This window comes from Peromyscus californicus, unplaced genomic scaffold, assembly GCF_007827085.1.
Source record: "Peromyscus californicus insignis strain IS unplaced genomic scaffold, ASM782708v3 Scaffold_12__1_contigs__length_115047231, whole genome shotgun sequence".
Taxonomy (NCBI): Eukaryota; Metazoa; Chordata; class Mammalia; order Rodentia; family Cricetidae; genus Peromyscus; species Peromyscus californicus.
In genome coordinates, this window is record NW_026294413.1 from 30,895,882 (window position 1) to 32,049,314 (window position 1,153,433).

The 1,153,433-nt window shown below is 35.5% G+C and overlaps 1 protein-coding gene and 2 non-coding genes across 6 annotated transcripts; all 3 read left to right on the plus strand.

Annotated features, from left to right (window-relative positions):
- The first annotated feature begins 7,829 nt into the window (after positions 1-7,829).
- Positions 7,830-920,859, plus strand: Pcdh9 (protocadherin 9). 4 transcript variants are annotated; one of them, XM_052732609.1, is made up of 5 exons: positions 7,830-8,414; positions 9,632-12,802; positions 341,591-341,692; positions 591,079-591,280; positions 918,687-920,859. In XM_052732609.1, exons 2-5 carry the CDS (start codon positions 9,767-9,769, stop codon positions 919,058-919,060), a joined length of 3,714 nt encoding a protein of 1,237 aa, XP_052588569.1. In that variant the 5' UTR covers positions 7,830-8,414; positions 9,632-9,766; the 3' UTR covers positions 919,061-920,859. The 4 variants fall into 4 exon arrangements, with proteins under 4 accessions (XP_052588569.1, XP_052588572.1, XP_052588573.1 ...); XM_052732612.1 differs by having other exon boundaries at positions 591,205-591,280; XM_052732613.1 differs by lacking the exon at positions 341,591-341,692 and having other exon boundaries at positions 7,831-8,414; positions 591,205-591,280.
- LOC128108117 (U1 spliceosomal RNA) lies at positions 791,137-791,298 on the plus strand. The gene has a single exon (XR_008217328.1). It is a non-coding gene; the product is annotated as a U1 spliceosomal RNA (small nuclear RNA).
- Positions 920,860-972,537: 51,678 nt separating the features above from the next.
- On the plus strand, positions 972,538-972,610 carry Trnak-cuu (transfer RNA lysine (anticodon CUU)). The gene has a single exon. It is a non-coding gene; the product is annotated as a tRNA-Lys (tRNA).
- The last annotated feature ends 180,823 nt before the right edge of the window (positions 972,611-1,153,433 follow it).

A 1,153,433-nucleotide genomic window follows, 5' to 3' on the forward strand; every position in this document is an offset into this window, starting at 1 on the left:
AATATTTGTACAAATACAGATGGAATCATGGGAAGACTTCCCTGATTCTTGATGTGGTGTGGAGGTTATATAGATCTGTATTATTTGAAAATACCTGCTTTATTCATAACCATGTAGGTAAAATCAGGATCAAGACATTTTCAAATGTATAGATACTTTCACTACCATCAAAAATTGCCTAAAGCTTTCTACTTGTGTCTTATGCTACCTCTAGTTGAATTTACCACATACTCCAAAGAATTTGCCATATAGCTCCCTTGATGTGCATAGCAGGTGTGATGTTCATTGTTCTGTTCTATGGATTCTCCCTTCTTCACAAGGGTACCTGATGCTGGATAAATCTGGTCCTCATTCTTAGTCCAAGGTAAGACTAGAAGTTAACTCCAGAGATCTAATCTCATTAAGGAAGACACAAGATGTGTCAAATTAATATGTAAGCAATGCATGCACCCCTAGACTGGTTGAGCAGTGACATGGAACACAAAGAGAGTAAATGGGAGAAATGGAGAGTCAGAGTAATGCAAATCCCCATTCTCTGCTTCCTGATGCAAGATAGGTACAAGTAGCTTCCCACTGCCATTCTCAGGCCATGGTCCCACCGCTAAGTCTCCCCTACTAGAAGAGAAAGTATCCCCTGACTCTGATCCAAAGTACACCTTTCCTCTCTTAAGTGACTCTTGGTCAGATGTTTGATTACAATGTCAATAAAAATAAAAAGATACTTAAGTTATTCAAAATATTCTTTACCTCATAAAGAAACAAAATTTAATGTAAGAGTGTGTTTGAAATAGTAAATTCAATAAACAATTTTGCTAATATTAAGTTTTAAAACATACTAAGTTGCTAATACAATTATATATGTATATATAATATATTTATGTGTTTATATCTATATTATGTAGATGAACAGTCTTAATAAATAAAAACATGGAGCTTAATGTAGGGATAAAAGCCTTAGAAAAAGATCAGAGCAGAGAAATAGGACAAACCACAAACTAACCTCACCTCACCAACTCCGCAGCTTTCAAAGAGAGCTTCTTCCTGAATACTCAGGTTTTTATGCCTTTTCTGTTCTCTTATCTCATTGGCTCTCTTAGCCCAGCTACATCACTTCCTCTTCCTACACAGTTCTGTCACTTTCTGTCTGTCTGTATAGACTTCCAGACTTCTATGGTTGGTACTGGGATTAAAGGCATGTGTCACCATGATTGGCTCTGTCCCCTAGTGTGGCCTTGAACACACAGAGATCCTACCTACTAATTGATAGGACTAAGGGCATGTGCTACTGCTGCCTGACTTCTTTGTTTACTTAAAATGGCTTGCTATTTCCTCTGATCTCCAGGCAAGCTTTATTTACTAAAGTACAAATAAAATATCACCACATTTCTGTAGTGGGTAGCCATTCCAGCTTTGATCTGGAAGTTCCAACCGCCATTGAGACTTCGGCAACTGTCACGCCTACAAGGCGGGGCCAAGGGAGGAAGTCTCAATGGGGGTTGGAACTTCCAGATCAAAGCTGGAATGACTACCCACTACACATTTCAGCATAAATAAAATAGCACCACAATATCAAGGTTTTATACATATATCAAGGTTATTGGTTTTATATGTGTATGCACGTGTGTGTGTGTGTGTGTGTGTGTGTGTGTGTGTGTGTGTGTGCATGTTTGACATAGTCTCGCTGTATAGTGCTAGTTGTCCTGTAACAACTCACTATATAGACCAGGTTGCCTTGAACTCACAGATATCTGATTATACATGAGGTTTTAACTGTTTGTTATATACTTTTATATCTAGTAGGCTTCCTAAAACAGATTTTAAGTCAAGTAATTACATTGTATGACACAAAATTCATCTCTGGTATACTTTATAATCATATCACATTACTCTCCAATTCATTTTTTCTATTAATTATGGTATTACCCGAAATATTACTTTATTTATAGGAACAACATTACTATTATTTATTATTTTTATTACTAGTTGTTGTTGTTGTGACATTTTAAAATGTCATCTCTTTCAATGATAAAGGACAAATATTATTTGAAATTAAGCCTATCATCCTTTTACCATAGCCATTAAAATCACTTCCCTTTATGCAACTTCAAGCTATGTAAATTAAACAAATAGTTTGATTTGCCCTGAGACTATAGGTATCAAACACAGGTGCTAAAGGACTGCATGACGGTGTTTGAATGGTTCTGAAACATAAACATTTACGTTCTTTCAAAAAATTCCTTGGAGTACATGATTATTTTATATATTTACAAAGAATAATTCCCAAGAAATTTTTCTTAACTGGGTTTCCTTATGAAGTGTATTTCCTATAGTATTTTAAATGAATATATTGTATACTATGTTTTGCTTTGAAAAATTTTCTTTATTTTGGTAACTCTAGTTTTCAAACTTAGGACCTGAGAATGTCATAGGCAGCCCTCCACGCATAGCCAGGTCTTCAATAACTTAGCTGTTTTAAAGACAACCCATATCCATGAAAACCAAGAAATTTCACCAAGCCCTTCCTAATTCTTCACAGTATTTCACCCATCAGTGTCCTGGGCACAAGAAGTTCATACATTGATGAATGACATGATATTGTGCAGTTAAAAACCTTTCAGAGGCTATTAACTGTAGATTCTACAGAATGAAAGTTCCCTTTTGTCCTTCTCCCCTCCCTCCCTCACTCACTCCTTCTCTTCTGCCTTCTTTCCTTCCTTCCTTCCTTCCTTCCTTCCTTCCTTCCTTCCTTGTTTCTGTCTGTCTGTCTGCCTTGACATGATGTCATATCAATTGTATCCCTATCTGACCTGGAACTTATTATACAGTCAAGATGTCCTTGAGTTTGCAGTAATTCTCTGGCCTCAGACTCCAGATGCTGGAATCATAGGCAGGATTGGCAATGTCTGAACAGAATAAGATTTTCATCTTAAAATATTTAAGGACATATAACTACATGAAGAAATATAGTTTTACATAAGCAGAGTGATACTGACTCAAATCTGAGACAAAATGTAAGGGTGTCTGCTGAAGGCAGGGCAAGATTCATCTCCATTATGCTGTCACACTGTCCTGTGGAGATAAGCCAAGACTGCAACAGTCAAAAAAACGCAAGGTTTTCCTGACTCACCTTGATGAAATTAGAAGAGGACCCTGTTTGAATTTGGTTCTGAGAAACTGGAAGAGGAAAACTAGGCTTATCCGCCTTGCTCTACATGAGTAGTCTATTTATGTGCACCTTATGTAACAAACTGGGCCTCCAAAGGGAAGTCATGTGAGTATAGTGTTTAAATAAAGTCTGAAAACATTAAAAGAAGGGAGGGGGATGGACAGTGAAGTCACCCAAGATTTTTGCCCCAGATAACATGAAGTTTTATTTTCAACAATATATGCTTATTAATGAAAACATAAAGTTAAAATCATAGTATCATTTTTTAAAAAAACCTTAATAGATTATTTTCTCCTAGTTAGATCTTGGCAAATGCAGTTGTGCTTAAAATGTTCACTAACAACTGTGTTTTTATATATGAATAAAGTTTTTTCTAAGCAATATGCATATTTATTCACATCACTGTACATTAATTATTTATCAACACATGGATTGAATAGATAATACTCAATATTTTAACCTAACCAATTTTAATCTAACTTTTTCAAAAAGAATAAAGAAAAGCTTTCTATATTTTGCTTCCAGTTAAACAGCTTTAATGAAATTATTTAATTTGAAACATTATATAACTATTTTATTATTTTAAAAATATATACCTACCTACATAACCACTAGCTACTTCAGCCACACTGATGAAAACATGCACTTTGAAATGATTGCCTATATATAACTAAAATCTTCTATAAGCCATGAGAAAATCTGAGAGTTCAATATATTTTTAAATGTATGTAGTGATCGTGACAGAATAGTGGTTCTGGAAAGTGTAGGTTTACATTGTAATAATGTTAAAGGCACTGATGTGATTCCTGTAATCCATGTCACTCATGAAAACAGCAAACTGGTTTAAATTTAGATCACTCATTCAAAGAGAATGAAAGATGTCACCGGGGTTCCGTGATGATTTGATCACCTACATTAGGTTGCCTTTAAAAGGGAGGAAAAGGTGAAAAAAGAAAAGGAGAAGAAAGACACTCCAAATGAAGAGCTGATCATGACTCAGGGAGGCACGTCATCCTCCAGGAGCGCACTGCAAGTCCTCAGTTTGCACAGCCTTTGGAAGGTGCTAATTTCTTCGTGTGGTGTTAAAATTCTGCATTGTCGTTTTCCCGAGAGTGGTAATACACAGAACCCTTAACACATTTAACACATCCCTCCCCAAGAAGTACAGCTCAACAGCCTAGTCCCTTTGTGGAATGGGTACACTGATACTGCTGCCACATCAGAGCCCTGTGATGGATTCACTGTCTGTTAGATACAGTGCCATATTTGGATTAAATTTACAAGTATAGAGCACACAAATTTTTTTTATATTATTTTTAGTATTGAGTGGAACATAGAAACCTTTTTACTAAGGCCTTGAAATCCCTGAGGAGGGCATTTGGTAATTCTTAACATCAGAGCCTATGTCTTTTATATAAAATATAACTTGCAGGAAAATCCTTTATAATCTTTGCGTGAAATGCAATTTTAAAAATGCTGTGTGATAACTAGAAAGTCATACACGAGAATCCAATTAAAGTGAACTGCTTAATAATTCAGATTATTATATGTCATTGCATGGAAATTATTGTTTAATATATAAATAGAATGATTCTAAACTAGTGGGATGTGAAACAATTGCATTCACTCCACATCTGTTTCTATGCAGATCTGAAGGCATTTTAGTCTCCAGTTAACTGGCCAGAGGTGACTTCGATTTATAAGTGTCCCATGACCTAGATAGCCAGGAGAGAACAGTGTGGCTCTTTACTGTTGCCCAGATGGTATAATTCTGGAAGTACTAATCAGGTAGTCAGGGTAAGAAATCATGTTTCCTGGTTGTAAAAATATGCATTGTCAATGATGAGTGATAATTAGATAAAGCGGTCTAGTTAGAAATACACATACACACACACACACACACACACACACACACACACACACACACACACACATTAGACTATTTACACACAGCAAATTAACTAAATGGCTATGTAATATTTTTAAATACACCAGAATAAACAATAAAAAAGCATAAAAGGACAGATTTTTTCACACTAAAATTAACAATATTCTCCTAGTTCTTTATTTATATAGTTATATTTTTAAACAGTATAGTGTATTTGAAATTGTACAACAAATTATGTTGTGCTTTGGGAAGAAACTTCAAGTTAAATAGCAAAGGACTATTTCATGTATAATTTTCTTTTAAGACTATTAACAAAATAATATTTCTCACTGCAGAGTTCATCAGCTGAAACAGGATAAAGTAAGCCTGCATACTCTATCATTAAGAGGTTAAGGATTTGCATGGTTAAGGGATGCCTAAATACAGATATCTCCAAGAGAAGACAGAGTGTCTGAAACAAGAGCTCCATTTCTGCTTTGAAGAACAGGTACCCATGCCTCATTCTAGGGCTTTGACCTGAGGTTTTTATTAATTGAAGTCTTGTGGTCATGCTTTTCAAGCTGTGATTTGTTTCCTCTTTCCCAGCCTTCATCCTGATTCAGATTAAGATTTCATTTTCAAGCATGGGGTACATAATGGCCTTGGCCAGCTAGTAAAGCTATCTCTTCACAGAGAATAATATCCCTGCTTAACAATGAGGTTAAATAATTATTTTTTAAGCTGTGGGCTGCCATTACCTGACTTTGAAATGACTGTGGTATGATTAAAATATAATTGCATTGCTCAGGAAATCAACTGGAAAGTGCCTGTGCTGTTGTTTATTGTGACTGTACCAGAATAGTTCAGCACAGACAATACGTGAGCACGAGAACGATGAGTTAGCTTTAATTTTGTGAATGGCAAAAGACCATTCACTGAGGTACGATTAAAAGACAACCTTTAATTTGCTAGTGTTATTGTATAAAGGTTGTTTTCTGTTGACATCTGGATACTTAGGGGTCCTTCTTTCCTTAAATTTGTTCATTCTGATCATATAAAATAATAATTTAATAATTTTTGACTGTACACAAACACCATCAACCTATTACTTGTAAGGAAAAAAAATGTTTTACTACCCAAGGGTTTGAACTGTTTCATGGTGAACTTCTTGACACTGCACTTTTATTCTGAGTATGCACCTGAGGAAAAGTTTGAGTAAAAAACGGGGACTAAATTTTCATATGAGGAAATCGTGATGTCAAAAAAGGCAGCTAAAAGTCAGATTATTTATACATTATTCCATTTGGGAGGCATGATGAGTGATTTGTTTTACTTTTGACTTAGTCATGTAAAAATAAATGTTATTTTCAGTCACAAGCAAAAGATACTCCCGAATTAAAAAGCCTTTAATACCATTACATTCTACTACAGTGTAAGAAACACAAGGTTTAAAATAAACGCCCGTTATTTTTCCTTTAAGTTAGCAAAAGTTAACCATGCATTAAGACTTCCTCAGATAACCTTTATAGATCGTTCAGAGAAAAAAAAGGTTGTTGGTGAACTAATAGGGTTTTATTTCAAACTTGACGCAGGCACCTGTCTGGAACAGGTGCATCCAATTACACAAACCTTCCTAACTTTCTGGTTTGTAAAGATGAGCGAGGCAAATACAGACAAGGGTTTTAGGGGTGGCAATATTACAAGAATTAGGCTAACCCTTTCTGAAGTATCCCATCCAGCCTTGGCAAGAAAATGAGAAACAAACTTGTGAGGCTGTGCTACAAAGCTGGAGTCAGAGACGTGCCTGGCGGGGAAATGAATCCAGCAGAAAGTGCAGAGGGACAAGGAGCTTTTGCAGCTTCGCTAACTGCTGCTGGGGATTCCTTCCAGCCCGTCTGAAGCAAAGTTCGCAGTTAGGTGAGCTGGGAGCGGGCTCGGCTGTAGCCTCCTTTCTGGCGAGCTAGGTTCTCAGGGTTCCCTGTGAGGCAAAAGCAGAAAGGCAGAGGCGGCCAGGATCGGGCGCCACAGCTCTGTCAGCTCCTAAGAATGGAGACTTCTCGCACCGTGCACTGGCCATAGCCGTGCCCCAGGACCCCAGATGCAACGTTCATTTTCCCCAGACTGTTTCAGTGACCCGGAGCGCAGTAAATGCCCAGATTAATTTTCTTTCGATCCTCCACCGAGACTTAAATATCTACTGCCCTATCTTTAGCTCTCCGCCCTCTTCGCCCTTCCTTCAGATGCCCCTGCCAGCAAATGCCTCAATTTGCAGCATGGGGCACAGAGTCGGTTTAATGGTTTAATATGCTCCAAAATTTGCTGGTCAGAATTCCTCACTGAGGGATGGCTTGAAGTCTCAGCCATCTCCGCATTTCAGCCCCTCCACTTTGCAGACAGAAATGCATCAAGAAAAGAGCGACCTCGACGACCCTCATCACCCCGAGGCGAGAATCTAGGTTCCCGGGTTCCGCGCGGTTGCAACCGCATCCCCCTGGCTCCGCTGCTGCTGCAAGCTCGGTAAGAGCCTGATAGCTCCAGAGTCTCCCCGGGTGCTGGCCCCTGCCGGGCATGCTCAGTGAGCGTCCTGGAAGCCAGCTCTCCCGGGGCCAGGATCGGTTTTCCAGGTTTTCGAGGCTGCCGAGGGACGCTGGGGAGGGGAGGCTGGAGACAGTCAGCGCCTTGTTCGGCGGCCCCTCCCGCAGCCTCTGCAGCCTCCCGCACTGCAAGATGCTGGCCAATCAGGACCCCGGGGCGGGGCTTTGGCCGTCACGCCCTCCCTCTGGGCTTATTGAGAGTTATATCAAGAAATTCAGTTCAGAGAGAGAAGAGAGAGGAGAGGGAGAAGGAGAGGGGGGCAGAAGAGAAGGGAAAGCGGAGAGTACGCGAGGTAGGAAGGAGAGCCTCAGTCTCCGAAGCGAGAAAGAGCTCACGGATTAAGAATTTGTCGGGCAATTGGCACCCCGGGACAACAGCCAGAAAAATCACCATCACCCAACTCTGACGTTTCCTACCAGAAGTTAGAGACTTGAGCAGTATTGCCATCGGATGCAAATGGTAGGCTGGTTGCTGTGGGATATACTCCCGAGCTGAAGAAGTGCAACTGGATGTGGTGTGTGCTAAATACCAGAAGAGCCCAGACCCTGTGGGTAATAGCAGTAGCGAGGAAATGTGGAGAGAATGACTAACGACAAATCTGTGAATTTGTTCTCGGGAGTTGCTAATTTGCCAGCCCGAAGCCACACATTTTACAAGGAGGAAACGTTTTGCTGCTTCTGAATTCTCCCCAAACTGGTGCTACCAGATGCATGGCTTTCTATGTGTTGGAACAAATCCTTCTTAACTGCAGCCTACCGGGAAAGGGGAAAGGTTGAGGCAACTAACGTAAGTGTAAAGTTTCGCATGCACAATTGGAAATGCCTTGTTCTGTTATGTCCTCGGTGTAGGCGAGGGGTGTTTGTAATTGGGTAGCAGGCTGGGGCAGAGCTCACCTACTGGTCTGTATCTGCAACCCCACCTGCACCACTCTGCTGGAACTAATCGCGGGCATCAGCTACTGTGCAGCCTAATGCAGATAAGATTAGAGCCTGGGAACTGACCAGTCCTACTCCAGTGGGGAGCTGCCTGAAGCCTTGCACCCATTTAAACTGCAGTTAGAGGGGCATCTGAGCGGAAGTTCTCTTACGTGTGTTACCGGGTTGCGGTATTTATGTGTAGCAAATGTTACCAATATTATAATGAGACACCGGATTAAGAAACTGCATTTTTTTCCCCTCTTGTATGCGCGGTAGAAAAATATTGTGATGTTACATAGGAATGTTGGCTGTGTTTCATTTCCATCCCAGCACACTGGTTCACCTCTGTGAAAAGCAATTGTCTATGATCATACGTTTTTTTAAAAGTTTTAGTGTGTTTATTTATCTCGATGGGGGCAATGTGGAAGCATGGAGAAAAGAGAGCAGGCTCTGAGTAAGAAATGTGAAGTCTTGGTTGTGTGCTTTGAGGCAATGAGAATATGTAGTGGCCAGTGACTATCGCTTCTGCTGCTGCAGCAGCATGTCCGGATGCTCATTTCCCAGGAAGGATGGATTAGAAGACAGTTGAAGAACTGGGAGGAAGGAAAAGCAGTCTTTTGAGAGGAAGGGATGACTCAGTGTGACAGAGAAGAAAACACATCATATCTAACATGTGACAAAGCAGTTGGCAGCAATCATAGCTAAATACTTGAGGTTTTTCAGTTCCACCTCAAACAACTGGGGGAGGTGGGCTAGAGACCAGGAGGTGGGTAAAGGGGGGAGGGGAAGAGCAGAAGAAGAATTCATGCTTTGAATTAAACAGCCTTCTCAAAAAAAAAACTGTGCGGGGGAAATCCAGGTAAAAATAGCTGCTGTCCTTAATTCAAAAGTAGATGAATTTCATTTTCTCCGGGCAAAGGCAACAAGCAAGGGATAGTCAGTGTTTTTGGCCACAGAGTTAAGTTGTAAACTGTGGCAGAGCAAATTGCCATGTTTACTAATATGCAGTGATAATGTGGTTCAATGTTTTGTGACTGTGTTTTCATTTACTGAAGAATAATATTGTCTGTATAATTGTGTTGACAGTGGCTGTCTCCAAATAAGAGATGAGATGTAATGCCTCCTCCAGTCCATGCACACTTCCTCTTGCAATTCGTGCATCATTCCTCAGTGGGAACCTTTAAACTCTAAAATCCAAGGAAAGAAAATAAATACATTATCATGGACCTGAGGGATTTTTACCTGTTGGCTGCTCTGATTGCCTGTTTAAGGCTGGATTCGGCAATAGCTCAAGAACTTATTTACACTATTAGAGAGGAATTGCCTGAAAATGTGCCCATAGGAAATATACCAAAGGACCTGAACATTTCTCACATCAATGCTGCCACAGGGACCAGTGCCAGCCTTGTCTACAGACTGGTTTCTAAAGCTGGGGACGCCCCTCTGGTAAAAGTGTCCAGCAGCACCGGGGAGATTTTCACCACCTCCAACAGAATAGACAGAGAGAAACTCTGTGCCGGAGCCTCTTATGCTGAGGAGAATGAGTGTTTCTTTGAACTTGAGGTGGTGATCCTCCCCAATGACTTTTTCAGGCTGATCAAAATCAAGATCATTGTCAAGGATACCAATGATAATGCCCCCATGTTTCCGTCTCCTGTCATCAATATTTCCATTCCAGAAAACACTTTGATCAACAGCCGCTTTCCAATCCCATCAGCCACAGACCCTGACACAGGCTTCAATGGGGTGCAGCATTATGAATTGCTAAACGGGCAAAGTGTTTTTGGACTGGATATCGTGGAAACTCCAGAGGGAGAAAAGTGGCCGCAATTGATTGTTCAGCAGAACTTGGATCGAGAACAAAAAGATACCTATGTAATGAAAATCAAAGTGGAGGACGGAGGCACTCCACAGAAATCCAGCACAGCCATACTGCAGGTCACAGTTAGTGATGTGAATGACAACAGACCAGTGTTTAAAGAGGGTCAAGTAGAGGTGCATATTCCAGAGAACGCTCCTGTGGGGACCTCTGTAATTCAGCTCCACGCGACTGATGCAGACATAGGCAGCAATGCTGAAATCCGATACATTTTTGGTGCCCAGGTTGCCCCTGCAACCAAAAGACTCTTTGCTTTAAATAACACAACTGGGCTGATTACAGTTCAGAGGTCTTTGGATAGGGAAGAGACAGCCATTCACAAAGTGACAGTGCTGGCTAGTGATGGCAGTTCCACTCCTGCCAGAGCCACAGTTACCATCAATGTCACAGATGTAAATGATAACCCTCCGAACATAGACCTCAGGTACATTATAAGTCCCATCAACGGCACAGTGTATCTGTCTGAGAAAGATCCAGTCAATACAAAGATTGCCCTAATTACAGTTTCAGATAAGGACACAGACGTGAACGGCAAAGTGATCTGTTTTATTGAAAGAGAGGTCCCATTTCATCTGAAGGCAGTGTATGACAACCAGTATCTGCTAGAGACCTCTTCTCTGCTGGACTATGAGGGCACCAAAGAATTCAGCTTTAAAATCGTTGCCTCTGATTCTGGGAAGCCCAGTTTGAACCAGACTGCCCTGGTAAGGGTTAAGCTTGAGGATGAAAATGACAACCCACCAATTTTCAACCAGCCTGTAATTGAGTTGTCAGTTTCTGAAAACAACCGACGTGGGTTATACTTAACAACTATTAGTGCTACAGACGAAGACAGTGGGAAAAATGCAGACATTGTTTATCAGCTTGGACCGAATGCCTCCTTCTTTGATCTGGACAGAAAGACAGGAGTTTTGACAGCCTCCAGAGTCTTTAACAGGGAGGAACAAGAGCGGTTCATTTTTACAGTAACTGCCAGGGACAATGGGACCCCTCCCCTCCAAAGCCAAGCGGCCGTGATAGTTACTGTTCTGGATGAGAACGACAATAGCCCCAAGTTTACTCATAATCATTTTCAGTTTTTTGTGTCTGAGAATCTGCCAAAGTATAGTACTGTGGGAGTCATCACAGTGACAGATGAAGACGCTGGAGACAATAAAGCTGTGACTCTCTCCATTCTAAATGACAATGAAAATTTTGTCTTGGATCCCTACTCAGGAGTCATAAAGTCAAATGTCTCCTTTGACCGAGAGCAGCAGAGTTCCTACACTTTTGATGTCAAAGCCACCGATGGAGGACAGCCGCCTCGGTCCTCTACTGCAAAAGTAACTATCAATGTGATGGATGTCAATGACAATAGTCCCGTTGTGATTTCGCCACCATCCAACACCTCCTTTAAGTTGGTACCACTCTCAGCCATTCCTGGTTCTGTGGTTGCAGAAGTTTTTGCGGTGGATATTGACACTGGAATGAACGCCGAACTTAAGTATACCATAGTGAGTGGGAACAACAAAGGATTATTTCGGATTGACCCAGTAACGGGCAATATCACTCTAGAAGAAAAGCCAGCACTGACTGATGTGGGCCTGCACCGTCTGGTGGTCAACATAAGTGACCTGGGGTACCCTAAGGCTTTGCACACCCTTGTGCTAGTGTTTCTTTATGTCAACGATACGGCTGGCAATGCCTCGTACATCTATGACTTGATCCGCAGGACTATGGAGACCCCCCTGGACAGGAACATAGGAGATAGTAGCCAACCCTATCAAAACGAGGACTATCTCACCATCATGATTGCCATCGTCGCGGGGGCCATGGTGGTCATAGTTGTGATCTTTGTCACTGTTCTGGTGCGCTGTCGCCACGCGTCAAGGTTCAAAGCAGCTCAGAGGAGCAAGCAAGGTGCTGAGTGGATGTCCCCAAACCAGGAGAATAAGCAAAACAAGAAGAAGAAACGGAAGAAAAGAAAGTCACCCAAGAGTTCTCTTTTGAACTTTGTAACTATTGAAGAGTCCAAACCCGATGATGCAGTCCACGAACCTATCAATGGGACCATAAGCCTGCCTGCTGAGCTTGAGGAACAGAGTATAGGAAGATTTGACTGGGGACCCGCACCCCCAACAACCTTCAAGCCTAACAGTCCTGACCTGGCCAAGCACTACAAATCTGCCTCTCCGCAGCCTGCTTTTCATCTCAAACCAGACACTCCAGTTTCCGTGAAAAAGCACCACGTCATTCAGGAGCTCCCTTTGGACAACACCTTCGTTGGGGGCTGTGACACGCTTTCCAAACGCTCCTCCACTAGTTCAGACCACTTCAGTGCCTCAGAGTGCAGCTCCCAAGGAGGCTTCAAGACAAAGGGCCCCTTACACACCAGACAGGTAAACGAGCACCTTTACTGGTCTATAAGTACTGCATACAAGTGCCCAGTCAACCAGTATTAATGTGCCAGTGTGTCTATTGTTTTGGTCTAACTTTAGCCAAGTTATAAGGAGGAAAAAAAAAACTTGACCCCTTTTCTATTCCTCTGGGGCTTAGTCAAGAATTTTTAGAACAGCTTTGAAATTTTTGAGTTCTGAGAATTATTTAACCTCCCAGTTTCCTTCAAATGGCAAAGATGAAAAGGGGAAATTATTCCAAAACGTCCCAAGATAATGTTTGCTCAAGAAGAAAACCCATCCTGATTTGCCCAATTCTGCTCCTGGGGTTTCCAAATTGCCTGCTTCAAGATTTTCCCATTACCTTTTGATCTAAAAAGTCACCTTCAAATCTCAAGTTTAAGTGACGTTTGAAGGTCTGACACCAATTACACTGGAGCTGTGGTTGCTAAAGGGGTTAATGTTTTTTTAGACTCTTAAAAAAAAGAGTAGGATATTAAATGTACATCAGCTGTGAAGCACATGATTGTTGATTGATTGCATCTAAGCCATATAGGAAGTATAATCCTTGCTTTCAAGTTATTTTATTGTAATATAGAAAATTGGGTCTTTCTCAGAAAGGTTTTCAGTGTCCATAATGGCCAAATATGAAAATGAAAAAAAAGGAATGCTTTGTCTCTAATATTACTAATTCATAGAGAAAAGAAGGAATCCATTGTAAATACTTCTTCATCTTAGTAATGCATAAGTGATCTGTCATAACTCTTTTTAAACTGTGAAATATGCCATATGAAGAGGGATTAAGAGGCTGAGAAACTCATATTTCAACCAAATCCAGAATTAGTTTTTCTTAGGTCTAATAATTCCTTGTTAATAAAGATTTAAATGCAGCGCTGTCTAATTTATTTCTTTGGTGCTTCTCTGTTGCCACTAAGTTTGAATGTCGATAATAGCCTGTAGATGGCACTACGGTATCATGTCCCTTGTGCTGGCCAGGTGCCAGTCCTGCAGGAGCTGGGAGGAGGGGGAGGGAAGGCTCAAGCTGGTAGTACAGCCAAAGATACCTTTTATTTAATGATAGTCCCTCTGTAGCAACCAGCATTTAAGTTCATTTGCTTGCTCTTCAGTGAGTTGCTCCCAGCACATCAACTTTCTAGGATTTTGGAAGCCAAGCTCCTTCTGTTGTTAGGAGTCCACCTCTGCTGGTGGCCCATCCACCCACATGGCTAACTCTTAGGAACACAGGTCTCAGAAAATCAAGAGAAACACAATTCACTTGCAGAGCTGTCTTGACAGTCATTGGCGAGTCTTTGCAAAAGCAAGAGGGTTTTTTTGTTACTGTTGTTGTTTTGTTTTGTTTTTTTCCGAAAGTTGTGGTAGAGTAGTGTATCTTACAGAAACTGTTTCCCCTTTTAGATTCAGTAACTGCTCTGTAATGACTTCGAGGCTTCATGACAATAAGGTATTATAAAAATGATTTTGTTGTGAATCACACAGGTCCTCCATGAATATTAAGTATAATGCCTATGGTTATGAAAGTAAAATCTTCATTTGAAATATTAAATAATAAAGCATTGTAGACAAGATAAAAAGACCCAAAATAACAAAATCAGTTTTGAAGTACCAGAGGAATCTGTTAGGTTATTAGCTGTAAGTGGAAGTCAGAAGTACAACTTAGGTTCAGACCAACCTTATCAGCGTTGGAGAAGAAAGCAGTGTTTAAAATTTAAAATTCATCCAAACATAGCAAAGATTTTTAAAAGTTGTTAAATAGTTCATTATGGTAAGAAAAATAATTGATGAAACTAAATGACCTTAATTAAAAAGTTGCTATGTCAATGAAAAAGGAAGAAAAGTTTTGGTTTTCACTTTTTAGACTCTATACTGTGTATTTGTGGTATGACAGAATTTTCATCATTCCTTGAAAAAAAAAGAACTCGTGTGAACTGAAACTTTTCACGTGAGATCAGAAACTGGTTTCCCATAGAGAGTTACCTGTCTCCTTCCCAACCTTCTCACTTCTTTGATGTCAGTGTCATGGGCGTTGCTAGTGAGGTACAGGCCAACACCTTCTGATTTTTCCCACAGTTATTGAACTTAAATATGATACAAGGACATACATGCTAGTCAGATGTATTTCAACAAAACTTTAAAGAGATTTTCTGATGAAGCTTGAAGTTTGTCTTAAAGACATTTGTTTATATGACATAATCTTGCTCTCAGGATGCTGAGTAACTCCCTAATGGAAACTACAGTATATTTCAGACACACTTTTCACCCATGAGGCATTTTGTAGCTTTCTTGTGTACATTTTGATGTTGAAAAGTAGCTGTAAATTCACTCCCATGATAAAGAGCTATTGAAATAACAATGCTTATATCTTTTAGAAGCTTTCAAAATAAAAATGTAATAATCATACTTGAGAAAATAAATCTTGGAAGTAAGTAGAGAGGCAATAGCAGTACGCCAAGGCATAGATACAATGTTAGGGGGAAAGGCTATTTCCTGTGAATGAAAGACATAAATTATATATAGCTTCTTAAAATTGTGTTCACTGAATGCTGTGACAATTCTCTAAGATTGTTTTTTAAAACTAGAACAAATAGGTGTTTTTATTTCTTGTTTAACACCTCTGTTTCAACTAGTAGCCTTTATACAAACTAGAATTCCGTAGTTTATAACTTTAAAAATGTAAATTTTATTACTACAAATTCTTTCAAGTAAATTTATAGACTAATGCATAATATGTAAAGATTTTTTTGGTAAAGTGGGCATGATTGCCTTTAGGAGGACTCCTTTTTTACTTCATGGTGCTAGTTGAAGTGTGGAAAATGCAAGAATCTTGAATAAAAGGTTACCAAATTTAAGTATCACGAGTTTGTATTGTTCATATGAAAGTGCAATGTCTGGTTTTTACATCTGGAGCTGGTCTGTGGCGCAGTGACCCTATTTTGTCTGACACACTCTCACTTGCTATTTTCCTGTGTGTTTACATGAGGTCATTGTAATTTCCATCCCTCTATTGACTCTATCTTACTAAGCCTTTTTAAATTTCAGTATAACAACCCTATCATTTAAATTTCAGTATAACAACTCTGTCATTTAATAATTTAAAAAGTGTCTTCTGTGTTCCCAGATTGAGAATTCACAGTTTTAAGCAAAGGATTGTGTCTCCATTACTTACCAGTTAAGGATCAAAGCAAAATTCACTGCTGTCCATTGCAAAGGTGTCAACAGACTAAATTCCAACTGGTCGCTTCACAAAAAGGTTCCTCCTGTTTTTGTCTGAGAGTAGAAGGAACGCTTCTATTAACATAACGAAGTTTAAAATATAAATTTTAAAATAGTCCTATGTCTCAGAATCAATACAGACTCTCTTGAAAGAGGGTTTGGGTTTGAGATTCATCTAGACCAATTCTAATGCATTGCATCTGGGTCAGACTTGGAAAGAACCCGGCTATGTGACAATGCATTCTGCTCCTCTGAGTTCCATCCTTTGGGATTCAGACTTAGCAGATTAGAACAAGAAATGATCTCCTTTCCCTTTCATATTGTCATATCCAGCAGTCCTGTTTTTGTGCGTCTCAACTCTGCCCATTTACTGACAGTTGTTTTATTGTAGCTGGAGGCTTTAGAGTAAGCTGTTTAGTGCTGTTTCCCAACTTGGTCGACAGCATTTGGGGAATTAATTTTCTTGGTCCCATGTGCTTTGTTTTCTCCAGCAGGAGGGTGGGAATAAATGAAAATGTTAACATAAAGAACAGTGATCTATTTACATTTGACAAATTCTTCAAGTACTCAAACAATCTGTACGAGCTGCACCAGAGTTTGGTTCTGGGTAAACAGCTATGCTTAATTTTCTAAGTGAAATGCTCATTTTAGAGCTTAAATATCCTGACTTTAACTTTTTATGCTTTACAGTATTTGCTCAGATGCACATTTATGTATAGATTAAAGAATTTATACATTGAAAATGTGTAGACAGGCTATACTCAAGCAAGTGTGTGTGCTTTTACAGTTGCAAAGGGAATTGCTTCAATTCCCAATCATTTATGGATACTATATTACATTTGTGATTACTTTTCATTTTTGAGTAATCCACCACAATCAGTACTGCAATGTTATTATGACGTGTGGAACACACAAGGCAGTCACAGTGCTGATCTTTACAACATTCAGAAAGACACAAATGCAATTGAGAGTGAAAGGAGCAAATGGAATCTAATGTGAGGCCTGCAGAAACTTCAGCACATTTCCAACTACTGAATTTGAGAGTACAGATGTAGTCATGACTATGCAGTAGGCACATCGCAAAAAATGTCCTTACCTCAAAATCTAATAACACTGTGATTTGTATTGCTATACCTTCTCCATTTATAACTTCTTTTGGTTGTAATGTCAGTTTTCATATTTAGGAAGTAAAAGATAACCCCTTGGAGACTGATTCAGACTTCTAAGGTAAAGATGAGTTGATAATTCACAGTGGCTACTCTTCCTCTTGGTTTTTTAACAGGAACATTTGATATTTTGTTTGTGTTTTGGATTTTTTACCCACTTGATAGTCAGTATACTTTGTTTCATTCATCCCTAATAACCTTAAGGAAAATAGAAACAAACAAACAAAAAACTTCATTGTATTAAACAGGATTTTTAGTGTGTGATTACTTACAGAATATTTATTAGCATGCAGGAAATTTCTATAGTTAAAATAGTCTACTGTCCCATTTTCCAGATTTAATACAATCATGACTACCAAAACCGTGCATTTTTTTCCCTCATGGTTCTGACTAGTCATGCCCATATTGTGACAGAACAGTTATTGGCTTATTAAAATTACCTTGCCTCTCTGGGGATATAGTTCAGTGAGAGATCACTGGCCTATAGTGTGCAATGCTCATATTGTAGCATTGCAAAATGAAAACAAAAACCTTGGAAATTTTTTAATTGTGACAATATTCCATTTAATAAACATATTTAATAAATATATGAATACCCTCTCTATTTAATTGCAAACTATAATTTACTTGTTAGCATTGCATAAATTAAAAGTCATAAAATAGAAAGATGAAATTGAATGAAAGAACTCAAATTTAGAATGAGGTTTCTTCACAATGCATTGTGATTTAGAACAAATCTGTAAATTATATTGTAAATACTGCAATTGGCATTTTAACGCATTATTCCTCAGTTACGTTATTTTACAGACTAAAGTATTAGAATGATGTGTTTAGATCATATTTCTGTACAAGTGCAGTTTCTGCAATAACTTTTATTCTCCACATTCTTTATTTTGTAAGTTCCCTGGTTTGAGGACACTGGTATTCTATCAGGTGCCAAAAGCTTAACCTTGTATTGTTCCATCTGTCTGAGGCTAAGTGTTTGTGCAGATTGGTCTGCATATCCCGACTTGATGTTTCTGGTTTGGCTTAGCTAGAGATAAAGGCTTAGTGTTTGTGTATTTATGAACAAAAGAGAATAAAACAAGGCCAAATCTAGTGAACTGTTTACTGTTTCTACCTAAAATCCTTAACGTATAAGCCTGTCTGCATGAAGTCTGGTTTTTCCATGTGGTGTAATAAAATTATAAATTGCCTTCTTAATAATAGTAGTCATGCAGGTAGTATCTTACACATTAGCTTATTTGGGAAAAAAAGAATTACAGGCTGTGGATGTTTTATTTCTTAACATTCATTTTCTATATAATAGTCTTTCTGAATTTGTACATATTGTAGCCCTTGAATTTATCACAGGTTTGTTAGTGAGAATTTGGGACTGCAAGCCAGAAAAGGAGCATCAAATTCATGGAAGCACAGAAGTCAGAGTATCTAAGTAGTAATGCTAGGAAATTGAGCACTTTTAAGAGAGAGCATCCCTAAAGCAGATATAACACTATAGAAGCAAATATAGATAAAGTGTAGAAATATGGTCTCACATGTACATAAAGGGGTCTATACACTCCAGTGTTTAAGATTTCATCAGGTGTTGGTTCAGATAACTGCTAAATCTGTCAAACATTTCATTTGGAAAGGAACACTTGCCTTTTTGCCTTTGTTTTATACAAACCTATTGGGCTGTCAGTCATCAGGAACATAGAACTTGAAAGATACATTACCATGATTGACATTTTGCTTTAGATTTATATTCCTTTTTTCCCAATAAGCCAAGATTCATTAAAGTTTAAAATTCCTATATGAGTTAAACAACTATCTTTTTTTAATAGTATAGTATTATGACTAAAATAAAGTGGATGAAAAAATCCAATTTCTAATTTTTTGCACTTATATTTTGTCTTATATTCAGTGTTTCTCCTATAGATAAGAATATAATGGCAGAATTTGTTGAGTTTTCTCAGCTATAACATATAATGCTAAAGAAGCCAGAACTCCTAAACATTCATTAGAGATCTATTTTTACATGTATATCCAGTAAGACCTGTGGAAATATTTTCTGATCATCTTCACCATTAGTTGCTTCAAGTACATAAGCATGTATTGGATCGAAAATGATGTACCTGGAGCAACTTATGAGAGCAGTGATGATGTGAACCTAGGCAGGATGATAAAGCACATCTGACTGTTTCTTCTTATTCATTCTATACAAATTATTCCAGATGGAATGAAAGAAACATGCCTGTTCATGACTGGACATCATTACATACAATTTGACATGTGTAGGCTTTTAATTATATCAGCTAGGGCTATAGGAAAGAGGGGTAATTTTGTCAACTTTTTCTTGCTTGTATAATACCTTTCATTTAACATTCCTTCACAGTTTTTGCTATCGAACCATCTTCACGTTTTAGTAATACGCAGCTTTGCTAATATCCAGTTCCAAGCCTTTTTCAATCTCTCAACAGTTGATTAAGAAACTATCTAATCCCTTTTAGAATATTGAGGAAGTAATGGGTGGCCGGGGCTTTGGATCTTTAAGCTTCCACTGCATGGTATGAGCTCCTCTTTGCACATATCTCTCCTCCTGCTAGTTACTTTGTCTCATTTTCCTCTTTCCCTAATCTTCAGCTTCCATCCTGAGAATATTTATTTTAGTCGGAAATAAGCACTCCAGTGATAGAAGTTTGGGATTCACCTCTAGATGAATGCCATCACAGACAAGGAAGCTCCGGCACACTCTGCATAGATCTGTATGAACACAGTGAACCCTTCATAAGCTTTTAGATTGCAGGAAATCAGTGCTGAAAATTAAGTGGGGTTTTAAAGATTTGCAAAGTAGAGAGCTTTGTATAATGCTGGAATTGCAGGTGCCTATTAAATATGAAGTAAAGGCTTTGTAATACAACCAGCTAACACGTTTCCCTCCACATTAGAGTGATTTATAGCCTAGGGAATTAGATTTGCCTAATTTTTCCAAATGCAGACACATTGGATACATTTAAAAGAATGAAAATATCAGACACTTGCGTTAGAATGGACATTTTTGCAATTTGATGTTTCTGATTTTGAAGAACAGATGATGCAGGCGTGCTGATGTTTTCTTGGAGGTATCTCTGATGCCCGTGATTTGGGGCTTCACCTCTCCTGAGAAAGCACTCTCAATTTTTTTTTAATAGAATCTCTTTTGAATGTAAAACAAATGAAAGTCCAAGGTATCTTGGATTATTTCTCAAGCAATTGTAGTATTTCTTTCTGCCTCATTTGTAAATAGTGTATATTTGTAGCATGATTTTTTTTTTTTAAGTCCAGGCATGGATAGCTTTCATTTTATTTACCTTCATGATAGTGTTGAGCAAATGGCTGGCAGTTCTTTAATGCTTAATGTTGCAGACTAGCTTGGTTACATGTACATTGGTAGAAATAGCCATGCATATTTAAAAATGATTACAAATATGCTTCTACTTTATTTTTTTTGCTTCCATAAAAAATTTAAATCATGTGTGGCCCACAATAGGAACAGGGCAAAGTTCTGTCTCTATTCATCATAAATGATGGGTTTGGAAAACAAAAGACTAGCAATCCCAATTCAGAGAATGAAATTTTTAGTTTTTTTCCCCATTTCCTCATTAAACAAACATCAATGAGGAGGAAATGGAAACAGAAGGCATTATGAAATGAAGCTGTATCTCTCAAAGGAAGAAAATATCTTCTGCTGACAGTAGTTCTGTAGTAGATCTTTTCTGAGAGAAAAAAAAAGATACTGGTGCTTTTTTGGAATCCGAGGATACGACCAATCTGTGCCTCTGTGTGATAACAGCTGCATGCTGAGGACTTTCAAACACTCAGCTACACAGGATTCTGCAGGAAACTTTGTAGATGGTGCAAGTGACAAATGGAGACAAAATGGAGTGAACTCTGAGATGTGAGTTGATGCCCTCCTGGGTCATATATTCATGTCATTGAACCAATTTTCACATTGGAAGTCCTGAGTCACAATGGCCTTTCCTCTATATCAGCTGTGAATGCACCTGTGCCAGCAACTCCTCTTTGCTCTGTGCCTTGTTATTCACTAGATGGAAGATATTCATATGTGTTATTTAGTGTACATCCAGCTTCTCAGTTTCTCAGTAGATTTTAAATAGGGCATATTTTTTTCCAGAGATCTCTTTACCATAAACATGGTTAGTACGTGTGTGTGTGTGTGTGTGTGTGTGTGTGTGTGTGTGTGTGTGTGTGTGTGAGAGAGAGAGAGAGAGAGGGGGGGGGAGAGGTTAGCAGGAAATACCTTGACAATATCGAGGAAGTATCAATTAAACTTCTTGAATAAAAGGTAATAGAGTTTCTGTAAAAACTGTCCGTATTGTTGCCCCCAAATTAAAACAAGTATGAAATCACTTTACAGTACTATAAAATCAATGACAATCTTCTCTGTATTTTGGAGTTATATGAGGCACTCATTTTACTCTAAGTCTCCACAGGAAAATCTGTGAAACCAGTGGCAGCAAAATGTATTAATTTTGACACCTGAAGTCTCTATTTTAGACATTGAAATTCTGATTTAGGTAAGGGTTATTGACTTCTAGTTAGGGCTAGGAGCAGTGATCCTCAAGACCATCTGTTACTGGCAGGGCTGCGCATCCTCTGCTGCTGATGGAGGTACGACCCAGGTGAATAATCAGTATGGTGCAAAACATAGACCTGGTTTCAGTCTCAGTGCCAATGCAGGCAGTCTACTTACTGAGGCATTATCATTTGCAGTATAATAGTTAAGGAGAATTGTAGTGATTTCCTCAAAGTGAGATGTCTTACTTACATTTCCATTTCGCTACACGAACTTTCAGTAGCGGTGAGAGGAAAGAATTGAGTAGCCATTCCGTAAATGACAATCTAAGAGATTTCTCTAATCTTGTTTGATTAAACTTTATGTTTGTGTTGTACTTCCCCCCTTTTTTTGTCTACAAAAGTCATTTAAAGACTTCAACATTCTTACTCACTGTTTACATCCCCCATTTAAACATATTTATGTTTCCTATTGCTTCCTTACTTATTTACCAATAGATCTGTCCATTCAATCATGGCTCCCCAATCAGGAGGGGAAGGGTGAGAAACATTAAGTGGCATCAGTATTCTTTTCTTCATGTCTTAGCAGCTGTAGTAGTTTCTTTTTTCTCATCTTCTCATGGATGTAACAAAACATAGACAAAAGTCAAATTAAGGCAGAAAGAAAAAGGCTATATCGGTTAAGAGTTTGAGGGCATTGTCCATTATAATAGGGGAGGCAGGACAGCAGGAGCATGTAGCAGCTGGTCAAATTACATCTTCAGTCATGGTGCATAGAGAAATGATTGCTTGTGGTCAGCATGCTTCCTCCTCTTTATTCAATCTGGGATTCCAATCTATGGGATGGTTTCACTCAAATTTAGAATAAGTCACTTTTCCTAATTTAGAAACACACTCAGAGGTATTTCTCCTTGGCAAGTCTGGATTTTAACAGGTTGGCACTCACTATTAACCAGAACAGTATCTAAAATGAATATTTAGTGAGAAGTTTCTCAAAAACATAGTGACCAATGCATGTTTGTTGTTATATGGTTGAAAGACATACTTACTTTGAAAACAAAAAAGGCAAAGGTATCACGCAAGTTTTCTTCATGTACTCTTTAGTAAAGTGGAAAGTAAATTGGAATCTAGCAAAGCCTCTGGAAAAAGAAGCAAAATAATAATTGAATAGTGATTAATGCACTGTCTGGTTACTATATTAATTTTAGAAAGATAAATTTAGTGTCTAATAGAACTCAGAGGATTCTCACATGCTCAAGCTTCAAATGTGCCTTTGAGATGATTTGACCTATTTAATTCATTTTCCAGCTAAGAAATTGGAAACCATAGAAATAATTTGATATTTGAAGTAGCAGAAATGACTGGATTAACTACTACATGAAAACGTTGTAATAATTAATAACACATTGCATCACCTAGGCAGTAGATGTAGGTATCTGATTTCCTTGTCCGTGCGATGTATGTCTCATATTTAATATATAAGTGGTCATGAACTTAAGTATGCAAATATCATCCAGGTCTGGAGTACATTCTTCAGACATGCCAAAACTTTCTTCCTCCTCTTTTGTCTAAGCAGATCAGCTCTGTCATGATAGAAGTACTCATTTCTTTTAATAGATGGATGCTCTTTTAATTTTGCTTATAATTGTTTTGTTTTAATCCACTTTTTAATTTTTTTCTGTAGGTATGAATTTGTATTAATCTACTTTGAGTTTACCATCATTTTTACTATTAGAAGTTGTAAGAAGTTGATCTTATAACAACATCAGAATACAATACATAAAATGCTATGCTTTGATCTTAGTTCTCATTATTTTGTCTGTGAAATTACTTCACCTTTCATTTTTTGGTATTTTACTTCTTTCAGTTGTCTGCCACATTTTAAATTATTCTGTTCTTTTTAGTATTTGTTATTAATGCAGTTCTTTGTCTGTTACCCATAGAAGCGGCCCCCATCTGGGGATTTTCACCTTATACATCACTCCTATTACAAAACAACATAGCAAAGCAAATCTGTTGCACAGTCAGTACTTAACCCAGCTGGAATCATCTGAAACCTGCTGGTTCATGCTTCCAATTATTCCATAGACTAAAAAGCATCACTGTTGAAGTAACAGCATCCACTGTGTAATCAAACTAGTTTAAATGCCTGAGAATATATGGATCATATTTCTAGAATTTGCCAAAATCCAACAGAATCTGACTACTGTTTCTTATGTTAAAATAATATACTCTTACTTAAGGACAAACTATCAGTGTCTGAATAGATAAATTTACAGTCTGTGAGTGTGTGTGTGGATGACATAAACATTAATAAAGACAAAATGTAAAAATGTAACACAATAGGATTTTACCTAAAGATACCATTTCTTAATATCCTAGGACTAAAGTAATTTCCTTTTTCTAGAGTAGCTAAAAGCATCATAATGAAATTGCTGATTTGAAGTTGAAGCCAAGTACAATGGAGTTTTGTAACTAATTAGCTTTATTAACCAAATAAGAAGTTAATATAGCCAAATTTCAAATGCTTTCTCTGTAACTTTGATTTAAAAAAATGTTTTATTGTCTTTCAAGACCTTTAGGAAAATTCATTCAATTTTGGATTTGACTTTGGTTTATTCCTATTTTCATATAAGCCAGTGCTACATATAATACTTTAAAAGAGAGGAGAGAGAGAACTCTGTGGTTAAGAGCACTGATTGATGTTCCTAGAGGAAGTCGGTTCAATTCTTAGGTTGTCTGGTATGCAATCACGTCAACCATTAAAAAAATACTTTAAAAGAAGACAAAGAAAAAGAACAATTATTAACCATTTTTGTAAAGGCTCAATAAAACACATAAGCTATGGAAAAATATCATGAGTTCATTTGGACATCAAGTTTTACCTTAATGCGTGAATTCCAGGTCCTATGGTCTTTATTTCAGGTCCCACACCTGATAGAGTTGTGAAATGTCTGCAGTATGTCATATAATAGTGGTTCAATAAATACTACTCAATCTCTCAATCTTGCCACATAGAAGAACTCAGAAACATTCAGTCAAAGCATAATGCCAGATATACTCTAAATGGTAAGTGGGCTTCAAGTCATTCAAATCTTTGTTTTATTTAAAATATATAGCATGATGGCATCTCAATGTAGGTATATTCAGTACATAGCTACCATGCACTATATACATGCGACATATAGCACTATATATAACTCTGTGCTTGCCAAGCATAGCAAAATGACAATTAAGTCAGACGGATTCAGTTGTCCATGTTAATGACATCCTTTCTTTACTACTCAGAGAAGGTTCTAGAAATCTTATTTAAATTCCATGCCACATAATGATCACAAATTCGGTCTAGGAACAGGCTCACTGGGCTTTCCCCACAAGCAATATTTATGTATCTTTATGTCTCCTAAATGTTTATTAGATGTAAATCTGACAGTAAAAAACATTTAACCTTTTCACAAGATTAGTCAACTGTACTATATTTACACACATACACACACACACATATATATATATACATATATATACAAACTTATTTCAAATTTATGTGTCCTAGTCCTGTAGATATTTTACATTGTTTGATACAGGATTATGAGGCTTTCTGGTGCCAAAGACCTGCTGTATGATCCACTGATTCACACACATGAACAAATACACACACACTCATCATTTTCAGTTTTTATTCATTCTGTAATCAGATACACATTTAGTGAGTCTCAGCTGTGTTTCAGAAGTGATATTAGACAATAAGAATTTTGTTAGTTAATGGCATTGTCTTAGCTTAAAGTATTTCTGTGGATTTTGATCACAAAATTTTCTTACGTAAAAATGAGTACTATCTCAGTTTTAAAATGATGTCATTTTTCTAAAACATATTTTCCAAGTCTTTCTTAAAAAACTGCTCTCGGAGAGCTGATCTTTCAAGGGGACAATAAAATTCTAAGATATATTGCTCTAATTATAGGAATTCAAGGTTTAAATTTATTCTTCAGGTAATTTAGAAAGAAAGGGGCTACTTTTTCCCTAAAGCCCACATTCCTTCTGCAGGCCAGGGTGTTTATAAAATATGGTTGTAAGACCTCAGGGTTTTTTTTGTTTGTTTGTTTGTTTGTTTTGTTTTTTTGAGACAGGGTTTCTCTGTGTAGTTTTGGTGCTTGTCCTGAATCTTGCTCTGTAGCCTAGGCTGGCCTTGAACTCACAGAGATTTGCCTGGTTCTACCTCCCAAGTCCTGGGATTAAAAGCATGTACCACCACCGCCCAGTTAAGACCTCAGTTTTTTAACTGTATAAGATTAACCCATGTGCTGTGTTAAAAATTACATGGAATCTGTCGTATACTTTGGAAATTTTGAGTAGTGAACCAAATCTAAATAGTCAATGGTTCTAAAAATGATGATTCACATTGTAGCAATGTCTCTGAAGGGACTATTCTACTTCACAACATTCTACAGAAGGTTTCAGCCTTCACCCTTGAAGTACGGTAAACATAGACATGGAATACAAACATCAAATTCTGACTCCTCTATATGTTTGGTCTAATTGTTTTTTTCCTCCAGATGGTTGTCATTTGGGCAAGTCCATTTTCTTATGAATATTTATTGTAATATTTCAGGGAATCAATGCAATACCATAAATGTTAGAACGAAGGAGGCAATCATTATATATATTTTATTCTAAAGTTGAAAACATCCTTACCCTTAAAATTTGTTTTTCTGTCATCACAGAAGGAAATGTCACAACTGGGTTCTACATTTGGGCAAGGCTGACTGTTATTTTTAACTCATTCATTTCTAAGACACTAACTTACATAAGGATGCATGTCCTTATGTAAGCAAGCCTTTCCAAAATTATAGTATCATTTGAGTGAGCATCTTTGGTTTATGAAAAGTTATGCATACAGGTCCCCACCTGCACATTCTTGTGCAAATGTATCTGAAAAAACAAAAACCTTCACTGCCAGCAAATGTTCTATTTTGATTGCAATTAGACTTCTCTGATAACCACCAAGCTGGTGCCTAACTCTAAAAGGATCTTTCCAACTGTTCTGTGGCTGCTTAGGCAACTATCACCAAGTAATTACTATAATTAAATGAACTACAAAATTGAAACCTGTTAAAATATGCAGAACTCAGGAATAAAATGTAAAACACACTTGTTAATTAAATACATTAATTGAAATATAAATAAGTTTTTGGACATCATAAATGAATTAGTATGAGCAGTCATATAAAAACATGTACTTCACTTTGTACTAATATGAAAATATTGACAGTAGGGTAAGCTAATTTAGAGTCAAGGAACAGGATAGTGTAAGCTTAATAAAAGGGTACATCTAAACAGAGGTTGGCATGCAAATCACATGTGTGGCCCTTTCTATCATAACCCATTTCTACAAATAATTAGACATGGCCAATTGTACAATTGATCACATTGACAGCTTACTTTATGTTTTTGTATAGTTTCAATTGCTTTCTATGCTTCTTCTCAGTGACTGTATTCCATTACCAAATAAAATGAGCCAATAATGGTTATTAAATTCAATATTTATATTTTTATGCCTTAGAATTTTTTACTTTACATTATTTTTTCATCTGGATTGCAATAATATGTACTAAATGACATGCTTACTAAAATTCCACTAAGAATGATAAAAATTTGTTTTCTTTTCTTTTCATTGAACATTAAACTACAGATTTTATGAATCTGTTATGGAGACATCACTTCTTGCATCCTCATGCCACCCAACACCATCTGGCCTACTTCTTCCTATCATCAGTGGTGGATGTTCAAATAATTCAAATCCATGTTAACATGGACTCAAAAGCTCAATCCCAAATGACTCTGAGGTCTCTATCTCTACTGACAGTGTTATTGACACTGTTGTTATCACCATGTATTCCTCTTAATTATGTGGAGTATAGTCAGTGTTTTTTTACTCTTTGCTCTTTTTTTGCGGGGGTGGCCACCACCCAGCTCCCAAATAAATCACATAGACATTTATTCTTACTTATGAATGCCCAACCTTAGCTTGGCTTATTTCTTGCCAGCTTTTTTAAAATTATCCCATCTACCCATTGCCTCTGGGCTTTTACATTTCTCTAATCATGTATATCTTTTCATTCCTTCTTATTCTGTCTCTGGTTGTGGGGCTGTGGGGCTGGCCCCTTCTCTTCTCAATCTTTGATCCCTTTCTCTCTTTTTTCTCCTTCAATTTATTCTCCCTGCCTGCTAGCCCTGCCTATCCTTTCTCCTGCCTTGCTATTGGCTGATCAAGTCTTTATTAGACCAATAGGTGTTTTAGACAGACAAAGTAACACAGCTTCACAGAGTTAAATAAATGAACGCAACACATCTTTTCATTATTAACCAAATGTTCCATAGCATAAACAAATGTAATAAATCTTAATTAATAGTCTACAACATTAGAGCATATCATTGGATTTATCTTCTTGAAGTTATGCTCTTAAACCTTTTCCTTCTAAACTAGAAAATTATTGTCCCACACAAATTAGAAATCACAAAATGAAAATTCAGGGCTAAGTATGTTGTTTAGTGGTAAGGGACTTATTGAGCATGTACAAGGCCTTGTGTTTTGTCCCTGTGGTACAAAATAAAATTAAAAAAAGAACAATCCAGTAAAGTCTTTAGTAGACAATTGGAAAACACAGTAATAAGTAAAATATTATCAACATAAAATTGAAATGGAACTGTAATAGTTTTTTTTAGTATATTACTGTTATTGTGATCCATCTTTCTGTAGTAAGGCATGAAGATGAATTTAATATTTTAAAATATATATTTCGCATAATGTATTAGTATAATAAAATATATAGATTGGTACTAATTTGACAAATTAGTTACTAGTACAAATCTCAGGGGAACTAAATCAATTACTGTTTATTTTCATTTTAGAGAGAATATTCATGCAAAAATATAGAATGAAATTGCAATATATTCAGAATATTTAGAATTGTCAATTGATTGCTGAAGGAAAATCATGTTTAAAGTTAAAAAAAAAAAGAATGAGAAATCAGTTGGAATGGCTTCCGTGGTACACCACATAGAGCCAAACATGAAAGCTGGTCACATGAACATGGATTTGTGTTTTGCATAAGAAAGCACAACACATTATATGTGAATGCAGCAGCCAAAAGGACTCATGGGTTGATGCTGAAGCCTGGACATCATCCTAGGAATCCTTCACTACTCTTCTGTCACAGTGATTTGGGAATCTTAACTTGATTGCATGTCTTACTTCTGTATTGTGTGCTTAGCCATATGAAAATTTTAGGAAAGATAAACCCTTTAGGTTTTTGAGTTGCTACTCATAGAAATAATGTAAAAGATACATTTCTCTGGTAGTTATGTGGTTTAGGAGTTTCTTTGTGAGATGTTGATTAAGATAAAAGAGTTATAGTTCCAGAAATTCCTCATCTTGGCTAAAGATAATTTAAAAGAACATATTATATTATAAACTACAACTACCCCTTTTATATTTTCAGACAGACACTGAATGAGCCTTCCTAAAATTTCCATTTTGAACTAAGAATGGCATACAAATGTGGCAACCACCTCATACAAAAAACCTGAATTCAAGGACTTTTCAGTGGATTCAGTATATCTTATAATGGTGTAGTTCTCCCAGAATGTCAAGGAAACGTGACCAAAATACAGCACTTTAGATAAAGCTTTGCTGCAAGCTTCAGTACATGGGAATCAATTAGCTCTTTAAATACATTACATTTGTATTAGATTTCAGGACAAAACAGTGGATGTCAGTGTTTCTCAGGAAACCAATATAATCTAAATATTCATTTAAAGTGATATTTAAATAAACCTGGCCTAAAAATCCCATGAGTACTTTCCTGTCTCCAATGATCAATGTCAATGGGAAATACCGCATATGAGTGGATTTGTTCTTATTATATACACCCAGTGGTGACATGTGGGTGTGACAAATCATTGGTTTTGCATCTTGGTGCCTTTGCCTCTCTCTCTGCAGTTCTTCATACCACTAATACCTAAGATCTTTATCGTGAGAAAACCTTCTGTAACTACAGAAATCCCTGGTTTGAGGTTATTCATTTGGGGGGTGCTACATTCAACCTCCCTGGTATTTGCTGTTTTCAGTTTTCATTTGATGGTAGTAAGTTTCTTCATATCAAAGACAGTATGGGGAAGTTCACTGCAGTCTTGCGAGATTTAGTCAGCACCTGTGGCAGCTCAACCGTTTCCTTATCAAACACTTGAGAAAATGTAAGACTTTAAGGGCAACTTACTGATTTATGAGGTGTATTTTGTCCCATCAATAAAACATGGCACTACTACTATTAATACTAAATTAGTACTAAACAACATATACATGTGTTCTGTTAGGCAATGGCAAAAAAATAACCCACCAAGCTGAATGGACATATTATGTTATCTAAAATATTCATCCCATAAATATATGGTCATCTGGCTGCTACTAATAAAACCCCCAATGACTTAAAGTTACTAATGAATACGATGAAAAATTATAAATGATACAAAAGTAACACAAGATTAGATTAAGGGAAAAATAAGGTTGGGGGGAGGTTAATATACATTAGCTTTGGGGGACTATAATTGATTAAATGAAATTTAAATAGACTCCAGCAAGATAAGAAGATGGACAGGTCAAGTTGTAAAATCCTGTGAGTTCATGGAGCCTTTGTCAGAGTGAGCCATTCTGGGAACAATAGAGCAAATCACAGCTCTGCGATTAATCAAATCAGTTCTCCATTGTCGAAGTACAAAGAGATGAAACCATATGATCTCATTTGGAATTGGATGCTTGTAGTCTAGCGAACTTGTGTGGACTATCCCTTCCAATATTTTGGCTGGAAAAGAAATAAATTCATTAGGAATTGAGACAAAAGCAACATTGTAAATCCATAATAGAGTTACAGAAGCTTTCAAGTGGAAAAGGCTAACCTTGAAACAATAAATAAAATGCTATCAATACTTTGTTATTAATACTGATTATTGATTATTTTAACATGATTAGACATTGAAATTGGGACATTCTTTTGGACATGTAAAACTAATTTGCTACAATAATGTGCAATAATTTCAGCTAAGTAAGATCTGATTTTACAGGGAAGTAGAAAGTGTTTCGGTCTCTCACAGAAACATCACAATTTTCACTTTAGCAGCATTAATTTGGGTTTGAGAAAGTCATTGCGCAACGATTTTCTGTATTTCCAGCACCAGAGCATGGCAATAGCTAATATTTAGGGGATGACCATGCCATTATTCTTAGCATTTTTCATGTATTAACTTATAAGCTACAACCAACTGCTTCCATACAGATAGTACTGAATTTTACTCTAATTTACAACTGTGTCAGAACAAATGATGTGCTGCAAGACACAGGGGTAGGAAGTGGAATGCATCTTAGTTTGCTTGTCTAGGTGCTCCAAACCGGAAACTTTGTCACGTGTTAAGCAACAATGTGTAATAGAACTTTCATTTAAAAAAAAATGGTGGAATACTCACAGAAGTCATTACACCCAAAATAATTTCTTGGAGAAGAGTTAAAAAAAATCTAAGTATAGCTGAAGTCTGATTTACCTTTTTCTATCCTTGCTTTGTACAAATGACATAGTGATATAACTCTACCTTAGGCAAGAGGGACTCTTTTCAGTTTACAATGAAAAATCATGAACTGTGCATAGTAAAAGAAGTAATTAGCTTGTGTATCTTTTAAGTAGTAGGATTCTAGTGTGCTTTATTATCCCCCTCCCCATTCAAACAGTGGATTTTAGCAGTGAATTTAAAGCAATTTGCTCACCTCAATACAGAACAGCATTTGGAATTGTTCTTATTTTAAACAACTCCTCATATCAGGGAAGTGTTCTAAAGGAGATGGAAGGTGAAATTCAGTGATAAAAAATAGGTCTCTTCACTCCTAGACTACAATTATCCTTTCCTTTCTTTCTTTATCCTTTCTTTTTTTCTTTTTCTCCTTTCTTGGGTTTGTTATATTTCTGTCTTTAAATTTTTATTCCAGCTTCATTCCTAAGTATTTGAGAAACACCAGCCATCATCCACCCCACCCAAATTGTCATACACTGTGAAGAAACAGCTTCATGTTCACTTAAACACAATACTCTACAAGTTATTTTACTAATTTTATAATATTTTTAGCCTTTGCCTAGACTAGGTTTTCCAGTTTTATCACTGAATACCATAAAACTTATTCTTTTATACATTCCTATAAATACAATTGCTGGTTGTTTAATTCTTTTCTTGCTAAAATTTTTAGAATGTATGTTAAAACTTCTCAGTCCCATATTGAATTTGCACGATACCACTGAGAACTAGAAAATGCTATCTAAATATCTACTAAAATTAGATTTGTTTACTGTTCAGTGTTATAACAGAAGCATTTTGATATAACATCTGAGTGAAAATGCTATAATTTTAATTGATGGTAAATTTGAAGTTTCAAATGACGTACTGGGGAACATTTAAACAATTTTTTAGTTCATTTGGTAGAGGAGGTTGATCCTTAGACTAGCATCCTTACCTTCTTCCTATCATGTGTTGTGAATATGTCTCATGGAATCAACTGATCAACACCATTCCTATGTAAGATCATAATTTTGTCATACTCTTACAAGAGAAAAAGATCTAACCATTCAATAATATGTGCTGCAACACAATTCAAAAAGACTAATTTATAATTCAAAACACCTATAATTTTAAACATTATGTTGATTATGTATTAGTTGTCATGACTCAGTTGTTTTGTGTTTTTTTTATGTTCTAAAAATTGACTTGAAAGGTAATATGAGTTAGAAATGTTTTAACCATAAAACTTCAATCACTCTTACTAGGGGCAATGTTGAGCCTGTTGACTAAAGGTACATTTTTTTTTCTGCTTTGATTGATGGTAAATTTAAGGGTGTTAATTAGACATTAGATTTAAGTGAGAACATATTATTAAATTGACCATTGCCAATAAACTGGAGTTCAGGGTTTTCTTTTGGAAATTCACATTTACAAGATAGGAGCTCAAATACATATAGATATGTTTGCTTTTGAATTCAGTGGTACCACAATAGTAGAATGCAATCTGTGTTGGAGGTATGAGGAAGAGTTTTAGATTTTTTTTTTTTGCTTCAAGAATCATGATTAGAGAAGTATTTATTTAAAATTATTCTTTTTATGAAGCTCAGTTTTAATCAGATGATGGAAAATGTCACCTTTTTAAATAATCTCACTGCAACAGAACCTTGGCAATATAGGTTTGGTTGCATTGTAGGTTATATTGGTCTGATAAAATTCTTAGGTGGGGTGTGAAAATATTTTTGTGCAGACATCAATACAGCAACCTAAAATAATGTGTTGATAAAGGTTTCTCAGTAGATTAAAATATAGCTACATTTCGCCTATATCTGAAAACTAAATTCATGAACAGTTGTGAAAGAAACAAAATTACTTTTATATTGGCATCCTGGACATTGGTGATAATTAGTCCTGACTTTTAGCCTATTTTGTATGATTGTGGCAGGCATGTAGACTTATTCCAAATGGACACCAAACAGGAAGGTAGACATGACTAAAATGAACATAAGAACAAAAGCAAGTAGTCCAGCTTAGGCACTTTTTAACCTGAGTAGAACAGAAGCTCTTCAGTGTGTGCTTTTTTGTGTTTCTACCTTAATAATTACATACAGCCCAGTGCATGCCAATTTTAGGCAGTTGGGGAATGCCATGAAGGGATTCATAGAACTGGAGTGAAATTTCTGTAATGTTTTCAAAGATCTGAGAGACAAAATAAATGCTATGAGCCACTAACTACCCTTTCACTCTCTGAATTTCAAAAAACCAGAACAACTGGGAAACTACTAGGTAACAAAGGTGATGTGAGTCTTCTCAATTACTCAATACTTTTTTATAGCTATCAAAAATGTTTTAAATGATGCAGAACTAGATATAGTATTACTTTTTCTACATAATACATAATTATAAACACTTTGATTTTTTTTTAAAAAAAGTACTTACTTACAGGTAAGAAATTAATTGGCCCAAAGAGAAAATTATTAAATACAAAGATAACACACACAAAACAATTCATATAGAATCATGGATTATTGAAATCACAAGAAGAACATATTTTGCCTTTATATTCTAAAATTATAATTTCAGTATTTTTGAAGCTTCCCTTGATTCTAAGTGTTGAATTTCTTTTTCCCCTTACCATAACGTTTGACTAATCATAATTCATATTATGATGATATTGTCTATGGCCAAAAGTATGCCTTTTTTTGTTTTAAAGTGTTTCTACACCTGTACATTAAGAAAATTCACTATTTGTAAACATTACTTTGGCAGGAGGTGGCACATGCTTTTATATAGGTTTTTGATAATAGTGGTGATCCTTAAAATTTGGACACTGTGATTATTTTGAGATGTATTTTTAGTATATGATGTAAACTCCTTTTTGCTTGACGCATGCCTAAACTATGGCAATGGTAACGTTATTCCACTTTTACAGACACAGATTCTCTAGGAAATCTAGTAAGTCACAGGATCCTTTTAAAACTTACCTTTAAAACCTGATTGAGACAGTGAATTTAAGCTAAACATACTAGGATTGTGCTGAGATGAAGATGATCCCTTGGAAAAGAGAGAAATTCTAAATTGTTATTTATGCTGTATTTGAGGTGATTATAAATAAGCCGTTTGATATACAGACAGTTCCTAAGACAAAATTATACTCTAAGCCAACCACAGTTTTGCACTTATAGTTGCAGACACAGTGAAATAATTATTTTAAGCTTTTTAAGAGAATTGTTCCCAAATTTAAAAGTATTTGTATTGAACCTTGTTTATATTTATTTAATATCAATAAACTGAAGAACAAAATGTGTTTGAAATCATTTTTATCTAATTTTCAACATCACAGGATAAGAGATTGACATGTCTTTCTTTGGTAGGAATATGTACATACTTCATGGTTAATTAAGTCATCGCTTTGCTACTTTTGAGGACTTTCAGGCTACTTTTGAGTGCTGAGAGAACATAATGACTTGTTAACTAACCCTGATTTTATGGGGCATGAACTAACATACTCTAAGAATCATATGTTACTTGAATTCCATTTAGTGTTTTGATTACCACTGATATACACCAAAATGACCTCATCCATAGACACAGAAACACACACAATGCAGTTATGGATAAAAGCAATGTCACCATGAGGAAGTATTGTATTTCTTCTCATAAACTGATGACAGTGGCTATGATGATCTTTCCTCCTGACCAAAATAAAAACTTGGATGGAAAGGTGAAGCTTCTGTGTTACAGACTTTGGCCTTTGCTAAAAGTAGGTGTGCATATCCCTTGTGTAGTCTCCCTGTGTCCCTTGGCTCCATGCGGAACATATCCATGTGTTCTGGCCAGTAAGAGGCAGGTTGCTAGGTTACAGGTATTCTCTGGCTGTCTGCTCTGAGAAGCTGCTCCTTTCACAATGATCAGTTGATACTTGGGGGGTGTAGGAGACTTGAATTTGTCTTGTTTGGTTTTTAGACACAGTAATACCCTAATATCCTAAAAATAAAAAAAAATGCAACAAAATAAGTGTTCATATATTGTTCCTGTGTTGCAGATGTAAACACTGAAACGTAATAATTGAAACAGTAATATGTAATTGGTCACTCTGGAATTGTGCCCCAAACTACATGCCATTTTGTAAACATTATTATCTGAATATATTGCCATTAAATAAATGCAAAGTACATCTGTTTAATCATTATTGCTTAGGCAACTTTGAAAGAGTAATCAAGGAGTGGTCCTCTGCCCGTTTCCCACTTTAAGTGGGTTTACTTCTTTATATGTACCTTTTATCATTTTAAAGAATCATATATAAAATCAAACAATAGTTTGAACTGAATGAAAATTATGGTAAATTTTTCTTCTGAAAAAGTAGTCACCTTTTTGTATACCCCAAGTAAAATGCTATGTGTATATGCTTAAAATAAATTTGGCTCACAAATTTCTCCCACTGAACTATACTATATAAAGAAGAGGCACAAAACACTTGACAATAAATTTTCCAACACTATTAGTGGCCTATAGTCACATTTACAACACAGTATACAGCACATCTTTTTTTAAAAAAATGAATTTTTAAAACTCTAAGTGATGAGCAACACACATTATAATCAAAGAACTTAAGAGAAATTTATTAATTAAATACTGTAAACTAGAGGTGTTGCATCAAAAAGTGGATAGCAGAGAAGAAAAGAAACTTAATTTTACAAATTATTTGCATTTAGTTTCAAATAAGTTTTATTATACAAAAACAATTGGGTTCAATAATTGAATGACATAGCTTAGAAAATTTTAAATGGGCAAACTAAAGTTTGCCTATGAAATGTGGATATGAAATGTTATATGGATTATTTATAATTTAAAAATTATTACTGTTAATAACTGGTAGAATTTTCTTCCCTGTGGTAGTGATTACAGTTGAATAGGAATTTAGTAACTTATATGGATGAATCCTAACATCTATATTTGCTGAACAGTGTTAAATACACAGTTAAAGTTTGTCCTTATCGACATGGACTTCTGTACACCATAACTGAATTAAGTAATGAATATAAATAAATTATTTTAAAAGTTGTATATCAAAATGTAAACGTTCCATTTTGGCTATATTTTGTAAAACTTTTTTTTGATGTAATCAGTATAACGCTCACATATGTCAAATCAAATATTCTACTATTTATTTAAGCAGATATATGCCTAATGTATTTAGAAGCTAATTGCACTCATATAATTGTATATATTGTGGCTTTAAAAGTTTGTACTTATTCTTGCTTTAAAAGTAGTGTGTGCATTGCTTTCCAATTTATTTTTAATTAAATATATTAAGGATAACATCCTTTACTAAGTGTACTTTAAAATTCACAATAAAGTTTCAGAAATTGTTTTGTACAATGTTGAGACTTTGTGTTGAATTTCTTTGTGAACATTTTGTTGTCCTTTGGTCATCTAACAACGAATTCCAGAACTTAATCTTATTGATAAAATGTTAAGCAAAAACACGTGGGTTGGTAATTAACTAGCTCTTGTTTAGCTAAAACGAAGTTTCCCTAAATGATGCATTGCTCACACATGTCAGAACTTGGCTAGGTGACACCAGTGGACTCCTTCCTCCTAAGTGCCTAGTTACTCAGTACATGTGCTTTTCAGCACTGGAATGTCCAGCTACATGGACTTTGAATGTTCTAGACTGCAGAGAAACAATCATGAAGAGAGGAGGTGAAGTGATAAACATATGTGCAGATCTGTTTAACCCTTTTCTGCCCAAAGTACAGAAGCTGAACAGATACTACTGAAAAGGCAAATTTAAAACGTTGACACGCCATTGAGCCTGACAAGACTAAACTCTGAACTACAGTAAATACAAGTTTACACCTTTAAATATGTTTAACTCACTAGTAGAAAGACTTACTTTTATAAGAAAAATTCAGAATTCTAGTCTGAGAATGAGCCCTGTTCCACAAGGAGTCACCACAGCATTTAATGTCAACCCTTGATGCCTGCAGGAATGGTCCTACTATGCTATAACCACAGAGGTATATATGTGCATACAACTATGTAAAGAGCACTTGTGTTTGCTATGTGTTTTATGGTTTTTCTTCCCTACAAATGAAGAAAAATATTGAACTAAGTTTCCCTCAAAAATTAACTACGTCTTCTCTGCCTATTTACTATTTTACTTACATTTTTCTAAAGAAACACACAAAACAGTCATTAAACATCAAAGGCACTTTCTCATGAAAGGACTTTGTTTTCTGTCATGTTTATTGTAAAATATTTATTGTAAAAGAAGATATACATATGCAAACTTACACATCATAAACAGGGACTAAGTGCTCTGAATGACCTGCTAGTTTTAAAGTTATGTTTATTCAGGACAGAAATATTTAGCCTTTCTTGTCCATTTTGTACATTTCTTTTCTGCTGAGTTTTGTTCCAAATAAAAAAGCAAAAATGTTCAAGTATAGTCAATCCGTCTAGTTACACAAATGTTGCTAACCTTCTTGGAGTTGCTGATGTTACACCCAAACAAAATATGTATTCAAGTTCCAGTCCTTAACAAAATCAATTAGCATATCAAAGTCACATGTGAAGAACAAAGAACACCAGGCAAGTAGTTTGTTGATTAATTAATACAATGACCAAAAGCAGGAAAATCAATTTGACTTTCTATTCAGAAGAAGTAGTTCAAAGATAGCTATGTGAATATTGAAATTGTTTTCTATTTTAATAGTTCTTTTACTCATTTTCTTCATGAATTGGAATGGTTTACAAATATTTTATTTGTAAATAGTACATACTTTCTCAAGATGTCCTCCAATGCATGGCCTGAGTCTTTTTTTACCATTTAACTTTGCATCAAGGAAATATTCAAGGATATATTAAGCATATTCTTATATGTTTAACACTCTAAGTATTAAAATGTATACTATTAGTCACATGTTATAAGATGCAGATGATTTTGAAATGAGAAAACGTAGAAGAATTAGTAGTTTCATATCTACAACACATCTTTATAAGTAATACCAATAAATCTACTCCATAATATTAATTGAATACTATAATTATAAATAAAATGCTCTACCTTAAGGAGGTGAATACTGGGTACAAGTTCAAACACCTAAAATCTCTGATATCAATAGTCATGTATCTATGAAGGCATAAAATAGACTTACTTATATAAATTATTAGAGATTGAAGATATTTGAAACTCTAATTTCTGTTTATAAACCTGGAATATTTGTTATTTATTATATGTTAACAATTATATACCCATTATAAAATCATTTTAATAATATATTAATGTAAAAGTAATTTATTTAAATATTAATTTTCCATTTTAATATTTTCAGCCAAATTCTTTTGAAGTTGCCATTATTAGTTAATATTTTATGAACTATTTTTATCATAAGTTGAGGTCTTTTTAAATTTTTATTGCTTATACTTAAATATATTTCATTTGGTTGAACACAAACATAATTTTGAGGGTGTTCAATAAGTTATTTATTCATAGATCTGCTAAATTTCTCATTATTTTAAATGTGTTTTAATTTTTGATCACAAGATGATGTTGTATAGAGTGATTTAACATGTCCCTTATTTGTTAAGTATTTATCGATCACCTGTAATACAGTGGATTTTTTATACACGGCCTTCGTATGCAATTTAAGGCTGTACACCTGCTGAACTTTCAGCACTGAAGCATAGATGTCAGGTAACATTACTGGAAGTAGACAGTAAAGGTGTAAGCTGAGTTTGCCTAATGAGACTGGCTAAGGACATATTGAAAATTTAGGAGAACCCTGAAAACTTTTAGAGCATAATAGACTTTCAGTAAATTATTTTGAGCTACTGACAGGGAAATCTTTAAGATACACTTATTTTTAACTGTATAGCAGGAATTACAATTGACAGTTGTTTGAATAAAATTTTGTATAACATTTTTCATAAAGTTAAGATGCATAAAATGATCAATTTTAATATTTAATTTAATTATGCTTTTTGATTACTAGCAAGATAGTATAAAATGTAAATTATTTTGGTTTTGGTATACAAATTCCACATGTGACAATCAAGGAAATGTACATACTTTATAGAGCCCCACATCACCAGCCAGCTATTATATATTTACCATTTTTAATGTAGATATGTGTTTAAGATGATATTATTCTACAAACTGAAATACTATTTCATTTATTTGCTTTATTTCTAATACGTTTTTAAAAGTACTCATAAACACTTAATTGCTCTAATTTTAATTATGATTTATTTGCATTATTAATTTCTATCTTACCTAAAAGTTTAAGAGCACTAAAATGTATCCATTCATTCATTCATTCATTTATTCACCCATTTATAAGTCATAAATATAAATTGATAATATAAAGCAGTCATTAAGTTGACATATTAAATGTATGTGTGGCAATTACTTATTTTAATCATTTTATAAAAGTTTAACAGCCTTAAGTTTGTAAGTTGTCAATATAATATGAATGTAGTTTTTGTTTTAAATATTTATCCTCAAGTCTCAGAAACTTCAGCTTGCATTACAAATTGTTTTGAGTAATCAAGGACCACACCCCAGAAAAGATCTTTTTTAAAATATATTTTAAAAAATTGGAAATCTATGTTTCCACAGACTACTTACAGGCAATTTTAACAGCCTTAAGTTTGTAAGTTGTCAATATAATATGAATGTAGTTTTTGTTTTAAATATTTATCCTCAAGTCTCAGAAACTTCAGCTTGCATTACAAATTGTTTTGAGTAATCAAGGACCACACCCCAGAAAAGATCTTTTTTAAAATATATTTTAAAAAATTGGAAATCTATGTTTCCACAGACTACTTACAGGCAATTTATTAAAATCTTCTAGGGGCACATGGCCATTCATAATAGCCAAATAATAAGTTACTTGGCTCTCAATAATTAATAAATATATTTTAAAAAGAAATCACAGTATTTCAAGTAAGTATTCAGTATTCTTTTCTCGGAAATGGCTATTTTTTTTTAAATGAAGTTTTTTCAAAGCTATTTTTTGCATATTAGTAACTAATAACTTTTTCATTTTTACCTTCTTACCTTGTAGAATAGAAAAATAGACTTGTGCATTTAAGACATAGTTTTGCGGGAAAACTATATACAAAAATAACATCGAGGCAATAACTTTCTATCACGTGTAATTGGTGATGTTAGAGCCGTTCAAATAAGCAGCCAGGCAGAGCTAGCACAGTCAAATGGGGTGACTGACATCTGAGCTCCTTTTGCTGTATACATATCTCACTACTTGTTAAACTGAGTTTCTCTGTTTTGTTTTTTGTCCTTTCACTAGTCTGAGGGCATGCAGATTATTCCTCCAGGAGTCTGAAATGACAGGACAAAAGTAAAAGATTTGTTCATTCGATTATGCAGCCCAGAAATTGCTTGCCATCTACTTTACAAAGAGAGCAAAAGCAGTATTATTTACTTACTTAAAGCCATATGAGGTAATAAAATAATCCCATGTAAACAGTGCCTGAATACCTCAGAAAGTCAACGCTTGGGTTCTCGCACTGCCCACAGAAGTTAAAGTTCAGTATTCAAACTTTGGCAAGGTCATACATACTGAGTGAAAATTTTTGCTTGATTTTCATGTGTGTGTGTGTGTGTGTGTGTGTGTGTGTGTGTGTGTGTGTGTGTGTGTGTGATTATTTTGCATAACTGAACAAAGAGAGAAATTGCTCTCTTGACTTTGGTGTGAAATATTGTGGATGAGATTTCAAATCAACACAAACTAATTTTCATATACCAGCTAGTATGCCAACTCCTTTATGGGGATGGATTTCTTGCTTTCTTTCCAATGGTTCTTTCTTAGTTTTTGGCCAGTTCATATCAACATGAGAGCTACTAGGTCTACTGGTTATTTAAGACTATTGTGGGTAGCCAGCTCCCACAATGAGGTGGAGTTCCCAACCATGCCTTCTGCCACTTCCAAAGGGCTTTTTATCACAATACAAAGGGTGTGGCAAAAGACCTCCCCCTTGCTAGATCAAAGCACACCACACAGCCAAATGTAGACACTTCCAAATACCTGATAGCTACAACCATGGGCAAATCATCCCCTTACCCAGCCCTACTGGATAAAGCAAGCTCAGATTCTCAGACCCTGAGTAAGTTCTCACTAGGAAACCTCTGTGGATCTCTACAGACTATACATAGTCCACATATTTTTTGTTGTTGTTGTTTTTGGATCATGAACCCTCTAATTGAGCATAGGTAGTCTTCTGAATTTATTGCCATGATGAAGACTTGAGTTTAGAGGTACCAGGAGATGTACCCAGAATTTGCTTCAATTTCATAATAAACTATCACAGGTTGAGTAGACATCTATCCCGGTTACTTTTTCAATATAAAAAACAATAATGAGCCGGGCGGTGGTGGCACACGCCTTTAATCCCAGCACTCGGGAGGCAGAGCCAGGCGGATCTCTGTGAGTTCAAGGCCAGCCTGGTCTCCAAAGAGAGTTCCAGGAAAGGCACAAAGCTACACAGAGAAACCCTGTCTTGAAAAACCAAAAAAAAAAAAACGAAAACAACAACAACAAAAAAAACAATAATGATTCATTTTCTATAACTGAATTCAAACATAATTTTTTTATTATTGAATGAATGCTTCTAGTGTGCATTTCCTTGACAGTTTTGTAAGAGATGGTCAAGTAGTCATCACTATAATCAGTTTTTAACCATTTCCATAGCCCGAGTAGTACCACGTTCCCATTTAGTGTTAATATCTGTTCGCATCTATGACATCAGAAAATCGCTCTTTTATTATTAATGTCTAGAACTGACATTGCAGGATACTTCAGCATATGGGGCTACACCCCATATAATATCTCATTCTTGCTTCTTAGGAATCATTTATAAATGAACTCTTCCTTATCATTTCAGGGTTTTATTATTATCAAAGCATAGCAATGCCACCGTGTCCTGTATATGGGAGCAACTGAGAATGTTTATCATTCCTCTACAACCTTTCTTTTCTTTTCTTTCTTTCTTTTTTTTTTTTTTTTTTTTTGGCTTTTTGAGACAGGGCTTCTCTGTGTAGTTTTGGTGCCTGTCCTGGATCTAGCTCTGTAGACCAGGCTGGCCTCGAACTCAGAGATCTGACTGGCTCTGCCTCCTGAGTGCTGGGATTAAAGGCGTGAGCCACCACTGCCCAGCTACAAACTTCCTCTACAAACTTTCTAATCTGCAGAGATCCTAGTTCTACTCAGCAAGCTCTGCTAAAAATAAATGAATAGTGATAAGTGTCGCAAATGCTCATCCTAGCTCACAAACTATGGTTTCTGTCTTTTGATATTCAGGAAGTAATAGGTTCATCATTTTTACATAACTCAAAATGCTTGAACACAAATCGTAGCAAAATATTGTCACCCCGGTGAGACTGTATTGAGAGTGCTTTTGATGTGCCTGGGATGATGCCCTCCTATGAAGATTTATCAGTTGATAAATTTAAATCAAGTTTCTGCTTCATATCAGACTGACAAGAGTCTCTGGAAAAACACAACATTTTGTTGCAAAACAGCTTCTTGTTATATCTATAATACTTTAACAAACACTCTTTACATTGTGTTAACTACGCCTTAGTTATTTTGAGCTATTTTTCTTTCTACATTTTAGCATACACTTCAGATGCTCCCCTTATATTAGAAGTTACTACATCACACATTTTCCAGCCCTTACACAGACATTTAAATGAAAAGAAACAAGAAGTAGTAAAATCCTCCCAGTGCTTTAAGGAAATCATCACAGTCCTTGACTAAAAACATCACATTTTAAAAATTTCCATAAAACAATGAGTGTGAATATTTCTGTGAATAAGAGGTGAGGATATTTATCATATAAAATAATAACCTGTGAGGAAATGCTAGTTTTTAACTTGTGATGAAATTCCTAACTTCTTAGAAGTAATCACAATTCCTCAGAGGTAAATTTTAAGCAAATATGAAATGATTTTATTTTTGAGGACAATGTAAGCAGACCGTGTGAGACGGCAGGGGAGGGTCAGTTACGGATGTCTTCTTTTCTGAAGATGATCATACACTGACCTACCATGGGAACAGAGAGGAAAGGGGTAGGGCAGAATTTGTGTTATTCCAAGAACAAGACTGAACGTTTGCCTTTTTCATCCGTTTTAGTTCAGAGCTAATGATACCTTGAGAATCTCAACATTCATCAAACAGAGAAATATTCAAAACATTGACATGTGTACAGTGTTTGTATTGCTGTGATAACCAACTGAATCTTCCTGAGTCGGTTAGAATAGTGCATAGTAACAAGCAAGCATCATTGTGTTCAATAAGTGACTTTGGTAATATTCCCTCAAAAATGTTGGCTTCCCAGTGTGAAATCTAAGATACTTCTGCTTTGAAAGTCTCTAGCTAGCTTTATTTTTTTTTATTTTAACTCTTAGTGTAGACAGAAACTACAATAATCTACACATATAAAATTTTGAAGTTAACATTTTTGTGTTCAGTGTGTGTAACTTAAATGTTAGTGACACTTAAGTTAAATGTTAGCTTTGTTTGTATAATAAAATCTGATTTAACAGAAATATTTTAAAATGGCTTCACATCCATAAAAATATGGACAGAATTAGTAAAAGGTCATTTCCATGAGGATTTCAAAAGAGTTTACAATTGAGAAATTAAAAGAATCTTTCTTTTATGTGTCCACAAACTTAGTAATGTATGTTTCTCTTTAGTTGAAACTTGCAATTAAATCCACTTTACTCCCATTAGTCAGAAGGAATCAAAATGCATTTTCACAGTTACATAGACTGGCATGGGGTTATTTACATTCACTATTTATTTCTTTGAGAAAATCTAATAGAAATTGAATAACAGATAACTTGGGTGGGATTCATGTTTATTTTTGAGCTATGTTCAAGATTGGGCAAAATTTTAGACACACTGTTTACTTTTCTATATTTATTTTTCTTGTCTTAAGTATCATGAAAAAATGATAAGAACCGGGTGGTGGTGGCACATGCCTTTAATCCCAGGACTCTGGAGGCAGAGCCAGGCAGATCTCTGTGAGTTCAAGGCCAGCCTGGTCTACAGAGTGAGATCCAGGACAGGCACAAAAACTACACAGAGAAACCCTGTCTCGAAAAAAACCAAAACAAAACAAAAAAAGAAAAAGAAAAAAAAATGATAATCAAAAGTGCATAAAGAATGTACAAATATATTTATCATGGTAACATATGTTATCATGACTAGAAGGGATGGAGTTTTAAGGAACAAGCCTCAAATGTGCCATTCAGTGTGTGTGTGTGTTCATCTCGTGTAGAACATAGCATAATTCTTAATACACATTTGATCAAGAATTCAACCTCCAAATAAAGGGAAGATAATATATATGATCCTAAACTCTTCATGAGGGCATTTCCTTGACTTGTGAGGTATTTTTTTAAATTCTGCTAGGCTGGAAAAACTTATCCACAATACAAGTAAAATTTGACATGCCATTTCTTTTCATTTAGGTATTGACAAACAAAGGTGATGTTTAGCAGAGCTTTGAGGGGGAGAAACAATTTTCTGTGGTAGGAGTTGTGGTGTATGTGCACATTTCAATTTATTTCTCCTGATTTTTTAAAAAGCAGTTAGGCATTAAAGTGTATATAGAGAAGCAAATGAGAGGCATGTACTGTTAAACACTCTCCCTACTACATGTTAAAGATAATAGAATTATAGTACACCCTCCTTACAAACAGGGAACTCACTTGTGTTTCTTAGAATGAGCCAGTGAACAACATATTTCAGTAATTTTTTTAAAGATATAGATGGCTCATAAAATGTAAAAAAAAAAACAACTTGCCTTATAGATTGTCCACATGTTTGTACCAACATCTCTTGAACATTCAGCTCAATACTTTGGATTCTGATTTTTTGAGTTTATCCGATATTGCTTACTATCTCTCCTTCTATCTTTTAACCTAACATCTCACACAATATGTAACACTACTTTAGAATTGAATTTTTGCTAATTTTGGGTAAGTGTGTTCTTATCCTATCAAAGCACGGATAGCCATCTGGTGTGGCTGACACCTATAATCCCAGAATTCACGAGATGATGGTGAACTTGAAGTCAATCTTTGCTCCATAATGAGTTCTAGTTCAGCCTGGGCTATAGAGTGTGACCTTACCTCACAAAACCAAACTAAAAATGAAAACACAACAACAAAAATAACCCACTGACTCTATCTGTTTATAAGAATAAACACACACACAGTGCTATAAAAATTTGAAATGTGCTTCCTCACTGGGATGCTCATGAACTTCTTCATAGAGGATGAAACAGTAAGATGAGCAGCAAATAAACCTTGAGTCAATGATAGAATTTATTGTTCGCATTTATTTTTTCCATTATTGTAGCATGTTTTTTACTCTTATTTATAAAACTTAATGAAATAGTTTTATAGATGGAAATACTATGGATTTGCAAACTCCCATTCCAAAGATGTACACTAATTTCAATTTTTGCATTGACAGACTCAAGGTTGAAGTCTGGAATAGGTTAGAATATATATTTAATTTCAATATACACTAAAAACTACTAATTTCCTTTTTATCTTTCACTGATTCTTTCTGTTATGGATGGACATGATCTAGTTTTTATAATATGTGTTTTAATTTAAAATTTAAAACTTTTAAAGAATTTTTTATGTATAGCATGTTTTGAAACACACACACACACACACACACACACACACACACACACACACACACACACTTACCCCTTCTGGGATGGCTAAATTAATCTAATTAATGTATTGGTTTGCCTCAAATTTTATACCTAACATGTAGATTAGCAAAGGTAATTGTTTAGGAGCATTAAATAGTTGTATTCTGTTAAATATCCCCCAATTTTTGGAACTTTTCTTTGTTCTTGCAGTTGCTTGAAGGATTAATCAGGTTCCATAGAAAAAAGAGTGAAAGAAAGCTTTAAAGAGGTCTGAGGGAGGGCATGAAGAGAAGCTAGTATGTAATGGAAGCCAATGAGAGTATTCATAGCTGGGTTTCATTCTGTGGAGGAGAGTTTTAGAGTCACACATGAAGCAGCAGTTGGTATTAAATTACAGGGAACACAGAGCCACGTTCCTGGTGTTTTGTTGTTTTCAAACCAAAATGTGACAACATGTTCTAATTTTTTGCATGTGAAATTATGTTTTTTTTTTCTTTAAAAATATTGAAGTAGCTCAGTAGGGAAAAAAATTCAAGCTTGTGGACAGAAGGAGGATTAAAAGAATATGATTTATAAAGATAATTTTGTCAAATTCACTCAATACTCTCTAATTCATTGAAATATTATTGCATCCTACTCTTTGAGTTTCAGAAAATGAGGAGTCAAAAGGCTGTTGATACACCAAGAAATTTCTCCAAATTTCAGAGCCCTCATCCATACATCCTAAAAACAAAAAACAAAAAACAAAAAAAAGCAATAATTATTCAATATTACATGAGGATTTAGGGAAAATTATGTCAATGTTGTAAAGTTTATAAAATTTAATGGCAACCAAACTTCAGATTTTATCAATTTTAGTGTCAAAATGGCATCACTATTTGATGTTTCTTTGTGAGAATATCTACAGGTATTTAATAATAACATTTAACAAAGCTGTTTTAAGAATATTTATTTCATTTTGTTTAAAACCTACATCAGCTAGAGAGATGGCTCAGAGGTTAAGAGTAGGCAGAACACTGTATACATAATAAATAACTAAATCATTTAAAAAAAACAAACTAAATTCTCTATTCTTGTTTATCTGATTTAAGTAATCCATCATGGTGTTTTATCACCACACCTACTTTTTTCTTCTGCCCACAGAGAGAAGGAAAGTTTTGGATGATCTGGAGTTGGAGGTAAAGGCATTTGTGAGCTGGTTGACATAGATGCTGGGAACTGAACCCTGGTTCTTCTTAACAGGAGTGCTTATTCTTAATTGAGAATTGAGAGGCCTTAATGACAGAAAATATTATATATATTCAAGCCAGTATATTGTTTACATGGCCAATACAGGAAAGTGACTTAGCAAAACCAGAAAACTCAGAAATACAGAAGTCACTGTTTTAAACCTAAGAAACTAAGAAATTCCACTTAAGATCCAAATTAATTAGTTTATCATATGAAGTAGTAAACTTTAATATGCTTTTAAAGTTACATTTTATAGGTTAAAACCAATCATTTCTTGAGTAACAACTTTAAAATCTGTGTAAATTAATATCAATAAATTTTCTATCTACAACTCAAATAGTTAGGTACAGTTTCAGGATTTCAATACAGTCTAGAGGCATGCACCACAATCTGGTGGTCATGGATATATATATATATATATAAAGATCTCATATGGAGTTTAACAAGATGAGGTTTTGGTCTGTTGTATTTTAGAAAACTGGATTTTATACCAGACCCTTTGAGATGTATTTGAGGGTCCTCTGCTGGAAATAGAAACTGTATCTAAGGCAATCCATTACCTGATCCTCACAACTTACAGCTAGCAAAGCCGTGTAAATCAAATCCTGCCTTGGTCACTCTGGTGTACATTTCTATACTGTGTCTTTCCTCTGTCCCCAGAGATTCAAGCAGACTCAAGAAAAGGCGGTTATGATTGTTTTCAGTAACTGAAGAAAGAGTCTTTTATATGTTCTGGGAGGATCAGAGAAGCATCCTGTTACCCGGAGAGCTCCCTTGGCTGCTGGTTTTAAGTCGTTGGGATGTGTTTGTTCTTTTGTTTGTCTTTCAGGGCTGCCTGGAACAGCATGACCATCGTGTTCAGCTTTGATGCCTATGGGAGATAGGTTAGATAGAAAACATAATACAGAGAAAGACAGATGCTCGCAGCATTGAAAAGTTTAGAAGAAAAATGTTAGAAATGTTTGGGTATACACACATTGAGGCAAAGAGAGGAACAAACAAAAATATTCCTAACTTATTGACCAAAGGCCTTATGCTTCCATCTCTGTCATTACCGCAAGTCTTATTAAAATTATCCTAACATTGATTATTTTTCTCTTTTTCAGTAGTGTCTTTTACAAACTCTGACAAAACAGTCTATGAAACTCTTGAATTTTCAGTTTCTGAAACTTGATGGGAAAATAATATTTATACATACTTTACAAGTATTCCCATTGATCTGTCACCAGCTAAAATAACTTTTCCTTTACCTCTCATTCATTCTAATCTTTTCCTCTTGTGACAAATCATTTGACATTAATTTCTTCCATTTTTTAAGATCTTGACTCTCAAAATGCAGTGTGTCTGTAAAGGTAAGGGACCTGCTAGTTTGTGTACAAACTCTCCAAGCTTACCGAGTCAGTAATTGCATTTCAGAGAGGTTCCCAAATGATCAAAATGCATATTAGAGTTTGAGGTGAAAGCTTGTTAAGGTATACATTCTATTACATTAAATATTTCCTACCTCCACATAAATCTTTCTTCCTATAATAAAATTGTTTTCCTATTATATGAAAACAATAATGAGTTCTCTACTTCATGATTACAAAACATATTCAAAGGTAAATCAACATAAATTATTTTTAGCATGTCCTCATCCATCAATATTCATATTGCTAATTCAATGCTACCCTTTTCACATTCAAGATAGGAAGAGATTCTTTTGAGAAGATTCTTCCAGATGCACAGTTCCATCATTTTATTGCAAGATGCAGTGTGTGAAAAACTCTGCCTTAGTTAAGATGCTTCTAATATTTAAAGAATGCCAGTTTCTCTGTCACTGAGAAAGCCATTTTTTTTTGGTAGAATTTTGCTACATGGTCCCAGTCGATTTCTATCAGAAGGTTGAAAAACAAGTCAAATACACGAACATATTTAATATTTCAAATTATTGATGTGTTTACTAAATCATGATTATGTTAGTTTTGCATGTAAATATTTATTGGCCTTAGGTGGGTGAGACAACTCAGTAGATAAAGTGTATGTCACACAAACATGAGTAATTCAGTTCAAATCCCAGAATTCACATAAAGCTAGGTGTTGTAGCCCTAGTCTGTGATTTGAGTGGTAAGTCCTTCAGGAAAACATGAAGTAGAGAAAAGAAATCTCCCAGAAGCTCATGCACCAGCTATAATGCATCAACAAAACAACAGAGATATTTTTTCATATAAGATAATAGGTAAGAACTGACATTCAAGTTGTCCACTGAAGCATGGACCATGCCTGCCTACATCATGCACATGAATCACACACACACACACACACACACACACACACACACACACACACACACACACTTAAACAGACAAAAATAAAATTTTATCATGTAATAAATACATGCTTTTTTAATCAATTGAATAATATGTTCTATATGCAAGTATGAATATATTTTCACATGGAGAATATGATCCTTGTTTGTGGCATTACATCTACTCCACATACAAAAATACTATCTTTAACTTAAACTCCTCTTCTATCAATTACAATTTTCTTATGTACTATAATTGACTGTGGAAACATTTGCTTGTGTAGTTTCTGCTAATTTCTAGTTGGCTGTCTTCCATACACTCAAATATTTGTAATACTAGAAAATAATTAGCAGAAGAATATCACTTTCACATCAATAGCTATTAATTATAAAGCTTAACACATCTAATAATCATTGACTTTAGCTCAAGAAATTAGCTTCTTCCAGGCCCACAATCTTCAGACACATAGCAGCGGTATTAAATTCAAAACGTAGAATTAGATGTGGGTTTTCAGAATGTCACTGAATTCTTCATTAGAATCCTGTTAATGCATAACTATATCTTAACATATACTCTTGAATCAGAATCTTCATTGTGACAAGTTTTGCAGGTGACTAGGACACATATTGACATCTGAAATGAAATATGTTAATATAATGTTGCTTTATGAGAGATAGCTCAGAAACCTCACATAAAGCCCCATGCTTTCAAAGATTGATTGCAAGGAGCTATGTGATATATTTAAAAAATGGATGTTTAATACAAGTGTATTAACATACAGTCACTGATAAGTTTACATCATTCTCTGCTACACAAATAAGTTAAGGAATACCTCTAGACCAAGTAATCAGAATAAACTCTATATGGCAGAAACATCATTAAAGAATGTATAGCATCAAGATATAAAATTTAAAGTAAACTACCAAAGTGGAGATGTTCTCTTTTCCCTTGTGGTAGAGGAGAATGAGTAGAGTATTCTAGGCAAGCATTCCATCATTTAAATAAATCCTCAGTCCACATCTTTAATTTTTTTCTAATAGACAGACTAGAAACTATTTATTTTAACTGCTTGAATTTATTTTAGGACTGTCAAGAAAGAAGTGTTACAGTCTTTCAAGGACAATGATAGAGAGGAGTTGATAGGGTAGGAGGGCGAGTGCTGCTCTGTGAAAGCAGCAAGACACACATGTCATATGTCTTGGCATGGAGTATGCACATTCAGTGGGAAGAGTCATTGCAGAAAATTGGAAAGCCTAAAGGAATGCATTAAGATATTTTAAGGGCGAATGAACTTCTGACAGATCAGAAAATGTCACACTAACTGAACAGAAGATAGTGAAAACTTTATTAGTACTTTTAAGTTTCACAGTTTTTGTTCCCCAAATCATAAAACTAATTTCTCAATATAATAGATGTCCGTTTATCAAGGTATAATTATTTACAATTTATTACAACCCTTCACCGTGATCACAATTAACCTTTAAAATACAAATACAAATAAAAGTTTACAAATACACAGAGATGTCAGTGGGATCAATACAATGTTCGGACAGAAAAGAACTTATGGAAAGAAAGAATTTAGACCCCTGTGCAGTATGGCCTTATCTCAGCAAGTATCACTATTAAAGAAGCAATATTGCTTTTGTTACAAATGTTGTTCTCTATGGTGTCTGATGGGATGATTCAGACACCAAACACCAAATTTCACAATGCTCACGTGATTGTGAAATAATGCCCGCCTTCTTTTACTGCTGCATGAAAGAGAAAACTGGTTATACATATAAGTTATCCAAAATGAAGCTAATTTATAATTTCTGGTACTTCTTTTCATTAACAAGAAATATTACTAATACAACAAAGAATGATTTTCAATTATATGTGAATAGACATTGCTAATCAATGAAAAAAGCATTTTTTTCTTAAGGGTTAGAAAACCAAAGTTGAAGAAGGTAGGAATTGTAATCATATTTGATATTTGTTTACTTTCTTGTTCTGAGAAAAAATTAGTCTATAATCTTTATCTTTCACAAGTTTTTTTTTTTTTCAGACTCAAATATAACTAAGGGGTTGGGGTGGGTGTGGAACAATGGTGTTTATCAGGATCAATAGTTTATTTGACTGCAGTGGTCACTATAGTAATAGAAATAGTCACTTCAGGAATCATCCAATCTACATATCAATTTGATTTTCCATCTCAACAGCTAGGTTCAAATTTTACATTGAGGAAATGCAGACATTCTTGGTCATTTTGTTTTCCAGGGTACTAGCCCCTAAATTTACCAGGAAGGTTTAAGGAAGACTTTACTGTACTTCTTTTGAGCAATGCCTTCTTAATTAGTAGGTAAATCTCTGCTCTGTGGGTTCTTATGAATGTTATTCTGCTGAAATGTTGGCAAAAATTAGTTCACTGACATTACAACTAGTAAAGTTTGAGAATTCATTCTAAGTGGGAATAAAATGATTCGAAGTTTTCAGTAAAGAGTAACTTGGCTTGCCTATTGATTTGTAAAGATAATTTTAATTTCTGTAGAGAAGTCAGCTTAGTGAGGAAAGGACAGAGCAAAAGGGTAAATGTAATAATAGTTTGGACAAAGATATAATTAAGAGAATAATAGAACATGGTGAGATTTAGCATATGGGCTGATATGTGGGTGCTCCTAGGCCATATTGAGAGATTTGATGAAGAATATGATAGAAAGCAAAGGCTGTTTGAGTTGTGTTTTTTTTGTTGTTGTTGCTGTTTGTTTATTTGTTATTTTGATTTTTACCTGAAATAATAGGGAAATAAAGAACCTAGAGAGGCAGTTGGTTTAGGGGAAAACAAAATGTCTGTTTTAGGGGAGAGAATTTTATAGCACCATCACCTACACATATATGAATGGAATTACTTTATTTTAGCACTCCTGAGAGGTAGGGACATGATTTATTTTAGGGAACTTCGCTGAGCTGTTCAAAGGTCTGAAAGTAGATAATCAGTGTTAGTAGTGGGAGAGAAAAGAGACCGAAGGACAGAGCACAAGACATGCCCATATCCAGGGCAGAAATGAGTGGCCCAGTCACAAAGGAATGCTCTTTAATAGAAAGGACAACCTGAGGCCAGTGGTGTCCTAGCAACTGAGTGTTTCTGAGGAGGACTCTCTGCTGAAGTACTCCTGAGGGTGCATAAGGGTGTGTCAGGGAATCGACCACAGGAAGATAGATACTATATCTTGAGAAGAATGGATCTAAATCCATTTCGTGGTTGATTTTTCATGGCCTGTCTGTATTAGCTGTTAATACTGGGTGCTTTGGTGACTTTAAAGGAGATGACTCAATTACATTGTGCCCCCCTTCTTCAAACTAAGCCACTTTACTCTGATTGTATACCCATGATCAGAGATGGTAACCATTATAAGTCTCATCTTTTTTTATAATACTCATACAGATTTTCACTTTAGATTGCTTCCATTACTCTCTCTTACCTACAATGTTGTAAATAACACAGCATTATAACAAGTTAAAATCCACCTTATCATTCTGTGATTTTTGGTACACTCTGTATTACTTTTGCAAACATTTGCAAATGGACTGTCAGTGTGATGATTCTACCAAGTTTTCTCTTCAGTCTCTCACAATTTCCATGATATGAATTTCATATAAAATTGTTCAGCTTAATGACACTGATGATTTCCTAAACACTGAAAACTGTGAATCCTTATTACTGTTCTCACCAAGAAACTGCCTTAAGTAGCAAATGGGGAAAAATATTGGTACTGTTTGCAAGTTTGATTTACCATGTCTTAAATTTAAATAATAGATCCCTAGGAACTCTTCTTTTGACTTAAGCTTAGAGAGGCAGTGAACTAGAAAGGCGGCATTGTGTTAATGCCTTTTTATAGAGGACAACAGCCAAGGTGAGGGCCAAGCTGATTGTCTCTGGGTTTTGTACACATCTCCCACTGTTAAATTTCACATTAATTTCAGATTGATTTTTAGTAATTAAAATCACAGTTATATTAGCCTCTTGACACAGATTTAAAATGAAGAGCTTTAACTTTATAAATGATCATGCTCATTGTGGTTGATGGTGCTAAAAGGTAACAATACAGCATTTGGAGTTGCTATCCCTGTACATGAGCCAGCATCATAATCTGCTTATCAGTGAGAAATGTTCAGGGAGTGTGAAATTCAACAAGACAAGCCAAAGAAAATTAATTCAGACTTGCCTCAGAAATGCCAATTGACCTAATCTCTCCAATCTATTAATTCTGAAGGTAGAAGGAGCAACAGAGAGAAAACCCCGGGGGTAATCACAATGACACAAGATTTAACAGCAGCTCACAAAGTCAGCTGGCCTCATGAAGACAAGCCAGGGGATTCCAAAGAGTTCTTGTAAATGGGAATAGGTCACGCTGAGTCTCATAGGTCAACAGTAACACCCCGAAATCAATAGCAAAAAGTGAATTAGTGCACTTGAAGACACAAGTAACGTGATGCCTTCACTTAATGCAAGTGACTCTCGGAATTGTAGCCATCCTATAATAGTATTTCTGTAAGTGACCTAGAAATCTAGCAGTCGGCTTCATTAGCAGATTTAGGATTAATAAAAGCTTTGAATCACATTTCTAGAACACACTGTAAATAAAGTTTCTGACAGATAGTGCTATGTACACATCACATTGACTACTTGTGTAGAATCCACATCTGTAGCTAGTCCGTTACTTTTATTTCCCATCAGAAATAATGAAGCAGAAAATATCTATAATTAAGAAGATGAAAGTGAGCCGGGCGGTGGTGGCACACGCCTTTAATCCCAGCACTCGGGAGGCAGAGCCAGGCGGATCTCTGTGAGTTCGAGGCCAGCCTGGGCTACCAAGTGAGTTCCAGGAGAGGCACAAAGCTACACAGAGAAACCCTGTCTCGAAAAACCAAAAAAAAAAAAAAAAAAAAAGAAGATGAAAGTGATATTGTATAGACTGGTTAAAACGCTGCGCTAGTCATATCTTGATATACCATAATTAGATATTATAGGGACCGGTTAAATGGCTGTGCTAGCCATATCTTGATATACCATAATTGAATGCAGTATTCATTCCTTTTCTTTTTCATTCTAACCTTCCTTGGTAATCAACTTTTGTAAAAAAAAAAAAAAAAAAAAGCAATTCTAAAAAATTGTATCTACTAATATTATGGTAATTAAAAAATTTCTACTCTGTGTGACTAACTGAATACAAATAAATGCAATAATACAACCATTTTAGTTTGAAGGATGTTTATTGGAGTGGGTGCCTGAAAAACCTAGCATACATTTCTGAAAAGCCACAGCTTTCATTTTGTATTAAAATTGATATTTATCTCTTCTGTTTTTTTTTATCATTTTCCCTTAACCTTGAATTAGAAATAGGCTTAAAGAAGATAGTAATAGATTCACAAGAGGAAAAATGAGGACACATTCAAGAAACTGGGGGTAAATGAATCATCCTTACTTGATTTTTATCATTTTTCTCCAAGATAACAGCATTTAGTTAGAGTTCAGCTACTAAACTGTCTAGTTCACAGAATCTTCTGGTGTTTTCAGCTTTAAACCTAATAGAGTGTGACAGGCATGGAAACTAGATTTGACATCAGTAATTATTTTAAATTAAATAAGCAGTGATTAACATTAGAAATCTGCTTTTGCTTAACCTGGTTTGTTAGGATATACTCTCTGTAGTCATGCTTTGACCTATAATCCACTTCTGTTAAGACTCACTTCATAGCTATTTAACAGTGATATACATAGTAGGATTTGGCTACAGGCCTGTGAATAGATTGTAAACTAATCCCAGACACCAGACTTTTTTGTAAACTACCTCTACATACCTAACTTTGAATGATGCAATTAGTAATACTAGTCATGTAAATCCACAAATAAAGAAAACAAAATGTTTACCTGGAACTTTGGCTTTAGTGGTTCTGGCCATGATTACTGGCGTATACACACACACACACACACACACACACACACACACACACACACACACACAGAAAAATACTATAGAACTGAGATGAGAGTTAAATAACTTACTGTATTATACTTCAGTTATATATAGTATCTAAGAGGCTTTTTAGTCAAAGGACATATTTATCATTCTTCTGGAACCCAGGGCAGTCTTTCTTTTTTAGGAATTATTTTAAGAAATGTATAACTCAAAAATTTTGTCTAAAACATTTTTCAATGTCTAATATAAACTCAATATACAACAAAAGTTATAAAGTATTAGCTGTCATGTTTAAGATCAGATCTAAAACTCAATCTAGCAAAATGGAATTTGCAAAAATGTGTAAAAGAGTAATTAAGGAAATGCAACAGTGTATATAAAAATCTAGGGTGAATGATAGTGACACCCAAGAACAGTTGAGTGAAACTAGACATGACTATTGAATAAATAAACTAAAATAAGTAGAATATTTATGTCATAAGCTATAAATAAGCCACCTGTAAATTAAGGCAATGAAACCTCATTCTAAGCTGTCCCGGGAACAAATAGTGTTTTAATATGAAAATTGCGAGACATTCAGACCTAATAATAAGGCATAGTTGCTGAATTTTAAAATAAGAAAAGTGTTTTCAAAATGTGTATGAAGTATTTAAAAAAAGGTACTTTCCTTTCTCCTCCCTTTATGCTTTTTATTCTGTAAAGCTAAATAAATTGGGAATTATAGAACTTAGTCATTCCTCCTCCCTCATCCTACAAGCACAGTGCTAACAATTTGACCTTAACATTTCTGGAATCACTTACCCCCATTTTAAGGTTCTTTGCAAGATATCTCCATGTGTAAGGAAATACTATGAGAGATGAGGCACACTGGAAAGTTTCAGGAAGTAATATTACTTGGATTGAGGTAATGGCACATATATACAAATAAAAAGGGAAACCTGATAAAGATACCACTGTTGGTAGCAGATTTTGTAATTCATTAGCAGGAGAAACATAATTTAGAGGTGTCTTCCAAGCATCACTCAAATAATTGAATTAATATTACTTTGTGTTAATGGACTGATGAACTTAGACAGGTGATTGGTTTTAATGTAGGAGATGAGAAATCTTGGGCTTACTTTTGGACATGTTGAGAAAGAAGCACTTGGGATGCACCCAAGCTAACAGGTCCAGTGTAATGAAGTGTGTGTTACTGTCTGAAAGTCACTATCTAATAACCATCAAGAGAACAGGTAGCAAACAGCAATGTCAGATTTGCCTGCAAGGGAAAATAAGGAAGAAATGAAGACAATTAAGGATAGAAGAATAACAAAGGCAATAGAAACTCATATAAAACACATCATCTACAGAAGCAATATTACAGTTCTGTATATTCAGAGATGGACAACAAAATGGGATGACATAGGAGGCAGTGATGGGTGATGTCACTCTGTATGCTGTGAATGTGATTGGTTAATAAATAAAATACTGATTGTCCAGTAGCCAGGCAGGAAGTATAAGCAGACAAGGAGAATTCTGGGAAGAGGAAGACTGGGTCAGGAGACAAAAGCCCACTGTTCAGGGAGCAGCATGTAATGACACACAAGTAAAGTCATAGAAAACGTGGCAACATATAGATTAACAGAAATGGGCTGATTTTAAGTGTAAGAGCTAGTCAGTAGTGAGCCTGAGCTAATGGCTGAGCAGGTTTAATTAATATAAGCCTCTGTGTGTTTACTTGAGTCTGAGCAGCTAAGGACCAGGTAGGACACAGGAAAACTTTCAGCTACAAGGCAGGCTAAAATAGAGAGATGAAGCAAACACAGACATAAAACCACATGAAAGAGGGCTAAAGCACAACATGATAACAGAGCAGATGCAAAAGACAATTTCAGCCCCAAAGTAGAATCAATATGGCCAATGTGATTGGCCAGAAAGTGTATGTGAAGAAATGGACAGTTAATGTAGGCAATTTTTTTTTTTCAGGAATGTAGATTTTGAAAGAAAGGACAAGATATAGAAGCTCAAGGAGTGGCACATAGTAGGGAAAATTTTTATTTAAAGAGAGAAAAAGTTAATTATTTAATGATAAATTACAGGTATTTTCTTTAACTTATTTACTTTTATTATTTTAAATTATGTGTACGCATGTATGCCTATGTGTGTATATGCTCAAAAGAAGTAATTTAGTGATTACAATGAACTTAACACATTTATTTTCTTCATAAAAGACACTTTCATTTTTAGTACAATTTAGGAGGACAATATGATTGTTGCTTCCATTTTTGAGCCAAAGAAATGCTCAATAGATCACGTAGTAACCAAAGTAAGTCAATGACTAAACTCATTTTTATCTACAGAAAAAAATCTGTGAAGTTATTTTTAATAATGATAATAAGACCATAAGAATAATACATTTTCCAGGTGGTGGTGGTGCATGACTTTAATCCCAGCACTTGGGAGGCAGCAGCAGGTGGAGCTCTGTGAATTCAAGGCCAGCCTTCTCTACAGAGTGAGTTCCATGACAGGCTCCAAACTACACCATGAAACTCTGTCTTGAAAAACAAAACAAATAATAATAATAATAATAATAATAATAACAATAATAACAATAATAACAACAATAATAAAACATTTACTGTAGCAAACATATTGAAGTAAATTAGGTAAGTTTTTGTTTTGTAAGGTGATGTTAAAAGTATTCTTACGTGACTTAAGAGAGGGAATTTATGCATCATAGAACCCACAGTAACTCCATGAAAAGTCCTCAGAATATTGAAGCATTCAAATGGGTGGTACAATATTAATGTTTTAATAGTAGAATTTGCATTGTAAACCTTACTAGAAGTGAAAATACCTTTCACTTGATGATGAAAAAATTGAAGGGTCTGGAGCAGGTTACATGGAAAACCCTCTAGGCTGCTGTCTGGTTGAGCACAGCAGACTGAACCTGAAAAGATTTATGGGACCCTGAGCAATTTACTTTACGTTGGTAATAAGGGCACCACCACTTATTTCCTACTCCCCTTATTAACTCTCTCTGCATCACCGCTCTTTCTGAGTTCATCTGTCTTAATGAAATATCCATCTCTGTCTCCCCTTCCTGTTTTACATTTTAGACTTTAGAGTGGATAGAAGCTAGTGATCACAGCTGGGCATGTTCACTAGCCAGAGGCTAACTTGCCTTCCAGTTAAGCTCCATGCAATTTCCTCCATTGGGCATTTGTTTCATTGTCTATTTGAAAGCAGTACAACTTACCAGCTAGCTCAATCAGACACATCAGCTGGAAACACTTCTTGCTGTAAAGATGCAGACTTGTTTCAAAGAAAGAAAGTAAAGAAAAAAGTAAGAAAGAAAAACAACAATAAGATGACAAAGGAGAGAAAGTCTCCTTGGATTGCTGAAATAAAATATCCTGAATTGTCTGGATTCTCTAAGCATTTGATTTGTTTTTGTAGTCAACATATAAGGATTTCTACAGGCTTGGGAGTGTTAGAATGTTTTATAGACATATGATCACAATTCTGCTTAGAATTATTGAAGGCACACAATCAGAATAATGAGTTTTTAAGTGAATTTTGACTTAGAGAAATACATATTTCATTTTCAATTTATACCCAACATGAACAAAGATTAAGTTTCCATTGTTTTTCCTTCCCCAGAGAGAAAATGTATCTCTATGACTTTTCCCCCAGCTAAGATGCCCTTTGAATACTGAATGGAAAAGTCCCTGGAATGAGTGTACTTAAGCTGGTGTGAAGTAATGGCATAGGTGGCAAAAAAAAGCGAATAAATAGGAGCTGGATTTCAACTGAAGTACAAATGGCTGTATATACATTGCATCATTGCATGGGTGAGATGTTTGTTGGGAGTTTTCCCTTTCCCCCTTTGTACTTCTCTATCTGCGTAAAGCTTTTTTTTTTTTTTGGTCAGACCTGTTTGGTTCTACACTAGGCACTAGGTCTCTGTGCCAGCCTGCTTCCTGATGCTGGCCATCCAGGCAGTGGATGCATGGGCTCCTTCTAGCGCCTTGGGCCTGGGTTAAACTAGTCACTGCTTTACCACTCCCACACTCCCACAAGCTCTGAGCCACTGCTGCCCTACAGCATTTTGTATGCAGGACAGGTTGTGGGTCATTGGTTTGGTGGCTGGATGGGTAATGGGTAGCTCAGTCCCACCCTTGGAACCCTAGACTTGCAGAAGCTAAAAACAAACTTAGAGCTCCTTATTTCAGGTATCATGACAATTGCCTTATTACAATACAAAGAATTACTTCTAGATATTAAAATTCCAGTTCATCTGAGAAAATGTACAAATCTCTGAAGCATGAGTATCTTATCGTCAAAACAAAAGACAGATTGAGACAGTTTTAACAAGAGGTATTTGATTATATTCTGTGTATGTGTGTGTGTGTGTGTGTGTTTCAAAGTTTTTTCAAATGCAAATTCCTGTATCATCTCAGTTAGTGGAGGTGTCTCTATATTAATTAGCCTTAAGTTTGTTTACACCAAGCTAATGAATAAGTATTTTTGATGTAAATTATTATTAAATCTTACAGTAACTCATTATCAACTAAACATTAAAGCGGAATAAATATATTAAAAGTCTGTTTAAAGGGTTAAAATTCAGAATGGAAACCTTGGTCTTCCATTTAATTTTTGAGAAATTTCACACCAGTTCACCCATGCTTACCCCAAGAATGTATTTTTGGTTAGCATATCAATTAACATATGAATTTACTATTAACACTATTTAAGTTCTACCCTACAAATAGCACAGAGATTTTTGTGTTAAGTTTTCAAATATAACCATTTTAATAAACAATCCCTTCATTCCCTCTTCCTCTACATATCACTACCATCTGTCTACCTGTCTGTCTGTGTGTCTGTCTTTCTAGCTATCTGCTCCTTGTAATAACTTTCAAGAGCAGAGTTTTGTCTACAAACACAAGGACTTATTATGTGTGCATTGGAGTTGTGAGAAATAACAAACTCCTCCTAAATTATTTTCTTGCAAATTTATTCTGCCCCAAACAAATATTCTTGTCCCTTTAATCAATGTTTTGTTATGCAGACCATATGCTTCATGAAAAAGTAAAGATTTTTTTAAATATTTTTGAGTACCAAAATTTCAAATAATATTCATATATTGCTTTGGAAACTTAATAGTGATATGTATGGCTTGATAAACGTCTTTGCCCTCTTCTATTGAGCAGTTCCATTTCAGAAAGAAAAAAATATCTGCTATCTAAGTTGTTAAAATGAGTGAGCTTTTAAATTTGTACAAAGTTATGTTTTTAATTGCAAATAATTCATGCATGAAACTTTATGGATCAAGCCTCTTGAGGAAGTTTATGGTTTGATAACAGGGTGGTAGAATTCTGTTTTATTTTGGTCCCTTAGCTAGAGGCATAAAACGTCTTTTTTTTCTGCCTGTACAGAGTACTTAGAATTCAAAATTCAAAACATACCCAGGCTCACACTTCCTGCTGCCTTGCTAACCTATTTTCCAGGGTCATTTTCTTTCAAGTGCAGTTAGAATTTTTTTTCTCTGTCTAACTGAAGTATGTACCAGAGGCTCTGGGGATTTAGTTCACCAGTCCTGACTTTTATCTAGAGCAGGTAGCCTAAGTGAATTTTCCATCTTGTGAAACTCCTGCAGTGAGACCGCAGAGTAGAAAATGGAGCTAAGTACTGACAGATGAGCCACAAGTCTGTGAATTGTGAATCAGGGATCGAGTTGGAAAAATATATATAATTTGCTGATCTTAAAGGATATACCTTTCAAGGGCATAAGCTATTCACCCCTACATTTTCTGCCTAGCTCTGGAGGGTAGATTCAAGCCAATATTTCACAGATGATATAATTCATCACCAGCCATCGCTACTTCTAGTTTATTTGTATTCAACAAATCACATGTCCTCTTTATTCAAGATCAGTAAAAGGAAAAACTACAGTCTTAATGCAGATCATTTTCAGTTTTCTTTCTTCCTGCACTTATATGTGTGCCCTGTTTGTACTACGTGGCTTAACTTTTTATTCCTGTGATTTATCCTTGAATGAAGAAGGTTGTTATCATGAATTGACAAAGAGGTAAGAAACCAAGTCACAGACACTCATGTGTTGTTCTCTGCCTTTTAAACTTGATGTGTTTATCTGCAAAGTTCTCAGTGTCTACCTTATTTTACTTATTTCCTGCTCTTTTCATCTTTTGAATTAACTGTGGAGATTTAAAAATTTTCCAGCATCCATGGAAATTTTAGATGAACTGGCAACACCACTGTACTGTTGAGTGGCTAGTCCCTTCCCTGAACTGAGTCCCTACCACTGCCTCATATCACCATCACCTGAAGGCAAGATTCTGTTGCTGCCACTCTTCAATTTACCTCCCATTTATCTTCACTTTGTTTTCTTTTTATTACCTATTCACTAAGGCAACCTTGATTTGCTGAACATTTTGCAGGAAGAGATGGTAGGTTCCAAGTTTCCTTCCATTTCCTATAAATTAGTATGTGATACCAGTAGAGAATGCTTGGTATGATGCTGGAGCTTTGTCTAGTTTTATCAGGTAAACTTTCAGCAATTGTCCATGCCTAGGCAGGCTACAAAAACAAGATTGTTAGGTGGGAGCTAACATACCACTGGGATGTGAAGGGCAATAACCATGCTTGAAATAGACAAGATGTTGCTAGTAGACAGTTTCTTTCTTTGTTTTGTAGTTGTTTTTGGTTTATTTATTTATTTCTTTTGGTTTAAGACATATGCATGGATTTAGGCCACATACGAATTGTGTTAAACCCAATTAACAGAGAAGTTTAACTGCTGAACTTTCAAATCTCATCTGGTATGGCAAAATGAGTAAGGCCAGATCTCATATCTCAGCTATAGATCTCTGTTATATTCTGCTTCCTTAGCCTTTTGGAAATATGCCCATCCTTGAGAACAGTCAATGAAATGTAGGTACATCTAGAAGTTACATAAGGAAATGAATGCAATTGATAATATTTGTTGAGGGCTTAAACTATGGCTGCAATGCTCTTAGGCAATTTACATAGATGACATCATTTGCCTGTGCAATTTACCAGTTTGTAGAAATACATCTTTCCAAGAGTGAGAAAGGAAAAAGTAAGGTTTACTAGCTTCTAAAGTAGTACCAACTATCATGGCACTCATAAGTTACTGAAATAGGATTTACCTTTTGACAGATATTTCACAGACATCCAGACAGTTTCCCTGGACAGCATATTTAGTATTTAAGTATTTCGAATGCCATTGGGACTGACATTCACAACTCTGCACTTCGGTTGGTTGCGGTTTTCCTTAGTTTCTCTTGTCTATTGCATGAAGTCTCCCTGATGAGGGTGAAAGCTACACTTATCTGTAGGTGTAAGGACACATGAGTCCTGTACCTAAGACTCAGGGAACACTGCTGAAGAGGGGACAGTAAGATTATAAGAGCCAGAGTATCCAGAAGTTTGTTGTAAGATTTTTGTCTCCTAGTAATATCAAAAGCTACACCCAGAAAGTCTCACCAACATGAATGTCCAAATCTGAGCTGAATAAGGTCAACAGCAATGACCATGCCAAAATGAAAGGGGCAAAGCCCTGGAGGCTTAAACCCTACACATAGAGCTGTAGGTAACCAAGGAAAGCTGGCCATAGGAGAGGTGGTGTTCCCTAGGAAAGAGCACACCTGGTTTTTCCAGTGCCAATCCATCATCCCTGAAAAAAAATGCCTACAAATAACATTATGTAAGTAGCATTATGTATGAAAAAATACATTCAAGTAACATTATAACATTAACCTGAACAGGTTGACTTTAGGAATATATACATGAATACATGTACATATATGCAGACAACAACAATTAGTGAAAAAGAAGCCATGAATTTGAAGTGAGTGGGGAGCATTATAGGAGTGTTTGTAGAAAGAGAAGGGAAGGGAGAAATGTTATAATTGTGTTATAATCTCAAAAAAGTCTTTTGATACATAACATTTGCAGTAATAGATATAAATTCATATGGCCTGGAGTTATCAAACTATTTAAAATCATCATTCAGTCCTATCATGATTATGTTTCACTCTAAGTCTTTTTTCATGGTATTCCCATGATTTTCACTTCTTATGTTGATTACATATTTCATTACTTTAGTATTCTGTTATAATGGTATATTTCAGAAACAAAAAGATTAATAACTGTCAGGCAGTTTTAAATCTTCTTAATGAATCCTAAGACTATGTGGAACTTAAAAAATTACATATGAATTAAATGAATAATTTACAATGTTATATAGATCTTGTACCTATAAACAAATTAGAAAAACATTGAATGCAAAGAATGTGTGATGCTTGTTTATTGTCAATTACATATAAACCTAGACATAAATACAAAGAGGGAATCCTAAGTTATAAAATGCCTCTATAAGAGTTACCTGTTGAGGGCCAGGCGGTGGTGGTGCATGCCTTTAATCCCAGCGCTTGGGAGACAGAGCCAGGCAGATCTCTGTGAGTTTGAGGCCAGCTTGGTCTACAGAGCGAGATCGAGGACAGACAGGAACCAAAACCACACAGAGAAACTCTGCCTCGAAAAACCAAAAAAAAAAAAAAAAAAGAGTTGCCTGTTGAAATGATAAAATGCCTCTCTAAGAATGTCCCACTGACAAGTCTATAGGACATTTTCTTGATTAATTATTGATGTGGCTGATGTCAGCTTACTGGGAATGGTGCCACCTCTAGCCGGGGCGTTCCTAGATGGTATAGGAAAGAAGGCTGAGGAGTAAGGCATGAGGAGCAAGCCAGTAAGCAGCATTCCTCCATGGCTCCTGTCTCAGTCCCTGCCTGCAGTCCCTGCCTTTAGTTTCAGTCCTGACTTCCTTCAATGACTTCATTTAGTGATGAACTGTGATGTAGAAGTGTAAAATGAAATCACTTTTCCTCTCCAAGTTTCTTCTGGTCATTATGTTTTTATCAAAGCAATAGCAACTCAAACTAAGGCAAGATGTTATAGTCTTCATTTTTCTATTGCTGTGATAAAACACCGTGACCAAAGCAACTTAAAGGAAAGATTACTTTGGTTCAGAGTGAAAATCATTGTTGGGACAGGCATGGCAGAAGGAAGCAATGACACAGCACATGAATAGACCCCATCTCAACTGCAAACACAAAATGGAGAGAAGTAGATAAAGAACAAGCTAGAGACAAAGCTATGAAGTCTCAAAGCTGGTTCCCAGTGATATACTTCCTCCAGCAAGACTGCACCCCTTTCCGAAACAGTGCTGCCAACTTGGGTCCATATGTTCAACTACTTGGGTCTATTGGTGACACTTTTACTCAAGCCACCACAATAACCTAGAATGAGGTACTAACCTAGAAACAGGTAGATATCAATTACATTATGAGTGATACAAAAGAAGAATGGGAATAACAGGATGTTCTAATGAGTGTAGGACTCATTGAAGCCATCCCCACAATTTGGAGAGTTGGATAAAGTGTCAGTGTTATAGTTTCATAAAGTGATATACAGCCAGAAAAGAAAAAAAAAAGAGTTATGTGAGTTTTTCAGCAATGAACTAATTGGACAAAAAATGTAGAAGTGGAGAAATAAGAGCTCAGAACTTTAATTTACTTGCAAAAGATATGGGTTTGAAGGAGCAGCTTTATTAATTTAAAAATAAAAAAGAGTATTTTTCTTAAATTTCTTATTAGACAAATACAGAAACATTTTTTTGGATTTATTTCTTTGGTAGCCCAAGGTTGTAAGGATTATATATAAGTTAACATTAACACGGCAGTTTCAAAAGCTACAGAATAAGTTAAAACATTGTTTAGTTTAGGCAATAAGCTCCTGCATTCATTGTAGAGAATTTCAATGACAATAATTGAGCTTAAGAAAACTTCAGAATCTGTTACATAATTCTAGCTAAAAGAGGTACAATCAGTAATAATTTTCTGAATAAAGCCTATGCCAGAGCTTGCTTTTACAATAGAAATGGGAAGCCCTTTCTATGGCAAATTATTGAAACTTATCACTATATACAGACTGTCCTGGAACTCTGAGACTCCTGCTTTTCTATTCCAGGTGTCAGGATTACAAGTATGTGTCACAACATCTGGCTTAAGTTTTCAGTGAGACACCAAATTCATTTGCAAGTTACGCAAAGAATAGTAATATTGACACACACACACACACACACACACACACGTTTTGAACTTAATTTAGAAAATTACTTCTTTGATTTTCTTAAAAGGTGCCTTTTAAATAACTGCCCAGCTCTTGTCTCATATTTGCATTTTTATTTGAATGTCTGAAGCAGCTAGTCAGGGGTGTTATGGATACGACTTTGCTCTCCATTAATAAACATTGATTTTCTACAGTGGTATTGAGTACTGCCACTGGCACCCATGTGAGGAGGATAATGTCTTTCAAAGCAAAGAATTGAAAAATATTGTGAGTGTATAAATGTTGAGAAGAATATATGAAACATCTATTATAACTACTTGTCCCACAAACCTTTATTCAGCATCTAAAGGTAGAGCTGCCATGCTTAAGCATGCTAAAAAGAGTCTAGATGTACTCATCACAAGGACTTGCAAAGTCATCCAGGGAGCATTTGTGGGAATTCAAATTCTTTTGTGTAGTATTTTTCTCACATATGCTCATGACCACCAAAGTCAATTTTGGCATTATTTTTAAAAAAACTATTCCACTCCAGGCATTTCTTCTTCCTTATTTATTTCCACATGGTTATGAGCATTTATATCAATATTTGGCATCAATTCTCCTGAAATATAGCAATATAAAATGTCAATATGATGCAGAGGCTTAGTAGAGGAATTATGTGTTGAAATCATTTCTATATCAGATATCTGTCATTAGGAGAAAGATGCCAGAATAGAGGTTTGTCACCATTGTCATAAATGTGAATATGAATTTCCATCAATTCTTGGATAACATGCTTTTCTAGAGAATTCTATAACACATTTGCTTGCAATACTGTATATTTTCTTCCACAATTGTGTCATTTTTAATATGTACTATTGATATCTCTGCTGTGAGGTAAATAATTTCTTTCTTCTTGAAATTGTAGGGATTTGACCTCAGGCTCCTGATTACAAGTGTTTTTCTTTCCCTTGTTCCTTGGATGTATGAGGAGAGTTTGGGTTCTGATTGTGTAAGGTGCCTCAAAATCCCTTTTCACGTTAGTTCTAATACTTTTGCTAAGATGAATTGTAGATATAACTCCAGATAGTTAATCTGTCTCAGTTTCATCACAGCACAGTAATAAGTACTATGTCAACTTGTTACTAAGAGGGAAAACTCCAGACTTTTTAGATCCAATGGAGCTTGGACCTTCAGCATTTTTAGAACACTATCGAAAATAGACTCTAAATGAATAGGTGTCAAAGCTTGGCCTTGGTTCATTACTTAAAACAAGTGACTCAAAATGTTGATTTCTTTTCTGCCACAAGGGAATGTCAACACTTGTAAGGGAAAAGATATTGACTTGAAGCAATCCAGCCAGAAAGTTACACCAGAAACCTTTCTAAGTTAAGTGAAAGCTTGCTGAAGAATGGCCTTTCTTATAAAACACTAAAATTGATTTGCACACTCGAACAACAGCTAGTCCTTATCAAAGCAAGTGCTGCTGATTTTTTTTATATTAACAATTTGAATCTTCATAATTTATTTTGAATATTATTTTTTTTCTTTTTTAAGAAGGGGACACCGAACCCCTAGAAACTCAAGTAATTTTCTGACACTCATGATACCAGTTGCTTTTGTTTTCTTCTACAAAATATCGACACAAACACTTAAAGGAAGGAACAATTTATTTTTGGCTTATCACTTCAGAAGTTTCCTTCATGTTCCCATGGCTCTGTTGAGCCAAGGCCTGTGGTGAGTGAGAGCATCATGCTGATGGGATCATCTGTCAGAGGCGGACAGACGGTAGAGTGATAGAGTGACCTAAGCTCACTGTGACCTACTCTTTTCAGCTGGTTTTCAGCTCCTGAAGTTCTAAAATCACTCCACAGATAGCTAAGAAAGAGGGGAAACACCTTTTCGTTTGTGAACTTGTGAGGGTATACATCACATACAATGAGGGACAGTAATGGGAATCAGTTTAAAAGCTGTGTATTGGGGTGAGATTCTTCCAACTATTTCATTAATGACACAAACAGCATGTTTTAGAACCAAATAATGTAGCCTAAGTACTTTATTCTTAGATTTGACTACAGAGCTAATGATGCCTATTGAACTCTTACATGAATATGGGATATGATAATAGATAGCATATTAAGAGAAAAACAATCTAGCACAACAATCCAACTACTGAGGGATCTGGATGCAGAGATCCATGACTAGGCCCTGGGTGGATCTCTGGGAGTCCAATTAACGAGAATGAGGAGGGTTTATATGAGCGAGAATTGTTGAGACCAAGGTTGGATAAAGCACAGGGACAAATAGCCAAATGAATGGAAACACATGAACTATGAACCAATGGCTGAGGGGTCCACACTGGATCAGGCCCTCCGAATGGGTGAGACAGTTGATTGGCTTGATCTGTTTGGGAGGCATCCAGGCAGTGGGACCAGATCTTGTGCTCATTGCATGAGTTGGCTGTTTGAAACCTGGGGCCTATGCAGGATTGTTTGGCTCGGCCTGGGAGGAGGGGACTAGACCTACCTGGACTGAGTCTACCAGGTTGACCTCAGTCTGTAGGGAAGGCTTTGCCCTGGAGGAGATGGGAATGGGGGGGGGGGGGCGTTGGGGGGAAGGTGAGGGGGACGGGAGGGGGGAGAACAAGGGAATCCGAGACCGATATGTAGAACTGAATTGTATTGCAAAATAAATTAAAATAAATTAAAAAAAAAAAAAAGAGAAAAACAATCTACTACATTTTGAAATTATTGACATCATAGTGTTAACAATTTTGATTTTCAATGTTTAGTCATAACTTACATGACAATTAATGTCAGGTAAAATTCTATTCCTGTATTAGATTATCCAAGGAAAGATAATTTCTACATAATTTAGATAATGATATAGTTATTATCTTTCTGGAAGGTAAACACAGAGGCCACATTCATAGACATTATTAATTGTATGCCATATTATTATATAATTATAAATTTAGTAGAGAAAACAACTTTTTTTTCCTTATTACCATTATAATGATACAATAAAGAATAAAAAGGCATTCACACAATTACAACAATCAATTAAAATTCTTAACATTATTATTGATCACAATGCGTATATGAGTCCAGCAAGAAAACTAGTCATCTCTTTTTTATAGAAATATCATTTTTATTGTGTTACCAAACTAAGACATGGTAATAACCAAGTACTATCATGTCACCTCATAAAGTTGTCATATTTAGATATATATTCAGAGAGTCACCTATTGTGCTGTCTGTTTTGTCTTGTTGAGATAGAAACTCTTCCCTATAGCTTGTGTTTTCCTGAAAATCATTATCTAAGCCCAATCCTAGAGTAAAATATTTAGGCTACATCATTTTTTTTAACTTTAAAACAGGATATGCATGTACTTCAGGCTAAGTTCAGAATAGATTCTCCTTCTACCTGATGAATAATGGGGTTATAGAGGTACAAAACCACATGTGGATTCACATGTTTTTATAATTTGAAACTAGGCTTACAGTTGTATTAAATGTCATTTTAAAGGTTATGCCATGTAGTGAAATAATGACTCCATTCAAACTGATTTCATGAATTTAGTCCACTGACAGTTGCCTTTTAGACATCTATCCAAGGTTACTTATTAGAGGTGTTGGATAAAACTCGAGGCTTGAAAAGAACTACTTTCATGCACTCAGCCATAGTTTGTAGAAAAGAAAATCATCAAATAATACAGCATATATAAGATGCTCATGAAGGGAATAAAGAAGCATAAAGATAGATAAGAGCCAAGAAAGTTGTGGTTGATATGTGAGTTGTTTTATATGAAGTTACCAACACATACAACACGGATAAGAATCCACTACAAAGCCCATAGTTGCAGCTGTATGAGCTAACAGATTCCCACAGATTTCCCAACTCTGCTGTGTGGGTTAGTTTTGACTGTTAGATTGAAATAACATAGAATCATTTGAGAAAACAGTCTTTTAAATTCTTTTTATTATAGAAAACAGATCCATCTCTCATACAATACATCCAAACCGCAGTTTCCCCTCTCCGCTCGTCCTAGCTCCCCGCATCTGCCTTCCCTCTCCCCCAGATCCATTCCCCTCCATTTCCTCTTCAGAAAAGAGAAGGCCTCCAAGAGATGACAGCCACACAGGAGAAAGCAAGATACAATATGATAAGGTGAAAGCCTTCATTTAGAGGCTGGATAAGGCAACCCAGTAACAGGAAAAGAGTCTTAAGTGACAATTATCTAAATAGTATTAGCCTGTGGGCATGTCTGTGGAGCCATTGTCTTTACTATTAATTGATGTATAAGACTCAGCCCATAGTGAGTGGTGACACTCCCTAAGCCGAACCTCAAACTGTGTAAGATTGACAGAAGATAGCAAATAAACAAGCAGGCAGTATGAGTTCATTCATTTCTCTTGGTTCTTGACTGAGGATGTGATGTGTCTGGCTAATTAAGCCCTGCCTTGACTTCTCTGCAGTAATGGACTACAGCTTAGAATTGTAAGCTAAAATAAACTTTTCCATTCCAAAATGTTGTTTTGTTAGGATATTTTATCATAGCAACTGAAGTGAAAGGAGACAGGAATAATAGCATGGAATTATAATGTCTAGTTAATCATAAATGATGTTAAGTACTTGTAGTTATTGTATCAAATCTGCAAAATGGACAGAGTAATTTCAGTTCTAATTCAAAGAATATAAGCTATTAAGACATTACCATAAGGGCTGGAGAGGTAGCTCAGCTGTTAAAGGCTAGGCTCACAATCAAAAATATAAGGTGTTACCATAAAGCAACAGAATGTTAAATAGACATTACTACACTAGTGTAAATGTGAAAATACTTCTGTGCACCATAACACTTTTTCTAAAAAATCAGAATGAACTATTATGAACCATTTAACCATTCTTAAAAGACAACCTATCCAAATTTGACTTAGGTTCCAAAAAATACATATCTTCATAAAAAGCTGTTAGAAATAGGTGAGGATAGTGCATTTACTTCTTGAAAGGAATAGGAAAATACATGACAAAAAGTTCATAGAAGAGGTTCTGCTGAGCTCAGTATTATTTCTCTTCTTAATATCATGGAAATCATGACCACTTGTAAGATGAAGCACTATCAATATTTCTATGGTTCCAGATGAAGTAAGGTTAACAGAGAACAGAGTCACTATTACAGTTACATTGTAGATACTTTTTATGATATAACCATCAAATTCTGCTTTATAATTATAGAGAGTTCTTTATTAATATAAGGTAAATTTAAAACTCATGGTCAAAACAACATTTATATGATGACCTTACATTATAAATATTTTATAAAATACATAATCATATTTATGCTATAATTTAAGATTTAATTCATTCACACTATTTCAGTCATATTGAAATTTGTTAAAAATAAAATGGAGTGATAAGATAAAATTCCCCAATTGAATATAATATTCTTTTTAAGTGATGGGTCCTCTGGAAGGTCAGTAAGTGCTCTTAACTGTCAAGCCATCTCGCAACCTCTCTCCTTTTTTTTTCTTGACATGCTATTTCCAACACACATCCTCAAATGCCTTATCTTTGCTAGGGCTATTTTCAAGGATTAGGCATGGACATGAAAGTGCTCAGAGTTATTTCCCCCAATGTGATTTTATGGAGCAAAATAGTTGACAAGCAAATGATTTATTTCTTGGATCATTACCATAGGGTTAGTGTTATAGGGACACACAACAGAATAATGTAAAAAGGAACAGAAATTCATAGGATGTCTGCAGAAAGAACAGAATGTTGAGAATAAGACAGACATATAAAGTACCAATGAATTCATTTATTCTTTCATACATGGCAGAGATCTCTTTGAAATTTTAGTTCAAAATTTCTATAGACTGATAATTTGCTTTTTTCGCATGGTTGCATAGTTTCTGATCACTAGTACAAATGTGAATTATTGGATACTGATGAGACGGTTTATTCAATAAATTGCTTGCCTTGTAAGGACCTGAATTCAATTCCCAACAATCAAGGCAAACAAAAACAAAACAAAACAAACAAAACAGGATAGGGTGATATGCACTTTTAGCCCTAGAAGACAGAGGGCAAGGACATGTGGCATGAGTACCTGCACACATATGAGCAGACACACACATACACAAAAATGGAATGATGTTTACAGATAATTTTCCTGATAAACTACAAGGAAAAGGACTTATCAGTACCTATTGCTTAAAGAATATATTCCTTATCCTTTCCATAAGATTTTTGGTAAGTATATACTTTGATAAAGCATAAAGCATCATCCAAGTTCTAGGATTAAAAATAAACACTTCTCATTGTATGTGTTTTGGCATATGAATAACAAAAATGAGGTTGTACTTAACTGTCTGAAAGTCCTAGAACTACGTAAACAAACTGTTAAAACTACTTGAAGTTAAGGAGTTTACTTTTTATGATATGACATTGGTAGAGAAAAACCTACTCTATAATTGTATTTATTTTAAGGTTTATTTGTTTAATTGAGATAAAAGCATAGCACATTTTTTAGCATTATGTGATGTTTTGACACACATATACATTGTAGAATATTCTACTCAGGGTAAACATCTCTATTTATTTAAATATTTATCATTTCTTTGTGGTAAAAATATTGCTCGTTTCATTTTTGTGAAAAAACAAAAAATTGTTCCACCTAAAGACTTTTCCAGGTTTCTCATGTTCATAATAATAATCTAGTGTGGAGAATGCAGAGGTCTCTAATGATAGCTTTGAAAAGGTATAGGCCACATTATTTACATTATTATTATGGAAACTTTTCTGCCCAGTACAAATTTTCTGATGTTTTCTTAGACCTGAGAAGTGAGTGAAGACTTCGCAATGTTCACTACATTTGAAAGGGTTCTCTCCTGTATGACGTCTCTGATGTTTCTTAAGCAATGTTCCACTCATAGAAAACATCAAAAGATTGTGCTGAGGAAAACTTCTGAAAATGTGACAACGTAGAAAAATTTTCATTAAATGTTTTTCTTTTCCACCTCAAATACTACATGCAATTCCAAAATGGAGAAGCCTGAAAAAATGCAGTAGTACAGTAGTTCCTTGGAGACTGAAACATTTTGTACTGAAGAGAAGCTGACTAAACGGGAAGTAGCACCTCTATATATCTTTAGGAATTCCCTGAAACTGACAGGATTAGCCATATATAACACCCATGAAGAAACTCAGACCAAACATGCTGCTTAAAAGAGGCCCTAATGAAATGAACCACCAAGAAAAGATACTCTAAATGTGTCTGCAGGTATGCTCTGGACGTCCAGGGTTCATAAGCTGTATCCCATGCTGGGTTGGAGTTTCATGGCTTTTGTAAGCAACTCTTTCCCCACATTCCTGGTAGTAATCCAAATACAATTCCTTGGTTCAAGAAGATTGACTTCAGTGGCATCCTACGTATGTCTGCTGTCGGTTCCCATTTTGGATAAGTAGATGCATCTTTCCAGGAAAGTTCTATCATACAACATATGCTGACACCATTAATTGTTCCTCCAAACTTGTTTTACACCAGAAAATTGAAATTAGAGAGGAATCTTATAAATGTTCACTGTTGTTAGATTTGTGCCTCATTACACCTTAAAAATTTCGCTCTAGAGAACCTGAAGAAATGCATGAAGTTGTGAAACACACAGTGCTACCTGTGTAGGCTCATATGAAAACTGAAAGTTGATTGCTGGCAATGGTTGAGAGACAGCCCGAACTGACCTACTCTGGTGATGGGATGGCCAAACACCCTAATTGTCGTGCTCGAAACCCCATCCACTGACTGAGGGATCTGGATACAGAGATCCACGACTAGGCCCCGGTGGAGCTCCGGGAGTCCAATAAGCGAGAAAGAGGAGGGTTTATATGAGCGAGAATTGTTGAGACCAAGGTTGGATAAAGCACAGGGACAAATAGCTAAACGAATGGAAACACATGAACTATGAACCAATGGCTGAGGGGTCCCCAACTGGATCAGGCCCTCTGAATGGGTGAGACAGTTGATTGGCTTGATCTGTTTGGGAGGCATCCAGGCAGTGGGACCAGGTCCTGTGCTCAGTGCATGAGTTGGCTGTTTGAAACCTGGGGCTTATGCAGGGACGCTTGGCTCGGCCTGGGAGGAGGGGACTGGACCTGCCTGGACTGAGTCTACCAGGTTGATCTCAGTCCTCGGGGGAGGCTTTGCCCTGGAGGAGGTGGGAATGGGGGTGGGCTGGGGGGAACGGGAGGGGAGCAGGAGGGGGAAGAACAAGGGAATCCGTAGCTGATCTGTAGAATTGAATTGTATTGTAAAATAAAAAAATAAATAAAATTAATTAATTAATTAAAAAAGAAAGAAAGAAAAGTCAACCTAAAGTGTGTAGTTTGCAACACTTACTGGTGACTGCAGAGGTCAGAGGGATATTGTTAGAACTCCAGTAGCAAGCAGTTAGGATCCATGTGATCATGTGTGTTTGTCATGGTACTGACAAACAAAATCAGTTCCTCTGGATGAATAAAGAGTCTTCTTTACTGATGTGTCATGTCTCTAGCACTGCTGATTTTTAACATCAAACAAGCCTGATGACCTGAGTTTGATCCCCAGAACCCACTTAAACATGGAAAGAAAAAATTGACTCGACAAAGTTGTCTTCTGACTTCCATATGTTTGTTGTGGCATGTGTATGTCCTCATACTTGCAATTACAATAAAAATGATTTTTGAAAAATGAATTCATTAAGGTAAAAAAATCATTCCACTTAGATTTTTCTATATTCCATATTCCACCTGAAATATGCCCTACATTTATTTTCCATGTACTTTCTCTATTAAAGTACTCTCTAACTTCTTTTCTTCTATATACATTCATAGTATCAATGTTTTTATATCCTACATGTGAGCAAAACAATGTGGTGTTTGTCTTTCTCTGCAATGCTTAGTCATTTAGCATGGGAATACAAGTTGCATTCAGGCTGCAAATAATAGCATTCCATTTTCTCCATGGTTTTATAGTGTTCATTAGTGCAATATATCAATATATCATACCTTCTATACTCATTGACCAGTGGGTAGATGCTTAGATTGTTTCTATTTCTTGGCTATTATGAGTAGTGGTACAATAAACATGAGAACGTAAAGGTTTCTTGGACGTGCCCATTTCATTTCCTATGGATAAACATCCAAGAGTGAGGTTATTGGATCAGAATGTAATTCTGAATATAATTTTTTGAGGTAGTGCCATACTGCTTTACACATACTAATTTACATTCTCACCAATAATGTGTAAGGGTTGTATTCTGTCTTTGCCAGAACCAATCTTTTGTGTTTTAGATAATAGCCCTTCTAACTGCAGAGAGGTGATAATTCATTGTGGTTTTTATTTGTATTGCCTTGAAGATTTGTGATGTTGAACATTTTTTAAATATATCTGTGGCCATTCATACATTCTCTTTTGAGAAATGTCTACCTAGTTCTACTTTCTTTTTAAAAGATCAGATTATTTGTGTGTTTTTGCTATTGATTTGAGTTCTTTAAATGTTCTGGGTATGAACTCGTCGTTAGGCGTCCATTTTCCAAGCATCTTTCATTCTGTAGGGTTGTATCAGCATTCTTTTAATTCTTTCCTTTGTTATATAGATGGTTTTTAGTTACATGTTGTTCAAATACTGAGATTTTAAATGCTTAGAACCTTATAACCTCAAAGGAAATTTAAGATACCAACAAGCTTAACTACATTAAATGATTGTTTTAGTTAACTCTTTCACAAAAAGTCTTAAAATACCAGGTGTGTCATCTGAAAGCACGGTTAAAAATCCTGTTTTGTTTTTTTCTGGATGTGGTGGAATCATAGACACTAACATGTATGAAACATAATATGGTTCCTCCTCACTGAGTGCTGATACATTATGAACAGTTGGTACATTTCCATTGGAAGCTACAACCGTTTCTTTTTGCATTTGTATTTATCGGAGCTGAGCAGGATCTGCTGTGCTTTGTGCCCAACTCCTTTTGATTCTAATTCACACACATGGAGTTGCTACAGTAACCAAACATGTGAAAGCCAGAGGTAGGTTACTTCTCAGAGTTTATAAGCCAATGTTAATATCTATATTTGGGAGTTAATTAGTTGTCCTGACTATTCAGTACCATGATCTAAGTTTGGGACAACTGAATAACAAATAAAGGACTGTGAAAATACACACAACATTTTGCCCATATTTTTCTCATTAACTCTCCTGTAACTTGTTAGTAGATTTAGTAGCAGGCTTAGAAAAGATTTTTCTCTTTTAGCAGATTCAAATAAAAGACTCCACCTCCTCCACCTTGAGTAAGACAGTTACGTTTTCAACACACAGTTGTTTCTCTGACAGTTCACCTCCACACATGATAGAAACAGTAAAGTCTGAAGATTCTAGATCAGCTTCTCTTTGCCTCTAATGTGCAGAAATATGTTAAAGACGCAGAAGGACCTAACCTTTTCCACTCGCTCAGCAGGCTCAGTGGAGGGCATTGTAGTGAGGCCAACTTTATTTTCTGATGCAGACTCCTGTGGGCTAGGAATTAGGTCAAAATCTGCTGACCTCCTGTGAAGAATTTCTTTTGGTGATCAGATAGGGAAGACTTTTGATGCTTGCTTTTTCTCTGGGGCCAGCATCCAAAAAGTGAAAGTCAACACTGCTTATGCTTGTAGTTTTCAATATGTGGCATGAAAGACGAACTTACAAAAATTTATTTTGTATTTAAAGTCCCAGAAGAACATATATAGTCCACCTCAATCCATCAAAATGTTGAAACCAAAGTTTTAGATACAAGTATTCAGTCAGTCCAATTTCTTGGGAGCTAAGAGGTGATTTGAAATACTTTTATTTTTGAAGAAATTGCAACTGTAATTCAATACTCAAAATCGTATCAAAAGCTTCTTATCTACAAATGTTGGTTTTATACACATGTACATTATTTAGGATCATTATCTAGGCCAATAAGTCCTAACAAATGGAAGGAATAAAGAAAAGGAAAATTTAGCCTGAGTATAAAAAATTAATAATGCTAAAAATTATTGGCTTTATAATTGCTTCCCAGAAGATGTGGCTAAGGAAAAGAAATGAAGCAGTATTCTTAGTGTCATTTAAGAAGGCTGACTTGAAGGAAATCCTTAGCCTCTGGATTAAACTAGCTAATAAGTGGTGGCCCTCTCCAATTCCCAAGCACTGTTGACTACACATCAAATGTCACAGTTACCAAGTTCATGAGTCCAGAGAAGGGCAAAACTCTTTCAAAACCTCTGAGGGATTGTATTGTTGCTATTATTATAACAACTCTGGTTGTGAAACTAATAAGAAGAGGCACAAATTACAGACATTAAGCAAGGGGAAATAGTCTTCATTTCTATTATTCTCCCTTATTAGCTACTAATTTCCCTCTCTCTACTCACATTAACCCTGCCTGACAGGCCATAAGAATTAAAGTGTCTATTAGGTCTTGCTCTCCCTCGCACTGCCAACGATGCATTCAGCAGTCAGCAGTTCAGCATGTTGGGGTTGTGACCTGCAGAGAAGTGGCTTACTCCACTTGGAGCCTGGATCTCTCTACAGAGCTTACCTTCAGATCTGCTGGGAGAACAATGGGCTCTCTGGATAAGTCACATCCAGAACAAGAGTAAAACGGAATTCGGCTATTTCGAGGTGGCTGCAGTCAGAGGGCACTAAGCCAGGTGTTTTTGTCACTGAAGAGCTGTTAGCATGGAAGGAGCTGTCCAACCTCACAGCAGACTTCCTGAATAATTCATCTCTGGCCTTCACTCTACTGAGGCCATGCTCGTATTTATAAACACACATTATACTGTTATGGATTGCTGTCCTTGCAGAGGCATTTCATTAACTAAAAGGATTGTCTGTTTGCATATGCTTTGTGTCCCAGAGTGTTTCCTTGTATTTGAACAGAAATTTAGAGGCTAAGTAAAATTAAAGAAAATTTACGACAATTCTGACTTGTTCTGTGATTAGGCAGTGAGTTGGAAATAGTCTCTTCTAGATATGCAGACAATTCAAACACTTTATTGCATTAATTGAAGGGTGATCTGGAAGTATGATTTTTCTCAAAGGGGCCCTAGAAAAGCATTCTCTCTGTGAATCTCTCTGTCTAGCCTATTTGTCACATGTGGTTCTAAATAGATTATCTGAAATTTCAAATAAATTCTCCCACATTACTTGCATTTCAGAAATGCTTAAAATATCTAAGTGGCAGGTAAACAGTTTAGCTTTTCTGCAGCTAGCCTATAACCACATTAAGCAAGAGGGTATCGGAAGTGAATTGTTTAGTGCCTCACTAACACGGCGAGAAGAAACCAGAGTTGGATATTCAGTCTGACAACTTCCTATCTCAAGCTCTCTCAGTGGAATTGGTCTCTTCTTAGGTTGATCCCATGTGATATTTGTGAAGCTAACACGTTCAAATGAAATGATGGCTTATCTCTGATAAAACACAGTAGTATCCCAATGGGATAACACATACCTGCTATCCTAGTACTCTAGGGAACAAGGAAGGAGGACAGCTATGAAATCAAGGCTTACCTGGGCTAGAGAATAACTTCCAGGTCATCCTGATTTACTGAGGAATAATGTCTGTAAACCAAACAATAAACAAATAAGGAATAAAAAGGTAAAATCCACAAGGACCTGAAGGGGGCCAAAGCCTGAACAAAAGTTCGAGTCATACTATTTGGATAACAACGTAAGACTGAATTTTTAATCAAAACTTCAGTAGGAAAGCAATTTTCAACTGCAGGAAAGGAAGCTGAACAATGTTTAGAGTATTTATTATTGTTACATTTCATTGTGGATGATGAGTTTCTAGCCTGAGATCCTCAAGGCTAGAGAGAAATGAATCACAGGAACTCAGGAGTCAGATTTTCCCAGAGGGCAGTGGTACATATCTGTGGAGGCTCTGAGCTGGAGAACATTATGGATGAAAGAAACAAGCTCTCATCATTTTTAAAAATTATTTTTACAGTGTCAGGATCCCTGAATATCTAGGTGACTAAGTGAAATATAAAAAAGCAATAAAAATAGAAAAGTAATTTTTTAAGTAAAGCCTATTCATTAAAAAAGTTGCCTAGTTGTTTACGGAATTCTGTATTTTTGGTTTACATTACACTAATTGCTATAATTTGTTCAATGCCAGTTTAATTTCTCCCTCTTATTGACTTTTGCACCTTTAGGTTCTATCTTCTGTACCTTTAGGTTTTCAGGATTGCCTTTTAATAGAGGAATTCTTGTGTTTTAAGATATCATCTAGTAAGATCTTAAGACTGTAGGAATGTCCGCATGACTGACATTCTTCACATTCAGATCATTCTCTTCCTTCTAATAATGTTCCTCCAATTCATAATATAGTCAAAATCGATCACTACCACAGTATTAGTAATATTGACTGTAAACAGAGTATACATCCTTATTTGGGGATTGATAGTAGTAAACTATGTCAACCTAATTTAATGATAATAGCTAATGTGTCCTTTGCCTAAGAGATATAGTGATTATAACATAGATTATTTTATGGAGAGAAAGTAATCACAGAAGATAAGTTATTCATAAAGATATTTCATAAAGAACAAAATTACTATGGAACACTTCATAGCTGTCAGTCATTTGGGAGCACTGGATCATAATATCATAGGCTGGTTTTTAAAAAGAGAAAAAAATGATTACATCACTGAGAGCTAGAAGATGTTTAATGGTGGTGCTCTTTCTGAATGTAAGCACTCACTCCCATTCTGGTCAGCTACTCACTGGTGGACAATGTGGGAAGAAAGTCACAGGAGCTTCAGTAATGGGAAAGCAGGAAGAGAAGGAAAGAGGAAGCAGGGAGATAGACTGGGGAAAGATTGACACTTTCTCATTCTTTTAAGGGCACCAGTTCTACTCATGAACATTTCACTCTCATGACCAAGTTTCTTCCAAGGCTCAACCTCCAAAAGCCATTATGTTGGAGAGTTGAGGCTTAACTGAAGTTTTGGGAAGCAAAACATTCACTTAGCTTTTATTATGTGGATGAAGCAGCATTTATGTGAATGAAGATAGTGAATTCGTTGGTTGATTGGTTGGTTGGTTTTTCCATTTTATACAATCTACAGTCAACTGAGCAGTGAGAACTTCAGTTAAGGAAATGTCTCCATCAGATTGGCCTTTTGTAAAGTATGTGGGAGTTTTTTCCTGATTAATGTTTGATATGGAAAAATCCAGGTCACGTGGACCATACCGTGCCTGGAATGGTGGTCCTGGGTTGTAAAAGAAAGCAAGCTGTGCGAACTATGAAAAGCAATCGTTAAACAATGTTCCTCCATGCATTTTATTTCAGCTACTGTCTATAGAATCGTGTCTTAAGTTCCTGGCTTGTCTTCCCTCCGTGAAGCTCATAGTCAGATGAACTAAACCCCTTTGCTCCTGTTCTGGCTTCTGGCCATGGCATTCATCACAGAAATAGAAAGAAGACTGGGGAAAGAAGCTAAAGTCGAAAGTCAACATTTAAAAACTTTGCCTTGAGTTTGCTACTAACTTGTATTCAATCACAAGATATGTAGAACTATGTAGATATTTTGTTTGTTTTTTTCTCTCTAAACTCATGTGGTATGAAGAACAAAGATTTACTTCTTTTTGAGTCTAAAATAAGCACTACTATTTATAGTCTCATACCTTAGCCTTCAGAAATACAAGATGGTCTATTGGTCCCTATTTTGTAAATGATAACAGCTTGCATAGGATATGCTGCTAAAGGTATTTTAATTATCATTATTTTAGGGAATAATGTTAGGTTCTGACATTCAGTTACCTTTGCAAGAAGTTTACTTTTAAAATCGCTCCATCTCATTTGGCATCCAAACGCACCACAGATGCGTTTTGATTTTCTGGTTTTAATTAATGTCAACCCCCAGGTTGCAGGGAGAGTTGTCTTATTTCCCTGCCAGAGCCCAGACTGGGGGAGTTATGCTAGCAATGAAGAAATGATAATATCCATTAAGATGTCAAAGTTAAGTTTCAAACTTCCCTGAAATCTGTGCCTGCTTATGTGTTAGATTTTAGACTCCCTTCTGCTAAAGCTTCCTTTGAGCATCAAGGAAATGCTTCATAAATACTATGGCTGAGATTTAACCATATTAGTAATATTGATTTTACTTCATTAACTCAAATGTATTAGTGAATCATTTGCACAAATTAGCTTCATGATAAGTTTTATATCTAATTTCCTAGTTACTTAAATGATTTGTTTGGAGCTATATACATTTACCTTTACATAATCTCTTAGGCATTTGAGATTCAAAAACGTTTATCCAAAGAGTAGGCCAGTCCTGGAACATGCATATATTGGGTTGTCTTGTCCAGCCTTGGTATGAGCACTTTAGCCTTGTCTTGCTGTATCTTGGTTTATCCAGGTTGGCTGTTGCTTCTTGGAGGCTTGCTTTTGTCTGAAGAAGAAATAAAGGGGAAGTGGATCTGAGGGAGATGAGGGGGTGTGGGAGAGTAGAAACTGTGTTCAGGATGTATCATGTGAAAGAAGAATCCATTTTCGATAAAAAAAAATAAATAAATTGGAAAAAAGAAAACGGAATGCTTATAAGTTACTTTTAAAAGGCAAGTTGGCATTATCAATTTTGCCATTAATATAATTTATATACCTTCATTTAAATAATTTCCTAGAGCAGTTAATGAATGTATATCTTGAAAGCATGGATGTTTCAAACTGGAAAAAAATCAAGCTATTGAGATGCTTGAAATTTAATAGAGGCAAGGTTCAAATTGCAGAATTCCTGCAAATTATGAGTATTCTACGTAAAATATAGACCAAATATTCGGTGAGGAAGACAAAGACAAGAGGTAGGCTGTTAAATCATATGCTAGAAAGGGAAGCTTTTATTCATTTTCAGTGTATATTTATTCAGTGCACATCACATATTGAGAGATTTTGTATTTTAGAAAGCACAGGCGAAAAACCTGAGAACACTCTTATTTAACAGAAATGGGAAGTTCTCTCAGAGAATTTGTTTAGAAAGTGACAAGCAAAGGGGTGTATGATGCAGGCTACCCCCCCTAATGATATATATTTAAGCTGAGACCAATTGTCTAGCCATGTGTGAGGCAGTGAAGTGAATCTTAAAGTCAGGAAAAAAGTCATGCTAGAAGTTCAAGGAGGCGCAGATTCGTCACTCAACATTAGTATTTTGGCTCTAATATATAAATGGAATTTGGTCACTTTAGCAAAAGACAAATTAAACTAATAGTGTTTTTTTTTTAAGTTCTTTCTTCCACAAACATGTTACTTTTGTTGGTTATTATAGAGTATGTCAAACATCTTCTTCTTTGTACAGTTTTTAGTGTTCTGGATATTTCCTTTAGGACTGGCTTCTGTCAACAGTAAGTAATACCTCAGCAAATGCAAAGGAAGAAAGAGAACTGTGCCTGGGATTTAAAGTAAGGATAGCTTAGGCAATCCCTCCTAAAGGGATACGTGATACTTCTACGTGCCTTCTACTGTTGTACAAGAATACAAGAATATTTGCTTTCCACAAGGTAGTGATCCTATATAAATATGAGCAAATTTTGTTTTCAATACCTTCCATTCTCATTTGGAAACTTTCCCAAGATTATGTAGCTCTCTAACTTCTGATACAATAATACCAAGTAATCACTGAACCAAAGCCTTATAATGCATTTAAACATATTAGAAAACTCAGAACCATCAAGCTATCTCTAAAACTCTGCAAGATTTAGGAATGGCATGGAGCCATTTGAGCCTGCCTGCCTACTTCATTCTATAAGCTTCTGAAAGTAACCAGTAGAGGAACATGGGGAAGAAATTATGAGGCATCTGATCAGGTATGCAATGAGAAAATACAAAATTGGCAGTTGTCTACATAGATGAGAAAAGGTTTTGACAAAAGGCACAGAGCAAAAGACATACAGAAAAAGGAGGTTAGGAAAGTTAGTTAAAAATAAATGACTATACAGATGAATGCAGAATAATTTACCAAGATAGCATAAGACTTCTTTGTGGATTGTTCTGAACAACTAGTTAGTTGTCCTGTATTAGGTCCTGCTGTGTCTAATATCAGAGTTGGACATCCTAAATTTCCATTTATTTATATTCTTTCCACTCTTACATTTATTTCCAGTTCAACATACAAACTCTCTTTAAATTAGTTGCATAAAATAATATATGCCTTAAGCAAGGTGGAGAACTATGTGTGAAAATTCATTGTGTGTCTTCTTAATTCTAAGGTCACAAGGCCAGATAAGACAGTTCTTTCTTTTGTTATTCATACAAAATGACTTCCTTTGGCAATTCTGTTATTTCAGGGTGAATTAAATTTTTCATCAGTTCCTATTAGACTGTAAATATATTACTTCTCCAAATTATAAACCTCCAGTAGCTACAGATAAAAGCACATAAAAAAAAACTCTTGGTGTAGGCAAAGTATTTTTATGTGCATACTTTTTAAAAACAAAACAACAAAACAAAACTTACTTTATTGTGATTTCTATCAATCCATGTGGAAAATTCTTAATGTATAAGATGCTTTACAGGATACAAAATAAAAATCATACCTTTTTTTTGTAGACGAGACTCCTATAATTTAACAAGCAGAAAATATGGTTAAACAAACTGTTAAGTGTATTGTGGGAAATAACAAAACTATTTTTAAAAATATTTAGAAAAGAATTTACAATGGAGAACAGCAGTCTGCCTCATAGGCCATGGATGTATTTTAGGCCAAGGGGAAAGGAGAAAGAAGGATATGCCCATAAACCCTGAGGTGCAGAAGAATGCAGGTCCAGGTAAACTATATGAATTGCTGGGCCTCATCATCAGATGATATTCAGTTGGATTGGAAGAGACATCAATCACACTATGTGTATTCTAAAAACAATCATTCTGTTCAGAACTGTGATTTATGTCTCGAATTATCACCCGATTATTTCTACATAGTAAAAATATAAAGTTCTCTTATCTCTGCACTCCCATTGACTGAGCATAATCTTGAAAGACTATACCCAGCACCACAAAACACTAATTTTTCTTTTTAGTGTGTGGTGTGTGTGCACTGATGTGCTTGCGTGGGCCAGAAATCAATGTCAGGTGTCTTCTCCATTGTTCTCTCATGTACATAGTGAGGCAGGCCCTCATTTGAACGAGGATTTCAACGTTCTGCTCTTCTAGTTAGACAATTGGCCCAGCAATCACCTGTCCCAATATCCAAGCACTAAGATCACAGGAGAGCTGCCACAAAGTTTTGGCAGCTTTTCTGGGTGCTAATGACAGAAACACAGGTCTTCCCATGTTTATGGCAAGCATTTTACCCATCAAGACATCTCTTCAGTTCCTAAAATGGTAAATTTCTAAGTAACATCAATGATAAATCTTTCCTTCAAATCAATCAAGAAAGAATCTTTTTTTGTTTTTTTTTAAATCCTATTTTATTTGAAGATCAATTCATACTTAGCATTGACAAATGTAATCAGAGAACTGATTATAGAACACAAAATATGACATTATTTAAATTATTAAGTAGTTAAAAAAGTGATAGACCATCTAAAAGTCTTACCATTTAAAAAATATTTCTGTTTCTGACCTTAAGAAAAATATAGCCCTAAAATATTTTGCAAATTTTAACTCTAGGATAAAATGAAATCTTATTACATTCAATGACATATATATATATATGCACATATGTATATATATATATATATATATACACACATATATATGTTAAGCTTACTAAAGCAGTAATTTAAGATTAAAACTAATGTAGTTAATTCATATTGCAGAAATTGCTTATCACCTGAAATAGGGACTGTGTGTATCAAGGATATAAACTACAACTTGAGAAAATACTGATGGCTCTGCCCTTTCTGAATATCACCAGACATTTTTGGGTGGCAGACATTTTCTCAGTGAGCTCATTCCTGTCTTAGTTTGCACATTTGATGGGATAAAAGATTTAGAGATAGCCTGTGATTTATCAAAGAGATGATGATTTGAATGGATTGGCTATTGTTGCAAAATTTAAGAAATTCTCTGAAACTCAGTCCAGAAACAAATATGTTGTTCATAGGTATAGGTTCATTAATAAGGTGAAATCTGAAGTGTAGCAATGTCTTGCCTTTTTACTCTGAAAGGTACAGAGAGGCCTTCAGTATGAGTGGGTTTCTGGAAGCAGGAGATTTCATAAATTTGAAGGAAATTGTGTCAGCCGGGGAGTGCTGCCAAGTCGTAATTCATTAGTTCCTTGCTTGGCAGGGTTCCAATTCCTATCAACAGTAAAACACACAGGTTTATTCAAGGGGCATGGGATGTTCTTTCTTCCAAAGGCAGCTCATGCTTTTATTTAATGTAAAATTTACAATTCTTAGAACAAATACAACACAGAAAGGTCTTGTAAATTCTTTCTAAGAAGATAAAATTTGGAGGGATTTGTGAAATACCACTCTAGTTTCACTATTGTAGGTTGTGATGTGTGTCTTCAGAGATGGAAAAGTAGTCTTTAAGAACCCTTACTCCAGCCCTGCAACCAAAGAACTACATCTTGAGATCCAGAAGTCTTGGTGAGTGTGTCTCTGAGAAATGACAGGGGGACTTCACCAATGATACCTCAACAGCATGACTACCTAAACAAGAAATGAACAAGGGCAACACCAATAGAAATGCTGAGATGGAAAGGGAAACCTCACAGGGCCCTGCCCCTAAACAAAGAACTACAGGCAACTAAAGAATGCTTAGTGCAGGAGATATCAATACCCAAGGAAAGATCTCCCACCCAATCTGTTATTAGGCACCAAATGCTCGGCTTCGAAATAATATACATATAAGTAACACTAAATAGAATGAGCAGATTGTATTCACGTACATGTGTATTTACATGTGCATATAAAAATAACAAACAAGAATAGGCCATGAATTTAAGAGGGAGAATGGAGAGAGATATGATGGGTTGGACAAAGGGTAGGGAAGGGTAGAAATCACACAATTATATTTTAATTTCAAAATTAAAACAATTAAAAAATGATATACAAACCTGAGAGCATCTAAGCTATGTGCCTTGAAAATAAGCAAGGGAAAACATGTACCAACAAGTAATATTATACTGACTGAGGAAGTTGTGTTTATGTATTTAGGAACACACACACATAACAACAGTTAAACAAAAAGATGCCATGAATTTTAAAAAGAGTCAGAGAGGTACATGGGATGGCTCAGAGGGGGGAAAAGGAGGGGTGAATGATGCAATTATATTATAATTTCAATGTATCATAAAATACTTGAAAAGTGAATGTGCCAAAAATTCAGTGAGGATGTCCCTGAAGGTCTACTCTGGTTGTCATTTCTGAAGACTACACATGGTCATCAAAGCACAGTCTCTGAGAATAAGGACACCTTTTTCCTTTTGGTTACTCTAAGCCTTCATTTTGATCAATGGAAAAAATATTCCTTTTCTTTCCTCTGCTCCCCTAACTATTGAGCACAGCTTTGCCAGCTCACAGAAATGGTTCTAATGGTTAGTTGCTCTGTAAAATGAGATTCTTTGTTCCGATGGAATCGCCTGTCTCTTACAGTACAGGATTATAGAAGGTAGTAGTTTCTTCTGTGTCCCTTACTATGGTTAAATTTATCGCCATTTAACTCAAGTAAGGAAAAAAAGTTGCCATCATGAGTTAACTAGTAGACTGCAGTTTTTCTTTCAATAAGATCTTCAGACATAGGCACTTTCATCAAAACCTCATGAAGAGCAGTAGTGAAGAAGGTCATGACCTTCTTTAAATTCATTAAATATGAATGTCTCCAAGAGGAATGAGTAATGCCAAGGAGGGCCAGGTAGGACTCTCTCTCCCCGAAGTTTGAAATTTTAGCAGAAAAAAAAAAATGCAGTAAGTGTCTCACTCTGAAAAGAGGAAAAATTATACTAAAGAAAAAAACATTTAAACCAAGTATCTAAGTATCCACAAAACTATTTTAGTTAATTTATTCTTTGACAATTTAACATACGATTATAATACATTCTGTTCTCACTCATTATCTCACCATCTCTTATCTACACCTGGCAAAACTCCTCTAAATAGTTCCCCTCCAACAACCATGTGATTTTGTTTTGTTGTCTTTGCTTTGTGACCACCACATGTAACTAGAGCCATCCTTTGGGCATGTGGACCCATCCACTGAAGCATGGATAGCTCAGCAGCAGCTTGACCACTGAATACAAGGAAAGTTTTTTTTTTGTTTGTTTGTTTTCATTAGAATGAACAAAATTACATATTCAAGAAAAGGCTGATATTTTGACTGTATTTGGGGGAAAAATTTCTGTATTAAAATAGGTACCCGAAGAGGAAACCGGAGCATAAAGAAAAGTCACCTGTGATATATATTGAGATAATCCATAGACAATATTCTATTTATCAGTGGTTAGGGGAGAAACAAAAACATGCAAGAAATAATCTTGGGAAAGGAAGGTATACAATTAAAGTTAATATTAATCTTGTTGCAGCATAAAATTGGATAAAAAGAGCTTGCTTAACTAACTCTATTTTTAAGCAAATGTGTAGTATAGGGTTCAGTTACTTGAGAAAAGACCACTGAATAGCTGTGCTTATAAAGGGTACATACTAATTGCTCTGTTTACAAGTAGTTTGTTAGCAAATTAAGAACATGCATGGAGTCATGTCATTATTATGAACTAGTTGTTAATTGTTCTCTATTGTTAAATCATGGTTCTCATTCTTTGATATTATTAGCAGACTTTTGTATGTATTGTGTTTAAGAATAATATCAGATACAATTCATACATATAAATTGAACAAGCCATTGAAAGGGATCACTGAAATGAGCATAAATGTCAGTGATTGGTTAGTAACTAATGTCCATTCAAGAAGTCCCTTTGTTCTGCATCTTATTTCTTGGTAGCATATCCAAACTATGTCTATTTGTAATCATACTTAGTGACATTGAATTCATTTTACTTGTTATGGAAACCTATGGATTGGGTAACCTTTTCATTTACCTTAAAATTCAAATTGGATTTAAAAATGTGGATCAAAAACATCCCTGCTGCTTTCCTAAACCTTCAGAAAAGCCTTATTTTTGAGGACTTTGGCTCCAAAAGTGATTAGATATTTTCACTATTATTTTGGTTAAACTTAATTCTTATTTTTCTTTTTTTTTTTTTTTTTTTTTTCGTTTTTCGAGACAGGGTTTCTCTGTGTAGCTTTGCGCCTTTCCTGGGACTCGCTTGGTAGCCTAGGCTGGCCTCAAACTCACAGAGATCCACCTGGCTCTGCCTCCCGAGTGCTGGGATTAAAGGCGTGCGCCACCACCGCCCGGCCTTTATTTTTCATCTTCAAGTCAGAGACTGAAAACACCACACATGGTTAAAAATTAAACTATACTAACGTTCTTCACATTGTTCAAGTAAAAATTCAGCTTTCAGAACTCAGACATGATAGAAAACTATGCAGCATTCTGCTGCTATCACCTGATTTCAAAGTTAACAATTAGAAGGGGAAACTTTTTACACCATTATTCTAAATAGGTGTAGAAGCTACTGCTCCTCTGTGTTACACATATTTAGAAGAAGAAGAAGAAAGCAGTGATTAGAATTCATAGCTTGGTTTCTTATTTGACAATACTCTTTTCTGTATGAATGTACATGTTGTATCTGCAGTTTGTTTATTTCCTTTCCTACAGCACAAGATAAAGATAATTAAGTAATGAATATTTGTTAGCAGTCGGCTAGACGTAGTATGCTAAACATAATATAATGTATTAAGCATTCCTCACATATCCAATGTAGGTATTATTATGATAAACATTTCATAAATAAAGATAATGAGACTTACATGTGCTTGAAACAGTATGCCCAGTAAGACATAATAGAGAGGAAGAAGATTCCAGCTGAGGCAGTCAACAATAGGAATCCATGTTGTTTCTACATTTTATTAGCTTTTTCATATTTACTACAAGCTTGTCGAACACCAGAAGTTCCAGGAGGACTTGTCTCTGTCCTTCATCTTTTGTTCCACACAGCTATTGGCTACTGTTACCATAGAGCACATCAGAGCAGCAACTTGGGAGTCAAGGTCTGAGCACAAACTCAAGAGAGAAAACATTCTTATTTTTTTGTCAGTGTCTTAATTCTCTTACTGTAGAGATTGTTCAAAGTTTATTTTACTGCATGTTTTTTAACTACTCCTTATGAGGTCATACAATGCTTATATATCACTGGAATAAATAGCTCTCTCTCTCTCTCTCTCTCTCTCTCTCTCTCTCTCTCTCTCTCTCTCTCTCTCTCTCTCTCTCTGTCTCTCTCTCTGTCTCTCTCTGTCTGTGTGTGTGATTTGAAAGTGTGTGAATATTCTTGCTCTGGCAATGGGCTCAAGCAATCTTCCTGCCTCAGTCTGGAGTGAAATAACCTAAGACATGTTGCCTTTACTGATTAAAGCTACTTCTCTACCCAAACATATTCATCTCAGGACAGTTTTTGCAGATTAACAGGTATACCTGAACCTTCAAGAACGTAAAATGTTCAGGCCTTAATAAGCTTTTTCTGTGGCATTGAGAGGTAAATAAAAATGTCTTTATGACATGTGGAAAGACTACAGAGAAGGACATCAAAGGACGCAGAGGGAAAAAGGAACTGAGTTGAAAAGAAAGCTGTTTGCAATTTAAATGAATATGTTGATTGATTCAGAAAGGGATAATTTTAAAGAGAATGTTGACTTCTTTTGCTTAATCTTTTCATTTAAAATTAAAACCCGCACGCGTGTGCTAACCAAATGCTGGTTATTGCAGACAACAAGGAACAACATAATTACTCTTTTCACTTCTGTTTTTCTTTCCTATGGCTCCCTGCACATGTTCATGCTTCTGTTACCTAGGAGAAGGATCGGGACATGTATATCATCTATGAAAAAAATCCAGCGAATATAAGAATTCCCATAATTGGTCCTTAACAGTCTGGGGAGATCTGCTTCACACAAGAAATGATCTTGAACAAATCTCAGTAGTGTGGTTTCCCCAAATCACAAAGGAAAAGAAAGATGCAAGTTTCAATTAATGTAACTTTACAGGGGAGGGGACATGGGAACTGTCTTTAACAACGGAGACGTTTATATAAAATCTCAAAGCTACAGAGATGTAGTGACTTCTGAGGACTGAAAGTATGTTAAAAAGATAGACCGCATTTAAATGCTGATCTCAACGTTTCACTGGGGACCACTAAAAAGCCTTTCAGAAGAAAACACCAAGATCAGCAAAACACGAAATCATTACAGCAGCAGACTTTCTAGGTCTGCTTTATATTATACTTCTGAAAGGACATTTGTTTAAGGATATGCTAGTTTCATCCTGCATGTAATGCATACTTATCTACTGGTGTCGAGGGCGGGAGAAGAGGAGAGAGAGCAAGAGAGAGAGAGAGCCCTTTGGCAGTGAGATCACAGACCCCAAACAAAAAGAGAACAATCTCATCCAGACATCAGCTACTTCCTAGAAGCTCATTTGCAATGACACTTTTCTGATATTTGCAGACAATGGGAAAGTGAACGAAATCATGCGCCACATATAAATGTGTTCACATCTCGGAAAGAAAGACTAGTTTCAGCCGGGGAAAATGCGGGAGTTTATTGGAGGATAGTCCCAAATTTTTTCTGTCCTTCTTAGCATATCACTCCATCTCAGTAATTTTTCCTTTTGATTAAGGGACAGACATGGCAGCCTCTTCAAGCCCATTAGAACTACTGTGAACATGAGCCAAAAAGAGACCACTTTAAAGGAAGGCAAACTTGGCACCTCCTCTGGGACGCAGCAAGCTGCCTGAATAGGGAGCCGAAAGCTGGACTCTGACTGTGAGACTGGATGTGATAGAACACCACGCTGTGGTCACCCTCGCAGATGTCCATTCACAGCTGTGTAGTTGTTATGTGAACATCTGCTCTTCCTTTCCTCCTGCCTCAGCCCCAACCTCTCATATTAAAAATAACACTGCAGCTGAGTGTAGTGGCACGTGCCTTTAAACCTAACTCTCAAGAAGCGGAGGTAGATGGATCTCTTGTGAGTTTGAGACCAGCCTGGTCTACATTGTGAATTCCAGGTCAGCCAGGGCTACAGAGAGATCCTGACTCCAATAAGTAAGTAAGTAAGTAAGTAAGTAAGTAAGTAAGTAAGTAAGTAAGTAAGTAAGCAAATAAATAAATAAATAAATAAATAAATAAATAGCATTCCAAGTAGAGCCGTTTAATTAAAAAGGATGTTTTATTTTGTGAAACCTGTTTATCTCTCATAAATTAATTTCCAAAAGAAAGTTCAAATATCCTAGCAACTTAATTTCAATTGTTTAAAATAAGAAATTGAATAAAAAGAGGGTTGTTAAGTATAAAGACAATGGTTTCAGGAGCCTTTTCAGATGAACTGTAATACATTCAGAATAGATAAAGTGCTGCAGGCTAGAGGAGGGGAGGAGAGAAACAGTCCATTAGAGCATCTCTCCAACATTGTTCATCTACTTGGTATGTATAAAAATGCTTTCACTTGCCTCTGGGCACAGAGATAGCAAAATTCAGAACCATGGATGGATAACTAACCTGGAAAAAAGAGCTGGAATCATTGTGGTTTCTGGGCCGACTGAAAATCCACTTCCAAAAGAGAGAGGAGGAGATGTGGGGAGAGCTGTACTATGTTCTTTATTTAAATGTTAAGAAAAAATTAACTGCCCTAAAGTGAAAGTTTGTTTTGACTGAAGGAGGCTTTTCTGGGAGAGCACTTCAATAAGAGAAAGGAGGTGCCAGTTACACATAAGCCCTGAAAAGCACTTTGGATTTGGATACCCTTCCTGAGTCCTAAATGTAACTACTGCTGCTACTAAATGTAAATGTAATAGGAAGGGTCTATTTTGGATAGAGTCATTTTGTTGTTGTTGTTGTTTCTGATGCTTTGTGCATACCTTGTGAACATTACAAAATTTACTCAGCAATTTTTTCAAGATTATCATTGACACAAGTAGTGGCAAGCTTCAATCAAAACAAGGGATGACCATTATTTTTTGTTTGGTTGGTTTCATTTGTTTCATTTTGGCTCTAAAACCATATCAATACATTGAAATTGGATGATATAATAAAGGATTTCTGTGACATCTTCTAGTGTACAAGTCATCATATATTTGGACATTAAGTTTTTTTTAAACATGTTTAATAACATGTAAATTGTAAAATAGATGTATGTAGCTTTAGTAAACAGTGTCTTAGCAAAAGTTGTGCTACACACAGATTTTAGCTCTTCTCTGAGATTTAGATGCAGCAGAGTATTTAGTATGAGTTTCCTAGAAATATTTGAAGACATTTCAATGTCATTTCATGTTGACTGAAATGGAACCTGAACTATTTCCTCAATTACCTTCCTAAAACATTCAGCAAAAGGAGACCTATTAAAATATGAAGATTAAAGGCAAGCTAGCTTTATAGCAGACAAAATTAATTCTTAAACTTATTGCCTTGCAAGTTAAGAGCAGAAGACTTTCTGATTATAGATATTAAAACCATATAATGTCATCTTTTAAAAGCAAGTGTTAATATTAAATTCTTTTAAAATATGATTTTGGTGTCATTTTATTGATAGACATATCCTCTCTTTTGAAGTTTGAGAAATGTCATTGAAGTGACTTCTAAACACTTTATGAATATTTTTCATTCATTATGCTAGTATATTTTATATCCAATAAAAATAGTACAGTAACCTTCCAAAAGTAATTTGCCCTTAAGGTGTACTAGTATGAATTAATGCCTCACTTAATCTTTATCCATGATATAATTCTGTACTAGAAAAGTGATAACATGTCCATCTTTGTAAGTGGCTGTAGCTTCAAGAAGTGTCCTTTGTGGAATTTACCATTGTATAGCATAGAAACTACATTATGAAAAATAACATCCAAGATGATAATTTAATGTGGTAAGATATGTTTTCCTTGTAGTAAGGAATAGTCTCTTCTCATTGTTAAGAAATCATACTTTGTCTTAATTAACACTCTTGAGCTTCATAGTACTAAATTAGATTTAGAAAATCCCTCAACATTCTCATCATGTTTAAGAAAAGAAGAACAAAAAGTTGACAAGGTAAAAATAATGAATTTTGAACACTTGGAAGAAGCCTAAGAATCTTAAAAAAGAAAAGCTTCATTTACAAGCATTTCATTCAGAATAAATCATGAAGTGTTGAGGAATTCTCTTTCTCAGACACTTGATACAAATATTTAGACAGCAATTCAAAGGTGGCTTTGTATAACATACAATAAATGTTAAAATAGGTATTCTGAAACTATCATCTCTGTTTTGCATTGTGGTGTGTAATGCATTTTCTTTTTATTGTTGTTTCTTTATGTGTTTTTGGTGATATAATTGATTGAATGCAGGTCCTTACTCATACCAGGCAAGCACTGTACCACTGAGTTAAGTCACAACAACTTCCTTTGTAAAGCCAGTTAGGAAGTTAATAAATCGCGGGTTGAGTGAACTATCTTTTCTCTCTTAAATATTTTTTTCTCAAAAATAAAAGATCGATAGGGAAATTAAAATTAAAAATTCCGAAAGGCATTTATAAATTTGAACAATTAAAAAAATGTAATATATATATATATATATATATGTATGTATAGTAGGAGTTCTAAATTCTAGATGAGATTTGAATCACTGGCAAACAAAAAAATTTTAGTTCAATGTGTATTATTTCTGAACATTATTTATTATACACTATATAGTTTATTATATTATCTTATACTATATTTATAATATGCTTTCCAATGAGGTGCATAAAATTAAAGATCTATTGTTAATTATTCTTTTAATAGTTCTTAGTAGAGAAGTGTGACCACAGAGATGCCCTGTTTGATTTTCTACACTAAGTTCACAGGGAGTTAAGAACAGTGTATCCTGTCCGTGTACTTTGAGCCTAGTGCGTTCCTTACTCACCTTTACCCACAGCTTTGTGAGCAGAGTCATAAGAAGCAGTAGGTCTGATATTCATCTGGACACTTGATTTGTACGTTTGTACATTTGATGTGCATTCTTTGGCATTGAAGGCTAACAATCATTCCCACCGGGAATTAGGGTCCTCCATATTTTTAGTCTTTGTGCCAGCCGGCTACACAGCCAGTGTCCAACCATTTACATATTTAATGCATGTTCTTGATCCCACAACTATAGATATTTCTTACTATGAATATTTAATAATATATATGAGCTTTTGCTAACTGACCGAAGTGGTTTAGGATTAATAGACATAATTTTAATTTGGACTGTGTTTTTTATTAGTTTAGTGATACAACCCCCATTATGGCACATTTCGTAGAGCAAAGCCTCTCCTCTTACCTGAGCAAAAGCGCATTAGGTCAGAAAATACTGTTATTGTTCTTAGGAGAGGAGAGTGCACACATTTTACAAAATTGTGGCATCTTCTTTCTCATTTTCATTTCAAAAAGGATTTCTTCCTCAATAATTTTCTGGCCAATAAGCTCACTGTCACTAAGGCAAATTAAAACTAACTTTTAGAAATTAAGAAGCAACACTGGCCGGGCGGTGGTGGCGCACGCCTTTAATCCCAGCACTCGGGAGGCAGAGCCAGGCGGATCTCTGTGAGTTCGAGGCCAGCCTGGGCTACCAAGTGAGTTCCAGGAAAGGCGCAAAGCTACAGAGAAACCCTGTCTCGAAAAACCAAAAAAAAAAAAAAAAAAAAAAAAAAAAAAAAAGAAGCAACACTGTGCATGGGAATTGTTCAGAAGAGCATGATTTGTATTATTTTTTGTATATTTTCATATTAGAGATTCCCATATGCACCTCTCAAGCTTCTTAGAAGTCCTCTGTAAGGGGTATTGTTGCCCAGCAGGTAGCCACAGCACCTGATTCCTCCAGGGAAGTAAGAACAACTGTGTTCTCTAGCAGTGTTCAGTCTAACCAAGAAGTGTAGAGTTGAGAGTATAACCCACTGCTCAACATACACCTAAACTATAAGCAGGTGTTTCTCTTTTAGTGTGCCTTTCATGACTTACCGAATGCATGCCACAGCCAATAAACTGTAAAGTTGATGGAGTGTCATATAGGAACTCAGATGGATCCCTCTGTCATGGAGCAGGCTATATGTGTTTATGTAGGTTGCTTCTCATTTTTTCCTCATTTCCCCTCCAAGAATGGTGTGTTGTGTATCTGGCCAAAAGTGTATCCTTGATTTCCCTTTTAGATTTTTAAGAGACATCACTCTTTATGTCTTCAAGGTTTTGAGTACATAAACCTACTGGTGTTTCTTCATCTAACACAAATAAGAAAGTGCCCTATGGCATTTATTTCTACCACAAATGGGATGTTTAGGACAGACAAGTTTCCCAAAGTCTTTCTCTAACTGGGGAGACAAAGAAATTTCTAGCATTTTTGTGTTCGCCGATTTTTGTAATTTTCATCCTATCTTCACTCAATTTCTTTACATACATTCAAAAGTAATCTTTATTCATTCTTTACTGTTCAAATGAGTACATCCTATGCTCTAAATAATGGCTGCGAGAAGAACAATGAACTAAGCTTTCATTTCAGTTTTGATGTAAAACCCAAATCTAAACTAAAGCATAGAACCAATGATCAATATGGACTCTGAGCTCTTACTCTCAAAATACATATTGTAGCATTGAATTTGAGTACTTGGAACTGGGTCTTTCATACAGAGTGACTTCCTTTCCATTATGTATCAGCAGCATACATATATGAAGAAAATGAAAGATGATATATGGAACCAGGAAGCATTTACTAAAACATCAATTTCTTATAGCATGAAAGATTTTTGATTACATTACAATGCATTAGTATGCCATGGGGTTAAGTGTTCAAATTCTGGATCCAAATGTACCTGTTTTGATATTTACATGTATCTCTTTTCTCATAATTCATCTAAGGACAATGGTTATGCAAATAGTAGCAAAGTAACAGTCACCCAAATGACTACAATGTTCTCTAACCATACATAGTGTGTGTTGGCAGTCATCTCAAAGTATTTTTTATGTAAGTTTAAATATCATATTTATAAATGCTGCAGAAGCCCTTGAAAGTACCTATGTTTGATAAGTAGAGAATTACTGACATGGAATAAACTCTGTATAATGTTGCCAGAAGGTGTGGACCTGGAAACTGTTACTATCCCTGGTTATTCTGTTAATGTATTCTAGTAGTATTCTGTTATTAGTCACAATTCAGGGTTTACAGGCCAATTTGTTTTCATGTGCTTTTTCTTCTCATTGCTAATTATTCATGCCTTCTACTTGCCCTTTCTCATATCTCTTGCACCCATTATGAACCCTCAGATAACTAATCTTATTACCTATACATTTCTCCCTTTTATATATTTGTCCATCTTAACAATACTAAGAAAATGAAGTTTTTCTAAGAATTTTAGAAATGGTCCCATATATTTTAATTTAAATTTTGTTCTTAATTCTACTTCTTGTAGAATGTATAGTTTTTAAAAATGAGATTCTTCTCCATTTCTCCCATGGCCATATTACCAGGAGAGAATCTCAGGCTGTGATGTGTGATGTTGTTTACTGTTTGCATCTTCCTCATTCAGGCCAACTTTTCTGCATCAGTTTCTAGAGATCCATTTTCTAGAGATTCTGTTTACATATGCACACAGCAGAGTTCCTGCAGAACGTGGTCCTGCACTCCACATGCCAACAGCCATCTTTGTTAGCTTTATTTTACAAACAGGTGCTTTTTGTTCAGTTTGCTTGCTTGAGACAGATCTCATGGAAACCAAGTTGCCTTGAACTCACTATGCACTTGAGGCTGGCCGCTCCTAACTGCTAGGTTTATAGATATGTAAAATTTTTAGGACTAAAATTATGATTAATCATGTAAATTTACTTTTTTTCTCTTTGTCTTGATGTTCCAAGTTGTTCTATAATAATATTTTATGAAATACATATAACAAAAAGAATAAGTGTTATAAACATATGAAGATGTTTTTAAAAAAGCAAAATTAGGATGATAAAACTTACCAGAAAATAACGGATGTTGAGGCATTGTGTAGGCACACTGTGTATTTCATGCTTGCCTATCTGAGATGATGAGAAATATGTTACATAGAGGCCATTGTGCTCAAAGCATCACTTTCTAAAAAGAGGAAGGAGAACTTTCTTATCCAGCAAGGGGGAACATTCTCTTTCTTAGAAAGGACCAGTGGTGAAGATGCACTAGGATTAACTGGGGGTTATTAGGAACCAATTACATTAAGAATTCACTGCTTGAAACCAAGATTTAAGGCTTTTATACAGTAATTGATGTGAATTCAAAGTGTCCCGTGTTTGAGAATGTCTAACCTGTGCTCTACAACCTTAAAAGTGAAGTTCTCCTTTTCCAGAACTAAGCAAATAAGAAAGAGAAGTGTGTGTATGCTTTCATACATCTCCAAAATTTTCTGATTTCTAAATCAATCACTAGGCATTAGTCAATTAAAGGGTCTTAATTTTACCATGTGTTTTCCACCTTATGCTTTCCCAGCAGACTGACTTTTACCTTAGCTGGAATAGTGTTCATATTGCACACTTTCACAAAAAGCTAAGATATATATGGATTGCTACCTGTGGTCATCATAATTAATGACCAATTCTGGCAATGCAAGCCAGACACTTTCTATGACTGAATTCTGGACCCCAGGAGGTACATTTAGTCTTTTAGACAATAATTGACTAAAAGTGCTCTTGTCATAAATCAGTGCCATTGATGTTAAAAAGCATGCTCTTTTACGATTTAACCCTTCCTTAAGCCTTAAGTGCATTATTGTTTTAAAATATGAAACCGTAGGGAGTGATTAGAAAATTGGATTTCTAGGGGAAATAACGGATAAGGGAAAAGAACGATGATATTACCTCAGGGTGGGTAAATTTCAGATGATGAACAACATTCAGTCTTGTAAGAAAAAATAATTCCAAAACACCAAAAAAGAGACTTCTTGTATATAATTAAGCTGGCTTCGTTTGTGAGTGCTTATCATTTGTGACAAAAATACAAGCTGATGTCAACTGCTTGGAGTTAATGGAAGCCTAATTGCTTCATTTCAAGGGTTCCTATGCAAAGTCAGATTGGTACAGCAGAGCAGATGTCAGGCTATGGTGCAACCTGAACCTATTACAAGGATTGCCTCTCGACTGGATTGGATATCCAGATGTACAATCATCCACTCTGAGAAGCAACACTGATAATCGTTGGGATGCTTCTAATTTTAAACTAACAGTAATATATTTGGTATGTGTTCAGATTCTTGTTGATGATGCAAATTCAGGGAATACTTAGCTTACAAGGGAGTTACTTCATGCCTTTATTCACAGAGAACAAGAGGACATGAGTTGGAGTCACTGTGCTTGTGTTATCCCTCTGTTAGTTTCAGTGGTAACTTCTGTGCTAGAGTCAAATGGGGAATTTGCTCTGATTACAGTCTCCAACTGTGCAGAATTTCTGAGCGAATAAGATTTGTTAATAGCACTGAAGAGTCAATAAGGCTGCTCACAGATTCTAGGAGCAACGTGGAGCACTCAGAACAAAACGCAAATTATTTTAATGAAGTAAATTTGATTCACATACAGTGTGACAGCTGATGTCATAAGAAAGTCTTCTGCTAATGCTTCAGATGGTTATGTTATTACTTGATGATCTGACAAAATTCACCATGCCACATGCAAAATAGGACATGGCAGATGTGAGGGCAGAAAAAGAAGCATATGCAATTGCATTGACTAGATTTCTGCCCTTGAGAATTGCAGAGAGTGGCATTGTCCTGGTAGACCTCTTGGTTTTGTTGATTGCTACTATGGAAGATTCCTTTACATGATCACAAAGACATGTAGACTGTTGATAAAGCATCAAATTACTTTCCTTCACAACATAAATGTTCCACCTTGTTTCCTAGGAGAATTCTGTGCCAATGAATCAATGAAGATACTTAGTTACTCTAGTATGCAAGGGACATTTTGAATTATGTATCAACATAGTAGAAATAAATTCAGTTGCAAATTTAGATCAGCAATTTACACAGACAATAAAGAAAACATGAGCACAAAACCATCGTCACTATTTTCCAAATATATAATGCAACTTGCATGATTTCTGTGCATAATGGACATGTACACTGGGTGTTTATAGTGCATTTTCCTATGTATAAACAGCACAACATTTTCAGCTCCTCACAACTAAATGAAGTATGCATGTATTATTTTGGTCTTTAAGTGAGAGAAGATACTTGGATTCCATGAGTCCAAGTATTTTACTAAGAATTTTGAGTCAATATACAGATGGGATATCAAGTTCTTTCCTGTGGAAAGGCAGTTCATGCATTTTCACTTTGCTATAGCGGACTTATCCCCAGTCTGTGAATGTTCTTATAAATGCTAGTTGAGGTAAGAAATATGTCTCTTTCTCTGTGTCACGAAACATTTCTTTTTCTTTACCACATGATTTATGCATGACTCCTCAAAATACGACTGGAGTCAGAATGTTTGTGGGCATTCCTTTCAGCTTCAAAAATTTGTAGAAATTTTTGACATGGAGCTGAACATATTTCCTCTCCCTTTTAGACGTTTTTGAATTGTGCTTTTTTAGTAAAAAGCCAACTAATCGATTATGGACAAAGCAAATCATCTAGTCCCAGTGGTTGATGACATTTTTAGGCCATGCAGCTTTTTAGTAGCTAGAAGAGACCACCAGTAAAGCAAGAATTCGCTTTCATTTCGGTATATAAATAGCACCTAAGTAGCTGCAGCAGACTGTGTAACAATAGTAGGACCTCTCACTACTGCACAGTGCTGGAAAAATGTGGATAGGTTAAATGTTCTAAAATGTATTATAAAATTACATGTCACTGCAGCTGAGAGCCAATTTCCATTCCAGCACAGCTCTACTGTGCAAAAGTTGAGTCATCTCTATTTTGGTAACCATTCTTTATCACCAAAGACAATTTATGCCATGTTTTTACCCTTACTGTGGAATGAAGAGGATCTCCCCCAAAGATTTGACCTACAAAATTTTGTTTGATAAAGCTAGCTGAAGAAATACTGCCATGTACTCTGATGCTTTCATTGAGCTTATGGTTTGAGATTTCAGTAGACAAGATATGCCTAAAATGTTTTTCTAACCACCTGTCATTCTTACATTAGTACCTGAATAGAAATTAGCTTATTGCACCTTCATAGGTGATGTTGAGGCATTAACTTAATAAATGTGCCATGTGGGTAGCTCAACAAATCACGCATCTTGGAAGTATGTGGACATGGCACACATAACTGACAGAATCTACCTAAAACATGAATTTGGCTGAACAAATGTGCAATTCTGGTGCTGGGGAAGTGGGGATCGGAGAGAATCCCTGGGACTCCATGATCAACTGACCTAGATTGGATAGAACTGAGGTGTGACAGCTGAGACTGTCCTCTAGCCTCTACATTGACAATTGTGTAATATACCTGTTAACAGGCACAAACACCTTACACACAAACGTTCACACAGGCGTACTCTTCTACACACACGCGCGCGCGCGCGCGCGCGCACACACACACACACACACACACACACACACAATAGTATTTAACGAGATGTCCTAACTTTTCAAATTGATGTATAGTAAATTGAAAAGATACAATAACTAGTTTTCATTTTATACAGCCCTCCATTTATAAAACAGATGGAAAATATGATGTGAGTGAAAAATGAAGACATATAGGTAATTAGATAACACTCATTGTTATTGTTATTATTATTATTATATTTAAAGGCATTCTTGTGAAGAAACCAGTTATTCGCCCACCATACTGCTTATCTTCAAACCCTGAAGAGTACAGAATAGCAGTTGAGACAAAGAAGTACTATGGTCAACATATAACCCAGACAGACCCTTTCTTGCTTGCTAGCAACAGGAGATGTTATGTTCAACCAAAGTTCCTTGATATTGATTGCAAATGATGTTTTTTTTATCCATCGAAGTAGGAATCTGAAAAACAAACCTACTAGGAAAACACTTTCTCTCTACTTTGCAAATGTACCTCAATTTGTTCTAACTTCTATTTATCTCAAAGTGTCTTTGTTTGTAACTGGCTCCTGACAGATATACGTCATATATTTCAAAGTTCTTTTTGGTTGTTTTATTTGCATACTTCTCTTCAGAATGAAGATGTCTATGTCTTAAAAAAAAGATTTTATAAACATCAACTTTCTATCTGTGAAATTAACCTGCTTTGCAAATTACTAATATTTAGTCATACCTCATAATTTTATAAAACTGTGGTTAATGTGAGAGATAGTGATGAGAGTAAAAGTGGAATTTTCCCTATAAACTTAAATCTATGATAAAATGGAAATGTAGAATAAGCACACTGCCTTCATCTTCTTCTCACAACTGGAGACTCAATTTAAATTTTTTTCAATTCGAAACTGAAAGCCAATGCACAACTTTAAATTACAATATATTCCCCAGTTTGCACTGTCATCTACAAAGCTTAAGCATTATTAGATAGGAAAGGGAATTTAAAGCAAAAATATATTATTAAATATATATTTTAAAATTTAAAATAGAACCTTTGATATTTAGTAAATTATGCTGCATCTTTCCATCAACAACATCATAAAATTAATAGATTATTCAATGGCATGTGAAAGTCTAGAGAAGTATAAACTTAGTGGCGTGGATGGATTCATTGACACGTATTATTTTGGCAAATAATAGTAAATGATAACCCCTCTCATGAAAATAATTTGTATGAATCTGTGCATATTATGTATGTGGCTGGAAATTTTCATGTCTCACTTCTCATTGCTGCCTCCTAACAGCAGCTCCCTTCCTGTTTCTAGACCTGAAAAATATGTCAGCATAGCCTTACTTCACACACACACACACACACACACACACACACACACACACACACACACACGTCTCTCAGTAATCAGTTAGTTGAAAGAGTTTTAAAATGATAAGTGAATGGATAGTCAAAGCATTTAAACTGCCAAGCTACTCAGGTGAGATACTACCTTCCCAGTGGTTCAAGTTACCTAGAAAGTACCTATGGGTGCCCTCTTTCCTCCTGTGCGGTTGCTTTGGGAGACCTTGGTGTTTTTCTGATGTTTGATGGCAGCGATATGATGGCATTTGCTTTTATTCAATTATAAGAAAGAGAATGACTATCAGTAAAGAAAAATGCATATATTTAGACCAAAATGAAATAAGTGAATTGTCTGGGAGAACCAAATTCCAGCAGATGGTTCTCCAGGGTCATCTTATTGGTGGGTGAATAGCAGGGTTAATAAGTCTTGGTCGAGCCCCAAGCCTCTTCCTGAGACTTAGAGGCCGGCCCCCAGCTCCCATCTTGCTCCGGACGTCCCTTTTACAACACTGGTGAGTGCCCGTCCTTGCCCCAGACCCCATCCCTGGGCACCAGCCACTCCAGGGAAGACCTGCCCAACTCGGCCCCAGGTTCTGGCCACCGGGCAGGTTCCCTGCTAGCCCCACCGGGAAGGATCCCCTTCTCCAAGACCCCTGGCAGACCCTGCAGTCTCCACGCCCTGCCCCCACGCCCATCCGCCTGAGCCCCAAGCCTCTTCCTGAGACTTAGAGGCTGGCCCCCAGCTCCCATCTTGCTCCGGACGTCCCTTTTGGAACAGTCGTGAGTACCCTTCCTTGCCCCAGACCCCATCCCGGGGCACCAGCCACTCCAGGGAAGACCTGCCCAACTCGGCCCCAGGTTCTGGCCACCGGGCAGGTTCCCTGCTAGCCCCACCGGGAAGGATCCCCTTCTCCAAGACCCCTGGCAGACCCTGCAGTCTCCACGCCCTGCCCCCACGCCCATCCGCCTGAGCCCCAAGCCTCTTCCTGAGACTTAGAGGCCGGCCCCCAGCTCCCATCTTGCTCCGGACGTCCCTTTTGGAACAATCGTGAGTACCCTTCCTTGCCCCAGACCCCATCCCTGGGCACCAGCCACTCCAGGGAAGACCTGCCCAACTCGGCCCCAGGTTCTGGCCACCGGGCAGGTTCCCTGCTAGCCCCACCGGGAAGGATCCCCTTCTCCAAGACCCCTGGCAGACCCTGCAGTCTCCACGCCCTGCCCCCACGCCCATCCGCCTGAGCCCCAAGCCTCTTCCTGAGACTTAGAGGCCGGCCCCCAGCTCCCATCTTGCTCCAGACTTCCCTTTTGGAACACTGACTTCCCTTTTGGAACACTGGTCTGTCTGAACCAAGTGTGCGGATAAGGCCAAGAACGAACCACAAGGAGATGGGCAGACGTCAAGGCAGAAACATATACAACAAAATGAATAGCAATACAGCATCACCAGGCCCTAGCCCTCCTCCAACACCTAGACCTGAACATCAGAAATTGGAAGAAGCAGAAGAAAACAGCCTTATGAATGACATCATGAAGAAGCTAGAGGCTTGCGTAGAGGAAAAGACAAAAAAATGTGAAGAACGCTGTAAACAACTAGAGGAAAGGGCAAACAAATTAGAAGAAATCAATAAAGTCCTGGAAGAAAACAATAAAATACTGAGAGAAAATCAAGAAAAATCAATGAAACAAATGAAGGAAACAGTCCAAGACCTGAAAAGGGAAATAGAAAAAATGAAGAAGACACAAACAGAGGGAATGCTGGAAATAGAAAATCTGAGAAAACGATTGGGAACTTCAGATGCAAGTATAATCAACAGAATGCAAGAGATGGAAGAGAGGATCTCTAGCGTTGAAGATACAGTAGAAGAAATACATTCATCAGTCAAAGAAAACACTAAAACCAACAAAGTCATGAACCAAAATGTCCAAGAAATTTGGGACACCATGAAAAGACCAAACCTAAGAATAATAGGGGTTGAAGAAGGAGAAGAATACCAACTCAAGGGCACAGAAAATATATTCAACAAGATCATAGAAGAAAACTTTCCCAACTTAAAGAAGGAAATGCCTATGAAGATACAAGAAGCTTATAGAACACCAAACAGACTAGACCCCCAAAAAAAGTCCCCTCGCCACATAATAGTTAAACAACTAAACGTACAGAATAAAGAAAGAATATTAAGAGCAGCAAAGGAAAAAGGCCAAGTGACATATAAAGGCAAACCCATCAGAATAACACCCGATTTCTCAATGGAGACTTTGAAAGCCAGAAGAACCTGGACAGATGTAATGCAGACACTAAGAGACCATGGATGTCAACCTAGACTAATATACCCAGCAAAACTTTCAATCACCATAGATGGAGTAAACAAGACATTCCATGACAAAGCCAGATTTAAACAATACTTATCCACAAACCCAGCCCTACAGAAAGCACTAGAAGGAAAATTCCAACCTAAGGAAGTCAGATACACCCTCGAAAACACAGGCAACAGATAAAGCCACAGCAGTAAACCCCAACGTATAGAAGTACCCACACATCACCACCAAAAAATAACAGGAATGAACAATCACTGGTCATTAATTTCCCTCAATATCAATGGACTTAATTCACCTATAAAAAGACATAGGCTTACAGAATGGATACGAAAGCAGGACCCATCTTTCTGCTGCATACAAGAAACACATCTCAAATTCGAAGATAGACACTACCTAAAAATAAAAGGCTGGGAAAAGACTTTCCAATCAAACGGTCTTAAGAAACAAGCGGGTGTAGCCATCCTGATATCCAGCAAAATAGACTTCAAACTAAAATCAATCAAAAGAGATCAAGAAGGGCATTACATACTCATCACAGGAAAGATCCACCAAGATGAAGTCTCAATTCTGAATATTTATGCCCCAAACACAAGGGCACCCACATATGTAAAAGAAACATTACTAAAGCTTAAATCACATATAAAACCCCACACGTTAATAGTGGGAGACCTCAACACCCCACTTTCACCACTGGACAGATCTCCCAAATTGAAACTTAACAGAGAAATAAAGGACTTAACTGATGTCATGACTCAAATGGACTTAATCGATATATACAGAACATTCCATCCTAACAAAAAAGAATATACCTTCTTCTCAGCACCCCATGGAACCTTCTCTAAAATTGACCACATACTTGGCCACAAAACAAATCTAAACAGATACAAAAGAATTGGAATAACCTCCTGTGTTCTATCAGACCACCATGGTCTAAAGTTGGATTTCAACAACAACAAAAACTACAGAAAACCTGCAATCTCATGGAAACTGAATAATACCCAACTGAATCACCAATGGGTTAAGGAAGAAATAAAGAAAGAAATTAAAGACTTCCTAGAGATCAATGAAAATGAAGACACCACATATCCAAATTTATGGGACACTATGAAAGCAGTACTAAGAGGGAAATTCATAGCACTAAATGCCCACATAAATAAGTTGGAGAAATCTCACACTAGAGACTTAACAGCATACCTGAAAGCTCTAGAACAAGAAGAAGCACAGTCTCCCAGGAAAAATAGACGCCAGGAAATTATCAAAGTGAGAGCTGAAATCAATAAAATAGAAACAAAGAGAACAATACAAAAAATTAATGAAACAAAGAGTTGGTTCTTTGAGAAAATCAACAAGATAGACAAGCCCTTATCCAAACTAACCAAAAGACAGAGAGAGAGCATCCAAATCAACAAAATCAGAAATGAAAAGGGGGACATAACAACAGACATTGAGGAAATCCAGAGAATCATCAGGTCATACTTCAAAAACCTCTATTCGACAAAACTGGAAAACCTAAAAGAAATGGATAACTTTCTGGATAGGTACCACATACCTAAGTTAAATCAAGACCAGATAAACTATTTAAATAGTCCAATAACCCCTAACGAAATAGAAACAGTCATTAAAAGTCTCCCAACCAAAAAAAGCCCAGGACCAGATGGTTTCAGCGCAGAATTCTACCAGATCTTCAAAGAAGAGTTAATACCAATACTCTCTAAATTGTTCCACACAATAGAAACAGAAGGAACATTACCAAACTCCTTCTACGAGGCTACAATTACCCTAATTCCTAAACCAAACAAGGATACAACAAAGAAAGAGAACTACAGACCGATCTCCCTCATGAACATTGATGCAAAAATACTCAATAAAATACTGGCAAACAGACTCCAAGAACACATCAAAACAATTATCCACCATGATCAAGTAGGATTCATTCCAGGGATGCAAGGGTGGTTCAACATACGAAAGTCCGTCAATGTAATACACCATATAAACAAACTCAAAGAAAAAAACCATATGATCATCTCACTGGATGCAGAAAAGGCATTTGACAAAATCCAACACCCCTTCATGATAAAGGTATTGGAGCGATCAGGAATACAGGGAACATACCTAAACATAATAAAGGCAATTTACAGCAAGCCAACAGCCAACATCAAATTAAATGGAGAGAAACTCAAAGCAATTCCACTAAAATCAGGAACGAGGCAAGGCTGTCCACTCTACCCATACTTATTCAATATAGTACTTGAAGTTCTAGCCAGAGCAATAAGACAACATAAGGAGATTAAGGGGATACAAATTGGAAAGGAAGAAGTCAAGCTTTCCCTATTTGCAGATGACATGATAGTATACTTGAGCGACCCCAAAGATTCCACCAAGGAACTGATACAGCTTATAAACACCTTCAGCAACATAGCAGGATACAAGATCAACTCAAAAAAATCAGTAGCCCTCCTATATACAATGGACAAAGAAGCGGAGAAGGAAATCAGAGATACATCACCCTTTACTATAGCCACAAACGACATAAAATACCTTGGGGTAACACTAACCAAGCAAGTGAAGGACCTATATGACAAGAACTTTAAGTCCCTGAAAAAAGAAATTGAAGAAGATGTCAGAAAATGGAAAGATCTCCCATGCTCATGGATAGGCAGGACTAACATAGTAAAAATGGCAATCTTACCAAAAGCAATCTACAGATTCAATGCAATCCCCATCAAAATACCAACACAATTCTTCACAGACCTGGAAAAAATAATACTCAACTTCATATGGAAAAACAAAAAACCCAGGATAGCCAAAGGAATCCTGTACAATAACACAACTTCTGGAGGCATCACGATCCCTGACTTCAAGCTCTACTATAGAGCTACAGTAATAAAAACAGCTTGGTACTGGCATAAAAACCGACATGTGGACCAATGGAATCGAATTGAAGACCCTGACATTAATCCGCACACCTATGAACATATAATTTTTGACAAAGAAGCCAAAAGCGCACAATGGAAAAAAGAAAGCATCTTCAACAAATGGTGCTGGCAAAACTGGATATCAACATGTAGAAGGCTGCAAATAGATCCATATCTATCACCGTGCACAAAACTTAAGTCCAAGTGGATCAAGGACCTCAACATAAATCCAGCTACTCTGAACCTGCTAGAAGAGAAAGTAGGAAGTAGTCTTGAACGCATTGGCATAGGAGACTACTTCCTAAATAGAACACCAGTAGCACAGACTCTGAGACAAACAATCAATCAATGGGACCTCTTGAAACTGAGAAGCTTTTGTAGAGCAAAGGATACGGTCAACAAGGCAAAGCGACAGCCTACAGAATGGGAAAAGATCTTCACCAACCCCACATCTGACAGAGGACTGATATCCAGAATATATAGGGAATTCAAGAAATTAGACATCAAAATGCCCAACAGTCCAATTAAGAAATGGGCTATAGAACTAAACAGAGAATTCTCAACAGAGGAAACTCAAATGGCCGAAAGACATTTAAGGAACTGCTCAACATCCCTAATCATCAGGGAAATGCAAATCAAAACAACTCTGAGATACCACCTTACGCCTGTCAGAATGGCTAAGATCAAAAACACTGAAGACACCTTATGCTGGAGAGGATGTGGAGCTAGGGGAACTCTCCTCCACTGCTGGTGGGAATGCAAGCTTGTACAACCACTTTGGAAATCAATATGGCGCTTTCTTAGAAAATTGGGAATCAATCTCCCCCAAGATCCAGCTATACCACTCTTGGGCATATACCCAAGAAATGCTCAACCACACCATAAGAGCACTTGTTCAGTTATGTTCATATCAGCATTGTTTGTAATAGCCAGAACATGGAAACAACCCAGATGCCCTTCAACTGAAGAATGGATAAACAAAATGTGGTACATATACACAATGGAATACTACTCAGCAGAGAAAAACAATGGCATCATGAGGTTTGCAGACAAATGGATGGATCTAGAAAAAATCATCCTGAGTGAGGTAACCCAGACTCAGAAAGACAAACATGGTATGTACTCACTCATAGCAGGATACTAGACATGAAACAAGGATGACTTGTCTGCTACTCACATCACCAGGGAGGCTACCTGGAAAACAGGACCCCAAGAAAGACACAGGGATCACCCAATGACAGAGAAATGGAATGAGATCTACATGAACAGCCTGGACATGAGTGGGGGTAATGAAAGGCGAGGGTTGAGGGAAAGAGAGCTTGGGGGAGCGGGAGATCCCAGCTGGATCAACAACAGAGAGGGAGAACAAGGAATAGGAGACCATGGTAAATAAAGACCACATGAGAATAGGAAGAAGCAAAGTGCTAGAGAGGCCCACAGAAATCCACAAAGATACCCACACAACAGACTGCTGGCAGAGGTCGAGAGACAGCCTGAACTGACCTACTCTGGTGATGGGATGGCCAAACACCCTAATTGTTGTACTAGAAACCTCATCCAACTACTGAGGGATCTGGATGCAGAGATCCATGACTAGGCCCCGGGTGGATCTCTGGGAGTCCAATTAGCGAGAATGAGGAGGGTTTATATGAGCGAGAATTGTTGAGACCAAGGTTGGATAAAGCACAGGGACAAATAGCCAAATGAATGGAAACACATGAACTATGAACCAATGGCTGAGGGGTCCACACTGGATCAGGCCCTCTGAATGGATGAGACAGTTGATTGGCTTGATCTGTTTGGGAGGCACCCAGGCAGTGGGACCAGATCTTGTGCTCATTGCATGAGTTGGCTGTTTGAAACCTGGGGCCTATGCAGGATTGTTTGGCTCGGCCTGGGAGGAGGGGACTAGACCTACCTGGACTGAGTCTACCAGGTTGACCTCAGTCTGTGGGGAAGGCTTTGCCCTGGAGGAGATGGGAATGGGGGGGGGGGGGTGTTGGGGGGAAGGTGAGGGGGACGGGAGGGGGGGAGAACAAGGGAATCCGTGGCTGATATGTAGAACTGAATTGTATTGCAAAATAAATTAATAAAAAAAAAAAAAAAAGAAATGAAAGTTAGTAGTTAGACATTACAATAGAAGTTGTAGTCATATTAGATATGTTTTAAAAATTGAGCAGATATATTTTAGACAGGTCATCTTCAAACCCTTCGGAGATCTACAGAATATGGCATTTAAAATGTTTTAATAACTTAGAAAATTTTTCTTTTTTGTTATGATTATGAGACATGTCGGCTCCTGGCAGTACCAATCTACTTCAGAGAAAATATGGGCATTGAAGAAACTGCATATGGAGTTAACTTTCATTGTGGCAAAAGTTAGCCACTGGACAACAAAGTATCCTTGAATCAACTGCTGACAAAATGGACAGACAGGACATGAAACAAAGGACTACTGATTCTTGCCAAAACGAGTGTGGTTATGGCTTTATCAAAAGGCATCTTCTGAGGCCAGGACAATATGGCACCATCCCTGAAGTGGCCTTCGCAATTTGGAAAAGGTACAGTGCCCTTTTCTTCGAAGGCAGCTGAATAGGCAGTGGGCCGATGGCTTCTGATGTGCAATGGAACAGCAGCTGAAACAGTTATTCTTGAAGAGTAACTAAGCTCACGCCTCGCAATAGTAAACTGGCATTTGACAGAGGGATGTGGAGAAGAACGGGATGTTAAGATGAAGCCATATATACACAGCCAAGAATGGACAGCTGAATTAAAAAATCAACAACAATTTCCAGAATTTAAAATCCTGAATCATGACATGACACTAGTGGAATTCAGGTGTTTCTGGTACATGGACTGCTCTCACCCAATGTGAGGTTGAACTGTCGACCTTGTGTACATCCTACTTCACAAATGAGTCTGTCAGATATGCTAAGCCTATAGGCTGAAGATGATGCCCCAACACTGTGGAGAAACCTCAGGTGACTGTCCAGGCAGCTGGCTGTTTCTGTCAACTCACAAATTTTTTGGAAGTTGCTTGCATGCACTTTCTGTTTTTATTTTTGTTAGCTAATATTATTTCCTTCTTGGGTCTCTGAGGGAGTTGAAGATTAGTTAGTTATAGTTGAAGGTTAGTTAGTTATAGTTGAAGATTAATTAGGATAGAAAGTGAATTAGATACATTTTGGACTTAACAAAATAGGATAGATAATGAAATTATTTTCTCTGAATTTGTCAAATACAATTGGACTAGACATTGTTTAGACATTTATTACTTGTATATATTGTATATAGTCATTGTACTTTTGTGTATAGTTTTTCTTTTGTTAGTTATAACCTTTTTCTTTTTTTTCCTTTTTATTAAAATAGAAAAGGGGAAAAAAAAAAAAAAGAAACATGATCTAGGATATAGGTAATAGGATATCTCTTTTTCTACTATGGTATTCTGAAAAAAAAAATCAATGTATTGACTATTATCTGCCATGCTTATTTTTAACCATGAGTTGAACAGTTAAACTCCATGCTACACAATGTTCTACCTAATCTGTAATGAGTCTTTCTCTGTCCCACCAGCTAGCTCCCAAATAATGACATGAAGACTTATTATGAAAGTTCAGACTATAACTTAGGCTTGTTCTCCACCAGCTCTTAAAACTTAAATTAATCCATTTCTATTAATCTACATTTTGCCATGTGGCTTTTTACCTTTCATTCATTGTATGTCCAACTGCCTCCATATCTTGTTGGCATCTCCTCTGCAACTTGATTGTCTCCTCCCACTTCCTGTTTCTAACAGGAAGTTCCACCTATACCTTCTGCCTAGTTATTAGCCATTCAGTTTTTTCTTAAACCAATAACAACAATATATGTTAACACAGTGTACAAATATCCAAAAACACTAATATAAAAGATAATCATTGTAGGCAAAACTCACAGATTGAAATATATAAAGTATTTGTGGAAAATGAATCAATCCTTCCTGAAGTTTTTTTTGTCAGTGTTTTGGTCAAGATGATATGAAAAACCCCAATTCTGAGGATATATTCCATTCTGCCTTCAAGAATTGCATGTATGCTATGAATATGTGTTGCTCTGATTGGTTGATAAATAAAATGTTGATTTGTCAGTAGTCAGGCAGGCAGTATAGGTGGGGCAAGCAGTGAGGAGAATTCTGGGAAGAGGAAGGCTGAATCAAGAGATACCAGCCTGCTGTCAATGAAGCAGCATGTAATGGCAAACAGGTAAAGCCACAGAAAATGTGGTGACATATAGATTAACAGAAGTGGGTTATTTTAATTCAAGAGTTAGTCAGTCATAGGCCTGAGCTAATGGCTGAGCAGCTTTAATTAATATAAGCCTCTGTATGTTTATTGGGTCTGAGCACCCATGAGATGGGTGGGACCAGGAAAACTTCAGCCACATTTTCATATATATTTCACAGGGTTTTTTTTTTTTGATGGAAATGGCATTTTATTGCTGTGAGTTAATTGCATTTACAGAACACATTCACAAAGAGATATGAGCTAAGGATATGTGCAGTTAACCCCAAGTAAGGAACATAAATACAAAAATCTGAGCAATGATAAAAACTGATTAGCAACATGATACACTTGCACCAGGCCACATCAAGACCCATTAAATGGTTAAAATCTAGCTGAAGGAAACAAGCCAATATATGAAACATTTAACATTAGAATTTAGTTAACATTAGACTATATTAGGTCTTGTAATGCATACATATGGCATAGATAATTGCGACTATTTGAGTATGTATTTTGTAGAAATTCTCAGATTCTGCCCATATGGAGTGATTTGTGCTTGATGTATTCCAAGGCCATTTTCATCTCCTTGATACTGAACATTTATCATCAAAATAAAGGCTGACATCAGAAAAAAAAAAAAAAAAAAAAAAAAAAAAAAAATAAGTCTTGGTCGTCTTGAAGTGACACTCCACATGAACCGTCACTTATTTTCTATCATTAAACAGATATTTCTGTAACAAAGAGTTTTCTATAACATTACCAGTTGGTATTTTCATTGAAATAAATGTTCTAAATCTAAGATGCTCAGGGAATATTTAAATTTTTTAAGACTTCTAAATTCTGACTTTTGCCATATTAAAAATGGGAAGACTAGGATATAGTGATCTGGGCTTTTGGGGGGCAGCTTAAAAATTGAATAATTTTGTTAGTTAGTTTTCATAGTTACATCGATAGCATTTGAAAACAGTCACTAATGTGACAGACTGAGTAGTTCAACATTACATACAATAATTTAAACATATAAAAAGAGCAATAATGTAAAATTAAAGTGAGATTTGTGTGTGTGTGTGTGTGTGTGTGTGCAAAACGGCATCTTCTTTATTTTGCATACTTTTAATTTCATAATGAAAGTAAAGTAAAGTGAGATTTTTAATGCTTGCATATAATAATTGCTTTGAGCCTGAAATGGTATCTCATACCCATAATCCTAACAGTCTATATATGAACATTATAAGAAGTTCAAGGCAATCAAGTAAAATCTATCAAAATTCCAAATAAATAACAAATAAATAAGTAATAATTTTAGTGGAAATTGTTTGGCATTCTTCACTCACTATGGGTTCATTAGAAGAATATCCCATATACGCCCACGTATTGTAAGCGATTCTAGCAGTCACTCTCTCAAGCATTGTTTTTGATTAACACATTGTGCTAAGAGTGAAAACTTGAAGGTTAAGATATTCCCTTCAAAAGGTTGCTTTCTAACCTTTCATTTGTAGATGAGCAACACACACACACACACACACACATACACACACACACACACACACACACACACAAAATCACCAAATCTCTACTGGCAAAGCTGGGTCTCTTCCAGCTTTCCTAGCAAAATCTCTTATCTCCCTTTATTCAGAACAGGATTCCAGAGATTACCAAAGCAGGGGGATGGAGCTGCCTTTTCAGTAATGTCAGGATACAGGATTTCGATTTGAAATTATGGAATTGTAGCAATGAAGGAGATCAATAGTCAAGTGTGTAGAAATATAAGAATTCAATTCAGAATTCCTTGTAGTCTCATTCATTGTCTATGCAAAAACCTGATGTATGAAACTTTGAATTTTTAAAGGAAGCCTATTTCATTGCGGCTTCAGTTATAAATAAAAGAAAACTCTACTTCTCTGTTATTTTTATCTTTTGTCCTTATTTCTATCTTCTGAAACAAAAATAAATCAAACATTTTTTTCCAGTTTAGAAACACCAAAATCTTAAGCACTTATTATTCTCTTTTTATTGTGCCCAGACCTAAGATGCTACATACTAAATTCATTTTGCCTTTTAGTTTTTAAAGTTCCTTTATTTCTCCTTTGGAAAATATACATGAAGGTTTTATACAGGTAAGAGACCCATATAGCCTGACTGCAGCAGAACACTTTTGAAGCCTTATTTATCATGATTTGATCTCTGGGTTTGTGATTTCTCTGTGAAGGTACATTAGTAAAACATCTAACGAGATGACATTTTAAACTCTAGCACATAAAAAGAGTATTGCATGATAAAACACATGGAAGTGCAAAGAGAGTTTTTTAGACACAGTTGGATCTGAGTATCAAGGAATGCATAGAGTTTTAACCAAAGACGGGCTCTGAAATATTTTATTCTGTCTTACACAATGCTTTGCATTTCAGTCTTAAATTTTATTGACATTGCTAGAATACAATATAAATCAATATTTTTGTCAGCCGCATATGTTTTCTTTAGTTAAAATTCATATATATATTTAATGTTATGTTATGTACCTGGCAATAATTACTACTAAATTTTTTCTTCTTGGTTTTGACTTACTACTACTGTCTGTGGAAATGATTTTGAATTCTTTATAGCTATCATTATTAGAAAATATAGGCACTAGCAATTCCACATTTATGACTCCTGCATCTTAACTGAAGTAATATAACCTGTTGAGCTGGAGTGGCAAGTAAAATAATATCATCTCTTTCCGTTATTGAATAAAATCAATTTAAGTTTTCTAAGTCTTTGATTCCCCAAACTTTCTTAACACTTAACTATTTTGAAGTGAAATTGTTGAGGTTGATAAATGAGTTGGACTAGATAATTGGTCATGTTATCTCTGGGAAGAAACAACTCATTTCTTAGTGTAGTAGCAGTTTTGTGTTGCAATTTGTCCACTTGGAATAGGTACTGTAGACTTAAGTGATCATAAGGTGGTGGATAGGGGTTGAATTCATATTAAATGGTTGTCTATGGCAGAATATTGAAGATGGGGTGTGGCCATAAAATTCCATCACAAAATCAGTTTTCTCTGAAAAATTTCTAGTAAGCACGTTGTGTTGTCTATGTAGGTGAGGGTAGTCATTCAGACAGGAATTGAAAGTTGTAACAAAAACAAAGTGAAAGTAGACAGTATATTTGGGTTATTTTGTTTTCCTAATGTCCTCAGTTTCTTGACTTCATTCATCCATAATTTTATTAATCTTTTTGAATTTATGATACTGAAACGTATTGTAAATATGAACATTTTCTTGCATGTTAAATCATGAAATCAGTAAACTGTATACTTAAATCTAGATGACAATAGCTCAGAAAGCCATCTAAAAATGTTAAGAGCAGTCATCATATGCATTTCTGAGGCCTGAAGCTAATGGCTAGCTAGCATGTGCTAGGCTAACATTCTACCACTGGGATAGAGCCAAAAGGCTCTTTTAACTTTGTACATTAAGGTAGAGTGTCACTAAATTACACAGCCTTATTTCAACTCGTTCTGCATCCCAGGCAGGCCTTTCATTTGGAATCCTCTCTTCTTAGCAACCCAAATAAGTGGAATTAGTGGCTTGTGCTATCAGACCATACTGTTAATACTGTTAACTTCAGGAGATTTCTGTAGCCTTTCTTATCTCCTTTAATTCATTTTTAATTTTCTGGAGTAGTAAACTAGCCTAGAAGAGGTGAAAGGCTTTACCTCATCTGTGGAGAGGTTTTATCCCCTCCAGCTGCTTTGTTGCCAATAATAGCACATTAGAAAACAATGATCCAATTATTACTTAATGTGCAAGACTAAGTTTTGTGTTGAATTAGAAGTTGCAACATATGGCTCACATTGTAAGTAATCATGGATGCAATCAAATATCTAAATATCTGGCTTTGTTTTTCTAGATCTTTGTTCACCTCTTCTTTTATTAGGCTAGTACCATTAATTAGCTTTAATTAACACATAACATACTTTTTCTCACTATTAAAGGCACCATGAATATGAAATTTATTGTAACTCTTTTAAGCCACATGCCATTTTAGAGTACTGGATCTATTAATTTTAGGTATTTACATATGGAAATAAGAAGAATGAAGAACTACTTATGTTTAGAATGAAGAATGTTGATTTTATGAGATAATTGGCTTATGGTATGCTTTTTTGTTTTGTCTTCAAATGTATTTTGTTTCTAGCATAGGATGCTCCATAGATGCACTGAATTCTCCTTTTCTGAAAAGATAAGTGACTGCATCCATCGTCTATTTCGTTCTTTGTGTGTGCAGAAAGTGAAAATGCTCATTCATAATAAGAAAATGTAAGTCCGCTAGGCACCAAGGTTTTAATATTTAATTTTCTACATTATAAAGCAGACTCTTTTCTGCCTTCCCATAAATGCAGAAATGTATAAGATTAATTAAACATTAAACCATTATTCTTCATAAAAGAAAAGTCCATTGCTATCATGTTTGATATGCTTTCATTCCAAGGTGATCTTTCCCAAGTATGACTCTCATCTCTTTTTAAAATTTTCAAAATAATTAATAGTATAGAGCATAGTGATTTTCCCTTTTGTGCTTTCTTATGGAGTCATTGTGACTTTAATATGAGCTGTGGATTTAATCCAGAATAACTAATATATTTGATTCACTCAGACATAGCATTTACTCATTTATATTGTAGACAAACTGTCTGGCCATGTAGGAAAATACTTTTAGGTTTTTAGCTACAGAGTCACAGATAAAATTCTGAGGAAAGTTGAGGATTCTCATTTAGAAACCAATAGTAATAATGTTCATGATTATAGTATTAAAACTCAGACATACACTCTGATAAATTCACAAGATAAATAAAAACCATGTAATATTGGATCCCAATTATAGAAATGAAAGAAGAGCAGGATATTGATTTGACACATATATCTTCTATTGTGCATTGCTTTCTTTAATGTATATAAATATAACACATCATTGATTGTATTTTTAAAAATGTATGCGCAGTTATTGTGAACATAATTAGAGCTTATTTGCTAGATTCTGTCCATCATAAGACAGTTTTCATTTAGTTTCTTTTTTTTTCTTTTTTGATACATTACAAAAATATGAAAGAATGCCCACAGAATCTTCAGTATTACATAGAAGTAAAACTGAATTGCTTATTAACTGTTATTAATAGTAATGCTAAATCAAAAATACTGTCAGAATACTATTGTCGTTCCAGTGGGAACAACAATGAAAACCTAAAGAAAAGATTTCCATTAGTCAGGTGGTTAGTAAAAGGGAAGAAATATGTCTGCTATTGGGAAGAGGCAGAATGATTAGGTGAACCAACATCCACCTCACTTCCTTTGTCCTGTCTCTGACCCATTTCCAGCAGGTAGCATTTAGCATTTCAGTAAGTCATTGAAGTTGTTTTCTACTGGAAATTCTTTGGAGTGGATGGAAGCCACAGCTCTATGCTCTTTTTCCAGGATACGTCTAACAGTGTAACATAACAGTGAAAGCTCAAGATATCATAGGGGAATTTAAGGGAATTCAAACAGTGAAAGCAGATGTAACACAGTGGTTTATCCACAGAAGCCTTCCCAGTACCAGACTCAATGTCCTCCCTTCTAACAATAACGAAAGCAAAAGTTTATAACACACAATGCACAATGAGGATAAAATGACAGGGAGAAGAGAAGAAGGGTGATAATGATCCCACTGAGTGACACAAATAAAGTAAAATAAGTAAATAAGTAACCCAAGGCTGCCCTTTATGATACCCAACTGCCATAACTTTGATTAACCCTGCTGTGCTTCAGCACTAGGTCATGCAAAACATTTGATACCATTTCTGGGAGATGTCAGTCACATTTCAATAACTTTTCAGCTTGGACTTGTAAGTCCTGTCTCTTCACTGACTTTGAATGAGGCAGGTTGTTTATAAATGCAGCTTTAAGTGTCACTCAGAGATACTTGCATTGTGTTATCATTGATTGGCATGTCTGGTGGTTGTGGAAAAATTTCAGCATATCCAAAAATTCTCCAAACGCTGAATATTTTTACACCAGTGTTTCCTCCAGGAGAGTTGGCTCATTCTGAATCATGTGATGAAGCACTCTTATTGCAATATTTCCTCACAGTATAGATCAAGCACATCCTAAAATGGGAGAGGTTCATGAGATTTGGGAACTCTGAATCCCACAAACCTTTGGGGATATAGCTTAACTGATGGATCACAGTAATTGCTACCTGTAGAGCCAAATATATAGCCTCATTATTTTGATGAAAGTATCCATGTAATATCTTCCTATATGGTAAAAACAGGTAATGTTAAAAGGATTTCCAAACACATCATATTTTGGGAAAAATTAAAAAAAATCATGTTCATTAGCAAATGGCAGATATATCATTGCTTAAAAGTCACTTCTGTGAACAAAAAGATCCTCCTTTCCCAAGAACACACTCCCTTGTAACAGATGACATAAGCTCTTTGTAGGAACATTGGTGCAATTATAATATATGTGGCTTGATAAGCATAGAGAAGATGATTCTAGTAATGACTAGAGTGATGATATATGCCCTGAATTTCCTACACAGAGAGGGCAATATGAACAGGTTATTGAGGAAATAACCATTTGCAAGGTCTCTTAAATTACTGCACTTAGTCTAAACAAAGGTAGACCAGTCACAGAGGAAACACACCTCATGAGTGTGGTCCTAACCCCTGCCATGAGGACAAAAAGATCTGGATAACTATACACAGATGTTATACCCCTACTTGGCTTTAGTCTTGGATGCCTTCAGAGAACACTGTCTGCTGCTTTTCCACTGAGCTCACAGAGCAACAGAGCCAGCCTCTTGGGAAGCTACCAAAAGCTTGGAGAAAATCCCAATCCAAATCCAAGAGCCATCTGGATTTCTCTCTCTTTATTTAGAGACCAAATTCAATTAATTTGGTCTCTAAATTTAATTAGCTAAGGAGTATCTTCTTACAACACAGATATCTCTCATTGTATTATGGAATAGTTGCCATTTATGTATTATTATTCCACCTAATTCTATTGTTTCCTACCTAACATACAGCAGCCATAAGTTATGAGTTACTGCAACAGAAATGAAATATTATGGGCTAAAAGATCTTGAAGATACAAGGGATATTTGAGTGTGTTAATATCAAAGTTAATATATTTAAAATTTTTTGCTCTATTTCTTGTTAAAAGTAAAAAAAGAGACTTGTTTATTTTCTTCACATCCAGTCTGTCTATTCTCCGCCAGAATACACTAATATTCATGCCTTAATTGATTAACTAATTAAAACAGACTTTGTAAACTATTTGAGGCATCTAAACATGTGTACCATATTGTTTCCATATTTAACAAACTCATGTACAAATTAAATCTTACAAAATACACTTGTAGGGTGATATTTTGTGTAAACTTATCTGTCAATACTTACTTAAATATGGGTAAAATATCAATCTATTTGTGAGTATATTTGAGATTACTAAATAGCAAGTCTATGGATTAAGAGGGCAGGATGTAAACTGAAATAATTTTAGTATGGTTTCAGGTTATTGTTGCAGCGTAGATGCTAACAGCTCAAGCTCTGTCATCAGATGTCAGGAAGCATAAGGAATTGGGCATTTAAGTTAAAAAAAAAAATGAACCCTTTGTTCTTACTTACCCTACTGTCTTCTGTATGCCAAGTACAAAGTTTCTGTAACCAAGTGGAAAATGGGGATTCTTCTCTTGCCACAATTTTATTCCTCCCTATGCCAGGCAAGAGAGATATTTATTTGCTAAAAAGTAATTTAAATATCAGAGATATTAAACAAAGAGATGCACAGGCAGCCAAGTGGTAAACATGGGGTATAAAGGTCAAGAAAAAGGATGGGGCACATATTTAACTGTTTCTAAGATGGGCTATTATCTTTCCCTTGTCAAGAGTAGCCATTCTCCACAGCTTTATCTTATTGGAGACATAATCCTATGTGTGTATGATGCCCAGGGATACATTGTTGAGAACACTAATATAAAACCTAGGAAGGAAAAATGGGCAAATATTTTACAGGTGCTACCTCCGTAGCAGGCCTATCTATTTTTCATACATTAATGCACTAAATTCTCACACACTGATTGCCTCACTAGGGAAATTGAGGTTCAGAGTCTTGCTGAAAGTCAGAATTTTTCAGAGATGATGATCCAGGCTATGTACTGGCACAGACTCCATGTTCAGGATCTACATACACTTTGCACAGGAGCTGAGCTCTACATCAAGTTATAATCAAGGTTTTATTAAACTAATAAAATAAGACTCCTAATGTATGAATTGTACCAAGATTCATGTGAATCCTCGGAACAGCAGTATTAGTAAAAACCCATGAAAAGGAAAATAAATGCATTCCTTCTATCACAGCAGCAAGAGTGAATCACACAAGATACACAGTAACTTTTTCTTGTCTTGTTTTGTCTTTTCTTTTCTCCCCCCCCCCAAGGCATGGTATTTACATGTATCTCTGGCTGTCCTGGAATTCATTCCATACACCAGGCTGGCCTTGATCTTAGTGATCAGCCTTCCTCTGCATCTGAGTGCTGGGATTAAAGGCTGAGCCACCACCGCCTGGCTTACCACCTGCACAAGGCTGTAGTGCATCAGTAACAAACCTTTAGCTCCATGGTCAAGTGTGGGTGTGCACTCCCCTGCTTTGTCCTCTTTTGATTTCCTCATCATCCAGTGACTTAATCAAGAAAGAACAGAATTATCAACCTGTTAGGTTAATGTCTAACATCCCCAAATAATGTCACAAAAAAGGTATAACAACTTGCTGGTAGGTATTGTTATTAAGTTTAATAAAGAATAATGTGCCTTGAGGAGTGCTTTGGATCTGCCATAAATTAATACTGGGAAGCCAACCATGTGTTTATTGTTTTATAGCAAAAATCTGATGAAGAAGCCCCATGGGACATTTTACCTTGTTATGGAATTAATTTTCAACTAATTTTCTACTCCAACAATTATAAGCTGTTTGAGAAAGGGGAACAGGATACATTTCTACTCTTAGTTTACATTACACAGATAATGAGTACTCATCAATTATATATTAAATTATCCAAATGACATGTATGTGTACAACAGCTAAGATATTACCCCTAATATTTATCCAGTCGTGGTCAAACTTTTCATTGGATTTATTATTTTTTTTGTCATGAGTAGAAAAACACTGAGTATATTTAAATTTCAGATTGATTTTATTTTCTCAGCCAATGACAGTGAGAATGCAATACATGACACAGAATTGACAGTACTCAGTAAAGACTGCATGCATTTTCTCTCTGGAAACCACGAATTCTATAACATTTAACATTCTTATAAAATAAAGAGTTAATTGAGAATAATTCCTTAAATTACAATGAAAAGTTCATATTCCATCGCAGTAAGCATGGCGGTAAGCACTGTCAGATGACAAATATTTTGAAAATTAAGATTCCCTTTGGAAAGATTTTTTAGGATTTAATACCAAATTTTAAATTATTTTGAGCAGTAATTTTAATGGGTATACAAATAATAGACATTTTTATTATATGTTATAAAAATGTATTTTATGAAAAAAAGTATCTTCCTAAATTGATACATTTTTTCAATTGCTTCTTAGAAAGTTAATTTCTTTTTATATATATATTGGAAACTAGTTTTTATGCTTTATATTTAAATTAAATAAAAATTACACATGTTAACTTTTATAATGAACACAAATGTTCTTCTATCATGCTTTCATAATTTAATAATATAGCAAACCAATGTTGATTGTCATGAAACTTCTTAATGAAACACATATTTGAACATTTTTATAGGACTTAGCTAGGGTTTCAAAATAAAAGACAAAAAAAAATTAAAGATGATGGAAACTTTGCTATTCAGCATATCTATGTTTGTAAAGGATAGGAAACATTTTTCTCTGCTTTAAACACATGAATGAATGCAGTATTGGTACTCACACACAGATGAGTTTTCATTTTCCCTGATTAAGAGGAGACCAGTGTACGAATGCCAATAGTTCTGGGTGATACTGTCTCTCAGCATTTCTTACAGAAATGCTACTGTCAGGTGTTTGAAATGAGGAATCTACTACGGTATCATTACATTCACTTTCTGCTCTTAATGTGTTTTTTATGAATCAAGTAAGGATATGAATATTTACAGAAAACGTTGTTTATTACTACATGCCCAGAAAGGTAAATGCACTTTCTTCTTCCATGTATTTAAAAAGAAAGAAAGAACAAAAGAAAGAAAGGAAGGAAGGAAGGGTGGAAGGGAGGGAGGGAGGGAGGGAGGAAGGAAGGAAGGAAGGAGGAAGGAAGGAAGAAAGATATTAAAGAAGCTGAAAAGTAATGTAAAACAGCAATAAACGAGTGGCATAATGAAAGAGAGAGACTCAGATGCATAGAAAAAATTCACATTAGTATTGTTTGGCTCAATACTATAAGTTTTTCAAGTTTCTGTCATTAAGAATATAGTGACAATTTTCAAAAGCCTAAATTTCATTTCAAGGGTAAATTGTACATCTGAAGAATAATATTTTTTACACTGACAGTCTATTAAAGTAAGGTTATTAACTTCTATTAATTACATCAAGCCTTACCTTTCTCTTTTGTAAATTGGAGAAAATGTATCTTTCCTGAGGTTGTTGTTAGGGTATACCAGAAAATACATATAAGATGCCAAAAGAGTTAAAGCATTCCACAGATATCATTCCTTTTCTTCCTTTTCATAAGCACATCTGCCATACAGTAAGTACTTAGGAAGCAAGGAAGGAAGGAAGGAGGAAGAAAAGAATGAAGGAGAGAGAGAGAGAGAGAGAGAGAGAGAGAGAGAGAGAGAGAGAGAGAATGATCACAATCAGAAATACAGACCAAATATTAGATGTTGGGCAATGTCCTGGGCAATAAATTAATCTTATTCATATTAAGGTAGGTGCATCTTTTACTTAAAAAACACAAATTTATGGTGTTCATCCTAAATATCATATCACTTTTTAAAAAGGCATAAAAATAATAAATGAAAATTTAAAACCAAGGAAATAGACAAGAGAAGGCAGCTGCATGACATCCATTAAGTTTATACAATATTATTTAATGTTATTCAGTGGCACAACCCAGGTAGTATCAAATTGCTTACACTAGCAAAAGAAAACAACTTTCTTCATTTTAGCAAGAGATTTTTCTTACCTGTAGAGCAAGAATTCTGTGAATTTACAAGAATACCTGTTGCTATTGTAAAGTATCTTTGTAACCAAATATTCCAGAATCATGATACTTTTAAGATACTTTCGAGTAACATTGCTTGCTACTGCTGATAGTAGATGAAAAGATGAAGTGCTATACAAAGGAATATGGAAAGAGGCAAGAAAACAGTGATTGTGTGTGATGTGCAGGGAAGGTTTAAGACACCGCAACAAAGACATTAAAAGTTAACATTGCTCGAGGCAGCAATATGTTGTAATTCTCTGACATAACACAGAACAGATTTCCCCAAACCCAATACAGTAACTCATGGGGCCTCAGGTTCCACACACTTGAAAATGACAGCTCGTGTTCACTGCCTGCTTATGGGACAAACAGTTGGAGGTTAGAGGGAAAACAAGTGTAGAATGTATGTCTCAGAAAACGTTTACAGCCCACATACTACTTGTGCAGTGTGTCTTATGCCCCAATTATACTACAGCTCACATCAGTCTCCGAATTTTCAAAATTCATTTTATATGAAGTAAAGCCATAAAAGAGCAAAGATTACTTTACTAACATGTTTTCTTTATTCTCCTTCTTTCTCTTCTTCTTCTTCTTCTTCTTCTTCTTCTTCTTCTTCTTCTTCTTCTTCTTCTTCTTCTTCTTCCTCTTCCTCTTCCTCTTCCTCTTCCTCTTCCTCTTCCTCTTCCTCTTCCTCTTCCTCTTCTTCTTCTTCTTCTTCTTCTTCTTCTTCTTCTTCTCCCTCTCCTTCTTTCTTTCTTTTTTTTTTTTTTTTTTCCGAGACAGGGTTTCTCTGTGTAACAGTTCTACCTGTCCTGGAATTTAATTTGTAGACCAAGGTGGCCTTAAACTCACAAAGATTCATCTGCATCTGCCTTTGCTTCCTGAGTGCTGGGATTAAAGGCGTGTGCCACCACTGCCTGGCTTAAAGTTTTTAATTATATATAAATATATGTATGTATCCAACTACTATATTCTGAGTTGTCTGAAACACTAAGTTTTTCACTAATTTGTATATCAGAATTTTGCTGACTATATGGTAGGAAGTTAATAGGACATGTAGATTAATAGATATTGTTAATAATGAAATAATCTTTATAAGTGGAATATATCTTTACTTAAATTTCCTATGCAACAGAGTATGAAGCATTTCACTAAAAATTAGGCATTTTTCAGCTGGTTGCCTATTTGAAAAATCTATAAATTTTGAATCATTACTAAATTAAAGAGCAATTCAGAAACTATAGCATTATGTATGTGGGAAAAGATGTTCTACAAATGTTTTTTAAAAACTAACATGTGACCTTTAAGATATTAATGCTGACAAATGTTATTTGTCATATTTCAAAATGATTTGACCATGTGTAATGTATCTTGTTAGTAATAACAAGAAAGCAATGAAGTTTCATGGGATGAGGAACAATTTCAGCTAATCACAGAAAAAGTAATACTGTAAGCTGTATCTTCAAGATCAAGGGATGACCAAGCTAAAGTGAGGCTCTTGAAGAAACAAACCAGGAGAAAGAATGCATGGATAATGCAGAGCTGTTTGTCAGGGAAAAACAAATGAGGCATGAACTTCTGTAATTCCAGAGGTTACCTGAGAAGGCTACTGCAGATACACGTACATAATGCAGCAATGCCTACTTCCTTAGAGGCAGCCAGGGTACAGAGGGAAATCTTTTCTGCACACGTGATTATGGAATGCACGTGGAGCCCAGTAACAATAATAATAGTAATAAAATAATAATAGTGTTATTTGGGAAGAAGAGGGAATAGAGTAAGAGTATCACAATGTAGTTCTAGGCTTGCCTTGAATCACAAGGTAGAACTGGATGGCTTTTTGCTATGACTCCTCCTTTCCCAGGCTCTCAAGTGCTGGGATTATAGGTGTGTGCTACTGGGTCAGCCTGCCATTGCTTTTTCTAGAAAGTACTGTAGAATTCACAAGTCTTGAGTTTTATTAAAATGTACATCTTAGAGAAGCAAAAGCAAATCCCAAATTGTTTAGGTACTTCAATATATTAGCTCTTCTTAGGGATAGTATGAGCTTATTCAAGTGGTGTCCTACTAAGATATTATCTTGGGTACAATGAACATATATGCATATCCACTGTGTATATTTATGTCACTTTACTACATATTAGAAACTTTTACATTCAACTGCCTTATGAGGCAGTATGTACTAATCCTATAATTTACAGAATCTAAGATATTCTGTAAACATATTTAAATTTTAAAGGGAACAAATGTTGCTACAGAAATGAGTTAGTCTTACTTACAATGAAATGGTGATTTTGTTCATAAGGGCTAGGAACAGTATGTATTGATACTACCTCTAAACGATTACTGATTGCTTCATAGAGAAAAAAGCATAGATGTATCATTTAGTTTATGGAGGCTACCCAAAGTGCACTGGTTAAAGGGTGGCAGCATTAGCATCACTTGGACTAGCAATAAGAAAACAACCCACAAACTGAAGAGGTAAAACCAAAACGGCTCCATCCTACAGTGCTTTAGACTTAAAATAGCTCGAGGGACGGAATCCTTTTATTTTTAATTACTTACAGTCACACCCAAATGGCATTCTGCAGTTTACTTGATTTATTCTAAGCCTGATTCTACCTAAGAAGCTTGGGCTTGAATTCACTGTGATAAACCACACGCTGCTGCAAAGAAGATGTTTTAAAACCAAAGCACAAATAAATTAATAATGATAGGATACATGTCAGGTCATACAGCTTTTTTTTTTTCTGGGCAAATAAACTAATTTTTTTTTTTAAAAAAAAAAAGTTACTTGCTTTACATTTGGATGGTGACCTGGGTAAATTGTGGTGACATGCAGAAAATTACTTATTAGGAGAAGATATTTAGGATAAATAGGCTGCACTGTGAAAGTGCTGCAGAATCGTAGATATAGATATTGAGGAGCTTACTTATATTTTGACACTTATTTCAGGCCAATTTCATTTAAATAGTATAAAATTATCTGGCTGTATAACAAACGGTGGTCATTTAGGAAGTCAATTAAGGGTTATGTGTAGCTTTCACCTGCATCGGCTTGCAAAAAGTCACATTAGTAGTAGATCCTACACAATGAAGGAGAAGCGCTGGGAGCTCACTTCAATGAAATGAAGACACACACACACTGAGCCATGTGGCAATTATGCCATATGATTCGATTTATTAGCAAATAAAATGTTGGCTCACGCATTTCGAAGTTTTTACTATACATATCCTTGTGTTTGGGAGATTTTCTGGAGGGCTACTTACCCAGACTTTTATAAAACAGAGGACAAATAAATTAATGAAAGAAACTCTACCATTTGCCTTTGATGCAAGAAATATGAGAAAATCAAATCAAACCAGAACAATAAACAAAAAGGACAGGCTACTTTTATGTAAGCATTGGTTCAACTGCCAAGAGATAAGAAGAGATTTAAATCAATAAGTACAAGAGTCTACTTGGTTTGGGTAGGTATATGCCCATAGCCAATATCTACAGCATAGTTTTTTGACAGAATCTTTTGTTTTTAAAAGGGAAAGTAGACTTTCTTTGCCTTTGTGAACTCTCAACTACCAATAGCTTTTGCTAATGTAGAATTCACAATGTTGAAAATGTGCCATCATTCTTTATTAATCAATTGATACTATGTTTTTTTAAAAATCATTTATCCTAATGCTCTCCATCCAGTTAAATTTCCTGTGTTCCTCTTGAAAAATCATGCTAACACGTATATTGTTCAAACAATGATTATTTGGTTCTTGCATTTTATGTGGATTATTTTTAAATCTTTAAGCACATTGTATTTGAGATCTGACATTTTCATGATTCAGACTTTTTTTAATTTACACCCTTAATTGGGTCATATTAAGGAAAATGCTTTAAAAAATCAAATGTACCCATTCAACTGTGAAAGTGGACATTTATATTATTACTTCAGATAAAATTGTTCACTGTGGTTCAGAAGCCCTGACGCATTTAACAACTGTGCAATTTCTTACTATGTGTACACAGACAACACTGTAAATAGGTTCAAACAAAACTTTTATTCAGGCTGTAAAGTGTGCTTCTCTTTTTTCACCCTGACTTCCACATTTAGTGATTTTCATTGTACCATTAAACATAAACTGAAAATGTGATGCCCAGAAGCGCTTATGCTTAGAACTCATTACAACCCCCACAAAGAACAAAACTGAGTGTGAACCCCATTCTTACTTCCCCTTGGATATGCAGTTTGACTTTCTCAATGGAGCTGGCAGAGATCCTTAAGACTGAATGAGATGCAGGACAATAGTGCTTTTCTTTGGCAGCAGGAAAAGATGCAAGAGAACACAATTAATTCCCTACTCTTTCCTTCAATGGCTCAATTCAGCTAGGCCTGCTCATCAACATTTTCAGTGATTGGCATGGAAAAAAGAATACAGCAAATGGATATACAGATTTGCTACTCCATCGAGGCAACTCACTTATCCATAACCTGTCAGATTTGACACCAATTAGTGTCAGTATTGTAATCTCTTTGCAAATATTTTATGACACATTTTATACGTTTTTATTGATTCTATTCCAGAGCATGTTTTAGAGGCTCATCTTCTTCCATGTTATGGCTTTTTTTTTTTTTTTTGCAATGTGAGTATCTGAAAATATCAAGTACTCTGAATAAAATTTGGCCTAGGTCATGAGAATATCAAATTCTCTTAAGAAGCAGCATTAATAACGGTTGGGAAGAATGAATTTTATCATCAGGGTAGGTTTAATGTCTTGGTTTGCTTTCCTGAGGTACATTTGTTTTGGTTTTGATGAGTGTGTGTGTGTATGTCTGTCTGTATCTGTTTGTATGTATGTGTATTGAATTCAATGAGGCATAGAATTTTTTAGTTAGCTAGCACATTCTTATGATTTATAGTGACTATAACAAAAGAGCTGAAGTTAGAAGCATCAGTATGCAGTGATAATTTATCCTTTTCCAGTATTAAGAATTCTTTTAAATAATATTTCAATAGGTTCTCCTAATCATATTCTTCCTCTTCCTTTTCTCAACCAGATAAACATCTAAGGAAATTAAAAAAAAACCCAATGGAAAATTCATTAGCTGATTTTCAGTAGTTACACTAGACTGTCATGACTTAAATCCGAATCAGTAGTCATGAAAATATACTTAAATAAGAAAAAAATGTTATCATTTCTAGGTAAATAGTTTTTAAAAATGAAAACAATTTCATTCAAGAAATGAATTTACCTTTCATTGAATGCAATCTATAAGAATGAAGAAAACATTATGTATATAAATACACATTTAATATTATTTATAATTGTTTTCATGTTTTGCTTGAAAATTTCATTCCTGAAGGCACTGTGTTTTGATCAATCCAATCTCCACTCCTACTTCTGTTCTTGTTTGTCTGGTTCTGTCTTGTTTGGCCATGCATACACATATATCAGGCATTCTGGTCACTCTCATCTCTCTATCCTCCCTTACTCTCCTCCCATGCTCACCCACCCCTTCCCACCTTCATGCTACCATATTTCTACCACACTTTCATGTCTTTTGTTTTTGGTTTTGTTTTGCTTTGTTATACACTGGGATTAACCAGAGCCACTCAAGTGGATGTTGTTGAGAAGCCATTTGCCAGAGCACGAGTAACTCACCAGTGGTTATATCACTAAAAATAATGATTTCTGCCTAGTACCTTTCAGTTAACTACCCTAGTTGGTCCTCCATGTATCTTTGCCAAGACATAAATAAGTGCTCATAGCCTCAAGATTGTGCAGCCATAGCTGCTGTGAATTCATGCTTGCTACAGTTATGCCATGCCCATAAGACAACATTTAGTGGTCCTTCTCCTGATTTTGCAAGCTCAAACATTCTTTAGGCCTTCTTTCCTTATCTGCTTTGACTCTTGAAGTGGGTAATATTGGTCAAACATTCTTTAGGCCTTCTTTCCTTATCTGCTCTTACTCTTGAAGTGGGTAATATTGGTGTCCTGTTTAAGGAAGACCACTCAACAATCACGTGTCCTCAGCACCTTTAACCTCCATGAGTCTGCATTAATCATCATTCCTTGCACATAGAAGCATCTTTGATTCAGACTAAGAACTGAAAAATCCTATAGGAATTAGCATGAATATTTAAGGGTCTGTTTAACAACATACCTATATAATGAAAGTCATAGATTCTTCCCCAGAACAATGAACTTCCTAGCTATGAGCCTTGACCAACTCCACAGCACCAGACATGGACTCACTTTTATGGAAAGGGCTTTGGATCCAATTAGAAACTGGTCAATTAACTTTATAATAGTCATGCCTCTATTACACTACTAATCACATTTTCCCTGGAAAGTCAGTGTTGCAGGTTACAAGGCAAAAAGTTGGAAAAGAACAAAGAAAAGTCACAGGATAATCACTAGATAGAGGGAAAGGTTTTTTCCAAAACCCTACATCTCTTCATCATTAAAGCCATCAAGAGGCAAGGATTGGAGGTAGCATACCTCATCATAAGTGGGCCACATATAACAAATCTGTAGGCAATATCATTCTAAATAGAAAAACTAACAATATACCCACTGATATCAGGAACAAGACAGAGTGTGGACCATCAACATCTCCATTCACTATAGTCCTAGAAGTCTTACATAAAAAGACATCAAAATTTCCCTGTTTTCAGATAATATCAATCTATGAAGAAGAGACCTTACAGACTACCCTCAAATTTTTAGATCTTATAAACACTTCCAACAAAGTGACAATGTACAAAGTTAATACACTTATAATGGTAGCTTTCATACCTATGACAAACTCATTGAATATAATTGAGGAAAGTAATCTAATTCACAATACCCATCAAAAAATAAAATACTTGATACTAAGCTTATCCAACAAAACAAAATACCTCTACAAAGAAAATTTTAAGATATTGAAGAAAGAATTTTAGGCATATCATGTGTGTGTGTGTGTGTGTGTGTGTGTGTGTGTGTGTGTGTGTGTGTGTGTGTGGTGTATGTGCATGGGTATACAAAGGAGTGAATTCTTTGCATATGAACAGAATCACAGGAGAACATGGGGTATTCTGATTTATCATTCTTTGTCTTATCACATGGAAACTGGGTTTCTCACTGAATCTGGAACTAATTTCCTGGCCAGCAAGATCATAATTTACCCTTCTCTACCTCCATAAGCCTGAGGTAACAGACATGCATACAACCACAGTTATCATTTTTACTATCTGCAGTGGGTTTGAATTCAGGTCCTCATACTTCTTAATTAAGCATTCTTCCCAGAGCAGACAGTTTTCCAGTCATCAAGATAGTATAATAATTTATCTTATAATATTTCTTATAATCATGTGTGGCTATGCTTTGAAAATTGGCTAGTTTATATGTTATCCATATTTATAATATTTGGGATTCAAAGTCTCATTTTTTTAACATGGCAAAATAGCTAATCTTCTATATCAGGGAAAGATTATGTAAGAGAAAGCAGTGACTAAAAGTTCTACAGTGTTTGCTAGAATGTAGCAGCACTCCAAAGAGGTCAGCTGCTTACAAGACGCTAGAATGAGATAGAAAGAAGAAAAGCAGTAATTTGCATATAAAAAGAAGAAGAAGAATGAAAATGTATAAAAGTGTATGTCTATGGAACAACTTCTGTACCTCTACTCAGGGAACATTTTGGAAGAGAGTTAGGGAAGACTGTAAAAGCTAGAAGATCAGGGAGTTTGTTGTAAAACTAAGTCTCCTAGGAGTGTCAGAAACTACATTTATAAAGCATTACCAACATGACTTACCTAAACATGAGCAGAACATGGATAATAGCAATAGATACAGTAAAGTGGACAGGAGGTTGTGGCAAGGGCAGGGCTCAACCCTACAAAAAGATACAGGCAATTAAGGAATTCTATTGAGTAGAAGAAATAGTCTTTCCTAGGAAGAGCACACCAATTGGTTGTCCAATACTACATAGTCAGCCTTGAAAGTATACAAACCAGTAGCACATTCAGCCTGAGCAGGGTTTATTTAGGGATATATCTACATAGGCATATATGCATGTAGTAATAATTAGTGGAGATAGGGAATATGAATTGGAAAGAGAACAAGGACAGACATATAGGAAGGTTTGGATGGAGACAAAGTGAGGGAGAAATGGTATAATTATATGGTGAATGCAAAGGAAAAAATAAAAGTAATAAAAATAAAAAACATTTCTTAAAAAAACAAAATGATAGCAACTGACATGCCACCACATTTCCTGACACTTAGCTCCAGCTATAACCAGTCTAATTGTATTACAGGCCTTTTATCACTACCCTTCTGAAAATCAAAGGAATAAGGCGATAATAGAATTCCCATTTTGCTTACTGAGAACAAATAGTTAGAAATTTAAACAAAAATCATACACTGAGAAGTGTGCATTTTGCATTCACTCTTTTACCTGATGAGATGAATGTTTGAAGCATTTAATTAACTGAACCAAAATCACTTAGCGCTAGGAAAATTTGGATTCAAAATCTGTCTACCAATGGCTTTGGTCCTAATTACTGAGCTACTCTGTCAATATGCATTTGAATTTATAACTAACATAACTTGACAAATAATATAATTTCATTCATCTCTAGATATCAAATCTCAAAGACTTAATTGATTAATTAATGAGAGAATCATTTAAGTTACTACTTCTGATCCAAAGCACATCCCCAATTGCCACACATTCAAATCAGCTAAGGGACATTGAAATAAATGTACCATGGATGCAAATTGTTCAGAAATCAATATCCACAGGGAGATGGCCAACTGCATTCTACTGGGCACAATTTGTATTTGAAGAAATAGGCATCATTAGCATTACTAACGGTACCAAATATTATTTAATCATCTTAAGTGTTTAACTGTTGAATTACTCAGTTCTCTTGAGACTCCCTATGCCCCCTCCCCTCCTTTTAAGGACAGAAGTATAGAATAGCACCAGAGGAAGGATTTACCCTGGAATGTAGTCAGAAACATCAAGCATAAGGCCGCTCATTCTTTTACTCCTGAGTGGCATTCAGCAGACATACAGTGTTTCCAAAACTCCAGCAACTAAGTTGATACAGACAAAACCACAGTTCCACTCACAGTGTGATATGTGCTATTTATATAGGAACATACTATCAATAGCACCAGAATTAAAATTGAAACCTCATTCAAAGTTTTATCAAAATTAAACACAAATCATAAATCCATTTATTAATAATAAGCACTGCTAACTCTTCGATATATCCCACTCCAAAACAACATAGAGAAACTATGGCTACATTATTTGTATATGGCTGAACTATCCTGTAGTGTTAGTTCAACAGTTATAGAGAATAAGAAGTACTGAATGCAAACCAGCATGGATTATCCTATGTTTTGTGTTGTTTTTTATCCCCTGAAATCTAATTTGCCCCTGAACAGAAATATATTTAATAATAATAATAATAATAATAATAATAATAATAACATAGAACAAAACAAGATCCCAAAGACAATGAGTAGTAGGTTAGAGTCAGGGCACCAAAATAATTTCAAAGTATTACATATGTTTGTAAATATAATCTGAATTTAAAAGTCAGAAGGTTTCTACATCATGGAAGTCTTGCTATTTGCAAAATTAAGAAAGATGGTATTTTTCTCCTATTGATTCTAGCTAACAAAATTCTCTAATCCATGCCACATTTATTCTGGATTTTCTCTTTCTTCATTTCCCTTAGCATTTACAGTCTTTTCATTGCAAATGTAGAAAACTTACAAAGAGTCTTTTTGACTGTTTTGAAAATATTTTTAAACATTATTTTCATTTATCTTTGAGTTTTGTTCATTTCACATAGTGTCAGGGGAGAGAGAGTCTTCATGGATTCTAAATTGTTTTTGGAGAAATGAAAAAATACATTTTTATAAGCACAAAATGCAGATATAAATACTTTCCATAAACACACCTGTATACATCATTGTTGAAATTAAGAGTTTTGGCATGACAATTAAGTTAAATGTTTTAAAGGACTATTTAGGAGAGAATGAACACTGATTGACAAACAAAACTTCACTATAAACCATCAAATGCTGAATGATAATAGACTCAGCCAACATTATCTTTTCTTTTTTACAGTGACTTCAAGCAGGGTAGAATTTTCTGCCTAGTTATAAGGAAGCTGTGCTATGCCCTTTACTTTGATGAAGAAAAGCACAGTATTATTCTTCGTGGTATACCAAACTGAACATCTTGACTTTCAATTAGTTCTATCCAGGAAAACAAATTTCATTTTATTGCCTGCTTTGGTGACTGTGGTTCTCAGTGTGTTTCATGTGTTCAGTGGGTGAGGTTTCAGCAGTTACTATATACAAACAAAGGATGCTAGGATAAAGGATGAGACTGTAGAAAGTGTTCTCTTTGATATTATATTGGGGAAATATTTATGATAGAAAGGGCAGCAATATATAGTGTGGCTTTGTTGAGGGATGCCATGGCTGCCAGTATTATAGTTGAGAGTTATAAGACACACAACATGAAAGTCAGCTGCAATAGGAATTAATACAACAAACTTATTTTACATTTCCCTAGACAAACAAATATTTTATGCAAAGATTTTTAATGTGGGTAGTGCATGTTTGTGTGTGTGAATAAGTATATATGGATGGATAAGCTCCTGCCAAAGGCAGAGAGAATGTCCTGTTCCATTGTTCCCTGATGCATTCACTTAAGAACTAGTTTCTCATTGAATCTGAAGCATGTTGTTTGAGGCTAAACTGGTGACCATTTATTTGCCTTAGTTAGGGTTTTGTTGCTGTGAAGAGACACCACGACTATGGCAACTCTTATAAAGGAAAACACTTAACCCGGGCTGGCTTACAACTTCAGAGGTTTAGTCCATTATCTTTATGGCAGGAAGCATAGCTGTATGCAGGCAGACATGGGTGCTGGAGAAGCTGATAGTTCTACATCTGTATTTGTAGGAAGTGATCTGCCACACTGGGCACAGTTTGGTCATCTGAGACTTCAAAAGCCTGCCCCCAGTGACCACTTCCTCCAACACAGCCACACCCATGGTGATCTTTTATTTGTGATCTAACAAACAAAGCTTGCCTGGAGATCAGGGTAAAGAGTTAAGCCATTAGTTAGCCACAGGACCAGGCAGTGGTGGCACACACCTTTGATCCCAGCACCTGGGATCTCATGCCTTTGCTCCCAGTACTTGGGAGGCACACATGCCTTTAATCCCAGCACTAGGGAGATTGAGACAGGAAATGATATAGTTGGGTGGAGAAAGGAATATGAAGTGGGAGGGGAGAGGAGAAGGCCTTTTCAGACTGAGGAGTTGGCAAGGGAAGAGGTGGTGGCTGTGGCTTGCTTGGCTTCTCTGATCTTTCAGCACTTGCTGTAATATCTGACTCTGGGTTTTTATTGAGACCAATTAGGATTTGTGCTACACACATCTACTCCATCAAGGCCTATCTCCTAATCATGCCACTCCCTATGGGCCTATGGGGACCATTTTCTTTCAAACCACTACACCATTGAAGCCCAGAGAACCTCCTGTCTCTTGTCCCAGTACTACTACAACCATGGCAGCATGTGATGGCAGGCTACAGCAGCTCCTGCTTTATTACATGGGTACTTGGGATCCAATCACAGGTCATTACCTTGTCTAGTAAGCACTTTCTCTCCTTTTAAGTGTTAAGCTGAAACTTAACTTGAATTCCTTTTAAAGAAGAAGTTCCTTTCTTTAAATGTTATAATCATCTAGTTAACATTGCAGGCCGCCTTGGTCTATCACAATACATTGAGGATCTACACTTTGCCTCTGTATATGTTGTAAATTCAAAATTAATTTTAATGACAGTACCTGAAGACAAAATATTATAAGGAACTTAATCCCAACAATAGGAAATAAAATTGCATCAAGACTAATGATGCAATCTTTTATGACTTTTTTGAAATTAAAATTGCACAATTTCATAACTGTTTCTTCCCTCCAAACTCTATCATGTATCATCCCTCCTTACTCTCTTTCAAATTCATGTCTTCCTTTTCTTTGTTGTGTTGCATGCACGTGCATGTGTGTGTGTGTGTGTGTGTGTGTGTGTGTGTGTGTGTTAATGCGTATCCCCAAATATCCATATATACTATGCACTCAAACCATATAATGTTACTCATATGTATTATGTGTTTAGGTCTGACTAATTAGTATTGGATAACTAGTCGCCATGCTCTTTCCTGGAGAAAAGTAATTATCCCACTCTGAGCATTCCTTTGGTGCCTATAATTTTTTGTCTAGCGTTTAAGCTTCCTGAGAAACTACTCTGTCCACTTTAGCATGTCTGTTACTGTCATAGTTGTTCAGCTTTTGTTTAAGCAGATACCTGAAGATGATGCAAGTTTAACTCAAACCTTAGAAGCTGTGGAAAGATTGGGGCTCAAGTCACAGGAAAATGAAGCCCAAATAAAATGTGAGGATCTTGAAAATGCCTTACATATGATTTGCATGTCAATCAAATGTTAAATATGTGTTTTTAAGTTTTTTTTTAATTTTCAGTTTTTTTTAAATTTCCTAGCTTGGGAAATTTGTAAGTTCACTTATTCTATTACTTATTTGATAATACTGAAATTTATTTATATAGTCTATTGAGCACAGACTATCCAGGACAATAAAGAACCCTTTTCTGAAAAATATGTGATATCAAGAAAAAAGAGACTAAGGTACACAGGGTGTTATACTAGAATATCCTTGCTCTGGTTAGCATCTCTACTGTTGAAATCTATACTACATGGCTTTAAATACAACACATAAGCCGAAATATGGAACTTCCATACATTGTTTCTATAGCCATGGCTGATGTTTCTTATCAGTTAATTAATAGTCATAATAACTACTTTATACAGCTGTTTTGAAGGTAAACAAATATGAAACAACCTAGCCAGAATAAAGCAGGTGTACAGCACAACTGTAATAGTACATATGAAGAAATGTATGATGATGGCAATGATTTTCAGAGTAATTATAGAGAAAAGGTTGTAAAGATTACCGAGCCAGGGAAAATCTGTAAGATGAGCTTAGTTAGTCTAAATCTGTTATAACTTAAGTCCAGACAATGATTTAGGTAAAATATAATTGGATTATTCTGAGCAAATTTTTCTGTTAAAACTGTAAACAAATCATATACTTCCTGATAAGGTGAGAAGTGATAAATGCTATCTAATGGTTAGATAAGTGTATATGTGTGTGTGTGCATGTGTGTGTGTATGTGTGTGTGTATGTATGTGTATGTGTGTGTGTATGTGTGTGTGTATGTGTGTGTGTATGTATGTGTATGTGTGTGTGTATGTGTACGTGTACGTGTGTGTGTGTATATATGTGTGTGTATGTTTGTATGTATATGTGTGTGTATATATGTGTGTGTGTATGTGTGTGTGTATGTGTATGTATATGTGTGTATGTGTGTGTATGTGTTTGTGTGTGTGTATGTGGGTGTGCATTTTTGTGTATGTGTGTGTATGTGTATGTATGTGTGTGTATATATGTGTGTGAGTATGTTTGTATGTGTATGTGTGTGTATATATGTGTATGTGTGTATGTGTATGTGTGTGTATATATGTGTGTGTATGTGTATGTATGTGTGTGTATATGTGTGTATGTGTGCATATGTGTGTGTATGTGTGTGTATGTGTGTGGGGGGGGTGGGGGGGTGTGGGTGTATGTGTGTATGTGTGTTGAATTTCATGAAATTTATTCCCAGGATATAGTGATAATTGTATTATGTGTATAAACTTGATAATTTTATTGTTTATAAGTGACAATGGAATCATCAAGTTATAACTGGCATAAAAATGTGGAAATGATATAGAATTCCACATTTTTGAAGACATTACATGTGGCCTCATGTTCAATGGTCTTATTGAAGGAAGCAAAAATTAATATTAGCATGCTAATATACCATGAGTTTCCTCACTTTTATTAACATGATTTTTGCATTAGTGGTGTTTGCAGGTTGTCCTTCTAGTTCCATAACATCACTAGCCGTGCATAACTTAAAACTGACTTTATAAGAATGAGTAACATGATTCATGCTTACTTCACAATGGATAACTAAAGCAAAGTAAAGTGATAGTGAACGATAAATTTACTTAAACTTACTTTTAAAAATATACACTCTGTGGTATGTTGGTGATTTAGTATTTAGTACCCCCATCCTTTTTTTTTGTTCATTTGTACTTTGAGGAACAGTTAAGAGTGGTGTCCATCCTTATCTCTAGAAGAAACTGATACATGCAGAGGGCAGCCATAATTACTTGTTCTTTTGGGTTCTTCATATCCATGAAAACAAATTTGTCTGATATTTGTTTGTTGGGAGATTAGCAGAGTTTAGGGATCACTAATCTAAAGAATGACATATAAAATTCTTTTATAGTACTATTCTGAATGATAACACCTGCACCTTGATTCTCATGTTACTAGACACATACTTCTTTTATTTTTATGAATGTTTTTGTCTTCATACATTTAATTTTACCTATGATGCTTACTTTACAAAAATAATGGCTTGCAACCATAAAATATGAATGTGAACACATATGTTCAAACACACTGCAAATTAGAATTTTAAGTCACTTTGGCCAAAAAAAAAAAAAAAAAAAAAAGTTTTCCAAGAAGACATTTTAAAGAACTACATTCCATAAATGGAAGAGGCGGTTCATCAGTATCCATTAAGTAAGTCATCACTATCTTCTCAATATTAGGGACTGGGAGGCTTCGTGCAATTTGCATTCTGGTAAACAATATATAAGTGTGTGAATAAATAAATTATGCGATTCTAGAAGGCAATGATTCCTATAAATAAAATACAGCCTTTATTAGAATACTAAAGACAGGATGACCATGGAGACTAAAGAAATTTAAGTTTCTTTACTTTTAAAATTGTGATCACACCTCTTTGCCACATGTGGCCATGCTACAGGCATGTGTGCATAGAATGACCTCAGCAGTTGACAATCATCTAGACCATGTGATGAAACCACACAGAACTCTCATGAAATATGTTGATTCTCTGTAAGGTTTTCTTAGGAATGCTTTTTGAAAGACTGAATAAGCTAAATATACAGTGATGTTTCTAAATGTAGCTTTTAGTTTTGAAAATTAAACTGAGCTGATTATTCTGTGTTCATCTTTTCTCATTTGCAAAGGTTAAAAATAGGATTCTCTGAAATTATTATTAATCTGTTTAACTGTTTTGAAATGTATCATTATTGATTTACCTTTCAAGCATTATCTGGCTTATTATCTGCACACTAACGTGATGTGTGATTTTAAAACTATCATGGACCCATTTAATTTTCAAGAAAGGAAAGTTTTACACATAGTGATCATAAAACTGTATTGAGACTACTTAGGAAGTCACTAGCTCAAATGTCGCTTTATCCATCGATTTACTATTAATTTCTTTCTTGTGTGTAAAGCATCCCCCACTGAGTTATCAAACACTTGATGTCAAGAGCCCATCTGCTTCAAAATACTTGAAGAATGTAGTATTATACACATAGTAAGTGCTCATCTGTTATGGTCAAATGTAATGGCATTGCCTAGTATTCTCCAATAGGCAGCTTCTCATTTGCTAGGGATTCATCTCAAATGCTTTCATTCTTTTATACTTCATAAATTTAAAATTTCAGAGTTTCAAATTGTAAAATAGCTTGTCTCAAAATCAAATAGATAAACACTACAGCCATTTGAGCCAAATATTTACTAGTTCTAAAATTAGCTTGGTAAGTCAATTTAGATTTAATGGGAATACATTTTTAAATAATTCTTTTATCATTAGAATGCTAAATATTAGAATTTTCAAAAGACATTCATTTAAATTGTGGGAAAATTATGGATTAGAAAGCATTTAAAACATTTTTTTACAGAAACAAAAAATCAGTAGAGAAGGTTTATGTGTGTTTATGAATTATAGATGATGTTTGGACTTGGACTGAGACAGTAAGCATACCAAATAAAGACATATGCATCTAAAAATAAGGGGGAGGGAAGCCAAACTACGGGATTAGGCAACACTACTAGCTTACTTAGGAAAATAGACTTAACAATTTTCATAACAAAAAATTACCTAAGTCTTACTGGCGAATTAGAACTTCAAAAGAAATCAAGATGGTAGGGGATTACATCATGTCAGCTTATGAACTTATCATAGGAAAGACAGCTAGAGTGAGTGTGAAAATGATATTAGAGGATCCACACTCACTAGGTTAAGATCACCTTGCTTTACGAGGAATACTCAATCTTACTATACCTTCTAGAGCTTTGGGTTTGTGTGAATTTGCAAAGTGTTAGGTGTTTATTCAAATTTACTGTTATCATCAAATTGTCATTGCCCTAGTTTTTTAATATATGACACTGCTAATTGTAGCTAGAGTTTTCCTGCCTGGCCTACAATCAGGACAAATCTCTATCACCCGCCAGTCCCACAGCCGCTCAGACCCAACCAAGTAAACACAGAGACTTATATTGCTTACAAACTGTATGGCCATACCAGGCTTCTTGCTAACTGTTCTTACATCTTAAATTAATCCATTTCTATAAATCTATACCTTGTCACGTGGCTCATGGCTTACCAGCATCTTCACATGCTGTTTGTCATTGCAGCGGCTGGCAGTGTCTCTCCCTCAGCCTTCCACTTCCCAGAATTCTTCTCCTTCTTGTCCTGCCTATACTTCCTCCTGCCTGACTACTGGCCAATCAGTGTTTTATTTACTAACCAATCAGAGCAACACATTTGCCATACAGAACATCCCACAGCAGCTAATTTTCTTGTTTCATGTGTGAACTTCAGTGTCTATCACAAAATGTGCATTTTCTATGCTTATATGATGGTGTGGATTAAGCTATATGCTATGCTTTATTAATGGCACAAGTGAAGGTTACTTTCTTTGATAAAAAATGGATTTTAAATTTAACTTTATGTGGCATTTTTTCAACCTCAAAAATGACGAAAAAAGTTATTTATCATTTTGGCATGGGTGGCATTTTGTGTGCATCTGCCTTATTCTCACTAATAGCCATGAATTCAAACATTATTCATTGCTTGTTATGTATAAATCATCTACTCTGTATAGCTATGCTATCAGCTTACTGGTTAATGATCAGTGTGTACCATGTTTGCTATTTTAATTATACTTAATGATTTTGCATCCTGAATCAGAACTCCATTACCTTTTAATGCCACATGGAAATGAGAATTTTAGTATGGACAAATTAACTTTCACTTTAAAAATGAAATCTCTGCTATTAACCTGCTGTTTTTCACTTAAAGATGAAATAATCCTTTGTTATTTAAATGCAAAACAACTCTCAAAAATATAGTCATTTTTTAAATAAACTTGAGTATCTTATATTTACTTTGTATTTTCTAGAGAACAGTTGGGATTTTAATGTAATCAAATGGGCGAATAAAAGGATGGATAAGTACCAAAAACATGAAATGAAGTCCAGAGGATTTTTTTATAAGCTATACAATTTAATAGGCACAAGAAATTTGAAATAAGTATGCTCATTATTTTTGTTGCTGGATATCTTTCATAGTACAGGCACTTCATATAATTAATCTCCCTTAATTTGAATAGAGCTGTTTTAATTTTGCTAATAAAGAGACTTAGAATTTGGAAGACTTAGTTATTGGCATCTATTTCAGGGCAAGAATAGTAGTGACCAAATATGTAGCTCACTCAAGTTTCATAAAAAGTTGCTTTCCTTATTCCAAAAACTAATATGTAGCTATGGGTTCTGATATAAAGACATAATCATAAATATAAGCAAACTTTCGATATATTCCATAAATTCAAACTAATACAAAATATAAGCAATGTTTTCTTATAATTTTTGTGATGTAGATCACTGAATATTATGCACACAATATGGTAAATATACTTGCTATATCATATTAATACAATTAAACAATTGTGAAAATATGTTTCAGTACTTAATAAATATAATTCTTCAGATATGTGTAAGCTTAATGCTCAAAAAAGCTAGAAATCTCCTTATTAGAAAATACAAAGTAAAGACACAAATAGAAATATAAAAAAATGATATTTTATCACTCATCTTCAGCAAAGCTGCAGGATTTCTAGACCTCCTTTAAGGAAACTACATTAAATATATAAGATTGGACCATTTCTGAATGGTCATCATAAAAATCATCATAGCATCTTTTAAAACTCAATTTTAAAAGTCCTTTTTTCTCGAAAGTAGGCAAGTTTTATGAGCTAATTTATGTGCTCACTTCATCTCCTGGTATACAGAATTATTTATTTAAGCACTTTCCTGTCAATGACCAATTCTTTTCCAGTAATCTGGAGTGTGGTTCTCAAGCCTGTAGCCAAAGATCATGGTGTTTTATGAGGCTGAAATAAATGTTCTGTTTCTTATATTTTTATTTGCAAAGTTTAGGAAAACTTTGCCTAAGGTATTCAATTAATTCTCCAAATTATGGCCAAGAAAAATTTCCCATTTATATTTTATTCTTAGCACAATAAAATAATAGCTCCATGTACTTTTGACTTGAGCTAAAAGAGTGGCAATTTTACATCACCTCCTTTCCAAATGCACTGTGATCCAGCTAGGAGAAACAGACCTTGAATCATGAATGAATGTAGCTAATACTCAAAAGCAAAGAGATTTCAGTTTGGAACATGAACTCATGCAATGTATGTGACTGTGGATAGGAAGTAGTTGTAAGAGGAAGTGAGTGATGCTTGTTTCAAAAGTAGGATATTGAAAGAAAAAATGAAATAAGCATTTTAGGGAAGAGAGTATAAAGTTTGGATTAGAAAAGTAGAAATTGTAAAAGAGAAATTATAAATTCTTATATAGAAAGAGGTGATTCTTCAAAGTTAAAACCATTCCTTTTTAAATATAGCCAGATATTAATTTTAAATTTCATCAAGTTGAATTATTTGTACTGCGTTAAGCACACTTGAAATTTTCTTACAACCATACACCAGAAATTAAGGTGAACATAAATGAGAGGAAATATGACTCTGAAGTGGAGCTGTGAAGAGAGTGAGAAGTGAGAAACACTGAATCACTCAGTATCAATGATGCAGATGATCTGACACCATTCTAGATATATAAACTGCTATTTGTTCTAAAATTCCAAAGCACTTCAGGTTCTGGCAGTTTAATGTTGAGGGTTGCTAGTTAGAAGTGACAGATAAAACTACGTTTCTCATTTTTTGTCATAGTTAAAAGCAGCCTAAAAACAATGCAACTACGTATAACACTAAATATTTTGCATATAGGGTTACAGGTTCATTCTTTTACAATTCAGTTGAACATCACTTTCCCATCTTTCCAAGAAAAAACCGAAGGAAAATCACAGTATAGCATGTTACTATATCTTATGACAATTAGCAGCAAGGGCTCACTTTGCATATTTACTGTGAAATATATTTATTAGGTAAGCATATTGAGTAACTTGAAATTTCTGAAGGTACTTTGTTAAGACCACTAAAATCTCACCACACCACAGCGACCATAATTTGATTGCAATTGCTTTCTTTAAAACTAGATGTGAAGTCGTTCACTTAGCCATGCATGTAACTATCAAATTGACTGTGTGAATTCCCAACTCAGAGAACTTCAATGACTCCCCACTGCCTACTCAATGGCATAGAAAACCCTTAGTTAGGCATTTAAGACCATATGCAATCCACCACCCTCCTATGCATGTTAAGAGTACAAGCTGAATTACATTGCCTCCTGTCCATCACTCACTGCTGTCTTAACCTAATTTAAACACTTCCCTTGCTCAAAAGCAACATAGGTTTATCACAGAAGATTAGAAAAATAGTGTACATGAAGAAATAAGGAGCCCTTGTTTTTCTGCCACTTAAGGAAAACCTGTATTAATTCCTAATATTACCAAGTCTGAGAAAATATGTACTTAGAAGTTTCCAGCATTCCCATTACACTGAATACTTAAGCTGATGTTTCTTAGTAGTTTGTACAATGAATACATTTTTTATGGAATTTCATGATAACTACTTGTAATTTCTTTAAAAGCAGAGTTATTTGAATCATAAGGCAGAAATATTCTAAAGCTTTTTCCATTTATGTCAGTACACTCACTTTTTGTCCCACCAATTTGCTGCATCCAAAGATACAAATGGTGTGTCAACTTCTCCACCCTCCTCATATTTAAAAAAAAAATACACTGGAATAGATATTTTAAATCCATGAGTTTCTAGTTCATTGTTTCTTATTGTTTTTCTGTTAGTACTTTTGTATTTTTATCAAGAACCCAATGTATCATTTTTGCAATACCTGGTTGCACTTTGAGATCTTTCCCCCTGTTATCCAATTTTACAGTATAAATGCTTAAAATATTTGGATAGTGAAGTTTTCTGTTTTTCTTATTGTTGCTTCATTCGTGACAGGGGCAAAAATGTTTTAAGAAAGCAAGGCACCTCTATTTTTATCGTGTACACCTTAATAGTCAATGCAGCCTCATGGCATTTTAGCAAATATGAATTTTTATGTGAAAAGAAATAACTCTTATCTTCCAAATAATATTTTCATTTGTAAATTAACATGTCAATTCAACACAACAACAACAACTTACAGTCTCACTGAATATTATTTTCTTATTCTGTGTGTCAAATAAAATTTCACTAGTGAAGTGGATTGGTACAACCCTTTGTATACAAGAGTCCTAGTCTAGTCATTATGTCATTGTTGCAGCGTGTCTTCACCATCCTATGCTATTTGATTGTTCCATGAGAGTCTTTTTGTTTTGTTTCCTGGCACCTTCAGGAAGAAAATTATGGTTGTCCTTTCTGTTGCTTTAGTGGGTGTGAAGGATAAGAAAATTTGTGTATTCAACTTGATTTTTTTTTTCTCAACAAAGATGTTTACATCACTTAGCACCCCTTTTGATTTTCGATTTACATGTGAAAACAGAGGTGTTCAAAGAGTGTGTGGTACAAACTAATATTTTCAATGTCAGAGTTTTAGATGCATACACCTTTACAAATTTAAAAACAATGATCTTTGTATGTGTAGTTTTCTATTTTGAAGATGAAATCAATGAGATTCAGAAGAACTCGAGATTGCAAGAACACTTAAGGCTCTAATAAGATGTGCTTGTTTTAGGAGAATATAAGGTCTATATTTATTTCAAAGAATCAGAGGTTTGAAGATCCACATGTAGCAGTTCAACACTGCATTGTGCAATCTCTCTTGATTTCTTCATGTCTGAAGCACATGAACTGAAACTCCGAAGGTCTTTGTTTTTGAGGAGAGAGCTCTTTGCTCATTGCCTTTTAATGGTAAATTTCTTATAGATCTTCAAATAGTTAAAAGTAATGATGTTCTCAACAGCTCTAGTCTCTTTGAGGCATTTATTTTCATTCCATTCTGCTGCTGGTATTCCATTTCATAGTCTTGTTGTTTATATAATTATTCTTTGTAAAGTTTTATTACTCTGTCATTCATTTAGATTTCTGCAAAAATATCATAAAGATGTTTTAACCTAAGCCCAGAGTTAAGTTAGTAGATAACTTAGGCTAAGAATAAATGCTTATGAGTAACAGAAGTATTGCGATATTGGTGTAAACCAATCATATAAAATGATTCATGATGTTTTGGAGTTACACAACTCTTTATTGGTCTAAATCTCAATTCTATGGATACAAAACATGCACATACACACACAACTATAAAATAACACTTAATTTGAAATACAGCTAAGCAACATATTTTTGAAGTTTTAAAGAAAGAATGAAATTCTACTATCACTTTTTGCATTGAATTGTAAAAGAAATATAAGAAATCCTGATAATCACTCTATTATATTGAATATTAGAAGAAGTATTGAAATATATAATTCAAGGAAATTTGTTACTTTCTTATGAAATACATTACCTCATTTTCCCTGGCTGTGCAAAACTTGGTTCACTGGATGATAGATACGTGGCTGCACACAACAGAATTTCAGGTTTAGTAATGAATGTTTTTGTTTATAATATGTTTATCTAAAGGCTTTCTCTCTGAAAGCATGAATGTAAATATAGAAATCAGTGTTTGCTATTGTGACCTCCAGTGATAGGTGGAAGTGGCAGGGGATGAAAGGAAGAACTCCATTGCTCTGGGAGCTTGCACACCATTTGGTATGGATGGCTCCACCTTGTGATGAACTTCAGTTATCTGTTGATGGAAGGTACATGCTCATTAGCTGTGAAACCTTTCAGGAGTTGCTTGGGATTCTATTCATGTATCCCTATCCTCTTTGGAACAAGTATCCATTTTTAAATAATTATATTTTCCCATCAGTTTTATCTCTTATCTTTCTGTATTTTTCGTCTGCTACTTCCTTTTTTTTAAGTATAAAGGAATAAATTAAAGGTCTTTCTGGAAATTATTTTGATAAAGATGGGTTAGGAGAAAGGAGAAATAGCAATGCTTACTTCATTGTACTTATTTACAAATTTTGTATTATTCCTTATATTTATGACAGTTATTGTATACACATGGTTTATAGGAGAATAATTCCATGTTTCAGTAGGATTTAAAAAGTAAGGTGAGAATCATTCATGAAATAAATATTTCCTGTGTGTCAATAAGCTATATTTCTTAAAAATATTTAAGTCTTTACCTTATTTTGTGCAAATGATTTTGTATTTTCAGAAAAACAAATGCTACAGTATCCATTCAATAACATTACACATTTCTGAATACCTAGTTGATATTTTCCAAACATGGCATTATTATTTTTTATTAACACTATGTTCACTGTATTTCTTAATTATCAGAATAATGAAGACTCAAGAACACAACTAGAATTATCTAATAAATTAATATATTTCAGATCAGCTTATCTAAGTTACCTTAAAACTTGAAGTAATGTAAGGTTTCATCAGACACTGGAGAGAAGAGACTTAAGGAAGATGTCTTCAAATCTGAATTCGTAGTTCAGGACAAAAAATCATAGGCTTAGTGACTTGTCTACTCTAATGTTTTCTTTTATTTCCTTTTAAATATAGTTCAGTGATTTAAAATCACTGGGAAGAAGATGTTTGAACTTCCAGAGATGTGTAATAGATGTTATACAGTGCCATGGAGCACCAGGACCCATTATTATATTTCATTGTCTCTTTTATTACCTGAGGGTAAGTGCAGGCAATAGAACAAGGTGTCAAACTGACTTTAACCTTTGCTAGAGGAAGAAGCTAGATGAAGGGTTGAAAGGTATTTCGAAGTTATTATCCTCAGAGACGCCTCACTTGCTGTCCCTTTGCAACTGCCAAGCTTGCATGTCATCCAGTGAGTGGTGTCAGACCCTGGTGTCACATTCTGCTTTGTCCTGTCGTGTTCACCATAGGGCCTTTCACCTGAGTGACTCTGCTTTCTGGAATGCATTGTAGATGAGACAGCAGTTCCCACTGTGTAGTCTACTAAGAGGAACTTTGCTCGCAAACAAAATAATCTCTATTACTGAATATTGAGAGAGTTGTTGCTTGCTATTATTGTTATATATTCCTATTTGTTCTATCAATTGTCAGATGTACTAGTTTTATTTTGTCCGATAATTTAAACTACAAAGTTCAGATTACAAAAGTAAACAACATTAGAAGACATTTAATTATACTTCATTTGGTTTATTTTTTTTAAATAACTTCATGGCAGATTAACTTTTAAAAAATTTCTACATAAACTTTGATTGTACTCTTTGGATTTATGAAAGAAGATCAGTTATTTACATACAGAATGAGGTACAATGTCTTGGGATTGGCTAAGTTATCGGGGCCTCATCCTTGGAGTTGACTAATTCTTCTTCCATCAGCAATCAGTTGTATGTAGTTCCTCTTTTAGGGATCATACCTTTTGATATTCTCTCATATCAGTTGGTGTTGTCCTTTTGTAGATCTTCACCTAAATACATATGAGCAATACTAAATTATCTCAGCAAATTACATTTTTGTATTTATAGATACATACAATAGTTACAATTAAGAAGAAGAGGCCATGAATTTGAGAAGGAGGAGGAGAGGGACATAGAAGGAGCTGGAGAAATAAAAGAAAGAAAGAAATTATGTAAATATCATAGTCATACATTAAATAAACAAAAAGGGGAAAAAGATTAAAGTGTATAGTTTAGGTCATCTAGATCTGGAAGCCAGAACTATTCATCCAGGTCTCCATCATTTCTTATATGATAATAATGCAAAACAGAAAGATCCCACTAATGAGATCTGACTAAGGAGAGCTCTAACACCAAGAACACTGAAATGATCTGATTCTATTCTTTGATGAATTTGGTGAATTTACCTGACTTGAAAGATTGGGAAGAGGAACTCAAAGCACTCAAAGAGGACATAGTGAAAATCCTCTTTACTTAGCTATTATCTATACCCTCTCCTCTGTCTTATTTAAGGGTTCTTTACTGTGAAAACACACCATGATCACAGCCATTCCCATAAAGAAAAACATTTAATTGGGGCTGGCTTACAGTTTCAGAGTTTTGTACCAGGTTTTTTTCTTTGGGGCCATTAGCTAGCTCCCAAATCTCGACATGAAGACTTATTAGTTACAAATGGTAGGCCTAGCTTAGGCTTATTTTTGGCTTGCTCTTTTAAATTAACCTGTTTCTTTTTATCTACCTTTTACCTCAGGACTTTTTACTTTTTCTTTCCTTTTGTATATCTTACTCTCATTCTTTCTCGTGTCTAGCTGGCTGGCAGCTGCCTGGCTTCTTGCCCCAGGTGTGTTCCCCTCTTTTTCCCTGTTCTCTTTCCTCTTCCCTCGAGCCTAGATTTCTCCTTATGTTTAGTCTCTCTGTCTGCTGGTCCCATCTATCCTTTCTCCTGAGTAGCTCTCAGTCATTCAGCTCTTTATTAGACCAATCAGGTGCCTTAGGCAGGAATGATAAAACAAATGCTACACATCTTTACATAATTAAACACTGTGAATTACCGTTAATTACCATTTAATTTATTACATTGTTAAACACACTCAGTTAAAGTAATATTCTGTAGCATAAACAAATGTAGCACATCCTTACATAGTTAAAATAATATTCCACAACAGAGTTTTAGTCCTTTATCAGTGTGGCAGGATATGGTGTGCAGGCAGACATGGCACTAAGAGTCCCACATTAAGAACTACAGACAGCAGGAAGAAAACTGGCTTGAGTTTCTGAGACCTCCAAGCCCTCCTCCGAGTGATGCACTTCCTCCAACAAAGCTACACCTTCTCCAACAAGGCCACACTTCCTAAAGTGCCACTCTCAATGGACCAAGTATTCAAACATATAAGTATATGGGGGCATTTCCTATTCAAACCACTACCCCCTCTTTAAAAACAATAAGAGAATTAATCTATATTTATCATATACCTTCTAATATACTTTTGTATTGTTTCCTTTGAGATTATTCATTGTATCATTTGTGTCAGTTTATTTTCTTTTTTAGAGAATATTGGTCCTCTGTTTATTTCCTGAAAAAGATGTTTTAACGATACTTCTATGTCTCCCTAATTCATCAGTAAAAAGTTAGGAATGCAAGGTTTTTTAACATCATTCTCTCTGTTACTTATATTATTCCCATTAAATTCTTATAATCAGGAATTTTTGTTAGGTACTAACGATAGAGTCTATGAAGCTTAAACAAATGTTATGTTTAAATAATTTTGATCACAAACAGGATTGCTATTGAGTTCTATACAGACAGATCAGTAGAACTGGGAACTGCTTCCAAGATCTCCTTAAAAGATGCTCATCAAATTTCAAAATAGAGATGGTCTTTCATGTTCTCCACTTCATATTCTTTTCTTGTATACTGTATTATAACATCATTTAATATGCTAAAGCCATTTGTGAACAATCTTTGTTTATTTCAAATCTTGTAATGAAAGTATTTGGGGGTGTTTAGATGGTAGATTTTAGAGTAAACAGCTATTGTATGAGCATTTGGGCATGTATGAGACTCTTTGAACAAATGTGAAAAATGCCTTTTTGAAGATCTCCTTTCACTTCTGCAATATCACTTTTAAGCATTAAGCATTTATTCACAAATATGGACAGTATTTACAAAAATCACAAGGATATTATTTGAGGGTAGCTAATTAAAGTATACTTAGCCAGCTTATACAACACCCTGGAGGTTTGATCTGGTAGTGTGCCCACAAAAGTAAGCATTTCAGGTATGTACTGGTTTTTCTTGTTTCTTGCAGTTCTGTGTATTTATTTTTCCTTTGTATCAATAGTCTGTAACTGCTTTTCCTGCCATATAATTGCTTTAGTGTGGGTACTGGAATGTTAAAATTAAAATCAGGTTTCCTTTTTCTCCCTTACTGAAAAGCATAACCATAGCTCAAACAGTAATGGGAGCAGAAAGTTCATGTAAAGGGAAGTTGTAAGAATTTCCTTCAACTCCTATGAAGCCCAGAACCTGTATAGCCATCACGAGTCCCCTTTGTCTCATGGTAAACATCTTAACAAGCGAAGTACATTTTCCACTTTTATCGCATTGCTATAATTTTCCAATTACATGATAGTTGTTTTCAAATTGTTTTTTACCTATGAACATAGTTCTTCATTTTACAGTGCAAGCAAAATCTTCGAATTGGCCTTAATTTTCATCAAGGTAAATGAGAGGGGAAACTGACAGACTACATTTGACTAACCTTTCCACTAAATTTGAATTATATGTATTTTAAAAATTTGTAGTTTAGGTTTTTTTTTTTCTTTTTCTTTTTAATTGCACCAATGAAGCATTTGAAAAGAAATGTGAAGGACAGGAAGTGACACCCCACCAGCTTTGCTTTACATGATATGGAAACTATGTTTTCAAAATAATTTCACATTCACCACAAAATTCTTGAGTTATGGTGAGGTTTCACATATAGTGAGGTTTCCCATAGACACACACATTGTCCTCTTACCGCCATCGTCCTGCATGGGAGTTCTCGATATACTTCGCATGTATTGTATAGGGACCAGACAGAGAACTAATTCAGTAACACAAAGTCTATAGCACTGTAACCTTGAACAGTGCTCTTCCCCTGTGTACTGGGGTTATCCTGAGTCTGGTGGTGGTGGGAAAAGAACCACTGATAAGAACAGTTAATGAATTGTGAACAACACCTAAGAGTTGTCTTCCTATCCCCGTGATAAAGTGAATCAAAATCCTTTTCCTGGTCTTGCTGGGCATTCTGTGTCGCTAAGAAATCTATCAGTCTAGTAGAAAATTCAGTTTCCCCATCTCTTGGTGCAATGAGGATGCATTCTATGACAGAAGATTTAAGTGGAATAACTATTCTGAATCTAGAAAACAGAATGTTTAGCAAATGACATGGTGTGACTTTTATGGGCTGTAGCTTTGTTTGTCACACACTTGCTATATGATAATTTGTTCAAAACAATGACAGCAATGTTCTATACTGATAAAAAAAAAGTGAAATCTAAGAAACTTTCCCAGTGCCTGCCTGTGTATGTGTGTGCATGCTTATATACATGAGTGCACACACAAAAGTATTTTATATTGTTTCTTCATTAATAGCTAGTTAATGTCATATTAAATACTAGATATTTTCAAGGTTAGTCTTTACTACTCTGATTTCCTTAATTTTATGTTCTATAATATATTAACTATTTTTTTTTCAAAAGAAAGATGTGGCTATTGCATGCATCTTTGTCTTTACCAACATAATGTATATAATGATCAAAGTGAGTATTTACTCTCTTAGTCATCTCCAATAACTGTAGCTTCAGCTTTGGCATGGGTGTACTGTATTTGCATTTACTTTCTACTTAATCATGATTTTCTACAGATTATAAATATCCAAACTCCAGTCATTTACTTTCCTGTTATTATGTAACAACTGGGCAGGATGTGAAAAAGAAGTGATGGTGTGAAGACTTGGTCTGGATTCATCTAACTAGATTAGGGAATGTTTAGTCAGTTGTTGAAGGCAGACTATCTAGGTGATGAACATTATGATGTGCATTTTGCATATATAATATTACATATTCTTTGCAAGAAGTAGACTACTAGCGTGAAAGATAGAACAAAAAGCCTTAATAAATCTAGAGTCACACTACTCTGTGTGGCAAAGGCAAATGTTAGTAAAGTCCTATTACCCTAATGGTTATCTTAATTCACTCATCTCTTCTGCATTAATAGAGAAGTTGTCACTCTGGACAGTTGTATCTGGCATCATTTTTCAGTTTTCCACTTTATACCAGATGAACATACAGATAAATTCTAAAGATCTTCATTATATTACATCTTACCAAAAACATAACTTAAAATATTTTATGAATATGATAATATACTGTGAAAGACCCATGGTTTTAAAGTTATTAACCCAGAGATTCCCTGAGTTCAGGTTCAACTGTAACAGTTCCCATACAAGTGAATTGAACTCAGTTGAAGTATACAGAGATTGTTAAGAAACTCTGAAATCCTTCTCGGATACAGCTGTGTTCCTTGGTGTCTGAGTAATTGGAATGCAGTAACACTCGACTGAATCACACACAAGCCAACAACTAATGCCTACTCCTGCACCATTCATGCTTCAGTGAAGATGGTAAAAATGAACAAAACAATTTGAAAGAATATTTGTCATTCTGAAAAAAAAACCTCCCAAGATTTTAAATCAAAATATATATATGTCATAAAGAGAGCCAAATGCTTCACAATTTTCCCATCAGCTGGGAAGACAACTTGATTTTCAACTATGGGTTGCTACATAGTTCTTAAAATACTATGACTTCTTGATTTTAGTCTGGCACATTACATAAATTCTGGTAAGTCCACTAAATCAACGAGCTATATAAGTTTTAGAGTTAAACTGGTAATTTGGTTGAATTGTCCAAGTTAGTAATTCCTAAGAGTAATGAAATTTGCAAATTAGGTGAAAGAATTTCAGACTTAGCTTGATATTACTCCAATCTAATGAACAAAAACAACTGTAAAACATAAGAAAAAGTCTCTGTCAGAGTGACTTTCTAGATAAATGAAAGAAAAAGACAGAGACAGAGTTAGTTATGAGTTTTATTTCCTCCTTTGGTAGGTGCCACAAGAATGCCGGACATGGATGAATTTTTCTTTCTTTCTTTCTTTCTTTCTTTCTTTCTTTCTTTCTTTCTTTCTTTCTTTCTTTCCTTCTTTCTCTCTTTCCTTCTTTCTTTCTTTCTTTCTTTCTTTCTTTCTTTCTTTCTTTCTTTCTTTCTTTCTTTCCTTCCTTCCTTCCTTCCTTCCTTCCTTCCTTCCTTCCTTCCTTCCTTCTTTCTTTCTTTCTTTCTTTCTTTCTTTCTTTCTTTCTTTCTTTCTTTCTTTTTTCAAGACAGAGTTTCTCTGTGTAGCTTTGGAGCCTGTCCTGGAACTCACTCTGTAGATCAGGCTGGCCTCAAACTCACAGAAATCCACCTGCCTCTGCCTACTAAGTGCTGGGATTCAAGGAGTGCGCCACTACCTCCTGGCATGGATGAATTTCTTGAAATTCTTGCTTGACATCTGTCACCTAGGACACGGTATTTAACTGTATATTTATTATGTGTTAGGAACCGATCTACAAAAAGGTGTCTAAGCATACAGATCATGATAAAATACACATCCCAACCAATACTTTGTATATATCCCCTAAATGTCAGGTTCCTCCCCTTACTAAACTGTAAGTTAGGGGGAAATGATCATAGTATTGAGAAAGATGTTGCTGAAAAGGTGTCTACTTTAAGAAATGGAACAACAATAGATGAGAATTAGATAAAAGAGTGGATAAAACACCCTTTTATTCATTAAATTTTCTCATTGAATTCCTGTCCCTCATTATTTCAGCTTTTAGTAGGCTCTGCCTAGTCCAAACTGGGGACCCAAGCAAAGTTCTATCCAATTGTTTGGAGTTGTGAGCATATATCTATGATTTCATTTCCTTGCTGTGAAGTAAAGAAGAATACATATGCTAAATTATGTCAAATAATACACTGTTTATAGTAAACAGAGGTACATGGAGAGGAAAAATGGAAAACTCATGCTTTACTTCCATTTTTTCACATGGAACCTCTGCATTCCCTATTTGACACTTTTCTAGCATCTCATTTTTAAATTTCATAAAATCAGAATTAAATTCAACAAGATAGATTACAGAACACACTGGGGAAATAGACAATGTTGTCCTCCTTGATGAACTTGCATATCCTTGGTTGTTCATTATTAAGAAAACATCTTACTTTGTCATGGTAACTCTCAACAATTCAAATGGCCAGCAGCCCAGATCATTTTTTTCTGAGCAGTGGGGCCTGCTTGCAGACATACTGTTTGCAGAGACTGGAGTCCTTTAAATTCTACTGTATTTAGACAGTTGAAGAGTCTCCTGATGAGTCATAAGTGAGGGATATGATAATTACCAGAGAAATGAGAAGAATATTTTATATGATGATGAATATTACTCCTAAATGTTTCTCCTTGGTTGAGATCTCTGAGATGATTCTTGACAATCTGAATTTTGTTCTTAAGGGCAATGCAAACAACAAAATACTGTTTTTCATTTCATTAATGCAACTAACCATTTCTTGTAACTATGAGTTTAAATGGTAGCAGCTGACATTTCTTTCTCAATATTTTTGTCCCTATCCCATCAGTGTGATACCTGACAATGCATAACCGCTTAGTCTGTCATTTTGTATAGTCGTTTCCCTCTTCATAAAGTAGCCTACCAATCCACATCACTAGTTAGCCTCAGTTTGAATGAAGAGTTACTCTGATGACTATTGATAACACAGAATTGTAAAACAGTTTCATTTATGTGCATACTTGTTTTTATGTAAGAAATATAACACTATCATGAAGCTCAACATTAAAACTGGAGAGTAAAAACTCTAGCTCCAGTCACATTCCTTTTTAAAGTCTTCTTTTGGAGAGGGTGTGGAATAAAATCAACAATAGGAGAGAAATCGTGTGGTTTAGTATTGTTAATACAACAACTTTTGCATAAAAAGTTAGGTTGCATTCCAGAAGGGCCAGTGCAGCACTGTAAATCTTTGCCTCTGCCCTTCACAGAGAAATACCAGTAGGAGTAAATGGTGGCACTGCTTTAAATCCCCAACAGAGCTTATAAAGTAGACTTTTGCTGTTACCTCTTAGAGTTTTGTTTGACTTCAATAGCTTTGCATTTATATAGACAATAAAAAATTACATTTACTGAACAATTTTAGAATATACCTATAAAAAGAAAAAAAATTCCTGAAATTGAGACCAGAATGAAAATAAATTTGATTTAAATGAATGATTTCAGCAGAGATTAACTAAATCACTGTAGAAACTCAAAATTGTGGGTTTTTTTGTTTGTTTGTTTGTTTGGTTTTTTTTTTTTTTTGGTTTTTTGAGATAGGATTTCTCTGTGTAGCTTTGTGCCTTTCCTGGAACTGGCTTTGGAGACCAGGCTGGCCTTGAACTCACAGAGATCCGCCTGCCTCTGCCTCCCGAGTGCTGGGATTAAAGGCGTGTGCCACCACCGCCTGGCTCAAAATTGTTTTTAATAAATGTATAAAATCTCACTTCTTTTTTTTTTGTATGACTTTATTTTGAAGGAGGTATTTTTGAAGTAAAAGTAGCACCTTATAATTACCTTAAACTACATCTCCAAATATTATAAACTCAATTTGAAAAAAGTATGACCGTGAAAAATACTATGTGAACTTTAAAGTCATCTTATTGCTGAAAATACGATATTTATTTATGCCAAAGGAATGATTTGTGAATAAACACTGTATATAACATCAGATAAAAAACATACTACCACTGATGTACTTGAGGAAATATTAACTTTGAAGTGCAGGTATAATTTGAATCAAGGTAAAATGTTAATCAATTGACTTATGAAACTATTTTTAAGTTTAATGCTTATATGACTATTATTTTTTTGTTACAAAAATAAGGCAGTTAATAAGGCAATTAATAAACTACAGAAGAGGGTCAGCTATGTAAAGCCTTGAAGCCCAAGATCTCACAAAAAACAGTACTGGATATTCTCGGAGTAGATTCTAAACAAATTTAAAAGTTATGGCTGCTGCCTCAGATTCTTAAGCATGTAAGCTAAAATTTGCATATAACAGTAAGAGAACAACATTGGCAGTGAATCCTACAAATTGTGGAAATCCACATATTCAACAAAACATGATAATATTTGTAGCTGGAATTTTATAAACTTTTGTAATTTATGACTGCAGATTTAAGTTCGCAAATTCTATATTGCATTCACTTTATCTCCTGCATTTTTCATGTGGATTTTTGTGTAGATAAAACACAGATATTATTTTGCATTTCAGTGTTACGTACATTTATAATATTTAAGTCATTTGAATAAAGAACATATGGAAGCTTAAATTCCTTTGCTCCAAAGGGATATGGCATTCATTTAAATTAATACTTGAGTTCAAACGTGTTATGAATTAAAAATTCATTTGACGAGAAAGAATGAGAAATATTTTAAGACCATAGAAAGGAGAAAGGAATTGAAATTGATTCATTTCATCCCGGTTGCCAAATACAACATGGAGATTGGAGGAAACCTACAATGAATTTCCAAACACAAGCATATCCTTTTAAATCTCCATTCTCTCTAACATTGAATAATTTTTTTTTTTTTTGGCAAAAAATTGTGGGAAGAAGTTTAGAATGAGAGCTGCCAGCCCCTAGTGTCATGAGCTAGAGCAAGTCAAAGTACCTGTGGCCACACACCTTGCTCCGTCAAGTAGTATCCATCACTTGATAGGAGCTAGTGCTACATGGGCATCTTAAATGTGATTGATTCAAGTCTTTCTGGGGTTGTGATTTACCCTTAAGGGTCTACTACTTCTTTCTTGCTTTCTGAAAAGATTAACAATTCCTGCATTTTAACCTTTGACATTTCAGAATTCCAATGCAGTTCTGGGCAACCATTGCTTATGGATCTAGCAATGATGAGTCTTTGTTATCTTCTTCTTTTTAAAGTTCTTTCTCATTCTTTCCTCACACTCTGTGTTGATTAGTTTTCAAGTGACACAAACAAATGTACCTGGAAGAAGAGACTCTCTACTGAGGAACGCTCTCTCTTAAATTAGCCAGCAGCCACGTCTGTGACACATTTTCTTAGTTGTTAAGTGATGTAGAAGGGCTCAGCCCACGGTTAACAGTTTCATCTTTAGACAAGTGGCCTTTGGCTGTAAAAGAAAGTTAGATGAGCATGCCAGAGGAAGCATGGCAGTAGAAAAGGAAAATTCCTCAATGATCTCTAGTTTTCTTCCTGCCTTGGTATATCACTCTGTGATGAATTGTAACCTGTAAACCAATTATGTCTTTTCTTCCCCCAAGCTGGTTTTGGTCAGTATCACAAAAATAAAGAAGCAAAATAGTATACCCTCTAAGGGATTTATAAATGAATATACACAGTGTTTATCGTATGATAAACATATAATAAACACTGAACAAAGAAATAAGTACCATCAGTGTTTTAAAATGCAGCATAGGATCATTCCTTCTAACAGCTTTTTATTTCAAGTGTTTGTGGTCTGAAAACATGTGTTCAATAATGAATCTTTTAAACCAGTGTTCTGAAACCTTGCAAGGTAAAGACTTGTAGAGGCAAAAATCACTATCATCCCCTGGAAGCTCTTTAGGGATAGAGATTAGCAGTTCCCTTCCCACACCTAAGAATTCAGTTTGTGTTTTCATCACATGGTTTGTATCCATTTTTAATCTGGAAGAAGACTGCTTAGGCTATTTTCATCCAAATGACTTCTTCATTATCTGTATTTCATTCCATTACTCAACAGCTATTTATCACATACCTATTTTTGTTTCTAGAAATACTTCCACTAAGTGGTTTGAGGATGTGGTCAGTACAAAGGAGCAGAGAGTGTTTCTGAATGAGACTGTTAAGGTCCCAATAGATAAGTTCCTTGGTCTAAGTTAAGAAAGAGAAAAAATGAAAGAAAAGAAGGACATTCCATATATTTGGGGTGCTACATTATGCATTACAGTTGGGATTCATGGTATGTTAACTTACAATAGTGTTTTGAATAAATAACCACAATTTCAAAACTTTTGGTGTTTGTTTACAGGAATATCACCATGAACATCTGAAAGGGGGATGGAATCTACTGTTGAAATACAAGTATGTTAGGGGAAGATCTCATTTTCCAGAGAATTTATTATTTGATGAAACATGTTCTTTTAGGGAAAAAAGGTCTTTCCTGATCTAACTATAGTATTTTAATTTAAAACATGCATATCAATAATAATATTTTAGTCTGTTATTTTGTTCTAGCCAAACTTTTCATTAAAAACTTCAAATCATCTTACAAATTTTAATGGACTTGTGCTTTTCTTGTAGGTAAGATCCAAATTTTTAATCATTTTAGTCATTTATATATCAATGACCTAATCAAACATCTATGAGCTGGAGATATTAAAATATATATCACCAAATACATTCAATAGAAATGAATGGATGGAACTCAAATTCTTTGAACTTATTCATAACAGGCACATAATTAGATGAATCACCAGTATCTCAGCAAGAGAGCAAGGAACACTGGAGTCACATCTTGAGGATTTCTTACTAAAGCAGCAAACATTAATGAGACAAAAATATATTTTCATATAAAAGGGCTATTATATCTCTGTGCTTAGCCTCCAATGAAGGTGATCAAAGTGATATTTGATTCTGAGTATTTGTCTTCCCACAATATATTTGCTTGTTAAACACTCTCCCTGTGCTTATAAATTGAATGTTAAGAAATAATCAAGACATTAATAATATATTAATAATTTTAATAGGTCATCTGAAACAACCTTAAAATTTTCATTTATTAAAAACATTTTGAATGAAGGTAGTGAATATAAAATAAGATAGTGTTTGTTTAAATTCCTATAAAAGGATAAAGATCTACCATCTTTCTAATTATATCTTCTAACTGAATATTTCTTTAAAATTAAAGTAGAATTGTATAGTTAAATATTTTAGAAATTAATGAAAATCTTTTGTCTGATAATATGACATGTAACACAGAAATAGAATACCTACTTCTTAATTCTTTGACACTTTAACTAATTAAATATTTTTTAAACAAATGAGTAACAATCATAGTATTTTTTGTGTCTTCCTAAGATTTCATAAGGAATACTAATGATTATTTTCAGATTGAAACAAATTGAATGATATGCCAGAACATTAATCTTCTTTCTTAGAGATCGTTTGCTCATCATTAGAAATCTTGTAGGATTTGGACCAAAAGTTTATATTTGTGTGTGTGTGTGTGTGTGTGTGTGTGTGTGTGTGTGTGTGTGTGTGTGTGTGAATTTTGAGGTGGTGGAATACACTTTGTCATTGATGAATTTTCCATGCAAGAATACACGCTTGTCATACAGTAGAAATTTGATAAAACTTTGTGAATAAGTGACCTGCAGACTAGACTTGATTCAGAATATCATTTGAACTTGCTTGCATATCTGTTCATTGAAGCTGGACAAAGCTAAACTGCAATCTAAAATGATGTGAGATGTCAGAGACACAGGTTAATGCAATGCATTAAACAACACTGTGACCTCATTCAAAAAACTAGAGATAAATGTCACATCAAGCCATTCATGCAGAAATTCTTGTTCTTTAAGCAATAACTCTGAGAGCCTTAAAAAAATGCCCTTATGAAATAGACCAAATCCCCTCTCTTTCACATTGCAGAGCAGTAACAAATCCTAATAGTCAAACTCAGCAGCTTTTTGGGCTGATCAGGCTATTTTGGTTCTATATCAAGAGAAAAATTTGACAGTCTTGGCTCACAATTTAACCTCCTTCAGAACTGTTACAATCTGGTTGGGGAATATCCATGGAATACTAAACATCTATCTTGTTTTAAAACCAGCCATTCTCTCATAAATAATAGCTGTATTTCATGCATGATCCTCTTTTTGTTCTGTTGCTACAGAAGCAGCCAACTAGGCAACAGAGGAAGCAAAAGTAAACCAACGTATTCCCAATACTCTTGGCATCACTGATGAAAATGTCTATGATTCTAAGGATGATGATCCAAAGGAAATCAGAAGAAAGGCATACTGCCTGTGTTGTATAAATAAAGTGCATGTAAGAGGAGAAAAGGACATGGACATCTAGTGTTTGCCAAATGAGAAGGAAAAAAAACTTGAGGGAGAATGTTTCACAGTTACAATGCATGCTTCAGCTCATGATTACTAAGAGATGAGCACTTAAATAGCTATTTTTCTTTTTTTTTTTTTTTAACTCGGGGCTTCCTTTACTATTTATCTGTTAGCAGTGGTTGAATTACTTACTACATTAAAATTTATTTCTTATGGAAGATTAGAAAGCATAAACCTTTTTCTCTGTAGATTAGAATAAATTGGGGTCTATGACATATTTGTAAAATTAGTAGTAAGAAGATTTATTCTTGTGTCCTTTAATCTATGTTTCTCATGACACATAGAATACACTTTTCTAAGTCCCAGTTTCAGCAGATTTGTAGAGGCTTTTCACACACAAGCTTTCAATTCCCAAACATTACACACTTGTAACATCTATGATGATTGTTGAAGCTAAACCTGTGTAATGGTAGCAAAATGGTCAATTAGAAAAATTAACAATTGACCCATGCTCTTCTACCTCCCACATACATTACAATTTTTTTTCTATTGCTTATACTTGTACAAGAACTGAACAAACTGTGCAAGTGCTCATTTTTTTGAGCTACACTGTAATTTAAAAGCTCACAAACATTCAGAATAAACTTTCATTTCTTTATGAAACAAACAGCTAAAGGAGTTTAAGCAAGCCTTGTGCTTCAGCCTACTATAAGCTCCAGTATGGCCCATCCATCGTCCGTGCTCTAGCGACATGTCATGCTCTTCCGTTGGATCCGTTTGCCATATTTCATCATTTGAAGTTGCAGTGTTTCAAAGTGTCTGTGAGAGTTCCTTTATAGTGCAGGTTTTCACTGGTGTCACTGCCTCTGGGACATCATCATCTTTTTTTATCACAGTCACTTTGGGCATTTATAGTGAAAACTTTGCCTTCACTAAGCTCACGGGCTGCAGACAGAGCCTCTTGAATAGCTGCTAATGTCAGCTGCCTCGCCCTCAGCCATTTCTCATTTAACGCATTTATATTTCAGCCACATTTCACTTCTGCTGGTATCGTTTTGTTCATTTGTTTCTTTCTTTCTTTGCTGAACTTTTGGTTTTATTTCCCAAACTGTTTTTTTTTCGAATTATCATTTTTGTAAAGTATTACATGGGTTCCTCACTGGGAGACAGAAGATTGTAGAATTATATACTTTCCTAGGAAGACTGAATGAAGCCCCAGCATTGGCCAGTGATATATGTATTTATGTGGTGACTTGTAACCTGAGAAGATAGTAGCCAAATCTGTGCTGTGAAACTGTCCATAATTGGCTAATTCACCATGTTCACTGAGATCTAAGCCATGTTGTTGGGAGACTGCTGTTATTTGACTTATTTCATACTTACTAAGATTCAGATGTGTCAGATATATGCAGATTAGTCCTGCCTTTGTAGAAGAGGTGCTATTGAGGCCTATGACTTAAATGCTTTGTATTTAAAGAATAAAATCCTTTGTTTCATTGATGAAAAGGCAAACACTGAGACATTAATTGCATATGTCTTATTATCAAGTAAGTTATGTTTGTGGAAAATATTAACATATAAGTTAATATTTTACTTTTTCATAAATACAGTGAAAAATGTGAGGCTATATTAACATAGTTTCACAGGATTATTTACAACATCCTTCTGGTTCAGTATTTTTTTTCCTCCTTATAAATTCTAAAGCCCCATAGGACTAACTCAGCTGAAAATGTATTACATTCTGGAAAATTCATTCTTTTTAATAGTTCTAATAAGAAAATACTAACTGAAATTGAGAGATTTATCAATCCTCTACTGGTTATTTGGACAAATTCACTCCTTATCCAAAACCAAGCTCATTTATGAAAGGTAGAAAATAATTCATTAGGATACTGAATGTAAGGCCACAGAATTAAAGTACAACAGAGTTAACATTTGTTTAATTTTGTCAATAGTGACTAGTAGGTGTTGTCTGATACCTTGGACCTGTAGTTATAAACATTTATGAGCTTCCCAGTGAGTAGTGGGAACGGAACCTGAGTATTTTGCAAAAGCTGCAAGTGCTCTTAAGTTTGCTCAGCCAAAAGTATTGCTACATTAGCATGAAGCTACCAGATTAGAAATATTTGAAAAAAAATAAAAGTGCTTTTTTGGGTCTTCCCCACTTAAATTCTAAAGCTGCTGTTTCTGGGTGAAACACATAAGAATACAATATTTATAACAGTCTAGTGAGTAATTTATTAAAGTTTGGAAAGCTATAATAACTTTCCGAGAATGAAGGAATTCCATTTTAGAATTTATTATTCTTACCCAAAATACTTTCTTTTCCTCTCCGAAAAAGTACAGCTAGCAGTTATTCCTCTATTTTTGTGTTTTACATTTGTGATGATAAAAGTAATTGGTTTATTGTAATGCACTTTTATATACCTGTTTCATGTGATGAAATATATCCTTCAAAAATAATTCTTAAGCAAGTTACCATTCCAAGTCTCCCTTCTAGATTTATGGTTTTTAACATATTTTGGGGACATGCTAAACTCTACTACTTACTCGGTTATGTCTTTAGTTGCCCATAAGTCTTGACTTTTTCCTATTACTATTAAATCAAAAATCTTTTAGGTTCTTGTTTTTCGACAAGTTCTTGACTGGACAATGCATGACTGTAATAGAGAATTGCTTTCTGATTTACTGAAAAGGTGTAAAAGATTTGTGTATAAATTTGAAGAAAGACTTTTATTTATAAATAATACATTAGCTTGATATCTCAATCTCATTCTCTTCTAATAAATTACCCTCAGCAACCAAATTTATTAATATATATTGAATTCCTAGAGTGTCAAGAACTCTGTGTTTACATATTTTGATAAAAATATTTAGCAATTGACTTTAAAGTCCAAGAATAGGAAGTGGACAAAGTATCATGCAAAAAGAATTATGACAAAACTATGTCTAAGAAAAAATTATGAAGTGTATCAATAGAAAAGATACACACACAACCTGTATCAACACAGAGAGAGACAGACAGAGACAGACAGAGACAGAGAGACAGAGAGAGAGAGAGGCTCTTGAGATTCAAGGTTGTCATTTTATACTCGAACAATGTTTCAACAAATGGTGTGAGGAACAGTGAATAGAATGAAGAACGGGGAGAGATTTGGAATACATGAAAACTGTGTTTGAGAAATAAGTTCTCATTTTTTAAACTTTCTTCTTATTTATTTTTTGTGTTTTTCGCATCGTGCATCTTGATCCCATTTATTTCACATCCCTGCCTATCTGCCCTCTGCCATTGTCGCCCCCCATCAAATAAAATTTAAGAGTAAAAAGAAAAAAAAAGGAATAAAAAGGGGGAAAATCTCATCATGGAAGATGTAGTGTGTCATAGTGAGTCACGCTGTAAAATCCTTTTGTCCATATATCTTTAGTTCTAAGTGTTCAATGCAGAGTCATTGGTCTAGTTCGAGGCCTCTGGTTTCTGCTACACTATGGATGCTGGGACCTCACTGGAACTCCTCTTTATTATTCTGCTGTTGCCCTGTGTTGTGGAAATCCTGCAACTTTGGGTTCGAATGATTGATTATTCTCTTCACATGCTCTCCAGCCTGCCACCAGTTGCCCTACTCAGGAGAGCTGGCCCTGTATCTCGCCTGGGGAGCAAAATAGAGACAATTCTGTGGAGGAGATGTGGGTGAGCCAGTCCCAAAGTTGTGAGCATGAGGGATGTCGCCATTACTCATCTGTCATGGGGCGGCATGGGCAAGGGAGAGATACTTTCTCCCACCCACTCACCCACCAATCAACACCTGAGGCAAGTGGGAGGAGCTGGCTCTGAGGTCAGAAGCTCGGGAGAGCTGCCCATGCCCACCATTAGCTGCAACACGGAGAGCAAGCCCTGCACCACGCCTGCACAGCAAGATAGAGCTGTACCCATTGGCGGAGATATGGGTGAGCCAGCCCTGATTTTGTGAGAATGGAAGAGCTGTCCCCAATAAGTTTTCATTTTTAATTCTCCCATAGAAGCCAGCTCAGGGTGTGGGGGGAGTCTTTCAAGATATTCATTGAAAGATAAATAAGAAGAGGCTAGAACCCAGAGGGTGCTCTGTGCGTAACGTTGATCATATTTGTGGAAGTACAAGTGAGGAAGCAAGTAGTGTAGAGAATGTCTGAAGACTCTGAGCAGACTTGAGAAGGATTTGGTCAAATGATAGTGCAGCTGAGAGCCAATGCACTGTCATGAGCTCTTTAGCCATGTCTACCATGTGCTGAGAAGCAGCCTGGGACAGCTTGAGTTCAGGATCTTGAATGACCATCAATGTCTGTGTCCATAAATAACTCCTAAAATGTTCGAAGACTTGAGTGGCCAATGTTCGTGACAGCTCATATAACTGCAAAAATGCCAAATAATTGTGTTTAGTTAGGGCATATAGAATATAACAAGGAAGGACCTGAGACAACAATATGTGTGATTTTTTTTTTTTTTTTTTTTTTTTTTTTTTTTTTTTTTTTGGTTTTTCGAGACAGGGTTTCTCTGTGTAGCTTTGCGCCTTTCCTGGGACTCGCTTTGGAGACCAAGCTGGCCTCGAACTCACAGAGATCCGCCTGCCTCTGCCTCCCGAGTGCTGGGATTAAAGGCATGCGCCACCACCGCCCGGCAATATGTGTGATCTTAAATTGTTTAACTGACAATATATATTTTCTGATGGAGACAGACATTGAAAACTTTTAGGCTTTTATGAGAAAAAAATATTTATAAAGAATGGATACTTAGACTATATTTAAATTTCCTCAGATATGGCAGGTTTTATAAGAAGGTTGACCACACAAATCCACTGCTTATTCTTAATATTAATGCAACTGAAAACCCATAAAATGTTGGTGACAGTAGCCAAAATGAAATTTCTAGGAAACAGGTTGACAATTAAATTGTTTGCAGTGCAGAAAACCAAACCTAGGGCTTCATGCATGCTCATCAACTTTCCTATCAGGGAGGTACACTCAAGTCCTTGCTTTATCATTGAGAACCAGTGAGCCTGTTGGTCCCCTATAGGCCACTCTGTGTTTGCTCTCCTAATGGTAGACTTTTTTTTTTTTAAATTTTCCATGCATTGTTCCTACAAGGAATGAATATGCTGTTATCAGTTTTGCTGTTTCCAATCCTGTAGCAGGAATTTTAACAGTTCTTATTAATAAAATCAAACCCTCGGCCAGTTACTGGGGTGAAATTCTGGATGGTCAGAGAAACAGAACAAGCCACAGCTAACCTCACCTGGCCAGCTTCTCAGCTGATCCTGTTTCCTCAGACTGGAAGCCTCTGTGTCCTCATATCCGAATGGCTCTCAGCTGAACTGTGCTGCTAGAAGCCTGAAAGCTTAACCAGCCAAATGCTTAACCAGCCAAATGCTTCTAGTTTCTGGTCCTCACGCCTTATATACCTTTCTGCTTTCTACCACCACTCCCTGGGATTAAAGACTTGCTTTCTGGGATTAAAGGCGTGATGAGTCACCATGCCTGACTGTATCCTTGAACACATGGATTTCTGCCTCTAGAATGCTAGGATTAAAGGCGTGTGCTACCACTGCCTATCCTTTATGTTTAATATTGTGGCTGTTCTGTCTCTGATTCTAGATAAGTTTATTAGCATGCACAATATTTGGGGAATACAATACCACACAATCCCTTTGTGTATTAGTGTTATATAGATAAAAAACAAAACAAAACAAAAAATGCAAGCTCCTGTTTAAAATGAGGTTTTCAGAAGCAGGCAGACAAATGACCAAACTGTTTCAGGACACCCAGGGATGCATTCCATCTCATCTATCATGTTGAGCATTTCTTTTCTTTTTCTTTTGTAACACTTTGTTTTCCTACAAACTTCTTTGTTTTCCTAAATCTAGTACAATTATGTTTTTTTTTTTCTCCTCTGGGAAAAATTACTGATCTTCTTGCATATGTGCAAAGAAGTTATTTAGGTCACTTATGAAAGAGGAAAATAAAGAAGCAAAAAAAGGAACTGGGAACATTCTGGTTTGAGATAAACATAAAGATGCAGAAAGATGTAGTTTTTTTTTTTTTTATTTAAAAGCTTTTTTTTTCCATTTTACATACCAACCACAGTTCCACTTCCCTCCCCTCCTCCTGCTCACTCCCACCTTGCCTCCCTCCACACCACCCCTCATCCACTGCTCAGAGAGGGTAAGGCCTCCCATAGAGAGTCAACAAAATCTGACCTAATGCCTGCTACACCTGTTACCTGAAATAAGAGGTGTGTGCTCCGTGTCCATGTGCCCCTTTTACCTACTGTCTGGCAGCAACAGTAGCCATACCAACAGTACCTACCAAAAAGATAAAGCACTTAGGAAAACAGGGTAAAGGCTTTCCTTGATGATCTGAAACTTGTTCTAACTCCAAAACTACACAGAAGACACAGATATACAGACTAGACATGAAACCCACTCTTGCACACACGGCCCCTGTATCAAGGCCGAGCAAGGTATCCCTCCATAGGGAATGGCCTCCAAAAGAGTTGAGGGGAGAAGAGGGAAGTTGTAGCTTTCTATTAATGCTCACCAGATAAGACACTAAAGGATTCTAGAGCATTCTAAGATTTTATTTTATAATATTTGAATTAATTCGTTTAATTGCTCTGAAAAACTAACTGTGATTTTAGTAGTCTGGATTTCACAAGAGAGGACAGTAGATAGTTAGGATCAAAATAGCTTTGACATCCTTGGTTAAAAGTCAATCTTAAAACACCTCATATATACTCAAAATGAGGGATGTTCATTGTTCCTTCTTTGTTGTGATGGACATTTTTTCATTAGTAACCCTGAAATGTCTTCATCACTTTTCATAATGAGATAAAATCTTATCACATGTGACTTCTGAATCCTTGTTCTCTGTTTGTATAGAGATCCAAGCACGTCTCTACATTAGGTAGAAAAAAACATGTAACCATTTCATTTCTTTGTTTGAATTTTTTAAATTTATTTATTTTACATCCCAACCACAGTCTCCCCTCTCTCTTCTGCTCTCAGTTCCTCCACCCACCTCCCCTCTGCCCCCCTATCCACTCCTCTTCCATTTATGTTCAGTAAAGGGCAGGCATCCCAGAAATATTGTGAAAACATGGCATATCAAGTTGTAATAAGACTAAACACCTTCCCATGTATTAAGGCTGAGCAAGGCGATCCAATATGAGCAATAGGGTCCTAAAAGACAAAAAAAAAAAAAGTCAGAGACAGCTGGTCCTGCTGCTAGAAGTCCCACAAGAAGACCAAGCTACATAACTGTCAATATATGTAGAGGGACTAGGTTAGTTTCATGCAGACTCCCCCATTGTTGGCTCAGTCTTTGTGAGCTCCTATGGGCCCAGGTTAGTTGATTCTGCAGGTTTTCTGAATGGCTAAGATCAATGATACAAGATCATTCTTACTCTTATTGGAGGTTAAATGTGCTGTTTTCAATTATTTTAAAAATAACTGAATAACAAGACATAATAATAAGACTGTAATGCTGTAATGTAATATTTTTAAAGTAGAAAATGCCTTGTAGAAAAATAGCCCCAATTTATCATTGTACAATTTAGAAATTGGAAATATGTGAAAAATAGAAATTTTGTTAACACTTGATAAAGCAATGATACAAATGTTATTACACTTAAACTTAATTTTCATTCCAAATCTCTCTCTCTCTCTCTCTCTCTCTCTCTCTCTCTCTCTCTCTCTCTCTCTCTCTCTCTCTCTCTTTCTCTCTCTCTCTCTCACACACACACATACACACACACACACACATAATAGCAAAAAGAAAAAAAACAGAATTAAAAAAAAAACATGTTAAGTATCCAAAGTATTATACCGTCTCTTCTAACCATTTCAAAACAGAAATGGTGTATATGATTAGGTAATAGAACAAGGGATAGATATAATGTAATCAAATTGAGAGCTTTCTATGTGGTGCACATTCCTTGTCAATTCTCAACAGTCTCACATTTAAGATAATATATTTCTCATTACTTTCAGATACATTTCCATATGTTCTTAGGGTTTCTATTGCTGTGAAGAGACACCATGACTACAGCAACTCTAATAAAAGAAAAGAGTTAATTGGGGTTGGCTTATAGGTTCAGAGGTTCAGTTCATTATTACCATGACAAGAACTATGGCAGGGTGCAGGCAGATGTGGTACTGAAGAAGGACCCAAGAGTTCTAAATCTGGGGAGGTTGCTCAGAGTTCTACATCTGCAAGTACAGGCAGCAGGAAGAGTGAGTAAGCAACTGGGCCTGTCTTGAGTTTTGGAAACCTCAAAGCCCACCCAAAATGATACACTTCCTCCAATAAGGCCACACCTTCCCCAACAAGTCCATACATCCAAATCCTTTTAAATAATGCCACTTTCTATGAACCTATGGGAGGAAGGGGTTCATTCAAACTGCCACAGTGACTATAATTTACTGCTGAGTTTTGAAAATCTGTTATTTGATCCATAAAGTTTTATCAAAATATCATTGAAGGGTTATTATTTTGGCAATGTCAGTGAAAAATTTTAGAGTTTCCAGACCTATGCACTTTAACTTGGCTTTGGAATAAAATTGTTCAAATGGTGACTCAGGAATTGTATGTGCCTACTGATTTTTGGGCTTTGCCTCAGTTTATTTGGGCAGCTTCACTCAGCACTGGGAACATTAACAGGCTTCTTGCATAGTTATTTAGTATCTGGGGTTAACCTCCACCTCATGGATTTAAAGAAATCAATTGAATATTTCCAAATAATCTTGCCTAGAAACAAAAATAAATTCTAATTTTTTGTGTTGTTGTTCAATGAACAACAGTACAGTCAGATTATAGGCCATTGAGGTTAATCATGTAAATGTAGTCTGAATTTTTACAGAAATAATAGATATTTAGAATGGAATACAAATGCTGAAATTTATTTTTAGTTTAGTTTCTGCTCATAGGGGTATACATGGGAGGTGTTAGGGTGAGGAAAGGAAAGAGGAAGTGACATAATTATTTAATTTCATAACATAAAAATATATCACTCACAATGGCTGAGTATAAAACCAAAACTAGTAATCTATTAAGTCTGATCATTATACTATCGTTATATAATGGGGATCTTCTAGGATATTCTGCTGTGGCTAACAATTAAAGGCAAAAGCAAAGAAGTTAGAATTTTTTCTTAAATGGAATAAAATCTATGAGAAGAAAGTGAACCTGTTTAGGACATTAGCAGGGAGGAATATGTAAATCTAAGTGTTCAGGTTATTTCTTGAATTTGAAAATTAAAAAAAAATATGCTGCACTAACTAGGAGTTTAAGAGATTGATAAAAATATAGACAACATTTCCTGAAGCACAGAATTAAAATCTTCAGTAGATGAGAGAGAGCAGGAAATCTACATTTAAACATCACTTACGCAAACTATAATTTGAGGTACATGTAGTTGGGAGAAAATGTACAAAGAACCAATTTGTATGTGATTATTAGATTTTATAATCTTGAGCTCAAATGAACAAATAATTAGAAATACCCACTAGAGTTTGCAATGTTGTTTATTAAAAAAGAAGCTATTGAGATGCATAATTTATAGAAGAAATATACATTAAGGATGGAAATGATGATTTTGTGTGTCCCCTTTATAATTTAATCTCTAAAACAGCAATTGAAATACTTAGAAGTAATAGGAAAGTTCAACATGAAACAGTTGTTTTCCTTATTCTATGTAATCATTATGAGAAAGCACAGCAGGTAGATTTGCTGAAACAATGGTGAGTCCAAAAAGAAAAAGATTCAAATAACAAAGGGAACTTTTTCCTGTAAACTTCCAAGTGTTATGCTTTTCTTACTTAAGAGTCCTGTCTTTCCAATTTTGACAACATCCTACAGTGTGTTGACTGATTGAAAGAAAATCTTTCGTGTTTTGAACCTGTGAAGATGAAGTGATTCTCTTGTGCTTCCCAGTGTTCATTCACAGTAACATCTCACATCACGTGAAACCTAAAGACTGTGTCTTTACATGGGTCAGAGGCACATACAACTAAAGGTTAATATTTATTTGATCTCTAATGAAATGAGTAGCTTATAGAGCCATTAAAAATAAAAACAATCCTATTTTATTTAAAGTACATATTTTTTTCTTTTGAAGTATAGTCATTTAATAGTCATTTCCAACTGAGAATTCTGATACAAATCTTCACCTTGGTTAATATTCCTGGAGGATTTTTAATTTGAAGTTGTCCAGCATGGAGGGAAAATACATGAGCTATGTAAGACAAAGTTATGAGCTTTTTTGTTGACTGGACACCAAGGAAGAAGTGTAACTACCAGGCCAACATGTGTATAATCCCCACTTCTGACAATTCCAAGTAGTTTCTATGAAGTTTAGAAATACCACAATTTCTTTATGAATCAGTTACTTTAATCTGTTCTCATTAGTGTGGTATATTAAATTTGCTTCCACAAAGGTAAAAGATAACCATTTAATTGGAGAAAATTTCCTCACAGTAAATAAATGCAATAATTTCTTTACCATAAAGGAAATTTGAGGCCTGTGAACGCAATAAAACAAGTGCCAGCCTTGGTCCATTTGAGGGTGCGAAGAGTCCTCCAGGTGGGACAACCATTTTCAGGCAGACACGAAAGCAGATGAGTTAACTAGGCAAAAAATGTGTCTGATCCTTTGCAAACAAAAGATGATCCCATCAATTTAGGATTTCATTTAATTTTTAATGCATTTATTAGATCATTAATAGGAAATAATATGAAAATATTTCAGGACATTGACCAACTGAGTGACGTTTGAAATATATGTTTGTTGTTGTTGAGTCAGCAAATAAGAATGACCATCCATTCTGTTTTTTATTTTGTTGCAGTTACATATATACTTAGAAGGCAAAGGTAATATTGCATAGGTTCTCCTCTATAGAAAGTATCTAAAAATCTATTAGTAACTTATTAGGAATTAAATATATTTAATGTCGGATACATTTGGGACAGATTTGCATAGACAGCAAATTGAAGGGCTCTAATCTGCAAATGTGAAACATGAAGTTCTAGAGTTTAGAAGAGCTGGTTCACACTCAAAAAGCTTCACATTTCATCATATTTTAGATTAGAGCTGTTCAACCTGTGGTATTACAGAAGGAAACTGTGCATACATAACATAAATATATTTTGTTTGTGTTGTCAAACATCATTTAAAATAGGTGACTTTGGTTAGCATCGATTATTCGAATTTTTACTGGAGTGAAAGTCGCAATTTTTTAACATTTCAGATAATCTAGAAATATACAGGAATGTGTGAAACTCAGCTAGGTTTACAGAACATTGTAATGAAATGGGATTATGCATTTTAACTTGCAGACCTAAATTTTGAATTTAATAGATTAGGCAAGATGAAAAGGAAAAAATCCCCAAATAACATTATGCTAGGGTAAGACCTTACTATAACATTTTACATAAAGGTAATCATACTTAGATTTATTACATTTATTGTTTATCCATGAATAGTTGATAAATCAAATGTGTTACCGTGGGAAAAATGCAAGAAGATTCTCATTTCTTTTTCAATTCTTATATTGGTGCTCAATTTTAAACTCCAAATCATGTTCTACTGAGAAATTAATTCTCAGGTCTATGATCAACCATGCCTGCTCTAATGTTGTCGCTGCACAAGTCACTACCTGAAACAAGAATAGGTTTACTCCTAAGTAAAATACAAATAATAATATCCAACTAGAGACATCAGAAGTGAATGTAATTAATATGTAGACTCCTAATTTTCAAAGCACATTAAACATGCAATTCTCTTTCTTTTTCAAAGCACATTAAACATGCAATTCTCTTTCTTTTTCAATCATACAATTGTTATTAGCTATAATTTTCTTTTTGTTTATGATTATTCAGATATTGTAAATGGCATACAAGGCTACATAGCTTCACACTTCTTTCATATAGTCCTGGACCATATAAGCAGAACATAACATGAAAAAAAATGGTAGTGTGTTTTGTGTGTGTGTGTGTGTGTGTGTGTGTGTGTGTGTGTGTGTGTGTGTGTTGATGATATTTGTTGAACCTACAGGCTTTGAACAGACCAGAAAAACATGCTGCACCTGAGCTACATCTCTAGCACTAATTTTGCAATTTGTTTTTCCTTTTTTGGTATATGAACAAAAGCATCTATTCTTGCAATGAACTTGAAATACATGAAGTAGAATAGCTAATCCTGGGAATATAAAGTTTTCATCTGGGCTTTCAGGTTAAGAAAGAAGAAAACAGGAAGCAAATACCTAAGCAGAACTGGCTGTCTCAGTAATAGACTTTAATATCTCTAATCAATATATATATATATATATATATATATATATATATATATATATATATATACTCATGTACCTGATGTGAAAATGCTTTGGCTTTGAATATGATACTGGAGGGACATAAGTCATGTATATATAATCTAATTGAGTGTTTATTATACAAATGTCAACAAATTGGAAACAAATTGGACATACATGAGTGGGCCATATAGAAGAAAATAGATTTGTACAAGTGTGCAGTATTGAGAGGCTGTTCATTTTATTTCACACTAATCATATCTTTTTTAAACAGGCAAAATTGCTAAAATGTGAGGAATATTAAAATAATATAACAATAAAAATAGTTGGCCAGTGTGAAATTTCCCTTTAACGTTTATAAGTAATAATTTGATAGTCAAAACTATAAATAAAACTTTTGCATTGTGCTTTAAATTGAAATCTACATTTGCTTTGCTTTTAAAACTCTCTGACCAAAATTTGTAACATGTTTTTTATTGGGTGTCAGGTATCCATGAGTAGATAAGTTAAACATGCGCATATTTATCATTCTCATTTCATCAAGGCCATGAGAAACAACCCCTCACATACATCATTAAGTATGTTTATTATATTATATAAAAATATTCTCAAGGCACAGATGCTTCATGGTAAGAAACACATTCTAGGAACTGTAATTTCCACTGCTGGCAAGTTCTCTGGGAAGCTTTTCAGTATTTTACTTTCAGTAGATAGGTAGAAGATGGATTACTTTTTCAAAGCATAGCTTTAAATTTTTTCTCTTTTAAAATGTGTACTATTTCCCAACTTCTTGGCTAAGTATTCTAGTTAACATAGATCTTACATGCTTAGCCTTGAAGATATATCTTATGTTAAAGTTGAAAAGCAAAGTTCAACCACAAGCAAAGGACAAAAACACCTCCCATTTCAATGTGAAGGGAAAGAATTCTGTCTTTAATTCTCATGTCAGTTATCTGAGGCATGATTGCCTCATCTCTAAAGCATTGTTGGAGGGAGACAATATGCACCAGTGAAATACTTGAGATTAAAAGTTAATTTGGTAACCACAGCAGCTGTGAGTTGACATGTATAAAAGCCATCTCATTTCTAGGGGACGCATTTCACAGCTCTCTTCCCTGTACGCTGGTTCTCAGTTCTTTCTGCCCCTTCTTCGGAGGAGTTCTCCAGCTTTGTGGAGGGAGGTTGAGCACTCACAATCACAATCCTCACTTGTTCTCAGCACTTTGAACCATCATGTGTCTCCTCATAAGCCACTATCCACCATAATAAGAAACTTCCTTGGCCACAGTTGCACACCCCTAACTGGGAGGTAATGACAGTTCAGATCTAGTAGGAGAGAGAGAGTTATTTTCATTATGTGTCCACTGCTATGTTCTCCACGCTCCAGTAGATGCCCATGTGCATGTATGGTCAGCACCATTTAGACTCAGTGAGCTAAAAATAAAAAATGGAAATAAACACAATAAATAAATAAATAATATTTTTAAAAGACAACGTGAAATTGATCAGGAGTTAAGATGACATTCTGGGGAGGAGTTGGAGGTGGACAATGAGGGATGGATATAATCAAGATACATTGTATACAGGCATAAAATTTTGAAGGAAAAATATGATAATAATTTGGCAGTAAGTTGTACAATTATTTCTTAAACCAAAGCCTTATATGTTATTTATTGAAAACTAGAATGTGTGTATGATTATTTAGATTCCAAATACATTACACCTCATTCACTTTTATCACAGCATCAGTTCAGTTAATATTTAAAACTAGAGCATAATTTCAAATGATTAAAACAACTGTGGAAGACCCCATATACTTTTAATTGAAATGGGACTGCGTATTTTCATATGTTATTTTAAAAATCAACCTAAAACCTCTTTGCTCGGCACATGAATAAAGTGTAGATCTTAGAATTGGTCCAGCAGAGGCAGATGCGGGGGAGAGAACCCTCGCTTGTTGTCCTTTTCATTTGATGTGCCATCTTACAATGGGCTTATAATAAAGAACCATCCAATACATCACTAATATCATGTATGCATGCTTCACTGACAAGCTATCAAATCCTCTGAGTTTTATGTAAAAAATAATAATCCCAAGATTCAATGTAAGCAGATTTCCCTCAAGACAGCTTACACAGTTATCATTCTCTCTTAAATCAAACAATCCCTTAGGTGCATTCTGATTCCTATTCTACAGATAAAAATATAAATATTTATCTATCTACCTTCTTATTGCCTTATCATTTATCACTCACCCCCTTTCATCAGTATATACAGACAAATGTACACATATGCTCCCTTCAGGTACTCTAAGGGGTTGTTGGAGGGTGTGCAATTTGTTGCTCTTCACATATTTTTAAGGAAATATAAAACGTCATGCTATGTCAACAAATTATACCTTTTAGGAAAGTATAAAACTAGAAAAATATGTAAGGAGGAGACATTTATTGTGATTACCAGACTGGAGTCTCAGTAGGCTAGGCTTATTGTAAGTAAAATTGATTTTGCTCATGATTTGATTTTAATCTAGTTTAGCAGAGTCATATTCTACAAGGAACAGATATTTAATTTAGTATATTATGATGAAAAGATTTCAGTTCAGAGAAGTTTAATGCATTTGATATGATAAAAACACTAACTGATTATTAGGTTTGTAAAACCGGTTATTCCTTGTTATCCTACTACCATTTAAATAATTTCTTATGCTCATAATATTGACATGAAATCTAGAAAATCTTGAGACTCTTCTATTGCTCCTGAAGCTGAGTATCTCTGTAAAACAAATCATTTGGTGAAGTGTATACATGGCTTAAATTTTTTGCACAGTTTTTTTTTTCTTTTCCTGTTCTAAGATTTTTAGAGAAACCACTTGTTTAAGAGTGAGTTGAAGCTCTCTAGTCACAAGCTACAATTGTAAACAAGGGTCTATGGAAACCAATCTCCTGCAATTTTCCAGTCTACTGTTTTCCAATATCAAGAAGATAGGACACTTGGCAATTTTGAAGTCGCTGATCAATAGAGGTCTCCAGCACTTTAACAGTTGGGACCAGATGGGATTATTTTCTTGAGCTAAGATCAAGGTTAGGAAAACTATCCAGGCAAAGGAAAGAAGCAACGGAGAAATACAGAGGGTATAAAATCATACTTCTTTTGTGTTGAATAATGCAGACAAATTTCCTCGTCTCAATAATTTTTAATAGTCTAGTTTTACACACACACATACATACACACACACACACACACACATACACACACACACAACATATATGTATCCCATCTACCAGCATATTTTTGTAGTTCTCTAACCTATTGCATTGTTTGTGTTGTAACTAATTCTGAGAATATACACAGTTTGTGTATGTATATATGGCTAGAGCTCCTTTTCTCTAAATAAATAATTAAAACTATCAGACTTGTACTATTAATTAATTTTTTATACATTCTTCAACATAGGATTAGAAGTCTAGCTGGGCATGGTGGCCCACACCTTTAATCTCAGCACTTGGGAGGCAGTTCTCTGTGAGTTCGAGGCCAGCCTTGTATACAGAATGAGTTCCAGGACAGCCAGAGCTATACAGAGAAACCATGTCTCAAAAAAAAAAAAAAAAAAGGATTGGAAGCCTAAATTCAAATGGCTCAGTATATGCAATATTCATTTTTATCATTACTTTTAGAATGAAGAATTAATACCTCAAGAGACTTAGTAGACAATTTAATAATACAATGTCCAATATATGGGATGGGTAACCCAAGTCAGGACATACTGCCTTTTCTTACCTTTCCTTCCCTTTTTTTTCTATTCTCCTTTCTTTCTCTCTTTCTTTCTTTTTCTCCTTCTTTCCCTTCTTTCTTCCTTCCTTTCTTCTTTCTTTCTTTTCCTTTCTTTGGCTTTGGAAGTCTTAAATTCAAAGTCTCACTTACCCTTGTACATTAACTGAACCTTATGTTTCTGCAAGATACATTGTGTAAATGAAGATTGCACAAAGTGTGTCCAGCATCTCCAAATTTAGGACATGGCTGTCTCTTAGCAAATAATAGCTGCTGTCCCTAATTCTCTGTTTCTTGGATCTGGTGTGGATAGATGGAGCCTCACTAATGGTATGCCTCCCATGCATTGTGTGTAGAAGTGAAGTGCTTCCCTGCTGAGAAGGAGCATGTATCTGCTTGTGGTAGATTATCATGTGTTTATACTTGTCTATGTCATGGCAATCCCAATGTTACACGTAATACTTGCTCTATAGAAGCTAAGATCTCAAAGTGAGCAGAGCACAAAATGACTATGATAACCTTGGAACTTGAAAAAGAAACACCCTTTTTTGTCAAAATCATTATGGGACTGGGCTGTTACTTGCACGATAATTTAGTCAGTCTCGATCTGAATATCTGAATACCTTAAAGGGTTATAATACTCACCCCTCCCTTTTTAAAAAAAGAACTCATTATGTAACTCTAGTTAGTCTGTAACTCATGATGTAGATTAGGTTAGCCTGTAACTCATAGAGCTATGCCTGCCTCTGTCTCCCTGGTGCTGGGTTTAAAAGCATATGACTCTATGTCAGGCTCACTTACTACCTTTTATGCTCCCTTTATTTAGGAAATTTTGGTACATGTTTCCTGGATCTTTTCTCCTTTTTAAAAATAAATGGACGTGATTATGTCCTTTTGTCCTGGAATGTCTTAGAAAAGCTAATCTATGCATCAATTTAATTAGCCAGACACATGCCTTTCTAGTTTTCCCTTGTGTGTCTAAGGATACAGATTCATTTCCAATGTATTTTCTTTGAGAAAAATTTCAATGCAGTAGATTTCTCTATGAACTATATCTGTGTACAGTTTTGCAAACTAAAGAAAAAGGAACAATTCTTTAAGACCAGAGCTCCAGATGTGGTACAGAACACACAATTGTTCCTACTTCCCGATCATTATCTTTTCTTTCCCTTTTAACATATATCTGCGGCTGCAAATGTGAGCTAACAATATACAATGAGCAATAGGCAGCCATACAGGGAAATGGCAAAAGATGTGCTAGCTTTTTATATTATCTAAGATGGTTAACTTTGTGAAAGAAATCTCGCATCCTCTGCAAATTCCTGCCGTACCATTCTTAGGAACTGCAAGGAAGGCTTTTCTTTTGTCAGATGACTCAGTAGCATGCTTGTGCTCATTCAGATAAGCACTGAAATTTTTCCTGCAATATGTTGAGGGATTCGGGGCCCAGGGCAGCAGCTTAAATGTGTTGTGTTTTTCCATATTTTAATCTATCTATTGAATCTCTCCAATTTCTTGTCTGTGTTTCTCTATCTATTTGGGGCAAAAAAGATTGAAAGTGCTACCTTGGTTTCCTGTCACTTGAGGCCAGGCGAAACAGTGTAAGACACATCACCCAGACTGAATCAAGGGAGCAGTCCTGCGGCCCCAGCCTTATCAGTAATCTTTGACTTCCGCCAGCTGGAACCACTGGAGTGTTTCACTCCATCTACTCTTCCCTCCTCCAGATTGAGAGTAATGAGAATTCCCTCCCGGTTACTGCCTGCGAGCCCGGGACTGAGATTACATCAGTTCATTTAGTCTGCCTTTGCAGGCACTCCTTTGCAGGAATTGATTTCCTTATTTTAGTCCCTTTGCTTTTGGATTCTGCCCAAAAGACAAATTCAAGGAAGTGAATTCTGCCCTTACAAGGTCTGTTTCAGATAATAACCTGAAAACGTTGGAGGGTGTAAGGCAGTAGCAAGGTTGTCTTTCTTCATCTGTAAACCCACTCAGAAAATGTCTATGATGCACTAAAAGAGGAAGGAGGGGGACCTTTCTTTTCCGTAGTTTGTTGAGAGGTTAGACATGATAGGGATGAGAAAGTACATTTAATTGATTTGCCTTTCACATTATTTTCCCAGAAATATTATAAAAGACAGAAAGTCCTGACATTGTATAATAAAAAGCAAATACGATCTATTTCTATGCATTTGCATGTGTAAATATACATAGCATGCATTTTTAAAACCAGCCCTTTTTCTTCAGTCATAATGCCATTTCCAACAGGCGCTTGCCAGCCTTTAATGCACGGCTTCATTACAGTTGACTGTAGCCATTGTTTCACAAGAATGTTAGATATATACACAGAGATATGATTAAAACATTGTTCCTGCTTTCAAAGACGTTGTACTTCAGTTGCAGCAGTCAAGTGAACACAAAGGTAATACCTGCTGATAACTGCTTCAGTTGAAAGCAGCCCAGGGCATGATGGGAAAGTACCTCTCACAGCTTCTAAGAGAAACACCAGAAAGGCTGGTGTATAAGAGGCACTTGAAACACTAAAGAGGAAGCATTGGCTTTTGTGTTTGTTTTACTGCTACTTGACAACGCATGATACCTTTTTTTAACATGTCATATGACACAATGTAACTCTACATAAATACAAAGAAGCACTTGCTGTCCAAACCTGATAACCTGAGATCAATTCCAGGAACCCAGAGTAGAGGGGGAGCACAAACTCCTGAAAGTTGTCCTTAGAACTCTACACATTCACAAAATAATAAATAATATAACGTTTTAAAAATTGAGAGTCACTTGTCAGCTGTGGCAAATGTAGCTTTATTTGGTCCTTTTATAAGGACTGATAAGAACAAGACAAGAAAAGACCAACCAAATAAGACGTGGTGACTTCCTTACACTTATGTAAGGGTTTTGTTTTATTGATCTTTAGAGAAACCATTGAAGAGTATACATTACAAAATATTAAATTACTTTAAAGGGTACGCATCACAAAAGGTTACAATGAGCCATGAATGACAAGGACAAGGTTTAGAAAATACATTGCTAGGACTCTTTTTGTGGGAACATCATATTGTTTTCACAAACCAAGATGTATGCTGTAATGTATTCTGGATTATGTGGGTTAGCTGAAGACTCCTAGGCTACAATTCTGTAAAATATGATATTGTATTAAATACTGCAAACAAATGTGACACAATCAGAACTATAGGTATTTGAATATAAGATGGTATAGTTAAAAAAATGTAATATTGAAACACAAAACTTCTGGGCAGCGGTGGCACATGCCTTTAATCCCAGCACTCGGGAGGCAGAGCCAGGCTGATCTCTGTGAGTTCGAGGCCAGTCTGGTCTATAGAACAAGCTCCAGGACAGGCACCAAATCTACACAGAAAAACCCTGTCTCAAAAAAACAAAAAACAAAACAACAACAACAAAAAACAGCTACGAAACTGGAAGCCACAATACATACTTAAAGGAACTATAGGGTAAAAAGAGAGAAGAAGTATGTAACTAAAATAAAATATAAATAAGATAAAAAGCAAAACAAAAGCCATGGCATGACATTGTGAAACAAGGAACCTGTCAGCGTATACGATGGGCATGTGCCTACCCCTAAGGGAATAGATTATATCCCAAAGCCTGAACACACTGTACTGCTTACAAAATATCACCCTCCCTTATATCCCTGTTTCATAAGCTTTTGTTCATTTTTTTCAGTTAAAACTGTCTTTGCTCATTACTACTTCTGCCATAAACTAAGATGCAAGTACATCTTATTTTGCTGAGACTGCACAGGTCACTTTACAGTCTCTTCCCTTACATCCTATTCTGTTGAAATTTCTTCAGGGGCAATAGCAATCCAAGAGCAAACACTCAACTGGTAGCAACGCCTTCATCTGGGAATGCCTTTTAGGGCTTCCTGAGGTACTTAACAATATATCTCATTTTTCTATAAGTAAAAGGGAAAAACCTCCAAAAATTGCAATGTATACTCTGATAAATATTTAGAAAAAAAACAATAACACAGTCATTTGTCATCGTGTCTTATATACTGTACCTCAGTGTATATAATAAATGCTTATACAACTTATAGCATAGCAGATTTGTTTTCCAAAGATTTACCACAAAAACAAGATTAATATGTTGCCCCATGACATTAGGTTGTGACTGGAGGACAGGTATTTTGTAGCTGCATAATCTCAGGGGACTGGAGTCATATAAGTGGTGGCTCTTTGACCGAGATGATGGAAAGTGTGGTGCATGAGTAGAACATCCATGAAGGATTGTGGGAGTAAAATCTTAGAGACATCACCTGGACAGTGTGTCAAGAGTGGATGGAATGAGGCTGTCCTATATCACGACTTATTCTCTGGCATTGAAACTGTAAAGATTACTCTTGGAGTGATTTATGGATACTAACTAGGAGAGAGAGGAGGAAAAGGAAGCAAAAAGGCTGATATGAATGCCATCATATCTCTGTGAGATGGGGATAATTGTCAGAATCATAGTACCAGTACTGAGAATAAAAATAAGGGAACTGACAAATGTCATCGCAAAAAAAAAAGAAAAAAAGAAAAAGAAAATACACAAGTGAGATAGAACTGAAAAAATGCAGCAGACATGCAATGTGAAAGACCCAGACAAATTTATTTGTGAAATGTTATGGCATAAAGAAAGAAATACAGGGGGAGAGAGGGTGGGGGGAGAAACAGTGCACAATACTCCTACTGATATGGCTGAAAGGTTCTAGGTTTGAACTTAGCTCTCTACTTCCAAGGTGTAAGACTAGAGGAAATTAACTTTGCAGGATTTCTATTCCCTCCTTGATAAAATCACTCCATAGAAATTATGTAGAGTAAAATATGAGGAAATAGTCAACAATGGATGGTGGCCTTTTTCCTGTGGAGTCCACATGGGGCTTAGGCATATTGAACTCTTGAAATACTTCCCAATGTAAGCTGAGAGGTTTGCTCCCTTTGTGACTTATAATGGAGAAGGCCAAGGACAGTAAGCAAACTGTCTAGGGTCAGACAGATAATGAATAGCATAACTGCAATTCATATCCAGGTTTCTGACCCCAGGGGCACACTCTCTCCTACTCAGCTCACAATAAATGACATTTGTCTTCTTTATCTACAATGATTGTAAAGCTTGTTGAACATGGAGTAAAAAGTGTAGGTCATCATCCCAGGAATACAGCATAACAAAAAGCAATGATATCCATAGACAGGCACAAGTTGTTAGTTTTCAAAAAGCTATTTAGGCAGTAATTTCTGAGAAGCAAATAGCTTAGTGGTTATGCTTATAAATTGAGAAGAAATTTCTTAGAACATCAATGCAACAAGAGAATCAAATATATCCCCTCATTCAAAATGTTTTCACTTATGGCTTGCTTAGGTACCTTCAATAGTGCCTAGATAGGACATTTAAACCTTAATGTTCATAGACCTTTTTCCCAAGACAGCGTCAAGAATGTACTTCTTACTGTTCGATGTAGTTGCTAGACCCTTCAGCACCAATCATTCTCCAAAACTCTTCACATCCTACAGAACTATTCCTTATTACAGAATGATCTGATAGCAAATTTTCTTTAAAAAAAAAGTTTCCGCTCAACTTATTTGAGGAGCTGACCTAGAGCAGTGCTGACACACAAGTCAGGTGATATTGATTGCCTGAGGGTCTGGAAAGCAGAATGGGTAGACTCTAGTGCAGTCATACCTACTGTTTCAGAGAAAGCCAGGGAAGAATAAAAAGAAAACAACAGTTTTGGTGGGGCTTTTGGTATGGGATGCTTCAGAGATCCTCTGAGGACTGAGACAATCTGGAGATCAATGAACAGTGGAGTTAGGTACTGTTTGAATCTCCTCATTAATGCCACGATGAAAAAGTCTTAAGAGACAAACAATGAGAACAAACAAAAACAACAACAATAACAAAACCCTCCTTGAACACGTTTTATTGAAGTAAAGGTGTGAGATCCTCTTAAAAACTAGCCAGAAAACTATTGCATTACATATTTTTACCATCATCAAAACTCTGAGATCCATTTGCAGGTTCACTGTATCTTGTAAGTTTCCTGATAGGGGCTTCCCTGTGCCCCCTAATGCCCTCACTTACAGCGAAAAGCTCTTTCCAAAGGTGAGCTAATGTATAGAAAACCATTAATACAATTATGCGTTACTGTTTGAAGGTCAGAGGTGAGCTCGCTGCACAGCATTTCTATTTGACACTCGTCACAGGCATGCTGCTTTGCTATTTTATATTACTCAGGTTCTTCAAAGCGCAGAAGCTTCCGTGCTCTCATTTACAGTGTTGCTTCTGCGGGGGAAGGAAAATATCTGTAGTTATAAGTTCAATTACAGTCCCTGGTTTATCAGTGGCTTCGTCCTACACTGGACCACGGCCCTGATGAGGGCAGCACAGTGAAAAATGAGGATCTTCCTGAGTACAATAGAAACTGAAAATGAGATTGGGCTTAAATCCACAGCTGGGAGTTGTACACTTGGCACAAGGGAACATAAGGTCAGGTTTGCAAGATAAAGAGTGTTCAATCATATCCTGCAGAGAAGCTATGATACTGTTTTTGTGGCTGGTGTTTAAATAGCTGGAACTTATTGTTGGATGACGTACAGCCCGCAATGTGGCTATGTAAGTAGACACAGAGTCGCCTATACTGACCTAACAATCTTGATTTACACAGAGAAGTAAAATTTTTGAAATTAACAATAACATAGTAATGCTTTTACTGTGTTTTTTTTAAATAAAAACACATACCAGGTAATATAAAGTACAACATCTTGACATAATAATTGATGATCAATTTAAAAGCTATTTTGTTATATTTTAATTTAACTCAAATAACAATATATGAGAAAATTTAATATTTGTATTTTTGCTTGCATACTGATATTAGCAGTGTTTCAAAGAAAACATGAGCAGTCAGAAAACAACATTAGCCTGGTTTTGTATACAAGGCATATTAATGGAAAGGAAGGTAAAGTACTGCATTGGTGGATTTATATTGTGCCAAGTGTATTGACAGGCTTTATTCTGGGCATTGAAATTTTTTACTCTAATAGCTAATATAGAATATTACCTAACTAGTTATAATGTATTATCTTTAGAAGAAATAGAAGCACATTTTAATGGAGTTTGATATTTACTTATATTCACAATTTTGGTTCTTGGTAAAATTCTAGAATTCATAATTATATAATTTGAAATGCAATGTATATGGACAAATCTGAGCTCCCATTTGGTTCTCTACTTCTTTACATAAAGTAATGTTATCTTGGTATTTTTTGTTTATTTTTTCTCAGCATACACTTAAAATAATAGTATTAAAAGAATTTTCCAGGTAGGGTAGAAGATGACTATACTCCCAGAATCTGAGGAGTTGAGGCAGAAGGATTAGGAGTTTAAGATGCTCCACTAATTGGGAGATCATAGCCAGGCTGGGGTTGCTCAGGCTCTCCCCCGCCCCCCCACCCACAAAAAAAAAAAAAAAGAGAAATGTCAAAGAATAAGCCTACTTTAGTTCTGAGAATGCATTAAAATTCATCAAATACAGAAATACCTATTTAGCAAGTCTAGTGTAAGTACGTTTCAGCTTTGGAATGCCAGCCATGGATCTGTGACCTGTAACATGAACAATATGAACATTTTCATTACCAGAATTGTCATGCTGAGAATTTCATTTCTCAGTCATCTTCCTAGATCTGTTACCAGTGGATATGCAAATAGAACCATAGATTTAAAGTCTGACCAGAAGAGGTTAATTAGAAAAACAACTGTGCTTCCCCACGGGTTTCTGTCATATACTTTTTCGTTCATTCAGTAAATGCATGGTGAGTTCTTACTATTTGGATAGGCACTCTGCCAGAAATTTCCATGGTCCTTCCAGAACAGAAAGCCTTCTATAAATGTTACAAACACAGATCTTCAGATTGATAATAATATGAAAAAGTTTATATAGAAAAATTCTTCTATAATCTCTCAAAAGATGTCTATCAAATGTAAACGTGAACATCTGCTAGTAAATTCTGTCCAATTTTTAACATGTATTGATAAAATAGTTGCTTGAACAAAATAAGAGTAGGTAAAAACTTCTAAGCCAGGCAGTGGTGGAAAACACCAAAATGCCCAGCACTGTGGGCAGAAGCAGGTGAATCTCTGAGTTTGAGGCCAGCCTGGTCTACAGAACAAGTAGGGCTAGCCAGAGAAACCCTGTCTTGAAACAAAGTACATCAAAATTCTATATTTTATTTGAAATATTCTGTTTAAAAGTAATGACACATTTTGTTTTCTGGCTATTTTTCTGAAGAATGACACATTCAGGGTAAAGACTAATATTTTCAAATGCATCATCATTGAAGGTTTTGTTTAATATATCTGCCAATAATAAAGTTTGAGTACTGCACAATCATAGACTTCTTCACATATTCAGGACTTAGGAAGCAACATATATTAATAATAATCCTCATTTCATAAGTTAAGGAACATGTATTTGGCAAACAGTGGCCATGACTTGTAAGTTCCTATCCATGACCAATGTTCAAAGGAGAAGTTCCTATGTGCTTAGTGTACCAGGGACACTTTGTGTAAAAGTGTAATTTAATGCTAGAGATGAATATTGTTAAATTGGCCAGTTTTATAAATGGAGAAAGATACAATTAAACAAGTCCCATGTAGTTGTATTACCCAGTACTTAAAAGTTCAAAACAAATGCAATCTTGGAATCATAGCTGCTTCAGATTAAATTCTTCCAATGCACTGTACAACGTATTTAATCTTGAGGATCCTCAAATTTCTTATGTCTTTGGGGAGCATAGAAATCAAAACATGACTATGCATTATTTATAGTTTATTTATAATTATTTGTGTTCTGAGACATGTGTGACATCTAATTACTTCAGGAAATGGTGGCTGTAATTTCACTAACTCCTCAACTGTATGTTCTGCAACTACACACAGAAAATGATTGTCGTATAGAATACTGATAACACTGAATGCCAGGAGATCAGAGACAGTCATGTTATCCATTCACAGTTTTGGTTATTTATAGGTAACTATATCAATATGGATTAGGGTTCATGCTCTGCTGTATGAGCAAACTCAAGCTCCCTCCTGAGCTGCTTGTCAGTAAATTCCAAGATTCCTCATCAACTCCTTTTAGCAACGAAGGAGCCATTGTCTATGAAGAGTGTGATTTCATGCGAATGCTGATATGGATAACACAAATAAGAACTTATAAGGTGGTGATGCTAGGAAGCACATCAGAATAATTTTGTTCTCATTGGCTAACCATTGTTCTTCAAACATATTAACCTTTAATCAGAAATGTTTTTTTAAGCCAAGGAAATCAAATTTTTAATTATTGTTTGTAGTTTTAGTTAAACATTTATGTTGGAGAAGGTCTGATTATATATGATAAGCAACATTGTATAATACAAAATAGGGAATTTTTCCTCTCTGTGCCCGAATTCCTTATGTAATATTGGTACAATTATGTATGCATTATCAGTCATGCATTAAATGATTTAATTTGGTGTCTTCATTGGGATATCATGGTAGATTATGGTGGGGAGGAAGTTAATGTTGAGGAGTGGAAGCATGAAGAGAATTGTGGTTGAAGTTTCCAAGCTCCCGCAGTCCCGCAGCCCACTTATAAAATAATTATTCAGAGGCTTAGATTACTTATAAACTGTATGGCCATGGCAGGCTTCTTGCTGTCTAGTTCTTATATCTTAAATTAAACAATTTCTATTAATCTATAAGTTGCTACATGGCTTGTAGCTTACCAGTACTTTACATCTCGCTTCTCATGGTGGCAGCTGGCAGCGTCTCCTCACTCAGCCTTCCACTTTCCCGAATTCTCCTCTCTCTTTGTCCCACCTATACTTCTTGCCTAGCTACTGACCAATCAGCACTTTATTTATTAACCAATCAGAGCAACACATTTACAGCATACAGAACATCCCACAGCAGAGAGTGGCATAAGGAAAGGAGGATGAAAGGAAGCAGAGGAGGGAAGAAGAATAAGAGGAGAGGAGGAGGAGGAGGAGGAGGATAAAGTGTCCAGGAGGTATCAGCCTCGGTATGGTGAGTGCTGTCATAGTTGACATGATACCTAAAAAGAAGGTACTGGTTCTATATTATCAAACAAAGGAGGTGATGAACAGGAGTAGAGATTAATTAGCCAATGTTACACAGAGCTAGTCACCATGACTCCAGAAAATTTTTCCTCTTAGAAAGAACAAGGAACTCTTTGGAGACTTGACATCTTGCTTAGATTTTACACCAAGGACACACTTCTGTTTACTGAAAGTCTTTATAACCTACAATGTGGAGAATTTGTCTGTTCCATTTGATATAATTATAGTTTACATGCATTTTACTGAAATCAGGAAATCTATATAGAGATACAAAAATATATGGGCAGATATAGATACTATCTTCTCTGATGAAAGAATTGAATAAATGTAGTAAATGGATTCAGAAATAATCACTCTTATCAATTAATGCTTCAATGCTTGTTTCTATGTGCCATCTATTCCTCTAAACAGTAAGTCCGTATCTTCAAAGTAAGTTAATTGGCATAATGACTTCATTGTGGATTAACTGACACAAAACTGATAAAATATATTTTAATAAATGTATTAAAAATATATTTAAGTGCATGACTTCTTTTTAAGTAGTACTGAGTTTTGAATATTCTACATTAACAAACATGTATTGTTTTCACACTGCATGTTAAAATAATCCATTAATTATTGTACTGTTTCTATTAAGGAATTGCTTTCCTAGAATATGACCTCCCACACCAAGAAGGTGTAGGATGCATAATTCATTTTGAGTCTAACATTAAATCCTAGGAGTGAGAGCACTGGGATTTTAGAAACATCTGCTGAATGTGAATTGTAAGATTATAGCTATAAGCATACTACCTGTTATCTTAAAAATCATATAGAAATACTTTGACCAATGTGAACTACAGCAGCTCTCATTATATATTTAATGCATTGACAAATATACTCTAACAATATCAGAAAACTTGAATATAATAATAAATGTAAGTATATGTTTACCCTGAAATGTAGAAAAATAGTTATGATTAAAATAGTTGTGTGACTTATGTCAGTTTTCTGTTACTGTAACAAAACACTTTAGCTAACCAACTTAAAGTGAAGAAAGCTTTATTTGACTCAGTGTGGGAGGCTTCTGTCCATAGCTGGTTGGAGGGGTTGCCTTGTGGCTTGTGTGAGGCAGCGAATACTGGCAACAATATGAATCACATTACACCATACCTTGATGTGAAAGAGAGAAGAGAAAGAGACCAGCTTCTCAGAGGCAGACCAGAATCCCATGATGCTGTTTGAAAGTACACTTGTAAGGACCTCAAAAATCCTTTCTTTACAACTTCACCACCTCCCTGTACCTCTGAGATGGCCCTTCAGTGGATAGCTCATTATCAAGCAGGGACTTTTAAGTTCTGACTATGAAACAGAATTCAATAAAAGACAGGTAATTTCCTAAATGGACCTTGATAATACTTTTGGCAAGAATTTTGTCCCACAAATACTTGTTAGATATTAGAGTCCCCCACTTGGTCTCAGGAAGCAGAAGTGCGGTAATCTAAGAAATCCTAAGCAAATGTGTGACACAATAATCCTTCCAGCACTGTGCATACCTGAGCATCAGCTGAATATACGGCAGAGCACTGGGTGAGATGACAGATGCAGAGACATCAGTGATCCTGAAAAGGAATATGGCTTTCCTTAGAATGCATTTGGTCCTCTCATGTCTACTTTTGACCTTTGATAATAAATGGTTTCTTAACAAAACATTTCAATGCTTTATCTCTTTTCTCTTCCTAAATAGAGAATGGTGCATAATAATTCTGTCAAAAATATGTATCCATTATGCGTGCATTAGAGAAGGAAAGCTAGAACATCTCTGAAACTTTACCAGCACCAATTTACCCATCTTCTGTGGAGGCTAGCTATAATTGCCAGGGCTTTCAAATGATTTATTTCCAGACAAAAGTGGAACAAAAAGGAGAGGCAGTGCAATGAGTCAACTATTATTGAGGAATTCTATCTAAATGCTCACAAGTTCCAAGGAAAATAAGCAAATTCCTTTGTTCCTTTTTCTTTGTTTCTATGCTTACACACACACACACACACACACACACACACACACACACACACACACAGAGAGAGAGAGAGAGAGAGAGAGAGAGAGAGACAGAGACAGAGACAGAGACAGAGACAGAGACAGAGAGAGGAGGGGGGAGAAAGTGGGATGGTTTTTTTATTTTCAAATTAAAAAAATTTTTAGTTATTTTTTTCTTTTTTTCCCCTCAGCACTTTATTCCATTCCCAAGATAACAAAGTCCTATTTTTTCCTCTTTCTCGGTTCCTCCCTCCTTCTCTCATTCCCTCCAACTCTCCCTCAATCCATCCATTCTCCCCGTCTTTCCTTCTTTCTTTTTATCTTTCTCTCTTTCTTTCTTTCTCTTCCTTCCCTCCTTTCTTCTTTCTTTCTTCTGTCTCTCTTTCTCCCTCCTTTTCTCTTTCTCACTCTTTTTTTATTTTATTTTGTCTTAGGGTCAAACAAATTTCCTGAGGTTTGATCCTATTCAGATAATTCTTAGCTCTTAAATTTGTGATAATTCTGCCGAAGCCTCTTTAAACACATTGAATTACAATCCTATAATATAGCCAAAAAATATTTGCAGTTAATGTAAACTATTACTGATATTTTGAGGTGGTTTCAGTATCTTTTTCAAGTGGATGGCACATCATTTGTTTTCTTTAGTACAGTGATAAAATACCTCACATAAGGAACTAAGGGAGGAAAGGCTAATTTTGTCCCACAGTTTGATGTCACCGTCCATCATGATGGAGAAGACATAACAGCAGGCATGCACTGTAGCCGCTCAGACGATGTCCACAGGCAGCAAGCACAGAGTGATGAACACAAGTGTTATACTCACTTTCTTTCTGGTCAGTCCAGGATGCCAGCACATAAAATGATGCTGCCCACATTCAGCTTTGGTCTTCACATTTTTGGAAATTGAACTCAGACTCACAAATGCATTCAGTTTTTTTTTTTTCCCCAAGTGATTCTAAACCTGATAGTTGGAAGCCAAGATTAATGATCACAGTTGATCAGAATAGTTTTAGATCATTTTTAGATTTTTTTTTTATTGATTCTTTGTGCATTTCACATCATGCACCCTGATCTCATTCATCTCCCCGCCCCTTCATATCTGCCCTCTGTCCTTGCAACCCCCCCAAAATAATATAAAATTTAAAGGAAAACACAAACAAAAACTAAAAACTAACAGAGAGAGAGAGAGAGAGAGAGAGAGAGGAAAGTCTTGGCATAGAAGCTGTAGTGTAGATGTAACCAACGGTCTTATCAAATAAGAAACACAGAGCCAATTCAGAGAAGAAAGCCAAGAGGTCAGAGCTAAGAGCCTCACCCTTCCTGATTCAGGGATCCTCTCCAGCCAAGAGAGCTCTCCGAAAAGGACCTACTTCCTGTGTGTCTGTCTTTAAAGTCTTCCTGTTCTGCCTTCTCATTGGTTGTAAATCCAAACATGTGACTGCCTCGTCACTGCCTGAATGTACCGCCCTCCAGGTCCTTAAAGGCGTGCGCCACCGCCGCCACGCACTTGCTATGACTCTAATAGCTCTGACCCCCAGACAACTTTATTTATTAACATACAATTAAAATCACATTTCAGTATAAGTAAAATACCACCACACTGTAGTGTGGCACAGTGAGTCACATACACATCTACTTGTGAGAATTTTTATTTAAATATATTGTTCATCTTCCTGCTTTCCCCTTAACCTTTCTTTTATTAACATGTTCGGTAAAATTAGTTTATTTTACGTTTTTCATCCTTGGTTTGGGGCATGAGAATTTGTAGAGTAAAATTCAGCAGTGATATCTTCCATTTATGAATGTTTTCAAGTACTATATAATTTTACACCTCTCAGAATAGAGGGTTCTTTTTCCAGTGAGAAAGGTGTACTAACAATAACTAGTTCACAGTTTTTATGAGGACTGAATAATTAATAATTACACATTGTTTAGAATAATACATGGCACAGAGTGAGTGCTGATTAAGAGTTCTATGTTGTTGTAGTTACTATCCCAGTAATCAGGAAACTTGTTTTGAATGTGGATCCTGATAAATATTGAAATAATAAACTTAAATTATGTCATCCATGTCATCAAGTTATCTAATGAAACGACAAGTTCACTGAAAAGGCAAATCAAAATTATATACTTCATTCCACCAGTGGCACAAAATATGTTTTATATTACTCTGTTTTTCATTTGGGGTCATGCAAATGAAAGGAGTTGAAATCAGTAAGAAGTCATTCTTTTGAAATAGGTAACAATAGATATCCTGTATTCTCCCTCTCCCCTCCGTGTGTGTGTGTGTGTGTGTCTGTGTCTTTTTTTTCCACTTCTCCCCTTCCATTATCCCTCTCCTTTTTCTTATCCCTCTTGCCCTCTCTGTCATTCTAAAGAATACCAATTTTTATACATGCACACGTGCATTTAAGTTTTTTTTGCCTCTCATCATGTGTGTGTGTTTGTGTGTGTGTGTGTGTGTGAGGCTGTTAACTGAACCTCTGCATCCTAGAATGTCACACTTTATTCCCTTTATTCTAACGTTCTTTGCCTTCTCTCTGCCCTGTTTCTCTGTGTTGTTTATGGCTTCCTTATCCTCATGTTGCTTTTCCTTCTGGGGTTCCCAGAAGACGGAGCAAAAGAGAAGTCCTAGACATTTGCAAGACACTTCTTTGGCACATATTTATGGAAGAAACACTGCCACAAATTCTCTTCTCATTTTTTTTTAAGATAGATTGGGCAACCAACATGAAAATTGAAATTCCCATTTTCTTTCACTTGTAAACTGTGCCTGAGAAAATCTTTATTTTTTATTCCTTGAGTGCATTCCTACTGCCAGGAACTTCTCTGATATGGGGAAGTAAATGGCACATAGGATCTTTGCCCTTTTTTGGATTGTGGGACTCATTTTCTGTGCCTTTCCAAGCTCTTATAAAACTGCTTATTGTTGTATCCATATGGGTGGCACCATATGGACATCTGCAGCACATCCAATTCATCCTGTTTAAAATGGAACCATCTATGGTCTGCATGCTGAGCTTGTCTTAGAAGAAAGCAGAGGTACCTCTTACAACCAAAACCCTTGAATTTCCTCGTGATCCCCTTGCTCTACCTACACAAAAAAGGTTTGTATCAATAAAAATACAATTCTAGGAGCCGGGCGGTGGTGGCGCACGCCTTTAATCCCAGCACTCGGGAGGCAGAGCCAGGCGGATCTCTGTGAGTTCGAGGCCAGCCTGGGCTACCAAGTGAGTTCCAGGAAAGGCGCAAAGCTACACAGAGAAACCCTGTCTCGAAAAACCAAAAAAAAAAAAAAAAAAAAAAAAAACAATTCTATCAATATATCCTCACACACACATACACACACACATACACACACTCCTACACACAAACATCCCTTACACAACACATACACATATACACACACACTCCTACACACAAACATCCCTAACACACACACTCCTACACACAAACATCCCTTACACACATACACACACACATACACACACTCCTACACACAAGACATCCCTTACACACACACACACACACACACACACACACACACACACACACACACACACACAGAGAGAGAGAGAGAGAGAAATTTTTCTTCAAGCTTTCCTACCTTAATCTCAGCAGTTTCATTCTACCTGACCTTGTGTGACCTTTGAACCTCTGCTTCTTTTAAGTTGCTGCTACAATGATCTTTTATAATGCAAATATGATCCTTCAAGGAAAAAAAAAAAGACTTTCCATAGCTTTTCAGTTATCCTTCAAATAACCTCCCCAAAGCTTAACTGAGCTTAGCAGGTGATTTAAGAGTTGACCCCAGCAGCCATAGACCTTCCTCTCAGAGCTCTTCCAGCCCATTAACCTCCCATTTCTCTCCTAGCCTCAGGGCATGGGTTTCCCCTTCCTGACATCACCTTCCCTTGCCTTTCTTTAACCCTGCTTTAAAAGGTTAAGTTGTACTTTCACCTCCACGTCATTTACTCAGAAGTCACCATTGACCCTTGGGACTGGGCCACCAGGCTTTCTAGAGCATGCGTTTTCTTTTTCTTTAACAACTTTAGTGTGCATGTTAGACACGCTTTAGCATATAAAAGAACCAGATAACAATTTTAGAAATGGAACTCTGAGTCCAAAATAGAAGAGTTGGTTGCTGAGTTGTATGTCGCCTTATTTCATAGCTTTTTTGCGCATCACATAAATTCTTTGAGGTTTATTATTGTCATCTGTAAGATGCAAACAATAATACAAGGTGTTCAAAAAAATGTCAGTGGACAGTAGCAGGGCTTTGTTAGGTTGTATTAAGAAATATAGTATCAAACAATTCTGGAATACTTAGAACACAACATAAAATAGAGCTCTTTCAATCTGAATATTTCTCAATGTAAAAAGCTTTAATATTCCAATTAATTCACCTGAAAAATATCTTCACTAATCTTTGAAATATGTGAATTGGAAATGAGTGACAATGTAATAGATTATGTATCAATCTATTAAATATACATAATGTATTATAAATACATAATAGATTATGTATATACTACCTGCTCATATATGTAAGAAGAGAGAGAGAGGGTGGAAAGCTAAAAGTAAAAGGCGGAATGCTGGTTTATCATTTCAGAAAAGCTAACCAGATTCCCTTGAGCTTCTTTTTCTTTCTTTTCCTTTTTTTCTTCTTTTGACACTTCATGTTTTGCTAAAGGATTTTTAGATTGTTTTTACCTTTTATGTTATTTTCCCCCCAACAACTTTATAGAAAGAACCACAAATCCTTATTACAGAACACATAGACTCAACTTCCCAAAAGATTTTTACACAGGAATGGGGAATCAACTCTGACTTCAAACCAGCTTTACTGCTTCATATTTTTTTGTAATAACAAAATATCAGAGGCTGGGGATTTCACAAAGAAACATAAGCTAGCTCATAATTATTTTCCTAAATTTTTTTTTTTATTTCGTGCGCGTGCGCGTGCACCCCCATATGTGTGTGTGTGTGTGTGTGTGTGTGTGTGTGTGTGTGTGTGTGTGTGTCTGTGCCTTACCACATGCATGAACTCCACATGTGCAGGCGCTTGCAGAGGCCTGAAGGGCTACAGGCAGTTGGTTAACGTTCTGATGGGGGTGCTGTGAAATGAATCAGTGTCCTCTGCAGGTGGAGTGAATGATCTTAACTACTGAGCTTTGTCTCCAGCCCCTAGCCCCTCATTCCTAAATGTATGCTTCTACAAAGGTGAGCGCTTTGCAATCATGTGATGAGGGATGGCCTACAATCCATTTGCCAGAGGGCTCTCATTTTCAGCAGAGATCAGTTACCTTGTCTTCACATGTTCTGAGCCCTTAAGGGAATCATCTCTTTTACTCGACTCAAGACTCTTAGTCTGTTCTAGCCTTTTCTTCCCAACCCTTCTAATCTCAAGTCTCATTTACGGACACTTCTATATTTATTGTTATAGTTACAGGAAATGTCCTACGCCATAGTAGCACTTTTTTTTTATTCTATTATTCATTGCTTTATGGAAAGGGTCAATGATTAGCATTAAAGATAAAACATTTTGGAGGAAGAATGGCTGATTTTGCCAATGGTTAGGGTGTGGCTGTTCCATGATGCTGCAGGTGGTATCAGATGCCTAGCAAACATGAGGTGAGAGATAATGACCACAGGAAGACAGGAAACATGAATAGGTGAGTCTCACTATTCCCTCATCAACCTATTCCAAAGAAAGCATTCCCAAAGTCTACTGACTTCCTCAGAGGATTCACCTGGCTTAGTCACAGCTATTCACAGTGCCACATTGGAACCCAGTTTTCTGCACATGACTCTTAAGGAGACAAAATACTCAAACCACAGGGCTCTCTTAAGGTATGCCTTTCCTCTCCAAGTCTATCTTTTACTAACATTTTCTGAAGATAAATGGCCTAACCCAAACTCTGCAATATAAGGTATTCTCACGCTGAGTTTATTTTGGGAGTAGGTTATATTTAAGGAGTCTCTCAATATTCCTTTGACAGAGCCTGACTCCTACTGATACTGCATCTTCATTTATAACCATTAATATGATTCAAACCTCAAGCAAAAGAATAGGATTTCTAATCCCCCAACGATCAATATCTATGGCTTCTGAGCTGTTAGTTGTACTTTTTATTACTAACTCTTGACATGTTTGTATATGCTCAAGATTTCAATTAAAAGAGACAGCGGGGTGATATTGAATCAATACTTGTTGTTTTGTGTCTGGGGGGAAAGAAGCAATATGAAATATGGAAATCTGAGGTATGTAAATGCCCTAGGCTCTGCTGTGAGACATAGCCTCCTGCTTGTCAGACAGACATGATTTTTAGAGCAGAGAATTTGCTGGCTTAAAGTAGACAAGTTGCCAGTTTCATTAGTTTTGTATCTGATGCTAGACAGAGTCACTGTTCCGATCATTAAAGTTCTATCCTAAGCTTCCATTAAGTTTGAGCCAAATGACAACGTGTTTTAGTAGTGCATTGTGCAATCCGATGTGCAGCTTCCTGCTGCTTATAGATGACTAGGCTTGTGATAACTCTACTATAAACTGTTTTGTTTTTGCTCTCTTTTGTTCCTTAATTTCCATTAGCCTGTCAGGAGGATAATTATCAATGCTTTGTATAAGATCATTTTGAACAGAATTCATTCTTAGAAGAAAGTTTAAAGTACCGATATGACAGAAATTGTGTGGATGGGGCACTAACTTTTATTCTGTTAAAATAGTTTGTTTCGGGGTTTGTTGTTGTTGTTTTGTTTTTCCTGTCTGCTCAAGACTGTGGAAAATTAAGCAGAAAAACAACAAATTGCTTAGATACATGTAAGGATTGCTTTAGGATAAACACAGTCAGATCATGGGGCATCTCTTGTAACAAAAATTAGGCTGTGAAATACATCTACAAAGAGCAATTCTCTAGTGAAGAAAATAATATGTTTTCTTTTTTACCTGCAAGGTTTTTCATTATTTTACACCATAATGTGCACTCCACATAGTTGCAGCCTGGGATCAGGAGAAACTACAGGAAATCTCGTGACAAACATTTAAGGTCAACTAGATAACATTTTCCTTCTCTATGACTCCCTCTGAATTCATTGTTGTTCTTTCTGAAGTCATTATTCTCTGAAGGCAAGAAGAGAAACAAACACAAACCATTGGTGAGCTTGTCTTGTCTGTCTGTGGAATTTTTAGCTTCACACAGTTCTTCTGAAGATAGTAGAAAGCATATTTATGTTTACATATCCTCTCACTTCCTGAACATATCATTTGTGGACAGGCTCAGTTTAAATTTCTTAAATTGCCAATGTACAAGAATTTCCCAAATTGGCAGTAATTGCTTAGACTGGCATAAAAAATATCTTAGCTTGAAAAGTTAACCCCAAAGAACAGACAAGGACATCCCATAAGTTATCAGTGAGCACCAGCCTCCTTGTTTAAAGAATGTATTTGGTTTTGATGTTGTTTGGTTGTTTTTTGAGGACAAGATCTTAATATGAAGCACTGATTGGCCTGGGAAATGCGATGTAGACTAGAGTGGCCAGGAACCCACCTGCCTCTGCCTCTTCAGTATTAGGATTGAAGTCAGATGCCCTCACTCCTTGGGCACCAACTTCCAAAGGGGGAAAAAAAGGCATTAATGAGAGTAGGGGAACCTGTGCTCCTGGCCTCATCTTCTACCAACAGTGAAGAGACTACTATCTCTGCTTCCTGAGACAGCTTTGTTCATTTCTAAACAGAAGAACCAGATTGCTTTCCCATATGAGGCACAGTGAATGTGTTGGTTAGGTTTCTTTTTGTTGTTGTTGTTTTTTGTTTTTTTTTTTTAACTTGACATAAGCTAGGGCCTTCTAGGAAGTGGGAACCACAATTGAGAATATGTCCCGGTCAGATTGAGCTGAAAGAAAGTCTTAGAGTATCTTCTTGATTGATGATTGACCTGAGTATGTGTAGCTGCTGTGGGCAGTGCCGTCCTGCAAGCCTTGGGGAGCTAGCCAGTAAGCTGTGTTCCTCTGTGGTCTTGCTTCAGTTCCTGACTTGAGTCCCTGCCTTGGTTTCCTTCAGTGATGAACTATCAACTGCAAGATAAAATAAATCCTTCCTCCACAAATTGTTTTTGCTCATGGTATTTTGGCAAAGCAATAGAAAGCAAGTAAGACATTATAGAAGTTGATTTGTTTATTTTGTCTAATTTAACCATTACTATTATTAGCCACATTGTTTCTTAATCTATACCCATTAAACAATGTTTACCATTGTATTAATGATAGGTTTAATATTCTTTCTATAGCAATGTGCGAGTGCCATGTAAATATCAGTTCTGTGGTGTTCTCTTTTATTTCCATTCATCTCCATGTCTTAAGGTTTAAGAATAGTGTATTTATAGAAGGCAATTTCTATGAAAACAAGAAATCCTCATTAAGTAATGCAGAAGTTCAATATAGACAATTTTCAATTTCAAAATCTCAAAAATATCTGATTGCAAAATATGTACATTTAACAACTAATTTACCATTCCCTGGTGGTTAAAATTTTGATCTCCTATGGCTCAAAGAACAAGTCAACACAATAAATATTGAAGTGTTTCCAAATGGCAATGTCTTCCAGCAGTTTTATTTACAACTCGAACCATGAGGGGTCTCCCTGTTTGCCTGTCAGTATAACAGAATAGTTCCTGCAGAAAATTTAGCTCTAGAGAAGGGAATGTGAATACCTACAGTGTGCAGAAACTATGTGAGTCATTGAGCAGGAAGTATCTATGAATAAGCAGAGGTCCTACTTATAAAGTACCCACAAATCTAGAGAAAAGGCAGCCGTTAGTGATCTTGTTGTTCAAGTCAAATAGCTTTAGAGTGAGCAGGCCCAGTATCCAGCAAAACTCCATTCAGCTTGTGGTTGCTAAACCCCTCCTTGTATCCATCCCATTTATGGTTATTTTTGTTTTCCCGTGCAGTCTGATTTCTTTTTCTTGGCCTCTTTCCTCCAAGGCTGAGAATACATGTCTGTGTGGGAGTTGATGCCCTGATTCACTGCACATCTACATGAAAAACAAACAGAAGGGCCAGGCTGCCTGCTAATCCTTCTCAGCAGCAATGCCTTGCTCCCCTTCGCTCTTGACAGTGTCACTTTAGGCTCTGAGCATATGGGCAAGGACTTTCTTCATAGCCACTTATGGCCTATATATAAAATTTACTGTACCTTCCTGGAAAAATGCGGTGTTTGTGAACCACATGAGAGATCGATGGATTTACGGATGGAGAAAAATACACCCAGGCCAGCTATGAAGCACTGGTTTCCACGCCACCTTCTGCTGCTACGTTTTGAATGAGGAAGTCTGGCGTTAGACTGCACAAGATGAACACATGTTTGGATCCCTTTGAAATAGATGACTTACGAAGATCTCTTTTAAGGGCTGTTCAGTTTCACTATTTGGGTATTAGACATCACCATCTCTTTTTGTTTGTTTTCTTTTGTTCCTTTCAGGTTGAGACCCAGGTGTAAAGCACGCACCGCGGCAGGGGTTGCAGACCAAGAAGGCTTTTACTGGGCTGCTGGAGAGATGGTTCAGCCGTTAAAGGCTACACTCACCACCAAAAATATAAGAATGCTTTTATTCCAAAACCTCAAAACTCCTTTTGTTGGGGGAATTAACTCCCCTACATTGCTTCACTTAAAAAAATAAAAATCTGTTTCACAAGTTAGCGCATGCTGTAGGTAAAGGGGAGACTAGTTACAGGTTTTACAGGACTTGTGGGGAAGTAATCGTAAAATATTAATCCAAGTTGGTCCTTAAATTAACCTTCCAGTTTGGCATTAGCGTTCCCATTCCCCTATGCAAGATGTTTTAAAGTCAAAAGAGTTGGCTTTTGGTGTAAGTAGGCATATATTAAAGCTAGCGAGCTTGGTGCCGTGCCGTTTGGCCCTGTTTTATTTGGAGTGGCAATGTACATTCTCACTAATATGATTTGTTTTATTAAAAGACAGTACATGGGCCCTCCACCTCCCCTGAATTTATCTCTGATAATGCATCATGAATGTTCATGGTGAAATTTTGAATGGAAATTAATAGACAGCAGGGTTCGTGTAGAAATAGAACACTCATAGAGATCTTCTGGATGTCAATTTCCAGTGAACAGAAGGAGGGAGAGTCCTTTGTACATAACCATATATTTTGCATAACTTAACCTTTAAAGTGTTGTGCGATTTATTTATATATGGGAAATCAAAGAGAAAATGCCACTCTTTTTTATTGCAGATGTCATTCTGGTTAAGGCTATAATTAGAAATATACAGCACGAGTATTTGGAAACTGTTTGCCTTTTACTTGGGTGGTGCTCCTGGAGGGAAAGAATGGCACATGCCCTTCAGCAGGTGTTGTTTACTACGTAGTTTCCAGGCTTAGTCTCTGTGGATGTTGGGAGCACACTAAGGAGGCATTAGATTGGGTGCCATGAAACCTGGATACTGTTAAGTTTCCCTAACCTGTGGTCCATGAGCTACATGCATCAGAGAATAGTTAGAAATGCGGTCCAATACAAAATCATAAACTTATTTTAAACTTTATAAAAGGGGTGTGTGTGTGTGTGTGTGTGTGTGTGTGTGTGTGTGTGTGTGTGTGTGTGTAGTTATTTTGGAACATGACTGTGTTATTCTTGACTGTGACCTTTGTGAATGATAATGTCATGTCAGACTGTCAAAAGGTTAGGTATGCAGGAAAGATTATTTTTCCCAGTAGTGTCATAGAGAGGGTATCAATAGCCTAGGGCAGACCCTCCTCAGCTTTTTCTCATTACCACTTTCTATTAGAGATACACTATCACTCATGCCTTCCTTTAGGTTCTGAAGGAAGCAGGATGATACACTTATGTATTTCTAAGTAATAGATCCTATCTATATAATTACTAGACTGTATGGAAATGATCTATTAATTGATGGGTTTTATTGATACCTTTGATGGCTGGTGTATTCTGTCATATAATACAATCATGGTTTCTCCCAATCACAGTTTGGACAATTCTTGAAGGGTTTTATTTGTTGTTGTTATGCTTATGTATACATTCCCAGTGTTATTATTTCTGATATTTAAGTTTAGTACTTGAAGCTCAAATGATTCACCCAGACACAGTGAATAAATACAGTTCTCAATAGATTGCTCCTAGTGAAAGAAATAAGAAGGTAAAAAAAAATCACAGAATTTCAATTCAATGGCAAATTAAAGCACATAGCAAAGCCACAGTGCTTGCTAACATGTAGTCCTTACATCGATCCTTCTGGACTTGATTCGAACCATCCATCTGATGGGTGGGTTGTTTATCATTACTTCTGTGATACCAGTATTAAGATCTAACTAAGTTTTATCAGTTTATCAAAACAGAAGTTCTATTTGATTAAATAAGATTTGTTAGTCTGTTCTTATCCCTTAATCTAAGAACATCTTCTAAGATGTATTTTCTGAAGTGTTTTTAGTGTATCCCTTCTAATGTTGAGTATAAAATCCATTAGCAGTCCAAACTGAAGGCTAATTGCTAGAATATAATCTTGGCAAGATTTTTATAGTTAGTATGAAGTCCGCATAGCTAAGGTACATTATCTTATAGCAATTTTATTCTCAGAGAATTTTGCTCTTAACATAATATAATAGGATGGAAAACCGCATAGGCTACTAGCCAATGATAAAATTATAATCAAGTGGGATGAAGATCTCCTACTAATGTTAACTATGAATTGTCTTGAGTTTATATTTAGGGTAGGTGTGATGTGTTGAACATCATTGACTGTTCTTCCTCTCACTGTTAGAATCCTCCCCTTGTCATTCAGAAAGAAGAGAAAAGACAGGAATGGCCAGGCACATAAGAATTGACTAAAGAGAACATAAGAACAAAAACAAACACAAAATAAATACAAAATTTAACCAAATAGCAAAACATAATATTTTTTTTTTAAAAAGCAGTATACACAAAGAAAATAAGGACAAGGATTGAATGAGTGATGAGTTTTTAAAATGTGATGAGTTTTTAAATTTCATGGCTAGGAGTATATTTAAAAATATGAGACTTAATGACCTTGAAAACAATGTAATACACTATGTTTTGCTTCTGCTCTTTTTCGATTCTTTTCTTTTTCTTCTCCTTTAATTAAAGGCTTGTCCTTTTCTGTTCATTTTTATTGTGGACAATACAACGACATTATGAGGTCAGAAACTAGATAAAGTAGATAGAAGCGATGGGGTGAGGAAGTTGGTGAGTGATGTGAAGGCCCCAGTGATGTTAGCCAGACACATTGATCTGGGTAACAATATTCAAAGTATGGACTCTGCAGAGAGAAAAACAACCAGAGAGGAAATTGGACAATACACTGTCTGGCTTAGTCTGAACATAGAATTTATGTAAGGAGTGGTAAAGAATAAAAACAGAATAGAAGCCTTGAATAAAACTCTGGACCAACTCAAACATTCATGTGAAAACATTTATCACAACAAGCATTATAGTCCTTCATCAGAAAATTCAATAATAAAGAGACCAGCAAACAACAGTTTCTTAATGTGTTACTGTGATTTCTACTGAGGCTCCCACTGCCTCCTGGAGATCTGGTAACTCCCATTCCTCAACTCTATATATTCTATATTCTATTCATGTCTCAGACTTGGCCATAATTTGTGAATTCCCAAAGGCTGACATTTCCATTCCCCAATTCCACTTCTGTCCTGTCTGTGTTAACAGTCTTTATTTCTCTCTTTGTATGAAGGAATATTGAATTTCCCTACCCATTTCTAATAAAAAATCACTAGCAGTATTTTTTATTTTTAGTAACTGAGCTGAAGATTTGAGAGGCCTTGCCCCTACATTTCTTCTCCTTACTGTTTCCCTCACATTTCATTCAGAGTGTTCTCTCTTCTTTTCTGAAGTCCTGATGCAAGCTGACATCAATGCCCTGAGGGACTCCCCACCACCTTCATAAATTTGCTCATATTCTTGAATTATTAATGTTCAGTAAGACTAAGTCACAGACTTTCCTATCTCTGAAAGTTGTGTAAAGTCAGCAGCCTTTGGATGATCCCAGGATAGACTTTAACATCTGCTATTCAATTTATGATACAATATAGAAAGAATTAGATTTTGTTTTAAAAAGGGATGGCCTGGAGCAAGCTTAGGGCATAATTCTCTGGGGACTAAAGAAATGAGTTAGTTATTCCACTTTGTACATGAATGCATTGTGCACAAACACACACTTTCATACATCTGGGAAATCTGATGAATACTTCTGAGAAGCACCAAGAATTCCCAGTAGTATTGACGTTTGGGGTATCATCTAGATAGCTGAACAAATTGTGATGTGAATTTTGATCTATTTCTCTTAGATATGTTGATAGAATGCAGTTATCAGGCTATATCCCTTTTTTAATTTCTGATGATGCAAAAAAAGATACAAATAGAATAAAAGATCTGGTTGTAGATGGCTATTTTCAACCACTTTACTATCATGTCCTGTAGGATAGATTGATGTTCCCCCATGGTTCTGGCAATAGTATGTACATACCAATGCATTCTAAGCATGTGTTGTATCAATTATCGTTCTGTATAAATAAAACACTGATTGGCCAGTGGCCAGGCAGGAAGTAGGCGGGACAAGGAGAGAGAAGAATTCTGGGAAATGGAAGGGTGAGTCAGGGATACACTGCCAGCTGCTGCCATGACAAGCAATATGTGAAGATGCCAGTAAGCCATGAGCCACGTGGCAAGGTATAGATTTATAGAAATGGGTTAATTTAAGATATAAGAACAATTAGCAAGAAGCCTGCCACCACCACACAGTTTGTAACTAATATAAGCATCTGTGTATTTATTTTATAAGTGGGCTGTTGGACTGCCAGGGCTTGGCAGGACCCGGAGCGAAAACTCCAGCTACAATTAACTATTTTCCAGATACTAGTTTTATAATTTTATCACACTATTACAATGGTCTTATAAAATTTTAATTAAAACATTATATTTTGTATCACCTTCATAGAATAACATTAGATATATTTTCCTTTTTCCCTTCCCACATTCTACGGATCTCATTATTCAAACTTCCACATGTATCTCAAATTTATTGACTCTTTCTATATCTACTTCAATTGGCTTGCCTCATTTTCAATCATTCTTCACATAGATTGCTGCAATAGATGCCAGTCACTCTCTCAACCTCCCATCTCTTTCCCTGACAATCCAAATTCCAAATTGCTTCCCAGAGAAGCTTTCTAAAATAAAATTTGGCATGTCATCTTCCTGTTTAAAATTTGTAAGCATTTTCCTCTTATTTGAGGATAAAGTTTCAAGTCTTTTGCATAACATTTGAAACAGTTTTTTTCTTTTCTGTTTTATGTGATACCTAGTTTGTTGGCATATGAAACCCATGTCCATATTCTACTTATTATATTTTAAGTTCTCTAAATATATTTTCTCATACTTCATGGTTGTTCAAATACAATTCATATAATTTTTTTCTGATTTATAATACTTTACCTATAGAGTCCCTTGCCTTCCAAGATTGCTCATGACAATCGTTGCTTTATAATTTAAAAGTCCTTAGCAGTATTGAATTATGTGCAGGATTCTCATGGTGTTATTCCATACCTACATTGAACACATTTAGCAAGAAAAATTCTAATAGCTTTTTTTTTCTCCTGTTTCTCTGCTAAACTCTGAGCTCTAGGAGCTAAGTGCCATTTGCCATTGTATTTCAGTACTCTTATTGTGCCTGGCACATGGTAGACAAACAATGTTTGTTTTCAATGAAAAGAAACAGAATTGGTAATGTAAAGACTAAAAGCTATCTGTAAATTGCATCAGCCTAACTTGCTAAGAAGAAAAATCCTCTCTTTTAATTGTTTTTGGTTTACAATTGTCCTAGTGATAATGCATGGCCATTTTCATGTTTGTCTCTGTTGTTTTATTTTTAACTTGTATGACTTGGAACCATAATTTGTAGTTTGTAAAGTCTTTTATTTTCCCCGGAATGCACTCATAAATAGGAGCTAGGAGGTATCTGTCACAAGTGAGAATTTAGAAAACAAAATTGGAATCAATTTATAAAATAAATTTACATGTAATTGAATGGATGTGTATTCTGTTTTGCTATTTAAGAAAAAGACTGTAGACCATAGAGGTAGAATAATATCAGGAGGTGATTCTTCTGTAACATATTAATGGAAGAAAATGTGTTATGACTATCAGGACAGAGAGAGTCATACAGTTATAAAAGATACAACTAACACCTAAAATCTTAGAAACTCAAAACTATAAATTGCCCTCCCCTTTGCTGGAGTAGAAGTTCCATGCTTACAGAATCCAGGTATTTCACAGCCACAGTCACGCTAACAAGTGCCCACAAAGGAGATGAACTGCGCTGAGCAGGTTACTCCAGCAAGAGCAACAGCAAAGACAGAGAGAAAGAGAACAAGACCTTGTTCATCTTGGACATGAATTTTGCTGCCACAACTCAGAAGTGACAAACTTAGTTTTGATGACAATTCAGTGTTGTACATTAGTGGCCTTGCCTGACTGCCAGAGGGCTGAAAACAAGGGAGTAAATGGGATGGAAATTGTGTCTTTCTGATCTAGCAGAACATGTTTCATAGATGTAGCTGTAGCAGTTCAACTAAAAAATTGACTAATATTTCTGAAGTACCAAGAAGGAAAAAAGTCGATGTATTTCTTTCTAGTAATCAATACTGATTTACTCTTCATTCTCCACTTATAGAAATTCATTTTAGAGAAACCCTGTCTCGAAAAAACCAAAAAAAAAAAAGAAATTCATTTTATACATAGATATATGTATAAACAAATATATTTCACTTATATGTCAGTATTATTTCATATAAAATATACTTGAATATATGCATTTTATTTTTAATTATATGGAAAACTTTAACTGAAATATAAAAGAAAATATTGCATTGATCTACTTGCTCGTCAAGAATTTTTCATCTTCAAGTACGATGCCCAACTGTTGCTTTCAACCATGCAATGGAACATAATACCAATATGCTCATCCTTTGTGGAAATGGACTTGAGACCCATCTTACACAGTTGTGGTAGTAAGGTTGCCCCCTGTTATGAAATTATTTCATAATTATTAGTCCATTTTTATTTGTTTTCTTTTTTGCTCATAGTAATCACTTGCACCTTGTTAGTTGATACTAAAAGACTTCACAGATGAGGAGAGTTAGTCACATAGACTCCCCATGTCAAACATTAGTCACAAGTATCTTGGGCCAAGGATAACACCTTTTGCCTGCATCCTCTTTAGTAGGGATCATCAAAACATCTGCAACTGAGATCCCTGCTATTACTTTGTTCTCCCCTTCCCTGACTGCAATTGATCTTGGGAGATGCTTTAATATATATGAGGTAGTAGGGAAACTGAGTACAGAACTCTGTCACTCAGCTTCCACTAGGTATCATCTATGATAATGTGATACATTGATGTCTTGCAGCTGTTTTGGGATGACACACAATTCTATATGAATTCCCTTTTAACATGAAGGATATCTGGACCAAGGCAAATCTTGGTTTTTGGTACCCAACCAGGCATGCAGAGTTTATTACAACCATGGTTCAAGGGGCTAATTACATCTCAAGGTAGAGGTAGAATTTACCAGAGTCACCCACACTATATTAGCTTGCAGGCATGAAAAATGCATATTCCAATGGTCCTAGTGTCTTGTATTATGGTTTCAGTGAATAGCTGATCCCAAGTATGTGAAGTGGAGGTAGAGTCCCAGCACAGAGGTCCTGCATGAAATCATTATGATGAAGCTTTTGATGTTACAATGGAGATGCATAGATATTGGAGCTATCAGAACCATGGGGCATGTCGTGAGAAAAGCTATATGCACAGAGTGGAACAAATGAGCCAGGCTGTGTATAATAAAGACAGCATTGCTGAGAGAGGCTATCTAAGTGAAATGACTTTTAATTTCATTTGGGTATTTTAAGGACTCACTATTAGTTTCCCAAGATTCTTAGAACAGACTTTGACTTTCACTGGGACAGTTAATGATCATGGGGACTTTGGAATCTGCAATATGTGGATTTGGATCATGAGGTGATCATAAGCATATCAGAATCAGAGCCAGGATGTAGGCTGAGTGAGCTATGATCTTAAGTTCATGTTTTGAATACTTGCATCTCAAATTAAAGTGATGTTTGGAAGCTTATGGAACATACAGGAGTTAGAGCCTCTCTGGAGGTAGTGGGTACTGCAGCAGATTATGAGGTTTTATAGTAGTGTCCCATTTCTGGTTTACTCTGTTTCCTGTGGCTGCAATGTAACTAGCCAGCCTCCTGCTCCTAACTTTAGGCCATTCCCACTACAACCAAAGGCATTTTCTCAAACTGTGAACCAGAAGAAAGGCTTCCTTGAACATCTTCTTGTCGGGCATTTTATCACACAGCAATGAGTAAAGTAACTAATGGATCAAGATTCACAGTTAGCAGTTCCCATGACTCCCTAATGAATTAAAGGTTTGCTACTACAGCTTATAGAACTCAGGGAAAATCTCCTTATTAGTGACTTACTGGAAAGATATCATGAAGAACAAAAGTCAAAATGTTAGATGAAGAGGTACAAAGGGAAAACTCCAAAATGTTCTGGAGCAGAGTAATTCTGACAGAACCCTTCCCAGCATCGTGGAAGTTGTCTGAGTTTTGGTCATGGGTCCTTATGAAGGCTTCATCATATAAGCATAATCGGTTGTTAACGCTGTCCGTCCCACTCCTGTTGCTGGATGTTGTGAGTGGGGTGAGAGTTACACACTTTCAGTCAGGCATCATTCTTCCTGGAAAAGAATCTGTGTCTTGAAGCCATCTAGAGCAAGAATGCTCAAACATGCCTCATTAGAACAAAAGACCCTTTCAACAACTCCCAAAGAATGTAGAAGCTCTGTGTCAGAAACCAGGGCAACTGCTACATGTTTAAAGATTTTCCTGTTACCCTATCACTGGGGTGTAGCAGGAATCTTAGAAGGTCTTATTAATAAAAACAAACCTGGGGCAGGTATTGGGGTGAATGCTGGAAGACCAGAGAAGCAGAACTAGCCACAGCTTCCTCACCTCGGCAATTCCTCAGCTGATCCTGCTTCCTCAGACTGGAAGCTTCTGAGTCCTCATCTAGAATGAATCTCAGCTGAACTGCTGCTCAAAACCTAAAAGCTTAACCAGCCAAATGCTTCTAGTTTCTGGTCTTCACGCCTTATATATCTTTCCGCTTTCTGCTATCACTCCCTGGGATTAAAGGCTCACTTTCTGGGATTAAAGGTGTGTGTCACCATGCTTGGCTGTATCCTTGTGGCCTTGAACTCACAGAGATCCAGACAAATTTCTGCCTCTGGAATGCTAGGATTAAAGGCGTGTGCTACCACTGCCTATCCTCTATGTTTAATATTGTGGCTGTTCTGTCTCTGACCCCAGGTAAGTTTATTAGAGTGCACAGTATTTTGGGGAACACAATACCACCACACTGGGGAAACAATGAGGCTTTGAAGTCACAGAGATCAGATACAAAGTCCTCCTACTACAGTGCATTTTCACAAATAACATAACGAAGAATGGATTATTTGGTTAGATATTTTTATGTTTTATTTTTGTAATTTTTTAATAAAATTACATTTTTTTGTTTGTTTTTTGAGACAGGGTTTCTCTGTGTAGTTTTGGTGCCTGTCCTGGATCTTGCTCTGTAGACCAGGCTGGCCTCGAACTCACAAAGATTTGCCTGGCTCTGCCGCCCGAGTGCTGGGATTAAAGGCATGCACCATCACTGCCCGGCTAAATTTATATTTTTCTAAGAATGTATCTTTACATTCTTTACAATGTATTTTTATTTTAAATATAAGTCAAATTTAGATATATAGGTACTTTCTCGGGCAACCTAATATGCTATTCCATTATGAATAATCAATTAAACAACTGATATTTAAACATCTTGCCAGAATGAAATTTTCTAGATCAGTAAACACACATACCCTAGTAGGGATTAGCACTATATCTATATTTGACTAGTAATACATATTTGTAGTAATGATATTTATAACTATTATTCCTTCAAGTTTATTGTGATTTTTAGAGAATGATTTTTAATTAAAACTTGAAGATACTGAATTTTGTGTCATCAGCCACAGTATTTTGTATTCTAAAATACTTATATTGAACTTAATTCATCTTATAATTTAAAGTCTCAAAGGAATCTTATATTGACTCCCAATATCAAAACCTAGTTTCTTAGATTATATTTAAACTCTTGGCACAAAATATTTTAACCACTTATTTTAAAGAAATCGTGGTTACTGCTTCTGGTCTACCAGACATTTTCTTCCTTTACATATGAACCATTATTTATAGCTTTATGTTAAACTTCTGGGAATTATTTTCTTTAATGGATCATCGTACACTTATCATAACATTTATAGTGTTTCTCCCAGCATGTCTACATCATCTTTCCATTTTTATTATCTTTTTCTTACTTTTATTACCAAATGTTGTTTTATAGAACAGTAGCATGGTGCTCTAATTGCCCAGGGGATCATTTCTCTTATTAATCTAGATTCCTGTGGGGTGAACATTCTGTTTCCCCATACTCTCAATTGTTCTTCTTAACCAGAAGGTCCAATCAGTGTCATGTTGTGAGACGTTGATGTATAATAGCAATAGATTTTAATTTATAAAACGGAATGTCCTGGGCCAACACCCATCAGAGTTTCCACCTTGAGTTCTTATACTCCGGGCAGTATTCGTGGTGTGTGAAGAAAATTTTCAAAATAATTTTCTTTTATGATAGTCATAGCATAGCTCCTGCAGGAAAAACCCACCAAGTAGCAGACAAATTTAAATAACTTATCCAGAAGACAAAGCATGCTCAAAACAGCATGGCATCTTACTAAGACAGGGAGACCAAGAAGCAGCTCCTCACAACTTTCTCTTTACGCTTTGCCATTTGTCTGAAATAATTTACAGAGAAAGAAAACAAACAAAACTTTTACAAATTTTGATTGAAATTTCACGTTGGTTTGTGATGTGTGTAAAAATTCCCAGGCTCGGGGCTGCACATGCATATGTAAGACATGAAGCCAGTTCCACACACCCTTTCAGACAGAGCTCTCTGAACAGACCACGTCACTGCCTGATTTAACATTGACGGAGTCCAGCTCCAACATCGACTTAACCTGGAATTGAAAAGGAGTTAAACCAAAGTCTCTCCTGAATACATTCTGATACTCCCACATCCTCTGAAAAGGCAACATGAAAATACTGTAGGGTTTTGTGGGAAGTTGAAGGGATGCAATCAGCAATAGAAGGGCACTTGAAAGCCGCTTTCAAGTAAGTCTGTGGGGTAATTTGAAAACTACATTCTCCAGTCTCACGTTGGGTATATGTTAGGCCCCCGTTTTAATTTACAGCCAGTAATATAGCTTCCTCGGCTGTGGTTCATAAATCTCCATTTCATCTGGACCACTGCTGCATGATAATGGTGCTTTCTTGGGAGCAGTTCTATCCTTGCTAAGCCTGCTTCTCAGACCAGGAAGCCTTCCGCTTAGAGAATAACACCCATGCCAGGCTTAACAAATGCATAGGCTTATTGAAAATGTTCTGGTGCCTCGCATTGTTATGCAGGTCCATGGTCATTAAAATTTTATCATATAAACCCTGCTGTCTGCATAAAAGAGGAATTGAAAATGTTGGCAAGGGATAATCACACATTTTATCAGAATCTTCTGAGAGGGAAAACCAACATGTTTAGAGCAGGAAGCAACCAAAATAACATTGCCTGTAATTTAAATATAACAAAATGTCAAAAAACCCTGAAATTGACATTTATCTACTGCAGTTCACTTTCCCAGTTCCCTTGAATGTCTCAGTTTCCCAAAGTCATATGGCAGCTTGACACTTGCATATGATCTGATTTTCATGTTTCTCTTGGAAAGCTGATATTAATCAACAAAAGCCGGTAAGACCTGGAGGAAAAGGCAGCATGCTATTGATTGCAGTGTTGACTTATCAAAGACCAGAGAGATTAGAGTGCTCAGAGCCTTATGTAGGAAGGAATAAAGATCTGAATGACTGGAACCTGATTTGATAAGTATATTCTAGCTTATAAAAGCAGATGAAAATATAAAACAGTGGGGGAAGAAAAACTTCACCATACCTAGCATTCTCTCCAAATACCCATGCACTCCCCAAACAAAATATACTTCCCTGCAGTTTTGTCTCACTATATTTCTTTCTTCTTTTTATAGAAAATATATTATTCTCTCACATAATACATCCCAACCAGTTTCCCCTCCCTCCACTGCTCCTAGCTCTCCCCCACTTCCTCGGCCCCCCAGATTCACTTCCCCTCCATTGCCTTCCAGAAAAAAAGCAGGCCTCCCAGAGAAAAGAAACAAATACAACCAAACAAGATGAAATAAGACAAAATCCTCACATTGAGTTTGGATGAGGCCATCCAAGAGCAGACAAGAGTGAGAGACACAACATCTCCCACTGGTAGGAGGCCCACAAAAACACCAAACTAACAGCCATAATACTTCATTTCATTGAGTATTGTACTTTCTTCTTTTTCATTTTTTGATTTAATAAGAATTGTGACTCTACATGAATGCTCACATGCTGTTTCAATTTCTGTCAATCGCATGAGTAATCATTTTTGAAAAAACAACAAATCTATCAGCTTAGGAAATCTATAGGAATTGGTGTTTCTTGCCATATTGTAGTAATTTGTTTTTTGGAACAGTTTAAATGGTTATATCTGCAAATTTTCAGTGTTATAATCCGAGTATGGCCAGATATCTTTGTATGAGATAATAAAATTTAACAAGAGACTTGTCACTTGTCTTGGGATTTTACTATTATCCCCTTTTGGACTGTAGTGGGTTTGGATGGGGAAAGCATTTGTGTTCAAAGAAACTTAATAAATTTATGTTCAAGTTTACCTGAAAAGCATTACTACTAACACCCATTATGTTTCTCTGACAAGTAGCCAAATGTAACACACAATTTAATAATATAGACTTGATATAAGTTGTATATTGAATACAGTTACACATTTTATTATCTATATATTTCTTCAAGAAGTTTTTTAGCCAAGTCTCTTTTCTGAGTTTAATCTTAAAGCTTTCATAAGCTAAGAGATCCATTAGGTAGTGATGAATCTCTGAAATTAGAGATTGAAAAATAATGTTAGTTTTATAAACATTATCATATGGGCATATGGTAACAATATTCATATAAATCACATATGCGTGCTCAGTAAAATAGTAGTTAAGATACTTATAATATTGATATTTTTATAGATTATATGAACATAATATTTTTTATAAAAATAAGGTAACATATACTCTCTCAATGCCTGACTTACCAATTTTGGAAAATATTTACTTGCTTTATAATATATCCTATAGTATATGACTAGTTGAAACAATTTTCTTGTAGAGCAACTGAAATTTCTTTCAGCTTAGAGTTTAATAAATATCATGAAGAAATTAATAATGACCTGGGAATAATTGAACCCACACTCCCTTGTCTTTAAGCATTATGTAAGTCAGCTATGAATATATACATGCTTATATAAATATATATATGCATATTAACACACAGACATTTATTAGTATGAAACTACTGCTTTCAGAAGCACTGTATTTGTGAAGTCATGATTCTTTTTTGAAGGAATGTAATAGTATTTACTAGGATTAATTTGTGTAGTAAAAATAGACAAAACTTTAAATAGTGGAATATTTTTACATGAGTATTAAATGCTTCTAAAATAGGTAGTAATGTTTTGAATAAATTAAATATTGCAAAGTAAAGGAATATTCAAAATGAAAAATATGGATCTAAAGAATGCCTTGGCTTATTTTACAAAATTAATAATCTATTTCCTTCATAGTTATTCCTTTCATGTATTATAATGTAGATCTGTATTAGACAGCAGAAATTAGTGTGGTGTTCTTAATTTTTTCTTTAGCTGAGTGAACTGGAAGATTTTTGCACACATCCAACTTTGAATATGAAATATCTTTGATATGGATCACAAAAGATGTTCAATGCTTGAAAACTTAAATTACTGGCCTTAGATCATATGTCTGTATTATTATCTCCTTGCATACTGTTTAAAATGACATCTCTGATTGGTTTATGTTGTTTTATACATACACATGGACACACACATATATCAATTGCTGCTTACATTTCAAACAGCAGAGTGTATCTTTAAAATTATATCAATATCTCTTTATAAATAGAGCAACCTTTACAAAAGTTAAAAGTTGTAATGTTTTTCTTAATTATTTCAGTCTTAGTTTTTTTTTTTTTCTTGATGTTTGCTGTCTTCTGGGAATAAATACTTGTTTGTTTGCCATTTCTATATCTGAGGTGCTCTCAAGTGTTCAAATGATATTGAATATCTTGTTCTTGAGATTGCCTCAGGATACTTTTCAGTGTGCTAAATATTCTAGCAACTCTCCATAAGCAATAAAGTGATTTCACACTCTCATGTCATGGAAAAGAGAGTGTGGCAGTTATTGAGTTTGCTGCCTCAGTCGTATGCATGGAGGAATTAGATAGGTTGGTATTTTGAAGATTTCCCTAGCCTCCCCTTAAGCTCATGAGACTTTACTCAGTACTGACCTTTACTTCCTTATGCCATTGTTCTAGACAAAAAGGTACTCCTGTAGAAATATACCTTACCATCCAGCTAGACATACAACACCACTACTTTCTGGTCTGAAAAGAACACAGGGATTTCCTCATCAGTGTTATAGGGATTGCTTCCCTGCTTTGTCTTTTCAGTACTTCATTTTGAGGGTGAAATCAGCCTCTCTAAAGAGAAAATCACTTCTTGGTTGATATTATCCTTACACCTTTCTACACTTTTTCCTGTTTTGTATGGTGTTATCAGCTACTTTATGTTAAACACTGAGTTCTCTGCTGTGAGACACAGTCTTAACTTAGGAAAAAAATGTCATCATTCAATAAAATGATTTGCTACTTCAAGGTACCAAAGCAAAGAGAGAGGTACTATGTTTCGTTGTATTCAACTGATGCCTATTTTGCTTTTGGTTGTGCATCTACGTAGAAGGGATAGAAGAGAAAGAAGACATTGAGACAGGAAAGTGAGTCTAGCTTTTATTTTAAGGATTTATTCAGAACTATGTTTTTCACTAATTAGGATAGAAAATTTAACACATTGAATTATTTGTAGCCTGATATTAGAAATCAGTGGCTCAGATTTTGCAAAACATGGAAATTCATCTGGGTAAATTTCAAGTAACCAATTATGATTCTTCCACATCATAGTGGTTGCCATGCTTAGTAAGCCAGTTCTATGTACAAATTTTTATTCTATCATTTGCATCCAGTTGCATCCAGTTGTTCTACATTAATTATTATACCTTCATAGAGCATAAACCATGGTACACATGCTTCATAATTTTAACTCAAAATGGATAAAGTAGATATTTGTTCAAAAATTGTGATACTGGGCTGATAAAAATCAGATCATTAACCTATTTTTCATTAACCATTAACCATTAATCATGACCTATTTTTTCCTATAAATTTTATGTTACAAGAGATTTTTTTCTACTATTCATCAGAACTTTTACAACAATACAAATAATTTTAATATCTATAATTTAGATTGCTACACTATTTTTATTAAAACTGAAGTTCTAATTATAAAAGCAATTAAGCGTTTGCATTCATATATATAATTTATACCCTCAGACTTTTCAAACTACTTCCACTGAAAGATCCAAATGCTAATTGCAGTATCTCCCACCCCTCTTTTGTGTGTATGTGTGTGCGTGTGGTATATGGTGCGTGTGTGTGTGTGTGTGTGTGTGTGTTTGTGTGTGTGTGTGTGCATTTTTGTATATGTATGCACATGGGTGAATAAGGGAGGAATGCATAGGTGGACACATGCATTTGGAGACCATAGACTTGTATGCTTCTCAATTATTTTTCACATTATTTTTTAATTACTTTATTTTTATTTTTTGAAGTGTGTCTGTGTTTGCATGTGACTGTTGGCTTTTTCAGAAACTGTAAGATTGCATCACCTTGCCTAGAGCTAAAGCTACAGGTAGTTGGGAGCCATCTGACATGGATACTGGGAACCAAACTCAGGACCTCTGTGAGTTCCATATGTTCCCCTAACCACCGACATCTCTCCAGCCCTCCACCTGATTGTTTTAGATATATTTTCTCACTGAACGTGGAGCACATTGGTTCAGCTAGACTGGCTAGCCAGGAAGACTAAGCGGTCATAGGTCATTATCTCCCCAAGTTTGGAATTCTAGACGTGCATCACTATTCTATTCTTCTTACTAGGTTCTGGAGATTGAACCCAAGTCCTTATACTATACATTTACCCTATCCTTGAAGACCTCTTGGTGAAAGATACTTTCCACAGATATAAACAACACTTACTAATATTTTTGTAGACTTTTGGGGGGAAATTAATTTTTTCCTTTGTCATTAATATTTTCTACTACCTCCAAGTAAATATAAACAAATGACCAGAAGGCTATATTTCTTTGACAAGCATAGTTTCCAAAGATCACACTTAACACTGTAATAATGAATCACACACAAAATAAACACTTTTAATGCTCAAAAAGTGCATTAGCCAGGCAAATATTTCAGACATAAGTAATGAAAAAATAAATCACAATGCCAAAACAATAAAAAATCCAATACAGTCTAGAATTGTATTATAAATATAGACTATTGGACATTTTGGAGTTGTGTAAGTGCTATTTGGATTGCTAGTAAAAAAACTGTAAACATTTCTTGTGAAATTATTGCTGAAAGTTATAAAAAATATAGAAAATTTTAAACTTCATTATATACACATACATTTTAATTTTCAAAAATCATTTTTGTCTATTTGCTCACTACAAAAATTATGGCTGCTTCCAACTATAGAGTATACTGTGGCTTCATTGTTATTTCTTTCCTTGTTACCTGCTTTCAAAGTTATTTATGAAGCCTGGAAAAATAGAAGGCAACATTACAGCTATCTCAAAGCTTTTTATAAATTGTTCAAAATTTTCACTCATTTATGCTTTGAATACAAAGTTATTCTGAAGCAGAAATTCTTTTTTCCTTTATTTTACTTTCAAAAATGTCACATTTAAACCATAGTACATAATTATACAGCTACATATTCTAAGTTTCCTGTATCTGTGTGATGTGGAATGTGAATATATTACTCTGAGTGACTTAAAATACTAAATAAACAAACAGACTTTAGGAATTATCTTCCTAAATACTCACTGGTTTCCATTATATCATTAAAGAGTAGAAATTTAGCTTCCTAAGTTCTACAGTAACACCTTTAGTCAATGATGTCAGAGAAATGAAAGTAAATTTTATTTACATGTGATGAGACTCTAGCAACATTCAAGATAGAGATAAATTAGTCAGATTTCCATCACCACGACAGGTACCAAAGATAATTTATGAAGAGAAATGATTATTTTGGTCCCAGGCTTTGAAAGTTTTATATTAAAGATTTCTTGGATCGATCACATTTGTTCGAGAATAAGGTGACCCATTAGTTGGGGGATGTGCAGCAGAGCACAGTTTTCACACTCAGACCAGGAATCCACAAAGTAGTATTTGGAAGAATGGCCCTCTTGTCCTTTACAAAGCTATACAATCATAGATGCAAAGACTTCCACTAACACTGCCCAGTAGCGCTCCTTTATAAGCCATGCTTTGCAGAACAATCAAGGTTCAAACTATAGGAAAATGTTGGATATACCAAGGGTAAACCTCTTCTGTAGGACTCAATGTTTCCTTTGTCTTACTTGATGTTTATTGCTCTGAAAATGGGTACTTCTTAGAGACTCATAAATCTGCTGACTTTCTAGAACATTTATGGTCTTCCACTCCACCTATCTGTGACTTTGGACTAATTTACAATAAGAACCTTGTTCTAAAAATGGGATCAAACTTAGGAAGAAAATGATTGCTAAAAATATTACTCTTGTATTTTATAAGGTTTCTTCTATGTTTTTACAGGTTGAGAAATGATTTTAATATTTCAATATATTTTTATTATATCAAGAAATTCAACTGTAAAAACAAAGACATCATAATCAAAGTGAGATCTAACTATTTTCATTTATCTTTAATTTTAACTATTATTGTGTAGCTGTGTGGACACACTTGTGTCGTGACAGTCATGTAGAAGTCAGAGGATAACTTGTGGGAGTTGGTTTTCCTTCCACTTATAGGGATCAAATTCAGGGCATTAACTTGTGCCCCAAACACTTTACTTGCTGAGTCTTATCTTTAGCCCAGAGAAATGTAAAATCCTTGGGTTAGGGAGTAGAAAAAGGGAAATTCATGGGTGTTTGTATTAAGTAAGAATAGTAAGAATACTGTTTGCATTTAAATATATGCACCAGATATTTGATACATTTTCCTGACTGGATAAAATGGTGAGTAAGCATAGTTCCATAATGCATATTGATCATTCAAAAGCACATTGTGAGCTAAAAGGCAAAACAACTCAGTCAAGGCTCTTAAAATATGTCCAGGGAATTTTGCCAGTAAAGGAAGCTGCTTTCTAAGGAACTGGTGTGTATATTAGCTTTTGAAAGGAGGCTAACTACTGAGAAGCTCTTTTTAAGACATTGAAAATAAAAGAAAATAGAAAATAAAGTAAACAATTCTTCATGATTTGGGACAGGACTTGAATGAGCATATACACATGGCATACTACAAAGCTTGACAACTATAATAAAATGAATGCTTATGAATTATTTCAGTATCCTTTGTTTTATTCTTATCTGTCTTGGTTTGAATAGTTTCTCACACTGCAGTGAGAAACTCCTGCAAGTATGTATTGCAAGAGGCTATCACTTTTCTTTTTTTATTGTTTTGTTTGTGTTATTTATTTCTTAGTAAGAATAAATTTGAAGAGATTTTAGAGTATTTTATCAAAGTGAAATTTTGTTTTGACATCTGACTACAAATTCCTTAGTGTCAGATCATGTTTGGTTTTTTTTTTTTTTGTTTTGTTTTGTTTTTTTGCAAGACCAATGTTGGAGTTTAAATATTTATTGTAGTAAGTTAAGCATCTTTAAGAGAAAATTAGATACATATATAAGTTCACATGATTACTTTAAGATACTCATTTGATACAGAACTGGATGTGATTACTAGAATTTATCTTTTCAATAGAATTCAACTCTATTGGGTTAGAGAGATGGCTCAGAGGTTAAGAATATTGGCTGTTCTTCCAGAGGTCCTGAGTTCAATTCCTAGCACCCACGTTGTGACTCACAGCACTCTGTAATAAGATCTGATGCCCTCTTCTGGTATGCAGGCATACATTGCAAGTAGAACACTATATATATAATTAATAAATAAATCTTTAAAAAGAAGAGAACTGGTGTAATGGTCTTTAAAAAAAAAGAATTCAATTTTATTCATTATAGTCAAATTGATAAAGAATGGATCTCTTTGAGGAAGCCAAAATGTCCAGCTCTAGATAATAGATGTATTTACATGTATGTAACAGATGTATATATGTTTTCATGCTGTAGTTCTGACTCACCAAGAAGTCACTCCATAGTACAGGCTGATTTTGAACCAATGACAACCATCCCATCTCTTTGTTTCAACTGATAGACTTGTAGGGTATATATCAACACATCCAGAAACATAGCTTTTTTTAAATGTCATGTATTACAAATTGAAATCATGTTAGGCATCACTTGCCAATAAATAACAGAAATATATATTAGTAAAGTGAGGAAAGAGTATAAAGAATGATAGTACAACTGTAGGATCTTTTAAAATTTCAATCTTACTAGCTTTACTGACTAATAATAGTTAAGTACCTTTATGTCTTTTTTGTTTTATTTTTTCTTTCATTTTTCTTTATTAAGAAATTTTCTACTCACTCCACATAGTATCCACAGATCCCTTCCTCCTCCCTCCTTCCACCCCCAGCCCTTTTTCCCAAGCCACCCCATATCCCCACATCCCCCAAATCTAGGTTTCCCTTGGGGAGTCAGCACAGCCCAGCACACTGAGCCTAGGCAGGTTCAAGCCGCTTTTCACTGCACCAAGGCTGTGCAAGGTGTCACACCACAGACACTGGGTTCAAGAAGCCTGCCCATTGATGAGGGACATATCCCCATCCCCCTGCCTGGGTGCCCCCCAAACAGTTCGAGGCAAACAACCATCTTCCGTGTCCAGAGGGCCTAGTCCAGTCCCATGGGGGCTCCAGTGACTGATGGAGGCAGATACAGAGATCCACGGCCAGGCACCAGGCTGAGCTCTGAAAATCCAACTGATGAGAGAGAGGAGAGATACTGCAGGTGAGGGACGTTGAGATCATGATGGGAGGACATACAGAGATGACCGGCCACACTAGTGGAAGCCCATGAACTTTATGTCTTTTTTTTAAAGTATGTAGTTTAAAACAAAGTCATTGACTTATAATTTTAATCTTATGCTTCTTATAAAATATATTTATTATTTCTTAAAACAACATAAGCAAAAAGAAAAAGCATGAACACAAATACTTACACAATAAAAAAATCCAAATTACAGATAGATGTGTGCATATATGTTTTTCTTTATCTTTAGAAATGTTAAAAAATGTAGTCTTTGAAGTATAATTGAAACTAAATGAGAACATATTTAAAATGTAACTTAGTGAGTTGTGACATGTGGGTCTACAGGTGGCCTTCACTACAGTATTGAATACCAGAAAATTTTCAATCTAATCTTCTTAGTGACTCCCTTTACTATGTCCCACATAGTATTTATTCAACAAATGGAAATTGAATAGCTTACTCTTGAGTTTTTTGCTCCAAAGGAATACACTTCATAAATGTCAATTTACTTAATTTTTTATGCCAATAGTATTTCATAGTAGCATACCTTAAAATGTGCTGTGTAGTTTGAAGAGAAAAAGAGAGATTAAGATGAAAAATCCCACTTCAAGAGTAATAGAAACTATTGAGCTGTCAACAAAATGAAAAAATACATTCACATTAATTCGTTCGGACACCCCACAAATTATATTAGAAATTACTTATTTGATATTTTATTATATTTAGTGAATGTTTAACAAGGACCTTGAAAATATGACCTGACCTTCAATAGGAGAGTTCAATGAAAACGTGCCAAATAATTTAAATTATTCATGCAGAAGAAAGAATTAAATAATAAAATTTTCAGGAAAATATGAGTCTGGAAATATATTTATTTTAAGAGAAGTTACTCAAACTCAGAAAGACAAAAAATATTTTTTGTTATTTCGTTGTCTTCTTTATAGACAAAATTTCATTGTGTATGTTTACCCAATTTTCATTATGCATTCAATTGTTGATAGATATATAGCTTAGTCCTGTTGTCATGTTATAATGAATAATGTAGCAATTAAAATGGTTGTTCAAGTGTCTCTAGGGTAGAAAGTAGAGTCCTTTGAATGTAGACCCAGTAGTGGTATTTTTAAGTTGTGTAGAAGTTCTCTTGTTAAGTTTTGAGATTCATCCTTACTGATTTCATAATGGCTGTACTAGTTTAGAATCCCCCTGTAATCCATAACAATTGCTTCATCCCCACATTCTTGCAAACATATGTAGTTTTCTATGTTCTTTGTGATTCCTTTCTGGCTGGGTGAGATGGAAACTCAGAATAATTTCAATTAGCTTTTCCAAGATGGTTAAGCATGTTTAACACTTATTTTTAGATATTTACTTGCAAACTACCTGCCATTTCATTAATCCATTTGTTGATTCTCAGTTTCTGTGTGTGTGTGTGTGTGTGTGTGTGTGTGTGTGTGTGTGTGTGTGTGTGTTTATGTATGTTTGTTTAATAATGAGTGTGTAATCATGTACACACATGCCATGGTATATGTATAAGTGATAATGGGAAACTTTTGGGAGTGATTTCTCTTCATCCACTGTGGACTCCTGGGATTGAACTCAAACTGGCTTTTGTAGTAAGTGCTTTTTTTTTTTTTGGTTTTTAATTAACAAATAATTTCACCAACCCTGGTGTTTGATTTTTCTAATGCTTTATGTTCTTTTTTAGATATTAACCTCATATCTGAAGTATAGTTAGGTAATTTAACTGTCATCTTGGCAGAATCAGGAATCATCTAATAAAAAGCATCATTGAGCCACCATATGGCTGCTGGGAACTGAACTCAGGACTTCTAGAAGAGCAGCCAGTGTTCTTAACCTCTGAGCCATCTGAGAGATTGTCAAGATCAGAGTTTTCTGGTGGACATGTCTGATGGACTTTGTTCTGATTGCCTCAAATGTGGGCAAATTAAACCTAAAAGTGGGCAACACCTTTGCATCATTTGAATTCTGGGCAATACGAGAGTTGGGCTAGCTGAATACAAAGCACACAATCATTTACTGTCTCTCCCCTCTTGACTGTGGATGTATGGGATGTGACTCTACATTTCAAGTTCCTGCCGTTGTGACCCTCTCCACAGTGATGGACTATAACTTGGAATTGCAAGCTAAAATAAATCCGTTGTCCCCTATGTTGATTTCTGGTTAGGATGTTTTGTCTGAAATGAAAAGAAATGAAAGCAGGACAGCTCTTAATGACTTTGACAGATGCTTTTTAATTTTATATAATTCAATCTGCTAGTTCTTGTGACTATGTCTGTGCTATTGGAGTCCCATTCAGAAATGCTTGTCTATACCTACAACATTAAGAATATTCCTATGGTTTCCACTAGAAGTTTCACCAATTGCGGTTTAAAATTAAGGTCTTCCATCCATTTTGAATTTACTATTGTTTATGGAACAAACAATGAATCTAATTCTAGTCTTCTATAGATAGGATATCTGTTGCTAGAGTTTTCCTGGCTGGCCCACAGTCAGGATAAATCTCTCTCACCCGCCAGTCCCAAGCCGCTCAAACCTGATCAAATAAACACAGAGACTTATATTGGTTACAAATTGTATGGCCGTGGCAGGCTTCTTGTTAACTGTTCTTACAGCTTAAATTAATCCATTTCTATTAATCTATACCTTGCCACGTGGCTTGTGGCTTACCGGTACTTTACATCTTCCTTGTCCTGATGGCGGGTGGCCGTGTCTCCCTCACTCAGCCTTCCACTTCCCAGCTCTCTTCTCCTCCTTGTCCCGCCTACACTTCCTGCCTAGCCAATGGCCAATCAGTGATTTATTCATTGACCAATCAGCAACACATTTGACATACAGACCATCCCACAGCACCTCCCCTTTTCTTTTCTTAAAAAGGAAGGTTTTAACCTTTACACATCTCCAAAGTCAGCTTGGTATATTTGGGAATTTGGGCGTAGCTTCTCTTACTACTTCCTGCTGGAGGGGGGCGCTGTATCTTCTGGGGAAACAAAGAAAATTTTAGGATCATGGAGTAGTCCGTGAGGCTGTATCATCTGAGCCAGTTGCCTTGAAACGGTTCTGGATGTTGGATCATCTGGGCCATGGTGTCATCGGAGACCTTTCAGGTGGTCTTGGCTGGTCAAACCTGATGTGTCTTAATCTGGAACAAATCCATAGCCTCTTGCTTTCTGTGGAAACAAAAGAGACTCTTTTCCAAAGCAACATATCCTTACATCCAAATTTTGAAGTCAAAGTATCTTTAAAATATACGTACTGGTTTAACTCAGCTTCCTTTACAATCAAACATCTCTCTGTATTTAAGAATCCCAAAGACAACATAATCCAGACTCTCTGTGTAATATTCATCTCTACGTGGCTTATTTTTTATATTAATTTTACTGTCTCTTTAAAGACTTTATTTTTTAAAACCATGTATTTGTTTCTATACTGTATATATCACCCTTTTTTGTCTCTTTCAAGCCTACGTATATTTTACATACATTGTAAACTATTACATCTGAATCTGTCTTATTGTGAATCTGTTGCTTTAAGCTGCAGCAGCTGTGGCTGCTGGCTCCGCCCACCTCAGCTTCCCAACATGGCGGCGGTATGCTCTGGGAGCCATTGTGGGTCTATGCTTTTATCCAAGCAGCATGTAGCCCAGAAACCTCTTTTTTTTGCTTTGTACTAGCAAAGGCTAAATCCACAATGCAGCTTAATGTGCCACTTGTAGAGGCCTCATTCCCACCATATGGCGGCAGGTCGAGCGCATACGCCAGCAACCTGCCAGTAGCTCAAACCGGCAGCTGCAGCTCATTTGAGAGAGACAATTAGGAAGCTGTTTTTAGCTCCGTTTTAGAATCTTTTTTTTTTTTTTTTTTTTTTTTTTTAGGTTTTAGGTGGAAACTCTTGCCCCACGTTGGGCGCCATTTGTTGCTAGAGTTTTCCTGCCTGGCCCACAGTCAGGATAAATCTCTCTCACCCACCAGTCCCAAGCCGCTCAAACCTGATCAAATAAACACAGAGACTTATATTGGTTACAAACTGTATGGCCGTGGCAGGCTTCTTGTTAACTGTTCATACAGCTTACATTAATCCATTTCTATTAATCTATACCTTGCCACGTGGCTTGTGGCTTACCGGTACTTTACATCTTCCTTGTCCTGATGGTGGCTGGCTGTGTCTCCCTCACTCAGCCTTCCACTTCCCAGCTCTCTTCTCCTCCTTGTCCCACCTACACTTCCTGCCTAGCCAATGGCCAATCAGTGATTTATTCATTGACCAATCAGCAACACATTTGACATACAGACCATCCCACAGCAGATATCTGTTTTTGCTAGCACTGTTTGCTAAATAGAATGTCTCTCATCCAGTGTATGAGTTTGACATCTTTTTTTTTCTTTTCTTTTTTTAAATTTTATTTTATAATTTAATTTAATTTTACATATCAGCCACGGATTCCCTTGTTCTCCCCCTCCTGCCCCCCCTTCCCCCAGCCCACCCCCATTCCCATCTCCTCCATGAGTTTGACATCTTTCTTAATACACAGTTGCCAAAATGTTGATTTATGGGTTTTCTAATCTTTTACATTTATCTACATGTGTGTTTTCACGTTCTGTCATATAAATTGGCCTAATATTATCTTATATCCAATAGCGTTCTTTCTGGTAAGGACTGATTTAGATATTTGAGGACTTTCGTGTTTCCATATGAATTTTTGAATAGTTTTTTAAAGTTCTAGAAAGAACATCATTAGAATTTTGAAAGGGTTGTATTGAATCTATATATTACTGTTGGTAATATAGAATTTTAAAATAATATTGATTTAGCAATTTAGGCACAAGTTAATCAGGTGGGTTTCACATCAGTGACTCAAGACTGTCTCAACATAGGACAGTGATAATTGTAAAATACCATATATATAATCTTAAGAACACAATAGACAGAGAAAAGACATTTGACAAAGTTTAACATTCTTTATTGATAAATTTCTTGGAAAAATTAGGAACAAATATAACAAAAGTAAATACAACAATGAATAAATATGACAAACCCACAGCTAACACTATAGTAAACATAGAAATACCAAGAGTGTTTCTTCTAAAATTTTGAAGGAGATAAAGCTGCCAACTCCAGTGTTACTCAATATGGTACTAGAAGCCTTAGCTAAAGTCATATGTAAGACAAGAGAAAGATAATAAAGATAGAAACAGGAAATGAAAAGTCAGACTATTCCTATATATTCAGATACAGGAGTCTGTGTCACACACACACAGATACACACACACACACACACACACACACACACACACACACATATATGTCAGTAATATTAAGTTGACAGTGGGTCGTCTGAAAGGTATTGGAGGGATGTATTGTTATAATTATATTTTAATAAAAATAAAAAAAATTACAGGCTGATCATGGTAACACATGCATTTAATGCCAGAACTTGGACTGTACTAGTTTGGAGTCCCACCTGTAACCCATAAGGAGTACCAGGCAGATAGAAAAAAATAAACTTTCTCAAAAATTCAAAAAAAGAAAGCAAACAAAACAAACCAAAAACCAAAAACAACAACAGAAATCTACACAACCAAACAGAAAATTCTTAGAGTTAACATAACGTATTTTCATTTCAGGATACATAATCAGCATATAAAAATCTATACCTTTAAATTATACCATTAACAAACATGCTAAGAAAAAAAGATAAAAAATTCCATTCACAATTGCTCCAAAAAATAAAATACCTAGAAAATAATCTAGCTAAGAAAGGGTAAGATTCCACCACGGAGTTTTTAAAACCCATGAAAAGGAAATTACAGAAATTTTATTGTTTGCTTCTTTAAAAAAAATTCTTCTTATATGTATTTATTCAATTTTTGTGTGTGTATGTGTGGGGCAGAAAGGACATTTGTGCCATAGCAATGAGTGTAAAGTCAGAGAAACTTGTCTGATTGGTCAAGGATTTCCACATTCTCCCTTTAAATTAGAACGCACCTACTTGAGGTAAAATATCCAAGCCACCTTCTGCTGACTTCTTGAGAAGGAATTTAGACTACTATATGGGCCTGACATTATTCCGGCTTCACTTTTCTAAAGTGATGAGGCATACAATCAATTATAACAACCAGGGCAGCTACTCTTTCTAATACTATGCATATTCCCCTGGATCCTTTCCATCCATCCTCTTCCCTTTTCCAGACATATTCCTTAAAACAGACCTGGTAAAGTACAGTTGGAATGCTAGTTCAATGTAATCAGTACTCAAAAATAAAGATAAAAAAGTCTGATAGTTTTCATCTTTGCTTAAATTACATTTATGTATGTACCATGAGGAGTCCAACTTGTTTGCTTTTAAGTGTTTTCCAACTTTTGTTATAGAACTCCCTACCCTCTGTTAGCTGCCTGCTGCCGTGGCAACCACCAGAGGTTAACCATTGTGATCCTTTAAAGCAGGAGACTGGAAAGTTTGGTCAAATTGGTCAAGTGCCAAGAATATGTGCTAATTCCAAAGTTAGAGAGTGACCACTTATTTATCCAGACTTTGATACAGATTGCACATTCTCTGCTCTCTTTGCTGCCCTTCAGGCAAGCTATCTTTTATTTACTTCTTTCAGATCCTTGACTATTAGGTGCCACTTCAAATAAGTGTTAAAGAAAAAAAAAAAGATTCACTTCAAAAATCTTTCTTGGTTCTCTGTTTTCCTATTTCCTGTCAGTAGATTATGTTAGCATACATAAGAGACAGCTTCACTGTAGAATTTCAGGTATGGCTTTGGAGTAATGAAATTGTATTACAAAACACGTAATGTGATTGCTCTTTTTTTTTTTATGGGTAAAGAAAGACAAACAACTGTCAGTGGAGAAGAGAAAATGGATTTGGGGACTTAAACTCTTTTTGGAACATGTATTGATCATTCATTTTATTTTATTTTTGGCCTGGAATAAGTAGTATCTGTAAACAAATGATCGTCTAAAAGAAAAGCTCAATGCTAAGAAGGTTAAAAGAGGCTTGCCATGACAGTCTCTCTAAACTCCTTGCTGAAAAAGAAATGTTACTATAAAACTAACCCTTCAGAGTGGTGGAAAGTGGATGGTGGGAAATAAGAGCTAAGAGAGAAAACTGCATTGCAGTGATTGGTTTGATTTACTGAATAAATTGCTATTTTCAGATTCAATTTGTATCAATAGGCAGAAGTCTGTACACCTGCAGCGCCTGTCACACTCAGTATCCAAGAAACTGGGCAGCCAATCTTAAACAAAAGGTTTGCCTTTTCACCATAATTACACCCTGATTCCTGAATCCTAAACATAAGACAGGAGGAGCTTTTTTGATGTTTGAGCACCAAGTGATGGACTGTGTCTAACGGAAGCAAACAAAACACAACCTGTGGATTTAGAGAGTATCAGAAAACTCTGCCTTTGGGTTTGAAAAATACCTAAGGGATTAGAATTTCTAGAACGATTCGTCTTTATTGAACATGACTGCACACTAGAAATGCAAAGAAATGTTTCCTAAAGAAAGCCAGGAGATTAGATGTGGATTCCTTGGTACTCCAGTGCAGCAGGCTGAGATAAATAGTTATTCCCTAACAGGTGTGAGGAGCTGTTGCATTAGTTACTGTTTGTACTGTTGTAACCAAATACCTGACAAGAAGCAAGTTAACAGATGGAATGGTTTGTTGGACTAACAGTGTGACAGGGAAGGCATGGTGGTGAGAGCATGAAGCGCCTAGTCTCATTATGTCAGCATTCGGGAAGAGAAAGGAGATGAATACCTGGGCTCAGTTTGTTTTGTCTATTCTTTTTCACTATATGTGGGACCTCAACCATGATATAGAACTAACCACGTTCAGGGCAGATATTTGTCAGTTACACTTCAGGACAAACACCTTCACACACAAACCATCGGTGTACCTCGCTAACCCTGAGGTGATTATCAACCCAATTAATATGAAAGTGAAAATTAACCACTACAGTTCTTACCTGGGAAAATTAGTGAAGCAATTATACAACTACTTGCACTTTCAAAAGTGAGAATTGGGATGCAACAAATTAGTACTCTAAAATTTGGTTACAGGGCTTGTTGAGAGGTTCAGCAGCTAAGGTGGGATGCTGCTCTTACAGAAAACACAATATTCATTCTCAGTACCCAGATCACCCACATCAGGTAACTCATAACTGCTTGTACTCTGTTCCCAGTGGATCCGATAATCAGCACTAGCTTGCCCATATAAACATAATAGCTTTAAAAAAATAATCTGAAGTTTACTTTCAATATTTAAGACCCTAAATATATGTTGTATTTTTCTAAGAATTGCATTTAGGGAAACTTATTTTTCTAATCTTTGTGGTATTTTATTTTTTATAGTGCTTATTTAAAAAAATATGCTACAGTAATATAATCACATTACTGTATTGTCTCCCTTTTCTTCTCCTGCCGCTCCTACATACCCTCCCTCAAAACCCACCCATGTCTCCCCTACTATCAAGTTGGTGACCTCTTTTTCTTTCATTTTATTTATAATTATAGATATTATGTATTTGTATATACAAATGCATACAGGTGCATACAACTTGCCTCATGCATTTTTATCATTTGTGTGTATATGTGTAGACGATATCAAGCTGACCACTCTGCATGGGACCACTAGTAAAGGTGGTTTATACTTGCATGAGGCTAACTACACCTCTCCCAGCATTCATTAATCTAAATTTCCTTCAACATACGAATGCAAAATGAAAATGTGGAACATATACACCATGAAATACTACTGAGCTACGGAGAAACATGAAATCATGAAGTGTACAGCTAAATAGATGAACTTAGGAAAGATTTTATTGAGTGAGGTAATTCAGACCCTGAAAGTCAAAGGACACATGTTCTTTTTCATCTATAGTGTCTATCTCCAAATCTCAGATGTGAGCATACAGCATGGAGTAACCACAGAAACCAGGAAACTATAAAGGGCCTACAAGTGTGAGTGTGGAGAAGGGACATTGGGATGGGAGGATGATACATGTGCTATGAAATGGGGAACAGAATGATAGGAAGGGAGCTCAAACTTGGAAAGAGCAAAAAAGGACAGTTTATAGAAGGAGAAAGAAGGATGAGAGACAAATAACCCCAAGCTCGTTTGAGGAAGCCTCAAGCAATCATATTGATATATTAACCCAAAAATATATGTATTAATATGTATACATATATATGTAAGTTAAAACACTTGGCTTGGAAATGGTCCCAAAAGAACCATAGACTAACAAAATCTTCAGTGCTAATCAAAAGAAGCCTTCCTTTCAAATGGTTGGTAAGGATAGTCCAAGTGACTCCCACCAAAATAGAGATTATCAATATTGGCCTTCATGAAACATGTTCTATAAAATAACAGGAATAAAATCCTAAGTTTCAAATTCATGTAAATTGATTGCATTGGTTATTTTATAATACACTACATATTTTTAAAATCCAAAGATATATTCTATCCAACCATATTACACTCATATATATGTAATATATACATGTAACATATCTACTATATATGCAAAGCATACATAGAAGTATTATATATAGTATATATATTATATATATATATAAAACATATAGTATGACATAAAATATGTGCTTAACATGGTATGTATGTGTATATGGACAGAACAAAAATAATCTACATTTTAAAAAAATGCTGTTCTTGGTGTATAAAGTACTACTTGTAATCTTTAGTACATTCACAGATCCACACAAACTTTTAAACCAGGAGGTATACAGGCAAAATATGTAATTTATTTCAATGACACTTTTCTAGTATCAAAAAGTTCTATGGGTACTTGAATAAAATAAAGTTATAACACTTATGATGGAAGTACGTATTCAAGTATTTAACGATTTCTTTTTTCCTATTTCACCTACTATTAAATATTTTTGGAGTGTCTGATCGGGCACTTTGGTAGGTGAGGGATGTGCAGATACAAGTGGATCATGCAGAATTCCACTTACTCATCTAAAGAAGGCTTCCAGGTAGAGAAAATGGGCTGCTTTCCCGGCTCTCGGTTGTTTAGTAGAACAATATAACAAGAGCAGCTGTCACTTTGCATCTTGAGTTTTAAGTTGGACCAGGTCTGTATTGAATAACTTAGAGTGAGCTCTATACCAGATGATAAGAAATGTAGCGACACTCTGCAGCTGTGAAAGAGGAGTGGTTTCCTTTTATTTTACACACAGAGAAAAAAAAATGAAGTTAAAATATGAAGATGCTAAGGTGATGAAGGATGTTGCCTGTGATCACACACTTGCTTTGAACAGTCTTGGTTTTAGCTTATTTTTCTCATCCATATCTTCACTGGTATTTTAATTACTGGTAGAGATTCATATACTGAGATTTTAGTTTAAAAATCACTACAAAAGTATATATCAAAGTCTTATAAGAGTAAAGGTATCAGATGACAGTTAACACACTCCAGTTACAACCAAACACTTCATCATTGGTGTTGTGAAGATTCTGTTCCTATATCATAGGATGTCTAACATCACCCTACACTGATTTATTTGACTCATTGTCAGATATTTGTTTATTCGCTGAAGCCTAGGTGGCATTTTACTCCTTTGGGAATTAGGCTTGAACATAAAAACAAAACACCAACTTCACAATTCACTGTTTTGGCTTTTCTGGCTGCCTTCTTGATGGACAATCTATTGTTCAGTTTTGGCTGCCACTTTACAAACAGCTTTGAAGGAATATACAATGCCTCTATCTTTTTGTTTGTTTGGTTTGCTTTGGTTGTTCTGTTTGTTGTTATTTTGATTCTTATTTCTTACTTTTAATTTTTAACTGAAAGTTTAATTTATAATTGAAAATAGATTCTTTCCATGCAATATTTTCTGATTATGATTTCTCCTCCCCCAACTCCTTCCAGATTCTCCCAGACTCTCCACCTACCCAAATCAATATCCTTTCTTTCTCTCTCTCCTTAGAATACAAACAGACATCTAAAAATATTAAGATAAGATACAATAAAGAAAACAAACTAGGGTAGGGTGAAGCATATAAACTGCCAAGAGATAAAGAGGGAGAGAAAACTCACAAGATACACATACAGAATTAGAGGCACATGTACACACACACAGAGAGAGAGAGAGAGAGAGAGAGAGAGAGAGAGAGAGAGAGAGAGAGAGAGAGAGAGAGAGAGAGAAAGCCCATAAAAACATGGCACCAGAAGCCATAAGATACACCAAAAGACCTACAAGAAAATAAAAGAGTAAAGAAAGAGAACGAAACATACAAGTGAAAAATAATGTGCAGAGAAAGCGTTATGGGACAAGCAACCTCCAAAGATACCATTGAGTTCATTTTTTCTTGGCCATCTAATGCTAGGCATGGAGTCTGTCCTTAAGAGGGGTTTGTGTAGACAGTGTGACTACACTGCAGAAAATTTAATTTTCCTTTGCAAGCAGTTATCAGTTGGAGATAGCTTCTGTATTATGGCTGGGGCTTGAGTCCACTTCCCTCCTCAGTGCTGGGAGACCATCTGGCTTCCACCCATGCAACGACTGTGTGTGCTGCCACGGCTTCCATGAATTCATATGTGGACCGGGCCTACTGTGTTTGGAAGATCTTATTTCCTTGGAGTCCCTATCTTCCATATTGCCAAGTTCCCCACTCTCTCTTACAGTCTTTTAGCCTCCTCTTCAGTAGCGTTCCCTGAACTCTAAGGACAGGGATTTGATGGAGACCTCCCATTTAGTGTTCTAAGGTCTCTCACTTAGTGCATTATTTCCAGTTGCAGATCTCTATATTGGTTCTGCTCTGCTGAAGGAGGAAGCTTCTCTGATGATGGCTTAGTAAGACATTGATCTGTGAGTATAGCAGACTTTTGTTATAAGTGATTTTAGTGCTACGTTCCTTTAACAGAACAGTGGTATTTGGGTTTCCTCTATGCCACTTCCTATTTAGTCTCAGGTTCTTGGCTGAGGTCCAGTAAGGGTTCCATCTCATGGCGACGGCCTTAAGTCAAATCAGATCTTGGATGGTTACTCCCACAAGCTTTGTGCCACTGTTGACCCACAACCAGCTTATCTTGCAGGCAGGTCACCACTGTGAATCAAAAGGGTTGCAGCTGGGTTGGTGTTTACCTTTCTTCTCTAGCAGCATGCAGAGTACCTTCTGGTCCGATGAGGACTATAAGAGTGAAGTCTCTAGGTTGGCACATGTTTCCCTTCTCCATGGTGAGTAATTTGTATAGGTGTTATCATCAATAAGGCCTTACTATCAGTTTGAGAAGAGCAACCAGTAGTATTGGCAATAGCCTTGGTTTACTTGAGGTGTCCTTGGGCCCCTTTGGGAATGTAACCCATTCACAGAACTGGAAGTTTCAATTGATGATTATCGATGTCTAGTTGGGGCTTTATCTCCCCCTCTATTTGGTGACTCCCTATAGATGTCTTTCGTACATGTATAGATTTGAAGAAGAGTCTACAGTATTAGGTTTCCATACAACCCTCAAATGGCCCTTACTCTAGCTGTTCCTTCCCTATTCCATCCCTTAACCCCATCTTCCCGCATCTTCCCTTTATGATACTGCATTTCTATCCCACCCTTCTCCTCCCAGTCCATCTGTAACTATCTATTATAGTTTGCCTCTCTTTGGAAACTGATCCTCCCCTAGTCACTTACTCTATGTCAGCCTCTGTGGTTATAGGGATTATACCCTGCTTATTGAAGACTTAACAGCTAGCAGCCACATAGAAGTGAATACATACTGGATTTGTCTTTGTGGGACTGGGCTACTTCACTCATGATGATTTTATTTTTTCTAGCTTCTTCCATTTACCTGTGAATTTCATGACTATTTTTTTTTTAAAGTGAGAAATAATCAATTGTGTAAATGTATCACACTTTATCCATTCTTTGATTGAGGAACATCTAAGTTGTTTATAATTTGTGAATATCATGAATAAAGTACCAACAAACATAGCTGAGCAAGTAGAATAAAAATAATAATATTGACTCTCAGAGTACTCCATCTTCTCTGAAACTTGCATTTATCAATGGTTGGAGCAAGTATTGCTGTAGTTGGGTTGTTCTCACCCAACAGAAGGAGACCAGGATGAACTCTTTATGAATTTAAAGTTTTTATTGAGCAATACAGACCCAGTGGGAAGCGGGCATGCATTCCTGTGACTATCAGTCTTAAGAACCAGCCCTGAGCTGAGTGAGCAGGAGGGTTCTCTAGATCAAAACCACAAGTTTGCTGTGCAAGCATGACAGGATATGAACTTTTGATAAGAACAGGGCATACTGTCAACATGGCATCACTGTTTGAACAAAGAGGGGAGCAGAAAGCTGTGTGGTAACAGAAGCAGAACAGTGACAGGGGAGTTATGGTTCCCCTAAAGTGATACGCATACCTGAGGGTCAGGCTGACCTCTGTTTAGGTCAGCTCAGCATTCAGCAAATATGTTTTTCTCATTTCATTATGCAGGTGGTTGGATGTGCTTTTATTAATCATACATGATATAACAGAGTCAAACTGGGATAAGAGTTTTTATTGAATTAATTTACTCTCTTTCTCTGTATCATTTTCCACAGATGTGTCTGCTTATAATTGTCGTTCTTGAATTTTATAACAGAAATATAACCACATAAGTTTAAAATATATAGGATAAGTAGATATGTGGTTTTATATGAATAAAACCCTGTCTCTCAGTTAGCAACATGTAGGTAAAATATTTGGCTCATTGTCCTTGTAGCTTTGGTACTCTGTTCCTCTGTCCCTGTAGTTTTACTTTATTTTGTCTAGGAGTCTAATTCAGTGAATCTTTATGTCCACCTGACAATTTCTATGTCTATGCTTGTCTCTTCTATCCTTCCTTGAAATTATTTTTTCTCCTTAAGCATTATTTTATTAAGAAAAAATTTTCATTCATTTTATACACCCATCAAAGATCCCCCTCTCCCCTCCCCTCCGCCCCCCCCAAACCTTCCCTCCCAACTCACTCCTCACTCCCTGCCACAAGAAGGCAAGGCCTCCCATGGGGAGGCACATCCAGTAGAGGCAAGTCCAAGTCCTTCCCCCTGCCTCAAGGCTGCACTAGGTGTCCCACCATAGGTAGTGGGCTCCAAAAAGCCCACTCATGCACCAGGGATGGATTCTGATCCTACCACCAGGGGACCCCAAAACAGATCAAGTTACACAACTGTCTTGCCACAGAGTTCCTAGTCCAGTGCCAGGCAGGCTCCACAGCCATTGATGCAATTTTCATGAGTTCCTACTAGTACTTACTGAAGTCAAGGCAGTGTTGAAGCCCTTGGGCACACATGAACAAAGTTAAATGCTTTCCATGAGACTTATAGAAGACCCACTCAAGCAACCCAGTATAAATAGGAAATGTTTAAAACCAAAGACAACTTTTGAATTGGATTAAGGTAAACTTTTCCAGCTTCTGCTTGAAAAGTCATTTTATAAAAGACACGGGAAATCTCTGTGCAACTGTGAGCTATGACATTTTAAGAGGAGGGAATAAACATATGGAAACAATGGAAACAAAGGGACTATTCAAGGAGGTACAACTATCATGATAGTAGTCTAGGGGGAAAGTGAGAAATGGTAGCCCTGCTGCTAAAGAGAGTTACAAGACTGACTACCTGGAGTGCTGAGATAGCAAGCTGTTTTTATTCAAGATTCCAACAAACCTCTGAGTGAAGTGAAAGAGAATAAGGATTGAAGTGCCTAGTTACTTAGGAAAAGTGAGAAAGAAGAAAGGACTTGAAATACAGGCTGAGGGCTATGATGCCCAATATTTACCCTTTGGCAGAGTTCTAAAGTTACTTATCATTACTGATAGTTTGGAAACCTATCCTGAGCCAGACAAAGGAGCCAAGAGAAGTAACATATTTATAATTATAATGTAAATAACTATCTTAGAGTTTTTTGTTCTTTGTTGTTATTCTCATAGGAAAATCTATTCAATTTATTGACTGATTATGTAATTGTCTTTCTATTGCCATTTCTTATTTATTTCCTTTGAATCTTTTGTATTTAACCATATTTATCTATTTGTGACTCTTAGCTGACTATGGTGTAAATCCATTTAGAATCCTGATGTTGCTATTTACCAATATAAGTTTCCTCACTTCAAAACTAATTTGCATATAATTGGCAATTAGTCAACAGTTGCTTAGTGCATTTGTAAACTATCAGCTATCACAAGATGGTGTAAGAAAATATATGCAAGTCATTGATAACTCAATTGCTTCATATAATAGAAATATGTAAAATCAGAGTAATAACAGTAATGAAACAGAACAACAGCAAAGAACAGCATGAGTACTCAACAAAGCAGGGTCAGAAATGTCTGAATCCGTCTTCAATGCAGCTGAGTATACTCCTGGGCAATGGTCATATCTTCCATTATCTACATCTTTAGTTCTATTAAGATAACGTTTTTCTGAAGATGTGAGAGGGCATAAGTTTTATCTCTGCATAACTAAAGGTTTTTGATTATGCCCCTATTTATCTCTCTGATAAATTAATGTGCAATACAGTTTTAATTATAGTAACTAACTATTATTTTTCTAGAATATTTAAAAAACAGTGTGTCCTTGAAACTGCAGTTAGGACCAAATTCTTAAAATATTATATTTAATTTTTTGTTCATATGACTATCATAACGATTAATTTATCAGCTGAAGCCATAAGCAATCAACACCAACTGACAGTGAAATAAACATAACAATATACTGTAACACATGTTATGTGAATGTGGTCTCTCTTTTTTCTCTCTGAAAAGATTCTATTGTGTTGTTCTCTATTTTCAGTCTGCAGTTGAATGTGTGTAACAGAAACCATGGAAAGCAAAATTTTAGATGAGATGAGACTACTTTACTCATAGCCTGTATATTATTTTCTTAAATTTTAGATTTGATAATCCCTATTTTAAAGGAGAATTTCTGCAAATGGTAATTATTTTATATTTGGATTATGTTTGCTTTCTAAAAATACTATATTAGAGAAAATGTTAAATCTGATCTATCCTATTTTTTCTTTGTAATTGAAATGAAAATTTAAAAATAGATCTAGCCAGTAAACCTGGGTTCATGGGCACTTACACAATACCAGGTGGGAATCCCTCCTTCTCCCCTCATGGTGCCCATCTGCTGGTACCCATCTGCCTTTGTAAAGAGGGGTATGTTAAAGTGTAAAGGAATATCAATGTCTGTAAATTGCTTAGAAAGCAAGATTGAGTTTCCCCAAGGTGATGGTATAATTTACTTGAAGTGAAACTTCATTTAAAGTGAAACTGTACATTCTGATATCTAAAATGCATTGTGTTCTTTAAATTGCATTTTCGGTTTATACAGAGCTACTTTTCTTGGAACAGAGTTTACTTCTGAAATCAGATTGCATTCTACTCTATTTCTGCTCAACAGATCACGCTTATGCTCAAATGAAATCATTCTATTTTTTTTCTACACAGAGAAAGGCTTGATATGGCCAGCTTTGTCTGACTAGTGTTCGATTCACATTCACTCACGTATCAGCAGCTTCTTCATACAGGAAGGCTATTTCAATAGCAGCCACAGTGTTAAGTTAGAACTGTTAGAGGCTGCACATTGATTGTATCGCCCATCAGAGAGTGCTAGAAATGCTCTCTGTGGGAAAAAAATGCCTTGTAGAAATATCATTGAACACTTAATGGGTGCCCTTGGGTCCTATGTAGTAGGTACTATTATTGAGAAAGACTGCAATGCAGTAAGTACTTTTTTGGAGGTTTATATGTAAATTCCATGTATACAGTACACAGTCATAATACCATGAGAGATCAGCTATTGTTACATGAAATTAATATTGTTCCAGGAGACTATTACTAGAATATTAGCTGTAATACAAGGCAAATACACTTAGATTCTGATTTTTGATCATTTGTGACTTTAGTGAGGTTATGGGTCAATGAAATATCAGATAGAATATGGAGAAACTAGAAGCAAAGTTTACTGGATGGAGACTAAAACTCATTCTCCAGAAGTTGTATAGGAGATTGTTGTGACTAGAAGACTTGAGGTAAATTGGCATAAGCTGGGGAAAATGACACAATGGCTTCCTCTGGTAGAGGCTTTGAGCCAATGCACTTATTTGTGAATCCAATTTATCAGATTCATCTCTTAAATTATATAGCCTGCTTTTCCTGAGTAGCTCAAATTGTTTTACAGACATTATCTCATTTGTCCTCATAAAGAGATGGGAAGTTACTATTGAGTGAATACTTCATGGAGAGAATATGTTAATGAATGTAAATTTAGAGTGAGTGTTTTTAATCCCTACTGTATTACCCACTGGGTTCCTGACAATGATAAGTTAAACTCTACTAGTCTTATTTTCTTTATCTAAACCAAGGAGAAATATTCAGACATTTCACTTAATATCATGGGGAGTATTATAAGAAGTCATGCAGACTCTCAAGACAATTCTTGAAATGATTGAAAGTAAAAGGCTTCTTCTAAATTTTAATAAACTTAAAGCTACATGAAATTGTGATTTGTTTTTGAATCAATTGCTTTACACGGTTAGGTATACTTGTTTATCATGGTAATTTCAGTTACAAAAATTTATTATTGAAATATTTATTGGATTTTGAACATTTACCAGGAATTTATCTGTGGTGGGAGTTACTGAAGAGAATAATATGGTTATGATATGTAAGGGAGTTCTAATCTAACCAGAGGAAAGTTATGAAAAGAATATTCTACAACAGGACATCTTGACAATTCTGGCCACCACTGTGAAGAAAAAACTCAAGAATTATGGATGAAAAGAGAATTGATTTTACTTCTGTGAAAGGAAACTAATCATATTTGAACAATGATGGAAGAGGAGTTTGTAGCAAAATTCTAAAGGATCCCTTTAGTAGCTCAGGGGGAACTTTACTAACAGAGCCAAAGATTTTAAGCCTTGTGAAACTAAATGACACATTTACTGTGCTCTTGGTCTGTAAAGATAATTGTGACTTTGGGGGAAAAAAAAGAAAGAAAAAGAAAAAAAAAAAGAGAAAGGAACTGAGCATTTGTTGAAGCCATGGAATATATACCAAAACTGGATGCACAAAAGAAGTAACTCACAAAGTATGAGGGGTTTTAAGTTTATCTGTATCCTACATTCCAGGTTTCATTTAAAGTTTAGGCTTCATTTTTAGCTTCCACATAGATTTAATAGTGGCATTCTCTTAGATAATAGCAAAGCCATGAAGATCATTTGATTGTGACCATCCTGGGTAATAAAGAGAGTGAGGATCAAATTAGTAACATTTAAAGAGTACCAACAAATCAGCCCATGTAGATAAAAGAAGAGAAGATAAATAAGAACCAAAAGTGTTATTGAATTCTCTTGTGAAGTCGAAGAAATTTAATCAGGACCACAACTCATTTTGCAGGTAGGGGAATTAACTGATATTTGAAAAGGAAAATTATGAATTCACATTTACTTTGATATTCTTCAGGATTTATAGATAGAAAGTATCTGTTTTATAATAACAGAAATTTCATTAGTAGAAAGAATACTTAGGGGGTGGTCACAACTAGAACCTGTTATGGCACATTGTTAATGTCACACGTTGTTTTAAATGAAAACAGTAATGTCACATGGTAATAGAGATTAATTACCCTATCTCTAGGACCTGTGTGTTGGTTGGTTGTTTTTTTGGTGTTGTTGGTTGACACCGTATTTAATGTCAGCTAATTTGTACAAAGGTCATCCCCAATTTAATCTTCTGATATATATATATATAACATTTCAGAATATTTCATAATGTGTTATGTTTTAATATTTTAATCTCTTTTACGTTGAAAAGAAATACTTGTTTATTTGAGTATTTCAGTGTTAATGATTTAACTTGTTGGAGGAGGCTGCAAGAGCAGTGAGAATGATGATGGCAGGAGTCGGATGATTCACCAGCTGTCTCTGTAGGGCATGAGATGGAAACAATGCGATTCACTAACCATTCAATTTATTTGTAGTCTTCCTGTTCATTAGCCCATGAATAGTATTAACTGGTTAAAACAATGATTCAGAATTTTCTTATCAGTGTTCATTCAGCAGAAAAATCTTGAAGTCCCATTGTTTATTTTTCTTTTTATTCCCCTTGCATCAATGATAAATTAGAAAAAAAATAATTAAATACTATTGGCAATAACTTGCTTGTTGTACCTTGAAAGAATAATGTAACTCATTATAGAAAGCTTGATGGCCATGCTTATTTTCATTCTTCCTCTTTGGTACTGATACAGGCACATGAAGACGAATATCCACTTAGATCATTTTACCAGTGGAAGGAATTGCAGCTAACTCTATCTTGTAGTCTGCAATAAGGTAACTAGGTTAAAAGTATGATTTGAATGGAGGTGAAATGATTGAATCCTCGATATGAGTTAAGTGCTATAAAACACAGGATAGATGAAGTAAACTTTGCTGACATACTCCTTATACATTTGCTAGTATTTCTACTGAGGAATAATGCACTTTTAACTTTCTAAAATTGTTACATTCGTTTACTAAGTCACAGCATTATATTCCACTAAAAATAAGTATTCAATCAGTACTCAAAACTAGTTTGAACACCTCATTTTAAAAGTGATGCTTTAAATATAAACAAGAAATACAACAAAGCTTTTCAGCTTTTTCAAAGAAAGAAAAATGGGAAAAGATGGGCTAAAGAAAGCAAAAGCGAAAGAACAGAGGGAACAAAACCCACTGCTCCACAGAGGATGCTACTCAGCCTGGGGGTTTACTTTAGTTTGTTTGACAATTAACAAAAACACATTCTACTAATAAGTAACGTGTTAGATGGAGTTCTGGTTTTGCTGGGTAAAAGTAACATGAGTGAGAACAAAGGCACTCAATTCTTTGGACTATGTAATTCTGATGTTAGAGGTCACATGGTATTTTTAAGCACAGGAAACCTGACTAGAAACACTTAAATGAGGAACCAAACATCTTTGCAGGACTGTTCACTGAAAAGAAGACACACATTTAGCTCTCTCTCTATTACACAGGGTTTTTAATAAGTCATTTAATTTGTTGACAATGTTATATGTAATTTGATTGGTCTTTTAGAGACACTCTAATTAAAAATTAAACGGCTCAGGTCTGATTGCAGTGTTCCACTGACATGCTGTGTGGGAATTCTCACTTTCATGACTCTGAGGGGTTGGTGCTGTATAAAGAGGATCTGGCACCTCCAAATATAGCTCAGTAGTAGCGTTACCTGCAAGCTATTAATTTAGCGGATATCTAATGAAAGCATTAGAGAAAACCTTCAGTCTTCTAAGATAAAAAGCAAATCCTAGATTTTAGAAAACTAGTAATTATTTTAGTATATTCCTAATACATGAAGTAACTAAAAAAGATCTGAAAAATTATTCATTTTCAATTAAGTGTTTTAAATGTTCTATCAGAATTTAAAATGGAAATGTAGAGCATCAATGCAAAGTTTTCTTTTACTTCATCATTACCTTGAGTATAGTATGTTCACTGAATACAGTGTCTAGTAAGTTTTTGAATGAGACTCCACAAATAAGCACTTACAGTTATAAAATTTAAGCCAAACATATCATGATTAAAAGGAGCAGTTGAAGGTGACTTGACAAGGGAAATATGGCATTGTATTACAGTTAGGTATTTTTAAGGTTTTAGTCTTATGTATCTATGTCTTAATTTCCTTTTTCTTCAGATTTATAGTGTCATAGACAGTTGTGTCATTCAGCTTCTAGGTCTTATGATACTTAAAGGCTCAGAATCTGTGAAACTATTTCAAATCCATAGACAAGTAAGTAGCAACGAAAGAGAGCTAAATACCTAATTTTTTTCATATTCATGAAAATGGAAGTCAAATAATCCTATGTTTGACTTTATCCACCAGGTTAACCACTTGCCAACAGTGATTCACTTGAACTTGAATTACTTTACTTTAAAATGACAAAGTCTTGCAGATGGGTTAATATGCCCTGAGATGTATTTATGTCACTGGAGAAAAACAGTTGTCTGAGTCATAAGTAATAACATATTGGGAAGTAGTCATACATTTCAGGGGAAGAATATTGCAGAGTCCATGTTAAACTGTAAATGGAGGATTCAAAGACTAGTTGGATACTTGTCTATACAATAGCTACAACCTCAGTCTTTTAGCTATAAAATATCAGCGCATAAGTTTTAAATACCTACTTCTTATACCATTTAAGATCAATTTCTTGATTTCAAAATACATCCGTTCTTTATGAAACTGGCATATTTTGGATATTTCCTGTGAACTCTGTTGTTTCTGAGAGAAGCTAGCCTCCTGCCTCACATGTTTCTGTAGGCAGTAGGGAGAATAAAAATGGTTGAAGATTCCACAGAATTTCCTACACCCACTGTGTTTGAAAATAATGTTTACAGTGTCTAATTTAGCTGGTTATGAATAGAGGCTTTGGAGTACTGCTTTTGGGGGTTGACTCTGTATTCTTTATTAACTATGGAGCTTTGAGGAATTTATTAACCTTTCCAGGCTTCTTCAGTTTTATCTTAAAACAACAGACATCACAATAACACTAGTTAGTTAGTCTGTTTTGTTATAGAAAAGGCCAGTTTAAAATGTAATATTATATATAAAGCTCCTAGCACAATGCCTATCAGGCAGTGAACCTTCAAAAAACATCAATGCTATTGTTAAAATTATATTAATTCTCTTGAAAAACTTGGTCTTTGCATTTCCATAACATCAATTATTTCTTTGGCAGATATGTACCATAGCAAAGTAACGTCTGAAAGTATTTTTCATTTAATTTCTCTAAGGGAAAAATATAAAGCTGTATTATTATGCTGGGAGGTATCCCAGTAGAGGACTATTTGTGAAGTACACTCAAAGTCACCAGTTGCATCTCCAGTACCCAGAATAGAAAGACAAAGCAAGCTAGTATTTATGCAAGACATGTGGCAATCACCAAAAAAAAAGAGGCACATTAATCTAGTAAGTGAAGAAATGGTATTGACATTCAAGGATGGGAAAAAACTGCTATGGAAGAGAAATGTGAGTGAGAGATAAAGATACTAAATAGAGGGAGCAGGTCTAAAAATGCACACAAATAAAAAAAATGTTTAATATGTTCCTAAATCACCTAGGAAACCCACATGCTTACCAACATCTAGGAGAAAACCAGGCCTGTGTGACTTAAAGCATACATGCTTTTAGAGTTCTTTAACAAGCAAAAAAAAAAAAAAAAAATACCAAAACTTTTCAAAAGTAACCCAATGTTCTAGGAGGCTTGAGAAAATTGATGCCTTAAAGTTCACTCGCCTGTCTAGCAAAAGAAATGTACAGCATGCACCATGATCAAATGAGCCAACTTGGCACAAGTTACCAGTGGTTCTGAGATGCTTGAAGAAGAGCTTAGAACCTTGCGTCTAGACAATACTCTTCAAACTCATATGGGAAGCTGTCAAAAACTGGTGAACATAACTCTGAAATGTCTGACCTAGAAACTCTGATGCCTGTAGTCTTCGATTTCACAAGCCTTCTGGAACATCGGAATTCTAATAAAGCTGAGCCTGGAGCTACAGGCCTGCATTTCCAGCTCGTTAAGGGGCCGAGCTGGGAAAAGTGCAATTTATAGAACTTTCCTTGGTTATAAGGGCAGTTCAAGGTTAGCCTAGACAACTAAGTAACACCCTGTATCAGGGTAAAGGAAGAACGACAAATTTCTAACTACCCTTAGAAGGTGGGTTCTAAACTGCCTGCAATAGATATTAGTTATGGGAGAGCACACATAATTAAAAATAATTAGATTTCTTACCTAAACAAGACGTTAAATAAATGATGATGTTTTACATGGATCGTGTTAAGGGCAGTATCAAGTTAATGAACTCTAGAACCAAACCAGAGGAAGGCCACTAGGAATGCCCAGTTATCTTATTAAGTTAATTGAGGTGGGAAGACCTCCTACTCACCTCAGGTGGCACTGTTGTCTAGCTGGGATCCTCAACAGCATGAAACAGAGAAAGGGAGCAGAGTACAAACATTCCAGATTTGGGATGCGATGTGTGATCAGCTGTTGCTGCTTTGACTTCCTTCTATTGGTGGCCGGTACCCTTGAACTATGAGCAAAAATAACCCCTTTACTCTTGAAGTTGCCTTTGCCAGGGGTTCTCATTTTATCAACAGAAAAATAAACTAAGATAGTTGGTATAATACATGTATGAAAATGCAAAAAAGGAGAAATGATTTGATTATAATTTACACCTATTGGATAGAGAGAGTTTAAGGATAAAGAATGCCATGTATAACAGGCATCCTTTTTCATCACTGATAGTAATGAAATATAGTTTGGTGGACTGAGAAGATGGAATTGGTAGCTGGGAGATTCCTAGAAATTTTGGATTGAATACACAGACTGATAAATTAATGAGATATCTAAGTTAAATGATACAGTATTAAAAGGATAAAGATGATGGCATTTTGGTGAGGTGTTGGTCACAGAGTTAGTATATATATATATATATGTATATATATATACATATACATATATACATATATATGTGTGTGTGTGTGTATGGAATAATGAAATAGTAGAAAACAATATGTAATTACACTCCATTCTCTCTTGGCAAAACATAAACAAATAATATAAAAGATTGGGTACAAGTTGATTTCTCCCTTTTCAAATTGTTTTAGAAAAGAAATGTGATACAGCTCTTTCCCCAGTGAGTAGCTGGTACTTAAAAGAAATTCCACCAATGGTGATCATGCTTACTTCTCAGCAACTTTGAATAAGCTCTTGGAATTTCAACTGCTAGGAAAATATAAACAGAAACAGAATTTGTTGGGAGCTTGTCATTACTTTGTTCTGTACTATTTTGCGTTTGTTTCATGTATTTATTTCAAAATTTATATTTAATACTAATTTAAAACTATGCTAAAATTATTAAAATATATCTATTTTATTTATCTTTTTGAAGCACATGTATAATAAATATCTGAATTTCATGACAGATGCAGACATAAATTCAGAAGAATTACTTTGGGTGAAATCACAGGATTTGGAAGCATTTTCATATTCTATGTATAAATAAGCAATGATGTAAGTGCATTGTATCATTAAAATGTTTTGGTAATATACTCATAACTACCTGTGCATATTAGGAAAGACATCAGAATAGAGATGTACATATTTTTTTGTTGTTGTTGTTTTGTTTTGTTTTTCGAGACAGGGTTTCTCTGTGTAGCTTTGGAGCCTGTCTTGGAACTCACTCTGCAGCCCAGGCTGGCCTCGAACTCACAGAGATCCCCCTGGCTCTGCCTCCCGAGTGCTGGGATTAAAGGCGTGCACCACCACCGCCAGGCAAGATGTATATTTTTGTAGGGCATAGTCAAGATGACACAAATATGCAGAAATTCAGGGATGATGATTGAAATTACTGATGAACACTTGTCAAGATAAGAAACCTGGGAACACAACTAAATAACACTTATATGCACATTGACCTCTTAATTTTATTCAACTATAAAACCTAAATTAATACTTTTCTCTGAACAGAGCATTTTAAGATATTTTCATTAAAGTATCTTTACTTTTTAAACATATATATATTGAAAAGTAAGTATTGCAAGCTCATAGTAATCTCACAATATTTAGAATATGGTTTAATTTTCTACTTTTAGTCTTTATATTTATATATAAATACAATTAAATATTTCCAATCTTGAAATTTGATAGATGTACATTAGTCACTGTTAGAATACTGAATGCACATTGTAAACTATTAACCTATTTCAATTCTTAAGTGTTTCTATAAGAAATAATGTGGGAATTAACTTCATGCTGAAAAAGATAAGTATAAAATATGATACATATGAAAAATTTAGGTAATTTATTTCAGAATAAATTTTTATGTCCTTTGAAATATCACAACACATTTTTTTCACACAGTGGCCTTAATGTTGAAGCATGAATACTTGTATTTATTCTGGGTCTTAACATTTTGACAATTAGTTTTAGGTATTTATTTTTTAAATATACTTTCTATTTGAAATTACATAATTGTCCTATTAAATTGATACATACTTGAAAAAGTACATAGTTATATTACCTTTAATATTATAAGTTATAATTTATTAAATTAATAATATAAACATTTTTCTCATTAAAAGACATTATGTAGCTTGCTATATGTAATAAAATAATTTCTGTACATATAATATAGGTATAAATTATATAAAAATGGTACTTCAAATGAGGTGTATTTATAGAATGAATTATGTTAATTCAACTTACAAAACTGAGACTATTATAATACTTTTTAAAAATATCTCTTTCCATTAAATCTACCTTTTATTTTAGTTTATTGATTTTGAAATGATGGTCCAAGCACTGGTGCAGAAAGTTCTACAAAAGTCACAAGGGACAGCTAAAAATACTTATTTCTACATCTCATCAATAGAATCTTTAGTGGTTGAAATTTGGGAATCGGTATTTTTAATAAGTTCCCCAGGTAATTGTGATCATTTTAAACATCGTTCAGAACCAATGACCTGGATTACCTGAGACACTCAGTCCGTGTCTGTTCTGGTTTGTATGTTTTACATCCGTTCCTCTTCCATCCTCCATACCCAAATAAAACCCATTGCATTCGGGTTTGAACAAAAGCCATTCTTACATTCTGCCTCATGGGATCCAATTTTAATCCTGCAATTTAACATTGAATACTGCAGCTTTTTACAGACGTATTCACTTTACACTTTGTCTAAAGACGTGGATACAGGATAGGACTAAATGCCTGAGAAGCAAGCTGTCTACAAGATGCTGAATTCTTTCAACACCCTTGACTTTCATGAAGGGAATGTGATCATTCCTTAATTAAAAGCAATCCTATATGATGATGTATAGAAATGTGCAGATTATTTGTGAAAGCTCCATATAACTATGCTGTATGATATTATCATGGTTTAATTTAATCTGGATGCTATACACTACAGAAAGAGCACAGTCTCTGTGCTGGTTTGAATATGAATGGCTCCCACAGACTGATTATATATATGAATACTTGCTGTCTAGGGAGTGGAGCTGCTTAAAAGAAGGATTAGGAAGTGTGGCCTTGTTAGAGGAAGTGTGTCACTGAGGATTGGCTTTGAGCTTTTAAATGTTCATGTCAAGCCCAGTCTCTCTTTGCTGTGGATGTTACTCTGTATGCTGTGAATGTGTTGCTCTGATTGGTTGATAAACAAAATGCTGATTGGCAAGCAGCCAGGCAGAAAGTATAGGCAGGATGAGCAGACAAGGAGAATTGGGGGAAGGCTAGAAGGCTGAATCAGTAGACCCAGCCTGCCCTCCAAGGAACAGCATGTAACAGCACATAGGTAAAGCCATGGAACATGTGGCAACATATAGATTAACAGAAATGGGCTGAGTTTAAATCTAAGAGCTAGTCAGTGGTGGCCCTGAGCTAATGGCCAAGCAGTTTTAATTAATATAAGCTTCTGATTGATTGTTTTATAAGCAGCTGTGGGGTCCGTTGGGTTGGACAGGACCAGAGAAAACTTCAGCTACATGTCTTTCATTCTTTCTCTATCTGTAACTGCCTATCTCTGTCTGTCTGTCTCTCTCTTTCTGTGTCTCCATCTCTCTCTGTCTCCCTGTCTGTCTGTCTCCCTGTCTCTCTGTGTCTCTCTCAGTCTTTCTCTGTCTCCCTCTCTGGCTCTCTCTCTCTGTCTCCCTCTGCCTGTGGACCAGGTAATAGTTGTTAGCTAATGTTCAGTGCCATGTGTGATACCAAGCTCCCTGCCACAATGATTATGAACTAAGCCTTTGAAATTGTAAGCAAGACCCCACATAAATACTTCATCTGTAAGAGTTGCCTTGGTCATGGTCATAGTATCTCTTCACAATAACAGAATAGCTAAAAGACATTCCTGTAGAGGAGATTGGTGGCAATGAAAGAAAACATTGGATGGGATATCAGAAGTGATAACAGACATATAATATCTGAAGAAGAGAAAACTGTCCATGAAATTTCTTTGGGTGGTTGCTTTGGTTGGATTTAATACTTGGGGTTGATCTCAGGGCTTTAGTACTGAGCTATATCCCTAGAAATGTTTTCATTTTATGTGGAGACAAAGTCTCACTAAGAGAGGACTGGTTTACTTTAGATAATGGTTTCAGAGGGAATTTAGTACATCATAGTGGGCTGAGGAAAGTCATGGTGGAATTCATGGTGCTGGGAAGGTATGAGAAGCCCCTCACATCAGGTACCTATTTATTGCCCAAAAAATGTGAATTTTAAAGTGTTCAAAGAGCTGGACTGGGGGACTTACTTTTGCCTGTGGGTCTTCTGTCACCCAACCACCCCCGGGCTTACCGCTCCACTACCGTCTAGGAAGTGAGTGTTCCAACCAGAAGCCACCAAGCACTCTTCTCACCTCCACTACTACCACCTGTTCAAAGATACCTAAGTGTTAGAGATGGAAGTCTTATCCTCACTGCAGAAGGCACATGGATGGTTTAACATGGAGAAATTTCTGTCACTCTGTTTGTTTGAGGCCAATATTCTCTGCAATTGCCAATAAGTTTTAAAACCAAGAAACACTTGCTGCACATTCTATGTTCTCTCATGCAGTGGTTGACATCATTTCAATGGGACGTTATATCACAGATTGGAAAGAATAATAGACATTAATGGAAGACATCTGTATGAAAGATAAATGGGAAGTCCTAATAATGATCACTAAATTATTCGTTTATATGCTATTATTTGTTAGTATCTTAAATAAAATACTGAATGCAATCATCTCCTTCCTTCTGTGAATTTGTTATTGTTCTCTCACTGACATGTAAATGATAAAATAAACATCTTCAGAGCCATAAATTACCCAGACAGTAAACCTATGGAAGCCAATCCCTGAGTATTTACCTCTTCAATTTTCAAGGTATTAGATGTAACTTTAAATAAAAAAGTACAAATTCATTTACTGAAACTTTAAACAATCATTAGTATGAATATGTTAAAAATAAATGAATAAATAGTGTTATGATGAATTTAATACACATATAGAAATACATAATATTATGACACATTTTATACATGTATTACAAGCTCCTTGCCCAAGGACAGATAGTTTCTGAAATGCTGGAGGCTACTATTTATGGGAGATAACAAACCACATGTATTTCACTCCCCTAAACAAGTTTGTTTGACCCATCTGCACTGGATGTGCTTGATTATGTTTAGGCAGGGGTATGTAGACAGGTAATAGAATATATGCTTTACCATGATTGGATCTGATGGGAAATGCAGTGAATTGTGGGCTTTTCTTCTTGAGCTGCTGAAAACTGTGATTCTGGCCCATTTCCCAGGAACCTGGGTATGGACCTAGACAGAGATCATCCATCTGGCCAGTATTTAATTAAAACTTGCTTCACATTTGGCTTTAAACTGTGGTAGTGGTCTTAATCTTGATCAGTGGGATTAACATTTTCTGTATAGTACCATAGCATTTTCTTTTCCAATATATAATATGGATCCCAGAATCTGTTTGCCCTAAGCAATGGTGTGTGTGTGTGTGTGTGTGTGTGTGTGTGTGTGTGTGTGTGTGTGTGTGTGTGTATGTGTGTACTCACATATATGAAAGAAAAAAATCCTTTTCCTTTTTTCTCTGACTTACTACCTGGTAGGGAATAAATCGGGGCCAGATAACACCACACTACAAAGTGGGAATGTGTTTCATTGCATTTTTCTCTTTTCAATTTCTCATAGAACTTCATCAAAGCTAATGGGACTATGGAGGAGATTTATCACAGACTGTGTCTGTCTTGTCTGTCCTCTGCATGTGGGGAAAATGCACATCCATCTGCCTTCCCTGGAGACCAGCAGTACTGGGAACTCATGACAGACATTACACCTTTCTAAAAGACTATTTTGTTAAATGAAGGCTCTTTCTTCCTATGCCATTCTCTAATAATGAGTAGTGATCATTAAAACAGTTCCTGTAAAGTGTTCTTTAATTTTGTCATTATAATGGATGGACTAGAGAGGGAGATGTCTTGAGTGCGTCATGACTACTTCTGCCATTGAGACTGGCTTTTTGGCCGCGGATGAAGCTCCAGCTTCAGCATTGGTTCTCCTTCCATCTTCCTTTCAATAATTGGATGTGATGATTCTTCTTTGTGCATTATAAATCCAGAAATGCCAGGTTTATCTAGTAATTTGTGCATCCATCAACTCTGGTTACAATTTAAAAAAACACAGCTCCTGTAGATATCCCCAGACAGAAGATTAAAAGGGAAACATGAACTTCTGTCTTATAATCACTTCAAACGAGGAGGTCGTCCAAGTGAGCATCCGTTGTCACCTGGACACGCAGAAAGGAAGAGGAGGCTCAACGGAAGCATCGCTTCCATGAGAGTGTCCCTTGAGCATATTTGTAAAGAATGTTCTCTACTGCTAATTGAAGTAGGAGGGTCCTGTCCACTGCGGGTGGTACTGTCCATAGGCAGGTGGGTCTGGGAACTGTAAGAAAGACAGCTGAGCCTAGGCCTGAAAAACAAGCCAGTAACTCGTGTACCTCAATGGTCTCTAATTCAGTTCCTGCTTTGAGATTCTGCCTTGACTTTCCTGGATGATGGACAATTACCAGAAAGATGAAATGAACTCTTTCCCCCTCAACTTGCTTTTGGTTATGGTGTTTATCGTAGCGACAGACAGCAAATTATAAAGGGGCCTATGCATTAGTCACTGTGCTGTAAATGTAGCTTTTCTTTCCCCTTTCCTCTTCCTCCTTTTTATTATTTTTTTCCTGTTTACTCTATTTATTTATTTTTTCCTTTTCTTTAAGACTTGGCTCAAGCTCTATATCTCAGATTGGCCTTGATATTAAGACCGTGATCTGTTTGCCTCAGATCTCTTGTCCTGGCTTTCAGCAGATGGATTTGGTTTGCTTGTTTGTTTTCTGATAAGGTCTCTATCTCAGGCTGGCTTTAAATTCTCTGTGTAGCAGAGGGCAGAAGATGTCCTTGATCTTCTGGTCTTCCTGCCTTCACCTCCCCACCTCTGAGTGCTAAATCTTATCTCACCACTTCCAGGTTATGTGATGTAGGGATTGAATTCATGGTCTCATTTAAGCTTTCTGATATCTGAGTTATATACCTGATCTTTATTTTTATTTTTTAAAATTTAAAATCAGAATTGTTATTTTTATCTTAGGGTAAAGATTAGAATGCGATTTTTACTTATTTATTGATTGATTGATTTTTGATTAAAAAACTCTTTAGTGTTCATCTAATATCTCTGTAATGAGGAATTTGCTTGGAAATACTCTTTTAAAATGCAGTATAAAATTTAAAAATACACTTATCAAGGAAAGATTTCTAAATAATATATACTTTCCATATGTATATGTATGAATGTACATAGTTGGCATAAATCTATGTCTCATAAATGAAGCAGGCCAACCCACTTGTTTGGGAGCCTATGGAGAAGCCTTGGCATGTGCCAATATGCAGGTGAAGTGGTCTCAAACTGAGGGAGGCTGTGCTGAAATAATTTCTGACTAAATGTGATTTCTGTATTTGATGTTAAAAATGGACAATCACAAGATAGTCCTCCTGTGTACATAGGCACTATACAACAGCTCAAATACAGATGGCTGCAAAGAAAAAGGCTAGGTAGTCTAATAATCAATGTTCAGATCAGTTTGTCACTTTCCAACACAATTTAGAATATATTCAAGTGGAGCCAAAAACAGATTAATAAACCCAGCAATTAAAAGTGGGGTCAGAGGGTGAATAAGACAAATAAAATGTTCACAGAAGATTAGATGGTTTCTTAGGAAGGTAACTTGCTATGAAAGTGAGTTAATCAGTAAGGGGATCAGACATGTCACTCATTCTTATGTAGAAGGAAAGCAGTGATAATCAGTGGAGTATAAAAATTGCTACTTCAAAATACCGAAAAAAATGCAGAGCTGGTTTCTTAAATGCCTGATCAATAGTACAATTAATATTAGAACAACACAGCAATCTTTGGTACTGTCTTAATTTTTTTTTTCTTTTGGTTTTTCGAGACAGGGTTTCTCTGTGTAGCTTTGCGCCTTTCCTGGAACTCACTTGGTAGCCCAGGCTGGCCTCGAACTCACAGAGATCCGCCTGCCTCTGCCTCTCAAGTGCTGGGATTAAAGGCGTGCGCCACCACCACCCAGCCTGTCTTAATTTTTTTAAATATTTACCTTGGCCATACTTGATTATTTCTTTCAGCAAACATGTAATTTTGTACATGTATCTAGTTAAGAAATGCTTTACATCCTTTATGTATTAGGAAGACACCGAACATTTTTTAAATTTATTTTAAGCAGATTTATAGTCACCATAGAATGTGTTTCATGGTAAGTTTATTAACACAGAAAACTACAAATTTGATAATTTTATCCTTCATGGTTACTTGTATTTCAGAAACCAACAATGTGTGGAGTAGTTTTTTTGTTTGTTTGTTTTGTTTTGTTTTTCAAGACAGGATTGCTCTGTGTAGTTTTGGTTCCTGTCCTGGATCTCACTCTGTAGACCAGGCTGGCCTCGAACTCACAGAGATCCGCTTGACTCTGCCTCCCAAGTGCTGGGATTAAAGCTGTGTACCACCACCGCCTGGCCAGAAAATGACAATGTGGTTTCACTTAACACCAAACACTTTGGGGCTTTTCAAGTTTTAATTTCAAGAAATTCTGAAGGTAAAGATATTTAACAGTGGAAATTCTCTTACTTATTATATTAATACATTTAGTTGCAATTATTACTGAGAACAAAATACACAATTTATCATGGATATTTTTACTGTATTTATTTTGTAGCACAAACATTGGCCCTACACCCACATGTTATTGGAGGACAACATGATGATTTGAGTTTTCTCCTACCGTGTATGTCCTAGGATACCAGTTTTACCAACTAAGGTATCTCACCAGCCTCAAAGGCATAGTTTCTTAGCATTATTTCATATAATTTTTATTTTATAGATGATAAAATACAGTGGGAGTCTTTACTTTTGTATACAAATATTGAAGCTTCATAAATAAGAAACAAGTCACATTCTATATTTTTAAATATGACTAAACTTAAATTTCCATCTTAGGTAAAAAAAATTGACTTTATTCATTGTCTTTCTAAATACTTTTAACCTAAATATCAAAAATATCTAAACATTTTTTCAAGAATGACTAAATTTTTAGAAGTCCTTGTCTAATACAATAGTGTACTCACCTGCATGGATAAAAATAAAAATTAGAACAGAACAAAAGTCAAAAATAAATCAAGCCTTAACACACCAAATATATCCAAGTTTTGGGGAAGTTACACAGGCCCAGGAAGGTTTAGTCTTGAATTGCATCCCTGAGACAAGCTGGTACCACAGGGAACTCTCTGCTTTGCCCACTAGGAGTACACAGCCTGTCTGTGCCTGTTCTGTCTCCTCTTGGATCCCCTGTTGCTCTCTCGTGCTCTCTGTCTCTGACTTCCAGTCAGAGCCAAAAACACACTGGTCCTAATTAAACCAAGGGGACTGACATTCTCTCCTAGGTACTTAGGATGCTGTACCAAGAGCATTCTTAGACTATATCAGCCAGGGAGTAAGCCTCCACTTCCCTTTTCTGGGACTTCTCTCTACCTTTGTTTGTAAGCAATAAGAATGACACAAAATCAAACCTAGATTCCCTGAAGTAGAAAATAGCTCTTTTCTTATGATGGGTGAATGCCTTTCAGGGATGTAATTCTTAAGCCATCACAGCACTACATTTAAATATCATACATAGTTTTCAAATTATTTTCTTGTTTCACACAAATCATTGCAGTGAGTAGAAGTTTTGGAATCTTTGTTCAGGCATCAAATCTCCCTTTTTGTGTCTTTATGGTGATTTTTAAAAAACTAGCCAATCAACTTAATAGGAAGTAAGTACTCGAATCAGACAGATATAATTGTGTGTTTAAATTATTAGCTGTGTGACTTCAGCAAGATAGTTTGACTTTGTAAGTCTTAGTTTAATCTTGGGTAAAATGTGAGCAGTTGTAACGGCTGTCACAACTGCCATTTTGTAATGACATTTGTCATTTTGTAAATGAGCAGAAGATGTTAAGTATGTAGAAAGCTGACAGGCTTATTCTCAGTCCTCAGTGAAAGTCAATAACACTAAGGAAGATTTTACAGAAATGACTTTGCAACCTTAAAAGTATCGGGAAATTAATATTTTCAACATTAAGAAACATTTTGATATTTGTTTCTTCTTATCTTAGAATTATTGGAAAATACAGTGAATTAATTCACTTGTTCTTGAACTGAAACTGAAACCCACTTTTAAAAGCATGGATTTAAAAGTAAGAATGTTTTAGTCCCTTTTTATACAAAGTGGTATTAGTTCTATTCTGTGTGAAATTTATTTTCTGAGAAATACTACTGCAGAATGGAAATGATGTCAATTTACTTGCTTCTTTAGCCATTAAATTGATTTCATTTAAAAATCACAAAGTATATTGGAAGAATTTGAAGAATAGGCCTGAGAAGTCTAAGTCAGTTTGCTCTTATCTCACTTTAGTTTCTTTTCTGTCTGATTTTCCTTTTCTTCCCTCATCTATTATCACTATTTCTTACATTTGCTGCTGACTTAAGCCTGTATTTCAACTTTGCCTGAACTCTCTGCCTAAACTGATCGAGTATAGAGCTCAAATGATGTATGAATTGGGCCGTGAAGTATAAGTAAGAGTTTGTCAGGCTGAGTGCAAATAAATAATGCCTTAGTCTGTGCCAGCAGAGAGAAGGGAAAGTGTCCCTTCTGAATGGGAGGAGTGTGAGCCGAGAGTAGTTGACTGGGAAAGGACCACGCTTGATGGATGGAAGGAAAGCTGGTTTCCATTGTGAAAGTGGCTTCTTATTCATTGTCTTGGCTTATATTGTAGTTGATGATTGGCTGAATACTTTGTTTGCTTGGTATATTGTGTTTAATCATATGTTTTTTGCTTTTTTTTTTAATTTTGGCTCTTTCATTGTATAGAAGCCTGCCATAGGAAAGTGGATTGTAGGACAATGTGACCTGGCAAGGAAGAAAGGCAGCTAAGCTTGACTTCCAATGCTCAAAGTGAAAGAATGGCAGGAAGCTAAATTGAGAAGTATATGGAGTTAGTTCTAAGGGACATTTAGTGGACTCTTGGCCATTTGTGACTGAGAGTGGGTCCAATTATCTATTTGGAAAAAGTAGAAGGTGTGAGTGTGTGTATGTGAATGTGTGTGTGTGTGTGTGTGTGTGTGTGTGTGTGTGTGTGTGTGTGTGGTGTGGATGTGTATATATTTATTTTGTCAATTGTTAGTCCAAAACTGTTGATTTTTTTTTTTTTTTTTATCAAATTGAAAGAGAAGAGATACTTGAGCTCTGGGACAGTACAGGTCTAATTTACACTTATTTATTAACATGGTATCCATGTAAATTAGCATCACAAAAGGCATAAGCCACTTGAGGGGGAGTTTGGAATTCAAATAAACAGAGTTAAAAGTAAACAATTTATAATTATTAAAAATGAGGTATGTGGTTTAAAGTTCACACCTACTCAAACAGGTTTATAATGAAACAAGTACGTTGCTAGGATGTTAGGGCTGAGGTTTCCTTAGTTGTATCAACTCCTTAAATGAGCAATACTTAAGTATCTTCTGGGCCTATGCTTGTCTAAACACCTTGGTTCTTTCTTCAGGTTCTCGACTCTTCTGTTCTCACCTGTGGACACAATTTCTGTTCTGGAAACTGGATTCTCTTACTTATTCCTAAGATCTTCCCTTGGTGTCCAATATTTATTACTCTTTAAATCAAAAGTCTTATATCACGTTGTTCTCTTGGTAGGTGGTATTTACTGGTAGTCACAGTTCAAAAACACTGAATCTCTGTGATTCCTTTGTGAAAGTTATGAGTAACTAAAATTGCCCATTCTTGTCCTTATCATATTCTAGCTTAGCAAGTAAACTGGACCAGGGTTTCCTTCCAAATACCCCTTCTTCCCATACCTTCCCTTCTCCCTTTTTCCCTACTACCTCTCTTCTATCCTTTTCATTCTTGTTCTTCATGAAAAAAATAGAATTCAATGAATGAATGGATATTTCATTTAGAGGTGGCTCAATTTTCAAGTTCCATAGCCACAATATGATTCCCTCCCCACAAGGATAGGGTCTCATGTATTCCAAGCTAGTCTTGAGCTTACTATATAGCTAAGGATGACCTTGAATTTATGTAACAGCCTCCTAAATGATAGTGTTACAGGAAATTTCTACTTTCTCCAATGTTGGTGATGGGTATCCACTCGGGGAGCCATGCACACTGGGAAGACATTCAATTAGCTAAGCTATATCCCAGCCTAAGTCCTTTTAAAAGGAACAACTAAGTTTGTCTAATTCATCTCCCAAAGACGTGGCCTCTTTTATACCAACTTAAATTCTGTCACCATCTTCACACATGACTCTCTGTCATCTCAGAATGAACACATACCTTGATATCAATTGTTCCCTGACATTCTTATTCCTACAAGAGTTGAAAACTTAAATGACTTCATATAAAGTCCTTTCTCTATGAATCTAACCAATGGATTTAGCAATTTATGGAAAGATGATGCAGTCAATAGGGCATTTTAAAGTCAATAAATAAAACAACACAACAAAAACAACCACTATTTATATTTGAACATTAGCTTCATGATTTTATCAATCTGTACATAATTTAACTAAATATTATGCTCATATTCTGTTTCTATTTTTGTACTAGGTTAAATATAAACAAACTCAAATTGTAATTTTCATGTAATTCCTTTCTCAATACATTCTTTCACAAGCATCATTTATTTAATCCTTCAAGTCTATTCAAATGTCACTTTCTTACTGAGGGTATATCAACTCTAGTTAAATGGTAATCACTTTTCCTAGTATGGGGTGCCCCATATTTTATAAGATCATCTGCTTTTTAAATTTTTCAATATTACTATGTTTTACAACAACTTTATATTTTGCCTATGAAATAGACAATATTTGCATTGTTAGTAAAATATAATCTCTCCAAAGGCAGGGAACTATGACCCTTATTCACCAATCTTTGGCTGGAAAAAACTTTAGTATTCAATGAAAAGCCATTGCCTGGTCATTTAAAGTCACCATCAATCTCACCCAACTATGATCTTTGTGCACAACAATGGTGACCTGCCTGCATTATATATTCACTGATATAATAGTATCAGCAATGTTTTGGGAGCATCAAACCACAATTCATTGGTTTGAAGGCCCATTCCATGAGCTAAAACCCATATTTGACACTGTTAATGAAGCCAAGAACCTGAGACTAAATAAGTCCTAGGCCCAGGGGGAAAACCTACTACTATTATTCTACTAAATGAATATAACGATAACTGGACTCCTAAAGTTATTATTTCTGTACCTGTAGATAAGTGCATTGTTCAACTCTCATCAAAGAAGCCTCTTTTTGCAGTAGATAGGAATTAACACAGAGGCCCATTGGATAATGTATAACAAATGAGAGGTTTTGGAACACTCTTGCCTAAGTAGGATGCCTCATCTCATACCACATCCACAAGTCTCAAGGATCTGTGAGCTTGCTACATGTTATAGCATATTGCCTGAATCTCAGATAAGGCAGAATATGGCCCTTTGCTATATTTTACTGTTAACAGAAAGTTATGTTGTTCACATTTAGCTCATTAGCTCAACATAGGGAATGATTTTTTTTTTTGAGCAGCTGAAAAAGAGCACTATACATGGATGAGAGGCACTGTAAAGAAGCATACAGTGATGTGATGCACTACAAAGGAGTTACTTGTCAGTTTTCAAATATTGTGACCCAGTTAGGTCTAAGTAAGTTGTCATTTTCTTCACTGAGGTTTTAGAGTCAAATTTAGGAGACCAGAGAGTTTTTTTTTTTTCAATGCAGTATTCTGAACAATTGAGTCTCTGTGACCCAATTGAAAGTATTTGATATGAAGTATTTTCTCATCACCCTACAGAATGGAGGTCTGCCTTTACGAGGCCTAATCAAGGAGCCATGTTGTTTGACACAGGAGCACAGCATAAAGCAATGTTCTGTCCATTATCATCACTGAAAACTACCATAAGTATTGAAAAATTCCCTGAAGTTCTTAACCCAAAGCCACAATTTAGGATTTGAAAATTGGCTACTAGTTTTAAGTGGGACTCTATCCCCTTCTGCTTCTTTAGATATGTTGTTTTCATTGTGTCTTTTGCTCTTGGAGGCAGCCGGTTTTCTGCACCAGCTCTCAAGCACAGCCTCTGGCTTGAGGTGCATTTACCATTTGGGAGATGTGGTGGTGCTGCCCTTGCTTTGTTAGCCTCAGCATTTTGCAAAACCTCCCTTCGCCTGTGGTGCTTGTGAATATATCACTGTCCACCTCTTCTGCATTTCACATTTACCGTTGTCTTATGCTTCAGCATTTCCGATGTCCTTGAGAAGCCATAACCAGCCTTTACATTTGAAAGAGTGCCAGCTCATTTAATCAGGCTGCGTCTGAGAGGCATGGATGAATTTATTCTATCTAACATTTAATAAAAAATAAATTAAAAATGTGACTTATGCCAAGACATGCTTAACATTACCCTTCCAGGTTTAAATCTGAGAGTTGTCGCGGGTCTCCCTGGTCTGGAAACTGACATGTTATCAATCTCAGGCTTGGGTGACAAGGCTGCTGATATCTTCCCAAGGCTCTTGTTTAATAATTAATTTTTCATTGCAGGCATGTTCGATAAATGGATTACAAAACTTAAACCCGTTTAAGAGGTTTTAGAAATTCATTATTAGTTTTAAAAGATGAATGCACAAGTTAACCATTCCATGATAGATGAGTCATACCAAATATAGCCAGGTCCTCTGTGGTGCTAGCCTATATTTACACACGGAATGGAGTAGGTTAGAAAGTCAGGACAGTCTCGTACACAATGTCACTGAATGACAGAGGACGCGATTATTTTCAAAGAAAACTAAAAAGGGGAGATCAGATGACAAAGTTATGCTTTGAACATTTTACTCTTTGCTCCTATTCTCAGAAGTCCCTGGCATACAGCCTCTGACCAGGCTCGGAGCTATTTCTGCAATCAGAAGCTAAGCTCTATCCCCACCTCCCGGAATAATATGATTTAGTTCAAAAGGAATCTATCAGTCACCATATCTTAATGTCCATAATTAAATGTCAGTGCTTTTTAGTAAGCTATTATTTGTCAACTCCAGATCCACCAGCTTTGTGATTCCCAGGCTGGATCTCTGCACATTTCACTTCCCCTTTCCCATCTGGCTTCCTGTCTGTTCTGCCAATAGAGCCTGCAAGGGCAAAATCAACTGTGGGGAACAGGGAAATGTTGCTTCATCTTTTGCTGGCTTTTTCACTCACCCTCACACAAGCATGGACACTGTACCTGGCATACACATGCTCTGGCTGCAGTACTGAGTTCTTTTTGCACTCTTGGAATCATGAGTATCATAGCTGAACAGGTGTTTCATCTTTCTTGTGATTTTTTTTTTAAACAGATGTGCTACCTCAGTGTGCTTTGGATTTTATCCTTACATAGATTTTTAGTCTTATTTTTTGGCATGGTTATTTCTCTGTGTTAACAAATAGTACAGCTCTTATTTTGCCAACCGGACCTCGACTGGTTCAAGAACAATAGATCATCAATCACTCAATCAGTTGGTAAATCTCTCTTCAGTCTCTTAAGGGAAATAATATAATTAAGTAAGTAGAGAGTTCTGATCTCCTTCCCTTGGGTTACGGAAAACATAGTGCATGTGATTTCACTATATATAATTTAAAACATTACTTTCTGTATCACATTCTTAGCAAGTCACATCCCAGCATTTTAGCTTATTATTCCCTACCCTTTACTTCTTAGCTATCTTATATTTCTCTTGCATTAGGTCAAAATGTGAGAAAAAAAGAGACTAGGATAGTAGCTATAATTGTAGGAATTTCTTGCCTTACTAGATATTGTATATTTTTTGATGTCCACTAACTCAATCTCCTCTCTCCTATCCCTTAGAAGATATGAGAACATTCAGATAAAAAGCAATAAAGCTACTCACCTGCCATTGACTTTTTTTTATAATTATGCTGACAATGTTTCTTTCTGAAATCACTCTACCTCTAATTCATGCTTCAGACTATAGTACACACAGGTATCATCAAGACATAATTTTCTTTTTTCTACTTGAAATCAAGGTTAAGAAACAAGCAGCAGATATTTATGTTTCCAAAAGGTACAATGATGGCTATTGTCATATTTTTTCATACTTAGTAGCCAGTGTAAATTCAGGAAGACAAACTAAATCATTTTCTTAGTTAATTGTTTTTTCTATGCACTGTATTTATCTTTTTCACTTTTATTTCACAAATGACCACTATATTCACAGTTCAGCTATGCATTAATATAATATTTTACTGAGAAATTATTTGTGGAGACACCCTTTGATGAGCAAAACCAGTGTTATCTCTATTGCATGAGAATATTATTTCATGTAGGCTTTAAACACTTTTTTCTTTGTAGAACACATCTATTTCTAAAATGTAAATTTTGGTGTCTCAACTTTTGTTTAAAACATTCTCCTCTCTTGATATTTCTAGACAAGATTCATTCTTTGGTACTACTTTACCTTAGTATATATTAGTTGTAGTCCACTTAGGATCACAATAAGGAGTTTAAGTTTTAAGTAGAGACCTGCAGGCCCTGATTTATATGCTGATAAAGACAACTGATTGGCAATGATAATGATATACTTAGGTCCTAGAAATTTTTAGTGATGAAATTCAGTGGCCTATTTTCTAAGCTGTGCTGTTTTTTTTCTTCTGAGGCAGGCACTTTTATCAGCTCTGTCTGTTGGTATGACTAGTCCAGACTCCTTCAGGGCTTCATATCTGGAATTAGTCATTAATTAGCCAGTGTTTGTGAACCACCCACTACAATCATCTAAGAATGTCAGGGGGATGTGAAGTGGAAGCAGAAATTAAGAAGTGCTTTGCAATTAGAAGACCTCATCTTTCAACAGCAGTTGGTAACGTACATCAAAGAATAAATAAATTAATATCACAAAAAGTTGCACAAGTCAAAGCTAAGACCATTGCTTCTATGGCGTCAGACTGGCGCACTGTAATGGGAAAAATGCAATTCTAAAGCTTTAGTTTTAAAGTCAAGCTGCCTCTCTATTTGAGGAAGCACAGTATCCCAGCATCAAGTTAGGTCTCCTGTCTGTCACAAGATAGGGACAGTCACTTTCCTCCAGTGTCCCACTGCTGAAATGTTAGGAAAGAAAGTCAAAGCGCTCAGAATATGCTACCGGGAATCTCAGTTGGAATGACAACAGTGTCTAATTGCATGGGGGGATTCTTCATCTTAAGGTCTCCTGAATTCTCAGGTTATTATCTGATCCCTGCTCTGTCAACAGGTATAAATCATTCAGACAGGGAACTCTGACCATAATATATTTCTATAAATATCTAGAGTTTATTACAAATTGCATCACAATATTAGGAATATATGTTCATTCTATTAAATATAGTATGAATCTCTCATCAATTGGAAAGTCATTCTAATAAATTAAAAAATCTTTAAGATAATTGTGTCTTTTCTACCTTCTGAAGTATTAAAGCATAATAATTCTCATACTCCTCAAAGAGGTTTATATTTCATCTTTTCTTTTTTCTATTTATATTTATTATAATGAAATGTAATGTCCTTCATGTAAACACATTTTTAGGGACAAATTTTATTCCTTTATGTTTTATTTAATTTTCATTTGTTTCCATCCCTACTTCATTCTCGTTTTCTATTAATATTACTTCCTAGACAAGTTCATATGAAATGTTAATGGAATCTAAAAGCAGTTGAAATTTTAATGAATAAATTCATTGGAAGAAAACTGCAGTAAGGACATGCTAAGCTTGTTAAGGAGAATTAAGTAAAAACAAAGGCTTACAAATAATACGAGACTAGAGAAAAAAACATGTGCCTTGGAGACTTGAATGATAATTCAAAATATATTTTCCTTTTAAGTATGGATCCTTTAGTGAAGACTTAGGAAGGCCTGTAAGACACTAGTAACTGCACACTACTGGCTTGCATCCATATAATCAAGTATTTCTCATGAGATCCTATCCTGGCACTTGTTCTCAGCAAGGGAAAGATGTGCCTCACACTTCTGCTTATGGTTTGTTTAGGTATGATAAAACTGGTCTTATATGATCGAGTGTGTTTTTAAAGAAGCTTGGGAACTCTGTCTTCACTGTCTCCAATAGATTCTAAGAAGTCTATCTAAGATTCTATCTATGGACCACCGATAGAAGCAAAACATTGTCTCACAGAAAAAGATAAGAAAATATGTTACGAACTCTTGTCCAGATGAGATATATAAATGGAAACTAAAGGCAGAGACACACTGAGAAAGAACACTAATATTGAATACATATTTATATAAGTTTTCAGGAGAAGAAAGAAATTTAGGCAATAACAAGAAAATCAGACATGCCCCAGAGCCCTTCTGAGAACCCACCTTCAGTAAAATAATTACTTGTATTGAAAATTGTCTCTCTGTTATGAAAAGAGGGAAGGATTTCTTAAAATTAGAATGAATATGACATGGAGATGAAAATAAAATATATATATGAATGTAAATCTTAGTATTTTATTAGAAATACCTATCATTCTCCAAAATATACATTTGAATTGAATGTAATTAAAAATGTTATTAATTTTATTTACTATCATATGTCACTTTTTTGGCTCTTACATTTGCTTAACTTTTACAGAAATGGTGTCCCTTTGAGAGAAATAGACTGTAATGATGGGGCATATCAGAACTATTCCTCCAGTTTCACCAGTTCAGGCACAGTCAATGCATGGGTGTTTGTGCATGTAATTGCTGGAAATAGTTTGAATTGTAGAAATTTATCTTATTAACCTGTCAAGTCATAGGGGCATGCAAAATTATTATCACAGACATTAGGCAGGCAGTTTACCCTCCAAGTTAATGGATCCATTCATTGGACTATTGTCTGAATTTACTAAGAACTTAAAAACTTCAGAATCAATTACAGAAAAATAAGGTGAGAAAGAGTCAAGAATTAAGAGAATAGAAAGCTAGAAGTGTATTTTCCACATCTAAAGAAATCAATATATTTGAGTATGAACATTGTGGATGCATTTATTATTATACTGTGGCTTGCAACATGCATCTTTGTTATATTTTGAAACAAGCTGTTTCTGAGTGCTTTATTTGTTTCTTCTGAGAAAATGGCTTAGGTTTTCAGCCAGGCAGTAATTTGAAGTTGTTCTACAATGCAGGTAAAAATGATGACACTCTGAAGAAACAGCCCTCCTTTCTCTCAATTCGCTACAGCCCCATTGTGCTAAAGCCTCACTCTGCTGTTAGTATTCCGTGAGAGTCTGAGGAAGTGGCTGCTGGACCCAGTGCACAGTCAATTGGACACGTTGTCACATGAAGTGAGAACGTAAATTTTAACAATAATTTAGATATCTGAAGTAATTCACAAGCATGCGGGATTGTTAGTTCATTATTCATTTGAAAAGTGATTTAAAGTTGAATCCAGGATGAAAGTCTTTCTGGTAAAGAGACTGAGGAAAGGAAGAAAGAAAAGAGAGAGAGAGAGAGAGAGAGAGAGAGAGAGAGAGAGAGAGAGAGAGAGAGAGAGAAAGAAAGAAAGAAAGAAAGAAAGAAAGAAAGAAAGAAAGAAAGAAAGAAAGAAAGAAAGAAAGAAAGAGAAAAAGAAAGAAAGCAGAAAAGACTTAGGGGCATAAAGTAATTTTATAAAGTGCTATTTCTACAATCAGAAAATGACATTCATTACTTGATAAAATTAGCTGAGGAAAACGTTCTATTTTTTCTTAAAGAGTTGAATTTGTAAAGTCTTAGAAAGCAAAGCACCAGAAAAAATGAAATTAAGCTCTAGTGTATTTAGTGGGTGCAAACTACTCAGAAACTTGTCTGGCCCTAATAGTAATGGACCGTCTGATTTCATGATTATCTGTGATTTTGGAAGAAGGGATACAGAAACAACGTCTAGCTAACTCATGAGGTGATAGTCACAGGTAGTTCTACAGCTTATGTTCCATATCTGTGGTGGTGTTCTGTGGTATTTCAGCTGAAATCAGAATTGGTGAATGATTTGCAATATTCTGAGTATTTACACCAATACTACTTATTCAACACAATTGAGAAAAATATAGATCTTTAATTCTTGATTTTAATACTTGTTTCTAGAAAACTCATCTATCCTTACAGCAGTCCCATTATTTCTTAACCAATTTGTTGTGTTTAAGTTTGCAGCACTAGGTCATTGTGGTATATATTAGTAACGCTGTATAGTCCTTGCTGAATACTTCCATACTCTACTCTGCCACGGTAATGAGTAGCAAAGCTCTGTGAAAAGTGTGGGTTAATCTTTAGATGTTCTGCTTACCAATACCATACAATGATCTCATCCCTGAATGTTGCTGGACATTTATTTCTTCATCGATAAAAGGACATAGGTGATTGTTACTATTGGTGCTATCTCTGAGTCTCTGATCCCCAATGTTTCTTCATGTTTCAGTTTTTATTCTTGTTAATTCTCTTCCATTTCAGGTGGAAAATGCTGTAAACATTCTACTTTCTAAATTACTTTTAAGCACACAGGCCACCGCATAGACTCACATTCTAGAGCAAAGCAAATATAATAAATGTCTTATATATCTTCTATCATCTCTCTAATGAAATGTCAAGTGTCCTTTTGAACACAGTATTCACAAAATTTCAAAACGGCACTAGTAAAGGAATATTTGTGTGGGGCTCCCAAAATATGTTTTTTCTTGAGAATCTGAGGGCATACTGAACATTGGAAACTAGCAACCCTTCTATGAGTATGACCATCAGAAGATCTAATGATTATTCTAAAGATTCTGATCTTTTTCCATCTTGCGAATAAACAAATCCTCACATTGTCAGTGAACTTGAATGCAATGCTCAGGACTTCACCCAAATTTTAGTAATATTCCAAATTTTAAAATACTTAATCAAGACATCACAGAGAGCATTCTTAATCTATTTGGTATTTCTTTAAAAAAATATTTGACCTGTTTAAGTTTTTTCTCTTACTACAAGCCATGAGAATATTATGTAGCCTTGTCAATTGGAACTTATTTTTTAAAATAAAAATAAGAAAAAATGTGGAGCATCTTTTCTAGTCATGAAGCTATAGCATCAGTGTTTTGTGGTTATGCATTTCTCTGCTATAAACTGTGCCTAACAGGATTTAGTTGATTAAAAAAATAATGAAGTGCATATCATCTGACTGTTTTTTCATTATGTAAATTTATTAGTACAATACACATTATGTAGGTTGTAGAATGTGGTGATTCGCTGGAAAAGTGCAAAACAAGGTCAAATTCAAATGCAGATGAGGTCATAAACTTTTAAATAGTCAATAAAGCAATTAATGTATCAACAGCCTGTGATATTAAGTAGTAATATAATGATAGCACTGATCACATCAGAGTCCTCTGTGTGTTTATAAACAAGTACAAAGCTGGCCATTGAAGACATTTCACATGGCTGCTGCAGGGGGAAAAAACACTGTCTGGCCTTGGAATCATTAGAGGGTTTTTTTTTTTAAGGTTTTCAAGAGGCTCAAAGTAGTGATATCACACTTTGAAATGATATAATTGATATGATGGGAATATACAAATCAGAAATTGGAACAACTTTTATTGTATTACATTTAGTGAAGTGTAATATATTTGTATTACAAAACTGAAGTAGAATTGAAGTTCATAGTTGCTTCCCTCTATATAATACCATTTGTCAAGGTGTCCCCTGTGAAGAGTTCAGAAGCATCCTCTCAGTTTTTCTACCTGTGCTATGGGCCATGTATGTGATATTGTGATACAAACATACCAACATCTATGTCTATTTAATGACAGTAATATATGCCAAATCCTTGACTTAACTGTGGTGGAGAGGGAATAAATAAATGACGAACACATAAGCAAAAAAATTCTGGGGTTGGAGAGACTGGGCTCTCAGAAGGAGAAGCTGCCAAATCCAGAAAGCTTGACATGTTTATTATATACAATTGGAAAGGAAAGCATGGCTGATATATACAGCTGGGCAAGAATTCAGGGATTATAATAATAGCAGGCAGGTCTTGCACATCTGGGCAAAAGCTGTCTCTGTAGAGGAGCAGTCTTCAGGGAGTAGATGTCTGGGGATAAAAAGCTACTCCAGACATTTTCTGCACAAACTATCAATGAACATTCAGGCCAAGGAAGACTTTGCTCCTCTCTGAACCTCAGGGAGGGAAGGCTTGGCCACTCCTGTGGGGATGAAGCATCGAGATCTTTGACATGGCTGTGCTCATGTCAATGGCACACAGTCACTCAAGGCTTCTCTAACTCAGTACAGATGCATGCTTCTCTACTGTGTATTCATAGGCAGTATAATAACAAAATCCCTTTTCTTTTCTTACTCTAGCATTTGTATGTTTTCACGTTCATTTTTAGCACCCGGAATAGTATCGAGAATGAAGAAACCATCTTAGGAAATAATTGGTACGTTACTTAGTACACTTGGAAATCTGTTGCTCTACATTTTTAGGCATCCCAACATATCATGATCTCAGTAGTGCTATAAATTTGAAAAGCCAAGCATGATGATATATGCCTTTAACTCCAGCACTCAAGAAGTAGAAGCAAGCTGGCTGATACCTATGTGTTTAGGGGCATTGTGGTCTACATATTGAGTTTCAGGCCAGCCAGGGCTACATAGTGAGACTGTCCTTAAAAATGTTAAGGAAAATCAAAATCAGGAGAGATGAATCTATGGTTAAGTAAGTTAAGAGTACTGGATTACCTTCTGGAAGACACAGTTTCAGTTCCCAGCAGCTACATGATAGCTCACAACCACCATCCATAACTCCAGTTCCAGGGGATCTGATACTCTCTTCCAGCTTTCACAGGCATAGACATACATGTAGCAAAACAGCTATATGTATATTTTTTATTAAGGAAAATATTTACTAAAAGTCTACTATCAGGAGTTTAATGCGAGGATAATGAAGAATCCCAGAATAAAAACGATGGCAAGTGTCTTCCCTTCCCATTTTGATTCTGGAAATTAGTTACCTGCTATAAGGATTTCATTTCCAAACTCGCATTTTTAAAGTGGTGCCAGATTACAATGAATTCCATGCCACAAATGAAAGATATGTTTTTGATTGTACTCATCTATTGTGGTAATTTATTCATCAGTATCTTAAAAATTTTTAAAATGCTTGTGTTCTTATTTTGACTAATTCAGTGAAGTTGTTTTAGACTAAAAGAAGGCATTGTGTGGATTTATGAAGTGTTAAGTCGTACACACAACTAAGCATTGAATACAGTGTTTATTGTGCGCATGAAGATTTATGGCTTGTAAAGACCATTTTTCTGCATAATGTTTTCTTTTCAGGTTAAATAAAAAGTATATAACATTGAACCCAAACTTGAGAGTGTGGTACATTCCACTCCATTGTTCAAACACATTCAGATACATTATCAGCACACATTTAGATAATTTCTCTGCCTATGAATTTGAGAGATGTCAAGCCATTGATTTCAGTTGCACTGCGGTTTTTACTATGAGCTTGGCTTGCACACCAGTTGAGCAGGGATACAGTCATGCAGATAAGCTATGCTAATGACTACCTGACATCAAAAGAGAAATAAATCCTATGAACTTTAATACAATCTATGGTTGAAGACTAATGCTACCGTAGGCTTATTAACACATGAAATTTCAAATATTACCCAAGAGAAAAAAATTCATGTAATTATGCTATATTCAGTCAACTATACCAGACAACTACTTGCTCATAGGTCAAATTAGAAAAATAATAAGATAGTCATGCTATTTATCTGTGACTAGAGGAGTTTTAGAGTAATATTTATATATCATTTAACATTCTGTATGCTTTAAATGTCCAAGTGCACTTATCACATATTTAATAAACATAAGGCCCATTGCTTTGGGTAGATCTCATTACAAACCATATAAATTGGTTCAGTAGATATATATAGATATACATAAATGATAGAAATACACATGTTTCTATAGCAGACCCTGATTCATAAACATTTATAGCTTTATAAGATCAATACCATTGAATTTCAATCTAAATCCTCTAGACAAACAATGATTAGAAGGTATTAGGAAGAAATACCTAGGATAAATGAACTAAGGCAAGAATTCTCACTGCAGTTCACAAAAATAGTCAAATAGTGAAAAAATAAAATTGGGTCAAGAAGATAGTGATTCCACCTTCTAAAATTATGATATGGAAGCAGTATTTCAAGTCATTAAAATCTCAATTTTAAAAAGGAAGATAAATGTTCCTTTAACATTCTTAAAAACACATAGAATCATTTATTTGGAAATACTTTGGTAGTAGCATTTTATTGTAAAATATTACCTTTGTATCTCATTTATGAAGCTAGATTTCATTTTCAGTGTTTACTTTCTTGAATCCATCCAGTATGGGATTCAACTTCAGAATTAATGTTGAAATACCTTAGCAATCATGAAATGCAAATAATCCAAAGTACTTCCTTCCACAAATGAGGAAACCAATGTTCCCATGGTTTCCAGTATTCTTCCTAGACCTAACAGTTTGGAGTTCTTAGGCAGGATGTTCCTATTGCACAAACACATCTGTTATTGAAACACCCAAGAGGTGAAAAATTGATACTTGTAATTTGTAAATATAGATATCTTAATAGCACAGGACAGTGCTCATGAATATTTAATGTTTGATTTAAATAATCCCTGAAATAATTTTAGTAGATGGCAAATATTACTCCAAGAAATCAAATGATACATAATGAGTGATTGTCTTGTTTTGGACCATCTATATATAAGTGGAGTCTTAGTTAAGAAGAAATATTCCTCAACTCTCTTCTAATATTGGAAAAACCTATTGGGTAAGTAATATTGTATTGACAGCTGTCTTCTTGTTTTGATTTCTCTTTTTTTTTTTTTTGGTTTTTCGAGACAGGGTTTCTCTGTGTAGCTTTGTGCCTCTCCTGGAACTCACTTGGTAGCCCAGGCTGGCCTCGAACTCACAGAGATCCGCCTGGCTCTGCCTCCCGAGTGCTGGGATTAAAGGCGTGCGCCACCACTGCCCGGCTTGATTTCTTTTAATTTACCCTGAAAACTTCATAGCATCAATATATAAAAAAGAATGTAAATTATAGCAGGATTGCAATACTTATGATCTATTGTTTCTTAGCTGAGTTAATTTTTATTTGAATATCAGGATGGCATTTTTACAAAATGGAACTTTTAAATATAATATCATATCCACTTTCATTGGATAATATCAGTAAAACAGAAGTGAGTATATGAAGTAAATTATTTACACTAAACACATTTTAATTTGAGAATATTTTAATAAGTATCTGGTATACCACTAGCAATTGCTGGGAATTCACTCAGTTCTCACGTACTCTAAAAAAACAAAAGGCAGTGACTAAGCCAAGGACTGTTCACATCTACCTAATCACATTAAATTTTACTATTGCATTTTCACCATTAGTTCATTTTCTCACAAAACATTAATTCTCATCACTAACTGTTTTATTTGAGAATTGAATATAAACCTTATTTTATTTTTGTTACCCCAGTACTTTGAACCATGAAGAAAAAATAATTCTGATTTTTTTTTCGAAACAGGGTTTCTCTGTGTAGTTTTGGTGCCTGTCCTGTAGACCAGGCTGGCCTCGAACTCACAGAGATCCACCTGGCTCTGCCTCCCGAGTGCTGGGATTAAAGGCATGCACCACAACCGCCTGGCATAATTCTGAAATTTTAAGTAATCTACAAATTTAACTTTATAATGTGACGTTTTAAAATTTGATAAATTTTCCCTTAAAGGTTGAAACAACTATTTTCAAATCCTTTTGCTTTTCAGGAAACAATGATCTCAGGTCAATCAAAACTCAGCCCATTAAAGCAATTTTTTTTGTCATTGTTATATTGCTTAACATGTGAGTTTAAAGTCCATATTATTAAACAGATGTACTGCCTTAGACATAACTGAATGCAACATGTTTGTATTCTTAATTTTCCAGGCTTCCCATCAGGTCAGTCTGAATGTCTGAAGCATCCTTTTAAAGATGAATTTTCATTTTCAGTTATGTGTATGCGTGTGCATCTGTGGTATGGGTATGTATTTATTAGTGTAGGTGCCTGTGGAAACCAATGTCAGATCCAAGCAGTTGAAGTCACAGATAGTTGTGAGCCTTCATGTATGGGTATTAGGATTCAAATTTTGATTATCCATAAGATCTTTGCATGCTCTTAACCACTTTGCCATTTCTTCAGATCTATTTTCCCAAGTAAGTTAACATGCATATTAGAAATCAATCAGAATTTAAAGTGACATTGTAGATATTCTTGTCTACCAGCAACAAAATCTCAGCTGATATTTTAAACAAATGAACAAAACCAAAACAAAACAAAAATATGTTGGTTCTCCTATTGGGCAGGATAAGATGGGCAGACATCAATCCTTTTGGTATTATGCTTCCTTTTTCTACTGATTCTGGTATGTAACTATAGTTTGTTGTAAGGTGTATCATGTGATTGACTTCTGTCAAAGCAGTACAACCTGTCACAAAATGTCTTGTGAACAGAAAGTGAGTGTTCCGTGGAACCTCCCAGCATGAGTATTCATCTTACTGGGCCACTGTACTTCTCAGCAAATCTTTGAACTGTACCTTGTCATCAAGAGAATAACCTGTGAGAATGGTCTTAGACTGAGTTATGATGCATAGCCCCTTATCTCCAGACAAGAAGTATGATGAGACAGATTGTCAGAACCACCAGTGTTCATCTTTGAAGGAGGAAATGGAATCACCTTTTCTAAACTGTGACAATGTGAGCAGTACTGAATCTTACAGTGTATATCCTTAAATGAGCAAGAAAATAAAGAAAAATAAAAACCCAGAAATTCACTTAAAATTAAAATGAATTAGTTTTTCTGAGTTTAAAATAAAACACGTTTTCACTATTACACAAGTTGTATTATTTTCGAAGGAATGACAATTGCCAGTCTTATATATTATTGCAATTTATCATGATATAAACTTGATAATGCTTTGTCTCAGGAAATATGTAATCAGTAAAGTGTTTTCTCCACAAGCATTAAGATCTCAGTTCCATACCCAGAACCCACATAAAATAGCCAGAACTTATGGTGTGTATGGTAGTCCCAGAAATGGCGAAGCAGAGACAAAATTCTGAGTCTGCTTGATTGGCCTTCCTATTCTCATTGGTGTTGAGCTCTAGGAAAAATTGGAAAGTCTGTTTCAAAATGTAAGACAAACATGGCTTGAGGAATGACATACAAGATTAATTTCTACCTCCAAACTTCAGACCTATGGACAAATGTCAACACGTACTAAACAGAAAAATTTATCTATGGGACATAGACTCATATATACACACACATGCAAATACACACAAAAATGTTTATGTTGATTACATCCTATTCTTGACTATATTGCACTAAATAAAATTTTAATAATTGCGAATCTTCACATTTTACACAAACCAAGACTTCAGAGATTATATTTAACATTGATATTCTATGTGATATCAATAGTGATTAATTATTTTTGATGCAATATTATTATAAAATATATCACATAACAATTTACACTATTATTATTCTACCTTCCCATGGAGGTTCTACAGGTGAATTCAAGATAACCATAATGTTTTATTGAATTAATCTATAAATTCTAGCTTTGAACTTGTGTGATTGTCAGCTCTAGAATTTCTAAAGCTTAATATCACTAGGTTTATCAATTCATCAAGGAAAAAGCATTGAACCTCGGGATTTGCAATATAGACACCCAAATAATTGCGATCACACAGATAATAAAAATCCCTCCCTCCCTGACTCACATTATAATGACAGAAAAAAGCAGAAACCAAATAAAAAAGTAAATGTGTAGTATGTCAACTATTTCTAAGTATCATGACAGAATTCTACCATAGTCTTTCAGTGAACTCTCCATTCCAGAAGTGCATTCCTGTACACTCCTTCACAGTCTGGTTCCCAGTGGCTCTGACCCCAACTCTTGTATTTTTTTTTCCTGCAAATCCCTACCATAATGTGAGCAACAAAACAAAGCAAGACATGTAGATCAAAGCTGGATGTTGGGTGGTAGTAGAGGGCTTACAAATGGCATCCTGATAAAATGAAATTTGAATTGATAATAGAAATCAGGATGCCATAGAGAAGAAATCCATTGTGCTAGGGAAGAACCTTTAGCTACACTGGTGGAATTCAAACTTTAAGGGACCCTGCAAGCACAGTGACCAAAATCAAGAGTGATTTAGCTCACACTATAATATGGAATTACAAAACAAAACAAAAGATAAATAAGAGCTGGGGGTCAGAGCCAGTGAGAAACAGATTGTGAAGCTGTGTACAGAGATGTACATCTGGAATTCAGGTTTCACTGAAGGAGTATTGGAGAACTTGTGCAGAAAGATATAACCTTGGGATATATTTCAGAAAGATAATCTGCTCAGCTGGGTTGAGGATAGGCTTCGGGTAGAGAGCAAGTGTTTTATGCTTCATATGTAAGTATTGTTTACTCTCTGTGCTCTTTTACTGTTTTGGAAACTCTCTGGATTGGCTTGCTTACATCATTCTACAACACCATTGTAGTAGATACAGATTTTATTCCCACGTTACAACTTGAGCCAGTAAACTGGAATGAAGGTTAGACAAATCTGGTGGCAAAGAAGCAGAGTGCAAGCTTTTAGTACAGGTTTAGTTACTTGACCACAAAGCCTGAAATTTCAGCCAAGATATTGCTTCTTATCATGTCTCATCAGTCTCTACTGAAGAGCTCATTCAAATCTTGGTAAGAGAAGACTGGGCAAGGGCAGTGAAAATTTAATTAAGGGACAACGTTATTTTGCTTATATATAAAGCAAATGAAAAAATCTCTTTAAGGAGAATATTGTCTTACCAATTGTGATATTGCATATTTGTATGCATGTGATTACCCTTCAAAACCATACCAAAAATGGAAAACTGGAAGCCTTTAAATTGATATTTATATATAATCAAATGACATCACATAAGTTTGAATACAATGGTGATTATAACAAATAGAAACAACATGTTGCTGTATCTAGATCTGGAATGAAATTCATTGATATTTTTAGAGAAATATATTCATTTCTCTCTGCATTATCCTAATATAAAAAATGTATAAGACTTTGTTAAGCTAGCTAACATAGTCTATGAGTTAACTCAGGTTGAATGATATACTCCTTTTGTCCATTGCCCAAGGTGAGAAACTCTATGATGCTCATGACCACCCAGTCACTGCTAGTGAAGTAAGAAAAGTATGTTATGTCTCACTTCAGAACTGCAGTTACTGGTGTGGATCACGTTGGGAGAGTAAGGAATATACATATTCATATATAGACATATATATAATCTCTTCCACAGTTTTGTTACACATTTTGTGTGAAAATTATATATGTGTGTATGAGTGTATGTAGCATTTGTATGTGTCTGTACATATGTAGTATATTGCATATAATATCACCATGTAATAGTATAATGATGAAATAGATTGAATTATCATCTCCCCAAATATTTCTAATTGATTATAATAATGAGTATTTTTAATAATTCATTTACTTTTATTTTATGTGCATTGATATTTTGCCTGCATGTATGTCTGTATAAGGCTACCAGATCTTGGAGTTAGAGACACCAAGTTAGCTGCCATGTGGGTGCTGGGAATTGAACCCGAGTCCTCCGAAAGAGCAGTCAAGGCTCTTAATCACCAAACCATTTAATTTAGGAAAATATTTACATAAATCTTTTAAATTCCAATTGTAAAAGCCTGTTCTTGATTTGAGATCCATATGATACCTATAAATGTGTTTAGACATGTTAGGGACTGGTTTTGACTGAAAAACCAGTGAGAGCCAATTATGTTTACCTTTCTGAATAATTTTGTTAAACCATCATTTTCCTCATGTTAAGCTTTACTTGAAGGGATAATACTCTATGTCTAGAGAAATGTGTTATTTTCATTCTCCCTGTCCCAGGAAATCCTACCTTCTCTGTCTCAATGTACACGTCACACAACCTAGTTTTGGTTTAGATAACTATATAGTAACTGTTACATCCTAACTTATTAAATTTCTTTTACACATCAGAGAAATATGAGACTGAAAGCATTCTTTATTGGAAATAGCATTTATGACACATATATTATAATAGAGAAATTCAAATGGACTATATCCTGCTCATACACTTACAATCCTCCATTTAGGCAGTTAGATAATTCATCTGTGTAAAACTGAAATCAGAGAGAGAAACAGAATAAATAGTTCATAATACACCCTGCAAACACAAAGTGATGATGTCTTATACTTTTATGGTCTCATATTAACCTATCAGCTATTCTAACAGGGAGTATAATCATTTTAAAATTTAGGGTACTAATTAAGACAACTCAATCATTTTTTCGATGATTTATAATATGTAAGACTTATAGCATAAAATTGATCTAGCATTAACTTATTTACTAAGTAAAATACATAATAAAATAAATTCCTCATATCAATTCATATAATATATACACATATATTATTTTTCCTATGGAATCTGCTCCCCAAATACAATAAAATGTAATTGCTTAACACATGAAAATGTAGACATGCTGATGTTTGAATTAAAATGTACTTTATAATCCAAGGATGTCTTATATACTTTGATGACATTTGTTGAATGTATCAAAACTGTTTACCAGCCTGGTCTAACTCAGGTTTGACTCAGTGAAGTTCACGCAACCTCCTCAACCGGTCTTCCAAGTGATCTTCCTCGGACAAACTTAAGATGACTCCCCCTCATCTCTGGTAGAACTGATCTTCTCTATACATCACTATTATTGCTACTACCTTCTCAAGGACAATGAGTCCATGTCCACACAAAATAATAGAAATTGTGGAAATAATATTTGGTTCTTCAATTTCTATATCAATATGTATTTTCAACAGAATTATTTGTAAACAATGCTTAAAAATAAGAGTGTGATTTTCTAGACTCACAAGGTGCTGTGTTCATTTTCAACCATTATAACAGCTTGTTGGAAAACATCTCATGAAGTTTGCAATTAGTAGTAAGAAATAAGGAAAGAAGATAGTTATATTTCACTAATTATATAAAGAGCTCCAGATTATGGAATAGCAGCAATTATATTTATAAATTTATCTAACAAAGAGCGATTGATGTAAAATATGTAATTAATGAGATATTTCATGAAATGTATGAATTCAATAACATTAAATTGGATCTAGCTTTAAATAAGTTTTATAGTAGTAATAAAATTAAATCTTTTGTGAAATATTTCAGTATAACTTATACTAAGTGTTTCCTTTTTATATCTTTTTTCTAATTTTACTATATTCTCTGAATGTCAATGTGTGAAGCACATAGAATTCAGCACACACTTATAATAGACCACTCAGAGCAAAACACAGCGAGGTCCCATAATAAGCATTGTACAAAGACTAACGACGAGGGAACAAATATAGCTTTTAAAACAGCTTGGAAGCAGCATGTGTGTGCTTGTGTATTTTTGCTTGTTTTGTTGTAGATTTATACTGAAATTCACCTTCATGCTCTTTAATACTTGCATGCTTTGGAAATACCATTCAACTGGCAAATATTTAGTAAATACCTACTTAGTGCCAAGTATTAATGTGAAGGATTGGGCAGAAAGTAGGAAGGAAAAAAGTACATAAACATTCACTAGACACTAGATTCAGCGTCTGGTATGTTTTTAAGTAAGTTGTCATAGAGAAGCATAAGGTTATAAATGGAGACAAGGATTCTAATTTGGGGTTTGTGAAGAAAAGGAGACTTTTTTTGTTTCAGGAAATATCTCATAAGAAGTAACATAAAAAAAAGTGTCTTTAGGATGGATATGTAGCTTTAAGTGGTTACAACCTTAGGAATTTATCACTCCTATATAATAATACTTATCCTAATTTAAATAAAAACATTTTAGGTGGATAAAATGATTTTATAATAAAACTTTGATGTTATAAAATTTTTTCTGCCTCTGTGAAGAAAAATTACAATTGACTTGGAGAGATGAAAGTATGTGTGTGTGTGTGTGTGTGTGTGTGTGTGTGTGTGTGTGTGTGTGTAGTCAGGACTGTATTATATTTATGTTTAACTGTAACCCAAGACAAGGAATACTCCTTGTTAGTTTAGAGAGGACTGAGAAAGAGAGTGTGGTATTAAAATATTTCTAGTTTGGAAATATGAGTAATTGAGCAATCAGCTTTTCTTTCTATTGAGATAGAGAAATGAGATACAGAACAAACGATGTAAAGGTCAGAAGTCAAGATGATGCTGACAAAATGATAGATATGACAGATCACACACTAATTGTTATTAGAAGCAATGGAAATCAATGTAACTACACTGAGAATACAAAAGAATTTCTCAAAATCGAGTCATGAGGTATTGCAGCACTCAGTAACTAAATGGTGAAGAATGTCACCAGAATGAAGAAAGAGGTAGAGGGGTGATGAAAAATAACGAGAGTACAGTGGAATAACAGACAAGAGTTTGGGAGACATAGACGTAGGTGAAAGATTCAAGGATCTTCAGCTTCGTTGTGCAAAATGGGTACTGAAATATATCTTCCTGGTTTCATAGTGTCGATGAGGGTGGTGGTCTTAAAACTGCAGAGGTAGAATTATTTGTGAGATATTTGATTAGTAAATGGTTCCTTCAAGAATTTTGAAAGTGACTAGCAGAAGAATAAACAGCTGGTATTACGAGATAATAGAAGCTGCTTGTATCTGAGTGAGGATTGCAGAAAACTAGAAAACAAAGCTGAAGGCCCAGGAGAAAAATGTCTTTGAGCATATCCTGGGTGAAGGATAGAATAGGCTCCAAAGCACAGATGGTTGGTTGATGTTATCAACTGTATGATAGTTCCATCATAGTTAAAGAGCAAGGTAAAGTGAAAAAGAGAAATTCCACACAGCACAGTTAAAGACTCTGGATAAGCTATGAGGGAATGGTAGAAGCCTGTTTTCTTAGTACTGAGAGGGCTTGCTATTTACCAAAATGAGTTCAATGACACCGAGCTACAAAAGTAAAGGGGGGGAATCTAATTATGGCTGTGTGTCACTTAATGACAGGGATAAGTTCTGTGAAATGTGGCAGGCAATTTGTCATACAAATATCAGAGTGTACTTACACAAACTTAGATAGCTGTGATATTACTAAGCAGTATAATCTTTCGAGACTGCTGTCATGTATCCACTCGGCCACTGAACAGAATGTTCTGTGGTGCATTACTGCATGAAAGTTAGCCTAGAGTCTGAATTTGCATTCATTGCCAATCAAAAACACAATCACAGTAGAAACTCCAAGTTTTATAACTTTACTTTTGAAAAACCTTAACTACTTTTTTTATTAGGATATATCATATCCAATTCATATTTATACATTTTTCCAAAAGACTTACTATATATTTCTTTGGTTCATTAATATGACAACAGTGATACCAAACATGATTATTCAGTATTTTTATTTTTTGTCATTTGATGTATTTTTTATAGAAGATATTTATTTGATAAAATGATATAGAAATGACCAATATATAAGTGTCTAAACTATGATTCACAAACATCTAATAAAGGAGACTGCAAAAAATTTTGGATGATACAGAATAACAAAAATAAGTTTGTATCTTGGTGTTTTATATTTTACTTATAAACAGACATACACACATAATAGGTAGCTACCAACAACATATAATATAACATACTCTGAAATACTATTGATTTTCTTTTCTAAATGTGCAGAACTTTTAGTAGTTTTTATTTTACAGATGGGTGATCCTGACAAAGGAGCAAATTGATCTAAAAATAATCACTTAAATGGATTCTTCTGTTTCAGCATGTGACAATTCTCCTCTTCCAAGTTGTGAGATAGTAAAAGCAAGGACAGAGCCCACGAACTAACAAGAATTACATTCCATGAAGGAATGTAAATATTAGCAAACAGCCTATACATCTGAAATCCTATTTCTGTACTCAGGAGTCTTTCATATGTTGGAAAAATGACAGTTTTAAGGTTTTTTTTCTATTTACGTCATGACAGGGCTCTAAAGTATTTTAAAGGATAGACCAGATATGAATAAAATAATAATTGGTGAAGTTTTCACTGACTGTTATACAGCTGTGTAGGTTATGTATTCCCCTGAAATACTGCAATTTTGACATTAAAATCCAGGGTCTGCTAGTAGCATGGCAGGTATGTTGTATGGGAATCTGGTGTCATGGCACATTTCCAAGAAGGAGATGAGTTTTCACCAGAAGCGGTATTTCCCAGCACTCCTTTTTGGTAGAAGCTGGGTTCCTGGTGGAAATGTTGCTACTATTAGGATGATCTGAAGTGCTCTGGAGAGAGACCTTCTGCTCAGTTACCATTCAAGCTGGAGCCTGTTTTGACAGTTGTCAACTGTGCCCTTTATGATGTCTCCCAGTTGTGTTCCATTTAGAATAAGTACTTAAAGAGACACCCACCAGGAAAGCCAGAAAAAAAGGAGCTGTAGGGTGCTGGCAAACATATGTAGACATTGTATTCCTTTCCTACCTTGGGCAACAACTTAATAAAGCCCTTAAGACAACAGAATCTTAAATAGCCATCCTTTTTGTTTTTGCTGTTGAGGAGTGATACAGGTACCCACTTCAAAAGGGTTTTTCAGATGCCTACAGCTGGGATCTGGGCATTGTCACATTATCCTGCTGCGCTGACTCTCCAGCCATATGCTCACGTTTATAGTACAGCCTACCAGTTAGGCTACAGTGTTCATGAAGTTGGAGCAAAGGCCTTCAGCAATTTATTCTAAATCATCTGAAAGCCAGAGATTTTTTTCCTTCAGAGGAATATTAGATTCCTCAAGTGGCTAGCATATAGAAAATATACATTCTAAAATATTAAGATGTATGATCCAAGGAAGCCAAAATTCTACTTATTGTTATAAAAATGTAATGATCCTGAAATGCATTGCTAGAAAGAGAAACAACCTGGTACAACTTATATATAGCTTTTGTACATTTTCAATGAGCAGAAAAAAATTTTTTAAACATAACAGACTGGATATCTGGGCCATTGAAGGTAAAGAAACAGCTGCTTTTAGGATTTTGGAAAATGTTAAATGGAAACCAAAAAGAAAATCAGGTTCAAATACATGAAAGAAGTAATTCCATGGTTTTTGTGTTTATCCTGAAGAAGACAACACAATGGAAACATAATCTTGATGGCTCCTGACACACTCTCTTCACGGCTTCAGTCTTTAGATTTGTGTTTCTCCTGATGGTTAGAGATCAGATGGATTATCCTCTATACTGGTCATGCAAATGACAACATCTGCTTGGGTTCTTCCTTTCCATGACTTCCATGGCAGGAGATTCAAAATCCCTTTGCTTAACTGATCCTCATTTCCAATATTGGCTCTGAACTTTGCTAAGTTGAGTGGACTGCTTCTTCTAAAAAAAAAATGTAGTATGGGTAGGAAACAATTTTGTGTCTTATAAATATAGACAAAAAGGTTGTCTTTAAGAAAAGCATTTGAAATTCAAAGAATTGTGTTTTCAGAAAAAAAAAAGGAACCACATAAGTCCATGTAGGAAATGTGCACTAGATTAAAGAGGGCTTATATCTCTCATCATAGCTCCCCATGGAAGAGGAATCTGGCTTAACTTTACATATTTCTCTCATATATATATATATATATATATATATATATATATATATATATATATATATTTAATAATACAACTAATTAATCAATATCATATCTTTCTTTCTACAAGTCTCAGCTCTTTAGCTTTCTTTTTCTGATGTAGCAAAAGTCCACCTTTTACAGAATGCTTCCCTTAATTAACAATATCTTGTTGATTACTGAATTGATATTCTACACAGTTCTACTTAGGAATATATTACTTTTCACTTATTGTCAAGTTGCTATAGGAAGATGATATCAGCAATTTTTACATAAATAGATTGCCTCTCAGATTATCTTACTGCAATAATTTTTGTTTGCTATATTAAGACTCCTACAAGGTCAAGTACGTTCTTTCTGTGTTCTTGGCACCTAATTGATCTTCTATTCCTGGCATGCAGCTTACACTTGATAGAGGTTTTGTCAATGAGATTTTTAAAGTGTACAAAATGACAGTTGAGCCATTCTCCTATTTCTTTGTTCCTTCATCCACCTACATCTATTTTTCATTGCTCTAAGTAAAATTCACATTGAGATGAAATTTGAGTTTCCCAGAAATGATTTTCAACTACCCAAGTAGTATTTAGCACTTACTAGCACATTGTTTCAGAACATCCTGTGTTAACAGTGCCTCATTTTATTAGCTGGGTGAGTTTGAGCAATTTACTAAACACATCTGTTCTTTTGTTTCTCCAAAATAAAATGAAAATAACACCTCTATGCCTGCTGGGTGATGAAATCACTCCGTACATATGAATCACTTAAGTCAGACAGTCTAACATTCAACAATACTGAACTAATGTTTGTCATTGTTACTTATACTTAGCATAACAAAAATACCCTTTGAGATAATTTAACATTACAATCGGTAGTTTCACAAATTAATTTATATTCTAATGACATCTCTCCATAATGGAGAAAACTTTATGGTACTAAAATGATTCTGATTGTTGTAATTGACTAATTCAAGGTAATTTACACTTGTGAGCTTTATAAAATGCTCTATTTTATCTCTTCCATTGACTATAGCCTCCATGAAGATAGACAGAGATGCTTTGTAAGCATTTATCATGCTAGTTCATGGTGAAGATACGGACTCTTTAATGGAAACTTTAAACCCGCAATTTTCTTTTATTAGCTTAGTGCCATGATTAATATCCTCAAAATAAACAAAGGAGCAAAATCTTAAGCATCTCTAATATCAGACAGGCTTTTATTAGTGTCATATCAAAAGTCATTTAACTACTATGTGGTTAAAGCTGTCTTATTGAAACAAAGTTATGTCATAACACTGCTGCCGAGAAGGTGAAGAGTTCACATTGTACTGCATGTTCAGTTGCTCATAATTAAACTTCACAAAATAAAATTTCACTGAGGAGCTGCCTTAGAATCATAATTGGCATAAAACCTGCACATTGTTTCATTCCACAGGAGATTTTTGTCTATAAAATGCATGGTTAAGTTTCATTGTCTGAAACCCAAAGATTTTATATTTTTTTTATAAAATATATTAATCATGTTTTTTTCCCTGCCCTCAAACTTCCAGGATCTATCTCCCTTCCCACCCAACTTCATGTTCTCTCTCTCCCTCCCTGTTTCTCTCAACAACAAAGAAAATAAATATGCAAAACAATAGAACAAGAAATGACTAAATAAAACAAAACAAAAAGCAGTGTCCCCCAAATCCAGCTGATCTTCTCTTCTTCTTCTTCTTCTTCTTCTTCTTCTTCTTCTTCTTCTTCTTCTTCTTCTTCTTCTTCTTCTTCTTCTTCTTCTTCTTCTTCTCCTTCTTCTTCTTCTTCTTCTTCTTCTTCTTCTTCTTCTTCTTCTTCTTCTTCTTCTTCTTCTTCTTCTTCTTCTTCTTCTGCTTTTCCTCTGTCTTCTAAATTTTATATGCATTGGGTGTTTTGTCTTGCACGTGTGTCTGTGTGAATGTGCCAGATGCCATGGAACTGGAGTTACAGATAGTTGTAAGAGGTAATGTGGGTGCTAGGAACTGAACACAGGTCCTCTGGAAGAGCAGCCTGTAGAGTTAACTCATGAGCCATCTCTCCAGCTTGCAAACAGCTTCTTAGTTAGGGGTAGGCCTTTTTGTCTACTTTCCATTCTCTGTTCTGGGAGAACCCCATACATTTTCTTATGGAAATAGTATGTTTTAGAAGAATTTAGAACATAAGCTAACACACAAATAGTTTTTCTAGATTCTACTTTAAAAATATCTTGATAAAGTATTAGTAATATTGTATGAAATTAAATATTTTCAGAATTTTAAAATAAAATGAAACTATTTCACCCACAAGTTCTACTTCACTCTTGACTATAATTTTATTTTTCCCTTCATTTTGATATTTTATCTCACTCTATCCCAGGATGGCCTTGAATTTTGACTTTCCTGCCTTAGTTTCAGAATTCTCAGGTTACAGGCATATATAGTTATTTCTGGTTTTATCAAATATCCATACAATGAAATTTCTGTTCAGATAGAATTAAGCCTTATTCATTTTAAGTCCATACATTAAAACTGAACTGAGTAAGATCTATATTGGAGAAGATCTCTGAGAAGGTGTCCCTAGAGGTGTAGTTTATGTTAGTAGTCTCCAAAGAAGGCAGTAGACTACCTGGGAGTAATTTCAGATTGTGTGTTTCAATGAAAGAAAATGTTTAAGTATTTAAATTTATTTTTAAAGGAAGTCTCTTAACTTTCTGGTGATGGAGAGATAAAACAGTACTCCAATTGTAAAGGCCATGGAAGTTGATGAAGATTTATAAGGTATACCAGAGGTGTGCTCCACAAGCTAACAGAAAGCTGTAGAAAGGGAAAGGGAAAGAAGAAGTGTAGCACAGCAGAGGGAGACCCTGTTGTCTTTAATCACAAATTTGCTTTTGTTGTAAGAGGCCACGGTCCACTTTCAATTAGTGTGTTTAGTGGAATAGCTGTTTTATTACTCCATTATAACTAGAGCAATCCGCAGCAAGTAGACCTGACCATTTCCAAATGAAGATGGTGCAAAGTTGAATACCATACAACCAACAATTTGGTAAATGCTGTATGTATGAAAATTGATACATGGTTTTATGGTAGTTACATCAGATACATTATAATTTTCTGAAAAGCAATTTATCTAGACACATAAGAAGTAATGCAAAACATTAAAAATGTTAAGTTATGTCTAATCAGATATCACATCATCCCTTTATTAGCATTGTTATATCTGACCAAGCATTTGTATTTTGCCTTGATGGATTGGCCAAAAGTGAAAACTCTAGAAGCAGCTTCGGTACATACATCAAGGTCTTCATCATATTTTATCTTTTTAAATGGTCAAAGTGGATGAACAAGTTTTGAGACTGCTCACGTGGCCTGCTTTGCTGCCATGTATTTCATCGACTCTGTGGATTGTCAATATGTGTCTAGTCTTTCCATAAGTGTACTTTATGATACATCCACACATACTCTATTTGTATCAAGCTGGGCTACCATTCAGTCTCATGATCTTTTCTTTATTAATTAAATAACCATCTTGTATTGTTAATTGGTATCTTGTTTTTCTTCAGCCTTGTGCCGCACATTATGAGAAATGGCAAAAAGTAACAGTGAGCCTTTAGATTTCTGAAGGACTGAAGTAACATGGCAAAAAGCCTTGAGCTCTAAGTATAAGAGTGTGGGTGATTAGTTAAAGATACTAGTTCTGAGGAGTCACATGCAAGGATAGTACCTTACAGAGAGAAGGATAAAACCTGAAGTTACTTAGAGGGCTAATTCGCTAATGATACTAAAATGAATCAGAACCTGAGTTCAAAGGAAAACGGGCAGTTGTAAAGTATGGCTCCATTAGATGTATCCAACTGCTATTTTAAAGGGAATGAATATCTAAAATGGAAAAATAAAAGAACAAACGAAAGTCTCTGGAGATACTTGGCTTTTTACATCAACAGACGAATTTATACGTACATATATTGCATAGGCAAGAAAAGGGTGACTCATTCAGCTTAGCTTTGCTCTTTTGTCTTATTTTACTGCTTTGGAAGAAGGATAGAAGGACCAGTGCAGGAATGAGTCACAGAGCTCGAGTTTCAATTAGAATTAGCAATGACTCAAGTTGATCTTGAGACTGTCTGCTTGCCAAAACCAGTTTCAAAGTTTCTCCATCAACGTAATAAAGATTAAAACAGTGTCACAACATCCCTGTGAAAAATAAATGAAATCATGAACCAGGATTTCAGATGGATATTTTTGGAAATTGCCATAGATTTCAGGGAGGGCACAGATCAGTTATTTCAGGAGTTAATATAAATGATACCCCAGTGGTTCCAGAAAAAGAAGTACAGAAGCATTAAAGATTTGCTTTGTGAGGAAAAAAATGAAAAATATGATTAACATGACTTGGTTTATATTCTCTTTTGGTTTCCAGCCATAGGTATGATTCAGATAAGCAAGGAGCCCTAACAACAAGAGGCATGATACTGATAAAAAGGCTTTCAAAGGAAAGTTACTATGCTTTGGGTTTTATGAAAATGATCTCTCATCCTGCTCTATCACTTTGTGTGTCCATAATTATATTTACATATTTTGTAGAAAATATGATCGTTCTCTTTAACGCAGAGGACAGTCATCTACTCTGTATCTTTTAATGACTTCCCCTAAAAACTTCAGCAAGCACATTGTGAAAATAATTGGATTTCTTTCATTGTGATGTGAATCTATGTATGCTTGAGGTTGTGCTTGTACATGTGTATTCATACTATCGATATATTCATGTGAAACCATCCATAGATGCTGTGGATTGGCATAAGACCAGGGCCTGAATAAATGTAAGCGCCCAACTTTGTTTCTCCTACAGTGTGAAGAAAGCTTTCATTCAATTGATGTAGTTAAGACTAGAGAGATGGTTTAGTGGGTTAAAGTGCTTTCCTCCAGGCTTGACAACCTGAGAATAATCAACCGACATCACAGAGTGGACAGAGAAAGAACTTCTACAAAGTGTCTTCAGACCCTTATTTATGCATTCTGGTAAATGCGTGCACACTCACAATACACAGATAGATGGTAGACAGATAGATAGACAGATAGACAGGCAGGTAGATATACGTAGTGTAGATAAGTAAAACTTAATAAAATATTCATTTAAGTCAGATCATGAGTATTGGCCCAGTTTTACCTTTTGGTACAGCACACTGCTGTTTAACAATAGCTTCAAGTACTAATTCTAATATATTGAATGATTCTTTATGAAAACATGAAAGAGAAAGAGGTTTTTAATTATATTCTTTTTAACTAAAAGTGTCTTTTGAGATTGATCTCTTACATGGATTCTTTGAAAACACTTCATCCCATTTTAACATTCTTGTTTTGCCTCTGCTCTTCATCAGGGCTGACACATGTTCAAGGACACATCTGAAGGGTAGAATTTATGGGCCGCCAGCTCAAGTGTGCATTAGATTTGCAGTCATTGAATAGATTAGTTTAAGCAATTAAAAGAGACACCATATAAACCTTACACAAGCCTATAATGAAGCCAGGAGGAATTAATGGCCTTGAGAGAAAATAAATCAAATAATCAGAATAGGATTAGGTAGTGGTTCCTTTTCAAAACTGCAAGACAAAAAGCATAAATGTTTTCCTGCATTCATCCTTGATTTTATTTAATGTTTTTCAGAACACAAAACAATGTAGTTTTCTTTTAAAGGGGTTCTAAGGACACATCAGTAAACATTATTCTGGAGGATTGTGGGTTATTTTATTCATTTGCATATTATGAACTGCTGTTTGCATAATAAGACCTCTGTTATTTCTAGTCAGGCAATGGGTGATTACACATATGAATAACACAGTCCTGTATCCTTTGTGATATACATTGTTGTAATTTTTGAAAGTATCCTGACAATTCTCAGCAGTGGGTAACAGTGAATCGTGCTACAGAGGTTTACATGACAACTCCACACTATTGTATTTATATTTGAAAGGCAGAAGACTCTGAATACACACCAAACAAAATTTGTCCAAATACATTTTCAATATGCATCGCTGTGAGTAGATGTTTCAGCTCATGGATGGAATGAATCTGATAGCCTGGCCCTCTTTGCTTAATCCCTATGATGGGTATGAATGCACAGTGATCTGCATAGTTAAGGTGGTCATACAATTAGACTGACATGATAGGGATTCTGATACTGGCCATTTTTGACTGGACATAGGAATTTGATATACAATACCTTCCCTTTGTTTGTCCAACCCCCTTCTTTTTTTTTTTTCCTTACCCTCAAAAGATAACTTTAGATTCTTGTAATCAAAGTGTATGACGGTAGGTGGAGAAGAATGTAAACCTCACTTCCAGGAACACTCCCATTACCCTCTGGAAATGTGAAGATCCATCTCAAAAGCTAGAAGTGACCCAGGGTGAGAACTCATGGGAAGAAAACTAGTTGTGTGTGAGAAACTGGGCTGTCTTTTTTTTTAACTCAACTTATTTCCCCCTCCCTTAGGGGCTGCCAGAGAAATGACTCAGGTGCTTGCTATTCTCAGAATGTGTATAAGCTCACACAATACTACACATTTCAATAAATTATTTCTTAGATTCTTCTGCAGTGAAAATTATGTGAGAGTAATAATCATCACACTATCCCTCATGCTGTGCATCTAGAGTTTTGAAATTCATATCAACTTAAAGAAGAATCAACCTGGAAGAACTTCCCTAGATGTGAGATAATCTAGTATTCTTTACCAGAATACCCAAAGCAGGATTGCCTGGGTTGTTTCGTTATGCACTTATAATTACAGAAAGGAAGACTAGGAGAATGACATCAACTAAAAAAATGTACATAGGACACACATATGTCCATGCTGTGGAAACAAACCAGCTAATGTTAATATAACTATTTTAAGATTTATAATCTTGCCAAAGGAGCATTTTTTGGCTGCAAAGTTTCACTTACAAATGTAGCAAATTAGGTCTCAAGGGTACGTATGTACATGGTACATTTCAGGTTTACCCACAATGAAGAAAATTTATTAACTGATAAAATGAATTTAGCTTCTTTAGTTGATTGTTTTCATGTCATTGAAAGTAAAATTTTAGTAAATATTCATCTTAGTTGTTTTAACTCGGTGCACAAGTATTTTTGAAACATTGGGGGATAATTTCAACAAGTAAGTTAACATCCTGTTTTGTTTAAAAACGATTTGAAAGACAAGATATTTCCTTTACATGCATAGCATTGATTCATGAAGAAAAGTGCTGGACAAGATAGTGATGCAGGCCTTTGTCAATCATGCTACCAAAATCCAAGAGTACAATATTCATTTATCAGTTAAGGTTGTTCTGTGTAACCTCTAGTATGTAGTGGTTTAAATGATCTTCACTAGCCAGGCTGCAGACTGTAATATCTGAATGATAAAGTATTAATATGAAAATTATCAACAATATTATACTCCCTGTTCAGAGGTTATCTGAATTATAAAAGTGGTTATGTATGTAACAAGTATTAAGAAACAAGGCTATGATTTGAAAGGAGCAAGTGGGTATACATGTGAGGGTGTAGAATAATGAAGGGAACAGGAAAGTGATATATTTTCTTTACAATCTCAAAAAAGAAGAAAGCAATATTTTAAAAGAGAGGTTTGAATGGTGCAATTAAAAGCCCTGATTAAGGACTTGATAGTGCTTCAGGAAAAAAGGGGATGTGGAAAACTAAATATGCTGCAAACATCTAGGGATGCGTGGAATCACTGAGAAGTATTCACAACCACGAGAGTAGCTACAGCAAAGTTTATTTTTAATTAAAAATGACTGACAGATTACTGGAATGCTATAGGAATAAATTACCATCATCAGTATGGCTTTTGACAGCAATTTTTATATTTCTGGGAATAGGGTAGATAAATATGTTTGAGGTGCTAAACTAAGGGACTCTAGCTTTCCTTGAAGAGAGTCATTGTGTCTTGGTAAAACATAGAATCTGGAGTAAGCAGCACCCACTTGGAATGCTCTCTCCTGCTACCATTCTTCAAATAGCATTGAGTGACTCATATTTTAGACATTTTCACTCCTAGGCATCAAAGATACTATGCTAGATGTGTTGTTGTAGACAGTAACAGTCATGCATGTATTGCTCCTACATGTAATAACTTGAAAGATTGGTGATGTGAAGGGATCAGATTTAGAAAGAGGTTTTAGTAATGTTCATTGACATTTGCCCTTTAACTGTTTTTAAGGCAATGGACTAGATGTAAATATATGTATCATATTTCACACGAAGCCCAAAGTTTACTTGATAGCTAATGTACTAGACGATTGACAGAAACAAAGTTTCAGATATCTTAACTGAGGAAAATAATTCACCAAAGCTATTGACATAAAATCTCCCAGTGAAATATAAGAAAGCAACTCAATTATCATGGTATCTCTTTCCTTGTTCTCCCACTCTGTTCTGGATCCAGCTCAAACCTCTCACTCCCCTAAGCTCTCTTTCCCCCTATGCTTGCCCTCCATTACCCTCCTACCCCAAGTTTGCTCCTGTAGATCTCATCCATTTCTCCATTGCTGGGCAATGCCTATGTCTTTCCTAGGGGTCCTCTTTACTAGCTAGCCTCCCTGGAGCTGTGGTTTGCAGTCTGGTTATCCTTTTCTTTACATCTAGCATCCACTTATGAGCGGAGCTGAGAGAGAGGAGGAATTCTATGAGCAAGAGATATCGAGACCATGATTGGAAAAAGTACAGAGACAACCAGCAAAACTAGTGAAAACACATGAACTGTGGACCAATAGCTGAGGAGCCCACATGGTACTGGACTAAGCCCTCTAGATAAGTGAGACAGTTGTTTAGCTTGAACTGTTTAGGGGACCCCACAGGCAGTGGGACCGGGACCTGTCCCTAGTGCATGAGCTGGCTTTTTGCACCCTAGTGCCTATGGTGAGACACCTTGTGCAGCCTTGGTGCAGGGAGGAGGAGCTTGGATCTGCCTCAACTGAATATAACAGACTCTGCTGCCTCCCCAGGGGAGACTTTGCCTTGGAGGAGGTGGGAAATGGGGGGGGTGGGTTGCGGGAGAAGGCTGGAAGGTGGGAGGAGGGAGAACAGGGTAATCTGTGGTTGATATGTAAAATGGATAGAAAATCTCTTAATAAAAAATTATTAAAAAAAAAAAGAAATCAACTCAAAACAAACCAAGGACAAAGGAGTCACGATTTGACAAGATCTCATCTTTAAAGTTGGGTACTCTTCGTTGATTCTAAGTAGACTATGAGTCATCTTGTGATGGGAATGCCAAGAAAAGCTAATGGAATCTTGGGCATCGTTAATAGCACTATGCTCTATAGAACTATTGAGAGCAGTTCCCACAGTCCTCTACGCTGTGAAGAACAGCTGCAAGATAATGTCATGTTTTGGACGGTACATTTTGTGAGACACTGTAAAGTTAGAGAATGATAAAGGAGTTTTTGGAAATGATCCTATGTAAGGAAAATGGGAAGGTTAAGAGTTATAACCACATGTCAGTATTTCAAAGGCTTCTCATGCGTGGGAAAACAAAGAAATTTCTCTTAAACGTCATCTAACAAAACATAAGATTAATGAGAGTTATATAAGCAGGTAAATTTGGATTTTCTGTAATGAAATAACTTCTTTCTAAACTGAACTGTTAAAAACAGAATGCTTTCCTTTCTGAGGTGGCAAATCTCTTGCCAATGTAAGTGTTGAAGCAGATGCTGAATGATCTTCTGTTAGAGCTGGAAGGGAAACTCCTTTATCTATAGTAACTGAGTGCATGCTAGGTATCAGTGCCACAAAATGATAAGAACAGACCATGAAATGGCTTAAGTCTAAAAGTAGCAATATGTCCCTAATGCAAGGAAAGGACTCCAGCTTTCTTCTAAGTTTGTTAATTACTCTGAAAATGTAAAATTATACTAAATGTTTTAATATCTTAAAATAAAATGAAGAAATTAATCCCTTGATAGCAACAATTTCAGTTGATTTGATGTTTTAACTTGGAGAGGATGTATTCAGAAAACATGGAATTTTCTTTTGTTATTATTATTTGCTTTATCCTACATTTAGTATTATATATTAGGCTTCTCTAATATTTTTGTCTCTTAAATAAGAATTGCATATGTCTCAATATTGAAAAACTGTATTACATTAAGTCAGCACTCCTCTAAAGAAAATTCTCCAATGATGAAAGTGTTTGATAGCCATGGGAACCAATACCATAGCCATATGTACTTTCAAGCCTTTTAACATAGCTAGTATAACTAAGAATCTCGTGTGAATTTCATTTAATTCTTTATTGATTTAAATTTTAGAGTCTTATGTGATGATAGCAATAATACTATCCAGTAGCAGTTTAAATAGATTACTTGATTCATTTGCTTATGACAAGAGAAATTGTTCTTTTCTTTTTTGTAGTCTTTTTAATTATTCATTTTACATACCAACCACAGATCTCCCTCTCATCCCCCCTCCAACTCCCCCCACCCCACCTTCCCTCCACCACCCCTTATCCCCTCTTCCAACAGGGTAAGTTCTTCCATAGGGGAACAACTAAGCCTGGTATATTTGGTTGAGGCAGGACCAAGCCCCTCCTCATTTTATCAGGGGTGAGCAAGGTGTCCCACCATAGGTAATGGGATCCAAAAAGCCAGTTCATGCTGTTTTCATTATGATAAGAGTTTGGATGCAGCTTGCACCTTTGTGTGATGTGTTTCCTCCTATATAACTTACAATCTCTACTCTTTGCCAATTTGTATGTTCTCCAGAATTGTAAACCTCTTCCCTACTGTCAAGTCAGGACCTTCTGCTTAGATACTTCTGTTCCTTTTTCTTTCTTATGGATCTGATTTATCTGATTTAAGCATCAGAGTTGGCATTTGATATAAGTATTTATTCTTATATTTGGGCATCAGGAGAGGTCATGCTATTCCATTTAATCTATTCATGTTTACCCATTCCAAGTACCTATCATCACTGAAGACTTTCTAGCTTCCTTCTTTGCCTTCACACTGTCTCATTCTCTCTGCTCTTCACTGTGGAATTCTGCTTCTGATCTTTCTACAGAATGAGCTTGAACATTGTGAAGCCCTAACAAGTTGGTAGCAGAAACAGAAACAGAAATTATCATCAATAGATCAATAGATCATTTTGTGATGTAAATTTTAGTAAACCACCATCTTAGTACTGTAGGCAGAGAAATTCACCAGACATGCATTGACTCCCTTTATAATTCCACCATTCAGGAACAGAAGAAGCAGCAGGACCATCATGAGCTGGGGTACATACTGAGTTCCAGGTTCATCAAAGTTACAAAGTGAGACCTTGTTTCAAAAATGTAACAAAGACAGAAAATGAACAAACAAAAACTAAAAGAAGGAAACACAAATTTTAGAAATGTTTAAAATTTCAATTTGTTTATAATCACACTGTCTTCATTCTTCTCCTAAGAAATACATCTTAATGCATCCAAACAAAAGATTCTATTTTCATAAGACAACCCTCATTGTTGATAGTTCCCATGCTCATGTATTAGGGAGCCATTATAGAGAACAGCCTAAGGAAGAACTAATAGGCATTCTTTGATTTGGATTGGTTGAGTCTTAAGGTTTGAAATGGTTTTTATACACTCACTCTCTGCTACATAACTCACTTCTTTATACATTAGTACTTGAACTTGTTATCAAAAATATTTTTATGACTACGTGTGGTAGGTTATGCTCGTAATCCTAGCACTTGGAAGACTGAGACACAATGATTGCCAGGAATATGAGGATAATCTGGACTGCACTGTGTGACTCCTGATTGAAAAACAAATCTAAATATATATAAGCCATTTGATACTTGAAGTAAATAAAACAGCCAGTGGGACAGGCATGATTGTAACAGGAATCTTAAAAGTTCTTATAAATAAAATCAAACCTGAAGCCAGTTATTGTGGAGAACACTGGAAGATCAGAGAGACAGAACAGGCCACAGCTAACCTCACCTTGCCAACATCTCAGCTGGTCTTGTTTCCTCAGATTGGAAGCTTCTGTGTCCTCATCCCAATGGTTCTCAGCTGAACTGCTGCTCGAAAGCCTGAAAGCTTAACCAGCTAAAAGCTTAACCAGCCAAATGCTTCTAGTTCCTGGTCTTCACGCCTTATATATCTTTCCTTTCTGCTATCACTACCTGGGATTAAAGGCTCACTTCTTGGGATTAAAGGCATGTGTCACTATGCCTGGCTGTTTCCAATGTGGCCTTGAACTCACGGAGATCCAGAAGGATTTCTACTCTGGCATGCTAGGATTAAAGGCGTGTGCTACCACTGCCTAACCTCTATGTTTAATATTGTGGCTGTTCTGCCTCTGACCCCAGATAAATTTATTAGAGTGAACAGTATTTTGAGGAATACAATATCACCACACATGATCATTCTGATCCATCCGCTAAATTAAAAATCTCAAATTCTGAAACCCACAGGACTTGTCCTCAAGCTTATGTATATTGAGTGAACATTAGGTATATATGAGGTCATGTCTTTTATAAAGCCCCTAGCCCAGACATCAAGAATCAAGAGCGAGTATGCAAATGTATGATGTACATTTCTTCAGTTGCTACATACCATGCAGCCTTTCCTCATTTGGGGTATAATTTAGTAACAACAACACTTTTAAAGGGACTTGGATGGCTTAATTCAGTGATTAAATGTAGAAAGTGTGACTTTACCTTGAGTTTCTGGCTTGAACTTATAATTTTTAAATTGCATGGCATTGCTTTGCGGATTAAAATATAGACATATCTAAAATATGTTTTGGATAAAAATTTCATCTCTTTTCATGATTTCTAATATAACTACCCTACTTGACATTAGCAATAGCCAAGCATCCTCTTGTTACGACAATAATTTTGCTGTCATCACTATCTTATAGATCGTAATGAGTTGTTATAAAATATTCACTCAATAGGACTGCAGTAAATAAATTATGAAGCTTTCTGAAATCAATTAATAATAAGTTTCTTATCTGAGGTGTGATATCCTTAGTAGGGAAAATAAATAAGACATTTTAATCGAAATAGGGGAGAAAGAAGTTCTATAAGGTCGTGCTTGCAATGCTGGAACAGGTTGCTTTTTGGGGTGTATGGAGGAGGCTGCAATCGCTTGAAACGTGTAATCTGGAAGGGTTCCTAAGCATATGGAGTGGTTAGAAAAAATGGCACAGTAATGTGAGTGAGGAAAAGAGAAAATTGGATAAATCAAGGGAAAAGCCTGGGGGAAGGGAAGCGCCCGGTGTAAGAAAGCTAGACCAGATGTCGAGATGGCCATTGTAGGCTTGCTTTTGACATCACGAGATTATTTTGAGTGTGCTTTTTAAAAAGAATAAGCTCCTGTAATAGTTCAATAAAGGACTGAACTGGTTTGGATGGTTAAAGAAGGTTTTAAATGATAGCACTTTCCAGTTTTAGCATATGGACTGAAGTAGATTTCAGAATTAAATATGTCCAATAATGGGCATGAAGAGTTTTCATTTTAAGCACTGCCTAGAATCCGAATGATTTTATTTCATAATGTATATTATCCCCCCTTCTTAATGTAAGGACACTACATAATGATCTGAAAAGTTCCAAGTGCTTAATTTTCTCTCAATATTCTAACAGGAGCATAAGACATTTTTTGCCCGCCAATTGCACTGAAATTTGCTTATTCTATTTAATGTATTATGCCTAGTAACTGAGAAATGTTTGCTAAGTTTAGATGTTGCATTAGGCCAAAACAGACAGCCATGTACTATTACAATGCCATTGAATTTTTATGTGTCCAAGATCTCTCATTAAAAAAAATAATAATGGGGGGTGTGGGAAAAAATAATTAACCTGGAACATTCATTTTATTTCAAAAAAGTATTTATGTGTGGAGGCTCATTCTCAATAATCGAAGGAATATTTTTTCAAAGGCATCTTGTCTATCATTCTGAAACTGGCCAGAAATTTTTCAAAAAAAATCCATATAGTAATGGGAAAAAAAAAACATTGTAGATTTCCAAAGGGTATTTTTCATGCTCCTGAACAGTTTTTCTTAGTTGATTTATGCTCATACATAAAACAAGAACAGACCAAGCTGTAAGAAGCACCTAGAGGTACACACTGCCTTGGAGGTACAGTATATGTAAAATTGCTGAAATACATAACTTGCCAGGAGCAAACTAGGGCAAAACCAGGGAACCTACTAAACACACATGAGTATTCCACTAATGAACATTTCAGTGCTGAAGTGTGCTGTCATCCCAATTCATACAATTATATTTTGTTGTTTTCATTTATTACTACAATTGATTCTTTATGTCTGTCCTTGTCTGGTGTGGTTAGCTGTTCTCACATGAAGCAGTTTGTATAACGTTGAGATAAGCTAATCTTGATATGCATCAGATTGTGTTCTGCTCCCTTGAAAACACAGAAGAATAGAACACTGGCTACGTCAGTTAGTGCTTTGACTCACAAATACATCTAAACTAAGGTTGTCACTGGGTATCCAAGTATATGAAGAAGCTGAATTTAAAGTGTTTGTTTACTTTGTACAGCTATAAAACTCACGGATTATCAACACAGCCGATACTATATTGTGTTCGTTAAATCTGGAAACTATTTTAGCATTTTACCAGCAGTTCTAACATGAACAGTGTTGCAATTTCAATGTGTATCTGAATAAACAAGATGAATACAATCTTCTCCAATGAAATACCTAACACATTATAGTTTCTTGCACCATGTAGTTTAAATTACTCAAAATTATTACTGTAAACAAGATTGGTAACAAAACAATATCCTCTTTTTTAATTATCCATCTATGTTTTTATTTACGTGTGGTGTGTATATTATGTTCATGTGTCTCTGTGTGTACATGTGCACACATGTGTGTAGATGCAAGAGGTTGATATCTGGTGTCTCTTCTTTCTTCACCTAATTTTATGAGATGGTGTTTCTCACTGATAGTCAATGATTATAACATGTTCTATATTTGAATATATGTATTTAATCATGATTTTAAAAGCATATTTTGTGGGTAACATAAGTTTTCTCTATATTTTAGTTCATTTATATACATTGTTTTGTATGTATCCATTATATAGCAAGCATGTAATTGTAAGGATTTTGTCATGTGTGTAGACACATGTAGATGGGTGTAAGTGTGAAACTGAAGGCTAGTTTTTACAGGAAAATCATAGTTAGATAAATAGGTTGAGAAATTTGAATAGGTTCATTTCTGAAAAAAAAATCTAAGTATAAAACACAGCATGACGAATCTCTGCAAAGAGAGCCGCCTCCTCGCTGGCGTGGGTACATAGCTGAGTGACACTTCAATGGGAATGGGGAGAGATCCTATTTGTGTTTAACTTCACTTAAAACCAGCAGGGAAGCTCTGTGCCTAATATAGAAATGCTCTCAGAAAATCTGGATCATTTAAAAAAAATAAAAGAACAAACTTTAAAAAGTAAAAAATAAATCAATGAATGGCCTGTCCTGATTTGTAATTGTAAGGTGAGAAAAATGAATGAGATTTATTTTTATAATGATGTAGTATATAAGAAAACAAATGAGTCCTTACATTTTAACAGTTTGCTGTACAGTATTTGTTTAAAAATTTAAGTGATAAAATCCATTTACTGGTTCTTCATGTTTTTTCATAGTTTATCTCTAGCTTCAAAAAAATTTAAGGCATGTCATGAAAAAAATGAATAGTTAATTTTACATTAGCAGTCTTGATTGTATTTTGTCATTTGGAGCAATGATTTCATTAATCTTTCAATTTTGGAATTACATATGGATTTATATTATTTATCTTGTCTGCTTTGTAAGTCTACATTTCTAAAGGCTTGAGTTCAACCTGTCCTTCTTTCACAGCTTTAGCAAAAATGGAGGTAGAAAGAAAAAACACACAAAAAAGAAAAAAGGAAAACACAACAAATTATTAAATAAAAATTTATGTGGCTTGAAATCCTTCTGGAGAAAAGCAAAAGGCACAAAAGAAAATGTGTTTTTTGGGTTTTGGTGGGATAAGACAGTGGACATCATGTAGAATGCAATTGAATCATAATTTATCTGACTTTAGACTAAAGAGGCCACTCAGCAAAGTGCATTCAGATGCCACCTGGACCTTCAGCTGAAGCTATTTTTCTCTTGGTTATTTGTTAAGACCCCTCTGGAATGACAGTATTGTAGCTTTTGGACAAGGGTAGATCAACACACACACACACACACACAAAAAAAAAAAAAACCGCAAGGAGATAATAATATATTCCTGTTTTTAAGGATGACTTTGCTATTTGTAATTGTTATACTTTTTCTAAAGGAAAGTCAGTTTTCGCTCATGGATTATCACCTGATTTATCAACCACACTCTAGAGGAGCCCCATGCCCAGGATTAATTGGTCAACACAAAACAAACTCCTTGGATGTGAGAGAAATTTTTGTTCTATATTTGTTTGTTTTGATTTTATTTTAGTATTGTTGTAGCCTTTTGTAGAAGAGAGAGAGACAGTAAGTTGGGAAGTTGGGTGGTGGATTTCCAAATGGTATGACAAAGTGCTGTGCATTCAGTAACATTTTCTGAGGATAGGAACGACTAGATCATCACACTATCAATTTCAGGTTCAGTGTTTCTCATTTCATCTATTTTAAGGAGAAAGAAGTTTCTTAATTCAAAATGTGATGCCATGTCAAATTCTTTCTCTTTAATATGTAAGGCATATTCCTTTATGATGCTGCAGACAGACTTTTCTAGGAACAGAAATGTGTGCATCAAATTTTCTTCTAACTTATGAATATTATTGTCTTAATCTTCTACTAAAAGTGATTTTCAAGATTACTAGTAACTCCTCCTGTATTTCCTTTTTGTTATTAGTGAAGAGTGGCATATTAGATACTTTTCTTTTACTGTGTTAAAATGTCATGATCAGATTAAGAAATTATTTATTTTTGTGTTCAGTTCCAGAGGCTAGGGGCCATAATGGCTGGGAAGGCATTGTATGGTATAATTGCAAGAGTAAAACCAGAGAGATCATATTTTCTGTCACACAGGAAGCAGAGAAAGAATGGGAGTTGGGTAACTCTATAAACACCCAAAGCCCAGTCTCAGTGCTATACATCCTCCAGGAAAGCTCTACCTTTCAAATGTCCCATAATCTTCCCCAAACAGCTCCAGGAACTTGGGATCACATGATTATATACAGGAGCTTATGATGAATGTGGCTAATTCATATCATCACAGATGTTATGCCAAAATAGAAATTTAAATGATCTGCACAAAGTAAGTTATTTCATCATAGTTTGAGAACTTAATTATACAAGATCAAGGGACTGAGTTCTGTTATTAACTCTTTGTAGTTGCAGACAGAGATCATCTCCTTTTATCTTCACATGGTAGACAGAGATGACCAAACAATCTCGTGTTATCCCTCCTAAGGCAAATGTCCAAGATCATATTACTAAAGTTTGTACTTTAACAAAACAAAATTATTGTTCTATGTTGAGTGTAGAACTAGTAATTCAGTAGCCAGTATTTCTTCTGAAGTTTTTAGCATTGGACACATTTTCTCTCTAAGAGGGGGAACATTTTCCACCTAAAAGTGGGAATTTTTCACACTTTTTGACACTCCATTAATAAGTCTTCATTTACGTTATGTATTGAAAATTCCAGTAATGTCAGCAATCCTAATGGGCATCACAATTGCAGATATTAAACGTGGATACATAATATTCTTTTAGAAGGTTATCTTACAAGCTGGACAAAGGCAAGCTAAAAATAGAGTTTAGACCAGCTATCAGCACAAGTATGGCTAGAGGATTATGAGGCTTATCAGCACATGTCAGAAAGATGTGGGGATTTTACTTGCGGGAAGTCTCAATATTAGTCAATAATATGATGTGACTGCCAACTTACAAATGGAATTTTAAGCTACTTTAGCCAGCACATAACTTCCATAACGAAGGAGTTAAAAAAACAAAAACAACCATGCTGTAAGCTGTCTCTAACCGCAAGGAAAAGTTACATGGAATCCTATGAGCAGAATTTCATATATACTCTGTGTGTGTGTGTGTGTGTGTGTGTGTGTGTGTGTGTGTGTGTGTGTGTATCCCAAACTGTGTGAGTAGCTTTTGAGTAAACAGGAAATTTATTTTAAGGATACACAAATTAGGAAGTTAAGGCTTGAACTTCTTCACAAATTGGAATAAAACGACATTCTAATTAAAAACAATTCATGTTTTGTTTATTGAGGCACGATAATGTTCTATTTAATTATGCATGCATATAGAGAAAACACTCAGAAAAAACATCAAATTTTCATTTGTAGTATTGAAATTACACACTCTATTTTCTTAGTTTTTCATAATCTTTCTTCTTACTATATATATATCAACTGTCTTTGAAGACATGACAGTGGCTGGAGAAATGGCTCAGTAGTTAGATGCTGTGGCTGATCTTCCAGACGAACCAGGTTTGATTCCCACAACCCCAATGTTGGTTCATAACCATCTGCAACTCCAGTTCCAAAGTATCTGATGTCCTCTACTGGTCTTAGCACACAATGCAAAATACTCACACACATTAGAAAACAAAACACAATAAAATAAAAATAATTATCATATTTAATTTAAACCTCATCCCCAATTATTAACAAAGTCCCAGTGTACCAATACAAAATCATTTGTTATTCCTTCATTTGAGAAATAGTATTAATTTTAAATTATTGCCTCCCTGATTTAATATCATGTAACACTTTATCTCATATCAGCACCTGCTGTTACTCGGTCGTTTGACCATGTCCTCAAAATAAGGTACTGTTGTAAATAAGAGGAAACATGCAGTGAGGAACTAGTGATCCACCACTTCAGTAAGCTGACTAATCACCAAAGGAGTTCTTAGCTAAGCCAATATACTCTTATACAAGTTTCTAAACTATGTTAAAGTACTTTCTTTATCTTCTTTTATTGATTTACCCTTTCAAACACCCAAAATAGAAATTGCTTCATATTTTTATATCTGTATTAAATGGGACTTGTAAAAAGAAAAAAATTAAGAGCTTTATATAGTATTACTTCCCTTGTCATAACTGATTGTTGTCAGAAAAAAATTTAAATATTGCTTAACTTTTAATATAATATGATACACAGTGGAGCTTTCAAAAGTGTTGTGAAGAATTGTCTAGCTCCAAAATATGAGTTTAAGGGGCTGGTGCCAAGGAATTTATTCATAAAGAAAATCATTCATTAGTGTTTTAAGAATGTTACTGTTTTAGGAAATTAATTGTCTTATTAGAATAGCAAGTTTGTCACCATCACTGAGAATCGTGAATTTGATGGTCAGTATTTGATTAAATGATTGAATAGTTCATTCAAAAGTCCTAATGGAGAATTTTTGCTTACCATTGAATTCTAATTTGTTGTATGCATTAGTTTGGTAGGAGACAAGGATCATAGACAGTCACTTGCATACTATTAAGCAAAGACAGATGGTAAAGGGAGTCCTAAATTAATGTGTTTAATCCAAGGAAAATCAGGTATAGATTGTGAAATGTCCTTGTTCTAAGAGAGTAAAGGGTATGGTCTACTACTATTTTGTGCCAGAGCATGAGTGGGCTCTATGAGTTGAGACCAAAAAAAGTTTCCATTTTAGGCACAGAGATTCTAGGATAGGCCAAAGTTATCTTGGTTTATATACTCCAAGATCCTTGATTTTTCCAATGATCATTCAAGCTTATGTTGCTCTGAAACACCTCAAATATTTGCCAGTTTCAGCCTATTAAATATTTAGTGTAAACGTTTGTAGACTGCAATGAGTATGTGAAGAGTAGTGGCCTTTGATTTGAATCACTACTGAAATTTCACAAAGGCTAGGCTTTATGCAATAAACTTAAAAACAGTTTTTATAGAAAATGTGGGGTAAACAACTTCTACCTTGTGAGATTATCTATGCTTATTAGGTACATATAAATTATGAACATGTACAGTTATATATATATGTATAACTTGATATATATAGTTATTCATAAACATACACATATACACATTTTATATATAATATGCCCATTAAGCTTGTGACCACCATTCACACACACAAACACATGCGCACACATATAACACACATACACACATACACAGAAGTGTGTAGGTGTATAAACAGAGAGAGGAAGAGAAGCATAATTTCCATGACATCATGAGGAGGCATGGTGTAGCTGCAGTTGTTGAACATTGAAAAAGTAGGTACTTGTTCAATAGTTTCTAATTCATAATAGACATAATTGTATAAACAAAATACTGTAGTCTATTGACCCTGGTAATTAAAATGTGCTTTATGTTGTGTCCTAGACAAGTTTTATGCACTGGTGTGAGGCATCATGGTTATCATGAGTCTCAGATGTTCACTGTTTTTTTGAATGCCAGTACACTACATTCCAGGTAGAAAGCAAAGAAGAAAGGTGAAGTAAAAATGGCTATTATTTTCTAATATCTCTGAAGAAGATAGAGTGTTTTTCTTAGCCTTATATGATTCAATTCCCTTATCCTCTGTTTAATGTAAGTTCACCCAGCAGAATTCGGAACACAAGACAAAAATATATATATACTAGGTATACTAGAAACAATTACTGTGAAGAACGCTGTCTCAGACACAGAGTGTGCATTGGGCTATTGTTGAAAAAAGTGGTAATGATCAATAAAGAGTCACCAGGACTTCATTGTTCTTTATCAGTAGACACAGGGTATAGAGTAAGCATACTCTGATGAAAGGGTAGGAAAAAAAAACAGGAAGGGAAATAATGACACGATTAGAAATCATTCTATGATATTTGTAATAATTCCATACAAGAATTGGGGTACATACGCTATTATAATATGCATAGAACATAAAAAGCATATTATAATAATTAATCTGGTGACAAAATATGTTGTTATTTATTAACCATTCACCGAGTATTTTTTGAGTGTGTATGTCATTCATGTATTTTAGGAACTGAGGATACAGGGTCTGTTTCTACTAAGTACTATGTCGTGGGTACACTGTAAATGAACACATTATACTGGAACATTGTTTTGATGTTAGGACTTTTAGGTAAATATAAAAAAATACATTCTCCCATATGGATGAAAATTCTTTAGATTTTTGTGCAGATTGGTCCTTGTATCATATGTATGTGTGTGTGACTATATTTACGAAAGCATATATAAATAAACGAGTGACCTATCAATGTTGTTACTGACTTTGCCTACGTAGAGAAGTGGAGTAGAATATTGATGATGCCCTTTAAGTTGGTGACCTTATTTTAACGACTTTACATTTCTTGGGCTTCACATTACTATTTTTCTTTAAAAAATACATTTTTTTCTTTATGAAATGAATCAGAAAAAGGTAGGATAGATAAACAAGAAACACTCACTCTTAGCACCAATATGACATGTAAGGTACTTTTATGCATGTGGAACAAAATGTTAAGTAACACCAACTTTTAAAACGTGCACATTAAAGGCTATCAAATAATGTTGTTGGGGGAATGTCAGTTTAAATCATTAGACTGAGTTGTTGTGGATGCAGGAGGTTGGACATCACTCAATAAACGAAGGGAGACTATCTTTGTATCAATTACTGCCCAAGGTGCTTCCCACTATGTATTGCGCTTTTGCTGGAGAAGCATTTATACCCTACAGTGCACTGTCAGCACCCTGCTAGTTCATGAAGAAGAAAGTAGCCAGTGCATAACCAGGAAAGGCATTCGTTTACAATCATGTAAGTGAAGATACAACAAAATGCATGGAAAACAACTGCCACATTGAATTCTAAGGGCTTTGGTAAAGCCAGCTTGCTTCCAATTGCACAGATGCTTGTCTGTACCTTAACAGATGAAAGAAATAATTACAATACACCCCAAGTTTATTTTATACGGACAGGATTAACATACAAATTCACCTTCTTCTTTGAAATTTCTTTTAAACAGCTAGATTCCTCTCAGGCACTTAGATGTAGAGGTTGTATCTACATATAAAAAGGAACTAGGAAATTAAGGTCATTATCAGGACCCTGTAAGCTCCAAATTGCCCTCTGTTTAAATAAATGTTCTAGAAACTTCCATGAGGAAAAGTTAGATAGCACCATCAATTGTGTTTTTTTTACTGTTGGAGGCTCTACCTACGGTGCTGTGACATCTGTGTGGTACAGATAGTGACTCTATTAGGGAGTGATGGCAGAGAAAGAACATGTAACATAGTCTTCTTTGCTTTCTTCTTTCCATATCATTCCCCCAGAATTTAAATGGATGATTCAAACTGCTGATATTTTGAATAAGATCTTTGAAGACAATTTTATTCAAAGTTGAGTTCAATTATGCTAGATTTCTGGTGTGGAAGAATGCTCCCTGTGACTCAGAGAAAGGCATTCCATTTTCTTCATTTTTCAGAGTTATCTTTTAATCCAGAGTCTTCTTAAAGACTTCCCTCTCCGAATACTTTAATGTGTCTGGATCATCATGAACAATTGGTGTATGTTGCTAGGATATTGAAAAGTAGAATAAAAGAGAGAAATAAATTAATACTTAGTTATAAATCTTCCATATTTATGAGACATTCTTTAACAATCTACTTGCCTGTGGTACTGAACTGGAAGGATTACAGAGTATCTTCAGTGCACATGTTCTCAGAGGGTAAGTGTAGCATTTAAGGACACCATAGGAGATGTTTTACCTAGGAAGCATTGAGAAAAATAATTTGCTCAATAACATTCAATATTTTCCTTCCCTCTAAGCTAAGGGTTAATGGTACCTGACAGAACATTCAGTCAACCAGCTGTCCTTAGTAATGAGAAAAAATAAATATACAAAAGGAAAACCCGTTCTATGCCACATGACAGATGGATGGATAGATAGCGTGTGGAGACAGAGCTGTTTGTTGTTAAGTAGACAATGGTAAATTTTTCACATAGTTTTAATCATTTTTTTTTAAAGTCCACATATCACCTTTCGTAGATGCTTGTTTGCATTATCAAGGTCCTTCAGGGTAGAATCGATATTTCTACATAGCTATTTCCTGTGTGTAGATACCCTTGGTCACTCATTATGTTTTACTTTTTAAGTCTGTCACTTATGATTATTAAACATTTATAGGGAATCTTCCATTCAATCATATATGGACAGGTACCATACTCAAGAGGAAACAATATTCTACCAGAACTAAGCCTAATGTTTTCACTTAAGCCATAATATTACTAATAAATACATATGATCTACAAACAGCCTTCTATGGAAAATTTGTAATGTTTCACAATCCTTGACATTTAAACAAGCTATCTCATTCTGAAGATTTCTGTATGATATAACTTAATAACTACTTCATAGATGACACTAATATAGTTGAAGTTTGAGTTAATCTCCAAACTCCTAAGTGGCAATCTGGATTCAAATCTCCTGCCTTACTATTACCTAGAACTGTACGAAGTCACAGGAAAAAACAGAGCCACCAATTTCATTTGGCATATTTCTGTGAATCTGAAGCATACACAATTATATAAGAGCTGTAACTTGTACATATTCTGCTTTAATAATTACATCATCTGGATTAATAGTTCCCCTATCTTTATAGACAGCTTTAGTTTCCATTTACTGATGTGATTTTTGTCTCTTAATGTAGCAAATGTTCTTAAAGACACCTAAAAGCAAATATGATGGATACTAAACTAAACCTTGATGTCCAGACATGTCTGCCAAATGTTGGATATTTCTGAAAATTAAGGTCTTTTTTAATTACTTGCATAGTATTTTAATTCTGTCTTTGAAGAATTTTCTGTGGTTTTAGTTTTCATTTCTTTCATGTATATCACTGACTCAGAACTAATGAAGGTTATATTTGTCAAATACAGAATTACAATTTTAGGATCTCCTCTCTTCTGCTAGGATCCCTTTATCTTGGTTCTCTACTCATTTTTCCAATTCTCTGTTCTATTTCTTGTTTCATTCCAACTAGTCTGCTAAGATGAGAGTTGATGAAAGATTAAGGCTCTGCATTTCCCAGGAGTATTTACATTTTAATGGGGGTTTCTTGCCGATCAAAAAAGCCTCCAAGATGCAAAGGAATGAATTCTAAAGGTAACAGGAGGGAGAGATATTTTTAGATAGGAGCATCTGGCTTGCCCCTCTAATCACATCCCATAAGCTGCCTACTCCATTTATTTGTAAGACCTTGCCTCTGCTGTTTACGGTGAGAAGGCTTTCTGTAATTGCACATGCTTTTTCAAAGGTTTAAATCCTGTGTGACATTGGTACCTCAGTGTTTATTTTCTCTCCCAGTTCTGTGTTTCTGATGACTGGAACAAATTCTCAAATGCTTTTAAACGATGATGTAAGTCCTTGAACAAAATGAAAATCTGTTGTTTTAGCATATTTGGAAAAGCATAATTCAGCTATCATAGGAAGAATAACTTGTCTGGAAATGCCAATTCTCACTCACTATATTAGCATGCACACCTAAGAGAAATTCCATTTTGGATGGATGCTTGAGTATACATATACATATGTATGTGCATGCTTAGTAAATAATCCAGAAAACATTTGCCCTTTCACCTGCAGAACCCTCTTCAAAAACCTTTTATAGAAGGCTGATGTGCCTTCTGGTTTTATCACCCAAAAGAGCTGAAAAGATTAAGAGAAAGCTATTTTTTTTTCCTTCCTAGCATTGATTTAGCATATATGCTAGAGTAAATTGGGTGCTCTCACATTGCAATTTTCTATGAAAAAAAAAATAGACACCCGACTGAGAATTTTCAAACTGAAAATGCTGAATAACTTTCCAAAACGCTTAGTAATTAAATGTGTTGAAAATATATTACAAAATGAAGAACAATTACAGAAGGATTTTAAATGTATTTATAATGCAAAGATAGTTCAAGAAAATTCCTAAAAAACTCTGTGTTCATTTTGCCAGTTAATATCCTAGTATTTTTTAAAGTTATTTTCCATGTCATTTTTATTAGGGATTTTTTTATTCATTTTACATACCAACCACAGATCCCTCTATCTTCCCTCCTCCCAGTCCTCCAACATTCCTCCCCCAACCCACTTCCCATTGCCTCCTCCAGAAAGTTATAGCATCCCATGGGGAGTCAGCAGAGCCTGATACATTCAGTAGGTGCAAGTCCAAGTCCCTCACCCTACATTAAGGCTGTGCAAGGTGTTCTACCATAGGTAGTGGGTTTCAAAAGGCCTACTCATGCACCAGGGATGGATCCTGATCCCACTGCCAGGGGACTCCTTAAACAGATGAAGTTACACATCTGTCTTGCTTATGCAGAGGGCCTAGTCCAGTCCTAAGAAGGCTCCACAGCTTGGTTTAAAGTTCATGAGTTCCCACTAGTTTACTTTGGTTGTCTCTGTACGTTTCCCCATCATGATCTTGATGACCCTTGCTTAGAAACCCTCCTCTCTCTTCTACTGGACTCCTGGATCTTGGCCTGGTGCTTGGCTGTGGATCTCTGCATCTGCTTCCATCAGTTACTGGATGAAGGCTCTATGATGACAGTTAGGGTATTCACTGATCTGATTACTTGGGTAAGCCAGTTCAGGCACCCTCTCCACTACTGCTAGTAGTCTAAGATGGGGTCATCCTTGTGGATTCTTGGGAACTTCCGTAGCACCCAGTTTCTCCCTATCCCCATGACACTGCTAACAGCTTATGTTGGAGAGGATGTGCGGCAAGGGGAACACTCCTCCACTGTTGGAGGGAGTGCAAACTTGTACAATCACTTTGGAAATCAGTATTGTGGTTTCTCAGAAAATAGGGAATCAATCCTCCTCCAGAACCAGCTATACAACTCTTGGGAATATACCCGAGGAATGCTCAATCATACCACAAGGACATATGCTTAACTATGTCTATAGCAGCATTATTCATAATAGTCAGAACCTGGAAACAACTAGATGTGCCTCAACAGAAGAATGAAAAAAGAAAATATTACACATATACACAATGGAGTACTACTCAGCAGTAAAAATAATGACATCATGAAATTTGCAGGCAAATGGATGAACTAGAAAATATTAACCTGAGTGAGGTATCTCAGACTCAAAAGGACAAACATGGTACATATTCACTCATAAGTGCATACTAGATGTAAGGCAAAAGATAACCAGACTATAACCCACAGCTCCAGAGAAGCTGTCTAACAAAGAAGACCCTAAGAAGGACACATGGATCTCCCTGGGAAGGGGAAATAGATGAGATCTTCATGAGTAACCTGGGGATGAGGCAGGGCAATGGAGGGTAGAGGATAGGGAATGAGAACATAAGGGAATGGGATGATCGAGCTGGAACAGGGATGGAGTAGGAGAGTGTTGAAAGAGATACCATGATAGAGGGAGATATCTTAGTATTTGATTGCTTAGGAAAACTGTTTTTCCACAGAATGTTAGAGATTGCTACTCATTGTAATATGTGCATAAAGTTTCTAGGCCTTTTCCTACTACCTGTTTTACATCATTCACTATTTCTAACAGTAAAAATATTTCATATACTGGAAATTACAATGAAAGATAAGCTTTTTAGTGTTATAATTTTTATTTACTATTTTTAAAAGTCATGTAGCTAGAGTTTTCCTGCCTGGCCCACAGTCAGGATAAATCTCTCTCACCTGCCAGTCCCACAGCTGCTCAGACCCGACCAAGTAAACACAGAGACTTATACTGGTTACAAACTGTATGGCCATGGCAGGCTTCTTGCTAACTGTTCTTACAGCTTAAATTAATCCATTTCTATTAATCTATACCTTGCCACATGGCTCGTGGCTTACTGGCATCTTCACATGCTGTTTCTCATCGTGGCGGCTGGCAGTGTCTCTCTGATTCAGCCTTCCACTTCCCAGCTTTATTCTCCTCCTTGTCCCGCCTACACTTCCTGCCTAGCCAATGGCCAATCAGTGTTTTATTTATTGACTAATCAGCAACACATTTGCCATACAGAACATCCCACAGCAAAATATTTCATATACTGGAAATTACAATGAAAGATAAGCTTTTTAGTGTTATAAATTTTATTTACTATTTTTAAAAGTCATGCAGCATTCACTATACATAGTCAAAAATACAGAAGGTAGCAAAAAGAAATAGGCATGCAAATACTTCTCCTAATGTAAAATCTTTAAGGACACAAATTCTGCATTCCAACAGAATGAAACCATGCATAATTTTGAGATGCAAAAGTGCAAGACAAATAGAATACCTCACAGCGCACAAGTTTTATGAAAGACTATTAAACATTACTTTGGGATAGAGGTCAATCATTTATCTCTAGCAACCAAATTCATACTGTACTAGCAACTTTTCTTCTGTGAATTGTATATATTTCTGAAGTTCTAATAAATTGCAACATTTGCACAGTCTGAGTTCTCAGGATAGCCTGCTAGTATTCCAAGTACATATGGTGAACTAATTCACATCAATATCAAATTTCCAGTCTCATACAACTTCAATTTATGAAGTATTCTTGAAAACTGCCCACACTCCCTCAAACCCACATCTGTTACAGCATGTTGTCAATTCTGCCTCTGTAACATCTCTCCCCTCATTCCCATCAGTCTTCAGCTTTCTAGCATATTTCATTTCCCTTTAGATTACAGGGCTCTAATACCTACTTACTTTCCCTCTCTTTATTCGGTGCTTCTTGTCCAATCTATCTACCTCACCAAAGAGAGTCAGGTTCACCTTGCTAAGGAGAACCTCTAATTATGTCAGCCCTTTTTAACTTTACTTTTTCCCAAATATAGCAGGGGTTGATTAGGGCTCGTTAGCCTGGGTGTGCATGACCTTGTACAATTTCTCCCGCAAGCTACCTTTCTAATCGTGTCCCAACTGTTTCCTTTAAACAGAACCAAATTACTTCAAAAATAAATGATTTATTCTTTCTTTTAAAAAAAAAATTCCCCTCATTTCTGACTTTGGGAAGAAACTTTTACTACTTAAACTCTTTGGTTCAATCATCTAATTCTCCTTCCAATATATCTTTTTTGAATTATTTTCCTATTCATACTCCTATCATTGCTACCCACTAAAAGAAAAACACATGTGTAATTTTTAAAATTTTCATGGGACTCTGTTTTTAATTCTCCCCATAGTAATCATTTTTGCCTGTAGTGCATGATCTGAGTGCCCGAGCACTCTTACCAAGAGGGAGAACATGATTATCGGTTCATTTTTATAGTACTCATATTATTGTACACAACAATGAACCCTACAAGCTTACTACACCGGACTCTTGATTTGGTCATCACTAAAAGGAGCACAACGTTTTGATGTGGGGGTTGTTTTCAGAGTTCAGCCACAGTATGCCAAAGCGTGACAGCACAGAAAAGCTTCCTCCACCTCTCACTGTAGAGTGCAAGAAATCTGTAGTTCAGAAAACAAAACCAAACAGAACGTAGAGCTCTCCTGACTTGCAGCATTCCAGTCACTGTACTCCATCTTGCAGCTGTACTAACGTGCTGACGCCCAAGAATGTGCACCATGTGGTGGTATTGTGTTTCCCAAAATATTGTGTGACCCTAGTAAACTTATCTGGGGTCAGAGAACAGAACAGCCACTAGGTATAGAGGCCAGAAAATGGTGGTGCACACACCTTTAATCCTATCACTTGGGAGGCAGAGATCCATCCGGATCTCTGTGAGTTTAAAGCCACACTGGAAACAGCCAGGCATGGTGACTCATGCCTTTAATCCCAGGAAGTGAGGGCAGAAAGCAGAAAGGTATATAAGGCATGAAAACCAGGAACTAGGCTGGTTAAGCTTTTAGGCTTTGAGCAGCAGTTCAGCTGAGATTCATTCTGGATGAAGACTCAGGCTTCCAGTCTGAGGAAACAGGATCAGCTGAGGAACCGACAAGGTGAGGTGACTGTGGCTTGTTCTGCTTCTCTGATCTTCCAGTGTTCACCCCAATAACTAGCCTTGGGTTTGGTTTTATTAATAAGACTCTTTAAGATTCGTGCTATAGCACCATGGCAGGACAAGCTTGTGAACAAACACGTTTCATCATACTCACTAATATAAATTTAGTTGAAGATTTCTTGATAAACATCATGGTTCTTATGCAAAAATTTAAGTTCCAAGTTGCATTTTTTCATTGTTTCAACATTAACGAGGATGGTCTGCATTAAGGATGAAAGATTGGAGGCAAAATGCTATGTTGATTGAACATATATTTAGTTCAGGTAAGTGTTGGCTTTATTTTGTATAAAATATATTGCTGAAGTTATCCTTTTAACATTCTTATAGTTACACAGTACTCATATAGACTACTAAATTCCACCAGGTATTTCATTTTAATATACAGAGATTTGTGGGAAGGCAAAATATATAATAACTTGTAGCTAGAGTTTTCCTGCCTGGCCCACAGTCAAGACAAATCTCTGTAACCCGCCAGTCCCACAGCCGCTCAGACCCAACCAAGTAAACACAGAGACTTATATTGCTTACAAACTGTATGGCCGTGGCAGGCTTCTTGCTAACTGTTCTTATAGCTTAAATTAATCCATTTCTATAAATCTATACCTTACCACGTGGCCCGTGGCTTACTGGCATCTTCACATGCTGCTTGTCATGGTGGATCCTGGCAATGTCTCCTTCAGCCTTGCTGTTCTCTCCATTCTTCTCTCTGTTAGTCCCGCCTATATTTCCTGCCTGGCCACTGGCCAATCGGTGTTTTATTTATTGACCAATCAGAGCAATTTGACATACAGACCACCCCAGAGCAATAACTTTTTACTATAAAACTTTTGCTGTGTGACTCTTATTTGAAAGTTTTTAAATAATAAAGTTATGAAATTAAAATAAATTTATGAAGACTTTGGGGATTTGAAATATTCAAGGTCTTTTGGCTCCTATGGTTTTTCCAAGTTCTGAAAAGCAAGGAGGAAATATTTGTGGAACTTGTTATATTCTTATTTTCTGACATTATTGCTATTCAATGCTCAGATCATAGTCTGTACTCATTATATGGAAATTCTGTCAGTCATTGTGGGGTTTTTGTTGTTGTTGTTTTGTTTGTTTGAGATTTGTTGTTACAATTTGTTTCCCTGAAACAGAGAATAACTTCATAGCCCAGGCTAGCCTGCTCTCTAAGTAATTCAAGATGATCTTAAATTTGTGACAATCCTCCGCTATTCCCCTTCTGAGTGCTGGGATTACAAGTATGAGCATGAATGCTTTTGTACCTATTAACTATAAGAGACAGATCTTAAAAATATTCCTATGCTTTTAATGTCATTAATTATACTGTAGTTATTTCTCCATATCTATAAGTAATTTGGAAATATTTAAAAGAATTAGTTATAATGAACATGTACAAGACGCTTAGCAGTATAGTTCAATGATTTACATAATACTAATTTATATTAAGAATTATATGTAATCAAGAGATGGAAAGATATACAAAATTTCAAAAGTGTTCCACTTTGTTATAAATAAACTTACATATTTACATATTTTGGTCTTGGGATCAGGCCAATATAAACACCAAGAACTCATTATATCCATGTATCACATAGCTCTTCATTTTGATTGTTTTTAATTCTTTCATACCTTGTATATTTTTTAATAAATTTAATTTCAAATATTTCATGTACTTTAATCCAGTAATAGCTACATTAATGTAAGAAAATATCTTTGATAAGAATAGACATATTCGCCGGGCAGTGGTGGCGCATGCCTTTAATCCCAGCACTCGGGAGGCAGAGCCAGGCGGATCTCTGTGAGTTCGAGGCCAGCCTGGGCTACCAAGTGAGTTCCAGGAAAAGGCGCAAAGCTACATAGAGAAACCCTGTCTCGAAAAACCAAAAAAAAAAAAAAAAAATAGACATATTCAATTTGAAATATATTGTCTCATTGTTGGAAGTGATTTTTGATTTGAGCTGTTTTTCAGTTATTCATAGAAGCTGGCTATATTTATTTCTATATTCTTTGAAAAATAATGCTAAATAAATTGATATGATAAATAAATATGACAGATTAGTTACTAGCCACTTAATTCTCACAATAGACCAAAATATAAACATAGAATCACTATTACTTTAATCTGACCCATTGAAAAAATTATTTCTGCATTTTCTGGAGACAAATAATCTCATATAGCTTATAATCAGAAAGTAAAGTTTCAAAATAAAATCTGGTTCCATATTCCTTAGACCATGTTCTTTGTCTTCAAAGCAGTATATATCCATATTTTCCTCCCTTTTCTTACCGCCCATACATACAAGTTGTTTGGACTCTTATTTATACCTATGATATATGTGTACTATGAATAATATATGGACATTATTTATTTTTGTTGAGTATTTATTTTATTTATTGCCAAGTTAAACTGATAGATTTACTACTTTATTTTTAGTAAGCATAAATTTGCATTCTTGTGATGAATCCTGATTTGGTTATTGTGTATTGTTCACCTGAGGATGAGATCTAATAACAAGCTATAATATTCAAGCCATGTATTTTAGTTGACTATTATAGTTTCTTTAATTTTTGAAAAAAACATATAGCTGTGAGAAAAGTTTTAATGATTGAGAGTTAAAATATATTTTTCCAAATGTATGTAAAATATATTATTCTATAATAATTTGTCACATCATGTTTGCTTTGTGTTTGCATCCTATAAATCAGTCTTTATTTTATCTGCATATATTTAATTGTGCTCAAATATAAAGAAATAAATTCATAGATACTTATTGATCAAAATGATTAAAATTCATAAAATAAATTTACATATTTTTATTAGAATTAATTATGTATGATAAGTGCAGACATGAATTCAAATTACAGTGATTTATACACAATTTGTATAAGTAGAAACTCCATATATGTGTATATATTTTATATGTATATGTACAAACCCATACAAACTCCTGAACTCTAAGTAAAAGTATAAATGTTTTGCAGAGTTGGACAAAAGTTTTCCCAATTGTGTCTCTACTCTTGCTTATGTTATAGGGATAGGTTTTGGGTGAAAGAGGAAAAAAGAAAATGTAAAAATTTAATAAACACAATTTCTCATTATTTTCCTTAAAAAGACATAATCAGTAATAATATTTCTCCATGAAATTTGGAACTACTGAAGAGAATATGATGACATCAAATAGCCAGCCCAACTCAAAACCCAGTAATGGCCACTTTCTGATTTGTTGATGACACAGTTTCTTATACAGTTGATATAATTATTTACTTTGTAATTTTGGTCAAGAGCCTCCATTCAGAAATTAAAGGGGAAGTGAGAAGGGAGGGATGATGGGAGAGATTAGGCATCTGGTGGAAGAAAAAGAGAATGAAATGAAGGAAGAAGAAGGGGGGAGGAGAGCAAGGAGGAAAAGCAGCAGCGGTTGTAGATGCTGCTGCCGCTGCTGTTGTTCTCATAGGCAATCATTAAAATCCAGAGGGCAAATGGATCTAAAAAAGTGGATTGTTGCATCTTGCATACATCACTTCCTTCTAATTTCCTCATTTCAATGTCAATGATTTATTCTAATTTTCAATGCATAGAAATGATTTTGTTTTAATTTCAACTTCGCAATAATCATAAATTTAGCTGACGAGGTCCTATTGATACTTCTTTTTTTTTTAAATAGCAGTTTATCATGCTCCTGTGGTATTGAGGATGCATAAATGTACTATCTATCATTTTGAGCATTAACCTCATGGTTTGGGTAGTTGAAAAGAGAAATGTGTGGCACTCACCGAAGTTTATTAAATTTAACCTAAGCTATAAAAATGGAACATCGTTTTAGAGTGAGATTCTTGGTAAACAGCTGCAGAACTTCATTTTTAAAGTCATTCTATGGAGTCAGTGCCAAGTAGAATTATTGGGCAATATTTAGCTGAGTATGTTTCCTGGTCAAGTAGCAAGGCAGATGTGGACAGGAAGATGTTCTTTGGTTGTATTTGTATATTATCACATAGATTTGAACATAAGGCACTCTGGCTCAATATAATATACACTTATGTGAATCCTTGTATTTTTAGCTCAGTTAGAAAACCAATATGTGTTTTATCCTAATTATGTATCCAAAGCTTTTTTAAAATAAAAGTATTGGATTCTAAATGTTTCATATAAAAACAATAGCGGTTTTGAGTTGTTTAATTAGAGCTCAGGCAAATTATTATGAGATTTTAAAAAGAATATTTACAAAATTTAAAACACTTCACATGACTCTAAGTATTGATTGGCAACACTTCTTTTCTGCTGTTTTTATGATATTTCGATTGTTTTTGGTGTAAATGGGAGAAATGAACATTTTTGTCTTGACAGCAAAACAACTGAAACTCTCCTTGTCTTAGGCAGAGTTAAGTACTTTTATAAATCTAATCTGTGAATCAACTAGGGCATTCTCATTTCCAACTTAGACATGGAGGTCTAATAAATCTACTTTACTTTCTTAGCAATACCAGGTCTTAAGTGTTTTTCTCAGCAGGTGTCAAATTTGACTTTCTTATTTAGATTATTAAATAAAACAAACTGCAATCTCCTAATATATACTACTGATATGTATGGCATGTTATTCTTTCCTGGTGAGTTTCACAAAACAGTTTCTTACCTTCTTCACCTGGAAAGTTGAAGAATTATTTTCTTTAAACAATTCTTTAACAGTTTCTTCAGTGATAATGCTGGAAATATACTGTTGCTACAGATAAAAGGCTCTTGGATCATAGGCTGTTAACATAAAAAGTCCACAAAAAGATGCCATTTTCTCTTTACATGAAACAAGAAACTAGAGATAACTCAAATACAAGGCATAAGACTTTAAAAGGAAAAATATTGGTTATTTTACTGAAAGTTGAGTAACATGGCTAATGTCTAAAAAGTAAAAATATACACAAAAAATGTTCACTAGGTTTCTGAAATACCCCTTTGCTTATAGTTGGTTTCTTACACTGCTCAAATGATGAGATTGTTGGTGATGAGCCATTTATTCATTTTGTTCAGACTGAACAGGGTGCATTTAGGAATATATATGCAAATATGCATACAGTCATGCAATAACAATTAATGAAAAGAGTATAAGACATTTATTTTAACTGTATATCAATATATATGGAACTTCCATAAGATGCGTTCTTTCTAAGGATTTCCAACAGTTTTCTAAATATTGTTTGCTTTGCTAAATGTTTAAGAAATACTTTCTCTGGGGGCTGGAGAGATGGCTCAGAGGTTGAAAGCAATGGCTCCTCTTTCAGAGGTCCTGAGTTCAATTCTCAGCAACCACATGGTGGCTCACAAACATCTATAATGAGATCTGGTGCCCTCTTCTGGTCTGCAGGCATGCCTGCAGGCAGAACACTATACATAATAAATAAATTTTAAAAAAGAAAAAGAAACACTTGTGGGTATATTTTCCTTTCAGTTATACTCCTGTGATTTATATTCTGTATTTGCAGAATGAGATTTAAAAGAACTATATAGAGTATAATATATGTACAGTTGTATACATGAACATATGTACATGTATTCCAATTTAAACATTAAACTTTAAAAAGAAAGTTGTTTTGTTATGATTTTGCTGACATATATTGTGACATTTTTGTGAGAAAAATTTAATAGGTGTTTAATAAGAATATGTTATTTAAAAACTGTCTGGGGAGAAAATACTTTTATTTGGGTGGAAGGATGGGAGCTAGGTTTGATAGTATTGATTTTGAATATATATTTAGTTTTATAGTTACAGTAGAAGTATTTTAGAAATAATTTTTGAATCGGGTATGAAGGGCTTCAAAAATTCATCTTATATTTTTTTGAGCTAAATCACAGCCTCAAGAATGTTTTAGCTGACTCTTGTAGTATCAAGAGGAAGAAACTGAGACAAAGAACTGCTAAGTGAATTTCCTTTAATATTAAGCACTTAGTAAGTGACAGAGCCAAGATTTTTACTCAGGACTCCTGCATCCCATGAACTAAAAGTGCTTTAGTACTCTTTCAAGATAGACCATGAATTATTCTGTAAGCTATACAGAAAGACAGATTCTCTCATTTCCTTCCTGTCCTGACAGCAGGTACAAATATTTGTGTTCATTAGACTACTGATCTTCCCTTACTAATCTTCTATTCACTTCATGTGTAATAATGTAACAGCTTTATTTAAATAAAATCAAGCACACATCCACACCCATGCATACACATGCATATAGGCACTGGATTACTACATGTATTTATAGTCAGTACAAATAAAAGTTCTCTCAACCAGTCCACTGACTTAGGCTATGAAAAAGGGTACTTTGAGAGACATAGTCAGTCAGTTCTGGAAGGTCTTTATAAAAATTGAAATGACTGATAGCAGCAAATCCTAGTAAGATTAGTTAGATGGAATCAATACCCTGGTACTGGCACCAGGTATTAAGATCTTGACAGAAGAACTGTCTCCATATAAGACAGGCAAGCTGCTTGGTTTTAAGACCATTGAAAATTTATTGTATTCAAAACAGAATGAGTGATATATTCTATCTCTGTATCTCTTTAACTCTGGGTGTGTGTGTTTGTATATGTTGTGTGTACTTGTTTGTGTTCCACATGCCTAATGCATCTTTAACTTTCACATTAAATTAAGTAGTTACTTTTTATTATAAGTCAACCATATTTTATTTTATTTCTATGTAGGTACATCATGATCATTTTAATTCACAAGAACACATTATACTTTACCTTTTTGACATTTCACAGCAATATATTATCAGGCTACTGAATAAGGTGAACTGATAAGGGATAGTTGATTGAGGCCTTTATTTAATTTGTTTCCCAAACATTTTATTTTATAGTGTAAGTCCTTTCTATCCTAAGGCTGCTTTTTCATCCCCCTTTCCACTTTTTAACATTATATTTCCCATCTCTGCATATTAACAAGAAAGGAAAAGACAAAATGATATCTATTAATGTATTTGAGCTTATAAATTAATATACATAGCATTCCATTCATAAATAATGCAGTTGTCACAAAGCTCTAAGCCAATTGCTTTTCTTTTCTTTCTTTTTTTCTTTTTATTTAATAAGAGAGATGAGGGTGGCAGTCTGGTGAGCTGTAGTGAACAAAACAGAGGTGGAAAAACATTCGTTGATGTGGAGAGAAGATAGGTTTTCCTTTTGAAAATTTTAAAACCCTGAGCACATTCAATGCGCACGGCACTTAATGTATTGTTCAAGTCTTTCCTGCACATCCAATTTTTATGAGAACCTTAAAAGGCTTCTAGTAGACAGTTTAATCACATTTCCTCTTACCACTTGTGTGTGTGCCTCTCCTATGGAGGTCATTGTCATAAAAAGGAAAGCTGCTTGCTTTTCAGTCCGCCTTTTCATTTTCATTTTTGGGAGGAAGTGCAGGAGATTTGAAGCACTGAAAAATACAACAAAACCCATAGCACTTACACCATTATGATACTGATTTTTTTCTTCTGAATAAAAACTATCATTTATATTTGTAAAGCATACACTTGCTTGTTTCTAGATGTGGCTCAATCTTCTTACATGCTTTACATGGGAACTAATGCTCAGTATCATTAATAGATACAGAGAGAAAAGAGAATTTTTCATACCTTAATGCAGACATAATCAGAAGAAGTATCCATGTAAAAGTTTTTGCAAAATCTTCGTACTTTTCAACAGCTCTTTTTCACTAGATGACCTGATATTTAAAGTTTACAAAGCTATGAAGAATACATACCAAATTCTGACACATTTAAGCAATGTCTTCCTCACTCCTCATTTCCCCATGTGAATAATTTTTAGCTGACAGAACCTAGGAAAAGACATGCTTAAATTTCCTCTCCTAGAGAAGGGTTTACAACAGGAACAAATGGAGAAAATAACTTTTAAGTAGTTTGTAAAAAACCATTCAAAACTATAGGTGAAGTTGCAATTGGAGTTACAATTGCAAATGACTGAAACAGTGGAATGAGAGCAGAATATTAAATAACATTACTGTCAAACAAAATAAGGATACCTACACTCTTGATTCAGACAGTGGGCCAAAGACTAAACAATTGTATATATACATTTTTCATATAGAGAGCTTGATCATGCCAGAGCAGTAGAATTGAGAGGGGAAAATAGTATAACACATCCCATAAAACTGATGATGGGGTTACTGATTTCTTATTAACAGAAGAAACAAGCAAAATTCTCATTTTGACCAGATAGCTCTAGTGAGAAGTTTGGGAGTATGCACTTAACTTTCTCAGTAGAACTGAAATTTATAAGGCTTAGTCCCTTGAGAGAGCACAAAACCTCCTCATCTTTTTAATAATCTGATTGCCAAGAATTCCAAAGTATATTGCTTGATACACTGAACATGAGATATAACTCATGATTCCCCTCCACATGGTCTCTCCTCTCTCTCTCTCTCTCTCTCTCTCTCTCTCTCTCTCTCTCTCTCTCTCTCTCTCTGGTTTTTCGAGACAGGGTTTCTCTGTATTATTTTGATGCCTGTCCTGGATCTTGCTTTGTAGACCAGGCTGGCCTTGAACTCACAGAGATCCACCTGGCTCTGACTCCCAAGTGATGGGGTTAAAGGAGTGTACCACCACTGCCTGGCTTCCACATGGTCTCTTATTATGAATGGTAAATATGGCTCCAAATATATAATATACTGACACAATCCAAAAGGTGACATTGTTATATTTTATTAGAGAAACGAACATGTGTAAGGATATGTGGCAATTGTTATGGTATAAGTAATAAATGACACTATCCAAAACTTATGAAAATCTCCAAAGTTTTAAATTGTCCTAAAATAACTGTAAGAGGCTAATTAATGTGAGTTATTCAGTACAGTAATATGAGTTCTTTTTAGTAGGTCATACTTTATAAGGGAACTGTATTTGAAACACTGTAGCAATGAAATAAGAAATCAAATAATTGCAATGTTCTGATTATTTTATTTAAAATAGGAACTCTGTACAGACTGTATCTTGTGTACTCAAGTCATCCTCCTGCATCAGCTTCCTGAATGTTGGTAATACATGGTATAAGACATTGTATCCTACCTCATAACAATGGATTTAAAATAAGACAAAACATAATAAGTGGAGATTAAATATTTTAGAACTACACATTTGATATGATGAGTTTCAAATTGTTGTGTATATTTTAAAAAGAGAAAAAATAGTTACCAAGTAGTCTATTTTACAATAACATCTGTATTCTGTATGAAACTCTTCTGTCTAACATACTTTGAATATGAAAGATGGCATATAGTGGCCTTGTTATTATTAGCTAGTCAAGTCCTAACTGTCACTTCACAGTCATAATTCAGCATGATCTGGAAATGTCTTAAAGAATGAAAGCAGAAGCTAAAACAGTACTGGTTTATGTGTCTTATTGTATTCACACTTCTACAACAAAAGAGAAGTGTGAAATTTCAGACTGTAAAAATTATAAACAATAGGTATTTATGTCTCAGTGTAGTAATTTGATGCCCATAGCTAAACATCAAGAGTGCCAGGCAACGATTGTCTTGGGTTTATGGATGGAAACTTTTTGCTGACGCCTCACATGATGAGATGTAAAAATGAATCCTCAAGCCATTTTAATAAGGACCCTCATCCTTTTTATTACTACTCTGATACTATTACCTATTCTACTCTCATTCTAGCATCTATTCATATTATTCCACTTGAGAAAAAAAAATCACACTAATGCAATGTAAATTCAGAATATCTCTTCCTTATTTGAGCTTACCTTTCAATGTCAGAAAAATGGAAATAATATTAGCCACAACTCTGTATTAAGAGATGAGAGTATTTTAAAGCAAGTATTATCATTCTCATCACTTTCAGGGTTCTGCATCAATATTAAGACAGGCCGTCAATGGATTTACCTTAACTTGAAGTATTCACAGATCCTCATGTACCAAGATATAATTTCCAGACATGAAAAAGAAACTCCTAAGTTTACCTTCCCATGCACATAGCAAGCGTGCATAGCAAACTGAAATGTCTTCCTGCCTACTGTCTTTCCACATGATTTGAATTTGAGAGAATAAGCACTACAAACATTTCTTCACATTATCCCATCCTTGGAGACAACACAACAACTTATTAGATCAATGATGATTACTCTGCCTATCAAATTTTATTTTGTTCTTAACAAACATGAATTGAGCAGGTCTTATGGGCTGAATGGTGCTCCAGTAAAATTTACATATTAAAATCCAAATTGCTTATAATTCAGACTGAGACTTATTTTGGACATAGGGTTCTTTAGCAAAGAGGTAATGTTAAAGTGAGGTCAGTAGATAGATTTTAATTCACACTGACTGTTTTCTTATAGCAAGAGGAAATTGAGGCAGAAATTTGATGGATGAAAGATGTGAGAAGATAAGAAAGAAGATAACCATTTATAAGGAATTAGAAAAAGTTCCCAAGAAGCCACCCTTGGTAGCACCTTTTGGTCTGATTTGTAGTCTCCAAAGAAGTGAGACAATCAATTTCTTTATTGTTTAAGTCATTCACTGTACAATACATTTTTATAGCAGTCCCAGCAAATGAAAGAAATCACCAGGGACTAGACAATGTTTTGAAATTTCATCTCCATTTTATAGTTCCACTTTATGTAGAAACATTGAGATAGTTGCCCCAAATAAAGACTTTATTATATTTCATGGAAAAGTTGCCCTCTGAGAATTAAAATGTTGACACCTGGAAAGATGTCATTTGCAAGCCATAATGTTGTTCAAACACATTTCTTTGATATGTTTCTCTAAATCTCTTTTGAACCTTCATGTGAAGTCCCTCTGGGAACTCTTTAAGTTATTCTTCGGTGATTCTTTCTCTATCATTTTTTAAAGAATTCAAGCTCATGTACAAGAAGATGCTACCCTGAGCACTTAGTACAACAAACTTTATGGCACATTTAAGTACATGACAAATGGTGAAGGAATCCACTGAAACCTCATCACAATGCATATCTGAATATCTATGCTGTGTAACTGTCTTCTTTGCTGTGAAAACAGTCTTCTAACATGATCTTTTAAACACTTCGATAATTAAAATTGCTTGGATAGTCTCCAAGAGAGACTAGCTCATGCCAGTGTTATTACAGTGAGCTTCTAGAATGGCAGTTCTGGTTCTTGGTAGCACAGATCATCCTTGGTAACTAAAACTAATTAACATAGCAATACAAATCTTAATCCAGGAAGCTTACAAGTAGAAAATCCAATTAAAGTGACGTGACATTAATTACAAGACAATAGGAAGGTTGGATTGAGAGCCCAATGACACAGTCTAAGCATCAATATGGTTGTATGTGTGAGTGGAAGAGTGATCAGTGGGGGTAATACCTGCCCATAGCTTTCCTGCTTCCAAAAATTACTCGAGAGACACTGTGAGGGATATTTTACCACTATTTTATTTTATTAAGAAAAATGTTTCATTAATTTTACACACCAAAGATGCCCCTCTTCCCTCCTCCCACCCCCCCAGCTTCTCCCTCACCTATTCCCCACTCCCCCCACAAGAAGGCAAGGCCTCCCATGGGAAAACACATCCAGTAGAAGCAAGTCCAAGCCCTTCCCCCTGCCTCAAGGCTGCAGGAGGTGTGCCATCATAGGTAGTGGGCTCCAAAAACCCGCCTCATGCACCAGGGATGGATTCTAATTCTACCATCAAGGGGCCCCCCAAGCAGATCAAGTTACACAATAGTCTCACACACAGAGGCCCTAGACCAGTCCCATGCAGGCTCCACAGCCATTGATCCAACTTTCATGAGTTCCCACTAGTTTGGTTTGGTCATCTCTGCAGGTTTCCCCATCATGATCCTGATACTGCTGGTGTTTGGCTGTGGATCTCTGCATCTACCTACATTAGTCATTGGAGAAAAGCTCTGTGATGACAGTTAGGGTAATCACCGGTTTGATCACTGGGGCAAGCCAGTTCAGTTCAAGCACTCTTTCCACTATTTCTAGTTGTCCAAGCTGGGGTCACCCTTGCGGATTCCTGGCAATTTCCCTAGCACCAGGTTTCTGTCTATCTCCATGATATCTCCCTCCATCATGGTATCTCTCTCATTGCTTTCCCACTCTATCCCTGTTCCAGCTAGACCATCCCATTCCCTTATGCTCTCATCCCCCATCCCCTAATCTCCATTGCCCACTCCTCATCCCCAGTTTACTCATGGAGATCTCAACTATTTCCCTTTCCCAGGGCAATCCATGCATCCCTCTTTGGGTCCTCCTTGTTAACTAGCTTCTCTGGAGTTGTGAGTTGTTGTCTGGTTATTCTTTGCTTTACTTCTAGCCTTTTACCACTATTTAAAACATCTGTTAACTCATCTAAAGAACAACATTACATAATAAGAGCCTTTTTAATTTTTATAGATACTGTATAGTATAATAGTAAGAGAAAGGGAAGGATTGTCTTCAGGAGATTGTAATGAGGAACACTATGACACAGGTAAAACACAGATAATAAACACAAGGGTGATCCACATCACATCTTTTTCCTTTGCAAAATCGTTTACTTAGTAACATTTATCTGAAAAAATATGTTCATACAATATAATCTTTGAAATGTAATAATGAAACTATTGTTATAGTAACTGCTATTTTGTACAGGTGATTATATGGAGATAATAAACAAATGAAGCCCATCAATTACTAAATCAGGACTAAACTATCTTATCCAAGGGCAATACTCACTTTAAGAATCACCATCGACAATTCTAAGGAAAGTATTTCTAGGCTATCATCTACTTATTGATTGTACATTTGATTATGAAACATCTGCATGTTACGAATATTTTGATAAAGGGTGTATAAATAACTTTAAAAGCAACCAGTAACTAACAAAAGAGGCATCGAATGTGTGACAAGAATGAAGACAGAATGTCCAAAATCAACTTGAAAAGGGAGAGGGTCACAAATAGTATTGAAAAGCACAAGAATCTTCTGATTTCACGCCACTAAATAATAGAAAAGAAGCTAAGATCTCTGCACAAAGACAAAAGAACTTGGATGCCAGTGGTTCCCATTTTAATAATATCTGTGTACAGTGTCTCTCCCTTATAGTACTCTAAAAACAACATAGGTAGAAGGGCAAAGTATTAACAAAGTACATATAATGTACATTAGGCAGCACATTTTAGATTATATATACTACAGAGTCAGTAGACACATAAATATAAATAAAGGCTTTCAGGATATTAAATATGGGGAAATTATTTTTTCACTAAAACCCAATTTTCTTTCCATTAAAAGACACATGGTTAACAATGTAATATAGCTGATAAAAATGACATAATCTGGAGAATACTTTGAAACTTTACCACAGCTTCAAAGGGCCAATTCTTTATCCAACTATTCTACTGTGACTGTATTATGATTCTTCTTGACCACGTGCAGACTGTATTTGAACTTCCAGTGAACATGGCATGGAAATGGTGAGGTGGAAAGAATTATAAACACACAATAATTCTTGTCAGTTCCTACAAGTCATTTTGAGCCTCATTAATTAAATAGTAACAAAAAAGTACAACCGCCAACACTCAAACCTGTAGCCTTGCCACAGAGAGCACACCTCGGTGTTTCAGGCAACGTAGACGTTGATACTGAGCCAGTCGTTTCATTTCCTATGCCCTAGTTTCCTTAGCTACTAAAAAGAGAATGTTTGCTGTAATTATTCTGCTGGGTGGAGACGAAAGCAAAGGATATGTATAAGTTAATTCTAAAGAGGCCAGCATTTACTAATCCATCTTATCTATGCTTACCGTTTTTTTTAACATGGCTGTTAAGAAAGTCTGCTATATAGAAACATATGTGGCTAATATGGTGTTTAATACAGTTTCTTTATGAAACAATTTATAAAATAAGACATATTTAAGTGCAGCACCTATAGAAATATATGCATATTTTAACAGAGCTACAATAATTATGTATGATGCTAAAAGGTATGCTAAGTTTTTTTCTTATGCTACTTAATATCTCGAGCAAAAGTGTGTTGTCTGTAATTGGCTATGAGATAAGCCATGATATTCATTGACACCCTTTTGACTTCAGCTGTTCTACAAAACAATTAGCTTTGTGGTCACTGCTGTTTCAGAACTATTGTGATAACACCCTGTACTATAATGTTTAGAATGGTTGTGCACAAGCCCAGAAGTCTTGCTCACCATCCACCACAGAGAATAATGAGCATCTCATATCCATGAAAGGAAAGAGAGGAAGCATGGCTAGAGATACACCCCTTGTTTTCTATGCTTTGCATGAGAAATACTACAGTATGCGAGGTTTGGATATGTGTTTTTGTGTTTTCATTTACAAAACATATTCCTGAAGTTTGAGTATCTATGTATCAGATTCAGATCCATCAAGCCTTTTTTATGGGTCCTGGTTTTACAGTTCTTACTAAAATAAATTTCACTTCTCAGAGTAAGAGTTCTATATGCAGGGCATTTAGCTCTGTACTTGTTATTGGAAGCTATATAAATCTATAAAGTCTTCTGAAGAGTAACCTACCTTATACAATGACTATTGTATACCTAATTTTGTCTTTCTGTCTGAAATAATATCCTGTTTCACTTATGAGTATATCCCCTGCTTCAATAGTAACTATAATTAGCAGTTGTTAAGAACATTGATTTGATAAATTCTGTTCAATATTCCTAATTTGTTCAATTTGGAAAAACAAAAACTAAATAGTTCCTTCTGATGTTTTATGGTTTTGCAGAAAATTCTATGACATAACAGTTCTCTGCTCTAGCAGTATATTTTATCTATGGATATGTTTGCAGAATTGAACTAAGAATTCATATCAGTTTATGAAGTATGTATTTTTTGATTCTTTAAGCACAGAAAAATTCACTACAAGCATTTATTATCCTTACTCAAAAAGGAAGCCTCCATTATTAATTCTAATCCACTCTAAGACAGTTTTATGTAAATAGCAGCATTGCAGATTCCAAGAATAACCCTGTAATCTGGTGGCACCATAATTTCAGAAAAAATTGTCTGAAGAGGCATTTTTGAAAGACTGATTGAATATATACAAACATTCAGCAGGTTATTGTTTTAGGACGCCTTAGATTTTTGGAGAGTTTTCTTTTGGCTCTTAAAATTACAACTCACTGTAGAAATGAATTTGTTCAATGGAAATGATTTTGAACACAAAATGCTACGTAATTTTCAATACATCCATGTTATATAAGTGCAGAATAGTGTATAATTTTATATTACATGGGCTGAGGGTGGGGGATTTGTGTTAGGCTTCGCTTCTGCAATTGTCTGGAGAAAAGATGATGAATAATGAGTTGGTTACAGGCTTTAATTTTTTGATTGAGTGGAGGGATTGTGTTTACAGAAGGTCATTCACTCCTGTGGGGGAAGTTATTAATATAAGAAATTATGTGCTGAGGTAAACTACCTCAGTTAGACAGTGAAATTCATCATTCAAGACTTGTTTAGGGACTTGCAAAATACACTGTAAATTGAGTGTCTCCTTTCCAAGGGAATTATGCTATAGCTGGGAATTTTCAGAAAGTCCTGAGATTTAGTAATGGTCATAATAAACTTAATTTCCCCCTAATTTATCTAGAAAACAAAGCTATATGATTACAACTCCATTTTTTCTGATTTCTTGTTTGAGAATGCAGTGGAAGAACCTCCTATCTACTACTAGCATTCATAAGTAAAAGCTGAAGGTATCCTTTTAGACGTATCTGGGCTCATTAATTCAAAGTTTCTCTAAACAAATGCAATTGATGCTTAGATGGGAAGCATACAGCCTCCTGAATAATGCTAGTTCTTGGTGCTGACTGTAAGGGTCACGGACACTGAAATAAGCTCTTCTAGGGCTAGATAAATAGCATCAGTTGCATGTAAATGTTTAATGATTATAAGAGTGCAAATAAAACAAAATCTTTGTTTTTCATATATACATACACAAATACACACACACACACACACACACACACACACACACACACACACACACATCATGTGGGTTATGCAAACCAACAGCCATTCTTTCCCTTCCCACTTGTGTCCTATTTTTCCTTTACTTTTCTACCCCAAATTCATCTACTCTTCTTTGAAAAAAAAACAACAAACAAACAAAACCATAGAGTCCACTTAGTTAAGCCCATATGTGCATTAGTGTTAAGACCAACTACTGGGGCATGTGTAGTCTTTCAGGGGCCACATCTTGAAGAAAAATTACTCATCAGTCCCTATAGTTTATAAATTGTTAACAGTTTCTTAGCTATAGTGGAAGTTCATGATATCCTCACCAATCCATGCTGTGATTTCTGCTGACTTGATCTTGTATAGGTAGTGTGGTAGCAGTTATAAACACTATGAGTCAGAGTACGTAATGATCCTGCCCTGCCTGGAAAATACTGATTACTACAGTTATCAACTATTTCTAACATATAGAATGTTTCCTCTTTCCCTCTTCCAAGATAATCTTTGAGCCTTGGTGGCAAGAAGTGTGATACAGATGTGCCATGTAGAGCTGAGCCTACCGGGGTCTTATTCTCTTCACATTAACCAGTTACAGATTTCTGTTTTAAATGTACTGCCAAAATAAACCTCTCCTATGAGTGCTGACTCTATGGGCATAAATACAAGAACATACATGCTAGTTTAATATTTTGTTAACTGGGGAAGTGCATGTTAAAACTATTTTGAGATTTTTATTTCACCCCAGTGAAAGTGAGAAGAAAAAATGAGAACTTGTGATTCTGTGCTTGTGGGGAAATAGGCATGTGTACTTACTGTTGGTCCTAGTTCAAACTGGTACAGCCACTATGAAAACCAGTGTGGATATTCCTCAAATTCACAGAAATCATTCTACCATGTTGGTGGGAATGGGAACTGGTGCAGCCACTGTGGAAATCAGTGTGGGTGTTCCAAAACCAAAAAAAAAAAAAGAAAAAGAAAAAAAAAAGAAATAAAGCAAAAAGGAAAGGAAAGAAGGAAGGAAGGAAGGAAGGAAGGAAGGAAGGAAGGAAGGAAGGAAGGGAAGAAGGAAGGAAGGAAGACTAGAAAGATCTTTAATATGATCCAGCTGTAACACTCCTGGGCAGAATCCCAAAGGGCTTTATATCCTACTGCAGAGATACTTGTTCATCCATATTCAATGTTTCTTTATTCACAAGAGATAGAAAATGGAAACCGCTTAGATGTCTATCAACTGATGAACGAATAATGAAAATGTGATACATTTACAAAAGGGAGTATTACTGTGCTGTTAAAAAAATGAATGTATGATATTTGCAGGCAAATGGATAGAGCTAGAAGTAATCATTTGAGTGTCATAACCCAGACCTAGTAAGACAAACACCACATGTTCTCTTTCAAGGGTGGATGCCATAGTCAAACTTTAAATCTGTATATTTGAATTTGAGTACCCATAGATGTCAGGAAACCAGTTACTGGCCATGAGGAGCATTCAGGGAACCCGAAGAGAAATCAGTTAGTATGAAGCAATAAATTTAATAATGTAGCTTGTATGGCTAAATGTGTTGGAAAGTGGGAGTGCGAGGTAGAGGAGGTGGTATGGGGAGAGGCAACAGTAAAGAACTTTGAAAATTCTGTCTGAAAATCTACTACTATAGAAGCTTCCATATGGATAGAAAATATATAAAGACATCCAACATTTTAAAATATAGCTGCCCTATAATGGAGTTTGGAAGTGGGGAGAAAATGCCTTTTCCATGCACCAAAGGCTATTAAAAAAAATAGCCCAGGACCAGATATGAGTTACCTATTCTTGAACTGTTGGCCAATGTAGTCCCATAAAACTTGCCCATACACACTCCCAGATAAAATTTTTTTAGGCTATTGTCATGCAATTGTAACCCCCCGAACTTTATTTATTAGATTCTATTTTTCTTATAATACATCGCTATCACAATTTCAATTCCCTCCACTCCTCCCAGCTCACCCCCACCCCCACCCCCGGCCTAGATCCACTCCCCCTCTGTTTCCTCTTCCGAAAAGAGCAGGCCTCCAGGATATGACAGCCAAACAGGACAAAAGAAGATATAATAAGACAAGGAAAAAGCCCTTATATCAAGTCTGGACAAGGCAACCCAACAGAATGAAAAGAGTCCTAAGAGAAGACCAAAGAGTCAGAGACATAACAGATCCCACAGGTAGGAGTCCCACAAAAACACCATACTAACAGCTATAACATATAAGCAGAGAACCCGGTGCATACCCACAGACCAATGCAGGCTCTATATTCTCTGTGAGACCATGTGAGCTCTGCTTTGTTAATTCAGTGGACTTTGTTCCTCTGATGTTCTCCATCCATCCCTTCTGACTCCTGTACACTTTCATCCCCCACTTTCAGTGGGTTCCCTGATCTCTGAGGGGAGGGACCCAAGGAAGACCTCTAATTTAAACTGTCTTTGCATATTTTCTGGCTTTGGGTCTTTGCACCCACCATTACCAAAGACAGCACATAATTGACTTTTAAGGCATGGAGAAATCCATCTGATTCTGATCTGTGTGCTTCATCCCTGCTGGCTCACTCTCATAATACTAGAAAGTGCTATGTATGCTCTAGGAGGAGAAAAATCATAAACAGCCTTACCCACCTATGAATTTTGGGAGCTATTGTAATGAATGTCCTGGCAAATTGTTCAGACTAGCTCAACAAGAGGCACAAATGTTATAGGAATAACCAATCATTTTCTGGTTAGATTAATGCCCACTCTGCAATATTGACTTCATGACTAGAACTGTTACTGGCCTTGAAACTCAGTACTAGTTGGGTATAGGCCTTAAGGAAGAACCTACTGCTATTACTCTACTACATAGGATAGTATTACAGTGTCCCCTAAATACCCATAGAGAAACACCTTTTATTTTTATTTTTTTTTTGAATTGATGGAGTTTACTAAAAACACACTAAGAATTTAGACTGAATTTTATTACTGACTGCATTGCAAACCCGCCCCCCCAAAAAAAAAAAGTAATCCCCTTGGGTTCTAGGGGATAATCTAAAGTAACTGTCAAGGTTTGAAATACAAAAAAAGTGTGGTAAGGAAATATTATGTATCATTGGCAAACTTTTTTTGGAAATCAACAACTCTTTTATCTTTCATTAATGCTAATCTTTCATTTCTTTGTATCTCTGATTCAGAATCCATGATGGTACTTTTTCTTTTATCACAGTATTTCCCTAATCTATAGAACTTGTTAATTTATCTTCTTGCAATTTTTAACCCTCTGGGAGACTTCATATAATTTTATACTCATTTACTTTTGTATGAACTCCTGTACCTTTCAAATTCCTTCACATCCAGCAATCACTTTTGAATACCTCTCCCTGATAGATGGGAGAGGGATCATTGTGGCTGGAAGTATATTGGAATCATGTGCTACATCATGTGCCTATTATTTTACAGTGAATATAATTGCCCTCCATGACAATAGTTGAATGTGCTTCCATGCAAGTTATCTGTTTCATTCCAAATGCTCAATTTTCACAGCAAATCTATACAATTTTATGAGAATTATGGACTTTGTGGTTCTATAATAGAATAAAACTAAAATTACTGAATGTATTTGTAAACTTTTAAAAGAATCTGTTACTCATGCGATGCTGTGCACAGTGGGACAATAAGGAGGGAAATGGGCGCAAAAATATGTATGACTGTTATTTAAAGAAACTAGTCCTACAAGACTTGGGTGTGCTGTGAGTGCAAAAGGCAAGGAAGCTTTAGTGATGAAGGGACAAGCTGATGACTTGAGCTTTTGACAAGTGTCTCAGATGCTGGAAGGAAAGCTACAAGAGATAGTTAGTAAATAAAACACTTTTTTTTCCTGAGGTGGAAGCAAGAGTGAACAGGCAGAAGAGCTGGTTCAGAAGGGAGAAACGGCTGTCATAACTCACTGGTGTTTAGGAGCCTATGGAAGGCATGCAATTATAGGAAGTTCTTCAGCCAAGAAGCAAACAGCCACAAAATAAAGTGACCAAGCATGCAGACTAAGAAATCCCAAGATAAAGAGTATCTGAGGCATGGATTCTAGGGTTGTCAGAGATGGATAAGTCAAGATTAGTCCTGCAGAAGAAAAAAATAGAGTGAATATTTCCCAATGTTATTTTGCAAAGAAACTTTGGAACATCCACTTGTACTCTGGAAGTATTATCTCACTTTCCTACTTACATTCTTTATTCTGTTTTGCATTCACTCATTTTTAAATTTAATTATTTAAATAAATTTTAAATTTAAATGTATTTCAGTCATTTTCTTCCCCTCCCTCAAGTCCTTCATAAACCTTTCCCACTCCTACCCACCCAGCTTTAAGTTCTTTTTAAAAATACAAACAAAACCCCAGTGTAACACCAATATCCCCCAAACAAATAAAACAAAATAAAATCACAATCACACCCAAAAACGAAAAACAAAAGCCACCAAACTATAATGAAATAAAAGCAAATAGTAATAATAATAATGATAATAATATTAAATATTATTAGTATGTAGTTCATAAAATGTTGATCTACTACTCTTGAACCTGTCCTGGAGTGGATGATATGCCCAGTGTCATTCTATTGGAGAAAACTGATTTTACCTCTCTTGGAAGATATAAGTGACAGTTCAATTGTTAACATTTAACCTAGTAGCTAAGTTTACATTCATTCATCAATTCACTCATTTTAAAATATGCATAACAAAATAAAATGTGAGATAAAATAAAACCTATCTCATTGAAGCTCGACAAGACAACCCAACAGAAGGAAAATAGCTTCAGCAGAAGGCATAAGATTCTGAGACCTACTCATTTGCACACTCAGGAATCCCATACAAACACTAACCTGGAGACATAATATATACACAGAGAATCTGGTGCAGTCCTTTGCAGACCACGTGTGTGCTGTCTCAGTCTCTGTAAGTTCATATGAACTTTGCTCATGGTGACTTAGAAAACCTTGAGTTCTTGGTGTCCTCCACCTCTTCTGGCCCTTACACTCTTTGTGGCTCCTCAGAATGACTCCTAATGACATTCTGCTGTACTCAGAGATCAGTACCTTGTCTGTCCTTTATCAAAGAAGCTTCCTCATGCAACAGATGGAAAAAAATATACACACAAACAGACATTCCATAGATAATGGAAGGCTTTGGATCATTGAGCCATAAATGGAAAGTTTCCGTCTACTTGCATTCTTTGAAGTGAGAAAATTAGTAAAAAAAAAAAAATATGTGATAATCAAAACCATGACATAGTATGCCTGAAGATCTGGTCCCCTTTGCCTTCCTGTTTTACTGTTCAAAAAAGGACAGAGTGTGCTGACGGGAGGAGCACCACTCGGTGGTTGTGCATAGCCATCAGATCTGGGTTCTATAAGTGTTAACCAGGAAAAAAGTGCCAAGGATGTCAGCAATGTATAAGGGGATTTAACTACATACAATGTATGTAATTGTAAAGTTGTTTATATAGTCAAATGAATTGTTTCTCTGGCTATGTTATCAAGAGGATATTTATGTTATATTTTTCACCTTTTAGTGGGTAGATTGTCTTTTATTCCCATTATCTGTATTGTATTTTACACTATTTGTAACGTCTGTTCATAAACTTATTTTACCCTGATTCGCAATGAGTAACTATGGGAAAATACAAATAGCATGCCAACACATTTATTTCACCAAAGCCCTCTTGAGATAATGTCTGAATTTTCATCAAGACTGTAGTGATTAGTGTTTCTGATTATGGTAATCAAATAACTCATTAGTGATTGCATTTCAGAGATGATTTAAAATATAAAATGTTTCTAGAATATGGTGAGTCATTTGTCTTATGCTCTTCAAGACTAGGAAAATTGAATGAACAATTTTGGATCTTAAAATTATGCATTGATAAAAATATATGCAACACAACTGTGCCCCACTTTTATAGGCACATGCTCTCAAAGTCTTCATTTCATGGCAGTTCATGTAAAGAGCATGCTTATTTACATATGGTACATAAATGGAGCAAATGTTGTCGCCTTGCCTAACTTGACATCAACATAAACCTTCAAGTGAGGGGAAAAAGCTTTCAAAAACTGGAGAGGATGTTTTATTAGTCAATAGGCAATATGGGAAGCTGGCAAGCGAAGAAAGATAATGTAGGTGCTGGCTTTATTCTTAAGCAAATTTTCATTCACTAGTAGTTTCAGTTTAATGAGTAGCAGAAAATAAGGTTTTTCTATCTTTCGTGTGTCCTTTTTACAGCTTGTTTACAAGTTTGTAAATATTTGCTGAATGAGCCCTTTATTAGGTGTTTGTGCATACTAGGATTTTTCATCCTTGAGCAAAGTTCTCTTGTTGTGTTTAGCTGCTTATTTTAATAAGGCAGCGAACAAATTTGTACACTTTGCCATGCTTTGGAGACCTCAACAGGGAGTAAGAATGGCAAATATCCTCTCTATTGAAAGAAGACACGTACGTCAATAAGCTTAAAAAGCACAATATATAAATTAGGAGACTTTATTCACATCTTGCTTATGATCAACTCCTAATGCAAAAGAGTACAAATTATAAGAAGTAATTTACATGTATAGCTATTTTGTATAAATATGTATATCTGGCATATATATACATATATATATGTATATATATAAACTTTTATATTCATAATATCCCCCTTTCAAGCTGAGAATATAGGATATGATTGGTCTTTTGCATGTCATAGATTCTGAGCATAGGACATTTTTAATTGAATTTCAAACACTTGAATATCAAGTTAAGCATCAACTTTATTAAGATTTCATGAAAATTCACAAAGTGAAATTTATCTTCTCTTGTATTTAATGGCCATCTGTATCAATTTAGCTAGGGGACAAAGTTCAATATGTTGACAATCCTTTGTTATTAGCCCCTTACATGATAATTAGACCATTCATACTATAATCCTCTAATTTATAACATGAGATTGAGAAACTTGAGAATTTTTAGCATGAGATACAGTAGTCTACCAAATGTTGAAGCCATTTGAAAAAAAAAAAAGAACTTGCTGTATCCTTATTTGCAAGTACAGATTTCAAGTCCATATTCCATGTATTAACTGAGTGTCAGTGCCGTGGATGACCAAGATCTTCAAACACTGTAGACCTGAAAGAAAGGCACAGATGAACTCAGAGCTACCAAGTCCAGTGTCAAGTACATGGTCATGTTTACTGTGATGACTCTTCATTCTTTTATGCTGAGTCTCAAAGGAAACCAGCCATTAGCAAGTTGCTTCCTTCCCCAAAAGCACGCTCACAAGAACATCCCAATTCTTCCTTTCTCATAACTGGAAAAAGGGCGTATATGTTCAAATTCACACACAGATAGAGACATCCACGCATGTATCTATACATTTGACAATTTATTTGTAGGCAGTACCCATGTAAAAGAGAAGACAGATTCAACCTTAAATCTTACCAACAACCTTTGGACACAAAAGAAGAACAAAACACATCAGAACTCACACGCAATCACTTTTAATGCCCAAGCAAGTCTTTCTATAAATGGGCATGCTGGAAATTTGCAGGAAATTTACATGTTCCGTGAGATGATCAGGAGGCAAAGGGTATGGGTTGAAGGTTTTTGAGATAATGTGTCCCACAGGGCCCTGGAGACTTTTGCATCTGTACAGAGTATTAGAGTTAAATAGCTAATCACAGAGATAAGAAACCATCACAAATTAGTGTTGATAATCTCATTCTCCGTTCACATCAAGTCTCTTGCTAATCAAATGATAAAAGAAAGATATTGTCTAAAGGGTCTAGTAGAATCATTGTTTTCATTGGTGAGGAGTCAAAAAAATCCATTCAATTTGGTCACATCCTAATCATTTAAAGTTGAAAAACAGCTTTGATAAAGAGTTTGGAATTGTAATAGAGTGCTATTACATGGTCAAAAAGATCATTGCTTTAAAGGCATTGTTTATTAAAACAACAATTATGTGCTTGTGTCTGTGTGTCTGAAAGTGTATGCTAGTATTTTTCTTGAATTAAATACTGTCATCATATGGAAGTGATTTATTATTGGTATTTTTAAAAGAAAAGTTTTGCACAATATTCTCTCAATATACAATATAATAATTTCAAAATATTTGAAATAGTAACCAACCTTTGTGTTGTAAAAATGATCATGAAATTAAATATTCTCTTTTAGTTGAAATAAATGTATTTATTTTAGTTTTATTGTAAGACAAAATACAATATTCTGTATTCTTCTAAATAATTTCATGTTAGAAAACGTAAAATGTAACAAGGCTGGTGTCTACTCTGAATGATTACAGATTTTAATATTCTACTATATTTTAAACTCTTCTAAATAACATTTAACTATGCTGCTAAATACACTTGAGAGATACAGGGAGTTTATTTCAATGGTCTAATATACTAATATGATACCTAAATAATATGAATTACTTACTTGTCTTTACTTTTCGTTAGTTATTTAAAAATGTTGGTATATTTTTGGTTGTGAGCCTAGCCTTTAACGGCTGAGCCAAAAAAAAAAAAAAAAAAAAAAAGATTTCTTTATCATGTATGTACACCACACATGTGTAGTACCACAGAGACCAGACAAGGTGTTGGATCTTTGTAACCAAAGCTACAAGTGGTCACAAATGCTGGCGTGGGTGATGGGAACCAAACCAGGTCTTTGGAAAGAGCAGGCAGTGCTCTTAACATGAATCTCAAGACCAAACCTGCCTGGACTGAGTCTACCAGGTTGATCTCAGTCCTCAGGGGAGGCTTTGCTTTGGAGGAGGTGGGAGTGGGGGGGTGGGTTGGGGGGAAGGGGGAGGGGGGGCGGGAGGGGGGGAGAACAAGGGAATCCATGGCTGATATGTAGAACTGAATTGTATTGTAAAAAAAAAAAAAAAAAAAAAAAAAAAAAGACCAAACCTGTGCAGATTAAGCATCAAAAAAAAAAAAAAAAAAAAAAAAGAAAAATAAGAATTCGTCTCAAAGAAGACAGACCTGATTTCAAGATGTCTTCAATAACCTTAAAGACTTTTAAAAAATGAAATCAAAGCTATTGATAATTGGAAAGTATATGTACTAGATCCATATAATTACCCTTGCATTATATACAAACTGTAAGAATATGTGTGTATACAAATATTTCTATGTACATGTATACAATACATAATGACAGAAAATAAGTCTGGGTTCATATATTGTTCATCCCAGCTGATAAAGTATCCTAGGGCGACTGTAAAGTCACTGAAATCGCATGTTTTCCATTGAAGGGAAAGCAGCCAGTGTCAGGAGAGTGCTTGCCAGTAAGTTGGGTTATACAAATCATAGGAACTCCTTATTCTCCATGCTCTAATGCATTTTGGTTGATAAAAATTCTTACCACTTCTAAGGATCACTCTAACAGCTGTGGAAAGGACAGACCTGTCTCTTTAATTACATAGAAATAAACTTGGCAGTGCTATAAAAAAAAAATGTTGGTATAGATAATGGAATTAGTGGATCTATGAAAGTTTTCATTAATTGGTAGGAATCACCATACAAATTTCAGAGGTTATGTGATGCTTTCACAGAATATCAAATGCACTATTATGTTCTCTTTTTCACTAATATGATTTCTCTCTACATATATAAATATACATATATATATTTCATATTTTGATTTAATATATGTCTGAACTCATTGCCAAAGTGTCCTTCAATCCTTCACCTAGGGAGAATTTGTGACAGCAGATCAGAGAAGCATTAATGTTTAAGTCATCAGATGTTTGCAATTCTATGGCCTTGGGATTCAAAGATAAAGAGTGAAATAGTTTTGGAGCTGGGAGACGAAAAAGAAAAAAAAAAGCAATTCCAAAGAACGATGAAGCATATTAGCAGTGACTATACCAGAAGGCATTTCTTGTTTGTTAAAGTATATTCCTTCAAGGATCATAATTTTTGCCCGATTTTATTAGAAAAAAAATATTTTTAAGATCTTAGAAGTGAGCATGTTTCTCATGTGCCTTAAAGTACATGAACTTTAATTTTAAAACTTGGTCTGAAAAAAATCCTACAGCTTGTGAGACATTCAATCTTATGCAAACAAGACTTACAGGAAATTTCCCATCTAGCAACACTGTTGATTACTTTGTTTGGGATTATTTAGTTTTACCCATTTCAAATGGTATTTCAAGTACCAGTCAAGTACCAATGCATTTTCTGTAAAGAAAGAGGAAATAGAGTTGATAGATATCAGAGTTTGTGGCATATATATTGTATATATGTGAATAAAATATAATTGGAGCTGGGTATGGAGGCAGAGGTACCGGCAAGTAACGAATGTCACATGCCAGAGCATTCTAGTACATCAATTTTATTTTAAAGCATTATAGAAAAAGTTATGTATTTCCATTTAAATTTAGACATTACACAACTTAGATAAATGCACTAGAGATCAGAATATAAACTATTAATCTTAGAACAGATATTTTGAAATTACATAATAACAGTAGACTTCATTGTGCAAGAATAAAATAAAGCGCTTCCACCTTGCCTCCTCTTGGCATATATGATTGCAAGCTTAGTTTCAAGTCTCAGGGTCACTTTCAAAAACTTTTGTTTCTGAAACGTAGCCTTGGATAAAACAGCATGTGAGCCTTGAAAGACAATATTCAAATAACTGGCATCGTCTTGAATTTTTAAATCACTGTACAGCACTCAGGAATCGAGTCTCTGAAATTATTATTTGATTTCTTTGGATCATGGTTTCCTTGCAGACTGTGGTTTTTGATGCCTGGCATGCAGATAGACAAAACTAAAAATATTTTGAAAATGTTTATTTTGGGAATATTTTTGTAATATAATGACATACTCAGTTCAGGTTTCAAAACTTTTATCTTTACCATGGACATTTCTAAATACAGTTATAAACCTGTGAGTATTTTTTTTCAGAAATATTTAACTTTAGAATTTCCAATAGATATTACATATACTAAGGGTATAGCAAATGATTTATTTCCAAAATACTTTTATTTCATATTTTTTATTTACATGACATATCATTTTAATATATTAATGAAATATTTCATAAAAATATACTTAATCTAGTATTAGTTAAGCCCATTTTATATATTAAAATCACCCTAATAAAAATAAACATAATTACTTACAGTTTACTTATGTAATTTAATTTACAATTACTTAAACAGTTTTCCATAAATTTGATCATGTGTTTTTTTGTGTGTATATATTCGTACATCTATGATATCATATATGATCCCTCTACAGAAGTATATTTACTATAAGAAAATTCTGTCATTACATACTTTCTGAAGTTTCTGTTCATCTTATATGTATGTTAGCTAAGACATAGAACATTCACAAACTAGTGCTGTGTTCTAATATGTTAATTTTAGTCTCATGTATTTGACACCATTTCAGAACTGTTTGGACATTTTTACCTATAAAAACATGCATCACTTCTTCATTCTTACAAATCAGTTAACTGCAGTAACAATTAAATAGGCTAGTGAAAGTAAGCAATGACCACTGATTAGGTTTTTTATCCCCCAAACTTTTTCAACTCAATTCAGACACATAACAGAAAATTTGCAGTCTTATATTCTAAGTGTTTGCTTTTTTTTTTTTTTTTTTTTTTTTTTTTTTTGGTTTTTCGAGACAGGGTTTCTCTGTGTAGCTTTGCGCCTTTCCTGGGACTCACTTGGTAGCCCAGGCTGGCCTCGAACTCACAGAGATCCGCCTGGCTCTGCCTCCCGAGTGCTGGGATTAAAGGCGTGCGCCACCACCGCCCGGCGTGTTTGCTTTTCTTATAGGACTTTTCTAATATGTTGGGATTATTTAGAAGCTTTTAATTCCATCTGTAATTCCTGTGTTGGGGAAAGTCCAGTTTTAGATGTGTTAAGGAATACAAAGACAATTCAACAATGAATATATGGACAAATCTCAAGGATCTCATAACAATAAATCATAAAATGAGCTTAAGTCATCTGAAAACATTTACCCTAAATATGATACAGATTGATTTTGGTACTGAAAATGTATATTATTCCTTTTTTTGAATATGTTTGGCCAGAATTATTTCTTTTGATGTGCCTAGGAAGTATGCATTGTTTACAGTGAATTATTTATAATGCATAATTAAGTTGCAATATAAAAACCAAATGCCATTAACAGAGCTTTGTTGAAGCAATGCAAGATGTAATCCTTATGTCATCATTCAAAACCATTCAGAGTATTCTGAAAGGTAAGGTAATAATGCAAGGTTTATGAGAAAAGATGAGTAAACTGTAAAGTGAAGAACACTAGTGTTTGAATATAAATCTATTTTCTGAGGAAATTATATTTCAATGTACATTTATAACAACTGTGTCAAAAGAATTGTATAAAGCTGTAACATGGGGTCTATTAACCTTTTAGAGAAATATGCCATAACTTTTACAGAAATGGCTACGATTGGTGGTACTCATGCAGTTGGTTTCGCATTCTTCTTTGATGAGCAATACCCTGAAATTACATCTGGCTTTATCTCTATTAACTTATAAAGACTATAGGTAATTTCCAATGAATGAATTTACAGCTGTATGAGGGAAAAGGTATGGACTTTATTTATTTAGCAAAACTGTATTCACCTTCCAACACTGTGGATTGTATAAGCCATGGCTTCATCAATCTTTTTCATACTTACTGCTCAAGATCATGGTGTACATACATAGTGAGCCCTTACTGTACACTGAGAAGGACCCCAGTAAGCAATTTGGAATACAGGGCTATTTTTTAATTGGATTAGCAATAATTGCTACAATAAGAAAAATATTGGCTTTCCCCCATGTGCATTCATTAAATAATATGCTTACAAAAAGAGGGAGAATTCAGCCTAATATAATCCTCTCAAAAGCCTGAGTAATTGCTTATTTGGGGCTACATCTATTGGTAGTTCTAGGTCTGCGTCTTATACATCTATTTTTATATATGTCAATTGTTCTTTAAGAAAAGTTTTCAAGTTCAGTACGGAATTCAACAAAACTTACATTCTCAGGAACTGGACAGAGGTTGGAGTTGCTTCATCTTTATAGTAACCATAATATTAATGACAAAAGGTTGCTTTGAAATGCCATGCAAGTAATAACATACTGAAAGAAACCTATTTGAGGCTGTGGTATTTGGTGCCTTTGCATTTTATCCAATTGTTAGAATTACATAGAATACTTCAGACAGTTTCTGATAGACACCATTACATTCAGAACAGCTATAAAAGGAGACTTTTTAACCAATGAAAGAACACGTTTCATCGTGCTCTCCAATTTAAACCACTTACTGAATTTCTTAAGACTTTAATTTCACATTTTTATATTTTTTTCAATAGACGCGTTAAGGTATTTTTTCTGTATATATTGTCTTCCTTTTGCCCTAACTCTTTTGAAACATATCACTCCACCAGTTGTGCTATAATGCTGTAAATTGAAGAAAATCTTATACAAATGTTTTAAAAGTTACCTGTTTATAAAAGCAAAGTGCACAATCAGAAATATGTACTTTAAGCATTGATCTCACTTGATTTCAAGGAACGATATTTAAGGGAAAACCATTACCCTGTTTAATGGCCTGTGTGGCAAAACCACACAGAGCTAGCCCTTGTATTCTTTCTTGTTTTCTGAAAAACAAAGCATGTGAGATAAAGCTTCTAAATGTTAACAGGATAACACCTCCATCAATGTGTTCTCTTCAAACCTGAGTTAAAAATAGCTTACAAAGCAAAGCATAAATGAAGTACTTCAGATGGGGAAAAATGAAGAGTAGCCTTTGAAGAAACTGAAAAGGGGCAAAAAGGATAGCCCAAATTTAAAAAAAAAAAATAGGAGTGAAAATTGAAAGGATGTAATGGAATGTTGGAGAGAATTTGCATAGACAAATGAAAAGTGTTATGATGAGCTCTTGAGAGATTTAAAGGACATACCATTATTTTTATAAAGAGGAAAAGGGAATCTGGTGCTATAAAAGAAGCAGTGTGGATACTGCAAAGAACACTGTAGGGGGAAAATGTTGCAGTTCTGTGAATTGGACAGGATTTAATCTGTTCATATATTCAGCTAATCAATTCAAATCTCTCCATTTGGTTAACAGATGGACTCATGAAACTACTTCCTTCAGGAAGTTACTAGGGGTCCAGGGAAGGGAAAGGCCCCGAATCCACTTCTATGTTTACTGCTCCTGATTTGTGTACTCTCAATCTGCAAAGGCCTTGCTTCTTGCTTTTTTTCTAACATGTATCCTGTAGATTCTAAGTCTTACAGTCATGACTTTCCAGTGAATTCGTTAATAGGGACAAAAAGAAAGGACTACAGTCACTTGACTAGAGAGTTAAAACCGAAACACATTATGCAATGTAAATTATTGGAAAAAAATTATGAGGTTATTCATTTATTCTTTCAACAATTTTATATAAATAATTTTATTTCAAAAAATAGAATAATACTTCAGGCACTATCTTGGAGATCAGCGGGAGAAACTTGTCTTTGCTTTAATTAAAATAAGGGGAAGCTACATTTAGAAGAATAGGGAAAGAAGTTAAAGGTGAAGTAACAGAGTGTTCTTTGCCTGGCTTCAAAAAATACTTATGAAAAAGGAGACCATTGTAGTCTGATGATTTCCTGTGTCCCCTCCTGCTGACAGCTGGGACAAATCTTTCCCACTCGTGTCCCCCAAGTAAACACACAGAAGCTTATATTAATTATAGCTGTGTGGCCATGGTTCAAGTCTTTTGTTAGCTAGCTTTTATATCTTAAATTAGCCCATAACTATTAATTGATATATCGCCACATGTTCAATGGCTTTACCTGCGTCATGTTACATGTTCTTCTTTGGTTGGCTTGCCGGTGCCCCACCCCACCCAGCCTTCTTCCTGTCTCTCTGAATTTCCACGTGACTCTAAGCTGCCTTGCCATAGGTCAAATGGCTTTATTTATCAACAAATCAGAGTAATACATATTCACAGTGTGTTCTTTGTCAGGCTTCAAAAAATAATTATCAAAAAGGAGATTGTTTAGGAAAATTCTTTCAAATAAGATGAAGACCACTACAGAAAAATCACAACCAATCAAAACTCAGAATTGTGAAGCCCAGTCCCAATGGATACATCCACAACATATTCTCACACCTAAAGCTCAAAGAACACTGTTAAATTTGGGGGAGAAAAATTTTAAGAGCCAAAAGACTTAAAAGTCTGCTGTGAAAACTTGTCTTCTAACAACATCAGAAGTGACAATCATAAAGTCTCACCAACATGACTGCCCAAACATAAGCTAAACAAGGATGACACCAGTGGATAAACCAAAGTGGAGGGGTAAAAGAGCACAAGGCTTCAGCCCTACAGAGGAACCACAAGCAACTAAGGAATACAGGGAGTGGGAGAAATAGTTTTACCAAGGGAGGAACACACCAATTAATTATCCAATACCACATGATCAGCTTTGAAAACATAAATAAAAGTAACAGTCTACATACTGAGCAGATTTTATTTATACGTATATATGTAGACACCTGGTTTATAGTGAGAGTTCCAGGACAGGCAGAGATATATAGAGAAATACTGTCTTAAAAAAAAAAAAAAGAAAAAGAAAAAGAAAAGAAACATAGTAAACACAAGGACATAAATTAAAAAGAGAATACGAAGAGTTTTGGGGTGAGGAAAATGGTTTTTGTTTGTTTGTTTGTTTGTTTTAAACATGTCAATGAATGAGCATGTAAAAAAATAGTGTGGTTGTGTTTAAAATGAAAATGGTTTCCATTTGCTTAAAAAAGATAGATAGATAGATAGATAGATAGATAGATAGATAGATAGATAGAGAATGTGTGTGTGTGTGTGTGTGTGTGTGTGTGTGTGTGTGTGTGTAACTCAAAGCCAAATAAAAACAGATGTACTGTACGTATGACATTGCTTCTGAAGACACATAATTTGGTTGATTCCATAACTTGGCTGTTGTGCATAGTGCGCTAAGAAAATACTCTCTGAAGAATTTCCAGGACCCCATCTCCTCTGATGCTTTCCAATTTGAAACCAAAACAAATAATGGTTCTTGAAAGATGATAATAGAAGAGTGAAGATATCGTCATTGGTGGTGTCTTAGAGGGCATCAGAGTGGAAGAACAGTCCTTTATGTAGTTTAGCGTGGACTGAAAGTGGACCCCTGAATTACTAATGCAAAAATTTATGGTGATAGTGATAGAGCAGTTTAGTGAAATTGAGGTATAAAGTCTTATAAAAGTATGTTGTGCTATGTATAGATGAAGAGGAGTTGGTGGCACCAATTATGGATAAAATTTAATGTTGATCTTTATTTGTGTGTGAATGTGAACATAACTTTTTTATTAACTTTTAGAAATTTTATTTCATAACTTTCAAGAATGTGTTATGGTTTTCTATGAGAGTGATCCTTGGTTTGTTAAGATGGGTACAAGTGGAATATTCAGTGGGAGGTTTTAACAAATAGACTTGTTATGAAAAATACAGCACAGAAATGCCAAGCTCATGCCTCTATAGTGATTATAAGGGATTTATAAAAGTGCCATTGATTTTTATCAAACAATCTTGATTTTGTAAGAAGGTAGGAGGGACAAAATAATAGAGTTCACACACCTGCTGCCCTAGAGTGAAGTAGGAAAAGTAATGAACTCCCTTTTAGCAAAGCAAGTGCCTAGTTCTTATTTATGGTCATGTGACTTTTCATGAACCTTTTGTTGCTTTTCAACTATTGATTTTCTTTCTCTTGATATCATGACTATGAAGTGCTTTCTTAGGATTTGTATCAAAATTGAAAGAGCTAAAGTAGCTGCTTGTGTAGCAAGTCTGAGTAGGCTTTTCTATAGGCAGTGAATAGTCATTTTCTCAGGAATCACAATGGGTGTTTTGGGAAAGCAAGTTTTATCCACATATTAAATAGTCTATCAATCACAGGTAGTAAAAAAAAAAATATTCAAGGCTTTAAAGTATAAAACAAATGTAGTTACAGTACAGTGATTTACATTTAATAAAATTGTTATTGAGCTTACAACATCTCAAGTTTGATTTCCATATGTACCTTATAAGAATAAATCTGATCTAACAAATGCACATTAACCATAGTTTTTAATAAATTAATTCATACTAAATTTTATGAATAGTAGAATATTTGGGTAGAAGAAACTTTAAATATTTAAAATAATTTTGTTTCCTTTTACAAATTTTGAGATAAAATTAGGAAAGATACATATTGATTAAATTATTTCCTCACCAAGACTTTTTGTCTTACATTTGGCTATTTATAATATTTCATCTCTAAACACTTTTACAGTATTACTGTTTTTCTTCATTGCTCTGATTCCTATATTTATAATTTCCAGAGAAAATTTCTACCTTGACAGTGATAAAATCAAAATAGTGAGGAATTAACTGTGGGTTGAAATTTTCCTTTGATGCTTTGCCTGTTTTACAAAAGGAGGCTCTTCCATAATGAGACACCAGAGAAGCTTATGAGTCAAGCCTTACTGGAACAGGAGAATTTATCTTAGTATAATTAGTTTGCTGCAACAGAATTCCTTTTGTTTGGGGTTTGTATTTCTTTAGGGTATATAGTAAGATATAAAAGTTCATCCCCAATTCTTTATCCAGTTTTTTTTTTATTAAGAAAATTTTTTCATTCATTTTACACACCAATCAAAGATCCTCCTCTTCCTTCCTCCTGCCCCCTCAGCCTTCCCTCCCAACCTACCCCCCACTCCCCTCCTCAAGAAGGCAAGGCCCCCCATGGGGAGGCATATCCAGTAGAAGCAAGTTCAAGCCCTTCCCCCTGCCTCAAGGCTGCACTAAGTATCTCATCATAGATAATGGGCTCCAAAAAGCCCCCTCATGCACCAGGGATGGATTCTGATCCTACTGCCAGGGAGCCCTCCAAGCAGATCAACCTACACAATTGTCTCCCATGCAGAGGGCCTAGTCCAGTCCCATGTAGGCTCCACAGCCATTGATCCAATTTTCATGAGTTCCCACTAGTTTGGTTTGGTCGTCTCTGCAGGTTTCCCAATCAGGATCCTGATGCACTTGCTCATACAGTCTCTCCTTTCTCTCTCCTATTTGACTACTGGAGCTCTGCCTGGTGTTAGGTTGTGGATCTCTACATCTGTCTCCATCACTCAGACAAAAGTTCTGTGATGACAGTTAGTCTATTCACCGATCTGATCACTGGGGCAAGCCAGTTCAGTTCAGGCACACTCTCCACTATTCTAGTAGTCCAAGCTGGGAACATCCTTGCAGATTCCTGACAACTTCCAGACCACTGGATTTCTTTCTATCCTCATGATATCTCCGTCTATCATGGTATCTCTCTCATTGCTTTCCCACTCCATCCCTGTTCCAGTTCAACCATACCATTCCTTTATGTTCTCATTCCCCATCCCCTAACCTCCATTGCCCACACCTCATCCCCGGTTCACTCATGGAGTTCTCATTTATTTCCCCTTCCCAGGGTGATCCATGTGTCCTTCTTGGATCTTCCTTGTTAACCTAGCTTCTCTTGAGTCATGGATTATAGTCTGGTTATCCTTTGCTTTACTTCCAGTATCCACTTATGAGTGGGTACATACCATGTTTGTCCTTCTGAATCTGGGTTACCTCACTCAGGATGATATATTCTAGTTCATCAATTTGCCTGCAAATTTCATCTGACAGAGGGTTAATCTCCAAAATATATAAAGAACTCAAGAAACTAGACATCAAAATAATGAATAATCCAATTAAAAAAACGGGCTATAGTGCTAAACAGAGAATTCTCAAAGGATGAATTTCAAATGGCCAAAAGACATTTAAGGAATTACTCAGCATCCTTAGTCATCAGGGAGATGCAAAACAAAATGACTCTGAGATACCATCTTACACCTGCCAGAATGGCTAAGATCAAAAGCACTTCAGACAGCTTATGTTGGAGAGGATGTGAAACAAGGGGAACACTTCTCCACTGTTGGTGGGAGTGCAAACTGGTACAGCCACTTTGGAAATCAGTGTGGTGGTTTCTCAGAAAATTGGGAATCAATCTTCCTCAAGACCTAGCCATACCACTTTGGGCATATACCCAAGGAATGTTCAATTGTACCATAGGAGCACATGGTCAACTATGTTCATAGCAGCATTATTCGTAACAGCTACAACCTGGAAACAAACTAGAAGCCCCTCAGCTGAAGAATGAGTTAAGAAAATGTAGCACATATACACAATGGAGTACTACTCAGAAGAGAAAAAACAATGACTTCATTCAGTTCTTAGTAAAAAGCCTATCCCAGCCAATCATTTCTTACACTGAATTCAGTTGTGTTACTTGTCATTATTGATTCTACTTCTGAGTTCAGTAAATTTCTATCCATCTTCAAATTAGTCTTCACATTCTTTATATTTGAACTGCTACAACTTCTCATGAATTGACAAAATACATCTCTTCAAAGAGTTTCATGTAGTTTCTTGTATCTTGAATATACACTACCCAGGGCATTCTTGACAGTCCATCTCAAGTCTCTTCAGATAGAGCCAACCCAAATGTCTAGATTTGATCCTGTGCTGCTTAGTATTCACCAACTTGATACAGACTAGAATCATGTGGGAAAAAGGACCCTCAATTGAGGAATTTCCTCCACCAGATTGGACTCTGAGCAAGTCGGTGAGATATTTTCTTGATTAATAATTAATTTGAGAAGACCCAGGCAAGTGTAAGCAGAAGCACCTATGGGTAGACCATACTAGCCTGTAAAAAAAATAAGCTGAGAAAGACCTGGGGAGCAAGATATAAGCAGCATATCTTTGTGTTTTCGACATCAATACCTTCCATTAAATTTCTGATTTGAACTTCTGTTTTGGCTTCTCTCACTGATGCAATATATAACTTGTAAGTAAAAACAAACCCTGTCCTTTTCAAGATGATTTGGGTCAGTGTTTTACCATAGCTATAGAAAACCAAAGTAGAAAAGTTCTCATCTTTTTCCTCAGCAATTTATGTGTACACTTTCTTAGGCATCTTTACAAGTCATGATGGTTAATGGCTACCTTGTATTAAGTGCCTGAATAAGATTATTAGTTATTACAAGTCATATCTTTATGGACCTCTGAGTTTTGAGATAATATGCACATATGCACATAGTAAATGACTTTCTACTCACTAAATGAACAAACAAGCAGAACCAAATTGGTGAATGACATAATTCAGTGTAGTTCATCTTAACTCAGGAACTCCAATCTCTGCAATTTAAAATCACCAAAGCACTTAAAAATAATTACACATGAGTTCTTAATTAACTGATATGAACCAGAATTCTATCATTAGTGGTTTGTAAAAATTCTCCAAATGAATCTAATACTTTGTCAATGTAAGACCAACTAGTGAGCCACAGGGATTTAGGACATGTTTCTTTTGGGGGAAAACTGAATAGTACATGAGATGTTTAAATTAGATTAATCAGCATGAATAGATATGCAGAAAGATTAGGTACAGAAATTGATTAAAATGTCTATGATCATCATAGTTGAAAATAACTGTTTTAAGATGTATTTTAGTTTTATTGTTTTAGAAAACAAAAGACACTTTCATAATGAAATATCAAAGAAAACATGGATGAAGTTGTTTCAACAATTTTAATTGCATTCAATGAATTGATACTGGCAAGGTAGCATTTTAGGTACTGTACCTAAAAGTTACTGAGTTCTCAACAGATGTTAAAAATGTCAATTACTATTTGTTTGAATTACCCATGTAGATTTCTCATAGGAGTTGGGGCTTAAATAAAGCTGAAATCAAACCGTTAATGGGTGTGTATGTATGTGTGTGTATAATATATATATTATATATATATATATATATATATATACCATGAAATAAGTTTATCCATATTAAAGGCTTATGAATAATTGTGTTTAAGTCTTCCTAGATGTCATATGGAAACAAAAGCAAATGAGATGATTATTATCTGCAAAATGCAATACCCATCATAAAAATATTTTTAAAGACAACAAAATTTTGATCTGAGAATAAAACTGTAATACCCTCAATAATGAGTCAGTGATGGCTCTTTCTTGGTGGTACAATGTCACCTTTTATTAAATTAAAAACTTTGGAAACTATAATGCTGTACTTAACAAACAAACAAACACACAACTAAAACAGCAATATTTACTGGTGTCCCTGTTCCCAAAAGAGACTAGAGAGGAACAAAGGAAAGAACAGAAAATGAACTATGTCTTGCTTTTCAGGGAAGATTCCTCTGAGAAATATAGAAGCAGCCATATTAATATAGTTCTAGAGAAAGGCTCACCCATAAGTTAATATCTGAAGTATAAACTTTACAACTTCTAAAAGTTTTATTATAGGTGAATAGTTTCTTCTTTGAATATAAGAAGTGAACTAATATTTTAACATGCTAATAAGTAATAGTATGCCTTCCATTTTCTGTACAAAATATTTTGACACATTTTCCTGCTTTGCCATGGTAGGTACCATGCATGTTATCTGTGAATGTGGAGCCTGATTAGTTCAAAGTTCATTTTATCCTTAGGCTCACATCAAATAGCCTTGTCTCTCAAGGGACATTCGTCACGTAGAGTAGTTTGTCACAATTATTTGGTAATCTCTTTCAGTGTAACTCACACAACAAAAGTGACAATATTCCTGTCACACATCAGAAATGCCCCAGCTCTACTGGTTTCCACATTCGAGAGAATGAAGAAACTCATTCCGAGGTATGAATATGTCTGTAGAACCAGTGTTAGTACTGAGACATTGTCATTTTGTCTAGATTTTACATATGCCATGTTGACTATTACAGATGTCTTTGTATGCCTATTTTCTTTTTATCATCAGAATCTTCTACTACTGCTTCAATATAAGTGAAAGCAAATCAGATTAGAAAATTATGTCCATGGATCCTATTTCCCCTGAATAATAGTATCACTGTAAACTTAACATGTTCATAACACAGAATAAAAACTTTATTTTTAGAAAAAACAGTAAGTCACCTTCTTTTCGAGGTATATGATATTGGTTGATACATTCTTTTATTCATTTAGCTATAGAATATGCATAAAAATTCATGAAAAGTTATATTTTTCATAAAAAGATATAAAGACAATCTTGTTTAAAATAATACTAGGTAAGCTTGGAGAAAATTTATCAACTGCTTAACTTTTAGAGGTATATTTCCCCAAATTTGATTAATTAACCTGTATGGTTAAACAAAGTATTCAAAAAATACTGTTGCTTTTTAAATGATAATTTTTTTTTTTTTTTTTTGGTTTTTCGAGACAGGGTTTCTCTGTGTAGCTTTGCGCCTTTCCTGGAACTCACTTGGTAGTCCAGGCTGGCCTTGAACTCACAGAGATCCGCCTGGCTCTGCCTCCCGAGTGCTGGGATTAAAGGCGTGCGCCACCACCGCCCGGCTTAAATGATAATTTTATCCTCAGTAAAATGTGGAAATACTGTTTACTTTCCTTTTATGTAATGTTAAGAGATTTAACTCATTATGCCTTATGCTACCGTGGTGGCTGAGGTTAGAAATGTGTTTCTCTCTCTCTCTCTCTCTCTCTCTCTCTCTCTCTCTCTCTCTCTCTCTCTCTCTCTCTGTGCACTTGTGTTCCTAAGAAACACACATTATTCATCATATTAACCTTTTTAAGCATTTTCCTTAATATTTTTAAAATTCAACTACAGTATAATGACATCATTTCTACATTTCCTTGCCCCAGCTGTTCCCATACCATCCCAAGTACCTCCCCAAGTACAGGGTCTTATTTCTTTGATTATTATTGTTGCATATATAAATGAATAAATATATAAATTTCAATACTGTTATGTATTCTTGCATTATTGTGAAATAGAAAAAAATCCATATTTTAGAGAAATTATGTTTTAGTTGATAAATTTTATTTTGAGACATGTTTTTCATTTTACTTAATGAAGTCATAGAGGTCATTAATAATATGTCTCTAATTGTGAGTAATTGTTGTCCAACTTGACATGAATAGATTCTTTTAACCAATTCCTTAAATTATGAAAAGGATGTTAACAGTTTCTCTCTTTCTCTCTCTCTCTCTCTCTCTCTCTCTCTCTCTCTCTCTCTCTCTCTCTCTCTTTCTCTCAACAATTTTGTCATTGCCCTGTAAAGGATTGTATCATTCTGAAAGCCCCAACTGCCACAGAGTTTCATAACAGGAATGTAATGGCTAGAAAAAAAGTTCTTTTGAAAAAAAAATAGTTGAGGTCACAAAGTATTAAAGGAACATTTTAGGATATATTAGCTTATCATTCTCTCATTACACATTTTCCATATATCTCAACAAAACTATTTTCTTTTTGCATATGTGTGTGTGTGTGTGTGTGTGTGTGTGTGTGTGTGTGTGTGTGTGTGTGTCTGTGTGTGAACTTCTCTAAGCCCAATTCACTTGAAACTTTCAAGGGCAATCATGTCTGATTATCTCTTTGGTTTTCATAATCATTATATATGTTTTTTAATAACCAAGAAAATATGATACACCGTATTTACTAAAAATAAAAGCACAATATTCATTATGATGAGGGTATTTTTCAATAGTAAAGATTTAAATAAGTAAAAACTGGCATATTCAAAACAGTATAAAAGTAAATGAAATGCAAGAGTATTTCAAATGTCTTGCATTTTAAAATATCTAATGTCTCTGTTTTTAAATGATAAACCAATAAATCTCATTAGATGTTTATGATGGATGTTGGGTATAGAAACCATTTGAGATAAAGATAATTTTATGTTATGTTCTAGACACTCAATGCATAAGAGCTGCATTGGTCTTCCAGGCAAATAAAAATATATATACAGTTAAGATATCAACTTGTATTATTAGTTCAATAAATAAAGAACTGGGAAAGAAATTTTACTTTGCTGTATTAGGAGACAGATGTAAATAATTTTAAGAAAGCCTTTATCTCACACATATTCCTTTGACTATTATATTCATGACTTATTAGAACAAGAATAATTTTGAATACTGTCAGCTTAAGGTCTTTTCAATACCTCCTATGTTCCATAACATGGATGAAATCAACAATGTATGCTTTCATAGCTTATTGTGTCATATGCTGTTTCTTTCACTGTCTATGTCAATTCTTTCATCATTTCTACATTTCCATCATAAGATTAGATTTCTTTATTTGGGTTACATAAATTAAACTCCATGGCCTTAAAAAAAATAGAAGACATAGATTTTTGTGTTTGTGAAAAGTTGTGTGTATCTGGTCTCAGTTGAAGTAGGACACATGATTGTCATGAAAATATGTTGTACAGAATTCTCAAAGGATTAATAACGATATATAAAAATATAGTACATCTAATTCTTTAAATGTATATTCTATTAGCGGTAAAAGCTTTAAGTCTGATATTTCTTTAATAATGAAACACAGAGCAAAAAATATGTTATACTGATAATCTAGGAATATTTCTGAGGGATAGATGTTCAGTATAAATACTCATTACTCATGTATCAATTAATAAAGTGATTAGTTTCAATAATCAATACCTGAAAAGTAATTTATCATGTATTTATCATTTTTCTAAGATTCACTAAATAAAGCTGATTATACCCTAGAACATAATCGTCTAGAATGTGATTTTTATTTAAAGTATATGTAAAAATCTAATAAATATATGTACATTCTAAACATTAATTTTTCTGAATTTATATTTTCTTTATTATATTAATAAACCAAAAAATTCTCTTTTTATATGTAGATATTTGATTCTATAGGCCTAACTTGTTAATATCATATTCTGGGTATTTAAAGTTAATTAATCTGAATTAAGTTATTGCCTTTATATCACCGCCTTTGATACGAAGTGAATGCAAGACCGATAAGACTAGCAGGAATTTAAGCATCATGAAATTGTCATCCTTAGCCTATTGCTTTTTACCTAGAGATAGTTATTGCTTACTTATAGAAAAATGCTAATACCAGCTATGGAGATATTTTGATCCCAGACACTACTCTAAGTATTTTGTATTCATTACATTAATTCTTCTAATCTATCACTGAATATAAAACATACTATAATTGTGCACACTGCTGGCTTAAAAATGTTGTCAATTAAATTCTGATAAATGCTTATTTTCAATTTTTTTGAGTATGGATCTTTCAGATATGTTAGAAAAGGACTTTTTTTCCATTATTGTTGTGATATTGATGTTTTTCTTCTGATTACAACTCCATTCGTTTGGTATAATAATTACTATTCCTGTATAGAAGGGGAATCTGAGACAATGAGGTTATGTAGCCAAATTGAGTAAACCACAATGATGGCCATATGTATGCTCAAAACCGAAACAGTTAACTCTGTTAAGGCATTGCTTACTTACAAACAATCAAATCAAAACCTTTTTAGACTGTTTTACCCTCATGGGGCAAATATATTACAAATTCACACAGCTCAGTGATTACATAGTCATAACCTAAGGACAGAAGAGATGAGTTAGCCTAACCTAGGTCAGGGTACTAGAAACTGATAGCATAAAAATTGCTTATGTCCTTGAGTGGGGGTAATGAAAGGCGAGGGTTGAGGGAAAGAGAGCTTGGGGGAGCGGGAGATCCCAGCTGGATCAACAACAGAGAGGGAGAACAAGGAATAGGAGACCATGGTAAATAAAGACCACATGAGAATAGGAAGAAGCAAAGTGCTAGAGAGGCCCACAGAAATCCACAAAGATACCCACACAACAGACTGCTGGCAGTGGTCGAGAGACAGCCCGAACTGACCTACTCTGGTGATGGGATGGCCAAACACCCTAATTGTTGTGCTAGAAACCTCATCCAACTACTGAGGGATCTGGATGCAGAGATCCATGACTAGGCCCCGGGTGGATCTCTGGGAGTCCAATTAGCGAGAATGAGGAGGGTTTATATGAGCGAGAATTGTTGAGACCAAGGTTGGATAAAGCACAGGGACAAATAGCCAAATGAATGGAAACACATGAACTATGAACCAATGGCTGAGGGGTCCCCACTGGATCAGGCCCTCTGAATGGATGAGACAGTTGATTGGCTTGATCTGTTTGGGAGGCATCCAGGCAGTGGGACCAGATCTTGTGCTCATTGCATGAGTTGGCTGTTTGAAACCTGGGGCCTATGCAGGATTGTTTGGCTCGGCCTGGGAGGAGGGGACTAGACCTACCTGGACTGAGTCTACCAGGTTGACCTCAGTCTGTGGGGAAGGCTTTGCCCTGGAGGAGATGGGAATGGGGGGGGGGGGGTTGGGGGGAAGGTGAGGGGGACGGGAGGGGGGAGAACAAGGGAATCCGTGGCTGATATGTAGAACTGAATTGTATTGCAAAATAAATTAATAAAAAAAAAAATTGCTTATGTCCTAGGATTTCTGAATTCAGAGTAATGTAATGATTCCACCTTAAAAGTGCATGAAAGTGGTTTTCTAAGTAAATGTCAAAGAAAATACTTCATACTTGAAATTCTTTCTTAAATTAGAGTTCAAATAAGGTGCGGAATTGAAACTGTCATGCTAAACCTTTTTTTTCCTTTCCACCATACCTACCTTCTGTCACTGCTCAGACAAAACAGAGTAGTGGTTAAAACAGAAGCACAGAAATGGAAAGATATGCATTATTTTTATACCATTTATGCCTATCACCTGACTAAACATCTTTGATCTCTAAATTTACCTGCCATTTCCTTTCTCTGATACATCATTCCCTTGAGCATAAGATACAGATGGATAGAGCTTTCTATTTGGTGGGGAAGGGCTAATAGTTACAGGTATTTATACACACACAAAAACACCTCCCCACACATACACATATACACATATTCATATAACTATGAGTAGCGGTTTCCTATCACTGTGTTTTATGCTTGAGCTGAAGTTTCTTACAAAATGTTCTAGTATTCACTATATGAAATTTTCAGATAAGCTTTTCCTTGTAGGGATAAAATTCAAAAATCAATGTCAGACAGAAATCTTAGCATTAAAAGTTTGGGAGACTTGTGGAAGGGCTTATAAATAAGTGTGAGTTTTAGCTGGCAGACCTTGGAAATGTGGCATTTATTACAAGTGTGAAATTCATAGGTGCAGATGGTTTACTAAGATATCCCAGGGTGGGCAACTGCAGCAAATCATCACAGCAAATGGAGAAAACATTTTGATAGGAGAAATATTTTTGACCTTTTATGTAAATTTATAACACAGGTTTTGGTGGATTCATAAATCAAAAAGAATTATCAACAGTTTTGAGAAGTTAACGATTTTATAAAATATTGTGATAAAAACACTTAATAGAGTAAAAATGTGTCATATGGTGAGTAAGAGGAGTATGTTGGAAGAAAAAGTAAAATACATTAAACTACTACTAATATGATATAGCATATATTTTAAATTAATAACTTTTTAGAAGCAATCTGCAAATTAAGTATAGCTTTTCCTTATTTAAAATAACCATAGGTACACCTTGTGCCTAGGTCACCAACCAAATGTACGTAGTAGAATTCAATGCTTGCAAAACAGCTCAGAACTCCGTAAGAGATCAACTGCAATAAAAGAAAATGTTAGTCATAGGCTGCTTTCAAAAGCTAAAAAAAGGAAAGTTAAATATCAGAACACTATTCACATATATTCTCTGTCTTTGTTTGGACTTACTGATTGTTTTATGAAAATATACATATACTATGTAGGGCTCAACATGATTATTCTTATTTCTGGTATTTATATGTTGATATATGTATTAGGTATAAATTTTCCTTCTTGTATTTTTTATCCACAGAGATGATGTAGAATTATTTCTTTGAGAGAGTCAGAACAAATTATCCATTATCTCCTTTTCTTTCCTTTAACTATGATTTTAACAAACAATGATTCATAAAATATTCTCTTTTGTTCTTCTTGTCCCTTCTTCCTTCTTCACTTTTGATTATTTTGGAAAGGATACTAGATACAGTAAATAATAATTATACCACAATAAGCCAGGAGATATATATATATATATATATATATATATCTGATGTCATAGTATAAGGAGTTAGACAACCATGTGTGCTACTGTTACTGTGTAAGTAGCATTGAAAGGTTAGATGCTTATGATGCATGATAAAATCATCAGAGAAATTTAACATAGTAGATAGGGAATATGTTGATACAAGACTTCAGTGAATATTTGTGAGTGGTATGGTTTCTGATAACAAAATAATGAGAAGTTTACTTGAGTAAAGAGCTGTATGATATCTTTTTTTTGTTTTGCTTTTTTAGAAAATACACTGGTTCTTTAGCTTGGATTTGTAAGATGAATTGGTAAATGGTCTTATTAATAAAAAAAAAAGCCAGATATTTTGGTGAAAACTGAAAGATCAGAGAAACAACTAGACTTCTTGTTTAATCATGCCTTATATATCTTTCTGTGTCTTGACATATTACTTCCTGGGATTAAAGGCATGTGTGTTTCCCAAGGAAAGGCATGAGATCTCAAGTGTTGGGATTAAAGGTGTGTGCCACTATGCCTGGCTCTGTTCCCAGTGTGACCTTGAACTCACAGAGATCTTCCGATCTCTGCCTCCCAAGTGATATGATTAAAGGGGTGTGCCACCACTGCCTGACCTCTATGTCTAATTTGGTAACTGTCTCTGTTCTCTGATCCCCAGATAAGTTTTATTTGTTAAAGCACAAACAAAATATCACCACAGAGATCCTTTCCCAAATCTTATTTTAAAACCACAGTCTGGTTCAAAATATGAAACTACACTAACTATCAGATCTCACATTCTTAGTTAATGTAATATAAATGCATGTATAAATTAAATATGTTATTATGAAAACATACATTTACTTATAGATAACAATGACTTAATGTTTTCCAATGAGAATTTAGTATACTTGTCTTAACAATGTCTAAACATGTAACTGAAACATAAGTGTTCATATGTATGCATCCATTTCTGCAGGCAGAATTGACTTTTTGAAGGAATTACTGTTGAATAACTTTGAATTCACTATGCATTTGGTATACAATTGCATCTTTTTGTAAGTGGATAGATGGTATATGTGATAATAGTGCCTTCTAAAAGGGAGTACACAACAGTAGATTTTTCAGTAATAAATGAGAGTTCTTGGAACATTTTTAACTTCATGAATTTATTCAATAGAAATTCATATTTTTTCAGATGATTCCCTTATATTCCACAAACACATGTAAATAAATAAGCATTCAAATTTCCCAACAGTTCAGTATTTTTCCAGTTATTTGTGTATGTACAGAATGGCCATCATCTGCTCTTTCTTCCTATTCAACCCATTGTGGCAGTTCTTGCTTTGCCACAGAGTGGGCTTGGTTGTATTCTCAGGAAGAGCCACATTTGACAGATCTGCTGATGGTGTCAGCAATGGTCACAGCCTTGATGGACAGCACCAAACCTTGAGGTGGCCTAGTTCCTGCTAATTAGTTGTTTGAAGTCACTCTGTGTGCCACAGGCAGAGACTTATCAGCCAAAGACATCTTTACCAGTCAAAATGACAGCTGTGATACAGCTGCTCTTGGAAAGTTTGGAGCACACAGAGAGGGAAGAGCCTTTCAAGCAGGTGACAACCACGGTGCTCTTAGCTGAAGCCTTCTGAAGAAGAACTAAAGCAACCAAAACTGAAATTTTGAAAATAAAAAAGGTCTGAATCTATATCTCTGGGTGAACATATAAACCACACATAAAATGAAAATAAATATTACCATTCTGTGAGAAAGAAATATAGATCTAGCCGCTTCATGAATACATATAAAGCAAATGAAGTTTTGTGCTGCTGTGATTAATGCGGCCTAAGCTAATGCTTTTGGAATTAACTCAGATGTGTAGCGTTCTCAAAAAATTCTGTGCATGTCCATTTACAGTGACTGCAAAGCTTGCCAGAAGTGCTTGTATTTGAATACCTGGAGAGTACACAGGCATAAACAATGTTTTGGGGAATATCTCAGACAGGAATAAAAAACATCAACATGTATATTAGGACTATATAGAAATGAGGAAAATGTTAGTGGTAACATATATGTTCACTGAATTAATAACGAATGTCATTCTTTTCTATTCATGTGAAGCATGAGGTTCTCTCTTTGACCACTATTTAAATGATGTCCTAAAAGCTAAGTAATTGTGGTTAGAAGTGCATATTCCTAAACTAATTAAACAAGCTTATTTTCAGATATGTACCATGTATTTTAACAGCATTATAGTATTAATAATTTCAAATATCCACCAAAATGCCTTAATGATATCACTAATACTTTACAAAACAAATATAATCATGTACACATTATAAGATTTGTAAATTTTTCTGTAAACTTTTGAAACTATAACTGTGAAAGATACTTTAAACTTGAACTAAATTTTGTTTGAAATGGCAGTCATATGCTTATAAAATGTAAGTATCCTATTCTGCAGTCACATGTAATAGTTGTTCAAGGTGACCTGGCATATAGTTTAAGTGTCAAAGAGTCTAGGTAGAATGAAGGTACCGTTATAATTAATTCTTGTCTTTCAGTCAGACCTAAAAGTCTGGATTGAAGACATATTCTGAGACTCCATAGAGTTTTCTGACAGACATGGATGTGTGAAAGTTGAAGTAGAACTGGAGACTTGAAATGGGGATTGAGGGAGTAGAATGAACAGCACAGGGAAGGGAAAGAAGTCGAGACCCAAGTACCTTACATACAATAAATGGCATGTCATAATACATCCCATGGTTTCATGAAACTACAAAATCACAGTTTTAAAAGTCTAGCTATAGTAGAAGTCTGCGTTACTTACTTTTAAATTTAAAATACGCACTATGCCAATAAATTAAATAATTTTGTGCTGAAGAAATGTCTAAGGCATTGATTCTGAGTGGATACAGCTCTTGCAGTGGACTTGAGTTCACTGAGTTCCAGTCCCACATTAGGCAGCTAGCAACTGCCTGTAACTCACCTCTAGAGGATCTCACACTTTCTTCTTGCCTTTTAGGGCATCTGCATTCAAATACAAATAGGCCAATACACAACACACAGACAATCACACATATAAATTAAAAATAATTCTTTAAAAACTATATAATGCAGATTACATGAATAACAAATTCAATTATGAAATCATTTTAATCTGTATGTTAGCCTAAAAGCTGAGAAACTGAGTCTAAGCAGAGTAGGAGTGGTACAAGCCTTTAATCCCAGCACTAGGGAGACAGAGGAAGATGGATCTCTGAGTTCAAGGCCAGGCTGGTCTACAAAGAGCTGCAGGACAGCCAGGGCTGTTACAAATAGAAAACCTGTCTTGGGAAAAAACAAAAATAAAATAGAATAAACTAAAATGAAAAACTCAAAGCTCACAAGTAGATAAATTTACACTGAATCACTCTAATTAAAAAAATAACATTGACTTAATTATTTTTAAGTGTTGCTCAGAAAGACACTGAAGTTATGACCTAACGTATGCTTGTATCATATTTGCAGGAAACAGACTGGATCTTAGAATAAATTAAGCAGACTTTCTTTTATGATCATTCTACTCTTTGACCATGGGATTACAAGAAGCCTAAATGATAATTTGTTATCTATGGAAGATTATACACCACAAGAGACAAAGTTTTGTCTTAAAACATAAGGAGAGCCATATTTAGTCAATGTTTGAACCTATGATTTTGAAATTTCTCAGACCCACATGGGTTACCATAGTTGACTTGATAGAGAAGCTGAAAATGGAGTTTTCACGGTGATGAGTAGAGAACATACCAATCTGAAGATCAGAAACTGATTAATAGGCTTTTTCATTGTTGTTGTTTAATATAAAGTTGCAAAAAATTAGCATGTCCTATAAAACAGAATTAATTAGAATAGAATAAAAATGGGAAGACAGAGTATGCAAGTAAATATAATGAACTTTATTGCACATGGTTAAGTGCCATTTTACTTCATTTTTATCTTAGGTGTATTTATTTTTCTGTTCAGGTGTATTTGCAGTGTCTCAGTATGGCATTATGGGTCAATTTCTAAGGTTTGAGAGCCACTGGTAAAAACAAATAACTCACACTTACTTACCACTTCTCATGTATCAGGCACTCTTCAAAAACACTTTGATTATATTAACTGAACTAACAGTTCCTCGGGATAAAAGCTCCTATTGCTCCTGTTTACAGCTGAAAAAGGAAGAAACCATCACTCAGCAAATAAATGGATTTAAACAAAGAAAGGCTGTGTGCTGAGACAGTAATCTAAGGATTTTGACAAAGAGGACAGAGGGTCCAGGCTAGACATTGGCTGCTTGACTTTCAGTACGATGCCATATTGTTCTACTTCATAAGCTTCTCTCTCCTATTAGGCTAAATTCCAATCTCGGGTCAGAATTTGCTGACTTGTGTTTTACGGATCATTTATCTAGTCTGAATGAGGTCAAGCATTTCTTTTCTCATGAGTTGGATGTGTAAGTCTGTGGCTCGATATTCAAGAAGCCTCCAACCCACTCTGTGGCACTGGGTTCAATCCCCAACACTGGTATTTAAAAAATAAATTCTCTTTTTAATAATTTCTGTTGATGGTTTATAAATAAATATGAAGACAACATATATTTAACAAGTTTAACAAAATTAATCTATTTATGTAAGTTGAAATTAATTTGATATAAAATTATTTGACAATAGGAACATTTAAAGAACACTGATTACATACAATTTATTTTACCAACCACTGACCTAAATCATGAATGATTTCATATGTCACAGGATTTTATAATATTATAATCAAGACTCCGTGAAGATCTTTACCCATTCTGTAGGCTGTCGCTTTGCCTTGTTGACCGTATCCTTTGCTCTACAAAAGCTTCTCAGTTTCAAGAGGTCCCATTGATTGATTGTTTCTCTTAGTGTCTGTGCTTCTGGTGTTATAGTTAGGAAGTGATCTCCTATGCCAATGTGTTCAAGACTACTTCCTACTCACATCACCAGGGAGGTTACATGGAAAACAGGACCCCAAGAAAGACACGGGGATTGTCCAATGACGGAGAAATGGAAGAGATCTACATGAACAGCCTGGACATGAGTGGGGGTAATGAAGGGTGAGGGTCGAGGGAAAGAGAGCTTGGGGGAGCGGGAGATCCCAACTGGATCAACAACAGAGAGGGAGAACAAGGGATAGGAGACCATGGTAAATGAAGACCACATGAGAATAGGAAGAAGCAAAGTGCTAGAGAGGCCCACAGAAATCCACAAAGATACCCCCACAACAGACTGCTGGCAATGGTCGAGAGACAGCCCGAACTGACCTACTCTGGTGATGGGATGGCCAAACACCCTAAATGTCATGCTAGAAACCCCATCCAACTACTGAGTTTTCTGGATGCAGAGATCCATGACTAGACCCTGGGTGGATCTCTGGGAGTCCAATTAGCGAGAATGAGGAGGGTTTATATGAGCGAGAATTGTTGAGACCAAGGTTGGATAAAGCACAGGGACAAATAGCCAAACGAATGGAAACACATGAACTCTGAGGGGTCACCAACTGGATCAGGCCCTCTGAATGGGTGAGATAGTTGATTGGCTTGATCTGTTTGGGAGGCATTCAGGCAGTGGGACCAGATCCTGTGCTCATTGCATGAGTTGGCTGTTTGAAACCTGGGGCCTATGCAGGATCGCTTGGCTCGACCTGGGAGGAGGGGACTGGACCTACCTGGACTGAGTCTACCAGGTTGATCTCAGTCCGCGGGGGAGGCTTTGCCCTGGAGGAGGTGGGAATGGGGGTGGACTGGGGAGAAGGTGAGGGTGGTGGGAGGGGGGAGAACAAGGGAATCCGTGGCTGATATGTAGAACTGAATTGTATTGCAAAAAAAAAAAAAAGCAAAAAAAACCCACTAAAAAACAAACAAACAAATAAATATTATAATCAAGACTCTAGAAATTTAAATAGAATCCTTTATTTAAAAATTCTTTATCTTAAAATATAGTAAAAAATTGTTATGTGATGCCAAAGGGATGTGTATATGTGTATGTGTGTGTTGTGAAATACCCACCTACTTCTGAAAAAGTAAACTATTTTTTTCAAAATATTTGATTATACCATGCTTAGAAAGAATAATCTTCAAAAAATACATATTTATTAATTTATATTTTTTCAGATGATAATATTCCTTCACAAAGCAGAAGCCTGATTTTTAAGAAGCATGCTGGCTCATACTTGCAATCCCAGCAAAAGTCAAAAGATTATGACTTCAAGGAAAACCTGAGCTAACTGGATGACTTTCTGTCTCAAACAATATATAAGAAAACAGAACTCTAGATACTTCCTGAGACTAAAGGCTTATGTGTTTTGGCAACATTTTGTTATTTTGTCTTTTGTTTTGTTTTTATTTATTTTGTTTGAAGATAATATACACCATCGCACATGAAATCTTAAATTTTTCATTTGCTAATATTTTTGAAAGATTAAAATGGGAGTAAATGTTTTTCTAGTATTTTCAAATTTACACCATATTAAATTTAAATCACAATAACATAATGAAACAATTACACAAATCCTTTTATATCATAAAATATTATAGGCACAATGATAAATTTGAATGAAATACATTTCAGCATCTTGGTCAGGTATTGCCCAAAAGCTAAAATTCTGCAAACAATGGGTATTTAATTATTTTGTAATTGGAGCTATATAATTGGAAAATTGTATCTGTTAAAGTACAGAGGTGAAAGTCAAGCACTCTGTCTGTGTGACAAAGCAGATGTAGACTGGCATGATGTTAAGAAGTAGATGCTTAGCCTTGTAGGTAATAGTGATTAGCAGTATCACTAGACTCTTCGTGCATAGTATTACTATTCCACATGTTTAAAACCTTCAGATGAAATCTTAACAATGGCAAAGATTAGAGGAAATTCCACAACACAAACATTAAAACCCTATTCCCCTTATATAAGATGTCAGCAGAGAAATGAGCTTTGCCTTGGTGAGTTCATTCCACTTCTTCTATTTTTCCCTGCCCCTAAAACTTGCCCCAGGTCTGCTTGCTGCAAACTAAAGTGAAGATTTTTCTTTTTTTTATTTAGGAATTTTTTTTTCATTTTACATATCAACCACATATCTCCTTCTCATCCTTCCTCCCGCTTCTCTCCCCAGCCTCCCCCTACTCGACCTACCCCCACCTCCTCCTCTAAAAGGGTAAGCCCTCCAATTTCAAACTGAAAAAAAAGGGAAGATGATTCTACAAAGTGATTGTGAAATTATGAGTACACGATTAATCAATAAAATAAATAAATAAAACAACACAGAGAAAAATAATTTACATATAATACAACTAATATATGTTACATACCGTTTATTTAACATACAGAAATAGTTTTATATTTATCTCAACAAACTTGATAGAAAAGATTTATACTTTTCCAAATTCATTTCCTAATATTCACATTCTTTTGCTGAGTAGTTTTTCTATATGTTTTACCAGAAATCTATACTACCAGAAATTAAATGCTCTTTCTGGCTGCGTCATCTCAAATTTGAACTAATGTGTATTTTGAATATAGCATCCATGGAAAATAAATGGCTAGTATAAAAATTCAGCAAATCCCATATTGCTGTTGAATTCTGTGCATTTTATAAATGCATTTTTTCCCTTCAAATTTCACAAGAGCTATAACATTGCTTTCAATAGTGAGGCTATTTTGTTTATCCATTTACAGATCACATCATATAAGGAGTTTTCTAGTGGAGACAACAGAAATTTTAGCTAACACTGGGAAAGAGAAAGCAAAGTCTTTTATGTGCACGTGTGAGAGTGTGTGCTTCCATGTTTAACTTCATGTGTGCCCATCCGTGTATATTTTATCTTGGTTCAAAACGTGTCCAAAAAGTAAAATACAATGAAGACTTTTGTAGGATTAATATACAATATAAAGATCCAGATGAAAGTCTGTAGATTTGAAGTAAATTGTGATAGGACACAAGGTAGTACTGTGACATTGCCCCGTGTGCGCATACACACACACACACACACACACACACACACACACACACACACACGAAGTTTTACTGCGTGATTCATTTCCTTGACAATCCTTCAAAAGCTCGGGGATAAAAAACCATAATATCAGTGATATCAGTGATAGGTTGGAATCAGAATACAAGGCAAACATTAACTACAAAGGAGAATGGCTGGGAGCTTTGGGGTGAAAGTGTATTCTGTACTTTGTTTGTAATGGGTCTCATTTCCCTAGAAAAACAAAATATGGCAAGACTAGTTCAGTTCTGATGCACTGTTGGAAACACATCGGATAAAGTTAAAGAGGAGATTGGCCAATGAGTTTTCAGCAGGTAATTTTGGTAACTGATTCTCTCTAAAGTTAGTTCCTTGGCCTGTCACTAAAACTTGGACACAGAGAAACTCATCTGGAAAAGGCTTCTCAAAGAGAAGTCTTCTGTATTCTTTAGAAAGATAGCACTGTGTTATAAAAACGACACAAACAATAGCACAGAAACAAACACACCCATATGCATTACCCATCTCAATATTGAGAACAGAACTCCACAATCACGTTTTAAAAGTGTAATTTCCCTTTTAAAAGTATGTCCAGTGGTAGAGGTGGTCATGAGTTAAGTCTAGAGTTAAGACAACATTCCAGGGAGGAAGAACTTTAGTTAATCAGAGCAGAATAATACTGATGTCTTAGTCAGGATGTATGACAGTGCTTGTGTCAGTGCTCAAAATTCCATTCCTAAAAGGGTGAGTCTTACTGTATGCAAATCACAATTCAAGAATCCTGACATTTAAAAAATGTAGTCAAGAAAAATGTCATCATTGACTCATTGACGTTAGAATTGCAGCAATGAAATCATGATGCCATAGAGAAAAAAAAAAAAAAAGAATATAACCCCATTATAAATACAACTGTTTTTCTTCCATGTATGGAACAACCAACTCGTTTCATTAGTGACTTGATAGTTCACAAGCCTAATTATCCCAAAATAGTGCAAGAATTAGAAAATAGAGAGCACATTTTTATATTTATAAAATGTATTTCCTTTTATATCTCTGCTTCATGAAATCTTCAGAAAAGAAAGGAACTGTGGCCCAAAAGATTGTGATGATTAAAATCAATAAGCAGACATTTGCAAACTCACTGTCCCTGTTGCTTTGTGGACTGGTCCATTGTAAGGTTTCTTTTCAGTGACAAGTGATATACATACTTAGGTGAAAGGCATCCCAGCAGGAGTGATCTTTGCTTTACAGAGTTAGCCTTTTTCTCAGGATGCACCAATACAACAGCACAAAGAGAAAAGAGCTGTTCTGTATGCTGACTCCTACACTGCCGAATGCTCTATTTAATTCCACAACCAGGGAGTGTTCATTCTCCTCACGATAGTGGCTCAGAGGGCAAAGTCCTCAACTTCAACATGAAGCAAAGGACAAGGGGCTTGAGATACAATGACCAAGATCTCCAGGGAACATCTAGCTTTAAATGTCTTATTAACAGACTCAAGTCTCTTCTTCTTCTGGCACTTCATTGAAGACAGAAAACGCTCCCTTACCAGCACCTGTAGCACCACAGACCCAATCAATCAATACAACTTCCTCTTGGAGGCTCTCTGTGACCTTGAGAAATGGAAGTGATGACTTAATGATGGAACAGGAAGACATTCTGTGATAAGCCTTCAAGTTATATTCTACTGCATGGCGCAAAGAAATACAATGAAGTGCTAGATACATGTTTACTTTAAATAAACCTGGTAACTTCTATAACTGCTTCTTGCAGCCTTAGCTGGGCACAGAAGTACTCAGTCTGCAAAGTAATCATGGCTGTCTCAATAAACCTCAGCCTGTAACGGTTCTTACCACATTTACTTTCTCAACACGAGGCTACCTTACAGTTATCTACTTGATTATGGCCAGAGTTCCTAGCAGTTATTGATAACCATGCCACAGGCTCTCTATCTCAGGCAGCCCAATCAGGGGGAATGCAGTCAGAGCAGTGAGTTTCCAAACCTGGATATGTCTTCCTGAAACTTGAACATGACGACTCAGTTTTACAATGGAGCTTGTGATTCACACTGTGCAACAACTTCCCATGTCATCTTTATTTTTAGTTCTTTGGCACGACTATAGAAAATTATTGTAGGAAAATCACAGCTTCCATAAGGAGGAGCTTTGGCTGCTTTCAGGAGCTTTTAAATGTTGGGAAAATTCACAAACACTACGTAATGCCTTTCTCCATGAAAAGCAGCAGGCAGATAAATATTTGTTTATGGGAAGAATCAAGCAAACTTGTAGGAAAGTTTCACTTCATTGTCCCCTCTCCTAGCCTCTCGGAACCTCCTATTCTTTATGCTTTGGCTGCTTAAAAACAAAATGCCCTCTCTTCTCAGGCCTGTCTTTCCCTTCAGAATTCTCTTCTGTCTTTCATGTCCATTTTCAGAGTGCACAGCTAAGCCAAGTTAGGTGAATATGTGGTAGATAAACCTGTTAATTTTGACTGTCTTCTCTCCCACATTCCTTTCCCTGAAATGCAAGTGAGTAAAATGATTCAGCATAACAGCTAGCAGTGTCTGCAAGCTGGAGACAGTAAAACCACTCCACAGTGGTTTGATATATTAAATTGGTTGCTCAAAAAAAAATCACAAAATATGGGGACAATCTATTAGGGCATTGCTTGTTTTTTAATGAATCGGTATAATTAACAAATAACAGGGAATTATCCCTTAACTAGAAAGTGATATTACAATGTTTAGGTCTACTAAAATAGATTTTCAGATACTATTTTGATACAGAAAATGACACATTTTGCAATTAAGTTATTTTAGTAGTCTTAGAACCATGAGCATGCTTTTATCTCTAAATCAGTACCTAGTTTATCCATAGTACAAGAAATGTTATGAAGTAAAGAAATGAACCCTAGACCAAGGTGATCTTTACAATATAAATCTTTTGTAATAAGCACTTCAGATAGAATATTAATAATTGATGCATTCGAGAGACTATAGGTAGCTTCTGTGTGTAGCAACAACTGCTACAAATAGATGTTTTGGTGATTTCTTATGATTACGAGTGCATGTTATTTATAGAGTGCTTTACACTTGCAAATCTGCAGATTCTTATTTTAAAGGGTAAAAGCGGTTTTTCTTTTTCTATTTCATGATTGCAAGGGAAAAGGAGGGTCTGTTTTAGAAAAGAAAAGTAGTGTTTATTTTATTTATTTTATGTGTCAGCATGTTCCTCTCAGATTTCCACATGCAAGCAGGTACTCTGGTTCTTTAAGCTCATTAGCACTGATAGTAAACTGAAGCAGAATGAAAGCGGGGCGGGGTGGGGGGGGATGGGACTGAAATACCATCATCCCACTAATGACACTGGAGCTGCTCAGCTTTACTGGGATGCTGCCCAGACATCTACTAACAGAAACCATAGTCCAGGATGTGAACTTGGCATTGGATGCCAAAATCACAAATCTAACAAGAAAGCATTGCAGAAGAATGTCTGAAATAATTTAAGAAATTATCCAGAAATGAAGGTGGGGGCTTCTCTATTTGCTGGTAGATGAGTTAGAGAGAAAGAGCATCGAAGGATGTAAAAGGAATCAAAGAAACAGTGGCAGTAGAGAGTACTTATCTCAGCACTCAGTATTGAGTAAGGGACCCAGGAAGGTAAATATTTCTGAATGAATAAATTAGGTTAATAGCTAGAGAGTGCTATGTTACAATTAGCTTTAAAGAATTTAGTTCTTGAATGCTAAGTAACTTCTGACAAATTTGCATTTTCTTAAGAAGGGACTAGGCTGTTGATTCTCTAGATCCCCCAGAGCTTGCCATGATATTTAGGAATTCACTAGCACTGTTATAATAATTGGCATTATTATTTTTTTGTATAAATGAGTGTTGCTGTTCCCTATTCACTCTTGCACATGCAGGAACAAACAGAAATGTGCTCTTTGGAAGTGGAGGGAAAAAAACAGATTCTCTGTTCACGTTGGGCTAATGCCCAGACTGAACAGAGAATCTCTCAGCTGGGGCCGGCAGCTTTCGTGGCCTCTGGCTAACACAAACTCCTCAGTGGCTTTTCAGAGCCACTTAGAATCAAGTTCCAGAAGTCTGTGAGTGGAAACTGCAGCTGCAGATACTGAAGGACACCTATGTGGCCCTGCATGCATACTCACTGCCCCTTTTCTGATTTTAATTCTGCTGACGTTTTGCACAGAAGATTGGGGGTCTAAAGAGAAGAGATGTTCCCATCATTCCTTTCCACCACTCTTTCTTGACTACCATAGAGTAAGAAAAAACCTTTAGGGAAAACACTCAGTTATAGTTTTTAAAGCATAGTGCATATTGAGCTCAGCAACATCTTTACCCTTAAAAAAACACTGAACTAAATGCAGAAGTTCATTGTATAAGTTTAATGGTCCAGCCAAAGCAAAATGAATCAATAGAACAGAAAGAGAAAGGAGGCCAGTTCTGATCATTGTATTTGAATTTGCACTGGATGTTTAAGCATAATGTCAGAATTAGTCCACGATGGGAGTTTTCCTGCTGAGGGACTTCACTAAGGAGAATGTAACTTAGTATTTTTTCAGCTATACCAGGATGATGCTTATGTGAGCAGGGCGTAAAACATAAAGGAAAACTGGAAAAAAAAATTCGGCAGAGATGCCCTAAAATAGAAATGGTTTTATATAAAGCAGAGTTTTATTAGAGGGAATTAGAAGCTTTTCCTGGGTCCAAGGTATTCACAGCCCATCAGAAAACTCCATTTACTTCGAGTTATATAATTTGTCCAAGTTATTTCAAGTTTATCCATGTATACTTAAAATCAATGTTAAGAAGAAGTTAAGTATTTGTACCTACTAAGAGAGTAAAAATTCCTTACAAAAATAAAAGCTCCTTAGAATTTAGTACCACAGCTTGGGATGGCATGTTATTGACCTTCTTTTCTTTCCTGACCAGTTTCATGCTTATTCAATGATAGGTTCAAGGAAGTCCTGTTTTTTTAAAATGATACCCAAAGAAAAAGAAAAAATAACATGATATTTTGAAGATATTTTCTAATATATTTTTTAGTGACATGAATGTAAATGATGGAAAATTTACAGAATTGAATATGAGAGTAATTGTACAATTCTGAGAGAACATGAGAATGATTAAGCATACATTTTAAATGAGTGAATTGCATGGCTTTTAAATTATATCACGATAAAGTCCTTTTTAATATTCCAAACAAACAATGCACGTGTTAGTTTTTTTCCAGAGAAGCGGTGTGTGAATTGGGATGTTCTCTCTGCCAGTTATGTGTGTAATTCACAATGTTTTCCTAGAAGCTCCGTTTTAGCTTCTGAAGAAATGCTGTTTAGAGACAGGAAGGGGAGGAAAGAGAAAAGACAAACATTTATTGGTTGTGCTGATGTAACATGTATCCTCCTTTTATTTCACTATTAAAGGCTTCTCTTCTATTCTCCATTTTACCATCACATTTTAATTAATGGTTATTAGTTGTACATTTTGATGACATTAGATGTGATATCTCAATACAAACACCTACTGGGCATCCCTTTTGAGGTTCTCAACTTCTCATTTATTAATGTCTTCCTATGAGCAATCATATGACACTTGTCCTTCTGTATTGGTTTATTTCACTTAATGTAACACCCTGCATTTTCGAATCTAAGACAGGATTTCATTGTCCTTATATAAAAATTACTTCTCACAGCTTTTCAAACATCAGAACTGGTTTTTTTGTTTGTTTGTTTGTTTGTTTGTTTGTTTTTTCAAACATGGAACTGTGAACCATCTGGGTTGACTGCACTTTGCTTCTTTCCCCATAGTGTTACAACAAGACTATGTGTACAGGTATCTCCTAGGCATGTTGAATCCACTCTCTTTGACTATAGGTACGATCCATTTGAAAACTGAAAGATATTAAAATGTGATTGAAATACCACAGCATTAAAGACTGTCTTGTTTTGCTCGTGATATAATGTTTTCTAATAGAAAAAACTATGGGAGAACATCAGTTTCCCTTTGACATCCTTTGCTTAGGGATGATTTCATTCTCTTCACAAATTAACATATCAATAACCCACTGACCAGGCACAAATCTACAAAAATCAGTAAGAGTCACAGGATTTTTCCCCTATTTCAAGCACTTAGGATCTTATGAATGCAGGATATTACCGGAACACATGTTGAGAATCATGGACAAGAGTGCAACAAAGGAGCATGACAGGATGTCTAGTTCATCAAAGATTGTGTGGGGACTTACAGAAATCAATCAGATTCTGCGAGATGTAAAGTTGAAGGACTCAGAATAAGTATCATTAACGCTGTTGAGAGATGAGTAGGAATTAAGCATATGGGCCAATGGAAACAAACTCTGACAAGGTGGATGAGCAGGTTGGAAAGAAAAGAGTTAAGCTGTAAGCATGCTATTGCAGATTGGAGGTGCTGGGCATCTGCAAGGGCTGGAGTAAGTGCTCCTGAACAATGCCCACTGATAATATGTTCTGAAGAAAGCAAACCCAGTCAAACAAAGCTCCAGCAAAACAAAGTCAAAGAGTTCAGTCATCAGGTTCCTTTCCAGGAGGGTTGCTTCCCTCTTTTTATAAGCTAATATGTTTCCTTACTCTCACATGGACAATCATTAGGAAAATATTAGCTGTACATAGAACCATAATTCTAAGAGACAACTAATGTAGCTACTGTTGCATGTACACAATTTGAGAAACACGAAGTGTGATTACCCTTGGGCAACAAAAATAATACTAGCTTTTGTTAGAGAATGGAAGATAGAGGTATTCAAAATTCAATGGGAGCCTGAAACTGGGACAGAGTCTCTCCAGCAAACAAATAGATCACACACCCACACCCACACCCACACCCACACACCCACACACACACACACACACACACACACACACACACACACACACACACTCACACACTCACACACGCACAGGGACAAGCACACGCAAACACAAACACACACCACATTCCAATCCTATATCTGGCTGTATTCTGTACAGTAAGCATAATAAAAAGATGAGCAAAAACAGTTTAATTCATTGTATTAGTTACTGTTTTGCTCAAGTTTTACAATGATGTTAAAGAGAGATTTCAATTACTGAAGTAGGCAGTATTTGATCAGAGCCTCAGAATGGGACAAAGACATATATCAAATACTTTCCAGGAAGGGAGAGCAGACTGGATCAAAATCTGTCGAGAGATTCAAGAAATAGCAAGATCTGTCTCACTGAATGTATGTAGTATGCAATGAAAATTAAAGATGAAAAAACTATGAGACATAGTTTAATCTTATCTAGACACTGAAGGACATTGAATGTCATCATAAGACATTTGAAAGTCATTCTCTAGTGTGAAGTTGTTAAGTTTGTTCACTGTGAATCATCATCACAGGAAGGAAGAAACTAGGAAATCTTTAGGAGGTCTATGTTATTTATCATCAGTTAAGATAATGTGAGTAGATTGTACTGAGGTATTTTCTTTGTGTGTGTGTGTGTGTGTGTGTGTGTGTGTGTGTGTGTGTGTGTGTGTCCTGCTTTAAAAGGACTTCTTTCCCATTAATTTGTGTCATGACCAAAGACTAGCTGCCAGCACCTTATAGTTCAATGAATGAGCAAATCACCTATGAGTATGTACTTTTGAAGATGCTTCGATGACATGATAAATTAAGCAGATATTTATGAAGTGTTAGTCTGACTGGGGGAGGTCATGCATGCAAGCATGACATTCTGAGGGCAATTATGTATGCTGTTTAGTGTGCAATTAAAGTATAAATGCATCAGTTTACACTATAGGCAGAAAAATGTAACTTGCTCATGTTTAAAAATAGAGTGGAAATAGAGCCAGATCTTGATGAATGAGAAAAATTGGGAGAGACACAGAAAGGATGGCATAAGGGTTATTGCGTTATTTGTTTGGCATTTGAGAGGAAAAGGCAGGATTCTCAAATACTGTTTTTGGAGGAGAAGCACATTAAGGAAATACAAGGCACAATATGACAACCAGCAGTTTCAATTTAGAAAAGAGTAAAATATTTTTAGATTTGTGAAAATGTTAACCAGAGTTTCTCAGTGTCACATGAGGTAAATGTTAGTTTCAGAAATGATTCTATTGCCACCAAGAGAATTTCTGAGGAATCAGTGTCCCATGCAGACAGAAAATCACTTGTGTTGCATTTTGGTGACTTGGCTTTCTAGCACCAATAGGTGATGTAAACTTAGTCATGTTTCAGACATTTATAAGTCTTCTTTTCAGAGTGGATTACATCAGATGCTGATTTAATGTTTCATAAATTAAACACTATAGCCACAAAATTAAGAACAGGGCACATGTTTTTTTAAAGCACTACATTCAGCTGTCTTAGGTAGCCCTAGAAATCACCTTTCTTTTTACCTACTTTTAAAGCTTTTTTCTTCACCATAGTCTACAGAAGCATTTATTTCCTTTTGATGCATATCTATTTCTTTAGCTCAAGAGTATACAGAATTTATTGCAGAACACATTGTGAATTACACCTAACACTTAACTCAAATACCAGAAAACAAGTGATTTTTTTTTCATGCCTTGTATAGGAAAACAGTTACAGCTATGATCATTGTATTTTATAAAATTATCTCATTATGCTTTAAAATCACATGTAGCTTATTACTATCAATTAAAAAACTTCAGTAAGTCTCAAGCCAGAATCATACTTCACAATGTTCTGTACAATTTAAGCTAGCTGCATTTAATTAATATTACATATATAATTATTTAATGGACACTAGTGCACAGCCAGTTATTGTAGAGTACCTACATAATGTATACACATTGTATCATTTAAAACACAAAGAATGCAGGGCATGTTGGCATACGCCTTTAATCCCAGCACTCAGGAGGCAGAGCCAGGCCTATCTCTGTGAGTTCAAGGCCAGCCTGGTCTACAGAGCTTGATCCAGGACAGGCACCAAAACAACACAGAGAAACCTTGTCTAGAAAAAAAACAAAAAATAAAACACAAAGAATTCAGAAATATTTATTTTCTTTACAGAGGAAAATACTGACATCAGGAAAGTATAGTTCTGTGCTTAAAGTAATACAAGAGAATAAATAAATGTGTGGTTTAAAATAAGACACCAGAAACAACAGTTGTCTCTACAAACCTAGAATCCACATCATTAGGAATTTATAAACAATATGACTTTCATTAATTTGATATATATGTATGTATATATATATATACATATATACATGCATATATACATATATCAACCATATTCCTTGTGTGCTAATCCATTTTACACTTCAGATAAGAATTGTGTGTATGTACTTCTAAAAATGGTGAATATTTTTGAATATAAAAATTATAACTTATTATTTCATATCCTCAGGGCTATGAAATCATAAACCACAATATAAAAATATAAACCAGGGACACCTCAGTAAGTTTATTTGCTTTGTTTTACACACACACTCTCTCTCTTTCTTACACACACACACACATACACACAATTTCATTTCAGTAATATGATTATTTACATTCTTACTATTTTTCTCTAGTCCAATATATTTTCAAAGTCTTTTGTTTATGTTTGGCAGTTTTTAATTACTGAATGGAGGCCATTGAATCTGAAAGGAGTTTGTTTCCTCTTTCACCAATTCTCCTGTATTTTAGAGCTGATTCTGATAAAAGTAATAATGTCTGATGTTTGAACTTCAAAGGATGATGGTACACGGGGATATTTAGGCAGCTGTATTGGTACCTCAATGGACGGTAACAGTAGTGCACTTGTAACTTTCTAGCAAACTATAAGACATGTACTAGGTACTGTGAAATCAGCCAGTGTTTCCTTTCCTATTCAGGCTACTTTTACATAAATTATCTTTAGTTTTAACATAACATTTGGATGTGCAATAATCTACCCTTCCCCAAAGTTATTATATAATCTGTAGTGATATGGATATCTAGTAAAGGGATAAAGATAATTGATAGTCAACCACTGGAGAATTCAAGGAAATCATTCATATTCACTCTATGAACTCCTTCATTTCTACACACATTTATTTCTACTGTACTGCAGATATACATTTCAGAGTGGAAGTTGGTCTATAGCTGTTGCCAAGGCAATTAGGTAGCCAGCTGAGAAATTAGCTTGAGATTTGTGCTTGTTTTTCTTCTACACTAGAGAATGCCTCCGTGTGGTTTGAAAAGCACAAGTACCCATGATTCAGTGTGACAAATTTAAAAATAGCAGAAAATTAATAATTGTGTATTTTCTGAATTTCTTCTTTCAATTTAATATGAATCAGAACTATACTTTTAAAACTAGATCACAATAAGTCTTGTAAGTGTCTGTCTTCCAAAACAATTGTCTTCTTCTCTGTGGCAGAGACATGGCTTAAAAAAACAACAGCTTTCTAGTTTCTATAGCAATGCCTGCTCCATGGCAAGCCCAATGAAAGCATCTCACAGTCTTAGATGCATTCCTTGTCTTAATTGTTCTCTGTGCATTTAATGCCCTGTATAATTGAAAAATAACAACAAGAAGATACTGAAACTGATCTTTTTATGTTTTGGTTTGTTCCTATCTATTTTCTAGGTATTTTCTGCGCTTGTCCTTTGAAATCTTTCTTTAAAATGTAGCAATTATTTCTTAGTGTTGCTCAAGTCTCAGACCCAGAGAGTCAGTTGTTAATTTAGTCAGCTGTTATTTTTTTATCTCCAGCATTATACCTAACATCACACTCAATAAAGATAAAATTAGAGTTTCAAAGCCCAAATATGAAAGGTTATTTTTAAAAGTAGTGTCATAGATCTTCTATTTAGCATAACTGAATGTGTCCTCACCTCATTCACTCTCTCAATACTCCCCTTACTCTTCAGTTCCTATTCTATATCTCTGAAAACATTACTGACAGTTTTGAAGAATCTTTTAGATTGAAGACTACTGTCAAATGCTCATCAAAGAAAAAAGACTATTTTATGAAAAGTTTTTCCTTCCCTAATTTTTGATGTGTGTTTAGCAAGTTAAAAGTTAATTTAAGTGCCTGTTAAGGTGAAAGGGGTGGTGGGAGTCACAGAAATATGGGAGTGTGCCCTGCTCTTTACTGAGTTCAGAAGAACATAATGCCAGATAAGGTATTTTAATTCATGGCAGCCACCCACTTTTTAAAAAAAGCAGATTATAAGGAGTTGGAGAGCTACCACACTCCCTCTATGAACAGCAATCATTGTATACTTGTAATATTGAGTCCAGTGAAAATGTTTCTTGACTAAATTACGTGTTTAAACATTAAACTAACTGAGCTGCCTCGAGGGCTAAGGCAGAATGAAAAATGATCTGATTGCTTCTGAAACTCTGGAGGGCTGCATGGAGGCACATTTCCCATAGGCACAATCCTAAAAGTCAGTTAACTGGAAACTGTGGCTCTGGAGCACAGGGACCTCAAGATTCTCTAGTTCTTTGGTCATTTCAAACGTGGGGTTCTCTTTGAACTTAGAATCCCTTCAAGTAATCTAAGCAGTTTAGGTACTCCACAGAAGCGTCTGAGAGAAAGTCATCCAAGGCACTCAGATTTACCACTCTATTTGTTCTCTTCCTATCAACTCTATTATTATCTACTTAATAGCAAAAGTGGCCTTTTGTCGTTTTAAATAGACATGAATTTTTAATGGACCAAAGGTCATATATCTGACTTTCCTGCTTTTCAATTGATGCACTTTCAGCTTTAAATTTGGCTAAGATGAATTGAACATCAAGTACTGTGAAGAAATTTCATTTTCGTTGTCTCACCTAAGCTATGCCTTTGAATCTGTGAGGCAGATATTATTGGTTTTGTATTTAGGTTGCAAATCTACTACAGTATGGAGGAGAGACCTACCACCAAATGATGAGAAGTTTCTGAATTAGAAGAGTTTTCCTAATTCATACCCTAAGAAGGTGGAAAATATCAAGATGTTAATAGAGAAAACTTGAAGCAATTAAATTTTCCCAAAGATTTTGTTTTCTTTGATGGTGTTTAAGTCAATTTAATCTTTGGAAGGTTTTAATTATTAATTTTAAAATAATTTAAATGATATGTTGATATAGTTATTAAACATTCACATCTAAATACTCTTCACATTTGACTCTTAACAAAGCAATGGACACTACAGTTAGCTTAAAACATCCATAATGATTATGATTTTATAGAAACAAAAAGCAAGTAGTTGTAAACACTAGAGAAATAGACATTCTCCCAAACTCACTGCCTTTAAAATTCATTTGTATTTTTGACGTGCTATAGAACAGAGAAATGTGTCTGAGTTTCAAGTAAAGAAATAAGATTAAAATTCATTGTATTTAACTGGATGTTTGTGATTTATTTCCACCCATCTTCTGTGCCATGATTCCATTCCTAATGATTAATAACTGACAAAGAAGATCTGTAGTTATAGTTGTATTTTTACATCAAGGAAATCAGATTCACAGTAATTGAATAATTGTGCCCAATATTTAAATAATTGAGTACTTTTTTCTTTCCTCCTTCTCTGATTCACAATGCATAGTACTTACTCTAATTCTCAGTACAAAATCTAATCAGTTATGGTCCTTGACTTTTGTAAATTCTGGTAACATATTCATGAATAACTTTCTCAACTGACAAATACTGTGATAACTCACACTAGGCATTTATTGATTCTTTATCATTCAGAAGATGGCGAAACAGGAAAGGCGTTCACAATGAAAATTTTTAGTGCCTTGAATGGTTTCGGTGGTTAGAACTGTCTAAATTTAAAAGCCAAGTTCAATCTTCTATAACAAATATCCATGTTAGAATTGGATGCCTTTCAAATGAAAAGTAGAACTTTAGGGGATGGCACAGTGCCCAGCATAGAACAAGCTTACAGTACAATATTAGGTAGATTGGAAGTATATAATCTCTGCCACCCAAATTATCCCCCTGTCTCAACCTGTAAATTAAGTACAAAATATTTGAAGGGATCATGAGCCCCTTAGGATCTAGGAACAGCTACAAATTGAAAGCAGTAAACTATAAATAAGTTCAGGACAGATTACATTTTAGGATCTAGATAACAAACATATGGGATTATATAGAAAAGGCAGGGTAAAACGTGATTCTTATGGTAAGTGGGAACTTTTCCCTGGTTGACATTTAAAAATACATAGTGTTGTTCTCTTCACTGAAATAGACACTGGAATGGAAAATGCCCAAACTCACTCTTGTAGGAAAGGAGGCAAACGCTGAAAGCAGAATCTTCCCCTGTGCTTTGCCGGCTTTGCATATCTGGCATGTTGTGCACTCTGTGAGATCCCACACGTGGTGATGTTTACTAAGCAATGGGGTGCCCAGTGTCCTACTAGAGTGCACAGGGACACAAGCCTAGCATATGCTTGAATATTCCAAGTAATTTGTTACAGGATGCATGTGGATCTATAGCTAATATAAAACTAATTTTTCACAGTCACACACAACACATTCTGTATCCAGATTTTTTCCCAGTGGGTTGCAATATTGTAATCCCTCATTCATGAGCCATGTGTTTGAATTATGGTAGTTGAATTATCCAAGTCATCTTGCTGTTTGAATGCCACCGGCATTGTATTTGGGGGAAAAAAAAGTTATAATCAAATTTGCTTCTTTTAGGGAAACATGTTGATATTATCCCTGTAGGTGGTACAATAGATGTTAGTTAGTGACTTGAAGCTATTGTTTTTATATTTTATCTATGAATCGTCAAGTAATCAAAAGAGCCATCGATTCTGATGAATCCTCACTCCCTTGCTCTGTGTACAACTCACCCTCTAAACCCACACAGACACAATTGAATGTTTTTATACATACAATCCACGACCTTCCTCTTTAGCAAAAAGAAAAAAAATAGAAAAAAAAAAACTCAATGGACTTATCAACACAAAAAAAAGAAGATAAAGAAAAAAAGTGACCAATTACACAGATCCAATCACCCCAAAATCCTGGGTTCCAAGGTGCTAGAAGTTCCATGAAGTTTTTATAATGGCAGAACAAAGACAGTCATGAATGGGGCTCTTTTAAAGTCAATTGGTGGAAACATTAAGTGAGTAGACTGCAGAAAAGGAAGGAAAGCTCAGCTATAGTCGTAGATGCTATTTACGGTCATTCATGGCCTTTTAGCTCCAGGAAACTAATTGTCTGTTTGTGTATTCCAAAAGATATTCAAAGGTGGTAAAGACATTGGGTTACATACAAAGATGAGTAATAAATTGTTTTTTGAAGACTAAAGATAGCCCAACATAAATTGTCAGGAGACTCTGGGCCTATAGCATTCCAACTTATGGACCATCATTGAATTTCTAGTTTAATCATTCTTACGTGAATTTCAGTGTAGGGTGTTATTCCTAAAGCTGTTTTCATTCACTGTCTTTAAAAGTTTGGACTACCTTACCTATATTAAAATAACATTTTTATATAGGGAAGATTTAGAAATTTGCAAATAGATACTGAAAGAAATATAATCTGATTATCATTCTCAGTAACTGCCACAGACCAGCTATAACAAGTATGTGTTTTCTAGCATCCATTATAAGCCAGAGTTTCAAATATTGTCTCAATGATTTGTTTACTTCTCAGAGCCTTATATAATTATGATGTAATAGCGTTTTTAAGTTAAAGTGTGTGTGCCTGTGTGTGTGTGCGTGTGTGTGTGTGTGTGTGTGTGTGTGTCTGTGTGTGTTAGATAGGTAGATGAATAGACCATCCTTGATTTTTATTTCCTTTATTTGTATTAGTGACTTTAGTAAAGACCCACAAAGCTCGTTTATGGCACCTGCATGGATCATGAAATAATTTCTGTAAGATACATAACAGAATCAGTATAAAAAGTATATCTGAATGAATAGGATTGCTAAAAATAAATGAATAAAAACAGGCTCATATGTGTAACTTATATGTGTAATCCAATATACAGGTTAACTCCAAAGAGAGTTATATTAAGAAAATTCATTGACTCAGCATTTTAGATAAAAAGGATAATAACATTTAGAGAGTTAAATATACTATAATGTAATTAAAGAGATTTATACTGACACAAAAATAATATTCTCCTTAGCAAGGTAAGGAACTTTCAGGTTCAATTATGAGGAACTTAATTAAATGGCTATTTATATGAATATTGAGCTTTCCAGATAAGCAATTGTTTTCAATTATTGGAAGGAAGACTTAAAGGATGCATTGGTAGTGTGGGCCACACACCAGGAAGGGGAATTTGAACAGATTACCACTGATAGTATTTCTCACAGTAAGGTCCATGATATAGAAAGTCAGAGGTTCTGAGAAGCTTGGAGAGAAAGTTTTGGTCTAGCTATTTTTTTTTTTTATATCTCCAGATACTACAAAGATTATCTAGAGGAAGTAGAATGAACAAATCTGTCATTCAATATCACTGCTGAGACAATGTGAGAAAGCCTGACACATTAATAGAAAAGTCTTTAGAGGAAGGAAACAGTCCTTGAATGAAACAGTGTGGCTTGATGAGATGTGAGCTGCTTTCTCTGAGAAAATCATTTTTCAAATTAAAAAATAAATGGTCCTATTTAACATTTACTACTCTTTAAATTTGAAGCTTAAGATTTTATACTTAAAATATAGAAGAAACAAAGTAAAAATTAAGTCTAATTTGTATTTGTAAAATGGGAAGATGTTTCCTATGTGGTGAAGGGAGAGAGGATATTTAATATAAAAGGGATGAGAAATCTATAAGGAAAAAAAATGAATGAAACATAACTGACAGGTTTGATTGAGTATGAATGCCAGAAAAGACGTTTTCAAAGTTACACAATGGCAAGTCAAACTATGTCATATTTCATCAATATAAATGATATAGTCCAACTGATGATGACCTGGGATTTTGTGTATGGTAAAAGACCATACTGATACATATGTAGGCACAGGGTTTGTAGAAAAAGCCCTTCTGTCTTAGGGAAATGAACTAAAAACTATCACAAATGATAGTTGTGTAACAATAAGTCTCAGCACAAGACCCGACAGGGTTGTTTTGTTATTGTTTCTGGGCTCAGTGTCTCTTATATGTAAGAAGGAATGATGGATGATTTAGTCAAGAGTACAATAGTTACACTCTGCAGACTCATTCTTATCTTCCTTTCTTTTACTTCTTTCTGTCCAAAGTAGGTTTATATCCCTCATTTTTGTTAATGGTCTTTAACATATTAAGGAAACATTAATATAAGAAAGAACAGTGATATATAATCTGAATGTGTCATTGTATAGAGGAATAAGAAACTACTGACAAGATTCTATTTAATTAAAGTAAACAAGTAAGAAATGTAAATTTGACAGACATTTTGTTGGGTTTTATATGAAATATAGATATATATATATAGAGAGAGAATAATCAATTTACTGCAGCAATAATATCATTCAAAATATTCTAGTCAGAGCACAGAATATGATCAAGAATAGATTAGAAAGCAATCAGGAAAGGAATTGGTGGTTCCAGTGTTTCCAGTTCAAGAACTGTGTTCAAGTCCAGGTTTTCTTGATTCCTAACAGCAAAAGCTAAGGTAATTGATTTGACCTCTCTTCAAAGCAACAAGACAAAGATGTATATTTTCTTTCCTGAAAAGGGTTGTCAAAACAGTGTAAATAAACAAGGCAGTATTTGGTCCATTGTACACTTTTAATCAGTTAGTTTTCTCATGATGTATGCAGTGCTTTAGTCCTAGGACACTTTGGAAACTTCATTATGTTGCCTCTGTCAATTATTGAACTCAGCATGAAATCTGTGATCTTAAAATGTCCTCTTCAAAGATTCTGTCTCCAATAAAAGACCAGGAAGTCAAATAAAGGCTGTGGACTCAAAGCAACCTTGAACCATGGCTGACAATTGTCATTTAGACTTTTAAAGCATAGATATTAGGGTTATTTTTACTGAGCTAACCCATGAATAAAAACTTTGTGTGGTGTAATCGATTCAAAGTCAAGCACATAGTCAGTTGAATCAGAAGTATTTAGACACACATTTTATTCTCCCTCAGTATTTATTTTAATATTAATTTGTCATGCATAGCTTCTTAATTTTGTTTTTGAGTGTGTTCTTGTTATTCAAGATCTCAGGTTCCTGAAGGAGAACCATATTTTTCTTAAGCTTATAATCCCTACAACTCCTAGTGAGATATCTAGCAAATGTGTGTTCCCTAAATTAGATGTACAACATAGTTTTCACAACTTTCCCTTGATGTGACAGAAATTGCCTGCAAGAATTCATCCAAATACTTTGATTCTTTCCTGCCATGGACCTCTTAGTCACTGTGCTTAACAATATGTCTATTTCATGAGAAGATTTCTTAGAACCAACTGATCATTGGTTCATATTTACTTAGGGCTCACGTCTTGATGTTGCTTCCTCAAATCAAGGAATAAAAATGCTACCACACAACATACACTTGTTCAAATAGTTCTTGATATTTTTTTCAGGTTCATGTCTAGAATTCTTTAAATACTTACTGAAACTTATAAAAAAAATTCTTGGTATATTGATAAATTTATAAGGAAACATGATAAGCACAGAATATAATTATAAATGAATCTGGTTTTCTACTTGATTGTATATTATCATTAATAAAATTGATGACATGAAGATGAATCAGTTAGAATTTTCAAAATTCCCATGTAAATAATATTACTTTAAAAATAATTATATTATCTTGTCATGATTAAATTACCTGACCTGCCTAGTTGGCAATTATCTTCATAGACTACTACTGAATATAGCCATGCTACATTTTTTTCTGCACATTATGTTTTAGGTTTCAGGAACCTAATTCTAACTGTCAGATGTCAGATGTCATATTCTGTCAATGAAATTTGAATCTCTTGTGTTTTGTCATTTATATTATGACAGTAATTTAGTCTCTAAAACCTATTTAGAAGGTGACTTGATGATTGTTAATTTATTGTTTAAAACACACAGTATCAATCTATCAATTATATTTATGTGAATATCATAAAGTTCTAACACATGAGAATAAAATCAATCAAAATATATATTTATTTATCAATTTAATAAAAGAATATCAATTTATCTTTTAAGAGGCTAAATATTGAGCTTCAGATTTTTTATTTTTTTAGGTGGGGCTGACTTTATGTCCAGACTGATTTGGACTCTCAAACTTCTACCTCAGTCTCCTGAGATTATAAATTTCGCTTGACACTCTGATTTCTGAATTTGCTTCAAAAAGTGTTGAACAGATGAATTCACAGGAGCTCTAGTTACTTGCTCAACACTGCAAACGTCAAGCTAGTAAAAATTCCAGCCCGGATTTAGAAAGGTTGACTGAGGTTCCACCCCTTCAGAAAAACTGCTAGCAGCTGGTGACTTTTGAGCCAGGGACTGCCGGTTTTTTTTTTTTTTTTTTTTTGAGGTGGGTGTGGCCACTGGTAGACTGCCCATGCCCCCGTTGATGATGACTGCCAAGATCACATGGGCAGTACTTTCTAGACTCAGTGGGTAATTTATGAAAAAGAACAGGACACTGGGTAAGATGGAGATGTGTTAGCAATTAGTAGTAAGTGTAGGGTGAACTGAGTTGGGGATGGATATAATCATGATACATTGTATACATATGTAAAAATTTCAAATATTAAATAAAAATATTATTAAAATTGTGCAATTGCTAGAGACTCAGGTCCATAGTATATTGTTTGCCAAGAATACACGAGGATATGGGTCTGGTCATCAGCACCACAAAATAAACCAAAAGTTATCAATAATAGGCAAAATTAGAAAAGTTTAATCTTAGTCTATAATTGACTCCATTGAATTGTTATGGACTACTATTTAATGAATTACTTCTTAAAAATAGTAAACACCAAGCCATCAAAGGACAATAAATTCATGCATATCCTGTAATTATATCTCTTAAAATATCTATTATTCAGTAACATAGTTTAATAAAATTTCAATTAGCTCAGTTTCAAGTATTTACTACATTTATAACTCTATGATTTGTAGTTATATTAATCAATTATACATGCTTCTACCTTATCTTTTCATTTTACAATTTATATAAAAATTTTAAGCCATATACTTTCAACAAATCAGCATTGTTTTTTGAAGTCTCCTTAAAAAATATAGGGAATCCAGAGGGCCTGATCCAGTTAGGGCTGGGGGGCAGGAGGGGGGGAGCGCAGGAGGAGGGAAGACAGGGGAATCTGTGGCTGATATGTAAAATTAAATCAAATTATAAAAATAAAAAAAAACAGGGAATCTAATAGAAAATTTCTTAATAATAAAAAAAGAGTGAATCCACTTGCAGATAAACAATTAGTTATTTTAAATATTTGGGTACCTAAATATCATTCAGCAGTCTTAGCCTATTTTATTGAGACAAATTGTTCTCTGGATCTGCATTCAAAAACATCAGCAGAGAAAACATTAATAATCACTAGGTATGCACTTCCACAGAAACCAGGAAATAATTTAATCAGATTTTTGATTTAAATGAAGACCAACCATGATTAACATTTACTCTGTGATGGATCCTCATGGACTGAGAGATCACCAATGACAATATATATATATATATATAATTAAAAATAAAAAAAAATATAGGAAAGGAGCCCAAGACATCAAAACTGGCATTAGGATCAACCATTCACAACATACCCAGTTCTAGTGGGTTTTGTTTGATTGTTTTCAGTGTTACAATCTACAGTCAAAGAAAAGAATAATGTTTTGAAATGTAAAGCAAAGTTTTGCTTTAGAGTTTATTAATTTTAGTTAGAATTTGAAAATTTTAGACATTTTTTTCCAATTATAAAGTAAGGGTATGCACATATGTGTTGTTAAGGCTTTCTCCCCACCCACCCCAGGGTCTATATTTTTCCAAAGACTAATGCCTGTAGGAACTGTTTAAGGTGATTCTCAGTAGAAAAAAAAAATGTATGCACATGTTTGTTCCTGCATTTATGCTTTCCTGATATTTTTACATATTCTGTCATGCACAACAATATGTCAGGCATCTTCTAACAATATTAGGTATTATTTATTAAGGTACAAAAGGCAGAACAAGAGATGTGTTTTTAAGTAAAGATTTGTACTAAACTAATGATAAAATTTAGAGGTAGCCTTTAGTTGTTCTTAGCCATGCTCATTTCTCTTTCAATTTATTTTTAAAACATGGATTTACATACTTCACTTGATATAGTATTTAAAAGTGTGTTGTCAGCATACTGGGCATTTGCATTTAGAAATACATATGTATATACATATATGTATGTAACAACAATTAATGAAATATGAGACCATGAATTTGAAGGAGACCAAGGAGGGTTATGCTGTAGATTTGGAGAGAGGAAAGGGAAGAGATAAATTATGTAATTATATTGTAATCTCAAAAATAGAAGAAAAAACTTTAAGGAAAGTTGACCACTTAATATAATTACATGTACATTCTGACTTAAACTTTTATCATTTAAATGTTTGCTCAGCTGTGATTTAAAGTAAGTACAAACTGAATACAGTTTCCGTTTTTCTTGGATGATTTCTTCAACAGCATATTGACAAAGAAATGGACTCGCCCATTTCCATATTGTCTAATGATTCTAACTTGGAAAACAGTCAGGGCATAAAAAAATGGCATTTTAAGTAAAGGCTGACAATAATCATTGGAAGTTTAGCATTTTTGGACTAATATCTATCAATATATTATTAATGGGGGTCTAGTGAATCTCAATGTTTAAAGTATCTATCAATGAACACATTGTAACTGTCATGTGTCTGTAATGATCTTAAAGGTACATTATTCTGATTATTTAGAAAATTCATTGTATAGTACTTTGTCAGATATATGAAATATTTGGGTAATATTTTCCTTAAAAAGGAGTGAAAACTAAGTCATAAAAGTATTCTGTTTTAGGAACACAAAATTTAATATTTACAACATTGCAAAATTTAGTGAACAAGATTTGCTATTGGGACTTTCTCTCCTAGTTTCGCTTATTTTTCCTAGATTCCACATCTTGTGAGTCTTCCTTTCCCAATTTTCCATGGCAAAATGATTAAGAAAATGTTGGTCTAGTTTCCTTAGAACTTTTTCAGTACTATTATTTGTTAGGACTTTATAAGTAGTTGGTCAGCTTTCCAGTTTATTTTTATTTTTAAAATGCTACACAAATAAATAAACTTAGATCTGATAAATGCTTCACTTTTTAACTTCAGAACAAACATACCAGTGATGCAGGCCAGACACTTTCAAACAGATATGTAGCTTATTTAAGCTACATATTTCTTGGTACATAGGAATGTATGGGAATTTGGGTGCAGGGGCTTAGAAAAGGGTGGTCACAGTAATGCTAGACAAAATGTGTTTATTTGTATCTTTTACATAGAAAACATGTAAATGCACCTGTTGGTGGTGGTGCACGCCTTAAATCCCAGCACTCAGGAGGCAGAGGCAGGTGGATTTCTGTGAGTTCGAGGCCAGCCTAGTATATAGAGTGAGTTCCAGAATAAGCCCCAAAGCTACACAGAGACACCTTGTCTCGAAAACAACAACAACACAGAAAAAATGTAAATGCAGGGGGAAAAAAAACACAAAATGACCATGAATATTTTTGGTAAAACCTGCTTTTTGTGGTGATGTCACATAATTGTATGGTAGAGATATTAAGAGGATATTATTGTTTATTCCATCTTTTACAAATAACTACAGTCACAGAAAGCATATCAGAACACATAGAGATTTTGCTATAAAGTTGGTCTTGTTTTAAGATACCTCATATCTGCTTTTCTTTCTATTCTTCCTTTTGAAGAGACAGAGATACATGGAGATAGTTAATAAAATGAATGGCTTGTAAAAATAAAGAAACTATCTCCACTATAGTAAAAAGAAAAAAGAGAGGAAGGGAGAAAGAATGAAAGGTGTTTGCATTGACATTTTGTTAATTCAAAAAGCTTACACTATAATTTTTATATCCCTTCAAAATGTTTTTCAATACAATTTCCTACAGTATCTACAGAACCAAATTTCATCATAAATCTATGCTCTATAGTTCATATGGTAACTTAGTGTTTTTTACTATATTGATTTCAAAATGTGTTTCTTTATGCATCTAACTTTGACAAGTGAAACCTATTAAAGAGATTTCCTTGGATTTGTCCTAATGGTAATTTATTAATTGTTAGGCAGCATACAAGTATATAGGTGCTTTTTCTGGACATTACCTCAAATAATCCTCCAAATCAATCTCTGGGATAGACACCATTGTTATTGCTGCTTTGTAGACGAAAAGTTTAAAGTCCAGAGAAGCTAATCAACTACCTAAAGTTTCCTAGCCTTGTTGGACAGAAACATACATACAATCAAAATCTCTAGGTCATTTACTATGGATTTCAAATCTTCCATTGGTCTCAGGGGACAAATTAATTATCCAATGAGGGTGAAAATTTATATATATATATATATATATATATATACATATATATTCAAAATTATATATATTTGAATGCGTATTTAAGTGACACCAACTTCTTGCACAGAGATGATATGTAGTATCTTTGCAAACATAACCTTTAAGATTCTACTGTTAGCTAGAGAATTAGCTCAGTGGGAAAAATTATTGCTATGCAAGCATGAGGACCTAAGTATGGATCCTCAGGACCCACAAAAACCAACCAACCAAACAATATTCTGCATGGTATTATTAGTCTGTAACTCCTGAACTTAAAGGCAGAGTCATGAGGATACTGATAGCTCCCTGGTTAGCTACACTTATCAGTAGATGAGATACAAGTTGAGTAAGAGTCCCTTCCTTGGCAAGGGTCGAGGGAGAGAGAGCTTGGGGGAGTGGGAGATCCCAGCTGGATCAACAACAGAGAGGGAGAACAAGGAATAGGAGACCATGGTAAATAAAGACCACATGAGAATAGGAAGAAGCAAAGTGCTAGAGAGGCCCACAGAAATCCACAAAGATACCCATACAACAGACTGCTGGCAATGGTCAAGAGACAGCCTGAACTGACGTACTCTGGTGATGGGATGGCCAAGCACCCTAATTGTCGTGCTAGAAACCCCATCCAACTACTGAGGGATCTGGAGGCAGAGATCCATGGCTAGGCCCTGGGTGGATCTCTGGGAGTCCAATTATCGAGAATGAGGAAGGTTTATATGAGCGAGAATTGTTGAGACCAAGGTTGGATAAAGCACAGGGACAAATAGCCAAACGAATGGAAACACATGAACTATGAACCAATGGCTGAGGGGTCACCAACTGGATCAGGCCCTCTGAATGGGTGAGATAGTTGATTGGCTTGATCTGTTTGGGAGGCATCCAGGCAGTGGGACCAGATCCTGTGCTCATTGCATGAGTTGGCTGTTTGAAACCTGGGGCCTATGCAGGATCGCTTGGCTCGACCTGGGAGGAGGGGACTGGACCTACCTGGACTGAGTCTACCAGGTTGATCTCAGTCCGCGGGGGAGGCTTTGCCCTGGAGGAGGTGGGACTGGGGGGTGGGCTGGGGGGAAGGTGAGGGGGGCCATGGGGGGAGAACAAGGGAATCCGTGGCTGATATGTAGAACTGAATTGTATTGCAAAATAAAAATAAAAAAATAATAATAAAAAAAGAGTCCCTTCTTTAAATGAGGTGGACCATTATAAGGCATACATTGTCTATCAATTTTAAAATTAAAAACTACACCCTTCCTGCTCACTTTATACATCTTTTTCTGTGAACAGAAAAAGATGTATAAAGTGAGCAGGAAGGGTTCACCTACTTGCCCACAACACATGCTTTTGAAGCCATGATTTCCTGCCATAAGTATGTATTTCAACAGTATTTATTTTGAGATAACAACCAGATTTTATGAAAAAGAATTACGTATACCCATCCAATCTGTTTCACTAAAGGTTTTTAGTATTAAAATTGAAGTTAAAAAATACATTTAAATGGTCATGTAAAAGCATGAGGGTCACACTGTTCATAGCATCTAGAATGACGTCTCCACTAAAGATGAGATCTTGCTGTATATCAGGAATGATAAGGCTAGATTCCATGACTGTCGATAGAATTCTCTTTTCTTCATTTTCTCGGAACTTCTTGTATGACATAAGAATAGAAGAAAGAAAAGAGAAGTCAGAAAAGTGAGCATTAACCACCTCCCCACCCCCATGAGCTTCAATTCCTCAGATTCCATACAGTTTAGAATTACTTCTAATTCTGGTCCAGGTCTTTTAATGTCCATGATGTCAATAGCACTAATTCACTCATTTAAAAGAAAGGCTATTTTATTTACTTATAGATATGTAAGACTTGATATATTAAGCTACTTTTCTGAGAATTGAAAATAATGGGTGAATTGTAGGTAATGGAAACAACATGGCCCTTTAGTAACATTTAATGTCCACAGTAGAATAGCCTTTGACTGATTAAGTGGGCAGACTTTATTGACTACATTATTAAATATGAAATCTATTAAACTTAAGTACAACCTTTCCACCCTTCAAATGTTGACATCAGTGCCAGTGCTAGAGTAAAACCCGTGACATTTAGAGAGAATCAGATGAGATTTACCAGAAAGAGGATATATAAATAATTGAGTAGGCATGTCTGTAACAATGCAGTTCTTTTGGATAATGTGTGACACAATATTTCTATTTTCTGATGGGGAAAGTATCTAATAGAGGGCTCAATCAGTTCTTTGGGCAATGTGATCTCAGTAATTTTGGAGGCATCTTTCCAAGTAGTGATTTACCATCCTCACATCCCAAGGGTCCTCCATGTGATTGCTGTGCACTGATGCTTGCTCTAGATTTACTCAGAGAGCAATACTACCCTTCCTCTGGTCACGGTACCTCCATCTTTCAGGAATTTCACGCCACTCAGTATCTAACCAGTACTAGAGGAATCTCGTCTTTGCAACATAGAAGGAGCCCACTGTTCAGTAAATAAAATTCAGCAAGTCTCCGTAAACATTTTTTTTTTCCCCAGCTGGGCGGCCAGTTCAGGCAAGAGGAAAGGGATGGATGCACTGAAGTGGGATAAATTAGCGCACTGGCTCATAGACCCGGTCTCACAGCTGTGTCACGGTTTCCTTTGGGGGTCTAGGAAAATGTAACTCTTCTTGCCGGATATTTTCCCTATTATTGTTATCATCCTCTTCAGAGGTGTAAAGAAATGACCTTTCCCCTGCAAATGCCGAACAGTTTCTTTCAGATAGAGTCCTGTTGCTTCTAAAGAGACAGGCCTCTGTTTGAGGCGTTTGAAAAAAAAAAAAAAAAAAAAAAAAAAATCTGCCATTGCTATCACAGGTAAAGTGCTTAGGAGGAAGAAGACAGGGCTAGGAGTCTCCAAGGTAGGCCTGAGCTCACAAGGGGCACTGGGGTTTGCCACTTCTCCAGTGCGTGCAAGCTGCCAGAGCGCTTCGTGCATGCTGATATCTTCAGATAGCAAGACCTTCACTGTCCTTGTTTACATTCTGAAAGTGAGGCTTTTCTTCCTGCTGAAAGTTTGCAGGCTGACAGCTTTGGAATTTGAATTTTTCCGTGTCTTTTCAGATCAAGCACGGTGGCATTGACAGGAGCTGCCCACACTGCCTTGTGTTAGTTTTCTATAAAACTTGGGCTAGAGCCTGGAGTCAGCTATCCTCACCAGCTAGTCAGACCCTGGGACAAAGATAGCCATTCCCAGCCCAGAAGGCAAGGAAGTGCTTTGGACTATACTCTTTATCTTATGATAGTGAGTTCTTATGAAAAGTAGTTCCTGAAAGAAAGGGTAAACATTCAACCTCTTGTCAAATCACAAATCATTTAACACAGATACTCATAGATTGGTTTACATTTGGCACTGTTGAGAATCTATATTATTTACTCCTAGAATTTTAAATGTCTTTCCTTGTATTTGCATAGCATTAAGTGATTGACATGCTGCTCAATTTCCATATTTTTCTTGGTAATCTAGTGTGTCTAGTAGTGAAATAAAGATTCTAAAATGCAGAGGGCATTGTTTTAAGTTATAAGAATAGCATTTTGCAATACAAAAATGCATTGCATTCAAATGATTTTGTGCTTATAGATCATAACAGTCAACATTTTTGTTATAGAAGTGTATTTTTTTAAAGATAAAAGATTACAACAACATCAATGCTTATATGACTGTATCTTTTAGATTCCAAAATATATCTCAGGGTTGATTTTATGCTGCTGCCTTTGGTGCTGGAGATCAGACCCAGGACTCCCAGAATGCTAAGGAAATACTAGATCACTGAATGGTCTAGTATGCCTACACTAATAGTCATTCTTCTAAGGAATTTTCTAGAGGTAATTTTGAAAATTACAATTTTCAAAATATTATATCAGTTTGCTAATATTAATATTATCAAAAGAAATTACCTCTTTGTGCACATTTTTTTTTTGCTTTATATTGTTTCCACCAGAGACAGACAGGATTATATAATGGTACAGTTAATCAAATTTCTTCATTAAATTTGTTCTTAAGTGATTTGTGTTTGTGACTAAAAATAGGAAAGAATTATTTATTCTTTAGAACAATTACATCCTGATTGTAAAACTGGAACCAAGTTTTATGAGGTATTACATAAGCCTTTCTGTCTTATCTAACTGAAATTGTATATTTAAGCTTCTTTAAGGGTTAAGCATTAGCTTTTCAACTCATCTTCTAGTTCAAATGTAAACATTAGAAGAAATGATGATCAAGAAATGCCAACTAAGGATGCAATGACTAAGTGGATCCTTCACTATAACAAAAGGGACATATCAGCATTGGGAGAACTCAGTTCTAAGTACCCTGAGAACAGAAGGTTGTGAAATTTGGGTAGCTAAAATTTTGAAATTTAATGAGTAATTTGGCTAGCAAAGGATAGTATTCAGAATGTATATGTTTAAGTTCATAAATTACCATGACAGTCCTTTTTCAAATTTTCATGAAAATGGTGTTTTCTAAAGCCACAGATTCATAAGAGTGATACTGATTGGGCCACCAATGAAAGATGTTTGTTTGGAAAGGGTTTTTACAAGTTGCCTGATATTCAGAACACTGAATAGTAAATTCAAACTCCCCAAAGCCCAGTTTTACCAATAATTACCATAAAATATGAAATAAGGCTTTGCAGTGATTATCTAGACATAATAACTTTGACAACAGAGGAAGTAGGGGAGAAGATCTGGCTTTGATGAAGCATTAAGTGTGTATTCTCAGCCAGACAATCTCTTAAGCACTAGGAAACAAAAACCAATAGAGGCATGAAGAACTCTTACCTAATCAAGAAAGCAGACGTGTAAACAAGTAATTATAGCACACGGAATTATTAAAACAGAATCAATAGAGGGCTACGAGAATGTCCAGAGGACATGATAGTGTCTGTCTCATGGAGGTTGATGAACTAAGATATCAGGGCACATAAAACTTCCAAGTTAGGTTGAAGTTTGATTCCTAAAAAGAGATAAAAAATTTAAAAAAAGAAGTAATAAAAAGTGAAAGAGAAGAAGACTCATGGGTTGAGAAGAGAATGAGGAGCCAATTCCGTAAAGAGGACAAGTAGATGCCAGGGTTTGTTGGCTTAATATGTTAGTCAAGGTGGTTGGACCCAATGGGATTCTGCATGAACTTGGCACAGGAAGAATGAAAATGTAAACTTGCCCACCGTGTTAAAGAATTTGGGTGTTTCATCTGTGTCATAGAAGGAAAACAAAATGTTTTAGATCAAGTTTATAAGAATCAGATTTAGAATGAAAGGAAACAAATAAAAATGAAAGTACCTTAGCAAGTGTTTGAAAATAACTCTCTAATTATACATTCAGATTTATACGGCTGGTTGATTTATGACATGTGCACCCAAATGTACACTCTGGAAATAAAAATGTAAAACAACAACAACAACAAATTTGCCATGCTTGATTTTTGGAAAATACCAGAATTTAATTTAACAATTTAAGCAAACCATTCACACTAAGAAAAGTACTGTCTCAAAGAACTATTGTTTATTATGGTAAGCAGTAAGTGTGTCCATATTGTATATTTGTCAGGATGTAGCAAATGCGCAAAACAGGCTGTTTTGTGACTGGATGGGCAGACCCATGACTGAAGAACATAGTTTTGTTTGTCTCAGCTTTAATGCTGTGAGGCCAGCATTGAGGACAGGGCAGATAACATCTGAATAGGTGAGGCTAAAGAAGTCCACAGTCCTTTCAATGTGTGGCTTATATATACCCGCAAAGAGATAACTACAAGACAAAATGATCTATCAGGCTTTCCCAGTGGATAGGTTTCTTCCCCCATCACATAATTCTATCTAATCTGAAAACACTTTTCTAGTTGAAATTGAAGCATTATAAGTAGTAAAAGAAAAGCAAAGAAAAAAAGAAAATTTGAAGACGAAAAAGAGGCAAGAACAGACAGCCCAAAAGGAAAATAGGAAAACTGGCTTAAATTTCTTATAGCAATATGGCTTTGTATTAGTGTATTAATAGAGCAATATAACAAAAAGTGTTTATGTGTTCTCCAGTCATACCTAAAAGTTGCTGATTTCGCCTACCTGTTTTCTGGAGTGTGCAGAAAACCAGCTGCCTTTCCATCCATTGCTCTGTAGAGTCATGAGACTTCTTGCCCTTCCTCCACCCTTCTCCCTCATGCACACATTACAGATCAAGAAAATCTCCCCTGATCATTTATTGTCTCAGACACTCAGCTAAGTCTCTATACTGGCATTACAAGTCTCACTTGCTGTATGGTAAAGCAGACCATCGAACATCAAAAGTTAACATATGTAATAAATAAGTTTATGGCAAATCACAAATGTCTCAATTCCACCTGACCTCTTTAAATGACGCTGAAACACACTGTTGATATTTGGAGACATCAAAATAGAAATCAAATATGGATTTTGCAACTATGACAGTTTTAGTAAACTGTTGGCAAATAATAGTCTAAATATTTAAATTCTTATAATGTTATAGAAATACTTAGAAAGAGATTTAAGAGTTTAAATATTTATATGGAACTGCTTGTTTATTTATATATAATTATGAAGTTTAGAATTTTAATTAACTAATTAATTTTTATTTATAACTTTCTGCATGTGTTTCATGCCTCTGTGTGCAGCTGTGTGTGGGAGTGAGGATATAGAAGCCAGAGGTCTCTACTAGATATCTGCCACAGTTGCTCTCAACTACATTTATTTCAGGTAGGGCCTCTCACTGAACCTGGAGCTCATCATTCCTCTAGACTTCTTGGCTAAGTAGCTCCTGGAATCCTCCTGTCTCTCCTACCCCGTGACTGCAACTATAGTCATGGAGCACTGTTGTTTTCTAGGGTATAAACTCATCTCCTCATTGTTGCCTGGCATGTTCTTTGACAGCTAGGCCGTCACGCTAGCCCAAATTATTCAGTTTTTAGAAGTAAGGGGCTTTATGGAATTTTCTGTAAAAAGTAAATTTCAACATCACACACTCCTCCCATGAGGTAAGGATATTCTCCATCAAAATAAGCTTATGGGCGCCTCTAAATAAATCATCACAAACTTACAATTTTGGTAAGGCATAGTTGTATTGACAAGAAAAGTTGACTAACAGCAGATTTCCAGCATGCCAATAAACCTGTGCTTAATAGTATGTGAATCTCCATACTTAACAGGAACCGTTTTTCCCATCAATCATTATTATTTTACAATATTTAGTCATTTGTGGGCAAACAGAAACAACTCTGAAACAAAAAGAGGGGTTGGATAGAGCTAATGAAAAAATTGTAAAGAAATTTCCTGGTTTTCCATAGGAGAAGTAATGAGAAATAGACATTTTTGCTCTAAAAAAAAATGAGGAAAAAAATGGCCTTTTGATCATTGCTGATATGAATTGCAGAAATTTTTCACAAGCACAAAATTCTTAATTTTGAAAGTCTCTGTATTTTGTGGTTGTTAATTTATTTTCAGGTTATCAGAGAAATGAATTGCTCTCTTTCATGTTTATTCTGAGAAGCTATATGGATTATACACATTTAAGATCCTCTTGTAAAAAGAAGAGATTATCTCCAACATTCTCAGATTCTCACTGATGTAAAGTGAATTTTACTTTTTTTTCTTTTACAATCTTTAAAGTGGTGATAAAATCCTTTAATTTCATCTGCCATTTCTTAAGTGTGAATCCACTGCTAGGAATTATAAAAAATTATATCGTTCTTCATGCTTCTATTTAGACCCAGTTTAAAAGTTCATACATTATTTACTATTGTGAAAGATCTAAAAATAAAATCTTCCACAATTTAATCTGAAAGTAGCACAGTGTTTAGTAAGATAAAATCCATATCTATTGTGTATTTAAATGATCCACCATTCACATATTCACCTTTTTTGGAAGGAATTTGAAGAATTATCATCACAATTTTAGATTGATAGTTTGGGGTCTTTTTATTTGAAAGAATTTATAGAATTTCTGTTTCATTATTTTGATAGGTCTCATGCATGACGACTGATACCTTACATAGATAGGGACACAGGTGTAATTTATGCTGATACATAGATAAAGATCCATAAAGTATGATGTCCCTACAAGTTGACAGAGATATTAATAAATAAATACAATATCCATTATTTTGAGTTCCCAGTATTATCAAGCTTTAATTTTATTTGAATTATGTAACTTTCCATTTCTTTTCCTTCCTTCCTTCCTTCTTTCCTTCCTTCCTTCCTTCCTTCCTTCCTTCCTATGTTTCTCATTTTTCCTTTCACAGTAACTTCAGATAAGACTGTAATGCATGTTCGATTCAATTGCTTGAAAATTAGGATTTATAAGTATATACTATGCACACATACAAATACAGAGAGAGAACAAATGAGAGAGCAAGAAATGGAGAAAGGGAGAGAGATTATTTAAAATGTCTGGATTAATGACTAATAAGTGCTATCTTTGTTTTTATCCCTTTTTAATTGAAAATCTGTTTATATTTCTTTGACAAAAAAGTCCATATAGCAATTTGGCAATTAGTGAAGGCTAAAACTACATAATTGTATTCGTTAATAGCAACGGTCCTATCAGAGCAGATTGTGAGATTTGCACTTTGTCAGCACTCTATGCACATTAAGGAAACAACCAATCAAGACATCTTGATAACATAACAACTCCTAATCCATTATTCATTTTAGAAATACTGTTTGTAAGGCAAAGGTCTATATTTTGGAGTTGACTTCCAATTTTGTCATGTTATTATTTGTGATGCAGTGACTTTCTTCCTTTAATCTCATGGACCCAGTCCACACATTTGTTGAATAAAATAGCATCAGTGGATTCACTTAGCATTACTAAGTTTTCAAGCTCTTGATTTTCACTTTGAAAATAAACCTTTTTTCTCTACATACAACAATCTTCTAAGTCACTTTAAACACTGAATTCAATGTCAAGTGAACCTTTGTTCCTAAGGGATATATACATAGGTCCTTCTGAGCGCCTGGACATGGCATATCTATATACTAATTAATATGTTATCCATCTTACCTGTGTTGCTGCTGAAAGAAATTTTTTTTCATATACAGTGTTGCTTAAAACTTAACTTGTTGAGGCCAGGCGGTGGTGGCACACGCCTTTAATCCCAGCATTCAGGAGGCAGAGGCAGGTGGATCTCTATGAGTTCCAGGCCAGCCTGGTCTACACAGCGAGATCCAGGAAAGGCTCAAGGCTACCCAGAGAAACCCTGTCTCGAAAAACAAAACAAAACAAACAAACAAAAAAAAAACCTTAACTTGTTGATAAGTGTCACAACTAAAGAAACCAAAAAAAGGTGATCTGACACAAATTCTTTTCTCTGTAATGCATATCATAGATATTTTGTGCTCAAAAATATTAGCTAGCATCCCAGCACAATGCTTGCTGGATTACAGAATAGACATTAAAGCCATCAACAACAATGTATAGAACTACAAAATTATCAACTAAATAGCTTGCATCGGGACTCTCATTTATAGTCTGGCAGTGGAAGCAGACATGCAGTGTAGCAGGAATCTTAAAAAGTTCTTATTAATAAAATCAAACCTCAGGCCAGTGATTAGGGTGAATGCTGGATCAGAGAATCAGAACAAGCCATAGCTAACCTCACCTGGCCAACTTCTCAGCTGGTCTTGTTTCCTCAGACTGGAAGCCTCTGAGTCCTCATATCCGAGTGGCTCTCAGCTGAACTGTGCTGCTAGAAGCCTGAAAGCTTAACCAGCCAAATGCTTAACCAGCCAAATGTTTCTAGTTTCTGGTCCTCATGCCTTATATACCTTTCTGCTTTCTACCACCACTCCCTGGGTTTAAGGCGTGTGTCACCATGTCTGGCCGTTTCCAAAGTGGCCTTGAACTCACAGAGATCCAGAGGGATTTCTACCTCTGGAATGCTAGGATAAAGGTGTGAGTGACACCATTTTCTAGCCTTTGTATCTAGTGGCTGTTCTGTCTCTGACCCCAGATAAGTTTATTAGGGTACACAACATATTGGGGAACACTACCACCACAATGCAGAGCCTTCTATAGTGGAAGGTCATCTAGATACACACAACACATGACAAATCTTTCAGTTCTCTAATCACATCCATAAATGACTGCAACAGTTATGTGCATTGATGTTGGGCTTAAAATAAATTTTATTAAGGAAAGTCATTTAAAAATTATGTAATTGGAGAATAGTAAAGATCAACTTTTTCTGTAGAATAATCTACGTTTTAATTGTTTGTATTCCTGCACCTTGATAAAATTGGCACAAAGATGACTTATAATAATAACAATAATCACATAATAGCAGAAATAGTAAACATTAACTGAGTAAAGTACTTACCATATCACACATTTGGCTAAGTACATTGTACTCATTTAACTACAATAACTACATCATATATTAAGAAATAAATGTTCTAATTAAATAGGCTGAGGTCCACAAGTGGAAGTAGATTTTCTAAGTTTCATATCAAATGCTGTTTGGATCTAAAGAATACACACTCTTATCCACAATATTTAACTTTTTATTTAAGCAATACAATATCCAGGTATTCATAGGAGGAAAGCTTTTGTAGCTTTTGTTCCCTGTTTCTAGTTCTTTGACCTTTGATTCTCCTCTTCAAAACTTTGCAACTAACTTTTAAATAACTCTATTGAAATGTAAAATATAATTTTCTTCTTGTAAAAACTTTGAAAAAAAAACAGATTTTTCTTGGTTTTTGACCATCAAAATACGTTTTATACTTCTCCATTTAAATTTCCACCAATATAAATGACTTGTGGATCAGTTATGTTCCCAAGGGTTAATTGTACATGGGTTATCTGCAAATATCTTATAGTGAAAGATGTCTTGAGCATCCCCTCGAACCTGTTTAGTCTGTAGTAAACATGGTTTAAAAAGACAATGTCATGATTTGTAGGACCAGCCTCTGGAAAGTGGGAAAGGATAGTGTGTGGAATGACATAATATGTCATATATACAGTTTATCAGTTTATTAGAGGCTTGCATCGAATTGGTGATAACTGGTAGCAATATAGAAACTTCTCCAACCTGAAGGCATGGCTAACAATGCCAGAAAGGATGTGGGAAGCTTCCACAACTTAGGGACTGGATGGTGAGAGTAATGAAGTAGATTGAGACTGGAGTGTAGAGAAGAGAAAATTAGTTGAGAATAAAAGAAATACTGACTGATTGCTGCTTTACAGTCTTTTTATAGGGACTTATATCTGGGCAGGACATCTTCCCATCTGATTGTTATCTATGTTCACTGCTACTGATTTCACATACTCACTGATAACATAACTTTTAGACACTCACCATTCTTTGTTCCTAACTATTACCCCACTGCTCTGAAAAAGATCACTTTACATGTTTATTTAATGTACTTTTTCAAATCTGACATAGAAAATCTACACACAATTGATGTATACTTAGCGATATTTAGTGCAAAATTATGAAAAACAGCTTTTAAAAAGGTTTTCTACACAGATTCATTGTATTCTAAATAATATAATAACTATTTACTGATATTTTAGATCAACCTGGACATGATCTAAAGCATATAATAACACACTGAATGTATATATCCTATTTTAGAATATTTTCTAGACTGGAAATTAGCAACTAAGGGTTTGGATATTTATGGGAGTCCTGAAAGTCAGGCCTTAGGGAATTGAAACCTGTGCTACTATGGAAATTTAGACAAACTATAACAAATAAACAAACAACACAAAACAATGACTATACTATTGTCCTGCTTTGGCATTCTAGGTATAATAAGACTAATTAGTGTAATGTACTTATTACCTAAAAGCTCCCCTGTGAGCACAATATTCTGCCCAAAGACAATATGAAGGAGTTAGGAATCAGCAACAGAATTCAAATGAGACAAGGTAGCTCTATGTCATAAACTGCTAATGGAGAAACCCCACCTACCCCATACCTGCAATCTGACTTTAAAAACAATTGTTTCAGATATGTAACTTAAATATTTTCGCCTTCTCTTTAAAATCAAAGTCCATAACACTTCATTTGTTGAGTGGCTTTACAATGCATCACTGTACAAACTGGTGGCTATATTTTGAACATGTCTCTGTCAAAACATTTGTCCCTATTTTTGTTTCCAAGGTCTTACAGATTTTTATGCTGCTGCAAGACATTTGGCGACTCATTCAGAGGAGATTAAAAAAAAAAACAAAAAAAAAAAAAAACAGGCTGAAAATTTTCCAGATATGGATGCCTTTGTAGCAAATTTAAAAGGAAAACTGTCTCAGGGCAGAATGTATTTTAGAAGTTTCTCAGATGCTTTCCTGTCCTTTGTTGCACTTTGTATTTTTAAGTTCTTTGAAAGCAGGTGCAGTTCCTCACATTCAAAAGATGTTCAACGAACCCTAACTCGATTTTCACTGGTTTAATTTGACATTTCTTTGAAAACGTGCAAGTTGGCAGAGACAGAGTTTCCTCAAGGAGGTCCAAAACTTCAGTTCAGAAAAGAATGGTTTGTCTACAGACATACTATATCAAAGCATTTTGTACTCTGATGTAACTTGAGAAGAACATGGGGCCCCACATAAGACATAAGAAAGATCAGCTGGGCATATTTTCAAACAGTTTTCTTTTAAACCTTGACCCTGTTGTTTGAACTAAAAGTTTCTGGTATTTCAGCAAATGTGTACACATGTAGAATTTGCAATAATTGCAGATGAAAAAATAATTTAAATCTTGAGAGGTTATGGCTGTCTTTCAATTTTACAAAGAGGCATAGGTAGGTTTATTACTTTTTAAATTAACCTTTATCAGATTTTAAATTGGTTTATTTTAATTTATTTTAGATATCTTTCAAAACAAATGAATTAATAACAATAGTTTGATGTTGGTCTTCTTTATATTTGGTTATTTTTTAGTGTCTATCCCCTACCCTTTAAAAAAAATTCAAGTCTTTTTAATGAAGTCACTCTGGTATTTTCAAACAGCCAGGATTTCCATATGCAAAGACTTACTATCATATATTTATTTTTCTGTGAAGGAATGTGTGCATAAAAGTTCAGGTGTATGCATGTGTACATGTTTATATGTTTGGAAACCAGAGAACTATCTGATAAGTTGTTCCTCAGAAACCATTCAGCATTAATTTGGGTCACACTAGGCTGACTGGCCAGGTAGCTCGAGGGATTTGATTATCTCTGCATCTTCAATGCTAGAATTATAAGCACAGGTATCTATAAACAGACATTTCCTGTCCCGACTGCCCAGTCGGGACTGGGCTGAATATGAATTATAAGTGTCCGGCCAATAGCTCAGGCTTGTTACTAGCTAACTCTTACATTTACATTAACCCATTTCTATTAATCTATGTGTTGTCACATGGCTCATGACTTTACCTGTCTTTTAGCATGCCTTGCTTCCTGGATTGCTCACTGACATCTCCCCTCACGCTGCCCTTCCTCTTCCCATCATGCTCAGTTTGACTTTCCTGCCTAAGTTTATCCTGTTCAGCTATTGGCCAATCAGCTTGTTTATTAAAACAATCAGAGCGACAGATATACACACAGTGTAAAGGAATATTCCACAGCAGATATCACTCTCTTCTCTTTACATGGTTCAAAGATCCAACTCAAGTCCTCTTGCTTACAAAATAAGCACTTTAACAACGGCAATATTTTCCCTAGCCCTCTACTTATGGTACTTAATAGAATAACATCTTAATTGTGTTTATTTGCTAGGTGGTAAATTGAAACAGCAACAATGTCTTCTTCAGCGGTGAGACTGTGTGACTTTTAGGAACTGATCCTGTATTCCCCTGGGATTTTCTCAGTTCCTACTGAGCATCTAGAAGTCTGTCCTGGCTTCCTTTTATGCTAATAGGGGCAGCACATGGTTGTTAGCAGGTCTCAACAGTTTCTATTAGTTTGGCTCAAGAAGCCCTGGTGATATTAAAACCAGAAACATCTAGTGAATCCTTAGAGTACCCCAAACTTTTAAACACATTTCTCATTATTAATAAAGCTTGGTCATTATTGCAACCCTCTAATGTCTGCTTCTATCTCTCTCCAAAAGATTCAGTCGCATGCTTATCCCTGATTCTACAAACACAGTCTCTTAGAATCTATTAAATTTAATGACAAATATGTCATTTACTACTCTTGCCTAAAAACCATTGCCTAGTAAGAATCAGTGTCCTCTATCTATCTGTCTGTCTGTCTGTCTATCTTTGAATCTTCTATCTGATTTTACATCTATCTATCATCTAGTTCACATCACAATCTATAAATTCTTGACATTATTATTAAAGTTCTTATCACATGGACCTTCTAGAATATTTACATATAAACAAAACAACTGCAATAATATTTACCAAGCCTAAAACACACTTAAGTATTATGTATTAAAAGTTTTGTCTCAATAGATTGTATTCACTGCCATACCCTGTTTTAATTTGTATTCTGTTGGATTTTTCTGAAGAGGTGAATGTCACTGTATGGTCAGCCTTAGTATTAAGTCAAGAACTATATTGGTCAGATTGAAATATGTTAACATAATACTATTATGGATAAATTAAGTAATATAAGCATTTGCATATCAAAATGTTATAGCTTGAGCAGATTTTGAAAGTAGTTAGAAATATATATGAAAATTCTAGTGATTTAGAATGATAATCTATGGATAAAGATGCTCAATAGTGAAGTTATTGAACATTATTAATAACACATTAAAATATTAATATGCTTTACTTGTCTTCTAGAAATCATGACTCAAAATATGTGGAATTATCTAAGTTTCATACTTGCAAAAAAACTTCAGTTATGAAAGTACACTTTATATTTAAAGGGTAGTGACATAGCATGAATATTTATTAACACTTTCACATTAAAATAATTAAATTATGCTTCCCAAGATCTGCTGTTATTGCTTTTCAAGGGCAAGCATTTGATTAATGATGCTTTAAAAAATAAAAATTGAATTTTCTCCCTTTGGTAATATAAGACAACAATAAAATGTGATAAGCCACCTGATGCCATGTAGCCTGGCAAAGCATATAAATATAATACATAATTTAAAAAGTCTATTAGCTATTTTTAAACTATAGACGTTATATAATTCTACAGCTTACTTTTTATTAAATGTAGTATTGTAAATACCAATTTATACAACAAGAAAAATAGCAAGACAAAGTACTGTAATAAAAGACAGCATCCTTTTATTCAAATACTATTTGCTTTTTAGGTATTGACACTTTAGTTATTTACAGAAAATTGTAGTTTCTTACAAGCTATGGGAGAGATATTAGAATTGTCACAGTGTAACCAATAGCTCATGAGGCACAAGTACACACACACATAATATAAAATAATGAATACATATATAGAAGTATAGGTTTATAAAGTATATAGCATGAAATAATACATTTCTTGCTTAAATTGGTTTATACTCATACTTTAAAGGAAAAGCCACCTATTATAGAATCTGTTTAATATTCAAAAGATTTGAGTGCTTTAAATCAATATTTGGGAGCATGGTAGTAATTTTTTGTTTGTTTGTTTTTTGAGACAGGATTTCCCTATGTAGTTTTATTTCCTGTCCTGTATCTCACTCTGTAGACCAGGCTGGCTTAGAACTCACAGAGATCCACTTGACTCTGCCTCTCGAGTGCTGGGATTAGAGGCACTTGCCACCACCGCTGGTGCATGATAGTAATTTTATAAACTTTTCTCACTACATTGCAAAGCATTCTCAAAGATGAGAACCACTTGAAGAATTATAAGGACTATAACTGAGAAAATGTGTCATTTTAACATATTTTTATTTTTATATTTACAGCTTCTAATATTGATTTATCTGTTCAATCAAGTGATAGATTATTCATTTGAATTTTGAAAGTCACTTTTAGAAATTACCTATTTATGAAGAAACAAATGGAGCTCGTTTTCTCTCTTTCTCTCTCTTTCTGTGTGTGTGTGTGTGTGTGTGTGTGTGTGTGTGTGTGTGTGTGTGTGTGTGATAAAAGCAGAGACAGAGATTGATACAGATTGATGGGATGGGATGGCTGGAGAAAATCATTTTTCTTGAGCACGGACACTTTTGCTTTAATTGTTTGCAGTGTTAAAATCTAAGAGAGGACAGGATTGCTTTAATTTTCTGGGGTAGTGTTCAATGCTTGAAACACTGAAACCTGTAGCTCATGTTTCTCAGTGTGAGGAACTTATCTGATATTAAGGAACTCTAGTAGAATCTAACAGTGACATTTTACCATATCTATAACTTAATAAAACAAATAGAAAACTTTAAGGTACATTTAACGTGCATACTGAGTTTCAGAAGACAAAAGTTTCCTTTTGGAAAAATTGCTCTACATCCATGGCAATGAATTTGGAGTTATTTATTTATTGAGACAGAGATGCACACTGCCATCCAGCTTGGTCACGTACCTTTCCTCTTCTCATTGATGTCTGACTGCTGGTCTTCAAAAGTGGGTGTTACCACAGATAGCACAGGCTTTCTGTTAATATTTTATTTCATAGGAGTTGTAGATCTAAGAAGCTATGAATCTACTACTTATGACCCTAAAAATGAGAAATGCTGTCTAGATAGCCATTTTCTCTTTTAAACTGTATTCGTTCCTTAGAAGTATAGCACTATATGACCAAACAAGTTACCTGCTTTCCTTAAATAACAACCACAGGTGCAAGAGAGGATTTTTAGAATATTCCATTCTACAAAATCTTCCTAGATAAGTCATGTTTGTGACTAACATTCAGCTTAAGTTAGGTAATCTTATAAGAACTTTCATTTCTCTTACAGTATTCAGCTATATCTGAAATGTACACAATGTCATCCACAGTCTCAAACTGGACACTAGAGTATCACGTGGAATTTTAGGAATTCGAAAAGCATGAATAAAAATTTAAATAGTATTGAGTATTTTGGATTTTTTTTTATAAATTATTGATATTTACAACAATCTTATGGTCACTTACTGATCAACATGCAGGAGCACTTTTTGATGATTATAGAATTGTCAGTTGACTCTCAGGATACCTGGAAAACAAATACTGGAAAACAGATGATTGTTAAATTTTAGGGTGGAGTCTGGGCTTCTGCCATAGACTGAAATTACTGAGGGATTATGTGATTTAAGCACCAACTGCACCTGTGTATTGGGACATTCCCAAACAAGCCTTTGTTTACTCTCCTGCAGTATGACGACTTGACATCCACACAGCAGTTTCAAGTCCCCGCCCTTCATCTTGTCCCTGAGTTGTTCCATGGACACTCTACTGGATGGCCCGGAAAGGGTTGAGCCCACATGGTATCAGCACAGGTTTTTCACTAAGGGTTTGCTTATAGCACCTGGCTGTCATCCAATTCCTCTGTACAAATGAGCCCCAGGCCTTTCCCTACACCTCTGCTACTGTCGGGAAGGACACCAGATTCTATGTGAAGTAGGCTTTGACTCTTTCCTCACATCCTATAACTGAAAGTGCAAACACTCTACCAATGTGTATTGGCGACACTGCGGCTAAATTAAATGCAAGTAAATTCCAGGTTGAACCCAAGATGAATTTAGTTTGTGTTCTATTGAGATTTATGTATGTCCAGCCTGGAGTGGGTTCACTAATAAATATTGCAGTGTGTATGGTGTATGCGGGGGCTCTGTGCTGTTAGATTTGATCTGCTTAAAAGGTTCAACAGTTCCAAGCAGATTTTTTTTTTTTTTTTTTTTTTGCTGGAGATGTTAGGGGGCTTATATTATTTGGATTTCTCCATCTGTCTCTGTCTACATTAAAAAAAAAAAAAGAAAACAATCTCTTAAACCTCAAAGCAATGAGTGTAGCATCACTCCTACTTAATGAAGATTTAGTCAGAATTATCTGTGCCGAGGGCACACACCTGTGTGTAGCTGGCATCTCAGACCCGCGTCTACCTGAACTTCACTGTTGATAGTAATTGATTTCTTTCCTTCAGTCAACTTAACATAGATCAAGAGTGCAGTGGCACTTGGTTCCACACACAATCTCACAGCTGCAATTTTGCTGTCGCTTGTCATACAGAGTCCTTTTATGTTTTCTATATTGTTTGCATTATCTCTGAATTTAATTTTGAGATGCTGATTGACTTCTCTTTATAGTCGAGGTAGTTAGACATCCTGTACCACACAAACAGAAAAGAAAAGCTGTTCTGTTATCATGAACATGAGCATACTTTTCCCCCATTTCTTATGATATTTTCATTCCAAATACTTAATCATTAAGATATAATATTTTATTTCTAACACAATGACCAATAATTCAGTAATATTCATACCTTATCTTTGCCCTTGAAAAGGAAAATTTATAGTGTTGATGCTTTTTATTCATGTTCAGTGTAGTTTTCAGTATCTTCAGCTCAGAAAAGAGAAGACAATTTTCTTCTTGTAATAAACTTGAAGAAAGTAATGCACAACCTTGGGATGTGCAAGATGGCAAATGCTCAATTAAACTTATGATAATAATTTTGGTAGGATCTTATTAAACCTGAAAGTTCCTGAAGAATAGAATGGATAGAATAAGAGAGGACAGAAATTCCCCTTCGCTGTCCAATTCAATTGGCTTTGATTTGAATCAAAGAACTAAGCTGTGAATTACATTAATATTAATTGACTATACATACAACAGTAGAACAAATATAGTAACTAAATTTACAGCTTTCTGTTGTAATATTTAAAATAAAACATAAGTCACAGATATGTTATTTAATATAGAAGCCAAACATAGTGTCCTCAGCTATGATGGTGAATATATGAAATTTTATTGGTTTTCAGGTGGTGATAGGTGTTAAAAATAAATGTTAAACATAACTTCAGGCCAAAATGTTAAGTCAAATTACAGTTGTCATCAGTTAATTATCATACTGTGTGCTAATAATATTCCTCTATAACCTTTCTTCTTTTTGTTCCCAAGTTTGGAATTTCAGAACATTTGTAAACATTGCTGTTCTTTGTATCCATTCCCATTTTTTCCAGTATCTATAGCTGTTCACCTTATAAAAAAATTGAATTTCCCATAATGGTTTAATTCCTAACCACCTTTTATCAACACTAATACAAAATTTCATATTCTTTCAAATAGTTTCCAATGAAAAAAATACAACTTTAAATGACTGTTTTTGAGGAGGCCTGAGTTAATATTTCAAATTGTTATTTAACTTTTCATATTATGTAGATTATAGAGGATAAATAATTTTGATTCTACTAAGGTGTATTAAAATATTGATGTGATAAATTTTATTATAATTTTCTTAAACACAAAGAAAGTGGATAAAGTAGGTTATAAATTAGACAATACACAAACTGCATGTTTCTAACATTATTATTTTTATGATTACAAATTATGCTGAATATAAAATCCTCAGAGAAAATTTGCTATTTAAATAGTTCTAACATTGTATAACCTGTGGCTAATTCTTAACTATATTGCTAGATTTCTTGTTATTTTCAATAGCATATTATGCTGTTTTAATTTGTACTGCTTGTAGTTCATTTAATTAAACATATGAAAAACAGGCATATAAAGGGGAAATCACATAATTGTGATGCAAAGTACATAGCATAAGATATCTTGATTTTTTTCCCTAACTATAAGACATTTGTCAGAAGATTTTTATATGTGCCTATATTTATGCATTCGTTATTTAGGGAGCTGCAGGCTATTGTAAAACTCATTATCATAATTTCCTCTTTTTTTCATTTTGCAGTGTCTTAAAGCTACTCTTCTTTTTAAAAATATTTGAATACGATTGAAATGCCTATATTTAATTATGTTCAGATGTGATTTTGTAAAAAATAATCCTTAAAAGGGAGACACTTCTGTCCCTGAGATTTAATTCCCTAATGAGGCAACAGTTACATGAAAAGTGAGACTGAGGCAAGCCACACAGGTGCTGCTTTCATTGCCCAAGTGGTCTCTATGAAGCAGAGCATCTAGAGGTATATTTTCTTTAACTTGACTCCATTTCTCCCTAATTAGTAGTGTGCAATGTACCATTGTGATGCCTGCTTCACCCTCTTGGTTCTTGCACCGCCCCTTGGGGATTTCCCAGCTGTTTGGCTCTCCTGTTGTAATTGAAATCTCACTTGTTCCAGCCTGTAATTGATAGTGAACCCAACCATTTTATGTTTGTCATGCAACAGATGTTCAATAGCAACGCTCAAATGCTGCGTATGCGGGGAAAATGCCTTCCGGGTGTGATCCTCCCCCAAACCCACATTCACTTCTCAATTTATCACTTTCTCCTTTCAAAGTTTTGTTGCTTCACAGGCACAAAGCATTTGATTCATGTGACAAATCATATTTTACATATCTAGAACATATAACCTTATGTGATTTGGTCTCTGCAGTTAGGACTATGCAGCATAAAGTAGATTAGTCAAGAAATAAAAGTGTTCCCTGTATACTTATTTTGTCAGATATTTGTAAGGTTTTATTAAACAGTTATTTTTATGAGCACAATAGCTATCTACCTACCAATTATTCTATCTATCTATCTATCTATCTATCTATCTATCTATCTATCTGTCTAATATCTGTCTATATATCACCTTTAACTATATCCATACAAAATTAGTGAATGGAATTGTGATAAGACAAGAGTAAGGTTTCAGGAATTAAGTTAGAGCTCTGAGACTCAGTGAAGCTATGGAGGCCAATTAGATAACAGAAGCCTAGGACTGAGTGAATGGTTGTATAAAAAATTATTTTGAAAAATGTGTAAAATATGATTTTATATAAATATGAGAAATCAGGAATATTGGTAGAAAAATGAGCTAGGTCCTACTAAAACATCCAGGCATTAGATCAGAATATAGATGTCATTGAGAGAAGACCCAGAGGGCCCAGCAAAACCCACTGCATAAGAGACACTGCAAAGATCTGGTGTCTCCACTTGCCCCTGAGCTCTGTGGAATAATAAGGACTAAAGGAAAAGAAGGGCCCGGTTTGTGTTGTGTTGTGTTCTGTTTTTGTTCTTCTTCTTCTTTTCCCTCCTGTTCCTTGTCCACCACAACCACCACCACAACCAGAACCACCACCACCACCACCATGACCACCACAACTACCACCACCAACTCCATCACCACTAACAACAACAACTTCACCACCACCACCAGCATAACCACCTCCACCACCACTCTTCCTCTTCTGTATATTTTTGTTGTTTTAATTATTTTGGAACAGAATCTTATTTATTAGTTCAGGCTGGCCTCAAATTCTGAATGATTCTTCTATTTCAGCCTCCTAAGTACTAGGGATTACAGGTGAGTACCATCATACCCAGCTAGAAACACTTTTAGCATTCATAAAATAATGATATTGAAGGATGAAAAATAAAGTCAGATTAAGGCAATATAGTAAAAGAAATATAATATACTGGGTACATAGTTCATATGTATAGGTAAAGTAGTTATTTAGAAATATGAATTTGGAATCCAAGGAAAATAGAATTCCAATTAGCATACACAATAAAAAATGACTACTGTATTAATCCCAGCAATCGGGAGGCAGAGGCAGGTGGATCTCTGTGAGTTGGAGGCCAGACTGGTCTACAGAGAGAGATCCAGGACAGGCACCAAAACTACACAGAGAAACCCTGTCTCAAAAAACCAATATATATATATATATTAGAGTCCTATATAAGGCAGAACTTGAAGTTAGATATTTTAAGAATTCTGTAATCTAATATTACATACAATTTAAAAACACTATCCTTTGGAGGAATGATATTTTACAAAATATGTTTTGGAAATAATTGAGATTTCAGCATATTTTACACTTCACAAAAGTACTTATTGCATAATTACTTGAGAAAGTTTGCCTGTTCTAGTTCCAAATGTATTTGTAGTGCTTTTGTGTTCTGAATTATTCACGTAAGTGACATTATTTTTAAAGGGATCATTTCTCCCTTTGGAATAAAAGTCTGTTTCTAGAGATTGGTGCATCATGCATTATAAAAAGAACAGGAAAAATAATGGGTTTCTCTAAATAATTCTATTACATCATATTTTCCCTTTAAGTAAAAAAAAGAGCATAAACATAACATTTATATTTAGCTATGCTTGTAATAATATGTGTCTACAAACACACATTTTATTTCACTTGTGATAATAAAGTGCAAACATTCACATGAGTTTTTATGTACCGTAGTTTTTCATACTAGCATGAAAAATCGTGTTAATATTGGTTTAATTTTAATGAGGTAGAACAAAAGATTGTAATATACATCAAGCACATTTTAACTATTAAAATAAAAGTAAATTCCCATTGCTGCAAACATGGCAAAATTAAACATTTTTTTTTTAAATTTTATTGTGTGTATCTGTGAATGTAGGTTTATGTGAGTGTATGGATGAGTTTGCTTATACAATTCCACAACAGGAATTTAGGGGTCTTGCAAATGTCACTTCCTGCCTTGTTTCCTTGAGACAGGCTCTTTCAATGAACCTGGAGCTATCTGGCTTCCAGCAAGGCCAGGTAATCAGGCTGTCGTGTCTCATGCAGCATTGAGGATACAGGTGAGCTCAGTCATCCTCATCACTAATTGCAAGTGCTGGCAGGCGAAGGCCTCAGACCCACAAAGAAAGTGTTCTTACTCACCGAGTTGCCCCCCCCCAGCCCTTCATGTTCATTGAAAATTGTATAGACCTATATAAAGTACTTTTCCTATGATAAACTAGGAACTTATTTTTGGATATATATATATATATATGCAGAAAACTTGAAATTTTTAAAATAAAAATAATTTTAAAAATTAAATAAAATAGATTCATTCTGGTAATATAAAATTTGACATGAATGACTGATGTGTTATTATATCCATGTGCATTTTTAAAATGACTGATATGTACCCAGAAAAGACTTTCAGGGACTAGGCTTTCTAGTTGATGTCTAGTGAGTTTCCAAATGAAAGGCTGAAAGATAAAGAAAAGGTAATATGGAATAAAGTAGGTATTGTACATGAATGTATATTTAGAAACCTAGAGGTCACAAAGGTATATAAACTTTGAAAAACTGGCAAAGAGGATTAACTTCCCTTCAAATAATTTCATATTTTGATTTACATTTTTTTCTTTATTTTGCTGTAAATTCAACATTCAATGTCATGTACACCTCTGTCTAATACTTTGCCCTTTTCTGGCCTCTTTTCATTAAAAAACGGTAGAGGAAGACACTCTTGGTGTTGATTCCCACAGGGAGCTTCCTGCTAGTCATGTTGTATCGCTAAATCAGTTGCTTAGGGATTGCTGTTTATCTCCTGAAGCCTACATACCAAAGATATTGCCAAAGCTCACAGAAACAAAAGGTGACCAGGAGGGGCCGTTTGAACATAAGGAACTGAAACAAGTGATGTTTTCTCCCAACCTTCAGAGGCTGATACTGAGGAAGGACTGCTTTCCACTACCTATCACTGCTCAGTTTTGCTCTTTCTCTTCACTATTATTTTATTTGAAGAAGAAAACAGAAACATAATAGGATAAATGAGAAAGAGAGAGAGGCTAGAGAGTGACAGAGAGAAAGACATCTAGAGCAATATCTAGAGAGAGGAGAGTTTGATGCTGGGAGGGCAGGAGCAGAACATGTTGGAAGAGAAGAATGCCTTACGAAGCACAATGTAAAGACGGTGAAGCAATTCAGTTATCTGAGTGTGATCCTTTGATCCAGACTGCTCTGGCTCTCTTCTGTCACACTCTTGTCTCATTTGTGCAGGTCGATATCTCTCTCTCTCTCTCTCTCTCTCTCTCTCTCTCTCTCTCTCTCTCTCTCTCTCTCTCTCTCTCTCTCCCTCTCTCTCCCCTCTCTGTTTAATCTTTTGTATAAAGAATCCACTAAATATACCTAAATGCCTATATGTCTACTAAGAAATTTTAATAAAGTTAGTGTCTTCATTAGATTAATACTTGAAAAATATTTACAAAAATGCCAGTGTATGTGTGTGTGTTTATTAAATATTTGAGCACTTGTACAGCACATACTGTTCATATTCATCTTATTCATCCCAGTTTTTTCCAGATTTAACTCTTCTCTTCTCTTCTCTTCTCTTTACTTATGTTTGGGTGCTCCCCCACTTTTTTTTCATTCCATCAAGTCCAGGTTTTGCTTCTCAAGGATTCTTGTATTTTTGGCCTTACCTGATTATTGCACTTGTCAACCTCTGAGGGGCTACGCTCTCAGAAAAATTTGAGCTTCCATCTTCAATTAGCTGAGACTGTCAATAGCTCTGGTGTGAAAGAAGGAATTTCATATCCAACCTTGCAATCCATGCTGGGATTTGATCTAGCTTGGGCTTCCACAAGTCTTGTGTATGTTGTCACAACTACTGTAAGTTCATATGTTCAGATTCCCTGCTGTGACCAGGACACAATGTCCTACACTGCCTCTGGCTCTGGCAGTTTTTCTGACACCTTTTCTGCACTGATCCCTCAGCTCTTTTCACAATTCTTTATTTTATGTATATGTGTACCTGGCACCACAGCACTTGTGTGAAAATCTAAGGACAGATTATCGTAGTCACTTTTATCCTTCCATGTACTTTTCTGGAGATTGATATAGGGGGTCAGGCTTGGAGAAAAATGCCTTTACCCACTCAGACATCTTGTTAGCAACTAGTGCTAAGTGTTCTGTGTTCTGTTATTATCTGCATCTTGGCCAATTGAAGGTCTCTATGTTAATCAGCATCTATCCCTAATAGAAGCATCTCTGATGATGGTTAAGAGATGTACCATCTGTGGATAGACATTTTTTTTTCTTGTGGAGTGGACCTTAAAACCCTCAGAAAGTGATTGGTTACTCTCAGGACGTTAATGCCTCATTGTACAAGTGGTCATGTCATGCCCTGCCAGTCGTTATTGTAGCTGGGAGAATTCACAACTAGCTAATATTAATGATTGCTTTTATCCTTTGGTAGCATGCATAGAACCTTCTAACACTATGAAACTTAGCCAGTAGGGATTAAGGGTCTAGGTGAATACCAACTTGGTTTCTCCATGTTCTGTAACTCAAGTATGTGGTACCTTCAGCAACAGGGTTTTGTCATCAAGTTCTAAGGTTAACCAAGAGCATTAGTAAGAACAGTTGACATTTGGGGTCTTTGGGAACTCATTGCCCAACAACCTCAAAAGAAGTATCGCATTCTTGAAACTGAGTTTTTATGTGTTAGCTTATGATATCTAGTAGGAACATTATTGCCCTATGATAGAAAAACTGCATTTTTAAATCTTTTTATATTTGTATAGATATATTTTAGACAATAATAGAATTTTATATGACTTTTTCAAATGTCTCTAGTGTTATTAATTCCTCCTAGTATTCATTCCTCTCTCCTCCCTCCCTTTTGCATCATAATACAAGCATTCCTCTTCAAGAATTCCCTTTTAAGCCACACAAGGGCTACATGCTAGTTGGGTATTTGCTTATTGAGTACAAATTAAAAGAACATTTAAACTATAGAAATCATTACAGAATTTTGGGAACTAAGATAGAACATTGAAAGATAGAAAATGTTGGGCTGGGAAAATTGTTCAGTAAGTCAAATACCAGCCACAGAAGCATGAGAACACCAACCATGCAAAGCCTGACATGCTACTGCACATTTCTGCAGTTCCAGGGTTATTACAAAAAAATATAGGTATAGACAGGAGAAATCTTGCAAGCTCATAGACCAGCAACCTGCTACGCACAGTTGTAAATAATAAAGAGATTCTGTCTCACACAAAGTAAAAGGCAATGGCAGATACTTGGGGTTGTTTTCTAACCTCCATTTCCGTTCTTGTACTTAACCCAAAAGAATATACTCACATACCAAATACTCACAGACGTTATAAACAAGCATACACATGCACATTATTTACACACACACACACACACACACACACACACACACACACACACAAATGTGGTGTGGATAGAAAGGGCCTAACAGATACTCAAAAACATAAGATGATTTTTATAAAAGACATGTTGTCTTCCACAGCTTTTGAATAGTACATGATCTAACAATACCAAACATTAGCTCATTTGCCATGGAAATCTTCACAGTTGCCCCACAGATGGTCCTATGATCTGAAGAGGACAGTGGACAAGGAAGATTCTGATAGTCAGTAGTGACAGGGTCTTAGGCTATGCTCAGTCCTTTGTATGCAGTTTTCCTGCTAGAGTGCTTTGAAACTCAGCTTTGCTGTGTGAGGGGGCCTTTTAAAAGCAAGTAAATGGCTGGAGTTAAACAATGGGTCATGAAACAAAACAACAGACATGAATGTTGGAAAGGGATCTGTAGTGGGGAGGGACATTTGAGAGGACTGATAGGGAGAGAAGAGAAGCTGTTGGTGAAAGTAATCAAATGCATTGTATACATGGATGAAAATGTCAAAGAAAAGATATACATGATTTAGAAAAGTAAAAAATCAATTTCAGCAAAGTGACTCTTCTCAATTGCCAGAGGTCTATAATTCAAGCAAAGACAAGAAGAGGCAGATCTTTTCACTTTTCAGCCCAGACCTAGCAAATAAGAAATCAGATGCATGACATTTTAAGGGTAGGGTCATTTGTAGTCCACATAAGCTAAAAACCTTTCTAGATACCAATAAAAAAAAAGAAAGAAAGAAAGCTAATAGATTGGTGTTTCCTATCTCAAACAGTTCAGTTTTTTTTTTTTGTTGTTGTTGTTTTGTTTTTCTGGAAAGCAGTTAAATAAGCAAAAAGTATGATGTAGAGAGACATTAGACTGTACAGAGAATGTACAAACCATTTATACTCTTAATGGTGTGGTCCACAGAGGACAATGTATAGGAAAGAAATCTCGGAATGGGATTATATAAAGGTTAGGAAAGTTGATATGCAGATAGAATGTGATATCAAGAAGACATTCCATAATGAAAGGACCTTAAATGTGTTTCTTTACTATTTAGGGGGTGGGCATGAACATGTAATTCAAATATGAAAAGATATAGTAAAGGATAGGACAATTTGCATATACATAGCAGCATATACATTTTAATATTTTGGGGACACAAAGTCATCCCAAGCCACTGGAAGACATGGTGTCCTGTCAGATTGTCATTTTCTCTTATGAGCCAAGAAAGAAAGGGTAAGGTTAGAAGAGAAACAGTTTTTCGTTTTGAATTTCAATGTTCACCACCATGGACAATATCAAATTCAAACAAACACACAGTTCTTTTGACTTCGTTTCCCCGTGTGACTAAATGTTTTCTCACTTTTATTCCTATCTAGCCTGTGCACAGCTGATGTTTCCTTTCTGATGTTTCAATTCATTTAACATTGCTTTCATGCTTAAATCTCAGTATTTCTCACACCTGGAAAAGGAATGCTACTTCTTTTGTATTTTAGATTAGTACACTTTTGATTTTGAACATTTATCAGCTTGCATGCCTAAGGTTGCATTTAACCTTTTTTTCTCCTTCCTTGCATTTTTATGACTTGAATAAGTATTGCCCTTCAAAAATCTTCTTTAATAAATATGTACTAAACGGATCAGGGGTTGTCAAACCAAGAACAGCCCCTTTCTTTAACTCTATAATATGACCATCTTCTAATATTTCCAGTGCAAAAGAAATAAACTACCCTGAATTTTAAATGTGTTAACTCAAATTTATAGGCATCTCAGTGTAAAAATAAAGTTATGGGGAGGCCTATATTGTTAGGGAAAGGACATGTTTTGTAGCACCATAAGAAACCCCAAAGAAACGCTAAGTCAGCATGTAACACAGATTCAGCGGCAAAAATAAAATAGATCTGTAGATCATCCATCACTTCTGTGTTGTGACCTCTGCAGAATCGACTAGCAAATTCTGTGTTATTGAATCACAACGACAGAGCCAGATACAAATGTCGTGACTTTACTGTGTTCTCTGGGTCTTGCCATATCACCATCCCCATTTTATTTTCCCTTCCCAGGGACACTTTGGAAGATTTAGAGGCTTTCAGCCTAATCTGACTGGCTCCACACAAACAGCTGGAGCTTTGCCAAGAGCCCAGCCTGATGATGTCAACAAGGCTGCCTCATCCACAGGGGAGCTCCAGCCGGGCATGTGGAGTTCTGGGAACCGCCATGAATTAGCTTTATATGCTCCAAGAGGCAATTTCTTACAAAAACAGACTTCAGAAGCTGCCAGAGGAAATTGTTTCCCATTGGAAATAAGCATCGCTGGCACTCGTCTTCTGTAACTGTGTCAGTTAGTTAGATCTTAGGACATAACATAGCTAGCCCTTACGTTCCAAGTCTCCATAGAGCCAAACCGCGTTAGCCCCGCACTTGCCAGGGCTCCTCTCTAATGCTTCAGGATTAAATATCACAATTTAAGTGATCATTTTTAAGTTTAAAAGTTAGTAACTAACATGTAGTTTTGACCTCAACTTACAGAAGGTTACGGCCATAATTTAAAAGGGTATTCTATTAAATATAGCACCCGAGTTAAGGAGAGAGGCATAAGGCTCTCTGCAGCTCATTAGCCTTTTTGCTAAAGTGTTAAATGGAACAGTAGGAAGCCTCACTTACAGATGTATTTAAATTTCAGTGGCATTTAAAAAAGGGTGATACATTTTGACTCGCCCTTTGCTGTATTTCCTTTCCCAAAGTATCATAGCTCAAGAATAGCCGGTTAACTCTTAGATTCTCCAATGTGCAATGAATTGACCTTATGAAAACACTTGAGCCCCACAGTATATATAATGTTTTCCCATTTGCAGTAAAGGATTTGAGAGGTTGTCAGTGTTCTTGCAGACTTCATCAAAAAATTATGTATCTTTGCAAATTGTCAAACTTAGGTAGATTTTTATATCATTTTTGCCTTGATAGAATTACTATTAATCATATGAAAATTCTACACAACAAGTTATCAAATAAATGTTGGAGAAACATCAAAGTATACAGACTACAGAGAGAGAACCTAAATCAAATTCCTCCACTGGGAGCTCAGGCAACCCCTACCAAAGGGGAGGCAGAAGGATGTGAGAGCCAGAGTGCACGGATGACTATAGGAAAATAAGGCCCTCTGATCATCTAACCAAGGCTCCTATGAGTTCACAGACACTGAAACAGCAGACAGAGGGCCTATATGGGTCTGCACCAAGAGTTCTGCATATATATTATAGACATCAGTTTAGTAGTTTTTTGAGATTCCTGAATGTGAGAACAAGTCAGTCTCTGATTCTTGTGCCTGCTCTTGGGACTTTGTCCAGTTGGGCTGCCATGTCCAACTTTAAATGATAGTTTTGCTTTATCTTATTATATTTTACTTTGTCGTGTTTTTTACGTGTTTTGTCGTGTTATCTCTTAGATGCCTGTTCTTTTTTAGGAGAGACAGAAAAGGAGTGGATCCAGAGAGGAGGGGAGGTAGAGAGGAACTGGGAGGAGTAGAGGGAAGGGAAATTATAATCAAGATATATTATATGAGAAAAGAATATATTTTCAATAAAAGGAAAACTCTGAAGAAATACATCATAATATTTTTTCAAAGAATAGATTTATAAGATTTGAACTTCTCATTGTATGAAATTTTCTGTTTGTTTGTTTGTTTTTCTATCCAAGAGAAAAACATATTTTGTCATCAGGTTGATTAAGTGCAATATACACTCACAATTCAAATATCAAGGTATATTTCCTGGAGAGATGGTCCAGTGAATGGGGCAATTACCTTCAAGTATAAGATCTGGAATATAGATCCCCAGAGCCCATAAGAAGCCAGATGTGGTAGTGCACATCTGTAATCTTAGCATGCCTCCATGCAAGATGGGAAGCAGCAGGGGGATTCTTGGAATCTCGCAGGCGAGCTATCCCATCATACACAGTGGTGACCCAAACCTTTCGTCTCAAGCAAAGTGGAAGGAAGTCTGAAGATGGACACTGAAGGTGGTCCTCTGACCTGTGCATAGGAATTTGCATTCATATACACAAACAAACAATTATACCATACTCACCTCCATCATTATAAACAGACATAGGCATACATGAAAATATTTATGATTTCTGCATATGTTTCTGAAAGATATCAGCCACTGTAATTTAACAACATTAAAATCAATGTTTAGGGAAAATGTAAGGTTACACAATTATAATATTTAAATTTCTTCAACATGGTTTAGATATTTCATTGGCCTCATAAGTTTTTTCAATTATTAATTAATTTTGAGTACATGAGACTGAACTGTATGCACATGTTATGCCACAGTTTGTCATTAATGTAGTTCTAGTTTCTTGAAAATAATCATATAAAATTTATTTAGAATATTTACAGGATATTTTTACATCTTTAGTTGGAATTGTTCCTCAGCCATTTTTACTCTATGTGTACTGTTATTCTCTCAAAAAGGCATTTTAAAAATAATTGGACAGTTGCTGTCATCCTTTCATTGTGAACATTATAGTGCATCTCTGTGCTTTGGTCTGAAATCAGTACACACACAGATCTGTGTGCAAAGATGTGGAGTTTCTGAATTTTTCCTCACAATGCCATGTGTCCTAAGATATAAGGTGGCTTATAAGGACTCACACTGCTATTTTTCTTTTCTTTTCTCCGTGATGATTTTATTATACCACTCACCTGCCAAGGATCCATTTTCTCAGTCTTGTTGTCCCAGATGGTGAGGGTCATATTTTTAATACTGTAGAATCCATCCTTAAATTTCATAATTTCAATCCCAGTGACTCTCATTGTAAATCCAAGATTGAAAGGCAGTAACATGACAGTTGATGTGAACATATCTTTTTTTTTTTTTTTTTTTTTTTTTTTTTTTGGTTTTTCGAGACAGGGTTTCTCTGTGTAGCTTTGCGCCTTTCCTGGAACTCACTTGATAGCCCAGGCCGGCCTCGAACTCACAGAGATCCGCCGGCCTCTGCCTCCCGAGTGCTGGGATTAAAGGCGTGCGCCACCACCGCCCGGCAGGGTTTTTTTTACTTGTTTGTCTGCACATATCTCTGCAGGCCAGAAGAGGGCACCAGATCTCATTACAGATGGTTGTGAGGCACCATGTGGTTGCTGGGAATTGAACTCCCAACCTTTGGAAGAACGAGCAGTGCTCTTAACCTCTGAGCCATCTCTCCAGCCCTGAACATATCTTAATAAGCATACTTACAGCTTAGTCTCAGCTTCAATTTGGTGCCTAAGATGAAATTCCATTTATGAAAATCAGAGGTTAACTGGAGATTAGGCTCTGGAGCTGTTCAGATGTCCTCAGCTTTGTCAGAACACCACTGCCACAACCCCATTTTATTTCGAGTTTTGCGTCTGTTCTGTCTTTCTGTCTCAGAGATCATTTCCTCATGCCAGCTTACAGACAATAGCAGGCAGAAGGAACTAGGATGCTATTCACAGCTTGCTATTATTTTGGAGTTTATTTGTAAAAATTCATTATATCAAATACAAGAAAAACAATGTGTGCCCAGAGCAGCTTCATTTTGAAGAAACACTGATGTCCAGAATCCACAACTCGTGTTTTGTGCCATTGCAAGAATATTTTTTTAGCTTGAAAGAGAGAGAGGTCATAGCTGAATTTTTTTATGCAACATGCTGTATATAATCCAATAATAATAACATTACACATTTATTTCAACAGCCTCACATCTTAAAGATCTGTAAAAAGAAAAACAAACAAGAACCCTGTATCTCCTGAATTAATACTATTATACAGCGTGTTGTTCTGTTGGAAGTCCTGAGCTTGTACAATTCATGTTCTTCTTTAACTTTCTTGAGTCTGTTTGTAAGGAACCATGGTATAAAAGCATAGCTCTGTGTACTGACCTGTTATAAGCAGCCTTCTGTAGTGAATAGCTGCAGCTGTTCCTATTTCATTTGTTTTCTGTTAAAGATTTTTCATTGGAACGTGGGCATTAGAGACAAAATGTATATAAATTATAATTTCAAAAGTTGAAATTTAATAAAAACTAAATAGTCCCCTGTGTTGATATATTGTGTACCCTAATAAAATTTACCTGAGGATCAGAGAACAGAACAAGCCACTAGATTAAACATAGAGGCCAGACAGTGGTGGCACACACCTTTAATCCTAGTACTCTGGAGGCAGAGATCCAGTCGGATCTCTGTGAGTTCAAAGTCACCCTGGACTACATGAGATTGACTCAGTCAAGGAGAGAAAACAGAGCCAGGTTGTGGTGGCACACACCTTTAGTCCCAGTACTGGGAAGCACACACACCTTTAATCCTAGGAAGTGATGACTGAGCAGAGAAAAGTATATAAGCTCCGAGGAGACAGGAACTAGAGGCTTTTTGGCAGAAGCATCCTTTTCAGCTAGAAAGCTTTTTCAGGCTGAGGAGTTGGTGAAGTAAGAGATGGTGGATGTGGCTTATTCCTTTGTCTCTCTCATCTTTCAGCATTTACCCCAATATCTGGCACTGGGATTTTTTTTTTTAATTAAAAGACCATTTAGTAATTTGTGTTACAGTCCCTAGCTCAAATATATCAAAATACCTTTTATCCACAATCCTCTTCTCATGAGAGATTTCCTCTCCTAAATGTAAATAATGTGTCCAATTGTAACAAGTAACCAATTATTTAACTGACTGTTAAATACATCTGAGTTGATTTATATATTTCTTCTAAATGAGTAGTTTGTCATATCTAAAATGTATATATTTGAGATTTACAGAAGCAGCCCAACCATTTTACTAAATGGACATAGATAATTAGGGTACCAGGTCTAACTTAAGTACCTACTGGATCCTAACTCATTACTTAAGACCTCCATCTTTTGTCATAGTAAAAGTACAAATGCATTCAATCATATATATGATAATGACTTATGAATGTATATATGTTATTATTATGGTTTTGTTCCTGTGCCATATGCTTACACATTTATATATATTTAACACTTAGCTTCAAGATATCCTTAGGGTTTCTAATAACACACTTTGTATCGTCTTCTCACATTTTGATTATTCAAGAATGAAATTAGGTTAATGACTACTGAAAAACACACACACTTGCCTCAGAGGCTGTAGCTCTAGCCTGTTCATATCAAATTAGACTATAAGAAGCACGATGCTCTTAGATTCTCACTTGCTAAGTCAGGCTTCATCTCTTTGCATGGAGAAACTACTACCTGTGTTGTTACTTAAATCTTAGGTACATGCTGTTTCTCACTAAGAAGCAAGTTCCTGTTGCATCTTTTCCCCTTAAGTCGGAAGCACATGTTCTGGCTTTATTTACATTAAGGTGTTTTTGGAGTTTCTGCAATAGTTACAAAGTGGCCAGTGCAAATTGTTCTCTGTTCTGCTTTTCTCTCAAAATACTCAAAACTATAGATAATAAAAATTTAGAACAATTTTCCTCTATTTTATATGATTTTGTACGTTGCCTTTGGGTTGAATACAAATGAGTTATTTTGAACCCAAAATTTGGATTTTTCAATAAAGATTTGGTAAGTTAAAAATAGGCCAAACACTTGTGATTTTAAAATAAATTGCAGAATCTCAGAGTTATAAAACGAATCTACATTTCACTATTCCTCCATTGGTTATCTTCATTTTATTTAAATAACTATGTTAATTAAATATAATTTTTATACAGTAAAATTGAGTCTTTTCAGTTATACAAAAGAAACAGTCATATAACCACCACTAAAACTATAGAGAGCATCTATCATCCCTAATATTTTCCTTTTTTCTTTTATAGTTAAATTTTCTCCCTGTCTTAGTGAGCCTATAATGACTGATCATTTAGATGTTTCCAAGTGGGTCTTTTCTACATATAACAGATATAGTGCTATGACATGCAAACTTTTAGTTTTGGATTTTTCTCTTACTGTCAGTAATGTTAATAACAGTTTTTTACATGACTGCATATGAAACCTGAGATAAGCATCTGTATTGAATGTGGATATGACAGGCTCGCTTTTCATGATGTATATAAATATATAGCATACATGTATGTATGTATATTCTATAAACATATAGCTTTATTTTCAATTCTCAAATCATTATTCTTATTACTAATGGAGGTGCAACCTGAATATACAAACAACAATCACTGTAGATCTCCATGTTATGCTGAATATGATACTCAATTTTCTTTTTAAAATGCTTTTGTTATTCTTTATCTTCAACCTGACTCCCTACATTCTTCATCACTTTCTCTTAATATATCATATTAATTTTTCCTAAGACATGTCAGTGATTTATGGGCATTTAAATTACTTTAGCTTTGTTCTACTCTTCTAAAACACTGTGTACTAGCTGATAGGTTTTTAAGAAACTATGTTTTTCTTGGATGATTTATGATATGTAATATTGTTTATAGATGCTCATGGTTTTACCGTGAAAGTCAATTGAGTAAACACAATTAAGATATATATATATATATCTTATATATATACATACATACATACACACACACATACATGCACACACAGACACACACAAACACACACACACACACACACATACTGCCTGTGTGTTTTTGAAAATCTGAAGTAAATGTAAGGTAGGATTCTATTGTGAGAAACACTGTTATTTCTGGGCATTTCCTTTTGACTGCATTGTGATGTTGTGTCTTTGCATCAGAGAATTCATATATTATTTTGTTTTTAGGATAAAATTAGTTATTACATTGAATTTTTAATGTAAATCTTGTGCTTTGTTTTAATTCACTACCATGTTTGGTGAAGTTCCTAGTTTTTATAAGACACATTCTTGTTTATCATTGCATTATCTCTGCTAACTGCTAACTATTAATATTTTCGTGGTTTAGTCTAATATTTTATGCTTTTCTTTGCTATCTCTGTGATATATATATATGTTATGTATATTTAAATACATGTATACATGTATAATATATACGTATATGTATGCTTAATTATTTATGCAAGCATGTGTGTGTGTGTATTCATGAATGTAAGAAGGTGCACATGTAGCTGTGTATGCATGTGTCTGAAGCCAGAGATCAAAGTTAAATGTCTTTCTCAGTTCATCTCCAATTTATATTTTGAGACAAGGCCTCTTGGTGAACCTGGATCTCATCAATTCAGCTGGGTAGACTGGCAAGTGAATACTAGAAACTGTTAGACTCTGCTTCAACAGTGCTACAGTTATAGGTATCTGCTACCACACTTGCCATTTTTACTTGGGGGCTAGGGATAAAACTTTTGTCCTTATGCATGATTATCAAGCATGGTACTGACAGGATCAACTTTTTTTAACTTCTTCATGATTTAATTTTTGTCTACTAGGTTTTCCTCAGGTGTTTTCAAATGGCCATTTGAACTTAAATTTTCAGTTGATTTTTATTTATCTATAAAATAACTAAACAGAGAAGATTAGAACTATTTTATGTTTTCTATGGTTTTTGCAATTCATGATTATTTATTTATTTATTTATTTATTTATTTATTTATGTTATTTGCAATCTCTTGGAGTCTTTTTATTCTTCTCCCTTCATAATATGCTCTAACTATCCCACAAGGATTGAGCATGTACAAGACTGTCACTGTTACTGCCCTGAAATTTATATGTCTGTCATTCAGCAGTTCGTAGTTGAAACAATATCTCTGTTTCCACCTGAACACAGAATACATCTGAACTTTTTATTTCTTTTCTACTTTTCCCGGCCTTCATATTCTGAAGTTAAGTAATCTGACTCTCATGGATGGTGCAGTTAGCCATTTGAGTCAGATTTAAAGATAGTTGTCTTTTTCAACTCTGTGTCCTAACCATTAGCAAGTCCTGTGAACTCTATATTGGAACTATAGCTCAGACTTCAAGTTCACTCTTGCTTCAACACCAGCATTATCCAAATCTCACCTACCATCCTCTGAGGCTTAGAATGTTGGTAGATGATCTGACAGTATTTTTTTTTTTCGTATTTTTCTTCTACAGTGCCTCAAAAGATTCAGTCTCTGTGACCTCTCTGAACTCATTTTTTAAAATTTCCTTGTGCGTTAGTGCAGAGTTAAATCTGTAATAAGCGGCCATAAACTTAGGTGGCCAGAAGTTCTAATTAGCTTCCCAGAGCTGAGATCAAGGTCCTACAGGGCTTATTTCACACCTTTTTTGAATGAGTCTTGTTTATTTGCATTTTCTGGCTTCATGTATCCTTAGCAATGACATGTGCATTTCTAGCACTCCCACTTCTTGTAGATCCTCTGTGGAAAGAATCTGCCTCTGTCTCGATGTCACAAAGAGTCACATGATTACAAGTGTCCCATGGTGATAATGCAGGAGAACATGCTCTTCTCCATATCCTCAGCCTCACCTGAAAAGTTCATATAAAATAGCATTCCTGTGTCATAGGCATAAAGATTTGGATGTCTTTCGGCATTATTTTTCAATATAACAATTCTGAATTGCTCTGCTGAAACAAAACTAAGTATATTAAATAAATCTAACTTTTTCAGGATTTCTAAAATGTTGTTTATTTATTCTACAATATGTCTACTCTCAACATTTTTCATGCTTGTAATTAATCTCTTCAAAGAAATCTCAGATCTTGCATTTTAAAAAGCTTTCCATATTCCAATCCAGTCTTTAATTTTGAGTTGCTTTTTCCTAATATATGTAATATTATAAATATATTTTCATATCAATTTAATATATTATTTTAGATACATATGAAATATCTAGAGTTATTAAGCAAATTGGGAAAGTTTGCAGATAGATAATTATAGAACTGTGAACCTGTCTTAGATTTGTCTGACCACAAAGCTCATACCTCTTCTTATAATCTTTCCCCCAAACAAAAATGAAATTCTGTTTCCAGCAAGGTCTTTATTGCTATGCATCTACACAAGCCACAAGAACAAATACCAAAAGAGATGTCATCTCCTGTGTTCAAGGATCTTATAGAGTCAAGTGTATGTGGGATGCTGGCTTCCTCTGCCTCTTTGGCTGACATTATCCTTTATTGTAAATGATTCTGTAAAATACATTGAATCTGAGCTCAGAGTCCTAAGTCCTAGAAAAATATAACTTATAATGATTCTTAATATCTTTATACTACAATAAAATATTTATGGAATGTTAGATATCATTGTCTTTCAGGTAGGTTTTACTGAATGCAGTGTGAAACCTGTTTCCATTTGGTATAAAATCTGCATTATCCTTAAAATCCATTTCCTTCATTTTTATATTTCCTTAATTTATTAACAATCATGTTTTGCTAAGTGATTTCCTGAGATCAATATATAAAAGCTAAGAGTTTTTTTTTTTTTTTAAATGGGAATGATTTTCTTCTACAGTGGCATATAGTTTATGATTTCTTTTGGCACCAATTGTATCAAGCTGCTTGACGGTCAGCCAAATTCTTGAATCACTAAATTCACGTGGAGGAGTAGCTTGAATGTGTGAGAGGACTGGACTTTCTTCATGTTTATTTTGTTTTGAAACACATCTATTGTTGTACTACCTTTACCACTATGAACAAACTAAACAGATATCCCCCCCCAAAATACATTATGTTCTTTAAACATAATGTGTGTGTCATTTTATTTAGGTGCCACTTAATATCCATAAAACAGAATTTATAGCCAGTCCTAAATGTTCATCTAATGTTTATGAATATTAGACATTTACAAAGGAAGCAGAGGTATTTCGTTTGTTCCATCTGGTATTAGGTAGCAGCCCTAACAGAACAAGAAAATTCTGGAACCAATGTTTCTTTTACATTATTAAAATGAGGAAATACAATTATTTGAAATTAAAAGGTGAAGATAGACTTTCTTTAAAAGTGATTTCTAGGCTAGGTGGTGGTGGCACACGCCTTTAATCCCAGCACTCTGGAGGCAGAGGCAGGTGGATCTCTGTGAGTTCGAGGCCAGCCTGGTCTACAGAGGGAGATCCAGGACAGGCACCAAAGCTACACAGAGAAACCCTGTCTCGAAAAAACAAAAACAAACAAACAAAAAATGATTTCTAAGGACTACATTTGTTAAGTGTGTACAAATGTATTTAAAGTTTGTTGAAAAAATCTTAGCTAAAGCAAATGGTTTTGAATTGCATTTAGTCAAGCATATGATATACATCTATAATCTCAACACCCATGAGTTAAGGCAAAAGCTTGGTGAACTGGCAGCCAGCTTGGACTATAATAGACAAAAATATGTCTGTCAAAACAACAACAGCAAGCATATACTTCCATTATTAGTATTAATGAGCAAAGTTCAGTTAAACAGTGGAAATTTTTTATTATTTTTTTTCACTTTGCATATCAACCCCAGTTCCCCCTCTCTCCCCTTCTCTAGCTCTCCCCACCTTGACCTCCATCCCACCCCCTCCTCCACTCCTCAGAGGGGTTAAAGCCTCCTTTTGGTAGTCAACAAGGTCTGGCATACAAGTTGAGGGAGGGCCTAGCCCCTCCTGCTTGCATCAAGGCCTAGCAAAGCATCTCCAAGTTCCTGCCCTGAGTTCCTACCTTAACTTCCCTGGATGATGGACTGCAGGCTGCAAGTTGAAGTAAATCTTTCTGCTACTCAAGTCATGCTGTTTTGCTACAGCAATAGAACCCCTAAGAGACTCTGTAATAAGTTAATAAAGAAATTTTGATACCAAGCTCCAAAGTAGAGTGTAGTAAAATCAAGTTGATTAGGTCTCTTCATTATTTTAGTCTACAACATGCTATCCTAGGTAGAACAATAGATAAGTAATATGTATTTTACAAAATAGAATGTAATGAATGGTTAATGCATTTGATTAAGTCCAGAAAAAAAGAGTTGACCGGTATAAAATAAGCTAGACAATTATTGTGCTGAGAAAAATAAGCCTTTTCATGATCAAAACTAAAATATACAAATATACAAATATTTGTATAAAATATACAAATATTTTGGGTAATAGTGAGCTTTGTATGAATTGTTTAGAATGTTTGAGATTAATTAGCCAGTGATGACATGAGTCAGTCACTCTGAGGGTAGGACCAGGTTTTAGATACCCCTCAATAAAAATACAGTTTTTCTGAAAGATTAAAACCTTATCATTTATAATTAGAATTATATTAAATGTGCTAAGGGAGTCAATTATTCCTATTACTTCATTTATAATACTTACATATCATGAGCTAGTCTGAAAAATCTTATTTTACTGCTTTACTTTGAGATGTTATTTTTAAATTTCCAAGATTTGCTTTCAGTAGGTATATTTGTGTGCTTATATCCAATTAGTTGTTGTCTTTATAAATTGTATTTTATTCTGTTTGTAAATTTGAAACATATTTCTTTACTGAATATGTATATAAATGGAGTATACTCAATTTGCTGGTTTTAGTTGGCACATTAAAACACTGGTTTTGAAAAAAAAACTGTTTTTTCCTTCAGATTAATGGAAATCTAACACAAATACATTTCTACTGTTTCTAGTGGTATATATTAGTAACTTCAAGTGAAGGCTTTGATATTATATCATAGTTCTAATTTAGTGGAGAATAAGATACTAGTTTTCATTTCCTTTTTTTTTTTTTGGTGTTGCAATTTAAACTTTTTAAACTTTCTTTTTATTTGTTCTTTGTGTCTTTCACATCATGTATCTCAGTTTTATTCATGTCCCAGTCCCTTTGTATCTTTCCTTTGCCCTTTCAACCCGCACCACCAAAATAAAATAAAATTTAAGAAGAAAAAGAAAAAAGAAATCAAAGAAAAAATCTCATTATGGAAACTGTAATGTGACCCAGTGAGTCACACAGTAAACCCTTGTGTCCATATACCTTTATTTGGAAGTGTTCATTGCAAAGAGACATTGGTTTGGTTCAAGGCCTCTGGTTTCTGCTGCACTAACAATGCCGGGCCCTCACTGGGACTTTTAGATATCTTGTTGGTGCCCTGTGTCGTGGAGATCCTGCAGCTTTAGGTCTGCAGAACCTGCCCTTTCACATTCTCGTGCTCCTGCAGATCATAAATGGAGTGGATGCAGCAAAACTTTAGTGTCTTTGAAATTTTATTTTTCCTAAATCCATAGACACTAAGTATCCAAAATTTTGTAAGCTACCTGAAGTACCTATTATAATTTCATAGGGCAGTTTTCTACTGTAGTATGCTAATCATTGCTTAAGTATACTTATGAGGTTGTTCATATTTAATATAGGAATTCCATTCATTTTAGTTTAATAGATAGCTTTTAAACTTAATAATGAAGATTACTCTAACTTAATGATTTTAAGTGGCTAGGATATTTTGAACTGAGTTGAAAACACTTATTTATTTTTATGAATTCTGAAACACATGAAAAATAAAAATATTGTGTGATATATTTTAAATCTATCAATATTTTTAATGTATTAAACATGTTAATTTAATTTTACCTAAACTTAATCAGAACTGGTAAATGCAGAGACATGATTTCCATTGATCATTTTGCCCAGGAAAAAATAGAAGTATCCTTGACAACTGGAATCTTGGAAAGAAAGAACATATCCTATCTCTATGTACATAGAAAATATTAACAATTACTTATATGCACACTGTGATTTTGCCTGGGAAACCACTTAGATAGTTCAATGAACCATTGAGATGAAGCATGCTGAATTGTGCTTGCATGCTGAAAATTGCCATACAGATTGAGGCGCAAATTCAGTAATGAAAGAAACAAAATATTAACATCTCATTGATACTTTTTCAGAGAATAGTCTGTTGGCATAAAATCACATGAAGAAATTGTAAGAAATTTGTGAAAATAAAAGAGTAGTAGATAAGATATCTCTAGGCAAAATTCCTAATTTCATAGCTAAAACTTTATGCACAGTGTTTATTTTATTCATAATGGTATTCAAGCACATGGGGAAATGAATGAGGCACAAGAGTCCTCTCAAGAATCAGATCACTTCCACATAGGACCAACTCCAAAGTTTCCCTCTTTAAGCTTGTGAAACTGAGCATCCATGCTGTAGAACTGGTATAAAATTAGACGGAGTCACTGAAAAAAAGGTTTTTCTGCATCATTTACCATTCCAGACTTATTTCTTCCAGAGTATAAATGGTCTGACCTACTCTCTTAAGGATGCCATTTAAAACGCTGTCATTTTCCAATGAGAACTGACTAAGAGGCTGGTAGAAGATACGTTGTACCATTGCTAGTGAAGTATGACTCTTAGGAGCCTAGCTTCTGAGAAAATCTCAGAGGGATATAAAATGGTCCGTTTAGCTTATGTTTATATAAACCCTATTACTCTGTAAGGTTCAAAAGGAATAGCTCCTCTTTTTCTGTGATTCAATTTTCCTCTCGTTGCCTATTACTTTCTGATCCCCTGAAGTATCTTCATTTTCCCCCCCGTAATCCAGTGGTCTAAGAAAGATTTCAGTAGGAAAACATGATTGCACTTATTTATCTACTGTAAAGTACAGCTTTTGGCTGTACATTAAAATGGAGATGAACATGTCTACCTGTGGCTGAGAACCGTGTAACAGAGATGTCCAGCTCACTAGAGATGCAAAAGTCTTGCAGAGTATAAAATATGAACACTTCTCCTTGTAACTTAACACTGTATAGCAGAGAATTCAAGGTCACTAGAGATGTAAGAAGTTTGCAAAGTATAAATAACTAAAACCATACTTCAATTGTAATTCAGACTATAATCAGAATTTACTTGGATCAACATAATAACATTATCAGATGGGAAATCCTTCTAATACCCAATGAGTAGGACAAAAATAACAAAAATAAATCTGCAGAGAGTGGAGCAGATAATTAACTGGCCTTTTGTTTTTCTATTGTAATTGTATCTAAAAGTATTAGAGGACTCAGGATGGCTTGTCTTTTTTGGTGAATGTGTGTGTGTATGACAGAATATATTATCCTTGAAAGACCAGAGGAATATTTTAACCTAAATATTTACAACACAGCTTGCTGGAATAAATCAAATATTAAAAAAAAAAAATTCCCTGGGCGGTGGTTGCTCACATCTTCAGTCCCAGAACTTGGGAGGCATAGGCAGGTTCATCACTGTGAGTTCAAGACTGGCCTGGTCTACAAGACAAGTTTCAAGACAGGCAGGACTACACAGAGAAATCTTGTTTCAAGAAAAGAATTTTTTTTTCATCATTTACAAATTTCTTAGTTATGTGGAAATGACTTACCTTGACTTCCTTTAGAATAAAAAATTAGGTGACCTCTCTATTTCAGTACTAAGAGCCTCTTTGCTGATGGACCTTGTGTTTGCCTTTCCTGATGAGTTAGAATGAGAGAAAATCAACATGTTATAAAGGAAATGGTAGCTGCTCACCTCAACTAACTCATTTGTAGGACTACTGAGAAGTCTAAGAAGAATTATTTTAGGAAGTTAAAAACCTTGCAGTAAAAGACATTTCCATCTTCCTTATAATAAGAGTTATATATCATGCTTAACGTACCTGAATTGTAGAGGGTGCTAAGTAGTAAAATCTACCACCTTTTTGAAGATCTTTTCAAGATTATCTATCCATTTTGTAAGGCATAATCTAGCAAAATGTACATGGAAAGTTGTTTTTGCCTTTTTCCCATATCCATTACTTTGTGTGGAAGCAACTGAGAAGCTCTTTGAGGCCATGAAATAAACTAAACACAGTTTTACACTCATCTGCCCTGTGATTTGAATACCCATGAGAATTTCACAAACCTTTGGTTCACACAGGTTTCACTTTCATTTATTTAAAGTATGTGCAGCATGTATCTTAGAGGTTTTATTAATAAAATCAAACCTGAGGCCAGTTATTGGGGTGAATGCAGAACAAGCCACAGCTACCTCACCTCACTGGATCCTCAGCTGGTCTTGTTTCCTCAGACTGGAGGCCTCTGAGTACTCACTCAGAATGGGTCTCAGCTGAACTGCTGCTAGAATCCTGAAAGCTTAACCAGCCAAATGCTTAACCAGGCCAAATGCTTCTAGTTTCTGGTCCTCATGCCTTGTATACCTTTCTGCTTTCTACCATCACTCCCTGGGATTAAAGGCTTGCTTTCTGGGATTAAAGTGTGAGTCACCAAGCTTGGCTGTATCCTTGAACAGATGGATTTCTGCCTCTGGAATGCTAGGATTAAAGGCGTGTGCTACCACTGCCTATCCTAAGTATCTCCTGGCTTTTCTGTTCTCTGACCCCAGATAAGTTTATTAGGGTACACAATATTTTGGGGAACACAATACCACCACATTTCCTCTCTTTTTGTCTAAAATTTAAAAAAGCTTATACTAATACAAGAAAAATTATATCCAATAAGTATATACAATATACAGTCAAGATTACATTAACAATGTCTAGTCCATTAACATTTGACATATTCAGATAAAAAACTCCATTATATATATTAACAATGTCCAGTCCAGTAACATTTGGTAAATGCAGACTAAAAATTTTTCATTACTTATCTTATTTAAAACAAGTAGTTCCTTTTTAAAAGTATTTTTTCTTTTCATAATAGATTCAGTAATCTACCTTTTGTCATTTTTATATCTTCCCCTTTTTCTTTTTAGAGTAGATTCAATCATCTACCCATTTATCCTATTATTTCTTCATCTTTTTTCTCAGAGTAGATTCGATGATCTATCTCAAGGATGGAACAACCACTTGGGCTCTCTGCGTTCCTTATGCTCAGTTTGAGCAACTGAGCTGAATCATGTGTTGCCCTCAGCTACCCTACCGAGATTTTTTTTTTTTTTTGTAGGTTATTTTTATGTAACTGTACATATTGGGACCATTTCATTCCAGAGTGTTTCCTTCAGAAACAAACCATCAGTGCTCTGACAGAGACCAAGAAATCCTCACACTTACGTTTTCAGCTTTGGTGGCATTTACAGCAAGTAAGTGAGGAATAGTGAGATGATAAGTATTCTGTTTCAGACGGTCTCGCTTTTTAAAGACATTTTCCACTGATACTGTACCTCAATGAAAAAGTTTTGATCTGGCCTTTTTTTTTTTTTTTTTTTTTTTGGTTTTTTGAGACAGGGTTTCTCTGTGTAGCTTTGCACCTTTCCTGGATCTTGATCTTTAGACCAGGCTGGCCTCGAACTCACAAACATCTGCCTGCCTCTGCCCCCTGAGTGCTGGGATTAAAGGCGTGCGCCACTAACGACCAGCAATCTGGCCATTTTTAATGGCTCTTCATTGCAAAGCTTTATTTTATAAAATGTCTATTAAATCAGGTAAATACGTATCTTTAAATCCAGCACCCAGGAGGCAGAGACTAGCAGTATTTTATCATTTCAAGGCCAGCATTGTTGGTATAGCAATTTTCTGCCCAGCCAAATGAAACACTATTTTAAAAAAACAAACAAACAAGTAAGTCAATAAAAATTGAATTGAAATAAGCAATCTTTGTATTAGAAACATGATTAAAATATTTACATTAAAACGTTAGCAGCATGAGCTGGCACAGTGGTGCAACCCTAATCCCAGTATTTGGACAACTGTGACAGAAAAATTCAAGTTCAGGCCAGTAGGGGCCTAATGTGTATATTGAAATTTCCTATTAAAAACAAGTCAAATAAATAAATAAATAATAAAGTCAAACAAAACTATACCTTCCCTAAGAAACAAAAAGCTAAACGTAAAATGTAGTATTATAAATAAATAAGGAAATACAAAGTTACATGTAGTTTTGACAGATTTTCACTTCTATACATGTTTTGTCGTTTGACCAAGAAAGGGAAACACAAACAGTACAGAAAGATATAATGATACTCTATGTTGTAAAGTCTCCGGTTCACCAGAGCAGCATGCTGAAGTGAAGGAAAATTTCAAGAGTGTATTCCTTAATACGTATGCTAATAAATGAAGACTCTGTCCTGCAGAGTAGGGAAAGTTCTATGTATTTATTTATTAAGCATCAAGTATTTATTTGAATATGCTTACATCATTTCCAAATAAAATTGTTGTCTGGACAACTTAAACATTATCTTTGCAATCAGTTATTTACCAATGCAAAATAAAATCAATTTACAGAATTAATGAAGTGATTATAAAATTTCCAATGTATATTTACTAAAATAGAATAAAATATTTTAATTATTACATTAAAAATTCTATTAATTAAAGACAATTTTAAAATTAGATCTAAATGATTGAATTCACTTTTAGTGTGTTAATTGAGGTCTCAAATTTTATGTACTGCTATAAAACACCAAAGGGAACAAGAGAGAGACAAGGAAGGAGGGAGAGAGGGGAGGGGGGGAGAATATTCCATTCCCATTCTCTGGATTATTCTTCTTTTTCAAATTGCTAATTTCCACCCACAATTTAGAAGGAAGGAGGAGGTGCAATTTACATTCATTCCCAAATCTAAAATATTCTGATTCTTTTAACAAGCAATGGAAATAGTATTTATTATCTAGCAACAGAAATTATACTTAACAAACAATGAAAATGAATATTTTTCAGAAATTCATTTGTGAAAGTACTTTAACAGTTCTGAGACACATGCAAAAGAATATTTTCTTCCAGTCTTTCTGAGCTTTTCATAAACTTTCTAATGTGGCGTGTTTTTGTAGTGGTAACTAAATGCTGGGAGCTGGCTTGAAACTTGAAATCTTATGATGTTTTAAAAGACTCTTCTGGTTAAAAAAAATGCTAATTTTAACTTTTTCTTTGAAAATGGCAGATGTTGAAATGGAAAGAACATTAATGCTATAAGAAGTGAGTGTTTGTTAGAAGTTATTATACTCTTACTTAATCCAAATCCTATTGAAGTTGAGTGGATTTAGTTTTATTTGGTTTTTAAGGATATCCTCATTATCTTAGTGTCAGAATGCTGTGTTCTGGAGAGGGTGCATATTAAGTCCCTGATAGATATACTCCCTTCTGAAAAATTATTATCTTCTTAAGAATACAAAATGCAATAAATACCCATGGACACTCCTTGACATTGCTCACAGAAAAGTTAGCTACTCTCAAAGAAAGCTCATCTACTTGCAAAACACTCCTTTCCAAATATTAAATCTTTTACAAATTTTCCTTCTTAAAAAGGTTTTGTGTTGATTAACAGAAATTGATGTATGTCCACATTGTCTGTTATAACATGTGTTGGTAGGTAAGTACATATCAATGGCATTTGTACCTTTTTTGCTAAGTTTATTTTTGATTATTTCATATGTGTGTACTGTATTTTCTTCCCTTCCTCCTTCTAGAATTATTACTGTGTCCCTCTTACTCATTCTCAAATTCATTGCTTCTTATTCTTTAATTATTGCACATAGCATATTATCATATATAATAAATATACTACACACTACCCACATAGGCATACAATCAATCAATCAATCAGTCAATCAATCAACCAAGCTGACATCACTGAGTGTTGCTCATATATGTTAAGAGCTGACCTGGAGGGATTCACTAACCTTTCCCATGGCTCCGCTTTGGAGAAGACAATTTCACTACCTTCAAGAAGCCATCAATTGCTCATAGTTCTTTTTTTAGGGCTGTAATCCTATGAGAATTCTCTCATCCACATTGGCATGTCAATCTTTGATGTCATTTTATCTGTGTGTTTCTTTGGATACCTCAGTATGACTGCCTTGCTAAATAGCACTGAGCTGTTGGGAGCTTCCTTGTCCCTTGCTCTGCTCTCTGCTGATATTTTGAAGCATTGTGTTCTTGTAGAAGCATTTATTGTTTTACAACTTGGCTGAAGAATTTTTTTTTTAACAAAGCTGGGGCTTTATTAAGGATACATCTTTGTAGGCTTTAAGTACAAGGGTTTTAGAAAAAAAAGTTATTGGAAAGAAAATTAAACATACCCAAGAGTGTGGGTATAGACATCTTACGTGAGTCAACTTGATTTGATTTACATCATTTCCTGGAATGTAGGCTATTTTTGCAACAAAATTTTATAATATTGTATGTGATGAAGTACTTATCCTTGTCATCTTTCTAAGAACAATTTATGGGTAATTTGTCATGTGGGAGATCCTAGGTAACAACAAACATCTATTCTTTTCAAATAATGGAAACAAAGGGAAGCTTTTCACACACAGAATCGACACATTCATCATTCTAAAGTATCAATTTTCAGAGTTCAATTATGTATGACAATTAAATGTTAACCTTTACACAGATCCTTTCCACTACAAATGATGTGGTCTTAACCTGTTTTAGTATTTGGTTAAATGACAAGATAAGTCTTTATTTATACCTGATAAGGCTTTAATTCATACCTGTTTTGCACATGGCTATATCTGATGCTAGCTTGCCTTTCAGTGGGCAAGGCTTTTGGGATTCTATGCATCAGAATGCCTTTATCTGACCATTTCTACCAGTTCCCTCACATGCATCAGGCCATGACTGTGAGTTCTCACTCAAGGAAAAGTAGAAGCAGCAGGTGTTTTTGAAGACCCATCTCCACTACCATCACTGTCTACATTCATCATTGCCTGTCAGTAAAGCCAAATGCAATGATGGATGAGAAATCTCCATTTAAGGGTATGAAGAATTATATTGACTGCTATAGAGGGAACAGTTTGGCTTTCCAAAGAGAAAATGTTATTTATCTCTGAAGATTGTCATTGAGATTTTAAATAAGAGACAGTGGTGCTACCACATGGCTTTTACAGAATGAAATAGGATTTAATAAAAAGAAAACGAATCAACTGATAAACCTTTCCATTATTTTTTCTGAAATACTATTCTTGACTCTATAACTAAACAGACTGTGATCATTTAACTCACAAACTCAGTCTTTTTATGTGTTTTAACCTGGTTGTCTTTCATACTTCTGTGTTGTGATCTGGACCATTTTTTTAATGACACTAACTTGCTCATTTTCTTTACTGTACTATTTTAAATACCCGCCAGGCTCCATAAGTGCCTTAGGGTATGCAATCCGAATAGAAAATTAGTTGCTCCTGGACAAGTCAGACATATTTTATATGCAAATTATTTCTTACTGAGTATCTTCAGAGGATTTTAATCCAGTGTTTGACAGAGTGACTTATCAGTGTCTATAACATCTCATAAATACAAGATTTTTTTCTGACCTAATAGGATTTGGTAGGAGTGAGGGGGACTTACATTTTTTTGTTTGGTTCTGTTTCTCCTTAAGTTTATAATTATTATATGCTTATAATTATTTTCATTTATAAGGTTATGAATTTGTTTGATTTGTACCACTCTTCTGTTACCCAGGTAGCTCTCAGTATTACTATGTAGTCACTCACTTGTTCTTTTGAGTAATCTTCTCAAGCACTAGAATTTTAAATGTAATGCCCCCCCATTCATGATTTACATGGTGCAATGCTAGGGATGAAACCCCATGCCTCATTTCTTAGAATATTTGCCCTCACCTCTCATTTCATATTTTGTCATCTTGGATATATTTTGACATATTCTCTTTTATCATTAAAAATATTTAAGTGCTTGGTAGATAACTCAGTAGTTAAAAGTACTTCTTGATGTTGCAGAGGTCTCATGTTTGGTTCCTAGCACCCACATGGTGATTCATAACTGTTCCTTTAGTTCCAGTAGTTCCAACATGTTTATCTGTCCCCCCATACAAGCATGTATAGAGAAAAAACATTTGCATAGAAAATAAAAAGCATAAATTATTTTTTGAAACTTAACTCTAATGCTTATATTAATAGTTTTCTTCTAAAAAAAAGGTTTTTCCATAAGCATATTTATTAAAGTTTATTATGCTTTATGACATGTCTCTAAGTTTGTGAAGCTATTTTGTGCTGCAAACTTCATGTAAGAAAGAGCAGAGTGGAAGAGGCAGGGGAAATCAGCCTGGGAGTTGAATGCCAGTGAACAAAAGCACATTCAAGGTGGTAGCTATTAAAATATGATTTAATAGTTGAGCTTAAGAAAAATAGCATTATTATGAGAGCTAAATGACAGCATTCTGTAAAGTATCTTTATTATTTATTTCCCTCGTGGTTACAAAATCTTGACAATAATACACTTGACACTTAGGAAGCTGTTTAATATAGGGCTATGGGGGCCTCATTAGCAGGATTTTTTTTTTAAGTCAATGATTTTGGGCCTTGTGTCAATTAGTATTTCTCTATAAAATAGCAGGAATACCTCTTTCTATTTAGTTTCCTCTAGTGGATGTAGGACCCCAGTGGCTATGAGAGAATAATTGAAATCAGTGTTCATAATATCCGTATGTGCACTGTTTTAGTAAAATTTTGCTTCTCTACTAGAGTAAAGAAACTTTTCTTTGTTGCTAGATTTGATGAATAGGAGAGATGGCTCAGGGGATAAAGTACTTGCTGATTGATTGTGAAGAATGGAGTTTGGTTTCCCAGAACATCAAGTCAGTTGTAGTGTGCGTCTGTAATCTCAGAGCTACTATGATGAGATGGGTAGCTGCCGGAGAACCCCTAGACGCTCGCAATTCAACTAGTTTGATACATACCACAGTGAGAGAGCCTGTCTCAAACAAGATGCAAAGATAGCACCAACAGCCAAAGAACTCATCTGACCTTGAGCACGTGGTTGTCCACATTCACACATGTGAGCACACACACGCATTTATATTCTAAACATATAGTGTGTGTGTGTGTGTGTGTGTGTGTGTGTGTGTGTGTGTGTGTGTGTGTGTGTGTGTGTGTACACCCCCACATGAGTGTGGAGGTCCAAGGCTGACATCAAGACTATAAGGCAGAAGCTCTCAACAGAACCCAGAGCTCACCAATATTCCTATTATTATTAATAAGCTTACTCAAGGGATCCTTGGTATCCATCATCCAAACGCTGGAAATATAAGTGGGCTACCACTCCCACTGTTTGGGGGGTGGTGGATAGTATAAACTCTCTGATCCTCATGCTCGCACAGCAAGTGGATTTAAAATTGAGCCATAAATCTGAGCCAGAGGATTGCCTAATTTCAATCTGCTGAAATGACTCTATAATTCTGAGCTTCAGTGATGAAATATGTTAGATGTATAGGGAATTAGGTAGAGTTTATCATGATATTAGTGAGATAAAATAAAGTGTTTGTTATAATAATTTTCTAAATTAGTTATTTATGTATTTGATGAGAGGAGAAAACAGAATTATGCATTGTTTTCATTGTAAGCAGAGTGTTGCTCCATTCCTTCTTGTAAAATAGATAACTTTTTCTCCTACTCATGCGTATTTGTGGCCAACATTTGGAAATCAAAAGAATCAATAGATAAATGTGTGCTGTACTTAGAAATTGTGCAAAAGCACTGAAGATTCTTTTTTTTCATCAGTAGCACAATAATAACACATTATCTTAATGTTATATTTAGAATTCCTGAAACTGAAGTTCTTTACTTAAGATCAAATGGAGGAGAGTGGATCTGAGGGTAAAAAGAGGAGGTTTCTGGGGCAGACTGAGAGGAGTGGATGGAAAGGACATGCAATATATGAGAGAATTATAAAAGAAACGACACAAAACACTGTAGTTTAGAAGGTAACAAAGATACAAATAAATAAATAAAGATTAATTGCATGGCAAGAACTCATACACAGCAGGGCGCAGTATAAACCAAGATACAGAGCTCCTAATTGTTAAAGTAGTTATTTAATTATGGTAATGAGTTCATGCAGGCTACAGGAACTGTGTGTACAGTGGAAGAATAGCTCTTTGCTTCCATAACAACTCTGGCAGAGGTAACCACTCACAGCCAAGATTTCACTGGGCAAAAGTGTTGAGCAGATATCCTGATCTAAAATAGTAACTAATTGTCTCATTTGTGTTGGAGAGTGACTTAGAAACATGCTTTTAGAAAGCAGTGGTTATATAAACTTTAAATAACTTCTGAGACACAAGTTTGTCAACATTAGATTATACCACCAGAGTTATGTTTTATTTATAACTAGAGTTCTAAATTGCTGGAAAAACTGAACTGCCAACAGCAACAAACCTTAGAAAGGAAGATAAATAAAAAAATCAAACTAGATCTGAGGTTTAAAATGAATTTTGACATAAACATAGCAGTTTGTTGATAGCTTGATCATTGATGAATATATATATATGTGTGTGTGTGTGTGTGTGTATCTTTATATGTCCATATATATTTATATATGTAGATACACACATATATATTTTGTTCACAAATGTATGTAAAAATATTTTAAATTTTGATATTTCCTTCCTAGTTTTGACCTATTAAAAATATGCTTCTGTGGACAAAAGACATACTGTCTGCAGCAAGAGACAAATTTGGCAATCCATTGAAGAAGTCGTGTTTTTTCTAGAATTGATTGATGGTTTGCTAAGGAAAAGAACAGTGGGTTTGGGGGGAAAATGTCATAAAACAGAAAATAAATATGAACTACTGTGGTATTTGGCAACCTTTTATCAACTCTACTAAGCCAAAAGGGCAGCCTGCCAAACCTCAAATGCAATTGCATTGTATCCAGATTGGATAAAAATACTGCAGCAAACAAGCAGGAAATAAGGGAGCAGTATCATCCCAATGTGAAGAAAATATGGATTAGTCAGAACATTTGTACTTGTACTGAAAAATCTGTTGAGTTATTTTTCTATTATAAAACACAAAATAGGGATAGTCAGGTTCTAATCCCAGCAGGAACTAGCTGGTTGGGTAGCTTTATGTCTATCATTTAACTTCAATGAACCAGGTGTCCATCCTGTGCAACATAAGGAGATTATAGTCCATGATCACTCTCCTCTACCCAGGAGTAAATCCGTATTTCTGATTTTACAAACCATCACAGAATTTTAGTTTTACCTACTTTAAAAGTTCTATCTTTGTAGGCAACAGGCTTTCTGCCTCTGGATTCCCAAGAATATATTAAACCCCTGAGTGTTGTCTCTGGACCTCACTACTGTGCATCATGAATAAGTCTGAATGCAGAATTAATTCCCTTGTTTGGCAATTAGAGCAGAAGAATATTCTCTAGAGACTTGCTGCATATCCTGGAGGATTTCTATAATGTGTATTCTTTAGGAAACACAGCAAAATCAAGTTTTACAAAGTCAGAACAATTTATTTGGAACTGTATAAAGTTTGTGCTGCCTAGCACAATCCAATAAATCATTCAAAGATCCTGAGGAACATACATGTACTAAAGAGTACTTGGCTATCTGCTAAGATAAAATGGGGGGTAAAACAGGATGCATTCTTGTATTCCTCCCAAAGTATGCCTCTGAAGTCCTTGGGGTTGCTAAGCAGAGGCAATGTCATGTAAATTTGAAAACCAGGGTCAGTAGGTAAGATCCCAGTTTACCCAGGTCAGTAGGTAAGGTACCTGTTTACCCAGGAACATGCTGAAAAGCTTTGTATCATGATAAATACGACTTTCTATACTCTCAGTGTGTCTGGAATATTTTGTCATCCCACAAATATCAACTATAAGAAATGTCTGTTGAAAATCTGTTGAATTTTGAGTCTTCATAACTCTTCATATACACATAAAAGCTTGGGATGTGTTCATTATATCACTAAAGTTCTTAAAAAGCAGGCAATAATTTTCATATAAGAAATTTCTATGACTGATGATAAGAACTTGACTTTTAGAAGGGTAATTTCAATTTGGTAACATTGTATCTTTTAAACAGTAATTAGGCATAGGAGGTTTCATATCTATTTACTTCAGACTTATTTTGTGATATAATTTTATAAGTCATGTAGAAAGAGACATAAGACACTTGGCAACTTTTACGGATTGCCTGTTCAACAATCTACCCTTTACAATCTGTACCTCTACCTTGTATGGAAATTTGTCTTAAATAATTATTTTATTTTATTCTTAAAAGGTAAATGATTTACTAAGCATGAATATTTACTGATTATATGTTTCTTTTGTTTATTTAAAATTACTGTTTCCCTCAGCTCTTTATGTGTATGATGATTCTGGAAAAGAATCCTCATCATTTAATTATTGGTAACGTCAAGTAAAATAAAATACAAAAAAAAAAGTCCCTTAACCCAGAGAACAGTTTTACAGCTGAATTATTCCAGTGTTTGCTTAGAGTACAGTGTAGCAAACCGTGACATCCTGCTAGGGGGAGAAAAGGGGCAAATTAAATGCATGCAAGTAAATTAGATGACAAGGCTCCTCCTTGATAGCAATGGACTCATGCACCCAAATGCTACTATTACAGCAGGCTCTCATTGATTTTTTACCAGGCAAATGGCTGCTTATAGCAAAATCATGTTGTGGTCACTCAGCAGTCTCTGTCAAGCTCAAGGCTGAGTTGTTGAAGCAGCCCTTGGCACCCAGTGAGCCAGAGACAACTGGTTATTACACCAAGCAAATCACACAGATCACTTAACAGCATGTCTGCCTCAGTCAGTTGGAAATCACCTTGGTATTTTGTGGATTATACTGCAAGCCAGCACTGTTGGGCCACATGGGCTTCCTGATACTATTTAAAATCCTTAACCAAGCAAAGGAATATAAATGGCAGTTCCTTCTCATGGGTCAAATTATCTGTAACACTACCCACACATTTGTGTGCACAGTAATCTTTAAACCTGTTTACAATATGCACATGAGATGAATCATTATGGTAATTAATTCAAAACACCCTAGAATTATAGAGAGGTAAGGAAAAAAGGATAAACCCGATGCTTCCTAGGTTTTCAAGATTGGCAGAGGAAAGGGAATCCTTCAGTGAGTGAATAGTTTTGTCACTTCATACAAGTGCTCTAAGAGTCCTGGTGAGGTGGCTAGCAGGGAGCTGGTGATGTCTACATGTTCTCACTGTAGGCATTAAATATTCATTGAAGAACCTGGAGTTTTTTGTTCTCTTGAGTACTCGGAATTCTATTGTGACTGAAAGTAAGTCCTTGTTTTCTTTAGCTCATTCATGTTACATTGACCTAGACATTAGTTCCTTGTCAGACTCAGCAGCACGTAGTCAGTGTAGTCACTAACATTACATTTCCTAGTTTTTTAATCAGGATTTTTTTTTTTTACTTTTTTTTGTATCAGGAAGTGCATTTTTTTAAAAGAAGAGAATAGAAAATGAATACTTGTTTATAGCATAGGATAGAAACTGCAAACATTAGTAGTGGATCTCTAGGGATTGGACAATGTTCCCTAGAGAGGCTGATATCATAATTAATTACACTTATTTGTTACATAGAAAGGAAACTCAATCTTTCCTCTACTGTGTGCATGGAGTCAATACCATTTGTAAATCTATACACTCCACACTAATAACTCCAGTTCTAATGGTTGGGAGTTAGATTAGTGACTTCTTTTCTTTAGAGTTTGTCCACTGAGCTAAGACTCTGTTAGGATCTAGCAGAATCTGGTTAGATTTGAAAGGAAAAGACAAACACTTTGTATCACCTATTAGTGTTGTTCGAGGGATGCTTTTCACACTCTTGCTCTACATAATCACTTCAAACCTTGGAATAATTGGGAAACCATGAAACACAAAAGGAATCATAAGAAATGGCCACATGTTCTGATTCCTAAATATGTTTCCAATGGTTATAGAAGGAATTTTTAATTATATAACAGTATATAGTTGTACCTTAGATGGAAATTTTGAAGTTCCCATAACCCCTGTAAAAGAAAAATAAATACCTTTAATCTTTATAATTAAAAAAAAATGGACATCCTGTATTTTAGATTAAGTAACCAAAGAAAATAGCACAGGAATTATTTTCATATGAATATAGTTCTCCATTGTATGTATTGAGTAGGCAGTATAAAACATGAAATTATGGATGACAGCACAGATTTATGTCTATGGGGGTTAGTTTTTGTCATCTTGTCATGAGCTAGAGTCACTTGGGAAGACAAAACCCCAACTGAGAATTGCCTCCATCAGGTAGGCCTGTGGGCATATCTCTGAGTCATCTTCTTTTCTTCTTCTTTTTTATTATTAAGAAATTTTCTATTCATTTTACATACAAATGACAGATCCCTGTCTCCTCTCTCCTCCTGCCCCCCAACCTTCCCCGCTCCAAAACCACCCCCTTTTCCCACCTCCTCCAAGGCAAAGGCATCCCATGGGGAATCAACAGAGCCTGGTCAATTCAGGTGAGGCAGGTCTAAGCCCCTCCCCTTGCACCAAGGCTATGTAAAGTGTCCCACCATAGGCACTGGTCTCCAAAAAGCCTGATTTTCACCAGGCACAGATCCTGATCAAGCTTGATCACAGAACTGATCAAGACAGTTCAAGCTACACAACTGTCTCACTTATACAGGGGGCCTAGTCCAGAATTATACAGGCTCTACAGCTGTTAATCTTAAATTCATGAGTTCACACTAGCTTGGTTTGGTTTTCTCTGTAGGTTTCCCCATCATGATATCTTGATGTCCCTTGCTCATAGAATTCCGTTTTTCTCTCATCGAATGGCCTTCTGGAGTCATTTTCTTGATTAATGATGGATGTGGGAGTGCCCAGTGAACTGTGCATAACAAAACACCACCTAAGCAGGTAGTCTCAGGCTGTGTGAGAAAGCAAGCTAAACAAGCCCCTGAAAGCAAGTCAGGAACCAGCATTCCTCCATGGCCTTTTCTTCAATTCCTGCCTCCAGATTTCTGCCTTCACTGCTCTTCATGATGCACTGTGACGTGGATACATAAATCAAATAAACTCTTTCATGGGCTGCTTTTGGTCATGATGTTTATCACAGAAACGGAAATTAAGTAAGAATAAGTCCTTGATTTATAAGTGGGTCATATTAAATTGTGTTTAGTAAGAGTTTACGTGATTATGTCACTATTTAGTCTCCTGAGTGGGTGGGGGTGGAGGGGAGGCAGGGGGAGGGGATGTCAGGAGAGGAGGGAGGGGAAGCTGCTCTTGGGATGGAAAATAAATGAAAATTTTGAATTAATAAAAATATAAATAAGTAAAATTTAAAAATATCCTTTCTGAGTCAGCAGCCTCACGTTATCCTAGTTCACAGTACCTCTTATATTTAAGTCACAGGACATTGAAAATTAGCTCATTTTTCTGAATAGGTACCCAAAGAAAATTCAGTGACTCTGAATTTTTAATATTTAAGTTTCTTATTATAAATTTATTTTTGAAAATTTGATTAACATTAATAGGAATAAATTTCTCATAGATTAAAATAATCGATAGCTAGTTCTAAAAAAAAAAAAATACTAAGTAATGTATTCCTGTCTATACTTTACTGTGTGGAAGTTGAATCTGTGTCATGTTATGTGCCTTTTCAGAATTAAAGAAACCAGTTTCTAATAATAATTTGAAAGTTACCACCTTTATATGCCATAAAAATTTTGAATTTCATGTTAGTAAGTATACAATTATTATCTTGATTTGTGATCTGGTAAATTAATTAGAAACATGCTATTTAAATGAAATTCCTAAAGAGATTTCAGTGTTATTTTATAATGTATAGGGATAAGAGCGAAATCGACTTCTGGAAAGAAAAGAAATATATTCTCAAATCTTTTCGAAACCCTTAGCTCTCCTTTGTCCATTTAATAATGCATCTCAGCCTTCATTTGCAGGCATGTTTGTATTTCTGAGATCTACATCCTATCTTAATGTTAAGATGTATTATTTTTGAAGACAGTATATTTTGTACAGCATACACATTAATATTTGAAATAAATAACCCAGACCTACATTAGCTTCTGAAATTTTGGAATTATGTAACATTTCCTTTCTTGTATTCATGTTAGTCTGTAGAGAGCTCAGCTTGATTTTAAAAGCATTTTCCCCCTAATCCTCAACTAAATAAAATGATAAATTCTGACACTCAGCTGATTTGCATAACAATTGGCCACAAAGAGTAATTCATTAATATTCAATGAAGTTCTAATTTGCACAATGCCTGCAGCAATATGTAAACTTCATTTTGCTTTAAGATGGAAATTTGTTACAGTGCAAATATCAGTAAGTATAATTTTATTACTCAGTCTAGAAGAGCATTTGATTCTGTGACCTTGAGGGTGTCTCTACTTTTGTCCTAGGACACAAAAGAAATAGAAAACTATTGTCACTGTATTTTTTTTCTTGTTCACTAATATTTTACTCCCACTTCTGTGTATTCAAATGCATTATAGTGCAAAGACACTTTATTATTCAACAGAAAGCCAATTTTGTTCTTTAACATTTTCTAAATATCAAGTATATTTTCAGTTGTTCTCATTAATTCTGTCAACAAGCATTTGCTAAGTGTTGTTTATTTCCAAATAATTTGTGAGTTTCTTAGGAAATATACAGATGTATTAAACCTTTAAGAAATTTCTTAATATGCATTTAGAATTAAGGAAAATGTAATTCCTTTAAAATAAGAAAGTTAGTATTTCAAATATACTCAGGTTTAGATGGGGCAGATAATATAATAATAACAAGAGGTGACATTTATTTTGTTCTAAGTGACTGGCATGAATTACGGCATCATACAGCCATAAAAAAAAAAAAAAAAAAAAAAAAAAAAAAAAAAAAAAAAAAAAAAAAAAAAAAAAACCAAAGAGGTAGGTAGCCATATGATCCTGATTTAAAACAAAAAAATTCAATGAGAAATAGCTAAGTTATAAAATACATTGAAAAGCACAATTTTACATACATTGTGATTTAAAGCAAAGTTTGCTTTCTACTTGCTAGAGAGCTTTAGCTTAGTCCCTAGCACCTGCAACAGCTGTACTAGGTCACTTGCCCTCGGTTTACTCATAAAATCCTCAGGAGATGGTGAAAAGCAGAGAACAAAAGAAGATACAGTTACTGCGGCACACTGGGAACAAGAAGGATAACAAGGCTTGTGATACCATACAGTACAGGCACACACCGTGTTCTTCAAGAGTTTAATATGGGTAGAATAGTGGAGGTCCTGGAAGGGATCTACAAGAAAGCAGTCATTGACAAGGTACATTGGTTCATTAATCATCATTGTTTCAGTTCTGGCTGTCCAGGGTGGCCAGAGGAAAAAGTTATAGTCATCACATGAGAGGAGAACTCTAGTTCCCAAAACATGTTGGATAATATAATAATAGCAAGAGGTGACATTTATTTTGCTCTAAGTGACTGTCATGAGGTCAGCCTTCCATCATCAGAAACTGTTGTTATTTGTAAGGTGGTTTGTTTGTGCGGGCTCTCAAATTTTTAGCCTTGGTCACTTACCATAGAATTATTTATCCATCAGTTTTATTATTCCTGGAATCAAAGGAGACCCGAGGTTTTGGAAAATGATAGAAACACGAAGTAAGGGACACGCTGACCTCAAACTCACAGAGATCCACGGACCTCTGTCTGCCTCTTGAGTGCTGGGATCGAAGGCCTGCATTCAACAAATGGGATTTCTCAGTGTTGTTATAAAACCAAGAGAAAATTTTGTTCCTAGAATACTACTAAGTTTCAACAAAAGAAACAAGAGTAAAGAATCTGGGAGAGAAACAGAAGGAAAATGAGCAAGTTTCTGCTCCTATCTGGGTGGGATGCACTCCATGTGTTACAGGAAGTTAGATATGGATCCTTCTCATACACATTTGAGTAACCAACAAAAGACCTGGTTACATAAAAATTTAAATTATCAGCTAGATTCTTGAAAGTTCACATTTAAAATAGATACGTGAAACATGTTTACTTACTCCTTTAGGGTTTGGCAAAAATCTTTGAGGAGATATTACTTAAAATTGCTGAAGATTCCTCACCATAATTTGGTAGCACTGGTTCCCTTATTATTATGAATGAAAGAGTATGTGATCCTTATATATAGCTGGTAATATAATACGCTGCTAAGCATTAGGAGAGAGTAAGATTTTTTCCATATTAGAAAATTTACACACAGATTTTGGTTATGATTTAGATAAATATGCCTGTTAATCATTTAAGTAGCATGTTACTTGGGAGGTTACTCTAAAATATTATGACATTTTTGTTCTTACAAAAATAACTAAGGCTAATATTCTTCTGCAGCCCAGGCTGGTCTTGCCCTTATCTAACTCTCTTGCCTCAGCAAAGCAAGGGGCTATACCATGACTTTTAATAGTGACATCAAAATCTGTATTCATCCAGCACTGATCATTAGGATTAACATGTATGACGAGGGAATTTTCATGGTAACTTGATTGTCTCTTTATGTTTCATCAGTGCATTTGCCTTCTTCATCATTAGTCTTTCTTTCTTTAATCTTTGCCAGTTTGGGAAAAAATAATTCATTACCCTAAATCACAAAGCTTTTGGAAAAGACTTTAAAATAGTAACACAAGGTTGTGAAATGTGCAAGAGATTTTGATAGAAATGTCTCTAAAAAAGGGGAATAGCTTTAAAGACTAGGCAGTTCAAATATTGCAGTCATTTTACTGAAATTATGTTTCATTTTCTTTGGGAAGACAACATTGGGAATGTGCTTGGCATTGGACAAGTGACCTGGTTATTTAACTTGTCTCAATATCACAAATGCATGCCAGAATCTGCTCCTGGATGGAGGGGGCAGGGGCGCAATTCTCTGTACTCTCAGTTTACAGAGTTCATGATGAGGAGCAAGGCACAGTGGCAGCAATGGCTCAGCACACACCTGTGTGAACAAGAAGTGCCCAATCCCATCGTGGTAATTGTCCAGGAAACAGAAAGCTGGGACAGCCAGCTCAGGAGAAATCAAGGCTGGACCCAGTGACCTATGTTGATCAGCTTTTTGGGCTATCACTTTCCACATATCACCCTACACTTAAATGTAGTTACATTGATACAGATTTTTAAAACAATGAAGAAATAGCAAACTAGCACACTTGGAAATGTTAAATGATACTTACCTCAGAAGTAACATCCAAACAAGGTCTTATGTAAATATAGAGAGGGAATCTTATTTTGTTTGGCGTACAATTTCACATCATTAGTTCTATGTCTACTTCTTAACTCTTTCAAATTTGATCAGCCTAGGGCTGGAGAGGTGACTCAGTGGTAAAGAGCACTGCCTGCTCTTGTAGAGGTCCTGAGTTCAATTCTCAGTAACCACATGGCAGCCCACAACCATCTATAATGGGGTATGATGCCCTCTTCTGGCAGGTAAGCATTCATGCAGATAGAACACTGATACATAAAATACATTTAAAAAAAAAATGAACAAACTTGTGCAGCCTATGTACTTGTTCTTCCAGCATTTTAAATTTCTCCTAGTGTTTTATATTATTTCACTGCTTTATATATATTTTGCTTGTTGTATTCTTTCCACGGAATTGTACTCCTTTCTACTCTCATTCATTCGTTAAAATCTTCCTTTATTGAAAGTTAAAATTGAAATCCTCTTTAAACTCTTAAACTGCTTTCCATTGCTTCTACTGTGCTACTTGTTAATAATTATTGTAAAATAATATTTCATGGTAGGATTCAGGGTTACAAGTCTGTCTCTCCTAGACTTTGTGCCCCTGGCAGACAAAAAAAAAAAAAAAAGAAAAAAAAACCCCATAATTTTTACTATGAATGATAGAAGCTCAATAAATGTTTATTGAGTGATTTAATTTCTTAGGACTAAATTTTATTCTGAATAACACTGAAAATATTTAATATCTATGCTCATTTCTTATGGAAAGCTTTGAATTAGGTTTACCTTTCTTCCATGGCATATGAGACTAAAATGTAGTCATTCTTATTTAAGTTTTCAAAAGTACAGAAGTTATCAGGTTGAAGAGAGGATATATTTTTTCCTATGAGTGTAATTAACTACCACATTAATGATCATATTCTGTTAACATGATGTTCCATGGCAGGCTCATGAATTTGGCAAATAAGGAGCTACAGTATTTTTCTTCTCCTGCCTCTGTAAACCCTGCAAAAATGCCATAGAACTATATATAAATGGAGCTGGCTGAAGAAATAAGCAGCCTTCATGCATCTTCAAATGGAACAGGAGTGGGCATGGCATATAAGTGCTAGCCGTCTGCAGACGAAAGCCAGAAGTGCCTCTACAAACCAAGGGCTAGAGATAACTGCTAGAAAAGCCCTCCCTCCAAGCCACACTAATTTCATGGAAAAGCTTGAACTGCTTGCTTTGTTGAATAAACCACAGTTAGCCTGTTAATATTGTTTAATAGATGGAGGAGTGTGTATGGAGACACCTATGCTAGTATATTGCTGGGCAGCAGTTACTGCTTCCCAGAGAGAGGAGCTAAATCCTTCCAAAAGCAGCAAGCAGGCACACAAACAAATCAGTGGGGAAAGCAAAAGGAAACAGCAGTATTTGTAGTAGCAAAGGGATGCTGTTTTACAGCAGCAGTGAAAGTTCAGCGGTAGAACCAGAGGAGTGCAAATGTTCCTTCTCAAATGAGCTGCTTTATTTTGATTGACAGCATCACCATCTTTCACCATCTCTGTAAACAAACAAACAAAGAAGCAATAACAAAAACACAAAGCAAAACAAAACGTTTCATTTGCTTGATTCTCAATAAGTTAGTAGAGCCCACTTCCTTGTCTCTATTGGGCAGACTTAGAAGACGGTTTGTATATTCATAGGTAGAATGAAACTTCAAAAATAAAGGACACATGGTTATACCACTCTTAATTAAAATCTTTGCATCATAGATAAAGAATAACTTAATGTAAGATGAGAATATGTTACATTTTGATGTTTTCTCTACTCATCTAATGACTGGAGATATTTGATTAGAGTTCTTCTTTCCTTTTTTTTTTTTTTTTTTTTTTTTCGAGACAGGGTTTCTCTGTGTAGCTTTGCCCCTTTCCTGGAACTCACTTGGTAGCCCAGGCTGGCCTCGAACTCACAGAGATCCGCCTGGCTCTGCCTCCTGAGTGCTAGGTTAAAGCTTTTCTAAGTTTATCTGTATACAATTGTTCGCAATAGTTTCACTAATCAGCTTACCATATAATTATGCACGCATAACATCATTAGTTTGATATTATAAAGAAACTCTAAATGATACAATATCAAATATATTCCTAAGAAGCTCTATTATACACTATTGATAAGGATTTAACTGATTATGCCCCTTTTGACTTCTAACTTTCTCTTTTTGTTTTTGTACCTGGTTTATCTTAGACATTTTCTCTGTAACTCAGGCTAGCCTTAACTCACTCTGTAACTGAGTTTGTCTTGATCCTTATGTCTCTAGCCACTAAATGCTCAGATTACAGGCATGCACCGCCAAATTAAACTTCCTTTTCACTTCTAATTTCAAGTGCATATGTGTGTGTGTGCGTGTATGTGCATGTACATGTGTGCACACATAATTTAGTTTCATTTGCAAAGTTTATCAGTGAACCTGCAAATTCGATATAATTAGGTTTAATTGTTACCCTATAAATTAAGATTTTTGTTGATTTAAAGTGTGAGAAGAGGTGGGGGAGGGGAAACCATGATTAGAAAATATGGTGCAAAGAAATTATTTTTCAATAAAAAATAAAAATATGAACCTGTGTGTTTTAGTAAGTTACACATTAGTGGGAAAGGTAGCAAGCGTGCTAGTAACAGCACATAGGCTCATAAATGGTTCCATCTTTTAATAGAAAACTTTAGAGTGAGGTAGATACATAGCATGAAAGCCAGTTAGCAAGCTGCAATACAGTATTGACAGCAGGAGGGTTAAGGTCAAGCCAAGTTGAGCAGCAACATTATTGCCAGCCCTTCTTCCTTGTAGATCCAAACCTTAATCCACAGAGATTGTTAAAGCCTCAGGTGGAGCTTGGGTGATAATGGTGCCTGTTATCCTAAGGAACAGATGGTAGAGTGAGTGACACCTGTAAATGTGCAGGCTGTGTTGCTTCAGTGACAAGATGCTAAACCCTTCTGGCACTGAAGTAAAAAAGACAGGTGTCTTGACACCAAAAGTAGTATCACAACTCTGTCTCTAACCACGGCTAACCGTGGAGCAAATTCCTCAACTGAAGGGACTGAAAGTCTAAATTGGTGTGAAATGATATGGATGGGATTTACTTGTTGATCTTTCCCTAGATTCGTTATTCCTTCTCTCCCTCATCCTATCCATCCCTCCCTCCCAAACTTCCCCCTCTTTCTGCTTCACGAGTTTTCCTTCCTTCCTCCTAATTTGTGTAGTTTTTCTGTCTCTACTAGTAGTACATTAACAAGAGATCACTGTAATGCAGGTTTCTCCTGTCACAGGGTTCATGAAGTTATGTGAAAACCCTCTATAGTTTTTCTTTGAGAGAATTAAATGTGATAGTGAAAATTTCAGTTACATCTATGTGTGCATTTGCTGTAGTATGAACTCAGTCATCTCCCAATCTCTGCATAGATGTGTCGTGTGTGTGTGTGTGTGTGTGTGTGTGTGTGTGTGTGTGTGCAAGTGTGTGTTTATCTATAAGCATACACATACATATAAATGTGATGGATTTTAGTATCCCTAGAGCTAGTGAGATGACTCAGTGGACCACGTATAACAGTAATGTGCATATAAATTGGTGGAGAGTGTGAGTGTGTATTTGTGTATGTATGTATGTGAGTGTCTGTGTGTATGTGTTAGTGATTTATTAACATTGTAATTAGCAAGTAAAGTAGAGAGATTCATTTGGCCAACAGGGAAAAGACAACAGTGGAAAAACCAATTTAACAAATGTACTTACTTTAAGTTCCATTACCACGTCCACAGATTACTCCTTTTAAAAGGTATTAAAGCTAATAACATTTAATCTACTTGCTTGAATGTAACAGAATTTCTTGGAAGCTAATGAAAATAAGGTTCAATAATAAAGTACAACAACTGTTCAATTTTGGGTCTAATTCTTTCAAGAAAATATGGTCTCATAGCTAACTCCCTGTAAATCATTTTTAATTGATGCAGTTCAATATCTTTCTAGAAAGAATGATGAATGTGCTGAAACAATAAACTATTTTATATTATCCCAATTAAATCTTCTGGTACAAGTAATAAATAAAAAAATCTCTTAGAGATCTTGAACTAAAACAGGAAGGATGTTCGGCATAGTTTGTCACAGTGGTAATATGAGCGAGTGGCACCACTGTAGACAAGGCAGTGAAGATATTTAGAGCTAATTAAGCTTTGAGCTTGCTTCATTGAATCTATAAAATCAGTGACATATCTAAATTAATTCTAAGTTCTTATCTAGCTTTATTGTTCGAAATTCTATCTCCTTCTAGTTCATATACATCAAAAAGAAGTTTTTCACTGCTACAATAAATCTAACATTGGACTAATCATTGAAGATGGTTTGTGGCATGTGTACAATCAGGACTAAATAACATTGGGAGCCCCAAGCTCTCTGCAGACACATCTGTGATGCCCGGATGATATTCATAGATTAAACATGAGTTCATGTTCCTGGTATTATGATAGTCATATAGCAATACATTACACTCTCCTACCCTAGGCCTGGAGAGATTGCTCAGTCACCAAATGTCTGATTGGGAATCATGAGGACCTTGTCAAAAGCCAGGTACGTGGTATGTCTGTAAACTCAGAATGGAAGATATAGAAAATAATCAGCTGCCTGGAGCTTATTGGCAAGCCACTCTAACTCAACCAAAAAGTGCTCCATACTCAGCAATAGACCCTATCAGAAAGTTCAATTAAGAATGATCAAGGAAGACACCAAATATAACTATTCAATGTTGATTTTAGATTGCAGTATATATAATTTCCTTTCTATTTCTGGGACAAAACAACAGGACCAAGGCAACCTTTAGAAGTTGGGTTTTATGTTGTCTTATTGTTCCTGCATGTAAGCAGCTCATCACATCTCAGGGAAGCATGACAGCCATGGCCGTCAGACACCAGCTAAGAGCGCACATCTTAAACCACTAGCTAGAAACTAAGAGTAAACTGGAGATAATGTCTGGCTTTGAAACCACAGAGCCAACACCCAATGACATACTTTCTCCAGCAAGTTCACACCTCCCCTAATATCTCTACCAGCTGGGGACCCACTATTCAATGAAAGAGCTAGGAGGAACATTCTCATTCAAAACACCACAGCGTGATGAACATGTACACACACACACACACACACACACACACACACACACACACACACACACAGATACACACACTATTTTACACTATGTTATAGATAGTATATATACAGTATTTTTTTAAAAAAAGTAAATCAGTTACATATGGCCATTTTAATCTTGTTAATTTGTCTTATTTTACAAATGATTCTTACAAAATAAAATCCAATCAAATAAAGAGGAATTATCTTTTATCATTGGATTTCACTACTGAAAACAACTGACTTCTAAATTATTTTAGTGGTTTTATTTAACATTTTAGGTGCCATACAAATTGCTTGTTTTTAAAATTGTACTTATTTTGCCATAATAGCATCCAACACAAAATCTTCATACCTTTAGATAAGAATGCATGTGTCTGTGTGTGCTCATATGATGTTTTGAATTATCTAATTTTTTGGTGTTAACTTATACTAGTACCATAAATTATCCTAAATCTGTGAATAAAACCAAAAGTTATACCTATGTTCTATGTTTAGTAAAAACTTATATTTGCATTACTTTCAATTACTTTTTTCCTTAAAAACTTTTATCTAGAGACATGCATTAATCCTGAGTGCTCACTATTGTTGTGGAATTCTTTATGTGTCCCTGGAATAAATCCTAAAGGAGACAAATGGATAAACAAGAACATACTTTCAATGAATGCATTATGTAAAACCACATGCATATACTTTAATAGACCTTCAGAGTTTTGTGAAGTAAAATTTGCAAACCACACTGGTGGAGCAAAGTAAGCATTCTAAATAGGATGTTATTGATTTCCATTGTAAAATTCATAACTCAGGTCTTTAAAAGTCTTGAAATAAGTATCTATTGACTTTGGGTCAGTGGAACAAAGATTTTTTTGGTGCATAATTTAATATGTTTGGGTGGTAATTGATACTCTATAATATTTTTATTGTAAAAAAAGTCCACATGATAGGCCAGAATCTCAAGAGTTCAGTTTATATATCTATAATATTATTACAACAGAATATTATTGTATGTATGCATAGGAATCCAAAAACCTTTACATTCTTGTCATTCTAACAATTCCACAAAATTAATTGATTTTATTGAATGATGTGTCAGTAGAATACAGTAATGAATTGAAGTTTTCATTCATACTTAAATATTTTGTGTAATGCTGGCAATTGTCAAACATTCAATTCTCTGTGTTTCTTACAACTCATGAACCATGATTTTGTTGTAGTCCTGCAAACTTTATTAGTTTCTCAATGTATTTAATTGCAATAGATCACTCTTATATTATCAGAGATTAGTAGTGAAATAATAGAAAGAAAAATGGCTCCACTTACTCTTGCAATAATGCCAGTGCATGGAGTCAGATGATCGCTAGCCTCACACAATAGCTTTCACCTTGCTAAAGCCTAGTAGGATGCACATCGGCATGCAAACAGCCTATTTAGAAATGGTCTTGCATGTGAGTATTAAGTTGTCTACTGTGTTTGATTGATTATTGAAATTTAACTCCCACAGAGAGTCTACAGTGACTGGCTAACATACCAAACAACTTTGCAAACAATTCAGGTGATTAGCCTCCTATATGACAGGAGCTTTGTTTTTTTAATCCTGCATACGGTTTTATAGATTAAGTTTTGTGTAAAAATCTCTTTTCCAAAACACAAATATTATATATGAGACTGGGCACTTGACACAGAAATAGGGATGCTAGATACACATGAGAGAAGTCATATTTATAATCATTGAATAAATATAGAATTTTCTCTAAATATTGATAAAAAGGTAGTTTTTATTTAAATAAAATCAATATGTAGGCTGCTGCTTCATGCTGTGTATAAGTATCTCTTAAAATAGATTAAAATATGAAACAGGTAAAACTAAAATTTTTTGAGAATATTACATAGGAATACATCTCTATGTAATAGAATTCTACAATGCAGACAAAATTGCAAACTGTTTAGACAGAGTTAATATATCTGACTATAAAAGCTAACAGGACCATGCACATTGGCATGTACCTATGATCCTAGCATGCTGGAAATCATAGTAGGAGGAAAGAGGTTGAAGGTCAAGATGGGCTACAAAATGAGCCACTTACTCAACCTTACTCAACAACAGGAATAAAAATACCCTATCAACAGGAAAGAAAGATAATCTCAGATTATGAAACATCGCAGAACAATAAATAAAAATTAAAAGTAGAACATTTGCCATTGTTTGATTTGTGAAGGATTACTATTCAAAATATTTCATGTACTCTTATGCAAAAATATGATAAAACACAGTAATCATTTGAAAAAATAATGGAAAATATTTTCTGGGATAGCCGCTTTTGAGGATGTAGCTCAGCAACAGAACTTTTGCTTAGCATGCTCAAAGCCTTATCTTCAACAGGGGAAAAATAAAACAGGAGTACCTAAGAAAAGTAAGCAAAAATCTTGTAACTTTATGAAATATTATCCTTTTTATCATGAGAAATCTGAGTAAAGCTGCCATGAAATAGTATCTCACACATATTTGATTGACTGAATACATAGAGATTTGACCATACCAAACTGTTTGTAGATTAATTGCAATCTAGATTACTTAAGAAAGTACAGTTTAAAACATTCTCAATTCAGCGTTACCCAAAGAACCCCATGCCACTCACCATTTCCACTACCAGATGAGTGTCTAGACATCTTGGCTAATAGCAGCATGGGTAATATTAGGATCATCCAGATGGACAGATTTGTTAATATGTAGTGCAGAATAGAGACTCTAGACATCATTTATAATTAGATGTTGAGAATGAAGCCTCAGAGATCACCAACAAAATTCTGCCCTCATAGATCTTGCATTTTGTGAGAGAGCTGAGCTGAAGAACAAACAAAGGAGTCATTTATACCTTACATGGCAGATAAAATTGATAGTGGGATCAATAGAACATACAAGACTAGCACAGAATGCTGAAAGGAAGTTGCAATCTTAAATTTGGCTTTGCTTGTGGAGGGAGAAAACATACGGAGCTCATTTGGGATTGTAAGCATAGTTTCAGTGGCTAAGTACAGGCTATGTTCCAAGCCAACATATTTCTAACTTGAGCAAACAACAACAATAAGAAAAGCAAAGAAGTCACAGTGAGTGGATTAGTCTTATACTGATTAGAGATGCTCTGGAGATGCAGTTTTAATTTGGCCTGGCCATGAAGAAAAGAAACATTTCAATATGCCCCAGGATAGCAAAATTTCAAACAGAAATTCTTCCAGTATTAATAGTCTGACTGATTCAAACTATAAACCTCCAAGGAGATTGCCTTGAGGTAGAAGAGTACTTGGCTATGAAGGCAAAAAGACATTTACAGGGGTGTCAGTGTTGCCAGATTTTACCAAGCAGAACTGGAGCCAGATCCTTGGGGACTGAATTAGCCATTATCCAGAGGAATTTTCTGAAGATTGAAGGGGAAGGCATCTATAAACATCTTAAGCCAAACAATGACACATACAATCTACCATAAATGGAGGAAGCTCACCACTGAAATTATTTCCTAGGGGATTAGAAAAGGTGAGTCTTGAAGGAAGCATGATGAAAATAAAGGAGGGAAACATTACCTTTTTTTTTTAAGTGGAGTATTTGAGAAGGAAAGGAATTCTGGAAATTTCAATCAGACTGTAGTCATATGTATGGGAAATTGAGCCTCAGTCTTGAATTGACAGGAAGTAAGGAAACCAAATAGGAAAGGGACAAGCAGTGGACCAGTTTTCATACGATGACCCTTTGAGGAGAATGCACGGAGCATATTTACTTCACCGAGATTGGTTTGTTATATTTGACTTTTTCCCTGGAGCTTTTAAGATGTTGTCTTGGAGGCCAGTAAAAAACAGAAAACTATTTTTCTTTTGTTCTAGAGATATTCTAGAGCAAAAACAAGTCAGTCCAAGAAGGCATGTACAAATAATAGGGACATGGTGGACATAACAAGCAACATGGCAAGTAGTTTTGCAATACCAAATATTTAACAATTTAATTGCTATGATATATAATGTATATGTATTACATATACATACTCATATCCATGTATATTCCATATACCAGATACTAGTGGGGATAGTGAAGTAAGTCATAAAGTTTGCCCCAAGTGTATGGGCAGATGTCTCAGCACCAAATAGCAATTGCTCTTCGTGCAGAAGACACACGTTTGGTTCTCAAAACCTATTTGGTGGTTAACAACCAGATCAAAATCTCATTAATGTCATAGAAAATTTAAAATTTTAAACTTTATTCATCTGTATTGTTTCATTCAGTACCTCTTTCATTCCATACATTCGTCTTGTGATTATATGGATGCAGGTGACATTATAAGCACTTCTCTTCAAATGCACATGATATTCATAAAGCACCCCTTTCAGTCTAAGATTCCCCTTTAATACTGTAGGGCTAGTTTTCATAACATAGGTAATTACTGAACAAAGAAACTTAAAATGCTATCACCTCTTACTGAAGTTGAAAGCTTTATATAGCAGAGACACACCAAATAATATTGGTGTGTACAAGAGAGAAGAAAATGATTTTGGACATTTAAAGCAATTAACACTGGGGTCAATGAGCTGTAGAGCCAAAGGACCTTGAAGAAGTCCTTCTATCAAAACAGATAGACTGTTTTTCTTAATAGAACTTAAAAATTAAATGAAATGATGTGGCATAAAGCAACTCTTTAATGCCTAGACTATAAATCATAGTCAACATTGTTATCTGATTGTTATTATAACAGTATTACCTTAATTCTTCCCAAATTTCAAGTACAGTAGCTCTCTGCACAGATAGATGAAGGACAATCTTAAGTAGGGAACTTTTTGGGGAGATTAGGAACCACAAACCTTAACAATGACCAGTGAGTGAACATCAAGATGCAGCATGACCCATGCATGGCCTATTGAGTGATGTTTCTCTATTAAGGAAAATGACCAAACAGTCAGTGAGTTAAGACTCTCATTTTGTCAATAGTTTTCTATTGAATTACAGAATAAGAGGTGGTAGATCAGAATGATAGACATGCAGAAATTTCTCTTTAGTGTTCTTGGTATCCTGTGATTTATCAGTAGAATTAAATTTACAGAAGCAGTAATTTAAAATAATGACACTCTACTTCCTTTAATAGATATATTTTCACTTAGGTAAATGTTTTTACAATATATGCATTTTTATATAAAGACAAAGGAATTTCTAATCATATAAATGCAAGTTAAACATTAGCTTCTATGTTTAGATGAAGAGGAAGGCAATGATAAGATGGTATATTAAAAGATATCAATTTGAAGTTTTGCATCATCTATAAAAACTCATGTCTGACTTAAAATATTTTCACCAACTTTATAAATGCATAATAAGTTATTCATACATGGATACAGTTATTGGTTAACATATCATATACTTAAGAATTAGAAAAATCCTACAACCCACAAGGCAGTTCAAAGATTTGTTTAATTCTACACATTGTGTTACTTTTTAGAACATTTAATAGCTAATAGAACTACTGTCAGATGAAATAGGAAAATAAAGCATAAATATGTGGTTGATAATAACTCACTTTTTTTTTTTTTTTTTTTTTTTTTTTGGTTTTTCGAGACAGGGTTTCTCTGTGTAGCTTTGCGCCTTTCCTGGAACTCGCTTTGGAGACCAGGCTGGCCTCGAACTCACAGAGATCCGCCTGGCTCTGCCTCCCGAGTGCTGGGATTAAAGGTGTGCGCCACCACCGCCCGGCAATAACTCACTTTTTAAAATAAAATATAATTAATATTTCTTGTGTGTTACATTTATAACTAAATGATAATGAGCTTCAAAAAAGAGAAAAAGGAGAGATACTATAAACAAAAGAGTCTTTCAAAATTTAGAGAAAACTATTAACAGATACTTATTTAGAATAGCTATTTTTTAGGAAAATATGGGACTTACAACTATGTCCAATTTCTGCTTAGAAATAGCTAGCTGCACTACCTCCAGCAATATGTTTTAACATTGTACTTATATGAGAATAGTATTTGCAGACTATTCTTTGTAAGTTTAAATTATGTGCTCAAGTGAGTGTAAAAGATTGCCATGTTCACAAAGAAACCTATAGAAACATTTCATATCAACAGTTCTTTGGAAGAAATGCTTCCATGAATAAAAGTAATAACTTAGATGCAACATTGGAAAAATCTATCAATGAGGATTAAATTTGGCTTCATATAATAAATGCAAATTATTAGCCACTTAAAACACCTCAACATTAGCCTGGGGACACAGTTTAATAACAGAGGGACTTGTAAAACATGCAGAAATTCTTACAGTCGATTCAATCCTGAGCACAATTAAAATAAATCAGCAAAAATAAATAAATAAAAGCCACATGAATGTTTCAATACTGATTTATCAAACCATGGGTTTTACTTGAAGATGGTTGGTGAGGATTTCTGGATTTCTTCGCAGTATGCCCAGAGACTTGCATTAACGTCTTGGAATGCAGCTCCTATTTGTAATCTTACCACAAACCCGAGAATGCTTTTAGAACTCTAAACTATAATACTTTCTTCCAGATGGCTAGACTCATTAAATAGGGAATAGAAGGGAAACAATCCTCATGTAAAAAGAATTGTGAGATATGTTTCATATTTCCCCTGAGAGCACATTGGTCAGACTTTAGGTATTTTGTAATAACTTGATGTAAAACATAGTGATAAAGTCTCATCTTTTATGTCTTTGGCAAGTCCTGGGCTGAACATTATATGTTGAGTTCCTCAGGAAGAAGAGAAGAATGTCTGTGTGGCTAGGTGATGAGCAGACAACACAAATACAATTCAATTTCAAATGTAGATGACGGTGATCTAGCTATCCTTTCTTTGAGAAAATTTATGTTTAATCTAACCTGTTTTTGAAATTCTTTTCAATCATGTAATCTAATTTTGTTCTTTGGATGTTTGAGATTTATTCTGTTAATATTTCAACACTTAGAGTAAATTAAATCATACTCAGTGCCACGATAACCCTTAAAACTCATTTTAATGGAACAGATATGTGATCTTGCATAAGGTTAGGTAATACTGAAGATATTTTAATACTTCTGTGCTGTACTAAAATCAGATTAGAAAATACATAATTAGAAAAAGAGAAATGCTGTTTAGAGAAAAGTATAAATTGTGTCATATTCAAGTATTGCAATTGCTGAGGGAGAAAAAGTACTGCTTTGTCTCTCACTCCATAATATTTATGATTTTTTTGTATATAAACTTAAACGCTAACATAATAACAATTTAAAACTATGTACATCATTAGTAAACATGAAAGGTTATGATTTTATGAGATAATATGTATTTATCTCAGTTTTCCTGCATTTCCTCTACTGTGATGGAAATTGTTCATTATATACCAGACACACATAGCAGCTGCAGTAGAGGGAAACTCTCTCCACAGCCTGTGCTCAGATATCTACAAACTGTTCAGTGTCTGACCTAGTTGATAACCATGTCCCACACCAATTCATCATGCAACATCAGCCAGTCATAGATGAGCTATGGCAAGGCACAACAGCATGTGCAAAGAAAAGCTGATTCCCACTTCAGAGTGCTTGACACAAGATTGTAGATGTAACCAACCTTCTTATTAAATAAGAAACACAGAACCAATGCAAAGAAGAAAGCCAAGAGGTCAGAGCTAAGAGCTAAAACCTTACCCTTCTTCCTGCAGTGGTCCTACCTCTCCGAACCAGAGCTACCCCTGTGTTAAAGTCTTTAATACAGAGTTCCTGTTCTGCCTTTTCACTGGTTGTAAGCCCAACCACATGACCACCTCATCACGGCCTGTCTGTATAGGCCTCCAGGTTTTCTATGATTGGTATTGAAATTAAAGGCATGTGTATCCAATAATGGCTGTATCCCTGAACACACAGAGACTTACCTAGCTCTGCCTACCAAGTGCTGGGATTACAAGTGTACGCCACCACTGCCCTGCTTTCCTATGGCTTGCTAACAGCTCTGACCCCCGGGCAACTTTATTTATTAACATACAAATAACATTTTAATACAAATAAAATATCACCATACAAGATAGTCAGGAATCAACTGGGAACCCTGGAAGGAAAGCTACCAAATATGCTACACCACATGTAAAAATGTTGGAGTCAGTTTTCTGAGGACACATAACAGCAAAAAAGATGTGAGAATTAAGGAAAGCAGTTGTACAGGAAATTGAGGACATTTAAGAGAAGGATAAAGCTAACACAAAGAGAATCGACATTTGGGTGCAACCAAGATGACACAGTTTGTCCCTTTAGCCAGCTAAATGACCTGGGAAGTACTCAGACACTGTCCCAGAACAACCTTGTTATTAAAGTGCATGCCTGAATTTCTTTACTGGGAAGAACTAAACCACGTGCATGTGCAATGGTTTAATCTATGTTAAATGAGTAATAACTATATAGAGAGTCATTAATTAAGAAATGTTAATAATACTCATCACTACATGACAAAAAAGGGAGCTTATTCACTTGAGTGAAGTTATACGTAATTACAACTTATGCAACATCACTATTTGAGATACTCTTTCTGAATACATTGCAAATCATTTCTCTCCAATGAAATTGCATAAGACATGTAATTCTATTTGTCTAAAATAGTACTTCATTGTGAGATAACTACGAAATTCTTGGTGAGATATATTAGCTTTCTTAGAAATAAAATAAATATATAGAAATGTTTTACATTTAAAAGACATCTTAGACTTTCCTCATTTCACTTGCTCAAAAGCACATGTGATCAATGCTTACCATATTTGGAAGTTTTGCAAATTGCTATAATTAGTATCCCATTTATAAATATAACTGCCAGCTGAGAATCATTTCTCCTAAACTTTGCCTTGCCCCTCCAATTCCTTTATTAGAATAGAGAGAATTGATGTTGAATATTTATTGAACAAAATGTATATCATATTAAGCATTGCCTTTGTAACTAAACATCTTCTAAATAATAACTTACAGGAGGTAAAAAATAATTTAATAAATACAATGAATGTAAAATCCCGGCTACAGTTAAGGCCACTTATCATAACAATGGTGGTAGGAAAGAGGTTCTGAGTACTAAGGAAAGAAACAATGAGGCCAACCAATTAAATGGTAAAATGAAAATATTAGTACTTTACTATGTTGATATTTACTTATGCAAAAGAATCAAAATATTTTCACTTATTATTTTTTTGCATAATGCTCAGTTATAACAATTACCTACTGTTGGTCGAATCTTTACTTTTTTTTTTTAAAAGAAAATGCCTCATTGCTTTTTATTATTCATGCTATACTTTTAGTCATTTCATCCAGAACTTACTGATTTTTTAATTGAAAATAGAGTCTTCTGTCATACAATACAACCTGACCACAGTTTCCCCTCCCTCAACTCCTCCAAGCACCACTCCTTCTTCCATTCCTATTCCAAAAAGATCAGGAGTCCAAGAGACGACAAGCAAATAGGATGAAACAAGACACACTAAGACAAGGTAAAAGCTGTCGTATCTAGGCTGGACAAGCAACCCAGTGGGTGGAAAAGAGTCTCAAAAGCAGGCAAAAGAATCAGAGACACGCTGATCCTGCTGTTAGGAGTCCTACAAAAACACCAACTCAGAGGACCTGGTGCAGAAGCTTAGTTGATTCGGGTAGGTCATGTTTTCCTGGTGTCCTCCATCTCCTGTGACTCCTGCAGTCTTTCCCCCTTCTCTTCAAGAAGGGTTCCTGATCTCTGAGGGGAGTGACCCAATGGAGACCTGCACTTTTAGACTCTGCAATTCTGTGAGTCTTTGTACTCGCTTCCATCTGCTCCCAGAAGAAGCCTCTCTGATGACCGCTAGACAAGACAGCTATATATGAGTGTAGTAGAATATCTTTAGGAATCATTTCATTGATTTTTTTTCCCCTAGAGTTGTTCGCTTCTACCCTAGGGCTCTTGAGCTATCCAGGCTGTAATTCCTGGCCATCCAGGCAGTATATGATACGGGCTCCCTCTCGCGGTGCCGGCCTCAAGTTAAACCAGTCACTGGTTGGGCATTTCCATAGCTGTGTGCCAGACTGGCCTCAGCACATCTTGCAAGTGGAATAGATTGTAGGTCGACAGTTTTGTGGTGGGGTTGGTGTACAGGTTTCTCTATCTGTACCCTGTAGAGTACCATCTTGCGCCAAAGAGAATAGAACGAGGGGGTAAAGATTTTCAGAAATGTTAATATCTATCTATCTTTATATATAAAATCCCCATACCCCAATCACTTTTTTAAACATGTGAATTCACACATTCTAACAGTTTACCATATTATCTAAGCTATTAAGTCTGGCCTTGGCCAAAACAATATTTCACGGAAAACCCAAGATACAGTAAACTAATATGTGCTTAAAAATTTGCTTCTTCCAAATGTTTTCTTTTGGTGCCAAGGACAAAATACATGTGGTTAGCTAATAAAGTCTTTGGAGACTAGGCCCCTACTAATTATAATTTCCTATGCTGCTTTCTAATTTCTTTGTAATATCAGTAACAGTTTTAACACCTTGTCAGGCATTCAGGAACCTCCATCTGTGCAGTATGGTGTATTCGTGAACTAAGCCCATCTGTACAGCTGATTAAAAATGGGATCGAATCCATGTTTTGACTTCTCCCTGCAAGAGGTGAATGGTAGTACAGTTGTTGCCTTTCGTGGAAGATTCTGGATTGACTTACAATCAGGGAGGTAACAGACAAAACACTTTTTCTTTGAAAGTTTGGTGGTCAATTTTAATTCAAACTTACTTTAAATATAATCACATATTATTTAAATTAGATGTAATCAATTAGCTGAGTTAGAAACAGAACATATATTAAATTTTATTTTTATCTATTTATTTAGTATGTGTATGAATGTGTACCTGTGTGCATGTGCGCATATCACATTGGTACAGGAACCAGCTGAAGTCAGAAAAGAACATTGGATACCCAGGCACTGGATGTTACATGTATTTGTGAGTCACCATGTGGATACTGGACACAGAACTTTAGTCTTGCAAAAGCAGTAAGCACACATTATTGCTTTGCCATTTCTTCAGCCTCAAGAAATAGGAGATACATTTTATGACTGCTTTATATTAAAAGGTGTATCCTTACCAAACTCCACCCACTTTTACGCTATGGTATATATTAAATAATTTTTCTCAGTTAGGATTTATATTTGGAGAATATAAGGGGAGAAAACTACAGAAAAATTAGATATGTGCTACAAAGAATTTTAATGCAGTCATATTAACTAGAACACCAAGGGGACTGGTTTAAAGCAGAGTGGTCCTGCCACTGAAGAAATAGTGGTTGAATGAAAATGGCAGGCAATATGTAAGCTTGCAACTTTGTTGTCAGAATATAGGGCACTGCGAAAACAGAACCCTCTTATAGGTTAGGGACCCACTGCAGTGGATTTGAGCAATGGCAAATGCAGGATTGTGTGTTCAGAATTCATGCCCAGGGCTTTTGTCTTGTCTGCACTCTTTAGTTCATTATAGGACCCAAGGAGTTCATTGTCACAACAGTGAGAATCGGATCCTATTCTTCATGAATTACAAAATTCTGTGTTACAAAATAGGAACCCAAATATGAAGTTAGAAAGATTTGATGTTGGGACCAAACTTTAAAAATTAAATACTACTTAAGGAGAAGAAAAAGAAAAAAAACATATACAAGTCATTTTACTACAAAGTTATGAATGGTCTCGATGAGGAAAAGGCCAGGGAATAGTGACTAAAATCAAGAATCCTAAAAGCAGGACCTTACGATGAAGCCATAGTTCTTAGATTTAAGAGAATAAGAGAGCTCAACATAAATTGAAGACATTTAATTTTTTAACAGCAATGTCCTTAAACTTCAAATCCTGACTGTGTTCTGGTATAAGGTAAAACCATGAAAATAAGATGGTTTATTTGCTCAATTCTGTGATTAAGAGGATAAAGATGGACAGTTTAAGGCCTTTCCATGGGAAGATACTTAATGTTAACAGAAGGGATAATGCAGATAACTGACAGAATTGCTAGTCACAAAGAGGAAATAAAAATAATAAATTATGAATACAAGCTCAATACTTCATACAAATACTTGTTGAACCACAGAACAGAGTTCAGGGTTTTTGGTGTTTCTGGTTTTATTTGTTTCTTTAAGTCAATGTCTAACATCTTATTATATAGCCCAGAATGGACTCAGGTCATGGATTTTCTGCCTTAGTTTTCTTAGTGCTGGAATCACAAGTGTGTGTCACCATACTTGAATAGTAATATGTGTGTATGTGTATTGTGTGTGTGCATGCATGTGTGAGTATGTGTAATATCCTAGTGTTAGAAACATCATGTTAGCATATATGTGAGGATGAATTATTTTGGGGGTGTTTTTCAATGCAAGCTCTTGGGAGACAGTATTTGAAGTAAAGTTTATAACAAGGTGATCCTGTACAATTTCCCACTTCTGCAATTAGCTCTTGGCAAGTTTTCTTTCAACTCAGTCGAGGTCACTTCAGCCCAATGAGTTCAAACACAGGAAAAAGCATGTGCCTCAGTCATAGAGTACTGATATTGACCTAATTACCTTCAATGTGAACAAGCATTTATTGTCTAACATGATAGTTAAAAAGTATAATACACACCTTGGAAATAAAGGAAATATTTTCATCAGTGTTACTGAAGTATTGGAGATTATATTGGGAAGACAACTATATGTAAACAGCAGCCCAAAGCATGAAGATGGGTCTAAAATGGAATTTGGCAAAACATTACAAAAAAGTAGGATGAAAAGAGAGCAGTGTGAGAGCTATGACTTTCTGAATGATGGAATTATTCCAATAGACTACATAAATTGGCTGTGGTCCCTCATGCTCGTATTTAAACCCCGTAAGAGGCTGAAGGAAGAGAAGTGGACTGAATTTAAAGCTAGACTGGGTTCTATAGTGAGTTACAACTCAGCTGGGGCCAACATGTGAGACATTATGTAAAAAGAACAACGAAGTTTTAGATAGAAGTAGAAATGTCAAGTTTCCTTGTAACAGGGCTGCTCAGTTCTCAGTACAGAACAGACAAGGGATGTGAGAGTATTACCAAGGATTATTTACCACCCAAAGAAGCATCCCAGAATATATCTAAGCATCATGAATTTGAAGGTCACTATGCCTTTGTTTAAGTAGAGATAGCCTCCATTGACTTATCCTGATTCTTCCACTTTTGAAAGAGTTCCTTGTATAACCATAGAGACCCCCAGCCAGACATTATACACAAAGTAAGACCTCAGAACACAAAGCACTAAATTTGAGATTTCCATCCACAAATCTCTCCCCTCAGAACTCAGGGAAGCCCGCCTAAGAGCAGATGGAAAGAGTACAGAAGCCAGAGGCGACGAAGAACACCAGGAGGGAAAGGTCTTTTAAATCAGTCGAGCAAAGCTCCTCCTCACAGAAAATTAAGCAGCAGACACAGCGCCAACACCTTTCTGTTTCAGGTTCCTTCATAAATATTACAGTTTTCAGTGTAGTATTTTTATGGGACTCCCACATGTGTGAATCAATGGGTCTTTGGTTCTTACGCCTTCTCTTGGACTCATTTCCCACTGTTGAGTTGCCTTGCCCAACTTCGATGTGTTGGTTTTGCTTTATCTTACTGTATTTTATTTTGACATGTTTTGCTATTCTCTTGGAAGCCTGTTCTTCTCTAATGAGAGACAGAAAGGGAGTGGACTCAGAAGGGGAGTTAAGCTGGAACTAAGAGGAATAGAAGTAGAGGAAACCGAAATCAAGATATATTTTATTAGAAAAGAATCTATTTTCAATAAAAGATAGAAAATTGAATAGAAAGAGTTCTTTTGAACAATAAACTACAGAGCACTTTACCCTAGTCTGAAAGCAACATCAGAAATTAATAAAAACATAAAGATGACTTTTCATTTTCCTACATGTGTGCTTTGCCTCTTGAGATGCTGATAAAGCATCTCACTTCTTGTTCTTCAAAACTGAATTTTTTAAAATACCAAATAAATGTTATGTCATTTTTTAAAAGAAACAATGTGCTGGATCATGATTCATAAATCAAAGCTACTCAGGTAAAAGGCTCTTGCTTTTGTAAAGCATTAACAGTAATCAGCATAAAAAATAGAAACTTAATCATCATGCAGATAGATGATAATTATAAAGGATTTCAATGTCATCCACTTAGAAAAATAATATCCAAATTAAATCAACTAAGAAAAAGTAACAAGCCAGTGGGTGCTAAGTAATATGGAAACAAAAATTCCCAGGGTACCACGTATCCAAACTTGAGCAGATAAAACAAGCATATGTGATTGAAGGTGAGTAAATATGAACACAGGGTAAAGTTTGAGGAACATGGTGGTTGTAATTATACACAATAGAATTAGTGCCCACTGAGTCTTGATTTTACTTGAATGTAGTCCACCTTACTGCTTAGGTGATAATAACAATACGTCATTCAGGGTATTGTAAATAACCCCAAGGGTTTTATATGAAAACTCTGGGGCTGAACAATACCCAGGTGTTCACACTTGGATGAAGTGCAATAAATACATGGGTGTTCTTTTATAGAACAAACAGGATGAAAATATAACTTCTGAGCACTGGGTAAGGCAAAATTAGTTCATTGTGTCCATTTTTACATGCTCCGAAAAATGTTAAATATCTTGTAAATTTTGCTGACAAGCTTCCCCCTAGAGTAAAAACTAGGAAAAGAGAACGCAAAAAGAATGATACCATCATTTCCCTCCTCTGCTTCAGCCCTGTGATAAGCCATCTGTTTGGGAACTGTTTTCTTCCATTTACCTCAGAAGCAGACGGTGATTTGCTTAGGGACAGTGCAAGCACGTTAGGTTTGCAAGGTGGCTTTTTATTCCAGCAGGCAAAGAGCAGGTGAGTGAGACACTGGCTCTCATAATAGCAAGTCAGTCTCCTGTGACCTTCAGTCCCTTATGAATAGCACTAAAGAGACTCGGGAAGAGTCTTATTCTGCTTCTTGAAGCAGATTATTATATGTTTGGACACAATTATCTTGTTCCTCAATGCAAATGTTAATGGGAAAAACAAAACACCGTTAGAAGGGGTGCAGGTACCGTTGTTTATATGAATTCTTCTGGCCAGTGTAGGAAGTGTAGGAAGCAGGAGAGACACATTTCTGTTTTTACTTAAATGAATTGGCGTCAGGCTTACAAATCCATTCTGCATGACAGTAAACAGTTTTTAAGTGTTTAGTGGCCACGTGTGGCTAGAACTATTGTAGTGGAGTGCTCAGTCACAGAATATCCCAGTCACCTGAGAAATACCTATTAGAAACTGCTAATCCAGCAGGCCATTTTCTTTTCTTCATTGTCTGTTATGTGATAAGCTCATGCGTGGATAAAACAGTAGCTGAATTGTCATGTGGCCTAATAGATATTTGACATTACCATAAAAAGTGAAGTTTATACATTTCAATAATTTTATTCAGGTTCATGTCTAATCAAGGTAAACTTAAGAGGTTTGCTCACATTCTTTGTAATCAGGCTAGATTTAAATAACTGAAAGTATTTTTGTTAGACTTTGTCCTAGCTTGCCAATGAAGATATGCCTACCTACGAATCTGTCTGTCAGTTTGTCTGTCTAGCTGTCATGTATCTCTCTACTCTCATCTATCTATCTATCTATCTATCTATCTATCTATCTATCTATCTATCATCTATCTGTCTATAATCTATATATGCCTATTCATTGATTTATGTGACTTAAAGATAAAATTGACTCTACTATGCTAGATAGGACATAGCCCTATGACATCTGTCTGCTTTGCAGTCTTGTGTTAAGAATTTACACATTTGTAGTTTCATAGTGAGCAATCAAAACATAGCACTTATAAACAGATGACGTTAATTCACAATAGTTAATTCACAATAGTGAATTATATGGATGAATTTTTTGGAATTCTATTTCCTTCAAATGTTCTCTTAAATCAATGTTGATTATTATATGGCACATTTAGAATAACAGTATACAAAGAGGATTAACACGATGTTATGCATAATTTTTATTTAAATTCACATGGAATAATATACATCCAAAATGAAATAACATTTCTGAAGGATGGCATTTTCTGAAGGGCAACTCAAGTGCTTGAATAATAATGTTTATAACATTACAGTATGCAGTCCTCATTAGACTATGTATTACCAAACATAAAACATAAACAAATATGTTTTTAATAAATGAAGAAATAATCTAGGAAGTGGAAAACTTGCCTGTAAATAAGTTGTGTGCCTGCCAAGAGTGTCTGACCTAACTCTGTTTTGTGCATTAATGTCAAATAACACTACACAGGAGGGAGCTCAAAGAGTGTATGGAGGCATGATTTCTTTTCTTATTCCAGGTGTCTTGAGACAAACAGTGATGCCAAAGCAGATCTGATCAGATTTATGCATGAAACACACTGTATTAATAAAGCTGTTTTATTGCTTTTCCCAGGTGGCTTCTTACACTAAAGCTATATTTTTGAAGCTGATATATTTTTTTTCCTTAAATTCCTCATGGCGGAATATCAGATACCTTATGTTTTACACATAGAATTCTGTTATCTCATGGCTATGTGAAAAATCTAAATATCATCTATTTAAATTCTGCCTTCTTAAAATAGGAAGAAATTGTTTTATTTGATCTCTTTCCTCTTCCCTTTCTTGCAATCCTGTACATAGTTATAAAGCTTCCCTTCTAGGAACACTCTCATGTTACCTCAACATGTTACTAGTACTTATTTTAGAGATTCATGTAATGTTTTCTCATGTAGATTTATAGTAAGCCCATGTAGTGATTCAGGCAAGTCCCATTTGTAAAATGAGAAACTGAAAACTAAGAAGTGAACCAATTTGCCTCGTGGCTGCAGGTAACAGAAGTCAGAATTCAAAACTTGAATCAAATTTGTACTGACTATACCACCCCTATTCATTCTGAAACCTGTAAACTTCCTTCATAACCTAAGGCAGTCCCAGTGCCTGCCAGTTTCTTATATGGCTTCTCGTGCTAATGCAGGGAAGATGGTTCAGGACACTGAATCTTTCTATTACTCAAGTTAAAAATAATTTCTTTTTTAACATTGAAATTAGTAGTTTAATATTGGCTTCCATTTCAAAATTTAATACCTAGGAATGGGGAAAATATGTTACAAGTGGCTAAATATAATGAAAAAATAGACAGAAAATAGAAAATATTGAATGGTACAAACTAAAGACAGAAGAAAAGAAGTTAGAAGAGTTTAAATATAATCACACAAGCTATTAAAATCAAAGTAATTCCTATGAAAATGTATAGATATATAATTTGCATAAAAAATGATCATATATTTTTATCTGAGTTCTGAATGACAAACAGGGGTAAATTAAACTGAAATTTAAGTGTTGTGAATCAGCCAAGACTATTGTGTTTTATGGTTTCAGGCTAATATAGTAAGATTAAGATCAGGTATGCATCAGTGTGGTGTGCATGTATGTGTGTGTGTGTGTGTGTGTGTGTGTGTGTGTGTGTGTGTGTGTGTGTATGTATTTACACTACATAAACATTCATGTAAGCACACATATACAAATGAGGGAATCTATTTGGTGGGACCAGCAAGTATATATTTTTTTATGAGACAAGGTCAGCCTAATGACATTTGAGCCCTGGATGTCATTACCTACACCTGTATTTCTGTTCATCCTCCTACTCAAGAATGGTGTTCAGTTGACTGCATATGTATCTGCCCATGAGGAATAGCATACTCGACAGAAAATTAGGAGTAAAAGGATTAATTTTTGGCACATATTTATGGATTAATGCATTTAAGAGATGATAGAAATTTATTCTAAGTCTTTGTGGCATATTACTGAAAGAAAAAGATTTTAGATGCCATCAAACCTAGTGTTTAAATTGGTTATTTCCAAATGAGAATAAATAAATAATACCCATCCTGCATATGGTAATAACTGCATGTGGTTTCTCTTTTTGTTACATAAAAAGATAAAAGGCACACCTCCATCTTATTTTCAGTGTAAGTGCAATGATTCTTAGTGTGTCACCTGGACACTTCTTTCAATAGATATTTGTTTTAAAAATACTATAAAATGTTGTTGAGATATATATTCACATCAGTGGTTTTCACTTATTTTTCAAGGGGAATTTTCATTTACCTGTGAAATCAAATCAGGTCGCACATTTCCTAAGCCTGGAAAAAAACCCACAATCTTTCTTTAGACCTTTTATGTATTTGTCACCCTTCAACTGTAATGATGAGGAGTTTGACCACACGAACAATCAATGAAGTTCCCTGAAGTTCTAAAATCCTGTGGTTTTATTTCTTGGAAAATCATCTAATTGAAAGCCAATGTTTGTATCGAGGAACTTGAAGACATTATCTTCAAAAAGCAGCAGTGTACTTCGACTTCAATCACAGGGTGATAAGATCTTGTTGAATTTCTAATTGAAAAGCAGCTCATGTGTTCTGCAGGTCAATTTTAATAGCATAAGTCGATTTTGGTTGATAGAATTACAACCACACTGTTATCAAAGTGGCCCCAAGAAACCCTAAGAAAGAGCATATTTGCAAAGAAAGAAGCATATTGCTATTAATGATGCCAGAGAACTTCAGGAGCTTGCCTTACCAAATATTAATTTTCTATATTATTTCTGCTTTCATTGTAGTGCTACACCCAATTAAAGCATCAAGCACTTAACCTATACTTGTGAAAAAAGCAGTTTATGATGGGTGTAATCATATTCCCATAGGTCCAATTATCTCTGTTGGCTTCCAATTAATCCATAGAGTTGTTAGGGCCTCCTTTTAATTAGATCTCTGCCTCTGAAAGAACAATCTTTCTTTTTTTTTTCATATTTCACTTTATTATTTCCTTTACTGGAACCCTGCAGGGAAGGAATAGTACTTTGAAATGTACTTGTCTATTTGATGGCTGGTTGAGATTAATAAAGATGATATTTTTAACTGGCAACTGCTTCTGCATAGAGATAAAATTGTTAGCCTTTTTCCATGAAAATGAAATGCGAATATGTACAAAATGAGAAGAGACATACCTTGTATTTTCATGTTAAACATGTTTCTCATTAAAACCAATTGATCTTTCCATCACTCCTCTGAATGTGAAAAATCTGCACAGAATTAGCCTGTTTTTGTTTATACAGTTTATCTGTTAGCTTCATTACCTTTCAGGACATTAATATGTGCCTTAAATTAAGATGTAATAAAATGAACTGTAGGTGGAAGACATTTGGTCCTAGTTAAAAGTTGCCTATTCAACTTCCTGTAGATCACAGACAAACTCCAAGGTTAAAAGATTTATTTGTTAGCAAGGCCTCTCCAGCATACTTGCATTTAGATAGTTGCTCACCTCATGAGTTAATTTTTAGAATTCCTTAAGAAAACTCTGAAACTATAGGTTCAGATCCCAACCCGTCTCACTCTCTACTGCCAACCTTCGAAACTATGAAAAACTGCTGTCTTATATGTAAAGGCAGCGTTCTTATTTGCTTCAGAATTTACACAGTCTTGCTGGAAGATACCCTTTCTCACAGTTGGCATCTTGGTTGTTCCACGGTCAAAGAGTGCATTTCTCTAAGGAGGAAAGAACTAAACTATTTCTGCTTTAAATTTATTCCTATTGCAGGTGCTTAGGAAGCTGGGCCTCATAGAAGTTAAATTACCTCAGAAAGTGTTTTGTGTTTAATTTTATATAAATGAGTATAAATCTAATTTTTTGTATGGAAAATGTGGCCAACCATATGAGATATACAATTAGTCCCACTGCTTGGCACTTTTGGTAGTATATACCATTGTACTGTTGCCATAAGGGACTATTTATTTACATATTTAGTGGAGCCATATATTGACAGGATGTCAATAAGTAGTAAAATGTCACAGAACTATAATTTGAACATCCTATGGATATAAACAATCCAGATACAGATTTTCTTTCCAAATTAGAAACAATAATCAACTGGCAATTGTTTAAACTTCCTTTCTCAAATCAGAAATCACATGCTACCATTATGACTTTCCAAATCTGTTCCTTGTACTAGTCTTGAGAATATTGGACTCAGCCTCTGGAATTTCTGCTGTGGTTCCAGCTGTTTGCAAACTGCTTGGGATATTTACAAGGCTTTCAGCAAATGTTTATGGAAGGAAAGTGAGGAGGAAATAAACTAAAAGGATTATTCTTAATATTTATTTGGTGAGATTGCTCCATATCTCTGCAGACCTGGTGGACTATTATGACATGCTTTTAGTACCTCAGGAAAAATAAAATGAAGGTATATTGAACCAAGTTCAGCATAATTCAATATGTTCTCAATCTCAAATCTTGGTGAAGATTAGCGGGAAAAAAATTGCAGAGAATCTGGCCTTATGCTGCCAAGTTGTCCTGCATAGCTTTCTGAAGATTCCCATTATGCAGTTTGGGTGGAAGCCTAAAAGAAACAGTGATATGATGTGATTAGTGTGAGCCAGTTTGATTCTTTAGATGGCCTTAACTCATACCCTGTGTATAAATGCTAGACCCTATATACGAATACTTAATGAAACTAGATACCTGAATAAAGAGCAAATCCAGGGTTATTCAGAATGCCCTTCCTTCTAATTTTTTTATAGGAAGAATTGAATGAAAAGTAAATTATCAGGATGTTCTTTAGTGAGTAAGGAATTCTAAAAGTGAGAACTGCTTAAAGTAATTAGGCTGCAATAATCTCAACATAAAGCACCTTCCTTTTTTCACAAATGAGTTTCCCGTGGCTCTTACGGGAGAACATATCCCGGAAAGGTCCTGGACTTCATTGCCCTTACGGTTTGGGTGCTCAGTTTCCTCTGTGCTTTGCCATTATCCTTCAGCAGCTTGATAACAGTTTTTCTTTTCACACAGGTATATTTCTTTATCGTTTTCTTTCCTCACCTTCCCATCTCCTTCTCTTTCCCATCCTTCCCTTGTTTCACACTTGGAGTTGCTGAGCTCAAACCCAGGTCCACATACACACTAGACAATCCCTCTTCAACTCAGCTGCCCAGAGATTTCACACAGATATCCTTCCACTATGGATAACCGCTACACTCTAGAACAGACTTGAGACTGTGTAGGTGTAGGGACTTTAAATGTCTCTATGCAAATCATTAAGCAGCAGCCATATGACTTGGTTGATTGTAATGCTACTCCACTTCTTTTTTTTCAGGAGGACCCTCTTACAGCTTTAAATGACGTTATTAGAAGCCCAAAACCTTAGTGAATGAAATCACCGTGTGGCACTATAATACCACAATACATTAGTTGATCTCAGTTGTTATATATATATTACCCGGGAGATCAAGATAACAACTAATATGTGAGCTTGTTGTTTATACAGGAAGCCCCGATCCATTCTGAACTGCGGATGACTGCTTCAGTCCTCCAACTGAATTTTCCACACGGGAGTTAGTTGTTGCTGGGTTTAATGGCATTATTAATGAACAGCGATGTGTCTTTAGTATCCTCTTTCCCTCTTTCCTTTTCTCTGTTTCGTATTTCCTCTCTATCATTACCCCTAGCTTCCTTCCTACTCTTATTTTTCTTCTCTCTCAAACATCAGGTGCTTTCCAGACACAGATTTGGATACCGTCACAGTTCAAATCACACTAGCATTGTCTACACCCCCTTGAAATTAAAATACCTGTGAGAATTGCTGATTGATATGTCCAGAGTTGGATCTCAGGTTTTTGGAATGTCCCCTGTAACACTTTATCATGTTTGGAAACGATTAATTGGATGTATTATTTGTGAATCAATCACCCTGGGGGATTCCTTGCTACCTTTCTTTGCTGGGCAATGGCCTCTTCTACCTTGGCCAGGCCGTGTCTGGCAAATGGATCTTTATTACTGAGTCCCTCCAGAGCTGAGGCCCTTGGTGTCCATTTGTCACAACTGTCAGTACAGACTCAGAGTTTTGTGCCACTCATAACCACCCCATGCTTTCATCAACTCATTTTTCATTCCTCTCCTCTCCTATTCCAATCTCTTATCCCCTTTCCTTCTTTTTCATTTTTATCCCACTTTGTGTCTATTTTTTTTTTTTTACCATATTTACCAGTTAGATTCTTCAATTTAGTCTACCCTCCCCAAGGTGATCGTACAAATGATTGCACTTAACTTCTCTACAATCTTCTGTAGAGCAGCTATCATTCCATCTACTTTAGGAAAATGTAACTGAGTCAAAGTGAGTACATGCAAATTGGCTCAAAAACAGCTTTGAAACATGTTTTTAAAAATATTTTTACCAAGTTATACTACTACTTTCTCATAAAAATGATAACTTGTTTTACATTATTTATATTACTTTGTATTACAGACAATGTGAAATATAGGCTTAGAGATTATTATTATAAATATTTACAAAGAATACCTTATATGAAATAAGTACATCAATCATGTTTGCCGTTAACACTGTGCACACTGGTGCACACAAGAATTTTTGAAGTAAAGTGGTGGATTGCTAGCCATCCTTAAAACTAGTAAGAATGAATTCAATGACGCATATTAGCATTATTCCTAGCACTGGCCTTTTATATATGTATATATAACAATTAGTGGAAAACATTAAATACATATTTACAGTAAACGGTTCCTTAAATTAAAAAAATATTTTTACTTTAATGCTTTGCTTTCTACCAGAAATTCTTGGTGAATGCATATACTCTATGTAGCTGTTGGGAAAATGTTTCTCCTCTGATCTGTAATTTATAATATTTCAGATTTCTGGGGACAAGTTTTAAACCTACAAACATACTTGTGCAGCAGAAACACAAACACACACACACATTATCAATTAATCAGGACTTTGGGTTGCTTTTTTATATTTGTTTATCTATTTTTGTTTGTTGTTGTTGTTTGATTATTGGAGACAGGGCTTGACTATGAACCTCTGACAGTCGTTATATGGACCAGAATTAAATCAAACTTGTGGAAATCCTACTATTCCAGCCTCTAAGTCTTGCAAAAAATCAATGTGAATATCTACTAAGAATACTGCAAAACTATAGAAGTATTTCTGGCAGTGTTGGTTACTTTTTTTTTTTTTTTTTTTTTTGCTCCAAAACCACCCGATTTGTGTTGTCTTCTCACTGATGTGGTAAAATTTCATATATAAACAATTTAAGAGGGGGTGAATGTGGCTCATGGTTTCAGGAGTTTAAATCCACGGTCACATGGCTCCTATGTGAGGTGAGGCATTCCATCAGAGCAGGCAGCATGTGGAAGGGTAAAGTGGGTCATTTCATGGTAGACAGGAGACAGAAAGAATGCCAGCCAGTGATCTTAGGGACATAATAACACCTCCAAACGTATGTACTCTGCAACTTATATCTTCTAACTACATCTTACCTTAATACATCACATGCCTTACGATTCTACATCCATCAATCCACTAATGAAGTTATAAACCTCACAATCCAATGCCTGTCCAAGTATAATATCATCAGCTCAGAAAAGAACAACCTTCTAATTATGAGTCTGGGATTCTGCTTATTCAAATCATGGCATTGGTTTTGTTCTGTGCTGGGAATAGATATGCCTGAGTATGACTTCTCACTCCATTTCATTTGTCCAACTGTTTGGTTGTAGAATAATAGTAATTACTCTTTCTGTAATATCTTTTTCTTTCCTTTTGAAAATCAGACATTTTAAACTAATTACAAATTTTAAGAGTTTTCACTGCTCTTACAGAGGACCCAGGTTTGACTTTCAACTCTCACATTGTGGACTATAGCTACCTGTAACTCCAGTATCAGGAAATCTAAATTCCTCTTCAGGTGTCTGGGGGTACCAGACAAGTAAATGTGCACACACATTCATGCAGGAAAACACATATACACATAAAGCAAAAAAAAAAAGTAAATCTTTAAAACATTACATGTGATTAAACGAATTTCTGTCACTTTGTCTAACTTTGTGACCTTCAGCTTTATAGAGGTATAAAGTAATGGTCTATGATTGTTTCAAGGTCTAACACTGGAACATTTGCCATAACCTATATAGAAAGTTTTACATGTAAATGTTAATGGCTCTGACCTAAATAGACTAAAGTCACATAATTCATTTTACTTAATCACAACCTCCTTGTTGTCTGGGCCATTTTTTTAATTGGCTTCAACTTTATTTAATACATAACTTTTCCCCGAAATTACATCAGAATATGAATCAAAGGTCTCCTTTTTTAGACACATATAAAAGTGTGCTAGTTGGTTGTAATTAATCACTATATAAGTTTAGAATAGAAATCTTTTCTATTTTCCACTTTATGAAACATATAATATTGAAAATCCAATGTACAATTACCCAATTTCAAACTTTAAATGTTTTAAACTACTGAAACACACTTACAAAACTCATGACCTAGGCAATCTTTGATTAAGAATTTTTGGAAACCCAGAATGAGTCTCTAGACTGTTTTATTTGACGTCCACTGTAGCCAGTGTTGGTGATGTCACCCCTTCCTTGCAACTTCTCTCACTTTTTTAAAATGAAATGACTTACACATATTCTGTTATGTGCCCCTGCAAACTGTTGAAAAATTACTTTTAGGTATTTTCTATCTTCAATAGTCAGGTTTCCCTGTTTCCAGGGATGGGTTATTATTTTATTCCATATGTTTTATACTTGTTCTAGATTTTTCATCTTAGACAATAAGGTGTTTAACGTAATTCAATTGCTATTATTTTGTTAATTTTTTAAACACTGATAAAAATTAATCTGTGTTCTATACTGATACAGAATTTATAGAATTCTTAGGGACTCAGAATTAAAATAGCATTTGCAGATTAATTATAACCTCATATTTTCTTAACCTCATCATAAAAATGTTTGTTGAAACCTTTGGACTGTAAGGCTCATTACAAAAAAGAGTTTACTTCTTCCTGGCTGCAAGGTGTCATATGTACACACACAATTTCTACAACAGAAAGAGTGAAGAAAAAAGTCATGATCCATTAAGTAGAAGTATAATATGCTCAGAAAGTAATGGACAACTTTGTCTTACAAAAATAGAGAAAACATGACTAAGTTGATGTCCTTGATACTTAGTGCGATTCTCATAGAAGATGTGCAGTCATTAGTATTAATTGCAACCAAATTTGTGTTTAGAACATTCACTTGTTTCATATTCTTCTTTATCACTGTTTCAGTGGACTAGCTTATACTTAAGCAAATTAATGTTTGTCCTTTTCCACATTATTAAACAAATGATAATCTCATTTATCTGAGAATTCACTAGTGTTGCATTTGCAGATAACACACACAGGATTTTCTTTTTTTTATGTGTTTATTTAAACACAGAGATTAGATCAGGATGAGGAGACAAATGATACATGTTAGGTATTGGAGAGAAATGTGGAACCCAACAGGGTCCTCTGCTTACAGATCCTGTCAATGTCCTCCCTTGACTGGAGATCTTTAAGTGGATTTAATAGCAAAATGATTTAATACATTTATATTGACTAGCTACTAAAGTTTTGAGAGAATACAAATGCAAAGTGAAAGAGAAATTGTTTTAAAAAGTGGAAATGATCATAGGATATCGTTTATTTCAATAGATGAGTAGAATTTTTAAAAAGTCAGAAGTTTCCCATTCATCAGCAAGTTGTATATCTTGTTTTAAAGACATTTAACTTTGTTGTGTGTATATGTGTTCACTTATGTGTCTGTACATGAGTGTGTGGATGTCTACCAAGGCCAGCAGTGGGAGTAGGAACCTCTTTACATGGATGCAGGGAACCAAACTCAAGTTGAACACAAAGCAATAGAAGTTAAAGACTTTAATTAAAATACAATAGTTTAATACATCATATCAGAACATTTTCATTATAAAGTTAAAAATATTCAAGACTTGCATTATTCACAGTTGGCATGTTTAGGCATTGCTATACTTTCACCCTTTGACTGGTTCTTTCTCTGTCCCTCCTCTCCAGCTATGCATTTCTGTCAGTTTTGTACAAAAGCCAGTATAATTAAGACTTGCTTCTGCTACTCCATAGCTACAAAACCCTCCCTTGACCTGTTTCTGCTTGAAACTTTCTAAAGTTCCTGTGCTCTTGGTTGTCTTCTCCCTCTGATCATATTAAATCGTTCACTGGTTTTTGTAAATGCTATTTTCTACTCAGTTCTTATGTTTATTCTTTTACTGTCTAATAAGTTCCCTGAGTCCAGTGCTCTCTTTACCTATAGTTACACACCTATCAGACTACCCGATGTCAGAAAACATTAGCTGGCTAATGGGATAGTCAACACATGAATGTAGATATGTTGTTTAAATTTTAACTAAATACAGTTAGAAGTAAATACTGATAGTCACACTGGCCATATTTCACATGCTAAATAGAATTATGGGACTCTGGGCCACATCGAAAAAATTTATACACTATGACCACACTAAGGTGATAAAGAAGAACTTTGGAATGATTGAGATGCCACTGCTGAGTGTTTGAAAGATTACTATATCATCCTATAGAGACATGAGAAAATTAACATAAGAAAGATTCATACAAATTATATGCTATCAGTCCACGAGGATCATGAATTTCTTCCTCTTAGACAAAGGCAAACAAATATTAGCAGTAGGAGATGTCCAAAATTGCTGTTAGTTTTGCTGGCTTTTGTTTATATGTTTTTTTTTCCTGCAATGATGTTTTGTTGTTTTATCTCCTGACATTAAAGAACATAGATTTATACATTACAAACCTTGTTCAATTCTCCCAGAGAAAATTTCTCTTTGAAGTCATTGGGAGGTCCATAAAGAAGAGAAAGTTAGAAGAATTGAGCCAGGGGGCAAAATAGTCTTCCTTTTCATGTATCTATAAAGTAAAAAAATAAAATGTATTTGATGAGTTGCAGCCTATTTGCTCTGCTTCAGAACTTGCAAGATATCTATGTTCCTATGAAATATAGATGCTGAGCAAGGCTAGAGTCCCGTAAGTGGGGCTGGGTATGTCAGCAGGAAGAGGGGGAATGGCAGCAAAGAGATCACGTGAAAGATGAAGATGTCCGAGTCCATCGTTAGTTGTTTGATGGAAGTCTGTATTTCATAGATTTAAAATGCCCCTGTGTTTTCTACACTCCATGTCTTGGAATGTGTATTCACTAAATCTTAAACAAATGCTACACATTATACATCTGTGTTAAAATGAAACATCGTCTTACCTCAAGAGATTTCAGTACTAGTTTAATGTGAATGGAATTGCTCCAGGTTTGCTTTTCCAGTGTTTCATGGTTATAGCTACGCTCATTTTTCTTTTCACATGCATTCCCGAACATTTGTTATTAAACCTCTTTGTGTTTATTTTAGGAAAAATATTTTTAGATTGAGAAATGCAGCACAATACATTTATATGTTAATTTAAGGGGTTAAATTAAGTAGTTACAATTGTCGCACTTTTGTAGGAATTAAATTTTGTTTTTCACTTGACATTTTAATTCATCCCTTTATAATTTATCTTTTATTATTCTTTTTAAAGAAGTACTTTGAGGGCCTAGGGTATTTGCTTTGTATTGTCATAAAAGGAACACAGTTTAAGCCAAGCAGAAATTCATTTTTAATTTTGGATTTTTTTTTATACAATAAAGAGAGATCTTAAATGCTCTCCACAGCTCCTTTCATCAGGATGGAAGGGTAACACTTCCTATAGCCAACCTTTGTTACTGGAGTTACAACCCTGTGTTAAAAAAGCCCAAGTCTCCTGTGCTCCCCCACTCTGCTCCAGCTGCCTGCCCCCGCATACATGAACAACTAGATTCTGTATTAAAGAGGCTGTCTCATTGCCCTAGATGGCAGGGTGACCCCCTTTGATTGAAAAGGAAATGTAGTTTCACTTTCCCTTCGGCCTCAGAAAAAGAAATTGACAGGGTTATGTCTCAGGTGGGCTGACACATGTCAAACTTCTCTGCAAAGGTGAAATAAGTTTCCCACCCAGTTTGTATAACCTCTGCAAGACCCATCATCCCCAATGACAAGATGCAGAATAGAATGAATGACGAGCTTCCTCCACCCTGGCCCTGTTATGTGAGGAATCCCCACCCTAGGCTGTGTGGCTTGGGGAGCATGATATGAGCTCCACCTGAAGACAGCAGTTCTTAGGGAATTTGTGGTCAATGAATACAGGATGGGAACACTCACCTACTCTCCTACACTGTTCTCTCATTCCTTTCTACAACAACCCCGGGGTTTTCTCTGGTCTAGCCACTGAACACAAATCTGGTGGACTCAAAGAACTGGCTGGGCTTTGCTGATTTTCTACAGAGTTGAGAACTTAGGAGGGAAATGTGGTTGTTGTTACTGGGTAGACCAAGCTTGCTATCAAAGGTGAAACGGCCATGAATGGAAGAATCATAGATGATTCCAGAAGAGGTTCATCTCTTAGTTATCTCACTTTATCAAATAGCAAATTTGTTTAAAATTTTAGTTGATTCACAGTTATCAACATCAGTTTCTATTGCATCTCTGTTTATCCCAGTAAAATAGTGAACTACTCTGAGGAATTGTATCCTTACACATGTAGACGAATCAATGCCTTAGGGTTCTATATGCAGTAGAACTATATGTTTGTTTTAATGCCCTGCAATCGCCACACAAAACATGTTAGTAATTGGATCAAAGGACCCAGTCTTTTCACTTTTTCCCACAAATCACATGGTCATGCTGATTAATTTCATCTAGAGTGAGATTTGCCAGATTTGTCTTCAAAGTACCTCTAATTTCCTCCTTTTGCATAACTTCTGCATTCCAGCAGGAATCAAGATTTGTCTATTTGATTCATAAGTACTTCATAAAGCCTCTTTCCCTCGTTTCTATCACCCTTTCTTCATTTCAGGAAAACATTATCTCTCACTCACACCACTGTAGTCCTCTCAGGGCTCCTTTTGTTCTTCTCTGTAATTAAGCTTTCACACTGCTAAGAGTCATCATTTCAAAATGAAGAGAGAATCAAGTTTACCAGTTGTTTAAGTGGTTATTACTCATGGCAAACCACTTCTGTAAAATCACCATTCCACTTTTCTTACCTGTGTGCTTTGTTTTGCATGTATAAAATGCTGCCTTATTGTTAGCTAATTAACTCATTTAAAAATGAGGCCATTCTATTAAAGGATATTGATCATTCTTTTTCAATAGCAATAATACCATTTCACTTTATCTAAGGTTTGCTGATAACCATGCTTCAGAATAAACACATGCTAGCACCATTGTGATTTCATTTGTGTGTTTTTATGTGAGTGACAAAGACATAGACAATAATATGGAAATTGACAGTATATCATTTCCTTGTACAGAAATGGAATTTGTTCTTGAAATTTCTTTCAGTGACAATATTTTAAACTTTATTGTTCTACATATTGGTGAGGATTCATATCTGAGATTGGTAGAACACAAGAATTGGTCAATGTCAAGTCTCTGTGCTTTTGATTCACTTGAGAGTCTAGTTCAGCTTCTTCTTGAGCATGAGCAGACAGGATGTGTTGGGAAACTAAGATCCATAGCCAGGAGAGAGCCAGGAATGGTAAGGACCTGAGATGGTTTGAATAAGAAAAATCCCATAGACACATATATTTGAATCATTGGTTCCCAGTAGGTGGAACTCTTTGGGAGAAATTTGTAGGTGTGGTCTTGTTAGAGGAAGTGTGTCACTGGGGGGCCTTTGAGGTATCAAAAGACTCTAGCAACCCATGCCCATGCTTCCTAATTGTAGATGAAGATGTAAGTTCTTAGCTGTTCCTGCCACCAGGCCACAGTTCTTTCATCTTGTACTCTAACTTTCTAAACTCTTAGTCCCAAATTGAACACTTTCTTTTAAAAGTTGTCATGGTCACGGTGTTTTACAGCAACAGAACAGTAACTGACACAGGGCACATCTAATATAGACATTTTCTGTTTTGTGGTATGCATTTTTGCTTTAATATATGTTAGAGACAAATTCTAAATTCTATTTCTGAGTAAAAAAAAAACAAAACTTTCTACAGCAAAAAATGAATGCTTTGGGAATTTAATTGAGTTCTGATCAAACACATCCTAGTTTATACAATTATCTTCTTTAGGTGCCAACAAGCTTTCTCTTACCTTATATCAGATTGTGATACTTTGGTTGTAAGTTACACTCAGGATAAAAATTAAATTGCATGGCACATGGTAAACCCATTTAAAAATTATCTTTTTGAGTTTATAATGCAATTTTTCCTTCTGCCACTTTCTTTTTTCTTCCCTCAATCAATTTAAATAATGGTTGGCCATGATAATAGTATGCTTATTTTAGTGCACCACAGTAGCTCTTTGGAGGGGGCAAATTAATTTGACTGTCCTCTAGCTATCATATGATTTTTCCAGAATACTGGTGCAATTTGTGCTTGATGAAGTCACTGTGTACATTTCAGACATAGTGTAGTATCTGCATCCACACAGCTTTACTGTTGGAGGCAGGTGGACAAAGATAGACTTCATGCTGTCAAAGAGTAAGCAACCTACCTGAGTGCTTCACATGTGAGTTGGTATTTTTCAAAGATATCAGGTTTTCATAGTGAGTATTATAAGTAGATACAAGCTCTCACAAATAATTGTACACATTTACAGTTGATTCCCTTTACTGAGCCCCATGAACAACTCTCAGTGAGCTGCAATATGGCACACCCCATGACTGTGTGAGCAATTAAAAGTGGATACAAAAATATGCAAGATAGCTATGGAGGTAACAATAGCTTTGAAGGTAAATAAGATCAAATAAAACGCACTTATGCATTTGACATGACTTGGCTACTTCTAGAAGAGACTCTCAATGATTTTTTTTATTCTTCTCTTATAAAACCTTTACTGACCTACAACCTCCCCTCTCTCCTCTCCTCCCAGTCTCTTCCCCACTTCCCCTTTCCCCCAGATCATTTTTTCCCCCTGTTTCCCTTCAGAAAAGGGCAGACTTCCTGGTGATAGCAAACAAACATGGCATAAAAAGACTCAATAAGACTAGGCATAAACCTTCATGTCAAGGTTGGTAGAGGGAAGCCAGGAGGAGGAAAAAGGTCCTATGAGGAGGAAAGAGTAAGAGACAACCTCATTCCCATTGTTAGAAATCTAGCAAAACCCTAAGCTAAGGAACTACAGCATGTACACTGAGGGTCTAGTGCAGATCCATGTATGCTCAGTGCTTGCTGCTTCAGTCTCTGTGAGCCCTTATAAGCCCTGCTTAGTTGGTTCTGTAGTACCTATTCTGGTGTCCTCGTCTCGGATGCCTACAATCCTCCCCACACCTCTTCTGTGGGGTTCAGGGAGCTCTGCCTAAAGTTTGGCTCTGGGTCTCTATATCTGCTCCCATCAGCTGCTGAAATGAAGTCTCTCTGATAATGACTGGGCTAGTCACCGAGCTATGAGTACAGACGAATAACATTAAGAATTATTTCATTGACTATTTTTTTAATCAATAATGTTTGGTTCTACCCTAGGTTTGGGAGCAACCTGGCCTCCAGATCCTGGCCATCTAGGCAGTGCAGGGCATAAGCTCATACTCTTGGTATGAGCCTCAAGTAGATAAGGCATTGGTTGGCCACTCCCACAAGCTCTGATATGGAAATTCAGAATGGAAATAATTCTGAACCTTCCTTTTCTAATGTTTAATGTTTAATAATGTTTAAAGTGCACTGCACTCATCCACTTGCTACATAAGTTCTAGTATTCACAATTTCATAAGTCTGCTGATGGTTAAAAGAAAAAAAAATCTCATTAAAATTGTCCCAGTATTACCAAAACATATATCTTAAAAGCATGTACTCTTAACAATGTATTATGGTTAGTTTGGGTTTCTATACCTCTTAACAGCTATTTGGGTAATTTCTGTATTACCCAAATCTCTCACATCTGTACTATGCTTTGGGATAGATCTGCATTTCAAGTTTTTCTGCTTGAATGTGCATTTTGGTATTATGAAACCCAAAATATGAAGGTCTAATGAACTGATTTTAATTTTTTTCACCTCCTTAAATGTCTTTGTTTTAATTGGTTACACCATGCTGTACCCCGAACTACAGAGAAAAGTTCACAACATTGGTGCTAATGGTCTCTTTCTAATTACTACATAATGAACAAGGTCTGACAGTGCAGTTTTAGAGGTTAGATACTACAATTAGTAATTATCTTCATCTTTTTATGGAACAGAAATCTTAAAGCCTCAATTGTATTGTATAATTTATATAAACATATGTGTGATTTTTATGTATTTCAATTTTACATAAATGGACAATAAGATGTTTTATTTTAGGTTATATATTTATGTGGATTCATGTATACATACACACACATTGGAGAAAACATTGCATATTAATTAAATTCTCATTTTATTTGGCAAGTGTTACATCTCCAATTTAATATATTCTTTCACAAATATAACACATATATCTTCCTATAACATATTGTCTATTGGGCAAAATACTCCAATAAGCCAAAATTAAAATTCTGTGTTTACAACTTACAGGCACATCATGTATTAAAAACACGTGTTAATATGTATTAATAGTATAAATAAGTTTTCATCTTGTGATATGATGATATGTAACAGACAGATCATAAATTCTGAATGATGAAATTTGGAGAACTAAGACAGGAAGTTTTACTTATTTTAAGAACTTATCTGAACACAGATTCTTTTTCTGACCACAATTTTTAGAGAAATTCCACGTGGTCCTGGTGAACATATGAAGTCCTCTTTTTTTTTTTTCTTCTCCAAGCAGTTTATTCAGGAACCTTGAGACAATCTTCTGACCCCGGGGGAAAGCCATCTTCTGACTCCTCTGGGGAAAGCCAGCCCACGCCCTTTATAGCCACTGGGCAACCAACCCTGTAGTGCCACGTGGACAATGCCGATAGGGTCAGACATACACAAGCAAGCCAGATTCCACGCCCAAGCCAAATAAGGAGTTGTTTATCCCAGAGAACACCTGCCATCGGGAAGGCGGAAGCAGGACGCCGGTGCCATCTTTGAGGCATGGCCGTGCATGGCTCTCTACAGTTCCCCCTTTATTGTTTTAAGCAGCAGGCAAGAGCAGAGGTCTAATCTCTGCCAAAATACAACTTGGACATTGCACTGGTGTTAGTCCAGGTGTCATCCACCCAGAGAACACTTGACCCGTCCGATACCCTTTTTTGCAGAGGTGGGAATTAGGGTATCAACCCACATGCAATTAGACTTGCTCTTCTTGGGTTTTGCAATACAGCTAGACCCAAGTGCAGTGCACTAGCCTCGCATCCTGCACGATCAAGCTTTTAATGCGGCCAGCCAGGCCTGGGGAGACTGTCCATTCTCTATGGCTGTAAGGCTTGGATAATCATGGCTGCATTGCGCTGCTGAGAAACCCTTAAACGAACAATGCACCACAGGCACATCAGGAAGACAAGTACCAGTAGGCCTGCCAGGGCACCTAATCCCGACCACTCCTTTAAAAAGGTGATAGAATTTCGCAGCCAAGACAACATTTCTGCAGCGGAGGCCAAGTGCACATGGGTGGAGTTGACCACAATGATCTCATTGTGCAGGATCTGAGTCAGGTTATCAAACTCCACTGACCAGGTTCCGCTCGTGAGTCGATCCTCAGCTGCACCTGCTGGCACGCTTGTCAGAATCAGGGCTATCAGGATCAGGCACATCAGTTTCCGGGGTGTCACCACATCTCTCCGTCTGAGGGGCCCATCGCACCAATCGTTCAGGCACCCAGATAGGGTCTAGCCTGTCCTGTGGGAAAACACAAACAGAGCCTCCCACCCATGTCAGCATGGGATCGGGGCCATGCCAGCTACCCGTGAGGATATCTTTCTCTTGGGGTTCGGTCACGGCCTATTCCCCCTTTTTGTTTTTGAAGAATTTCTTTGAGGGACCGATGTGCATGCTCCACAATGCCTTGGCCTTAACTACTTGTCGCGCATCCGCACGGGAAAGGGAAAATTTAGCCTGCAATGTGCGTGCATTCACGATCCCAGTAAGACCTCTTATGGTGGTGGAGGATCTTCCTATCAATAAACCCACCGTGCCCGGCTTCAAAGGGCCTTTAAAATCAGACTCCACTAATTGTACTCCCATCTGTGGAGTCAGTAATTTTTTTTTTTTTTTTGGAAACTATCTTAGAGAAAGCAGCACTGAAAGCAGCACTGAAATCAGGGATCCAAGGGGAGGAAGTAATGACATTCGAATAAAACAGTTCCAAAAGTTAAACAGAAAAGAAGTTGAATTTCTTTCAAGAACTTTCAGTAAATGCATGTCAGTATGCATTATATGATCTGGTCAAAAGAGGACTTCATCGACCCTCGCCTTTCATTACCCCCACTCATGAAAAGAAATTCAACTTCTTTTCTGTTTAACTTTTGGAACTGTTTTATTCGAATGTCATTACTTCCTCCCCTTGGATCCCTGATTTCAGTGCTGCTTTCAGTGCTGCTTTCTCTAAGATAGTTTCCATCATGTTATCTATCTGGATGATATAATGTAAAGGGTAGGTATGCAATTTCCTGAAAAATATTAATTTCTAATATTTTCTTCTATGCATGTTTTGTATATACTCATGCATCAAAATTTTTCAATTTATAACCAAAGACAATTACTCTTTTTTCTGTTTTTAAATGTTTTTATATAACTTTCAAAATTGCTATGGTTCTTTTTTTTCTCCTTTTTTTAATTAAGAGATTTTTCTATTCATTCTACATATCAACCACAGATTCACCTGTCCTCCCTCCTCCCACTACCAGGCCCATCCCTCCCCAACCCACCCCCCATTCCCACCTCCTTCAAGGCAAGGTCTCCCATGGAGAGTCAGCAGAGTCTGGTATATTCAGTTGAGGCAGGCCCAAGCCCCTCCTCCCTGCACCAAGGCTGTGCAAAGTGTCTCAACATAGGCACCAGGTTCCAAAAATCCAGCTCATGTACTAGGGACAGGTCCCGGTTCCACTGCCTGGGAGCCCCCCAAGCAGTTCAAGCAAAACAACCGTCTCCTTATCCAGAGGGTCTACTCCAGTACCATGGGGGCTCCTCAGCTATTGGTCCACAGTTCGTGTGTTTCCACTAGTTTGGCTAGTTGTCTCTGCAGTTTTTTCAATCATGGTCTCAATATCTCCTGCTCATAAAATCCCTCCTCTCTCCTGTCTATTGGACTCCTGGAGCTCTTCCTGGGACCCTGCTGTGGATCTCTGCATCTGCTTCCATCAGTCACTGGATAAGGGTTCTATCATGACAGTCAGGGTATTCAGCCATAGGATCGCCAGAGTAGGTCAGCTCAGGCACCCTCTCAACCATTGTCAATAGTCTATGGTGGAGTCATCTTTGTGGATTTCTGGGGACTTCCCCAGCACTCTGCTTCTCCCTATTCCCATGGTGTCTTCACTCATCATGTCATCTCTTTCCTTGCTCTTTCACTCTGCCCCTGATCCAGCTTGAACCTCCTACTCCCCTAAGTTCTCTTTCCCCTGACCCTTGCCCTCCATTAACCCCCTTCACCACCAGTCTGCTCCTACAGCTCTCATCCATTTCCCCATTTGTTGTACGATCCCTGTGTACCCCCCGCCCCCCAGGGTCCTCCTTACCAGCCAGCATCCTTGGAGCTGTGACTTGCAGACTGGTTATCCCTTGCTCCACATCTAGTATTCACTTATGAGTGAGTACATACCAGGTTTGTCCTTCTGAGTCTGAGTTACCTCACTCAGGATGATATTTTCTAGTTCCATCCATTTGCCTGCATACCTCATGATGTCATTGCTTTTTTCTGCTGAGTTGTACTCCATTGTGTGCATGTACCCCATTTTCTTTATCCATTCTTCAGTTGAGGGCATCTAGGTTGTTTCCAGGTTCTGGCTATTACAAATAATGCTGCTATGAACATAGTTGCGCATGTGTCCTTGTGGTATGATTGAGCATTCCTTGGGTATATGCTCAAGAGTGGTATAGCTGTGTCTTGAGGGAGACTGATTCCCAATTTTCTGAGAAACCGACATACTGATTTCCATAGTGGTTGTATAAGTTTTCATTCCCACCAATAGTGTAGGAGTGTTCCCCTTGCTCCACATCCTCTCCAACATAAGCTGTCTTCAGTGTTCCTAATATTTATCTTAGTTAAAACATATTTTTCTTACTTAATGTCTTCTCATTATTTTTATTAGCACATCAATATTTTCAAGCTTAGGCCATATAAATGATGTAACTATGTCATAATCTCAACAAATAAAAGTAATAACTTTTAAAAACCTGAATTCCAGTCATGTTGTTTACAATCTAAATTTATGAAAAGAAAAAGGATAAATAAAGTGGTATGTGACCACAGACAGGCAGTGCTAACTAGTGGACGGAGAATTAGAAAAAAAAACTTTCAATTAATATGTTTAATCAACATGTTCAGGAGAAATAATCAGAAATCAATTGGTTGGTTTCATTTCTGTGAGGAGAGAGAGGTGAGCATCATTAGAGGGCTATTTCAACATTACACAGGCCATGGGAGTCATTGACAGGATGTAAGGGGGTAGTAATGCATTTGATTGAAGTAAAAATGTTCATCATGTTGTCAAAACTAATCATTTCTTACTGTGATAATTAATCAGACAGCTAAACACTAGCCACTCACCTACTACAAAACCTAAATTTTACTTTATGTGCACAACAAATTGCTCTTCCATACTCACGTTAAAATACATATACAAATTCCCTTTAGGAGGGGAGGTGTTTAAGGCCTGCTTTTGGTGGAAATAATTGTTATTAAATTAAGTTTAGGAGACTCTGGACAGTCCATTAGCATTCCTGTTCTATCTGTACACAGGAACAGAGGGGCACCAGGCTGGCAATGTCTTGGTGGAAGCTCTCCCACTGTTTCCCACAGCTGCTAAAAAATCACAAACATTTTAATCTTATTAATTCACCATGAAGAAATCATTAACATTGTACTGAGGGGTTTGGTTCCAGTGCATTCCTGCTTGGTTGCTTGCTCAAGTAAAATTAGGAAACTTCCTGCTTCGGAGTAATTTACCATTTGTTGAATAAAACATAGTGCTCTGGTCACACTGGAGCTAACATTCTCCCTGTTTGCTTTAGAATCATCATGGAATCAAACTCAAGAATGAAATTATACATTGTGGTTTTTGAAATAGAGCTTTTCTGATGTTTATGAATCACTTCATATATGTTACTTACAACAAATTAATAAAATGTTTTAGAAGAATAAGAAATCATCATCATCATCATCATCATCATCATCATCATCTTTGTCGTCATCATCATCAATGCTAGCATTTAGTCCTTACCAAATACTAGTATTGTTCTCATTTCAAAAATTAAATTTACCCAATTAACCATCCCAAATTCCTTATGAGTTTGACAATAAGTCTCTTCTCTTAAAGAAGGAAGTTGAATCGTTAAAAGAATTTTTTTTTCTGAAATCATATAGCTAATTAGTGATGTAAGTTTGATCCAGGACATCTAACACTAGAATGTGTGATCATTTTATTCAGGTGAATGTGCAAACATACATGGGGGAAAAATAGGGAGAAAAGAATCCAAAACTTTTTGCTCTGAGATATTTACCAGCAATCTGATTTTATTCCTGGAGGTGAGGAAATAGTCAGTAAATGCCAGAAGTAATATAAATTTGAGGTGTCAGATTTATGAAAGTCAATTTGCCAGTGGATCCAGCAGAGACCAGAAGCCATATTTTCTTTCAGTCAAAATGCTGTCTGCATTTACCTTCGGAGAAAAACATATTGAGCACAGTACAATTTTTTAAGCATCTATATTTCTTTGTGTGTTAGATATAATAAGGGGGATGGAGAAAATATATGATCTTTGTATCACATTGCATTTCCTTAATACATAATAGCATTTAACTCTTTGTCTTTATATTTAAGTAAACACATTTTGGGGTATATATGCTTTGGTGTGCTGAATATTTGAAATGTAATATATACGTAATAATCACTATTACAAGATGTCTCAGAGAACCCAAGTTTAATCAAAAAAGCCAACATGGAAAAAAAACAGGATATGGGAGAGGATTATTATAATCCTGGTAGTAGGGAAGTAGAGAGAGCACATCCCTGAGGCTTGCTGACCAACCACCCTAACCCACTTTTTACCTCTATGCCAGAGAAAGAACGTATCTCAAAAATACTATTAGTGATCACTAGAAACAACAACCAAGGTTGTTCGTTGGCTTCCCCACCCCAGTTTGGACACAAATATGCACGTGAACACAAACCAAAGTATTTAATTTTAAAGGTACGCCTCTTATTTAAAAATCTCAAAATCCCTCCCAACAATTTACTGACAGGCCCAATGACCATATTTTCATTGTCTCCATCCATCAGCATTGTATTAGGGTGCTGATCCACATACATGTGTAGTTTAATCCAGGAATGCAATCAGAATGTCTACTATGTCAGGCCTTTCATATAGGCACAGGACATCTTTATTTTATGACATTTGTATTAAAAAAACTGAAACTAATAAATCAAGAACTTGGTATCTGTATGAAGGTCTACAGCTTAGGAAGAGAGGAGATAAAGTTCAGTGTTTTTTTATCCAAATGTTCAGGACTCTGCTTTCAGCTATATTATGAGGAGATTATTTCAAATGACACATGAATAATGCCAACAACCTTTTTGCATTGGCTGAGTACTTATACATGTATGATATTCATTATGTGTCTTTTCCTTTTGGTACCTTTTTTGTATATGTGGTATGTGTGGAGGGTTTGTTTGTGTGTGTAGACATATATTTTTCTAAGTAGGAGCAGGGATTGTATTTTATGCATCATTGTGTAATGCCTCATGACCCTCCAGGTTTTTTCTTCAAAGATTTTTAAAATTTACTTTAAATCATTAACTTTTGAATTTGTTAATTTCTTGACAAACATTACATTATGTCTTACAATTTCATGCTTTGAAACATGCTTTAGTTGTGAAATGGCTAAGTCAAGATAATATATTCATTATTTCACATATTTATCTTTTTTTTAATTTATTTTAATTTATTTTGCAATACAATTCAGTTCTACATATCAGCCACGGATTCCCTTGTTCTCCCCCCTCCCGTCCCCCTCACGTTCCCCCAAACCCCCCCCCCCCCATTCCCATCTCCTCCAGGGCAAAGCCTTCCCCACAGACTGAGGTCAACCTGGTAGACTTAGTCCAGGTAGGTCTAGTCCCCTCCTCCCAGGCCGAGCCAAACAATCCTGCATAGGCTCCAGATTTCAAACAGCCAACTCATGCAATGAGCACAAGCTCTGGTCCCACTGCCTGGATGCCTCCCAAACAGATCAAGCCAATCAACTGTCTCACCCATTCAGAGGGCCTGATCCAGTGGGGACCCCTCAGCCATTGGTTCATAGTTCATGTGTTTCCATTCATTTGGCTATTTGTCCCTGTGCTTTATCCAACCTTGGTCTCAACAATTCTCGCTCATATAAACCCTCCTCATTCTCGCTAATTGGACTCCCCGAGCTCCACCCGGGGCCTAGTCATGGATCTCTGCATCCAGATCCCTCAGTAGTTGGATGAGGTTTCTAGCACAACAATTAGGGTGTTTGGCCATCCCATCACCAGAGTAGGTCAGTTTGGGCTGTCTCTCGACCATTGCCAGCAGTCTGTTGTGTGGGTATCTTTGTGGATTTCTGTGGGCCTCTCTAGCACTTTGCTTCTTCCTATTCTCATGTGGTCTTCATTTACCATGGTCTCCTATTCCTTGTTCTCCCTCTCTGTTGTTGATTCAGCTGGGATCTCCCGCTCCCCCAAGCTCTCTTTCCCTCAACCCTCGCCTTTCATTACCTCCACTCATGACCAGGCGTATGTACTCACTCATAGCAGGATACTAGACATATTTATCTTTTATACTGCATGAGCTTAAATTTTACTTTCAGCAATTTTCAAATATACACTACATCACACAATCTATATGTCGTATTATAACATAAAATATTTGAATTTACACCTATTTTATTACTAAAATTTTGTTACTGCTGATGAATTCTCTACTTTTAAATTTAATTTAAGTAAAATGAAATGCAAAAATGCTGAATGAAATGAAAAGGAAACAGTGAGACAATATTTGTAATTCTATTTACATGTGTGACTACTGTACATTTTTGGATTTTATTTCAAACTATCCCTGAAACAGCATGCATGAAGGTTTGTGCAGGCAACCTTCTATCTGGTACTCCAGGAGAAGTGTAGTAGTGGTTACGCTTATTGATGTGTCTGAGAATCTGTTAAATCTGAAATTGATTTTAGAGGTGTATGTATCTCTATGGTGGGGAAGCATGTCTGTGCCTTTTAATTAGTTTCTGGAATAGGCAGATGTTTCAGGAATCACAAGTTTGTAGGTAAGTAATGGATAACTGTGGGTAAGATATATTTATCATTTTCTTCACTGTGCTACAGCATGACAAGGAAGCTGATAAAATCAAGTGTGAGCAATTACATATTTTATATAGCAAATAGGGATACAGGGAAATATGGGTATATACAAACCAAGAATACTTAATACTTTTATGTAGATACTTAGTTTCTTCTTGATAGATAGGATTCAGAGGATTGGAAAGGAAATGTGTTTCCAAATCGAAATTCTATATAAAGCATACATAGACTGTCACAACCATATCATAGATAAAAAGAACACAATTTTCCATTTGTGTTGTGCATTGCGTTTAGTGGCATTGAAAAACACCATGCTCAATTTATGAACACGTATTATTACTACACATTAAGAATGACCTTGAAATCTATTTATAATTTATATTTATTAGAAGGCTATACTATAACAAAATACCATTAATACAAATTTATCTATAAAACTAGACATTATAAAATATCAGAAATTTACTTACTCCAGTATCTGTGGCTGGAAATCCAAATTAATATATGTGATTGAATATGTTTGGTTTCTCATGAGGTTTTTAATTGGGTACTCTCCCTATGTCGTCAAATGGTCTATATGTTTTGTGCTTAAACACAGCTCTAATGTTACTCTGTGTAATCAAATTATACCCCTTAAAAAGACATGATTTTATTTGAGCCAGTATTAGCTTCTTTTGTTGTGATAAATGCCATGACCAAGACAACGTATAGAACAAAGAGTTTGTTGGGGCTTATAGTTTAAACAGTAGAAGTCCATCATGGCAGGGAAGAGACAACATGGTAGGTGGAGCGGGAAGCTGATTGCAAGGTCCAAGCAGAGGGAGAGAAGTAGGAGTTGATGGAGTACTTAAGTCCTCAATGCTCATCCTAGAGACATAATCCATCTAGAAAGCTGCATTGCCTAAACCTCCCAAATAAAGCAGCAAGTGGTGAGGAAGTGGTTAACACCTGACACAGTGGGGGACTTCTCCTTCAAACCACCACAGGGCCCATATTTACAGCATGTTTTTTTAAAGCTTAGCTCTTTAAAAGTCATGTACCCAAGAACAGTTACATTCTGAGTTAACTGGATTTGAGGCTTCCATAACCAATTCCTGAAGGTATATATTTCAGCTCATAACAGAGCCCAAAGTTAAAGTATGAGACAACTCTTACTCGAAACATATTAAACCAACATGATAGGGTATATTTAAATATGGGTGATGTAAAATATATTAACCAGAGTTTAAGTTTACTTAAATAATTATTCAATAAGCATAATGTCATGGTATATGTACTATGTATTTTTTTATGTATTACTTCTAAATTTGACTTTTAAAAATTGACAGCATGAGAAAGTAAGACCAAATTTACAGAGTAAAATATACCAGTTTTAATCTCATAACATATTGACTCCAAATTAATTGCTTTAATCTCCATGGTTTCCTTAATACACAGCATATTTTCTGTATATACATTTAAATTTGTAATTTTAAAATTATTATTATCTTGAATTTACTATGCCCAAGCCCCATATTTTATATACACAAATAGGAACATATATACCCAATATATATGGATATGTCTTATATGGAATATACTTTATTTGTGTACAGTGTAAGTCATCTTGAGTTTGTTACTTTATTTCCTAAATCTTTTCATCCTCAATTAATTTGAAGATTCTTCTTTTAATACACTGAGATTCATTTGCACAAGCCTTTGCAAGTGTTTGCTAGTTAAAAGTCATATTTAACTTTGAGGCATCTGGTAGCATATTGTGTGAAATAAAGTAGTGGAATATGCCTAGGATGTCTCAGCTTGCCTAATTAGCTTATACTCACTTGAAACTTCAAGAAGTCAATAGTAAATCTGTCGTAGATAAAATTGTGCAGTGTACAATTATCTGAAATTTTTGGACCACAAAAAATACCCTATGCTATATTCACATGGCTAAACAAGGTATTTCTTGTATTTTAGATAATTGTGTTAATCAAAATTTCCATACTACTTTAGCCTTAGGATCTTTCAGCATTAATCAAATCAACCTTAAAATAGAATTGAGAACTGTGCTGACAAGGAGAGTCCATATTTGGTCATTTGGTTTGTAATGGTGCTGATTTTGAAGTGTTGCTTTGATTCATCATAAATAATAAATCTTAAAATAGTTACTGACTTCCCTTTGCTTTTGAAATTAGCATGCTTTTACTTTTTTGTGAGCTGATAGGACAACCTAGCACAGGGTTAGACATTAATATATAGAGCTCTTGCATTTCCACTTGTTAGATACACATTTTAATTATTCAGTCACATATATACCTAAGCAGAAATAGTTTGGGTTAATATAATTTCTAGAACAGAATGTCGACAGGCCAGGTGATTGACAGCTGTGGACTTGTAAGGGTTTGTCAAACTTCAAATCTGGAGTCATAGTCTCCACATTGTCTTTGCTTCTCAAATCAATTGCAAGTTGGAGGCACTCAGAAAACTACTTTCTGGTGCAATAATATACTAGGTGGACTTAGAGAAATCAATGTAAATAAACATTATAGTTAATTATAGTTCACAATACATAAACAGCGAACAGCCAAATAAATAATTGGATAAGGCACAATCTGAGAAGGTTCCTAGTTGAAAGCCTTCGATGTCAAGATGAATTACCTCGACAGCATGTGTTTAATGAAATGCCGGCTCTTTCCAAGCGAGGAAACTCACTGAAGCTCTGTTTTAAGAAATGTATTGAGGGGCTTCGGTGGTGCAAGCCTTTAATCCCAGCACTCGGGAGGCAGAGCCAGGCCAATCTCTATGAGTTCGAGGCCAGCCTGGTTTACAGAGCAAGATCCAGGACAGGCACCAAAACTACACAGAGAACCCTGTCTTAAAAAACCAAAGAAATGTATTGAGGCTTTATTAGATAGTGATGAGTGAATGATTATGGGAATGCTTATTTAGATAAATAATCAACTGTTGTCATATAGCCTATGGTATCTATCTTAAATGGCATTAATTAATAAAAGGTCATAGTTTTGTATTTATGAAAATGATGCTTAATAATCAGAATTTTGGCAATTAACAAAGTAATAGAAAGTGAGAATATATACATTAAATATTGCTTTTTGATGAAAATATAATAATAGACTTGATAGTGTTAAAATTAAAGACATGGACCAGTTTGAATTTCAATATATGTACTTCAGAGTCCTTTTTTTTGAGTCATGTTATTTTCAATATAAAATATATATTAATCTCAGAACTGCCAGTGACTTATAAAAGTTAAAATAACATACTCATTTTCCATAAAAATTCCATTTACCTTGATATTTACTTTATGACATGAGAATAAACTCAATAGCATATACCTGCCAATTGAGGAAATTAATTTATGCCACCAGGTTTATACTTTCTTTAATTTTTGTCTATAGAATTAATAAAGCTGCATATCAAAATGATTAATGTTGAGGAAGTGATCTAAATAACTAAAGATGACTGAGTAACACATTTAAATTTAAAAATGTGAAAGGAATAATTTGTAGATATGTTTAATAGAACTGCAAGGAGGTCTAATTTTCTATGGTATTGATGTCATAATTAAAGGGACATTGTGAGAGATGGAACTATCTTGAAGAGGATAATTATGCAAATGAAAGCACTCCCTGATGACTAAGTTTATAAAATTGTATGCAGAGGATTTTCAAGGTTAGATTCAAAGCCACTGGGCCAGATTACAACCAACAGAGCTATCAAAGTCTAAACTGTGACCACTGACATTGATTTCTCAGACATCTGTGGCTGCTAAAGTATTCCATTTAATAAAATATAAGAATATATGTTAAAATTATTTATCAAAGTTAGTAGTGTCACACTTGTGCATATGTGTGTTTTTGTCCAAGGTTGTATCCTTTCCAAGTTTAAGTGAAGGCAGCATTGAGTTTTGAGGAGGCAATATGCTAACAACCAATAGTTACCAGTGAGCTTCTCTCAGAGGCCACAATTTGTGCAAGACTTGAAGGTTCTAAGCAATTATTGAAAAGGCTAAGGATGTAATTCTCATGTTTTCCATCTAGTAAACATGACAATTTTCAAGTAAGGCTGTAGTTGACTCAATGATTCAATCATCAAGTTTTTAAACACTTACAGACATGGACAAATCTGAAGATCCAACTTGAATAAGAAAAACAAATGTAGCAATAGTGTTTGAACATGATCTGCTTTCATGCTTCTTCTTCATATAACATACCCCAACAAAGCAACCTAGGGGTGTAAAGATCTTTTAGCTCACAATTCCATATTACAGCACATCACTGTGTAAAAGTCACAGTAGCAGTCATTAAGACAACTAGTAATAGCACGCCTACATTTGTGGGAGCAGAGAGAGAATACATGTATTTGTGCATTGGACTTACCTACTTTTCTCTTATGCTAAACAGTACAGAATTCCCAAACCATGGAATCCTGTTGTTCACATTTAGGTTAAGTCTTCCTACATAAATTAAAGCAATGATAACTTCCTGGCAAGCATTCCCGTAGCCAGTATATTATAGGAAATCCCTCATTGACATGCTCTTCCTAGGTTATTACAAGTTGTGCCAGGTTGACAAAACCCATCCCAGGGAGATACTTAAGGAATAATGGTCTAGATTAAAGAACTATGGAACACAATTTTAAAATGCTAAATCTGTCTCTACAAAGAGGGGGGGAGTGTATATTATGTTTCATATTAACTAGAGGCCAATAATTTAATAATTTTAAATCTTTTGCCAAAGTCGACAAAGGCTCAAATGGAAATGAATAGAAAAACGTAAACTAGGTAAATATAGTTTATATTCTTGTTATATCACAGATGAAATTAGTGTATCAAATTATAAATACTATAATAGACCAGCGCTGTATTTTGAATATAATTATAATATCAGAACTGTGACATATATGCATATAGAGGATGAGAAAATTTAATTGAAATTTTTATTTTTCAATGTAAATGGATGATTTTCTATAGTGTTTCACATATACTAATATTATTATGGTCCACAGAAATATTAAAATGGAATCAAATATTTTAAAATATAGCTGCCTCTATTTACATTGCTGTAATATATGTAATTGTGTTCAATACTGATATGGAATATTTTAAGTTATTTTTTAAACATAGATATGAAAAAGAAATCTGTTGATAAATTGGATATTTAATTTAATATTATGATAATGCTGTTTTTGATGTGAAGCTACAATGTTTCTCCTTTGACTTTGGGAATTACTGCTTGTGAATAATTGAACCTTGATTCACTTATGAGATATGTTTATCTCAGTTCAGTTAAAAGTGAATTTCCTTTTCCTTTTTATGCAGGACTCATATGTGTTTTCAGCAGGATAATAATCCATCATGCTTTGGCTTGGGAGACACATTTACAAATACAGTATTGTGTAGACAAACTTAGATTCTGTTGCATAGAAAACACATTTTTATTTTATTTGGCTAATGATATAGCATAGAGTATCAACTGAGCCTGTGATTCAAAACTCTATAATCATGAGTAGAATAAAAGGAATTCAAAATCTAAAGGCTAAAAATACCCCTTAAAACACCCTGTCTATTTTCACTAGAGCCCTATTCAGACGTAAAATGGATATAAGCTATTTGACTACAATAGAAATCAGATATTTAACCATGACATCTGTAATGAGGAAATGACACAGGCATCTTCAGCAGACTGTCTCAATATTTTAACCTTTCTATTGTCTGAAAATAAATTCAACTTCTGATTAGGGTTTATTCCTCTGATTGTGACCATTAGATTTTCACAGTCTTGAGAAAAAAACTGTCATTATTTGTAATGATTATTTTCTAAACCTAAAGCTTTTTCAAAAAGTATCACTGAACCATTCTCCCATGGACTTGTATTTATTTATTCTTCAAACAAAAGAATATATAGTTTCTGTCATGTTGGGTCACTGTGTGAACTGCAGGATGTAAAGTGGACACATACCATAGACATTCTCTCATGACCTCATGAGGGCTAAGTATAGTTACCATAATGCTATAAAATATTGACTGAAATAAATGTGTGTGTGTGTGTGTGTGTGTGTGTGTGTGTGTGTGTGTGTGTGTGTGTACAAAATTGGTATCAAGATTCTTCCTTGACTGTTCTCTGTTTACTGAGGCAGAATGTCTCTAACCCTGGAACTCACAACTTCTACTAGTTTATCTAGCTCCTTTGCTCTGGGGATCACCAGACTCTGGCTGTTGAAAGATAGAGTTAAATGTGGCCACCTTGCTTCAATGGCCTTTACGTGGGTTTGAGGGATCCAATTGCAGGTCCTCACACTTGCACAGTAAGCACGTTAATACACTGAACCATGACACTGGTCATTTTGGAGACTGAGTGGAGCCAGTGAATTGTGCAGCTCAACAGATTAAAAGGAGAGCATGATATTCCAGAACTGATAACAGGGATAGTTAGAGGCAGCATTTTTGCAAGAAGAGGTTTGAAATAACACTTAACTTTCATTAAAATATTTGTATATGTACTTCTAAAAGATATAGGCATCAACTAACTAAATTTCAAGAATGTTTTACATTAAATGGTTTTAATATAATGATTTGAGAATACGTAAAGGATAGATGCACATATGTATGAAAAACGTATATATGCATTTCAAATACATACATCTATATGAAAATTTTACTAGATTTAAAATTGAGGTGCTTTGATTATTATGAGTATGCAAAAAAGTTATGTCTGTGAGCAATAGTCCATTATAGATGTGAGATGCCTTAGAAAATGAAGTGAATGTAAAATAATGTCACAACAAACATTCAAAAAACTTTCTCAAATCTTCACCTGGTTTTCATATTCTATAAGTTTTGTGATTATAAGGACAATGACAGAATAGTACATCCTGTTTTCCATTCCTAAGTATTCCAAAGTCTAACTGGCAAATCAGACAACAAAATGACATACTAAAATACATCAATGTATTATAAAGACTTTATTAAGCAAAATAGCACTAATTATTAAGAAGTAAAGAATTTCAGAAAAGGTTCTACACAGAAACATTTCTGAGTTCCTTTGTTAAAAGAGGGCTAAGAAGGCTAAATTAGTTTATATGGTGGGAAGAGTTTGTGCAGCTGGAAGAGCAGCAATAATGTTGTAGGTTGATAACAATAGTGTTGTAGGTTGATAACTACACCATACAGAAAATTGCTAAGCATGACAAAGAGTAGAAATGCTCTATTTCTGATATGGCTAGAGGGCTTAAAATAAAGACAATGACTCTGTATTCTAAGATGCTCAAAGATGTTACTGAAGAAAAGGGGTGATTTGTTAATCTAGCAGTGAATAAGTAGAATTTATATTTATGCTAATGTGCTTGGTAGCAAAAGGAATAGGTAATTTAATAAATGAAGTGTATATTGACCTATGTGTACATGACCAGGGAATAGACTCAGTTGTTCACTGTAGTGACACAGTAGTGAAATAATGAGAGTGTCACTCCATGGGTGAGTTTTGAGCCCAAAGAAAGTTAGAGATCAAAAATGCTTTGTAAAGTTCTAGCTTATATGGCTGGAACAGATAGGAGGTTATTTTGCCTCACTGACCAAAAGAAGAGTAATATTTTAAATTTTTCCCAATTTGCAAGCATGTTGATGGTTGGATAATTCCGGGACATTTGAGTTTCCAATTTTTGGGGGGTTTTTGGTGTGGATGTGGAAGGTTGAAGGGATCTGGAGGAACACGGCTAAAGAAGCATCTGCAGATAAGTATCTGGCCCTGCTAAACAATGGCTGGAGAGAGTTTCATCCTAATTGTATTATGTGGCTCAGACTCCAGGATAACACATTATCTCCCTTTTGTGTCTATCATCATTAATTTCTATGACTATATAAGATAATCATGGGTGTAAATATTAATAAAGTGATAAAGGTGGGTGCTATGAAAATGGATCAGTAAAAATGCCCATCACACAAATATGAAGTCCTAAGTTTCAATCCTCAGCAACCACATAAAAGACTGTGTATGCTGGTGCATTTCTCTAACCAGAATGCAGGAGGTGTGTCACTAGCTGCCAGTGTAGTTTATTAATGAGCTCTGGACTAAGTGAAATGCCCTATCCCAAAGAATAAGGTGAAAAACAATGAGCAAGACATCTGAATATAGCCCTTGGTCTCAAAGTGCATGGGCACACATATCCACTTGCTGTAGATGTAACCAACCCTCTTATTAAATAAGAAACACAGAACCAATGCAAAGAAGAAAGCCAAGAGATCAGAGCCAAGAACTAAAAACCTTACCCTTCCTCTCTCGGTGCTCCAACCTCTCTGAAAGAGACCTACATCCTGTGTCTGTCTTTTTTTATAGAGTTTCTGTTCTGCCTTCTCATTGGTTGCAAACCCAACCACATGACCTCCTAGTCACTGCCTGTCTGTACAGACCTCCAGGTCTTCTATGGTTGGTATTGAGATTAAAGGCATGTGTCTCCAATGCTGGCTGTATCCTTGAACACACAGAGATCTACCTAGCTCTGCCTACCAAGTACTGGGATTAAAGGCTTGCACCACCACTGCCCAGCTTTCCTATGGCTTGCTAATAGCTTTGACTCCTGGGCAACTTTATTTATTAACATACAAATAACATTTTAGTACAAATAAAATATCACCATAACATGCACCAGAGCACACACTATGCACTACACCCACATACAGAGAGACATACAAATGTTTAAAAACTATGAAGATACACCTGTGTTTTTTTTAATTATATTTATATGAAATTCAGCACAGAAACACTCATAACTACATTTGGGCAAGAAAGAGAATGAGTTCTTTGCCTTTCTTGCCATGAATGATTTATATAGTTGTCAAAGATTTTCTGATCTGATCTAAACTTGTATCTAGATTGGCAGAAATCATTTAAATGTTGTTGGGCTGTTTAAGAACTCAAGTATTCAAATAATATGGATCAATATAATGCCTAACCAATACACAAGGTCATTTGGAAAGATCTTAGACATCGTTATAATTGGCTTGCCTGTGCTATTATTTCTCCCCATTTGTCTTTGCTTCATTCACTGCATTGTGTTGTCATGTATTTTAGTCTAAATCACATGACCTCTTTTACAGAATAACTTGCTATTAAGTAAAACCATGAACTTCACATTTTAGAGTCTGCTCCTTGAGTGACGATCCCTAGCCTTCTGACACAGTGCTACTTGTAAAGCTGTCCCACTCTTTTCTGGCCTTTCCTGAGGCTCTTTCTTCTATGCTGTCCCTGCTGCAGCTTTTCATTAGGATGCTGAGCACGTGGCTTCCTTTGGCAAACCTCTCTCTCCTTTATTCTTGTGCCCTTCCTTTTACCTCCTTCTCCTTGGCTTCTGCCTGCATCTTTTGTTACCCAGCTTCTTTTACCCACTTTGACTTGCTTCTGTGTCCTCTTTGTCTTCTTCTCTTATGATTTATGATTTTGCCTTCCCCTTCCTTCTTCATGCCATCTGCTTCCAAGTGAACTCCTTACCTCAAACCAGAGCCAGTGCATTGACTGTTTGACTCTCTTTGCAAGTGAATGTTTAAGATTCCAAAATAGCTCTCAATTATAGCAAATTTAAACACATGCAAAACCTTTAAGTGCAACTTGCTTAGGCAATTTTAGTTAATTTACAAAACTTGGTGTTATGCCTATTTTTAAACACTTTATTGTCAATACATATTTATATATGTGCATTTCTTTAACGATGAAGGTTTTTATTTTTTTTCTTTTTTATTAATGGATACTCCTTTAAGAGATCTAAAAGGACTCTTACTTTTTGCTTACTTTCTCTCTCTTTTAAAAATAATAAGTTCCTGAATAATTAGACTTGGAGTAGAAAAGCCTATGTAATGTAGGGCAAAGAATAAGAACCAGGGATACTTAGAATCTTGCCAAATATAACTAAAAAAAGCAATCCCTACTAAACCAAGACTCCCTCAAAATGTTGGGGGAACTTATTGGGAGAATGTGTAAGAACACAATGCAGAACAGTTATTAATTTAAGTGTCAGAACTCATAGGTACAAATGTTTAATATTATATGTATTTTGTTTCTTTCCCACTTGTCTGTATCACTAAAAGAAAATGGCTCCCAACACTGAAGACAAACTTGTTTAAGGGAATTTTAGGAGAGTAATCCCTTTCACAGCAAAATATTTTTGTGGGAGGGGTGGGCAGGACTTACTTTTACTACTTAAGAATGAAATGGAAAGTGTGGATGGTTTAGCATGACTTCCACAGCTGTCATCCTCCAATACATTTTAATTATTTAATTCCATAAACAAAATCTCTTTGAAGTTTAGTTCTTTCTCCTATAAAAATGGGAACAATCATATCCACCATATTAAGTGATGAGTAAGTACTTCTTTATTGCCAGAATAAGACTGCATCATTCTAATTTTGAGATGATTGTTGAGGGAGTTATAATTTGGTGCCCTCACATGCCTGACATGCATATGAGATTTAGGAACATACATGTTAAAGAAGGAAAGCTGCACTTGGCCCTTAACATCATCAGGCCATTCACACAGGGATGAGAGCATTGGCAAATATCCATGATTATCTAGGTCACCCTAAGTGCTCCAGAAAGTGGGGGAGGGCATTAAGTCTTACTTAGAGCAAATGCATTTGTATAATGGCTGAAGATAAATTACAGCCAATAGGATGAAACCGATTACAATGCACCTTTGGGGTCTGAATTCCTAAATTTATTCCTGCTGAGAATGATCAGAAACCACAGTAATGCCATAAATCAGAAGTTCATGTCTTTGGAGGTTCAGGGAGATAAGAAGTCTTTCTAGTACTTGGGAGTATTTATCATGGTAAAACAAAAGACTTGAAAGTGCACAGGGAAGATAGAAGCTTAGTATATTCAGAAAAAATATTGGATTTATCTATGGATGATACGGCTATGATCTCGTCTGTGAGCCTTACAGCAATGCTCTATTTCTGATTTAAGAGCAGAAACGATTCTTAATCCTGAAGGAGAACATCACTAGGCCAAATGAAAAGACAAAGCTTCAAATGTATAAATTGCTATCCAATTTCATTTATTTCTATCGGAAGCAGGATACGATTCTGAGGAAATATAAATTCTGTAACCTGTAATAAGTCAGCAAAATATCCAAAACCTAATAAAATATACTCATGTCTTTATGATTAGATTAGTATCTCCCAAAATATATGCACAGTCCATAAATGTTGAGAGGCAGAACAATAAGAGATTGTTCAGTGGGTAAAGAAGCCTGCTGCTAAACTGATAATATGAACTCAATCCCTGGGTGGATAGAAAAAAAAAAAAAAACAGTTTGAGAAAGTTGTCCGCTGACTTGTGCAATCACAGAATGACATGTACACACTCACATGAACATGCATATGTGCACACAATACACATTTGAGTAAATGTAATAGTTTTAAAATATGATACAACATCTGAAAACAAGTAATACACTGGATTTCCAAGATGCATTTAATAATACAGCCCTTTCCAAAGTCCCCCTCATGAGACTTGGATTATAGACTTCACTACCAGAAGCATAATTTCATCATTTTTTTTATATTACATTAACTAGTCCCAAATTAGCAAAATAAAATCAACACAGCCAGTACCAGCAGGACAGTTTCATACATACTTCATTAAAAGCACTTGAAACTCCAGTGGACCATTATTTTTTTTGTATTAAATTAATGCTAATGGTCATAAACAAATAGCATCAGGGACCCTGTGTATAATTGGATTATTATTATCTACGTGATAGTGATTGTTACAATGTGATAAAGTTGCATTCTGTATAGATATTCATGCATTTTGGGCTAACATGTTGCTATACATCATATACAATTTACACACACACAGACACACACATATCTATATCTATATCTATATTTGTATCTATATCTATCTATCTATCTATCTATCCATCTATCTATTTATATATTTCAATTTGTTATTTGAGATCCAGAACTAGCAATGATCATGGTCCCATGTTTTTCTTTAGTTACTCTTCTGATAACAATTATACCTCTCCCACAAAATTTTATACAAGAATTCATTTATAACCTCATTTGATTCAGTGCTTTGGGGCTGCTTAGTGTTAGCATTTGATTGGCACCAAAAATTTACCAATTGTTATAGAAAACATGTTTGACATTTTGATTTCCTGCCAGATCTGTCTTCTAAGACTTGTTTTCTTACTTTTTCATGCATGTACACGTTTGTGGGGTGTGTGTGTGTGTGTGTGTGTGTGTGTGTGTGTATGCCTATGAGTGTGCACATGTACACATGTAGAGAGACTAGAACAGGATATCTGGTGTCATCCTCTGTTGCTTTTTGTCTTACTGCCTTGATACATGGTCTTCAGTTAAACTCCATTCATATTTTCAGTTAGGGTGCCTGGCCAAATAGAATCTGCTCTTGAGTCTCTTCCCCAACATTAGGATTAAAGGCATCCTCAGCCTTACCTGGGTTTTTACATGGATGCTAGGTGTTTGCAGTTAGGTCATCCAACTTGCAGACCAAATAGTCTTACCCGCTGAGCCATCTCCCTATCACCTACCTGAAAACTTTCAGTTCTCAGTCTATAATTGAATTTTCTTTAATATACAGGACATTTAAATATAATCCTTGTAGTTCTTAATAGGAAATATATTCTCGATTTGAATAAAAATATGTTGTTTCTCCAATTTAAAGTTTTCTTTATTATACAGTTTAGTATATGCTCTTAATTTAAAATGGTAGTGGCTCCAAACGAAAGTATTTAACATTTGCTGTTCTTCCCAGTACACTGCCTTATGTCTCCTATATGCTCACACCGAGTTAATGAGTGGATGACCAGGAATATACTTGAAAACCACTGTGAAGAGTGAGCAATCAGTGACAACTGTCACCTGGAGCATGTCGCTTTCTTCTGCAGAAACCACACATTTGACTATATATATTCTATTGATATTTTCTTCAATCTGTGTCCTATCTTCTGTCATGAATTATACTCCTGGCTTACTAATTTTCCTATAGATTCTCAGGGGAAGATACAGAAGAATTTTCAGGTTCACACATTTTGAAGATGAATGGATTCTCTGTTTCTTAGAAAAAGTTCTGCAATCTCTTTAGACAATTAATTCAAACAAAAGAAGAATCCATCTGCCTTCTTAATACCACCACCATTCACTGATTGTTCACTCGGCTCCTTTTTATATTTGCCTTGATCAATTCGGAATATAACAAAATACTTCAAACTGGGCATCTAAAAAAACAACATAAATTAATGTCTTCATGTACTGAAGGCTGTGATTTATTCAATGAAGGTCTCAGTAGATTTAGTGTCTGGTAAGAGCTTTCAGGGTGCTCTACAATGATATTTTTTTTTCTCTTCACATGGCCAAGTTTTCAAGGGTACTTTGGGAGCAGTAATCTAATTCACAGGGACAGAACCCCACTGTCCTATTTAACAAACTTAATATCATCATAAGGACAAAGAGGCTTAGGTGAATTTCAGAGAGATCATAATGATATTTAATAGATTATATTAGTGTTTAAAGCACCTGAGGAGGCATGTTAACAGAGGCAGTGATTCCTCTCTAAGACTGCCCTGCTACAGACAAGCAGAGCTGGGACTAAAGCCCAGGCATGGCTATTTCCAAGATTAAAGTACCATCTATCAAACTGCCTTTCTTTCAATTCTCACTTCAAGATTGAGGCTTAAATATACACTAAAAAATGAGATTCTGTTTGAAGATAAGAAATGCTAAAAAGTTTAACTACATTTTACATATTATGTAGATTTAAAAGATACAAATAAGAAATGGGTCAATAACTATTTATCTCCCACTCAGAAGTCTAGGGTTGTCTGACCTTGTGTCTATGCTGGTGCTTGAAATCGTCTTGAGTCTATAGCTCTGGCACAGCTGCCTATGCTTGCCACAGCTTAATACTGTTAAGGATGTGGAAAGGCAAAGAAAGATATCCTTGGAAGAATCTTCATAATAGAAATTCTCCTATCAGAAGCCACGCCTCAGTTCTTTCCTTTTGGGGCTACAGGTCATGATTCCATATCTAGAATTGACTTTGCGCACCAGCTTACCTCTGGGGATTTTGTCTCAAGCTTGGTGAAGTTTGTTCCCTCGGAACCATTTGCAGTTGCTCGCCCTTATAACTGCTTATAATTCACAAGGAAAATTCAAATAGGATTCGTTGATAATTTTCTGCTTCCTTTTGCCTTGAGTACTTAGCAATTTGGAGACAGGTGATTATGGAAAACTACTATTACGTCGTAATGTATTTTTGTATTTTGAAGACTAAACCTGAGCATGGTTTCACCGTTTCAGCAGTATACAAAAGTAGGTTAGTGGAATCAAATTCAATTGCATCAGGAGGTTGAGGTTTAAATCACTCTTCAGGAGACTGGTAAAACAAAAGTGTTTTTAAATGATGTAACTTTCCTGAATTTATACAAATGTAAATTATTGACAGCATCGGATTTTTTGCAGTAAAAATTATAAATCATATATGAAAACTTGTTATAAATGATAGAGTGCATTGCATCATAATTTACTTCTTAGTTTTAATAGGTCTGAACATAAGTAAGGTAAATATGAATCATAGTCCTGATGCTTACCTTTCAAATTTCCTAAGTATATTTCATGATTTTTATAAGATCCATAAGAACTTCGCGTGTTGGGGCTTTGTTACCCAGGGTTCCATTGCTAAGTGGTGGGGGAATAGTTAATAAGTGAGTCCCACTTGGACACTCTTGGGACCTTGGGTGCTGGTTCTTGAGGAAGTCTTGGGACCTTGATGCCTTTTATCTCTATTTCCTGGATGCAAGCTGAAAAGCTGCTTTTGCAACTTGGAATCTCACCCTAGGACAAATGGAACGTCTGCCCCATCAGGTATCAAGCTTCAGAATTGTGAGCTAGCTAAATTCTTCCTTTTGAACATTATTCAGCACAAGCTTCACACTCTGGAGACAGGCAGCTGCCTGACACAGTGTAGGAGTGTTGATTTATTCATCATTTAGATTACATTAAAGTATTTTTCTCTTGTTTTCACAATGAACATAGGTTAAATAAGCATCATGTTGAGAGAACCATTAATTTTCCTCTCAAACCATCATATCACTGTTATCCCATCATAATCAATCTGTGTCATTCTGTATTTTTTTCAGCATGGAAGAGATCCTGATGTTAAAATTTTTATTGAAAGACCATCTTACTGAAAGTCAACCATGTGAATGAAAATGATCTCGATTATCACTTTTTATTTTAAAATTAATTATTATGTGAGTTCTAGACATTGAACTAGGGTCACAAATTTCCCGTGGAATGCACCTTTACGCACTGACTCAGTTCACCTACTAAATCCTGATTAATTTCTCTTGGAGATAACAAAAAGTATTTCTACCTAGCATTGATAAGTATGAGTCTTGCAAATAAGTGACTACTTACTTATAAACTATGTCAGACATACTGATATGCATAGACACTGTGTTTAGGAATCTCCATTCTATGAATCAGACACTAAAAGTTTACATATTTAAGGACTGTGGGAATGTTTAAGTAAGTCTTCTAAAAATGAGTTCCTGAGTTGAATGATAGAATCTACATAAAAAGCTTTATGTGGCACTATAAAAATATGTAATCCCTGGTACTGGGGAGGTAGAGAGCAAAGGATCCTTGATGATTGATGGCTAGAGAGCTTAGCATACTCAGTGAGTTCCAGGCCAATGAGAGACTCTGTTTTAAAAGAGATGGTTGGTGTTCCTGTGGAAGGTACCAGTGGTTGTCCTCTACCTATCACACATGCACACACATGTGCAATTGCACCCACACACATATGTTCATGTACATAAGCAGGAACATGATATACAAAGGCATTTAAAAAAGGAGAATAGTTAAAAGGCTTTTTGTGGAAGACTGATTATTAATCAGATTTTTTTAAAAAAAGCTTTTCTTTTCTATAAAATAATTAAAAGTGAACTTCAAATATTAGAATAATTTCAACAAAAATATATGTGCAATGTTTGAGAAACTCTTATACATTTATTTATGTTATATAGATGCAATACATATATTTTATGGGTTCATAGTTTGTTTTTATTTTTAGGCTTTTGATTTGGTTTAAGTATCTGGGAGGAACTTTCAAGGATCCCCAAAGAAACGAAAAAAATAAAATGGGAAATAAAATATATTTAAGAACGAAAGTGTGAAACATAATTTTAAAGAATGTGAACACTCATACGAATATGTTCAGAGAAAATATATGCTATGACATGTTTCTTGGTTTGAAGTACCACATTAACTGTTAAAAAGAGCAAACTCTTGTTATCAGTACTCTGAAATCTACCTTATTTAGAAGACCTTCTCTCAGAAATACAGATGCTACTTGTGAAAATTTGTAAGCCCCCAACACCTTTAATGGGACCTGTCCACAAGACAGTTTAAACTTATAAATTTCTGAACCATTCTACCCATGAGAATAATAGACTCAATATGTGGCCATATAAGGAGGAGGTTAATGAGAAAAGAAGAAGTCAGCCAAGAAATTGTATAATAGAAGAGTTCCTGTTATATAAATATTGACATTTTTTGCCTAAGGAGAAGAATCACAGCTTAAAAATTTTAGATTTATTGACAAAAATGGTTTTTGTTTAACTAAATCTATTTTTCTGGCTATTCTACAGACTTAAAAGTAATTGATTCCTTATTTCTAAAGCCAGCATTGGAGTGTTCTTCACCCTATCTCTGTTTCTCCCACATTAGCCCAAATCCTGCTCATTGTCACACTCTGCTCACAAGGAGCAAGTGAAGAGGTAAAGTGAATCAACCACTCTAGTCCTCTTGTACTTCTTGTTTTAAATTGATGAGCAAGCCTAACTATAGCCTAAATAACACCCTTTATCCTGAGCATTAGTTTATTATCTGTCTGAAGATGTTTGGAGGACAGTGCATATATTGAGTAGGGAACCCAGAACTTCAGATTTCCCTGGGAATAGATAATCATATCCCCCAGTGCTTTTTATATCACTGGAGATTATATTACTCTACTCTTCCAGGAAAAAGAAAATGCTTTTTCCAAATTAAGAAATCCTAGTGTAAATGTAAAAGTGTAGAAAGCACTTAGAAACCAGAGGTATAGTTTTCCTTGGGAAATCCAGCCACCCTCTTGAATTTCTCTGATACCATCAAGCATATCGTCTATTAATCCCATTTTACACAATTCATAGTGGCTTCAATTCTTGAAGTAGGTTCCATAAATAATTCAGATAAGAATATTCGCTATATTTATTTTGCTTATGAAATGTTTTAAAGATTCCAAATGTTTTTTCATGCTAATATAATCTTTGAAACAGATGTTGAAGGATGGAGACAAAGTATGCACTGAAATGGGATTTTTCTTTAAGTTAAGTCACCTCTGAAATGCAGACACTAATACACACACACATTGATCTATTGGTTTTTATTGTCTGCTTATTGTTACATTTATTTGCCTTTGTGTTATTTATTGACACCTATGTACACAGATGAATTGGGTAAAAGCTAGACTTTCTATTATGGGGAAGCAGACTGTAGAAGATTATACTCAGTGTTGCACAAAATGATGGATTATGTATTTATGTCATCTATACTAAAGCATCCAACAGTGCAGTGTAAATTATGGATTAATGTATAGAATTGAAACCCAATTACAAACTACATATTGATCCAGAATATTATAAATACAACATGCTGATGACTAGATTATTCAGTGCCTTCTTATCAACAACACAAAAATCTCATTATACATAGTTATCATTAATCATCTCAATTTTGTCATGTATATGTGAGACCCAAGTACATCCATAATTAATGTTAGTAGAAATCCACAAAACTGATGACTTCAAAGAGATACTGATTACGCTCGTGAGGGAGTTTTAGAGTTGTGATTTAAAAGAGAAAAAAAAATTACGATGGGAGGAAATATCCATAGTAGATGAGGTATAACAAGATTCTTCAACTTTCTTTTCTTTGGCCTGAGAGGTGGTTACTAAACCCTAGTTTACAGATGTATGAATAGATACAAAAGTAAAAATTTATTGAAAATAGAGCATATAAAATTTACTTTATAACAGTTCACATATATATATATATATATATATATATATATATATATATATTTAGCATTTATACACACAGAAGCAAATTTCTAAACTAATAGGATGGATGTGCTTATTTTCAGATTTGAATGATATTTTCATATAATGAATATCAATGCTGAGGCCATTTTGTATAAGTGTGAAGTATAACATGGAAAACACATTTAGAGGCATTTTAGAAATTGTTGGAAAGTTTATTTTAATTTAAAATTCAAAATGAATTTAATGATTTTATTAGAAACTCTAGTAAGCTATTTAAGGAGCAAACGCTGCTTCACAATCCATTCCAAAGATAAACTAATTTGACAAATGTTAAGTGATGTTGGTCAGATAATAGGAAATAAAGCTTGCTGTGGAATACATTTCATTTCTATAGAGCATAAAACTTTGTGTGTATGTGAAACACTAAAAATTTCCTAAGTTAAAATAGTCTGAAATTTGAACTGACCTATTCCCCCAGTGTCTATGTGGTATAGCAGCCTGCACAGTGTTCATATGTGTTCAGAAACAAGAATGCAGCAAAGAATAATGATGTCAGAAATGTTTCACATTCATTATGTAGTGTATTTAAATCAGTTTTTGGTGAATACAGTATTAGAAATATTTAATTAATGCCCCAATTTCCAAAAACTCCACATCTCCATTCAGATGCAGAGACTCATATGGGGTCACACCCACTGTTTAAGACATTAGGTTCTACAATATATGATAATCTAGACTCATGACACGATGGATGATAGCATAAAGGACAGAAATCAAGCAGTTTCTATCAGTCTAGTGAAACAGGATGAAAAGCGCTCGAAGAAGGTTGAAAAAATTAGAAGTGCAGTTGCTTGGGACCAAAGAAGACGTACCCACTAAAACTGATATCTATGCTCAAATAATCTACTTTACAGTATTTTTAGCTCAGTAGTATTTTATGGATATACATATTTTCTTACTCTGCCTCTTTTCAGTAGAGGAAGTGAGGCTTCTGTTGGTGAATTTCCATCTTGTTAGTTTTCATCAGCCATAACACTTAAATTATTATGTGATTCTGAGGAAAGGATAACAATAATATCATATTAGAATTCAAATCTCTTAAAAATTTTAATAATGGCTGTTCTCTTGGCTTTAAAGAAATAATTCAATTTAAATTAAAAAATCCCCTAAGAATTAGAATAAGTTATTTATGTTATTAGAAAGTCCTTTTCTTAATTACCCAACTCAAGTCAGATTAAGTAATACAATTAGTTGTACCTATTATAAATAAGAATTTAACTGGTAGTGTGAGAAAAATATAGAAATATAATGCCTTAATTATTTGGTAATCCAGATAGAAATGTGGATATCATTTATAGATCATTAATGCCAGTATTTTTGAAGCTTTGACTGTCTTATTGGACTGTAAAATTATTTTCTATTCCTAAAAATGGAATGTAAAGTAAAAATAAGATTGAAAAGAATTTGATTTTTCTTTATAAGCCAAAAACCATATCCTAATATAAAGTTGTGGTTTATAGTATCCATCACTTGCACACTTGGTTAAAAATGAATTAAGATATTAACCTTTAGGAATATAATACTTTATCACATTTTGAGTAATTATGAGGATAACTAGTTATAACTAGATGCAGTGACCAATAACTCACAAAGAAATCTGCCTGAAATAGCTTGGTACAATATTATATTCAGCAGAATTCATGTTGTCATTGAATAATACACAGAAATTCATACTTTATCAAGCACGGTGGACTGGCTGTCAAACACAATTAATTTCATACATTGAAACTTGATTGACATATTGTGTATGATAATCATACTGAAACTATTCAAACTGGCAAAGGTGAAATAACTGATAAATATGTAAAATCTATTTTGTTTTGAATTCACATGGAATAATGCAGGTAACCTTCAATTTGATTCTCAGGATCTAAGAAATGTACAATATATATATTTATAAAATTTCAATCACTGGATTCACAAGTAAAAGTCCTAAGAATGCATGTTCTTTGTTCTCTTTAATTTGTAACACTTCTTGTTCATGTGTTTATATGAGTATGTGGCAATTTTCATCTTACGTATTAACATATTAGAATAAAATAATTTCTCAGAAGAATTAGTAAAAAGTCTAGAACAACACTGGGGAAAAGGAAAGCATCCATGGAAGGAGAACATTGAACACAGACTTGTTGACACATGAGTACTTCCTTTCCCCATTCTCCCACACTTCCTCTGTGACTGAGAAGAGCAATGAAGGTCTTAGAAAATATGAGTGGTGATTTACTCACTTCTAATTACAGAGAAAAGTATATGTGCTGTGCATCAGAAAGAGTTAAAAATGATTAAGAGTTAAAGTTGTAAGACGGAGAAAATTGTTAACTATATATAGCACCATATATGCTAATTCAAATGGTTCTGTTAAGAGTTTGCTTTGAGTTGTAAGATTGAGAGAATTGTGACTATGTATAGCAATATTTATGTTAACCTGTTAATGGTAATGATGAAGCTAAGGGATTCTATAAGTTTGTAGTCGCCTTAAGAGTTTTTGGTTTGGAAAGGGCTTGAGGCAGCTAAGACTCTGTAGTCACCTTGGACCTAATTCAAAAGAGAAATGCCATTTTTATCATTCTCTACTCCCATACTGGGAGGTGTAACAGCTTGGAGATTGCTCTAAGCCATTATTAGTTATTTTTTTATATATTAAGAAAGGGGGACCTGTGGGAGCCCGTTCTCGGGTTCCTCGTGGCTTTACCAAGCATGTCCGAATAGAGGATGTTTAGGACCACGGGTCTGAGTGCAGGTGTCTGAGATGGTCTGCGCTTGGCTGTGCTGGGGGAGGAGGTCTTTTGCTCCACCCCTTGGCGTCTCTATAAAAACCCTGGCCCAGAGACAGTCGGGAAACATTGGAATAGGTTCCAGGCCCTCTCGAGGCTATCCTTTATTTTCTATCTGTTTATCTCCACGATATTCTCCGCAATAAATCCTTCTATCTAATATTTCCTGCTGCTCGCACTCAAGAAAACTCTGGGGAACTGTGGGGGTGGTTGGGTAAACGCCCCACAGGCATGGTCTTATTGGAGAAGATATTCCAATGGGGATGGGGTTTAAGGTTTCAAAAACCCATGCCAGGCCCAGTCTAACTCTCTGGCTCCTGCTGGTGGATCAGGGTACAATCTCTCAGCTACAGCAAGAGCCCACAGCACCATGCCTGCCTGCTGCCATGCTGCCCACCAGGATAGTGGCCATGGACTCATCCTTTGAAAACTGTAAGGAAGCTCCGAATTAAATGATTTGTACTACAAAAAAAAAAAAGAATGAACCACTGATGATGCAATCTAAATATAAAATTAAATGAAATATGTTATGATATTTAATTTTATTTTGGAATATGGATTACTGGTAATGAGGTAAATTGTTGGTATTGAGAGATGTTTCAAGGAAGTATATATAAAAGGAGAGAAATAAGGAAAATATTAAAAAGTTAGTTTGTCTTGTACTGTACTTTTTTAATTCTATTTTTCCAAAGAAAGTAATAATTTTTATCATAAAAATAGGGCAAAGCCATGGGACATACTTTTCACAACACAGAACATTTCATATAAAAGCTGTCTCTTAAAATAGGAAAGAGATGTTTTGTTTTGGTTTGGAGACATTGCTATAAGGTCCCTGGGGTTATCGTCTGTACCCTCTTTAGTGAAACCATAGAAACTCCTTCCACAGTCAAAACTATTCTATAGTGATCATTCTGTTCCTAACAGAAGGTGAGGACACATAGCCTGAAAGTTAATCTACCAGTTACAAACATGATTACTGAGCAGCTAACTTCTTCACTGGAAGCAAGCTCATAAAAGAGCAAGAGCAAGGAAATCTCATATGTTAGATGTATTGCCAAATAAAATCCAAGTTCAAACTTTAAAGCGTGAAAGGGTATTAAATTGCCTTCTTACCTTTGCAAAAACATCCTCAAAAGTAAACTGAATATAATTCTTTGTAATTGGGGCTTAAGTTGGTCATGTTACTCTATGCATATGTTTATCATAATCTACAATTTCAGTTTATGCAACAAAAACAATATGAGGAGTCTAATAGAAAATGTGGGATATATGTGTACAGCATCAGTGTTCCAAGAATACCACATTCAGAATTAACATCAATAGTAAAAGTCATCTAGGTAGAAGATAAGCAACACAGAAGTGCGAAGTGTTTCCTAACAGTGGATCTTTAATGTTTGACAGCACTAGTTTCCCTTTCCAAAGGCCTTATTGTAAAATTGTTGCTCAAACGTATTACATTTTCATTCTTGTGTGCCTAGAAAAAAATATATATTTATATGTAAATTAATGTGTAAGACCTGGATAGATTTTAGCAAACCTTCTGAAAACTACCTTATCGAATTTAAGCTAAATAGTAAATAAATAATATGCCTTTGTTTCTATTCCATGAGTATAAGTTCTGGGCAATCAAAATACTTTTTAATTTGATGTAAGCAGGCAAATATGTTATAAACACACAATTTTAACTACATGGATGTGGCCAATAATGAAACCCATATTTGGTATTTGTACAATAACTCCTTAACTCATATTAAATCTGGTACATAGCCAAGGAAAACATATGTAATTATATTAAAAGCATTTCTCTAGTGTTTAGTTTTACCAACAGCTATTTATAAATCTTTTAAAAATTTCAGCTCGGAAGTACAGATTTTCACAATGCTCTTGATCTATAGCCCATGAAGGGGACTATGCTGAAACGCAGAAAGGACACTTCATGGGGTAGAAAAAGGGTTCACACAATGTCAAAACATGGGAGCTGGGAACCTGACTAGATTGTACTTCCTGTTTGTACGTCGGAAACAAATCTCAGCAGGATACTGCTGTGTCAAGTAGCAGCCAACAAGGGCTGAAAAATTCAAGTCAAGCTATTGCACCAGATGGTCCTTGAATGGCGAAGGACACAGCAGACTTCAGAGAGGCCCAGCCTTAGAGCATGATGACTCCAGAGAATGTGGTCATAAGCTAAGGATAAGTAATTATGGCAAAAATGATCACATTTTCAATCATTATTCACTCCAATTTGACTATTTTTGAATTTATTTAGAGTCCAGGATTTACTAGTACTGAGCAGTGTAACTCTCTATACGATAGTTTTAATTTTAAAGGATAACTTCTATTCATGCAAAAGTTGCTTAAAATCTTTTATATGTTTGACATTTGATAATGTTCTAAGTAATGCTGAAAAATACACACTTAAAACAAAGACTGTCTCTGAGACAAATAAGAACAAGCTACATCATTCAAGCTACTATTCATTAGGCTAATCCATTACCCAATTTTCTTCTTCAGTGCACATAGATATTTCTCTCAAAGTCATTCTACAGACTTCTGGAGAAAAGATTCTTCTGAATCCATAGAAACTATCACCTCAACAATTTACTTGAGAGCATATTGCTTTTGCATTTAATTTATTTTATAATCATATTTCTATATTTGCATGTCATTAGTTTCTTTGTAGAAGAATTATAACACAACATTTTATGTATATGTCAAAATTGACAGACAATTATTGTTTTTTTCTAATTTACTGTGAATAAAAATAACTGTATAATCTTATTTGCATGATATGTATATAATGTTACTGCTCCCAAGAGTCCCATGTTTTACAGGAATAAAGTGCTCTGAGGAATCTATCACATTTAGGAATTGGAGATTTGAAATGTGATCTGCAGGTCCATATAAAGCAGAAGTAGAAATATTTAGTTGGGGGCGTGTAGATAAGAATAATTGGTAAATTGGAAATAATTTTTCAGATTTTGAATATGGAAGTAAAGACTCTGGATGCAAGGGTGTAGAAATTAAGCAGGCTTGGACTATGTGATAACTAACCAGATTCATCATGAGATATGAGGAGATGTATAACCTAGTCACAATTGGGATAGAAATCCAGCCAGACTTTGTCCATTTGGTGACATACAGTCAGGTAATATATGAAACCTTAGGCTTATGGACAAATTTGTAGTGACTTTTCATATAGCAGCAATACAAATTTAGTTTGTTATGTTTTCACTGTTATTGCTATGAGTCTTCATTTATAACAGTATGTTTCCTGAAATAAAAAAAAAAAAAAAAAAACAAATCAAAAAACAAAACAAAACAACAAACAATATTTTACATGTTTCAGGAACAGTTTTGAGGTGGTCTAGTCGGAAAACTTTTTTTTAAAAAAAAACTGATATTGTACAAGGCAAAATGCATCCTGTTCTTGGCTTTTTGTATGTTTTTCTCTTTGAAAGGTTAGATACTATTGTTTATAGAACTGAGGTAATATATTGCGTTATATTTTCTACAGGAGCTCAAACAAGTATCAAGCCTATTGTGCTACCACAGCAATAAATAACAAAAGACATAAATATCATAGTCAAATGTACAAGGAAGGTCATCTACTATTTCCAGGAAGAAAAATAGAACATTCTAGTTACTATTACGTGTTAAATAGCACAATTGTCTTGTCCCTTTTATCCTCTTGAAATGGATCTATTTATACCTCTCCATTCTTTCTTCGGCATTCACCACTACTCTACTAAAACTTTCTGGTTGTGCTTTACATCTTAGAAGCCTCTTTCATAACAAATTAAATTCATAACTTACTGATTTTAACACATTATTCCCCATATTATAGCCATATTTATTAACATTGATATACAAGTCACAGTCTTACCTCAAAACAATGCATTTTATACTGAAATCCTGAGGCAGCAGAAGAGGAAATTTATGTTTATTTTTTTGTTTTTGTTTTATTGGTAAAGCATCCTGTTGAAGGGCAATGTTCAACTCATATTCTTCTGATTTAATATCTGCTAATTTACATGTTCACCTAGATAATGGAGCTTTAAATTTAATTTGTTTTAGATAATATGACTAAGTCATTGTAGATAGCCATTGTATGCCACATCACTTCCTTTTGATACCCTAAACAGGGAACTGAAGCAAATTCATGTATCATTACAGTTAATATTCTTTGATAAAATTCTGTTACTTATTATTGAGCCTAAGAAATGCACTTTAAAATTATAGTATAAAATGTGTTCAGAGACACAATTTATTTTTAGAGGGAAATAATCATAATGAGTCTGAATGTCTAGTCCTTTTCTGTCCATAGAGCCACTGTTCCCTACATGTATAAATGAGACGTAGACAGTGGCCGTATAGAAAAGCCTATGTTATTTTGCAGTGCATTGAATAAAACCTTCTTCCAGGAAGTTGTGCGGTAAATCAATTGTCAAGTCGTGTTTTCTACCAGCACATCTCGCTGTGTACTATAAATGAAAAGGCCTGAAGACTGGCTGATGGCTGAAGCTTTCAATCTCTATTCTGATCTTGTCCCTGAACCAGGGGCTTACTTAGAAATGCTGTTTTCCAAAGATATATCTAAGAATAGCATAACTGCAATGGCAGTTTATGGGTGGTGTAATCATCTCCCCTTACCAAATGTTTGAAACTTGGTTTGGGGCAGAATGAACAGTCTCTATCAAAACATCAGCTGAGTGGCATGGACTTTTCTTTCGGCTATTACTTTTTCTTTTAGGAATTGTTTGTCACACATTCCTCTTTTAAGCTGCAAGGCCTGATATTTAATTGCAAATCTGATTCTCCAGTCACTAAAAACAGGATGCAGTATTTGAACAGCATATTTGCACTGAGGAAGCTTCGGATTTTCAGGAGTCCTGTATTACTCGTGTGGAAAATGACTTCTTCATATCATATCATATCATATCACCACTGCCCTTTTTATTTTCCAATGTTTTACTGATTTAGCCTCGTTACTGTTATTTTTATGTTCAATGGATGCATGTGTGTCTTCACCAGATGTTGATTATAGCTATCTTCCTCAATCCCTCCCTACTTTATTTACTGAAATGAGGATTCATAAAACCCAGACCTTGTCCTGGGAATTCTAGTTTCTGCTCTCTAAGGGATGGAATTATAGCATTTTCTATTTCTGACCTACTTTTATATGTTTGCTGTGGATCTGAACTCCATTCCACACACTTTCCTGTCCAGGGTTTTAATCTTGTACTCCTCCATCCTTAACTCCTGTACTATCTCCATCCCTCCTTCCTTACTACTGTCACAGCAGCGTGCAGTCTCTGCAAAACTTTTAGAATGTTTCTAAGGAAATACAGTTTTACGTGAGCAGGTTCAGTGTGTATCCAGGAACTACAGGTATCATTCATATTACAACAGGTAGATTTAAACAACCACCACCACAGCAGCAAAAAAGGAACAAAACAGATTTCACTAGTTGTATTTCAAAGTTAAAAAAATCAAAACAAAAAGAAAAAGGACTCTTTGTGTTAAATTTTAATATATTCTTGAAAATTATACTAATAAAATTCAGATTAAAAAATAAAATTCTGGAATGATTGAGAATGAAAAATCGCATCAAGAAATTGAGTTGGGACACGTTATAGCTCAGTGGTAGAATGCTTGCATAGAAAACACAGTGGGTTTAACAACCATTAAAACATATGCGGGTGCACGCGCACACACACACACACACACACACACACACACACACACACACACACACACGGAGAGAGAGAGAGAGAAATTAGTGCAATGGAATTTGGTGTTCTGTATCCCGTCTACTTATCTATTTCCTAAAATGAATGCCTTCTTGAATAAGTTTAAAAATTCCCAAGTGAAGAAAAACTGCTATGGCTTATCAAAGAGAACATATTCAATTTTATAAATATGTCTTACATTGGTTGGCATCTGATACAGGATGCAGACTGCTATATTCAGGAAGGATTCAATAAATGTTAATTAATAGCGATTAGATAAAATCCTGCCAAACACCCCTTTGTACACAAAAGATAAATGAGTGACCCAAGCTCAGAGAGGAGCATGTTTCTTTTCCATGGCTGCTAATTTGTCATCCTTACAATCTCGATAATCTCTATGGGTTCTTTCCACTGATGAGTTAATTAATTAATGTTTATTATCTGAGTTTAGTTAAAGAGCCTATGTAATCTCATTTATCCCTATGTTGATCGGCGTGAACGGATAAAAGTGATGAGCATTTCTCTCTAAATGTAGGGTGAATTAAGTGCTGCCTAAGCGAAGACAAGTCCATTTTAAATTGCCGGCACTCAAGGCTTGCTGTAGCTTAATAGTTTCTTTATATGCTGCGATTTCGTTCACTTTTCCCTCCAAATTTCCTCATCGCTGCATTTCATTTTTCCACACAATGAAGTAAGTCTAGAGCACAAATGTCTGAGTGAAGCAGAGCAAGCAGGTCAAGTCCATAGTTTTAATACATTAGTTTTGGTCTCTTTAAGACGACAACTGCTGAACATCCTCAGCCCTGATATTATTGCTTTAAGCTGCATTGAGGTCCCAATAATATCACACTAAGTTTACCTCTACAGGTTCAAATGCATATGCCAAATGGTTTTAAAATTAATTTTTTTTGGAAAGTTTCTTAAAGGATTATCATCTCACATTAATTTGCAATCTTACTTCCTATGAGTTATCCTTCCCTTTGCCTTAAAGCCTTAGCCTGATCTTCCTTGTTCTGCAGGCCTCCTCTTTGGTTTTGTAGGATAAGCCAAACACACAACACTAATGTATGTTGAAGACCAGGACTGTTCTTGATGTCCTGTAGCTTTTTCTGTTATTAATGGAAGCAGTCCTGAGTAGTTCTTACCATAACTGACCCACTTAGCCTTTGCTTTGATGGGGAAATTCCTTGTCTAACACATGTTTTGTTACTTAATTCTGGTTTTCAGTTTGTTTCTGCCCTTGAAATATAAATAGAATTCAAAGATTGAGACCTTTTTCTTTCATAGCTTTCCTCTTTAAAATTCCCAATCACAACTTCCCATCTGTTTGTAGGAATTCAAGCATTGTTTGACTCTCAGCACTGACTCTACCTCTTGAATTCATAAGTATGCTTTTGCACAAAAGTTAATTGCTAGCTGGGTCTCATAGTGCATATCTATAATACCAGAATGTGAGAAATGTGGGGTAGGAGGATCCTGAGTTCAAAAGCAGCCTCTGCCACACAGAGTTCAAGGCCACTTGTGGCCATATGAAACTGTCTTAGGAAAAGGCAAGTAAAATTTTGCTTAATGGCAATAATACTACCACCACTGTAGTTATTAGCTATTGATATTTTTATGTAAGAAACTTTTATTAATTTTACATACCAACCACAGATCCCTCTCTCATCCCTACTCCCACTCCCCCCAAGCCTACCCCGAAATGATCTCCCCCCACCAATTGACATTTTAAGCGTATCTTAGGCATCAAATGCTTTACAAGTCCCTCATATACAAGATACAGACCTCAAATGATGCTATATAGTAAGAAATCTCTAGGGTCTGGGTGTTTAGTGTTATGCCTAAGGAAATGGGTTCCTGGAGGTTAAAGATCTTGTCTAAATTTACTATTAGTAACTGAAAAAAAGTGAACCTGGACCTTAGTCAGGCTCATTCATCAGAAATTTGAAGAAAGAATTTGGTTCTAGCTTCCTGTTTTGGTGTCCCTCCCCCAGTGTAAACAATTATAGGTCGGGATTTCTTAAAGTTAGTGCTGATGGTGAGTAAAAGGTCCAGAGCCTTGCTTTAACATCTAGATTTCATAGGATTCTAAATTAAATCACTGTTCTAAGGAGTATCTCTCCTACCAAATACATAGGCTGATTTTCACGTTTTAGCTTGGCTATAATTAATGACTCTTCATTTACATAATGGTAGCTGTCTTCTGGCCCCAAGTGCGCTTTATATTCTCCTCCAATCAGAGTATTTCATTAAAGCCACTTGAGCTGTGATCAATAGCTGATGAATAACTTCAAAGGAAATTGTCTGGAATCACATGCCTAAGGGGCAAAGGAAAAGTAGCCAGGAAAAGGATTTTTCCTTTCAATTATGAACAACTGACTATATTTATAACATTCAAAATTGAATTTCAGACTTTTGGTTTTTGGTCTTATATGTTTTGTTGAATTAAATTCCCAGCTAAGTATTAATTTGCCATCTCATCTTCTGCTACATGATTGTTTATCATTAGCACAGTCTAGTTTATTCGTAATCCTATATTAGTGCATGAGGGGAGAAAGGATTAAAACTGTCTGCTAGATAGTCGATGTGTACTATATTTTCCCAAATACCAAGAGGTTTGTTTGCTTGCAACACTTTATAGCATATAAAAACCATAAATTTGCTTATGGAAAATATCATACATTATATTCATTCTCCAACAGTTTTCTTGCTAAAATAGATGGGGTAAATGTTATTTAGGTGAGATAGGGGACTGCGTTTTTTGTCATTTCCCTCTAACTAACTATATAATTTAGGAGGAATTCAACACAGGCAGCAAGTATGTTGAATCAACATACAGTTAGGCTTAGAGAAACATGCTAGCAAACACTTTGATTAATGATGGCATGGGGAACACTGTTTCCCTTACCACCTATTGGTATTATTACAATAGCGGCAGTTTATGCACTACACACTTTGTCTTTGGTTTTTTATTTCAGGAAATAATTTCCTGCCTGCACCGAGGCTATGCACAAATTTCCTATGATGAAAACTTATCCAAAGTAAACTTAATTTTTTTTTTTTAGGAATAAAAGGAACCGAGTTCTCTCTTTTATAAAAGTGCTGTGGTATACATTGTCATTGTAAACTTAGCCTTTTGTAACTACTTCCAGATTACAGACAAGGACTTTCTTACAGCTCTAAGTCCTACGGGAGACTAAAACTAAAATAATGGAACTCTAACAAATATTTTATAGTAAAGCCTTCATTAAAACAAAATTGGTCTAAACTATAAACTTATGACATGGTTATCATTAGAATATTATTTAGTGTATAAGCATTTCCATAGCAGTGCAATATCCAGTAAAAAGAAGGGAACATTCAAAACATCTCTCTATGTAACATAGATGAGGGAATTTGGTGCATTATGCTATTTGTATTTTCTTACCAGAATCTAGGGCTGTTTCCCTAGAATGCATTTCCACTGCCTGGTCCCTATATAATGGAAGTCTGAGTTTATTTTTGTTTCCAAAAAGTTATGCTTGCTAATCACTAATTTTTCATGACATCATTTCCATTGTCATCATTCTGTTTTATTATATTAAATAAAAACATCCTCATCTCTTTTCCCTACTAAATTTTTTGCATACACATTTATTTCCTCAGGCTTAAATTATTGTTATATTTTTCCTTGTACATTTAGGAATGGATAAATTAAACTAAACCAGCTTTTATTTAGATACTTAATAAAATATGAATGATATCTGTAAGGCAAAAATTTTACAGCCCTAAGAAATATTTTGTTTTATGGCTTGTATCAATTTAGCCTTGGGCAGCCAAACTGTCTGTCACATAGACGCCATTGATTTCTTTAACTGAAGGAAAGAATGTTACAAAAATGAAGCCTTAGTTTTTCTGAAACATAACGATACATTTATTTGTTAACAATTAAACATATTAGGTTTTTTTTTCCTGATGAAGCATTTTGCTTTAACCACTGTGTGTTATCAAAACATTCTTTCTCATAAATGTAAAGGCATCCTCGCTATAGATATGAATGATAAGTTTTTTTGCCTAGTTATCACCATGACACATTATAAGTAATGAAGCATAGTTTTGTGAAGAGATGAACAACAACACAGACATGTTTATTTAATCTCTTCCCATTCCTTATGAACTGAATTGATATGAATAAATGAGAATGTGTGGCTACCAAAACATTATTAAGTATAATGTTTTTCTTAATTTTGATAAATATATCTCTGTCCCCCAAATCTGGAGGCATAATCCTGGGCAGTAAATGATCACTTAATCCCAACTGTGATCTGTGCCTAGAGGTGAGCAATAACAAGAGGCAAATTTCATTGTATAAAACATTTATCATTAAACTTGGTCTATCTGACCATTTTGTTCATTAGGCGAATCATTAAAATCTTGTCATTCTACACAGCTAATCATAAAATTGAAAAGATCATAATTTGCTACAATAACAAAGAGACCATGCCAGGGAAATAATTGTGCTTTTGCTGTGTGACCTGGTTAGTAGGACTGAATAGATGTATTTGGTTCAAATGAAGGTACTTAACAGGATTATGTGTATTTATGAAAATATTTCACTGATTATGGATTACATTAAATTAGTGAAATAAAATTCCAAGCATTCTATATCATCTATTTAAGACCCTCTTTTCCCTCTCACACTTTCTCTCTCATACAAGGCATGTAGCCTAAAAATCTTCAGACATGAATACATATCATAGAGTAACCACAGAAACAAGGAATATAAAAGGGGACTATTGCCAGGTTACACATCAATAGAGTTTGGGGACCAAAAGAGAAGAGAATAACAAAGACTAGTATGTATCAATAAACACTTGTCATTTTATTTATTTTTATTATTATTTTTCATTTATTTTATACAGCAACCACAGTTTCCCTTCCCTTCTCCCTTTCCATTCCCTCTTCCCACCTCCCATATACACTCCCCCGCAATCCACTCCTCCTCAGTTCAGAAAGGGCCAGGCTCCCCATGGAAGTCAACAAAGCATAGCATATGAAGTTGAGGCAGGACCAAGCTCCTCTCCCTGCTTCAAGGCTGGACAAAGCATCCCAGCAAGGGGAATAGTTTCCCAAAAGCCAGCTCATGTTCCAGGGGCAGATCCTGGTCGCAATGCTAAGGGCCCCTCAAACAGACTAAGCTGCACAATTGTTGCCCACATGCAGAGGGCCTAGGTTGGTCCCATGGAGGCTCCCTAGCTGTTGGTTCAAAGTCAATGAGTTCCCAGGAGCTCAGGTCAGCTGTCTCTGTGGGATCCCCAGTCATGATCTTAACCCCACCCCACCCCCCGGCTTGCCCAGTCCCTCTTCCCTCTCTTCAACTGGACTCCTGGAGCTCAGCCAAGTACTTAGCTGTGGATAGCTGCATCTTCTTCCATGAAGGCTCTCTGATGACAATTACGGTAGTCACCAATCTGATTTCTCCCTAAAACCCAAATGCTCCCCCCATCGAGATATTTCTTTCATTACACTCTTCTGTCAGGCATCCAACCAAACAAATCCATCCCTCATGTTCCCATTCTCCCACGCCCTCATTATTCACCCCCCATTTACCTAGGAGATCTCTTCTTTTATTTCTTCCCAGAGAAAGCTATGTGTCCCTCTTTGGGTCCTTCTTGTTACCTAGCTTCTCTGGGTCTGTGGATTGTAGCCTGGTTATCCTTTATAGCTTATATCTACTTATGAGTGATTACATACCATGCTTACCTTTCTGGATCTGGGTTACCTCACCAGAAAGGTAACTAGACATGAAAATACCAAATAATCCAATTAAAAATGTGGTACAGGTTTAAACAGATATTTCTCAACAGAAGAATCTCAAGTGGCTGATATACACTTAAAGAATTGTTCAATATCCTTAGTTAATAGGGAAATGCAAATCAAAACAACTCAGAGATACCATCTTACAAGTGTTAGAATGGCTAAGATAAAAAAAAAACTTATCATTGTAATATATACCCAAAGTGTAATATCATTGATTATTACAAATATTTCCTGAAAACTAAAATCACATGTATGTATCTATATTGATGAACATTTATCCTTTTTTTTCTTTTGCTTTTTCCAAAATGATTGTTACTTTCATTGATAGAATCATCATTGCTTTGGATGATGAGATAGCTCTGTGATTAAGAGCAAATGCTGCTTTTGTCCAGGACCTGGGTTCAGTTCCCAGCCTACAAATGCCAGCCCAGAACTGCCTGGAACTCCAGTTCCAGTGGCTCCTGTACCTTCTTCTGGCCTCCTTGGACATCAGGCAGCACAAACTAAACACGAATCCAAGAATACAAAGCATCCACACACGTAAAACAACCAAGCCCAGCTACAGCAATAGTCATTCCCACTTTCGACTCGTTGCATACGTCTCCAGCCTGGATGTACTTGACATATGACACTGAAATCATATGTACTGTGTATTATAAAATGATTACAAAAGAAGTCACGCTAGTTCACAATTCCATTGTTTTACACAGGACCTGGTGTTAAGGTGCGCATTGCCTATAGCTCAAAACAGCAGGATTGCCCCTTTTCAATTTTAAGTGTAGAGCACAGTGCCATTAACAATGGTTAATAAACTGCTTATGTGATCATGCATAGTAATTCATTTTGCATAACTGATTCTTTATACTCCATTCTGCAACAGCGCCCCCACCAAGCCCCTTTTACCACTGTTTTTATGTATTGCATTTTACATTTTATGTGTGTTAATATATTCCCCAATTTAAAAGTATGTGCTCTGAACAACTTAAAAGTTTTCTTTTAAATATATTTAGTTATACAAATTTAAGTGCTACAATTTGACTCAAATATCTTCAGTGCATCATAATCTCTACATTTTCTTTTATGAAGTGTTTAGGTTTATTAATGAACTCAGTTTTTAAATGAAATACTTGCTCAAGATAATCATGAAAACTAATCTATAATAACACTTTACATAAGTCCATGTAGCCTATGTAGCCATTTGAAAATGCAATAGATTAAACTGATGAGCAAGCAGAAATGAAATGATTTCCTAAGTGACACAACTCTTAGAAAGCATTCTGTTTTAAGAAGGTAAGTCATTTTGATAGACTTTATTCTCTTCTCGAAAAAGAGAAAGAGCTACATCATGATCTCTAGAAAAGGAATTATCAGTATTAAATTAAAAATGTACATGATTCTGAGCATATAATGTACTAACATGTATCAACCTTTTACAGTTTCATATATTATATTGTTTACTATTATAATATAGCATGTTTAATAAACACATCTTGGCTTACATAATTCTGAGGAAATATATCTTTCAAAAATACACAAAGCTGAATAATAGTAATGATAATAAGCAATATCCAATTCAGTTATTGTTCAAGCCTTATGAGACAAGTCTAAAGAGAATAAACTTGTAACTAGGTCAAATATAAAAGCAATCATAGTAGTTAGATATCTTATAGCTATTTGTCTTCTGATAAGAAAGCCAAATACTGAATAGGCTAACTGTTTAAAGAATGCAGGAAAATGTTTACCTGTATGTGTGTGTACATTTGTATATATATGACTATTGTTGTTCACAGGAGACATGTTGCAAACATTTATGTGAACAGAGCATGCCTCACAATCTATTCAAAAGCAACCTGATTTTGAGTCTCACAATTTTCCTTCTTGCAAAATAACTAACAATTTCAAACAAATATGTCATTTTCATGCAGGTTATACAATGTAGCTATATCCATTTTTTTACTCTCTTAATATTTGCATTTGTTTTCCTAGAACAAAGATAACTTACAAAACAAAAACACTGTGAAAATTCTAAATATATGTGCATAGAAGAAAAGAGGTCTAATTTAATTTGCTATGCTAATTGTTTGGAATGAAACACTGCTAAACTTTATAGAAAGAGAACTTGAAAGCATGTGGAAGGAAAGAAAATTATTTATCAATATATGAAAATTATTTCTACCTTAAATGCATTTTCGTAAATACACCTGCCTGAGAGTCTCACTGTATTCAAGAAAACAGCCCTTTTGTTGGGCTAAGAGAGCACATTTTTGCCAATTCAACATTTGACACAAGTGAGTTTGTTTTCGGGAGTTTCATCCTGATTTATACAGAACACTTCATTTGTTTCCTTTTGTTGAACTTCAGATTAATCCACCCAGTGATTTCAAGCTGGTCTTCCAGGCTGCTTCCTGTTCTCCCTCCACAGTAATTACTTTGCTGGGATTCTTGTACTGTTGTTGTGAGGGCTTTTGGTGAAGAAGCACAGATACTGTGTGCCAAGGGTGCAGTCTGCTCTTCCACCCCACCTCGTGCTTCCCCATAACCTTTGAAAAGCTTGGAAGCCATGTTTTGTCAATGGCTTATATTAGTTTTAATTGCCATTATTTCCTAGGAAGTCTTGTGAAATTAGAGAAAGAAGGGCGCAGACTGACACAAGTCTCTTCCGTGGGACACCTTGTTGGCTCTTGTCTCATTACGTTAACAATCTGATGAGAGAATGCAGTCAGAATAGCAAGAGCAGAGGAGATTGATTTACTTTACAGGCCTTTCTACCCAACCTAATTATTGCATTACAAATAGCAATTCTTTCACGCCATGAAGGAGCACTTTGATTAGTGTCTGCGATACAGGTGCTTGGGTCTGCTCTGGTAGCTGCATGCTAACCAGGTCTTTGCATCACAATCTCATGGCCTTTACTGCACAGAGTCTGGTATACAAGCCTGACCCACTTTATGAATCATTCAAGAGCATTTCTGGAAAAGTTAGAGAAAATACTATATGACATTTTTATGGTAAGGTACTAATAAACACACTATAAAGCAAGATTGCTTCAGAGAAAATGATGTCCTTAAAGTAACCTCTCATTGTCAAAATTACATCTGACATATGGTTAAATATTTTATCTTAGTTTTGAGTTTGGTTAAGTAAAACACTGATATTGTCAAATTGTTATTGCCTTTGCTTTCTTTGGCTGCCCTGTTTTTTTCACTATCCATGAATATCAAAAGAACAGAAAGCATACCCTAACAGTTCCAAGGCTGTATATGTAAACAAAGGTGTGTACACCTCACTAACTACCTCAGCATGCTTAAGATTGTGTGTGTATGTGTAAGAATCCTTGTCATGGCTCTTTCAGAATCTGATGGTTGTAGCAGCACTCAGAATTCATTGCATTGTGATAAGATCACTTTAATCTCTGTTGACAACTTCATATTCTCTTTTTTATTTGTTATTTTTTATTATTATTAAGAAAATTTTATTCATTTTACATCCCAACCACTGATCCCTCCTCCTCCATCTTCCCTCCCCCCAGCCTCCACCGTAACACACCCTCCATTCCCACCTCCTCCAAGTCAAGCTCTCCCATGGGGAGTCAGCAGAACCTGGTACATTCAGTTGAGGCAGGTCTAAGTCCCTCCCTGCTGCACCAAGGCTGTGCAAGGTATCACACCTTAGGCACTGGGCTTCAAAAAGAGGGCTCATGCACCAGGGATGGATCCCGATCCCCCTGCCTGGGGCCCCCTAAACAGTTCAAGCTAAACAACTGGCTTGCCTATCCAGAGTGCCTATTGCAGTCCTATGGGGGCTTCCACAGCTGTTGGTCCACAGTTCACGGATTTCTACTAGTGTGGCTGGTCGTCTCTGTACTTTTCCCATCATGGTCTACAGCCTTCATCCAGTGCCTGATGGAAGCAGAGGCAGAGACCCACAGCCGGGTACCAGGCTAAGCTCCAGGAATCCAACTGATGAGAGAGAGGAGGGATTCTATAAGCAAGGGACATCGAAATCATGATGGGAAAACGTATATCTTCACATTCTCATTCTCTGTGTGTCTGTCTGTCTGTCCTCTCTCTCCCTCTCTCTCCCTCTGTCAACCACTCTTATTCACTTTCTTCTTCCCTTGCCCCTTACTTCTTGTTTTCAGTTCACCTGGGTATCCATATTGCATCATCCTACTTGATTACATCTACAAAGAGAGATTTTGAAATGACTCATACAGAAGTTCTGGGGACACCTACAAATGTAACTTTTTTTCTCATACGGCTTTTTTATTAAAAAAATTTTTCATTCATTTTACATACCAATCACAGATTCCCCTCTCCTCCCTCCTCCTATTCCTCCAAAATTTTTAGACTCATAATTCAATCCATTAGTATCTGACTTGCTGGTTATCAATAGTTAATGGTTTGTTACATTTGTATTTTCTACTATAGTAACTAAAATCTAATCTTGAAAAGTGAATTGTTAAAAAAGAAAAACATGTGTTTTATAAGTTAGGGTATGGGTAAATTTGAGAAATGATCTGTGAAATTATATATGAGGACTGCTCATTTTAATGTCATATAATTATCATTAAATTAAGCCAAGTGTGGTAGTATATACCTGTAATCAAAGCTGTTGGGAGGTTGAGACAGGAAGCTCATGGGACATCAAGGTCAACTTGATCTACACAATAGATTCCAGATCATCCTGGCCCATATAATGACTTATTTTCTCAAACAAAATATTAGATTATTAATTATTTTGAGAAAAAAAGACTAAAATATCTGAATTTTATTTTTAAATATGTATTTAAATATGTGTGTTATTATGTATGTGCATGTGTATTCATTTGAGCATGCATGTGTGTATGTGTGTGTGTGTGTGTGTGTGTGTGTGTGTGTGTTTTTTGCATGAGTACTGATGTGTGTGTCATTGATGTATAGAGATCAAAGGTCAACCTCCAGTTCCCACATTCTTCCTTGTTTGAAACAGAGTCTCTTGATTTTCAATGCTATGTGAAACTATTTCATCCATGCAACTAGCTGGCCCATAAGATTCAGGGGTTTTACTCTATCTATCCTCCATCTCACCATAGAAGCAGTGAGATTATAGTATAGGCTACCATGCTCAGCTTTCAATGTATTCTGCAGTTATAAACTCAAGTCAATATGAATGTGTGACAAGCACTTAACACACTGAATTATCTCCTGTCCCTTTATATTTATTTATTTAATAAACATTTTATTGAAGATAAATATATCATGGATCTTCATATATATATATGAATTTATAAAATATAAATATATATAATATATATACCAATTTAGAGCCAAAAAACCTGAAAATTGTAGATGTTCTGCATGTGCTTAAGAATCTATTGTTATTATTATATCAAATCCACCATATGTGCTTCATTAAGAAGAAACTGATACTCAGGGCAATTAAATAGATTATCCATATGCACTCTGCTAATATATGTCAGAGCTAAGAGAGAAAATCTGGTCTAATATCTATAAAAGCCCATTCTAATTTTCTATGACATCAGAATCCCTTGTTCACTTTTCCCTTTACAAAGAAATACTTGAAATTCAAAAGATTTGGCATGGGTGAACTTGCCAGAGATTCCATGACCAACACTATGTTCCAGTCTTGCATCTTCTATATTCAGTTTGTGTTCTATATTCACAGTCTTGCATGTCTTATACTCAGGGATGTTCTGGTTCCACTGTTCCTTGAAAAAACATTGTTTCTAGGAATGCATGGTTTACAGTCCCTTTTCAGGTAACCTTGTTTACCATAATTGAAACATTTCACATTACTCTTTTTCTTCAAACCTCTGGAAATCACCTCTCCTATCCAGGCATCATCATTATCATGAGATTCAATATACATTGTATCTAGGATCCATTCCTCCAAGGGTGCTGATCTTACCTTTAATGGCCTAATTACCCTTTTGCATTGCGCATTAGCATTTTCAAAACCCAGAGATTCAATTATTATCTGTCTAGCTTCTGAATTTGGTATCATTCTACTTACTGCTGAAGATAGCCTTTGTAAGAAATCAGTGAAAGTTTCATTTGAGTCCTGTATAACTTTTGTAAATGACTCAATTTTCTTTCCTACTTCTTAAATTCTGTCCCAAGCATTCAAGGCTGTCATTGAGCATAATGCCAGGGTGTGATCATCATATAGAGATTGCCTTTCTACATTAGCATAATCTCCCTCTGCAAGAAGTCAATCTTGGAAGATTTCCATACCTCTAGCCCTACTTTGTTCAATGGTATTAGCTTCAACCTTCCACCAGGTCCTCCATTGTAATTGGGGACAAGTTTCTAAGAGAGCTGTAACCAAATCACTCCAGTCTTGAGGGATAATTCTATTACAAGTTGACTACAAGTTTAACATCTGCTTCACAAATGGGGAATGCATACCATATGACACTGTAGCTTCTTTGAATCTCCTCAAATATAACATTTGCACAGGAGTCCAGTCAGCTCTTACACAGCCTTTAGCATTTAGCAATTCCTGTAAGGTTACTGGATAGATTAAAGTTGGCTGTTTGAAAGCCTTAGACTGTTTCTCTGTAATCCTATAATGCAATGCTGAGATTGGTTCACCTTTAAATTCCTCTATCTGGGTCTAAATTTCTCTATGATCTGTTTTAACAAGTTTTTCTAAAATTTTTATCTTGGCACTCACATCAGCCAACTTTTTTTTAAATGATAAAACAAATAATATTTATAATTGACATTACATAAATCCCATCTATATTAATTATCCTCTCATTTAATTGTTCCATTTTCAGGCCGTTATTGTATTATCAAACAAAGACCAAATTCCCTCCACTGTAAAAATGCTTCCCATTTTTTAATGTGGGGAAAAAAACTCTCTTTTAACTAATTTCTCCCTTTTCGAAATCCCAAATGTCTCACCAAATCTGCCAACAATGATGATTCAGATGTGAGGCTGACTGCTTCTTTCTAGAACAGTAGAAGACCCAGTGGGTTTCAAGGCAGCTAACTAGTGCCGTAGCAGCTCAAGGTGGGGATCCAAGGAGAGCCCACAACCCGCCAGGAGAGAAGAAACCAAAGAGCCAGCCTTCTACACAAGGGAACACAAGAAAGTGGCTAACGTCTACAGTTTTTGAGGCTCCCAAAAACCTATGGTGTTTGCTGCAAAGAGACTGCAACAAAGTATTAGCCAACCGGTTAAGGACTCAAGCCCACGTGGAGTAGAGGCTCCAGCCAAGTGCAGCTCTTGCCTGAGCCAGGGCTTACAAGGCCACAGGCAAGTGGCTTTTTCATGAACTCATGCCCCACATTGGGTGCCAGATATTGTTCAAATCTTAGATGGTCTTTTAATAAAAAACCCAGAGTCAGATATCAGGGTAAAAGTTGAAAGGTCAGAGAAGCAGAACAGCCAGCCACTAGTTTTTGCCTCTATGAAATCTTCATCCTAACGAGAGTTAGTTCCTGTTTCCTTGCACCTTATATACCTTTCTCGGCCCTGCCACACTACTTCCTGGGATTAAAGGTGTGTGAGCTTCTCAAGCAAAGACATGAGATCTCAAGTGCTGAGATTAAAGGTGTGTGCCTTCACTGTCTGACCTCTTTGTCTAATCTAGTGGCTGGTTCTGTCTTCTGATCCTAGGCATGTTTATTAGGGTACACAGTATATCACCACACGTTTGATTTACTGGAGTCATAGCATCCACTGTCTGGTTAAGGCTTAACCACAGCTCTTAGACATTTGTTTTCTACCTGTCTGGATGAACAGTAAAAATTATCAAATGCAAACTATGAAAGCTTCTGTTACATTACCAGAGTTGTTTGTATCTGATTCTATATCCTAGAATTCCCCAACAATCCAAGATTTTCCCACTACTCATTGAGTGTAATATATATATATATATATATACATATTAATATTAATATTAATTAATATACATATATATAAACTCATATATATGAGTTTATCTATTCTTATTGTAATTGAAAAGAGAAAAAGAGACCCCCACTCCCCACAAAGTTCATCTTTGTGGTCCTAATATGTGGTTTATGTTTAAATAGAGAGTGGTTTATATGCATAAATAAGTAGTCCTGGTCAAGTATGTGTGATCCTGCATAGCATCATTGCCTCAACTCTATTTTCTTCCATAAGGGAGTCTGATAAATTTTCAACACTTTTGCCTCATCTGGCTGTCACCAGTCTTTAGCCTTTATCTTCTTCTCATATAAGATTCCTAAGTAAGTTCCTAGTTCCGGTGACTCATTATTTAACTGCACAACAACAGAATTTCATAGCAGATTATTTAACAATCCAGGTACACAATTAGAGAATTAATTATGTTTCCCAATAAAAGCTATAACTTTATGGACTAAGAGTGTTACAGAAAACCCAGTAAATGAACAAAGCATAAGGTGTTTTCTCTAAAAAAGTTTAGGGGAGGGGCTGGAGGGCTCACTGGTTAAGAACACTAATTCCTGTTATGAAGGATTATATTTCTGTTCCAAGTAAATACATGGCAATTCACCATGCTCTGAAACTCTTGTCCTAGAACATTTGATGTCCAGTTCTGGTTTCCTTAGGTACAAGGCATGCATGTGATGCACACATGTACATGTAGGCAAAACAATCAAACACAAACATAAAATAAAAATAAATATAAAAAATTGGAGATGTATATCTCACTTGCTACCCATCTAACTTATTTTTATGATCTCTGAATTATGTTCTTTCTACAGTAGAGGTGTTTACCAACAAAAATGTGTGGATTAGTATTTTATCTATTTTTCTTAAAAACAAAAATGGAATATTTATCAGAAGATGAACATTGATTATTATTGAGCAACTGAGATGTAACTTAATGAACTCCCAATGATCATTAATTTAAGGGAATTGGAAATCATTTGTCCTTTTCTTCAGTGTTATAGTCTCCGAAAAAAAATGATTTTTTTATAAAAACTGTCAGATTTGCATATTACCTGTATCATAATTCTAATTATCAATGAATTTTAATCAGCACATAATGTTCTGCTTTCAAATCACCAAAGATAATTTATGAGTTCATGTAACTTTCAATTCCCAAAATAGATAACTCTTTTGTGATACTTACTCATGTTGATATTTTTTGATTTATGATAAATACAATTATAATTCATGATAATGCAAAGAAATTCTTCTGTTAATTACTTGTAGATATTTGCCTACAGAATATAAACCAGATTGTTTCCGTTTTTGAAAATAGAACTTTTTTCAAAAACAATATATTCTGGTTATGGTTTCCCCTTCCTGTGCTCTTCCTCGTCCCTCCCCATCTCTTGACCCATCTAAATGCAACCTTTTCTGTCTCTCATTAGAAAAAAAAAATTGGCCGGGCGGTGGTGGCGCACGCCTGTAATCCCAGCACTCGGGAGGCAGAGCCAGGCGGATCTCTGTGAGTTCGAGGCCAGCCTGGGCTACAGAGCGAGATCCAGGAAAGGCGCAAAGCTACACAGAGAAACCCTGTCTCGAAAAACAAAAACAAAAACAAAAAAAAAAAAAAGAAAAAAAAATTGGGTTCTATGGGATATTAATATACTATAATTAATATAATAGAGTCTATGTCAGAAAATGGAATATGGTAAGATAAAACAAAAACTAACACATCTGAACTGCACAAAACATACAAACAGAAGTAAATAAACCCAAGAGAAGGCATAAGGAACAGAGAACCACTGCTTTCTCACACTCAGGAATCTCAGAAAACTATGAAACTTGAAGACATAATATACAAAAAAAGGACCTGCAGGATAAAAAAGAGAGAAGAAAAACAATTTAATTAATTAAATTAAAAAGGAAAAGCCCTAGCATGATATTATGAGCCATTGAACCTGCAAAGGTAACCTTGAGTCAGCTCCTGTTGGCAATCTTCTGCCAGCATGAAGCTTACCCCAAAGAGTAGTTTGTTGGAGGAAACTGAATTTTCAGTGGAAAGTAGCTATCAATATGAAATAACTCCTGGGTTAGGGTTAGGGGCTTGTGGACTTTTCTTCTTCAAGCTCTAGGACCCCATCTAGCTTAGACCCACGCAAATACAGTGCATGCTCTGTCAATTTCGGAGTTCATATGTGCATTAATCATGCTAATTTAGAAGGCTTTGTTTTCTATCCTTTCTATCTCTTACACTCTTTCTGAATCTTCTGTCATGTGGTTCCCTGAGACCAGAGAGGAGAGATTTGGTAGAGACATCCCATTTAGGGCTTCGCATTCCCAAGTCCTTCACTCTGTGCATACTGTCTCACTGTGGGTCTCTGTGTTTATTCAGATATGCTGCAGAAGGAAGCTTCTCTGACGATGGCTGAGCAAGACACTAATATGAGTATAGAAGAATGTCATTAGGAGTCATTTTATTGCTACATTTTTGATGAATATTAGTATTTGGGTTTACCCTATGTCTCTGAGATATCTAGTATCAGTTTCTTGGTTACCAAGCAGTGCCAGTTATGGTTTTTGTTTCATTATGTTTTGTTTTTGTGTTTTCAAAATCTACATTTTTTTTTATAAATTTTATTGCCTTGTTTTTACATCCTAACCAAAGCTTTCTGTCCCACTCTCTTCCCAGCCCCCCCTCCTCCCTTCCCCAACCCATACCATATCTACTCTTCTACCGCTTCTCTTTAGATACAGGCAGACATCCCAAGTGTATCAGCCAGCCAAAGTATATCAAGCTTCCACAAGACCAGGCACCCCCATCCTCCAGGCACCCCATCCTCTGCCAAGGTTGGATGAGGCAATACAGTAGGAGGAATGGGTCCCAAAATAATGCAGTGACATCCCTGCTCTCACTGCAAATTTCACAACTGTGACATATATTCAGAGGGCCTAGGTCAGTTCCATGCAGGCTCCCTAGTTATCAGTTCAGTCTCTATGAGTCCCTATGAAGCCAGGTTAATTGGTTCTGTGAGCTTTCTTTTCTTTTCTTTTTATTTTTTTTCCCTTTGGTTTTTTTGAGACAGGGTTTCTCTGTAGTTTTGCGCCTTTCCTGGAACTTGCTCTGTAGACCAGGTTGGCCTTGAACTCACAGAGATCTGCCTGGCTCTGCCTCCCGAGTTTAAAGGCGTGCGCCACCACCACCCGGCATGGTTCTGAGTTTTCTTGTGGTACCCTTGATATCACAGGATCTTATAACTCTTCCTCCCCTCTTCTGCAGGATTCGTTGAGCTCTACCTCATGTTTGGCTGTGGATCTCTGCATCTATTTCCATCAGTTGCTGGGTAAAGCCTCTCTGATGGTAGTTGTGCTAGGCACCAATCTATGATTACAACAGAATATCATCAGGAATAATTTCATTGACATTTTTTTTGCCAGTTGTGCTCAGTTCTATCTTAGGTCTCTGGGGTCTCTTGTTTGTGGGTCTTGTCCCTCAGTGGCACCTCTTCATGATAAAAGTCTTAGAAACATTAGGGATACAAGGGCCATACCTAAATATTATAAAGGCAATATACAACAAGCTCATAGTCAACATCAAATTAAATGGAGAGAAACTTAAAGCAATTCCACTAAAATCAGGGACAAAACAAAGCTGTTTACTCTCTCCATATCTATTCAATATAGTACTTTAATTTCTAGCTAGAGCAATAGACAACTAAGGAGAGGAGTCTGTCTTTGACTCTGTTATCTGCTTTTGGGACCCTTCCCTCCTAGTGCGTTGCCTCTTCTAGCCTTAATAGGAGAGGAGGTGCCCAGCCTAACTGCAACTTGATATGCCATGGCTGGCTGATGTATATGGGAGGCTTGCCCTTTTCCCAAGGAGTGGATGGGAGTGGGGAAAGAAGGGAGGTTGTGGAGAGGAGTTGGGAGTGGGGGAACTGTGATCAGAATGGAAAAAATATTAATTAATAATAAAGATTCTACAAGAGATCATGTTCTTACTGTATTTCAGAAGTAAATATACAGAGGAAAAAATAAAATTGGCAAGATCTCCTACTAGTAACGTAACAGCCCACCTGAAAACTCTAGAACAGCAATTCTCCATCTGTGTAGTATGACGCACTTTGGGGGTTAAAAAGCCCTTTCAGAGTAGTTGCAGTTGGCACTGTTAATAGTCCCACAAGAAGACCAAGCTACACAAATATGACATATGTGTGGAGGGTCTAGGTCAGTCCCGTGCAAACTCTCTGGTTGAAAGTTCAGTCTAAGTGAGCATTTGTAGTCCCAGGTTAATTGACTCTGTGGGTTTTCTTGTATCCTTGACCCATCTGGCTCCCATAGTCCTTCCTCCCCCTCTTCTGCAGGATTCCCAGAGTTCCACCTAATGTTTGGCTGTGGGACTTTGCATTTGTTTCAATCAGTTGCTGGGTGAAGCCTCTCTGATGAAAACTGGACTAGGCAACAAAATATGAGTATAACATATGATTATATATAACTCATTAGGAGTCATTTGTTTTTTTGCCAGTCATGTTTGGTTCTATCCTAGGACTCTGGGATGTCCAGCCTCTGGGTCCTAGGCCTCCAGGTAGTGCCAGTGGTAGGCTCCCTCTTATGATATGGGTCTCCCATAATTTCTGTGCCATCTTTATCCCAGCATATCTTATAGGCCAGGCAAATTGTAGGTTTAAATGTTATGTGACTAGGTTTGGATCTTAGTACCTCCACTGGAAGTCTTACCTAGTTACAGAAGATGGCTGGTTCAAGCTCTGTAGCCCCCTTTGCTAGAAGTCTTAGCTAGAGTCACCCTCATAGATTCCTGGGAGTTTCCATTACACTAAGTTTCTAGCTCATCCCAGAGATGCCCCAGATTCCAGTTGTCTCTCCCAGTACTCTCTCCCTCCATTCTGCCCTCACCTAATCCCTTTTGTTTGCAAGCCCATCCTCCTGCAGACCCTCACTCTATTCCCCTGTGATATCTATTCTATTTCCCATTCACAATGAGATCCATGTGTGCTCTCCCGCCACTCCCCTGCCTCTTGAGCCCTCCTTGTTACTTAATTTCTTGGGGTCTGTAAATTGCAGTATGCTTATCGTTTACTTTATGGCTAATATCTACTTGTAAGTAACTACATACTATGCCTGTATTTCTGGGTCTGGGTGTCACCTCACTCAGGATGATCTTTCCTAGGTCCATCTATTTGCCAGCAAATAGCATGATACCATGGTTTTTAATAACTAAATAATTCTATTGTCTAAATGTACCACATTTTCTTTATCCATTCTTCAGTTAATGGACCAATAGGTTACTTCCAGGTTCTGATTATTAGGAATAAAGTTGCTATGAACATAGGTAGAGCATCTTCTGGGTATATGCCTGGGAGTGGAATAGCTGGGTCTTGAGGTAGGTGGAGTACCAATTTTTTGAGAAACAGCCATATTGATTTCCAAAGTGACTGTACAAGTTTTCACTCCCAGCAGCAGTGGAGAAGTGTTTTGCTTTCTCCACATCCTTGCCAGCTCAAGATGCCACTTTTTAGGTTTTTGTTTTTTTTTTTTTTTTTTGATCTTTGCCATTCTGACAAGTGAAAGATGGAATCTCAGAGTTACTTTGATTTGCATTTACCTGATGGCTAAGGATGCTGTGTTTTCTCTCCTTTCATTTTCTGTTCTGCAATTATTTATTCTTTGTGTTTCCTTGGGTGTGATTAACCTCTTTAAATTGGAGGTTTCTCCTTTGTTTGTTTTTTTTCTAGTGCCTTTACCAATTTCATGTTGCTCTCTTTGTTCTTTAACCCACAAAGTCCATTTAGTGATGCACGTGTGTGCATGTGTATAGAACAATCTACTGGATCATAGTAGTTTCTCTGGGCCTGCATCCTTGAACAAGGTTTATTCTCTATCTACCAGCAATTTCATGTCAACATGAGCTTGATTTATCCATGTTATGGCTAAAACACATACTGTCTTCAGTAAACCAGGTTTACTATCTAGTTCTGGAGGGTAAAACAAAAGTGTTATCAGCAGCTTGTGATATTTGAGGGGTGTGTCCTCTGGGAACTCACTGACTAACAACTCAAAAAGGTAGCCCATACATGGCACTGGGCTTCTAATGGAACAGCCTGTGGTGTCTGACAGAGTCATTGTTAGTCCATTATACAACGATGGTATTTTCCATGTAATCTCTTTTTGTACATCAAAATATTTTAGAAAGCATCAGCAATTGCAGATTTCCATATATTATTTTCAAAGGTCTTCAGTATTAGTTATTTCTCCCTGTACTCCTTCCTCTTTGCTGACCAACCAAGATTAACTCTTCTTGTTCTATTATTCCAATTTAAACCTTCTGTAGATGAAATGCTTAATAAACAGGGAAGATTTAAAATGGCAAAGTGGTTATACTGGGAGAACACTGTTATTATTTTTAGGCCTAGGTAGCAAAGGTAAGAGGTTATCAGAACCTTAAAAGTGGAGAAGGTAAACTGGCCTACATGTGTATTGCTTGTTTATCAAGAGATTGCAGATTCTGTGCCCTAAAGATATAATCCAAACTCCTATACCACCAATAAGGACTCTGGATTTAAAATTCTAAATAAGTCCCATTAGTAGTGTGTTTTATGAGATTTGGTAAGGGGAAACCATGGAAAGAAGCTAATATACCTAAAAATATGAATTTCACTTGGAAACAATTGTTACAATCTGGATGCATTATCGTCACTTAGATGATGTTTAGTGAATGCTAAGATTTCTTTCTTCAGCTGGTTGGTGGTGGCACATGCCTTTAATCCCAGCGTTCAGGAGGAAGAGGCAGGAGGATATCCCTGAGTTTGAGGCTAGCCTGGTCTACAGAGTGAGTTCCAGGACAGCCAAGGCTACACAGACAAATCCTGTCTTGAAAACAAACAAAGAATTCTTTCATCAAAATTACAGGTTCTGTCATTGTAGGACTTCATCCAGGTCTCAGGCTGTGATGGTTAAAGAAATAAGCCGGAAAATACACACCCTACACACCCCACAACCCATGATCAAATCTTCATATTTATTGAGGGACACCTAGCAAAAAGATAAATAAATAAAAAAGAATTCCTATACATATGTGAAAGCTAGATGGTACTTAAAATAATCACTGAATGAGAAAGCATGTCATTTACATGTACTCAGAAATACAGGCACACCATGAGAATCACCAAGAATTGTTTTAAATGTAACATCATTGTCCTAAAGATATTGTTATGAGGTATAACACTCAGGTTTTATTGTAGCTGGATTTTCCTGCCTGGCCCACAGTCAGGAAAAATCTCTCTCACCCGCCAGTACCACAGATGCTCAGACCCAACCAAGTAAACACACAGAGACTTATATTACTTACAAACTGTATGACCATGGCAGGCTTCTTATTATCTAGTTCTTATACCTTAAATTAACCCATTTCTATTAATCTATAAGGTGCCACATGGATCGTGGCTTACCGGTATCTTAACATCTTTCCATGGCTGCAGCTGGCAGCATCTCTCTCCTCGGCCTTCCACTTACCAGAATTCTCTTCTCTCCTTGTTCCACCTATACTTCCTGCCTGGCTACTGACCAATCAGTGTTTCATTTATTAACCAATCAGAGCAACACATTTAACATACATGGTATCCCACAGCATTTTATTGATTCTCTTGATAGACAAATGTAAACTAAAATTGCAAGAAGACTTAAGAATCAAATTTGTTAACGTAAATTGAGACCAACATACTTAGTATCCTAAATTTTAAAAGTTGTCAATTAGTGACTAAAGTATTTAAATAAATGTTTTCCATGTAAGATTTAAAATATGCCTCACATACATAATACTTCAAATATTAAAAACCTACAATAACCATGATAATGCCAAAAATGTAATACTATTAAAAATCCTAAACACTCTTTAAAATAGAGAGCCTTTTGACCATATATATGCCACTGACATGTCTCTTTAAATGTTTGTTTACAATAATTACATAGTATGTATCTAGAATAAAATTTTACTATTTTTCCACTCTGTGAGCCACAATATTTTAATCTAGTGGTACACTGTGTGAATGTGGCTACAAATTAGTTCATGATTATTACCTGAGGGTCTCCCTGATGAAATCAATATAAGCCTAAATACTCTCTTGAGGAGTAAATGCAACTTTAGTTGCATAATAATGTTTTTACCTTAATTCACCTTATAAATCAACTTGCCTGTGACCCGTTGAAGTTCATTTTTTTTTTATTTTACTTTAGGTTGATTATCTAATCAGCCCTTAGGACAACCCTATGCACAGCCACTATTAATAAAATGTTTATGCTTTTTGGGTAATGTATTTCTTGAAATTACGTACTTAAAATTTTATTATAGACATTTATTTTACAAATTCTGATGAGAACCCTTTTTCTTTGAGTTGCTATGTCACCCATAGATGAATTTTATGCATTTACAGAAAGTGTCAAGTGATGGCATGAAAACATTTAGGAAACAACAGGACGTTAACTTTGTTTCTCAGCTAGTGTATCCCTGTGGGAATACCCTATATGCTACCACAAGAGCATCGTATGTCACCTGCAAAACAAACTTTTCTTTCTTCTTCAATCCCTGTGCATTTTACCTCATCGTAGTGAGGTAGTGGGGTAATGTGTGATTGGAGCCATGTCAATATGTTCTCTACTCTCTTCTAAAGCTGTTAACTGGAGCAATGCCATTTGGCATGCAAATGTGTCTTACAGATGGAAGCTCAATTTCCTAAACACCATTTCTGCTTCATGTTACTGATATGAAGATTAATTAACCAGACCCATGTTATGACATATTTGTCTTACATTGCATAGATGTATGACATTCCTGTTTAGAATGGCACAGTTGCATACACAATGAAGACAATATAAAACCTGTTAAAATTGTATTTTCTGATGATAAAACTGCTGACCAAATTCTGTGATGTTTGGATAGATAAATAACCAGCAAATTCTACACACAGAGAACATTCGGTTAACTTCATAACATTTTTTTAATTTAATGTAATCCTTATTTATGATTATTTAACAAATAAATTCTTCACCAAATATTTATTGCTGATTATTACACTCAAGTCAAAATGAGTTATTGCCCTTCCCAAACCCTTTGCCTTTCTAGATTTGTCTGTTATTCTTGTAAGAATTTTAAGTAAAAATATTTGTTCCTTGTTTAATAATATAAAAATTTTATCAAAGAAGATAGGAAAATCTAAGAAATGATTTAATATCAGTAAATATGTGAATGAAATTGACATTCTCAAGCCATTCAAAGATTATGAAATTTACATCATAGCATAGCTGTAAATAAAATACAAACAGAAAATATTCCTATCCTGATTCCAAATGAGGAAATCCACACATTAAAGTATGAATAATATCACGACAATACAACATGATACATAATAAAACCTGTATTAGGACTTATTCCTCCAAATATCTGGACAAATAAGCTTTAACTAATATGCTGCCCCAATCTCTACTAAGCCTTAAGTCTCTCAGAGATATGACTTTCTTTTAAATTTCATATTAGGCATTGTTGGTAGCAGACTGTTGAAATTCAGTTCCTAGGCTTGTTTGTATGTTTGTCCTTAAGCACTGATATACTTATTAATATCCAAAATATACTCAGTACATGAGGATTTGGTGCTCATGGCTGTAGTTAGGCCAGTGTCTGTTACTTCCAGTCATTATGAAATATACTTTATAGTTTTCTTTGATATATCCATAAATATTACTATCATGTTTGCCTTATTTTATGAAATAGAGGAAACTATGAATATAATTAAAATATCTGCAATATTTAAGTATACTTCCAAAATAGTTAAGGGTATTTGTGTAAAATATTTTATGTATGAAGTTGGGAGAGACTAAAGAGAATCAACTAAATGAGTAGACATTTCTTAGCATGAGTTTTTGTTAATTTTTTCTCACAAACACATTCATCCTTTTTGAATTACTAACAAATGTATTTCAATAAAGAAATAAGATTTAAAAATATTATTTTCTACTTACACATTCTTTGGTAGCTATAGGGTAGATATGACTATATTATTTCATTTTTGAATTCGTTTTGAGTATTTATAAACAAAGAACATTTCTTCAAAACCAAGCACATTCTACTTGACTTACTACTAATTTTGAAGCTAATGTGTAAAATTGTAGTAGATTTCTGTAGTGCTTCATGGTTCAAAATTACCTTAGTTAAAACTTTAGTTGAAGTTTTATAATTATATTAAGCTTTATTGCTGTTGGCTGTTTTTCTGTTTTGTTTTGTTTTGTTTTCTCTTTTGGGGGAGCCTGCCACTCAGCTCTCAAATAACCACACATGGAGGCTTATTATTATTTATAAATGCTAGGTAGGCCTTAGCTTGGCTTGTTTCTTGCCAGATTTTCTTAACTTTAAATTATCCAATCTACCCTTTCTCTGGAATTTTCCCTTTCTCTAACTTCTGTAAATCTTACTTTCACTCTTACTCTGTGTCTGAGTGGTTGGCCCCTTCTTTTCTCGTTCATCGATCTCTCTTATTCTTTCTCCCTTTTCTCTCAGATTTCTCCTTCTATTCATTCCCTCTGCCTGCTAGCCCTGCCTGTCCTTTCTCCTGACTGCTACTGACCACTCAGCTCTTTACTAGACCATTAGGTGTTTTACACAGACACAGTAACACAGCTTCACAGAGTTAAACAAACGCAACGTAAAAGAAAGCAACAGATCTTTACATCATTAAAACAAATGTTCCACGGCATAAACAAAAGAACCACATTTTAAAATAAATATTCTACAACACTTTATCTTCCATGTGAACCATATATTATCAGAGGTTATGTAAGTGGCAAAGCATCCTTTCCAATGCAATGCAAGAACATCTTTTTATTTTTTGAGAGGTGCCATATTTTCAATGACGTGATGGTAAACAAGTACCATTTGGGGGATAAGAGCAAAGGTGCTTGTCATGATTTCAAATAATATGGTCATATTATGAAAACTGAAGTTGTGTCATTATTTAGTGTTTTAAGGCATTCGGCATAGTTTTGTATATAATACATGTTTTATTTGTCTTGTTCCTGTTTCCTTTGAAAGAATCCTAATTTCTGTGAGTGCAAAATATGTGGGTTTATTTTCCCAATGATGATTATAGTGATTAAGTTTATTTTTCTTCTGAGATATCAAGAGAGATATTATAGTAATTTTCAGATGCAGAAATATCTGCTAAATCTTATGTCACTGCTGATCACATAACAGGCTGCAATAATCAGAAAAAGTAAAGTAATATTTTTTTTATTTTTAATTCATATGTTAACCCTAGACTAGCAAACTAGCAGAGGGGTAATATTTTCACAATGAACTTGACTCTGCGTTTTTGACTAGTGAAGATCACGTAGTCTGGAGTAACAGTGATCTACTATTCTCTTGTTCTACCTATCTCAATAAAAGTATATACTACTTGAAAATGATTGACATGTAGGTAGAATATGTTACTTGAAATTTAATAAAATAAATATACTATATACCTGAAGACCAACACCCTGAAACTTCAAAAGAAAGCCTTGTATAACATAGAGGTCTGTGCTCAGGCTGGTATCCTCAGATCAAGTAAGACTGTCCAGTAAGACTCTTCAAATTCATTCTAAACAGGCACCAAGACATACTTCACCTAGAAATGCATTTTTATTTCAAAAGAATTTGAAGGATAGTACCAGAAAAGCTCATTTTTGACCCTTGTCTTGACATGTATCAGCAACAATATTTTGACAACTCAGTTTCCACTTTTGGAAAAAAAAATGAAGTTTCCCTCAGCTGACCTTAAAACTTCAGCTAAAGTGACTTTTAAAATTGCCTTTCCTGGCATGCCATCAGCACTTAGACCTGGCGTCTCTTTCTTTGTTTCCATGTCCTTCTCTGTTTCCAAGCTGTGGTGTGTCCATTCTGGACCTTCCCTGTCAGTGACTTGCAAGCTGCAAGTGACCGTGATGCCTCTTTCTCCCAATAAGAAGCAAAAGCAACCTTTTACACAATTGAAAACTATTTTTCTTGAAAGAGTGACTGACCACTATCTTCTCTTCAGCTCTGAAAATCCCAAAGCTTATGTGCACTGGCACATACTTTTCTGCTAACTTTTTAAATCAGGCTAGTCTACAAGTTCATGCTGTACCATTGTACAAGTTCTCTCACTGGCAGGTGTCTTCATTTTTGCTTAAGTGGGTTTTATGTGCTAAAATTCTGTAGCCAGATGAGCCTCATCAAATTCTTTAAATGTCTTTAATTTTGAAAGGATGGATTTCTTTCAGTTGAAAAGATAATACTTAGGATAGATCCTAAGTCACGATCTTTACCTAAGTAGATAAAAAGAGAAGAAAAGATGGGGGTAAACAAACAAAAAGGAGAAATTCAATAAAATTCCAGTTTGTGCCCTGCTTTTTCTCAAGTCGATGGTACTGTTTTGTCAACAGCTCCATCTGCAGACCAGGGATGGCCATGAATCTTGCTCAGTGATGAGGGCACGAGGCCTGTGCTCTCAGCTTGCAGTTGTCTATTAAAATTTGATTTGAAAGGGAACACCTGAAGTCATCTTTTTGAAGTTAATTTTTTTTTTTAGCCATGTCAGGTTTTATATGATTTCTGAAAAATAGCTTTAGGCTCTGGCAATGGAAATTCCTAGAGAGACGGGGCAGGAAGGAAAGGCCAGCAATGGAGCAGGCTAAACCTCCCATCAGATGTTTAGATAAGCACACAGAAAATTCATCTTCTCTTCTTTTCCTGGAAAGTTTTGGTTTATCTGGGCATTTTCCCCCATGAAGGCCATCTCTAAGCTGTCATGGTTCAGCACTCTTTGTCTGGTGATGTAAGAACAGTTCGGTTCCCACTGCCAATACCTGAGTCTTAGAGACATTTAAATAATATGTTCTCCTAAAAGCAGTACTATCTGCAGTGACTCCACCCTGAAGGAAAAGTTCAGTGTGGGAAGGTGATTTCAGCTCAGCCACACTTGAAAGTAGTTTTACTTGGAGGTCTGTATGTTTGGAACACTAGAGGGCTGTATAAGTCTTCTATTTTATTTATTTATTTTATTTATTTTTAAAACTTTTAAGGGTACTAAGTTTCTTGAGGAGATAGAGCTGGGATATAATTTGATTTAAAATGAAGTTTGAGCATTGGAAAAAGCAGACAGAATTAACCAGCATAACACCTCTCTAACTAGAAATATGCACACACGTACACAATAAATGCATATATAAATGTATATATATACTCTTATAAAAGTTCATTTTGTAGAATAATTACTATAATTGAAAATCCTTATTTAACATATCTGATGGTTTTCAATGGAAATGGACTTCAAATAGAAAGAATCATATATTTTCCAACATGTAATATTATAAATATTTTATATACATGTTAGCATACTAACAGCATGAGACAAAACCAAAGTTATAGTGAAGTTGCTGATATCAGAAACCTAAAATAGGTAAAAGCTGACAAAAAATACTTTTAAAACATGCAAGTGCTATAAAACTGTAAATTGTCTATATTATTGCTATTAATCATGCTTCTACGGTGTAATGATTTTCAGAGAATTGTTTTGCTAACAGTAGGGAACTGTGTTAGATTGCCAAACTCGGCACATTTGCTAGAACATGGATGCTAAACCAGAATGCAATAAAGTGTAACCTTTACCAATTCTTGTTTGCTTCAGTGCTACCATACATGGGCATTTCATTATAAAAGAATTAGAGCCTTCTGCTTTTTATGTTATATATATATGGATAGATACTTATACTTAAATTCTATTTAAAAAATAGAAAAGCATATTTATGTAAGTCATTGTACACATATCCTTAAAAATACCACTATTCAACCAAAGTGAAAAAGATCAGACTGCATGAGCAAATTGCATGTGATCTAAATAGTTTAATTATCATGATGCTAAGATTTCAACCATGACGTGGAATAAGGTATAAATCACTGATGGTATGGGGGGAGGGAACCATTAACTTTTAATCATTTCTAATAAAAAGATGATGATAGAACTAAGTCCATTCAGTCAGGAATATAAAGCAAGAGTCCAAATTGTTGTAAAAGAAGCCTGGTGATTAAGGATGGTTTTTTTTTTTTGTTGTTTTTTAAAGTTTTTATTTATTTATTATGTATACAGCATATATGACTGCAGGCCAGAAGAGGGCACCAGATCTTACTACAGATGATTGTGAGCCACCATGTGGTTGCTGGGAATTGAACTCAGGACCTCTGGAAGAGCAGTTAGTGCTCTTAACCTTTGAGCCATCTCTCCAGCCCCTGATTAAGGATGTTTTAACAGAAGAAAACATGAATGAAATCATCAATGGAGCATTAAAAAGGCTTCCTAATGAATGTGGCTATTGATAAAAAAAAAAAGGGTTTGGGTTTTGGTAACATGCTGAGATATTAAAATAATGAAAAGGTTCTTAGGGAAAAAGAAAGAATATGTCAGACATAGGTAGAAAACAGCGACACTGAATTCCTAATTAAAAATTTGTTTCTAAATAAAGGTTTCAGGGAAAATTTTATACCCTCAGAACTATCCAAGTAGAAAATGGAAAGAAGATTAAGATTATTTATTTATTTAGCTATTTTTTACTTCTTTTTTTAAATTCAAAATAGATTCTTTTTTTATACAATATACCCTGACCACAGTTTCTGCTCAATCCACTGCTCTCAGCTCCCCCAAGCACCTCTCCTCCTGCCCAGACCCACTCCTGCTCTGTTTCCCTTGGGAAAAGAGCAGTTTCCCAAGACAGGACAACTACACAGGACAAAACAAGAAACAGGAAGACAAGGCAAAAGCCCTCCTATGGAGGCTGTATGAGGCAACACAACAGGAGAAAAAGAGTTCCAAGAGCAGGGAAAAGAATCAGACACAACTGCTCCCACTGGTAGGAGTCACACAAAGACGCCCAGCTAACAGCCATAACATACACAGAGGATATGGTGCAGACCCATGCATGCTGTTAGCCAATATGAACTCTTCTTTAGTTGATTCAGTGGTTGTAGGAGTCCTCCATCCCTTCTGACTCCTACAATTTTACCGCTTCCACTCTTCCATGGGGTTACCTGAGCCCTGAGGAGTGGGACCTGATGGAGACCTACAATGTAGATTTTTCTATCCACATAATTCTTGTCATAGGTCACTGCACATGCTCCCATCTGCTGCCAGAGGAAGCCTCTCTGATGACAACCGAACAAGACTTTTAAAAGAGTAAGTGTTTCAGTACAAAGTGAAGCATACTGAAGTCAAGTCCAGTGTCCTTTGCCATGTCAGTGACCACTTATGCATGTAAACATGGAGACGCAGTTGATACTGATGTAATATCAACATTAAGGAGTGTTAAAGTGTATATCACCTTATTTGGTTCAATTGTGTAACTATTTTCAACTAAAATATGACATTCATTGCTAAGCAAGCTGGGTCATGTCCGTAATATCTGCACATGGAAAGCTGAGGGAGAAAGATTGCCACGAACCTGAAGCCAGCCTGAACTAAATAGTGAGTTCCAGGCAAGCCTGTGCTATATAATATGACTTCATTTCAAACACACACACATGCCTCCTATACTGTAAGTACTAGAAACTAAATTTTTAGTTTTTTTTAGATGTTAAGTATGAAGTTGTGAATGTCCAATGGAAAAAAAAAAAGAGCAAACTAGGTACATATGTTGAGCTCTGTCTACAAGGAAGGATGGTGGAGTATGGAAAATGTACAAATCTGACAACGTGCAAGCATCTGGTGATAGAGATAGCTACAGGAATTTTTTTTTCAGAAACTGGAAAGAAATACTTTGATAAAACATAGAATAATGCTGTAGCAAAACTTACACAATAAAATAAACCAGAAAACTTTTGAAACTACGAGCATCAAATATTTTGAATAAAATGGTATGTGCTAAGTACTGTATTTTCAAATACTAGAGGTTGAGTAATAGGATATAATCCAAACACTCTAACCTTGACTACTGAGCATCCCTCTCCTAGGGTTGCTAAACTTGGATCCTTCATATTTGTTCACATTTTTTTCTGGAGCGTCTGTGCTGCACTCATAGTCAACCAGTGTGTCATGGGTCATCTGTCATTTACTTCGCACTTTTGCCAATGGTAGCTGATGCTTCTGTATGTGAAACATTGACCTCTTCATTCTCTGCAAATTGAGGACCCAGGCATTTTCTTCTGAGCAGTCATTTATAAAATTTCCATTTCTCTGTGTTCTGCCTCCTTCTCACATTTAAGTATGGAAGCCACAATTAAAGCTTCCACAATCTGTATTGCTGAGAATTCTCTCTAAACCATGTGATGTTCATTTTGCTGGTTCTGTGTCCTGCCTGCCAGTATTGCCTTTAAAGAAAAGAATGGGGGCTTTACAGGAATAAAATCTTTTAAAAACTTTAAGTGTTCTTTTTGTTTGTTTGGTAAATTAATTACATGGTTTCCACCTTCTTCTACCTCCATCCAAATCTTACCATGAACTTCCTCTTTCTGTTTCCAATTCAGATTTTATTTTCTTAACTTTATATACACACACATAGTATATATTCTTTATATAATTAAAGATTATATACTATATGAGTATATTCCTAAGTACACTAATACAACCTGTTCTGTCTGTCTAATGATACTTGTATGAATATACTTTCAGGGTTGACCATTTTATTTTTGGATTACAAATGATGTGCTCTGCCCTGGGGAAGACTATTTTCCCTGTTCTCAGTGTTCCTTAATTGCCTGTAGTTCTTTGTCTAGGGTTGAGGCCCATTATGCATTACCATGTCTATTGGTGTTATTATTTTTCTGTTTATGTTTAAGCAGGCATGTTCATGAGGCTTTATAGGAGTAGTGTTTTACATTCCTAGGGTAAACAGTCTCAATTTTTATTCCCTGATACAATCTTTTTGCCTCCTCTTCTACAATGAACCCTTGCGCAAGCCTAGTGCTTATTAACAAATCATATAACTAGCAAATTGTTCATTCAACAAGAAATATATTAAAGAAGAAAGGATGAAGAAATGGTTGTACGAACTCTGTGCACACTTATCTACTCTTTTAAAAGCCAATGTATATTTCTAGGGGGTTAAGTGTCATCTATTGTAGCCAATGAATGTGTGATTATTGCACACATTTTGTTGAGTGTATCATTTGCCTTTTTTTTTTAGATAACTTCGTTATACACAAAATACAATACTGAATTAATAACATGTCAGTATGGTATTATATTAACAAGTAATCTCAATAGTGTTTGTGTTACTGATTGAGAAGACAATGGCAAGATTAATAGAATGAGCTGGGCGGTGGTGGCACATGCCTTTAATCCCAGCACTCGGGAGGCAGAGCCAGGCAGATCAAGGTTGGCCTGGACTACCAAGTGAGTTCCAGGAAAGGCTCAAAGCTACACAGAGAAACCCTGTCTCGAAAAACCAAAAAAAAAAAAAAAAAAAGATTACCAGGATGAAGTGTGAATTACACATTTAAACCTAGCAATTATCTTTTAATAAGTAAAATAAACATTTATTTCTTTAAGGTGGAACTAATTAAACTGATATTCATCACCTATGACACACAGAGTGATTTTTATATAGCCTTAATCAATGGTGTGATTTTTAAAAAAAAAAAATAGATTGTTTCTACACATAATAGAGATTGAGACATAGAAAAGAATCTTTTCCGTTTTTCTTTTTTCTTTTTAACTGCATTTTAGTAAGGTCACTCTTGCTTCTAGTCAAGACCCTATACACCATCACAAATAACAGTATCTATTGTATAAATCAGCAGAATTTCCTGAACAAACTTTGGAATGAAATTCAAGTATGCAGCATATGCATTGATAGTGAATTTCTTCCTTAGGGTAAAAAACTTGATTGTAATAACATCCTTAAAGTTCCAAATAAGGACAAAAGTAGATGATGAAAGACTACATTTCCCCAGCTCATGATCAGATGTACCTGACTGTGGATGTTGTAATGGGTCAATAAACAGTAATATTGCCTTCATTTTTCATAAAATTTTACCAAAACAAATTTGAGAAAATGGTGATCTATAATGATTAATTGTTACAATAATGTACTATAGTTGTGTAAATTTAATAATTAAGACCTAAACTATAATGTATATTTATGATACATTCCAACTAAGTTTAGGAATGAGAAACTAAAGTTTGGAAAAAATTATTGCCAAGGATTATGACCATATAGAAGCAATTTGGTCTGGATCAACGTTAAATTCGAAATATACTATGTCATTATATAAATTAAAAGAATTTTGTTCTTATATTTTGTATAAAGTAAAGAATAATTTAGTGAACAAAACTTATAACTCAATTTGTTTATATAATAAGTTGTGAATTTATGCCATAATGATTCAAAACTTAATTTGTTCATATTAAACATATTATTATATTAAATATTATACTCATAAATATCTAATTTGTAAACCTAGGAATGCGCTACAATAAACTCTACTCTACAGAGATTTTGATAACTTTAATCATTTCACTGGTTGTTATCAAATAAAATAACTATGTTGTTTTATTATTTCAAACTGTGAGGAACATATGATACTACATTTTCTGAAAAGAATTAATGAAAATTTGGTAAAGGTATTTCCTTCCATAACTCTTTAATGCATTTAGAATTAACAAGGCACAGAATCTTTAAAAGATAAATAGCAATACACATGGTGATTTTGTTAACACATGGTTTTATAAATACATCAAATGGGTTTTTATACTTAAACAATAACTAGAAAATATACTCCTTTATGAATGATTCAGGGCTATAAAAGGTTGTATTTGAATTTGGTAGCTGGCCAAAATTTGTGTAGATAGCAACACGAGACAAATATTTTTGGTTTAGCATTACCATATTGAGAAAGGAGATGTAGTTTAGGTTAAAGACTCATTTTACTAGCTCTGTATTTACTCTCGGATTTTAAACTCAAAAGCAATTCCTGCTTTGTATTCTTACTCAAGAATCTTTCTCTTCTGAGCCTGTTTTCCTATCTGTAAAAGTCAAACAGGGACACCTATATGACATGGTTGGTGTGAGGATAAATGAAGTGGATGTGAAACACTGCATCTGCCAACATCATGCGTGGCAGGTGTTATTCTCCAGATAAGGCTGAGAGCGTCCAATGGGCTGGAGCAGACAGTTGACACAGGAGCAAAATGAGATAGTGTGATGATCCCTGTGGTGTGTGCTTGGTATGGAGGACGGGCACTGGGAACATTTGGAAATTTCTCTGTAACTAATGCCTGTTTGTTTTTGAAGCCAATGTGGTATTAGATAGCTCCATTGAGGGCAACAACTAATGAATGTTGACAAGCATGACTTGTCAGCTAAGCCATGTAAATTGACAGTGCAGCTAGGCTAAACTGGTGTTAGGCAAATAGTTTGTAAGTGCCGCTAGGTAAAAGGGGAGTGAAATATAAAAGAAGAAACACCAAAGGGAAATGTCTTTTAGGCTAGTCATCACCATTGAAGCCTCCTTGATTGCGGCTTTATAAGCCACCCACCTTCTGTGTCATAACAGGCTGTAACAATGTATTTAAATGACAACCACCACTGCAAGTAGATTTAACAAGGCAGTACTCCCTAGAGGCACTGTAAAATGTTCCTGGCAAACTTTTACCATTTGTTTCTAACCACTCTGTGGACTAATAAAAGCCAGCAAAAGCAAGAAATAGGGCGGCAATGCCATTCTCTCTGCAGCTGTTCATGGAAGACCATGATTTCCTCTGCACCTGAGATGTGTGACCATACAGGGTTATTTTTCAAACTGCCCATGGAAACAGAATAGATCCCAGTGCCACCAATTGCTTTCAAAGCTTCAACTCTGATTCAGCTTTGAAAGTAATTAGATAAAGAAAATTAATTCCAGTTGGGAACACATAAAACATTTCATTTGGAAACCAACATGAATAAAATTATAACTATGGTAAATATACAATATGAAAATCTAAAATTACAATACATTCTGACTTTAATATTTCCATACAAATTAATGTTTTGTTAACTCTCTGTAATGTATGAAATTGCCAGGAGACAACACAACAATCAGAATGGAACATGCTCTTTTTGTACATAGCCTTTGGGCAGATTCAAACTCTGAGACCAAGATAGAAAGAGGGAAATACGCAAAGAAATAATACATTGGAGATAGCTCAATTGGGCATTCTATGTTTCTCTTTCTGTCTACCTCTTTCTGTCTTTTTCTGTCTCTCATCTATCTATCTCTAGGTTAGAGATGATAAATATGGGTAAATGGAGAGAATTCAGATAAAATGTAGATAAAGATGTAGACATACAGAAATCAAGCATCCTCAACAGTCTGTATCATCCTAAGGGATCAAAATTCATTCTTGAGAACACAAAAGTCTTCAATGTTGCATAGTGATGCTCCCCCAAAAGGTATGGATACATAAGTGACCACGCCATAGTTGCATTCAGGTAAAATTTAATTTGGTAGGAATGATTAGAAAAAAAAGAGTCTCTACTAAGATTCAACAGTGAAACAATAAGGAAAAAAATCAACCTGGGAACATTAATAAAGGTTTTTGGTCTATGAATCATAGGAAGCTTGTATTTGGACCCTGTAACTATCAAGAGATTAATGATCATGAGACAGAAGGAGCATAGAAATTAAAAAATGAAACAAAAGAATTTTGTGAATATGCGTACAAATGTTTATAGGTACATATATATTTCTAAATATATGTATGGTACACATACTAAATATATTGATACTTAGACTTATCTTGAGTATAACTTCCCAGATATTCATAAAGCAACTCTTACATGATTTTCAGAGTTCTTCTAATGTACAGTGAAGTGTGTTTATTGTGAAATAAAGATGGATGAATGTTTACCTGTCAATTGCAGAGTTGATATTAGAAGGAAAGTCACCATTCTGTGAAGACAGTATCTTCTTAGCTGGTGTACCAATGGAAGGTTATATGTAAGAAGACTTGAAGAGAAACAGAAGGCAGATACGCAGAGCTGAGGGAAAGAGGGTTCTCCAAAGCATAGCCAGGCAAAAATCCTTACTCAGTGGCAGTGTAACCTGTTCACAAAACAAACAGAATCCAGCGATGCTCTGTGTTCCATATGACAAAAATGATATAATGCTCAAAAGCAGCTCAGAAGTAGGTAAACAAAGGCTCCTTAAGTCATCAGGGTCATTAAAAAAAAACTAGATTAGACCAAGTTAATTTCCAGTTCTTAAAAGAAGCATTTACATTGTTCTATACAAATAATTTCCCCAAAACATAATGCTTCTGTTTAAAATGAAAATCAAGTGGTAGAATTCATGCTATCTAGAAATAAGACAGCTCAAAATAAAGCATTGGATTATTTAATCAAATACACAGCATACTTTGATAGATGACATTTGTTACATGTTTATACAGGGTGTGGGGGACAGTTGGATTCAGAATCTTAAGACATCTGCTTTACATTTCTGATGCAAATGCAGCCATTGATGATGGAAGAATGAAACAGAATGCAGTTAGAGCTGAATAAAACCCTCTGTGTTTTCTAGGCCTGTAGATTTGTGTTTGTAACAGCCTATGAATACCTTTGTTTCTGGTTGTAATGAGGAACTGATGGCGCATCATGAGCTATATTCAAAGTGTCTTTGGAATACATATTTTTCTAGAGTAACATTTCAAAGGAGTTAAACATTTTCAACCATTTTACTAAAAAAAAAAAAAAAAAGAGGACACAACTCACAAAATGTTTCCACTGAACTATCAATACTTTATTAAAGCAAGTGTAGTAAATAAAAACTAAACATTTATCAAAAATTAGATGTCATTTTGTATTGCATCCTGCATGGTTTGCTGCTGGAAACAATAGCTGTACCTGAAGGGGAATGAAGAAAGGGCAGACACATACAGAAAAGTCAGAATGTGGCGGTCTATGCTTGCTCCAAGGAAGCAGGACTAAGTATGCACAACAACCTAGACATCAGGACTTATTTCTTACAGCACAAAGTGTGTGTGTGGGCGGGGGGGGGGGGGGGGGGGGGGGTAATACTCTAGGTATAAGGTGCCTGTAGGGAGCTTCTCAGTCTCAGGTTAGTCACCTGGAAGAATGCTGTGGTTGCCAGTTTTGGCATTAGCTGATCATAAGAACTCATAGTTGCACACATTATAAATATTTGCATGAGACCAAAGGAAGACTGCTGTTTCCAAGGGGCTGAGTCTTTGCCGTTCTCCGCATGGCAGTGCCCAGGTCAAAGATAAATACTTTCTCAGGTTTCATTCACTACTTAAACATTCACTCAGAGCATCCATACTGCCCCACACAGTTACTTAAGTAACAAGGTGTAATAATAAGAGCTTCACTGAGAAGTAAGTATTTCACATATAAAACATAAAAAAAACATTCTGAAGCTAGGGACTAAAATACAAAGAAATTCCTTATTATCAATATTTATTGTATGAAGGAATGTTTACTGTAAATATAAATTTGGTTTGCTAATTTTGCTTTTTTTCTCCTTCCCAGTGAATGATATTGTATGATAGAGTATTTAAACAGATATATTTAATCTCATCATGTTTTCTTGGATTGTGTGACTTAATTTTCTTTTGATTTTGTACTTTGGGAAGTTAATTTTGTTCATTTGTATTCTGTGTTATTCCTATTTGATAGTGGTCCTTTAGTTCATTTAGAAAGTTGCAGAAATTATAGAATTCCACTTATCAACACAAGAAGCTATAATTAAGAGTTTCATTTTATTTTATAACAGTAACCCATGGATGAAGGCAAGGGTATAGACTTTATTCCATCTTGTCCAAAAAACCTATTGGGAAACAGGTAACCATGTATTACATGAGACCATGTTTTAAAAAAGGAACACATGTGGTGTACTTAATAATAATTATGATAAAAAGGCAGGGCTCAGAGATGATGAGTCAGCAGCTCAGGGGGCATGCTGCTCTTCTATAGGACCCAGGTTTGGTTTCTAGCACCCATGATGGAAACTCCCACCTGCCCATAACTCCATTTCCAGCGAATTGACACACTTTTCTAGCCTTTGTGGGTACTAGAACTCATGAAGTACAAATAAACTCTTACATGTACACAAACATAAAAATACATAAATAACTCTAAAAGTAAATTGAAAAAAAGTGTGCATGCTAACCCACCTAAAACCATTCAGGGTCCTCTAGATATTAACTGCGCTGTTCGCATAACAGGCAGTAAAATTAGTTGATGGATTGATTTCGTTCTCAACTGGCAAGATCTCATTAATCTCTGTCTCTCCTCAGTGAAAAGAAACTTTCTAAATTACCAATAAACAGAATGGTCATTAATTACAAAGCGAGAAAACACCGAATCAGCATCTGTATATCTGTGATGGCTTTTGTTGCTTTCTGTCAAATTGATGCAGATTAAAGTGAAGTGGTCATTGATGACAGCAAGGGCTGAAAAGTGCTCTGGACAGAGTTGGTCCTCCCAAATATTTACCGAATAATGTTTGGCTTTCAGAAACGCACAGACTGTATCTTACATAGAGAAATAAGAAGGGGAAAAGTGTAAACCAGAGCTAGGTTAATAGGATTCTGTTGTAGTATGAAGATGTAAAAAAGAAAAGGCAATTTAATTTGATGTTTTATTCCATGAATCATCTGCCTTTAGTTAAGTAGAATTTTCAGAAGATCATTTAATTAGATGCATTCAAGACATTGCTATGTATCAGGTGAGCTAATTTCCAAAGGCATTTGCATATAAAAATTATAGAAATTGTTCTTTTCAGCATTGGAAAGAAATCTATGAGTATTATAACACTGAAAGTAATTACATCTTTATATTTCAAGATAACACATTTAAATAATCTGTTAGGGATTTAGTTTTCAAATTAAATTACTGTAACATTAACATTGCTGTATTCATACAAAAATGAGAGTATCAGATACTTTAATTCTATTCCAAATCTTTTCTCCTATTCAGGGAAATGCAATAATAATTTTGAACAAAAAAATTAAACACACATAAGAAGGTTAGATTGAGTTCATAGAATATGGTAGTCTTTAGCCTAAAAGCTTTCTGAAGCCCATTATTGAATCCTTTGCTTCTGTTTGCATATGGATGTGCCTATGAATGCATATATCATTACATTGTTCTAAATTCAACTGGGGCCAAACTTTTCAAGTATCCAATTTCACCTGGTTGTCATAGTAATTTAGGTAATTGTGTCATGATATAACAAGCAATATCATACATTAGAACAATTACTGGAAATGTGGATTGATTATACATAAAAATTGTTAATATAAAGGTTTTTTTTTCAAATTATGAATAGCTATTACAATCTACAACTGAGAAAATACTAGGAAATAGCAATGAACTATAAGGTGAGCTTGACCAGCTCTGTAATCTCGTATAGGAGTGTTCATGGTGGGTGGGCTAAATGGGATCCAAACTTTCCCAACTGTTTACATTTCAATTTGAATGTGCATCCAGTTACTCACAGTTTGATGCTAGGCCAAAGTCTTTCTGTCTTTGTAAACTAGAGAGGTGCCTCCTCATTCTTGATAGAAAAACCTCATTTTTTGTGACTACATTTTCAGATTAATTTATAATAAGTAAGTAAAGTAACCAGTTGGAATGGAGTCATTAGTGAAATAAGCTGGGAATAAGACCCACTTCATGTTGGTTAGCATAAGATCCCCTGTGTAAACATGAAAGCACATGAACACGTATAAGCAGAGTGCAGTGTCCTCTTGGATCATGTACTGCCTGGCACAAAGAATAGTTTACAAACTCTATTTTAAGTGTTCTAGAATGTTATTCTATTAATTTTGAGCCAGACAGGGAGACTGCTCAATTGTTCTTAGCTGATGTTTTTAAAATACAGACATATTTAATAACTTTATGTGTATGTGTATACATGAGATTATGTATGTCCACCATATGTAGGAAGGAACTCATAGATATCAGAATAGAATCCCAAGAACTAGTAGTGTACTGGGTGATTATCAGTCACTATGTGGTTTGTTGGAAGTGAATCTCTGCAAGATTAATAATGATTTTAACTGCTGATCATCTCTCCTGTATCCATGATGCAATTATTTGTTTATTTATTTATTGTTTATTTATTTATTTATTTTTATTTTTTATTTTTTTTGGTTTTTCGAGACAGTGTTTCTCTGTGTAGCTTTGTGCCTTTCCTGGAACTCACTTGGTAGCCCAGGCTGGCCTTGAACTCACCGAGATCCACCTGGCTCTGCCTCCTGAGTGCTGGGATTAAAGTCGTGTGCCACCACTGCCCGGAGCAATTTTTTATTGATACTATGACCTTAATACACAACTCACAAAAAGCATGTAATATGTAGACCCTAGAGAACCTATTTCTTTGTACGTGTGAATGTATTCACATGTCATGTATAAACATGACAATGTATTGTCATGTTTAAATTACATGACTGTCTATCAGGCTAGTAGCTACACCAAATCCCTATAAACAGCAGAGTGCAAATTGTAGTAAAATATTTCCCACTTTCTAATTTCTAACACAGTAACTTATACTATATTCTTCATAAACAAATAGTATTTCCTTTATGATATTTCTATTCTAATTAAAGGGAGTCTTATCATAATTGGTGATATGAAAAAGATTCACTTTCATATGTGTTCTCCAGTTTGACTTTGCTGATTAATAGCCCTTTGGTTTCACACTCAAATTTATTATTACATATGTAGGACATATTTGAAATTGTCACCAAAATAAATGTTTATAAATATTAATTATTCTGTAAAACCGCAGTTTCTCATTCTGATATGTGTCTTCTACCTCTATAAAAGAGTTCATATATACACATGTATTTATATTTATATATTTATGTATGATAATGAATAAATGATTTCTGTATGTCATAGGTATTTTGACTCAATTTTGGTTCATGAATTTAAATTAGCATCCAATTTTGAAGAGTGCTCTATTAGTAGAATATTGGATATAAGATTTACATGCTGTATATCTATGTGTTTCTAAAATCCATTTTATTAATTGTATTATAAACATTCTTATACTCTCCCTGACTATTGATTCACAATAAAAAGGAAATTATTGTTTCTAATTATTCATAATATTGAAATTATTTTTAAACAAATATTGAAAGTAAAATAGCATTTTAAGGAAACCAAAGACCTGGCAAAAGTTCTCACCAAGAAAACGTGCTTTCCTCCAAGCCTGTGGGACCTTAAATTGCCCCAGAATCTTAATTAAAGAGTAATTAAAGAGTGAAATGACTTCTAAAACTTGATATATGACCTCCAAACACTGCAGTTGCAATGCACACACATACACACAAATATATACTATTAGGAAACAGAATTATCACTAAAGTGAAATATTAAATAAAAAATTAAAATGTCTCCACTTTTACACATGATGGCTACCAAGTTTTAGACATTCTTAGCATGTTTAGATACCTTTTCATGTAACTTATTATCCTATACTGAGCATAGTAGAGTTCTTCTTTATATACTGTAAAAAAAAAGAAGAAAGAAAGAAAGAAACCACTATTGACAGGTAGCTTTTTATAAGTTGACATAGACAAGCATTTCTTCTCATTTCAAGATACTTCAAATGAATTTCCCATTGATTAGATAACATTTATAAGAATTCTATTATCCTAAAATTGCAGTCTGGGCATTGTGTTTATGTTTCCTTTTTAAAATTGCTTTATAGAGAAGTTAAGATGACAGGTACCCTGGTGGCTGCTACCCTTTAATGATTTTCTTAACCATAGGCAATCCATTAACCTTCAAGGCATTTCTCTATCACTATGTATAGCTTCTCAAGTTTGATCTATAAGAACTTTTAATCCACATACAGACTTTGAGGAGTTTGAAAATGAATGAATATTGACGCATAAGTAGATGTTAAAGTCCTTATAGGTGAAAGGAGAATAACCATCTAAATTATTTTAGGTTTGCTAGCTACATTGACAATTTTATAGAAAATACCATTTCTGAAAATTGAAGGCCTGTAGTTTTATGCCTCTAGAACTTAGAAAAACATATTATAAGAACTAAATAATTATGCTTAACAGTTAGCGAATGAGAGTCAGCTACTTATATTCAAGCACAAAAATGGCGTGTGAAACGACAGAATTCTGTACAGATTCTCCCTTAACCAATTATGACTCGTGTGTTCTTAGACACATGTATAACCTTTGTATAAGCTTCTATGTTTTAAGGATAGATTTTGTTACTTAAGAATTATGAGCATGATTGTTGAACAATCATGCCTAACTCACTTTTGAAGTATTTGTAGTGCTTTAAGCAACTCATTGGTATTGATTAAAAACAAAACGTATGATTCATCATATTGAACAGAATTTCAGTCTATGGGATGGCTCAGTGGATAAAGGTGCTGGCTGACAAATCTTACTATCTAGTTGAATTTGATCCCTGGGTCCTACTGTACAGATGGAGTGAGCTGAATGCTGCAAGCTGGGGCTTGCTTCACTGTCACTAAACAAGCAAAAGGAAATACATACACGTACACATGCATGCATACATCCATACATGTAGTTTAGATATTTTAAAGACATTTCATTTTGAAATTACATAGTGGGTTACCAGTGAACAGTAGTCATTTTAATTCTTCTTCAGAAGATATATAGTATTCAATGAATCATGCTGAAATACAAAGTAAACGGATTTCCATTATTCTTCAAAAATATTGTACTAGGGTAAAAGTCACCTGGGATGTCAAGCAATCAATCCATTATGAGGTGAGAGATATTAAAACAGGAAATTTTCATGATGTAAATATTAAGGAAAAATAAACAGCATACAGACTGACAGAGATAGCTGCTCCTTGAAAATTTGGAACTGAAACATAGCACTTATTTCTAAAGCTTTAAATTGTCTAGATACACTTCTAAGTTTTCCTAAGACATGTGTGTGGAGAGTGGTAGGGAATAATTGGGACGACTCTGCTATGTTTAAATTCCTTAATATAGTGCCAAGATTAGGACCAATGTGCTGTGGGATGGTCTGTATGTCAAATGTGTTGCTGATTGGTCAATAAATAAATCACTGATTGGCCCGTGGCCAGGCAGGAAGTATAGGCGGGACAAGGAGGAGAATAGAGCTGGGAAGTGGAAGGCTGAGGCAGAGAGACACTGCCAGCTGCCATGATGACAAGCTGCATGTGAAGATGCCGGTAAGCCATGAGTCATGTGGCAAGGTATAGATTAATGGAAATGGATTAATTTAAGCTATAAGAACAGTTAGCAAGAAGCCTGCCACGGCCATACAGTTTGTAACCAATATAAGTCTCTGTGTTTACTTGGTCGGGTCTGACGGCTATGGGACTGGCAGGTGATAGAGATTTGTCCTGACTGTGGGCCAGGCAGGAAAACATTAGCTACACCAATGTTTTACTTGGGGTACATATTATGAAAAATAAATACAAGAAATTAAGTATCTATATTCAAAATTATGAAAGTATACATAAGGTACTTTGCAGAAAAATGTGAATATTTTGTTGCTAAAGCTATAAAGAAATGTTCAGTTCTTACCATTTGGAAGAAAAATGAGAAATTAAGGAATTTAGTCTATTAAGTCACTTCTAAACTCTGGGCTAGACAATTTAATCTCACCATTCACTAGACATAGTAGATGTCATAATCACTATGTCAGTGGAAAGGTACCCAAGGCAAATCTCAGTTAAGTTGCTGTTTTCTACAACATGTTAGTTATCTAAATTGAGGAATGAAAGTTTCATCCTGGGACTACCTTGGTCATGAATATAAACCAACATTTAAACTGAGCCTGTTTACCAATCTACTTCGCAAGAACTGAACAGTATCTGTGATACAAGTATGTGATGCTCAGACGTACTTCCAGATAAAACACCCATATACATAAAATTAAAAAATAGAACTAAAGGAATACATAAATCACAAAAGATTTCTCAATACAATTCTTTGCAAAGTCTTTTAATTTACCCAGTCTGAGAGATAGAGTTGCATTCATTATTTATATTTAAAATATTATTCAAAGTTGCATGGTAGTGATTTGTACAGTTTCATGAACAAAAACCAAACCAGGAATAAAGACATAACCCCAAATCTTCTAAAAAACACAGCTCAAATCAGTACGGCAGTTTCTCAGAAAATTGGGAACCAATCTACCTCAAGACCCAGCTATACCACTCTTGGGCATATACCCAAGAGATACTCAATCATATCACAAGGACACATGCTCAACTATGTACATAGCAGCATTATTTATAATAGCCAGAACCTGGAAATAACCTAGATGTCCCTCAACTGAAGAATGGATTAAAAAAAATGTGGTACATATACATAATGGAGTACTACACAGTAGAGAAAAACAATGACATCATGAAATTTTCAGGCAAATGGGTGGAACTAGAAAATATGATCCTGTGTGAGGAAACCCAGATTCAGAAGGACAAACATGGTATGTACCCACTCATAAGTGGATACTAGATATAAAACAAAGGGTAATCAGGCAACAACCCACAACTCCAAAGAAGCTAACTAACAGGGAAGACCCAAAGAGGGATGCATGGATCACCCTGGGAAGGGGAAATAGATGAGACCTCCATGAGTAAACTGGGGGTGAGGGGTGGGCAATGGAGGGTAGGGGATAGGGAATGGGAGCATAAGGGAATGGGATAGTTGAACTGGCACAGGGAGGGAGGGGGAAAGCAATGAAAGAGATACCATGATAGAGACATCATGGGGATAGAGAAAAGTCCAGCGCTAGGGAAGTTGCCAGGAATCCCAAAGAATGACCCCATCCTGGACTACTAGCGATAGTGGAGAGGGTGCCTGAACTGAACTGGCTTGCCCCAATGATCAGATTGGTGAATACCCTGTCAACACAGAACTTTTCTCCAATGTCTGATAGAAGCAGATGCACAGATTCACACCCAATCACTAGTCAGAGCTCCAGGGGTCCAGTCAAAGAGAGAGAAGAGGCATGCTAGGAACAAGTGCATCAGGATCATGATGGGGAAACATGCAGGGATGACCAAACCAAACTAGTAGGAACTCATGAAAGTTGGATCAATGGCTGTGGGGCCTGCATGGGACTGGACTGGGCCCTTTGCATGGTGAGACAGTTGTGTAGCTTGATCTGCTTGGGAGGCCCCCTGACGGTAGGGTCAGAATCCATCTCTGGTGCATGAGCCCACTTTGTGGAGTCCACTACCTATGATGGGACACCATATGCAGCCTTGAGGCAGGGGAAAGGTCTTGGACTTGCCTCTGCTGGATGTACCTCCATACGGGAGGCCTTGCCTTCTTGTGGGAGGGAGTGGGGGATGGGTTGGGAGGGGAGGCTGGGGGACGGGAGGGGGGAAGAGGGGGATCTTTGATTGATATGTAAAATGAATGAAAAAAGTTTCGTAATAAAAAAAAACAGTTCATTTTCATCTGTGGTTATTGAATTTTCCTCTTTAGTTTGTGGAAAGACACAATCTACAAAAAGCAAAAGCACCATTTGCTTTCTTGAAATATTTTCCTGTTTTTACAGATAAAAAGGCTTAAGAAAGAGTTTGACTTTTTATTCTCATTGATCCCTATGTAGTTTCCTGGGATAATGCTACACACACCTGCAAAAGAAGAATGGAATATTAATGACATGCTTAAATCAGGAAAGAGTTAAATTTAGGATTATCAAGTCTGATTGAAAACTAAATGTACTTTGAGAAGCTGTCAGAAAGTTTGATAATGTTTAATGTTACTTAGGCTTACTCCTTTGAAAGCATCAATTTATATTTTATATCTAAACTCAATCTAGGTGTTTATGTCTTCATAATAGGATATTTGTTTGAGTTTTTAATGTAATGTTTAGAGTATCTTAGAGAAATCAAAGGAATACTAATGAAATAAAACTGAATTATATTAGAGACAAATATTTGTTCTAGTGGCTAATTAAATTGAACTCAAATATCAACATTTGTGGTGAAGTAGACGAGGTAAATACTGATCTCTCTGTTCTAATCCTTGAAGATAATTATACTCCTTTGATACCACCAATATTTAATGACAAGTTCTTACATTCAATTTTCATATATATATATTTCACTTAAAGGCTTTTCTTGGCTGTTGAACTATATTAAATAGCAGAGTTAATGTTATAGTTTCTATGTTCATTTTTTATACTTTGAAATTTTGCCACTGTTTTCTTGATACGATCATTTTCTTTCTCAAGATGTACAGTGGAAATTACTTCTGCACTCTTATATTCTGTCAGCATTGTTGGTAAATATTTATTTTGAGTTAGTACAGGAGTTCAACAGAATGTATTTTTAAAGATGAATAAGAATACAGTGATACTTGATAAGTTATTGGACTATTTTATTTTAGAGAATTCATAAATTATAGATACATTTTAAGATTTATAACTAACATAAAATAGCTATATAAATTTTGAAAATGTCATATCGTTGATATTCCTTATATTATACATCAGGATAGAGGATGATAAAATCTATCTTGTTACAATTTATCTGATAATCATAAATAAACTATTTTATTTTCATGTTTAATTTTATACACTTACATATAAAAATGAACATAGCATCTCAAAATTATCGGCCTCTTATAAGTCTTAAATTACATTGATATAATAAAATTATTCCTTCAATTTTATAGTTAAATAATATCCAGACAACAATTTAAATGCTATTTTATAATTGTTGGATAATTAAATAATTAAATACTAAATATTGAATGCTATTAATTAGTGACAATATTGAGATACTTGGCCTAAGTGTTGACTTTAGTGATTCAAGTTGATAATCAATAGTGTGTTGGTTTCCTATATTTGCTCTAACAATGCTTGAACTATGGGCATCTTAAGCAGTAGAATTTGATGTTTCCATGCTTCCCCATAGAGGCATCAGAAATGAAAGTGTCTGCAAGCTTGCCTCTTTCTCAAAGCTATGTAGAACAGTAAGTTTCATCTCTCTTTCCGAGCTGCTGATAGCCTAGGGCATTGTTTGCTTATAGGTGGTATTATCCCTGTGGGTTCAAATCATCTTCTCTCTGTGTACTTCTCCATAGATGTCTGTCCATAAATCCAAATTTCCCACTTTTTTCTGCACTATCTTATAAGCAAAGAGTCTACCTTATGACTTTATTTATTATCTGTGATCTGGTAAGATATTAGGTAAATTATGCTTCAAGTAATTATGCTTGAAGTAGTTTTCTCCAAATTCTGTCCTCCTTGACTCTCCCTTAATTTAGTTCCTACCATCTGTTCTAGGATATATAAATTATGCCATAATGTTTAGAAAAAAATGTAGGTAATTTCAGATATGTGGATATGTCTGTAGGCAGTGATTGTGTATAGTATATTCAGGTTTGTGTCCATGTGCATGTCTAGGTGCATGTGTATGGAGGTCAGAGGAGGCTGTATGATGTCACATGTCCTGCTCTATCATTTACCTGCTTATGACCTCGGGACAGTCTCTCGCTGAACCTAGAGCTAACTGTTTTCAACTAAGGTGGCTAGAGACATCTGCAACAATCCTCCTGGAATGCCAAATGCTTTCTTTCCTCACCCCTACAATATTGAGGCTACAGTCATAGAAGATCACATAAGCTTTTGCAGTAATGTTGGGGAGCTAAACTCAGAAATTACATTGAGAAACAAATGCTCTTACTGAAAACACAACCATAGGTATGTATTTTCAAAGACAGTGTCCAATATTGTTGTTCCCAGGTAATAAGTAAGATAGTAATGTCCATATATATTCTGTACTATTTATAATAGAAGCCAAGTAGAAAACATAAAATAAAATAAACTTTAAAATATTATATTTTTCTATACTCTGGTCTGGATATATGTTCCCCAAAGTCTCATGATTTTGAAGTTTGGTTTGTAGCCTGTGAGACTATACAGAGATGGTTGAATCATCCACAGGAGCTATCTAGCATAGGGAAATTTGGTCTGAGAGCACACTTTGTTGATGGGATATTGAGATGCAGACTATCTCTAGCCATCCACTTTATTTATTCTCTTATGCAATATGACATAATCTGCCATGCTCCATCTCAGACTCCCTGATGTGGTGATATATTGTGTACCCCAATATATTGTGTGCACTGATAAACTTATCTGGGGGTCAGAGGACAGTGCTAGCCACTAGATTAGACATAGAGGCCAGACAGTGGTGACACACACCCTTAAGCCTATTGGAAGGCAGAGATATGTCGAGATCTCTGTGAATTCTAGGCCACACTGGACACAGAGTCAGGCAGTGGTGGTACACATCTTTAATCCCAGTACTGGGAAGTACACACACTCAGGAAGTACTTCAATCTCAGGAATGACATGGGTGGGTGGAGAACAGTGTATAAGGCGTGAGGAGACAGGAACTAAGCAGCAGTTCACCTGAGATTCATGGGGGTGAGGACTTAGAGGCTTTCAGTCTGAGGATTCGTGGAAACAGGATTGGCTGAGGAGATGGCAAGTTGAGGCTGGCTGTGGCTTGTTCTGTTTCTCTGACCTTTCAGCTTTCACCAAAATATCTGCCTCTGGATTTTTTTTTTTTTTATTATATGACCATTTAGCAATTCATGTTACACCCTGAAAAGTGCTGCCTCATCCCTGTGACCAAAGCTATAAGCCAACTGAGCATGGATGAAACCTCTGAAAATGTAAGCCAAAAAAAGAAAAAGAAAAAGAAAAAAACAAAACAAAACAAGTATTCCTCATCACAAGCTGATAACCTCACATTATTGCTACATGACAAGCTCATGAACTCAGTCTATGTTTAGTTTCCTCATTTGAAGATAAAACAAACAAAACATAACCTGGTAAGTTAGCTTTTTCTCAATATTGAGCAAAAGCAGATGATAATTTATGAGCATGGCTAATGATGAAAATACCCGGATGACTCATGGTTAAGATCGGTCTTTGCTTTCTTCCATCCCATATAAGTGTGTGAGTTGATATAGCTCCAATTAGTATTGAGCCATTTCATACACCCGCCCCATGTTGTTGCTCTTGCTTTGTTTACATTCCCTCATCCTCTGTCACTACATGGCATTCTGAGATGGTGGCGGGATGCTCAGGCTGCATGTTGGAAAACACTGCTGTAGCAATTCTGAGAACACTGACTCCATTTTTGTCAACCTGCACCATTCAAACATCTTTAGTTCTCTTCATTATTTCTTGTTTTGTAGAACAGTGACAGGATAGTTGCCTGTGTTATAAAGAAAAGGAAAAAAAAAAGATAGATGATAGAAGGCCACACTCTGCTCCAAGGACATGCAATTTAAGACAGAAAATTCAGACATAAAACACAATGGCTGTGATACTAGTTCCTTTCAGAGAAAACAACTTGAGTTTTCATTCTTGTTTTCAGTGGTAGAAAGCTCACTGCCACATATATTTTTAAAGAACAAATAGATGTGGATAAAAATAAATGAATATCTACACAATGATTGTTTTTTAAATTTTAAATCACTTATCATTTAAAATTTATCTCCATGGATTAAGCATAAGAAACAAAGATCACAATATAACTTTAATGTCTAAGGATGAAGTAAGTCTTGCATTTCTATGATAGATGTAGAATCACTGTTATCAGAGCTTTTAAAGTCAAAGCATGAGCCCTGGGATCCCTAACAAGCTAGGCTAGGCCACCTGAACAGTCAACTAGTCAACTAATGGTAAGTAGTGGTGAGGAGAGGAGAGAAGACAGTAGAAAAATGAGGTTCCCTAGAGAAGGAAGTATTTTCATTAAATCCACTAAATCTGCCTCAAAAGTTTGGTTTGTCAGCAGAAGTAGTCCCTAGCTGGTTCTTCCTACCACTCTACATTATGACTATATTTCATCAAAAAATTTCACTTTATTATAAATTAATTGCTTAACCAAGAAAACTGGAAACCTTGGTGCATTAAGGTAAGTTAGTAAATAGAGTGATTCACTTAGAAATACCACATGAGTAGCAATAATAGTATTGTTAACAGTATTGCAGAGTTCTATGGCCTTTAGTGAGCAACATTTTATTGACTGATAATTGAGATAGGATCTTATGACACTTGAGCTCTTTAATGATAAAGAATGGTGAGCAAGAAAAATAAGTTGAAAAAGCCTCAAAAATATTATTGCCTCCAGGTATTGGTGGCACATTACATTAATCCCAGTACTTTGCAGGCAGAGGCAGGCGGATCACTGTGAGTTCAAGGTTGGCCTGGTCTACAGAGTGAGTTCTATAATAGCTAGGCTACATGACAAAATCCCATCTTGAAAAACAAAACAAAAATACGTTATTGCCTATCAACTTATTTAAAAGGCAACAAAAACATGTAAGATTCATACAAATGAACTATATCCATTTATTACAAGACACTTGTTGATGTTTTGGTTATGTATTTATAACTCATTCAAATTCCTACAAAAGGAGAGGTAGAAAAAAATTACCCCCAAGTTTATTTTATTCAATAAGACTGTTAGTAATTAAAGCTATAGAATCTCACTGAGACACAGAAAAGTGTGCTATTTAATTCCCAAACTCCGGAAGCTCATATCTGTTCAAATCATTCACTAGAATTTATTCATTGTGCTTATTGCACTGTAAAATTAGATGTACAAAGAAATATATAACTCTTTGTGTTATTCTTGTTTATAAATCTTTAGAACAAGCTTACACTACATTTATTTAAAACTATGCTTCATGACCGTATTTGCATTTTATCCCAAATACTTAGTTAATACTGTATAGGCAGTTGCTTCTTATGATTCATTTACTTACAAGGCTGAATACAGATTATTCTCTGTTATATTTAAGAGATTTGATAATATATAATCCATTCACATGCATAGTGCTAGACATCTGTTCTATTTGTCACAGTTAAATTACAAAGTTAGGGAAAGGTAATGGTGGTCTCTATAACAAAAAGAACAATATCAAACATAATCACATGTATGTTTATACAAACTCTATAATTGAGTGAAAATGTGTAAAATCTATTAAATAATAAAATACTGTAACTTAGAAGTTGAGGGTCTGTGACCCATGAGCTCTGCTGAAGTCTACAGACTCTCAGGATGTCTGTGTATCTTAATTATGTATGGACTCTTTGCTCCTTCACAAAGGATTTCACTAGATTCACAAAAGGCATCCAGATGAAAACAAACCAAAATTTAAGCTCAGTGTATATATCTTTGCTGCAAAACATTATGCCAGTATATTTACAATTTCATTTTGGAATATTTCACATAACATTGAGGTTTCTAAAAATAAAAAAAAAAAAAAACCCTCAAATTCTACAGCACTGCATTTGTGAGTACTGCATACTTTGGGAAGAACTCTGCTGAAGTGGACAAGGCCCATGCAAATGTCATTGCTTATATCCAACGGAAAATTCTTTGTAGGCCTTCTTTTCCACCTTTCACAGTGATCAAGCCAGCTAGTAAGTAAGGCACAGGCATTTTTGTCTACACTTAGATCCATTACACCACAGGGTTTGGGGGTCTGTTTTTAAATTTTATTCTCTACCTGTCATTGCTTAGGTAATTCTTTTCCTTTTTAGGTAAATCAGCAACAGTGGATTTTGACAGTCTTACACAGCTACAACTTGTGTGTGTGTGTGTTTATAACTCAGAAATTAATACTATATATATATATATTATTTTCATATACATACTGATTTAAAATTTTACAAATGATAGATATAGATAAAATATCTATACACACACACACACACACACACACGCACGCACACACACAAACACACACACAAAATTTTCTTCAGGTAGCTTAAAGGTATTACTTTGGTTTGGAAGAAGTGTTTGTAGCCATGCAAATCAAGCAGGCAAACACATCTAGTGGGTGTTACATTGGAATTTTATTCTTAATGCATGGGGATCCTCTGTCTCATTCTAAAGGATCACAGTTCAGCTTCACATTCTTACATGATTGGTTAGTGTTAATAACACACTTGAGAGGAAGAATTCAATACTTAGCAAACAGCACATCTTTTGCACTTATTAAGACTTTAAGATGTATGGTTTAAAATGCTTTCTTGTGCAGACTATTCCACTCAAATCTTTATTCTTTCTGCTCCAGAACCAAATAGTGATCAAAAGCTAGAAAAACTTGTAGCTGACATGGGAGGGACCCTTTCTTTTCTTGCTAGTCATTGAAACTACAGTTAGGAAGTCCCAAAAAGGTTAGACACACCATTTCCAAAGAGTAAGGCTTCTAGTAACATTGCCTGGGGAAATGAGATTTTTCAAAGTTCAGAGAAAAAAAGAAACTCTATTTTTTTTTATTATGAGAAAAGATAATGGGAAACTTTGGGATCAATGTGCTTAGGACAGCTTCTCAGATTACTGTACACTTGGATGAGTGTCTAGCCTTCCCCCATGTAAACTCTGGGAATCAGAGAGAAGTTTCATAGATGGAAAAATGTAAGTGTCCTGAGTTCCTTCCCATGTTTTATCTGGGCAAGCCTTTCAAACTACTTCCAAGAAGAAGCTTAAACTATCACATTACCTGTAGAGTATAGTGTTGGTAGGGATCACTCAGATATTTTTTTTCCTGGCAAGTGTACAGATTAACTGGATACAGAATTGAATTCTCTCATATAACATGCTAAATTTATAGACATATGCTCAAAAAGTGTGATTATTTTGTGTCAAATGCTAACATAATGGTTTATTCTTTCTGTTTTTTTTTCCTCCTGAATTTGCCTCACAATGATCACAAGTGTCTGTTTTATTCGTAAAGAAGATCTATGTAGCAATAAATACCTGCTTAATAAAGTTGTGTGAAAATGGTGCTGATAACCTATTTTGCTTCTTCAAATATGTTTTGCTCAATTATACAAACAGTACAGTTAAATCTATTATGAAAAAAGCCAGGCATTACTAGGAATAAAGTAGTATAATATAACAAATTCATCTCACAAGATAGTTTAACATAAACAGTGATCACTGTTTTTACTGATAATGATAAGTGTGTTTTCTGTGATGTCTGACACACGAGAAACACAAGATGAGTCTTCTGATAGCTTATTCTGGAAGCAGCCAGGTTGGATGGTCAATGCTCTTGAATTATTTTGTTGAGGCAGTGAAAGATATTGTGTATCCTCCTAGGTAGTTTAAGAAGAAAACCCTCTTTTAACTTTTCCCTGACATTTTCTATAAATGGGGTCACCTTACAGAGCTTCTGGCAAAATAGCTTTATGAGGCTGCATTGAGAGCATCCAAAAGATAGGAAACCATAGAACATCAGAAGGCAGTTGGAGGAATCTGCACATGAGGAGAGACTGGGACTGCCAGCCAGCTGGAGTCGTGACCAGACATCCAGCAGAATTCCATCTGGCGTGGGCACAGGAACTTCTTTGCAGTCTGGGCACCATTGAGCGTTCCCTGGTTTCTTCTTAGTCTGGTTCTCTGGCTGTCACCTCTCTACTCTGACCAACAGCCTGTTCCACATTTGACCTGCTCAGATTTCTGGCTCTGACTTCTGGATGTGGCCTTGTTGCCATGACTACCAGTCCTGGGTTTTGACTCAGCTTGGCGTCTGCTTGCAGTTTCTGAACACACACAGTCGGGTGCTCAGTTTCTAGTTTTGGCTTCACGTATCAATATTTGCCACTGACTGCAAGCCTCTAACCTCCTTAGTTTCACCCTTTAGTATCTGAAGTCTAAGTCTCAGAAACATGTCTGAAGGAGACACTCATGTAGTATCTCACAAAGACACAAGTAAGTTCATCAGAGTTCCGTTTTTTCATTGATTTACTCTCCTATCAATGACACAAATAAATAGGCTTCAACTGAAAATCACATCCAATGTATATAATGGGAAATCTTTTGTATAGGACAGTGTTGGGTTCTCAGTGCCTAGACAGATATTATTTACTGTAGTTTAGCTGCTTTTTCCACGATAAGGACTACAGACACAGAGGGACAGAGTCGAGGTGTGACAAAAATGATGCACAGTAGGAATTCTGAGGAAGCCCTTTCTCATAGGAACCCCCTTGTCACTGACATGGCCCTTGATGAACCAGCAGACTTTAGGTAGAAAACTGAGATTTTTAAGTTTAACTAACAAGGTGAGAAACCAAGGAGAAAGGTGTGGAATTGGCACACTATCAAAAGTCATCCAGAAAATGATTAGCTTTCCATTTTAACCAGATGATTCATTTAAAAAAATAAAAAAATAAAAAAAATGTGCATTTACTGTTTGGATGAGTTAGACATTGAGAGATACAAAGATTGTGTGAATAGGCTGTATTATGAAGGCACAAACAACTACATTATGTAGGCATGAACAAGACAGATTATCTATCATTTATAAAGGATTATATTTTGAAGGTATTGGAAAAAGCCTAATAGTACATGTTAAAAGTATGGGAGAGACTTTTAAAAAGATAAAAATGACTGATAAAAGTAATAAAGAGATAATATAGGAGAAATGGGGATTAGAAAAGAATACACAGAGTGAAGTGGACAATTCTAAAGCTAAAATGGTTAGAGAAGCCTGCCTCTGTAAGCTTATTACTTTTCCTGGGTAAACATCGTAGCTAAAAGGAACTGTCTCTTGAATTCCATAGAGGGTTTTTGACCACAGAATATCATCAATTACAATGTTCCCAAACTTGATGATGAATCATAGTACGTTGAACAGATTTACAATTCTTGTTAATATTTAGTCATAGCATGTAGAGTGTTTGATTTTTTTTTTTTTGACAACATGATGAGCTGTTGGTAAAGGACCTGAAAGTTTTTGAGTGTTGGACAACTACATTACTGAACCTTCCCCTAAGGTTAAAATAAGCTACTACTAATACTGTCTTGACCTATGATATTTTTATTCTACACTAACGCAAAACAAATAACATCAATGCCTTATTTGTCCATATCCCACCACAAATATAATGATGAACTCTAAACAACACAATTATTTATGCAAGCCGATTGTTTAGAAGGAAATTTTAGTAAAATAAATATTCAGCATTATTTGTAACCATTTTTACTTATTTGTTAATGGAAATTATGGTTCGCTTATGACTCTACAGGTATGCTATGCATTTTTGTGTGGTTAACGGGCCAGTGAACCCCAACCTACAGTTGTCAGCCTGGATGGCTTCAGTGTGTCCCGCTAGCAGAATTATAGTTGAAAGTCTGTGCTTCTTTTTTCATCTTCCTCCAAGCTCCATGGTGCTCAGCCAACCAAGAAGCTCCAATTGCCTTCAAAGATGACTCGTCACGCGAGTGAGCACTGTGGGGTGCAGAATTAGATGAGAGTCTGGCTCAAGTAAGAAGATTTAACATATGCTTCCTCTTAGATCAGATCCTGTCTAAACAGAGTCTCCAAAAGCTTAAGGCATGTACACATCTCTAAATTTCCAATAGAACATAAACCAGAATGAACTTTATACGTAAAAGAGACAAGTTACTAGTTTCCAGTACTGGAAATTCTCTTTGAATATGGTCTACCGATTATAGATCCTTCATGTCAGATTGCTTACAGATAAATTAAATAGTCACGAATTAATTATTTAAAAAAATGAAATTAGCATCATTTAAAAACACAGTTCACTTTCTTATCTTAGCAAAGATGCTTCCATGATTGTAGAAATTTCTGTGCTCTTTCCTAGTGTTTTGTTGTTACTCACTACCAAAATGATAATATATTCTCTATTTCCTAAAGGCCTTCTAAGGCAATGTTAATTCAGTGGCATTTTTCTTTTATGCTGTCAGGTTCTGACCAGATATTTTTTCCTCTGACATTTGGAAGGATCCTGCTGTCTTCAGAGCTGCAGAGCAATATCTGAAGAAGTTTCTTATATTTATTTATTCTTTTGGATAAATATATACCTTTTCAACTACACCTTTTTAATTTCCTGAGATACCAACTATTCAGAGACATAACTGAAATATTTTAGAAATTACAAAATATAACAAGAAAATGGGATTTGGTACTATAATCTACCAAGAGATAAGACGTTTTTCTTGTATGTTTGTTAAGCTTCTGTAAAATCTTTAGGCTAATATTCTCCTATCAGAAAACTAGTTTTCATTGTTATAAAAATAATGACAAAATACGATGTTGATTTTTCCCATGTATCACTACATGTCCAACTTGGATGCTTTTTCATTTTAACCTATAAGTGAAATATCTGTACTCTGTATTTCAACTGCAGACAAGATGGAACTGCTTCAATTCAAAATTGAATCCACTACTAATCCTCTTTCTCACTGTTAATTTAAACATAACATGCCCAAATATTTTACAAGTAAATCATCTATGTCTGACTTCCTTGCATTCTTCTATTTTCCACAGAGTAGCTTTAATACAAAATGCAGACCGGTCCACATATCAAACTCTTCCTCAGCATATTGCTCTTTTCCTTGTTTCTCTCTTCTTTCTTCAAATACCTCCTCAGTCTGCCAGATGCAAATCTTCCCTCTGCTGGATATGCACTCACTATGTAGTCAGTATATCTGACAATAAAGATGCACAGGGGAGTGTTTGATTGTTTGATATTTATATCTCATTTTCTATATTGCTGTTGAATCAGGTATTTCATTAGTTTGTTTTTATTTGTTTATTAGTTTGTTGTTTGCTTCTTATCCTCTATATACCTAAAGTTTTATCTCAGAAATATCAGCTACATTGAAGCAATCAGCTACTAGCAGTTTTCTATTCCTATTCTGTAACACACACACACACACACACACACACACACACACACACACACACACACACGTTTTACCATGTCACATTAAATAAATGCAGGAATGTAAACCTGAATAGATTGCCAGACTTATTTCCTGAATGACAATGAGACTGAATTATTTTAAGATTGACTTGGGCTATTACATTCCAAAGACAGCACATGTTAATTATGGCCAAAAGTATTGGAACTCCAGAATTATGTAATTCAATGCATAAAACAATAAAAAATGCATTTTTCTCAAAGAAGATATACACTCTTCACGATACAATGATTTGAAGTCTATCATAGAGTCCCACTCTGTAGGCAAGCTTTGTCTCTCAGTGTCCATTTATGCATCAATGCATGTGTTTATTCGGATTATGTTGAACCTAACTGTATCTGCATGTGAAGAAAACTGTGAGCAAGTTTTATCACTCTATTTCTAATGTTTCCATTTCAGTTGGCAGCAAATTATGGTCTATGGCTTGGCTCAACCATGCTTTCTTGGTCTAACCCAAATAAACAAGGGCAAACCTCAGGGGAGCTCTCAGTGGTGAGCAATTTTAATTAGCAAATGATCCTGAAGCTGCACATTCAAAACAAAATATTACTCAGCAAACAATATTGGCGCCGCCAGGAAAGGTTGTGTTCACAGCTTGAGAAAGTGCAGGAAGCTTTAGGGAAGAGCTGGTGAGGGGTAATGAGAAGTGTCACTTAAAGTTAGTTCCTGGATCTGAGATCAAAGTGAAGGACACTCATCCTCCTGGCACAGGCACTCAAATCAAAGTGTCAAGCTTCAGAGTTATCTCAATTCTACAGTTTCCAAGAGGACAAGAAAAATGTTCACTTAGAGTGAATTATTTCTGTAAGAAATAAGATTCTTCATCTGTAAATACTTCATCATTGAACGACAGAGAAAATAGTGGGATAATTATGATTCTAGTTAAAATCTGATCATATGCTTAAAAAGCATGATTTGAGGAATTTATTTTTTGTTGTAAGTTTAATTTAGTTAAATTTTGATTTACTTATGCTTGTATCCTTGCTATTATTTTAAAGAATTAATTTCACTTCTACATTTCTTTAGTTACTTGTAATACATTGCTAATAACACATTGCAAATAATGAATAGCTAGGTGTATTTAGGAAACATCACTGAAATATTTGCTCTGAAACACTTTGTCAGAGCAACTCCAATTCAACACGGAAATGAAAGGAAAATATTGCAGTTTGTCCTGTCCTCGTGTAACAGAATAACCAAGGCAGGATAACTTTCTAACAAAGAGGAAGAGAGGGAAAGAGAGAGAGATTTATATCTTAACGTATCTGGAGGCTGGGAAATCCAAGATCAAAAGGCTTATGGCAAGTGATTTCTTGCTGTACCATCCCATGGTGAATGCAGAAGGGTAGCAAATTTCAAAAGACCATATGAGATTTAACTCCAGTAATTCCTTATCATTAATTCATTCCTGATAGTGGAGCCCATGTGCTCCAAACTCCTTGTTAGTCCTCAATTATCATCATAGCTCAGTTGAAGTACAAGTTTTAACACGTTTGTGTTATGTGTGTGTATGTGTGTGTGTGTGTGTGTGTCCATTATACATATCTTAACATCCATCTTAGTCCATGTTCTTAGATCACTTTATGTAAATGATGACTCAGAAGGAACCTCAGAAGAGGAAGTATCAGAATATAAGGGTCTCAGTTCATGTAAATAAGTAGGCAAGACAGCTCTTGCTCTGCATGTGTAGAACAGTGTATGGTGAGCATACATTTACATAAACATATGTATATTTACATATACAGTAAATATCCTGTCTCCCCATGGAAAACCCATTGCTCTCTAAGTGTTCTCTTTTCTCGGTATTCTGATATGCCTAAGTTCCAATGAGTGGATATTCATTTAATTGTATGCTGTGTAGCAGGCTTTCTTGGACCACCAGCCCCCAAAATCATGACACAGAGACTTATTATTACTTGTAAATGCTTGTTCTTAGTTAGGCTTGTCCCATTAGCTCTTATACCTTATATTAAGCTGTTTCTCTCCATCTACACTTTGTCTCAGGGCTTTTTACCTCTCTTCTCTTCTCTACGTTCTGCTCTTCTACTTCCTCTTTATCTGGCCGGCTGGCAGCTGTCTCTCTGGCTGACCCTAAGCATCTCCCTCTCTTTCTCACTCATTCTTTCTTGAGCATAGATTCCACTTCCTACTGGTTCTCTCTGCTCACCAGCCCTGCCTATCCCTCTACTGCCTAGCTATTGGCCATTCAGGTTTTTATTAGACCAATCAGGTGACTTAGGGAGCCATGGTGAAGCAAATGCAACACACTTTTACATAGTTAAGGCAATACTTCACAACAGAAAGAAATGTAACACATCTTTGCATAGTCAAAGTAATATTGTACAACAATGCTGCCTTATGGTAGTGAGTTACAACTTTTCCTATTCACGATGGTAGTGAGGTACAACTTTTCCCATTCACAATGGTAGTGAGTTACAACTTTTCCTACTCACAAATAGAAGCTAAGTGACACGGGTGGAGCTGGAATTCACCTGGAAAAGTGTCAGAGGTACTTAAATAATTGTTTTCAGACAGTATTGCAGCATGAATTTTAAAAGATCTTATTAATAAAAAACAAAACTGGAGCCAGATATTGGGGTGAAGGATGAAGGATCAGAGAAACAGAACAGGCCACAGCCACCTCACCTTGCCAGTTCCTCAGCTGATCCTGTTTCCTCAGACTGGAAGCCTCTGAGTCCTCATCCAAATGGATCTCCGCTGAACTGCTGCAACAAAAGCCTAAAAGCTTAACCAGACTCTAGTTCCCGGTTCTCATACCTTATATACCTTTCTGCTTCCTGCCATCACTTCCTGGGATTAAAGGCGTTGTACCACCAGGCCTGGGTGTTTCCAATGTGACTTTGAACTCACAGAGGTCTGGATGGATCTCTGCCTCCAGAATGCTAGGATTAAAGGTGTGTGTGTGTGTGTGTGTGTGTGTGTGTGTGTGTGTGTGTGTGTGTGTGTGTGCGCGCCACCATTTTCTGGCCTCTATGTCTATCCAGTGGCTGTTCTGTTTTCTGACCCCCAGATGAGTTTATTTAGATGCACAATATATTGGGGGACACAATATCAACACACAGTATATTTAGGATGCACCATCATGCGACATTGTGACATGTTGAATTGTGTCACTATGATCTGGGTCACCACAGTCCAGTCTGTTTAGGGACTTGCCTATTTACTATTTCTCCATAAAAATGTAGACACTCACATACACACTCCACATCAGCTCACCCACCTTTGTGAAAAGACACTTAAGTCCTTGAATAGTTGGAATTAAGCTGAAAACAGAAAACAAGGACAAAAAGGAGCTAAGGAAGGGCAGGCAGGGTGGGCAGAAACAACAATAAAAGTAAATGCTAAAAAAATAATGAAACAAACTTTTTGGGAAACAGACAAACAAGAAAAGTCTTTTAGGGGAATGTAGTAGTATATAAAACTAAAGGAGGAAATTAAGCCCTGCTGCCAAACAGTCAAACTGTCATCCAACCTTTTCCTTTCCTGACAAACACAGAAGTATATGCTGAACAAATTGGGAGACCTTGAGTTCAACTGCACGTGATTGTCGTTAAAAGACTATTCTCTGAGTAATTATTCTATGACTCAATCTGACTTGGAGCTATGATCATCCCAAAGTGCCAAATGCGGAGACTAATCATTGACTCTGACAGTCTGATGGTGTTGTATCTCGTTTTGGCTGGTCAGTGTATGCACATTATAAGCCATTGGGGCTTACATTCTATGACTTAATCAATAGCTATTGAACACTGTTCTAATGCTAGGAATATGTTTAACAGTAAAACAAACATGAGCCTGTCAAGATGGTGCTTAACATGCTAGTAGAAAAGGATGCTGATTGACTATTTATTATCTACTTTTTTATGCTTTAAACTTTTTATACTTTTTTCAACTATTGATGATAATTTGGATTTTGCTGTTTGTACATGCAAAGTGTGCATGCTTATAAAAACACACGGTCAATAAGATCCAGAAAATTACTAATACAAATCATGGTTCCTGGTTGGTTCATGAAGTCTAAGTGTATTGCCTCCTTTGCTACAAGAAGATACAGCATTAAGGTGGATTTTTATGAATATAACATTAAAGATAATATTCCTAATGAAGTGGACAGAAACAAATAAATTCTTTAAGATGTTAGTGCAAAATTTTTTCTCTTCTGGGATATCAGCATACTAGTATTTTGACAGAAAAATAACGTCACAAATTTTAAAGTAAATAGCATCATTACTTAAACAAACATTTAAAAAGTATACAAGCAAATTATAATATAATGCTTTCTGGCCAAGCTGATTATATGATATATCCCAAGTAACGAAAACATGTATACATTTTCAAGAAAATGCTATGAATAAACAAATAGCTGTTTAGATCAATTTCTTGATACATAATAATTTAGGTATTTTAAGTGTGAAAATAATTCATGTTAATGGTATAGAAAAAATAAGAATGATTACACATATACATTCATGCATGCATTGAGGAAGAGCAAGAGAATAAAATTAAATTAACCAATAAATGATAATGACTAAACATCACCTTAAGATAGCTTATACTGAGTAGTCAAAGCTACGGTCTGTAACCAATGCACAAGTAATCTTTAAATACTAAGTGTACATCATAAACTTTCTAAATGTATTTTTATTTCAACCATAGAAATTGGAATAAATATAAGGAATACATCAGGTTTATAAGCACCACAATATATAAGTACTTCATGCAGGAAATGATTCTCAGTGCTCAAAAAAAGTCTCTACGAATAGTATGCCTTCCCTTCCTCCACCAACATGACCAGCTTTTGCAACACACATTTTCAAGGGTTCTTGCAATGTGACTCACACAAACTACCTTCATTTGTACATATACTTTATAGATTTACTGGATTACAAAAGAGCGTTGAAGTACTGGATTTTAAATTTTACTTAACTGCTGTGGTGCACTGGAACTTTCTTATAAAGTCACATTTGGGGTCAGAAATAGCATAGATGTTATTCTGGCACAATCCCCCCTGTGATGTAATTTGGGTCACAAAGGGTTCCCATGTGCCTGCCAGTCTTTTTGTTCTCCATTTGGCGTCCTTTCCTGAAATGCTTGAGATCCCAACATCGAGAAAAATCCCTTAAGACTGAGCAACTTTGCGCGCAGGTGGCCAGATGCCAAGGTGCCTTCCTTTCATTTGTATTAGCCCTTCACTAGGAAACACCAGATGCTGTGGTGGCACAGGGAGACTGTTTACGCAAGGAGAAACTAACTAACAGAGAGTTCATTGAAGGCTGAAGTGATGCACACAGGGGAACTCAGACTTCCAGAACTTGTTGGGAACTGAAGTAGCATAGAAGCTTCAGTAACTTGTCTGTAACATGTTTAGATTTATTGATCTCTATCTACCTTCTTCTGAACCCTGAGGCATCTTAATGAATTCTAATATGGATTGCCTTGGTAGTCCAGGCAAACAGGGTAATTCAATTGCACACGGGGCTTTGCTTGAGGAAGCTCAGAGCTGATGCACTCTTATTCTTGTTCTTGCTCTGACTTGCTCTGCAGCAGGCAAAGCTAGTCTGGCTTTATACTTTTTTTAAAATATTGAAATGTTCTTGTTTCTCTGAGTTGGGGCCTGAGAAAGCAGTAGCAACTATGTTGGAAATCTCTCAGCAAATAGACAAATCTGTCATTACTGGGCTCTTTCTGATCCAAGAGATTTCAGCAGTGTACCTATGATCATTAAAAAATTAGACTTGCAATTTTGTAAATATTACTCCACTTTTTGCCCTATTATGCTATGAATGTAAAACAATTTTCTAAAAGTATTAATTCTTAGAAGATCTAACTAAAGAGAAAACAGGGGTGGTATTAAAATTCCCCCACCAATGTTCTTAAACAATACATGCAGCTTTACACATGTGAAAAACAATTAAAACAAAACATGCCTAAGAGTGACTTCTGTTCTGGAAGAATGACATTAGGACAGTTATTAAAGGGGAAGTAAATTCATTAGCTTTCAGAGGAAATCCGTAGAGTTCATATTTTTCTTTCAGAGAGAACAAAGTGCCTAACCAAATTTGTTTTTCAAAGAGCAGCCCAAATGCAAGGAACAGGGAGCATTTCTAATTAGAATGTAATTTCAGACTCCTCTGATTGTCTTTTAACTCTACTGAATATGGAAATCTGAAGTCTTCTCCGTTAATTAACTCAATTCACTAACATTGGGATGGACAGGCTCCTCACTGGTAAGCTTTAGCAGTGTTATGAGAAAGTAGTAGGTCAGTGGGGCTGCCACCATTGTGCTTTTGTGCACAATTGGCTTTGTTCAATAACAGGCCCAGCCAAGGAAATAGTCTGCTGATAAGCATTTCATGTTGATTTTCCTGTTTTCCTCTTTTCTTTCCCCTTTAAAAAATTTTCATTTGTTTTGCCAACATGCTTGCTTTTTTGGCACACCTGCTTTCTTCCTCAGACAGTGTTAGTTCTCTCAGAATCAATTGCGAGCAGCTTGCAACCAAATGCCTGATTAAAAAGTTAGCAGACCTTGAGTGCAATTACTTCAGCTCTATAGCACTCAGGCATTAAACCCGGTGTTAATTGTTTCCCATTTTTGTAACGATCCTTATAATAGGATAAAAACAGAAGAGATCATTTCTTGCAGTTAAAGCAGCAGAAAATGAAGACATTCATTTTGATTAATCATTGTAATATGAAATTAAATGCAATTAGAAGTAAATACATTTGAGAATGTTTTTTTGATTCTAACAGAAGCCATCATCCCTGCTCTGTCAAAATATAGCTATAAATTATTATTGCAGCAAATTGTGCATCTCTATAAAAGGATTATGTAAGTGATAACCATTATAATAATGAATTTTACAATTTTTATATTATTCCTGAATTCTATTTTCTCTGAGGCTTGTCATAAATATATGTTCATAATATATGGTTTGTGTTTTAAACTTCTTCTATACACTAAATTTTATAATCTCTTTAGTTAAATATTTTAAGAAATTGATATTCCATAAAGAGAAAATGTATGCTTGCTTACATTAAGAAGCAAGCATAACACCTAATATTTTAAAACATCTCATTGCTCAAAATGATCCTTAAATAGAAAAATTGCATCCCAACATGGAGAGAAGAGGACATGATATTCCATCCCTAGCTGAGGAGCAGATAACAACTGATAGCTGCTGAAGAGGAAGAGTCATTTTACACACACACACACACACACACACACACACACACACACACACATACACAAACACTAGTAGACAAACCATGCTCCAGTAGAAGACCACACATCCAAGAATGTATAGGAAGCAAACCAGACTTGATGGATGTTGAGAAATAAATAAAATAAAATAAAATTACACATAGTGGTTGGATAAAGAAGGAAGGCAGATCAAGAGGAGTTAAATAAGGGGCTGATAATAAAAGCACATTGTGTGAAAGTATCAAAAAACTCAATAATATTTAAATAATAAATAAAAGATTTTTTCCATATGAGAATAAAGGAACTTTTGTAGTTCACATTCTGCATATTTTTAGCCTACTTTATTTCATCCATGATCAAAAATGAAACCTATCTTCTGTAACTGTATAACTGTTGGATTTCAGACTATAATTCTGAATTTTCTTTTACTATAAAACTGTTATGAGTTGCAGATCCCTAATAGCCCTCAGAGAAGACACATTCTAGGAAAGAATGCAACGTTCTGGATGGCCTTTACAATGAAAGTAATTAAAACATTTGAGATGATTAGTATGTAGGCAGAGTCCAATTAATTTTTTTAAATGTGAACTTAAAATTCTAAAATCAACAATTATCTTCTTCTTTTATTTTCTTATATGTTAAATCAAAGCCATTTTAAGTAGTTTTACTTGACTTACAATATTTGCTTTCTGTGATTTAAAAAGGTAAAATAGTCAATGATCTCATTTTGTTATTGTCATGTGATATGCTATGAATATGCAAATATGTTTTTATTTATAACCCATATTTTGAGTATCATCACATAGTAGGGGTTATAATTGATTTTGTCTTTGAGTAATTCAATTTTTATTACTAACTAAAATTGGCCACATTTTTCTTCATATATGATTTGGTAATAACTCAGATACAATAAACTCAAATTATCCGCTCTCCTAAGATCAGCAGTTCTGTGGGTTGCAAACCCTTCGGAGTTGAACAATACGTCCACAATGGTCACATACAAGATATCCTGCATATCAGATATTTACATTATGATACAGAAAAGTAGCAAGATTACAGTTATGAAGTAGCAAGTGGATAATTTTATTGTTGTAGTCACTACAACATTAGGAATTGTAATAAAGTGTTGCATCATTAGAAAGGATGAGAGCCACGGTTCCAGATGAAACAGCAGTGAGTGTATCCAAATACCATTGTTAAGCATCCAGAATTATCAATCATTAAAGGTAAAGATGACTACATATTTTTATTTCTATTTGTTTGAGTTGATACAGTAAAAATAAAGAGATATTCAAGAGGTTGGACTTATTTTTTATTAACATACCCAATCTTGAATTCTACCTTTATTGGAGTTAAAGAGTTTATGTTCTATGAAGGAGTGCATCAAAAGCATCTCTAACGCTGATAATAAGTTATTAATGTATTTTTGCAAAGAATTATAAGCCATTGGTACTAGTAATAATAACACCCCAATGTATGACTACAGTGGACATACACTGTTGTCCATGTTCTTTCTTTGAAGATTTTCCTGTGCAGCTTGGATATGTCTGTCTATATCAAGTGTTAATTTCTACTATACCTTGAGTTTCTCCTTCATATTTCCAACTACATGTGTAATTACTTGTTCCATTCCATTTAACTTCCCAGAGTAAAGCTCTATGAGTGGAATGACTGTTAAATGTGACAAAAAAGGTCTCCAGTATCAAACAGAGTCCCTGAAAGAAAGAAGGTTTATGTTTCTGTTGAGTAACTAATTAAAGTGCTCTAGAAAGCTTTTGATTTATTTATTGTCAAGCCTCTTTTCTTGGCCATGTAAGAAATATGTACACCACGAGATGAAGTTTCAGTCATCACTTAGCTGCATGAGTATAATGAAACCCCAAATTTCCTGCCACAAAACAAGTGTAAAGCTGATTGGAGCAGGCAATAGACAATGAAGAATACCTATGTATCATAGATGATTTACAAGGGGATATGAAAGCAAACTTTTTGCATGTTTATAAGCTCCATAAAAGTTTGCAGACAAAGACCCTCAACTTTGAAAGGTGTTTCACTGTTCTTTGAGAGTGATATTAATGGGCATTAGGACTCTTTAAAATATCAATAAAAAAGGAAAGAAACAATTTAAGTAGATATTCTTGCACACTTTAAAAGTAGTGTCCTCTATAAGATGCTATAGAGTGCATGGGGTTAGAGTCCTGGGCAAGCCTTTGAGGTCTTTTATCTGTTCCTGTGAATGCAGAGACTCAGACAGGTCCCACAGCTGGGATCTCAGAAGATGGCTTTGTTGCCCCAACGGATGTTAGCTTCATGGATGCTGCTGTCCCCAAACAACTTCCAAGGTGATCAGATGTAGAGGTGGAAGATAGTGATATTATTGACCCTGATCATGAATAGGGCTTAGGCACATTTGTTATTAAAGAAAGAGGTATTCATAGACTTGATGTAGTTAAAAATTAAGTGTTTGTACAGTTGATAGCTGTGTGCAGTCATACCTAAGCTGTCTTATTCACTTAGTTCTGACTCATTCAATGCTAACTCCAATCTCTATTCATAGAAAGTATCCTATAACCTTGGTGTTTTTTCCATATAATTTTAATATATTTTTATGTTTAGATGTACTAATACTTACTATTGTGCTACAGATTCCTACAGTATTCAGTAGAGAAACGTGCTGTATAAGTTTGTAACATGAGAACAGGAGGCTGAACCACATAGTTTATGAGTGTTATAGGTCCCACAACCCTGATTTATAAAGAATGTGTTATATGTTTGAATAAGGCTGAAATTGCCTAACAACAGATTCTCTATATATACTCATATTATTGTGTGACACAGACTTTATATCACAATCAGTCCTAATTCACATTTGCAGACATTTGGATACTATAGTTTCAGAAGTATCTATTTACAGAAGAATGAAAGTTAAGTCATTTTCTTCTATCTATTTTCCCAATATGTAAATCTCCTGGATATGGAGAACTTAGTAATGCAATTAAAATACATATTAAATTAGAATTTTATATAGAAATTGATTTAAAAGAATACATATTATTAAAATACACTTAAATATTCAGTTGTAAATATCCTTTCCTCACCAAGAGTACCTACTGTCTGCAAACTTTAGGGGAATTGTATGTATAGATGTAGGCAGGAATGGGGTTATAAGATCATATCCTTGCACTAAAAGTACTATTTTTCTATCACAGTCTCTTAGGGACTATTACTGATTCACTGCCATGTTTGTTTGATTATCGCCTAAACTGCAGGTCTGATGCAACTCTCATAGATTTCCATATCTATGAAAGTTAGAGATAAAACAAGATGTCTGTGCTGTATTTTCTGTGTGCTTTATCAGTCTATGAAGGCTGAGATAAGATGCCTTCTACAGACATTAAACTCTATGATCTATTCCAGGAAAGGTAATTCTTTAATTTCCAAAGTGCCATCATCTATCTTCTTCCATCTGTCAGACTAGGACATGGACTAGATCAGAATTATTTTCTGTTATGTAGAGCACGGCATTCCATCTTCATGCAGCTAACTTATTGAAATATGTCTGTAAAACGATTGATTTAAGGCTAAACAGAAGGTAAAATGTTTCCATAAGGAGGACTTTTAGGATTTATAACATTTTAATTATGAAAATAAGAAGAAAACATGATCAAATATTACAACATATTTGTGAATGAAGAAATAGATTTTTTGAAATACAAATGGTTATGTGTAGAATCTTGCTTGATTTAAAACAGAATAATCAGATACATATACACAAAATAATACTGAATTAGTTTATTATCAATATATAAACAGACACATAAATTATGTTCAATAGAAATTAGATTGATTCGTTTGGCTATTTGTCCCTGTGCTTTATCCAACCTTGGTCTCAACAATTCACACTCATATAAACCCTCCTCATTCTCACTAATTGGACTCCCAGAGATCCACCCAGGGCCTAGCCGTGGATCTCTGCATCCAGATCCCTCAGTCATTGGATGGGTTTCTAGCACAACAATTAGGGTGTTTGGCCATCCCATCACCAGAGCAAATAGCCAAACGAATGAAAACACATGAACTATGAACCAATGACTGAGGGTTCCTCAACTGGATCAGGCCCTATGAATGGGTGAGACAGTTGATTGGCTTGATCTGTTTGGGAGGCATCCAGGCAGTGGGACCGGGTCCTGTGCTCAGTGCATGAGTTGGCTGTTTGAAACCTGGGGCTTATGCAGAGTCGCTTGGCTCAGCCTAGGAGGAGGGGACTGGACCTGCCTGGACTGAGTCTACCAGGTTGGTCTCAGTCCGTGGGGGAGGCTTTGCCCTGGAGGAGGTGGGAATGGGAGAGGGGCAGGAGGGGGGAGAACAAGGGAATCCATGGCTGATGTGTAGAACTGAATTGTATTGTAAAATAAAATAAAAAAAAATATTTCTGCAAAAAAAAAAAGAAATTAGATTGAACAAATTCATAACAGGACTATCATATTCTAAATTATTTGAAACTGGATTAAGTACCCTTCCTTTTTAGTACAAATCTGTATAATCCCTTCCTTGGTAATTTTTCAATTTACTTTATTATAGAAAAGACTCTGATTACAGAAAATATGTGTATACTCTAGAAAATTTCCTCATACATTAGTTTCCTGGACAGAATAACTAACTCAGAATCCCATGAACCAATATTGTTGCAGTTTTATAAATATTAAAGCTTAAACTAAAATAATTCCCCTGTCTCGAAAAACCAAAAAAAAAATAATAATAATTCACTATTGAATGTGTATATATTTTTTTCTTAAGGTTTAAAATGCTGTGACAAAATACCAAGACAGAAAATCAAGCAGGGGAGAAGGGTTTATTGGGTTTGCACTTCCATATGTAGTTCATCACTGAAGAAAACCAAGGCAGGGACCTGGAGGCAGGAGCTGATGAGGCTGTGAGGGATGCTTCTTACTGGCTTGCTCCACATGTCTTGGTCGTCCACCTTTCCTATAGAACCCAGGACACCAGCCCAGGTTTGGCACCACCCACAATCATCTGGACCCTCCACCTTAAATCACAAATTGAGAAAAGGCTCTAAAAGCCAGCCCACCACCTGATCTTATGAGAGGCTTCCTCCTCTCAGTTGATTATAATTTGTGTCAAGTTGACATAAATCTAGCCAGCACAAACACACACACACACACACTCACACACACACACACACACACACACACACACACACACACACACACACACAAACAAAATAAGTTTACTTACTGCTGCTTACAGAATATAAGTAACCATGGGAGAGAGGTTATTATAGGAATACAGGTATTAATACTACATTATGAGAGAAAATCCCTCTTCTTCCTCACTAACTGAACCTACTAGTAATCCTCAGGGAGGAGCAGGATCTCCTAAGTATGCTAACCATTCTCTGGCTCTTGCTTTTTTTTTTTTTTTGTCTTTTGTTATGTGATGTTTCCTGAGTACTGCTAGAGTGATTTGCTTGTTCCATTTGCAGATGACCATTCAATGGTCAATTGTTCTAAGCACTCTGAGTAATTATAAGTTGTAGTTAACATGGCCCATTTCAAAATAAAGTTCTCCATGTCCAGAGCTGCCAATAGTACTAATGTATGGGAGTAAGGAAAATTACTTAAAAGGAAAAGGAAATTTGATGGACATCATCACGATCATTTAGTTAAAAAAAAATAAATCTGGAATTTCCTACCAGGATCTATGGCTTCACCAGCTATGTTTTTTTAAAACAGTTTTTTTTATAATATATTTTTATAATATAGTTATAGAGTTGTAGTACTAGGTATGAGTATTTTCCCCAGTCCAGATTGGAAAGTACTTGTTTATCAACATAGCAGTACTGCTTTTATTGCTCCAGTGAACACATCTTATTATGTCTCTCCTATTATTTAAGTAACATGTGTAGCTTAAGTTTTCCTGCCTGGCCCACAGTCAGGACAAATCTCTCTCACCTGCCAGTCCCACAGCCACTCAGACCCAACGAAGTAAACACAGAGACTTATATTGGTTACAAACTGTATGGCCGTGGCAGGCTTCTTGCTAACTGTTCTTACAGCTTAAATTAATCCATTTCCATTAATCTATACCTTGCCACATGGCTCGTGGCTTATCAGCATCTTCACATGCTGTTTGTCATTGTGGCGGCTGGCAGTGTCTCTCTGACTCAGCCTTACACTTCCCAGGTTTATTCTCCTCCTTGTCCTGCCTATACTTCCTGCCTAGCCAATGGCTAATCAGTGTTTTATTTATTGACTAATTAGCAACACATTTGCCATACAGAACATCCCACAGCAAACATGTATTTACAATTGTTGACTACAATAATTTGACTGAAAACGATGATGTAAGAGTAGAACTTATGTATCATTTTTGACAATACATATATGAAGACCCCAAATATAAAATTCTGAAGATGTTAATTTTAAATGACAGCCTGACTTATTTTTCATAAATTCTTATACATAGGCTAATTTATAGTGTAGTGTAAGTTCTACTTTGTTGTTGAAATACTTCTTTACAACATTGGTCCTGAATATAGTTTACAATCAACCCTAGAATAATACAGAATGCATTTCTGCACATAGTTGTTGGATCTCAGACACAAATAAATTTATACTTTATTGTCTTCAAAAGCATTGGTGAAGTGTTTGTATCTTTACATTCTGTGTTTTCATGTCTACTTTTAAGTCCAATCTTTGTGAGCATTCTCTTTTAACAGAACTACATTTTTTAAATATTTTAATTAAAATAAAATTATATAACTTCTTCCTTCCCTTTTTTTTTCTTCTCAAGCCCTCCCATGTCCACTTTCACATTGTTGACCTCTTTTTATAATCATTATCTATCATATATATATATATATATATATATATATATATATGCACAAATATATAACTACAACCTGCTGATTCTATTTTTATTGAATGTACAGTTTTACTTTATGTGCATTATACAGTTTCAAGGCTTACCACTTTGCATGTCAAAACCAAGTTGCAGAGTTACCCCTGAGAGATATTCCTTCTCCCTTTAAGTAGTTGTTAGCTGTCTATTTTTTTTTTTTTTTTTTTTTTTTTGTATAGTGGAAGTACACATGTGGTATTTTTCCCTTTTCCCATTTGTATGTTTATTGACATGACCCTTGTTTGGGTCTTGTTTAGGCAGCCACTCTTTCAGTCCTCTCATTCATGAGGTTCCTTGAGCCTTAAGTGCATAAGTAGTACTGCAGATACATCTGCAGGAGCCAGGCTTCCCAGTCTCTGTTGATCTCTGCACTGTGCCCAGTTGTCCTTTATGGAATGGTGTTCATATGCCATGCAATGAGTCTTCTTTGATGAGGACTGAGAGCTACAGTTACTTGGTTATGAGGACAAGTTGTAGATAATAGGAACTTCATTCATTTTCCTGAGTATTGCTCATTATTTTACAGGCTCAACTACAATTTAAAGGAAGTTTTACATGCAGAAGATCTCAACACATGTTTGAATCCTGTATTTATGTTCAGGGAAACAAATTATCCCCAGTCCACAAATAACTGAGATTGGCGACTCAGTAATGCTTTCAAAGGGAAGATTAAAAAGCCACAGGGCAAGAAGTGATTATCACTGAGATGTAGGAGTGATTTTTATTTCGAGTATCAGGCTCAAAGTCACAGGGACTGTGTGCAATAAGAGTGAGATTTTTTTTATTATTATTTGAAATAAAGTCCAGCTACTCAGACTGTTCAGAACAAAGGCTATTGAACCCAAGAGGAAAGAGATACAAAATCTTACTCATGTTTATTTCAACTAGCTCAGTGTCTCTGTTTTCTTCTGATCATTATAAGGACTCTGATTCTAGCATTGTTGGTGATACTATACATTTTACAGAACACACACAACTTAAAACATAGTTTCTCCAGCTTATAAGACATCTATGTTTTATATTGCACTTTCTAGTATTTAATAACACTTTCTGAAATATTTATATAATGTTTCTATATCTGAAAGTTATTATTCAATATATATTCTGAGAATTTCTTGTAAAGGTTTTCTCAAATTTCTATAATTCTAATCCTCTTGTTAAGTCTGTAACCAATCATGTTATCCTATTCAACCTTCAGTATTACTCCTAAATTTATGATCCAAAAAGAACATTCCTCTACATAAACTGAGAAAAAATTGAGGTTGATTTAAGCATGAAAAGCTATGAATTCAGAAGAGGACTACCCTTCAAATTCTCCTTTGTTCATAACTACACTTAATGCTGTCTGTTTTTAAAGTATTTGGGAACATCACTTTAATAATAATCCCAAATATAATTTTAATGCCCAGTATTATTATTATAACCTATGCTCCATAAATGGTCAAAACAACAACATCTATTTTAACTATTTCAGAAAATAAAACTAGGTACCTACTGAACAAGCACATGGATATCAGTTCAGAGTCCCAGAAACCAAATCAAAAGCCAGTAATATGCATGTGGTGGTTCTGTGTAACTCCAGAAATAGGATGGGAAGTTGTGGAATCCTGAAAATTATACATCAGGCACCATTTCGACAACAATGAACTTCTATTGCAGTGAAAGACTCTGCAAAAAAAATGTGGAATATGATGCTGATGGAGGAAAAATGAGTTCTGCCTTGGGTCTTCCCATGTGTGCACACATATATGCAAATGCCTATGTTCACACAGCTACACTAACATGTAAAAATAACACACACAACACAACACCCATACCAAAACTTAAATGACAAAATATAATAAATTGTTTAAGAGGAAAATATGAAAACCTGAAGATGATGCAAATAACATTATGCACATTCTCATAACATCACAACATCAAAAATTTCAGAAACTTTTGATTTTTTTTGATGAGGGAGATTATGATTAAACTGATATTAAGTGCTCAGAACTTAGAAGGATGGTATAAAATCAGTGTTCTCTTAAATTTAAGTGAAGACTTTCACAGTTTTGGAGTATTGATTGAATAAGATACAGTCTAAGCTCTATAAAATACAATTTCCTAAGTATTAACTGTTATTTTCTTTTGTTTTGACTACCCTATTGAAGACTGTCTTAAATAAAAGTAGAAAGTGAAGGAAAAAAGACTGCTTGCAAGTGGAGATAGAGCCAACTATGTCTCATGCAACCCTAAATGTTTCTGCTCAAAAACAATGTTAATGTAACCTGTAGCATCAGAATGCACCTAGATTAATTTAAATGTTCTCCTACTCAATAGTGGGTTTTAGACTTTATTTCACCAATAATAAAATAAATGTCTTATTAATTAAGTCAGATACATTTTTAAACTTCTACACTCTAAGAATGAGAAAATATGGTCCTATACACAACAAGGCGTGTAGTATGTCTTTCTTTATTGGTGTTTGAGTATAACTTTTGTAGTGTAGCATATATTTATTTACAGTCACAAAAGTATGCACCATATCTATTTTGAGAAAATGTTATATTCTTGACTTAAATTAAAATAGATAAATATGACATGAAAATTACATGTTCATAAAATTCTTCAGATTTAAGCAATATTGTCATTGATATCATCAAAAATTTCAAAATGTCAGAAATGCTTGCCTTTCCAGAGACATTATTTTTGCATAGTATTATTATAAAGATTATATGAAGTGTATAGTAGTCTCTTATTAATGCTAGCATGTAGCAGGTAGTGTTTATTCATTAACTGTCTATAATTCTCTATCTCTCTCCCAGCCTACCTATCATCTAATTACTTATCTAAATTTATCTATCCTATCATCATTAATCTACCATTATTCATCTATCAATTTTTTAATAACGTGACATTCTAATAATTAAAAGAGCAAATGAATTCTTTTGGTGTGGTCTTCATGTACAATGAAATCACTCCAGTATCTGCTTCATTTTTTCTGCCTGTTCAATGCTATGAACTTTTAGTAGAACCCTTTAGGAGTGCCTGGAAAAGGCAATTCAATATTTACTAGATAGTGTCACTCTCATGATTCTATCTGTGCATGTTTTTATATTTGAATCTTACTTACATTTTCTGCACTGTGCCTGACTATCTTTTATTTCTATGAGAATTAATACCTCCATACACACTAGTGTAATGAGCAGGATTAAGCTCATTGATTCTTCTCTTTGATACTACCCTAAATCATTAGTTATTCAACTAAATCAGTAGTTATTTTCTTTAGCCATACGCTGGCTATCAGGTATGCTGTGGCAATGCTTTCACATTGTAATTTTCCTTTTTTTTTTCCAAAGAGAACATGGGCATTAGCTTAGGATTACTGGCCACTCAAAGTCTAACAGTGACAGATAAACATCACAGTAGGTAGATATAGTACAAAGAAACTTCTACATCTTCAGTGATTCTAAAAGAGCCTTGAAGCTGTTTCTATTACAAAAATACGAAAGACTTAATAAAATTGAATTAAAATATGTGAGAAAAAGATTTTCAACTGGATAACACATTTTACTGGATCCCACATTTAATATGTAAATAATCATTTGTGACACCTACTGGACAACATTAATGAGAGCTAATGGTATTTCTTGGAGGCTTTGAACAAGGATTGTATCTTCAATCTCTCTGTTTATGTTTCTTTCTATAATATGGTATGTCTTCACATATCTTGAATTTGTAGTTTTCATTCTTAGTAGGTAATTATGATCTTGAGACTATTTTGAACATACAAAAAGAATAAAACTGTGTGCATATATGTGTATATTTACATGTATTTGTTTAAATTCCTGTATGTTGCTTCCATGGTTTGACATGACTTAAAATATACTTTGGAGCTATGTTGTAAAATTATTTTGTACTCAGAAATGTGCTCTACTATGAAGTTATTACCAATTTTGTTTTTCTAATGACAATTATTAACAAGGTAAATTCTACCAAAATTCTTATGGTCGCTGGTTTATTCTGCAGAAGTTAGTTGCGATGAATTCTCCTTTTTTCTTTTTTTTATAATTTTTTAATTAAAAAATTTCTTTCCTTTCACATACCAACCCCTGTTCACCCTCTCTCTTCTTGCCCACTCCCCCCACCACCTACACCCATCCCACCTCCATCCCCTCCTCATAGAGTGTAAGGCCTCCCTTGGGTAATCAACACAGGCTAACGTATCAAGTTGAGGCAAGACTATGCCCCTTACCACTTCATCAAGGCTGAACAAGGTATCCCACCATAGGGAATGGGCTCTAAAACGTTAGTTCATTCACCAGAGATAAATCCTAGTCCCACTGCCAGGTAGCTCACAAACAGACCAAGCCATACAACTGTCACCCACATTCAGAGGGTCTAGCTCAGTCCCATGCAAGCTCCCGAGCTGTCAGTCCAGAGTCCATGAGCTCCCACTAGTTTGGGTCAGCTGTCTCTGTGGTTTTTCCCATCTTGATCTTGAGCCCCACCCCTTGTTCATATAACCAATCCCTCCTCCCTCTCTTCGACTAGACTCTAGGAATTCATTCCAGTGCTTGGCTGTCATCTCTGCATCTGTTTCCATCAGTTACTGGATGAAGGGTCTATGATGACGGTTAGGGTAGTCACAAATCTGATTACAGGAGAAGGTCAGTTAAGATACCCTCTCCACTATTGCTAGGATTCTTACCTGGGATCATCCTTATGGATTCCTGGGAATTTCCCTAGTACTAGGTTTCTCACAAACTTCATAATCTATCAATATATAGATTGCTCCCTCTATCAATATATCTCTTTCATTGCTCTCCCTCTCTGTCCCTTCCCCAACTCAACCATCCCATTCCCTCCTGTGCTCATCTCCTATTCCTCCCCCTCCCCCTGCTCCCAGTTTACCCTAGAGATCCTATGTATTTCCCCGTCCTAGGGCGATCTGTGCTTGTCCTTCTTTGGGTCCTCCTAGTTACCTAGTTTCTCTGGGGCTGTGAGTTACAGCCTAATTATCCTTTGATTTACATCTAATAGCCACTTATGAGTGAGTACACACTGTATTTGTCTTTCTGGATCTGAGTTACCTCACTCAAGATGAGTTGTTTCTAGTTTTATCCATTTACCTATAAATTGCATGATGTCCTTATTTTTTACCTCTGAGTTACACTCCATTTTGTAAATGTCCCACATTTTCTTTATACATCCTTCCATTGAGGGGCATCTAGGTTGTTTCCAGTTTCTGTTTATTATGAATAATGCTGCTACCAACATAGCTGAACAAGTGTCCTTGTGGTAAGATTGAACATCCTTTGGGTATATGCCCAATATTGGTGCTGCTTGGTCTTGAGGGAAATTGATTCCCCCTTTTTTTTTGAGAAACCTCCATACTGATTTCCAAAGCGGCTGTACAATTTTGCACTCCCACTAGCAGTGGAGGAGTGTTCCCCTTACTCCACATCATCTCCAACATTAACTGTCATCGGTGTTTTTGATCTTAGCCATTCCGACAGGTGTAAGATATAATTATCCCATTTGTCAGTGAACACTCAACAGTCACTTATTTTCAGCACCTTGACCAGTTGTGATTAATGCGACTCTGCAATAACCACTGTCCAGTGCAAAAAGAAGCTTCTCTGACCAAGAACCAAGGCATAGGGCAGCACTCATGTGTAGGTATAAACAAAAATACTAAAAAGGTACTTTGACATCAGATTCATTTAGTTAGCAAATAGCTATGGGCTTCTACAGTACGAGGCCTTCTTCTCTGGAGCAGGCCTGAAATCCAGCCAGAAACCTGTGGTTTACCCTCGTAATAGTAAGGATACTGTGACATCATTGGGGACATCTTACCTGGGAGGTTTGTGTTCTAGCTTGCAGGAAGTTCTCAAATACTAGCCTGCAATCAGACTCCAATTCTGTTTTCAGTATTGACAGGTTAGACATATGTATTTTAGAAATCTATGATTACCCTAAAAAAGAATCTCTCCCCAGTCCTTAACTCCACACTTCTGCTAGTGACTTATATACGTTTACTTTAATAACAGTCCTAATTTAGTATAATTTCTAATTAAATTGGTGTAATTATCTTGTATGCTGATTTTGTAAATATGATGAGGGTAGCATACTTTGTCACATGGGTTTGTTTATACTAGAAAATGAAATTGGAAAGGACTCTTGCTGAGCTGTTTTTCCACATTTCTGTACATATAATTTATGGATGCAAAAATTCTACTTGTAGATTCAGGAACAGCTGCTCTGGTTTAATGCAGTCGTTTTATATTTTGAATGCTCTGATAAAATACTACATTCCTACTGGGCAGCATTTAACTGTGAGAAATAGGTTAAGGGCATTTCAGATAGCAAGAACCAAAGAATGTAAGAAACAGCATAACCCACAATGAGACATGTTTAATCCTTTTTCTTTGCCTTGATCCTGAGGGAGCATGTTCCCCAATCCAGAGGTGAAGTCAGTTTAAAACTTTTTCTATAGCATTCCACATGGGAAAACTATGTAAAAGAAATATTTTTTTTTGTTTTGTATTTGTTTCAAATATTTAAATTCAAACATCAGGCCTACACACCCAAGGAATTCAAGGAATGCAATTTCTTGGGTTTCTCTAATATATAAAATATTTCTTTGAGGAGAAATATTACCTAAATTTCTCTCATTAGACTAAAATCAAATGGAAATAAAATTTAAAATATAGTAAAAATGTGGCTATAGTCTATTTACATTAGGGCTTCTATCAGTAAAAATATTAAAAGGTATCCAAAACATGTTACAAAGACCATTAAATACGCATGCTTCCTTTCAGTAACTCATTTTACAGTAATGCATTTACATATTAAATAGATGACCTTTAAGTTAGTGAGAGTATCTCACAAGCATCTTAAAAGTATAAAAGTAAAACACCTAATTGTAGAGTAAGTTAGAAATCAAAAGTGACAGTTTTATCTTTAAATGAAACAGTCCATCTAACAAATTGATTAAAAGAACAGCAAATACAATGTAGATAACTACCTCATTTTCTCTATCACTATGACTTTAGGTGACCAGCAATCATATACATCCTTATTTTCTCTCTCTTTAAGCTAGGTAGATTTAGTTATCAACATGTTATTTTTAATTTGCTGAATTATCAACAATTATCCTTGATTGCTGAAGTCATTATACACTGTCATCAAATACAAACTGTATTTTCCGTTTTATCAAATACTGAAACATCTGAATGTTGAAGGAAGAAAAGTAATAGTGACATCAGGGTGGTGTGACCACCCTTCTCATTGCTATCTCTCCCAGTGGCCAGCACGATGCAGTGAACCATGGGAAAGTGTGCTGCTGGACTAAGGAATGCCCCGATGGTCCGTCCCATTTAGATTGCCTGAATCAAGTCAAGTTCCCATAAACGAACTCAGTAAATTTTTATTAGAAGTTCACAATATGTCAAGTGTCTACATTCCTCAAAAAACTAGCCAGTTCTGATATTATTGACAGTTCTTGGATATTCTTACCATCTTCCTAACTCCTAGCTTCAAAAGTGGTTCAATGACATGTAAAGAATTTTTTGAGACTTGTAACAACATTAGCCTACTTTAACACTCTGTGTTACTCTTCTGTCCCATATTTATCATTGTTCCCATGGATTCACAATAGATATAAATTTATGTATGGAAACAAATGTTGTAACATGAATTTCTAAGTGGTTTTATTAATTAAAGCAAAAACAAAAACCCGGAGCCAGATATTGGGTTAAACTCTGAAAGACCAGAGAGACAGGACAAACCACAGTCAACCTCACCTTGCCAATTCCTCAGCTGATCCTGTTTCCTCAGACTGAAAGCCTCTGAGTCCTCACCCAAAAGGGTCTTAGTTGAACTGCTCAAAAGCCTCTAGTTACTGATTCTTATGCCTTATATGCCTTCGTGCCTCTTACCATCACTTCCTGGGATTAAAGCCCTACGTCCTTCCCAAAGAAAGACATGAGATCTAAAGTGCTGGGATTAAAGGTGTGTATATACAACTTGTATTATGTATCAGGAAAGTTTTTTGTTTGATTAATTCTGATCTTACAATGCTCCTATTGGACAGGCAATATTTTCTCATCAGAGATAAAGTCCTTCTAACTGAGCCAGAACATAAGGTCTAACTCGGAGTTAGGGATTCCATGGTCACCTGTTCTACTTCAGCAAGGTCAACACTTACTGCTGCATCTGTAAAAACAAATATAGCTTCTTTTCACAACACTCCATTATTCTGCTTTTCCTTGTATTGAAATGTATTCAGATCCTCTCCTTGCATCTGTCTTGATAGTTCATTCTTACAATGATAATCCTGGCAGCAGATTAACAATGGATATGTTTGATCATTTTTCTTCAACCCATTGTATCTACTTACCAATTCTTAGTGGATGTGCATCTATATCCTACCCCTCCATAGACTGAAAAATATTGCATAATTCTACCTATAAGTTTTAAACACTTTTGGCTTGAATTAGTTAAGAAATATTAATTATATTATCATTCTAATTGACAATATTTCATTGAAAATAGAAAAATAAATTTGCATTTTTCTTATTCTTTCTGCAGTTTATAAACATGATAATTAAAATGTCAAAAATAAAAAAAATTAAAAATATCTGTGGTGATATTTTGTTTGTACTCTAAATCATAAAATTTGCTTGAAGACCAGAGGACAGAGCTAGCCACTAGATTAAACATAGAGGCCAGACACACACCTTTAATTCCAGGACTTGGGATCTCATGCCTTTACTCCCAGTATTTAGGAAGCACACAGGCCATTAATCCCAGCACTAGGAAGGTTGAGACAGGAAGTGATATGGCTGGGCAGAGAAAGGCATATAAGTTGGGAGGAGACAGGAACTCAGCCTTTGCGGCTGAGAACTCAAGGTCATTCAGTCTGAGAGTTTGTGGTGACAACATCTTCCCCTTTTGGCTGAGGAGCTGGCAAGGTGAGAAGTGCCTGTGTCTTGTTTCTTCTGATCTTTCAGCTTTTACCCCCATATCTGGCTCCATTTATTATAAGACCAATGAGGATTCGTGCAACAAATATCAGTATAATGTGTAAAATATCGAGTCTATCAAGCCCAATGTAATAGTTTTAGAAGAAAATATTTTATTTGTTATTCTGCATAATTATATTTCCAACATTTAATAGATGCTCAATCAATAAATATACAAACATCCATATTGTGGGAACTGTTAAAATAAGAGATAAGTGTTGGAAACATATTTTGAGGAATATTTCATTGGGGAAAATGGTATAATTAGAGCAACAATGATTTTCTTTCAAATGTCACATATATAACTTTATCATCTATGAAATACAGACTCCCTAATGTGCAGGAAACATTTGGAGGTTATTAGACAACAGAGCGATTTGTTCCTTTAGTTTGTCTTGTGCTTTGCTCCCCTTTTAATCAGTTTACAAATAAGTAAGAGAGAATCAGAGTTGACATCAGTGGTCTTTTCTCTTCAGCAATCACCTTAAACACTATTGTGAAATGTCTAATGGTCTGTGGGCTCAATGCCCTTAGTATTCACTTCAGCATGAAAAGATCATAGTAGATTTAGAACATATTGAAATATGAAATGATGAGCAATCTTTCTTTGACAGCTAAATTTCAAGTGAGAGGAAACACAACAATAAAAACAGTAGCATAACCTTTGTTTTAGACGTTAGGATGCATGTCAGATGTTTCTATCTGTGTCTGGCTTGCTTTTATAAGCACTCACCTAGGCGTATACCAGAACCTTTGGAAGAGGAATGATGCTCACCCAGGAGTAGTGTATAAAGGGGAAATGTGCTACATCAGACACAATTAGTACTTTTTATGATTATAGTTTATGGGATGTTGGTGTCAGTTCATTAAAAATGTACTGAACTATCAACTCATTTCACACAGGCCATTGAACAGCAATAAAGCGGTATCAGCTCTTCTCCAAGATGACTTTTACCTGGATTTGAACCAGTGACTCATAGAAAATAGGCTGTGTTCTATTGTCAGTCTATAAAAGCATTTTATAGAGTTGCAATGCACCTGCCTCCTGAGTTTTGCTTCTAGAAGCATTCCTGTTTCTTGCAATATACTCCATAAATTTTATCTTGAATAAACAAATATTAGATGCTAGGGGATGGTTATATTATACACTATATATTTAAATTTTATTTATTTTATCTTATTAATGCCATTTAATCTCAATAAAAGTAGTCATGTGTAGTATAATATTGGAGAATCTTTTGGCTGTGAAAGAATGGAAATTTCGTTAGCACAATAGTACTCATTTACTAACATATGTAATTCCCTACAGCTTAAATTTTCACCCCCACAGAGCTGCACATATTTTATAACTCATGGGTTACATCAGCCAAAAAACACAATGAACATTAAAATTGAACTCTTGTCTGTGCTAGAATATAGACTTTTGTTGTACGAAAACACTGACTATCACTGAAGTAAGTGTAAGCAAATGTTAGCTCATTTCTTGAGTTGATACAGTGCAATAGATACCGAAGTATTTTTCTAAATGCATTTCTACAGAAATATATTAAAAATAGGATAGTAGTAAATCCTGAGACAGTGAGAAAAATGAGACATTAATCTCTCCCTCTCTTTTTCAAGTTTTGAATAACATCATTTCTTTCAGTGTACATCAATTTTGTATTAAAAATTTTCATTAATTGCTCATGACTAGCTTTAATAAAATGTCAACTATTTTATTTTTATTCTACATTATTACATGTATTATTATGTTCCATAACTTTAAGGGCAAATTCAAGTGTCACCCTGTAAAATAGCAATGGTGCAGGATCGGCACTGACTGGATACTTCCCTGAAAGATTCCAGAAGCAAAGTGTCTAATCAAGAGACTTGAAAAGTTGAATTAATGAGTTATTTATTCAGTGGCATAGAGCAAATGAGTCTGTATATTTCTTGGGAATTTTCTATAATTTTTCTCATAATTATGCTCCTTTGTTTTTCTTACATTTACCCAACAGTTTACGTAGATTTATGTCCTTAAATTATTAAAGATAGACATTCATTTTGGTAATTTAACCAGTTGGATATTATCTAGTAAAGGCATGTCATGAAGACTGGCTCTTTACTTTGTTCCTAGACTTGCATACTTTGATTTGATACTGTGTCATTCGCTATGCTGTTTGAGTTTGCGTTCTGCAGAGCATGAACACTCTGCCGGGGAGAAGCTAGTGTTAACTGCATGTCCTGTGATCTTCTTTGTAGTCTCAGCGCCGTGTTACCTTTCACCTCCCGGATGGTTCCCAGGAAAGCTGCAGTGACAGTGGTCTGGGAGACCACGAGCCGGTGGGTAGTGGAACCCTGATCTCACACCCTCTTCCTCTGGTTCAGCCACAGGACGAATTCTACGACCAGGCCTCTCCGGACAAGAGGACCGAAGCAGATGGCAACTCGGACCCCAACTCTGGTGAGTCCTCTTCCGGTCTTCATAGCATGCGGCTGGTCTGGTTGAGTAAATAGTGTGCTGGAACTTGTTTAATTGTCACCCTGCTCTGCAAGCCAGGGATAGTTGGTTGTACTTGCTGTTTTTTATGGGTAGATGCATTGAAATAGATGAAGTGTAGTTTGCTTGGTATGTTGACCTTTAAATGGTATGATATTCTGTTTGTTTTGAGTCATCAAAAAGATTTTAAAATTTGCAAATATAACTGAAAGAAATTATCTGTTGAAATATACTCTAGTGTCAAAGAGATTACAGTATCAGTAGTTAAAATGTGATGAACAAGAGTTTATTGGAATATTGTTAATGAGAAATAATCAAAACATTCATTCCTGTGGAATGCTATCTTCTAAAGAACTCTGTACAAAGAATGCAAATAAAGAAGGATTGAATGTGATTAAGATCCATCTGAAGAAAGGAGGTGATCTTTCATAAATTTGTATTTATGCTTTGAGTATGGGATAATTGGGTTTTGTATGAGAAGGTTGAAAAAATGTGTCTGGCCTAAACCGTATATCATCCAAAGACCTGACCTTGGGAATCCTTATATATAAACAAACAAAACACCTTCAGTCCCTAGGTAACAAAAAATAAATAAAATTATAATACCCCTTTCAGAGCAATGAAAATGATATTTATTTTGTTTAATTGTTTTTTTAATGATAATGTGAATGCTCAGGTGAGCTCATGCAGGTTCCTGGGCAGGAATATTAGAGAAGTCTTTGTGTGTTTCTCCAATTCTTCTTTTAATTAAAAGGAAATACTGAGTAATCATAAAAAGAGGACATCCAAACCAGAAAAGGAACAACAACCACCTAACAAACAGTACACACATTCAAGACAGAAAATCTCTCCTGCTCTTGAAACGGCTGCACATTGGTTAGCTAGAGAAGGAAATGGTGTTGAGGTGACTTTTCCATAAATCTCCAGCTATTTAGCACCTTCTGCTATAGACACCACTGCGCCTCGGGCATTTTTTGTGATGTAGCTCTATCTAGAGGAGGTCACAAGCTCACACAGGCTTACTTAACAAGTTTCCTTCTGGTAATCCAGCTTTCATGTTCACTTACTTCCACAATTTTGAGTCACCTGTCTATCTAGGCAGGAAGATCTGTGTTAAGTTTTTCCTTCTCTCCCTCTATCCCACCTCAACCATGCCACTGCCTATGCAGGCCTCTAATGAAGCTCTTTCTTCACTAGCAAATGTTAAAAGTGTGCAATTATAATACATCTTTCTACAGAGGTTTCCCTCCAGGAAATCTAGTTGAATCTAAGTAAAATGTATGCCATCATTTTCAAGTTGTATGTTTGGTTTGTAAGTGAATTTTTTTTTAACTTCAATTATATAGAGCTGACAAACTCAAAAGCCTTCATCAAATTAAGTTTGAGAGAGCTGATAATCATTTATTCTCTGTAGATTTCTTGGCACCCTCACTCTATGATCTAATGATTCTAGGTTGTTCCATTGAGCCATATTTTCCAGGAATTGTATGGGGGTGACGAGGGCTGATAGAGCTTATAATAACTCCTTGTAAACAATTCTTGTAATCTACAATTTCCTCTTTAATTAGTACTAATTAAAACTTTCTGCAGTAATTTTTGATCACCTTGTCTGAAAGTGTTTGGATGTTCTTGTCTTTGAGTCTGAGTAAAACTCAACACAAAAAGACACACCTTAAATGTATTGGCACACACAGCTGTAGCAGTGTTTGGTAGTTTAGCCAGTGCACTCTGTACAAATATCTTTAAAGCAGGAGTAATTTGTGAAATTCCAGGTGAATGACTTAGACATGCCTAAGAGTTTTTATCAATTTCTTTTTAGCTATAATAATGGAATCATTTAGAATCACACCCAGGATGACAGAGGGCAGTGAATTTAATCACTAGGTTTTAGAAAGTGATGAACATGTGGGTAATTTTCTACTTAACTGAATTAGAAATTTAAAAATATTCATCTAGGAGGGAAAGGCAGCTTTTCGGACATATTGAATACTAAACAGGATAATAGTTATTTTATATTTTCTTTGTCATAGAATTATGTGTCTGTGGTCAGTCAGAGTGAACTGAGAAGTCAATTAGTACAGAAAAGATATAGCTAAAATACAGAACACATTTCATCACTACTATACAGGGATATCTATGCATGAGTATATATGTTACCTGTCTTTTCCCTTCTCCATGCAATGAAACATAACTGCAAGTTCATTTGTTGCAAATTTAAGTTTAATTTTAAATGTTCACTTAAATATAAATTTCAAACAAAATATGCTTTATACTATACAGTATGGATGCTTTATAGTAGAGTTTTTGCTATAAATAATCTTTAGTAAATTTATTGTCTTTTTATTTACACTTAAATATTTATCAAGAGAGTCTGGGATACTTACTGTAATTTCTTCTGGCATCACTAAGTATGTAAGTTAAGAGAGGAAAAGTGATATTAAGAAATTTGCATGTTATTGACAGTTGGTGAATTGACTTAGCCAAAGAAATGAATAGGTTGTCTTTTTATACTGCTGGCCATTTTTGTCACTTTTTCTATTTCTCCTAAGTCTACCCATAATGGAAGCCATATGTGAGGTTTCCAATAAGAGAGAAAGGAGAGAAAAAAAGAGGGGGAGCATTTTATCAAGATATTCAAGCAGGAGATAGCTAAATTGCCCTTGGCTAGGTCTTTCTACAGTATGTCATGCTACTCACACAATGAGTACTATACGAATTAACTGGGCTAGCTGCCAAGTATGAATGGATGGAAGAGGGACTAAAGTTGGGGAAAATGCACACTTCAATCGTATTTAAAGGGGTCATCAGAAGGTTTTATTTTTTATTATTTTTAAACAAGCTAGTGACAGCAATAAAGGAAATCAAAGCCCTAGAAACCTTCAACATTCTCTTTGAGATAGGGATTTTGCCCAGGAGAATGATGGTCACTAAGATGTCCTTAAATAAGAAAAAAAAACAGGGCTTCATGGTAGAATCAGTATTGATTCATCACTGCTAGGGAATTAGACAATTCAGGTCAGCAGTGAGTAGCCCTGGGAGTCAGTGGTTTATTTGACCCCTACTAAGACTAAAACTATAAACTCCTTATTAGTGCCTAGATCAGGATTCATTAGAATGCACTGAAAATATTAAAAGGATCAAACTAAATCTAAATTGAACTAGAATATTATCATGCTACATTCTCCATACATTGTCTAGTCACTGTTTTGTAATTAACTTTGAGGAATTAGTGAAGTGTGGTAGAGAGAAATGGACATACTAGTCAATGCCTGTCTGCTCCCCTTATATTTAAGTGGTTTTCAGTGTCCTCTGTAGGTTCTTCTTTCTGGAATTTTACACTTTCTGAAAAGATATGATGTTCTAACAAGTGAAGTATCAAACATGAGCTTCAGAATGTGGTGACCTAGTATTACTTATGCCTAGAAAGATCTCTAATGTTAATTTAAGGACATTTAAAACTATGATATTTACATAGTAATAATTTTCATTGTGCATTTTCTAATAAATTGAAATGAATAGCTATAGCCTGTAGTGCATTTGGGGAAACTGGATTTTAATATATGTTCTTAGTACTCCTAAACACACATCGACAACTTACACATGCCTTAAGGATTGCAAGGATGTCCAATATTCTTCTTTACTTCTCAATGTATAGTTTTGAGTTGTTGACCCACTATATTTAAAATTTTGTCTGATTCTTGATTTCTTGACTAAGAACTTACATGTGCTATAATAAGGATTTAAAATATACCTCAAAAGCCATGGTGTTAAAGGCTTGCTAGCATTACAATGAGAACGTAGACTATTAGAAGCTGGGTGCAGGGAGAAAATTTGAGATGACTGAAGACATATTCTTGAAGAGACTATTGAGAGCTTGGATCTGACCTCTTTGTAGTTTGCTTTCCTGGAGCCTCATGGTAAGCAACTCTCATCTATTACATGTCTTTCAATGTGATACGCCTTTTTGTCTTATGATACACAAAATCTTGGGGGGTGGGTTGTCGGGGAAGACTAGGGTGGGAGGAGAGAGGACAGGGGAATCTGTGGTTGACAAGTAGAATGAATAGACAATCTCTTAATAAAAAAATAGCATAAATCAAAACGAAAAAAGAAGCAAAATAATTCCCAGTGCCAGATATTGGGGTAAATGCTGAAAGATCAGGGAGACAAAGGATCAAGCCACAGCCACCTTTTACCTGTAGGACTTCTCAGCCTGAAAAAGCTTCAGTTCTTGTCTCCTCATGCCTTATATACCTTTCTCCACCCAGCCATCACGTCCTTCCTAGTGATGGGATTAATGGCATGTGTGCTTCCCAAATACTGGAATCAAAGGTGTGAGAGCTCAAGTTCTGAGATTAAAGATGTGTGCCACCACTGCCTGGCTTCTATGTTTAATCTAGTGGCTTGTTCTGTTCTCTGATCTTCAAGCAAATTGTATTAGGGTACAGAATATATCACCACATTTCCCCCTTTTTGTCTAAAATAATAAAAAAGGTTATAACAACTATATTATAAAAACTATATACAATAAGTATACAATGTATACAGTCAAGAATTATATTAACAATGTCCAGTCCATAAATATTTGGCAAATTTGGAAAAAAAAAACACTCTATTATCTATCCTATTTTGGTGAATCCAAAGTGTTGTACCTAATTCACTTTCTATCTTAACTAGTATTACCAACTGAAAATTATATTTTGAGTTCAATATTACTCTAGATTTCATGAATCTTAGCTACTTTCTATTTCTGTGACTAAACACCATGGCCAAGGTAACTTTAGGAAGAGCACATTTAATTGGGAGCTAGCTTACAATTTCAGGGGTTAGTCCCAAAAACATCATGACTTGTAACATGAATGGAAGTCAAGCAGATGTGGCTCTGGAGCAGAAGATGAAAGCACATATATAATCCACAAGTTGCAGGCACAGAAAGAGAAAGACTGGGCCTGGCACAGACTTTTGAAACCCTAAAGCTCCTGAAAAAGTCCACACCTCTTCCAGCACAGCCACACACATTCCAGTGAGGTAATCCTTCCTACTCCTTTCCAGACAGTTCCATTAAATTGGGACTGAGCTTTCAAAAATATGAGCTTGTGTGGGTCATTCCCACTCAAAACACCACAGTCCAAGATCAATGAAATCAACTGGCTACCAGCTAAAACCACTAAAATTATTAATCAAAATTAACAATTTCTTTTCTGCCTTGTTAATTAATTATTTCAGGAATTTTGTCACAATATCACAAAGTTGGCATTCACAACTTACAATGCAAAAAGTAAAGTTTGCAAATTAGTGATTATTTAAAAGATATGTAGGATAGTCTTCATTGCATGAAGTATGGATCTTAGGACACTAATAAATATGTGCTTGAAATAAACCCTTCAGCCTCCTTTGAGTATTTAAAATATATATAATCTTTTTTAAAATTGACAATAGAGTCTTCTGCAATACAATACATCTTGACCAATTTCCCCTCCCTCCACTTCTCCCAACTAACTACCTTCCTTCATCCCAGACTCCCCCTTCCTCTATTTCTCTTCTGAAAAAAAAAAAGCAGACCTCCAGGAAACATCAACTAAACACTACAAAACAAGATGCAAGATGACAAGGCAAAAGCTCTCATATCTAGGCTGAACAAGGCAACCCAATATTTGGTAGCAGCCAAAGGAGTCAGAGATACTCCCACTCCCACTGTTAGAGGTCCCACAAAATCTCCAAGCTAATGGCTTTTAAGTATACACAGAGGACCTAGTGGAGACTCTTGCAGGCCTCATGCTTGCTACTTCAGTTTCTGTGAGCCCACATGAGCCCTAATTAGTTGATTCATTGGGCCATATTACCCAGGTGTTCTCTATCCACTCTAACTCCTACAATCTTTCCTCCCACTCTTCTATGGGGTTTACCCAGCTCCAAGAACAGTGACCCAATGAAGACCTTCAATTTAGAATCATAATGTCTGGCTGTGGGGCTCTGTATCCACTCCTACCTGCTGCAGAAAATATCTCTCTGATGACAACTGGAATAGGCACTGATCTATGAGTATAGTAGAATGTCATTAGGAATCATTTCATTTCTTAAAAAAAATCATTTATTAATTTTTGCCAGTTGTGTTTCTTCTCTGGGCTATCCAGTCTAAGGTCCCTAGTCATTTAAACACTATAAGGCATTGGCTCCCTCTTCTGGCATGAGTCTCAAGTTAGACAAGTTGTGTTGGCCAACCAATGGGTTGACCACCCCCACTAGTACTGAGCACCATTGCTGCAGCACCATCTTGCAGGCAGGACAGATTGTAAGTCAGGGCCTTTGTGGCTGGGTGGATATCCAGCTTTCTCTTTCTATAACCTGCTGAGCACCTTCCTGTGACAAAGAGTCTAGAACGTAGGGGTGAAGGTTCCGCATATGCACCAGTTCAGCCTCTCTATGTACAATAAGCTGTGTAGATGCTGTCTTCAGCAATAGGATCCCACTGTTAGTTTTCAGAGAGTGATCTTCTGCCCTAGCACCAGCCTAGCTTGCTTAGCGATCTCCACAGGACCCCCTTGGCCTGCCCAACTACTCAACCAAATGCAATGAACTCCCACCATTGAAAGTCATGTCCAGCTACAAAAGATGGCCAGTTCAGACTCCATATCCTCCATTACTAGGAATCTGCACTAGCAGCACCTTCATAGATTACAGAAAGTTTCCACTGCTCTAAGTTTTCACATCACCAACAAAGGGCTCCTCACTTCCAGTTGTCTCTCCCTGCACTCAATTGCTTCATCCCTCCCCCACAACCCAATACCTCCTGTTCTACTCACCCCTTCCCCTGTCCTCCCACAAAATCTATTCCACTTCCCACGGAGGTCCATATGTTTCCCCCAGAGCCCTCTTCTTTGCATAACCTCTTTGGATCTGTAGATGGTAGCTTGATTATCATTTACTTAACAGCTAATACCCTCTTGTAAATGAACACATACGGTAATTTTCTTTCTGGGTCTGAGTTACCACACTTAGGATCATTTCTTTTTCTTGCTGCACCCATTTGGCTGAAAATTTCATGATGCAACTTTTTTTTTCTTTAACATTGAGTAAGTAATACTTCATTGTGTAAATAACCTTAGCTTCATTGGTATAGGTGAAACATCACTTCTTTCTCCTCAGTTACAAGTTTTCAAACCATGCCTAAAGAAACTGGAAGACTGATGTAATCTGTCTGGTTGGGGGTTTATTGACTCATTTTATTCAGGTGTTCCTTAAGTGATACTGCTGTTTCTTGATGATCCTGAGATTACATGAGCTTTGCTATTAGTACATTTCATGGACGGGAAAGGCACTTTTAAGAGTTTATCTTTGAATTCTATATCCAGATGTCAGGAAGGCCCATCACTCAGGAATGTAGTGCCTCCAGGAGTCATCCAAGGAATCAACAGCCCTTCATGATAAGGTCTTGGAGCAATCAGGAATACAGAGAACATATCTAAACATAATAAAGGCAATTTACAGCAAGCCAACAGCCAACATCAAATTAAACGGAAAGAAACTCAAAGCAATTCCACTAAAATCAGGAACGAGGCAAGGCTGTCTGCTCTCCCCATACTTATTCAATATAGTACTTGAAGTTCTAGCCAGAGCAATAAGACAACATAAAGAGATTAAGGGGATACAAATTGGAAAGGAAGAAGTCAAGCTTTCCCTATTTGCAGATGACATGATAGTATACTTGAGTGACCCCAAAGATTCCACCAAGGAACTGATACAGCTTATAAACAACTTCAGCAACATAGCAGGATACAAGATCAACTCAAATACGTCAGTAGCCCTCCTATACACAGTGGACAAAGAAGCTGAGAAGGAAATCAGAGATACATCACCCTTTACAATAGCCACAAATGACATAAAATACCTTGGGGTAACACTAACCAAGCAAGTGAAGGACCTACATAACAAGAACTTTAAGTCCTTGAAAAAAGAAATTGAAGAAGATGTCAGAAAATAGAAAGATCTCCCATGCTCATGGATAGGCAGGACTAACATAGTAAAAATGGCAATCTTACCAAAAGCAATCTACAGATTCAATGCAATCCCCATCAAAATACCAACACAATTCTTCACAGACCTGGAAAGAATAATACTTAACTTCATATGGAAAAACAAAAAACCAGGATAGCCAAAAGAATCCTGTACAATAACACAACCTCTGGAGGCATCACGATCCCTGACTTCAAGCTCTACTATAGAGCTACAGTAATGAAAATAGCAAGGAATCAAATATGAAAGAAACTTCCAGTTTCTTTGAGTCTTGCCTAGCTGACACCATACAGAATCTTTTCTCCCTTCTTTCAATTAGTCATTCCTCCTTTGTTTTTGTCTTTTTATTGTTATATATTATGTACTTTCATCAAATTTGCTACACATTCTGTTCCTTCCAATTTTCCCTCATCCTCCTCCACTGTTCCCTCTCAACTTTACATGCTCTTCTCTTTGATTTTTCCCCACTCAGTCCATTTAGTGCTGCTTGTACAATGGTGGGTGTAGGACCATCTCCTGAAGTTTGAATGTTCTCTTGGGAGCTCTAATCCCTGAAGAAAACAAATTCTTCATCTCCAGCTACTGCCAGTTGCTAGTAGTCCCTCAGCTCCTGGTTGGACTTCAAGGGCACTTACCTGACCCATGTTGGCACTTTGATTGATTTGATCTTTACCAGGTCTTATGTATGTAGTCACTGATGATGTGAGATTTTGTGTACAGTGACCCTTCTGTATCCTGCAAACTGTTTCATTGTGAATATCTACTACCATAGGTTTTTAGAATCAGTCCTTCTTCTCATTCGCAAAGATCCCTGAGCACTGGAGGGAGAAGAGATGAAATACAAATGTTCCACTTTCAGTTGAGCTTTTCACAGTCTTTTGTTCCCTGCATATTGTGTTTCTCTGTATTAATCATCATCTACCAAAATAATCTCTCATGGTGGTGTAGAGATATACTCATCCATGCATGCGAAGATAATAGCTTAAGGAACTTTTATTACTGTGATTTTTTAGCCAAAAAATTAGCATCAACTTGATCCCTAGTACCTATCTTCCTTCTGGTCATAGATTTTGGCTTAGGTAGAAGTTGGGTTTCATCGTGTGCAGAGGGTTTTTAAATCCAATCATGAAGTGGTTGTATGTTCTGATAATATTCCTACTAGTGCCACAGTTATATCAGAAGGCAACTTTTCTTGTCAACCACTTCAATTGACTATTTTTAATATCCAGCATCAGGAATTCCCACTGCTGTTCTTTTCTCCCTCTCTTTCTCTCCACTTCTTTCTCGTTCCTCCCTTTTTTCCCTCCTTCCAACCATAATTGCTTCTTTTCTTAATCCTTACTTCTCTTTTTTCTTTTATTCTCTTTTAATCCTTTCACATCAGAAGCATACAGAAGGCAATGCGATCTGTTTATGTTTTGAAAAGTTACACATGCTTATGACAGCTCCAGGTTTTGGATGTATATCAGTATAGATGTTTGGGAATAGCAGAGTAGATAAGTAGATCTTTAAATAGAAAGTTTATACAAATTAAAAAAAATGTATTGTTTCCACAAGACTTGTAAAATTGCATTTGTGTTTATTACTAATATAATTTTGTAGCATGCTTGGAAGTTATTCCATGTGTGATAATAAAATATGAATTTATTATTTAAATATATTTTAGAATACTCTTAAAGAAATTCACATTTTTGTTGATTGTCATGAAACAGTTCTTCCAAGAAAAGCAAGACACACAAACTTGATTTTAATACAGTTCATAGAAGTAGTTATGACCCTAGACACCTCTTATATTGATTGGTAATTTATTTTCTTTTTTCAGTAATGTAAAAAATTAAAAGAAACAATTATAGTCATATGGAAATGTGTTGGATTTTTAAGTTGATTGATTGATTGATTGATTGATTGTGTGTGTGTGTGTGTGTGTGTGTGTGTGTGTGTGTGTGTGTGTGTGTACACATATGCTGTGCACTTGCAAGTCCTTAACTTGGGAACCCTTTTGTGTGTGAACATGCAGATGTTACAACCAGCATGTGGACGTCAGAAGATAACCTGAGGTGATGTTTTCATCTTTTACCTTATGTGAGGGAAAGCCTGTGTGTTGTTTGATGTACCTAGCCCAGGCTACCCGGCCCTTGAGTTTCACAGGAGTATTGGGTTTACAGATATGTGCAGCATCATCTGGCTTCAGGTCTAGCAAGTTCTTTACCCGTGAAGGACCCCTCTATTGGATTTTGAGTGGAATTTGAGATTCATTGTGCAATTGTTAATTATAGCTTTATTAAAAAAGTTCTTATTTGTAATAATACACTGTAAAAATACATGGCAGGAATATTTGTATTTTACACTTTTAGTAATCTTCCAAAAAATTAATAAAATATAAAATGAAAATGAGAATTCACAAACACACACACACACACACACACACACACACACACACACACACAAAATGTGTTGAAAGACAAATTGATACTAGAATTTGAATGTTGGGGATGCCATAATAATGTCTACTTGGAGAAGTGAAATGAAGGAGAAGAAAGAAATAGAAGTATTTCCAGACAATAGACTCTGTGGCTTATCAAAAATATATGCAGTAAATAAATTACAGAATGTGAGAGGAAAACTCATAATTTATCACTTTTCTTTAATTTTTAAAGTTTGAGATATTGAACAAAAGTATCTGAGGACAAATAATATGATTCTGAATTACTAACTAAAAGCTGAAAATATAAAATGTGATTGAGTTTTGTGAAAGTAATTGTAACAATTTCAAGGGATGGGAACTAATTCAGACAGATGGTCACAGGGTCGGAGCAGTGATTGAGAGCTGAAGAATGATGAAAGAGGAAGAAATAGTCTAACCCAGGGAACAGCATAGTAATTGCCGATCCAATACCAAGTGGTCAGCCCTGTAAATACACAAACCAATAACATTAGAAAGACTGAGATCTCAGATGTGTATACAGGGATATATATATATATATATCAATAGACATATATATATATATATCAATAGACATATATATATATATATCAATAGACATATATATATATGTTCATGTAACAACAGTCAATAAAAAAGAGGTCATGAATTTGAAAGAGAGATAGGAGGTGCATATGGGATGGTTTTTAGAAGGGGAAGGGAAGGCACAAATTATGCAATTATATTACAAACACAACAAAAGAAGAACTAATGGTGTGAAAAAAAACAACAGTTTTAATTCCAACACTTGAAAGATAGCTGCAGGCAGATCTCTGTGATTTGTAGGCCAGCCTGGTATACTTAGAGAGTTCCAAGTCAGCAAAGAATACACAGTCAGATCCTGTCTCATAAAAATACTAAGTAAATAAATAAGTAAACAAAATTTTAAAAATTCAAAACAAAATTTAAAGCAAATCCCAAAAAAGCAAGAAACAAAAAAGTATTGTCAATAAATTATTGGATATCTTTGAGATATTTAAGTTAATTCTTTGCTAATTACATAGTTAATTACACAGTAAAATGTGTTTACTTTAAGTGGTATACTACTACAACTCAGAAGAGACTGTGGAAGCAGACTAGTCTACATCCTACTCATGGGCCTCATCCAGGGTGGGCTTGTGGGTATTGACATTTTTAGTCAAATTCAATAAAAAACAAAAGTTTAAGAAATGAAAATGTAAAAATTAACTATTGGACAAAAAATTATGTTGAAATTATAATGGTGATTTTGAAATGTAATGTATATTAAATATTTACAATGAAAAAATTCTGGGACAATTTTGAATTTTGCCTTTAAATCCTTTCTTATTTCACTGTTTCTGAGAGGAGGTTCTAAAAAAATTATAGTTTATTAAAGACTAATAAAAATATAAATTAAAATACTTATTTGGCATTCTAAAAAATAAACAATTATTATACCTTTATTAGTTTAAAGAATTTACCATAATATTAATTCTCCACTGTATATTCTATTTGACTAATATTTCTTTTTAAAAGAGGCACACTAATATAATCTATGAGTTAATATAGTTAAAATATTTCTGATTAACAGGAATGAAAACTTTTCTACAAACTTTTAAATTTATTAATTTTGGGATTGATTTTATTACAACAGAATAAATTTGGTTGAATATTCATAATTTTAAATGAAAAAGTCATTAATATTTTGCATTTGAGATTCTTTTTAGGTCAAAGTATCAGGTATTAGTCTCATAGAGATCTGAAGAGGGAATATGCCTCCTAGTGTAAAGTTGGTGTAATTTCAACTTAACGTTGCTGGGTTGTGTGGAGTATCATTTCCATAAAAGGTCTAAAAAAGTCAGAGCATTCAAGATCATTTTGTGTAATATTCTAGGGAAGAAAAATGTTCTTCATATTTTTTTGTTTAAAATAACGAGTCTGCTTAAAGTGAAAGATAGTTATAATTCAGTATCTATTAAAAATAAACAGCATATGGATCTAGGTAGCTAATACGAAGGTAAATTTAACATTTCTTAACCCTAACATAACCATACATCACAAGAATAAAGGGAAAGGAATCACTAAAATTTTTATAAAATAAAACTAATACATTGATTTCATCTGTATGTGCATGCATTTATAACAAGGATTAGTGAATTAGATTATGCAAAGCTTTGAAACAACTATAAATATAGGAAGAAACTGCACTACTTTTATAAAACATTTCACCCATTCTACTGCTACTTTGACATGAATTTCTGCTAGTAGACTGTAGTAGATGCATACTGATGTCACTGGTAAACACAGATGTCCGTATTATATATATTGCCAGATAAAAATCCTAAGGCACCGTAGGACTCAAGGACCCAGGGACCATATATGTCCACCCATGAATTTACTGAACAGAGAAGGAAAAACTGCTGAGGGAAACTGGTCCTTGAACCATTTCAGTAAGTTGAGATGAAGGGAGGCATTTCTCGAAAGAAAGAGAACAATTACATCACAGGAGATCCCAAGAAACTCCTTTAAGAACTGTCTACCATCTACCTTCAGGTCCGCATGTTCCAATCTTGCTGTGGAAGATCCTATCAATTTACATCACTTTGCATTTCTAAGCAATCTTACAATTAAAAAATATAACATACACAAGGTCGTCAGATAAATTTGAATTTAGATTGCCAGTGAAATGTGTGTGATGTGCCTTATAATATATGAGATATAAAAAAGTGAAATTATCTATTGTTTACCTGAAGTTCTCATTTAACTGGACATCTGTATTTTAATTAGGAAATTCACAATTTATACACAGTTGTTTGTGTGTAGAGAAAACAATTACTCTTCCATCCTAGAAGTCAAGTTTGTAGATATATTCAACATAATAAATTATTTGATCTACCACAGAAATGTGACTCTGGTGTTTTCTTATTGAAAACATAATTTAATTGCTTAAAAGTCTTTTATACATTATGTTTTAGAATGTTTATGAATTCATTGAATTTATATACTATGTTTTCCTTTCCAGATTAAATCTAAAACTGATAAGATCTAATCATGCACAAAGAACCATGTGTCAATCTATCAAAAGTTTAGACAAGAAAAAGAAGGGGGCATATCATGATGTGTTGGTCATTACATTCCAATTTCTTGCCAAATGGCCATAGAAATAGAATTATAAGTCTTTGATTGCATCTTCCTCAGACAAACTGGATTTAAAAGTATAATTTAACACAAGTTGTCTAAGACTTACTTATTTTTAGTTAAAAAATGGTTTGGAAATGTAACATAGAAATGATTTAGTATTTCTGCAGGATTGACCAAAGCATCTACAAATAGATTTAGAAGTATATTTGGATTAAATATCAGGAATATGAGTGACAAGCTATAACAGACAAACCTATCTTTGAATTTGGATCTTTTACAATTTCTTCCTACAAATTATCATAAACTTCTTAATCTTTTGTAAATCACACTAAATTGTCTTAAAAAACATTTCTGCAGAATGAAATATGCTGTACTGTATGTGAATTTGTCATTTGATATCAGCAAATTAACTGCATGGTGAAAATACACTAATAACAATTTCTTGTAAAGTGTTCATTGGAAGTAACAGGAGATTAAATCATGAGATTTCTGAAGGGCAGCTATTGGTTTTATTGATTTGGTTTTTAATTTTTTTCTGGTTTAACATGAACATGGCTGGTCATTTGATTGAAAAAAAATAAAACAAAACAATTCAAAACATTTTCCACTAAGAATACCACGAGAAAACTGGAAACGCTCTTAAGTTTTTCCATGAATGAAAAAGAAAATTGCTTCAGTCAAGAAAGACAGTACATTATCTTCTGTGCATTATAAGATACAATCTTTGGCTAAGAACAGTATCCCAATTGTGAAATCATTCCAGGGAACAAAAATAGATGTTAAGACTCTACAAATCAACAAGTCACAGGTTAGGAAAGGTGCTATTGTATCACAGGAGTGGTGCTTCATTGGAATGCTTTCTCTAAGGCCTCATTTTATGGAAAATATATTTTTAAATTAAGTCAAAGTAGGTCCTTATTCAAAAGAGGATGTTGAGTTCTGATTTAAGCTTCTTAGGCATTAGCTATAGAATATCCAACAGTAACTCTTCAGTAATCTCTCCTAAGTCATAACTATTGTGTGCTGAAAGATTATGATTTAAAGTAAGAAGTTCAGGTATTTTGAGCCAGAAATACCAATACTCCACAGGCAGTAAAATCTTGACATAGCAGTAAGTAGCATAATAAAAAAAGGAAGAGAAATTGGTCTATATTCTATCAATTTTATGTCTTGCTAGGACAATCAGAAAGCTTTTTGGTATTTTACTTCATTTATTGTTCAGGAAGGGCATGGAGTATGAATGAATTTTACCCAGTGTGACCCTAAGAACACGTGCTTCAGAAACAGGTGAATTGAGGTTGACAGAGGAACTGCAATTTCCAGTTGTGCTGTGAGGTCTCCCACTAGTCCCTTTGTCTCTCTGGCTCTTTAAGTGAAGAATATGTGTTTCCTAGAGAGATGATGTTAGGTATATCAGTAAGAGTATAAGGAAGCTGCCGGTGAGGTCTGGCTGACGCAGAAAGCCATGGATCTTAGTAATACTGCTGTTAAGCAAATAACTGCTAGCTCTCCTAACGGGTTCAGTGTCTGCTCTTCTAATGTGGTGATTCTAATCAGAACTGACTTGGTAGACAGAGATAATTTAAAAAAAATGATGGAGGACAGACTTGTGGGGTATCTGAATGAACGAGAATTCAACAGCCTGCTAAATTTAGAAATTAAGAATAATTCAGCTTGTTCGAACATTCTTAGTTATGTCTTCTAAAAATGAACAAACTATAAGGGTTGGGAACCTACAAACTATCCATGATTAAATGATAATTTAGCCGAAATTGAATAAAGCATTAACAATTCAATTAGGTAGCTATTAAAATGAAAATGTATAAGGGAAGGGTCAATTTTCACAAATAGATGTTGCACTACTGTCTTTTATGTTTATCTTCACATAACACAATTCATAAGTTATTTACTTATGTTACAGTAATAGATAATTGAGTAATAATAATTACAACCAAGGGTAAAATAAAATTATACAGAAATAACTATAAAATAAAATATTCACTTTATATTACAAACAAAAGAAGAAATATTGTATTCATAATAAGTTTGCATTATATTCCAAATATTATTGATGTCAAAGCTAAATTTTCTATTTTATTTGGAACACATTTTCCAAATATCTCTGACTTGCTTATTTACTTACTCCCAAGTACCTGAAAGCATTCAATCCCTGGTTCTTTGGCAGAAAACTCAGCAGCTAAACTCTTGCATTTTCTTGAATTACATGTGAGTATAGAACTTCTTGTTTTTCATGTGGGGATCACATGGTACACTCACACTCTACAGTAAACAGCATTACTCTGAGTTACTTTACACACCCCAAAATAGGGTTGCCATGGAAGGAAAATGCATAAAGAATAAAGGAGAGCTGGAGGGATCTCTGAAGCAATACTGTTATAGTTCAAGATGGTATAATGTTTCTTTCTGTGTTTAGCACTGACAGGTATATTTTTCTTCCTTCCATAATTCAAGATGTTGATTTTGATGTATAAAACCTTTTAAATCTGTTCCCCATCTGTTATAGAAGCTATTATTTCCTTTTTGTGTCCTATAGTGGAGTAGAGGTCAAATGAACAGCAGCCTAAGGAGTCCCTGGGTTTGATTCTGGGCCTGAATGCTGCCTGGAGTGTCTCCTGCTTTTGAGAAGTTTGACAGAACTATCTTCTATTAGCCTTTAGGGTGAGGTTCAAAATCTGTACATTCCTTTTGCCTCTTTCCTAGCACTATTAGTTTGGGGAATTGGAGGTTTGAGTAAGTGATGTGACTTGCCCTCTCATTCCCAGCATCTGGCACACAATGTTAACCATCCTCCTGCTTCTCTGTGCTGGAAAGCAAAGCTGTTTTCTTCATATTAACTTGGTCTCTTTCTCCATTGATCTGAGAAACATCCATATAAATACATCAAATGTTGGAATGAGTCATAATAACTATAGCAGTCTTAAGTTTTAGGCTTTTAAATTATTTACTCTAGATAAGTAGTACCAGATTAGAGAAAGATACAATGAATTTAAATGCTAACACAATACCCAAATAATGTATAAACTTACAAAAATATCAGTTATCACAGATATTTAACCTTTAGTTCCACGGAAATATTTTTTGTCAATCTTTCTTTTATTTCTTGTGTATATATAACTATGTTGAATTAAAAAAATCTATACCACAAAATATAGATAATAACAAACTTTCAGAAATAAATTAACATTACAAGAAAACCTGTCTACTATTTGTGTTCACTTAAAATGCACTGAATATTAATACATCAATTTCAGTTTGCTTTTAAAAGCCTTTTATAATTCATATGATTTTATTAAGTCTTTTCTCATCTATCTGTGGAAAAGATGATTGTATATAAAATGGGTGCTGACAGGGTAATAATGAGATAGGTTGTGAAATAGCCAATGATCAACTCTGTAACTCAAAGCTGTCTCACTGATTTTATCACAATCTAGATGTTCATACATTAAAAACTTCGCTTTTCTACAAGCGCTAACAGTCTATTGGGCATGCGCTTAGATCTCAGGCTTAACTTCCGTTAGCCAATCAATCAATGAAGTTCAGAGACTAATTAATTGGTTCATCAAGAATAGAGAAATATAGGTACATATTTTATGCAGTGCTTATATGGGATATAATTAATTATAGTAGCACAGAAATTAACAAGGACTTTGAGAGTTACCACAGATTTATCTTTGCTACCACAAGTTTTCATTGGAAAGTCCCTATTGTGGTTTAATGTCAAGGACTCGCACCACGAATATGCCTGTAATAAAAGAAAAACAGAGGGCAATACATAATTTGTAACATTGTTGAAAATAATCCTCCTGCTTCAGTTTTCCAAGCTCAGGGACTAAAGAGTACACCACCACATCTGGATCCTTTAAATGATTATGATATGTTATTTAATGACACATTGAAGAGAATAAGATATTATAATTCAGAATGTTTCACCTAAGCTCTAATGTCAGCTCCTAATCATGATTCCTCTAAGAAAATGAAAAGCAAATTACTCAGTTAAATATAATCTCAGATAAACAATGCTTAATTTTTACATGGACCATGAATGACCTAAGACATATTTGGTCTAAACTATTTTTTACTGTTTATCTGAAATTGCAATTTAATATTTAGCATCTTTCTTTATTGTACAATCTCATACCTAGTTGAAATGTTAATTAATGAAAAAATAATGAATACAAGAACACCACTGCTGCTGTATTAGGAAGTCTACATGTATCACGGAAGGAAGTGTACACATGCTTTTTATAACTTGTAGAAAACTTAAAAGTGGTGTGGTAACTCTGTATCTCTGGTAATGAGCTCTCACTGCTTCTCACTGTCCACCTTCCAAATTCTGTAGAACTTTGGTCAGGATGAAGAAACGTGGTCCTCTGCAACCTTGCATCTGAAAGACCCTTGACAGATGCAAGGTCCGCATGCAGCTAAAGAGACAAAAGAAGCCCTTTTGATTGCAACTTCATTGCCTCAAGCTGCATGTTAGATCCATCACATACTGGCATACTTTCAAGCAAGTGAGTTCCCTTGTTATGCAGAAAAAGAATCTGATTTATAAAAGCAAGCTCAGCCAATGATGCTTTGAGTCAGAAAAGAAAGGTCCCCTATACTGAGGATACAAATCTTCACAACCTAACCAAGAATTACAGAAGTAAATCAGCAATCTTCCAAGCCGTGTAACATGCATTGTCTTGGCACCATCAACTCTATTAAGGGGATGTATGCTAAACATGTTTATTCATCTGACAAAACTGATGAACAAAATCTTTAAATAAATAATCAGAGTGCCAGTTTTGCTGAATAGCATGTCATGTGGACACTTCATTTACTATTTAGCTGAAGGCTATGTGGAATAAAAAGCAGCGGCCAAGTAGACACTAACTTTTAAATATAGATGAGGGCTTATTAGTAAGCATGCCGTTCAATATTTTTAAGAGCAACTTGTAAATTTATACATTGTTCCTTGCTATTTTTTCTGGTCATCTGTGACTTTCTTTTCAGAGCTCATATTCTTCATGGATATTATTTGATGCTATTATGGTACAATAAGAAACGCAATTGAGCAGGCCTTCTGGTACAACAAGAGATCACAAATACTTTATGATTTTGTCATTAACACTAGTATGGATTTTTTCACAGATCCCATGATTTATCACAGAACAGCAAATTATGGGTCACATTTGTTCTTAATTTAAAATAGAAAATTTTAGAGATGAAAGAATGCCAAAGTATTCTTTAACAATTTTCTGTGATTCAAATATTAAACTCTTTTCCAGACCTAGATACTGGACATCATTATTCATGCAATATGTCATCATGTCATATAGCTGAAATTTTTGTGACCTTCTTTAAAAGGAACTAGTACATCTATGGGAAAATGCACCATAGAAAGTGATACAGTTGTTGATCCCATCAATAGACAATATTTATAAAAAACATTGTAGAAAAATATTTGAAAAACTAATAGTGGATAGCTTTCCATTGAAAACTATTTAACACTTACATTATTTTCTTTATATTTTAAGTTTATATTAGTATCTCATTAAATGAAACGGTCCCTAATGACATTTAAGATATTAACTTTTATATATAGGTAGTAGGTAGTAGAGAATTAATTTAGTTTGAATAAAAATTCTTTGTTCAATTATCATAGAGAAGTAATAGAAAAAATATACACACTAGTAACGATTTATCCAGAAGTATACACATTTCACTCACATCTTTTAGAATTGCCATCATATAAATAATGTGAGAAGTATGGAATATCATATTCTCAGTCTGGGTCGACTAAAAAGAATGTATTTCAACCTGAAACAGAATCTTTCTCTCTGAAGCTTACTGAAGAATGGCTAAGCTGCAAAGAGAGACGCTGACGGGGAAGGAGACCAGGAGGAAGGGACAGAGGCAAGGATTTTGCAAGTGAGGACCAGGTCGGCTTGAGGGTTCACTTTGAGATGCTAGATATTAGAAGGCACCTTTACCTTGTAAAATATGGATGACAAAAGACTAAATTCATAAGCAGAAATCAAAACCTCTGATAATAATGGGGAGAAAACATGACAGCTATGACTACTAATGGGGATTTTTACCAGTAGAATAATAAACTCCATACTAACTGTAGCATTCCCTGCACTTGTTTACAATTTCAATTTAATACCAAAACAGAGGTGAAAAACAATAAAAACGTCATGTTTACTATAAATTAGAAAAGTATCTCTCAAATGCCAGCTTTGTTTCTTTTATAATTTGTTTCTGTAGATTATTGTCTTGAAATCACAGAAAGTTACATATAAAATCTTATGAGACTGACTAAACTAATATTCCTGACCATAGTTAACAAAACACAAAGTGAATAAAAGGTATGGAACTGTAACTCAGATGCTTGTCCATTTACAATGGAATAACTGGTTATATTAAATTCAAATGCTGTCAAAAAACCATTCAGTACACACACCCTGTATACCGAACACAAATGAGGAACCTGGCCCACACTGAAGATGCTCAGTCACTTTCACTATTCTGCAGGTAGACAACTTCATCTCATATAAAGTCTTTTTTTATTGTGCACTATAAAATACCTCATGCAGATTGTTAAAAAGCAATTTGTTGGGAATATTTAATAGTCCCAATACCCAAATTCTCACATAGTAGTTAAAACTTACTCAAAATGTTAAAAAAGTGTATAATTATACACTTGTTTGAAAACCATGTTAGTTTATATTTTTCTGTCTTCTTTTAAGAAGTAAGAAAAATAGTCATTAGAAATAATAGCAGTAGGATAAAATATATTTTTCCTCTTTCTAGAACGCATGATTAAATACCAGATAACATCTACTGCTGAACAATTATCCAGTAGATCCAAAGGCACAAAATTATGTGCACTTAATTGTCTCATCATGTATTCTGAATTCCAGGCTCTGATCAGGAGTTTTAAACTTATGCTAAGATTATGAAAGTGAAATAACTCTGGAAACTTTGCAAGGTATTTTTAATAGGTTGCTCTTGTTCTTCCAATCTAGTAAATTCAGTCAATGTAGGATGGGAAAGCTGTTTAGTTTCATTTTGAGAATGCTTGTTCCTTTCAGCCTCCCCGCTCTGTGTTAATTTTATTATATGCGCATGGGTGCTTTCCCCGGGTGGATGTCTCTGTAACATATGCATGCATTCCTTGCAGGGGCCAGAAGAGGGCAATGGATCCCTTGGGCCTCAGATTATAGAGATTGGGGGCCACCTTTTCGGTGTTAAGAAACAAACCTGGGTGGTGCAGAACAGCAGCTGGTACTTTTAAACACTGAGTAGTCTCTTCAGACAACACTTTGTGTTTTTAATTGTTTTTATGCTTGCTAAAATCTTATGTATGACAGAAAAGGAAATGCCAAAAATATAGGGTCTCAAGTGGATGGACAATATATTTGAGGTAACTTTAAGCATTGAAATATAATGTCTTAGGTCAAGAGGCTTATTGTTACACATGGGATCTATCAGAAATTACTCATTAACTACATTTCAGAAAAAAAAGTATATAAAAGGCAAAACCAAACACACAAAATTGAAATATGCTATTCTGTTTCGAGAAATTCTCTTCACTGGTAGATATTATCTAATTTGAGAGGTTTCACAAAATTAAAATGATAATGCAAAGTAGAAAAACGATTAATTAGAGCTTCAGAATGGATCAGCAATCTAATGAACGTAGCCAGCCTGAACTGAGTATCTGAGTTCTACATGGTGAAGGAGAGAAACAACTCCAGTAAATTGATGCAATACATTTAATTAGTTTCAGGAAGGAAACCTAGATATAAATACAAATCACTGATATCCCAACCATTAGCTTTTCATATCTAAAATAATCTCTACAATTAACCACTAAGTGATATTCTCAATCTTCAGGGTGCTAAATATTCTCACAGATTTATTTCAAGTATTTTATTTTCTTAAGTTAGCAAATTTCCATTTAAAACAAATACATTATTTCTATAACAAAGGAAAATAATGTAGCCTTTCTTCCAGAGGGATGCTATAGTGATATTTTATTTGTTCTAAAATGTGATTTGTATGTTAATAAATAAAGTTGCCCAAGGGTCAGAGCTATTACAGCCATAGCAAAAGCTGGGCGGTGGCGGTGCATGCCTTTAATCCCAGCACTTGGTAGGCAGAGCTAGGTAGATGTCTTTGTGTTCAAGGATACAGCCAGCATTGGAAACACACACCTTTAATCTCAATACCAACCATAGAAGACCTGGAGGTCTGTACAGACAGGCAGCGACGAGGCAGTCATGTGGTTGGGTTTACAACCAATGAGGATGCAGAAGAGAAAGTCTATATAGACAAAAACACAGGAAGTAGGTCTCTTGGCTGAATAGACTAGCTGTAGCAGATGGGTAATACTCTTAGCTCTGATCTCTGGATTTTCTTCTTTGCATTGGTTCTGTGTTTCTTATTTAATAAGACGGTTGGTTACATCTACAGGATGCTATATATGATCATTCTTTCAGATGGTTTATGTGTTTCAATATAACATATACGTGGAAAGCTACTAAAAACTTTACTAATTGAAAACCAGATATGGATATTTTTAGTGTGTTATAATTACCTATAAATTAAATGTTTGTAAATGTTGAAAATTGTTTTTTTAAAAGAATCTAAGTTTTGAGGTACATGGAATGAGAAAAATAAATTATTTGCCTTGTGTTGTTCATGCAAAGTAGTCATTAAAACATGGAGAGCTTGAGGGAAGCTAGCTTTTGCCTATTTCTATGCTACTATGATTAGCAATGCTTCTCCTTTAGAGCAATTCTGTAGATTGAATGCACGAATCAAAGCTATTTCAGTTACCAATGTTAGGTAAATAAATACAAGTTCAAATATATGAGCTCATTCTCCCATGGCCCAGATGAGGTTCTTATGAAGCATTTATATAAGATCTGGTAATTTCCCTTTTTCCCTAACACGTATTTTATTTTAGGAATAGACCCCTAGTTGTTTAATCTTCATTAAAGTGCCATGTGCTAAACAAATTTAAGCAAGCACAAAATTTTGCATGTTTAGATTAATTAAATCATTAAGTCAGGAGTTGCTGTGTTGCAAATACCCATTTGGCCTGGTTGAATTTATTATCTAATATCTGTGGGCACTGATTAGCAGTTTTGCTCATTATTAAACTGAACTTGTTGCATAAATCAAGGCCCTAAAACATTACTTAATGTGGTTGTTCCCTGAGCCATTTTTAACCTTTCTGGCTCAAACACTTCACTTACTTTTAAAAGGATAAATATGTATTAATTTACTAAGCATAAGCTTGAATATAAGCCATCATATTTGGGCAATTTTTCTCTCAGCTTTGCATTTTGTTTCTTCATATTGTCTACATTTTAGATTTAGCATGTATTTACCTAGCAACTTCTGAATAGGCATGATTAGCAACAAAATTAAACAAAAATTAAAACTATGTATACTTCTGATATCAGTGATTTACAGGAGATATTCAGGGAAAAAAGAGCAGAAGAAAAATTTCCCTCTTCATGCAAAGGAATGGATTACAAAGAAGTATATTTGAGCATTCTACCAAGAAAATTTTAACTTTTTCACTTAAATTCAGTTATTTGACATATTTTTTTCTGTTAGAGGCAAAAATCCCCTCATGGAAATATTTTTATCACATCATTAAAATATTTGATTCATTCAAAAAATTAATATGTTACATCTGAAATTATATATAGAAAAATGCCAAATAGCACATATCTAGCAATATGTGTTTCAAAAGAAATATATGGTGCATAGACTCCAAATTCACATATGTCGGTGGATATGCCTGTATGCACATGTGCATTTCATTGTTACATATGCATTAATGCATACATGAACACAAAAAAACTACCTAATTTTATTTGGTGGACTTATTTAAGTATTTATTTACTTATTTATTTGTGTGTTGTTGCATATATTTGCAAGCACTTGTGTCTATGATAGTGTACTCTTATGTGGAAGAGAGAGGAGAGTGTCAGGGTCTTCATGCTATAATTCCACTCTTTTTTTTTTTCAACCCTCGACTTTCATTACCCCCACTCATGACCAGGCTGTTCATGTAGATCTCATTCCATTTCTCTGTCATTGGGCGATCCCTGTGTCTTTCTTGGGGTACTGTTTTCCAGGTAGCCTCCCTGGTGATGTGAGTAGCAGACAAGTCATCCTTGTTTCATGTCTAGTATCCTGCTATGAGTGAGTACATACCATGTTTGTCTTTCTGAGTCTGGGTTACCTCACTCAGGATGATTTTTTCTAGATCCATCCATTTGTCTGCAAACCTCATGATGCCATTGTTTTTCTCTGCTGAGTAGTATTCCATTGTGTATATGTACCACATTTTGTTTATCCATTCTTCAATTGAAGGGCATCTGGGTTGTTTCCATGTTCTGGCTATTACAAACAATGCTGATATGAACATAGATGAACAAGTGCTCTTATGGTGTGGTTGAGCATTTCAGCTGCAAATAGATCCATATCTATCACTGTGCACAAAACTTAAGTCCAAGTGGATCAAGGACCTCAACATAAATCCAGCTACTCTGAACCTGCTAGAAGAGAAAGTAGGAAGTAGTCTTGAACGCATTGGCATAGGAGACTACTTCCTAAATAGAACACCAGTAGCACAGACTCTGAGAGAAACAATCAATCAATGGGACCTCTTGAAACTGAGAAGCTTTTGTAGAGCAAAGGATACGGTCAACAAGGCAAAGCGACAGCCTACAGAATGGGAAAAGATCTTCACCAACCCCACATCTGACAGAGGACTGATATCCAGAATATATAAGGAATTCAAGAAATTAGACATCAAAATGCCCAACAGTCCAATTAAGAAATGGGCTATAGAACTAAACAGAGAATTCTCAACAGAGGAAACTCAAATGGCCGAAAGACATTTAAGGAATTGCTCAACATCCCTAATCATCAGGGAAATGCAAATCAAAACAACTCTGAGATACCACCTTACGCCTGTCAGAATGGCTAAGATCAAAAACACTGAAGACACCTTATGCTGGAGAGGATGTGGAGCTAGGGGAACTCTCCTCCACTGCTGGTGGGAATGCAAGCTTGTACAACCACTTTGGAAATCAATATGGCGCTTTCTTAGAAAATTGGGAATCAATCTCCCCCAAGATCCAGCTAATTCCACTCTTAATCAATTATAATTTGTACAGATTAATTTTCCCAAAAGAAATTCTAATTATACTTAAAATAAAATATTTGTGTCATGTTCACACATCTCTTCCACACAGCTTTTCCATCTACACAATTCTTCAGAGGACTGTATTTAGATCCTCTGGCCTTCTTGGTATGTGTACCTCAGGAGATTTCCCTTAAGAACGGGATGCTGAGATGAAGCCATATATACACAGCCAAGAAGAATGGAAAGCTGAATTAAAAAACCATCAACAATTTCCAGATTTTAAAATCCTGAATCATGACATGACACTAGTGGAATTCAGGTGTTTCTGGTACATGAACTGCTCTCACCCAATGTGAGGTTGAACTGTTGACCTTGTGTACATCCTACTTCACAAATGAGTCTGTCAGATATGCTAAGCCTATAGGCTGAAGATGATGCCCCAGCATTGCGGAGAAACCTCAGGTGACTGTCCAGGCAGCTGGCTGTTTCTGTCAACTCACAAATTTTTTGGAAGTTGCTTGTATGCACTTCCTGTTTTTATTTTTGTTAGCTAATATTATTTCCTTCTTGGGTCTCTGAGGGAGTTGAAGATTAGTTAGTTATAGTTGAAGATTAGTTAGTTATAGTTGAAGGTTAGTTAGTTATAGTTGAAGATTAATTAGGATAGAAAGTGAATTAGATACATTTTGGACTTAACAAAATAGGATAGATAATGAAATTATTTTCTCTGAATTTGTCAAATACAAATGGACTAGACATTGTTTAGACATTTATTACTTGTATATATTGTATATAGTCATTGTACTTTTGTATATAGTTTTTCTTTTGTTAGTTATAACCTTTTTCTTTTTTTCTTTTTATTAAAATAGAAAAGGGGAAAAAAAAAGAACTATCAGTTATGATCTAGAAAGTGCTTATGTTGAGAACGTTGGTTCATTACCTTACTTTTCTCTCACTCAACGTTACATTTGGTTATATATTCTGACATTTGTGAATTCAGAAAATACTTGCTTTAATTCCAAACATCTAGATCACAGTATCTTGCTAAAAGATAGTCTCTGTAATTATTTTATAATTGTTGTCATTCAGAGTGTGTTCATGGTATCTGTCGAGGAGGGAGGAGCTTTGTCCCTTCATGTATGTGTGGAGATCAGAAGACAACACTGTGGCATTAATTCTCTCTTCCACATTCTTTTGAGTTCCAGGGTGGGGCTCAATGTTTCCAGACTTTTGAGATAAGGGCCATGAATTGTGAGTCACCCTCTCAGCCCCTTTTATGTAATTCTGGTAAAGTTTCTACATAAAATGCTATCACTGTAGTTTTTTATTTTCTGTTCCAATGAACAACATCTTTGAAAAAATTGCACAATTGAGAACTATATAAATTATTCACATATAATAACGTAATTATTCATTAATCTTGAATTGATATAAATAAATTAACACATGAATACTAATTGTTATTAATAACACCTCAATTTCTCAAAGTGATATAAGTATCACAAGGAAGAATTTATATCATTGGGAAGAAAAATATTTACTAAGTATAACGGATTATAAATCTATGTTTATTTAAAATATTATTCCTTTTTTGCTTTTCACGTTAAATTCATAACTAAAAACATCATAAAAAATTTTCTTCTCTGTACTTCAGAAAATGTTAGCCATGGATGTTATTAATTGACTATTGGATGATTTTGAGATATTAGAAAATTATCTTTGGTAAGTTTTTACCAAATTATTTGTTCCAAGAAAAACTGACATTCTTGATGCTTTATGTTACTTTAGATTCAGTAAGGGTAATAAAGCAATACCACTTCAGTTCATGTAATATCTTTATTAAGGTTTAGCCTACAGGATCTAGAAGGAATCTAATTTCAAGGGGGTATATATTATATATATATGTACATATATATGTTAAATGTATGTATATATATGAATATATATGGTAGATTCATTCTAAACTTAGTTTTATAAATTGATGTTTCAGTTTTTAGTGTTCTAGGCCTATGATTCTTATATGTTTGAGAAAATGTAGCTTTTAATAATAGAAAACTATAAAACTTATACATTATAATGACAAAAAGAAAAAAGTTTAGGTAGATGAGTATCAATCACAGGTCTCTATGCAAATATGTAATATATCTCAGCACTGGATCCAGAAGAATAAATAGCAAGTGTGAACTGTGGGATACCATCAGCTCCTGACATGTATTTCTGCAACTAAAGGTTCTCAGACAAGTAATAAAATTTCAAAGATTCGCAGTCTACTTCATTCCTAAAATATTGTCTTTCCAAGAGTTTTTGCTTCTATCGTCACCCTTAACCCTAAGGTCCATTGAAAGATAGATGACAATATAATGCCTCTGTTGTATGCTATTTAAGAGAAAATCAGTTACACCAAAATGCTTTATGTATCTCTCCATTGCTCCCTCTCTCCCTCTCTGCTTTACCCTATCTCTGTTCTCTTTCTTAAGTTAACACCTTTACACCTAATAACACTTATTATTAGAGGTGGGAAGAAAGCACGGGACAGGCAAGCTGAAATCTGGGCATCTGAAGGTGGGAGGGAAGTGGGAAAGTGTAGACAAGACAGTGGCATTTGAAGTAGAGTCTAAAAAGGCTCCATATTTAGAAATGGAGGTCGGTAAACAGCTACAAAAATGGAGGGCAGGAGGGCTTCAGAGAACTAGGAAGCCTAGAACATCAGAGAAAACATGCATTGGTTTTTCCAGTGTCCAAAATAAAAAGATAAAAGGAAGAAAATTGGAAAGCTGTTCTTTTCTAAGTTGGAACTCAGAAACACATACAAACCATGTATCAGAGTCCCTGGAAGCAGTGCCCGCCTCCCCCACAAACAAAAAGTTGATTTTGTACTCATTCATGCATTATTTCTCTGCAATCTAATTATCAAGTGTATTCATTCTAATTTCTATGCTGAAATTTTATATAAAATATTTCAAGCCCTTGAATATATAATTATTATTATCTATTTATTCATGGTATTTGCACCATGTTTCATTTCTCACGAATGTTTTTAGTCATTCTGTTAAACTAATGGTATAGAAATTCATCTGCTTTTTAATGCAAGAGACAAAATAAATACAAATAAAAATAAAGATAGTTATCTGAAATCCTCAGCTCTGAATATTATTTTCAGGAATAACAAGAACCATAAAACTGAGAGCAAGTGAATTCAAGTAATTTCTTTTGCTTTGAGTATCTTGAAAACATGTATTTCAAATTCCTTCGTCAATGCTTTCTGGAAAGTTCAGTTCCATGAATTAACTATTATATATTGAGATAAGATAGAAGTAAATACAATACTGTATATCCTTTCTACCTCCCCAAACTTTCTCTGTGCTAAATGTAAATACCAGCATGTAACAAATAAGCACATTTAATTAATCTTATTTTATGCCCAGCATTCTACTTAATTGGAATTGTGCTCTAATATTTCAAATACTATTAAACATAAAATATTGTATAATTTGTTAAACCTTTCATCTCCATACTTGTGAGTTCTATCCAATAACCTCCATGGTATAAATAAAACGTCTGACATGTTGTTCCCATTTGTACTTCATGTTCATAGGAATTACTACCAAGTGGCTTTCATCAGATAGTTTATCTCTGGAAGTCTCTCTGAGTGATGTACAGTTCACATAATAGTTGACCTCACATAAGCAACAGTTGTTTTCAATTTCCTCTTTTTATTGCCAGATTTTGAGAAGATAATTTTCTAACAGAATTGTCAAGAGAATACCCATTTATTTGCAGTGCAAATATTTAATATTTAACATTGTACAGATATTATTTCTTCAATACTCTCAATTATTTCATGGTCTTATTTTCTTTTGAAGGAGTGCCTCCTCTGTTTTCCACTGCATTAAATTAACAGAATTTCCCCCAATTTCAATATTTTATATCTGATAACTATGTAGAACTCTTCCTTGGTTATATAAAATTCATTGTTGTTAAATAATTATAAATTAAAATATGTTCTAGAACAATTGTTATTCAGTCTGAGTCAATTCTTCTCCCCTTGAAACTTAAATAAAAGCTGATCATTACTTGTTACATTATAATTTATTTCTGTTTAAGTTGGTTTCTTTCTGTATTCCAGTAGATCAAACTACTTGATAGGATTCCGAAAGTCACTTTGCTCATATCTATCTTTTTATCTATCTATCAATCAATCTATCTATCTACCTATCTATCTACCTATCTATCTGTCTACCTACCTACCTACCTATGTATTTACTTATCTAGCTCTATAAAAGTGCATATTTGTGGTAAATGTTGGCTTTTCTCAGCTTAATTTTCTGTACTACTATCTAGATTAAATATTTATAAAAATTAGAAATAGATGTGCTAAATATTATTCACAAAATGCTAGTAGAAAATGATCCATATGAAGTTTACTGGGTTTCTTGGTAGAAAAGGAACTTAGAATTGCTTAATTTTGTTGAAAAAATGTGAGTTTAAGATTGAAATTATTTGCAATTACATAAAGAGAATAAGAGCTAGACACATGGCTCATGGGTTAATAGAAACTGATGCTTGGGATTTCTATTGTTGTAATTAAACACCATGTCCAAAAGCATTTTGGGGAAGAAAAGCTTTATTTCATCTTACAATTTTACATCACAGTCCATCATCAAAGGAAGCCAGGGCAGGAACTCATGGCAGAATTCTGAACCAGAAACTGAAGCAGAAGCTGTGAAGAAGCGCTGTTTCCTGGCCTGCTCATTATTTCTTGCTCATAACATTATATATATATATATATATATATACATTATATATATACATTATATATACATATACATATACATATACATATACATATACATATACATATATATATATATATACAGAGAAAAAGAGAGAGAGATAGTCACCAGGACTACTTCCCTCGTGGTGGCAATCACAACCATAGTGGACTGGAGACTTCTACACCAATCCCTAAATAACAAAATGCCCTACAGACTTGCCAATGGACCGATCTTACAGAGGCAGTTTCTCAAGAGACAGTCTTTTTTTCCAAATGGCTCTAGTGTTTTCAAGTTGTTGTAAAACTAGGCAGCATGCTGCCCTTCTAGAGGAACCAAGTTTGGTTCCTAATACTCACATCATGTGGTTCACAACTCTTTGTAACTCTAGCTGCAAGGACTCCAGTACCTTCTTTCTGGACATGGTGGCACACTTGTATTCATGCCATGCACACAGAAACACAAATAAACTAATAAAAATGTATCTGTGAAATTAGATGGATTGAAAGATAATAGTTTTATAACAATAGGTCTTCACAAATTATAAACAAATCTAAGAACTTTTAAACAGAAATGAATATAAACACTTCATCTAACTTATAATATTCTATAATAAAGGACAACTGAAATACTTGCTACTTTTAACAAATAATTATTTGTATAATCTTTATGTGATTTTGTGTATTCTTATATGACAGTTTAACAGAATCTATTTTGGAATTAATTTGCAACCCTGCATTAAATGTACACCCTTACACCAGAACTCTGGAGTTTGAATCAGGTGAGATAGCAAGTTCTAGACCAATCAGGCATAGTAGGTCCTATGACAAAATAGCAATGACAACAAACCTTCTTATAGAAATCCCTGGCTGGGCATTAGTGGTGCATGCCTTTAATCCTATCATTCAGGAGGCAGAGGCAGGCAGATCTCTGTGAGTTCAAGGTCAGCCTGGTCTCCAAAGCAAGTTCCAGGAAAGGAACAAAGCTACACAGAGAAACCCTGTCTTGAAAAAAAAAAAAAAAAAAGAAATCCCTTATGTTAAATTATGTGTCTTATTTTGTTTATATATTAAATAAGAATACAGTAAACTAAAATAAAGAAGTCACTTGAGAAATGGACCTAAGTGTAAAGATATGCACTTCATTAAAGAATTAAAGTACACTTGCTCTTTTAAATATAGATGTGAGCTAGCAAAATCAATGTCAAAAATAAAATAAAATAAAAGGAAACATCATGAGAGAGAGGGTAGAGAAAGATGGAAGAATGTACAGGTAGAGAGGAGTGATATGGAGCACTCTTTTTGAGATATGACATGCCATAGCAGTTATGAACACAGCAGCTAAGGTTGCCTGTACAGTACTTGAAAAGACACAAAGCTCTGAAGAATGCTTGCTAGCTGGCAAGACAGTTGTGTAGCTTGATCTGCTTAAGGGGCCCCTGACAATAGGATCAGGAACCATCCCTGGTGTATGACTTGGTTTTTTGAAGCCCACTACCTATGGTGGGACACCTAGCACAGCCTTGATGCAGGGGGAAGGGCTTGTCCCTCTCTCTACTGAATGTTCCTGGGTCCACTGACTCCCCATGGGAGGCCTTGCATTATTGAAGGAGGGAATGGGGGTGGGTTAAGGAGAAGGCTGGAGGAGCAGGAGGAGGGAAGAGAAGGGGATCTGTGTTTGGTATGTAAAATAAATTTAAAAAATCCTTAATTAAAAAAAGAGTGCTACCTGGGAAGGATGAGGAGCTCAGCAGGAGGGAATTGGGGGTAAGAGAGGGTAATGGGGATGATTATCAAACAGACAGTGTACAGGCATAACATTGTCACAGTAAAAATGTTAATTAAAAAAGAAGAACGACTATATTCAACTGACTGTACAACAGATACAGAAGCAAACAGTGGCAAAAGTTTTCACTGAATCCTTGTGGCTGTCAATTTCCTCAACTTCCAATGACAATAAAAAAAATAGTAGAAGCAAATGAGATTTACATTTTCTTCAAGGGTCCCTATTAACTGCTAAACAGAGGGATTTTTTCTAAGCAAAGTTATACTTTTATACACTCTGAATCCAGTTTTCACTTAATTGAATAGGCAGCCAATTTATGGTTTAAGGTGAATTTAGAAAATTTAAAATGGTTGTGCTCTCTAGAATTTTAATTGGAGACAGAAAATTTTTGCAAACTCAAAGCCTTCTCATGCAGGACTTAAATTATGAACATTATCATATAGTAATTAAATAAATGCCATGGAATACAAACATAGTCACTTTGAATTGGTTGGTAGGTTTAAATAATCCAAATTAATATACATTAATAGAAATAGGAAAAGTGAAACAATCCAAAATAAATTCATTTATGACACACAGGGAATGAATGACTTTTTTTTTTTACTTCAAAAACAAACAAACAAAAAATCAACTGTTAAAATAGAAGAAAAAAAAAAAAACAGAGCTCACAATTAAGCCTGTTATCTGGCCCCACAGAAACCACTTCACCTTTTATATGACTATGACATTCATCTTTACAAGGATCCCCAGGCATCATCAAGCTGTCGCGATCCAGGGAACAACTGTCAAATCACATGGTCCTAGATAACTGTAGTATATATCTATTTGAAATTTAACATTTAAGTACTCTTGTATATCATCCTAAAATTGGGTTATAACTGACAGAACCTCTCAGGTATATGTGCTTCACATCAAGTACATCATTTGTACCAATGGTGTAAGGAATGGTATGGTTATATGTATATATATTATATGAACAGAAACATTTTGTTTAAGGTGTGTACATGTTGTAACTCTTTGACTAATTGCTTCATGGCACACCATAGAGCACACTTAACTTTTTTTTTTTTTAACAGGAAAGTGATACCCTATCATTAAATCTTCATTTCCTGGTTTAGGCAAAAGCAAACATTTAATAAGCATGAAAACAAAAAGAAACATTGGCAACCTATCTTAAGGATTAATGATCACAGAAATTACAAGTCAACATTTGATCTTTTTCTTTGAAATCTTTTCAAAAATAATTTCACACAGCTGTAATTTGCTTGGCATAACTATTATTTTTCTGTCATTTCTACAGTTCAATGTATTGCCTTCATTAGAACCCTAAAGTACATAGTTGTGTAAAGTCTATCACACCAGCTGCTCTGTTGAGGTCTATGGACTATGGTCAGGAAGAAAGCTTCTTTAATCAGTCATAATGCAACCTGCAGAACTGCTATTCTGGATGTCTTTCTCCAGGGAAATGAGGGCAAAGTATGTCAGACTTTTGGAAAGAAGCATGTACCTGTTACATGCCCCAAGTTTTCATTCAGAATTTCCTCAGTTTAATATATATAAGCAGTGAATATGTTGTGAATGTGAACAATATATGCAAATATACACAATATACATATAAAAGTATGTATATGTATATATGTATTTTTTCTCCTTTGAGTGCAAAATAAAATAAAAGTAATAACAGTAAAAAGCCGATGGGCAAAAATTGATTCATAAATGAGATGGTGGCATTCATCTCAACGCTCTTATTGGAAACCTAAATCTCAGTAAATTTGTAGCCTAAGGATACAATGGGCTTAAAGGATTTCTGTCTCTGAAGAAAAATTAGAAGGCCTTTGAGGTAAGGTAAATGGAAAAGGTTGCTTGGGCAAATGCGAAGCTCCAGCACTATTAAATGTTAAGCACCATCAGGGGGTACCTCAGTCATTAACAAGAGTGGCATGTGGGAGATTGTTTCAAACAGAAGAAAAATTATAGATGGCAATGTGAAGGTGGTCCAATGCCATAGGGAAATTCTGTCAAGCAAGAAATGATTTTTTTTTACAAAGTTATCGTAAAGGAAAATTGAAGAGGGTGTGGTTAGACTACCCTTCTTAGGCCAATGTTTCAGAAAATCAAATACCAAAATGGGTGTAAGAAAGCAGAAATAAAGGGATGGTAGAAGAGTCAAAATTCAAGAAATACTGTACTCTGACTGTTTAGCTTTCTCCATTTGGCTGTAAATGCAGAAGGGGAGGTTTGAATTTTAGCTTTAGGCAGGATGCTGTACAGTATCAAAGGTATTTTATTTTACTTTCAAAAAAAATCTTTATCTTGCTGCAGCTTTCTTTCCCAGAAGAAAGGATTAGTTAGGGACTGACTTGGAACTTTATTTTTTACCTTATTAGAAGACTGAAACACACACATGTGCACACACACACACACACACACACACACACACACACACACACACACACCCCACTGTCTTTCCGGGCAGCCACTTTCTGACAGGGCACTAAATCACCCTTCTGCCAATTCTGAGAAATACCCTGGGATTCAGAGCTCCTAAAGAAGACATTTATGTTCTCCCAGCTGGAAGCATGTAGTTACAACAGCACTGACATAAAATTTCCTGGGCACTTAGGTGGACTTCCATTTCCAGTGCTCACACAGCATGGACTTCAGATTTTTCCTAAGGTGTTGCTTAAATGCTTAAAAGATGCTAGCCAGTACAATGATATGTAAGCATTTTTTATTTTAACAAGATGCTCCTCTATCATGGTGTCTTTTTGCCTGTGATTATATTCTAGTTGTTTTTGATTGCTACTATATTTTATATTTCAATATTTCATTTAAATAAACTATACTAGTCAGACTAGAAACATACTTTTTTAAATTTATGTTTAATTTCCTTCTTTTTAAACACAAGGTACTCTGTAGCACAGACTAGCCTCAAGCTTATTTTGAGGACAAGGATGGATGATTCATAATTTTCCTCTATCCTTCTCCTAATTACTATTATTGTAAGTATGTATCATAATACTCAGTTTCCAAAACTGTTAACTTTTATAAGTCCATAAATAAAATTTATTGGATGGGACCACATAGATGGCTCCATGGGTAAAATCACTTACCAACAAACTTAAGGACCTGAGTTTGATCATTCATGGTGGAATGAGAGAACTATTGGATGCGCATCTCTACAATATGTATATCTCAATACACACACACACACACACACACACACACACACACACACAGAGGGGGTGGGGCTAAGGATAAGTATTTAATTTGTGTGTGTCTGTGAGTAGAGTACAGATCTGTGGACACATATGAGTGAAGGCATATTCACACAACCTTTATTCACACATAGAGACCAATTGTTGCTCTCAGGGACCTCAAATGTCTTCCTAAATCTCTTGTCTACTTATTTTTTGAGATGGGTTCTCTTACTGAACATGTAGCTCTGTATTTTGACTCATCTGGGTAGCCAGTAATGCCCCAGAATCTTCATGTCTTCAACTTGAGCACTATGTTTACAAAAGAACTCAAAAATTTGCCATTTTTTATGATTTAAGATGTACATTTATTCATACATTCTGAGTCTACATTTTAATAGCTTAAAGACAGCACAGTAGGTCAGAATATACATGCAAATGAGTTCTATAATATTAATTTCATAAATAGTTTATCAGGATAGACATCATTCCTTGCCAGTATATAAAAGATTGTCATCATAATTTTCTGTATGTTATCTTTTTTTAGGTTTTTAAATTAAATTTATTCATTTATTTTATGTCCTGAATGCAGTTTTCCCTCCTCCCTCTCCTCCCAATCTCTTCCCCCTCTATGCCTACATCCACCTCCTGCTCCCTCACAATCCAATCCTCTGTTTATGTTCAGAAAGTGGCAGGCCACCTATGGGCATCAATAAAGTATGGCATATCAAGTTACAGTAGAACTAAGCTCCTACCTACCCTTGTATTAAGACTAAGCAAGACAACCCAGTATGAGGAATAGATTCCCCAAAGCCAGACAAAGCATTAAGGACAGTCCCTTCTCCCATTGTTCCCCAAGCAGACAAAGCTATACACTGTCACATATATGTAGAGGTCTAGAACAGTCCCATGCAGGCTCCCTGGCTTTTAGTTCAGACTCTGTGAGCTTCTATGAGACCAGGTTAGTTGTTTCTATTGGCTTTCTTGTGATGTACTAGACCTGCCTGGCTCACACATTCTACTTCTCTCTCTTCAGAGGGAATTCCCCAAGTTTGGCCTAATGTTTGAGTGTGGGTTTCTGCATCTGTTTCCATCAGTTAATGGATGAAGGCTCTTTGATGACAATCGGTGGAGTCACCAAGCACAAGTATAGCTGAATATCATTAGGCATCATTATGTTGACATTTTTTTTCTCCAGTCATATTTGGTTCTATACTAAGTCTCTGGGCCATCCAGATTCTGGGTCCTGGCATTCCAGGCAGTTTCAGGTTGGGCTCACTTTTGTGGCATGGGATTGAGGCTGGACCAGCCATTGGTTGTCCACTCCCACAATCTTTGTGCCACCCTTACCCCAGCACATTCCATAGGTAGGATAGACTGTAGGTCAAAGGTTCTGTGCCTGGGTTGGTGTTCCAGTCCCTGCACTGGAAGTCTTACTTAGTCATAGAAGATAGCCAAATTGGGCTAAGTATCCACTATTGTTAGGAGTTTTATCTGCAGTCATTCTTATAGATTCCTGGGAGTTTCTCTTGCATCAAGTTTCTACCTGACCCTCAAATGTGCCCCCTCCATTTCTAGTCATCTCTTTCAGTATTCTCCCAGTCCATCCACCCATGTACCAGATCCCTCACATTCCCATCCTCACCTGCCCAGTTGGCTCTAGGGATCAGGTCCTCATGATCATGTGACATCTTACCGTTGATCAATATATCAAGACCAATTTAATTTACTTTCAAGACATAAACACATACTCATACCTTAAGATGAGGTTTTCTTTCAAACTATTTTTAAAAGTTATTGAGTGTATTACCCAGGGAGTTTTATCTGTTTTAAAGTTTTATACACTTAAATCCTGAACTGTCTGCATATTGTAAAATGGTTTTCTAGTAACTGCCTTTCTAAGTCAACAATGTTTAGCAGTCATATAATGGTAGCACATAATTAATCTCATAAAGAACAAAATAATGTCAATATCACTTCTACAGCCAAGGTAATACATGCAAATGTGCTGAAAGAGGCTTATAAAATATGTGTAAACAAGGACTTTCTCTGTAACTCAGAATCCCAAGATTCCCACACCAAGAAGGCTGAGCTATCATGAGGAAGAGAGTCTACATCTTCCCATTGTAGGAGATGATCCATAGTTCCTCTGATGTATACTTAGATCTGCTTTATAGATATGCATTCATATGAATTTGGTTCCACAGTGATTAAATTCTTTCCAAGTGGCATTGAGGGATGAGAAATTTGAGTCAGTTAAAACACTCTATAATTTAATCTAGAAATATAAACTGATGTTTTTAATTTTAATGTTGAGATTATAAAGTAATTATATTTCCCCTTCTCTTTACTCTCTCTAAAATCTCCCACTACTCCCTGCACTCTCCTTCAATTTTATGGTCTATTTATCAACAAATTGTTCTAGCATGCAAAATATATATGTATACACATATATTCCTAAATATAACCTTCTCAGTCTGGATAATTTATTGTAGATATGTTTTCACGTGTATGTGTGTGCATATTTACATATTACTTATTATTATCAAGGCCCACTAATATTTAACATTGTTTAAACATGTTGTCATTGATCTTCCTAACCTCTAGTCTGTCATTGACCTAGTCCTTTTTATTTTTAGTTCATTGATGTTTATTTCCTCCTGTCTCTATTGCAATAGCTGAATAAAGGCATCAGGGCATGATCTACCATGTGCTTAATGTATGTGCTCTCAATTGTAAATGCTTCCTTTCGCTTCTAACTCATCAATAGTGTTTTTAAATAAGAGGTCTGTGTTTGATGTAATTTATAACAGAGCAAGCTTCCATCACAGAGGTACAGTGTGTTAACCTAGCCGAGCTGACCCAAGATAAATCACTCCCTTAATGGTCTCAGCTTGAAATGCAAAGGTTGACCACAAAAGAATCAGAAGATCGCTTTTAGTCCCCTTGTCTTAGGTCAAAACTGAAACTGAATTTGTTGGTCACATATTCATGTTCCAAGATCGTTTGTTCACCTCTGAGACTACAAAGAATTCACTGTGATTGTTAGTCATTTAAAGGAAAAAAAGGCCACTGGCATTATAAACCACTTCTGAGTCTCTCTGACAGTGTATTTGAGGTCACCATCAGGGCCTCTTCCTGGTGTCAATATTAACACCTCTTTTGAGGAAGTGCAACTATTTTATAACATACAGTAATGAATAAGAGGCATTATAAAGGAATCTGATTTCCAAAATATCGTTTTAAGGCTACTTATTTATTTAGTTTTGAAACATTTCTCATTCCATATTCTAGTCATGGAACTATTTAGCTCAGATTGTCCTCAAGCTCAGAGGAATTCTCCTATTGTAGACTCCCAAGTCCTTCTATTTAAGACATGAGACACAAAGCCTGCCATTTCCTAAGTTCTTAAGTGAATACATAAAATATTCTTTTGTGTATCTTATTTTACATTAAGGAATAGATTGATAAGGCAAAAAGGAACCTTGATGAATCACAATAATTCATAAAGTTCAATGAGGGAAGAATGAAAATAATAGTGAGAATGTCTAGCACATGTATATACAATGTGAAATTCAGTATATATAGCTAAATTAATTATAATTGATTGATTTTATATACATACTCAGGATAGTAACAGAAGTACAGATGTTGAAAAACTAGCTCATATACTTTCTTACTGATAATCAAAAGTATTGTTTACCAGTAAAATTTTTTCTTTTATGTATCTTCAAAGGAAGAGTGATATTTAGTGCTAAAAATTATAGCAAACAGACATTTAATAAAGTAAAAAAAAATATGGAAGTCACCTGCCTAACACATCTTATTTTCATTTTCCCAATTTATGACAATGACAATTTTGATTTTTCAGTTTCATAGATTTAATGTGGTTGGTGAACTCTCAACTAGCAACCCCATATCTCAGTCTCTTAAATTAGTGATTCTACCCCTATATCATACTACTGCCAAGATCAAGTGATTTTTAATCATACACCTTTATAAAAAATATTTCCTTTAAGTAGGGGTCCTTAGCAATTCTTTTAAATAGGTGACATTTGTCCTTAATTGAAATACCAAATACTTATTTATAATGGTACATAAACACAGTTTTTAAGATAGGACCTAAAAATTTTACCACTTATCAAAACAAATCTGTATTATTTGTGAACCCCTGTAGGTCAATTATCACATTTCTTTTTTCCATAATCAGCTATCATGTCTTTGTATACTTGGAGTGATGTAGATAGTATGAAGTTCAATTGATAACTAGAGGCAGCTTCTGAAATGATGAAAATTACTCTGAAAAAATTTAAATGGTTTACTCCTGAACATAGAAATGATTTGGACAAGCACGACGAATGGGGTTTGAATTATGTATTACGACAGCACAATGCACCATCTGAACCTTCAGTAACTGAAAGCAAAATGAGCTTCTTGGTCAAAGATTGTATAATAGCTTGTGGCTCTTTACTTTGGTAAGAATTTTGATAACTTCAAGTAACTAGGAGGCAAAAGGATACATGTGGATTATTTGTATCAGTTATCTTTGGCATAATCTTAGATCTGTGGGCTGTTATGAAAATCAAGAAATTATAATAGGTTCCCCCTGAAAAATGGCTATGTTGAGCATATATTTCATGTCATTCTTTGTAATGTATTGTACTCTGAGACAATATGCTCCAATGTAGATTTACAAAGTGAAAATTTTATGAAATTCCTTTTCATAGACCGCGGATTACTAGTGATAAAATAATATGAGTAATAGGATAGATAACCAATGAATAAACTTTAAATTAGAGCTTGAGTTTCTATCAAACAACTGAATGAAGTCAAACAGAACATACTCCATAACTATGTACTTCTCAGGCATGTAATAATATCACAAATAATCAGATCATGTATAATTGTTTTAAAGGTTTGTTCTATATGTAGGTTATGGTGTCTTACACAAAGCAAAACATAAATATACAAAACAGGGAGTGCCAAAATATTAATTATCTCTAGGTTGTATCATTAACGTACACTGTCTACATAAACTGTGTATAATGAATTGCAGTTGGGTAAAATGAAAGAATGCTACTTTGTTTGACCACCGTTTGATGATCTAGTTAGTTGAGAGTTTTTGTTTGTATTTCTCATTTGCTTTTAAATGAAGAAATGATAAATCTTTTCCTCAGTCTATTATATTTTTTTCTGTTAATAGGCGACAGTATTAAAATTAAGCACATTCATAAAATGTGTAATGACTGTATGAGGTAATTGAGAGTTTTATCTCTTCAAATATTTTCACATCTACTGCGGTCTTTAAAATCTTCATGATTAGATTTTAAATATCCTGTACTAAGTGATCAGCCCTGAAATCATATATATGATATATATATATGATTTATATATGCATATATATATTTAACAATGTATGGATTGAAGAGATAGAGACATGGGGCATGACTTTGAGAAAGAGTAGAATGTAGCAGTGCATGGCAGATTTAGGAGGAAAGGGAAAAATGAATAATTATATAATTATATTTTAATTTTAATTTTTTTAAATTAAAGTGTTGTAGAGACAAAGAGGAGAGAAGGAGGGCAGTTAGTGTTTGTTTTTCGAAAATCCTCTACTTAAAATTGTTCGCCGGGCGGTGGTGGCGCACGCCTTTAATCCCAGCACTCGGGAGGCAGAGCCAGGCAGATCTCTGTGAGTTCGAGGCCAGCCTGGTCTCCAAAGCGAGTTCCAGGAAAGGCGCAAAGCTACACAGAGAAACCCTGTCTCGAAAAACCAAAAAAAAAAAAATTTTTCACTGTCTTTGCTCATACAAATTTTCCACCACCTTCTCTTCCACAATAGTCAGGAGGGGAGGTGTGTGATAAAGATATAATTTCTAGGGCAGAGCATTCCAAAGTTTCTCACTTTCTGAGTGTTGTTCAGTTGTTTGTTTCTGTGTTTATTACCATCTACTGCAAGAAGAAGCTTATCTGATAATGGCAGAGTAATTCACCCAACTATGTGCATAATAGTATGTCATCAGAAGTAATTTTATCAGTATGTTCATTCATCAGATAACAATAGAATTAGTATAGAAGTATGTTTTTTCTAGAGCCTATGACACATCTACTCTCAGTTCTTGGGGTAATTAAATAACTTAGGTTCTTTTATGATCTCATGGAGTGGGCCTTAAAGTCATTCAAACAGTGACAGATTACTACCCTAACATTGACACCATATGGGTCCAGAAGACATACCTTGCAAGCAGATCTTTGTTATAGGTCTAACGGTTTGTATCTAGGTAAGACTGATGTTTACCTTTCTTCTCTGGTGCATGCATAGTACAGCACCTTCAAGCAAAATGGGATGACAGCCAGTAGGAATAAAGCTTCCAATTGTGTGCCAGCTAGATTTGCCCATGTTCTAAGCCATAAATATGTGATATCCTCAGCAATAAAGTCTTACTGTCAAGTTTTGCGTGGAAATCAATAACATTGACAAGGGCATGTAGTGTATGGGGGCCTTTGGGACTCATTTGGCCAATGATTCAAAACGAAGTAACACATTTCTGATACTGGGAGTTTTATTTGGCAGCTTTTTTCCAGACACATCAAGGGAGAGTGTGTGTGTGTGTGTGTGTGTGTGTGTGTGTGTGTGTGTGTGTGTGTGTGTGTGTGTGTATTCACAAAGAAAGCGACAGCATGGAAAGAATGTGCACAAGCTCAAGCCAAACTCAATCCCAGTACAGAGGAGGATAAATGAATGCGAAGTCTAATCTCTAGTCAAGAAGCAGTCCACACTGTTCACAAGTGGTAGCTGCTTAGAGAATTAAAAAAAAAAAATCAGTTTTCTTTGATGGAGAGACACTGCATTTATCAACTGCCCACCAGGTCATTCTCCATTCTCAGGAATAGTTGACCAATGCAAACTGGCCCTGTAAGTTTTAGTGGCCGTGTGTGTGTGTGTGTGTGTGTGTGTGTGTGTGTGTGTGTGTGTGTGTGTGTGTGTGTTTAAGGGAGAGAAAGAACATGAACTTGGAATTTAGGGAGATCTGAGAGAAGTTGAGGGAATAGAAATAATATAATAGAAATACACTGTATGAAATTCTCAAACAATAAACTTTTATTTACAATCTTTTAACATTTCAAAAGAAAATATGCTACTGTAACAAAAACATCTGAACACACTTTCTTCTTCCCCACTTCTCCTGAGATATGCCCTAACTACCCTTTTGCTATTTCTCCTCTCTGATCTTTCTGGCTTTCTGTGGTCTCCAATGTTTTCTTTCTCAGTTTCTTTGTGATCTTCTATTTTTATCTTCCATATTCAGTGAAAATATCTAGTATTTTTCTTTCTGCTTCTGCCTTACGTTACGTAGCAGAACTTCTTCCCGTCTTATCTTTGTTGCAATAAACAATAGGATAACATTTTCATTGTTTTGAGTAACATTCTATAGTGCAAAAATATCACTTTAAAAAAATTCATCACTAGAAAGACATCCTGGTTTATTTGTGCATTGGCTATTGTAAAGAGAGGAGCAATAAGCAATGATGTGGAGGTTGCTCTTTTACACAATCTCATTTCCTTATGCTACCACTAACAGTGTTTACCTTTCTATTTCTCTGTATCCTGGCCAACATTCATTTTCTTACCTGGTTATTGTATGATCTTAGAATTTTGCTGTATACCTGTTGGCCTCATTGTGCTTCACTTTGAGGCTAAACTGGTCTAATATTTGTTGGCCTCTTATATATCTTCTTTAGGAAATGTCAATTCAGACCATTTTGTAAATTTCAAATTTAGTTTCCATTTTACTTAACCGAATATTGAATTGTTTGATTTTATCATATAGTCTGGATAAGGACTCCTTGTGATGTGAATAATCTTTACGTATTTCCCATATTGTTAGTAATCTCTTGACTCTGTTAAATTCTTGTGCTGTGTAAATGTTTTTTGAAATGATACTTTCTGTTTAATTTTGTTTCTGTCATTGCTGGAATCTTACTTAAAAATATATACCTCTTATATCTTTAAGTAGTCTCCATGCCTAGCTCTAGCACTGTCACATTTTGAGGTGAACATTTAAGTCACTAATATATTTTAAGGTTTTTTTTTTTTGTCTAATGTATTAGAATGCTTTTTCTTCATCCTACATTGTTCTATGGTCTATACAACTCCACTTTCTAATGAGACTATATATTTCCTCATATATGTTGTCAGAGTTTTTTTGAAAGCCAGTTAACAGGTTGTTGAAAATATATAAATTAATTTCTAGATTTTCTACTATTTCCTTTTGTCTGTTGGTTCTTATGTCAGTATGTGTTATTTTGTTTAAGTTAGACTTTGAAATTGTATCTTATTATTAATGCCTATTAAATAAGTATCATTTGTAATTGTTTTAATTACTTTGCTAAGATAATCATTTCACAATTTATCCCCTAAAATCACATTGTATATTTCAAATACCGAACCAAAAATTTTAAGAGTAAGAAAAATGGGGGGAAGAATGTAATTTTTGAACTTTTAAACAATAAGTACTTTCCTATCTTATTATGACAAGTCTATAAAGTATAGCCTTTGGTTGCAAGACATCACACAGGATGACTTCATGGGGGGGGCAAGATTCATGCTGGCTTTCCAGGTGACGATTTAAGTTCAAGATTGACTGAAAGAACATGTGAAATAAAATGCATCAGCTCATTTTGCAATTCGGATCCATCTGAATATTGATGGGGTTGCCTGGGTGAGGTATATTTTTCAGCATCTATGCAGGAAGACTGGTGGATAGTCTAAGATTTATGTCATTATCTAGATCTCTGAAGCACAGCTTCAAATGGTAGGCATTTAAAACTCAGAGACTGAGGACAAATTGGGATGCACATTGAGGTGGTTTTCATAGCAGCACCTGGCATGCTTCACTTCTCGGGTGTATATGGAGTGTAATTCAATTTCTGTGAAGAGAGATTGAAATCTTTGTAGGAAATCTTATAGCAATTAAAGGATGCTTTGGTGGTGTGGGATGTTCTATATGGCAAATGTGTTGCTCTGATTGGTCAATAAATAAAACACTGATTGGCCAGTGGCTAGGCAGGAAGTATAGGCAGGACTAACAGAGAGGAGAAAGGAAAGAACAGGAAGACAGAAAGAGACACTGCCAGCCACTGCAATGACAAACAGCATGTGAAGATGCCAGTAAGCCACGAGCCACGTGGCAAGGTATAGATTTATAGAAATGGATTAATTTAAGATATATGAACAGTTAGCAAGAAGCCTGGTACGGCCATACAGTTTGTAAGCAATATAAGTCTCTGTGTTTACTTGGTTGGGTCTGAGTGGCTGTGGGACTGGCAGGTGAGAGAGATTTGTCCTGATTGTGGGCCAGGCAGGAAAACTCTAGCTACACTTTGGCTTCTTGATGAAAACTTCTCTCTCTTTTTTTTTTGAGTTTGAAGTAATGCACTTCATTTTACCCATCTCATATGTGCATGCCTCTTCCAGTATAAGCTTGTTCCTGGGTAGCATAGCGCTAAATGCTGTTGTTAAAAGGATCTAAAGAGTATCATACTTCAGATGGCCCTCTTTAGTAATGTATCTTTTTTGAGATAGACAACTCACAACAGATGGTTTGGTTAATGCTAATTTCCTTATTATTCTCCACCCAGTATTGCAGCAAACCTTTGCACCACAAAGTCTGGCCTGGTTTATTCAGCATGGTGCCTTAATGTTTATTCAAGCTCATTTATGAAATTATATTGACCTCCAGTGATCATAAAGCGGTAAAACTATAATATGGATTTAAAATTAGTTCTTGAATTCTTAACCATTTCCATACATAACGTATTTACAAAGCCTTGCTCCCTTGAATTCGAAGGTTTCAGTTTCATGGTTATTTTGGTCACAAATTCTAAGTGTGACTCATTTATTCGTAGCTCGGGACAGCATTTTCACACACTGAAATAGAGTTGTATAGATGTAGAAATATCTGTGGCTATAAAGTGTGTATGCGCAGCTGATAGATCAGAGGCTTGGATCAAAAGGCAGACAGAAGTCCTGACAGTGGGAAGAGAGTTTTCATAGTCCTTTGCCATTTCCACTTACATGTTCTGTTCTGAACCTTCTCACTTATTGTCAGTATGAATTTCCATATCTGAGAGAAAAAACTGTTAAAGCCCACAAAGTAGTAATGCTTATTAATAACTGTACTTGAACAGATTGAGCTATGATAGGTATAACATTAGAAGGACACACTTATCCTGCACAGTTTGTGACAGTAATATGTTCATGAAGTTGTGTAATCATCACCAATTTCCAGTTTAGCACACTTTTATCATCTTGGAAAGAAATCCATATCCATTAGCAAACAATTCCCACCTCTAACACCCCACTGTCTGCTTTAGCATTTGATACTATTTAGCACTTTCTGTAAGGTTTAATGACCTTTTCCACACATGCATCACGGCAATAACAGACATATACTTGTTTCACAAGGATTTATTGAACATCTTCCAGGTGCCAGATAATGATCCAAAAGAGAACACAATGAAAAAGACGCTATCCTTGGAGTCAAGCAAATTAGTAAGAAAGTTAGCGGCTAGGGAATATATATTACAATAAGTTTTAGAACAATGAGAAAAATAATTTATGAACAAGGTATTAAATTGATATAAAATTGGAAAATTGATTAAACATATCTCAGGATAGGAACAATTTTACATGGAGATACTATAAGAAATTATTTATTATCTTTTAATTAAAAGGTTTGTTTAATCCAATGCTGACAACTACAGATTTTATTGAATCCATAGACTTGGGAGACAAAAATCTTACTGTTCTGGAAACCTGAAAGATCAAATACACATTTTTAAAAAGTTATCTGAACATCCTTAAAAGTCATGTATTTTGACTGTGAAATTATTTCCTCAACTTCTGAAATTATCACTAGTATAAAATCACTTAATGTGGTCCAGTGAGAGCTCTTTGAACATTTCAGTTTTTGACATAAAACTAAAATACACAAGTTTGTTAGACAGACCTAAAATGATATCTATCTCTGTAGACAGACCTAAAATAAGATCTACCTCTGTAGTTTCTTTTCTTTTTAGTTTTTTTAATTTTTTTTGTCCCTCAATTATTTGAATATCTACTAATTATGAAGATGCTGCCAGTTTATGTACATATTCAAGTCACTTCAAATAATTTGTATAGATTTTCATAAAGGAATTAGTACAATTAAAGTGTAAAAATATTGCCACTTTTAGTATTTTTACTGTGACAATGATTTTCATAGTTTCATTTCGCCTCCATCCTCACCAACTATCATGCCACATATCGTTCATTATTCACAGAAAATTTTCAGCGTAAGAGATATCATTTCCTCCACTGTAACATATTTTCAAAATCATCATTTCCCCATTCATGACTTTGCCCTTGAAAAAATAATTATGTAATATTTTGTTTCGTAGTGACTTTACATGCCTTGTCTCTTTTGTAATATTTTTCAGTTTAAAGTTTAATATTTGGCTGCTGATATAGTTCAGCATATTTATATGAAGTCATTTTATGTAGTAGATTTTATGATCTCCATTATGGAACACTTATTTTGATTTATATATTTACATTTTAGTTGTGGTTAATAGCTACTGCAGAAGGAAGCTAATAGGAACATCAATTTCAGAAGAAAGAGTTGCCTGTTTATTATGCGTGCCAAAACTACAGACAAAGCAATTAAGAAGTCATGTACCTGTAGAATGGAGGGGCTTCCATTAAATATGTCATTTCAATGGTTATTAAAAATGGGAGAGAGTGTGTTTTAGAGGTCCCAACCCCTACTGGCTGACATCTAATTAGATGTCCTTAGGGAAACAAAGGCTAACATTTAACATATCAAGTGAAGACTAATAGCAGAATTAAAATGTACCTTGCTTACAAATTTAGAAAAAAGAAAAACATTTGAATTTACACAGACTAAAATATCATACCAAACAGGGAAAATGAATGAGAAATGGAGAGAAAAGTCTTTTTGTAGAGGACAGAATGAGCTCAACTGTGTGCACACTACTGCAGTACTGACCGCAATAATTGACTGACCTGCATTCGATCGTCAATATTGGTTTAGTTGTTTACAAACAAGAGACAATGCAGAAAATTCCAGTGACCGTTCAAAGACCAAATTTACATTTATTCTACTCAAATTATGGAGGCTTAAATTTGGGTTTTATTCTTATAAAATATGTTCAGGACAGATTAAAGCATTTCAGACAACTTTCAGGAGCTTTGAGCACAAACTTGCTTCTGAGCTGTTTTGCTCTCACAGAGCATAGCCTTTCCAGACACATGACTGCTTAGCTTCTACAAGGACTTTGAACTGTCAGAAAACCTGAGGATTAAGTAGTTTATATCCCAATTTTAAGGATGAGAAAATTGTAGCTCTTTAAACATAAACAGTTTTCTAATTAAAATCTGATGAAAAGTCAATCTTGAATATGGAAGTCTCCCTATAGTTATGACTTTCCTTAGTCCATAACTATCCAATTTAGACTGAGACAGATAATGCGGGATGACATGCTGTTTGCTTTGATGCCAGAGAACATTATAACAAGTTGTCAAAAATGTAATTGTCCCAGTTTACGTAGATGATAGTATTATATGTTTTATTAATTGTCTCAATTATCTTCGTCATGTGAAGTAATGGTAAGAAAAGCATTTATTATATCAAACCTTAGGTAATTTTGGATTTTCCCTTGGTACACCGATAGAGCACCCAACTCAGAGACAAATACTAATTTGCTATCAATCTAATCACTCTTCGTGGTGAGAGGAAGACTCTCGTAATAAGTTGTGAGCTCTGCCGTCTCTCTCTTGGTGTCAGCACTTTACAGTAGTCAGTCTCTGGCAGAAGTTTATCGGCTGAGCCTACAGTCGTGTGCCCTATTTTTCAGCTTTTCATGCAGCTGTCACTTTCTAGGCTTCAGCCAAGTTTGCTGAGCGTCAGAATCCTCAGTCAACAAAGTGCTAAAATCCGTAACTTTGAAAACCCTTTTTTAACCAGCAGCTAATGCTCTTCAAGTCAAGTGGAACTGCAAAACTTTAGAAATATGAAAGCAATCCCCTATCAGTGCGACTGGTAGCGTCTCTTTCAATTTATTTGGCGACTCAAAAGTAATAGGAAAATAGATAGAACTATACATCCTATGTACTATATTTCAGGGATACAAAGTAGGGATATGACAAATATCTATAAAAGTGACAGGTCAGACTAGTTTTGCACAATGTGGATATTCCGTGCTTTGTTTCAATTGATGCCTTATTGATAAATGCTGTAAATAATAATAGATTTTACATTTAATTAACTATACATTTGTTAGTACTCTGTTGCTCTGACAAAAATCAATAACAATGATTTTGATATTTTGTAATAACAACAAAGATTTTTGGATAGTTTTAATTTATATAAGAGCAGATTGCAGTGTGTGAGACAATTTCCCAACTACTTTGTTATGTTCTAACTTAATTTTGACATGTATAATATTAATATATGTATACATAAGTTTACATATCTCTATCTATCTATCTATATCTATTTATTGATCTTTCATCTATCTAGTTTGCTAGTGATGTTTTGGAGTAATTAACATTGGAAAAAGAATTAAAAAACATCTCATAAAAAGATTGAAAACCTTTTTATCTGAATACATAATTTACTATTAATTTATGTGCTTGTTTATATTTTTAAAACAAGGAGGCGCTGTTTCTCAACCATGCGGTGAAGTTTGCCATCCAGAATTTTAGAGCTTTTTTGCCCCTAGGACTTCATTTCACCAAAGAATTCCACAGAAAAATGATAAGGAGTGAAATGGTAACCAATAAAAATAAATGATATCCCTGTAGTCTTCTTTATGGGAATTCTCCTCAAATTGCATAAATTACCATTATTTATGTCTCACAATTAAACCTCTCTGTAAGTAGTTATGATTAGTAAGCAAAATTGATTACCTTCCTGGTAGAGTGTGGACTCTGACATGCCAAATAGAAAAGAAACATTTGTTATATGAAGGAAGCATCTCAGTGGTTTCTTATTTTATGATCTTTAAAGGTCAGAACTATGTGAATGTTGTCTTTAACAATTCCTAACAAGGGTCCTTCAGAGGTTTTACAATAGTTATAATGGTTTGAAACTTTAACACTAAATTTTAAGGAAACATTTATGGATATTATATAAGAAATATTTGTATGCCTGGGTCTGTGTACATAAATGTATGTGTTAATGCATAACACAAAATCAGGACAGCTACTAGAATCATTTATAATTCAAATTATGGCTTATATATTAAAACTACAAAATAAATGAAGTGGAAATACATAGATAAATAGAAATGTGCTAATTTCAGATAAAAGAGCTAGTTAGCAATAAGTCTGAGCCATAGACCAAACAGTCTGTAATTAATATGAGCCTCTGAGTGTTTATTTGGGACTGAGCAGCTGTGGGACACAGGAAAACTTCTGGCTACATGTGTGTTTCTGTATTGTACACATGTATGAAAATTTGTGGTGGTTGGGGTATACTTGCCTATTTGGATAAGTGCAGAATCCACAAGTTGATGACAGGCCAGACTCTTCAATGGATTATTCTCCTTATTTTCTGAAACAGACTCTCTCATCTCTCACAAACTGGAGCTCACCATTTTCTCTAAACTGATCAAACCATGAGTTGTCGAGATCAGCTATTTTTCCCCGGCAAATTCCTCTTCTGATATAGAAGTCAGGGCTTACAGTAGCATTCCACCATGCTGAACTCATTCATAGGTGTTAGAAATTTGAACAGCAAGCCCTTTACTCACTGACCTAGGTTCCCCAGTCCCTACATGCCATACTCTATAACTCATGAAACCTTCAGTAACTTTTTTGTTATGATGAAAACTTTGAATGCTTTTTTAGAATTTAGTACACGAGTACTTCATTACTACACTAATATTTTCAGACCTCTCTCTCTTTCTCTCTCTCTCTCTCTCTCTCTCTCTCTCTCTCTCTCTCTCTCTCTCTCTCTCTCTCTTTGTTTTTTCAAGACAGGGTTTCTCTCTGTAGTTTTGGTGCCTGTCCTGGATCTTGCTCTGTAAACCAGGTCTGCCTTGAACTCATAGAGATCCGCTTGGCTCTGCCTTTTGAGAAATGGGATTAAAGGTGTGCACCACCACTGCCCGGCTTTTTAGACCTCCCTTAATCTACTTTGACTCCTTCAGTGTCACTTGCACTCACACTCAAAATTGTGACATCTTCAATTATTATTGTCACACACACACATAGACATAAATTTCTGAATCCATTTAATATTACTTGTATGTACCTATATTTAGAGATGACTACCCAGAATTGGATAACCTACTGGAGGACTCCTCCCTGTTGAAAGCTAACTCTTCCTCAGCAAATTGAATTTATAAATTTTTTTTTTTCTTGAAAATGGATACCAATGACATCAGCCAAAGGTGTTGATCAACACTCACCATCTCATCATTAAGGAGGCTGAATCAAGAGTTTGAGAGTTAGAGACCAGACTGGCTAACGTAAGAATATTAAGACCAGACTGAGTTTACATCAATAAGACCAAGCCTCAGATAACTACCAAGAATTGGCTATGTTGTGCAGTCTTACAACATTTGCTTACTGCGATCAGTGTCAGGAATGTGCTTGCTACTATGACAGAACAAATGTAAATACCAGCCCAGTGCAGGAGATCAGTCACTGCTTGGGAAGAAAGGTCATCTTAACTAAGATCCAATGTTGAATAGAGGTTGATGGATGAGTGAAACTCTATCTTACACTGTGGAAAAAAAAAGCTTGAAAGCAAGCCCAGAGAGAAGTTAAGGTAAGGTGGAGTTTACAGCTAAGAGAAGCAATATATTTAGAACATATACATTGAAGAAAGAGCAGGGGGCAAAGGAATATTATAGATTCATTCAAGCCTTCTCTGACTTTTCAAAATTATTCATAAAATTATTCACCAGACTATTTTAATGAATTTAATTTAAGGTGTGATGATGCTAGATATGAAGAGAATGATGGGGGACCAAAAAAGACAATGAGGGTTTTTTTTTATTTTTTAAAAAATCATCCCTCATTTTACATTATGTATTTGTGTGTGTATGTGTGTGTGTGTGTGTGTGTGTGTGTGTGTGTGTGTGTGTGTGTGTGTGTGTGTCTGATTAGTCTCTGAGGTTAGGACAGTGGGTGAGACATTCTGGAACTGGAGTTACAGACAGTTGTGGGCAGCCATGTGGGTGATAGGAACTGAACCTAGTTTCTCTGTAATAACAGCATACACACTGTACCTCTGAGATATATTTTAAAACCAACATTGAGATTTCTCTCTCAAAAAATTGTGTGGATGTGGATTTTCATATCATTTACTAATGTAGGGATCAATAAAGGTGTGAAACATGACTGTGAGAAATACGAAATGATTTATCTTTTTTCTAAAGTATCAGAACACTGATGCTAAATACCTAAGTCTAAGTATTTTCCAGACAAAAGCAGGCCTGTTATTTCTGGGACATTCTTGATTCACTCTATTAATGAAATTAGTCTTTGCAGAATAAACTGTGCAGAAGATGTAGCTAGGGTAGCTTCCAGGAAGTGGTGGCAGGCAGAGGCACCCTGAAGTTTGGAGACAAGTTAAGATAACAGGATAGAACTGGGAGTAATGCCTCTTTACACATTGGCTTTAAGAATTTATTTCTAAAGATAACTATGATTTAATCTATTTGAAAGATAAGCAAGGGACTAGAAATGCAAAAATAGAAATGAGATTTACTTAACAAGAAGGTATCTAGAAGTCTGAAGAGTTTGGGAAAAGTAAACCATAAGAATTAAAGAACAGACACTCCATTTAAAAGAAGCATAAGAAAATAAGATGTATTGAAAGTCTGTGTATCATCAGTTTAGAGTGGTTTTTACTTGAAGACTTCTATTTTCTTTAGGCATTAGGGGACTAGATCATTTGTATGGAGGGGAAAGTTTGACTCAGTTAAAAAAAAAGGTAAGATAATAGGTAAAAGGAAGCTAAACTGAGATCTAAAAATAATCTAGTTGGAAAATATAGATTATAGAGGAAACAAAACAAGTTTTGTGGCTTTTTTTGTTTTTTTGTTTGTTTGTTTGGTCAAGAATCATTGAGATTCTCCTCTTGGGTCTGTGTTTCACGTATACAAAGCTGAACCATCCTAGCCACTGGGCCTGCCTTGTTCTTCAGTAGTAGTTAGCAGCTAGAATATAGGAGAATAGGGCACATAAAACTCAAGGTTGGCTTTGCTTATAATGACAGAAATCATTAAACAATGTTGGCAAGAGAGATTGTATAGCCATAAAACAGAATTGAAAGATGAAAATTAAAGATTAAAAAAGAAAGCTGGAGAAGACTAGTAGAGAGGGAGAAGGCAAATGGGGAAATAAGCTGAAGACTCAATGTAAATGAAGAGGATGAGGAGAAGGTAAAGGTTATAGAAAATATATGCCCACATTAAAATAATATTGGCTGTTGCCTTGTATTTTGTACAATTGATTTTGTACTATGAAAAATTCAGGAACAGTCCAAAATAATTTTAATTAAGTGACATCTTAATAATTATAATTCTGTGAATTCTAGAACACATTAAAGATGACAATAAAGATTGCACCTTGATTAATTTAATTAGTATCTTAATGAGCACCAGACACTTCTGGATTCTCTCAATAAAAACACAAAACATAAATAAAGTGCAGTGTTTTTCTTTAAGGGCCGTGTATAGGGCAATACTGAAATAAATAAAAGGTAATAATCTAAAATTCCAGACAAAGGGTGAGAGGTGTATTTCGATTACTGAAAACAGAGAAAGGACAGAAATCAATTTTTTAAAAACTTTTATTAATGCTTTGTGGGTTTCACATCATGTATTCCAATCCTACTTATCTCTCAATCTCCTCCAATCTTCCCTCTGCTCTTGCAACCTCCCCACAAATCAAAACAAATTTAAAAGGAAAACCAAAAACCAAACAAAACAAATCAAAACAAAACAAAGAAACAAAACAAACAGAAGAATCTTGTCCTGGAAGTTGTGGTGTCATCCTTTGAGTCACACACTTTACACGTTAGTCCCTTCATCTTTACTTTCAAGTGTTCGTGGCCAAGAATCATTGGTCTGGTTGATGCCTCTGGTTTCTGCTATGCCACCAACAATGGGCTCTCACTGGAGGTCCTCTTGGGTATTCTGTTGTTGTCCTGAATACATGGAGATCTTGCTGTTTTGGATCTCTGCCTTTGTCCTCTTCACATGCTCCAACAGTTCATAGATTTGGTGGATATTGGGGAAGGCCAACTCATGGCCCTGGTTCTGGACCTGCACCCAGAAGTCCAATTCTTTGCCCAAGCTTATCTCGCTAGATTTAGAAGTTGAAGTGAAGTTTTTTGATTATCAACTTCATTCTTTATTTATTTCCAGATTTAATATATGAGCTGCCCAAACACACACAATTTCACGTAATCTTATTATCAAACTATTCCAGAACAATGAAAAATATGTTTATGTAATCAAGTATTACATTAATTCAGGCATGTTTTTGTCTAGTACTCAACCAAGACAATCAGAATTACAATGTTGGGTTGAGAAACTAGGAAAATGTTACTTTTATTTTTATACCTATGACTGTTTTATTACCTCAGAAGAATTATTTCCCATTAATTATTGGTTTTCTCATTTATAATTGCATTTACAATAGACTTATTAGTCTTTTGCAAAGGATTTTAATGCAAACTAACTAATATTGATAATTATATGAAAACAGTGATATTTGAGCAGTTGAACTGTCAAATGCTAATGAGATGGTACCCGGTGAACTCCTGATGCACAGGGCAGAGAAGGACAATTATTTATTATGGTGATATGGCAAAAAAATGAAAAGAACATCAATGCTATTTAGATCTCATTTTAGTCTAAATATAGCTTGCTAAGTCTTTGATAATACTCTTATATTTAGCTGTGACTCAATCTGAGCTGACTCCTGTTTCCTGTACATAGTTTCATTGTACTAATCATTTTGCTAGGGCTTTAGATGGCAGACTGAGGGATTTTAAGTTATATCTGTTTCTTAGTCATAAAGAGGCTTCCAAATAGTGAGGATGTATTGATTGGCCTTCATTATCAACTTGACTGGATTACAGTCACCCAGGAAACACACCTCAGGGTGTGTCTGTAAGGCTATTTCCAGAGAAACGTAATTGGTGTCAGAAGACTAACCTGAATGTTGGTGACACCAGTCCATGAGCTGAAGTCCCAGAGCACATAAAAAGCAGAAAGCACATTGAGCATGAAAACTTGCCTTGTTCACAGTTCCTAACTATGGACAAAATGTGGCCATTTGCCTCATAGTCCTTGCCATGAAGTGCTGCTCTACCTGAAAACATTGATTCAGAATGCATCCTTTTCCCCTTAAGGTATTTTCTGTCAGGTGTTTTGTTACAGAAGATTGAAAAGTAACATACATAATTATAACATTTTTTTTCAAATAACAATTTATGTAAATGCATAGATTGAGCAGAATTACATTGGAATCAGTTTCAGCATTGGGAATTTGTTGTTTGTGTAAAGATAATCTACTGAATTATACTGAACAGTCCCTTATTAACAAATTACAATTTTATTCGGCCTCATTCAATACATTTTGACAAAGCAAAGTCCTTGTTCCTTAGAGCTAATGTTTTTGTTTTTGTTTTTGTTTTTTTTTTTTTTTTTTTTGGTTTTTCGAGACAGGGTTTCTCTGTGTAACTTTGCGCCTCTCCTGGAACTCACTTGGTAGCCCAGGCTGGCCTCGAACTCACAGAGATCCGCCTGGCTCTGCCTCCCGAGTGCTGGGATTAAAGGCGTGCGCCACCACCGCCCGGCGAGCTAGTGTTTTTGCTTTTCTATTTTTCATGCTTGAAAATAGCAGTATGCATACATCTAAGATTAATTCTAATATCAAAATGATATCTTGCATTAATTAATTTTACATAAATATATTTTCCATTCTGATGAATTTAACCATCATTTCTGTTATCAGATATATAGTGTTCAATTATATAAGCACTAAAATCATAATAAAGTGTATGATCTAGAGAGTCAGAATTAACTTAGTACATTACTCACCTAATATCTATAATGCTTGGGTTTCATCTATATTAAGAGGTGAAAATAAAATTTAGAAAGTAAACCATTCTTTCATCACTAAATTTCCCCAAATTTCAGAGAGAGCCATTTACCTTAATATATTATTTGATTTACAGGTAAATATGTTTTACACAGGCATTTCATAAAGATAACTATGATGGTTGAATTCCACTCTCTACAGCATCTGTAATTGTGTTCAGAATCTATCACAAAATACTACCATGCTAACAGTACTTCACTTTTTTTTCTATTCGTATTTGTTCTTAGTTTCTGCTTGCTATACATTTCCTCTGTGTTTTAAGTAAAATTTAAATCAACATAACTGACAAGTAAAATGAAATTTTAAGGAAAAGTAAAATAAAGTTCACTTTGAGCAGCTCAGCCCTTCCCTTGAGATTTTCTTTAAATGGCATATTGATAGCTCCAATTCAGTTACACAGATTTCCCAAGAGTTATTGGTACATCGTTACTCCTGTGTTTTATGAATGTTATTGTACATAATCTTATATCCTGTACAGATTCTCACATCTATGAAGATGTCAAGACAGTGAACTTTTCCTATGACTCTTGTAGTCCACGCATAAATATACATGCCTACTGTCAACTCTCCTCTCCACTTCCCCCCATCCTGGACCTTTCATTACTATTAATCTATTTCCCATGTGTTGGATTTTGTCATTTCAAAACTTTACATCAGTCTAATCATACAGCAGTCTTTCATAATGGATTTTTTCATTCCAAATAATTCATTAGAGAACTGCTCAATTATTTGTCTGTATCATCAGTCCACTCCTTTCCAGTGCTGGGTGATAGTCCTTGAAATAGCAATTTATCAAGTCTTCCATTCATTTATTCACACATAGCAGGACATGTGGAATTTCTAATGTTTTCTTGCTAAAAATAAATGGGATTTTGAATATGCACAAAATTATGTCTCCAGATAAATTCAAATTCCATGTAGTATATAGTCATGAGAGAGGATGCATAAAGTAAATAAAATTTTAGTTTTGTGATACTGGGAAGTCAGTTTCTAGATAGGCTAAATTTCGTATTTCAAGTAAATATATAAGGAAGTGTATATCTTTACTTCTTTATGCATATTGCCCTTTAGATTTAATGGCATTTTCATCATCCCATTTCTTATACAGTTTATTCTTCATAAACAGGGATACCCCCTGACTTGCTGTGTCCTCATATGGTTGAGGTATTCTAAAAACAGCTCTGATATTTTTTCTGTTGGTTAAAGAAGAGTTATATTAAATTATAGTCACAAATACATAAACTCATTGAAACTGTATTTCATCCAAGTAAGAAACACCTCAAGAATAGTCACATTGAGCATGAGGGCCTATTCATATAAACTAGTAAAGGAGGGACCAATGAATTCATTGGATAACAAACCCACTAAAACTGTAGGAGACCCAGAAGCTCAATCAGTTAGGGCAGAATAGTTATACAAGATATTACAAGGGTGGCCTCTTAGTAAGGACACTATTTCCCCTCTTTCTTTGATCTATGAGGGACTGAGTTAGGGGAAATATGATCAAACTACACTGCAGGTAAGCATAAATGACCAAATAAATAAATAAATAAATAAATAAACTGTTTTTCTTTGAAGTAAAGCACTGTATTTATGGCAACATTTTTTGAAGTTTAATCTCCTTCTGTCATATATGTTAAGCTTTTCTTAGTCTAACATGGATTCTTTGAGAAAGGAACAGAAATATAGATCAATTCTTCTGCTTGTAACACCCAACTGTAGGCAGAGTTTCTCTTTGTTTTGGCAGCTGCTCCCAAATAACCACAACGAGGCTTAATGTTAATTATAAATGCTTGCCCAATAGCTCAAGCTTGTTACTAGCTAACTCTAACATTTTAAATTAATCCATATTATGTCTATGTTTCACCACATGGCTCAGTTCCTTATCTCAGTATGGCATGTTCATGTCCTGCTTCCTCTATATCTCCTGGTGATTCCTCAGACTCCACTCTTCTTTTTCCCAGCATTCTCCTAGTCTGGCTGTCCTGTCCAATCTCTTCTGCCCAGCTATAGGCCAGTAAGTTCTTTATTAACTAATGAGAACAACACATATTCACAGTGTACAGAAGGTTTATTCCACAGCACCCAACATGAATGCTTTAAGGGAAATCATGCAATACCTTTTTCTGAATTTTATTGGCATAAGTATAACAGCACAAGTTTGAGTATGATCATGTCTTTAGTAAGGTTTTTTTTCTTTTTTAATTTGACCTGCTCTTATGCCTGTCTGCAGTTTCCTAACAGCATGATACTTATCTAACTGTAATGTTTCACAACATTATGTACCAACACTGAAAACCCAAGGTTTTTCCCCAGTTGTACTCTTAAATGAAAGTATAAAAAAGTGAGCATGATTTTGATACAATGCTGTCTGAAAAAATACATAACCAGATGCTAAAATTATGGCCTAATTGACCATTAAGAGTGGGTTGTAATTAGTTTTCCAAGATTTAAAATACAGTTGCCCTACAGAATAAATAATAACATGCTAAATCACTGTGACACATCAATGATTTTAGCTCTGACAGGAAATGTTACTATTTGTAAAAGATACAGCAATTTTGATATCATCATTTGAGTTGTTTTTGTGTGTGAACTGAAGCCTCCCATTCAGATCCTACTGATACTTTTTCTTTAAGGGAATAACAATGCTGTTAAACAAGCAAACAAAGGATTCTAGGGCATCTTCCTTCCTGATTTGAAGGCAAATCATAGCAATATCATAGTCAGCCTGTAGAAATTTGGAGTTCTCCTATAGTAATTGAGAACTGTTACATTTTTAAGGTCCAACTTTTTAGTGTTTCTTCCTCTATTTGCCAAAAGAGAAACATATTGACTCACAAAAAACCACACATCACTCTCTCCAGTGTGTTTCAGTGTAAGAGTTATTTAAAGATATTTTCTAGGGAGGTGGGTAATCTGAATTGAAGATTAAAAAATCATATAAAATCTCCATTTGAATATTAAAATTTCTCATAGTTTTCACTGGAGAGAAAGTTGAGCAGTTAATGTGTTTATCAAACAAGCAAGGCTGTAGTTTGGATTCCCAACCCCATGTAAATGTTCAGAATTACGGTAGCTTTCCTAGGTTTCTAGCTTTCGATGCCAGATACAAGAATACCCAAAGTTGTCCGGAGACTTGTCACAATGGTCAGACCTTAGTGTTTGATTGAGAAAGCTGGTCTCAAAAACAATAAAGGTGGAGAGTAATGAAGGAAGATGGTAGCCATCAACCTCAGCTACCCCACACACGCTCACATGTGAATTCCCTTCCTCCACATGCCATCAAACACAAATATATACCTCCACTGTTACCTACATCAGAAGAAGAAAAATGACAGATAATATCTTATTATTAAAAAGTTAGTTAAGGAAATCTTCCACCATGATCTCTCAGGCCCAAGTTTCCCTGTACCTAATTACAAAAATCATTTTTTTTATTTTTGTAAAGGCTTTATTTTCCTATAATTCTTTAAAGTCTTATTTTTTTCTTCTGAGCAGATTTTCTTCTAACAAGGAAATATGGAGCCAAACTATAAAAACTGAATAAATTGACACTTTTCATTTATATTTGACAAACCGCTGTTTATGAGGAGCTGTATAAAATACAAAGGATTGCATGTATCTGTAAACTTTATTAAACAACTGGATTCTTGCCATAGGCTTTTCACAAATGTTTGTTCTTTTGTGAAGTAATGTTTTCATGCCCCTCAAAATCTGTGATCAACTGTGAATATACAGAATTGTGGCATTGCCTACAGACAAGATCAATAAGTACATTAAAAAAAAATAACAATGTGAAGCACGACATGGGGAGGGCTCTCGGGTTTTCCCTCTGCTCCCCGGCACAGCAGCTTTTCCTCTGCTGCCACCCACTCCAGCTTCGTGAACCCAGGCTGAGAAAGTGCATTGTAGGGTTCCTTTCTCCGAATTTCTAGGCTTTTCCCACAGCTCTCTTCATCACACCCTGTGAACCTTGAGGGCATTTCTGTTCAGGGAAACAAAGGAATGCTACTTGCCACAAAACCAGGTTCCCTTCTCCACTCAAGGCATTGCCACTGTTGATTTATTTGCGTGCGGTTTTGTTCTCAATCTGAGGGCAATAATATTACACATGAGAATTGAGAAGAGGTGTAAGCTACAATTTCAAGACATAGAATTTTAACACCAGTATCAATTCATGGAGCATTTCAGTACCTGTCACACACACATGCATACATAGTATTCATAATACGCATTTGTTTTACTAAAATAGTTAAAAGAGGGTCTATACATTTTATAATGTTATATTAAATCTATCTCTACAGGAAGAATATTCCCCACATGGTTTTGTATCAGATAAAAAGGAGTTGCATCTTCATACATGGATGTAACACTTCCAGGTCTTTATGAGCCGAATCAGTTCCTGGGGGTTATTAAAGATTTGAAAACAAAAAGACTCACATTATGTGCATGGTGTGTCTATGAGAACTTAATTTTCTATTTGATTCTAAGATAGATGAAAGATGTTCAGTGGGAGATAATTCCCTCTTGACTGTGCATCACACACCTAACAGTGAAATGTGTTAGAAATTCAGCAACAAAACAATATTCTATGATATCTTATGAATTTTAAACTAGGAACCTCAAATAACTAGGAAAGAAAGAAATGTGTAGTTAATACTCTAAAGTTAAAAATATTAGTGTTAGTCAATTGCATTATCTGTAGTTGCTCTTCCATTAATTTTATTGCCAGTCTTTCTGCCATATCAGACAGAGATTAAAAATTTTGTCATGTTATCAGTAAGAAGATACTGAAATTTCTCATAAACATATAGAAACAAATTGTTACTATTGTTGTTCCTTTAAGATTACATCCTCATGGTTAATGAAGTGCAGCAAAGCCCTTTCTTTCATGGCCTAGACGTTCTCTTTCAGGATTGACTATGTGACATTTATCAACGATCACCAGGGAGTTATAATAGGCAGTGACTCTTGTAAAGGGCTATGGAAGAAAGGGTAGACTTAGCAACATCAAAATCTCACATTAATATCAATAATAGTACTAAACAATAACTCACCTGTGAAAAAATACTTTACAAAAATATATTTGGTTAATGTGACTTCACAAAGGAAGGGTGGGGGAAGGGAATGTAGGCTGATCATTTTGAATGACAAAATTGTTCTGAGACAAGCAAGCCCAAACATAAAAGGTGTTTAAGAGTAGGCCTTCGTGACCATTAGATAGCAAGACTGCTGAGGGTGGACATCACAAAAGAGGATGAGCTTCCTGAGAGATGAGGATGCTATAATTGGCTGTGTTCTGACTGTAGGCAGCATTTGAGACATACAGCCTAGCACTGCATCCTATGAGTAAAGAACTTCTCACTTAAGGACTACCACTCATGCATGATACGTTGGGTCTTAACTGTGCCATAGGAAAGATTTTCAGAGAGAAGGAAATACTGTAGTCAGAAGATTTCCTGTGTTTTAGCCTGCAGGCTGTTGGGACAAATCTCTCCCACGTGTCCCCCAAGTAAACACACAGAGGTTTATATTAATTAAACCTGCACGGCCATGGCTCAAGACTTTTGCTAGCTAGCTCTTATATTGTATATTAGCCAATAACTATTAATGTATGTATCGCCACATGTTCTGTGGCTTTACCTGCATCCCATTACATGTTCTTCCTATCTCTCTCTCTGAATTTCCTGGCTGCCTCTAAGCTGCCTTACCATAGGCCAAACAGCTTTATTTATCAACCAAACAGAACAATACATATTTGCAGTGTACAGAAAGACATTCCCCCATCACTTCCCTTTTTCTGTCTAAACAAAAGGAAGGTTTTAACTTTAACCTATTAATACACCTTTAACAAAGCTCCATGAGTATGCAACCAAGCCATAGGCTGCTCCACAAAGATTTGGGCCTACTAGACTTGTGAAGTTACATTACTCAAAGAACATAATTTAAATCCAGATTCAAGATAAGCAGTATAAAAATTCATTAAAAAAGGATATATGACTTGATTTACTTATTTTACTTATTAATATATTTCTTTTATATGTTTATTTATGAGCTTGTGTTCCAAGCTTAGCACAGGCTAGAAAAGTCCATAGTCCTTCAAGCTGTACTTACAGGCTTTTTAAGGAGGATGGTTTGGTCTTTGTTAGCTAGGGTCTGAACTCTAGTGCTCATTAATGATCAACAAATACTCTTAGCTACTCAGTCATCTCTTAGGCCCCATTATTTTTCTTAAACAAATTTGTTTTCTGAAAATGAAACTGTAAGATAACTTATGAGATGCAATATTTCAATCTATGTACCAGATATTAATGCTACTACAGCGGAGCTTAAATGTAGCATTTTTCTTTCTGGATCTGGGTTACTTGACTCAAGATGATTGTTTGTAGCTCCATATATTTACAAAAAAAAATTCATAATTCATTCATGTAAAAGTAAGCCTTCTTTAGACTATAGCTATGTACATAAGTTATAATATTTATCTTCAAATATATAATATGCACATATGTATACCCCAAATTACAACTGAAATTTTGAATCTAGTTTAAGATTAGATGTCCTATTTTTTCTCTTTATCACTCAATGTCATAATTCTCTATCTTTTGGTTAAGTGAAAGAACTTTATTCAGTCCATATACCCATTGAAGTCCTCTGTTTGACCAGGATCTGTTTGGGTCTATAAAAGAGTTTAGTGATGTGTGCAAAACAAACAATGCAAAAGGGTTAACACTAGGCTCATCCAAAATATTTTGTGAATGATAATAATAGTAATAATAATAATAATAAATCTAAATTTAATAGGAATGTGAACACTTTTCTTTTTCCTTTTAAATAAATTATTTAGTTTAAAATGTTAATTTTATTTGTTTACATTTTAAAATAAAAAATGGTGACATCACTTTTCCCTTTCTCTTCCTCCATTCAACCTCTTGCATCCCAACTTCTTCCAATCCTTCCCATGCCTCCCTCTACTCTAAAACTGATAACATCTTTTTTCTTGATTGTGATCTTTTCTCTCTCTAATATATATATATATATATATATGTGTGTGTGTATAAATATATATATATATACTATATATTCTGGGTTATATATTAGGTCAAATTTATAAATACCGCTTGTAGAGTCCATTCTGTTTGTATGTATATGGATACTGGGCTGACAACTTGATATTAGATAACCAACAAGGATACTCATCCCTGAAATAGACTAATTCTTCCTCTCTCACGGTCCTAAACAATATTATTTTTTGAGATTTAATTTTTAAGTACAACATTTTATCCATTCATTTCCTCCCTCCAAATACTTCCACACACCCTTTCTTGCTCTCTTTCAAACTCATGGTCACTTTTTTCAGTAATTATTGTTTCATGAGCATATGTATTTTCATATATATTTTTTTCCTAAATATAACCATTTGAATAATATAATGCTACTTATATGTACCTTTTCAGGGTTTATGATTTAGTACTGGGCAAGCAGTGGTATAATCATCCCTGGGGAGGACCACCTCTCCTGCTGTCAGCTATATTCAGTTGTCTGTAGTTCTTTGTGTAGTATTGTGGCCTCTCGGGCTTTTCTCGGTCCAGCTCGGCGTGTTCATTTGTGTCATCCTTGTTCAGCTCACATTTGGGAGGTCATGTTATTGAGACTTGACAACTATCACTCCTGATGTTAATATGATACAACTCAAACTCCATGATCCCCTAGCCCTTACAATAGTTCTGCCTCCTCTTCTGCTGGGTTCACTGAGTTTTAAGTGTAAGAGTGTTTTGTAGATGTATCTATTGGGATTGGTCCCCATAACTCTGCGTTTTGAGAGGTCATGATTTCCTGTAGTGGCTTTTCCTGTTGTGAAGAGAATTTTTCTAGATGAGTGGTGAGGAGAACGCTTAACTGTGGCTATAAGGACAAAAGTTTATAAATTGTTGTTAGGATTAACTAGTGCCTCATAAACCTTGGTAATTCCTCACTTCTCCTGAATCATTCTCAGACAGAATGAGCTGCATACTGTGAAGTGGTTTACTTACCAATATTTATACAAAACAAATGCTAGATAAGGGGCCTTTGGTAAACAATATATTTTAAGTTATGGTCCAGGAATGAAAATGCCTACCTTGAGTTATTTTCCCCCCCTTTGGAACTACCCTATCTAAAACCAGTTTTATTAGTTGTTCATTTGAGTTCATGTGATTTCTTAGTATGCAAATAAACCTGAATGTTTCCTCATTTGCTGGAGGCCATGGTATGTGTATCTGGGCTTAGTGAAAACCGTATATTTTATAAGGTAAAATATATATACTTGGTTGAAGTAATACAGTGCTTACTTTTATCAAGACAGGGAAAGGAATCCCTAAAACCTCACTCTTCATAAAATTCTTGGTTCTCTATGGCCAGACTATTGCTTCCAGAGACTCTAGGTATCTGTATCCCACTTTGTGTCCCATTGAAACTATTGCTCATTCAAAGTACAGGAAGCTATGGGACCCTAACACCTCTGACACATGACATTAAGCAAGACAATGGAGAGTGCAGAGTCTAAAATAAAGAAATACACTACCATCTAAGGTGATTAAGCCCAAGATAAATTATCTTCCAGAGAGGAAATATATCCCAATTCTTATATGATCCAGTGAAGCCCCAAAAATGCTGAATAAACCAGTCTTATTTACACCAAATGAGCTTGGTGTGCCAATTTTATAATCTCTGATGCTCCCCAGTTTGAGAAAATATGATGATGTTTTGCTCTGAATGTTAAAGAAAGTGGAAGGGAAATATGGGGAGGTGATAAAATAATCTACTTGTTTAATATTAATCCACATGTGACTGTGACTCCTTACCCATGCTTTTCAGTTGTTTCCAAGGAGTTACTTAGTCTTAATGAGGATCAATTTAATAGTGTAAAGCAGAGAGACTCTTCTTTTAGAGATATGCAGGATTAACCTATAATCAAGTGCTGATCATAAATCAAGCATGGAGTACCATTGAACAAGATATAAAAGGCTAATTTTCCCAGTCCCCTGCTTCAAGGATTATTGTTTTAACCACCATTACCAAGCTGCAGAGAAGTGAACCTTGTAATAGTAATGGTAAGGTATAAATTAGTTAATAGAAAAGTGAGACTGTATTTATTATTTCCTCATAATTCATATTTGGATATGAACAGATCACATGTTATTGTTCTCTCAGACGTCACAGGTTTGAAAGTCATTGAATAAGAAAAAGTCAGGGGCACGTTTACACCCAGCCTTCACTGGTTCTTGCTGACCTCACTGATCAAATCTTCAAAACCCAGTGCTTGTCAGCTATGCATTGAAGAGTGAAAGAGAGCTCTCTATAGTGCCAGGTAATTATGTCTCACTTCATTGATGAAGTCTTCCATTTGGTACAGAGAATTTTAGATCTGTTAATTACAACCAAATACAATCCAAGGAGGTACTTACGAAAGAAATCATTTGAACCTTTGCCCCGAGGAGTCTTGAGAACCAAATTTTCACTTCTGGCTGACTGCACCCTGAGTGGTCTGAGGGGAATCCTGCGATTTGCCGACGAAGGCCATCCTTTGCATCACTGAGTTCTTCTGCTGTTAGTGCCTGCCCTCTCTGCTTGAGGCGCTGACTCGGCAACTGCTCCAGAGAATCTGACTGTGGACTAGGGCAATTTCTGAAAGTTCCAAGCCGGAGAGAATGGCGGGTTTTGTTTTTTCAAGTTTCTGTGTGTGGCAAAGAGGGCTTTGGGAGCCCTTTCTTCTTCAGCAGCTCTGTAATTCTCCCCTTGTGAAATGTCTTTCTGTGTGCTTTGCCAAGAATGGGGTCTCAGCAGAGGCCTTCTGAAATGACTTCAACAGCCTAGACTGTAGTCAAGTGCCATATTGTACCCTGAACCACTTACAAACAGCTACAGGACATAACCAGTGGTTTTGCTAACCTTTTCAGGTTACACAAGGATTTGCAATTACAAATGTGTGTAATAGCACATAAAATTACACACTAAAACAAAGTTTCTTTCATTAAACTTACTTCTATGAAATAATTTTTCAGTGTAGTCATGACAATGATGCTGTATCTGTCTTATTATTGTTTACATGTGACTTTCTTCATTATTTGATCACGCTTCTGACACTGACCCTTGTAAGCAATTCAGTCTAAATGCGTATGCATATTCCCCATCTTCCCTTATTAGAGGAAACTGCTTTCTTAGCATATCTTCTGCTTCAAGTAGTTCTAGCCTTAGTTTTAATTCTAACATCACTCTGTTCTAAACACATCTTAGGTTACAATGGGCTGGTTATTTCTTGCCTAGATGTTCCTTTTAAAAATGCTTGTTAAAACAGGAAAACTCGCCGGGCGATGGTGGCGCACGCCTTTAATCCCAGCACTCGGGAGGCAGAGCCAGGTGGATCTCTGTGAGTTCGAGGCCAGCCTGGGCTACCAAGTGAGTTTCAGGAAAAGGCGCAAAGCTACACAAAGAAACCCTGTCTCGAAAAACAAAAAAAAACAAAAAACAAAAAAAAAAAAAAAAAAAAACCCAGGAAAACTCAATACCCGTTAGTGGGGAGAACAATGGTGTAGCCTATAAAGAGAAGGTAACGTATAGTTTTAACCACACAAAAAGTGATTTCAATACATAATGTTTCAATATTTGTGAGAGGATGAATTTCTTCAAAGTTTTCTATTTTCTGACAAGAATAGCCCCAATTAAAAATGCTAAGTTGTAACTTTGTGAGACAATATTATTTTAAATATTTCAGGAACATATTAACAGTTTAATAATGCATCTGACTTTTTCAAGTTCGATATGATCTCTTTTGTTTAAAAAATAAGTTCTTAATTTCTAAGTAAGCCATTATGATATGTTGAGATGAGTTACTATTATAATATCATAATGTCAGAATGTTTCTTGCATGTATATGCACAAACAAAAACACATTACTTCTATGTTTTCTGACACATATCCCTTCTGGAATATTTGTCACTAATCCATTTGAACTTGAAAGGATGGGCTACTTCCTCAGCAGTATTTGGGGCCTCTCATCCATAATCTTATTGATGGGCTCTTTGTAATTTGTAAAGCAAAATTAAAATCGACCTGTAATCTGTTAAAACAGTGCTAAGCACTCACATCAGCCATTAGCTCTGATAACTCCTTTATCTTTGTGAAGAGGAAAAGCTCTTAAGCATTGATTTTAAATAAAGAAATGTAGCTGCCAATCTGGGTCTACTAGCCACATGCTTAGCTCCTTGGGCTTTGTTCTACCAATCTCATGGTTGCCCTTTTTGTTATAAATGGAATAATGCCTTCTTTTGTTTTTAAAGTTGTTCTTCAAGGTCTTGGCTCCACAGTGCAACCACATCCTGTTTGGCCACCTGTCCTCAATAACAATTAAACCAACAATAATGATAAGCTAATCAGGGAGATTTATTAAATTTGGCCACATATGGAAGAGGAAGAGCAATGTTAAAGGACTCATCCCCTAGTCCATCTTTAGGATGCTGACATAAAGTGTTTGGGAGAGTTATACAGATAAGGATTCCTGACCAAGATATGACACTTTCCGTCATCATTGACTGGGCTTTGTGAAGTTATAAGTCTTTTCCAGTTGACAAGATCCCTATCTAGCTGGCACCTGTCTCCCAGTCTTTTATTTCCCCAGCATGCAATTCCCAAGGAAGTTCCAATTCACTGGAGTCCTTTGCTTTAGTAGTCTAATAAACAAAATATAGGTATAAGTGTGTGCTTGAGATACCTTTATTCCTGACATGGCTGTTTTCCTTGCACTTTCTTTTAAGGGACCACTATAAAACCCCTTATGCTTCTCCCTCAGACTGTAGATGGAACAGTTGCCACACTACTTTTAAATGAAACTATGCAAAATATAAATTTAGAATTTTATTTTCACTTTTTGTTTAAAATTTTCAGCACAACATTGTGGAATTCAAACAAGTGTCGCAGAAATATTATACTTGTACAACTGGGCTTTATGTTGCAATGCTAGTTATAAAAGCTGTTGACTATTTCAATATGGAGCTTAATCCTATTTACTTTATATTTGCTTTCTTATATTTCCAAACTCTAGTGCCCGGAGGCCATATAACTGACTACTTTTGACTAGTAGAATATAATATATAATTTCTAGGTTAATCAAACCCAGAATCAACCAATCTCTCTCTCCCCCTTCCCTCTCCCATCCATCTCCTCCTTTAACTATATATCTCTGACTGATGACTAACTATATTCTTGATTTTATATTCCTGATGTTTATAAAGAAAGAATTTTTATATCTTTTCATTATAAAATTTTTCATTTATTTACCAACCATAGTCTTCCCTCCCTACTCTCCTCCCATCCCTTTCTCTCACCTATCACTCCCCACCCCCAATCCACTCCTTCTTTGTCTCCATTCAGAAAGGGGCAGGCTTCCTATGGGAGTCAGCAAAGCATGGAATATTACTTGATTTGCTAGTTGTTTCATTTATTTTAGCCATTTTTCTTAGTACTACCAAATGGAATGTATACCTTTTGTCAAAATTATGTGTAGTTTATCAAAGTGTTATGGCACATTTGGGAAGTGTATCTGGTGAAACTTTTATTGGTTTTGTAATATGTCTTTGTCTTAGTTAGGTTTTACTTGCTATGAAGAGACACCATAACCATAGCAACTCTTATAAGGAAAACATTTCACTGAGGATGTCAAGTTACAGTTTCAGAGGTTCAGTCCATTATCATCATGAAGGGAAGCATGGCAGTGTGCAGATAGACATGGTGCTGGAGATGAGAGTCCTACCTCTTGCAGACAACAGGAAGTCAAGTGAAAGTCACACTGAGGGAAGCTTGAGCAAGGAGACCTAAAAGCCCATCCCCAACAGCAGCACACTGTCTCCAGCAAGGCATGACCACAGTCATGTATCAATATTGAATGACTCTTCGCAGCGCGTCCACATATTACAATGGCAGACTGTCTTGGAGACAAATCTGAAAAAAAAATTCATTTAACTCTTGAAATATATAAAAACAGAGAAGTGAATACAGGTTTAATTCTTAAATTTAATCCTAATTTAAATGACCCACCAGTTAAAGTACTACCCAAATGAATATCATGGTGACAAATTTCAGTATTAGTTGATCACTAAAATACAAAAATAGGCCACAAACTGGGAAGAGTAAGATGCATACAAATTTCAGGATTTAGTTGAGATTTAAGAGGAGTAACTTGGGGAAGGTACATGACATTGGTAAAGAGACTGTGTTGGGAGATTTGGAAGCTTTTCTGATTATGAAAAATATTCAGATGATGAAAGGAGTAGGGAACATAAAAATGCTGCTTAGATTGCTAATAAAATGCACATAGTAGCTCCAATAGTTAGAGAATCCATAAAAGCAAACAAAAATACTTGGTAATAAGATTGTCTTTACATGGAATTTCTCTTTTCTCTTCAACCCTAGACATATGGCCTGTCAAATTATTAAATCACATCAACAACATTTATTATTGTTCAATGGACACATAGAACTATCTCATGTGGGAGGCCATATTCATGTTTATCTCTAAAGCCATCATTAACCTGTTTTATTGGCTAAAGCAGTGGTTCTCAACCTTCCTCATGTGATGGTGAAACCCAAACATAAAATTATTGTGTTGCTACTTCATAACTGTAATTTTGCTACTGTTATCAATCATAATGTAAATGCATGACATGCAGAATATAAAAGATGAGTCTTCTGGGACCCACAGGTTGAGAACTGCCGGTCTAAAGCATAGTCCTCCATTTAGCTCTAGATGTTCTTAACGCTATATATTTCCAAAAGTTAATACTATCTTCTACTTAAAAGATCTCCACAAACTAACACAGTGTCATATCTCAAATTTTGATACATAGTACACACAGTATAACTATCAATTAAATTCTGAATAAAAATTACGTAATTTATAATTTAAATCTGATAGGCACTTCATAATTGTATATTCACTTTGAATAAAATTTGAAGTAGGTTAGAAATATCTCTTTCACATTTGAAAAAGAAATGGAACAACATAGGCCTGTTTAAAATCACATTTAGAAGAGACCTTGGTTCTTATATGATTGCTGAAAGCAGAGCTACTTTAAATTCTCAAAGGAGAAAACAAGTGAAACATCAGCATTCCAGCTGCAGCTAGATAGCATGTCCTGAAAATAAGTGTGTGGCTTTTTAAAAACTTACTTTTAGGGGTTAAAGGGTACTTTTTAGGTTGTTAGAAGAAAATAATTACTATTGATTAGAAATTGGCTCAGCTTCTCTAGAAGGATTATTAAGGTCTTAAAATATAGAACAGGGTGTTATAAACAATATTGTGTTCTCCCGAATCTGTGCCGCTCAGGCCATTTCTTTGTTCAAAATGCCCTTTGAGATAGCTTATGAATCTTGGGAGCTTTGATATAAGGAACAATTTAGAACTAAAGACAATTTCGGCATTTAAAAAAGATAAGGTTCAGGAACCCTGACAAAAGCCACAGAGATTCTAAGTGAATGGAGTCGAATAATTATAGCATCTATGGATTTGTTCATTTATTTATGCAGGTGCTTTATCAAATGGCTCAATCATTCCAGATTTATATGCTTCTTACAAAATACCAAAGATTTCAAAACATATAGAAAGTTGAAAAATTGTAAAGAAAATGAAAGAATTATAAGTACCAGGGAATCCAGCATTTCTAAGAGATGTCTCCTGATACTTCCATACGTTTCCAGAAGATTTAGCACAGAGCTGTGAAGGTATTCTCTCAAATCACATCTCTCTGAACATGAGATTTTCTCCTCCTGAAAACCATTGCAATGAAGGGATCAGTACTTTGCCCCCACAAATGTTTTAATTGGAGATTGCCCAGTTTGAGTCAAGGAAACTAATTCACCATTTTATATTTGATAATTTACTTCTGACAGCATATGTGATTATATCATAGTTCTACATAAGAATTATTGGTGAAATTATTAAGGCCACTCCACGTAGTTAAAAGGAGATTTATTTAATGGCGTAACTTACAAATTAAGGGATAGGTAGGTCGCGGAGTCTGGGGAAGGTGTATCGCAGTCCAGCGGTGTTCTCTGGAGCTCTGCTTGGTACACCTCTCCAGTCCGGGGTCCCGCAACAGAGAGAGAACCCGCCGATCCAGGTCTCAGGTCCCCAGGCGCCTCCTTTCGCCCTGCCTTGTAGGCGTGACAGTTGCCGAAGTCTCAATGGGGGTTGGAACTTCCAGATCAAAGCTGGAATGGCTACCCACTACAAAGAATTTTACATTTATGTTTTCAATTCTTTTAAATGTTTAATTTTCTCAAAGAACAATAATTAATTTCATCAGTCAGTAAATCTTTTTTTCAACAAATATAATAAATTTCAATTCCTTACTAGGCTACAACTAATTATTGGTGATTACAATGATTAAGAGTGAATATCCATCTGTTGTATTGGTCCATTTTTCAAGCTTCTTTTAAATTATCCCAGTAATGTATTTTGAAATGTACTATCCTTTTTTCACTGTGAAGTTATCTATACTACTTTTGTCAGCTTCTGATTATTTTTATTGTACCAAGGGTACCAAACATGAAAAAAATCTAACACATTATACCGATTTTCATAGTAATAGTTGTCCCCAAAGGACATAATCAACATCTGACCAATTTCAGTATATCCACTCCCAATATGTAGTAGATTTCCTGCCCCTTTTACTGGGCCAAATTGCGGGCAAGTTTGCTTCCCTCAACTATACAAAGATAGCTGGGTGAGACATCACACACTGGCACTGGATCCAGCAAATAACTCAGAGTTATTGGGATTATTAAGAACTGATGTATTGCCGAGAGCGAGAGTTTAAAAACTTTCATTCCTGTTAGACCCATCCACACTGACAATCACTGTGAAACTGCAAATGATCACATGAAGATGTAATCTGGTGCTGTAGAGTGGCCATAGGAGGTCAGCCTTCTGACAGGTAAAGACTGAATAGACCAGACCACAGGAAAGTGACTCTGAGAACGAGTGACTGAGAAACTCTTCATAGAACTAGACAAGCAAGCAATACTCTGGACCCTGTGATCAATATCAGTACATTTCAGTCAATCTGAGAAGTTTGAGCTGGTATGGAATAACATGATATCTCACAGTACAACCATAGACTGTGTAAAGTCATGAATCAGATGAATGTTTCCTTCAATCACGATTGGAGAAGAAAAAAAAAACAAAAAACAATAAGTTAGACCAAACTGCAAGCAAGGTACTAGTAGACTTATTATGGAGAGTTAGAGTGAAAGATTTCATCAGAGGCTAATATGTAATCCAGTCTGCACTAACATTCTCTGTGATCATTTGGCTCATAAATACGACTTTAAATTATATTTGATGATAGGTAGCCTATAAATCCATACTTCTATTTTCAGGAAAATTGTCCCAAGTGTATGCATAATTGTCCTCATTTAAAAATATTAATTGAGCAAATGTGAGTGATTTGGTCTCTTCAATTGGTACCTTGTACTTTATCATATGCTACTTGATTTCATTTTTGTGTAGAATTGTGCTGAATGTAGAAATTTTTACAGTATATAAATTTCTACTGGCAGTTGACCACAGTAGAAGAAACGAAACATCATTTTCAAGCTCTACTAAAGAACGTCCATGTTATAATGCACGCGATATCTTACACTTTTCAGTTAGCGATGCGGTAGACAGACATTGGAAACATATTTATTACCTGTCACTATGAGTGTGGTTTAAATTTGACATAGCTTCCAATGTCTTTTATTTATTTGCATTTCTTTCCTCCAAGTGGTACATCATGCTGGCCCCTTCTTTGTATTCTTTTCTAAAAGAAGTGAGAAAACCCAAGAAGGTAGGAGACATGCAGTTTTATGTGTCCACTCCTCACCATTAACCAGTGCAGAGAATCATATCTTCCACAGGGAGAGACATTATGCTTGTGTCTCTCCTTATAAAAAGCAGTTTAGCCTCCCTGTGTGGTAGACAGCTTAAATTGGACACAGTTCTTTGAAAGCTAAGGCCCAAGGTCAATTCACATAGGATATATATCAAGTCAGGGTAAAGAAATGAAGTATTTGCTAGTAGAAAAGCTATGATTCCCCTAGAAAATGAGAAATTGAGGAAACAAACTAAATGCAGTGACCCTGAACTTGAAAGCATAGTCAAAAGCTCATGGCAGTAGCTTATGCACATTTCTGAAAATTATGAAATTTCTTGGCTTTTCTTCAGTTAAAAATAATGTCAGGGGCTAATTTAACAAGTTATAGTAGTAAAATGTGGAGCATTGTTGGTAACTTTGTAACCACATATGCAGTGTCAAGAACAACTATTCTCTGATAAAAATGCCACGCTATTTAGTAAGTATCATCCCTCTTCCCTGCAACAATTTTGCATTCCTTTAGAGGAGATTTAACTGAAAGGGAAAACACAAAATACCATGTGACATAAACAAGACAAAAGCTTGTTTTTCTCTCTTGTAGTGTTTGGTGCTGGGATGCAGGTGCATGATATGGGAGACATAAGTGCTTCTTACTCCTTCACTGAGATTTTCACTAAGCACTCAAGATAGGCTGCCAATAAACCGAGAAGGTAATAGTAGAGCTGGTAAAGCAGAGGCAAAAACAATATAAATAACATAAACCCATACCTACTTCTTCACACAACTCATTATCTTGTATCTAATATAAGGCAGGACAAACATACCTGCTGGCCATTATCTCAGCCAAAGTATATAATTCGAGGGAATAATAAAGGAAGATATTGGAAAGGAAATCAGAAGTCAAGACTTGATTTGTTTTTCTGAAGCCTTGTGAGTAGTAATCTTCTTGCACTACAAGTTTAGAAATGCAAATACCAAATTAAATATATCTGGCTTGTCAATCATTTAATGACCTTTGCTTAATATACATCCATGTGAACTTAACTCTTAAAGTTTCACATATTCAATTATTACTATAAAAATCAAAATGTGTAAACACTCAGCCAATAATATACTGATAAGAATATAAACTTAAATATCAATAAATCAAAATAAATTTAAATTTCTCCTAGTGAACACATTGTGGAGCCCTACAATTAATGATTGTGAATGCACATTTTCCTCAGCTTTTTCCATTCAACTCCTTGCCATTTAATAAAAGATTGAGTGAAGATAAAATTATTTATTTTTTTTCCACTGATAGAAGTTTTTATCCCACCTTCTGTTATTTATTTCTTTGATGTATATACTGTGGTTAGAAATGAGCAAGTATCTGCTCATAAAGTTCATGTGGTTTATCCAACATCTGCATTTGGAAATCAACAAAGGCATTTGGAGTTTGGATTGACAGATCCCAAAGTCTGAAGTTTTGTATCCCTCAAAATACTAGCTAAAACAATTAACATAATGTATTAGGTTTGTTAGAAATATGTTTCCTTTATTTCGAAATATGGAACAAAAGAGTTTTGGATAGGTTTTTTTTTGTACAAAATTCACAAATAATTAATAAAAATATATTGTTGGAAAACAGTATTCATAGAGATTACTGTTCATGTATTTATCTATTTTTTTTTGCGGGGGGGGGGTTCCAGACAGGATTTCTCAGTGTAGTTTTGGTGCCTGTCCAGGATCTCACTCTGTAGACCAGGCTGGCCTTGAACTCACAGAGATCTGCCTGGCTCTGCCTCCTGAGTGCTGGGATTAAAGGCATGTGCCACCACCACCCAATGTATTTATCTATTGGTCCCTTAATTTGAGATTAAATAATCAGGTCAAGAATAAGGAGGGGGTAACTTTCCAGGTTTGTCATTTAGGGATCATTAGGGATGCAAAATGGAACATTTCTTCATGGAAGCATTTTCAGATTTTGTAGAGTTAATAAAATTTCTAGCTATCATATTATATTATAAATAAGAATGTTGTATTAATAATGCATATATTATTTCCATTTATTTAACTATATGTTGTGTTGTAATTGTCCTCAAAAGTGAAATTTCTTCAAAATTGTATCTAGACATATATATTGTATAGTATTCAAATCGTGGTAGTGATATCTTCACAGTAGTTATCATTTCTCTGTAGAGCAAAAGCAACTTAAAGAATAATGAAAACATATTTTGGGGTATGAGAGAAGGGTGAATGATTTAGAGTATTTGATGCTCTTGCAGAGGACACCAATTTATTACCCAGCACTTACATGGAAGCTCACAACAGTTTCCAACTCCATATCCAAAGGATTCAATATCTTCTTCTGTCCTAAGTGGACACTGCAATCGTATGATACACATACAAACATGAAGGCATTCGTGCAAAAAAATCATATGAATAAATCTTTTTTCAAAAATAAAAATGTCATTTTTTTCTAGTATTTTGACTTAGAGAATACACTGCTGCCACCTGTACTCAGAGTTCAAAAATCAAAGATGCCTAAAACAAATGGCCTAATTTGGGCTGTGAGTCTGAAGTGAGTCCAAGGGAAAAGAAATAAAAGTGGTAAGAAAATTGTTTAAAAATTGTTGACATCCTTAGTTATCGATTAGGGAAATGTAAATTACAACTACTGTGGCTTTTAATCTTACCCCAGTTAGAATGAATACGACCAAGAAATCACCTGGTAACAAATGCTAGTGAGAACCAAGGGAAAAGCAAACGCCCGTTTATTGTTGGTGTTTTTGCACACTGGTGTAGTCAGTATGGAAATCAGTGTAGAGATTCTTCATAAACCTAAAGGTACACTGACCAGATGACCAGTCATCCTTCCTACTTGTTAGCAAATATCCGAATGATTCAACAGCCTTCTCCAAAAATTCTTACACAGCCATGTTAATTGCTACTCTAATAACAATAGCTAAGAAATGGAAACACTCTAAATGCCATTCAAATGAGGAATGAGTTTTCAAAATATGCTACATATACACAATGAAATTATAATCAACTTTAAAGAAAAGTGAAATCATGGAATTGGCAGGGAAATTTATGGGTCTAGAAAATATTAAATGAGTGTAGTAATCTAGCCTCGGTAAGACAAGTATACCAGTTCCTCTCTGATTTAGATATTAGCACCCAATGTACAGCTATGAATAAATAACCAAGCATAAGCACAAAAACAGGAGAGTTAAAGGGAACATGGGGTAGGGAGGATCTCTAGAGAAGGGAAAGATGGGAAACACATGTCAAGAAGCAGGAAATGGAAGCCTGGGGAAGTATTTTAACTTAGGACTGAGGGAGGAAGGTTTAAACGAGGAAAAATGAGGGAAAAGGAAAAACAACATTAATGATGTTCGAAAAGGCTGGAGGGAAACATATTATTTTGCTTTAATATATTTATTTATTTATTATTATAATTATATATTTATTTTTATTTATTATTTAAGTGATTATGCTACCTCTAGGAGCCTATAATTTCTTTAACTACACTTATAACTGGAAGATTGGCTACCCATAGCTGAAATTGTGTTTTTGGTTTTTGTTTTTTCCTTTTTTAAAATTTTATCAACCTTAATGGGAACATTATACTCTAAATGAATTACAAGGATGCGACACAGGGATATTCTTGCCAATACTGATTTGGTGGAGAAACTGGGCACCTTTGTGCCCATAAGAAGATGTACTTTGTGGTATATTTGGACAATAGCTATTAAAACATGACTTTAATTAACCCTAATCTCCCTAAATTGCCCTCAAATTACTCTGATTTGAAGAAAGTGAGACAAAAATCAGTATGAAGTGGAAAATATAATAGTATTGCTGTGTGTTGAATTGTTTCCTACCCTGGCTTTTAATACCCTGAAGTTAAGAGTAAATACTCTTAGGGATCAACAACAGAAAGGGAGAACAAGGAATAGGAGACCATGGTAAATGAAGACCACATGAGAATAGGAAGAACCAAAGTGCTAGAGAGGCCCACAGAAATCCACAAAGATACCCCCACAACAGACTGCTGGCAGTGGTTGAGATACACCCCGAACTGACCTACTCTGGTGATGGGATGGCCAAACACCCTAATTGTCGTGCTAGAAACCCCATCCAATGACTGAGGGATCTGGATGCAGAGATCCATGGCTAGGCCCGGGGGATCTCTGGGAGTCCAATTAGGGAGAATGAGGAGGGTTTATATGAGCGAGAATTGTTGAGACCAAGGTTGGATAAAGCACAGGAACAAATAGCCAAATGAATGGAAACACATGAACTATGAACCAATGGCTGAGGGGTCCCCAACTGGATCAGGCCCTCTGAATGGGTGAGACAGTTGATTGGCTTGATCTGTGTGGGAGGCATCCAGGCAGTGGGACCGGGTCCTGTGCTCATTGCATGAGTTGGTTGTTTGAAACCTGGGGCCTATGCAGGATCGCTTGGCTTGACCTGGGAGGAGGGGACTGGACCTACCTGGACTGAGTCTACCAGGTTGATCTCAGTCCTCGGGGGAGGCTTTGCCCTGGAGGATTTGGGACTGGGGGGTGGGCTGGGGGGAAGGGGAGGGGGGCTGGAGGGGGGAGAACAAGGGAATCCGTGGCTGATATGTAGAACTGAATTGTATTGCAAAATAAAAATTAAAAAAAATGTGTAGTTTATAAAGAAAAAAAAGAGTAAATACTCCTGAGACACTTTTATATTACACATATATGAATGTATCATCAAACTCTAAAGCAAGGTAAAGTTACGTGTGTGTGTGTGCGTGTGTGTGTGTGTGTGTGTATGTGTGTGTGTGTGTGTGTGTGTGTGTGTATGTGTGTATATGCTTCCTTAGTTCCTTCTGAAATAGCCAGTAAATGATTTGTTTGAAAATTATCAATTGAACTTCATTTCTAAGAAGATGGCAATACGACTACTTAGAATAAAAGCTGAAATAAATATAGGATTATAAACATATAATTTGTAAAAGTATAAAAGGTAAATGTTATCCTATGCAAAAACAAAGTTGGTTCATTAAAATAAGCACACCTCCAGTCATAACACTTGTGTGGCTGAGTGTGAAGGACAGGAAAAACCAGGGTCTATAAGAAATTTGAGGCTTTGACAAGTTTGAGTTTCCCTGGTTTTTACACATCATACTAACTAATTTTTTCTTCCAGTATTTGTATTTATCCCAGAGAATGAAACTTGGTAACAACTTAATAAATACTACAAAAGCATTCTGACATGCTTAATTAAAATAAACTTAAAGTCTCCTCTTGGCAATGGACCATTTTCCTTTTGTCCTCAGTCTGAGATGCTGTCATGCATCAAAAACAATAGGAAGCACCATGTAAACCTAATAAATTAAACACTGCTTAGGTTTTCTCTTATAATCCAATGTGATCATATTAAGGTAGCAAGTATGTTATTAAAACTTGCTTTAAAATCCTTTTTTATCTAATATGCATTCAAATGCTTTCTCTATTATTCAAATTAACCAGAGACATTGGATTTGCCTTAATGAACATGAATTACTTCTTACATATGTGGTTTGAGGATGCGTTTGAGCAAGTCTACATTCACTGAAGATAATTGAAATCTGTTAAAATGTGGCATATGTAACAATTGTTCAGTTCCATAGTCATCATAAAAATTGCATGAGATCAAGGATTTTATAAAATCAATTTGTGTTAATTAAAAATATTTTCTTGCTGATAGATTCTAGATCCAATAATTTTGATGGAAGTTGAGAACAAAATTACCTGTGATAAAGACTTGATACTATAGTCACAGGAATTTATATTTAAAACATGGCATGAAAACGTTATGCATAAAGCTTCTTCTCTATTGACCCACAGAACGCACTCATATCACTCTTTAATGATTTTTTTCATTATTCCTAAAATTTCTCATGATTTGTCCTTAACTCACTTTCTTTTAGATTCTTATTCTTTAAGATTCTAATACACACTGTGTGCGTGCAAGAGGCAGCAGGGTGGGTTGAGATAGGGAAAGAGAGAGAGAGAGAGAGAGAGAGAGAGAGAGAGAGAGAGAGAGAACATCATGTGAAAACTCAGGACTACAGAGGGGTCTAGACATACAAAGGCCGGAGTGGACATCATTGTTACGCTAGCAGTAGCTGAGCAACTCCCGGTACCTGTAAAGTTAAGAGGCAAGGAGAAATTATCTGGAGACTTCAGTGGGAATGTGTCCATGCTGCTATCTCCATTTTGTTCGTTTCTCCTCTGCTACTGTAAACATCAGTTTCTGCCATTTTTAAGGTACTTGGTACAGTAATTTCACAGTAGCTCTAAACAATGAACATATTCATGGTATTTTGAATGCCGGTGTTTTACTTTAGAAAGGAGTGATAATGTTCCCACAGAAAACTCTAAAGTGTCTGGTTTTAAATCCACAAGGCAATTGGAACACTTATTCTCTGGATAAAGAAATGCTTTATTCCAAGATTTCTTTCAGGATTTTATTGTAGGAAATGCAATGGGGTGAACTAGTTGCCATTCTGTCTTAAGGGAAGGAAAATTGTTTCAGAAGAGTATGTTTCAATATTGCATTAGTCAAATGAAATTGAATTCTCCTGAATGTCACTGAATATGCTTATCCAAATCCAATTAGTTTTCCAAAGAGAATTTACTGACCTGGCCTGTGGAATGTAAAAAGTTACTTCCGCTAGAACTCAAATAAACAGTCCACACACTCAAAGACAGACTTTAAAGGAGTGTTGTTCACTTTGCAGCAAAGCTACAAAGATTCATTGAGCCTAATTAAATAAAAACAATAAGCCAAGCTATTGAGCACAAAGTCAATGACCTTCAATGATTCCTTAGCTTATTGCTCATACAAAATGAGTTTTAATTACCACTAATAGTTTATTGTATATCTCAGGTATGATGCAACTGGACTCTGCCCAAAGGGAATCTACCGTGACTTCTTTATATTAGTTACTCCCGTGGTAATCAGTATTAATTGCTTATATACAGAAAAAAAAAGAATACAAGTTCTCAAGCCATTTTCTGATGCTTGTCAGCCTACGTATATGTAAGACTTTAATTGTGTCCTGGGTGGCATCTAATATAAAATTATCCTTGAGAGCTTTTAGGAGAACTTCAAACTTTAGATGCCATGTAAGGAAAGCTTTAATAACTAATTTTCTGATTATATTGTTCAGGCAGCACAAATTACACTTAATTTGCCTGAATAGAACTGACAGTTTGATACGTAGTTCACTTCAAATTTAATTTCTTACTAAAATTACTAAGTTTAAAAACCAGCGGTACATTGTTATGTGTTTATATGAACATACAATTGGTTTTATAATAGTTCTGTCATGAATACGTGCATGAATATAAATAGCCTTTTTCAATTGCACTGTTTTGTGTGTAAGGCTATTCTGAAATCTGGTATTAAGTTTCTAAACTTTGAATTCCATTTTAAGCATATCTGAGGAATGTATTTTGAAGGAATAATTAGTAGGTGTAGAAATTACATTATTTAATGGTGCTTACACAGTACTCTTGTAAATCAAAACAAAAATCTAATTCCATTATTAAAGCTAAAAATCTATGGTTTACTTTCATACTCATGGTTTGAGTTCATGGTTGACCCTTACATCCATGGCTAGGTATTGAAAATGCATTCACTATGTAACTATTGGTATTAGCTGGAACCACCATGGTCTCAGATGGTACCACCCACAACCCTTGTTATTTCATTATTGGCTGTGATAATATGACTGTTAGGCCACTTGTCTCTCTCCTCCCATTGACTGATGGAAATTTGTTTTTATATCAACCTGGTTCTAGCAGTCAGAGTGGCTGTGGAAAGCTCTCTTAGAATTAGGCTCAGAATTAACACTATTTTGTGGCTTTGCATAGAAAACACAAAGACATAGACCTATAAATTCTATGAAGTCACAATGCAAAGAAATAATGGCCTTATAGAGTCGAATGAAGAACTGATTCATTTTGAAAAAGGATTCTTTAAAAATGAATGGTTCAATGTCTGTACAAAGATTCTGGTAGAGTTTTCTGTATGCCATTTCGGAAGTGTTCACTGAGGAAGACTGGCCCCCTGCGACACTCAAAGTACTTAAGGTCTCATAAAGTCAGGGTTAAAGCCTTGGATGATTAGAGTTGATAATTCTAAATCCCAAATCGATTCTGATCATCTATCTTTATCTTCTTAGAAACCATTCACAATCTATCCAATATAATTACGCACAGCACTAACTACTTATTACAAAATCATTTCATTTAATTGAGTAATTTATATTCATTATTATCTTTACTACTGTCAGGTTCTTTACTCATATCATAATGGGTCAAATTTAGAAAAATGATATTCTTAAATAAAAATTTCAAGAAATATATTTTCATATTTGAGAGTGTTTGCAGTCCCTAAATTCTATCTATCTATCTATCTATCTATCTATCTATCCATCTATCTATCTACCTACCTTTCTATGAAAATCCTAGCTTTAAATAAAAAATATTACTAGGTTAACTTAAGTCTGTGTGTTTTATAAAATAGGAAGACAACTTTGTGGCTTATATGTCTCAAAATAACTTTCTCCATTTTGTTTTTATGGCTCCTAGGAAGAGTATTCAAGAAGGTACCATTTGAACTTAGCTCTATTAGTGATACAGGATGTTAAGTCAATGATTAGGGAGTGTGACCAAGTAATGAGATATACAAAATAGACAGGTTGTGGCGGTCAATCTGTAATCAAAGCAAAAAAAAAAAAAAGAAGGCAAGTTTCTGCATATCACTCAGATATAGTTGAAAATATTTAGGAAGTGATAAATATTTTTCTCCAAGTTCTTAGGAAAAAATCCAAGTGGATGACATACTGTAGTCAGTGTTTAGTGGAAGAAGAAATATAGATTATTCTGGAATTATCTGTTGAATGAAGAATTCATAGTCAAGATTGGCAGGTGATAAATTGAGAGAAGATAATCCTGAGACGAAGAGAAGATGGAATTTACAGTGTCAGAAACAAAAGGTGTCCATTAAAAGCAAAAGGTAGATGTGGATTTCATTTAATGAAGTAAGTATTTCTAGAAGACTAGAGTATGCCCTTAGAAGAAAGTATCACAAGAAATTTTAGCTTGTGATGTCAGCTCTGAGGAATCTGGATGAAAAGAGAAAATGTCTTTAATTTTAAATCTTTACAATAAGTACACTGGGCATTATAAATATATTTATTATTATATTAATTATTATTATGGATATACTATTCAGATAGGTATTATCAGATAGGTATTAATGTGTTAAAACCAGTTTATTTGAAATATTTTTCGATTTTATGCAATAGTTCTAGATTTATAAGACACTACATTCAAAACCATTCATTACTGAAGAATAATTTTATTTTCCCAGATGTTGAAAGAGTCTCTAATACTCCTTAAAAGTATGTAATTTCGCTCAAATCTATCCAGCTTTCTTCAAAGCTCTGCAGTTAATGGGTGCCAATTTTATTAAGCTGCAATTTATAGATATTTAACCAAATGTTTACAGATATCTGTGAAGTGACCCCCCCCCCCTTATTTGGGTTGAAACTGCTATGAAAACAAGTAGATTTCGAATTAGCACATAATCTTACTGGAAACTTATGAGCTTGCACAATTCCAAGATAGGTGAGATAATCTCATGCCAGACACTAGCTGGATGACCATGTATCAGAGACATGATAGCCCAGAGAACCAGGATAAAATGAAAAAAAAAAATAGGTGCTTAGCTCAGTAGTCATCAGAAGCGCCATGCAGCAACTAATGGGAACAGAATCAGGGACCCACAGCCATGCACTAGGCAGAGCCACGAAACTCTGCAGAAGAGAAGGAGGAAGGATTGTAGGAGCCAGAGGGCTTCAGGTCACCACTAGAACATGGTCCACAGTCTAAACTAAGCAGGACTCATAGAGACTGAAGCAACAAACATGGACTGACATAGGTCCTCTGCATCTAAGTCATGGTTGTGTAGCTTGGTGTTCTTGTGGGACTCCCAACAGTGGGAGTGTGAGGAAGTATCGCTGACTGTTTTGCCTGTGCTTGGGACCCTTTTCCTCCTACTGGGTTGCCTTGCCAGCCTTGATATGAGGGTTTGTGCCTTGTCTTATTGCATCTTATTATGCCGTGTTCGGTTGCGATCCCTGGGAGTCCTGCTCTTTTTTTAAGAAAGGAAATGGAGGAGGAGTGGATCTGGGGAACAGGGGATAGATATGGGGGACTGGATTGAGGAGATGTGTGGTCAAGATGTCATGTATGAGAGAAGACTTTTTAAAAAATGTTAACATTCTTACTTAGAAATACAAATAAAACTATATATTAAAAAAGACTTTGATTTGTCCCAGTGTGTATAGAATTAAGAAATGAAGGCCTTGATTTAATCCTTAATCCAGTGTAGAACAAATGAGTGTGGGGCATTGCAAACCCTCAAACAGTGACTACCTATTGCCTATTTTGCAGACTTTGGACTTACCAACTTTCGTACAGTGTATCTCTTATCATCTCCATTTCTATGGAGAACCTTATTAAATACACAATGGGATGGGACTACTGAAGGCTTAGGAAATATAATTCACTCTGTTTGGGTAAAATTAAAAAAAAAAGTTTTCACGAACATTTCAGCTGTTGGTAACATTTCTTGAATATTTGTATTTAAAAAAGCATTGAAAGCATTAAATCATTACCTCCAGATGACAAATTCTTTTTGCAGTTTCATCAGGTCTAATTGCTTCCCATATACATATTTTAATTGTTAATCTATCACCCTTCTATCTGTCATTATGAATAATATGCAGAAATCAACAGCACAAAGCACTAATTAGTGAAAATGTAAGTGAAATATTTTCATTGTATGAACATCATTAGCATGAAAGACTTTCAAGAGTGTTTTTGTCTCTGAAGTAGACAACTCAGGTAACTATAATGAAAACTGTAAAGAAAAAAATGACGTTCATGTATTTGTGTAGTCTATTTTTTTTTTCATTTTCTTACATCCCTATCAAATAGCATTTGAAGACATGACAAAGAGCAAGGCAGCCCTTGTTCGGGAACAGCTCACAGTGAGTTACTTGGAGGCCTTTAAGTGCTTACTCATTATTCTACTGAATGAAGTAAGATGAACCTGCACAAGATGTGTTTCCTGAATTTGGTCCCTGATATATCCAAAGCTAGAAGTCTTCCTATTCAGTTGCTAGGTTATATAATGACCAAATGTACCCAGGATAAAGGACTTATTTTAATTAAAAAACTGTTTGAATGACTCCTATGTTAATATTTACAGAATAAACATAAAGACTTCTCTGAAGATGGCAAGACTTTACTTAATTTGGCCCCTAGGTCTCTCTTTGACCTCATCTTCTCCCACACCTCTGTTATTTCCTCTGTTCATGTGTCACCAGCTTTTAAAATTCTTCACAAGTACCAAATGAATTCTGACTGGAATGTTCTTCTTGCACGCATTTGCATACAAACTCCACTCATTCTTTTAGGTTTTCTGCATAAATGTCATCTCCTCTATTTTTTATGTGATGCAGAATTAACATTATCTTGGTTACTTATTTCTTATCACAATATATAGTTATTATATAATATACCCACTACCTACTTATTATATAAAAATATCCACTACCTAAATGCTTGGGAGTACTCCAGACAGATATAGTGTTTATTGCAATACAGACCTCTCATTTACCAAAAGTACCATAATACCACAATATGAGGTTTTCATTGTTTCACTGTGCATAACCGACATTATTGACTACAAAATAAGCCCTGGGTAATCAGGAAAGGTGAGGAAGGAACTGGTGGTGATTGTCATGTGCCATATAGATAGTGGATTTCGTGTTGTCAAACATTTAGGGAACACTTGAACAATACTCAAGCACTGAGATAAGATGCATGTTTGTAAATACAGAGGAGGTCTGTGTTCCACAAAATAGTGTCACAGACTAGATATACCAGTCCAGATGTACTTACAACTGTAATAATTTTATGATGTATTCTCCTAAGAGTTTTCACCTCTAAAATTGTCTTAGCAACATGAAACTCTGAACTTTAATACAATTGTTCAAGTTTTTTGTCCTTCATCCATTAGCAATTTTCTTTATATTTGACTTTAGGTGCTCAGTTATTTGAATATTAACTTATAAAGATTTGGCATGGTACATTAGATGATGCTAGAAAAGCATGAGCAAATAATATAAACCAGTATTTGTTTAGCAGATGTCCTTTTAATATATTATTCTTTCCATGAGTTGTATCTATTCACTTGGAACATTTCCTAAGTTCAATAACAGCTTTTATAATTCCCCTAGTTATTTGTTTTTTCTTAAATTATGGAAAATTTAACAAAAATGTTTTAATTTGCAAAAGTCTCAACAACTAACTGTAGGAAGAGAAGCCTTTTAAGACAATATAGGCATACAAGGACTGAATATTATAATAATGTATGAATTACATTGAAAAGATAGTCTTGGTATAGACAAAATAAAAAATTTTCAGAACAGTGTGGTGATACATGCTTCTAAAAGCATTTAGGAGGTAGAAGTAGGAGAATTTTGAGCTCAAGGCCAGCCACAGCTGCTTGCAAGATTACGCTCACCTTAGGCTTTGTAAAGCCAAGGCTGAAATACAAGAAACCAAACCCTAACATTCCAGCACAATTTTATTTTTACGTTAAGTGAAATTATACCAAATATTTAAATGAGTCCCTGGCTGTCTTACATGTTTCAATTACGTAATGAACTATATTGTACAAAAGCAATGACCTCAGATTTGCCATCAGCAGACCTATGTTTTTTTTTTCTACCTATTGTATTACTTTTTATTGAAAAGCATCTTGCACTTAGGATGGCTGTTTTCTGAGTTTTGCCATACACTTTAATGTTAAAGATTAAATTACTTTTTTACCTGCAAGTAGTGTCTTTCCCCACATGGGAGCAATGATGATAAAAAGATGACATACCACATGAAGTAAGGTTCTTTTGACTTTCAAGTATCTTCCTGCTACTTTGGGGGCATGACTTTACAAAAGTTACCCAGGAAGCTGTAATCTACCAAATATAACTAGTCTGTTTCCTAAAGCCATATGAGATGGTGAATAGAATCAAGAGATTTCTACTTGTAAAATTCATTTATAATCTTAAGAGACTGGTCTGGTTGTGTGCCCATAAAAATGTTTCTTAATGTACCATTTGTCCACTAATTTTCTTTTATCAATGATATTTATTATAAATTAAATAGTGTTTTAAACTAAATACTATTTCAAAAGTATTTAACAGTGAATATTTTGTTTGTTCTTTGCAACAGTTTGCTCTTGAGTGAGCAGTGTCCTGTTTTTGAGGGCACACAATTATTTCAACTCTAGGGTCATGCCTAGGCTTCCAGGGATAATATCATATGGCTGAGAGGTTACTGTTGAGTCTTCTGAATATTTTAACTAAAAAAATATGAGAGAAGAAGATTTGGTAGAATTTAGTCTAGGAACTATTGGCGACTATAATATGTTTTATGCATAATAATGAGGGGATCTTTTCATTTGTGATACTCTAAAACAATTAAATTTTGATATGAAACTCTAACATATAATACTAACTTGATACCTCATAAATAAAATGTTTCCTGTTGTTTATATGAGACTGTTTCTACTATTGTTGCTCTCAGATCAAAATGTTTAATAGGAAACCCAGCCAACGTACTGTCAGCACAGATAATTTTTGAGTTTGTTATACCTAGAAGAACAAGAAATTCTGTGATCATATTAAAATATGTTGAATTCAAAAGGTAGCATTGATATTCAGTTGCTTTTAAGTCTCATGTTACATGAAAGAGGGTATATCATTTAATGTATAAATAGTATATAGTACTGAATTGATGGAAGTAAAACAGGTGTATCAATAACTACCTAAAATATTATTAATGTTTAAATGAAACATTTAATGTAATTTAGTGTTTATTTTACTTTCCATTTTCAAGGCAAGAATTATCTGAAGAACACAATTTAAATATTGCTTGTTACCTTTATTGTAAAGACACAGAAACTTAGTGTCTCAGTTCTCTGATTTTCCATTCATACCACTCATACGTGAATCGTCAAGGACATTGGATCGTGACTCATTATCTGCATGTTTACACAGCTAATACTTTAGGGCCCATGTAATACAATATTTTACAATAAATTGAAATGAAAATAAGCCAGGATTCTATAACAAAATACCTAGTAGGTAATAATAACTATAACATTTGTTATATTTGGCAAGAGTTACTTCTGAATTTGTAGTGAATTTTAGAATCTCTAACAATGGATAGTGCTGCCTATATTCATAATGATCCAAATGTATATCAGGCTTGATGTATGTTTTATATATTAGACAGCAAACCTGAATTGCTGGTAACTCTGTTGCTTAAAAGGACATTTGTCACTAAGCCCATATAAGAATGAGTGTCTGAAACAGAAGGACAATAGTGTAATATATTTTAGATGATATCTATTGTGGACTGCAAATATTCCTTCCAAGATAATAACTTAAAACACTGATTCTCAATGTGTTCTAGCAATTGGAGGATTTAAATGTAATTGCCTTATGTTTCAAGAACCTTCATGAATGAGATCACCACCCTGTTGACAGGTGTACAGAGAGCCTTGTTGCTTTCTTTTTAATGTAAGACTCTGAAGAAAATCCACAATTCTATGTCTAAGAATGGGGATCTTAGTGAATCTGGACCATGCTAAACCTTTTATCAGACACCTAGGCTTCAGGGGAAAAATCCACAGCAATTCTGTTGCTCATGACCAGTGGAAGCCATGGTCTATTTTTATATCAGCCTGGGCCTCAGCCAGTGTCACCAAAACAAGCACTAGTATCCATCTTTAGAAAGTAATTTCTTTCCATTCTTCTGATTTTCACTCAAAAATGGCTCTGACTTTTAATCCTTTAGAACATCTATTTTCTTCTGAGTCACATAGTTGTATCACAGTGATGAAATAGAGTCAGGATCGATCACACTATACATTGATGAAAATTGCACTTCTAAAAGCAACAATAAGGTAAACAGTAGCCTTAAAGTAAAGGATATATACTATGTGTGGTGATCATCCCAAAGCTGTTCTTTGTTGTGTTTTCTAACAGTGCATCATCAAGACTCTCATCCTCCATAATTATCTGGTCTGCAAAGAAATACCAAAGTCAAACAATCACATTAAAATTAGATTTCAGGAAAAAAATGAATTTAATTATAGTGTTTGATTTTTCTGTTATTTTAGTTTTGATTGCTTTTTAATTAAACATGGTATTTGGTTATATAATTAATAAAGTATTTGGAGAAACATATCTTTTCCAAAGCTTATGTTTTTTAAAAGTAAAAGCATATGCAATTTAACATAATACTGTGTCCAAATAAGTACAACTTGCAATGAATTAGTAATGACATTTACTTCATGAAAATTCAAGGACATGAATAAATGCTTAAAGTAGATTTTATTGTAATCAATGAGTGTAAAGTGCTAAAATTGGAATACTGTTTAGTCGCCTTGAAGACAAATAAATCTTAGATATGTTTATTAAATTTGAACAAAGCAAAATTAAATTCAAAATTTTGCCTAATCCATTATCTTTTTTTTTTAACTTTAGAGACTGGATATTATTACAAAAAAATAACGGTCCTAACATTAGAATATTTACATATGCATATGTAACTGCTTCATTTGTTTTTAACAAATTGAAGCTACTACCTTCATAAATAAAAAGATTTTAATAGAAAAAACAGCTATTAAAATTATCCTTAGACTCTTCTCTTTAATCAAGATTTTGATAATTTTTTTTTTTTGGAACAGAGTGAAAACGGAGAATTTAATTTAACCTTTTCCTTAAATGTAAGAAAAAATTGCCATTATTGTAATTAAACTAGTTTTTTCTTTTCCATGTTCATGGCACAAAAATACTGTTTATATCCTATTGTTTTAAATATTATGTACAGCTCATTCAAAATTACTTAAGTATTAAACTACAGTGATCCTCTTGTGAGTATTTTAAATTGTTTCTTTGATAAATAATATACCGACTGAAAAATCTCCATAAATTTTTATATTACTATAATTTTAATTTTACATGTGTGTGGGTGTTTTGCCTATATATATCTTTCACGCGGGCTTACCTGTTACTGATGGAGATCGGAAGACGACTTCAGATATATTGAAACCTTGGTTATAGTCAGCAGTGAGCCCCCATGTTACTCCAGGTTCACTGCAAGCAGAGCTAGTGCTCTTAACTACTGCGTCATCTCTCCAGCCACCTGACTGAATTCTTAGAAATTAGTAGAGATAGTAGATTTGGTTCAAATATTTTCAACATATAATATAAACTCACATACTACATCTTAGAAGAGAATTGGCAGACAAATGAGTGACAAGTATATGACATAATGTGAGTAAAGCTGGGCTCATATAAGATGGCTCAGCAGATAACGCTTGCTGCCACGCTTGATGACCTAGGTTAAATCCCCAGAACTCATATGATGAATAGACAGAACTCATACTCTCAAGTGACCTGTTGACACTTACCTTGGTGTAAGCACCCACACAGAGACCAAGAATAAATAAAAGTTACAACAATTAAATAAAGAAATAGTTTCTTTTAAACTTGTAACCAGGTTTGGATGTTTCTGACACTCATGTACTTAGAGACTGGAGCACTAACACAACTTAAAGCAAATTTAGAGCATCTATGGTGTGTTTTTTTCTTTTTAAGTGTAATCAAGATGTGTGTGCTCCTTTTAATTCTTTAGCTTATATAATACTTTATAAAGCTGTAATAGTAAAGAATCCCAAGTGAATGAATGTCATGTGGACCACTATGAGAAGATTGCTTTCTGATACTTTCCTAATGTTATGGCCTCATATCTTAACATTATGCCTTGGTGTGGGTAATAGTTTTCTCAACTGCCAGATTGAGAACAATGATTGTAATCAGCTTTCCATATATAACCTTTAATGAGCATACCGTGGCAATCCACTGAGATTAAGTAGGGATTAAAAACTGTTGTTTCCTTTTACTTGATAGCAATAAAGTGATGTATCTGCATGGCCTGACAAGAAATTAAAAAGCAAAGCTACTTATTATTTGAAGGGTCCCATTTGTCTTTTCTTTTTAAACCAATGGTGTTACCACAGCCTCAGTCGGACAGAGCCACTGTTCAAAAGAGCAAAAGACAAAAGGATATCAAAGACAGGAAAAAAGAAAATAAAACAGAACTTTCTTATTTCTAGCCACATTTGTTAAACAACTTTTCAACTTAAGGTATGTTTTTACAAATTGTTTTGTTTAAATCACTCTTGTGTAGGAAGAAATAAGTATGTAAGTAAACACAGCAGAGGAATTTTAAACAAACAGCATGACAAAGTTAGTCTTTTACTAATACAGAAAACCATGTGTTGGCCTGAGAAACTACCATGAATGTCAGTATAAAAATCAGTGAGTTTCACATAAAAATCGAAAATATTTTAAGAAGAGCTGAGTAACATATTTTAGGTGGCAGTATTCGCCACAAAGGAATGTCCTGCATTTGTAACACATCCTTTGCATTCTATTTACTGTATAAAACATCTTATTCTTCCAAGTTGAAATTCTACTAGTGAAAAGAGACCAAAAGCTGTGTGATTGACATCAGCCATGTATTTCTGTGTCACTGGATCAGCAAGGGCATGGGAATAGGCAATTATGATATACATGGAAGAGTTTTCTTAAATAGCAATTCCTTTTACATGATCAAAAGACAAGAGGTTTTCCTCCTACTATGGACTTATTTATATTTAATTCATTATTTGTGTGTCTGTGTATGTGTATCCACATATAGGTATGTGCATATGATTGTTGGTGCCACAGAGACCAGAAGCTCCTCAGGAACAGGGACTGCAATTTGTTGTCTTCCTGATGTGATCCTGAGAACTGAACTTGGGACCTATATATACAAGAGTAGTGTGTGCTCTTAGACACTCCGTCATCACTCCAGACCCGTGATTTTCAACTGAATATAGAATAAAGCATACACACAGATACAGGCTCACACACATCACAGACACGTGCACACATGTATGTACCTTTCACAGAGCTTGAAAATAGAATCTAAAAAGTAGAGCTACAACTATGGAAGTAATTTATTCAACACACAGATATAATTACATCATATATATATACATATATATATAATCTTTGTGCAACATGTATATTACACAAAGATTAGCCTTAAGGAGAAAAGAAGGCATTACTCAATAAGCTTATGAAGTTTTCCTCTAATTTGAAGTGTTTGGAAGATAAAACACAAGCGATCTGCAACTAGGAGATTTTAAAAAGCTGGCCAGTGGGAATCCTTGCCACAACCATGTCTTCTCCTGTTCTGATAATATTAATAATTCTATCTCAGACATATAGACTGTCAAAACCCAGGTTACAGAAAAATGAAGTAAGGAACACTTTAAAAAATGAAAATGTGCTGCTTGTTTTGAAAATATATACTAGGGAGTTGTTGGTTGATAAACCTACAAAGAATGGCTCCTATTATCTTACTATAACAGCTAATTTGAAAGAAGAGGAACGACGTATTTATGTTCCTCGTGTACTATGTAATAAGTGGGTATTAATAACTGTTATTTATCATCAAAATGATGGATCACTAAAATCCAGGAAATGAAACTTTTAAAAAAAGTGGAAGTAAATTAAACTGCTCTTTTCTTCAGAGAGTGGTGTTAAAAACTCTCCAGTGTTCAGTACTCTCTTGTCTTTATGTTGTATTGATCTGTGTGAGGAACCTTATACTTTCACACCTTTGTCCTGCAACTTTGCTGTTTATTGTGAGTTTGTTTTTGCTTTTGTTTTGTCAAGTTTACATTCTACTTTCTTTACAAAAGAAAAGAAAGGAAATACTAAACCTGTTTGCTCTATCAGGCAGTTTTAATAATAGAAAAAATTAACATCTTATATTAACATCTTCAAATAATGAAATATATGGAGCATGCTATCAGTTGCATTATGATCTTATTTAGTAGTCTAAGAATAATTGGCAAGGTCTCCCCAATGTGGAGTCAGCAGAGTCTGGTACATTCAGTTGAGGCAGATCCAAGCTCCTCCCCCTGCACCAAGGCTGTGCAAGGTGTCCCAGCACAGGCTCTGGGCTTCAAAATGCCCGCTCCTGCACCAGGGATGGATCCCGATCCCACTGCCTGGGGGCCCCCTGAACAGTTCAAACTAAACAACTGTTTTGCCTATCCAGAGGTCCTAGTCCAGTCCCATGGGGGCTCCACAGCTATTGGTCCACAGTTCATGAGTTTCCACTAGTTTGACTGGCCATCTCTGTACATTTTCCCATCATGATCTCATTATCCCTTGCTCATAGAATCCCTCCTAACTAGGGGAAGGCTGGTGGGATGCAGAAGGAGGGAGCAGAGGGGGATCTGTGGTTGGTATGTAAAATAAATAGAAAGTTTCTTAATAATAAAAATAAAAAATAAAATAAAATAAGAAAATAAATGCATCACAGGATTTTCAAGTGCTGGCTGATGAATGCCTGCTTGATTTTTAAGGTGTGAAAGAAACTCACTTTTTAAAAAATTTCAGGAAGACTATTTATAAAGCTAATGACAGTGTTAATAAATATGATGAGACTTTAATCCATTTCTTAACAAAAAAAGAATAAAATTGGCTTACATATAAAGAAACAATATCAACGATTTTACACACAAATATCATTTTAGTGATACAGAGACCCAACCTCTTTGCTTACAGAACTTCGTAAGTATTCTGATAAAAATACTCTCACATTTTCCTCCCCAATAGTTAACTTCCGTGCAGTGGGTTCTCTTTTCTTGTCTGTCAACACTGTTATTAACAGAAAGATATGGTGTATGGCTAGGATTTTCCAATTCCCTTCAGTGGGGAATCAGTTTGAGACTGAAGAAAGAGGGCATTCAAGTCCTTTGCAACCAGTCACCGTCCGAGTGTTATTAGCTTCAACCTTCTCCCCTCTTTTGAAATTTGACACTGATTTGTCCTATATTTCCCAGAGGCCTTTGTATGCAATTAGCCATCAGATTCACTGGGTAATTACTTCATTTTTCATGTAGCATGCACTTGATTTATTATATGCCTAGGAAGAAATGGCAGAGATAGGTCAACAGCAGTTAGAGGAGATTAAAGGAGATCTTCTGTTTAACTGTGGAAGCAATCAATCCCCTTAAGACTACTAGGGAAGAGTGTGAAGGGTGTCACTCAAACTCGAACAGAGGCTTTCGAAATGAACTTGACATTACTTTGAAAAATAAGGGTAATTAGAGACACACTGTTTTTAAAAAAAAAATTTCCTTACAAACTTGGGTAAAGTAGATTGAACAATTCAAGAAAAAATAAGTTTTATTTGTCAGTAAGGTTTTTGGTAGTCTTACAAATTGAATATTAGTAGAGTATTCAAAAATGAGATCTTTGTCATAATACCCCTACTTCTCCCTTTAAGAGAATCTTGTCAGCAATTGTGTTGATAAAGTAATATCTTTCTAAGTGGACTTTTTTGTGGGTAGGTTTCTCTGATGTAAAGTAACAGATATTTTATGCACTAGTACCTGCAGTATCTCCAGCATGGGGTTGAAAAAAAATTAGGGGAATCAGTCCAGATGTGAGATTTCTCCATGCAAATTCACAGAAACCATACAATGGGTGCATTTTCTTTGAAAGGGTCTACATAATCATTTTCTAGAAAGTATAGGTATCTACACCAATGTTTTTATAGGAAGAAAATAGTTTCTTTGCAGTTTTAAAGACAATTGCGAAATAACATTGTTTCACCTCCAAAACAAATGTTTCCTTTTGACCAAGTGCTCATATTTTATGTGCAGTCTAGTAGTTGATGTTTTTCCTGAAAATTACACTCCAGAGGCCTGGGAAAGCACATTAGCAAGATGCTAGCTCTTTGACTCAGTTTGTACAATTACACTATCATTGGGAGCTTCCTCAAAGAGAAGTTTCTTCTGTGGGACTGGCAACTGAGGAGAGGATAATTGAGTGACCTTAGCTGCTGAGGAGGAATGCCAAGTCAGTAATAGAAGCCTCCCCTGTGAAGGGGCCTGCTGAGAGTTTTCATTGCCCAATAGCACAACACAGAAGAAGGTCTTTCAGAAATTATCCAGCTGGCTCACAGGGACTACAGCATTACTTCATCAGCCATGTTGTTTCTGTACTTCTAATGCTGGTCATCTGAGAAATGTTGTAAATAGTTGTGAAAATAAATTCATTCCTTCCCCTCACTGTCATTTCTTATAACACTATACTCAATGTTATTCATGGGACTTTATTTTCTTCTGTCTTTTTTTGTTGTCTTGTTTCTTCTCTCTTTAGGAATCACCACATATTTAATAACCCAAACCAGACATTTTAATTTTATTCATTTAATATGTATTAAGATATACATTGTTTATATATACAGAAGTAAAGTTTTCATACCTAATAATTTTTCTTTAATAAATAACCTTGTGTTTCACATTTAAAAAAATCTTTTCTTTAACACATAGTGGATGCACGTCATTGTGGAAGACAATGGGATGTTTGATATGGTTTTTACATTATTTGTTCATCAACTGAGCATATTTCAGTTGCTCACTTATTTCAAAGATATTTCTTTTCATTGTCATGAGAACACTCAAAATCCTTCATTTTGTGTTAAATTTTGTTGCTCGACAACTTCATACATGCATGAAAAATCTTTAGTTCTTTCCTCCAGGCCAAATGGTTTCTTTCCTGCCTCTGCTATGGCCTCCTTTTCCCGTTACAATTTTATTTCCCACATTTACTAGTTTCTGTTTGAATTAATTGATTCACATTGAATTGTTTATATGTTTAGGTCACTGGTTCTAAATATTATTAAAAACAGAAGAGCGCCGGGCAGTGGTGGCGCGCGCCTTTAATCCCAGCACTCGGGAGGCATAGGTAGGCGGATCTCTGTGAGTTCGAGGCCAGCCTGGGCTATCAAGTGAGTTCCAGGAAAGGCGCAAAGCTACACAGAGAAACCCTGTCTCGAAAAACCAAACCAAAACAAAAAACAAAATAAAACAAAACAAAACAAAACAAAAAAAAAAGAAGAGCCTGAATGATCCTTGTAAACTATTGAACTTATCATTCTCACCATCATACTCATTACTTAATCTTAAAATTAAAAGGCCAATAAGACTCACCAATTTTATTCTACGTGTAGCTAGAGTTTTCCTGCCTGGCCCACAGTCAGGACAAATCTCTCTCACCTGCCAGTCCCACAGACGCTCAGACCCGACCAAGTAAACACAGAGACTTATATTGGTTACAAACTGTATGGCCATGGCAGGCTTCTTGCTAACTGTTGTTACAGCTTAAATTAATCCATCTCCATTAATCTATACCTTGCCACATGGCTCGTGGCTTACCAGCATCTTCACATGCTGTTTCTCTTCATGGCAGCTGGCAGTGTCTCTCTGACTCAGCCTTCCACTTCCCAGCTTTATTCTCCTCCTTGTCCCGCCTATACTTCCTGCCTAGCCAATGGCCTATCAGTGTTTTATTTATTGACTAATTAGCAATACATTTGCCATACAGAACATCCCACAGCATCTACATATTAGAAATATGCACAAATAGGGTTCCATTAGCATCCCCTGATGTATCTAAAATAAAAGGGATGGAATAAATAAACACAGGGAAGAAGAAAATAATTGCTTAAATTTCAGAGCAGTATGAACAATTTATATCACATACACAAAAATTTTGAATTCAGAGAAATGACAGTACCACTTTTTTAATTTAAAAAGATACAAAATTAAAATATTTGTGAATCGAGTTTTTTCTTCATTTCTTTTGTATCTTTGTTTAATCTTTTTAAACAAAATAGTGTCTATCTATATTTTACCATGATATTTACATAGAGTAAACTGTGTATGCTTATAAAATAGAGAAGTAAATGATAGTGGTAGCTGTATGAATGCTTTAATGCACTATGGACATCCCATGTGTTTTATCTTGTGATAAATATAATGCTGAAGATTTATGTTTTAAAAGTCACTTAAACTAAAAAGATGTTTTATTTTTACTGTGTGTGTATGTGTGTCAGAGAGAGAGAGAGAGAGAGAGAGAGAGAGAGAGAGAGAGAGATTTTAGCCTTTCACAGGTAAACTAATACACATAATTAAAATATGTGCTGATTTTAGGTACCTCAATTTAAAAATATTTCTGAACCTTGAGCTTTCTACTTCTGAAGAATCTTCATTCTGGCAAAATCATTAATAACTTGGTGTGTGTGTGCGTGTGTACAGGCACATTACTCTATTCCATCTTTTAATAGCAGCACAGGGTCACAGTGCCTTTACACAGCATTTTTATTTTTTTTTATTATTATTTTTTTTTTTTTGGTTTTTCGAGACAGGGTTTCTCTGTGTAGCTTTGTGCCTTTCCTGGAACTCGCTTTGGAGACCAGGCTGGCCTCGAACTCACAGAGATCCGCCTGGCTCTGCCTCCCGAGTGCTGGGATTAAAGGCGTGCGCCACCACAGCCCGGCAGCATTTTTAATTCAAACCCCAGGTGTTCTTCCTTTGTGCTTGCACAGTTCATAATGAAAATAAATAATATTACTCCTTCTCTAAAGGACTCACAGTAGAAAGACTCTAGTTGCTGAAGACTCTTCCTCCTTTTTGATAGAAATAGAGAACTGACTTCATATATCTTAACATTCCTAAGCAACAGTCACTTCAAAACTTGTTCTTCAACCCTGACAAAACAACAAGGAACAGTATGGTGACAACCTCTTCCAGGGGAAATGTCAGAACAATGCCCAATTAACTGGTCCAGAAAGCACTGTAAGAAGAAAAACTCTACAGCTGAGACGTATGTGGACAGAAAGATTCAGGTGTTGCTTGGAGCTGGTGCTTAAATAATATCTTGTGTGGGTTGCGGATGAGGACTAAGTCAAGAATAACACAGCTTCAGCTTAGACCAGAAGGTGAACACTGGAGACTGTAAGAGAAGACAGCAATCTCTATTTTTGGCATGCTGGTTTTGAAGTGTCTTTGGAGAACAAAGATAAAATGTCTGAGGTTTGAAGGATTTTGTGTTGTGTGCAGAAGCCAAATTGGAACAGCTTGAATTTTAAAAGAGAGGTAAACAGAATCATTGGATGTTTTAAGGGAAACTGGCTTAGTAAGAAATGAGTGAGTGGGCTGAAAAAGTGAAGTCTGCCCGCTCTATTTGCTTTTGCTTTGTTTGAAAACAAAGCAGAACAACACACACACACACATACACACACACACACACACACACACACACACACACACACACACACACAAAGTAAAATAAAATAAAATAAAACCCAGTAAGGTTTAAAGAAGTGGATATGGTGAAAATGAGAGAGAGAGAGAGAGAGAGAGAGAGAGAGAGAGAGAGAGAGAGAGAGAGAGAAACACAGGTGGAGGGCATAAGATGCATGAGAATAAGGAAAATGTGTTATTTTGAACCCACAAAACCAGAATTGATTAGAGAAGAATTCAAAGGAACTTTAAAGTTACAACAAATCCAGGACTAACTTATTGATGATATCTCTTCTCAAGAATCTCTGCACCCTTTGGGAAGGAGGAGAGACCCTGATTATTTAAAGAAAGCAGGCAGTTTAGTCAATGTTGAAGAGAAAGGAAGGAATGCTGCCCAAGCAGCAAAACCACGGTCTAGGAGAATTCACCTACAATTAAGTGCTCAAATTCACAGTAACACCAGTCCAGGATCCTGACAACTTTCTCATTACTTTCTCATTACATGTGTTAGTGTAAACATGCATACACACACACACACACACACACACACACACACACACACACACACACACACACACAAAGAGATTTCAAATAGAAATTGTCTCATTAGCCCTTGCTTTAAATCTAGTATCCACTTATGAGTGAGTACATACACTGTCTTTCTGAGTCTGGGTTACCTCACTTAGGATGATATTTACTAGTTGCATCTATTTGCCTGCAAATTTCATGATGTCATTGTTTTTTTTTTTTTCTTTTACTGCTGAGTAGTTCTCCATTGTGTATATACACTATATTTTCTTTATCCATTCTTCGGTTGAGGGACATCTAGGTTGGTTCCAGGTTCTGGTTACTACGAATCTATACCAGCTTGCTTCTTAAGTCCATTTGACTGGAAAGACTTTTCCCAGCCCTTTATTCTGATGTAGTGTCTGTCTTTGAGGTTGACTAGGAAACCAGGAGGACCCTAAGAAGGACATATGGATCACCTTGGGAAGAAGAAACAGAGGAGATTTCCATGAGAAAACTGGGGATGGGAGGGGACACTGGAGGGGAAGGGATGAGGGATGAGAACATGAGGGAATGGGATTATCAAGCTGGGGGAGAGGTCCAGTGGGAGAACCATGAAAGGGCTATTTCTTTTTTATAAACTTTTTTTATAAATGACTTTTTGTAGAGAATAAGTGCTTCTAAGTCCCTAAAAGGCTTATCACATAAATAATGATATTGGCAATACAGGCCTTTGGAAGACTGAAAACCTAAGTAATCGCACCATAGTGTTTGGTGCTTCTCTGAGAATGGAGGGTGGCAGCTTATTGTTGAGAGTTGCATGCTGAAACCTAATGTCAGCAATGAAATAAATAATTCTAGAATGATAAAAAAAAAATTCTTTTCTTTTACATACCAATCCATGTTCCCACTCTCTCCTCTTCTCCTGCTCACCCCCCATACTTGCCCCCAACCCATCCCCCATCCCCTCCTCATAGAGGGTAAGGCCTCCCTTGGGAAAACTCAACCTTTTGGAGGAGGGGATGAGAGGTGAGGTGCGTGGGGGAGGGGGGAGTTTGGTGGGTGAGGGGAGAACGGGAGTAAGGATTAGAGGGGGGTTTGTGGTTGGTATGCAAAATGAATATTTTTTTAAATAAAAAAGAAATTTATTCTAATGGAAAGTAAACTAGAAGAGTAGGAAAAGACAAAATGTTCAAGAAATTAGAGGTGTCTGCATGCTTTGGATTAAAATTCCACATATATATTTATTTTATAAAGTTTAAGTTTTATTACCTAAAATATATCAGTGTAAAACATATTAGGTTCTATTTTATTTGTTAGAAACTCAGTCTAAACACTTGGGGATTTTCATTTCCCACAGGAGGACCCAGTTAACTGGGGGTGTTGTGCCCCTCACATTTACTTTTCTTTTTCTCTCTCTGGGCTCTTTTTTTAATAGCTCTGCAATTTCATATTTCTCTACATGATTGTACAGATCTAAATAATATCACTATTAATATTCTCTGTTAGCTGAAGAGTGAAATAGATCTTGAAATTTCTAACATTTTCTTGTTCATTCTTTCAAATATTTTTTAAAATTTTTGGGCTTATTTTGCTTTTCCTGTACTTTTGTTAATGGCATTACACACTAATGGGTTTCTGTGTGGTATTTCTACATGGGTATACAGTACACCAGATCAAATCAAAGCTCCCTTTAGTGACACACTTTTTATAATACCTTCCAAAACTCCAGTAATTACTGTTTTAATATCTTTAAGTTTCCAGGTAAGAAATCAGACGTACACTATCCTCCAGGTTCATCTTGGCTTCAAAGACAGAGTTTTATTTTTCTGAAGGGAGAGTAATGTTCCACTGTTTGTATTGCACACACACACATACACAAATACATTATAACTTCTTTATCTATTCATGGCCTTCACAGACATGTTGATTTATTTTAAATCTTAAGCACTATGAATAATGCAGTAATACATATTACTTTCTCTTTCTTGTACTGTAAATACATATACAATCTCTTTCTTGTTCTGATGGCATTCACCGTGCAGATCTCCCCAAACACAGATAGTTAATTTGGAGGGACACCCCACACCATCCTGCGTAATCTGTATTATTCTAAACCATACTGTGTAAATTCCCTTTATTCTACATAATTCTAGTTATTTTTATTTATTTAACCTCTCTTGATGTTTGTAATTCTAACTTGAGTGAGACAATATTTTCCCAAGGGCTAATGATATCAAGCAATTTCACATATTTGTCTTCATTTCCAGTTCTTCTTTTGAAAGTGATATCTACTCATATGATTTACTCATTTTAAGTTAGATATTTAGTCTTTCGTATGAAAATTTTGAAATCTTTGTGTATTTTGGATATTAGTTTTTCACATGAATATTCACAAAGTATCTCCCATTCTATACTTCATGTCTCTCTCCTATTGAGTTTTCCGTATGGGGAAGAGTTTTAACTTGTTAGAGAATCTCATTTGTATATTTTGGCTTTGTTTCTCAAATTTTTTGAATACAATGATCTTGGTTGTTGTTCTGGAATTAACTACAAATGTTCCGAAGCACTGTTTTCAAAAGGAAGTGTCATCTCCTGTGACAGAGTAAAGACAGACATTGAATGAATGTAATGAAAAAAAGTCTGAAAGGTTTGATACACCTGGAATTCTTATCAACAAGAAGTAACTATTTTACGTCATCAATAAACATTAGAGATTTGCACACAGAATAATTTCGATTAATTTTAGTTATTTGCTTTTTATTTAATAACAATTCTTATGAACATCATGATAAAGTAGTTTGTGAGTTCACCTTAGTATCAAAAATTATGAAATCATTAAAGTACATACCTACTATTTATTTATTCATTTCTCTCCACTTTCCATTTGGGATCTGAATATCAAAAGACATTAATCATCACTTACTATGACTATTGAGTGATGCTGACCTTACTCACATGACTGTGAGCAGCAAAGAAGGCAGTGTTGATGGAGCCTGGACTTATATCAGGATATGTATCCAATTTCAAAACTGTCAAAACATTCTGTTAGGTACATTATTTTAAGCTTAAATATCCTTCAAGTATTTTTTCTTATAAAAACATGGTACACTGGGCCTGGAGTGATCACTCAACAGGTAAGAGTGCCTATTGTATTTGCCTCTGCAATTTGCTTTCCCATCACCCACGCAGTGGCCTCCAAGTGCCTGAAACTTCAGTTCCAGGCTTTCCTATGCCCTCATATCACAACTGCAAGCATCGGCACACACATGGTGCACATAAAAACAGACAAGAACATGCACATATACATAAATGGAATATATAATTAAAATAATTAAAAATATATTTTTGTGTCAACTGTTATGTTCATCTATGGTCCTACAAAGAAACTGAGTTTCAGAGACTGATTCTACAGATTCCCCCACTGTATCACATATTTTCTAAAGGATAGGGGAACAAGTATTATATTCTAGAAACACTGCTACTTATTGTCTTCTCACCAATCTTTTGGCCTCCTCACTGGCTCTGCCCCCATCCCTATCCAGCAGTCAGTGTGTGCATTATTCTGATGAGTCACTCAGCGTATCACATAGCTTGTACATATATGATAAGATCGTCTGCATCTGAGTTCAGGGAAACGACCACGCTCTTTGAGGGGTGCCAGAGTGCTGCCACACCAAAGGAGTCACTGTCATTTTCTGCAACTCTATCATCAGCTCGGTTTTCTCCTATCATGTTCCTCTCTTTGGGCAAGTTTCTCAGTTGCTCGTCTGTATCAAGTCAGAACAATAGTGCCTATTTTGCAGGATTACCTGAGTACAAAATGAGTATGTTTTATACAGTATGGTAGCGAAATGTAAGTGCCATATGATTGTAAATTCTTACAATGCTGATGATGAGGCTGGAGAAGGGGAATGATGATGGACCATTTTCACAAAAAGGTGATAGTACAGAAAAAGCAAATGAAAGAATGGGGTAAATTATATGGATAATTTTTCCAACAAATTGCTTAGAGTCCACTTTCTCTTTGATGGAATGTCAATTTGAAGACAGACTCTATGATCACACGGCCTTCTCTTTCAGGACGCTCATACCAAGACCAGGCATTATGACCATTCCACACTATGCTGTCTATTAGTGATCAAATAGAAATAGCCATGAGCTTGGTGATGAGTATAAAACAACAACAACACTAGTAATATAATAATAATTATTATTATTAATAATAATTTACTATTTCAAAGCTGATTTTGCACTTACTCCCCCTCCTCATCTTCTGAAGTACCAGGATCTCTAGTTTGCAACTCTATGTATCCAAACCTTGGAAATTGAGAACAAGATGCTTGCAGTGTTTCAATCCCTCCTGGGCTTTTAGGGGAAATTTTATCTTTTTGTGTGAAATGCCTGGGGATAGCACATGCTCTCTGATTTACAACAGTCACTCTAGCTCCTGCCTCCATGATCACAGTTTCTTTTTCCTCTTCCTTTTGTGTGCCCATGTGCTGACTCCCCTGTAGGCTTCAGAGCTGACAGGGAAAACACGACTCACAAAGAGACAAGAAGGAAACTTGACTCACCTCAATTTTATTGTAACTGGTGATAGGCCAGGACTTCTAGAGTCTGGTCTAGATCCTTTGACTTTACCCATATTTAAGCATAGAACAATTTTTGGAAAAAGTATTCAGATATCAATTAACTCATTCCCAAGTACACAACAATTTAAGACATGTTTACATTGAGATTCCTTACAAAGAACATCTGGATCTTTCACAAGAATGAGTAGTGTTGACTCAGTGACAGTATCCAAGATTAAGCATCTTGGAAACTTGACTGAGGTAAACAAAATGCCCATGGGTGTTAACATTGGCCTGGTCCTAAGGTGACATAGAAGTCACTCAGGCTGTTGAAAAGCATAAGTGATATCACTCGTAAGAGTGGTATTTATGGTCTAAAATCAACACTCAAGATTTTAGGGGAAAGGTCTTGGATCAGTAAAATCATAAATTCTGGGAGTTATGGCATAGCCTGTCTCATCAGACACAAAGGATCCTCAGGTAGTGCAACTACAACATTCCTAGCATTCCAGGAAGAGTAGCTATACCCTTGAAGAAGTAAGCTGTATGTTTAACATTCCTGGCATCTCCAGTTCTTTTCTGAGTGTGCAAGGCCTTTGTGCCCTTACATGTCTATGGCATGCATCCTTTAGAAATAAATTTGTCACTGGATTTGCATTTACTCTTATAAAGCACTAGAACTTCATCTCCACATCCCTAATTTAATTATATATGCAAGGACTTCCCAGCCCAATGAGATTACTTCATAACTCCAGGAAATTTGCATGCAAGGGATGCGGGATTCTTATTGGAACACTACTCAATCTTTTAGCAATATATTTAGATTATGTATTTTTTTCTTAAACAATTGGAATAGCTTTCCTCTTTGATAAACAAAAATTTATACTGATATATTTTCCTCTCAAAGTTTAATAAAAAGTATGGAATTAATTCTAGAAAAAACGTGGCTATTCTTGCCCAAAATAACATGAGAAAATATATCTGTATATGGAGGCCTTTGCACAAATACAGTAAGATTAAATTTGCACACTAAAAATACCTCAATAATGTGCTTCTTTTTTTTAATTACACTTTACTGTATCAGCTTTTTTTTTATCTGTTACACAGATAGATATTTAAATTTATCCACACTCTAACACCCATAAGTCCATAGTGGGATGAGAAAATGTTGCTGAGTAACACATGGATTGCCTCATAGGATTATAATTTCATGGTTGGAACAGTTGATGTCTTCTGTCTTATTTTTCTTAAGCCAGTTCCCACCAACAACTAACTTCCTCTAGGGAAAACTTCACATTGTGAAGATTTGATCATGTGGAGTGTAAAACCATGTCTGCCTAAATATAAAATGTTTCTCAATGTGGTACAGATCAGTGGTGTTGTCAGTGTCCTGAAGACTCAGCACAACAATGGTCTCGACCACATTTTCACTTACTATAACAGTATCCATGCTCTTATAGAAAGGTGCTTCTTTTGACAGTTTTTATAGAATTGAAATTCTGCTTTAGCCACCTCTGATAGAATCTGTGATGTTCATAAAAGTAGTTTTCTTATTCCCTCTTCAAAGAGGTGACTGTTTTTTCAGTGACTGACAGAGACCACGATTCTGCATCATGTGGCAGAAACTGCCGACCTCATCATGGTCCATTTCCTTTCAAATTGTGCAAGAAAATAAATGATAAAAAAATGTGAAGGAAATGTTTCAGAAACTATCTTTCATGTTTCTAACCACATTACACAACACATGGAAAGGCTAATACTGTATTTTATCTCAGTTAGTGTAACTCAGAGCAGTACTTTCAACAGAGGGAAAAAAGACTTAAATGCAGGTCTTGGTTTAATTTAGAACTGATTGCTCATTAATCTTTGGAATAGGTATGCAAGCTGTCTTCCAAATGAAGGGGAGGCTGTTGGCTGCTTACCCTAAACCCTACTGTGCTGTTTTCAATTTGTTTTTCCGTATGATATTTAGTCCTTCATTCACTGTTTAATACTAAACATTAATGGGGAAATATTGCTTAATGAGCTGTTGTGTTGGGCAGAAAGCAGTCAAACACGCCTCCTTTGCAAGAGCTCGCCAGCTTGTGCCAGTATTTAGATAGTGTCATCAATCATGAATCGTTTCATTCTCTTCTGCCCTGGAAGACAGGGTTTCCTGGTGTCATGGAAACATGCCCTGTTAAAATTGGTAATGAATTAAGACATAGGGCACCAAAGTACAAACCGTCATAGTTCGATTACTGTGAAGGACGTGTTCCCTTATGGTTCACAGTGCTTTTGCTCTAGACTCTATTAACCTGGACAGTAAATAAAGTTCAGAGCTATGAATGCATCCTACACACACATACAAGGGTTGAAGATTTTTCTGTTGGGAAGGATCAGCTAAACAAATATGTACCCGAAATTATACAGCACGGCAATACTTGTATTTATTTCCAATGAGCTCACTTTGCATCACAGGTTGTCAGGTGGCCTCGAACATAGACATTTATATGTCAACCACTGTAGAAAAAAACACAGTAAGGCATAGTGTCTGGCATTCCTACACACTCATGTTTCGCAAATGTTACTATGAAAACATCCATTTTATTCAAGTTGAGATCAGTGATTGAGTCTATTAACACACAAAAGGTCCTGCGGTACTCAGGACAATTACAAGGTCCACAGTGAATGTCAGTGTGAAAAGGTGAGTGTATGAGCAGTGAAAGCAAGTTTATGCAAGTCTATTGTTAATGACATTTTTACCATATGGTTAATATTGGTGTACGAAGTTAAAGTAAAAGATGTTAAAATTCAACAATATTATCTAGTCTACAAAAGAACACATTGAGATAGCAGAAACTAAGATCCTTGAAGCACACAATGTGTTCATGACCCTTCAGCTGTGCACACAGCTGTCCTGCTTTGTCTTGTCTTTCTTTTTTTTCTTTTTTGTCGTAAACCTGCTTTCACGGCTATTTTGGCATCAATGTATTGAAGAACAGAAAATGCATATCCTTCCAAGATGTTTCATTGAGGGTTGGAGAAGTGGCTCAGTGTTTAAGAGCACTGGCTGCTCTTTCAGAGAACCAATATTTAATTCCCATCACTGATGTGATGGCTCACAACCACCTGTAACACCAGTTCCAGCATATCTAATGCCATCTTTTAGCCTCAATGGGTATCAGGCAAACTTGTGATACACAGACATATATGCAGGCAAAATACTCATACAAATAAAAGAAAAATAAATACAACTTTAAAAGAAAGTTTTATTTAATATAATCCCATAGAAGTGGAATTTAGAAACGTAGATCATTCTGATACAACTGCCATATCAGTGGTTCAATTAGAGAGAAGTGCTCGGAGTTGATAGATCCCATTATCATGACTTAGCATAGTAATTCTCAATAACCTAAAGCTGCTTCAGTATGCACACCCAGAAAACAATACTTAAGAAGATTATATGGTTGGCAATACCAGTAGGTCATAAAAATGTGGATTGTAAGCCTCCTTAGTCATATTGGGTTTAAACAAAGAAGTGAACTGGATTGTGCTCGCTCTCTCTTCTGGTGCCTTGTAAAAGTCAGGATATATGATATTCACATATTAGGAGGACTCAGACTTATAAAAATGTAGGTTCTAAAAGGCCTTAGGTATTCTCTGGATTGACTCATTCATTTTTCAAACATGGAAATTGAGAATCAGAGCTGTAAGTGGTTTACCCAAGGACACTCTTCTAATAAGGTTGTGAGCTGCAATTATTAACAGCCATCTTCTGGATCCTCCTCTCTTGATGGTCAGTTTGATTTTCCCAAAGCTTTACCCATTCTCACAGGTCATTTAGAACAGCAAATTATTGGTAACTATGCCTTTGTATATATGGCTCAAAGTATTGCTTGTTTGTAATCCTGGACATTACAGTGTAGGTATTCTTAGGGCTTTACACACTGCAGGATGATATAGTCGTTAAATGGTTTAATCCTTGCACATGGATAGCAAAATACATTGGCATACTTTTTACTTATTACGATAGCACACTGAAGTACTAAGAACAGAGGTAAGCAGTGTGTATTAAAGAACTTGTATATATCAACAGCATTACCATGTACATGATACATGCCCTGTACCTGGGACCAACATCAGATGTAACATATAACCCTAAATTGATCTTTTCTCCTAAACTCTGAGAGTAGTTTATATCTGGATAATAGAGCAGGATTCCATTATTGATTCTGTTTTATTTAGCAACTGTGTTTCCTTAATTGCCTTTGTACCATTCTTAGGATCACAGTATTCCATAAATCTGTGTGCCCTGTTTATAATAAACAGGTTAGTGTTTTGGTCTTTTTTGTCATAAAAAGTTATAAATATCTTATAAAATATTTGCCCAGCAATAGAACATTTTTATCCTTGTCCTTTTAACCAACAGCTCTACAAAAGTGCAAAGAATTGGGTGTCTAATACATCGAGAAATTTATCATAACTACTCACACATGTATCTCAAAATTATCACTTTCCTAAATGCATATGCCATAAAGATCACAGGTGTTTCTTCACAGAGTAAAGGCTGAGGGGACAATGTTGACAATTAGGTGAGCAGATAAGCCTGACATGACATATGAATCTTTTATATTGTAGTCATTAATATTTGCTTATGTCTGCACAAAAAAAATGTGCATTGCTGCAGGAAGAGTGTCACATACTAGTAATCCCAACACTATTACATGGGAGAATCAAAAGTTTTAAGAAAGCCTGAGCTATATACTAAGCTCTTGCCAGATGTGACATATTGTGAATCCATGTCTTCAAATACAAAAACCGGAAAAAATGGTTTTATATATTATGTAAATTCCATTTAAACTCAGTCATTTGCAATACATGGGAAAGAATAAGCGACTTCTAAATCCATTCTGAGAGGAGTGTTTAATATCATCATGAGGTTTCCTGATTTGCAGTGATTTCAAATCTGAGTATCAAGTGTCAAATACATCCCTTGAGTAGTGAGAAGGACTTTGATGTTGAACTCAAAACACAATTTTAAAAATTAGTATTACTCTTCAACACTTATTTAGCTTCAAAATGGGCATTTCTAAGTTAAAGGCTCATAGAAATATCCAATTGTTATAATTTATGCCATAATCATCAATATAAATAGGTTGACAATTCTGTATTTAGACATGTGTATGCTTCATTTTCTGGATCTTTCTGGACATATATGTCTGTGGTGACTACAAAAGCAAATACAAATAATGATAAATAAAATGTAGTGGCTAGGTCTGGTCCAGGCTGGCTCCTCAGGCGCCGAAAATCAAATGATACCTAACTCAAACGTATTATGATTTTAGTACAATAGGTTTTCTTAAGATAGCATTATTGAAAAATTTGATGGAAAGATAAATTTGATCCTGTCTTTAATTGGTAAAATAAGTGACTCATATATAGAGTGGTCGGAATAGATAACTTTTAGCAAAGTGCTAAGGAGCAGATAAAAATGTAAAAATGTAGTAAGTCCATCTTCCTTTGAACTCATTCAATGAAACCTGCTCAGGTTTTGAAAATAGGATTGATTTTTAATGTTTAAACAAAGAGGACACAATGCACTCTTCAGTTTTACCCTATGTGAATTGCTTCTTATGTGCTACGAAATATATATTCCTATGTAATATGATATCAATAGGCTCTTTTACCCTGATGAAATTTCATCAGACAAACTTCATGTCTGCCAGGCGGCAGTGGCACACACCTTTAATCCCAGCACTTGGGAGGCAGAGCTAGGCAGATCTCTGTGAGTTCAAGGCCATCCTGGTCTACAGAGCGAGATCAAGTACAGGCACCAAAGCTATACAGAGAAACCCTGTCTCAAAAAACCAAAAATAATTAAAAAAAATAACCAACAAAAAAACCCTTCAACTTCCTTCTAGATGATTTTCATTAGAAGAATATTTCTAAATTAATTTTATTATGAATAATGTAAATAATAAAATAAGTTTATATCTCTATATATATGGATGTAGAATGCTTTTACACAATATATTCTTCCTAAACATTTACTTCTTTTATTTTATTATGAAATACTCTGAGTTTGTTCAAAAAATGATATATCTATACATTGCTTTTCTTGACTCGGCAAGTCTTTATATTTACACTATTTGCTTCTGGTTTCTTAGCTTATATGAAAAAAATTAAGTAATTACATAGAGCATATTTTCTCCCCATCTTCCTGTTCCAGGAAGAGATACCAAATATATATAACTTTATGATATTTCACATACCATATTTCCCATATCACACACATTCCAAAACAATATCATATTGTTTTTATTTTTAAATTTACTTATGTAATATTATCTTTTTATCAATTTAGAGAATTTATTTTAAAATTAGATTATCATAATATTCATTAAATTGGCAAGGAGTTTAATTAGGTATATTTATTGAAGTATATTTATTAAACATATAATCTCTAACAGACTGAAATATAATATTAAGATGAACTATGCTCAAATGTTAAATAAAATTTGACATCTTATGAGGTGACATATTGTGTCCCCCAATATATTGTGCACTCTAATAAAGCTTATCGAAAGATCAGAGGAAAAAGCAAGCCCTATATTAAACGTAGATGTCAGGCAATGGTAGCACATGCCTTTAATTCTAGCATTCCATAGGCAGTTGAGCTATATACTAAGTTCTTGCTGGATCTCTGTGAGTTCAAGGCCACACTGGGAACAGAGCCAAACATGATGGCACACTCCTTTATTTCCAACACTAGTCTGGAGGTCTGTACAGACAGACAGGAAGTGACAGAGCTGGGTAGAAAGAGGAAGTGATATAGCTGGGCAGAGAGAGAGGAAGTGAGATGGCAGGGACAGGAAGACATATAGGCATGGGTATACAGGAAATAGGTCTCTTTGGAAGCTAAGGAATTGGTGAGGAGAGGGCGGCTGTGGCTTGTCCTATTCCCAGAACTCTTGGCTTTCACTCAAATATCTGGCTCCAAGTTTTTATTAATAAGACTCTTTAGCAATTCGTCTTACAATCTTATTCAAATATCATATTTATATTTGTCTATACTAAAGAAGGTTCATATGAGTTGCTAAGTTACATACAGATATGACTTTATTCACCCAAACAAGACAGAACATAGGACATAGAGAGAACTCTCAACAGTTCCTTTTGGAATTCAGCAACTGTGCTCTTATTTTCAAATGAAGAGCCAGGCATGAGATTGGTATTGCTCTCACAGCATTTGCAGAATTCCAGGTGTAATCAAGGAACTAATATGGTTTTATGATGATGAAAACACCACGCACAAAGGAGAATGGAAATAAGTAGATATTTGGGCCCTGAATTTAAACTGAGACAAATGGGCCTGTGTGAACTAGACTATTATGGGTTTATCTTCAATTCATTTCAGAAATGCACCCCAGTAGACCAGTGGACCAGATAATCACATATAGTTGAATGTGGAACGATGTTGTATAGCCATTCATTGCTTTTACATTATGTAGCAGGCAGAAAATTGTTAAGAATTCAAAATGCTTGTAAACAGCAACCTCTTCTGAATAGAAATATGTAGAATTTGTACTAAATAAGATAATGTAAGCTTCACTAAGCCAAAGGCATCCTTATGTCTGCCACAGATGTAAAACCAAAGGAGAGATTCCTTCGGCATTGGATTTTAAGATTATAAGTAATAATTCAATTATTTTAATAAATGAAGTGTTGCCTAAGGTACCTGCAATGTACACTCAGAAATCCATTTTGCATGTCATCTTTCTTTCTAAATTCATTCCGTCTTTTTATTCATCAATGTTCATTCAGTTCTCTTGACTTATTCTTCAGGAACAACACCATGCTTAATCACAGCATTCCACAATGTCTCATTCCCATACCTAAATTAATTTTGTATTATACAAACTAAGTCTTGGGAAAAGACATAGCATTTGGAAGAAGGACACTGTTCCAAAATACATAGCTAATTCAAATTAAGAAATAACAGATTTTATTGGATTATATCAAGTTCTTAGATATGCCTGAGGGCAAAATCTTAGTGCATTCTGTTTGGGAAAGTTGAGTATGAACTACAGTGCACACTTTAATCAAAATTTATTCTACTCAGACTAATTTAATCAGCTTTGCAAGTGTGAAGCCAGTATTTTTAAAGAGATAGAAGTGCATTTGCTCTGAGACCACCCATTTTACTTCCTAATATGTGTAGTAGCATTCAAGGTCACAGAGCAGAAGAGCTGTTGATTCAGCTAAAACAAAAAACGCCACATCAAAGCTCTGTTTGCATTTAGTGCTAGTTACTGCCAGAGAGGAGCTTTCTGAATCTGAGTTTTAAATTTAATCTCTACTAGGCTGAATTAAACATACATATCTGAAAGAGAGTAAAAGAGAAAAAGAGTTATTTCATTGCCCAACTGTTAAAGGAGAGGCATGTGTGTACCTTTGTGAGAAAAAATATCCTGACTTCATTGTATTTCAAGGGCATTGTCAGGGCACAATCTGGGCATTTTTTTGAAGCTAAGAAAGGTTACACATTTATATTCTGACAGCTGTTATATTGTTTTCATTAAAGACTGAGGAATGAAAGACCATGAGAATATTCAGCTGCACCTGATAAGATTTTTTCCCCCTTTAAAGATGACCCTAACCTGTAGAAGATGATTTATGAAATCATGATTTTCATTATTGGACTTAGTGCTGACTGTGTTGTTTTTGATTGATGGGCCTGTAGTTTTCGTCTACTTTGGTCTTCCGTAGAGAACAAGGGCATAAAACACTGCCGGCAGAGGAAATTATGTAAAACCTGACAATAGTTAGGAGCAGGTTGTTTGAAAGAAAAATAAAGAAAAACATTAAAATAGCTTTGACACCATATAACAGGAGGCTGTTTAGATGCTTTAAAGTAGATGATCAATTTTAGAGAAGAGTATATATCATATGACATAATTTCTGCAAGGGTTTTCATTTGCTACTGAAGTATATAATAGTAGGATAAAGAAAGGGATTTATTTTGCATTTTGGTGGTTGGAATAAGAATTTCCCCATGGGCTCATATTATTTGAATCCTTAATCACCAGAGAGTGGCACTATTTAAGATGGATTGGAAGGACTAGGTGGTAAGGCCTAATTGGGGTAGGTGTGGCCTTGTTGGAGGAAATATGGCACTAGGGGTGGGTTACAAGGTTTCAAAGGGCCAGACCAGTTCCAAGTTTTCTCTTTCTCTCTCTGCCTGTGGACCAAGATGCAGCTCTCAGCTTCTTTCCAGCCTCATGCCTCCCTGGTGCCATGTTTCATACTAAGATGGGAATGAACTAAACCTCTGAAACTGTAAACAAGGCACAAATTAAATGCTTTCTTTTATAAGAAATGTACTGGTCATAGTGTCTCTTTCAACACTAGAACAGTAAGTAAGACACCATTGTTCATACAGGAGCATCTATCTCTTATATATAATAGAAAACAGTCTGTTTTGCTTAGAATCTACATGATAATACATCTCCATTACTGTTAAAGTATCCAAACTTTTTCTTTTGTTCTAAAGTCTAATGACTATATAGGTGTAAGTCTCTAACAGTCTGAAAAGTCAATTAAAACAGCTTACAAAGTTTGTGGGGACAGCCTTCGATAGTAATCTCCTGATCATGAGTTCTTCACTGCCTTGCTTTAAAATACTTCCCTGTATCTATCAGAATACAAGTTCACTTATTTTTATTATTTTATTCCTTCTAACTCCTCAATTAAGAGAAATTTATATAAAATGCATTAAAATCATATAGCAGATTATAAATTTATAATTAATAATTCATATGCATTATTAATTAATATATCTCTATAATTGTGAATTCTTACTGTATATATTCTATTTTAACATATCCGTACACCTTTTTGTATGGTTGGATTAATTACTTGTTTTGCAGGTTTCTGTAATGGTTCATTATGAAAGAAGGCAGAAGGGAATCAATATCTAAATATTATATATGCTCTAAGACCTTCAACAACAAAACAAAAACATAAAATCAGCAACACACTTTACTTAAAGAAGTATATAATAAGTTAAAGCAAACACATATGACGATTATTCAAAGTTAAAATCTATTATTGTCACAAAAACCACACCAATGCATTTTCTTTCAGAAAAGCTCATGGTTATGGTGATCTGATGACTTACTAGAAACACTACCATATCATCATCATCATCATCATCATCATCATCATCTTCATCATCATCTGAGAACTTATGACATATTAAACACTGTAAATTCTTCATGTTAATTACCTCACAAACGAATTCTCACATCACCATTAGAGAACATGTGTCATCTTTTCAACATTTCAAAAATGAAGCAATTAATACTCAAGGAGGTTAATTGACATGCCTTATGACAGGGAGGCTGGTAAGTCCAGAAATGAAAATTTAGTGTATAAGATTTTAGCTTTAATGAAATTAATATGATGTTACAGAAAAAAGGGGGAAAGAATAACAAGAGCTATGATGAAAGTCAGATACAAAAATTCTTATTTCTGTACAAAGGAATATATTATTTTGTGCTTCAAAAGTACTTCAGAATTGTAATATAAGGAATGCAATACTAGATTATTTCTGTCTATTAATGCTGACATGGTGGAGAAAATCAAACTTTGCCATACTTTCAAGCTTCATGACCCCATTTATGCTGGGTGTTTATGAACAGGGCAGTTTTTTTTTTTATTTTTTATTTTTATTCATTTTACATACCAACCACAGATCCCCCTGTCATCCCTCCTCCCGATCCCCCCTCCTGCTGACCCATCCCTAATCCCCTCCTCCAAAAGTGTAAATTCTCCCATGGCAGGGGGCGGGGGCAGCTAAGCCTGGTACACTCAGTTAAGGCAGGACCAAGGCCCTCCCCTCTACATCACAGGTGAACAAGGTGTCAGACCATAGTTAATGGGATCAGAAAGCCAGCTCATGAACCAGGGTTAGATCCTGATCATATTGCCAGGGGCCCCTCAAACAGAACCAGCTACACAACTATCTCTGGTATTCAAAGGGCCTAGTCTAATCCCATGCAGGTTCCCCAGCTGTTGGTCTAAAGTTCCTGAGTTCCTATGAGCTTGGTTTAGTTGTCTCTAGATTTCCCCATCATGATCTTGACACCCCTTACTCATAGAATCCCTCTTACCTCTCTTCAACTGAACTCCTGGAGCTCAACCTGGTGCTTGGCTTCCAATCAGTTACTAGATGAAGGCTCTATGATGACAGAGTATTAACCAATCTGATTACCAGGGGAGGCCAGTTCAGGTACCCTTGCCACTGTTGCTAGTAGTCTAATCTGGGATCATCCTTGTGGATTCTTGGGCATTTGTCTAACACCAGGTTTCTCCCTAAACCTGTAATGTCTCCCTCTATCAAGATATCTCTTTCATTGCTCTCTCACTCTTCCCTCTCCCAGCTCAACCATCCTGTTCTCATCCCTCATCCCCTCCCCTCTACTGCCCTTTTGAATTGGGCAGTGTTCAAAATGAGCAAAGGAAACATTGCCACAAGAAATGTCATGATTTTCGATTTTACCCAGCTGTTCACAGTGACTCAACTTTAGGAATGGAGCATGTCAAAAAAAAAAAAAAAAGTTAGGGTCATCTAAGAGGTCCAGCCTTGCCTATTTTTATCACTTCAATAAATCAAATACATAGAAAATACTCAATACACAGAAAATACTATAAAAATGTATTTCAGGTCAAAATATGCAATTTAGGTCAACTCAGTTGTCAAATTAAAATTACCACTTCCTTATGTTATAGGTAGTTGATTTTTTTTAAATGAGATGCTCTATAATGCTAAACTTTCAACAAATTAAGCATGATTGAATAAATTTTTCAAATACAATAATGATAGCACTTATTTGTAGCTCATGATTTAGCACTGAGTTCTGGCTGCACACATTATAGACGCCACAGATGCCTTGAGGGCACGTTTCAATAACTGTGTGGTAAACTATTCTCATGAAGAATAGAAGGGACATCAGAAAATCTGGATGTTTAAATTCAGACAAAATGTGTCCACATGTTTGGAAATGCATTTAACTGTTCCTTGTTAACATAAATGAACAGTTATAAAATTTAATTTTAATCCACAATCTACTCATGTTCTGTACTTATAAAAATGATTCCTAACTAGCATATTCGAGTTTCTTGTCTAAATCTTCACGTGAAATGAAATCTTAGAGATGATTTCAAAGTAATCCGTGTTTAGCCAAAGAAGAGATTAGACAGTGAAGATGATGGTTAGATATAATTGCAATAGTGTGGAGGATTTATTGAAGAAACAAAAGGTGAGAGGCTTTTTAAGGATTACCATAAGCCAGTGAAAGGATGGCAGGATGTAGACAGAAGGAGGCAGGCCAATGGTGTCATTGGAACTCACTGCTATTCAGTTATTCCAATATTTGCAAATATTTTCTTTAATTGGGTCATCTATTTTTGCTAACTAGCACTCCTGTAAGAGAGCTGATGGTAGGTAGGAGTGCTATCTACTTTAATGTTTACATTTCAGAGATGGTTTCTAGGTTATTGCAGGGGTAAAATAAATATGTGTGCACATTTCTCAAAAGGCAGATAATTAATTCATAATTTCGAACTTTCCAAAAATGAATCTTCTAAGTGAAAAGATGTAAGAAAATGTCATAAACTTTAGTCACACTGAAGGCTGGATGGCAGATATTTAATAATGACAGCATTGTTTGTTGCAAAGTACAGGATATTTTGTACCCACTGTGTTATAAATATCATTGACTTGGGTACATTTATAAGTATTTATTATATAACAAACATAATTTAAAACACATTCTATTCTCTATCCTATTGAATCCACATAACATTCCAACACATTTTCCACATGATCATGAGTTTGTACAGAAAGATGAGAAACAAGTTTTAAGGCTACCAATTAAGGCGATGAGACACTGTCTCAATCTTGATAGCAGAGGTATTCTATTACTTCCCTCACCAGTTTCTCAGGGGAAAAGTAGCTTCCAGATTCTCTATTGCAAAGAGAAATGTATTTTTATAAAGTAAATTGAATGTTGATACATCTGTTACTGTCTTACCATACTGCTTAAGAGAGCAGTAATGAATACAGTGACACCCATTAGCCTAACATGATGGATGGTTCTGAGTCAATTTATTTGTTTTGGGCATTTTTGTGAAGCTCCCTGGGATATCAAAAAGCCTCAACTAAAGACAGTCACAGTGGTTGAGAAAAGTTGATTATAAGGATCTCTATACTTTGCTTTTCCACTATTTCCAAGTGCTTGGCCATTTTTTTTTAAATCTCATGACAGGTACTCAGCAGCACAGAAGGAAGAGATTGATACCTGTTACATGACTATCATACATTAATAGATCCATTAGATTATGTATTTTTTATTTTGTGCACATGAGTGTGAGAGTGTGTGTGTGTGTGTGTGTGTGTGTGTGTGTGTGTGTGTGTGTGTGTGCATGTGAGAGGACAACTTGTGGGAGTCAGTTCTCTCTTTCTACCATGTGGGTCCTGGTACTTGAACTCTTGTCATCAGACTTGGCAGCCAATGATTTTCTCCATCGAGCCATTTTCCATGTTCAAAGTCACTGAACATGGAAAGTCACATATCTTGAAGTGATCCCTATATAATATAAAATTAATAGTTTAGAAATGCAGAATTTAGTGACATACAGTCCTTTAGCAATGTGGTACAACCATCACCTCCTGCTAACCCCCAAATACTGGAATTTAGAACAAGAAATTCATGTTTGTTATGAAGCTCAGCACGGATGCATGGGCGGGGAGGAGCTCAGTCCTGCCTGAGCTTGATGTGCCATGATTTGTTCAAGCCCATGGAAGCCATGCCCCTTTCTGAACAGAGACTGAGGAGGACTGGATGGAGGGGGTTCAATGGGAGGTGAGGGGAGGGAAGAGGAGGAGTGGATGGTCAGTATGTAAAATAAAGGGAAAAAAGTGTTAAATAAAATACACGCACAAACACAGTATTTCATCATCTCTCCATGACATAGTCCTTGGAACTACTAGCCTGCTTCCAATTTCTAGCATATCATAATCTTTAAGTAAAATTATTTTTATGAAGTACAGATAATAGGAAGCACCAAGTTGAAACAACACTTGTTCCAGGTAAAATTTTATATACAATGCTTGTTTCCATGCTTAGAATAATCTTAGGAAAAGGCAGAAGCAGGGAGGGTCAATGACTTGTACACAAGCACATGCAGGTGCCGTGCAGGGGAAGATTTCTCTCATTTAGCCATCACACTATCAGCAGGGCAATTTCTACCACCACAACAGACAGAAGCACAATCATAATTTCATTGAGAATTTGTGTGCTTTTACAAGCTAATTAATGCTATAACGTGACATTCACACAGAACAATGAAACAATAAATATCCATTGCATACATATGTAAACCTGTTTCTTGACATTAGAGAGAAATGGAGTCAGCTAGGAATGGTTAAGGAGAGACACAATACATGAAAGCCAACACCCCACCCAATGTAATGTTCAAAATAAAATATTACTTTGTGATTTTTTTCCACCCAAGATACTCACTCTGAATTTTTGCTGCATAAAAATGGAGAAAAAAATGTGTTTCAACTTAAATACATTTTGCCTTAAGGAGTTTCAGACAGTTTGAACTTGAAATGCAGCCCGTGAATGAATATTTAATTTTACTTTCCTTATAAGTGAAGTTGAATCACTTTTGCAAGTCTGAGGGTGACAGTTTCAAATTTCAGCTCAGGCAGGCAATCAACAGAGAATAATATTACAGCAGGGGAAAAAGTTGGTGATTCAGTAATGACATTTTAATGTTACAGAACAGAGTATTGGTATAGAGATTTGCAATCCCTTGTGATAGCTTTCTGTTGACTTAACAATCAATACCATCATAACAATAAAACTATGCAAGTCTCTAGCTATAGGCAATGCCTAAGAATGAGGACGTGTCCATCATTTGCTACAGCCTTTCAGGTTTTCCTACACAACAAAGTGTTTTCAGTGCATTTAATATGGCATTAGAAAGCAAGACATAGACATTTAAAGATATTGAAAAAACTATTTCTTCCTCTTGGCTCTTATTTATTAAAGTAAAGATGGTTTTACCGAACATGTTTTAATGTTAGATTCTAGAACTATTTTGCATTTTTATTTTAAAGTTGAATAGCTTCAAATGCCACAGAGGGTATCTCATCATCATTAAGCATTTATTAAGCCTTTTCATTGTGTGGCACCATCGGGTTAGAGTCAGAATTTAAGCAGACATGGACTCTGTCCATTAGAACAGCTTGGCCTATAACCTGATCAGTGACCACAAATTGGACTCTGGCTTGTATGCTGTTTTTACTTACTGAGTTACAGTGTAATGACTATAAAGGTCTGATCTTTGCTGTTAATGATGTTTATGAATTGATCTTCCTTATGATCTATAAGTAGTTTCTCATTTCTGGCAGGCCTTACTGTTTGCAGGAACCTGAAAATGAACTGTTGTTATGTCCATCTTACAGGGGTGGAGGAAAGAATGAGAAATAGCAGTAATCTGCAGCTTTCCAGAGTCAGGGGAGTATGATCATTAAAGATTTTCTAGGACTGTTTTGTAACATAATTTAATGTTCAATATAAACAAACTTACAGACTCACCAAAGACAACATGAAAATTGGAATCCCCGCCCCCTTGCAAATAACCTCTAGCCATTATTTGTTCACCTTACAAAGGTTTGCAGTGGGTATCCACTTGCTAAGGATAGGGAACACAATGAAGCATGGTGTCTACCCTCAAGGAATGCATCATATAGAAAGAGAATAGTAAAAAGCTTACTATAAGATCACTGTGAAGCAAGAGACTCTACACATGTCCAAGAGCTATATGAAATTATAGATTACACTGTTGCTTTAGGGAATGTCTGACATGATAGGAAAAAAAATAGAAATAGGGTTTAAAATGGGAGGAGGATTTTGTCAGGCTAAGAAAGGTGAAGGAGGTACACTAGAGAGTTAGGACAGTGTTAGCCACTGTGTATATCTCAAAACATAGAATGCATGGAAATTATGCATGCTAAAATGTGATAAGCTTGCAGGATTTATAATTCAGATCATAAGCCCAGAAGAGAGTTTTAAGGTCTCATGCTTGTTCTAATAAGGTGTTTCAATTTAGGCAGCTATTGAAAGTCATCATTGGAAAGAAAACTATTTGAGAGTATATAAAGCGTGTAGATATTCATGCAGTATTTTGCAAAAGAATTCTCCTGCCTTAGATATGATGTTCATATCTCCTGTTATATTTTTTAGAAGACAAATTCTATCCTCTATTTTTCAGGTATATTTTTGCAGTACTTTAGTTGAATACTCAATATGCTATGTAATAGTTAATGACAGTGCAGGTGAAATTACAAATGTTGACATTCTTTGCTCAAAAAGCTTCTGTGTATGGAAAGTGCCACTGATGTACAGTTACTGCTACATAATAAAGCAATTAGAACCTTATAGGCTCAAGACCACAACCATTTTTGTTGTGGAGTTTTTCATAGGTACTGCTGGCCAGCTCTGTCCCACCAGCTTGGCTCCCAAATAACCACACAGAAACTTATTATTAATTATAAATGCTCAGTTGGTAGCTTAGACTTGTTATTGAATATTACTTATGTCTAAAATTAACCTATATTTCTTATCTATTCTCCACCAGGTTGTGATACCTTTTTCAGCATGTTATGTTTATCTTGCTTCTCTTGGTGTATGGCTCATGACACCAATACCTGGTGTCCTTCTTCAGGGTGTTCTCATTTTTTCTGCAAGTCCTGCCTTACCTTTTCCTGCTCGGTTAAGGGCCAATCAGTTCTTTATTAACCAGTGATAGTAATACATACTCACAGTGTACAAGAAATTGTTCAACAACATCTCCCTCTTTTTATCTAATAAAAAAGGTTTTAATTTTAACATAGTAAGATTATATCTCACAAAAACTGCTAGTAAGAATTATAGTTACAATAAAATCTAGTCCATTTGTATTTGACAAATTTAGAGAAAGTACTCTATTATCTATCTTACCTTGTGAGTCTAAAGTTTTATGCTAATTTGCTTTTATCATAACTAAGGAAAACTTAAAGTCTAATTATTTAGTCTTTAACTCCATCATAGACCTCAGAAGGTTATAATACTACCTAACAACAGGGACATCTGACTGCCTGGACAGTCATCCAAACTTCTAATGTAACATTGGGGCATCCATCTTGGGTGTATAGATGTAGTATATCTGACAGACATCTCTGAGAATCAAGGAATTTTGAAGGACTATCCTACTTCATTGTGGCAAAGTTTGGCAGTCACTTTCTTGTAGATGTATCCAACCTTCCCATCAAACAATAAACACAGAACCAATGCAAAGAAGAAAGCCAAGAGGTCAGAGCCAAGAGCCAAAACCTTACCCTTCCTCCTGCAGTGGTCCTACCTCTCCGAACCAGAGCTACCCCTGTGTTAAAGTCTTTATATAGAGTTCCTGTCCTGCCTTCTCATTGGTTGTAAACCCAACCACATGACCGCCTCCTCACAGCCTGTCTGTATAGGCCTCCAGGTTTTCCATGATTGGTATTAAGATTAAAGGCATGTGTATCCAATAATGGCTGTATCCCTGAACACACAGAGACTTACCCAGCTCTGCCTACTAAGTGCTGGAATTACAAGCGTACGCTACCACTGCCCTGCTTTCCTATGGCTTGCTAATAGCTCTGACCCCCGGGCAACTTTATTTATTAACATACAAATAACATTTTAATACAAATAAAATATCACCATATTTCCCCTTTTCTATTTTAATAAAAAGAAAAAAAAAAGAAAAAGCTTATAACTAATATAAGAAAAACTATATACAAAAGGACAATAACTATATACAATATATACAAGTAATAAATACCTAAACAATGTCTAGTCCATTTGTATTTGACAAATTCAGAGAAAATAATTTCATTATCTATCCTATTTTGGTAAGTCAAAAATGTATCCTAATTAATCTTCAACTATAACTAACTAACCTTCAACTATAACTAACTAATCTTCAACTCCCTCAGAGATCCAAGAAGGAAATAATATTAGCTAACAAAAATAAAAACAGGAAGTGCACATAAGCAACCTCCAAAAAATTTGTGAGTTGACAGAAACAGACAGCTGTCTGGACAGTCACCTGAGGTTTCTCCGAAGTGCTGGGGCATCATCTTCAGCCTATAGGCCCAGCATATCCGACAGACTCATTTGTGAAGCAGGATGTACACAAGGTCAACAGTTCAACCTCACATTGAGTGAGAGTAGTCCATGTACCAGAAACACCTGAATTCCACCAGTGTCATGTCATGATTCAGGATTTCAAATTCTGGAAATTGCTGATGGTTTTCCAACTCAGCTGTCCATTCTTCCTGGCTGTGTATATATGGCTTCATCTCAGCATCCCATTCTTCTCCATATCCCTCCATCAAATGCCAGTCTACTATTGAGAGGCGTGAGCTTAGTTACTCTTCAAGAATAACTGTTTCAGCTGCTGTTCCATTGCACATCAGAGGCCATCGGCCCACTGCCTGTTCAGCTGCCTTCGAAGAAAAGGGCACTGTACCTTTTTCGAATTGCGAAGGCCACTTCAGGGATGGTGCCATATTGTCCTGGCCTCTGAAGATGCCTTTTGATAAAGCCATAACCACACTTGTTTTGGCAAGAATCAGTAATCCTTTGTTTTATGTCCTGTTTGTCCATTTTGTCCTGTTGATTCGAGGATACTTTGTTGTCCAGTGGCTAACTTTTGCCACAATGAAAGTTAACTCCATATGCAGTTTCTTCAATGCCCATATTTTCTCTGAAGTAGATTGGTACTGCCAGGAGCCGACATGTCTCATAGTCATAACAAAAAAGAAAAATTTTCTAAGTTATTAAAACATTTTAAATGCCATATTCTGTAGATCTCTGAAGGGTTTGAAGATAACCTGTCTATCTAAATATATCTACTCAATCTTGAAAACATACCTAATATAACTACAAGTTCTATTATAATATCTAACTACTAACTTTCATTTCTTTATATCCTAATAGTTGGTAATAACATTCAAGGATCAGAAAATTGCATTACATTGTTAGATGAACGGTACAATTAGAAAAATATATATAACATTCTCTAACAATATCAATTTCAATATATATAATTTGTATACAATATAAAACAATCCAATCCAATGTAAAGTATTTACATTTTTCTTTTCTTTCTTTCTTTTTTTTTAATAAGAACCTTAAATCTAATCTCCTTTGCTTAGCCTTTTTCCTAACCCTTGACAACAACTTGTAACCAATCCCCCTAATCAATGAAAATTATCCCAGACCCAAAACCCATTAAAAGACCAAAAAAACCAACCGCCCCACACCACCTCTTTGGGAATGTGGGCGTCGTATTCTTGAAATTGCTTCCTGCTGGGTATGGGCGAAGGTATCTTTATCCTGAAAGAAAAATTTTAGGTTAATTGTCAAATTCTAGGAAAGGTAAATATATCCTTCATTATCCAGTCTGTGTATAATGCCAAAATTTAGGGTTTATCTCAAATCCTTATTCAAGTAGTCTTTGAGACTGGATCATCTCAGCTAGCTCTTCTCAAAATTGCTCTGAGCACTTTGTAGTTCAAAGCTGATCTGTAGATGATGTTTGTCAGCTTAGTGATGTTATTATTGTCCACGTGGAATTGTTGTTGTTGTGGGGCCCCATCTTCTTCCTGGAGACTTCAGTTGATGTTAGGCCTAACCGTGATTTCCTGCAAAAAACTGATAAGAGACTCGAACACAAAGACTATATATGCGACTTTTTAGAATTAGTTAGTACTCTATATGACAAACTTTAAAATGTATATATATCTATATATATTGATCTTGTAAATTTTGATATAAAATTCATACTTTAAGAAAAGTTTAAAGAATCAGAATAGAATCAAAGAGTTGAGATTCGTAATAGAATAGTCCCTTAATTAATTTGGCTTTTCTCCTGTCCCATAGCAGAAGATGGCTCTTTTCCTCTGGCATGATACAGGGAGTTTGCATTTTCCTTTTAACAACATGCTTGAGTTTAAAGAAGGAGAGAGCCATTCTCCAACTCCAAAGTCAGCTTTAAATTTTAATTGAACTGGGACTATTAGAAGTTAAATAGTGTTAAATCTTTAAAGAAAAGCAGAAACAAACATTTAGGAAGACATAAAATTTTTTTAGATAACATACCCATACGCCATTTCACTCTGTTTCTTAGGATAGATGATTTGTTCCTTTTCTTCAGTTGTCTCATTTGTCCAGTGTTCTTCAAATTCGTTAACCTTCATTCTCCTAAAAGACAAAAACAAAAACCTTTCCCCAAGGTTTTTTGGGGATGTTCCTTTTTGACAAGTTATCTGATTAAATGAAAAGGCATGTGTTACTGGTGTAAGTTAGTTTAAATTGGATGTTTACGATAGTTGATGAACTATCACCTCCTCTAATTAAGAGGTCTCTCTTGTTCAAATCGAACCTTTATCAATTTTGATGGTACCCACAGCTTATCTTCTCCTGTAGAAATAAAAGCAAAACCTCGTCCCCAACGTAACACATACCCTGGTTTCCATTCTGAGGTCAGCACATCCTTAAAGTATATAGGTTGATTTAATTCTGTAGTTTTTTCTATTATCCAATGTCTCTCTGCAGCTGTTGTTCCTTTCTCATTGGCATTGAGAAAATTCAAAGTTAATAGAGCATTATGTAGTCTATTTCTGGGGGTTTTTGTTACTCCTTTTTGTTTATTTAGCATATCCTTTAGAGTTCTGTTTGATCTTTCTATAACTGCTTGACCTGTAGGATTATGTGGTATACCTGTAACATGGTTTATATTATAATAAGCAAAAAACTGTTTCATTTTAACAGAGACATATGATGGAGCATTATCAGTTTTGATTTGTGCAGGTATACCCATAATGGCCATAACTTCTAGCAAACGAGTGATTACAGAATCAGCTTTTTCAGAACTCAAAGCAGTTGCCCATTGAAATCCTGAATAAGTATCGATAGTGTGGTGTACATATTTCAGTTTTCCAAATTCTGCAAAGTGCAACACGTCCATCTGCCAGATTTCATTCCTTTGAGTACCTTTTGGGTTACATCCAGCTGGTAATGGCGTTTGATTGTAGAAGGAACAAGTAGGACATTTCTTTACTATTTCTTTGGCTTGTTGCCAGGTTATGGAAAAATCCTTTTTTAAACCTTTACTATTTACATGATGTTTTTTATGAAATTCTGAGGCCTCCAGCACATTTCCTATCAATAATTTATCAATCTCATCATTGCCTTGTGCTAGAGGGCCTGGCAGACCAGTATGGGATCGGATGTGAGTTATATATAAAGGATGACTCCGTTTTCTGATTGTATCTTGTAATTGAATAAATAATGAAGTTAATTCTGAAGCATCGTGGATAAATTCTGCAGTCTCAATATATAATACTACTCTTTCAGCATACTGAGAGTCAGTTACTATATTGAGAGGTTCTGAAAAATCCATTAATACCAACAGAATAGCATACAATTCTGATTTTTGAACTGAATTATAAGGACTTTGAACCACTTTACTTAAATTTTCTGATTTGTAACCTGCCTTTCCTTGTTTGTTGGCATCTGTATAAAATGTACGAACTCCAGATATGGGTTTTTTCCTCACAATTTGAGGCAAGATCCAATCAGCTCTCTTTATAAGATCAATTCTATTGCTTTTGGGATATTTGCTGTTAATTTCTCCCAAAAAATTACTACAAGCTTTTTGCCAAGCTTCATTTTCTATCCATAATTTTTCAATGTCCTCCTTAGTTAAAGGTACGACAATTTCTGCTGGGTCTATTCCTGCTAATTGACGAAGTCTCAATTTTCCTTTCCAAATCAAGTCAGAGATTTTTTCCACATAAGTTTTTAATTTTTTATTTGGTTTATTTGGTAAAAATATCCATTCCAATATAATATCTTCCCTTTGCATTAATATTCCTGTTGGGGAATGCCTAGAAGGTAAAATAACCAAAATGCAATCCAGCTTTGGATCAATACGATCTACGTGCCCTTCATGTACTTTCTTTTCTACCAAGGCCAATTCTTTCTCAGCTTCAGGTGATAATTCTCTTGGACTATTTAAGTCCTTATCACCTTCTAAGGTTTTAAACAAATTATTCAGTTCATCATTTTTTACCCCAACAATAGTTCTTAGATGAGAAATGTCTCCAAATAATCTTTGAAAGTCATTAAGAGTCTGTAGTCGATCTCTCCTAATTTGCACTTTTTGAGGTCTAATTTTTTGAAGTTCTATTTTATATCCTAAATAATTAATAGAATCTCCTCTTTGTACCTTTTCTAAAGCAATTTGTAATCCCCAGCAAGGCAAAATTTTCTTTACTTTTTCAAACATTCTTTCTAAAGTATCTGCATTTGAATCAGCTAATAAAATGTCATCCATATAATGATAAATTATAGATTTAGGAAATTTTTTACGTACCACTTCTAATGGCTGTTTTACAAAATATTGGCACAAAGTTGGGCTATTCAACATTCCCTGTGGGAGAACCCTCCATTGAAATCTTTTAACCGGTTGAGAATTATTATAAGTAGGCACTGTGAAAGCAAATCTTTCTCTGTCTTTTTCTTGTAAGGGTATTGAAAAGAAACAGTCTTTTAAATCAATAACTATGAGAGGCCAGCCTTTTGGTAACAGAGTAGGTAAAGGAATTCCAGATTGTAAAGAGCCCATTGGCTGAATTACTTTGTTAATTGCTCTAAGGTCTGTTACCATTCTCCATTTACCAGATTTTTTTTTATAACAAATACAGGAGAATTCCAAGGGCTGGTTGATTCTTCAATATGATGAGCATTTAACTGTTCTTCCACCAGCTCTTGTAAAGCCTGGAGTTTCTCTGTTGTTAAAGGCCATTGCTGAACCCATACAGGCTTGTCTGTTGACCATTTTAAAGGTAGAGCTGTTAATGTTTTTGGAAGATTATCAGTTGTTGTGCCCTGTTCTTGTATGACATGGATGGCTGGTGAGCACTCATTAGAATAATATCTTTTAATATTTCTCTCAGAAACATGTACTAATTTATGATTTGTTTCTGAGATTGGAGGGATATTAATCTGAGTATTCCACTGTTGTAATAAGTCTCGACCCCACAGGTTCATAGCTATGTTAGCCATATATGGTTTTAATTTTCCTTTCTGTCCTTCTGGACCTATACATTCAAGCCATCTTACACTTTGTTTCACTCTAGATAATGTCCCAATTCCTAAGAGTTGAATGTTTACCTCCTGAAGAGGCCAAGTTGGATGCCAAAATTCTGGTGCAATTATGGTAATGTCAGCACCTGTGTCTACCAAACCAGACAACAAAACACCATTTATTTTTATTGTTAGTTTTGGTCTTTGTTCATTAATAGAAGTTTGCCAAAAAATTTTCTTTATGTTTTTTCCTGTATTTCCTATTTTCTCTGTTTCATCATCTCGACTAACATGATTTATTCCAATAGACATTTGGTTATTTAGTTGCTTTGAGTAGGGGTTTCCTCTACAACTGCAGGAAAGGTTTGAACTGGATTTACTGTGGGGGCCTGCCTGAGGCCCCTCTGGGAGTTTCCCGAAGCTCGAGGCAGAGGGTTACCCTGTCTGTCCCTTGTTGATCTACATTCGTTGGTCCAGTGTTTTCCCTTACCACACCTTCTGCATACTCCAGAAGGAAGGGGCATTCTGTTGCCAGTGTTCCTTGAATAAACATTATTTCTAGGAATGACCTGTTTACAATCCCTTTTCAAATGTCCTTGCTTTCCACATCCAAAACATCTAACATTGCTCAAACCTTTTGAAATTGCTTTTCCTACCCACATATCATCATGGTCATAAGCCTCTACATTAACTGTATCTCTAATCCAATCTTCCAAAGGTGCAGATCTTGCCTTTAACGGCCTAATTATTCTTTTGCACGCTGCATTTGCATTCTCAAAGGCTAAAGATTCAATTATTATCTGACTAGCCTGTGAATTCGGGACCATTTTTTGTACTGCTGAAGTCAATCTTTGTAAGAAGTCTGTGAAAGATTCTTTGGGGCCCTGTATAACCTTTGTAAATGACTCAGTTTTTTTTCCTGGTTCTTCAACTCTGTCCCATGCATTCAAAGCTGCCGTTTTACATAGAAGTAGGGTTTGGACATCATATGAACATTGTGTTTGTACTGAAGCATATTGGCCTTCGCCAATAAGCTGATCCTGGCAGACTTGTATTCCGCTATCCCTCCATTGTCTTTCTATATTTTTAGCCTCATTACTGAACCACATTTTCCACTGGAGATTTTGTCCGGGTTCAAGAACAGCCTGTGCCAATTCCCGCCAGTCCTTTGGTATAATCCTATTACAAGTTGACCAGGTGTTTAACATTTGCTTTACATATGGGGAGTGCATGCCATAAGATGCTATTGCCTCCTTAAATCTTCGTAAGTCTAACATTTCAACTGGAACCCAAGTATTTTGTTCATTCTCTTCATCAGGTAGCTGCTGTACGGCTACTGGATAAATTAAGGGTGATTGTGTGAAAACTGGCTTTCTTTCTGTAACCTTACGATCCAATTTTGAAACAACTTCACTATTTATTTCTTCTGTCTGAATTTGAATTTCTCTATAATTCATTTTTACCGGTTTAACAAGTTTTTCTAAGACTGTTATCCTGGCACTTAAGTTGACGATCTTTTTAAATAGTAAAATGAGGATAAGAAAAGTAATAAACTGAATAATTCGATTAATATTAATCTTTTCATATAGTTGTTCCATTGTCAGAGTGCCTAAAATTTCAAACAAAGCCCAATTTTCTTCCAATGTACACATAAAGCCCATTTTTTTTTTAATGTAGAAAAAAATTCTCTTTTAAATAGATATGTTAATTGACTTACCAAGTCTGGGTAGAACAGTAGAATCCCAGGGAATTTCACAGCCACCTGGTGTTCGAGGTGTGAATCCAGCGAGAGAGAGAGAGAGAGAGAGAGAGAGAGAGAGAGAGAGAGAGAGAGAAAGTGTAGCCGCTTGAGCCGAGTCAAGCCTTGGCTTTACAGGCAGGGGCCCTGTTCAGCGGGGCAGGTCTGAGTTGTTTGTAGCAGTTCCAGCTGCGGGTCAGTCAGGCCTGGGCCCAAGCTAGGCAGCCGGGCTGCCCAGGCTGGAAACCGGACCTGCCGCCAAGCCAAGCCAATCGGTTTTTAATGAATTCTTGTCACGTTGGGCGCCAAATGTAGATGTATCCAACCTTCCCATCAAACAATAAACACAGAACCAATGCAAAGAAGAAAGCCAAGAGGTCAGAGCCAAGAGCCAAAACCTTACCCTTCCTCCTGCAGTGGTCCTACCTCTCCGAACCAGAGCTACCCCTGTGTTAAAGTCTTTATATAGAGTTCCTGTCCTGCCTTCTCATTGGTTGTAAACCCAACCACATGACCGCCTCCTCACAGCCTGTCTGTATAGGCCTCCAGGTTTTCCATGATTGGTATTAAGATTAAAGGCATGTGTATCCAATAATGGCTGTATCCCTGAACACACAGAGACTTACCCAGCTCTGCCTACTAAGTGCTGGAATTACAAGCGTACGCTACCACTGCCCTGCTTTCCTATGGCTTGCTAATAGCTCTGACCCCCGGGCAACTTTATTTATTAACATACAAATAACATTTTAATACAAATAAAATATCACCATACTTTCTTTTGCATACTACTATTCCAGTTTGGACAGTGTACTGTCAGCAATTGACACAAGGGCAGTTTCTTTGCCCAGTGTCTAGCTTTTTCCACTAAGGAAGCAAACCCATATGGAGTGTGTTCAATGCCCATCATCTTCTTTGAAGAAAATAGGTGTTCCCAGAAGCAGATATGTCTCACTCTCAAGAAAAGCCTTATGCTATTAAAACATTTTTTTTTTCTTTTTGGTTTTTCGAGACAGGGTTTCTCTGTGTATCTTTGCATCTTTCCTGGAACTCATTTGGTAGCCCAGGCTGGCCTCGAACTCACAGAGATCCGCCTGGCTCTGCCTCCCGAGTGCTGGGATTGAAGGTGTGTGCCACCACCTCCCGGCGCTATTAAAACATTTTAAATGCCATATTCTGTAGGACTTTTAAGTGTTTGAAGATCACATATATAGCTAAATATATCTGTTTAACTTTGAAAATGTACTGAATATAACTGCAAGTTTAATTACTGTAGATGACTAACTACTAACTTATGTTTCTTAATTATATATTATATTTTTAAAAGTATAGTATAAGCAAAATACCCAAAACAAAAGTAGAAACATATATATAGTATAACAAAAACAACTTTAAATTTGTATCAATAATCCAAAACTCATACTAATGTCAAGAATTTTGAGATTAATCATTATTTTTTGGATTAAGTAGATTCAATAATCTACCCCTTTTTCCTATCATATATATCTGCCTTTTTTTTTAGAAAGAGAAGTTTGAATTTAACTCTTTTGTTTAGCCCTTTTTTTGAATATACCAATAACAATTTATAGCTCCACAACCCCCCAAAATGTTGGCAAATATCCATAACCCATATTTGGAGGATGTGGACAGTGTTTTCTCTAGACTTCTTCCTGTTGACTGGGGGAGCTGGCATCTTTAGAGGAAACTTGAGAAAATCATGATAATGATTAAGACATGTCTTGAGTAGTCTGTGTGGCTGGACAATCTCAACCAACAGCGTTGAAGTTGTTCTGGATACAGAACTCTGAGGAGGGTGTAATAGAGGCATTCTGAGATACTGTATCACCCGGGCCATTCTTTTTTATTGCCGTCTCATTCCCTTGCTCTAAAATTAAATAATTTTTTTAAGTTAACATACATATCTGCTATAATACAAGTATAGACTGTGTGTTGTACACATGCTAGCAAAAGATTTTTTTTTTGTTTTATGTTTGAGCAGGCAAAATATATATCACATGTTTAGTACTTTTTCTAGGTTTATTTTTTTTTAATATCTGTAGCTAGGATTTTCAGGGTGTCTTCCTCAATCAAACCTGATCATCTTCAACCTTGAAAAGAACTCACAGCCTTTTGTTTCTGTGGGAACAAAGGCATAACCTCTTCCCCAGTGAAACATATCTTTTGACTTTCATTTTGAAGATATGGAATTTTAGAAATATAGAGGTTGGTTTAATCCAGCAGCCTCAATAATCCAATGTGTTTTAGCAGCTATTGTTCATTCATCTGCAATCAAAAAATTTAAAGAAAACACAATAACATACAGAATCTAGACTCCCTGTGTATTTTCCATTCTTATATGGCTTTTTTTCTTTTATATTACTATACTCCTTTTTAAAGGACTGTATTGCTTTTAAACTATATTTAACTCTATGACTGTATATACTCTTTCTCCTTTCCTTATCAAGTATATATATATATATATATATATATATATATATATATATATATATATATGTGTGTGTGTGTGTGTGTGTGTGTGTGTGTGTGTGTGTAGCTAGAGTTTACCTGCCTGGCCCACAGTCAGGACAAATCTCTGTCACTCACCAGTTCCACAGCTGCTCAGACCCAACCAAGTAAACACAGAGACTTATATTGCTTACAAACTGTATGGCCGTAGCAGGCTTCTTGCTAACTGTTCTTATAGCTTAAATTAATCCATTTCCATAAATCTATACCTTGCCACGTGGCTCGTGGCTTACCGGCATCTTCACATGCTACTTGTCATGGCAGTGGCTGGCAGTGACTCCCTTCCGCCTTCCTGTTCTCTCAATTCTCCTCTCTGTTAGTCCCGCCTATACTTTCTGCCTGGGCACTGGACAATCAGTGATTTATTGATTTACCAATCAGCAACACATTTGACATACAGACCATCCCACAGCATACACACACACACACACACACACACACACACACACACACACACACATATATATATATATAAACATCTGGATCTATCTTTACTGAGCATAGTATGGTTCTCTGATCACATAAGATGAATCTTAAACTGCTATGCCAGCCACCTGTGTGGCTCAGCTCAGTGTCTGGCACTAGTGCATGGAGGCTGGTGGCTGGCTTTATCCTTCAGGTAACTGCCAGGAGAAGTATGTCTGTATCTTGGCTGGCATGAGACTGTGAGACCAGGAACCCTTGTTTGGCTTTGTTTTTGTGTGTTTTGGGATCTTTTCAGAGCTTTTTTGGGTTTTATGTGGATATACATTCTCTGACAGTCAACCATATTTGTAGGTGGGGTTTTTGTTGGGATCATCTGCCAGCTCTGTCCTACCAGTTTATTCCCAAATAACCACATAGAGATTTCTTATTAATTATAAATGCTTGACTGATGGCTTAAGATTGTTATTAAATAGCTCTTACACTTTAAATAAACCCACATTCCTAATTTACACTTTGTCACATGGTGGCATATTTTTTTCAGCATGGCATGTTTATCTTGCTTCTCTCTGCATCTGGCTCATGATGCCATGACACACCTTTCTTTTTCTCTGTGCTATCTTTTTGTCCACAAGTCCTGCCTAGCATTTCCCTACCTAATTATTGGCCAGTCAGATATTTATCAATCAATGAGTAACACATATTAAGAATGTACAAAAAGATTGTTGCACAGCAATTTTCTTTTTCCTTTTTCTCTGGGCAGACTATAGAATCTCTTGAATTTATTCTGAGCATTTGCCTAGACTTGTTTATTATCATGACTTCATCTAAACAAGCAAACTAAACTCAATAGTCAGAGAGCTAGATCCCATTCTTTGGAGAAAGAAGATAATAAAATTTAATGTATTATATCATGGGTATAAACAAATAAGATTATTGAACATATCAAAAGTTATTAGAAGGGAAGTAAACTACTTAAGAAATGGGAAAATTTTTCCTAAAAGATTACATCAGTATTACATATGCATAATATCATTCAGTAATAACATAGGAAAGATTTATCAATGTGTTTGTTAAAATGCAAATTGTAGCACAAAATAAAGACACATCAAATCAATTAGTCTCTTACGACAACTAGAAAATTGTCCCCAATGACTCTTCACATTCTCAGATTGGTTTATGACTTAAAAAATTAACAGTCACAATAGTTCTTATTCAGGTGAGGAAATTTATCCTAAAAACTTAGTGAATATTATATCACATTTTAAATTAGGTAAGACAACATAGTAAGCACATATATGTGAAAATAAATTAGTAGATTCTATATAATTTCTTAAATAGATAATTTGCATATATGTGAAAAATGGCTGATTATTAAAAATTACTTTGTAAAAGAATTTTTACCTTACAATATTGCAACAAATTTTGTTGTCCATGGACCCTTATTTAACTCTCTAGATTTTCTGAATATGCAAGTGATTTTGTATTACTCACCTGCCTTTATAATGTTGAAGAAAATTGTTTCAATGATTCGGAAACTATGAAAATTTATTTGATGACATTAATTTCTCAGTATGTGTTTATATAGTTTATTGGTTATAAGAAGAATAAGCCATATACAATTCATGTTTAACAAAATCTCATAAATACTTTTAGTTAAAATATTTTGAACATAAAAGAAAGGTCTTAATCTTTATAAGCATACAATTTTATGGAAAAGCCACATAGAATAAAAGTATGTGAACAAAGTTGACAATTTAAAATATTCTTGTAAATATTATAGAAAACATAAGCCACTACAAAAATAATGTCAAATTCAAAATGGCAATTAATGTGAAATGAAGTGGTATTAAAACAATAAAGACTGTCTGTATTTAATGAATACCTTACTCTGTTACCCTTTTTAAGATATTTATTTAAGAAAATTTAGTCAAATTGCTCACTTGCAATGCTCTCAGAGACACTTGTGACTATCAGCTACTATAATGAGTAACAGGAGAGAAAAGAGGTAACATTGCAAAGAATCACAGGTTTGCATTACATCACTGGGTGATGCCTCACACATCAACCCAAGGACAGAAGAACAACAGAAACTTCTCTGATTCTTTTAAAGTTTTGCCAATCGATGTCATTTTGATTGTCAGATTACTTCACTCTTTATGAAGAGGTACCACTACCTGGTAGGACAGCCATCCTTTCCAGGTGACTTGATGCCACAGTATAAATAAGGAAAATATCCTGCTTAAATAGTTATTCAGAAATACATGTTCCCACAGAAGGGGGATTCAATGTATTTATTATTTGATCAGTATGCTTTTAGTTCTTTTGGACACATACTATTCCTTTTAGGTGTGATTGCTATTTTCATTTATTTTAGTTTATTAAAGTGGATGGGTAACTTGTTTTAGTGATGTTTGAATCACTGTTGAGAAAAAGGACGTTTTAATATTATGTAAATTTTACTTAAGTCTATCACCTGCCATCATGATGGAACCATTTAGAAAAGGATGACATCGTTCATTGCTGCTGCAAGAACATGGGATAGGAGACAAAATATAAAGCTTGTAATAGAGAGGAAAAATTAGCTCAAAATCACTCTGTGCTTTTCCCTAATGCCATTTAATGAATTCCTTATGACACAAGAGAATATTTGACATTTGAGAGTCAGCAGAAGGTCTAATGATGATTCACAGAATGATGAAACAGAATTTAAGATGGCTTCATCCCTGATGAAGACATAGTGTTAAATATTAGTACTCATGAGTCTCTCAGTTATGTAGGAAATGCCTCCTAGGAAAGCAGAGGAAACCTTGACAAATAAATGACACAGATATTGTTTCCTGAACACCCATCAATTCTAAGTGAAATAGCCATTACAATGTGCCATCAATTAAAAAAAATAAAGTTTGTTTCACTTTCACCGTTTAAGTTTGGCTCTCATGCTGTGGAATTTCTTCATCTACTTTGTTTTAAATATGATCGGCCGTCACGATTCTTCTCCTGTAGAAAATCTACCACATTTCAGTTAATTCAGTTGATAGAAACAGTAATATCTAAGAAAGTTCTTAGCAATCTCAGTTCCTCAATTCCAGATGTGAACTTTGGTAAAAATTTTTAAGATTTTTAATACAATCTGAGTGGGCAAACAATGGAAACAGAGCAAAATTTATCCTGTCATACAAAATGTATCCTGCTTGTAGTGGGATGATACTAGAATAATAATAAACACTGAAAGGTAGGTTATAGACACACAGTAGAGGGAAAGAATGAGAAATATTTAAGAAAATCTAGTTCCAAATGTCAGCTCATTTAGTGTTTCAAATGACAGCCTGAAGTCAACTGAGAACAGTCTCAGTTTGACAAATTGTCTTGATTATATTGGCCCCTGGGACTTGGGTTGATTCTTAATTGATATAGGAGATCTCACCCCTATATGAGCAACACTATCCACTGGGCAGGTAATACTGTGCTATATAAGAAATGGAGCTAAGCGTGAGCTGGCTATTGTGCCAGCAAACAGCATTTCTCCACGGATTCGGCTTCAATGTCCTGTTCTAATTCCTGTCTGACCTTCTCTCCATGAGAGACTGGAACCTCTAAGCTGTAATAAAGTCTTCCTCTCCCGAGTTTGCTTTCAGAGTGACTGTTAAAGCAAAAGGCATGAAACTAGAACACTAAGAATGTATTGTAATATATATTGTATGTGAATAAAATTTTAAAAACTTGTAATAAGATGCTTAATAATGTCAAATTTTTGTTTTATTGGATTTTGGCAATACTGATAAAAAATACCAACCTGGGCTATATTTGCTGACTAAAAATCCACAATAAAAACAAGCAAACAATAAATCAGTGTTTTAAAGATCTTTCTACAAGCAAGTGACACTGCAAATATAATATGTTAAGCATTATTCCATTAAAAATACTATTTTAGAACACTTATTTGTGTCTAATGGACAAAAAGATAAAGAAGTCCCCTTACGTTCATTTAATTCACTTAATTTTATTTCAAATTGTAAGATTGGATTTTTCTTTGTGGCTGAACAGTACCACATTGTAAGTAGAAAATGTATCTTTTTAATACCTTCATCCCAGCATACATATCTACATTAGTTCCATATCTTGGCTACTATGACTGTTAATGCAATAAAAAGTGTATGGAAATCCCTTTGACATATTGATTCTCTTTTCTTTGCATAGGTACCTTACAGTGACATTGCTAACTCGCATGTTATAGATCACTGAGAAATGTCCAGAAATTAAAATTAGAAATGACAATAGCTTTAATAATATAATTAATCTTTATGTTTAGTAATATATTAATCTTCCACACACTAATAGAATTGGAAGAGAAATCAGTGTTTATGAGCCAAGAGTTTTTTTTATTAAAATAATTATCTATTTATATTTTGCAGATAGGTATTTTGCTTGTAGGTGTGTCTATATACCACAGTGTGTCTAGTGCTCTAAGAGTTTCAAAAAGGATTTTTATTCCCTGGGTCTAGATTTACCGATGATTGTGAGCTGTTACATGAATATTAGAATTCAAATATGGTTCCTGTGGATGAGCAAACAGTTCTTGTAACTGCAGAGCAATACCTTCAGCCCAAATCTATCTTTATTTGTCACTATATTATTCACTTTAATAACATATTCCATGTTACTCTAGTACTCAGTAAATCTCAGGAGAATTTATTATAAATTTACCACCCAGTCTCAAGGGCCATGTAATTTACAACTGTCTTCTGAAATTTTGTATGCATATACCTTCAACAGCAATGCTTCCAACAACAACATCAGCATCAATTTGAGTAACAGAATTTCTACCTAGCTCAAGGGTAGTCAGTTCACAAGGCAGTTAACTAAAAACATAATACTCTCTTTTCTTCATCCTTGACATATTGATTTTTAACATTTTGTAAACTAATTAGTTTACAAATGTATGTGTATTGCATTTGTCAACAATATTATATAGATATAGATATATATGTATACACATGTATAAATTCCCTTATTAGTTTACAAATGTATATGCATTGCATTTGTTCAACAACATGGTATATATATAATGTTCAACAATATATAATGTTGAATATATTATATAAGAATTATCTTGGTCAAACACAATTCAAATACATTAACTTTATAAATATGTATTTATAATATATATAATGCATGTGATTTAAGATATATATTAAATGTTTCAAATGTAGGCTACTTTTTAATTAAAAGAGTAAGATCTGGTTTAACGATTGGCTAAACAAAGGAAAGAATAAGTAAAATTAAATCATTTAGACATGCTTTTACTGGCTCCTAACTAAAATTACCTTTTTGAACTTTTATTTGTAGTAATGCTATTTAAATGTTAGTAAGTAGAAAAAGTAGTCAAAATTTGAATGGTATAAAATTTCTTTGGACTTCTCAAATCTATAAGCTTCAATTTTGTCTTCCTCCTTTATATTTGCTTTTAGGCATTGGGTCTGACATATCCTTCAGAATAAAAGCAAACAGCAATGAAAAGAAAAATGTTCCTTCAACACATAATTCTGTTTGTTGTTCTTTAAGTGAACTCTTGCCATGTGACATTTGAGAATGGTATCCTTGATGCCTACATCTAAAAATCGCTCTGTTCTCATATTTTGATTTGTTGATTGAAAGCAACTTTTGGGAACTTAAGAGTCAAACATAGGGCTCAACTGAAAGGGGTAGTTTTTTCCAAGGTGAAATGACAACGATTACTTTCCTGTTTGGGCTGTTGTATTTGTCTACAATAAATGAAATGAAGCACTAACATTCAGTTTTATATCTTTTCATGTATATCATGGTTGCATCACCCATTTAATACTGTGGAGATGCAGCTTCAAATAAATTATAGCATGAACTGCGTGAAAATTAAAAATAATCATCATAAGCAACCACATCCTTTTGTTATATTGTAAGTAGATGTCACTAGTTTTTTGTGGGGAGTAGAGATGGGGATATGACTTTGTTGGTACAGTGTTCTTCATGAAGTCAGAGACCAGAATTAAGTGCCTATATTAAAATTTAGGCACATTGTCACATAATCTATGATACTAAGGCAGGAAAAGAAGAGACAGTAGGGTACCTGGATCTTGCTGTCCAACCAACCTAGCAGAATTAGTGATCTTGAGGTACAGTTAGAGACACTATTTCAAAAGTAAGTTATAGAGAGATTGGGGAAACTGGACATCAACCTCTTCATTACATGTATACATGTGCACACATGTATACATGTGTACATATGGGTAGACATACACGTGCACACATAGTTTTGGGGGGTACATAGTCATAGTAATCACAGTATTATTTTGAGTGGATATTACCATTCTGTACCTTTCTTAGTTACTGTAAACTCATGGAAAAAGTGGCTGCAATATAAGGAACATCTGTTTACAAGTCAGAGGGCCTGGGTTGTTATCCCTCTTATCATTACTAAGGCTAATAGTCATGTTTCCTAATTTCTTTTGTCCTCATTGTTTTCACTATAACAATGTGACTTTGATGATTTAATTGCTAGCACATGGTTCAAACTGACATTAATTTGGGAATGAAGAGGAAGATATTATAATTAATATTTAAGCAAAATTTTTGATTTTTTGACTGCATGAATTTTGGGCAAGTGAGATATTTTATGGAAATTATGTCCAATGAAGAAATTAAGTAGGATCTTTGTAATGTGAAGCAAACTGTGTGGAATATGGATGATTTATGTGTACTACTATTGTCAGACTTTCCCTGGTTCTAATTTATTTATTGACAATAAAGAGAAAATAGTCTATTGTAAACTTGTAATTGTTGATACAAAGGCCAATTTGTGGTTGTCATGTGTTAAGAGAAGGAAAAAAATTGAAGGTAATGCATGAATTATACCACAGTATGAAAGTGACAAGTATTATCAGCCAGCAATTCACTGGATATAAGGAACTTCAAAAAAATTCTCCGTAAATAATCTCACACAGCCTTGGGAATTTAAAAACATCTTTTTTGGCTTGCGTTTGGTCTTGCTACTAATTGTACTATTAAGAACTTAATTGCTTGTGATATGAGGCCATGTTCACTATTAAATACAGGACAAATAGTTAATTGTTGGTACAAGGATGTAATTGTAGCTCACTGAGGAATCATTGACATTATGCTCCAAGCTTCTGGCTTCATAACTAATGTGCATAATCCTGAACACTCACAAGAAAGATATTCACACTAGGCAACTGATCAAGAGACTATTTATTTATTCTACCATTATTGTTTTTAAATGTATAGCGCTGAGAAGCTTACAAATGCATGCCATGCTTGAAGTAATTACTTATACTGGTGACTTGATGCATGAAATAGAAAGTGAAAATAAATACAGTATTACAAAAATCATTTCAAATAATAATTATCTAAAAGAAATGTGCTTGGGCCTCTGAGGAATTAGAAAAGTAAAAGAGAATAATAACAAGGAAATAAGAATATTTTACAGAGAGTGCACAACATTTGAAATAATTTCAATGACACAAACTTAGTTCTAGGTGATACTTTCTGTGTTTTTAAACATGATCTCATTTGAGTGGTAAATAGAGACTAATGTTTCGGGTATTTGTTCAGCATGAGTAACTAATTCAACAACAAGCTTAGTTTGAGGAATAAATGAAAACTGTATTTCAAATTGGTACTTGAGTGTTGCCAACCAAAGGAAGAAGTACATTTAACATTCTGTGGGATAGGAACAATTTTAAACCATTTAAAAAATAAACCATGTAAACTCTTCAGTGGAACCAAGAAGCTGAGCATCATCCTTGTTTTATAGAAGAGGAAGTTGAGTCACACAGCAGAGTAACTTCCCCTAGGGACATTCAACATGTGTCAGAGGCAGGTATGAACTTCATCAGTTTTATTTTACAGTCTGTTCAATTAATTACAAGCCCAAATACTTCTGTTGTGGCACCAACTGAGAGACAGGACTGTGTGTGAAATAGGGCTTGGTGCTGAAAAATAGAATACAGACCTTACGTGGGGAAGAGTGACCAGAATGTTCTCCACCCAACCACAAATTTAACAGCTCTACCTTTTCAGAATGAACTATTTCAAGAGAAAGTTTTCTCACTGATCAACAAGGAGGCAGGGGTGTTTTCAGAAAGCATTGATGAAATATGTTTGTATTCAAAGCACATCACTCTAATAACCAACTAAGCAAGACTCTACCCTCCCACTTGCTATTTGGTGTGGAGGGAGAGACATTACTGAACACAGTGATAGAGGAAAGTACTAAGCAGGCCTTAGTGCTTTGTCATAGAGTATTGAGATCCAAGCAGCCAAGTTTCTGCACAGTATTTCTCCAAGTGTCATTCTCAAAGCCTTCTTGCAATGTAGCTGGGATATTTTTAAAAGTCATTTCCTAGGCACAAACTAGACTTGGAAATCAGAATACTATCAGCAAAAACCTAACTATCCTTTTTCCCCAACACACTTTGTAACTTTATAATTATGATTGTTGTTGTTCAAATGTGTAAAGAGAATGATCTAATAACTCAAAATATTATCAGCTAAATTTGATATCTATAAAAAAAGTTTTGCTATATTTTAAGTCTTCCTTTATTTCTGCTCTCCTTCTTCTTTATATACTCTCTCCCTCAGTCTTGTATTCAAATTTCACAGTTACCTTGAGTATGTCCTAACAGGGTTATACACTGTTCTCTGCTCCAGTTGATGCTAACACCTCTGGACTAAGCAGTCATTTGCACTCACACACACTTACTCACACACAGATACATATATACATAATTTAAAATGATATAAACCTTTTGTGAAAAGACATTTTACAACATGTATTAAGTATATGTAATGATTGGTTAAACTCTTATTAACTGTACTTATGAAAACTCACATACTGATGTATACACATTATATAACATTTTTATAGCTTTCACCCTCTTGGATCCCCCTTGTCCTCATGGTACCACTGCTTTCTTCTCTCTTCTCAGCCAGTCATCCTTCTACTATCTTGTTATTTTTTACTGTTTTGTGTCTCAGTTACTTTCACCAGAGCTGCCTACCAGAGCATGATTCAGGGAATACGTACAGGAGCATAGACTGGGGACACCTTACCAATAGCCATTCCTCTGTAGAAAATATTCCTGTATATACAACCAACCATGGCCTGCTTCTAAATCCCAAATATGGATGTGACCTCACCTGCTTCTCCCTGCTCTATAAAAGTATATTAATGACCACACTCCTTTGCAGATATTCACAGCTACTGAATGTTCAAGAATTTAGGAAGTAGGTCCTTTCTTCAAGGTAGCATTCCATAGCTCACCCCCTTCATCTGACTCTTACAATATTTCAACTCTTTTGTCTGTGCTGTTTCTTAATCCTCACATGATACAATATAGAAATATATTGCTTTTAAAGACCTGTGGGAGGACTCCGTGAGTTAGGCACTTACTGTGCAAGCCTGGTAACTTGAGTTCAATCACTAAAACCCAGGTTACTATGGAAGAAGTAAAACTCCACCAGAAACATGTTTTCTAAGCTCCACATATCTGCCCTGGCATGGATACTCTGCATATAGATCATGGACATGCATACTTTTGATTAACTATAAGTCTCTCTAGATGTACACTAATTTATACTGCTCTGCTCATTAATTATTTTTCCGATGATGGGTATTTAGAAGAATAAAGTCAGTTCCCCTGTCTGGGCATCCTTAAAAATTAAAACATTACTTATTATGCATTTTTAATGTGAGTCTCTTATAGACTACAAGCCCTATAGTTTCTGACCAATGTTATAGTTGTTGATAGACACAGAAGGGTAAGAATGGAAAAAGATAGATACACAGAAGATAGGTAGATAGATAGACAGATAAATGGTAGATAGATAATAGATGGATAGATAGATAGATAGATAGATAGATAGATAGATAGATAGATAGATCGATAGATGGACATATTGTATACTGATGATGATAGAAAGACACACAAATATATGTCAACAGGCATATTGTCACACAGACATGATTTTAAGTTGCTTCCTGTGAAATTACAAATATTTTAATTTCTTGTGACTGATAGTAAATTACAGACAGATATTTCAATTGCCTAATGATATATTTCCAAGAAAAATAAACCAATCTCCATTACATCCACATTCATTATTTGTTAAGCTTAGTAGTTTGCTCTCAATGTAGATATTGCCTACTTCTAACATGTCGTGCTGTATGAAATCTCTACGTATCTTATAAGTTACTACCAGTTAATGTATTAGTTCATGCCCTTAAAGCTTGGTGCTTATTTGTTTGTCAAGTTCTGCCAATTTTAAAATAAGTAAATCATTACATAGAAAATTCAATGGGTAATTAGCTTTGCTGACCTCGTTCTTTAATGAACTAGATCCACTGGAAAGTAAGCATGTATTCTTGCAGACAGAATATGTCATTCAATTTGTTTTCATTTATTATTATTTTTTTTTTAAATTCATTGATTAGTTAACATACAATTCAATTAATTCTGAAGTCTTAAAAATGAAATTGAGATGAGATCTGATACGTTCAGGGTGGTATAGCTAGTAGATAAAATCAAAAGTAATGTATTTGTCACATTAACATAAAATATAACTGGGCTGGTCCTCTAAAGTATAAGTACAAGGTGGAAGGTGAGAGGTGTGTCTGTGTGGGTGGGGAACTGGGAGGAGTTGAGGGAGGGAAAACTGCTACTGGGATATATGTATGAACAAATATATATATATATATATATATATATATATATATATATTTATATTTATATATATATATATTAGTATTAGTATTCTAGTCCAGGTTGCAGTAGGGTCATTCTGGAGTTGGTGAGAATAAATTCTCATACTATTTTCAATGAGACAGAATTTTCACTTCATTAATAAAACATTGAAAAGGACAGAGTTTCAGGATCACCCTTAGCTTGGCATGCTCACCTTTCCTTTGTAACTATCTATCTAATTTGTTGTATTAATTTGTGTATATTTCATGTTTTCACCAGAGAAATTCTTTTAATTTGATCATGACCTTATTATTCAAAGCTTAAATGTGGAGCATGACCTTTTCTCCTCTGTGGTGTCAGAAAAGGTTGCATCTTAGTCTTGCAACCGATCAATGACTGTCATTCAGAACGAGGCTTTCGTCAGCTCTGAGTGGCACTTGCTGGTTATTTATAGCATGGCCAGCAAAGCCATCTATCTTTCTTGACAGCTTGCTGTGTTACTAGCTCAGTGTCATGTTTCCTTCTAACACTACTTGTGAAACATCTACCCATCTATTCATCACTATTTTATTTTCTCTATTTCTAAACAAATACTACATAGATAATTATTGAAGATGCTTACTATATAATGATGTACGTTTCTTCCTACCTTCAGGAACATTGTAAACAGTACATCACCACTGTTAATTTTGAAAAACAACAAACAAAACAAAACAAATGTGTGCGGCTATAGAAGATACATGAATTCTTTAGAGACTTTATTAAATATTTTAGAGACTGTGGGCATAAATGTATATAATTTCACAAGAAGACAACTAATACTGAATATAAAGAAAAAGGGACATCAAACTAGATGACTGAGGATAAAATATTTTGCCCTACAATATGATTTTGAAAGGAGATACTTCTTCACAGCCTTTTATTTATAATTCTATCTTATTTCATTAATCTATATTAAATCATAAATGTACATTACAGAACTTAAGTTGGGGCCAGCAAAAGTCCATGCCCATAAGGGTTAGGTCTTGGATACATTAGTAATTCATCATGACTCCAGCGTGTATAATAAAGCCTGAGAACTGCTGGCATATGATATTGGTATGTAAAATCACTTTAACTCACAGAAATTGATAGGCCAAGAGAACATATGGAGGGAAAGCATAAATATATTTAAAGGGGAGATAATGAGAAATGATCAACAACTGTAATGAAACTGCAATGGTAAAATCATTTCACAAAATTCTTTTGATAGAAGTAAAGAAGAAATTAATAATACATCAAAAGGAATTGTGTTCACATGATATGTCACTTAAGTAAAAATCTCAAATATTTGGAACAACAGAAATTTGACTTCGCACATTTTTTTTTCTTTTTGAGGGGTGGGCACAAAGGTAGAAGTGTGGACATTGGAGGAATGAGAAGCAAGTGTGATCGGGGATGCATTGTATTAAATTCCAAAATAATAATAAAAATATTATGCTTGGAAAAAAACCACAAAATGTATGTTTTAATTGAATGTTGTATAGCTTTTATACATATGTTTGTGTGTCTGTGTCTATGTATGTATGTACGTATGTATGTATGTATGTATGTATATATGTATGCATGCATTACTCACTTTTAAATCAGATTCAATATATTTACGTTCCTTCCATAAAAGAAAATAATTCAAAATAAATGCAACTTCTCAATGGCAAACCAAACTCCCTGCGGTACTGTACTTCATTTGGGATATAGCAATCAAGGACCTGTTTGCAAACACTGCACCTTGAAACCTATGAGGAATTGCCCCCATTTTCAGCTCTTTGTGTATGTCTTCTATCAAATTTAGTTTTTTGTGAAATATTCACCAACTAAGCACACATGTTATCTTTCTCTCGAGTTTTCTGCCTATATTCTATCTATCTATCTATCTATCTATCTATCTATCTATCTATCTATCTATCATCTCTCTACCAATGATACACACACACACACACACACACACACACACACACACACACACACACACGGGTTCTTCATTTCTTTTCCCAAACCTGTTTATTTCTAAGGAGGATTTATCTAAGCTCTCCATAAAAGCCAGGAACTCATTAAGTTTTCCTAGAGTGTTTTCAGCCAAATGACCCTTACAAACTGCCCGAAAAGAAAAATGTATGGAGTCATCAAAGACAATCCATATATTTGAGTCTCATTTAAATTTGTTTTCCTTAAACAGAACAGGAACAAAAGGCAAAAGAAACGTCTGTTTTGTAGGACTCAGTAAGTATGTAATGAGGTTTAGTTTCAGATTTAAATAGATGTTGAAAAGAAGCTAAGAAGAAACGTGTAAAATTAATGCCACAAAGTGAGAGAATATCTTTTTCCTATTAACTGAGAATAATTAACTAAAAGAATTTGTAGGATAACTTAAAGACAAGCTGTGGTTCTCTACAGGCCAGTTTGAAGCAGGAACCTACATGCTGGGCAAAGAAATGTCACAGAAGGTTCTGACCAAAGAAATAATTTTATTCAGATTTCATTTTTACCTACAAAAGAAAAGCTTAGTTAAGTCAGATTTTCTAGGTTTATTCATAGGTTTCTTTCTGTGAATATGCAAATGTAGTGTATTTGTGCATAAGTCTGTGAGTGTGTGTGTGTAAAGTTTTTCTAAGCTTTATGTATGTTGATTTATTTGTTAAGCTGTAGTTGAGATTTATAGAATGATAAATATATTTAAGACACTATTTATTACTACCTCACGTATTAAAAACCACTCCAATGTTGACTAAACAAACAAAGCTAATAACTAAATCATACATCACAGAAGTATGTGTGGCATACTTGAAAACATTAAAAAATATTCTGCTGAATTGCATGTACATCATCTCAAAGATTATTTCAGATTCTCGATGCCTTGGTTAGGTAGCTGTCTGATATTCACTTGATGACAAATAGAACTACAGGTTCAAACACTGAAAAATTTATCAAATAAAGCTGTTGAGCAAAACAACATTCAAAACCTTGGCCCACAGATAAAGCATTCACAGGAGGAAGAGGAAAACAGCCCTTTTGGTTCATTGATAAAATAACAAGACTGACAATCTCAGGAGCCTTAATAGATGTTCTCTTGCAGATAATGAGACTCTAATTTCAATTTTTCCTTTTCCATCAGAAACACACCCTCTCATGAGAAGTACAGTGGAAAGATGCAAAAGGAAGAATACCTCTAGTCATTGTTGAGTCTTTGTGTTCAGACAGAGGGATCATAAGTCATTTGTATAATAGTTTGAAATTTTTTAAATCTGGCTTTTTTTGTGTTTTTATAATAGACACTGGCCATATTTTAACCTACTGAGAGTGTGTGTAACTGATAAAGAACCATGAGTGATTTGGTCAGCAGATTCAACAAAATTATGTAAGAAACTGATCTCAGAAATTTCTGTGTGGGATTTGGAATGGATTCACACACACACACACACACACACACACACACACACACACACACAAAGTTTTATACAGTTATCTAATATGTGATTACTTTCCTATGACTATTACTAGAAAATATTTGAGGATTTATTTTTTTCCATATAGACTGCTAGGTATTTATAACTGTGTCACAAAATCATTCCTCGTGATTTACCACTGTTTTAAAATCACGTTGTGTGCATGCTTTGAAGTATCTTGCTTTCCTAGAGAGTTCACCAAGATCAGGGAGCCCCTTATGAAAAGCAAAGGTGTCCCATCCAGGAAAGAAGCTGGCTGCATGTATCTGTGCTGCAGAGATTTTGTTGTGAGAACTGAGTAAAACAGATTGGACTTCTGAAGCCAAAGCCTAGCTGTACCGATGTAGAGCCACAGGATCCAAAATGTTTCACAACCAAGAACTGATTGTTTTAAAACCGCTGTGATTTGAAGGATGAGTTATACTCTACCCAAGTGCTTTCCTAGAGAGTTCATTTGATCCTCAGTTATAGTATCTCTTTATCAATTAATGGACTGATTTTTTAAAATTTGTTATTGATTATGTGTGGATTTCACATCATGCATCCCGATCCCACTCATCTCCCTGTACCCTGGCTTCTGCTCTCGGCCCTTGCAAATCACCTTCCACCCCCCCACACCCCCACCCTCCTCCGCAAAACAAAATTTAAAAGTAAAACCAAACAAACACAATTACAACATAACAAACAAAACAAAACAAAAACAAACAAACAAACAAACTTTGGCATGGAAGTTGTAGTGTGACCCAATGAGTCACATAGTATACACTTTTGTCCATATATCTTTTCTTGCAGATGTTAACTGCAATGAGTCATTGGTCTGGATCAAAGCCTCTGGCTTCTGCTACATCCTTGATACTGGGTCCTCGCTGGGACGCCTCTTTTTTTTATCCTCTTGTTGCCTGTGTCACGGAGATCCTGTAGCTTTGGATCCTCAGGTCAAGCCCCTTCACCTGCTCCAGGAGTTGATAGATGAGTGGGTTGTTGGGGTGGGCTACCTGGTAGCAGACAGCAGAGTGGGGCCAGTTCTCCTGCTCCCACAGCCTCAGGGCAACCTCACCTGCACTCACACCAGCAGCACTAGCTCTATTGTTTTGCCCAGGTGAGGTGCAGCACCGCTCTCCGGATTACTGTGCTTGGTGAGGGGCAGGGTCAGCTCTTCTGTTCTCTTGCTCCCAAGGTCAGCTCTCCAGTCTATTGCGGGTGGTAATGGGGGGGGGGGTATTTCCCTTACCCTTAACAACCCTATGGCATACCAGGGAGGGGGTACGGGCAGCAATGGGCTGAATTTTTAATTAGGAAATCAGGTTGTTTAGTATCAGAATTCTTGTTAGAATTTCATGTGTGTCTTGAGAGGCTAAATCTCTTTTTAAGAAATTTTATGTCACAATGTTTGTTATGTATTTCGCTGAGTGTATATTCTTCTAGGTATTAAGCTGTGTTGTCTTGATTCCCATTGTTTATTATTATTATTATTATTATTATTATTATTATTATTATTAAGAAATTGTCTATTCATTTTACATATTAAAAACACAGATTCCCCTCTTCCCACTTCCCGCCCAACCCACCCTCTATTCCCATCTCCTCCAAGTCAAGGTCTCCCATGGGGAGTCAGCAGAGCCTGGTACATTCAGCTGAGGCAGGTCCAAGACCCCCTACACCAAGGCTGCTCAACGTGTCACAACTTAGGCACTGGGTTCCAGGGACGGATCCCGATCCCCTTACCTGAGGGCCCCCCAAACAGTTCAAGTTAAAATTTGGCTCCTTTCAACCGAGGAACAGATGTCAGTGATGCTCACTGTCAGCACTTGGGTAGAGTATAACTCATCCTTCAAATCACAGCGGTTTTAAAACAATCAGTTCTTGGTTGTGATACATTTTGGATCCCGTGGCTCTACATCGGTACAGCTAGGCTTTGGCTTCAGAAGTCCAATCTGTTTTACTCAGTTCTCACAACAAAATCTCTGCAGCACAGATACATGCAGCCAGCTTCTTTCCTGGGTGGGACACCTTTGCTTTTCATAAGGGGTTCCCTGATCTTGGTGTACCACGTGGTTCAACACAAAATGTCCACCGATCCTTCTTTCCCTGAAAATCAAACTGAATAACTGCTCAGTTGAACTCAGAGAAGCAAGACTGGAAGTTAGTGATAGACGTAAGTGGTGTTTTTTGGAATTCACTGAACCTTTTGTAGAGATTATCTTCAGATCTTAACTCACCATTCACAGGAATAGAATTATTTTTGTCATTCACAAAACAAGCCATATCACTTCTTCACACATTTGGTGAAATGAAGACTGGCAAACCAGGTTTGGTAAACGACAGGGAATCATATTGTCACATTAACTTGCTAATGGTGCAACACTTCATTTCTTAGGCCAAATTAATATGTAAGACAAAATGTCTGTAAGGAAAAAAATTAAAGATAAAGATATATACAACTCAATAGTTGTACACTTAACATTGTGTTTAAGTAGAGTTCCTCTTTTTGGAATTTTACAAGCTTAAAGGAGTATACACCTAGGCAAAATTCTGAATACTGATCGAATGTCATGTATGTACATATGTGCCTACATATGTGGTAACCGTGGGTTCTGCAGTGTACTGATTATGTACTTAGTTCATTCATTTTGACATCCTACAATCATTCTCTAAATATCCCAATAAATTTTCCTCCAATATGTGAATTCCCAAATCTTAATGATGATAAATATGAATTCACAATTCACAGGTTGATATATGTACATGGTAGAGTCACAGGAAAACGTTTTGGAAGAAAATTAGTATTCTACCTTTAGCAGCCCAACACACTATTTTATAAACGTTATAGTTCATAATTTGAAAAATTGTCATTATTGCCTGAGAACAATTGTAAATTTTAAGAAATAATTGGTCAACCTTTAAGGGTAAATTTCACAGACAGTAGTAAATGATAAAATTATGCTAAAAATTAACATCATGAATTGTTATTTAGCTTTAGACCTACTTTCATGGCAGGATATTCTGTGTAAAAGTCAACAAGAGTAAAAACTGGGAGACGTGGAGGGTGCACAAACAGAAACCAAAAGTAGCTACAAATTTTCCCAAAGCCATACTTCAGCTTTTCAAGAAAACTATTGAACTGTCAGTACTGAACAGCTTCAAATCCATCATCTGCCTGTCCAATGCACTATTCCTGCAGAACAAAATTTTTTTAAAGTGACAGATATCAGTGTTTCAAAACTGATCTTGTGAACACATAAATAACACAATTGAAGGCATACTTTATGTGCAATGTTACAGTAGATATGTAAAGGTTACAGGTGCATATCTAGGAATCCTTTAGTCAACACGTAACAAATACTGTAGAGTTTATTCCACAAAGCATTAGTGCATGGTTTTTTTTTCATGCTGTTTGATTTTTACCAACCACAAGTAAAAAAATATTCAAATAATTACCTCTACATAAATAGAAACATAATCAAATGCCTCAAGTGAAAATCCCAAGGAACAGAATTGGTATCCAAAGCCAAGTGTTAATTCAGATCCTTCACCCTTGATGACATGAAGCTAGATTCTCTCATTGTCTATAACTATTTTTCACTAATAAAATACTTTTCTGCCACTGGATAACTATTAACTGATGTCTACACTAGAGTATCTCAATATCAGTGTCAAGAAAGCTAAGAAATAATTGAATTATATCACAAATCCTGCTTAAAGTACATATGACAAAACTGTAGAAAAATATGATTTGAGTTTTCCATTTCAAACATAGGGTAGATCCTGAAGATAAAATACTATCTGATACTTTTAATTCTTCCCTGAGAATACGTATACCAAAACCAAATACTTTCATATGAAGGCATTGTTTATAAAAAAAAAAAACTGCTTTCTGTCTCTACAAGAACATTAGTAGACACCAGTATAAGAATCTTTGTCCTGACATCTATACTTTGAACCTACTAAGCTTCCCAAAACAGTACAAAATCCCTACACACACACACACACACACACACACACACACACACACACACACACACATTTCAAACTATTGTTTTGTTTGTGAGGCTTTAAAAGCAATAAATTTTATTTTATGGATTTGCCATTCCATTTTTTCCTGCTTATAAAACTGAAGGCATGGATAGTCCCTCCATTGACCATAGTATATACAAATTCACATCCTATGCTGGTATCAATTTATTTTTATAAGACAAAAATTCAAATAAGGCCAGAAGCCATTGTTCTGTATAGTTTCTCTAAAAGAGAAGCCAATGAGCACTTTCAAAGTAGATATCTAGACACAACTGCACATTTTTGTGTATTTCAAATGGCTTAATGGGTTTAAATAAATTGTTGATTGCTTAGATTTATCACATGAGTTACAAAGAATAATAAATTTCCATCACCCATCATATTGATGATATTATTCCTAGAAACAAATAAAACCTCTAGATTACCCAGAAATTCCAGAATTAAGATCCATGAATTCAAGACATAGGAGATAATGAGCACTGTAGCTGGAGTTTTCTCCAGTCCTGCTTGGGTCCCCACAGTTCCACAACTCACTTATAAAATAATCACTCAGAAGCTCATATTAATTAAAATTTCTCAGCCATTAGCTCAGGCTAACTATTAACTAGCTCTTACATCTTAAATTAACCCATTTTTATTAATCTATAAGTAGGCACATGGCTTGTGGCTTACCAGTACTTTTACATCTCGCTTCCTCTGTGTATGGCTGGAAACTCCTGACTCAGCTTTCCTGTTGCCAGAATTCTCTTCTCTGCTTGTCCCACCTATACTTCCTGCCTGGCTACTGTCCAATCAGCATTTTATTTATCAATCGATCAGAGCAACATATTCATACCATTTCAGCAGAGCATCAATGTCCAGACAAGTCAGAAGCACAGAGGGCACCCATAGTTCACAGAATCATTCTTTTTTTTTTTTTTCAATTAAACTTTTAGCTTCATTTTATTATTGGTCTCAATGATACTGGCTATTTTTGCTATTGTTAGTTTTTGAGATTGTATTTTAATTACAATATTTCTCCCTTCTTGTCCACTCTTCAATCTCTTCCATAAACTCCTGCTGTACTCCTTCAAGGTCATGACTTATTTTTTCATCAATTGTTACTGCAAATATTTGTATATACATATATATATATATATATATATATATATGTATATACATATATATGTATTGGCTTTATTTTGAAATTAACTTTGCTAAGTAGTCAGAAAGATATTTAGTCTAAAATTTCTGAGTTAATGCAATAATATGCCAAGTAGTCAGAATTATTCTAATATATTGATTAAAAGTAAAAGAACATAAACATAAATTGTATCAATTATGCTGATACTGTCAAAGTGCTGTCTTTTGTATATCACTGATGTTTCTACCCCATAACTCTTTTAAAGTAGTCCTGCATTCTTTATATTCAGAACCTCTTAGACTGTAGGCCATAGCATGTCAATCACCATGTGATAAATTATGGTTTTATTCTGACACCATCATGAATATTGGAATATAAGTTATCATTCACTTTATTTAAGCATTACTAGAACTAAGTATGCTAGAGCAACTCACTTCCGAGTGTTGTAAAATGAGTGGAATACCACTGAGGTCCATGTGTGTCAATACTTTCCATACATGATGGACACTGAAGGTTTTCAAATTTTATATCTGGAACCAGAAGAGCCACAGAAGGAGACTGGTATACAGACTCTTAGATTTTAGTGCCAACTATCAAAAAAAGAAAGAAAGAAAAGAAAGAAAGAAAGAAAGAAAGATTTAAAAATCCTAAAGAATCTGGCACACTGATTAATGAACGTTCTACATTTAAAAATAAATCTCCAGCCAAGAGAAGTATTAATGTCATTTTTTTTGGACATAGTTAGACCTTTCTTTACAGGTGTGACCCAGTACATTCCAATCTAATACATTCACTATTTATCTGCAAGTAGATAAAAGTAGTCAAATCATAGAATTTCTAGCTCTCAAAATAGGTTATTGATTACAATAGCTTTCTATTTCTATTTTGTTTTACTTGTTCATATATACATGTTCCTCAGAATGACTTATGATTTTGATACAATATTTTGTGAAGTGTCTTTACTAATGGCTTTTGCTTTGGATGTCTTTCAAACCTTATACAGAAGAAGAGAGTTTAGATTTTGCTTAATTTAAGAGAATGAGTAGGAGGAGGTAGATTATGATTGTCAATTACTTTTCAGAGACAGAACATTTGTAATTAGATCTGCAATTAACTTTGAATAATTGAACACTGAACTGTGCAGTTGAAATGGATTTAACAACACAGATGTTTAAAAGGATAATATATAGTTACTCATAATATCCTCCTGTAAAGTCTCATAATCATACAAGGTCATCATAGAATCAATTATGAATTTATTCAAGGTAAGCTAAGTTTTTTACTATTTAAGAGAATAAGTAAACAAGTTGATTTTTTATCACCATATATACCTGTGAATTTTTTTCAGACATATATATGTATGTATGAATATAAAGTATCACACCTATAGAATATAGATGGATGTATAGTTGCATATGATTTTACTGAAGATAATATTTCATAGAAAGCATTTCATCCCAGGCAATGGATGTTTTATATATTAATATTTTTATTTTCCATTAAGATCCTTTAAGTAGAGATTATTATTAATTTATCACTGCTTTTGCAATGAAATACCAAACAATATACAAGTAAAGAAATTTCACAAATGTTAATCATTTGAAAGAATTCTAATCTATGATATTGATAAATGCAATCAATATTTCCTGTTATAACTGCAGTTGGCTCACAGATTATCTCAAATCACAGACTTTATGTAAGCATGAGTCAGCACAACATCAAAAGTGATATTGAGATTTTATGTTTAATGAATATTTGCTGTGAAACTATAGAGATGGCTCAGGGGTTAAGAGCACTTGCTCTTCTTCCAGGAGACCAGAGTTCAACTCCTATCACCCACATTGTTGCTAACAACCATCTTTAACTATAGTTCTAGTAGATTCTTCATCTTTTTAGACCCCCATGAACACTGAACACTTGTCATACACAGACATATGTGCAGGCAAATACCCAAACACAAAAATTAAATGAAATAAATTTCAAAAAATGGATATTTGATATTGTTTAAATATAAATGATCTCATTCAATATTCATTGTAATACCTTTAATTAGGTGTCATGATTACTCAGCTCTATAGATGACATTTCTTGTATTAATTTCCTGAGACATATATTTTGTAAGTACTTAACACCGAAGCTTTTACGGGTACTGATGACAGAATACATGCTCCTGAGAAAACCTTCCCAGATCAAATATATAGTCTAGTTGTATTCTTATTCACACAGACACATATGTGTATCCATGCACACACATATGCCTACACACGCACACGCACACACACACACACACACACACACACACACACACACACACACACACACACCCTACTTCACAACTCCTTTTATGTTAAAATCCATTTTGTACAATCCTCCTGATGGCTAAAATAAATGAAACAGGATTACCAGGTAATTGTTAAAGTAAAATGACTGTTGTCTTCCAATGTGATGTTTGTTATTGAATATTAAATCATGCAGAAGTTAGCAAAAAAATAGTTATCTTAATAACATGGCACTTACTTATTTAGCTGGTTGTGCCTTAGGCCCATACACTAAAAGATGTTGTATTTTACAGGACTATTAATACGACAAGCTGAGGGTTAAATCAACATATGCTAAGTAAATATTCTTAATAACTGTTTTGAGGATTATTCTTATGAAGACATCCTCTGTGATCACAAAACAATGTTAAGAAGATATTTGACTTCTGAATCCATGTTGGAAAAAAAGCTGGTATTCCAATTGTCTTCAAAGGGTTAATAGATGGATGTATGGATAACTAGATAGAAGAAGATAGGTAGATAGATGATAGATAGATAGATAGATAGATAGATAGATAGATAGATAGATAGATAGATAATAGATAGATAGATAGATGGCAGAGTTCATTTGAAAAATTTTAAAAATAATGAAATAAATAGACATATCAACACAAAAGCCAAATGCTTATCCCTGAAAGGATACACATTCAAAAAGCATATACATTCAATAACATTGTAAAAACTGAGTATCTTACATTTATTTATTTGGGGATTTGTGTGTGTGTGTGTGTAGGCTAGAGTACTGCCTTAGGTGACTTAGATGCTGTTCCTCAGGCACTGAATACGTGCGTGTTTGTATGTGTGTGTGTGGCAGGGGAATAGGGTAGAGGACAACCTTAGGTGGTGTTCTTCAGTCATTATCCACCTTTTGTTTTGTTTGTTTTTGAGACAGGGTGTCTCATTGGCCTGCAGCCTGCCAAGTAGGCTATGCTGTTTGGTCAGTGGTCTCCAGGGATCCTCCTGTCTCTGCCTTCCCAGTGTTGGTATAACAAGAGTGTCATCACACCTGGCTTTTAAAACGTGTGTTCTGGGGCTCAAACTCAGGCCATTGTATTTTCATGGCAAGTACTTTACTGACTGATCTGTCTCCCCAGTCCTTTGCCTCTGGTCCTGTAGTGAGGAAGAGGAGGAGGACTAGTCTATGAATTAGAACTGTGAAATGAACTAGAGAAACACAGCAGGGTACATGGAAGGGTTTGGAAAGAGGAAATTATATAACTACATTCTAATTTAAAAAAAAAAAAAAGAATTAAAACCTTGGAATACAGTTCTTTGCCAAGAAGGAGGTGTAATGATGGTGATGGAAAGTAGGAACTGGAAGAAATAAAATTAAACCTAAAATGGTAGAAAATCCTAGTTAGCTCGAGGAACAATGTAAGATAAATGGAGGAGACAGAGACATTTGCTCAATCTGGGAAGAGAATTGGAGGTGAACTCAGGAGCTGGCATTCACACTCAGAGGAAGGAAAACATGGCTGCTAATGCAAATTCACAATGCTCAAGTTCATTAATGCTTACAGCTCATTAGTGAAAAGCAAAGCCAATACCCTCTTGGCTAGGCATATGATTATGCAGTGTCTATGATGATTTGAGCTTTATTCTCTCTGATAAGACCATTTTGAGGACACATCGCTAAGCAGAACTGAGGATAAATGTGTCTTTATTGCATTCACTTTCCTTTACTTTGTATAGCCATATGAAACTAAAGATAAGGAAATATGGTGAATATAACAGAGGGAACAGACAACTGGCCAAAGGGATATGCTCATGCATGAGCATTGTAAAGTTGCATGTACATTTATACTTGCAAATAATTGACCCAGAAATGGATACATTCTTCAACACGTGAATATAGCACCTTAAGTGAGTATGCATGTTTTAAAGGTTTCTTTTTTTTCATGAATTGAATAGTATATAGTAAACTATTGTGTTAAAAACCCTTTTAAGGAAACATATATTTTTCTGAGAAGTTATTTTCAAGTCACAGAGACAGCAGGAGTGTAAGGAAATAATTAACATAGTTTGTGCCTCTACTATGTGCCAGCAACTGTGTGTCACACATATGGTCTCTTTTAGCAAAACTGCCAGATATTTGCTAATCTTGTATCCAGACAGTCTGTACAACTAACAACAAATGTGTTTCTCTACGCTCTGGGCACTGAGTACTTGTGCAGTAAAATGAAGCATCCTGCTATATTGAAATATTCCTTTCCTAAGATACTGTTTCACACTCACCATGTCTATCAGGTCAGGAATCTTTATGAGTCTTCTAAGCTGATTTGGTGTATCCTTTTCTCCTTGTTGTGACATAGTATCCTAAGATGTCATTAATTGTGATAAAGGCTTGTAGAAATACAGTCTCACTGCTTGCCTGAGATGACAAACACTTCAGGAAGTTTTCTATATATGTCTTATGTTTGAAGTAAGTATTCACTAGTATTAATAACACAAATTTATGGTCAAAAACCTAAGAAAATTTAAAACTTGAATTAAAAGAATGGGTTACAGTGTCTCCTAGTCTCACATGTTTATGACCTTTAGATGATAAACAGTGGAAAGATTCACAATATCTACATTTATTAACCATATTTCCTTTTCAGTTACAAGAATCTAAATGAGTTTGATGAAATAAATTGCATTCATATAATATATTATTTTGGGTCTTAAAGGTATAACATATATCCACATAAGAATAGTATTCACTTACTGCAATGGATATATTTATATTTGGGTATATTATGCAAATTTTTCTCATTCTTTTTTTTTTTTTCCGAGACAAGATTTCTCCGTGTAGTTTTGGTGCCTGTCCTGCATCTTGCTTTGTAGACTAGGCTGGCCTGGAACTCACAGAGATCTGCCTGGCTGTGTCTCCCAAGTGCAGGGATTAATGGTGTATACCACCACAGCCCAGCTTCATTTTTTGTTCTTATAAATATTAAAGGACTTTTAATATGAGGATTACAAATAATGTTCAGTGTTTTAACCAAGCAAATTTTATTGAACACCTACCATAACTCACATTATTAAGAGCAGTTCAGATTCTTGAATACTCCTTTGGATCAGAATATTAAGTGGAAGAGAAGAATATTTTTTCTGTGTTTTTTCCCTCTTTCCCTTTCACTAATCATATTCCCTCAAAGCTTGTACCATCTGTATGAGGTCAAAGACATCAGAGTCATTTTGCTCACTGGTTCTGTCTTTCTAAACCATGTGATTTTGTGGAACTGAGCTTTCAGCTGTACATTGTGGTTTCCCAATGGAGATAGCTAAGCCCGAATATATAAACATGTGAGTTCATTATATTTTTTATTTGAAAAGGCATAGGTTTTATGTCAAGTTCTATAATCATGGCTGAATGAAATTATTGTCACACGCAATTCTTCAAATAGATATATTTAAAAACATTTAATGATTTGGAAATTTATCTTGATCATTGAATTTTCTAATGGCTGATACATTTTTATGATTGATATGTGTGTATCCTGATTAAGAAACTAAGGGTATTATGCCATTTATCAAGACAGCTGTTAATGGGATTGTCTGATTGTGGTAAATGTGTATATCATATGAGACCTACATGCCCATAATGGGAACAAAGGCAGATATATTCTTTTTGTGAATAGAGCCAGAATCAAAATTTGCTTTTCTTTTCACAGTATTATAAAATAAGCTTTACTAGTCCTGAAGGAAAAGTCATGGTGTGCATTTAAATAAAAATATTAATAACTTGAGCTGGGGCTCTTTTCAGAAAGCTGTTAGATGGTTTTAGATATTTTGTGTAGGTAAGAATGTGAATTGAATTGCTAATGACACATCTGGAATGATTTTGAAAGCTCATCTCTTGTCACTTATCACATTGTGTGTAGTAAATTACTAGTTATATTGAATCATAAATCCTAATAAATGCATTATTCAGGAGTTGTTCATAGAATTTCGATAGCGATATGCAAGTATACTTTCACTGAGCTTCTATTAGTGCTATTCACTATGATAATTCTAATGTATGTTACTAAATGAAATATATATAATAAATGAAAGGGAAATAAGCATGTAATTCATTATAATTAATTTATCAGTCATAATCACAAACATATTAATGATAGTAAAATTGACAGTTGTTAATTCTTGAGGGCTCATTGCCTGGTTTTTACTTTCTACATTTAAATTTTAATGCATACCTGGCTTGTTTTTTTGTTGTTAAAATCATGATCAAAATTATCTTCTAAAAATCTCTATATCAATAGTTAAAAAGTATTTTTAGTAGGGTTTGTTTGTACTTGCCTATTATCTCAGCTACTTGAGAACTAAAGCAGGAGAGGAGGACTTTTGAAATTGTCTTGAGCTAGAGATGAGTTCAATATGAGCCTAAGCAAGTGAGTGAGACTATTTCAAAATATCAACTAGAAAGTATATACAGTTCAGTGCTAACTTGAATGCCTAGCTTGTGTGCAACCTTATTTCCAGTCCTCAGTATGTTTAAAGAAAGGACAAAACAGGTTAAAAAATATGTTTTCAGGCAGGCAGTGGTGGTGCACCCCTTTAATCCCAGCACTCGGGAGGCAGAGCCAGGCAGAACTCTGTGAGTTCGAGGCCAGCCTAGTCTACAGAGCAAGATCCAGGACAGGTACCAAAACTACACAAAGAAACCCTGTCTCAAAAAAAAAAATCTTTTCTTTTTTTAAAAAAGAACATCTTTGTGAGGGATAAAGATAGTATAGATACATTACAATAATCTGAGTCCTCAATTTATACCTAAACATATAATTTTTTTGTTGAAGTTTCTATTTTTGAACATAAAAAACAAGTAAAATACTTCCAATATATTAAACATACTGTGAAAGTTTAATTGTTTTATCACATATTTACACAAAAATAGAGAAATTATAATAACCATAAACAAGGGATCAGTTACAAGAAAATAATTTGCTAATATATCATTGTTTGGGAAATGAGTCAGTGCATTCCCGATTTAATGACACCTGAGATGAATTAAAACACAGCACCGAATCAACAGTTGTCATTCATGGGATTTTTTTCCCCTGTGTTGATTCTTAAGTTTGCATAGATTTTACAACTAGACAAACAGGAGGGTTGAAAGTGTGAAAAATATTTATATGCTTCTTGTTTAACTAATTATTTTTTCTTCATTCACAAACCTTTAAAACGTTCATACCCTGTAACATGTGTTCTGCTCATGCCATCTACCACTACCTTTCTCTATCTCCCCCTTCTACCTCCCACACTGTCTCACCCACAACCTCACCTCCTCTTTTTAGTTTTTTAAACTTATTAATAATCGCTATAGTGAAATAGTGTTGTCAATATATTCATGTATGTATGGAGCCATCCATTGGGGGACCTACATAAGTTACCTACAAATGGTGACCAATTGCCAAAAGCTCCTGCGGTAGCAGAGGGGCTTCAGGGCTCCCGGCTCAGTCTATGCTGCAAATTTGACTGGTTTCATCTTGGGCAGGGAGCCATAGTCACAGTGAGTTTTTGCGGACAACAGCCATGTCACGTTTGGCAGTCAGTCTACCACAACACTCCTTCCCATCCATCAGTTCCCTCAGTCTTGCAACAGTTTTTCCTTAAAGTTTCTTGAGCCTTGGATATGGGAGTTTGAAATAAATGACCCTTTCAAAGCTCAGCACTCACAGTTACTGATACTTGGCATTTTGTCCAGTTATGAGGCTTTGTATTAACCACTACCTACTACAAAGAAAAGCTTCTTCAACCAAAGTCGTGAGCAGGACAAACCTATGGGTATAAAAATAAATACTTAGATTGTAGTCTGACGGCACTGATCATTTAGCATATCAAAAGAAGTAGGTGTTTTGTTAGAACATATGATCTCCCAGTTGAGAATCTTGTACAAAATTTATAGTACAAGTCATGAAGTCCTCATATCCAAACAGAAAAGTTACATTTTCCCCCCGTAACCAGTAATTCTTAGTTAGATATCCTGTGAGTGAGATTTTCATTTAATAACTCATGTCTTCTGTATAGGCTTCTGTTCAAACTCTCTCTCTCTGTGTGTGTGTGTGTGTGTGTGTGTGTGTGTGTGTATCTGGGGAGAGGAAGGGAGGGAGGAGGGAGAGAGTTTAGCATGCAAACTAGTGGATTTCCATATGGCTTCTATATGTATCCCTCCTTCAGGCTAAGGCTAAGGCTTCTTTAGGCATTTCTTTTCCTAATCCCCATTCCCATTTAAACATCTAAATTATAATTTTTCTCACATTTCATCATGTCTTTCCTTGTTTGGAAGATTATAGATTTACATATAGCTTTGCATGTACCATTTGCATCATTTTGGTTAAGCTTCCTGCCTCTCCTCCATCTCCCCATGCCCTCCCCATTCTATGATTAAACTTTTCTGTACCCAGAATTCCCTATCTCTACTTTCATTTTATCTATATTTTATTATCTCCCCCTTAATGTATCTGCCCACTGAAATGGGGTCTTTTTTTAGTTTCTTGGCTTCCAAGTTACTCCAGGTAAAGCATACAAAGCAAAAATTTGAAGCTATTATCTCAAAGAGTTAGGACAGAAGAATTTGAGTATACTCATCATAAAAATCATCATACATCATGATACAACTCAATTGCCTTGAGTTGATCATTGTCAATGTCTACATGAAAATATTACAGCATGTCTCATAAATATCTACAAATATTTTGTGTCAGTCAAAAAATTTTAAATCAATATAGAGGGCTTCAAAGTTCACAATCAGTTGTTTATACAGGGCTATCATAAAATTAAATTGTTATGATATAGATTAATTTTTCTGATATAAATGAACTCTATTTCTGTTGGAATTGAATAAAAATGTCACATGAAGACATATAGCTAAGAGGATCTGCAATCTAACTCAAATCCTATCCCAGCACATATTCATTCAGAGTCACATATTTCCCTAGTAGTGTGAGTGGCCTGTGAGGCTACCTTTGGGAGCTCCAACAGCGGGGTTCAAATCCTAGCCCTTTTGCTTTGTTGCTCTTCACATATGAATAAATCATTTAATTTCTGTTACATTGATTATTCTCCAAAGTAAAATGGGTTACTAATATAAATTTCTTAGTAATGTTGCTATGACTGAAGGTATTAATAGCTAGTAAAGTACTTTGCATAGTGTCAAGGAAATAGTTTGCTATATATTAGTTACTGCATTTAAGTAAAAAAAAAAATATCATCTGTCACTATCTCAATCCTATTACAAAAATACAAACCCATAAGCTGGTGAAAATAAAATGCATTCAGATTGAATTAAATATATACCCAACTTTAATTTTTGCCAATTCTTTAGAAAGTTTTATTGTAATATCTTTCAAAAAGTAGCTCTAAGGTCACTTAAAAGGAATTGATTGTTGTAGCTAAATGTGGAGAAGCTGAGAACCTGCTAAGACTGTTCTTTTTGCTTATTTCACAATTGGTTCTCTTTGTTGTCAAGGTAACGATTTAACAATCACCTTTCTAACTGCCTATCCCCTCCCCGAGAATAAAGGCGTGTATAAACTGATCAGCCCTTTAAAAATCCATAGCTGAAAATATGAACTAGAAAACACAGATTGATTTTATGTGCAAGTTGTATCTTTCTTAAGCTATAGGCAAGATTTCTCTGGTTCTGGTTTACAAGATAAGAAATCATTTCCCCCAGGCTCTCAACAGAACTATCTTCTTCATATTAGATATTAACAGTCAACCAATCATAATAAAGGGTGTCTTTTATTCAATTTTTACTATTTGCCATCTATTAGGTTTTATGAGATTCTATTCATATACTTTTTAGAAAATAATCTTTTCTAGCTATCTTAATTCAGATATATACTAACTATAGTTTGTAGTTTTAAAAGTAGAGTAAGGGAGATGGAATATTTACACAAGTTCACTCTGCAAGTAGTAAAATTAAAATGAAATCATGTGACTGAAAGTCTGTATTACAAATTCCTATGTGATACCGCAAAGAGTCTTTTTTTTTTTTGAGGCTGATGACTGTACTATACCACATATATATCCCTGTTGCTTTTCTCTGGTTATTTAAAAACATTCCATTGTCAAGATATTTTTGTACCACATCATTGTTTATGTATATTTCAATGAGGTCCTGTTTAAGCAAGGTTTCCTTTACAGGCAAATTGACACAGATTCTTGTCTGCAGCACTTTTTGGGAATACTACACTTTTCAAAACTGCATCAACTCATAAAGATTACCAGAATAGCATAGTGACCAGGGCTAATACACGTAAGGGACTGAGTTATTCATCTCATGCATATCTCAGAGAGATAATACTATGTAATTAAGACAAAGTACTAGGCATGAATACATGCTGAAATTCTTCAAACAAGTGTATATAGTTCCAAATATTAAATCATACTGTAACAATGGGATCCTATTTTCTGGTTATTTCCTCTCTCTAACTTATGACTATAAATTCACATCATTTCCTCTTTCTATTTGATGACTATAAATTCACACTCACAGGTGACTCAGTTCAAACCAACCATAGATGAACATATGAGATTCTTGTAATTGCTGAAGTGTTTGTTTAGGAAAGACAATTGGTTACCACTTAATTAATTATTAAAAGCGCAAGCATACCTTTGAAACACACAAACCAACAAAGATACTCTGAAAGAGAGAGGGAGAGCTGGCACTGTGTTTCAGAGATTTACCAGAGACCATTGAAGAGTGTGAGTTAAGTCTAGAGAGACAGCAAACAGTGTAACTAACAGTATCGCCACACTGCCAATACCTGTGAAGGACAATGAAAGTGGCCTTATCCAGGAAAGACTGAGGCTTCCTTTATCAGATGCAGACAGAGCAGACATAATGCCTGGGATGGAAGGACAACAGACAGACAAGGTGAAAAGAGGGAAAGAAAGAAACCATTGGAATGTGAGAATCCCGGGGAACTGTAATGCAGTTTGTGAGCCAGCAAGACAAGTGCAGCAATTACCAGGGCACTCTATTGTGTCAACAGAATATTTATAATTTAAAATTGAAAACACAGTGAAATATTCACTGACACAGCAGGAGCAGTATCAATATCCATGTGGCCATATATCTGAAAAGGTAAAAAGGAAAGTTAATCTAGTTTTAAATATTTTGTTATAATCTAAGCCCATACCCATCCCTTCTTTCCTCCTTCCTTTATTCAATTATTTTTGTCTGTAAATCAGTATTGATACACTATACATATTTGTGGTGTAAAATAAGGTGGTGTAATGGAGATTTGTCAAAGCAAAATGTTAACTTCTTCTGCAAACAGGTATGTTACAATCCTCATTAAAACAAATTAACCTGCCAGATCTAATGACACATAAATTACCTAATTTCTAGGCAACTTTAAAGAAATATGAAAAAGGTCGTAAATGGGTTTAAATAAAAGAGAAACAAAGAAGTCATATAAATAATGGGAAAGAGAAAGACATTATTAGCCAGGCAACAGGATTATCCCAAACCAAGGAATTTTTAGACTCTGAGCATACATACACAGAATGACTCTCATGTACAAGTACATAAAAGAATCTATTTAAGAAGACTTATCTTCTTAAATTATGTTCCCATAATGATACATATACATATGTTTATTAGATTTTATATTTTCATCTCATTTTGGCAGGTAAATAGTATCTAGATCTTATTAGACCTCTCATATAACTGCAGATGTTTCAGTGTCTACAGGAGGTACATAGAGAATACTTAGAAATCTGTCTGTAAAATAGTGATGCACAGCCCTTTGATGTCTTTTTTACCAAGATGAGATTCTGGCAGATGTTAGCACCACATGCGTATTCTCACAGGTCAATTTCCTACATTTAAATTCATGACAATTGAACACAGAAATAGCTTACAGCCCATGCTTTACCCATTTATAAATATTGAAACATGTATGTGACTGGTAATGTGCTTGGCATTTGAGAGGTATTTAAAGTACAGGATAACCACTATCATTATAGTGCAAGAAGAGTTTCTTCATTTTGACTAAGGCATAATGTATCCCATTGTCAAGAATTAGCATTAGACATATGCAAATATCTGTCCAATGCTAATTGTTTCAGTACTACTAGATGTCTTTGCAACATGAAAATCATATACCTTACATTTTAAAGGTCTTATACTGAATTCTTGTTGGGAAAAGACTGTGTTACTGAAGAGAGACCTAACACACAGGATTAGTCAAATTTGTTGAAAGTGAGGTGGTGAGAAAATGAATATGTCTGCATTGATTTTATTAAAGAGCTAATATGCTCATTGATATCAAGAATATGTGAAAGCAACAAACCAAGCCAAAGATACCTGAAGTGTTCTCTACTTTCCCTTGTGAAACAGAATGGAGATCAGAACACACAGAATGAGCAAGTTTACAAAGTTGACAGATTTTAATTGGGGGAAGAAAGCAGTGGTCCAGATTCAGTCATGGTGGACTTGAGCAATGAAAAGACACTCAGTGCAGGGCAGGAGAGGAATTGAATAAACAAATATGCAAATACGCTGGAGAGCAAAGCAAAGTGACACTTCACACAGCAGATCGGGAGATGTGATTGGGAATCAGGTGAGAATGGATGATTGCACATTGGCTTGACTAACAGATGGAGCAACTGGCCTATTCTAGTGAATACAGAGGAGAGGTTCAGTGAATCATTGAATGGACTCTTACTGAAATGGGTTCATACGGATTAGAAGCGTTTAGACTAGAAAAAAGATGTACATGCAGCTACTAAGAATTGTATTTAAAAGAAAGTTAGGTAAATTTAATATTTGTTGTCAAATTGATAGAGATTTGGTTTGTTTCAATAATTTACATTTTTTTATTTTTCACTAATTGATATGATCCCTTTATAAAGAAACATAAATCTTTTTTGGAAAAGGGCTACTTGCTGCTATTTTTAAAGAGACTATAACAAGATGTGTTATTGAAAGTATGACCTCAGGGAAGAGGGGAGAAAAAAATTAATTCCAATAACCAATTAAAAAGTGTGTGTGTATGTGTGTGTGTGTGTGTGTGTGTGTGTGTGTGTGTGTGTGTGTGTGTAGAAAAGAATCATCTACTACTTTTTTGAGCAAACAGGATTTCATGAAGCTAGATTATATAATTTTTTGGGATGATCTTTTTCTTTTAGTAACTGGGAGCTTCTGGAAGAACATTTGGAGAACATTAACAGATTTATAGGCAAACTTTCTTTTTCCACCAAATTTTAAGGGTGTTATGTGTCAAATATTGTTATTTCCTTTAGTGTGAGACTCAAGTGAATTGAAACCAGTAATATATTTCACTCAAATTTTTATTGGCCCATATGGAGCATTTTTCTTAATACTTAACTCTCTTTAAAATAAACATTCCTAAGGGTTGCTTATATAATTAAAGTAAGTTGATATTTAATACTAAAACTTTTAGTGATATAATTTCACAAGTAAGCAATAGGCAGAAAAAAGTTTGTGGGAGATCCTGGTGTTGTGTGCTTTGTTTCAAAGCTGCTTTAGGGAGTTAAAAGCATGAAAAAATTCCTAATGTGAATAAAACTGGACAGGATCCTGTCTACCTTAATACTATGGTTACTTTGAGGTATATAAATCATACTAATTGAGCTGTCACATATACTTTCATTTTTCTAAAATAATTTTATGTATGTTTAACTGGCAAATTTGTCTAATCTAAAATTCAAGTACTTAATCTCAATCATTATTAATACTCCTAAAATCAGTTTATGACAAGATTTAAATTATTTCCAATATGTTTTGTGAGCTATACAAGTTTCTATACATAAGGCTTGGGATTTATTGAAAATATTTTGGTCTCCAATAAAGCATGTTTCATCAGGTGAATTCTAGTGATATGACACTTTGTTCTTTATCTCATCCGAAGTTGCAATCCTAGTGTTTCTGATTTTTGAAAGCCTGTTTTGTCAAGACTATAGTCTTTCTGACTGTTCCTTCTTGTTTTAATCACTTCTGTCACATCCCCCCTCCCACCCAAAGATGGTACAGAGGAGTAAAAAGGTATGGCTGAAACTCAGACATTTAGAAATAGATAATACCAGCCTTATGAAAGTCAAGTGTGCTATAGACGAGAACAAGATTCAAAAATTACCTGTCATAGAACATGCAGTCCTTTGGGCTTATTTCAAAAGCAGTAGAAGTTAGAATGTTGAAAACCAAAATCAAAATTTCAGAAGATACCTCCCCATTAACATACTTATATTTGCTCCTTTCTAGATTGTCTCTTTCTGAGGAGTACTACCCAGGGTGAGAAAGCCGTGGACAAGCACTTTACTGCAACACTCACTTGCAGGCTTCTCTCTGGAGCAAAGGGGGAAACTAACAGTTTCTTCCTTGAAGTACGCCCAAGCCTTTGATTACTTCTATTACTTCACAGTGTCTATATCTGGCTATTAAATTGTGCAATTTTCCTTCATCATAGACTTGGCTGCTTCAGATTGAGAACACTGTACTCTGTCTTCTAATTCCAGTAAAGTCAATTATATAAACTCTTTTGCTTTTAACAAAATTCTCTTTAGCACACTGCTTCTCTCATAGCAGGCAGAGCTAAGCAAAAGGGAATTGTGCAAGCTTTTCAGGTACAGCAGAGTTCTGCTCAGCAGGTACATTTATTACTAATGGGTAAAATAGTCTCCGTTTTTAGCTACATAATGCTTCTGAAGCCTTCCGTTTTCAGGTTTGGAGAGACATTCCAGTTACGTTGAGAGAGGAAGGTGAATGCCACTGAGCACAACTTGAGGTTGCAGCAGGGGCACTTTTTATCATTCAGTTTGCTTCAGAAGACAGCACTGTTTGTGTCTTTAATGGGTTGATTTGCATTATATACCATGGTCCACCCAGACTTTAACCAATTGAAACACATCCCTAGTTTGTGCAAAATCTCTTAGTAAAAAGAAGTTAAAAAATGTTGATGTTATGTTTACATATTCAGTATTTTATCAGAAAGGATGATTTTGAATACTCTGGTGTACACTGTATAAAACAGAAATATTCTAATTTTTTTGGCATCTGTTCTATTTAAATTCTTAGTACTCATGGGATGTTTTAAAACATTTTCCCTAAATAGTTACTTCTATCTGAATCAATATTACCCAGTCATATGCATATCTGTGGCTTGTTTTCTCCATACCTGAACGACCATTCCTTGGTAATGACTAATTGTACCTATGCATTGAAAGCATGGTGGTTTCTGCATGAAGGAGGTTTTCTCATCTGTGGTGAGGTTTGTGGATTTATGGATTTGCTGTTCCTAATGAACTCTATTTCCAGAGTCCATGTTGGAAATGAACCAAATAAATAATACACACAACACACTTTTCACCCTCCAAACTTTTATTGTCTTGCTACTCAAATATGGTCCATAAATGGGTGGATTACAAGTATCAGATTCACTTGAAAGCTTGGAAAAATATGAAATTCCATGCAGCATACCACACGCAGTATTCAGAATCTGTGATTTTATCCTCTCTCCTTCTCTCTCTTTCTCTTCCTCATCTCTCTCCTGTTTCTTATGTCTTCTATTTAGTGTAAAACGTAAATATATGTGACAGTGCACACTTGAAGACAAAAGCATTGGTAAAATTTCATCAAAATACACTAAACCATTCTGTTTTCTAGAAACTCTGAAATTGTATGAGAATTCAGAAAAGATAGAAATGTAGGACTTCTGAAATTATTTTGTTTTATGTGGAAAGCAAATAAGCAAACCAGTCCATTCATTATAATGTTAATACATTCTCCCAGTAGGAGAGCATATGCTTAGGGAGGTAGCTATCTATCTTAGGAATAATCACTTAGAGGTAATCAAACTACTTCTACCACAATTAAAACAGATCTGAATCATAAATATTTCTGATATGCTATTTGTGTGTATGTCATTTTATTTGGAAGACCAATTAAGTATTGACATCACATCTTAGTTTGTTACAAAAACAATTAGATTTATCTCTCTTTTTTTAAGTACAGACTTTACTTTGAAACTATTCTCAACAATTTTGTGAATATCTAGAGTCTTTGTCAATATCAGCCATTTAAAAAAGTTATTCTCTCATACATTACATTGTGATCACATTTTCTCCTTCCTCCACTCCTCCCAGTACCTCTCACCTCCCCTCTACCCCAAATTCACTGTTCCTCTGTCTCCCTTAAAATAAGGGCTGAGCTCCCAGGGATATCAACTGAAGAGGGCATAACAAGTTACAATAAGACTTGGGACAAACCTTTGTATCAAGACTGGACAAGGCAACTCAGTAGGAGGTAAGGGTCCCAAGAGCAGGCAAAAGAGTCAGAGAACCACTCCAACTCCTACTATTAGGAATCTCATAAGAAAACTCATCTACATAACCATAACATATACACAAAGGACCTAGCTCAGATGCTTACAGGATCCATGAATGCCATATTGGTCTCTGTGATCATTTATGAGCCCTACTTAGTTGATTCTGTGGTCCACATTCTAACATGTCCTTGATCTCTCTGACCCCTAAAATTCTTCCTACTCATCTTCTGCAGAGTTTCCCTGGCTCTGCCTAGTGCTTGGCTGTGGATCTCTGGATCTGCTCCCATAAATTGCTAGATGAAACTTCCCTTATGACATTTGGGCTAGGTACTGATCTATAAGTATAACAAAATAACATTAAGAAGCATTTCATTGAATTTTTTTTTTTTTTTCCGGTCATGTTTTCTTCTATCCTAGGTCTCTGGGGTGCCCAGGCTCTGGTTCCAGGCCATCCAGTTTCAGGCATAGTCTCCCTCTAGTGGCATGGGTCTCAAGTTGTATCAGTCATTTGTTGACCACTCCTGCATATTTTGAGACACCATAACCCCAGCACATCTTGCAGGCAGAACAAATAGTAGATCTAAGGTTGTGTGGCTCAGTTGGTGTCCCAGTTCCCCTTCAGGATGCCTTTCATTGTCATAGAAGATAGTCAGTTCAGGCTCCATATCCCCCAATGGTATTTGCTTTGTAAAGTGAAAATAACTAATCTTACTTACTGAAATCTTGTAGATAGTACAATTAGAAGTGACTCTCTCCCACGGTATGAGTAATGCCAAATCTCTAGCACACTGAAAACTTGGTTAGTTTCAGTTCTCTAAATTTTTAGTATGTAACTATTTCTTTCTCTATTTCAAGTACTTGGGATCTGAAGCTCTTTTAAAATGTTTAAAGTGTACAGCTTCATTTCCCAAGTCAGACAATGTATTAGAATCAACTAAAGCGCTTGTGAAAATTTCAAAGCTCAGGCCACATTCCCCACCAATTAAGTCCCAGTCTCCCAGGCTAAGATTCATCCACTGGCATATCTTCAGTCCCACCAGTTGACTGTAATATAAAGGCAATTTAAAGATCTGCTATCACAGACAAAGCTGTGATCATGGATGATTTAAATTCCAATTTTTATCTCCCCTGATGTTTCTTCTTAATTTCATCCCTAGACAAACAACTCAAGTTTCATCTCTACCTCCCAAATGAATCTTCCTTCCTGATTTCTTTATTTCTGATAATGAAACTTTCATTCTTCAAACCACAAAGGTTTAAGCTGTCAAAATTAGCTTTAGTCATCTTTCTGTTTAGGGGCTTTATTTATTTTTCCAACACTATAATTTGAAGTAAGTATGTGGGAAACTGGGTTTGGGTCTTAGCTATTATCATTAACCCCCTGTAGCACTGTGCACAGGCAGATGTTTCTACATAAACAACAAAGGGGCAAGGGGAGGTGAGCTTTGTACCACTGCCAATTTCCATGGTGTAAATATCCCCACCGGGACAGATTTTGCAGTAACAATTGGTTGCAAAATATGTGACTATTTGGCAACCAGCCCTGGCAAACTGGCATAAGTTGGCTCCAGTTCAACAGAGCAACAGGCACTCAATGGGGACATATTGTTGACTAAATAAGATTAGAGATGCTAAAGTAAGGCCTCTCATGGCATGTGTACTTTCCCATGAGTACCTATTTCCTTATATTGCAAGTTGTCCACATTATGATCCAGTGAACTCATTTATTTAGAAACAAAACATTTTAATAGTGATTGTTTAATATGTACATGACAATCATATATTGCTCATGTAATTGTGGGTGTTGCTGCTGTAGCCATTTGTTAGTATTCAAGATACTATATCAATTTTTCCTTAGAAAACCTAAAGGATTATATACTTAAAATAATAAACTCAGACAATTGTGGGTCTCATATTTTCTATATAACATATTCTTGTTGTAATATCATCTAGAAATGAAGTAAAATCATATATTTGGAAGGATTTAGCAATATTTGTAGAGCTGGTTATATGGATACCTTTCTTAATTGGCTAGAAGTTATATGTATTTAAAATGTATTTAAACTAAAATAATTATTTAAGCTGTTTTTTTCCAAGATCGATACTAACGCTAAATAATTTTCTGCATTCAGCCGAAAACAATAATTTTAATTTGGTGAGGTCTGTGAAGAGTAGAAATGTGTAACGTCTCAGAGGAACTTGAAGATTAAAACTATTTTTGGCTAAAGATGATTTATTTAGTTTTGATATAACTGAAACCCTGCAAAGGGAATTTTCTAAAATGTAACAAATGTGATTTATAGTTTCAAATTCCACATGAATGAATCACTAAAGGAATATATGAGTCAGACATAATCTTTTAAGAAGGTTTAATGTGCTAGTGATAGCTTAAGAACTATCTCCCAGTTAATTTATTTTAGTATTTCAAAGACAGTCTCCAGAGGCGATACTTAGGAAAGCGGGAGGTGGTATATGGACAATCTCAATTGTTGACCAGAACTAGCTTTCCTGTTCTGTACCTCTGATAGTTTAAACAGGCATGAAAAGTTCGTAGCCAATGCTTGTTGCAGAGAGTGTTCTTTCCAGAAATGTCAATAATAATGTATTGTGTTAAAAGAAAAAAAAAAAAAAAAGAAAGCAAAGAAAAAAAAAAAGAGGCAAGAAGCAACCAGAGTGTGGGTAGAATCTTCCACTATTGTCAACTGTATTGTGATTCTATAATGATTAGGACAGAGTGTCACTAGGGAAGGATCTACATGTTGGAGTTATTTGGGCAATTTTGCAGCTGTTGACTGAGAAGATTCTGAGACTCCAGCTTGTCCAGTGTCTGTCACTCAACAGATCTGCATGTTTCTCCCATTGATTTATCTACATGACTTTGGAATAAGTCACATACAATTCTGAGTTTTGGACCTAGTACCTTTAAAAGATAAAAGAGGTTTAAATTTATCTATCATATCATAAGGCAGCAGCAGTAAAACATCCAGTCCAGACTTTTTATAAGGTGCTTACAAAGGTTCTTTCTAATTTTAACATTTGAGTTTTGCCTTACTTGGAACTTTCTGGCTGTCATTTATCTCCATGATTACTGATATTCTAATGTGAAAATTCTTACACTAAGCCATATATATATGCGTGTGTGTGTGTGTGTGTGTGTGTGTGTGTGTGTGTGTGTGTGTGTTATAGATAGAATCCATTCTTTCATGAAGCTGATATAGTTCTTCAGATGAGAAAATGTCCGGATCAACATTTCAATATCTCTGTTATACATAATGAAACAGTTTCCATCTCTATCTTTCAGTCTTTCTTTCTATATATGTCTTACTATTGAAGACTATCAATCAGTATACTTTTGCTTGATTGTCCCATTAATTTCCTGTCATCCTAATTACCATTATATATTTTAAACTAAGGGCCATGATGTTTATGTTGTACGTCTCTATCTATAGTCATTACTAGTCAGAAAGCCCAGAAAATTTAAATTGTATGGCATGAAGACATTAAAATGATACTACTTAGTTTTGAAAGTGATACAACAAAATTTAGGGGTCATTTTTCTTGACGCCCCTCTTTCATTTTGACTAGAACACAGATGATATTTAAATAAGCAAGCTATAACTATAAATTGAATGTGCTTTAGATAATGATATTCTGCATGAGAAGAAATCACTTGCACACTTCCTCACCATTTTTTCCTGGGATGTGTATGATTTACATAATCCATATAAACATTAAAGGATTCAAAGCCAGCCCAGAGCTAACTTTACTGAGTCTGTACTCTGATGTGGAGAGGAGATATTTATCAAGCACAACTGAAGCATTGGCAGCTGGTCTGGCATTCTCCATGGTAGTCTTCACCTGTCTAAGCACAAGTTTGTTCGTATACCACTCTCTTTAATCATCATCTTTTTTATGATTTTACAGTTTTAAACTCCCTGGAAATTTACATCAATGAATATTATTTCAATATATCAATTCAAACTCATGATACACATTTAAAAATAACTGGTTATGAAAGCTTAAGTCATCATATCACAATCATTACTCTCCACTTTCCAGGCAGAAATGGCTCCCTATTCATTGTTTGCCACACAGAGATCAATGATTTCAGATGTTGGAAATATTGACGATATTCATTTTTGGCTGCTCTGCACTGGGTGTCAGCCACTGTTAGGACTCTCTCTCTCTCTCTCTCTCTCTCTCTCTCTCTCTCTCTCTCTCTCTCTCTCACACACACACACACACACACACACACACACACACACACACACACACACACACACACACACACTATAAATGATGCTGAAGCAGAGCCCCATGGAGACACAGGCTTCTGAGATCCAGAAGGTTAGAGTCTTCTCCTCTGGGTCAAGCATGGGAACAACTTAAAAGTGGCTTACTGTTTTCCACGTAAAATTTCAAGCTTCTGGAAGCTTCACCTACATTTTCAATTATAAACAGATGGTAATGAATTGCAAGTTATTGTTTTCAAAAACTCAAAGTGGAATCTGTTGGTGCTGTTGGGCTTGTAATTGTAACCTCCAACACATGAGGCATATTGCTTTGATTTCATCTCATGGTTGTGGTTTGTTAGACATTCAGTCACTGTGGAATTTTGTCCAAGCCTAGAGAATGCAAAGCCTAAAGAAAGGAGTGTTTAGCAATGTATTCTGGGTATGACTGTAATTAAAATTATTTAATTGTTAAAAATAATTGATTAAGCCCACATTAGTCTACTATGATTTGTGTGTGTGTGTGTGTGTGTGTGTGTGTGTGTGTGTGTGTGTGTGTGTGTCTGTCCATCTGTCTGTCTGTGTCTGTATGTGTCTGTGTGTGTGCGTGTTTATGTTCAGGTGTATGCATCTGTGTGTGTGCATGTGGGGTGCTACAGAATAACTTCGGATGCTTTATCTCAGGTGCCTTTCACCTTTCTGTTGTTTCTGTTTGTGTGTATTTGAGACAGTGTCTGTCATTAGCTTGCTGATTTATTCCGGCTGGCTGGCCAGCAAGACTAAGGGATCTATGTCTGTCTCTGCTTCCCCATCAATTAGGTTCCTAGCTTGTGTCACATGGATCATGATGATCAAAGGAAATCCTCAGGCTTCTAAGGCAGACACTTTATCTACTGAGATATTTCCTTTTAGTCCCTTATTCCAGTAACATTAAGGAGTGCGTTCTCATGGGAAAACAGTAGTAAAGAACACCATTTCAGCACTGACCGGTTCATCCTTCTGGAAATCTCAGTAATGTTTTGGATAGAGTTATGAACAAAGCTTTTATATGGAATCTGCAGAAATTAGAGTGATCTGCCTGCCACTCATGATATTTAAACTCTTTTGATATTAATGAAATATAATCTGATTATAAAGCAGAGAGCATCAGCATTGAAATGAAAAAGTAATATATATGTGATGATTATTGATAAATGTCAAATCAAGAATGATAGTGTTAGGCTGACATTAAGTGGAATGAAAGTAAAAAATAAACCAAAATATAATAGAAAATTTCATAACTGAAATATTAATTTGCAATTAAATCAGCTAAGTAATTATGATTATGTAAATTAAAGTTTCAAAACATTTTTAAATGAAATAAAATCAATTTTAATAACTCATTCCAAAATGCTTACCTGATTAGGAAATTATTCCTATTGTTTTTCATATGGAATTTATGATGTTGGCATAGAAACTTGATAATTTCTAAATTGTGTGTTCAAGATCAATTGATATGCTTTTAAGGGTGATCTATGTTCTGAAACTTTCATTTCTGATATATTAATAATATTGAGTGGAAAAAGTGTGTGTATCACAAAGAGAGAAAACTATCAGTGGCTACCTACCCATTACTTCATTTTCTCTCAGTTGCTAGAGTGAACTTCACATATCTTCCAATGCTTCAGGGATGAGCATTGAAGGGATAGACTCCCATGGGTGCTTCAAATGTACTCCCATTGTTCAGGAAGGAGAGGATGGCTCCCTCGGAAGCTATGGAAGCTGTGTTGCCCTTGGCACATCTCATATCCTTCCAGAGATCAAATTTCAGTCTTGCTTTTAATAGATAGGAAACAACCTGTCACTACTTCCTGGTCACTAATTCCATTACTTGCATGTTCCCTGTATTCCAGAATGTTCTTCAACTTTACAGGCTCTAGCTAGAAACATGGTAGAAAATTTAAACCTGTTGGGTTTTGTTGTTGTTGTTGACTGACTTTTATTTCCTTTGGCAGCTACTTACATTTTATTTGCCTGGATGTAAACATTCCGGCAGCTAAAATTACTGTTCTTTTATATTTCCTCATAAAGTGGTTGCAAAGTTGTTTTTTTTAGGTTGAGATAAAATGTCCATTTGAATAAACAAACCTTTATTAGGAAATATACATTATTTGATTTATTTTCACCTATACTTATATTGCAAACATATATAAAAATCTTAGTGAATATGCAGTAAAAATCCAATTACTATTTCAAGGACAAATATGTCTTCCCCTTTTTGTAGACTTACAAGTTTTTGGTCTGAATATGGTGATGAGGTAAATTTAAAGGAAGATGTTTATTATTATTTAAAAATATTTTCCTAAATTACTATTAATGAGATTTAATTATAGAGATATAAACATCTCACTTGTAATTATTCAAGGATAATAATTTTAATAAAAGACAACAACAACTAAATCCCAGCTTTGCCCAGTGTAGATTCCACTGAGGTCCTAATTTCAAGTTCTCAGAAGGACTTTGATGATCCCAGCAGGGTCTTCCCCTGCTGCACAAACAGGGCTGCCAGGAGTTCCCAAAATGACATTTCCACACATGTCCCCATGGGTGTCCACAATGATTGGAGAATTACCAGGAAGGGAGGCTGACTTAATTAACTTTGAGAGTGTTTATGCTAGCAGAGCTAAGAGTAATTCATCATTAAAGTAGGCACAGGGTGGAACAAAGAGGAAGAATGAGACTCTGCCTTTGAAGAGGGTGGTGATTTCCTAGGGATAAATTACAGTGCAGAGCACTTGCAAAAAAAATAAAAATTAGAGAGTAATACGATATAGACCACTAATGCAGATTAAAGTGTGTTTGAGAGATAGTAGCAAGGATATCTGTCTAGCTCAACTCATTTATTGAAACATATCTATACTTTGACATTTCAACTTGAGATTATCTTTCAATGAGTAGAGTTTTATATGTGTGCATATGTGTACATGTAGGTATATATGTGTGGGCACATGTGTGTATGTATTTTTGTATAGTTTTGAAGATAGAGTTTTAGAGTCCTTAAAATAAAAGTATAGGATGCTAATGGATTTACTTTCTATTTAAAATTAATCACTATTAATTGTACATGTTAACAGGATGCATAGTGATAATTCAATATATTTGTACATCGTGGATTGATGACATTCAGCCTATTTTTATGCTTCTTCCTCCCTGTTTCCAACTTGTATTAACCACTATTTGATATTCAGGTTTATTTTTAACTTGCCTACATGAGAGAGAGAACATAGAGCACTTATCTTCTGCCCTTGCTTGTTTCACTTAATGCAATTTATTCCTGTTTCGTTCATTTTGCTTCAAATAATATTGTGTCTTACATAAACCAATTTCTAACCCATCCCTGAAATGATGAGAACTTAGAAAAAAAAACTTTTTTTGGTCCACTGACTTCATAATTTTGAAATATATATATGGCGGTAAAATAGTTGGATAATGGTCAAGAAATTTCATTTATACCAATTTCCATAAGGAATGTAGTAACTCACTATCAATACCAACAAAGGATGAGAGATTCTTTTCTTTACATCCTTAGTAGGATAATGCTGGTTTGAAATAAAATACCAACTCCTCCCATCATAGTTTTAATTTATATTTCCCCAATGGGTAGAGTCTTGAGTTTTTCATACTTTTTTTGCAATAGATCTTTATTCTCTCATTAAATGTCCTTTCAGATCATTTCCCCATTTTCAATTGGATTATGTGGGGTTTTTTTAATATTACTTGAATTGCTTATATATTTTGAGTGTTGATCCTTGTCAGGTTAATGTCTGCAAAGCGTCTAGCCTAAGTTGTCTTGGTACTATAATTGTTTCTTCACCTGTGCTGACTTTTTCAATTATGATTAATGCCATTTGAGAATTGTACCTTTGTTTTCTTGTGCTTTCATGCTCATGCACAGAAAACTGCACCCTAAACCAATGTCTCAAAATACATCCCCTCTCTTTTCTTTTTGTAGATTGTTTTTGTTCTAATACGTATTTTTTCATTCACTTTAACTTGATTGTTCTACAAAGTTATATATAGAATACTGATGAAATGTAATAATAATGATAAAAGTGTCTTGCCCTAATCAGTGCATGTTAATGTAATGTAATACATTAGGGCCAAATGGGCAAGATATATCTACTCATAGTTTTTTTTTTTTTTTTTTTTTAATCAGAGACCACTAACTGATTATGCAGTTGGCTTAGGAAACTTTGGGAAATGCATTCAGAACTCAAAATGAGGAACTGTGCTATGAATTTCATAGCCAAGCATTAAGAAATATACTAACCAGTTGATTTCAGTAAATTGTGCATAGAAATATGAGAGTATAAGACAACATAGTGGCGATCTGAATGTGATAATGTAGGTACACTGTAAAACACTTAAAAGAACAAAATTCAGGGACTATGTGTCCTTTAAACATTGGAGTAAGTGGAAAAGGAACAATTATCTAGAAATTTTATTTAGGTTATGGACAAAATGCTAAGATATTAGCAAAATTGAAAAGCTGGCAAAAGTAGTTTGCATTGCTAGACATATTCAATGTGCTACATGGCGATATTGTGTCCCCCCAATATATTGTGCACCTTAATAAACTTATTTGGGATCAGAGAACAGAACAGCCACTAGATAGACACAGAGGCCAGAAAATGGTGACACACACACCTTTAATCCTAGCATTCTGGAGGCAGAGATCATTCTGGATCTCTGTGAGTTCAAAGCCACACTGGAAACAGCCAGGCATGCCTTTAATCCCAGGAAGTGATGGCCGGAAGCAGAAAGGTATATAAGGCGTGAAAACCAGGAACTAGAGTCTGGTTAAGCTTTTAGGCTTTTAGCAGCAGTTCAGCTGAGATTCATTCAGATGAGGACACACAGGATTCCATTTTGATGAAACAAGTTCAGCTGAGGAATTGGCAAGGTGAGGTTGGATGTGACTTGTTTTTTCTCTCTGATCTTTCAGCGTTCACCCCAATACCTGGGTCCAGGTTTGTTTTTATTAATAAGACCTTTTAAGATTCATGTTACAGTGCTATGCTTTGTATCCCTTCTCAAGAGAGCTTTTATAGCCCTCAGTTTTCCCAGCATTCACAACAACATCAGTCTTGCTGTCATCTACTGAACTAATTATATCTTAGGTATTAACTAACAAATTCATCTCTTATTTTTTGCAATGACATGGTCACAGTTTCCAGATAACTGTTAAAAAGCATTAAAAATCAATATGACTTATATGTATTTATAGGGGCCTTATGACAGGCTAGGTAGCTGTTCAAACTCAAATAAAAATACTGAAATATTTATACATTTTCACAAGTATTAAAAAATACCTTGTGTTGTTGTTTAAACATTAATAGCATGCAAATTCACTTTTAGTAATTGAAGAATTGAAGGGTTTAATGGACAGGGAATCTCACATAATCTCAAATTCATAATTCTTGTGATTTCCTGAATATCAACACTACAATCTAGAACTTTTTATCCCTTTTCTTATGGTAGTAACTAAACAGCTCCATGTGAATATTTGTAGTTTTCAGTCTTGGTGAAACAAGAACTCCACTCACTTGCTAGCTTTGTGTCTGTGGGGAAAGGTATCAACTGTCTAAACTGTAGAGCTCTCATTTGTAAGTAAATTTCTGGGTACCCTAGTGTGCCGAACCAAAAAACTTACTGTGTACATCTAGTAATTGCTGATACCATTTTATAAAAATAATTTTTAAAGTTTCTTGGTTCAAAATGTCTATTTTATTGGAATATATTAATCAATATTTAGAAGAGATATCTATATTAAAATAAACAGCCTTCTCATGCTCAGTTTCATTTCAGAATATCACCATAGCAGCTACTTTGCAAACCAAAATGGGAACTTATAAAGCTTACTTATTATTTTTGCCAAAGCTAGATTAGGTAAATTATGTCAAGCACAACCTTTAGAGGTAGTCTGTAAAATATCAAAGAGTAGAACGTTGTGTAAATTAGATTCATCCTTCCTCAACTTCATTCTACAGAAGTAATTTCATAAATTAATTTTGTACAGCAAATTCCTTACATGAAAAATATTGTCCCCTAGTGAATCAGAATTCCAATTGCATACCCTCAATTAAATAAAAATTTCAGTTTTGAATTGCATTTATGTATATGTATATGAATTTATGTATATATATATATGTGTGTGTGTGTATGTTTGTATGTATGTATGTACATATGCATGCCTGGTTACGTGTGTGTGTGTGGTGGCACAGAGGACACTTTGAGGGAGTTGCTTCTTTCCACTCATCTAGTGGGAACAATGGAGCAAACTCAGGTCATTACGCATTACGCTTTGTTTCAGGGACTTTTATCCACTGAAATATCTTACTGCCCACCATTGCATTCTAGAGCTACCGGAAATGTTGACATAGTAATTTCATAATATAGAGAATACTATTTGTTAAATTTGGAAAAATCTCAATATAATATGCAGCTGTAAAATCACAAATGTCACTTTTATACAAGTAATATGATTAGCAAATAGAATAATTTTGGAATTATGCAAATTATATATTGATATATATCATGTTATTTTGACAAAAATTGAACTATGGGATTTCTGTTGATGTATGTATTTCTGAATGCATACCAACTTTGAAACTTCAGATAATAGCAGATTGTGTGTGTGTTTGTGTGTGTGTGTGTGCATATACACTTATAAATTTTCTATTCAAGTTTGTATTTCATTTGTAAGAAATGGCTTACTGAAAATTCACGTGATGTTGTCATCTTAGAATACCTTCAGTGTATTGTAGATGACTGATCGTATACATTTGCAGTTCTTTAGCGCACTGTAGAACATCTGGTAGAAAATATGTCTAGTGAAGGCTAGGCTCTGGTTTGTTTCCCTGCACTGAAAACAAAAACAACGTGAAAGATAAAGAGAGAGACAGAGAGATAAAATCAGCTCATTCTTTGCCTTCCAAATGAATCTGCCCTCTTAACTAAATATATAGGAAGAGAAAAGAAGAAAGCTCATAATATAAAATAATGAGACATAAAAGGAAGATACAATGAGATAATTTTACTTAACTGCATGGCAAATTTAATCATGAAATGATGTTCAATTTGACTCTTAATTTTCCTGTTTTAATCATTCGACAGACCTTCTGATTACAACTAAGACATCAGAACAACTGTATGTTTAATGTAAAACACCTTAAGATGCAGTTTTTGTTGCTGCTTTTCTGTTCAGCTCTAGTCAGTAACTGAAACCTTAACAGTAGGAGTCAATGATACTCCCCTTCTCTCTGCCTGAGGAGGGAGAGGACTTTAACTTTATTGGAATTCTCCCTAGCAAGATATTCTCACTCAAATGGTGACTGAAATGTTAATTGAAGCTAAGAGAGCATTGAAGTATAGTGAAAACCAAACACACCAAACATTTCTAGGTTCCCATAACCCCCAGTCATATAGCTAGAATTATTTTGTGATTGGGGAGGGGAGGAAAATATTTGCTGGATAATTAATTTCATTTTTCATCTAATTTAGTGAAAAAGCTTTACTAATTTGGTCTTATGATTTTAAAAGTACTGGGCAGAAAATCATCTAATCCTTTATTAATATAGGCCAATGTATTTTCTTACAGTATGCATTTCTGATTATTTCAGTTTCATTAGTGTGCTTCATTACACATACATTAATTTGCCTTTATTAGTCCAGAATTGTATCCTTGTCCATCTATGTTTGATGTTGTATTATCAATAATACCCAATACCAAGACATCTCAGAGCATACAACTCAAAGATATTTTTTCTTGTGGCTATAATTTTAACTTGTCCTCATAGCTCAGTCTCTTTAATCCTAGTGTTAACCTTGCTATCATTCTTTAGATATTTTCTGGAAAATGTTATAATATCTTCTTGCAGTAGAGTAAAAGAAACTGGTACAAGGCTCAAATTAGTGACTTATTCCTATGATCTAAACCATGAAGTTCACTCCATTCATCTCATTGAATGCATATAGAAGAGTCATATATATGCACTGTCCATTTCTAGCTTCTTTGGATGTATTTGTAGGGCAGTGATATTTATGAATCAATGTACATCATAATGGCTTCTACCCCAAATATATGAATTTCCAGCATCAAGACATTCAAAAATATTAGGCTACAATATATGGGACTTCATATTTCAAAGACACAATTTTCAATCACTTGAATTTGTGTATATTTTGAACTGAAGAACTCTGTTCTAAAGAGCCTATACCCAAGTGTGCCACAAGTATATTGTTTTCTATTGGCTAAATAGAGTAAGGGAAAGAATTTATTCAAACAAATATTGCCTAATTAAGAAGTAATTATAATGTAATAACTCAACAATTAGGATATAAGTGGCTAAATGAGGTTCATACCATGAGAAACAGTAAGACTGTGCTTAAAAGTCCCCAATCTGATAGAATATTTAATAACATTGAGAAAATGTCACTATGTGATATTTGTCAGTACTTCCAACTATGACGAATGCAATTATCTCTGTTTAAAAGATGCAGCAGGATCTCATTGTGCCTCTTGTTCCTGCATCGTTCAGCAACTCGTTGAATGAGTCAGCTTTCACAAACTATGGGACAATTTTCACTTGAATTCTCACTTGTTCAATTCTATAATAGTAAATGGATTACTGTTTTTATGATTTATGTTGATAAATTTTGTACCTTAAATGCATATGTTTTGTTTTATCATTGTTACAGCTTAAGCTTACCTAGAACTCTTTATAATCCTCATTCTTCAATATCCCAAGTACTTAGATTGCACTGTGGGGCACCAGTGCCACAAGCCTTCATTTATTTTAATAAATTCAGTAATTAGCAAATGTTGTTTTGCTTTTGTTTATTTGTTTGCTTTTTTAAAACACCCAGTCTTAAGTAGCACATAACCATATGATTGAGCATGGATACTGAAACATTAAAAAGCAAAGAGTCTAATTTATTTTGAGAAATAGAGTTGGAAAAGTTGCCATTAGTATGGATAGATTCCTCTGACATAGCATCATGTGTGATAAATTATTACAACTCATATTCCTTAAAGCATTAGTACTTTATTATGAACACAGTGTGGTTATAAGCATCTCACTACGTGAAAGTCTCCTGGGCTACTAGTTGTGAACTCTGAGTCCATGGGTCCCAGTAGAGTTGCCTTGCAAAGCTGCACAAAAATGACTTCCAAGTGATAAGAGGAAACTCACACCTCAAAAAATTGTATTATAGCCTTTTCAAGAGTTGTATAGTGCTCATATGCTTCATGAAAATCTAGTAAGAATTTCATTAAAAAGATGCACGTATGAGAGCAATTTTAAAAAATGTGTTACATGATCATAAATTCATAGACAATTAAGATAACATTAGCATTTATATTTTAATGTCTAACATTTAGTTATATTTTATGCCATTCTGAAGCATATTCACCTACTTTATTTACAGAATATTATTAGTTTAAACATACATATCATTATAAATTTAAATTTTTTCCAAAGTTAGATTAAATATTATAAAAGTATAGTTTGCTGTCCATAGATTTCTCTACAAAATAAACAAATAGATAAGCATACCAAACTTCTGGGGTTTGAGGGCCTTAACAATTTTAGGAATTCTGAATTTACCATACAAAGTAAATAACCATTTGTCTAGCAAGAATGTATGTTTTCATGATCTTAAGGAAACATATTATATATTCCAGAAAAAGAGTTATTATATAATTGTATTCTCCTACCTTCTATTAATGTGCAGTCTATGGAACTGATGGGGTGGATCTTTTTAAAGGTCTTATAAACCCTGGCTGTGACTCTTTTTTAATAATATTAGTGTCTTCCTGGGGAGACTCATTTGAGATATCCTTTCAACTATCCATACTCTAAATATAGTGTTTTTATATGTATTACTATTATGATTGTGTGTGTTCATGTGTGATGATTTGCTGGTATAAGTGAGGGTAAGTGTTCCATATGTTTAACATCATTTTTTCTAGTAAATCTATGGGATGACATCAAACTTCCAGAGTCAAATGAGCAAAAGAAGACACTGTACCTATGATTTTTCTTTTTGTTAAACTGTTCCTCATTCTTCTCATGTTTAGTACATATCCTTTTCAGCATCCTGCTATGCAGCTTAAATAGCTGTAACTATCATTTTCCAATATTAACTAACTAAATATGATCATTGAATATTACCACTCATCAAAAATAAGCTCTTCAAGATGAAGAATTATTTTATGTCTATCAGCACACTTAAACTTTCACTGAAATTTCCATTAGAGATATGCAACTTTCAGTATCATTTCTCATAAAAAAAAACTATTTTGAACTTATCTTCTTTCCAATATACATCATTCTCAGCAAGAGAAAAAGTCTTATTAGGGAAAGGAAAATAAGTTCTTTCCTAGTGAAGCTGTCTAACCATTTAAATACATAACTTGATTTCCCGTGCCTCTGAGCTACACTACATAGAAGTCAATCCTGGTAGGTTATAATTAGACATGTAGGATAATTCTAATGATGTCTTACAACTGATGGAATCAGCCTCAGCCCTGTCTACCACCTGATTACCATGGAAACCATTGCTGGCCAACCAAGTAATTCTGATCAAAAGGAATTATTATTAATCCTCCTAGTATATGTTGGGTAGGGATTTGCAGAGCTTTTGTTAAAGTTTCTTGTGGAAGCTGAAAGGTCCAGTAAGGGTAAATATTAATTCTTAATGTGCTGGAGAGCAAGAATGGCTTAGGCTCTGTGGGACACAACTGGCTTTCAGTAAATCAGATATTAACAGATTATAGGATCAGCCTTGCACTGCCCAGGGACTAGAGATAAACAGGTGAATTTTAGAAGAGGAAAATAATTTCTAGAGCAGACTTAACCAAGTCATTGCCTCGTCAAATAGAAATTGGGAGAAGAAAAACTGGAATGTGTATGGAATTTGGAACTTGATAGATTACATCTATGGTAGCATCTAAGCTATCATACAATAACATAAAATCTATTTTCTCCATCACATAAGTAAGACTCTTACAAGTGGAACAGGGTGTCTGTAAGTAGCAGATAAACAGCATTATACAAGATTCTTTTTATCTTTATGTTTACCCATGCTAGTATTATAAACTACAAAATCATGTAATAAGACACTAAAATAAGTATTACAGGTTACAGGTAACTAAACACAAATTCCTGTGTGTGTCGATAGGTGTGTGCATGCATGCATGTGTTTATGCATTTGTGTGTATACATGCCTGCTTACAGTGGAGATGGAATCCAAGACCTTGCATATACTAAGGAGGACTTCTAAAACTGCACTATACTCTAACATCTAGAGACATATTCAAATGAATGTCATTATGAAGTCATAGCTTATAGAGTTGTCTTCCACACTTTTGATACATAATTCAACATACATAAAACATCAATATTAATTACATTATAATTTAACTTTGATAAGTCATAAATAATTTAAAATACCTTTGATTTGCCTTTTTTATTTGTGTTATTCAGAGAATACAGAAAATAAAATTGTTTTAACATGAAAAGTAACAAGTCTCTTTGAACAATAAAATTTCAATTTTGGACATCATTTAATTGTCTAAACTTTGAACAATATGAAGATTTCTAAAATAACCACACCCTTTTTTCCTATCAAAAATCCTATTTTCATTGCAAAAAAAAAATTGTTTTCAGTTTGGTGGTCCTATGAATGAAAATTTACTTCAATGTGTTTGTGGAGGATATTGCATTGCCTTGGATCTATTTACTTAAAGAAAGAAATGATAAAGATCAACCCAATATTCTATGAATAGATCTTGGTCCTCTGACTTTACAGGATATTTAACATATTTCTGATTGCTTTGGTTTCTCATGGGTAGTGAGTTCCTGTCTCTGCTCTTGTTTGGGCAGTTTTAAAGAGGCAGGCCTGAAACTGGCACTTGTAGTTTGTCATCTGAAATATGTTAGTGTTTGCAGGTTGGGTAAACTGAAAAGGGAAATCCTATCTAGACATGTCTGGATAAGAAAGTATGTTTACACAGGATACTTACTTAATGAAGATCATTAGTTTTTAAATTATCTTTCTTTTTGTTTTTGTTTTGATTAAATATCAACAAAATTTGAAAAAAAAATTAGGAGGTGCAAAAGAATGCTACTATGTGATTTGTGATTAAAACTGAGCTGCTCATTTATCATCATTTAATGTTCCCTCCTAAAAATGTAATCTCAAAGGCTCATGCAAAGAATTTCAGAGAAGGATAAAGTACTCAGACAGATTAGATTTTACATCACAAAACATATACCACAAAACTTTGATTATTTAAATAGTTGGCTTTCCCACTTTTGTAGAGAACATTTCTTCATTTTCTTCTTATATTTATTCCAGTATAATCTCTTATTTTTTAATGTTTTTGTAGTTTGTTTTTTTTTTTTTTTTTTTGAGGCAAGGTATCTCTATGTGGTTGAAAGCTCACTAGTATTCAAGAAATATTCCGGTTAGGTCTCTCTCTCTCTCTCTCTCTCTCTCTCTCTCTCTCTCTCTCTCTCTCTCTCTCTCTCTCTGTCTCTCTGTGTATCTCTCTTTCTCCCTGTGTCTGTCTCTGTCTGTCTCTTTTGGTCTCTCTGTCTGTAGACTGTATCTGTCTGTGTGTCTCTCTCTGTGTCTCACTGTCTCTTTCTCTGTGTCTTTCTCACTGTGTCTCTGTCTCTGTCTGTGGACTGGTGTCTGTCTGGCTGTCTCTCTCTCTCTCTCTCTCTCTCTCTCTCTCTCTCTCTCTCTCTCTCTCTCTCTCTCTCTCTCTCTGTGTGTGTGTGTGTGTGTGTGTGTATGTGTGCGCATACCTTCACATAAACTCATTTGTGTCTTATGAAGTTAAGCCATAGTCAACCTAGTTCAGGGATTCCAAACTGTGACTATAAGCTCATTATAGACTTTTCCTCATGTAAAGAATGCTGGTTCATCTGCAAGAAACTAACAGGAACAATCATTCTTGCATATATTTTTCCAACTACTTAGCCTGGACTAATCATAAGCATTGACTAATACCTCTGTGGTTTTATAAAAAGGGGGGAATTTATAACAGATTTTTGTATCCTTCCTTAAGAGAACATGTATGCACAATGATTTTCCTTGAGATACTTTCTTGCAGTTATCTATAAACTTTATTTTTTCAGGACTATGTATCATTTTTTTCATTTTTTATTGTTTGAGAATCATATTTGCACATAATTTGTTTCAAGAAAGTCTACTCCTCTTTCACACACCTTGAATTTCTTCTCTATCTCCCATGCCACCATTATGTCTTCTCACATAAATGTGCTCCTGTGTTAAACACATTGGAAGCACCTAATGTGACTGAATGTAGGACAGTCTACTAGTGCATCCTTGAAAAAAACTTCCTCTCTCAACTTTCATTCATCCTTTATGAAGAGTACAAAGGTTGCAGTGGCGTGCTGCAGTGAGTTTTGTTACTGCCCTTCGGTGTATGCCAGTTATATATTCTCATGGAAGTTAGAACCCTCCCTTATTCCTTTAGGGTATTAGAACTACCCCTTGTAAATTGGTGGTATAGACACAAGCTTATACATTTGCTGAAAACTCATTCAGTTTAGATGCAGAACCCAAAGAAATTACTCTGCTGGAGTAATGGCATTCCAATTTCCTATTTGCATACATAACCTGGCAATTCTGTATAATCTTGTCATAGATAAACAATTAGCTTTGAGATTTATATTGGAGCAACCCAGAAAGTATAAAGGAGTGGATAAATGTAGTGCCGAGGAGTCATAAAACATCTCCAGTTTTATTATACTTTATAGATATCTGAAGTATTTTCATTATCCACCAACCATGTCTTCTCAATTCCTAATTCATTCAGAAAAAATTCATATTGAACTTAATAAAAATATGTAGTAATGAAACATAAATATAAAATAACAGCCTAATGATGGCTTTTCCCCCAAGTTTGCAATTGTAAGGAATGTGTGTCCAATGCAAATGCTTACTTTGCATGAGTAAGGCTTGTGGATTGATTCCTCATCCCTGGAAAATGATAAAGATTTGTTACCAGCTTTTGACGATTTAGTTTTGTATTTCATAATTTCAAAATAACTCATTGGAATTAAAGCTGTGCACATATATATTATGAAACATTTTATGTAAGATTAATCTTTTTTTTTCCCTAGGCAGAATAATGTATTTGTAACTCATCTTGTTTTGTCACTTTATCTTTTGAGAGCAGACACTTAACAATCTGATTACTGGGGTAAGCCATTTCAGGCACACTGTCCACTATTGCTAGTAGTCTTATTTGGGGTCATTCTTGTGGATTCCTGGGAATTTCCCAAGCACCTGGTTTCTCCCTGACTCCATAATGTCTCCCTCTACTAAGATTGTAACTGAAAGTTTTCCTGTGTCCCGCCTGGTCTGCAGATGCTTAGACCCAAGTAAACACACAGAGGATTATATTAGTTATAACTGCTTGGCCATTACCTCAGGCTAACTACTGAGTAGCCCTTATACATAAACTCAGCCCAGTTCTGTTCATCTATATGTCCCCACATGTTCCACGGCTTTACCTGTGTGCCATTACATGCTGCTCCCTGGATGGCAGGCTAGGGTCTCCTGACTCAGCCTTCCTCTTTCCAGAATTCTCCTTGTCTGCTTATCCCCTATACTTCCTGCCTGGTTACTGGCCAATCAGCGTTTTATTAAACCAGTGTACAAAAGCATTATCCCACATCACAAGATACCTGTTTCATTGCTCTCTCACTCCATCCCTCCCCAATCTCAACCATTCTGTTCCCTCATGTTCTCATCCCCCATCCCCTTTCCTCTATTTTCCACACTCTTCCCCAGTTTACTCATGGAGATCTCATCTGCTTCCCCTTCCCAAGGCAATCCATCTATTCCTCTTGGGGTATTCCTTTTTTCCTAGCTTCTCTGGAGCTGTGTGTTGTAGTCTGGTTATCCTTTGCTTTACCTCTAGCATCCACTTATGAGTGAGTACATACTCTGTCTTTTGAGTGTGGGTTACCTCACTCAGGAAGATATTTTCTAGTTTCATACATTTACCTGCAAATTTCATGATGTCACTGTTTTTTTTTTTTTTTAACAGCTGAGTAATACTCCATTGTGTGTAAGGACCACATTTTCTTTATGCATTCTTCCATTGAGGGGCATTTAGGTTGTTTTCAGGTTCTGGTTTATTACAAATAATGCTTCTATGAACATAGTTGAGGAAGTATCCTTGTGGTATGACTGAGCATCCCTTGGTTATAGGTCCGAGAGTGGTATCATTGAGTCTTGAGGTAGATTGATTCTCAGTTTTCTGAGAAGTCAACATACTGATTTCCAAAGTGACTATTCAAGTTTGCCCTCCACCAACAGTGGAAAAGTATAAGTTTAACTTTTGTAGTTTATCTTGGTTTCCTAATAACCTTCTTTCTTCCCTTTAAGACAAAAATTCTTAAATTGAGACAAATTCAGTCTCAATGCTGGTCTCTAATTGCCTCATTGCAAGCGCAAAATTTGTGTAGAGTTTTGGGATGTAATTTTTAAGATGCTGTCAATATTCAAACTGGTTAATGTCTCTCCTCTGTTCATGCTCCTACTGTTTCCAGCTAAAACACTTCACTGGCTAGTGAAGCAACACTCAAAGTGTGACTTTAATGTTCTAGAGATGTAAATGGAGTGTATGGTAGAATGGCTATAAAAAAGGCAATTTCATTTAGGAAAACTCATTTCTTCATGTATATCCTGTGAAGGGATATTGTTTGATTAAAATAAAAGACATTAAAATTCAATAAAGACAGAATGATCATGGCTGAAAGAAGTTGAGTCATTTTAAAGTTAATTATGCTTGTGGCTGATCCTGTGCCTGTGTAACAGATATATAAACTGTTTGTTTTCACACAGCCACATCGAGGAAATAAGATCTGTGAAGGGTCTATATGAAAGTGCAGGCATACAGCAAGGATAAACACAAGAAAGAAGCTACAAGAATAAAAATGTGGACCCTTCCTTATTGGAGAAGGTTAACTTAATATCCTGTTAGATATATTTGTCAATGAGTCATTAGTGGGTAAAAGAAGGCAGCCAGGTTTACCAGCTGGCTTACAGAATCCTATCGGTCTGAGCCACCACTCTTTCCATTTGGTTGCAAAGTTATTTTCACATTGACTTCCCTCCCTCTTCTGTGGATTTATAAATTCATAAATTCAACTAATGATACCTGCTTTATGTAAATCAAACTCCAGAGGTGACAGAAACAAATAAATTATGAATTCGATATAGTTCCCAAACTCATCATTCGTAAGTAGTATCTAAAGATCCTATTTGTTACAGAAATTCACTTAAAGTTAATCAACATCCAGAGAGCATTTCTAAGCCTCAAACACAAGATGTTAATAATAAATTAAGCTATGACCTAATTTTTCCCATGATGACTACACATTTCCTCCTGTAAATAAAAGTGGCGATGACTTCATCATCAATCTACATACTTCCAGAATTTGAAAAAAAAGGTGTAAAGAGGAGTCTTTGAGACATTCTTTAATTATTAAACTGCATAATATCTTCATATAGTGGCTGTTTGGGGTACATGAAAGTATAGGGTTTTAGTCAGACAAGAGAACTCTTCATGGACAGAGAATGTTTTTGCAATGTTCATTGCATAAAACCTGCCCAGATTATGCTACACACTTAAAAGGCTTCTCCTTCTCTAAGTGATAAGCTGTTGGCCCACTTGGGTGATGCATGTTTAGTTCAAAATAAAATTAGAAATGCTAAAAAAAAAGTGCATTGAGGAAATTAAGAATATATATGGACTGACATTAATCAAGAAACTAAAGGCAGTTGATGAACTGAATGGGAGTGTTCCTTCTCTCGGGTTTCAAGTTTGCTTAATGCAGTAGAACTCTTTCCACTATTCTAAAGAAACAAAATCCAATTGGAACCTTGTGTAAGTTCTGGAAAACCTAAGACATGCAGTGAGAAATACAGAATGCATACACTAAAATATATATAACTCATAAAATACTTCAGACTTAATATCATAAGTAAATTGTTGAAACAATAGTGCAAACCCTATGATTTTATATCTAACATCTGTCAATGAAATTAACAATAATGAGAACTGTGAGGCACCAAATATTAAGTGTCCCAATATATGCCAAGTAGTGAGCTTTTCAAGGATATTTTTATTCATTCATTTGTGTGCTTACTTATAGTTAAGGATCACATTATACTTATGTACATATGCATGTTCAAATGATTACTAATTTTAATCAAATTAACACTTCTTTCATTTTGTATAGTTTTTGTTTGCTATTTGATTGGTTTTGGTTTTTGAGACAAGGTCTTACTATATAGCCTTGGCTAGTCTGGAATTTATTATGAAGCCCAGGCTAGACTCAAAGTCATGAAACTCCACTTGCCTCTGAATCTTCAGTGAGTTCTCAGAGTAATGGCTTGCCTCACAACATTTGGCCAGTTTTTGTTAATTTGTTTGTTTCTTTGTTAGGTTTAATGTGGTAAGATTACTCAAAATTTACTTTCTTGAACAATTGTTAGCGAATAAAACCATATCATTAAGTATCAACGCCATTTTGTTGCACTTCAAAATTTACCCACATAATTCATACTGTTTAACACCTTAACTAAAGAGGTTTGTTTGTTTGTTTTTTAAATAAGACTCTCAGTTTTTTCAAAGTGCGTAGTGACATTCTAAGATCTGCATTTGTTTGCTCTTCTGGTTCTCAACAACTTGAAGCTGTGAGTTATCCATACCTCTGACACCTGCATCCCAGATTGCAGGCTTAGCATAAACAGAAAATTGAGAACAGTTGGTCTTGTGTACCTTAAGGTTCTTGTTTGAAAGTTCTGTCTCCACTGATTCAACCAACTGTACCTCAAAACATTTGAAAAATATTGTAACAACACCAAGCATAAACAGTGTTTTCATGTTACTAATCTGTAAACAATGTATACAATAGTTATTTATATTTAATTTACATCACACACATATCGTGAGTGACTTAGTGCTGATCTAAAGCATGTAGAAAAATGACCATGAGTAATATGTAATAATTGTATCATTTTATGTAAAGCACTTAAGCATTTTGGATTTTTGTATACACAGTAGGCATAGAACCATTAACTTGGATATCAATGGACAGCTGTGGCACAATGTATAGATTTTAATTACTGTGGATTATGAAGAAACCAGTAAGAAAGTTTAATCATGCAGTTGAATGAAACATGCTTTGTGAGCGAGCTGAAGAAACAGCTCAGTGGTTAAGAGTGGATTCTGCTCTTGCAGGGGACTTTTATCCCAGCACCCATGTATGTCATCTTATAGCCTTGTGTATCTCCAGATCTATGCCTCTTCTGGCATTTGCAGGAATTGTACTCAAGTGCACAAGCCCACAGGCATGCACTTCTGCAAATACACACACACACACACACACACACACACACACACACACACACACACACACTCACACACACACACACTCACACACACACACTCACACACACACACTCACACTTAAATATTTAAAAAGTGAAAGCTTAAAAAGAAATATGTTCATGAGGCTCTATTACTAATAATATCTCTAATTAAATACTATTTCAATTTACTATTATATCTAACTCTCAGCTTAAAAGGTTGAACTTTAGCCCTATATTATTTATATGAAACAACTGTGAAAACTTACTTGAAGTTAAGACACACTCTAGTTTTCCAAAGTCAACTCAATATAAAACAAATTAAGGGTTAAGTGTGGTATTTTTAAGTGCATTCAAGAATATAATTCAAGATACTGAGCAATCCAGAAACAAAGATGAGAAAGCAGAACCATTTCACATCTAAAGATAATACTCCCTGGGAAACAAAGATGAAGATGACTCAGATTAATTTGAGCTATTATAGCAGAATGCCGATTATTAGGAAACTTGCAATGTTTAGGAATTTACTTCCTCCCATTTTTGGAGATTAGCAAGCTAAGATCAAGGTCCTGATTCCTGGCAGGAATCATTTCAGTGTCTTTGGCTGCCACTAGAAAGGTGATGAGACAAAAGACTCCTGGATCTTCCTTTTCACTTGGTTTCAGCTTTACCCCAAAAGATAACACTCTTATGGGCCCATCAATTTATAGACATTCTTTGTCCAATATCGCCACAAGGAAAATCACATTACAATATGAGTGTACTCCATGGGACACCCATTCACACCATGTTAGTGAATTGTCCATATTTATAGTGAATTTAAAGTACTATGAAGAAAAAAAGATACAGCAAATTATGTTTTATGATTACTGGGTAATAACACTTTGGAAAACTATACTGTGTCCTTAACCTGAAAAACCATGTGCCTTTCAAGCAAAAAATAAGAAGGAATCACTGAGATCCAGAGTTCCATTAAAGCATTGAAGAAAACAGCCTCTTCCCTAAGACCCTGCTTCCCAGTGCCATCCTCCAGCATCAGTTCATCATCGATTGTGGGGTCCTAACAGAGGTTCCTTTTCTTAGCTGCTTAGGTTTTTGTGAGGATCTGTGGATAATTAAGACAAAACCCTTTTGTAGTTCAGCATTAAATTCTACATTTTGCTATTCTCTGATAATATATAGCAACTCTTGTTTCTTCTTGTCTTAATGAATTGAATTTTAATGAATATAATGTGAGAGTGGCTTTGCTATATATAATTTTTAAGTGAGCCTGTGAGGGAACAAGATGAATTCATCTTTCTTTTTTGAGTTATTAATACTTCATAAAGCATATCGCTGCTTTAGCATATTGGTGACTTTCATTTGATAAGGCAATTAACATGCCACCAATGCAAATATTATGATAAGACTTTAATACCAAATTACCAGCTTTGATAAAACCCTGGTAGTTTCCAATTTAATAACTGATTTACATGCCATAGATAAAGCACTAATGCTCACAATGGACATGACATCAAAGAATTATACATCCGATTTTACTTTTTTCAAAAGGGATTTCTATTTTAAAGAAACTAGATACAGACACAGTTGTCAGAGTTTCTAACATTTAGTCCTATTTCATTATTGAGTATTATAGTGCTGTAATATCAGCAGTTTCCCTTGCAGAGTTCCTGTTATGGCCCCTCCCCCTCACTTTATGCTGCACTACAATGTCCCGAGTTATTGTGATCTCCATGGAAGAGCTTCCTTGATCACAGTTTCTGGACACTGATTTAGCCTTCTACCTTGAGTCAAACCTCACTTCCACTTTAGCCTTACTGATTACTAAGCCATTAGATATTTTCCTAAGGCATATATTTCTTCACACTCCATGATGGCACTTTTCCAATATTATTTTATTATTTACACACTATTCTCCAGTTAGTTCATAGGCTCTGAATATGACTCACCAACCCTTAGTTAGAATATCAGAGTAACTCAATTTTTTATGTGAATAAATAAATTTATTCATTACAGTGTAGTATTTAAAAAAATCACAAAGTTAAAAATGCTTGAAAATAATTTTCACTATATTTGCATTTCATTTAAAAATCTATACATGTTCTCTGTTTAAGAGACTAAGATATATATATATATATATATATCTTAATATATATATATTAGAGCTCCTTGAGACATCTCAGTATATAAAAGCATTTGCTGTACAAGCTTGGTGATCTAAGTTCAAACTGACTGTAATCCACACAGTGAGTTTCTATAATCCTAGCACTTTGACAGATGGGAAACAGAGACAGAAGAATCCCTTAAACAGAATAGCCAGAGATCCTGTCATGTGCAGTGAAAAAAAATCAGAAATATTGTTTCAAGCGATGAGAGGACCAGAAGCCAAGATAGTTTCCTGATCTCCCCATACACATGTCTACATGCATTTACCTATTAAATGCAGATATACATACACACTTCTTCTTCTTCTTCTTCTTCTTCTTCTTCTTCTTCTTCTTCTTCTTCTTCTTCTTCTTCTTCTTTTCTCTCTCTCTCTCTGTCTGTCTTTCTCTGTCTCTCTCTGTCTCTGTCTCTGTCTCTCTCCTCTTACACACACACACACACACACACACACACACACATAGCAAAAAGATAATTCCTACTAATATCTTTCCAATTTTTTGGATTGCTTTTTTTTTCAATTTTCTCAGAATGTATTGATCAGCCATTATGTGCTAAACACTGCATTCTGATAATGAAACATTAATGAAAAAGAGGAAATTCTGTATTTCATTTTTGAGGCAAATCATAAGCATATGAATATTTTAACCCTAAACATCTATATCCCTTTTGATCAAATCTGAAGTATGCAATTCATTCAAATTTACTTCTAAAGATTGAAAAGTGGCTTAAAGCCGGGCGGTGGTGGTACACGCCTTTAATCCCAGCACTCGGGAGGCAGAGCCAGGCGGATCTCTGTGAGTTCGAGGCCAGCCTGGGCTACCAAGTGAGTTCCAGGAAAGGTGCAAAGCTACACAGAGAAACCCTGTCTCGAAAAACCAAAAAAAAAAAAAAAAAAAAAAAAAGAAAAGTGGCTTAAGATAAGGACAAAAATTTCTTGAGCTACTGCACTTTAATTTTGTTCTTTTAAAATAAAATTGATTATAAAAGTTATAACTGAATTAAAACATTCCACACATTTTCTGTATAAAATCCTGATTGTTATGGGTATTCAAAAGACTTAGATAGTTATTAAAGGGATTTTTGAAAGCCCAGTGAAAATAATGATAAATTGTCAGCATGGCCTGTGATCATATTGACTTCCATACAGAGCACAATAAAAATTTTGAATCTTCAACATTTGTTGCGTAATGTCTTGGTAGATTTGTAATATCTAGCCCATTATTTCATAATGTAAGAAATGTGTTTCATGGTCAGTATAAATTAAAAAAAAACTTCTGATCAAACTTTCTTATAATTTCTGCCTTTAATATATAATTTGGGAAAATTAATTACTGCTTCCTGGCCCTAACATACGTGACTGCTCTACTAGTTTCGTGTGTGGTTATCCAAACAAAAGACAATTTAATGTTATTGAAATGAAGACCCACTTGTGAAAGTCTAATTAGCACTCTTTATTAACTTTTTACAAGTGAAAATGCTTATTTGATTAGCACAGACTTTAATATTATATTATTTGATTAGCACTGAGTTTAATCTTATATGTGAGAATATATTCAAACAACACAATAGAGTCAAAGTGAGTAACATAGGGACAAACCTGAACAGCACTGATCCTTAAGCTGCATCCCGAATACCTTGCCATTGTAGGGCCCAGAGTGGGATAGTTCACATCAGTTAATATGAAATTGATTACGATAGAATGCAGCCAAACTTTTTAACTTAGACAAACCAAGTAAGGAACACACTTTAATGTGAATGTTCACTTGAATGTTTGAAAAATGTCCATTTCACTAGCACATAGCTTTGCTTAATTTACAGGAAAGTGCTGTCCTAAAATTTCTAGATTAGTTTATAAAATAGATAAATAGCTTAAACAATAAAAATTCATTACTTGTCAATTAAATTTTAATTAAAATACTTTACTTTAAACCTACTTTTTGTATATTAAGGTTACATGGATTCTAAAAATGCTGAAAGCATAAAAAAATTAATTAGAAATCATAAACTTAAAATTTAAAAAACTGCAAAGACACAAAACTAAACCAATCATTAACATTTATTCTTTTAATTAACATTTGACAAGCTTGCTGTTACAAGTTAGTCTGACAATTTAGCTGATGAAGATTCTAATTGACATTTAATAATTACACTGATTAAAATATATGTTGTTTTCTCCACCATTTCAAATGACAATTACCTGCTTAAACATCCTTTCATTTCACAAATTAATAAGAAAAAAGATGTTTGAACATTCTTCTGATACCAAGATTGTCATTTATATGATTTATATTACATAGGATCTAGAAATTTGGAATGTACTTCCTTGCAGTAGATTAATCACCTTCCTTGGGGCACTGAGCCATATTTTCCTGGTGTGTAAATCTCAGTCCTAGAGTTAATTACATCATTCTTGGAGCCATGCTCTCTCATACAGAAGAGTGAGATGGTCTTCAGAAGATAACCATTTAGGCCGGGTGGTGGTGGCACACGCCTTTAATCCCAGCACTTGGGAGGCAGAGCCAGGTGGATCTCTGTGAGTTCGAGGCCAGCCTGGGCTACCAAGTGAGTCCCAGGAAAGGCACAAAGCTACACAGAGAAACCCTGTCTCAAAAAAAAAAAAGAAGATAACCATTCACCATTTCCCGCTTATTCTAAACTAAATATTTTTATTGTTGTTTTATTTTGCTTCTTAATTTTCTCACCATCATCATAATCCATCTCCAGGCAAATGTTAACCAAGGATTGAGTTTTCAAGCAAGAGAATTTTGAGATAAGAAATGAACTAGACTCAGAATTTTTATATTATCTCATTTACTCCAACTACTCTGTAATTCCTTTATCCAAACTGGCCTCTTTTGCTTCTTGAGTTTTGATAAAGACTGCTGAGAAATATTAGGCTTCCTCTCACTGTCCTTAATAATTTTTTCCAAATTCTGAGTTTTCTTTACTACTGCATCCTAGCATAGAGGACAGTCTCCATCAAAGTCCACTTTTGAGCTGTTTGTCAGGGTTGTCCAAGAGAATCTGAAAACATTACACTTTGACTATTACTTCTGACTTCGGTAGCCCCTTGCCACCAGAGGAGGGAGATAAGTCTATGTTGTTGAAAACACCACACACTTCAGACATAGGTTCCAAAAGCTCCTGAGCCTCCAAAACGGACTTTAAAGCATTCTCCCTGTGGACTAGCTTTTATTGTACAAGAAGGTCATATGCAAACTTCCAAAACATGGAAAGAACTCTGCTATAATGTCTATGAACAACATCAATGACCAGCATGACACAATAACCTAAAGGTTCTGTAGTGACACACATACCTTGGTAGTAACGTACTGCTTGCTGTCTAATTAGACTTCAGATGCATTCAACAAGAGGGAAAGTATACCTGAAGCTGGAAACCTTGCCTACTACCTGGGGCTAGTGAGATCATGGAGAGGAAAACCTACAACAAACAATTTACTAAACCAGTACAATCTCTACATTCTAAATATTTATCCTCATACTAACAAACAAGTGTAGTCATTACCCTTTATCAAGGAATCATTTCTTTGCATCACATGACAGAAAACCAGAACCAATCAAAATACAGAGTTATGGAGCTCAGCCCAAAGGATACATCTTCAATATACCTCCAACAACCAAGGCTCAGGGATTATTGTAGAAGACTGTGTGGAAAGATTGTAAGGACCAGAGGAACAGGGAGTTTGTGAAATTGTGTATCCTAAGAATGTCAGAATATACATTTTATAATCTCAACAACATTACTGCCTAAACATGAGCTGAATAAGGGCAACAATAATAAGCACACTAACCCAGATGGGAAAACCCATTAAGGTCTCAACCATACATAAGAAATTATAGACAACTAAGAAATGCTGAGGATGGGAGAAATAATTTTGCCCAAGGAAAAGCACATCATTTTTTGTCCAATACAAAATATTCAGCCCTAAAAACATACACACAAGCAACATTATACAGAGTATCAGGTTGTGATTATGTATTTATGAAAATCTGTATATACATATACATAACTGTATATGAGTAACAACTATTAATGAAAAAAGAGAATTTGAGAGAGAGCAAGGAGAGATATATAGGAATGCTCAGAGTTAGGAATGGGAAAGGAAATATGATGATTTGCATTATAAATAAAAAGAAATAACTTTTAAAAGTAAGTTTCTGCCAAATTAGTATTTCAAGTAGAGATGCTAACTTTTCAAAAGTTAATAAATATTACATATTGAAAATTATGTTATTTAATTTATGTTTTTTAATAACTTTCATAGCAATGAAAGGCTCTAATTATATATGTATATATATAGTAAAAATAAGGTGAGACTTATTATTTTGAAATGTTATACTTGCTTCAGGTAAATGATCTCCAGGCACAAATATGTTGTCACTAATTCCTAAAGGTGCTTTAAGCAACCTAGCTTAGAGTACTTTAAACTGTCATCAGTATTTTGCAACTTTTCTCCAAGAACACAACATAATCCAGTTAAATCAAAGGTTCTGTGTGGATAATGGTTATTTAAATAGAAATTTGGGACTGGGCGGTGGAGACACACGCCTTTAATCCCAGCACTCCGAAGGCAGAGCCAGGTGGATCTCTGGCAGTTTGAGGCCAGCCTGATCTACAGAGTGAGATCCAGGACAGGCACCAAAACTATACAGAGAAACCCTGTCCAAAACCAAAAACCAAAAACCAAAAAAAAAAAAGAAAGAAAGAAAAGAAATTTGGGATCATTAATATCATCTATTTTAATATCTTCTTATAACAAATAACCAGGATATACATGCTTTAATAAACCCACTTGTGGTTGAATATAAAGAGAACTCTGAACAGAGGAAAACATTTGTGGTATAAAAATCATTAAAACCACAAACAATAATGATTCTTACCTACCATTTTAAACATCTTACTAGAAACTATTATTTCTAAGTTGAATATAACTATTCTGTGAATAATAAAACCAAACCATGTTAGAAGTCTGTCCATGGAAAGTGTTGACAAAACATTCCATTTGTCTTCTTTTAGTGGTTTATGAAAACATGTCAGAAGCAATGATAAAATTGAAACCCTAGTTAATCACAAGTCATTAACATGTAATCATCCATGTTACAGCAAAGCCTTGATTTTAAAGCCTCTTCCCATTTTGGCAATCCTTTCGTAACAATCACTAAATGTATCTGCAGGTGTCCTGGTTTTGAAATATAAAGCTTTGGGAAGTATGCCTTTAAATCTACTTTGATTTTGATAGAGATTGTTTGTATATAGATGTGTTGTTAGATGTATGGGTATTCCTGGCATGTAATATACAGTACAAAGCTGTTATTTGATTAAAAGTATAGCAACAGACTAGAATTAAGTTACTAAGTCTTTCCTCTGTGGTCTTATATTGCTGCATAGACCTAAACTTCAACTTTGAATAGTCAATGGAGCACAATGCTAAAAAGGCTTTGGTAGTCTCAACTCTTCCATTTGGTGATTTTGCATTTCGATATATAGGCCTAATCTGTTTCTGTGTCAGGGTTTTACTGCTTAAAATTGAGATAGTATTAATATTCATGGAATTAGTATATTAATTAAAAGTAATACTATAGAGAAAGAACTGTTGGATTATTTTGAAAAATTATGAGGGTCTAAATTTAATATAATTTTCCACGAGCAGATCAAGCAAATGCTCAAATTTTACTTTGAATAGAATAGATGATAATATAATTTTTTTTTTTGGTTTGGTTTTTCGAGACAGGGTTTCTCTGTGTGGCTTTGCACCTTTCCTGGAACTCACTTGGTAGCCCAGACTGGCCTCAAACTCACAAAGATCAGCCTGCCTCTGCCTCCTGAGTGCTGGGATTAAAGGCGTGCACCAACATCGCCTGGCGATAATATAATTTTATAAGATATTACACACAGAGCCCTGGCCTGTATGGAAAATTCACCAACACCTCCATATATGACTGTCATCAAATATCTTGAGATCAGGCCATTTCCAAGATGTACACAGAACTCAGCTTAACTGAAAAAAGAATGGAGGGGCAAGGGAGATTGGATAGAAGGAGGAGTACAAATGATGTAAATATAGTATTCATATGTGAAACTATAAAACAAAGGGAATAATAAGATTTTTAACAAACTCACGGGTGTTCACATGATATTTCATCACTAAGCTACAGGTAGACACATTGATTTGTAAATCTATCTATATGATACGCATCATGTCCTTGTGACTTGAAAATTCCCAGTTCAGATATTCCTCTGAAGGACAGCGAAGTTCTTTTCTATCCTTCTGTACTATGGATTCTGAGCTGCTGTTGCTATGAACCAGTCTGCACCACAGTAAAGCACTATGCATGACAGGAGACAGTATGTGGATGCCTCCTTTCAATTCAATTCATTTTGCAACCTGCCAAATTTCTGCTATATGGTAATGATAAAAAATGACTTGAAAGGTCATTTTGTCTGCCATGGATGGTTTGGGCCCTGTCACCACAGTCACCTGTCACCACAGTGGCATCCCCTCATTGTCAGCAACTGACGAGCACTCAGTAGATATTTGCTGAGTGAAAAACAAACAACAAGAAATGAATATACTATGCTTCATAACATGTATTGCGCTGAAAGGATCAAGAAATATTTTAAAAAATGCATCCCCTATTCTCCCTCACATCCTACCCACAGCCCAGACCTGCAGCTGTGAGAAAGATGGGATCACTACTTCCCCTCATTTCTACTCTATTTTTATTTAGTGTATCACATGCAATAAACTAAAATTTAGTTTCTTTACTAAAATTTAGTTTAGTTACTCCTACCCAAATTTACATGTATGAAGCAATGATAATCAAAGAAGTGGAGAATATCAGTTTGAGAGTTTAGGGGCATGAGAAGGATTGGAAGGAGGGTCAGTGAGAGGAATTGAGTGAGGAAAGGGAAGAGGAAAATGATATAATTTTATTTCAATTAATGATGCATTATTTAAATTGAAGATGAAAACCTGAAAAGAAAAAAAAATAACTTCCTGAAAAATAATATGTAAAATTATCAAGGAGCATATATTTGTCTCAGTACATCTATCCACAGAAGACATTGACATTTAAGACAGTCTTCCTGGCAACTTCAATAGCCCTGTACACTTCGGGTTATATCAAAAGGCTGAATGAACGAGGCATGTTCTCACTAGTATTTGCATTTTTCTTAATGGGCTCTGCAGTAAAAAGAATGGCCCAGTTTTTAACTTGCTAAACCCACCTACCTTGAAAAAAATTGCACTTCATCATAAAAGCTTGTGCTGCTGCTACTAACTCAAACTAGTTGACCTCAGTATCAAGAACTTTTAAAATAACCAGCCATTTTTTTCCTTTTCTTTAGCTGCAGGCATTGTTCTGTGTCCTTCCTTCTTATGACATTATAAATGATGTCCTTCCCTTAATCTCAGGGTTACCTTGAAGATATTTATAGACCTGGTTCTGATCCCTCTGAGGGAGCTCATCAGTGTAGACTTTTCAAACTCAGCTTCTTGTAGTTTCAAGCTTTATTTTCTAGCATTTATTTTGACAAAAAATGGTTAGCATAAAAAAAAAACACAATTGTACTTTTGCACATATTTTTAAACTATGTGGATTTAAAAACTTCTTAAAAAGGAAATCACAGGAACTGGGAACATGGCTTAGCTCTTTACAGTGCTTGCTATGCAAAAGTGGGGTTTTGAGTTCAAAGCCCAATACCTACACAAAAGCTCTCACAGGAGCACATAGCTGTTATATCTGCCCTGGGGAGATAGAAACGACAGTCCCACAGCCTTTTTGACTAGTCATCCTACCTAAACCAGCAAGCTCAAGGTTCACATAGGAACACTGTCTAAAAAAATAAGACGGGCAGTCATTGAGGAAGGGGTCAAACTCATGTGCTTGCACAGAGGAATATCCACACACAAAAAAGAGAAATGAAAAATAAGAGGAACATTAAGAACCGTAGAGGATTTTATTGCTCGCCTGGTTGTCATTTGCCCAAGTCTGCCCTTCTAGTATTTACATTGCTGTTGATTCATTGGTGTATGCCACTGATTTATTTTGCCTGTGCGTTCTTCTGTGCACAAATTTATTAGTCTCTAGCTTTCCTAGGTTTTGTCATTCTTGTCCTTAAGATTTTTAAAATACTCTGTGGGTATGGGTGTTTGCCTGCACACATGAAAGTGAACCATACCATACATGGAGCCTGCAGTGGTCAGAGGAGTGCACCAGCTCCCCGTGAATAAGAATTACAGATAGCGGTGAGCCACCATGTGGATATTGGTAATTGCACATGAGTCCTTTCAAGTGCACTTATCTATTCAGCTACTGCTCCATCAAAATATTTGTCATGCTTAACGTGCTGTATTCACCTACAGACAAAGTTAACTTTACATTGAAATTGCAGCCATCAGCACCAGAGTCATTTTTACTACATGAAAGAATTTTGCCAAACGCAGAGGAAAGAGGTATTCTTTTTTTATCAAGTTGATATTGCTAGAACTATTAAAATAATATCCTTATTAAAATGAAACAAATATTCTCCTTTCTCTCTGACATTCATATTTTTAAAGTAAGATAGTTTGTATACCATGAATATGTGGCCATTAATCCACTAAATATTTAGTCATTTGGATATGTAGAGCTTTTATTAGTCATGGCAAATGTAACTTTTTCAATCTCCCATTATATCATTTTTCATTATTTAAGATGTATTTCCCTGTTTGATTTGATTTAGTTCTTCAATCTTTTTTATTTAAGTGACCAATTAAGTAAGATATGAATTTAATAATGGAATTTATGAATAATAAGTAAGAATACCTGTAATTATCTAAAGCCATTAGCCCTAGACACCCTATTAAACCAAATTTCAACAGTTTATTCAGTAGCATGATCAGGGGGAAAAAGGCCAGCCATTTTAAGTAAACAAAGAAGTCACGCATCACATGCCCTTAATCTCTTAGCAGGCAGGATCTTTGTGTGTTCAAGGCTACACCAGGGAACAGAGCCAAGCATGGTGACACACACCTTTAATCCCAGTACCAACCACAGAGACCTGGAGATCTGTACAGACAGACAGACAGACAGTGGCCGGGCAGTGTAGGAATAGGACGTGATGTAGCTGGACTACGATAGCCAATGAGAGGGCAGAAAAGCAAGGCATATAAAACCTCGGTAGCCAGGAAGTTGTGCATTTGGAAGCTGCAGAGTTGGAGAGGTTGGCTGCTGACTCTCCCTATTTCCCTGATGTAAGGCTTTCATCCCTTATGGCTCTGTGTTTTTTATTTAATAAGACCTTTTAAACTTTGTGTTACAGATAAGTGTAAAAAAAAGGACAAGAACCATAAAATTTTTATTTTTCTGTATGAAAATCTGTTAATGAGGATAGACATGTGCAGTTATTATTTCTGCATATTATTTCTGGTTATCATCTACAGTTATGACCAGCAAACTTTCCAATGTGAAACAAAAGCACACATCTAAGTGAACCAGTGAGTTTTCAGTTCCCTGAAATGAGATGGAATTAAATAAATAAAGAAGGATAAATGCAAGTAATAAAATGAAATGGAGAAATGCATCATTTCAACAAGACAAGCAAATAGAGATGTTTCTGCTCCTTATATCATGAATATGCAGTTGAGAAACTGTGTAGGTAATGGGAGAATTGCATAATTAGCATTTAACTATGTAATCAAAAGAGTTTATCAGCTATATTAAGCAATTATTTCCCATCAGTTCATGACTTAAATTATTATAACAAAATCACTCTATTTTTACGCAGTTTTAAAAATGGTATCTTGAAAATTTCTCACTGCATTTTAGTGTTTTACTTGTATAGAAACATTTCATTAATTTCTAAAGGGAAGTGTTAAATTATTTTATGTTAAAACTGTAGCTAATTGCACTTCTCCATTTGTTTTTCCTGTGTTTTTATGCAATAAAAATACAACACATAATACTCCTTCTTTCAAACTCAACCTGTAAAATCAGACAGTGTCACATATCTGTGTAGATATGATGAAATGCTCTACTAATATGTTGTGCTTAAGAATTATTTTACGTACTCACCTGGAAGGTGAAATACCGTGATCACAAACGTGGATTTCCCAGGGCAGTGCTTATCCATTGTGCTCTAGATATGCTGACCCCTGCAGTTTCCCCAAATGTGGAAAACTTGCCTGCATAATTTGTGGTAATGGGGCACTGTGTTCATGCTCCTCTCTAAAAAAAATTTTATAGATGGAGTATTCTACATGTATATTTTCAAAAAGAAGAGAGAATATGTACATTTTAATACATATTATATTGTTTGTCTTAATTAGTGTTACTGTTGCTGTGATAAAACTCTATGACCAAACACAACCTAGGGAGGAAAGGGTGTATTTGGCTTACATTTCCACATAATAGTCAATCATTGAAGGAAGTCAGGACAGGAATGGAAAAAGGGCAGGAACCTGAAGACAGAAGCAGATGTAAAGGCCATGGAGGGGTGTGAATTACTGGCTTGTTATTCATGGTTCAGGCTGATTTCTTATAGAATCTAGGACCCCCATTCTAGTACAACAGCACCCACAATGTACTTGGCTCTCTGCCATGATTCACTGTTTAAGAAAATCTCCTACATCTGGATCTTATAAAAACATTTTTTCACTAGTGGTTCCCTCCATTTAGATGACTGTAGCTTGTAGCAAATTGACATGAAACTAACCAGGGTACTGATGATTCACAGAAAAAGCACATGGCTTCTTTAAAAATGGTAAACTTTGACAAATAAGACAATAAAATACATAACTCAATAGCATATATCTTACCTTAAATGAAGGCCAAGTCAACTGAACTTTGTTAAATTTGATTAAGTAGCCATTTTGAGTTTCCAGTTAACTTTGTAGAGTTTATTCATTTACTTTTATTTTCTCTGAATGATACATATCATGTCTACAGAGTTCTAACATTCCATAACATACTTTTCCCTTTGTTTAAAAAGAGTATCAAAGAAAATGATGCTTGATAGAGGTTCTCTGTAATTGTGGATTCCAATCATAAAGTATATTTTCTATTTTCTTTCTTATAAGGAAGTGATTACAGCTGAAGGGTAAACTTCTCTTGGGTTTTGCATCCCCTTTCCTTAGTCCTAGTTGTCTGGTTTTTTACAGTATGCCTTTAGTTCCTCATTGACAAGATCAGCTCAATACAACGGAAGAGTAACAGTGCCTCTAATTATACACTGAATGGACTAGACTAAAATAAAAATAGACTATTTTTGGAGCTATCTCATCACTTTCTCTTGTGACCATAAATTAGAAAACTCTTTACTCCTCTTTTTTTTTGAGTTTTCAATACCTAGTCAGTTTCTTCATTTGTGTCATAAGATATGGTAGACACAGCTATAATATGTTATTGTAAAATATTTCAAAAATCAGGTTTTTATGGTTATCTGTTTCCAGTCTTTGGTCTTTATGTGGTCTGATATGGATTAGAAAAGTTAACAAGTTCAGTCAGGAGTCACCCATGTGTCTTCAGCAATTTCCAAACATGCTAGACTTATTTAGGGCAAGTGTTCGTTATTTTATTTATTTCTCTGACAAATCATTCATAGGAATCAAAATTAATCAATTGTCCTATAAAAACAAGTCATCCCAATGAGAAAGATTCCATGAAAAGTCCAATTTTTCGAAAGTTTGACCTGTGACATACAGGCAACCAAGGGAAGGAACCCCCAAAACTGGAAGACATTTGGCACTAAAATTGTGTAAGTCCATTCCCTATGGGTTTGAGTCTGGTAGGCAGCCAGAACCCCTGAGATAACGAGGCATATGCTACAAATACTATGATCATTACAGTCTGAACATTTTACAATTCAGTTGCCTCTTCTGTTCCTAAAGTGTATTTATACTGTTGAAGAAATTACAATAAGATTCTTAAAGAATAGGGCAAAGACAAAGCTGTGGACTTTTTGCTGCTGTTGATGTTGATTGTTGTTTGTTTTGTTTTAGTGCCTTTATATCCATTTGATACACAAATACAGTTATTCTTAAAGTGATCCAGGCCATGCTTACCACTTTGGAAAGACTGAGGGTCTCATGTGTTTGAAAAGTAAAGATAAAAACCTACTCTTCTTTGGCTGTGTTTTGGTTGTAAGCTTGCTTTTATCAAGCGGTGGGAAGCTGATTCACATATGCATCCTGCTAGGAGGAAATTGAGTCAATGTAAGTTATATACCTAATGTTTCATTAAATTTTATTAACTTTAAAAGATGATGGAAATAAAAAAATGGCTATGAAAATAAGCTGCAAAAGCCCCATAGTCTTTATTAATAATGTCCTTCTTAAAGATCTTTACACAGAAAGAGATCAAAGATATTAATGTGAAAGTGGAATTCAAACCAATTACATAGTAAAATAATAAGCCATATTTTGATTACAGCAAATTCTATAAAATTATAAGCATAATGCAACTTTTTTTATTTTTAAATCTTCATCAAACTTATGAAAAAGCATTGATGTGAACCAAAATCCACTGTTTTGTGTTTTGACTACACTTGGGTTGAATATGTTACTATTACTAGGAAATTAGTTTGCACATGCTGCTTTTTAGAAAGAACTGCAAGGTTCATCAATAAAGATTACATGTAGCTATTTATTTACCCTTAAATAGAAGTATTCATTTTTTTCAGATATTGCTTGCATTTTTCTGAAGATTATATGAAGGGATCCCTGTGCTTCAGAGATTTATGATGTATTCAGACCCATTCTGAATGACTGCATCCAAACTTCTCCATTACCTACACTAGAGAATTGGATGAATCAGGAAATCTGAATTTCAAATGGCCTTTATCTTCTTTGTTTATCATTTCTGTTGTTTTAGTCAAACATCACAGAATTGTTCTATGGTAACAATAACCAGAGTGGTTTTGAAATCATGGTATCCATTGAAAGCAAGGAGTCTATCATTGGCTAGGCATATTCTCATTTAGCTAAATGTAAGTTTTTATATACATCTTCACTCATACAGATGAGGAACCTCAGGTTCAAGGATGTTGTTCAGTTAGATTTTTCTAATGTTTATGTTCTTGCTATATTTCTTTTCATGACAGGCTTAGATATTATAAAGAATAGGATTTACTCATTATGAAGAGATTTGCCCACTCCTAGGCTTGAGGGGATGATATTTTGGGTTTTTTTGAATTGAATGGAATCTTTTTCTTATTATAACTATCGTCATCATTATATCATAACAACCAACAACATCACCAACACCAACACCACCATCATTGTTACCCTCTTTTCCATTTCATGATCATACAGCAAAGATCTGATACTTATTCTATATTTTAATATGAGAATCATACCTTTGTGGCACAAATCTATTACTGAGGCTTGTGTATGTTTCTACATCACACAGGATTCCATGTAAAATTTGTATCCTAATAGTTTCTTGGTGTTTTTATTTTGGCTCTTATAGCTCAACAAAGGCATACCTGTGGCCTCTAACTACAGAAAATCAAAGCAAGCTGCCAGCTTCTTTGCTGGAAATGTCAAATATGACTTTCTACAACTCTGCTGAGGCATGCTTCCTCTGCCATTCAGGAGGTCTCTGGAGTGGGACATCCTTTATGTCTATGTCTATACTCTGTGTTCTCTCTTGATCGTACTCTGATAAACATCCCTGCATATCCAGCTGGACAAACTAATAAATAATCAAATCTATGGGCTTAAATGTTTGATGTTTGAAAATACGTTATCTCTTATGGCAATGACTTTTGTCATTTTTAGGCAATCATATATCTTTTACGTCATTGGAATAAGTAGAAAGCTTTTGAGTTCCTGGACAAGATCTGAAGCAGCATTTATTAAGTGTAGAAGAGCTTTCCTTTGTTTGCTTCACTTTTTAAAGATAATTATTATTATTTTTCTTTGTTCCATAGTTTTCTTCTATGGGCAGTGATAACCACTGGCTGTGTAAATCCAGGAACTATGAATAGTATTCATACATTGACTCCTTTACACTTTCACTCCTAGCATTGAAGGACAGGATGGTTGCAAAGCACCAAAGTCATTCTTATTCCCATTTTCAGACAAGGCAAATGAATACATCTGCCCCCAACATATACACACAACAGTGCCTTTTAAAACATCTTGAAATGCATCAAAGCAGTAACACATAGCCTTCAGGCAATGTTTCTCTCTGGAGTAATATCTGTTGATGCTGCTGCTTGTGGTTAAGTCCTGCAGGAAACCTATGGAAACTCATGACAGCTATCAGAAAATATTCTGAAAACGAAGCTTACTATGTATCTCTATTCTATAAATTCTAATTTTCCTAAAAGATGGAAAAAATTTGTATTTTGATAAGGATCAATTTATCTTCATGCTGGTCACAAAGGCAAGATTTTTTTTTTTTTCATTTTGACTTTTAGATACCTAATTGTAGACCATAGAAGTGATAGTTTTTTCACTTCTGTTTTTCAGAATAGTTTCTCTTACTTTTTATGTCTCTGCTTTCTTTCCCTAGAACTGCTAGTTACATGCCTTTGACATATGTATTCCACTCTACTACACTAAATAAAAATGAAAGAGGACAGGGATACAGCTACCAATGTAGACAGAGGAGCGTGATTGGAAATGAACCGTAGCAGTTCAGCAAAGACAGAGCATCCTGTGGTAAACACTGTGGCAGTTGCTGGGTGTTGCTTGGATGCTCCCTCACCAATTATAGTAGAGTTTATTTGTCAATATTGGGAATTGCTATGTGGTTAGGATTGCCATGAAAAGATGCCATTTATCATAACATAGATGGAACTGGAAGTGTGGCAATGTCCAGTAGTTGGTCAATGAATCTGAAATGTATCTAGAACAGATGGATTTGGAGAAAACATGTTGCCAGACACTGTTTCTGTTACTATTAGTCTCCTGGACCTTTGGTGAATAGCACAGCTATTTCCATTTGAATATGAAAATACATAGCAAAGGAACTAAAGAAGTGCGAAAAGACAAGCAAAAAATGGAAGGCAGCCGAATTTGGGTTAATATTTAAGGTCAGCTTTATTCAGAATGCTAGTTGATTCATTTAATTTATTACTTCAAATTATCCATTTTAGCTACTCTAATATTTAATCCTAGGAATTATCAATGCCTCCAGGCAACCTCGTATGTTTCTTTTAAACATATTGTTAGAGTCTCAGAGTTTTTTATTCCCAAAAACTTTATCATTGGCCGACCTTCTCTGGAAGATGCTGGTTATCATAATCTTTATTCTCTTAGATGTTTGTTGCTTTGTCCTGTCTTTGTAAATGAAAACAGATTTCTATCTCTCTTTATTCATCTAGTTATAAAATTTTCATTATATTGAAATTAAGTCTGTTTATTCAAGGGAGCAAAATAAACATATAATATATATGGAAATATTATACTTACAAAGTTGACAACTTATAGAGGAAAAATTATTTCAGCAATTTGTTCACATGAGCAAAGTTTCTCTCAAAAAATATATTCTATATATTTAGCAGAATTTTGTATCACACTAAGAATCTCAAAGTCTTTAAACTTGATAAATTCTTAGTCTTAATTAGGTATTTGTGTAGATCATAGTCAGCTCAACTGCATAAAACAAATGTGTTTATATTTCTATAAAGTTAAATCATCTACCTTCATATCAATTATGAAGTAAACCAAGCCACCTGAAAGCCTTTCTTATAACAAATATACTTTAAAGGGAAAGGAAAACATTTCAGAGAGCTACTACTCTGGAAATCCCAAAGATGTCTATTTGTGTGAGAACCTGAGGGCAACTTGCGAGATGCAGAGACACAAGAGTTCCATGCAAGCTTTGAATAACTGGACTCTGTGCACTAAGTCTCTACAATGTGACATGTGCCACAGTAAATAATGTTTCTATTGAAGTCAGCATCTCCACAATTTTGTAGAAAACCAAGCCCATGTGTTTATTTTCATTGCTACTGAAAAACACTGACACATGAAATCAAGTTGATCAAATCTGTTCCAAATTGCAGAGTGAAATTTAAACTGTTAGGAAAGATATGAACACAAAGAACTACATAAAACACATATCTGGTCTTTGATTTTCCTTTGACTCTACAGTCTAAAAAAATGCTTTTAAGGTAGAATTTAAGATACTTCTTTAAGAGTTTAAGATATTGTTATTTCTCTTTTAAATTTTAGGTATTTGAACAGAAAATAAGTTTTGCCTATATATCAATCATGACAACATTTTACTTGTTAAATTTATGACATATAGATATATGAAAATTGGTAAAAATGTGATTTATTTATCTAAAACTACTAACATTGCAAAGATTTAATCTTATAAGTAAATTTATTTAATTCGAACTTACATAGAAATAAAGATGCAATTTTCTCATGTAAGATTCTGGGTTTTAGCCAGGCAGTGGTGGCTCATGCATTTAATCCCAGCATTCAGGAGGTAGAGGTAGGTGGATCTCTGTTAGTTCAAGACCAGAGTGGTCTATAGAGCAAGTTCCAGGACAGGCTCCAAAGCTACACAGAGAAATCCTGTTTCAGAAAAAAAAAAAAAAAAAAAGAAAGAAAGAAAAGAAAAGCCTTGGCCTTGTAACAGGTTCAGTCAGATATATAGGTGTCAACTAGCAAAACAACGTTCTTGCAATAAAAAACACAATCTTTGTTAGTAACAACAAGTCTGTTACTCTAAATTTCTGCATAGCTTACTGAAAAATATCCTTCTGTACATAGGTGCAACCAATGGCAACCCTATTCTTGTGTATTTTACTCAGGTACTGAATGACTTCAACTTTCCTCTAAAATCTTTCAGTGTTCTAGGGCAACTTACTGTTACTGGCCTCCAATCTACTAAAACTCACTCATATTATATTTACTCTGCTAACAAAAGACCAAAAATTGACTAATAGCTAGGGGAATAACTAAAACTAAATATGAATGTTTTTGGATTCTAGGCTAGAATGGAAAATTTGAAGCTCCTTTTAGTATACTACAGTTCTGAATTTCAAACGTAACTTTTATGGTTATAATTATTAATATCTGTTAGCTAGGCTTGATAGCTCTATATGCATATTCACCAATGAAAAGATAATATACACAAGATATATGTGTGTTCTTATATGCCCTATGTTAATAATGGATTTCGATTACAGTGCTCTTTTTTGTGCACATGGTTTTGTGTGTGTGTATGTTTTATATGTGTACATAAACTTGCATACCCATGTGGTTGTGGAATTGTATGCATGTGCCTCTGAACATGTGTGCTTGAGAATGTGAAGGCCAGAGTATAAATACCTCAGATGTCCTTTCTCAGGAGCCCACTCTCTTGATTTTAAAGACAAGGACTCTCATTGAACTGGAGGTTGCTGAGTGGGAAAAGTTGGAAGTCTTTGGAACGTCAAAGATGCAACTGTATCTGCCTTCACAGTACTGGGATTACACACACAGGTCCTCACAATCAGCTTTATACTTGCTGTATTTCCATGCAAGGAATCAAACTCAGCTCCTTTCACTTGATTGACAAGCATTTTGCCAACCAAGCTAGAGTTCAAAACCTAGTTTCTGGTTTACGGAAGAAGTAATCACTTGAAATATTTCCTAAGATGATTCTTCTGCTCTACTGTTTCATGTGGATGAACTCTTTCATTTAGTAAATAACTCGTAGTTTGCCAATTTGATAAGTCATCTTCTAGAACAGCAATGACGTAAAACCTATCAACAAAGGTTAACCTTATATGGTGAAGGTTATAAACATTTCAGAAACTAAACACATTTCTTATAAAGTGTATTCTTGTGTCACTTTTGTCCCTCCTGTGGCAGAATACCTGGCAAGGACAAATTTTAGGAAGAGATCCTCATTCCAACTCATATTTGTTGCACAGAATGTATGATGTCAGCTGTGAGTGGGATGGCATGACTATGGTAAAATTGTTAGTGGTATCAATAGCATGCACAGTTTGATATATCTCCTTTGATCAAGAAGCATAGGAAGCTCTTGATTGAATCAGGCTGGGAAAAATCCTCATGGCCCATATCCTCTCCCCCACCTCCCTTGACCCACTCTATCTACCTCAGTCCTGCCTCAAACATTGCACAACTTTTCAAAACTACATACATCACCAACATGAGACAAAGTGTTTAAACAAATTTTAATGTTCCAATCTCTGGGACATAATCTCTCACCCACTTGGGATGGTAAAAATGGACCTTAAAACTGGTCAAAATAATTAAAATATCCAGGAAGTTATATTGGTAAATATTGCTTTATAATCTAAGGGACCACTCAGCAATGTTAAGCACTGGCATTGGGATTCCATGTAATCATCCATGAGTTGCATGTGTGTCCCATTGGAAAGCATTATGTCATGTTTGAACATGCTGCATCGTGTATCTGCCATGGTCCACTGGCACTGGAGCACTACTCAGTATGCCATGTTTAAGGTACTGTTGGAAAAATCTTTAGGAAGAAGAATGATGAATATAAAGCTTCACTTCTATATTCCCACTTGCGTTACCACAATTGCATATCAAAATAAATCCAAAGCTGCTTTTACCTCCTTGGCAGTCATAGTGCATTACTATATAGAGACGTTAAAAATCTAAAACTGATTTCCCATGTGAAGTGAGTTTTAGCCAACCATCTGCTCAGGAGAGGAGGAAGACAGACAAAGCTTATTCTTGCCTTCTACCCCTCTTCACTGCTGTTAGGTGACTACTGGGAACCTTTAAATAGGATTGCCAGCTTTAACTTTTCAGAAGCTAGAATAGGCATATGTGTCTTCTAGGAATTTGGGGAGGGAAGAGTTCTAGTTAGGCAAAAGGGAATGCTGACATATTAGATATTGATTTGCTGAGTGCCATAGATGGTCCTGTTTCTGCCTCAAATCCATCATTCAGCAATAGGAAAGATGATGATTTTAAGCCTTGGCATTACCAAGGAACATGTATATGGACTCACAATATGTTGTGATGGCTGTATTTCATAATTCAGTCGATTTTAATTTTAATTTTGTTATTAAATTTTCAGGATACATATATTGAAAATTAACTTTTGGTTCCAGTTACAAATTAAAGGAACATCTACCAAGAAAAAAGAGACAGTTTTGAGCCAATGAATTTTGGGGGTGAAAGTTCTAATGTCAAAAACAGTGGAAAATTTATCAGGTTATATTCTATGATACATAATTGATTTTATTTTTTTCATTACAGAAAATTGTATAATAATGAAGTAGCTCCTGGTATACTTCTTTATGTATACTCAATGTAGATTTTATTATGCAAAGAATAGGTAGTTATTCTATGCAACATTTACCAGAGATTTTAGTTCTGTAGTCCCTGGCAGGAAAGTTTTCAACGTGATAGATTCTGAACTCAACTCACAACAATCTAGAACTTAGCTTCTCTAACCTACAAAACTACTTTCTGCTAGTAAAGGATCTGTTTTAATTCTGGACTACTGTCACTAGATCTTTGTTGAAAATTTAAGTAATCAATCTCAATCTCCTAATTCACTGTGCTCTATTGGACCCAACTATAAATTCTTCAACAATGCTGTAAGTACTGAAATGTGATAGAATACTTGAAAGTATGCATGATGTTAAGAGAGCCCTCGGGAGTTGATTGCTGTTTCATCAGCAGGAAAATAAATAAAATGTATTGTGTGTAAATGGCTGAGATCCAAGAGACAGCCAAAAGAACAGGGTGCAGGTCTCCAAAAATGATAAACATACTAAACTTCAGTGTGTCAAGTGATCTGTAACTTTTAGTTGCATTCCTTATATCTTGTAATACCATGAATTGAAAGCAGATGTTCTCTCTTTGAATGCTGTGGGTGTGCTGACATGTTTTAGATGCCATGCATTCAGATGTTCCACACTGAATTTTACCTAGATGGAAATCACAGCTACAACAATGTTATGAACAAACTTGTCCCAATGGACAGGATGAGATTCATGCTGACCAAGGTTCAGGCTGCAAGATTGTCACTCTCAACCACAGTGCTTCAGGATAAACCTAGAATAATAAGAATAACAATGGTCTATTAGTGAGTCAAAACCTGAGTTTCTTATTGAGCACACGTTTTAGCATGCAAAAACTATCCCAGATTGAATGGAGGGTAGTACAAGTCCCTTTAGAGTCAGATTCTTCTCTTTCAGATATATTTCAGCTTGAGCATATTTATTGCAGCCTTTTTTATATTATATTGCTTCTATTACTAGTACTCAAAAAGTCTCCCACCTCCAAGGAGAAATGATGAAGCTGTTAAGAAAGAGGACATTGCTCCAGTGGAAAGGGTTTACCCTCTAATGCTTTCTAAGTGTGTCTTTGGGGCTATAAGTGAGATCTGCACCTTGCTTCCCAGAAGAGCAAATAAACTCTATTTTGGTAAGGCATTACTTTCTTTAGTTGCCTCTTGGGTCTGCCTTTCTAAACCACTGTATACAGTTTTGCTGAATCATTGAAAACAGGAACTTTTCTGTAGCTTGAAATCTCCTCTCTATATATTTGTAACAAAAAATGGATATATTAGTGGAAAACATCATAGGAGAATGTCAGCTTCTCACCATGTATATAATAGGTAAGCATCTTCCTGTCACTGAAGTTTCACATCAGTGGTTGCTCTAGTTATTTAGTTTTATTTTGCATTTCCAACTTTCCAGGTATTGAAGATTCAGCAGTGAACAAAATAATTTTGTCCTCTCTTTTCAGGATTTAAGGTCACAGTAGTTCAGTGATTTAAAATAAAACTTGGAAATTATACAGACCTAAATTCTGATAATAATGTGCCCTACTGTTAACCAGGGAGAATAGATATATGTGTAAAGCCGCTGAGTTGTGTAGCTTCTGGGCAAATGACATGTAAGAGCCAGTTTTGTTAATGTGTAGTATTATTAATAATCTAGTAACCACATGATGCTTATCAGTTACTACTATTTGGTGATGAGACTTAACACCTAACTGTAACAGGAGCACTTTGTACAGACACCATGTGTATGACAAACATCCTCAAATCTCCCAGTGGGCCACAAAGGTATATGTAGACATCCTTTCACATCTGAAAAGAAAAAGTCTAATGTAGAGAGCTTTTCTCTGTCCAGTCATCCAGCTCCCAAATAGTGACACGGAGACATTATTAATTATGAAAGCCTGACCTTAGCTTAGGCTTGTCCCACTAGCTCTTATAACTTTAATCCACCCATTTATCTTAATCTACATTCTGTCTCGTAGCTCATTACCTCATCACTCCATACTGTTCATTCTGCTTCTCATGGCTACAGTGCTCTCTGTGCCTGGAAGTCCCACCTACACCTCCTTCCCAGCAATTGGCTGTCCAGCTTTTTATTACACCATTCAAAGCAATATATTTTCACACAAATGTCCCACAACAGTCTGATTAAAACTCACAAGTTTCACAGCTGTTCCTTGTTAAAATAGAGAAGACCCATGTTCATTCACTGCTCAACACCATGTATTTCCACTGAGTTAATCTTACATTCCATCCAAAGCTTGGAGTGCTAGAAAAAACTTTTTCCCCTTTCTTCCTTTTTGAGGGGTCATACCTTCTCTTATCCACAGCCTGCATTCTGAAAGCAGACAGTAAGCTAACATCCTCCTAAAAATAATGCTCTGACTGAAAACATAGCCAGAACAGATTTAGGCTGCTTACTATTAAACAATCCTCCCACATCATCATCTCCACCCTAACTCATTCCATTCCAAAAACTGTCCTCTTACACATGAAGTCCCTAAATTGGGGCATTTCAGGGGAGCAAGCTGGGTCATACTTATGTCTCTGGCATTAGAGTTGTTACCAGATCCATCCCAGAAAGTATAAAATACATAACCAAGCTATTTACAGGACTCAAAGCTTAGATAGTATTATATTAGGAAGTGTTTACCATAAAAAAAGGAGAAACATTTTTCCCTATACATGGACACATAGATACTTTCCTCCTAGGGCCTAAGAAAAGTCACCTTTTTATTAATGCATCTTTCAGTCCAAGCTCAGTCACCTCTGAATAATAACACCTTACACTCCTCCTTCCTCCTTCAGACCAAGGAGAAATGAATGACTAGAACCTTCCTCTTATAACATTTAAGTAATCTATTTTGTGTTCAGAGCATCTGTGGTCAAGAACATTTTACATTCTGTTTCAAATCCTCTGGACAATGCCCACATTAGAAACCTAGGTATTTGGCAGGAAATGTGCTCTTTCAAATGGTTTGTTCAATCATAGCCAAGTACCAAGAAGACATATTTATAAGCCATCATGCAAATTTTACTTTCATGAGAAACAACAGGTTTTGTAGCAGTTTTTTATTGTATTCAACATTCCTGGAAAGTGACTGCTACATGAAATATTTCATATCAAAATAGCAAAGGGAAAGGAAAAGAGTTTATGCATAGAATTCAGTAAGATAACGGAATACATTGAGGTAAATGATGGAAGCAGAAAACAAAACAGGCAGAAACAGACAAAAGTTGCTGTTTAGACTCACCTCACAGTTCTTTGAGTTTTAGGATCTGTGGTAGTTCGAATATAATTGGATCCCATAATTTCATAGGGAGTGGCACTATTAAATGTTTTCCTTTATAAGAGTTGCCATGGTCATAGTGTCTCTTCACAGCAGTAGAAACTCCAACTAAGACAGGATCTATTTATCTTTAGGAGTTTGTGGAATTAGATTGTATTTCGAGTGTATCAACTATAGTTAATATCTTCAGTTACAATTTAATTATGTAGATACAACACAAAACAGTGAATAGATAATACACTAAAAACTTAATAGTCTACTATTTTGTGAGCATTTTGACAATGTATTTAAAAACAAAATTCAGAGAAGAAAGGAAAAAAAGACTATTGAAACTAGAAATACAAATAAAAAGATTAAACAGTTTTTTTCTCCTTTTACCTATCCAAAACAAACAAACAAAAACAAAACAACAGCAAAAATTTGCATATTCAAACTATAGAGGTTATTGCATTCTGACTTTTGGTCGTTTTTTTAATTAATTGTTCGTGCTAAATCTTTTAATTTATCCTATAATTGAATTTGTTCTCTTAGTCTTCCCTCTTTTCCTCTCCTTTCTGGCTGGTTTCATTCTTTTTCATTATTCATTTTATTTTATTTTATTTTTACTTAGTTGTACTTACAATTCTGGATCTCTGATCTATGTCCTTACAATTCTCAATGCCTTAGCAGGAATTTACTTCAACTCTTTGTTATTAACTTTTTATTGAATTATGTTTCTAAATTTTAGAAACTTCCCTACATCTATTCTTATTTCTACCACAGAAATTCTGGAAGCAAATTTGTATTAATAGTCTTTGGAATCTAGGCCTAAGTAAATACAATTTTTCTCCTTGACTGCAATTACCTTTCTTTATTATTAAATAGAGAGAGTATGCTGTCTTCTGCGAACTCCTATCATGATACTTAAAATAAAATACTTGATTTTTTTCATTTCCCATATTTTTTGGAATTACTTTCTAAGAGAAAGTGCAGTCTCCATTTATGGTCTGCTTTCCAAGAGATAAAATTGACACTAAGGAGAGACTTCGGTTGCATCAAGTATTCTCCATGTAGATTACAGAGTAGTCAAGGTTTCATGGCAATGAGACACTCATCATTGCTGCTTCAAATGGAGTTGAGAAAGGAGTTGTTCATGTTGTAGGCATTTTGATAGTATATTAGTATATTTGGTTCTACTATTATTTCTGGAACCTGTTCTGTCTGTCTAGTTGTCTGGAAATATAAAAGACATCCAAGCAGCCTTGGACTATGAGTTTTGTCCACGTGTTTCTTCTTATGATATTCCACCAGTTCTCACAGTGGGAACAGGAAGGCCTGGGGATGGAAGACCAATACTCTGGGACTGTAAGACTAAGAAACTCTATGTCTTTGTCCCCATCATGTTTCTTTACCTATGGAGATGTTTCCAAGGGGTATTTATGTGGAGATGCTTCATTACTCTGACCAACAGTGATATGTGTGCCTTATATTCTTGTAAGGACCAATATCAGTTATAACTATAAAATACATAATTTGCTTAAAGTCATAGTCATATCATTCATTCTCGTGAAATGTTAATGTTGTACCTTACTTTGCTAGTTATACCTACACTTTCTTTTAGGTTGCCAGTATTTTCCAAACATTTTTTTCTTTTAATATTTTTGTTAAACATGTAGAAACATATGTTTGACACATGGCATTTTAAAAACATTATTTTAGGAAAAGGAAATGTATGCATATTTCATTAAAAGACATTAAGTATAGCATGAATTTAATAATCAATTTCTGATGATATTTGGAATTTGGTTTAATATATATTAAGATACAATATGATTGAATTTTGTTAATGTCTTTGCCACTGTTATAGCCATGTGAAAAGAAGTGTTATGTTTCATTTAATTCATTTTCTGTTATTAAAATATATTTTACACAGTTGACAATGAACATTATTTTCACTTAAAATACTGAGAAACAGAAGTTTCCAACTGTAGCAAATATCATATATAAGTGGCATATCATCATTAATAAGAATTTGAATTTATGATAAAATTAATACTGACATTTCTGCTACATACATTAAAACTAATAACTCAAACCTAGGTCAATCAACCATCAGACTGTGATCATTACAGTTCTGAAATATTAAATTAGGAGAATGGGATATAGCTTCAATCTAACTTATGTTGACATTTATTTCATACAAACAGTTAAACTGTGTAATGATAATTGTGATTATCTTATGTATTGATAAAGATACAACACACAATGTTTTCAAGTTGGTGTTTCTCTTAAATAAACACTTGCTAATGATTGAACAAGATAACTCTAAATCATAAAGACATTTCCTGTTTGCTTTGCAGTAACTGCCCATATCTAGATTCAGGCAGTTTAACACCATTTAATGATGTGGTTAAGACAAAAGTATTTCATGATACACTCTCCATTTTGTTTGTTTTTTATCAATGCCATTTGGTTGCAGGCAATGCTAATTATTGCTTGTTAATTCTTATAAAAGGCAAATTGTACCCTTGAGAAGGAGAGAATATTCATGTGTCTCTACTTCTAAATCAGGAGTTATAACTTTCTCTGAAAATTATTAGATGACCTTTCTTTCATATAAGTCTACCTGTCAAAAAGATTCAAAAGATCACATGACTAATACAAACAATGAGAGGAAACTGTTTTATGTTAGAAAAATTACAAATGGGATAATTGATTTCTTGTGTTCAGATGCCTTTCTATATTGAACAACTTAAAATTCAGAAAAGCATCTTAATATTAGGGAAGAAAACGAATCACAGTAGATTCCCAGAAACTGAGGAAGTCTTGAATTCCATCATCCCAACGTAAGCACTAGGGAAGACATAGACACCCTGAAAAGAAGAGTATTCACTAAATCCAAATCCAAAAGGCCAGAGTGAAAGATGAACAAGATAGGCACACAGAAGAGAAACTGGAGTTGAATTATTTTATTATACAACTTCTATATATAAAAAGACAAGTACAAGGCATCAATACCCACGTTTGAATGAATGTCCATCAAGATTTATGTCTTGTTTGTCAAATGCCAATGAATTATATGGGAATATCAGTGTGCATTTGGGATCCATGTTAACTTTCTTGGATTTGTTAAGCATTGCTTGAGAGGAGAGCATAGTGAAAATTCAACAGCCTCTACAGCCACATCAACCTAGAGGCTTTCTAAATCTTATTTTCCCAAGTCAAAGAATGAACTCTACAGTGTATAAAAGGTAAATTTAGAAATAAATATTTTATTACAGGGAAAGGGCAGGGAAGCAAAGCTTCTGAGCAGTAGAAGCAATCTCTGGGATAGGGCACTGTTGAACTTCCTTGACATGAATGAGATTTTCCTGGATGGTGGAAAGAAGGGATGATGAACTGGTCTGTCCTACTTCCATTGCAGTGTCTGGATGCCTCATGGTTTCAGTCACTTCCTCAGTGTGGTTTCTGGAAAAGGAGTGCTCCATTAGAAGAAAAGAGAAGAAATAAATATAACAAACACTTTCTGGCATCTCCAGCTTCCTGCCACAATTTAAACCTAAGACTGAGAAACTTTTGGCTTCAATACTTCCAACATCTCTGGCACCCATCAAGGATGAGGCTGCCGGCAAGTTCAAAGGCAGTTCGTAACCACTGCTGTTTACTATTTTCATGATATTTATGCAGTTTGATGATGCCAACTTGACAAAATCCATTCAAAATTTGAATTTCCCTACCTTTGTAAAAGCAATGTAGGAAGAAATAACAGTTTTGTTTCTTTTTGTTGTTTATCTTGTTTCTTGTCCTTTCTACTTCTCCACTGTTATCTTGTTGCACTGGGTAGACTCTTACCTTCTTTGCCCAGAAGAATTCATATCTGTGAGGGAGGAGCGTAGGGACCCACTTGATCATGCTCATCCTTTGATATAACCTTGTCAAACTGAGTAATTAAAATCTAACACATTCCTTTTAGTGATATTCCTGTGATAGTCAATGCCATGACTGTGGTTGCGTCCGTTAGCTACTAAATCCCACTTCTAGTATTACTGAAGAGATACTCATGAGTTTGCCTCTACTTGGACTGGGAATGCTTTAGTAGTGACTGGACTGCTCCTGTTATAGCAGATACTACAAATAGTGTTGTCTGAATAGAATAGTTTCATTTTGAAAGGGAAAGCCAAAATCAGAGAGCATCAACTAAATATGGATAAATGATAATCACATGGTTTAGCCTCTTTAGATATATTCGAAAGATGTGACTTATTACTTACATATTACCTGCTATTAATATTTATATTTAATGGCATAACAAGTACATTCTAATCTCTAGATCATAGAAGCTAATTTTCTAGGAATTCTAGTCATTCATATGTGTAATTCTCATCTGTTAATTGGGTACCAGAGCTGTATTTTAAGAAAGTAGCATATCTACCAAAAATGTTCATTCCAGATACTCAAATGCTGTATACTTCCTCTAACACAACTTTTGTCTAGATGACCAATGAGAGTAGGACTTGTAAGTTTGGGAAATGACAGTTTCATTGGTGAAAAGCCAACAAAGGCAAGTGTATCATCTCTTGGATTTATCATCACATTTAAACTGCCCTGGGGATAGACAACTTTGCTCCATCAATACTACATTGGAGACCTTAAGTTAAATTGACCAGTTAGATTTTTTTTTGCGATGTTAAATTGTAGCTCTAAGTTTAATATTCACATTCCCCCCATGCTTATCAAAATAAATTAAAAATTTGTGTCTGAATATCTATGTATTTTTAACTCAAAATCAGTGATATTTCACAGAGGAATCCAACTCACTTTTATTTTTTAATCTTTCCTGACTTTGACTTTACCATTTTTAAACAAAAAAAAGTAATTTTCTAGAGGGAATGTGTAAGGAGAGCTGCAATTCTATTTTGGCTGTTTTAAATTTAGATAGTTTTATTAGTCTGATTCAGAAGAAAATGGGCAGGTGTCCTGTAGACTTACATCTATCCCTTGCTTTAAGAGAGCAGTCAAATGTGTTTTCCTATTTACTCTCCAAGTCCCATTTGAATTCCAAACAAGTAACAGTAACATGCCAGATCTCTTCTCAGCTGCCTATTTTAAGCTCCATCAGAAACAAGGGAGGGGAGGATGTTCATCACTGTCTCAACCACTTGTGCATCAAAATTACACTGCTGGAAGATACAGAAGAATGCAGGATGACCCTTGACTTAATATCCACATTTTAAAAGTTTTCTTTTTCCTAGCAGAGGAAATGTCACAGTTCCATCTTTAGTGAGCTTGATGCTATGTCCAGTTTTGATCAGTGAAAGACGCTTGAAGAGACGGAGGCTGATTAAGCAGGAAAGAGAACCAATAGAACACTCAGGAGACCAGAATCTCTCCCAGAAACACTCAAAGGCATTCTAATTTACACTCCATAATGCCCCTGTAATATAACTATTATTATTCCAATATTCATAAAGGAAAATAATTAAGTGGGTTCCTAAAGCAATAACTCAACCATTTTTCACTATTTAAATGTAATGATAACAGAATTCAAATATAGATATGCCTAGTCTCAAGTACAAAGCTTTCCCCCCCTACACAGTCCAGGTGAAAGATACAGCTTAATGAATAGCAGGATTCTCTATTGCTTACAGTTGGCAGCATAAGCAACGAATCTCAAGGCATACAATTAAATTTGTTTTGATCAGATGCATGCTATATACTGTTTATCAACATTTGTATTCACCTTTTCATCCAGGTTTTGTTGAATTTAATGAACTAAAATTAAACTTTCAGTTGGGATTAAAATTACCCTCATCATTTCAATAAGTATTAGCCACAATGTGACATTATAAATAGAAATTTATATTGTTTATATTTGATTGTTAAATTTGATTGTTTATATTTTGGGAAATTTTCTAAATAAGTCCTACAACATTACTTTTGAGTATAAAATTATATGTGTTAATTTAAGTACTAAATTTGAAATTCATTTAAACTGTATCTTCATAAGTTTTCTTTTTTGCACATTTAATGAGAAACCTTAAATTTAGCATTTTACCCCAAAACAAGAAAAAAACACAAGAGCAAAAAAAAATCTAATGGGGATAAAGAATTTTTAAACAGACAAATCAGCTTCTAAATTAATTAAAATGTCTCCAAATCTCAAAGATCTTTTAGTCTTCTCACTGATGCAAACCTAATCTCAAGAGCATATTATTTAGAAAGTTTAGTCATAAGCATTCCGACAGCAAAATTACTAAATATATTCAACAAACACATTTATATTCCAAGCACATGACCAAAAATATTTTGTGAAATTAACTGAAAATATTATTCTTCATTTCTAGATAGCAGTCATTTTACAGATATATTTTTAGTTTAGTTTTTTTTTTTAAGTCAAACTAAACATCTCGTGCATTCTAAGATCTTGCTCAACATTGAGGCATACCCGAAACCCTCCAAGGAATTTCTTTAGATCTATGCTCTTCATGGCAGATTTCCCTTAAAGAATCACATTTCCTCATTCTTTGAGTGGTTTCATATTGCTCAATCCTAACTCAGGCTGTCATGCACTGTATAATGTTGGACAAATGGCATAACATTTCAGAAATACAGGTGGACTTCTATAAAACAAAGTGCTTAAACTCAAATTTTTTTCTCAGCTAGACATATTTAGGACTATATAAAATAAAGTTCACGGTCCTTGTTAAGTGTATAATTTAAATATACCTTATTTTTCTTCAAGCAAAATATTCTCACTATTTCACATTAATAATTATTGTCATAATGCACTTATCTGAAACTGGTTTTTTGGCACCTGTCTGTTATGTGGAGAAGACAGAAAGTTGCTTAAAAGAAAAGGACTTAAAGTTTTTGTCATATAGGTCCTTCACTTGCTTGGTTAGTGTTACCCCAAGGTATGTTATATCATTTGTGGCTATTGTAAAGGGTGATGTTTCCCTGATTTCCTTCTCAGCCTGTTTGTCAATTGTATATAGGAGGGCTACTGATTTTTTTGAGTTGATCTTGTATCCTGCTATGTTACTGAAGGTGTTTATAAGCTGTATCAGTTCCTTGGTGGAATCTTTGGGGTCACTCAAGTATACTATCATGTCATCTGCAAATAGGGAAAGCTTGACTTCTTCCTTTCCAATTTGTATCCCCTTGATCTCCTTATGTTGTCTTATTGCTCTGGCTAGAACTTTAAGTACTATATTGTATAAGTATGGGGAGAGTGGACAGCCTTGCCTCATTCCTGATTTTAGTGGAATCGCTTTGAGTTTCTCTCCATTTAATTTGATGTTGGCTGTTGGCTTGCTGTAAATTGCCTTAATTATGTTTAGGTATGTTCCCTGTATTCCTGATCGCTCCAAGACCTTTATCACGAAGGGGTGTTGGATTTTGTCAAATGCCTTTTCTGCATCTAGTGAGATGGCTTGATCTGTTTGGGAGGCATCCAGACAGGGGGACCAGGTCCTGTGCTCAGTGCATGAGTTGGCTGTTTGAAACCTGGGGCTTATGCAGGGATGCTTGGCTCAGCCTGGGAGGAGGGGACTGGACCAGCCTGGACTGAGTCTACCAGGTTGATCGCAATCCTCCAGGGAGTGTTTGCCCTGGAGGAGATGGGAATGGGGTGTGGCCTGGGGGAAAGGGGAGGGAGGCGGTAGGGGGAAGAAAAAGAGAATCCGTAGCTGATATGTAGAATTAAATTATATTGTAAAATAAAATAATAAAAAAGAAAAGAAAAGAAAGGAAAATTGTTTATAACTCATTTAAAAATGGTTTGATCAGTTAATGATCAAAAAGAAAGTATGTGCAACAAAATTTAGGAAAGACATTTAAAAATAAAATGTTGGGGGAAACAAGATAGTTGAGTGGGTGGGGGTACCTACTTGCTTGTCACGAAGATTAGGGATCTGGCTTTGAAGTTCTGTGTTCAGAATCCTCACATGGTGAAAAGAAAAGAACTTACTACCTCAAGTTGTCTTCTGACCCCACATGCACTCCATGATTTGTGTACATATACTTTATGTACACACATAAACACACAGACACAGACATACACACACAATAAATAAAAGTAATAAATAAAACTAAATATATTGTAATTGTTGGCTACATCCTATATCCACTAGAAATTCTTTGGAGATGTCCAGCCTGACTGAAATCAGCCCTCCCATGAGGAGTCAACAAAGTCTGGCACATAAAGTTGAGGCAGGACCAAGCATCTCCTTCCTGCGCCAAGGCAGAGCAAGTGTATCCCTCCATAGGGAATAGGCTCCAAAAAGCAAGTTCATGCACTAGGGTAAGTCCTGGTCCCACTGCCAAGGGCCTCACAAGCTGCCCAAGTCACACAGCTGTCATCCACATTCAGAGGGCCTATTTCGGTCCCATGCAGGTTCCCCAGCTGCCAGTCCAGAGTCCATAACTCCCACTAGCCCAGGTCAGCAGTCTCTGTGGATTTCCCCATCCCAGCTAAGACTCCAAGAAATAGTGGAGGGGGTTCCTGAACTGGCCTTCCCCTGAAATCATATTGATGACTACTCTAATTGTCATCATAGACCCTTCATCCAGTAAATGATGGAAGCAGATGCAGAGATTCACAGCTAAGCAATGGGTAGAGGTCCTGGAGCCCAGTCAAAGATAGGGAGGAGGGATTATATGAGCACAACGTTAATTTCAAGTCTCACTTACATATTTTTTATATTCAGTGGACTATTTTTTAAAGAAACATGACATTCTTAAACAGATCAATTGTCCTAAGGAACATTCATCGGATTTTGTATTGAATGACAGGATTGAAGAAGTATCCTTCACCTTTTACTATCCCTTGAGATTCATCATGCATTCAGAGTTTTTTTTTTGTTTTGTTTTGTTTTGTTTTTTTTGGTTTTTCGAGACAGGGTTTCTCTGTGTAGCTTTGCGCCTTTCCTGGAACTCACTTGGTAGTCCAGGCTGGCCTCGAACTCACAGAGATCCGCCTGGCTCTGCCTCCCGAGTGCTGGGATTAAAGGCGTGCGCCACCACCGCCCGGCTACATTCAGAGTTTTATTGAAAGCTTAGTTGTTATTTGGAGGTGTTATTGTAAGTTAAGAATAGTATCATGTCTCTTCTCTGCAATGCAGAACTCTAAAACAGACAAAAAACTGTACATGACCAGTATTGCTTTATGAGAATGGTCCCCCGAGACTTTCTACTTTGGGAGCTGCAAACTTATCAACATATCAGCAAAATTCCTACATGTGGTTGTCATCCTATTACTGATGTAGCTAGCAGCCATTTGTTTTCATTGGTTGTAGAACAGTCTCTGCATTTTCTGCTTGTCAAACATTTGCATGTATTAAGTATGAGATGTCTTCTACTGTAAATAACTCTACATTTTATTCATTTTAAATTCATTGCATAAACATCTTTTAATTTCCTAATATTTTCTGGCCAATTTATCAAAGTTGGACATTAATTACAGCTTACACTTATAACATTAGATCAACATGTAGGTATTTTTAGGGGTTAAAATTCAGTGCTAAGACATTTGACCTTGAGCTGAGTAGAAAGGAGAAATAAATGTAATGTACATAAAGCAGAAAAAGATACACACTGAAACAGAAATAAGGTTGTGTAATTTATTTTAAATTATATTCAAGTTTATTTATTCTCCATTATATGTAACATGAATTGCTAAAATGGTCTTTTAATAAAAACCTGGAGACAGATATTGGGGTAAATACTGAAAGATCAGAGAAACAAAGGAACAAGCCACAGCCACCTCTTACCTCTAGGACTCCTCAGCCTGAAAAGGCTTCAGCTGAAAAATCTTTAGCCAAAAAACTTCTAGTTCCTGTCTTCTCCTCACACCTTGTATACTTTTCTCTGACCAGCTATATTACTTCCTTCTTAATGCTGGGATTAAAGGCATGTGTGCCTCTCAAGCACTGGGAGCAAAGGCATGAAATCCCAAATCCCAAGTGCTGGGATTAAAGGCATGTGACTCCAAAGTATCAAGATTAATGGTGTGTGCCCCCACTGTCTGGCATCTATGTTTAATCTAGTGACTTGTTCTGTTCTCTGATCTTCAGGAAAATTTTATTAGGGTACATAATGTATCACCACAATTATACTTTTTATAGTTTGGAAAAACTAGGAGTATAAATATCCAGGCTACCTCAAATAAGCATGATGATTTATTCTGTGGCTACATGCTCACAATGTATACTTCCATGCTATTTATTATGGTTAATTATAAAATAACTGTCTTTATATCTTGCCAAGGATCTTATCCAAATACTATTGAAAGGAAACTTGACAGTCCATCATTCAGGAAAATCATCCCTCAATCTGAGATGTCTTCTCTATATCATTTATATAGCCTAATCATATCTGTCATCAAAATCATAGTCACTTTCTTTCTGGATCCACTGCCAGAACCCACCTTACTGAGCCATCTCATGTATTAATACCAATTGAAAAATGAAAAAAAAATTTTCTTCCTCTAACTTAATGGACTTCAATTTCCTTTTCAGACTGTTACAAGATCAAACTTCTTATCACTGCAGTTTATTTCAGAGCAGTCTCTACACACTTGATCCATACATTCCTCGACTTATCTTCTCTGTCCTCATCTATTTCATGACTATTCCCCATCAACAGTAGTTACTTAGCATGAGAAATAAGCCAAAGATATATATCAGCACTCTTGCCTTCAATAACTAAGAAAATACTTTTCATTTAAATAATAATTCATAAGTCACTTCTGGAAATACATCATTTTCTTTTGATAACCTTTATTTTACCTTGATAAAAATCTACCTGCCTCAAGTCTATCACAAGAGTACATTTAATGCATAGATTTTATTCATTTAAAGAATTTTCATTTGATTTAATGAGTATGCATTCAGACTAATTATGTGCTAATGAATAGCCATTGCCAAATGCAGCTTTGGAGTCCCACCAGAACTTCTTAGTGACATGAATTCCCCATTCTTTAAACCATGAGCAGTTTTGAAATATTACTGAATTTCTTTGGTGCCAGAAATTTCAATGAATTGCATTAACTCAGTTTTATATCTTATGACTTTGTAGTGCTATGTCCATGGATATTTAAGGGTCTTGATTTTTCCACCCATTTTGGTAACCTACAACACTACTCTGAGGGAGTGGACAAGTGGCTATTGACAGACACTAAATGTCCTCTGTCTCCTGCATTTTCTATTGTCAGTGTGCAAACATATTTTTAAAAGGATGTACTTTTTTAGACCTAGGATTTTGACATCAGCAGATAGAATGAAACTAGGCTTCTTGTTGCATAATCTGCTCTTAGTTCAGTCATAGTGAGGCCTTCCGAAAAATATGAAGTTATTATCTTCACAACGTATTAATGCAGTTTAACATGAAATGATGCTGGATAATTTTATCTATATAACAAACTAAAGTGTGCAACACAAAGCTCTAATTGTAGTTTGCCCAGAAAAATACATTGACAGTAGTAACCACTCTGCCTTAGTCTTTGCTGTGCAGATGTTAAACTTTCTAATGGAAATGCTGCTTAAAACATAAAGAAGAACTGTAAGAGGAAAAAGTTGAAAATGACATCTAAAGGAAAAAGAGTGCTATGTAAATGGAGTTTTCTATCCTGCCATCAATTCCCAAATACTTGGCAGCCACTTACCAAATTACCACGCAGAGGTTTATATTAATTATAAATGCTTGGCCGATGGCTCAGGTTTATTACTATCTAGCTCTTACATTTAAATTGACCCATTTCTGCTAATCTGTGCATTGCCAAGTAGTCCTTGGCTTACTGGTTTTCTGGCACCTTGTTCCTTCTGAGGCTGGCTCTCATCTCTCGCCCTCACCCTTATTCTGCCCTTTCTTTGTTTAGTTTTTCCACCTAACCTTATCCTGACTTGCCATTGGCCAAACAGCTTTATTATTAACTGATGAAAGCCACACACATTCACAGCATACAGGAAGATCCTCCCACAGCAGTGCTAGGGAGAAAATAATACATAGTACTACAGTTAATTTTAGTTCATTAAATAAAATGTGTTTAAGATACATTGTAGTACACATCCAAGCTTAAATTTTCCAGAATTTTTAGAAATACAAGAAATAGATAAGATAGTTAACAATTTTTATTACAGTGATTTTCACTCATTAATGAAAAAGTTATTATGACTATTAATACTATCTTCTAAAATGCTGTTATTGGCTTAACATATAACTTCAGTAAACTGTTAACTACAATTAGAGTTTTTCAGGAACACCTAATATGTTTCTTTCCAGTAATTTATTTGTAATTGTTGGGATCAAGCTCGAGGTCCTACAGATTCCAGCAAATTCCTAAATGTAGCATTTAAATTATTTTTTTGACAAATTTAAATTTTATTTCTTATTTCTATCATATAGTACTCAGGATACACAAAATAACAAACACATTAAACAGACACACATATGTATTATGTCTCCCTATTTTATTTCTATTCCTCTTTTTAACAGGGGCTTTAAGCATTAAGTGTTTAAAAGGATGCAATTGTGTCTGCAAATATAATGTCTTCTGTAGTTGAATTTATTATACATAAAGGTGAATATTGATAGTCAGCTTGACAGGATTGAAAGTGACCTAGGAGTCAAGTCTATGGACATGTCTGTGAGGGATTATCTAGATGATGTTCACCTCTGGACGTGTGTCAGAAGGATTAACTAAATTAACTGAGATGGGAAGAATCTCCTGGATTCATGGAAGTGGCACCATTCTATGTACTAGCATCAGTGACTGAATTAAAATGAGAGTTGGCCTGAATTAGCATCCATTTCTCAACTTCATGTCTGTTGGTACAGTGCCCCTAGCTTCCTCTAGTTCCTGTTTTCATGACTTCTTCACTGTGGTGTTCTGTACCCCAAACTGTGAACCAAAATATGACTCTTCTATCTTAACTTTCTGTAGACGAATTTCTAAATGGCTTTATTAAATAAGAAACACAGAGTCAAATACAAGTAAAAGCTTGGGCTTTTAACTCAGAGTACTAGCGAAGAGCCGAGACCACCTTATTTTAATACTTACTGCCGTCCTTCCTCTGAGAGAGAGAGACTTTGTTCCTGTGTGTCTTATGTTTTATTGCTTTCCTGCTTTGCCTTCTCATTGGTTCTAAGCCCAGCCACATGACATCATCATCACTGCCTGTCTATACAGACCTCTTGGTCTCTATGGTAGATACTGGAATTAAAGACTCAAGGGTCACCAAGCTTGTCTGTGTCCTTGACCACACAGAGACTCTGCCTGCCATGTGATCAGACTAAGGGTGTGGGCTACCACCACCTAACTTCTATTCCTGGCTCACTAATGACCTCTGATCTCCAGGTCATTAATGAGTGAAAATCACTGTAATAAATAAATAAATTTTATTTATTAACATACAAATAAAATCACATTTCAACACAATTAAAATATCACCACAGCTTTCTATTGTTGTAGTGTTTTAACACAGCAACCAAGAAGGTAACTAATATGTGTTTTAAAGACCTTTATATATATATGTGTGACTATGTTCTCTCTGTCTTTCTCTCTCTCTGCTGTGGGATGGTCTGTATGTCAAATGTGTTGCTGATTGGTCAATGAATAAATCACTGATTGGCAGTGGCCAGGCAGGAAGTATAGGCGGGACTAACAGAGAGAAAAATTGAGAGAACAGGAAGCTGGAAGGAGAGACACTGCCAGCCGCCATCAGGATAAGGAAGATGTAAAGTACCGGTAAGCCACAAGCCACGTGGCAAGGTATAGATTAATAGAAATGGATTAATTTAAGCTGTAAGAACAGTTAGCAAGAAGCCTGCCACGGCCATACAGTTTGTAACTAATATAAGTCTCTGTGTTTATTTGATCGGGTTTAAGCGGCTTGGGACTGGCGGGTGAGAGAGATTTGTCCTGACTGTGGGTCAGGCAAGAAAACTCTAGCCACAAATGGCGCCCAACGTGGGGCAAGAGTTTCCACCTAAAACCTGAAAAAAAAGATTCTAAAACGGAGCTAAAAACAGTTCCTAATTGTCTCTCTCAAATGAGCGGCAGCTGCTGGTTTGAGCTACTGGCGGGTTCCTAGCGTGTGCGCTCGACCTGCCGCCATATGGCGGGAATGAGGCCTCTGCAAGTGACACATTAAGCTACATTGTGGATTTAGCCTTTGCTAGTACAAAACAAAAAAAGAGGTTTCTGGGCTACATGCTGCTTGGATAAAAACATAGACCCACAATGGCTCCCAGAGCTGGCGGTAAGCATACCGCCGCCATGTTGGGAAGCTGAGGTGGGCGGAGCCAGCAGCCACAGCTGCTGCAGCTTAAAGCAACAGATTCACAATAAGACAGATTCAGATGTAATAGTTTAAAATGTATGTAAAATATACGTAGGCTTAAAAGAGACAAAAAAAGGTGATATACAGTATAAAAATAAATACATGGTTTTAAAAAATAAAGTCTTTAAAGAGACAGTAAAATTAATATAAAAAATAAGCCACGTAGAGATGACTATTACACAGAGAGTCTGGATTGTGTTGTCTTTGGGATTCTTAACTACAGAGAGATATTTGATTGTAAAGAAAGCTGAGTTAAACCAGTATGTATATTTTAAAGATACTTTGACTTCAAAATTTGGATGTAAGGATATGTTGCTTTGGAAAAGAGTCTCTTTTGTTTCCACAGAAAACAAGAGGCTATGGATTTGTTCCAGAGTAAGATACATCAGGTTTGACCAGCCAAGACCCCCTGAAGGGTCTCCGATGACACCATGGCCCAGATGATCCAACATCCAGAACCGTTTCAAGACAACTGGCTCAGATGATACAGCCTCACGGACTACTCCATGATCCTAAAATTTTCTTTGTTTCCCCAGAAGATACAGCGCCCCCCTCCAACAGGAAGTAGTAAGAGAAGCTACGCCCAAATTCCCAAATATACCAAGCTGACTTTGGAGATGTGTAAAGGTTAAAACCTTCCTTTTTAAGAAAAGAAAAGGGGAGGTGCTGTGGGATGGTCTGTATGTCAAATGTGTTGCTGATTGGTCAATGAATAAATCACTGATTGGCAGTGGCCAGGCAGGAAGTATAGGCGGGACTAACAGAGAGAAAAATTGAGAGAACAGGAAGCTGGAAGGAGAGACACTGCCAGCCGCCATCAGGATAAGGAAGATGTAAAGTACCGGTAAGCCACAAGCCACGTGGCAAGGTATAGATTAATAGAAATGGATTAATTTAAGCTGTAAGAACAGTTAGCAAGAAGCCTGCCACGGCCATACAGTTTGTAACTAATATAAGTCTCTGTGTTTATTTGATCGGGTTTAAGCGGCTTGGGACTGGCGGGTGAGAGAGATTTGTCCTGACTGTGGGTCAGGCAAGAAAACTCTAGCCACACTCTCTCTCTCTCTCTCTCTCTCTCTCTCTCTCTCTCTCTCTCTCTCTCTCTCTTCTCTCTCTCTCTCTCTCTCTTCCTGTGTGTGTATGTGTGAGTGTGTGAGTGTTTGTGTGTGCATGTGCATTTGCACACACATATGTGCAAGTCTGTTCTTGGAGCAGAGGGAGCAGAGGAGAGAAGCACAGTTTTACTGTAACTAGTGTATAGGATTTATTTTGAGCAAGCTGATTCTATATCAATGCATATTGGACATGGATCACTTTCATAACAGTCATAAGCTAAGCCCTTTAAACTGAATACATGATAAGTTCTCCCTGTAAGCCTTCTACAGTATAAGCTACCTTCAGGTTGTTCATTCATTTATGAAGGTTTAGGTTTGGTTCTCTTAACTGGGGGAAAAATTGCAATTCATGATACCAAGAAATGAGCATAGACTTCTTGTCATGCAACATTGAATTTGTGAATCTAACCTGAATATATAATGTGAGCTTCCTAAATTCGTTGGCAAGTTCCTCTTTTACAAAATCACTGAAGCTCAAGGCTCTATTAGATACACTTGTTGACACTTGGATGCCTTAAAAATGTACCTGTTCACTGAAGAAAATGATAAAACAGACAGTGCATTTGTAGCTAACAGTATTTGGAGCCTGCTAGTTACATTATGCAACTCTCATTAGGAACTTTCAAGACATTGACATGAAGAATATATTTGTAATTGCATAGCTTGTCAGCCGAGAGTGCATCTGCAGGACTTAAAATTTTAAATAGGTTCTGATCATTTACTGTAGCATGATGCTCTCTCATAAAATTGTTGGTTGTTAGTGGCTGTTATTTTCTTTTTTTGCCAATTCAGAAGTGATGATTTGTTTCATATCATAGCATTAGACTGAAATAAGATCAAAAAGGGGATGATAGTGATGTTATATTACATACTTCTTATAGTGAGTATGTTAGTATATCATAGCATTGTCATTTGGGACAGCACAAAGAAAAAGGAAATCTTCATTTTGTCTTTGGCCCTGGACTATTGTAAGGTAATGGGTTGGGCCAGAGACTACAGATAGAGAGACACCATCTTTGTGCATAGCAATCTAATTTAATAGGGAAGAATATTACTATATTTAATAATATAGGGAAACTCCAAGAAAAACTCCAAGAATCTACAGTCGAAATAATGGGACAGATTTAAATGTGAGTGCATTTATCATGTGCACTTTCCATTCTATGCACACTTGAGCATAGCATAGTCGTGGTCTCTGAAACAACGATGTTGGGATAATCTTGTTCATACTACAATACATTATTGGTTAGATATTCTCAATCTTTGTGGAGGTGATCCCTCAGAAATTCTTGGTCTGTGGATCTTCTCAAGCCTGGAATTTATGAGGTAAATTGTAATGAGTACAAGTGAAAGAGGCTGGACTTACAGGATGATAACCAACAGCATAAAATGATCATCCAGAGTAAGCTTAATTAATCCTCTTCTGCCATGTTTGTGCTTCATGTACAGCATTTGAGAGGCAAAAGAAAGTCATCAACTGGGTATACATTGTTTTGCTCAGCATTTAAAAAAAATAGCTATTTAAATTTTAAATAGTGAATGGATACTGGAAAATTACTTATTTGTTTATGCAAGCAATATACATGCTTGCCATGTTGATGTGTGAAAGGTATCCTCACGTCCACCTCCACATCTTTACTCAGTGTTCTCACTTCTCTGATTGTGAAAAATATAAGAATAAGAAAAAAAGTGTATAGGAGGCACAATTTTCTTCCAGAAACAACATTAATGAGGAAGTATTTAAGTTTAAATGGATGAGTATATCTCTATAAAATTCTAATGATGACTTTAAGACATACATTTTCAGGGGATAAAAATAAATAACTTTTTACAACATCAGAACATTCAACTAAAGCCATCAATGTCTTTTGCGAGTCTGCATGAAACCATAAGATTACCTTCCTGGAAGCAAAAGAACAGTATAGCTGTTTATCTTATATTACATGTAGATCCCTCATCCTCGGGGGAGGCTTTGCCCTGGAGGAAGTGGGAATGGTGGGTGGACTGGGGAGAAGGGGAGGGGGCGAGAGGGGGGAGAACAAGGGAATCCGTGGCTGATATGTAGAGCTAAATTATATTGTAAAATAAAATAAAATAAAATAAAGTAGTCAAGGGAACTGAAATCTCCTTAGTAACTAAAGTCAGGTCACATGAGAATACACATAAATAGCAGTTTTTGGTCCCTTTTAAGATTCTGTTTTAATCTCCAAGTGAATTGTCATTGAAATGAATTTATATATATTCAGGATTAAATTTATTATTTTTCAAAGATTCTATTTCTAAAGATTCTGGAAAATTGAGTAGCTAAAAAAATTTGTATAGTTTCAAATGTTTATACTGATTCTTGACTAAGAACATAAGAACCCCTTTTCATTAACCAAGGAGCGTCTATACCCAGGAAAAGGAAACAAGCACCATTTCTTCAAGGATCTTTCACATCTTGAAATAGTTTAGAAAGTGAATGAAACTGAACATTGGGGAATGCAAGGTGATAAATAGGCCCTTGACAGGACTTTCCATTTGTGCTTCTTGTTTGTTGGCACAATACTTGGTCAGCATGCTCAAGGCTCTGAATTTGATTTCTAACTGTTAAAAGAACAAAAATGCAACTAGAGATATAATAAAGATTAGAAATGTTACGAGAAGATGATCATCTTTAGTACATTATTTTATTCATAAGATCATATTTCATTCATGAATTTTGGTGACCCTGATGATTTCCAAATTCATATTTTCAGACTATTTATAAAATTTGATTTAAATATATGCCATAGATGGACTTGGTGATGGCTGAACAGTTGAAGGTGATGGCTGAACTTTGTGCTCTTCTAGAGAGCTCCTGTTTGGTTCCAGGCGACCCAACTTCCTAGTTTGGTTTCCATGGATTCCAGGCATGACCTATGTGGCTCACATATATACATGAAGGGAAGCACTCATGAATATAACATACAAACACATGAATTAAAATACAACATGCATCCAACAATATAATTGCTTGTAAACAAATCTTTTCATTCAAATTTATTTGGAGGTTGGAAAAATGGCTTAATATATAAAGTAGCAGTCCTGAAAATGTGAGAGACTGAATATGGATCACTAGAATCCACTGTTGGCTATGTGTTTTGGTCTGCCTGTAATCTCAGTGCTCAGAAGGGAGAGATGAGATTCCCTAGAACAAGGTAGCCAGCTAACCAGGACAACTTGTAGATACTACCACTGAGTTAATTGAGAGATCTTACCCCACTAAAGTAGAGAGAATTGAGGAAGATTCCCAACATCAACTCCATACCTTCATACATATGTACATACATTTAACCCCACATGTGAAAATTTACATACACATGTGTGTACATACCACCCAAAGCTACATAGAAAAATAAAAATTAATAATATAAAATCTCTTGATTATTTTAGGGAATAATGAACTCTCATTAAGTCAAGATAAAGTACTTAAGTTGTTATTCATCTCATATCTTAGAATTGTAATGTGAATAGAAACATAGCTCTAATATCTGAGAGGGCACATCTTTACATATTTGGCCATTTTTTTTTCAAATTGCTTTCACAATAATCTGTTTATGCAAATGTACAATGACTGTCAGAGTTTTGGGAACAAGTATTTATGGTGCTTGTGTCAATTGCAATTACTCAAAACCATCAGCAAACATAATACTGTCACATAAGATATAAATATCCAGGTAACATAATTCAGTAAACTTTGCAGTTTGGTGAAAATAAATTGTATCATTTGACTCAAAAGCATGAAAGTATTTTCTTTTATTTTTTGAAAAAAATAATTACTTTATTTGATAAAGTAGAGTATACTTTTGTGACAGTATTCCTGTGAAGACATGAACAGATATTTTCCTAGTCCTAATAGGGAACCAATGGCATACCAAAGTATGGGTACCACTGAAGTCCAGCTGTTGAATCAATGAGTTTATTGGGGATACTAACAGGAGTGTGAGCAAAGGGTTACTTATAGGAGCAACTCAAATACAGTACTATCACCAAAGCTCATGCCAACATAGGTGATAGCTCACAAAGTAGGAAACCTGGAGAGTGCTATATAACCTGCAGTGAGACATTCCTGAAAATATTCTGATGTGGCTGGGTAAGAGGAATAGAAAGAAAAAAGTAATATCAAAAGTCCTTCACTGTTAGTCTTCAAACATACATTAGAGTCACTGTGAAATCAACACAGACATAATTAAAAATAAAACAGTTCACCAGCAGTAAAAAATCAATATTCACTATAGACCAATTTTATTTCTAATGAGTAGAAAATACAATTCTTACTAGTATAAACAGAGTCATACATTTCAAGTTCCACAAATATAAATGATAGATATATCCTCCCTTCTAGTCCAGAATAGATTAGTTACTGGCAAGCACAATTATTGAAAGGAACTATATCTTATGTTGAAGAGCCAAGGAAATACTTGAGACAACTACATATTAATGTAATCATTTGTTAGTGCACTCAGTCAAAATCTGCTTCAACAATCACTCCTCTAGAGATATGTACAGAAGTTTGTTCAACTGAATTCAAATTAGTCCTAGAAGTCTTCAAAGAATATTTTTGAGACTATAAAACATGCAGCATTTCTTTCTTCCTTTTCTCCCTCCCAATTCTACTATATACCCCTTCTCACTCTCCTCACATCCATGACCTTTTTTTCACTAATTATCATTGCATGCATATTTGTATATACACTGTTTAGTCTGTACAGTGTTACATGTATGTATGTTTTCAGAGCTGACCAACCAATTAGTCTGCTGTTCTCTGGGGAGGACCACCTCTCCCACTCCCAGCTTTTCTCAGGTTTTTGTATAGGGTCGAGGCCTCATGAGGTCCTCCCCAAAGACTTTGGTATGTCCATTGGTAACATCTTGCTTAGTTCACATTTAGAAAATTGTGTTAGTGAGACTTCATGGGTGTGGCTTCTGAAATTCCTGGGAGACACGATCTCAGAGCAAACTCTCTTATCCTCTGGCTCTTACAATCTTTCCATAAGATGAGTTTTAAAAACTGTGCATACTGCCTGGGGAGAAAGAACTATTTAAATTTAGTTCAATCAATTATTCATTAACAAATTAACTGATCTAGCTATATACCAGACGTATAGTAGTCTCTGAACATGGGGACACAAAAGAAGAAGACTATAGCCTTTAAGAAACATTGGGTCCAAATCTCAAAATTAGTATCTTTTTTTTAAAGTAAACATATTCATAGATTTCAGGGAAAGAAGGAATGAGCTTTTTTTGTAATTCTTCAGCATATTTACACTTGATATAATTATGGGGTACAATTGAAATATGTGAAGAAATCAATAAAAACATGGACACTTGCTACTATATTTTTTTTTTTACTAGACAAGAAAATTATGTATTGCTAATACAACACAGAGAAGATAATTATGGGGGTCAGATCATGCTTTATGGCTTGCTTTTTGCTTGGCTTTTTTGTTTTGTTTTGTTTTATATTTTTTTGCTTGTGAGAGACTATACAAATGGAGACCACTTCTCAAAAATAACATGTTATTCTCAAAGTGTTCATGGCAGTACTGGGTTTTAATTGTGGACCTCACTGTATCTCAGACATAATTAACTGATACCATGACTTTATGTGGTATAAGTTATGTAAGAATAATTGAAATTATTACCACCTTGACACTATTATGTGTACTTAAGAAAGGTATAAATTGTAATAACATGTAACAAAGCTGGGTTTTGGCAATAATAAGATTTAGAAATATTTTTCTCTACACTGGAGATTTTAATCTATAAATTTCCATCAACAATATTTTTAATGACACACTGTAAAATATGTATAGTGTTACCAGAATCTATTCTAGTTTATCATTAGTTCAGATTTTAATCATCATTCATTTCTGCCAATCATTCTGCAGTAATTTTGTGAAAATCTATTTTAACTCATGTTGAAGGATATATTAAGGTGTAAATGATCTATGATAGATTAGTGTGATTAATAATTAATTACAATAATGTGCTTCTATTAGTCAGGCTATGCTGTGTGACTACAAAGGAGTCACTAAATTTTAGTTATAATCAGTAAGTATTGATTTTTATTTTGGATTATTTAAAAGTTGATTCACTTTGATTAATCATTTCATCAGAAACAACTCAGTCATATAAATCAGTAAGATTGTCTATGTGGTGGGGTGGAATAGTGATTAAGGAAAAAACTCAAAAAATCTATAAATTTAAAAAAATTAAATAATACCAACCTTAGGTAACAAAGAAAATTTTTTACACTGACTTCTATTAAGTTTGATTCAATGTCATTTTCCCAAAATATTAATTTATAATATTAAGAAAAAATCAAAATAAAAGAATAGTATTACTCCTTAATTAGTGGAACCTGGGTGTTGTTTCAGGCTGTTGTATAGTACGGAAGATGACTGCAATATATTTAATTTGTATATACGTAAGATCAGTGCAGTATATTTAATTTGTATATGCGCAAAGGAAGAATCTTAGGGATCATTAAACTGATGGTTTTCAGAACAAAATATAAAATAATTTGTAACAGCTTTTATTTGCTACAGTAAACACATTAAGTGTCTGTCCATCAAAGAGTTTCACTATTTTGTATACCTCCCAGGACTGATGGTATTCAATAAAGTTTTACCACTAGGTTTCGTTTTACTGAGCCTTATCAAACAGCAATCTTTGAAACCACTGTTATCATTAAATGTACATGAACCAGTTTTACCCTTATGACAATGAAAGTTGACTACTTTATTTAATCTTAATGATAAAAATCCACTAAAATTTCATAATTTGAGATTGAGTATGATGGCTCAGTGGATATAGGTCCTTCAGTGCATGCCTGGGACCTGAATTCAAATCTCCAGGATTCATATACTGCTAGGCAAAGTAGCATGTATAAATTATCCCAGTGCTTCTTCACAAAAGCAGGGAAAGGTGAATCCTCAGAAACATATGGGACAGCTAGTGTTGTGTGCACAATGGTATGCAACTTAAAGAGATGTTGTATCTCAAACAAGGTTGAAGAAGAGAAAGGACACAAACCTAAGGTTGCCATCTAACTTATACAAGCATGCCACTGTATACATACTCCTACAGCCATGCACTTAGAAACAGACACACACACACACACACACACACACACACACACACACATACATGCACACACACGCGCACACACACACACACACACACACACACACATTCTTAATTCTGCTGCCACAAAAGACAGGATAAAGTTATAAGCAAGAACATGAGATGAATATAAAAACATTGAGATACTGTTGAAAATATCTTAGCTCAATTATTTCCATTTTATCAGTCAATATTTATTTGAATGACATGAGCATTTTTCCATTCTTTCCTATGCTAATATGAAGAAAATGAATTCTCTCATATGAAGGTAATAGCTAAATTATTAGCATTGAAACATTATTTTTTTCAGAGAGCAGAAGAGGATGAAAGTAGAAATGAGAGACAATGACAGAATCTATACATGTCCACTATTAACATTTGCTTTTGTTAAAAATTATAATAAGGTGCTAAATTAAGTATAGAAGTGGAATATTATTTTGTCTTCAGAAACAAGAGAATGCTACGTTTTGATCCATCATCATGAGCAAAGATGAAGATTGATATACTAATATAATAAACCAGCAATGGAATGAATAATTTTATATGTTCTATACCGTATGTGTAGCTTAAGTACAAAATGAGGACCACACTGAGAATAAAATATTGAGATTACTGGGAGCAAGAAAGTGGAGCAGGGAAAGGAAGATGTGTATAAATGGCTAAGTCAAAAAAAAAAAAATACTAAGGCAGAGCATAAGTACAGTTTCACAAATAGCAATTTTTGAAATGATTAAGTTTTAGATAATCTTACTAAACCTACACAAAGAAAGTAAATGTGTGGAAGGATGATATATACTTGCTTAAAGATAGTTTTTATAACACAAACATATATCACATAATCATATTCTATAACATAAGCACATTATAACAAATTTTTATCACCAACAAATACATAATAATAGTGACATTAATACCACCAACATTTAAATTTACAATGATTATCTCTTGAAAACAACAGATTTAATTCTTTACATATCAATTGGCAATACAGTTTTTTTAAATTAGGTCTATGCTCTAGGAACCATATACAATTTCTAATAAAATTCTCCTATAAAATTAAGTGTGCTCAGTCATCAACAAAATTTCAAGATGAAGATATAAACAATGCGCATAAAAATATTGAAAGCAAAATTAAATATTGACATTGCCTATTGTTGTGTTACACAAATATAAAATTTTTTAATTGTGTGATTATTTATGTTAACTGCTGTATATTCTATATTTCAAACTTATTACTTATGTTTTACCTAGAAATATTTATACTTGAATTCAGTAATTTTATTAAGATGATTTATAGAGAAATTTGTTCTTCAAACCAAATATATGAATGGAATTAAAAATAAAGCTGATTTTTCAAGTATGCTCACTTAATAACCTAGTCACATAAAAAACAATCAATGACCATATTTCACCATGAATGTTACACCTTTGGAACATCATTTTTTCATCTTTCTAGAAGATTGGCTTACAAGGGGCTAATACTTTTTCTTTAGCATTTTTTTATACTGCTTGGTGTGACGTTAAAGCAGTATGTTGCATAGGAAATATGTGAGAATTTGGGAAAGCAGTCATTGTTTAAAAAGACTTACTTTTAGCTGATAAAGCACAGTTTCAAACAAGATGACTATGTCACTGTCATAATACTGAGAAGAATAAAACAAAACAAGCACAAAAGAACAACAACAACAACAACTGTAACTTGACATTGTCTTTTGTTGTTAGTGCTGGAATGCTGAGGTCAACTGCCACACCTGCTTCCAATGTAACTGCTGCAGAGGTAACTTTGCAGCATCTGGAGTTCTTCAGAAACAACTAAAACCAATTAGCAAGTTAACTTTGATGTGTGCTGTCCTTGAAAATGACATTGCACTTCCCCTGAGGAGTTAGGATGCTTCCTTCCTGCACATTTCAAACACAAACAAAAAATAAATAAATAAATAAATAAATAAATAAATGAGCAAAAAAGATTCAAATTTCCTTGGGAATAAAAATTTCCTTGGGGTCTAAATCTTTTAAATAAACTTTTAAATAAACTTTTTAAATAAATTTATTAATATATGAATGAATGAATAAAGGACGCCTCAAAACTTCCTATGCACATGATGATGAAGATAAATTATTTTTCTACTGACAGTATTGATGATCAGAGGCATTAGTGAGAAATCCCTTTTTAGTATGAACTTCCCTGGACTATTTAAATTCTAGCAAAATTGATCTTATACTTAACCATGAGTTTTGTTTTTTTTTAATTTTTCGTGTGTGTATATCTGTGTGTCTGTGTTCACAAATGCACATGCATGTACCTGTGGTGGCCAGGACATGGCAGACGATCACCTGGACCTGGTGTTAGTTGGGAGCCTCCAAGCATGGGTTCTGGGAACCAAACTCGTTTCCTGGAAGAGCAAGAGGTGGTCTTAACTTCTGACCCATCTCCCCACTCACCCAAAAGAACATAATTTTTGCATAAACAAATTAGGTACAGGTAAAATCTTCAGACCATATTTAAAATTTCTCCTTTACTGGTAAAAACATGAGAAATCCTCAGTATTTAACCATAGCTATCAGAAAACTTTTAGTGTTGTCTATAAAAATAGTTTGCTTCCTGTTTTAAAATGTAAGCTAATGAAATTTTAGAACATCATCACAATTTGTACAACAGGAATGTCATGTGTTTCCATATCCATTTAATTTTATTTTATTTTTAACATCTTGGAATGTAACAGGTGATTCCTTGATACATGCTATGACCTTCTTCCCTAAACTCAACAAGTTCCTTCCCTACATATGCAGGAACTCTGTTACTTTTGACATTAATATCATCCCTATTTCTAGATCTTGTCTGTTCTCTTTCTTTACCCATGGGCTGTGTGGTCTATTCTAGCTAATTGGATTTGTTTCAAAGAATTTGACCTATTGGCACACATTGGATTCGAATTAGGGTCATTTTGAAGAAGTATATTCATTGTACTGTGAATTTGGAAAATGAAAAGTTTAACAATTAATAGATTTTTTGAGAAGATTTCACTTTTAATCCTAGCTGTGAAAAGAAAGGTTGTACTATTTTTCTCTATTTTTGTTCTTGGTATAAAGACTTTCTTTCAGCAGAAATTATCACCATGCCTAGCCCACACCCTTTATGCAAGAATCTGTGCCAAGTCCCACATTTTCCTTTCTTTGAATAATTCTGCTCTTAGATCCCCCTCGTCACATTGAATTTGCCCTTGGAATAGATGGCAAAGTTCGAAGGGAGAGTTTAATTATAGCCATTTAGAGACAACTTAAAACTCCTGTCTAATTTACGGCAGTGCTAAAGTAGATTCTGGGTGAGAGTTTTAAAACGACTAATATGTAAGATGCTCATAGGAAGATTTTTCTTTCCAAGGAGAAATGACAAAATGAAGCTGCATTTTCATAATGTTAACCACATAAGAACATCTAGCTTAAACGCTGTCCTTTTTCTGTGATTTTGTATTCAATGGCTTAGTTGATTAATATTGTACTGATCTGTTTTAAGATGGCCACCTCACAGCCATTTATTATTTAGGACCTGTTTTTATTGTGTTGTCTTTGTTTTTCTTTTATTTTTTTTCAGAAGAAACTTTTAAATCATGAAAGCAAATATTATTGATTTCAGTCCTAAAACTCAATCTTACAAAATCTAATATGTAAAACATCATCTTCAGTAGTTTTATGCCATATATGGAAATATCAAGGGGCATATAGGTTTTGTGCCCCAGGTGTTCTCTTGTTACTTGAGCCATCATGTATGAAACTCAGCTAAGAATGTCATGAACTAAAAATGTAGATGTCACCAAACTTCTCTCTCAAGGTATTCTTCTGCTTTTCAATGCCAAAGCTCTATTTTCTTCATAATGACTTCAAATTATCTGTAAACTATAAGATGCAGGTCCATCTCCAGTATAGCAGAAATTTAAAGATCTGGTTTATGAAAACGTGGTGTTTAAAAGGAAAAATATTCACCTTTGCTCATTAAAATACAATTTCAAACTCTTTCTTCAAATAAATAAGACTTCATCCTCATTTTCCAGAATCTTTCTCCCCCTCAGCTCCTCCTCCTCCTCCTCTTTTTGTATCGGTGGAAGGAGTAAATAGTTTCACAAACTTTGTTCAAACTGCTAGAGTACAATAGATATGTCTCTTACTCTATTTGATGTGAGTGTTTCTTTTAAACCTTGAATCATATCAGAATTTCTGTGTCACATAAGAAAAGGGTTATTTCACATCTTTCTAAATGACTTTTTTAACCATGAGTTTATAATATTATTATATGGGGAAGATTTTGACAGAATGGGGAAGTAGGAACAAAATCTAAGTGACTATTAACAAACTGTTTCTGATCAAAATGTTAGTTTTTTTTTTAACCTGAGAGACCACGTAAGTATTTTCTTATATGTTATGTATTAATCCTTAATTCAAGTTGCAAATTTGATGGCTTGTTTCACTGGCTTTTTGCTTTAAATGATTTTTAGTTTATTATTATTTTAACATTCTTGTCCATTACGTCTTTGTAAAAATGGTTTCTCTCTGTGGCCCTGGCCAGTCTCCCTCTCACTGTGCACATCTACCTCCCCTAGAACCTCTAGTTACCCCCCAACTGCTGCTCTCCAAGTACAAGTATCAGAGGCATGTGTTATGATTCCTAGTGTTCTGGTTTTGTGTGCTTATCTGCTTTAAGGCACTGACCACTTTCCACAGCTAGTTATTCAGAATAGTTTCCCATCAAATAGAAAGAATATATATATATTCATATTCTACTTTTAAAGATATTCACTTTGGAAAGCTGGTTTTCTGCATTGGATTTGTTCACATTTACCTGCACACACAAAATTTAGAGATGATGATTTAAACTTTCATTAGCTGTATTCTACTTCTTCGAAACACATTCCTCCCCTTGCTGCTGCCCATGCCTCCTCTTTGGTTTCTACTTCTAGGGAGGACTACTGCTGTGCAGAGCAAGCTCGTTGTCACTCTCCTGCCCCTCTCATCCCCGCAATCCTCAGTATCAACATGGTCTGTCATCACTTCCTGGCGGCTTCTATCATCTAATCCTGCCACCTTGTCCTGCATTCTTATTAATCACCGAAGTGATGATATTCTTCTATCATCTCACAAGCATTTAACTATCAATTTATATCTCATGGGAGCAGAATTTTCATTCTGCATTATTTCAAGTTTAGGGGAGAAACATTAATTATCATGGAAACAGACCATGATAAACCACAATGCTGCTCAACTCCTTCTCTTATAAAACCCAAGGGAGTGGTGAACAGTAGGTATCAACACTCTGTATCTCATAACTTTTGTTTCCTTGCTCTGTGTTTTCATCCAAAGCCTTTTGTAGCATCCGTTTTCCATATTGTGTACCACACACAGAAGTTATTCTATGCAGTCATTTCCTCTAAGCTTACCTAAATGTCCTTTCTTATTGCTATTGGACATCAGAATATAGCGCTCAAGGAATCATCAACAGTAATTAGTAACTTCTTAGAGTACACAACACTTCAAGTATTTAGTTCTAACTTGCATCAGTAACCTTTTTGTTATATTAATAAGCACTCTTATCCTCTGGGGTCACACTGTTGTTGGAAGCCATCATATTTTCAGCAGTAAAACCCTCATAAGTTGCAATAAGCTGTCTGCTCCTTCTCACATCCTCTTGTGACGTATAGCACACATGGTGGGACAGATGGCCAGAGAGAGGTGTATTATCGATGCTCAGGCAGCACTTTCTCTGTTTCTCTATTAGCATATGACTCTTCTGCCCTTTTATTCTTCATCTGCTAGTGTTACGTGATGCAGTCACATCTGCTGTGCAGATTGTTGAGACAGTCTTTGCTAAACAATAATGTAAGGACTGCCTGTGCAGTGGAAAATTTTAAGTCTCTGTTTCTGCATAGCTCCCCTTAAGAGACAAAGGTCATATATTGACAGCTTGAAGGTGACTTGCCTTGGTGAACTCTTGTTGTCTTCTTAATTCAGTAGCAACTCATAGGTTCACTTAACTGAGAAACCTACACTCTTTTCTCTATTTCTAAAAATCATAACCTTATGGATCCTTAGTAATAGATGAGGCAATACTTCCAGGCCTAATATTCATCAGTATAAACTTTCAATTGGTTAAAATAGAGAGAGTTACAGCAACTGCCAAGATCTACCATAATAATTTTAGTTCCTCTATATAGTCCTCTATAATAGCCTGTGATAAATATATAAAACCAGCAATATTGTTATAAAACAGCACTTCCAGACCTCAGGAAGTTTCAGTTCTCGTAGCAGAAATTTCACTCATTGGGCAATCGTGGGTCTTTATTGCAGTGTCTAAGTCAGAGCTGTATGTTGTTCTCAGATATCTTATTTAACTCTGACAAACTACATTCAATAGCTTAATGGCATTTTCTGATGGAGTCAATGTGAACGTTTATAGTTAAAAAGATACATCCGTTGTCCTATCTCAAAAGTGCTTTTCGACACAGAGCATGTCTTTGGATACAGGCAAGCACTTACCCATCTTCAGTTAAGAAGCTAACAGCTGTAAAATGAACTCAGGATGGATTACTTCTCACAAAATCCAGGGCTTGGGCAAGATGATGTAAAATATTATTACATCTTTGAAATGTTGAATGAAAGCAATTCCGGTAGAGTTCTTGTGATTAGATCTATTTTCATTTGAGCACACAGTTTGCACTTCTCTTCATCCTCAGGCTTTTTTGGCAAAGTTATTTCTGTAATCAATCCTTGAAAGAAAAGGAATAGAAAATGTAACCTAGAATTTCTGTTTGAATGAATTATCTTTTCTCTCCAAAATTCAAATATCTTTGAAACATGTTTTCCAAATAGAATTTTATCAGTTCTACTAATGAACAGACTTTTTCATTTAGATTCAGTTTGTGACAAAATTTGAGCTATAAAATATTGATTTTGAACAATTGCATCCATGATAGTAACCCACATAAGAACACATGGAGTCAGAACTTTGAGAGGAGAAAAAAAGAATGACAGACAGGCAAAAAGTTAACGAGAAAGGAGGTTGAACTCACAGGTAAGAGAAGGTTGATAACAAACATCTTACCCATTCACTCTGAACTGCATAGTCAAAACTGAAGAGCGGAAGCAGATGGAATTTTATCTGTGTGCTTTCCAAATATTTCTTAGCACATGCTGCTGCATGTGATTGTTCCCATAAATGCTCAATCGCTCTCTTTTCTTGTTGAGAAAGGAGAAGATTTCCTTGCTAATCCCTTCCAAATCCTTTCATGTGGTTGACTCCAGAAGTCTCTGAGAAGCATCACTGGAGACGCAAGCAGCTGCTGAGCTTCCATGTTGAATTATGGATATGCTTTGCTTTTTCATGTGATCTCAGCATAGTTGCCATTTTTTATATTGAAACATTTTTAGAGTAAAACCATTTTGATTATATTGTTTTTTCAAATTGTGAAACATCTATTTCTACTCTGCTCACTGGACCATCAAAAAGAATGTCTCCTGGAACTCATGGAAAAGGTAGTGTGCTGAACCTCTTGAATCAAAACTTCAAGAATGAGGTTTGCTGTTGCTGATCCATTGACACTAGGGAACAACTGACCTAGAATGTGCTTATTACACAATGTCATATACTTAGAGGCGGTTTTAAATGTGAAAGGATAGAATGTCTTACTTCCATCCATGTGCAAAGGAAACAGGCATTTCACTCAAGATCTCTTAAACAATTCGATGAGAGGAAAGCATAGTCTCGTTTTTGTAGCCCTTTTATTACATGTCGGTTATCTTAGTTAAGCTGGCTTAACCAGTGCTGGGTTTGTCAACACAGCTATTTTCTTTTATTTTGCTGCTTATAATTAAGTATAACAGAAGGCCTCAGAATGGATGCTATTACCCTGAACAGATGGTTGATTATTTAAATGCTCCATAAAGTAGGAGTATCAAAGGCATTTTAATTTAAAACAAGTAAATATATAGTCATTTGTCAATCATTTTTGTGTAATGCTAAGGCCATTTTTTTGGTATTAGTCTCCTTAATATTGTACTTCTTTCTTGTTTACCAATATTACAGTTATTGATTTTTCATTATGGTTTTATGCTGTTTCCATTCAATTTTCCCACATTTTATTCACACATAATTAAAAGAAATACTTTTGGCTTTGACTTTATTCAGGTAATTTGCTTTCCCAAAGAAACTAATGTAATTCCCATGGAAAAAGTATCTTTCTATTTAGCATACTAATGTTAGTAAGATGTACATTGTATAGCTAAAGTGAGAAATGAGTTAAGTTGGAAAGTGATGAAGAAGAAATTTTACAATTTTAAGTTTTTGTTTGAGGAGGAGCATAACTCAGATTAAATAGGCAGCGAACTGGCCAGAACTGACAGCCAGCATGAGATACATGGAGAATAGTTTCCTGGGTTTCATCATCCAGAAAGTGGCTGTCCTCAGGCTAGAACTTAGGTGACCAAAGAGACAGGCATTTTACCTGCTGAACTAATTAAATGAAAGATGATTCTTCTATGTTGTTACTGTCTCATATACAAGGTTTTCTAACCCAACCTATTCCTTCAATGTTTGGTGGTATCCAATTTTGGAATACATACTGTTTTTGCACATTTTTGTTTCAGTGACTCTAAATCTTAGAAAACTTGCATTGTCTAAGTTCATGAGAAGTCAGTTATGAGGATGAACTGTATTTATTTGTGTTTGTTTTTGTTTGTCAATTGAACATCTGTTAGTCATTAGCTGCAGCATATTCACCGAGAACTAAAACATAATTTTATTTCTAAGTAACCCATGCAGCACTTTGACCCAAATAGAAGCTTAACTTATCTCATGAAATGATTGACAACTTAAAAGGGATTGGCTCTGATACAATGATTTTGAATTCTAAAGTATGTTTATTGATCCATAAGCAATATTAAATCCTATTATCATAAGTGAGTGTCGATTTGGTATTTGTACTTTCTTAACTCTGACAGTAATTTCATACATACATGGCTCCACTGGCTTTTTAAGTTAGTCAGAAAGTATTGTAAAGATAAACATTAAAAAAATATGTTAGTCCCAATCACTAAAGAGTAGAGAACCACGTTCTGGCTACTTACCCTGGTGTTCCTTATTATAAACTTATTAAAGTACTGGTTGATATTTCTTGCAAAATTGAGGGCAAATAAATAACATTTTTCTCTTTGTTATAATAACAAAAAAAAGTCATGTCTTATCTATAAAGATCACTAAGCCAACCATGAGACTGGTTGGAAACAGTATGTTAGAGTATGTTTCCAGTGTGGCCTTGAACTCACAGAGATCCAGAGGGATTTCTACCTCTGAAGTGCTAGGATTAAAGGTGTGAGTGCCACCATTTTCTAGCCTTTGTATCTAATGGCTGTTCTGTCTCTGACCCCAGATAAGTTTATTAGGGTGCACAATATTTTGGGGAACCTAATACCACCACAAGTAGGAGCTGGAATTTTAGTGGGGTAAAGAGCCATGAGCCCCTTCTTTTGCACTCACTGCTTCCTGGGTAGAGATGTAATTTGAACAATCAGTCTCCTGATCCACTGAGCACATATTCTCTGCTATGTTGGCATATATTCCCATCTAACTGTAAACCGGAATAATCCCTTCCTTACATTGTTGCTTCTCAGATTTATTTATTTATTTTTTTTGAGTAAAGTAACTAATACACGTGGTTATTGAATTCATCAGGACTAGGGGACAAATGTGAATTTTCTGATTAAATTAATAGTGTGGGTTTTTCCCAAGAAATTGGATGACATGTTTAAGAACTCTTATCAGTAAGCATGTATCACACTATGAAATGAAAGCAACAAAATAATTACTCTAATTCTACCTAGACAGTGCTGACAACATTCAGTTAAATAACTAAATATACCACAGGCAATGAAAGACCTGTTCCCTTTTGCTAAAAACAAAAGTGTTTTTAATAGTTAATCATAAATGGATAGCAATCTGTTTTGAATAACTCATAAGTAGTATGCAGCAAATCAGTTGGCAGTCTAGTTTTATGAAAAGAATATTGACTATCTGAGTTTTTTTTAGATGGAATTCTTCATTTCTCTGAGTCTAGTTTTCCTCAATGAAAAGATTACCTATGAGGCTGTATGAGTATTCTTTTGCCTTTAAACTATTCCGACCAGTCTGTCCTCATCAAAGACATACAACGTGATGCTCAGCAGAATAGAATGTTTTATAGACATATGCCCTCCAGTTAGAGACAGTTTAGATTTGGAAGATGAAATGCTGCCTAGGTGTGCGATCGTTCTGATAACACACCTGGGTGCATTTTGAAAGGTGGAAGCTTGATCAAATGGTATTATGGAAAATGCATAGATACAGGAGCTAAAGTGAGCTGGGTAGAAAGCCACTCTCCATTTACTACTTCTGTGGTCTGGGACAAATTACTTACAGAGCCCTCAACCAAAAAATGAGAATAAAAGTCTATCTTCTTGAACTGTTGTGAAAATTGAATAAAATAACATGTGTGGAGTGCAAAGCTCAGGGAGAGAAAATGCATTTCCCTGTGTCCCCAGCTTCCTGGCAGCTCTAATCCAAAATGAACAAGAACTCCCTAATCACGTCTCCAAAGGGAGTATTATTCCATCATTTTAGCTCCTCCTTGAGGCTCATTCTCCCCAGATTCTTTTGTATCCCATTGCATTCACAAAAACACTCATTCTTGGCGAGTTGTTTGTTTGTTGGTTGGTTGGTTGGTTGGTTGGTTAGTTGGTTTTTCTTGTATAGACCCACAAAGGAATCCACTAAAAAAAAAGCACTTGCTAAAAAATATGTATCAAGGAGGAAACAAATATCCAAATGCTTAAACTACATCCTATTAATCTACAATACAGAGCTGGTAAAGAAACAGGGACTTTGGATTCTCCTTTACCGAGTTTCTTTTCAGCAGGGCTACAAGGGGCCCTGTGATGGTTGTTTCTAATGGGCCCCACTTGCTTTTCAGTGGTGTCATTTTTTACACAGATCCCACCAAAAGAGGTCAGCAGATGATGCTGACTTCCAGCTTTGGTGAACACAAAGCATTAATAAATGAGTGTGGGACTCTAAACAATCCCAGGAGACAAACAAATAGCCTTACAGATGAACTGTCGGTTTAAATTGAGGCATAAAGGAATTTTCTAAGATCTTATAAATAGAAAGCATAAGAAGTCAAAACTGGAAGAGAAACCTGGTATATTGGATTCATACTCATGCAGAGAGGACTCTTGGAAACCTTTGTTCTGAAAGATAAAATAATTAATTTCACCAAATTTAAATACAACAACCTACTCGTACCTACAGTATGATTTTTCCTTTATTTTTATATTAACATCAAGTGAATGCTAGTAATGTATTCATTATTCACACCTTTTTTATTTAAAAATATTTGTGAGAAAATAGGGTATAAAATTCATCATTTCCATCATGTGACGTATATAGTTCCACAACGTTGATTATATATTCATTGCTATGAAGCCAAAGTCTAAAATGCTTTCACCTTATAAAACTCTATACTTCTTGCACAGTAACTTTTATTTTTCCTTTGTAACTCTCCCAAGCTACATGGCTCCATCATTCTTCTTTCAGTGTCTAGGTTTGAGTGTTCTTAATATTTCATATAAGGAAATGCAACAAGTATTTGGCTTTCCTCGAGCTGACTTACTTGGTTTGACACAATGTCCACAAAATTCAATCTGGTTTATCACAGGATTTTTACCTGCTGCTAGCATAATATAATTGATAAAAGCAACTTAAAAGACAAAGGTTTATTTTTGGCTCACTTTTCATGAGTCGAATTCTCTAGGGTGGAGAAGACAGGGTCATTGGACATTGAAGCATCTAGTCACATCTTATCTACAACCAAGAAACAAAGAACAATCAACTCTGCATCTCTGTCAACATTCCCCAGTTACATGGTCCAAGATTACTTCCAGGGAAAGGCATAACCTTCAGAATTGATAATACTAATCCCTCACAGACATGCCCAGAGTGATTCCATCAAGCTGACAATATTACAGAATACACAGAATTTCTTTAGAATTATGGTAGGTTAATACCCCTTTGTGACAGCAACACCATTTTTTATCAGTTTAACCTTTCCTAGACCATTCATTCTTCACCCTTGTCTATTGCACACAATGCAGCTATGGATGTCTGTGCATAGCTATGATGTCTGCAGAAGGTTCTGTTCTGTTTTATTTATTTATTTATTTATTTATTTATTTATTTACTTACTTACTTATTTATTTATTTTTGGAGATAGACTGAAGACTGAAGCCACTGTGTCAGATTTAGTGAAACTTCTATGTTTTATTTACATCCTCACTTTGACTATATGCCTTAGAACCAGTGTATTAGCTATCGATTTTACAGGACACCATAGATACCAGAGTAATTTAAAAAAAAATATTACAACTGCGTTCTGCTTTTCTTTTACTATTACATTGGTTGTTAGTCATTTATAAATTTTCTCTTTATAGCATGTCCCCATGATTGCAATTTACATACCAAGATACTCTGTATCCATATTGTCAGAGCTACATCTTTAGGAGCTTTCCTTGCTGACGGATACTTCCTCCTTGCTTTCTGCTTTTGTTTCTTGTCAGATAACATTTTTATACAATAACCAATGTTGTCATTCTTTGCTTGATAGCACATGTATCTCTGTTCATTAAAGCTCTAAAAAAAAAAAACTGTTAAGTTTGAGGATTAAGTTCTGTGATAATTTTAACTACATTATTTTGTTTTCACCATATCCCTGTACTGGACCTAGTTTCTGTACAGGTTGAATTAGTTGCATATTTCCTTCACTACCTTATTTGATTTCTTCTTTCTTTGTGATGTTTTACTGTGTGGAATGTCTTTATTTTTTTATAACAATCTTTGTCTCTCAGCCCAAATCCTTTGTGACCCCTTCAGACTCCTGTGAAAATCCTGCAGCAGTCTATGATGAAATAGTTTTACTCTACCTCTCCCCAGAATTCTGAGGCTACTTTATAGATTTTTATTCTATGGCATTTAGTGCTTTCTATCTTGCACAATAGTTATTTATGAAACCTAAATGTTATACAAGAAATAGCTTCCAAACTTCTACTTGAGGGCAGAATGTGCCTGTGTTCTTCTCAATTCATGTTCTCTAGTCTATTGCAGAGTACCATCCACACACTTAGCAATCAATGTGTATGCTTGCAGGGAATAAATAAATCAGCAAGAAAGCGAGCATGAGCATTATGGCTGGGAGAGTGCCTTATGATTTCTTACACATGGTGATGTATGTGTATTTGAGAAACAGGATGAAATCAAGTAGAAAAGTGTTAATATGGGACTTACATTAGAGCCTGAAATCTGTATGTCTTTTAGGCAATGGACCTGCAATTTTTCTGAGCATCACAAAAGTCATACAAATGAACCACAACATTTGTTTCTACACTTGGTCTTAGCCAGAGAATGAGAGATGATGATTTCTAAAATAGTTCTCTGAGGAATAACTATTAGTAATAACCATAAAACTGTTCTTATTCAGAGCTAGCAATTTATTGGGGGATGAGCAGTTGGTTGTTATAAAATATCATTATCTTCAAACTTAAAAAGTAATCAGCAGAGTTTTTAGTTAGTTAGAAAGGTACTTTAAGCTGACTGTCCAAGTTATGGTTCCAATTTATTTCTAGAGCAAATGGAATTAAAGTGAAGATGTGTTGAGTTTTGTTGTCAATAGTTTTAAGAAGATGTGCTGCTTGCTAAATGGTTAAAGTTTGTTACAAAATTTTACGAAACATGTCTTAATATTAATCCCCCATTGAAAAGCAACACTTTAATTAATTGAACAAAACACTCATATATATATATATATATATATATATATGTGTGTGTGTGTGTGTGTGTGTGTGTGTGTGTGTGTGAGTGTGTGTGTGTGTGTGTGTGTGTGTGTGTGTTAAATTCAAAGACTAGGTAGCGCTACACAAATATTTAGCTAAATTATATGCTTCACATAAGAAGAAGCACTAGCCAAGCATCAGGATACCATCTTAATAACATGTTGTAAACAGAAGGTGACTGGGAAGTGACTGAAGGGAGGATGGGACTGTGCCCCTGTTGTTTGACTCCATTAAGAGTGAAATTCTCGCCGGGCAGTGGTGGCGCACGCCTTTAATCCCAGCACTCAGGAGGCAGAGCCAGGCAGATCTCTGTGAGTTCAAGGCCAGCCTGGTCTCCAAAGCAAGTTCCAGGAAAGGCTCAAAGCTACACAGAGAAACCCTGTCTCGAAAAACCAAAAAAAAAAAAAAAAAAAAAAAAGTGAAATTCTCTACAATCAAGGATTTGAAAATGATTTTGAAAAATACAACTAAAGAAAGATTATCTCCAACATGGAGAACAATTTTCTCACATTTGTACTATTTTTAATTTCAAGCTATATTTATAAGAAATATATTATTATAATCAGAAATAAGGGTCCAATAATAAAAATATTTTCAGTTCTATGACTATACTGAAATTGAGACAGATAGAACCTTTTGTGTTAAGAAAGACCAATAATACACCATTAAGCTGTACTCATCACTCTTTTTAAGATGTATACAAAATATGATTTCATGATTTACCAGGGAGGAAGATTAAATTTGCAGTTGCGTATTTGAATTGAATTCTTAAATGACAAGAAATAGTAAAAGATTCTTAGAATTATAATATATGCCAGCCAAAAATTTAAAAAGAGATTTGTTTTAAAAAATGTAATATGGGAGAATGTCAAGAGCACACTCATTGAGTTAAAGAGACTAAATTAAAGGAAAAGCCCAGAGAATTCCAGTGGGAGGTTGGTTTATATAATTAAGCCACCTGTGTTGGCTAATTGTCGTGAGCAGAGGTTAGGCCAAGACTCTTCCATTGCACCAGCCCAAGTTTTTCATGTGTTTTGTATTTCAAACAGATGGCTTCTTAGTCCTTTAGAAAAGCACAACTGGGTATATGCCCAAGAGTGGTATAGCTGGATCTTGGGGGAGATGGATTCCCAATTTTCTAAGAAAGCGCCATATTGATTTCCAAAGTGGTTGTACAAGCTTGCATTCCCACCAGCAGTGGAGGAGAGTTCCCCTAGCTCCACATCCTCTCCAGCATAAGGTGTCTTCAGTGTTTTTGATCTTAGCCATTCTGACAGGCGTAAGGTGGTATCTCAGAGTTGTTTTGATTTGCATTTCCCTGATGATTAGGGATGTTGAGCAGTTCCTTAAATGTCTTTCGGCCATTTGAGTTTCCTCTGTTGAGAATTCTCTGTTTAGTTCTATAGCCCATTTCTTAATTGGACTGTTGGGCATTTTGATGTCTAATTTCTTGAATTCCTTATATATTCTGGATATCAGTCCTCTGACCTACTCTGGTGATGGGATGGCCAAACACCCTAATTGTTGTGCTAGAAACCTCATCCAACTACTGAGGAATCTGGATGCAGAGATCCATGACTAGGCCCCGGGTGGATCTCTGGGAGTCCAATTAGCGAGAATGAGGAGGGTTTATATGAGCGAGAATTGTTGAGACCAAGGTTGGATAAAGCACAGGGACAAATAGCCAAATGAATGGAAACACATGAACTATGAACCAATGGCTGAGGGGTCCCCACTGGATCAGGCCCTCTGAACGGATGAAACAGTTGATTGGCTTGATCTGTTTGGGAGGCACCCAGGCAGTGGGACCAGATCTTGTGCTCATTGCATGAATTGGCTGTTTGAAACCTGGGGCCTATGCAGGATTGTTTGGCTCGGCCTGGGAGGAGGGGACTAGACCTACCTGGACTGAGTCTACCAGGTTGACCTCAGTCTGTGGGGAAGGCTTTGCCCTGGAGGAGATGGGAATGGGGGGGGGGGGGTTGGGGGGAAGGTGAGGGGGACGGGAGGGGGGAGAACAAGGGAATCCGTGGCTGATATGTAGAACTGAATTGTATTGCAAAATAAATTAATAAAAAAAAAAAAAAAAAAGAAAAGCACAACTGGTAATAGAAAAATGAAATCTCAAAAAGCCAGAGAAAGATTTTCCAGTTGCAAGTTTTCAAAAGCCACTTCGCTGAGAGTTGGAAGGCCAAAGGTCTAAGGTTAGGCCTAAAACTGTTTAAGGCGTGGACAAGTTGGTAAAGGCATTCCTTGAGTAATGGAGATAGCCCTGTGACTCATGGATGATAGGCATGTGTCTCACCACTGAAAGTCACCCCATCTTCCGAAGTAACCGAGATATTTGATACCTATTATTAAACAAGGTTTTTTTTGTGTATTTTTTTGTATTGTTTACTTGTACTTTTTCTGGAGTAAATCTGACCCAGCATGTGACTGAGCTAACTAAAAAATGTGTCTCCATTGCTTTCTAGGGAGTGTTCATTTCTAAGAGTTGAACAAATAAACATCAGGTGCTGTGGGTTGTTCTGTATGGCAAATGTGTTGCTCTGATTGGTCAATAAATAAATCACTGATTGGCCAGTGGCCAGGCAGGAAGTATAGGCGGGACAAGGAGGAGAAGAATTCTGGGAAGTGGAAGGCTGAGGGAGAGACACTGCCAGCCGCCATGATGAGAAACAGCATGTGAAGATGCCGGTAAGCCACGAGCCATGTGGCAAGGTATAGATTTATAGAAATGGATTAATTTAAGCTGTAAGAACGGTTAGCAAGAAGCCTGCCACGGCCATACAGTTTGTAAGCAATATAAGTCTCTGTGTTTACTTGGTCGGGTCTGAGTGGCTGTGGGACTGGCAGGTGAGAGAGATTTGTCCTGACTGTGGGCCAGGCAGGAAAACTCTAGCTACTATCAGGTCTAATAGATTCAAAAACTTTAGACCATTCTGTCAATGTACTAGCTGGTTCTGTGTATCAACTTAACAGGAGCTAGAGTCATCAGAGAGGAAGTAGCCTCAGTTGATGAAATGCTCCCATAAGGTCTGACTGTAAGTCATTTTCTCATTTAGTGATCGATGGGGGAGAGTTCAGCCCATGGTGGGTAGTTTCATCTCTGGGCTGGGGGTCCTGGGCTCTAAAAGAGAGCAGGCTAAGCAAGCCATGTGAAGCAAGCTGGTAAGTAGCAACCTCCCAGGCCTCTGCATTAGCTTCTGCCTCCAGATTCCTGCCCTGTTTGAGTTCCTGTCCTGATTTCCTTCAGTGATGAGCAACAATGTGGAAGTGGAAGCTGAACAAACCCTTTTCTTCCCAACTTGCTTTTTGGTCACGCTATTTCCTTGCGGCAATAGAAACCCTAACTCAGACAGTGAAGAACTTCAGTACTAGTCTTGCAACCATAGGTATTCTTGGTTGGAACCCTTCCAGCCCAGTTTTACCACACAATGCTCCTTTGTTAAACCCAAAATAACTTCCAAACATAAGTAGCGTTACACTTGAACAACAGAGAAAGTAACTGATGTGCAGGCATATATGGGACCCATTAAAAAAAATAAGAAAAGTGTAACTGGAATTTTCAAGGAAAACTTTGGTTAAAATAACTAATCTGATTCTAATTTTATGTTGTAAAGTAATTACAGAAAACAAAATTATGTCAGTATGAAATGCTATGTCAAAGTGATACAGATAAACCTTTAAATATTTCTGATTTGTACTAAGTAAAGTGAATTAGCAAGTACAGTGTACAAATTTAACCACACAGCCTTCTCAAATAATCAGCCAAGTATCTACATAGTTGCAGGAAAGGGTACAGATGTTCACCCTTAAAAAACCTGTAATTAAGACACATTTATGCTCTGCAGATGCAGTCATTTATAAAGACTACCAAGTGCACTTGTAACACACCCAAGCCACAGAAAAATCTCTGAACTTTCTTAGTTTTGTTTTAATACACACACACACACACACACACACACACACACACACACACACACTCCAATCTTGCAAATTTCTGGTTATTTAATCTATATGTTATTTGCCAGTCAGCCAAGTCTATTTTATAGGTTGTGTTGACTTTAAATTTACAATATGTCATTGCTTTCAGGCATCCTTTATAAAATCTCTCAGGAATATTTATGTCACACCAATGTGACAAAAATTAGACATTGTACTGATTTTGGTAAAAATCGTGGTGAATCAGCATTTGAACCCTAAATTAAATTGACAAACACTTCTTGAAAGAGAAAGACTATCCCAACACTTTCAGTTAAAGTCTTCAATAATTTGGATACATATTATATTATAAAATTTCATCTGCATACATTGGAAAATGTTTTCAAATATATCAATGAAAGAATGGACATATGTGTGAATGTATATATAATATATAAAATATATTATATAAATATATACAAATATATAGTACATAGAAAATAATGAAAATGTTTTTTTTTAAAGCACGTTTGGTAGCATTGAAGACACTTAAGGAAGACTTGTTTTCACTAGTAATGTTGCCTTTGTTTTGCATTTAAATTCCTCTGTGTGTCCAACTTTAAATGTTAATGTTGTGTTTCATAAATATATTTACTTGGTATCTTGGTTACACTTCAAGAAATGTAGAATTTTAAAACAGATTGTAGGAAATTCATAGAAAAGTTTTGCACAAATGGAGTCACCCTTTAAAAGAAATCTTACTAACATTTTTTGACACAGGATACTTCAGGGATGTCTTCCCATTACACACCACAAAGGTGACAAGGAAAATTCTGGTTTATGGTCAGTCACAATTCTGCAGCTTGTCTACAGTTGCCTTACTTCATGCATGAGGGCTCTGCCATACCTTTCAGTTTTCAAGTGGCAGGCAGTTTATTCCATTATACAGCATTGAACTAAAACTTCTCTTTAAATGGCCAAATTTGAACTCTGAATTGTCAATCGTGATGTAACAAGGCAACTAATCTTTTAAGAATGTGCTTTACGCCGGGCGGTGGTGGCGCACGCCTTTAATCCCAGCACTCGGGAGGCAGAGCCAGGCGGATCTCTGTGAGTTCGAGGCCAGCCTGGGCTACCAAGTGAGTTCCAGGAGAGGCGCAAAGCTACACAGAGAAACCCTGTCTCGGAAAAAAAAAAAAAAAAAAAAAAAAAAAAGAATGTGCTTTAGGATAGGTTTCCCTGGGGAGAAAACTATAGCTGCCATTTAAAAAAGATATTTAAAACTGAAGCTATTCTTTGGTTAGAAAGGAGCTGTTTTGTATTTGAAATTCTTGTTTCTTATTTTCTTTTTTTACACATATGCCCTCAACTCTAGATTGATGTAGACACAAGTTTCTTTCATTTATCAGTATAAATTAATATGTTGTTCTCAACATCAACATAATATAAATTTAATAATTCAGTCTGTTGACTATTATGAACAGAATCTGAATAGATATATATCTATAAAATAAAATGTTTTTTTAAATTAAAGATTAATGTGTATAATGCTGGTTTGGTTGGGGAACACATATGAATAAGAGTTGTATTGGTTATTTTTTATGTGGTAAAACACCATGACTTAGGCAATATATATAAAAAAAATTTAATTGGACTTATGCAATGCCTGAAATTGGGACAGCTAAGTTTATTTGCTTTAAACTTATTTTTATAGTTTTGTTTATATATTTTATGTATATAGATTTACCTATTATAGCATAATATTTCAATATGCGCAGGCCATGCTTATGAATGAGTTCTAGGTAATTCACACTTCCATGCTGCTCTTATTACATTGTATTTCAGCTATTGGGCTCCTTTTGTTTAATTATGGATGCATTTTAACATGGAATTAAAATGATAAATCTCACAAATATCACATTGTCCCTAATAATTATGTTTAATCTTTGTGGTGATTTGAATAAGTATGGTCCCCACAGACTCATATGTTTGAATTATTGGCCCATAGGGGGTGGCACTATTAGGAGGTTTGGCCTTGTTGGTGTAGGTATGACCTTGTTGGAAGAAGATGTGGCCTTCTTGGATGAAGTATGTCACTGTGGAGGTGGGCTTTGAGGTCTCACATGCTCAAGTTATGCGCAATGTGGTACACAGTCTTCTGTCTGTGGTTCAAGGTGTGGAACTCTGAACTCCTTCTCAAGTACCCTCAGGCTGCTAAATTTCCTGCCATGATGATAATGGACTAAACCTCTGAAATTATAAGCCAGCCCTAATTAAGTATTTTCCTTTATAAAAAGTTGCTATGATCATGACATCTCTTCACAGCGGTAGAAACCCTAAGACAGAAGTTTATGTATATGTTTAAAATTAATCATCTAAGCTCTTCTAGAAGAATACGAATTTAGGACCAGAGAGATGACTCAGATGTTAAAAACATTTGCTGTCCTTCCAGAGGACCCAGGTTTCATTCACAGCACCTACATATTTGTTCATAATCTATAACTCCGTATTGAATGGATAGAGCCTTTCTGGTCTCTGAAATTTCACATACATGTTGAAGCTTTTCTGATAATCTGCCATCTTTATACCTGCATTAATTTTCAGTGATGTGATAAAATGCAGCAAAAACTCAATGCAAATGAACAAAGACCTATTTTGTCCCTGGTTTCAGTCCATGATCACTTTGCTTCATTATTTCTGGACCTCAGTGAGGCAGAGCATCATGGTGGCAAAGGCAGGGTAGAGAAAAGCCACTGGCTAATCTTAGGACAGCAAGTAAGCGGAGACTGAGAGCAAAGGATCAGATGCATAGTATGTTCCCCCAAGCAGTCTCCAGAAGACACCTTGAACTTCAACTCTTAAACTTTTATCACCTCTCAGAAGCCTGTACAACCATGAACCTATCAATGGATTGATGAAATCAGAGCCCTCATGATCCAATCACTCCCAATGTCTTATCTATGAATATTACTGCAGTGAGATCACATTTTTAACACATAAATCTTTGGGGGATGTTTCAGTTACAAACATAGCAACATATGTGTTTGTGTGTGAGGTAGAGGTCTTTATCATATTGACTAGTCCAAAAATTAATGAAATTATAAATTTATTCAATATCATTCATTAGAACCTTATCACTTATAAATAAAACACAAGCCACAGAGGATTAAAAGACAGAAGGAAATGTGGCAAAGACAAATATTGTGGGTAGTATTGCAAATGGAATATATTTTCAATTAACTCTACTTGCTATTCTCATACTGAGCAAATACTGTGCATTTTATTTTTTGCCTAACAAATCTAGTTCTTTTAGACTGCTATGGTACAGCAAGGGTAAAAAAAAAAAAAAAAACTGATTGTCAATTCACACAATATTCACACATTAAATTTAAAAAAAATGAAGTAAATGTGAAAGGGTATGTTTCTGCACTAACCCTCCAATTCTCTTGAATTGAAAGGCTTCTTTTTCACAGCTACTCGGCTTTTCCCAGTGTGAGGTAGTTGGTGACAATGTGCCAGTTAAAACATCATCTGCACATGTTGACAAGTGTCTAAGGGAGAGTACCAACTGTTTCAAATACACCAAGATCACTCAGAAATAGCTGTCAGACATCCATGTTCTCCAGAGGTGGCACATCAGTTGGACTACAAGAACCATTAAGTGACATTTCTCCAAAGAAGAATCTTGTCATTCTGCAGTCTTCCTGCTATTGGGACTTCACTTTTGCCTTATGAAAAACCAGAATACAACATATGAGAAGGTACTAAAAAATGAGCTTTATCTCAGCCTCAACTCTGCATGTACCAAAGGAAATAAATTCAGTTTACTGGCTTTCCTTTCATTTAATGATAATGGAAGGGGAGATGCCTACAGAAAGTAATGCTAATGAAAACTGGCCCATAAAATGCATCACCATGTCTGGAATGCAGAGCCACAGAAATAAGGTAATAGAAAGGATTGTGAGAAACACTTTCTGAGTCTCTTTGCTTTTGACAGCATTAATAACAGAACTTATATTTGATCTAATCCTCCAGTCACACTGACTCTTGCTGTACAGTTCTGTTCATTCTTGTTTTCAGTATAATCTTTTGAACTACTCTGAAGAAAAATTCAAGAAAATTATTCTGCACTTCACTGTTTTGAAGGAAAGAGAAGGAAACATTTCTTCCCTCCGAGGTTTCCTCTTATACAGAAAGTTTTTTCTTCTCTAATCTGAAATGGCAGTTGATCCTTTAACTCATTCAATTTTTTATACACATGGGTAATGTATTTCTAGGTATCAGAAAATTTAGTAATTTACTGTAATGAGTCGAAAGGAGATATTCCTAAAATTTTTCACATATATCTTATATTAATTCTGCAAGAGTATTTGAAATTAACTTACTGACTTAATGCTTTGACGAAAAGAGCCTGCTTCAGATACTTGCTCATATGTATCTATCTACTTTTCTGTATAATGAAATAATACACCTTTACCAGTTGCAGTCATTTCTAAAGTTGGAATGATGAACAAGTGTAGCTGGAGTTTTCCTGCCTGGCCCACAGTCAGGGCAAATCTCTCTCACCCGCCAGTCCCAAGCCGCTCAAACCCGACCAAGTAAACACAGAGACTTATATTGGTTTCAAACTGTATGGCCGTGGCAGGCTTCTTGCTAACTGTTCTTACAGCTTAAATTAATCCATTTCTATTAATCTATACCTTGCCACGTGGCTTGTGGCTTACCGGTACTTTACATCTTCCTTGTCCTGATGGCGGCTGGCAGTGTCTCCTCTCCCAGCTTCCTGTTCTCTCAATTTTTTCTCTCTGTTAGTCCCGCCTATACTTCCTGTCTGGCCACTGCCAATCAGTGATTTATTCATTGACCAATCAGCAACACAATTAATCCATTTCTATTAATCTATACCTTGCCACGTGGCTTGTGGCTTACCGGTACTTTACATCTTCCTTGTCCTGATGGCGGCTGGCAGTGTCTCCTCTCCCAGCTTCCTGTTCTCTCAATTTTTTCTCTCTGTTAGTCCCGCCTATACTTCCTGTCTGGCCACTGCCAATCAGTGATTTATTCATTGACCAATCAGCAACACATTTGACATACAGACCATCCCACAACACCTCCCCTTTTCTTTTCTTAAAAAGGAAGGTTTTAACCTTTATACATCTCCAAAGTCAGCTTGGTATATTTGGGAATTTGGGCGTAGCTTCTCTTACTACTTCCTGCTGGAGGGGGGCGCTGTATCTTTTGGGGAAACAAAGAAAATTTTAGGATCATGGAGTAGTCCGTGAGGCTGTATTATCTGAGCCAGTTGTCTTGAAACGGTTCTGGATGTTGGATCATCTGGGCCATGGTGTCATCGGAGACCTTTTAGGGGGTCTTGGCTGGTCAAACCTGATGTATCTTACTCTGGAACAAATCCATAGCCTCTTGCTTTCTGTGGAAACAAAAGAGACTCTTTTTCAAAGCAACATATCCTTACATCCAAATTTTGAAGTCAAAGTATCTTTAAAATATACATACTGGTTTAACTCAGCTTTCTTTACAATCAAATATCTCTCTGTAGTTAAGAATCCCAAAGACAACATAATCCAGACTCTCTGTGTAATAGTCATCTCTACGTGGCTTATTTTTTATATTAATTTTATTGTCTCTTTAAAGACTTTATTTTTTTTTAAAACCATGTATTTGTTTTTATATTGTATATATCATCTTTTTTTTGTCTCTTTTAAGCCTACGTATATTTTATATATATTTTAAACTATTACATCTGAATCTGTCTTATTATGAATCTGTTGCTTTAAACTGTAGCAGCTGTGGCTGCTGGCTCCGCCCACCTCAGCTTCCCAACATGGCGGCAGTATGCTTACCGCCAGCTCTGGGAGCCATCGTGGGTCTATGCTTTTATCCAAGCAGCATGTAGCTCAGAAACCTCTTTTTTTGTTTTGTACTAGCAAAGGCTAAATCCATAATGTAGCTTAATGTGTCATTTGTAGAGACTTCATTCCCGCCATACTGCAGGTCGAGCGCGCACGCCAGCAACCCGCCAGTAGCTCAAACCGGCCGCTGCCGCTCATTTGAGAGAGACAATTAGGAACTGTTTTTAGCTCCGTTTTAGAATCTTTTTTTTTAGGTTTTAGGTGGAAATTCTTGCCCCACGTTGGGCGCCATTTGTAGCTGGAGTTTTCCTGCCTGGCCCACAGTCAGGGCAAATCTCTCTCACCCGCCAGTCCCAAGCCGCTCAAACCCGACCAAGTAAACACAGAGACTTATATTGGTTTCAAACTGTATGGCCGTGGCAGGCTTCTTGCTAACTGTTCTTACAGCTTAAATTAATCCATTTCTATTAATCTATACCTTGCCACGTGGCTTGTGGCTTACCGGTACTTTACATCTTCCTTGTCCTGATGGCGGCTGGCAGTGTCTCCTCTCCCAGCTTCCTGTTCTCTCAATTTTTTCTCTCTGTTAGTCCCGCCTATACGTCCTGTCTGGCCACTGCCAATCAGTGATTTATTCATTGACCAATCAGCAACACATTTGACATACAGACCATCCCACAACAAACAAGTTACTGGGACTTAAATTGGTCATGATGTCATTTATAGTTCTAGAGTTAAGGCACCCATCCTCTCCTGGCCCATGGCTAAATGTGTCTCAGTATTTGTAGACATTCAATTCAAGGATAATTTATCAAACTCTGTCCATTGTATGAATATGTGTTTAAGTAAAATAATCACAAAAGTTATATAAAAAGTGAGAAAGCAAACTTTGTTTCTTTAGAAACTGCAAAAGTAGTAGGCCCAACATCATTATGCCAAGTCTCAATGTGTGTTCATGGAGATATGTACACTGACATGGGAGAATGAATGCATTATGCATGAAAGGAATATGTTCACATGTACAAATATAGTCATTCATATTTAAGTACATTTTCTCATATGAAATTCAATACAAGTTGATCTCTGCCATCTGGGTTTTATATAATTTGGCTCTAGAATTTTCTGTAGAGATTTTTCTGAATCTATAAACTGAGCAAAAAAGATTTGAAAATGTTTTCTATAAAATCTCCTCATATTTTTATTGTATACCTTTTATGATAAATCTTCCAAAGTTTTCTTTTATAATAGTTAACTTTTAGTTTACATATTTTTTATTATATTTTACAGTTCTCCCTCTTTTTATTAACCTTAAACTTACAACATACATTTCTCAAAAGATTACTAGGAAAATGATTAAGCAAAGTTTTCTAGTGGACAACCTTGATCTTCAAGATATCCCATGTCTTTCTTATTGAAGGGACCTACTTATGAAATACAAATATATTAGATGTATGCTTTCTACTTTTTGTTGTTGTTGTGACTGTGTCTCACTGTGTACCCAGTTACCTGGAACTCACTTTATAGACCACACTGGGCTTGAACTCAGAGAGGTCAAGTTCTGCTTGTGACTGTCTCCAGATTGCTGGGATTAAATTAAAATTTGCATTTTTAATTCATCCAAAACTAAAAATGTTGTTTTTACATCTGGTAAAATGATAAACAAAATTTTAAAAGAATTTTTTTTAGCTAGTACTTTTCTTTATGCATAGAGAGCTAACTTAGGTGACATACATGCTTTTTATAATGTGGCTCATAGATATCCACAAAAGGTGGTAATTAGAACATGATGTGGGAGTCTTTTGTTACTCACGGGACCTTACTTTAGTGCTGGTCAACTTTCAAGATCCTATATCTGTCTGTCTCTCTTTCTGTCTCTCTGTCTCTGTCTGTCTCTCTGTTTCTGTCTCTCTCTTGCACACACACACACACACACACACACACACACACACACACACACACACGTATACACACACATAAACACACATAGCTTCCTCCTGCCCAAACACAGACAAAAACTTAAAAGGCAAGCATAGCACCAAACCCAGATACAGGGGTTCATAAAGAGAAACGCTAACCAGAGGAGAGAACCATGCATGTGCCTTCAACTCTGTGGAGTTTTAATAGAGTGATAGATTTTTATAGATAGAATGTCCCAAAGACATGTCCGTACAATGCACAGGGCCTTTCAAAATGGATAAAGATTTCAAGAAGAACACATATTTGCCAATGACTTTACTTTCCAGAAATTTCTTCCAAATTTAAAAACCTTTAATCTTTAAGAAATGCTGTCTCTTTAGCTAGTATATAAGGAATTTTAGATATAGATATCTGCTTAGACACTGAGCTACAAAGAAGCTATAACAGCACATGTCTATGTTGTTTCAACACACTGGTCCTATAGTATGTATTTTTAAAAAATAATTTAATACTTGGAGCCATTTAAAACATTAAACTTTTACTTTAAAAATGCAGAACTTGTCAACTAATATATATTTATAACTTGAACTGTGTGTTGGATGCTTTTAAAATTCTTTTCTAAAATATAACAAGTATCCTAAAATGCATGCCTAAAATTGTTCTAATAATGCAGTTTTGAAAGTTCCTATGAGTATTGATAATGGAAATGCTAAATGAGAGAGAGTGAGAGAGAGAGAGAGAGAGAGAGAGAAGAAACTAAAGACATAGATGTTCCATGTTTTATTACTACCTAATTAAATCACCTTTGCATATTCCCATATCCATGTGTACACTGACTTCATATTGTTCAGAACACATTTACATTAAATTCATTAATCTGAATTAATAAGTATTTACACATATTTAATCCATATAACATGCATATACAAATAATTAGAGAATTACATTTAAACTCATTCAATTAGAATTCCACTTGGAATGATGCTTATTTTACTGCCAAGAGATAAAAATTTCCCAGTGAAGGATGAAAGAAGTATAATTATGAGATTAGCACACCACTATTCCTGTTGGATGAGGATAGTCATTGTGAATCTGTAGATCCAATCCTCTTAATAGATGCTTTTGTATATAGTCAATGCCCCATTGACTTAACTGAAACACACAAGAGCCATGTTATTATGCAGATTACCTCATCAGATATCCTACACTGGGGTGCATGAGAGCACTGGAGGAAACCCATTGGTGGTCCCACCTCATTTACTCTCAGTGACCCGTTGTTCTCAATGGTTTTCCATCAAAAATTAGCTCAGCTGGGAGAAGCATGGGTTTAGAGATCATTGGGTACTCACATAAACACCATATCTAGTGAAAGGTAATTGCTGGTGATTTAGTTCCTGTTACATGCTCCTCCAACTCAGAAATTTGATGTAATAGAAAGCTATTGATAAGGTTAAAGGAAACCTTCATTCAACATTTCTTTCCACTCATCCTGGATTCTACTCTGTTTTAATGCAATTAATCACTGAGACTCAAATGAATTAGGCCAATTCTAAGTGATTTTTCAGATAACCCAGTATTACCTTCAATTTTTTAGTGTACAATTGATTCAAGCCATAGTCATTTCTTAAAGGTAGAAAATTTGAATACAAGGATAAAAAGGAAAGCAACTTTGAAATGTTGTCAAGACTGTAAATAATTGCTCAAACTTTTTGATGTATTCTTTAATTAGCATTCATAAACACATAGGTAAGAAAACCTTTGAGTTTAAAATTTAATTTAAAAGCCAAGCTGTTTTAACAAAGGATGGGCATATTTTACTCCTAAACATCCTCTGAGAATCACACGTAAGTTTTAATAAACACCCTTCCCATTCTGTTGCTGGTGAGTTTCATTTTGCATAGAATGACCTTGGTTAAGGATATGAGAGTTTGTTGTTAAACTTAGAGCTTGCTATCAAGGTGGACATCAACACTTGCAAAACAATCCCTATCGATATATTTCTCATTCAAGCAGCATGTGTTTTCAGTGGTCACACTAATATCTAGGACATCAAAGAAGGACATATGCAAAACAGGTCTCTCATTTCTTGTGCAAAGGAGATTCTGTGTAATGGATTTGCTTTGTTGGGTAGTGGATTGTGAGCTGTCCTATCCAACAATTCATACCAGCTGCCAACATCTCCCACACAGACCAAATGTCTTCACTTGAAACAAAAGCACCTTTCCATAGAGGAGCCAAATGCAGATTAAGCTTGTTTTGTTCATCCTACATGAGAATATAGGAAGATATATAAATAGCTGCCATCGTTTGAACTCAGTGTTCATCTATTTTAAATATATACATACTGACAGGTTTAGCACATGCAATTTCATGCTAGTCTTTATTGGCTCAGAATTAATTCAAATAATCAGAAAACTGGGAAGGAAAGAACAATGCTCAAATAAAGAAATTGAATAGATCAACTTAGAGATAGTTTCTAAAATATTCTTTGGTTTTTATTTAATTTATTTTATCCTGTTCTGACACCTTCAATTCATGACACAGGAGACATAGTTTGGCTTTGTCCTCCTGCAGTCGATTTGCCACTGTGACTAGACGGGCTCAATGTTTTTTGCTGGAACGTAATTCATCTTCATTGTTTTCGTGCCGACAGGATGGAACCTGCTTACAAATTTTACAGCTAGCAATACTTTTTATTGTTGTTCTGAAAGGGCTCCTGAGGGCTTTCTATTTTATTTTTAGGAACATTCTGAATTTTTTCCCCTTTATGCTATACTTTTCACTATTATGAGTGATGACCCTGGAATTCTAGGGAGGGAAAAAATAACCAACACCCACCAAACTCCTTGACTGTCATAAGTGTTAATGCAATCTTCCAGTTCTTTGATTGATTGCAGGCGCTACATTTTAACTATGTTATAGTTAATGAAGAATATCAACAGCCCCGGTGGAATACTGACATTCCTTCAAACTAAAAGACATTCAGTGTGTCTCAAATGTCTTTCAAGGAAATAAAGAAGGACAAAATAAGGAACCATTTTTCTGTACTTGTGGATATTGAATTATTACCTTGAGCAAATGAAATCAAGTCAATTTTACAACATAACTACGAAATTATATCATTCTACTCAAAAGAGCCCCTCTTCCTTTCAATGCTTTATTTTACTCCTTTAAATTTCCTTAGACCTGATTATAATTGAGCATATGGAAAAGGGAGGCGGCCCAAAAAGCAATATGAAGGTGAATGTGGGTTTCATTAACATAAGAACTTCTATGTATAAATCATCTTGTGAAAGGTCACTTATCTCCCATGAAAGATAGCATAGACAACCCAACAAACACATCCTGTAACAGGAGGGACAACGCCAAATCAATGGGAGAAGCCCAGGGTTACATGAACAGAACAGATTATGTCAATGTCAAAAACATAGCTGCCAGAGAGCTGCATTGCACTTGTATGTAATTGCAAATTCAGTCTAAAGTAGCAAACATGTTGCATATTCTGAAAAAAAACCCAGTTTTTCATATGTGTTTATCGCTGTTTTTAAAATTAGTTTTTATAATAGTATAGTGCACAAACGTACCTGTTTTAAAATAGCTTTTAAATTTGAAAAAGACCCTTTCCAACACAAAAGCTGTTAATAATTGGCTTCTTTTCCTCAATCATGAGGTGTTTAGTTGTTGTTGTTACTTCTCTGTAACAATAGCTACGTATTGGCAAGTAACCTAGGGCTAACCATTTTAAGTAGTTTATTCCTAGAGAAAGGATCATAAAAATGCAGAAAATAATTGCATTCTCTCCAAGGTGCTATATTGAAACAAAAGTGATCATGTTTACAACATTTACTATAACTGATATTTTCTTGTAATTTGTTTTGTTTAAATTAAAATTATGAATAATTTACTGCTTATTGGATTAGAGAAATGATAAAGTTACATGAAAGTATTATTCTATGATCATAAACCTAAACTGAATCCTGGTAAGCAATTTAATTGCATTGCTTTCATTGTATGAAATTTTAATTTTAATTAGAATTATAATTCTTGCTCAGAGTATATTACTGATTAACATTTTTATGATAGATTCAGAGGCATCATGGTTATTCCATTTACTACAGCAATAAAGTTTCAAAACTTGTGAGGTTTCTGTATCAATAAACTTATTAAAGAATATTGAGAAATGTCATACAGAACATATGATACTGAATACATATGAAATACAAGCTGCAATATCCAAATAGAGTGTGTGTCCCACACTGAGGTTGTTTATAGATATCTAAGTCTAAGTTTTCTGTTTTCAGTTGTCCAATATGGTTATGAAGAAATCCAAATAGGTCTTAATCAAAGCATATCCTCAGTGATGCAATGAACATCCATCATGTGATAATTGTTATTCTTCACAGGAGAGAGTTAAAGTAGCTATTCAAGAAGATTAATCCTGTGAGGCTGAATCTATGTGCAATTTGTCACAGATGAATTTTAACACATAGATGTCTATACAGCAATGTGTAATTCTTCCTTTTTCCAGAAAAGGTGTAAGGGTGGTAGAAGAGACATGAGATCTTGGTGTTATTATTGGCTAAAAAAGAACAACCTAAATAATTGTTTGATACATTATTTCATTCATTTTACTGTAATTTGTTGCAGTGGACAATGAACTTCCTGTCTATACCTAGGATAGAGGGGAATTTTTTTTTCTTTTTGTCTGCCAAAATTTTTCTCTATTTTATCCTGTTGAAATTTTCTGGTTCAGAAACATTTTTTCACCCACTTCTTCAATTATTTCTTTAACTTTTTTATTTTCACTTGCCTAACAGAAACACTGTCCATGCTTCTGTTTATCTTTCACAACATTAGTCATTCACCATGACAATTGTGAACTACCATTTTAATGAAATGGTGAGTCCTTTCATTGCGTCTGAAATCCTGGTCATGCTTTGGGTAGAATCCTGGTCACATCTTGCTTTTTTTAAATTGTTATTCTTTTTTTCTTCTGAGAGGTCAAAAAGACTGTAATATCAAACATGTCTCCTAAACATGCTTTTGACTATTTTTTCTCCTGTACACTAAGAGGAAGGGGTGGGAAGGTACCCTTCAAGTGCATCACCATTCTGTATTCCAGTCCTACCAGCACTAGCCCAGAGATCTTCAGGAGATTACCCATAAGTGTCCATCTTCAAGGAGTATAAATGATTAATAATAATAATAATAATAATAATAATAATAATAATAATAATACTGTCACCAGAGAAGTGCCAGGGAAATTTTGTAGGATACATAGCTCTTGCCAACCAAAAATCTTTCTGTCATATAGTAGATGCTTGGCATATATTTGTTCAGTGGAGAAGTAGTGCGCACTATAAAAGTAATAACCACAGTGTGGTTTTTAGGAAATTGTCCTTTTGGGAAATGGTCCACTTTTTGTTATGGTCCTATTGATTCTGAGTCTGTTCTGTCCCTGTCTTATCTTAAAAATGATATACACATTGTAGATCTCTCTATGTGTCTCTGTATCTCTCTCTGTCCGACTTTCTGTCTCTCTGTTTCTCTCTGTCTCTGTCTTTCTCTCTGTTGTACACACACACTTGTGTGTGTGTGTGTGTGTTCGTGTATGTGTATTTCTTAAAAGTAAAACAGACTGAAAGTATTAAATTAGTAGGATAAATAAGTCAAAGCCATATAATAATATAATATAGATAAAATAATGTGAGTCTAGGTAATGATATAGAACAATGATGAAGACAAAAAGCTCCAGAAATCGAATGCAGGATTTGGAAAAGGAAGTATTCTGTAGGAACTGATGGCTTTGTCAAAGGCCTAAAAATGTGGGCTCTTAAAAGCACAGTTTTTACACTAACCTTTAAAATATAAGGATTCTACACAGGTGCTTCAGGGATACTGTAAGACTTAATTGGTATTTGAGTTTTAAATGTTTCATATGGTTTTAAGGCTTTAACTTTAAATGTAGTCAGACATCAAAATTTCAAGTAATCAATACACTGGAAAGCTCTAAAAACCCTTAACTTTTGTTCCGATTTTATAAAATATTTAATTTTTTAATGCATAGGAAACATTTATTCTATTAAGTCCACTTTATCTATAGTATATGCTGATTTACCCCCTTCTTTCATTTACTAAACAATTTTTACTACGAAAAATATTTGTAAATGCCTAACTTGAGTATGGTTGGGTTCACACACCAAAGGGCTTGTTTTTAGTTGGAGGCAACATGGATTTGGAGTCTATGTATCTATTGACATTTTTCTCACGGGAATAGTACAGGAGGTATATAGTCAATTCTCATTACTTTCGGTAGTCAGGTTCTATAAACTCACAAAGAACACCAACTTAGCAAATGCTAAATCATTACTCTTTCAGGAAATACAAGGTTAGGATCCTTTGAGCCTCTGCTCACAATATTTTTATCAAAGAATCAATATATAAGCTTGTTTTATGTGTCTGGTGGTTAAAGGCACATTATTTAATATATATTGTTGATTCATTAGCATTGAACTCAGAGGCCAACAGCATTATAACTCAAGTTGGAACAAAGCTGCCCTAACACCATTGTCTTTTGTTCTGTAACACACTCCACAGCAATCTTTCGAGGGAGAAAATTCCATAGTATTCAAGCCCAACCCACAGTAACCATATAAAAATAACAGTCCCAACAAAAAAACCACAGGTATGCAAATAAACAAATGGACAAATGAATGAATAAATAAGTAAATAAATAAAAAGACTGTTAAAAATCTGAGAAATTTGCTTTTTAGAATGCAAAAAAGCCGTTTCACAAATGCAGAAAATGGTTAACTTCAGATGTAAACAACATACATTTTTCTTTTGTGAATGATCATGTCCCTTAATATGTACAAAGTAGTTGCTATTCTGATTGTTGTCGTTATTATTATTTGAGTGAAAATTTTTACCACATAGATGAATTTTCAAATATAGAATGGTGTGTCAGGGCATCAACCACACTTGTTTTTCAGTGAACCATAGGGATTAGACATGAAGACAGTGTCTGCTTAACTTAAAGTGTTACTCCAGTGAGCAGTTTAAAAATAGTCCTATCTGAACACATGCTGCTAGACTGATTGGTAAAATATGCTTCACCCTGTACCATAGTCTTGCTACTGTTGTATATCTTGTGGAGAGAGCCCTAGGGAGCTAGCTGCAGGGCTTGTTGGAAAGAGGGATTCTCAGTCCTCACCACACTGAGCCATTTTGATAGCCCCCTTGGTTTTTGAGACATGATCTCTCAGTGAACCTCGAGCTTGTCAATGAAGCTCGTCTGGATGGCCGGCAAGCCTCTGTCTCCCTTGTTCATACCACTGCAAGTAGATATTTCTATGTTGGTGATGGGATTTGACCTCAGGTCCTAACGCATGCCCAATAAGTCTTTTATGTGCCAAGCCATCTCCTCAGCTCAACGCCTTTATATTTTACTTTGCCTTTTCAAAACAATTGAAGAATTATCTCTGTTTCCTTAAGCATGACAAAAACTCTTTCAGAGTGCCGAAAGAAATCTTCTAAAAATAAGAAAGAAACTGATATTTAAACTTATCTTTTACTGGAATTTTGAGGAGAGAGATTAGTTAAAAGTAAAAGTAAAGACAATAAAATCCTCTGAGACCAGTGAAGTACATGTTTATGAATGAAGTAAATGAGAATAAGTGAAAAGAGAAATGATATTTGGTGTTCTTAAAATACCACCCAAGTGTACTGAAAGCATTTTTTGTTTGTTTCTAGATTAACAAGGAGAGCTAACAAGAGAGTTTTCTGTCTTACCAGAATGTTTAGCCACCCAGAGATTGAATTGTGCCAGGTGGAACTTTTCCAAACATGCAATATTTACAATTCTCTATTTACTAGTTCCTGGACACAGTCAGATAAAAGCACAATGGCAAATACTTCTATCTTCCACATAAAGAAAAGCACACACATATCAGAGACAAAATTTCAGACAGCCTCAAACTGATACCAGGTTCACACACAGAAAACATTGCACTGTGTTTGTGCAAAAATTAAAATATGTCTTTGCATTAACTAAGTATGAAAATTATAATTTAATTTAGATTATCAAATAAAATTGAAAATTTTACCAGGTATATAGGTAACAAGAAAGTATCAATTAAAACAAAAAAGTGGAAAATAGTATTTATGTACATAAATAATCAATTTTATGGGCACAAATACCTTATTTTAGTAAAAAACCTTAGATTATGTTAAAAATCAGACTTGAGTAAAAAGTGGTAAAGAAACACTCCATCAATAGCACTGTATATTATTTTATTTTCAACACTCATCCATACACTGTGGGAAGTTGTCAAAGTTGATGTATGTACTGTCTACCTCCCCGCAGCAAAGAACCTCTCTTAAACTCTGCTTTTTAAGTATGGTCTTGAAGTCCAGGCATTAATATTTTTATTTTCAACTGTTCCTGCCTCCAAGGTTTTATAACACTATCGATTACAGTGCCAGCAAATCATTATGTTTTTTAAGGACCTCTCTCTTTCTACCAGTATGTAAGTGCCATTGCTGGAAAAAATATATATTTTAAGGAAACCATTCTCAGATCACACAAAAAAAATCAAAAGAAGGGAAGGTAAGAGGAAGGTATTTCATTGAATCTTGGATCGATAATATTTGACCTTATCCAGCATTTAATTGATTGACTCTTCAAATCTGTAAAATGGAGGATTACACTCCTGGTTATAGAGGTGGTTTTACAGCCTGTATGTACATTTGTATTGATCATAGCTGTATTAGGTCATAGTTATCATTTCACAGATAGGTCAGAATGGAAGAATTATTCACTTATTTTTCCTCAGAGCTGTGATCCATCTGTAAGTTGCCAGATGTTTGTGACAACGAATGTCTTATTTTAGAATTGTGAGCTCCCCTGAATACTTTCTGCAACTGTTTGTACCATATATTACAGAGGACCAGTAACTAAATTGCTTGTTTTCTCAACTAAATATTTATATCTCCTTAGAAATAATATGTGAAGCCTTAACTCTCCGTGTGGTTATAATTGGAAAGACTCACTCTAAAGAAGGAATTAAAATTAAATCATGTCCTAAAGGAGGGGCACCAGCCAAGAAGAGACAGCAGAAACTCTTGCCCCCTGTCTCTGCCTGTGAAGAGAAAGATGTTTCTGTGAGCACGCAGATAGATAGCAGTTGTTTATAAGGAATTGTAACAGTGTCAGGATGAAACTTACCTGTCTTCACTTTCATCTTAGAACTCTCAGCTTCCAGGAATATGAGATGTAAGCATGTACTGTTTAAGCACCACATTAGCTGTGCTAATACGTTAGGACTATAAGATTCAGAAAATACAGTCATATAGAGTTTATAAAAAAGTCAAAAGCATTCCAAACAAACATCAAGATGGTTTACACAGTAACAAAGATGAGCTGTTTATCTGGTATTGAAGGGAAGGAATTTTCTGGAGAATGTTACATTGTATAGAACTAAGTATAATTTAAGAGGAAAGCTATAAATGCAATATAATAAAGGAATGTGTGATGTAAATTCAACTTCTATTTTGATTTTGAGGATTAGTAACCTGTAGAACACTCATATTGAGAAGGTGTAGCTTAGAGTGCTATGCAGTAGCTGTTTTTGCCTTTATAATATTTTCCATATACATTAATATCTTCAAAATTCAATTTCTCAAGTGAAATATCTAGGAAATAATATTTGAAGTTTTGATGTAGGAATTAAACGAGGCCATCTGAACCATCTGAGCTCAGTGCTAGAACATAATTGTCACTCCCAAGAGTTTGAAAATCTGAAATTCTGTTATCATTGTCATTATTTCATAAAAATTCACCAGATTAAAGAAAACACTATATTTTTCTTTAAAGATAAATGAACTGTTCCTGCTTCTTCCTTCACTGATTACCTGCATTAAATGGATCATGAATCACTAAATGCAAAAGTAGCTTCATGGCTGGTGACTTTTGGCATTGTTTGCAGTGGGAGAATCCTTCCATGAAAGCTCTAACTAGGCACAGCCAAGTTCCTTTGCAGGATTAGCTTCCATGGCAAGCCTATTATCTTCTAAATCTCTTTAAATGAATTTACTCAGGATACTCAGAGCCTGCTGGGCATATATATCAACTTTGACTTAAGTTGTCAAAGACAATAACTCTGACACCTAAATGATGAGGTTGTAGACAGGATGTGGTGGACGCGTAGATGAGAGAGATTAGCATAGGGTCAGCTCTGATCAAATTCCTGACAGAGCATCAGTGCCGACAACACCGTGGCTAATTTCCATCACTATTAATATCAGAATGGCTGCCCTGTGGGTTACACAGTCCACCATCTTGGATGTATACAGCTGCCTCATTATCTTTGTAACAATGCACAAGAGGCAAGGTTAGCAATGCTGCGTGGCAAGAAGAAAAACATTCTGTTTTCCTTTGATAATTTGCTGACTCTGTCGAATAGTGTAAACACTCTTAAAGGAGCCACCATTAAAGTCCAGCGAGAGGAGAGCTATGCAGAGGAGAACGACATAATCTGAAAAGTACCTAGAAATGTGGGTTAGAAAACAGGACTGGAATAGACTACTTCAGAGGTTCTTCCTTTAATTTAGACAGGAAATGAAGTGCAGTGACCATGTGGGAAGAACCAGGACATATAATATTTTTTTTAATTAGGAATTTTTTTTCTGAATATACTCTTCAGGAGATAAAATACAATGAAGTTAGTTAAATCAGGAGAAAAGATCCTCTTGTTGAACCCCTTGCAACCACATAAAATATTCAGCTTCCAGAAGCTCCTCTCCTCTAGCTTGTCCCTAGTTTCTTTCTTCCCCTTCCTTCTTTGATCTATATCACGGATGGCCCTTACACAATTCCCTAAGTTGTAACACAGGTATTGGAGACTACCATCAGCACCACTATCCCCAATAGCTGCAGAAACCATTTGTATTTTCATCAGCTATTTTGATGATGCTAGCACATGGTACCAAGAGCACAGGGAAAATTAAGAGGCCTGCCAGGACTGTAGGAACTCCTGCTGTGCAAAGAGCTCTCCAACTGCCACATGATTTGCCAAAGCTATGGTATATTTTCTGAATCTCCTAAAGCATAGCACTATAGTCAGATGCTAAGTAGGAGGCAAACTCCTCTCCCTCCCATGCATTGTGCATAGCCATTTGTGCTTAGCATAGCAAATATGCCGCAGCAATAATGTGCCATCAACAAGATGACGAAATATGAAACAGAGGAGAACAAAGTAGAAAATGTAGGTTTGTATTAAAATCATTCTTGCCCTAAAGCAGCCAAAGGCTTGCCTTCGTGAACTTGTTTATGTACTTGCTGAAGCTCCGAGGGTGAAGGCTTTCCCTTTGAAAGTTCTGCAGGGAAAGCTTTCCCCAGTGGAGATGCTGCAGCTGGGAAGGAAAAGTCTTTCCTGATGGACATTATTGCAGATCTGAGGGAAGAGGTTCCCCTGATGGAAGTGTTACAGCTCTGAGGGGGAAAGATACCTGCACAACAAACCTCACACAAGGGATTTACTGGGCAAGACACAAGAGGAAGGTGGCTGCCTCTGCTACGGCAAGAAGCAGCAGAGAACTGAGCAGAAGGCAGGCTTTATAGAGTTTGGGGGGGGGTGGAGCTTTCCAAATTGGCATGGGATTGGTGGGATTATTGTGGCTTAATTTGAGGGCAAGCTCGGAGATAGGTGTGATTCTTTTTTTTTTTTTTTTTTTTTTTGCCCTGCTTGGAGTCAAGTCAAGGCCAAAACATTCTTTCCTTGGCTTTTTTACTCTTCACAGGGGTTGGTGAGTTTTGAGGCTCAATGCTGAGTTTTTGCTGGTTTTAAAACCTGGAAGTGGGCTAAGACTCAGGCTTTACTTGCTAGCTGCTATAGGGTAACTTAAATCTCAGCCTGAAACTTCTGCTGAAGAGGAAGAAAGGGGGACGTGTGTCAGGAAATGTGAGAGCCACAGAAGGGGGAGCACAACTGAGAGCAAAGGAATGCGGTTGCTCACAGGGTAGAGGGCACGGCCTTGAGAAAATATTCTAATCCAGTGGGGAGGTGTTGATTCACAGATTTAAAGGAGGACATGGAAGTAGGGCCTATTATGCATTTGTTTAATCAGTAGAGTTCAGCAGCAAAAAGCAAGGGAATTTGTCAGTGTATAAGCACTATAAAGGTAAAACACTAGATTAAGGCAAACATGAATTTGCTGTTGAAGTTTATTTCTTGAGTTTTTGTGCTCACATGGGATAGCTATTGAACACTTCCACACTGGAGGGAGTCTACGGAAGTAGACAGAATTTATTGGAAAGTTCTGAGTTCTGTGGAGATTTGTTGCTGACAAAGAACCAACAGAAGTATGGTGAGCAAGAAAAATATCAGGTTGGGAAAACTCACAGTAAAAGAAAACAGGGTACCAATTAGAAAGAGAAGAGCAGATATTGTCTTTTTCTGAAGGAATAAGAAAGAAGTTTCTGCAAGGGTGTGGGGCAGGGCTTCAAGATTCTCTGTTAAGTATCAAGTGGCATTTGCCATCAAAACAGTGGTTAGACCTGAACTGAGGCCCAAGGTAAGTTCCCATGTTAAAGTGTCCCAAGAGTCAATAAGCGATGATTAAAGGAATTGTTAAACAATGGCCTGGGTCAAGTTGAGGTTGAACAGCACAGATTAGTAGAAGAGCCTGTCAGCAATGCTTTCCGAGATGCCAGGAAAGAACTGGCAGCTCAGAAGAGAGAAAAAGAAAGAGGAGAGGGACAGTGTTTTACACAGTGGAGAATTAGCAGGGTGGGCATGGCTTAAAGCCTACTGTCAGCTCTGTGGCCTGGCAAGAAGCCACTGAAACGTCTGACCAGAGGGGAAAGATGGCCAGGAAGAAAATGGAGCCAGAAAAGGATTAGTACAGAGGAAGAAGGAAGTGCTGAGATACTACATGTTTAGCTTTTGTTGAAGAATATTCTCAGTGAGCACAGGCAGAGAGAAACAATGAATTTAATTTCCAGGTGATTTCAGAAGCAAGTTTTGGGGGAGTGGTTCAATTCTGAGTGATTGATTCCTTTCTTCCTTATTCTGACACTTGTTTTGATTTCTAATTTGTAGTCTGTTCAATAGCTGAAGGCCTGAACCATTTCTCCCTCTTAAGTACACTAAATGATAAGGGAATTGTGCTGCTATGGATATGTTTTTAACCTGAACAGAGCAACTCAATGAAATGATTAAAATTCAAGAAGTAAATGCAGCTCACTCTTGCATTCTGTTTGCGCATTACATATGTTCAGAAACAAGAACACATTAACATGCACTTGGTATGCAATTGAAAGTGAGATTTAATATATTTTTCTTCAGAGACATTCTTAAATTTTCCTTGCTAGGTAAATTTTATGCCAGTGTATAAAACTTATATAGCAGGCTATAACTTATAATTGTAACACAAGGTGCATGTTTAGTTTTAAAAATGTATACTTTTGTGACAAAGTCCCTTGGGATGTGAGAGAATTAAAACATACTTGTAATTCTAAAGTTGATCAAATGAAATGAATTTATTGTGGTGAGATCAACATGTTTGTTTTCACTCTTGTTGCCTTTCTCACAAAAGGCTTTTTGACTGCATTCCCTTTCTCTAAAATTAATTTAAAAAATTGCAGCTTTTGTGATTTGTGCCTTTCTACACCTACGGGAACAACCGGAATCCATGGGGATTCATTTTAGAGAGGTGTGAAATTCCAGCTGGATTCCCTGTCACAGCCAGCTGGGGACAGGCCTGAGACTAGAATCAAAGACAAGGGATTCCAACCAGTGTTTTCTGAACACAGAAACTTTGCTGTCTACCTTATCAAGGGAGGGATTGTAGAATGACACTTCTCTTTCCTGAATTTCCATGGGTATTTTCCTGAAAATCCTCACTTCGTCAGTAGATGGGCCACTGAGGTACTGATGATTTCATTAAACTACTATGATTTGTAGATTTATACACTAGTGTGAAACTCCATTATTGACTAATTAAGGGTGTCTCTGTGTATCTTATGGATGTGTTTGTGTATGATGTTGCTGTGGGATGTCGTTCTGTATGCTGTGAATATGTGTTGCTCTGATTGGTTGATAAATAAAACGTTGATAGGCCAGTAGCCAGGCAGGAAGTATAGGCAGGGCAAACTGACAAAGAGAATTCTGGGAAGAGGAAGGCTGAGTCAGGAGTCACCAGCCAGACAGAGAGGAAGCAAGATGTCAAGGCAGAACTGAGAAAAGGTACCAAGCCACGTGGCTAAACATAGATAAGAATTTGGGTTAATTTAAGTGTAAGTGCTAGTCAGTAATAAGCCTAAGCTAATGGCTGAGCAGTTATAATTAATATAAGCCTCTGTGTGTTTACTTGAGGGACATGAGTGAGAGAGATTTGTTCTGACCACCGGCCAGCTAGGACACAGGAAAACTTCCAACTACATGATATATGTGTATATTGGTGCATTCACGGCATGGTAAAACTGGAGACCAGAAGGCAACCTCAGGTGTTAGTTCCAGTTCTCTGTCTTGTCTGTTAACTGTTGAGTATGCCAGTCAAGCTATTCAGAGCTATTGACTCTCAGGGAGTCTCCTATCTCCAATTCTCATGTCCTGAGATAGGAGCCCTAGGATTACAGACATGTGCTACTGTCTTTATGTGAATTGGATGCATTTGCACTTTGGCTCTCAAGCTTACAAGTGAAAAGCTTTACTCATTGAACCATCTCCCAAACCCAGAATGTCTTCCTTCAAAGAAGACAACTATCTTCACTTTGCGTTCAGAATGATAAAAAAAAAAACCTGAAAATGTGAATTACTTGTACATTCCAGCTTATTTCTGTAGCCATGTTTCTAATGCCTCCCTGTGTACACACAAAACCTGCAGCAGAGATGTTTCTGCAGCCACAGAATTTCTCATCAAGAAGGAATGTTTGCCATGGTTGGGTGCTAATCATAGAAGATAACAGAAGACAAATGATGGCAAGGGGATTATAATTCTGGCTTTTTGGGGTCTTTTCCAGCAAACAAAAAATGCTTGCTGTTTTGTTCCTATTTCAAAGAAAGGAAATTGTGTCGTATTAATTAAATGCATTTGGCTTGGTTGTGTAAGTGTGACAAATAGAGATGTGCCAAACTGCCTGAAAATAATTTCGGTCATCAGCAAATCACTGTTCCTGCCAGTTTGCAGACAATTCCTAGTCTTTGTGGTCTGTCACATCTCTTTCCCATTAGCTGCTTACTATCTGATAAGTGGAAGAGCACACTCATTTATTTCTTGCAAAATGATGCCCTGTCTAATCAGTAGTTTTGTTTTTTTTTTCCTCCATGTTTTGTCTTGCAGAGTGCACACTCTACTGCATTTGAGGAATTTCCCCAAAACAGTATTACAGTTAAAAAGAGGAAAGAACTTTTCCTTTTAAGTTTGCCTATTCTGCTTCATTCGATGAAATGACAATTGTGTTTAGATTAGCTCAGACTTGGTCTACGCTTCAAGACACATGAAGGGGTATTTATGACAGTGGACATTGCGATCTCTGTTGCTTTGACAGCAGGCAGCTTTCTTCCTCTCTGAATGCAGTCCAAGCCAGCCTTATGCTCTTTAGTTTGCAGGAAATCCAGGGTAAACCTTTTATTTACAAACAAGGAATACTTGCCAAGACAGGATAAATAAAGTAACTGATTAATCAGCATGCCATCTTCATCTTGAAGGGTCTCCTTGCCTGGTCCTTTTGAATGTTCAGGAGATTGGCCTTGTATGAGAGGGTTGTACTGTGGAAATATCTTTGATAGCTCCGTGATTGAGTCCATCATGCTTTGGATAGGGACGGGACTTGGTTTAAACAACCTTGCCTGATAGAACACAGTGTGTGCATGGCTGGAAAAAAAATTACCTCATTATAGCTCAGTGCTGTTGCCCTTTGGAGTAAAATGAGAGAAAAGCTTGCTCTGGTACTTCTGCTGATAAAATTCGCTTTCTGGAACACAACCAAACCCCAGCATATATCATCTGAGAGAAATAAAGCAGTCAAAAAATCGTATTCCTAAAGAGGCCTGGAACATCTTGGCAACTGCTAAAGCAACACAAATAAGGAACAGTGCCCTACTAGCTCGACCCTTAAATTATGCAGCTGTTCATTACCCGAATTATACATCGCCGGCTGCCCTTTGGAAAAAGGCATGGAGCACAGAGCTGGAACAATCCCTGAATTATAGTACAATAAGAAAGACCTCCTAAAGTGTCACACACTTGTAGTAGAAGATAAGAAAGGCCAGCTTAAGTTCTTGGCATTTTAAAGAAGGCAATCAAGAAAGGCTTTGAATCCCTTAGTTTTCATCCTCTGCAATTCATTTACATTTTTTTGTGTTAGTTAGACAAAGCATCCCATTCATGTATCAGCAGGCCTGTGTCTATCTTCTTCTCAGGAGATGTGCATGTGTGTTTGGGTTTAAGCTGCACTGCATTTACAGATGGGACCCTTATGAAATTCTAATGACAGTAGCAGCAGGCTTATGACTTTAACCAAGCTAAATATTTAGTATGTCAAAAAAAATAAAGACATCATACAAACTTTGCCATCGTAGAGTTAAAGGGCAGCATTCTAAAATGAATTTTTGCCTCTTTTATTGTATTTTTCACTTTGAAAATGGTATTCCAAACTCATAGATTAGTTCATGACACGAATTGCATGTTTGTTTCATTATTTTGTGAAAGCATGGACTTTCTTTGATCATACTATGGTATCATTGATTAAATTGGCACTCACTTGGTTATATTAATATTTAGATACACTTTTGAGCTGTTACTAGATTCAGTAAAATTTTTCTATGCAGTAAAATTCTTTGCACAAAAATTAGTTACCAATATATTGTATTATTTATTTTTTAGTAGACAATGTTAGACATTCTCTTGCTTAAAACAAAGATATTTGAGAGATGAGCAGTCTTGAACTAAATAAAAATGATTTCCACACTCATTTTTAATCTTCTAACCTGTTACTTCTGGCTCGTGTGCCATTCTCTCTCACAATCTTCCCTTTCCAGTGGAGGATAGTAGTCTGGAAACCAGCCATCCCTGTAGCACACGAAGTTGGTAGGCAAAAGTGGGGGTGGGGGATTAAAGAGAAGATAGATTTGAACAAAGTGTGTTGTGTACATGGATGACATTTTCAAATAACAAAGCAAATTCAGAATCAGAAGTGCAGTTTCTTTTAATGTTGAAGCATGTACTTAAATGACGTTGAGCTATCTTTGAAGTAGTGTTATTCAAATAGCCAAGGCTTAAAATATTCAGAGTACACTTTCACGATTCCCAAGGATCTGGAGGATTCTGAGTTTGGATGTCTTTAATTTCTAAGTAATACCCTGCAGAGGCTGGCCAGTAAACAAAGGTCATCTCGTACCTAAAAGCATCAGTAATGTTTATGCATATACAGAACAAAGAGAAACAGGGTTTTCTCTGCTCAAAGCTATATTTTTTTTTGAGATTATGATTTCATTACATTTCTCCCTTCCTTTTCTTCTTTTCACAACCTCCAATATACCTCTTTGTGTTAGTTAAGGTTTCTATTTCTGTGAAGATACACCGTGATCATGGCAATGCTTATAAAGGAAAACACTTGACTGGGCCTGGCTTACAATTTCAGAGGTTTAGTCCTTACATCATGGCAGAACACAGGTGTGCAGACAGACATGGTGCTGCAGAAGGAGCTGAGAGTTCTACAGCTTGATCCACAGGCAGCTGAAGCAACTTGTGTCACACTGGGCGTTGCTTGAACATAGGAGACCTGTGTCCTCATAGTGACACACTTCCTCCATCAAGGCCACACCTCCTATTAATGCCACTCCCCATGGGGATCGTTTTCTTTCAAACCACCACACCCTCCCTGCTTTTCTTCAAATTCATGGATGCTTTTATAATTAGTTATTATTGCAAGGAAATATGTATATTAAATTATAAAAGACTGGCTCTGCTTGTCTCTCAGACCTTATCTTCTTTATTGGCTCCAACATTTTCTAAGGCGTAACCCTTCTCTTCTATCAGCATTTTGCTCTAGAATCTATAGAAAGCTGGCCATGGTAAGATCAAAGTGATCCACTCAGACCAGACATTTGAGTGTTTCCCACAGATAGAAGTCACAACACAGTGTGGATTCTTAAGAATCTCTGCGTTTAGATTAAGCTTCATTCCAGTCAGTTATGCATTTAACAGCTTTTAATAAAATATATTTCCTTTTTAAAAACAATGTCCTGCCGGGCAGTGGTGGTGTATGCCTTTAATCCCAACCCTCGGGAGGCAGAGCCAGGCAGTTATCTGTGATTTCAAGGCCAGCCTGGACTACCAAATGAGTTCCAGGAAAGGCACAAAGCTACACAGAGAAACCCTGTCTCGAAAAACCAAAATAAATAAATAAATAGATAAATAAAATAAATAAATAAAATAAAAACAATGTCCTGCTTCTCTTTGAATGAATGAAGTCACTATTAATTAAAGCGCAGTCTTTCCCAGTGCAGGACAAAAGAGGAAAGATTCTTTTTTTTTTTTTTTTCCATTTTGCAGCTTTATTGAAACTTCAATCTAACTGAGGTAGGCACTTGTCCTGTTACAGCTTGCAGCCAATACAGCAGCTAGCAAAGTGTATGTAAACATACACTTCCAGTGTGCATATTTATGTCTCCCCTGAGCACACTGGAGTTGCAAGCTCTCCTGCATTGTGCCTCTGTTCTGGCCTGACTATGGCCTCATTCTGGAGATTTATGGCCATCGTTGTACAATAATCCTGTGCCTCTTTGTACAGGAACAGTTCAGGAAAGCCAGCTCAGTGCAAGTATACATGTTGTATTCCACAGCTGTAGATACATAAGATGTTTGTTTTTCTCTGTGTTGCTTATGCAGTGACAATAAAAAGAAAAAAATCAGGGGTCTTTAGTTAGGCTGGTAGATCTTTCCTTTCCTTTCTTTTGCTTTCTCTTTCTTCTCTCTTTCTTTTCTCTTTCTCTCTCTTTCTTTCTTTCTTTCTCTTTCCCCCCCTCTCTCCCTCCCTCCCCTCTCTTCCTTCCCTTCTTCTTCCTCCTCCTCATTCTTTTTTCTTTTAATAAGAGCCACTGGATTCCTTGGAGCTGGATTTACAAGAAGCCACCTGGCATGGATGATAGGAATTGAACTCGGGTCCTCTGAAATAGTAATATGAGCACTTAAGTGCTGAGCTATCTGTCCAGTCCCACAGTTGTTTTTATTTATTTATTGATTCATTCATTCATTTATTTATTTATTTATTCATTCATTCATTCATTCACTCACTCATTCACTCATTTTTCATTTAGAGACAGGATTTTTCTGTAGTGCTAGCTGGCTTGGATCTCACTGTGTGGTCCATGCTGGCCTCAGTCTCAGAGATGCACCTGCTCTGCCTCCTGAGTGCTGAGAATACAGGTGTGCACATCCACCACCTGGCTAGGTTGGTAGTTCTTAAACTCTAGTGTGAATGGAGTCACTTACTAGTTTGTTAAATGCAACATCAAGTTTAGGGGATCCAAGGTAAGACCTAGGCTCAGAGTTTTTAAAAATCTGCCAGGAGAAGTAAGCCATTGCTCCAAATTCTGTACCACATAGTGCTTCACAATAGAAAAACACGATCTGAAGTTTAGTTACCTTCTTGTGAAATACTCTATCTCATCTACAATGGCCTTTTAGGTTGCCTGAGTATGCACTCTAATTTTTGATTTTTCAGAATACTTGAATATTTTAATAGGAATGTAGAATTGACATCTGCTTTTATGCAAGGAAAACTATAGTCAGAACAAAACTGTGTTAAATAAATTCTCTTGGAATGAAAAGAAACACCACTCCAAAGATTTAGATTAAGCTTCATTCCAGTCAGTTATGAATTTAACAGCTTTTAATAAAACTTATTTCCTTTTTAAAGACAATGTCCTGCTTTTCTTTGAATGAATGAAGTCATTATTAATTAAACTGCAGTCTTCCCCAGTATATGGACTTTATAATTACTACAAGCAGAAAATTTAGAAATCAAACAACATCCAGCAATTTAGATTTTGTGAAAATAATCATTATCTGCTTACCAATGATTACACATAGTAACTAGTTACTTGTTCAGATGGTCTTGAAAAGGTTAACTAAATGATTTGTATAATGAGGGATATAGAGGTGACCATGTAAGAGTTTTAATGTAAGAATTTAATGTAAGAATAATGAAAGTGTTTCCATGAACTGCTCATCTATAAAGATACCTGTGTGAGTTCCTTGTTTATTATAGACTCATCATGTGAATTATAAAATATCCTGAAAACTATGATGTCTATAACATACATAGATAGCATAATTTTATGGTACCAGTGATGCATGGGGTCCAGCTTGGCCAAAATGCTCTTAAATGATAGTGTATGGCTGTACATTAGGAAGAACACTTTTATTAAATGAAATAGACTCATTTCGAGAATTCCCACCAACAGTGAAATAGCATATCTTTGGCAGATTTTGAAATATATCTCTAAGAACATTCTTAGCTGTTGTAATTGATTTATCACACTGCAAGCAATAGATAAACATAAAAAGAGCTAAGTTTAATTTGTTATTAAAAATCTAGAGTAGGTCTGTCAGTATCTCACATCTTTTAGACTTATTCTAATCTCATTTGTTTGGGGTCATAAAAGCAAGTTGCAAAACAGAAAAAAAAATATCATGAAAACAATCTCTTCAAAAAAACAAACAAACAAACAAACAAAAAACCCACTGTATCTCTCCTGTTCCCCAATTATATTTCTAAGAACTAAGAAAATTTGCTAGGATCAAACTAGTTGACAATAAGAAAAAAAAATATTGATCCTCTGGATTTGCAAAATGTGAGTTGCTCTTCACAACATGGATTTAATTTAATGTCTGCACAAATTAATTTCAAGTATTTGAAAATAGCTTGATGTCATCACACAATTTATTTCCTAAGTCTCTATTTGAAGAAGACAGTGGAGAAGCTTTGCCTTAAGAAGGCATATCTTTCCTTTCCTCTTGCCGCCAATTCTCTGAATAGGGTAGTGAAGGAGGACCTTGGTGACAATACGTGGTTAAGCTTAGGGAACAATAGGTTTTAATAGGCATTGAGAGAACCCACTTCAAAGAGAATTAAAATTATATACCCAAAAGCTGACAAAAATGAATAAAGAAAGGCACTTTTATATGATAGAAGGGATAAAGGAAACCAAAGAAATTAACTTGAGAAAGCCCATGTTGCTGTAAAATTCTTCTTGAAACATCTCCAAATGTGGATAGAGCCCTCTATTTGCCATGCTGCTATTTGACTCAACTATAATTGTACGTTCAATAAGATTAAAATTACAGCAAAATGAATGGTTCTATTTTGTTTGTTTCTTAATGTAGAATAAAGCAATGCATACAACTTAGCAAAAATACTATAACTGCAATATGGTGGATTTGCTTACCAAATTTATTCTGAGTGTCTCATTACACTTTAGATAAATTATACTAATGAACTGCAGCAGAATGTCTGTGATGTGAAAAGCAAGTGAAATACAACTTTTATAAAAAGAAAAAAAAAAAGTCTAATGAGTTACATAGCCCACGATCCAGAGAACTGTGATTATCTAGGAGACAAAAGTTCAGTAAAGGAATGCAGATTTAGAAAGTTCATTTTAGCATTGCCCTTGTGCCCTTCTTCTTATTATTACTATGAGAAATTGTAATGAATATTTCCCTGAGTCTGTTTCAACTCACTTACATGATCTTAAAATTGGTAAGTCTGTCTTTTTAGGAATGGAACTTCTGTTTTTCTCATTTCTGCTTCTACTTTTCTGCTTCTCTTTTATACTTCTACACTACGGTGTATGTGAAGAACTCAAGTCTCCTGAAAGTAAACAATACTCATGTTTGTGGTAAAAGTTCTCATTAATAATCGTACATCATCAGCTGCCAAGAATCTGACAGTGTTTCAAGTTACGGTTATTTGGAGTTGCTTTTCTGCCAATATGAAAATTGGTTTTGTGATATGTTTTATTGCTGCATCTTACAGTCTGCCCCACCCCCTCCACCAAGGAATACTTCTGTTCTGCAGAAACAATGGAAACCTGAAAAGATAGAATGTTTTCATGTCAGAAAAATTAAAGTCATAAAGGAGATAGATTTCCAGAATTAAATTAGAATTGAACAAGTCAGTTATGTGTGCATCCATCAGTACAGTGGTCAGGATCTCATTTCCACAGAAGCAACTTAGCTCGAGGGCAGATAGAATTTCTAACACAGAGAAACCCCTACACATACCTTTCACAATGAATTATTATGAGAGGACAAAGCATTCAGTGCCATTTATAATAGCTTGAAAAAAGTACTGTTCTCCTTGAGAGTGCTGTTGAGTTTCCAAATTAACCTAAATAGGTGGAAAACAAAATATTTAAATACATCAGAATACATTGAGATTTTTTTTCCCACATATGATTTTTGTGTTGTGGCATTGAATCTTCTCTACAATAAAATTAGTTAAAATACTTGTGGTGACATTTTATTCGTGCTGAAATGTGGTGATATTTTATTTGTGCTTTGATACATAAAGCTTGCCTGGAGATCAGGGGGAAAAGGCCAGCCATTTTCAGTAAACAAAGTCAGGCAGCACACGCCCTTAGTCCAGTCACTTAGCAGACAGGGTCTCTGTGTGTTCAAGGCCATACTAGGGAACAGAGCCAAGCGTGGTGACACATGCCTTTAATTCCAGCACCAGCCATAGAGACCTGGAGGTCTATACAGACTGAAACTGACAAGGAAGTGAGGTAGATGGGCTAAGAGCAAATGAGAGGGCAGAAAAGCAAAGCAATAAAGGCATGGGTAGACAGGAACTAGCTTGCATTTGGAAGCTGCAGAGTTGGTGAGGTAAGGTTGGCTGGTGACTTTTCCTGTTTCCCTGATCCCTAAGGCTTTCACCCCAATATTTGGCTCTGTGTTTTTTATTTAATAAGAGCATTTAGAAATTCATCTACAAATACTCATCCTAACTATTCATTTTTCAAAACTGTTTAAATTAGTGATATTATGACAAGTAATGCCTTTATATACCATGTTAGTGTGCAGATGCATGTGACACAAGAAGTGTAATAATTTTGTCCTTTGCCTGAGGGAAACAAGAAAGAAAGATAAGCCAGCAGGGGAAAAAAAAAGAATGGAAACATCAAGTGTTGGCTGTCTAATTAGTGCCCTAGATCATAGAAGGTTTACATGGAAAACATATTGTTTGTCAGTGTTAGGCCCCTTTGAGCTAGTGTAAGATAAAATTCATCACTAATTTCAGCCATTCCTACACTTCTATTATTTATGTTTTTTAACTCTTTTGTCATGTTCTTATAAGAACATTGACCTTTGAAAGGCAGAATTTCTCTCAATAGATAATGCCAAAGATGTAGTTAATTAAATTTACTTTTGGAATCATTTTTCTCAAATCGAGACCACAGTGTCTTTTATTTGTTTTGTTTTATATATGCATATAATATAATATATAATATAAGGCTTGTTGATGACTTTAATCTCAAAAATGCCTTGTAAAATTTGAGGTAATTTGAGAGTTCTCTAATAACAAGGACTCAGAATTGAAAACCATTACTAGAAATTATTCTCAAGCTAAAATTTATTTTTGTTTCTGTGTGTTGAGAGGGTATTTTTAATATTCAAATCTGGATGAGTTTCACTCAATGGGAATAGTTCAACATATGGAATCAGAGGATTACAATCAAATATTTTAAGCCTTTAAAAGATCTAAGGCAATAAGGAAGGTTGAAGTCACGCTATACACCTGAAATAGTCCATAAAGATCTCAGTTACCCATGGACACCCATGATAAGACCTGAGATCTAGGGGTCAACCAATACTGAAGGGCCAATGAAGTAATTTATTTTTCCCTAAAAAACAACAACAACAACAAAAACATTATTCTTTTGGTATTTGCACTATCTTGAGGACCAAATTAAGTTTCAGGAAACAATTTTAGAGTCAAATTTAGGAAAAATAAATTTCTAAAAATATATAAATTGAATGCAAAGTCATAATTATGTTTGAGCCTTTCACTGGCTTGACTGTCAAATTGATGCTACCAAGAATCACCAGGGAAGAGTAATTATCTAGATTTGTCCTGTGGGAATGCCTATGTGAGATTTTTTTTTTTACTGTTAATTGGTGTAGGAAGACGGAGCCCATTATAGGCTGCACAATTTTATAATCAGAAATCTGAAACAGTAGGAGAGGAGGAGGTCAACTAAGAGAAAACAACCAAGCAAACAAGGATGGCTGCACTTGTTTCTTTCTGCTTCTAAGTTGAGTGGGATGTGACCAGCTTCATGGACCTGCCTTGACAGACTATAACTTGGAATTTTAAGCTAAATAAGCCCTTTATCATCTGGGGTGGCGTCAGAGCACAGTGACAGAAAAACAAATAAACTAGGAAAAATTTAAGATATGTAACTATTTAATATTTTAAATCATAATGCTTTTAGTGGTTATAATAAAGTGATTTTCTATTCATTTTACATATTCCAAATATTGCTTTACTGCTCTTACATTTTAATATGGTTTCATCACCATAATCTTTATACTTATTTTGTATTTTGCATAGTCACACTATTTTTAAGTTCTTCTTTCAGGAATGGAAAATTCCCTAAATAGGGTAGGGTGGGCCATGGCCAATCAAAAAAAAAAAAAGATTATTTATTTATTCATTTCAATTGTTTAAAATTATATATATATAATAACCACTTTATTATAACCACTAAAAGCATATATATATATATATATATATATATATATATATATATATATATTGGTTTTTCGAGACAGGGTTTCTCTGTGTAGCTTTGCACCTTTCCTGGATCTTGCTCTGTAGATCAGGCTGGCCTCGAACTCACAAAGATCCACCTGCCTCTGCCTCCCAAGTGCTGGGATTTAAAGTGTGCACCACCACCACCCAGCTATAATTTATATTTTTTAAACTGAAACTGTGTGTTTATCTGTGAAGAGATCTGTGGACTTGGAATTATGATGAAAATAATCCTTATATGACACAAGAGACACTAATCTGGTCTTGGTTTGACAAAACAATTAAAATATAGAATTTTTAACTGAGTTCCTGTGGTAATTTAAATGTAATTAGCCCCCCTAAGCTCATAGAGAGTGACACTATTAGTAGGTGTGGCTTTGTTGGAGTAGGTATGACCTTGTTGGAGGAAGCATTTCACTATGGAAGTGGGCTTTGAGGTCTCATATATGCTCCAGCTACACCCAGTGACTCAGTTCATTCTTGAGGCCTATGAGATAAAGATATAGGGCACTTGGCTACTTCTCCAGCACCATATCTGCCTGCATGCCACCATGTCACACCATGATAATAATGACCTAAACCTCTGAAAATGTTAGCTATCCAATTAAATGTTTTTCCTTTATAGGAGTTGCCATGGCCATGGTGTCTCTTCACAGTTATAAAAACAGGAACTAAGACAGTTCCCCATTGGAATAAGAAAGGAAAAATGAAGAAAAACTACCACGTGTCACTAGTACAGCTTTTATCCTTCAAAATTTAGAGAACATATAAAACTTTAAGTTGAATTTTAGCCTAATTGTCTTCAAATAACCCAGCTTAGTTGTTTTTCTATCTGCAAAGCTAGGACACCATTTAACTATCTGTCGGGGATTGTGCACCCTAAAAGGTTATTTGCCATTTTAAAGTGACATATTAACAATACATATATATGTTTTTAACACTTAATATTTAACACTTATTGTGTATTAAGAGCGTTACATTTCCAAAGTGTTATATCCTTTCTCACATTCAGTCTGAACCGCTGTAAAGTAATTGAAACAAGGTAAATGTAGCGGTTGGACTAGAATGGCCCTGTGGCTCATGTGCTTGAATTTTGGGTTTCCAGTTGGGGAAGGTGGGAAGGATTAAGTGGTGGGGCCTTGATGGAAGAGCTATGCCACTGAGGATATGATCTGAGGATTCTAAAGTATTGCCAGTGTCACTCTTCCTCAAAATTTTGAATAAATATAAGCTCTCAGCTGTTCCTGCTGTATTGCCTTTGTTCTGCCTTTATGGACTCTCACCCGCTGAAACTGTGAGCCAAAATTAAACACTTACCCTTAAAAGCTGCCTTGTTCATGCATCTTGTTAAAGAAATAGAGTAGTAACTATCACATCATACCCTGTCTACAGTGAGGTTTTGCTCTTAGCACCACCAAATCTGACCCCACTTCCAGTAGTCCAAACATGTATCCTCATTCAGCACTGTGCCACGGCATGCATATCTTCTACAACTTGAAGCTTTTGTATAGGATCCTGGAAGACACCACAAATTATTGCATGCATGCATTTTTAAATGGTGTTTTAATTTTACAAGTTAATAGGATTTCAAAGTATACTCTAATTCCTGAGAGAAGAAAGTAAATAGATACCTATAGCAGCCTTAGCTGGTGCCTCTGACATCTTGGTTTGTTAGGAAGAGTTCATTTTATGATGTATTCATTACCACACATGACTGCTTATCTGTAGAAGAGGCTGCAATCCAGAGGGTGTTGTTAGGGAGTCTATTCTTGTAGAATTTTCCAGCATGTGCTCTGCTGAAATTTAGATCTTTATGCATTACTCTTTTGTTGCAAAAATTGCAGTGTTTCTCTTCTTCCTAAATGATGCTTTCAAATGCAAGAGGTTTTTTTGTAATTTATACTATTTTCACTGCTTTATGAAGGATAAAGTTATTTATTGTTAAGAGTCATTTTTTAAAAGCTAGTAGAAAGAAAGGTTATAGGGTCAAACCACATTTCATAGTCAGACAGTACTTCTTCTACCTACAACTGTGGCTAAAGAGTTATTGTAAAGTAAAAAAGGTTTGTCATCAGATATCCCTGGGTTTGAATCATAACCTAGCTACTTACATGCTTGGATATTTTGTGAAAATTAGTTTATTTGATTTTCTACTTCTTTCTTGCTAAAATAAGAGTACAATATCCAGCTCAAATTTTATTAGGAATTAAATTTAAAAATGCCCATAATTTACTTGGAATAGTATTTAATCTGAAATACTCAAATGTGGTCACATTTTTATACATTGCTTTATATTCTTATTTATTATTATTGTGATTTATGTTTTTTCCAACCAAACTGACATCCTAGATAATGTACAAATATTCTGTTGATCAGTTATATACAAAAGGTCAGAGCTAGGATGACAAAAAGTGGCAAACGTTTGCAGCTTTACAAGGGTGTTTAAGCCAAGGAAGTCAACTTTCACATTGGTACCAGAAATCTGAATGCATGTCTTTATGATTATACAATAGGCACTTTACAGAATGAGTCATTCCCCAAACCCTAACACTCTATACGTGAAAATAAATTAAAATGAGTTTGCTCATGGTATAACAATGCTTTCTTTAACACACTTTGCAGAGCTAATGTGTGCTAGCAACCACAAGAAAATAGTAACCCTTTCCATAGTCAGTCTTGCTGTCTGTTCTGTTGTTTTATTCAGGAACTTGTCTCCTGTGCCAGTGTATCAAAGACTTTTCCCCACTTTCTCATCTATCAGTGTAACTGGGTTTATATGAGTTTTTGATCTACTTAGACTTGAGTTTTGTGCAGGGTGATAGATAATGATCTATTTACATTCCTCTGCATGCTGCAGTCCAGTTATGCCAGTACCATTTGTTGAAGATGCTTTCTTTTCTCCTTTGTATAGTTTTGGCTTCTTTGTTGAAAATCAAGAGTCCATATGAGTGTGGCTCTATGTCTGGGTCTTTGATTGGATTCTACCTGTCTAATTTTATGCTAATACAATATGGTTTTTATTAAGATAGCTCTGTAGTAGAACATGAGATCAGGGATGGTGATACCTCTGGCAGTTCTTTTATTGTACAGGATTGTGTAGCTAGAGTTTTCCTGCCTAGCCCACAGTCAGGACAAATCTCTCTCACCTGCCAGTCCCACAGCCATCAGACCCAACCAAGTAAACACAGAGACTTATATTGGTTACAAACTGTATGGCCGTGGCAGGCTTCTTGCTAACTGTTCTTACAGCTTAAATTAATCCATTTCTATTAATCTATACCTTGCCACGTGGCTTGTGGCTTACCGGTACTTTACATCTTCCTTGTCCTGATGGCGGCTCGCAGTGTCTCCCTCTCCAGCTTCCTGTTCTCTCCATTTTCCTCTCTGTTAGTCCCGCCTATACTTCCTGCCTGGCCACTGACCAATCAGTGATTTATTCATTGACCAATCAGCAACACATTTGACATACAGACCATTCCACAGCAGATTGTTTTAGCTATTCTGCATTTTTTGTTTTTCCATATGAAGTTGAGTATTGTTCTTTCAAGGTCTGTTTAGAATTTTGTTGGAATTTTGATGAGGATTATGTTGAATCTGTAGATTTCCATTTTTACTGTGTTAATCCTATCAATCCATGAGCAAGGTAGATCTTTCCATCTTCTGATATCTTCTCCAATTTCTTTCTTCAAAGAATTGAAGTTTTTGCCATTCAGGTCTTTCACTTGTTTGGTTAGGGTTTCCCCAAGATATTTTATATTACTTGTGACTATTGTGAAGGGTGTTGTTTCCTTGATTTCTTTTTCAGCCCTTTTATCATTTGTATATAAGAGGGCTACTGACTTTTTGAGTTAATCTTGTATCCAGCCACTTCTTCAATTCTTTTTTTTTTTTTGAGACAGGGTTCTTCTGTGTAGTTTTGGTGCCTGTCCTGGATCTTGCTCTGTTGACCAGGATGGCCTCAAACTCATAGAGATCCACCTGGCTCTGCCTCCCGAGTACTGGGATTAAAGGCGTGTGCCACCACCACCTGGCAATTTTTATTATTCTTAAGTCTAGTCTTTTCATAGCTTCCCAGATATCCTGGATGTTTTTTGTTAGGAATTTTTTAGATTTAATGTTTTCTTTGACCAATGAATCTATTTCCTCTGTTGTATCTTCAGTGCCTGAGATTCTTTCTTCCATCTCTTGTATTCTATTGGAGATGACTGCACATCTGTAGATCTTGATCACTTACCAGGATTTTTGTTTCCAGAATTCCCTCACTTGTGTGTGTGTGTTCGTGTGTGTGTGTGTGTGTGTGTGTGTGTGTGTGTGTGTGTGTGTGTGTGTGTTTATTGCTCCCATTTCCATTTTCAGGTCTTGAACAGTATTTTTATTTGTTTCCATCAGCTCTTTGTTTTTTTCTTAGTTTTCTTGGAATTTTTTAAGAGATTTGTTGATTTCCTCCAACTTTTTGCTTGTGTTTTCCTTCATTTCTTTAAGGAACTTTTAAATTTCCTCTTTAAGTATGTCTATCATCTTCATAAATTTATTTTTAAGGTTGTTTTCTTGTGTTTCATCTGTGTTGGATGTTCACGTCTTGCTGTTGTGGGGTAGATGGCTTCTGGTTGAGTCACATTGCCCTGTCTGTTATTGATTGTATACTTACACTGGCATTTAGGCATCTGGATTTGGGATGATCATGGGTCTAGCTAGGTGTTGATTCCTGTGTTTGTCAATGTTAGATGGATGTTTTGTTGTTTGCTTTCCGTTTTCTTTCTGGTCTTCTGGCATAAGTGGCCAAAGGTTCTGGTGACTGATGAATCTTTAGGTCCATTAAAGTGTCTCTGCTGGAGTTTTGAGGGCCTTATGGCCCCTTTCCTGTCTGGCTTCTCATAAAGCTGAAGTCTTCTTGGGTCTCTAGATCTGTCCTGGAGTCCAGTAAAGCCTGAGTCTTCTTCTGGGGTACCTAGGACCAGCCTGGCCTCCCTTAGTGCTGCTGGGGCCATTATTTTGAATGATGTTGAATGTATGTCGGCCTATGACATCTGTTCTTCCAGCTGGTGTGGACTATGTCTGGGCCTACGTATCTGCTGGAGTACCATTCTGGCTTGTGTGGTCTGTGCCTCTTTGGCAGAAGTCCACTGGTATTGGGGGTGGGGACCCAGTGACAGTAGGACTAGGGATGAGCTAGGATGGCATTAGGCTGGGGAAGGGTCACAGTGGACAGAAGAGGGGAGGGTACAGTTCTTCTACTAAGTGGGTCACTCGCCATTTCTGGCTGGTGTGGCCTGGGCCTGCTTATCAGAAGTCTTTTGGGGCTGGGGGTTAGCTGGGAAAGTGTGGGCTTAGGGACCAGTCTAAGGGAGTAAATCCAGCTGGAGGTGTAGTTCTGCCGGTAGGTAGTCACTTTTTCTGACTGGTGTGTTCTGTGTCTGAGTGGTGGAAAGTCCTCTGGCAATCAGAACTAGTTGATTCTAAGGGGGAACCACTGTTGACTTCAAGAAAGAGGAGAAAGAACATTGTGAAGGGACAAGCTTCCTCTGGCTTTGCTAACAAAAACATAGGAGCCCTGCTTGACAGAACTTGATAGGATTACTAGTTCATCACTTCTAGCTCAGTGCTTGCTGCTCTTGTAGTAACAGTAACCGTAGCTCTATCAGGTCTCCTATGGTTAATGTCTCCTATGGTTAATGTCTCCTGTGGTTTAGGAATGCATTAAAAATAAAATCTGCACCATAAAATCAGAAAACTATGCTGAAGCAATCACATGGTTCTTTTTCCTGAAAATCTACATGTATCATTTTTCCAACCAAACATAACTGTTCCCTATTCTCATCTCTTCTTAATTTTACCTTGTATTTTGTATTCTATGCAGAAGCACATGTAAGTCAGACAGCCTTCCTTATTATGGAATCCTATATGTTCTCAATTCCATCATAATTAAGAGTCTTTGCAGTTGTAAATGCCACCTTTAGGTTAAATATAAACCAAGCATCTGCCACCATCAATGTAAGAGAGCAAAATAATGCCATGAATGCTGGGAGTAAAGCTTGAGCTGCATTGAAATGAGCTTGTCATCTCAGTGAACAGTGACAAACACATCCTGGCTTAGTATGTAAATGAGAAAGCTAATAAGTACACACATTATATATATATAATACACACACAGATACAGACAGACAGACATATGTGAGTAAGTTTGTATTAGGGTTGTGCTAAAGAGCATGTGATTTTTGTGTTTCATGTCCCTTAGCCCCCTTACCTCTGGTTCAAGGTCCCCTTCTCTTGGTAGTGATTCCCCCCTCAGACACCAAATCTTCCTGCTTTATGACATACCAGTAAACCCTGCCACAGACACTGTCACACTGGCAAGTGACTTATATGCCTCACTTTTGAGACTTGAGTCTCTTGAAGTAGTTTCACAAGAACTTAGCTCTGTGGTTTGTGCAATACATGTTTATTGAAAGAGAGAATTAATATAAGTCACTAAACAAGCATGGTCTGTACTAGCAGATTCAAGAACTATGACAGCACTCCACTGATAAAATTAATAGAAAAGCCTTGAAAAATTCTCTCAACAAAACCAAGACCATCCTGCACAAGCCACTTAGGGGGACTATTATCTAAAGGTCTCCTTTTCCCATGGTGTTCTCTCCCTTTTATACACTTTGCTTCTTTTTATTTCTGGCCCCTGCCTCCCTTGAATGAGTGCAGCAGCAGCACTTCGCAATGGTGAGTTACTTAGCACTTCTAAATGCATCTGAAAGTTGGAAGGTACTTCTTTCCTGGGTGATCCAAGGAGCATGGAGAGCTTTTGAATCTTCTTAGTAGAACCACGGAGTGCAGTCTTCTCTTTGCTTTTGAGAAAACACCTGCTGGCAACTTTGATTCTCTACTATTCTCCCACAGTCACCCTCGTACTTTGCTTTGTAGCTTTTACCAGAATCTTCAAATACTTTTAAGTGTTTGGTTATTTTACTGCAGTGCTAAGAGGCAATGTAGAATCCTCCCACCTGGCCACCCCCTGCATTTTTCACTAAACCACCAAAAATCAACCTCTAGCATAAAACAGAGTAGTATTACATGTAGTGTTGAAGTTTTGTCAGGTAATCTGTTATTCCTAAGTTCGCCTATGGAAAGAATATGAGTCATTGTTTCATTTATTTCAACTAAAGGACAGTACCCATGGGGATACTGCCATGTTTCTCACTGTCCCCTCTGTCTCTCAGACTTCTTGAAATGCTTAGGGGATCAATAGGATTTTCTTAACAAATAAAGTTTCCACCAAATCATTGGAGATGGTCACTCTCTTAAAGGAGATTTTTCAGTAAGCCACAGAACATGTTAAAGCAATTCATCCCCCTTTTAAATTTTATTTCAGCAAAATTTCACTGAGTCCTTCATCAGAGTTAGGATAAATTCTTATCCACATTTAGTGAGAAATTCCAGCATCTAAGGGATTTGTTGTAAGCATTTACTTTTCCTTTGGCATTTATGGCTGAAGTGATCACCCAGTAAGCAGTATTTCGGGATGTCATTTGTCATTTCATTCATCGATTTGCCTATGTTGTACATTTCCAATGACAATCTAATGAGCTTCAGATTTAAAAATTCCCTCAGGTTGTCTGAAAATTGCAAGTTTATGTTTACTCTGTATTTTACACATTGTACCAAGTTTTGCATATAATAACTAAAAACATTTCAGGAAATACACGCACCTCATATTCATACCTACATGCATGCACGTGCATGCACGCAAACACACACACACACACCTCCATCCCTATGCACAGTTTAACACGTTCATTTCCTGAGACAGATTGAACTTAGTCAGAACCCTTCCACCTACAGTTCGATCTTAAAGGAGTTGTCAATTTGTGAGACACACTATGGCTTAAAGGATCTCATTGTTATGATTTGCTCCCCAGAAACTTCAGAGCCTTTAGCTATCTGCCTGAATGTTTTGTTTTGTTTTCTAAATAGTAGCCTCTTTGCCTAAAATAGAGTAGCCTTTCCGGAATGATCTTACACTAAGCCAGAGTGTGATGAATATAGGCCATTGTACTTGAACCCACAAGGCTGTGCAGACATTTGTTTCAAACAGAACTCTTTTGTGACACGCAGGTTTCTCTTCCTTAATAAAACAATAACCCTTGAATGCCTTTTGGATTTATTCTTTACTGTCCCAGAAGAATCATGAAAGTTTGTATTATTGTCCTGGAAGTTATTTTGCCCTTCTTATTTCCTTTTAAGGAATGAAGTCTTGTATTTTTGTTGTTGCTGTCTGTTTTGTTCTCAATTTTTTGCTGTATTTTATTTTTCAAAACCATGTTTTTCTCCTTTAATCTTAGGGGAGGAGTGGGACAGAAAACTAACCCAATATCTTGTGCAAAATCTGTTCCGTGGGCCATAGCTGAAGCACATTGATGAAGCGGGAGCAGGTATTAGCAGGAAGAGTAAGCAGCTGAAGCAGGGAGAATACACAGCAGGGGCAACAGCTTCTGGTGGGCACTGAATCTTGCTTTCCACAGGAAATGCTGAGGCAGACATTTGTAAAGACAAGTGCTTCTAAATATGCCACTGGATCAGCAGGAAACAGAAGATCTCCTCACTTGAAGTTTTGCTAGTTTTCATTTTGGAAAACAGGACCCTGTGAACAATTACTTGGTGAATTAGCAAGCATCCTGGATAAACATCCAGATCCAAGCTATTGAGCCGGAGGATATTTTAAATAACAAAGCACAGCAGAGAGAAGCTATCAAAATAAGCAGGGAGCAGACTTGTATATGGTTGTGCAAGGATCTTGTGAGGGAAGTGAGAGATGGAGAGCATTATTTCTTATGCAGCCCTGTTGAGCACTTACAAAGTGTTTTAATCCTCTAATTGGGTTAAATTCATTTAATTAGCACTGAAAAGATGCAGTTTAAGTGTTTAATAAAATGTTTATATTCAGAACAGCTACCAGATGTTTTCACTATAGATGTTTGTAAAGTTATGCATGTTTTTTCTTCTTAGAAATATAATTTCACATAATAAGAAATACCTGGTTTGCTTCCACAAATTTTGGTTAACCACACGCACACACACACACACACACACACACACACACACACAAACCACACAGGATTTTCTTTAATGATTTCAGTAAGATCTCTCCTTTGATATTCTCCATTCAGCCTGCCTTCTTACACTTGCATCCCTATACAACCTCCATACACAAGCAGACACTATTTTGAGCTGAAGAAGAGCAAAAGTTGTTTTGAATGACAAGGGTTAAAAAAAAAAAAAAAGATCCCTAGATGTTGCATTAGAAGCCCAAGGCTAGTGAGATAACTCAATGGGTATCGGTAATCACTGCCAAGCTTATGTACTGATTTTTTTTAATTTATTTTGCAATACAATTCAGTTGAGGCCCTCTGAATGGGTGAGACAGTTGATTGGCTTTATCTGTTTGGGAGGCATCCAGTCAGTGGGACCGGGTTATGTACTGATTTTTGACACCTAGGTACTTATGGAGTGAAGAAGAAAACACAATCCTGTGAGTGCTCTCTCTCTCTCTCTCTCTCTCTCTCTCTCTCTCTCTCTCTCTCTCTCCCTCTCCACACACACACACACACACACACACACACACACACACACACACACCCCAACAAATGCAAGCATACACACACACACACACACACACACACACACACACACACACATTCACACAGAGACAATAATAAATATAGAATAACAGCCTTTGTACAGGGAAAGATGTTTATAATGAGTTAATGAATCACAGTGCACTTCATCAACAGGGGACATTGTCTGTTTTGTGATACACCATCTCAAGAAATAAGGAGTCTGAGAGCCACTCAGCGTAGACTCCCTTAGGTAGCACGCTATTTAAAGGGATGGTGAAGGAAGGTGGCATCACTCGTTGAAATTAAATCAGAGCTTTCAATGATTGAGCAGCACTATAATGTTAGATAGAAACTGATTTCTAATCTGTTCAATCCAGTATTCCTGCATCTTCACTGAACACATAAGAACTGTTAAGTATTTAGATTTGCCTGTCACTTATTCACACAGACAACTGTGACTAAAATCTTTGAATGAAAATTATAAATACAAATTTACAGAAACTAAACAATTTTCATTTGTAGAATAACCTGCTGTCGTTATTTAACAATGTAACAATGCCTTGTGATGTGACTCACTATTTTCTTTCCTCTTTTTTTTTTTTTTGTTTGGTTTTTCGAGACAGGGTTTCTCTGTGTACCTTTGCACCTTTCCTGGATCTTGCTCTGTAGACCAGGCTGGCCTCAAACTCACAAAGATCTGCTTGCCTCTGCCTCACAAGTGCGGGAATTAAAGGCGTGTGCCACCACTGCCAGCTTCTCTCCTCTTATAACTTAGCAAATCCTAAAGTCCAATAGATAATGTAAAGCTAAAATATAGACTTCTTCCCCTTTTTTGCATGCATATGTATGGATGCATGTGTGTATGAATGCCTGCATGTGAGTGAAGCCATGTCTGTAGATGCACATTTATTCATGTCAAGAAGATGTTGGGTGTCTTCTTTAATTGATGCCTAATATATATATATATATATATATATATATATATATATATATATATATATATATATATATAGAGAGAGAGAGAGAGAGAGAGAGAGAGAGAGAGACTGACCTGAACCCAGAGATCAAACATTTGGCTAGTCTAGCTTGCCAGCTCTTTCTGGGAATAGCTGTTTCTACTTCTGGAGTTTTGAGATTACAGAAGGGCCTACACTGCTGACATTTAGCATTTATATAAGTTCTAGCAATACTAACTCCATTCTCAGGAGTGTGTAGCAAGTACTTTACCCACTGAGATAGCTCCAAAATCCCAAAAATATAAACTTATTTCCAAACATATTACTCTTAATACTAAATAATATAGGAAGGACATTAGAAAGTGACATGCTCTACAATAACATAAACAATAAATAAACTCAAAGATACAGTTTGAAAAGAAACATGGTATATTGAAATCCTTAACTGAAATCTCGCAGGTCACAATGTTTATTCTCATTTTATAATTCAGAGAAAGAGACATGACACTTCTTTTAGGTCAACTTGGGTTTAAATGTCTATAATCACATGTTTAGAGCAAGTCTCTAGGAAAATGTTCTCTAAAACTTGAGGATCAAATCAAATTAATTTATACCATTTCAGAGCCATCAAGACATACAAGCATCAATTCTCACCCGAGACAATTGAGAACTGAACAGAAAAAGAGGACAAGTCAGCATAGCTCTGAAACACAATGGAGTCAAGTCACTGTAACTTCTGTACAAAAGTTAAATAAAATAGTCAGAAAATGGTATATTAGCTTGCTACTGTAACTGTTAGCTCATTTAACATACATGGTAATACCATAGCTCTAAGTGACTTCCTATATTCATAATATTTGTCTTCTGATTAACAAGGTATGCTTGAGCTAAAATGACATGTGTGCACCCTTTAGATCATAGAACACAGAGTGTATGTGTGAAAAATAGCCTTGATCAAATTTTATAATTTTACAAAGCAGCGAATAAAGTAATAAATGATAATAATTTGGTAAAACATTTTATTCAATGCCTGAAAAATTGTTTTAGAGGGATGAAATATTTGTCTTTGATGAGAACAAAACTAAGCAGATTAAAAAATGACTGATGGACTTTATTCAACAACTAATTATAAAGTACCCTACATCTATTTTTAATGCCTAATGGGATCTTTGAAGGGTCAATGATATTTTATTTATGTTCTCAGCATTGATCTTTAATAAGTAACTAAAGGCTTATTAATTAGATGTCAGATGATACAAACCAGTTTCTACAATTTCAGAGAAATACAAGCAGTTTTGGTGAGATTAATGACATAGAAATAAATAAAATTAAACTCTTTTAGGTTTTTTTTTTTTTTTTTTTTTTTGGTTTTTCGAGACAGGGTTTCTCTGTGTAGCTTTGCGCCTCTCCTGGAACTCACTTGGTAGCCCAGGCTGACCTCGAACTCACAGAGATCCGCCTGGCTCTGCCTCCCAAGTGCTGGGATTAAAGGCGTGCGCCACCACCGCCCGGCTCCCTTTTAGGTTTTATGGTTGAGAAAGATGAACTATTAAAATCTGGATGCATTGGCTAATGTATTTAATTTGATTTTTTTAGTAATCACACACTCATACCTACCTTTTGTGATGCTGCCAATAGACTTATAATGATTTAGGTATCACATTTCACAATTATGGAGAGGAAGCATTTAAGAAGAGATTATCCAATGCCTCAATGTCTACTGCTTATTACTGCACAGGTATTTGACCTGGGTGGTCAAAACCGTGCTCTTATAAGGCTCTTTTTTATATTTTTATAATATACAATTTTGTGTTACTCCGAGGCCTACTTTGAGAAATGTGACATAATTTGGCACATATGGAGAAAAGAGGGAGAGATGCTTAGTACAGACTGTGTGCTCTCACTTTTCAAAGTCCCATGATGTGTCTTTAGGGAAGTGATCTCATTCAAAGCCAAGTAAAATGAGACAACTTAAGAAATGGTAATCTGTTGCCTCATTTCTACCAAGTACAAAATGTGGTACTATACCTTCAAGGTGTGCTGTAAGATATTTACATTAACAAAAATATCAAGAGCATCCTAACACCCAAAATTTATCCATAGCAATCTGGCCACAGGATCAGGGAGTGTTCTCCTTAGCATCTAAAACTATCACATCCTCATTTCATCTCAGAGCTGTGAGTTGGTGTGATTACTTAAAGTTTTATTTAAAGAGGGTCTCATAGTAGTTGGCAATATATAAGACATATAAAGAGAGCAGTCCTAAGACTTAGAAAGGTAATTATATTAAGGAAGAATTACAAAGAAAGGAATCCATTTGAAGTTTCTGCAATTGCCTGAGAAAGAAATAGCAGATCTGAATGTAAGGCCCTGTCCTTAGGCTGGGTGGAGAAGAGACACTTTATCTTATTATTTTAAGCTTACTTTTACACAAATTTAATATATTGATTTTTAATCTGTAAAGCTTTAGAATTGAATACAGTTTCAAGATGCTTGCCATTAACTTCACTTGTAGGAGTGCGATTATGAGTTAAGAGCATTTTGCATCTGTGAAATACAAATAAATGTATGTCTGCCATTATAACCTAATGAGGGAAGTAATACTGTTAATCTCGAAGGATTAGTAATTGAAGAGATTGGAAGATGAGGGAATATACATGAAGAGTACATTTGTGAGATTACATATGCATGTAAAGAATCAGAAGTTGTAGTTTTGTTTGCATTTGCTCCCATTGAAACTACATGAAGACTTAATCAATGTGAGAAAGAACTTAATTGTATTATCATGCTATTTAGAGTAGAGTGGCTGAAAATATGGGACATGCCAGCCAGTTAAACAGGACTTCTAGTTTTCAAGATGTGAAACTACCAGAAAGTGGACATAGGTTTGAAAGAATGTTAAGAGCCTCAATGACCTTGAGATGTATTACAAGGAAAAAGTATGCCACGGTAGGGAAGATCGGGTGATTTTGCTTCATTGTGACTATAATTAACATCAGCTTAATGACACCGCATTCTGTTTTAGTAAAAATCCATGGACACAGAATCATGAAACTAAGCTAATTCTGTGACATTTTCTCTCCACATATTTTTAAACTACCCATATTTGTCAGTAGTGGCCTGAAACATTAGATTTAATAACTGTGAATAACTGTGACTGCCCCTGATACCCTAATAAGCAACAGGGGCAAAAATGCATACTATGTATAAATGCAGATGCATGGTGATTGTTCTTAATTACATTTTTATGTAAATTAATGAATAATGTAAATAAAGATTTTGTAAAGCTGTGTTACTCATACACAGAAAAATAAAATCAGAAATTTAATCTTGTCCACTCTTAAAAGTGTGATGATAGACTGACAGAATTTAAGTTAACCCAAATGCTAACTTTATCGCTAAGATATTTGTGGCTTCTGGACATGTCTCCACCTCATTATTAAAGACAATTCATCACAAGTCTCGGAGGTATCATACCTGTATTTGCACCTCACCCCATGGGAGAGGAAGAAGCTTATCTTATTCATCTACAGGCAGAATAACTGCTTTCTCTTGGCAAAAACAGTGCTAAACAATGTAGGAATGCAATGACAAATATTTGTGTATATATATATATATATATATATATATATATATATATATATATATGCAGGTGCAAATGTGTGTATGCATGGAAGACTGGGGGACAAAACTAGGGTGACATTCCTCAGTAGCTCTCCATCTTGATTTATTGCGGTCTTACATGGTTTCTGGTGGGTTGCTGTTATTGTTTTGTTTCTGTTTGTATCTTTGAGATGGTTACTCATTAGCCTGGGACTTGTCATGTAAGTAGGCTAGAATGATGGCCATGAGTTAGAGGAATATACCCAACTCTCTGCCTATCTCAGTACTGTAGTTCATACTACAAAGCTGAGATTTTTACATGGGTTATCAGGCTTGAATTCAGATCCTCAGGCTTGCCCTGGGAACCCTTTTAGAGTTGAACCATCAACTTGCCCACATTTTTTTTTTAATGTACAGACCTTTATTGCATATACCTACATGTTCTGTTGCCCAGTGTTTCAGCAGTGTGTCACGCTTCTATGAACAGTTGTTTACAGCATAATTAAAAATCACAATCTTATGATTTACAGAAGAATGTGGTCTGTCAATTAACCAAATTGATGCTATTGTTGTCAAGATCCTAGATGGGAATGAATGATCATAGATTTTCTGGGCCTGTTTATGCATTCAGTTCTTCTTCCTTGGATTTTTGTAACTGCACAGATGTTTTTATTTTCTTAATTTTATAGTGTTTACTTTTCAGATGTGTTTTCAGATTTTTTTCTTTTATTACTGACAGCATACTATAATTGTAATCATTTCTCTCTCTCCTTTCTCCCTGTCAGTCTTCTCATTTATCCCTCCTTGCTCTTTTTTCAAATTCATGGTCTCTTTATTTAAAATTAATTGTTGTTACTTGTTTATATGGATAGATATACATTGATATCACCAATTGTAACCTGCTCAGTCTATGTGATAGTGCTTGTGTATGTTTTCAGGGCTGATCATTTGGGTTTGGATAATCAGTTGGTGTGCTCTTGCCTGGATGAGACTGTTTCTCCTGCTCTCGGTGATTTTTAGTTTCCTATAGCTCTTTGTGTAGGGTTGAGGCTTCCTGGGTTTTCCTAAGTAAGTAATTTTATAGTCAAAGCTTCAAAATTCAATTGAGTATTTGTAAACTGCTACACTCACCTACACACACACACACACACACACACACACACACACACATTTCTAACATTCTCTCTCCTTTTTTGTAGTTTCCTTCCAATTTAATTTGTTCCTTAAAATTTGTTTCTTGAAATATATTTTGATAATATTCTTTTATCTCCCTCAACTCCTCCCTGTTCCTCCCTAACTTCTTTCGCATCCAACTATTCAACTTCACATTCTCTGTCTCTCTGTGTCTCTGTGTCTCTGTCTCTGTCTCTGTGTCTCTGTCTCTGTCTCTCTCTCTCTCTCTCTCTCTCTCTCTCTCTCTCTCTCTGTGTGTGTGTGTGTGTGTTTCTCTCTCATCATCTTTTTTTGAGGTACAATGTTTTTTGTGTTTTTGCTCTTTGGCATGCTTGCTCTTTCATCTTCCTATGGATTCATATTAACGAATTATATGGGTAATTCCAGTTTATATACCGTGTTTTTTTATAAAGTTGCTTAATTATTCTGTTTGCTTAGGAAAATTGTATTTCTGTGATAATTTGCTTTTCATTAATCTTTTCTCCTGTCTCCCTAACATTCCTGTTAATCTACCTTCACAAGCATTTTTGCTACATAGAAAGATCAGTGTCTCCTTCTGTCCCTTACTTAGGGGTGTATTTTATTCTGGGAATGCTTATTTTAACTTCCATTATTAAGCTAAAATTCATTTCATGTGTCAAATACAGAGATGTAGCAGCCAGAGGCTGTTTTTGAATAAGATCTCTAAACCCTGCTCTAGATCTAAACAGGTGTGTGACCTTTGTCAAATACCTTTATCTATCTGAACCCACCATCTCTAGTGAAAAGAATGGGGTTAAAGGAGGTGTTCTCTTGTCTTGGCTACTTCTAACACATCTAGTTTTATACACAATAATCGCCAATGTGCTGACCTATTTTCCTCTTCTGAGAGAAGGAACATGACAGACCTGTGGAGTGGCCTGTGCAGCCTCAGCTCCAGTGTTTTGTCCCTTCAGATCCTAAAGCACAACCAAGCCTGATAGGATTTTGAGAGTCTTAAGAGTTTGCCTTCCTTTTTATGGCTCTTTGCTCACTCCTCTGCTCTTCCTTCTTTAGAGAATTTAAAAGGACAGTAGCACAAAGCTAATTAAGAATAATATGCACAGAGTACCCAGTGTTTCAAAGAGTCATGTACATGGGTAGGAATCTGTGTTTTAGTGCTTGTACCTCAACTTTGTTTACTGTACCAAAATTGTGGAGGAGGAGAGGGACATTTCAAACAGCCAATGTGGGGAGCTGAGAACAGTTTACTGGGGAAAGTGCTTATTGCACAGCTTGAGGAACTGAGTTCAATCCTATGTAAAAGTCTGGGCATGGAATTACATGCTTTCTTTACCAGCTCAGAAGAGGCAGAGGCAGGAAGACTCTTAGGTCTCTCTGCACAGCCAGCCTTGCCTGGTTGTCAGTAAGACAGCCTGTCTACCAAAGCAAAGATAGAAAGCACCTAAAAGATAATGCAAGAATGACTTCTGTGTCACACACACACACACACACACACACACACACACACACACACACACAGAGAGACACATGCATACACCACACACACACACACAGATAGAGACAGACACATGCATACACCACACACACACACACACACACACACACACACACACACACACACACACACACACACACACACATACACATAGATGCAAGCAAGGAGTCATGGAGTCACGTGATTTTGCTGATCCTTCCCCATAAGGTTAATGGAGTGTGCCTTCTGGAGTGTGTATCTTGTCTCCCACTTCTTAAAATGCAAGCATCTTGACATGTTGGATGAGTTTGAAGGGCAGATTCAACTGTAACTGACTTCCCATAAGCACTCACTTCAAAACTTACTCAAGATGTGGTGTCACCATGGGTTTAAGACAGTAAGTTCCAAGGCAAAACAAAACCAATAAAAGAACAACAGTTTTTAAAGACTAGTTTATTGTAAGAGAAACCTCCATGCTACCCATAAAACTTGATTTTTAGAAACCATACTTCCAAATACAAATGAGAAGCCAAAGTGATTTTCTTAGATGGAAAGCAAGCAACTCCTGACTTCTTCAGTGATAATGTTTTGTTCCTTATCTCACTGCCGTAATACTGTGGGTGGAATGGTGGTCCACCTGACTACTTCAGGTCCTGGTTGCTTTTAAATAAACCACTTTTCTGGAATTATTTCCAAACAATTCAGCTCACCAAGCAAAAATGAAAGTGTCTGGCTTAAGTGCAGCTACAATTTTTGTTTTAACAAAAATGCTGGAATGGTTCTTTTCCTAAAGTCACTTTTTGAAGTAAAACCAATTGTGCTGGGACTGTGTGTGGAAGGTGGGAATATTCTTATTTGAATTAATTAAGATCCGTTTCCATGTTCTCCCACATGAAGTAGTCATCAAACCCAACAGAGGACAGAGGGTACAGAGGCCATGGACTTGACATGTCTTGCAGAGTACTTCTGTGTATTATAATTAACATCTGTACTGCTGTTCCTGTTAAGAGAGGGAAACACTGAATAGCTTAACACTAGGAGATGGACTCATTTTTCTTCTCCTGATCTTACTTAATAGTTCTATTAAAACTGTGTTTTTCCTTTAAAACTGGAAAGTCGGAATGTAACACAATTCAAAGACAATATTTTTCCTGTTGAGTTTGATTGGAATCATCACAAGTAAATGCTAGGGAGCATATTTATACAGAGATTGTTGTAATCAGTCTAAACAGAAAATACATAGGACTTTTTCATATTCCTGGTTTGGTTAGGAAATCTTGGAGTAAACAGACAGGCGCGTATCAATGAAATTACAATGTCTACACTTAGAAATAATTGATTCTACTTCAGAAAAAGCCATGTTTTTCCCCCTAGACTATAATTTCCATGTCCAAATAACCAATTTTCATATCTGAACATACAGGTTTTTGAATTAATGAGGATTCAATCAGGCAGTTGCCAATAAATACGCAGCTAAGTAAATACAAGAAACAAATGTGGTCTGTGCGTTCTCTAATGATACAAAGAGCAGATGGCTTGAGAAAAGAAGTGTCAGTGCAAAGTGGTAAATCTTTAACCAGGATAGAGTGCTGGCTTACCTCAAATCCAGCCTGCTATCCTGTCCCTAATGTTTCCTTAAGTACTGTCACTCAATTTCAACTTCACCATGTTGGATTTTGAAGAACGTGCTTACATACTTAGGCAGTAACTATGTGACAAACTAAGCTGTGGTCATTTCCACAATTTGTACTGATCAGCTCAGTCAAAATGATCATAGGTGATTTTACATCTGTCACTGAGATAACCAGGAAAAAATGTGTTGGCTTTGCTCATTTCCATTCATGTCTTATAGCTTGTAAGGACTGTGATACTGAGAACTCAGAAGGTTTGCTAGTAGCAGGAAATAAAAGAATAAAAAAAACACACACAAGCATAAATCTAGTGTGTCTTTTAGGGAAACAGCAAAATAACGTGTCCGTAGGCTGCCTTCACTTTCAGACAATAACAGCCGTGCCTTTCTCACTCACATATTTTCACTTTCACTCATAATTTTAGATTGATATGTTAGTAAGTGAAACCTTTACAATTCTGGCCTAGAATATTTCTAGGCCGTTGGTTATGAAGCTAAGTTCAATAGGCTCTGGGGAGCTGTGCAAGTAAAAAACAAAGAATCAAAAGGAAGCAAGACGCATCTATTCCACATGAGCTATGGTGAGGAAACTTTAAGTCGCCCAGAAAGGGCAACAATTAAAAGTTTGTGGAGTTCAAAAACCACAAGTAGTGCTTAATCATCTGGGAGATTAGCTGTTATAGAGAAATATGAGTTTTGCTTGGTTGTTTTTAAGCAAGTGTTCTGTTTTTTGTAAAAATCACAACCTCTTCATCCACAGTGACTACTTGAATCAAACACATGAGAACAAATTTCAATTTCTTGAAAATGATCCAAGTACAATATGACCTCACCATGACTCAGATTGATAGCACAGCTTCATACATCAGTTATTAAAAGAGCACTGATGAGTATCAGACGAAAATGTATTTTGCATAAGCACAAAATTGTTTAATATCTCACTGATCTTTATCTGAGTTTATCCACTGGATGCTGCCCTTTCTATAACGAAAACATCATTTGATTTCTTCATTTCCATTTTATTTTTAAACAGGAATTGAGTAAAATTGTCGTACCCTTGCTAATAAGATGATTTTAAAAAATCATTAATATTATTTATAACTCATAAAGCAATCTAATGTCAGGGTGTCTGAGGGGAACTTTGCTATATTAACTGACATGACTTAGACAAGTTTTATTCACAAGTATGTATTTATAGTTTAATTCAGGTTTCAAATCAGGTGAGGTTGTCTAGCAATGTCAGGTACATGTCTTATGCATTGCTAAAGTGTGTATAGCAATTCAATAGAGGAGAATACATTTTACTGCATAATCGCAGCAATCACCAAGAAGCCAGGCTTTGGGTTCAGCAAACATAATTCTGAAGGGAAAAGAGTTTGGTTTAGTGTCAATGCTTAAAGGGAGTACACTCAAGTTACATGCAGTGATCCAATCATACCACTCCATCCTCTTCCAAAGCTGTCATATTTTAGTCATATGATGCTTAGAAAATACAACTAAGACTTACACATATGTAGATACATTAACTAAAATAAAATTACTCTGTATATATTATAAATAGTATGTCAATGATATATATGTGTTTGCATATACTTACATATGTATATATATGATAAATACATATATATGTGTGTGTGTGTGTGTGTAGCTTATTTAGAGATGGGTTCATGCACACACATACACTCACACATCAATCTTCAAACATAAAGAAATATATTTTCACAAATGCTATATCTCTAACTGACATCAGTTACTACATAGTGATATATGCTGCTGTCTCTCGACATTCTCTGATGACAGAGTGAACATTTTAGAACATTTCAACCAGGTTAAAAAGTACTTTGAGTCATTAATCTTGAGCTGTAATCAAACCAATTGTCCTAAAAGGCTTAATTTAAAAATCCTATCAAATTTTAAAGATCTTAGAAACTTTGACAGCCACCTAGATTAAAAATAAAGGTTCATGTTACAGTTTGTTTCTATTAGAATGAAACAAAGTGGTACCCTACACAGTATTGGTACTATTTGGCCAGGAGAAGCAATTTTGTGATTTTACTCCTGTGGTAGACTGAATCACAGAGAATAATTAAAGAACTCAACATAGAATCACAGGCTTTTATGCCATTTTGTTATGTGATCAAACATTTATAGAAAAAAACCTCTTGTTCTCTCTAAAAAAAAGGAAGAACAGTTGTTGACTATATAAGCACATAATATCTATAATTTAAAAATATTTTTAAAAGATAATGGGACATTTTATCCATATTTTTTCATATTGGTGTTTTGAGACAGGGTCTGTTTATGTAGGCCTTATTCTCTTAGAACTCAATATTTAAACCAGGCAAGCCTCAAACTCATAGATCTGCCTGCCTCTGCCTCTGGAGTGCTGGGATGAAATGTGTGTACCACCATGCCCAAAGAATTCATCTTTTATTAACATACTTTACATAAAATCACAAGGCTGCTCTAAAAATTTAAATCAATTTTGTTTTAGCTTTTTTTTTTTTTTTTTTTTTTTTTTTTGGTTTTTCGAGACAAGGTTTCTCTGTGTAGCTTTGCGCCTTTCCTGGAACTCACTTGGTAGCCCAGGCTGGCCTCAAACTCACAGAGATCTGCCTGGCTCTGCCTCCCGAGTGCTGGGATTAAAGGCATGCACCACCACCGCCCAGCCCTTGTTTTAGCTTCTTAAACTAATAATTTGTTTGCCTATCACTTTTATCAATGTATTACCTGTCTGGTTTTAAGTTATACATATCATTTGGTATCACTTGTGTCTAACATCAAAAGGATTTTAAAGATATATATATATATATATATATATATATATATATATATGTATATAGCACTTAGAGTTTGAAAGTCTGAATTGCAGGTGGAACATTATGTTAAAGGACATGAATGGGGTTTGCTGGCACTGATCAGTTGTAGAGCATGTGCTAACCATGCTTCCCAGGGCTAAAGTCTTGGTTCAGGTCACTGAGCAAAAACTGGAGAGGGACAGAAATTAAAAATTTCATGTAATGTTCCTGTAGATCTCATTCCATTTCTCTGTCATTGGGAGATCCCCGTGTCTTTCTTGGGGTCCTGTTTTCTAGGTAGCCTCCCTGGTGATGTGAGTAGCAGTCCAGTCATCCTTGTTCCACATCTAGTATCCTCCTATGAGTGAGTACATACCATGTTTGTCTTTCTGAGTTTGGGTTACCTCACTCAGGATGATTTTTTCTAGATCCATCCATTTTGTCTGCAAACCTCATGATGTCATTGTTTTTCTCTGCTGAGTAGTATTCCATTGTGTATATGTACCACATTTTGTTTATCCATTCTTCAGTTGAAGGGCATCTAGGTTGTTTCCATGTTCTGGCTATTACAAACAATGCTGATATGAACATAGCTGAACAAGTGCTCTTGTGGTGTGGTTGAGCATTCCTTGGGTCTATGCCCAAGAGTGGTATAGCTGGATCTTGGGGGAGATGGATTCCCAATTTTCTAAGAAAGTGCCATATTGATTTCCAAAGTGGTTGTACAAGCTTGCATTCCCACCAGCAGTGGAGGAGAGTTCCCCTAGCTCCACATTCTCTCCAGCATAAGGTGTCTTCAGTGTTTTTGATCTTAGCCATTCTGACAGGCGTAAGGTGGTATCTCAGAGTTGTTTTGATTTGCATTTCCCTGATGATTAGGGATGTTGAACAATTCCTTAAATGTGTTTCAGCCATTTGAGTTTCCTCTGTTGAGAATTCTCTGTTTAGTTTTATAGCCCATTTCCTAATTGGACTGTTGGGCATTTTGATGTCTAATTTCTTGAGTTCCTTATATATTCTGGATATCAGTCCTCTGTCAGATGTAGGGTTGGTTAAGATCTTTTCCCATTCTGTAGGCTGTCGCTTTGCCTTGTTGACCGTATCCTTTGCTCTACAAAAGCTTCTCAGTTTCAAGAGGTCCCATTGATTGATTGTTTGTCTCAGTGTCTATGCTACATGAGTGGGGGTAGTGAAGGGCGAGGGTCGAGGGAAAAAGCTTAGGGGAATGGGAGATCCCAGCTGGATCAACAACAGAGAGGGAGAACAAGGAATAGGAGACAATGGTAAATGAAGACCACATGAGAATAGGAAGAAGCAAAGTGCTAGAGAGGCCCACAGAAATCCACAAAGATACCCCCACAACAGACTGCTGGCAATGGTCGAGAGACAGCCCGAACTGACCTACTCTGGTGATGGGATGGCCAAACACCCTAATTGTCGTGCTAGAAACCCCATCCAAATACTGAGGGATCTGGATGCAGAGATCCATGGCTAGGCCCCGGGTGGATCTCTGGGAGTCCAAGTAGTGAGAATGAGGAGGGTTTATATGAGCGAGAATTGTTGAGACCAAGGTTGGATAAAGCACAGGGACAAATAGCCAAACGAATGGAAACACATGAACTATGAACCAATGGCTGAGGGGTCCCCAACTGGATCAGGCCCTCTGAATGGGTGAGACAGTTGATTGGCTTGATCTGTTTGGGAGGCATCCAGGCAGTGGGACTGGGTCCTGTGCTCATTGCGTGAGTTGGCTGTTTGAAACCTGGGGCCTATGCAGGATTGCTTGGCTCGGCCTGGGAGGAGGGGACTGAACCTACCTGGACTGAGACTACCAGGTTGATCTCAGTCCGTGGGGAGGAGGCTTTGCCCTGGAGGAGGTGGGAATGGGGGGTGGGCTGGGGGGAAGGTGAGGGGGGCGAGAGGGGTGAGAACAGGGAATCCATGGCTGATATGTAGAACTGAATTGTATTGCAAAATAAAAATAAATTTTAAAAAAAATTTCATGTAATGTTATTTGTACAGAAACAAAAATTTCCTACATTTTATCCTTGATTTTAATTCATTATTTGCCTTTGTGGTGCCATCATTAATAGGATCAATATAAGATAATACATATTGACAGTTTTACTGATCAAATCACAGTTACTAATATTTCTAGCCTTTCAATGTTAATTTGTCTTTAGAACCTGGAGCTCAATGTAGTGACTATGAGGGACTAGGAAGATGAGAGGACTTGTTGTAAGTCAGCTAAGAGGTTCCCTTTACATTGTAAATTATCTTGCTTCTTTATTCTCTGGTTTTCTGAGTGATTGTTTAATTCTTGGGAGGTTCTTAGATCTTCTTACTCTACCTTGATCTGTCAGGCCTCGGGTTTGAGGACCTTCTTTCCTTTATCAGTTTCTGACCTTCCTTGATTAAGTTTTCATCAGTTAGTGTTTTTGCTCTTCGTATCCTTCCTGGGGAGGGGAGGTTGGAGGGGCTGGAAGGTGCATGAAGTATGGCTACTGGGGAGCCATATTTTTACATGGGAACTGACAATTACTTCCAATTTTCTGTAGCTCAGAATCGCATTCATCTGCCATCTGCCTCAAGCATTTGTGCATTTATGTTCAAGCATCTCTACAAGGCTCCCATTGAAGTACAGATATTCTCCCAAAGAGTAACACATAACATATTGGTCAATAAAATTGTACCATTAGTGAAATTAGCATAGTAATCAACCAGCAATTATGCCCAAGAGATGAGTCATTTTAATAATACATACTGGAAACTAAGAACATATTTAGTGTGAAGAGTGAACAGACTTAGATAGGAAGCAAATGTGATTATTTATAACTTCTCAGAAGTTATTGAAATAACCAAAAAGAAGCAACAAGGCAATGCCTCAGAATAAAAAAAAATGCTTACTAAGTAATTTATTCCTAAATATATAAATTATTATCAGTCCCCTTCCAATACTCTTACACTTACTAAGATATGTTAACCTCAAATATTCCCATGCAAATTTTGTCATCTGGAGGGATTATTAAAAATTTAATATGTTTTTAGAAGAAATAGAATTACATAACATTTTCCTTCTCTTTCCTCCCTTCAGTCTTTCTTATGTACCCTACAATCAACCCCTCCCATGATCATTCCATTCTCAAGTTCATAACCTCTTTTTCTTTATTGATATTACGTGTGTGTGTGTGTGTGTGTGTGTGTGTGTGTGTGTGTGTACGACAACATGACCACTCCTTCATATTTTTAAAGGGATCATTTTTATTACAGATATGAGAGAGGTCAGCCAGAGGCAGAAAGAGAAAGAAGTAGAAAGACTATGGACAGCCGACTAGACCTGGCCATCAGAGAAGCAGGAATGAACAGAGAAGTAGAGAGGAGGTTGGGGAGGGGAGGGAAGACCAAGAGATTGAGGTCATGACAAAATAAAAGAAGGGTTATAAGGAGAATGTGTAGCTGGAAGAAGGGAAATCCATGATCTAAGCCAAGTTTATGGAAGGGAAGGAGGGAAGAAGAGCTGAGATGCTAGCATGGACTTTCAAATGTGTAACTTGTGATACTGAACTATCCTGGAGGCTACCATGTGCTTTGGTATGCTAATAAACACCACAGATAGATATTTGTCCCATATACCAGTGATGAGGGAAATTATTATTATTATTATTATTATTATTATTATTATTATTATGGTAAAAGGAAATCAGTGTCACAAGTTTATGAGGAAGACTGGCATTTATTTAACTGCTAAAAATCCTCCTATAGTCCAGGGTGAGCCCATTTCTGGATATTTAGACTGCCTTTTGGAATTTGGGGAAATGGAGTTTCCTTTGTACTTGATATATATAATCTCAAAACAACTGACTTCATTTTTATTGTTTCTGTGTATAATATTACAAGGCTGAGAATGTGTGTGTGTGTTTGTGTGAGTGTGTGAGTGTGTGTGTGTGTGTGTGTGTGTGTGTGTGTGTGTAGGATGTGGTTCAGCTGGACCAACAATATCTGTCTGCCAATCGAAAGTGCAAGAATCAGTCCATGAGGCTAGATATCCCAGCTGTTCCTCAGTATATGCCCAAAGAAGCAGGCTCTAGTGACAGTGAAGGAATGGTCTTGCCAGCCATAGTGAAGGTAAGCAGGAAAGGAAAGAGATTCCTTCTTCCATATCCTTTATATAGGCTGCCACTGGAAGAGGTGATCAAGATTAAAAGATTGTCTTCAAAAAAAATCCAGATTAACAGTAGACCTTTCCATTTCAAATAATTGAATTAAGAGAAATCCCTCACAGGCATACCCATCTATTTTGGTTTTAATTAATTACAGATGCAGTCAAGTTGACAACCAATAATAGCCATTGCACCTGTTAATGTGGCAAATGCTATTGCTATTATTCAAGTCTTCTTTAAGCTGCCATTTCTAGGAAGACGGTTTTACAACAGACTCCTGGTATTCTGCCTCTTCCAGACATTCAATGCTCTGTTCAGAGATCCTCTGTGATCTACAGATGCCAAAATCGAGATGTAGCTGTGTCCACTTGAGTGGGTCTCCTCACAACCCATTGATCTCTGCTTTATGTCCAGTTTTGATTAAATTTTAAAGCACACTAAATTTGCAACAATTTTCTCATCTCAGAAAATGGTGTTTTATAAGCATTATAGTATAAATGTTTAATAACTTTTCTCTTAGAAATCTTGCGACATTATGTTTACTAAATATTTGAGACTAATAATCAACTTACTAGGAGGTTTATCTGTTCTTCCATCAAAAAAAAAATCAATGATTAGTAGTAAGCAGATCAGAAGATACTGCAGAAGTCTCTCCCATGTTTTATTTATTTTATCAAGATCTAATGTATATATCACTTTATAAATGAATTTATATTTCAGAGATGTGTGTTAATGAACCGATTTCTCTGTATTTGCAAGGTCTTCTAAGAAATAAACATTCAGTTTAGAATGTGAAGGTAATCTGCTGTATCTCCCTGAGGGATATTCTCTATATAATACTCCTTTATGTAGGTCATTTTCAATAATAGAGTAATGGCATTTTCAGCAGTTCCCTTAGGACATTCTTTCAAAATATAATATTTTATTTTCACGTTTTTATGTATAGCTGAGTTTAAGCAATGAAGGTCACAGTGGTATTCTATAGGTGCTCTTACAGGAAGCATTAACTTATTTTAAAACTCCAATTTTCCTCGATGTTTACAAAAAGTAATTGTGTCTATTATTCTTGTAACATAGTGTACTTATAGGGTATAAAGTTGTTTTGCTAATCAACATTTTTTTTAAAGAGTTCCTCAACTTGAACACACCTGTACAAAAGCCTAAGTCCTGCCTTGACCTACGTCTCTATACAGCTTGGCCTCAGAGTAATTGCTAATAATTACTGTGGTGTCTTCAGGTTTTAAAGGATGATTTCATTGCATATTGTGTGACTCTGGATTTTTGAAGCTCTTTAAAGAGCTCTGTTGTTAAAAGAATAATGAACTGTCTGGCATGATTAAGTAGAAACCAGGGATAGAGGAAGCAGTAAAATTAGGTTTTATTTGTGGGCAGTTAAAGTATTTCAGTTCCAAAGTTAGGTGTAATACAACATTTTTTAAATGTGTCTATTTTGTCGTAGTTACATTACTTAAGTATGCCCTATTATCTCTGTGAAACATTACACTATGGACTTACTATCACTTTTTGTTGTATGTGGGTTAGACATAGTACTGTAAACTATATTCTTCATGGAAATAGCCACATAATTCTTTATAAAGGGGTCTTCTTGTTAATTTGATTTGATAACATGGAAACCCACTACAAATTTCCATTCTTCCCTTTAAATTTATCTAGTAAATATGGATAATACACTAAATTATCATGACAGATATTAAATATATTTCATTTAAGGCAAACTATCTATTTTCTAGCTTGAAAGATAGACCATTAGCAAATATATTCTGAGAGGTGGTGATGAGTGCTACCCAAAAACAAACAAAAGGAAGACTACCATGACGATGAGTATGGACCTAGAGAATGTCTAAGTGGAGAATATTATTTTTAATTGTGTACTAGAAATGACTCAATGAGGAACTGCCTTTTCAGAGTCTTAATAGAAGGAAGAAGTGAATTACTCTAAAATCATTGAGAATATTCTAGCCATAAACAAAGGTAAAGCCAAAGCCATGAGAGTCAGATATCATCACTGTATTTAAGACATCACAACCAAGCCAGTGTGGTAGAGCATGGTAGACATTTAGGGAAGCAGATTATAAAATGAGAAATTTGATAGAGATAAGATGGTCTGGATCACATCAGCCAAGAAAACGCCTGTGGCTTTCACCATGCTGTCGTGGGAAGCAAGAAGGGAGACATTTTGCCCAAATACTGTGATAAAGTGAGTGATATGATTCTAAATTGTCCATCTTCTCAATAGTGCTCTCATCTTAACACAGAATGTATTAATTAATAAGTTTTCATTGGCAAAGGGGGCTTTGAGGATTTAATTAGATGTCTCTAGTGAAGAATATCCTAGATAACTCAATAAAATAGAATCAGGAGACAAAATAAAGGATGAAAGTGATAGAGATAGAACAGTGAGCTTTGAAAATAGGTTGAAAGAGTCACATCACAAAATCACAGAAAGCATGAAGATGCTGAGAGAATTCAGGAAAAGATTTCCTGAAGAAACCTGCCTGTGGACTTTGTGGTTTTATCCTGGAGAAATTGATTTCAGATTACCGACTGTAGGAGAGTAAATGTTTGTTTTCCTGAGACAGTAATTTGTGGTAATTTGTCATCACCCAAAGTGAAATTAAAATATATCTACAGCCTCTGGTTAGAATTTGCAGACCTAAGTTTACAAAAATTAGAAGACATACATAAGTATTATTAAGAGTAAAAATTAGTTTGGAGGTGTAGAACTCATGAGGGATTAGGTAGAATAAAAGAATTGTCAGGTACCTGACTGTGTGAGTTGAGTAAAAGTTAAGTGATTATATGCTTTCTATTTGCCCACAAGCAACTTTGCACAGTTTAGCAGGTACAGAAGCATAAGATTGCATCCTACTGTTAATTTGTTGTTATCACAGATGTTCACACGGGATTGACAGGATTGAAGTCTCACAGGCCAGAATCAAGATTCTGTTTGGCTAGCTTCTGGTCTGGAAACACTGGACCATGAGCTCCCAGTCCATTCAGTTTGGTGGTTGTATATGTTCCTCAAAGGTATGAAGGTGAGATGACTAACATACAGCTTGAAGAATGAGGAATTCATTCAGGTCTTAGAAAATGAACTCAGAAACTTGCCATTTGGTATCTGGTATTCAAATCCATGTTTCAGCTCCCCTTAGCCACTTTTATTAGCTAAAATTCAATGGATTAGTAAATTTATTACAACTCTGAAACCTCTTTGCCAGGTGTTTGATATAATCACTGATTGCATATTGTATCACAGAACCATCAGAATAGAAACTATTATTCAGAGACAAAGTTTAGATTTCTGCTAACAGGTGCCAAAGATGACTGCATTTTCATCTCTAATTATGTATTTTTCTGAAACATAAATTGTATGATTAATATTGCTTATTTTGGAGTGATGAATTAAAACTGAGTGTGGTGGATTATGTCTGTAATACCAGTTGAGTGCTGCAAGATAATAGCCAAACTGGATTGTGTTGAGACATCTAGGACTTCCAGGGCTATAGAACGTTTGAATGAACAAACAAACAAATGAAGGAATGGACAATAAATAAATTTCATGCAAATAACTAAACACAGGACATGGAAACATTTACTTTTGAAATTTGTAAATGACTATCTGAAATCTAATGCTACTGGCCAGTGGTAGTCAGGTCTGCTGTTCTGGTTTAAGAAAAACACAAAGGACTGTGCATGCAAACTGTGGAATCATCAGCATGCAAGGTCACATTATAATGAGAGTTTACCAGAGCCAATTTTATAAAATAGTGTTCTGGAGAAGCTTGAACTGTAGTAAAATAAACTGAAGCAGTATGGTTAGTGGACCGAAAGACACAGAGTGGGTCAGCACTGAATTTGAAAAATACTACATTTCACAGCAAAGCTACTAAGTCACCATTTCTCTGTGGAAAGATGCAATGCGTGTGTGTAAAAAGCTCTCCAGTGAGCTCTGAGACATGACGAACTCTGAAAAACTTAACTTTAGTTGAGAAATGATAAACTGAAGAGAAATAAAAACATGCCATTGCATCTCAACACGAGGTTCCTGAACATCAGATAGCACTTTTTTTCTGAGTAATTTGCATAAATGTGAGGATTCAGGACACACTCCACACTTCCTGTCTCATAATCTGCATTTTAAAGGTTTCCTCAAGTGATTCATAAGTGTATTAACATTTGAGAAACAGAGAGATAATGACATTTCAATTAAAAGTGGTGGTAAAGGAATTCAAGTATAAACATATATACATGTACTCTGATACACTGAATGGATCACACTAGATTTTGTTTTGTTTGTTTGATTTTTTTTCCTTGCTCCCCCCAATTTGACCTCTAAAATAATGATCTTCAGATACCATTTAACGTTCATAAATTACATCATATCTTGAGATCTTTGTCTAGCTAGAGTTTTCCTGCCTGGCCCACAGTCAGGACAAATCTCTCTCACCTGCCAGTCCCACAGCCACTCAGACCTAACAAAGTAAACACAGAGACTTATATTGGTTACAAACTATATGACTGTGGCAGACTTCTTGCTAACTGTTCTTACAGCTTAAATTAATCCATTTCTATACATCTATACCTTGCCACGTGGCTCATGGCTTACCGGCATCTTCACATGCTGTTTCTCATCATGGTGGCTGGCAGTGTCTCTCTGACTCAGCCTTCCACTTCCCAGCTTTATTCTCCTCTTTGTCCCGCCTATACTGCCTGCCTGGCCACTGGCCAATCAGTGATTTATTTATTGACCAATCAGCAACTTGACGTACAGACCATTCCACAGCATCTTTGACTGTGTGTGTATGTGAATGTATGTAAGTATATACACCTTAACACATGTGTGGAGGGGGGAGAACAAATTCAGATGTAGGTCTGTGCCTTCTACCTTGTTTGAAGCAGGATCTAGTCTTTATTTTGCTGCACACACTGCCAAGGCTAGCTGGTATAAATGCTCCTGGGCATTCCTCAGTCTCCCTCTTTCTCCCTTGTCCCCATATAAACGCTAGAATTTCTTAGGGTCACATTATGTGCCCAGCTTTTACATGGGTTCTTAGATTCAAACTCACGCCCTCATGCAGAACAGCGTTTTACAAACTGAGCAATCTTCCCAGCTTCAGAGATCTTTGATTATTTAATGAGGTATGTTCCCTAATTTGTCTGAGAATTATAGTCTTACAGGACTACTTATTATCTAAGACTATGAGAAACAGAATGCCAAAACTCAGACATTAGCACCAAATGAAAACTGCAGAGGCATACCTTACTTTAAAAAAAGTCTTCACAGATCTCTGAGCATAAACATGAATATGATCTTCACCAGTCTCTGTTCTGACTGATAGACCTGGAACACTGGGCATAAGAGAAGAAGCAAAATTACTACCCAACACTGTGTAATACCTCCTTGGATTCAAACAAGCAACTGCAACATTTTAAGGAAGCAAAACTGCATAAATTGTTTCTACCTTTTAAAGTTTAATCTTACTTGGAAATCAATTTGTAAACTGATTTCCAAGAGAAAACAAAACAAAACAAAACAAAATCAAAACAACAATAATTACCCTCACTTTAAAGATTCTACAAGGCTGATGGACCTTTTAAATTTAGTGAATGTGGAGAGATGAAATATTTAGATTCAGATCTTTTGTTCTATAACTGTGAAAGTTTGTGAAGCCGACCATGGTGCAGTAATCTGAATCCATGTTTCTGGGCTCAGTTACTTTTAACTGGCTCCAGACTATACCACCTATCATTTCCCATAAGAGCAAAGTTGTACTATCGTGTGGGCAGTCTCTTGAAAGTGACTTCATTGCCTCATAATTAAGATTTTCTCTTTAAATGATATTTCACTCTCAGTAAGGTGTACCTATATTTTCTGTGAACCAATTCAGTTCACAGTAAATGGAGAGTAATTCAGTGATAAGTATATGAATTATTTCTGTAATGAAAGTCATCAAATACCACTAAACTAAATAGTAAACTCTAGAATAAAGTAAATGTGATCTGCAGTAATGTAAACAAGGTGTTTCAAATTAAATTTGATCAAAATTTGAAACTTAGTTTACATAACCAATGAAGGTCTATTTCATTAAACTGTTGTCATCAAATTCATTACAACATAAAATCAAAATAGGAAATAAATGGAAATGCATAAAGTTATCTGAGACAATTTTCTTTTGAAAACTTACTTTTGGTGGATGAGAAAAGGTCTACTGCTATTCTTGTAATACAAAAAAAAAAGGAAATAGAGGAGCTGTCCTCTATTCTGTTTAAACGCTACAGTTTACCTATTATTATCTTTTCTGAAAAAAAAAACCTGATTCTTGGAGTGAGCCTGAGTTATTGTATTTGGATTGTCTTCTGCAAATGTTCAGTTTCATCTGTGACTAAGAGGAATACTTATGTATGAAGTACATGTAAACTATTAAGTGTTCTCTCCCATGTAGAAATAAGTGTGTTCACTGGAAATACAATTTCACATTCCAAAACATAAATGTAACCCAAATGATAAAAATCATCTCCCAGAACAATAGGATCATGATATTTTTACCTATGTTGTGCTCTTGATATGTAAAATGAGAACAATACTGAAATGCTTGATCATCAGGTTCTATGAGTAACAAACATTGCGACATCAAGGAGTAAGAAATAGGAAAAGCTCATGCATTAGTATCCAGCCTTTCCATCTTAGTTTATAAATGAGAGACTGCGATCTATGGAATCTAAAATTGCTTTCTCCAAATCCATTCTAATTCATTGTTCTGCTAGAACTCAGGTGAATTTCTGATGACCGTAGGGCTGGAAATTTAAGAATTTATTCTGACAGTAGATGCTTTCTGCTGCAATAATTTGAACCTAACATAGGTTAAATCAGAACAAGTTATTAGTGAAAGACTGAATGAATGGGAACTTTTTTCTCAAAAATAAATTTTTCAGTTGGTATCTAGAATATGCCTTCCCTTACCAAACTTGGGCAAATTCAAGTTCCTGTATCAATTGAGTGGCTTTGCAGCTGTGCTATCTGCATCCTCCTACATATTTTAAACCATCTGTAGATTGATGTGTTATTTTTTTTTTTGCCAGTCTGACATATATCTGAGAAAAAGTACTCAGGAGGAAGAACAGTTCACTCACACAACTGTTAGTTCATATTTTGGTGTGCCACATTGCTGTGAGCTGATGGCTACATAGTATATAATGGCAAGAGTATATGGTGGAGAAGGCTATTCACATCACTTTGTCCCAATAGTACCCAGGAAAAGAAGAAGTAGCTGAGGTTATGTCCTCTGCACAATTACATGCAGAATGGTCTAAAATCCCTTCACTAAACCATTTCTCCAAAGATTATGCCAATAGATATAGGCTAGTAACCAGACCTTCAGAAGACATGGACCTTTGGCAGGCATTCGAGAACCCAACTGTTCCATTTGTGATATCTTATAACCTTTAGAGAGTGCCATAAAATCTCTTGCACAAACTTTATGCTTGAGAACACACAATGGAGTTATAAAAAAAGAAAGAAAAAAAGTAAAAATAAAAAAAAAATTGTGTTGGTCTGAATTCATGAAGGCTATTCCAAGCTGCATGACCCATGCATCACAGGTTGAGCATTACTTGTGGAATGACATGATAAAGAGACTGAAGGTATTTAGAGCAGACACACTGTTGTATATATGTATGTGTATGTAATGGTATATGTCTGTGCTTGTTTATGTGCACATACATGCAGCTGTGGAAGATGGTCAAAATTGTGTGAAGTTGCACAGATACTGTCCATCATTTCTAAGAGAGAGTTTCTATGTCTTATGGCTTGCCCTGGAGGGTAGGCTAGCTGGACATTCAGATCCCCAAATATCCATGTATTTCCACCTGCCCACCCTTGGGATTGCAAGCACAGAATATTGCAACCAGCTATTTTACATGGGGGCTGGAGGTTGAACATGGGTACTCATACTTACTCATATAGCAAAATGTAACCAACACAAAAAAAGTACACAATTTCCAATAATATCTTTCCCTACAGTTGACTGGACTCTTGAATATGGTGGGAAACTACTACTGAAAATTTTGTATGTTCATCTCCAGGTTGAACCTGTTCAGCTGGCTGAGGTGTTATTCCATTTCACATAAAATCTGAGTTGCAGTGACATCAAAGCCTGGACTTTGGTGGTCACTTTCACACAAGAGCAGAGTAGTAACTCAGTAATGTTTAGTCCCCAAATATCATTCTTTAACAGTACTGCTTTGACATTGAGGAAATTAGTGTGAAATAAGAAGTATAGTGACAGTTTGCCCAACGGCCAGCAGGCCTTTCTGTTTCTGATGCCTGCTCTCCTTTTGAAAATTATTTATTTTTGCCATGTTTACACTGTAAGTAAATTAGCCATGCTGATTTTCACAGTAAATCAAAAAATACAGAGAATAATGAATATATAGTGGTGGCTATAGCAAATCTATCAAGGAAATATATTTCTGACATTTTTCAGCTATAAAAATTCTACTCAAGTTAATCTATAAAAAGATAAATCATTTTGCTCTTCTGTGTGGATTACAAAAGAAAATTTTTAAAGGAAAGGAAAAGAACCCAAGGGTAGAAGTAAGCTAGTAAAATCACTGAATTTTGTTGTATTGGTCTTCTAGAGATACTAAAATGAACTTAAAATAAGTGGCCAAGAATATTTATTTTCCTAAAATTTTATTATAGGAAGAATGATTAAGGGAAGAACAAGTACAAAAATTGAAGATTTTCTACAGCTGGTTAATAACAGTGAACCTAGAGCAAAATTATTGAAAACACAGGGCTATGGCTGGCCTAGGGGCCCATACAAGAACACAAATGCTAAAGTGGAAGAGGCTGGGGGATCAGATCAGGAATTTAAGATCAGTCTATGGTTCTTCTTTGTTGGTGTATTAGTATACACCTTTAATAGAGGCACTTCTAGGTAGAGGGATGAGAATCCCTCTAATTATGAGGCCAGCCTTGCCTACTTAGTGAGTCCAAGATCAACCACAACTTCAGAATGAAACTCTATCTGCAAAAGAAAAACAACAGGGAAAAGTCTATGTAAAAAATAAATAAATAAAACATTATTTTTTCCTAAATCTTAGGTAAATGACTATAGCAAATTGAAATCATTGGATGTAGCTATCATTTTGATATGCTTAATGATGCTAAGGTTTAACTGCTCATGCTAATAGAAAGAAATGAGGCAACTTGAGAAAACCACAAGTTAAAAATAATGCGTTGTTTTTCATAGTATTTTTATAACCTTGGGAATTTCATACCTATATGCAATGCATTTAAGATAATATTCCTCCCTGCTCCCAACCTGTCTCATCCCAGATCCACCTGCTACTTATCCCCCACCTCCTTTACATAACCTACTGAGTTCAACTTCTGTTGACAATATACTCATGGTTGGCAAAAATGATCCAAAGTGATATGGACTGACTTATCTGTTTTTTTCATTGAAAATAGATTCTTCTCTCATATAACACATCCCAACCACAGTTTCCTCTTACTTTATTCCTCCTACCTCCATCCACCTCCTCTCTCCCCTAAATCTTCTCCCATTTTGTTTTCTCTTCAGAATAGGCCTCCAAGTGATGACAACTGAACAGGAAAAAAAAAAAAGATTCAGTAAGACAAAGTAAAAGGCCTCATAGCAAGGCTGGACAAGGCAACTCAATAGGAGGAAGAGAGTCAACAGTGTGCTTAGATGTATTTTACCTGATAACAACTACATGATGAATTCCATTCACACACACACACACACACACTCAAAGAAAGAAACAAATCATAGGCAAATGTAAACGACATGAAATCAGTCAGGAATGTAAAAGACCTCATCGGTTTTGCTTTGTTGTCATACATGTTCAGAGTCAACGAGATTCAGATAATCAAGATGTGAGACTGATTTCACTAAGCCAGACACAGTGTGTGGATCACATCAGTGAGTTAGAGAATGAAAAGATGGTCCTGCTTCCATGTATAATAACGGGACACCAAGCACCACGCAAACACCATTGTTCTAAAGACACCAAGCACCATTGCTGTAAAGACAGGAGAGTTCAATTGGAATGGAAATAGGGAGCCTGCATCTTCAGAAGTCAGGAGTGGAGGGAGCATTCAGATTGTCATCAATGCTTACATTCTTGGAAAATATTTTATTTGGTTTTGAATGAGAAGGTGACTTGTGCAGAGTATGAGAGATAACTACTTTGAGACTTGATATAAATATTAACTAAGATCACTTTCAAGGAGCTCTGTTTTGTGTACTTTTGTTTGGTTTTTTTTTCTAAATGTGGGATCTGAATTTTATCGGCACTTCTCTTTTTATAAACCAAAACCCAAGAAGGGTAAATTCAGATTGAAGATTATGAAAATGACTAAATAATTTCAGGTTTTTAAAGGAAAAAATCAATAAACATCTCAACATTTAAAATCACAAGGGTTAGTTTCAAGTTATTGTAAGAGAAAGGAACAAAAACATATTGTAGTTTAAAAGTATTTGTGGCAGTTTTGAATCCTTACCAGGATGTGTGATATGCCTTGCATAAGTCATCACAATTTTGCTGTTGATGTTGTTTATTTATTTTTCTTGTTTATGCATCCCAACTAAAGTTTTCCTCCTTCCCCTCTTCCCAGGTCCTTTCCCCCCACCTCCGCTCTACCCCCTGCCCATGCCCTTCTCCATTGTTTCTATTCAGGTACAGGCTGGCTTCCCTCCTGTGGATATGAGCTAGCCAAGGTATATCATGTGGTAGTGAGACTAGGCTCCTCTTCTATTAAGGCTGGATGAGGCGATCTGGTAGGAGGGATAGGTCCCCAAAGCAGACATCAGAGTCAGGGGAGGTCTTTGACTGTTAGGAATCTCACAGGAAGACCACTTCATACAACTGTAACAAATATGCACAGGGCCTACATCAGTCCCATGCAGGCTCTCTGGTTGATGGATGAGTCTCTATGAGCCCCTATGAGCCCAGGTTGGTTGGTTCTATAGATTTTATTGTGGTGTCCTTGACCCCCTGGCTCCTACTAGCCTTCCCCCTCCTCTTCTATGAATTTCCTGAGCCTAAAGTTTGGCTGTGGGTCTCTGCATCTGTTCCCATCAGTTGCTGATGACAGTTGGGCTAGGCACCAATCTATGAGTATAGCAGACTATTGTTAGGAATCATTTCATTGGCTTTTTTTGCCACTCTTACTTGGTTCTACCCTAGGTCTCTGGGGGTATGCCGCCTCTGCGACTTGGCCATCAGGGGTGTGCTCCCTCTCAGGATATGGGTCTCCAATTGGGCCAGTCATTAATTCGTCACTTCCACAATTTCTGTGCCATCTTTACCCCAGCACATCTTGTAGGCAGGACAAGTTGTAGGTCGAAGGTTTTGTGGCTGGGTTGGTGCCCCAATCCCTCCACCAGAAGTTTTACCTGGTTGCAGGAGATGGCTGGTTCAGGCTCTGTATTCCCCACTGCCAGGAGTCTTAGCTAGGGTCACGCTCATAAACTCCTGTGAGTATCCATTGCTCTAGGTTTCTAGCTAATTCCAGAGATGCCCCCAGATTCCAGTATTTGGGGGCGGTTTTGAATTCTTCTCAGCATGTGTCATGTACTTTTCATAAGTCATCACAATAAAACTAAAATAATAATAATAAAAATAAAACAAAATTACCCAGTTGTGCAGCCCTTACAGCCACCTAAATGCTCATACACACACATACACATACACACACACACACACACACACACACACACACACACACACACTCACACACACACACTCACACACATAAAATCCCAAGACATTTACAAGGAATTTAGCACTGTGACATGCATGAAATATATTACATTGATATGACTATTTTTAAATGGAGTCTGAAAGAAAAGTAAGAATCAGTAACATTTCTCAGTGTGTAAAGATGGTTAACCCCAGGAATGAGGACCTGAGTGTCAGCCCATGGGCCCACGTTGGAGAAAGGAAGCAGTTACTCCTGCAGCTGTCCTCTGACTGAGAAATACACATAGTCACCCACCCAAACAATGAGTAAAAGAAATTGTAACAAACATTTGCAAAATATATATATATAAAAACAATTAACCAGCAGGCAAACAATAATATAATAAAAACATCTGTTAAAGATAAAGAATTACAATCTATTGTTGGAGAGATGGCTCAGCACTTAACCTGGGTCCCATTGTCAGTAACCACATGGTGATTCAGAACCCCGGTACCTCCAGGTCTGCCAATGGAACACCCCATTCTGAACTTTGCAGGCACCAGGCATGAACTTGGTGTAGAAATAAACATTCAGACAAAACACTCATGCATATAAAATAAAATAAATAAATCTGCAGTTTAAAAAAGAATTACCACCTAGTTAGTGGGATTTTCAGCCTTCTAATACTGTAGTGTAGCATTGTCATTTAAAGATGTGTTGGGGCACCTTAATTAGATAATAAGCATAAACCAAGTCAATGATAGGCATAAGCAATATGAGATATTCCTTGTAATAAACACTTATTCTCAAATTACCATTTTTCTTCCAACCAATTCGCAACAATTCCACATGAGAAAATATTTTTAATTTCTACTATATAATTCAGTGTGGCTTTTGTTTGGTTTCACTTTTCCTCTGAATTTATACACCCAAAACAAATAGTAATTTTTCTTATATCGTCTCCCCAAAAAAACATTGTGAAATATAAAGCTCACCCTACTTTCCAAATAAAGCAGATCACACAACAAATTAATATAAATGTTTCTTTTTACTCCCTTACTTTTCTTCCCGTCCCCTTTTCCAGCTCATTCTTTCCCCAACCTTCCATTTCCATCTTTCTCCTGTGGCCTCTCTCCCTTCTTCTCTCTCTCTCACCCTCCCTGTCTCCCTCCATTTCTTCTTATTATTTAGGCCCAAGCATTTGAGTTTCCTCTACTTGAGTAGCTTAACCAATATCTTTCCACTTCTCTTTAAAATTCTTACCACAAATGGTCACTTTATGTTATAGATTATATGTGCTGATACCTGAGAAATTACTCTATTCTATTCAGAAAGAACCATTAATCCTCAGTAAATGTCATCTAACTATCCACACACATTACTCCAAGAGCATTCACTGCTTGGCACACTTGTTTCCAGGTTAAACTTTTGTGGGTCTCTGTCTAGGTTCCTCTTTAAGGGGACTCTAATAATAATAACAATAACAACAACAAAAATCTGCCTAAGATGTATCCAAGTGTCACTATGTGTCTGGCCCAATGGTAGATGCTTAATTTGAAACTTGCTTAAGAATATACAAAAGTTCTACAGTTTTATTTATAGTCTTTATCAGATTCTTTATGTTCTTTTATATGAATGCATTATGCCTGATAAAATTCTTGAAGAAAAATTATATTACTTAGTGGAAAGAATCACCTGTTTTGAAAGCTAAGGATTGCATAATATATAGAAATTTTAGCTCTAAGTGCCTTAATCTGTCAGTTACCTTGAAGAAGAACTTTCAGGATCTTAGGGAAATTATATAATGAGATTAAAAAGTTGGCCTGGTACTCTGTAAATAGACAAGCACCCTGAAATCCATTAAGTGGCCCCCATTTCCTTCACAATGTCACCCTTTTCTACCCTCTAAGTCCAAGGCTCTAAAGACAATTACATTCAAGGTAGATGGGAGCTCAGTGATGGTTGTGCAGATATTTTCTTTGTTAACTGCTCTATTGCAGGTGCCTTTCACAGTGCCTTGTGTGGTTAGGGTTCAGCAGATTTTTATAGAATAATAACCATTGATTCTAAGAGAAAAAAAAAAACACTGTACTCTGTTAAAGTGAATCAATGTGTCAAACTTAAGTTTCGCACATAATTATAGACACAGTATATTGAGTGAAGCAAATTTAAAAATAAACTTGTATGGTTTCCTTTTAGGGGTTCAATGAAAACTTAATTCTATTGACATTTCTGAGGTAACTTGCAACACTCAAGAAAAGAAAAATGTATCCAATTAAGGAAACTGTAAAAGTAAAGGGTAAAGGTTGCTGTGCAGGCTCCAGGATATGTAACACATCAAAATTGGGATTCGCTAGTTTAGCTCCATTGATCTCTAAAAGGAGTGAATATATTTAACAGAAGTTAAATAAATCATTTATTAGCCGTCACCAAGTATTGCTGGGCAAAAGACTTCGCTGTTGAGGAGCTTTCGGTGTGAGGTTGGTGAAATCAGCATCTTCTATCCTAATTACTTAAGGTCTGCCTTTAAGCAGAGGATATCTTTAATAATTCTCAGAACATTTTCAACCTCATAAAATTTTAATTAACAATTAGCATTGTTCATAGATCATCACTATGAACTGCTGCTAATTGCTTAGCACTGCTAAGGAAGCCGAAAACTGATTTGCTATGTTCCTCTATGTCTACATCAGTGGGGTTTTCAGCAAGTTGGGACAAAACAAAAATTAAAACTAGTATATGCCCTAACCCCGCCCCCCCCCACACAGACAAGACAAACATGACATAAATGAAAAAAATGAAGGAGAGTGTTCTGAAATTTTGCTACTCTCCAAAACAAAGATGTGTGGAACTTTCAAGGTGCCTATTACAGATGGATCAGTGAGGTCATGGATATTTGGTTGGGGAATATGGAAGAGAAATGACCCTTGAAGGAACCAGTAATTAAATGAAAACAGGCCAGGCAAAAGGCAGCTGCAAGCTCATGATCCTTTTGCAAGAGGCAGGCTTTGGTTTAAGTAAAATGTGTTAGCTCTGTGGCTGTAGAGCCACAACGTACACCACCACAGACCTAAAAGTGAGAAATTAGTTTGAACTTTGAAAGTGTGGCGGGGTTATAGAGGGGGAAAAAAGGCTCATACAAAAATTTAAATTAAATATCCGGGGAAGTTAGTCATCACTGGAGATTTCAGAGAGAAGTGGTTTAAAGTAATGAGTGTATGTTTGAACACAGTAAAATTGTTTGCTTTTGAGGAGATGAAAATACAGGTCATCTGGGAACAAATTTGAAGGTTATTCTCAAGAGCAGGTTTTTAAATATAGAAATATGACTGAATGTGAGTTTGTTTGAAATAGTGTTATTAGCCATGAGTTTCTACCTACCACCACCAACTTGTTCAGTGATGTGACCTGTGTGCTATGGACTTAGTTCTTACCATCAGCTGTTTCCGCTGCAGCAAGTAGTTTATCACAAGCAAAGAAATAATCAGAAAGGGCTCCAGGTAGTCCACAATGCTGAACATTTACAAAATTAATACTGCTGAAGTAAATTAAGCAAATATTTAATTCCGATTATTCTCATAATTTTAATTGCTGTCTAGGCATAAGGCAAATATGTTTTGGTATTTTTTTTCCCTTTTGGTGACTCCCAGTTTTCTTTCTCTTGTTCAGTTTTTGCTGTTGCTTGTGAAGCAGTGTCTACTCTAGCCCAGGCTAAGCTTTAGTTCCTGGTTTCCTTGTTTCTATTTTTCATGTGCTGTGATTGTAGGAGTTGTCACCGGATAAGTTGAGTCCCTACTTTTAAAATGTTTCATACCTAAGTATTCTTGCCGATACATTTAACATCTTTCAAAAAGGTTGATTCCTACTTTTCAAAGGATTGTTTATCTCTTCACCATTTAATAAAATGTAAAAAATACCAGTTTATAAAAAACACAGAAAACTCCCCTTGTTCCTGAACTGCTTGACTGTTGTTTTCATTAATGAATGAGCTCCACATTTTCAACAACTCAGGATCTACTTTTAAATTATGGGTTAAAGTTTATGCTTTATTTTGCTTTCTGATAGAAAGTAAAAGTAGATATCTGATGATGAAAACTTCCCCTTGAATGCTATGACTCATTTAATTAATTATCAATTTAGTTTCAAAGTGTTTGTTCGAATACTTGCCTTGGTTCTAGGTTTGTTTATCTCTCCTATTTATTGGCATGCATGTTATGAGTGTGTAGCCATACTTATTTTCAGTTTAATGTATTATAAATCTAGAATACAGATAAGGAAATGAAAGTCAGATATGGCCATCAGTTAAAGTGGATTTATGTTTACTTGTGCTTTGAAGTGATTACAAATGACTAGATGTGGCTTTCTTATATTTAGTCAAGAAGGCCATGGAAACAAATATTTCATTTTATTAAAAAATGTTTAAAATTTATTTTCATATGACTTCATAGAAACAACATAGCAAGTCACAATGTAGAAGCGACAATATCTATGCAATGATAGCATTTATTTTAATGACACTGTTTTTCAAGTACTATAATTGATTTTTGTTGATGTCCATTGTATAATTTACATATTTTAATTCATAATATCTTTTTTAATTTCTCATAAGTTTAAACATATCCCCATAAATTTTAATATAAAAATCTGTAATGATTCATATGCCCTAGGAATAGTCAAGATCAGTTGTATCTGCTTACCCATATATGTCTTCTTGTCATTCTTTGCTTTGGGATATATACACAAATGGTGAAAGAATAAAAGACAAATTTTCCATTGGTAACAGTGAGCTTATTTGCTTTATGTTCATCCTAAAAATATGGAGACTAATATCTCTGAATGGTTTATTTTATGAAAGGATAAGATCACCACTCTATTTTTACTCTGAAAATATTTTGAAGGAGAATTTTAACTACTTTTTTCTTGTTCCTCTGTCTCTTGTCCTCTACAGATGGACCTCTGGGTCCCCGAGGATTAGCTGAAGCTACGGAGATGTGCACTCAAGAGTGTCTGGTTTTGGGTCACTCTGATAATTGCTGGATGCCTCCTGGCTTGGGTCCATACCAACACCCAAAGTCTCCTCTGTCAACCTTTGCACCCCAGAAAGAATGGGTCAAGAAAGACAAGCTTGTGAATGGGCACACCCTGACCAGAGCTTGGAAAGAAGACACCAACAGGAACCAGTTCAATGACCGTAAGCAGTATGGCTCCAATGAAGGCCATTTCAACAATGGCAGCCACATGGCAGACATTCCTCTGGCAAATCTGAAGTCCTACAAGCATGCAGGTGGCGCGATTGAGAGTCCTAAGGAGCACCAACTTTAAGATGAAGTTGTATGGGACCTAATACCTTTAGTCTAAATAGACATGCTAATACTGTGTGTTGGAGCTTTATGTATTCAATAGTTCTCTACAACTATGCCCCTTATACTAGGGAACTCATAACTTTGTGTTAGCACCATGGAGGATACAATGCTTTGCAACTTGAGAGAAAATAGTTCTACTAGCCATGTGATGATGTTCTTTACTAGCATTGATTAAACACTCCAGAGATCTCTCCATTGTGCAATTTATTTTTGTTATTGCATTTTATTTGACCCTGGACTGCTGCTATGAACAATAGAATATGCATTTGGAGAGTAAGAAAGTTCCATGGATTAGAGTGACTGACAAAACATATCCAGTTAGAAATTTGTGCTCTTTTTGTCATTGATTTATGCTGGGACCTCTATACTTGACATTATACTTCAAACAGAACTTTAAAGATAAGCATTAAACCTATTGTGCTGTTAACACCCTTAGTGGACACTTGTAAGTCAATCAGTGTTAAAGTATTTGTAAATAGAAGCAAGCTATTATTAACAACTTTTTGTGTACTTATAGCATTCACCTAAAAATGTTGTAGCATAATTCTGTGTTGATGGTTGCTTCTTTCCTTTTTCAATTTCCCTCTTCTTATTTTTGTTGTTTCTTTCAGTGACGTGTTTCTGTGTTAGTAGTCTGTCTTGGCACACATTGTTCTAAGGATCTTAAACATTTGTGTTTTAAAAAGGTTCTGAAATTTTGCTTCTTATATGATAACTTATGAATTTAGAACTCTATAAAAATATAAAGATGTGAGAAAAAATGAAAACTTCAAACAACAATAACAGCAGTCAGTACTTCTGCAAATGCTTGGAAATTCAGAATCTCCTTTCGATATCCTTATTTTCAAAGTAGGCAAAAGTAAAAATCACTTAATTAGTACCATTAAGTGAGAAAGTGATGAGAAAGTGTTATCCATTGAATGTGATATAATATTCTGTACTTGCTACTCTTGCAAAACTAATGTATTAAAATTAGCATATACTGAAGAAAAATCACTACTCAAAAATAGTTTCAATTTGGCAAATGTGTGTCTCCAACTTTGTTGAAATGACAGAGTTTGTGTTGATCCTCATATACAATACTGTTGTTGTAACACAAGTGTTATTAGACCATAGCCACAAAATATTTAATGTGTTGTGCCTTCATGATGTAACAGAACATTCTCCAGGTAGGGTAGTTGGGGAAAATAAAGGGATAAATCTCTAATTATTGCTGTTTAACTGTTTGTTATCATAGTTGGTCAATGCCTGGCAGGTACCAGCATTTTGTCACTTAGGTCAAACCAAGGGAGTGACAGTTAATGTTAATAAGATCTCAGTTGCACGTGCAAACAAATCCAAATTTGAACATTCTTAGGAGGTTTTTGTTAAGGCATGACAGATGATTTAAACAAATAAATAGCATGCAACAAAATGTCTTTATTGAAAGAAGTGAAAGTTATATTAATGCCACGGTTCACCATCAATTTAAAAGTTAAAAAAAAGAAAAAAGTTAAAAAAATTGCTAATCTGATAGTTAATTTGTTCTTACCAAAAATGAAGTTACTTTGTAAATAGCAGTTCACATTTTTCCACAGTATAATGGAAAATAATGGGTAGGGGTGCATTGCTTATTGAAGTACATTTTTGTCGGTTTGTGAGGGGTGTTTGATGACTTTGACAAAATAAATATCTAAACAAATATACTTGTTACTGCTTTGCCAGTTCTACGTTATTTACAATTATTCAGCTCTTGCAATAAATGTTCTGAATTACTGATTGTGTTGTATTGATTCTTGCTCAACATCCAAACTATTTATTTATCTACATTCTAATATTTTAATAAAACTCAAGTTTCACTTATCAATCAAGGAGGACTTGTGGAGGTGCTATACCTATTGACTTAGTGTTTCTATTGTTGTGACAATGCACCATAACCAAAAGTAACTTGGGGAGGAAAGAGTCCAATGATGGCCTTTCAGATCATAGTGCAGCATTGGAGTACTTCAGAACAGAACCTCAAGCAGGACTGGAAGCTGGAGGCAGGAGCTGATGCAGAGGCCATGGAGGAGAGCTGTTTGCTGGCCTACATTCTTACAAAACAGTACCGCCAGTGCAGGGATGACACAAACCATCATGAGCTGGGCCCTTTCCCATTGATCCCTCATTGAGAAAGTGACTTACAGCTGGATCTCATGGAGGCCTTTCCTCAAATGAGGCTCCTTCTTCTCTGATGGCCATAGCTTGTGTCAAGTTGACACACAAAACCAGCCAGTTCACCTGTGTTGTGAAAATATGATTTCAAATTTAAAAAAAAAAAAGTTTTTCAGATGGTCTATGAAATGATTTTCCAAGGAAATTCACAAAGGAAATTAGTTCACCTAACCCATAATTCATAGTTGTGAAATAAGTCAAAAATTGGGCCAGATACATTACTTAGACAGATAGCTCTTTATGATTTGCACGTGTGTGTGTGTGTGTGTGTGTGTGTGTGTGTGTGTGTGTGTGTGTGTTTAGAGTAACTGCATGAAGCAAAGTCTGCCTTTCTCCAAGAGAGGCCATTCTGAAGTTACCACCTTAAACTAAGAAAAACAAACAAAGCTTCATCTACCTCTATTTCCCATTAGGAAAGTAAGCACAGGAATCTACACAAGGAATTCAATGAGACATGTTCAAACATATGCCATGTTTTTACATTTACCACATAACAGTTGATGATATTTGACTCCAGTTGGAGTGGAAGGCTGGATAAAGGAAACAAATCTTTCCTCAGAGCTGGTTTAGGTGCTGTGGATAAGAAACAGGGGTCAGAGACAACATAAATACTTTGGAATATACAATCAGTTGGATGCTCCATCTAACCCAACCCCTGATTACACCAGATTAATCCACTAATTTGAAGCACATAATAATAATTTCTCCTTTCCTTTTCCAGAAAACAGAGTAAATGGATATAAATAACAGGAAACTTTTTGAAGAAAATACTACAACCTGCAAAGTCTATTTCTTTATCCATTTATTTTCTTTTTGACAATCAGGTAAATCATTCTACTCTGCCTTTAGAAGTATGAATAGAACACAATTAAGATTGTTTCCTTTTCATACAAAGCAAGGAAATGCCCTGTCTCTGAACCAATTGGAAGCTTTAGAAAGAAATTCTGTTGTTTTGTCCTGTAATAATTCTTCTAAGATGTGTAATATGACCAACACGTACATAGGCATTCAGTTATATGCTCTGTGAACTTTTTACTTTTTTATTTTTTAAAAAATATTTTCTTCTTCTGCTGGGCAGTGGTAGCACACACCTTTAGTCCCAGCACTTGGGAGGCAAAGGCAGGTGGTTTTCTGTAAGTTCGAGGCCAGCCTGGCTACAGAGTCAGTTCCAGGAAAGGCGCAAAGCTATACAGAGAAACCCTGTCCAAAAAAAAAAAAAAAAAAAAAATTCTGTGTTGGAATACATCCTTACCACAGTTTCCCCATCCTTTATTTCTCTCATCTAGCCCCACACTTTCCCTCTCCCCTGGATCCACTCCCCCTCTTTTTCACTTGAGGAAAGAGGGGCCTCCAACAGACAATAACCAAACAGGATAAAACAAGATATAATAAGAGAAGGCAAAAGCCCTCATATTAAGGCTGGACAAGGCACCCAATAGGAAGAAAAGAGTCCCAAGAGCAGGCAAAATGGTCAGAGACACATCCACTTCCACTGTTAGGAGTCCCACAAAAATATCAAGCTGATAGCCATAACATATGTGCAAAAGACCTGGTGCAGACACATGTAGGCCCTGTGCTAGCTGCTTCAGTCTCTGAGAGCCCACATGAGCCCTGTTTAGTTGTCTCAGTGGACCATGATCTTCTGGTGTCCCTCTCTGACTCCTACAGTCTTTACTCCTCATCTTCCAAGGGGTTCTCCAATGGAAACTTCCATTTAGACTCTCTCTTTCCATAATGTCTGTCTGTAGGTCTCTGCATCCGCTCCCATATGCTGCCAGAGGAAGCCTCTTTGATGATGACTGGACAAGGCACTGATCTATGAGTACAGCAGAATATCATCAGGAAGCCAAAATTCTATTTATTTATTTATTTATTTATTTATTTATTTATTTATTTATTTATTTTTGACAATTGTGTTTGGTTTCATCCTATGTCTCTGGGTTATCCAGTCTATAGTTCTTGGCAGTTGGACTCCCTTTTCTGACATGGACCTCAAGTTAAACCAGACATTGGTTTAACTCTCTCATAAGTTATGCACTACCATTGCCCTAACACATCTTGCAGGAAAGGCAGATTGCAAGTGGAGTGTTTTGTGACTGGATTGGTATCCAGACTTCTCTTTCTATAGCCTGCAGAGTACCTTCCTGTGCCAAACAGATTAGAATATAGGGTGAAGGTTCCAGCTTGACATTTCTATATTTAATGAACTATGTGGATATTGTCCTTGGCAATAAGACCCAGATGTCAGTTTTCTGAGAGTGAGCCTCTGTCCTAGCATCAACTTGGATTGTTTGGTGATCTCCACAGGAGCCCCTTGAGCAACAACTCATCTGAATGCCACCTAGTCTTACTACTAAAAGCCTTATCTGGCTAGAAAAGATAGCCAGTTTAGACTCTGTATCCTCCATTACTAGAAGTCCTGATTAAGGTCACCTACATGGATTCCAGGAAGCTGTCACTGCACTAGGTTACCACACTGCCCCCCAAATGTCCCCCAATTCCAGCTGAATAAACATCACAAACCAAGCTGAAGAATTTACTCACTCAGTAAAATGTTACATTAACAATGACTATTTTTTTCAAGATCATCCATGTTGCTATACTATGTAGACACTGAATGTTAAGAATGATCATTCATCTAGAAATAAAAGTTATTTACATTAACCAAGAGAGAGCATCTATACAACATGGAAAATAATAATCACTTGAGAGTTTCATTAACAAAGGTTACAATGCTATCTTAGCAGTTTTCTGAGTAAGATGTAGAACTAAAGATCATAGGACTAAATGTGACCTAATGCATAATCATGTCTACACATAAAACATAAAATATGCATACAGAGTGGCCATTCATTAATAGCCAACTGGATGGCTTTGCTGCACTCATGCTATTCAGCGAATCTCATTCAGGATCCCATTTTTCTCTTGCTGTAGCTGGGAATGCAGCTGAGGCCCGAAGCTGCTTCAGTATTTATTAAATTGCTGGCGAGAAGCCAAGAGTGACTAATTATTATTAGTGAGGAGTTTTGGCAGTGAGGGATGAAAAGGATGCTTTGTGATCTCAATTTTAATGTGGATGGAGTGTGCTATTTTGTATGAAAGCAAACTACAATATGAAAAGGAAGAATGGAGTTGTAAGCATAAAAATGCCTCATTGTCCTGCTTTGTTTTGGGTAGAGTTCATCTTCTCTCCCTAAAAGAATCTCCTTCCATGGTTCCCAGAGAGAGCACTTTAAAGTTTGCCCAACATTCCTAAAGGCACAGGGATCACATATTAAATTCTCTACATATTTTCTCCTTACACAACTTCTGATTACATACATATATATACATGTATATATATATGTATATACATGTATATATGTGTATATATATATATATATCAGTAATACCAAAAATTCACTTTTCAAACATTAATAAGTAGTCCCGCAATATTAAACTATAATTTTATACTATAAAAATATGCCTGTCATAATTCTTTGTCACTCACATTCAGTTCACTAAAAGTATATATTAATAAATATTCAAATAATAGCAGTTTTTGTTATCTCGATACTACTAACTTCTAGTCTTTAACATTAAACAGTTTATTTTCAGGTTTCTTTATTTTTGCTGTTGTTTTTAGTTCACAGAGTAGCCAGTATCAATTATTTTCATTGGTGAATGTTCAGACCTTAATTCTGACAGGCATCAAGTCAACACACACTACATGCTCAATGATTAAGTGAACAAATAAACATCAGTCCTTTCCAAGTCATTCTGTGGGTGTATCCTGTGAATATGGAATAAGAACAATTTGACCCTACACAGGTAACAGTCCATTTTTCTCTGTTTAACATATTCCTAATAACAATAAATGTAACATTCTTTAAGCTAAGGTCAAAGGAAAACTGTAATAGACTTTATCATTTGTGAATAACTGAAATGCTCCTCTATTCATAGTTTTACTCTTCTGTTCATCTGCAAGTGTGCTTCACCATTGTCAATGGGAAATATGTGCCCCAAGACAGAAAACATAAACTTACATGAGATATTCTATCACTATACGACTGTGTGTTTGTGTGTGTGTGTGTGTGTGTGTGTGTGTGTGTGTGTGTGTATGCCTGTGTGTGTGGATGCAATTACTTTTTCTGGAACTGGATGAATGTTACTGAAGCATGAGCTTTATAAAAAACAGTATCTTGTCACAATATCCAAAGGTTAGAGACTTTGGATTATCTGAATGTGTCATTTTCCTCACTAGAAAATTATACATGTTCAGTTTTTTTTTATTTCTAGAAACCTGATACTTTAAAAAACTGATAAAATTATTTATTTTCACTTTTATCATGTGATTTTTCTTCATAGCAATTGGTCCTATTTACTTTTTACACACTGACCCTTGAACTCTACACACACGTAATAGTATGGTCTTTGATTGCTACTTTGTAGACAAGTGATTGTTCCTTAAAATTTCACAACAAAACATCATATGAGTTTTCTTTACACTCTGTCATTATATACATCACCTTTCCAGTCCTCTAGGCCTGTACCATGGAGTAGTGATTTGTGGCCATCACACCTGTAGAAAAGGCTCAGCTGAAAGCAGCTGCCATTTTAAAACTAAACCACATTTATAGCATAAGGAATATATAAACAACTCTTAAAACTATAAGTCACTGGCATCAAGAAGGTAGCATTACTCCCTGGGAATCCATTGGCCACTCTGACCAAGAAAGCAGGGAGACTAACTGGTGATATTTTAATTGTACTGAAATGTGATTTTATTTGTATGTTAATAAATAAAGTTGCCTGGGGGTCAAAGCTAATAGCAAGCCATAGCAGAAATGGGGTGGTGGTGGTGTACACCTTTAATCCCAGCTCTTAGGAGGCAGAGCTAGGTGGATCTCTATGTGTTCAAGGATACAGCCAGCATGGAGACACATGCCTTTAATCCCAGTACCAACCATAGAAGACCTGGAGGTCTGTACAGACAGGCAGTGATGAGGAGGTCATGTGGTTGGGTTTACAACCAATGAGAAGGCAGAATAGAAAGTCTATTAAAAAAGACAAACAGACAGGAAGTAGGTCTTTTGCTGAGGAAGATAGCAGCGGCAGTAAAGGGTAAGGTTTTTAGCTCTTAGCTATCGCTCTGACCTCTTGGGCTTTCATCTTTGCATTGGCTCTGTGTTTCTTATTTAAAAAGATAGTTATATCTACAGCTAACTGCCCATCTTTACCTCTTCTACTCCAAGTTCAATTCCTTAGTCATATCCCCAACTCTGTAACAGACTACCTGCTGCGGACTCCCTGTCCTCTCTGCCCTCATCCTTAGTGAATCACATAGATCTCACCCTCCGAATTTCTTTCTACTGTTCATTGCTTTATGTGAGCCACAAACCCCAGCAGGCATTCCCTGAGAACCCTTAAACTACTCAAGGCAGGGAAACAGGTAGGGTAACTGTAGATCTTCATGTCTGCCCCCATTCTCCAAGTACAATCCCCCTTTTTAATCCTCTGCTCTGCAGAAGTCCAATGCTGAGGCCTCCCTTTCTCTCCTGGCCTATTTTCAGTAGATCACACAGATTTTCCCCTCCTAACTTCTCACCCCCAACTCATTGATTTGCCCTAGTCCCCAACTCCAGTAGGGACTCCCTAGGAAATCACAGGCCACTCCTGCTAGGAAAGCAGGTAGACTAACTGCAGGTCTTTACCTCTTCCTCCATTTCTTCTAGTCCAATCCCCCTGTCTCAACTCCACCTCTGTAGCAGACTACCTGCTGTGGTATATCCTCACTTTCACCCACCACTTACAGGGAACTAATCAGATTCTGATGGAACACACTGCTTTCCTCCCGCCTAGCCCATCTCCATTCTTAAGTGTTTTCTCTCAATATCCACAAAAACATTGTACTCGGAACCCCCAGTAGCTGCACTTACCAGGATCTCAAATTTCCCTATCAGGCAGTACAAAGTCACCACACACTTCTGAGAAACAAAGAAAGCACCAGAATCTAAGGAGCAAAACACAACCAACAAAGATAAGACAAAGTATCAGCACCTAAAATTAGTCTTCCCAAGCCAAGATGCCTAGATACCAGCACAAAAACACAACCACAATCAGTAACAGCCAAGACAACGTGTCTGCACAAGAGCCCAGCTGTCCTACCATATCAGGATCTGAATATCCCAATACTGCTAAAGCATAAGGATCAGACCTTAGTAGAGCCTTTATGAATATGGTAGAGGTCCATAAAGAGGAAATTAATAAATACCTTAAAGAAATTTATGAAAACATGAACAGTGGAAAGAAATTGACAAAACTATTCAAGACCTGAAGACCAAACAGATTTTAAAAAAAACTGTGGCAAACACACAAATGCAAAATTTAGGATCTCAAACAGGAACCTCAGACTCAACAACAGAATATATGAGATGAAGGAGAGACTTTCAGGCAGTCATGACAAGATAGAAGAAAGGAATATATCTGTTAAAGAAAAAGAAATGGCACAAAACATCCAGGGAATCTGTGACAATATGAAAAGACCAAACCTAAGAATAATAGGAATAGAGGGAGAAAAAGAAACCCTTGTCAATGTCACAGAAAATATTTTCAACACAATCATAGGAGAAAATTTCTTTAACCTGAAGAAGGAGATGCCTATCAAAGTATAAGTAGCACACAGAACATCAAATAGACTGGACCAGAAAATAAAGTCCCATCTGCACATAATATTAGAAACACTAAATGTACAAAACAAAGAAAAAATATTAAAAGCTTCAAGGGAAAAAATATCAAGTAAGATATAAAGGCTGATCTATTAGAATAACACCTGACTTCTTAATGGAGACTCTAAAAGCCAGAAGGGCCTGGACAGGGTTCTATAGACTCTAAGGGACCAGAGAGGTCAACCCAGACTACTGTACTCAGAGAAACTTTCATTCACAATATATGGGGGAAAATAAGATAATACATGAAAAGAAAAGCAAAGTTAAGTAATATCGAACACAAATTCTGCCTTATAGAATGTACTTAGAAATAAAACAGCAACTTAAAGAAGTGAACAACATCCAAGAAAGCACAAAGAACAAATAATCCCTTGCCGTCAAATAAAATGAAGAAAACACACACACACACACACACACACACACACACACACACACACACACACATACACACACCACAACAACAACATGATGGAAACAACAAACACTGCTTGTTGGTAACTCTCATTATCAATGGTCTTGATTCCACTTTTAAATGACACAAAATAATGGAATGGAGGCACAAACAGAACCTACCCTTCTGTTGAATCCAAGAAACACAGTTTAGCATCAAAGACAGACATCCCCTGGGGTAAAAGAATGGAAAAAGATAGTCCAAGCAAATGGACATAAGAACCACCATGGTGTAGTTATTTTAATATCTGAAAAAACAGACCACAACAAAGCTAATCAGAAGAGATAAGGAAGGACATTACATACTTATCAAAGGAAAAATCTACCTTGAGGCTACTGAAATTTTTATCATCTGTGCACCAAATATAAGGGCATCGAGTTCATTAAAGAAATGCTACTATAGATTAGATCATATATTGACCCTCACACACTGATAGTGGGATATCTGAGTACTCTCAGCAATGGAGGGGTCATCCAGACAAAAACTACACAAAGAAATACTGGTGTTCACTGACATTATAAACCAAATAGACCTAAAAGATATTTACAGAACATTTCACCCAAATAAAAAAGAATATACGTTCCTCTTAGCAGCTCATGGAGTGTGAATACCAGACAGGATGGAGGACACAAAGTAAATAATGCCCACTAAATCAACATAATCAAAGCTCAAATGAACTCACAGACTGAGACAGCATAAATAGGTCCTGCATGGCTCTTCACCAGTCATTTGTGTCTGTACTATGGCTTCTAGGTTAGTGCATTCATGGAATTCCTGTGTGTGTGTGGAAAAAATGGCTTTCTGGTTGTAGTGTATTATCTTGGGCTTTTTTTCCCTTTTGTTTGTTTCTTTGTTACAATTCTGATGTGTTAGTTTTTGTCTTATCTTATTATATTCTGTTTCATTAAATTACAATTTTATTTTGTTATTATATCTTAGAAGACTATTTGTTTTCTACTATGAGGCAGAAAAGGAATGGATCCAGAAGGGAGGTAGTTGTAGAGGGATAAGGAGGAGTAGAGGGAGGAAAAACCATAATCAGGATTTATTTTGTAAGAAAAAAAATCTATTTTCTATAAAAGGAAAAAATACTTTGAAACAGTAACAGATATTTTAATAAATTTAAGAAATGTATAAATATAAATAAATATATAAACCTTTAGACTATGCTCAAAGGCGTTCAAAGTATTTAATATATTAATCTACACAATTTTCTCTTATACTTTAAAGATATGTGTTTTTGCTGTACATATGAGCTCATTTTGTTGTGAAAGCATTCACAAAATCTGTGCAAGCCCAAGACAAACCAGATTCCAACATGGGGAGGAGAGTTGGGTATAAAATCCCACCCTCGCCGGGCGGTGGTGGCGCACGCCTTTAATCCCAGCACTCGGGAGGCAGAGCCAGGCGGATCTCTGTGAGTTCGAGGCCAGCCTGGGCTACCAAGTGAGTCCCAGGAAAGGCGCAAAGCTACACAGAGAAACCCTGTCTCAAAAAACCAAAAAAAAAAAAAAAAAAAAAAAAAAAATCCCACCCTCAGATGAGTCATTGTTGACAGTTGTTAGTAGCTAGGAAAGGGGGAGATCATGTTTTCTAAGAGTTTAGCCCCTGGTAAATGAATAAGTCAACCACTCTCCAGTGGAAGACTGGACATCTGAGAATATTTGAGCAGCAAAAATAGGTCTTAAAGTTTCAAAAACAAGAAAAAGAAGATTCAGATTTTGGGAAGGTTGATCTGGGAAGAGTTCAGAGAGGGAGTGGATTTGATCAAAACAAAATGTATGGAATTCTCAAAGACCACAAAGCTCTAATAAAAAATAAAGATACGTGGCTTTGGTATCACCACTTCACAGACAGGAACACTAAGATGTGGGCATTTAAACAAATGTAACAGGGACCCTACAGTTAACAGTCACAGTACGAGAGTGCCTTACTGACTATAGGGAATGAGCTTTCAAATTGAACAAAACCTCCTCCTTATGAAAAATTCACGCATATTTCGTTCTGGGACTGAATGATAAATCACCATGTTTAAAACAACAGAAAATGATTTATTAAGTAATTCTGAAATGAATATTCCATTTCCACTTGGAGATGGGTGTGCACAATGAATGCTGCACTTAAAGGTTGATCCAATCATTCTAATATATATATATATATATATATATATATATATATATATATATATATACATTCTAATATATATAATATATATACATTCTAATATATATATATACATATATATGTATGTTTGTGTGTGTATGTGCATGTTCATGTGTAAAACAATTGTACTATATAGCCTTAGGACAGAAAAAAAATATAAAATGACATAAGGTTACATGAATGTAGCCTAAGCCTCATGTTTGGTAGTGTTGCTAAAGTTCCTAATGCTAAATATAAATGTGAATTTTTCTTAAGCCTTCTTGGTGTGTCCAGCACCTATCTCCCTGTTATACACTTATCTTCAGTTTCTAACTGTAGAAAGAACAGACAAGAAACAAAGTGAGCCACATATAAGACTTCTATTCCCACTAAACAGGGCATTAAAAAGAGACTAAAATCAGTCTGATAATTAATGTTAGAAGCCCATTTTCTTCTCATCATGGAAATGCAGCTCCGACTGACATCAATGCATGTGACATGCTCACATGCAGAGAATGGGTTCCCCAGGTATCACAGAGACAGCTCTATGTGCAACTTCAGACAGAACGGCCTTCTCTTCCTGTATCATCATTTCTAAACTAGCGATCTTACAGCTATAGTTTGGCTTAATTTTCAAATGAAGAAAAACTTTTTAACAAACAGTAATCTGAGATTATACAGTTGAAAGATTATTCATAAAACCAAGGCCATATCATGTATTCCAACACTAGTCTTCATCATGATCCATGAAAGGATTACCATGTATTTAAACTGTTATTACTTTGTAGTTTATAATCTAAAGCACATATCTGTAGTACAGAATAATAACAAATAGCATAAAATATTACATATAAATATTCAATTATTTATTTTAATAAATACTAAACTATTACTTCATGATGACACTTCAAAATAGTAAACTTTAATTCTTGTATTTTGACCTTCAATAATTTGTCATTTTATAAGGGCTAAAATAATTTCATATCAAATTCAAAAAAATATGTTTGTATGCACACGTTAATCAATGTGGGAAAAAACAATTATCAACATTTATGATGAAGAAATATCTATAATATTTCCTTTAAAATATTTCCCTTGGATTCTTTCCAAAATTTATACATACGTATAGAATAAACTTGTTATTTTTATACATTTACATGTATATATTACACATTCTTAACCACTTACATAATTACATTTTTGTCAGATTGGTATGTTATATACTTCAGGAATTCTAAGCAAAGAAGATCATGTAACACAAATAATTACTTCCACTGGAACAGCATTTAAACTACCCAATGCAGACAAAATATCTCTGGAAAAGAGGCTGCTTGATAATGTATTCTAGGAGCTCATGAATTAATTTAAAGTGAGATGGTATAAAATGAAATGCTTGAATATTTAGATTGTAGTTGATGTTTTCATGGTTAATGATAGTGGTTTTCTTTATAATTTTTATTATAATCCTTATAAGAAAAATACATTTTTATTATAATACTTATAATAAAACTTCAAGATTTATTAAAATTCATAATGAAATGAAGAAAATGAGATTTAGCTTATAAATCCTATTTTGAAAAACATAAAGGGGATCATGGTCCTGAATTTCATCAAGTTGAGAAAGTCCATATTCACTATAACATTTTGGCATTTTACATAATTCACATAATCATCTTTTTGTAAAGTAAAATGGAAATCATTATATTTAATTCATAGGATTTTTATTAGTATGACTTGGAATGTCCAAAGTCCACTACGGATGTGGTTAGTAGCCAAAACTTAAACTAATGAACATTGTTTGTTTATCCCAAATCATCACTTATCCCAAGTCTCTTACAATTCCAAAACAATTAAAAGGTGCTAATTTACACATCATTCCACACTAGGAACATTCATCAGGGTTTTTCCTACAGTCGGCGGCCAGACCTTCCATCTGATGAGTCCTCCAACTTCTCACCAATACAGATGAAATCTCAGTTGAACTGCTTTGTTTACTGTTCATTTCTTTTGGAAATCTTCCATTCTAATCCATATCTTTGAATTTTACCAGGATTTTCTGTAAGCATTGTATCATTACCATGAACTTAAACCTGGATGAATTCAAATGTCTATACAGGTTAGCCTTGGAAAAACAAACAAATCAGGAAGGCAACTTTCTCACTTCCCTTGGTAGACACATCAGGCTATCTCCTCTATTTATGGGCCAATCATCATCACTTAAGGAAGCCAGACTGTTACTTGACTCAAACATTTCTATTCCCTTCTGATTAAAATAAAGACTTCTTCCTTCCCCACACTTCTTTTCATACCTAATTAAGATTATTCTACTCTCTATAACTTTAAACAAGTAATAAACTTTTCTTCTACTCATTTTATCAGCTGCAATATCCATTTCATCAATGTTATAACCTTCTTGGAAGGCTTGAAACTATGCAGGAACCCATTTTCCTTCTTCAGTTCTGAAAACCATCTTGTCTATTTTCACCCACGTAGCAGCATTTGGCATCTTAACACACTCTAAGACTATATTTCTGAAATTTATGTTTTATAAAAAGTCTAATTGTGTCAGGTCCTAGATAGATTCATACCTAGCCCCAGAAACAAACAAAAACAACTCTGCTGGGTATTCTTCTGCCGTTTTTCTCAGATTAGTCCTTCCGATTGATTTTTTAGTGAATTATCTTTGTCAACTAATGTTTTGCATTGAATTTATTTATTTGTGTGTGAGTTATGATTGTATTTATGCATGTGTCATGGTACATGTGTGATTGTCAGAAGACAGCTTCTGATTGTTTCTAACCTTCCATTCAGGTTCTGAGCATCTAACCCAGGTTGTCTGTCCTGACTGCAAGCTCATATACCCACTGAACCAACTGAGCCAGCTCACCGGCCTCTTTTTCTAAGTTTTGAATATTAGTTTTCCCCAAGATTTGGCCATCTCTCATTCTATACACTACTCATGCCTTTGGCTCAGTCCCAGTATTCAAACTTTAACAATGTAGTCCAGTCTTTTCCTCTACACATCCAAGTCCATGTAAATAATTAGCCAGTTAAGTATCATAGAAACACATCCAACTAAATTCACCCAGCTCCCTGATATAAGAAGGAGCCATCTCTCATGCTTTCAAAGGATAATTCACTTCAAAGGTGAATTTACTGTCATGGCCCCACTGTATACTGATCAAGTTGTGCTTCATCAATTGAGCTGTTATATATGACGTTTTACTGGGTAGGGTGAGACAAGAACAACCTAGGATCTGTTTTTTTTAAAAAACAAGAGATAATGTGACACACCTCCCCACTGTATGAAACATGAATACCAATGAGAGTCTAGGAGGTAAAAGGAACCTATTGAAAGCTAAGCATTGCTTATATTGCATTGCATCAAGATACTATTGTGAGGTAACAAATTCTAGCACACCTTTCTCAACATTTTGGCTTGAAGTCCTGAAAATGTATTATATGCAAGCAGGTGGGATGGTTTGTCTAAAGTGTATTCTGATCTCATTGCTCTGTGATGAGGGATTCAGTGATTCTTCATTACTTTCAGTTTAATGTATTTTGAAACAGCTTACAAACTTTAGCACGCACCGTCTTCTGATTGTTTGTCCAGCTCCTGTTATACTATGAAAACACAGATCTCTCATGTCCCCGGGTAACTGAACTTCTCCATGGTTTGCAACAATTTGCTGTTGTTTTCTTTCCTGGGCTTTTTGTGTTGTCTCTGCTAAGCTAATACATTCTTTGCATTTTTGCAGACCTCACACATTCTCGTTGTTCAGGTGAAAGCATAAAATATGGCTTCCACAGTCAGTCCTAAATGGGATGCCTTCATCAAACCAAGCCTTTCGGGGCTAAGGGAAGAGGCAGAGGAATCAGAAGACAGTAAGAGTCAGAGGGAGTGTATAACACCAAGGAAACCATGTCTTCCAGAAACCGCAGGACGGGTACACAAACAATCTCACAGGTGCACAAATAAACTCACTAAAAAGTGTGATAGGAGGCATAGGGCATGAAATTGTCCAAGCTAAATGGAGTTCTAGCACAGACAGGGGGAAGTGGACATGAACTCCCATCCTTAAAGAAGAAGCTACCTGGAACTGACATCTACTTGCAAAGGAAACATTAGTTTTCTCTAATGAAGTTTCACTGGGCATATTAACCACACTTAAATGTAGGTCCCTTCCCCAACAGCAGATGGCCAAGACAAAACAAACTCAATGGTATTGCAGACTTTTTGCCTCATATTGCTATGGTGATATTTTATTTGTATTAAAATGTTATTTGTATGTTAATAAATAAAGTTGCCTGGGGGTCAGAGCTATTAGCAAGCCATAGGAAAGCAGGGCAGTGGTGGCTGGCGTACTCTTGTAATCCCAGCACTTGGTAGGCAGAGCTGGGTAAGTCTCTGTGTGTTCAGGGATACAGCCATTATTGGATACATATGCCTTTAATCAATATCAATCATGGAAAACCTGGAGGCCTATACAGACAGGCTGTGAGGAGGCGGTCATGTGGTTGGGTTTACAACCAATGAGAAGGCAGAACAGGAACTCTATATAAAGACTCTAACACAGGGGTAGCTCTGGTTCGGAGAGGTAGGACCACCGCAGGAGGAAGGGTAAGGTTTTAGCTCTTAGCTCTGACCTCTTGGCTTTCTTCTTTGCATTGGTTCTGTGTTTCTTATTTAATAAGAAGGTTGATTACATCTACATATTGCTTTGTTTGAGCACTTATTTTTGTCTTACTGTTCTCTTGCTTGTATATTATGGTTTTTAACTTTATGTTTTTATACATTTTATTTTTGCCTATGGTGTTTGTGTGTTTCTTGAGCCTTCTCTTTATTTCTACTTTTTAAAAAAAATCTATTTTATTTTCATTTTTGTTTAACTGTGAGTTTTTCAAGGACAGAGAAAGAAGATGTGGCACTGGATGGTTGGCAAAGTCAGAAGAATCTTGGGGGATATTAGGGGAGTTGAAACCATGATTAGAATACATAATATCTGAAAATGATTTTCAATAAATTATTAAGTGGAAATTTCCAGAACTAAACCATTCACAGGGGAAGAAAAAGAAAGAAGAAGAAGGAGAGTGAGTGGAGGAGAAAGAGAGAGGGAGAGGGGAAGGGAGGGACGAAGAGTGATAGAGAGAGAGAAAGGGAGAAAGAGAAGATATGACTTCCATTAGCAAGGACGTTTTTACTACTCTGGGTAAAGAGATGTTATGACCTTTTTTATAACACTTATATTTTATCCCAATTGTTTTTATTGCTAGCCAATATCCCTTAGGAGACTCTAAACTATTTGCAAACAAGCATTATGTGTATCACTTCACGATTCAATTCACTGAGGCTTTGACGTAGTAGCAGCTCAATAAATATTTGTGGAATCAATAAATGTTTGCATAATCATTCCATGACTGTAATCTAATTGTAGAGTCCTATTCATGGTGAAGTGTTTGAATTCCAGTAAATACACAACTGGAACTAGGAAGAGTATTAAAATAATAGCCCAGCTGTTTTTATTAGAGATACTATAAGGCATTATGAAGATATTAAAAACGTTATAAAGGTACTAAAGGTTTTACTAAACTGATTTACAGGGGCTTTTCTGTTCTCTTCACTAATATCATGTGCTTTTTAGACTACTTTATATTTTGTCCTATCATTTGCTTTCTCTGTCTGCAGAAAAAATATAAGCATTCACCTTTTGTTTATATCTGAAATAGACTTTGCTCCCTCTGTCAAGCTGGAAATGGCCACAAAGTTGAAAGCAAAGATGGTCCTACCTTTAGAAGGTGGCTTCTATGGGGACTTGGCTAGCTTTCTCACGTTCATAGATCTCTGCTGTACACATTTGGTTGAAAATCAAATATTTTAAAAATAAATTGAAGTTTTCAGTTTATTTCAATATCTGGGAAGCTATTTTAAGACAGGAATAGCCTTTGTTAATCTGGAAGTGTAAATCCACGTGGGGGTTCCTGCTTTGTGTAACCAAGAAACTGTGTTTGATACCTAGAGCTCAGGTATCAAACTAGTCAGTCTCTCTCCCTCTTCCTCTCTCTTTTTCTCTCTTTTATCTTTTTTCTTTCCAAAACATAAGTAACAAGTAACCGGCAATATAAATGCAATTGATGAAGTATAGACATTATGCAGAAAACATTTAATGAATGTACAGTGTGAAACACATGCAAAACTGTTTGGAGAAGTAGCAAGTGCTAATTCCTTTATGTAATTCAATTATTCAAGTGGATTCTTAAAAAAAAAGTATAGGCATCAGATACTGGATTGACTGAATAATCTTTAGGTATTGTCTTCCAACTTGATGTTGCAAAACACTCTGCAACACAAGTAGAAATTTGTAGAAGTAGGTCTGCAGGATATAATTAGACATGAAGTTAAAGATCTAGAAGCCAAATAGTATGCTAATATTCAAAGCTGATTCTTGTAAGTGTGATTTCATTAAAAGGATTTTTAAACAAAACAAGTTAATAAAGCAGACATTTGAGCTAGTTTATTTCAAACTAATTTTTTAAAACTTTCTACTCTAAGTTCTGTGTGTTTCTTATTTTTCTTCTTCAACTTTGTATTATAGCATAAATCATCCAAAAACATTTCCAACTTACAATTCGAATATGAACTACATAAGAATTATGCAGCAATTGCTAAATGCCACCATAAAATAAAAAGGTAGAGCTGTGAACGTGAAAAAGAAGTGTACTCAAATGCAGTTGTTTAAAGTTTTACACATTAAACACAGAATTATGAGTTATCAGTCATTCTTAAAAGGTGCATTTTATTTGAAATACTAAAACATATTCCATAAGAGACAGTAATTTGAACTAACTTAATGCTTCAATACATAGAAACCATAATGATTATGCAGGGGGACAAACTGCTATTTTACAGTTACCAAGAGTTTCTCATGCTTAAAGTGGAAGCTGGAGTTTATGAAGTTGGAAAGATGGCAAATGCAGAATTTATGAACACATTCTGTGTTTTGTGGTTAACAGCGGATTTCTGGTTGAGACATACTCCGGATTTATTCTTCTGAGTCATAAGGAAATTGATTTATGTAGATGTGAAACAATCTGGCAAACCTTATTAGAAGCCAGGAGCTCAGGGGTCAGCGGCCTTCTGTGATTTGTTAGCTTCCTGCTACCTCCACAGAAGACAGTGGGGATTGGATTTTTGGAATGAAAACAGATTTTGATCACAAACAAAAAGTGCTTCTTTTCTTCTTTGTTTGTTTAGGGGTTTTGTTCTTGTTGTTGCTGCTGTTTAGGACTTTTCTTTTTATTCATTCTTCCTTCATTCAATACATCCTGACCAGAGTCTGCCCTCCCTCCACTCCAGTCCTCCCCACCTCCCCTCTGCCCCAAATGAGCTGCTCCTCTGTTGCCCTTCAGAAAAGAGCAGGACTCCCAGGCATAGACGAAATTCTAAACAGTCTTATTAAATAAGAAACACAGAGCCAAATGCGAGTTAAAAGCCCAAGAGATCAGAGCACTAGCGAAGAGGAAAGACTGCCTTTAGCTTATCACTTGCTGCTGTCCTTCCCCTGAGAGAGAGACATTCCTGTGTGTCTTGTGTTTTATTGCTTTCCTGTTCTGCCTTCTCATTGACTCTAAGCCCAGCCACATGACCTCTTCATCACTGCCTGTCTATATAGACCTCCTGGTCTCTATGATTGGTAATGGGATTAAAGACTCAACGGTCACCACACTTGACTGTCACAGAGACTCTGCCTGCCATGTGATAGGATTAAGGGAGTGGGCTACCACCACCTGACTTCTATTCCTGGCTACTAATGACCTTTGATCTCCAGGCAAACTTTATTTATTAACATACAAATAAAATCACATTTCAGCACAATTAAAATATCACCACACCCAGGGACAGCAACTAAACAGGCAAAAACAAGATTCAATAAGACTAGGCACAAACCCACATACCAAGGCTGGACTACTCAGTCATGTTGAAGGAAAGGTTGATGTCCCAGTCCCACCACTGGATGTCTTGCCTGATTACAGTACTGAGTGGTTCAAGCTCCATATCCTCCATTAGTAGGAGTCCTTGCTAGGGCCAGATTCATAGGTTTGAGGGAGTTTCTACTATACTAGGTTTTCACATTGCCTCTCAAAGCCACCTAATTCCAGTTGTCTCTTCACATACAAAAATGGTCCTAGAAATAAAGAGGCTGTTACATTTTTTTTTTCGAGACAGTAGCTTTGTGCCTTTCCTTGAACTCACTTGGTAGCCCAGGCTGGCCTCGAACTCACAGAGATCCGCCTGGCTCTGCCTCCCGAGTGCTGGGATTAAAGGCGTGCACCACCACCACCCGGCAACTGTTACATTTTTAAGAGCATGCAGTAGCATTAAGATTTCTTTTCTGTCATTGTACTTACTAATATTAGAGATATTAGACTTGAATGCTAACAAGGTATTATTAATATTAAAATTTACTACTTGCTGTAGGATGGTCTTTCTGTACGCTGTGAATATGTGTTGCTCTCATTGGTTGATAAATAAAGCTGTTTGGGGCAATAGCCAACAGAATAAGGTTTGACAGAGTCAGGGCAGAGTCGGGGCTGTTGTCAGCCAGCTGCTGGAAGCAAAGATATGCAGAAAGTGAGGAAACTAGCCACTAACCATGTGGCAAAGCATAGATAAGAAATATGGGTTAACATAAATGTAAGAGCTAGTTAGTAATAAGCCTGAGCCATTGGCCAAGCATTTATAATTAAGCCTTTGAGTGATTATTTGGAAGCAGCTGCAGGACAGGGTGGGACAGAGAAAAAACTCCATTTACAACTACTGATTGTATCTTTAAGGAATCAATATGGAATCACTCCTTAGAATAATTATTTTCCTTGTAAATAGTGGAGAAGTATCTGCAAACAGAAAGTTGCAAAGAACTGAAGAACGTTCTGGAAGAGCTCCATGTCAAGCTATGACAAGAGAAAACCAGGATTGGCTTGTTGGACTACAGAAATGTTCCTTGTGAAACTTTTTAAAAGAAATGATTCTGTATTTGGTTTTTGGAAATAGAATTATATTACATTCCCTGCCTTTTCTTCCCTCCATCCCCTCTCAGCTACCCTTGCTCAAACCCTTCCCATGCCGCCTACTCACAAGTTGATGGCCTCTATTTCTTTGGTTACATATGTTATGAATGTGCTCATATGCACAAAAACCTATGCAAATATAACTTTCTGAGTCCATTTTTATTGTTTCTGTGTATGCTTTCAAGGTTGACCACTCTCTATTGGACTACCCACATGAAGTTTCATCTTAGGGAAAGGAGAATTCTGCCATCAATCAATAATTGCCTTTATTTCTTTGTCTAGGGATGAGACCCCATAAAATTTCCACTGTTCCCCATTAACATGTCCATTGATATTACTATTTCTCTGGGCATGATTATGCAGCCATTTCTAGGAGAGTGATTTACTCCAGGTATTAAGACTCTTGCAGTCTTTCTGCACCGCTTCCAAGATGTTCCCTGAGCCACAGATTCAGGAGCAATGACATGGATGTATTTGTTGAAACTTTAAAATAAGAAGGCAAATCCTAAAGACAAATTTTCTTTTAGAAATAAGATTTGAGGGAGACATTATAGGAATTAAGGGAGAAACCTGATGCTAGGGAAATTCCCAGGGTTTCCAAAAGGATGATCCCAGATTAGACTACTAGCAACAGTGGTGAGGGCACATGAACTGGCCTACCATGGTAATCAGGTCAGTGGATACCCTGTCATCATAGAGCCTTCATCCAGTAACTGATGGAAGCAGATGCAGAGATCCACAACCATGCACCTGGCAAGCTCCTGGAGTCCAGTCAATGAGAGGGAAGATGGATTATATATGAGCAAAGGGGATTCAAGATCATGATGGGGAAATCTGTGGAGAAAACTGAACCAAGCTCAAAGGAGCTCACCAACTTTTGACCTACAGCCTTGGAACCTGCATGAGACCAGACTAGAACCTCTGCATACTGGAGACAGTTGTGTAGCTGGGTCTGTTTGAGGGGCCCCTGGCAGTGTGATCAGGATCTATCCCTGGTGCATGAGCTGGCCTTTAGTTCCCATTCCCTGTGGTCGGACACTTTGCTCACCCCTGATAAAGCAGGGAGGGGCTTGGTCCTGCCTCAACTGAATGTACCAGGCTTAGCTGTCCCTTCCCATGGGAGATCTTACCCTGTTGGAGGAGGAAATAAGAGGTGAGGGGAAAGGTGGCGGGGTGGGGAGCAGGAGGAGGGATGAGACGGGGATCTGTGGTTGGTATGTAAAATGAATTTAAAAAATTAATTAAAAAAATAGGATTTGAGGCTTTAACTAAATTATTTTCAAATTACAAAAAGATAAACTGTTCAGGTTAATAAATGTATGAATACTTGATTTATACAGAATATATAACACATATTATATGTTCAATTAATTAATATCCACAAATATCCATGCATTTTAAAATAAATTATACTTAAAGTGTTTACTTAGATATTGAAGATTACAAAACTGGGAAATTTCTCAAACAAGTTGTAATATACATATAATTCACATTAGATTATTCAAGAGCTACTTTTCCATACTGACTCATTTTTAGTCTTTCCATTTAGACCACATTATTATCATTTATGTTTCCATAATCTACTGCTTCCATATAAAGCTTATTGACTCAGCATGGACTAAGATAGAATCTTGATTGCAAATCAGTGGCTCTTTTGTATTTAAAATGTTTATTGACAAAGAGGAAAATGTTCTTTCCTGTGACTCACTTTTATCTTGTCATGAACGTTTTTTCCTACCTCCATCCTGTCTACCTGTTAAGGTTTCATAACCTCAACATGTAGGTAAATGTAAAATGATTGCAAAAATTGGCTCTGGTGGAACTTTGAACACTGGGTGTAGCATTCAAAAGAAACCTTGGCTTTTCTTGATACTACAGAAAGAAGTTAGGCAGATGGGAGTATCTCTTAAGGGTCCAAAGTCCACACCATTGTCATTACGAAAAATATGATAGTTCAGACTTCACTTGTGCAGCACAGGAAGCCCTTGCCTTCTGTCTACCTGGTTGAATATTTTTGTGAATGCATAAAATAAGAATTTCCAAAGCAAAAACAATAATAATATAAAACATATTTCAAATTTAAAATTTATACATATATATAAAAGGGAAAGTATGTAATTGAGAAGCTCCTAGAGCCAGAGTTAGATAAAGAGATAAATGAGTAAAAGATCATTGTTAAAAATGGAAGGGGATAGTAAACTCTAAATACTGGTCCTGATGTAATCTAAAAAATTCTAAAAATATGTTCTTTGAAGTATGCTTTGATACAGCTACAATTTTATAGAAAATCTGGGTTTTAAAATTTGTTAGCAAAGAATAATGATTAGAATATCACTTACTTTAATCACACTAAGGTGAATAATATATTCCCTAACATTTTTTAATTGACTCAGTGTAATTTTTGTCAAAGTTGACTTTAAACATTTTCTATTAAAAACTTTCTTTAAATACTGCAACAAAAATAATCATTGACTTTAATTCATAGAATTCAATTTTTTAATTTCCTTGAAAAATTAACACTATATTTTATAACTATGATATTGATCATTTAAATGATCATTGATGTTAAACTTTCTACAAAAGTTTAGTTATAGTCTTACCACAGTTATGTTATAGTCTTACCCCATGTGTAGCTGCACATGAAATATTGAAAAGGTCATCTATAATTACTAATCATTATATGGCTTTAAATCTCCAAAAGTAAAGTAGAGCAAATAGGGGGGAATTCTTTATTTAAGAGAAAATACTAAATAACACAAAGTTAAGGGTACATAATCATGTGTTCTTAATCATGAAAGGGAATATGCACATTTATTAGCAATTCTCTATGACAACAGTTATCTTAGATTTCAGACTATATTCATTAAATTATTAGAAATATATCACATAAAAAGAAAATATCCTATGACTTATAACTTGAAACATGTTTATTAAAAATCAATAAAATTAGGGAAATAAAAATGTAAGTACATTTTTCTTTAAAATTTTTATGTTATTTTCCTTCAATGTTCAGGCAAGAGGAGTTCATAATTATACTTTTCTAATGTGCAAAAAACTCTCTATTTTTTCCTGTATTCAATTATTCAAAGGTGAACTTTGTACTTCCTTTCCTGTTTAAGTCTTATTGTCTCAAGTTCAAACAAGCTCAATATCATTTTGTTAATGCTAAGCATAAAAAATAGTTTTTGTTACAGAAATATGTTCTTACAATATTTTTGTTCAACTCATTGTACAGATAAACCTTTTCATTGCAGATTTGAATAGGGTAATTACATTTTGAACTCAATGCTGCAGAGCAAAATCGAGCAACGATGCTGTAAAATATTAATTAAGGTAAATTAGGATACTTATCAAATCTCTCAATAATATGTAACATTGATTTGTTTTAAATTGTGTGCCTAATACAGGATGTTTGTAATAATTTTACTAAAATTTTATATTGCTCTGATACTGTTTTAATTAGAAAGAATTTGTATTTTCCTTTTTTCCTAAATATGTACAAAGGTGATTCAAAAGTAGATTTTTAACATTTAATGTGCTTTTAAAATATCTTTTTCAGATATTCATGAATCTTTATCTAAAAGTTACTCACTTAGTAGATGTATTTCTTATCATAATGGGAAAAGAATTCACTAGTTTCAATGAAGGTAAGACTAGTGTAATGATTTGAAAAAGTAAAATCTTCCATAGTGTTGGGCATTTGAAATATTGGTCTCCATTTGGCGGCACATTTGGTGGGAGATCTAGGTGGTTCAGTCTTGCTAAAAAATAATACATTAAAAAAGTATGGTGGGTTGGGGGAGAAAAGGCTGGAGAGGGGGGACGAGGGATGAGGGGAATCTGTGACTGGTATGGAAAATGAATAAAAAATTTCTTAATTAAAAAAAAAAAACTGTCCCGATTTGCCAAAAAGAAAAAGAAATTTTTAAAAGCCTTGTATGCATCCACTTTGCTTTCTCTGTTTCTTGCTTATCGTTCACCATGTGAACTCTCAGTTTCCTTCTCCTGACTCCACGCCCTGCCAGTGTGCCCTGCCAGTGTGCCCTGCCAGCATGCCCACTGGTCACTCTCATTATGGACCTTAACCCTCTGGAACCATAATGCAAAAGAGACTCTGTATTCTATAAGTTATTGTGCTCAGGGTGTTTTATCACAGGAACAGAAAAAACAACTAATGCACCTGGTCTCTGACATAAAACTGGATACGCTGTCGTGGCCATATGTTCCTGCCTTGTTTTCAGGATGAGACACAAAAGGACCAGCGCTACTTAACAAGGGCTCTGAACACATCCATCTTATGTACCAAACCAACTGAGCTGCCACCAACCTCAGTGTTTTTGTATTTTTTTAACTTTCTTAAAAACTGAAGGATCGATCTTATATGGCTTGAGCATCAGGCTGCATAGATCTTTAATCATTGGAAGCAAATGAACCAAATACACGCAGGTTCAACAACGAGTTTCCAGAACTTAAAGACAGGCAAGCAAAGCTGATGGGCTGGCTTAAAACAGGCGATTCTTCAACTCAAAGAAGAAATTGCATTAGAAAAGAAACGAGTCACACCAGCGCAATGGCTACTGGGCGCATTTATTACAGCGCTTGACTTTTGTATTGGAAAAATCTTCAGCAATTTTACTGGCAGTCAAGTGAGAGGTTGGGAAATTGACATGGTATGACTTAACATATAATGAAGGCTGAGACATCAGAAATATGTCATTAATTCTTACTTTGTTCCCAGGAGTGACAGATTTCAAGTAATATTGCAAATACAGGGCAGATAATCCATTGGTGCAAAAACAGGTATATTAAAATCAATCCTATATTCACATTAGCAGTAACTGATTCAGATTAACTGTAGATATTCTATATATAGTACAATAGTATCGCTTAACTCAGAGTGAGAGCCATTGTTTGCTTTCAGCTTGAGACCATTAATTAAAATTTTAATTGCTGGTCTATGAGAGATGGAAAAGTAGAACTAATAGCCTAGACAAAGAATGAAAAATAGCTAATATAATTACACTAGAACATTTATTTTAAAAGAAACAATAGAATAATGATTCAGAATGCCTTTTTGTTGTACTTATGAACATTCAACATCATATACCAGGGACAAAGTGGATGAAACTGAGCCCTGAAGAAGTGAATCTTTTTTGTCTCACCTGTGATGCTTACTATAGCTATTATACTTTTATCTCTTTCACTGTTTGAAAGAGCAACTTTTACCCTCTATGACATGCGCAATACTTGAGAGCTTCATAAAAAGTCTTTCCCGGTTTACCAGCAACTTTCTATTTCTATTAATAATAAAAACACTAAGGAAAACAACATAACATAATTTTTAATCTATTACATGCAGTATAATTTCGGGCAGATGACTTTTACTCTTTTCACTCAGGAACAGTCTCTTCTTTCCCTTTTTCTTAAATGATGATTGTATCTAAACCATAATGTGTTGCCTATATTCTCTAGGATACCTATAGTTACAATAAGAAAACAAACACAAATAAACCAAAAAAACACGAAATAAGGTAACATAAACAAGTAGATAGAGGTATATGGTTGAATATTTGGTATAGACTGTGACCAGTATATTTCCCCCCCACACTTTTTTGACTCTTTTTTTTTAATTAATTAAGAATTTTTTTATTCATTTTACATACCAACCACAGATCCCCTCTTATCCCTCCTCCCACTCCCCACCTGCCTCCCTCTGCAACCCACCCCCATTCCCTCCTCTGACAAGGTAAGGCCTCCCATGGGGAGTCAGCAGGGCCTGGTACATTCAGAAGAGGCATGTCCAAGCCCCTCCTCCTGCGTCAAGGCTGTGCAAGGTGTCCCACCATAGATATTTATGATCTAAAAGCCAGCTCATGCACCAGGGATGAATCCTGATCCTACTGCCAGGGGCCCCTTAAACAGACCAAGCTATACAACTGTATTGGTTATGCAGAGGGCCTAGTCCAGTCCCATGCAGGCTCCACAGATGTTGATGAGTTGCCACTAGCTTGATGACAGCTTATGCTGTAGAGGATGTGGAACAAGGGCAACATTCCTCCACTGCTGGTGGGTTTGCAACTTATACAGTCACTTTGGAAATCAGTATGGTGATTTCTAAGAAAATTGGGAACCAATCTACCTCAAGACCCAATGATAACATTCTTAGGTATATACCCAAGGAATGCTCAAACATACCACAAGGATACATGCTCAACTATGTTCATAGCAGCATTATTTGTAATAGACAGAACCAGGAAACAACCTAGATGTCCCTCAACCAAAGAATGGATAAAGAAAATGTGGTACATATACACAATGGAGTACTACTCAACAGTGAAAAACAACATCATCGAATTTGTAGGCAAATGGATGGAACTAGAAAATATCATCCTGAGTGAAGTAATGTAGACTCAGAAGGACAAACATGGTATGTACTCAGTCATAAGTGGATACTAGATGTAAATCAAAGGACAGTCAGACTACAACCCACAGTTCCAAAGAAACTAGCTAACATGGAGGATTCTAAGAGGGACACAGGGATCAATTTGGGAAAGGGAAATAGATAAGATCTCCTGAGTAAACTGGGGCCAAGGCGGGGGCATCAATAGGGAGTAAGGGATGAGAGATGAGAATGTAAGGAATGGGAGGGTTAAGTTATTTCTTCCTTTTAAATATAACAAATAGTCAAATACTACAATTTGATTTTCTTTATCTACTGTATGGGAGGAAAAGGGAGATTTTTGTCTATAGTGTTTGTGTAATTGTGTTTGTTCTTTAAAGTTCATAAAAAATAGAAAGCAAGTGCAGTAAAAATTTCAGGTTTTGTTTGTTAGGAGGAGTCTATTTTGTCTTTAAGTTCCTACATTTTAGAAAACACATTATCAAGGTGGAATTTTACGGTTATGAACCTGTTATTATTATCACTACCATTATGTTGTAGTATATCATTACAAAAGTTGGTAATGTGCTTGTATATGGTAAGTGGCCCCATGCATCTACTACATGCCTAACCATTATCCTAAGGCTACAATGCTCAAATGTGTTTACTCATTAATCCTTCTACTTTTTCTTATAAGACAGGATGCAAAGATGGCAAAATAAGAAAATAGTAACAGTATCAATCAATCCTATCATCCAAGAACTATAATAAATACTTTTATCAGATTTGTGTTGAAGCATTACAGCAACCTTAGGAAATCGACACTATTATATGATTAACAGGGGAGAAAATGGAAGTTGTAAATTTTAGGTATTTTTTTTTCATTATCAGACAGCTCCTGCTTTTGGTCATGATGTGAGCCAAGTATTTTCAGGTTCTTGATATCTGATTCAAAGAATAGAAACAAATACTCACACATCCTTCCCAAGTATCAGGGAAACTGCATTCAAAGATCAGAACTAAAAATGCTGTCAACATGACAAGGTCACATGAGTACACAGGGCCCCAGTTGTTTGTGGTTTTGTTCATTCAGATAAAAAAAATAAAAACTTAGTTACTAGGTGAATAGTTTGATTGATTTTACATTTTTATGAACGGATTAGTTATATAATCTGTTTCTCTGTGCATGCTTCCCCCCCCAATAATTCATCTGAGTTTAATCAGAGTCACACCCAGTTATGCACAGAGACAAGACAATAAGTAGAGTATTCTTCCTAGTGTTTCACTTAGACAACACACTTTGCCTCATTTCCATGTGGTCAAAGTCATATTAGTCCATCTCTTTGTTTCAGGATGTGTCCTGGGATACATTTTAATTAAAATAATAGATTGTGAAGAGGGAGTAAATTATTTTCAGTATTTCATAAGTATATGTGCAGCTTGGTGCTGATGAGGATCCCAGTTCGTTCAAGGATGGGTATGGGCATAGCCCAAACCAACAGAGTCCTCATGTGCTAAGCCATTCCCCATGCTGGCCTGGTGAACCATCTGTTTATGAAGTCAAGGAATAACTCCAGCTCAAGGAAATGTAATCATCTGCTAAATGTTATCCAAATGTATTTAATCTAAATAAAACAAAACCGAACCCAATCACTTTCAATGAATTGATTCCTTTTTTCTGACTGCAAATAAACATTCTTTCTCAAAGAATTTTCTGTTACTTTTTCTAACCAAGAACCCAAGACTCAAAATGAGTAAGTGGATAGAATGATGCTTCATTTTCTAAAAAAGAAAAAAATAGAATTGTCAATTTCTTAGCTATTATTCTAAAGCTTTTGTGGGTTTTTTTTTTTTTTCTTGCAGTGCTGTGAGCTCCATTGTTAACTATGAGTTGAGTCTTCTGATTTCATATTTCTTTGGAGTTTTTAATAGTCAGTATTTTTGACTATTTTTATAAATAGAGTAATTGGAATTCAGTATTGTGGTGATTGTTTATAGTCGAGTTAGGCTGAAGATAATGGAAATGTCTTTTATAAAAAGTATCGGTTTTATTAAGCTGAAGGTGGGCTTTGTTCCCTTGATAACTTTTTGACATTGAGACTGCCAAAGAAGATGGATTTGTATTTTGAGTGCTTTGAAGTTGGGACAATTTAAATAAGGGAAATTTCAAATGTCTCATTGAAACACAGCAAACTTCCTCATTGCCTGAAGCAGATAAAGAAAAAAAAAGTCTGACTCATTTAAGTTCTACTTTTAAAGCTTTTTTAAATTTGTAATCATGAAGTATTCATATGTCAGGACCTTTAAGGTGTAGTAATATGATTAACTGAAAACCAAAGCATGAATACTATTAAAATAGCAACATTTTCATTGGTGTTTAACTGCTTCAACACTGTTCTTAAACTGAAGTTTTAGAAACTAAGGTTTGAAAGAATGCTCATTTATTCATGCAAAATTACCCTTAGAGAGATGTACTTAAAACATCTTTTGATGCTTCTTTCTTAATGTTTTACATAGGAAAATAAGATAAGATCAGTGCTCATAACTCATTTGAATAAATAAAAATATCCTAAGAAGATACCTGAAGGAGAATAAGTAGAAGGAATATGATTATGGTTTATCTGCTTGCACTTATAGAATCATTAATGTCTTGATCTCTGGGTGCTATAAGCAGCACTTACAGCACTGTGATGAAAAATACATATCCAAACCTACACATGAAATAAAGTTTCTTTGTTCTTTTTGTAAATACTCTTCTGGATCTCCAATGCACCAGCAGTCATAAAACTTCACAATAAACCCTCCCTTGAATGACCACTATGCTACCTTCCTCTAGAGGCTCATAAGCAGGAAGGGAAAATGTAAGGCAAAATTGATCTCACTGCATATGACTCCTGACTTTATCCTCCATCTACGATGATTTTGACTGAAACAACACCAAGACCTAATGAAACATTTTCTGAATTATATATGAAGTACACATTATTTGCTCCCACTTCATTGAAAACAAGATATCATAATCTTATTTTATAATCTTTTTGTTTGTTTTCTTTTTTGTTTTTGGAGACAGGGTTTTTCTGTGTACTTTGGGTGCCTGTCCTGGATATCGCTCTGTAGACCAGGCTGGTCTCCATCTCACAGAGATCTGCCTGGCTCTGCCTCCTGAGTGCTAGGATTAAAGGTGTGTACCATCACTGCTGGCTCTGGTTTCATGCTCTTGTAGTTATATATTTGAAAGGTTCCCATCGGTCTAGTTAAAAGAACAAAAATATAGTTACACAAAATGTAAAATTATACTTTTATACTTTAATCTTAGGTATATCGAAATGGTTTGATCTCCATGTCTATGTTCATTCCTACAGCTTTGTTGCTATTGAAACAATGTGAAAACAAAAGAAATGTTAAAATAAAATGAAAAATTCTTCAGTTCCTTATTGTGGATAAATATTTCATTTTGTTAGATACACTAAGGATTTTGTGATATTTTACCTGGTGTCTGGAAATGTAAGGAAAAACTGAGGTTACGTCACAGTTCACCTTTGTGATCAAATACTGTGAAGACTGTAGGAGGTTTTGATGCCAAAACAGAAATGGGAATGGTGCACTTCTGAAAAGGACTAAGTATAGAATAGAAATGAGGCTTATCATCCAAACTGTAAAATCAGTTTTCACCCATATGACAGTCCAGATAAATGTCCATCTGCCTGGCATTTCCATATAGCAGTGACTTTGGCCAATAGTCACCATTTCCCATCTGAATTTTTAAGTATCTTGTCTGCATCAGTGGGTAAAAGTGATGGGTGATGTCTTTCAGTATGCTGTGAATATGTGTTGCTCTGATTGGTTGATAAATAAAGCCATTTGGCCTATGGCAAGGCAGCTTAGAGGCAGGCAGGAAATCCAAGCAGAGAGACAGGAAGAAGGCAGGGAGAGATGCCAGCTGCCACTGAAGGAGAAGCAACATGCCAACAGACCAGTAAAGCCACAGAACATGTGGCAAAACATAGATTAGTAGAAATGGGTTAATTTAAGATATAAGAGCTAGCTAGCAAGAGGCCTGCCATAGACCATACAGTTTGTAAGTAACATAAGCCTCTGTGTGTTTAATTGGGTCTGAGTGGCTGTGGGACCAGAAAGGACAAAGGAAAACTTCCAACTACATGAAAGCAACTTTCTTTTTTTTTTTAAGAACATGTAAAAATTCCCAGTACATTTTCAGACTTGACATCCCCTTGGACTTTCAGGAATGTCAGATCAAATCAGATTCTTCAATTTCCAAGGCATCTGGTTAAACCTTGCACTTTGTTGGGTTTTAAAGACCTTGTACTTTTATTTATACTTGTAACATTATTTTTAATATATTTTATTAACTTTCAGAAATTCATACAATGCATTTGATCAACTGATTCTCCACTACTTCCCCAAACTCTTCTCAGATCCACTCTCCATCCCAGCCCCTATTAATTCACCAAGTTCAATCTGCACTGTGCATATACACTTCGGTGTGTGGAAATCCACTGGAGTGTGGTTGACCTACTTGGATGCATACTCTTAAAGAAAACTGACTCTCCTTCCCTCAGGGCATCAGTTCAACATGGGGGCCAATAAGCCATTCCATTCTCCACACTAGAATGTTGACTGGATTGATTTTGTATAGGTCTTGTACAAGGAATTTCAGGTGTTATGGGTTTGTAAATACAATGTTCCTGTCATATCTAGAAGACATTGGTTTGTTGTGGTTCTCCTTGACCTCTCATTAATATTTCTGTCCACTTTATCCATGGTAGAGTCTGATTCCCCATGATGGTGATTGTGGTGTTGGTGATAGTGGATTTGATGCCTGAACATATCACATTTTTTCTCTACACTCTCACCAGCTGCAAGTTTCAACAAACCATCTTACACTGCACCAAAAAAAAAAAAAGTTTATCTGATGTCTAAGAGTTGCAGTACTCTATAGGCATAGAAATATGGACTTATAGTGCAGTTTAATGCTATATAAGTTGTTAAGAACATTATGCAACTCCTAAGGCCTGTGAACTCTCCAACCATGGGTTCCTTGCCAGATTTATAGTACCATACTAAATGACTTGTTCCCTGGGTAAAACTGTAGATTTCTCCCTCCCTGCAGCAGCTCACTATCACCTGATAGTGTGAAAGCTAGAATGCATGGCAGGAAATGTCCTTTCCTTGTCTATAACAACTTGATTTCTTTATTACCTGTGGCCAAAGTATATAGAGTCTTCAGCGATAGTGTCTTATCTTCAAATGCTGGTAGGCAACATAACCAATGGAAATAGTCTGTATTGTTTGGGGGTCTTTGGGATATTACTGACCAAACCTCAAGGGAGGTATTCCACACTTGGTACTGGGACAACTGATTTGGTAACTGTGGTGGTATTGTGTTCCCCAAAATATTGTGCACCCTAATAAACGTATCTGGGGTCAAAGACAGAACAGCCACTAGATACATAGGCTAGAAAATGGTAACACTCACACCTTTAATCCTAGCATTCCAGAGACAGAACTCCCTCAGGATCACTGTGAGTTCAAGGCCACATTGGAAACATCCAGGCATGGTGACACATGCCTTTAATCCCAAGAAGTGAGCCTTTAATTCCAGGGAGTGATGGCAGAAAGCAGAAAGATGTATAAGGCGTGAGGACCAGAAACTAGAAGCATTTGGCTGGTTAAGCTTTCAGGCTTTTGAGCAGCAGTTCAGCTGAGATTCATTCTGGACAAGGACTCAGAGGCTTCCAGTCTGAGGAAATAGGATCAGCTGAGGAACTGGCGAGGTGAGGTAGCTGTGGCTTGTTCTGCTTCTCTGATCTTCCAGCATTCACACCAACAACTGGCCTCAGGTTTGATTTTATTAATAAGACCTTTTAAGATTCATGCTACAGGTAACAAATTTCTTCTGAAAGGATTAAATTTTTAACATGAATATATATTTAGAAAGCATATAAAATAACAGATAATTTTTTAAAATCCTTCAATTTAGTTTAAATCTCCCCTATTTTCTTCTACACCATATCATCTTATGACAACCTTGAAGTCCCTTCATTATTCAGATATTTTTATCCCAAGAAAATATATTAAAATATTCTTTTTTTTTTTTTTTTTTTTTGGTTTTTTGAGACAGCGTTTCTCTGTAGAGATTTACACATTTCCTGGAACTCACTCTGTAGCCCAGTTCGCCTCAAACTCACAGATATCCACCTGCCTCTGCCTCCCGAGTGCTGGGATTAAAGGCATGCACCACCACCTCCTGGCTTAAAATACTATTTCAATAACCACAGTTATATTTCTCTTATGTGTCTGCATGCTTTTTTTTCTCCAGAACTGACTATTATATAGAGTGAAGCCATCATCCTCATTGGCTGAACTTGAATGGAGAAATGGGTTCTTCAGACATTTATTACTATCACAGATACTAGTAATATCTATGAGAAATTTCACTTATTCATAAACTTTTCTGCTACCTCTATTTGTAAATATTTGTGCATAGTAAGGCAATCTGAAGCCATGGTTGCTTATTTACTGAGTTTCTACTGAAAGTCTCTTTGCATTCATTCTGATGTTTGAAAGCTCTCTTTTTTGTTCATGTTCTACAATTTATGTTCTACATTTCATGCTCAAAGTACCATTTTCTATTTTTTAACTTTCTCTTTATACTTTAACGGATTTCTGTTTTGAACAGACATTAGTTTCTCACAAATGCAAATTTCTAGGTTGAAAGATAGTCTCTTCTTTTTGCCTCCTGTTTTGGTCTGGGTGGTCACATTACTCAAGGTGGTATGATTCTAAGTCATCACAGTAGAGTCAGAGTCTAGTTGTGCCTTGGGCAAAACATGTCTGTTAATAATTGTGACAACTAAATCATATCCAGAAGACAGCAATTCATGGCACTCTTCCCATCCTCAGCTATTATAATCTTTCCACTCCCTCTTCCACAATTTTTCTTGTGGGGGAGTTATAAATGTTCTCTCAATGGTGGAGCCAGGTATTCTTGGTACTTTGAAACATTATGAATATCTGTATCAACTGTTATCTTTTGCATACAAAGCATCAAAGAAATTGACAAACCTTTAGCCAAGTTGACCAAAAGAAAGATGATCCATCCAAATAAATAAAATTAGAGATAAAAGGGGAGATAATACAACAGACACTGAATAAATTCAGTAAATCATAAGGGCATACTATAAAAATATGCATTTCAACAAACTGGAAAACCTAAAAGTATAGCTGGAGAGTTTTCTCTCTGGGTCCCACCAAGTCCCTGCAGTCCCACAGCCCACTTATAAAATAAACACACAGACGCTTATATTATTTAAACTGTTTGGCCTAGTGGCTCAGGCTTCTTGCTAACTGTTCTTATAGCTTAAATTAATCCATTTCCATAAATCGATACCTTGCCACGTGGCTCGTGGCTTACCGGCATCTTCACATGCTGCTTGTCATGGCAGCGGCTGGCAGTGACTCCTTCACTCAGTCTTCCACTTCCCAGAATTCTCCTCTCCTTGTCCCACCTACCTCCTGCCTGGCCACTGGCCAATCAGTGTTTTATTTATACAGAATGATATCCACAGCATAAAAGAGATGTACAAAACTCTTGGTATATAAGACCTACCAAAGTTAAATCTAGATAAAATAAACAATTTTAACAGACCCACAACCCCTTGTGAAATAGAAGCAGTGTTTAAACAACTTCCAATTTTAAAACACCAGAAGAAAATGGATTTAGCTCAGAATTCTATCAGGTAGTAAAAGAATAATTAATTCCAATACTTTTCCCCCAAATAATCATCCCATTAGATTCGGAAAAGGCCTTTGACAAAATCTAACATGCTTTCCTGACAAAAGTCATCTAGAGAGTAGGAGTGACATACCTTGATACAACAAAGACAATTCACAGCAATCCCAAAGCCAACAACATTCTACAATGGAGAGAAACTCAAATATTTCCACTAAAGTCAGGAACAAGGTGAGATGTCTAATCACTCTATACTTATTCCATATCACACTTGAAATCAGGGGAATACAAGTAGGAAAAGGAGCCAAAGTACAGTTATTTGCATATGCTATATATAGTTTATATATATAAGACCCTAGGCATTCCACTGGGAAATTTCTACAGTTGATAAACATGTTCAGCAATGTAAGAGGACATAAAATTAACTCTCAAAACTAAGTAGTCTTCCCATATACAAATGGCAAACATGATACAAAAGAAATATGGAACTAGAACTTTTCATAATAGACTAAAAAAAGCTTGGAATAACTAATTACACAAATGAAAGTTTTGGATAATAAAAACTTTAAGACATTGAAGAAATCTGTTAAAGAAGAAACAGAAGGTAAAAATTTCCATGCTTATGGATTGGTAGAATTAACAGAGTGAAAATGATCATCCTATCAAAAAAATCTATAGACTCAATGCAGTTACCATCAAAATTCTGATACAATTCTTCACAGAAATTGAAAGGACAATAAAGGACAGCTCCAGATCCATATTGAAACACACACACACACACACACACACACACACACACACACACACACACACACACACCAGGATAGCCAAAACAATCCTCAATAATAAAATAACTGCTGAGAGCATTACTATCCTAGATTTCAAGTTGTACTATGGAAATATAATAGCAACAACATCATGGTATTGACATTTAAAAAGTGACTGTGGACCAATGAAATGGAATTGAAGACCCAGATATAAGTCTCCACTCCTATGATCACTTGACTTTTGACAATGAAGCAATAATTAATACTAATTTGAGGTTTCATCTTACCCAGTCATGTGGTGGTATTGTGTTTCCCAACATATTGTGCACCCTAATAAACTTATCTGGGATCAGAGGACAGAACAGCCACTAGATAGACATAGAGGCCAGAAAATGGTGGTACACAAGCCTTTAATACTATCACTTTGGAGGCAGAGATCCATCTGGATCTCTGTGAGTTTAAGGCCACACTGGAAACATCCAAGCATGGTGACACACGCCTTTAATCCCAGGAAGTGAACCTTTAATTCCAGGGAGTGATGGCAGAAAGCAGAAAGGTATATAAGGCGTGAAAAATGGGAAATAGAAGCATTTGGCTGGTTAAGCTTTTAGGCTTTTGAGCTACAGTTCAGCTGAGACCCATTCTGGATGAGGACTCAGAGGCTTCCAGTCTGAGGAAACAGGATCAGCTGAGGAACTGGCATGCTGAGGTAGCTATGGCTTATTCTGCTTCTCTGATATTTCAGCATTCACCACAATATCTGGCTCCAGGTTTGATCTTATTAATAAGACCATTTAAGATTCCTGCTACACAGTCAAAATGTCTAAGATTAACAAAAAGGAAAAAAATGGCAACAGATGCATTAGTAATTCTTTGACACTTGTGTCTACTCTTGGGACTCTTTTCCTCTTGTCAGATTGCCATATCCAATTTCAATATAATAGTTTTTGCTTTATCTTATTATATTTTATTTTGTCATGTTTGGTTGTTATCTGTAGCAATTTTTAAAATATGTTTCAAATACTGAGTCAAACATGGCTTCCTGGTGACCATGATCTCTCATGTAGGCGTGGCAGTGTACAGAGATGTGGCTATCAGCTGCTGCTTGAGTGCTGTAGCCAGCCACCAACTGCATGTGTCAGAGCCATATGTCAAGCTGAGCTGCACAGTGGTTGATAGAGAATACAACAGATGTTCAGTAAGGACTGATCCAGATAGGAAAACAAAATCTAAACAGGTTCCAGTCTCTTTAAAAAATATACTTATGCTTATAATAAAAAAGTGGTTATAGATAATCATAGAAAAATGGTTTATAAATAAAATAAAGTATTTACAAATATATATGAAGGATAAGCCATGTAAAGATGGGAAATACACAAGAAGTCTAGATGCTGTATGGTGTTTTACTGATTTTAAATTTTTTGATTGATGATGAGCAAACAATAGCTGCTGAGAGATTTTAGATACTAAAATCTACTAAATTAAACCAACCCATACATTTAAAAAGCACCTTAACTTCAAAACAGAAGTTCCAAGAATATGTTACATTGGGTAAGAGATTATGCTTTTCTTTCTACAGAAATCAAAAGGTGGTTGATTCATCCAAGGTTGATAGATATAAGATTGAAGGCCCCCTGGAAATCCTGGCTACAGAAATGAAATATTAAACCTAGAAAAACTATAAGACAGGAAGGCAGGTGGCATATATTTGCCTACTCAAACCAAAACAAAAGATCATCCTTGGGTGGCTTGTGTATAATGCATGGTTCATATTTGTGTTAATGTAGATGTATATGTTCCCTTTGAAAGTTTAATGTGTTTTCAGTACAAGGGAATGAGACACCAATGAGAATTTGTAGCCCCAGGTGATCCAGCCTCTCAGAGTACCTCTGTTGCAGTTCTCTCAGAGTTTTACCTCCAGAATAGCTTCAAGGCTACCAGTTGAGATGGTCTAGCTTCATAGACTACTCCAACAAGGACTTGAGATAAGTCTTACATTATCTCATCACATCAAGACTGGACAACAGCTAGCTCCCCTAGGGCTTGACTATTATTTTAATTTTCTCAAGTGTTGTAGATTTTGAGAGGTTCCCTTGGAAGATGGGGTGAATAGGTGCAGAGTCAATGACACAGACCCTGGGAGTCAGGTTGTAAGCCACAAGCTCCATTTATTCAAAAAGAGGGAAGCCTTAAATACCCTCTATCATTCTCCAGAAGAATATCTGATAAATACATATCTACTGGTGTGATGTGGCTGCCTCTCATTGCTCCAGGTCATCTCAGATCATGGCTCAGCTGCTGTTGCTAAGGCCCTTAGACAGATCCAAGTTGGCTCTCAGGAAGTATCTCATGTGCATGCTCTCAATACCAGTTTGGGCCAGCTGGCACTCAGGCCTGTTAGGGATGAGTTATCCCACATCAAGTTCTCCTAAAGATGCCATTTCCTCCAGAAAACAGGAAGCAATTTAAAGAATAGGATATTCACATTTCCAAGAAGTGGGGTGGGTGGTTTTTTGGTAATTTGGTGGATGTTTGTCATAGCTTAGGGTCATTGTTCACAAGTTGTTATTGGTCTTGGTCAGGAAAGATATTAAACAAAATTAGAATCAGGGATCACATTTTGAAAAGAAATATGGGAATATTGAAATGATAGGATAAAAGAATAAATTATTGTATCTACTTTCAAAATAAAAAACAACTATTTGTCTCAAATATTTTACATTGGTATGGATTTCTGTATTTTGATACAATATACAGAAATTTAAGGTTATTTTTGTTATATGGTATATATGTTTCTACTCTTGTTTAGGGTATTTTTGTATACTGAAACAAATTTAGGTTATTTATGTTAAAACATGCTATACATACGTTTCTGCTCTTGTTTAAGGTATGGTACTTATGTAGCTCATTTGTAATGTAATATAATTTCTAGTCCTTGAAAGTTACTGTTACAAACTACTTAGGATCCTAAAGAAATGCAGGTTAGTAGTTAGTCATCTATAACAATCAAAGTTATGGTCATGTTAAGTATATTTTCAAGGTCAATCAGAGACATATTTTAAATAGAAAGTTGGACTTCAAACATTTGGAGACCTACAGGAAATTGTATTTTATTGTTTGAATAACAGAGCTTTTCATGAAAGTGAGACACATCTGCTCCTGTCAGCATCAACCTATTTTACAAAAGGATGATAGACTTTGAAAAATCTCCATATGGAGTTTGCTTTCAATGTGGCAAAACTAGCCATTTGGGCAAAAAACTGCTCTTGACTTCACTGATGACAGTATGCTGTACAAACTTGATAAGCAGAACACAGAGGAAAGCAACTGATAAACTTTCCTAACACAAAGTGAGACAGTCCTTCAAAATTCTTGCTTCATAGAAAAGTCTGCCAGACATTCTGCAGAACACATAGGAACATGATTGCTGAAATTTGCCAAGACTAGGAGGTATATTCTTTCAAAATTCCTGCTTAATAGAAGAGTCTGGCAGATAGTCTAGGCTTCTAGGTTGAAGATGGATGCCCCAAATTTTGCAGAGGAAGTTGGGGTGACTAGGTAGCCAGATGTCTCTATTGTTTCTGTAGGGTTGAAAGTGACTTACACTTCAATTTTTGTTTACTTAGGTAATATTGTATCCTTCTGGGGTCCTCTATGGAGTTGAAGATTAGATAGTTTTAGTTATACTTTTCCTTAGTTATGATAGAAGGTAAATTAGGTATAAAACTCTGGACTCATCAGGAGAAGATAGTTAATAGAGTATTTTCTCTGAGTTTGCAAAATACAAATAGACTGGACATTGTGAGTGTAATTCTTACCTGATAATTGTTCTTATAGTATATAGTTTTACTATCTTACAATTAACCTTTCTTTTTTATTTACACAAAAAAAGTTGTGGAATAATCTTTTTTACACTGTGAAGAAGTGTCACTCTGATTGGTTTAATAAAACATCAAATGGCCAATAGCTAGTCAGGATTTTCAGGCACAGAGGATGCTGGGAAGAAGAAGAAGAGACACAAGGAGATGCAGAGTGACAGAGAACAAACAAGACATGCAGAAGAAAGGTAAAAGTCATGAGTAACATGATAACATATATATGAATAAAAGTGGATTAATTTAAGTTATGAGAGCTAATTAGAAATAAGCCTAAGCTATTGGCCAAGCTTTCATAATTAATAAGAAGTCTCCATGTGGTTATTTGGGAGCTAGCAGGTAGAACAGAGAAAAACTCACTATAGTCATCTCTTCGAAAACCTTCTCTTTTCTAATGAGTCAGAAAGGGAGTGGAGAGGCAGTCAAGGGGATTGGGAGGAATGTAGAGAGGGGAAACTATAATCAGGATATATTGTATGACAAAAGACTCTATGGTCAATAAAAAGAAAAGAAATGAAAATAAAACCTAAAAAAACTATAGAAATGAGACACTTACAAGTAGTATTTTCAGATAATCTGTTATAAAATACTTAGTTTTTTGGATAATTAAAAATCACAACTTTTTTCATGGGTCTGATTTGAATGGAATTTACCACATTTCTCCCTCTTAAATATTTTCCATATGTTCCTAAAATAAATACATTTTTAAATTCTGTAATTCATTGCTTTATGAATTATTTCATCATAAACACTGATTTTTGTGTGTTTCAGACTGCATTTGTTATATATAATCTTTCTATAAACTAAGTGATATTTAATTTTTCTGAAAATACTCATGTTAAAAGTTTACCTAGGCTTGTCCTGCTTATGACATATATTAAAGATCAAGATTAAACTGTTCATTATCAACTGTCTCATTTATCCAGAGGGCCTGATCCAGTTGGGGGCTCCTCAGCTATTGGTTCATAGTTCATGTGTTTCCATTCATTTGGCTATTTGTCCCTGTGCTTTTTCCAAACTTGGTCTCAACAATTCTCACTCATACAAACCCTCCTCTTTCTTGCCAATTGGATTCCTGGAGCTCCACCTGGGGCCTAGCCATGGAACCTGGGGCCTATGCAGAGACACTTTGCTCAGCCTGGGAGGAGGGGACTGGACCTGCCTGGACTGAATCTACCAGATTGAGCTGAATCCCCAGGGGAGTCCTTGCCCTGGAGGAGATGGGAATGAGGGGTGGGTTGAGGGGAGGGCGGGGGGGGGGGAGGAGGGAGGACAAGGGAATCCGTGGCTGATATGTAAAATTAAATCAAATTATAAAATTTTAAAAAAAGAAAAAAAACTGTTCATTATCTCTTACCTTTCCTTCTCATTTCAAAAAAAAAAAAAAAAAAATCACTTTGTTCCTAAGTACAGAGTGTAGTCTTCAGGTATTATCTGAAGGTAACTAGAACCTAGATAGAGGAAAGTTTTTCAGAACTTATGTTATATGTGTACTTATTATTACCACCAGAAGTAGGCTGACACTGGTGTGTTTCTACATGAACTATCCACTTCCACTTTTGTGCCTTATCTCACAGTTCATACACATACACACACACACACACACACACACACACACACACACACACACACTCCATTTCAGGTTGTTAATACAAATTATAATGTATTTATTTCATTTGTACCTGAGGTTTATGTATACCCCCATCCATCTCCATCTCTACAGTACGGCATTTCCTTAATAGTTTTAATATTCATGCCTGAGTCTATTCTACATGTGGGCATCAGAGTTCAACACTGGTTGACAGTACTTATTCTTTTTACTCTTCCACTGCCAGAAGCCAGTGGAAAATACCTGATTGAAAGTGACTGTTTTCTTCTGGTATTTATTGGTTACCCATTTGTTTCTTTTCAATTAAAAAAAAATCTCTGAATAATGATATAATATTCCATCTCATATTCTCTTTCATGTAGTTTTTCACTCTGAAATTCTACTGCATTGCAAATCCAATGGCTTGTCCACATACACCATGCACCACATGCTTAGGCTGTTGGCTACAAACTCAATTTCTAGAAAAGATATTACAATTTTCTAAAGCATAGTTATTGTAAATATTAGTGTTCCAATGTAGAAAAGACTCATCTTAAAGAAAATGTAATTACTTTCAGGTTTCTGAGAGGAATTTATATTTTGCCTACATGTTTGTAGGTAGATTCCTTGATCTACAAGACACTTCAGATTTTGCCTTCCTAGACTGGCATTTTTTAATATTTTATGTAATATTAAATATTGCCTTGAGTTGTTACATTCTAACACAAATTTTCATTGATCCATGAAAAAGTCTCTTAATTCCTAAATGTTTAATGTCAGATTATTGCAAAAGGAACAACAAGGCAGTGACTAATTTGCCATCACTGTAGTTCTTTCTGTATAGAAAATTTATTTAAAATGATCGTTGCATGAATGTGAATAACTTGTGTGTAATCCAAGAGTTCTCAGTGCTAAGATGCTAACACTTGACACAAAGCCTATATGTAGGTTTTTAAACATTTGTAAAATTAAAAGAAGTGTTACTTATTTTCTCAATTTAAATTCCAACCGTAAAATAGATTTGGAGATGATTTATTTTTATTGTTAGCAGAATAACATATAATCCTCTTCTGTACAACAGCCTTTAAGGCACCGAAGAAAAGAACAAAAAAAGACACTAATGAAATATAGAATGAAATTCAGCAGAATAATGAAACATGCTAAGTGATGGTAAAAATTCCCTTGATTGTTTCAGTTTATTTTCCTATAGAGTTATTCTAGTGTTACAAAAATATAGATATTAATTGTTCTAAGTCAAGCTTCATTTTTCTTTCAGATATACAAGATACTTCCAGGAACACAAATTGGAACACTTCAAAATGTTTATGCTAATCAGAAAATCTTTTGGAGTGTGCTCATCCCTGTTAGCACTTTCATTTGATGGGGTTCTGGTAAGGAAAAGGAGCCTGCAAGCACCTTCTCAACCTTCCTCCCATGTGACTTTGAAACTGGTTCTTAGGAAGACAATGGTGCTCTGTGGTATAAGCATTGATGTGCTTCTAGCCTTTAAAGGAAGGGTGAGTCTTTCCAACCCTGTCTCAGAGGGCCTTACTCCCAAAGGAATCACTGGTGGAATAACAAGGACAGTAAAAGAGCTATCTTACACATGGGAAAAGAGGATTGAAACAATGAGCCAACAGCTGTAAGAGCAGGCTGCATTCTTCCATCACAAGCCCCTTCTAGTCCCGCTAAGGGTCTTTGAACAGCTTCTGTCCAATACCGTGGCGCACAGGGAGACATTAGGTCAGGTAGTATTTGTGCAGGTTAAAGAAAACAAGTTCTTTGGAAACATCGCCTGGGTTGAATGTGTTTTCAGTGTTGACCTGCTAGTGCCCAGGGCATGCCTGCACGAACATGGAGGCATTCTGAGGAAAGGAAATTGTAAGACTGCTCCCACTGACATCCATGCCGAGTCTCTGCAGGCAAATTTCTGGACAAGCTCCAGTCATTACACGTTTGGAAAGGGTTTCACACAAAGGTATTTTGTGCATGAACGGTCTGGAGGAATAGGTTTCTGGACCAACTGGTGTGTAGCTAATTTTGAAAAGTCAGTTTACCATAACAATTATTTTATGGGCTGTAGAGCAGATCTCATTAAAGAAGGAAGAGAATTGTAAATTAGAGTAGAGGGAAACACATTAATATGCTTAGTGCTGCTTTTCATAACATGACCTTACAAATAGGACTAAGCAAACTTTATCTTACTCTTTCTTTTTATTTAAAAATAAAAGACAATGTTCACTGGGAATTTTCAAATATGCTGTATCTCAATTTCTTCATTTGATTATTAACAAACGTCTATAGGATGTCTACAAATTTGTTACAAAATCTCTCCAAAGGCGTCCTAATTATTTCACTAGCTTACTCAATTATCGTTGCCTCTTTTGTTTTATAGAAATATTTTGAAATTCTGAGGCTTCAGTATTTTATTTCTCCAGTGGACACCCACTTTCTTCTAAAATCTGTTTGGAATTAAACCCCAGTTGCCTAAGGCTGTTCTTGATAGCTATTAGAGAAAATAAAATATGTATGCCCCGTTGCCTATCATCACTTAACAAGAAGACTCAGTACTTTTTGATTTCCATTTATCTAAAAATAGAGACCTTCTTGTGTAGTTGGAGAACGGTAAGGACTTAAAAAATATATATTCGCTGTTGTTTCTATCATTTTGCTTCAAACTTTCTCATTCATATATATTTACATGTGTGTTTTCCCAATTATGTAATGTAAATATTCATGTGACATGTATTAGGGTTATACAGTTTTTAGATTTTTGTGTAGGGGGAACCCACCAGAGATGACCACTCAGACAAAGGGTACAGGAAATTGAAAGTCTTCAGTCTTGCCAGCCAGGACTATAATCAGCTATGAGGAACCCACATGGAGAGTTTAGAATAAGTGGTTTTTAAAGGCAAAACCCACATTCTGGTATCTCACTGGTAGCTGTAGGGGGAAGGTTTTGTGCAAGCAAGATATTTTACATAGGCTAAGAAAAGCAGTAAGCTGGAGGACAGTGTTCTTCACAAACAGGCAGTAGAACGAACACTAGAATAATTTTGCTGAGACATTTCAAACATAGGTTCTTAGAACAGCATGGGTAATTTTACATGGGGCTTCCCATCAAGGACAGCAAATTCTAGATACACCTCAAATGGTCTCAAAAAGAACATATGATGGAGCAACCTCTTCCCCTCTTCTCTAATCACACATTCTCCAAATTTAAGAGAAGTTCAAAAGTGTTCTTTTGAGTCCTCTTTATGTTAGTCACTTATTAGTTCCTCAAATACTTAACTAGATATCTGCTGTAAACTAGATAGTGATATATTCTAACATTTGGCAAGTGAGTTAATGTTATATGAATGTGTTTTTAAAGAAAAATAAAATGAAATAATCTATAACTTATTCAGTCCTTAAAAAACTTAAGAAGTTGTACACCAATTGTACAAATTGCTTTGGGGTCTTTCAAAACTTTGAAGGGAACCTGTGTAAATTAAGGCAATGAAGTTAAAGATTTTCACTGTCTTTGGTGAAAAATTGACTTTAGTTTTACACAGTAAAACTGGTTCTAAGAACTAGGGACAAAGAAGGTACAATATGATGCTATTCATGAACTTGTGATCTAGAGAGAAATGCTTCTATTGTGTCTATTAAACACATTGAACATAAAAATTGTGATTGATATGCACTGTGATACTTTGATACATATGCATTGCCCTGTGTTTAATTCTGGGAACTCATATGTATCTCTTCAAGAGTTTTTTTATTTCTTTATAAAAAAAAGTTGCAAAATATTTACTTTCACTGTCTCTGCCTAAGATTGTTTTCTCATTGGTTTAGTAAAGAGCTAAATGGCCAATAGCTAGGCAGAAGAGAATAGACAGAGAGAGAAACTGGAAGAAGGAATCTAGCTAAGATTTTGCAAGCAGACTCAGAGCAATTCAGATGTGCCACACTAAGAAGAGGTAACTGTGGTGATGTATTGTGTACCCTAATAAACTTTGCCTAAAGATCAGAGGACAGAACAAGCCACTAGATTAAACATTGAGACCAGACAGTGGTGAAATACACCTTTAATCCTAGCACTCCTGAGGCAGAGATCCATCTGGATCTCTGTGAGTTCAAAGCCACCCTGGACTACATGAGACTGACTCAGTCTAGGAGAGAAATAGCCAGACAGTGGTGGCACACACTTTTAATCCCAGCACTTGAGATCTCATGCCTTTGCTTGGGAAGCACACATGGCCTTAATCCCAGGAAGTAATATGTCAGGGTGGAGAAAGGTATATAAGGCATGAGGAGACAGGAACTAAAGCCTTTTTGGCTGAGGAACCCTTTTCTGCTAGAGGCCTATCGACTGAGGCTTTTTTCAGGCTGAGGAGTTGGTGAGGTGAGAGGTGGCTGTGGCTTGTTCCTTTGTCTCTCTGATCTTTCAGCATTTACCCCAAAATCTGGTTACAGATTTTTTATTAAAAGTCCATTTATAATTTTGAGCAACAGGTAACAGAGCCATGTGGCAGAATGTAGAATAAAAAATAAAGGAAAATTAAGTTATAAGGGCTAGTTGGGAAAAAGCCTAAGCTAAGGCCAAGCTTTCATAATTAATAGGAAGCTCCTGGGCCGTTACTTATGGAATGGAGGTCCAAAGATAGTCCAACAAGAAAGCTTGCTACAAAAATTCAAAATATTTCTTCTAGCATCATATATATATATATATATATATATATATATTGTGTATATATATATATATATATGTATATTAGTCATGATCTACCTTTGCCTGAACTTATTTCTCTTCTCTAACTATAATTTTAATAAACGTATCACTCATCTTCCCTCACTGATCTTTCTCTCATCCCTCTCATTTCTGTGCTTTACCTCTATTTTGTTTCAACTTCTATCAGGTCAACCTTTTAGCTTCTAAATATGACTGAGATAATGTGATATTTATCTTTCTATGTTTGGCTTATGTCACCTAGCAATCTTTACCATCCAACATGTTGCCACAAGTGACATGATCTTATCATGTTTTCATGTTGAATGGTGTTCTCTTAGATACATGAATCACACAATATTTTCATTGACTAATCAGTTAATGGACACCTTGGTTGTGCTATAGCATTGTAGTACTCTTAAGCATATTGATTTAACTTACTTTGGCTTTACATATAAATGTTCAGATGACCTGAACAATTCAGTTTTTAATTATTTGAGGAATTCCTGTATTTTTCAAATATCTGGATTAATTTTCATTCAATAAGAAAATATTTAAAGAAAATATATAAACAAGTATATGCTTAATCTTGTCTTCCTATGCTACTTTGCCTGACCTTTCACTATTTTCAACTCTTTTCTTTTGCTGTTCTTTTCAGTAATTTAAATGATGTCTTCTGAGGTCCTACCCAAATTCTTACTTTTCTTATTATACCATATATTAGGCAATCCCATGAGAGCCTCAGTTAGAATCTAGCACAATCCAGTGTCAACTACATTCATTGGCAGCCGATCATAACACTCCATATTGCAAACTCCTAAGAAATAGAACTGTGAGCTATCTTCCAACTTCATAGCTATTTAAAGTGATTTTTTATTTAAATATGCAATGGAAAGAAGATATATTCATAATCATAAATAGAGGGCTTTATGATCTGTGTCTCAACTCATCAGAAATTCTGGCTATCATTAAATTCCTCCCAAAATACCTAAGGGTCTTCATAGGTATGTAACAGAGATGTTCTTGAAACTAATTCCTTGGATCTTGAGATAGTTCCTTAAAGATATTTATTTGTTCTTGTATTTTTGGTGATTACTGTTGCCAAAGACAATCACTTCTATGCCAACAGAGTTAGGATGTCTTATGAAGTTTACACTGAACCTATAATGTTAAAGGTCAGAGAAGTTAAGTCAGAACCAAAAGAAACATCCAAAATTTCAAGTGCAAGAGGAACATCTTCCAGCATAGAAGGACCTCATATACAGGTCCTATGAAAAGAAAATTTGCCACATATCAGAAAATCTACAAGGTTAAAAGCTAGAAAATAACTACTTGTGTCACCATTTTGTATCTTTGCTTCCTTCTTTATCCAATATAACATAAGAAAGGTTGATAACACATAGAGAAATAAAAATAACAGTAATAAATACCTGGATGCCACCTTTAGGCTCCTTGAACTATTCTGTTATAATCTTATTCTCAGACAACTAAAATTATATTTCCCTAAATATTTTAAAACTGTGTATATTTTGAGAAGTGTTATACATTTTTTCTCTTGTACTTCAGCTCTCTTTGTACAGAAAGTTAGACACCAATAAAGAATATCTCCCTTTTGAAAAATGTACAGTATTTTAAAGCCTTCCTCTCCTCTCCAGAGGAGTTTTGTTTGTGTTTGAGCTTCAAGATAGTAAGATAATAGATGATTCCCTGGAGCTGAATTTGAAGAAGTATTGCTAGATATCACTTCATGCTTACAATGTCCTGTACTCAATGATATGCTCAGAATTTGCCTATAACTGTAAAGAATCTCTCCCTATACTCATAGTACGCTAAACAACACTTTGTAGTTGTCTACCCCCTGATTTTTCTTTCCTATATATTGTGTCTTTGCATCCCAATTTTATATCTTGGAATGCTTTTATATTAAAATCCTTCAATGACTTGGCAACATTTGGTACACACCTACAAACATATCATCCAATTGAACATGCTGTTAGAGTTCCCTAGAAAAAGGAAGGAATTATTACATTAATGACATTTTGTTGGTAATCTTGGCTGCCAACATGATTGAGTGGAGAAGTCCCTATAAGATGCATAAAACACTACCTTTGCTGTGTCTTGGAGGGCTTTCTCAGAGAGACTTAAATCAGAGCCAAGAAATTCTTTGAATGGCTTGAATGCCATTGGCTCAATTTAATTGGCTCAAGATGCAGATGGAAGATAATGGGCTCATAGTGCCAGATATTAACCCTTTCTCGTAGAGTAGGACTTAAATCCAGTCAGTAAACTGTTGATGGTAACAACAATAGTCATTCCATTATTGTACAAGCAAGCACATCTTGTCTAGTATTTCTGTGCTGTAGCATGCAGCTCAGCAGGAAAGTTAGTGCTACTTATCCTCCAGCTATCTGCAAGCAACTTCTGGAACTATAAAAACCATGCAGCAGAGAGGGAGCTTCCAATGGAGTTTCAGCTTGATTTCTCCACAAATTGCAGACAAAATGCTAAGGGGTCTTAAAGAATTGAGCATTACCCTTTAGTTTTCACAAACAATGAACTGCAGCTGTTAGCTTTATGATTTGTGGGGCCTCAGGGAATTCCTTGGTCAACAGCTCTTAGCTATTTGTAGCTGATCCCTGGCAATAGAATTTTCATTCAACAAGCTTATGGCCTCTGAGAGTGTTAGTTTTCCATCCACATAGGCCACCTTTAGGATTTAAACTCTATCTGTTGTCTTAATTATCATTTTCCTTTAAGATATTCCCAGCATGATTATAAAGTAGATGGAACTATTATTATATCTGGTTGTCTTCACCCTGTACTACAGATCAGTATTTGTATAACGGCTACCTTTGTCACTCTCAATTATTTGTATACATAAAACTAAGTTGGGCCAGATAAATGATGGTGGCTTACTGGAGTGTAATGTTTATGATAGACCTGTGACAGTGTCCTCATGGATGAGGACATATTTACATCCATTACTGACAGGCATAGCCTTTATGGTGTCCATCTGCCAACTTTGCATATTAGGTAAATTTATGTAACTGTCCAATCAAAGAATTCATTTGTCAAGATTGTAATCAGGAACAGGCCTCATATTTTTGGACAGCATATAAAATATCAGAATATTTCACGAGGCAATGCCAGTGGCATTAATTATTTTCAAACCTATGATGGCTTCCCTATGGCCAGACTTAATATTTAGCGATTGGAGAGTTTCCAAGGGTTTCTAGGATAAAATTATTCCATATTTTGGTAAGGAGATCTCCTTCTTGATTTTCTTAATAGACTGCCCCATGGAAAACTACCAGGTGTTCTCATTCTTGTCAAATTCTGTTCTGTATTTTCTTCCACATCTGTTATTCCCACAGTGACCATCCAGAACCTGTCAGACCTACTGCTCTTACTGAGACATCCATAAAGTGACGTGCTGTGGGATGGTCTGTATGTCAAGTGTGTTGCTGATTGGTCACTAAGTAAATCACTGATTAACCAGTGGCCAGGCAGGAAGTATAGGTGGGACAAGGAGGAGAATAAAGCTGGGAAGTGGAAGGCTGAATCAGAGAGACACTGCCAGCCACCAAGATGAGAAACAGCATGTGAAGATGCCGGTAAGCCACGAGCCATGTGGCAAGGTATAGATTCATAGAAATGGATTAATTTAAGCTGTAAGAACAGTTAGCAAGAAGCCTGCCATGGCCATACAGTTTGTAAGCAATATAAGTCTCTGTGTTTACTTGGTCGGGTCTGAGTGGCTGTGGGACTGGCAGGTGAGAGAGATTTATCCTGACTGTGGGCCAGGCAGGAAAACTCTAGCTACAGTGATGTATCTGAGCATAGTCTAACAGTTAATATGTGTTATTAAAGGCTCAGTATTGAATATGAATCTTATGGCCACATTGCTCTTAACTCAGCCCCTTGGCTGTCTTTTCATCCTTCTTCTAGACACGTGGTATCTGTATTCATTTGCATTCTAGAGCTACCCACTCTTACTTGATGCTGCTACTCATACTGACATTGCACCATGCAACCCCAGGGCTGAGTAATGACCCATTCAGCACCTTGTCTAGTTTACCTGTCGATTCAATTACTGGAGGATACTCAAAGGTTTAAAAGAACACGGGCCCTAGCACAGCCTACATGGTATTATAAATGGGGCTTGGAGACACCAGAACACATAATTGTAAATATCACTCCTTTTTTGAGGAGTTTTACTCTTTACCATGCCATACCATTTCTGAATAGGTTTTTCCAGAAAGCCTGAAATTTACCCTTTATTCGATAAGATGTTTCTGAAGCTATTGGGGTAAAATTGGTCATGGGGTCTACCAGTTGCTATGCTTTACGTGTGTCCCGCAGTTACTATTCTAGTGTCTGAGATGGAGCTTCTGCCCTTTCCACAAATGGATTAAAACTCTATTGGAACTGCTTGTTTGAGCTATTTTTTTTTTGCCATAGCCCCCAACTATTACCTTTTTATCTTTTTTTTGTTATTTCTAACTCTGAAAGACACTAGGGGCAGGGTATACAACTGCTTACCCTGTACAACAAGAATCTTAGCTGGTTCAGAATCGTCCTGATCCTTTCTGTCCCAAATCCACTAGTCACTCTTCTTTTTGAAGTTATACAGAGGATGGGCAACTGGGGTGAGACAGTGAATGAAAATCATCCAGAATCCCATGGTCACCCAAATATCTGAAGCTCTTTTACATTTTCAGCCACAAGCTTTTGTAGTACTTTTCTTAAAGTGTAAGGTATCAAATAGTCTTGCTGAGCCATAGTACATCCAAAGTTTATATTTTTTTCACCTTGTGTGTATTAATCTTCCATCCACATTCCCTTAAATGCATCTTTATGTCATTTAGATGCTTTGCTAATTTTGCAAAACACTCAGAGTTTAGCATTATGTAATCTATTTAATGAAATATGTTTATAGAGAGCAGGCAGGATAACAAATCAAGGACCTTGGCCACCATCATATGGCACATTAGAACTCTGAATGTAACCTTAGGGAGTGCTCTGAAGGTTTACTGTTGACCATTACAAGTGAATGCAAGTCAGTGGATTTAACAGTCAAGGTTAAATCCATTGCTATGATCAGACACCCTGACCAAGGCAATGCTCATAAAAGGAAGAGTTTACTTGGTTGCTTGCTTACAGATTCAGAGGTATAATACATCATCATCACAGTGGAGGGAATTGTGGCACACATGACACTGGAGAGGTAGCTGAGAGCTACATCGTGATCTGCAAGAAGAGAAAGAGAGAGAGAGTTGGAGGGAGAGATAGATAGAGAGAGAGAGAGAGAGACAGAGACAGAGAGACAGAGAGAGGCTAGGTCAGGTGTAAGGCAAATTGGCTACCAAGTGAGTTCCAGGAAAGGTGCAAAGCTTCACAGAGAAACCCTGTCTTGAAAAAACTAAATAAATAAATAAATAAATAAATAAAGAAAGAAAGAAAGAAAGAAAGAAAGAAAGAAAGAAAGAAAGAAAGAAAATCCTGGAGCCAGATATGGGGGTGAAAGCTGAGAGATCAGGAAATAGGACAAGCCACAGCCAACCTCACCTTACCAACTTCTTAGATTCCAAAAAGAGATATACTTCCTGTATACCCACACCTATATGCCTTTCTGTGCCTGCCATCTCACTTCCTCTCTCCACCCAGCTACATCACTTCCTCTTTCTGCCCAGCTCTGTCACTTCCTGTCTGTACAGACCTCCCAAATGCTAGGATTAAAGGTGTATGCTATCATTGCCTGACTTCTATGCTTAACATAGTGGCTGTTTTTTTCCTCTGATCTTCCAATAAGCTTTACTAGGGTGCACAATATATTAGAGGACACAATATATCACATTTCCCCTTTTTTGTCTAAAATAAAAAAAAATTAGTTATAACTAACATAAGAAAAATTATATACAATAAGTATAATAACTATATACAATATACAGAGGCAATAAACATACCAATAAGGTCTAGTGCATTTGCATTTGATGTAGTCAGAGAAAATATTCCATTGTCTATTCTATTTCTGTGAGTCCAAAATGTTGTACCTAATTCAATTTCTATCCTAACTTGTATTACCAACCAAAAACTATCTTTTGATATCTTTCCAACTTAATATACTTTACACCTCTTAGTGAGTTTCTTTTCTGAATCTGTTAACAAGGAAAACTATAACTACATAATCTTCAAGTCCCTCAGAGACCCAAGAAGGAAATAATATTAAATGAGTAAGAAGGAAGTGCAAACAAGTGACTTCCAAAAATTTTGAGAAATGACAGAAACAGCCATCTGCTTGGACAGTCACCGGAGGTTTCTTTGCAACCTTGGGGCATCATCTTCAGCCTACAGGCTTAGCATATCTGACAGTGAAGCAGGATTTCTAAAGAGCTTTCCTACTTTGTCTTGGCAAGGATTGGCAGTCCATTGTTTTGTGTCCTGCTTATACATTTTTGACAGCATACTGTCATTAGTCAATGTGAGGGCATTTTCTTGCCCAGTGGCTAACTTTTGTCACAATGAAAGTAAATTTCATGTGGAGTTTCTTCAATATCCATCATCTTCTCTGAAGTAGATTGGTGCTGCCATGTTCAGACATGTCTCATAGTAATAAAAGAAGAAGAAAAAATCTATGTTATAAAACACCTTAAATACCATATTCTGTAGATCTCTGAAGTGTTCGGAGAGATGCCAGTCTGCTGCCCAAGGAACACCATGCCAGCAGACTGGTAAGTCATAGAACATGTAGCAAAGCATAGATTAATAGAAATGGATTAATTTAAGATACAAGAGCTAGCTATCAAGAAGCCTACCATAGTTTGTAAACAATATTAAGTCTCTGAATGATTACTTTATAAGCAGCTGAGGAAGTGCAGGGCTGGGTAGGAACTGGAGAAACATAGGACTGGAGGGTCAGGTGTGACTGGAGAAAACTTTTGACTATAAGTCAGGTGTGAGCTTTTGAGACCTCCAAGCCCACTCCATTGACACACTTCATCCAACAAGATCAAACCTTCTAATCTTTCTCAAAATAATGCTACTCCCTGATGATTAAGCCTATGGGGGCCATTCTTATTCAAACCAACATGCCAGGGAATACTTTAAAATTCATTTACCTCTTCTAATACAGCATAGAAAATTCCATTGCTAAGATCAATGGTTAGTCTAAAGAATAACAGCATCATGGATGGTGGAACTAACATATTCAGCTCTCCATAATCTGATGACATTCTCGACAAGCCATAGGCATCTTTATAGGCTATACCAGTCTGTTGAGAGAGTTCTGGGGTAGATGAGTAACCTTTAAAAAATTCTTTAAGAATTTTCTTAGATCCTTGATGGTTTTGGTAATTTAATCATATCTCCTAGAATTCTATGTTGTTAGAAGTTTATCACCCTACTAAGAGCAGGCAACTTTATAGGTTCCTACTTTGATCAACTACATGGGACTGTCTTCACAATTCCCATTCTTTTGCACTCCAATAATACATCTATCTCCAGAAAATTTGTAGTGGGTAGCCATTCCAGCTTTGATCTGGAAGTTCCAACCCCCATTGAGACTTCAGCAACTGTCACGCCTATAAGGCGGGGCCAAGGGAGGCGCCTGGGGACCCGAGATCTGGATCGGTGGGTGATCTCTCTGTTGCGGGACCCTGGATAGTGGAGGTGGACCAAGCAGAGCTCCAGAGAACACCGCTGGACTGTGATACACCTTTCCCAGACTCCGCGACCTACCTATCCCTTAATTTGTAAGTTATGCCATTAAATAAATCTCCTTTTAACTACGAAAAAAAAAAAAAAAGCCCGGCTAGCTCAGTCGGTAGAGCATGAGACTCTTAATCTCAGGGTCGTGGGTTCGTGCCCCACGTTGGGCGCCAGATATTGGTGAAATTATTAAGGCCACTCCACGCAGTTAAAAGGAGATTTATTTAATGGCGTAACTTACAAATTAAGGGATAGGTAGGTCGTGGAGTCTGGGGAAGGTGTATCACAGTCCAGCGGTGTTCTCTGGAGCTCTGCTCGGTCCACCTCCACTATCCAGGGTCCCGCAAGAGAGAGAGCGTCCACCGATCCAGATCTCAGGTCCCCAGGCGCCTCCCTTGGCCCTGCCTTGTAGGCGTGACAGTTGCCAAAGTCTCAATGGGGGTTGGAACTTCCAGATCAAAGCTGGAATGGCTACCCACTACAAAAATTCTCTTGTAAAAGAGAAATCTATAACCTGTACTCTTAAAGTAATCTACCTTTAGGAAAAGTTTAGTCCTTTTTTTTTTTTTTTTTTTTTTTTTTTTTTTTTGGTTTTTTTTTCGAGACAGGGTTTCTCTGTGTAGCTTTGCGCCTTTTCCTGGAACTCACTTGGTAGCCCAGGCTGGCCTCGAACTCACAGAGATCCGCCTGGCTCTGCCTCCCGAGTGCTGGGATTAAAGGCGTGCGCCACCACCGCCCGGCTAAGTTTAGTCCTTTTTAAGTGCACTGTTTTATCAACATATCCAATGACTGTTGTTCATTGTCAGTAATGCTTTTGGAGTTTGCCATGAATTGAGGTACACTCAGTTCCAGAATATACCAAAGATCAAGTTGCTTTCAGCATTAGTAGAGAAGAAGAAAGTCTGTAACTCGACATGGGGTCTCCAATGACCACATTTGGCCCTCATGCTCAGACACCCTTGCCCATTCCATCAAAAAATTGGCTGAGGTTGATACCACCCCAGTTGGCCTCCTTTCTTTACAGAAAGTTATGCACACGGAATTAATTTCACCTCCCTGTATTCCACTTCTTTTATCCTTGGGCAATTGTTGTTCAGTCTTTAATACTTTACAAAGACTCATAAGATCATCATTTGGCTTTTTATCAGTTTTCTCACTGGGGATTCTGGCTTGGCATAAACCTTGCCACCTTTGTTTTCAGATAAGGCAGATGGAACTTGCGGTCTTACTTTTCTTTATTTGTATTTTACTGAGTTAAAAGTATGTCACACTAAATCATTCAAGTCTGCCAAAGTTTCTACTGCTTCGTAAAGATTATATCCTGACACTGGACTCAACAAAGTCCTATGGTTACTGTGGAATTAACTTCTTCCTTACCACTACTGTGAATACCAGATATGATACACATGGACTTAAAAAACCAGGGATCAACTAATCCCTCTCTAATACACAATTCTCCAAGTAATACCTCAGTTGTCTTTTGGTCCTTGGTATTCATGAGAACTTCAGAGAGTGATAACACGATTTCCTTGAATGGATCATATAAACCAGTAGTCAGGGACTAATTTTACCAAATTGACTCAGGTTATTGAACTTTTGTCTTATATAGGGTAATTCATTATATTTCTTAACTTTTCTTGTTCTCTGGCACTTTGATTAACCCTGTCTGCCCCATGTCCCACAGCCTTACATGCCAGACTGTGAGAGACTCTTTTTTATTTAATGTTTTAAAGTTATATGTTTTTTAATTAAGAATTTTTTTATTTATTTTACATACCATTCACAGATCCCCCTCTTTTCTCCTCCTACCCCTCCAGCCTCCCTCCTCAACCCACCCTCCATTCCCTCCTACAAGAAGGAAAGGCCTCCAATGGCAAGTCAGCAGAGCCTGGTACATTCAGTAGAGGCAGGTCCAAGCCCCTCCCCTTGCCTCAAGGCTGTACGAGGTGTCCCACCTTTGTTAGTGGGCTCCAAAAAGCCTGCTCATGCACCAGAGATGGATCCTGATTCTAGTGTCAGGGGGACCCTTGAGCAGATCAAGCTACACAACTGTCTCGCTTACGCAGAGGGACTAGTCCAGTCCCATGGAGGCTCCACAGGAGACTCATTGTTTAAGAGATTAAATTCAAGCAGTTCACAGGCTGGGTACCTAATTATTATAGATTCTTTTACCAGATAATTGTTTTTGTTTATTTGCTAGGTTTTTCAAGACAGAGATTTTACATAGCCCTGACTGTCTTAGAACTCATTATGTAGACCAGACTTGCTTCAAACTCTGAGAGATCTGCCTAACTCTGCCTCCCAATGGCTAGAATTAAAGGTGTGCCCAGCTTAGCAGATCCCCATCTACATAGTGAAGCCCTGATCCTCACTTCCTCTCTATTAAATGTCTTACTAGGGGTTTATATTCTATTATTCTGTTTTCTTTTTTTTCTATGGGTTCCAAATTTCTGAATCTCAGGAATGGTCCTTTAGCACAGACTCATATTTTCTATATCTTTGATCCCCATCTATAAGAAATAACAATTTCTGTAATTCCACTGAATCCTCTCTTTTATCTAACTTACTCAACAATTCAAAGGCTAACATGGAAATGCTAACTATATCTCACTTTTCTCATTGTAATCCCAATTTTTCATAAATGAGTTTCCACCCAGCAGCCTTGTAGGCCTTAGTTTATAACTTATTAGACATAGCATTGACCATGCAATATCCACAGTAGGCCACTCACACTCCAATTTATATATTACACTGTAACATTTTTTGACCCTCACTTATCTTCATAACATTTCCATACTTAAACAATAGACCCCGTTTATCAAACAAGCCTGCTATTCCATGCTACATAAATGAAGACTGTCACCCTGGGATCACTCTCAGAAACAATACATTTTCTCATGGTTCACCCTTACTTACAATCTCACTATTCATAGCAAGATACATGTAACCCCTGCCATAAAAAAAGATACACTACCACACAGGGAAAGATAGCAATATGTGGATTCACCCCATAAACTTGTTGAATTAATGCTATTCCACCTCATTTACATTCCTTGCTAACCAAAGGCAGGATCACACAACCCCTCTTCCCTAACTCATCTTTTGTTCTGTTCATCTCTGTTCCAGCACCAATTATGTTAAGGTAGTATTCTTAAGGGAAATATGAGCAAATGTTAACTCAGACCGGAGAAGGAACGGATAGACCAAACTGAGACTATCACCTAAGTCCAACTTCGTGGACAATGAGGTTTTTGAGGGGTTTGTTGCAGGAATTTCACTGAGGGGTTGCTTACAAGAGCATAATTTTTTTAAAGAAAGATGCATCACCAAAGGCCTACACTATCATGGATGACATCTGGAACACACTGCACCACCTGTTAACATCTCAAAAGGTTTGAGTTTCTTTACCAGATAGCCCAATTATTCTGAGCTTCTGGTTGTCTCAGTTGGTCTGATCCTCTTCTAGGCAGTTCAGCTGATCTCTGCAACTTCCAGGCAGTAGTTCGGCTTTTCTGAGTGTCCCTCAACAGTTCTTCCTGCCTATCTGTGTCTGGGGAGAGCTGACCACAGTGAACCCTGTCCCTTTTAGGGACTTCCGGAGGCTGTTTAGCTGTTTATTTCACGAGCTTAATCACCTCCTGAGAATAGAATGTTTTTACCACTCCTTGGAATATTTTGTGCTTTCTTGAGCTTCCCTCAAAGATGAAATTTTCAGTCATTGAAAACATTGTCTGCAACACAGAGACAAAAGTTCTTAATAACACATCATTTAAAAATACTTAAAGAATAATGATTATCTATCATCTAATATATGTCTAATTACCTTGTGAGTATTTATCATTTGACTAAATGTGTCTATGATTTACAGATTTATTAGAATGCTTAACATTCACAATTTTCTGACTCCAGAATCCAAGTCAAGTCTTATTTACTTAATACAAAATGTAGGTCCCAAAATAACACATAGTCACACTATTGAAATTTTGAAAATACTTTCAGAATCTGGTTTTCACTTTTACTCTCCTCTATCAAGGAAATTTTAAGAACACATCTCCTGAATTTCAACAATTGTCATTTTTTTCCCCTGGAAAACATTTTAGAAGATCTTAATTTGAGAAATATTCCTATTTAGATTTAAATCTTTAGTACAAGCATGATAGTTAATAACTATCTATGTTCTGAATTGCCATAAAATGGATATAATTTTCTCAATTTTGTTGTGTTAGAGAGATTAAAGTTTGGTAAATTAAATATACAATGGACATGTTATATCCAATGTCATTTGATAGCTTAAATTTAGCCATGTGACAAGACAGATCACAAAATAATTTATTTTAGTTTTCTCTTTCACTTAGTATTTTCTCTATATTCTACACATATAACAGCTTGGCTTTTGAGCATCGAGCCTCTATTCATAATATTCTTTATAATAAAATGAGAGATATTTATTTTGCAACTTAATATTCATAAAATACTTCCATGCCACTTGCTAAATCCATTTAGAATTTCTTTTTCTTTGAAATTGTTTCTATTCCCTAAAAATACTAACATGCTCCTTCTCTCTAAAGTGAAATAGAACGAAGACTGTTGAAATGCTTAGAATTTACACCTGAAGTTACTGTATAATAATTGTAACTATATTCCTTTCACGGGCCTGTTTTATTTCTTTTAATGTTGCTTTGATTTTTCTTTATCTATTTTAATAATCCTTTATTTCAATACTCAACATTTTCAGAAACATATAGATATTCAGAGGGAAATAAAAAGGAAATAACTAATTCTGTTTTCAAATTACAGTACATACCTTCAAGCGTTTTCATTCAAAATGTGCAAAATCAGTTTAAATTAAAAACAGGTAGAAGAAAAATACTGAACTTGATAATGACATTTCAAAATATAAAGAATGACTGTGATGAAAGGATCTATTATTTTGAATTCTAGTGATATTAACAGAATATGTTCAGTGCTAAAATGTGCTGTCAAATGAATTTTATTTGAACTGCAAAGCTCTTGTTAGAGAAGTAATAACAAAATCTGAGTAAGTACCTCCTTCCCCATAGATTTCAGAGACTTCGAAATTCCAGTGTATTTTATGATCTGATCATTTTCCACATGAAGAAACAACATATTAATTTCCTGATCACTGAATTAGATTGATATTCTTATCCAAAAGCTCATCTGCCTAAGAGCTGTTAAAGCATTCTTTAGCTTCTGGGTGGCTCAGTTTCTTCGTCTGTAAAATTAAGATAATGCAACACCTCCTAAATACTGTTATGAAGTGAATGGCATAATTTAGATACAAAATAAGACTATTTGGTACATAATTGCCATCCGATATCTTAACTATGTTTCTTGGAAAAATGGTTCTCCACTTCCAATGTGTGACAAGGGCACTGAATGGGGGTGATACAGTTTATTTTATGTATTGAATAATTTTGCTGAAGGCAAAAGATGTATTTTTGGGGAGTATGATGACATGCTAAGTTGGTTTTGAGACATGAGAAAAAGGTTTTTTCAAGACGACAAGCAAATTGTATATGATTTATATGAAGTAACAAAATAATTACATTTTAAAGAGCCCTAGTAAAATCTCTAGAAATTACTTGTAGGTGAATTTTCAGGGATGACCATTTGGTATTGGATACTAAACTGGTTATATATGTATGTGTTTAATATATATATAGATAGATAGATAGATACACACACACACACACACACACACACACACACATACATGTGATGACCAGTGTAGCCATGAACATCATAGGGACTTGCAAAGGGGGTAATGATAAACAGAGACACAAAACTCAGAGTTCACTTCAAAAATGAACAAATTTTATTTTCCCACTGCTGTTTAGATACTGTTTAGGAAGATACCCCTCAATAATGAATCCTGAGAAAGATGACCCATATCCATCAGAGTCTCTTTGTCATAATTGATAGGAATTATGGCCCATATCTAAAATGACCTTCTGTGTAGATCATTGTACAGAATAAGAGCCTTGTATGTATTGTAGAGTTGTGAATTCATCAACTAAATTATTTTGGAGTAATTGAAAAAAAGGCATGAAGTACATCAACTCAATGGCCTCAGGAAAACTAATAAATTAACCCAACCCAACCCTCCTCATTCATGAGAATAGTATTATTCATTCATATTTACAGAGAAAATGTTCAAAATGAACAAGAAAATGTGCATGAACTGATGAACCACTTCTTAACACAAAATAAACTCTCATAGTTGCTACTTATTCTATTTATTAGGTTACTAGTGGAAACTCCTAAAAAAAAAATCTGCCAATACATTGTTTGTAGAAGGTGAAATTTTGCACTAGGTTTACCACCACCACCCCCAAAGAACTGTTGGCAACTAAGGAATACCTCCCAAAAGAGGGAGAATTATCTTCTCCCAGGAATAAGTCCCCTGACTGATGATTCAGCACAAAGCCCTCAGCCCTGCAACACACACTAACAACAAAAATGGACTCAGTGATTTTATTTATATATCTGTCCATATGTGTGTATGTTTAACAATAATAATCATATAAAAAGAGATTATTAATTTGAGAGTGGGGGTACATGGGAGGACTGGGAGGGAGGGGAAATATGAGGAGATAAAGGGAGGAAAACAGATGGAGAAAGTAACGCAATTATATTTTAGTTTAGACAGTAAAAGAATGTTTGACAAATAAATAAAATACAAAGTTAAAATTAAAATTTAAGTATCATTTTTGTTCCAGTAAAAATTATGGAGATGCATGAAAGTTTACAACTGAAATATAATTGGAATGTAAAAATAAAGCAGCATTAGGGTACATATCTTTCTCTGTTTAAGAAGTTTTCTTCTTTCTTATTTTACTTAGGTAAAGTAAGATAGCCTTTGCCATTTGTTCCTCAGAAGGAACCTCCCTCCCTTAACCTTGAGACAGGACAAAAAGTGTTTAGGCTATTCTGAGTGAGTAGTGGTGATTTTAATGATATTAGTGGAACTATTTCTGGCATCTTACAAGTTTTATTTAAATTAATCCTCCTGATAATTTCATATAAGCATGTCACTTTCCCTCCATTAGGTAAAAGATGAGGACTTTAAAGAAAGGGAGGTTGTCTGACTCTTATCTCAAAATAAAGAAGTCATCCCACCTTAGCATGAAAGACAGTGTTTGCTAGAACAGCATACTCAAAAGGATCAAAGAAACAAAAGTTGAGCTGGCAGCCAACTAGGAGTTATAACCTTATTTGACTAGCATTCTTCTTGATAGAAGGCACCTTGCATTATGCCAGAGGAGAAAGGTAATCATCAACATCATTCAGCTACAAATCTTGCTACCTACAAGAACGACCTGCCTGCAAGATGCACTGGCAGAAATATCATGAGAATAAGCAAACTTTTAGTGGATTTAAGGCCACTACGTGAGATAGAAGTCATACAGGACATGGTAAAGTGGCCAAGAAACTGAGACTAGATAAGTCATGGGCCTATGGGAAAATCTACTAGTAATATTCTGCTAAGGGAATATCTCAATAAAATTCCTCTGGTGGCAGATTATTATACCTGTATAGCAGTACAGCGCTCAACTCTCATCAGAGAAGCTTCTTCTTATACTAAATGGCAATTATATGGAGACCCACAACTGGAAAATGTATAGACCATATGACATTTTGGAGCACTCAATCCTACATAGAATGCCTTCATTAAACACCTCCCTGCCATTACTCAGGGATCTATGCAGAGAGAAGATGGAAGACTTTTAAGAGCCAGAGGAAGTAGACGACTCAAAGGAAACCGTGTCTTCCAGATACAAGAGGACTGAGGCAAATGTGAATTTACAGAGACTGTGGCAGGATGCATCAGACCTGAACAGGGTCCAGTCAGACAGGGACTAGCCCTAGAAGAGGGAAATGGACCTAGTATTGTTGTGGGATGGTCTGTATGTCAAATGTGTTGCTGATTGGTCAATGAATAAATCACTGATTGGCAGTGGCCAGGCAGGAAGTATAGGCGGGACTAACAGAGAGGAAAAATTGAGAGAACAGGAAGCTGGGAGAGGAGACACTGCCAGCCGCCATCAGGATAAGGAAGATGTAAAGTACCGGTAAGCCACAAGCCACGTGGCAAGGTATAGATTAATAGAAATGGATTAATTTAAGCTGTAAGAACAGTTAGCAAGAAGCCTGCCACGGCCATACAGTTTGTAACCAATATAAGTGTCTGTGTTTACTTGATCGGGTTTGAGCGGCTTGGGACTGGCGGGTGAGAGAGATTTGTCCTGACTGTGGGCCAGGCAGAAAAACTCTAGCTACAAATGGCGCCCAACGTGGGGCAAGAGTTTCCACCTAAAACCTGAGAAAAAAGATTCTAAAACGGAGCTAAAAACAGTTCCTAATTGTCTCTCTCAAATGAGCGGCAGCGGCCGGTTTGAGCTACTGGCGGGTTGCTGGCGTGCGCGCTCGACCTGCAGTATGGCGGGAATGAAGTCTCTACAAATGGCACATTAAGCTGCATTGTGGATTTAGCCTTTGCTAGTACAAAACAAAAAAAGAGGTTTCTGAGCTACATGCTGCTTGGATAAAAGCATAGACCCACGATGGCTCCCAGAGCTGGCGGTAAGCATACTGCCGCCATGTTGGGAAGCTGAGGTGGGCGGAGCCAGCAGCCACAGCTGCTGCAGTTTAAAGCAACAGATTCATAATAAGACAGATTCAGATGTAATAGTTTAAAATGTGTGTAAAATATACGTAGGCTTAAAAGAGACAAAAAAAAGGTGATATATACAATATAGAAACAAATACATGGTTTTAAAAAAAAATAAAGTCTTTAAAGAGACAGTAAAATTAATATAAAAAATAAGCCACGTAGAGATGACTATTACACAGAGAGTCTGGATTGTGTTGTCTTTGGGATTCTTAACTACAGAGAGATATTTGATTGTAAAGGAAGCTGAGTTAAACCAGTATGTATATTTTAAAGATACTTTGACTTCAAAATTTGGATGTAAGGATATGTTGCTTTGGAAAAGAGTCTCTTTTGTTTCCACAGAAAGCAAGAGGCTATGGATTTGTTCCAGAGTAAGATACATCAGGTTTGACCAGCCAAGACCCCCTGAAAGGTCTCCGATGACACCATGGCCCAGATGATCCAACATCCAGAACCGTTTCAAGACAACTGGCTCAGATGATACAGCCTCACGGACTACTCCATGATCCTAAAATTTTCTTTGTTTCCCCAAAAGATACAGCGCCCCCCTCCAGCAGGAAGTAGTAAGAGAAGCTACGCCCAAATTCTCAAATATACCAAGCTGACTTTGGAGATGTGTAAAGGTTAAAACCTTCCTTTTTAAGAAAAGAAAAGGGGAGGTGTTGTGGGATGGTCTGTATGTCAAATGTGTTGCTGATTGGTCAATGAATAAATCACTGATTGGCAGTGGCCAGGCAGGAAGTATAGGCGGGACTAACAGAGAGGAAAAATTGAGAGAACAGGAAGCTGGGAGAGGAGACACTGCCAGCCGCCATCAGGATAAGGAAGATGTAAAGTACCGGTAAGCCACAAGCCACGTGGCAAGGTATAGATTAATAGAAATGGATTAATTTAAGCTGTAAGAACAGTTAGCAAGAAGCCTGCCACGGCCATACAGTTTGTAACCAATATAAGTGTCTGTGTTTACTTGATCGGGTTTGAGCGGCTTGGGACTGGCGGGTGAGAGAGATTTGTCCTGACTGTGGGCCAGGCAGAAAAACTCTAGCTACATAGTATACCACCCTTAAATGAAAAGGCACTTACATTGATAGCTGCTGGGAGATGGAACAGTTGGTTTTCTACAATGGAGTGTCACTGGGTATATCAACCACATTTCAGAGTAGGCCCCTATCCAGAAATATTTAGGCAACACAAAATTAACTTCTTGGTTATTTTATGGACTTTTTGTTTTGTGTTGTTCTGATTCAGCAATTTTGGTGTTTTTTTTTTTTAATTTTTTAATTTTTTTGTAATTGCTTGTTTTGAATTTTGTTAGGTAAAGTTTTTGGTCATTTCCTAGAGAGAGAAGGAGAGAGACAGAGAGGGAGGGAGGACGGGAGGGAGGTAGAGAGAGAGGGAGAAGGAGAGGGAGCTCATAAATGGGTAAGGAGGTGGTGAGGATCTGGGAAGTGTAGATGTAACCAACGGTCTTATAAAATAAGAAACACAGAGCCAATTCAGAGAAGAAAGCCAAGAGGTCAGAGCTAAGAGCCTCACCCTTCCTGATTCAGGGATCCTCTCCAGCCAAGAGAGCTCTCCGAAAAGGACCTACTTCCTGTGTGTCTGTCTTTAAAGTCTTCCTGTTCTGCCTTCTCATTGGTTGTAAACCCAAACATGTGACTGCCTCGTCACTGCCTGAATGTACCGCCCTCCAGGTCCTTAAAGGCGTGCGCCACCGCTGCCACGCACTTGCTATGACTCTAATAGCTCTGACCCCCAGACAACTTTATTTATTAACATACAATTAAAATCACATTTCAGTATAAGTAAAATACCACCACAGGGAAGAGTTAGGGAAGGGGAAAAACCATGATTAAATATATTATATAAAAATGTTGAACAAAAAATGGAAACAAAAAATGTAGAGGTTTTAGGGGTTTAGTTTGCTAGTTTGTTTCCCTGATTATTTGTTTTTGTTTTGGATGTTTTCAGGAAAATATCTTAAAGAAGTGTTTTGTGTGAAACACTATTATTATTATTATTATTATTATTATTATTATTATTATTATTATTGTTATTATTATTATTACCTCTTCCTCATCATGGCTCCATGAGGGATTTGGTTTTCATGATATCATTGAAGAAGTTCCTTTCAAACTGAAGTTCTTAAATGGTCAAACACAGTGACCAGCTTTCAATTTGCCTCTAAACTCTGAGAAGTCCTAGGTCTGTGGATGCCTTTCCCCTTCTTGAATGAATTTGTGTTCTTGAATTTTTTTCCATACTGATCATTTTGTTTATCTTCTGTAATTGCTCAACTTCCTGTTTTCTGCCACTGTAAATGAAATCAACCCCACAGTTGTCCATCCTCTACCCAATATTTAATCTATGAAAACCAATCACATGATATCAAGTTTTATTCTGATGATAATGGTTCTGAAATATTAATCCTATCATGCCTCTTTCTGTCATGAAGGACACTAAAACTTATATTTTCAATCATTAGATAATGGATCTACTGTCCCACTACTCCTTTAGGTCTTTATCCTAGGAAGCATGCTGTATTATACTCTTGCCCTCACCAACACTGAAGGCTTCTAATAACCATCTCCTCTTTATAATATTTATCTAATCATTTGTTAATATTTTCAGAGCTCTATCCAGTCATCTATGGTATAATTTCCCCCATTTTTCCTATTTCTCTTCTCAGTCCATTCTCCACACAACAGTCAGATCTCTCCACATATAGCAGCTATCATATCACATGGCAACCGGAGTTTGGATTTCATGCTAGGGCTACATATTACTCAGTTTGCTTGGAAAAGCCTTTATTTGCATGAGTTAGCCAAAATTTCCCTAGTTTTTTACTCTTGAAGTCTTTTTTATGTAACACCGATTGTGTCATTTTGTTCTAAAATGTCTTTGGGGTGTGATAAAACACAGATGCATGCTGAAGACAAATGGTGACATGAGCCTGTGGTTTAATACACTCTTTTCTAGATGGGTAGATAAATACTGTGCGAGATGTTCATCACAGGGCTGTAATGAATCCCCACCATAACAATTGAACTGGCAGTTTCGCTGAGGCATGCAACTGTTCATTAGGAATGAGGGCCTCTGAGTTGATTAAGAAGAGATTTCAAGGAAACCTCTAAGTGTTTCTTATTAAGTTCAAAAGGGAGGTTGAAAGTGTGAAATGGGTGTGGTAGAGAGAATAATAATAGCTCACAAAATCGTTTGGCCCTAATTCCAGTGAACTTGTGAAGGTTTTATAGATGTGATTAAACTAAGAACTTAGGCATGAACAATTAGGTTGAATTTTCCCAGTAGGCCCAATCTAGTCACATAGGCCCTCACAAAACAGAGACATTTTTTTCAGCTTTTTTCTCAGTCAGAAGGAGATGTGACCAGAGAAGGATAACCAGAAAAAAAGTAAGATCTCTGACTTTGAGTACATAGGACATTTGTTCAAAATAAGAGGGTGCATGTGTTCTAGAAAGCAGAACAGCAGAAAAGAGATACTGTTTTCCAACACTCACCAAAACAGAGCAGCTAGGTCTGATGATATTGTGACTTTAGCCCAGGGAAATATGTGTCAGACTAGTGAAAGGTGTTAAAACAGTGAATTTAAGATAGTTACAGAATAATATAAACCTATTGCAATTAAAAAAAAACTGAATTAGAAGGTTCTTACTCTATCACAACCAAGAAAACCATCCTAATGAATTTATCATCTTAGTATAATCATTTTATCTCTTGGCCCTTGGCTATTGCACTAAACAGTTAGAACAACATATCTGAGGTTCAGATACCTTCGTTCAGTCAGTGAGGGCCCATTGACCCTGAGGACAGCTAAGGACACCTTGCTGTTAGAGCAGTTCTGAAGACAGAGCTGTGCTGGAGCAGAGGACTCACAATCACTCACTAACACCATCTCTGTTTTTCATCAGTGATATTAACTGACACTCCGGGTTTACCTCTAACAACCTAGGGATGAGGTCTTCTTATGACCTTGTCTTCTGTTCTTCTCTAATTACAGATATGAGTCCAAAGCTACCAGGGCTTTGAGTCTGCACACTAAAGCCTTCAACCTCTTTTTTAAGTTGAGTTGCCATAATACCATACAGTAATTACAAACACTAGGAACCTAACTCCATACTCATAAATAGTAAGTGAATCTAACTATATTAGGGACCACATTGTTGATTTTTATAAGATATTGATGTAAGTATAACAAAAAACATCACTGATATAAACGGTATGAAAAAATATGAACAAGAGTCAAGCAATTAAACAAATCTCATTTAGTCTTCTTCTCTTCCATGTTTTTCAGTCCTTCCAAGTCATAATATACATTTTCTCTGCACTGGCCACTCTTCATGAAGCATTATTAATCCATCTGTGTTCACTTCAGACCCCTTGAACCAAATATTTGACTGATTTGCTGTTAATAAATATTGCTAGTAAGGTGAGGGGGACGGGAGGGGGGAGAACAAGGGAATCCGTGACTGATATGTAGAACTGAATTGTATTGCAAAATAAATTAAAATAAATTAAAAAAAAAGAAAAAAAAATATTGCTAGCATTCCCTAGAAATTTACTTTTGAATGTAAATGTTTTATCCATGTTTCACAGACCTAAAACGCTATGAAAATAGTTAAAGTGGATTTTAAGATGAGATTTCTTTATTGGTGACATAATAGGTGTCTAGACATGTGCCACAGTGATTAGATAGCTACTGTTCCTCTCCTTGTTGACATAAGGTTAACATAAAACACTAAAAGAACCCATCTGTGTATAGCGCCTGTACGAATTCAACATTTTCTATTTATTGACAAATAAAGATTACATAAATTTACAGTGTATAATTTTTTGAATTATCAGTTATCTTCACAGAATGATGCTTTATTTTTCTTGGCAGTCTCATATTTTTGGTGTCAGTTTATTCATCTGCCTGCTGAAAAAAATCATCCCTCCTTTTAAAAATAAGATATTTGATGAGTAGAATTTAAGCAACTTAATAGTAGTTTCTAGATGACATGTAGGTAGGAGGCTATTAAGAGAACATATGTATCCAATACTAAAATGTTAAGTTGCAAATTAATTTTCCCAAACTGCTTAAATGTGATTTTTCAAAAAAAAATTATTTGTGTGTATGTGTGCATGTGTCCGTATGTGTGTGTGTGTGTGTGTGTGTGTGTGTGTGTGTGTGTGTGTGTGTGTGCTGTATGTACCTGCATGCATGTATACTTAGTGTGCTTCTGCATGTGGGGGTGAGAAGTCAACAGCTGGTTTCTTCCATTATTGCTGTCCATCTTACTTTTGAGACAGGATCTCTCTCTGAACATGGACGTCATCTTTTCAACTAGACCAACTGGCCAGTGAACCGCACTATCCACCTATTTCTCCACTCCCAGCACGGGAGTTAGAGGGTTACTGATACACTGGGTTTTACAGAAGTGTTGCTGACCGGAATCTAGGGGATCATGCTTACACAGCAAGTGCTTCACCCACCTGGCTGTTTTCATAGTCCTAAATTGTGTTCTGATTGCTTTCTGGGGCTCCCTAATATGTAAGAGCGAGGTTTTCTCTTTATCTTTTTCCATCATTTAACCATTTCACTTTTTTTTTTCTTGCAAAAAGTGCTAAATGATACTGGTGGGTTAATGTGGAAGAGAAGAGGACATCACCTAAGACTTACATTTCAAGGGGATATAAAGACGTAGACTCAGCATATGAATAAGATCCTCATGTGCTGTTTTTCAGGGTCATGACCCATTTACACCAGTACTAACTGTGCTTGTCTAGAAAGCGGAGAAGCCATAAAATTTCTGGGTACTATTTTCCTCAGACACCCATGTAAGACGAATTGCTAAACTTTCTTATTAATAAAAACCCGGAGCCAGATATCGGGGTGAAAAACTGAGAGATCAGAAAAATAGGACAAGCTACAGATAACCTCACCTCATCAACACCTCAGTCTCCAAAGAGACCTACTTCCTGTATACCCACGCCTATATGCCTTTCTGTTCCTGCCATCTCACTTCTTCTCTCTACCCGGGCTACATCACTTCCTGTGTGTCTGTATAGACCTCCAGACCTTTATGATTAACTAGTGTTGGAATTTAAGGCATGTGCCACCACTTCCTGCCCGTCTGTACAGATCTCCAGACCTTTATGTTTAACTAGTGTTGGAATTTAAGGCTTATACCACCACATCTGGCTCTGTTCCCAGTGTAGTCTTGAACTCACAGAGATCCAGATGGATTTCTACCTCCTGAGTGATAGGATTAAAGGCATGTGCTACCATTGCCTGACATCTATGTTTACTATAGTGGCTGGCTTATGTCTCAGATCCTCAGATAAACTTTACAGGGGTGCACAAAGAAAATATCACTACATACCCAGGTATAGAGAAGCGCTTATAGGTCCTTCTCATTTTCTTTCTGCTCTCACTTCTCACAGTTGGGCCTTTCTCCTTAGAATCACACATTCACTGTCAGATGCTTCTTTTGAGCCCTGGTCAGGCTAAGAGTAATAATTTCATAGTAATAATGATAAAGTTTTGTATCGCATCTGTGACCTAAGAGACTCTTTTATTTTATTTTTTCATTTTACATACAATCACAGTTCCCCCTCCCTCCTCTTCTCATGCCCATTCCCACCTCTCTCACTCCCTGCCCCCCATCCACTCCTCAGAGTGGGTAAGGCCTCGCATGGTGAGTCAACAAAGCCTGGGCTTATCAAGTTGAGACAGGACAAAACACCTCCCACCTCTGTATTAAGGCTGAGCAAGGTATCCCACCATAGGGAATGGATTCCAAAAACCCAGTTCATGCTCTAGGGATAAATCCTGGTCCCACTGCCAGGAGCTCCACAAACAGACCAAGCCACAAAACTGTCACCCACATTCAAAGGACCTAGCTCCATGGCATTCAGACCCCCAGCTGTCTATCCAGAGTCTTTGAGCTCCCATTAGCTTGGGTCAGCTGTCTCTGAGTGTTTCCCCATCATGATCTTGACCCCATTGCTCATAGAATACTTCTTTCCTCTCTTCAACTGGACTCCAAGAGCTCTGCCCAGTGCATGGCTGTGGATCTCTTCATTTGCTTCCATCAAGGATGAAAAGTTCTGTGATGACAATTAGGGCATTCACCAATCTGATTATAGGAGAAGGCGAGTTTAGGCACCCTCTTCACTATTGCTAGGAGTTTTAGCTGGCAATTTTGCTAGCACCAGGTTTCTCCCTAACCCCATAATGACTCCCTCTATCAAGATATTTCTTCCCTTGCTCAACCTCTCCATTGTTCCCTCAACTGGATCACCCTGTTCCCTCATGTTCTCATACCTCATCCCCTCTCCTCTCCCCCTCCCTGTTCCCAGTTTACCCAGGAGACCTTATTTATTTCCCTTTCCTATGGTGATCTATGAATGTACCTCTTAAGGTCTTTCTTGTTACCTAGCTTCTCTGGGGCTGTAGAAAGCAGTATGGTTATCCTTTGCTTTACATCTAATATCCACTTATGAGTGAGTATATACCATGTTTGTCTTTCTGGGTCTGTGTTACCTCACTCAGGATGATTTTTTTCTAGTTCCATTCATTTGCTTGCAATTTTAATTATTTCATTGTTTTTTACTGCTAGTAATACTCCATTATGTAAATGTACCACATTTTTATTATTCATTCTTAGGTTCAGAGGCCATCTAGGTTGTTTCCAAGCTCTGACTATTATGAATAATATTGCTATGAACATAGTTGAGCAAGTGTCCTTGTGGTATGATTGAGCATCCTTTGGGTATATGCCAAAGAGTGGTATAGCTGCCTCTTGAGGTAAATTAATTCCCAATTTTCTGAGAAATCATCATATTAATTTTCCAAGTGGTTGTACAAGTTTGCACTCTCACCAGCAATGGAAGAGTGTTCCCCAGGCTCCATTCTCTCCAGCATAAGCTGTCATTTGTGTTTTTTATCTTAGCCATTCTGAAAGGTATAAGATGGAATCTCAGGGTCCTTTTGATTTGAATTTCCCTGATATCTAAGTATGTTGAACATTTCTCTAAGTGTTTCTCTTCCATTTGAGATTTATCTGTTGAGAATTCTCTGCTTAGATCTGTACACCATTTTTTAATTGGATTATTTGGTATTTTGATGTCTACTCTCTTGAGTTCTTCATATATATTTTGGAGATCACTGTCAGATGTGTGGTTGGTGAAGATCTTTTCCCATTTTGTAGGCTGCAGTTTTGTCTTATTTATCATGTCCTTTGCTTTACAGAAGCTTTTCAGTTTCAGGAGGTCCTATTTAATAATTGTTCCTTTCAGTGTCTGTGCTACTGGTGTTTTATTTAGGAAATGGTCTCCTATAAATAAGACAAAACAGCAGCTTATGGAATGGGTAAAGATCTTTACCAACCCCACATCTGACAGAGGCCTGATTTCCAAAATATATAATGGACAGTTTCTAAACTTTCAAATAAAAACATTATTCTGACAGCTAACCCTGCTCTATATGTTGTATCTCAGGTTTGTAGGTGCTGGTTTAAGCACTTTTTGTTCTATTTCCTGTCTCATAGAACAGGCCCTCTTCTGCAAAGAGTTATGGTATTAATCTTTTCAATTTCTCCTCAATGTTACCTCATCATCATCCATTTCTGTCACCATTCCTTACTTTTGTAAGGCTTTCAAATCCAATCACTGATGACCAACTATATAAATCCACAGAGGAACTGATTGACCTCAAATTCAATGACTTTTACCATCACACTTTTAAACATTTTCCCCAATAAAATCAGACTTTTTTATGCAATTCTTATATTTCTGTCAAGCCTATTTTTTCAAATAAATTACTTAAATATATTAGAAAAGTCATATGAATTACCTCTCTATTTCTGCTCAGTTCCCAAGTCTCATCATCAGTATTATTTCATTGCAGGAGATTTTTAACTATCCTAATGCATTTTTGTTCATATATTCCTAAAAAATACAAAATCTACCCAATGCATATTTGCTTTTGCAGCAAACAACTGAGTACCACTAGAGGAAAAACTTCCCACTCCCTGGTCTCACTTTCTATTCTTGCTGTTGTTTGAATAAGAATGATCCCTATAGAACCATATGTTTGAAATCTTTGCCCATAGTGAGTGGCCCTATTAGGTTTTTTTTCCTTGTTGGAGTATGTGTAGATTAGTTGAAGGAAGTGTGTCACTGTGCAGGCAGGTTTTGAGATCTCATATGCTCAAGCTATGCCTAGTGTGGCACACAGTCTTTCTGCTGCCTGTGGACCAAGATATAGAACTCTCAGCTCCTTCTCAGCCACCTTGCTGCCTGTATGCTGTTATACTTCTTTCAGAGATGATAATGTAATAAACTTCTGAAACTGTAAGACAGCCCCAAATAAATGTTCTCCTTTATAAGAATTGCCATGGTGTTTCTTCACAGAAATTTAAAAAAATAAAACAAACAAACAACAACAAAAGCCTGAGACAGAAATTGTGGTCAGAAGTGAGTTATTGCTATGGTATGCCTGACTATGTTAGGGGGACATGGGTTAGGAAAGCAGCCAAATGCTTTAAGGACTGCCTAATAGGCCATCCTAGTAGGAACATGGAAGACAGTAGTGCTGAGAGTGACTAGAACCTTGGGCCTGGATCCAGGGGTTTCAGAGGAGAATTTTAGTATGTTGCTAAGAGATCATTCTTGTGATGTTTTGGTGAGGAATGTGACTGCTTTTTGCCTTTGTCTGAGGAGTCTGCATGTGACTAAAGTGAAAAAGATTTTGATTAATTCTGTTGACAGAGGAATTCTCAAAACAGCCTAGTATTGACTCTGCTGCATGGTTATTAGTGGCCACTATTATGAAGATCTATAATGAAAGAAGTAAGTTGAGAAGGAAAAATATAAAATGTACAATTTGAGGAGAAAAGGGGCACTTGAATGTAGAAAACAGCTAAGCCCTATGTTCAAGTAGCAAAACAGATTAATGGCAAGCCAATTGTTAAATGAAATTAAGAGAGTGGTGACCTCAGGGTAAAAGGTCACTCCAGCTAAGCTTCCAACTTGTGAAAAGAAATTAAAGAACAATGTAGGTTCAGGCATAGTGATGTATGCCTTTAATCCCAGTATTCAGAAGGTAGAGGCTGGCAGATCTCTGAGTTTGAGGTCAATCTTGTACACAGATTGAGTTTCAGCATAGCCAAAATTAGGCAGTGAAGGACACCATTAAGAACAGTAAGTTTGGGAAGATGTAATTGTATGAGGTTGTCATGTTTCAGCCTCCACAAGCAGCTTTGGCCACCTGGTTCTGGCTTTATAGTCAATGATAGAAGAAAGAGCTTATATAATCTCCCTCTGCAACTAAGGAAAGCAACTGAGGCCAGTGTGTGAGTATCCCTTCATGGAGGCCCAGAGAAGCTGTGATGGTGAAGCCAGGATTCCCTTGAAGACCCCAAAATTTTGGAGATGCCATAGTGGTTGGAAAGCTGCCAAGGAAAGAGGATAACAGAGAGTGGAACTAGCCCAAGAGAAAGAAATGTGTTGCAGTCAGCAAAGATAAAATGAGTTGGAGATCTGAAGAATGTTTTGACATTAGACCTGGAGAAACAGAGTTTGGAGTTTGCACAGATGGCTTTCAGTCTTGTTTTGGTCCAGGGTTTCCTTAGTATGCTTCCTTCCCTACCTTTTGGAAAGGTAATATATGCCACTGTATGTTGAAAGTGTGAGATCTGCTTTTATAATTTTGATTTACAGGGAATTATAGTTAAGAGATTACATGAATCTCTGAAGAGACTTTGATCTTTGGAGACTATTGTAGACTATGGGGACTATTGAAGTTGGAATGAATATATTTCTGCATCATGTTATAGCTCCAAGCCTATGGGGTCCAGGAAGTGGAATGTGGTGGTTTGAATTGGAATGACCCCCATAGACTCATGTGTTTGAATGTTTGGCCCATAGGGAGCAGCACTATTAGAATGTGTGGCCTTGTTGGAGGAAGTGTGTCACTGTGGAAGCAGACTTTCAGGTCTTATATGCTCAATCTATACCCAATGTGACACACAATCTCCTTCTCCTGCCTGTAGATCATGATGCAGAACTCTCAGCTCTTTCTTCACCATCATGTCTGCCTGCATGCTGCCATGCTTCTCACCATGATGATAATGGACTTAATTCTGAAATTTTAAGCCAAAACCAGTGAAATGTTTCATTTTATAAGAATTGCCAATGTCGCCGGGCGGTGGTGGCGCACGCCTTTAATCCCAGCACTCGGGAGGCAGAGCCAGGCGGATCTCTGTGAGTTCGAGGCCAGCCTGGGCTACCAAGTGAGTCCCAGGAAAGGCGCAAAGCTACACAGAGAAACCCTGTCTCGAAAAACCAAAAAAAAAAAAAAAAAAAAAAAAGAATTGCCAATGTCATGGTGACTCTTCACAGTAATAGAAATCGTAACTAAAATGATTCCCTACAATAGACTCCTAGGGTCGGGCTTATGGATTTATAATTCTTTACTTCAAAAAAAGATTCAAAGTTTCTCCATTTAGTTCAACATTCTTATGCCTCAATCCACCACATTCTCAGGTGACAATTTTACTCTTAAAATAAGTATGTCCTTAGGGGGAAAAAGCATATTATATTCCCTTCCTAACCCAAACTGTACACAAGATGTCTCAATATTACTCTCCATGGACTGTATGACTGGTACTTCATACATCTTCTTGATTTGCCATTATGAAAAGTCAGTGTACTTGTTTCTGTTATCTTCTCAATTGAAGAAATTGAGAATCATGGAGATGAAATACATTGCATCTGTAAATGAACCTGGATGTTCCTGTTATAGTATTTATAGCTCAACTCAAATTGTGCTGCTGTGAACACTAAATTCAAATGCACAGGTGGGTGTTGTCTGTGTGTTTGTTTGTTGACAAAGTCCACTCATTAATGATTTTGCATATATATATATATGTATACACATACATATAAATATGTACATATATATAGAGAGATAATGTATATATATATATTATTGTGAATAATAACAATGTATCAGAAAATGACATCATAAAATAATATTGACATTTTTTTGTTCAAAATGCAATTTATTCTATAAGAAACTAATGCTAAAATTTCTGCTCTAATTTAATCAATTTGGTCATTTTTGAGTCATTTTCTTATTGCCACTGGAGCTTAAAAATACATTATTTTGTTATTTGTTTGTTTGTGTGCATATATGCATACATGAATGTGTGCATGACTCTGTGTTTGTATGTGTATGCTTGTTTATGCTTATCCCTATGCTCATGTGTCACTGCCCATGAGTAGAGGGTAAAGAACAAATTGCATAAGTCAGTTCTGTAATTGCACTGTGTGAGGCCTGAGGATAGAACTCTCATCAACAGCTTGATCATAGGGGCCTTTATAAGTTGAGCCATACTGCTTTCCTGAAATACTTTTTTTTTTGTGTGAGGATCATTCAGCACTAAACCCCCTCTCAGCATTAACATAGTGAGATCCCTAATAACCACATGCACCAATCCATTTCTTACCACTTAGAACTTGACAGTAGCACTCTATTTCTGAAAACACTATATACTTGAGGTATAGAGCATCAAGAGATCAAGCTGGTACTGACCTGGAAGTTACATTCACATTTGTCAGCCTTCATATGTTTGGAGGAGAAAAATAATCATCAATAATGCTATACTGTAATCCCTGCAAGCAATAATAACAAAAGGTCTGGAAAGGCATGTACATTGGTGCAATTGTCTTCTGAACCTCATGAAAATAACCAACCAGTTTCTGATTGGATTTAAGTCTTGTTCCACATGATGAAACACATCCCTGGCACCACTAATGTACAAGCATCTATGGCAAGATAGGTCCTAAGTCCTAGGGAAGAACTGTGATTGTGCTAAATGGATACAGAATTAAACTGACCCCAATGACTTATCCTTTACCTTTTGATCAATGCATATCTCAACACTCATCTGAGAAGCCACTATTTACAGCAGATGATTATTAACTCAGAAACACACAACTGGACAAAGTGCAGAGAATAAGGAACTGAAGAATGAGGCATGTACGTTGCACCACTCCCTGCCAAGTCTCAGAGATCATTGCAGACCATAGTTTGTCAAGAATGTAAGATCCAGTGGTGGTTGATAATTACAATCCAACACTGTCTTCTGGCTCCATCAGGGCAGATGCACATGGGAACTTGCAGTGGTTTTGACAGTATGCACAGAAGCTATGCAAGTCTAGACCAAGTCAACTCCCAGCATGGAGACAGGAGCTGGGCTTGAAGTTTCAGTGCTAGATGATCAGTTATTGTCAATTATTAACAGCTTGGTAAAGATACAACTTTCTCTAAGATTGTAGCCCTAATTCAGTTGACCAGTCTCTAGTTGAAGACATATCCAAGAATATTTAGGCTGCACAAATTGGTCATGGTATTATAATTGTGGAGGTAGGGTAAGTAGATCTGGGGATATTTGGGGAAATGGGAGGTTGACTATCAAAACATGTACAAAACTCTCAAAGACCTTAAAAAAGGTGATAAACTAGTGAATGTCATTATATGCCGCTGCTTCTTGAACTTGAACAGGGACGATGAGTACTTGAATTGACTAACAATAGGTAAGTTTTATTATTCTACATTATACTAATAAAACATTTGTGCTCAGCTCTCAGCTGCAGTACTAAAATCAATGTACTTTTGTGTGGACTGCATAGAGAGAAGCTGAGAATACTTGGAGTAAGAAAGTATTCTCCCTGAGCATAGCCTGTCAACTATTCCTGCCAAAGAACATGAGTAAAGCCATTGCGGATACTTCAGGCAACTTAGCAGCCAGCCTAATTCACTAATACCCTTTTGATGTTATTTAGCACAGAAATACCATCCATTTAAGATGTTGATAAAATTTGTCTTTCAAATTATAAAAATAATTGTTATTCCATGTAAATAAATTAGTGATTATTACAAAGAGTTCTTCTTTGAGAAGACAAGATTTCCCTCATCAAGTTCAGTGTGTACTAAAAACAATGCAATCGATATAATTCATCCCTCAGTTACTTCCTTCTTTAGTGAAGGGTTGTGCTTCTTTAACCATGAGAAATAAATTGTACTATGATGGTGGCTGCCTCAATTTAGAATATGTTGATACCTTATTTATAGATTATATGACAATTAGATTGCTGCCAATCAGTAATGTTGAACAAGAGAGACTGGCCCTCCTTATCTATATTACAAGTTTCCTAGAAAGAGCGCCTGAGGTAGTGAAAGATAGAAATACAAGCAAAACATAAGTCTTGTCTTCATGGAATGCTGCTGCTGCTGGTGCTGCTGAGGGAATCTGACAAGCAAATTTATCTGTTATCTGACAAAGTTAGATTATGAACGGGGAGCTCCTACAAGCATTTCCAGGAACAGAGGACTCTAGATAATCTGCCTCCTTTGTTTAGCTAACATAACATGCATGGTATAAATTGAGGCTGATTTTCCCAAGAAGATCCTAAGAAGACTAGAGAAGACCATGGCCACTGACATCCCTTGGGAATTTTTGGACTAGAGAAAAAGCATGGCTGCTGATGGGCACTCTTGGACTAGAGACAAGAGTGGCCACTAACAAACCTTGCCAACTCTTAGACTAGAGAAGACAGTGGCCACTGACATGCACTCTCAGACTAGAAGAGAGTTTGGCTACTGGCACCCCTTGGGCACTCTCTTTTAGTCGCTTTGTCTGGTTGCAATCACCTAAGAGAATGGCTCTTTCCCCATTACCTCTAAGTTCTTTCACAATTCTTCTTTTAGCTTGAGTTCCTTTAGAACTTGGATTTCTGGACAAATTTTATCCAATTAACAGGACTATGTTTCATGCATAGTTTAGGAATTCTAAGGGCACCTGATTATTTTCAGAATGAAAAACTCCTGCACAGATTTTTCTCCACCTCAGTCTACATAGTATGACACAAGCAGAAATCAAAGAAAAAAGATAGCAGCCTCAGTAACAGACTGATGCATGAGTACTGATGTAGAAAGTCATCACTGTTCTCATTGGGCAGAATATCTCATCCTGCCCAAATCAAAGGCTCTCATCCTCATTAACATTTTGTGTAGATTGCGTTTCCCTTATTTGTTACAAAGTTTCTTTTCATGTGACCCCTCCTCATTATAATTCATGAAATTCAGAAAGGTTTCATGAGAAAAAAATATCCAAATGAAAATATATTTAATTTGGAGGCCTCTCTATTCAAATTGATTTTATATTTATACGTATTTTGTAACTAGGAAGGTTTGAAAATGAAATGCCAGATTAGCTCATGTATTTGAGTTTTTATTTCCCCGTTTATGTCTCTTTTGTGCAAGACTGTGGAACCTGGGAGATGGAGAGCCTATGTAGATGTCATGGGTTATGATTGGGAGAGGGTTGCTTTGAAGATAGAGACTTTTCCTTCTTTGTGGCCTCAGTTCTCCTTTTTCTGTCCACCTTTGTGATGTGACCAGTTCCCTGCTGTCAGGAATAGGGACCATTCCTGGTGCAGGCCTGCCTGCTCTCCTACCCTGGACTCTTTATCATATTCCCTATCATACCCTTCAGAGTGAACCAAAAATGAATCTTTTTTCCCATAAGTTATTTGTGTTGGGTATTTGGTCACAGCCTTATGACAGTAATACACACTGCGTCCTTATATAACACATTTTAAGTTCTTCAGATCTGGCTACATATAAAACTTATTTCTAGCCTAGGGAAGTAAGCAGATAAACTTTGTTCCAAAATGCCACTTTCCAGTATCTATGATCACACCATTGCAGAGATTATAAGCATCCAAAGATTTTAGCCTTATCTAAATCTGAACCCACAAGAGGATAACAAGATAAGGGACCTTAGGATGGCAAAGAAGCATAATTTCTTAGAGATTCAGGAAGCGGGCAAGGACTAAGTCTGGATGAACTACAGTATTTTCGACTGGGTGTCAGTAGATACCATTTTAAATATTTTGAGTGTTCCCTCTAATTCTACTAAACTAAAACCTAAAGGATAAACAGTATAACTTTCTATGGGCCAGAAGTTGGAATTCATATATATGAAGAGATGGGCACTAATTGATAAGGAAATATTTTAAGGCTTAATGTAAAGCCTTGAGAACACCTAGAATTTTTAAATTTCATATTGTCAAGTGACTTAAGAAAGGCAAACAAGCATTCAGTTTGAATCTATATGAACTCTCAGCCTCTTAGTGCATCTGAACTGTGCTAGTATATTTGGAAATAAGTATCGTTGGCATCATTTCTGTCGTATAATGTATGTAGTACCAAGTAGGATCATAGGCAATATTCCACCTTCTTGTTCCAAGAGAGGAGATAGATCCTTACTTTCAAATTCTGTCCTACACAATATAGTATTTTCATGACATCTATTCAATTCTATCTCTAGAGAGAATATAAATCTTCCAAAAGGAACTAGAATCATCTTTAAAGCCTTACACTTAGGTACAGAATGGTCCAAGCAGAGGCAGTAACTCCCTCATGAGTGATCCTTAATTTTGACTTACAGATTTTGGCTCTCTGGGAGACATTTCTGTGCCTGTGTTCAAGCAGTCCAAAGCTTCCCTGATGAGACTGATAGAAAAGGCATTGACTTGCATCAATTGTGATGATAGGTTTTATGACTGGACTGAGATCAGAAATTCATTTTACAGACCACTGAACAATTGCTAAATGCCTGCTCACCTCAGTTTCCAACCATTTACTAATAATTTTAGTTCTGGGGTGGATTTTTATAAATGCTGACCCAATGATACAAGGGTGAAATTTTAAATTATTGGGGGAAAATGGGAAGATTTTGATTTAACATGTGAAGTCTTTGGCTTCTGATTGTTTATTATACAATTTCTTTGTTGAATATTTTTCTGATTCATAAAAGCAGCAATTTCACTTGTTATCTTACCATAATTCTGAGTACTGATTTCAAAAGAAGGCATTTATAAGGGATTTAGACAATACTGAAATACAAATTAACTTACTATAATTTTTATCTTCTTTATTCTGGTATTTCTCTTTTTATGTATTTAGGCCATTATAAATAAACCAATCATCTACCTCTGGGATTTAATAGTGATATTTTAAATATAATATCCATTTTAAATAAGTGGGTACTTAACATTAAAATTACTAGTGTTCTATGTAAATTTTCATGTTCTGTGTGAAGTGGATACATAATGTAGCCACCAGACAAATTTAGATTATAAAATGAATTAATAAACTTGCTCTTAAATTTCAACAGCATCATAAACAACGAAGTCACATTTTTATTGGGTAACAGTTCAGTCTTTTAGACTATGTCGGCTGCCTCTGGTCATTCAGGATGTCAGGCTGCCCTGAGAAACACTTATCTCACAGATTATGGACACGGCCAACTAGGTGAAAGTGGTAGAAGTTAAGGTGTATTGAAGGAAGTTTGCTGCGACATTTTTAAGACAACATAAAGCATTTAGTAACAGGTGAGTTCATCGATGGCAAAGTACGTATATGTGCTGTGACTCATGGTTTCATTTAACAGAGATTTAAATTAAAATTCTAAAAGTAAAGAGATTTGTTGGCTTTGGATCTAAAATGATAAGGGGTAGGTCAGCTTCTTACAGCTAAAATTAAGGGCTCACAGAGGATCAGAAATGCTCATCCTCCTACCATTCCAAAACAAGAAGATTTATTCTTCATTCACTCTTCTTGTAGAGGGTCTCCAGCTGTGATAACACCAACAGTGGCAGGAATACCTCCTCACAGTTTCTAGAAGAGGATGACAAAAATATTGCTCATACTATTGTTCAAAAGCACCACAACAATCACTGCCTTTAGTTCTAACTGATGATGTATAGGTCTCATACTTATCTTTGAAACTAAGGAGTGTGCTTTTTTTTTTTTCTTTAGTATATAAGAACTGCTCAAGAAAGCCTAATACATGGAGAGTTCTAACATACTGGAATGATTTCATGTGCCCTGAAGCCAATATCATGAAGGCAACGAATTTTGAGATACCTTATCAAACTTCTAAGGTGAAACGTATCCCGTTACTATATTTTGAACTTTTTCAGTCAAGTAAAATGCTCAGTACTTTGTTTGTTTGCTGGTTTAGTATTTTTAGATAAAGTCCTGCTCTGTATCCTGGAGTAATCTTTACCTTATAATTCTCTTCCCTCAATCTCCTGAATGTTGGGATTATAGGCATGCACAAGAATGCCTCATTTGCAGTGTTCTTTTAATCCTAAATAGTCCTGGTTACTATTAAAAGCATCCTTTTTTACAGATCAAGTTGAAACTTAAATTTGGATATGAAATTATCTGATTTTCAAAACACAATTCTATGTCAACATACTTTTATGAGTTGATTTTGGACTTCAAACATATTGTTCTCCAACCTGTACTCCTAACCTGTGCTGATGAGCTGAGGGTTTCCTCCAGAATGGAAGATTTTGAAGCTGTTTATTTGTAGATAAGGGAGGTTCTGACATCACCATGTGTAGTAATACAAGTTGCTTACTATGGTGCGTTAATACCCTGTTGGCCACTGGTACAGTAGAGGCTGAGAGCTTGGGTAGGGTAAATTTGAAACCAAGGGCTGCAATCTGGAGAGGATGACTCATGCTCATGTGGCAAGGACTGCAGCAGTTATGCAGGCTTCTCTCTTCTAAGGAATTTTCAGCTGCATATTTATTATTTTCTCATTATCTATTTACTGAGAGCTGGAGAATTACCTTTTCTCCCCTAAACTATAGCAGCTTTTAATACATCTTTCTGGTAGAAGTCCATCTCACTGCAATTTCCTTCCTCAATACTGCAATGAAAGATATACATCAGCTTTAAATTAAATAATATATAGAAATCAAATTACTTTAAAAGAATTACTTAGATTTTGACTTTAAAGCTTAAATTAAACAATGAATTAACTATTAAATTAATTTCAGTTTACCTAATATTAATTAATCCTATGCCTTTTGGAACAAAAATTTACACTAAGCTGTAAATTTGGAAATAGATTATTTAAGCATATTTAAGCCAATATTTGCATACATGTTGCATTTCTCACAAATAAACACATATTCTTTACAAAAGTCAGAACCCTCAATACTTATACTTTACGTTTATTAGTTTTTAAATTAAGTTTTGAAAATGATATTGTTTGACTTCATTATCATTTCAGTACTTAGAAAATGATGTTTCTTTCATTTATTTATTTTCCAACAGTGAGCCCAGTAACGGTCCTCCACGAGCTGCAGCCATTCTGCTGTGTGATACTCTCAATTCCCCTCCTGGAAAGCAGCCATTGTTTTATGGAAGCAATTGTGGAATTGGTATAAGAGTTTAGGACAACAACTACACCTAGTACATTTAGAGATGGAGTCATATGAGAAATTCCAGTCCTGAATGCTGACCAAGTAATGGATCACATGTGAAATCTTGGGTTGGGTTGATTTGAAAATTGCATGTAGGATCATGTATTATCTTTGTTATTAGGATCTATAATTAAGTTATGAATTGGTAAATAAATTCTTGTCATCACTTTCCATTTCAGAAGCTTTTAGAATTTATCTTTTAATGTCCAGGCAACAAAAACTACAAAACCTCATAGATGTTAGCTGTTAGAAGTCAGTCTTTTTACTACACCAATCTTAAAAGAACTGTCATCCTGAGAAAGGAAACCAGCCATGTTGTTAAATTGCTGCCTGGCTTAGTGCTCTGTGAAGAAGAACTTGGCTATGAGCAGCAAAGGGCCATTATGTCTTAAGTGCACACAGAGGTCATCTAAACTTGCCTTAATCTTTTCTCCATTTTCCACAGTCTGTTTAACAATCACTACCATTGACATTCATACTTCCTTCCTCCTTTGTTATGGCTTGGTTTGCTCTGACCTATTTAGTCTAGAACAAACCTACTATGCTGCCACCATTGAGAGCTCTGGTTTATGTCTCCAGGGACCAAGTAACTTTGATACAATTTGGCAAGTCATTTGAGAAAAATAATGGAAAGGGATAAGAAATCTTTTGGCTAATAGAACAATCTAAAAATCTTAAGAAATCACATTAATGAGCTCAAGAAATCTCCTGCCAAGTTTGAAAATATATCAAGTCTCTATGCAGCTTGTTTATAAGAGGTATATATTTGGAAACCATGGACTTTTTTAATATTCTACAAATTGTAGTGCATTTTAGTTGTAGTGCATGTAGTAATAGGTAAGTAAAAAAATGCTGACATATCAATACTTTTCAATATAGACTGAAATTTTCTAGGTTTCAAATGAGAAACATGAAATTATTGCGTCTACATGTAGAATGTTCCAAGTGGTATAGCCACCAAATGCAGGCAAAAATAAGAATTTCTTTTAGTTGTGGAAATTTGAAATCAGTGTGCCTGTAAGTGACATGACTTTATATAAAGATGATGATTGGACACACCTTGGTAGTTTTTAATATTTCACAAATTTATAAAATATGCTACATTTCTGAAAACTTCATTTTTATTAATACCATAAAAGAGTGTATGAAGTCATGTAACAGAATGGTCAAAAGTACACACTGTTAAGAGGAAAGTTTCACACAAAGTCATAACACTGTAACTTTTTCTTGCCTGTGACCTAAGATGACCTAAGGTTTCTCTTATATTCTCAACTTTAAGTTAAGCTTTTTTTCTGAGACCAAGACGGTAAAGTCCTCTTTTCTAATGCACTTACTTTAGAAATTTGCCATTGCTTTCCCTGACTGGAATATAAATCTTTCAGACTCCAGCCAACTATAAATACACACCAAGGATATTTCCTCCAGTACCTAATATACGTCTTTGCAATATAAAGACAGTGTTGCTTCTCCACAGCATCTGTGGAACTGTAGTGATCAAGATTAAAGAGGCAGTTAGCATGCGCAGAGGGCTGACTCACATCAGACACCAACATTCTCATGACCTCCAGTGTTTTATCGCAGGCTTATCTCAGAATTTGAAAGGAACTCCCACCATTTATTTCAGGAGTTAAGTTTGGGGATTGTGCCTTTTGTTTTAAAGTGATAATCACATTCTAAATATTGCAAAATGTTGAATGTATCCTCTTTTGTCTATAAATCTCTTATCATGTTTGGAAATTTTTTTTTGGGCAGATCATCCTGTACATTATAGTAGATCCCTATTCCATGCCTCAGCACAATAAACACCAGTAACACTTCCCAGTTTGTAGTAATATCAAATTTTACATTGCAGTTTTCAAAATTTTGTATACACATGGCACAACTCAATCCACTGATTTGAAGTTTATGTATTTAAGGCTTGAATCATGGGAATACAACCTGTTTCTGAAGTACTTATAGGAATGTAATCCCAGGAAAGCTGCAAAAGCACTCTGTTTATCTGCTTGGAATAAATGCATAATAATGATACCCAACTTTTATATGATTTATATTACATTCAAGTGTATCTTATACTAGAAATACCTTAAAAGTAAATTAGGTAGTAGAGTTACAGCACATACATGTTGCAAGTAGGGGTTGAGAACACTCAGAAAGACTCGTATAACCTGTGGTGATAGGTTGCCTGGACATCCTGGAGAAAACTATTGAAGAACTAATTGTGGACCAAGGAAAGCATTGTCTTACAAAATGGTAGGAAACAAATATAAAACCACAAACACAGCAAGGGTGGAAGCTTAATAACTTTTTTTTGAAGCATCTTCAGTAGTGAGAAGCATGAGTCTTTCATTTCATATTATTAAAGATATAGAACTTTCATGCATCCTTAGATTCATTTAGAAGTGTATGGACATGAATAACTTTATTGTACTTTATAGGGTAGCATTATAATTTTTAAATAATTTAGAATATTTGACAGATATTCCTACATTTATTGGTTTTTAGACTTGTCCTCCATTTAGCACCTATGTCTTCAAAATTATAAAAGAACAGAAAGATAAATCTATAGATTGATAAAGGTCAACAGAATTCTTGGGCTGGTAAATGAGTTCTGCATCATGATAAACCATTTACATGCATTTAAATTCACAGTGCTTATCATGTCTATTCTCCATATGCGGGAATAGACACAAGGAGGATAACTTGTCTTTCAAAGACTGTATGGTTATGCAGTGTTAGAATCCACATAACTACCTAACCAGGGTGGTTTCTCTCTGTCACTACATTCCAAATCCTGATTTTAAGTCCTTGAGTGCATACCCATATCATTCTATTACCTTATAAAATCAGTTAAAATTATTTGCTGAATGTCAGGTATAGGACATAGAGTATGAAGAATAAACTGAAACAGTGTTACCTTCAAAGCACATGCTGTGTAGCAGAAGGAATGAAGGCAGTAAAAAGCCAATTTCACAGAAAATTCAGTGTGGATGCAATCTTCTATTGCAATTTAGAAACCATAATATATATATAAAGAAAAGTTCCTAGTTAGAGAGCTACAGATTGGGCCTGGACCCTGTTTTAAGTCAAAATAAGAAGGAACCAGAAGACAGTGTTAAAGTGTGCAAATGCTATGGGTCTGCAGAAAGAAGGCTATGCTTCTAGCAAGAGTATATCACAACATCTCAATTAAAATGTTTTTTTTTCTCTCAATACAGAAGAGAGGTATCAAATAGATGATATATTAGAACCCAAGGCTACAACTCACTCAGTATGGATTAGATCATTATACTGGTTGCTTTGAACATTTATTCTAATATTCGGAACATTCATTTGGATTTAACCATGTGAACTCTACATCAGTTAATTAATTGTTCTCAATAGTAACTCTCCTTATGTCATACACTGCAAATATATGAAGAGACGGTTTATGTCAAAGTGTTCATAATATATGTGTGTGTGTGTGTGTGTGTGTGTGTGTGTGTGTGAACAAAAATGATAATATCTTTCAGGAAGCATTTTGGCAATTTCTAACTTAAAACAGTCTGTAAGCATCTTTTGTAATATAAAACTTTGACTTAGTCATATTTGATTCCAATACCTAACTACTTTAATGTTGAGATTCAGTATTCTATGAACACGTCTATTTACCTAACTAATAGCTGAAACCTGGAACTTGTAGCGGAGAATGGGAAATTATTTTCATAAATTAAATTCCTATTCTTGGAAATTTAAACAAGGGCTATTAGAAGGAACTTTTCATTTGATACAGAAACATAAAAAGTAAACAAAACAACTATAAAACAAAATTTAAAAAAACTAACCAACCAACCAACCAACCAACCAATAAATGCACCATAAATGTGTTATATCCTGACTTGATCTTAAGGACATTCTGTGAGTTACTGTCCACATATGCTGCTTAGAAATAGAACTTCCTAGAGTCTCAAAATATTATTCAGCTTGGTCTTGAGTAAGCTCCATTTTTGTAAAAATGGAGGCCTTCCATTAGTATGGGCTGCTTCTTAACACCTCTCCTAGTCGGTGATGACTTTTCTTTCATGGGAATGCTATACTAATGATTGACACATTTAGTGCCTTAGTTTCTAACAAAGCCGCTTACACAAAAGAGTTGATCACAACCAAGCACCAGACCGAGCTCTAGCAGTCCTGTAGAAGAGAGAGAATTGGGACTACATGAACAATGTGGGTCAAGAACATGATGGGGAAATCTACAGAGACAACTGAACCAAACTCACAGGAACTCACAAACATTAGACTGACAGCTGTGGGACCTGAATATGGGAGAGAGATGTGTAGCTGGATCTGTTTGAGGGGACCCTGACAGTGTGATCAGGATCTATCCCTGTGCATGAGCTTGCTTCTGGATCCCATTACTTATGGTCAGATACTTTGCTCATCCTTGATACAGTGGGGAGGGGCTTGACCCTGCCTCAACTGAATGTAACAGGCTTAGCTGTACCCCCATGGGTGAACTTACCCTTTTGGAGGAGGGGATGAGGGGTGGGTCACAGGGCAGGGGGAGAAAAGAGAATCAGGAGGAGGGATGAGAGAGGGATCTGTGGTTGGTATATAAAATGAATAAAAAATAAAAAAGATAAACAAAAAGAGAGTTGATCACATATCCAGAGAAAATATCGATTCCCAAAATTTCTTTTTTCTTTGACTTTTTGTTTGAATAGTCAATAGCACTATTCAACATCTATGTACATTTAGTACATATGTATAAAGCAGAAGAAAACCTTAAAGTCCTTTAAAATAAAATTTTCTTTTCTCCAAAATATCTATAAGTGACATAATTTTCCCTAAAGACATCTGAATTGACCCCAAACTTAGTTTCTTACTTTTTGAAAATACACACAATAAATTGCTCTCAGACAGCTTTTCTATTCCTGTTTGAGTTGGTCAAATAACCTTTGTAGTTCTCTGCCGTCTTCATTGTACAGGAAATGTGACTACATGGAATATACATGACTTTGGGAACAGTAATGCCTTATCTTGAGGCTGACATAGATCAAAATCAAATGGCTAAATTGAGAGATAGGATAAAATTCAGGGTGGAAAAATATACATTCATTTGAGGTTTTTGATTTCACAGAATAAAGGTTTTATGATTTTTTTGTGGAATAATATTTTTGTACACCATGAAGATGTTACTCTGGTTGGTTTAATAAAAGGCTGAGCAGCCAATAGCTAGGCAGGATTTCCAGGCACATAGGATGCTGTAAAGAAGGGTGGAGTCACAAGGAAAAGCCATGAGATGCAGCGCAAGCAGAATGGGAGCACATAGATGAGGTAAACGAGACTTGGGCCAGGACATAAGGTAACAGAAAATGAGTTCATTTAAGTTATAAGAGCTAGCTAAAAACAAGCCTAATCTATTGGTCAAGATTTCATAATTAATAAGAAATCTCCATGTGGTTATTTGGGAGCTAGCAGATGGGATATAAAAAAGTGTTGACAATGAGTATTTGGTCTATTTCACAGGGACATTCATGCGTAAGTCAAGGCATCTGCTGATCAACCTATAACATTACTGACTCCTATAATGTGTGTTCAGTTCTCTCCTTTTTAATGAAAATACTATCTCATTAAAAATACTATTTTTATTATAGTCTAAACAGTATATAACACTGTAATTCTTCCTACAATGTCTTATTTGTAACTTATTTAAAATATATATGGCTCATTAAATGATTCTTAGTGTATCTTGGGACATATAGGTCTTGAAATGAAGAACTTTATGGGAAGAGTTGCAAAACTAAATTTCTATTACCCATTAGATATATGCTTGTATGCATTTGTGCTTACACCCAAGCAGGACTATTTTTTTTAAATTTTTTATTAATAATGCTTTTTGTTCTTAATAAAACTGCTAAGTGTTAGCTTGGAATTTTGGACAAGGTTGCTCACTAAATTATCATACACCCCAGGGTTGGTGAAAGACTGTATGTAAGTGGAAACAATGTGTACATCTGCAGTGTTGCCCAATGCAAGGAAATGTTTTCCTCTTCATCCTGATATTCAGCAATGATACATGTTCTAGAGAGACTCCTCAGACCTAGAAGTGAGAATTTACCTTTGAATGTGGGGAACTACCTAAATAACAGTGCCATGCCTAAATAGATCATAAGTTATACACATGTGACGTTCTTGGTCTGTTTTTTTAAACCAGCTCAGTATTCTAGTGCTAAATGGATACTTTTGAAATTCAATTTCAATGTTTTTCAACATTCTTTCTGGCATGTTCATTCTCTGTGAAGAAGTTCCTACTTGTCCAGCTGAGGAGTAATTGATAATTGTCTCTTTCTATACAACTCTTGCCTCGCTCCATCTATATTTGGCTCTCTTCTAGGTTTTGTAAGCAAAATGGTCAGCCCAGCTTCTTTTGAGATGCATTGGCATTACTTTTCATACTTTTAGTTACATATAACTTATAAATAACTTATATATTAGATATAATATACACATGCATATATACATATATATGAGACACACACATCTGCTCCCAGCCCTCAGCACATTTCTAGGCTCACAGTATTATTCAAGAAATATATCTTGGGTGAATGATGACAGAAAAGCTCCAAAATGAAAAGCAAAACTAGAGAGGAGCATTCCCAAATGACAGGATGGAGAAGGAGGAGCTGTCTTAATGTTAAGCTTCAGAAGGGTTGAAAAATAAGGGAGAACACCAGAAACCAAGAAGGTCTGATTGTTATGCGTGTGTGCCTCAGGGTTTTTTTTTCCCCTCAATTTTCATTTTAATTTTTTAGCTCCAGCTGGCAGAGCCCATGCCTCCCTTACCAGCTGCCTGCCTGAGATGCTGGCCAGCTGCCAACAGCTGTGCCTGTGGAAATAGGACTCCCCTAGTACCCAAAGCGGGCCACTGAATATCATTCCTTTAAGCTTTCTTGAGAACATTCATTTCTTAACATTTAAACATTAAGTCAGTTATCATTTGAAACATCAACTTTTGTCAAAAATTAGAATAAGTGTATTTCTCAAAAAATGTTTACTTTATCTCAACTTTATTTTAATGTTCTTGTTTATATATTCCAGTCACAGTTCAGGTTTTTGTTTTGTTTTGTTTTTTTAGCAATTTCCTACAGTACAAAGGTGTTCCAAGACCAAAATACCATAACAAAAATAGATACCCATTTGAATAGCTCCTTGTTGTAGCCTAGTTCATATTGCTTTATCGAGTAAGAGTGCAAAGATTACATTTTTTGGGGAGTTTGGGGCTCATTTGAATTCATACTTCTATCAATATTGACCACAAATTGTTACCTAATAGTATCAGTTCAATGACCTATACAAAATAAATTAGCAATCTCTATCCAGTTCTGGTAGATATGTGTTCAAATCACAGTTGGACATCTTGTTAGCTGCCTCAGTTAAGATTTCAGTGAGAGAATGAACCATCCTAAACTTATACCCCAGGAGACCATGCTTCTGTTTACTAAAGGTTCATTAACATGTGTTTTGCATAGAGACTGACCACAGCATACTTGTTCTAACAGGTTTTCATACTTGCAGACATGGTAAAAGTCTATTGCAAATCCTATTGACATTTAATTTTAAATTTATCTTCTGTATTTGTTTGCAATTTTCTCATAATGAATGCATAATTCCAATCTGTTGAAATATTGATTCTGATTTATGATTTAGTAAACTAAGGAATGCTTGAGTTGAATATAAAACTTGAGAAGTGATTCATAATATATTACATTTATATTGCCCTTTAGAGTTTCACAAAGTACCTCTATGAATACTATCTGTGAGTATATTTAGGAAAGAATTATGTTTAATTCATGTTTATATCATTAGCATGTAATCAATGCTAGCACATGGCAGCAACGTAATACAGTTTATAATGAACTTATTTAAGTCTCATTTCTCAAGTAATGATGGCTGTGATTGTATTAAAACCTGCCCATCGAATCTTGACCCTTCCTATATTAGTATTTTATTGCTGCTGTAGCATATTATCCTAAAGTTAATGGCTTAAAATAACATAAATGCACTGGTTGCAGGTCTAGAGATCAGAAATGCAAAGTGGATCAAAATTTGTGTAGAAGTCTAATATACTAATGCTTTCATTTGAGAAGTAGTTGACTTCTCTAGTTTCTCAGGGCTAGCTTGTCTCAATGCTCTGGTGTCTATTTTTGTCTTCCCTTTGCTTTGTCTCTGAGAGAAACTCATGGTCTCTCTTTTGAAGCCTTTGGGGTTTGCATGAGCCCCTAACTATCATACTAGATGAGCTTACAATCTCACAATCCTTCAGCATTTATTTAAAAGCCATGTAAGGTAACTTCCATACATTCTCACATCAGGAGGAAATAATGGATTATTTTATCACATACCCCCAAAGATTGAGTTCAACTCCAATAATGTGATCACCGACTGGCTTTAGTGACTTATGCCAAGTATAGAAGGCGAAAGAACAACATGAAATGCTTTTTGTAGTGGGTAGCCATTCCAGCTTTGATCTGGAAGTTCCAACCCCCATTGAGGCTTTGGCAACTGTCACGCCTACAAGGCGGGGCCAAGGGAGGCGCCAATAGACCCGAGATTGGGATGGGTCAGCATGCTCTCTGTTCCCGGACATGGACGATGGAGGTTGAATGAGCAGAGCTCCAGAGAACACCGCTGGACTGCAATACACTTTCCCCAGACCCCGCAAACTACCTATCCTTTCATTTGTAAGTTACCCACTAAATAAATCTTACGTTTAACTACGTGGAGTGGCCTTAATAATTTTGACAATAACTTTTCTATTCTAGTTTACGTGAGTCAGCATGGTTCCTACAGAATCTTTGCTTTCTTGTTTTTTTTGAAACCTTAAGCTACAACACAAGTAATACAATTGTGTTGAAGTCACTGTTCTGCAGACACTACCTGGATCATTTACAGACAGACCACAGAGAGAAATGAGTGAACATAAGCAATGTAAGACTTCTTATTCTTTATACCAGGCACTCCATTTTCCATTTGATTGGTGAAAGCAGATGTTGAAACATGACAGGTGACAAATCTAAAATATAAACTTTCATAAGGCCAACACAAGTTAAAGTTGAGTATATTTGTATCATTACACAAGACCTGGACCATATCTCTCTTGTCCAGCCTCTAACATTTGCCTGCTGTATAACCTAAAGCATAATCCTTCATATGTCTGTATTTCAGTCTTCTCAGGTATAGGATCTTAATGACAACATGTAGCTGTCAATAATGGTCTGAACACTAACTGTTATAGTGGATAAAGAAAACCGAGTGCTTTATATTATTACCACTGGGATAGAAATATATTATTTGGGGTTTTTTTGGTTGTAAATTTATTATTTTAGCCTGAACTGGTTCCTTTGCAAATATTCCTTGGTATGACTTGAAGATTCAGTGGTATTATTTGAGGATGTCCTATATACCTGAGTTCTAGCATGTGTGTGTGTGTGTGTGTGTGTGTGTGTGTGTGTGTGTGTGTGTGTGTTTATGTGTGTATGCATGTGAGCACTAATAAATGAGTGAGTGTGTTTTCATGCACATGGAAGTCAGAGGTCAATCTCAACTGTCATTCCTTAGATGCCATCTACATTTTTTTCAGGCAGGGTGTCTTAGAGGATTGTTACTTAGGCTAGTCCAGCTGGTCAATGGGCCATAGGGATTTGCTTGTTTCTGCCTCTCAAGTATTAGGTTTACAGAAATTGCACCAGTATTCCAACCTTTGTGTGTGTGTTCTTCTCTTATACAGTGCATCCCAACTATAGCCTCCCTTCACTCCACTCCTCCTAGTTTCTCCCCAGCCTCCTTCCCTTCCATTCATCTCAGTTCCAACCATCTCCCCATTCCTCTAGACCCACTGCTCCTCCATTCCTTTAAGAAAAGAGTAAGTCCCCCAGTGACATCAATGGAATATAGAAAACAGGATTCCATAAGACTAAGCACAAACCCCATATCAAGGTTGAACTAGGCATCCCTGTAGAAGAAAGGGGGTCCTAGGAGCAGACAAAAGAGTCAGAGACATCCTTACTCCCTCTGTTAGGAGTCGCACCAAAAACTCTAAGCTGAACAACCATTGTACCTATGTGGAAGACCTAGCAAAGACCCATGCAGGTCCCATGATTGCTGACTTAGTCTGTGAGCTCCTATGAACTCTGCTTAGTTGAACCTATGAGCTCTGCTCTTGTGGTGTCTTTCACATGCCCTGGGTACTACAATCCCTCTTCCCCCTCTTAGCTCCACCTAATGTTTGGGTATGAGTCTTTGCATCTGGAAGCCTCTCTGATGGTAATTGAGCTAGACACCAATATATGAGTATAACAGAGTATCATTAGGAATCATTTATTTATTTATTTATTTGTTTATTTATTTATTTACTTACTTATTTATTTACTTGTGTTTGATTTCTATCCTAGGTCTCTGAGCCATCCAGTTTGTGGTTCCTGGCAGCACAATATAAGGCATGGGTTCATTTTCAAGGCTTGGGCCTTAAGTTAGATGAGTCATTGTTTGCCCACTCCTACAAGCTGTGAACCACCGTTGCCCCAACATATCATGAAGACAAGACATGTTTGGGTGGAGGGCTTTGTGGCTGGGTTGGTCTAATCACAGGCAGCCTTTGCATGGTTTGAAAGGATGGGCCAATTCAGGTTCCTTATCCTCCAATATTAGGAATCCTCACTAGGGTCACCCTCATAGGTTTCAAAAGTTTCCACTGCACTAGTTTTCCACATCATCAACTATGTGTCTCCCATTCAAATCTTTTCTCCCTGTGCTCTCTCTCTCTCAACGTCCCGCCTTTGCCTAACTGATATCCCCTGTTTCCAACTATTCTCAGTCCACCTTCAGATTTTATTCTATTCCCCGTTCCTAGGGAGATCCATGAGTCCCCCTAGAGCCCTCATTGCTACTTAGGCTCTTAGGGTCTATGAATGATAGTCTGATTATTCTTTTCTCAACAGCTAATATCCTCTTAAAAGTGAGTATATATCACAGTTGTTGTTCTGAGTCTGGGTTGCCTTGCTAAGGATGATTTTTATTCTAGTTGCATCAATTTGTCTGCAAATTTTATGATATCATTGTTTTCTTACAGGTGAGTAATATTCCATTGTGTAAATGTACAACGTTTTCTTTATCTAGTCTTCGTTTGAGGAACATCTAGGTTGTTTCCAGTTTATGGTTATTTAGGAATAAGGCTGCTATGAACATAGTTATTCAAAAGTGTCCTTGTGGGAGGATGTAAATGTAGTTAAGTAAGTGTCCTTGTGATAGGATGAAGCATCTTTTGGTTATACGCCCCAGAGTGGTATAGCTGGGTTTTGAGGTATATAGATTCCCAACTTTCTGAGAAATGAGAATAGATATTGATGTCCATATTAGCTGTAAAAGGTTGGACTTACTTCATCAACTGAGAAGTGTTCCACCTCCTCCACATCTTTGACAGCATGAGCTGTTACTTGTATTATTCATCCAAATCATTCTTACCATTCTTATAGGAGGAAGAAGAACTCTTAAAGAAGTTTTGATTTGCATTTTCCTGGTGGCTAAGGACTTTTAACACTTTTTTAATGTTTCTCACCCATTTGTGATTCCTCTATTGAGAATTCTGTTTTGGTCTGTACCTTATTTTTAATTGGATTGTTTGGTTTATTGATGTCTAATTTCTTGAGTTCTTGTATATTTTGGATATTTGACCTGTTTGGGATGCATACTTGGTAAAAAAAAATTCCCATATAGTAGGTTGAATCTTTGTCCAATTGATGGTATCCTTTGTATTATAGAAGATTTTCTATTTCATGAGGTCAAGTTTATTAATCATTGATCTTAGAGGCTGCATTAAAGGTGTTAGTTAAAAAATGTTGTTTCCTGTGTAAATGCATTCAAGACTATTCCACACTTTTTTTTCTGTCAGTTTCAGTGTGTCTGGTTTTATGTTGAAGTCTTTGATCCACTTGGACTTGAGTTTTGCTCAGGGTGATGTATATAGATCTATTTGTATTTTCCTACATGCAGACATTCAGTTAGACCAGTATGTATTTGTAGGTAGAGTTTTCCTGCCTGGCCCACAGTCAGGACAAATCTCTCTCACCTGCCAGTCCCACAGCCACTCAGACCCAACCAAGTAAACACAGAGACTTATATTGCTTACAAATTGTATGGCCGTGGCAGGCTTCTTGCTCACTGTTCTTATAGCTTAAATTAATCCATTTCCATTAATCTATACCTTGCCACATGACTCGTGGCTTACCGGCATCTTCACATGCTGTTTGTCATCGTGGCAGCTGGTAGTGTCTCTCTGACTCAGCCTTCCACTTCCCAGGTTTTTTTCCTCCTTGTCCCGCCTATACTTCCTGCCTGGCCACTACTGGATTCTTTATTAAAACCCAGGTGTCCATAGGTATGTGGATTTATGTCTGGGTCTTCAGTTAAATTCCACTGATGAATGTGTCCATTTTTATGCCAATACCATATGATTTTTATTACTATAATTCTGTAATACAACTTAAAATAAGGGATGGTGATATGTCAGGAAGTTCTTTTATTGTCCAGGATTGTTCAAACTATTCTGGGAGTTTTATTTTTCCATATGAAGTTGAGAATTTCACTTCCGAGTTCTGCAATTTTTTTTTTTTAAATTTGATGGGGATTGCATTCAATCTGTGGATTGCCTTTGGTGGGTTGGTCATTTTTTTACTATGTTAATCCTAGCAATCTCTGAGCATGGAAGATCTTTGATATCTTCTTATATCTTTTTCTGTTTCTTTCTTAAAAGAATTAAAGTTTTTGTCATACAAGTGTTTTATTTGCTTGGGTAGAGTTACCACAAGATATTTTATGTTATATGAAGTTATTGTGAAGGGTATTACTTCCCTGATTTCTTTCTGAGTCCATTTGTCGGTTGTATTTAAGAGGGCTACATATTTTGTTGAATTAATCTTGTGTCCATTCATTTTGCTGATGGTGTTTACCAGCTGTAGGATTTCCCTATTGGAACTTTTAGGGTCACTTATCAATACTCTCATATCACCTACAAATAATGATACTGTTACTTATTACTTTCTAGTTTGTATCTCCTTGATCTGCTTCCATTGTCTTATTGCCTTAGATAAAACTTCAAGTATTTTGTTGAATATATTTGAAGAGAGTAGACAGCCTTGTCTTCTTCTTTATTTTATTGGAATTGCTTTGAGTTTAATTCCATTCAATTTTATGTTGGCTATAGGCTGCTAAAAATTGACTTTTGTAGACAAATTTCCAAATGGTCTTATTAAATAAAAAACACAGATCCAAGTATAGGGGTGAAAGCTTTAGATCAGGAAAATAGGGAAAGCCACCAGCCAACCTTACCTCACCAACTCTGCAGCTTCCAAATGCAAGTTACTTCCTGTCTACCTATGCCTTTATTGCCTTGCTATTCTGCCCTATCATTGGCTATCTTAGCCCAGCTACCTCATTTCTTTTCCTACATAGCTCTGTTACTTTCTGTCTCTCTGTACAGACCCTCCAGCATCTATGGTTGGTACTGGGATTAAAGGAGTATGTCAACATGCTTGGCTCTGATCCCTAGTGTGGCCTTGAACACACAAAGATCCTGCCTGCTAAGGGATTAAGGGCTTGTGCTTGTAGCTAGAGTTTTCTTGCCTGGCCCACAGTCAGGACAAATCTCTTTCACCTGCCAGTCCCACAGTCACTCAGACCCGACCAAGTAAACACAGAGACTTATATTGGTTACAAACTATATGGCCGTGGCAGGCTTCTTGCTAACTGTTCTTACAGCTTAAATTAATCCATTTCCAATAATCTATACCTTGCCATGTAGCTCGTGGCTTACTGGCATCTTCACATGCTTTTTCTCATCATGGCAGCTGGCAGCATCTCTCTCTCAGCCTTCCACTTCCCGGCTTTATTCTCCTCCTTGTCCCACCTATACTTCCTGCCTAGCCAATGGCCAATCAGTGTTTTATTTATTGACCAATCAGAGCAACACATTTGCCATACAGAACATCCCACAGCACTCCCCCCCCTTTTTTTTTTTAAAAAAAGGAAGGTTTTAACCTTAAGAAAGTAAAATTACATATAATTTGGGAATTTGGGCGTAGTTTCTCTTACTACTTCCTGCTGGAGGGGGGCACTGTATCTTATGGGGACACAAAGAAAATTTTAGGATTATGGAATAGTCCATGAGGCTGTATCATCTGAGCCAGTTGCCTTCAAACCATTCTGGATGTTGGATCATCTGGGCCATGGTGTCATTGGAGACATTTCAGGGGGTCTTGGCTGGTCAAACCTGATGTATCTTAATCTGGAACAAACCCATAGCCTTTGGCTTTCTGTGGGAACAAAAGCAGAGTCTCCTTTCGAAAGCAACACATCCTTACATCCAAATTTTGAAGTCAAGGTATCTTCAAAATATACATATTGGTTTAACTCAACATCTTTTATGATCAAATATTTTTCTGCAGTTAAAAATCCCAAAGACAACACAATCCAGATTCTCTGTGTAATATTCATCTTTATATGGCTTATTTTGTATATTAATTTTACTGTATCTTTAAAGACTTTATTTTTTAAAACTATGTATTTGTTTCTATAACTCTATATATCACCTTTTTTGTGTCTTTCAAGCCTACGTATATTTTACACACATTTTAAACTATTACATCTGAATCTGTCTTATTGTGAATCTATTGCTTCAAACTGCAGCAGCTGTGGCTGCTGGCTCTGCCCACCTCAGCTTCCCAACATGGCGGTGTTATGTTTTCCACCAGCTCTGGGAGCTATCGTGGGTCTATGCTTTTATCCAAGTAGCATGTAGCCCAAAATCCTCTTTTTTTTTTTTTTTTTTTGTTTTGTTTTGTACTAGGAAAGGCTAAATCCACCACGCAGCTTAATGTGCCACTTGAAGAGGCCTCATTCCTGCCATAAGGCGGCGGCAGGTTGAGCTTGCATGCTAGGAACCCACCAGTAGCTCAAACTGGCAGCTGCTGCTCATTTGAGAGAGACAATTAGGAACTGTTTTTAGCTCCATTTTAGAATCTTTTTTTTTTCAGTTTTTAGGTGGAAACTCTTGCCCCACGTTGGGTGCCATTAGTAGCTAGAGTTTTCCTGCCTGGCCCACAGTCAGGACAAATCTCTCTCACCTGCCAGTCCCACAGTCACTCAGACCCGACCAAGTAAACATAGAGACTTATATTGCTTACAAACTGTATGGCCATGGCAGTCTCCTTGCTAATTGTTCTTACAGCTTAAATTAATCCATTTCCAATAATCTATACCTTGCCATGTAGCTCGTGGCTTACCGGCATCTTCACATGCTTTTTCTCATTGTGGCAGCTGACAGAGTCTCTCTCTCAGTCTTCCACTTCCCGGTTTTATTCTCCTCCTTGTCCCACCTATACTTCCTGCCTAGCCAATGGCCAATCAGTGTTTTATTTATTGACCAATCAAAGCAACATATTTGCCATACAGAAAATCCCACAGCATGCTGCCTAATTACTTGTTTACTTAAAATGGCTGGCCTTTTCCCCCTGATCTCTAGGTAAGTTTTACTTATTAACATACAAATAAAATGTCACCACAGACTTTAATATGTTTTGGTATGTCCCTTGTATCACTAGTCTATCCACGACTTTAATCATAAAGGTATGCTGAATTTCATCAAAGGCTTTTTAGGCATCTAATGACACAGTCATGTATTTTTCTTTCACTTCATTTATATGGTAGATTACATTGACTAATTTTCATATTTTGAACTATTCCTGCATCTAGAATGAAGCCTACTTGATCATGTTGCATGATGTTTTCTTGGATTTGGTTTGAAATTATTTTATTATTTTGCATCTATGTTTATTAAGGAAATTGGTCTGTAATTGGCATTAATTCTTCTTTGAATGATTTTAGAATTCTGCACTAAAGTTATCTGGCCATGTGCTTTGTTTGTTTGTTTGTTTGTTTGTTTAGGGATTTTAATGATGGCTTCTATTTTCTTAGGGGTTATAGGTCTATTTAAATTGTATTAACCTGATCTGATTTAACATTAGTAGTGGTATCTATCAAGAAAATTATCCATTTCTTTTAGCTTTTCCAATTTTGTGGAGTTCAGGTTTTTAAAGTATGTCCTAAAGATTCTTTGGATTTCCTAGGTGTCTTGTTATGTACCCTTTTTATTTCTGATTTTGCTAATCTGGATATTCTCTCTTTGACATTTAGTTACTTTGAATAGGGGTTTGTATGACTTGCTCATTTCTCAAAGATCCAACTCCTCATTTCATTGATTCTTTGTATTTTTCTCTTTGATTCTATTTTATTGATTTCAGCCTTCAGTTTGATTATTGGTGCCATCTACTTCTCTTGGGTATGTTTGCTTCTTTTGTTCTAGAGCTTTTAGGTGTGCTGTTAAGTCACTAGTATGGGATCTCCATATATATACATATACATATATATATATATATACATATACATATATTATGCAAGCAAGTAGTTCTATAAACTTTCCTCTTAGGACTGCTTTTATTGTGTCCCATAAGTGTGGGTATGTTGTATGCTCATTTTCATTGAATTTTAGGAAATCTTTGATTCTTTTCTTTATTCTGTCTTAACCCAGTAGTCATTCAGTAGAGAGTTGTTTAGTCTCCATTAGCTTTTATTCCTTCTGTTGTTTCTGTCAAAATTCAGATTTAATCCATGATGGTCTGATAACATACAGGGTGTTATTTCAATTTTCTTGTATCTGTTGAGACTTGCCTTGTGACTCAGTATTTTGTCAGTTTTGAAGAATGTTAAATGAGGTGCTGAGAAGCAGGTATATTCTTTTGTATTTGGCTGAAATGTTCAGTAGATGTGCTAGATCCATTTCGTTTAAAATGTCTGTTAGCTCCATTATTTTTCTGTTTAGTTTTTGCCTGTGTAACTTGTAAAATTGGAGAGAAGGGGTATTGAATTCTCCCACTATCGGTGTGTGAGGGTCAACGTGTGGCTTAACTTTTAGTAATGTATCTTTTGGTAATGTATCTTTTCTGTCTCTTCTCTGGTTTACTGGCCTGTGTGTCTGTGGTTTAGCAGGGGGCCCCAATCCAAGATGGAAGCTGGACTTCTAGTGTCTGGTGTGGTCTCTTCTGAAGGAGGGAGTCTTTTTCTGAGTTGTAGGCGGGCGTTTTGGTGGCCAGTGTGGCTTCTGGTTCATTGGAGCGTCTGCACCTTGGCTCCGGGCTAGGATATGGCGACAAGGAGGGGAAGAAGATGGGTATGGGGAAGAGCGTCAGAGCTGGGGTCACAAGAGGGTATAGGAGATCTTACAGCTGGCAGCCTACTTGACTTTCTGGAAGGCTTGGCCTGTGTTTAGGTGGGGGGTGAACACTGGAGTTTGGGGCTGGGACACAGCAACAAAGGGGGAGGCTTACTGAGGATTAGGTTTGGTGCAAACTAGAAAGTGGAGAAGTTCTGTGAGTTGGTGGCCTACCTACCTCTTCTGGCAAGCATGGCCAGTGTTTAGGCAAGGAGTGCCTACCCTAGGGAACTGAGAGAGTGAGGAAGGTACAGTATTCCAAGCTTTTAATGTGGTCACTGGAGATGGAACTCAGGTTGTTAGGGGTGTAAGGCCAGAACTTTACCAGCTAAACAATCTCCCCAACAACATTGATGGCAGATTAAATGTCATCCAGAAATTTTGGGGGGAAGCACCCAAATATCCCAAATGCGTTGTAACACTGCTTGGTATGGGATTTATGAATTTAATTTTTAACAGGACTTTGTAACAGATTCTGAAATGATTCACTGATGTCCACACTTTTTCTAAGATGACAAAGAGGGTATCACTTAGAGATAATGCACATGTCAGCAAATCAATTCTTTCTCCTAATTTCTTTCTTCCCATGATCAGTGAATCTTTAAACACTTACTGCTTCATTTGCTTCCTGCCATTCTGCAGTTAAGGTAATCATCTCTATCAGAAGCAAAACAAACTGAAGGCAGTGAAGAATTCGAGGATTTCTATATCATTCATGCCCTTTTCACTTGAACCTTATTATATATCTAAAGCCAGTTTCATTTCCTATGGCTTACTATATTAATGTGTGCTTTCTTAAAGCTGCAGCTGTTCCATCATTTTTCTTCTTTTTTTAATAAATTAATTATTTATTGATTCTCTGGGAATTTCACATCATGCAGCCCAATCCTGCTCACCTCCCCATCCCTTCATATCCTCCCCTCACCACCATGGCTTCCCTACACCAAAAGGATCCCCAAAATTAATTAAAAACAAAACAAAACAAAATAAACAAACAAACAAACAAACAAGACCACCACATCTCTCCCACTGTTACCCCGAGTCATGGAGGTCCTACCACTATCATTCTGCAGGACCAGTCCTTTCATATGCCCCAGCAGGTCATAGATGCAGTGGATGTTAGGGTGAATCAACCCAAGGCTCAGAATGTGGGTCTGAGTGGTAGCTGAGGAGTTCAAATTGGCTGATGGAACCAACATTCTCAGTCAAGGTGTGGTCCATGTCATCAAGGCCAGCTCCCCCATGTTCATGGTGACGAATGGGGCCATCCCTCCTGAGTATGTGGCCTAGCTTTCCCGTGAGGGGTAGAGCCAACTCTCCTCCTACAGTGTCCAGTGAGGGGAAGGGCCAGCAATCCCAGGGCCATTGAAGAGCAGTCTAGCTCAGCACAGTCCTGGGATTTCAACAAGCATATTTTTCTATAAACCCCTGCAGTAACATAGGCCATGGAGACAGCGGCATGGGCCTGGGTGTCAACATGGCCCTGGTGGCAGCACAAGCCACCCAGATCATTTTAACCCTGGCAGCAGCATGGCCTTGCACACCAGCATGATCTCAGGTGGCTGACCAGATAGACCCCTGGCATTAGCATGGCCTTCAATGATATCAGGAGCCACAGACATCAAAACTGATCCTGGCTAAAGTTGAGCCATGGACCCAGACATGGCCCCTGGCCCCGCCCTGGTCCAGATGACAGCATGAATGTAGCTTACAGCACAGGACACACAGATCAGCTTGGCCCCAATGGTGGCTCAGCCTTTGGTCACCAACATGGCCACAGGTTGCAGCTTAGTTGCTGGGCATTTGTGTTACCTCTGGTGGCAACACTGGGCCACAGACATCAACACTGACCCCATCTGTGGTAGGATCACAGATACAGATGTGATTCTTGGTAGCAGCCCAGCTCAGATGTCACCATGGCCCCAGGTGCTATGATCAGATTGCTATGATCCTTTTTTTCCCCCTTGATCATCTAATATAGAGCTTCAATACCTAATTTACAGCAAATTATAAAGACTACTGAATTCTAATTGTTTTTTCTTATCTACCACATTATGTGATTCATATCAATAGCTATTGTTGGCAGAACATTCAATATTCAAACCTATATAATTTCTTTTCAGACAATCGTGGCACACTCATGTCCCCATGGGGATTTTAAGCATTGTTAAGAGAAGTCTAATATAATTCTTGTGATTTAACACATCATTAGAATTCCTCCAAAGAGTTGCAAAGTCATAGAAGGAAAAAAAATAGTTTATATTAAAGATTGCTACATCTGTGTTTTTATTTATTTTTTATTTCTATTTACAGTTGTATCACCTCTGAACTCACAGGTATCTACACTGTACATAGCCACATCTCCACATTCTAATGTCTGACCTTGTTTGTAGCATAGAGAAAAAAATATTATTGGAGTTGGGTATTTTTCTTCAGAAAAACTTCTTCCTGTGTTGACAAATGGTTGACATTTCTATGCTGATTAATGATTTGGTCAATGAATCATTCCTTCTGTCACTAAACATGTCAGTGAGAATTTTTAAATCTGCTTTTTCTCTACATTTTCTTATTCACTCTCACATTTGAAATACAAATTTTACTATAAAGAAAAATTCGCGTTGATAGGATATGAAGATAGTCTTGAGAATATTAGCTACAGAGCCTTTAAGATTCAAAAAATGTTTCCATGGTTCTTGGCATTACTAAGAGGATGAAACTAAATGTGATTAATTTTATAGTTTAGGAAAATGGTATAATCCATATTCTGATTTCATTCCAGCCTCTTAAAAATGGAATAGGATGAAAGTAATAATGTTTGTTTGCTTCTTTTTTGTTTTGCTGTTTATTTGACACACACAGAGTCATATAGGCAGATATGGTGCTGGAAAGGTAGCAGAAGTTCTACATCTTGATCCACAGGTAGAAGGAAGAGACTGAGACATACTAGGCCTGAGTTGAGCTTCTGAGACCTCAAAGCACTCTGCCAGTGACACAGTTCCTCCAACAATGCCATACCTACTCCAGCACCTCCCATTAATGCCAGTCCCTATGAGCATATGGGGCTATTTTCATTCAAGCCACCACACAAAACATGCTTCAATAAATGGCTTTATACCTGTGCACATGATGGCAACAGTATGTGGACATGATGGGTTAAAACAAAATGCCATATGGGATTTCCATAGTGGCTGTAGAAGACTGCATTCCCATCATCAATGGAGAAGTGTTCCCCTTGCTCCAAACACTCACCAGCATGAACTGTCACTTGTGTTACTGATCTTTGCTATTCTGACAGATGTAAGATGGAATTTCAAAGTAGTTTTGATTTGCATTTCTCTGGTGGCTAAGGATGTTCAGTATTTCTTTAAGTGTCTCTCAGTTATTTGCAATTCCTCTATTGAGAATTCTGTTAAGACATGTACCTGATTTTTAATTAGATTGTTTGGTTTATTGATGTCTTATTTCTTTTGTTCTTGTATATTTTGTATATTAGACCTCTATGGGATGTGTAGTTGGAAAAATCTTTTCCTATACATTAGGCTGCTCTTTGTTCATTTGATGGTGTCCTTTGCATTACAGAAGTTTTTCAGTTTCATGAGGTCAGACTTATTAATCATTGATCTTAGTGGCTGCATTAAAGAAAGTTGTCTCCTGTGCCAATGCATTCAAGGCTATTCCACACTTTTTTTTCTATCGGTTTCAGTGTGCCTTGTTTTATGTTGAAGTCTTTGATCCACCTGAACTTGAGTTTTGCTCAGAGTGATAAATATGGGTCTATTTGCATTCCCCCATGTGCAGATATCCAGTTAGACCAGCATCATTTGCTGAAGAAGCTTTCCACTCTGTATTTCTGGATTCTTTATCAAAAGTCAGGTGTCCATAGATGTGTAGATTTGTATTTGGGTCTTCAACTCGATTGCATTGATCAGTGTGTCCATTTTTCTTCTAATACCCTGTGATTTTTATTACTCCATCTCTGTAGTACAGCTTGAAATGAGAGCTGGTGCTACCTCAGGAGTTTTTTTTTTTTTTCTTTTTTTATTGTCCAAGATTGTTTAGGCCATCCTGGGTTTCCTATTTTCCCATATGAAGTTGATAATTTCCACTCCAAATTCTGTAATTAAAGGTTTTTGGATTTTTTGATGGTGATTGCATTGAATCTGTGGATTCCCTTTGGTAGGAAGGCCATTTTTTACTTTGTTAATCCTAGCAATCTCTGAGCACGGGAGATCTTTCCATCTTCTTATATCTCTTTCTGTTTCTTTTTTCAAAGACTTAAAGTTTTTGTCATACAGGTGTTTCGCTTGTAATTGTAGAGTTACCGCAAGATATTTTTATGTTAATGAGATTGTTGTGAAGAGGTTGTTTCCCCGATTTCTTTCTCAGTTCATTTGTCACTTGTATATAGAGGGCTGCTGATTCTGTTGAATTAATCTTGTATCCATTTATTTTGCTGAAGATATTTATTAGCTGTAGGAGTTCCCTAGCAGAGTTTTTATTGTCACTCATGTATACTATCATTATCTGCAAATAATGCTTCTCTTCTTTTCTGATTTGATTCTCCTTAATCTGTTTCTATTGTATTATTGCTCTACCTAAAATTTTAAGTATTATATTTAATAGATATGCAGAGAATTGACAGCCTTGTCTTTTTCCTGATTTTAGTAGAATTGCTTTGAGTTTTTCTCCATTTACTTTTATTTTGGCTAAGGGCTTGCTGTAAATTGCCTTTCTTATGTTTAGGTGTTTTCCTTTTATTCCTAATCTCTCCAAGATTTTATCATGAAGGAAAATTGGCTTTTGTGAAAGGGATTTTTTGGCATCTATGTACATGATCATTTTTGTTGTTGTTTTTTCTTTCAGTTTGTTTATACAGTGGATTACACTTACTGATGTTTGTATGTTGATCTATCTCTGCCTCTCTTGGATAAAGCCTTTTTTGCTGGTGGATAATCTTCTTGATGTGTTATTGCATTTGGTTTGTAATTATCATATTGTGTTTTTTGCATCTATGTTCATAAGAGGAACTGGTCTGTAGTTCTTTTTCTTTGTTGAGTATTTTTGTGGTTTGGTGTCAGGGTAACTGTGGCTTCATAAAATGAATTGGTATAATATTTCTTCTGTTTCTGTTTTATGAAATAATTTGAGTATTAGCATTAAAACTTCTTAGAGATGTGGAGGGTAATGGAGGAAAGGTGGGTGGAGATTGTGTTCAGCATAGACATTGATCCAGTCAACCATGGAAAATCAGACATTGGACACTCATCTTAGCTTCCTGTTTTGATCATACATTACTGATCCAGAACCCAGAAGCTTCTTATTGTAGTCTCTCTGACACTTCACTGTCTACATCTCTTTGGGTTGTACTCTGCATAACAGATTATCCTGTTCATTTCTCAAATAGCCAACTATTCATTTCATTGATTATTTGTATTTTTCTTTGTTTTATTTTATTGATTTCAGCCCCTGTATGAGTATTTCTTGCTCTCTTCTCTTGTTGGGTATGCTTATTTCATTTTGTTCCTAAACTTTCAGGTGAGGTGTTAAGTTGTAGTATATGATCTCCCCATTTTTTTTATGTAGGCACTTAGTGCTCTGACCTTTCTCTAGGCACCTCTTTCATTGTGTTCATAAGCTTGGGTATGGTTTGTATTCCCTTTCACTAAATTTCAGAAAGACTAATTTTTTCATTATTTCTGTCTTCACCCAGTTTCATTCATTAGAGAATTATTCAGTTTCCATGAGTTTGTAAGTTTTCTGTTATTTCTGTTGCTGTTAATATTCAGCTTTAATCTGTGGTTTTCTGATAGAATGCAGTGAGTTATTTTAATTTTCATGTGTTTATTCAGACTTGCTTTGTGACTTAGTATGTGGTCTATTTTGGAGAAAGTTCTGTGATGTGTTGGGAAGAAGGTATGTTCTTTTGTGTTTGGGTAGAATGTTCTATAAATATCTGATAAGTTCATTTGGTTTATAATGACACCTCCAGCATTTCTCTGTTTAGTGTCTTTTTCTGGATGGCCTGTTCATTGGTGAGAGAGTGGGGTATTCAAATATCCCACTATCAGTGTGTGAGGGGCAATATGTGATTTAAGCTGTGGTAATGTTTCATTTTACAAAATTGCTTGCCATTGTGTTTGGAGCATAGGTGCTAATAATTAAAATGTAATCTTGGTGCCTTTTTTTTCCTTTGGTGAACATGTAGTATTCTTCCCCAGCTCTTTTGATTAATTTTGTTTTGTAGTCTATTTTGTTAGAAATTAAAATGGCTACTTCAGCCTGCTTCTTAGGTGTATTGGCTTGGAATATCTTTTTCCAATCCTTCACTCTGAGGTAATATCTATCTGTGATGTTGAGATGTATTTCTTATATTCAGCAGAAGGGTGTGTCCAATTTCCCATTCTGCTAATCTGTGTCTTTTTATTGGGACAATGAGGCCATTGATATTGAGTGTTATAAATGACCAATGATTGTTAAGTCCCGTTATTGTGTTTTTGGTGGTGGTGCTGTCTCTGCTGCTCCTGCTGCTGCTGCTGCTGCTGCTGGTGTGTGTGTGTGTGTGTGTGTGTGTGTGTGTGTGTGTGTGTGTGTGTGTGTTTATTTCTCTTCTTTTAGTTTTGCTCCTGTAAGAATCTTTATTTCTTATGTTTTCATGTTTGTCCTTACCATCCTTAGCTTGGATTTTCCCTTCTAGCACTTTTTGTAAGGCTGTATCTGTAGGTAGATGTTATTTAAATTAGACTTTATCATAGGATATCTCATTTTATCCATCTCTGGTGATTGAAAGTTCTCCTAGACCCAGTAATCTGGCCTGACATGTCTAGTCTCTTATAACAGGCAGCACATCTGTCCAAGCCCTTAAGGCTTTTAGAGTCTTCATTGAGAAGTAAGGTGTAATTCTAACTTGGACTCTTTTCTTTGCAGTTTTTAATATTCTTTCTTTGTTCTGTACATTCAGTTTTTCAATTATTATGTGGTGAATAGACTTTCTTTTCTGGTCCAATCTTTTTGGTAATCCCCATGCTTTTTATACCTGTGTAGGCATCTCCTCTTCTTTAGGATAGGAACATTTTCATCTTTTATTTTGTTGAAAATATTTTCTAGGCCATTGAGTTTGTACTGTTTTCCTTCCTCTATTCCCATTATTCTTAGGTTTGGTCTTTTCACAGTGTCCCAAATTTCTGGATGTTTTGTGTCAGGAACATTTTAAATTTAACATTTTTCTTTTACCAATGTATCCATTTCTTCTATCACATCTTCAGTACCTGAGATTCTGCTTTCCATCTCTTGTATTCTGTTGCTTGCCTCTGTAGTTCCCATTGGCATTCCTAAATTTTTCATTCTCAGATTCACTCAGTGCGTGTTTTCAATATTGCTTCTACTTCTACTTTCAGGTTTTGAACAGACTAATTTGTTTTCTTCAATTGTTGGTTTGTTGTTTTCTTGGTCTTCATTAGGGGTTCATCCATTTCCTCTAATTGTGTGTTTATGTTTTGTGAGGGCCCAAATTGCTCAGGGTCAGAGAATCTGAGCTTGCTTTACCCAGCAGCGCTGCATAAGGAGATGATTTGGTCACAAGCGTGTTTACCAGGTATTTGGAAGGGTCTACACTTGGCTGTATGGTGTGCTTTCATCTGGAAAGAGGGCTACCTTTTGCTCCTCCCCTTGGCATGTTATAAAAAGCCCTTTTCATTAAAGGATGAGGTCGAGGCCCTCCTGAAGCTTTCCTGTGTTTCTGTCTTTTTTCTCATCATCTAGGTCTCTCTTTCTCTCTGATATTTCCTCATTCCTTTATCCTCCACATAAGAACCCTTCAAAAGGTGGGAGCCAAACTCCCACTCTGTTTTCCTGAATCCGTTGAAGAGATGTTTTTCATTTCCTCTTTAAGAACCTGTATTATCTTCATATATTTAGTTCTAAGGTCTTTTTCTTTTGCTTCCCCTATGTTGGAATATTCAGGGCTGCTGTGGTAGGAAAGCTGATTTACAGTAGAGTGCTGTGGGATGTTCTGTATGGCAAATGTGTTGCTAATTAGTCAATAAATAAAACACTGATTGGCCATTGGCTAGGCAGGAAGTGTAGGTAGGACAAGGAGGAGAATAAAGCTGGGAAGTAGAAGGCTGAGTCAGAGAGACACTGCCAGCCACCATGATGAGAAACAGCATGTGAAGATGCCGGTAAGCCACGAGCCATGTGGCAAGGTATAGATTAATGGAAATGGATTAATTTAAGTTGTAAGAACAGTTAGCAAGAAGCCTGCCACGGCCATACAGTTTGTAAGCAATATAGGTCTTTGTGTTTACTTGGTCAGGTCTGAGCGGCTGTGGGACTGGCAGGTGAGAGAGATTTGTCCTGACTGTGGGCCAGGCAGGAAAACTCTAGCTACAGTAGAGACATTTTTCCCTTGTTGATATTGGTTGTGTTCTTAAGCTGACATGTACTATGCATTTAAGTTTGGAGTGATTATAGGTCTAGGTATTGTTTTCTGGGTTTTTCTTGATTGAATGGGTGTTTTGTGCCTTCATTTCTGTTTCCTCTCTCAATTTTCAGAGATTGTGTTGGCTGATTGCTGCTTGTTTTATTCACCTGCTAAGCTGGTGTGTTCATAAGAATGCGTGCTGATGTTGGAGGGTGGTGTTGTAAGGCAGTGTTAGTCTGAGGGATCTATGGGAGATGTCTACAAGGAGGATGAGAAGCTGTCTACAGTTGGAGTACTAGGGGCATGTAGTGGGTAGCTTTGACCTGGAAGTACCACCCCTAGTGAGGCTTTTGGTAACTGCCATGTCTACCTATGACCTGGCCCTGGGGCAGGCAGAGACAGGAGCCCTTAAGACTCAAGATCCGGACATGCCCAGTCTCTTGATTCCTCATGATCCTGAATGCTGGACCACAGTCCAAGTCAGAGTTCTCCAGAGAACCCTGCTGGACTGCACCTCACCTCTCCCAGATCTTGTAACCAACCCCTTTACTGGCTGTAAGTTACCCCAAAATAAACCTCCTTTTTAACTACCTGGAGTTGCCTTGTTAAATCCCCACATTAGGGGTGACCTGAAAATTGTATCTTGGGTAACAGAGAAAGTAAGGGAGTAGCTAGTTTGGAAATTGATATGGTGGTTTCTTAGAAAATTGGGAATTGACCTATCTCAAGAACCAGCTATACTACTCTTCGGCATATCCCAAAGGACACTCCATCTTACCAGAAGAACACTTGTTGAACTATGTTCGTTGTGGCTTACTTCACAATGTCCAGAAACAGGAAACAATCTAGATGTCACTCAACTGAGAATGGATAAAGAAGGTGTGGTAGATTTACTCCTTTTACTAAGCTATTAAAAATGACATAATGAAAATACAGGCAAACAGATTCAACTAGAAAAAAATCACCCTGAGTGAGGTAACCTAGACCCAGAAAGACAAATATGGTATGTTTTCACATACAAGTGATATTAGCTGTTAACGAAATAATAATCAAGTTATAATACACAGACCCAGAGATGTTAGGTGAAGAGGAGGGCTCTAGAGGGGAGTCATGGACTTTCCTGGGAAGCAGAAATAGAATAAAGTTTGCTGGTGGACTGAGGGCAGGTGGGGATGCCAGATGGAAGGACCATGTTGGGAAGAGGATGGAGGAAGAGAATGTGGGGCGAGATAGCTGGAACTGAGGAGCATTGAGTGGGTTATGTAGGAACCTAATGTGGTGCAAACTTCCTGGAATCTACAAGGATGACCCTAGTGAGGACTCCTAGTAATGGGGGAAACAGAATCTGAACTGGCCCTCTTCTTGTAGCCAGGAAAGGCTCCCAGTGGTGGGACTGGAATATATTCTTTAGTGTTGTTGGCAGAGAGTTCCCCATGGAGATCCCCAAACAACCCAGGCTGATGCTAGGACAGAAGGTCAACCTTTGAAAACTGACAAAAGGCCCCCATTGCCAAGGAAAGCATCCACACTGGTCACTGATTATAGGGTGCACATATAGAGAGTTCACCCCTACATTCTATTCTATTTGGAATGAGAATGTACTCTGCTGGCTATGGAAAGAGAAACCTGGACACCAACCCAGCCACAAAATCCTCAACTTACAAACTGTCTTGCCTAAAAGATGTGCTGGGGCACCTGTGGCACAGAACTTGTAGGAGTGACCAACCAATATTTGCTTTACCTTGAGACCTATGCTATGAAAGGAAGCCCATGGGCAGAAACTGGAGAGTGGATAGCCAAAAAACCTAGGATAAAATCAAATATGAATGGAAAAAAATGAAATTATTCCTAATGATATTCTGTTGTACTCATAGATCTTGGCCTTTATCCAGAGAGAGGCTTTCCATGGCAGTAGTTGAAAGCAGATGCAGAGAACCACAGCCAGCCATCATGCAGAGAGGGGGCTTAAATTGGATGTTTCCATGAGGTCCCTTCCCTTCTTTCTGAGATCTGGGAGGCCCACCAAAAATGGGAACTAAATATTATAAGAATCGGAGGATATGGAGGACACCAGGGGAACATGGTCCACTGAATCAGCTAAGCAGGGCTCACAGAGACTGAAGGAGTGAGCAGAGGGCCTATGTGAATCTGTACCAGGGCCTGTAAGTATATGTTATGGCTGTTGGTTTGATGTGTTTGGGGGACTCACAGCAGTGGGAGTGGGTTTGTCTCTGACTCCTTTGCCTGCTGTTAGGACTCTTTTCTTCCTGCTGAGTTTTCCTTGTTCAGCCGCGATAAGAGAGCTTCTGCCTCGTCTTATTGTATCTTGTTTTGTCTTTCTCAGCTGTTGTTTCTTGGAGTCCGGCTCTTTCCTGAATAGGGAAGGGAAAGAAAGTGAATCTTGGCAAGAAGGGAGGTGTGTGTGTGTGTGTGTGTGTGTGTGTGTGTGTGTGTGTGTGTGTGTGTATTGTGTCAGGGGAGCTGGGAGGAATAGAGAGAGAAGAAACTGTGCTCAAGATCTATTATATGAAAAAATCTATTTTTGATAAAAACAAATAAAGAACATATAAAATTGAGCACAGAGTAATATATGGAGGTGATCAAAACTTATTATACATACATTTTTGAATTTATGTGTCTCAAATCAATAAATAAAAAATAATGAGATAGCATCTGGGCATATTAACCCACACCTATAATCCCAGTTACTGAGGATACTAAGTCAGAGCAGTCATAATTTTTATGCTACCTCTAAGCAACACAGTAAATTCTAAGCCAGTATGAGCTAGATCTTGTCTCAAGGGCAGGGGTGTGACATGGGTGGTAGTTGCATAGAGAGTAGAAGAGTCCCAAAGAATAATGTAAAAGGAAGTCACTTGCTGAATTGTGTCAGAGGTTCAGGAGTTAAATTTTTAAAACCTACTGTGGTTCAATTAAAAAAAATGTGTAAAATAGATTTTAAATTATTGTAAAATATTTTAAAGATGGAGAATTAATTCAGATATTAAGTGACAAGGTGAAATACAAGAAGGAACATAATAATGAAGCGAGTGTCTGAAGGGCTGTGGATATAGCTCAGTTCTTAGAGTGCTTATGTAGCATACATAAAGTTCTAGGCTCCATTGCCAGCACTGCATGAATGGGGCATGCCAGTTCAAAGAGATCCACTGAGATATACACTGTTAAGGAAATGTTGTACATTGATTTTGAAACATTACTGATTTATTTTTCTTTCAGTTATAATGTTGATTTGTTTATTTATCAAACGGTCATTAGGAGCTGATCTGCTGTGAACTCTATTCGTAGGCCTTTGTAAAATGGAGAACAAAAAAAAATAGCAGAGAGAAGAGAACACTTGTCATAGAAAAGACAGCCACCAAGATAAGTAGAACAAGTTCATATAAATGATGCATTTGATCACATGTTTAGAGGGAGACAAACTTTAAGAGGATTTATGAAATAATTTCAGAAAAGGCTTCTAGGCCTTTTTTATTTTTAATTACTTTACTATTATAGGGAATATTCTTTCAAGAATTCATGATTTTCTTTCTTTCTTTTTTTCAATTTTATTTTATTTTTGTTTTGTTTTGTCGAGACAGGGCTTCTCTGGGTCATTTTGGTGCCTGTCCTGGATCTCACTCTGTAGACCAGGCTGGCCTCAAACTCACAGAGATCTGCCTGGCTCTGTCTCCCAAGGGCTGGGATTAAAGGCGTGTGCCACTGCTGCCTGGCAAACTTGTGATGTTCTTTGTGTAACAGCCAGGAAATGTTCAGAGACCAGTCAGTCTTTTCACAGCTCTCTTCATCATACTGCAACTTTCAACTTTTTTCCTGCTCCATCCTCTCTGATGTACCTTGAGACACATATGAACTCAAATTATCTATGATTATCCACCCATGATCTGCAGAAGTTCAAAAGAGTTAAAAGAAAAAAAAAACACCCTAATTGTAGTGCTAGAAATCCCATCCAGTGACTGACTGAGGGAACCGCATACAGAGATCCATGGCCAGCCCCAGGTGGAGCTCCAGTAGTCCAATTGGCTAGAAAGAGGAGGGTTTATATGAGGGAGAATTGTTGAGACCAAGGTTGGATAAAGCACAGGGACAAATAGCCAAATGAACGGAAACACTTGAACTATGAACCAATGGCTGAGGGGTCCCCAACTGGATCAGGCCCTCTGAATGGGTGAGACAGTTGATTGGCTTGATCAGTTTGGGAGGCACCCAGGCAGTGGGACCAGGTCCTGTACTCAGTGCATGAGTTGGCTGTTTGAAACCTGGGGCTTATGCAGGGTCGCTTGGCTCAGCCTGGGAGGAAGGGACTGGACCTGCCTGGACTGAATCTACCAGGTTGAACTCGATCCTCAGGGGAATCTTTGCCCTGGAGGAGATGGGAATAGGGGGTGGGCTGGGGGGAAGGCCGGGAGGGGGGGAACAAGGGAATCCATGGCTGATATGTAGAATTAAATTAAATTATAAAAGAAAAAAACAACAATAAAAAAAACAATACCATCATGAGTGGGGAGGGACTCCCCATGTTCCATCCCTACCTGAGAAGTTAATGGCAGTTGATGACTGCTGAGGGAAAGTCCTTTAAGGAGTGGAAGTTGGTTTGTTACCTACGATGCCAAAGATGACCCCACAATCATATGAGCATGCTGGGAGCAACAATTAGACTTGGCGGGGTGAGGTAGAGGTCGGAGAGAGCTGGCAAGAGGGAACTTCTCTCTTCTTCTTTGCCTTTCTATGTTAACTAATTCACTAAAACAGTGCTGCAAAGTAGATGTTCCTGTCACCCAGTCATAGACAGTTTATTTCAGTAGGTAGAAGTGACTCTTTCGACTAGTGTTTGATTGATTGCAAGGTGAGTCAGAATACAATCCCCTACCTCCTGTGGAATTTGATCCCCTACCTCCTGTGGAATTGCAACATCTTATAATGATTATTGGTAAAATTAATCCAACGAACTACTTGATTTCCCTTATTTCAATTCTGTTTGCCAGTTTATATGCCAGGACATAGGAGTTTCTGTGTCTCTGAAACTGACTCATGTATCCCACCTACTAACCCCCTGAAGTTTACTATGTGGGCCACTTCCAACAAGAAATCACCAATTATTCAATTCCACCCACATGTCCTGTCTATGGTAAATGGTTTCCTGTGACTTTCAGTTGCTTATCTCTTGCCACACTGGTTACCATGGGTTTTGTTGCTGGCATCCCAATGGTTTATAAGCTTTGCATCTGGAAACTGGGCTTTTCATGCTATACATGTTAATTGGATGAATCAGATTGTATGCAAACACTGATTGATTGTTCTTGATTGTAGAAACCATAATTTTGTAACCCAATCTGTTTCCAGTTACCTCAGTTATCAGAGGTTCAATATTCCCCATGTTTTTCCTTGTCCAAGAACTTTATCAGCAGTATATAGCGTTATATGCTTTTACATTTTAAGTAAGAGTGAATATTTTTTGGAACATACTTTGCCTAAGCCTCAAGGCTTCACCATGTAGAACTTACAGAAAATTTCATTCTACTATTAAACTTTAGAATGCAATTTTCAAAGTGCAAACAGAATCCAGGAGTTATATTTAGTTTCTAAATTGGCATTTAGTTGGAGCATAGTATTGAAAATTGTCTTTCAATTTCCTGTTAGCTTGTCAGCTGGTATGTGTTCAATGACTTCACGAGATAATATCTGTTACCACAGTAGCCTAAGTACCTCAAAAATGATCTGTGACTGGTAGAATTAAATTCTGTATGGAGCAGGTGTCTTCTTATATAATAATGATCATAAAATCCTGTTCCTTTATATTATAACTACAATAAGTAAAATCATGATTTTTTTCATTCTTAGAGAATAAAGAATCTAAAACAGGGCTTTAGGGTTGTGGTGTATTAATAGATAACAACATATTCATTTTCTTTATCTGAATGGTAATTATATATTTTATGGGTTCAATCATAAGCCTAGAAAAACCTAGTCAGTAACAATACTTAGAATCATGTATTTTTCATTTGCATTAATTAAATCATGCTAGCCATAGGACAGGTTGCCAAGATAAAGACAATTTTCAGCTGTTAAATGTCATTCTTGTTTATAAAACAGTAGGCACCTTAAGTTTTCCTAGCCAGGTGCTTATAATGTTAGGTATAAAAACCAAATGTCTAGCAATCTTTGAAGAACTATTTAACAGAGGAATATTAAAGCCTTGATACCTATAAAGTTTGTTCTGTAGTGTTCTTCATAGGTTTTAGAATGGCATCTCATTCACCCATGTTGAAATTTCATTGCTAATGTCTTTAGTGACTAATACAGTTGTTTTCTTCTGCTTTTAATGTGACACTGAAAACAGCTTTTGTTTTTCTTCTTCAAGATATAGGTCAGATCCCATTTGTGCTAAGATAAAGAAAAAAAGAAAAAGAATATAGAGAATTAACAATACCAATGTAAATAAGAATAGAGCCGAATTCAGCATCCAGGAAATTGCTTCTCAAAGATACTCACAGCATCAAAAGTTATCTTTTTTAAAAAAATTATGCAATATGTAAGAAATATTTTATGCTTTTTTAAAAACTTTTATTTATTTTTGTCATTTTTTAACTTTCTTTTATTCTTTGTGTCTTTCACATCATGCATCTCAATCCCATTAATTTTCCTGTCCCTCAATATCTGCTCTCTGTGCTTGCAACATCTCCCTCCCTACAAAAAAAAATTAAATTAAGGAGAAAAACAAAGAAAAAGAAAAGGAAAGGGAAAAGCACATCCTCTTTTGTGTCATGCTCCAGTTAGTACTGATGATTTCTTCAGTGGGGTGACTGCAATGTACAGAGGTTACCTGATGTTGAGACATGCATTTCCCAACATTGCTTGAGCATGGAAGTCTAAGATTAAGGTAAAAGCAAGCTTGTTTCTCTTTGAAATCCTTTTCCTTGATTTGCAGGTGGGATAACCTTAAAACTTTGTCCTTTTGTGAACTTCTCATTTGCGTGCACCCTATTTCTTAGTGCCTTCTCCTCATCTATTGAGAGTATTCATCATACTGGACTAAAATCCACCTCTAAAACCTTTAATACTTTGCATCAATTATGTCTGTTATACTTTCTCCAAATATGTTGACACTCTTTTAAGGAAGCAGGAAGAATTGTTGAAGGACACGAGTGAATACTTAACAGGCACTGGCAATTGGCAATTGACCAAACAACTTTTTTGTTGTTGTTTTGGTTTGGTTTTGGTTTTGGAGACAGGGTTTCTCTATGTGACAGCTCTGGCTGTCTTGGAAATAGCTCTGTAGACCAGGCTTACCTCAAACCCACAGAGATCTGCCTTCTTCTATCTCCCCAGTTTTCGCATTAATGGTGTACACCATCACTACCTGACCAAATAACTCTTTCCCTCTGTTTTGGCATAATAAATGGAACAAGAGAAAAAAATTAAATTGAATATTACATTGAATGATACATATGAAGATATTGTTCACCACAAGGGAGCTGAGGAATATAGCTTTAAATTAAAAACACATGAGGTCTCTAAATGTAAATTTGAGTGATATCAAATGGTTAAGGGTAATTTCTGAGAAAAGTGATGGAAAACTGTATAAGGGTAAGATTTCTTGCTTATGAAATAGAAAATGTAATAGACAATTGTTTTTTTATTAAACTTCTAAAATGTATTTACTTTATAGCACATTTTAAGTTGGGTTATTGTGAAATGCGTGACTATCTGTTTACTTAGTAATTGAATTAAATATCTTCCAACAAAAGTAATGACAAGAGCTGATTCACTCATGCAGTGTATACAAGTTGAGCTGCATGGCTTTAAGTTGTTCATTATCTCAGTGTTATATTAAAAAAAAGTAAGGAAATGGCTAGAAAATTCACAAATATTTCAGGGTTTCATCTACCTACTCCAAGTAGACAAAAACATCCTGTTCTTTGGGACTTTAGCTTGGGAGTAGGTAAAGAGGCAATACAGAGGAGAAGAAGTCAGACAAGATAGACAATAAAGATGTTTGAAAAGCCATAGGGAATCATTTTTGCTAAGTTAAACTTTAGTATGTATACATAATGTTATTCCAGTTGGAGCACGATGATGCACTGTCCAAGAGCCATAGACTAACAAAACCCCAGCACCAAGCAGTGGAAACCTCCTTTCCATCTGATGGTCAAGTAGTCCAAGATACTTCCCAAACAACATAGGCAATCTCAATTAGCCTTTGTTGTTTTCCAGACATTCAAAATAAGTCTCTAATATTGAAGACAGAACAGACTTTGGATATAGGACTTGGCAGACTCAAGAAAATATGTAAAAGTAGATGTCTTCTGTAGATGCCTGATGTAGAATTCTCCTCCCTGAGGAATAACTGTAAAGTACCATGAGGTAGAATGCAATCTGCCAAGGAAAAAAATAAAAAAAGCAAGAAAAACAACAATCAATAGTGCTACCCAGCTGTAACTGTAATGTCTATGAACCACAGCATTAAGAAGAACTGCAAGATCTCCCAGAAGGTATGACAGTAGCACTTACATCTTGGAGATAACTAACAACTTATCATTAAAAGGTTGCCACAAAATCATGATTTTAAGTAATATTTATTTTTTAATTTACAATTTATATTTTATGTATATGGATGCTTTACCTGCATATATATATATATATATATATATATATATATATATATATATATATATATATATAATGTCTGTGTAGCACATGAATGCAGTGATCACAGAGTCTAGAAGATCCCCTGTTGGAGTTCCATGAGTGAGAGCCAGCAGGTTGGTGCAAAGAATGGAACCCTGGTCTTCAGGAAGAGTACTGAGCACCCTAAAGTACTGATCCATCTCACTAGCCCCCTACTTATCCTATTTTGTAACTCTAACACTTAGAGTATGTTTTGTCAATAAGTAGCATTTTAGTAAGTTATAAACAATTTATTGGAGCAGAGGAGATTTAAGCAGTTTAACACACATTTAAGAACACACCCACATTGTTCCTTCAGGGGATCTAAGCTTGGTTTCCAGTACCCAGGTCAGGCAGCTCACAGCAGCCTGCACGTCCAGCTCCAGGAGTTATGACAAGCTTCTCTTCCTTCCACAGAAAATAAATCACTGGAAACATATTTTGAAGGAAGATAATGCAGGTACATTCTGGTGAATTTTCTGTGGAAAAGTACTCCAAGATCTTTATGTTCATGACAGCATGCTTCAAATTTAAGGACAAATATTGAAATAACATGGTAAAAACTATAAGGGAAAACAATAGAGTGATACTATAGAAGGAAGAAAAGCACTTCCAATAAAGGGGCATGTGTACCCAGCTGATGTGTTAGAATTCTGTCTCTAAGGTGGCTGATGTTTGAAGAAATTCATTCTGAGAGTAACATTCTTTGAGATGTTATACTCAACACAAACTACAACAAACAGTAGTTTCAAGCCACGGTTCTTACTCCACAGTCTGTGAGTTAAGGAAACATGGTTTATCTCTCTCCAGAATCTTCCTAAGACTTCAAGGAAGATTTGTGCTACCTAGAATATGTTTAAACTGGTTGTTACACTTGGGATAACAATACACTTTCCATATTATTTAAACTTTCCATAGATTCCATTTCCTTGAATATACTATGAAGGCCTTAGCCTCTCTCACATGCTGTTGGAACATACTCTCTGGATATAGGTGCCATGATCACATCTCTGCTAAATCACATTTGTGCAGGATGTTTACTGTGCGTGACTGCTTATTTCTTTTTTATTTTTAATTTTTTATTTTTATTTTGCAATACAATTCAGTTCTACATATCAGCCACGGATTCCCTTGTTCTCCCCCCTCTGGCCCCCCTCACCTTCCCCCCAGCCCACCCCCCATTCCCAACTCCTCCAGGGCAAAGCCTCCCCCGCAGACTGAGATCAACCTGGTAGATTCAGTCCAGGTAGGTCCAGTCCCCTCCTCCCAGGCCGAGCCAAGCGATCCTGCATAGGCCCCAGGTTTCAAGCAGCCAACTCATGCAATGAGCACAGGACCCGGTCCCACTGCCTGGATGCCCCTCAAACAGATCAGGCCAATCAATTGTCTCACCCATTCAGAGGGCCTGATCCAGTTGGTGACCCCTCAGCCGTTGGTTCACAGTTCATGTGTTTCCATTCGTTTGGCTATTTGTCCCTGTGCTTTATCCAACCTTGGTCTCAACAATTCTCGACTGCTTATTTCTTTGAGGCAAGCAGTAGAATCTTGTTCTTTTCTTCTGAAATAGAAGCTCATGTGTTATAATGTAGTCATGAAAGTGACATTTTACATTTATTAGAATAAAGGCAGAGGTGTTTCCACACTCTAGAGAAACATGTACCCAAAGGATTTACAACAAATATCAAGAGAGAGAATGCAGAAATGAGCAGAAGCCTGTCTTGAAGAGAAGTAGCCTAAGAAGGATCTATTGTTTTATTAGAAAACCCAAATCTCCTATCACATCTCAGACCTACTGAATTATAACTTCTAGGAGTGGGTCTGTAATTCAGTGTTAAACTGAAAGTTCTCCAGCTGATTCCCATATACACTAACTGGTGAGATGCCCTGACTGAGCTTCAGTACTTCCTTGTTCTAAGAGGAAGGCTTGATGAATCTTCTGCTGATATTAGGAAATATTCCAGGGAATAGTTCCTAGAATTAGGTTACTTTCTCCAGAGTTAACAGAAATTGTGGTGGGAAAAGAGATCACAGAATAAAATCTACAAAACAAGAGTAGGTATGTGAATCTAACTTTAAGCAGTTAATAAGGACAGCAGTGCATAATTGAAGGATGGGGGTTTGGGGGAATTGGTAGTGAAAGCAATTCCTGAGCTAAATTAAAGGAAGACACAGGGAATTGATCTGTTTTATATTTCCAAAGTCCGACTCTAGTATTTGTGGTACAACTGGGGAGTAGGTGATGGATGCTGGTGTTTTATCCAAAAAGAATCTATTGAATGTTAACAACAATGGGCTGACTACATTCACATTTACAGGACTGATGAAGAAATCAGTAAAAACAGTATTAACAAAAGCAAGACGAAAAACATGAAAGTGGTACTGTGTAAGGTTAAGAAAAGAAGGTTTGATGCACTTGAGTGTGCTACATATCTCAATATGATTGTTTTATGATATAATCCTTAGTGAATTCTATAAATCTAGCCAAAGCTATTTAAAATAATAAACATTATATATATATATACACACACACATATATATATGTTTCACATTCATTATATGTGATATATCTACTAGATTACCAAAGAAAGAACCCCTCTCTGTGTTTCTGTCTCTGTCTCTGCCCCCACTTCCTCTTTTTTTCTCCTCCTTCTTCTGCTGACACCTATCTCTGTCTCTGTTTTGTCTCTCTCTTCCTCCCTCTATAACCCACCTTTCTCATTCCTCCTGAAAATTCTAGCTTCCTCTTCTACTTTTGGGGAGGAAAGATCAGAATATTTCTTTCTTCCACCAATTTTATACATTCTGGAAAAGACTTGGTTTCCAAACAGCAAAATATATCATCCTCTTGGAGCAGGGATGGTGCTCTAACAAGGAAGCCATCGTGAATCAGAGCCCACGACTCAATTCTGAGCATTGTTTCCTAGACACTGTGTTACCTACTCAAATTTTATCAAGTCCGCTGTCAGAGCTTTCGAATGCTTTTCTTCCGTCTTGATTGTTTGGTCAAAATCACAGCAGATTTGTTTGCCACCTTAGGTTGGCATTAATGGAAACAAGTAAGAAACTTTGATGTTTTATATTTCAGAGACAAACGACAAAGTTTGGCTCCCATGTTAATGGATGTCAAACATCTTACCATGCTGACTATAAGGCACAGAGGAACACCTTATAGACCTACTCTGCCTGGTTTCTACATTCCAACCAAACCTCAGAGGAGTCCAAGGTATTCAAAGTTGACCTTTCAGATCATTGTGTGTGCTCCTTTCTCAAAATAGGTGAGCAGTCTGTAATCTATCTGTTTTTAGCTTGATATATAAATTAAAATATTTAAACATTTGATATGTAAAAAGCCTTCCTATTACTGCTTCAGAGAGACTGCATATCTGCAAGGATATGAGATAAAATAAATTGCAATTATGGTTGATGTTGTTAAAAATATTTTAGAATAATGAATGTTATTCTATGGTAGAAAATGCTAGGCCTCTGAAACTTTATGTACTAAATTCATTCCAGTTTTTCCTTATGAAAAAAAATCATGTGAAGTTTTATCTACTATTTTTTCACTCTTCCTTTTTCATTATTTTCTTTGTCATCTATTCTAAAACCAGCAAATACATATAAAACTGATACATTGTTATTGCCAATATGTTGACTTGAAAGTAGGTCAGTAATATTTTTAATGGATTCCAAAGCAATTTGATTTTTTCCATCAATTTCTATTTTGGTTAGCCTACTTATTGTGCTCTCTTTACAAAAATAGATATTTTCTTTGCCAATCATGCTTTCTTTCCTTGTTATAAAACTATATTTTTCTAATATTTTTAGATGGTAGAATAATATCAGAATTATATGTCATCCTTACTTGGGTGAAGGTGATTTTATAGTTTAATGCTTTATGATTCAATAAGATATTTAAACTTTCCAAGTTATCTCACTTTCGGTTATTTTATCCATTTTGTATGGGAATCAGCAGTGGAAGAGATTTATTCAGTTTGCTTTATTTAACATCTGTAAGGATTAAGTTGACAGAGTTGTTGTGATAGAATTAATTCTTCTTTATTCCTTGGTGCAAAAAGATATGAATAATTTTAAGTTTGATCATCATCCCTGCCCTTCAATACAAACATCTTGTGGTTCCTCAAAAAATATTGAATTAGTTAGAAATGACCTATAAATCTCTTTTTAGAGTATGCCTATGTAAATAATAGCTCAAAAAATACTTACATAGGAAAGTTTTGGCAAGAATGGCAATGAAATTCAAAACATCCAAATTTTGAAGTCAAGAGAAGAAAAATGTGTGAGAAGATAACTGGTTTCATTCCTTATTAACTTTGTGACTAGTAACAGGTTTCATGCTTTCTCTTAGGGACAGTTTTTAACTTGATGTAATGTAGTTACTCTTAATATTTGCTTGAAATTTACTCCTGAATTGGCAAACAAAATGTACAGCATGTAAGTAATCTTTAAAAATGATTTTCCTTCTATTTTTTCATCCATCTGAACAGGAAAAAAGAAAAACTACAAATATATGTTTTGTGATTGAGTGTTTCTTTATTACCTGTTGTATCACATGCTAGAGAATACCAAGTTTACACACCATCATATGCAAACACACCATTTAACTTATAAGCAAAATACCAAATGTTTTAAAAGCTTCTTTGAGGTATTTTTGCTTGAAGTGCCTCATTTAATTTTCTAGTTAATGTCAGAGTAATTCACACCAGTTTTAAGTCTTGTATGGACATGTAATATGTCCAAATGAATCAAAAGCTGTTCATGGATGTCTTCAAATATATTTTACCTCCAAATAACTGAATGGTGGAAATGAAAGTAGAGTATTTTATGAAAAATGTTTCTTTTTTACTGTTTGAAAATATTTCTAAGGAATATGTGCATATAGTTGTACATATACACATATGCACACATATGTGAAGTCATATATATACATATGAACACATGTATGTGTTTGTACAAATACATTTATATACCTTTTACTTGAAAACATTTTGGGGATGTTCTGTGTTGGACATAATATATCTAAGATTTCTGGTATATTCCAGGGACCCAAAAGAGAAAAGAAGAGACTCTCCTAGCTGGACTATCCACCAAGCATAATTGGTATTACTTGGGTCATTCTGTCAACAATTCCATTTTCAGACAGCATACTGCCTTTCTTATCTTGTCTTTGTCCTGAGGACATAGAAAAAAAATGTCATGTCAGTGTCAAGGGAAACTTTTTTGGAGAACTAGAAACTTCAACATAACCAGATCAGGAAGGTAGGTTTGAACTGTGTGGGCACAAATCTCAGTGGATGGCCTGAGGGAACTGCCTGAGCAACTCACAGTCTTTATGCTCAGCCTTTTGGTCTCACAGAAATGGCTCTTATTTAATTTCTCTACTCCCTTCTCAGCCTTTGATTGTAGACCTCTGAACTCCTTCGCAGAGTTGTCAGAGCCCAGACTCTAGAGTGAGAAGTTTTCCTCCAGTCCTAAGTAGAGGCCCCTGACAGCAGAGAGCAGGATGAAGAGCCACCGTCCAGAAAATTTAAAAATAGTGAGTGAGCAGTCATAAATTCAATAAACGTTAGGTATTTTTTTTTACGTAAGTGCTAAAGGAGGAATGACATGCTGAATAGTAAAATTATAATATGTTCCTAATTCTAGTTACCTGTTTCCATTTTATGATACACACTAAGCATACATCATTACTGATATTCTAACTGCTTGGGCGTGCCCTCTCACAAATTCATATACATTTCCACTCTGATGATGTGGTTGCAGACATCTAGTAAGGAAAGTGCATAACAAATCTTGGACAAAGATACGTAGCAAATAGAAAGCTTTCTTTGTACTAACAACACATTCTAGTACATGTTGGGCAAATAGAGGAAGCTACAGATTCTGGGAATACATGACAAATCATTAAGGGAGAAAGAGTTAGGAAAATGACTATAAAACCAAAGATTTCATGAATCTAGAAGCCTGAGTTTGCAGACTTGTGACTTTTGACTCAGTTCTGTAAACTACTAATCTTCAGTGTCCTTTGTTGGAATGGTTGTTGCAATAAGAATATTCCTTTCCATTAAGATATACATAAGGCAATGTACATGAAATCCTTTGCTTAATAAATTCTCAAAGTCTTCATATTTTTGCTGATGTGAATCATGTTTTGGTAGCAGTAATTTTCATTGAATCCATATATATAAAACTGTATAGTTATACATTAGTTTGTATAGTTTTCAATTAAATATTGAAAGTATATTAAAAATGCTGATGGAAGCAGATGCAGAGATCCACGGCCAAGCCCTGGGTGGAGTTCCAGGAGTCCAATTGGCAAGAGAGAGGAGGGATTACATGAGCAAGAGATATTGAGACCATGATTAGAAAAAGCACAGGGACAAATAGCCAAACTAGTGGAAACACGTGAACTATGAACCAATAGCTGAGGAACCCCCATTGAACTGGATCAGGCCCTCTGGACAAGTGAGACAGTTGATTAGCTTGTACTATTTAGGAGGCTCCCAGGCAGTGAGACCGGGACCTGTCCTTAGTGCATGAGCTGGCTTTTTGGAACCTAGGGCCTATGCTGAGACACTTTACTCAGCCTTGGTGTAGGGAGGAGGGGATTGGACCTGCCTCAGCTGAATCTGCCAGGCTGAGCTGAATCCCCATGAGAGTCCTTGCCTTGGAGGAGGTGGGAATTGGGGGTGGATTGGGGGAAAGGCAGGGGTGCGTAGGAGGAGAGAGGATAGGGGAATCTGTGGCTGATATGTAAAATTAATTTTTTTATAAAATAAAAAAAGAAAATAATTTGAACCATAAAAAATGCTTAAAGTAGACATAGAGATGTAAATTTACTTTTGAAAGCAGACATATTACTGCTAATGCATACTGTGAATATGAGTCCATTCTGTATTGATTATTGCTGTCATTTCTTTTTTAAAAGCAATGGTAACAGCTTTATTTCAACAAGCAAACAACTCCCTTCAGAATGAGAAGGTCCTTGGAACTGTGAGTCTGCTAAATGGACTCTGGGTTAGGTGTTTTATTTTTTATTTAAAAGTTTTTTTTTTTTTCATTTTACATACCAATCACAGTTCCCCCTCTGTAAAACAAATTGCTGGATGGTCTTATTAATAAAAAGCCTGGAGCCAGATATTGGGGTAAAAACTGAGAGATCAGAGCATCAGAAAGAAGCCAGCCATCTTTTTACCACTAGAAAATTTTCAGCCCAAGAGAGAGTTACTTCCTGTATACTCACCCCTGTATCCTTTCTGTGCCCTGCCATCTTATTTCCTCTCTCCACCCAGCTGTATCACTTCCTCTTTCTGCCTGCTATATCACTTCCTGTCTGTGTGTACAGACCTCCAGACCTCTATGGTTAACTAGCACTGGGATTAAAGGCATGTGCCACCATGCCTGGCTCTGTTCCCAGTGTGGTCTTGAACTCACAGAGAGCCAGATGGACCTCCGCCTCCAAAATGCTAGGATTAAAGGCATGTGCTACCACTACCTGACCTCTATGTTTAATATAGCGGCTGGCGTTTTTCCTCTGATCCACAGATAAGCTTCATTGGGGTGCACAAATAAAATATCACCACACCCCTCCATCCCTCATCCCCCTTCTCCCTATCCCCATCGTCCACTCCTCAGAGAAGATAAGGCCTCCCAAGGGGAGTCAAGAAAATCTGGCATATCAAATAGAGGCAGGACCAAGCCCCTGCCTGCTGCATCAAGGTTGAGCAAGGTATCTCTCCATAGGGAATGGGATCCAAGAAGCCATTCCATGCACTAGGGATAAATCCTGGTTCCACAGCTGTAGCCAGAAGTTTCTCTGGTTCTTCCAGGCCCCAATTTGGGGACAAATCTCTCCCACCTACATCCTGCAGCCACTCGGACCAGAGTAAACACCCAGAGGCTTATATAATTTACGAACTATATGGCCTATGGCAGGCTTTTCACTAGCTAGATCTTACAATTTAACTCAACCCATAACTATTAGTCTATTTATCACCATGTGTTCTGTGGCTTTACCTGTATCCCATTACATGTTGCTCCTTGGGTGGCTGGCTCATGTCTCTTTTCAGACTCTGCTTTTGTTTCTCCTGCCTCTCTCCTTGGATTTCCCGCCTGCTTCTAAGCTGCCTTGCCATAGGCCAAAGCAGCTTATTTATTAACCAATGGGAACGATATATATTCACAGCAGACAGAAAGACATCTACCAGCACACTGCCAAGGGCCCCACAAACTGCCCAAGCTACAAACTGTCTCCCGCTTAGTTTTGGTCCAGTGCAGGTTCCCCTGCTGTCAGTCCAGAGTCTATGAGCATTAGCTCAAGTTAGCTGTCTGTGCGGATTTCCCCATCATGTTCTTGAGCCCCCTTGCTCATATAATCCCTCCTCCCTCACTTTGACTGGACTCTAGGAGCTCAGCCCAGTGCTTAGCTGTGGATCTCTGCATCTGCTTCCATCGGTCACTGGATGAAGGTTCTGCAACTAGGGAAGGCCATTAAGGCACCCTCTCCACTATTGCTTGGAGTCTTAGCTGGGTACATTCTTGAGGACTCCTGGGAATTTCCTTAGCACCAGGTTTCTTCCACACTCCATAATGGCTCCCTCTATCAAGATATCTCTTTCATTGCTCTTCCTCTCTGTCCCTCCCCCAGCTTGGCCATTTGGATCCCTTATGTTCCCATTGTACAATTTTGGCTTCTTTGTCAAAAATCAAGTGTACACAGGTGTGTGGATTAATGTCATGGTCTTCAATTTTATTCTATTGATCCACGTGTCTGTTTTTATGCCAATACCAAGTCTTTTTCTATTTTTTTTCTTTTACTATAGCTCTATAATAGAGCATGAAGTCAGAGGTGGTGATTATTTGGAGGTTCCTAGTCTTAACTTAAACAATTTTCAAAGCTGGGGGGCATCTCTCAGTGAATGTGTCTATACTGCCACAGATAAGATAAAATATTAAAGAATACCAAATCTATATGAAAGCTCCCTGAATCAGGAGTAAATGCTTGGTAGTTTAACTATCAATATTTGTTCAGAACCATGTAAACTGCAGCAAACCCCTTTTACATCATAGTTTCAGGCATTATACTGAGAAAAGACAGACATGCTAAATTCGTAAATGGTTATCTAAAAGTACAAGCAAAACATTTTCCTATTCTCTTTTTCACAGCATTTCAACATTGATTTCTAATATTTATTTTAGTATTCTAATTAAAAATACCAAATACCATTATAAATAACTTAAACCCTAAATTTATGAGCCCTGAGAGAAGCTTAGTTCTTAGAGTTTTCCCTTTTGTTTTTGTTTTTATTCATGAAATGCAGAGAATAGTTAATGTTCCTGGGTTGGTAAAATGAGCCATCATGGAGAACAAATAATCTCTGAATAAAACATGAGGTATTAAACAGAGACAAGTATCACCACCATTCTTCAATAAATGAAAACAGAATCACTATGTGACCTGGAAGTCCCTTTTCTGGGTATGGACCAAGGGTGTGGACCAAAGGCAAATGAAATCAGAAACTTGAAAAGGGATTACTAATTATAGCCAAAGCATGAAAACAACCTATGCATATTTTAACATATGTAAAGAAATTGTGGTAAATATTATTCATCCACAAGAGAAGATAGTGCTCTCTTTTTCTAACAGTATAGATTAATTTGGAGGACATTATGCTACTCACAATTAATTAGAGTCAGAGAGAAAACTAGTGAATAATTGTATTCATATATGAATTCTTTAAATGGTAGATACATAGGAATATTATGTGCAATTATGATCACAGCTATGTCAGGCCACTGAGTCTGCTCTTGAGCTGTGGACTGGTAGTTCGCTAGGAGCACGGACCTAAAAGTGCTTGTTGTGGTTTCGGTTCTGTGTCTGTCGTATAATATAAAATCCCTCCTCCAAGGGGTCAGGGAACCCTGCAGAAGAGGAGACAGAAAGGGTGTAAAAGCCAGAGGGGGCAGAGGAAACATGAGTCTCTCTATCAACGTGAGTAAAGCTCATATGAGCTCACAGAGACTGAAAAAGCATGCACAGGGCCTGCATGGATCTGTACCAGATCCTTTGCAAATGCATTACATTTTCCATCTTAGTGTTTTTATAGAATTCTCGTGTGTGTGAACAAGTGGGTTTCTGATCCTTCTGCCGTTTCTTGGACTCTTTTCCTTCTGTTTCTTTTGCCCAATTTTATTGTGTTAGTTTTTTGTGTTATCTTATTATATTATATTTTATTATTAAAAACATTCTAAACAAGAGCAACTTACCAGAAAAGGGGATTTATTCTGTTTTTCACATCCAGGTTACAGTCCATCATTGAAGAAAGCCAGGGTAAAAACTCAAGGCAGAAATTGGAAAGAGAAAAAACACAAAAAAAAAACCCTCTACATGCTGCCTTGTTCATTGGGTAATAAACAATTAGCTACCTTTTTTATAGAGCCGTAGACCACGCCCCCAGGGAATGGTGTCAACTACAATGAACTGAGCCCTTCTATATCAATTAACAATTATAGCAATCTCCCACAGATGCATCCACAGGCCAATATTATTTGGGCAGCCACTCAATTGAGACTGCTTTCCCAAGTAACTCTAGGGTGTATAAAGTTGACAGGTAAAGCTTAATTGGTCAGTACTTTAGACTTGACAGGGAAAATGTTTTAGGTAAACAATATATTAATTTGCTTGATGATAGTATCTATTTCACTATGTATGAATATATCAGAATATATTGTTGTAGACCTTAAATATATAATGCAAAATAGCTGCATTTATGGAAGTAGAAAAACTAATGGGTATATAATAAAGAACAAATGGAAACACAGTGGTGAATGAACAACAGATGACATCAATTTAACAGGAAGTTAATTTAGGATTCAGTATAACATAGAGTGAAAAAGGAAACAGAAAAATCTTTCTACTTCCTAACCATCTTCCAATTATATAACACTCAGCATATGTACAGGAAGTATATATCTATCATCCATCAAAGCCTGTCTTGAATAATGAATGCTGTACAGAATGTAGGAATGCAGATATCTCTATGAGGTTTTCATTTAATTTCCTTTGTGTATAGAATAGACCATAAGGGAGACTGCTACATCAATATGATAGTTGTTTAATTATATTTTCAAATCTATTTATTTATTGTGTTTGACTGACACATATAATTCTACATATTTATTATATACAACAAGGAGGCCAGAAGCACTTATTTGTTAGTGTTTCTATGCATGACACATTACATTTAATTTTTTAAACTTTTTTTTTAATAATCCTCTGGAGTAGTAACTGTATTCACCACACTAGATAATGGATTTTTCAGTCATGATATTGAAATTTTGGAACTCTTCACATAATCATCCTATGCCCAATTCAGTGCTTACAATCACACAGTCTATGCTATCATGATTCCGGTCTGCATCTGTGAGATTACTCTTGTAAATTTCACACATAAGTTTAGGCAATACTTGTATTTTTCAGTCTAGCTAATTTCAGTTAAAAAAGTGTCCTGCCAGGTCGTCTTAACTGTTATGAATGACACAAGTTATGTTTTCTCCTTTTCAACTGAGTAATAGTCCACTGTGAATTTGAACTTCTCCTTCTTGATAAATTCAATCATTGATGAATATTCATGTTCATTCTACCTCCTGGCTCTTATGGACAATGTCCATCAAGCACAGACATCTCTCTGCCGTGTTGATTGAATTCCCTTTGGATATATACCCAGAAAGACACTGCTGAATTGTGTTCTAGTTCCTGTTTTGAATTTTAAATAAAACAAAACAAATCTCTTCATGTGATGTCTCATAAATTTCTATTCCTAAACATTGCACAAATGTTCCATTGATCTGAAGCTTACAAATACTTACTTTTTCCTTATTTGATACTATTCATTCCTCTGCTACAGTTCTTTGAATATCATTTTAGCACACATACAGAAGTATGTTCAAGATATTTTGTATATTTAGTTTTGAAAGATAAATTTTAATTCATTCACTTCCTAAAATTCAATGAAAGACCATCATCAAAAATGCTTTAACTTTTACCTACATGGAAAAATTAAAACTATCTTAATCACATATTTCTGCATAGCAGGACTAGACAATTCAGATCCCTAAAAATACAAGCTACTACAAACCACTGTACTACACAGAAAGCCTCAAGAACTTTGCTGGTAAGGGGAAACATAATTGTAGGCCTTTATATCCAACTAAAATTAGCAGTTGCTATTTTTCTACTGCAGAAAAAAATACATCTAATAGCAGTTTACTGAAACTCCGTCACTGCAAAATGTCACTAGTACAAGAAAAAATATAATCAGGGAAACACTATGTTTAGCTCATTTCTCCATCTTACCAACCCCCAAATTTCACAGATTTTTAAGTGTGACTACAGAAATCAATTACTTAGTTATGAAAAAATCATTCAGTACTTTGTGATTTGAGTCATTCATTGTCAATAATGGTGGTAACCACCATTTAAAAATATCTCTATAAAATTTTTAGGCACATAATATAAATATATAACACAAAATGTAAAAATGCATGGAAAGAAAAACATGCTTTCTTGATTTAAAATTAAATATACAGATATAAAGTTGATGACAAGCAAATTTAATGTTCACTTATAGAATTCAGCTTAAATGAGTTATCCAGCTATATTTTAAGCTATTTATAGTGAGTACTTATTATGTTAGTTACTAATGTACTCTTTTTAGCCACAAATAATGCAATGTTGGTGTGTCTGAAGATACAATATCTACTTTATCCCAAGACACTTTTTCATTGATGTCTAGGGCAAATTGTTTATTAGGTGACAATAAAATTCCCTGGAAAGCCATGTAGAAAGTTTTTCTTTTGTGTTCTGGTAAGATTTATTATTGCTTCTGATAGCCAATATCTTGAGAAAAAAAATTTATTTTCTTCAACCCTTTTATATTGGTTAGTTTTCAATGTCAACTTGACTAGATTAGGATTCTCACTGAATGCACACCTATAGGAGTGTCTTTGATGGTAGTTCTCATCAGATTTAACTGAACATCCATTTTGAATCTGGGTAGCATAATGCCCAGGAACTGAGTTCCTGAATAAGTAAAAGAGGGTGAATGCAGCTGAGCAGCAACATTCATTTAATTATTAAATACTGAGGACAAAATGTGTCCAGCCATTCCACATCGCTTTCCCTGCTATAACTAATTATACCCATCAAAGTATGAACCAAATTAAAGTATCTAATATGTTCTTTAACAACAATCAGTTGCAACCAACTTGCCACTTAATTGCTGGCAATGTGGAAAAAAAAATGAGTTACGCATGCCTTCCAGCAAGATTCATGTTACCATACAGTAGCAATCTTTGATTTAAAAGAAAGGTAAATTTGAATTTCCTATAAATACCTTCTTTTGCAGTATTTGGTACATACTTTATTAATTGTTTTCTTTATCTGAAATCCACATTTTTCTTGACAGTACAATATTCACTGAGGTACCATCTTGGTAGGTCTGGGAAGCCACTGGCAGTTCCTTGTCAATGTATCTGGACTGTAGTCACTCTAAAGGTCCCTCTTCAGTGGCCCATCTTCTCTAACAAAGTCTCTTTCAATCCTGAACTGAGATGTGAATTTTCTTTTCCTTTCTTTGTTGCATACTCCCCCGTGGGCATATTTTCACTACATTTCATATTTCTATGCTTTCGGTGTTTTCTTCCATTTCTTAAGTAATTATCTTTAGTAATTAATTGTTTTGAAATAATTGTTTCAAAACTTCCATGTAATGATTTCTGGTATAATTTTCAATTCCTAAGTGGATTCTGGCACAGAATTGATTTTAGAAATAGCCCTAGAAGGTAGAGATTAGACATATATTCTCAGGATTGGCCATATCTTTGAATTCCAGCCTAGTGCTGACATACTGTCTTTCAGGATACAGCATATAAACAATGCCAAGCATACAGCAACGTTAGAATTAATCAAGCTACCACCTGTGTTTAATATTATGAAGTATATCAATCACGTGCCTTTTGCACTTACGTGGTATTTGCATTTCCATTTGATAAGGATGATATTGATAATAACTATGATGTAACAGAAGACTGTTTAACCCAATGGAGAAAAAGAAAACAGAACTAAATGACAAGTTAAGTGACAAGTCTTTTAAGTTAATTCAAATCATGGTCTAAAATCTATCTATCTATCTATCTATCTATCTATCTATCTATCTATATCTATCTATCTATCTATCTAAAAATCAGACACCTTCCAAGTCAGCCTGTGAAGAATATAGTTTTAATCATAGAATTAATATTACTCAACCAAATAAGTGTGTACACTGCTAAATGACATTGACTGAATTCTCAGTTTCACCTTATCTTTGTAAAACCGTTATGTTGAGTGGAAAGAAGACATGCTTGGAGCTTGGAATTAAAACATGTTTGCACTCACTGAAACAGACAGGTCAAAGTCCCAAGTCAATATTATCTTCCCTTTAGGGCAGAAAACCTGTGTCTCAGATTTACCATTCTTTATTTAAAAGCAAATGACAAGGTCACTTTGTTAGCTCTCTGGAAAGAGGACGCTTATTTTCTTTGAAATCCATGACAATCACAAATTTCTGCTACTAGCCCCACATCTAAAATCAAATCTTTAAAATCCACCTTGAAAGGAAAGATATCCTATAATCTTCACCCAACATCTCAGTGTTGAGTTGTTGACTGGGGCTGTCAAAGAGACTCCAAAACATACACGCTATTGCTCTTACCCCTGGTTATACCCCAGAGGTAGAAGACAGGTCCCTATTGCTGAAGACATAATGAACTTCAGAAACAGGACCCAAATATTCCCAAGCTAGAACTGATCTGAAAGCCTCCTCCATGAGGATTAGCTTTCATGGTACCAGAACGCATCATGCAAGTTTACAAAGAATGGAAGCAAGCATCAGGCATATACCAATTTATGATGTCTGTGAACCATATCAATGACCAGCCTGGGATGATAGCCATAAGGGTACAGTAGTGGCACCCATACCTTACCCATAACCAACAGCTCTCTAACTGGACTTAAAACCTTTTGAACAAGAATGAAAACATGCCTGGTTCTGGAAACCTAGCCAGCTACTTGGGGTTAATGAAGTCATGAATATTGGAGAAGATTCTACAACCACTATTTTATTAAACCGGAATAATCACTAACAATAATTTATAAACATTTGTTATTACAGCCACAGTTAAGTCTAATCTTAATCAGTCATCAAAAACACTTCTCTTTGCAAGAGATAGAGACTATTACAAAAACCACAATGAATCCAAATGAAGAGTTGTGGGACCAAGTCCTAATAGTACATCTAAAAAAGTCTCTCACACATAAGGCTCAGAGACCATTGCTGAAGAGGGAGCAGAATGATTGTAAGAGCCAGAGGATTAAGGAGTTTGTTGTGAGATTTCATCTTCTAGTAACAACGAAGCTATATTCACAAAGTTTCAGCAAGATGAATACCAAAACTAGAGTTGAACAGGATGAAACGAGTGAATGGGGTAGGGAAGCCCAAGGCCTCCAAACTAGAACAAAGAGGTATAGGCAACTGAACCTGGGAGGTGGTGGTCCCTAGGGAAGAGCACACTAATTGCTTTTGCAGTGTCAATTATCCCTGAAAACATGCATTCCAGTAACATTATACAGACTGAGCATGTTATATTTAGACATATATATGTATTTACTCATACATAATTGCATGTAATGAAATTCATGAAAAAAGAGGTCATCAGTTTGAAGGAGAGTAGGGGGCAGTATATGGCTGGTTTTGGAGGTAGGAAAAGGAAAGGGGAAATGTAATCATATCATAATCTCAAAAATTCTATCATTTGTCTATCTATCTATCTATCTATCTATCTATCTATCTATCTATCTATCTATCTATTTGTCTGTCTATATAATGAAGAAATTTTAATCTATCTTTACATTAACCTTGATTCATGTGATTGAATAATGGCCCCTATTAGATTGTATAGTTAAAATAATATTAAGTCTAATATAGAAGCTTCTGTAGTATGAGAATAGTGATCCAGTAAAGAATTAAATTTGTGATTATTTGATATATCTCACAATGGCAGGAGGAAGCATTAATATTGACTTCAACTTCCCCTTTCCCCTAAATTTCCTTTCACAAAGACAATTTTATTTTCTTCATGATCATATTTAATAAGTGATTCTTTACTTTAAGGTTTTAAACTAGATTTTATTCTTTAGTTTATGTGTGAATGCTTTTTGTAAGTGAATGCTTCATGTATGTGGGCATCAACAGAGGCCAGAAGACAGGATTAAAGACTGCCTTTCATAGTTGCCAGACCCAAATCTAGATCTTCTGGACCAGCACTAAGCACTCAAGAGCTGAGCCATTTCTGCAGGTCGACCACCTACTTTATGGCTAATGTTTTCCTATGTATCAGTAGTTCGTCTCTCCATTTTTCATACTGATTAAAGTACCTGGATATGGGAAAAATTTAGACTATAGACAACCATTATACACACAACTATGTACCAAACTTTGCACATATTTATATGTTTAATAGATTTGGCATTGTGAAATATTTGTAATTACACAAAGACACCATGACGTTACAGATAACAGAGTTAAATAAACCTCACTTTATATTCCATTCCATTGCCTGAATTTATCTCAGAAACAACTGTGAGACAATCAGTTCAGGTAAAGTAACATGAGTTGTCCAGGGAACTGTTAGAGGTAAAAGATACTGTTGAATAGTAGGAAAATAAATCCCAAAGCCCAACTCTGTACACAAAATCATTTTACTATTATATTTGTAAAGTGAAAATTTCTATTTCAAAAGAATAAAAATATATTTGACTATAGGTATACATGTTAGTAACATGCCCTATTGAAGCAAAGCTGCTTTTCTAAAGACATTAAAAGATTGAATTAAAATATAAATACCAAAGGGACACAATTTTCAACAATGATTAATTGGCACAAATCATTATTGAGGCCCCTTTAGTGATAACTTCCTAGCAAAATGTGAAACTGGGCAGGAGCAGGAGAATATAGGCTAACATATTGTATGCTAGGCCCTTGGTTTGATCCTCCATACAGCAAAATGTGTATTAAATATGTATTGTATATTAAAAGAAAATTTTGTATACATATATCAAAATTATTTCATTGATTTTCTGTTTCAATGGTAAAGGAAGGTCAGTAATATATCATATACATTATTTAGACAAACTAAAAACCTATGTTAAGATTTTTAAAAAACTAAAATCTTTGTTAAGAGGTAGACAAAAGTGTCAGGTTTAGGAGAAATAGCATGTGTTTGTTTAAACTACAAGGAGAATAATTATTTATAAATTCATCTACAAAAACATACATAGTTACAGTATTGAACTGATGCAAAATCACCTCAAATAGATGGCTGCAATGTCATCCAAGGCACCTTTAAGGATTAGAAAATTGATCTGTAGGAAGTTTAAGCTTGAAATGGGAGTTTGGTTAGAAGAAAAATGAAAAGCGAGTCAGAGAGATTCAATTCAGCAGTGCTGATCTAAGCCCTTTTGCTAAAACCAACCTCCCTTAATACATGCTAAAGCTTACAAAAAAACCTGAATTTTAGTTCGGGAAGTGAGACATGAACATAAACCTTTGATCCAGCCTGCCAAGTGACTTGTTCATTCCTTAGAGGACTTAGTGACTTAAATATTTGTTTGATGAAGTACGTATTAAATTGAGACATAAAATTATTTGCTTAAAATTGTTTATCTTCAGTCAATAATGAACATGAATATATAACACAGATACACATTATTTAGAAATTATTCCAAGAATAGACTTTCCACCTATGTCCACAAAGCTTTCTTCACAGGCCTATGGAATATAAAACATGTTTATATTACAATTATTTTAGTAATTTTCAGTAGATATATTCTTTATCATCTTTAGACACATGCATTGTTGCTTTACTCATAATGCCTCCAACACTATCCCATGTTCCCTCTTCTAGAGATATAGATGTTGATGTATCAAAAATAAAGTCTAGATTTGCTGTAAAAAAGAAAATGTATATTATTTCCCTACCATTTTCCTCTCTCATGATTCTTTCTTGTTCTTCATATTCACCCCTTATGTTTCTTCCTGCCCTCAAGAAAATCTCTTCAATTCCCATGCACCCTCTGTGTGTACAGGTCTAGCTATTCTGTACATTCTGTAGCATGTGATATTTGTCCCCGTTTGGCTTGTTTACCACGGTGATCTCGATTTCTACCCATTTTCCTGTAAATGCCATTGCTCCATTCTTCCCATTTGAATAGATTTTTCTCTTATCAGTCCAATTTTAACTAGACATAACATTTCTGATTGGGTATGCTTCCCTAGCATAGATCCACAGGATTTTTTTTTTTTTGAGACAGAGTTTCTCTGTGAAGTTTTGGTGCCTGTCCTGGATCTCACTTTGTAGACCAGGTTGACCTTGAACTCACAGAGATCCTCCTGGCTCTGCCTCCCGAGTGCTGGGATTAAAGGCATGTGCCATCACTGCCTGACCAGGGAATTTTTAAATTGGGATACTTTAGATTGTTTGCATGAGAGTATTAAAATTCAATTAGGGATAGTTTGCATGTCAATTGAATTCAATATACATGGTATTGTAGGAACAAAATAAGGAAAGGAACTTGGGCTTTTATTAAAAGTGTTAGATGTGCAAAATGAATTACTGCAAAGAATTTTTTTTAATTCTCTAGTGTTGTTTGTGGTGAAATAAAGTCATAAAAATTCTAAGAGTTCAAAAATGAAAAGTATTTGAAAAGATAAAGAACACCACATTTGACAGAGGTGGATGGATGTTACAACGCTGCATTTTGTGTACTCACCTGTTAGTCAATTTGTGTTCTTAAACAAGGAGGCAAGTGAGCTTCACAAGAACAGGGCAGTTCAGCTATTATAAGAAGTTACAGATATTTCGGGAAGAAAATGCTGTATAAAACTAACTAATTGAATTTTAATAATGTTGAGAAAATTTATGTTTGCCTATTTTGTTAACAACATTCAAAACTCTGACCTTACATTAATAAATTAAAACAACAAAAGTTGGCTTTATACTCATGTACACCCACTTGAGGGAAGAAGATTTTAAATAAGTAATTAGGGATACATGTAATTTAGTTTATGAAAGCTATAATAAAAAACAAGCATTCTATCATACCTCAAGAGGGTCTATCTAGTGAGATGAACAAATACCTTTACTAGATTGTAAGTCTAAACAGAGATATCAATGAATAGAGGAAATGGGCTATACCAGTGTTTGAAGGTAGACTTTTCCAGACAAAGGAAAAAGTAATACCCTGCACCCTACACCAAAATTTGAGCATACAAGGAGTGTCACAGGAAAGAAAAAATCAGAACAGAGTGATTAAAGTTCCTTCTATAATTGAGGAGATTTTTGCATTTAATAGCTTGTGCTTAAGGAAAAGTTAGTTTTCTTTAAGTGTATTTGGTAGTTTCAATGGAATTGGCCCCCATTAGCTTATAGGGAGTGGCACTGTTAGGATATATGGCTTTGTTGCATTACATAGGGCCTTGTTAGAGAAAGTGTGTCACTGTGGAGGTGGGCTTTGAAGTCACATATATGCTCAAGCCACACACAATGTCTGAGTTTACTTCCTGTTGCCTTCAGATCAAGACGTAGAATGCTCAGCCCCTTCTCCAGCCCCATGTCTGCCTGAACACTGCCATGTCCCACCATGATGATAATGAGCTAAATCTCTGAAACTGTAAGCTGCTCAATTAAATAGTTTCCATTGTAAGAGTGCCTGTGGTTATGGTGTCTCTTCATAGTAATAGAAACCATAACTAAGATAGTTTGTGATCCTTGGCAGGTTGACCACTTTCCAGAGGATGACCACACACCCAAGAGTATATGTGCCCACTAACTGGACTTCACACATTTAAAAAAGAAAAAGAGAAAATTTGATAGGTAGGGTGGGTAGGGGTAGATGTAGTAAGAGTTTGGAAAGAAAGGAATATATGACCAAAATATCTATATATGTGTATGAAAGTCTCAAATAATTAAAAATATTATCTATTAAAAGTATGTAGTATATATGTGTATATGAACACATATATGCAGATATAGGTGAAAGGCAAAGATCAGTATCAGTTTCTTTCTCAATCCCTCTCAAAATTTTTTTGAGACATAGTATTAATGAAAGTGGAAGTCACCGATTTGAAAAAAGAATCTGGCCAGTGAGCTCCAGGAATCTATCTGTCTCCACCTCCCTGATCCCCCTGGTGCTGATGTTACAAACTTATGCAGCTATATCCATCCTTTTTTATATGGGGACTGGAGATCAGAGTTGAGGTACTCATCTTAGCTTGCAGAGTAAGCATTTTAATGACTGAACGTGTCCTCGGGAAACACACCTGATTTTTCAGAGGCTCATATGATTCTTTTATATACTTTTAAATTGATTTGAGTACCTCATCCCTGAGGACTAGCTTTCAGAATTCTAGAAGCTGCCATGTAGGCTTTCAAAGAAAGAAAGCAACCAACAGTCTTACCAAGTTATGACACTTATGAGCCACAAAAGTGACCAGAATGACCTTAAGGATAGCATTAAGAGTAAAGTAGTTGCATGCATACCTTGGCCTTAATCAACAGCTTTCTATTTGAATGTAATACCTGTTTAACAAGAGGGAAACAGTGCCTTGTACTGACAACCTAACCAACTACTCAGGGCTAGTGAAGACATGGATATTGAAGGAGATTCTACAACCACTAATTAACTGAAACAGTATAAACTGAGTATATGTGAAATACTTTCTCTTAAACACACAGATAAGTATAGTAGTTACTACTCATCAAGGAAAGTTCCTTTTCAACAGATGGAGACCATTATAAAATATCATAGCCAACCAAAATGCAAAGTAATGGAGTCCAGTTCCAAAATATATACCTACAAAATACTTATTCACCCAATATTGTTTAAGAGGGGTGAGACAGCTGATTGGCTTGATCTGTTTGGGAGGCATCCAGGCAGTGGGACCGGGTCCTGTGCTCATTGCATGAGTTGGCTGTTTGAAACCTGGGGCCTATGCAGGGTCGCTTGGCTCGGCCTGGGAGGAGGGGACTGGACCTACCTGGACTGAGTCTACCAGGTTGATCTCAGTCCGTGGGGGAGGCTTTGCCCTGGAGGAGGTGGGAATGGGGGGTGGGCTGGAGGGAAGGTGAGGGGGGTGGGAGGGGGGAGAACAAAGGAATCTGTGGCTGATATGTAGAACTGAATTGTATTGCAAAATAAAATAAAATAAACTTAAAAAAATATATTGTTTAAGAGGCAACACAAAAATTGTAAGAGGTGGAGGATCTGGCAGTTGCTGTGAGATTTTTTCCAGTAATGTAAGAAGTTATACCCATAAAGTAACACAAACATGACTGTCTAAACATGAACTAAACAAGGACAATAACAATAGACATTCCAAAGTAGACTCAAAACATTGTGAGACTTCAATCCTACACAAAGAACTGGAGGCGACTAAGGAATGTTAAAAGTCAAGGAAAATAGTCTTCTCCAGGGAAGAGCATATCAGTTGGATATTGGATACCAAGTAATCATCATTTAAAACATACATACAAGCAACATTATACAGATTGAACACATTATATTTAGAAATATACATACATGCATATGGGAGAAGAAATGATGTATGTAACTACATTGTACTCTCAGAAATAAAAGAAATCTATAAAATTGAACCCAAATATTTTTTCTCAAATTTGAATGGGTAGAGTGCTAGAGTAAAAGCACAGATAGAGAAGTCTGAATTGGACCTTAGACTAGAGGATAGAAATGACAATGAAGGAACCACTGATAGCTTAACAGAGAAGGGATTTGCTGCCCCGCCTGAAGGCCTGAGATCCATCCCTGGGACCCACAGTATGGAAGGAGTGAAGTAACTACTACAAGTTGTCCTTTAACCTGCCTGAGTGTGCCTCAGCCAATGTGTTTTTTCTGCATGCAAACACAGACACTGAGAAAAGTACAATTCATTCTTAAAATGTTACAAAAGGGAAGCTATTGGAGGTTTAACCCATGGTAAAAATTCATTGTAACAGAATGGGCATAAATTAAAAAATCTCATTTCTATTACAAACACGTAATATTTCTTTCCTTAGCAAGAAGTGACAAAACTCAGGAGACTTTGGTGCTTGTATTCCTTAAAAATTTTCATCAGTTTCCATCAAAATGTTTAATTTGTAATTACAGCAGATTTACTGAATACAACGAGTATGTCATTAAAATTAAATAAGACATATATTTCTTTATGCTATTATATCTAATGTATAGAAATCATTATCTAAACATATCCATTTTAGTTTTATAAGTAGCAAATTGTAATATTTTACTTTTAGTACACATAATGAATATCCTCTCAAGAACAGATATTATAAATATATAGTTAAATGAGTGCTTCATCAAGTCAAGAAACATTTATTTAGTCTCAGCTAAGAGTAAAGTATACAAATGAAAACTTTGGGCCATATAAATAACCTTAAAATAATTGATCCATTTAGAACATTTATTGAATGCCTACTATAGCTGAAACACCATGTCAAACCAAATTGCATCTTAATTAAAATCTCCCATTGTGGGTATTTCTTTTAAATTACTTTTATTCTACAAATAAATGTAAGATTTCAATAACCCAGAACTGTTCAAAGAGAAGCGTCATCACTAAATAGCTGTGTACTAAACAATGAGAGTCTGTAGTACACACTGCAGCATCAATGCAATAGTTCTATTATGCTGTTGGATCTTGATTAGTCTAAAGCATAGTGCTCAGAGTATTTCTGTTCATTCATTTTATATACGCTCTTATGAGTGAGCTTAAGACATTATTTTAGCAAAACAGAACCCAAAACAGGACTCAGGAGACATATTTCAAACACACTCTTAAAAAGTAAGAGAAGGGGATAACTCTTCCCCAAGCCCACACTGCCCCGGGAGGTCCCTAGCCCTGATGCTGGGCCCTCCCCCCCACCCCAGAAGACTTCCATTTTTCAGGCCCAGGCCACACAAGAACAGATGAGTGACCTGCCTGCCAGTTGAACTGTACCCCTTCCTGGATTCTGTCCCAGACAATCTTCCCCAAGCTCACATCATTCCAGCTAGTCCCTGTCCCTACTGGGTCCTCCCCCAAACCCCAGTGGACTTCTACCACTGTAGCACAGCCTATATCAGCCACAACCACCCTCATCAGTCAACAAGCAGTCATTCTGCAGAATTTCAGCAGAAAACATAGGGCCAGACACAGTCCACACCAGTAAGAATAGCAGCCTTAGCAATGGAACTTGAGGCAAGACTAGCCCTAGGTACCTCAGACTTTATTGGATGCCAGGCTAGATCTAGAGACCCAGGAAGATTTTGGCTTTATGAGAAACCAGACAGGGTCAAGAGATCCAAGGCCTCCAAAGCTCCAGCAGAGACACCCTACTGGAACTGAAGACTCATATATCACCAGAACCCTGGTCAGTTAGCCCACCAGACCAGAAAGTAAAAAGAAGCCAAGAAATAATACACTCATCAAACAAACACAGGAATCAATGACTAGACCTATAATCACCTCAAATGCACATTCCTAAGTGACAATGTGAGAACACAATCACTAATAGAATAGGCAATGTTTCACCACCAGGGCCCACCTATCCTAAGGTGGTAAGAGCTGATCATTCCAATATGGCTAAATCATAAGAAAATGATCTTAAAAATAATTTTATGAAGATGACAGACATCCTAAAAGAGGAAATGAAAAAAGATTCCTTAAAGAAATGAAGGAAAAGACAAATAAAAAATGACAGATATCAATAAATCTCTTAAAGAATGTAAAGAGAACCAAGAAAAGAGCAAACAGTTGAAACAAATAAAACTGTTCAATATCTGAAAATTGAAATGGATGCAATAAAGAAAACACAAACTGAGAGGATTCTTGAAATGGCAAACCAGGGTAAATGAATAGGAACTACAGATGCAAGCAGGTAGTGTCTTATACCAACACAATACAAGAGATGGAAGAGAGAATTTCAGGCATTGAATACACAGTAGAGGAAATAGATTCATCAGTGAAAGAAAATATAAAATCTAAAAGTATCTTAACGTAAACACCCAGGAAACCAGGGATGCTGTGCAAAGACTTAATCTAAGAAAAATATAAATTCTAAAACTATCCTAATATAAACACCCAGGAAATCGGGGACACTGTGCAAAGGCTGAATCTAAGAAAAATGGGAGTAGAAGGCCCAGAAAATATATTCAACAAAATCATAGAAAAAAATGTTTTCCAACCTACAGAAGGACATACCTTAAAGGTATAAGAAGCTTACAGAACAACAAATAGAGGAGACCAGAAAAAAACTTCCCTCTTCACATAATAATCAAAACAGTAAACATATAGAATAAAGAATATTCAGCTGCAAAGGAAAAAGGCCAAGTAACATATAAAGCAGATATATCAGAATTACACCCAAATTCTCAATGGAAATCATAAAAGCCAGAAGAGCCTGAACAGAACTTTTGCAGACTCTAAGAGACCATAGATGCCAGCACAGACTACTATACACCCAGCAAAAATTTTAATTACCATAGATGGAGAAAATAAGATATTTCATGAAAAAGTCAAATTTAATCAACATCTATCCACAAATCCAGCTCCACTGAAGGTACTAGTAGGAAAACTCCTAACCAAGGAAGTTAGTTACACCCATTAAAACACAGGCAATAGATAATCACACACCAGCAAACTCCCAAAAGGGAAACACACATACACACACACAGACACACAGACACAGACACAGACACATACACACACACACACACACACACACACACACACACACACACACACCATACCACCACCAACAATAGAGAACAGGAAATAATAAGCATTGGTATTTAATATCTCTAAGTATCAATGTACTCAATTTACCAATAAAAAGATACAGGCTAACAGAATGGATACAAAAACAAGATCTATATTTCTGCTGCATACAAGAAACACACCTCAAAATCAAAGAAAGACAGTACCTCAGAGTAGAGTATTGGAGAAAGATTTTCCAATTAAATGGACCTAAAAAGCAACCTGGTATAGATATCCTAATAATTAATAAAATAGACTTCAAACAAACAAAAAAAAATCAAAAGAGATGGAGAAGGACATTTCATATCCATCAAAGGAAAAATTACCCCCTGTAACTTAGCAGATCACTATGGCTAAACATTGGTTTTTAACAACAACACAATTCTTTGTTTGTCTTTTTCTCAATTTCTTTATTGATTTCTTCTACTTTTTTGTTTATCTTTTCTTCCATTTCATTTTTCATTTTTTTCTTGAAAGGCCTCTAGCATCTTCATGATGCTGTTCTTAAGGTTGCTTTCTTCTGCTTTTATTGTCCAGGGCCAAATGGTTTCACCACAGAATTCTATGAGACTTCCAAAAATACCAGTACTCTTCAAATTATTCCATAAAGCAGAAACTTAAAGAACATTGCCAAATTCTTTTTATTAGTCCATAGTTAGCCTGATACCCAAACCACACAAAGACTTAACAAAGAAAGAGAATTAAAAACCAATTTCTCTCATGATCAATGATGTAAAAATATTCAATAAAATACTGGCAAACTGGATCCAAGAAAACATTAAAAATATCATCCACCATGGTCAAATGGCCTTCATCCCAGAGATTCAGGGATAGTTCAATATAGGAAAATCTGTCAATATAATCTAGCATCTAAACAAACTGAAGGAAAAAAAACATGTGATCATTTCATTTGATGCTGAAAAATCTTTGACAAAATCTAATACCCCTTGAAGAGATCAGAGATATAAGGAACATACCTAAATATAATAATAGCTATATATAACAAGCTGATACCCAACATCAAATTAAATGGAAAGAAACTCAAAGCAAAAATCAGGAACAAGACAAGGCTATCTGCTCTCTCCTTATATATTCCATATAATACTAAAATTTCTAGCTAGAGCAATAAGACAACACAAGGAGATCATTGGTATACAAATTGGAAAAGAAGTCAAAGTATTTCCATTTGCAGATGACATGATAATATACATAAGTGACCCCAAAAATTCTACCAGAGAATTCATATAGCTGATAAACACCTTTAGTGAAGTGGCTGGATATTAACATTAGCTCAAAAAATCAGTAGTCCTCATATATATCAACTATAAAATGGCTGAGAAAGAACTTAAGGAAATAACACCGTTCACTGTAGCCACACACAACACAAAATATCTCGGGGTAGCTCTAACCAAGGAAGTGAAATATGTGTATGACGAGAAATTAAAGTCTTTGAAGAAAGAATCTAGAGAAGATATCAGACATGGAAAGATTCCCCATGCTCATGGATTTGTAAGATTTACATAGTAAAAAATGGCCATCTTTCCAAAAGCAATCTACAGATTCAATCCAATTCTCATCAAAATTCCATCTCAATTTTTTACTGACCTTGAAATAAAAATTCTCAACTTCATATGGAAAAACAAAATATTCAGGACAGCTTAAACATTCCTGTACTATAAAAAAACAGCGGAGGTATCACCATCCCTGATTTCAAGTTGGAGTGTGGAACTATAGTAATAAAAATAGCCTGGTATTGGGATAAAAACAGACATATTGAACAATGGAATAGAATTGAAATACCAGACATAAATCCACACACCTTATGAACACTTGATTTTTGACAAAGAACACAAAATTGTACAATGGAGAAAAGAAAACATCTTAAACAAATGGTGCTGGTCTAATTGGATGTGGCATATAAAAGAATGCAAATAGATCATTATCTTTCACCCTGCACAAAACTCAAGTCCCAGTGGTTCAAAAACCTCAAAATAAATCCAGTTACACTGAACTTAATAGAAGAGAAAGTAGGGAATAGCCTTGATTTCATTGGCACAGGAGACAACGTCCTGAATATAACACTAATAGCACAGACACTAAGGTCAACAATTAATAAATGGAATCACATAAGGCTGAAAGTGTCTTTAAGACAAAGAACACTGTTTATAATTCTGAAGAAACTAGACATCAAAAGCCAAATAATCAAATTAAAAAAATGGGTGTGGACCTAAAAATAGAATCTTCAACAGAAAACTCTCAAATATCCAAGAAACAATTAAGATGTTCAACATCCTTAGCCATCAGGGGAATACAAATCAAAACAACTCAGATTCCTTTTTATGCCTGCTGAAATGGCTAAGCTATAAAACACAAATTACAGCTTTTACTGGAGAGCATGTGGAACAAGGGGAACACTCCTCCATTGTTGGTGGGAGTGCTAAATTGTTTAGCCACTTTGGAAGTCAATATGGTAGTTTCTCAGAAAATTGGGAATCAATCTACCTCAAGACCCAGGATACCCCTCTTAAGCATATACCCAAAGAATGCTCAACCATACCACAAGGATACTTGCTCAACTATGTTCATAGCATCTTTCTTTATGATAGCCATAAGTAGAAAAATCAAAGATGCCCCTCAACCAAAGATGAATTTTTAAAAATGTGGTGCATTTACACAATGAAGTATTACTCAGCTTTTAAAAATTGACATCAGGAATTTAAAGGCAAATGGATGGAACTAGAAAAAATATCATCCTGAGTGAGGTATCTCAGACCCATAATGACAAACATGCATGTATCAACTCATAAGTGGATAGTAATTATAAAGTAAAGAAAGCCATGCTACATGCCACAGTCCCAGAGAGGCTAGAAAACAAGGAGGGCCCAAGGATAGATAAATGGATCTCCCTGGGAAGGGGCAATAAAAGAGATCTCCTAGGTAGAGTGGGTGTGGGTGGTAATGGGAATTTGAGAGATTAGGTTGGGTGTGGATGGAGGGGGAATGCACTGAAAGAGATGACTGGAAAGGGGAGGCTTTTGGGGGTCAGGTAGAAAACTAATGCAAGTCAAATCCCATGAATGTTGAAGGATGGCTCTAGCTAAGGCTACTATCAATAGTGGACATGTAGCCTGAACTGGCTATCTCTTATGATCAGATTGGAGACTATTCTAATTGTCATCAGAGAGCTTCTTCCAGTAACTGATGGAAACAGATGCAAAGACTCACAGCTCAACATTAGGCTGAACTGGGGGTATTCTGCTAAAGAGAGGGAGGAAGCATCATAGAAGCCAGAGGGATCAGGGACATCACAAGAAAACCCACAGAAACAACTAACCTGGCTCATAGGAACTCACAGAGTCTGGACCAACAAACAGGGAGCTAGCAAGGGAGTGACCTAAGTCTTCTACATATATGTGACAGTTGTGTAGCTTGGTCTGTTTGTGGAACTTCTAACAATGGAAGCAATGTGATGTCCCTAATGCTTTGACCTACTCCTGGATTGCCTTGCCCAGTCTAAATACAAGGGGAGGTGTTTGGTATTGTTACAACTTTTTTTTGCCATGTTTTATTTTTACCCATGGGAGGCCTGCCTTCTTTCTGAACAGAAACACAGGAGGAGTGGATTGAAGGGGTGAGGAGGAAGGAAGGAAATGGGAGGAGAGGAGGGAGGGGAATCTTCTATCAGGGAGTAAAATAAATAAATTTTTAAGAAGTAAAAGAAAGAAGGGCCTATATTATTTTATCCCATTGAATTTTCAAAGAGACAATCTTCCATTTTACTCCTTGAACCATAACACTGATCTCAGAATCCAAAACTTTATTACTACTATTACAATGACAGTATAGCAAGATAGTGAGGAGCTAGACCTTTGGTATGAACTAATAAAACAATCAAGTTCTCTCTTTTCCCTATTGCCTCAGATTCTGAAATCATAGTCTATTTCCTTATTTCCACACCATCAGTTTTTCTACATCCCACAAACGACTACAGTATTGGTATTTTTCCTCTTATACCTGGCGTATTTGCATTTATTACATACTCCAGTCTTATTTATATTTTTACACATAACAAGGATTTATTAAAATGTGTGGCAGGAGTATTGAGGAATAGATGGAATTTTAGGTTGTTTCTATATTATACCTAATGTGACTAGGACTGTAATAAGATAGAAGCATGGATGACATGTTGACTTAATTTCTTTTGAATATATACATTGATGTAATTGTTCTACTTTTCATTTTTTGATGAAAATTCAAGCTTTTCTATACTCTATAAATTTGTAATCATAAACAATAAAAATCCTCATTTCTCTACATATATTATCAAATGTTATTTTCTCTTTTAATAATAGTCATTCTAATTTGATGAGACAAATCTCAATTTTATATTTTATCTCAATCTATATTTTACATGTGTGTACCTATTTTATCAGTGCAGAGTGTGCATGTAGTATTCATGGAGGGCAAAAGAGAGTTAATCAGAACTGAATTTACAGGTCATTGTGAGTTACCATTGTGGGATATGTGGAACTGAGCCCAAGTCCACTGCAAGAATAAGTTCTATTATGCTCTGAGACATATGTCTAGCACCACATTATAGTTTTGAATTATACTTTCCTAATGGTTAATAATGTTGAGAAATTTTATTCCTTTTTATTTAATTAAATATAATTGCATCATTTCAGTTCCCCTTCTTCCTTCAAGCCCTCCAATGCCCCCCTACTCTCTTTCAAATTCATGTTCTCTTTTTTTAACTATTCTTATTACATATATATGTGCAAATGACTATCTCAGTTCAATCTACTCTTTCTATTTATTGTTGCTTTGATATTTATGTTTTAAGGGATGACAATTTAGTATTGGATTACTACATAGGGGGCTCATCCCCAAGGAAGACTAATTGTCCCTCTCTCAGAAGTCCTTACTTGCCTGTAATTATTCATTTAGGGACTTTTTCAGAAGCCCTTAAATTTCTGTAGTTATTCATTTATCACATTAAGTGTATGTGTTATTCCCTCCATCCATGTTTCCAAGTTAACTGGTATTGTTAGTGTTGGGTCTTGTTTAAGCAGCTATCTTGGTGAGATTTCATAGTGCCAGCTTCCCTATGTAGATGATGCAATCCTGCAACAGACTTCCTGGCCCTCTGGATCTTTCTGTCCCTTCCCACATGTTCCCTTAACAATGGTATAGAAGTTATGCTGTAGATGGTTTAGTGGATAACACAACTCTGTCAGTAATTCTCTGCATTTTGACCAGTTGTAAATTTCTAAAATGGTGTCTGTTTGCTTCTTTGATGAGGAACAATAGCTACAGTTATCAGTGGATATAAGGATATGTATTTAGAATGCTGTTAGGAATTATAGTGGTTTATGAAAGTTGTAGTAGTATGTTTTCCTCTAAAATCCAATACCTTGGGAGCCACAGATAATTGGCTATGTTTACAGTATCAGACATGACTTCCTTTCTGTTGAGCAGGACTCGAGTCTAATTAAATAGCTATTGGGTACCACCAAGAGGTAAATGTCACTATTGTACCTTTGAGGAGAACTTGAATATATTTGTTCGCCATTGTTATATTATTGTTTAGATTGGTAGTAGACATTTTGTACATTTTTCAGCCTGATTAGTTTTTATTTTTGCTGTCAACTATTGAACTTCCCTATGAATACCAGATTAATGCTTGTCGGATGCATAGTTTGAAAATGTTTTCTCACATGTTGGTACACTGATCTACATGCCTATATTATGCCACTTCTATGTTGTTTTGATTACTATAAATTTGTGGTACATTTTGGCACTGAGAGATGTGTTATATACAGCTTTATTCTTTATGATTTATTGTTATAGGCCATTGAATCTCAGTAAATATTCTGGTGAAAGGATTTAAAACATAGGAAATGATCCTGAACCAGGGAAAAAAGCTCTCTCTGGGGCATGTTTTAACAAACCTCTAAATGTCAAGATTTTATGTGAAAGTACTATTCATCTTACTTTAATATTTTGCTTAAGTTAAAGGAAGAGCATGTCTAGTTTCCACTTTTATTTACATATTTAATTTTTTATTTAAGCTTTGACATGTATGTTCATTTACCACCTTTGAATTCCCTTATACACACCTTTTTCATGGCATACAATATAATTCAGCTCATATCTATTGACTATTCTTTCTTATTTTTCTAGCTGAATTTCAGATCTCCACCTCTAGTGATCTTCAGCATATATCCAAAATTCTGAACAAGACATCATCATGTGGCAAGATTTGAGGCATAAGCTGTACATGGAAGAGGGTTTAATAAGCAAGAATGAATGGTGCAAACAGAAACTTGATTTCTGAGATTAATTTTTGTTATTAAAAATAATAATTCCTGTTTGGTCAATTGCTTTATTCTGTGCTTTGAAACATCTGTTTCTAATTCTTTGGAACACTTTCTATAATAATGTTTTCTATACTTGAACCTTCTTGGATGATCACAAGTCCAATTATATTCTAGGAGACTGAAAGAGTATATAGATCCAAGATCCTGAGGAACATGAAGATCAAGGCACACATGTAAGACAATACCTTCCAATCAAATGTACCTCTGAAAACAGTGTTCACTATCTGTCATAAAATTCCTTAAGGAGTGTGAGAAGAGTAAAGAAGGGTGAGATGGGGCTGCACAAGGAGTACTCACATTCTGGTGACATCAGATCAAAGCTGCTGATTATTTTTGTGGGCTTTTCAAAGTCTCTCTTGTTTTTAGTAAAACCATGTGTGCCTGCAAACGATGTATAATATGTGTTATTTCTGGATGAATGCACTTAATTATCTCTAAAAATCATTTCACCAACAGATGTCTCCTCCTCCTTTTCCTTGTACTAATCATTCTCTGCAGTTGCAAACTTTTTTTTTCCAGAGTCCTTGTGTTCCCTTTCCTTTTTTGTGAAGGATTTCTCCTCCAGGGCAATTTTCCCTCTCAAAATCAGAATGTGAAGTAGCACCATAAAAGATACCATAAAGCTATGAAAGTGTTCTCTAGTGCATATTTTAATATAGCTACCAGATTTGTCCAAACAAAGAAAGTGAATTTTCATCAATTTGGTAATTTTGCAGTGGCATTAAAATCCAAATTTATTAATCTATCTTCCATTTGTTTATCCCTGTAAGTGTATTTATATGTTATGTTGACAGTGACTAAGAAATTAGAGTGAATTATACACAATATTAGAGTTATTCATTTCTAATGTTATATCTCTCATTTCATGAATCACACCAATTAAATTGTTTAGAATTCTCATTACAAAGGGCAGGTAGGACAGATCTCTAGCCAAAGTACTAAGCCCCTAGAAAAATAAGCAAATATGTCTCTTGGGTTTAGCAATGAAATTAAGCCCGACTGGAATTGCAAATATACTAGAGTTTTGAACTTTAAAGCCAATATGACTATTACATTTATTTCCTGTGATGTAGGCTCACTTGAATGATTGTGATTGACATGTTTATATTCTCATTTATTATTAAACTAAGAATTTGATAAAGCAAAATCAAATTGTAGTCATGTAAATGTTTAGAAATAAATTCACGAAAATACAAGATGCTTTATATGTGAATTCCTAATAAGCATTTACATTTTGTTAATTGAGATTTTATTTCTTTAGCCATCACATCAGGACGTTTTGTCCAACATGTTCCATGGAAGCACACACACACTCTTAGAGTTTTTCCTTTCCTTTTTGCTTTCTTTCTTTCTCTTTTATTTCTTTCTGCACATCAAAAGCCTACAAAAAGTAATTTGAATTCCAGAAAACCTGGCGTTTTTTTTTTTTTTTATTTTACAAATTTCCTAAGCTAATTTTTCCAGTAGTTTGGTATAGAACCACTAAATTGAATGACTATTATAGAGTCCATCCTGGATAGAGTATGACATATTTGGACTTTCTCAATTAAATAATTTAAAGATTTCCAGTGGCCTTTTGAAGGGATGGAATCTTTTCAAATTTGAGTCTACTCAAAGAAACTGTTCAAAATGGACCACCTGTGAAGAATAAAAATCCAACTGGATAGTTCAGTTGAATTAAAATATATTATTTGCATAAAATAAATACTGGATAAAGTTTGGAATTAGACAAAAAATGCTTTGCTAACTTCAAATGAAAGTGGTGTCTTTTATTGTGCATTGCTTTTACCTCTGGACTCCTTTGACATACCTTATTATGTTAAATCACATTAGAGTAATAACTATAATAACATTTGTTGTAGTATAATACCTTAAAATATTAGTACTTCTAAACATTTTAACTTATATATTAATTGTTCTGGTGAATTATGCTTACGATATTCCTAATGGATTAATAGTCTATGTACAAAATGAATAAATATATATATTTAAACATAATGTTTTTAAAAGCATAATGGGTCCAGAAGCATTTAGAAGCTTATATATGCAAAAGAATTACAGTTATTTTATGAAAAAAAATTTTCTGGCCCAAACTGAAATTCAGTAAGAGAAGTAATACAAATATGATAGATAAGGAGGGCAGTGAAATCATTCAGCAACTAAAGACACTTTTCACCAAGTCTGATGACCTCATTTCTTCCCTGGAGTCCACATTATGAAAGAACTAACTCCTATGGACTGTGAACTGCCATCAATGTGCTCCTCATAAAATGGAATTACCCTATAGCACTCCCTCCACTCCCTCACAAAATAGTTCAATAAACGTAATAAATAAATGAATGGGATATGATAGACAAGAGCAAGAAGCAGAAATGCCCTGAAGACTCATCAAAGTGAAACATGATGTCTTTGCCTTCCTCTAAAAGCTTCTCATGACCACCTGCACCTAATTATGCACAGTATTCTTTCTAAAGACGGTCATAAGTTCATAAATGTGTGAGATAACATAGAACTGACATTAAAGTAATTGACCATGCACTAACTAAATCATGTACTGATATAAATAACACACACACACACACACACACACACACACACACACACGTGTGTGTGTATATATATATATATATATATATATATATATATATATATTGAAAAATTCAAAATTCATTTACTAATAGCCCAGAAAGAAGGGTCAGATATTTTCATTCTTTCAATTACATAGTACCTTCAGCAATGACATCATAAAACAAAAGAAATTATATACCACTTAGCTAATGGATCTTAGTAATAGTTTTAGGGAGCATGACTATAATCTTATAAAAGATATGCTTTCTCCTTGTGTATCTAATTAAATGTACTTTGTACTATTATAGAAAGTTTTCACCAATGAAAGATTGTGTGTGTATGGAAAACACACACAATGGAACGCTGGAAAGACTGACCTCAGTAACACTGTAGGACAGCTATTACATCTACAATGGTAGATAGCCACAAACTAAGCCGTAAGGGTAATAGTGTGTGGAAGCTGGAACAAGCAGTCACCAAGGGAGGGGGTTCTCGCCCTGGAGCTTCTACAAAGGATCTCAGCCACTCAAGGACCTTGTTTTTAGTGAGGGAGACACAATTTTGGAGGACTTTTGATAACCAATTTTGTTAGGTGGTAAACCTTGTTTATTCACACCATTCGGTTATGGTTTGTTACAACCTCTCTAGAAACCTAGTAAAGCATCCTGTGAACGTCAATTGTAACCCTTTATTTTCATTTACATTCCTAATTAAAATGTGTTATAGAGAAGCAGCAGAATTTTCTACATCAGTAAATTTTCCTATATAATACTTCTTTATCTAGGGCAGCATTATACCTGCCTGTTTTGGGGAAGCATATACTCCTACTATTTCTGTTGACATGTTTTTTAGTATGTAAATAATAGTGAAAGGTGTGTTCTCAAAGGAACAAAAACATCTTTACGTTACTATGTAAGACTGCTTTATTTCTACAACAGCTTTGGATGTTTCTTCTCTTGAGAACACTTATTTACAAATCAGCACTCATTGGCTCCTCATCATGTTGCATTCAATAAGCTGTCCTAATTTTCTTTTATCTTAGACATGAGGTTACTTAGAAGAGCAAGATGTCTTTTTAATCTCTACTGGGATTAAGGACTAACTAAAAGTATGAATAATGTTGTGTTTAACCGTTCCTAATAAAATTTAACATAGTATTTGTGATATAAAAATCATCACATTCAATAGGAACCTTAAAAGAATCAGTTTAACATTCATTTATGGTACTTGGAAGAGATTAAAATGGTCACATACAAGAAGAGAAAACTTCTTATGACGTTACATGTTGGTTTTTCCTTAGTGAAACTAACAACCAAAAAAGGCTTCCTAGGGATGTTTTTAACTCGGAGAAATTGAAGTTAGAAGACTTGATCAAAGCTGTATCCCTCTCTATTAGAAAAACTAAGATTTGTGGCAATGTCACTGAAGAGAAGCCAAGAGGTAGTCACCCAGATCTAATTGTGTATGCTGTATCTAATAAGGTTGCTGCCTAATGGACTTCATACAGGGAAGTCTTTATTGCCCAAGAGACCTTGACATCAGGAGCCTTATTGGAAGGGTTTCTCTCTACATATGTATCTAACTATTTACCCTCTCAGAGCTAACATAAGACTTTTTCAAAAGGTTGATTGGTTCAGTCATCACTTTGATTTCCTGTCTCTTGTCACCTTTTGCAGTAATCACATAAGTAGTTTTTGTTGTTGTTTTTTAAGCAACCTGGATTAAGAAAATAGTTTTTCACTTGTACTAAGAGGTGTTTTTCATTAAACAACCTGATCAAAGTTGCTATTTTCAATTTATATGCTAATAAAGTGTACTTTAGAACTTATAAACATGCATTACCCAGTGGGATTTTATTCCTAGAGCCAACATAATCTATGGCCTCTGAGGATCTCTTCAGGGTATAAGACTAAAGCAAAAGTGGTTGTCAATTGAAAAACATGAGACCGTATGCAGGGGGTAGAAGCTTAGAGCAATAAATGATAAATTTAAGAAAGACCTGAGGGTAATATAGATATAATAAAAGTTGCATAATTTTTCAACATTAATTATTCAGGATTCTGTTTTCTGCATCATATAATTGGTGCAAGCATGCATTTATCTTTTGAACATACCTTTATGCACCTTTATTTATAACATACATATTTACTGCTATGTTTGGCCAACATTATTTTCGTCAAATTTAACTACTTTGAGTAGTGATGACTGAATTTTTTGAGATGCTCTCCATTTATGATTTCTGCTATTGGTAATGAGAAGGAATTCTTAATTTAAGATTATTCAGATTGTTTTTAATGTAACTTGTCCCAGAAAAAAATGACAGCCCTGATGCAAAATCTCAACAGATGGAAGACCACTAAAGAGATCTTTTTATATGAGATTCGTGAAATTGTGATTACCCAAAGTGGCCCAGTGTAGTAGGGTGGTTACATTTAAGCTTTTTCTCAGAAAAATGTTTCTCTGCAATACACAAAGAGCATGAAATTTTACTGTAAAAATTTCTCCTGAGAAAACATGGGGACCTTGAAGCAGTAGACAGTGATTTTGGAGAATACCTGAATAAAGAGTAGTAATTATCAGAAAAATCCTATGGTAAACAGTAGTCATATGCAATAAGGAATCAAAGAAAAAGTGACACAAAGTTGATACAGTATGTTGATAGTGAAGAGAAGAGGGGAGTGTCAAAGTAAATCTTTCTAAACTCCTCTTTCTGATAGAAGAGGCCTATCATAGCCATACATTGAGGAGTAGATGAGCAAAAGATGAAGTGTGTCACAATGCTCTACTGGAAGGAACTAAAGGAACTGCTTTCTATCATCCATCTACCTATACATCTATCATCTTTCTATGTATCATCTCTATCTATCATCTCGCTCTCTGCTCTCTGTCTCTCTGTATATATTATATATAGAGAGAGATGTGTGAGAGATGTGTGTGAGTGTGTGTGTGTGTGTGTGTGTGTGTGTGCATGCACATGCGTATGTGTCTTGACATAGATGTTACTTCTTGGTTTGGTATATAAATCATTTTGGAAGTAAAAATGAGAAGCTAGTGAAAGATTACTGGCAAGATAAATAATATAATTTAAAATAACATTCTGGATTTCATATCACTAGATTAATCTTACTGAGAATTAAATATATTTTAACATTGAATATTTGACAAGCATGCCTTATTAATCTGATAAAATACTGGTATAATTTTGTAGTTTTATCATTTATGCTGTTGCAGCTTTGTTAATTGAGGTACTACATTATGTTAGGTATATCAATAATTTTTTTGTCAACTTACAGTAGTGCATACAGGTATATGTGTGTCAGAGACTCAGAAAGAGAAACAGAATTATGGTCAGTGATATGAATATATATTTTAAAATTTAGATTATGTTAATCATAGTTTCAAAATATTTTTCTGGTGAACATCACTATCTTTTTAATAATATTCAATTTTCTCTTCTGTATAAACGCCTAAATTTTACATACTTCATATAATTGAAAATACAAGAAACCATATCACTTCCATGAATGATGAAAACTAAGCTAACATTATATCACATAATTAATCATGTATCAATATTGGATTAGAATATTTATAATAATATATAATTAGTTATAATAATCACCTATTCTTATACAGTCCTAAAAGAGAGTATGGTGCTTGAATGAGAATGTGCCCTTTGGTGTAATGTGGATGAATGCTTTGTCCCCAGTTATGGAAACTCTGGATTGAGTTGCTTTGGCCATGGCATTTACCACATAAATTGAAAAGTAACCACAGTTGCAGGGTGGTGGTGGTGCATGCCTTTAATCCCAGCACTTAGTGGGAAGAGGCAGGTGGATCTCTGTGAGTTCCAAGCCATCCTGGGCTACAGAGTGAGTTTCAGGAAAGGCGCCAAAGCCCAAAGCTACGCAGAGAAACCCTGTCTCAAAAAACCAAAAAACAAAACAAAACAAAAAAGAAAGAAAGAAAGAAAAGTAACTATACAAAAAAGATCTATTATAAAGTTATGTGGGTATTAGAAAACCAAAGCCTTGACTAGGTCACTGTTATCTCATAACTATTTCCATACTTAGTTCAAGAGATGCACTTTCTGATGTTTTAAGATCAAAGTTGTTGACAAATATTCAATAAAAAATCGAGTGAAACAGCATTCAGTGCTTGCTAGAGCATCAGTAGAACATGCCTGGGAAGGAAGATTCTCTTACTGCTTCAAGGGGAGGGAGAGGAAGACTTCTCAGCATAGAGCTTCCCTTTGGTAACCGTAGTTTCTGCTTCAGCTTGGCAATCTATGAAGGGTCCAGACCTGCTAGCCTCACCTGTCATGTACTAGTAGGTCCCCCACCTCAGCATGATTAAAGACCTCAGTAGATCTGTTCCAATAAATCTAGACATAGCCATCTGAAGGTTATCAAACTGTCATGGCCAGATATCTGGAGCCATTGCCCTTTGTGTGGAAAAACCATGGCTGCCATGCATCTCACACATAGAGCCTAAAGCAGAAGTCAGTTCTTCACAGTCAGCCACGGAAGTTATGGTGATTCTGAAGTTAGAATGAAATTTCCTCTAAACACTATGGTTAAATTAGAGCTTCCTGAGCAGCTCTTTAAAATAAATATGGCTGTCAAGATGGCAGCCGAAAAGTTGCTGAAGAAGTTCTATTTTGTTCAGAGGTCCTTACAGATGCTGCAGAGATAGTGGCCCTATCATCCTGGGTGCCACCACCTCAAGGACCTTTATGATCAACTGTAGGCTCAGCCACAGCAGAATGCCACTAGTTCTGGAACTACAAAGTGTTAGTAGTCTGGCCTTCTTCCCTACCCCTGTTCATATACTGAGTGGTTAGCTGTTTCTGGTAAGAGAGGAGTCTCTCTGACAGATCAATCAGTCACTTAAGCAGCTCCCAAAGAAAGAACAAAGGATTATTATGAAATCAACATTCTTCCTTAACACATTTCATCCAACAAAGCTTAGCATATAACCACATATATTTGAAAAAGGTTAGTAAGTCATAATCTGTCTCAGAATAGTTTCTAAACATTGTTCTATTTACCAATAACTGGCTTAACTATGTACAAGATGGCAAATTGTTTGTTTTGACCAATGAATGAAACAGAAGTGTAAAGAAGTTCCACCTTTAGAAGAAGATTTAATCCTTTCTATCCAGAGAGAAATGAATTTTCTTTGTTTAAAGCTCTTCTGATAACACAAACTGTAAACATACCCATAATATTTCAATCTTTACAATTTTGGGATTATTTTGTACCTTAATATCGTGGATCCTCCAGCTAATGTTAATCTGACTATATTGCTATGACTTGTCTTTTTATGTCTTTTTCACATTGAGAAATAAGAGAGTTATTTCATAATTGATTTGGTTAGGTCTTTACTTTTATGTGTTATAATCTTACTCCAATTTTTTGTCTAGATCAATTTTATCATTTAACTCTTGGCATTTTAATTCACAGACTAGCAGATTGTTTTACATACCATTTTAAGAATTAAACAGTTTATTCATCATTAAGACAAATTAATATTAATAATCTATTAATATTAATAAAATAACATTAGTTAAACTGTCATGAGATTGGTTTATAATTTTGATTTTTAAAGATTATTTAGCTTCCTGCAGAGCTAATAAAACATTTTGTCATTGATACAAGGTATTTTATCATGGAAATGTCTTTCTATGTGTCAGTGATCTTTTCCTAGGGAACCAGTATAGAAAGTTTAAATAGTAAGAGCTTTTTAATTTTTTTAGACAGCCCAGACTTTGTCTGTATACTTTTTTTTAAAAAAAAAAATTGAGTTAGTTCTCAGACAATTTTTTAGACACACACAATGTTCTTCTATTATTCTCTGTTCATTCCCTCTCTCATTTGCTTCCCATCCTTGCTGTGTGTAACCACCTCAGTGGTATCATACTTTTTCTAGATTTAAGACTTTCAGTTTTGTTTTGTGACTCTTTTGCTTTAACCAGGACCATCTCTGTGACCATTGGATTGAGACTATCTTTTGAAGCCTGGTAGAGTCAACAGTGTGCTCACAACTGAAGGCAAAGACACTGTTTCTCTAAACCTAAATATCCAGTAGCAAATTGTGTAAGAATGAGGACTAGACCCAAGAGGCTAAGCCCGCAAAATGCATTGCTTCGACAGACCCATTCAAGTACAGTTGCGCTTGCTTGTGTGTTCCTGATGGCAGTGCCTTTCTCAGAAGATGGCATTGTTCCATAACTTCTGGCTCTTACATTCTTTCTGTTCCTGTCTCTGTTATGCTTTTAAAATGTTAGAGGCAATGTTACAGATATCTTACTTAGGATTGAGAAATCAACCATCACTCATTCTCAAGAACTTGTTGAGTTCCAAGTCATCGTTCACTACTGTTTACTAGGAAGAGATGCTTCTATGGTTAAGGTTTAGAGTAGCAGTTGTCTTTAAATATACACATAAATACTTAGAAGACTGTTTGACACTATGTTGATTTAGCTAAACAGCAGCATTAAGTTCTTGTTTAGGGTCTATGACCTAATCTGCCATGAATCTTTGACTGGGCTTACATTACAAAATGTGAAATCTGTCCTGTGGACAAAGCTTAAACTCCAACAGAGAATTGTAGGTTGCTGTGGAATAATCCTTTTGTACACTGTGAAGATTTGTCACTTGTATTAGTTTAATAAAAAGCTGATTGGCAGGTAGCCAGGCAGGAATTATAGGTGAGACAACCAAAATAGGAGAATGATGGGAAGAATGGTGGAGTCAGGAGAGATGCCAGCCAGCTGTCAAGAAGTAGGACATGGAGAAAATGGGGTATCAAGTCAAGAGCCACAGTGGCAAAGCATAGATAAGAAATATGAGTTAATTTAAATGTAACAGGTAGTAACAAGCCTGAGCTATTGGCCCAGCATTTATAATTTATATTATAAATTATAAACAATTATAATTATTTATAATATTATAAAAATAATTATATAATCAGTTATTTGGGAAACAGCTGCCAGTCATTTGGGAACAGACAGTCAGACAGGAAGGTTCCACATGTAGTAGGTTACTTCTAAAAGTAGAGTGCCACAAGAGGACACATTTTATCTGTTAGGTAGGTATGTTAATCAGGGTTCTCTAGAGTCACAGAATTTATGGAGTGAATCTCCTCTCTCTCTCTCTCTCTCTCTCTCTCTCTCTCTCTCTCTCTCTCTCTCAGCTATCTATCTATCTCGATAGATAGATAGATAGATAGATAGATAGATAGATAGATAGATAGATTAGATAGATAGAAGATATGAGAGAGAGGAGATTTACTCCATAAGTGAATATATATATATATATATATATATATATATATATATATATGTAATTTATTGGAATGATTTACAGGCTGCACAGTCCAACTAATCCAACAATGGTTAGCTGTGAATGAGAAGCCAAACAATATAGTTGCTCAGACCTGTGGGGCTGCTTATCTCAGCTGATCTTCTGTATATGCTGGAATACCAAAGAAGTAGGCTCCAATGTCCATGAAGAAATGGATTTGGAGGCAAGGCAAAGGCAAACAGGCAAGAAAAGAAGAAACCCTTCCTTCTTTCATTGTCATTATCTAGGCTTCTAGCAGAAGGTGTGGCACAGATGTACCCTCACACCTCAAGACCTGGATTAAAGGCTTTTGTCATCATTCCTCAAGATCTGGATCAAAAGCCTATATCTTCCAGCCTCAAAATCTGGATCAAAGGTGTGTTGTCTTCCTGCATCAAGATCTGGATCACAAGTGTGCCCTCCATTCTGTATTGTAGTTCATTCCAGATATAGTCAACAACCAAGATTAGCTCTCCTAGTAGGTACTGTAATATGTAGGTTTGACAGGTATGGGACTTATCTCACATGGGTTACTGTAGTTTTTGTTATATAATTCATAACTCCTATAAACAGTTTTCCAGACATGTTTAGTATCTTTTTTATTCCAAATTCTAAGAAAAAAAATAGTTTTTATTTTATTACAAATTTGTAAATTTCCAAACTATTTTTTGTTCATTTGTTTTTCATAACCAGTTCATTTTAATTGTCCCTATTCCCAGGTTCTCATGTCCCTTCTCCCTGAAGCATCTCTGTGTTTATCCTTTCCAGGCACCAATATTCCTACTCTCTAACTTCATATCGTATACATCCTAATACCCTTCCCTTAATCTGCCCTCCTAACTATAGCCTCTTTATAGTGTTCTGGATTCTGCAAAACTCTAAGTTGAAAACACAAAATTAGAGACTTAAAGCTGGGATTAACATATGGGTGAGAAAAACATGTGGTATTTGTTTTTTTTTTCTGAGCCTGTTATCTAAATCAGCATACTTTTGCCAATTATATCCTTTTACTTGTACATTTCTCAATTTCATTTTTCTTTACAGATGAATAAGTTTCAATTGTGTATCAAAATTTTTATAATCTATTCATCAGTTATACATTTCTTATCATAAATTAATACATCTATTATCAACAATTTGGGGGAATATACCTGCATAGTAAGTGTATAACTTTCTAGGGAAATTGAGGTCTCCTTTCAGAGTTCTTAGTCTCACTAACAAAAGAATGAAAAAAAATGACTTAGACAGATGCTCAAGAATCATTTAATCACAATTTAAGAGGAAAAAAAAAAACAGGACATACATGCTGTGTATCTTGTCAGTTTGTTGGAAGTAGAACATGGAGATGAGAAAGAGAGGATATCATGTTGTCTGAAAGAAATCCCATGATAGAAATCAGAACATAACTTCATACAAAAAAGACAGAAAGCCAAAGCACCCTGGAAAGCATGCCTAGGCTTTGGCAGATATCGGAATGAATAAAAAAAGAGATTTTAAAAATTGTTATGCTGTTCTACTTAATTAAAGAAAGCAGGGAGCCTTAAGTAGCCATATTGCTGCACCTCTATAAGCAATTATGGCAGAGATGGACATCCTGGTAAGGACAATCACATTATCTCAGTAAAGGGATAATTATTCTCTCCATCTCTGTATGTTGGTTTAAGGAGAATCAGCTTTCCTGAGGTTTTATCTCAGAGCCAGGTGATTGACAGGGCCAGTTGGCTTAATTCTAATATGTTTTGAGTAGCTTGAGATATTAGATCTCCATGTAGGCCAGATAAATATATCTCCTTATTGTTCCTCCATAAAGCCATTGTAAAGGTAACTGTCACATGTATAGATTGAGTCTATTCCCTAGCTATTGTGAACAGATCATACAAGACCATAGATTATTCACATTTCTATCATATGGTTTTAAGGCATTTAGGTATATTTCCATGAGTGGATTAGCTGGTTCATATATATGGTAGTTTTAGTTCTAGTTTTTTGTTTGTTTTTGCTTTTGCTTTTATTTTGTTATTTGAATCTCCACATTGATTTTCATAGTGATTGAACCAGTTTGCCCTCCAATCAATGGTGAATGAGTGTTCCCCATTTCCTACATACACTTACTGTTATTTCATTTGTTAATGATAGACATTAAGTGTTGGATTAAATGCTAGGCAGTGGTGCATTACTTTAATCCTAGCACTCTGGAAGCAGAGGCAGGCAGATTTCCTAGTTCAAGACCAGCTTGGTCTACAAAGTGAGTTCCAGAGCAGCCAGAGGAACCTCCTACACAGAGAAACCCTGTCTCAAAAAACCAAAACAACAACAAAAAAGGAAAAAAAGCAAACAAACAAAAGATTTGGATTGAGTTAGAATCTTAAAAAAGTTTTTATTTCCATTTCCATGTTGGCTAATGATGTTGAACACATTTACATCTTTCCAAGCTATGTAAACAGTACCAGGTTTTTTTTAAATAGGAAGGAGGGTTTCCCATCTACCCTTATGACAGGAATTGGCGAGAGAACTGTGGAACACAAGGAAGAGGTTGAAACAGAGTCAGTCAGTAGTTCCAAAGTCCAATAGAAAGTCAATGGACCTACCCATTACCTGCAGCATCATTGTACCATTTCTTGGCTGTTTGATTTGTATTTTATTATCTGAGAGTTCTGGGTGAAAGAAAACATACACCCATTTTTAATTGAGTCATTTCATGTTTTGATTTTTGAATTCTTTGTATATAATAGGTATTAATTCTTCATCATATGTATACCTGGTAAGTCTTTTTCTCCTGTTTTAATGGCTGCTTATTCCCTAAAATGATTCTTTTGGAGTATAGAAGATTTTGAAAATTATTAGCCTTTTGTGTGGGAGGGGTTGGTCATACATATGTGTGTGCATGTGTGAAAGTCTCTAGACACCTGGAGTTCAGTAGAAGGTGCTGCATATTGTCCCTTATCAATATCTTTGTTATTCCTTTGAACCATGATCCTTCTCTGAGCTTGGAGCTACAGTGTTTGGTCTTCACTGACAACAAGAATCCCCTCAGCGATCTTCCTAACTCTGCATGCCCTTACTCTACAACAGCTCTGGGGTCACAGAAGCACATGAGATGAATTCATGCTTCTTATTTGCTACATGGATACTAGGGCCTGAACTCATTGTACAGCAAGTACTCTTAAACACTAAATCATCTGTCCAGCCCAATAATTAATTTTCATTGTTTACCTTTTAGAACTAAAATGCTATGTTCCCTCTTTGTCATTTTCCTTAACAAATCATTTAGAAAATTATTATAGAACAAGGCTTTTTATGCTCTTTTCCTCTCAGTAAATTTTTTCAATGAAATAATTTTATACAGTCCTGGGTATCTGTATTGAGGTTTATAAAATCACTCTACAAATCCAGCATTTACTGATAAGAAACCATAAAGATATTTGTTCAAAAGCAATTCTTTGGTGTACATATAATTTTATCATTTGTTAAAAATATAAGCATGCTTATATACTGTTTAGTCAGAGTTAATATGGCTGGAACAAAACACCAAAACCAAAAAGCAAGTTGGGGAGCAAAGGGTTTATTCAGTTTATACATCCACATTGTTTTTCATCACCAAAGGAAGTCAAATCAAGAACTCAAACAGGCCAGGAACCTGGAGGCAGGAGCTGATGCAAAGGCTGTGGAGGAGTGCTGCTTACTGGCTTGTTCAGCCTGCTTTCTTTTTTTTATTATTATTAAAATAGGAAAGATTTAATTTAAAGCATTTAAAACTAATACTACACAATGCAAAAGTTGATGACAAATAAAAACTGGTATTTTTGCTTACTTTAAATACTTGTAAGTGGTAACTAAATGCTAAAAAGAGAGAGAAGTAAGAAAAGTTGGCTCTTTCTTGTTTGCTTACTTTTGCTTTGTTTTTGTTGAAGAGATTGGGCCTCTGTGGTCCAGGCTCGCCTCAACCCTGTAAGATTCCTGCTGCCAATTCCAGTGATACAGTTACAGACATATGTCCATCTGCCTAGCAAGAAAAAGCTTTCTAATTTAGCACAACTAACACGCTTTCTTCCATCATGATGGGCTCAACACCTAGCTTTATCATTTTTTTACTATGCCCTGTAATTATTTTTAATGATGTTTAATTTATTGTTTTTAAATTTCTTACATTAATTCAATGTATCTTGATCACATCCACCTCCTCCCTACCTCCAACTTTCTCCAACACCCCCCACCCGTGCATTGCATCTCCTCTTGCCTAACATTCTTAAGTGATGTGAAATCCCCTTGCTGATAATTGTGGAACCCAGCGCCCCTCTTTGTTCCTTGGAAAGAGATAAGATACCGGCTGGTGGACTGATAGCAATAAAGAGCTGAATCAGAGGAAGTGGAGATTGTCATTAAGACATACAAGTGGATGAAACTGTGAATGGTGTTATCCTAACAGGAAAACTTGAGGGAGCCTTTTTCTATTCTACTGTCTATACAGAGATGATGCTACGCACGAGGAAAGATTAGTGTGGCTGCTGGAGCCATCAGACATTGCAGAAAGAACCTGGATAGAGCTCAAGTCTTCTCATCAATGGCACATTACTCAGAATCCTAGATGGATACAAGTGAAAAGGGGTCTAGTTCATGTCAATACCCTTATGGTAAAAAATGTTGAGATAGTAAGTACAATGTGTTTTGCTTTTGAGTGGAGGACTTTGTTCTATGAGATTTTCTACACCCCATTAAGGAAGAAGTGTACTCAGAGAATATTTAACTTACCTAAAAAGAACAATCTTGATAGTAACTCATGGATGATGTCCAAACTCATGTCATTTCTACAGTTGCCTTCTAGGACCAATGACACTCATTTGTGATAGTTGACTGTGGTGATTCCTTATTTCTAGATGCAGCAAATGGGCATAGAGTGTGTTTGCTGATTTCATAGACTTTACTCTGATAATAAAAGAGCTAAGTGTATAGAAGACATAGATGTCACTCACTGCTCAGCCTGCTTCCAGCAGATCTTCACTCCAAAATTCAGATGCAAGTTATCAGCAATGGATTTGACAGAGTGAATAGGCTGTTGTTTTAGTGTGTCTCTTCAATCCTGGGACCTACTTAGTAATGATAGACATGAAGACCTCTGAAAGAAGACATGGAACCTATGAGCCTAGTGAGTATCAGTGGCTGGTGGATGAGATGATGTAATAGACAGAAGGACTAAGAGTGAGGGTGTGTTGAAGGCAGAGAAACCAGAGACATCCAAGCCAGTAAGTAAGTTATTAGAATTTCGAAGTATTTTCTGCTTCTCTCCTGGCATTCTTACGTTCTTTCTTTTACATTGACCATGTATTTTACTCTGAGTGAACCAAAAGAGATCAGCCTGCTTTCTTATAGAACCCAGGACTACCTGCCAGGGTAGGCATGACTCACAATGGGCTGGCAACCCATTGATCACTAATTAAGAAAATGCCTTGTACTGTATCTTATAAAGACATTTTCTCAATTGAGACTCCTTCCTTTCTGATGTCTCTAGCTTGTGTCAAGGTAACATAAAACCAGACATCACATATACTAATTAAAAGAATGTCCTTATGTAATTTGACATGATGATTTAAACCCTTGCTGAATATTTGATACTGAAGGTTATAGACACCTTGAATGTTTTCAGAATTGAATGTTATCTTGATTTTTCTTCATTTGTGTATGAGTTTATAGGTATGTATATAGTCGTGTTTGTATGTATAGGGTAGATATGTACATGTGTTACCATATGTATAGGGACTCAAAGTTAATGTCTGTAAACTTCCTTGATTGTTTTCTACTTAATTCATTGGAGCATATCCTCACAGTTGAACCCACAGTTCACTGGTAAGGCTATTAGGGTTATTTAGCTTGTTCTGTCTTTATTTTCTAAATTATTCAGTTTATACATCCACATTGTTTTTCATCACCAAAGGAAGTCAAATCAAGAACTTAAACAGGCCAGGAACCTGGAGGCAGGAGCTGATGCAAAGGTCATGGAGGAGTGCTGCTTACTGGCTTGTTCAGCCTGCTTTCTTATAGAACCCAGGACTACCTGCCAGGGTAGGCATGAAATTACCAGGGGTTTTCCATGCCCACTACTAGCATGTAAGTTGGTTATGGAGATCTGTCTGGTCTGTACATATCTACATCAAGTGATTTAACCACTGACTCACCATCTCCCAACCTATGATATTTGGAATTCTAGTTGTCAATCCTGAGACTATTTCATACGAACATATATAGTACATGATGCCAAAGTATATTTAAGGTCATTCTAAAATTTGTTAGAAATTCTCTTTTAAACATAAACTAGAACTAATTCAATGATGTTTATATGAAGCACCAATTAGGAACTCAAATGACAAATTTTCGAATCAAACCTTCTAATGCAGTACAGCCCACATATACAGAAAATTGATACTTTTATGTACTGATGACTGGAGTTAAGAAAATATTGATTTCAGGTTTTTTCGGTAGTCTAGTGTTTCTCTAAGAGCAGAAAACTGATAATATACATGAAAACACTACAACTAGAAACACACAATGGGATGTAATCCTAGCCAAGTTGTTTCAGGCAGCCTTTGCAAGTACTGAGTGATACAAAGACATATACACTACAAAAGTACACACACTGTGTGTTCAGGAGCCAAGGCTATTGTGAAGTCACATCGTGCACCACAGGTAAGCTCAAGCAGAAAAATCTAAATTCATTATGGTGTTTGATTTTTGAATTAAACTTTGGTTGTTGAATGCTCATAAAGGAACTTTTTGTCACTGCCAACTTTGGCATGATACCCCTTTTATTCAGTTCTACAATCCACACCTGGTCACAAGTCACATTATAAAAAATTAGGGCATAAAGTTTCTAATCAAAGCTGCTCTAGGAAAGCTTTCTTCTTCCTTTGCAGTTAGTAGGTTTCTTTGTTTTTCATCACTTGTTTTGAATTTTTGTTACACAATTTAATTAATTTTAAAAAGTCCAGTATCATGTCAGCTGTAGTAGTGACAAACATTTTAGTGTTTTGAGGCCAATTTACTTGAAGTCTCTTAAGCTTCAAAGCATTACAGGAAGGGAGAATGTATTTACCTCTTTTCAGAGAGGTGTGAAAATCCATTTATTCATTATCTACTTGTTCATAACCCTTCTTAATGTTCAACAACAACAACAAAAAAACACTGTTTAAAACATTGTTTTATCAACAAAAATTAGGCCTAATTTACATTGTATTCATCTGGAAATATAAAATACGTTGTTTTGAGGATAAATATAGAAATATAAAAGGGAAATACTTTTAGAGTATATTGTATGAATCTTTACAATAATGAGTGAAAATTTACTTATTTTTGAGACACTAAATTGGATAGGAGAAATAAGATTTATAGTTTTTTTTTCCTCTTTTGGGGCCCTACCACCCAGCTCCCAGATAACTACATAGAGACTTATTCTTACTTATGAATGCCCAGCCTTAGGTTGGCTTGTTTCTTGCCAGCTTTTCTAATTTAAATTTAACTACATTTTCCTCATAGCTTTTTTGTTTGTTTGTTTGTTTGTTTTTGGTTTCTTGAGACAAGGTTTCTCTGTGTAGTTTTGGTGCATGTCCTGGATCTTGCTCTGTAGACCAGGCTGGCCTCGAACTCACAGAGATCCACCTGGCTCTGCCTCCCTTAGTGCTTGGATTACAGGTGTGTGCCACCACTGCCTGACTCTCTTCATAGCTTTTTGACTTTTTTTTTAATTCTATGTATTTTTCTTCCCTTCTTACTCCATGGCAGGTTGTGTGGCTGGGTGGCTGGCCCTTGGCATCCTCATCCCTTTCTCTTTTTCTGACTCCTCCCTTTTCTCTTTCTTCTCTCAAACCAAGAGTTCTCTTATTTATTCTCTCTGCCAGGCAGCCCTGCCTATCCCTCTCTCTTGCCAAGTTATTGGAGCTCTTAGACCAATCAGTTGTTTTAGATGGGCAAAGTAAAGGCAGAGCTTTACAGAGTTAAACAAATGCAGTGTAAGTGTAAAAGAGTGCAACACATCTTTGGATCATTAAACAAATATTCCACAGCTTGAACAGTTGTAACACATCTTAAACTAATATTCGGCAACATAGGTTCACATAAAATATTCTCAAAAGAAAGCTTTGCTCCTTGTTATATGTGCATACTCATTTATTTGGGTTTGAGAGCTTTTTTCCTTGATATAACAATAGAATTATTGTTTTCTTCTGTTTTTACTAGTGGTGTTCCCCAAACATGACTAACTACAAAGCAAATCTCCCAATGCATGTGTCAAAACAATGTGATCCATGCCTGAGTACAATACCAGAAACAAAACTCTAGTGATATTTCTAGAGCAACACTTAATTAAGTTGTTGTTTACGCAGTAAATACAAGATCAGACTCTTGGGTCCAGCATCATGAACTGAGGGACTACAGAGCTTCAGAGTCTAATCAGAGGATGTGCTTTATGTAGAGAGAGAGGGGAAAAGCATCTAAAAGGGATAGCAGAGATTCTGACATATATTTTCTGAACAAGCATGTGTTTTATGAATAAATTTTTCATTAGGGAGACCCAGATAGCAAAGGGGTAAGTAATATAATAGTAAATAACTCAACCAAGCTATATTTTAAAAGTAAGAAAAAATTTATTAGACAATTAGAATATGTCTCATCTTTTTTTTTTCTTTTGAAGTAAGGCCTAATAATTTATCCTAGAATAGGATGATATTGGCTAACTATATCATTAAAGTATGTATGGGGAAAACAAAAGTTTGCTGGAATAACTAGCAGTATAGACTATGCTGTTGTAGAGTGCAAACAGTTTCTCACTACTGCTCTTTAAACAACCATTTTAAAATATAGTATGTTCTTTGAAAAAAGACATAAATAAGTCCATAACATTAAGTCCATGAAAGTAAAGTGTTAGGAGAACTGTAGAATTGCATGGATATACCTTCTGAGCTGAAGTGAAGTGCAGTGGAGCAAACGTACTCAAGCTGATATCACAGACACTTGCGGAACGGTAGTACAAGCCATGGAAAGAGAAATTATCCATATAGAAAATAAGTCAAATCATCCTTATTTACAGGTAATATGATCCTATTCATGGGATAGCCTAAACATTCTACCAGTACCCCTTAGGAGTGAAACATACATTCCTTATTTATAGGATACACATTCAGTGCATTTTTTGGCATGCCAAAATCAGTAGCCTTCTTAACAGATGTTAATATTCATACTGAGAGAAATGAGGAAAACATTGCCATCACAAAAGCTTCAAAAATAATACTTTGGAATTAAGCTAACCAAGAATGTGAAAAAATATCTACAACTACATTTTTCAAAGATTGAATACGAATTTGAGGAAGATGGAAAGATGCCCATACACTCAAAGATTAGAAAAAAATAAAGTTATGAAAATCCCTGTTTTAAATAAATGCTCTATAGACTTAATGCAATTCTCATCAGAATTCCAATGACATTCTGAACAGATTTAGAACAGGAAAATCAACAATTTATGTAAAAGCACAAAAGACAGAATGGCTTGTGCAATCCTGAACAAAAACAAAGAAAGTTATCAACACACCTGATTTTGAATTACATTACAGACATTAGATCAGAAACAGAATTCTACTAGCACAAAACAGGCATGTAGATGAATAGCCTAGACATAAACGCATGTAGATACAGCCATACAATCTTTGACAAAGACACCAAGAATATATCTTGGAGAAAATAGAGCTACTTTGACAAATGGTGCAAGAAAACTGCATATCCAAATGTAGAAAATTGCAATAAGATCACCTACTTTTATCCTGTACAATGATCAATTCAAATGAGTAAAACAGAGTACCTAAGATCTAATATTCTAAAATTATTACAGGAAAACATGGGGAAATACTTCAAGACAAAGGTATATGCAGTAGCATTCTGGATAAATGCCAATATTGTAACATATACAAACAAGAAGGGACAAAATGGATCAAAAGGGTTATAAAAAACCTCATCTGCATAACAAAGAAAACAATTGAGTGAACAAATGGTTTTTATAGAGTTGTAGAAATATTTTGCTAACTATATATTTGACAGAGAATTATTATAGAGAATAAATATATAATTTAGAAAGCTGAAAAAGTGGACAACCCAACAGTCTAATGGAATTAACACAGTTATAAAAGATGGAATTAAAAATGGACAATCAATAGCCATAGTCATCAAAGAACTTAAATTATAACTTTGAGATTCATCTTGCTTTTGGCAGAAAGTTTTACCAAGTCAATTCAACAACAACAAAAAAGACAGTTAGGTTGTAGGACAAACAAAGAAAACCCTCTTATACTGTTGGTGGAAATGTAAACTAGTGTGGTCGTACTAAAAATTACTTTGGAGTTTCTGACAAAAATTCAAAAATAGAACTATTATATGACCTAATATAAATATATTTATATTGCTATGGCACTATTCACAATAGCCAATTCATGAAGACTATCAAAGCCTCTACCAACAGAAAATTAGATAAAGGAAAGTTTATGTTTGCATATGGAATTCATTGATAAAGAAGAATAAATTTATGTTTCTTGAACAAAAATGAATGCGAGTTGATCTCATTAAGCTGAAAAAGTCTTACTCAGAAAAAAGTTATGGAGTGTTTTCTGTCATTTATGCATTCTAAACTTATGTACATCTTAAGATAGCTTATATATGCAATGGAAGTAGATTGGAGACTGTAAAAATAAAAGGGCATAGTAAAATTAGAGAGAAATTGGGAAGGTATAGGAGATAAATCTATTAAACTTCACGATATCTCTTTCAGAAAATGTCTTTTGAAATCCATTATGATGTACATTGAATATTTACTGACAAAAATAATAAAAATTAGTAAATAAAGATGAAAAAAGATTAGAGAAATTATAAAGTTCAATAATATCTCCTAATATTCTGTCTTAGATTACACTGCAAATTCAATGATTATGTGATTTAAATATGAACATATTTTACTTACTTATAAATTGACACTTATTATAAACAATATACTAAAAGAAATATATAATAGTTATGTTTAAGTTCATTCAAAATTGGTAATTATGTGTGCATAATCTACAATTTTGCACATTTCATTATAATTTTTCCAAATTATAGAAAAGTGTGGCAGAAGTTCAGTTAATGATGCAGTAAATATATCATGAAAACAAATTTGTCCCATGTACTCACACAAAATGACAGAGATGAGACTTGGCAGGGTAGGGCCGGGGACAGGAGCACAAAAAATAGATGTGATGAAAGGATTACCATAAAAAGAAAGAAAGAGGGAACAGTTGGAAGGTCCACATAAACTAGTATAACAGTGTACTGTGAAGATTTGATTTTCTGTGCTGAACTTCAAACCCAGCTTCACTTTAAAAATACTTGAAATTGAAAAACAACTCCCTACTTAGAGACAAAATCTGAATGCAAGTCATGTTATTGAAAATACATCAGGTATAGAAGGCAGACACCTAACTTGTGTTTAGGGAACATCTCTGACTTTGTGGAAGGGAGATCAGGACTCATAAGAAAGCTTTAATAACTACAATTGATTTTCCAGTGGCTAGTTTCCAGGTTTTTGTGCATTAAGAAATCCTTCATAGTTGTATTAACAGCATCTTTTTGCATCCCAGAATCATGCTAGAGAGACATACTTCACATAACATTTAGCATAATGATTTATTTTAATTTTTATTTATTCTTTCATATATTACATTCCTACTGCAGTTTCTCCTCCCTCCACCTTCCCCCGTCCCTCCTCCCCATCTCCCCTTCCCTCCAGGTCCTTTTCTCCTTTTCCCTTTAGAAAAGAGCAGGCCTCTCAGGGATATTAACTGAACACAGCGTAACAAGTTACAATAAGACTAGGCACAAACTGCCATATAAAGGCTGGGTGTCACAAACCAATTGGAGGACAAGGGTCCCAAGCACAGACAAATGAGTTAGAGACACACCCCCCCCCATTCCCACTGTTAGGAGTCCTGTTAGGACACCAAGGTACACTACCATAACATACCTGCAGAAGACCTAGATCAGTCCATGTAGTCTGATTGTCCGTTCAATCTCTGTGAAGCCCTATGAGCCATGCTTAGATAATTCTATGGTCCACGCTCTTGTGGTGTTCCTGGTGCCTCTGGCTCCTACAATTCTTCCTTTCCCCTTTGTGCTGGGTTCCCTGAGCTTCACCTAGTGTCTGGCTATGGGTCTCTTCATCTGCTCCCATCAGTTGCTGGAGGAAACTTCTCTGAGGATTATTGGGCTAGGCACCAATCTATGTGTATAGCAGAATATCATCATTAGGAATCATTTCGTTGCTTTTTTTTTTTTTTTTGCCAGTCACGTTTGGTTCTATCCTAGGTCTCTGAGCTGTTCTCCCTCTTGTTCCTGGTATTACAGAGAGTGTCAAGCTTAGGCTCCCTCTCAGGACATGGGCCTCAAGCTGCACCAGTCACTGGCCACTCCCCCAAGTTCTTTGCCAAAGTTATACCAGCACATCTTACAGACAGGACAAACTGTAGGTAAAAGCTTGTGTGTCTGGGTTAATGTCCCAACACTATCACTGGAAGCCTTGCCTGGTTACGGAACATGGCCAGTTAAGGCTTTGTATCCCCCATTACTAGTAGTGTTCACTAGGGTCACCCTCATAGATTCAAGGGAGTTTCCATTTCACTAGGTTTCCACATAGTCGCTGGAATGCCCCTCCCCCAACTCCAGTCATTTCTGGCAGTACTCCCCGCCCCCCCCACCCCACCCCCCACCCCGTGCCTTCCAACCTGATCCCTCCTGTTTCTGTTGTCACTTGCCCCAAGTCTATCCCCCAAATCTATTTTATTTTCCCTTCTCAGGAGATCCAACATGATGAATTCTTGACTGTTGGATCTCCAGACCTTTCAAGAATGGATTAGATTCTTAGTGCTTTGAATTAAACTCAATTGTTTAACTAAGTAGAAAGGTTTGTATTTTTACACTAAACTTTAGACTTAAATTTTGACTGGACTTTAGCAATAATGAATGAAGGAGAAAAGAAGGTATGAAAGGAGACTGATCAAAAAATAGGCAAGGGGACAAATGAAGTTCACTGTTGATTGCAACATCTACAAAATCTTAAATGCCCGTCACTTTCATGTTTGTGGATTGCTTCTACGACAACTATAAATTTGAATCAATAAGAATAATTAATTCAGCAGCCTGCTACATACTCCATGTGCTGACCCAGTCTAGGGAATAATGCATATATATTTAGAATGTTTTGCATTTTGGCCACTCCAAATACATACTTTTATGTGGCCATAGCTAGTATAACATCATTAAATTTATATAAAGCTTGGGAAATATTAATATCTCTTCTTTACCTACATTTAATATTCTGTTTGTAACTCAGACAAGTTTTAATATAATTATTTTCATACTTTTTTAAAGAATAAAAAATGCCTTCCACTAACACTTTTTAATATTGCATAGAAATGCAGATCTGTTTACTAGAAATGTGTGACGGCTCTTGATCCCCCAACTCTGCTCCCATTTCTCTGCAGGTCAGAGGACTCCACTTCATCTCAATGCCAAATGCATTTCGAGTCCACTCTTCCCCAGGGAAGTCACTTGGCAGTTGAACCAGCGTACAGCTAAGGATAAATATCTACATCACCTCGTTTTGCTTCTCACTGCTGATCCTATTTCTAATTTCCTTTAATGACTAGAGTCCTTTCACATACCCTTAAAATTCTATTAACCTGACCAAGCTTCTCAAGTTCCATTTAGATCTGGAGAGCATCTCCTCTTACATTAATTTAATTCTTTATCATTTGTGTGTGCTAACATGAATGGTTACTACTGTCGACGAAGCTTTTATAGTCCATTTAATGAATTTTCAAGTGATACACTCAGAATAAATGTCCTGGAAACCGGCCCTGATCTCTAATATTTTGTATTACCAACTGAGGCCAAATATATCCAGCAACTATTAGGCATGACATAGTCACATATCTCTAAACTCTAACATGAAATTTTTTGCTTCCTCCATAGACACAGATCAAAGTACATCTGCCTTCTCTTCAGTTAACTCACAATGCCATCAATTATACATTTTATAAAAATTAATGCCCATATGATAGTTTTATTTCAATAAACAAAGAGAAATGAATATAACTTCACTCAGAAATAATCAATGTTGTCAGTGATTTATGAGTCATAATTTATGAGCTTTTATCATTAAACTTTATTAGTTAAAGCCACAAATGCAATATTTTATGAGAATTATAATATTAAAATTTTATCTGAAAAAATAAATTACACTCTCAACACACCCCTGTCGTTAATCACTTTACATACTAGTGATTTAGTATTTAAAATGTTATTTTAATAGATTTAATAGTTTCTAAAAATAGAAAATATTATTGAAATTAAGAAAATATGAATGTTTCTTATAAAAATCAAACAATATGAGAACTATAGCATGTTCATTACCTATAGACTCTATCTTTGTTCCTCCCTAAACTCACATACTTCTGAACTCAGAGATCCTCTGATATAGCATTACTATCTGCAATTAAAATATGACCTAATTTGAGTTTTTGCTTAAGTGACATAAAATTCAAATGCTGTTTTTGCCAACAAAAAACTCCAGATTATTTATAGTTTGGTTAATCCATGCTGCTCCATTTTTGTAGTTGAAAATTATCTGTAATATATTCCATAAATGTGATAATTAGTTAAAATAAAAATAAATCTTTTCTATACTTATAAGCATAATTTTGATATTTATAATCTGGATATTTATGATAGCACATCTGTCTAAAACCCTGTGTGCTATTTATGTTAACCATAGTGAGTAAATGAGCAAGAAGTTTTGTTAAACTCTAGTAATGAAAAATAAGGATGTTTAAAAACAAGTACTATTTCTATAACTTACATTATAAATTTGGAAGTGACATTACATAAATATATTTATTACATTTTTTCTCAAATACAACCCACTGATAAATCCAATGACCTCTACAAATAGTTTAGCTTAATATTTTAATCCTTTCTTATCAAATAAAATGCCTTCTCCTAATATTTGCAAACCTGCTTCCAATGAATAGACAATCTGATTATATAAACAGTTAATCCAGAAAAAAAGAACATGATACATTTCTACAAAGTTTCTATCTTCTGTAAATAACTGTCTTTGTTCCCTAAAGAACACAGTGTGAAACAAAAGCTTTCAAGAAGAATATTGAGTATTTTTAAAGATAAAATAAATAAATTCCAGCACAATTTAACATCTCAGGAAAGTAAAATATATAAGCTACATAGTTATTATTAGGAATCTTCCCAAGCCCTCCCACCTGAGGACTATCTAAAAGAATCTTCATGACTAGTAAAAATAGCCCATGTCTCTTGTTTCTCTTCCAATAGAATCTCCTCAGCATTTCTAAAGGTACTCAGAAAAGTTTGATTTTAATTTTCAAGTTAAGACCCTCTTTGCTATTTTACTGGTTAAATCCAAACTTATTTCTTAGCTACTCAGACTTGTATTTTTCCATTCACACATCAAGCAACTCTTCTTCAGTGTTTAATTTATAATGAAACCTATTATAAGTTATAATAAAGCCTTATAATAAAACCTAATAGCATGTGGTAATTTCTTATTGTCCTTCGTTGGTTGTTCTATATAGTGCTTTTAGTCAACTTATATAATGCTACTTATATCTTTAGACTCAGTTCATATTTTTCCAAATGAGGAAAAAAAAACAAAAAAGTACTACACATGTATCAGGCTGCCTAGACATTCTCCATGGCGTTTTAATGCCTATTCCTTTAGGACTACTTTTTTTCAATTTCTTTTTTTAATGTTAGTATAATTACATTTTACCCTGTGATTTCCTCCCTCCAAAGCCTCTGATATACCCTTCTCTACTCTCCTTCAAATCCATAGCTGCCAGAATACTTTTATTATACCACAGAAACCTCCTGACAATTTGGAATGTGAAATGATGGGCTACAAAGACAGATTCATTACTTCTACATTCTCAAATCAGCACAGTGTCTGACACAGAGTAGATGGTCAATGAAGATCTTTTCAGTGAATCAGCGATTGAATATGGGCACCATATAACTGTGTTTTTGTCTTTTGTCCATTAGAGTCATTTACTCCAGAGAGATAAAGTTATGAATATGAATAAAGGCATAATGAAATTTTTATCTTGATAAGTTAATCAAAATATAAAAAAATTAAAAAGCTTAAACAGAGGTTCGTTGTGTTGGTGGGGAAAAAATGGAGCTCAGAGGTCATAGATTACTAAACAAAAGTCCCAGTGTCGGGAGTGGTCTATCTTTCTCTTTGTTGTCATTCAGAGAAGTCCCTGAGGCTTTCAATATAACAATTGTTGGTTACCTGTTGTTTGTCGAAACTAGATGACAAGACCCTAGTGCTAGAGAAGCTGTTTACCTCAGTCACAGTACATAGAGAAATCAAGTTGCCACTGACCTGGAAGCTTCCTCCATTTTGCCCAGCCCTCAAAATGTCAGTTCTTGTACTGGGAGAGAACTGTCGTCAATGCTCTTATTTTTCTATGGAACTTGTGTTCAACAATGAGCCCACTGGTGCAGTAGTAAGAAGTCTCTTTAGGGGATCAACAACTATTTTATCCTTCAATTTGATACCTGCTCCACAGGAAGTAATCCATGCCTGATATTATATATATATATATATAATTCAACCCAGATGGTGAGGTGAGACACTGACTTCTGGCCATGGACTCTTTGTGCACTCCAGAACTCACAGTAGCTGTAATCATATATTACATAATGACATAGATTTGTTCCACCAATATTCTACCATGGGAAGAAAAGGGACCCATGGGACAGGATGCCACTCCAAGAATTTATATTCAGTTAACATTTGATGGTGAAGGATAAACAAAATCTTACCCATGTTCCCATTAACAACCCTAATAAACTCCTTAGCTTTCCTCCTCCTTTCATTCCCTCCAGCAAAAAAGGGCCATGAAAATACAGAAGGATAGAAGTTATGAAGAGTGGGGGATTACTGGGAGTGGGACAAGAAAAGGTAAGAGTAAGGCTATAATAGAAATATGTTATTTATATGTCTGGAAAATGTCAGAATGAAACCCATTATTATATATTACCTATTTATACTAATGGACTGTTTTTAAAATAAAAATAACACAAAGACCTGAAATTTGTAAATCTTGAGAATTCCTGTAGCAATAGCTTTGTAGTTTCCAAAAGATTTGCTGATGTGCATTTTTGTAGCATGAATCTTAAAGAGTCTTATTAATAAAAACAAACCTAAAGCCAAGTATTGGGGTGAATGCTGGAAGATCAGAGAGACAGAACAGGCCACAGCCACCTCACCTCGCTAGTTCCTCAGCTGATCCTGTTTTCTCAGACTAGAAGCCTCTGAGTCCTCATCCAGAATGAATCTCAGCTGAACTGCTGCTCGAAAGCCTGAAAGCTTAACCAGCCAAATGCTTCTAGTTCCGGGTCTTCATGCCTTATATAACTTTCTGCTATCTGCCATCACTCCCTGGGATTAAAGGCTCACTTCTTGGGATTAAAGGTGTGAGTCACCATGCCTGGCTGTTTACAGTGTGGCCTTGAACTCACAGAGATGCATGCCTCCAGAAGGCTAGGATTAAAGGTGTGAGGGCCACCATTTTCTAGCCTCTGTATCTAGTGTCTGTTCCATTCTCTGACCCCAGATAAGTTTATTAGAGTGCACAATATTTTGGGGAACTCAATACCACCACATAGTTTAATTCAATTTAATTCATTTTCAGGTTTTGTGAGAAATTCTTTTTTATTTTATTTTATTTACTTGTTTAATTTCAAAACGAGGCTTGTGTGAGTAGCACTGGCTGTCCTGGTACTCACTTTGTAGACCAGGCTGGCCTCAAACTCAGAGATCCACTTGCCTCTGCTTTCCAAATGCTTGGAGAAAATCCTCTTTTAATACCTGGGATAATGCTAAAGCAGAACACACTATAGGTTCACACATAAGTATTTTGATATGACTGCAGTTTGCATACATCATCTGCACACTTAAAATACAGGAAAAGCTCAGAGAACAATTTTCTTAATATTTTCCATTAATATTTTTATCTACTTGGTGAAAACATGCTTCAAAGTTGCTATTAAATTGTGGTTATAAAATGTAATAATCACACAGGTTATGACGTTGCATGTCCATAATCCTAGTAATCAGGTATTTAAAGTAGGAGAATATTTGGTTCATGATTAACCTGCACATTACAACTAATTAGTGACTCATTAAGAACAGAAAGCTAGGAAGGAAAGAAGGAAAGAAAGAAAGAAAGAAAGAAGGAAGGAAGGAGGGAAAAAAAGGAAGGAAGGAAGGAAGGAAGGAAGGAAAGGAGGAAGGGAGGAAGGAAGGAAGGAAGGGAGGAAGGAAGGAAGGAAAGAAGGAAGGAAGGAAAGAAGGAAAGAAAATGCATCTAAGAAGCCTAAGGGCATTTTTCATTATTTTGTTTTGCTTGTATATTTTGCTTGCCTTTTTGTTTTTCTCTTTGTTTTATAAAGAAAAGGACAGAGAGAGAGAGAGAGAAAGAGAGAGAGAGAGAGAGAGAGAGAGAGAGAGAGAGAGAGAGAGAGAGAGAAAAGCAATTCAGTGGTTCAGTGGGTGGGAGTCTGGAAGAGTTGGAGGAAGAGAGATCGTGATCAGAATATATTGTATGAAAAACATTTATTTTCAATACAATAGATGATGAAAAAAAGAAGCCAGTGGAAGCCAAAGTCTATACCATGATATCAGATAATCTTTACCTGGACGTAGACGTGAGGAAACCATCCATGGTGAAGGAGAATTCAAATAGAACATTACTGTTAAAAGAACCAAAGTTAGGTACACAGTGTAACAGAGCACTGAATATAATTGCAGTATGTTGTGTAATGTGAGATCAGAATGAACAGACCATCAGGTAATACAAGGACTACAGAAGACACAGGTTTTGGTTTGGCTTGGTTTGGTTTTCTTTTTTACTTTTTTGAGATTATATACAATGTAATACATAATATATTTACATCAGTTCTCCCTCCAAAACCTCCCATATAATCCTCCTTGCTCTCTTTCACATTTGTGGCCTCTTTTTTCATTTACTGTCTGTAGCTAAAGTTTTCCTGCCTGGCCCACAGTCAGGACAAATCTCTCTCACCCGCCAGTCCCACAGCCGCTCAGACCCAACCAAGTAAACACAGAGACTTATATTGGTTACAAACTGTATGGCCGTGGCAGGCTTCTAGCTAACTGTTCTTACAGCTTAAATTAATCCATTTCCATAAATCTATACCTTGCCACATGGCTCGTGGGTTACCGGCATCTTCACATGCTGTTTGAAATGGCAGCAGCTGGCAGTGTCTCTCTGACTCAGCCTTCCACTTCCCAGTTTTATTCTCCTCCTTATCCCGCCTATACTTCCTGCCTGGCCACTGGCCAATCAGTGACTTATTTATTGACCAATCAGCAACACATTTGACATACAGACCATCCCACGGCAATTGTCATTAAATGTGTATATGCACATCTATTTGTGTATGTGTATACGTATGTATTTCTAAATATACTATTATGTCTGTATAATGTTACCTTTATATATGCTGTCAGGGCCGACAGTTTGGCATTGGACAACCAATTGTTGTACTCTTCCCTGGGGAATATATTCTCCCACTGTCAGGTGCCTTTAGTGTGTTTTGGACGGCTGAGGCCTTGTGGGCTTTTCTTCTCTAACTTTGACATGCTCACTGGTATCATCCCTGTTCAGCCCATGTTTGGACAGTCATGTTATTGAAACTTTATGGAAGCACTTCCATACCTTCCTAAGAGACACAACCTCAAAGTAAACTCCCCGATTCTCTGGCTCTTACAATCTTTCCATTCAGTCTTTCCATGCCCTCTTTCACAGTGTTTCCTGAGCCTTAGGTACAGGAGGGTGTTATAGCCACATCCCCTGTGACTGGGCTCCACATCTTCGAATTTTGATCCACTGGGCTTTTCCATAATGGTCTCTATCTGTTGTATTGAGTAGTTTCTTGTAAAATGACAATGCTGAAAGGATTACCATTCCAGATCTTAACATATATCATAGAGCCATATTAATAAAAAATATATGGTACTGGCACAAAAAACAGACATGTACAGAATAGTTTTGATTATTTTTCAGAGCACTAAGAAGTAAACAATGATTCTCAAAAAGGAAATGATTTCATAAAATTGTATATAACTAAGGCATGAGGGTTAGAAAGTACTGATGTTAACATAAATATGGTGATGCCACAAGTTCATACAAGAGATGATGTAGCTATATGTAGAGTGGTTATAAAGAATACTAAAAGGTAAGGGTAAAGATGAGAATGTGTTTATAGTGGAGATGGTTTATAATGAAAAGAGATTTATGAATCTAAAAGGATTAATAACATGACCCTTTTGTAAAATAGTTTACTTAGTAAAAGTACATGAAATGAATAAATAAATGACATAGTAAAATACAATAGTATCATGTTCTTCATGGTCAAATATTCACATATGTCAAAAGAAATTTAAAGAAGTGAAACATGAAAGAGTAGATAAAAAGGGATTTCACTGTGTTAAAAGAACTGTTACATATAATATTATTTTTTCAAGTAATTGTGAACAGAAAATATATGTTTAGGGTTTTGGGCCTTGAACTATAGAATTGGATTACCATAGTAAATGATAATTTCAAGAGGGAAGTGGAGTGATATACAGTTGAAAATCAGTTGCACAGAAAATGGTGGGATTTAGGGATAACAATAATGGGTTAGAGTGTTCATTGAATGATTGACATAGTCATTAAGGAGCTATAAATGATTAGGCATGGAGACAGGATACAAGTGAGCCAGGTGTTGAAGACAAGGGAAGTGGAGGAGTTGTATTGATCATTCGGACAAAACTCTAAGTGATATGGCAAGGTTTCAAAGTGAGAGAGCTAAAGCTTCAGATGGAGGCATCGGCCAATCAATAGTTCAGAATTTGTTCTACGGTGTTCAGGCAATGTGGACGTATTCTACCCTTGAAATCAAAGACTGGGAAATTCTAGTTTTGTTGTTTTTGTGTCTTTCTAACACTTATGATTTGTTGTCCTTCTGTTCTGTCCTGTGCTGTTACAAATGGAAACTTGCATATTGTCAGTTTGAAGAAGAGAATTTACTGACCTGACTGAAGTCTACTGTTGTGGCTATTTTGTGCAGAAGTTCAAGCTTTCTCTTGGCCTCTTTTTTCTCAGTGAATCTGCCAGTAACAGCCATGTTCTCATGACATAACCCTGAGATAATATGGGGTACCAGTTGGCATTCTGTTGCCTGTTTTATATACTGGGCTACTGGCTCTAACTATACTCTGAAGGAAATCTCAATCATCAGAAAGAGATTTAATCTGTTTGTTGAGATGTCAATCTGACATTCCCCCTTCTCCACTGAATGATCAGGAGAGGAACATCCTCAAAGTGTGTACAGAAAGAATGACTATTAAAAATATTCAAAAGAAGGGACTTTTGTAAATTCTTCAGAATGTTTACACCCAGCATGCCTCTGTCAACATTTAAAAAATGAACAAGCTTCCTTAGAAAGCTTTTTCTACTCATCCTCATTTCTTACTCAGTGATTTCATCATAGCTTTTGTGCTTAAGAAAGTTTTCTGAAAATCATCCAGTTATTATATTGAAATGTAATTGAGATTAATGACACAAGACAAGAATTCTTAAGTACAAATGATATCCTCATTAAATTATAACTCAGAAGGTGGAAATGTGATGTATGTGGTAGAAACCACACTTCACCTTTTAATTTTGAATCTTTCCCCAGGTTAAAATATGGAGTAAGACTTCATGTGAGTATGCTGAGAAGATTCCAGTTAGCCACATAATCACCAGACAAGCATCTGATACTTTATAAGCCACTGCTAAGCTATAGTACTAGACAGGTTGGGTATATTATGGAATTTTTTTATTTATAAGATTTTCAACTTGGGTACACATTAAAATATTATTCTACCACAGGAGTTTTCTTGCAAATATATTATTCTACCAGAGGAGCCTTTCTTGCAAATACTATGAAGATAATACAAACTTCCTTTATATATACAGGCAAATTTAAGATATATTGATCACTGATTGATCTGGTTATCTTCACAACATGATTTAAGATGATATGGGCTGAAGCCAGATAAGCTTGTATCTATGTAATAAAGTCCAGTATGTCATTTGAAATATTTCTTTATATTAAAAATTCAGAAATATCCTCATGCCTATTATGTGAGAATATAATAAGAGCATAAATGTGTGGTGTCTCATTTTCATGAAAGACATTCAATTAATGAGAGGGATTTATTTTTTCTTCTCATTAGAAAATTCCTCTCCTTTGACATTTGGCTGAACTATCTTACAGGTTTCAAAAGAGGAGAATTACTTCAATGCTTGTTACTTTTAAGACTAGTGTGTTTATGTGTGCTGACAGGGAGGATAGCCTAGTGCTGACCGGGAGGCCAAATCCTCACCTGAATGTTTAACCCTCCTGGATAATGCCTTCGATTGTTTTACAAAAGTATAAAAAGTAGAGAATAGAGACACCTGTCAAGCATCTGTCCATAGACTAAAATCTCTGGTGATTACCTTCTGTTCAGGCTGAGAGAACCAAGTTGTTCCATAACTTAAAGGTAGATAGGCAAGTATATAAAGTGTTAAATTCAGGCGCCAAGTTTGACCGTCACCTTTAGTATTATTGCTCCAGACACCTGAGACTCTGTCAATGTAGAGATTAAAATGACTCTACCTAGCTGCCCTCCTCTCTTGGCTCTCTTCCCCATTTAATTTGATCAGTACAGCTAATTAAGTGCATCTGAGACAGTGTAGAAACTAGCCAGACCTGTTTGAATTGTTTAATCAATAAAGCAAATATGACTTCTCCAAACTATATTAGTTTTGCTTTTCTCTTCTAAGAAAAAGCCTATGTAGGTATTCAAGCGCAGATTAAAAATATAGCCCAGGTGAAACAATACAATCCATTTGATCTCTTTCTTCTTGTATGCTATACCTAAAGACAGAAGAAAGGTGCTTATTCTGTTTCACAGTACTGAATAAATAAAAGTATAATCAAAAGTTAATCTACCCTCTTATTACTGAAGTTCTGTACTGTGAGAATCTGTTTTAAACCTGTGAACAAATCACTTTATGTAAATAGGTACTAGATTGAAGGAGCCTCCTTTCACCTCCTGTTTTTTGTTTGTTTGTTTGTTTTGGTTTGGTTTGTTTTGTTTTCTTTTAGGGGTAGCAATCAGTGTAGCATTGAGTCACCCTGCCCAGCTTTCCCCCCATTCCTCAACAGGATAAGACAAGTACATTATCAAGTTGGTAATTTCAGAAGCACGAGTTTGGCAAGGGAAATGACTATCATCCATCTTCTCTCTCCTCGGCATTAGTCCTTGCCGGGAAACCATGTTCTGCTCTGTGGTGGACTCTTTCTTAGCCTTGTCAACCATGGTAGTACTGACACTGTGGGCCTGATGATTCTTCACTAGGCAATGACTTTTCATTCACTGTAGAACATTTGGTAATATGTCTAGCTTAAACAAACTGGATGCCAGCATCTCTCTTCTACATATGGTGGTCAAAGAATTTTTGCAGACATTGCCAATATTCCTTGAAAGTGAACAAATAATTCCAATAGAGAAACATAACTTTAGGGTTCTCAAAGGGAAAGCTGAGTAATTCTGTAGACATAAACCAGACACTGCTGTGAATCAACAATTTGTACGAGAGGCTCATTTAGTGTGGTAAGCACATTTCGTTTCTTTACATGTGGACTAAGACAACAGTAAAATGCAGATTAGTGCATGGCTAGAGGATGAATCCATTTCTCTACTCTCACTCAGTCTAGAAATTATTTCCCAAGCTGTTGAGAATAAGGAAGAATAAAATAAATTGTGACATTAAGCAGTCTTCATTCATTTACTAGCTCTGTACCTGTATTTAGTATAAAAATTTCTCCAATCTTGTGGTTTCATCACTTAATAGGCAAATGTTAGTACTTCCCTCATACATTTTTATTTTTATGAATCACATTAGATAATGCATGTCAAGTACACATCACAGTATTTGGCATCTAGGAAGCACTAAAAATTATAGTCATCATCCTAATTCACACTCAAAATGATAACAGCAGGATAAGTGTGTGTTCAAGGTGTGTGCTGCACAGAAATCAGGGGGATTACTGATACTCTGGGATCAGCAGAGATGAGAACACTTATCTGGGGCACTAAACAATGGGGTGTAATCGAGTTTCTCAGAGTGTTTATAAAGATGATGTAATAAAAACAGTTGCAACCCTAGCTACAGTACATAGTGCAAGTGAGTGGAGATATGTAAGCTCAATGCCTATGAGTGAGATTTACTATTTATTATTTAAAAAATCACAGGAGACTATTAACATCATTACTTATCTAATTTGAGGGGAGTATGCCGTGGGATGTTCTGTATGTTAAATGTGTTACTCTGATTGGTTAATAAATAAAACACTGATTGGCCAGTATCCAGGCAGGAAGTATAGGTGGGACAAAGAGAAAGAGGAGAATTCTGGGAAGTGGAAGGCTTAGGCAGAGAGACACTGCCAGCCGCCACCATGAGAAGATGTTAAGATATGGGTAAGCCATGAGCCACATGGCAACTTATAGATTAATAGAAATGGGTTGATTTAAGATATAAGAACAGTTAACAAGAAGCCTGCCACGGCCAAACAGTTTATAAGTAATATAAGTCTCTGTGTGTTTACTCGGTTGGGTGTGAGCAGCTGCAGGACTGGTGAGTGAGAGATTTGTTCTGACTGTGGACCAGGCAGGACTGGAGAAAACTCTAGCTACAGGAGTACATTCTTATTTGATAAAAACTATACTTTGAATTGAGTGAATATGAAAAGATTTGATATAGAGCCCTCTAGGCAGTCTATTCTTAAAGGTCAGTGTCATCCAAAATAACTGTCATCTTTAGCGTGTCAATGATTTTCAATAGATACGTAAATAGTATTCAGGATTTTATCTGCCCATTTATATTACCAATCTAGAGAATGCATTGTTTACTTTCCATAAATGTTCTGGTGTCTCTCATTTAGTTAAACGAGTTGCAAATGAAAGGGTCTTGGTTAAATGTGGCCAACATATGAAAGAATAAACCTAAGTAAACATAACCACGCTTGTACAACAAGGCGGATGCCTAGGAAACAACTTCCCACATTTGTGTCTGGCAGCAGGATTGATTCTCCTTGCACAAGAGGTATCAAAGCAGGGGCTGTTAGCCAGATAACCCATTCTTGCTGTAGACAGGAAGACATCTTTACATTGTGCTAAGTGGGATCAATGGTCCCTGAGGTCCAACCTTTGTCCTCCCGGCTCAGTTGGTAAGGCATTGATAGAAGCCTGGAAAACAAGCAAGGAATAAGGTGGTTGTTGTCAAGAAAACAGTGCCAGCGCTCTGCGTTATTCTTACCTTCTGTGCAGCATCTGGCTTTTTTCCCTCTGGTGAAAGTCCTATGGCTAGGGCAGTAGAGAGTACTTCATCGAGAAATGGAAAAAAGGAGGAAAATGCACTTTGGAAATTTCCGTGTGGCTCTTACACCTTGGGGAGTTTTTCAAGAAGAGATAAAGAAAGTGACATCTTATTTACATTTCAATCTTCCTAATTATCTCCCAATTTGCCTTTGGTTATTTTGCACTTTAGCACTCAGGCAGAGATTGGGCTGTTCACTTTCCTCTGAGATTTATGAATAAAGGAGCTGAGCACTCATTGAAAACAGAGACAGTGACAGGATTATCCTTCCTATCCATTTTAATATTTCTTTCACAATTTTAAGAATCCAAGGTGCCGTGGTTCAAACTTAAACACACTTGTCTACTTTTCTCTTTAAAAGAGACTGTCAATCACAAGTGTAGTAAGTGGACGCCAGTTTTTCAAAATGATATTTACTTCGTATTTGTTTAAACAAAATCCCTTTTAAAATGCAGCGTTTCCACAAAATAGGTCTTATGTGTATATCAACTTCATTATTACCCATATGAAGTCATAATTTTGAGGGAAAACACAAAAGCTAAGTAAATCATTGGAATGTATCATGACAATGTGCAATGACTAGTGAGGGACTGGAGAGAAAGCTCTGCTCTTAAAAGAACTGGCTGTTCTTCGGGAAGTGTCAGGTCTCTTCCCAGCACCTACGTATCATCTCATAACATCTGCAATTCTAGTTCCAGGGTATCCAGCTTCCTCTTCTTGTCTTCTTAGGTACTGCACACATGAAGTGCGCCAACATGCACACAAGTACGACACTCACACACACAAAATAAAAGGGGAAAGAATTTTAAAATATGCAATTCCTAAAAGACAAGACCCACTCAACATGAGGGAAATCATGCCTGGTGCTCAAAACCTAGCCTATTACACAGGGCTAGTGACGGCATGAATCTTGTAGAACATACAACTGCCACTTTACTAAAGCAGTGGAATTTCTAACTATATTCTAAATGTTTGTCCGTATGCCCATGCTTAAATGTGTTTCTTACTACTTGTCAAGGAAGTACTTATTTGAAACAGATGGATATTGTTACAGAAAACCACAACCAAGCAATATGCAGAACTGTAGATCCTAGTACCAAAGGATACATCTGCCAAAGAACTCCAATATGTAGGGCTCAGGCAACATTGATGAAGAAGTGGCTGAAGGACTGTAAAGCATAGTGCAATAAGGAATTTGCTCTCAGACTATGACTCCTAGTAAGATCAGAAGCTGCACCCATAGAGTCTCAACAACATGACTGCTCCAACTTGAGCTGAACGAGGACAGTGAGAGTAGACATGGTAGTGTGGATGGAGAAAAGCTCATCAGGCCTCAACCCTACATAAAGAACTACACGTAACTAAGGAATGCTGAGAGTGGAGAAATAGTCTTCTGCCGGGAAGAGCATGCCAAATCATTATCCAATGATTAGTTCTGAAAACATCTATACAAATAACAGTATACAGACTGAGAAGATTTTATTTATGTATTTTGAAATTCACACAGACACACACACAAGTACGTAACAATTCATGCAAAAAAAATCATAAATTACAAAGAGAACAAGACAAGGTATATGAAAAAGTCTGTAGAGAGGAAATGAAAGGAAGAAATGATGTAATTATATTATAATATCAAAAAATAACAATTAAGCCGGGCGGTGGTGGCACACGCCTTTAATCCCAGCACTCTGGAGGCAGAGCCAGGCAGATCTCTATGAGTTCGAGGCCAGCCTGGGCTACCAAGTGAGTTCCAGGAAAGGCGCAAAGCTACACAGAGAAACCCTGTCTCGAAAAACAAAATAAATAAATAAATAAATAAATAAATAAATAAATAAATAAATAAATAAATAACAATTAATAAAAGATTGACTTTGGAAAGGAATAAAGTACATATTTGGACATTAATCCTCATCAAACTTCTCTGTTTATTTTTATAGTATAATTTTTCAAAAGACTTTGTTAATTTATTTTCTGTGTGTGTGTGTGTGCATATGTGTGAAAGTCAGATGACAACATGCTGGCGTCAGTTGTCTCGACCACATGGATTCAGACAGAGTATTGGCCTCAAGTCAGCAGGTTTGGAGGCAAACACCTTTTTCTGCTAGACTTACATCTGTTCAGAGCACTGTATATTTAAATATACAATACAGCATCACTCAGTTACTTTCAGAAAGACGGGAGAATTGGGAGAGTTTTGATCTGGGAATAGCCCTGAATGCAATACCAAGTTTTGGATCTCACTATGTTAGCTAGACAGGTTCTGTAAGATCAATCACCACCCAATTTGATCCTAAACATTATTTAGCATTTAATTTAGATTTTCAACATTTTCACCTTCTCGGTCTCCTACACATTGTAGAATTTTATACATCGTTGTCTTCATTTGATTTCTGTTCCTTTAACTGATAAAAAAGACCTGACAAATGAAAAGTTTGTCCCTTGTGGGTAGTAAAATTGTCAAGGAATCAGACTCAGCCTTGAACTGAAATGAACTTTATCCTGTAGGATAAAGATGAAAAAAAAAAGAACAAATTTTTATTTATGATGCTACCATTAATAAAGTCATTCTTGCTTGCACATAGAAATCAGCCTTCAAAAACCTCACATTCATTTTATCTCTTGTTTATTATCAGTTATTGTCCTCACATATTCTTTTCTGATATATTTTATGCCTGTTTTTTTTTTTTTTTTTTTTTTTTTTTTTGGTTTTTCGAGACAGGGTTTCTCTGTGTAGCTTTGTGCCTTTCCTGGAACTCACTCTGTAGACCAGGCTGGCCTTGAACTCACAAAGATCCGCCTGCCTCTGCCTCCCGAGTGCTGGGATTAAAGGCATGCGCCACCACCGCCCGGCGCCTGTTTTGTTTAACACACCAAGCAATATGGCTCCAATTCAGGGTCTAATTTGCAATTTTTATTGAGGAATGTGTTGTTTATTTTACACAGAAATGCACATTACATATAAGAAATATGGTACCTACATATACTTATGCATATGATTTAAGTTGAAATGTTTATCTATTTATATGTATTTGTATCCTGTATTTATTTTTTCAAACTTCTTGAAAATTCTCACTCTGTATCCTGTACTAAAGAATGTGAGGAAATAAAAACAAGTTGTCTTTTTTAATCATAACACTTCTAGCTATATTTGAGAAACAACTAGATTTAAGTCAAGGGCAAGTGGGGCACAGTGAAAGTTTTTTAAATATCTGTGATATGACTTAATAAAGTTTATCTTGTATGATAAAGAATATAAACACAATGGTGATGTATAAATGAAAAAAAATTGTTGAGTTTTGAAGAAGAGAGATACCGGTGGAAAGCTAGCTAGGAGGGTTGGTAAGATATAAATTATGTGATGAAGTACAGTCCGTGTTTTGGAAACAATAGCCTTGGGTGTTGGCCCTTTTAAAAAAAAAGTCATAAACGTAGAGACACAAGTCAGAATTTTCAAAGAAAAGTTGTAAAGTTGTCATAAATAAACACACTATAAAAATATTTGACCTTCCTTCAAGCTCACATATTTTGCTGTCTTGATTATGTCAGTAGCCATCTACCTTTCATCTAAGCTTTGCATTTACAATAGGTCCCAGCGCTCTCTGCTAATTCCTAAGCATCTGACCCTAGGGTGCCCCTCACATTGTTTTTACTGTTTAGACCTTTGGAGTAAACTCTATATCTTTGATTGCTGTGACATGGGTATTCCGGGAATATAATTTCTAATTTTTATATGAATTTTAAGTTGGAACATGGGCAACAAGCTGGTGGCTCAGTTGGAAAAACGCACATATTAGACAATCAAACAAGAAGCATCTCCAACTAAAATCATTGCAACAGAACTTCTACCAGTGAGGGCAGAAAGTGGCATCTGTTACGCTCACCTGGAAGAATTTTACCTTTTGTTCACAAGGGAGCAGATGAAAAGGAGAGTGCAAAACCCACACAGAGAACACAGGCACCGGCAGAGCAGTGTCAGTAATTAGGGGAGTTTGCTGATGTGCTACAGATGGCAGATGCCAGAACTATATCATGGAAACGAATTTGCATTTGGAGGCTGATTGTTTCATGGTAGAAAAAAAATATCGCTGTTGCAATATCTGAGTATTTCTGAGCTTCTTTACACATGTATTACTAATGGTCTATGTTCTAAGATTAGAAAGAATGGACTTTATATATTTTCACATAGTATGCTATATTTTTAAAGAGTAGAATTGAATTGCCTTTGGCAAGACATTTATAGAAAAGGCTCATTTGAAGTACTGAGTTTTCACATGGTTAATTTACTGACAAGTCACTTAGCAATTGGGGGTCAACATGAATAGGAAAATCAGAAGTTTACTTTACTGTTAAATAATGAATATATGTTCCTTTCTAACTGCTATGTCTTCTCTGGTTAAGAGAAATGAGAATGGTAGAGTCATCAGGATGCAAGAACGAAAAAGGGAAAGGCCAGCTACTGCTTTCCATATTTTCTTATATTTCTGTTTAAGCCAAAGACATTGAGAAAGATTTGTTCTTTCCGTACATCTATGTCTAATTGTGTTTCTATCTCGTCATTTCCATTTCATTTTAAAGCTGACGGTAGAAGAGTTTTCACTAATAATTTTACTCTAAAATTAAATTGGTACTTTTTGATTCCTGGCTGCGTCCGCACCATATCATTTGAATAACTGGGGAATAAGAAACAGTATTTCAGAGACATGGTGCGATAGAACACAGTCACCTTATGATGATTTGAACTAATCAGCAGATTCATTAAATCGAGACTGCACACTAAAATGAGAGAACAAAAGAAATAAAGCACAGTGGGTAAAGAGAAGCAAAGCAATGCATCTTTAATATTTTCAGACTACACATTACAGGAAAATCTGAACCCTTCCGAGTCAGTGGCTGCCTGCAGCACTTAGCAGACTGCTCAGACGGAGAAAGATGGAATTGTACATCTCTATCAACTCTGACCACAGTCTGACTTGAGTACTTACAACTGATATCCCTTAGCCTCTAGGGCAACATTCAAATGCATGGGCAGAAACAAAACAGAGATGGCTGAGCTCAGAAGAGAGCATTTATGATAGTATTGCAAACAGTTCATTTAAAAGGTTTTCAAAATATGGTTGTAATATTGTTCCATGACTTCATTCTGAAGATTCTTAAAAGCATTTGTCTCAAAAAATGTAAGCTCATAAACACTGTTCGCTCTTTCTGTTTCTCTCTTTTTTCAGTTCCACACTGTTAGTTTCCAGCAGGGAGAAAAATGGACAGAAAAAAGATAGGCTTCAAAACAGACCTCAACGCTGTGCAAGATGTCCCACCATAGGTAGCTGGCTCCAAAAAGCCAGCTCATGCACCAGGGATAGGTCCTGGTCCCACTGCCAGGGGCCACCTAAAACACACCAAGCTACACAACTATCTGGCTTATGCAGAGGGCCTAGTCCAAGCCTATGCAGGCTCCACAGCTATTGGTCTAAAGTTCTTGAGTTCTCACTATCTTGGGTCTGTTGTCTCTGTAGATTTCCCCATCATGATCTTGATGCCCCTTGCTCATAGAATCCCTCTTCCCTCTGCTCGTGGACTCCTGGAGCTCAGCTTGGTGCTTGGTTGTGGATCTCTGCATCTGCTTCCATCAGTTACTGGATGAAGGCTCTATGCTTAGACCTGCCTCAACTGAATGTACCAAGCTTTGCTGACTCCCCATGGGAGGCCTTACACTTTCGGAGGAGGGATTGGGAGTGTGTTGGGGGGGGGGGGAGGTTGGGGGGAGAGGGAGGAGTGATGAGAGGGGGATGTGTGGCTGGTATATAAAATGAATAAAAAAATTCTTAATAAAGAAAAAGAAAAAATAGGCCTCAAATTCCTATTTTGATGTCCAGTAAACAAAAGTCTTAAATACTAATCTGTTTTTGGAAGGTTTTTTTTTTTTTAGTGGATATTATTATTACTAAAGATGTCAAAAATTCCTTTGATGCTATAGAGATTAATATGTTTGTCACCAGGCTCTGCCATCTGAATTTCATGAGAAAATTTCTTGAATTGCAAACATCTCTTTGGATATAGGAATGTATGTGCTTTGCACTTTCCTCTCTTCAGTTCTCTTGTGGACCAACATAAAAGAATGTGAAAGCTTAAAATATCTTAAACTGTCAGAGTGTTTAATAGCTGTTATCTTCTTAACACCAGCTTTACTTGCCCTTCAATTAGATGTTTCTATTTGATGCTTTATCACTGATAAGTTGCAAAAGTGAAAGAATAGTTTTCTACTTAAATGCTTTGTGAAATTCCCTGTAGGTAGCTTCTCCAAGATTATGGTAATCTCTCATAACAAGCAAGAAAGTACTCCCTCAACTGAGTTTCCATGAGAAGAATATTCTACCAATAGTCTGAAAAAAATGTACATGAGATTTTGCACTCAAATTAGAATATCCATTTGTTAATGCCCTTTAATAATAATTGAACAGTATGTTTAGCCTCGCAATGTATAGATGTTTTCTGCAGCAGACAATTACACAGCTCCAGGTTCATATTTGAAGATTTGCGAATAGAATTAATAAGACTAGATAAAGATATGAAATGAAAATGAATAATGGTCAACATGGAAAAAAAAACATTTCCTTGGTCTTAATTTGTACTCATTGAAACAAAACACTAGCATAGACACAAATAATATCATACTCCCTGACTCAGAATGAGTTTAATGTGGTCCTTATTAAATAAGCTTCAACATTTGGTGACAATGAAGCTGTATATATCCGGTGTGACATTCACATGCTATTTTCCTTCAATTAAAATTTTTGTGCTACTTTTTCTTTTAATTTTTTATTAATGAGAAATTTATATAATAAAATTTTATTATATTCATTTGACACCACGAACCTCTCTAATCCACCAACCCTTCTTATTTATCTGATTTTGTGTCCTCACTTTATTTTTAACATATCAAGTACAATTTGTGTTGCATACATGTTCTTAGACGTGTGCCCATACATCGGAGATACCAGGAGCCACACACTTAAAGGAAACTAATTTTCCCTCTTCTAACTGCTATCACTTGTCAATAGCTCCTCAGCTCAAGGTGTGATTACATGTCTGTATCGTATCTCCATGCTGGGATTGAACTTGCATTGATCATGTGCATACTTCCAACACCACTGTGAGTCCATATGTGCAACTGCCTTGCAGTGTCCACAAAACACCATTTTCCTTCAGCCCACTGTTTATGGGAGTCTCAGGCTCCCCACCTCCTTCGTCAGTGACCCCTGTGCCTAGGAAAGAAGTGTATGATGAAAATATCCCACTTAGGGCTAAATAATAAATAGTGTTTTGTTGTTGGGGGTTTTTGTTTGTTTGTTTGTTTGTTTTTAATTCTCATCACCTTGGTCAGTTGTAAGTCTCTGTTTTAATTGCTGTCTACTGAAATACTGAAAAAGAAGCTCCTCTGATCAGAGCTGAATGATGAACTGACAATCTATGGGTACAAGCATAGAATATTAGGGATCAGTTAAGTGCTATGTTTATTTAACAATAGCTGTAGATTTTACTGTAATAGTTGCAGGTTTTACTGTAGGGTCTGACAGTTTGTCTAACTAGAGACTTTTAGCCCAAATAATGGTCAAATATGGGTTCCATCTTACAGAGTTGTATATCAGTCCAATGAGAAAGTCCTTTGTCACTCGAATTGCATTGGTGCCACTGAGCATGTATAGTACTTTCTGGTACTATCAAAGTAGTCAGTAAAGGTTAAGCTCCCAGTTAATATCCAGCTTAACCTTTCCATGTTCTATGAATCAAATAAACATGTGGGGTATTTTTGCTGTTTGTTTGTTTTTAAAATAGGGTCTTACTGTCAGGCTCTGATGGGTAATCAAGAGCAATGGCAGAGCTGTAATGTCTGGGGTCTATTGGATCGTTCTGGACAACTCAAAAATGGGTAACCAGCTATGGCAGAGAGATTTTTTTTTTATTTGTTAGCCTGTGGTGTCTAGTAATGACATTGTTTCCCCATTTTACTGGGTAACTTCGTGTGTGTGTGTGTGTGTGTGTGTGTGTGTGTGTGTGTGTGTGTGTGTGTGTGTGTATGTGTGTAGCTTGTACAGTAGTGGACTTCTATCTGAGAATTTCAAAAGAGTAACAACAATGATGCATAATTTGTATTTACAATTTGTTAGAGCTTTAAAATTCTTGATATTCTGTTATTTTTAACTACGTTCTGTGTTTTAGTAAAATAAAATATATGTTGTATAGCTATTTAAGCATTTCCCCATCTACCCATAGCCTTATAAAGAAAACATTGCAGAATCAATGCAAAATTGTGGGATACAAAAATGGACAGGACAATAATTTTCTCAGTCTATTGCTACAAAAACTTTATACACTTTGGTCCTTCACACTAGCACACTTCTCCTACTAACAATAAACATGGCAGAATGATTCAAAACCATTATCCTTGCAGCCAGGGTTCCTTTCCATTATTTCTCTGTCTGAATTAAGAACTAAATAATGGAAGAGTTTAATGGTGTGGATGTAGGAAAAAGTGGCCCAAGTTTACCACCTCATTTGACTTCATTCCAGGTCTTTTACTACTGGGTCAAAGTAAAACAATGTAAGGTAAGTCAATTAAAAGTGTCTCATTTATGTTATTTTAATTTTTGTTTTAAAATTTCATTTCATTCTTCAAAACTATTTTTATATACAATATCCTGTTTCCCATAATCTGTGTTTCTTGCACTAGTTATGTTTTATTATTTGATGATCTAACAGTAAAATTATTTTTAAAAATTGCATTATTTTCTGGCAGAATTTTCCCCTATGATGCCTACATTCTTCTGCTTCATATCTTATCCATAATAACCAATAACTCATTGCATTTAATAGTCAAATCTTCTAGGCCTTTTGCTATATCAGTTTCTCAGTCATCTCCCCTTTTTTAAGACCTTACAAAGTTTTAAGAATCCTGATTCAGTGTCTGTTCCTCAGTTGGGTTTTTTGACATGTTTCTAACGATTGAATGGAAGTATGCATCTTTTAAAGGTGGTAGAAATAACTTCTTTCTTATCATATCAACAGTGTTTGAGTCAACATGAGTAATCAGCCTTGCTGTTAAATATGATCACAGACTGACTGAAGCAGATTACTAGGTTTTTCTACTATCAGTATTAGAGTAGCATATACATTTGATCAGTACTAATTCAGATATATTGGAATGCATGTGTAAATAAATAATCACAAATATCTATATAATCTCTCTTTGTATGTAATAAATATTTCTATTTATCTGTATAATAACCATGTTATTTTCCATGGTACATACACTTTAATGGAAAATGACCTCTTGTGAATCAGAGAAAAATGGAAAAGTTTACAAGCCTGTGAGTTTTCAAAAACTCCTATGAAATGTTAAGTCAGTAACATTGCAGAAGCAGCAGAATCAATGCCAAAGAAAGAATACTATAAAAACATTGATGGAGGAGTGCAGAAGGAAGAATGATTCTCTGTACTAAAGTGTTCAAAAGTTTACCAAAGAGATATAAAAGAAACTATCTTAGGAATTATATAGCTTATAACAGTGATTGCTAACATACAAATAAATGAAATATATCAATTACTGGGAATTGAGCAGCGAAGAATATTTCTCTAAAACAGATTTATAACTTTAATATATTCACAAAAAAATACAACACCTGCTTTGTGAAGTGGGATCCTAATTAGTCTTAATAATAATAACCCAGAATCAGATATCGGGGTAAAAGCTGAAAGATCAGAGAAGCATGAAGCAGCCACAATCACATCTTCCCTCTCTGACTCCTCAGACCAAAAAAGGGCCGAGATCCTGTCTTTGTCCAGCCTTAACACTTTCTCTCTCTACCCAGCCATATCACTTCCTGTCTCCTCTCTGTGCAGACCTCTATGGTGAACTAGTGGCTAGCTCCACCCTCTAACCTTCAGGCAAGTTTTATTTATCAGAATAGAGACAAAATATCATAACAGTTTTGTCTTGTAGTTCAGCTAGAACTTTCTAATTGATACATTATAATTAATCACTAACAGAATGTTTTGACTATAAATATTTTGTAATAATGCTCATGAAATTATAGGCTGTGCTGCCAAGTTGAAGGCATCATCTTGACAACACCTAGGCAAAACTAGTCAGGCCCTCATCCATACAACCACAAATAATGAATATGCATTTGAAATGTATGTATTGATGATGTACAGGAGTTGTGAGTAACCATGATCCTGCGTAAATTGGAAAGGTGTTAAAGGATTAGAAGTTTGGTTCAATCAGTGGGTTATGCAGTGTTTCCTCAGATGCAGGTTTCATAGTATTGTGCCTGCTCTTGGTATTCTTTTCCTGTTGTGGGGTTGCCATGTCCAACCTTGACATTTTTGTTTTATTTTATTATATTTTATTCTGTCAATTTGTTTGTTATCTCTTAGAAGCCTAATCTTTTCTAGTGAGAGACAGAAAGGGATGTGTTTGGAGAGGTGGTAGTGTGGGAAGGAACTGGGAGAAGTAGAGGAATGGGAAACTATAAAGAAGATATATTACATGAGAAAAGAATCTAATTTCAATAAAAAAATTAAGTCTTTATTATTGTCATGGAATACAGTTTAACACAATTTCTTGCATTCAGTTTGTGAAACAATTCCTTATTTATGATTCTAGGGTTGAATTGGAATAACCAATTAGTATCATTAATATTCTCTAAAGACTTGTAGAGCATAAACACGTATCAGTGCTAATTTAGTACAAATAATAGTTCGATAAAAAATATAACACTATGTTCACTTAATTCCCTGATCATTTGGAAGGGACCAGTGAAGTACTACACATTTTACATCATTGTCAGTATATTACTTAGTCTTAATATTAACACAGTGAATTCTCAAGATGCTTTATGATCATTAATTAGTCATACTGTGTCACACTGTGTGAAGAAATGTGAAGATTATCAGAAATTAAGTTACAAATAATGTAGTTGACATTCCTAGAGGAATTACTTCTTAAAAGTAAATATGTACTTCAAATTATAGTTTATTAATTTGTGGGACTTTGAGCTTCTTGCACTGATACGTACAAGTTCATTCAAGTAATGAAGAAGTACACCTGTATTATAGCTATTCTATTCCTGCCTTTTGGCTTTTGGCTGCTCTTGGTTTTGAAAGTCTTAGATACCAATATGATTAGATTTTCTATTCCCCTTGAAGTCATGGATGAAAAGTTTAAAGAAAGAAAAGCTTTCAGCCTATCACATATCATGTTTTTCTTTCTCTAGGCCACAATGTCTTTATAAATTTATTAATGCTTTTATTTATCCTGAAGATTGCTTAGGGAATCTCTGATAGCCTTGGTGTCACAATACCCCCAAGTAGCTTTGCTACATTTTCTAATGAAACCTCTGCCTCAAAAAATCAAGAAACATGTGCCCTTTCTAATATATGTCAGCTATTTGCCAGAAAACACTCCTGAAGTATAATAGTGTTCCTTCCTCACTCTCCATAACCATGAGGTTACAAGAAGAAAACATTACAGAGTTTCTAAGTAGATTTAGGGAACAGCAATTTTCATAGCCATTAAATAACTTACCAATAACTCGATGATAAATCATTTTGTCATCTTAACTGTGACAATATGACTTACAATACTATAACAATTTCTTCTATTCATGAAAGATATTTCCTTTAAGAAAGAAAGAGTCAAGGTATTCATATGAAAACAGTGTAGATTTATATTTTTATATTGCAGTTCATAACAAAGAATCGAAATGTATTTTAATGGGATGAGAAAAATTCTAGAGATGAACATAACTTATTAAGGAAAACAAAGGATTTGAGAAGGGTAGAAAAAAAATGACCTTACTTATAAAAGAGGAAGCTGCATACCAGTTTTGGTTTATCATATTATCTAATTCATTTTTGCTTCAGTGACTTAGAACAAATGAATTACAGGAAGAGGAGTATGTGTTTCATTTATTCTTTAATGATTATAGCTCAGATGAGAAACTTGTGCCATCTATAAATATTGTAGATACGTAGAGGGCAGTTTATGTACAAAGAAATGCCAATACCCTTAACTACTTATATGTATAGCCATATAATATAAAGAAAGATGCCTCTACATGCATAGAATTATAGCCTGAACATATGAAATTACTGGTCAATGACTATTTTGAACCACATAAAAGGCAAATTCATTACTTGATTAAATAGAAATACTATAGAAAGTAGAGTACAGCAGGAATACTTGGTGTCATAGAATTGTTGCTTGTCTTAGGAAGCTGGTTACTGTTTTTCACTAGATGCTAAAGAGGAAAAATAGCACTAAATGGCCATGAATCTAGCATAGAGATTCATGAGGGAGCATACAGATAATTAAGTCCTTTATATATTTATCTTTCATTTTTACTTGTATGTACATACACTCATTTACTAAAAAATATTTTCTAATTTAATATCTGCTGGGTTAATTTTCTTGGTTTTAAAAAAAATAGGTGACAATATCTTAGTCTTTAGAGCTTAGTTTTCCTTCCTTTACCTAGAATAAGAGAAGTACTCTTTTAATAAGATGTATTGCCCAGGACCTCAATGTTATTCTAAAGAGAAAGATTTCTTACTGAAAATTATGTCCCCTGTTTTGGTATTAGTTATGGAGAGATAACTACCCTAATATGTCAATACAAGGTAAGTTGAAGAATGAAATCTTTATTGCTAATTTTGAAGTCTACATCTTCAAACAATTCTAACATTATGTAAGTTTTCTTGCTTTCAATGTGATTACAATAATTTTTATCAGGATATACAGGAAGGAACTAGAAAAAATTCTATTAGTTTTTGTCAGTTATGAGAAATACTTCCTTTCAAAACTTTCTGATGTTTTTTATATGAAATTTGTAGGATTTTCATAAAGAAAAAATATTTTTGCCTTTTTTGAATATTAAATAATACTAAGTTTTTTTTTCTGTAACAACTGAAAGTTGTTGGATTTTGCTTTGTACTCTACAGCAGTCCGTTTGTCAATGACTACTAGGCATAGCTAGGCACAGCATTCATTGTCTGGGATATTTGGAGAGCTAGCAGGAAACACATTCATTCTGACAATGACAAACATAACTGACATTATGCAGACTATTTGATGTGTCTACCCAGTTAACTCACTCACTACTTTGCTTCCACAGTAGTTTTGTAGAGATGAAGCTTTTGTCCCCACCACTGGTAAACATGATACAGCTTAAACAGGACTTTAATTTTCCTATGTAAATGGACAACAATAACAACCAGGGAATGTATATTCGAATTAATAATCACTGTGTAATAAAATCATGCTGAATACACTTAGGATTCCAGGATTCATCACAAATGTCATGTTAAAATTTTACTGTATAGCCTACAAAATTAGATATGCTATCATTCTATGAATTCAGAAACTCTTTCATTTCCTCTATTCACATAGATTTAAATCATGTCATATTATATTGTTTTTAATAAAAAACAATTTTTAGCATAATAACTAGACCATCCTGTTTTTAGCCATATATTTAACACATTTTTATATAGCTAAACCTATTTTTACACCTACACTGGTTTAAATGGATATAAGCTAAATATATGAAGTTTCTCTGGTTGTGTGTTTTAATGATACCTAAGGTATGTAAATTCTTTCCCTCCTGATAGACAGAGTAACAATAACACTAGACTTCTCAAGTGCTGGTAGGTCTTGAATTTGTTAATATTTATTTCTTTTCATTTCTGCTGTGACTACTAAATAATTTGATTTTATCTTTATCTAGCTCTTTTCACACCCTCTTTTTAAACATCTAAAAAAGTAATTAGACAATGGTCTCAGGCCACTTTTAGTTTAATAAAATCCCTTCACGTGGAGCTATCATTACACCACATGCATAGTGTGCCCCAAAATTTCATTTTTCATGCATTGCATCTCCCAGCTTTGTCAAGAGTGCTGAGAAAACCATGATGATGTTCCAGTTAACTTTGTTACATATAAAGATCAATTCAGCTTTGTGTTAACAAAAAATCCTCTTGGATGAAGTATGGTGTGAAGGACCACTAAAAGGAGTATACAACTATTATAATAAATAAGTCATCTCATCCCATGAGACATTTGGTGTTGTGTAAATCTAAAATGAGAATGATCTTGCCTGGGAAGACTTGTAGAGACAATAAGGTTTATGATGTCAGTTAAAACTTTAGAATCAGCAAATGATATGTGAATAAAAGTCGTAATTTAGAACAACAGGGCAGGATAAGGGACTAAAGAGAGGTTCCTGACAAGAATAAGAACATTCTCTAACTTTTCAAGCTCTATCCTGTTTTAGATGTTATAGATGCTGTCTAGACTCAATGACTTCTGTGGCCTCAAGTGTCCTAATTAGGGTCACTAATAGATATGATACATCCCGAATTCCTGATTACAGTCACTAACAGATACAGTGCACCCCAAATTCCTCGTTCCTTCTGCGAGTGGAGAAAGTTTGTTCTTCCTATCTTTTTAGATAAAATTTACCTTGGCCAGCTGCCCTTTTCCTACTCTCGCATGGTAATTACCCTAAGAGATTTCAAATGTAATTATCCTGATTGCATTGAGCTGGTAATTTGTAGGGTAAGCAGGATGATTTTGAGGACAGACTGGAATACGATGATGGCTTGCAGTAATGAAGAAAGCCAAATGATTTACTATGAATCACAGATTTCATGAACAAAAATCCAATGAATCAGGTATGAAATTCATATTAACTTGGAAAAAGAAATTCTGGCTAGGTTTTGGCAGTTAAAAGAAACATATTTTCTAAAATTATTTAAAGTGACAAAGAATTTGTTTGAATCATGACTGTGCACTTAAGTAAAACAATTGCATAATTAGGTAATGAGCAGAAAGCAACCACAATAGTGAAGGCCACTTTGAAAATAAAATAAACAAACAACAACAATAAAACACTATTTGTTGTAGATATAACATAGGACAGAAAGCCACAGCTTAAAAGGGCTGAATTATTAATGGATGAATGTTCTACTGTAAGGTACCAAATGTGTTGCACAAGCCCCTCCTGCCCTTTGTTACAAGTTTTGTCTTTTATTATGCATGAACATTCTATTTGCTATGTGTCCCGTCTTCCCATAACTTTTGCTTTCCTATACCTTAGCATGCTGTGCATGTTTATGAACTTGGTCTTTCCTTATTTCTCATAAACTACTTAAGACTTCCTTCCATGAGGCGTTCTAGCTTCATCCTCTATCCAAACATTTTCCAATTTAAATTCCTGACTAACAACATATAATTACCAATACAGCTTAAATTTTTTTTGCTTAATCTACTTATCAATAAAGCTCAGTGTTCCAGTTTTCCATGGTTTAGGATACCGAATGAAGTGATTGTAACTAAGGGTGTTCAAGGTTTTGTTCTAACATTAAAAGTGTAAAAAAAAACAAAACAAAACCCAGAAATGCCTTTTATCATACTAAAATAACTTCTGAATAACTGTAAAGTTTACCAGTTAAATAGTAGGGTAAAAGCTTCGCAGTTTAGAGTATAGAGTGATCTTCTAGCGATCAGAGGATCTGTTCATAGACCCTACATGATGACTCACAATTATCTGTAATAATAGGTCCACATGATCTGATGCCCCCTTCTGGCCTTCATGGACACCAGACAAACATGTGATGCACAGACATGCAGTTAAAACCTTCATACACATGAAATAAATATTTTATAAAGTGTTTTGTAAATGGAGTACAAACAGATTATGTAAATTATGTACTGGAAATACTAGTTTATAAAATATAATAAAAAACTTTTTAAACCAAAAATTGTTAGAGTAATTAAATAATTAAATGTCAGTTGAGTGAAATATATTTTTAAAAAAGGATTATTATGTCCTAAGGCTGAGAGACTAAAGATTGCTTTGCATATGTGTAAAATAAAATTTTTGAGGTAAAGGATAAGGAAAAAGTATGAAGACCACCAGTAATAATTTAAATATTAACTAAGATAAGGAAAATTACTAAGGATTTTATCAAATAGATTATCTAAAACCATAAAAGCATTTTAAGTAGGTACATAATACAATGACACACTCATTTTAAGAACAGCATTCTGGCAACAGATGAGGAAAGTTTGCATATGGACTAAATGAGTCATAAAATAGGCTTGATTTATGACAGCACTGTCTGTCAACTGATAACAGAAAGACGGTAGTGATGGGTGAAATGAAAGTGTAAGGATAAATGTGAAAGGTTCTCATGAAGAATCAATGGACCACAGCAATCAGATCTTGGTTTGAAACTAATAATAAATTATTAAAGTGTGATATTTATTATTAATTATCACATGTATCACTTTCAGCATGGCTGTTGAAATTTATCAGTGATGTCTAAACAGGAGAATCAATTTATAATATTGATGGATTGGCCTTAAGAAGAAAAAGTATTCTATTGTCTGGGGTAGGACTTTCTAGAATCAGGGATGGAATAGTTACTATATTCTCTATTTATAATAAAACTAAAATATTTACATAATTGAGTTAAAAATTCAAACAGGTTATATAATCAGTCATAAATTCATTTAACTCTTTAGATGAACAAAGAGAATATGTAATTAGCCTATTCATTTATAAAATACTCTTCTCTTGGAAGACAATTTTAGGGAATGCATTATATATAAAAATATGTAAAAAATAAACAGGAAAATAGAAAAGAGAAGAGGTAATGGCTTATTTGTTAATTGGCTGGGAAAGTTAAAGGACTCCCAAGACAAGGGGGAAGTAATCAGGCTGTTTTGCCTGATAAAATAAAAGGAGTAGGCCTATGGGGCCCATACTTATGGGCATATTGATGAGGTTATAGTTTTAGGGAGATAGAGAGGTAGGACCTTTGTCTGAAGATGGAGAAATCCTCTTCTATCTTGTGACACTTATGAAGAGGTAGACACAGGGCACCCCATCAGGAACACTGGACTTCATCTCTCCCTTGTCTCCCTTATATGCCAATTACAATGATCTTGGGAAGAAATGTTCATTTCTTTGTTCCCCCAGGGATCACAGAACCTAGCATTTTAAGCAAACTCTCTCTCTCTTATTGCACACTTAATGTTTCTTGCATATTTTATGGGAAATGTGTGGTAGATGCTATATTTTTTACTTCTTCTAAAATTGATATATTTATATAATGATGCTCTAAAAATTCAGTAATCTGCCCCTTTAGCAATATAGCAATGATTTTTGTTTTAAAATGGTGTGAAAAACAACCTCCCCATTATTATGAGTGTTCCTACTTACAAAAAATAAAGTGATTTGCATGAGGTAGGTAGTATAACCTGCTGCAGAATCAGATTTCAGTATCTGTCTCCTATTAAAACTGAGTTCAGGTGCTGTGTGGAATAAAATACGTGCAAATCCTGCCAAAGCCTTCCAGTATTTCATAGACCTGCCTGCCTGGGCATGGAAGACATCCCTGTCACATATTTGCTATGTCATGAGCCCATACTTATTTTAACACCTGGGAGCTACCCTTGGGGGCATGGCTGTTTAGAAATCATCATTCTGGGGTTAAGCACCCTGCATTAGAAAGAATTTACTTGATTTGTTTAATATAGGTTTTCAAAATTTACTATTTAAAAGGCCAGAAATAATCTTGTGGGAATATGATATAGCATTGTTTTTTATTTTAAAATACAAGTTTAATTGAAATTCAGAAGTCTTTAATTTCTGTATTTAGTCATTTAAAAATAAAGCCTCAAAGAACAAAACATCTTGATTGATGAACAGTCTTAATTTATCTTTTGAGGGTTTTCCCTGGCATGGCAGACATATCTGCCTTGATATCAACTTATGGAAATATTGCTCATAATGCAGTAGAACCTACTGTAAGAATGTCTCAACAACACTCTTTTGTCTCAAGGGGATGAAGGTGCATTTATAAAATATGTATATTTGGATATTAGACATTTGATTTTATTTCTTGCACAAACTTTATTAGTATTTTTGTGTAAACATAGAGAAAATGGTTACAAATTTTGTAATCTAGTATTAACTGTGTGCCAGAAAGAAGTAGGGATGTTAGAGCATACCATGCATTGTCAGGGACAAGAGAGCTCAAACACTTCAACAATTTTTGGTATCCTTAGATTTTTTTTCATGCTGTTGGGCTATTACTTCAAATATGCTTGGATGTGTGTATGAAATTTTTATTGATTGGTGTTTTATTATGTTAGAATTCCTAGAGTACTTTTTGTCTAGTAACTAGCCTCAAACTGTACAATGATTATCTTCTATGACTATTTGCAGAAAGATGAAACCACTGCTAATAAATTGTTTGATTAATTAGATTAAGGGGATGAAAACAAGGTAATGCCGCTAACATTTGATGGAGTTTAGACTTCAATTGTCTCCCTGCAATACACACAAATACTAATAGTACTTTTTGATACACATGAATCCTATGGGTAATATTTCTGTTTCTCTTAGCCAAATTTGCTTGAGAGTATTGTTCTAAGCTAAATGCCAATATCAAAATTCAATTTCTTTAAAAATAGTTGAAATTTTTGAGCAAAAGTGCTTTGATGTAACCTTCTAATTACTAAATAGAAGTTGACATTAATTTGAAAATAGCTTAGATTTCTGCTTATTTTTCTTAATTGATTCAATTTATAGAGTACTGATATATGATGTACAATTAGAAAAAATTAAAAATTAGACTTAAGAAATTCAGGAATTTTAGTGACAAAATGGAGCTAGAAATTAAATTATTGCAAAAAAAATACTGTAAACCCTATACTTTTTCATCAGTATTTCAGAATTGTTACTAAAAACTATGTTCATCCCTGCTTTGTTCATAATAGCCATAAACTGGAAGCAAAGTAGATGTCCTTCAACCAAAGAATGGATAAAGAAAACGTGATACATATACACAATGGCGTATTACTCAGCTGTTAAAATATGACATCATACAATTTGCAGGCAAATGGATGGAACCAGAAAAAGCCACATTAAGTGAGGTAACCCTGGCCTAGTACAAAAATGGAATGTACTCACTTATAAGTGGGTATTAACTTGTAAGTAAAAGATAATCTTGCTACAATCCACAAACCCAGAGAGGCTAAGTAACAAGGAGGACACAAGGAAGGACTCATGGATCTCCCAGCAAAGGGAAGCAGAATAGAATTTGTTTGTGGACTGAGTACTAGTGGAGATGGGAACAGTAGGGATCCCTAGGTAGGAGGGTTGAGGGGAAGAGAGAGTATGGGGAGAACCATTTGGAATTTGGGGTCCTTTGGAAGTGATGTGGAAACCTACTGCAGTGGAAATTTCCTGGATTCTATTAGCAAGAATTTCTAGTGATGGGGTATATGGAGCCTGAACTGGTCATCTTCTGTAACCAGGCAAGACTACCATTAGTGGGACACTGGGACAGCAGCCCAGCCATAAAAGCATCAAATTACAATTTGTCCTGACTGCAAAATATGCTGAAGTAATGGTGGCATATAACTTGTCCAAGCCGGGTGGTGGTGCATGTCTTTAAGCCCAGCACTCGGGAGGCAGAGCCAGGCAGATCTCTGTGAGTTTAAGGCCAGCTTGGTCTACAGAGCAAGATCCAGGACAGGCACCAAAACTACACAGCAAAACCCTGTCTCCAAAAAAAAAAAAAAAAAAAAAAAAAAAAAAAAAAAAAAACTTGTCCAGTGGCCAATCTATGTCTGGTCTAACATGAGGCCAGGACCACAAGAGGAAGCTCAGACCTGATATTGCCTGGATGTCCAGGAACCCGAGTATAGATTGCCCAGAGACCTAGGGTAGAAACAAACATGGCAGGTCAAAGCAGGGACGGATGTCAATGAAATGATTCCTAGTGATATTCTACTATACTCATAGATCAGTGCCTAGCTCAACTGTCGTCATAGAAGACTCATCCAGTAACTGATAGGAACAGATGCAGAGACCCACAATCAAATACTAGGCAGAGCTTGGAGAACCCAGCAGAGAGGGTTAGGAAGAATTGTGGGAACCAGAGTAACGGAGAACACCAAGAGACATGCCACATAGAATTAACTAGTTTTATAGGCCCTCACAGAGACTGAAGTGACAATCACGGAGCCCCCATACATTTCCTACATCCCCGACATATATGTAACGGTCATGTAGCTTGATGTTCTTACGGGCCTCCTAGAAGTGCGAGTGAGGTTGTTTCTGACTCTTTCGCATGCTCTTTGGACCCTTTTTCTTCTACAGAGTTTCCTCGTCTAGCCTTCATAGGAAGGTTTGTGCCTAGTCATATTTTAACGTATTAAGCGGCACTCGGTTGTGCTCCCTGGAAGCCCATGAATTTCTGAAGGAAAATGGAGGAAGTGTGGACCTGGGAGAGAAGTAGGGAGGGCTGGGAGGAGTGGAGAGAGGGAAATCTATAATTGGGTTATGTTGTGTGAGAGAAGAATAAAAGAAAAAAAGGGAAGCTTCAAGCCAGGGCTTTACAGATACAGTGAGTGGAAGATCCCAGGAAGGAAAATTCACTGGGATTTTAACTTGGGATAGTGCCTTTGATTTGAAAATAAGTAAAAATCTGTATGATTTGGCAATTACTATAGTTTTGATTGTGTTGCTATTGAGGATTCTTCCTGAAAACAGTGTCATAAAATGAAATATGAAGAGATCAATTTTTAAGCACTTGAGTTGGTAATAAATTTGAAACACTTTATACTGTTGTTAATTTTTCAAAAAGAATAATGTTTCTTTTAAACACAGGTAATGCTTAGAAAAAAGTCATTCGCTAAAATAACTTTGCCAGTCTCTCAGACTAAGTAACACAAAATGTTACTATATATTTTCAAACTCACATTTCTCCTACTTCATTTGATTCTCGAAATATGTTGTACCACTGAGTAGGTCCTCTCGAAAAGAATTGTCATAGGAGAGGTCATAATAAAGTATTCATTGTGGCCATTTCTGTTCTTATGCTGCAATTATTTCTCTTATAATATTTTAACTTGAGAAACAAAAAAGTAAAATGTGTGTATTTTTCTACATATTGTCTTTTGATCCTAAAGTCTCTCCTCTGTGTTTTGTGTTAGACTTTTAATGGTAATAGTTTGCATGTACACAAAATTTTCCTAGCAGATAAATATCCTGTGAAGAATTGAGTAACTCGTTAATTATTGAAGAAATTGTAGGTCTAGTTATAGGATCAAAAAAGTCATTAATCATTAATGCTTCTTGCTTAAATGCATTAGAATAAACATTTACTTCTCACAACAGAAACACAGAAATATAGATTTTCTCTGTTTAAAAGCTGCTTTCTTATTCTATTCACTTAAAAGTCAGTTAATGTTTAGTACTCAAAGCTATTTTCTGTCAGAGGAACATGGCCTCATCTTTTCCTCTAAATGAACTAATTTGTGGACATTTATAGTTCTGTCTAACTTTTCATGATTATTTTCAACCTAAATTTTGTCTGAGGATGTCTGAGTGTGTAAGTATGTGTGTGTGTGTGTGTGTGTGTGTGTGTGTGTGTGAGAGAGAGAGAGAGAGAGAGAGAGAGAGAGAGAGAGAGAGAGAGAGAGAGAGAGAGAGAGAGAGAACTGTATTCATTTTTTTCCCTTTGAGAAACCTCACTGTGTAGGTCAGACTAGCTTTGATTTTATGATCCTCAGACCTCAGAATGTACCTCCAGTGTTCTAAATATAGAAATGTATCATCACGTTTAAATATATGTGTATGTGGTTGTGTGTGTGTGTGTGTGTGTGTGTGTGTGTGTGTGTGTGTGTGTGCTCACACATGTGTTTGTGCATGTGTGTATGCATGGAGATCTGAAGTCAACATTGAGTGTCTTCCTCTATCATTCTCCACCTTATTGTTTGAAATCAGCTCACCCATTGAATCCAGGACTCATCAATTCAACAAGACTAATTATCCCACAAATCCCAGTGATCTCCTATCTCAGCATTAGGACTAAAGACTCAGATCATCACAATTGGACTTCTGTTTGGGAACTGGGGATACAAACTCACTTCCTCATGCTGCGCAGCAAGCACTTGAGGGACAGAACTATTTCTCTGTAATCCATAATTCATTTTGATATTTGTGTGTGTGTGTGTGTGTGTGTTCACATACTTACATATGTAAAAATTCAGGACCCTATCCTGTGCTCATTGCATGAGTTGGCTGTTTGAAACCTGGGGCTTATGCAGGGTCGCTTGACTCGGCCTGGGAGGAGGGGACTGGACCTGCCTGGACTGAGTCTACCAGGTTGATCTCAGTCCATGGGGGAGGCTTTGCCCTGGAGGAGGTGGGAATGGGGGGTAGGCTGGGGGGAAGGGGAGGGGGCAAGAGGGGGGAGAACAAGGGAATCCGTGGCTGATATGTAGAACTGCATTGTATTGTAAAATAAAATAAAAGAAAAAAAATCAGGACCCTAAATAAACACTATGAAAACAAAACGTAAGGAAAGTGAAAACTGAGGTAAATGCATGTCATTTGAAAACAAAAGCACATTGTCATGCCTTATGTAATTGTGTCCTTTTGTGAAAAAGAAAAATGAGACACAGTGGCAATGCGGCCATTTTAAATTTATACAATAATTAAAATGAGAGCTAATAGAAGAAATGAAATCCCATACCCACTGGGAATGTTGCATTAAAGCATTATGTTCTTATATAAAGTGTATAATACAACTTTAAACTCAACTTTAATTGCATAATTATCAAAAAATTTTTTTGTTTAATGGGCATTTGCTGTATAGTCATGAGCATAGCTGTTTTCCAAAAATTAGTTTGCTTGTAAAATACAACTTTAAGGTAAATTGTTTTATTGTTTTCTAAAAGGATGTTGTATACATGAGATAGATGGATACAGATAGAGCTATGGATGCAGATTTCCATGGGTCAAGCCAGGCACAGGGAAAGGACATACCTATTCTGATGATTTTGTTGTAATATCTCACAGAATTCATTTTGTTGACTTTATTCTTATTATTGATCAGAAAAACACAACAAAGAATATTTAAAAATATGTCCTAATAAAAGTTAAAATGTTTTCTTTCAGGGTCAAATAGTAGATATGATTAATTATATGTGACTGATAGATTTTTGATTAACCTGATTTCCTAGCAAATTAGGAAACTGTGATTCCAGAATAACGTAATAAGCAATAATGATTGCTTTCTTGACTCTCCTTGGCTGTCTTTTAACTGAGGCACTCTGCTGATGAGTCTTCCACTGACATTTGCTCCCATTAGGAATCCCACTGCGTTCCTCCCTTCTCTATCAAGTGCCAAGGACTTCTAAGTTCATTCCTCAGTGACTACAAAAGACCCACTGTACAAATCAATGAAGAAGAGTCAAAACAAAGGCATGTATTCAGGACTATTGACATTACCATCGTTTTGTTAGATGAATTAATTATGACATAATGACACAGAAATAATTGATATGTTAAAGGTGTATATATAAACATTATATAAACATGTATATCAAAAAGTATATTAAGAAAGAAAAAGTAATTGGACAACATCATACTTAGGCTTTAGGATGAATTACTTGAAGTATTTTTTCCAAAGGAAAGTTAATTACTAGTATATGATTTGTAAAAAGAGCTATGGAGAAACTAAGATAAAGTACATGTTACTACAGAATTCCTTTCTGGGAGCCCATGACACATATGTGGATTTTCTGAGGATATAATTTATTTTAACTGTTATTCATACCTAGTCTATAAAATCTCTTTATTGCCTTAGATGTTACCAATTTGCAAGATATTGAGCAAGGATAGAGGAAAAAAAACATATATTTTAACCTTGAAGTTCTTATCAAGCACCAACAGAGATAAAACAAAATTATTTAATTAATCAGAGATTATCTTGCTCTATTTTCAAGCTTTTTATCAACTCCATAAACCCAGCTGCCATTAAGCCTGATGATGGTGAATAGGATAAAAATTTTTGTCTCTGTCATTTCTGCTGTCCAAGTCATTGTCATTATTTTTTCTCAGTTAATATGGCTATGTGACCAAATCCTAATACAGTCAGCACAATAGTAACCTGTAGGCAGTAAGTTAAAAACATTTTAATTAGATATAGTTTATATAAGCTTGGAAATAAAAAGTAATTTCCCATATATCAGTATATCACAGGAACTTTTCATTATGTGAATAGTTCAGTGAAATTTTCAGTTATTTGACAGTCCATTAAAGTAAGTACATTTCAAGCTTTATCTGGATGCTTTATTGTAATATGAAAGGGCATAGTTGCTGAATTCTAATAGGATGTTTGGAATTTGAGAATAACCAACTGCGGTGATGATGAATAACAAAAGATAACATCCACTGGATAAGGAGATCCTCTGAGTTTCTCTAAGCATACTCAGTATGCAATAGTTCAACTTACAGCGCTTTCGTCTGCCAGCTCTGCTGGACACTGGGACTGGATAATTGGCACGGCTGGTTACCTTTAGAGCCATTACCTGTCAATTCCTAGGTCTCAAGGTAGCAGCAATACTGTTCATTCCACACAGCTGTTATCAAACTTAGTAAGTGAAATCTAGAGGTTTAGAGAGTTTCTCTAAATTAAAACAAACATGCACAAGCTCCAGGTCAGAGGAAATTAGATGCACTGACATTCCTTCATTTATTCTGAAGGGCAGAGGAAGACAAGATTTGCTTACATAGCAAATCCCTTTAGAAATTTTCTCCTTAAGTGCCCCAGACAGTTAAGGGTGCACTTATCAACAGCAAAGACGTAATGTTACTCAAACTTTTAAAGCGTCTCTATCTGGGCTTCCTCTATGAAGGTAATGGAAAGAGGCTTTATTTTACAATCAATATTCTTGTTAAAAGACATTATGGCTTCATGGAACTCAGCTTAAAAGAAACTCTCAGAAAAGTAACTGAACAAGAGTACATTCTCAACTCTTTCTCTTCTCTTCATATGATACTGAAACATCAAAGTTGCAGCCCTCCAGCAGTAGCAAGAGTCAAATACATCCATCGGACAACAGAACATTCTTTCTACCTTATTAGCTTTCATACTGGAGAAATAAGTCAGCTTCTGAGGAAAACCATAGATCTTATAAAGCAAAAAACAAAATAATGATTTAAAATGGATAAATATCACTTTTAAGTATTAAGAATCTGAAAAGCATGTGTTTGTGGCTCTTCTCACTTAGAATCATTAATTGTATAGTGAAATCTGACATTGACATTATTGCAAAAATAGCTTCTGGTTGGAGTCTCAAAATCACAAAAACTCTCCACACATCACTATTAGGACATAGAAATGTGTGACACATGTAAAATCAAAGGATGTGCATGATGGTAGGATTTGGTTTCTCTAGATATGAATAGGGAAGTGATCTACATTGTTCTGGGGCCCTACATTTTTCTCAGCCCTTAAGAATTTAGTAATCTTATAAATCTGTTTTGTAACATCACACTTTCTTCAATATTAGACTTTTTCCATGGTGAATGAAATAATTTGATTGGAAACAACTAAATGAGATATTGTATTTTCTTCTACTCAAGTTCTGTTCTCTTTTTATATGGTTCCTATGGATTTTGATTGACAGATCATTATTTTTATGGATATAAAGCTTTTATAGGAATATTGTTCTTAAGAATTTCTAAATGCTATGGTCCCAAGACAAACACCACAAAGCAGCTGTCCTTTAATACAATTTTATGTTTCCTTATATTTCATGACAAATCTTTCAGGAATACAGAAAAACAATAAAGGGTTGCCATCTTACATCTTATTTCTTTGTTGCAATCTTTTTCAATGTCTAGTAAACTTTGTCTATTTCAATGTCTAGTAAACTTTGGTTGACAAGTAAGGTGACATTCCCAGGATGATGGGAATAGAGGTTGCACAAAAGAATTAAATATGCTGACTGTAAGCTTCTACCTTGGAACACTGAACCAAATTTTCCTAAGACTGGGGTAAACAACTTCATGCCTTGTTGTATAATAGAAATGTGGATTCTTAAAAACATAAATAAGTATATTTCAAGAGAGAATGTTAGCAATTTAAATTAGTGAGAAATTTTATAGTTTTATGAATCTAGCTTTCTTGTACAAATGATGTGATATAAGAAATATCAGTCTTTAAAAAGCATAGCTTCATTTCTAATACAATTTAGTTCCTAACTGCATGGTGGAAGATGATTCACAAAGTCTCAGAAGCCCATGCCATCTTTTATAACCTCAGAAATGAACCTTGTATTCTTCACAGATACAATGAGAAGAATGGATAATATGTAGGAAGGATAACATTTTCAAACTGTAGAACACAGCAGATACAATTATAATGCTAGATGTCATGTAACTGAGAGGTGATAATTATGACACAATGCAATGTGTTTGTAGTTTTATAATTATTTTTACAGTCTGAGATGAAAACATTTTTTTCTTTCTCCACAGTCACCAGTGTGTGACCATATTAGCATAAATAGTTTTTATGTAATTTGACAGAGTTATTCCTTCTAAATTAGCCTGGGAATGATAGTGTAAGACTATTTGTGGCTTTTCTTTTCTTCACTAAGTCATAGTTACAGGCTGCTACTGGGAAATATGTTAGACTAGCAACATATTAGTCTAGTTCCAAGTTAAATATGTATATTGATATCATTAATGATAAAGGAATGGAATCTTAGACAAAAACAAAAGGAATTGTTACTTGTGTTGACTTCATCAGGATAATAAATACTCCCATTAGGTTCTGAAATACCATATGGAAAATACTAAGATGACTGCATATGCAAGAACTCTGTCATACTAAGAGTGTGGAGGGATAGAAGGTTGATTTCTTTTTGTTCCTAAATATGAGAATAAAATAATTAATCCAAGTTATTATATATTTGGATAATTAGGCCCTCTACATGTTTCTAGATGTTGTTATTTTGTATCAAGAAAGAATAAAAGATAGTAGGTATATTTAAATTAGTAACACATCTTATTCAAAGGCAAAGCATGAGGGAATCAAGCTAAGTAGACATTGTCTGCTTGCATACAGGACACCATTGTAATACCTAATTATTCTTGATATTTTGACCATTATACCATGAGTTTCTTCCAAGGACAGAAATAATCAACTAAAAATGGAGACTAGCTAATTGTCTAGATCTAGGAAAACCATGATATTATAAAAGAAATGACAGTTTGGAAATTGGTAAAAATTCAGACAGTAGAAATATATCTTGGAAATTACTCAGTCACAAAGTCCAAAATTATTGTCATCATATTTTGTTTTACCTCTGTAAGTCAACAAGACATATCCATAAGACTTTAAGTGAATTACATAGTAGGAAATTTACTTTATAAAATCAATTTTTTTTTTGCGAGAAGTGGTGGCACAATTCTGCAATTACACACACAATAGGAAGATGAAGGAAGATCCTGAGTGAAGCATATCTCTCAATAGTAGCATGTTTGTCTAATATGTGGACTCCCATGTTTCAAAAGTGATAGATAAATAGATGATAGATAGATAGATAGATAAATGATAAAGCCCAGCACAAATATAAAAATTAATGAAACAAAACTTAAACCAATCACTTTCTGTGCTAACAAGCATGATTTTTTTAAAATTGACTTACTATTCAAGACAGTTATATATGTTCTTCCTGTCAACATTGGAAAATGATCATAATGATTATCCATCCTTTGTTCATATTAAAAATAAATCATTACTTAATTTTAGTAGTAATGTGTTAATACAAGTGTAACTTTCATGGGTCTTCACTACTGATCATATTATGCTATTGAATCTAAATGCGTTACAGAAATCATTTTGCACTACAACTCTATCATGCTACCCTCGGGCAGAGGGTAAATTATTTAAAGAATTATCTTACTTATGATACTGGGATGGATTTTACTAAAGATTTTAATCTCTGACAAATTTTGCCATCACTTCATTATTTACTTTTTGAATTTGGGGATTATGTGAGTGAAACTGACAAGCCCTTGGTTTTTGTTTATCTCCATAAACTATAGAAATACCAATAGTAGCAACTGAAATAACCCGATTAACTAATTGTACCCATATGTGGAAAACTGTTATAAGGAAAAGGTGTGGCTAGAATGTCACACCCAGCCTTCTCTTTTCTGTCCTGCTACATCAGTATTAGTTAGTGTGATGATTAGCACCATTTACTTGACTGGAATTAGAATCATGGATGCATACCTCTGGATGTGACTTTCAGAGTGTTTTTGGGAAGGTTCAGTTGAAGGCTGAAGAATCACTATCACCTGCTGGAGAAAGCAAGCTGATTAGGGCAATCATCTCTCACTGCCTTCTGCCTGAAGATCCAAGCTGACTATTTGCTCACTTTGCCTGTCGTCATGGCTTCCCCACTGTGACAGACTGTACCCTGGAACTGGGGTTGTCATGGATTCTCCACTGTGTCAGACTGTCCTGGAACTAGGGCTGTCATGGCTTCTCCACTGTGTCAGACTGAACAATGGAACTGGGGCTGTCATGGCTTCTCCACTGTGACAGACTGTACCCTGGAACTGGGGCTGCCTGGCTTCTCCACTGTGTCCGACTGTACCCTGGAACTGGGGCTGCATGACTTCTCCACTGTGTCCGACTGTACCCTGGAACTGGGGCTGTCATGGCTTCTCCACTGTGTCCGACTGAACAATGGAACTGGGGCTGTCGTGGCTTCTCCACTGTGTCTGACTGTACCCTGGAACTGGGGCTGTCATGGCTTCTCCACTGTGTCCGACTGTACCCTGGAACTGGGGCTGTCATGACTGTTCCACTGTCACAGACTGGCAGTCGAAAGAAACCCCTCCTTCCTTAAGTGGCTTTTGTCAGGGATTTTATTACAACAATGAGAAAACTAACTAATATTTTTATCATCTCAACTAGGCCAAGTCGTTAACTTGAGGGAAATAGATTCGGGGGAGGGTGTCTACTAGTTTCAATAACAACGTGGGAGAACTAGCCTTGGTCTGTGGGAAAGGAAGTGTAATGAAAGACTGTTCTGTCCTCATTATTGGTCCACCTGTAATAGTGATTGCTGGAGATAAAAGATGGTACACTCAGAAAATTCTTTTTCAAATCCAGTTACTTACATATAGAAAGATGTGTATATGTGCTTCTCTGATTGGTTGATAAATAAAGCTGCATTGGCCTATGGTAAGGCAGCTTAGAGACAGGTGGAAGATGCCAGCCTGCCTTGCAAGGAACAACATGCCAGCACACTGGTAAGTCATGGAACATGTGGCAAAACATAGATTAATTAATTAATAGAAATGGGTTAATTTAAGTTATAAGAGCTATCTAACTAGCAAGAAGCCTGCCATAGGCCATGCAATTGGTAATTAATATAAGCCTCTGAGTAATTATTTCATAAGTGGCTGTGGGACGCCAGCTGGGTGGGACTGGAGAAACCTTCTGACTACAATATATATAAGCATTCAAATGTGAATAATTTACAGATAAATTTGAATATCTGAATGATTCAACCCCCCAAATAACATGAACTGGAGCTGTCATGGCTTCTTCACTGTTTCCGACTGTACCCTGGAACTGGGGCTGTCATGGCTTCTCCACTGTGTCCAACTGTACCCTGGAACTGGGGCTGTCGTGGCTTCTCCACTGTGTCTGACTGTACCCTGGAACTGGGGCTGTCATGACTGCATCACATGTAGTATATTCTCAAATTTACAAATAGATATTTGTAATTACATAATGCAATTAAAAATTTGTGAAAATCCCTCCTTCAGGAGAATGGAGACCCGCTGAGTGGCATGGCAGGAGTAAATCAAATTGACTATATCTAGGGCACTCGGTGATTCACTGAATGATGAAGAAACAGAGACAAATTTGGTGCTTTAAACATTCCCCTCAATTTTTAACATAAAGTTAGAAATCCTTTGCTTTATTTCTTCACTTTAGTTGCATTAGTGAAGACTTAGTAAGAAACAAAGTGTGTGCAAAGTGTGTGTGTGTGTGTGTGTGTGTGTGTGTGTGTGTGTGTGTGTGTGTGTGTAAGGAAAGAGAAGGAGAGAAAGAATTGAAAGCTCATGAATTTCCCAGGATTTTGGCCTTTTATGCAATTGTGCAAGCACAGGTAGGTAAGGTCACTGTCCTTGCATGTGGTGCTCATGTTTGAAACAGAGCGTTTGAAGCCACAAGGGATGTACAGTGAAGGGGAACAAGGACAAGCTGGAACTCACAAGCATAGCAGTCAGTTCTCATTTCCTTTAACCTTACTGATGTGAGTATCCTGTGAAAGAAGCTAGTGGCCTTTGTCATCTTGCTAAACACAGATCTGATCCTGCAGTCGCAGAAGCCGGAGGCAGATTCAGGGAAAGGTTGGGCATTTGCAGGCCAAGTGCTACTTCTCATCAGTGAGATGAGCCAGTGGATCAATGTGTCTGAGCCACAAAGTGACTGTCGCTTCACTTCTGCAATCCAAGTGTTAAACAAGAATCTCTCTTGTGGCCCATTCTAATCAGAGTCGTAGGGGTGTGTAGTTCAGTCCAGCCAGGGTGACACATTACAAAGCCACCACAATAGTCACCCGGAAGATGAGCTATGATTCTGCCTCGGAGGCTTAAACGATTTATAGAATCTGTGTCCATAGAGCAGAGCCACGTGGTGAATAAGTGTGGGCTGTGTGATTTGTAGCAGACCCAAGGCAGGTAATGTAAATACGGCCTGAGCTGTAAATGGTTATAGAACTCTGAGGCAAGTACATTTTCAATTCTCAGATACACAATTAATATCTATGCAATTGATTTTGTAAGGAGCAAATTAATCTAAGGCAATATGTTATTTAGATTCACTTAGAAGCCAGTGGCTCAAGGAATCTCTGGAATACGTAAGCAAGTAATAGAGAACAGGAAAAGCAAGTCGTAGCTCTGATTAATGCAGTTCTATGGAGTCTGCAATGTACATCTGAAGGCTGTTACCTACTTTACTTTGCTGTTTGCTATGCCTTGTTTCTATAATAAAATGATGATGCTTTTGCTGCATTTATTTAGCATGAGTGCAACTGTGTGTGTGTGTGTGTGTGTGTGTGTGTGTGTGTGTGTGTGTGTGTGTGTGCACATGTCCCATAGTGCATACATGTGATGTCAGAGGACAACTTTAAGGAATCAGTTCTCTTCTGCTACAGTATGTATTCCTGGAAATGAACTCAGGGGTCAGGCTTACCATCAAGTGCCTTTACTTACTGAGCCCTCTCGCCAACCCACAATGATGCTTTAGTATTAATATCTCTAATAATTCTTTTGTTTCAGTCATAAAATTAAATCTAATCCTTAAGTGAGTAAGAAAGAAATGCATCACCTGAGAATTCTATTAGCATGAAATCAAATCCTAAAATTTAAACTGGTAAATAACAAGTGATACAATATTGTTTTCACACAAAATAAAAAATATTGTTTTAAAATTTACCTTTAGTTATGAAGTGCACATTTCAACTTTCTTCTCTAATAGAACATTTCACATTGCTATGTGGCTATTTCTGTTTATGTATCTACTGCCTCTAAATTTTAGAATACAGAAATTGAGGACGGTTTATAAAATGCCCAAGATTGACATAAAAGTGTGTGAATGATGCAATACAATGAAAACTTTAAAGTAACTTCTATTATCTTCTCTAAAATTCATCTACACTAGATTATCAAACCTTTCACCTTTCTTTTTTCTACTAGCTCATATCAACTGAATAATGAACAGTATTTAGTTTTGTGTTTTCCATATATGCACATAAATCCTGTGTTGTTCATGCACATGTGTGTTTCTTCTACCTCGCTTTCAGACTCTAATAATTGATTTTTCACTTTCTACTTTCAAGTCAATTTTTTGTTTGTTGGTTTCCACATGGGAGAGTAATCACAGGAAAACTTTGTTACTATGCTTGCATACTTGGCTTGCATTGCCTAACACGATGCCTTCTGTGGTTGCATTCTACTTACATCAAATAGTAGAACAACATAATTGTTTAGTTTGAATACTATTGCATTATGTAACTCTAAAGATCCCTGCTACATGAGCTGGCTTTCTGGAACCCATTACTTATGGTGGTACACCTTGCTCATCCTTGATGCAGAGAGGAGGGGCTTGGTCCTGCCTCAACTGAATGTACCAGGCTTTATTGACTCCCCATAGGAGGCCTTACCCTTTTGGAGAAGGGGATGTAGGAGTTGGGGTAAGGCTGGGGAAGAGCGGGAGGAGGAATGAGAATGGGATCTGTGACTGGTATGTAACATGAATAAAAATTTTTTCTTAAATAAAAAAAAATGTTAAAAATAAAAAACACCACCACCAGACAGACCTAACACATGCAGGCAAAGTCCACAAACTAGCAATTGCAAGTAAAACTACCATAAACTCAGGCATGCGTAGTTCTGTTCTGTGTGTTGACTTTATTTCCTGCAGATATATTCACTGGGGTGTTGTAGTTGGAAAGTATAGTAATTTCATTTTGAACAGTTTTAGAAACCTCTTTCCCATTTTTCCATTCTGGATTTATCAATTTACATTCCTACTCACTATATATTTACTTATTTTTTCCACAGCACCCACACCACTTGCTTTCTTTGTGCTATTGACAAGACTCATTCAAATTGGTACACAAAAGTATGTCATTACAATTGTGATTTTTCATTTTCTTGATGTCTAAAGCTAATGATAATTTCACGTAAATATTAATCATTTGAATTTATTTTTGAAAGAAATATTTTCAGATCATTTTCCTATTTTCATTGTATTACTTGTTAGTTGCTAGGATTGATTTCTTTGTATATTTTTGGATATTAACTTTTTAAAATCAGTAAATGTCTGTAGGTTCTCCTTAAGATCCATGACTCCACTAGCTCTAGTTGGTTACAAGGTTTCCAGCACCAGTCAGGGTTTCCCTCTTGTTGAACAAGTCCTAGGTTCAATTGGAGATCTGTTGTACATCACCCGGTGTTTTGAAATCCTCATCCCTACACAAAGAATACAGCCAACTAAGAAATGTGAAATATGAGTGTTCAAGAAATAGTCCTGCCCAGTGTAGAACACAGCAATTGGTTATCTAATACCAAATGATCAGTCCTGAAACCATATATACAAGTAATATTATTCAAATAGAGTAGGTTACACATGTGCATATATACATGTAACAACAATTAATAAGAAAAGAACAAGGAGGAGAATATAGAAGGGGTCTTAATTTTGGTTTCTATCACTGTGAAGAGACACAGTGACCATGGCAACTCTTATAAAATAGACATTTAGTTGGGACTGGCTTACCTTTCACAGTTTTAGTCTAATATCATCATGGCAGGAAGCATGGCAGCATGCAGGCAGACATGTAGCTGAGAGTTCTACATCCAGATACCAAAGAAGAGAGAGACTCACATCAAAGTTCACCACCAGTGACATACTTCCTCCAACAAGAACACACCTAGTCCTTCAAGGCCACACCTCCTAATAGTATCATTCCCTATAAGTCTATGAAGGTCATTTTCATGCAAACTACCACAGGAAGGTTTTAAGAGAGAAAAAATGAAAGGGGAAAATGTAATGACACTATGAACTCGAAACATAAAAGGAGTAATAAAATACTTGGTGAAAGGAAACTATGTTATCACATTCTATTTGTGTGCCTTTTTTTGTTTTATTTCTACGTTTGTTTTGTTTTGTTTTTATTCTTCAGGCTTTTTTTTTTATTTATTTCAGTGTGTCCATTATAGTTTTGTTTTCTGTGCTTTTATCTTAATATCGGAAAGTATTTGTGAAGATTTGGACCTTAGATTAGCATCCTGATCCATTTTCAATTTGGCTTTATAGAGGATGAAAGGTTAGTATTCAAATTTCAGTCTTCTACATGGTATTTAGTGTTCTCGGACTCATCATTTTGACTATGTTTTTAAGAATCAATTTGTTGACATGTAGGCACATTTCTGGGTTCTGTTGTCTACTCCCTTGGCTCTTTGGCTATTTTGTTACAAACTCCATCTTATTTTGTTTCTGAGCATATTCTGAAGATGTTTTGATGCTTTAAACATTGGTATTTTTGCACAAAGGTGTCTTAAATAACATGGTTCCAAGTAAATTTTAGTATTTAATGCTGATTATTTGTAAAAAAAAAAAGTTATCAGTACTTTAATAGGATTACACTGGGTCTAAAGTAACTTTGGGAATGAGGTCTATTAATTCTGTTGATACATAAACTTGGGGAGTTTCTTGGTTCATTTTCTTCTTTAATTTTGTTCTTTAACATATTATGATTTTCATTGCAGATCTCTTTCAATGGTTATATTTATTCCTCAGTACTTTCCAAGACTGTAACGAAAGGCTTTGTTTTCAAGATTTCATTCACACTCAATTTACTAGAGTTGAAAAGGAAGCCGTTAAGTTTTGAATTCTACTATCTCATTTGTTCTTAGACATCTTATGTATAGAATCGTATCAAGAGCAAACAGATAATTTGAAAACCTTGATATATTTTTTAATTTCTTTCTCTTGTCTTATCCCTTTGGCTAAGACTCAGTAAGTTAGTTTGCTTCCTCAACTTGCCTCTGATCTTAGAGAAAATGTGTTCAACTTCCCCTCACTTAATATGATGTTGTGTATGAAATTTTCCTCTATAAAACTGGAAGGTCAAGGAGAAAATACAGAATTACCTTCTTTGTACAGTTTTATTACCTCCTGTTTTTCTCCTATCTGACTAAATTCTTTCATTGCTATTAATGAAACTTGGAAGAGATGTACACTAATGCATTTCAGGTTTTAAAAGAAAAAAAGCGACAGAATCATCAGCAGCATGGAACCTTGGCGAACACAAAGGGGAGTAATTCTGTTGGTATGTTGTCATCCTCCTGCAAGCAATTCAGTCCTATCTATCTTCTCCCGATGGCTCTTACTTTCTTAAACCCTTGTTACTTTCATGTTGTCTCAGGATTCCAAGTAAATTCTCTTGTGACTTGGTTGACTGACTAATAAAAATGAACTTCCTTCACATTCTTAAATGTAAGTCGCATTACTATTTGTCTGATAAAGTAGCTCATGTTCTCACTAATTCAATAGGTCATATTAGAATATTTTTCTAGGCAGTATTGAGTATTTGTTTTTATTTTAATCCTTGGAATATTCTGCACTAGTTTGTCTATGGTTGTGTTCATCTATAAAAAAGACTGTTGGAGGATGGGAACTGAGGATTAATTATGGAGATTTGTAGTGAAAGAACAGAATTGAATGTAGTAGGATTGGGCAGAAAATAAGATTTTGATGCATCAGTCGCAAAGAAGATGTAAGATGACCACATAGTTCTGAAGCAACCACTGTCCTTCAATTGGTTGAAGTTACAATAAAGTGTTGGGGGATGGCCCTAGCTGCACCCATTATGAATCAGCTATTGAATCACAGCAAGCACCTGGACAGTATTCTGACTTTGAATGGTAGAATGCTAATCGTGTAAAATAGTTTTAAGAATGCTTATCAGCTCAGAGCTGTCTACTAGTAAACTTTTCCCAAGCAAAGGGAATTGGTTCTGCACAACTAAAGGGAAGGTGTATTAGAGAATCTTCTTCAGAATGTTATTGTTTTCTTTAGTGCATTTCTTTATGTCTTTTAGACTATCTGTTTTCATTCCTTTTGCTTGAAATCTGAGCAAATGGGACTTTTTTGTCCATAAAAAATCATGTTATATTAAAAATTATTTTCTACACTAGTATACAATAGTTGATCTATTACAATAGATGATTAAAATATAGAGGAATATGAAAAGCAATAAAAATAAAAGAAATGTCCAAAATTAAATCAAATTTAACCAAAATAGAGCATAATATCTACAAATTAGATTAAAATATTAGAAGAAACTACAGGAATTCTATATGGTATTCAAACTGAGAAGAATGTAGCTTCCTGAATTTCATTAGATGGCTATTGTAGCAAATTATAATGTCTTAGATCATAGAAAAGTACTTGATATTGGTTATCCTATTTGAAACTTCTTGGTAGAATTTAATACCATAAAAACACTTGAAAATATTTTGGATCATGTAGCATGAGCTCAAGCATTCCAAATTCAGAATTACAAGCTAATGTTCCATTTTACCTCAGCCAAAATTAAAATATGTTCAATTCATATGAGGTGTAAGAGAATTCATTAGTATAGAAAAGAAAATAAGGCCAAAGTCATTTTCTAAAATATTTGAATATCAACCTATGAACATTCAAGTATTAAAATGTCAAGTACGTTCTTTCTGATAAAAGGTATGGCAAATTTTGCATTAAACCAGTTTTTATTAATGTCAAAGATGCACATAGCCCTACTAGAGAATGCTTTGTTACTATGAATATATAATCATCTGCTTATAATTATAACTACTTATAGTTGTCTACCTACACCAATCTGTACCTTTATTGATGTTAAGAGAATTGGTATTTTGAATACTAGTCAATGTCTTTTACGATTTGTTCATCTGCCATTAAGCCATTTCTGCTCAGTATATATATATATATATATATATATATATATATATATATATATATATATATATATATATGCCTTCTAATAGGAGCCATAATCCATTCTGGTATAATAATTATCATTAATAATGATTATTGGCAGCTTTCAGTCTTTAATTTGGAGTAGCGTGATTCTTTTTAGATATTGTCTCATTATGTCATCAGGACTGGAACTGACACTCCTCTTGTCCACATCCATTGGTGTTGAGATTACAAGTGTGGACCACCTCTATTGGCTTGTAGCTTCGTTTGCTGTGTAGATAACCTTAACAGAAGGGGATAATTCTAAAAAAAATTTAAAAGAATGTTTTGTTTTCCTTGTCCCTAAAGACCCTTGCATTATATTCCTTATCATATGTACATTTTTGGTTTTAGTCTTCTTTTAAGATAATTAACTAAGATAAATTAAGTCTTGTCTGGAAAACTGTAAACCAAACCCAGCTAAGTCATACAGGGGTAGCATTGATATACTGTTTTTAGTGTATTTCACAGGGGAAGTCTAATCCAAAGAAAGTGAAAAATAAAATACAATAAAGCAAAGGGAAGCCAGATGGTTAGTCATCCAACGTTGATTTTGATTACTAAGTCCCCAATGGAGAGGTATATGCTGATGCATTCCTTGATGCACCTGAGAGTCTGAGGCCTGGCGAAATAGGCCAGTCTGTATTATACTATTGCACAGTAAGAGTCTCTCTCAAAGCATAAATAAATGAATAAATAAATAAATAAATAGATGTCAGGTAGATAGATAGATAGATGATGATGATGAGAGAGAGAGAGAGAGAGAGAGAAATCTTTTAGAATTTCTTCCTCCTCTATTCAACTTAGCTTTAGTCATAGGTACTGATCTAACTTACATGAATTTCTCAGTTTTTGCTGTTTGTCTCTTTTATTAATTAAATATGCAAAAAGCATATCAGAATTACTTAAATCCATATTCATGAGAACAAAATAGACTCTTAGGATACAGTTAATATTTTTGAGAGTATATCTCAAGAATAATTTGGGGCTAGGTATGGTGGCACACATCTTTAACCCTGGACACAGTAGCAGAGGCAGGCAGATAGCTATGAAGTCTAAGCCAGCCTGATGTACTTAGTGAGTTTTAACCTAGATGCTACCAGATCTTTCTTGTCTAAAAACAAACAAACAAACAAAAATAAAAAGCCAGAAATGGTTGAAAACATCTTCAATCTCGGCTCTAGGGAGGTAAAGTCAGGTGGATTTCTGCATATTAAGATCCCATCTACAAACATAGATTTTGGGTTTATTTTTCTGTAATTTTAAAATGAAAGCTTAGTATAATTAACCAAAATATTATTTTTAAAAAGTTAAATAACAGGCATACTACTCAACAATTCAATCAAACTTTCAGCCTCTTCATACCCTTTGATAGGAGAAAATAAGTGGAAACATTTTTAAAGCAATTATGCATTAATTATGAGAAATGTTTAAGATTAGAGTATTTGTAAAGTAAGACTGCAGAGGGGTGAGGGAGGTGTATATAAAAGAGTATGTTAATAAACAATGGAGTCGCTATTTACCAATCATTACACATTAATAAAAATAATACAAAGTACTAGTAACTTTGAGATGGAGAATCAGCTGTTTCTACACTTAATGGGAGAGCATACTCCGATGTTTGATTGTTATTGGCTAAAGCATTCTATTACCCTGCACATCAAGCATGTAAGAAGGTATTATGTACGTCTTCAAATTGTACAAGTGCTGGAGTGCAAGTTGAGCTTTTTATCTTGACACTGACATTTACTACATGGGTGATCTCTCTTTCTTCATTTTCCTTATCTTAAAATGAGGATAATAATTTTGCCTACCTCAGAAGATTGCTGCATGCATTAAATGGGATAAATAATGAATGTGATGGTATTAGCACACCGCCTGAACCCAGATAAGCCTTCAGTAAATGTCTATTGTTTTTGTTGCTATTGTGGTTGCTACAAGATATACAATAAAAATAATAATAAAAGGGATACTTTACATAGATAAATTTATCTTAATGTCTAAGCAATGAAATATTCATTCCTTCATTCAACAAGCATTGTTGAGAGAAGGCTGTGTATCCAGTGTAGCACTAATGGAGTGCAAGGATAGATATTGCTTTGTCTCTATGCTGGAGAAATGCCCAGATCAGTGAGAGAAGCTGGCAAATCAAATGTTACTACAACATAGTGTGATGAATCTTAGAATAGCCCGACACAATAAAATCTCTACATAGCAATACAGAAAACATTGACCTTGACTTATGAGAAAAGATACATAAATTTGTATGAGTCATGTCTTGAAAGATGATGCTAACATCTCCAAAATTGTGAATGAGAATGAGGAGCTGAGGGGTAAGATTTTCTAGGCAGGTGGATTCAGTATGAACAAAAATAAAAAGTGAAAGGGTCTGACAGAGCCAAACAGTAGCAAACGCTAAGTGAACTTGTCAAGGAAAGTGAAACAGAAAGAGAGGGAGCTTTTGTTACAAAGGATCTAGACTGTGAAGTTCTTTTTCTTGTCTCCTTTGTAGTTGCCAACACAACTCATCATCCCCTCAAATAGATTGACTTCAGAGAAAAATGCACAAATGAATAATTGTATAAATAATAAACACCTAGTATTCCTTGCACTTCAACAGAAGAATAGACATTGAATAAAAAGGGATAAAAAAAATCATGTAATATTTGACAGCTTTAGATTTTGCTTTTCAAACTGATTAATTTTGGCACGATCATGTTTGACAGATTCAGTAATCAATTAAAGACAATTATTTCAATCCAAAGACATTTTCACCAATCTTTAAAAGGTATTTCTTACTTGCATAATTAAGCAATTATTATAGCTTTAAAAATAATCTCTGACAAACAGTGATTTATTCAACACTTTTTATTATTATTTAGCATTTCAAAGTATATCTAGTAGAATCTATGCTCTTGTGAATTCTTCCTTGTTTCTGCACTGAGACAAATGTGAGCTGTTTACTACATTCTGTCACATATGAAAACCATTTGTTATTTTTGAGAAGGACCAGCAGCACACTGAGCTTCTATCTGACTGTGTAAAATCCCCTTGCTCTAGGCTGGCTGTGTTTTTACTTTGAACACTTTGACCAGCTTTGTCTCAGTGAATTCTGGAATACTTGCCACAGCTGCTTTGACTGTGGAAGCATCTTATTAATGACATAGAATCCAGTAAGGAAGTTCTTATGAGAGACATCATATAACTTATAGGACTGTAATCATGGAGCAAAGATGAATGCACACAAATTTCATCCAGTTCAAAGTAAGTTTAAGCTTAAAATATAAATGACAAAGAAAGGCATTGTGGAAGATGATGTTATACATTGGGAAATGATATATAGATAAAGACTTTGATGCGACATGATAATTCCCTTGTGCTTCTTAGATGAAAAAATAGTTGCAGAGTCGTCTATGAGGAGTGCACAAGGGCATTCTTGGGATAACTCAAATAACACCCAAAGAACAAGGCCAATAACTCTGAACTGCATTAAAAATCATCATGGTATTTTATATTAGAAGAACCATGTACATTACAAATGGAAGCTATTCAAACTGAGAATCCCAGTCACCCAATGGCAGATGACCAAGGCTCACTAGAGCTTTCATAAACACACAGAAAAATAAAAATAAAAAAATAAAAATGTTGCATTCCTTAGCACGTGCTGATTTTTTGAAAGGACATTTGAACCTCTCTACTAATGGTAGAAATGTATTCATTCATCATATAAGTTTTCTCCTGCTAGAGTTCACTTGTTTGAAAGAAAAAAAAATTAAAAAGGCCCTCTGCATAAGTGAGACAGTTGTGTAGCTTGATCTGCTTAAGGGGCCCTCTGGCAGTAGGATCAGGATCCATCCCTGGTGCATGAGCTGGCTTTTTGGAGGCCACTACCTATAATGGGACACCTTGAACAGCCTTGATGCAGAGGGAGGGCCTTGGTCCTGCCTCTGCTGAATGTACCAGACTCTGCTGGCCCCTCAATGGGAGGCCATACTTTGTAGGAGGAGGGAATGGGGGGATGGGTTCGGGGGGGGGGGGAAGGCTGGGGGAACAGGAGGAGGAAAGAGAGGGGGATCTATGGTTGGTATGTAAAATGAATAAAAAAATTAATTTAGAAAACCACAAAAATTAAAAAGTAAAATTAGCAAATCCAGGAGCTAGACAGCCTGCATAGGTGTATTAGCAAAATATTTTCTGATGGATATTTCTGGTTTTGTACTGATATTTTGAGTTTTTGACAAAATTTGATAACTCTTTTTGCATATTTCTTGTAATACAATTCGTACAGTTTATTTTTTGTATTGTCTCCCAGTGAAGATTTTGTGTCACTGTGTTTTTCTAAGATCCTTTATTAGTTGAATCATTCCACAGAGTAGTTAAAACAATATTATACAACCACTCAACTATTTTCCATATAGTATTACTTCCAATATTTAAATGAATAATTATTTCCCATGCAATTCCATGGTTACTACATTTTATTGTGCTTCCTTTTAAGTTCTCCCACAAGAAAAGCTGATTTAGATGTTCTGCCAGCTTTGCATCCAAAATATGAGTATAGATGTTAAGTGCTTATTCAAAAATTGGTAGTGCTTAACTAAATCTGACAACAGGGATCTGTGTTAAGTGTGTGTATTGTAATTATTGAAAACATAGTACATTTGGCTTTTATTATGTAAGTGCATACACTTCACACTATGAGTGCTTCCAGTGAATGGTGCATGAGTACTTGTTGTTAAGTACTTTGGTGGCACTTAAGCACTTAATAGAGATTTGGTATGCGGTGACAATGAAGGGTTTTAATGAATCATGAGAGTTTTAAAAGTAACACTGATGCCAGACTTGATATCTGTGAAATGGTTTACATTCTCATTTTCACATAAGAGAACTTGAACTCTAGAGTAGTTATATGAACCGTGAATGAATACTTGAAAGTGAGAGACAAGAGTAAAACACATCTCCTGGCGTACCATTTATATGCAGATGTTTCTAAACTGAGAGGATTAGAAAAGGCAGTGTGAGCACATTATTCTGTGAGAGTTTATCATAAATATCTTCCTGGTATATTAATTAAATAGACCATATTTTGGATGGACTACATCTGTTTTTTTCTCTCTTTGGTGGCTAACTGATGCAGCTCATTCCTCTTAATTATTATTTACTATTTATCTAACCTACATCTATACCTAGTTCCTTGAGGAAAAAGGCAATGGTTTATTAATTTTTGTATTCATTGAAGTATTCATTCATGTCAGAGAATTATCAATATTTTAAAAACACAAAACAGTGTAGTTTGACTTTTCAAAAGGAATGCATGTCTGATTAAAAAATGTGTTTAAAACTCTGATCATTAGGATTTCAAAAAAGATTGTAATGGTGGGCCTAGGACAGTATTCAAGACCCTTGAGATGCTAAATCAGTCTGATGTCCCTTATGTTTGGGTCTCGGTTGTAGGATGATACAGGGGTGTAAAGATGAGTTGACACTCCTTATCTATATAAAGCATGTTCTCAACAGACTCCTGACTCCCAAGCCACAGACTGGGATATGTGTGCTGTTTGTGTCTCTAGGGAGGAGCATTGTTCAGTATTACAAAAAAGATGTAGGTGAACATCTGTACCTTATCCCTTTATCTGGCTGCAGGCTGCAGGCCAACTGCAGGCTGCTGCCAGATTATTCAATCTCGATGAAAGGTATGCAATAATATTGACAAGAATCTTAAGTAGAATAACTAGTTATCACTATTAAGTTCATATTTTCAATGCACTTAACAAATATGCAGCAAATATAAATATTATTTTTTCAGATAAATACAGGCATAGCAAATGTTATGAAGTAATTTAAGTAATATATTTAGTATCTTTTTCTGTGTGTGTGTGTGTGTGTGTGTGTGTGTGTGTGTGTGTGTGTGTGTGTGTGATATGTTCTTAGGCTTGTCTGGACATGAGGCACAAATATTTTTAAATTTTTTCTCTGATGATAATGAACTAAACATCTGAACTGTAAGCCAGCCTTAATTAAATGCTTTTCTTTGTAAGAGTTCCTGTGGTCATGGTGTCTGTTCACAGCAAAAGAAATCCAACTAACACATCATTAGTATTAAGAATTTATGGGGGCAACATTCTTTTCTGTGCAGAAGAAACCAGTGTTCATGAGATGGCGCAGTTATCAGGCTATCATAATCTTTCGACAGCTAGTTCTGCTATGGTCCTGACCCTTAGATATGTGGGTTGAGTGACAGATGTCCCTTTTGGTGCTAGGCACCCTATTCACTTACTGGTAAATAAAATGGAATATTGACACTAAGGAATATTATGTATGGACAGTAGATACGACATTTTACTTGATAAAACTGGGAAATAAGCAGATATATAATTTCATGTGTACACATGCATGTGTATATATACACTCACATATAGGCTTGTACCTTGAAATTTATGTATACAAGATAAAATAAAGAAATACATCAATATAAGAAACAGCTGTCTTCTACGGACAGTGAACTTATCAGGCTACCACTCTCTGTATGGCATACGACTGCTGCTGTTGCTGCTGCCGAGATCCTAAATATTTAGTCAATTCACATTCAGGAAGAAGAATTGTCTTGATATTGTCTTACTGTACCCATCTGCTCCACTTATTCTAAAGGAAAAGCAAGAAGATAGATGTATGAGCAAGATTCTGCTCTGCAAACACAAAATATCTAACAAAAGATGTCTGCCAAATAATTTATACAGAAATTTACAGTTTATGAGTCTTTTCCTCTTTATTTCTCATGTTTCTTTGTCTTTAGTGGGTGGAATAGTAATCACATCAGTTAAGAATAAATATAGTTTGTCCTGAACTGTATCCTTAAGTGATACAGTAAAAAAAAAAAATTTAGATTGCTATGTGCCTTCCTAAGGTATAATTTGAGTATCAAATATATTTTTAATTAAGATCATAGTTATGTTTCTAAATTATTCAGAAAAATGAAACTATAATTTAAACATTCTTTTCAAATTTACATATCCTAGTTTCTTGAATATAAATTCCTTCCCTCTTCAGTGTTCAAGTAGGTGTGTAGTGACATAGATGACGTATTCTATCAAAGATAATTCTTCTTTATGACTTCACATTTGCCTGTAAGGAATAATATGGGTATATAAATAAAAAAGAAGTTTCTGAAAAGAAAAAATATGCAAAGTTTTACAGATATATTATTTTCTCAAATAAAAGACATTTGATGTTACTATTCTTTCCTCCTATGGGATTTTTTTTTTATTTTAGTTTTACAAAATACCAAAATACCATGTGAGACCTATTGGGGTGTAAATAAGGTTTATCCCACCAGAAACGGTGCTTTTTAGTCTGATTCCTACTATTCTAACAACACAATATGAAACTTCAGATAGAGACTTCCACTTTAAAAATAATCTAACTAGGAGGACATGGTGTGTACATATCAGGTGAACAATTATGCTGTGTTATATTTATATTTTTCATATTTTTAAATGAATACAATCATCTAAGAAAGACACAATCTAGTTTCATACATAAATCTTCAGTTCTAGGAGTATTGTGTCCAGGATCAGAGTATCTGTTCCTCATTGACCCCACTTGTGTTTTATTTCAACTGAGCAGAAACTTTAATTTCTTCAGTGTGGGTGGGAGAAAGCTGTTGAACCTGGAAAAGCCAATTTAATGTATATCTAATAATGTATGTAAAAAAATTCCTTCTGATAAAGTAAATTTGATATTTGGATAAATTTTGACATTGGTTTGAACAAATATCAGGGAATCTAAATAATATATTGTATCCTATTTTATTATAAATACAAAGCAGATATCATGTAGTAATCCTTATAACTGTATCGCTGAAAGCTTCTTAATTAAAAATATCCTCCAAGTGCTGACAGAGTAGCATCTATATAGGAAGGCATGGATTCTAAATTTGATTACTCTCAATAGCAAAAGATACTGTGCCTATATTAGGAAACACTGCTATTATTGATTTTCACTTTCTATCACCATAGGATATATGGCATTTTGGTTAAAGCTCAAGATTTGACTAAAACAAATAAATTAGAGTCTTTGTACTTCTACTTAAAATTTACTTTGAACACATTCAGCAGCTGGAAAAGTTAATTTTGTTTTTTAAATTTTTTATTCTGATAGAATATTTCAGAAATCAAATTAGAAAGTTGAATTTGGCTGTATTATTAATAAGCATCAATATAATCAGACAATATGTAGAATGTTCCTTTGTGGTTTGTAGCGCAAGTTGAAGAATTGCTTAGGGGAAGGCCATCAGTAGGTTGGAAACATCACTAGGGGAGAATAGATCTCTTAGACACAGTGAGTTAACAAGGCCATGGAAAAATGCCATGTATTTAGTGTATATCTTAATATGTGACATTGATATGTGTGTTTTATACATTAGGGCAGATACATCATAGATTAGATAGATAGATAGATAGATAGATAGATAGATAGATAGATAGATAGATAGATATGCTTACCTTACCTATGGAGTTAAAAGAGAGATCTATATTTATTGTAGGAACATGACTCTGTTGTAGATAGTTATTCCTAGTGTACAAATATGTACTATATTCCCAAAGTACTTTCAACAATATTATGTGTTTATGTGTGACTATAATTGAATATATATTTCTTTTTTATTTTATTATTATTATTATTATTATTATTATTATTATTTTGGTTTTTCTAGAAAGAGACAGGGTTTCTCTGTGTAGTTTTGGTGCCTGTCCTGGATCTCACACTCTAGACCAGCCTGGCCTTGAACTCACAGAGATCCACTGGCTCTGCCTCCTGAGTGCTGGGATTAAAGATGTGCGCCACCACTGCCCAACTGAGTAACACCTATTCTTTAAAGAAAATCAAAAGAATCCAAATCATTTGGAGATTCTGCTCCCTGAAATCAATGCATTTATTTTGGTAGGACTTGAAGTTCTAATCTTTTGTTTGTTTCTTTTAAAGCACAAAAGTGATGAGCTGTGTACATAGAATAGGAAAAAGAATCAACATCTCGCGTTTTTACACACATACACACATAACACCCATGCACACACAGAGAAAAATAAATGGAATTTTATGAAATTTTTATCAGATGATGCCTGATGAAAAAGAAGCAGGATATGTTAACCTTCACCTAAAAGATGGACAGTGGAAAAGCTAATTGAATTGCCCCTGTGGAAACATTATTGTCAAAACCAGTAAATTTGAGTGGTTATTTGTTAATGATGCTGCAATTACTTATTCTTACCAATGTGTTTTTCAAATATTGTAGACAGTTTTTGTTAATTGACATAAAGAAAAGTTATTGATGTTTTTATTTCTAAATGTAGTAATTATTTGTAAAAAAAAAAACTTTGAAATTTCTGCTACTGTTATAGTGTACATAATAACTACATATAATAGATAATAAATGTATATGATAATGGCAATATTTCTCATTTCTTTATAATCATGGTTCTTTATGTTTGTTTTCTTGGTTACTAGTTAAGTATATTACCACAATGTTAAATAGCATTTCATAGTATTAAGAGTAATTTTGTTTTCTGTGTATATATACATATGTGTGTATTTTATATAATTCATTTATATTTACAGTTATAGACACACACATACACATACACACACAAAATGAGAATGGCTAGAAATAACATCAGAATGTTTATCTAATGTGGACTTAAGTCTCAAATTTTCTTTATAAACTTCAGTTTTATAGAATATGAAAGTTTCCCTATGTGTCTACCTCAACAGAAATAGTTAAAGATATATAGATATAGATATAGAGAGAGATGTTATATTTATATACATATATAACCAGGATCATGAGCATCTTAAGACTTGGGGCAGAATTTTTTCTGGCACTTCATGAACCCCTAACTTTCTGAGGCACCTAGCTGTATCTCTCTTGCTTTCTGCAGCCCTTAGTTACTTTTTACAAACAGGAGGATCTATAACTCCATCTTTTGTTTTTCATTCATCAAGTTGTTTATTTGTGTCTATTCACTTTTTTCTTTGATCTGTCTCACCAGAAGCTTGTCTTTTTTATTAGACATTTAAAGAAACAACACTTGCTTGGATGCTAGGAACCATGTATTTGATTGGCATTTTATTACTTTCTGCCCTTATCTTGACAGTTTTACTCTAAATTTTTTTAAGTTTTCTTTCTGTTCTTTTATTATTTTCTTAAGACGTGTGCTCTCTACATGTCATTATTATTCTTGTCAAATATAGGCACTAAAGCCACAGACTGTCAAGTATTTTCTATAGATGAGCAGAAAGTGCTTATTTTAAATTATACAGACCACAAACAGATTATGTGAAATAGTATTATGTTTTTAAAGTCTTTAAGACACTTCCAAAACATTATCATATTTCCTGTTCACAAGAGCAGCATGTTGGATTTTAATAGCATTCCTTAATTTTCTGATCCCTAGTTATACTAAATAATATAAGCTTAGTTAATAAGTTTTTAGACTTATTTTATTTTTTTTCCGTTTTCAAATATTCAGTACCATTGTGAATTAGTTCAATGAATATTTAGATTTTATCCTCAACATATAAGCTATAAGATTCAACTGGGCAACACTTCATGCATTTCTCACTGGGAACAGTTTGCAAGAGGGAAAAATCACAATTAATTGTTTACTTGAAGAGCTTGGAATCCTAAAATTGCTTTGGTGAGAAGAAAATTTGTCAACAATAACAGTTAAACATATTAATTTCACCATGGAAATATCCTCAGTGATAGGTATGTAATATTGGTAATGCATGGAACAAATCTTTTCTGTTAAAATACTAAATATTAATAAAGTAATAAAAATGCTCTGAAAATAGTACCAGATGCCATGCATCTCTCATATACTTATGTTTAAAAGCAGATCATCACAGTGCTACTTCAATACAACCTAGATTTAAGATCCAGCATCATAAACATTTTGGTTAGGTTTTAGTCTTTTTGAAATCAGGTAATATGTAGCTATAATATTTCTTTTATGCAATTTTTAAACCATTTGTTTTATCTTATTTGCTATTTTCTTTGTGTGTGTGTGTGTGTGTGTGTGTGTGTGTGTGTGTGTGTCTGCAGTGTGCATGTGTGTGTGATGTATTCAGTATATATGTGGATTCATATGCATGTCTACATGTGTGCAAGGGTAGTTCATGAATGTCTGTGCTGGTGTATGTGGAGAGCAATGTGCAATTTTTTCCCTGATTCCTCTCTACCTCAAGTTTAAGTATCTCATTGATGTTGGAGCTGACATATTCATCAATGCTACCTGGCCAAACAGTTTGATGAATCTTACATCTCCACTTACCTGGCCCAGAGCTAGGGATGCCGAGGAATAATGCTGTGACTGGCTTTTATGTGGGTGTTGGAGAATAAATTCAGGTCTTTCTACTTACAGACCACAGGCACTTTTCTCACTGAGCCATCTTTCAGCCATTATGCTTACTTCATAATAGAAATTGTTGAAACATTGAAATTATTGATGTACAATGAAAACCATGAAAAACAAAATAACAATATCCAGAGATAATAGTAGTCTTCATCCCTTTTCAAGGAAACTTCTCTTTCCACCAAATCAGACCACTACAGAAAGCCACAACCAATAATGCATAGTTGTGGAAACCCAATCCCAATGGATACATCATAAAACACTCAAGCACTTAAGGCTCATAGAGCATTGTAGAAGAGAAAGAAGGAAGATTATAAGAGTCAGAAGATCAAGGAATTTGTTGTTAGATTGTGTCTCCTAAAGAATATCAAAAGTTGTACCCATATAATCTCACCAACACCAGTGTCTAAACATGAGCTAAATAAGAACAACAGCATAAACTTCTCAAATTGGACAGGGAAAGCCCAGGAGGCCTCAACTCTATGAAAAGAAATACACAAAGGCAACCACAGAATGCAGAGAGAGAGAGAGAGAGAGAGAGAGAGAGAGAGAGAGAGAGTTTTCTTCAGGGAAGAGCACACCATTTGGAGTGTGTGTGTGTGTGTGTGTGTGTGTGTGTGTGTGTGTGTGTGTGTGTGTGTTTGAATACATGCTATAACAACTAGTGAAAAAAAGAGACGTTGAATTTGAAGAAGAGTCTGGAGTGATATATAGAAAATTTTAGAGGGAGAAAAGGGAAGGGAAAATCTCAAAAAAAAAAAGAAGAAAAACAAGCTCAAAGTTATACTTTCTATAGATACTCTGGTAGCACTGATGAGGTAAGCACTTTTGATTAGAGAGATCAAGACTAGGTCTCTATACATAAGCATTTGGTTTTGCATGAATAGAGATCAAGGAATTTGTGCAAATGAAGAGGCATAAAGAGCACCATGGCATATTCATAGAGTAATTATCAATCTGGGGTGGATAGAGTGTGGCAGTATTTTGAAATGAAATGGTATTAGAGGAAAATTACAATTATGTTACATGAGATGATAAAAGCAATAGTTTCAATTACTATTATAATTTTAACAATGATTTAAGACATGGATTCACATTAAGACATCAAAAAAAGACTATAGCATGAATGGATAAAACAGTATCAGTGTTGTCTGATAAAAGAAGAAGAAAATTAATAGAAAATATTCTAGTCACCAGTCAGAGTAATAACACTACAGAAGAACTTAGACTTCAATTTCTCTTCTTCCTCTTATCACTACACCAAGACTTCCTAGTCACAGCCGCAAGGAGGCAGGGAGCTACTCTTAGATCTTTCTGGATAACAGTATTTCTTTCAGTCAGATATACTGGGGCTAAAATAATCGTGCTGAAAAGTAAACTCTCTCAAACATTCTTTGTTATGAATCTCATATAAAATGTTAAAATTTAATTAAGAAACTTACATACATAAATCCAATGTTGAAGTAATTTACAAATAAATATTTCAAACACATCAATGTTATTTCTTAAGATGAATTCTTGAATTTGTTAACATTCTTGGGATCTTATGCAACCGCATAAGTTGGCATTGTGGTGTGCTGTTTTGGTACTGGTACATCCTGTAAATAAAGGAAATAAATTGTGTGCACATATAAAAGACACAGGTTTAGTGAAACCCATCTGAAGTCCCAGATGCTCTGGAAACTGAAGTGAGAGAATCATGTAAGGACTAGCATTGATGAAAGAGAGGGAGAAAGGGAAAGAGAGAGGAAAGATGAGGGAGAGGAGCATGACAAGGAGGAAGAGGAGAACATGCAGGAGAAAGAAGTGAGAGAGGGGAGAAAGGTACAAAGGGAAAGAAGTGATACAATAAAATGAAAATATAGATGAAAACACTTATTTTAAAATTCTATCAGGGTTAAAAAATTCTAAGTTATCCAATAGAAACTTATGTCAATATTTGTCTCTCCTGGATGCTGTATATCAAAAGCAGCAATTAGTTACTGTGTCACCTCCAGCAATATAATACAAAGAAAAATTTGAGCTCCTTTTGTGATAAATGATCAGATTTCTTAAACAAATTTGCCCAGTTGATAGTTAATTATGAAAGCCTTTTAACAATTAATTCGTTTAGAGAGAAAGATACAGAGACAGAAAAGAGAGACAGAGTTGTGTGTGTGTGTGTGTGTGTGTGTGTGTGTGTGTGTGTGTGTGTGTGTGTGCTATTTCATTTCATGGTAGGAGGACAACTTGCAGAAGTCAGTACTCCACATCTACCAAGTGGATGCTTCTGCTCAAAGTCATCCAGTTTAGAAGTCAGTGACTTTACCTGCTCACCCATGTCAGCAGCACATCAGAGTGATCTTTGACAATGAACATGCATGTCTCATTGATAGTTTTTAAAAAATTTAATGCTACATTATTGCTGTGCTAGCCAAAAGAGGATTCATGAAGGCCAATATAAAGTGTCCAACTTTCCCAAAAAAAAAGATCACTTTATAGAAATACTAACAGAGGAAATCATCTTCCCAGTGATGGGAAAACTGTAATTATCCTGGTAAGTACAGGTGTGTTATCCAGATTACATGCCAATTTCAATGTAGGTGAAGGATGAGATAGAGGAGAACCAAGGTCACAGCTAAGAAAGGAGAAACTGCTATACTTTCCTCCTATCTGGAAGTTGTCTGTGTCAATAACTCTCTCCAAGGAAAGCAAAGACGTAGATGAAAATGTGGAACAAATAAAAAGATAAAAGGTAACCAACAACACAGTAAATGTATTAATAAAACAATGTAAATTTGTCCCTGATGTCCTTAACAGAGTGTTCTGACATAATTATTTTTCTTAAATGTCATCAATCTGTGGAAGTCCGCATTAATATAAATGGGCAATTGAACAGTATTGAGAAGGATGTTGGCTTCAAATGAATCTAGAAAGGAATCGGTGAAACCTATTGGATTCTATTTTCATATCTAGAGCTAGATAAGTCAAGATAAATTTTAAGAAATCATATCCAATATTGATTTTCTTATCATTTCTGCTTTAATTACAATGCTTATAATTTTATCAGTAGTAAATCTTTGATGTTGATAAGTAGCTTCCAGTTAGTTCTTTGGATATCTTCTCTTTTATGAATATTCTAATAGGTTCACTGATTACTTTACGAGTAGCATGTATATACAATATCATTACCCATTTAGGACTTGAAACCTGTTGTCATTAAAAAATGTGGTCAGAAGGTAGAAGAAATTCTATATACATTTATTGATAAATGGGTACTAATTAGTTCCTGAGAATATTTTCATTAATGATTAGAGGGATAAAATATTATTGTGTCATCACTGTGATTCTCATAATATTTCAAAGTGCTTACCTTGTTATGAACATATGGAGGGAGAAAATGTAGAAAATATATTTTAATCTCAAAACTATTGTTAAAAATTAAAAAGAAATCCAGTTGTCTGTCCTTTAAACCAAAAACTTACATTTTAGGTACTTGGCCAAGTGGTGGAACTCAATATGACACTCAGGAATTCTGAATGTAAGGATTGTGCATCATTCATGAGCACCAGCCACGGCCATTATTATATTGCACACAGGCAATTTAATGACTAGACAGACCTCCACATTACTCAGATAGAACCAAAATTTTCATTTGAAAAATCTGTTTTGACTCAATAGAAATCAGTATTAAAATTAATTTCAAGCTAAAAGCCCATGAATTTTGTTTGCATATAAAATTGTTGTCTTTTTTTTTTTTTTTTTTACTTTGAAGTCCGTAACTAAAAACTTAATTTAGAGAGAAAACAATAACATCCTCTGTGTGGGGCCACTTCAATTACCTACGAGTGCCCAGGAAC

What these genes read in the sequence shown, in the direction of transcription:
- Pcdh9 (XM_052732609.1), top strand. Translation starts at nt 9,767, where the DNA reads ATGGACCTGAGGGATTTTTACCTGTTGGCTGCTCTGATTGCCTGTTTA. An exon ending in GCCCCTTACACACCAGACAG is followed by an intron (nt 12,803 to 341,590) that starts GTAAACGAGCAC and finishes AATCTCTTTCAG; the next exon opens with TGTAACTCACACAACAAAAG. An exon ending in CAACTCGGACCCCAACTCTG is followed by an intron (nt 591,281 to 918,686) that starts GTGAGTCCTCTT and finishes TGTCCTCTACAG; the next exon opens with ATGGACCTCTGGGTCCCCGA.